This window comes from Schistocerca cancellata, chromosome 2 (genome assembly GCF_023864275.1).
Source record: "Schistocerca cancellata isolate TAMUIC-IGC-003103 chromosome 2, iqSchCanc2.1, whole genome shotgun sequence".
Lineage (NCBI taxonomy): Eukaryota > Metazoa > Arthropoda > Insecta > Orthoptera > Acrididae > Schistocerca > Schistocerca cancellata.
Window position 1 is genome coordinate 800,511,947 of NC_064627.1, and position 1,153,433 is coordinate 801,665,379.

Here is a 1,153,433-nt window from a genome sequence, read left to right on the forward strand (position 1 = left end):
ATGAAAGTTGGTTCACATACAAACCCTGGACGCCCAGGAGGAGGACCACGAGTGCTACAGTGTCAAACACCAGAGAGATATAGCATGGGAGATTTGGTTTACAGTTTTACGCCAATGCAGAAACTAGGACTATTCGAAAAGTCACTAAAGCACTACTGTAGGCCATTTGCCCCTCGTTGGACATCACATATGAAGGCAAGGACTATGGCTCATCATCAAGAAGACAAAAGTGCAGAGACGTCGTCCATGTCCTCGACGTGACAATATATCTATATATTTTAATTTCCCAAAGATGCAGCTGCCAGAAGCAAAATGTTCGTTGCTACAACACAAATAGACTCGTTTACATATTATGTCACACATTGTGAAAATCAGTTATTAGCTAAGAGCACATAGGGCGTATATCATTTAATAAACTGAGTTAAGGCCTGCACCACCACATAATGCCTACATGAATTATTTTAATTGGCACCATACTGAAAAATCGCCAGTGGGAATATAGATCGCACACGTGTAAACACGTTTTACTATCCCCCGAAAGTGTATTGGAGGTACAGCCGACTGCAGTGGGTTATTATGTTGAGTGATGCTTGTGTAAGTTTTCATCAACTGTGGAAACCTAGGTAACTGTCTTGTGCAGTTCGGAGAACCAATTGTGATACTACTTGTGGCGCAAGTACGTATCCACGTTGTTATATCCATGGACAGAGATCACAATCTCTGATACAAAATTGTTTTTCCCGTAGTTATGAACACAGTAAGTAAGGTGTTGAGAGTAGTTTGTGATTTAGGTATAATTGACAAGAATGGTTCCAGTGAGGAAAGTGTTGGTATGATGTTTCTTGAGGCCTGTCGACGTACACGTAATATTTAATTGTTGAAAGCATTCAAACTTAAATCGGCGTGACATTTCTGCTAGTTGACAGTTCGCCTGCAATTAGGAACGTGTTAAGTCCAGTGTTGCAAATATTGTTTATGATAGCGCTAAGTTAACTGTTGCTGTAAAGCAATGAACAGAACCTGTTATTTTTTCATTGACAGTCTTGTGTAAGATCTGCACTTTTCGTATTGTGGCAATATATAAGTTAGTTTTGTTTTTTTCTTTAAACACTGTTAACATATCGAACTGCTAGAAACAGCATGCGTGACAAAACAGGAGATCTTGTACATCTTTAAAATGTCGGACTATGCCTATGAATTGATATTCCGAGCAAAATGTTTATCAGATAAAAACTAAATCACTAATTCTAGTTATAGCGAATTGAATGTGTTGAACAAGTATTGTCACTGTTTGTTTTGGTCGTTTGTGACCTGATAGTGCCTTTGTGCCAAAAAGTACTATTGTGATTGTACTGTTGCCTTACAGGCAAACCATGAAAATTGCAAATATGAACCACTGACAGTTTCATTTTAAAATACTTACTTCTAATACGATGTTTATTGGTGCAGCTATGTATTGAAATGGTTGAGTATAACATAAAAATCTAATCTTATCACCTGTTATTTCTCAAAAGATTCGCAATAGCAATTCTATATTGGTTTACTTGCTTGCACCCATTTGAGTGTATTGTATTATATAAAGTAACTCCATGTGGGCATCAAAGCAATCAGTTGGTTCATACTTCTTACAACAAATTTCCACAAGATTGGAAGTTGATAGTTACTCATTGAAAATCCCATTACATCTTACCCCACACCCACACTTTGATTACCAGTTTGTTACTAATGAAGCCCCATCTTCAAATCACTTTGCTCAAATATGTGAAAATGGCAACAGTTGACTAAAGCCACCGTTGATTTGCTTTAATCCATGATCGTAGCCTGGAACAAATGTATGACATCACCTGACCCACATTCATCCTTAACAATGCTGATATCTCGTTTTATCATTTATTATATTGTTGTGTGTAAATAGCTTCTTGTTTAATATTTATCAAGGCAAACTACCACTTATGCAGTCGAAACTATCCAAGATTTATTTGTAATTACTTTCCCGAACGTAAGTTAATGAAGAGTACTGTACTCTCCTTAAGGATTGTCACATATTGACAAGAACACAGTTTTTTTGGCAGCTTAGGGAGACTCATAATTGGTACACAAAAATGGCCAGAAGGAAATATAAGTTTAACAGGCTATGCTGTATTTGTGGATGTTGTTATAACCATTTATAATGGATGACACAAAATTAATAACCTTTGCGTTACACTTTATTTTAGATGTAAAATACCCATGTGCTGAAGGCTGCATTTGCTATGGAGCTATTTAGATACACACCAGTGACAGGATATAATAATAAAAAGAACCTTTAATAGAAATTACTCTATTATGCAGACCTGGAATACAAACATGAAAGTAATGAAGTTCGCTTTTGTGTATAACAGTAGCGTCCCCCACACCCACCCGTGCCAATGAATTATGACTAGTGAACATTTCTGGAGGTTGGAAAATAACAGTAGCATAATTTTTATACTGTGAAAAGGCAGAATGGAAATACCATTGAAATCAAGAACATATAATTTACCCATTGGGAGTGAATAACGCCAATATTTGTCTTGAGTGATGTGGGAAAACACAAATCGTGTAAACAAAACTGAATGCTCTTTTAACTGAAATACTGACAAAAAATATATATAACTTTAATTTTGAGTGGAACCAAGTTTTCACAATTCACTTATCACATTTATTATGTCACAGACAGCAAGCCGTGTACAGCTGTGGAGTTAGCTGACACTCATTCTGAAAGCATTGAAAGGCATAATGTAGCACCACTTCAACTTTGGCAATGCCTGCTGTGTAGAAGATTTTGTAATGTAGTGACTGACGTGCAAGACTTTATAAAGTTTATAACAGATAGGAAAAAAGAATCCCATTGACCTTCCGAACAGAGTTATTGTGAGTGAGATGTGGGTGCAGAATGTCACATCAAAAGCGAAAGCAATCGATAGAGTGGGTGGAAGGCACAAAAACAAGTGAAATCTGTTTCATCAGTTGTAAAAACCATGCTCAGGGATTGTTCTCATTGGTTGCCTTGCACTTGTGCAAACAATTCTTGATAATAATATGCAAATATTTTTGGGAAAATCGGTCTGTTGACTTGGTGGAACAATAGAAGGAATAGCTTTATCCAACACACTGTAGAGGAAAATTTTAATTATTTCTTAAATACATTCCTGTAGCACTTTGAATCTTGTTTTTCCATAAAACAAGTAAGGGTAAAATTGAATTAAAGTAAGAACCATTGATGACCAAGTACTGGGATTAAAGTATTTTCTACTGGGTTCTATGTAATTCATATAACAAACTGCAGGCCGTGCGGTCAGAGGCACCTCGCCACAGTTCGCGCAGCTCCCACCGTCAGAGGTTTGAGTCCTCTCTTGGGCATGGGTGTGTGTATGTTGTCCTTGTGTAAGTTAGCTTAAGTAGTGTATAAACCTAGGGACTGATGACTTCAGCAGTTTGGTCCCATAGGAACTTCCTACCACCACAAGGAGCAGGCAACACTTGAAAGTTGTGGTATTGTAAAATCCGCTAGCCTGTTAATAAGAAAGCAAAACACATACACTGTCCTATACTTTTATGCTGAATGGTGTAAGGACAAAAATAAGTAATTGCACTAAAAATAAGGCAAAAACAGTTTAGAACAATATCAAACAAGAAACAAATAAAAAATAGCAAAACAGTTTGCCATTCAGCCCCAGAAAGTAGCTCTGGCAGGAATTGTAACTCCAACAAATTATTGACAGCCAAATTTGACAATTACTTCCTCACACTGACAGCAAACATGCGTAAACAAACAAATAATTACAGATGCTTTAGATTTACTGAAGGCGGACACTGCATGCACCACCGAAATACATGAGTTTCAAAACTCCGTCTGCCAAGGAGATTACAACATTCGTCATGGTTGTAAAATTTAGTAATTCTTCTGGTTGTGCTGATGTTTCTAAGAGAGTATTCAAATTTTATCAAAGAAAGTGTACAATTCCACATGTCTGCTTTGACCTGTGATGTAAGTGTCTTATGTTATGTGACATCAGTATGGTGCTGTGTTTTTGCGTCGGGTCATGTTTGTGTTATGTGTGATATTCGGTCATTAGAGTTTGTGTGAAGTTGTGGTTGGAAGAGAGTACTGTGTCACCAGTGAGTTATGTAGATTTATTGTTTCAGATGTTCACCCATTCGTGTTTGTGTTAGGTATGAGTAGTGTTGTGTGGTTTTTATGGACTGAAATGTGATAGTTTTTTTTTTCTGTTAAAAATGGATATGAAAGAAAAATTTAATAGTTATTTATTCCGAGTTGCGCTGGTCAATTGTATGACGTCGACAGTAAATTTTTGCAGCAGTTCGGTTTCATTGCTGACTATGCGAGGTGTAATGTAATGAGAGTATGAAATTGATTAGAGCCCTGTCTTCTTGGACCAGGTACATCTGTATATGTGGTGGTGTCACCATGACAATATTTGGCAATCTGACAGGGGACCTCGTTGAGAGCTCTAGGTTCACCACCACAAAGACTGTTTTACTTTATGTATTATTTTTGTTATTGTTTGTCTTTACATCTTTCAGCAGTTATTTGCTTGTATTTTCTGAGAACTTTTTTGGTTGTTTTTTGTAATATGTGAATTATTTATTTTATTTTTTTTTTTTTTTTTCTTTTTTGTAGGAGTGGTATTGAGTGAGTGGGAATTGGTTAAAGGAGGACAGGGGAAAGTTGGGATTGTTGGAGGATTTGTGTGGAGAGGAGGGGAACGGGAACCTAGACCTATTCATTGGTCATGGCTGTGGTTGGTAAACATTTTTAATGCATATTTATGGTGTGTTGGTTTTGGTGTGTAGTTTTTTGTGAAGTGAATTATATGAGTGTGTGGGGTTTTGATATTATTCGCTTCATTTGAGCTATATAGGTGAAGGAGGTGAAGGGAACTTCCAATACCGTGTTTTGGAGTTGTATGTGTTGGTTTTTGGTGTCGAGGGCTGTGTTTGAGCTAAATAGGTTAAATGAAATGTAAGATTCCTGTGGATTTATGTGTGTAGAGTTGTGTTGTAGGTTGAGAATTTTTTGTGTTTGATTTTGTGGATAATATTTGTTTTGTGATGGTGCTGTTTTTCCTATTTGTGATATGTTTAGCTCGTCCCTGGCATAAAACCCCTACTTCCCATGGTTGTCCAGTTAATTTTATTTTATTGCTGGTGTGAACTATTCTAGTGTCTCATTATGTTTGTTCATGCATATATGAAATGACGTTGTAGTTGGCGTATTGTGTATGCTGGATGTAGGGGTGTCTGCCATCTTGATGATGTCATGGGTCAAAGCAGGCAGGTAGACTCAGGCACTTCTGTAATGCTCAGATTTAATAGAACTACCATTAAAATATGTTTGTAATCTGCACAAGCACTTTTAACGACAGAGTGAGTAGAACTTATTAACTGTCTCTTACTTTAGCTCTTGTAAAGGATTCTCCACAGAGATAGCCAAACAGGACCTCACAAATGATATCTTGGCTGAGTTACACAAGAAAAATGTCCTATTGGGATATTTTGTCACCTTGTTGAAGCCTTGGAGTGTGTGGATCACAAAATTATCCTTGTCAAAATAATATGTTATGGCATTAATGACATTCTCCTTTGAGAAAGTAGACACACACTGACAAACTTTGTTACGGGAATGAAACTAATCTCAAATTGCGGAAACATAACATGGTGTCTCAGAGTAATTGGTACTGGGTATGCTCTCAATCTTAACCTAGTAAAAGATCTCCCAGTAACTTCAATGGGTGGTTCAAAAGCTGTTGCATTTACTGATGAGACAAGTGTACCTATGAAAGAGCCAAACTCAACCTTATTGTACATGGCTCAGCTGAACAGGCCTGCATCTGGTTTACAGCAAACAGTTTAAATCTTTACACCACAAAGACACCATCAAAAGCTACCTATTACCACTAGCACTAAACATTAATGCTTCTCTGCTAAATTAAACGCTGTATGAAAAATTTCTCGGTTCAAACTGGATAACTTGGTAAAGTGAAGTTACGATGTAGATAGTTAACTGAGAAACTGAGTTTAGCATGCATTGCTTTATAGGTGTCGACCTAAAGACAGTTCCTGGAATTTCTACTCTCGTGTCATAGTACTTAATTATCATTTAGGTTTTCTGTCCCTATGTGGGGGTTCTGAGTGAAATTATGAACTCATGTACAGAGATGTTCAGCATGTTCTTATCTGTCATAAATTCTGAGTTTGTACCATTTCAAAAGAAAGTTAGAAACATGACTCTTTATCCATTCCTTCTAGATATTGTGTGTTTTTGTAGGTTCATGCATTGAAAATTTATGTTAGCTACATGGCATTGTTCATGTACAAAGCAGTTCCTACCTATCTCACATATCTTTGTATATCTTTATCTGTGCTTATACTTATTGAAGTCGGGTCTTTCTTATCTTGGGATTCAAGTGACATACCATTCTTTTTAACCTTCCCCCAATGTATCCCCCTCTCCTCCCTGACAAAGGAGTTGTTAGTTCCAAAAACTGGATAGTGTGTCCCTTCTACGTTTTTACATGTTTATCAGTGGGACTATACATTTCACCTCCTAAAGTACTGGCCAGAAATTCTGTCTCATAACATATTTGTTTTCTCATTTGAATTATTTTTTGATATAACACCGAACTCCATTAATTAATCATGTATTTGACTCCAGTGTGATTTATCTAAAGTGTAATCTTAAGCTTTCCAGAAGAATCGATTGAAGTCTTCTCAGTGTGTCCAGCTGGGTGCATTCGTCTTTATAATATGATATTTCGATGGCATAAGTTGCCATCATCTTCATGTGATACTTGTAAAATGAGCATCTTTGCTACATTCCACACTTTATACTTTGATCTCTCCCTGTCCCTCCCTCCACTATCCATTAGCGAGATGTGTCGGGTGGAGTTTATGGGGGAAAGGCATCACCAAAGGCTGTGTGCGAACCCTGGTCCCTCAGTGCTTCTGTAGCACCCGTCGTGCACAGAAGTTGCTTTTGGCTGATGCTGTGATTTTAGTTGGCTGGCTAACTCGGATTTCAGTGGCCTCCTTCAGAACACAGTCCCAAAACAACAAGGTCTGTAGTTCTTTATATGTCATTGAGTCCCCTGTAGCCATGCAATGCACTGCAACCACAGAGGAGAACAGATATCATGAGGCAAATCCGACATACCTTCAGGCAGAAGGTACAGGCCCAACAAATTGAACACAACAAGGAAGACAAGACAATGGTGTATCTGCTGTATATGGTGAGATGACTTGGGGCTTCGCAAACCAGATGTTAATACCATATTCCGTGTAAATACAGTAAGGCATACGTTGAGCAAACTGTGTTGGAAATCAAAGATGCAAAGAATACAGAAGACACACTGAATGTGAGCAACCAACAAAATCTGTGTTTGCAGAACATTGCATGGCTACAGGGAACTCGATGAAGTATGAAGAAACAGAAGTGCTAAGACAGACCTTATCATTTTGTGACTGTCCTGAAGTAGGCTACTGAAATTCCTGGGGCTGATGGGCAGATCAGCAAAGACTGTTACACCCTAAGCAAAGCTCGTGACCCAGCACTCAGACAAAGCCGAGAGCCACTTCCACATCTGTCTGGGCCTACAGAAGCAGTGAAGGAGTGCGGTTCATGCTCAACTTTCGGCGATGCCCTCCTCCCCACCACTGTACTTGACGCATTGTGTCAGCGCATAGTTGGGGAGTGAGTGAGGAGAAATTACTGTATAAAGGAGGCAGGATGTAACAAAGATGCTCATTTTAAAGGTATCACCTGAAGATGATGACACAGTACAGCATCAAAATATCATATTATGAAGATGACTGCACTCGAGAATAGTACAAACAGTAATGTATCTAGATCAACATTAAGGAATTGTACACAGAGTTTTTCATAATATGTATGACCATCCCTGCTTAGCCATTTTGCACTTCCTGTTGATCTCATTTTTGAGACATTTGTATTCTTTTTTGCCTGCCTCATTTACTGAATTTGTTATTTTCTCCTTTCATCAATTGAATTCATTATCTCTTCTGTTACCCAAGGATTTCTACTAGCCCCCATCTTTTTACGTATTTGTTCCTCTGTTGCCTTGGCTATTTCATCTCTAAGCTACCCATTCTTCTTCTACTTTATTTCTTTCCCCCATTCTTGTCAATTGTCCCGTAATGCTCTCTCTGAAACTCTCTACAACCTCTGCGTAATGCTCTCTCTGAAACTCTCTACAACCTCTGGTTCTGTCAGTTTATCCAGGTCCCATCTTCTTAAATTTCCACCTTTTTGCAGTTTCTTCAGTTTTAATATACAGTTCATAACCAATAGATTGTGGTCAGAGTCCATATCTGCCCCTGGAAATGTCTTACAATTTAGACCCTGGCTCCTAAATCTCTGTCTTACCATTATACAATCTATCTGAAACCGTTCAGTATCTCTAGGTTTCTTCCATGTACACAACCTTCTTTTATGATTCTTGGACCAAGTGTTAGCTATGATTAAGTTATGCTCTGTGCAAAATTCTACAAGGCGGATTCCTCTTTCATTCCTTACCCCCATTCCATATTCACCTACTACGTTTCCTTCTCTTCCTTTTCCTACTATCAAATTCCAGTCACCCATAACTATTACATTTTCGTCTCCTTTCACTATCGGAATAATTTATTTTATCTCGTCATACATTTCATCATTCTCTTCGTCATCTGTGGAGCTAGTTGGTATATAAACTTATACTACTGTGGTAGGCGTGGGCTTCGTATTTATCTTATAACCTTTGTAGTCACCTGAACAGAAAACTTGTTCCTCCTGCCACCGAACTTCACTACTTCCCACTACATCTAACTTTAACCTATCCATTTCCCTTTTTAAATTTTCTAACCTACCTGTCCGATTAAGGGATCTGCCATTCCACGCTCCGACCCGTAGAACGCGTTTTGTTTCTCCTGATAATGACGACCTCCTGAGTAGTCCCCGCCCGGAGATCCAAATAGGGGACTATTTTACCTCCAGAATATTTTACCCAGCAGGATGCCGTCATCATTTACCATACAGTAAAGCTGCATGCCCTCAGGAAATATTACGGCTGTAGTTTCCCCTTGCTTTCAGCCGTTTGCATTACCAGTACGGCAAGGCCGTTTTGGTTAGTCGTACAAGGCCATATCAGTTATTCATCCAGACTGTTGCCCCTGCAACTACTGAAAAGGCTGTTGCCCTTCTTCAGGAGCCACATGTTTGTCTGGCCTCTCAACAGATACCCATCTGTTGTGGTTGCACCTACGGTACCGCTATCTGTATCGCTGAGGCACGCCAGCCTCCCCACTAATGGCAAGGTCCATGGTCCATGGGGGATTAAGTGTGAGATTGAAACTTAAAAATTGTTTTCTGTGAATCATGTATATGCCTGCTGAGCCTTTGCCATATCTGTGTTTTATATGGCTGATGACAATGAAACCTGCAGTGACATAAACAAAACTTGGGACATTCTCTGTCCATTTGTTATTACTACAAATGGGTGGGCATTATATGTTTGAAACTTTATGGCGTCAAAATCCGTGACTCATTAGTAATCGCCCCATTTTTTTGTATGCAACTGGCAAGTGATACTTTTCTGTAATTGTTAGCATTAAGTTTGTCTCTCGTTTTATGTAGTGGGTGAATTAATGCTATTTTTCACTCTTCTGGCATATTTTCTGTTTTCCAGATGTTCTCAGAAAACAAGTGTAGAGCACTTGTAATAGTTCTGACCATTTTGTTGATTATTTATTGGAATATTGGTAGGCATAATGTCTTCCAGGTACAAGAACACAGTCAAATGAATGCCATTTTTTAATAATAGCTTTTCTCCAATTACTTGGGTTAATGTCATAAACAGTGCTGAAGATCCTTAATTTGCTATCCGTGTGAAAAATACCAAGTTGTGCCGTGCCTCACAGTCCGTGTTAAACTGTAGGTCCTCCTGTAACTGGCTGGATAAGTCAGTTCCAAGGTCGAGTGGTGTACTACCTCCAACAGGTCCATGCTTAGTAACTATGGTGTTCAAACTAATCTTTGTATTGATGATGGTTTTACTTTTTTTAATGGAAGTTTTAGAATGGTCTTAGTTCAAGTTTAGCCTTGATATTGTTGAAGTATAAGGCTGTCCCATCTTAGTATGTGAAGTTAAATCTCTTATCTCTAACCAGCATGTGATTCAAAGGCCAAATTGCATTGATGTATTCAGGGGTTGACCCAACTAAAGCTGTTTTTATGTGCGTAATCAGAAGTTCACTCCTCAGTTTCTAGGAATGAGATGTTACACTTTCCTCTTAAAGTCTCTATCCTACCTGATGGAAGGCTACACTTGTGCCCCGCCGCCATTCCGACACCCCAAACCCAACTTTCCCCACCAGCAACAGTGTTAAACAGTTTTAAATTAAGTAAGCATCATATCTGTTCAAATTATTTCCATGTGACTTCTTGACATATCGAAATCACTCTCGCTATTTGATAGCACATTGGCCACATGCATGTCAGTGATGAATGCAATACTTCTACAATGTAGTGTGTGTTGCTATGAACAATTAAAGGAACTTATGAAGTTTTTTTTTTATGTCTCTGAAAAACAATGACTCAGTCTGTTCAGTGTAAGATGTGAAATTATGAAAGGATAGTGACTTGTCAGGCACAATATTGTTATTTTGATAATTGTTGACCTTATGGCAGTTATGTAGGTTATGTATTTTACCAGTCTATTAACAGTTTTAATTTCTTTGTACTATTTGTGTTCACAGAATGATACTTTACCACTAGATGAATTGAAGATCCCTGTGTTTAAGGATGGGACCAGAAAAATGGTTCCAGCATTGGTAAGTACTTATATTAGTTTTATTTTTTCAGACCTACATCACACTTTAAAAGCCACCTACTGGTATGCGGCAGAGAGTATCTCTAACTGATCACTCTCCCCTGTTCCACTACCAAATGGCATCTGGGAAGAATGATTGTTGGTAGGCCTCTGTATTGGCTCTAATTTCTCAAATTTTCATGGTTGTTACACAAAATGTATGTGAGAGAAAGCAGTGTGTCATCAGACCTTTCCTGGAAAGTGCTCTCTCAAAATTTCAGTAGTAAACCTCTCCAGGATCCACAACACTTCTCTTATAATGTCTGCCAGTGGGGTTTGCTGAGCATCTCAGCAACACTCACGCACCATCTACATGATCCTGCAATGAAACATGCCGCTCTTCATTGAATCTTCTCTCTCTCTTCTATCAGTTCCTACCTAGTAAGGAACCCATATTGATGAACAGTACTCAAGAATCAGTCGAACAAGCACCTCGTAAGCTGCTTCCTTCACAGATGAGTTTGCTATGTATGTGCAATATGTTACATTTATTTACAATTAGGATCAACTGCTAGAGTCTGCTCCCCTCTTCAGTCCTCTGCAGGCCATTCTGCAAATACATACTATGACAGTGCTACTTTGTTATAGACAACCACATCATCTGTACACAGTCTTAAAGAGCATCCGCTGCTTTCTACTAGATCATTTATGTAAACCAAACAACAACAGTCCTCCACTCTTTCTCATGGTACTTCAGAAATTACCTTTACACCTGGTGATTTTGTTCTGTTAAAGAGTGACATGATGAGTTCTGTCTGCAAGGCAGCCTTGAATCCAGTCACAAATCTGATCCAATATGTGATTGGCTTGTACCTTTTTCACTAAACGTCCATTCGGGATGGTGTTGGTTGTCAAGGAACACATCATCAACCTGAGCACCACTGTCTACAGCACTATGGGTCTCATGGAGGAACAGAGCAAGCTGAGTTTTGCAAGATCTCTGTTTGTGGATTTCATATTGATTTTTATAGGTGAGATTTTCATTCTCCAAAAATGCCATTATTCTTGAGCTTAAAATGTGTCTGCATCTGTCCTACAGCCCTTCTTGAAAGTGGGAATGATGTGACCTTTTTTTCAGTTGCTAGATACCCTTTGTTGCTCCAGCAGTCTATGATAAACTGCTGTTAGGAGAGCAAGTTATTTTGCATAATCTTCGTAGAATCGTACTGGCATTTCATGTGATGCTGATGCGTTTCCACTACGAAGCAGTTGTAGTTGCTTTTCTATTCTGCGATTGGCTATCTCAATATCTGCTATTTCGATTTCATATGATGATCTAAAGGAGGGACTATGTCAAGATCTTTTCCAGCGAAACCATTTCAGAAGACCAAATTCAGTATTTCTCTCTGTATCTTCTGTTTTGGTTCCAGTATGATCCCCGAGTGACTGAATGGTGATTTCGAACCGATTATTGATAAGACCAAAACTTCTTAGGTTTTTTACTCAGATCAGTTGACAAAATTTTACTTTTCAAGTCATTGAATGCTTCTCCCATTGCTCTCCTTATGCTCATTTTCACTTTGTTCAGCTTTCTTTGTCAGCCAGTTTTTGACTTCTATTTGTTTACAGAGCAGTTTGCTAACACAGCTATTAAACCATGGTGGCCTTTCCCATCCCTTAAGACTTTGCTCAGAACATACTTGTTTCATATATTGAACAATGTTTTTGAATTATTTCTGTTTGTACTCAATATCTTTGTCCTCATCACTGAATATTTGATGCTGGCTACTCAGATAATCTGCAATCTATATCCCGTTACTCTTCCTATGCACAAATATCTTATTACCTTTCTTAACGTTCCTTGTACAACCCATAGTCACAGTTGCTATCACAGCCTTAACAGTATGAGCATTACTAATGCGTAGAGAGCCCAGATCTTTAATGATATATGAACATGTAAAATTAAAATAGGTAAAAATATGTGGAAAATTAAGTAGAAGCACGCCTTCCATAATCCAAATCAGAGTGCAATTAACAGCGTATTACAGCACTAGAACATGATTTTTACAGATTATTTAATTTCTGTCTTCATCTTTTATGTAGTTTTGATTAGAATATTTTCCAAAGGGAAAGGGCTACTGAGAGTTTGGGGGATTATAATTAAAGCTATGTCCCCACTGAGTGATTTCTCGTGTGGACTTGTGCCCGGTATGTGTAACCAATGGGATCTGGCACAAGTTGCAGGTTCCTGCAACAAGTGCCTATGACACTGACACTAAATTTCCAAGAAATACTCTGTTCTGCGACATGTGCCTGTATCCATTTGAGCTTCGAAAACACAGCACAGATCCTTGATACATTTTCTATTGAGCATGTGCTTTCAGTTCAGAGGCAGACCTCTGGTGTTGTGAACGAAAAATAATATTGTGAAACTAATCAAAGAATGTTGCAAAAGATGTTCATTATGGAATCCTACATTCCCCAATTATAAAAACCCCAAATCAGATGCAGTTCACCAACTCATATCTTTATTTGGTTTTTTGAATAAAGAATTGGACAGTATAATTCACAACCTAAGGTGATATTTTTTCTGTGAATTTTACAAATGTTCATCCCCGAAGACTTCAGGGTCAAGTAGAGAAGAGCTGTATGTATTGAAGTGGTATGTCTGTGATTCACTGCTCATCCAGGAGAATGTAAGCTAACCAAGATTGAGTGTATCCACATTTGAGGTAAGCTAGAGCATATTTATTTTATGTGATTATCACAAATGTTTACTTGCGTAACAGTGAAAGGTTGTGCATGGAAAAAAAGCATTTTTGGATGAATATGATACTTATCACTGAACTACCTTTTGACACTAACACCCAAAACTCCAGATTGCTTCCAAACGTTGTGTGTCAATAGAGCATCAACCAAAACACTGATTTAGTTCATGCTGTGTGCTGTTGTCCAGTAGAACACGTGTAAATGGTAATTAAAAGTAACGCCAGAACTGCGGAGTATAGAAAAAGCATATCTACGAGCTCTGAATGCGAAGAACTCTGATACGTGAATTGGTAGAACATCAGTCGTCATACTAAAGGTCCCGAGTTCGAAACCCACTGGTGGTGATTTCTTTTTTAATAATTTACATGCAAAATTGTTATATGGGAGAACATGTAGAAGGACATTTTGAAATTTGTAGCAGTGCTCTTTTGACAATTTGCTTTTGCTTCATTAGTTGAAACTAGCAAACTTACAGCGTATATTTATATAAATGACAGCACACCTAACAACATTATGAAAAGGGAGGTTGTTACTTACCATGTAGCTGAGATGCTGAATCGCAGATAGGCACAACAAAAAAGACTACCTTTTTGCCAGTAAGGCCTTTGTCAAAAATAGATAACTGACACGCACACGCAAACACACACACTCATGCAAACACAACTCACACACCTATCTATATAAATGTACTCTATAGGTTTGCTACTTTCATCTAACGAAGTGAAAGCAGACTGCCAAAAGGACATAGCTAGGAACTCCTAAACATACTTTTACATGTTAGAAAAATGTTCTCCCATATAATAATTTCATGTGTAAACTGTTAAAAAATAATCGCCACCATTGGGTTTCGGACTCGGGACCTTAAGTATGACAATCTGATGCTGTTCCAACTCACCTACCAGAGATCTTCACATTCAGTGCTCACAGATGTGCTTTTCCTGTACTCTGTAGTTCTGGTATTACTTTTAATTACCATTTACACATGTTCTACCAGACAACAGCATGAACTAAATCAGTATTTTAGTAGATACTCTGTCAACACAGAATGTTTGGTACAGATCTGAATGCCTGACGTCTCGAGGTTTGCGTGTAAGCAAACAAATACTGTCTTTTCACTTGTCCTTCAGCAGTCACAAAATATGCTGCAAACCCATCTCTCACTTGCTTATCATCTTTGGTAACATTTCTACTGATCCTGAATAGCGGGATGTAAGTGGGGGATGGTCTCCATCTCCCAGGTTTTAAGGTCCCTCTTTGTAGGAATCAAAACTACCTGGTTGTGAATAAATTAGATGTCTTTTTTAGGAAGTTGTGAAGACAAGCACAACACAAAGTCATAGTAGTTGCTTTATGGGGATAAATGTGAATAGGTTTTCTTAGAACATGAAAAACCGACTACAGGATTCCAAAGGCATTTTCAGTGAATCATTGTGCTCTTTTTCCTTTGTAATGGGTAGGATTTCATGCCATGTTCTTGAAGTGCAAAGACATCACCAACAATCATTGAATAGGGAATGGCCAGAGCTCTTCCAGGCAGAGGCTCTGGTTGTGGTATGTACAGCACACTTGCTTGAAGGACTTTGTTAAAGGTTGTATGGTTAAACACACCTCCATCTAAAATACATTCTTACACTACCACAGCTGCATTAAGAAACTGGTAATAGACATCCACTAATGCTTTTAACTCAATACTGAAAGTGTCTTTATAGTTGTAGTAAGTTCTTCCAGCATGAGCGGGATTAATAATTTGCATGTGTTTTCCATCTAAGGCCTCTGTGTGGTGAGGAAAGTTCCGGTGAATCTCAAATTCTCATGAAATTTCCTTCCATTGTGCTTCAGAATATGGTGTCTGAAAAAAGGAAACAAAAAATCTGAGGAATATTTTTCCTCATTTTTAGGGTACATTGGAAGAGAGAGATGTGAGGAGACTGTCCTCAGTATATCAATACCATTGGCAGACAAAGCAAGTACTTTGAGTACTCATTCAGAGCCCCCTTACATATCCACCACGCAAGAAGGCAAAAGTAGCAAAACAAATGTCTACTAATGATATAATGGGAGTTTTGAGGTGCGCAAATGACTAAATCCTGAGGAACTTTTACCTTGTTTGCAAAGTTTGTTGAGTGTGAACTGATAAACTTTCACAACAACAACAACAACAACAAAACGACTTGCTATTCTTCAGAAGAGGATAAAAGACTTGATTTTTGAAACAAGAGTTTGAGGAACTTGAAGAATTTGACAGTGAGTCTTCGGCATATGCAAGTGCAATAGCAGAAGTAGACTTTTCACTTGTAATTAATATAAATGAGGGCAGCCGGAAAATGTTTACATTTTAACCAAGGAGAATTGAATTTTACTATTCAAATCTTTATCTGAAAAGCCAAAGAAAGATGCTAGTTGGGGAACTGCATATTATTTGGTTTTTATGATCGGGGAATGTAGAAATTCTTCAATCTGTTTTATGGTATTGTAATTTATGGTAATTAATTTGAAATAAAAGAGCAATGAAGATAACAATTTCCTACTTTAATTTTTCTTTGAAGCACCTTCATCATAGCCTGACAAACTTTTAGTAGTATTTTGTTGATTTTAGGTATGAACATCCTTTGCGTGTGCATTAAGGAGCTGTAGGAATCTCCAATAGCTAAAAAGTGTAATATAATGGCAAGTCGTCACCAGGGGTTACAGCTTCTGGAAAATTGGTGTCTTTTAATGTGTAGTATTGAATCATCATATTTAATACTCCAAAGTCTGTCATATATTACAAACAAATTTTTTTAATGAACCTTTATGTCTTGAACTTTTAGGTCACTCATCACTGAACTGTACGCTCCAAGACTGTACCATTTCCAGTGAAAGTTATACACCCACTACCTACATTTCCTTTCTCAGAGTATTCTCCCTTTTTACAATTATATTAACAGCACTAACACAAAAAAAAAAAAAAAAAAAAAAAAAAAAAAAAAAAAATAGATGTTCTGCTTCATATGCCATGTTCCGTGAAACTGACTGGCTACAAGTTGCCAGTAAGAACACTCACGTTGGCTACTTTTGCTGGGCACGTGTCCCTGAACTAGGTTGCGATGGACGTGCACCTAGATACTTCTCTCCACAGGTTGTGGCAGGTAAAAATGCCCACGACAAATCCCTCAGTGTGAACATAGGTTAAGGCTAAAAAAAAGCATTAATACATGTAATTTAATGCACAAATATATCTAAAACACGTAGAAACATAATTATAGGAATATATGTAATGATAAAATGAAATTAATCAATGCTAGCAACATACTTCATGAACATTTACACTTTTCAAGTGCATAGGAGCAAAGAAAAGAATACTTAATAACATACAAATCTGCGCTGTACTGATGAATGAGAACAGATCAGTAGAATTGAGATGTATTACCGTGATGACATATTGTGCCAGTATGTACTGACTGAGTAGCTATATATTCAGCATCATATCAAGCACTTCCAATTATGAATGTACTGACAGTTTACAGTTTTTTAAGAGTCAGTTTAAATATGTTGTATGAAGTTAGAGATATTGATATATAGTAGTTAACCTTTTGAAGGGTATTCAGAGACACCCTTTAAAATAATGATACATATTTCCTTAGCTAATTGGATAAAACTATCTAGTAGGGATTAAATAGGGCAGGAAGTAGTGAAATAGCATCTAGTAGAATATTTCTCAATCCCTTACTGGAACTTGTAAAATTTTGATTTTTGCCGTTTGTGCACATAACACTAGATCCTATATTGTGTAATGAATGTTTGAATGGCGTATTCTGAAATATGAAGTAGTAAATTATCAAAGAATGTAATTTTAACGTTTTTTCTGTCATAATGAATGGTTACTGGGGCAATGAGTGAAAGAGAGAACTCTGTTAAACACAGCCACTCAGTCACACAGTTATAAAATATTTTAATCTACTATTCACATTTCAAGAAATGTGGCCCCATTGTAATGTTGTGTGAGTAATTAAATAAATACAATGCCATTCCAGTTTCTTTATATAATTTTCATGTCATCATGTGGGAAACAATGGTATACAGGCTGCAGGCAAATTTAATATCCCAGAAACCTACAGCAATATTGGTACAAGAATTTTAAGCGGTCTTCATGCAAGCAGCACATTTAACAGAATCTTTTCATCAAATTTGTTTTCCCATTAATCAAACCTCTGCAGGATAATTTCATTTGCAGATATATATGGGACTAGTTTCAGTAGAAACTGTTGAAGATTGACAAAGCAATACAAAAGGAAATTGCAAAATTGTTTACAAAATGTGTGTGGAAAAGGAAATTCCTCAAACTGTGACACTGCCGTAATTATTTTACTACGCAGTGAGGTCCGGGGGGGGGCATTTAGACCCTGAAACCAATATGTTCCATAGAGATGTCTGAGTATATCACGAAGATCATCTAAGCTGATGGGTTCAATAACTCAAAACCAGCTGTAGGCCATCAGTACCAATATTTAGGAGAGGTGCCTGCCCAATAGTGTTTGGTAAGACAATTTCCAACTGAGAAAGACAGCTCAATTTAGCCCATACATTTTATTTAGTCTTTTGGTCAGTAATGTGGCTCTTTCTGAATCGTACAGGAGTTGCTGCATAAGAAGTGATTCCAGTACTGCTGTTCATAGTAAATGGTGCACTGGCATTTAGGTTTGAAGTGGCGACTAGTGACAGACTTCACAATCAGAGGAGGACCAAACTTTTTTGGTTTCATTGCTGCCAGGATCCTGCTAAAACAGTGTCTTGGTAATGACTGTTAACAATGTGTTGGCAATATTGTGTCTACATGTCTGACAGACTGCATGATCAGATGTGAGTTAACCGCTATAGAATTGGGAGTTTTGTTTTGTGGTCAAGAGAGGCATGCCAATTAATGTGCCCCAGGTAAGAATACAACAAAACAGTCATTCAGACTTGAATCAGCACTACTTGGTTCTAGTCCACCGATAGTCACAGGCAACACACTGGAAGAGCTTGTACAAGTATGAAATCATTATGACCATATCTGTGGAGAGTGGTACAGCTTGAAGATGGTTCAGGACACAGGTCCCAATAAGACAGAAGTTCTTAACTAGACAGATATAGTGTGGTTGGTATGGTTGATATGGAGAGATGATCTCCATTGGATAGTCTGCAGACATGGTTGGCGTAATCTGGTTACACTCTGACAGGTCACAGGTGTTCTCAGCATTAAGCCCAGCACGGAGAACTTGGACGAGATGCAGAGTGAAGACTTGGATGCGGTGCAGAGGGAATGACTGCGCTGGGGAGAAGACATACGTTATAGCTGCCTAGCACAAGGATGCTGCTACAACAATCAATAGGCACATGGTGTGTGGAGGATTAATCAGTCCTCGCAGTAGTATCACTGTTTGCAGCATAGCTGGTGCCACATGTTGCTGTGGTGGCAATGGGAGATGACGTTGACGATGATACTGTGTGCTTAAGTCAAACTCAGATTGTTATCCTGCCTCTCCGATGGTGGTGTTGCCATTAGCCTGGAGAGTGTCAGCCTGCAGTACATGCTTGTATTGATAAATTGTAGGTCCCATGTCAATACCATTGATTACAACAAGAAGATGTGGTGAAGCTAGCATCAGCAAGTGCAGTAGCCGATGAGAGGTGATGCCCGATTGACAGCAGCCACCCAAGATGCGACAATGCCAACAGGCCATATGATGTGCCACTGATGTGGCCAGCAGGAAGGGCACAACAATCAGGGACCTGAAAACAACAGATGGGCAAGGTCATAATTGAGGATGGCAATCCGGCACTGGGAGATGGCAATGGTGATGGGATTGGGAGTGGCACAGGGATTTGCAGTATGGCATGAGGTGAAAAAATAGAAATGGAAGGAGGAAGTGACACAGAAAATGAAACTGCAGGAATGGTGGATGTAATGGCGGTATCAAGAGCAGCTGTGGCGATGGTGGGGAGGCTGTGCCAGTGGCAGTGGAAGCCGTGACAGTGGCAGAGGCAGTGGCTGGGGACTTGCCGGAACCCAGGCTGGAGACTCGTTGGAACCCGTCAGGGGTGACAGAGGAGGAGTTGTCTCAGCAGCCATCCGACCTGACACCAATACAGTGACAGGGCCAGTTTAAGTGGCATCCAGGGACTCATTTGAACCTACAAGCTGCATTTGGGGCGCCAGAGGAGAAGGCGTGCCTGCCCTGACACCAGGGTGGCAACAGTGCTTGCTACAAAGGAGATGGCAGCAACAGGGCTGTGTGACATTGGCAGAATGTTGTGGACTACGCTGTAAGGTGGCAGGCCAGTGGGCGTTGGCCGGGAGGGTGGTGGGGCTCTCGAATGTCGGTAGAAAGCCGAGAGTGTCAGCCAGCTGTTGATTCGCAGGTCAGACGTCTGCCAGGTGCTGATGAGGTAGGGTGGAAGTGATGGGCCAGTGGTACAGTGATGAGGAGCTGATGTTCTTGACCAACTGGTGATGGGCTGGTGGGACATCAGCAGGCTGCTGATGGGCACAGCTGGAAGCTATGGCAATGATGTTGCTCAGGAGATGCAAGCAGGTTAGCTTCTGCAGAAATTTGTTGTTCCGTTGCAGCAGCAGCAGCAGTCCCACTAATACTGTGGTAGGCACCGAGTCCGTAAAGAATTGAGAGAGGAAAAAATCATCAATCTCCCTAAGTAGTGCATGAAAATGTTTAACTAAACTGGGTGAGCAAGCAGAGTGTGAAAAAATCTGTCACTGGCAGGAAGAAATCCACTCCTTTGTTGCCAAGTTTTGTGTCATTACTGAGGGAGCCTGTCATTTAATGTGCACAGTTGTCAAAGATAAATGAACTGTATTTACACCGATAAATGGAACACAACGAAATGGTCATTTAGACTTGAATTGCCACTACTTGGTTCCAATTCACTGATAGTCACAAGAATTACACTGACAGAGTTCATACCAGGGTAGCGTTGGTGTGGCCGTACCTGTGGAGAGGGACAGAGCTCGAGGACAGACTAAGGAGGACACCCGACTGAGGCGGAAGCTCATAACCGCTCAGAGTTAGCTTGGTTCTTGCAGACGATGTGGAATGATAAGCTCTGTCGGATAGGTCATGTATGTGAAGTGATGGTGAGTTAAGCACTGACATCGGGCTCAGCTTCGAGAACTTGGATGAGATATGGACGGAAGACTCAGGTGCAGGTCAGAGTGAACGACTGTGCTGGGGCAGAGGGAGCTCTGGTTGAGGGAGTGACAGAATGATGTCAGTCCATGTCCTGGAGCAACTCCCAATGTGAAGTGGTTCTGATTGGCTGGGTGGCGTCCTTTATATCTGGTGGAAGTATACTGCTGCGACAATCAACAGGCATGTGACCTGTGAAAGAAAAATTGGTGCCCATGATGGCATTGCTGAATCTGGCATCACATGTTACTGTGACGGCTGTGAAAGATGTAGTTGACAACAATGCTGTGAGGTTCTTTTGTTGGCTGACTGTTTTCGTGCCTCTCCCACGGTGGCCTGGAGAGGTGCTGGTGACAGTACAAGCTTGTGTTACTTATGGTTGATCTCAAGTGCATACCATAGGGAGTGTACTACTAGTCCATACAGTCGCCATCGTGAAAATATTTATTTATTTATTTATTTATTGTTCCGTGGGACCACATTAAGAAGAAGTCTCCGTGGTCATGGAACGAGTCAATACATGAAATTATAACACGATTGTAGAAACAGATAAAATGAAATATAAGAAACATATTCAGGCGACACGTCATTGGTTTAAATAAAGAAAATCAAGAATGTAACACTGGAATTTGCTTAATTTTTTAGCTCTTCCAGGAGCTCCTCGACAGAATAGAAGGAGTGAGCTATGAGGAAACTCTTCAGTTTAGACTTAAAAGCGTTTGGGCTACTGCTAAGATTTTTGAGTTCTTGTGGTAGCTTATTGAAAATAGATGCAGCAGAATACTGCACTCCTTTCTGCACAAGAGTCAAGGAAGTGCATTCCACATGCAGATTTGATTTCTGCCTAGTATTAACTGAGTGAAAGCTGCTAACTCTTGGGAATAAGCTAATATTGCTAACAGCAAACGACATTAAAGAAAATATATACTGTGAGGGCAATGTCAGAATTCCCAGACTATTGAATAGGGGTCGACAAGAGGTTCTAGAACTTACACCACACGTAGCTCGAACAGCCCGTTTTTGTGCCAAAAATACCCTTTTTGAATCAGAAGAATTACCCCAAAAAATAATACCATATGACATAAGCGTATGAAAATATGCGAAGTAGACTACTTTTCGTGTTGAAATGTTACTTATTTCAGATACTGTTCTAATGGTAAATAAAGCGGCATTTAGTTTCTGAACAAGATCCTGAACATGGGCTTTCCACAACAGCTTACTATCTATCCGTACGCCTAGGAACTTGAACTGTTCCGTCTCGCTTATAACTTGCCCATTCTGTCTGATTAAAATATCAGTTCTCGTTGAATTGTGAGTTAGAAACTGTAAAAACTGAGTCTTACTGTGATTTAGCATCAAATTATTTTCCACAAGCCACGAACTTATTTCATGAACTACATTATTTGATAATGTTTCAATATTACACACAAGATCCTTCACTACCAAGCTGGTGTCATCAGCAAACAGAAATATTTTTGAATCACCTGTAATACTAGAAGGCATATCATTTATATAAGTAAGAAACAGCAGTGGCCCCAGCACCGATCCTTGGGGAACGCCCCATTTAACAGTGCCCCATTGGGACTGAACATCATTACCACTCTCAATATTGTGGAGAATTACCTTCTGCTTTCTGTTCTTAAAGTAAGAGGCGGACCAATTGTAAGCTACTCCCCTTACTCCATAATGTTCCAACTTCTGCAGTAATATTTTGTGGTCAACACAGTCAAAAACCTTCGTTAAATCAAAGAAAACACCTAACGTTCGCAACCTTTTATTTAATCCGTCCAAAACCTCACAGAGAAAAGAGACTATAGCATTTTCAGTTGTTAAGCCATTTCTAAAACCAAACTGTACATTTGACAGCAAATTATGTGAATTTAAATGCTGCAGTAACCTTGCATATACAACCCTCTCGATAACTTAAGCAAACACCTATGGCATAGAAATAGGTCTATAATTATCAACATTATCCCTGTCTCCCTTTTTATAAAGTGGCTTCACTACCGAGTACTTTAATCGGTCAGGAAACCGACCACTCCTAAAGGAAAAGTTACAGATATGGCTAAGTACTGGGCTAACATACGTGGAACAATACTTCAGTATTCTGCTATTTGATACCCCGTCATATCCATGTCTCCTAGAACAGGAAAAGGGACAGGTAAGGTAAAAGTTTCTGTATGATTTTCAACCTCCTCTCTGTAATCAACAAGATATTCACTAAAATTATCATCTATTATGTAGAAAAGTATTAGATTTTAATAAGGCAAAGGAACAAGCTGGCATTAGGAGTGAATGTAGCACAGTCAAACAGTTTTCTAATCATTAACAAAATTATAGAATTGAATGATGACTATGAAGTGCCACTTACACTAGGATTCATGGATTTTGAGAGAGCTTTTGCCTCTATTTCAACAAAAATTTTACTAACTGCCTCTGAAAAATAAGTCATTGATTAAATTTGCGGTATCATACTAAGGTATATGCCAGTGCTAAAACACCAATTATGCAGTAATATGGTAGTGGTGAATTCAGAAATGATGGAGAAGTCATGCAAGGAGATTCAATACAATTCATATTATCCTCTGTGACCCTAGAGGAAGTCTAGATATCCCCAAAACAGGACTATGTCAAAGAAATACATGTTTTATGCGACAGTATGAACTGTGTACGTTGTGGTGATAACATTGTACTGTTTGCATCTGGTACAGATAAACTTTAGTAATGAGTTTAGAACATCCTATATGAAGTAGAAAGTAGACCTGAAGGGCACATATAATAAGACAAAAATGATGTAGTATGAACACATAAAGAGAAAATTATACCATGTGACAGTGAAGTCATTGAATCAGTTGATAATTTTAGAATTTAGAACCATTCAAAATGACAACCAGATGTACAACAAAAGAAATAAACAGAAAAGTAAAAATGACTGGGAGATCCTTTAATCAATTAAATAGGATTTTCGAAACAAATCTTCCAGTGTGTCTGAAATGTGAAGTCCACAAACAGTGTATATTACCAGTTCTTACTTAACAACAGTGAGACATGGGTTTCTTAACACAAACACTATTCAAAAACTGAAAGTTATATGGAAAGATCTCCACAATGTGCCTTAAAGTGTGTGATGCACAGTACATTTACCTTTTCATACCTTTCCTGTTCCAAACAAAATGGTGCAGGAGTAAAATGACAGTAAGTTTGATGAAAATCTTTATAAAGTTCTCTTGCTTACTAAATAAACCTATGATGAAATATACTACTATTCATTGGATTGACTCCGTCTTCTCTATTAATCATACTTGGTGAGGTGTCGTACTGCTAAGCAGTATTCAGAAATTGATCAAACAAGTGATTTGTAAGCCATTTCTTTTGTGGATGAATTACATTTCCTTGGGATTCTTCCATTGATTGTCAGCTTGGTGTTGGGTTTTCGTACAACTTGTTTTATGTGATGGCCTCACTTTAGGTCATTGAAGATGGATACCCTAGATATTTTAAGATTGTCATCGTTTCCAGTGATATGTTGTCATTAGTGTAACTGAGCAGTAGTGAGTCCTTCTGCCTGAGTATGTGCAGTATGCTACATCTGTTTATTTCGAAAGTCAAGCTCTACTCCCTGCACCAAGTGTAAATCTGCAGCAGGTTTTCTTGCATCTCTCAGCTTTTAGATGTTTTGACTTTCAGAGAGATATATTGATACATTATCCACCAGATTGTTTACATATGTAGCGAATAAAATGGTTCTGTGGCACGGTCGTGAGGTACTCCTCCTTGAAGATAGTTTTTCATCAGATGATTTCAACCTGATGAGAACACTGTGTTGAATTCTGTGTACTAGGAAGCTCTGAATACATTCACAAAGCTGGTCTGATATTATGTGAGCTCGCCTCCCAGAAGTCTGTCTTTGACTGCAGCCAGTAATTCATCACTGAACCTATGAAGGACTTTCTGTAACATAGAAATACCCGTGCATGCACATATCAAGTACTCTGGAATGCAAGGAATCAATAACTCTGTGTAGCACACTCTTGACCTTTTAAAGAGGTGAGGGGGATGCTGTAAAAATCCACCTGTGACAGCAGATCTCAAGAAATCAAATCTAAGATCTCAAGAAATCAAATCTAAGATCATCTTAGGATCTGGTTTAAGCTCTCTGCTTAGTTCCAAATTGGAAGAATGTGGCTGATTCTGGATGTGTTGCTGCATGTTGTGAACTGTTTACACTCAATATGCTTCTACCATATCAGGCAGCCATCTAAAGTGGTTGGATTAGTAAATAATACCAGCCACTGCAGATGAGAGAGGTTTAGCTGTGAATAGACATACAAAAAAGTATTGTAAAATAACTCACCTTACAAATATGTATTCTTCTTTAGAAAACACACTCACACACACACACACACACACACACACACACACACAAAAGTATTATCTTGGTCTACGACACAGCTGAAGGTTATTTATCCCAGAGCTGTGGCACATCTGAGATTTAGTTGTAACTAGCCTTCTTCCCGCGACATTGCCTGCTTACGTATACAACATACCGTATTTTACAGGCCATAAGGCACACTTTTTTCTTTGAAAAATTGCCTCCAAAATTCAACTGTGTCATTTACTCTTAATTAATATAATAATGTCCAGTGTTTGATTTAAAATTCTCACCAGTCTTAAAAATGGCCATATATTGATGCCGCAGGAAACCTCTCTTTATGTGGCAACATTGGATTCAACTGGCAGCAGCAGTGCACTGATGCACTGAACATGAGTTGCGGGGATTCACAATCTTCCTAACATTGTGTCCCTCCCGCCTCACCATCACAAACTTAGAACACTGTCTAGCCTATGATGTATCATCACAGTCTATGATGCCTGTGATCTTGAATTGAAGTGATTTGTGTTATTGGTAACAGTACAATATTTTTGTTAGTAGCAAATTCACAATGGAAAAAATAAAAGGTATTCATGTGATGCAGGGTATAAATTGAGAGTAATAACATAAGCAGAACAACAGGGAAGTAGAGCAGCTGAGCAGTAATTCGGCCTTCCACCAACAGAAAAAATCATTTGTGATTGGTGGGCAGCTAAAGAAGAACTGAAAAATATGAGGAAGACTAAATGTGCCATAGCAGACTGAATGCAAAATGGCCAAAAATAGATGATGTATTGAGATGGATTCAAGGACATTGTCAAAATGGCCTTGGAATTGATACAAAAGTGATTCAAATACAGTCTTGTAAGCTAGCGCTACAGTGGAACTTAACAGACTTTAAGGGTGGAGTTGGTTGGTGCTATAGGGTTATGAAGTGTCATGGACTGCGCATGCAAACAAGAAACAAAATATCTCAGAAAATTCCACAAGGGTACAAAGAGAGAATATTATTTTTTCAATCATTTTGTTATTCAACATTGAAAGAAAACCAAGGTGGAACTAGGCCAGATAGTGAATATGGATGAAACTCCTGTGACATTTGATGTGCTGAGTAACAGAACTGTTGCCATGAAAGGTGCTAAAATTTTAACTATAAAAACAACTGGACATGAAAAAATTCACTACACTGTTGTCCTTTCTTGTTTTGCTGATGGTACTAAACTCGATAATCATTTTCAAAGCCAAAACACGGCCAAAGCCTTGACAATGGTTGGGTGGATAAGGCTGGTATGAAATTATGGATTAACAGAGTGTGTTAGGAAGGAAAGGTACTTTGCTGAAGAAGAGTTCTCTCTTTGAGCTACATCAGTTTAGTAGTCATTTGGAAAATTCTGTGAAAGAGACATCGAGACAGGAAAATACAGAGGTAGCTGTTATTCCGGGGGATCTTACTTCACAATTGCAACCTCTGGATCTCTTAATAAATAATCCATTTATAGTGTATATGAGAGAGAGATGAAAAAAATGGATGAAGGATGAAACCCAACATGAATTAATGCCGAGAGAGCTTTAAAGGGACCTAAAACCAAACAAGTGTGTCAGTGGATAAAACAGTTAGTAAAACCTTTCAAGAAGTGCTACATAAATAACGGTCTTGATGGCAGTGAAGATCATCTTATATATGAAGAGGATAAATATGACGATGAAGAGGAAGAAGAAGAAGAAGAAGAGAATTGAGATAATGATTTTCAGGGGTTTGAAAGGTCAGTTCAGCATTATAAAATAAGAATTTTTTTTTTTTTAGTCTGGCTTTGCAATGTAATAATAAAAATGCGGTTTTTACAAAAAATTGCTTAAAAATTAAGGTAGGTCTTATAGTTCATAGTGTCTTATGGTTAATCAAATATGGTATATTGCACCCATCTCCTAAATCCCCATATTGGTCCATCTTCTCCTCCCCCCTCTCTCTGACCATCTTCTCCTCCCCCCCTCTCTCTGACCATCTTCTCCTCCCCCCCTCTCTCTGACCATCTTCTCCTCCCCCCTTTCTCTATCCATCCTCTCCTCATCCCCCTCTTTCCCATCTCCAATTCTTCACCACTCTGCCTATTTTGTACTCTCCCCCTCTCTGCGTCCCTCTTCCTCCCCCTCTCTGCGTCCCTCTTCTTCCCCCCCCCCTCTCTGCCCGTCTCTTGCTCCCCCTCTCTGCCCGTCTCTTGCTCCCCCTCTCTGCCCATCTCTTGCTCCCCCTCTCTGCCCGTCTCTTGCTCCCCCTCTCTGCCCATCTCCCCTCACCCCCACCCCCTCTCCGCCTATCCCCCGTTTCCCCTCTGCCCATCTCCTGTACCACTCTCCATTTTCGTATTCTCCTTGCCTGTTCCATTTCCTCCCCCCCCCCCCCCCCTTTCTCTCTCGCCCTCAGGGGGCTCAGCATTTAGTTGCTGGGCACGGGCTTGGCGACCCCGGGGTCCCTGACTGGGGACTGGGAAGCACCACCAGTCCTCAATACCGTAAGCTCTGAGCGTGCTTCAATGATCACCGTAAGGTACGACGGTGGAACTTTGTATGGTACAGAGCCGGGGATCTTGGCTTAACTGCCTGGGTCACGAGGATGGTATAAACCTCTATTTAAAAAAAAAAGCCTCAATCTGAAGGTGTGCTGCGCACCGAGGAGACGCATGGCTGTTGAGGTAGAACAGTTGCTAGCGGGCGACCTGTGGGGAACCTGCCGCCCCCCGGTTGTATTAGGCTTACCCATGCAAGCTCTGGGTGGACATTCCTTCCCCTAGCTGCTCGTGGGACCACCATGAAAAGAAATACGAATAGTGCGCAAGCATGAATCTCTTAAGAAAGGCAAGTTCAATGCTTTACAGTATGACCCCCAATCCTTCCCTTCCCTGCCCACACCAGGGGAGGAACAGCGGTCTAAGTTACCTAGCGAGACGTATTCTCCTTGATTTCTGGTTTGCAGCCGAACAGATGGGGATTCATTTTTGTTCACGAAGCCTCAGTTTTTTGTGGAAAATTTAGAGGACAAGTTTGGAGAAGTTGAGGGCCTGCCTAAACTGAGGTCTGGAGCAGTCCTCATACAGACAGCATCCCCAGCACAGTCACAGGCATTGCTTGCTTGTGACAAGCTCGTTGATGTTGCAGTCTCCATTACGTCTCATAAGAGCCTCAATATGGTTCAGGGACTTATTTTTCATCGTGACCTGTTGTTGCAGTCTGCTCCGTGCAAATCTGGAATGCCGCGGTGTCCACTTTGTACGACGTGTCTTCAGGGGACCTAAAGATAGTAGGGTCGACACCTGCGCCTTCATCTTGGCTTTCGAGGGAGACACCCTGCCCGAGAAGGTCAAGGTGATGATATATCGATGTGATGTTAAGCCTTACGTCCCTCCTCCCATGCGCTGCTTTAAGTGCTGGAGGTTTGGGCATATGTCATCGAGATGTGACGCCAACCCTATCTGTCGGGATTGTGAACGTGCCTCCCATCCCGATGTCCCGTGTTCGCCGCCCCCTGTTTGTGTCAACTGCAGACAGAAACATTACCCTTGCTCGTCAGACTGCGCGATTTATCAAAAAGAACGGAAGATTATGGAGTATAAGACCTTGGACAGGCTCACTTACACAGAGGCTAAATGCAAATACGACCGACTTCACCCTGTGCGCATTTCATCGACGTTCACTGCAGCAGCTTCAATGTCGCCATCCCTGACGACGAGCCCCTAACCTCAGCCACTTTTTGTGGGCCCTCCAGCCTGGCTGTCTATTCCTACCCCCTCAGGTAGTTGGGGGAAGACCCTCTTCCGTTGCTCCCCTGTTATCAACATTGGGAGTAACAACCCCTCCTTCTTTGGGGACTTCAGTCCCCACATCTGTGCCGGAGAAGTGCCCACCTCCTCCGGCTCCGCTTGCGCGGAAGGGATCACTTGGTGCCCTCCCTTCCACGTTTACTGTCCCTCCAAATGTCAGCCAGTGGCTGAAAAGCCCCCACCTGAGGGCCATAGGGCTTCCAGGTCTTCCTCGGTCCATGAGACTGGGTCAGAAAAGCCCACCCAGCCTGATAAACCGAAGGACAAATGGGACCCTACCAAAAAGACGAAAAAGGAAAAGGAGAAGGATATAGAGACAGAAAAGGAGCGAACCACTGCACCTGAAGATGATGTGGAGCATCTAGCGTGCACTCAGGAGCTCGATGTTGCTCGACCCGCAGCTCCTATGGAAGTTGATCAGGCTAATTTGCAATCAGTGGCAGCGAGCGCTTCTAAGGCGTAACCAATCTCCACCCCCAGGTTCTTTCACGTCTTCACAGTCGGATACCATCATCCTTCAATGGTTTTTTCCACCACCTTGATGAGTTGAAACAGCGTTTGTACCGCTTCCCTGCCACTTGTCTGGCCCTACAGGAAACCTGGTTTCCTGTTCGACGGACCCCCTCTCTCTGCGGCTACCGGGTTACTGTAAGAACTGCGTAGAATACGACAAGGTGTCTGGCGGTGTCTATGTTTATGTTCTTGCCACTGTTCCTAGTGCCCCAGTGCCACTTAACACGGCTCTCGAGGCTGTGGCTGTTAGAGTCCGGGCAGGAATGGAGCTTACCATCTGTTCCCTGTACCTTACCCCCGATGAGGTTGTCCCTCTTGCCGACCTAGCTGCCTTGTTCGCCCAGCTCCCCCCGCCATTTCTCCTATTGGGGGACTTTAATGCCCACCACCCTTTATGGGGTGGGGCCCAGATCTCGGGCCAGGGTAGGAACGTTGGGCTCTCTTGGCACAGCAGGACATTTGCCTCCTTAACACAGGTGCTCCCACATATTTTAGCTTGACTCATGACGCATACTCCGCCATTGACCTCTCTCTTAGTAGCCCAGGTCTTCTTCCGTACCTCAGTTGGAGGGTCCACGATGACCTCTGTGGTAGGACCACTTTCCTATCCTGGTTTCTCTTCTTCAATCCCAACCCCCTGACCAGATGGTCTGTTCGTGGAGCTGATTGGGCAGCCTACACCTCAGCTACTATGGCCATTGTTTCTGCTGCTGAGGCAACTGTCCCCTGCTCTTCAAGTACCCTAAGGCGTAAGTCAGTCCCTTGGTGGACACCAGAGATTGCAGAAGCTATCTGGGACTGCCGGCGAACCCTGCAACGACACCAGCGTCATTCTTCCCTAGAGAATGTGGTTGCCTTGAAATGGCTGCGGGCCCGGGCGCGGGCTTGGCGGTTAATCCGGCGGAGCAAACAGGACTGCTGGGAACGATATGTTGCCACCATAGGTTCTCGCACCTTCCCATCTCAGGTGTGGTCGCGGGTTCGGCGCATTTTTGGCTTTTGCCCTCATGCGTCTGTCCCTTGCCTTTCTCTTCGGGGTACACTTTGTACTGTTCTAATCGCCATCGCCGAACATTGTTGGTGTTGCTACCTCTCTCAACGCTTTACAGCTGGAGGGTCTTCATTTGTAGTTGAGTGGTTGACCTTTTACCTGATCCATCAACCACTGTAGTCTGTTTTACTCTAGTCAACTATTTGCTCTGTTCCTTTTAAATGTCCTCTATTTTTTGTTACTGCGGTGTTCATTTTAGCTCTGTACCCCTTGGTGTTCCCTCCCTCTGGGTGCAGCGGTTACGCTTTTACTGTATAGGCCTTTTAAAAGTATGTCTGTTTGGAACTGGGGACTGATGACCTCGATGTTTAGCCCGCATCAAACCCCAAAACCAACCAACCAACCCTTCTCTCTCCCTCTCTCCCTCTCCCTCTCCCTCTCCCTCTCCCTCCCTCCACCCCCCCCCCCTCCACCAATCCCTTCTCCTGCTACCCTTCTTTCTGTCCACTGTCGATCTGTCCATCTCCTCCTACTCTCGTCTCCCTATTTTCTCTTCTTGCCTTATCTCCATCTCCTACTTATCCCATCTCCCTATTCATCTTCTTATCGTCTCTCTGTCTCCTCCTTGTCTTTCTTGCTATACATCTCTTCCTTCCCTCCTTTCCACACTCTCTGTCCCTCCTCTCCTTCCGTCCTCTCTCTGCCCTTCTCCTTCCCCCTCTCTCTGCCCATCCTCTCCTTCCCCCCTCTCCTTCCCACTCTCTCTGCCCCTCCTCTTCTTCCCCCACTCTCTCTGTCCCTCCCCTCTCTGTCCATCCTCTCCTCTTATCTACTCAACTGTGCCCATCTGCACATGTAACTCCTCCCAAACAGGTCGATAAAGCTCCAACACAACTGTAGTGCTCGAAATGCCTGTCATGCAGGGCATCCTATATGCCAGGCCTGGAGCAAACATGTCTTTGGCCATATCTCCACTCCTTTTGGGGCTGGGTGGTTATAAACCCCCCTGTGCTGATACTCATGAGGCTTGGTGTTTCTGTGCAAAATTTGATTGAAATTGGTCCAAGGTTTTGGGAGATTGTGGACGTACATGCATATATACACTCTACTTTATATATAAAGATTTGTTTTCCTCTTTAGAAGGACATCCCATTCCAAATTTGACAAAGGATTATCATTTCATTTATCTTGGTCAATTTAGGAAAGCATCTCTACCTCTATAACCGAACCAAAGTCCCTTATCCTGTTACTGTAATACTATTTAACCAATGGATCCAAATCTAATGGCTTGAACATGAAAATTCCCATTCCAGATGTCACACTTTCCTCCACAAATATTTTAAAATCTACGGTTCCCATCAGTGTGTGTTTTTTTCATTAATGAGCTCCTGTAGGACCATGTGATGTTTTGTCCTTTGACAAGTCACTTCATTGAATGAAAAGTTCTGTTTCCTTGCTGCATCAGATTTGGATAAAATCCCATGCTTTCAATGATTGCTTCTATCATCATCACAGGGGCTAAGTCTGCCTTGTGAAATGGGTGAGCTTCCACTTTTATGCCCAAAGAAGAAATCTGATTAACTGGATTACATTGTGGTAGTGGTGTATGCTGAAGTGGTGCCTTGTACATCCATAGATTATCCTCAATCTTACTGTTCAGCATTACTTGCAGCTCCATCACTTACGTCAGGTGGTAAACTATGGGAAGTCTTCATCTGTGCTCTTTCTTTTTCATATGCTCATTTCTGAGCACAGAGCCAGTGTCTGTTAAAATTGTTATCGCATAGTCTGATTTCAACTGCTTTCCTGATCACAGAGACCCAATAGTTGAATGTGTTAGCAAGAATTCTTGTTTGTTAAAACATAATCCTGTGTTTATTTAACTGGCTGTGCTTGGCCACCACCGACTTTCAGAAAAATCAGCTGTGGCCGAGCACAGCCTGCTAAGTAAATACAAAATTATGTTTGAATAAACGAGAATTCCCACTTGCACATTGAGCTATTGGGACTCTGATTGGGAACATCCATCTTGTATTTTCCATTGTTTACTTTAGTTAATTGCATGTTCCATGGATTGTGATTGTGACCTCGCGCTATTGTGCAGGATGAGGCAGTTTTACAATTACAGCAGTCTCCACATTATCCAGGTGGGTATTATCTGGCATGTGGATTAACCACACATAGTTTTTCAATTTTTGAAAACTTGAAGAATATAGTGCGAAGTATCCTTCTATAATTAGAATGAATATTTTTCGTTTGGAATACAATTTTTTGGTTGTGAAGATGTATATGACAAAAACATCCATGAATGGTTAAATAGCGATACCCGTGAACTATAATTGAAGTAGCTAAATGACACATAATGAAAAAAGTATGTTAGCTAAAGGGAGAGAGCAAAGACAGGCTGATCAAGGGATTTATTATCATGCACACTGAGGCACTACAGTGCATTGATTTTTTTACTAGAGCATACAGGGCAAAATTAGTTTGACTAATACCAATGTTTAGATTCTCTGGAAAATGAGAATCACCACACACACACACACACACACACACACACACACACACACACACACATACAATCACACAATTAAAACAGAAACATAAAAAAAAAAACTGAATGACGGTTTCCCAAAAGTAGACTGAAAGAAGTGATATCAAATACTGTGAGTTTTAGTTTAATTTTTAAACAATTTCAGTTTCCGGAGAGGAATACGCAAGTAGTGCAGTGAGCTTTCAAATGTAATATGTAGCATGTTTTGTTAATATAGTACGTAAGTGTGTCTGGCAAAAACTTGTGTATTTTGGATTATCTAAGTTTTTCAGTTGTCCTTATAGTCTCAGATCTACATTTATCTGGATAATTGGGCACTTGCTGTGTAGTATGGCAACATGCTGAAAATGTGTTTGATTGCCATAAGTTGTATTATTATTACAGATTGAGAAATTCTTCTGTGAATAGGAGGAGTTGAAAGTAAATGTGATTTCAGTTTGTGTTTGAAGTTAATTGTATTATCTGTTAAATTCATTATATGATTCAATCTTCCTGAAATTATAAACTTTTGGCTTTCTGTTTCTCTTTCATTAGCACAAGGGTTGGGCAGAAGAGAGAAAATTCATCTACTTTAAAACTCCACCACTTCCCAACTCAGATGGCAAGTATCTTCTTGGAGAAAAAGAATCCTGGCTGGATGTCGTAAAGCTCTACAATAATGATATGGAATGGCTTCTCAACTTGAAACAACACAGGTAGGTTGCTGCATCACATAATTTATTGATCTAAAAGACCATGTTGCTTTTCTTTCTTTCTCCAGATTTTGACTGTTCTATGATACTTCATTGAAGACAGTAGCTTACAATTGGCAACAAAGATAGCAGATTTCTAATGTATACTAATTTGATACAGAAATTGGTGATTCTAGTTATCTCTTGTCCACAGATTTTGGTCACAGATCATATATTATGATTCCACAATGCCAGCAATAGTATCATTCTTACAAGAAGCAGTTCCATTTTATGCACTGAAAAAGTACTTTCAGGATGATGACATGTGGAAAATGTATAAGAAAACATACGGCCTTATATATGCCATTGTTAATCGTTTTATTACGAATAGAGAATCTGAGGTATGTCAGGTTTTTTTGTTTTGCTTGTTGATTTGTTAGATATGAGTATAGTGTAGAACTTCATGTATATTTAGTAGTTTTTTTTTAAGTAGAATAAATATAGGTGACTGTGAACTGGTTAATTTTAACAAAAGGAGAATTGACTTGAGAAAACTATAAAGTTATGAGACATGTAGCTGCTGGCTCACTCCACATAATTGAAGCTGAGTCAGAACACTTCACGAGATCTGTTACCCAGTGTAACATCTGACATATTTACCTTTTTTTTAAAAAAATCCGGTTGCCGTAGTTTATTCTCTTTAAATAGAGGTCCTGCTAATCGGTGCCTCTGAAATCTTGTGTGTAGTTGATAAAAGGCTTGACTTCTTCATGTTCTGCAACTGTTACTGTTACTCGTACCACGAAAAGACACATCCACTACTTTCCTTTTACAGATATATATTTCCTCGAACGGGTGTACAGATCATTAGTGTGACTCGTGAATTAGAGTAGAACACAACTTCTGTACAACATATGCTTTGAAGACTCGACACGACATTCCAGTTTCCAATAAATTTCATTTGTCAGAAAAGGCAGACCGACAGTGCACAGTGGCTTGCCAAACTTTACATTTCCAATTGCCAAGAAAGTAGCCCTTGTGAAAATGGTTCTAGTACCTACACCAAATTACAGATGGAGTTGAAACATGGCAGAAGTTAATTTAGATCACTTGTGTTCATTCTTCACAAATTTCCACAGAACTGAATGTCATTCAGCTGGACTCCCAAAGTCATTTGGCACAGGAATGACTCGACTGTGAAAATCGTGGCTGTAGATTAGAGTGAAAGAAACTACAGAAATGACTAAGGCTGTATCAAATTGTGAGCACATGTAAGAGAAGAGTTCAGTAAGTAATGCAACACATTTTTTTCTGAAAGCAGATCGATTTTATTCAGGATTTCAATATACCATATTATTTCCCACTCTTTTGGCTAGAAAACTCTATTTTTCAACATAATCTCTGTTCAATGCGACAGCATTTGCTACTTTACTGGAAGGGCCTGTGCCCTGTGTAAAGAAACATCTGGCATCAGTGACCTCGCCACTAACCGTGTAGTGCTTCCTGTGGAGTGCATCCTTCACTGAGCCAAACAGGTGGGAGGTCTTTATGGTCTTCTTTTAGGTGTGAGGAGCTCAGTGGGCACAAAACTTTGAAGACCCCAGCTCGTGGACAAGTGTCCAGTTGAGCAGCAAGGTGTTTCATTGTCATCCGTCGATCACCTCGAATGAGAATGTGCACATGTTCCAACATTGTGGGAGTCACACCTGTACGTAGCCTGTCGGCACGTGGGGGATCGGACGAGTTCGCGCGAGCTTGTTACGGTGACGACAGATGCCTCACCCGACAATTCGCCGTGCTTTTGTTCACTGCTACATCTCCGTACTCATTGTACGAGTGCCTGTGAATATCTGCGGTGCCCCGAATATCTGCGGTGCCCCGGTTTTCCGCTAAAAGAAACTCGACGACAGCTCTCTGCTCGGAATGCACCTCCGTTACAGACACCATTTTGAAGGCTGTGTACAGTACCGTCACCTATCGAAACTTCGTGAAACTGTACGGACTGGAGCAGGAATATTCCACAATGTCCTACAACAAATTCCACACCAGGTAGGACGTAACAGAGAATCAGTTTCGGCTAGAAAGAACGAAATGAAAGATGCAAATAAAATTAAATACTGAAAATTAATCGTGAATCTATTTGTGTATTATGAATCTGTCAGTTATTATTTCTAATAATTAAATACATATGCAACATCTCATTATCTCAGAGCTTTGCAGTACAACAAAATAATCACCATCACCACCATAATCACCACCACCTAAAAAGAAAAAGAAGAAATCCTCTTCAGAAGGATCTGATACTGACCAAATTTTCAACTAATCAAATTTGATACATATGTAATATCGTAAGAAGATTTTGTTTATATTACCTTGACAGAGGCATTATATGCTTCTCAGTATCCGATGAAGGATATACGTCATTTCTGTCAAATTTTTGATCTACAGGAGAAATAACTCATGCTATGGTAGTTTATCTACGTGACAAACATAATTCAATGTGTATTTGTTTCTTCTTGCAGGATGAATACATGTCTGAGAAACATCTGGGTAATCTCATTTATGATAATTACATTTTCACTGTCTCCATGATGCTTGACCTTTGTTTAGTGTACGGTGAAAGTAACAGATCTGGTCTGCAGAGTGTAATATCGAGAGTACTGAAAATACAGCCTCGTTATCTGGATGATTTGAAGGATACAGTTTCTGTCTGCTCAAAGGTGAGACACAGTTTCTCTCAAATGGCATTCGTGATCTTCTGATACTATTATACACTTCTCGGATGATACTGTGTTAAGTTGTTGTTAAATAGTCTATTTTATTGTGTATCTCCCTCTCCCTCATACCAACTACTGTAGATGCCAATATCCAGTCCATTCGTTCACTCCGTTTGTCTTTTAACACCCATATAGTAACAAACTTGTTGATTTTGTATCTTCTGGGGAACAGTTCATCAACTCTAAACCAATCGCATCAAATGATGTACTGCAATCGTGTGAAGTTGCAGTGACATTTAAATCATTTGACAAGCTCAGCTCACAATTGTGTCCTTCGCTGTGTGAATGCGTAGAGTTCAATTTCTAGCTTATAGATGGCTCTTCAAAGTTAATTTAGTTCTGAAAGTGGTGGTGAAAGGGACGATAATGACGAGTTTGCACAAGCCTATTCAGAAACTGTTTGTACTAAAATGCGGATGAACCGAAGTAAATAGGACTGGGGAAAAATGGATAATGACCCTGTTATATCTTTACCTTCAATGTTTACAGTGTGGTTTGTGAAGTAAAAACATGAATCACAGGCAGCACTGAACTACGCATTTCTTCAGGATGTATGGGGCCATTGTTAAGACTGATTTGTGATGAGACCATTCCTTACATGAGAAAACAGTTTTACTGTAAAGACAGAAAAACTCTAAAAGATGATAAGTGGTTTGAAACCACTCTGGATGAAATTAGAGCACATTTTTGTATTAGTTATTCAGATCTCAAAAGTGCAAAAATTTAGAATCCAATGAAACTGGAGCAAAAGATATGTTTGGAGACACCTGTTTTTCATGAAACGATTGGTAGAGATGGGTTCACTCTTATTTCACATTTTTATATTTAATGTATGATGTAGATGGAAATGCTGTGTGTCTAGGCCCTCCCATCGAGTAGACCGTTTGCCTGGTGCAAGTCTTTCAAGTTGACGCCACTTCGGTGACTTGCGTATCGATGGGGATGAGGACAACACAACACCCCAGTCCCTGAGTGGAGAAAATCTCCGACCCAGCCGGGAATCGAGCCTGGGCCGTTAGGTATGGCATTCCGTCGCACAGACCACTCGGCTACCAGGGGCAGACAATGTATGATGAAAAGGCAGATAAATCTGATAAACTGAAAAAAATAGGCTCATCATGGAACATTTTTCTTCAGATTTTTTCCAGTTGTATTCTCCTTACCAGTACAGAGCTCTAGATGAAGGTATGATGAAGTTCATGAATCAGTCTTTCATATGTTCAGTGCAATAGAACTGATTGTGGAACATTTGGTGTGAAATTCTACAAAATTTTGAATCTAGTTCTGGCTGCTGTCTCTCTTTCAAAATTTATGCTTGTGAGGATGTGATGGATTCTACCTTTCTGGACATTACAAATGTAGTGCTGTACATGTCTATCCTGTCAATTGTTGATCAGTCTGGTGTGGAAACAGAAGATAACAAAAAGAGAGCCGAGGTTTTAAACTTCACGTGTAAGAAATTGTTCACACAGGAGGGTCGAACAAACTAACTTTGTGGAGGACATAATAACAGGCATCTCTGATTTACAGAAGCAACTGAAAGAGTTGAAAACAAATAATTCACCAGGTCTGAATGGAATTCCAGTTTAGTTTTCCAGAGAGCACTCTACAGCATTGGTCTCTTATTTTGCTTGCCTTTATCGTGAATCTTTCATCTGTCACAAAATCCCAAGCCACTGGAAAAAAGCGTAGATGGACTCCTGTACATAAGAAGGGTAAGAAAACAGACCCACAGAATTACAGACTAGTATATTTGACATCAGTTTGCTGCGGAATTCTTGAATATTTTCTCAGTTCAAATATAATGAATTTCCGTGAGAGGGGAAAGCTTCTGTCCACAAACTAGCATGGTTTTAAAAGGTAACACTCGTGCAAAGCTCTGCTTGCCCTTGTCTCAAATGATAGCGTGTGAACTGTGGATGAAGGCCAACAGGCAGATTCCATATTAAGCATTTGACACAGTGTCCCGAAGCAGAGGTTAACGAAGGTACAAGCTGACTGAACAGGTTACCAGATAAATTTAGTGGTTCGAAGACTTTTTAAGTAATAGGACCCAGTTCACTGTCCCTGATGGCTTATCAGAGAGAAGGGTATTGCCAGGAGTGTCCCAGAGAAGTGTTAGAAAAATGTAAGTTAATACAGATGAGTAGAAAAAGCAGTCCCATAATGTTCAAATACACTAGTAGTATGCTACTTGACACAAACAGTTCAATCAAATATCTAGGTATACCATTGCAAAACGATATGAAATGGAACAGCCATGTAGGGATTCTTGTGGGAAAGGCAAATGGTCTGCTTCAGTTTCTTAGAATGTGTTTAGGAAAGTAGAACAGAAGTGATATCTGGCGTTCCACAATTTAGTGTCATAGGCCCTCTACTGTTCCTGATTTACATAAGTGATCTAGGTGATAATCTGAGCAGCCCCCTTAGATTGTTTGCAGATGACGCTGTAATTTACCGTCTAGTAAAATCATCAGACGATCAGTTCCAATTACAAAATGATGTAGAGAGACTTTCTGCATGGTGCGAAAAGTGGCAATTGGCACTAAACAAAGAAAAGTGCGAAGTCACCCACATGGGTACGAAAAGTAATCTGATAAATTTTGGGTATACGATAAATCGCACAAATCTAAGGGCTGTCAATTTGTCAAATACCTAGGAATAACAATTACGATGATTTACTGTCTATCACTGCAAACTGTGACCTCTCTGAGAGGAAATCACGAATCCAGTCACACAACTGAGACGATACTCCATATGCACGCTAATCGATTAATTTTCGCTTGTGAGGAACTGTATCAAAAGCCTTCTGGAAATCTAGGAATATGGAATTGATCTGAGATAATATTGTGGGGAAGGCAAAACAAAGACTGCGCTTTGTTGGCAGAACACTTAGAAGATGCGACAAACCCACTAAAGAGACAGCCTACATTACACTTGTCCGCCCTCTGCTGGAGTATTGCTGCACGTTGTGGGATCCTTACCAGGTAGGATTGATGGAGGACATCGAAAAACTGTAAAGAAGGGCAGCCTGTTTCGTGTTATCGCGAAATAGGGGTAAGAGTGTCACTGATATGATACGCGAGTTGGGATGGCAGTCACTGAAACAAAGGCGGTTTTCTTTGCTGCGAGATCTATTTACAAAATTTCAGACACCAACTTTCTCTTCCGAATGCGAAAATATTTTGTTGACACCCACCTACATAGGGAGAAATGATCATAATAATAAAATAAGAGAGATCAGAGCTTGAAGAGAAATATTTATGTGTTCCTTTTTCGCACGCGCCATTCGGGAGTGGAATGGTAGAGAAGTAGTATGAAAATGTTTTGATGAACCGTCTTCCAGGCACAAGTGTGAATTGCAGAGTAACGATGTAGATGTAGAATCGGTATGATGAAGTAGGTCATACGAATCATTGTGTAGGGAGTACAGTGAGATCATGCCAAATCTTACAGGCCAATTTCACTAAGCTCCTGCACCAAGAAAACTCAGGAACAAATTGTTTAAACACATCATGTGTTTGATGCTTAGCATACAAAATGGCTTAGAAGAGCAGGGAACTTACTGTAAAAATGCAATTTTAACAACTGGTAATAGATGCCTCTACTCAACTCAAAGGCCAGGTCTCTCCCCGGTGTCTCCAAAAGATTGCATCATGCTGCCATAATACTTGTCATTTGGCTAATAAAAATGGGAAAGAAATGTATATTACAAATCCAAAGTAGTAAGTAGTTTACTTGCAAACATGTACACTGCTTTGTTCTGCAGATGAGGTGGGCAGATCAAACAGTAGCAGTAATCTCACCTACACATTTTATAAAGCTAATCTATGACTCATGAATTATTTGGTATACCTGCATCAGACATCTGCTTCAAAGTATAGAACAAGCAATAAATGTCCTCTTTCTGTTGGCACATACTTGGTGGGATGTACGTGCTGCCATAATACTCACTTTGTACCGATCATTGTTGTGACTTTAAATCTGTGTGATCTTTTACCTCTGATCCATCAGGTTGGCATACAGTACTACTGCACGAGACTCTTCGTCAGAGTGGTGCCTTCAATAACGATTACTACTCCTCACCATGAGTAGTGTAAATCCCTCTTTGTATTCGCATCAGTTTCTGGTGGATAAATTTATGCTGCGTAGAATCAAGTCTGTGTAACCCGTAGTTGTCAAGAAACTTTCTTATCTACAAGAGCTCCTGTGAACTAGTCATCATTTCTCTATTGAAACAAAAATTCCTCAGATGAATAGTAACCACTTTTTGAAAGCAATACTGGGTGTAGCTAACCAGTTCACCGGATGAACCAGCACTTTGAAATTTTGTTTTCTTACCGACTCAGTGGCCATCGTGCAAGCACTCCTGTTTGTCATTGTGCTTGGAGTGAACAAGACCCTTACCATATCTGATTCTTGAAGTATAGTTTCACCTCTCAACAGCCCAGAAGTACGAAGGGTCAGCAACACTCATCAGATTCAGGCTGAATTAAAGCAGTACGGAACTGTAATGGACTTTCTCTGGACATCAGTGCACCAAGTCTAACAAAATGAGTAGATGGACCACCTTGCAAAGGGTGCAATGCACCGTGGGCACTTAATTATCCTTGATTTCAATACACTTGACCATATCCCTGAACTTAAAGCAAAGATATATAATGTGGAAAGAAATGCACAATTAAACAGATGTTGACCATACTATTACCTTCATGCTGCCTACACCCTCTCCCCCTTTCCCTTCAGAAGATCTTGGTTTATGGAGTATATTTGAAGTAGATGGGACACACTGTCCATTATAAGAATCTGATTGCATCACAAACTTCACCACTCACCTCCACAAGATAGCCATTACATAATTCCGAACTTGTTCATTAAATCAACACTAGAATGTAGTTTAAAACACCTATGCTTCCATGTGAGTATATGATGAGCAGCAATCCACTTTGTACAAGAGACTAAGCAGTTGAAACACCAGTTTCCCATTAGTGTCACTAATATTCTCAATCAGGAAATACAACTTAGAGCGTCATCAAGGAGTTTTTAAGGGACTGTAACCTAATTGAATGTATTCCATAGAGAGCTCTTGCACCATCCCATGTCTCCATCTTGCTTAATCTGTACTTTATGGAAGCTATTTTACAGCTGGAAGATTATACCACAATATTGATTTAAAAGAAATTATTATATTTTTACAAAATGGACAATATGTTTGTCCTTCATGTCGCCTTCCAGACGGAGACTAGTAAAAAATGGCCTTGGAAAGAATTGGCTGTAATTAAAAATGGAATTAACTACATTTTATCTAATAACAAGGGAATTTTGCTGGCTGTGATGGTTCTAAACCACGTTTGAACTGCAAACTTGTGAGATATAAGGCAAAAATGAATAACTAGCTAGGAGTAATTTAGGAAATACAGTCGTAGATGAAAGATGAATTATTTAACAAAGGTAGGTAGGGCCTACTTACGCACACAACAAAAATTGTTGCAAATATGCAGAAATCTCAGATAGAAAGAGGAGGTGAGAGTTTCAGGCAGAAAGTGGTAGGAACTTTTATACTACATACTGAATTAAACAAAACTGTTCATAAATGTTTTCAAGAGGACACAAGAAGATGCACTGAAAATTTTATGAGAGAAGCAATTGCAGACAGTGTGAGTATGAAGGAAACAAAACAGCAAATTACATTGGGTAGACACACCATTTCACCAGTTAAGACAGCAGATAACACAGTAACTAACAACATAAAGACTTTTTTAAATTTTAGTATATTTTAAGATATATATCAGGAGCATAGATTGCTCTGATCCTAGTTATTAACACATTTATTCATGAGAAGCTGGAAATCCAGCTCCAAGTCTTTGCCCTGTTACAATTTCTCATGTGTTTTGATATATATTTGTGTAGGTTGTTACTTTTTTTAAATCCTGTTTTGTCTTTATTAGGCATGGAACTAGCAGGAGGGAGGGGGTCATGATATCCTTTCCCTTTCAAAATTCATTATATTTTTAAATATATCCATTTCGAAATTTCATAGCTAACTTGCAGAGAATATAGTACTATGAAAATTTAAGTGTGTTAGAAATGGCGAGGAATTATATAAATTACAAGCCAAGTTCAACAAAAGAAACCTTTCAATTGCTTGTGTGAAGATCAGCCCACATGGACGAGCTTGTGACCTGACCCGTAGCATTGCATTCTGGTAAAGGTGCACATTCCCACGATGGACGTATCCGCTACCACAACAAATCTGACAGGATTGCTAAGTCGAGGGATAGAGCTAACAGATCAAAGGATGTTGAGTAAGGGAAGATGGAAAGGAAAAGTGCTCAAGAAGAAGAAGAAGAAGAAGAAGAAGAAGAAGAAGAACTGACTCTCCAAATGTAGGTGAAAATGACTGAAGGGACCAGAATTTCCCTTCATTTACGTGCTCCTATAGCCGTAGTCTTCAGACCAGTGTTCTCAGTTGTAAGTGAAATAGTGATGATGGTGGTTTGCACACTTCACTTTTATATTGTTTAAATTATAATGTAATAAAAGTCGTGGGTGTTTGTTATTATTGTAGCTCTTCACTTACTTGGATGATTCATGTACTTTCAGACAAATGTTTTTCAAATGCTTTTTTGATTGGCAATTTCTTGTATATTATGATACACACACACACACCTATACTAATAATAAAACTCTCATGTCTGTTTGAACACATTAATTTCCAAAACTACTTGACAAATTTGCCTGGGATTTTTCACAGGAAAGAAGATATTGTAATTTAAAGTTTTATCTAAACCGTCATGTTTGTCTGTTTGAATCTATCTCCAAAACTACTGGACAAATTTTCATGGAGTTTTCATAGGTAACTTAAGCACAGCAACAAATAGGCTTTATTTCTTCGAAATTGGGTCGCGGAAAGATTTTAGGAGTCTGCTCAGCTTAGCATTTCAGATGCTTACCTTAGGGCCTAGTGACATCATCATGGCATAGTACCTGAAAGAACAAATAGATCGTGCTTCTTATATCTTTGTAACGGAACTCTATTTGGATGTTTACGTCAGGGACAGAATTACGTGCCACAATCTTATCTTTACGAGTACAAACTAATAATTGAATTTACTTTACTAGAATGTAAGGATATAATGATTTTGCTTTGTGTATTAAAAACTTAACAAAACTACTTCACTTCTTTGGTAGGTTTTATTTAATTTGGCTTTTTGGCTAGGAAAAACAAATTTATTGACAATGTAACACTGTAAGAGTTTTGTTTTTACTGAGGTACAGAGCCCTAGAAAGGGACAGCATGCAAAGGTCCTTCTTTAACTTCCATTGTGAAGCACAGGCATATTACTAGTCCAAGAATATGTTTTGATACTCTAAAATTTATTTATCTGCTCTTATTCTGTTTGTTCCTTCTTAAGTATAATTTGAACATAAAATATTCCCTATTTCCTTTTCTTCTCTGCCTTGAATGCCTTCAGCACCTTTCCTTCTGTTTAAAATGAGCATTTAAATCTAATAAAGACACACTCTCGTCAACATTTCTGGAAGGTGACTGTCAACAGCTGTTAAGTAATGTATAAAATGCATATTTGATTCATCAGCTGTTTTTATTTTAAACCCAAGTATTTACCAGTTTCGGTCTTGGACCATCTTTATGGATGAAGGGTTAAAATTGCTTAAGCCACCACATTGATTAGTCATTACTTAAAATGTGTAGTGCATGCCATGAATGTAAATATATGAGACAGGACTTTAAAAACAAACATAGAACTCTTAATGTATACAGAGACAGTATCTGAACTGACAAACACTCTTGATTTTCCCATATTTAGTTTTTAGAATATCAGATGCCAGATTGTTGCCAGATGTGTATATCGCCACTGCCGACACCAATCTCGAAGAAGGCAGTTTTGATACAGGGAATCTGGCACTGATTTACAATGTGGGTGAAACTATGATACAGGATATTCAGAAAAACAAATATAAAATAATTCAATTTGCTAGCAGTTCTGACTCGTCTAAAGGTTTGTCAAAGTGGAAGTCTATGAAGACGTCTACATATGCAGAGCTGGATAAAGCCATGTTGGAATGGTTTCAGCAGAAAAGAGCAGAGGGCACACAAGTATCTGGTCCAATGTGTGCCGAACAGGCCCAGTTTTTCTTCAAAACCTTGGGAATTGAAGGAGATTTTAATGCACCTTCCAGTTGGGTACAAAGTTTAAACAGTGTCAGGATATCCAGGAGGTCACTGTCCAAGGAGAAAACTTAAATGCAGGTAATAGAACTGCTTCTGAATTTTGTAATGATTTTCAGGAGTTTATTGCACAAGAAAATTTAGAGCTGGTGCAAACATACAACATGGACAAAACCGGGCTGTTTTGGAAGTGTCTGCCAACAAAGATTTTAGCTATCGAGGCAGAGCTTAGTGCGACTGGTTATAAATCAAGTAAGGAAAAGATAACTGCTGTGTTGTGCTAATGGTATGGGCTCACATAAAGCTAGGCTTGGTATAATAGGTAAAGCTAAAAAACAGTGCTATTTCAAAGGAAAAGAAATGCACAGCTTATCTATTCTTTATTTTCAGCAGAAAGGAGCCTGGATGGACTGCACAGTATTTCAAACATGGTTCCATAATTGCTTTGTGCCACAGGTGTGACATCATTTAACGTTAAAGGGTCTACCAGTAAGGGCTGTATTTTCACTAGACAATGCACCAGCACATCCAAATGAATTTGTTCTGAGATTGGATGATGGGATGATATTTGTAAAATATTTATCCCCTACTGTGACAGCCTTAATTGAGCCAATGGATCAGGGTGTCTTTGCTGCCATGAAGAAAATTTATAGTGGAAATATGCTGCAAAAACTTATTGATGAGGGCAGCAGTCTTCAAACTTTTGGAGACAATTGACAGTGCATGATGCCATTTATGAAGTGCCAAAGATGTGGCATAAGATAAAACAACCAATAATAGCCAAGTCATGGAAAAACAATCCAAAAATTGATGAAATCGGTGATTCTGATGACTAAGAAGGCTGATCATTAGAAGTGTTGCCTCCTGTTTTGAAAAGTACTCCAGGAAATGAAACTATTGACAAAGAACATATTTCTGAATGGTTTGACATGTACTGCACAGAGTCAGGTCATGAGATGTTGAGGGACAGTGCTATCGGTCAGCGAGTACAAAGGAAATCCGAGGCGGTGAATGACAGTGACCAATACGACAACAGTCCTCTAATGCCAGAAACAGTAATCAGTCATGCATCAGCAGTTCAGTGGGTTGAAGGGATACGGGACTACCTGGAAAGGCAAGAAGGTGCTTCAGTTTGTGACAAGTTGATGTTGCGTAAAGTTCATAGTGTAGTATGTAAAAGACAAACTACCTCACTTAGACCCAAATCAATTCAAGACTATTTTGTTTCACAGTAGTAGTAGTACTATTAATATTAAACATTTTATATATTTTATTGTTACTACTACTAAAATATGTGGGTGACTGCATTTAATGTTTGTGTTTGTGGGCAGGGAAGAAGAAGACAGTAAAGACTGCAACATGAGATAGCCCCCCGCCCCCCCCCCCCCCTCCCTTTTCCATTTAAAATACTAGAGTTTTGTTGTATTGACTTAAAATGATAAGCCTGAACAATACTTAATTCCATAGTATAATTAGAACTACTAGAGAGAGTATTAGCTGTAAGTTTATTATGTTTGCTATTTAATTTGTGTGTCACAAGACAAATGTTTTATGTCTGATTAACAAGGAAAACTGAAGTCATTTAAGTAGCCCAATCTCACTGTTACCACCTTTTCAAATCATATGCTGTTACAAGAATTATGTTATTCACTTTCTAAATTTTCCTCATTTGTTATTTACCAATTATGCATATGTTTTAGTGGGCATTGCATATAATTTATAGGCAATTGTTACAGGTGTTGAAATCTGTTGAAGCAAGTTTCGGTATACACCATGACACAGAAAATGAACCTATTAAACTGAGTGAAAAGAACAAACTCCAGCAACGAACAATGTCATTGAGTGTTTTTGAAGATATTGTCATTCATATATTGGATACAGCCATAAATTTAAGAATATTTCTGGACATCTGTAGTCCTGCATGTGTGGCATTCCATGAGCTTCAGTTTGAAACACAGTACGTAAAATTTTGTTTTCCCATAAAATACTATTGTTTTAAAAAATCCCAGCAAAAAATGCACACTTAAAAGTATAAAATAGTAGCTATTTCATTTTCTTCATTTGCTTATTTTCTTCTGTTGTACAATTTTTTAAATAATCATGTATAAATTTGAGTGTGAAGACTAGCCTAAACATTATCAAGATAGCAGCTGTCTTTCTAATACCTCCAGACTGAGTTAGTGCTTTATCCCACTGCATTGATTGATATTCCATGTAGCACAGACTACATTTAAAGACAATGAAATCATCTCAAGTTTCTGAGTTGTTTTGTTTTTGTGACAGTGTGTGCCAGTATGACAGTATAACTCGAACAGGTATGTTACTATACAGGTTTAATGTGGAATTTTCATAGTTATGTCCGTAGCTATTCTTAATATCAATATTAATAGCGTTATGCCCTTAGTTTTATGCTGATAAAAATATCAGGAACAAATGTGAAGATACGTTAATTAACACCACTTCTTCATGCTTGTGATGTCTTTATAGACATACAAACAAGTATATGAAAGTAATAGATTGGGCAGCAAGAGAGAAGGCATTTTTCTGTGATATGTGAATTCAAGTTTCAAAAATGTTAGTTCAGAATTTCAAATAATTTTTATTAAACTAGCTATCCATTTTGAACCAATGCACAAATTTTCTGATGACTGCACATTTTTAACTGTTAAAATTGTTGGGCACTTTGGTAAAAGTCTCAGTGAAATTGTATCATAAAAAACACGGTTAGCCAACTCTGGCAAAGAAGAATAAGGCTAAACATTTATGATGTTAGAATCGTGAAATCAAGTCAGTAAATGAAACTTTCCATGTAAGTTCAGTATTACATGAAAGTGTAGTGTCTTAGTTATCTTTTATTATGTGTTTAGCAAGTCAGTTGATGTGTTTAGCAAGTCAGTTGGCAAAATAGTACTGTAACACTTGTGGGTGGGTGGGGGAGGGGTTATTAAGAGGACTGTATCCAAGGGAGAGTATTGGTTTTATTGTATTGTGTACTGACTGTACCTATAAAATGAACTGCTTGCATTTAATCTTGTAGTGAAAAGGAAAAATCTGTTTACTGAGTTCATTTAATGACAAAATATATGCCAAGAAAAATTAATATTGTACCTGGTTTTCCTTTATCCATATTGCCTATTAAAAATTCCTCTCATGATCTGCTGGTTTCTATGTACTTTAGTTGAACTGATCAGTCCTGTCCTGTTAAAATTAACACCTCCTCCCATTTTCATTTTAAACATTTTGCTTATAACTTTTATGTGACTACATCTATGAAGTATCCCAAATTGAAACTGTACTGTATTTTATGAACACGTGTATAATAGGATAATGTATATGACCCTACCAGATCATTGTTTCCAAATAGTTCATCAGAGTCACCCAGAATTCCTGAACATTTGAATATTTGTTGCAAATTTAAACTATGTCTGCTATTGTACAAGAGTTTGGAGGGGTATTTTAATTTTAAATTTTAAAACTTATTCTGCTTTGTGATACTGGCCTTGGTTCTGAGCCAATGGCACAGTACAGTTTGTTAGGGTTAGTTACCAGGAATGTCAAAACAGCATTGGTACCCTACCAATTTGCTGTTTTGAATCATATATCCCTTGTGTGAAACATAACTGAAGGCAAAAAAATAATGTCTGTCTCAATTTTCAGGCTTGTAAAATTCTATGAGTGTGCCATACCTGAAATGTATGAAAACTTGGAGATTTTGGTAAATAAAGAGGGTTGCAGTTCCAAGTATATGGAGCTAAAGACAAATTTGGATATAATTCGTACTGAACTGCTGAAATCGTATAGGTATATTGTTTCTTCTACAATCAATACAGTCATGGAAGAAAGGTAAAGATCATGTACTTTTTACTTTGGAACAAAATTGAATTACATTGATTAAATGATTTATATTTTTCTGTTGAAATTAATTGTTTTATTTGTTTTTGAAAGTTATGATTGGCTTAGACAGATTTACATGCTACAATCACTACTCAATATTGCAGTAATCCAGAGTCTGTCGTATTCACCACACCTTAAGTATTCACGTACACCTTAAGCTTTATGATTCATTGATTCCCTCATCAAGAGTTTCGGTCCCCTCATCATGGGTGTTGGTCAGTGAAAGTGATCAAGCAATATTCCTTTAATAGTATCTTTTTTGATAAGATGAGATACATTTGTAGAACACATATTTTGTCTGTAATTATAAAGGCTATTTGCAACTTAAAATTGACTCCTATTTTCTACACAACTTTTTCCCTAATGGTAACAGTAACATTTATACTGTTCAAGTCAGTATGACCCTAAAAGAATTAATACATTCTTTGGAGTTTACTGCCACATTGTCTTGATAGTGTTGATAGCATACAGCAGAAATAACCCACAGTTTTGTTTTTGTTTACTTAAGGGAAAAGCACCATTGCTAATTTCAAAGTTACCATATTTACTCGAATCTAAGCCGCACTTTTTCCGGTTTTTGTAATCAAAAAAACCGCCTGCGGCTTAGAATCGAGTGCAAAGCAAGCGGAAGTTCTGAAAATGTTGGTAGGTGCCACCACAACTAACTTCTGCAGTAGAATATATGTAGCGCTACACAGGCATGCTTTGTAGGCACAAAGATAAATACTGGCGCCAAAACCAATGCGTCAGTAAATAAATTAAAAAAAAAAAAAGATGGAAGACGAGCTTTTTTTCTCCCCCCGAGTTTCGACCACTGCATTTTCATACATTATCCAACAAAATAATACAAATTCCGTATTGTTCATCTTCGAATGTAGCAGAATTTCAATGTACTACGAAAATCTGACTGGCAAGTCTGTTTGGGATGTTTGTCAATATGGCCAACTCTACGTTCTGAATTTTTTCCTACCTGTGAGAAGAGATGGTTGCTAATAAGAACCTGATGAAATGTGAATCACATGCAGTATTCTCTTCACCAAAAGAGTAATACGAATATAAACATTTTGCCATGTATTCTTTCGTGTTTCCTGCTATCTCATTTAAATCCTGTCTGCCTAATAAACTACGAAACTAGAGACAACAGCAAACGCGGAAGAATATACGTATCATGTCATTTTTATATTCGTATTATTCTTATGCCTAATACAGTCAGAAATGAAGCACGGCAACTGACTAGATTTTTAATTCTAAGACGACTCTAATTTCTGTGCAGAATTTGACGTACTAAAGAAGCGGCCGCAAAGATTTTCAAAGGGAGAAAAATTTTCGCCTAACTCTCGTTCAGAACATGTTCCATCATACACAGTCTATTATTTGGTTCTTGTTGATCATTATCAAAGAAAGCAGCAGTGTAAGTAACAACAAATAGCAGTCTCTTGCCATTGTTGCGCTAATGAGACGATTACTCTCTTGTTTTTTAATTGTAAGCGGCGGTGGCGCGCACAAAAGCAAGCCATGCCGCGAGCGGCGACAGGCCGTAAACACGCACTATCAGAATGTGACAAACAATGCATTTTCAGCTTAGAGTGACGTAAACACCTATAACAAAGAGAACGGCACTTATCAGATCAAAGAAAAATAAGCAATCGATCCAAACCAGACGAAGCGCGTGAAAAAGGAAGGGTACCCGTATAAATACGGACAGAGTGCCTGACGCATAGCAATGGCTACCTGGTAAAGCTTAACTGCTAAGCTTACGACTCGAACCAAACTACTGTAGCTGTATCGTCATTCATTATACCTAAATTATGTCTCGTATTAGAATGGACCAATTTTGTTTCAATTTGGAGGTGCGGCCTAAAACTTTTCTCTCCCCTTGAATTTCGAGTCTCAGATTTCAGGTGCGGCTTAGATTTGGGAAATTTTTTTTTCCTTTATTTCGAGTCTCATTTTTCAGGTGCGGCTTAATTCGAGTGCGGCTTAGATTCGAGTAAATACGGTAGATATTCATATGTGTGAGCTGCTATGCAGTTACCACCAGGAACATTGGTTGTCGTCATTTTTCTGTTATGAACAATATTAATGTTGTTCTTCATGTTTTCACGTACACACACTGTGGTCTTCATTATTGTTCATGTTTGTTGGGCAACAACACAATTTTTTTCAATAACGCAACCAAAACTAAATGGTGGCTCATTGCTGCTGTACAGTATCAACATACTGCATCACATAACAATCACAGTTCAACAATAATATCATTATTTGAAATAAAATAGCATTTCACTTTTATTTTGTCAAGAATTTTATTTTCATGTAACCATGGACATGTTGTCAACAACTGACTTATTTTGCATTATTGCATACATGAAATTCTGGTGGCAAAGAGTTCTGAGGGTTGCTTGACAGCTGTAATATTGTAACTTATTTCGTGAATAGTCATCACTACAACAAATAACTACCTGTTTTGTTGTTGAGGTATATCGTTGGAAAGGCAAATCTCAAAAAGCTTGTGGGATAAGGAAAGAGAGTCGAATATTTTTCAGGTGACAGTATTATTAGAAACATCCTGTTGTTTGCTTTGATAAGAGACTATAGAAGAAAGTCAGTACACTGCTAGATTCTCAACATTTTGTATTATTTCGAAAAATTCAGTAAAAGTCATTTCCAAATTGTATAATACTGGACCTAACATGATTGTCAATATTATTTTGGAAAACTGGGTACAAATCATTCCCAGGCTGTTTAATCCTAGAATTAATCTGACTGTCGATGAACGGTTATTAGGGTTTTGAAGTCAGTGTCCATTGAGACAGTAAATTCCAAGTAAACTAGCAAAATATGGGATAAAAATATGGACACTTTGTGATACTTGAGCTTCATACATACAGGAAGTGCAAATTTGTGTACACAAAACAACAAGAACAGCATCAGAAAAAAAATAAAAATATGATAGCTGTGCTGGATCTTATTAGTGACCTAAGAGGTGAAACTTCAACTTGTTATGACTTTCCTCTTATGGTTTGGGACAGTAGCTGCTAAAAATAAGTGTAAGACTATTAGGCACTACATGAAAGACAAGTCGTAACTTCCACAGCAAATAACTAACAAGGAAGTTCATAGATCGTCATTTTACTTCACAATGGACACTGCTGTGGTTGATTACATACCAAAGAAAAACAAAAGTGTTATATGTGCAAGTTAGTTCGTGAGTCAGTTAGTTTATTAATTATATGTTCTAGATTCCATTTGCATGTTTCTTTTATCAAAATGATGTGAAATGAGTCAGTTTACATTATATGTATATGTGATTATTGTTAACATTAATGAACACATTATCAGCTTTTTCCTACTCACACAGTTACTCTTAAAAACATGCTTTTTTCTTTTTTATGATCAAAAATTTTTATTGATGATGCATGTTGATCTCCTCTTTGAGCCGCTGATAGCTTTAACAAGGGTAATACAGGTCATTTTTCCCTGTAGTGTTGTAGGTATATCCATCACTGTTCTTTTCAAATTGCAGTGGATTGTTTGATGAATTTCATTAGCAAAAGTATGTAATGTGACAGCACAGTTAAAATGTGTAGCTCCTTGAAGAGGCACCTACTTGACATCTGTTGGTGAACACCACATATTATTCTTACTGCTGTCTTTTATCCAATCAGTACTTTCTTTCTAAGTGATGAGTTATGCCAGATAGGTAATACATCTAGGTACATAACCCACAAGCCATCATGCAATACAGCAATGAGGGAAAAATGGCTTTCTATATGCCTCCGTATGAGCCCTAATTTTTCTTCTCTTGGCTTTGTGGTCCTTACACAAAATGTAAATTGGCAGCAGTAGAATTGTTCTGCAGTCAACCGACCCAAATGCTGATTTTCTAAATTTTCTCTATAAGAATATTGCCTTCCTCACAGGGATTCCCATTTGAGCTTACAAAGCGTTTCCATAATACTCGCATTTTGATCAAACCTGCTAGTTACAAATGTAACAACAAGCCTCTGAATTACTTTGATGTCTTTCTTTAGTCTGATCTTCAGGGGTCCCAAACACTAGAGCAGAACTCAAGAATGGATTGCATTAATGTACAATATGCAGTCTCCTTTATAGAAGAGGTACACTTCCCTAAAATTCTCCCAGTAAACTGAAGTCAATCATTCATCTTCCTTTCTACGACCCTTACTGTCGTATCGGCCGCAGCACAGCAGCCGTCAACTCGGCGCGGCGTGCTAAAACACGCGTGACACACAGCGAGTACCGCTGGCGCCGCACACGATGTCAACAACTGGCGCAAGTGAACGCGTCGTTGCGGGGTTAGCAGCAGCGTACACACCACTATCGATACGGATTACCCTGGCGGTGCTGCTCTTGCCACCAGAATGAGCAACCGTATAAGGGCGCCATCTACCAACACTCTCATTGGGTGGACCTGCGGATTTAAGCGAGCTCCCTGAGCCCGTTTAACCAGTTCAATCTTCGCCGATTAATGTGTTACTACCCAGTTGCTGGATTCACGACAACCGAACCGTACTGTGGCCTTCCTGGCTGGAAACTTGCGACGCGTCGGTATCGGCTGGTTGGCAGTGCTTTGGACTTGTATTCTCCACTAGTGACTCTGATTTCTCCTTGGTGCTACAGCCAGCGAAGTGTTGTGTAGTCCAACTTAAGTTTTGTTTTGAGTGACAGAAAGTCAAATAAATTTGGTTATCACGGAATATTTGTTGTGTTATAGTGCGGATATAATACTTACATGCTCGTTCCATTTCGCACTGCATTTCAGTGCTACACCTAGATATTTAATCAACACGACTGTGTCAAGCAATACACTGTTAATGCTGTATTCAGACATCACAAGTTTGTTTTTCTTACTCATCTGCATTAATGTGCCTTTTTCTACATTTAGAGCATGTCCCCATCCATCAGACAAAATAGAAATTTTGTCCAGGACATCTTGTAGCCTCCTCCTGTCACATGATGATTACACTTTCTCCTACACTGCAGCATCATTAACAGTCATGGATTGCTGCTCATCCTCTCTGTCAAATCATTTACTCGCATCAAAAAAAGTCTTGCATCATCTAAAGTCTTGCATCATCTAAAGTCTTGCATCATCTAAAGTCTTGCATCATCTCAGTTCTGAGAGTTCTGGACCCTGTACAGAAAATTGGAATAGAGATCAACATAAACATCATTTCTGTCCTTTTTATTGCTCATGAAAACCACACACTGCATGTTGTACCACTATACAGTGAACCTTCAGAGGTGGTGGTCCAGAATGCTGTACACACTGGTACCTCTAATATGCAGGAGCATGTCCTCTTGCGTTGATACATACCTGTATTTGTTGTGGCAGAATATCCACAAGTTCATCAAGGCACCGTTGGTCCAGATTGTCCCACTCCTCAACGGCGATTCAGCGTAGATCCCTCAGAGGGGTTGGTGGGGCACATCGTCCATAAACAGCCCTTTTCAATCTATCCCAGGCATGTTCGATAGGGTTCATGCCTGGAGAACATGCTGGCCACGCTAGTCGAGTGATGTCGTTATTCTGAAAGAAGTCATTCACAAGATGTGCGCGATGGAGGCACAAATTGTCATCCATGAAGACGAATTCCTCACCAATATCCTGCCGATATGGTTGCACTATCGGTCGGAGGATGGCATTCACGTATCATACAGCTGTTATGGCGCCTTCCGTGACCACCAGCGGCATACATCGGCCCCACAATATGCCACCCCAAAACAGCAGTGAACCTCCACCTTGCTGCTCTCGCTGGACAGTGTGTCAAGGCGTTCAGCCTGACTGGGTTGCCTCCAAACACGTCTCCGACGATTGGTTGAAGGCATATGTGACACTCATCAGTGAAGAGAATATGATACCAATCCTGAGTGGTCCATTCGGCATGTTGTTGTACCCATGTGTACCGCGCTGCATGGTGTCGTGGTTGGGAAGATGGACCTTGCCATGGACATCAGGAATGAAGTTGCGCATCATGCAGCCTATTGCGCACAGTTTGAGTCGTAACACGACGTTCTGTGGCTGCGCAGAAAGTATTATTCAACATGGCGGTGTTGCTGTCAGGGTTCCTCCGAGCCATAATCCGTAGGAAGCGGTCATGCACTGCAGTAGTAGCTCTTAGGCAGCCTGATCGAGGCATGTCATCAACAGTTCCTGTCTCTCTGTATCTCCTCCATCGCTTTGGTTCACTCTGAGGCACCTGGACATCTCCCTTGATTAGAGCCCTTCCTGTCACTAAGTAACAATGTGGCAGCAGGAGGACACACATATAGAAGGTATTAAAGTCTTCTGCCAGAAGAAGGTACCACTGGCTCTAAAAGCTTGCAGACGTTAATACCTTTTATACATGTATTCTTCTGCCACCGCTTGGTGAGTAGATTTTTTAATTATATACTTATTTTGTATAATCATAAGGGGCGATTCTAGAATGAACACAAGGGAATAAAGGTTTCACGCCAAAAGATGAGACTACTACATAAAATGTGTAACTTTCAATTCCCCACCTGAATTACATGTATGTTATAAAAAAACTCCAAAAGTCATAAGAGTAGCAAAAATAGTACATAATAATACAATTATAATTCAACAAATGAAGCAAAGGCTATATGGAGTGTTATAAAAAAACTGGTGAAAACAGAGCATCATGTAAAAATATGAAATTATCAAAAGAAAATAAAAGGGCAACAAACCCTTTACAAATAGCCCACACATTTAACAACTGTTTCACAGGTGTTACACAGAATATGATCAAATCAATCATAAATAAGCATACACCATCCAATAAATACCGTATAAAATAAGCACACGTAATAAGTCAGTGTACATCAGCACTGTCACACAAGATGAAGTAGCAAAAGCAATAGGAGGACTAAAGAAATCGATCTCTGCAGACATTGATGACGTCCCTGCAGCAATCTTAAAGAAGACTCCTGTAAACCTAGTTGAATTCTTGTTACTGCTCACTTCAAGCAGGCCCTTTCGCTGAAGATCTGAAACCTTCTAATGTAATTTCAGAATAAAAAAAAAAAAACTGAGAAAGACGTAAATAACTGTAGGTCCATAACAGTTTCTTCTTGCATTTCAAATACATTAGAAAAAGTTATGTATGATAAACATATAAAAACAAAATCCTATGTAATAAACAATACAAATTCAGAAATGAAAGACAGTAATGCGTGTGTTCATAAATTTTATAGTGTGTCTGATGGACAAGAAAGAGGAGTCAATGGGAGTATTTATTGATGTGTTTAAAGCTGTGAAGATGGTGAATTATTATATTATGCTGCCATAACATGAAAAGTATCATATTCAAAGCCTGTCCAGCTCTATCTGTTCCTTTCTGAGCAGTCGTAAGCAGAAAAACATGAAACTCATTAAAACTATTTCAGAACACTTGTTGGAGAACAATCAAACCAGTAGAAAAAGGCTCCTGTCGGAGCACAGAAAAGGCAAGTATGTACCTCTTTAAAAGACTGTGACAGAAAAGTTGTGAACCAGCTGCCTCAATCCTAATTCTGCCTTTTACCCAGTCTGTCTTCGTAGTTAAGCCTTTATACTTAGTGTCTCCTTCCCGCTGCCACTGTCTGTATATATCTCTATCCCACTGTTTCCTTTTGCTCCCATTGTTTCATTGTATATCCCATGCCACTGTCTCCACCATACAGTGGCAGCTCAAAAATTCTGGGGAGGGGACCAACGTACTTTTTTACCCTACACCCAAACTTTTTTTTGTCTAAAATGTGCTCTCCTGTATATCTATGTGTTACAGTTTGCCAGTCTGGGTGGGTCCAGGCCCCTAAGCCTATGTACTGATCTTTCATTTTCATTTCCATTGTCTCCTATCTTTTGTTTCCACTGCTTCTCTGTGCATCCCTCTCTCTTCTGCTTTTATACTGCTGCTTTGTCTCACTGACCATCAGTGTCTCCTCCCACTTTGGCTCCCATTGCTATGGTCTTCTTCCCTCTCTTTTTTCTTTCGCTGCCACCTTCTCTTTCACACCATCATTGTTTCCTCTCTCTCTTTCTCTCCCCAACACCCTGACACTGTCTCTTGTCCCCCCCCCCCCCCCCCCCCCAGCACTCTCTCTTCCACTGTCACTGTCTCTCTGCTACTCTCTTTCAGCACAAAAAGGACGTGAATGTGTTCGGGTTGCAAAATTTTTGGTGAGAAAGGCAGAATGAGGATTGAGGCAGCTGGTTCCCCATTTTCTTGTCAGAATCTTTCAAAAAGGAACTTACTCAACTTCTTTGTGCTCTGAGAGGAGCATTCTTTCAATGGCTCCCTTTTTTTCCTTGCTACAGCAGGGTGTGCTGATGATATAAAATGAATTCCACAGGCCAGTAAAGTTTTGACAGTTTATTAGAATATTTCAACACATTTATATACTTGACACGTATAAACAATAAATGAGTACATATAATGTATGGTAAACACAAAATTGTTGACTTTACTTTTGTTCTGGATACTTTGCCCATCAATCGCAATTAATCAAAATTGCTTGGCTTATGATTGTGTCTTAAAAGAGTAAAAATATCATTAGAAATATTTTACTGAATTTTCAGTCTTTTCAGTTTCACATAATTTTTTACTGTCATTTTTAGTTCTTTCCAGGTGTGCTAAAACCTGCAGTGCCACATTGGGCATATTTGTATAGCCTTGAGGTGCCCATTATAAAGACACAGTGTGTCATAAAGTTGTATCAGTGAAAAAATGCTGACTAAATCATAGTTTAGTGATCTCTGAGTCCTTGCAATGAAAGTAGAACCTCTCACTATGTTATTTAAAACTAAAATTACACCTCATACTGGATATTACATCCTTATTTTACATGCATATGTATGGTAACATTGGACCTTTTTATCTCAGCAACAGATAATGATATTGAAAAAGTTTCGAAGTTGCCTCAGAACCTCATCTTAAGAACATGTGGTAAAAATTTAGACATTTGGTCGTGAATAGAAAGTATGGAAGTGGCAATCCCCACAATTGATACTTTTTGTGCCCAAAAGTCATGGTTTATCGGAATTTTCTCAGGAACTGCCCATGAACAAATGTTGCTTTTATAATGTGCCTGAGGTTCATAATGGACCACACGTAAAGTAAGAGGGCCAACAGATTTACTCAATTTGCCAGGGTTGAAGTAAGTGTATATTTTTTTAATTTTGCTGTAGGATAGGTATACAAATGGTTTCTAGGTTAAGGGACATCCAAAACACTTGACACCTTATCTCTCTGTGTATAGTAGAACCTCAGGTATGACCCCCTGAAAAATCAGATTTTTGCACGCACCTTTTTGGAACATATTGGTACCATGCACTGTTTTGCACAGACAAATCGAATACATTGACCCCTAAGGATCAATAATGAGGCTGCCTTTTTTAAAAAAAAAACATTGAAGACTAAGCTTAAATGTGGATAATAAAAAAATCATATTTCCAGATGAAACCACAGTTCTATTAAAAGGGAGAAATAAGAAAAATTAAAGCAGTCAGGAAATACTGTTACATAACAACCTGGCACAGAACAAACAATCTTTTATAAATAGTAAAAAAAAAAAAAAAAAAAAAAAAAAAACCTGTTGCACTAGACTTTCACAGTGCTCTGGACAAGGATATGTACATCCAGTTCTCTCTATTAGCAATTACTCATTGGATAACAGCACAGAAACCAAATTCTTAGGGTTATGGCTGCAGCATAATGTAAAATGGAATAAGCATACAGCATATTGTAATACAAAACTGAGTCAGACCTGCTACCTTCTTCGCTCACTAAAACTGTACTGTAGTGAGAAAACGGTAAAACGTGCTATTGGACCTCCTTTCATTCTCACCTTAAATATAGGAAACACAAAAGCAGCTATCAGTAAATTCAGGCTTCAGAAAAGGACCATTAGAATTATATTTTGATTCAAACTTAGAGACTAATTTAAAGCTCTGTTTAAGACTAAGGTATTTTTCCTTACCATCTATCTACATTATGGAAACTTATATTGTTTAAAATAAATGGCATAGGTGAAACAGTCGATTTGTGATCATTTACCAGACAAAACAAAAACTTACAGACGATTCAAATCAACACATCCCTGTGTCAAAGTAGTTTATAACAGATATCCCAAAACAAAAGAAAATACTGACGTCAAAACCTTTGGAGAATCTTTAAATTCATATTTACAGTGTCACTGCTTTTACTCCATCAAAGAATGTTTAAAAAGTATGGAAAATTCTAGTTGAGTATTATGGATTATTTAGAAATAAAGGAGATGACTCACCAAAAGACAGAAACAGTACATCATCGACAGGTGCACAAATAGAAGATACAGAGGTTGGCTAGCTTTTGGAATGCGCTTGCTTTTTCCAACTGTAGGAAAAAACATGCATGTACGCACGCACCTATCTTGTGCTCAGTCAATATGAAGGGGGATGGGTATGTACAGTGGAGTGTGTTTGTGTGCATGTTTTACCTACACCCATAAAAAGGAAGCGCATTCTAAAAGCTAACCAAGCTCTTTTGTTTACGTACCTATCAATGATGCAGCGCTTCTGCCTTTTGGTGAGTCGTCTCCTTTATTCCAAAATAATGTTTAAATGTATGAAACTTATTATTTCTAATTTTGAGTATGTATGTGTGAAAATCACTTTCACTTGTATATTAATGTCACTTTTGTTATGGTTATAACTATGTCTTCCACACCAACCTGTTCTCTGATTCATTTGTGTTTTCCTGTCTCCCTTGGCAGTTGTCACCAGGTGTCTCTCAATGCTCATTAAGCAGCACTGTTTTTGAATGACTTTTATATTTCAGAAATCCATGTCTGACTGTAAGAAGTTAAAATTGGTGACACACATCATTGTAAATTTTCTCTTTCAGACTCATAATGTTTCGCCTGATCAGTGTATAGTACACGCAGTGTGTATAATAATAGCTTATGAAATGTGGAAGAATAATTTGGTGGGTAGTAAATATAACCATAAATAGGAGAATATTAAGTAAAAAGGTTCTGTGTGTTGAGTGGAGTTACAGGATATAATGGAAAGAAATCACAAGTAAACCACATAGTAATCGGACAGCAAAGGGATAAGGTAGGAATATGAAGGACTAACCAAAATGAAAGGAGTGGCAATGATCTAGGAAGTAAAAATGATTGAGGGGAGGGGGGCAGCAGCATTAGAAAGATTATTGTCCTCAGTTTTTGACAGCTGAGGAAAGCTAAGAACACATTAGACAGAAAAAGTTTCAGCAACAAAATAGTAAAGTGCTAATACCAAAAGAGAGGACCCACTTCTTTTTGTGTGTTGGAAGGGTAGAAAATTTACTTTTACTGTGTTTCAGCCTATGTTGTGCAGAGTGTATAGGTTTTCAACATGTGCAACCTACCAGTGCTCATTCATTGTTATTGAAAGCTGTGTAGTCATTGTGTTAACATAAATGTCTTAAATGCTAAACTCTTCGCTAAACAGCTCCTCCACCTCATTATTATCATTGTCATAGTCATCAACTGTTCTTAAAACTGCTTGCTATATCATTGGTGATAATTTTAGTGAATACCTTATGTTGTAGAGAGGAGGCTAAAGGTTTACAGATGTTTATGCCATTCCCTTTGTTCTTGTGGAGTAGAACATTAACGGCATTGGTGCTGAGGACATTGTGAAATTTTGTGTGTAAGCATATAATATTGTCATTATCAAATTTGCAGTATTCTTATGAATTAAAATTGAAACTATTTTACAGAGAATTACATTCGGAAGAGGTTACAAAGAAAAAATTGGAAGAATATCTTTCTGTATTAACTGATACTGCTTCAGAGAAGATTTTCATGAGAGATTATCATTCTACTTTCAAAGTAGATGCAGACATAGACATTTTGATGCAGATATGTCCTGATATGTATCCTTTGATGGAATAATTTAAATCTTTTTCAAGCATGAATTAGCAATTTCTCATTTGCATAGGAAGTTTTGAATATTCAAAATGTTATAAACATGTATATGTATAGACTGACAGTAGCTTTCACCAAAAGTTGCTAATTTTCCAACATCAATTTCAAATTAACATTTAAATGAGTTTTTTTACAGAATAAAAATGGAGAGGTAGTCTTGCAACTGTCTCAGAAATGTGGTCTGTTATAAATAAGTAATAAATAAACTTAAATGAAGAATCATCATATCAGTTGACTTTACATAGACACAGTGCAGCTAGGAGAAGTGTACCTGTGTGTAGTACGTTGAAAGGGCATTTCGATTTGTGTTGATTGAGTTTTCTGCACCTGAAAATTCATTTGAGTTTGTTATTATATCTTAATAAATGGTCAAGCAGTTTCTTAACCAAAGCGGCCAGTCCAGTATACAATAATGAAAAGAATAAGAAGAAAAATAGCTGGAAAAATGATCAGAGAATTTTTAAAGAAATAAAGTGCTTGTGACTCTAGGTAGATAAGAAAGGGTCTAGTGTTCAAATTTCATACACAAAAACTCTCCAGTGCTGTCATTGTAAATAGGACTCCGCTAAGTATGTACAGATGGCAGTATGTGGATTGTGTCAAAGAAATACTTGGCCCAGAGTTCCTTCCGACAAGAATATTTCCAGTAGTGATCCCCATCTTGTTACCAACAAATGTCATGAGCTCCAGCAATTATTCTGATTACACGCTTTTGTGCAATGAACACTCTTTCACTCAATGATGAATTACCCCAGAATATGATGCCATACGAAAGCATAAAATGAAAATAGGCGTGGTAAGCTAATTTGCTGAGATGTATATCACCAAAATTTACAATGACCCTTATAGTGTAAGTAGCTGAACTCAAACGTTTCAGCAGATCTTCAGTGGGTTTTTTCCATTTCAACCCCTCATCAATGCATACACCTAGAAATTTTAAATATTCTACCTTAGCTACCAATTTCTGATCGAAGTCTACATTTATTAATGGTGTCATTCCATTTACTGTGTGGAACTGTACGTACTGTGTTTTGTTAAAGTTTAATGAGAGCCCATTTGCAGAGAACCACTTAATGATTTTCTGAAAAACATCATTTAAATTTCACCAGTTAATTCTTATGTGTTGGGTGTGATAGCTATATTTGTATCATTGGCAAAAAGTACCAGCTTTGCATCTTTGTGAATATAGAATGGCAAGTCGTTAATATATATTAAGAACAGCAGAGGACCCAAGACCGAACCTTGCGGCACCCCAATCAAGATTGATCCCCAGTTTGAGAAATCACCAGTTTTTTGCATAATATGTGAACTGCTTATTTCAACTTTCTGCACTCCTCCAGTTAGGTATGATTTAAACCATTTGAGCGCTGTCCCATTCATACCACAGTACTTGAGCTTATCTAGAAGTATTCCATGATTTACACAATCAAAAGCCTTTGAGAGATTACAAAAAATCCCGACAGGTGACTTCCAGTTACCCAGAGCATTTAATATTTCATTAGTGAAAGTATATATAGCATTTTACGTTGAAAACCCCTTCTGGAAACCAAACTGACATTTTGTTAAAACTTTATTTTTAAAGAGGTGTGAAGCTACTCTACAATACATTACTTTTTCAAGAATTTTGGATAAGGCAGTCAGAAGAGAGATTGGGCGGTAGTTGTTGACATCAGACATATCCCCTTTTTTATGCAGTGGTTTAACAATGACATACTTCAGTCTATCTGGGAAAATACCCTGCTTCAGAGAGCTATTACATATGTGGCTAAGAATCCCATTTATCTTTTGGGAACAAGCTTTTATTATCCTGCTGGAAATGCCATCAATTCCATGTGAGCTTTTATCCTTGAGAGAGTTTATCATCTTCCTAATTTCAGAAGGAGAGGTGGGTGGAATTTCAATTGTATCAAATGGTGTGGGTAAGGCCTCTTCCATTAACTGCCTTTCTTCTTCTAATGAACATTTAGATCCTATTTCTCTACAATATTTAAAAAATGATTATTCAGAATGTTTTCGACTTCCGGCTTGTTGTTTGTCAAGTGTGATGGTAATGCCGTCATCCTGAACTCTTGGTTGCCCTGTCTCCCTTGTAATAATATTCCGCATTGTTTTGATTTTGTAATCAGAGGTATTAATCTCAGACATGATGCACATGCTTCTGGACTTTTTAATAACCTTTCTTAATGTAGCACAGTAGTTTTTATAATATTTGGCTGTTTCTGGGTCATTACTCTTTCTTATTTTTAGATACAGTTCCCTTTTGTGGTTGCAAGATATTTTTATTCCTTTAGTAAGCCACGGTTTTTTGCGTGGTTTCTTATAATTAGATTTAACTACTTTCTTGGGGAAACAGTTTTCAAATTCTCTCACAAGTGTATCATGAAATAGCTATATTTTAAATTATCATTGGGTTCCTTGTAGACCTCATCCCAGTCTAACTGTTGAAGATTTTCTCTGAAGATTTTTTCGAGGTCGAGAAAGGCAAGGTGTAGATATTTTGACTTCTCGTGGTGCTTTTCGATAAGCGGGCAACCTGCATGGATAGCATGTGTCGTCCCACAGCCCTTCACGAGACCACATTGATTGATGGAGAGACTGATAATTTGTTAGATCCTTTTATCAATGACGCGCTCGAATACTTCCGTGGTGTGTGACAGAAGGCGTATTAGGCAGTAATTGTTACATTGAGCTGGACTTCCCTTCTGCTTCCAAATTGGAACTGTTGTGCTACATGTTCAGTCAGCTGGAATCGTTCCCTCCGCAATGATCTTGTTAAAGTAATGTCAACCAGTCAGCTGAATCCCAGTGTTTTGATTTCCCCAAGTCTGCAGGAAGATCATTCGGCCCCGTTGCCTTTCCATTTTTCATTTTCTGTATTGCTTCGGTAACCTCATCCTTGGAGACTGGTGCAATGGGTCCCTCTACTGGAGTCAACACTGGAATTGGAGCATGTGGAAACTCCTCATTGCAAATATATAGTCAACAGTAATGAGGGGAAAAAAGGTTGTTCTTATTCTCTGTTGTATTTAAAATTGCGCTATATGAGTGAATAATCATTGATTTAGACTTAACTTGTGTAATGTTTAGTTTTTGTAATGCACGTATGCTGAAAAAACATTTACTACTGCATAAAATCAAATTGTATTGATGTTCTTAACTTGGATTCAGTGATACAATTAAATTTGATTTCTTGATGGAATCTGTTCTGTCATGTTTTGATACCCCGAGTTCACAGAAAAATAGCTTTTTTTCATCGGAGTTTTCAAAAACTACAGACACAAAGGACATCCAGGTCGGTATTACTTCTAAGTTATTTTGTTTCTTTGTTGCTTTACAGTGCATGCCTGGATTGTAGTTGGCAAAATTTAATATTATTTCAAGTTTTCATTGTGTAAGCAAAGAAAAGTATGACGTGTGAATAATGATGTATCTTTATTGTACTCATAAAGTGTTTTCTTCTTTGTGTTAAAAATTAAATTTATTTACTCTTGTTGAGTTTGGGTCTTCTTTTGTACAGCCCAATCTCAATAAGTACCAGTTTATTTCTTATGCAATGTAATTTTTCGTATTTCTCCACCACCATGGATCCTTGCTCCTTCCATCTGCATCAATACAGAAAAGTTTCCTTATCCCTAGCCAGATCCCAGTCCCACATATTATTCCTGCCTTGTTGCTTGGCTCTTGAAGTCCCCTCTAATGGCCTTACCATCAAATTAACCCGTCTCTGGCTGCCACCCCTCCTTCCACAATTACCTCCACCTGTTCAGGTTCTGCCAATCCTTAGCTCTCACTAACATAGTCCTGCAGAACCATATGAATCACGCCCAAACCTCCTTGCAGTACCTTCTCTCCACCCACAAAATTCTCCTGCTATGCAATCCCAAATTCCTGGAACCCGTAACACACATTGAAACTCTTGCACTGCAGGAACTTGAGCAACATGCACAACTCCACTTCAAAAAGCTCTCCATCATGCTCACTTCCTACTGTCACCTTGAAGTGCCGCTGTCCACCACCTCTACGACAACCTCCAAATCTCCCCCACATCCCTCATAGCTGACAGACCCTGTCTCGTAGACCTTCTACACTTACCCCACCCTCCAAAACTCCCTCCCACCACCACACAGAATCCAAAACCTAAACAGACCTGCAACACAGTCATGAACCTTTCCTCCACAAGCCTTAGCCCCACAGAAATATCAGTCCTTTCCAAAAGCCTCACCTTTTGCCCCACTCCCAAATTCAGTCATGTAGGACTTGTTAAAGACTGTCTCTCCTCCTCCCGGTCACTACAGTGAAACACTTTTTTGCCACTAACCCTACCAATCAGATTCAACCAAAGATCAATATTGAACCTTGCCTAACTCAATTCACTCCTCTATCCAACTGTGATCCACCCCCACTTGCCTCCAAACCACCCCCTGTTAACTTTCCAGAATTTCTTAACCTCGAACCTTGCCTCACCATCATTCCCCAAATCCCTCAACATGCAAACTAATCTTATATCCGCAGAAAGAACTGCATTCCATCATCTAAAAATTGATCCTGACCTTATAATCCTACCTGCGGACAAAGGCTCCACCACTGTTGTTTTGAACCTCAAGGATTTCCTGGTGGAAGGACTCCACCAGCTGTCAGATACTTCCGCCTACAAACCTTGCCACAGTGACCCCATTCCAGTAACCCAGCAGGATCTCCAGTCACTACTCAAATCCGTAGGCCCATTCCAGAACCTCTCCCCGGACTCCATCTCTCTGCTTATCCCTACCACTCCCCACACCCCTACCTTCTACATGCTTCCCAAATTCCATAAACCTAATCACCCAGGATGTGAGAGACTCTTTGTTCTTGTGGACCAATGCCTTCAATCTATTACCCAGAATCTACCCTCCTATATGAAAGATACCAACTATTTCCTCCACAGACTCTCCACAGTTCCTATCCCTTTACCAAACGGTGCCCTGCTCATCACTATTGATGCCACCTCCCTGTACACCCCATCCCTAATGCTCATGGCCTTACCGCTATTGAACACTACCTTTCCGAATGCCCGATGGATTCCAAACCAACATTGTCCTTCCTAGTTGCTATGACCAACTATATCCTCACCCACAATTACTTCTCCTTTGATGGGATTACCTACGAATAAATCTGGGATACGGCTATGGGCACCCACATGGCACCATCCTATGCCAACCTATTTATGGGCCATCTAGAGGAATCATTCCTAAAACCCCAGAATCCTAAACCCCTCACCTGGTTCAGATTCATTGATGACATCTTTGTTACCTAGATCAAAGGTGAGGGCACCCTATCCACATTCCTCCAGAACCTCAACAACTTCTCCCCCATTTCCTTCACCTGGTCCTACTCAACCCAACAAGCTACCTTCCTGGATGTTGACCTCCACCTCAAAGATGGCTACATCGGTACCTCTATCCATATCAAACCTACTAACCACCAGCAATACCTCCACTTATATAGCTGCCAGCCGTTCCATACCAAGAAGTCCCTTCCATACAGCCTAGCCACCTGTGGCTGTCACATCTGCAGTGATGAGCAGTCCCTCTCAAAATATACCAAGGGTCTCACTGAAGCCTTCACTGACTGTAATTATCTTCCCAACCTTGTACAAAAACAAATCTTCCATGCCTTATCTTTCCAGTCTCCCACCACTTCCCAAAGTCCCACCATCCAGCCACAGAGAAGCATTCCCCTCGTAATTCTGTACCACCCAAGCCTGTAGTTACTGAATTACATTCTGTGCCAAGGTTTCATTTACCTCTCTTTGTGCCCTGAAATGAGAACTGTCCTGCCCACTATCCTTTCCACCCCTCCCACAGCGGTACTCTGCCGTCCATCGAACCTACACAATATATTCGTCCATCCTTACACAATCCCTGCTTCTAATCCCTTACCTAATGGCTCATACCCCTGTAATAGACCTAGTTGCAAGAAATGTCCCATACATCCTCCTACCACCACCTACTCCAGTCCAGTCACTAACATCACCTATCCCATCAAAGGCAGAGCTACCTGTGAAACCAGTCATGTGGTCTACAAGCTAAGCTGCAACCACTGTGCTGCATTCTATGTAGACGTGACGACCAGCAAGCTGTCTGTCGGCATGAATGGCCACTGACAAACTATGGCCAAGAAACAAGTGGACCACCCTGTTGCTGAACACGCTGCCAAACATAATATCCTTCATTTCAATGACTGCTTCACAGCCTGTGTCATATGGATCCTTCCCACCAACAGCAGCTTATCTGAATTGTGTAGGTGGGAACTATCCCCAAAATACATCTGTCATTCCCGTAACCCTCCTGGCTTCAACCTTCATTAGTCACTTTCCTCACCCATCCAGCCCCTTCCCTGTTCCCATTCCAGCAGTACACAGCCGTCATTCCACCACCACACCCAGTCTTTTTACTTCTCTCCTTTTCCGCTACTCCCCTCCCCCTTGCCTCCCCACCTCTCTCCTGCCCTCCGTGTAACCTGCAGCATTTTTCTGTCCGCCACCCCCACCATACTATCCCTCCCCCTCTCCGCTCCAGCCTCCTTCTTACTCCCACCTATTTGCCACTCCTACCATGCACTCGTGCTGCTCCTCGCAGCATGGTTTAAGTTGCCTGAGACTGCAGTCGTGTATGTGAGTTGCATTTTTGAGTGTGTGTGTGTGTGTGTGTGTGTGTGTGTGTATTTTGTTGACGAAGGCCTTAACGGCCAAAAGCTATAATAGTGAGAGTCTTTTGTTGTGCTTATCTGTGACTCAGCATCTCCGCTATATAGTGAGTGGCAACTTTCCTTCTCATAATATTGTCTTATACAACTAGCCTTTGTTAAATAGTTGTAAGATGAAAGTTGATCTTAAAAAGCCTAAACTGCTACTCTTTTGTTGTGCCTTAAATGGAAATGCAGTATGGTGTACTGCAACAATTTTACATCTACCTCACTACTGATTCTCATTTTTAATTCAAACTCATTTCTAGACCAGGCAGCTAGACTTGCACCAATCCACCCTTAATGTCTTTCTTGCAGTATCTATCATGAGTGAAAGTGTCAACAGCAGACTGGTATTGGATAGTGATTCAGTTGATAACCATGTGGTTTCCACAATCACTAAGCCAAATGGAACTTAACAGCACATGCATAGTGAAATAGACTTGTATTAATTTCAGTCAGAAATTGTTTCATTATTAATTTCTATCTGTAGTTGTTAAATAGGTACAGGAAAGGCTTACCATAGAAAACCAATGAGTGGCTATGAGAGGTGGCTTAGGGAAGGCAGCAGATGATCACACAGGCAAAAGGACAAGACCTATTAGGAATCGTTGGATATCACAGGAAATATTTGATGAAAGGAGAAAATATAAAAATGCAGCAAATGAAGTGGCGAAAGGGAAAAAAAAGTCTAAAAAGTGAAATTGATAGAAATACAAAATGGCTACGCAGGAATGGCTACAGGACAAATGTAAGGTACAGAAGCATGTATAACTAAAGTAAAGATACTACATGTAGAAAAATTAGAGACCTTTGGAGAAAAGAGAAGCAGCTATTTGAAAATAGAGAACTTAGATGGGAAACCAGTACTAGGAAAAGAAGGGACAGCTGAAAGGTGGAAACATTATATTGAGAAGTTTCACAGAGAAATTAACTTTAAGACAGTGTTACAGAAAGGAAAAAGAACGTAGGTGGTGGTGGTGGTGGTGGTGGTGGTGGTGGTGGTAGTGGTAGTGGTAGTGGTGGTGACATGACGACAACGATGACTACGACGATAAGATGGGAGATATACTGAGCAAAGAATTTCACAGAGCACTCGAAGACCTAGACCACTAGAGGATTGTAGCATTTAATATGATGGTGTGTAATGTAACTATGTCGGTGCATGACTAACTTGTGCTGTAATCAAGTTTCAAATTCAAGAAGTTCGTTCATATGTGGAGCACCCTTTCCTTCAGGATGACAATACCAGAACACACATGAGCACTGTGACATCTTCAACAGTCCGACACATTGGCTTCATTGTCATTGATCATTCTCTGTGCAGTCCTGACTTGGCCCCATCTCCTTTCTATCTGTATCAAAAACTTAAAGAACACATTTGAGGATGTGACATTGTTATGAAGTGGTGCAAGCAGAGATAAGATTGTGACTCCGTTGACAAATTCATGTATTCCACAGTGACGGTATCAACAAACTGGTCTCTCATTGGAAGAAATGTGTTTGTTGCCACTGAGAAATAAATATGTAAACCTGAAGAATACAAGGTGTAGAATGTTAATAATGTTTGTTGTATTTAAAAATCTGTAAGAGTTTTCACTTTAAAAATTCAGACACATTACTTTTCAGCACACCCTCGTATTTACAGGAGAATGGAAAAATTGAAACGGCTGTCCTGGGGAAGATAAATTTGAGTTCCACAGAAATGTAGGAACACACAGTGAAACTAAGACTTAGAAGATATATGAAGGAGGGCAAACCTACATTTATAGCATTTGTAGATTTAGGGAAAGGTTTTCATAGTACTGCGTGAACTATGCTCATTGAAATCGTAAAGGTAGCAGGGTTAAAAATACAGGCACGGAAGAGTAATTTACAACTTGTAAAGAAATCAGATTGCAGTTATAAGAGTTGAAAGACGTGAAAAGGAACCAGTGGTTACAAAGAGAATGCAACAGATTTGCAGCCTATCCCTACTGTTATTCAGTCCGTATTTTGAGCAAGCTGTGAAGGAAACCATGGAGAACTTAGTTAAGGAAAATAAATTTTAGGGAGAGAAAATAAAAACTTTGCAGTGTGCCAGTGACATTGTAATTCTGAACATAATGGATAGTGTTTTGAAAACAGTTTGTAAGATTGACACCAGTAAAATGAGGGTAATGCAATATAGCCAAAGTAAATCAGGCAGTACCAAGTGAATTAGATTAGAAATGAGACAAATAAAATAGTAGATTAATTTTGTTATTTGGACAGTAAAATAAATGATGATGGCTGAAGTATGAAATATACAAAAATTCAGATGGGCAGTAGCAAACAAAGCATTTCAGAAAAGAGGAATTGTTAACATCTAAATAAATTTAAGTGCTTGGAAGTCTTTTCTGAAGGTATTTTTGTGGAGCATAGCCTTATATGGAAGTGAAAAAGGGACAAAAGGCAATTCTGACAAGAAACTTTCGAAATTGGGTCCCATAGAAGAATGCTGAAGGAGAGTAGACAGAATAAAAAATGAGGTATTGAAATGGATGTAAAAAATGAGGTATTGAATTGAATTGGGGGAAAAAGAAATATGGCACAATTTGACTAAAAGAAGGAATTTGTTGATAGAGCACATCCTGTGGCACCGAGAAACTATCAGTTTGGTAATGGAAGGAAGTGTGGGGTGTAAAAAGTGTAGATCGTGACCAATGCTTGAATACAGTAAGTAGGTTCAGATGGATGTAGGTTACAGTACTTATGAAGAGACTTACACAGCATATACTAGCATGGAGAGCTGCATGGAAGCAGTCTTCGGACTGAGGACAGTGGGAACATCTGGAACTAGAGCTTATTCTAATTTCCACTGTGAATTGTTATTGATAAAATTCTCTCAAGCTTCCAGCCACATCAAGAGGTTTAAAATCCACAAGCTTTCAACCAAGTACTACTTGGTCATTGTAATGTGTTCACTGTTTTCTGGTTGCTGCTAACATCCGTATATGGCTGCATTGTCTTCTGTGATGTTCATGATGCTTGCTCCAGTGCTATATAGGGTAATGCTTTCATTGCTCACGTTGCAGGCCCGATTCAAACTTCTGATGGCCAGGTCCCAAGCTGTGCTTAACTGAAGACCACCATCTTTATTGAGGATGTTGTCACAAAGTTTTATGTTGATTGCTTCTTATATTATGCTGTCCTAGAAACTTCCTAGAAACTTCTAGTCTATGTAATAACAGTTGTCTCTGCTAATGTTAATTTCTCAGAGTACTGAAGATGAATGCACCTTGTGTTCTGCACAGCACTGTTCAATAGTGTGCGCAGTCTGTCCAATGTAAAACTGCCCATACCCATACAATATTTTATATACTCCTTGCATTCTGAGGCCTTCAATCATCTTTCACAGGCTTCATGAGTTGTCAAATATTTGTTGGAGCACTGAAGATCGAATCGATTTTATGCTTCTTTTGGAGCTGGCTAATCTGTCCTTTTACTGAGCCACAGAACAGCAACAACACAAGCTTCTTACAGTCCTCCTCAGGGTCCTTCTGCTTCCCTGTTTTCAACATCATGGCCTGCAAAAATATCTGGTGGTTGTTGTAGCCATCTTCCTGGAGTACTTTCTGTAAGTGGCTCAGTTGCTTCAGCAGGTTTTCAGCATCTGAGATGGATTCCGCTTGGTTCACCAAGATTCTTGGAATGTTTCTGCAATTGTCAGTGATAGCTGTTAGCATGCAAATATCGGCCCGTGTGGGTAGGTTTCTGTAAACATTGTGGCTGAGACTCCGATTTGCTTTACGGCGATCAGGAACATTGAAGAATGACAAGGTGCCATATGTCTCTACCTCCATTGTGATCTTGGTGTTGTCACGGATATTGTTGATGTGGTCCAAAAATTCTCCCAGCTTTCACATCCATGAGACCAGGCAACAAATGTATCGATGTAATGATAAAAGCAACTAGGCTTTGCAGGAGCTGTGTCCAGGGCGACGCCCTAAAAATGCTCCATAAGTAGGTTGGCTACAACTAAAGCTAATGGGGTCCCCACTGCGACACCATCTGTCTAATTAGAATATTCTTCATAATGCACTGTTATTATTTGATTTCATGGACTAACAGAAAATTTTAATCTTTTGTTACAGAAGTTTTGTTTTCAGTAAAGTTTGTTGCCCTTAAGTTGCGGGCTAACACAGAGATGTTTGGTTATCTACTTCTCTTAATATTCTTACAACATCCTTCTGTATAATAAATACTTTTTTACTGTAGTTGCACTTCTCGAGAAGGTTAAGGCATCGGACTGTATTGAGCAGAAGTATGGTGGCAATCCAATCTGGAGGTCAACACAGTGAGAGAGATTTATAAACACAAAGTAGTCATTAATGAGCTTTTTGGTTAATTTGTCTAGATGCTAGTGCCACCTCAGTTTGTTATCCTTAATGGATGCCCCAGAACTTGGAGCGTCATCTGTTGTGTGTGTGCCATTCATTGCTATTTCTGACACCTGTAAACTGTTTTTATTTGTTTGGCATGTTATAGAATTGAGCATAAATAATATTATGGGTTAAGGTTTTACTTTGAATCAGTTGTAAGTGTATTCCATTATTATCCTGGCTTTGTCCAGTATGGATATGAGTGGGCCCTTTCTCAGTATACTTGCCATTAGCTTGCCACAGCTTAAAGGTGAAAAAAGGTCCCTAGTTTTTATAACTATTAGTTCATTCCTCAGGAAAAAAGAGGGACAGTTTGGGAAGTCAGAAAGGAGGGCAGGTCACTCTAGCTTCAGGATGAAAGCGACCTACCTGTAGCGAGGACAAGTGGAAATGAAGACGAAGGAGAAGGTGTCAGGAGAGAGCAAGAGCTGCATTTACTATATATTTATAAATAATAGTCTTTGCAACTGAAAGCATATTTTGGCACACTAGTACCCATTGTTAGAATAGTATATTGCTCTGCTGCACATGAGAAACAAATTGGCAGCATATGACTTTTACATTGTAGCATGTCATATGGCACTTTAAGCTGTAAGGACTGTTGTTTATGAAAGTATGATGTAAATACGGCTCCCTTTAGTCTAGCTTGTGTGAAATTGAGTTTCGTAAAACTGAGTTGACACTTAAGATTTAAAATTGCCAAATCAAATGGTTAACATGTATTCTAATGCCAAATCATATTGATTGCAGTGCAGTTTTACAGTCACAAGAGAAGTTGTAACTGCCAATATTAATTTGGATATGGCATCTGACATTTGAAGTTTTACATAAGGTTAAAACATGCATAGAGATCAATCAGTAGTTACCCTGTCAACTACTACCTTCACTGTACACCCATGTTCTCCACTGCACTTTATTGAAACACACAATGTTTTGTACCATTAACATATATTATCTGATTAACTGGTGTATTTTCCTGTAAGCCTCCACTGTAAATAGCAAACCCATAGTTGTTTTTAATACTGCTGACTAATATGTATCAAATGATGTGACAGAGTGATTATTGTTATATTCTAGCCAACTGCAAGTGGCCATGTGGAAGCCCCGAGCGAGAATAAGAAGAAAAAAGTAATGGGAGTTGAATTAGATTCTCTCATCACTGAAGTGCAAGACATCCTTCCTCACCTACAAGATGGATTTATAGAGGTAATTATTTGTCGTCAACACTCCATCCTTCATTGTTAAAAGTTGGTAACACATCACACAATCCTCTTTACAGTCTGTCTCAGTTTTTCTGTCTTCTACATCTTTGAGTAACTGGCTCCATGTTTGGTGTGTCTTCTCCTTTACCTGCTCCATCTACCATCTCGGTAGTCTTCCCTTCAGTATCTTCCCACCAACTTTGCCTTGGATGATCACATTTTCCAAGTTATCCTTCTTTTGTCAAACTATTGGCCAAAGAACTGTAATAGTTGCTGGAAACAAATACTGGACAACCTATTCTCCACCCTGAGTTCTCGAAAGATGGATTTGTTGGTCTGTTTGTCCATCCATTATGTTCTCAGCAACCTCCTATATGTCCACATCTCAAGAGCATCAATTCTTTTGCTGTCCCCTTCCGTTAATGCCCAGATTTCAGAGCCATAAAGGGAAAAGGGGGGGGGGGGGGGGGGGGGAAGCAAGTCTGAGATTTCAGCACACTCATTGTAGAATGTCTGTTTAAGGTTCCATTTTTACAAATCACTATCAGCTTCTGTGTAGCATCTCTCCCCAGAAAAGTTCTACATCATATTCCCTGTATAAAGCCACACTTTTTCTTAACCAGTGAGCCCAGGTAAATCTACATCTACACACACACACACACACACACACACACACACACACACACATACTCTACAAGGCATCACATGGTACATGGCGGAGGATATCCTGTACCGCTACTAGTAATTTCCTTTCCTGTTCCATTTGAAAATGGAAGTAAAAATCGACTGTCGATTTGCCTTCATATGAGACCTAATCTCTGTACTCTTATCTCAACATGCTAATTCCATTTCATATTGCTTTGCAATGTTACATCTAGATATTTAATCAACGTAACTGTCAAGCAGCACACTGCTAATGATGTACTCAAACATTTTTGCTACTCATCTCTACTAACGTACATTTTTCTATGTTTATCGGTAGTTGCCATTCATAAACGAAATGGTCAGCTTCTTCATATACTGATAGAACCTGATTAGCTGGTAGTAAGTCACGTCTGTTACTTACCATGATCTTGGGCTAATATAACAATGAAAACAATCACTTATTGATAAAATTATTTAATTGAATGGATAAAAAATCTACTCACCAAGCGATGGCAAAACACACACGTAAGTGTGTTGTGAATGGCGAGCTTTCAGAGCCAGTGGCTCCTTCTTTCGGCAGAACCCTTCAACCCTTCTGCCTAAAGGAGCCACTGGCTCTGAAAGCTTGCCATTCACAACAGTCTTTCATGTGTATGTTCTGCCGCCACTTGGTGAGTAAATTTTTTATCTATCCAATTAAATAATTTTATCATGATCTTGGTCTTTTTCGTATAACTGACAATCCAAGTTTCTCATTCCCTTTCTTAACTCTATCCAGTAGCTCCTTCATTTCCACTTGTGATCCTGTGCACAGTGTGGTGTCATCAGCAAATCTTACAAAGAGAAGTTGTGATAGAATGCACCCCATGTGACTCCCTTTAAATGTTTCAAAAGAATTTGAAATAGTCTTACCAAATCTGATTAATGCAGTGCTATTGGAGTAGAGATTTCGGATAAGGATAATAAGATGATCAGTAATGCCCATTTCTGCTAGCATGTTCCTCAGTTATTTCCATCAAAAGTGTGGCTGTAGTCCAAGAAGCAAAGAACTAAAGGAGTATTGAATTCTCTTTTTCAGTTATCTGTCCAACATTGTGAATCTGCTGGTGTTCTTTATTATACAGAATCCCAGCTTGCTCTAGTGGTATATCTGTATTTAAGTAGGTTCTCAGGCGTTCATGAATGACATTTGGAAGAATATTGCTGGCAAGTGAAATTAATGAAATGGCTCCGTAGTTTGCAAAATGCTGTATGTTTCCTTTCTTATGAAACAGAATCATTATCGACATGGTCCAGTCTTCTATCCACGTACCATTAGTCTATATGTAGTTACATATTTTGTGCATGATTTCCAAACCCAAATCTCAAGACGCTTTGATCATTTCAGTAGTGTAAGGTCAGATCCAGGTGCTTTGTTATTTTCCCAGTTTAGCTAAAGTTTTTTGGACCACTTGTAAGATGTTAGGTTCCTTCTTTACTGGAATGTTTGCACAACTAAGTTTTCCACCTTTATCCATATCAAACTTGTTGCTGTATGTTCTCCAGTGATTAGTGGCTTGTACTATATTGGTTATGGTTAGACATGTGCCATCTTCCATGTTCTACAACCCATATTCATTGTTTCAAGGATCTTGTTAATTTCAATGAACATTCTTCTGGTCTCATTGCAATCCCAGAATTTCTCAGTTCTCTTACATGTTTCATTGATGTAATTATTTGAGTGATCCCATCCCACAAGTCCGTAATTTCCAATCCCTGCTTAAAGCCTTAGGCGCTTCCCAGAACCTCCCGCATGAATCCATTTCCCTCCCCACCTTTGTGACACCCCACAGATCCATCTTTTACAGCCCCATAATCCACGTACCCAACAATCCTGGACACCATATTGTAGCTGGATATTGTGCTCCCCTCAAAGAATTTTGGCGCTCATTGACCAGCACTTCCAACAAATTATCATAATCTACCATCCCACATCAAAGATATCCACCATTTCCTTCACCAACTCTCCTTATCCCCATCTGTTTACATTTTGGATCTGTACTCGTCACTGTTGATGTCACTTCCCTTTACACCAACATCCCTCATGCCCATGTTCTTACTGCTATTGAACACTATCTTTCCGAACTTCCTTCAGCTCCAAACCCACTACTTCATTCCTTGTACACCTTACTACCTTTATCTAAAAACAAAGATGATGTGACTTACCAAACGAAAGTGCTGGCAGGTCGATAGACACACACACATACATACAAAATGCAAGCTTTCACAACAAACGGTTGCTTCATCAGGAAAGAAGGAAGGAGAGGGAAAGACGAAAGGATGTGGGTTTTAAGGGAGAGGGTAAGGAGTCATTCCAATCCCGGGAGCGGAAAGACTTACCTTAGGGGGAAAAAGGGACAGGTATACACTTGCGCGAGCGCGCGCGCGCGCACACACACACACACACACACACACACACACACACACACACACACACACACACATCCATCCGCACATACACAGACACAAGCAGACATTTACATATGGTTGGTCACAGTCAGTGTGCTCCCTGCCGCCGTTGGATAAGCAGCTGCAGCAGCAAGTCATATACTCCTAGCTCACTCATTTGTTACATAGTTTAATTCTTAATTTCTTTGCGTGTTTTTCGTACTTGCATTGTTTAATTCATAAATTTCGGGCATATTATAGTATTTGAGAGTTGTAGCATCGCGTTTTAGTACCTGAATAGTGAAAATCGCATAGTCTCCTTCCGCCGCCGAGCAGTGTGTCAGCAGTGCACAAGTGGCAGCATTACTGCATTTACTAGGCAATCTTGTATTTTAATAACCGTTTAAATTTTGTGTCGATTTGTTTGCGCTCTCTGTAGATTAGTTCAGACGTTCTTTGCACAACAGCTTTTAGCATGGATAGGGACTGCAACTGCTGTGTTCGGATGCAGGCTGAGTTGGCATCCCTTCGCTCCCAGCTTCAGGCAGTGTTGGCTTCGGTCACACAGCTTGAGGCTGTTGCCAATGGGCATCACTGTGGGGGTCCGGATGGGGGTTTGTCGGGGACGGCCAGCTCGTCCCACGCATCCCCCGATTGGACTACAGCTGTGGTTGCCCGGGATACTGCCCGCATTGAGGCTGATCCCTCACCTGTGGTAGAGTGGGAGGTCGTCTCAAGGTGTGGCAGGGGGCGAAAGACATTCCGGAGGGCTGAACGGAAGGCCTCTCCAGTTTGTCTGACGAACCGGTTTCAGGCTCTGTCTCAGACTGATACTGATCTTCGGCCTGACATGGCTGCTTGTCCTGTTCCAGAGGTTGCCCCTCAGTCTGGAAGATCCGGGCGGTCGCAGAGGGTGGGCTTACTGGTAGTTGGGAGCTCCAACGTCAGGCGTGTAATGGGGCTCCTTAGGGATATGGCAGCAAGGGAGGGGAAGAAAACCAAAGTGCACTCCGTGTGCATACTGGGGGGAGTCAATCCAGAAGTGGAAAGGGTCCTTCCGGATGCCATGAAGGGTACAGGGTGCACCCATCTGCAGGTGGTCGCTCATGTCGGCACCAATGATGTGTGTCGCTATGGATCGGAGGAAATCCTTTCTGGCTTCCGGTGGCTATCTGATTTTGGTGAAGACTGCCAGTCTCGCTAGCGGGATGAAAGCAGAGCTCACCATCTGCAGCATCGTCGACAGGACTGACTGCGGACCTTTGGTACAGAGCCGAGTGGAGGGTCTGAATCAGAGGCTGAGACGGTTCTGCGACCGTGTGGGCTGCAGATTCCTCGACTTGCGCCATAGGGTGGTGGGGTTTCGGGTTCCGCTGGATAGGTCAGGAGTCCACTACACGCAACAAGCGGCTACACGGGTAGCAGGGGTTGTGTGGCGTGGGCTGGGCGGTTTTTTAGGTTAGATGGCCTTGGGCAAGTACAGAAAGGGCAACAGCCTCAACAGGTGCGGGGCAAAGTCAGGACATGCGGGGACCAAGCAGCAATCGGTATTGTAATTGTGAACTGTCGAAGCTGCGTTGGTAAAGTACCGGAACTTCAAGCGCTTATAGAAAGCACCGAAGCTGAAATCATTATAGGTACAGAAAGCTGGCTGAAGCCAGAGATAAATTCTGCCGAAATTTTTACAAAGGTACAGACGGTGTTTAGAAAGGATAGATTGCATGCAACCGGTGGTGGAGTGTTCGTCGCTGTTAGTTGTAGTTTATCCTGTAGTGAAGTAGAAGTGGATAGTTCCTGTGAATTATTATGGGTGGAGGTTACACTCAACAACCGAGCTAGGTTAATAATTGGCTCCTTTTACCGACCCCCCGAATCAGCAGCATTAGTGGCAGAACAACTGAGAGAAAATTTGGAATACATTTCACATAAATTTTCTCAGCATGTTACAGTCTTAGGTGGAGATTTCAATTTACCAGATATAGACTGGGACACTCAGATGTTTAGGACGGGTGGTAGGGACAGAGCATCGAGTGACATTATACTGAGTGCACTATCCGAAAATTACCTCGAGCAATTAAACAGAGAACCGACTCGTGGAGATAACATCTTGGACCTACTGATAACAAACAGACCCGAACTTTTCAACACTGTAAGTGCAGAACAGGGAATCAGTGATCATAAGGCCGTTGCAGCATCCCTGAATATGGAAGTTAATAGGAATATAAAAAAAAGGGAGGAAGGTTTATCTGTTTAGCAAGAGTAATAGAAGGCAGATTTGAGACCACCTAACAGATCAAAACGAAAATTTCTGTTCCGACACTGACAATGTTGAGTGTTTATGGAAAAAGTTCAAGGCAATCGTAAAATGCGTTTTAGACAGGTACGTGCTGAGTAAAGCTGTGAGGGACGGGAAAAACCCACCGTGGTACAACAACAAAGTTAGGAAACTACTGCAAAAGCAAAGAGAGCTTCACTCCAAGTTTAAACGCAGCCAAAACCTCTCAGACAAACAGAAGCTAAACGATGTCAAAGTTAGCGTAAGGAGGGCTATGCGTGAAGCGTTCAGTGAATTCGAAAGTAAAATACTAGGTACCGACTTGACAGAAAATCCTAGGAAGTTCTGGTCTTACATTAAATCAGTAAGTGGATCGAAACAGCATATCCAGACACTCTGGGACAATGATGGCACTGAAACAGAGGACGACACGCGTAAAGCTGTAATACTAAACACCTTTTTCCAAAGCTGTTTCACAGAGGAAGACCGCACTGCAGTTCCTTCTCTAAATCCTCGCACAAACGAAAAAATGGCTGACATCGAAATAAGTGTCCAAGGAATAGAAAAGCAACTGGAATCACTCAACAGAGGAAAGTCCACTGGACCTGACGGGATACCAATTCGATTCTACACAGAGTACGCGAAAGAACTTGCCGCCCTTCTAACAGCCGTGTACCGCAAGTCTCTAGAGGAGCGGAAGGTTCCAAATGATTGGAAAAGAGCACAGGTAGTCCCAGTCTTCAAGAAGGGTCGTCGAGCAGATGCGCAAAACTATAGACCTATATCTCTGACGTTGACCTGTTGTAGAATTTTAGAACATGTTTTTTGCTCAAGTATCATGTCGTTTTTGGAAACTCAGAATCTACTATGTAGGAATCAACATGGTTTCCGGAAACAGCGATCGTGTGAGACCCAACTCGCTTTTTTTGTTCATGAGACCCAGAAAATATTAGATACAGGCTCCCAGGTAGATGCTATTTTTCTTGACTTCCGGAAGGCGTTCGATACAGTTTCGCACTGTCGCCTGATAAACAAAGTAAGAGCCTACGGAATATCAGACCAGCTGTGTGGCTGGATTGAAGAGTTTTTAGCAAACAGAACACAGCATGTTGTTATCAACGGAGAGACGTCTACAGACGTTAAAGTAACCTCTGGCTTGCCACAGGGGAGTGTTGTGGGACCATTGCTTTTCACAATATATATAAATGACCTAGTAGATAGTGTCGGAAGTTCCATGCGGCTTTTCGCGGATGATGCTGTAGTATACGGAGAAGTTGCAGCATTAGAAAATTGTAGCGAAATGCAGGAAGATCTGCAGCGGATAGGCACTTGGTGCAGGGAGTGGCAACTGACCATTAACATAGACAAAAGTAATGTATTGCGAATACATAGAAAGAAGGATCCTTTAGTGTATGATTATATGATAGCGGAACAAACACTGGTAGCAGTTACTTCTGTAAAATATCTGGGAGTATGCGTGCGGAACGATTTGAAGTGGAATGATCATATAAAATTAATTGTTGGTAAGGCGGGTACCAGGTTGAGATTCATTGGGAGAGTCCTTAGAAAATGTAGTCCATCAAGAAACGAGGTGGCTTACAAAACACTCGTTCGACCTATACTTGAGTATTGCTCATCAATGTGGGATCCGTACCAGATCGGGCTGACAGTGGAGATAGAGAAGATCCAAAGGAGAGCGGCGCGTTTCGTCACAGGGTTATTTGGTAACCGTGATAGCGTTACGGAGATGTTTAACAAACTCAAGTGGCAGACTCTGCAAGAGAGGCACTCTGCATCGCGGTGTAGCTTGCTCGCCAGGTTTCGAGAGGGTGCGTTTCTGGATGAGGTATCGAATATATTGCTTCCCCCTACTTATACCTCCCAAGGAGATCACGAATGTAAAATTAGAGAGATTAGAGCGCGCACGGAGGCTTTCAGACAGTCGTTCTTCCCGCGAACCATACGCGACTGGAACAGGAAAGGGAGGTAATGACAGTGGCACGTAAAGTGCCCTCCGCCACACACCGTTGGGTGGCTTGCGGAGTATAATTGTAGATGTAGATGGATATGTGTGTGTGTGCGAGTGTATACCTGTCCTTTTTTCCCCCTAGGGTGTGTCTTTTCGCTTCCGGGATTGGAATGACTCCTTACTCTCTCCCTTAAAACCCACATCCTTTCGTCTTTCCCTCTCCTTCCTTCTTTCCTGATGAAGCAACCGTTTGTTGCTAAAAGAGAGGGATTATAATGGAGGTCTGTGAATAAAAGGTAAATTTGTGTTTTAACAATTGAAAAAGAAGAATATAGTGGAACAAAGTTGTGGAACAAAAGAAGTAAAATGAGAATTTTTAAAAAAAATTATTTTTTTTTAATGCTGATAGAAAGGTAGTTAGATCAGTAATGGCAGAGGTTGTAACATTGGTAACAGTTCAGGTCCTGTAGAATTATGATTATTGTATCATGTGTTGGTGGTATAATGCTCTCTCATGCAATTCGGAGGAACTAGTTTTGAAGGTAAACACTCAAAAGGATGTTAACAGTATAACAATGGCAGAACTTGTTGGTACTGTAGAAAGCAGTGTATTTTTGACTGAAGAAGAGCCATTTTCAGCTCAGATAATATTTATTTAAACTGTTATTGCGTATCATGTCATAAAATAATCTTGTTCAGTGCATCTAGTAAAATTTGTGTGGATGTGCTCACAAGTGAATATCTAGCTTTGAATAATGTGAGAAACACATGACCAGACTTCATTTTTAAGATACATGGTTTATGTCTGTAAAAAGTGTAATGTTTCTGTCCAGAAATTTTCATTATTGGGACACTTCAAAAGATCTCCATACTTTGTTTGAGATCTTTATTTTAACTATTTTTTTTATTTCTTCTTACCAACATTATCATACGTGCACAGTATCTTTGGGTAAGAAATGGCAAAGGAAAAAGGAGGTTTCATTACACTTAGGTGAATCTTCTGTATGTTCTTACTTTTATCAGTATACTTTGTGTTCTTTTTATAACAGTATTTGTGATACAGTACTCTTATTCCTAGAAATGCCTAGAATACTATGACTATGCCAGTGAGAGAGTAGTTAATGCAGTTCTGGAAAACCAACTTCCAGAAGAGTTACAGAACATAGATACGTCAATGCCTCGTATACCTCCAGAAAAGGTATGTACCGGAACTCAAATTGAGTAATCTGTGAGTGTGTAAATTGTGGATAACCAGTCATTTGTACCCCTACTCTCCCCTTCCCGTCAATACAACAGTTGGAATATAAAATAAATGTTTGATAACATTTTTAGAAAAAGCTTTTCTTTGACTCTGTCAAATTTTAATAATATTTCTTATTTATTGAAAAAATGACCAACAGCTTTCAGCTTAGAACCATTATGGTAATATTCAGCATATTTTCATCTTTGCTTTTTTTCTTGCCTGCTAGTTTTGAAAAACTTGTTTTATTATTTTGAAGTGCCAACAGAATGAGGTAGGGAGCTCTACTCAACAGAAAAATATTTATTAATACTGTTATTACTTTCTGGCAGTAACTGAAAATAATACTTGTAGTGCTGTGGTTTACATTAAGTGCCAAAGAGAGAAATGTGGAGTGTTACTCGTATGTCACACCTTATTTGTCTGTCACACCTTAAAGAATATAATTTCTTCCACTCAGCAGTCATGAAATACCTTCTTAAATCAAGTATGACTATAGCTAAAGAAATATTTTACTTCTTGACATGTTCAGTGAAAGAAATGTGTTGCTATTTTCTGATACTAAGATGTTAGTAAGCAAGAGAGGAAGAAATGCAAAGATGGAAATACTGTATTATTATTAAGAAGTGACATGTTCTTTAAATGTGTACTTGTCATGCATGCAGCTTTCATTATAGGTAATTTATTATCACACTCGACTGATTTCCTTTCCTCTTTGAGTATGACAGTCACCTTACTCATGAGCTCTTGTACTCAAGCTGCAAGTTGCTCATTACCCATCCCTTAAGTAGTTGCCAAGCTCACAAGCAATAATGAGTGAACTTGCTGACTACCTGCACAGTATAATTTCTAACAACAAATATTGATCATAAGTGATCAAAATAGGGTCTCAACTTCCATGTAGATTTGGGTAATGCTTTTCTGTTGACAGAGATAATTATCCATAATATTGTAATTACAGTTTTTATTGTCAAAATACTTATTGGCATGATATGAGATGTAGTGTTACCTGTTTATTTCTTGTTCCTGATTTTGTGAGATCTGAAAGTAAAGATAGTTTTAATGTAATTGTCATATTCATGTTTTTAGTACAATATACTTAATTTCCAAATACCTCTGGCCTGAATAACATCAATTCTGGTTGGTGTATAACATAAACAGTTTCAGGTCACCAAGAGGTCCATTCAGCTTCTTAAACTATGCAAATTCACAACAATTTGGTGGAAATAACTACCCATCATGCAGCTTTATGTGCACATAGATTTTCCAATTGGTGGGATGAATTATTCAGTACCAGAAAAAGCTTTTGCTGGGTTTCATTTAATCTCAAGTGTGATGATACTTCATCAACCAAGCTGTCTCATCACCTCTCATCAGTGAGGAATGTTTGAGTGAAACCTGCAAGGTTTCATCGTGATATACCAACCTGTTAAATGTTGATACATTGTACTTACAGCATTAATTCCGCTTTCAATCTGAAATGCATTGAGTCCAGCAACTTGGTGCCCATTAGTGTCCGTCATTTTTATTTTTTAAACTGACCACGCACAAAATTTGTCAGCGTGATTTTTATTACAGCTTCAGTATCTGCAAAAAAGAGCAAGAATTGTATCATAACTTGTGAACAAAACAAGATCAGATGCAACAAGTAAGAGAATGCCCATTAATTGAAGGGGAGAGGGGAGGGGGTCTGGCAAAATCTCACCAAATCTCATTTTAAAGTTGGGGGGCGGGGGGATGAAAATCTCATGTCAACTTTTTAATTCAGAGAATATACATTATCAAAATGTTTAATTTTTGTTGTAAAATTAATCCCAAGCATAGAAAATACTAAAGTACCCACCAGTCTTTGTGGCATCTCTAAACTGAACTGAGTTCTTTAAAATAATTTTAAAAGAAAATCACCTGCAGATTAGTCACATACCTTGTTAAAAAGAACATTTAGATCAAATTATTACTTACTTTTAATTCAGAATAATGTACCACTCTCTCTCTCTCTCTCTCTCTCTCTCTCTCCTGCGCGTGCATGCGCGCGCGCGCCCACACACACACACACACACACACACACACACACAGAGCCCTTGTCTCCCATAACTTTCTTATTCTAGGCATTTGTAGTCTTAGAAATTTGGATTAAGCCAACCATAACTCTTATCACTGAATTCAATTTATAATGTCATGTTCTGTATACATAAAGAGGTAATTATTTGTCTTGCCTGGTTTCCTTTGGTTCTGGCAGTCAGTTCACTGTCTTTTTTTTTCCCCCTTCTTTTTTAGGATGAGGAATCGTATGTTTCTAGGAGATACAACATTTATGATAACGATGAATTTGATATAATGACTCAGGATGTCATGGACACTACAAGGATAATCAGAGGGAAAAGGTATGATAATGATCTGAACTTTAAAGCTGTTATAGACATCTTATTCGAAGTGAAGAAAAGTCTGTACTGGTAGACCATCATATTTCGGACTTCCAATTAAAATCTATCACATTATTATTATTATTATTATTATTATTATTGTTATTATTGAAATATATCCCTATCCACTATTTTTAAAGAGCTCCTTAACATATATACCTTGCTTTTCCATTTTATTAATTATAGTCGTCTTGTTTTCTTCTATTTTTGCCAACTTCCATTATCAGGCATACACTGAAAATTCCTGACACCAGTGATTTTACGAGTTTGTGCTGTCAGATTATTTTTTGCTTGTCTAATTAGCGTTATAAAATAAGACATCTGTAAAATTGTGTGATTCTATTAACAATACTCAGTTTGGTCAAATACAAACAGTATTTAAAACAAGGAAACCATACCCTTCGCACATCTAGACTAAGCAATGCACACTGGACTCCTATTGAAGAAAAGCATCTACATATACTAATTTGCAGTTCAGACTTCAGTGCATGGCGGAGGATTCATCAAACCACTTTCAAAGTATTCCTCTACATTTCCATGCCCAAGCAGCGTGCGTGACAATAAATCTTTCTGTGTGAGCTCTGATTTCTCTTATTTTATTAAAATTATCATTTCTCTCTCTGTGAGTGATTATCAACAAATTTTTTTCACTTTCAGAAGAGATCTTTGTGATTGAAATTTCATGGAAAGATCTTGCCAAAACGAAAACTCATCACTGCCCCAACTCGCATATCATATCCATGACACTCTCTTCCATTTTTCAAAATAATAGAAAACGAGTTACTCTTCTTTGAACTTTCTTAATGTTCCTCATCAAGTTTCCTGCCCGTAAAACATGTCTTCGGTTTGCCTTCCCCGTACCTTTTTGTGTGTGATCGTTACAATTCCAATCAAGCAAGATTAAAGTCTCCACTCAGAGTAAGATTTTCTCTGTTTCCCAAGATCAGTTCAAGCAAATACTAGAATTTTTTTTTTTTTTAACAGGGCTGTAGTTGTTTGTTTTCCCATCTTTCTCCAACTTAGCTAAGTCTTTATTTGTAACAACTTTGATGCAAAGGATGTAAATTTCTCAACATTGTTAGGTAATCTATTAAATGTTGCCAAATACTTAGGTAAGAGACAAATGTGACATTGTGTGGTTGAATGGTTCTTCTGTGGGCTTATTATAGTGCCCAATAGTCATGAAAAGAATTTAGAGGAACTTCTGGTAGCTTTAGTTGCATTTCCTCAAAGTAGGAGAGACAGGGCATACAAGTATGCTAGCAGATTATGTCTCTTGAACATTGAAAATGTTGTGGCTATTATGATACACCCACTCATTCAGAACATGCTTAGAAATGGTAAATGTAGGACAAGGAACATCAGAGAAAGTGCTGTGTATATCCAAATGGAGCCCATCTGTTGTATTTAAAATGGTCAGTTTGAATAATGACATGAAATTTAATATTTTTTTGTTTCCACATAACAGCTATTAAGGCAATTCTTACTGTTTCAGTTTAATGAACACATTACGATTGCATTAATGTATGGTAAGAAAAGACCTACAGGAGTGCTAGAGTCTGCTACATTGTCTTGTAATTCGAGACTTGTTATGCAGACTGTTTTGTATGTATATTGATGACATTTTTACTAGTAAGGACAAGCAACATGCAGTTTGTTTATATCATCGAAAGTGGTAGGAGATACAAGCATTTCAACAACATGGAACATAATGGGAAGGTCCTTTGGTGAAATTGAAAATATAACGACATTTTTCTTGGTCAGTTTTAGCCAAATCTGTAAATATTGTAGGTGTTGGTGAGTCATAAATTTATAATCCATATCTTAAGCCATGTTTTGAATACTAATCAATTTGCCATACATATTTAAAAAAATCATACAAGTTATAGAATTTTTTTTGTTTGATCAACATCTACATACATTCTCCTCAAGCCACCATGCGATGCTTTGGGAGGGTAGCGTGCATCACTACTAATCATTTCCTTCCCTGTTCCACTCACATTCTGAGGGAAAAACAACTGTGTATATGCCTGTGTATGAATCTTAATTTATCTTATCTTAGATTCTTTAGATAAAATGTATGTTGGTGGCAGTAGAATCATTCTGCAGTCAACTTCAAATGCTGATTGTCTAAATTTTCCCAGTAGTGTGCCTAGAAAAGAACATTACCTTCCCTGTAGGGATTCCGCATTTGAGTTCCTGAAGCATCTCCTTAATACTTGCATGTTGTTAGAATGTATTGGTAACAGATCCTGCAGTCCATCTCAGAATTGTTTCAATATCTTCCTTTAATCCAACCTGTTGTGAATCTCAAACACAGCAGTACCGTATTTACTCGAATCTAAGCCGCACCTGAAAAATGAGACTCGAAATCAAGGGAAAAAAAAATTTCCCGAATCTAAGCCGCACCTGAAATCTGAGACTCGAAATTCAAGGGGAGAGAAAAGTTTTAGGCCGCACCTCCAAATCAATACAAACTTGGTCCATTGTAACACAATTTAGGTTGAATGAATGATGATACAGCTACAGTAGTTTGGTTCGTGTCGTAAGCATAGCAGTTAAGCTTTACCAGGTAGCCATTGCTATGCGTCAGGCGTTCCGTCCGTATTTATACAGGTACCCTTCCTTTTTCACATGCTTCGTCTGGTTTGAATTGATTTCTTATTTTTCTTTGATCTGATAAGTGCCGTTCTCTTTGTTATAGGTGTTTATGTCACTCTAAGCTGAAAATGCATTACTGTACTGTGTCGTGCATTGTTTGCCGCATTCTGATAATGAGTGTTTATGGCCTGTTGCCGCTTGCGGCATGGCTTGCTTTTGTACACAATACCGCCGCTTATAAATAAATAAATTTTTAAAAAATCTTCTCATTATCGAAACAATGGCAAGAGACTGCTATTTCTTGTAACTTACACTGCTGCTTTCTTTGATAATGATCAACAAGAACCAAATAATAGACTGCGTATGATAGAAGATGTTCTGAAGGAGAGTTTAGCTAAAATTTTTCTCCGTTTGAAAATCTTCGCAGACGCCTCTCTGGTACATTACATTCTGCACAGAAATTAGAGTCAACTTAAATTTAAAAATCTACTCAATTACCGTGCTTCATTTCTGACTGTACCACTATTAGGCATAAGAATAATATGTATATAAACATGACATGATATGTATATTCTTCCGCGTTTGCTGTTGTCTCACTCCAGTTTCGTAGTTTATTAGGCAGACAGGATTTAAATGAGATAGCAGCAAACACGAGAGAATACATGGCAAAATGTTTATATTCATATTATTCTTATGGTGAAGAGAATACTGCATGTGATTCACAATTCATAAAAGTTCCTATTAGCAACCATCTCTTCTGACAGGTAGGAAAAAATTCAGAACGTAGAGTTGGCCATATTGACAAACATCCCAAACAGTCTTGCCAGTCGAATTTTCGTAGTACATTGAAATGCTGCTACATTCGAAGATGAACAATACAGAATTTGTATTTACTTCGTTGGGTAATGTATGAAAATGCAGTGGTCGAAATTCGGGGCGGAGAGGAAAGCTCATCTTCCAACCCCCCCCCCCTGTTTTTTTTTTACTGGCGCAGAGATTTTGGCGTCAGTATTTATCTTTGTGCCTGAAAAGAATGCCTGTGTAGCACTACATATATTCGACAGCAGAAGTTAGTTGTGGCAGCATGTACCAACATTTTTCAGAACTTCCGCTTACTTTGCACTCGATTCTAAGCCGCAGGCGGTTTTTTGGATTACAAAAACCGGAAAAAAAGTGCGGCTTAGATTCAAGTAAATACGGTGCTCAATAATTTGTTGCATTAGTGTCCTATATGTGGTCTCCTTTACATATGAGGATTCTCAGACATCACTGTACAAGGCTTATTGTCTGTTACAGCTCGCTTAGTGCATTATAAGTACTTCACCAATTGTATCCACTAGACCAGCTGAATCAGCTCATCCATGACTCCTTACAGTGGCTCTAACACTGTGGCATTCCCTCAGAGGGCTCACGGTTCTTTCGTGAGTTCGTGTGTGGCCCACATAGGGCTTCGACCTATTGCAACCCATTCTTCCTTCCTGGGCTTTTTTTCTTCTTCTTCTTCTTCTTCCCTGTTGTCATCCTTTTTTGGGGTTTTTGGTCCCCACTTGGGATTTGACCTCCACTTTCAAATTTTCTGTCTTTAGTGTGAGCCTATTGGGAAGGAACTCTCTGCCTGGCATCTACACTGTGGATTCCTCCCCCCTCCCCCTTCCCTTCACCTCTTCCTTCCCCACCATAGCCCCCCCCCCCCCTACCCTGCCAACTTGCCAGCATGTGTAACCAGTCCTTGTGGTGGAACTGTTATGTACCCATCTGGCAGAGCCCCCTGACAACACAGGCATCACACTACTGATACCTGAGCTGTTGCCCCATGTATACCAAGGAGTGGTTGCTTATAATCCTGGAGCATCGGAACTTCCAGCAACAGCCACCATGCCAGACAGATCCTGCTGTGGCTGGGTGGTGCCCATTGGGAGTGGCCTGATCAAAGAGGGTGGATCAGGGCAGATACTTCACGCGTGAAGCTTATCAAGTACCATTCTCAAACAGCTGTCTCTTCGAGTAGTACCAGATCATTGACTGCTGCTTAGTATGAGCTTGCAGCCTTCCCTTCCCTGGCTACACCCTGGGAGGAGGGTCAGGCTCGTTGTCTTGGGATGACACTTTCCCCATTTCCTGGTCTGTATTAGAATGAACAGGGACACATTCACCTCCACAGAGTCATTGTTTTTTTGTGGAGAATATTGAGGACAAGTTTGACAAAGTGGAGTCTCTCAGTAAGGTACTGTCAGGCTCCCTGTTGAGCAAAGCTGCTTCTGCCACCCAGTTGTGATCGTCTTGGCGACATCCCATTGCCTTACCTCTCACCTGCACGTGTGCAGAAGAGTCATAAAGACAACAGCATCGGTACGGGTGCCTTTATTCTGGCTTTCAAAGCAGATACCCTTCCGGAGAAGATCAAGCTTGTGTGTTACCATTGTGATGTGAAGCAATACATCCCACCACCCGTGTGGTGCTTTTTCAGTGCTTGCGTTTTGGGTATATGTCTTCCTGCTGTACAGCAGACCCTTTGTGTGGTGACTGTGGACACCCTCTCCATGAGAGAAGCCCCTATGTTCCACCACCTGTGTGTGTAAATTGTCAGGACTGCCACTGTCCGTGCTAGCTAGATTGCCCAGCTTACAAGAAACAAAAGAAGATGCAAGAGTATAAGTACCTGGATTCTCTCTCTTATACTGAGGCTCGTCAAAAATATTACCAACTCCACCCAGTGTTGACATCTTCTACTTTTGCCTCTGTTACATCTTTTCCCCCTCCCACCTTTTCCTTATCTTAGTCCCATCCCCCTCTCCTCTCCCCCTCGCCTGTGGCTCTCCCTTCCCTTGCCATTTCCCCTTCCCCGGCAGCTCTCGTCCCTTCCCCTCCAGGAACCCCCCCTCCTCCTCCTCCTCCTCCTCCTCCTCCTCTCTGGCTCATGCTGGAGATGGGCCTCCCTCTTGGAACACCCCTCCCCAGCATTCTCAAGTTAGAAAGCCTACAACCTCGGGTTGGATGAGGGACCCACCCTCTGAGGGCCCCAAAACCAGTCACTGTCTGTCTGATCCAGACATTGCTGCCACCTGTTCTCTTACTGATAACACCTCCTTCCGAGGGAGAAGAAGAAGAAGAAGAAGAAGAAGCACAACTCCAAGGACAAGGGTTCCCTGGAATCCCAGCAGGCTTTGCCCTTCCTTCTCACTCCAAACTGGACCCAGTTTTTACGGATGTCATCCCTTCCTCGGTGACGGCTGCTGACGCAATGGCAAGATCTCCCCTCAGTTTCTCTCTGTCCAACCTGGACTCTTGCACTCCCGCCCCTATCTTCTCCTCAGGGACTGCAATGCACACCATCCCCTTTGGGGGAGTGCCACTTCAATTGGTAAGGGTCTTCTAATTGACCAACTTATTACACACTTTGATTTGTGTCTGCTTAATGACGGTTCTCCTACGCACTTCAGTGCCACTCGTGGCACCTTTTGTGCCGTCGATCTCAGAATCTCCTCTCCTGCTGTCTTGGCTTCACTTCACTGGTCACCCCATGATGATCTTTGTGACAGTGACAACTTTCTGGTGATTCCATCATTCCGCTACTGCTGCCAGGGAGACAGATCACCATGTTGTGCATTCCGCAGAGCCAAGTGGCCTTTATATATGTCTGCTGTGCATTTCAGCACCTGTGTCTCGGATGCAGTCATGCAAGACATCTCTGCCACCATTCTTCACGCTGCTGGCATTGCTGTCCCTCTGTTCACTATCACTTTTAGGCGTCTCTGTGCTAAGGCTCACGACCTTATTAAGCAGAGTAAAATGGATTTCTGGGAGTGCTATATTTTCTCCCTGGGGATGTATGCCTCTTCAACCCAGGTTTGGTTCAAGTTCTGTAGCCTTCTGGGCCGCCAGCGACAGACAACTGTCCAGCGTCTTGTCCTATAGGGTGCTCTGTGTACTGATTGATCAGTCTTTGCATAACATCGTGTGACACACTTTGCAACAGCATCAGCATCCTCTTCCTATTCTGCTACCTTTCTCTGGCAGAAACAAGTTGAAGAAACCCCCCACTCTTTCAACTTTCGCCAAGCTGAAGCCTGTAATGAACCCTTCACCTCTTCACATAACTCGGCCATAGGCCTGGATTCCATCCACAACCAGATGATCCAACACTTGGACATTACCCAGAGGCAACATCTATGCAGGGTCTTGAACCGCATTTGGCTCATGGGGGTCTTGCCCTCGCAATGGAGGGACAGTACAGTTATCCCCAGCCTTAAGCACGCGGAGAACCCAACGTCTCTCATCAGCTACCGACTGATTAGCCTGGCCAACTTCCTTTGTAAACTGCTCGAGAGTATGATTAGCTTCCAATTATGCTGGGTACTCGCATCTCAGCATCTTTTGTCCCCCGTATCAGTGTGGCTTCCGGGAAGGACGATCTACAACTGAAATGGAAACAGCAATCCGACAGGCTTTTGCCGACCGCCAACACCTACTTGTGATGTTCTTTGACCTACACAAGGCTTATGACATGGCCTGGTGCTGTCACAGTTTAGTTATCCTCCAAGACTGGTGCTTTCGCTACCCCCTTCTGATTTTTATCTACAAGTTTTATTCTGCCAGCTCTTCCACGTTAGAGGTGGCACTTCACTCAGCACCTCTTGGTCCAGGAGGACTGTATCCCACAGGATTCTGTGTTATGTGTCACACACTTCCTCATTGCCATCAGTGGGCTTGTAACCTCCGTTGGGCCTTTGATTACCCTGGCATTGTATGTCAACAATTTTTGCATTGTTGCAGCTCTCACTCTGTAGCATCTTCTGAATGCCAGCTTCAAAGTGCTATCCAATGGGCCTCTGCGTGGGCCCTTTCTTATGGCTTCCAGTTTTCTTCTTCCAAAATTGGGTTACACATTTTTTCCATCAACCCACAGTATACTTGTAGCAGTTCTGCCTGTTTTATTTATTTCTTCATTGATCGTTTGTTGTCCTCAATGTCGACTGGCTGAAAAATGGGGTTTGTAATTTCAACACTGACTGCTGTAAATAATGTAGCCGACAGGTGCACAGTTGTGTTTCACAGTACTTTAATTTCACTCTTCACAACCCCTCAATAATACAGTTATTTGGCCAATGCACTATTGTTTAACTTTCGATAAGCCTCATTAATAGTTTCCAGGCAAACCTCCACATACTGCTACAATAGTTTACTGTTGAACATTTATGAGCAGTAACATCCTAACCACAAAGTTCGCTGTCTTTCAGACAAATTGAACTGGCACTGTCAGTGCTTTAACACATGGCCTATTGGTGTAACACTTATTTCACAGTTAAATTGAAGCATTGTTGTTCTAATCAACACAGGTTTCTCGTCTGAAACTCTGCTGTGGACTGACTGCCTCGTGGCCAAAAATTGGGCCCTTATACATCATCACAATAATAGGGTCTGAAACTGCACATTGTTTAAAGTTAAATTTGCAGAAATTACAATTAAAACTTAACTCATTAAATTAACTGAATACATCGAAATTTTTTTACTACAAGGGTTAAGCCGAATTATTTGTTTAAATTGTGAAATTAACAAATATTGTCACATAGAAGAAGGTATAATTAGATGAATGACGAACACTAACTTCACTTGTTGTTGTTGTTGTTGTTGTCGTCGTCGTCGTCATCGTCTTCAGTCCAGAGACTGGTCTGATGCAGCTCTCCATGCTACTCTATCCTGCGCAAGCTTCTTCATCACCCAGTACCTGCTGCAACCTACATCCTTCTGAGTCTGCTTAGTGTTCACTTAACGAAGGTTTATTCAGCACTTACACATACAATAGTGCGGACCAACTGCCTCCGGCCAGAACACATACGGCATATATACAGTTACAGAATATTCCAGTACAATGATTCTTGACATTTGTGGATACTTCTAGAATGTACTCGAACTGAATATAGAAATCAAAATTTTACAGTTCTGGTGAGTTTTGAACTCACGACCCTACATCTACATCTACATCTACATCTATACTCCGCAATCCACCATACGGTGCATGGTGGAGGGTACCTCGTACCACAACTAGCATCTTCTCTCCCTGTTCCATTCCCAAACAGAACGAGGACAAAATGACTGCCTATATGCCTCTGTACGAGCCCTAATCTTTCTTATCTTATCTTTGTGGTCTATCCGCGAAATATAAGTTGGCGGTAGTGAAATTGTACTGCAGTCAGCCTCAAATGCTGGTTCTCTAAATTTCCTCAGTAGCGATTCACGAAAAGAACTCCGCCTTTCCTCTAGAGACTCCGACCCAAGTTCCTGAAGCATTTCCGTAACACTTGCGTGGTGATCAAACCTACCAGTAACAAATCTAGCAGCCCGCCTCTGAATTGAATTGCTTCTATGTCCTTTCTCAATCCGACCTGAGAGGGATCCGAAACGCTCGAGCAGTACTAAAGAATAGGTCGTATTAGTGTTTTATAAGTGGTCTGCTTTATAGATGAACCACATCTTCCCAAAATTCTACCAATGAACCGAAGACTACTATCCGCCTTCCCCACAACTGCCATTACATGCTTGTCCCACTTCATATCGCTCTGCACTGTTACGCCCAAATATTTAATCGATGTGACTGTGTCAAGTACTACACTAATAATGGAGTATTCAAACATTACAGGATTCTTTTTCATATTCATCTGCATTTATTTATATTTAGAGTTAGCTGCCATTCTTTACACCAATAACAAATCCTGTCCAAGTCATCTTGTATCCTCCTACAGTCACTCAATGATGACACCTTCCCCTACACCACAGCATCATCAGCAAACAGCTGCACATTGCTCTCCAACCTATCCAAAAGATCATTTATGTAGATAGAAAACAACAGCAGACGACCACACTTCCCTGGGGCACTTCAGATGATACCCTCACCTCCGATGAACACTCACCAACGAGGACAACGTACTGGGTTCTATTACTTAAGAAGTCTTTGAGCCACTCACATACTTGTGAACCAATCCCATATGCTCGTACCTTAGTTAGGAGTCTGCAGTGGGGGCACTGAGTCAAACGCTTTCTGGATAGTCTAGTATCATAACCACTACACTACAGTGACTGTGCCACTTAGCTTCTTCTGCGACATTGTTTCCTCCTTAAAAGAACAGCGTTTTGGTGTTACGTCCTCCTAGTCCGAGAACGAGTCATCGGTCCAGCATACTCCAACTCCTGATGACTGATGTTCGCCCTAGCGGTGATCTTCTTAGAACTTCCTTGCCGCTACGCTCTTAGTCACCTTTCCACTTATTGCATATCGCTGGAGCTTCAAATTTACCCTGGGTTGCAGGATCCTTATAGGGCTTCATTCGAAAGACGTGGACTGTATCTCTAATCTTTTGTCGTCTTGTGTCAAGGTTGAAATCTTCAACTTCATAAGTAACATCAGACAACTGTCTTACTACCTTATAAGGTCCAAAGTAGCACCTGAGGAGCTTCTCAGAGAGACCAACCTTCCGAACAGGAGTGAAGATCCAGACGAGGTCACGAAGCTGGTAGACAACAGGGCAGTGGCTCGCGTCGTACCCTCGACGATCGTTTTCTTGAGCCTGCAGTGTGCAGAGTCGAGCTAACTGCTGAGCTTCCTCAGCTCTGGTTAACATCTGGCTGATGTAGTCATCATCCACGCCATCAGGATGTAACGGAAACACAGTGTCCATCGTAGTCATCGCCTCACGCCCATGCACCAGGAAAAATGGCGTAAATCCTGTGGTATCTTGTTTGGCAGTTTTGTAGGCAAACGTCACGAAAGGTAGCACCTCATCTCAGTTGGCAGTCATCATGTGATGAGTAACGTTGCACCGACTGTTTATTTCTATCACAAGATTCGATTGAAAAACTTTCCCTCGATCCGTAATTAACGACCTTGGGGCACAGTGTTTTAATACAATGTCTTCCACGATGAATTTGGCTGCCTCAAACACTTTGGCTGTTTTCACTGCTTTTGTAATGGCATAGCGTGTCAGATAGTCAATGCGAACAATAATCCATCTATTGCCATAGCAGATGTTGGAAATCGTCCGAGGAGGTCAATCCCAAAATGTTGGAAAGGCGATTCGACTGGTGGGATTGGTATGAGTCGGACAGGTGGTTTCTGAGGAACTGCCTTTCTCATCTGGCACTCTCGACAGTGCGACACTTAGTGACTGACACTCCTAAATAAACCTGACCAGAAAAATCTCTTGTGGATCCTATCATATGTCTTAATAAATCCTAAATGTCCGGCCTCAGGTGTGTCCTGGAGTTTCTGTAGAACATCTAAACCTCATATGTTTAGGAATCACTGGTAGCCACCTCTTTCCAAATGGATCAGAGTTTTTCTTGCAAAGTAATCCATTAATTATCTTGAATTGTTCTTTCACATCCTCTGACCGATTTAAGGCTAGCATAGTTTGAGGTATCTTGGTGTCGTCCTTCTGTTCAGCGGAGAGATCCTGGAGTGCAGCGAGACAGTTACTATCTTCATCAAAGTCTTGATGGTTTTGCACAGGGTTTCTTGAGAGACAGTCAGCATCTTGGTGTTTTCTTCCACTTTTATACACTATGGTAATGTCATACTCTTGAAGACATAATGCCCACCTGGCGAGTCATCCTGTTGGATTCTTAAGACCTATCAGCCAACAAAGAACCTCCTCTTTTCCATCTGTGTGTAGTTCTGTAGGTGCTCTCTCATCATACAGACCAAGTACAGGGTCAGTCGTCAGTGCTTTTTGCAGCACATTGAAAGAATCTTCTTGAGCACCACCCCAGATAAATTTAGCATTGGCCTTTAACAACTCTTGGAGTGGTCTGACTTTTATATCAAAGTCTTTGATAAAATGAAGAACATAATCTGAGGAAGCTTCTCACATCTCTAATACTTTTAGGAATAGGAAATTCCGTTACAGATCTCACCTTTTCTGGATCTGGCCACACACCTTTGTTTGATACAAGGTGTCCAAGTATTTTTATTTCTTGTGCTCCAAAGAGACACTTTCTTGGCGTAAGTTTCAGTCCGCCTTGTTGGAGACACTTAAGAACGGCCTTCAGTCTTTTTTGTGTTCATCAAATGTCTCTGACAATACTATGTCATCTAAATAACAAAGACACATCGCCCACTTCAGATGACTTGGAAGATTATCCATCATCCATTCAAAAGTTGCCGGTGCATTACACAAACCAAACGGCATTACCTTAAACTCATACAGGCCCTCAGGGGTGATGTATGCAGTTTTCTCATGATCAGCCTCATCTATTTTGATCTGCCAGTATCTCGAGTACATGTCCATGGTTGAGACAAACTTAGGCTCCTTCAGACAGTCTAGTGTATCGTCAATTCGTGGAAGAAGGTAAACATCCTGTTTAGTTATCTTATTAAGCTTCCTGTAATCAACACAAAAGCGCCAACTGCCATCCTCCTTCCTGACGAGGACCACTGGTGATGACAATGGGCTCTGCGAAGGCTGTATGATGTCATTCTTCATCTTTTTCTCTACCACGTCGTGAATTATTCGACATTCTGTTGCTGACACATAGCATCCTCTCTGGCTTATTGGTTGATGGTCTCCATTGCTAATCCAGTGCCTCTCTGGCTTATTGGTTGATGGTCTCCATTGCTAATCCAGTGCTTCACCGTCGATTTGTCTAATTTGCTCTTCGCTTATGGATTGAAGCATTCATAGAACTCTTGAAGAATGGCAAGTAGCTTCTTCTGTTGTTCCTAAGTGAGATCTGGTGATAGTCGAGCTAGAAGATCTTGTCTCATAGTGGTAGCACTAGTTTTGCCCACAGACTCGGCCTGGGAGATTTCTATGACGCTCAGCTGTTCTTCAATTAATGGCTCAGTGTTTGCTATGCACATGCGTCGTAGAAGGATCTGCAGTTTTCAGCGACAGTTAACTATCGACAATTCACCGAATCTGTTCTTAAACGTGACGACAGAGGCTTGGATGACCAAGTTATTCTTCAGCAGTATGCTTCTCTTACATTCCACTAAAAGATCCATGGGTTGATGCATGGCATGACACATGACAGTTACCTTTCAAGTGCTGAATGCAGGAATGATCACTTCATTCAGCACAACTAGTCTCAACACACTCAGATGCACATCCACAGTATCTCATCTCGTCTATCATAATCTTTCAAAAAGACTACACTCTTATAAGATGATCAATTCTTAGGGCTGTTTATGGCCACCTATACCCACACGAATGACACATCTTCTTGTAGTTTTTACATATTTCCCATTAGCCACCTTCAGCAGAGATGTTTTTTTGTCAACAAATATGGTTTTCTGCAACTGGAGACTGTACTGCTCCGAAATGACTGAATATGATGCTACAGAATCCACAAGAGCTTGGGCTGGCCTGCCATCCATGAGGATATCATTTTTGTAGTGATCAATGACGGAGGATTTTTCTCTTCGGCGGCCTCACCTCCAAGGATGGTCGCACCCTTTAGTTTTCCAGGTTGCGGCGGCTAGGTGATTGGCTGGAGCTTCTACACGGCGATGGAGACCTTGGTCGGCATGTTGGGGAGCATCCTCTCCAGCAGCTAGCTTGCGGTGATGGTGACCTATGTCGTCCTGCGCCCACATCTTCTTGTTCATCTTCGTCATCCCGGAGTTGGCGTCAGCTAAGATTGGTCTGCTGTCCTCTGGCGCGGGTGTCATCAAATATGCCCCATCTTTCTCGACAATAGCGCACCACATGTCCCAGTTGTCTGCAGTGAAAACATACCAGTTGGTTATCCTGGGTCCTCCAGATGTCAGTCTTCCTTGGTGCCCAAACAGGTTCCTCATGTGGTATTGTAGGAACATAACTTCACCTGGGCCTCGACAATGAAGGACGAGAGATTGGGTTCAATGTCTGTTCCACTTCTTCCCTTATGACCTCTTGAAGTGTCTCAAGTTTTTGCTCGCCATGCAGTCCAAGTGCCTTCTGAACTTCTTCTCTCACTATCTGATGAAGAACACTTGTGAAATCAGTTCCTTCCTCCATCACAGACATCGATACGACGTTTGGAAGTCGTTCAGACTACTTGCATGTAATTCTTTTTTGATGCATTGTCTCGATATACTGGCACCATTTTATGAAGTCGTCCGCTGTTGAAACTTCCTTAAGGAGCAGGGCTTGATACACGTCCTCAGCAACACCCATCATGAGATGTGCAACCTTATCTTCCTCCTTCGTTGTAGGATCCACTATTTTACACAGGCATGGCTAGCACTTGGATGGCTGACTGTGCAGTCTGCTGATTGCTGTTAGCAAGCACGGTGCACTAAGCCCATGTGAGGCAATTTGAGGAGCTACTTGATTGAGAAGTAGCAGCTCCAGTAATGAAAACTGACAATGGGTGGAAGAGCAGTGTGCTGACCTCACACCCCTTCTTATCTGCATCCAGTGACACCTGTAGGCTGCGGATGACACGGCGGTTGATCAGTACTGTTTGATCTTCCAAGATCTGTTTGGACGTAGTTTAGTTTTATGAGTAGAGTGTATATCATTAAGGAGTTAGAGTGAAGAAAAAGAATGCAAGTACTGTCAGTATTTATGTCATGGAGATTCTTGTGTGTTGTTGCCCCATTGTTATGATACATTGCAGGAAATGTGACTAATGGCTTCAGTTCCTCATCCGATGGTTGGATCGCTATCATGCCCTAACTCCATGAGGCCCTTTGGAGAGGTTTGGAATTTAATCTTAAGATATTTGTGCAAAGTCTGGTGATCACAAACTTTATGCCACCACCCCTCCTCCACTTTGCCGGATCAAGGAAAAAATTGCCAACTGTGCATGACACCTACGGGCGATTACCAATCCAAGTTTTGACCATGCCCAGTATTGCTGACTTGGTGATCTGATGGGAACCAGTGCATTCACCAAGGGAAGACCATTAGCACTGAAAAGTTTCATGGTAAAATACTCTCAGCAGGAAACAGTTCATTTTTAAGCTTCCACATATTCACCACTAATATACTGATTGTGCAGCAGACATATGCAAAGGCATTGGTGATTACAAATAATTGCAGAATGAAACATAGTAGCCATCTTTACACTCAATTTGTCAGGAGAATACTATCTCTGATTAGTTCAAATTATTGGTAAGAGTATGTAGTACAGTGATAAATATCTTAGGGAACATACCAACATATTATTACTTCAGTCACTACATGTTCTTGCTATTTTGGTTGTAATGGGTTGTATTGTTCGCTAAGCAACAAATTTCAGTACTTTCAGTATGTTAATAGGGTAACTCATTTTTTAATTAAAGTTTGACATCCACTGATGGCAAGTGCTTAAGTATCTTTTATGTAACATTTTTTGTTGCTGTGGAAGCCGTTAATTCTTGGGACAGCATCTTGTAATTTGTAAGTGTGCATACAGCTAACACAAAGACAAAAACTAGCCACAATAATTGCTGTTGTGTGTTACACTTTAGCAAATTGTGAATTCTTTCACTGTTACATATGCTACTCAGAAGTCTACAGTTCACCACGTCTTGTCAGCACCTCAGCTAGTACGTATTTAAAGTGCACCACTTCTTTACTTTAAACTTATATGAATCAGTTCAAAATTTGCACGGAGGTAGGTAAATGAATAAAGTCAAAGCGAACTTTTTAATCCAATAATCTTTAGCTGTTGTTGGGATGATGGTTTAAAGTTGAGCTAAATGTAACATGTAAAATTCATTCTTACATGAATTGAATGCACGGAAATGGTTTAAAGTGCATCAGATAAACAAAAAATGCATTTTTACAATAAAATTGAAAACTTGCTTTCATAAATCAATTTTCATTCAGATTTTACATTAAAAAAAAAGAAAGTTTCCAGTGAGTTTCTTTGTGCACACCACTTCTGTGTTTCAAACTTGTGCGAATAGTTTCAGATTATGTAAGATGGTTGAAAAATACATGTAATTAATGGCCACCCTGTTTTTTGTGAAAGCTTTATCTGTTGCCACAAGATGGCAGTCTAAAGTTGCACATAAATTGCATGTAAAATCCGGTTTTACATGAATCACATGTGCTGAGATGGTTTAAAGTGATAGAGACAATAATAAAAAATATATTCTTAAGGTAATTATAAGAAACACTTGCAAAAATCTTTCATTCATGTGTCTTGACTTGAAACCGTGTTTTGGAGAAATGCATTGCACTTTAAGCACTGCATTTGAATATAATTTTAAAAATTGAGTATTACAGATCGTTATCGTTTTGTTGTATACACATTAAAGATTTTATGCACCAGTGGCTTAAAATCATGGGGAAAATCTTAGGAGATGCAAAACAATGCATTTACTGAACCAGAATTATGCCCAGCACTGTAAAAAATTATATACTATTTGATGGAGCATTTACAGCTTTATCGATGACCATGCAGAAAATTAAACTTACCTGAAAATTGCTGTAAAAATAATTGTCAGAACAAAAATCACCTTATTTCTAACCAATACAAAATGTTTTACTCAGTTTTCTTCAAAAAATAGTATGCTGTTTTATAGGAAATTTATTTTTGGAGAAAACAAGTTTAAGTTCATTATTTTTTTTTACAGAATTGAAATGTTGATAGTATTTTGTCATGCATACATTGTTTAGCAGTTGTTCTGCTTATTTCAGCCAGTCATACTCGTACTTAATTCAGACTGGTTGTTGCACCAAAATTATTTATGTGAATTTTGCTAGTGACAGTTCCGTAATTTTCAGTTTTTATTATTGCATACTTTAAAGAAACAGTGACAAGAATTTTAAGATGAGAGATAATGGTAAGAAGTATGCTTTTCATTTCTACGGAATCCAAACTGATCTTCCCCGAGGTCGGCTTCTACCAGTTTTTCCATTCGTCTGTAAAGAATTCACGTTAGTATTTTGCAGCTGTGACTTATTAAACTGATAGTTCGGTAATTTTCACATCTGTCAACACCTGCTTTCTTTGGGATTGGAATTATTATTTTCTTCTTGAAGTCTGAGGGTATTTTGCCTGTCTCATACATCGTGCTCACCAGATGGTAGAGTTTTTTCATGACTGGCTCTCCCGAGGCCATCAGTAGTTCAAATGGAATGTTGTCTACTCCTGGGGCCTTGTTTCGACTCAGGTCTTTCAGTGCTCTATCAAACTCTTCACGCAGTATCTTATCTCCCATTTCGTCTTCATCTACATCCTCTTCCATTTCCATAATATTGTCCTCAAGTACATCGCCCTTGTATAAACCCTCTATATACTCCTTCCACCTTTCTGCCTTCCCTTCTTTGCTTAGAACTGGGTTGCCATCTGAGCTCTTGATATTCATACAAGTGGTTCTCTTCTCTCCAAAGGTCTCTTTAATTTTCCTGTAGGCAGTATCTATCTTACCCCTAGTGAGACAAGCCTCTACATCCTTACATTTGTCCTCTAGCCATCCCTGCTTAGCCATTTTGCACTTCCTGTCGATCTCATTTTTGAGACGTTTGTATTCCTTTTTGCCTGCTTCATTTACTGCATTTGTATATTTTCTCCTTTCATCAATTAAATTCAATATTTCTTCTGTTACCCAAGGATTTCTATTAGCCCTCGTCTTTTTACCTACTTGATCCTCTGCTGCCTTCACTACTTCATCCCTCAGAGCTACCCATTCTTCTTCTACTGTATTTCTTTCCCCCATTCCTGTCAATTGTTCCCTTATGCTCTCCCTGAAACTCTCTACAACCTCTGGTTCTTTCAGTTTATCCAGGTCCCATCTCCTTAAATTCCCACCTTTTTGCAGTTTCTTCAGTTTCAATCTGCAGTTCATAACCAATAGATTGTGGTCAGAGTCCACATCTGCCCCTGGAAATGTCTTACAATTTAAAACCTGGTTCCTAAATCTCTGTCTTACCATTATATAATCTATCTGATACCTTTTAGTATCTCCAGGGTTCTTCCAGGTATACAACCTTCTTTCATGATTCTTAAACCAAGTGTTAGCTATGATTAAGTTATGCTCTGTGCAAAATTCTACAAGGCGGCTTCCTCTTTCATTCCTTCCCCCCAATCCATATTCACCTACTATGTTTCCTTCTCTCCCTTTTCCTACTGACGAATTCCAGTCACCCATGACTATTAAATTTTCGTCTCCCTTCACTACCTGAATAATTTCTTTTATCTCGTCATACATTTCATCTATTTCTTCATCATCTGCAGAGGTAGCTGGCATATAAACTTGTACTACTGTAGTAGGCATGGGCTTTGTGTCTATCTTGGCCACAATAATGCGTTCACTATGCTGTTTGTAGTAGCTAACCCGCACTCCTATTTTTTTATTCATTATTAAACCTACTCCTGCATTACCCCTATTTGATTTTGTATTTATAACCCTGTAATCACCTGACCAAAAGTCTTGTTCCTCCTGCCACCGAACTTCACTAATTCCCACTATATCTAACTTTAACCTATCCATTTCCCTTTTTAAATTTTCTAACCTACCTGCCCGATTAAGGGATCTGACATTCCACGCTCCGATCCGTAGAACGCCAGTTTTCTTTCTCCTGATAATGACGTCCTCCTGAGTAGTCCCCGCCCGGAGATCCGAATGGGGGACTATTTTACCTCCGGAATATTTTACCCAAGAGGACGCCATCATCATTTAATCATACAGTAGAGCTGCATGTCCTCGGGAAAAAATTACGGCCGTAGTTTCCCCTTGCTTTCAGCCGTTCGCAGTACCAGCACAGCAAGGCCGTTTTGGTTAATGTTACAAGGCCTGATCAGTCAATCATCCAGACTGTTGCCCCTGCAACTACTGAAAAGGCTGCTGCCCCTCTTCAGGAACCACATGTTTGTCTGGCCTCTCAACAGATACCCCTCCGTTGTGGTTGCACCTACGGTACGGCCATCTGTATCGCTGAGGCACGCAAGCCTCCCCACCAACGGCGAGGTCCATGGTTCATGGGGGGTAATATAAACTATTTACATAAATTGTTATCATAATCTTCGCACAGTATCATTTTCATGTTTGCTGTTATTTTGTGCATTGTATTAAGTATCTACAGTTATTTTTCATATGTATGCATATATTATAGGAATCACATGGGGGTGCATCTATTATAGGAATCACACCAGAGTGGGGGTACATGCTTCTTAGACTTTAATGACACATTGTGTCATATTGCACGACATGAAAAATGCCATGTTGCGCGACATGAGAGGCAAGTTTCCTGTTATACATCATCACATCATGTATCATGTTACTTTACTAGACATGATGCATTATATTATGTGACTTGGGTCCTGATACTAACAAGTAAAATAGTGCAAATATATCAATATGTTTTGATTTAAATGCCTTCAAGCTACCAGATTATTCAAAAAGCTAGTTCCCTTCTTTTACATCCCTAACTCAGCCCGGAACATTTTTGCCCCCCCCCCCTCTCTCTCTCTCTCTCTCTCTCTCTCTCTCTCTCTATCTATCTATCTATCTATCTCTATGATAGGAGCATTTTTTATTTTGATGTTTATATATTTGGAATATTTCTTTATGATGTTACACTGCTTCTGTACATTTATCATCCCACCACCTTGATGACATTCTTATTGATTAACAAAAAGGTTTAAGTTGCTGAGTAGATATTTTTCTGCAGCTTCATTTATGCATTTTACTTTCAGTAGTTCCTCTCTGTGTCATCTATTTTCTGTAGCTTTTTCACCTTCTCAGTAATTTCCCTTTAGAACTTAAGCTATTTTGATTCCTCATGTTCTGTCTTCGTGAAGGAATTATTATTGTTGGCCCCAAAGGGGAGAGAAGAAGATAAGGGTTCAACATTTCATTGAGTATCTTCAATGCAGATATAAGAGTAATATGTATATGGTTGTGATCCGAACATAATGTGTGCACAATTACTTCCGAGGTGGCTTCCGTGGCAGTTTATGACTCACTTTCAGACTGTGTTTTGGCTGCTCTTTCTGCTCTTGTAAGGTCTTGTAAGGGGGACATCATTACAGTGATGAGTGTTCCTCTTATACCGTATTTACTCGAATCTAAGCCGCACTCGAATCTAAGCCGCGCCTGAAAAATGAGACTCGAAATAAAGGGAAAAAAATTCCCAAATCTAAGCCGCACCTGAAATTTGAGACTCGAAATTCAAGGGGAGAGAAAAGTTTTAGGTCGCACCTCCAAATCGAAACAAAGTTGGTCTATTGTAATATGAGACACAATTTAGGTCGAATGAATGACGATACAGCTACAGTAGTTTGGTTCGAGTCGAAAGCTTAGCAGTTAAGCTTTACCAGGTAGCCATTGCTATGCGTCAGGCGCTCCGTCCGTATTTATACGGATACCCTTCCTTTTTCACGTGCTTCGTCTGGTTTGAATCGATTGATTATTTTGCTTTGATCTGATAAGTGCCGTTTTCTATGTTATAGGTGTTTACGTCAGTCACTCTAAGCTGAAAATGCATTACTATACTGTGTCATGCATTGTTTGACGCATTCGATAGTGCATGTTTACGGCCTGTCGCTGCTCGCGGCATGGCTTGCTTTTGTGCGCGCTACCGCCGCCTACAATTAAAAAAAGAGAGGAATCGTCTCATTAGCGAAACAATGGCAAGAGACTGCTATTTGTTGTTACTTACACTGCTGCTTTCTTTGATAATGATCAACAAGAACCAAATAATAGACTGCGTATGATAGAACATGTTCTGAACGAGAGTTTGCCGAAAATTTTTCTCCGTTTGAAACTCTTTGCGGCCGCTTCTTTAGTACATCAAATTCTGCACAGAAATTAGTCATCTTAGATTTAAAAATCTAGTCACTTGCCATGCTTCATTTCTGACTGTATCACTATTAGGCATAAGAGTAATACGAATATAAACATGACACGATACGTATATTCTTCCGCGTTTGCTGTTGCCTCACTCTAGTTTCGTAGTTTATTTGGCAGACAGGATTTAAATGAGATAGAAGCAAACACGAAAGAATACATGGCAAAATGTTTATATTCGTATTATTCTTATGGTGAAGAGAAAACTGCATGTGATTCACATTTCATCAGGTTCCTATTAGCAACCATCTCTTCTCACAGGTAGGAAAAAATTCAGAACGTAGAGTTGGCCATATTGACAAAAATCCCAGTATTACCAGTCGGATTTTCATAGTACATTGAAATTCGAAGATGAACAATACGGAATTTGTATTTACTTCGTTGGATAATGTATGAAAAAGCAGTGGTCGAAACTCGGGCGGAGAAAAAAAACTCGTTTTCCAATTTTTTTTTTAATATTATTTACTGACGTAGAGGTTTTGGCGCCAGTATTTATCTTTGTGCGTACAAAGGATGCCTGTGTAGCGCTACATATATTCGACGGCAGAAGTTAGTTGTGGCGGCACCTATCAACATTTTTCAGAACTTCCGCTTGCTTTGCACTCGATTCTAAGCCGCAAGCGGTTTTTTGGATTACAAAAACCGGAAAAAAAGTGCGGCTTAGATTCGAGTAAATACGGTAATAACTGTGCTACAACTTTCCCCAGTCTGACTTCTCTACTACAACCCCATACTGTGTGTTGAGATTAATACCGACTGTCTGATCTGTGGCATTAATTTCACTATTTTTACAGTTGATGGATGTTGTATTGTCAGCGTAGCCAACTCTGTTTCTATATAGTTTGTTGATATTGCCTCAGACTGAATGTTTTAACCATTGAAGTCTAATTCAGTGCTAGTATCTTCAATTCCATTCTTTACTAACATTGCTGCACCACTGTATCCACCCTTCCATCCATCCTACCACTACTGATTGCTTGTTAATAATGATATTTGAATTGGTGGTTTTACAGCTCTATAATTTCGCTGTAATCTATTATGACTGCCATTACGGGAGCAGGGTATAATAGTCTGTGCATTGTGTATTAGTATCTTTGCCCTGTCAAGTAATGTGGTCATACTCATTTATGGGTTTGTGCTATTTGTTTCGAAATTGTCATGGCAGTGTCATATATATTGTTCACCAAGTATTACTCAGCACATTGGGTCTGTGTCATTGATAAATGATATATCACTGGCTACTGATTCTGAACAAGACCAGTTATTGGGAGTCTGTTAGATAGTGGTTCCAATCAGTAATCCTGTTCCACTCTGAGTGGTGTTTCCAACAATAGCAATTGGCTCCTGTTGGTGATCGTTGAGTCCTTGTGATATCCATTGGGCATGTCTGTGTTACTGAAATGGAAGTTTTCCTCAAGGGCTCTGTCCAGTTGTGTTTTTTCTATGATACATGTTTGGTGGAACAAACTATGGTGCAGGTCTACCATATAAGAGGATGATAAATCACTAGTAACCAGCTATTTGTGTAGCTGGCGTTGCTGGAGGAGGATTCCTTACATTTTCTTGTATACAGTGGATGTGTTGTGTGAACACAGTGAATGTATTCCTTGTACACAGTGAACATGTCGGCAAAGGTCCTGTTCTCAATTGAACCAATTGCTTCTCAGAACATAGGTTATTCTACAGTTTGCTTCCTTGTGCTGTAAATACACTGGGTAATGTTTATTAGTGGCCATGTATGGTTCCTTGGTGGCCCATCCTTAACACGTGTCATTGTTGTGTAGACCTGCACTGTAGCAATGCTACAATTGGCGTCTGCATTGTTTGCTAAGGGTTCCAATACCATAAGCAGTTATAACAGTGCTCCATTGGCTCTACATTTGATTCTATGTGACATCTATCTCCATGAATATCTATTCAGTCAGGTCACCTTTGTGTTTCAAAAGTAATGGTGAAACCAGAATTAGTATTACAGCTGTATTTCTATTTTCTATTAGTTTTTAGTAAATCATATTACTTTCTCAACTCAGCACTGACCATTCAGTGACTGCCAACAATTGATATCCTCATAGATCAATAACCTAATTTCTTACAATACCTTCTCTTGTGGCAGATGGTACATGTACACTCCTGGAAATTGAATTAAGAACACCGTGAATTCATTGTCCCAGGAAGGGGAAACTTTATTGACACATTCCTGGGGTCAGATACATCACATGATCACACTGACAGAACCACAGGCACATAGACACAGGCAACAGAGCATGCACAATGTCGGCACTAGTACAGTGTATATCCACCTTTCGCAGCAATGCAGGCTGCTATTCTCCCATGGAGACGATCGTAGAGATGCTGGATGTAGTCATGTGGAACGGCTTGCCATGCCATTTCCACCTGGCGCCTCAGTTGGACCAGCGTTCGTGCTGGACGTGCAGACCGCGTGAGACGACGCTTCATCCAGTCCCAAACATGCTCAATGGGGGACAGATCCGGAGATCTTGCTGGCCAGGGTAGTTGACTTACACCTTCTAGAGCACGTTGGGTGGCACGGGATACATGCGGACGTGCATTGTCCTGTTGGAACAGCAAGTTCCCTTGCCGGTCTAGGAATGGTAGAACGATGGGTTCGATGACGGTTTGGATGTACCGTGCACTATTCAGTGTCCCCTCGACGATCACCAGTGGTGTACGGCCAGTGTAGGAGATCGCTCCCCACACGATGATGCCGGGTGTTGGCCCTGTGTGCCTCGGTCGTATGCAGTCCTGATTGTGGCGCTCATCTGAACGGCGCCAAACACGCATACGACCATCATTGGCACCAAGGCAGAAGTGACTCTCATAGCTGAAGACGACACGTCTCCATTCGTCCCTCCATTCACGCCTGTCACGACACTACTGGAAGCGGGCTGCACGATGTTGGGGCGTGAGCGGAAGACGGCCTAACGGTGTGCGGGACCGTAGCCCAGCTTCATGGAGACGGTTGCGAATGGTCCTCGCCGATACCCCAGGAGCAACAGTGTCCCTAATTTGCTGGGAAGTGGCGGTGCGGTCCCCTACGGCACTGCGTAGGATCCTACGGTCTTGGCGTGCATCCGTGCGTCGCTGCGGTCCGGTCCCAGGTCGACGGGCACGTGCACCTTCCGCCGACCACTGGCGACAACATCGATGTACTGTGGAGACCTCACGCCCCACGTGTTGAGCAATTCGGCGGTACGTCCACCCGGCCTCCCGCATGCCCACTATACGCCCTCGCTCAAAGTCCGTCAACTGCACATACGATTCACGTCCACGCTGTCGCGGCATGCTACCAGTGTTAAAGACTGCGATGGAGCTCCGTATGCCACGGCAAACTGGCTGACACTGACGGCGGCGGTGCACAAATGCTGCGCAGCTAGCGCCATTCGACGGCCAACACCGCAGTTCCTGGTGTGTCCGCTGTGCCGTGCGTGTGATCATTGCTTGTACAGCCCTCTCGCAGTGTCCGGAGCAAGTATGGTGGGGCTGACACACCGGTGTCAATGTGTTCTTTTTTCCATTTCCAGGAGTGTATATAGGCTTCTGCGATTCACACTAACCTGTTGTCATTCAGAGCAGACTGTTTCAGATTTCATTTGCTTTCAGCCTGAAGCTGAAATATTAGCAATTTTTCTTGTTATAAGTTCATCTTCTTTCCAGATAATTTTTCTCAATCACATGGAGTGTAGGCAATTAGTAAATTGTTTTTACTTCCTGTGAAAAGAGCATAAGCTGCAGCATTGTATCTTTCATTTTTGTTATGTATGCACATTTCTGGTGTACTGTTAGTTGCTGCTGTACTCTCTGTGATATGATAGTAGCCATCCCTTTTGTGTGTGTGTGTGTGTGTGTGTGTGTGTGTGTGTGTGTTTTTAGGATGGTTTGGGGGGGGGGGGGGAGTTAGTTAGCTATTGTTCCCACATTAAAGGCTGTGCAAAAGTTATGCAGAGTTGCTAACATTGCTCCTACCATAGCATTTGTGATGCCTTGCACCACTCCTCGTCCCCACTTCAGCTGTCAGTTACAGTTACACCATTCCTTTCTCCTTCCCACTTCCTGTCTCCTTTCACCTACTCTAGCCATATCACTCCCTCACTCCATTAGGGCACTAGAGCCAAGACAACGTGTGTGTTGTGTGAGTAACTTTGTGTCATCCATTCTCTCTCTCTCTCTCTCTCTCTCTCTCTCTCTCTCTCTCTCAAGATTCTGTAACTTACCAAAGAAAAGTGTTGGTAAATTGATAGAAACAATAACAAACACAAACACACACACAAATTTCAAGCTTTTGCAACCCACGGTTGCTTCATCAGGAAAGAGGGAAGGAGAGGGAAAGATGAAAGGACATGGGTTTTAAGGGAGAGGGTAAGGAGTCATTCCAATCCCGGGAGAGGAAAGACTTACCTTGGGGGGAAAAAGGGACAGGTATACACTCGCGTGCACGCACGCACGCACGCACACACACACACACACACACACACACACACACACACACACACACACAAGCAGACATATTTAAAAGCAAAGAGTTTGGGCAGAGATGTCAGTCGAGGCGGAAGTACAGAGGCAAAGATGTTGTTGAATGACAGGTGAGGTATGAGTGGTGGCAACTTGAAATTAGCGGAGGTTGAGGCCTGGTGGGTAACGGGAAGAGAGGATATATTGAAGGGCAAGTTCCCATCTCCGGAGTTCTGATAGGTTGGTGTTAGTGGGAAGTATGCAGATAACCCGGACAGTGTAACACTGTGCCAATATGTGCTGGCCATGCACCAAGGCATGTTTAGCCACAGGGTGATCCTCATTACCAACAAACACTGTCTGCCTGTGTCCATTCATGCGAATGGACAGTTTGTTGCTGGTCATTCCCACATAGAAAGCTTCACAGTGTAGGCAGGTCAGTTGGTAAATCATGTGGGTGCTTTCACACGTGGCTCTCTCTGCCTTTGATCGTGTACACCTTTCGAGTTACAGGACTGGAGTAGGTGGTGGTGGGAGGGTGCATGGGACAGGTTTTACACTGGGGGCAGTTACAAGGGTAGGAGCCAGAGGGTAGGGAAGATGGTTTGGGGATTTCATAGGGATGAACCAATAGGTTACGAAGGTTAGGTGGACTGCAGAAAGACACTCTCGGTGGAGTGGGGAGGATTTCATGAAGGATGGATCTCATTTCATGGCAGGAGTTGAGGAAGTCGTATCCCTGCTGGAGAGCCACATTCAGAGTCTGGTCCAGTCTCGGAAGTATCCTGCCAGAAGTGGGGCACTTTTGGGGTTCTCCTGTGGGAGGTTCTGGGTTTGAGGGGATGAGGAAGTGGCTCTGGTTATCTGCTTCTGTACCAGGTAAGGAGGGTAGTTGCGGGATGCGAAAGCTGTTTTCAGGTTGTTGGTGTAATGGTTCAGGGATTCAGGACTGGAGCAAATTCGTTTGCCATGAAGACCTAGGCTGTAGGGAAGGGACCGTTTGATATGGAATGGATGGCAGCTGTCATAATGTTTGTTGCTGGTCATTCCCACATAGAAAGCGTCACAGTGTAGGCAGATCAGTTGGTAAATCATGTGGGTGCTTTCACACGTGGCTCTGGCTTTGATCGTGTACACCTTCTGGGTTACAGGACTGGAGTAGGTGGTGGTGGGAGGGTGCATGGGACTGGTTTTACACCGGGGGCGGTTACAAGGGTAGGAGCCAGAGGGTAGGGAAGGTGGTTTGGGGATTTCATAGGGATGTACCAAGAGGTTACGAAGGTTAGGTGGACGGCGGAAAGACACTCTTGGTGGAGTGGGGAGGATTTCATGAAATCCCCAAACCACCTTCCCTACCCTCTGGCTCCTACCCTTGTAACCGCCCCCGGTGTAAAACCTGTCCCATGCACCCTCCCACCACCACCTACTCCAGTCCTGTAACCCGGAAGGTGTACACGATCAAAGGCAGAGCCACGTGTGAAAGCACCCACATGATTTACCAACTGATCTGCCTACACTGTGACACTTTCTATGTGGGAATGACCAGCAACAAACTGTCCATTCGCATGAATGGACACAGGCAGACAGTGTTTGTTGATAATGAGGATCACCCTGTGGCTAAACATGCCTTGGTGCACGGCCAGCACATCTTGGCACAGTGTTACACCGTACGGGTTATCTGGATACTTCCCACTAACACCAACCTATCAGAACTCCGGAGATGGGAACTTGCCCTTCAATATATCCTCTCTTCCCGTTATCCACCAGGCCTCAATCTCCGCTAATTTCAAGTTGCCACCACTCATACCTCACCTGTCATTCAACAACACTTTTGCCTCTGCACTTCTGCCTCGACTGACATCTCTGCCCATACTTTTTGCCTTTAAATATGTCTGCTTGTGTCTGTATGTGTGTGTGTGTGTGTGTGTGTGTGTGTGTGTGTGTGTGTGTGTGTGTGTGCGCGGCGCGCGCGCGAGTGTATACCTGTCCTTTTTTCCCCCTAAGGTAAGTCTTTCTGCTCCCGGGATTGGAATGACTCCTTACCCTCTCCCTTAAAACCCACATCCTTTCATCTTTCCCTCTCCTTCCCTCTCTCCTGACGAAGCAACCGGGGGTTGCAAAAGCCCGAAATTTTGTGTGTGTGTTTGTGTGTTTTTTTATTGTGCCTATCAACCAGCGCTTTCCCGTTTGGTAAGTCATGGAATCTTTGTTTTAATATATTTTTCCCATGTGGAATGTTAGAGGGAAACATTCCACGTGGGAAAAATATATCTAAAAAGAAAGATGATGAGACTTACCAAACAAAAGCACTGGTAGGTCGACAGACACACAACCATACACACAAAATTCTAGCTTTCACAACCAACGGTTGCCTCGTCAGGAAAGAGGAAAGGAGAGGGAAAGACAAAAGGATTTGGGTTTTAAGGGAGAGGGTAAGGAGTTATTCCAATCCCGGGAGCGGAAAGACTTACTTTAGGGGGGAAAAAAGGACAGGTATACACTCGCACACACACACACACATATCCATCCGCATATACACAATGCGGATGGATATGTGTGTGTGTGTGTGTGTGTGTCCGAGTGTATACCTGTCCTTTTTTCCCCCTAAGGTAATTCTTTCCGCTCCCGGGATTGGAATGACTCCTTACCCTCTCCCTTAAAACCCAAATCCTTTTGTCTTTCCCTCTCCTTCCCTCTTTCCTGACGAGGCAACTGTTGGTTGCAAAAGCTAGAATTTTGTGTGTATGTTTGTGTGTCTATCGACCTGCCAGCGCTTTTGTTTGGTAAGTCTCATCATCTTTCTTTTTATATATATATATATATATATATACACACCTAAAAACAAAGATGATGTGACTTACCAAATGAAAGTGCTGGCAGGTCGACAGACACACAAACATACACACAAAATTCAAGCTTTCGCAACAAACTGTTGCCTCATCAGGAAAGAGGGAAGGAGAGGGAAAGACGAAAGGATGTGGGTTTTAAGGGAGAGGGTAAGGAGTCATTCCAATCCCGGGAGTGGAAAGACTTACCTTAGGGGGAAAAAAGGTGGATGGATATGTGTGTGTGTGCGAGTGTATACCCGTCCTTTTTTCCCCCTAAGGTAAGTCTTTCCGCTCCCGGGACTGGAATGACTCCTTAACCTCTCCCTTAAAACCCACATCCTTTCGTCTTTCCCTCTCCTTCCCTCTTTCCTGATGTGGCAACAGTTTGTTGCGAAAGCTAGAATTTTGTGTGTATGTTTGTGTTCGTTTGTGTGTCTGTCGACCTGCCAGCACTTTCATTTGGTAAGTCACATCATCTTTGTTTTTAGGTATATTTTTCCTACGTGGAATGTTTCCTTCTATTATATATATATATATATATATATATATAAAAGAAAGATGAGACTTACCAAACAAAAGCGCTGGCAGGTCGATAGACACACAAACAAACACAAACATACACACAAAATTCTAGCTTTCGCAACCAACGTCTGCTTCGTCAGGAAAGAGGGAAAGACGAAAGGATGTGGGTTTTAAGGGAGATGGTAAGGAGTCATTCCAATCCCGGGAGTGGAAAGACTTACCTTAGGGGGAAAAAAGGACAGCTATACACTCGCGCGCGCACACACACACACACACACACACACACACACATCCATCCGCATATACACAGACACATGCAGACATTTGTAAATGCATGGCGATCATCTCTACAAATTTCCCATTTCCTCTGTCCCCCCCCCCCCCCCTACCTGCCTACACACACTACTTGACTTCATTACATGCCACGTACCTATCCCATTGCCTTGCAACCTCTCCCTCTGTCATCCATCGCCATTTCCTCCACCACTCACACTTCATCCCTGCCTCTCAGTCTTGTTAATGTGCCTGTTGACCACCCAGTGCCTCAACAGTGTGATGAATGGTTACCTTTATTCCTTGTAGTATATGTGTCCCAAATTGAACTTTCCATAAAGAGCAATTATTGATAATATCTCCCTTTCCACCTCTGTTACATACAATGCACTTAGCTCTTCACTCTTCTATAGCTGCTGGTTCGAATCCTGCCTCAGGCATGGCTGTGTGTGATGTCCTTAGGTTAGTTTGGTTTAAGTAGTTCTGAGTTTTAGGGAACTGATGACCTCAGATGTTAAGTCCCATAGTGCTCAGAGCCATTTGAACCTCTTCACTCTTATTATCTCGTTCACAATGTTTTAGTAGTAATCTGTGTCTTGCATATTACCTTGTCTTCAACCTTTAAGCTCTCAGGTTTTCAAATCTTGTCCAGTAAGTCTCCCCTGTCCCGGGTTTCTGGGTGACTTTTGTCAACTGTACCTCTTTCCCTAAAACTTTCCAGTTCTTTTCCTTCACCCCTCTGCTTTCCCCTTCAACTTTTCTGCCAGAAGAAAGAGTGACTGGCTCTGAAAGTTTGTAAAAGTTCAATCATTTTATGTCTGTATGTTCCCCTGCTGCTGCTTGTGAGTATATTTTTTCACATCAAACTGGACTTTCCAGTATCATATACTTTACATAGATCATGTTAACTTAAGCTTTTGATGTTGTGTCAGCCTGACAAATATATTTCCTCACTTTATCACATTCCCATCACTTTACTCACAAAATGAGTTGTGACATTACATTACATTCTGTGCTATATACTAAATTGTCTGCGCATTTGTTTCCAAAAGTGGAAAGTGACACCGTTCGCTGTGGACTAGGAGTTTCTGAACGTTTATGAATCTTTGAAGGCCATGCAGAGTGCTGAATGTACAACCATACTCTTATGTGCTAGAAAAACACACACTGCTATGCCACTGCAACATCAGCTACAAAGACAATGCTTATATTGCTTTTGTATATTACATCACAAGTAGTATTCTGAAATGCATAGAAGATTTGTTAAAGCTGTTGTAGTGTTTGGTTCAGCTTTAAAAAAAAACACACTCTCTCTCTCTCTCTCTCTCTCTCTCTCTCTCTCTCTCTCTCTCTCTCTCCCCCCCTCCCTCTCTCTCTCTCTCCCTCTCTCTCCCTCTCTCTCTCTCTCTCTCTCTCTCTCTCTCTCTCTCTCTCTCTCTCTCTCTCTATCCCCCCTCTCCCCTCTCTCTCTGACCAAGGGACTCATGGACTCACATTTAAGAAGAAAATGGTTTAAAGCCACATCCAGACTTCCTGATTTAGGTTTGCTGTAATTGCCGTAAATCGCTTAAGGCATGTGCCGGGGTGGTTCCTTTGAAAGGGCATGGCCAATTTCCTTTATTGATCTGGGCTTGTACTCCATCGTCCCATGTTTTTGGCTGTGTACCACAAACTGCTGTTTCAGATATAAAACAGTGTAGAATACAAACATGTATGATGTTATGAACAGCATGCCTCAAGGTTAGTGTTTTGTCTAACAAATCAAATTTATAGTTCTGCTCATCATAGTATCATGGTGTAATTTAATTATTTTAAAGATTAATTTATTGTATTGGCAGAAGGTAAGAAACTGAAAATAAATCCTTTTGTACAGTTGAAAGTGAACTGCAGTGTTAACCTCCAAGAAGTAGGCCCCTTACATTGGACAGATATCTTTCACTGTTCCGTGCCTGCTTCCAGCATTTAAACCTGTCCGTCAAACACTTTCTTCAAATGGCACAGTGGTGGAGGAGCTGGAGTGTTGACTTGGTGTGGGTGCTCTGATGTATAGGTTCAAGCACAGCCATTTCTCAATTATGATATTTTATTCCTTTTGGACAGATTTTTAAATTGTTGTTCTCTATCTAGAAACCTATTCAATTTAGCATTTTCTGTTGCATGTACTGAATTACATTTAATTCTTTTTTCTTTTAGGAAGCCAAAGTACAAAGATGTGAAAGAGTTGCTTGATGATAAAACACTTATAAAGCAGTACCAGAGCACATATGCAAAACTGGGACTTGTGGAAGAAGATGAGAGTCAGTTTAATTATTATGACGACGAATATGATGACACCTGCGATGATCGTGAAATCTCGGTACCTGAAGTTGGGGATGATGAGAGGTATGTGTAGAAGTGCCTTGCTTTCTTTTGTCTGCAAAAATAAGCAATACCTTGAGGATTCATGTTCAGTAACAGAACTGTAATAGTTTGCTAAGATCACTCTAAAAGCTACATTGAATAATATCATGTAGGATTTAGTTAGCTCATTTTATTTGCCATATCGCCACGGTCCCTATTGTCGCCCTACCTTGCCCAGAATACAGATTTAACTATCTAAGAATGTCTCATTTTTACAAAGCTATCATAGTAAACGTTTTTTAAAGGCAAGCAACACCTCAGGTAGCAGGACCTTGCCCTGGTTTATTTACAAGAGATAGACACAGGATGCTCCTCAGAAACAGTACAAGCCAACTTAAGTCCATATTCCTAAGCAAAATCCAGTCCTTTCTGCATCAAAGCTCTGCCTGTGATAAAGTCCATGTTATTAGCAACTGAGCCAAACCTGCTGCGCACTCACCACACATTCCACAGATTGCATCACACTTGACTCAGCCCAACCCAAGACCAACTTATATGTGGGATTCTGGCATGGTCTTGTCATAGGGCACTCATCATGACTAATTGTCTCTGGGTAGTGGTGACACAGCACCCAACTGTAATGTTGTCCCAGCTACTTGATTTCCATAATTGTACTGAGTGGCACCATTACATCTCCCTCCCTCCCTCCCAGCAGCAGCTGTGGGGGAGAACAATATAGGTGGTACAAGCCCTGGAAGAGCCGCCACTGGGAAAGGCAGCATATTAGTATCCATTGGCATCACTGCAGAAGGCTGGGGCCAGACGAGGTACCATAGAAGTTGCACGAGTTGCCACAGGAGCATAGGGTCCACCAGAAATAGAGAAACCAGATACAAGTTGTGTGCTGTTGAAACTCGTGGGCCCATACCACCATGACCACTCAAAAACAAGAGGTCTCAGATGATATGCTCCGATAGTGGTTGTGGTATGTCCAGGAGAGTGCAGTGATGGACGATCATCAAGTCAGTCTGCAGAGTTGTGTTCTTCGCTTGCAGTGGCCCTGTAAGTAGCTAAAAGACCACAGTGAGCATCAGCTGCAGTGTTAGACATCATTTTCTTGTGTGTAATGACTGTGACATTATTCTTCATTGGTGCAAGTTCATTTGCTGCAGGTTTGAACCCAAAATATGTCAAGGATGGTTACTCGAAAGAACACTTGTGCAAAACATGAAATCACCAAGCTAAGTGGCATAGTTTGGAATACCATTTGGTAATTGGCCCATAAAACACGGGAATATGGCGGCGGCCAAAAAGGTTACAAAAGTAACCAATCATTAACAGTAGAGGCCATATGGCATTAATTTTGCGAGAGTCCCATCTGTTATCAATAGAGGATGAGTTTGTGCTTCTGTTTTGCATCATTTTGAAGTCACCACAAAGTCTTAAGGTGCCACTAGGTTTGTGTACAGGTACAAGCAGAGTGACCCACTGAATATGAGAATTGAACATTAACCTATCTTCATTAGTGAGTCCTTTAGAGCCTGGGGCACCAGGTGACCTTTGAAGAAGCATGAGGGTAATCTTAACAGTGATGTGAGTTTGAAATCGGGTCTCTTCCCAAATCCAAACAAGAAACAATAATTGATAATGACATATGGAATAATCGGGTCTACTGCAGGATGTTTGTGTCGCTCTGGCACAATATTTTGGCCACGTAACTCGTTGCCTTCTTCAGGTGCTACCTGAGACTGCCGTATTGGAGGATCTTGTCAAGTATTTATGCCCAGAGATCGCTGGGTGCTCTCTTTGCTGTTCGCGCCCGCCTGGCGCTGCTTGTAATGTGTTGTCTCTTCCCCGGTGCTTCTTCGGACGTCCGCGTCCGACTTGGTCGCCATCTGTGGCAGCTCTCCAAGGTGTGTCCTGTGTCAGGCGTACCGTTCACAGTCCGCGCCTGCCTGGTGCTGCTGCTGAGGTTTTGGCCCTTCCTTGGTGCTCCCACGGACCACGGACGTCCGCACCCAGCTCGTCTACCATTTGTGGTCGTGGCAGCTGTCTGGGGCCAGACCCACATTTGGCGTTCCGTTCGTGGGCCGCGCCTGCTTTGCACTGCTCCTGAGGTGTTGGCACTTCCCTGGTGCTCCCATGGACGTCCGCGCCCGCCTCGTCCACCATCTGCAGTTGTGGCAGTTATCTGAGGTCCGTCTCACGTTGGGCACTCCGTTCGCGGTCTGCACCCGCTTGGCGCTGCTTATAAGGTGGTGTCTCTTCCCCGGTGCTCCCTCGGACGTCCGCGCCCAACTTCGTCTTCATCTGTGGCAGCTCTCTGAGGCCCGTCCTTTGTCGGGTGCTCTGTTCGTGGTCCGCGCCCACTTGGCACTGCTCCTGCGGTGTTACTACTTCTTGAGGAGTTTCTTGATTCCTTTTGTTGGGCCTGATAAGCTCCATAGACAGACTCCACACTGAGCTGAGCTGGTAACCGCTGTCTAGGTTTATTAGGTTGTCTGTGACCTTGATCTCAATGGCCTCTTTTATGACACTGCCCCAAAATCTTGGCGTCTGTGTCACAATTTTGGTGTTGTTGTAGTCCATTGAGTGACCGAGCTCCAGACAGTGCTCCGCTATGGCAGATTTGGTTGCCTGTCCGTGTCTGGTGGGCCTCTGGTGTTCTTTGCACCTGACATCCAACGTCCTGGTTGTCTGGCCAATGTATGACTTTCCACACTGGCACGGGATGTTGTAAATGCGTGGATTACGTAGCCCCAGATCGTCCTTCACACTCCCTATCATTGTCCCAATTTTGGAGGGTGGACAGAAGATAGATACTCTTTATATCATATTTTGAAAGAGTTCTACTGTTCTTTGCAGAAATAGGTCTGGCATATGGCAGGTATGCCACCTTTTTCGCCTCCTCTGGCTCCTCTTCTGTACCCTGTGGTTGGCTGGTAGCACGAAGTGCCCTTTGGATGTCTATGGAGGAGTATCCATTTCTGCTAAACACCAGCTGTAGATGTTCTATCTGTGTGGCCAGACTTCCCGTATCCGACAGAGCCCGAGCCCTGTGAACTAATGTTTTCAAGACTCCATTCTTCTGTGCCGGGTGGTGGCAGCTACTGGCTTGAAGGTATAAGTCATTGTGGGTGGGCTTACGATACACACTATGCCCCAGAGTGCCATCTGCCTTCCTCTTGACCAGGACATCCAAGAATGGGAGCTGTCCATCCTGCTCTAGCTCCATAGTAAATTTTATACTTGGGCAATGTGAATTTAGATGTTCCAAAAAGTCATCTAGCTTCTCCCTGCCATGGGGCCCAATGACAAAAGTGTCATCTATATACCTAAGAAAGGACTTGGGTTGGCAAGTGGCTGATGCAAGTGCCTCCTCTTCGTACCTTTCCATGGAAAGGTTGGCTACCACTGGTGATAAAGGGCTGCCCATTGCCACTCCTTCCATTTGTTCATAAAATTGACCCCCATAAAGAAAGTATGTTGAGGTCAGTACATACTTGAACAGGTCGAGCAGGGCACCATCGAACTGCTCTCCAATGATATTGAGTGGATCGGTGAGTGACACTCGTGTGAAGAGCAACACTACATTGAAACTGAACGGGGTGTCAGAGTTCACAATGTGTAGCTGCCTTAGCCGTTGTAGGAAGTCCTCCTAGTTTTGAATGTGGTGTGCTTCTTTGCCCACATATGGTGCCAATATCTTCTTCAGGTATTGTGCAGTGAGGTATGTCACTGTACCGATGTTACTGACAATAGGTCGAAGAGGGACCCCCTCCTTGTGGACCGTGGGGAGTCCATAGAGTCTGGTTGATACAGGTGCTTTGGGATGAAGCTTCTTGATGACCTGTTCAGGTAGACCTGTCTCCTTCAGCAACTTCCGGGTCTTCTTGTCCACCTTGTCAGTGGGGCCGCCATCTAGTGACTCGTAAGCAGTGTCTTCCAGAAGTTGTTGCACCTTCCTATCATACTCCAACTTGTTTAAGATGACCGTGGAGCTACCCTTATCAGCTGGCAGAAAAACAACGCTGTCATCTTCCTGTAGCTGCCTGGGTGCCACCCTCTGCTCGCTCGAGATGTTGGATTGGGGGCTTCGTCCTGGTGATTGCCCTGCAGGTCTCCCTGCGGATCTCTTCAGACACTTTGGAAGGTAGCGTGTTGACGACTTGCTCAACCGAACTGATGAAGGCTGCAACAGGTACGCTTCTGGGAGTCACTGCAAAGTTGAGGCCCTTGCTGAGTGCTTTTGAGGTGGCCTCATCGAGCTGCTTGTCACTCAGGTTGACCACTGTCCGTGTGTCCCCATCCTGCTGGACCTTCTTGTTAAGGCGCTCAAACTTGGCCTGTTGACATGCAGTTGATTTCCTCATGGTGCATTCAGCCAAGGACCAGGAGTCACCATCAACCTGGTCCCAGTCTTCTCGGGTCAGGGTAGCTGCTATGGAAAGATGGAGATACAGCAAATCGCTGGATGTGACATCTAGGTGGTGGCGCATGTCACACACTCTTTCTCTTACCAGCGCGAGGCTGGCTCTGTGTTTGATTCTGTTGGCCGTTCTGGTGTTAACATGATACTTGAACCTGGCGAATACAGGAACTACATCCCCCTCTCTGCATCTCAGAAGGAAACTGAGTGAACTCAGCATCCTCCCCTTCCTCTGTAGAAGCTTATCCAGCTTCTTGATATTAAGATACATCTCCTCCCCGTAGAGTCTTGTGATGTAACTCTTCAGGCTTTCCCGGCAAGATCCTGACATGTGGAATAATCGGGTGTACTGCCAGATGTTTGTGTCGCTGAGACGTCAGGTGCAAAGAACACCAGAGGCACACCAGACTCGGACAGGCAACCAAATTTGCCATAGCGGAGCACTGTCTGGAGCTCGGTCACTCAATGGACTACAACAACACCAAAATTGTGACACAGACGCCAAGATTTTGGGACAGCGTCATAAAGGAGGCCATCGAGACAACCTAATAAACCGAGACAGCGGTTACCAGCTCAGCTCAGTGTGGAGTCCGGCTCTGGAGCTTATCAGGGCCCAACGAAAGGAACCGAGAAACTCCTCAAGAAGTAGTAACACCGCAGGAGCAGCGCCAGGTGGGCGCGGACCGCGAACGCAACTCCCGACGCAGGATGGGCCTCTGACAGCCGCCACGACCGCAGATGATGGACGAGCCAAGCACGGACGACCGTCGGAGCACCAGGGAAGTACCAACACCTCAAGAGCAGTGCCAGGCGGGCGCGGACCACAAACGGAGCGCCCGACAAAGGACGGGCCTCAGAGAGCTGCCACAGATGGCGACCAAGTCGGGTGCGGACGTCCGAGGGAGCACCGGGGAAGAGACAACACATTACAAGCAGCATCAGGTGGGCGCGGATGGCAAAGAGAGCACCCAGCGCCCTCTGGCATAAATACTGCACAAGATCCTCCAATATGGCAGTCTCAGGTAGCACCTGAAGAAGGCAACGGGTTACGTGGCCGAAATATTGTGCCAGAGCGACACAAACATCTGGCAGTAGACACGATTATTCCACATGTCAAGATCTCGCTGGAAAAGCCTGAAGAGTTACAATAATTGATAATGTTTTTTTACATTTCATTAAGTCTGTCTCAGAAATTATTGGAGTAGTTTCACAAAGATATACAGGGTGTAACAAAAAGGTATGGCCAAACTTTCAGGAAACATTCCTCACACACAAATAAAGAAAAGATGTTATGTGGACATGTGTCCGGAAACGCTTAATTTCCATGTTAGGGCTCATTTTAGTTTCGTCAGTATGTTCTTCCACCTATGCTCAATGGAGCACGTTATCATGATTTTATACGGGATACTCTACCTGTGCTGCTAGATCATGTGCCTTTACAAGTATGACACAACATGTGGTTCATGCACGATGGAGCTCTTGCACTTTCAGTCGAAGTGTTCGTACGCTTTTCAACAACAGATTCGGTGACCGATGGTTTGGTAGAGGCGGACCAATTCCATGGCCTCCACGCTCTCCTGACCTCAACCCTCTTGACTTTCATTTATGGGGGCATTTGAAAGCTCTTGTCTACACAACCCCGGTACCAAATGTAGAGACTCTTCGTGCTCGAATTGTGGACAGCTGTTATACAATACACCATTCTCCAGGGCTGCATCAGCGCATCAGGGATTCCATGCGACGGAGGGTGGATGCATGTATCCTCGCTAACGGAGGATATTTTGAACATTTCCTGTAACAAAGTGTTTGAAGTCACGCTGGTACGTTCTGTTGCTGTGTGTTTCCATTCCATGATTAATGTGATTTGAAGAGAAGTAATAAAATGAGCTCTAACATGGAAAGTAAGCGTTTCCGGACACATGTCCACATAACATATTTTCTTTCTTTGTGTGTGAGGAATGTTTCCTGAAAGTTTGGCCGTACCTTTTTGTAACACCCTGTATAAGTGTATACCTAATAAGGAAGAGTAGCTTGGTAATTTAAAATTTAGAAAGACGATGCAGCCATTAAAGACAGGAAGTGGGAGAAATTGTACTATATGGGAGTGCAAGTTACTAATTATCTGGGCTGATGTTCAACCAAAACTGCATGAATAATGCAAATCACATATGTTTTTACCAGAAACTGCATTTAACTGTATTTTCAGAACATGCTAAATGTTGCATTTGAAATCCCAGTGCATTACATACACATTATCGCCAGAAACTGACAACTTACTTACAAAATGACACTTAAAACATGCCTTATTTCATATTACTTGCTTTCATTTCACTTTCAGAACTTGTTCTACTTTCCCCTCCCTTTCCTGCAGCAGTTCCCATTTTCCAGAGAGTCATGACAGCAACATAATCAAATGATATTCTAATAACATATCAACATATTTTAGTGCAACAGTTTGTGTGATAACAGATTTCTTGATCAGTTCATCTTTACTCTCTTCCTTTACTGAATGCACTACATTCACTATATCCATGTCACTTAGCTGCTCAAAGACCAGTTCATAGGCGTCAAAGTTTAACTACTCATGGATGTTTTTGTCTTCAACACCTTCACAACCAAAAAACTAAAATCTTAATTCTAATTATTACAGAATACTTCATGTTTCATTTTTTTATTTTTTCAAAAGTCACCACAGTACATGTGGTTAATCTGCAAACCAGACAATTCGAACCCTGATAATTGGATGCTTCTTGTATTGGAAAGGGTAACTGGATATGGCGCAGGAAGACAAAAAATATGAAAGATGAGGCATGTAAAGGGAAAGAGGGGCAGTTTGATATGAGTAGCTTGAATTTGGGTTACAAGAATAAGGAAAAGATCTGTAATAATATCATCTTTTGTGGACAAAAGACAACAAACCTATTAATAAATGTACATTACAACTGATCATCATCTTCAAATGTTAGTGTAAGATTAAGAAAGACGTTTCTGAAACATCTTGTTTGAGTGAAGTATGCTGCGTGAAAGGCTAGGAAGTAGAAATTGTTTTGACATAAGTTTTTATAGAGGTTTTTTTTTCACTTTTAAACTAACAAATTAATGAACAGAATAAAGGAAGAAAGTAGTTGAAATGTTGAGAATAACATTTCCAAAGAATAGAGAGACAAATTAAGGATAAAAATAGAGGCTATTTAATAACCATGACTCATAAGAAAAAGCAGAGTGAGATTGCAGAATATTAAGAAAATATTACATAGTCTAGGCTAAAATAAATATTGACTCATATAGAAAAATGCAACTTTTGTGCAGTTTAGTTATTTGTAAAGTACTGATCGTTGCTGGATCTCTCTCTCCCTCCCTCCCTCTCCCTCCCTCCCGCCCTCCCCCTTTCCATTGTGTATGGTGCCATTCCTCCTTTCTGTTCAGTTTTTCATGTTTTTCCTAATGATCATGTCATTCATTACACCTTCTTTATTTTTGTGACAACCGTTTTCATAATAATGTTTTTTCTGTGGGAGTTGTAGTGTAAATTAGATCTTCTATTACAAATGAAATTATCATGTTATGCATATTCCTTATTTCTGTAATTAAAATATTCAATACTTTAGACGTCCTCTGGTCATTCCCCGTGTTCTGCGGACGAATGAAGATGTGAAATCAAGTGAAGAAGAAACCGGAAGTGAAGATGATACAGCAGCAGTTCCCTCTGATCAGTTCGTTCGAAATCCTGAAGAACTTCGAGCACAAGCTGAACACAGACGCCAAATGAAATTACAAAACAGGGGTCGTCGTCATTATAGTGGAGCAATGCCTCAGTCCAGAGATGTAGTTGGTAAGTTTGAAAAATCCCTTTGACTTTTACGCTCCTTCAGAATATTTTATTCTATGTGGTATTGTTAATTCAAATATTGTGAGTCTTTTGTGGGTTCACTAATACAGTATGAATCATATTTAAATGACTCAGTTCATACATTAGTGTGGTTCTATGATTGTCATTTGGAGACCATATTTACCACTGACAACTGGAATGACCTCAAGAAACCACCAAAGCTGCTACAATGTGTATTTATATATGAACAACCAATTTTGGTCAAACAGCCACCTTCAAGCCACTTACATTTTAACAAAAATGTATAAAAAAACTTTTCACTTTGAAATAGTTAAACTGAAGCACTGCATTTACAGCTACATACATACTCTGCAAGCCACCATATGGTGCATCGCAGAGGTTACCACTTACTACTACTAGTGATGCTTCTTACTTGAAATGTACAGTGGCAGTAGTAGAATTGCTCTGCAGTAGGTATCAAATGCCAGTTCTCTAAACTTCCACAATATTGCTGTTTGAGCTTATGAAGCAGCTTCATAATAACTGCATGCTGATTGAACCTAATGGTAACAAATCTAGCCCCTAAATTGCTTCAATGTCTTCCTGTAATCCAACCTGGTGGGGATCCCAAACGCTCAAATAGTACTCAAGAATGGTTCGCACTAGCATCTTGTATGCCATCTCCTTTATTGACGAGCTACACTTTCCCAAGATTCCCCCAATAAAATAAAAAATCAAATATTCGCCTTCCTGCTAACAGCCTGACGTGCTTATTCCATTTTGTATCTCTGTGCAGTGGTATGCCTAGATACTTAATTAATGTGACTATTCCAAGCAGCACCCTGCTGATGCTGTATTCGAATGTCACAGGATTGCTTTTCCTGCTTATCTGTATAACTTAAATTTTTCTACATTTAGAGCTATGTGACATCAACTAGAAATTGTATCCGAGTCATCTTGTATACCCCTACAGTCACTCAGTGACAACACTTTCCTGTGCACCACAGTATCATCAGCAAACAGCCATAAATTGCAGCTCAACTTTTCTGTAAGATCATTTCATTGTGTGAAGATCAGAGTAACATAACTCCAATTTAATTACAACCATTGCCACCGCAGTCGGAATCTCCAGCTTCCTCTTCTTGAAGACTTTTATGAAATTTGTGATACTGTTCCTTCATAATGCTGGTGTGGCAAAGATCCATGTGGTCTTCTGTTTTCTCTTCCTGGTATTTCGGTTATGACTGGAAGACTGTATTGGAATTTCAGAATTTTTGGGAAACTGTCAAACTTTTGAATTGTTGATCATGGAAATATGTGAAAAAGATACGATTAACATCACTTTTGTGATTTTGAAGCCTTTTCACCTTAAACCAGTGTACTTCATTTACTGTCATTTTTTTGTATTTTTCAACCTTTTCTTCTGCATAGCATCAAAATCCAGGAAGTCGTTCTGGTCCATTTCAACAACTTCATGCAGCCTTTGTTTTGAAGCATACCAACAGTATACCATCCTGAAGGGTATAAAGTCAAAATTTTTCAACTCTGTCTATACTGAAGTGTGCCAAGCACAAAGAAGCATCACTGTATTGTAGAAATGTTCAGAGCGTGTAAAACTAGGAGAAGCATGGTGCTCCTATTGATGTTGGGATTTTGTCCTCCATAGGTGCCTGAGAATGAAACAACTTGATTGCCATGTGCAGTCTTCTAGAATTCTTGAAATAAGCTTGATGCTACTTCAATTGATCCACATTCATGCCACATGTAATGTCTAACTTCTGTATACCAGTATTGTATACTGTGAGATTGTATACAGTTAATCTTCATTTGTAGAAAATGTCCTCAGCTGCTATGTTTTGACAGTACCTTATAGCTTGTGGGTCAAACTCCAGTAAATGGTATCTCTTGCTCGGCCCTGCTCTTTCATTTCATTTCTAGCAGCTTCTTGTCTCTCTGAGTATTCTGAATGCTGGCCTTTCTTTGCCTCTTCATTTTCTTTGGAGAGAATTTGAAAACAATAGCAGTGGCCACATACATCTTTTCTAATTACATGAAAGCCTAGGTTAAACTGTGTATTGAATATTTCTCTGTAGACCCATTATTTTTCAGGAGTAACTTGTTCCTCTTGGCAACGTTTCTTATATAGTTCATGCAATATTTGTATATTCATATGTCCTGGAAAGAACTGTCACACAATGCTCTGTTTCAAGTAATGCAATGAAATAGTAGGAAAAGATTTTATATGGTTACTTATTGTCTCCTTTGCCTCATCCATCTCCTTCTTAGTAAAACCAACTGATTTGTATATAAGTACAACATAACTTCTGCACAATTTCAGTGCAGTAATGTGTTCACTGAAAATTTGTGTGTGTGTGTGTGTGTGTGTGTGTGTGTGTGTGTGTGTGTGTGTGTGCGCAAGTATAATCTAACTTCTGCACCATTTCAGTGCAGTAATGTGTTCATTGTAAATAAGTATTACAGTAGTTGTATTACATGTTTATTACCTTACAAATAAATAAAAAACTTTTTTATTTTAAATTCAGTGCATTAGTATTTGTAAAATGACTCTTAGTGTTCATTAAAAAATGACGGTCTTTCCACTTGGGGTCTGTGGAATGGTACATTAGCTTATTTGTTTTAGTTGTAAATATTTGTCATGTATTGTTGTTTTTCTGACATGTTCCACATCCTGGAGGACCTCCTCGCTACGGATCAATTGGAATGAAAGTAAATCTAATCTAATCTAATCTAATCTTATACCTGAATGATGATGACCTTCCTTATTAGCAGTCAGTATCATGTTGCTGCTGTCCCTTCTCTTTTGTATGTATCACACAGATACATTAAAAAGTTAAGGAATACCCCTAGACACACTTGAACTTCACAACCACCTTTCAGTAGAAAGTACTTCGTCACATTTCTTCGAGGCTGTGCACCTGAAGAATGTGGCCTTGCATTAGGTACTTCCTTAATTTGTGGAGCTAATTACGGTTGCTGTTTCTCTGTATCTTGCATAATCCATGGAACATTACCCCTTGCTGATGATATCATTACACTTTCTTGGGCATTTGGAGCAGTTCTTGTACATAAATGTCCAGACTTCTTGTCTCTTTGAGTATTCTGAATGCTGGCCTTTCTTTGCCTCTTCATTTTCTTTGGAGAGAATTTGAAAACAATAGCAGTGGCCACATACATCTTTTCTAATTACATGAAAGCCTAGGTTAAACTGTGTATTGAATATTTCTCTGTAGACCCATTATTTTTCAGGAGTAACTTGTTCCTCTTGGCAACGTTTCTTATATAGTTCATGCAATATTTGTATATCCATATGTCCTGGAAAGAACTGTCACACAATGCTCTGTTTCAAGTAATGCAATGAAATAGTAGGAAAAGATTTTATATGGTTACTTATTGTCTCCTTTGCCTCATCCATCTCCTTATACCTGAATGATGATGACCTTCCTTATTAGCAGTCAGTATCATGTTGCTGCTGTCCCTTCTCTTTTGTATGTATCACACAGATACATTAAAAAGTTAAGGAATACCCCTAGACACACTTGAACTTCACAACCACCTTTCAGTAGAAAGTACTTCGTCACATTTCTTCGAGGCTGTGCACCTGAAGAATGTGGCCTTGCATTAGGTACTTCCTTAATTTGTGGAACTAATTACGGTTGCTGTTTCTCTGTATCTTGCATAATCCATGGAACATTACCCCTTGCTGATGATATCATTACACTTTCTTGGGCATTTGGAGCAGTTCTTGTACATAAATGTCCAGTCTGGCACTTCTTTCTTAGCAGTTGATATGTATGCCTTTGCTGACTGGCTGTTCATTCTTCTTTTATTTCTTCTACACTTGTCTGTGTTTGAACCACATGCTAGAAGCTCAAGACAGTTTTCAAAAAATGTGTTCAAAAGTATTTCGCATGACTGTCTGTCTGTACCACCCCACAATGAATCCATACACATCCCAGTCTGTACTCGGCAGGTTAAAGTTTCCTCCAACCAGTATTGCATGATCTGGGTATTTACGCGCTACTAACCATAAATTTACTTTGAATGACTCTAGAACTGTCACAATGGAATCGGGTGGCCAGTAAAAACATCTAACAATTAACTTAGTTTCACCTACACCTGTTATATGTGACCAGATGACTTCACTGTCACTCTCACCTTCGACCTCAATAGAGATATTATTTTCGTGAACTGCAATGAACACTCCCCCCCCCCCCCCCCCCCCAATGGCCTCTAATGTGTCTGTCCTGTATATGTTCCATGACTTGCTAAATATATCAGAGCTTTCCATTTCGGGTTTCAGCCAGCTCTCGGTCCCAAGAATAATTTGAGTGCGAGAACTTTCCTGGAGGGCAGTAAATTCGGGAACTTTATTATGAATAGTTTGACAGTTTACTGATAAATTGTGACAGCTGAAGTGTCTTTACTCTGAATGACATTTGACTTCCTTTGCTGTGAACTGACTGGAAAGTGTTCATCAGAGCACATCAAACTACTGCATTGCCTAAAAAAACTCTTATGTGCACTCCTCAAGTACTCTGCTACCAAAGTAGCTGTTTCCTTTGTGTAGTGCACCCCTGAACTATCAAGGGAAGCCCTACAAATCCCCACACGATAACGCTGGTCTAGAAATCTGCAGCCAAGACCGTTACAGAGTCAACGAAGACTGGTCGAAACCCTTGAACCTTGTAGCCACAAATAGGCTGGACTTTATCGACAGTGTCGGTGTAGAAACAGGGATTAGCCATCATGATGTCATTATAGCAACTATGATTATGAAAGTTAATAAATCGGTCAAGAAGGCTAGAAGAGTGTTTCTGCTAGATAGAGCAGATAAGCAGTTATTAACATCTCACTTAGAAAGTGAACTGGCATCACTTAGTTCCAATAAGACAGACATAGAGGAATTATGGGCAAATTTTAAGCAGATTATAAATCGTGGTCTGGAGAGTTATGTGCCTAGTAAGTGGATAAAGGACGGAAAAGACCCACCATGTTTTAATATCGAAATTTGGCTGATGCTGAGAAAGCAGGGGCTGTAGCACTCTAGGTTCAATAGGGGACGCACAAATGACGACAAGCGAAGGTTAGTAGAGATTCTATGCATGAAGCACACAACTACTACTCCCAGCACACCTTAGCAAAACATCTGCCAGAAAAAAAAAAAAAAAAAAAAAAAAAAAAAAAAAAAAAAAAAAAAAATCGGGTCATAGATAAAATCAGTAAGTGGGTCTGAGGCTCCCATTCAGTCCCTTGTTTACCAGTTTAAAATTTCACATACAAGAAATTGTTCATATAGGAGAACCGTACAAACGTAGTGTCATTTGACCATAGGGCAGATTTCCGTATGGATGACATAGAAATAAACACATCTGGCTTGAAGAAACAACTGAAAGATTTGAAAACAAATAAATTACCAGGTCCGGATGGAATCCCAGTTCAATTTTAGAAACAGTACTCTACGGCATTGGCTTCTTAACTAGCGTGCATTTATTGTAAATCTCCCGCCCAGCACAAAGTTCCAAGCGAGTGAAAAGAATGCAGGTGACTCCAGTATATAAGAAAGGTACAAGAATGGACCTGCAAAACTACAGACCAATATCCCTAACTTCTGTTTGCTGCAGAATCCTTGAACGTGTTCTCAGTTTGAATATAATAAACTTTCTTGAGACTAAGAAGCTAATGTCCGTGAATCAGCATGATTTTAGAAAGCATCACTCATGCAAAACTCAACGTGCCCTTTTCTCATATGATATACTGCGAACTATGGATGAAGGGCAACAGGCAGATTCCATATTTCTAGATTTCTGGAAAGCATTTGACATAGTGCCCATTGCAGGCTGTTAACGAAGGTATGAGCATATGGAACAAGTTCACAGATATGTGAGTAGCTCGTAGACTTCTTAAATAATAGAATCCAGTATGTCGTCCTCGACAGTGTGTGTTCATCAGAGACAAGGGTACCTTCAGGAGACCATTCTCTATATACATAAATTATATACATAAATTATTTGGCGGACAGGGTGGGAAGCAAACCGCGGTTGTTTGCTGATGATTCCTTAGTGTACGGTGCAATGCTGAAGTTGATTGAGTGTAGAAAGATACAAGACAACTTAGAAAAAATTTCCAGTTGGTGTGATGAATGGCAACTATCCCTAAATGTGGAAAAATGTAAGTTGATGTGGATGAGTAGGAGAACAAACCTGTAATGTTCAGATATAGTATTACTAATGTCTTGCTTGACACAATAAAGTCGTACCAATATCTGGGTATAACATGGTAAAGTGATATGAGGTGGAACAAGCATGTGAAAACTTTGGCAGGAAAGGCAAATGGTTGACTTCGGTTTACTGGGAGAATTTTAGGGAGAAGGGGTTCTCCTTGTAAAGGAGACCATATATAGGATGCTGGTGGGACCTATTCCTGGGTACTGCTCAAATGTTTAGGAACCGTACCAGGTCGGATTGAAAGAAGACATCGAAGCAATTCAGAGGCGGGTGGCTTGATTTGTTACCAGTAGGTTTGAACAACATGTACGTGTTACGGGGATGCTTCGGGAACTCAAATGGGAATCCCTGGAGAAAAAGGCAACGTTCTTTTCGAGAAACACTATTGAGAAAATTTAGAGAACCGGCATTTGAAGCTGACTTCTGAATGATTCTACTGCCACCAACACACATTGTGCGCAAGGACCATGAAGATAAAATACGAGAAATTAAGGCTCATGCGGAGGCATGCAGACAGTCGTTTTTCCCTCACTCTATTTGCAAGTGGAACAGGAGGGGAAATGGCAAGTAGTTATGTAGGGTACCCTCTGCCATGCACCATACAGTGCTTTCAGAGTATCGCAGTAGACGTAGATGTAGAAGAGCATAAGTACCAATACATTTGTCCGTCTGTAAAATAAACTCACAACTTGGAGATACACAATACCTTATTTTCACCCTTTGAGAAGAGAGAGAGAAAGGTCATTTTGATGCAAAATATATCTGACTAATGTGAGAACATACATTGAAAAAGACCAAAATCGAGTTTTGGGAGCTATGTTCCTCTGACTCTCGCACAACTGTTTATGTATGTAGAGAATAAGAGAGGTCCTGTCGTTCTTCCAGAATTTATGCTCAGGCCTTCATCAACATTCTGTTGTGGGACATTGTGTCAAATGATTTGTGGAAATCTAGGAATATAGAATCTACCTGTTGCCCTGCGTCCATGGTTTGTACAATATCATGTGATTAAATGACAGACTGAGTTTCGCACAAGCGATGCTTTCTAAATCTGCACTGATCTGTGGACAGAAGCTTTTCTGTCTCAACAAAATTCACTCGAACTCAGAATGTGTTCAAGAATTCTGTAACAAACCGATGTTAAACCTTTTGCTGCTACAGAAGTGCTGTGTGCATTCCATGCTATGGCAACTTTTGTTATAGTTGTACTGCTTACCAGATGCTGATGCCTGTGCTGAGAGATCATGTTACGGCCAATATGAAATACTTACCATTCTATTTTTTTGAAAACGATAAGGTTTGAACTTCAGAAATCGCTTGGAGATTGAACACCATTTTGTAGTTGTTGTTTCTCAATTAGCTCTTCTGACAGTCCGCTACTGCCATTAGTTGCTGTTTATTTACCTCCTCTTTCGTTTTCATTAGCTCATCCCAGATTTTCCTTCCTATGCATATCTGAGAGTGCTGTGTACTGTGGTATACTGACTGTCAATTCATTTTGTTTTGTACCTTCTGATCTGTTAAGTCAGTTTCGATCCTCTTATCTGATCTTCTTATTCAATGGCACAGACTTGTCCTGGCATCCTCTTTGAAAGGTGAATGGAATGAAATGCACCTGCCATTGTTCAGGTTTTTGTGGTCATAGTTAATTATCTATATACCTGCCTGAGTGTGTTGTTATATCTTGAAGCAGCAGACTCCTTTCTCAAAGACACAAGTCCCTACCAGCTGGAAATCTCAAACGCCAATTACAACAAAATAAAGTCACACGCTGCTTCTTTATTGTGTGTGTACTTCACCTCCCTTATATACATTCCATTTTATATTTTACCACAACATGTGACTTGAACTAAGTTCACAGTACAATCATTTGTGTTCTGTACATCCTTTCTGTGCTTTCCTTGATAACTGACATCATGACCATTGTGATGCTTGGTGAGGTTCTGTGATCTCAGCAAATCTCTGAGGTGGGACAGTGTTTTCCTGGAACATCTGCATCACCATGCAGGTGTCTCAAAGCACAGGAATCCGGGGACCCGTAACCCCTGCCCTGAAGATATGCTGTATCCACTTTCGCCCTCATGACATGTACAAAAGAAACGGAAACTTCCTACACAAAATACAGCCTAAAAGTAAACACTTACTTACTGAAAGAACACAGTGCTTGCTCAATGTCATGAGTATTCTATGTTGGTTAGAGAGATCATGACAAAGCAAGTTGGGATCTTGTTACTTCATCTTGTTTAGCCATCTGCCTCCTTAAATTCATTTTTTCATATTAACTAATTACCATTAATATACATGAATGTAATCTGCATTTTCATAAAAGAGAAAGGTTGGCCCTCCGTTTTAAAGAATATAGCATCAGATCTAATGTTGTGCTTAGTTTTGTGTATGTAATCAATTTCCTGATTTATTTTGGTTATTCATATTTAATATATTTTGTTGTAGGCTGAAATCAGTAATTGTTCCGTGACTTAAATTCTACTTGCCTTGTAAATAAATATAAAGTCTGTAACAATTATAAAAATTTGGAAAAAGAACCACTAGGATTCTTAAAGTACTTATTTGGCTCTATTCAAAAATATATTAGCAAAGCCAGCCCTTAATTAATTCCAAAATAATTACCAGGTTTGTCAAAAGTATTGTTTGCATAACTATACCTGTTAATTTCATTATTAAACAAATAATTCGGCCTAACCTTTGTGGTAGAAGAAACTGTTAAAAAGAAGGAATACTTTTATATATTCAGTTAATTGAATGAGTTGTTTTAATTGTAATTTCTATAACTTAAACATCAAACACTGTATAGTTTCAGTGCCTGTTATTGTGAGGATATATAAAGGCCCGATTTTTGGACTCGTGTCAGTTAGTCCACGGCCGAGTTTCAGACGAGAATCCTGTGTTGATTAGAACGACGACAATGCATCAACTTAACCGTGAAATAAGTGCAAGACAAATAGGCCATGTGTTAAAACAATAACAGTGTTTGTTCAATATGTACCGTATTATTCTGCAAGAACTGTGTTGTGTGTTAAGGGTTTTACTGCTCTAGATATTCAAAAGTAAACTATTGTAGCAGTATGCTGGTGTTTGCCTGCAAACTATTAATGAGGCTTATCAAAGGTTAACCAGTAGTGAAATGGCCATATTAACTGTGTAATATTGGGGGGTTGTGAACAGTGGAAGTAAAGAACTGTGAAACACAAGTATGCACCTGTCGGCTGCATCATTTACAGTAGACAGTGTTGAACTTCCACCCCCCCTCTCTCCATTTTTCAGCCAGTATAACATTGCAGTATGTCGACACCGAGGACTATCAATGAAGAAATAAAGCAGGTGAACGTCACAAGATGGATGGAACGACACATCACTTTCTCTGAAGTGATAGGTTATCCCTAACATACAGCACTGGTGATTTTTGGAACAACAGACAGTTTTGGTTGATCTCCATAAACTTCATCACTGATGGATGCACAAGCATGACAAAATTCTGCAAACCAATTGTATAGTTTATTGATCGTTGAATGAAGTTATTTTAGTCATTGTTGTTTAGTTAGGTCTTTACAAAATTAATTTAAAAAAAAATTCAGCATCTTGTTTAGGATTTTACAAAGTGCTACAAAGATTTTCGTACGTGATTTCCAAATGACAGTGATGTGAAAAACAAGCAGTACTATTGCACACTTTGGCCCATTATCAGATAGACACCTTCCATGGTGGAGACTTTATTACCAGTGTGTTTTTCATAAGTTAAATGCGTTGTAGTTTATACATAGCAATGAGGGTCATACCCATGCCAAGAACTGGTGTTTTGAGAGTTTTTGAGCTATTTTCCTTGATTAAAGTATCACAGTGGCTGCTATACCGGACTCATCTTAGTGATCCAATCGCTTTAAGTTTTCGATGATGCGTTCTGTCACAAAGGTTTTCCTTTAACTATTTTTGGCATAATGAGTTTGCAGTAATCTTCAATTTAAAAATAAATTTGTTGTTTCTATCTAGTCTTGAAGAACACTGAAAATAAATTTCAGTTACCACTCATTTGGTTTTTTAACAACTGGAGTGCAAGTCGCATCTCAGATACTTTATTCAGGGTCCTTCAGCACCCCAACCTGATGATTACTGCTCACTAACTGTTGAGATTCAAAGAAATTCTTACATGGTTATTTGCTACATGATGAAACTGAGACCATCTTCTCCAGTCAAAGGAGGGTAGTAAGTAGTGGTCTCATTCCATATCAATATACAGTGTGCAATATGGTGATACAGTTTTGCAAGTTGATTGGTAGGTGCTGCTTATTTAAAGTTAATTAAGCAATAAACACTGAAGGCAAAAAATGACATTTTTGTGTTAGTTTACAATGTTAGATTTCTTTACTTTAAACTAACAATTTTTCTTTCCACAGAATAGAATTTTCAGTCCAATCACTAAAATGAAAACTGTTAAAATCGGGTACAAATACAGATCATGGTGTTCATCACTCACAGTCCAGTACTCCACATTTATTTCAATTTTGTACATGTTTGTACAAGATTATGCTGCCATTGTTACAAATCCAAAAACAACATTGAAATAAGTATTCATTTCTAATATTGTTTGTGTTGTATTACAGGACGGCCAAAAGGACAAGGGCAAGACAAAACTGTAGTTGTAAATCGACAGAACAAGAGTGCTCATAAGTCGTCATATGCAAATCACAATCGCCGAGCAGGGGCCCAGAGAAAGCGTCAGCAAGGAATGTTTCCTGCATAACATCTGCTTCGTACTTTATATGGAAAAAGTTCCTATCAGTAAATCGTAATGACCAATTTTTTGCACCCTTGTTTTTTGTTATCATCTCTGTGGAAGTTTGTAAACTAAAGAAATAATATATATATATTTTCTGGCTTTTGCAAGTGTAAAGGCAAAAATAAATTTATAATTAACTGAAGGACTAAGTTTTACAAACTTTTATCATGCTTATACTTAAGCTTCCAGTAATTGTCCCCCATCATTTTATTGCTATTTATTTATTTATTTATTGTTCAGAGCTACCACAACAACTTTTCATCACACTACAACATTGCTGCTTTGTAGTTTCACTAACATAAAGGCTACTGAGAGGGCACACCAGTGCAGTGGCCTTTTAGTGAGTTGCAGATGGGAAGCAGTTATTTGTGGTTAGGTGCAAAAATTCCTGGGCATGTGGAGCACCTAGGGATCGTATAACTGCAAAAGCTGGAAAGATGAATTATTCCATTGTGGAACATGACAAATATGGGTGTGTTAGTGTTGCCTCTACATTGTGAAAGGTTTGAGGTTGTGTGAGTAAAATGTTTCACCATATGCGAAACTGTTACAAAAAAGTTAGTTGTAACATTGTACAAACACTGTATCAGTATTCCTACCAACCAAGTTTTATTCCACTTCCACAAAAACAGACATACCAAACACTGAATGAAGTATGAAATGGTACAATACCTCTTAAGAGTAGAATACATTAAAACACAGTATTAACAGATGAGCATACAGTCATCAGCAAATATCATTTTGACCAAGGGCCCAGCACACCAGCTTACATAAGGCCGTTTTGCATACCATTGTGTCATTGTGGGGCAACCTCTGTAGGCCAGCCAAGGAGTGTTTGCTGTTTGATGACGCATGCTCACTCTATGTACAACACTCCTCCTCCCTTGGGGAAATGTGTTCCTTGTGTATTCCCTGTGAAGATGTCCATGTCTCCATCGGAAGGTGACGACTGCTGGAGCAGGTGTTATGCCATCAAAGAAGAATATGGTTTGAAATGGTGAGAGGCTGTATCAGAGGGAGATGGGGGAACTGTATCGATTTCCATACCTGGGCAGACACTCAGCGATGGAGGCAGCTGAGAAGATGACAGCAGTGGGACAGGCTGGGGAGATGGAGGCAGCCCTGCACCGTCGACTCCATCCGGTGGCAGTGGCGTCAAGAACAAAGATGGTGCAGCAGCCAGAGGGTCATGGACCATACCCTGGGAGCTGGCACAGATGGTGAAAGTGTCTGCGGGGACCAAGGGCTCACCAGTGTGGGATCGGTCATGCATGGGCAAAGCTGGTTGTAGTGTCAAGACACCAAGCCACTGGAGATGACACAACGCATTGTTGAAGGCCTCAGCAGCATTGGTCGACCACTGTTATCCACTTATGGAGCTGGCCAAACCTGCAGGCCCAGACAGCGGAACACAGACAGGAAACACTGCAAGGCAGGTGCCAGTAGGTGGAGATGCTATGGGGTGGATGCCACTGGTTGGCTGAGCATCGATTGCAGCAGATGAAGCAGTGTAGGGGGCTGTTGGCCATGAAGCAGCTGCACCAGGCTACAGTTGCCGTTGGGAGTGACCCCATATGAACCCACTTGATCTTATTGAGAGTACCCGGCCAAAACATGTGGTGATATCGGGCCAGCCAATTTGTACGAGAAACACCCCAGTAGTCCAGGTGGAGAATGTGCATGACTTCCTGCTTCATTGTGGACAGTATCACAACCCTGGTTGCCAATTCTTCAGTAGCAAACAGTGACACACCTTTAGGAACTAAGAGGCGGTGGCAGATGCCATACTAAATACGCAAAGGATCCAATGCTCAACACAGTGGTTTATCTGGCCAGCCATGGTGGACAAACTGTACAACCTGGTGTAAGACAGGATCAGCCACTATAGCTGCCAAAATCCAAGAACTGGTAATGGGAAAATCATCCACGGTATTTTGGGCTTAGATGTCGAAATGGAAACACAATGTTTCATCCTGATCAAATGCTGGATTGGTGTCAATTGACAATCGAGGAAGAGCTTCCACATTAGCACGTGCTGTTGGTTGGAAATGTATTTCATAGTTGCAGTATGACAAAAATGGAGCCAGTGTTGCAGGCAATTGGCCACTTTGTCCGATAATGATGCCAAGGAACTGAAAAGAGAAGCAGAGGTTTATGAACCATAAACAAATGAAACTTAGGACCATATAGGAAAACATGAAATTTTTTTTAGCGGCTATCTAAGAATAGCACTATTGTGCCTGATTCAGAGTTTTGGAAGCGTATGCAGTAAGGTATTCAGAACTGTCCACATATTTTTGTGTGAGAACTGCCCTAAGATCATACTGGGAAGCATCTGCGGCCATAAAAGATTTGGCCTGGTTTGAAGGTAGCCAAGCAAGGTGTAGTGTGTAATATTGACCTTTGTTGGGTATAAGATCACTTGCAAGCAAGCGAGCAGTGAAAAGAAACACCTTTACATTAAGAGCATGAAGTGATTGGGCCACTGTGGCTGCACCAGAGGAAATTTATGGTAGCATGCAATCTTTCCAAGAAAGGCTTGCAACTATTTACATTGGTAGGACGTGGTAAAGCTGTAATGGCATCGACATGCTGGCATAAAGGTTTGAGACTAGCACGCAAGACTTCAAAACCTAGATAGATGATAGATGGCTGAAAAATTGCAGTTTTGTCCAAGTTTCAGTATAAACCTGTGGCCTGCAGCACCGTGAACAAACCATGAAGATTCTGCAAATGTTCATCTGTTGAGGAACCTTACACCACAATACCAACCAGGTAGTTTATGCACCTGAACACAGAGTCCATGACTTGCTTCAAAAATCATTGGGTAAAAGGAGGGGGTGATAACTAAGCCGAATGGCAGGCACTGGTATTAATATAACCCACAAGGGGTATTCACTACAAGGTCATTTGCAATCATGATACAGAGGCATTTGTAAGTAGGCTTCTGACAAGTTTTATTTCGGAAAAATATGGCCTGCAGAAAGTTGTGCTAAGAGTTTATCCTGATGATGGGGTAAGGGATAGGTATCAGTATGAAATATGCTCACTATTTTTATATACTTGAATTTAGCATATTTCGTGACAGTGCTCACTTTTCTGTGAAATGTTTATAAGATGATATTTGACTTTTCTATGTTGGCTTCAGTCATCTAGTGAAAGTACGATTTGCTGTTTTGTCGGCTGCAGAAATGACCTGGTTCAATGCGTTTGCCTCATTTTTAGTGCTTCAAGTACCATTTCTTCGAATGTGGTTCCTTCTTGAAGTTTATATAAAAAAAGTAGTAACATAATTCATTTTTCTGTTCACTAGCAAATTATTATAATGGTGACCTGCACATTGTTCCACCGTCACACATACCGAGAGTTCACTGCAGACTGACTTCTGTCAAAGACGACTCCAGCATCAAAGACGTTTCACCCAACACACAAGCTTCCACTTGTAACCAGTCTCTTTGATATTCTTCGTCACATCTACTAATATTAATCAAAATGCTGTCACTTTCAAACATATAAGCAAATTATCATAAAATAAGGCAAATTACAATTCACAAAAAAATATTCTGACAAAAATATAAGAAAACATTTACAACTTCCCTCATTAGATTTGGTATCGACAAAACCGGTAGAAAATAACACATCTCCCAGATCCATTACAAGTAAAAGATTGTGAATTTACAGACTTTTTAAAATCACTACAGAGCCAAATGTCGCTGTTAGGCTCTTTGACAATAACTAGTGGAATAGCCCATTGACCAGAAGAGACAAGCATGATAACACCCAAAGGTGTAAGTTGATGTAGTTCTGATTTGACTTGCTTGTGTAAAGCTATGGGGATTAGGCGGGCACAACAATGGGGTTTTGCCAATGGTTTCATTGTGATATGAGACTTGAATTGGGTAGCGCACTATAAATCTTCCAGAAACAAGGAGGAATATTCGAAACAGAGTGCATCCTGTTGGTGGTTCTGAACTTGCTGTAATACCAGGTGCACTTAGTCACAAATAGATAACCAAAAAATTTTGAAGGCATGTATCCCAAATAATTTTCAGTTTTGGCATCATCCACCACTTGAAAGGTCAAAGGCTGAACAACTGCTTTGTACACCACGGGAGTAGAAAACTGTCCTAATAAAAGTATTTGTTGTAATCACCAACTGGCGAGAGGCACAGGGCAGCACTTGTGATCCAAGCTCCACATAGAGTTGAGAATTTAATGAAGTCTCTGCTGCACCCATGTCCATTTACATTTTTAACATCTTGGCCATCACACGTACTTCAAGGTAGAGTTTGTTCGGGCTACCATCAATTGGGCATTTTGGAACACTGTTCACGTCCATGTTAATGTCCGCTGAAGGGGGTTGAGAATTGCAATATGTCCCTTGTTTTTACAATGGTTGCACATCACTCAATGCTTTGGGCATGCAATCCGCTGATGTTGGACAAAACAATAAGGGCATGATGACAGAGGAGAATGTGGCCACTGTTGTGGTACTTGTTGCTGCTGCTTAGCACAGCACTGCCCCATGCAGTGTGGAGGCCACGGTTGCACAGCCACGACATTGTCTTGCCTCCATGATCTAACTGACGGTGGCCAAGGAGGAAAGAAAGCAACAGTGGCTACTTTACATCAAACTCTTGTCTGATTTCCTGCTTCCCTAGATACTTCAAAAGACTTCACAGCATTCCGGACCTCCATCAGAAAGGGATTCTCACGTTGTAAAGCATGTTCAAGAAGTTCCCTATCAGGGGCCAGGCATATTATAGCATCACAAACCATCGAATCACCATATAAGACCCAGTGAGTTTCAGTAACAAAGTGGCAGTGATAGCTAAGCCCATCAAGTTCTGTTGCCCAAGCTCTGTATGACAGTTGTGGCCACTTTCAATCGTAGAACTCAACACAAGCAACAGTAATGTGATATGTTTGCAGTGATAATTAGAGAGCAACTGACACATTTCATCAAGGGAGAGACTGGCAGACTCCTGAAGAGGAGCTATCTGACACGAAAGGTGACAAACATGAGGAGAAATCCATGACAGAAAGAAAACCTTACCCACATTGGAGTTGGCAACTTTGAAAGCTTGAAAATGCTGCCGATGGCATTTTTCATGCATGTCCAAATCTTCCGCAGAATCGTCATATGGAAGAAACGGTGAGGGCTGCGTCAACAGCAGGGAACCCTGCCGTATCGACGATGATGCTAAATTGTTTGGTGCCAGGGAGCCAACCTGCTACTGGCTGCTGAGAGCTCGCTGCTGTTCAGCAAGAGATTGAGGAATTTCTTCCACTGAATGTAGCAAACTAAGAAGCAGAACACCATGCTCATCACCAACTATGATGTAATATTATACAAACATAATATCTGAAGTCCCACGAACCAAGTTTTATTCTGTTTCCACATGAAGGGACACACCAAGACACTGAATGAAGTATGAAATGGTACAATATCCCTTAACAACTGAATACATTAACACATAGTCTGAGCATATAATCATCACGTTAACATTAATCTGACCAAGGGCCCAGCATACTGCCATGTTTAAGGCTGTTTTAGAATGTACGTGCAACATTTACCAGAAGTTAGTAACTGTGATTTATGAGTAGACATTGATGACAAACATGATAGCATGCTGTAAAGCTACAAGCATCTGCACACAGCTAGTCAGTTCATTTCCCGACTTGTCAAAGTGGGTGTCACGTTCCTAATTGGAGGCAGAGGTTTCACATCATTTCAGACAGAGCCTCCAACACCCTCCAGTCAGATATGAACTACGAGAAGTTCAAATAGGAGGACAAAACTGTCTAGCTTCTGTTCCTGTCAAGTTTATGATGCATTTTGGTACAAAAATTTTCAGTAGTTATAGTGTCTGTGTGTGCGTCGGGAGAACTGGGAACAGAGAGAAGAATACATTGTCTGAAACCTATTCTTATCTTTCAAGTACACAAAAGGTTTCAAAACTTACTTTATTCCCAATGTCTAAGTGACATCATTGAAGTAACCACAATGCCAGCTCGAACTAACAACTGCAAGCAAAATATGTACAGTCAGTCAGTTGTGAGCAGACAGTGTTGAGTAGTGGACATGTGGCTTTAGTGTGTCGATATTGAATTCGAGACATTCTCAGTAATGTTTTGGAAGAAGAATGTGTACAGACTTTATTCCGTGGACCTTGACTCCCAAACAAAATGACATGGACACCTGCTGTGACTTGATTGAAACGCAAAACATGGACAGTTCTTTTCTGGAAAAAATCATCATGGATGCTGAAACTTGGTGTTATCAATATGAATATACCACAAAATGGCAAAGTGTACAAATGCACATGAAGGGTCAATGTTTTGATAACATAACTGACATTCAAGCCAATTTGGTGCAAGAGTTGCACACCATCCTAAAGGAGGACTTTTCTGAGAGTCTAACAAGATGGTATGAACGCTATTTCTGTTGTACTCAGGGGGAGGGCTGTGTAGAACACATGAAGCTCTAAGATCATCATCTTAACTTTTGTCTATTTTTTATTAATCCAGTCCCCCAGCGTTTTGAGCTGATAGGGCATGTGGGAATAAAGCGTGCCTACTCGTAACAGAGAAATGTGTATGACATTGGTTTGGTGTTTAGTAGCTTGTAAGTGCTTTTTGTTTCATAAAATGGTGGAACTGTTAGAAGTGTGGAAAAGTTTGAGGATAACAAAAAAACTGGTCTTAAAGTGACAGTAATATTGTTAGTTTTAAAGCAAAAAGAGCAAACAGTTTACTGCCATTTACTAAACTTGCAGAGACTCAAAAATAATTTTTAAAAATTCTGCACAGGGGGATTTTTAAAACATTGTTACACACCTGATCTTTATTTTGATATTCATCCCAAGAAAGAGGACCAATGTCGGGTTGAAACTTGTACCTTGTATTTATAGTCAAACATTTACCCACCAACCCACATTTTTTGATATAGCTAGACTTAATTCATTTAGCTGAGAAAACAGTTATGCCCAGGTATGTATTTATTTCAATTATAATAGTCCATCTCCTCCTGCTCCTCTCTGTGTCTCTCTGCTACTGCCTCCTCCCCCCCTGCCCCCCCTCCCCCACCCCCACCTACCTTTTGTAGGTACATTCAGTAGCACATGTGGATACTGCCTGTGTAATGTTTTGCAAATACTTTAGTAGCAAAGAAGCAATAAATTTAAATGTAATGCACAATGCAGCAGTTTTTCAAACATCACGGTGCCCCAGGGATCAGTGTTGGGGCCCACTCACGTTCCTTATTTATATAAATGATATGCCCTCTAGTATTATGGGTAACTCTAAAATATTTCTGCTTGCTGATGACACTAGCTCGGTAGTAAAGGATGATGTGTGCAACTTCGGCTCGGTTTCAAATAGTGCAGTTCATGACGTAAGTTCATGGCTTGTAGAAAATAAACTAAAGCTAAATCACAGTAAGACTCAGTTTTTACAGTTTAAATTCAACAAAACCTGACATTTTAATTTCACAGGATGGACATATGATTAGTGAAACTGAACAGTTCAAATTTCTAGGTGTTCAGATAGATAGTAAACTGTTGTGGAAAGCCAACGTTCAGGATCTTTTTCAGAGACTTAATGCTGCAATTTTTACTATTCCAAACATATCTGAAGTGAGTGATTGTTTGACACGCAAATTAGTCTTACTTTACTTATTTTCGTTCGTTTATGTCGTATAGTATTATATTTTGGGGTAACTCTTCCCATTCTAAAAGGTTCGAGCAATAAGTAGTGTAAGTTCAAGAACCTCTTGTCGACCCCTGTTCACGAGACTGGGTATTTTGACACTGGCGTCTCAATATTTATGTTCCTTACTGTCATTTCTTGTTACCAACATTAGCTTATTCCCAAGAATAAGCACCTTTCACTCGGTTAATACTCAGCAGAAATCAAACTTGCATTTGGATCGGACTTCCTTAAGTCTTGTGCAGAAAGGTGTGCAATACACTGCTGCATCCATTTTCAATGAGCTACCATTTGAATTCAAAACTCTTAGCAGTAAACCACACACTTTCAAATCGAAACTGAAGAGTTTCCTCATGGAACACTCCTATTCTGTCGAGGAGTTTCTTGAAAAACTAAGCTGATTCTTGTTGTATTATTGATTGCATTTACTTAAATGTATGGATTGACTTTTTTCAGGATCATAAACATTTTATTTTTGTCTGTTATTACTTTTATGTTGTAATTTCATGTACTGGCATGTTCCATGACCTTGGAGATTTGCTCCTCAGAACTTGACATGTAAATAAATAAATAATGATGGAGTCATTAGTTTTTAGGGAACAAAGAGCTTGTAGTTCTGCAGAGGACAGGTGAGGGTCATGTTGTAGAGACCTTCGGAAGTGTTGTGAAGCAACGCTGGTTGTTAGAAATCCTTGGAAGGCTTGTAAGGGATGATTTTGATGTAGTGGTGGTGGATCAAGTTGGGATTGTGATTGGAACTCTTCAAGGCAGAGTTGAATGTCAGGTTTGCTGTTGGAAAGGTTTTGGGATTAGATTGCCAACTGATATTTCCAGTTAACATTACCTGTGAAGGCAAGAAGATTCTTCACCAAAGCAACATGATTAAATGCAGGCTTAGGGCTAAAAGTGAGACCCTTGGATAATTCAGGAGGGGTTGAGAACAGTGTACTGCTGTGACTGGTTCTTGTGATCAAAGAGTCATCATTGCTCTGGGAGGCAGTGGTGAAGGCTGAGGGACGTTAAGAAGGTTGGCCAAGCTCAGTCTGTAGAAAAAGAGTGACAGTTGATAGTGTGGCACCAAACTTGTGCCTACTAATTGTGTGGCAGCTCCTCAATTTTACTTTAATCATATCTTTTCAGTTAATAATATACTATGCCAAATTATACCACATTACACTATCCTATCCTACCAATAGTCCGCCACTTGTGGTCTCACGGTAGCGTTCTCGCTTCCTGAGCACAGGGTCCTGGGTTCAATTCCCGCCGCGGTCAGGGATTTTCACCTGTCCCGAGATGACTGGATGTTCGTGTGTTGTCTTCATCATCATTCATCCCCATTCTAGTTGGAGGAAGGCAATGGCAAACCACCTCCATTAGGACCTTGCCTAGTACAGTGGTGCGGGTCTCCCACTTTGTTCCTCTATGCTCTGTCAAGAAGCATGGAACTTCATTTCCATTTTCCATCCTACCAATGTCGAAGCTCCCTGGATCAGCATATGTTGGACTAGCTGTGATGATGGTTTTGACAAACGGAAAAGGGAATTGCTCGCATGTTGGAGCTATTGAATACTGGAAAGAGGGGAAGATAGACTGGTACCCCAATAGGGGAAGTACGAAAAGAAAAGAAACTTAGGAATGCTAAGACTGAAGAAAAAGAAGACATCCCCAAAAGACAGATATAGTTCCTACCTTTGGGCTGTAGATAAATTCAGTCAGAAGAAAATTGTTTACTCCACAATGAACCTTATTACTCGTTACTGAATATGGATATAACTTTAACTGTACATTCTTATGATTGCTGGTTTAATTTAAATATTAAGAGTGTTGATAAAAGAGAAACTATCCTGTTAAAAGACACATAGCAAGCAAACATCATCATATGGGTGTATGTGGGCAGTGTTATCGGATAAAGTTTGTGTGTATCATTGAAGATTTTACTTTTACTTTTTGGCATATTTCACATGTCTTCAGTAACTTTTTAACTGTTCTTGATATGTTTTTGAAATAATAATATTTCTTCATATGCCAGGCACACTTCTTCCACCCGAAATAAGCATCGTCTAGGTATGGTGTACCACATGAATAAGCTAACGCCATTTTGAGGAATGCACAATAACCATTTTTTTGTTAGGAATTTTGTACGAAATTAAATTCCTTTATGCAGTGTCTATTTGGTGTTAAAGCTCATTGTATTTTATTCTAGTATATATTCTATATACTTCATCATGGCATTGGTCATGTCCTAAAGTATGACATAATGTTCTAAATTCCTTTTCATAGTTCTTGGCATTCAAAAAATATATTGTAAAATTACCTCTATCTTTCACACCTTCATTTGGGTTTAAGCGTATTGGCAATCGATATACAGCATCCGATACTATTTGTCCTGTCCCTTTACGTATTGAATTGAAAACTTAAACTCTCATAGGGCCATGCCGCATCACATCAATCTAATATGTAATAGTTTACTTTTTAATAAGAATGTCAGTCCCCCACAAACCATCGACATTGCCGTTGGTGGGGAGGCTTGAATGCCTCAGCGATACAGGTAGCCATACCACAGGTGCAACAGCAGCCGAGGGGTATCTGTTGAGAGGCCAGACAAACGTGTGGTTCCTGAAGAGGGGCAACAGCCTTTTCAGTAGTTTGGGGGGCAACAGTCTGGATTATTGACTGATCTGGCCTTGTAACATCAACCAAAATGGCCTTACTGTGCTGGTACTGCTAATGGCTAAAACCATGGGGAAAATACAGCTGTAATTTTTCCCGAGGACATGCAGCTTTACTGTATGGTCAAATGATGATGACGTCCTCTGGAGGTAATATAGTCGCCCATTTTGATCTCCGGGCATTATCAGTAGGAACAAAACTGGCATTCTATGGACCAGAGTGTGGAATGTCTGATCCCTTAATCAGGCTGGTAGGTTAGAAAATTTAAAAAGGGAAATGGATAGGTTAAAGTTAGCTATAGTGGGAGTAAGTGAAGTTTGGTGGTGGGAAGAACAAGACTTCTGGTCAGTTGAATACAGGGTTATACTTACAAAATCAAATAAAGGTAATGAAGGAGTAGGTTTAATAATGAATAAAAACATAAGAACACGGATAAGCTACTACGAACAGCATAGTGAACGCATTAATGTGCCAAGATGGGCATGAAGCGCACTCCTATCATGGTAGTACAAGTTTATATGACAACTAGATCCACGGGTGATGAAGAGATTGAAGAAATGTATTATGCGATGAAAGAAATTTATTCAGGTAGTTAAGGGAGATGAAATTGAATAGTCATGGGGAACTGGAATTTGAAAGCAGGAAAAGGAAGAGAAGGAAAAGTAGTAGGTGAATATGGACTGGGGGTAAGGAATGAAAGAAGAAGCCGCCTGGTAGAATTTTGCACAGAGCATAAACTAATCATAGCTAACACTTGAATTATGAGAGAAGATGTATACATGTAAGGGACCTGGAGACACTGGAAAGTTTCAGATAGATTATATAATGGTAAGACAGAGATTTAGGAACCAGATTTTAAATTTTAAGACATTTCCAGCGGCAAAATTGGACTCTGACCACAATTTATTGGTTATGAACTGTAGATTAAAATTGAAGAAACTGCAAACAGGTAGGAATTTAAGGAGATGGGACCTGGATAAACTGAAGAACCAGAGGCTGTAGAAAGTTTCAGATAGAGCATTAGGGAATGATTGACAAGAACAGGGGAAAGAGAGACAGTAGAAGAAGAATGGGGAGATTTCAGATTTGAAATATTGAAGGCAGCAGAGGATCAAGTAGACAAAAAGACAAGGACTAGTTGAAATCCAGGGGTAACAGAATAGATATTGATTTTGATTGATGAAAGGAGAAAATATAAAAATGCTGTAAATGAAGCAGGCAAAAAGGAATACAAACTTCTCAAAAATGAGACCAACGGGACGTGCAAAATGGCTAGGCAGGGAGAGCTAGAGGACAAATGTAAGGATGTAGAAGCATGTATCACTAGGGGAAAGATAGATACTGCCTACAGGAAAATTAAAGAGACCTTTGGAGAAAAGAGAACCACCTGTATGAATATCAAGAGCTCCAAACAAGGGAAAGCAGAAAGGTGGGAGGAGTATACAGAGGGTCTATACAAGGGCAATGTACTTGAGAGCAATATTAGGGAAATGTAAGAGGATGTAGATGAAGATGAAATGGTAGATATGATACTGCGTGAAGAATTTGACAGAGCACTGAAAGATCTAAGTCGAAACAAGGCTCTGGGAGTAGACAACATTCCATTAGAACTTCTGATAGCCTTGTGAGAGCCAGCCATGGCAAAACTCTTTCATCTGGTGAGCAAGGTGTATGAGACAGGCGAAATACCCTCCGACATCAAGAAGAATATAATAATTCCAGTCCCAAAGAAAGCACTTCCTGACAGGTGTGGAAATTACTGAACTATCAGTTTAATAAGTCGTGGTTGCAAATACGAATTCTTTACAGGGGAATGGAAAAACTCATAGAAGACGACCTCGGGGAAGATCAGTTTGGATTCCATAGAAATGTTGGAACACGCAGGGCAATATCGACCCTACGACTTATCTTAGAAGATAGGTTAAGGAAAGGCAAACCTATGTTTCTAGCAATTGTAGACTTAGAGAAAGCTGTTGACAATGTTGACTGGAATACTCTCTTTCAAATTCTGAGGGTGGCTGGGGTAAAATACAGGGAGCAAAAGGCTATTTATAATTTGTACAGAAACCATATAGCAGTTATAAGAGTTGAGCGGCACAAAAGGGAAGCAATGGTTGAAAAGGGAGTAAGACATGGTTATTCAGTCTACATTGAACAAGCAGTAAAGGAAACCAAACAAAAATTTTGAGTAGGAATTAAAATCCATGGAGAAGAAATAAAGACTTTGAGGTTTGCCGACAACATTGTAATTCTATTAGAGACAGCAAAGGACCTGGAAGTGCAGCTGAATGGAATGGACAGTGTCCTGGAAGGAGGATATAAGAAGATCATCAACAAAATCAGATTTGGAAATGAGACACTTAAAGTAGTAAATGAGTTTTGCTATTTGGAAAGCAAAATAACTGATGACTGTTGGAGTAGGGAGGATATAAAATGTATACTGGCTATGGCAAGGAAAGCATTTCTGAAGAACAGAAATTTATTAACATCAAGTATAGATTTAAGTGTCAGGAAGTCGTTTCTGAAAGTATTTGTGTGGACTGTAGCCATGTATGGAAATGAAACATGGACAATAACTAGTTTAGATAAGAAGAGAATAGAAGCTTTCGAAATGTATTCTAAGATTGTATCTGTTCTTTCGGACATGTCCAAAAGAACAGATACTGTCGGTGACCATGCAGCTCGTTAGAATGAAATTACAATGAAATGAACATCCTTAGCTGCTTACAGGCGTTGACATACGTCAACAGGGACAGATGAAAATATGTGCCCTGTATATATAGTTAAGGCTCACCAGCCACTTGACCATCTTCTTCTTCTTCTGTGCGAGTGCACAAACAGTGTCCGAACTCTTACGGGAATCGGCAACACGCCGTGAGTAATGAGTATAATGGGCGGGGGCACTACGAATGTAGTGCAGGACAATACGTTGAGAATGTGGGTTTCGCGGGAGGCGTGCCAGAGATAAATCTCTGCAGTCACTCTATCCTCTGTGTCCTTGGTAGCTCAGATGGATAGAGCGTCTGCCATGTAAGCAGGAGATCCTGGGTTCGAGTCCCAGGCGGGGCACACATTTTCATCTGTCCCCGTTGACGTATGTCAACACCTGTAAGCAGCTAAGGGTGTTCATTTCATTGTAATTTCAAATTCTACTATTCCAAGGAATGACTTAAGATGTTTTTTATTTGTTGGTGTGGGACAATGTTTTATTGCATTTAACCAATTTGGATCAGGTTTGGCCCCATTTATACACACAATGTGTCCTAGAAACTTTACTTAACTCCTCCCAAATTGAGATTTGCCCAGTTTTATAACTAAACATTGTGAATATAGTCTTTCGAAAAACTGATCTAAAGTCTCAAGGTACTCGTTCCAGCCCATTGTAATGATGACTATATTGTCCACATAGGCCAGAATATTTTCTCGTAGTGGGTCACCTATTGCTTTGTCGTAGGTTCTGATGAAAGCAAAGACAGACACATTCAGACTGGACGGTAAGACTCTAAACTGAACACTGTATATTTCCTTGAAAACTTATATAATGGTGTGTGCCAATATCCTTCTGTCGTATCCATTGTACTGATATACCTAGCTCCTGTGAATTTCATCAGTAATTCCTCAATAACTGGTGGTCTGTCTCATTCTAGCTCGACTATCCTGTTTAATGTGTGAGCATCCAGTACTAATCGTACTGACAACAATGACCAGTGAACTATTGTAACAACTATCTTCGAACCATCCTGTTTATTTCATTTTTTACTGACTGTTTGGCAGCTATTGGTGTTTGATATGGTTTGAAGAAAATGGTTTATGCAGTTGATCTTTATCTTGCACACAAAGTCATGTATTAGTCCAGGCCTGATGGGGAATACTTTTTATAGGTTTCTTTAGTAGGGCTATCATCTCTATTTTCTCTCTCTCTCTCCTACTCCTGATGACATATTAATGTTGTTTTATTAAGTCATCTTCAGTCATACACTTATCATAATCATATAAAAACTTCGGTCCACAATTATCTAGAGTCATTTTGACTACTAGTGATATGATATGTGAGATTTATGTGATTCAGTTGTTTCAGATGGCAATGCTACCAGTTCTACATTTTTCCTTAAAGGAACGTCACCACCTACTTTCTAATGTCTACTATAACTCCCTGTTCCAACAACCAGTCTATACCTAGATTCACAGGAATGTTTAATACATAAATAACGAGTATTGGGTAAAAGTTATCACCTTCTTTCTAAAATCTAGTATAACTCCCTGCTCAGACAACCAATCTGTACCTAAAGTCACAGTAATGTTTTATCCATAAATAATGAGTATTAGGTATTTGAACATAAAATCATGAAGACTAAACTTAAGTAGCACCTATGATTGCATAGGTTTACTAGTTGTTCCTGTGACTCCTCTTATTTTCACTCCACATACTGGAAACGTTGGAAAAGTTGTAAAATATTTTGCTGGCCTAGAAAATATTGATTTATTATACAAACATCACTTCCTGAATGTATATAAACTGCTATGTTTTCTATTTTTCCACTGAGTTTTGGTCTAATATATTTCCTAATCGGTTGTTCTGGTTCTTCCAAAAAGTCCTCTGTTATACGAGCTCCATTGTTATACCTATTAGCATGTGCTTCTGGGGACCAAACCTCTACCCAGAAGCTTGCTAGTTTTCCCTCTCCATGTTATTAAAAGTATTAGCAAAAGTTCTATTTAATTGCCTTCTACTGTTGCCACCGTTTCTCTCTCTCTCTCTCTCTCTCTCTCTCTCTCTCTCTCTCTCTCTCTGTCTGTCTTCCCATGTTTCTCTGCTGCCCACTGTTGTCATTTCTAGCATTCCTTGATTCTGCATTCCAACTATTGTTATTTCAGTTGGTATTGTATGTGTGATATTAAGGGTCTAGCAATAAAACCTCGCTCATTTTAATAGGTTGCCACACAAAAACTAAGTATGGTAAAATTACTTTTATTTATAAAAATACATACTTTGCCATTTTGGATTATTTGATTTTAAAAATTATATCTGCTAAATGATGTCCTGTATTGTTGACACATTGACGGAGTCTATCCCGAAAGTCCTACATACATCTTCATCTCATTTTTCTTGGAATGGCTGCCACTGCTTGGGTAATGGCCTTTTTAAGTGGTTGCAGTGTTGTGGGACGATGTTTGTACACCAGAGCCTTTAAGTGTCCCCAGAGAAAAAAATCACACAGCGATAAATCAGGCGACCTTGAGGGCCACGCGGTGTCTCCTCACAAAGAGACAAGATGACTAGGAACCAACTCACGCAACATTTCCAAAGAATGCCGAGAGGTGTGGGACATTGCTCCATCTTGCTGGTACCACACGTCTTGATCTTCATTATATGCAATAAACTGATTTAGCCTAGGTTCCAGGAAGGTCTCTGGCATGGTTTGAATTAAATGTTACCGTGTGACCACCTTCTTTGAAAAAATACGGTCCCCACACTAAATGTTGAGCAATGGCACACCAAATTGTCACATAAGGGCTGTGTAGTGGATGCTGATGAATTTCATGAGGGTTTTCCACAGCCCAGTAGCGGAAATTCTGTTTGTTTACAGTTCCTGATAAGTGGAAATGGGCCTCATCTGAAGAAATAAACAAAGTGCCAGGTGGAATGTTTTGAAGAATTTCCTCACACGCAGCTCTGCGGGTTTCAAAATCTGTTTCACTTAATTCCTGGGTAACCATCATTTTGAAGGGGTGCACATGAAGTTCTCTATGAAGAATTCTTCTTACACTCCTATCAGATAATCCCAGGGCAGCAGCATGTTTAAGTGCTGGACGCATTGGTGATTGTTGCACAGACACTCTCACACGTGCTACATTTTCCGGCGTTGTTGCAGTCTGAGGATGGCCAGTAGGTTTTCTTTTCAGTGCTGAATCTGTCTTTCTAAAGTTTTACAACCACTGCTGAATAGTTTTTCTGTCCGGGACACGATCATGTCGGCCAAGTTCAAATCGTCTCCAAAATGCTTGCTAAGTATTAATCACAGAACCACCATTACGAATAAATTCCTCCACCACAAACGCTCTTGCTCACCAAGCCACGCCATGGTGCACACTGAAAATGGCTTGTACACTGCTTTCAAACAAAACACACTCCACATCAGTATCCTTACTACAACTCGCGCACCAGCTACATCAAATGTGGTAGATTTTGTTGCCAAACCCTGTATAATTTCATATGTCCGATTGACAATCTATTGTATCTATTTGATCCGGGTATTTTAACAGATTATTTATCTTCCTTTTGCCATGTCCAACCAGTTTATCTCACACTGTCCATGGAAGATGACTTGTAATTACTTCCAATAGGTGATCTTTTCGAATGGAGTTGTCTATGTACTACCTTTATTCATTTGGTACTCCACAAAGCCTCTGTAGCCTTTTCAGTTGTTACTGTTATAAGGTTTTGCCTCAATAGTTATAAACAAAGTTTCTTTTGGGCTCCCTCACTACGGTATTGATTTAAATTGCAATTCAAAATCCGTATATGTTTTAAAGTCATCTAATCTCAGAAATCCCTGTTTTGCCACTTCTCCTGTAAGATAATTCACTAAAAATCTCGTCTTATCATGATCAGACCAACTAATAGTATTTCTTGAAAAACTTTCAAAAATAATACCGGGTGTAAATTGACTGATGGTGTAAACTTCAGAAACTTATAGTTAATATCTTTGCTAAATAATAATGTAAAATCTTGATCTGAGGAATAATCTAGCATAATACTAGGTGATCCTTCTTCCCATCTGCATCCGGCTTCCTGATTTGCTTAGTCAAGTGTAGGTGGACTAATGGTTGTAAACATTACATGTCTGTTATTGTTAAAGGCATGTTCTGTATTATTTGAGACTGAATTCAAGAATGGGCATGTTGTATTGAACAATGAATTAGAACTGCCTAACACTGAAGACTTGTCATGAAACTGTACTCTGTTTTCAATTGATCTCTCTCTGTTCTCTAGCCTTTGTATCCCCTATGTTTGTGTTTATTACTTTTTCTAAACTGGTTCCAGTTTGTAACAATTCTCTATCTAACACACTAATGCAATGAAGTAATTCATTCTGTGTTGACTCAATCACAAGTGTATGTTCTAGCTTGTTTTCTACTTTATCCTCTACTACTTCCAGTTGGGTATCTATTTCCACAACATGCTTGACGCCCATGCTCAACTGATGTCCTAACCTATCCATCTTTCCCCTGATTTGAAACATTGCTTCAGCAATCTGGTTGAATCTAAGTGTTCACTTGGGTAAATCTATAGCCTATCTTATTTTGTCCACTATAATAATGCACGGAAGTTCTGGTTCAGAAAAATTAATTATTTAGGAATAAAGAGATGACTCACCGAGAGGCAGAAGCAGTGCATCATCAACAGATACACAAACAAAAGGTACAGAGCTTTGTTTTGCTAGCTTTCGGAATAAAATTCATTTCTCAAACACTGTAGGAGAAAAACACACACATACTCTCTCTCTCTCTCTCTCTCTCTCTCTCTCTCTCTCTCTCTCACACACACACACACACACACACACACATCCATCCATCCACATGCCTATCTCCCTACATTGTAGTGATTCGACTGCCAACTCTTTCCTGGCCCACGGTGAGTATACTGAGTGGGGTGAGGTGAGGGTGCAGGGTAGGGTGGGGTGAGGGATGGAGAGAGGCAGGAGGCAGCCCAAGAGTTTGTGTGTGTGTGTGTATGTGCGCGCTTCCCCCAACCCCATCCGTGCCTCCAACTTCTCCCATCCCTCACCTCACCCCACCCCACCATGCAGCTCCACCTGATCCCAGTACACTCACTGTGGGCCAGGAAAGAGCTGGCAGTCGAATGAGCACAATATTGGGAGACAGGCATGTGCATGTGAATGAGTGTGTGTGTGTGTGTGTGTGTGTGTGTGTGTGTGTGTGTGTTTTATGTGCATGTTTCTCCTACAGCCTGAGAAAGGAATCTTGTTCTGAAAGCTGGCAAAGCAAAGCTCTGTATGTTTTGTTTGTGTATCTGTTGACAAAGCAGTGCTTCTGCCTTTCAGAGAGTCACCTCTTTAATCCTAAATAATTTATTTAGTCTGTTATCTATTTGATCAAGTCTTGGATCCATATTAGAATTTAACTGATTAAATTTGCCCGTTAAACTCCCCATGTAGGCTTCAATTGCTAACTGATTTTCCATTTGAGCCATCTTTGCCACAAGACCAATTACTAAATAGTAATTATTAATATACACATTCAACTAAATATAAAACCTGTTAATCACAATTATTTGTCACTTGTTACTAAATACTGCAAATGCTATTCCTTTGTGTCGTAAACCGTAAAGTTCTGAAATGAATAATGAGTTTATGGTATCTTACTGACAACACTATATGTGACACACTAATAAGCGCTAAAGTAAAGTTCACTACTATTCACTATAAAACATTGTGCGACCCACTGGATAACTTAATACTATCGGTGGTCTCTGCTCTCATGTATGACTGCCCGTCTCATTGTCGGCGAGACAGGCTGCTGTTCCGTCTGGCTTCATTTCACTGCAGATGTGCACTGCTGTTTCTGGGTTTGGCTGTGCTTCCACTGGTGAAGAGGTGGGCTGTCGTTACTGCATCCATCTGCTTTTCTCCTGTAACACGTCAGTGTCCAGGTATAATCCTCAATAACCTTTGCTGGTCATTGCCACTATAATTGCTTATTATAGTGGTGATCAGCCACAGTCACCCTGAACACTGCAGTTACAATACATGTTGTTGAGGAAATAATCTTCTCAAAGATTTCTTGGATGTATCAAGTGAATTAATCCTGAATAAACTCTTCTCTGTACGTTATCAGTGGTTTACCTATTCATTTATTTGCCCGGCAACACTGTTTACTATCATTGCCATGTGAAACTTTCTGAATTTGGTGCCAAATAATGTTCTGGTCGACCCTGAATCAATAATAATGCAAATAATTCACCTTACTACATGATATGCAGTCATTTTAACCACAACTCTTAATGTTACACAGTTGTTAACATTGTAACACTGTCATGTTTATTTGCAAGATCATATCTTTTGTTTACTTTTTATCACTTGTTCTGTTTTTGTTAAATATTGTCATCATTACCAATTCAACTACTAATGTGGTTGCCTCTCGGTCAGTTGCCACATATATCTTCCTGTACAATATTTGTGTCTCATGACGTTATATTTGAGACTTCATTTCCGTATTGCTGTTCTCTCTTTAACAAAGAAACATGGCCACCAGATGTGAGGGTTCTGTGGTCTTGATGTACGCTTTTACTTTCAGCTGGCATAACTCCCCACTTCTTCCAGAAGTCCTTATGAAAATTGCTTTTTGCAAAGAAGAACTATTCAACTGTTCTGGAAGATTATCAGATTTTATTCACCAGAATACAGGCAGATTTGAATTCACAACTCAAGTTGCAACTCATTAGTAATACAAGCATGGCTGAACTCTTCCAATGCTATTGGAAAAATCCTCCTTTACTTCATTCAACACTGTTAGGTCAGTATTGAGATCATGGAGGGGTTATGTGGTGCAACACATGATGCCACAGACTCTAAGGCTACTTGTGATGACATGGTTTCATCATAAGACAGTCATTGTCTGTGGCGCAACATCCCAGGAGCATATATAACAAAAAATCCAAACATAATGAACCCTGGGTGAGTTCAGTACCCTGACTAACCCTTATAAAATAAGTTAGCTTGGTTGCTTACCAACTAGCCATGTTTTCTCAATTATTTCAGCTATTGAAAGGGCAGGAGTTTTGCAAAATCATGTAACTGGCATAATATATTATCAAAGAGAGAGCCACCTATGACATGACATGTCTCATGTACCAGCTGTTATCTGAACACTGTTTGCCCTTTTACATTGACATGACTACCACCAATTTATCAGTTAGGTTGAATGGGCATGGACACAGGGTGTATACTGGCAGCACACAATATGCCATTGCACAGCATTCTCTGCAACATGACAGACATGGCCTCAGTACCTGTTTCACCATATGCACCATCTGGATTCTTCTCCTCCAATTCCAGTTTCTCAGAAATCTGCAGGTGCAAGCTGGTGCTGCAACATCCTTGTTTCTCACCACTCACCTGGTATTAATTTACATTAATTTCTTTAGTCTCAGCATTTCTTTTCAGCAACTATTCCTTTCATCTCCCACTTGTAGTTTTTTATATCATTTTATGATGGCATTCTCTTGGGTAAAATATTATGGAGTTGAAAGAGTGCACCATTCGCACCTCGATGTGATGACTACTTAGAAGGATGTTGTCATGAGGAGAAACAAAACTGGCATATTACAAGTCAGTTGAAGTTAGATATAGTGGAAATTAGCAAAGTTCAGTGGCAGGAGGAACAGAACTTCTGGTCAGATGAATACAGGGTTGTTGTTGTTGTGGTCTTCAGTCCAGAGACTGATTTGGTGCAGCTCTCCATGCTACTCTATCCCGTGCAAGATTCTTCATCTCCCAGTACCTACTGCAACCTACAACCTTCTGAATATGCTTAGTGTATTCACCTCTTGGTCTCCCTCTATGATTTTTACCTTCCACGCTGCCCTCCAATACTAAATTGGTGATCCCTTGATGCCTCAGAACATGTCCTACCAAGCGGTCACTTCTTCTAGTCAAGTTGTGCCACAAATTTCTCTTCTCCCCAATTCTATTCAATACCTCCTCATTAGTTGTGTGATCTACCCATCTAATCTTCAGCATTCTTCTGTAGCACCACGTTTCAAAAGCTTCTATTCTCTTCTTGTCTAAACTAGTTATCATCCATGTTTCACTCCCATACATGGCTACACACCATACAAATACTTTCAGGAATGTCTTCCTGACACTTAAGTCTATACTCGATGTTAACAAATTTCTCTTCCTCAGAAACGCTTTCCTTGCCACAGCCAGTCTACATTTTATATCCTCTCTACTTCGACCGTCATCAGTTATTTTGCTCCCCAAATAGCAAAACTCATTTACTACTTTAAGTGTCTCATTACCTAATATAATTCCCTCAGCATCCCCTGACTTAATTTGACTACATTCCATTATCCTCATTTTGCTTTTGTTGAAGTTCATCTTATATCCTCCTTTCAAGACACTGTCAATTCCGTTCAGCTGCTCTTCCAGGTCCTTTGCTGTCTCTGACAGAATTACAATGTCATCGGCAAACCTCAAAGTTTTTATTTCTTCTCCATGGATTTTAATTCCTACTCCGAATTTTTCTTTTGTTTCCTTTACTGCTTGCTCAAAATACAGATTGAATAACATTGAGGATAGGATACAACCCTGTCTCACTCCCTTCCCAACCACTGCTTTCCTTTCATGCCCCTTGATTCTTATAACTGCCATCTGGTTTCTGTACAAATCGTAAATAGCCTTTTGCTCCCTGTATTTGACGTCTGCCACCCTCATAACTTGAAAGAGAGTATTCCAGTCAACATTGTCAAAAGCTTTCTCCAAGTCTACAAATGGTAGAAACGTAGGTTTGCCTTTCCTTAATCTTTCTTCTAAGATAAGTCATGTTCCAAACTGATCTTCCCCGAAGTTGGCTTCTACCAGTTTTTCCATTCGTCTGTAAAAAAATTGCATTAGTATTTTGCAACTGGGACTTATTAAACTGATAGTTCAGTAATTTTCACATCTGCCAACACCTGCTTTCTTTGGGATTGGAATTAATATATTGTTCTTTAAGTCTGAGGGTATTTCGCCTGTCTCATACATCTTGCTCATCAGATGGTAGAGTTTTGTCAGGGCTGGCTCACCCAGGGCTATCAGTAGTTCTGATGGAATGTTGTCTACTCCTGGGGCCTTGTATCGACTTAGGTCTTTCAGTGCTCTGTCAAACTCTTCATGCAGTATCATACCTCCCATTTCATGTTCATCTACATCCTCTTCCATTTCCATAATATTGTCCTCAAGTACATCACCATTGTATAGACCCTCTATATACTCCTTCCACCTTTCTGCTTTCTCTTCTTTGTTTACAACTGGGTTTCCATCTCAGCTCTTGATATTCATACAAGTGGTTCTCTTTTCTCCAAAAGTCTCCTTAATTTTACTGTAGGCAGTATCTATCTTATCCCTAGTGAGATATGCCTCTACATCTTTACATTTGTCCTCTAGCCATCCCTGCTTAGCCATTTTGCACTTCCTGTCGATCTCATTTTTGAGACGTTTGTATTCCTTTTTGCCTGCTTCGCTTACTGCCTTTTTATATTTCCTCCTTTCATCAATTAAATTCAATATATCTTCTGTTACCCAAGGATTTCTACTAGCCCTCATCTTTTTACCTACGCGATCCTCTGCTGCCTTCACTGTTTTGTCCCTCAAAGCAACCCATTCTCTTTCTACTGTGTTTCTTTCCCCCATTCCTGTCAATCGTTCTCTAATACTCTCCCTGAAACTCTCTACAGTCTTTGATTCTTTAAGTTTATCCAGATCCCTTCTCCTTTAATTCCCATCTTTTTGCAGTTTCTTCAGTTTTAATCTACAGTTCATAAGCAACAGACTGTGGTCAGAGTCCACTTTTGCCCCTGTAAATGCCTTACAATTTAAAACCTGGTTCCTAAATCTCTGTCTTACCATTATATAATCTATCTGAAACCTTTGGAGTATCTCTAGCCCTCTTCCATGCTCTGTGCAAAATTCTACCAGGCAGCTTCCTGTTTCATTTCTTATCCCCATTCCATATTCACCTACTACATAATTCCACTCACCCATGACTGTCTGAATAATTTCTTTTACCTCATCATACATTTCATCAATCTCTTCATCATCTGCAGAGCTAGGTGGCATATAAACTTGTACTACTGTGTTAGGCATGGGCTTCATGTCTATCTTGGCACATTAATGCGTTCACTATGCTGTTTGTAGTAGTTTACCCGCACTCCTATTTTTTCATTCATTATTAAACCTATTCCTGCATTACCCCTATTTGATTTTGTATTTATAACCCTGTATTCACCTGACCACAAGTCTTGTTTCTCCTGCCACTGAACGTCACTAATTCCCACTATATCTAACTTTAACCTATCCTATTTCCCTTTTTAAATTTTCTAACCTACCTGCCTGATTAAGGGATCTGACATTCCACACTCCGATCTGTAGAATGCCAGTTTTCTTTCCCTTGAGTAGTCCCTTCCGGAGATCCGAATGGGGGACTATTTTACCTCCGGAATATTTTACCCAAAAGGATGCCATCATCATTTAACCATAAAGTAAAGCTGCATCCACTCGGGAAGAATTACAGCTGTAGTTTCCCCTTGCTTTCAGCCGTTTGCAGTACCAGCACAGCAAGGCTGTTTTGGTTAGTGTTACAAGGCCAGATCAGTCAGTCATCCAGACTGTTGCCCCTGCAACTACTGAAAGGCTGCTGCATCTCTTCAGGAACCACACATTTGTCTGGCCTCTCAACATATACCCCTCCATTGTAGTTGCACCTATGGTATGGCTATCTGTGTTGCTGAGGCACGCTAGCCTCCCTACCAATGACAAGGTCCATGGTTCATGGGAGGGGGGGAGGGGGGCAAGGGGAGTAGAGGGAAATACAGGGTTATAAATACAAAATCAAATAGGCAGAATGCAGGTAAGCTACTATGAACAGGATAGTGAACAGATTTTTGTAGCCAAGATGGACTTCAAGTCCACATCCACCACAGTAGTACATGTTTATATGATAACTAGCTCCTCAGATGCTGAAGAGACTGAAGAAATCTATGATGGGATAAAAGAAATTACTCAGATTGTTAGGGGATATGAAAATTTAATAATGATGGGGGACAGGAATTTGATAGTAGGAAAAGGAATTGAAGGAAAAATAGTAGATGAATATGGAGTGGCGGAAAGAAATGAAAGAGGAAGCCGCCTGGTAGAGTTTTGCATAGAGCATAATTTAGTCATCGCTAATATTTGTTTTAAGAATCGCAAGAGAAGGTTGTACACATGGAAGAGACCTGGAGACACCGGAATGTTTCAAATTGATTATATAATGTTAAGAGAGACATTCCCGAACCAGATTTTAAATTGTAAGACATTTCCAGGGCAGATGTGGTCTCTGACCCACAATTTATGAACTGTAGATTAAAACTGAAGAAGTTGCAAATAAAGGAAATGAAGGAGATGGACCTGGATAAGTTGAAAGAATCAGAGGTTGCTGAGAGTTTTAGAGGGAGCAAGACAAGGCCTAGTAGAAATCCTTCAATAACACAATAGATACTGAATTTAACTGATGAATGGAGAAAATATAAAAATGAAGCAGACAAAAGGGACTATAAACGTTTAAAAATGAGGCTGACAAGAAGTGCAAAATGGCTAAGCAGGAATGGCTAGAGAACAAATATAAGGATTTAGAAGCATATTTCATTCATGGAACTCTTTCGTATGGTGTGCAAGATGTGTGAGACAAGTGAAATACCCTCAGATTTCGAGAAGAGTGTAATAATTCCTGTTCCAAATAAAGGTGTTGCTGAAAGGTGTGAAAATTACCGAACTATCAGTTTAATAAGTCATAGTTGCAAAGTACTAACACAAATTCTTTACAGAAGAATGGAAAAAACTGATAGAAACTGACCTTGAGGTAGGTAAATTTGGATTCTGAAAAAATGTAGGAACACATGAGGCAGTAATGAACCTATACTTATGTTAGAAGATAGGTCAAGGAATGACAAATGTACAGTAATAGCATTTTTAGACTTACAGAAAGCTTTTGACAATGTTGACTGGAATACTCTCTTCGAAATTGTGAAGCTAGGAGGGGTAAAATACAGAGAGCAAAAGGCTATTTACAATGTGTACAGAAACTGAACAGTAGTTACAAGAGTCAAGGGGCATGAAAGGAAAGGAATGGTTGAGAAGGAAGTGAGACAGGGTTGTAGCCTATCCCAAATGTTATTCAATCTGTATATTGAGCAAGTATTAAAGGAAACCAAAGAAAAATTTAGAAAAAGAATTAAAATTCAGGGAAAAGAAATAAAAACTTCTAGATTTGCCAATAACAATGTATAATTCTGTCAGAGACAGGAAGGACTTGAATGAGCAGTTGGGCAGAATGGACATTCTCTTGAAAGAAGTATGTAAGATGAACCTCAACAAAAAGATAACAAGGATAATGGAATGTACTCAAATTAAATCAAGTGATACTAAGGGAATGAGATTAGAAAACAAAACACTAAAAGTTGTGGATGAGTTTTGCTATTTGGGCCCAAGCAGAAAGATATAAAATGTAAATTGACCATGACAAGAAAAGCATTTCTGAAGAAGAGAAATGTATTAACATCGAGTATTGATTTAAGTGTTAGAAAGTCTTTTCTGAAAGTATTTGTCTGGAGTTTAGCCATGTGCAGAAGTGAAACATATCCTATAAAAAGATTAGACAAAAAGAGAATAAAAGCTTTACAAATGTGGTGCTATGGAAGACTGTTGAAGATGATATGGGGAGATCACTTACCTAATGAGGAGGTACTGAATAGAATTGGGGAAACAAGAAATTTGTGGCACAACATGATGTAAAGAAGGGACTGGTCGCTAGGACACGTTTTGTGACATCAAGGGATCATCAGTTTAGTATTGATGGTTCAAAATGGTTCAAATGGCTCTGAGCACTATGGGACTTAACTTCTGAGGTCATCAGTCCCCTAGAACTTGAACTTAGAACTGCTTAAACCTAACTAACCTAAGGACATCACACACGTCCATGCCCGAGGCAGGATTCGAACCTGCAACCATAGTGGTCGCAGTCCAGACTGTAGCGCCTAGAACCCCTCGGCCACTCCGGTAGGCCATTGATGGGAAGTGTGTGTATGGTGTGGGGGGGTTAAAATCATAGAAGGAGACCGAGAGATGAATACAGTAAGCAGAGTCAGAAGGATGTAGGAGCTCAAGAGGCTCACACAGGATAGAGTATCTTGGAGAGGTGCATCAAACTAGTCTTTGGACTGAAGACAACAACACTCCCCATTTCGTAAACCTCACCAGTCCTTTGCCTTCGCCCCTCTTCCTTCCCCTTTAACCCTTCTTCCAGAAGAAGAAGTCACTGGCTACAAAAGCTTGCAGATTTAAATACCTTTATAAACACATCAAAAAAACTTTTGCATTACCCTGGTTCCCAGAACTCCTGAAGATAGACGTTGAATGTGGATATTGTATCAAAGACACAGTCCCTTTGACTATTCAGAGATGTCACTAAACCCGCCCAAAGATGTAAACAACCATCCATGAGCAACGCCTATTAGACTGAAGGGGTCCGACAGCCAATCAGTTCCAGACATCCCACCAGGAAGGAGGTACACAGCTCATGTTGTCTGTAGTTCAACCATGCCTAGACCGTCAATACTGTGGTGGAATCATGACCGCATTGTTACTTTGTGCCAGGAACGGCTCTCAACAAGGGAAGTGTCCAGGCATCTCAGAGTGAACAAAAGCAATGTTAATCATCTTGGGGTTGAAGCTCTTTTTTTCCATCTCTGTTTTAACAATACGTATGTTTTTGGATAGGGTCCACCTTTAGCAAAACACAATTCTGTCTTTTAACCCAAACATGTTTCACTGGAATTGCAGCATCTTACCCCAAGATGATTATTTCGACATCCTGCCAGGCATTTCTGAGCAAGCTCTACAACAATTTCCGGAACACTACAGCAAAGTTACATCAAACTATTTTAAATACAAAATTCAATAGAATTTGTCTTTCACATAATGTAACGATTTAAAAACTAATAGCTACATGTATACAAACAGCAAAGAACACTCTTTATCTTTAACAGATGAAAAATAAAAGCCTACTGAAGATGCTGCAACTGCAGTGAAACATGTTTGGGTTAAAAAAGAAAATTGTGTTTTGCTAAAGGTGGACCCTATCCAAAAACATACGCAAAGCAATGTTGTTTGAGCATGGAGGAGAGACAGGAACTGTCAATGACATGCCTCGGTTAGGCCACCCAAGGGCTACTACTGCAGTGGATGACCGCTACCAATGGATTATGGCTCAGAGGAACCCTGACATCAATGCCACCATGTTGAATAATGCATTTTGTGCAGTCACAGGACATCATGTTACGAGTCAGACTGTGCGCAATAGGCTGCATGATCCGCAACTTCACTTCCGACTTCCATGGTGAGGTCCATCTTTGCAACCATGACACCATGCAGCACTGTACTGATGGGCCCAGCAACATGCCCTAATGGACCACTCAGGATTGGCATCACGTTCTCTTGTCAGAGAGGTGTTTGGAGGCAACCTGGTCAGGCTCAATGCCTTAGATGCACCGTCCAGCAAGTGCAGCAAGGTGGAGGTTCCCTGCTGTTTTGTGGTGGCATTTTGTGAGGCCAACACATGCTGCTGGTGGTCATGGAAGGTGCCATAACGGCTGTACTAAAGGTGAATGCCATCCTCTGACCGATTGTGCAACCACATCAGCAGCATATTGGCGAGGCATTCATCTTGATGGACAACAATTCGCAACCCCATCATGCACATCTCGTGAATGACTTCCTTCAAGATAATGACATCGCTCGACTAGCGGCCAGCATGTTCTCCAGACATGAACCCTATCAAACATGCCTGGGATAGATTGAAAAGGGCTGTTTATGGACAATGTGACCCACCAACCACTCTGAGGGATCTATGCCGAATCATCATTGAATAGTGGGACAATCTGGACCAACAGTGCCTTGATGAACTTGTGGATAGTATGCCTCTACGAATACAGGGATGCATCAATGCAAGAGGAGACACGCCACTGGATAGAGGTCTGTACAGCAATCTGGACCACCACCTCTGAAGGTCTCACTGTGTGGTGGTACAACAAGCAATGTGTGCTTTTCATGAGCAATAAAAGGGGTGGAAATGATGTTTATGTTGATCTCTATTCCAATTTTCTGTACAGGTTCCGGAACTCTCGGAACCAAGGTGATTCAAAACTTTTTTTTATATGTGTCTGTTGGTTCTCCTACTGCACTTGGTGAGTAGTTTTTTTATCTGTCCAGTTACATGATATTTCCAAAAATTGGTTATCTACATTGATATATTAGGAAAATGGGTGTATGTATGTGTGTATGTTCCACATCTCTTAATCCACCAGACCAATTTCAACCAAGCTTGGTACACATATCCCTTACTGTCAGGCAACTATTGCTGTGAGGTAAGAACTACCGACCTACCATGATGTCATAAACTGTGAGATGCATGACAAAATTCTGCTTCATGCAAGGCATTTAAATTTATTATTTCTGTGCTACTAACTCTATTCACAATAAATTTCAGAGACAGTATCCACATATACTGCTAAATATGCCTACAAAATTATGTCACTGTACCACATATAGTTCAGGAGGTATGACATCATGTACACTGCTATGTGTGAAAAACTGTTGCACTGTGCACTACATTTTGTTAGTAACTCTATCCATAACACATTTGGCAGACAGTATCTGCATGTGCCAATGAACTCACCTGCAAAAGTATATCACTGTTCGAAACGCAGACAGTGTAGGAGGATATGTCAGGGAGAGGGGGTAGAAGCAGACAAACATTGAAAGAAAAGAGAAGATGGAGAGAGAGGGGGAGGAGATGGACAAAGAGGGGAAGGAGTAGCAGAGGACACTACCCCCACTGACATTCATTGTCATTTATGCAAAGTCTATGGGCCACAGTGCATGGACATCAAAAACATGGAAACTGGGTCAGAGAGTTCAAGGATGGACGTACAGGTGTCCACAGTGAAAAGTGTTCTGGTTGGCCTACAGTTTTGGCCATATCAATTGCAAAAATCGATAAAGAAATGCTTTAAGGTTGGTATGTGAGAGTTCCTAAACCATGCAAATGGATTCCTGAAGTCAGAAAGAGTGTATCTGACAAGATTTTGACTGAAGATTTTCATTACTGCAAGGTGTGTGTGAGGTGCTTCCCAAAATGCTCATTGAAGACCATAAAGTGCAAAGTGTCAAAGCAGCCCATGGATTCCTGGATCACTGTGCAGAAAAGGGCGAGGAATTTTTTGATTCAGTTGTCACTGGTGACAAAACCTGGGTATGCTACACGACACCAGAAACTAAGGGAAAGTCTCATCATTGGCAGCATTCAGATTCGCCTAAGCTGCTAACTGAAAACTCAAGTTGACCACTACTTGCACAACATGGTGGTAGAGTTCTGTGTCAATGGTACACAAAAAATGCCACAGCATATGCAAATATTCATCAATGGCAATGGTGATTACACTGAAAAATACCCAGAAGCCCAGCCTTTCCATCAATATAATATTCATTGCCATTTTAGACACACCTTGTAGCTCAAATTTGTCTGACTCTTCTGGTTAGATTGTAATATACTGTTGTGGCCAACACGACTTTAGTTTATCGCTCTCTGGACTGTTCCTCCAGAATAATACTCCTTTGTAAACTTTATAATATTTTTGCCCTTTTTCTTTTCCTTTTCTTCCCAAATAACTTTTTACAAATTTCCAGTTTTATCATAGTTTTGGTTTCTCCTTACCTCACAAATCATCCTAATTTTTTTCATGTTTAACTTCTTTCACATACAGTCCTGAAATTTCTCTCTCCTTGATTCCTGTTCTCTTCAATTTCAGCCCCCACAGGTAATCTAGATAATGCATCCGATTAAGATTTTCCTTCCTTTTTATGTATTTTATTTCATAATCAAAGGGATCCAACTCTGCAATAAAAATGTTTAATCCAAATGGTATAAACAGTATTGATAAGATTTACCATAATATAGGAAATAAGTGTATTTTATGGAATTGTGTTTGTAGGAAAGCAGCCTACTCACGCCATATAGAATTCATATGCTTTCCATTGTGCACCAGCCTAGTTCGCTGTAACTAGCCATGACGTCACAAATGTTGCGCAATACCTTAAAAGTAAAATAAATAATCTGAAAAGTTAATAGCATGTCAGGAGTGATGCTAAAGTAATAATGTATTAAGTTTCAGTTTAGTAACTTTAACAGTTTTCTAAATTTGGACGTTTTACATTTAAAAAAATCATCAGTGCAACAGAAAGGAGCTAGAAACTTCAAAATTTATATTCAGATTTCTTTTTTATTGTAATTTAATGAAAACAGTATGCTGTAATATTTTGGTTGAAATTCATGATTTACTGTTTTAGGACACAAAAGTTTGGAAGCAAGAAAGATTAAGTAAGTGATTAGATAAAGCTAGGATGTTTAGATTTAGACAGAATGGAGATACACTATAATAAATACTAACCAAGAGATAGAGGGGCTGGCCAGTACTTACCTCAGCTCAGTACAGCTGATAGATACACAAAACAGAACAGAAAATTTTTATCCTAGCTTCCGGAACTGTTCCTTCATCAGGGAGGAGAGAGGGGAAAAAGGGGAAGAAGGGAAAGTGGATTCAGTTACTCACAACCAAGGTTATGAGTTGTAATATTATCAGAAGGACTGTAATCTGCCTCAATATTCACATCTGCAGGTGCACTGGCTGATTCTTCACTACTTGCATCTTCAAAAATATTTCCTTCCTCGCAAGAATCATCTTCTTCAAACCACTGAGCCACAACATTTTCAAAATTAGCTGCATTTGCATGTACTGACTATCTTGCTTTGCGTGTCGAAGCCATAGCAAAAGCGTGTCTCTTGAACAGCAGCTTGTGTAGCACTAAACGAGTCATACTCGTAACAATATGGGCCTTGCAGCAACAAACAAACTACAGTAACAATGAGGCTGACAAGAGCAGCACAGGATAACAATACTATGCAATAATAAAACATTTGATAGCAAAAAGATCAATAATAAACTGACATCGCCAATATGTGAAAGTAGGTGTATTATTTTTTAGTTACATTATTACTACTACAGCTACTGCCACTGTTGGCACTCCTGTTGCTGGAAATACCACTACAGTTAGTGTTGAATTAATAACTGCTCCCAAACAAATGTTGAAGACAATATAGGCTAAGGAACATTTATAAATGTGTGAGGGCTTCTGAAGGCCTGCTTATGCATTCACGGTGTATGGGTAAACGTATGGAACTATACAAAAAACTTAAAAAGGTATTTCATTCAAACTTGATAGGAGGAATGTCACAGTGTTAGTGAAAGAGTACTGGAAAGCAGTTTGAAATCAAACAAAAAATTACAGAATTTTTTTGAAAATGAAGACATACAAGGGCCTCGGAGACCCTGTATATGCATCCTAGGGTTAAACTAACTTTCTCCTAATCAAAGTATCCTCTATCATCTATACACTTTACCCCTCTTACTTGATTATTACTAGTCATACTATTTACAATGATCAATTTTGTTTGAGAATAAATTCCATTTCTTGATTCTGTAAAGTATAGTTTCTCATTTCTCCAACAAAATCCTACTTTAGTTTTTAGAATCCAGTTCAAGTCCAAAACAACTTCCTTGCTCAAATTGGGTACCACAAAACAACTTTGAACAAATGGTATGTTATTAATTGACAGCAGTATTTCTTTACTCACTATTTTACTATGTCTTTTCATAGCTCTTCTAATATTAATCTGTGTACAGGTAACTCGATGGTATCTGGACTGGATTTTATTCCATCTCTCTTGTTTTTCAGACACAAGTTGGGCTCCCTGTACCAATCAGCCTTCCCAGTTATCAGTTTCACTATGAATGTACGGACTTCCCAGGGTATCACTTTTACCTTTGTCTTCTACTTCATACAAAAGATCCTTCTCAATTTCTTTGAACCTCATAACTTTCACCTCATCTTTGTTCATGTGCTTTCTACTTTCTGTTGCATATTGATCACAGGCATATCAGTTTTCTTTCTCCAAGTTCTCTTCCCACTATTCTGGATGCAAACTTTCACAAACCTTTTTCCGTGTTCTGTGTGTCACTTATTCTATCATAATACAACAGGGTACTGTTTTACTGATATCAGCTGGTAAGATCTCACTTTCATGTACCACCCTATTGCAGTTCTGGCTCCCTGAATATGTTCATCCCTGTTCTCATAAATACCTACCTCTAACACTTCTTCTTTAACTTCTACATAAATCATGCCATCTGTTATCCATAAAAGTCAATTTGACTTCCTATTTTCTCTGCAGTATCTTCAATAAGTTTTCACTATTCTTACTAGTATTAACAGTCACATCTTCTTCACTAATCTCACTATAACTATGTAAGATACCCTCTTCACTCTTCTTACTATTTTGGTGCCTTCCTAAATTCTAAAATTCCATGAGCCCACAGTCTGCCCTAGCAGACAACTCGCCCTTTGCACCCACACCATAGTGGACACCTACCGACTGGAATGTCTTTCCTCCCACTACCACAATCTGCCAACCAGTGCTTCCACCCACAATTCTCACCCATGTATGAGGCAAGCAGTCTTCAGCATGTGTGAGTGATGAATGGTCAATGGAACTTTTGTGTGAATACTCCTCTTTTTGTTGTGAATCAGTGCTGCTGTTTGTGAATCAGTGCTGCTGTTTGTGAACCAGTGCTTCTTTTGTGAAACAGTGCTTTTGTTTTGGACCAGCACTTTCAACAAGAACTCAAGGACTGCTCCACAATGATTATTCAAGGACAGATCAGGTGAGTAGGCCTTGTTCATTGCTTCGGGCTGGTAGCTTGGGAGTGCCATAGCTTCCAAGCAGAACCAGTCACAATTTAGCAATCTGTGGCTCACAAGCCATTTTCCCTTTAATTTCCCCCGAGATGCTTTGGGGAGCCACCTTCCAATTTCTGGAGGCTGTAATTCCATGTGCAGGGACACACGTAAATGCCCTATATCTGGTACTGCTTTCTTCAGGTGTCAAGTACTCTTACGGACCATTCCATTCAGTTATCATGCAGCTTTATATCTTCCTGCATGCACAACAGTGCCTCTCCTCAATGTCCCAATTACATGTATTTTTCATTAGCCACAGCATCTGCTAGAGATGAACTTTTAGTGTTTATAGTGAGTTTTTTAACTTTGTTGAAATATTAGTGAAGGCTCCTGCTTAGGTACTTTAAAAGTGTGGTTGCTCCTATACTGGCACTGACATAGGGACAACCTTTGCTGTGGAAATCACACCCAAACTGTGAACAGATCCCGTATTTCCCTTTTTGTTTTTGTTAAATTAAGTTTAGTAGTGTCTACGTTCATAAACAGTTCATGTTGCTTCACTGGAATATGCTTTCCAAGTCATTTCTGCCTTCTCCTATGCCGTCAGCCCTCTGTTACATTATGAGGTCCTTGCAAAACCCCACGTTGTCTCCATGATGTCGTGGCAAGCACAAAACTGCCGTGCACTATGACCTCACATCATACACTCACATAATGGTGCACATTGACACCTGCTAGCTTCCATTCCACCCACAATACTCAGGTCCTCACCTCATTTTACAACCAAAAGACAAAACATTTACCATGCATCTCCACAGTGCCCCTTCAGTTGCATCCACAGAAAGGTCAAAGCCAGCTCATGTGCTCACCCTCAACAACACCCATACATTGTCAATGGTCGAGTTCCATGTACACAATGCCGAAGCCAGTGACGCCACTGCCAAAGCTGACGATGAAGCTAGCCCTCGTGCTACCCTCGCCAGCACTGCTGAACCACATAATCCAATGCCTGGGACCCAGCCATAGCCACCTCACACCCATTATTTCCACTCCAGCTCCCACTTCTCAGCACACAGAGCCCGACACTGAGCATCTGATGCCTGATGTTGAGCCCAATCCCCACTGCTGCCACTAGGTGGAACTGTGTGCGATGCTATTCCAGCACTCTGTACAGTGAAACCTCTTTATAACATTCCTCCATATAACGTTTTCCTCTATGTTACATCCGTTTTTTTCGGTCCCGACTAAAAGCCCATATAAACAATGTTAAATTTTCCTCTTTACTGCGTTTCCTCTATATTACAATTTCCTCCATGTAACACTCATATTTTTGGAACCCTGGTCAATTATTTACCTCTTTATAACGTTTAAGTGACTGGATCTAGACGCATATTTTCTGCTCTATGGATTCACAGTTGGCACCGGCTCGGAAAGCCCACACTCAGAGTGTTTCATTTGTCAGCGGCAGAACCCGGTCATGTGATACGTGACGCACATTCCGTTTACAATATTTTTGGCGCCATTTCAGTTTCTCGGAGAATTTGATGCCAAAATGGGGAGTGCTGCAAGAAAAGTGCTGCTGTTTGTGGACAGATGTGCGGCACATCCACCAGATGTATCCTTTCTGAGAAATGTGAAAGTATTTTACAGGCAATGAATTTAATTATGTACTCGTGGAGGGGAGTCAGTGCTGAGCCTATTAAAAACTCTTTAAAAAATGTGGGATTCTGTCAGAATCATATGGCAGCTCCTGTGGAAGATGTTGCAAGTGATTTGCAAGAGTTTTAGGAATTAATAGGCAGTGATTCTGTCACTTTTGAGGGCTTTGTGGCTGTGGCCGACAACATGGCAACCACAGGAGTACAAAGTATTGAGGAGCTGACTGCAGACAGAAGCTTGGAGAATAATAGTATAGTGAAAGTGACAGTGACAAGGAAGATGACCCTGTGCCCTCATATACTAAGGCAGCTGAAGGCTTTGAAACATTTAGGAGATATATAATGACCCATAGACTTGAGGACAGAACAATAGTTCAACTTGCTCATTTGGAGCAAGAAAAGATTGCCATAGTGTCTAGGAGAAATAGAAAACAAACATGCGTGCTTGAATATTTTAAAAATCGTAGGTATGTGATTTTCAGGTTGCATAGGTTCCTAGAGTTTGTGCAAATTTAAGTTCCATTTAATAATGTAATTACTAAAGTAATTTTTTTGTAACTAATTCTTTTCTTAATCTGTAGCATTTACTGTGTTTTTATGTAGTATGTTCAGTATATCATAAACAAAATTTGGCTCATATTCTACAATTGGGTCAACTGAAGAACGGGATACCACCTGTCAGCTTTGGACAATGATGTCATATCTTAAGAATCTGTTATAACTTTTTACAGTACAAACTGATCCATTTCCTTTCAGGCATCCACCTACTGGGCTCCATGTTTTAATCACAAAAAACTAATCATTTGTTACATTGATCATTTGCAATGAATATCATATTACAGTGTTGTGAAAATTTAAAATGTAATCTATGGCACCATTTGTCAAAGCTTACTAGTGGTATCCCGATCTTCAGTAATGCCCGATAATTATTATTTGGAAGCCTTCCTCTTTGTAGTGTTTTCCTCTATATAGAGTTCAGAATTTGTGGTCCCTTGAAAAACGTTATATAGAGGTTTCACTGTATTCAATGCCATAACCTGCTGCTGCACCAGCATCTTACTAGGCTGTCTGACAGATGACAGCAGCACTCGCTGGTGCATTTTACATCACAAGTGCTGGTGGCACAGTGCATTGCCATAATGTCACAAGTGCTGGTGGCACAGTGCATTGCCATATCTGCCCCACCTACCCAGGTGCCCACCCCCCCCCACCCTGCAAATAACGAGACTGCACAGCATCGCAGTTCCTCGTGCTACCTGATGCCGCCTCCATGCCCGTCACTCTGTCATTTGGTTCCTCGTTTCCTAAGTTGCAGATCCAGCCATGTCGGACTTCACTAGGCATTGTTTTGGCAATACAGTAAAGGGCACTGTCCTGCCGGTCATCTGTCATGTGTTCTAGACCATTGCCCGGTGCCACACACAGCACATCTCTGTTATGTGCTGTCGTCACCACCGCACTACCCCAGCCACTGGCAGAAGCCAGTTGTTTTCCCTCACCATAAGCTGTGTTGCCACACCCCGCTCTCAATGTGACAGCTGTCAACACAGCACAGCAGACCTAGCCCATCACACACCCGTGCCACCGCTGCCACACTCACCACCACGCACCCACACTACCACTTATTGTCCCAGAGCTGCATTCAGTGTCGTTACCCCAATGTCGTTCTCTTGCAGGGGTGGCAACTGTGTGGTGTCTAGCTAAATTCTTCAGTTTTGCAAGTCCCTCAGTCTACCCAAGCAGATGACTCTCCCCTCACAGTCACACGTACACAGTATCCGAAGCACCTACCAACTGGAATGTTTTTCCTCTTTCTACTCCAGTCTCCCTACCAGTGCTTCTGCCCAGAATTCATGTCCATGTGTGAGGCAAGCATTCTTCAGTGTGCATGAGTGATGAACTGTCAGTGCAGCCTACACGCTAGTTCTCCTCTCGTTGTGACTCAGTGCTACTGTTTGTGAAACAGTGCTTGTGTTTGTGAAACAGTGCTTTTGTTTTTGACCAGTGCTTTCAACAAGGACCCAAGGGCTGTGCATGGTGACTATTCGAGTACAAATTGGGTGAGTCAGTCTTGTGCATTGCTCTGGGTTGATAGCTTGCAAGTGCCATAGTTCTAGAGCAGGACCAGTCACGATCCAGTGGTTTTTGGCTCATGCACTGTTCTCCCTTTTAGTTTTCCCGAGATGCTTTTGAGCAGCCCCCTACCAATTTTTGCAGGCCTTAATTCCACGTACAGCAAGAAACGTAAATCCCACATATGTTGTACTGTTTTGTGCCAGTGTTGAGCACCCACGTGGGCTGTCCTGTTCAGTTACCACACAGCTTCGTATCTTCCTTTTGACAGCAAATCTAAAGCATTAAAAATGCATAATAAATAACAAAATTTCAGAATTTAGCCATGCATAATAATTAATGGTCTGCTGAAGTGGTCTTCAGTCTGAAGACTGGTTTGATGCAGCTCTGAGTGCTTGTCTCGCCTGTGCAAGCCTCTTCCTTTCTGCGTAACTACTGCAACCTACATCTATTTAAACCTAGTTACTGTATTCAAGCCTTGGTCTCCTTCTACAGTTTTTATCCTCATGACTTCTTTCACAACCAGATTTATGATTCCTTGATGCATGATTGTGTCCCCCATCAACCATTTCCTTCTTTTAGTCAAGTTGTGTCACAAATTTTTTCCCTAATTTGATGCAGTACCTCCTCACTAGTTTTTCTAATTCACCCATCTAATTTTCAACATTCTTCTGTAGCATCACATTTCAGAAGCTTCTATTCTCTTCTTATCTAAACTGCTAATCAACCATGTTCCACTTCTGTACAAGGCTACACTCCATACTTATATTTTCAGAAAAGACTTTCTATCACTTAAATTTATATTCGATGTATGAATGCCACTTGACAATGACTGAGGAGAGCTCGGTCGTAAGCTGATGGGATTTTAACCACGTGATGCGGCTGGAAGCACGAGAAAATTTTATATTCGATGTTATCAAATTTCTATCGAAATTGGATATTCTTGTCAGCAGGGAGATTCCATGATAATTCTTTGTAGGAAATAAGACTTAACTTACCATTGTTCAGTTGCTGTTTTTCGTTATTTTAAACTGACCAGTTGTGAACAGTGTCATCCATCTTTACAGAGTAACCATTCTTAATGGAACTATCAGTTTCACTATCATGTACTGTAGCAGATTTCATCATAATTATATTATATGACAGTGAAACCATTAAGATCGTTTACTCTGGAGCTATGAGAAATTATCTGGAAAGGGCAGCACTGGACAAAACCGGCTTTTTTGAGATGATAAAAAAGGAGCAACTGACAGATGGAAAATAGGTCTATTTTTAACAAATTTCTATTTTTCAGAAATGCTTTTCTTGCTGATGCATCTGCATTTTATATCCTCTCTACTTAGACCGTTATTAGTTACCTAGTGGCTTGTTGCTCATATGACAACTTCTGGTGTCTCAATTCCTAATCTATAATTCTATCAGCATCAAATGACTTAATTGCAGATAACCTTGCCATTGTGTGCCCATAAACTACACACACACACACACACACACACACACACACACACACACACACACACCTAATTTTTAATCTGACTATAGCCCATTGCCCCTCTTTTACTTTTCTTGATATTAGAGTTATAATCCCTTTTCAAGACACTATCCAGTCCATTCACCTGCTCTTACTAAGTCCCTTGCCATCTCTGATAGAATTACTACATAATCAGAAAACCCCAAAGTTTTTATTTCTTCAGCTTGAGTGGTAATACCTTGCCAAAATTTCTCTTTGTTTTTCTTTATTGCTTGCTTTATGTGCAGATTCAATAATGATGGGAATAGGCTACAACCCGGTCTTACTCCCATCTCAAACATCTGCTTTGAATCACATCTGCTGCCTGGTTCCATACAAGTTGTAGATAACTTTTTGCTCTGTATTTTACCCCTGCAACCCTCATAATTTGAAGGACTGTATTCCTGTCAACATTGTCAAATGCATTTTCTGGATCTACAAATGCTAAAAATGTGAGTTTGCCTTTTTCAGTCTATTTTCTAAGATAAGTCATAAGTTAGGCAGTATGGTCTCACATGTTCCTACATTTTTTCTGGAACTCAAACTAATCTTTCCCATGGTTGCCCTGTACCAGATCTTCCATTCTTCTGTAAGCAATTTGGGTTAGTGCTTTGCAACCCTTATTAATTAACTAATGATTCAGTAATATTCACACCTGTCAACACATGCCTTCTTTGGTATTGAGATTACTACATTCTTCTTGAAGTCTGAGGATATTCCACCTGTTTGATCATCTACTAAATTGAAAGTAAAAATATGTGCATAGCACTGACTATATAAAAGTTCTCTTTACAAATATATGCGTAGCACTGACTATATAAAAGCTCTCTTTTAATGCATATGCATACTATATTTTTTTTTTTTTTTTATTTGTAAACCTTTTCATTTTCGTCTCATCCTGCCTCCACTTTTATCTGTATTATGACTTAAAAACATACAAGAAGTGTAGAAAAACAAGATTACTTCTGCAACACTGTGTAACAAGTTGTATTTTAATGATAAATATCATTTATGCTACCTATATAATATAGTGATTGAGTGTTTTTATTTCATCCTGTAGAATTAAATTGTGTACAGTAAGTGTAAATGTAATATAGTACACACAAAAAATAGGTAATATCATCACATAATTCCTGAAGAGCAACAATTTTTTTTCTAAGTTTTCTAACACAAATGAGTACAAAGAATAATATTTACAAATTTAATTTATTAAGTTTTCTTACACAAATGAGTACACACAATAATATTTACAGATTTAATTTATTAAGTAATCTTTGATAACGTACTTACCATTCTATTTCCACTACATATTCTTCATTGGGAAAGTTAATGTCATGTGCACTACCGTGTAGGTTTTTTGGACAGAATTCTCATAACTTGATACCTGATTAACAAGGCTTTTTTTTTCAAGGAGTATTACTCAGTGTCATATATTTCTTAACTGGTTCTTCCTCACTGTATTGTGGCCGTGGCATTTGTTATTAACTCTATTCTAACTTTTTTGGTATTATCGTGAACTGTGCAGCTTGCATTGTGGCATAGCAGTTATCACTGGCCAGCATGCTGTGGGCCGGAATTTTAAACCCAACCATTTGCAGCCACTTGTTTTGTAGTATTTATCATTTCTGTAAGGTTCTCAAAAGTTCTTGTGTTTGTAATCCATGCATATTCTGGAATATTTCAGATTTGAACTTGATTGTAATTACAATGTGACATCATTTGGTGGAGATGTTGGGTACTTTGAAACACCTACATCGCCCTGACTCCAACTGGCTTATGTAAGAGCTGTCGCCTACATGTCCTAGTAGTACATCATTCCCATGATCTGTATATTCAGGAAAGCAGTGGATTCCCAGGTGACAAGAAGTCAGCTGCACATCAGGAGTCTAGAAAATGTGTACTCAAATGGCACAGCCCAACAGTTGTTCAAGAATAAAAAGAGAAGATAAATGGTTCGGATAAATTTCATGTCAAGCTGAAGAAAGTATTTAGTAACAATTCAGCAGCAAGTCTGGATGGTGGAAGAACAACTGAAGTACTGGGTCCAATGTCACAGGGATGCAACATAGTCTGTGATAGAACATGTTGTTCATCCAGAATAACATGCTTCACTTCTTGTAAGCGATGAAAGATATTTGTCTAAAACCTTTATTTAGGTAGTTAGTATGTAGAGAATTTCCCCCTGTGTGGGCTGGATTGATGTATGAGCAGATTTGGAGAAAGACCTGTGAGCACAGAGCGTCACCAAGGCACAGTGGTGACTGGGCATCTCCTCCTGCTGTGAAGGAGTTGCTTACACTTTGATATCGCGGCTTGGCAGCATCCTGGAAATCAAGGAGCAGAAGGGCGGGTGATACTGTCAATGCCTGATAAACAGTTGAAGAGTGTAAAAGTTAAACATTACTCCGTTCTAAGATTCTATTTGGAGATGATGATCTGATCTATGAATCAATGAGATCAAGACTGGGTAGAGACATTAGAACCGTGGTTCCCAACCTTTCGTAGACCTTTACCCCTGAGTGATATCAGACATTAGCTAGTACCCCCTCATCCTCTCCCCTCCTGTCCCCTCCCTCACATTATCACCAACTTTAGCATCTCCACTATAGAATGAAAGACTTTACTTGGAACATTTTTATTTGTAAAATGAAAGATGAATGAAAAATGAAAGATGAATGACATGTGTGTTTTACAATGAATTACGAAGGAATTCATGGTGCATCACAAGTGCTACCCACAACTCCTCCTCAAAAAAGAAAGCTGACTATCCAAAGTAAGGGTACACATTTATTCCAAAAAAACACTTCCCCTGCATTACTCCTCTCTATTGCGGCACTTGCTTGACCTGCACACTGCGACTCCATTTAACATCAAACCAGTTCATATGTGTGCACAACACTTACTGTTCATAAATTACTTCATTATTGCACTCCTTAATTCTGAACTAGCAGAAATTGGACTTCAGGCTTAATGCTTTGTGTCTAAACACTCTAATAATAATAATAACAATAATAATAATAAAACTGTGTACAGCACTACAGTAGCCCTTAATTAGTTACTGCTGTGTTGTGCTGTCAATTAATTCATTTATCTGTTTCGAAGCAAGTAATGAAGCAATTTCTGGGCTATTGCAGGTACTACCTATGACTTAGAGAAGACATTTTCTTGACATTTTTAGCATTGTTACATATGTGTCTCACTTTTATCATCAGCAATGTACAGGACAAAGCACAATATATGTGTGTAGTGGGTGAACCTGTGAGGAACCTGTAACCTCCTCCACTTTAATGCTACTCACTGAGAAAAAGTAATTATTGATAAAATCAGTATTAGAGTCTTACAAAATTGTGATAATAGTAACAAACTGTAGAAAATAATCCAGTTTCATGACTTATACAGAATCAAATTTTTTACTTTTTACCCCTCGAAAAATTTCATTTTATGCTCAGGGGGTAATTACCCCAGGTTGGGAACCACAGCATTAGAATATGGTGGAGAATTGGTTGACATAATTAGTGAACCCAGTGCTTTGACTAGTTTGGAGAAATCTCTACTACTATAAGTTGAACAAGAGGTACAAGAAAAAGTAGATTCTGGTAATGCTGCAAATAATTATTTTGACGATACTGTTGAAAACCAAAAATAAATTCAGAGTCTAAGCAAATATACTAGAATATGAGAAATATTTCATTATTATTATTATTTCTTTACTTTCTCAGACGTTAAGTCTGGTTAAAAATGGAAAGTGACGCAGACCTTGATCAAGTGTCACTTCCTTTTAACTGTACGGTATATGTTATATTGCATTTAGGAACTTTCGGGTAATTGAACATGTATCAATAATTACGGATTTCTGTAGTTGTATATATAAGTTTGGATGTAGCTGTATTGCATTGATGTACTGGTGGATATTGTGTGGTATGACTCCTGTAGTTGATAGTATAATTGGTATAATGTCAACTTTATCCTGATGCCACATGTCCTTGACCTCCTCAACCAGTTGGATGTATTTTTCAATTTTTTCTCCTGTTTTCTTTTGTATATTTGTTGTATTGGGTATCGATATTTTGATTAGTTGTGTTAATTTCTTCTTTTTATTGGTGAGTATGATGTCAGGTTTGTTATGTGGTGTTGTTTTATCTGTTATAATGGTTCTGTTCCAGTATAATTTGTATTCATCATTCTCCAGTACATTTTGTGGTGCGTACTTGTATGTGGGAACTTGTTGTTTTATAAGTTCATGTTGTAAGGCAAGCTGTTGATGTATTATTTTTGCTACATTGTCATGTCTTCTGGGATATTCTGTATTTGCTAGTATTGTACATCCGCTTGTGATGTGATCTACTGTTTCTATTTGTTGTTTGCAAAGTCTGCATTTGTCTGTTGTAGTATTGGGATCTTTAATAATATGCTTGCTGTAATATCTGGTGTTTATTGTTTGATCCTGTATTGCAATCATGAATCCTTCCATCTCACTGTATATATTGCCTTTTCTTAGCCATGTGTTGGATGCGTCTTGATCGATGTGTGGCTGTGTTAGATGATACGGGTGCTTGCCATGTAGTGTTTTCTTTTTCCAATTTACTTTCTTCGTATCTGTTGATGTTACGTGATCTAAAGGGTTGTAGAAGTGGTTATGAAATTGCAGTGGTGTAGCCGATGTATTTATATGAGTGATTGCTTTGTTATTATTATTATTATTATTATTATTATTATTATTATTATTATTACACTACTGGCCATTAAAATTGCTATACCAAGAAGAAATGCAGATGATAAACGGGTATTCATTGGACAAATATATTATACTAGAACTGACATGTGATTGCATTTTCACGCTATTTGGGTGTATAGATCCTGAGAAATCAGTACCTAGAACAACCACCTCTGGCCGTAATAACGGCCTGGATACGCCTGGGCGTTGAGTCAAACAGAGCTTGGATGGCGTGTACAGGTACAGCTGCCCATACAGCTTCAACACGATACCACAGTTCATCAAGAGTAGTGACTGGTGTAATGTGATGAGCCAGTTGCTCGGCCACCATTGACCAGATGTTTTCAATTGGTGAGAGATCTGGAGAATGTGCTGGCCAGGGCAGCAGTCGAACATTTTATGTATCCAGAAAGACCCGTACAGGACCTGCAACATGCGGTCATGCATTATCCTGCTGAAATGTAGGGTTTCGCAGGGATCAAATGGAGGATAGAGCCACGGGTCATAACACATCTGAAATGTAACGTCCACTGTTCAAAGTGCTGTCAATGCGAACAAGAGGTGACCGAGATGTGTAACCAATGGCACTCCATACCATCACGCTGGGTGATATGTCAGTATGGCGATGACGATTACATTCTTCCAATGTGCATTCATCGCGATGTCGCCAAACACGGATGCAACCATCATGATGCTGTAAACAGAACCTGGATTCATCTGAAAAAATGACGTTTTGCCATTCGTGCACCCACGTTCATCGTTGAGTACACCATCACAGGCACTCCTGTCTGTGATGCAGCGTCAAGGGTAACCGCAGCCATGGTCTCCGAGCTGATAGCCCATGCTGCTGCAAATGTCATCGAACTGTTCGTGCAGATGGATGTTGTCTTGCAAATGTCCCCATCTGTTGACTCATGGATCGAGACATGGCTGCACGATCCATTACAGCCATGCGGATAAGATGCCTGTCATCTCGACTGCTAGTGATACGAGGCCGCTGGGATCCAGCATGGCGTTCCGTATTACCCTCCTGAACCCACCGATACCATATTCTGCTAACAGTCATTGGATCTCAACCAACGCGAGTAGCAATGTCGCGATACGATAAACTGCAATCACGATAGGCTACAATCCGACCTTTATCAAAGTTGGAAATGTGATGGTACACATTTCTCCTCCTTACACGAGGCATAACAACAAAGTTTCACCAGGCAATGCCGGTCAACTGCTGTTTGTGTTTCAGAAATCGGTTAGAAACTTTCCTCATGTCAGCACGTTGTAGGTGTCGCCACCGGCACTAACCTTGTGTGAATTCTCTGAAAAGCTAATCATTTGCCTATCACAGTATCTTCTTCCTGTCGGTTAAATTTCGCGTCTGTAGTATGTCATCTTCATGGTGTAGCAATTTTAATGGCCAGTGGTGTATTATTATTATTATTATTATTTTAAACTGCCGGACAAATACGAGTCAAGTAAGCAGTGCCTTTATCTTGTTATTAGTTAGCTACTAGGTTAAGTGCTGGAATTGCGAGCATGATGCATGAACACAGTGTAAACTCTGAAGTGTATTGACTGCATAGCATTATTGTAATTTAAATATAAAGAAAGAGACAGGTATTTTTTTCCAAAGTATTGAGTGACCATTTCAAATAATGGATATTCCAGATCCAAAAGCAGTGTTTTTAGTACACCCTAAGATGGGACAAGAAAAAGGATTATACAATATTGATACAATAAAGAAATTTAAAACTGAAGGAAAGTTTGCACCCTTTGCAAATTCAGCAGAGTGACTTCTGTCAGTTGTTCCAGTTAATTGTTGCGTTATTTAATCTTTAGTTTTCTATGAAGCAATTTCTTCCTCATCCCATTATCTTTAACTGACATCTCTTACTGTCCTGCTATAAGAATAAACATGAAGGTAGTGAGAAATATGTTATCTCAGATCTAAGCACAAAGGACATATACACAATCAACTCACATTAATGTGACTACATGCAATAACAACTTACAAATGGCAGGTGGCAGTACTGGTAGTGTAGGTATATAAAGTGTATATAAAGAGTCTTTCCTTCTCATCCCAAGAGGTGCTCATGGAATAAAATTATTTAGGTAGTTTGTATGTAGGGAATTGCTCACTGTGTGTGTGTGCTGCATTGATTTATTTGCAGATTGGCAGAAAGATGTGCGAGTACAGTGTCGCCAAGGTGCAGCGGCAATTGAGTGTCTCCACCTGCCATAAAGGAGTCACTTACACTTTGGCATCACAGCTTGGCAGTGTCTTGGAAATCAAGAGGCAGACAGCTAGGTGATATTGTCAATGCCCAATAAACAGTTGAAAAGGTATAATATAAAATGTTGCTCAGTTCTCAGATACTATTCCGAACTGTTGTTCTGATCTATGAATTAATAAGAGATCTGTTCAATCAATGTTGTAATTGTTATATAAGAGCAACAAAATACACAAGAGTTATTTAGAAAGTGGTTATGTCATTTCTAAGCTTGTATATATCAGAGCTCCCTTACAGCCCTTGACCTTCTGCAGACAATGAAGAAGTCAAAGGCATGGATCAGTGGCACTACATAAAGAAAAATACAAGGAAGGCAACACTATGAACATAGTTAAGGTAAAAATTATCATGTTATCATCAGGATGTGAGAGATCATTTGTCGAAGTAATGTACCATATTGGCTTAGTCCAGCTACAGAAAATGGATGTTACAGTCAAAGTCTTACATACAGAATGTTTTTGCCCTGTGGCACCTTATGAATGTGAATATGACAGAAGCTGACAAAATCTCACACTTGATGAAAGGAGTTGCGGAAGACATGTACCAAGTTCTTGTGGCACAGGGTGTCTCAATAATGAGGAATTCGTCAAGTGGTAGAGGAGTGTAGAGGAACTGAAAAAGAGGTGAGTTGTATGAAAGAAGTATGACTGGCTCCTGAATGCTCTTCTTATTACAGTTGTGGAAGACCAGCACAATCTCGCTTCTTCATACACCAAGTAGTAAGAGAAGAGATAAAGCAGTTTATGACAGCCAGAGCTGGTGGACCGATTAAGCAAGAGATGGTGGCCATGAATGTCAACTCCACACATCAGGAAGTAATAGAGAATGCTGAAGAAGATATGTATTGCTCTTTAGCACCAGTCTCCATCCCCACTGAATGCGACAGGAGGAATGGACTCTGCCAACTCGGACTTATCTGTAGCTGTGAAATGTAAGCCTAGCATGTGACCAACACAGGTACAACCAACTCTTCCACCAAGTATAACACCTCACAGAAGAACAGGCATATGGAGGCCAGAAGACAGTTTAATGTCACGAGTCAATACACAATCGCATTTTATTACAGTAAGCTACTTTGCAGTACGGCTCGTAGCTTTACAGCCGTTGGCGGTGATAGAAACAGCCGCTTGTATCTTAGCGTGACTCAATCACACCTGTCGCTAGCCTATCCACGGGAAGCGGTACCTGTGTCAATTCGAGCGACAGAATATTCAAGTCCCTAAGAATCTAAATAAACTATATTAAATATTATTAGATTTAGTTAAAAGTCAATATAATGCCCTTTGTTATTAAAAAGAAGATTGTGTAAAAATCTCAGCTATCTAGCTGGCATACTTTCAGAGTTAGGGAAAATTATCTAAAACACCCCAAACTGACACTTGCAAGATTTAAAGTCAGTTAGGATTCATAACAGTTTGTCTTTTAGTATCATTTGGAATCATTCCTGAAGTTCACAAAATGTTAGGTCAATTTGTTTGAATTTTCATAATTAAAAATATTAACTACTTTTCATTTTTTGTAATAAAAAATTCAGAAAAGATCAGTATTTATTTAATGTGTTGTTGTGTGAGTAAATGAGAGTGAGTGAGAGTGTGTATGTGGGACATACATAAAGATTCAATATTATCTGATGTTAAACATTATGTAACTATGTCATGGGAAAGTGTGAAGCAAGCAGTTGCAATGAAAGCTGTAATTTCCCTACCTTACTGATGACATATGTCTTTTGTAAGAAGGCAGCCGGCATAGCCATTTGCAGAGTAATGATTTTCTAAAGTCATTTCAAGATTAGCGTTCTTTTCGTTTGGTTTTGTTAAACATTTTATAAACATTTGCATGATGGAGTGACGTAAATGCATCTGTGAATAATGATTGGCGTTGGACAGTTTTAGCGCAAAAATGATCTCGAAGGATTGTTTTGATTGGCTGGTTATTTTGAACAACCAATCAGAGTTAAGCATTTCCCGTGCATTGGAAGTAGTTATAGGCTGTGGAAAGAACGGCACTGGTCAGTCACTAGTCAGCTATCGGACATGCAGGTCATGTTGGACACTTCTGTCTTTATTATGTGTAAAATGAAGAAATAATTGGCTTCGCGTGTCCAGATTGTGTGGCCATAATAGCAGTTGCATTTACGGACAGTTTTGTGAAGTTTGGAAGTTTTTGGATTGTTTTGTTGGATAGAGAACCGCGTGTGAACTTTCGGCCTTTGTAAAATTCCGCATGGCATGTTTCGTATTCATCTATGGAATATTTGGCAAGCAATTTCTGTATTAGATATCCACTGAAAAAGGACTGAATGTGAAACTCGTATATCGTGGCATAGTAATGACTGTAATGGCATGATAATTCTGGTTGGACTTAAGTACATTCCTGGCCGCCTTGTGTGTGTACTGGGTTGTCTGAACTGTGAGCTGAGGACAGTGATATTATTCGTTAATTAAATACAGGTAGATGGCAAGTGTCATTTTGAACCTAAAGAAAAAAAAGAACTTCTTGCAGAATTTTGACATTTTTCTACAGAGATGAAGCAATTGCCCTCCATCCAAAAACTATTATAAGATATTACAGGATAGTTTGCTACCAGAGTTTACACAGACTTTGCAAATGTAAGTATTGACGGCGTTTTTCTTCAATGTTGCTTTTAATGCTATCTGAACAGAATCTATGTATGCAGAAAAATGGGCTGATGATCAGAAGCTGTACTGAGGTAGGTGGAACTTGTGTAGTGAGTGCATAGTATGACGAGAGACAGTGATCAAATATGCCACAATTCTTAACCTGCCCCATCGCAAGAGCACAACAGTGATTCTAATGTGGACAACCTGGATACTTTTTATGCTACTGCAGAGAAAGAAGATGACTATTCAAAAACAATTATGCTGCCTGATGTCAACCATCACAACAGTTCTATTCACACCAGTTAACTGCATATGATTATAGCTGACCTGTAGGACCAAGCACCTCACCGCACCCTGGACAAGGTCACTTCCCAAATTATGTAGTCATTCCCTATCTCCATAAAGAGGTACCAGATGCCTGCCTAACTGCCAAATTCAACAAATCAAAACTGAGGTGACTATCTGTTGAGGTGAGGCTACCATCTCATTAACATTGCCATTGACAACCAACCTCTCTGGGTGCTAGTCGACTCATGCGCTTCCTTCTCTGTAATGTCAAATGCTTATCATTGCCAGCTAAAGAAGCCTATGCTCCCTTATATGAACGCAATTTTGCTGAAAGTCACAATTGGGAAATAAGTCCTGCATACAGGGACACATATTGCAAGAATAGTTATCAATCAGATAATATAGCCCTTCAAATTCACTGTTTTATCAGAATGACAAGGCTTCTTGAAGGTATCAAATTAGTCATAGGCCATGGAAGATCCGAGCTTTCGACTGACGAAACTGTTTCAACAAGCACACATACCAAAGATAGCTCTGGGCAGTTGTTAGCTGCTGAAGACATTGTTATCCTCCATCATCAGTGAGCCAAGTCCCAGTTGTAATCAGTTGAACTGTGAAGTTTTCATTGACTGCAAATAGCTACTCAGACTCACAAAAGAAATCTAAATGGCAGCGACGATCATTATTGTAGATGATCAAGGAGAACCTAGAACACTAATTGTCATGTGTAGCAACAATTCATCCATAAAAGTATGTTCGTAGGGACAGCTGAACCAGTTTAGGAAGAGCAGCTTTATGCCATCAATGAGGAATCAAAGTACATTACCACTACAGACGACACTGGGGAGGAAGCTGCTGTCAGTCAATAGTGTCTGGGCTGACACAGTAACAATGATGGCAAGTGTTAGCTGTTCTGTGCAAATTTTTGGATGCTTTCAAATCCAGAGTGGACAAAAGACATACCACATGGCACATGGTAAAACACTGTTTCAACACTGGGGAGCATCCACCCCAATTAGACAGCACTTGTTCATCATGGAGGGGCACAATGTTCTGACTTTGGAGCCACTACCTCTCAACCACCCAGTCCTCAATTGGCATCATGAGACTAGAGTGCACCCCAGTCTAGTCCTCCCCCAAGGAAAAATCCGGATCTGCAGCGTTGACCACTCTGCTATAGAGGCAGACATTTGAAAGGAACAAAATATTTCTCAACAACGGACATTGAGACAGGGTACTGGCAAATCGAGCCTGACCCAGGAAAGAATGCTTTCATAACTCCTGACGCTCCCTTTGAATTCAAAGTTATGCCATTTCGCCTGTGTAAAAAATGAGCCACCTTCAAATGTATAAAGGACAACTTTATTCAGCACCTCAAATGGATGATGTGTCTTTGCTACTTAGATGACACTGTTTCTTTTTGCACATTTGAAGAACTTCTAAGCCACCTACAACTGTTGCTGAACTTTGTTTGGACAGCAAGCCTCTGGTTGAATTCAAAAAAGTGCCTCTTTGCCAATCATGAAATAAAAATCTTGGAGCACCTAGTGAGTGGAGGAGGAAGTCCATTCCAATCCAGAGAAAATAAGACCAGTTACAGATTTTCTGGCTCATCGCACATTCGTGACGTGAGAAGTTTCCTCAGAATTTCTTCGTACTACTGATGAATCATAAAGGGCTTCTGTACCAGGACACATACCTTACAAGAACTTCTATCGGGAGATGCAAAATTCTCCCATAATGGGGTGCAAGAAATATTTTACCTTGTCCTAAGGTTGTGTAAACTTCTCCAGTCCTAGTATTGTATGACAGGAATGCTGGGGCAGAAGTTCATGCTGCTTCTGTGAGTTACAGGAGAAGTGCCCTTCTAGTACAAGTTCAGGAAGGTGCTGAAAAGGTGATAGCTTATGCTTCCAAGGTATTGTCCAAATTCAAGATGAACTACTGTAAAATCAAGAAAGAGTGCCTCGCAGTTGTTTGGTCCATCAAAAAATACCAGCACTATTTACATGGCAAACCATTCACTGTTGTGACTGAGCACCATTCTCTATTTTAGCTGACTAGCCTGAAGGACTCATTGTGTTAACTGTTGTGATAAGCACTGATGCTTCAGGAGTATGGCTTCACAGTGATGTACAGAACTGGACACAATAAAAGGACACTGACTGCCTTTTAAGTAATCTTTTGATGGAACACAACAATGTAGATGAAATCTCTAGTCACCACTGCCTTAAATGATATTGCTGCTGAACAGACAGATCATCAAGCATTGCTGAAGGCCATAGAAGCCTTGAAGAAGAAGGTACAAACCAAAGGAGAATTCTAATTAATACTTGGAACATTGTATTAGAGGATGAAGGCTTTCATGACTGGATGACATTGCTGCTGGTAAACCTTTCAGGATATAAGGTTGTGGTCCACGAAACTCTTCTGTTCCTAATGTTACATCCAGAACTGTGCTGGACATTCTAGTCAGTTTCAATGGGATGATGAATTTTATGAACAACCTGATGGTGTAGCAATTGGTAACCCATTAGGCACTGCAATAGCTAATTTCTCTCTGTAGAAATTCGAACAGTCGGCTTCAGAATAAGCAAATTAGAAACCATCTCGCTGGTATTGGTTTGTGGATGACACAGTTTTAGTCTGGCCATGTGGTAAAAGAGCTTTGGACAGATTCTTTGGTTTTCTCAATAATATAAATCCAAAAATCCAGTTCACTATGGAAATAGAAAATGACAGCAAAATACCTTTCTTTGATGTTTTAGTTACGACACAGACTGATGGAAGTTTGGAATGCACAATTTTTTGAAAAGTAACGCACACATACAGATATTCATATAAGAACTCTAATCAACATCCACAACAAAAGAGAGGTGTCTTATTGATAGAGCCAAACAGATTTGCACACTGGAACAACTGGATGTCAAATTGAAATAACTAAAGCAGGCTTTAGTTGTTTCATCAGACCAGCTTTTGGACCATCAAAGAAAATGGGTCAAGCACTCCAATCTGTAAAGGATAAATGTCCTCCTCTGTCAGCATGTAGCATTTGTAAAATTCTGTATACGTGTGGTAAAGTTTGAAACATGGAACACCTTGTATGTTGATCTCTGACCATGGAAACGTTTTCCAGTCAAGACTGATATAAGAGATAATTTCAAACTGTGATATCACTCACAAGATGAAACCGACTACCATCTATAGAAAAATGGCCTCACAGAATGCTTTAATAAGTTGGCAGACATGATCTCAACTTATGTCTAAGTCAAAGAGATTGGGATACACCCATCACAAAATTTGCACAGGGAAGCAAGACATTACATGCTTCACACCACTCAGTTTGCTCCACAGTCACAAGGCTGAAACAACAATAGACACACTGTTCCTGTTCCAGCTGGATGACACTCAGGATAACTGTGTGAATGCCCAATCAGCACAACCAAAGAAGCAAGACATCTGGCCTGCTTACAGATCCTAGATGCCAGGAGAAAGATCGAGAGCACTATAACACTAAACACTGGCCAGTAAGATACAGCCTGGAGGGGGGACAATGACAATGACTTGAAATGTATTTGCCTATGTGGAAAGTGGGATCAATGGAAAAGTTGCAAAAGTGACAATTAGGGCCAAATCGTATCCTTCATCACTTGTCAGAAGCCATATATGAAGTTGAGGATTATGAATCTTCATCAACAAGAAAAAAAGAGCAGAGATGCCACCCATGTTCTCCATATGAAGACATACTACAATCCTGAGGCGCAGATTAATGGTGGGGGGCTGCTCGTTCAAGGAAACTAAAGACTCACTCGATGATCACAAAGCTTCAAGGGGAGGGCTTAGCTTCCATATTCATCATAATGAAGAGTATGTCACAACATGACCAGAGTGTGAGGCTCTACCAGCACTTGAAAACTTCTGAAACAGTGCGGTCACGTTTTCTCCAGCACAGGGAGTAATGCCACAAGCTATGCTGCATGCATTGTGGCATAGTGGTTCGTATTGCGGGCTAGCGTGCTGTGAGTCAGTGGTTCAAATGATAACACCAGCAATTATTTAATACAGGGCGAATCAGGAGGAACAGGACATGTGTTGAAGGGTGATAGGACTAGTGATTCTGAACAAAAGACATCATGTGAACGTATCTTCTGTTGTTAGCAGATTCTGAGGAAAGTAATGAAAACAATGGGAAACAGGACAAATTCAGGTGATAAAACATGAAACATTCTGATCTAATGTTTTGTTCAGCTGTGTACATTTCCTCGTAAAAGATGTTCCAAACAGTCCACTGTCAACTGTAATGCAGTTTTGCAGCTCTCATAGACAGCTCCTGTGCTGCTGATATGAGCTCATTCCTATGTTCCTTTACTTGAGGACACGGGCATCAGTTGCATGTCCTTCTTCATCAACACTCACATGCAAACAAAACCAATGTGACAATAGGTTACATAGTGTTGTCTTTCTTGACCATTTCAGTGCACACTTCACTTGTACATGTGGCAACAGACACATGTAAAATAAAAGTGACCAGTTCCTCCTTTGTGTCCTCTCTACGCATATAGAATTCTTCACTCTTTAGTCAACCCCACAAACAGTAATCTAATGGAGTAAGATTGGATGACCAAGGTAGCCAAAAAATGACTCCACAGCAACTGATATATTTCAGTGGGGTACTGTGTCATGGGCCATAGATTTTGAAACATCTGTACATCTCATGCAGTTAAGAAAAGGGCATACATTTATTTGAAGTTTTTATGTCCAGGATCACCAATACTATCACATCTCAAACCATGAACCTTTCCTCTTCACTCACCCTTTCTTTACCATTTCTGGAGGTTCTCAAAAGGTCTTGTGTTTATATTGTGCATATATTCTGGAATATTAGACGTTTGGGTAAACAGCAGCTCTCTCCATCCGGAAGTTCTGGTCTGTTCTGGCTGTATGTTGGTGTTTGTAATAAGGAGTGTAAAAACTGTATTTCACTGACGATTCTGCTTTTGGATCTGGATTTGATTGATCATTGCATGGCAGTACCTATGTATAGAGATGTAAAGGTTAAGATACCTAGACTTTTGAAGCAGTTTATGCATGTTCCAGTTGGCCATTTTGTTAAACTGATAAAAAGAAACCTCAGAATGTAACCATATGTGTTAATTAATTTGTGATGCGAATGTAAAATGACTCATTCCACATCATTACAATCTATTGAGGAAAGTGTTCCATGAAACATCTAACTCACTTACTTCTCTCTTTTTACCACCACCACCACCACCACCACCACATTAAATCTGGCAGGAACTACTTATTTGGGAAGGTTATGACCTCGACACTATATTGCTATAAAATGCTATTAAAAATCATCACAATATCATCCATAATTTTGCTTGTTCAGTTGATGTAAAATCTGTCATTACCTGCATTCTGGAAATTTTCAGAAATGAAACTTTTATTGGACTTCAAATAAGGTATTTTAGACCAGATCTTTGGGAAAAAAATACTTACCCAGTAGGCACAATCCCTTGTGCTGGTGACAAAAACACTAAGAAAACATGGAGGCAAAAAATGTATGAATGGGCATGAAATCGAAGGTATCATCTAATAAAACACTCAAGATCATAAATTATCATTTATTTTCAAATGATGACTAGGTTCAGCCTTTATGCTGGTCAGATCTATGGCACTATAAACCTGTAAAATAGCACCAACAGAGGAAGTCAGAAAATAACAGAGTGCAAAACAGTGAAACTACCAAAAGTGAAAGTAACAAAACATATGGCTGAAGTTGGCAATGCACAGAACAGTTAGATGATACCGCAGTCATTTACTGCTGCTGATGGCTAATCCGCCATTGGTTAAACACAGTGAAAAAAGCTTGTTTACACTGTATAATGCCAGACTCACCCAATGGGCAATGATTTACATAAAAATATGTTCAAAAGAATGGATAAAATACAAAAGAAGACATGAAAATATTTATATAACATTATATAAGCAATAGCCTTTCAAATAACTGTACCAATGCATTGATAACAACATAAGCTAAAAAAGATTTTAAATACAAATGCCAATGTTATAGGATGTATGGTAATCAACCAAACACCACCACGTGTCCATGGAAACAGCGTCCATGAAACTACCAGCCAATACCACCACATGGTGGTCAATTACCACACATCCTATCACATGGATTCTTGTATTGAAAGCTTTTTTAACTTATTTTATTATCATTAATTAACTGATACAGTTATTTGAAAGGCCATTGCTTGTATAATGTCACAAATACTTTCATGTCTATATTTTGTCTGCTCTTTTCAATGTCTTTTCGTGTAAGTCTGACATCGTGCAGTGGAAGCACACATTCCACTCTAACCTTTGAGTGACTGGCCATCAGCAGTAGTAAACGATCATGGCATCACACAACTGTTCTGTGCACCACTCACTCCAGCCATATTGGTAAATGCATTATACTATATATTATTTTCTGACTTCCATATTTTGGCACTATTTGATATCTTTGCAGTGCCATAGATCTGAAGATGACCAGCATAAATGCTGAAATCAGTCTTCATTTTAAAATAAATGATTATCTGCGATCATGACTGTTTCATTACGAGATAATTTGCAACAGATCACTATTTTATCTAAAAAATTACAAAGATAGTATAAAGTGGCAAAGTGGAAATTAAAAATGCAGTAGTAAACCAATAAGTAAATAATGAAATCCTACCATATGGGGAAAACAAGGGATGGTGTGTTTAAGGAGGTTAAGTCCAAGCAGTTGACACATTGTGAGAATATGCTAAACAGCAAACTTTCATCTCTGCAGTACAGGTACACTAGTACTGGGTTGGAGGATGCAAATGCCCATGTGTAACTGAAAAACTCAAATCTTTTAATTTACACTATGGAGCAAGTTTAGAAATGTATACTGGGACACACCCAAGGCAAACTGTTGTTGTGTGTCCAACCATGCATTCATAATACAACACTGAAGTGCAAAAGAAACTGGTATAGGCACGTGTATTCAAATACAGAGAATGTAAATGCACAATTCGGCGCTGCAGTCAGCAACGCCTGTGTAAAACGAGTGTCTGGCACAGTTGTTAGATGGTTATTACTGCTGCAATGGCAGGTTATCAAGATTTAAGTGAGTTTGAACATGGTGTTATAGTCGGTGCATGAGTGATGGGACACAGCGAGGGGTAGCGATGAAGTCGGCATTTTTCCTTATGACCAGTTAACGAGTGGTACCGTGAATATCAGGAAATTTCCTACATTGCTGTGGCTGTAGAAAGATCCTGCAGGAACAGGACCAACAACAACCAAGGAGAATCGTTCAACATGACATAAGTTCAACCCTTCTGCAAATTGCTGCAGATTTCAATGCTGGGCCATCAACAAGTGTCAGCATGCAAACCATTCAACAAAACATCATCAATACGGGCTTTTGGAGCCAAAGGCCCACTCACGTACCTTTTATGACTGCACAACACAAAGCTTTATGCCTCACCTGGCCCCATCAGCACTGACACTGGACTGTTGACTGGAAACATGTTGCCTGGTCAGACAAGTCTTTTCAAATTGTATCAAGCAGATGCATGTGTACGGGTATGGAGACAACCTCATGAATATATGAACCCTGCATGTCAGCAGGAGACTGTTCAAGCTGGTGGAGGTTCTGTAAGGGTGTGGGGCATGTGCAATGTGAGTGATATGAGACACCCGATATGTCTAGATACGACTGATAGGTGACACGTACATATGCATCCTGTCCCATCACCTGCATCATTCATGTCCATTGTGAATTCCAATGGACTTGGGCGATTCCAGCAGGACAATGTGACACCCCACACATCCAGAATTGCTAAGGAGTGCCTCCAGGAACACTCTTCTGAGTTTAACCACTTCCGCTGACTACCAAACTCCCCAGCCACAAACATTATTGAGCATATCTGGGATGCTTTGCAATGTGCTGTTCAGAAAGAATCTCCACCCCTCATACTTTTATGGATTTATGGGCAACCTTGCAGGATTCATGGTGTCAGTTCCCTCCAGCATTACTTCAGACATCAGTCGATTCCATGCCACGTCATGCTGTGGCACTTCTGCGTGCTCGCAGGGGCCCTACATGGTATTAGGCAGGTGCACCAGTTTCTTTGGCTCTTCAGTGTAGTACAGCAATGATAATTCCTACATAAAAATCCATGCAGTGAACACCTCATTTACCTACCTGTGTTCCCAACAAACACTCTGCGTAGTCAAGATTAGAAGTACAAAAAAGGTGTCTATCACATGTCAGTCACTTGTTTAAGGAATGGGCAGTATAAGACATTTAGTTACTAAAAAAATATTATGGTGCATATATCATTTGTAAGTGAAAACATTTTTATTTAATCTCCACAAAGCTGTAAAAATTATGTACAAAACATGATTCCAACATGGATTAAAATCAGTTCAATTATTCCTTACACTGAATAGCATGAAACAAGTAATGCTATTTCATGGTCACAATTAACCAGAAACAAGGATCAAAACAGAAAAGAGCATATATTAATTACATAACATCCATTTGTACATTAAGATCTCTGCATAAAAGAGTGTGTGTGCTGTGTCATCTCTTGAGAAGTTAGAATCATATTTAGTGGGGATAAGCACAGAGAGAAATATAATTGGAACATCTGAAAAAACCTGCTGCAATTGCTCTTGAGGCATAGGTGGAAGACTTTTACACCACAGGAGTGGCAGTGACACTTGTGATGTGATTAGAAAAAGAGTGCATGGTTAAAGACATGCACTTTGTGAAAAAAAACATGATGGAATGGCCTGTCTAGAAAGTTTTATTTCATTATGAATTATTCCAGTTCTCCTTCCATTTTAGTTACTGGTCTCCCATATATCCCTCATAGAAGCACACTTCTTTTGAATGGTTTTCTATCACAATCAATTTTTATTTTTGTCCTGGTATGATCTTTACGTTTGGGGGAGGGGAGGGGTGAGTCTGTAGCTCACTGTTTATAGTAAATGGAATATGATGTTTATCATGAAACCTTGCATTATTTTGACTAGTTACTAATCATGATTATTTTGAGTAGGTGGGCGGCAGAAATGTATATAACATGTTAAAGTATTACAAACCAAATACAGAAAGTGAATAGTTTCATTGAAAAGAAAGTAACTGCAATACTCAAAAGCCACATTAAAACATTAGCAAGGGTTTTGCTAATACAATTCTGAAATATTTAACAACAAGTATTTACACAAGTTGTTTAGCTGCCCTTACATGGAATGTGAATACTGTCCCATATTTTCACATTTCCACAGATCATATTCATAACAATTATTGGTGCACCTTACACATTCTTCTAAAACCAACTTATTTGGTTTAGCTGGGCTATTCTTTGATACTTTGTTTTCGTGATGATTTTAAGTGTTCCTTACTGTCAATGTTCTCCTGGTACTTAATAAAAGAATAAAAAAGAAAACTGTAACAATATTAAAATACTGTCACTTGTTGCAGTTTATTCTGGCAGTGGTGTTTCACGTTTCCCCGTGTCTTTTGTATGACAACATGTATGTTAACAAGGAAATCTGAACTATGCTGATAAACATCCTTGTTTGTACAAGGTCAAAGGAAGTATTTTACAAGTTTGAAAGCTAGCAAAAATTATCAAATAGTTGCCTAAGAGTATGTAACATAAATCTGATGTACAACAGGATGTGTAAGTTTCTTGTATACCTTTGCCTTGTACATGTACTAAGGAGGTAACCTTATGCTTCCAAAGAGTATATAAGAAGTAATAAAAATGCTTTTGAATTTTTCCATATTCTTCATTGTTTGCATTCCACAAGCATAATGAATCTATACAAAGGAACTTAATTTTTGCCAATTCCATTCAATCACATACTGCAAGCAGTTCTTACAGACAAATTATCTTTTAAATCCAAGACAAGAGTAAAGAACTCAGTAATCCCAATGTCTTCTCTATTGCACATGGCAGTAAACTGTACATAACAAACACGTAAGACAACATTAAGGCACAATGGGAGACAGCATACAAATTTTAATAGACCAACAAGGTGATGAAGGCTTTAAAACATTTTTAAATTAAGCATTTTCTTACATATAACAGCAAAACATATAACATTAAGTACACTTTCCTACACTCTGATTACTTTAATTTTTAAGCATTGACATTACAATCTCTGGTTTACTCAAATTCATGCAAACAATGTGTTGGGTAATTTGACAACCAGACACTTTGTTTGGTCCATTGTACAGTGTGTTTGCCCATTTCAGCAGAGAAGAATCAACATATTACAATCTGACATTTCAGGAGCATACCTTATGCAGTAAAATTAAGCTCCCTGCAGCACTTAACACAAAGGAAACCACCCTCCTTTGCTACCATTCATCATCACTTCAACAAGAAACATTTCTTTTCTATTTCATCAGAACTTTGAACTGTTGCTGGAATACCTTGTTATACAGAATTAAACACACAGATTTTTTTTTAATTTTTTTTTTTACAGCAGTGTTACATTGTATCACCTCAAAACTAAGACTGAACGAATAATGAATCTACAGGTACCTTTTCAATATTGATTGTGTAAAAAAAAAATCTAGCAACATATTACATGGCAGGAAATGCAAGGATATGAGTGAAAATAAATAAGTTATATGAGCAAAATAATTTTCAGTGTAAAATATCAAAAACTTAATAACTTACACACACACACACACACACACACACACACACACACACACACACACACACACACACACAGATATACAGATACTGAGAGAGAGAGATATGTTTTCATACATCTTAATCTATATTTATTCTCTTTTTTTCGATTTCATTTGATGTGCTTGCCCAAAAATGAATGTGGTCAGAGTCTCTGAACAACATTCATTCATCTGGAAGTGCACATATCACATTTCACTTATTGTTTTCAACAAGCGTAAGTGGTATCATGACAATTGTGCTGATGCACGTGGTTTGCTGATTAGTTTAGTGAGTAGCAACAATACAGCCACAATGACTAAAACATCTCAGTTTGGTTTTGAAATGAGTTACAAAATTATACGACTTACAAGACTGACTATCAAAGACAGGTACATTTGATACCAATTTACAGATTTGCAGAAACAAATTTGTCAAGTGTGCATCATTCACTGTTTAAATCAGGTCACACAAGGATCATATTACTTTTGTCCTGCATAATAATTTGTGGCAGTGATCGAGCATCAGAGGCCCAGTTTTTCTTGTGCTGCAAATGTTGTTAACATGATTTTGTTGTTGGTGGAGTCCTGGTAGTGGTCCGTTATGTGTGATTAAGAAGAAAATAGCAGAAGAAAAGTAAAGAAAAGACAAAGATTGGGGAGTAGTGTGAGCAGACTGTACGAACCCCTATGTAAAAACATCAGAAATTTTAATAGTAAGAACTGTAAGCACTACTTGAATGGAAATATTTTACCTACATTTTGTACAGCTTTAATGAAGCAGGGAATGGCGCAGCTGCATGCTTATAAATAAAAGTATGTAGCTACAAATTTATCAGCCCACAATGCGGGCAAAGTTGTGCCACTTTTAACTACCTGCTTGACAACAGCAGATAGTCTGAGATCACAAATGAAACTGCAAACAGTAGTGGACAGCATTACAAGTTGCTTTAGATAAAGATTCTAATTTATTTTGAAACTACCTGCATTTACAGGATATAAAACTGTTGATACTCAATACTAGCACACGAATATACATTACTTACATTTGCAATAAAGAGAATACATGTATATATTTAATGGTGCTGAGAAAATACAGCACCTAAGTTTTGTACTTTCAAATTGATAAAAATATTTGCCAGTAGGTTTATTTCTCTCTTAACCTCGTTAAAAAATTTCTTAATATCTCCTCCTAGATTTAGCTACCGTGAGGACAAAGCTTATATCAAGAAAACAGGAAATAATATTAGGCACTGCATTGCTTTGCCACTCAATGCTCGGTGTGATGTCCTATTTCATCTACTTGGAGCAAAAACCTTTACTCGACATTCTGGCAGTACAAATTAAATATACAAAAGCCCTTCATTTTTCAATTATACATACAAAATATGACTGTCTTCACGTTCCACCTAGTTGCCCCACTATAGCATACTGGCTCGGCACACTGAATCCATAAACATTGATGAGCAATAAATGTAAACAGATATCCATTTTACAGTTTTGGAGGAAACACTCTTCGATTCTCAATGGACTGGTTCAGTCAGATGTTTGTGGCTCAGACTTAATGATGAGTGGGGGAGAAGTTATGACTGACACAGGGCTGCCGCCACCAGTCTGGATTTTCTGTGGACGAAAGCCCAGCCTCAGAATTTTGCTTCCAACCTCTGCCAACTCGTTCTCCAGTTTTGATATTTCTTCCGTAGGACCATCTTGACCTTCCTGTAACAGATAATGTTTGGTAAAGATGATGAGTTCAGATTATTTAGTTACACTGCAGTATACCTTAGCTAATTACATTAATTTTTGAATTATTAATATGGTGTCATCTTCGTGGATGCAGTCTGGCTGAAAAGAATCTTCTGTAAAACTCTTACCCAAACCTCATACAACAGTGTGACCTTCCACATCCTTTGCTCAAGGACTCAACAACTAATTCAATACGCACAACAACTAATTCAATACGCAGTTCTTTAAACATTAACTGAATTTTTCAACTGTGCTTGGTAGAACATAATAAATTTAATATTAATTCTACACAAAATTATAAAATTTATGTCCAATTACCAAACTAGCCTTTAACTTTTTGAGAAACAATGCACACTGAATACAGAAATTAAAGTGGTAGCTGACATTTATCACTCTCATATTCGACTAAGGGTCTAGACATATCACATACACCAAGAGATCTGTATTACATAAATCACCTGTGCAAATGTAAATTACATCCAAAAGAAGCCCTGTTTATAAACTGATGAGTGAGTTGCTGAATCTCCAGTCTCTCTACCCAACTATGTCACCAGAAACACATGCAGTCTGCTCCACAGCCCCTTTAGAGTTTTCATTTTTCACTGAAAGTGTTAACACTATACAAAATAGAGAAATTAGTAACTAATATTGCTAATATGAGAAAGGCACACAAGGAGAACATACATTAATCACCACAAGCTACACTGCACAATGGCAAACTGATCCATACTCATCCTATAAGGCAGTTTTAACATTGTTCTGGAAAAGGCCACTGCCCCATCAAAAGTGCTGCTCAATTTTTAGTTTATAAGCAAACTATAGCAGTCATTTCTTTTCACTACTTGCTGCTTTTAAAGATAATAATGTTCAACATACACTGAGTGAGGCAGAGCTTGGGACGTTTTAGAATATTTTTGGATCAAAGATCTAAGCACAGTAATAACAGTATTTACCATTTTAGAGAATTCACAGTGGACTGAGATGAGAAAAATTCCACTCCAATAAAAAAAATTCACAGATTATCGCTCTAGAGAGCGCTTCATGCATTGCTGTACACAAGGAATGGAGTTCCAAAGGATGCCCCATTGATAATGATGATGGGTATAAAGAGACTCTAGCTGTTTTACAGTAAATCTTATATGCAAATGTGGCAATGTTTTCTCAATGAAAGTACAGTGCATATCTGAGGTAGGATGTTGATACCATCCATATATTCACCTAGATGGATGAGGGAAGCTGTCTAGAAACCACATTAAGAGTGGTCAGTAATCTGAAAGGCAGATTCGATCCAGTACAGGCTTTCCACCCCATGTCCCGGAAAAAGGGAAGAGGAGAGTTCATGAGTGCCACTATATAGGTGGTTGATACCCCTTGGAATTCAGTACTATGAGGTAGAAGAGCACTTTATCCTTCCCTGCAGCCCCCCAACCCTCCAAAAAACACTAATTAGATGTGCAAAGTATTCTGCGTGGCAATGGCCACTGATTCAAATTTTGTTGGCGCATGCTCTTGTTAACAGAATATTGCTCTATTACAAAGTCCCAACATTCTTTATTCAAGTTAACTACAGTCATTTTGCAATTCAACTTCTCAGAGGTTAATTTATGATCAAATAGTTCATGTGTAAACAGCCAGATGTCGGTGTCCAACGGGTACAATATTTTGGCAAGCAACCATGCTGCCATCATGTGCCCTGATGATCTGATTGCCTGGGAGCCGGTGCAGGACTTTTATTTCGCTCTCCAAGCTCTGGTGTTCAGAATGCGTCTCCACTCATGCATAGACATGAGTTTATCATCTTGCCCCCTTGCTTTGCCTGCCCCAAAGTCAGTTTGCTGTCCCCTTCCCCCTCTTGATAAGATTCAATGCAGGTTCACAATGTGGTCACTTGCCAAAATATTGTGCCCATCTGACAAAGGCATCTGGCCTTTCACCCATGAAGTATTTTATTGCAATCTTTTCATATGTTTTCTTTATATATATATATATAAGTTAGATCTAGCCAAATCCTACCTCCTCTGAAAGAAATTTTATGGAATTCATTTAGTATTACTAAACTAAATCATATGACAGAATTTTGATGTTGGTATACTGGAATTTAATTCTGTCCCTTGTGAACTGTGCCAACTGATGAAGTAACCTTTCCTTTTCTTTGTATCTCCAGACAAAATACTTCATTCTAATGTGGGTTGATTCAGATAAAACATGTAATACTTCAAGTATAAGATCTGTTTCTTTGTTTGTCTCAGGAGGTGCCAGGATTAAGAGAGTTTAGATTTTTAAATTTCTCTTTTTAATGAAAAAGTGAACGGCATTGTCTTACTCAAAAATCTTAAGATCGATGATGAAAAGCAATATTTTTGCATTTTATTTTGTACGTGACTTTACACGCTTCCCTCAGAGAATTGGGATGTCTTGTCAGGAACACAATGAATTGATCAAGCAATTTGTCATTCATAAAGTATTTGCCTGTTTACATCTGTTGCACCTTCCAACATTTGTGGGTAAAATTTTAAACACAAGCTAGATTACTGTTCCCACAGTAATTACACTATATTATATGCACATGGGAAAATTTTGATCGGAAGTCAGTAAAAACAGAGGTAAAATATGGCTCCTCACTCACTCAGCAGATGAAATGCTGACAGCAAACAGCTATCAAGGAAAATTTATATTTCACAGGCTCTGGAGTGCTTGCTCTTTGTTGTGACAAAAAGAAAAGCTATGCTGTACATGGTGGTTTGTAACTGTCTTGATATCACAGGTATGTTAGAACAAGGTACATACTAGTTGTAGGAGTCTATCACGAGTCATCAGTATACAAGAACATTAAATTATTTGCCGACCAAAGCAAAGAGAGGGCAACTAACAACTACATTAAAACAAATGTCATCAAGGTTATAATTTGTTTGCATGAGTAATATGTATTTAATAAAGTAGCATATTTTGAGAAACTGTAAGTGCAACTTTATGAAGGAACAGGATACAATTGTATAATGAACTACTAGATGGCTTATCAAACAGTAAGAACTAGCTTTAAAGCTTAAGAGAACAGGGGAAAGACTGAAGAAAAGAATCAGATGCCTATGTGGTTGATATATGATAGTGTGTACTAAACTGAAAAGAGTGATAACTTGAAACTTAGTAATGTGTCTGTGCGGTTGTGTGTGCTCATGCACCACACATCAATCAGCTACACATGATTAATTTATGTTAAGGGTTGTTTCCATTTTAAAATTTCCAGTGGTGTAGTACAGAAGTATCTTATACCCAGAAGATGTGAAGGAAGGATATAGAAGATGTGAAGGAAGGATATGTTATCTGATATTTGTAAAAGTGAGGCATCTTTAAGACACTGAAAAATAAAAATTCATGGTCCCAACACCAATGAACTCAACTGCAGGTAATCTACAGCAATGCAAAGAAAAACTCGATAATGAGGCTAAAATTATATAACTAACATAGTGTAAAAATCCAGCTGGATTTTGGTGACCAAGGGAGCTGAAGAAAACAACTTTATGGAGAACAAGAGATACTGAGAAAAGAGTGAGAGCAGCCAAGAGTGGTTTTGGCAAGTTAAACAGCATTTCCAAACTGAAGATCCTAATGTGCCTTGAAGATCATTATCAACTAATTTACTGGTTTTAAATTCTGGCAATGAGACAATGGCTTTTAATGTGAAATCAATTCAAAAACTGAGGGCTACTCAGTGAGCAATGGAGAGGTGAATGTTGGGAATTACTAGGAGAGACAATAAAACAAACAAATGGATTGCTGAACCAACTTGGGCAGAGGACTGTAATGAAATTGAGACCTGGAGGAAAAAAACTGGAAACATTTGAAATGTGGTGATACACAGAATGTTATAAATTAAAAGAAAGGACTTATCAGCAGAACATCTATGGCATCCAGGAATCAATCTGTTGTTTGGAAGATCCGTAGCGGGAAGGGGGACATATCAAGATTAAAATAGGGAAAGGGGATTATATAGATTTTGGGTGTAATATCTGCACAGAGATGATAAGATTAGCACAAGACAGGGAAATATGAATGTCAGTATACGAATGTCAGTATACGAATGTCAGTATACGAATGTCAGTATACGAATGTCAGTATCAAACTAGTGTAAACAGAGGTTGGTGAGACAAGTAGCAAGGATTCCAAGTAGTAAGAAAAGACTACGGTGATAACCCAATGGTGGGTAGGTATATGACAGAGGAATGTGACACACAGTTAACCGCTACACCACAGAAACATTTACAGGAAGCATTTATTGATCACAAGATGCCAAATGGTTGGTATTTTTACTTTTTTCAGCTTTTAGGTTATTTATTTGTGCACTTATAATTATTCATTTGCGAGAAATAAAAATGTATCTAATGAGCAAAATAATAGAAATTAAAGGAAGAAATGGAAGACAGTTTCATGTACGAAGCATATAAAACAAAAATAATATGATGGTGAGAAATGATGGGATATCTCAGGTGTGCATATCTGCAAGGCAGAATCATCAATAATTTAGTTTCTAGCTTGCTCACCAATCTCCAACTTGTGCCATATAAATGCAAAATATGTATTTGACAAGGGCAAGTCATAGCAGACTGGCAGAGCAACACAAGTAAAATGTAAGATTAGAGACAAAGAAATTTGTATTAAAAATACGAACTGTGGATAATCTGCAGGGTAACAAGTATGGTTCTCAAAAATTCCTATGAACAGTGTAATGTTGACAAGACAGAACAAGGGAGAAGAATTTACATAAGACAGATAAATGACAACTGGGTGGGTGGGTGAGAGAGAGAGAGAGAGAGAGAGAGAGAGAGAGAGAGAGAGAGAGAGAGAGAGAGAGAGAGAGAGAAAAGCTATTTTTATTTATTTCCCATTAGTTCACATATGAGTTCGTGAGTGTCTTGTGGGAGACTGCATATTTAAATAGAAGTCAATGCATACAATATGGCAGACAATGGCTCCTCACTTGCATACAAAAAACAAGCAAAAATGCATGGAAATCAGTGGAGTCCTCTTACATCACAATGCAAATGTATCGATCACTGTTTTGACACAATATTAAACAGTATTTACAATGTAACAAAAATGAAGAACCAAGAAAAACAGTATCAACAGATTATCTGTTCCATAGTATTTTAGTCTGCATAATGTTGAAGGTTTCACATATAACAAAGATTCCTATAATGGGATCGCTCACCACAAGCAGAGTTTGACGGGGAACCAATACCTTGTAACTGATATGTCAAATGAATAATAGCAACTACTCAATGAACATGCATAAACATGCCTACACTTAAAGCTTAGAATGTCCATGACTATTATAAAAATATTTTATACCAGGATACGTTTTGGCACTATACGTCTTGGAAAAGCAAGGAACTAGCAAGACAAAGAAGAAATAATGTACTAAAGGATGAAGAACCTGCAGGTGCTAAAGGAGTAAGCATTCTCCAGAGCTCATCAGTTTCAATTTTATTTTTATTTTCATGTGCTTTTCATTTTGTATTTACTCATCTCATCACAATACCATCTACTAGGTGAGAGAGGACAAAGTTTGTTTCCTTTGTACTTTGGCTAGGCCATCAAAATTCTGAAACTGCAGTTTCAATAACTGTGGTAAAGTTCTCATTACACTCTTGTGACATGAGCAAAGACGAAAATGAGACTAACCGCGGGTGTGCTGTGCCTCTGCAGTATTCGGATCTGCTTCAGCAGCCCATTTTCCTTCTCCAGCAGTCGGTTGTGGGACCTCAGCCGCTCCATTGACTCAGCCATGCGACCCACAACCCTCGCAACACGACTGCGCTGGTCCTCTGTTAGGTCATCGGATACGGCTTCCAACGCCTCTGCCACACAATCCTTGTTTGCTCTGGCCAGTGAGGCTGTAAGCAAAAATACGCGGCATAGGACCAAACACGAAGCTAAACTTCCTTTCAACAAGTCTTTGTTCTGGTTGTGAGATATGTAAGAGAGGAAAAGTACCTTGCCCTTGCATTCACTTCATTTGTACTTTCTTTCCAAGGAAAAAATGGTTTCCATTTCTGTATTTCTTCTGCCGATCAAGTAATGTAATAAACTTTATGGTTATTTTTCAAAATTAATGATATGATTCACACGAAATGTTAAGTATATGTTCTCGCTTTTGAGTTTACAATGGTAATAAATGAACAGTTAAAAATAAGTGAAATGAAAGATACTTGCTTTACACATTATGGTTCAATTTGTCCCAGTGCCACAACAGCAACTAAGAATGTACCCATGTAACAATCCTGAAGGTTCCCATTATCTCTGATACATCTGGTATCCTATGTGCCATTACAGCTTTAAGAGACAAATTTAATGAAAAGCAAATCGAACATAATCTATGCCTTTCTTGACAGCAAATTACAGATTACATAAATCTACTAGTTTGTGCACAAAATAATTTAAGATTAAAACTGGAAGCAAATTCTCTTGCATTATTCTTTTTAACAACAAGTAGCAGATCACAGTTGTGAACAGTAAAACTGGTTCGACTTTCCCCGAGTTCTCTTATTTTTTGTCATGTTTTATAACTCTGAATAAATGACAGAGAGAAGCTTCTAGAGGTGGTTCCTTCTTCTAGAGCTGAAATTAAAAATGATATTGACAAACACTAAAAATTTGCAATATTTGCGAATTTAACTTTGCATGACATATTTTTAGAACAAAGGGTTCCTACTGCCCCTTCTGAAGCACTTTGGTGTGGAAGAACAGAACTATTTTAGAAACATAGATTTTCTGTCATCAGTTTTTTGGCTGGGACACCCCAGATACTGGAGTGAAAAATGAAGCTAATACATTACCTGTGTGTAGTAAATATTGAAATCTACTTTAACTTCCCTGTTGCCCACTTTGTAAGAGTAAAGGAGATCAAAGTTCTCTTATTCAGTTATAACAAGCATTGTGTTTGCAAAATACAAAAATCATGGCTTTCTTTATCATTAATCAACTTTTCTTCTGACATAATAGTTTACAATCTGTCCCACACTTTCATCCCTTTTGATAGCTAGCCCGAAGAGGCTTTAGATTTTCATGTGCCTTTTGTAAAAAGAACAGGAATTTAGTTTTATTTTGTGCAATATAAGTGTGTGTATATTGCTTTGAAAGCAGGTTTGGTGTTAAATGATTTGGCAACATACCACTAACTAGTGTCAGATCAACTTCATTTACATCAAACATAGCTCTAAAGCTAATATTTTAAAATTTGACATTCCACAGAAGACAGACAAAAGATACTTGAATCTATTTGGCAATAATGAAGAAATTTTTATGAATGTAAACTATGACATATTTATGTTAACATTCCATGAATCCATTATTTAAAGGATAAATATTAATTTTTCATTCAATGAGATAAGAAAAGGAAGAACACTTCCACATAAGTATGTGTTCTAACTCTACTACTTCAATTTTAATAATGTGTGTCTATCAAACCAAGGCAGTCCAACTAGTTTACTGAACAACATGGTAAAAGGTAAATACAGAAATGTGTTCCTGTGGAGATATTAGGATGACAATAGCAGACTAATAAGCAGTGATGTGGGAAGCCATGAAATCTAAAAAAATGAAATTATGAGAAGTTGATGGCCAATATATTAGTCGCCAATCTGACATAGGTATGGTTGTACTTAACCCAAATATTAGCTTAAAAACTGAAGTGTCCACTGTGTTAAAAGAAGGAGATAAATTGTCTGCTCCTATACATTCTGAATTATATTAGAGTTTTCCTCAAAGAGATCTAACTGTTTGTAGATTACCCAAAATTATTGTGTACCACCGCAGTCATGTTATATGGATAACTGACGTTTTATGATTAAACATCAATGTCAGTTCTGTAGGTAAGGCTACAGCCTTCAAAGTGCACAGTCTGAGAAAGATTTTGGCTGTTCTGTACAGTAAAAATAGAGAGCAGAAGAGTATGAAGGAACAAAGAGTGCTGAGGAGAGGAAAAGATATTGCAAATGTAGATTCTGCCTTTCAAATAACAGCAAAATTTTAAGCTCTAACAAAGTAAACAACAGCTCATGAAAAGAACAAATTTATTTCTGCCCTGGAATTTTTTTGTAAATAACAATATTACATACAAAAAGTTTCTTCAGCTGCAACAATAGTTGAGAAAAACTTAAAGATGATACCTTTACAAATAACCTGCCCATAGTAAATTAGTTTTTTCTTTATTATATTTTGTCTTCTTAGCATCAAATCAACCAGAGTAAACAAGCTCTTAAGAATTAGATTTTTTTGTTATATAATGATGACGACTACAGCTTTGAACACCAATAATTTGTTTAATTCTGTGATGTTCAGCACTTTTCAATGAATGTCAATCTCTTACAAGCACTAACAGTGCATCTGCTCCCATCTGAGTGGATTCTTAAGCCTATAGGTTTTAATTCAATTTGCACATTATCTTAACCATAAACCATAAAACACTATTTTCCACATTCTCATGCCATGACAGATTATATTACAGAAGGCAGAAGTAAAAGACTAACTCAACAGTAAACAGGTCTGAGTCAGAATGACAATCACAAATTACCAATGTGAAAAGTAACAGCAGCAAATTATGTATAACATAAAACTTTGAATACATGAAGGAGTACAGAAACTGGCTTCGAAGTCACACACACAAATATAAATAAATTATAAAAATCTGTAGAGGGGAGGTAAGCAAGATAATGAACACCAAATACAAAAGAAGACTTCAAGTAACTGAAACAACAGGAAAATTTATGTTACGAAAGAAGACAAGTGGAACAGAAAGATTGGTGGCTTCTTAAAAAAGAAAGAAAGAAAGAAAGCAATTCCATCATTATTCTTATGTGACAGACTAAGTTACAGTGGTGTTTCTATAACAAAAAATCAATCCAAACAAATATGCATGGAGTTTTCCATGGTCAAACAATGAAATAATTTTTATTCTGGCTTGGGAGGTACATGATATTCGATGTAGTGTGGAACAAAACAGGTCACATAAAAACAATGCCAAATAAAAGTAAAAGATTTAAACAAATCCAAATTAGATCTAAATGGCACACATAAAATGTCATTCAATACAGAATATTAAGAAAACAAAAATGATGTTCTGAAATCCAGCTCTGAACACAAAGTGTAATCAAACTTACGTATTCAGAAAATTTATCTTTGAAATGAGGATGAATGTGAAATTAAGTGTGCAAATCTGACCAAAAAAGTGGAATACTTATATAATTAACTCTGTATTAGATATGGAATGAAGGCTACAACACCAACTATCAATATATTTTTTGCCCTGTGGAGAATATGTTTTGTTTTTTAGAAATAATTAACTTTTTTGTTCTTACAGAAGACACAACTTCCTCACACAACTCATGCAGGCTATAGATGGATAAAGCACTTTAAGTAATACCATGCACTCACTAGTCCAGCATCATGGCAACATAGCCAAGTTCAGTCATGGGTTCAGGACAATGCCGTAAGTTAATGAATGATTTCACACTGCTTTCTACCTACCTTTGTATCAGAATCAGAATTTGTCTCATAACATGAATGTTAAACCATTGACTTAGTTTACAGGCAACTCATCAACTTATGACTATTGAGTATACATTGAATACAATATTTATTACAACCACAAATTATACATGTATTTTATCCTGCCCAAATGGTCAATATTAAAACAAATATCATCAGAGTATAGCATTTCTGTACCAGAGGGCTATATGCTTTTCTTTTTGTCACAGTTTCAATTTTTTGAATATTTGTGTTGTTTAGTTTACCCATATATTGAGAAGTCTGCTTGAAAGACAGTCTGTGTGTAGGAAACATGAAACTCTTATTTCGAGTTTAACACCTGACCCAGAAGTTATTTGGAGTGAACACTTCATGATCATTACTTGTAAAAAAAAAATTGTTTCAAGTAAATACGATGAGGTAGCCAATACGATGAGTGGCCAACAAAATTATCTTGGCATTACACTGCAAGTTTCTTACTTTTTTTCCTGCAAAGTAAACAGTATTATCAAGTTTCCAGCATTTCCTCAGAATTTGTGACTGGACTGAGGACTTTTTGACAGGCAGGGCGAAGCTTGCTATTTTGGATGGAGAACCATTATCAGACTAGAAGTAACTTCAGATGTGCCCCAGGGAAATGTTTTGGGTCCCTTAAAGTTCACACTAATTTTACTAAGGTTTGAAGCTCCTCTTTTCATTCTTCTGTGTTTGCAATTTAAAAACTGGGTTGTTTTGGAAATCAGCCTTATGCAGACACAAATTAGTTTATTTTTATATTTACCCAGACATGTTCGAAAGATGGCATATTGGTGTCGTAACAGGTCTGGGTAAATATAAAAATAAACTAATTTGTGTCTGCATAAGGCTGATTTCCAAAACAACCCAGTTCTTAATGTTCATGTTGTGTATTCATGACTTATAGGCAATATTAAGAGTAATGTCACACTTTTTGTAGATAATGCAATTATCTACAATGAAAGAAGCTGAATAAATATTCAGTCAGATCTTGACAAGATTTCAAAGTGCTGCAAAGATTGGCAATTTGCTTTAAATGTTCAAAAATGTAAAACTGTGCACTTCACAAAATGAAAAAACTGTAGTACCCTATGACTGTAATTCAATAAGTCACTGTTGGAATCTACTAACTCACAAAAATACGAGGGTGTACCACTTTGTGGGGATATGAAACAGAACGATCACAAAGGCTCAGTCATCTACAAAGTAGACTGCTTTCAAATCACTCATGTGACCCATTCTAGAATATTGCTCAAGTATGTGGGACCCATACCAAATAGGAGTAACTTGGGATATTGAATGCATACAGAGAAGGGCAGTATGAGTGTCACAGGTTTGTGTAATGCATGGGAAAGCATCACATAGATACTGAAGAAACTGAACTGAACTGGCAGACTCTAGAAAATTGTCATGAACATTCCTGAGAAAGTCTACCAACAAAGTTTCAAGAACCAGCTATAATGATGACTGTAGGAATATACAAAAAAACCCTATGATCACTCACATTGGGATCATAAGGACAAGATTAGAAACACTACAGCACACACAGACACATTCAAACAATAATTGTTCATGCACTCCCCATATGGGAATGGAATGGGAAGAAACCCCAGTGACTAGTACAATGGGATGTATCCACTACCATTCACTTCACGGTGGTTTGTAGAGTAGTAGTAGTTGTGGTCTTCAGTCCAAAGACCAGTGTGATGCAGCTGTCCATGTTACTCTACCCTGTGCGAGCCTCTTCATCTCCGAATAACTACTGCAACCTACACCTTTCTGAATCTGCTTACTGTATTCATCTCTTGCACTTAGTCTCCCTCTACATTTTTTTATCACAAACACTTCCCTCCTATACAAAACTGGTGATCTCTTGAAGTCACAGAATGTGTCCTATCAACAGATCCCTTCTTTTGGTCAAGTTGTGCCACAAATTCCTTCTCTCCCCAATTCTATTCAGTACTACCTGATTAGTTATGTGACCGACCCACCTAAGTCTTCAAGCATTCTTCTGTATCACTCCATTTCAAAAGCTGCTATTCTCTTTTTATCTAAATTGTTTATCATCCATATTTCACTTCCATACGAGGCTACACTTCAGACAAATACCTTCAGAAAATGCTTCCTAACACTTAAATCTATACTCAATGCTGACAAATTTCACTTCTTCAGAAATGCTTTTCTTGCCATTGCCAGTCTACATTTTATATCCTTCCTACTTCGACCATCATTGGTCATCTACTAATTAAAGTGTTTCATTTCCTAATTAACTCCCTCAGCATCACCTGATTTAATTCAACTGCATTCCATTATCCTAGTTTTGTTTTTGTTGGTTTTCATCTTATATCCTCCTTTCAAGATACTGTCCATTCCGTTCAACTGCTCTTCCAAGCCCTTTGCTGTTTCTGACAGAAATATAATGTCATCAATAAACCTCAAAGTCTTTATTTCTTCTCCCTGAAGAACAGATGTACACAAGTGTAGCATACAGATATAGATCCAAGACATTACCCTATCTCATTTCTGCCTGAAGGTAGCTACTGTACACTGTTTGTATCTGTATCAGTAACATTGGCTAAGACTGCATCGCAAATGCCAGGCTATTTAGTTTATTTTTTAGATAGTCTGTGTGAGAACCATGACATTTCCATCCAGTTGCATTCCTAAGAAATTTGAATAATTTAGTTTAGATTTTCGTCTTAAACTGCATCAGTTGCATTTTTGAAATATTTAGTTGTAGGCCATGTACATGAAACCAGATATCTAGCTTTTATAGAGTTTTTATGGCATTTTCAGCAATGTCTTCCATGCTTGTATTTTCTATCAGTATTCTGGTGTCATCAGTAAATAAAACAATTTTAACTTATATATATAGGTAAACCATTTACATAAAAAAAGAAAGGATTGGACACAGAATTGAGCCCTGTGATACCCCCTCTGGAACAGTTCACCACTTTGAGCACTACTTTCTTTCTCTTCATGTTGTGAGAACTTTTTGCTTTCTCTCTGTCAAATATGACTCTCACCAGTCTAAAGCACTACATAATTCTATTTTTTTTTCATTTTATATACTAGTAAGGGGTGGTTCACACAGTCAAACATTTTGGGCAAGTCAGAAGTTCCTGCAGCATTTTGTTATTGTCTAGTGTGGAACTAACTGTTCACAAATTCATTACTTGCACAAACTGTACTTTTGTTTTTTGGAAGCCAAACTGATTTTTTGAGATTACATTAAACGTGTGTGAAATATTGAATTTGGATTGCTCCAATCATTCCAGAGAATTCAGAAAAGACAGGAAGAAAGGAAACTGGATGGTAATTTCCTTCTTCGGAGCCATTTTTAAAGAGTTGTTTCACTTCTGTACAGGTCTATAAAAGTCTGGAAAATAAGCCTCTTCAAGTGATTATGACCACTCCAATTGGTTACTTGACAGTAACATACTAAGTGCTTGCAAAACATTTTGCAAATATACAATCCTATTTTTTATAATTTCATTAATTGTTTTTTAACTTTCTCTTTTTAACAAAGCAGTGTTTTGATAGGTATGTTCAAATTTAATGTGAACATGGAAACACAAATATAAGGAGTGTCTAAAGTAAACCAGAATATGATAACTATCTCAAAATCTGAAAAATGCACACAAAGCCTAAAATTAATAACACTGCATATCAAGAGCAAGTAAACAAGTGAAAGATGATACTGTATCTGGATATTTGACTGAAAGGTTTCTTTTAATGGTAAAGAAAAGAAATAGGATGAGGAAAACTAAGAGATGAAAATGGATAGCTTTTCTAAATCCCAGGATAGTTAGGCAAATTGGTTGTGCCTCCCACAGTTTGTAATTTCGTTACCAACAGTCTCACAAGAGATGATTGTTTCTATCACTACTGCAGTTATATGGTTCTCCCCCTTACACCTTTCTCCCAAACACTTGAGAAAGCCACCTTGTCACAAACCAGATTATCCCACTGGGTTTAAATTTTGGAGGAGTTTAAATTTCATTTATTCATATAGATTTCATTTATTCATATAGATTTCATTTATTCATATAGATTTCATGTATTGTGATGGCAAATTAAATTCTCTACAACAGATATAGAAGTCATTTCTTGAATTTGAAACAATGTAAACATGAAGCAGGACAGTTATAAAACATCAAATGAAAATCCATACACACCTGCATCAGATAAGCTATCATCTGTGTCAGTTGACAGTTCAATCTCAGGATTATAGTGTAGCTGCAGATTGTGGCCAGGCACAGGACTTGGTTGCACTATTATAGCAGACTGCTTTTCATGCAGCTCATCACTTACAGCTTCCATTTTCACCTAAACAAAAAGTTATTTGCATTTATTGGTCACCTTCTCTATAATTAATGAAACGTGTTTACCATAAAATAGTAGCATATTTCTAACTTCACACCGTTCAGTCTCATTACTGAGATGTGGTGAAATAATAATAACTGACTTAATTTTGTTTGTTTATTTGTCCAAAGACCATTCAGTACAGCAGCATACAACACATCAAGTGCATTGCAGTATTAATACACTGAGGTGGCAAATGCATTGCAGTATTAATTAATACACTAAGGTGACAAATGTCATGGGATAGTGATACAAGCATATAAAGATGGCCACAGTACCTTTATTGGGTACATAAGGTATAAAAGGGCAGTGCATTCGTGGAGCGGTCAGTTGTAATCTGGTGACTCATTTCAAAAGGTTTTCAACATGATCACAGCCACACAACAGGAATTAACAAAGGTTGAATGTGGAATAGTACTTGGAGCTAGATGCATGGGACATTCCATTTCAGAAATCATTAGTTAATTCAATATTCCAAGATCAAAAGTGTCAAGAGAGCGCCGCAAGTACCACATTTCATACATTACCTCTCACCGAGGACAATGCAGTGGCCGATGATCTTAAGTCAATGACTGAGAGCAGCAGCATTTGCATAGAGTTGTCAGTGCTGACAGACAAACAACGCTGCATGAAATAACCACAGAAATCAATGTAAGATATATGATGAACGTATCTGTTAGGACAGTGCACTGAATGGGCAACAGAAGCAGACAGCTGATGCAAGTGCCTTTGCTAACAGCACAACTTTGCCTGCAGCATCTCTCCTGAACTTGTAATCATATTGGTTGGACTCTTGATGACTGAAAAACTGTGGCCTGGTCAGATGAGTCCCAATTTCAGTTGAGAAGAGGTGATGGTAGGGTTTAAGTGTGGTGCAGACTCCATGAAGCCAAGTTGTCAACAAGGCACTGAGTAAGCTATCAGTGGCTGCATAATGGTGTGGGCTGTGTTTACAACGAATGGAGTGGGTCCTCTAGTCCAGCTAAACTGACCATTAACTGTAAATGGTTATGTTTGGATACTTTGAGACCATCTGCAGCCTTTCATGGGCTTCATGTTCTCAAACAATGATGATGTGTCACCGGACCACAATTGTTCACCGTAGGTTTTTAAGAACATCCTGGACAATTCGAGTGACTTATTTGGTCTGAATCCCAGCAAACATTTATGAGACATAATTGAGGTCAGTTAGTGCACAAAATCCTCCACTGGCAACACTTTCGCGAGGCTATAGAGGCAGCATAGCCCAATATTTCTGCAGGGAACTTCCAACAACTTCTTGAGGGCGTGACATGTCGAAGTGCTGCACTATCCCAGGAAAAAGGTGGTTTGACATGATATTGGGAGGAACCCATGATTTATCACATCAGAGTATATACCTGTATGAAACATTAACAGAGAAGAAGAAGAAGAAGAAGAAGAAGGTGAGAATAGGGCAGGAAGTCGACAATGGCCTAATAAGAGAAACAGTCTCAGCATGCACCTTAGCAATACCATACTACAGAAAACACACAGTCTTAACACCACAATTTCTCCAAGTTTTAAGACGATAATCCTCAAAAAATCTTTTATTTACATTATTCCTTTTCACAATAACTCTCAAGGTATTTCAAATAAATACCTATCATGCAAAGAGAGACAGTCAACTTTCTTCACTCTTTGATGTACAGCAACTGTAAATAAAATACAAATTAAGTTAACTGTAAAACCTTTAAATTGGTGGTAAATTGGTTAAAATGTTGAAAATTCTAATTACAATTTTAACAGATTTTTATGGAAGTATTTTTCCCTCTACTTATAAGTCTACTTGGGAAAAAAATTATACCATAAATACAAAACCTGTATTTACAATGTAACTATTGTCTCAGCTTTTAATGTTGATAATACATGTAGCACCATCACCACCTTTTTTGTAATTAACATAAATTTACAGAACATGGGTCAACAATCATTGCGTAATGGTTAAAGTAATCTGTTCTTGACAGGAAAGTAGTTTCATTTCAGGCTCTCTAGAGTCTGAATCTTTCATGTTAAAAGACTTAAAATATTTCTTGTTAGCTTCCATTGTCACACTTCAGAAATTTAAATACATTTTACTATTACATTTCAGTGAATAAAAACAGATAGCAGCAGATCAAAACATATGCACAAAATGTCAGACTCAAGGTTCAGAGACCAGTGGGTTCTTCATTCAGGGTAAGAGAGAAATGGCTCTGGGGAATGTACGAGTGTTGAATGGACACAGAAAAATCAAAAGAGAAAAACTAAGGAATATCTGGGGGCAAGTTTTCTTCCCATTTATTCTTTCTTGATATCATTTATGAAATCTTAATCTCATCCCTCCCCATGTAACAAGTTTTATTCGTACCAGCTTTGGCTGAAACTGTTAGAAGTATTCCAACATGCAAAATGTTAACTTTCATGTCCAGAAATGTTGAACTTATTGAAACATTCTGGGTTGATGTGTTGTGGTCAAATGAATTTCTTGGAGAAACATCGACTGTGGCACAACAGCCCAAATATTTTGACAAATGTGAAGTATTCCATAGTTTTCTTAACATGAGACCCATTTCTACAGCTTCTCCTATCCCTAGGAGTTAACAGTTATCTGCAGTGTTCCCACGGAGCCTAGAAACTCTTAACTGTTGATTAGATACTAATATTGTTTGTTTTATTTTCATATTTCACCCTCTTCTCAATCACAACTCACCTAAGTGTGCCAGAAATAATACACTAATATGTTCTCCAGATATGGTAAATCAAACACATGCCTAGTTTTGTCAAAACTGCTATGGGTATTCCAAAATTACTCTTATCACTCACACAAATAAGGATATTAAAGTGGTCTTACCCCAAATCAATTCTCCTCTACTATGACACATTTGTATCCAACATGGATGAAATTGTTCCAGGTGTTCCAAAGCTATGATGCAAACACTGCCCTCCCCCCACCCCTAACCCCTTCCAATCCTCACCCCATAAATACATACCTTTTTTTCTAAAATGTATATAAAGTTTCATGTCTAATAACGATCTGCAAGGGGTATGTTAAAATAGTGTATCCCTGAATTACCTGCCCTTACGTGCCTCAAAACATTAATTGATCTAACGATCATTCCACGCTGTGCACTGTTCAAAACACTGAGAAAGCCAACTTTAGATGGCTGTTATGGGAGTGGCGCCACGCGGATGTGTAAAATAAAGTGGTCCTGCAGAGTGTTCTTCATTAACATGTTCAAGGCCCTGATACTGAGGCATAGTGCTTAGCTAAGTAATATATATTTAGAAATTTGTGTGTTAATTTAGTGATGTAAATTTCTATTTGTAAATGATATAAAAATTACAACAAATTAACTGTTGTAAACATGTTTAAGCAACATGACCTGTGCGTTAGTCTTGTGAAACCAGGACCTACTGATACCAAACATTGGCTCTGACCAATGATGTAATGATAAATGACATATAACAGAGGTGAAACAGAACACTGACAACATTTATTTTGCTTTTTGGACTGTGTGTTGTGGTGTCAGTGAACTGCGTTGTAGTCTGAAGTCTAGTTAGGGTTATGTAAGGTTCAGTTGCGAATTGGTAAAGCCAATGAATATGATGTCATGAAAAGAACAATAATCCTCATTGTGGTGTGTATTTGAAGTAAATTGGATATCTGTAAATGGTTTTATCTGACATTTTGATGGTTTAGTTGATCAATGATGACAGATAGTACTGACAGATTCAATATTTACCTTCAGAACCATGAAGTGTAATTTTCGGTAGCAATGTATTGAGAATTAGATGTATCTTCAATGTTGCAATAGTTTTAAGTGCATCTTTTAGTAATCAGTGACATTAGGCAAGAATTCAAGTAACAAGACAGATTGTATTGCAAAATTACAGGCAAGTGTTAAGAATAAGAAGCAACCCATCATCTTAGATAAGTGACACTATAAATGACACAACTATTAGTTAGCACTACATTACTACTAAATGGTCTACAGTATCATTCAATCACAAGTATTTTAAGTACAGTATTGGAACATCCAGGTAAACTGTGTTTTGGGCTTGGACATTCTTGTTATTAACACCACTGAAAGATTTTAAAAGCTTGGGTACATCAGTGAGAAAAACAGGACTCCTCTGCAAGGCCACAAATATAGCTACAGATGTTAAATGTACAAAAACCTCAGTAACTTCAGCCACATTCTGCTAATGGACAATAGCATACATGTACACAATAAAATGAAATTTAAATTTTAATCTCACCTCCCCATATATTTTAATATTTATGTTTCTTTTCTTTTCCTTACTATTTTATTTCTTACCGTTATTAACTTTCCTCAACTGCACACATAAATATACAGTCACAGTATTTGAAATTATTATTGCATGCTTAGCTTTACTCTTCCTTCAATATAATACCTTTTGGAAACATCAAAATTTGTGTACTAAAGGTGTTTGAAATATGTTCACATCCATATCATTATAGTTCTACTTTGAGAGATAATATAATTTATTTTGTACAGAAACACAATTTCACTTGAGAATAGCTTAGAAGGTTGAAACTATAAATAAAATTAATAGACAAAAAGTGGAAAATGCCACCTTCTTTTAATAAATTCATTGCTGGGGTACCCACTAAGAAGAAAATTGGGATGGGATGGGAAGGAGGTGGGGGCTTTGCCAGATCTCAACCAAATTATCAGCTTCCCACCTATCTTAAATCTGACCTCACGCGATGCTTCAGATCTGTCTACCATTATAACCAGTATATCAGGAGTAAAGAGGGCAAAGCACTATCACATTAAGCCAATACATGAAGTTCAGGAAAATGAGTGACTGTACAGATATCCATCTACATTCTGTGGAAATGTGGCACTAGTGACAATACAACCCATCAGTTATATTCTTTGAATTGTGATGTAGTGTGTTACCTATGATGGTGTCTGGGATATTTTTCTTTGTATATATCAGTTGTAAATGTTGGTCATATATTTTGTTTACGATATTCTGTTTATTTCTTGTAGGTCATATTTAAATTGTGTTTACTAGATTTTTCTGATACTATTATTTGGGGTAACTCAAATGGATAAGGGAGGGGAAGGGGCTAGGGGGACATGAGTATTAGCCAAATTGTGTTAATTGAAGCCTTCAATATCACTTCACGAAGGGAGAACCAAAACATCACCTTTCGCCTCAGGCTACACCATTGGCAAGTCCACCACAATTTGCATTCCAAAAAATAATATAGAGGGAAATCAAATTCAATCAATGTCTTTCCAGCTAAACTTCACAAAGGGCTACCCACACACTGCATTTGTTCACAGTACAGAGCAGATACTGGTAATGTGTCTCCATGTCAAATTTCAAGCAGCCAACAGGAGGCTAGTGTGTGGTAGCCAAAGAACAGTTATGAACTAGATGTCTTTATGGCACAAAAATAAGAACTGATTGTATTTTGTGGATGGGCTTTCACAACATGCTGCTTTTGCGACTCACATTCCTATGCTGGTAACTTTTGCATTAAGTTGATGCCTAAGGTCTAGTTTAGGTTGGGAGGTAACATTTCATTGCAAGTTGGTGAAACAGACAAACATAAACAATAAATCTATGACAGATTAATCTGAAGTGTAGCCCTAGTTCTAGGTTAGCTCTGATGTGACCATTTGGCTCACAGTTAGTGAAGTCAGCGATTGTGAATATGAAATCTTAGTTGTGGTAGCATACTTATCTGCAGGGTAGCCGACGTATATGTTAAGCTGGAAGGTAACATTGTTGTTCCGAGTTTATGAAGTCCACATGTGTTTGTCTCATGTTCCACTGGACTTTTGGATGATTAAGTGTAATGATATGGAACAAGTTACTTGACTCCTATATACTCCACAAGCCACCTAACAGTGTGTGGTGGAGGGTACTTCCGTCACCACTAACTGATTCCCTTATATGTTCCACTCCCGAATCGCGTGGGGGGGAAGTGATCATTATAAACATTTGTACTAGCTGTTATTTCTCAGATTTTCTCATCGTGGTCATTTCAAGAGATGTATGTGGGAGGAACTAATATGTTTTCAGACTTTGTTCCTGAAAAGGGCTCTCTCGAAATATCAAACTCAAATCCCTCTGTGATGCACACCACCTCTCTTGTAATGTCTGCCACTGGAGTCTGAATGCACCTGTAATGCTCTCGCACCGATTAAACGATTCTGTAATACAAGGGCCATTCTTTGTTGGATGTTGGATCTCTCTCTCTCTCTCTCTCTCTCTCTCTCTCTCTCTCTCTCTCTCTCTCTCTCTCTCTCCCCCCCCCCCTCCCCCCCCCCCCCCCTGTAAGCCACTTCCTTCATGATGAGCTACATTTCCTTAAGATTGTTGCTATGAATCTAGTGGTGTCTAATTTTCCTACGATTTGTTTTATGTGGTCATTCCACTTAAGGTCTCACTGGATAGTTACTCCTAGATATTTTATGGTACATACTGTTTCCAGCTATCTGTCATCAACAATGTAGCCGTAAAGTAGTGAATTTCTTTTGCTATGTATGCACAATATGTTACATTTACTTACGATCAGGGTCAACTATCAAAGCCTACTGTCTTACTGACAACTGCATCATCTGTGAACACTCTAAGAGCTTCAGACACTTTCTATTAGATCATTAGATCACTGTAAACAGTAACAGGCTTATTACACTTCCTTTGGGTACTGTGGAAAGTACCTGTAGGCCTTACTTCTGTTGATTTTGTTCTGGTACGAGCTACATGTTGGGTTCTGTCTGCAAGGAAGTCTTGAATCCTGTCACAAATGTGATACGATATTCTGTACACATTCTCCCCCCCCCCCCCCCCCCACATTTCACTGAATAGCAGTGCGGGATCATGACAAATGCCTTCCTACATCAAGAAACCCTAGACTAGCCTGAGTGCCGATGTCTACTGTGTTATGAATATTGTGGTGGAACAGAACAAGCTAAGTTGCATGTCTGTTTCTGAAACCTATGGTTTTTGAGATTTTCATTCTCCAAAGCCATCAGAATTCTTGAGTATAAACCATATTTCACAATTTATTTATTTATTTATTTATAAATCAAGTTCTGTAGTACCAAATTGAGGAGCTAATCTCCAATGTCATGGATCATGTTAGTATATGAAATTACAACGTAAAAGAAATAACAGATAAAAATAAAATTTTTATGAAGCCAAAAGAAGTCAAACCGTAAGTTTAAGTAAAGGCAATCAACAATACAACAAGACGCAGCTTAATTTTTCAAGGAAATCCTTGGCAAAATAGAGGACTGACCCCATGAGGAATCTCTTCAATTTCGATTTGAAAATGTGTGGATTACTGATAAGATTTTTGAATTTCAATGGTAGCTTATTGAAAATGGATGCAGCAGTGCACTGCACACCTTTCTGCACAAGACTTAAGGAAGTCCGATCCAAATGCAGGTTTGATTTCTGCCAAGTATTAACTGAGTGAAAGCTGCTTATTCTTGAGAATAAGCTAATATTGGTAACAAGAAATGAGAGTAAGGAATGTAAATATTGAGACGCCAATGTCAAAATACCCAGACTCGTGAACAGGGGTCGACAAGAGGTTCATGAATTTACACCACTTATTGCCTCAACCGCCCCTTTCTGAGCCAAAAATATCCTTTTAGAATGGGAAGAGTTACACCAAAATATAATACTATAAGACATAAGCGAACGAAAATAAGCAAAGTAGACTAATTTTCATGTCAAACAATCACTCACTTCAGATACGTTTGGAATAGTAAAAATTGCAGCATTAAGTCTTTGAACGAGATCCTGAACGTTGGCTTTCCGCAACAGTTTGCTATCTATCTGAACACCTAGAAATTTGAACTGTTCAGTTTCACTAACCATATGCCCATCCTGTGAAACTGAAATGTCAGGTTTTGTTGAATTGTGTGATAGAAACTGTAAAAACTGAGTCTCACTGTGATTTAGAGTTAGTTTATTTTCTACAAGCCATGAACTTACGTCATGAACTGCACTATTTGAAACCGAGCCAATGTTGCACACAACATCCGTTACTACCAAGCTAGTGTCATTAGCAAACAGAAATATTTTAGAGTTACCCGTAATACTAGAGGGTATATCATTTATATAAATAAGGAACATGAGTGGCCCCAACACTGATCCTTGGGGCACCCCTCACTTGACCTTATCCCACTCAGACCCCACATCACAGCCATTCTCAACACTGTGAATAATGACCTTTCCTGTCTGTTGCTACAGTAAGAGGTGAACCAATTGTGAGTAACTGCCCGTATTCTATAATTTTCTGGAACAATATTTTGTGATCAACACAATCAAACGCCTTAGTTAACTCAAAAACTATGCCTATCATTCGAAATCTTTTGTTTAACCTATCCAGTACCTCAGAGAGAAAAGATTATATAACCTTTTCAGTTGTTAAACGACTTCTAAAGCTGAACTGTACATTTGATAGCAAATTGTGTGATATAAAATGATCAATTATCCTTACATACACAGCCTTTTCAATAACTTTAGCAAACACTGATGGCATTGAAATAGCTCTAAAATTGTCTACATTACCGCTTTCTTCCTTTTTATAATGTGGCTTTACTACTGAGTACTTTAATCTTTCAGGAAACTGGCCATTCCTAAAAGAAAAATTGTAAACATGACTAAACACGGGGCTAATTTGTGCAGCACAGTACTTTAATATTATGCTAGACACTCCATCATAACCATGAGAGTCTGTAGTCTTCAGTGATTTAATTATTGACTCAATCTCCCCCTTGTCTGTATCACAGTGGAGTATTTCAGACATCAATCTTGGAATGTCATTTGCCAAGAGAGTTACCGGTATATGATTCCCTGTAGAGACTAGATTTGTATTTAATTCACCAGAAATGTTCAGAAAATGATTGTTAAATACTGTACATATATCTGATTATCAGTAACAGAAATATTTTTACTACGAACTGACTTTACATTGTCAACCTTGTGCTGCTGACCAGACACTTCCTTCACAACTGACCATATGGTTTTAATTTTATCCTGTGAATTAGCTATTCCATTTGCTTCCACATACTCTTTGCCTTGCTAATAACATTTTGAAGCACCTGACGGTACTGTTTGTAATGGGCTACTCTAGCTTGATTGTGACTATTTCTTACATTCCCGCTTTGTTCTACATGATATCCTTATCCCACTAGTCATCCACCCAGGCGGCTTTTTACTGCTAGTACCCCACTTGGAACATTCTAATGAAAAGCAACTCTCGATAAGCATGAGCAATGTGTTAAGGAAAACATTATATTTGTCATCTATGTTATTGGCACTATAAACATCCTGCCACTCTTGTTCCTTGGCGAGGTTTTAAAAACTCTCTATTGCTGTTGGATTAACTTTCCTACACAGTTTGTAATTATATGTGACATTTATTCTCTTGTACCATCATATACAAAATTAATATTGAAGTCACCACATATAACTAATTTCTGGAACTTCCTATAAAGTAAATCCAGAACCCTCTCTAGCTTGATCAGAAATGCTGTGAAGTCAGAGTTACAGGACCTATAAACAACAACAATTACAGGTTTAGTGTCACTATATTCAACTTCCCCTGCACAGCAATCAAAAATCTCTTCAGTGTAGTGCCGTGATACGTCTATGGACTCAAATGGAATACTGTTTTCTATGTACATAGCCACTCCCCCACCCTGCAAGGAACTCCTTGAAAAACAGCCAGCTACTCTGTAACCTGGTAAAGGAAGCCTCTGGATTGCCAAATTATTTAAGTGGTGCTCCGATATACCAGTAACTTCAGAGTGAACGTCAATAAGCAGTTCACAAACTTTATCTCTAATACCTCTTATATTCTGATGAAATATGCTAATTCCTTCTCTATTTGGAAACATGATATCCGCTGAAGGTGATCTCTTAGTTAGAGAGACTTCCTTTAAGCAGGTATACCTATCAGCTGACTTTAATCTAAGAAAGATGCAGCTCTAACACCAACTACTACAGGAATTTTTCCATCAGTGATTCCACCACCACCCACTACACTGTCACCTATAAGCTTTGCCAGCCTTCCATCACATACCCATTGCAGTGCAGGCAATGCCTAGTGAAACCCGATCTACTGATATACACAACTGGCCCACTGATACGTGACCCATGCCCTCTGACATCAGTGCTTTCTCCAGCCCCATGTTAATAAGCCTAACAGCCGCATTAAGATCAGGCCAATCATGACGCTGAAACAGTTGCACAAAATGCACATTAATGCCACCAGATTGAGTAACTATCTTTACCAGGTCACCACCTACATCATATTCCCCGTCCCTATCAAGACTATTCCCTGTTCCACCCACTGTCACTATCTGATCCTCTTTCTTAAAATTCCTACATAACTCCCCTATGCTCTCAGTCAGCTGAGCCAACCCTGCACTAGACTTCACAAAGCTGGTAGCCTGGTACTCACTCCCCAACACTTCCTGCAACTGACGGCTCTTTTCCAGTTGTTGCATACCCTTCGTTGCTCCAGCAATCTACAACGAACTGCTGCTACAAGGGGAGCATTTCTTGTGCATAATCTTTGTAGAATCTTACATATCTCATATGGCCCTGAAGCCTTTCCAATAATACACGATTGTAATTGCTTTTCTGTTCCGTGATCGGCTGTCTCGGTGTTCGTTATTTGGACATACGATGATTGAAAGGGAAGACTGTGTTACAATCTTCCACGGTAAAATAAGTTCGGAAAACCAAATTAAATACTTTGACTTTCTCTCTTATCTTCTGTTCTGGTGCTGGTATGGTCACTAAGTGACATGCTTTTGAACTGCTTACTGATTTTACGTAAGATTGAAAGTCTCTTAGCATATTCAGTCAGTTCGGGTGACAAAAATTTACTTTCAGTCAGGGAGCGGCTCCTCTCATTGCTCTCTTTACGCTCATTTTTGCTTTGTTCAGCTTTCATCTATTAGGTTTTAACTTCTCTTGAGTCTGTGATAAAGCTCTCTCTGTATGAAGTAGATTTCTAACACTGCTATTAAACCACAGTTAGTCTTTCCCATCCGTTAAAGGGTGGCTAGTCAAACCTGTGGAGAGATGGGGGGCAGGGGGAATTTCCTTAGAATTCCAAGCATGAGGAGGAAGATGGCATTAGGAAGCTCCTGACAAAATTGCGGTGAGGTAGACCATATATGACTTTTCTTTCCTCTCAGCTGTGCTATACTAGCCATAAGCAATAATTTAACTGCAGTTTTTAAACACTGACTATTTATATAGATTAAAATTCATGAAATTAAAACTTCGAAATTCAAAGTATTTTAAAATCTGTGATTTGCAAAATTAAAAATTAAACTTCAATGCTAGGTTAAAAACACGGAATTCCCTGAGATTACCCCGATTTTTTCCTAGTAAAATTTAATTATCTGAGAATTCTAGGTTTCCAGAAAAATCGCCACCCTACCTTAACACCTTGCTTGGAACATACTTGTCTAAGGCATATTGAACAATGCATTGAGGTTCCCCCCCCCCCCCCTCTGTGGCCCATATAATTGTCCTCAACACTGAATCACATTCATTTGGAAATATAGCTGTAAGCTGACCTTTACAAGGTTTGTAATTTTGTCCGCTATCTTGTAAAATTACAAAAATAGTAAAACTTCAACGGAAAAGAAATAGTTGTCCAGGACAAACATTTTCAATTTGTTTTCAAATTTACCTTCGCTGTCTTGTCAGACATTTTATACCAGGGGGTAAGTGATAAAAAATTTGAATACGAAAGGAAAATACGAAATTTTAGTTGTGCACACATCCTGGGGATAACACTGACCTCCGACTACGCCAACACATTAGTATGTGTGCACAACTAAAATTTCATATTCATCTTTCGTATTCAAATGTATCACTTATCCCGCGGATGTCCCGTTAGTTTGATTGTATTTTTGGATGGAGATGTTAATTTCTTATTTATACGTATTTTCGTGTTTGTTGCTGTGTGTATGTAGTGATATCATAGGCGCCATATTGGAGACAGAATAGCCATTTCCGCCATATTGATGACGTTATGGGTCAAAGCGGACGCGTGGAATCGGACGCTTCCGTTGACCCTTATCCTGGAAGCTGACTGTTGTGCTTCCCTTTATTTTCTGTTTACTTTCATCCATAGTTCTGCAGTATAAGTATTAATAACAGGAACATCAAAGTACAACAAAGCAGGAAACGAAAACTCAGCATAAATCAGTTATTACCTGTTTGTGTGTATTTGCTCCTGCAGGCTCCCGAGCCTACTATGTTAAGGCGGTTGCTGCATTAAATACGAAAACATCGTTACGTCACTGGCTATACAAATCACATGACAGCTAGAAACAGGGCCCCTACACACGCACTAATTTATCAGCCGACCGACGGACCAACCACATTCGTGACAGACTACACAAAGGGGCTGCATTCAGCGATTACAGCGCCGTCCTGTTTTTGTGATTTGTTTATCTTAAGTTGCCTGTGTTTAGATCCTCTTGGTTTTACACACAAACAATAACTGCAGTTTTCCTTAGGCCAAAAGAAGTCTAGGGTAAATCTGTGGGCAGGGAATTAACTAAGGGAAAGAAATTCACCCACGCGCTCTTACTTAAAGGTCTGGGAAACGATGATTTTCTCAATTATTTAAGAACGGATGAAACGCTTTTTGGAGATATTAAATATCGTCAAACCGTTCTCATCGAAAAAGGATTCTGTCATGAGAGGAGCTGTAAGCTGCGAGGAGAGGCTGTTAGCCACTTTACCGTTTCAAGCCACTGGCGTAAGTTAGAGGTTGTGAAAAAAAAAATAATAAATAAAAATAAAAAAGAAAAAATAAAAAGAAAAAAAAAGGCTCCGAGCACTATGGGACTTAACTTCTGAGGTCATCAGTCCCCTAGAACTTAGAACTACTTAAACCTAACTAACCTAATGACATCACACACATCCATGCCCGAAGCAGGGTTCGAACCTGCGACCGTAGCGGTCGCGCGGTTCCACACTTCAGCACCTAGAACCGCTCGACCACCCCGGCCGGCTAGAGGTCGTCAAATTCAGTGCTGTTGTGTCCCCACAATTAATATCTGAGATAATTTCTGAAACCTGTACCGTGATTTACAGTTGCCTGAGAAAATTAATCATGGCAGAGCAAAATAAATAAAACAAAATATGTTAACGTAAACTTTATTAGGTTATTTATGTATGCCCGTGTAAGTTTAAGAAACTCATTTCAAATGCGAAGAAGAAAGACTACAAATGGTAGTGGGGCACATCATCTAAATACAGCAACAGCACATCATCTAAATACAGCAACAGATATAGAATAAGTGAAGTATTTAGCAAGTGTTTGAACTGTAATAAAGTACCACACTTTGCTCATCATAGCAGAAGGCTTGGATATAGGCTGGACCTTTGTTCTAAAGCTTGTAATAGTGAAGCAAGTACGTTTTATGAATAAGCGTCTGACTTCATACATTTTGGTTTTTATAATTTACTTGCGATACATATCGGAAGGTCGACGGACTTTTATTCAAAAAAATTTATACCTTTTACTCCATGTGCCACATAAACCATTAAAGATTCGTTACACAATGAAACAAATGCTTCATTTCTTGCAGCTCTATTGCAGTACTCCTCGCTCGACGTGTCCCACAAACATTCCCCGTCTTTAAATTTCTTCCGAAACTGTCAAAGTTTCGTCTGCCTCGCACTCTGTAGCAGAGAATTTAATCCCGCGCGTAGTGACAAAAGGCGAACTTTTGTCGAGTGGTTGGAACGGCAGCGCTACACACGGCACAATTTGTTGGGTGATGTGGTGGGGAAGGGGAAGGGGAACGGGAGGGGGTCCGCTGTCGTGTAGTCCTATCCACCCGATTTCCCGACAAGAAAACTTGGTCGGTCGGTCAAAACGCCTACATATGTCCGGTATGCCGGTGGATTGGTCGGTCCATTGGTGTGTATGTAGCGCCCTTTACTTAACATACACACTATGTGATCAAAAGTATCCGGACAACAAAAATGGCTCTGAGCACTATGGGACTTAACATCTGAGGTCATCAGTCCCCTAGAACTTAGAACTACTTTAACCTAACTAACCTAAGGACATCACACACATCCATGCCCGAGGCAGGATTCGAACCTGCGACCGTAGCGGTCGCGCGGTTCCAGACTGACGCACCTAGAACCGCTCGGCCACACTGGCCGGCTATCCGGACAACCCCAAAAACATAAGTTTTTCATATTAGGTGCGATGTACTGCCACGTACTGCCAAGTACTCCATATGAGCGACCTCAGTAGTCATTACACATCGTGAGAAAGCAGAATGGGGCGCTCCGCAGAACTCACGGACTTCGAACGTGGTCAGGTGATTGGGTGCCATTTGTGATATATGTCTGTACGCGAGATTTCCACACTCACAAACATCCCTCTGTCAACTGTTTCCGATGCGATAGTGAAGTGAAAACGTGAAGGGACGCGTACAGCACAAAAGCGTACAGGTAGACCTCGTCTGTTGGCTGACAGAGACCGCCGACAGTTGAAGAGGGTCGTAATGTGTAATAGGCAGACATCTATCCAGGCCTTCACACAGGAATTCCAAAGTGCTTCAGGATCCACTGCAAGTACTACGACAGTTAGGCGGGAGGTGAGGAAACTTGGATTTCATGGTCGAACGGCTGCTCATAAGCCACACATCACGCCGTCAGTAAATGCCAAACGACGCTTCGCTTGGTGTAAGGAGCGACATTGGACGACTGAACAGTGGAAAAACGTTGCGTGGAGTGACGAATCACGGTACACAATGTAGCGATCCGATGGCAGGGTGTGGGTATGGCGAATGCCTTGTGAATGTTATCTGCCAGAGTGTGTAGTGCCAACAGTAAAATTCGGAGGCGGTAGGGGGCTTGCACCCCTTGTTGTTCTGCGTGGCGCTATCACAGCACAGGCCTACATTGGTGTTTTAAGCACCTTCTTGCTTCCCACTGTTGAAGAGCAATTCGGGGATGGCGATTGCATCTGTCAACACGATCGAGCACCTGTTCATAATGCACGGTCTGTGTCGGAGTGGTCACACGACAACAACATCCCTGTAATGGATTGGCCTGAACAGACTCCTGACCTGAATTCTATAGAACACCTTTGGGATGTTTTGGAACGCCGACTTCGTGCCAGGCCTCGCCGACCGACATCGATACCTCCTCAATGAAGTACTCCGCGAAGAATGGCCTGTCATTCCGCAAGAGACCTCCCAGCACCTGATTGAACGTTTGCCTGCGAGAGTGGAAGCTGTCATCAAGGCCTGCGAGAGTGGAAGCTGTCATCAAGGCTAAGGCGGGCCAACACCAGAATTCCAGTGTTAACGATGGAGGGCGCCACGAGCTTGTAAGTCATTTTCAGCCTGGTGTCCGGATGCTTTTGATCACATAGTGTACTTAAAGAGATCAGTGCGCGAAAGGCCTCTCTTGAAGTGTTACCGACTTTTCCCTTTCTGTTGCCGCACGTATTACGCCACACTAGACATAGAAAGCCAGCGTCCAGTATCGTAGGTACAAGTGATTTACTTACGTCGGGCTTGGAGTCGTCGTGCCTGGGACGCACGACGGGCGCCAGGGCGACGTTGGGCTGGAAGCTGCGCTCGAAGCGCTCGCTGTCGGACAGTGGGACGACCCTCTCCGGGTGCAGCAGCACGGGCGGGCTGTGGCTCAGGTACGCGGGCACTGGCGGCAGGCTGCCAACACACACACACACACACACACGTGCTAAACATTGCCCTATAGCTTTTCCACCATTTGCCTGGCTAACGAGGGGCTCGTCATTGTGATGCTGTAGTGGTGTAGAGTGTACCTGACTAGCGGCTTTTCGTGCGACGGCCCCTGGTTTCCGGGAAAATCGATGTTGAAGTTTAATGTGATCCTTCTATAGCCTTAACTTAGCCATGTTTCCAGTAAGTGAGCGTAGCGCAATGGGCCACGCTGCTGGCGCTACAATTTCTAATACTGTCCGTGCATTTTTATTTATTTATGGATCTCTTGCATCGTTTGCTGCTAGGACAGAACTCCGGACGGAATTTGTCCAAGAAGCAACCGAAACACACATTCGCAGAGCACATGCACATTTAACAAAAGCTACCGCTTTGCGGGCACGCGGATTTTTCAAAACCAATACCGGAAAATACAGTCCGTTTAAATTCAAGATGATTGTTCTTTCCTCCATAAACTTCACTGCGAACCACCATGTATTTTATCACTCCTGTGATAGCAAGTGCATTAATTTTATACAGAATTGAAGAATATATTTTTATGGAATCTTCCTTCCAAGTTTATTCTGTGTTAGTCTTTAGCAACTTCGAAGAATTTTGAATTTTTATCGTGCCTGTAAAATGAACGTCGCACGGTTGGCAAAGCAGAGTACATTTGGATGGGATAATTTTTACGGTGCAAGTTCATGTTTTTCTTTCATCTACAATGATCTGATCGTAATGTGTCTGATCAGTCTGCAAATGGTTCAAATGGCTCTGAGCACTATGGGACTTAACATCTGAGGTCATCAGCCTCCTAGAACTTAGAACTACTTACACCTAACTAAGCTAAGGACATCACACACATCCATGCCCGAGGCAGGATTCGAACCTGCGACCGTAGCAGCAGCGCGGTTCCAGACTGAAGCGCCTAGAACCGCTCGGATCAGTCTGCCCTCCCCACGAATCAATAAAGCATACAAATTTTTCTTGACCCACATGCTGGAGAATGATCTCTTTCGTCTGCATCTGGAACCATTCCGTAGCTGTTATTACTTTGTCTATCGCTGTGAACTCTGGTAGCTGCCCAAATATTTCTAATTTTTACTGCGAACAACAACAGGGACACACATTTGAAGAAAGCGTTATGACTGATTTATTAATTGAATCAGTACTGCGAAAATGACTATTTCTGAATAGCTTTGCGTGAGATATGCTATTTAATGGGGGAAAAAAACGAAGTTCACAGTTTGAATCCGTACCGCCAGCGTGGTAGCACTGAACCTTAATCCCTGCGCCTAGATAGCTAGTTCGAAACGTGATTAACGAGACAAATACAGTAGATACAGATAAAACTTCAACATGGATTTTCTCGAAAACTAGGAGCCCTTGCATGAAAATCCGCTAGCCAGGTATGTAGTACAGACCCTCTACAACATACCTGAGACTCACAAAAATCAGTTGTTATAATATTTTAATAGGGAATTAATTTTAGTCAAGCAACTATCTCCAAGTTACAGATTATTTTACACCAAGTTCCTTTGACCAGACAGAACGGTTAACACAATAACAGGCTGTTATTTGCACTCAGTGACTGGTGAAAAATGTGTAAGATAAGACACATGTATGTGACAGATGCTGCAACTAAAAACATTTAACACTTTGACGCCAAGAAACGTTTCTTATGTTAGATATAGTATTAACCCGTAATTTTAAGATAACTGCTTGGTCGAAAGCAGCTTCCTGTGAATAAATAGTATATAACAATGTTTGGTGATACTATGACGCCGTTCTTTAAGCCGTAACTGTAGTCCTGAATAGTAGTAACGCTTCTATAGTCGTAGGTCCGCTGGGCCCAACTGTTTTGAAAAGATACCTTAATAAATATAAAAGTATGTTTTGAGTTTAAAATTACTGTATTAAACGTGGAACTTAGACATTAACAAAAGCAGTATTTAGCAAAATCAACGTCAGCAACTTGAATTTTTTACTCTAAATGTGCACTTTCATAACGCAGTCTAAACTAGCAACATGCCATCGAAAAAAGGATCAAAAACCAAACTAAATTCTTTCTTAAATTTTAAAATTGTCAAAATCTTCTGCCACAAAAATTTTGACAATGGTCAAAGTGAACCAAATTACATGTACGAATTGCACAGTGCTTTAGAACAAGTCATGCAAACAGGTATCTTGCACATAACGCACAAGCTTAGCTTTGCTCTTTTATTATTTAAAAAAATTGTTCAAATGGCTCTAAGCACTATGGGACTTAACATTTGAGGTCATCAGTCCCCTAGACTCAGAACTACTTAAACCTAACCAACGTAAGGACATAACACATTTCCATGCCCGAGGCAGGATTCGAACCTGCAACCGTAGCAGCCGCGTGATTCCGGACCGAAGCACCTAGAACCGCTCGGCCACACGGCCGGCTCTTTTATTATTTATTTTATTTATTTCTAATTTGAGAATGCTTGTACGTCAATCTGAACTCTGCTAGTGTTTTGTTTGTCCAAAATATCATTTTGTTCTTGATAAACGCATCAAATATCTCGAAAGCTGTTTTTGCATAAAATGGTTCAATAAGAGATGATACAGAAATAGTACAGGGAAATCTGATATTATGGTTCTGATACGAGTGCTTCTTGCAGGTTGTTTTAGCCCACGTGAAACTATTTTTTTAACAATTCTTGGAACTACTCTCTTAATTCAATTCAGTTTAACCTTGACGAATCTCTTCAGTATCAGAGAATTCTAAGTTTGAGTCGCGATCATTCGTTACCAAAAAACTCTTCGTGACTGTCTGAAAACCTATTTTCTGAATTTGAGGTCCGAAAATGATTACGCGCAAGTAGTGAATTTTGTCTTCATAGCTGCATAATAAGCTCTGATAAGTCATATCGATTTCCAGAATCAGTATTTAGATTTGCCGTTACAAATAACAGAACTAAAACACTGAAGCTACAGAAATGTCAAAAAGAAATAAACCGTTTATCTACAGACACTGATCTTAGGAGTAACGAGCGAACCACGTCCGTCACACTGCGCTGTCTTCGACGTATTGCTGGAAGGTAAGTAGGAGTGGGTGGAGCTGTCTTTCCCTCTACGTCGTCTAACCACGTCCAAAGACTGAACATGGGTCCGCTAGGTTAAGGGTTAGAGCAAGATAGAAAGTTCTTAGCTTGGCACTAATGAGGTTTTTTTTTTGCTTGGGATTCGCAGATATAAAAAAATTTTAAAATAAATCATTGTTCCCTTCGACAATTACAATTATTTATTTATAAAAATGTGAATACGGGCAGTAGTTCGACGTCACTAATGAAAAAGACGCCAACAACCTTAAAAATTAAGCCAATGGATGTGGTGATAACACATACAGGACGTACCAGGAGGAATGGTCAATATCAAGGGATATGACAGGAACGAGAATTCGAAGCAAAATTGTCTTCTAGTAAACGCGGGCACTAAACTGCATATCTTAACAGCTATGAGCACTTCATCTTCGATACTATATACTTCTACTGTAAGCTCTTTGCTTTTCTTATTCTTGGAGGTGGTATATGAACCCAAACGTAAAAAAAATGGTAGTAAAATGGGCTCTAAAGTGTATACCTTACGAGCTATGAGCACTTGTTAATCTTCGCTACTGTGAAACACGTCTCTTCTACACTGAACAAGTGCTCATAGCTCTTAAGGTATGCTGGTGGCCTGGTTCACTGCCCCTAAACTTTCCTGCAACTGAGGCCTACAGCTCGCCCATGACTACTACCTAGCAGCAGCACTTTCTTCTTCCTAACACTCTGCCCATTCCCAAACTCCCTGACATCGGTTGAAGTGTGCTGCACATTTTTTCCTCCCAGTCCTGCATACGACTCTTCTCCGCTTAATTCTAGCAAGGGTAGATACCTGTTTTTAATATTGATAATAAAACTATCAGTTCGCTTTCTCTTTCTCCCTGTCTTGCTCCCAAACATCCTCCTCCCCTCTATCTTCCTTGATCCTGAACGATTCCTTCCTTGGTTCTTAATTTGGCCTGAGGAAAATGGGCCGCACTTTCCTTAATCCTCCTAAATGGGTGGCAGCTGAAGCGAACTAGACTGACCTTAAGGGCGAGCAAATTCCCCCTGGCGGTTGATGTTTTTCGACATCAGCTGAAAAAAGTTTCTAGCAGTTTTGCGAGGAAGTAGCACCTTACAGAAACTCTATTAGCGGGAGCTGGAAATAGCCAATGAAAATGTCTAGATTGTGCTCCTGACACGGAACGGCTGGAAAGCCTGAACGATAAATAATTTCGTGGAGCGGTCTGGAGCTCCCGAAGTCAAGGTCTCGGCCTGCAGCCTTCGTGGGATGTAGCTACCATGTGCCCCTCTAGGATGGAACTGGCGTTTTCGTAGTGTATTTCTGAAGTCGGGAGGCAGTGATCCTTCGTGATAAGCCAAGTTAGTTTCTGCAGTACCAAGGACTGAGAGAATCCAAAGTGCGTGTCGGGCGTAGAATACTGCCTCTCACTCCCCCTTTTCTGTGAGTGCTGCAGATCGGTTAGTGTGAACTTATTCGGTAAAAAAAGAAACGTCAGAGCAGAGCGCGGAGCCATTGCCGAGCTGGAGGTGGTGTTAGAGAAAAATGACGGCCTACGCTAGAACTTAATTCATGCCAGCAAATTTCATTTGTTTTTGCAAAAAACTGGGAGTGGCGTTTTTGTGCGCCTCTATTCCTATTGACTTTGAACTGTATTGCTGTAGTTATAATTACTGATGGAAGCTGCTAAGAGCCAGTTGGGGCGATGTATGAACTGAAGTAGCGCTGTGCATATCCCAGTCCGCTGGTCAGACCCCAGAAACTTCCTGAAGCTCTAACGGGGATTTACATTACTGATTTTGGAGTTGTGAGAAGTTAACCCTGTCTCGAGGATCAAAGCGAGGCTGGCGGCCCTTACTTTGATTTGATAGCGTAACAGAGCAGAGACATAATCTGGATCCGCCAATAAACGTTTCCGATTAAGTCTGCGGAACTGTGTGCCTCTCAGTTAGTCTCTTGTGCCGTGATAATAGCGTGTGACTTCTGGATGCGGCCGCCAAGTGGGACCGGTGCGACGCTACGGAAGCTTCGAGGAACGGGCGAAGGGAACGTTTCAACGTATTTGATGTTTGAGCAACATGGCACGTCCTAAAACACACAAATTTTTCTATATTGTACTTGAAATGAGATAAACGGCAGAAACTGCAATAGCAAATCTGATAACCGAATAATCTTAACCATCAAAGGCAACTATAAATTCCTTGAATATACAAGAATGAAATTTTGTTTTTGTTGTGTTGGTAAATGTTGAGAAACAACGTAGGCGTAACACTCTTAGTTTTGGATGGCTTCAGCAACAGAAATCCAACCACAACTGGTGACGGTTTAGAAGGAGTTTAATTTCCAACAGTTACGAAATGAATGAATTACATATTCTCGGACTTCTCTTGAGAATGACCCCTCGTGACGGGTGTCCCAAATCTGCAACGTCAGATGAAAAGATGGAGAAAGTGAATAACGATGTTGCAAAATAGGACACTGAAGGAGTATGGAAGACGTGACGCAACAGACCTGTCAGAAGAAAGTTACACAAAGAATCAACTATGAGAATGCTTCTGGTATTATGGGATTGGGCGGGGGTGGCAGAACTTGTTGAATGCTGTTCGAGTCGTTAGAAAGTAGTCCTATCTATTTTTTGCACCATTATGCTACCATGGATGAGAGATGGGTCCGCAAATTCACGTCCGAAACAAAACAGCAGTCGAAGCACTGAACGGCAACCGGTGTCCCTACACCAATAAAAAACGAAACTCATTTCATTTGCCGCTAAGGACTAGCGCGTTTTCTGGGATCAAAAGAGATTCTGCTCACTGTTTATCCTGCAAAGTGCAAAGTAATAATTAGCAATATTTCGCAAATATTCTGCATCAACTGGACGAAAGATACGTAATAAAGGATCTTGACCGTAAAACAAACAAATATGTTTGACCAGGACAATAACAGCATCACAAGTAATTAATTATGAACATTGGGGTTTTGAAGCACGAATTCGAACACATCCTGGACCGTGTCGTGAGTTATGTAGTATGCTGCCTACTGCAGGTCCATCCCTTCGTACGGAGAGTTTCTGAGGCCAATGTTTCCTGTCTTCAGCATCTTCCTTCCGTCCGCTATATCTCCTTCTATGTTTCATGTCATCCAGATGTTGAATTATTCTTGGTCCTCCTCCTGTAGCTCCTTTGAATTTCCTTTCGACGACATCCTCTATGTGGCCCTCGTGTCCTAAGTACGCTTCTCCGATCCTGTTGGCCTTCTTCTGAAGAATTGCATTCAGAATAGTTTTCTTCTCTCCTCCTGTTCTCAGCACGTCGCTGTTTGTAACGTGATCTGTTCGTCTGATTTTCTCTATTCTTCTCCAACACCACATTTCAAAACTTTCCTGGTATTTTACCCCATTTTCCTCACGGTCCAAACTTTCTGGTCTGCAGAGTCCTCTTCTTGCTGAATGCAGATTTGGCCAATGCGATTCTTGCTCTTTGCGCAATGGGCAATGTTTGTCAGTAAGCTTCCCAAATACTTGACTGCATCACATCCTCCAGTTCTCATTGCCGACAGTTATCCTCAAAAGTTGCATCACTTTTGGTTTCTCGATGTTGATTTCCATGCCCTATTTCCTTCCAGTTTTCACCAACCGATTCATCATGCATTGCAGTTGTCTTTGATTCTTGGCGAGCACTACCAGATCGTATGCATACTTGATGGTGTTGATGAGTCGTCCTCCTATCCTGACGTTTGCACATCCTTTCAAAGCTCTCGCCTGCCATTCTTCATAGAGGTTGAAGATACTCGGCGATAGAAAACATCGTTGTCTGACTCCTCTTCGTATTTCGACGCTGTTCGTTTCGCCGCAGTTCAGTCACATCCTTTGTCTTTGTCCCTGGTACAAGTTGAAAGTTAGTCTCCGCTATCTTCAGTTGACTACTGTCTCCTCAAGACGTTTCATCAATTTTGCCCAGTTGACTTCATCGAAGAGCTTCTGCCAGTCTATAAATCAAGTGCAAACTTCTTCGTTAACAGCTAAAACCCTGTCCGATACAATCCTCACCATGCCGATGGCGTCTGTTTTTTTCCCCCCCTCCCTAAATCCAAATTCGTCCTCTCTTACACTTCAATTTTGTGTTCCAGCAGTCCGTTGAGTATTCTTGCAACTATCTTCGCCACGTATAAGACCAGACTGATTATTCTGTAATCAATACATTTTTCAGCTTGTTGTTTGTTCTCAAGAGTAACCATTGAGACGTACAAAACGTCCTTGCCTTGTCGAACGCCCATATTAATATATTTTGAAACGAGTTCTCCTGGTCTGTTTTCAACAAACATTTCTGTCTTTTTATAGAGGTTCATCAACACTTTTGTAAAACGCTCGGGAATCCCCTTCTGTCCATGATGTTTCGTAGATTGTTCCTCACAATCTCTCACAGGCTTTGACACAGCCCATAGACAGGCAGTAGGTGCCGCGGTTCTCGGTCTTTTTTCCTCAGTCATCTGTTTCATGACGAAAACATCTTTACAAGATGTACCCTTGAGAAATCCAGTCTGCTCTTCTAGCAAGGTACTCGCAACATTGAATTGAACCAGACGACCTGTTCTTGTCTGCCCTTAATAAACTTGTGGTTTATGTCATTTTGTTTTTTTATATTAAGTACTATTATTTGCTATGCAATATTGTTGTTGCCGCCTTTAATCCGTAAGAGTGATTTGATGCAGGCCCGTCTCTAGACTATACCGTGCAAGCCTCATAATATCTGAACAACTACGGCAACCTACATCCATTTGGACCTGCTCAGAGTACTCAAGCCTTGATCTCCCTCTACATTTTTTTACCTCCCGCACTTGCCTCTCTTACGAAACTGATTATTCCTTGACACCTCGGGGTGTTTCAGATCAACTGACCACAAATTTGTTTTTGCCCCAAATTCGAATCAGAGCCTCTTCATTAGCACCACTATTCAGCATCTTCCGTTCTCTTGTTGTCTACACTGTCTATCGACCACATTTCCCTTTCATACAAGTCTAATCTTCAAATACCTTCACAAAGGCCTCCTACTATTTACATTTACACTGAAGTGACAAGAGTTATGGGATACCTCCTAACATCGTGTCGGACCTCTTTCTGCTCAGCGTTATGCAGTAACTGAAAGTGGCATGGACTCAACAAATCGTTGGAAGTTCACTGCAGAAATATTTACCCATGTGCCTCTACAGCCGTCCATAAATGCGAAAATGCTGTCAGTGCAGGATGTGGTGCCCAAACTCACCTCTGGATTATGTCCCACACATGTTCGATGGCACATGTCGGACGATCTGTGTGGCCAAATCATTCGCTCGAATTGTACTGAATGTTCTTCAAAACAATCGCAAACAATTGAGGCCCAGTGATACGGTGCACTGTCATCCATAAAAATTTCAATGTTTTTTGGGAACATGAAGTTCATGAATGGCTGCAAATGGTCTCCAGTAGCCGACATAACCATTTCCAGTCAAGGATCGGTTCAGTTGTACCAGGGGACCCAGGGGACATTCCATGTAAACACAGCCTACACTATTATGGAAAGTGCACAGTGCCTTGTTGGCAACTTGAGTCCACGTATTCGTGGGGTTTGCGTCACGCTCGAGCCCTACCATCAGCTCTTACTAATTGAAATCGGCAGTCTTCTGACCAGGCCACGGCCTTCCAGTCGTCTAGGGTCCAACCGATATGGTTACGAGCCCAGGAGAAGCTCCGTGGGCGATGTCGTGGTGTTAGCAAAGGAACACGCGTCCGTCGTCTGCTGCCATGGCCCGGTAATGCCGAATTTAGCCGCACTGTCCGAACAGATGCGTTCGTCTTACGTCCCACATTGATTTCTGTAGTTCTCACGCAGTGTTGCTTGTCTGTTAGCACTGACAACTCCACGCAAACGCCGCTGCTCTCGGTCGTTAAGTGAAAGCCGTCGGTCGCTACGTTGTCCGTGGTGAGAGTTAATGCCTCAAATTTGGTATTCTCGGCACACTCTTGACACTGCGGACCTCGCAATTTTGGATCCCCTAACGACTTCCCATGCGTCTAGTTCCAACTACCATTTCGCGTTGAAAGTCTGTTGATTCCCTTCGTGCGGCCATAATCACGTAGGAAACCTTTTCACATTAGTCATCTATGGCAGCTTCTCCGCCAATGCACTGCAGTTTTACACCTCGCGTACGTGACACTACAGCCATCTGTATATGGGCACATCGTTATCCCATGACTTTTGTCACCTCAGTGTACTTCGACCATTGTCAGTTACTTTTCTGCCTAAATAACAAAATTCATCTACAACTTTCAGTGTCTCATTTCCTAGTCTAATTCCTTTAGCATCTCCTGATTCGATTCGACTACACTCCATCATACTTGTTGATTTGTATCTTGTAACTACTTACCGACACACTATCCCTTCCATTCAACTGGACTCCGAAGTCATCTGCCGTCTGAAATATGTAAAATGTCATCGGCGAATATTCAAGTTTCAATCCCCCCCTCCTGGAGTTACTTCTTCCCGAATTACTTCTAGGTTTCCCTCACAGTTCGCTCAACGTATAGATTGAATAACATCGGGGACAGGCTACGAACCCGCGTCTCTTCCTTCTCAACTGTTGCCCCCCTTGATGGTTTCACTGTCCCTGCTACGTTGTCAGAAGCTCGCTTACCTATCGGCGAGGGCTGCGGCCTTGTGTTTGGCGGTGGCGGCAAGGGGCAGGGGCCAGGGCCGGAAGGCGATGCGCGGCCCCCAGGCGTCGCACCACAGCAGCTGCTCCGGGTAGACGGCGTAGACGGCGGGCGCCGCCGCCGCGTTCGCAGCGCCGCAGTCGGCCGGCTCCAGCCGCACGCGCTTCAGCGCCGCCTCCGACGGCTCCTTGCACGCGTCCAGCGCCGGCGCCTCCTGTCGACACACGTCACACGCCCGCCGTCAGCCGCTGTTGCACTTGGCGGCGTTTCTTAATCTCTTCCGTAAGTGGAACTTTCTTAATGTCCACTTATATGCTCAATGATAAATTTAACATACGAGGATTGTTTTTTAAGTAAGGGCCGTTCGCGCGTAGAGCCCCGTAGTTCGTGCGGACGCCGCAACAAGCTACCGCGCCAGTTCCCGGCATCCTTCCCGTTCACACTGATGGAAGTTGCAGCTCTGTAGCTGACGTGTACGCATCGCTGTGCTACTTTATAATGTTTACGATTATTGAATCGCCCGCCGCGTGTGAGATACGGTCAGTGATACGTTTTTTGACCGCGAGAAGCCTATCAGCTGCAGAAATTCATCGTCAGTTAACAGAAGTATATGGCTTGAATGCAATGAGAGAAGGTAAAGTGCGTCAATGGGTTAGAGAGTTTAAAAATGGTCGTCAAAACGTCCGTGGCGAAGAACGTTCAGGCCGGCCCTCCGTGATCACTGATGATTTGGTGGCTGCAGTCGAAACAAAGATTCGTTAGGACAGAAGATTCACAATTTCCACTCTTTCTTTGGAATTTCCACAAGTTTGTACAAAATTGTGTCTGAAAACCTAAACTTTAAGAAACTGTGTTCTCGGTGGCTACCCAGACTCCTCACAGAGGACCACAAAGGGAAGAGATTTGCCACTTCATTGGACTTTTTGATTCGTTAAGAGGAAGAAGGGGATAACATGTTGAGTCAAATTGTCACTGGAGATGAAACATGGGTATCCCATATCACTCCCGAAAGCAAGTGACAATCGACGGAATGGCGACACACAACCTCATCCGTCAAGGTCAAAGCCAAACAGACGCTGTCAAAGCGCAAGATTATGGCAACTGTGTTCTGGGACCGGCGCGGTGTTTTGCTAGTGGACTTTATGCCACGAGGAACGACAATCAACTCAGATGCCTACTGTGCAACTCCAAAGAAGCTCCGCAGTGCAATTCAAAACAAAAGGCGCGGCATGCTGACAAAAGGATTTTTGCTCCTGCACGATAACGCTAGGCCTCACACCTCTCAAAAGACTCGGGATTTGATTGATTCTTTTGGCTGGAAAGTTTTGGACCATGCACCATACAGCCCCGACCTTGCTCCTAGCGATTTTCACCTTTTCCGGTACCTGAAACACCATCTTGGCGGGCAGCGCTTCAATGACGACGATGAAGTGAAAGCGGCCATCAACTCTTGGCTGTCGGAGCAGGCGGCCGAATTCTTTGAAGAGGGAATTAAAAACTTAGTTGTACGGTATGACAAGTGCTTAAATAAACAAGACAACTATGTAGGAAAATACACTCCTGGAAATGGAAAAAAGAACACATTGACACCGGTGTGTCAGACCCACCATACTTGCTCCGGACACTGCGAGAGGGCTGTACAAGCAATGATCACACGCACGGCACAGCGGACACACCAGGAACCGCGGTGTTGGCCGTCGAATGGCGCTAGCTGCGCAGCATTTGTGCACGGCCGCCGTCAGTGTCAGCCAGTCTGCCGTGGCATACGGAGCTCCATCGCAGTCTTTAACACTGGTAGCATGCCGCGACAGCGTGGACGTGAACCGTATGTGCAGTTGACGGACTTTGAGCGAGGGCGTATAGTGGGCATGCGGGAGGCCGGGTGGACGTACCGCCGAATTGCTCAACACGTGGGGCGTGAGGTCTCCACAGTACATCGATGTTGTCGCCAGCGGTCGGCGGAAGGTGCACGTGCCCGTCGACCTGGGACCGGACCGCAGCGACGCACGGATGCACGCCAAGACCGTAAGATCCTACGCAGTGCCGTAGGGGACCGCACTGCCACTTCCCAGCAAATTAGGGACACTGTTGCTCCTGGGGTATCGGCGAGGACCATTCGCAACCGTCTCCATGAAGCTGGGCTACGGTCCCGCACACCGTTAGGCCGTCTTCCGCTCACGCCCCAACATCGTGCAGCCCGCCTCCAGTGGTGTCGCGACAGGCGTGAATGGAGGGACGAATGGAGACGTGTCGTCTTCAGCGATGAGAGTCGCTTCTGCCTTGGTGCCAATGATGGTCGTATGCGTGTTTGGCGCCGTGCAGGTGAGCGCCACAATCAGGACTGCACACGACCGAGGCACACAGGGCCAACACCCGGCATCATGGTGTGGGGAGCGATCTCCTACACTGGCCGTACACCACTGGTGATCGTCGAGGGGACACTGAATAGTGCACGGTACATCCAAACCGTCATCGAACCCATCGTTCTACCATTCCCAGACCGGCAAGGGAACTTGCTGTTCCAACAGGACAATGCACGTCCGCATGTATCCCGTGCCACCCAACGTGCTCTAGAAGGTGTAAGTCAACTACCCTGGCCAGCAAGATCTCCGGATCTGTCCCCCATTGAGCATGTTTGGGACTGGATGAAGCGTCGTCTCACGCGGTCTGCACGTCCAGCACGAACGCTGGTCCAACTGAGGCGCCAGGTGGAAATGGCATGGCAAGCCGTTCCACAGGACTACATCCAGCATCTCTACGATCGTCTCCATGGGAGAATAGCAGCCTGCATTGCTGCGAAAGGTGGATATACACTGTACTAGTGCCGACATTGTGCATGCTCTGTTGCCTGTGTCTATGTGCCTGTGGTTCTGTCAGTGTGATCATGTGATGTATCTGACCCCAGGAATGTGTCAATAAAGTTTCCCCTTCCTGGGACAATGAATTCACGGTGTTCTTATTTCAATTTCCAGGAGTGTATGTAAAAGTGTGTAGAATCAGAAAATAAAAGTTTTTTACAAAAGTATTTGTATCTTTTTTTTAAAATAAAAACGGCCCTTACTTAAAAAAAACAACCCTCGTATCCCCATCAACCCATCAAACAGAACTTCTAAATTTAAATTTTAATAAGACGAGCGGTACTGGTACTTATTTTCACGGAGATACACTACTGGCCATTAAAATTGCTACACCAAGTAGAAATGCAGATGATAAACGGGTATTCATTGGACAAATATATTACACTAGAACTGACGTGTGATTACATTTTCACGCTATTTGGGTGCATAGATCCTGAGAAATCAGTACCCAGAACAACCACCTCTGGCCGTAATAACGGCCTTGATACGCCTGGGCATTGACTCAAACGGAGCTTGGATTGCGAGTGCTGGTACAGCTGCCCATGCAGCTTCAACACGATACCACAGTTCATCAAGAGTAGTGACTGGTGTAATGTGATGAGTCAGTTGCTCGGCCACCATTGACCAGACGTTTTCAATTGGTGAGATATCTGGAGAATGTGCTGGTCAGGGCAACGGTCGAACATTTTCTGTATCCAAAAAGAGCCGTACAGGACCTGCAACATGCGGTCGTGCATTATCCTGCTGAAATGTAGGGTTTCGCAGGGATCGAATGAAGGATAGAGCCACGGGTCGTAACACATCTGAAATGTAACGTCCACTGTTCAAAGTGCCGTCAATGAGAACAAGAAGTGACCGAGACGTGTAACCAATGGCACCCCATACCGTCACGCCGGGTGATACGCCAGTATGGCGATGACGAATACAAGCTTCCAATGTGAGTTCACCGCGATGTCGCCAAACACGGATGCGACCATCATGATGCTGTAAACAGAACCTGGTTTCACCCGAAAAAATGACGTTTTGCCATTCGTGCACCCACGTTCGTCGTTGAGTACACCATCGCAGGTGCTCCTCTCTGTGATGCAGCGTCAAGGGCAACCGCAGCCATGATCTCCGAGCTGATAGCCCATGCTGCTGCAAACGTCGTCGAACTGTTCGCGCAGATGGTCGTTGTCTTGCAAACGTCGCCATCTGTTAACTCAGGGATCGAGACGTGGCTGCACGATCCGTTACAGCCATGCGGATAAGATGCCTGTCATCTCGACTGCTAGTGATACGAGGCCGCTGGGATCCAGCATGGCGTTCCGTATTACCGCCCTGAACCCACCGATTCCATATTCTTCTAACAGTCATTGGATCTCGACCAACGCGAGCAGCAATGTCGCGATACGATAAACCACAATGGTGACAGGCTACAATCCGACCTTTATCAAAGTCGGAAACGTGGTGGTACGCATTTCTCCTCCTTACACGAGGCATCACAACAAAGTTTCACCAGGCAATGCCGGTCAACTGCTGTTCGCGTATGAGAAATTGGTTGGAAACTTTCCTCGTGTCAGAACGTTGTAGAAGTCGCCACCGACGCCAACCTTGAGCGAATGCTCTGAAAAGCTAATCATCTGCATATCACAGCATCTTCTTCCTGTCGGTTAAATTTGAGGTCTGTAGCATGTCATCTTCGTGGTGTAGCAATTTTAATGGCCAGTAGTGTACTTAACATATGTGAATGGCAGTAAAATGAACCTCAAGACAGCTGTAACTGCTGATCTCTTTGCTGTCACAACCGGTTTCGCTGCATTAAAACAGCAGACTCTGATGAAAACAGTGTCACATTAGTGCACCAAGACGTCCCCAATGCCCGTAGTCAAAAATCAACCCTGAAGAGAGGAAGTCGTCAAAACAAATAAAACAGGACATCTGAGCGATTAATGTGATGTCGCACCTGTGGTGGTGATTGCAATGGCACAGCATGGACGGCGGTCGGGTGTGTATTTACTTTGACAACTTCCCCTCTTCAGGGGTTTCATTTATCATTACAAACGTTGGGAGTGGTTGGTGCGCTAATGTGACACTGTTTTCACTTGAGGATGCTGTTGTAATGCACCGAAACCGTTTGTGAAGATAAAGAAATCACCAATTTCATTATGAGCTTTAACGGCTGTGGCTACCCATATTACAAAGTTCTATACTTAACATGCGCTGTATGAATGAACGTTGAATTCTCATGACAGGTTCTGTTGCAGTTTCTTTCTTTTTATTTATTTGTTTTCCTTCCCCCCGACACATTAGCTGAGAATCCTGTTTCGCATTTCGCTTATACACTAGCTGATCAAAGGTACAAGAAAAACTATCAGTAGACTTTCGCCTTTATGATGGCTTCAGCTCTGCTGGGGGCGCTTTCAATGAGGCGTTTGAATGTATGGGGAGGAATGAGAGCCCTGTCTTTCTCAAGAGCAGAAACCAGAGAAGGTACTGGCGGTGGACGCTGGGGTTTGGACGGAAGACGGCGTTTTGATTCAACCCAAAGCATAGAGACAGACGTGATGACACTTCCTGCAGGTGCAAGCTGTTACTGATTTGTTTCACTGATGAGGCTTCTAAGTGCTATACCACCTACTGCACTCCCCTGACTTAAGCCCTCGTGAGTTCAACTCGATTTCTAAACTGAAGGAAACACTTCACGGCATTCGCTTCAGAACTGCTACAAATTCGTCAGGCAATAGACCGCGCCACTCGAACTGTCAACACAACTGGCATCCTACGACTTCACAATGCTGGTGACTACCTTGAAGGGCAGTAAAACTTCGAAACACGTATCTATTTTGTACGAGCTGTAAATAAATAGTTGCCACTATTCAAGTTCCAACCCTCGTAGACGGGCATACACTGTCCGCATCGTATTTCTACGGACTATTCAAATTACTAAGTGGTTGGAATTCAGAGAGCTATTACACATATCAGCACAGCTCGCAATGCCTGCAGAAGACGACTCCGTCAGTCGTCGAACTATTGTGCATAAAATGGGAACAGCTCGCCGAACACCTGAAAGTACAAAATTAATCACGGTTAGTTGTCAAAGACTTTCAAAGTTTTAGAGGCATTAATATTTGTGTTTCCTAAGTCATTTTCTTGTACGTTATAAAAAAAAAAGGCAGGCACGTAAGTTACGCAGAAACTTTGACTGATCTCTACGGAAACCTAGGATTTGGCACAACACAACTAAGAAAAAACGTTGCACTGTGGCACGGCAAACGCGTAGCTCTGCTTTGTCACTTGACTGACAAATCCTAAAAATACAACCGGAGCTAGCGTTTTTGCGCTAATATGGAAGATCTGTTTGAGACAAATTCAGTGTTGCGGTCGTTTGAACGACGCAGTCCAGTGCTGGAAGGAGCGTACTATTGTCCGTAATAGATACCTAGAGGACACACTGACTGTGTTGGGGCGTTTCCGTTCTGTCTAGGTCGGCGCAGCCCTCCCACTTGCCTTGCAATACCTGCGTGCCATATGTGGGTAGCAGTCATAATCTGATATTCACCACGGGCGATCTAAGGGATGTGCAATATTTTATGTCTCACAACATCGCTTCAATGTTCCAATGACTTCGCTGTGTTGTACGCCAACTATGCGAGTAACTTGCCGTGCTGACAATCTTTCTTGCCGTAAAATGGCAATGTGCACACGGACTAAGTCTGAAATGACCCAAGGCATATTGACACATTCAGCAGTGTGCAGAAGCAGCATTGTCCCGTTCATGGTTGGAAACACAGTGCACTCAGCTGCCCTGCGTTTATACTGTTTACTTCCGTTACAACAGTCGCGATTTCTTCTGGTCAAAATGGTACACTGAAAGAGGTTCCCGATGGAAAGAAACAGAAACTATACAAGTCATGAGGCTGGTACTATTTTTTTTGTGTCCAAAAGAAATGGTACGGCACAACACTGTGAGTATAACTGAAGTCTTCATTCAAAAGTAATCACCGGAGGCCTGAGCACAAGTACCCCACTGTTTCACGGCCCGAAGAATTCCCTGTTCCTAGAATTCCTGTGACTGTTTCAGGACAGAAGCCAGACCTGAACTGTGGTCTTCAGTTCGTCGTCCGAGTTGAAGCGCTTCGCTTAGAAATGCTTTTTAGCGGACCAAACATACGTAGTCTCGTGGCGACATGTCCGGGCTGTAAGATGACGGATGCTCAAACAGATCCTATTTGAACTTCGTGTGACCTTGGAGACGTGTGGACGCCCGTTACCTTGGAGCAGAATCACCCTCTCCGCAGACCGTTTGTTCTTCATGGATTTGCGTGAGCTACAGCGTGTCTCACAGTACATATCAGTGGTAACTGTTTTTCCGTGCTCGAGTATTCGATGTGTATCGGGTCTGGGACATCGAAAAAGACTGTATCAACATTGCTTCTGAGTACACAGCTTTGTACTTTTTAGGGGGCGGTGACGATAATACATTCGCGTCCTTAGATGTCTCACTAACTTATTCCAAAGCGGCATATGCAAATTTCAAGTGGTTTGGTGGTTACGACGTTTCGCACCTTTTCATTTGAGCACTCATAAATCTTACCATACGAGCTCTGGTTTCTCTTGTTTTATTGTGATGATTATTTCTTCCTATGAAGGTTGGCACCATAAAATATTTTCGCATTCCCAAGGAGAACGTTGGTGTTGAGATTTCGTGAAAAGATCAAGCCTTTTTTTTTTTAATGATTGCCACCACAACTCGCTTATGACATCCGTGACACACTATCCCCTATTTACTGATAATGCAAAACAAGCTGTTCTCCTTTGGACTCTTTCGATATCCTCCATCAATCTTATCTGGTAAGGATGTCACATCCCACAGCAGTACTCTAGCAGAAGACGGACGAGCGTATTGTAGGCAGTCTCTGTAATAGACTTGTTGTATCCTGTAATTGTTCTGCCAATAAACGCACTCTTTGGTTTGCCTACCCCACGACATTGTCTACGTGACCGTTGCAACTTACGTTGTTCGTAATTGTAATTCCCAGCCTTTAGATTTGTGTGATTTATCGTGTAAACGAAATTTAACGGAATCCTTTGAGTAGTCGAATGGAAGACCTCACACTTTGGCTTAATCAGAGACTTTTGCTTATTCAGAGGCAACTGTCACTTTTCGCACCTTATAGATATCGTGTATTAGTTGTTTTGCAATTGATTTTGGTCCTCTGATGACTTTACTACACGGTAAATGACAGCATGATCTGCAAACAATCTAAGAGGGCTGCGTATATTGTCTTCTACATCGTTTATATAGATTAGGCAAAGCAGACGGCATTTCGTTGGGTAACGCCACGTATCATTTGCGTTTCACTCGATGACTTTCAATCGATTACTACGAGCTGTGAACTTTCTGACACAATCCAGTCGCACAACTGAGACGATACTTAATAGGCACGCAATTTGATTATAAGCTGCGTATGACAACCGTGGCAAAAGCCTTCAGGATATCTATACATATGGAATCAATTTGAGATTTCCTGCCGATAGTAGTCACTTACCGTGGCACTTTTTTGCCCCTCTGTTCTAAACCGCCTGTCTACTATATCGCAGGATAGTCCACATTAATGGATGACTGCAGTCACACGCAAGGGCAACATCGCAGTTTTGCATCCTGTGAACTCACGACAGCAAACAAACCTTTCCGCAGATGTGACAGTAGAACGTTTCGTGACTGTCACATGATAAGTGCGGGCGTGGAAGGACTGTACGTCTGTGCTGGGTGCAGAAGTAGCTGCCGGCAGCTGTCCTATCCAGTAGAGCCGGCGACCTTTCCGTCGATCAATAGGTTGGCGGCCGGCGGCGTGACATTCTCAACCCGGCTTTGTGCCTGCGAGCCTCGCCGCTTTTCCTGTCCTTTGTGCGGCCGCTCAGTCGTGAAAACGACAAAGGGGTACGCGACGCGGCGCGACGTGACGCGACGCGACACGACGCCGGGCGGCCGGCCGGAGGCGACCCGCGCGAAAAGAACCAGCTGCGTACCCAAATAGCCGCCTATAAATATGGGAATCTCCCCACTGGGCGCTACGCTTTCGTTATTTTCCTCCTCATCCGCGCGAGTTTTGGAACCACCCCCTCTAGTCGTCAGCTTCTACCTTCGAAACTTCCACTTCACTATTTACTAAAGTCCTAGCTGATGAACTAACACACAAAAATATTTCGGACTAACCGTCGAGCGTAAACATACACGGAAAGCGCAGCTGCTAGTCATCCAACAAAAAATCCACAATAGATTTAAGTTACTGCGACATATTTTCTCTTTTGCCATTGTCACCTGGATTCACGCTCCACCAAACTATTATCACTCCTTCCAAATCCTCGAACGCCGTGCACTCCCTCTCGCTTTCTGTATCAGTTAACAATTCCCCGCGAGGTTCCTACATGAACATTAATTTCTCCTCTACCCTCTCCCACATTGTCGACCTTTGATGGATATCCTACACCTGACAACAAACATCCCATCTTTTCAGTCCTAATTATGAACGCTTGCATTCTGACGCGTTAGTATCGACACATCTCCGAACCTTAGACTTACTCGCTACCCACATCCTGTCTCAATGAAACTTTGTCTCCCCCACCTGACTATGAAATCTGCCCAGAGATCTATCCGTCTTTCCAACTGTAACAGAATACTTCTCCATGATACAATATTCTTCTTCACCGTCGCCCCTCTCCGCCATTTTAGCTTCCATCCGCTCCTTTCTAAACTCTTTCTTCTGGGTCCTTCTCCTCCCACTCTTCCATCCCACATTCATTTCGAAACATTCTCGCTCCATCAAACCTTTACATCTACTGTTTATTTCCTGTATATCAATGAAGTGCTGTTTTTACAGAGACGATCGTTATTTGCTTATGTTTTAAAAAAGGCAATAATATTTTACTTAACATCTTCAATGTATCACAACTGCTTTAGTAATTTTTGAAAACACGTACGTATTTTACATTTTCAATTTTTTTAAAAACTATGTGTGCGTATTTTATAAATTCTCTCAGCTGAAAAGAAGCAATGCACTGCCTGCCCACCATCGCCTTAATTGGCGAGGAATAACGCAACATGAAGAAAAGCCTAGTCGTCAATACGCATAAATCGGAAGATTGCAGTTTCCCCTCGCCGCGGTTATTTTTTACGATTAACCAGTACTGTAGTGCAGCATACGCATTGGCGAATTCGTTTCGTTGTTCCCAACTGAATCTAAGGCCGTTCTCATTTCGAAGCGCGAATTCAACAGCAAACACATTTACTACGCGTAGACGTACTGTCTCTGACCTTCAAATTGTCTTCCACGTTCAGTTATACTGTTAAGTTAACTGTAGAGTAACACCTTCAGTCCGGTGCTGAGAATTGCGTTTCTCGCCATGGGGCGGTGATCGTATTCAACGCCCTACGCTACTATTTTAATATATGTCTGTATTTAATTTTGAAAGCCGCATATTCCAATTCTTTTAAATTTTAAAACAACCATAGATCACATAAAATAATTTTACACTTATTAATCACAAACATGTGATATATCAATTGTTCAGAAAGCTCTCGTTGAAGGGTCACACACAACTGTACTGACATCTGTTCGTTGCGCCTGGCTGACAGATAATACTTGTATTCATACGTTGGTGTACTGCTAGTAGCGAAGTTGGTAAGAGTCGAGCGTGACCTGACTGTGGTGGGTGGAGTTAGCGTGAGACACGCCGGCGTGAACATGTGAACTCCGAACCAAGGCGCAACTTAGTACTTTTCACAGAAAAAATCCTCGCCAGGCGTATATGAAGAGATAAGTGACAAAAATCCCTCGGGCCGACCCAGGACTGAATGTTTTCATGCGCTTGTGACTCGATACCTACTTACAGCGGAAAATATTTTTTATAATTTTTGTCCACTGTCAGACGCAATCCATGTTTCGTGATACTCGTGCATGAATATGAACAAGCTCGAATACATTTATGTACCATTTCGACGCTAATGTGGACTGTTACCTACCAAAGTGATGCAGGATGTCTTTTAACTTGAGATCACGGCAAGAACGAAGCACGTAGCTACGAGATACATGAACATGATGAGAATATAGAAACCAGTAGCAAATATTAAATTATTTTACTGGCGATTCTTCATGATTTTGAAATACTTTTTTCAAATACTCTTGAGCTGCGGTTCGCCACCCAGACAAGATAAATTACATTTGTCCCAAAAAATAAAATTACATATTCATTGCCAGCAGAACATTTGAAGATTGGAAATGGAAAACGTTTTAAGCGCCATGTTTTCACAAAACGCAATTTTCTGTACACTCTTGCATGTTCCGAGATTTGATCAAGGTGCCAAGCCATGGAGAAAGTCTTTCAAACATGCGTTAGTAGATGGCCCATGGTCCTTGTACGAAGCTATACTTCCCTCTGCAGTTTCAAAATATAAAAGATAAGAGAAGTGATTTTTGTTGATTACAGTTCTACTGGTTAAAAACTTTATACCGTAGTTCAATACTTGTATTATCACAAATAAAACATAGCACTTTAGTGTTAATGGCAATTGGAACAAGAACATTTTTCCCTGCTGTTTTGTCGAAAACCGAAATTTTTGAGACAGTGGCTGTGTACAAAGCGGAAACTGACTCTTGCAAAGAAGTAAATAGCAATCAGCCACTGTCAGTGACGCTATTTGTTTACACAAACAGCGCCGTTACCGGTTTCGAACGGTTACTGATGGACTATTAAAAGCATAAACAAACTGCACTGAATGTGACTGCGGTATTTACCTGCGATACATTGAAACCCCTCGCCTATCGTTCTGCAATAGGCAGTACTTTCTTCACGTCGGCGATACTTATACATTCTCATTATTTTAACAACGTGTAACGATAAAACAATTTTTATAGAATTAATATTTCCTGGTCGTATACTACAACTTTCTACCTCGTCCGTTATTATTACAACTGTTACTAACTACTGTCTGTCCCTGCAGTAAAACATTAACCACTACATTTTCCCACCTGCGCGACCAAGAGAACATTTTGAGGAATCTGCTTCTGCTGCCATGAGAAACATGCGTCAAACAAGACATCTGACGTAAATGTGGATACTGTGTCGCCAAACTGCCGTCCTTTGACATCCATTTTCTGCCGAAAATACGAAGAGGTCGATTTTTGACAGTGACATTCTTGTGCTATGTAAGCGTATAATCACGCTGTGGTGTCTGAGTGCATGAATTTTGGTTCAACCTGTGTGTTTCGTATGTATTTATTTTTGCCTCTCACAAAATTTGAAAGAGAGAAAGGAGGGGTTGAAACAGAAATTAATTTTTAACAGCACCATTCTTACTTTTCTTAGTAGTTCGTACTGAAAGGAACTGTCAACAATTAAAAAGTATGTAAATTATATAGTAGCGTTTACTTTACCGTTATATGGCAGTTATTCCATTGTGGTGTTAACAAATATTACCTTGTATGAGATATATTCTTAACCTCTCCAGTGAGAGTTAATTCGTTTAGGTACTTACTGGCAACGTCAATTTATACTCATCGTTAATCTGCTTTAAAAAACAACTGACCTCTCATCTTCCGTTATTGGTTCATGATTGTGAGGTAAGTCACTTCTTCGTTATACAAAATAATTTTACATAAGGCACAGGGTCCTATAAATTACGATTTGTCTGAAACTTATTCATTTGCGCTTCAAGCTGAAATTCAGTCCCAGCACTGGACCGTCAGTCAAGAGACACAATCCTTTTGCTGTGCAACTAGACTCAAACACTGAATTGAATCTTGGTTTCTGACTACTTAGAACTATTTAAATACAACCAATATAAATAAGTAAAATATATCCAATACTATGAGGTTCGAACCTTCCGCTGATTTTTTGTCGTCGGACCCAAGCCGATCAAGTTTTTGTCACCCATGAATAATAGGCACTTACTCACAGGGACGGTGGTCATCGCTGAAACAACCGGTTTACGGTTTTTTATTGCTATTATTTCCAACAATAAACGTAGACAAAAGTTGCAAAATTCTACGACTCCCGCAGACTTCTGGGTTATACATTTCAAGATACATAGAATTAAAATATCAAATGAAATAGATAAATAAAAGAAAATTTAGTCCGTCCACCAGAAAGTAATGAGGGTTCTGTAAGAAAATCACAATGTGATCGAGAATCATACCACATTAATTAAGCATTACGAGTACTCAGTGCTGAGTGTAAACTAAGATTGGAGAACTCTGTTTTTTGTGTTAAGTTGTCCGTTTCTGAGGGCCACAAGCAGATAATGACATATTATATAGACGCAGGCAACAGATCTACTTATTTCTGTTTTTATTATAGACTGAATGAATTGTTAACTTTTTAGTTTATTACTCATGGCATAAATTTCTTTTTTATTTTTTCATAGAAATAGTAGCCAAACAATAAACTTTTGTGTAAAAATTGTTGCGTTGTTTCTCTTTAACTATTTCGAATGAAAAAAAAACAGTTTTTTAGTCAAATATGTAGCTTCACTTTTTAACGGGAATTTGAATACAACAGATTTTTTTGCTGACAAAACCAAAAATGCTGTTTCAAAAATTCAAATTAACAACTTAGATAGTGGGCAAAGCAGGAACAATTACATGACAGTGATTGAAATTTCAATAATGAATTAATCCAATGGCGAATATTTATCGTCCAATCTGTTCATAAATAACGGTTCTATAATGTGTTGATCTGTAAGTTGACTTCTTTCATCAGAACTGTACCATTCAAAGAAGATATCAACCTGTCAAAAACGGTATCAACCTTTCAGAAGCCACAAAGCACCTCACCAAACCCGTTTGTAAAAAAAAAAAAAAATTGCAATTCTGTCATATGATGACATGGTTGGAGACCGTGGCTGTTATTTTAAGACAAATGTTGATGGTGTCGGGACAGCAACCAGCCACAAAAACTTAATTTGTGGCTGGTTGCTGTCCCAACACCATAAAAAAATCTGAAACCAAAAATTTTAGCCGGCCGGTGTGGCCGTGCGGTTAAAGGCGCTTCAGTCTGGAACCGCGTGACCGCTACAGTCGCAGGTTCGAATCCTGCCTCGGGCATGGATGTGTGTGATGTCCTTAGGTTAGTTAGGTTTAATTAGTTCTAAGTTCTAGGCGACTGATGACCTCAGAAGTTAAGTCGCATAGCGCTCAGAGCCATCTGAACCAAAAATTTTAGCACCACTATTGTGGCAAATTGATATATTGGTTTTATCAGTAAACGAGACAGATACCTATTGTTACCGAGACCAAACAAATACGCAAAAATACGGGTTATTCAGAACTGAAATACCGGTATCGGTTTTTCCCATCCCTACTATATAGTCTCTTAGTCGCGCTACGCAACGCGCCGCGACGCCAGCCGCCCACGAGACTGCGTCTGCGGCGGCCGGCGCGACCTTGGCGCCACGTGGCACGCAGGCCGTCGACCCGCGCTGGCCACGCCCCCTCCGCCGTGGCGTCACGTCTGACGCGCGCCCATTGCCACGCCGTCTCCATTGCGCGCCATGTCGGCGCACAGTGAGTCAGGTACAGACCTCTTCCTGAACCCGCGTCGTCACTCACCAAATGCGCACCGCTACTTGCAAAGTTGGCGGAGCAGTCTTCATTTGCCCAAACAGTGACCTCCTTTTCTCACTAGCGACAACCAGTCTCCAGATTTAATGTCCGCGGACGAGATCGCAAAGACCGAGAGCATTGGTTCCAAAGCCGTTGATGGAAGGAACTTTCGTCGCTGTAGACTGACATACGCCTGTCCACTAGAAAGTGCGTCAAATTCCTGGGTTAAATTCCATACCTCTCTCCAATTAACACAGTGAGAACAGAACGCCCTGTTGATATTCTGGATTAGTCGCCGTCTCCGCCCCGTCCCCTTCGGAGTGTGTATGTACTGATATGCTTACATGCATACTGCAGCTTTCACTTTCTCAACACCCGAACTCCACAACTAGCAGCACACCTGTGGTTTTCTCTTGGCCGCTCCCCGCAACACGACAGTAAGCCATCTTATAGGAATTTAACAATGTACAACGAGCTGACAGAAGCCGTGGGATAACAGTAGTATCGCCCACACAAAAGCGCAGTGCACTGGCGGAACTGTCATTTGTAGGCCTACTCAGATGATTCGTGTGAAAAGGTTTCCCACGCGATTACGGCCGTACGACGAGAAATAACAGACACTGAACGCGGAATGGTAATTGGAGCTAGACGGAAGGGACATTCCATCTCGGAAATCGTTAGGGAATTCAATATTCCGATATCGACAATGTCAAGAGTGTGCCGTGAATAACCAGATTTCAACCATTCATCTCGCCACAGCCAACGGAGTGGCAGGTGGCACTGACGTAAATACCAAGAGCAGCGACGTTTGCGTAAATTTGTCACGGCCAACAGACAAGCAATATTGCGTGAAGTACACACATAAATCAATGTGGGACGTACGTATTGTTTAGACCTCTGTAGTGAAATTTGGCGTTAATGAGCTATGACAGCAGACGACCGACGCGAATGCCTTTGCCTACAGCACAACATCGTCTGCAGCGCCTCTCCTGCGCTCGTGACCATAATTGTAGGACTGGAAAACCGTGGTCTGGTCGCATGAGTTCAGATTTGCAGTCAGTAAGAGCTCATGGTAGCGCTCTCCCCACGAATCCACGGACCCAAGTTGTCAACAAGTCACTCTGCAAGCTGGTGGTGGCTACATAATGGTGTGGGGCTGTGCTTACATGGCATGGACTGGGTCCTCTGTCCGTCTTAACCGATTATTGACTGGAAATGGTTATGGTCGGCTACTTGGAGACAATTTGTTGCCATTCATGGATTTTACGTTACCGAACAATGCTACAATTTTTATGGGTGACAATGCGCCATGGCACTGATCCACAATTATTCGCGATTAGTTTGAAGAACATTTAGGTAAATTCGAGAGAATGATTTGACCATCCAGATAGCCTGACATGAATCCCATAGAACATTATGGGACATAATCAAGAGGTCAGTTCGTATACAAAATCCTGTACCGGCAACACTTTCGCAATTATGGATGGTAATAGGGACAGCATGGCTCAATATTGCTGCAAGGGACTTCCAACGACTTACTGAGTCCATGCCAAGTCGAGTTTCTGCACTACGCCGGAGGCGAAAAGGAGGTCCGACAGCACGATATAACCGGGTACCCCATGACATCCGTTCATCCGTTCCCTCAGTGTAGTATTATATTTTTATTATAAAGATTAAAAACGGTTAATTATTATCTTCAATACCGTAACTGACAAAAAGAAGATGAATAAATAAAGAAAAAAGTATACAGTATACCAGCGATCTTCATTTGCAAGTACCTTCACGCAGAGGATATTTCAAGCTAAAGGTAAAACATTTCAGTCAGTTAAATCTGTCCATTTCACCATTTTCTCGTTGTGCAACTTTGTTTTAGATGAACATCTGTCTTTCGTTTTCTTGCTAGTCTTTCAGTACACCAGAACAGACATTAGTACTTAGAATTAAGCTGGATGTATGAGTCTGTTTGTACTCTTCCCAAGTTACAATAATGTAAATATTAGAGTGAGCCAGTTCAGACAGTCAAAACGAGAATGAAAACTGACTCACGCAGTTTGTCGTTTTCCAGCTCACAGAGAAGTTTTCAGCCCAACTACAAGTAGTGCTCTTCTGCCTGGTGTGTAATTTGTAGCATTCGGATACGATGATTAGTGGACCATTCTTCGATCTTTTCTGAATTGCGGATTTCTTATCCGCACCGCAGACAACAGGTTATAACGTCTCCTCCCACCCCCAGCCCACATCCCAACCGCCATCAAAACATAATCACTGCAATTTTCACTCTATCATAGTTGCCAACAATAAGCACTTTAGAAATAACTATCACCTTAAAGCAAGATCATAACACGTCTGCCACAATCCTTGAGCAGTCCAGGTTTTTCCCATTTCCAAACTAATAGTAGAGACGTTATACCACAGTCCACCGAAAAATCTCTCGGGGAGGGATGTTGCGGTAGTTAAAGACAATGGACCCACATTCGGGAGGACGCCGGTTGACACTCCCGTCCAGCTACCTTTGACTTCTCCAAATCGCTGAAAGCAAACGCCGCGACAGTTCCTTAGAAAAGGCCACGACTGATTTTCTTCTTCACTCTTCCTCAATCACATTTATGGGGTCTCCAACGGTCTCGCCGTCGACGGAACATCAAACGTTGATCTTCTTCCAATCCTTTAGTACTCTGGAGGAGCACTGTTGAAAATCAGTACTGACACCTCGATTTAGATATAATTTCATGAAAGGAGAATCTTGTTCCGACACGGAAATACGCTTTTGCTGAGTCGTGAATATTGTGAAAAGGATAGAGGAAATACACCCCAAAGGCCTTGAGGCCTAGGTTTACATTAAAGGTGTGATCGACGGCAATTTGAATGAGTACTTCTGTACCAGAAGAGTTGCATACAGAGAAGAGGTCATATATTCCATGATTTAGTGTATGTAATTCTTTGTTCCGGCCATATCTGGCTTAACTGAGCTGAATTTCTCTGCAGACCCATTGTACCACAGGCAAGGCAACTAGTATGCACTGGTAAAAATTAGCTACGAAACTATGCCTGTATAGTCATTTGAAGACGAGTGCTGACACAAAACTCGTTATGGTTTTCTTAGGGGATAGTTCATTATTCAAAAGAGTGAGAATTTTTGTAAAACCAAACCTTACAATGTATCCGTAGTTATGGCATGTCGATAAGAAACAAAATGAAGATGCTTGACATGAAGTTAGTTCGGGAACATATCTGCTAGAAATGTCGTCAGTGGATGTCACTTTACAAGACCGTCATGAGCTGACATAACAAAGGTTTTCAACAGATGTACTAGCACTGTCCACAACACGCAAAGAACCGTGGTTCCCTTTTTAATATACAGTGGTTGCAGCAAAACAAAAAAAGAGGTAAATAAAAATGGAAGTGGGGCAAGGAGGAGGAGCCAAAAAGAAATGTGGAAGTCGAGTAACAGCGAGACAACCAAACTGTCCTCTGAAAGCGCAGGGAACACGCAGAGCTACTATTACTGCTACTATGAAAAAACGAAACGGTGAGTGCTGTCGGCGGTAGCCTAAAGGATTGCGATAGCGGCGATGAGTAATGGGCGAGACGTTAGTACACGGCAATATTAAAAGGAGCGGGCACTCTCGGCGCAGGCTGTAAAATTTATGGGGTGCTGTAACGTGAGCGTTGGAGGTTTTGCTGCACAGGGCTCTCTTATCATCTGTTATTCTCCCGACAATTCTGTAACGAGTTTCGACACAATGTAAGGGTATGTATCTTCGGGGCATCGTTATTCCTACGTCCTGCTTCCCTGGGCGCATCGCGGGACACGAACGCTACAAATCAGTGAAATCGAAATTACAAGTATGCAGACTTACATGTTCTTACAATATGAGGCACACTGAACGTTTCCACCGCACCATCGCAGGAACGCAGAAGAGAAATAACGAGAGTGATGGTAGCGTGCAGATCGTCCAGCAGTCGCTGACGTCTCCCCAGCACCATTCAGACCCACTGTCAAACGTGAACGATTCAACTTCTATTACGATTACTGTAATCACTGTAAAGCTTATCCTGCCTGTTGTGGGCAAGGATTTTTAACTAGTATTTCCGCTATTCTCGCGCCGACATGCCTAAGAGAATCAGAGTAGTTCAGTGTACCAGTGATAACCTCGTCCTCTCGGCAGGGACATTCATCTGTCATTCCACAGCAGTGACAGCGTCAGTCTAACGTCCCTTACTTTGTCGCATTTAATTGCACTGCTGTGGGGGAGCATCTTTGCTTGTTTCTTACTTTTGTGTTGCATCTCGACTTAGACAAGTCAAGTTAGCCTTCGTCTCGTTCTAGAAACCATCTGAAATGTTCTGCAGAAACCACGTGCAACCTAAATCTGTCTGTATGGCCGAGAATTTCAGTACAACTGTTTCGTGAGTACGAGTACATCGTCTTAAAAGCAATGTTGACTCGTTTGGCAAAACAACATAAAATATCGGGATCCACACAGGTTATCCGTCAGAAGTGACATCTAGCACATTTACGATCTTTAGGAGGCACCCCAATGTTCGTACCTCTTTCGGAGCAAGTTGGATTCGATGTCAAGTTACTCCTATTCCGTTCACAAATGCGCGTTATTTGTTTGCGAGTCGATGGAAAAATACATTATGATAATGTGCACAAATTCTAATTGTGAGATCTTAAACTAGGTATATGAGACAGAGGAGGAAACAAGTTTCCTGACAATGGTTATGCTTAATGACGTTCTAACACAATTGCGTCGGATTTTGGACAAATTTTGTTGCATTCATATTTTATCACAGACAATTTTACTGTCAGAAGGTAGAGGATGGAGGAAGAATATCTTGCATTGGCGTTAAGTTATCGCTTAATGCAAAGATGGCGTAAACATCAACGAAATTTTGTTTTAGTTGTGTTGGTGCTTGTTCAGGTGTAACGAAAGTACGGAGTAAACTTGACTTTTGGAATATTTTCGTTTACGTGGCTTTTTGAGGTAATACACGTATTTCGTTCAAATGGAAATAGTGAAACATAGTGCCGTCATAAAATATTTCGTTTTGGACGTTTCATCGTAATCGTAAATTCATCTAAAGTTGGTGAACTCCTGCAAGGTGTCCGTTCCTTCAGTTTCTCTAGGGTTAAGAAACGGAGTACTAAATTTAAACATAGTCTTACTTTTTAATGACTAGAAAAATGTCCCGGAAATTGCAACCACCGAATGAAACATCGAGAAATTGCATATAATAAGAAAGTACAGCACATTTTACATGACTTAGTTGTCAAACGCTTTTGTACGACATGGACACGGAATTTGTTAAATTCTGACTAAAAACAAATGCGGAAACAAAATTCTCGGCAATACTGGAACTAGTTAAAAAGTAGCCCACAGACTGTTTTGTGGAACAATATGTTAGTGCGGATAACACGTACGCCCACCCCTTGAAGCCAGAAATGAAATAGCAATCAAAACGGAGAGTGGAAGACAGTCTGCCAGCATCAAAGAGCGTGAAGTCGATTTCATTTGTCGGTGTTTTCTAGGAGTCACAAGGGATTCTTCTTGCTGTTTAACTTGCAACAGTTGGGGCAATGGGTATCCAGTTCTACTGTAGTCCTCTACCACTGGAAACGGAAGTAAGTAAAATTTTGGTTGAACATCCCGACGATGTCATTACGTCTGGAGAAGGATATGTAAGAAAATCGGCGATGTCCTTTCCAAAGAAGCCGTACTGGCATTCGCCTTAAGCAAAGAACTAATTCAGAGTGGTCGGAGGGGAATCTGAACCGCTGTCCCCTGAATGCGAGTCCAGTGTGTTGCGACTCCACCACCTCGCTCCATGGGACCAACTGAATGACCGCAAAAACATGGGAGTAGACGGATGCTCCTCTTACCTTTGTATTTACTTTCGTACTCAAGGCGACCCATGAAAAGGTAGCATAATTTTCGTTTTGTGAAAGCTTGAAAATACATAAGCAATCACTATCTTGCAATACTTCCTTGCAATACTTGCGGTAAAGATATTTTTGTTTCTAATTAATCGAGATCTCAATACATTTTTAGGTATCTGCCCTGATAAAAACGCCAAATCGAACCTGACAATGGAACGTCCATAGGCCTGTATTAAAAAAGTAACGCTGATTAGTTTTATGAAGACTTGTTTACAAAACAAAACCGACTGACGTCAAAAACTATTTGAAAATACTCCACATTCATCAAATTAGGCCGGCTGCTGTGCCCGAGCGGTTCTAGGCGCTTCAGTCCGGGACCGCGCTGCTGCTGCGGTCGCAGGTTCGAAACCTGCCTCGGGCATGGATGTGTGTGCTGTCCTTCGGTTAGTTAAGTTTAATTAGTTCTAAGTCTAGGGGACTGATGACCTCAGATGTTACGTCCCATAGTGCTTAGAGCCATTTGAACCAACCATCAAATTTGGTTTCTTCAGATTCTTCCCAATTCCATAAACTATAGATATTTTGTAGCTGGAAGATATGTTGATCCCAATGAACAGGTAACGTCAGCCGTCATGCGTGTTTGGCATACCTTACACTTTCGTACTCTCGGATTTGTATCTAACTGTGGAAAACCATTGGGAAAAGTACACTGAGCTAAAACTGGTCTATGTCGAAAACTAAAGTAATTTTCACTACACAGTCTTTCATTCCCAAGTCCGAAAACGTACACTCGCCCTCGTACGAATGCTTCCACTGTTTGTTCCAATCGGTAGAACAGCTCGATTCCAGTGTTCGCGGAGAAGGAGAGAGAGAGAGCAGTGTGCTCAAGCTGAAATGATACTCCACAGGAATCGCCATCGCTCGTCGATTGAGCTTTCACAACGGGAATGATATGAGGCGCGGTGCACGTGAGCGGCAGCGAGGCTGAGCGGCAGTTTACCGAGTCATTATCCGGGCTATGGGCGACGCGAGGTTGGCCGAGCGCCGCGCCGGTTCGGCCCCAGCGCGTCGTGACCGCCAGGCGGAAGGCCGCGGATGCAGCCGCAGCCTCCTCACGTGAGTCAGCGACGTGGTCAAGGACGCGGCGCCCCTGGGGACATCCTGGCCAAAGCTATACTCTGTTCGCAATTACTTTACGAATGCCACATGGGCACTAACAATCCGTCTCTGGGACGAAATACATTACTGATTCTGCGTATCAGGAATCCCATTGTTTTTTTGGTAGGTTTATGGAGATACACTATGTGATCAAAAGTATCCGGACACACCCAAAAACTAACGTTTTTCACATTACGTGCATTGTGCTGCCACCTACTGCCTGGTACTCCATATCAGCGACCTCAGTAGCCATTAGACATCGTAGAGAGCAGAATGGGGCGCTCCGCGGAACTCACGGACTTCGAACGTGGTCAGGTGATTGGGTGTCACTTGTGTCATACGTGTGTACGCGAGATTTCCACACTCACAAACATCCCTAGATCCACTGTTTGCGATGTGATAGAGGAGTGGAAACGTGAAGGGACACGTACAGCACAAAAGCACACTGGCCGGCCTCGTCTGTTGACTCACAGAGACCACCGACAGTTGAAGATCGTCGTAATAGGCAGACTGCTATCCAGACCATCACACAGGAATTCCGAACTGCATCACGATCCACTGCAAGTACTATGACAGTTACGCGGGTGATGAGAAAACTCGGATTTCATGGTCGAGCAGCTGCTCATAAGCCACACATCACGCCGCCGGTAAATGCCAACCGACGCCTCGCTTGGTGTAAGGTGCGTAAACACTGGACGACTGAACAGTGGAAAAACGTTGTGTGGAATCACGAATCACGGTACACAATGTGGCGATCCGATGGCAGTGTGGGTATGGCGAATGCCCGGTGAACGTCATCTGCCAGCGTGTGTAGTGCCAACAGTAAAATTCGGAGGCGGTGGTGTTATGGTGTGGTCGTGTTTTTCATGGAGGGGGCTTGCACCCCTTGTTGTTGTGCGTGGCACTATCACAGCACAGGCCTACACTGGTGTTTTAAGAACCTTCTTGCTTCCCACTGTTGAAGAGCAATTCGGGGATGGCGATTGCATCTGTCAACACGATCGAGCACCTGTTCATAATGCACGGCCTGTGGCGGAGTGCTCACACGACAATAACATCCCTGTAATGGACTGGCCTGCACGGAGTCCTGACCTGAATCCTACAGAACACTTTTGGGATGTTTTGGAACGCCGACTTCGTGTCAGGCCTCACCGACCGACATCGATAACTGTCCCCAGTGCAGCACTCCGTGAAGAATGGGCTGTCATTACCCAATAAACCTTCCATCACCTGATTGAACGTGTATGCCTGCGAGAGTGGAAGCTGGCATCAGGCCAACACCATACCGAATTCCAGCATCACCGATGGAGGGCGCCACGAACTTGTAAGTCATTTTCAGCCTGGTGTCCGGTTACTTTTGATCGCATAGTGTATGTGGTATTAGATTTCTATGCACAGGTCATGTAATTCGCTCAAATAATGGGTCGCTGACTGCGTACGCGGTGATGGCACCCGATAGCGACCCAGATTGGTTCCATAGAATTTAAGTCAGGCGAATTGGTCGCCATCAACGTGAGTTCACTATAATACTCCTCAAAGCACTGTAGCACTGTTCTTGCCCCGAGACACGGAAAGTTACACAGTTGAAAGATGACATCGCCGCCTGGGAAGATATAAAACAAGAAGGGATGCAGGTGGTTCACAGCTGTCAGCGTGTCTTCGGTCACTAGCACAGGTCCCACGCAAGCGCAGGAGACTGTCTGCCACAGCATAACATTGCTCCACTAGCCTGCGTCCGAGGCGCGATGCACGTTCCGAGACACCGTTCACCTCGATGACGGTGTTTGTGGAGACGACCAGCGGCCTAGTGTTGCAGAAATGTGATTCACCGGAAGGGCCGACATGTCGATCGAGTCCTGATGATGGCGTGCCCACTGCAGTCGTAACTGACGATGTCGTTTGGCCAACAAGTGAACTCGTGGGGGAGGTTTGCTGCGGAGCTCCGTGTTCAACAATGTACGATGAACGGTGTGCTCCGAAACACTTGTGCGTGCACCAGCAGTGTGCTCTTTCGGCAGAGATGCCACAGATAACCGTCTATACAGAGCGGACAAGTCTCCGAACCCACGTTTTGCGAAGAGTCGTGGACGTCTAATCATTTTGTGCTAGTGGTAGTTTCACTACCCTTCTACCACTTTCCGTAGATGCTCAAAACACTAGCAAGTGTTCGAACACCTTCGCCGCTTTCGAGATACTCGTTCACAGTCTCTGCGTAATAAGAATCTGCCCTTCATCAAAGTCTATCATCTCAATGGATTTCCCCATTTGCAGCCCTTATCTTCGCCAGGGTGATCCCCGTCCGTATCTGGTCCGCTTACATACTTTTGTTAACGCGTCACATGCCTGCAACGCTACCAGGCGACATCCACGTCATGGTGGGCAGTGGTCATCAAGTTTTGATTCACTCAAACTATCAAACTATTCGATAAACAGAGATGGATGTGGCATCAGTGTTCTGTGGAAAACTGCACTCTGTTTTAATTTTAGTTCCATCTGCGGCAGCAAGCTTCTAAGATGACACAATGGAAGTTTACAATAATGCAATTCCCGAAGAAGTTACTGAATTTTCGTCATATGGGAAAATGTCTGTTACTGAATTTAGGTGAAAATTATGCGAACAAAATCTTAGGAATACATCATATTTTCACTTTCTCCAAACAGAACACTGTCGGAGATTTCTGATAGGAGAGAATTTGAGTTAAATGTGAACCATGATGCTGAGTTCGTGCGTGCAGAACCTCAGCGGTCGCCCGATGCGTTTGATATTCTACAACCTTCGTAGCTGTGAATCCTAAAGAAAATTTTAACAGACTACATCCGCTTCGGGTGTAAATTTAACGCAGACTCTTATTCGGAGGAGTAGAGATAAAATCTCCTCACGGCCATCCTGATTCACATGAATGCTGGGACAGTTCTTGGTCATGTTCAAGCCATCCCTGATCATCGCCCAACTGAGCTCTTGCTACGTCTCTAGCGACCTCGATACCAACGCAATATTTTATTCTATCTCATCTTCCTTTACAATAGTAATTTATCTTCTTGTCTAGTTTGTTAGAGCTATGCTTATGCTAAGGGATGTAACATTTTTATAATATGTGTGGGTTGATTCTGTACGCGGTATTAATGCGAAAGTAAGAGATGACCAACATACGTTAACATCTATACTCTGCAAAAAGTGTAATTCCCATTTTACCAGTTATAGGGCTTCTTCTTCCCTTTTTAATTAACGTATGGATCGCTGGAGGAATGTCTGCTTAGATACGTCTGTGCGTTCTGTTATTAGTTTAATTTGTCTTCGTGCGCGCTACAGGGATGACGAATAGGGAGTTGTAGTATATTATTATATTCCTAATTAAATATTGGTTCTTGAAACTTTCTAAATAGCTTTCACGAAATAGTCTGCGTCTATCTTCAAGGGTCAGCCAGTTCAATTTTTACAGCATTTCCGTAAATTTCTCGTATGTGAATATATGTGATGCCTGTTTCTAATATACATCATAGTACGTCGGGACAAAAGAAACGAGACTGTTTACATTACTGGGACAAGATTTGACGGAGGGTTGTACCGCGCGACTGTTTCTCCAACCGAAACTACATCTCTGCGGAGTGACAAGTTTCACTGAAATAGACAGACTCAATCGCAGTGGACGTGTAGTTTGGTTCACATGTGTTCTTGCGCTTTCCTGGAAAATATCGTGCCTGGAGAAAAAGAAACACCAGCTTGTACCCTGTCACTGAGTTGATCAATTTTCATGAAATTTGTCCCAGTGTAAGGATTCAATTTAGGCTGGACTAACAGTCGGGCGCTAATACACCGACCATTAAATTACTTCTATGGTGGTATGGGCAGTCTCTTTTCTTGTAATAAGCATCGAGAATGGATAACCAGTGTCACTGTCCTAACCGTCATTGCCGGGTAAATGTCTGTTACGTCTGTAACAGTTCCTGTTCCTTTGTTTAGTGGCAAGTGAACAGATGCCTTCGCTGCATATTGTTCATATTCAGGTCCATCGTTCTTTTTATCACTGACTGCCAGCTGTATTTGTTGCGTCTGTAACGATGGAAAACACCCTGCATAAAACTTTACCGAGTTGTTTAATTTTAAAATAGGACACCGGCGAACAACCGCGTAGTAACACATTATGCACCACCTCTCTACCTTGTCTGCGGATAAAATGCCGTCGACAAAAATCTGTTCAACAGCCAGGATTCGAACCCACTGCGTCAACGGTGAGTGAACTGCGGATGGAGAGGACATTATAGTTCTAGAGTTGGCTAAAACCAGGAACAGCTGAAAAGCAAGTGGTGCTTGGAGGGCGCGGTAAGATGTGGCGTGCAGAGCCCGCTTGTCCAACCGCCGGACGCTCATGATTGATGAGGCTGAACGCTCCAATTAGTGGCGAGCTCAATTGCGGGCGCCGGTGTCAGCTAATGCCCGTGCTGCGGCCGCGATTACGCCGATTTTTCTTACACATTCGTAATTCTGACTGCCATCCGAACGGCCAACGAAATTGGGCGCTGTTGCCGGACGAATTGCTGCAATTACGGCTAAACACGGCACTGGCGGCGCGGCTCGATCGCGGGCCGTTCTGCGTTCGTGTTGTGCTCCCTTTCACATCGTACTGCCAACTGCGAAAACCGGACGTGTTGCGTGACAACGGAGGGAGCGCGGTCCGTACGCGCCAGAAAGCATTTTCCTCTAAACGCTTTAACCACAGAGCACTGTTACGGGTACCGCCCAGTTAGAGGACGATGTGGCGAAACGGTGAACCGTAACAGATGCACACGTGCCTTTCAAATGTACGTGAACAACGTAAATTGTGCAGTATGCAAAATATTGTGCCCCTATCACGCGGTATTCATCATGGCAGATGAGTCGGCAAATACACACAAACCCTGTCGCTTTCAAATCCACGAATCATGTAAGATCACTTTCCTGGTTAAAAAAGTTAAACTGGTGCCCACTGAGAAACTTCTTTTTGATCATACAATATAGGCCAATATTTACATCACCGGTGATTTTTGTCTTCTAAGCAACAGACCATGCTCTAAGGCACTTTTCTGTTCCTGACGTTTCGTCTTCTAATGCTGTAGACTTAATGAGAGCCTATGAAGACTTCGTTAGTTGATTAATCTCAAAGAAGCTCAGTGAGCCGAGAGGCCAGCGAGGATAAATCAGCAGTAGCATCTAGGAATCATCAAATCCGATTCTCTGATGCTGAGACATTATCAAGGTCCAATCATTACAGGAAGTACAAAAGTTGTGGGCCTTAGTGACTAACAGCTCCAACCCTTCTGCAGTACAAGCTCCGTGACACACGCCGACACGACTCGGTGATGTTTAACATCAGTTGTATGACGTTACGGCCCGACTGTTTCGTGGTTACTATCGAACAGTATGGCTTGTTGAAGTTTTCCGAGTTCGAAAAACTAACGAAGTTCTTTATAGCCTCTGAGGATGTCTCCAACATTAGGAGATAAGATAAAACGATAGACACAGCACATGTCTTAAAACACGGCCTAGTGCCCACGTAACAAAATCATTAGGTCCATCATACGCACTGCCTAACACAAAAAAAGTTAAGCATCTAGAAGGGCAGGAAAGAAAGAAATGAAAACTTCACCGTTTGGCAGGGTATATGTTATTTCGGTTATTACAAAATCGAGTCAAATTTACGAAGAACTTGACAGTGTGAGCCCGTTTATCAGTACGGTGTTGCGCCCCATCTGACCAAGATGCAGGCTCTGCTTCTGTTGGGAAGGATGTCATAAAGCCGTTGTATCCTTCTTCTGACGCAAGTTGGCTCACTATTGTTGAAACTCGTCCATGGCATCCTGGGCTTGGCACTGGGACGGAGTTCACGTCCGACATGTTCCATCGAGGACAGATTTGATGATCATGTTGGCCATGAAAGTAGCTCAATATCACAGACAGTTCATACAGATACGTGTCATGGGTGGACAAGCACTGCCCTTTTGAAAAATAGCATCATACGGTCACACGAGAGGCACATGATGACCAAGATGTCCGTGACGTACCGTTATGCCGCCAACAGTTCTCTCAATAACTACCGGACATGACCTGAATTCATACCCGATGGCTCCCAACACCATGATGCCAGGAGTAGCACCTCTGTGCCTCCTAAAACGTTGCAAAAGAACGGGACCTCTCGCAAGGTCCCGCCACATTCGCCGACAACGGTCATCCAGCGTCATCGCTGAACACAACGCGACGCCATTCACCAGCAGCCCATCCTTCCCGTCACATTACCACTCCAAACGTGGCTGAGTTGTGTTAACTACACCCTGCGCATGGCACGGTAATTCCCTAGTCCGGCAGCTGCTACTCTCCGATTAATGGTCCGGGACGACACAGAATGTTGCAAAGAGTCCATTATTTGTTCTCGGATGTGAAGTGGTTATGATGTATTGTTGCACAATACGGCAAGCCGGCCGATGTGGCCGAGCGGTTCTAAGCGCTTCAGTCTGGAACCGCGCGACCGCTACGGTAGCAGGTTCGTATCCTGCCGCGGGCATGGATGTGTGTGATGTCCTTGGATTAGTTAGGTTTAAGTAGTTCTAAGTTCTAGGGGACTGATGACCTCAGCTGTTAAGTCCCATAGTCCTCAGAGCCATTTTTGAACAATACGGCAATCCTCCGTTGAGGAGATGAGACGCGGTCGTCGGGAACACTGACGACGAGTATGCCTGCCCTCGTATTCCCATGCAGTCAACATCAGGTCACTGTCACATCCTAACGTTCCACAAATATGGATATTACGCGATTCGACTAGCCGGACAAATGGAGATCCACAATAAGGCCCCTTTCAAACTCTGCCAGATGCTTGTAACGCTGTCTCACACACGTACGCGACAACTCGTGTTCTTTACAGTGCTCACTCAACATTTGAGACTGTTCTCGTCCCGTGTGTACCCTACCAGGACTGGTAACAGCACTACACACCAACATCACTGATGCATTCTCTCGAATCGAAGAAGAATTTTAATCATCTCGAGACTCCTTTCGTTGTTGTGCTGGCTACCTCATTTCCAAACATACGCTGCTCAAGTCCGTGCACCCAACAACCCTTTCTTTTCTTGCTTCTGAGAGATTAGCATATTGTCAGGTTAGCCCTTTTTGGCTTTGTTAGGATTAAATATTTCTTTAGACAAATGGTTCTGAGCACTATGGGACTTATCATCTGAGGTCATCAGTCCCCTAGAACTTGGAACTACTTAAACCTAACTAAACTAAGGACATCACACACATTCATGCCCGAGGCAGGATGCGAACCTGCGACAGTAGCAGTCGCGCGGTTCCGGACTGAAGCGCCTAGAACCGCTCGGCCACCGCGGCCGGCTTCCTTAGAAAGCGACGTCCTTTCACAGGAGCATTTTCGCGGTTCGTCAAGGATGCGTAAAACGGTTTGCGGTAGCTTTGACGAAGAAATAACGTTTCCACGTGCCTCGAGAGAGCGATGAAGACAACCGAAACTTGCATATAGGCGCATGCGAGTTTCTGCAGATAGGGAACACCTGACTTAATCGAGACAAAGACGAGCAGTAAATTTCAAAAAGCGCAGCACGGAAACACACATGGTGAGCAGGAGCAGGTAGGAGTGAAGGTGCGGCGAGAGAGCGGGCCACAAACCGGTGCCAGAAGTGGCGCCGCGGAGAGCCGGCTATTTTAAGCGCGGCGCAGGGAAAGGGGCCGAGCGAAGCGCGAGGAATGGAAAAGGGGAAAAAAGGAGCACCTCACCGCGGCGCGCCGGCCAGCCGGCATAATGGGCGGCGCCGGGTTCGACGACCGGGCGCGCTACAATAGGCGCTCATTACGCGTCGGCGATCAATCTCTCGCTACCGCCGGCCCAGCGCCGTTTGCCGAGGAAAACGAAAAAACACCGACCCGGCCGCCAAAATGATCCGGCCCCGCCATTCTTCTGGCCTGAGTAATGGCGGACGTGACACTATGTCTCCGCTCTCTTTCACTTCCACTTCCGCCTCGCTCTCTTTTACAGCGCAACTTCCCAAACTTTAACACCATACTTTACAGCGAGGAAAGGGATGATGGAGAGGGAAGCATCAGAAACGAGTCCATTCTCACATGCACGAGACAAGCCGTTTCCTGATGTGTCAACCATGCAATGATGTGCGACAGGTAGTGTCTATTACTTGTGAGATACTTGCTGGAAATTTGAGAAAATTTAATGCACGCTTGGGTAAAGGAACCTTTCGTTAATTTTGACGACCAGTGTTGCAGTAGTATAGTAGTAGGAGCAGTAACAGCATCAGCATCAGGAGATTATTTAGTCATTGGTGGGCAATTTTTACTAGGATATTGGTCACGTTAAGGACAGAAAAAAAAGATGCGTGTGTACAGGCATAGTTACAGGTCGCCGGCCGCTGTGGCCGAGCGGTTCTAGGCGCTTCAGTCCGGAACCGCGCTGCTGCTGCGGTCGCAGGTTCGAATCCTGCCTCGGGCGTGGATGTGTGTGATGTCCTTAGGTTAGTTAGGTATAAGTAGTTCTAAGTCTAGGGGACTGTTGACCTCAGATGTTAAGTCCCATAGTGCTTAGAGCCATTTGAACCATTTGAGAGTTACAGGTCCAGATTGGGAAGTATGGGACAGTGCCATCATTTAGCATTTAGGAGCTAAGTGATTTAAGGGAAGAATATGGAAAACACTAACAAGAAGAAGGGGAAGGATGATAGGACATCTGTAAGACATCAGGGAATAACCTCCACGGTATTAGAGGCAGCCGTTGAGGGTAACAACTGAGGGGGGGGGGGGGGGGGAGACAGTGACCGGAATACATCCAGCAAATAATTGAGGACTTAAAGGTGCAAATGCTACTCTGACACGAGAAGATTGGCACATGAGAGTAATTCGTGATGGGCCGCATCATCAAACCAGCCAGAAGACTGAAAAAAAAGAAAGAAAAAAAAAACACGGAAGACCTCACTGAGGATATTTGTCTGAAGAACAGAGTTTCCAACCTCCCGAATATAAGTTAAGATCGCTAACAGCAGCGTAATCTAGTTAGGTTTATACCTGGCGTACAATGATGTTTTGTTTACACATTATTGCAACGAAGTTTTTTCTTAATGTAAAAAGCTAATGCTACATTGATCACGCATTTCTCAACACCCATTAATGCATACCCTGTTAGCTGATGTAAGAACCGCGACGATGTCTGGTTATGCATTTTGTGTATTGCAAATTCCCATTTACATGAAACTGAGTCAGCATGCCTCCATAATGAATGAGATGCAGAGCTCAGACGGGGGTACTACATTGAAGTGACGAATCATCCCGGCGCAGTGCAGCAATTCCACGTGGCAAGGACTCAACAAGTCGTTGGAAGTCTCCTGCAAAAATATTAAGCTCAGCTGCCTCTATGGCCGTCCATAATTGCGAAAACGTTGCTGGTGCACGATTTTGTGCACGAACTGACCCTTCGATTATGTCCCATAAATGTTCGACGGGATTCGTGTCGGGAGATCTGGGTGGCCAAATCATTCGCTCGAACTGTCCAGAATGTTCTTGAAACCAATAGCGTACAACTGTGGTCCGGTGACACGGCACATTGTCAATAATCGACTCAGTTGGGTCAGAGGACCCAGCCCATTCCATGTAAACACAGCCCACACCGTTATGAAGCCACCACCAATTTGCACAGTGCCTTGTTGACAAGTTGGGTGCATGGCTTCGTGGGGCTTGAGCCACACTCCAACCGTACTATCAGCTCTTACCAACTGAAATCGGGACCCACATCTCCAGGCCACGGTTTTCCCGACGTCTAGGGTCCAAGCGATATGGTCACGAGTCCAGGAGAGGCGCTGCAAAGGCGCTCCCGTCGGTCGTCCGCTGCCACGGCCATTAACGCCAAATTTCGCCGCACTGTCCTAACGGATACGTTCTGCGGTACTTAAAGTTGTATTGCTTGTCTGTTAGCACTGACAACTCTACGCAAACGCCGTTGCTCTCGTTGTTTAAGTGAAGGCCGTCATCCAGCTGCACTGCCCGTGGTGAGAGGTAATGCCTAAAATTTGGTATTCTCAGCACACTCTTGATTCTGTGGACTTTCCGAAATGCAATATCCCATGCGTCCCAGCTCTAAGTATCATTCCGAGTTCAAAGTTTTTTGTTTCCCGCAGTGCGGTCATCATCACGTCCGAAACCTTTTCACACGAATCACCTGAGTGCATATTATGACTGTAATCTCTTTTTAAAGCTAGGCCCCCTTTATTTTTAGTTGTAACTAAAAATTGTAAATCGCTACACGTATCAGGCGTGGGCACGGGGGTTTGTAGCGCGCTTTTCATTTGGGTTCGCGCGGGGCTTGTAACCGTCGCCAGCGGCCGACCGCAACAGCTCCACATCCGAATTAAATAGACTAGCGCGCGGCCAGGAAGCGGTCCCAACCGCTACTTCACTGTCTGCCCCTCCCAATCCTCCATCAACGCCACAATAATCTCGTGTCGGGGCCTGCAACGCCCAGACAGCCCGCCCAATCCGCGGTGTCCGCAGTCCAGATGGTGCCGGACCAGTTTTAACCCGCCAGGAAGTTTTAGCTTATGACTCGTTAAATGTGTTGCAATCGTGTTTCACTTACGCGAATAGTGACCTGAAACTCGTGAAGGAATGACTAACGCATTTACGTACCTTCATTAATCACCGAAACACAGTCATCAATTTTATATTTAATACAACAGTAGTAAATTATGGAATTCAGGTCCGCCTATTGTGAAACAACTGTTGTTGATAAATGCCCGAACATGTTTCGACACCTTTATGCCATCATCAATTAATATTATTATTAGTTATACGAAAATCACACATGTGTTAAGTACTTATTATTGTACCGAAATGTAGGCCTAGAGCAGTTTAGAGCTGCTGGGGTTATTAACTGATTTTCTACACTGCTGGGTTCTCTAGGGCAGTGGTTTCCAAACTGTTCCTCTGACGGAATACTTTCAGATTATTAATTTTATTTTTTTTATTTTTTTTTTTTTTTTTAGCGCGCAAGGACAACTAGGGTCGTACGCGTCCATATAAGAACTGTAGAACACGAAGACGAAAAAGGAGTTAAAAACGACTATACGTTAAGCCCAATCGACGGGAGTTAAGACAGCTGGAAACAGGGACCTGGAGAAAGGCTCATAAAATACGCTACTGAGAAACGGACGCCATACTGCTACGACGGATAAAAATTAAAACGCGGTCAACAGCAAGAGCATCGTTCGCTAAAACGGCTAACTCAGACGGCAAACATAAATGAGAACGTAAGTGGTTTAAAATGCGCATTCCATCAGGAAATGGCGAACCATCAAAGGTTGAGGTTAGGCTCAAATGGCTCTGAGCACTATGGGACTCAACTGCTGTGGTCATAAGTCCCCTAGAACTTAGAACTACTTAAACCTAACTAACCTAAGGACAGCACACAACATCCAGCCATCACGAGGCAGAGAAAATCCCTGACCCCGCCGGGAATCGAACCCGGGAACCCGGGCGTGGGAAGCGCGAACGCTACCGCACGACCACGAGATGCGGGCTGGTTGAGGTTAACGAGAACAGAGTGGTGGGGGAGCATCACATAACAAATGGCACGCAACCCAGCTAAAATGATCTCCTCGCGACGAGAGGGCCGAGAGGAGGTCGTCTAAGCCGCTGAGAGAGGTTTAATTCCCCAGAATTTGTTCCCATGAAGTGAGGACCAGTGCTGATGCCAAAGTGATACCACCTGTTGACAGACGGCAACACAGAGTTCATCGGAGGGAACGGAAGAACTAGCAGGCTGAGGAACAAGGACTGCAACCTTGGCAGCAGCGTCTGCGGCCTCGTTTCCCTTCAGACCGATGTGACCTGGGACCCACATTAACATCACAGTGGCTCCAGAAAAAGCGAGCAAGTGTCAACTTTCTTGGACCCATTGCACTAAGGTATGGACGGTGTACAGCACACAGAGGCTCTGAAGGGCGCCGAGAGAGTAGGGGCAGATGATACAATTGAAGATGCTATGTCGTCGGATGTACTGCGTGGCATGATACAGGGCGAAGAGCTCCGCTGTAAATACTGAGCTGTGTTCCGGAAGCCGATACTGAAAAAAAGTCGGTACCAATGACGAAGCCACACCCGACACCATGGTCAGTCCGAGAGCCACCAGTCCACACAAAGGTACTATCGCTTAGTTCCGTGCGAAGGTCGAGAAACTTACGGCGACAGAGCGAGGCTGGAGTAGTGTCCTTAGGAAGCGGATGAAGGCGAAGTGAACACGGGCCGTCACACGAAACCAAAGTAGTGAAGGGTTCACGCCCATTGGAAAAGTGGCAGGTAGCGCGAAGTTAAGCTACCAAGTGCAATAGCGGAAATCGTGGCACTTTGATGGAACGCCTTGTTTATTCTGAATGTTAATAAAATTTTAAAAACACGAAAAACTTGTTTCATTCAGTGATTACTTCACTTTTAAATCATAACTAATAACACAGATATAATAAAATTACAAATGAAAATGAATATCGTCAAAAGGCCGTGGAACACAGTTTGGGAATTCCTACTATAGGCCCCCTTTACATTGTTGTACACCGGTACCTTTTCATCAGCAACTAAATGTTGTTAGTGTGTTTACGACTGACGAGTTAAGCAATCAATTTACCTGCAAAGTTAACTTTGTTGCGCGAAAATATTTCGCGAATATATTTTGCGAGTCAACATCAACAGGAACGGTGTATTTTGTGAAGTGCAAAAATGTAACTTGTGAGTGGAGTTCCTCAAATATATGTATCGTGTTTCTGCGTGAATTTCTACACAGAAGAGCGTGCAGGTGAAGACTTATACATTTAAAATAAATGAGATTGTAAAATAATGTAGCGAGATATTTTCGCACATCCAAATTTCATTTATAGGTAAAGTGATTGGCTAACTCGCCAAACAAACTCACAGTAACGCCATACAGCTGCAGATGACAAGACACCCGTAATAAGTACCGTAAAGAGGATCCTACAGAGCCCAGCAGTGCACAAAATACGGTAACAACCATAACAGGCATAAACTAGGCCTAAATTTCGTTAGAATAATTAGTGCTTAAAGCACGTTTGTATTTTATAGAACTGAATAAATGTACTCGTTAATGATAACTCAAAGTTGCTGGAACATGTTTGGGCGCTTATAAATAACAGTTTGCATAATATGCGGACATGAATTCCACGACTATACCATAGCTATGCCAACAAGGGTGTCACTAGAGCCTCAAAAACCAAGATTTTTGTGCCACAAGATCAAGGGCAGTAAATCTGATAAAAAAATCACGCAGTAAAAACCCACTGAATACGGGGATCTTTGTGCATATGTTGTGGCCGCTAGAGTTGAGTGACGCCCCAAGTTCCCGGGGGACGTGCCGTTCAAACAGCTGCGACAACAGCACAAAATTCAACTAATTCCTTGTCAGACCTGCAACAAAGGTATAGACCTAAATTTGTCTCATGGCTGTTCTGCGTTTGTGGCGCAAAAATACCACGTTACTATTAAAACAAGTTCACATCTGTATTCACGTAATTAATGAAGCTACAAAAACGCGTCAGCCATTATTTCATGAGCCACTGGTCAGTGCTCGCCAAGGTGAAAAGATTTTTGTACTATCTTCAATGATTCAAAAGTTATTTGAGGTACAAAAACTAAGCGCCTCACTCCGTACAGTCTATGAACCGTAATATCCGATCGTGTCATTCTTCATTTCTCGTTTATCAAACTGAATTTTTCCAATATATTTACGTACGAAATATTTCACACAATGCACTTACTAACCGCAAATATATGTTTCGTTTAAATGGATTTTCTGAAAATGTCCGTATAAAATGGTTCAAATGGCTCTGAGCACTATGGGACTCAACATCTGTGGTCATTAGTCCCCTAGGACTTAGAACTACTTAAACCTAACTAACCTAAGGACATTACACACATCCATGCCCGAGGCAGGATTCGAACCTGCGACCGTAGCGGTCGCGCAGTTCCGGACTGAGCGCCTAGAACCGCTAGACCACCGCGGCCGGCATATCCGTATACTAAATGAAGCTAACACCGATAATGCACTTTCTTCGTTAACCACGTGACACAGATACTTTTCACTTTGACTCATTTTCACCCAATAATAAAGTTGCGGCTCGTCAGTGTCTGTATGAAGCACACTACATTTGTCGGGTAATTGTCAACAGAGTCATACAAGCTGATCGATCACCCGGATGGACTCACTCACTGCCTCGTCACTAGCTAAAGGAAAAGCAGAAAGTGACCTTGAAATTAGTTCATCTACATCTACATTTATACCCCGCAAGCCACCCAACGGTGTGTGGCGGAGGGCACTTTACGTGCCACTGTCATTACCTCCGTTTACTGCTCCAGTCAAGAATTCATGTCGCGATAAAAGCTTTCACATAGGCAGTAACAATGAAATTACGACTGAATTCTAATTCACGAATTTGCAAAGAATTACGAGAGATCCGGGCTCCAATGATCTGTCTTAATCAGAATTCATATTTGACAAAGTCTATCTTCGACTTTGGATTTTGCACAAAAACACGAGAAGCTAATATGTTGAAGGAAAAATATTTGAACGAGAACAAAGTCCGGTTTCTGTCGTACAAATAGAGAGACCCTTGAAACAATAACAAATGAAACCATTTTAAAATCCGACTGTTCCATGTACGGAGAACAAAGAATTCTGAAGTGACAAGAACGACGGAAGCGACTGGACTGCCAGGGCTAAATCTCCTAAATGGCCGTTATGGTGTGATTTTACTGTCAGAATTTGCTTATTTCGGGCCCGCCATTCGTTTGCTCCCCTCAATAGCAACGTTTCCGGTGGCACGAATTTAAAGCCCTCTAGGTCTTGCACGCCTGCGGGCTTTGACGACAGTGAACTCGGAACGGGATATAATGAGTGGCAAACAGAACTCGCTCGTGTGGTCTCAGTCTGAGGACAGAGTGTCTCGCGTCGAACGCAGGGACGACGGGCTGTCTGTCCTCCACAGCACGAGTGGAACGTTGCCAGCTGCTGCCATCGCTGTTTCTTCACGGTCCATCCACGGCAGCGCGAGACAAAGCGTGCGTCCCCGCGGATGCCAAATTCTTCGGTGCTGAGTCGCTTCTTTTCGGACTGCGACGACAGCAGGCCGGAGCGGCGGCCGGGATACTTGGCCGCCCACGCTCAAGGCTCCTGGCCAGAAAACCGCATACCGCAAGGCTGGCTAGCGATTCACGCCCGAGTCATCGCCACACAGAGTTTGCTTACCCCTCCGTGCAAGCATTCATTATATCTCCTTTTCCTCGAATGCGTTTCCATTTTTCGTCGTCCGTACTATCACCATATTAGCTGCTCATTTGAAAATAACTAGGTATCGTTATCAGGTTGCCTTCCATTAGGAACGATGATGATGATGATGTTTGGATAGTGGGGCGCTCAACTGCGCGGTTATCAGCGCCCGTACAAATTCCCAACCTTTTCTCAGTCCAATCTTGCCACTTGCATGAATGATGATGAAATTATGAGGACAGCACAAACACCCAGTCATCTCGAGGCAGGTGAAAATCCCTGACCCCGCCGGGAATCGAAACCGGGACTCCGTGCTCATATGAGGAACGTGGATGCACTCAGCGACTGTGATATGATTTACAAATGATAGAGCACAGCACAATAAATCCCAAGAAGAAAGGAACTGATTATCATGGGAGATCTGAATGGAAGGGTAGGAATTAGAGAATCTTGTAGAATAGTAGGAAAACATGGAGAGAACGAATATAATGACAATGGGGAACGATTGATTGCAATTTGTGAACAATTTGATCTAAAAATTACCAACACATTTTTCAAACATAAGGACATTCATAAATATACACTCCTGGAAATTGAAATAAGAACACCGTGAATTCATTGTCCCAGGAAGGGGAAACTTTATTGACACATTCCTGGGGTCAGATACATCACATGATCACACTGACAGAACCACAGGCACATAGACACAGGCAACAGAGCATGCACAATGTCGGCACTAGTACAGTGTATATCCACCTTTCGCAGCAATGCAGGCTGCTATTCTCCCATGGAGACGATCGTAGAGATGCTGGATGTAGTCCTGTGGAACGGCTTGCCATGCCATTTCCACCTGGCGCCTCAGTTGGACCAGCGTTCGTGCTGGACATGCAGACCGCGTGAGACGACGCTTCATCCAGTCTCAAACATGCTCAATGGGGGGACAGATCCGGAGATCTTGCTGGCCAGGGTAGTTGACTTACACCTTCTAGAGCACGTTGGGTGGCACGGGATACATGCAGACTTGCATTGTCCTGTTGGAACAGCAAGTTCCCTTGCCGGTCTAGGAATGGTAGAACGATGGGTTCGATGACGGTTTGGATGTACCTTGCACTATTCAGTGTCCCCTTGACGATCACCAGTGGTGTACGGCCAGTGTAGGAGATTGCTCCCCACACCATGATGCCAGGTGTTGGCCCTGTGTGCCTCGGTCGTATGCAGTCCTGATTGTGGCGCTCACCTGCACGGCGCCAAACACGCATACGACCATCATTGGCACCAAGGCAGAAGCGACTCTCATCGCTGAAGACGACACGTCTCCATTCGTCCCTCCATTCACGCCTGTCGCGCCACCACTGTAGGCGGGCTGCACGATGTTGGGGCGTGAGCGGAAGACGGCCTAACGGTATGCGGGACCGTAGCCCAGCTTCATGGAGACGGTTGCGAATGGTCCTCGCCGATACCCCAGGAGCAACAGTGTCCCTAATTTGCTGGGAAGTGGCGGTGCGGTCCCCTACGGCACTGCGTAGGATCCTACGGTCTTGGCGTGCATCCGTGCGTCGTTGCGGTCCGGTCCCAGGTCGACGGGCACGTGCACCTTCCGCCGACCACTGGCGACAACATCGATGTACTGTGGAGACCTCACGCCCCACGTGTTGAGCAATTCGGCGGTACGTCCACCCGGCCTCCCGCATGCCCACTATACGCCCTCGCTCAAAGTCCGTCAACTGCACATACGGTTCACGTCCACGCTGTCGCGGCATGCTACCAGTTTTAAAGAGTGCGATGGAGCTCCGTATGCCACGGCAAACTGGCTGACACTGACGGCGGCGGTGCACAAATGCTGCGCAGCTAGCGCCATTCGACGGCCAACACCGCGGTTCCTGGTGTGTCCACTGTGCCGTGCGTGTGATCATTGCAGGAGTGTACTTTACAACAGAACACCAAAGAACTTCGTTCTATAATAGATTATATTGTCATTAGACAAACAAGTAGTTTCAATGCAGTAGACGTCAGATCTTATAGAGGAGCCCAGTGTGGATCAGACCACTATCTAGTTAAAATGAAGTCTTTCTGGCCATGGAAGAATGCAAGAAGTGATACAAGTAACATAAATAAAACGAACCAGACTGAGAAAGATGAAAATTTACCTTTTAATATTGACAGCCTACAAGACGAAAGTATTAGAACACTCTTTGCGGCCAGGATGGAAAGGAAACTGGTTGAATCATTTGAAGGAAGTACGGAGGAAATATATGACTATATAAAAGCTAATGTGAAAATCATAGCAACAGAGGTGTTGGGCAAAAAAGATAGCAACCACAACCGTGCAGCAGAGTGGTGGTCAGAGGAACTAGAGGTCCTCGTTAGAGAAAAACGAAATGCGTTCCTTCAGTGGTTGATTGATAAATCAGAAGAAACAAGGTCAATATACAAGGAAAAGAAGAATGAAGTGATGAAAAAAATAAGGATGGCAAAAAATGAAGCATGGGAAAGAACATGTGCCAAGGTGAATAGCAAATTAGGATTTGGGAAAGCAAAAGAAGCATGGTCAGTATTGAAAGGGCTTCGACAGGATACAAAAAGCAAAACTAATCTCCAACTGATAACACAAAAGGAATGGGAAGAGTATTTCCAAAAATTATTAAATGAGGACAGAGAAGAATATCTAGAAGAAGGAACAGGGGAAGATAAAGGACATGAAGATGATGAGATCCAGATTTTAGAAAGTGAAGTACTTTAGGCGGTGAGAACGGGAAAGAATGGTAAATCACCGGGACCAGGCAATATCAATCTGGAGTGTCTGAAATATGGTGGTGACAAAATTGTGAAACTGATAACACAGCTCTTCAACAAAATGATACATGGAGATTCAATACCCAACGAGATGAAGCTAGGTTACATTAATACAATATTTAAGAAAGGGGATCGCAAAATTTGTTCAAACTATCGAGGAATTTGTGTTACAAACACATTAATGAGAATTTTTGCGAAAGTAATTAAAAACAAACTGGAAAAAAATTTTAGAACCCAAGAAGAACAATGTGGATTCACGGCTGGGAGATCATGTGTAGACCATATTTTCACATTACGACAGATTTTGGAGAAACATAGGGAAAAATCAAAAAGTATAGGATTAATTTTCATATATCTAGAAAAAGCGTATGATACTGTTCCAAGAAAATTACTTTGGAGAGCACTACATATGGCAAACATAAACCCTTTCTTGATTAAAATAATACAACAGATGTATAAAGATAACATTTGCCAAGTGAAAGTTGGTAATAAACTTTCACAGAAATTTAGAACAAGCAAAGGCCTTTTACAGGGCTGTCCCATGTCACCATCATTATTTAAAATCTATATGGATATTAGCCTTAGAACATGGTCTCGTAAATTTAATAGTATGGGATTAGAAATAAGAGATGGCGTTTACCTACATAATTTATTATTTGCTGACGATCAAGTAGTCGTAGCACAAGATGGGGAAGATGCTAACTATATGTGCAATCAACTAGCAGTAGCATACAAAACTTGGGGTTTGAAGATTAATTACCAAAAAACAGAATACTTGACTAATGATTCAGATGAGCTATACACTGAAGGAAAGAAAATCAAAAAGATAAACACTTTCTGTTATTTGGGATCCATTTTAGAAATCGAGGGAAAATCAGAGTCAGAAATCAATAAAAGAATTAGTAGCGGACGGAGGGTCATTGGGATGCTTAACTCAGTCTTATGGAGCAGGAATGTAATGAGCAGAACTAAGAAATTAATATACAAATCCATATTAGAGAGTGTGGTTCTGTATGGAACGGAGACCTGGACAATTAACATGAAGCACATTAAAAAATTACAAGCTATAGAGATGGACATTTGGAGAAGACCGGCAAGAATCTCCAGGAAAGAAAAGATAAGGAACACCGAAGTAATAAGGAGAATGGAAATAAAAGAAAGAATATATGACGTAATGGATAGGAAGAAATTACAGTGGTACGGGCATGTACGACGAATGGAGGAAGCCAGAATACCAAAATTGATACTGGAGTGGGAACCGGAGGGGAGAAGAAGAAGAGGACGACCTGTGACCACCTGGATCCAAAACGTACAACACACAATGAGGAGAATGGGCGCAGAGGAAGAGGACACGCAAGATCGAAACACCTGGAGAAATATTTTGAGAGTATAGTTTAAGAACGTTTATTGTTTGTATTGTAATTTCCAAGTAAATTATTATGTTGGGGATAAGCCTCTGTAATGAGGATAAGCTCAAAAAAATAAATAATAATAAATAGAGCACAGCAATCCGTCGTCCTTTTTTGCAGGTTTCATTTGGCAAATCTAGATTTTGGCTAGTGCCCAGCCGTTATCAAAGCATTATTTCAGAGTATCAAGGCATGTCAGTTCCCTGTTGTTCCCTTTCAAGACTCTTTTGTATCGTTCTCATGTTTTTGTTCCTCTCTCACTTCGTACCAGCGATTTTTTTTCCATACTCGCGCGATTCCTTCCCGCCTATTTTCTTTCCTTCGTTAAATCTGCAGCCTGCTTAAAATTGCTCCTTTGCTGCTGGTTTGAATAGTTTCACGTTCACTAACATGAGGAATTTTCAATCTCTGATTGATTATTTACAAAAATAGAAAACAGAGTTGATCCTGAACGTTTAGTTGCCCATGGTGCTCCGCTAGCGCCCATCTGGTGTGCTGCCCCGATGGAGCACGGCGCTCACACACTGCACACATGTGGAACCAGTTTCACGTTTCCTCAATGTAGGCGGCACCGCACTCAAACTATATCTCGTATACAACTGTAATTTTGAGGACTGTTACTGCATCCTTAGGTACCAAACCCTGGAATCTGCGGCCACTATCGAAAACTGGTCTGATTCATTGCGACTGTGGGCAGTTCAAGGAAACGCGAGTATTTACTATGTAGCTGTGGATACGCACACGCCAAATACAGGGTGTTTCAAAAATGACCGGTACATTTGAAACGGCAATAAAAACTAAACGAGCAGCGATAGAAATACACCGTTTGTTGTAATATGCTTGGGACAACAGTACATTTTCAGACAGACAAACTTTCGAAATTACAGTAGTTACAATTTTCAACAACAGATGGCGCTGCGGTCTGGGAAACTCTATAGTACGATATTTTCCACATATCCACCATGCGTAGATATGGCGTAGTCTCTGAATGAAATTACCCGAAACCTTTGACAACGTGTCTGGCGGAATGGCTTCACATGCAGATGAGATGTACTGCTTCAGCTGTTCAATTGTTTCTGGATTCTGGCGGTACACCTGGTCTTTCACGTGTCCCCACAGAAAGAAGTCACAGGGGTTCATGTCTGGCGAATAGGGAGGCCAATCCACGGCGCCTCCTGTATGTTTCGGATAGCCCAAAGCAATCACACGATCTTCGAAATATTCATTCAGGAAATTAAAGACGTCGGCCGTGCGATGTGGCCGGGCACCATCTTGCATAAACCACGAGGTGTTCGCAGTGTCGTCTAAGGCAGTTTGTACCGCCACAAATTCACGAAGAATGTCCAGATAGCGTGATGCAGTAATCGTTTCGGATCTGAAAAATGGGCCAATGATTCCTTTGGAAGAAATGGCGGCCCAGACCAGTACTTTTTGAGTATGCAGGGACGATGGGACTGCAACATGGGGCTTTTCGGTTCCCCATATGCGCCAGTTCTGTTTATTGACGAAGCCGTCCAGGTAAAAATAAGCTTCGTCAGTAAACCAAATGCTCCCCACATGCATATCGCCGTCATCAATCCTGTGCACTATATCGTTAGCGAATGTCTCTCGTGCAGCAATGGTAGCGGCGCTGAGGGGTTGCCGCGTTTGAATTTTGTATGGATAGAGGTGTAAACTCTGGCGCACGAGACGATACGTGGACGTTGGCGTCATTTGGACCGCAGCTGCAACACGGCGAACGGAAACCCGAGGCCGCTGTCGGATCACCTGCTGCACTAGCTGCGCGTTGCCCTCTGTGGTTGCCGTACGCGGTCGCCCTACCTTTCCAGCACGTTCATCCGTCACGTTCCCAGTCCATTGAAATTTTTCAAACAGATCCTTTATTGTATCGCTTTTCGGTCCTTTGGTTACATTAAACCTCCGTTGAAAACTTCGTCTTGTTGCAACAACACTGTGTTCTAGGCGGTGGAATTCCAACAGCAGAAAAATCCTCTGTTCTAAGGAATAAACCATGTTGTCTACAGCACACTTGCACGTTGTGAACAGCACACGCTTACAGCAGAAAGACGCACCCACAGACTGCGTTGTCTTATATATCTTTCACATCACTTGCAGCGCCATCTGTTGTTGAAAATTGTAACTACTGTAATTTCGAAAGTTTGTCTGCCTGAAAATGTACTGTTGTCCCAAGCATATTGCAACAAACGGTGTATTTCTATCGCTGCTCGTTTAGTTTTTATTGCCGTTTCAAATATACCGGTCATTTTTGAAACACACTGTAAAAGAGGCTTTCGAAACTCTGAAGCAGTGTAACATCATCAACAGCGAGGACGGCTACACGCTCCCGACGTCCTGACTGTCAGCAATCCAGGTACGACTGACCGAGTGTGGTCGCAGGACAGCGGCCTAGCCGGACACTGCCCCGTCCGGCTCAACAAGCAGCGCAAACAGACTGGCGTGGTTTCCGGCAATCACAAGCATGTCGTTTCCAATACGCGGGGAGTGGTGGAGGAAGAACAACAAATTATCAAAAAGAGGTGTAACCTACGAATTGTCTGTTATGTCTGAGAGATGCTTTACAAAATCCATTGGCAGACGCTATAAGAGAGGCGCTGTGCATCACAGAGAGTACTACTACCGAAATTTCGAGAGAATACTTTTCTGGAAGAGTCGGACAACATATTACTTCCTTCCACATACATCCCGCGAAATGACCACGATGAAAAGATTCGAGAAATTAGAGCTAATACGTAGGCTTACCTATAACCATTCTTCCAACGCGCCATTCGCGAGTGGAACAGAGAAGGGAGGAGTGTTAGTGCTACCTTAAGTACCCAACGCCACACACCGTCACGTGGCTTGCGGAGTAACGATATAGACGTAGATATTTCCTCCCTCTCTCCTAACGCGACCAGTGGTATCGCAGGCTCAATAAATTCTACGAATTTTGAGGTCAGTGATCTTTAGAAACGCAATATATTGAAGAAATTCCCAACTAGATAAGCCTACGTCCTTTGGGAGGCCGCTTCTACAGGGCTAAAACGCCAGTTGATTGAATTACACATTATAAGTTGCCGATTTATAGCCAGAAAGATTTTAATGAGATTGACAACGTCCGCTAAAGCATACGCATGTTTATATCATACATACGTAGCCTGTAAACCGACTCAACCCATATTATCTCGTACAAATAATTGTCGTTCTCCGCTGCGGGGAAAATGCGCGCTGCTGGGAACGTAATACGGCTTCCTACTAATTGGGATGGGAAAAGTCGGGGAGGGGGAGTAAGGAAGCCACAAGCGGCATTTCATTTTACTGTGCGCCACGCTCTGCTGCAATGAGCGAGGGAAACACCCTCCTGAAAAAACACAATCGAATCTACTGCTGTGAAGTTCACGGGTTTCTGTCGCCACGTCCCATTACACCCGTTGAACTTCATTGTTGATCCGTTCACTCAGTTTTTTTCTTTTTTATTATAGAAGGCAGTTAAAAACGAATCTACTGCCGTGAAGTTCACGGGTTTCTGTCGCCACGTCCCATTACACCCGTTGAACTTCATTGTTGATCCGTTCACTCAGTTTTTTTCTTTTTTATTATAGAAGGCAGTTAACCCTCTGACCGAGCACGCTGAGCTACCGTGCCGGCGACCCCTAAGTCACCGAGGACACAGGAATTAGCACGGCTGCGCGGGCTTATCCCATGCACGCGCCCCAGCAGACCCACATTCTCAACTTACTCCACACACTACGAAAGTAGTGTTTCCTGCCCATTAATCTCAGCACTCATGGCAAGGCCTATTCCCGCAAGAGTTCGAGACTATGTGTGCACCGCACAGAAATCATCCTTGGCTCGTGACAGCCGTAAGTATACCCACAGCATGGTGGATCGCGACAGCCGTGAAGCATGAAATTTCAATGAATTACAAACATCAACTATGTACGGGACGTTGTTAGAAATCAACGGGGAGAGTTGAAAATGTGTGCCCGACCGGGATTCGAACCCGGGATCTCCTTCTTACTAGGCAGGCGCTCTAACCCCTAAGCCACTGAGGACTCAGGAATGTGACGAAGCACGAATGGTATTGATCTGATTAAAATAACCGAAATTTTAACAGCAAGAAGAAAAGCAATGTAACTAATACAAACAAATACGAGGGTCGTAACTTTAATAGTGGCAACTATTTATTTACAGCTCGTACAACATTGATACGTGTTTCGAAGTTTTACTGACCTTCAAAGTAGTCACCACCATTGTGTATAAACCGCTGCCAGCGATGTGGAAGTCGTAGGATACTCTTAGCAGTGCCAGTTCTGTTGAAAGTTCGAGCGGCGCGGTCTATTGCCCGACGAATTTGTAGCAGTTCTGAAGCGAATGCCGTGAAGTGTTTCCTTCAGATAAGAAATCGAGTTGAACTGACGAGGGCTTAAGTCAGGCGAGTGCAGTAGGTGGTATAGCACTTAGCAGCCCCATAAGTCAAACAAATCAGTAACACCTTGCACTGTACGTGCTTGAGCATTGTCCTGCAAAATGATGGTCAGGTCCTGCAGAAAGTGTCACCACTTCTGTCTCTAAGCTGGTCGTACGTTGTGTTCCACAAATGAACAGCATCCTACCTTGCAAACGTCACTGAAGTACTCCTGCAGAACTTGCGGGACTAGCACTCCTGGAAGAAGGGATACTATGGGGACAAGGCTTAGCCACATCCGGTGGGATGTTTCCAGAATCAGACTGTAACTCTGCAGGTCAGTTGGTAGAGCACTTGCCCGCCAAAGGCAAAGGTCCTGAGTTCGAGTTTCAGTCCGGTACACAGCTTTTATCTGCCAGGAAGTTCAGTGTTCTAAAAGTTTGCGTAGCGTGTAACTGAGGCGAAATATGGGAACCAACCCGGTATTCAACTAGTAGGAAATGAGAAACCGCCTATAAACGACCTCCCGACTGACCGGCACACCGACTCCTTGTCGTTAATCCGCCGGGCGTTATTCGATCCGGGGCAAGCACACCCCACGTCCTAGAAGCGGTCGCGTTAACAGCGCGGCTACCCGGGCGGTCAGTTGCCAAGTCCTTTTGGCGAATATGAGCTGCCTCATTGTTAGTGTGGCTGGTAGAGTGACACCGGGGCAGGCGACGCGGACGCAGCCTCCGCTGTGGCCGGCGAATCGCGGGCGCAATGCCGGCGGCGCGGCCGTTATTAATAGCGCGCAGCACAGCCGGCGATTGATGGCGCCGCCGCCACCGCCGCCGTTGCCGCCTCCCACAATAGAAACCAATTTCCCGCCGCCAGATGAATGGGGAACCGCGAGTTATATTCGGCGGCGGCTGCCCGCCGGTCGCTGTCGGTAATTGCAGCCGCTTCCCTCCGCGGTCACGCACATATTTTAACCGCGCAACCAGTAAATTTCGGGCAAAGCCTTGAGGATGCCAACGAGTGCTGAAGCCGACATATGCCTGCCAACGTGGGGACACCGTATTCGGCACCCCAATTCAAACTGATTTCAACTAAAAGCCATCATCTCTGTTGTTCCATCGTGGATACGGGACAATAGCTGGTCATATATTTACCAATGAAAAATCGCCAAAAAGCCGTTTATTTTCATAAGTTATTTTATTTAGACAACCCGAAGCGACGCGCACCGCTTGCGCCCGAGTGACGTGAGAAATGGGCAAGGGTTACCTGTTCATGGACGGGGTAGGTTAAAGAAGTTAGTCCAACCTAAACAACTAATGAGATTTTTGCTACTCTCAATATTGGCACATAGACTGGCCGACATCGTGAACTCGCAGAAATGCTTAAAAACAGACGTGTCAGCATTGCCTGCATCCAGGAGACCAAGTGGAAAGGTTCAAAGGCAAAAGAATTCGGAGATGGCTACAAACTCATCTATCATGGTACCTGTACACGAAACGGCGTACAATAGTCGTCGACCAGGACTTCCGTAACAATGTCACCAGTGTTAAAAGGGTTTCAGAAAGGCTTATGTTTATCAAGAGTGATTCAACAGCTATCACTGCCCACACTGCATCTTGCTGTGCACCTCAAACTGGATGCACTGATGATGAGAAGGGGGCAAGTTTTGGAACAGTCTGGACACCCTCCTTCGAGCAATTCCCCAGGATGAGTCCATTATTATTGGAGGAGATTTAAACGGACATGTCGGAGCTCACAAAGAAGAATATACGTGATGCCATGAAGGACATGCGTTCGGCGTGCGGAACGATGATGGATGTCGGATACTTGATTTTGCAGAAGCTCATGATCTCACTGTGATCAACACACACCTTTTTAGAGGCCAACACATCTTGCTACTCATATAAGTAGAGGTCATGCTACTCAGATTGATTATTGACTAGTTCGTCAACAGGACGTGAAGCTGGTAACGGATACCAAAGTAATTCCGTATGACTGCATCGCCCCTCAACACCGATTGCTTGTCCTCGATATTCGTAGGTGTGTTATACAACCCAAACCTAAACCTAAGACTGGGCCTGAGCGAATTAAGTGGTGGCGAACGAGCACCCAGCGAAACGAGTTGATTACAGCCTTCGTAAACTTCTCCGTGAAGACCGATCAGTCGGTTGAAGATATGTGGAAAGATGCTGTGAAACAAATACATCAAGCAGTGACAAAAACGCTGGGGAAAGCCATACCTGGAAGAAAATACATTGATAAAGAAACCTGCAGGTGGACAGATGAAGTCAAGCAAGCAATCAAGGAGAAAAAGATGGCGTACAAGAGTTGACACTAATCTCCAGAAATATCGCAACCCGAAATCAGCAGCAAAAAGAGCAGTAGCTGCAACAAAAGACCAGTTTACCAGACACTGTATGACCAGCTTGACACACCATCGGGAGAACACAACATCTACCGTCTTGCTAAGTCACGTCACCGTTCAACTCAGGACACTGGACGTGTCATGCACATCAAGGGAGCCGACGCCAAACTGCGCTACTGAATTAAGAATGTTTTCCTCTTCTTGAACGTCACAATGTCTTTCGGAGTGAATACGAATACTGGGAAGAATACCAGTTTCTAGCAATGTTCGGTATGTTCCACTAAATGTTTTGGCACTCGGAATCCTACGATTAGGAGGATACCGACGGTGATATTCGGCAACAACAGCTTTCGCATTACCATCACAGAAACCCAAAATGTACACCATCTCTCCATACTCCTGCGATGAAAACTTGTACGGCATCGCAAACTGCTGTACACAGGAGGCAATAATAGTAAACAGTGACTGCAGTATCAACAACGTAGTTGTTATGCAAACGTACCTGCACTTGTCTACCTAAGACTGATCGTGTGTCCTGTGAACACAAGTGTAACGCTCCATACACCGTGGCATGCTTCGGAACTCTGTTGTAGGTCTTTAACTATGAATCTGATCACACATTACTGTATTTACATTTTTGGTTCCAAATAACCTAAGCAATAACCTCCAGCAACCGGGAGAAAACCTCGTGACTCACCCTGTATACGGCCCGAGGTGCTGCCCCACAGTATCAGATTGGCTCCTGAACAAATAAGTTCGACGATCACTACTGTAACACTTGAAAAGTGGGAATCTTTCACTCAACACTTCTACGCCATTTTGTTTCAAATTTTCGCAACAAGAAACGGGTAGGAAATGGATGAGAGGACTTGCGACGCTTCCCCACAATTCATAACGGTGTCCCAGAATTGTAGGAACAGACTCTCAGTGGGAGAAGGCCACGCATGTTTACAAGTGAAACAGAAAGGAGCGACTGTGGAGAAAGCAATTGGCGGGGGACACGGAGTGCGCGGCAGACAGACAGACACATAGGAGGATACGGCGGGCCCGCGAGCGGAGTATCGCGTGCGGACGTCACGCCCCGACACCAGTAAAACGCCACACCGCGATTTATGTGATGTTTCCTCCTCGCGTCGCTTCCGGCGACGCGCGTGGAAACGGCAATAAATTAAACCCGCGCGTTCATGGATGCCATTCGGAAAACTTCGTGTACAGCTCTGTGGTTGTATCACATCTATGCGTCCGTGAAATGAAATATGCCGCACTGCATTCGGCATACTTCAGAAGAGCCACTGGTGCACCACTGAGAAGTTACTGTGAGCCAGTGAAGACAATACATAAACACGGACATGCTCACTTCACTGCCGCTAGATATGAAGCCGTACTTACCTATCCGGACATAATACGCTGTTAATCATATCAAATTATATGTAGCAACTCGTTCTTTTCGAGACATCGAAATATCTAAAAACAGTTTACAAACTTGCTCGCCATCAAAATCGTTCGTATCGAAGATGTAGATAGTGAAATAAGGAAAAATTTCCTTTTTTAAGCGAACACCTCATTATCACATACGTTTGCATTCTATACACGTATATTTTACCCGGAAGTAATTTTTAAATGTTTATCAGTTTTATGATATGTATCAAACAATTACAGCGTATAATTACCGCAGAAAAATTTAGTCACGGATGGATACAGCTGTAGTTATCTTCGAGCAAACTACAAATATGTATACTGATATTACATATATTTTTAAATAATTGTGAGGCCTCTCTTCAAATTCACTGTTGGGTCCCTGCCGCCATATTAGATGCGTCAAGTGGTTCCGAAAACTTGGAATCCACCTCCATCGAACAATCCATCTCCTCGGCAACGACTTCTACACCTACACACCTATGACACTGAAAGCTGCTCGCTCCCACCTACATACAAATATTTTTTTGCGATTTTACAAAGGTGCTTACTCGAATTAAAGCTCAAGTACATAAACGTACAGTCGTATGCCAGTTGTGAAGACTGTACAAAATTAATACTGAACGTTGAACCAACTGCCCCCTCGTGGCTGTAAGTGATGTCAATTCAACTCGTCTATTAGCAAAAAAAGGGTCATCAGATCCAATACAGTTACTGTTCCGTTCAACGCAAAGACGAGTTCTCTGTAAAACAGTGAGAAAGATGTCTAATGTTGAAGAAAACAATGAGGCATCTTGTTTGTCTATGGAGGACGCAAGAGAATGTAGGGCAGATAGTTAGATGCAGATATCTACGACAGAGAAGACAACAGAATATGAGGGAGGTGATAACAAACAAACAAAAATTTTTTTTAAAAAAAAAGAACGGGATGGTCTTGTAAAACAAGTGTCAATAGTCGTCAGAAAGCGATAAGCAAAGGCATAAATTATAAGGCTGCAGATGGGAGGGAAATGCGGGCGGAAGCCAACAAGAAGAAAAAAATGCAGACCACAGACGGACGAGTAGGTGGTGCAATAGAGAAAATGCCCATCCAGTTATAAGGGCCCATGAAAACTTACAGACACGATTAAATACCTGTTTGAGTCTATTAGACTTTTGGGGATTATTGGATGCAAACCAAACCTTTTTTCTACAAGGACGGGTAATGTATAAAACATGCGTATGTGGCTCGTAAATGTCAAGCATACAACGTGTACTTACAAAACAATTGGAAATTACAACTGTCCATCATTTCACAATACTTTTTCTTTGATCGCATGATGATAATGACCAGCCATATGGCATCTATTGCTGCAAGAAAGGCCCCTCTAAATTTCTCCGCGCACTGTACACAAAGTCTGTGACTTTTCAACCAAATCAAAAACCGCAATTGGTCTACCGGTCGTGCATTACATTACGATCCAACGAGATTCCACAGTGGCAAGATACAGGACTAGTATTTGGGATGACGCCAGTTCAGATGTCCGCCTGGCGATCCACATTTAGGTTTTTCGTGATTTCCGCAACCAGCTTAAGAAAAAATTCTGGGATGGTCCCTTTTTGCAAAGGACAGGATCGAATTTCTTGCCGATCCTTTCTCTAAGCTGAGCTTGTTTTCGTTCTCCAATGACCTCGTCGTTGACAGGGAGTTAAACCATAATTATGCAGCTTCGCGAGTTCTACGATGCATTCCGACGCACCTTGCAACCATTCAAACGACGCTAGTAGCATCAGAACTGCAGTAAGCGACCTGTGAATTCCTGTGTGTGTGTGCTGTATTTGGAATTACACAATGAATCTGCGAGCTCGCTATAAGTGGAGTCATACAGTGCATCTACAATAGGATCGCCTACAGATAAGAAGGATATGTTTTTCATCTATGCAGGAAAGCGCAGACGTGTTCAGATGGCAAAAGTGTATGTAATAACACTGACGATTGCTTATTTAACTTAATATTAAGGAAACAAGTAACAAATCAGGAAGAACAATCCTATACCATTTTTTTGGCAAATGTCAGAAGATAGTCCATGTGTACGACCGAAACTAGCAGCAACTTCCGAGTAATAAAGTTTTTGACATCATCTGATGGTGTAACTATATATATGTCCTTCATGAAGGCAATGTGTGTTTAAAATGAACACTACAGTGAAGATCGTATGAAATTCCCTAAGAGCAGTCCTCGTTAGGACTGAGAGTACCAGCTACAGGTCACAACAATATAATTTAAAATTAGTTGTAGAAACACCCAACAAATGGAACATGACACTTTTAGGTATTGTTAACGTTGCAGGGCACTCAAAGAAAAATTAGTGCCAACCCAGACGCGCACGCAGTCCAATGGTGGGACCCATCTTCTTGATCATTTACGCAGTGTTGGGTTAGTATAGTGATACGCCAGCGTCAAAGTAGCTGTTGTTGCGACCTTCAGTTCGAAGACTGGTTTGATGCAGAACTCCACGCTAATCTCTTCTGTGCAAGCACCCTCATTTGAACATAACTATTACAACGTAAATCTGTTTGAATCCACTTACTGTAATCCTTTGTCGCCTCTGCAAGTTTAACCCCTGCTCACATTTCCGTCCGTTACCAAATTAGTCGTTCCTTGATGCCTCACAATATGTTCCAATAATCTATCCCCTCTTTTAGTCAAGTTGCACTTTGAAGCTGCTGTCTCCCAGAGCCGGTCTAGTACTTTTCATTACTTACATGAAGCACCCACCACACCTTCAGCTCTGTTCTGCAACATCGTTTCTTTTTATTAGTAATATAAACTAAATAGTAATATAAACTAAATCTGTTATCAACCCAAAGGCTTGTTTGAACACCACAGTGCTTTGCTAGGCATGGTCCTATTAGAGTTAGTATGCAGTTGCCTTTAACCGACCTTCGAACTCAATTCCCCAACCAAACATTCCCAGAGATGAAAAAAGTAAAAATCACATATGAACGTCCTAGGACTGATCGAGGACTGAACTCGACATCTTTAGATCCGGAGTCTCGCACTTTATTTCTGAGTCACCACGATATGTAACCAGTAAAAGCAAGTGTAAGATTTTGGTCAATTTACGTAAAAAGGAGAGCGAAAAAACGTTTTTCTCGTCCATTCTGGACACTGCTTACACTGTATCTGTGAGGTAAATGGGGGATGATTTGATCAAGTACCAGCGGCCAGTGACGATTTCTGCTCGGATTACATTTTAAGTCTATAACTTAAGGGGCGATCAAAACGTTTCCGTTTGAAGGCGTTGGTGCAGCATATGTATAACGTAGCGCGACTCCGAAATGAATACATAAGCACCGACATGTAGTCAAGGAATCAGTGTGACACCCGTGTCTTTAAGCGTGCGGCCGGCCGGACTGGCCGAGCGGTTCTAGACGCTACAGTCTGGAGCCGCGCGACCGCTACGATCGCAGGTTCGAATCCTGCCTCGGGCATGGATGTGTGTGATGTCCTTAGGTTAGTTAGGTTTAGGTAGTTCTAAGTTCTAGGGGACTGATAACCTCAGAAGTTAAGTCCCATAGTGCTCAGAGCCATTTTGAACCGGCGTGCGTGCGGTAAATGCGGAAACGTGAATTATGGTGACGTTATTGCCAAATGCGTTCAAACAGCACCGAGGTGCTGTCATTCGTCTCTTGGGTGCCGAAGGACAAGCACTGGTAGACATCCACGGTGTCATCAATGGTCCCCTCGTCCCAAGACGTTCAAGGGCCTGCCATCTGCTGGTAAGGTCACGCTCGCCCTTCTTTGATTTCCGGGGCCGACAGCTTATTGATTTTAAGGAAACTGGTGTCTCCATCACTGTGTAACGTACCTAAAACTCCGATAAGGGGTGCACGTGCCCATACCGCTAATGTCGTAACGCAGAATTTACGCCTACGCATGTGGGAGACACTCGAGCACCAGCCCTGCAGTCGTGATCTCTCCCCACGCGACCATCATGCCTTCGGTCCCTTAAAAAAGGCCTTGAAGAGCAGACGATTCCTGTCGGAAGAGGACGTGCGGCAGACAGTTACGGACTTCTTCACGCAACAAGGACATGGCGTTTAACCAAATGGGTAACTTCCAACCCGGTGCGTCGGTGTGACGATTGCCTCAATGCTCATGGCGATCGCTTATTATTGGCATACTGATTCTGGACTGTACGGCCTTCGAACAGAAACTTTTTGATCACCCTTACAATTACAGTCCCAGCGCCTACCGTCGCACTGACGGGAGCACTGCAAAACGCATGCATGCGCAGCGTAGCCTAACTGTCGTGTTACAGGCGCTCGCCACTGCAACAGCACACTCAATGTATTTACTCCCGTCGTAGTTAGCAAAATACTAAAAACGTAATCAAACAGGGGTACGTTTTTAACTGAGTACAGTGTGCACTTGGCGGGCAGAAAAGAAGCAGGAGCGGCACCCGTGACGCGCGCATGGCGCAGGAAACAAATGAACGCGCGATGACACTGGGCGTTTGCAGGCCTGATTAATGACCGCACTGGGTACGCTTCCATTTTATCGCGCGTTTTAACTGCATGTGTGCGCGCTTGTTTTGCTTTCATTTCGCTGCCGCCGGGCGTAAACAAATCAGTGCGGGGGTTCACCGCCGTTATGCTGTTAATACGATGAGTGACTGCCAATGCGAGGTCAAAACGTGCAAATGCTGACTGCACAGCTCTGCCCTGATTTGATAAACAATCGTGCTTTCCAGACTGACAGAGAATCACAGCGAACTCCCTGACGCTCTCGTCACTCGTGAACTTCCATACTATCGCTGATCCTTTTGATATTATCACCAACTGTAAAACGACATCCACTTAGAAGTGTGGTTGTATTTCGAATTAAGGACACATTTTAACGGCAGTTACCACGATAATAATGTAATCTGCGTGGCTACTTCGAATAGCAAAATATATTTGAAATTTTTAAATGTGTTGAAGGTAGCTGAGTAAAGCGAAGTAAATAACAAACAAACTGCTTCTTTTTTTTAAGAGAGAACATACGAAGATGCTTTATTTAAGGTCATCAACAGTTTGATCCTTGAATAAAGGCTCCCATAGACTTTTCCATGCACTACGATCTTCGCGTACTGATTAAGTCGTTCTATCGCTCTTTTCTCTCTCTTGGGATCGCACAGAGAACTTTTTCGGTCCATCTAGCAACAGTTCCCATATTTCATTTCTATTCAAGTCTTAATTACGCTGACGAAAGTCAAAGCTATTAACAAACAATGATCGCAAACTTCCAATTTCAAACGCATCGAAATCATCGTTCTCAAAACTATTTGAGAGACTATTTTTCCCTCCTGCTCATTTTTATCCATTTTATTTTCCATACAGTAGCAGTCTTCAACTGCCTTAACTACAAAATATCATCGACTGGTTATATGGCTCCATTATTAATTTTTGCTATTTTGTATTCCATGTTTTGATAACACATTATCTGAACTGAACTGATATCATACCTAACCTGCACTAGCGGCTAATACTACCTAGTCGTCCACAACCCTAAGAAAGTTTTGATGTTTTAACACGGTTTTTTCTGGAAGACGTGAAAACTTCATTGTAAGCTTTAGCATTGACGTATGTATTCTTCAGCATACTAACATATACTGAATCAATGTCTCGTCTCGCACGCCCTATTGCTACAGATTTTGATGAGGTTAAGTCAAAAGCTTTCTAAAAAATCTATGACTCCGACATACAAAAGGGAATTCATGGTCATGCTGACACATTACAAGAAAATAATCAACACGCCACGTCATTTGAGTGTCGTACACAAAAATGGTTCAAATGGCTCCGAGCAGTATGGGACTTAACATCTGTAGTCATCAGTCCCCTAGAACTTAGAACTACTTAAACCTAAAGAACCTAAGGACATCACATACATCCATGCCCGAGGCAGGATTCGAACCTGCGACCGTAGTGTCGTACACACATTTTAAATGAGCAGCATTATTTCGCTGCTCGATAACAGATTTTAGGAGCAGTTGTGAAACGATCTGAAACTACCATAAAGACATATTTTCTACTAGTTGTTAACCGCAACTACACTCACATATCAGTAGGTTTGTTATGATGAGTAATGATACGCAAGCAAGCTATTGTGCGTACAATAACGTCATCTGCTCTTACATGTCTGCCTCTTCGGGTAAGCGTAGAACGGTGCATAGGTGCGTCCAGCCCCCCCCCCCCCCCCCAACTACACCGACACACACGACGACGACGTGGCACGCGTACAGCGTTGCTGCCGAGCGCTGCATGCGGATATGCGTGGGCAGGAGCGCGCATCTATGTATCGTGCTACTGACGTAGCTATCGTTATACAGTGTGTACATTATGCAAAAAATGTATTATTTTTTAAACTTTGTTTACGTTCACTGGTGTAAAGAAATGTGTTCTAGCCCCTACTTCACTCTTTACAGCGTCGATTAGCCCTTTTTTTTCTAAAGAAACCTATATTCTTCCTCAGGGTCCAAACCATATCCATACCAAATTTCATCAAAATCGGTTCAGCGGTTTAGTCGTAAAAAGGTAACAGACAAATACACTTGCGCTTTATAAAACATTAAATTACTATATCTTTCTTTTTCCTGTGAACCGATTTGGATTAAATACCTGTGAAAATATCATTAAAATTTGTCTGATTTTGTTTTGTAGACTAGCGAGTTCAGACAGAGACAACGGTTTTACAGTTTTATTAGTATTACAAAATAGACAGATATAGTAGAGATTCAAATTTTTGTGAGAGGCAGTTATTTTCACGCCACTCTCTACCTATCTCATCAACAGTTTCATAGCGTGTGTCTCTAACGACACAATCTATCAATATGACGTGAAGTCCAACCTCAGTGCTTTATACTTTATTGCCTTTTATGTCAATGATGCCATCCTAATTTGCAACTTGAGCCTAGACTAGGACATTGGCGGATCGATTAATAGAACAGGAAGTAACACAATCTGTCACAGCACAATAATTTTCTTGAATGATACCACGTTACTGTCCAAGTGTTCACCCGTCTCTAACCCGTCTCGCGTACGCTGCTAAAATTGTTTTTCACGGCACCTTTTCCAGCCCCTGGTTATGCTAACAAATTTCGCTTAGCAGAGCTTCCAACAACAGCTCTGAAAGTCCGATACTGATGAATAACACCATGTGAATAGACGGAAGACAACTTTTCCAGCGTTTCGTCGCGTCGCCCATTTCAACGTCTACGAATTTTCGGCGAATCCTCTCATCCACAGAAAGAGATTTTTTCCCCCCTCGTCCTCATTCCTTCCGGGCGTGTCCTGTGTCCTCTCGGATCGCTCGCCAAATTAGAACCGGAGTGAAACTTCTCGAAACGTAGCAGATGGCGAGCGCTATTGGACGCCACGGACTTCTTAGAACTTGAGTTAGTCCACCAGCAGTCATCACTTCTGGCTTTCAGCTTCTAAAAATTCCGAGATATCAAAATGTAGTGCCCACTCCCTTACCTTTATTCTCTTCAATGTTGTTCTCTCTTCCTTTGAAACTATGGAGTCAGTTTACTATGCCTTATCATTTAACTATTAAACTTTCGTTGCAAATATATTTTAAATCGTTACAAACATATTTGAAACCTGGGTTGATATTCAGATGGCACTTTTTTAATAACAAAGCAAATGAAAAGCAGTTATTTGTTCTGCGCCACGCTCACGTAGTCTGATTTTTATCAAATGGTCTTTTCTGGGAGAGGAGCAAGCCAGAAATGGTAGCATGCTCAGTACCATTCATGATGATGAACACGTAGTTAAGCAATATCTGATTCAAGTTAGGAGGTGACTCGGGAGGAAACGATTACATTGCATAAGGTCATAGTAAGTAGCATTCTGAACAGAAACAACAGAGAAACTTATTTTAACGACAATTTCCGAAATACAATTATATGAACGTAAATCAAAGATCACAATCACTTATGGACGAGACAGGAACTGAAACTGAGAGTAGAAAAGCAAAAATAGGAATGTTGAATTCTTGTTTTCAAATGTCCCTTTACAAAGGAAAACCCAGGCGTATTGCCCCTATTTAATTCTCGTCTGAAAAGTGTCAGTAGTATTGAGAAACAGTTGAAATTGTTAAAACTGAACGAAGCCCAACTGCTCGATGAAATATTTATCCGATTCTATATCCAATTCGCGGCTGTTCATGTTGTACATTAATGATCTTGTGGAAAATATTTACAGAAACCTCAGACCTCTCGCGGACGATGCAATTGTCTATAACGAAGTACAGTCTGAACGAAGCTGTACGTTCTGTTAGACCTTGATAAGTTTTGAAAGTATTGCAATGATTGGTAGCTCGATTTATTTGTTAAAAATTTAAAACTGTGCACTTCCAAAAGAACTAAAAAACGTGATAGTGAATATAATATTAGTGAGTCACAGTTGGAATCTGTAAACCCATATAAATACTTGTATGTAACACTTAGTAGGGACATGAAATGGAACCATGACATAGACTCAGTCTTGAGGAAAGCAGGTAACAGAGTCCGGTTTATTGGTAGAACACTAGTGAAGTGCAATCAGTCTACAAAGGAAACTGCTAAATTGCTCGTGCGAGCCATTCTAGAACACTGCTCAAGTGTGTGGGACCCATACGAAGTAGGACTGGCAGGAGGGAGATACTGAACGAAGGGCAGCATGAATACTCACAGATTTCTCTGACTCTTGGGGGAGTGTCATTGATATGTAAAAGAACTGAACAGGCTGACTCTAGAAGATAGACGGAGACTATCCCAAGGACCTACCGATAGCGTTTCAAGAACCAGTTTTAAACGATCACTCTAGGAATATACTAGAACCCCTACACATCTGTTCCAGGAATATACTAGAAACCCTACACATCTGTCCCAGGAATATACTAGAACCCCACACATCTGTCCCATACAGATCCTGACGACAGGATTTGATTAGTTAAAGCACGTCCACAGGCATTTAAACACTCACTTTTCCCGACTTCCATACGTGAACTGAACAAAAAAAAAACCCTTGCCATGCATTTCAAAGTGGTTCGCACAGCGTAGATGCAGTTTTACATCTTAGAGATACGATCCACCTATGAAAGGCTGTCTGCTTCGTGCCACACGCGTGTCGCTTTTCTGTATTTATGCAGCATTTTCGGTGGCCTGTAATGCATGTTCTTTTCATGTACATAATAATTGCTTTACATGAGGGCTATTGGGAAAGTAAGGTCTGATCGGGGGCGGAATGGATAAAACAATGAAAGTCTGATGAAGCTTTGCACAGATGTGGTCAGTGTCTCTTGGATGCCCATCAATTGCATCACGTCGCACTTTTCAGTTCTTAGCGCACAGTGAGTACATAAAGATGCCTAGAACATAGTATCTAACGCCAAGTATGAGTACCTGGTGAGAGATTTCGCCTGATGTCATGCAGTCCACATAACACAGCTGTAATGCGTTTCCTCCTCCGTCAGAACTCTCGGCCGTACTCTGCAGGGGCAATGAAGATGCTCCTGCAGCGTTTTCGATGGAAAGCGTTTGATCACTCATAAAATGGATAAAACAATGAAAGTCTTGCACAGATGTGTTGTTCAGTGTTTCCTGTAGCCTGTAACTGGCCACCCCTAAGTTTAATCTCTGCTCACATGAGCCGCTGGCTTTGAAGACAACATATTGGCACAGACAACGAAATGCAGACCAACGCAGAAAATTGGAGGAAAGCAAACCGGCTGCCTCCTACGACGAGGATATTGCAAAGTCGGTACAACTCTGTGACAGATGTATATAAGTCGGTGCGGCGACTCTGTAGTGAAGTAGCTGCGGGGTGTAGCTAACTGTTGCAAATAAAGGTTTTTTTTTTCATTTTCACTGTGGTTTTCATTTGCGATCGATGCAACGTTACATTCCGAATAAGATCTCGTATAACGTACCACATGAGTTGGTATATTAGTTATTTGTTATTCTCTTGTTAAGTAAGCATTTTCAACACACGTAACCATACAGGCATAAGGTAATAAAGGGAAGAACGGTCACATCACAGCGAAGGCAAATTTAGATCTCTTGTTTCTTCCATTAAATACATTTTTAAATTTAAATACACCCACAACCTATTACGTATCTCATTACTATCATTATCCAAGATAGCAACAAGTTTAAACAAAATTGCTTGTATGCGTTTCTATTTATATTATTTGTTTTGTTAGTGTATTCTTTTGTAAAATTTTCAATAAAAAAAAAAGAAATATCTAGTAATAAAACTGAACTTGTATGGCAGAAAATGTAAAATCACACAATGTACGACCTGCTACATAATAGCAGACAGCAGGTTTTTGCTTAAGAAATAAATATATAAATAAATAGGTAAGAAATAACTTTCTGGAGTGCAAGTTTCCTACATTTAAATTACTATTTAGTTCTACTAACGATTTTGTGATATTATTCCATATATGTCGTCCCGGAGTTGTACTTACACCAGGATGTCCGTTTTTCGGCGTTTACGAACACATTTTGATAGAATGGTTAACACCCGGAGAAAGACGCCATTCATGTCGCGAAAATCTGCCTAAAAAACTCCAGTAATCGAATTTCAGAGCAGAAACTATTTATTTGTATTAGCACATGCCCACGAGATTTGTTGATAACATTCATGTCACGGCCCAATTAATGCGACCGTGGCAAGCAGCATAAAACTGCATAATATCAAAATTTACATGCAGATTACCATAGTCACATACTCGTAACTGGACCATTACATGAATGTTATCAACAAATGTTTTTTGCATGGGCTAACATAAATAATATTCTGGTTAAAATGAACATGCGCTCGATACTAGTTCAGGAATAAAAAACTACACTCTATTGGGAGTTTACGTCAGTATACAGGGTATCTCATTTATCTTGACCACCCTAAATAATTGTTTGTCCAGATGAAAATTACAAAATGTTTCAAGCAAATGTTCTTCAGCCGTCAGGGGGACACCAATCAGCATGATTGCCTTCGTTGTAGCTTTGTTTTTTACATAGATATGAATAGCGGTATGACTTTTTTAAATGGAACCGTGTATTTATATTCGGTAATTCACTTCCTCTCCTAAAGACCTATTCAAAAATGTACCACAGTGTACTCACTGAAACACAACGTTATTAATTACATAACACAACATTGACTTTGAGCCCGGGATCACAAACTCGTCCACTTGCTGGAGTTGTCAAAAACAAACAAATGAAAACCAAGTAAAATCATAACACAAAATTGACTTTGACTCTCCTGTACCACTGCCCAGGAGTAGAAAATTCAAAGGTGCTCAAAGTGGTGACCCTGGACACCGATACACTGGTGCACTCGTTGACTGAAAGAATTATTTACTGCTTCCAGTGTTGCCTGCTGAAGAGAATTACAAGCAAGCACGATACGTTCCTGCATGTCCTCTGGAGTTGTTGGAATATCGCAACTGACAACGTCTTTAATGCAGCACCAAAGAAATAAGTCCAGAGGATTTAAATCAGGAGACCTAGCGGGCCAAGTAACTGCTCCTCCTCGACCAAACCATATGGCAGGATACCTTCGGTTTAGAACACGACTTGCACGCAAGGCATTACGTGCTGGACATCCATCGTGTTGATATCACATAAGCATTCTGGTTCTTGGCGGCACTTCATCCAGAAGAGGAGGAAGAATTCGTCTGAGAAAGTTGGCATACGCTGTACCGTTTAGACTACCATTGATGAAATAGGGCCAAAAATTGTAGGGCCAAGCATCCCACACCAGACGTTAACTCTCCTCTGACGCTGATGTTCCACCTGTCTAAGCCATCGTGGGTTGTCACTGGACCAATAATGCATGTTCTTTCTATTTACCTGTCCTTTGTTTGACAAGGAACATTCCTCGGTAAATAGAACGTTGGAGAAGAAGTTCGGGTTGGCGAGGATTTGCTGCTGTACCCACTGACAGAACTGAGCACGATTCTGGAAATCATTCCCATGCAATTCTTGATGTAGGAGTACATGATAAGGATGGAACCGGTGACGTGTAAGAATACGGAATGCCAATTTCGTCTTCAAGCTGTCGTGTGCTCACATGTGGATTCACAGCAACGGAAGCGAGAACATTAACTTCGGCAGCTTCGTCTGTGCGAGTGCTACGACGATTGCGTTGTCGTGAGTTGAAACTTCCCGTTTCCTGAAGCGTCGCAACAAGACGAGAAAACATCCGTCGGGAAGGTGGGTTCTTGTCAGGATATCGCTCTCTGTACAGTTCCGCTGCCTGCGTAGCATCTCGCCTACCTTCAACAACAATAAAAGAAACGTTATGTCGATGCAGTTTGTAGGAAGGACAGCCTTTACTGTATGCCTACTCTACACAACAGTATTTTAAAGGACTAAACTACTGTACTAAATGCACCCGTACATAAGAAAACAGTATTGCAATTATTATTCTGCTAACGTACGACCCCCATACACGAATAGCCATTTAAAAGAGTCATGCCGCTGTTCATATCTTTGTAAAAAACAAAGCTACAACGAAGGCGATCATGCTGATTGATGTCCCCCTGATGGCTAAAGAACATTTACTTGAAACATTTTGTAATTTGCATCTGGACAAACAGTTATTTAGGATGGTTAAGATAAATGGGACACCCTGCATAAAAAGATTGCATATTTGCAATCTGTAGAGTATGTATGACGACCAGCTAAATGAAAATGGGGCAGACGGCAAAAATATGTGTAAACTGTTTAGTATTTCAAAAGTAATCGCCGTAACTGTTAATACATTTATCCCACTGTGAGACAAGACAGTCAATGCCTTCATGGAAAAATGCTTGCGGTTGCCTACAGAACTATGCTGTTACATGAATGTTTCCAAATTTTTGGTGCCCCGCAGAAAGACATTCGTGGCGTCGATTTGTTTCGGACTAAGAGATGCACGACTGGATACAATTATGATTCCGCAAGCAACCGTAAATGTTTTCTATGAAGTCACCGACCGTCTTGTCTAACAGTGGAATAAATGCCTTAACAGCGGGAAGAAACCGTAGCACACGATTCCAGAAAAACAAAACACCAGCCGCATACTTCACTGCTAGAAGCAGAAGGTGGCTACCGGCAGTCTGCAGAGGGGATGCTGAGGATACTAGGCAGTGGACACAGATGTAGAACGAGATGCAGACGGAGCCGGAGCCGGCCATCTCTCGAGCTGGGCATAGTGCGACTGCTTTGAAAGTCAAATGTAATTCCCGGCCGGCGGACAGCCGAGGGGACGCTCGAAACAAAAGGAGGCCACGCCGGCCGCTCCAACTTTACGACTCTGCTCTGCTCCGCCGCACCGCGCTTTGCATAAAAATGTCATGCACAGTAGTTCCTCAACGGCGGCACCACTATCTGCTCGAGCGCCCGATAGCAGCGCGTCCAACTAGTTCTTATATCTCGCTTTTTAACAGACAACTGTTTTGGGACTTCTATCCACGTTATGTTTCGTGAGCCTCTGATAAGAAGTTCAGGATACTTTTCATAATTTTGAAACAAAAAGATAAACTGAGCTTCTACTTTTTTTGTTTTTTTTTTTTTAACTTAGTACTGTTATTAACAACTGAAGACAAGCTGCTTACGTCGCCGTTCGCTCCACCCCAGGCAACGCGTAGACAATGTTCATATGAGTCAGTGATTTAACTAAGATATGGCAACTGGGACACATTCTCTAGGCGCGTCCCCGTAGGGGGCGGGGGGAGGGGGAGAACACATGTGGAATTGGCTAAAAAATGAAGAAGGGCAAAAGACGGAGCGGAGAAACAGGACGATGAAAAGGAGGAAAGGGAAAAGGAAGGGAAAAGAAGGGAAAGGATTAGAAGGCTCTAAAATAGCAGGGGGTGGGTATCGTGAGGATATTCGGATTACACTGTATTGATTTCATAAATCCTTTACGGCAAATGGAATATTTGAAAAAGCGAACTCGTTGCTTGTCCTTCCTCGATCCGAACTCGTGCTACGTCTCAAATGGATTTATCGGTGACGGGACGCAAAACCCTCGCCTTCCTTCTACGTCTGCATACATATTCAGTAATGCTTGGCGGCGAATACCACGTACCACTACTAGTCATTTCCTTTCCTGTTCCACGACTGTCTAAAAGCCTCCGTAAGAACCCAAATTTCTCGCATCTTATATGTTAGAATCGTTGTGCAGGCGACCTCAAACGCCGGTTCCCTAAATTTCCGCAGTAGTGCCTCGCGAAAAGAACGTTCGTCTTCCCTCCAGCGATACTCATTTGAGTTCACAAAGCATCTCTGTAATACCCGCGCGCTGATCGAACCTACCGGAAACAAATCTAACAGCACGCGTCTCAATTACTTCGATGTCTTCCTTTAATTCGACCTCGTGGAGGCCCCAAACACTCGAGCAGTACTCAAGAATGGATCGCACTAGCGTTCTATACACCGTCTCCTTTATGGATGAGCTACATTTCCCCAAAATTTTTCCAATAAAATGAAGATGAGCATTCGTCTTCCCTACTATCAACCTGGCGAACTCATTCCATTTCACATCGCTAATATGTCAAGCAGCGCCCTACTAATGCTCTAATGTTCAAGATTTTTTTCCTTCCTTTAATACCACAGCCGATTCCTTTTTCTAGCTAAGAAGCGTTACGATGTCAAAACCTATAAACAAAGTTATTGCGGTTACTGAGATTTTCCCTGCGTGATTCATATACGGTTTATTTTTTGATGCGCAGTTTGATTGCTACTTCCATTTTTATGCACAGTGTTTCAAACAGAGTCGTTTTCGTCTTGCTAAGGTGCAGCTACAGATGTTGCAAAGTGTATTCCCTTACTAGACTCCAGCCACAAAGTAGATACCTGTACATACTTCACTAGAGCCATCTGACAAAGCAGACTAGGTCAGCGGTCGAAATAATATAGCCTAAGAGCCTGTGATTTTTAATGAACAGTAGGCCTACATCTCACCATCGAATGTACAGAAAAATTTCTGAACTGTTCACAGCGATTGGAACAAAATGCTAATGTGAACAGTTCAGTGCTTCCAAATATCCTATGAGAAGTCTACTTTGAGGTAGTGACAATGGAGACGAATTACATAAGCGGCGGTGAACACTCACCGCTATTTCGGAGACTGCCGAAGCGTAGCAGCGGCGGCGGCGCCAAAGGCACGGCGCGTCGGGATGGCGCGTGCTTACCTGTAACAGAGGAGAGGTGGTCTGTTAGCACGCGTGGCGCACGCCGCTACACGCTGCACACATTAATATCTCTGGCCCGGCAGCAGACGAGCCGTCCACTTTAATATCTCTGGCACCTCGCCAGCGAGCAGGGGCTACTGAACTGCGTAGAACGCACGTGGCTACCAGAATTCTCGCACGAGACGCGGCGAACTTCGCGTCTCGCGTCCAAGCAAAACAGTGTGATGTAAGCCGTGAATCAAACATAACACCCAATAAGAATAGTTCACTACAAATTGACAATAATTTTCGCAGTACTCCTTTCTTTCATCCCACAAGCACAACACTGCACTGGACTAGCACTCGTCAGTCATACGACATAAATAAGCAAATGAAACTTCGTAACAATCTGGACCAAGGTATCTGCAGCCACTTACATTGGCGCCTAGCCCAAGAGAGTATTTAGGATTCCCGCACAGCCCCAATGTTCAATCCCTGCAGAACTGATTTTGACAGCTAGTAAACTATATTTGATAGCCTAATGGAAGGAAAAATATTGCAATAATATCAGTTTTCGATAAAACATACCTACGCATACATGTAAGAATAGGCTCTTTGTGCTTTGCCTCACTTGTAGATTCACCGAGCGACCGGACGCAAAGAAACTAGATTTATATTGTAATGGAGCGTGGTACACATTCAGTCACAACTGTGGTTCAGATTTCCAATCGCTTCGTCAAAACACACTTTCTTTCATTATTATTGGCCTCTGGTTTCATGGCGATACATCCATTATTGACACGTATTACGTGATGACTGGGTGTTGTGTGATGCCCTTAGGTTAGTTAGGTTTAAGTAGTTCTAAGTTCTAGGGGACTGATGTCCATAGATGTTAAGTCCCATAGTGCTCAGAGCCATTTGAACCATTTTTTGATACGTATTACCCATAGTCAGTTTCGTGTGTTATCTACATACACTGTTACACATACAGTAATGACAACAGTACTGCAATTACAAGGGAAAAATATTAAATTCATTTACTAAATAAGTAGCATAACTTCATATACCTGTAGTAAAATTCGCTGTATGAATACACTCAATCTCGATGTCCATTCCGTATTCTGTCGTTTTGAGCGTTTGGGAGTCTAAAAGTGATTTTCTTCTTTAGGTTGTTCTCCACTGGGAGCTGCAATCCGCCTATGTCGCCTAGTACTGCAGGTCTTCTCCGGCTCATTCCTGGGTCCAGTGTCACTTTCGCAACGTGTACAGCAGAAAAACGTGCTTACTGTCTTGTTATGTGGGAGCTCCTAACTCCTTGACAACTGTGTGCAGAAGTTTACAAACTCTAATGTCCCTCGCTGTGCTAACGGATCAGGAACGTTTTGAACTCACAGCACTGAATCTTTTTAGTGTTTGAAATTCGCGGCCTTCTTTTCGGGACGTCCTAGTATTACCTGGTATGTGTAAGAACAAGCGGGGCAAAACCACCCTACGACTTACTTTAGAACATAGGTTGAAGAAAGGGCAATTGCGTTTGAAATTCTGCAGAAATAAAATACTCTGAGGGAAACTTGTACAGAAACCAAACTGCAGTTTGTCTCAAACTTATAAGGAGGGACTTCATACAGTCCAAGTCGATTTATTTTCTAAATAGACCATGATTAAATTTTATACTTGCTCGGGTGGTACCTCTGTTACAGCCACAATGGCTTCCTTCCCAATCCCCAACAAAGCTAGTAGTTCGTATCTAATAATGTCGACGAGAATTTTAGTTCTACACACTGATTTAAAGGAAACATTGGGAAAGCGACTTCTGTACAACAGGTGGACGTACGGATGATTCTGAAAGAAAGAACAGATTATAATTCATTATTACAGACAAACTATGGAAGAAACAAATTGCGTACGTCGCTGGACAGAGGAAGATTGAAAGTTTCATATTCTCATCGGCACTGTACCATATACTCAACATAAGAGCAATGTGTTTTTCCAGAAACATCGACACTGTAGTCCATTTCATTCCGCAACGAAGCAACAAGTACCTCTATTTTGAATCGACAGCTTAAACATTTCGATTTCTCAGATCTTCAAGAGTAGCAGCCATAGGTGGGAAACAGGCTATCTTTCATGTACCCCCACAGAAGAAAAATCCGAAAGGCGTGAGGTCCGGTGACCTGGGAGGCTAAAACCAATGAACAGGATAATGTTGTCCACATCTTCCGCTCCAACGTTGTGAGGTGGTGTTAGGTCCATAAACATTGTGAACAGAAACGGCTCAAAAGACTCTTTCGGAAAGTCTCTTTCATGTTCGACGATGACGCCCGGACTTCGTGACCCCAAAATACTTATCATTGTGGCGGTTTACTTTACCCACAGATAAAATGTTCACTCGTCTGAAAAGAAGAAGTGTCCTCTACCACATCCTGGAGAACTGAAACGCACAATTGGTACCTTCTGCTCTGATCGCCAGGACGCAACTGCTGCAACGTGTAAGGTTTCACATGTAGGCATCGCTTCAGGACCTGCCTCACCGTTGTTTGAGGAAGCTGGAGTTCCTGGCCTGTTTGTTTTGTGGACTTCTGAGGGCTCCTTATGAACGCATGTCGGGTATGCTCGACGTTTTCATGAGACGTGCTTGGCCGACCAGTGCTCTTTCCTATGCATATGCAAACAACATCCAGTAACTTTCGATAGGGATAGAAGCTAAAGCAATGAATTAAAATTTGTGTCACGGCCAGGACTTGAATCTTGGTCTCCCGCTTACTAGCTGGCTACCACAGCTGCATGGACTACCTAATCCCAATGCCTCCCTAATATCAACTTCAGTTCAAACCTTCAGCCCATTTTTCCTCTTCTCGCATCATCACCACTATTGTCGAGGCTCTCCGACACTGAAATAGCACCCCAGCATTGTACGTAATGGGTTAATCCTTCCTATACCTTACGCATAGATGATATATTGATCTGATGGAATTACATTTTTCCGGTGACACATGAGTCTCAAGTTTATGGTCGATAAGGATAGAAGATGAAGCAATGAATTAAAATTTGTGCTACTGCGGAACTTGAACCCAGGTCTCCTGCACTACTTATTAAGGATTTATCCTGTTCCATAAACGTATCCGCCACGGGAAGAAGTACTACTTATTCGCGCCGTAATTAATCTTATCTAATCAAAATATCCACGGGTATGCTGCCGGTCTATAGTGTCCAACGGGCACAATATTTCGGCGATCAAACATGTCGCCATCATCAGGTGAACTGACGGACTGAGCTCCTGTGAACGTGCCGGCACGGAGATCCGTACGCTATGGCTGCTCAGAGGGAACTGGGTTTGGTCGCGGCGGCGGCCGATTTAAATACCCTCCGCCCGCGGCGCGCTCCCTCCGCCGTCCGCGCCCAGCGCCACGGTCGCGCGGTGGAACAGATTGCGACGGCGTCTGAGATGACGTCGGTGTGATGGCTCTGTCCGCCGTGGTCGTCACAACTATACGTCTGCTCGATTTACTCTTGATTAACCCGATCGCTGGTTCCCAAGCCTTGCTAAGATTATAGCCACAGTCCCGGTTTATGAGGTCGTCAATGGTGCGAATTTCGTTGTTAGATAGGCCATCGAAATTCGCACCATTGACGACCTCATAAACCGGGACTGTGGCTATAATCTTAGCAAGGCTTGGGAACCAGCGATCGGGTTAATCAAGAGTAAATCGAGCAGACGTATAGTTGTGACGACCACGGCGGACAGAGCCATCACACCGACGTCATCTCAGACGCCGTCGCAATCTGTTCCACCGCGCGACCGTGGCGCTGGGCGCGGACGGCGGAGGGAGCGCGCCGCGGGCGGAGGGTATTTAAATCGGCCGCCGCCGCGACCAAACCCAGTTCCCTCTGAGCAGCCATAGCGTACGGATCTCCGTGCCGGCACGTTCACAGGAGCTCAGTCCGTCAGTTCACCTGATGATGGCGACATGTTTGATCGCCGAAATATTGTGCCCGTTGGACACTATAGACCGGCAGCATACCCGTGGATATTTTGATTATCAAATACGCCGGGAGAAACTCAAGAATCAAATCTTATCTAAGTTTTGCAGTTTCTACCCGAGCAATGCCTACGGGACTGTACACTGTTGGGCATTTAAATCGAAATGCCAGGAATGATGGCAAATAAAGAGATTCTAATTCTTTGCTTCAGCTTCCATCCTTATCGAAGATAAAGTTGAGACTCTTACACTAAAAAAATGTAATTCCATCAGATCAACAGATCACCTATGCCTGAGGCACAGGAAGGATTTACCCCTTTCGTACAAAGCTGGCTGGGGTGCTATTTCATCTTCGGTACCCTCGGCAATAGTGACGATGTGAGAAGCAAGAAAATGGGCTGAAGGTTTGAACTGAAGTTTGTGTTCTGGAGGATGATGGATTTAAATTTGCTTGTGTAGAGGCGACTTCCGGCTGAAACGATGGCAGAATGCACTTTACACTTGAACAATGGATTGACTTCGCACAAATTCCAACACTGTGTTTATATCTTTTATAGTTTGTCTGTAATAAACAACTTAAATCTTGTTCTGAATCACCCCGCATGGTTACCGAGGTACGGAGGCAGCTGAAGGAAACTTGGAGAAGAGATCCAAACGGGTAACTCGAGAGATTGCAGGCCGCTCTAAGGAGGAAACACTAAGTATCATCCAGCAGAAAGGGAAAAAAAGATTGAATGTGAGGGCGGGGCGCGGTGTGAAAGGAAGCGGGAGAGGCGGTATAAGTGAGCAGCGGTCTGGAGAGCGGACAAAGCCGGGATTGCAACACGGCGGGCGGCCAAAAAAAGGAGCGCCGGCTGCGTGCCGTGCCGTGCCGTGAGGGCTGGGCCGGCCAGAGACCCGCTCCTAAACGGCCGCGGCGACCGCCATCCTCCGCACTAAATCGCGATATTTACGGCAACGGCAGGAGGGCGAGAGACGGCGGTTGCCGGCCTCGCAGGCGCCAGTCTCTCTGCAGCCGTAACCCGCAAACCACCGTGATGTACAAGGCAGACGGTACTCGCGAGTGCACTACGAACTAAGAATTCATACCCTTCCATCCGTGTATCCGGCGTGGGAAGAATTACACTCCTGGAAATTGAAATAAGAACACCGTGAATTCATTGTCCCAGGAAGGGGAAACTTTATTGACGCATTCCTGGGGTCAGATACATCACATGATCACACTGACAGAACCACAGGCACATAGACACAGGCAACAGAGCATGCACAATGTCGGCACTAGTACAGTGTATATCCACCTTTCGCAGCAATGCAGGCTGCTATTCTCCCATGGAGACGATCGTAGAGATGCTGGATGTAGTCCTGTGGAACGGCTTGCCATGCCATTTCCACCTGGCGCCTCAGTTGGACCAGCGTTCGTGCTGGACGTGCAGACCGCGTGACACGACGCTTCATCCAGTCCCAAACATGCTCAATGGGGGACAGATCCGGAGATCTTGCTGGCCAGGGTAGTTGACTTACACCTTCTAGAGCACGTTGGGTGGCACGGGATACATGCGGACTTGCATTGTCCTGTTGGAATAGCAAGTTCCCTTGCCGGTCTAGGAATGGTAGAACGATGGGTTCGATGACGGTTTGGATGTACCGTGCACTATTCAGTGTCCCCTCGACGATCACCAGTGGTGTACGGCCAGTGTAGGAGATCGCTCCCCACACCATGATGCCGGGTGTTGGCCCTGTGTGCCTCGGTCGTATGCAGTCCTGATTGTGGCGCTCACCTGCAGGGCGCCAAACACGCATACGACCATCATTGGCACCAAGGCAGAAGCGACTCTCATCGCTGAAGACGACACGTCTCCATTCGTCCCTCCATTCACGCCTGTCGCGACACCACTGGAGGCGGGCTGCACGATGTTGGGGCGTGAGCGGAAGACGGCCTAACGGTGTGCGGGACCGTAGCCCAGCTTCATGGAGAAGGTTGCGAATGGTCCTCGCCGATACCCCAGGAGCAACAGTGTCCCTAATTTGCTGGGAAGTGGCGGTGCGGTCCCCTACGGCACTGCGTAGGATCCTACGGTCTTGGCGTGCATCCGTGCGTCGCTGCGGTCCGGTCCCAGGTCGACGGGCACGTGCACCTTCCGCCGACCACTGGCGACAACATCGATGTACTGTGGAGACCTCACGCCCCACGTGTTGAGCAATTCAGCGGTACGTCCACCCGGCCTCCCGCATGCCCACTATAAGCCCTCGCTCAAAGTCCGTCAACTGCACATACGGTTCACGTCCACGCTGTCGCGGCATGCTACCAGTGTTAAAGACTGCGATGGAGCTCCGTATGCCACGGCAAACTGGCTGACACTGACGGCGGCGGTGCACAAATGCTGCGCAGCTAGCGCCATTCGACGGCCAACACCGCGGTTCCTGGTGTGTCCGCTGTGCCGTGCGTGTGATCATTGCTTGTACAGCCCTCTCGCAGTGTCCGGAGCAAGTATGGTGGGTCTGACACACCGGTGTCAATGTGTTCTTTTTTCCATTTCCAGGAGTGTATTATATCCTCGCGCGGTAATTAATCTAATCTAATTTTTGCAGTTTCTACCCGAGCAATACCTAAGGGGCTGTACAATTTTGGCCATTTACATCTAAAACGGAAGGATAGCAAATAAAGAAATTTTACTTACTGTGCGTGTACAGTATACATTGAGGCGACAAAAGTCATGGAATAGCATATGCTCATCTACAGGTAGCAGCTGTACCGCGAACACAATATTTAATTTGACATGTATTGGGAGCTGTCATTTGTACTCAGGTGATTCGTGTGAAATGCTTTCCGACGTGATTACGACCGCACGATGGGAATTGACAGACTTTGAACGCGGAATGATAGTTGGAGCTAGACGCATAGGGCATTCCATTTCGGAAATCGTTATGGAATTCAATGTTCCGAGATTTACAGTGTCAAAGAGTGTGGAGACAATACCAAATCTTAGGCATCATCTCTCACCACGAACAAAGCAGTGGCCACGGCCTTCACTTAACGATCGAGATCAGCGGCGTTTCCTTAAAGTTGTCAGTGCTAACAAAGAAGGAACACTGCATGAAATGACCGCAGAAATCAAAGTGGGACGTACGACGAACGTATCCATTAGGACAGTTAATGGGCTATGGCGGCAGACGACCGAAGCGACTGCCTTCACTGACTCTCTCTGTCTTAACTCAAGAGCGAGCAGCGCTTGTGGTGGGGGAAGTGGCCTTTCCCGGAAGAACGCTGCCACTGGCCTACAGGGGCACCCAAAATCAGTTACCCGTTACCTGTCTAGTGGTGTAGATCGGCGTGCAGTGACATACGTCGTTTCTGTTCGTGGGATCTTAGTTGCCAGTGTCAGTCAGTTAACTTTGTATACTCACTGATATACTACGGTATCCGGAAGTGATCGATAATCGCCCTGCATTGCAAGAAAATGTGCGGAATACGAAGAAGAGTATGTATTTGCGGAGTAACGAACGTTCGATCGTCTCTAATGTTAAGGAGGCGACGCAATAAGAACTGTCGGCTAATATTACCAGTCCCAATGAAAGGGCTGCAATTTATTCATACATCAGCCTCGCCACAACAGGACGCATAAAGGAGGAAAGCGAAAATAAGCCGCATGGTTTAATGGAGTCGCCACGAAGGAAAACCGATAATTTTGGGAGGAAACCCATCGTTAGAGACAGTTTCACAAACTCGGTCATTCGACAAACGATGGAGGACTTTTACATAAACCAAAAAGTAGTGCCCACATTACGGAAATTACTTACTGCCGTGAAACAAAAAATACATTTTCCTTGCCAGGACGTAGCCACAGATTTAAAGTGCGCGCCGCTGCGGGGATGGTACTGCGTTGTGAAACAGCCTGTAGTGGCGCTTTGTGACGTAGCTGGGTAGGCAGAGTGGGGATTCGCTCGCTCGTTCTTCAGCTTACCGACAGACTATAAGAGAACATCTGCAGCGCCGCTCCTGGGCTAGTGACCACATGGGTTGCACCCTACACGACAGAAAAACCGTGGCCTGGTCAGATGAGTCCCGATTTCAGCTGGTAAGAGCTGATGATGATGATGACGATAATGATATTCGGTTTGTGCGGTGCTCAACTGCGCGGTTATCAGCGCCCGTACAAAGCCCCAATCTTGTCACAATCCAGACTCGCCACTTTCCCGAATGGTGATGAAATTATGAGGACAACACAAACATCCAGGTCCCGGGTGAAGAAAATCCCCGACACGGCCGGGAACATAACCCAGGACCACGTGATCCAGAGGCAGCAACGCTAGCCACTAGACCACTAGCTGCGGACGATAAGAGCTGTTGCTGTTGCTTGAGTTCGAGTGCTGCGCAGGCAACAGGAAGTCATGGATCCAAGTTATCAACAAGGCACTGTGCAAGCTCGTGTTGGCTCCATAAACGGTTTGGGCTGTGCTTACTTGGAATGGACTGGGTCATCTAGTCCAACTGAACCTATAATTGACGGGGAACGGTTATATTCTGATACTTAGAGACCATCTGCAGCCATTCATGTAAGTCTTGTTCCCTAACAACCATGGAATTTTTGTGGATGACAATGCGCCATGTCGCTGGGCCATAACTGTTGGCGACTGGTTTGAAGAACATTCTGGACCATTCGAGCGGATTATTTGGCCTCTTTGGGGACATACAGAGTCCTAAATTTAGTACACACAGCCTCCAGTTTTGACATCAACAATGGCTCTAACAAGGCCGGGCGAACTGAGCTTGGATGACACGTATCCGTACGTCATTGTATGCTGCTTCAGTACAATGCTAGAGTTCATCAATCGTAGTGGATGCCGAGCGGTGGCAAGTCAGTCCGCCGCCAAATCATGACAATGGGTCAGGCATCTGGAGGACACGCTGATCAGAGCTGAAGCTGTGTATAGGGAAAGTACGGCCAACTTGCCAGTGGCCGCCATTTTGGGGCCACTGAGCCGCTGGTGATACATTGGCAAGTTGGCCGTACTTTCCCTAATTCAGAGCTTTAGCCAGAGCGACAGTCGACAGCCTTCTGCGTCGAGAGAGGGCAGGACAACGTGGGTAACATACGGTCTCGCAGTACACTGTTGAAAGATAACGACACGGAGACCACGAGGATAGGAGACAGCCACCGGTCCTAACACGTCAGAAATGTAATGACTACCGGCCAATTACCGGCTACGCGAAACAGAGGAGATGGTATTGTGTATCCAATGACATCCGTAGCATTAGGCGAGGTGCTGAGCCCATAAGACAACGATGACTGTAAATCTGGTGCAACGTTTGTTCTCCTTGGAGCCCCCATACACGGTTACGTCCTTCATGATGCTGCAAGAAGAAACAGGACTCACTTGAAAAGACTGCATGGCGCCACTTCTGCGTCCAGAGTAATCAGACTGTCGGCACGCGTCTCTGCCGCCTCGTCAAGAGATGGTGCACTGCTGATTGTGTGTGGTCCTACAGGTGGTGTCGCACTGTACGTATGGGTACTTGTCTTCCTGTAGAAAAGGCCAGTTCCTCACTCATCGTAAGTGACGTGGTTGTACATTGTTACACGGCCGAGAACATTACGTCTTTCCTCTCGGGCGTTTGTCCAGCGGCGTTGCCTATCGGCTTCGTGAACCCAAGATTCCATATTCGCATAACACTCTTGGGATCCCTTCCGCCTCCACAGCCGAATGGTCAACGCGACAGGCCCTCATTCTGTACTGCCAGGGAGAACAGGACCGGGTGTACTCAGCCTCGTGATGCCTGCTGAGCAGCTAGCTGATTGAAAGGTAGCGGCTCGAAGGTCGGAACGTTGACAACGGCCGGGAGTGCAGCATGCTGACCCCATACCCCTCCATCCGATGACGGAAGACTGAGGATGACACGGCGGTCGGTCGACTATCACGTAGTCTTCAAGGCCTGGTCGCGGGGTTTCTTGTCTTGCCCCCCCCCCCCCCCCAATTCCAATTAGGATCCCGAACAACGTAAGCAGGAACGTCGCAGAACCACAAACTGCTGCATCGATATGCCACGATCCACCTGCTGTCGAATAGCGACATGCGCCTGAGGCGTTTCTCGTTCTTGCACGAGGCATAACATCATCTCCTCACAAACAACCAACATTAATATGCCATTTCTGAAAGAGAAGCCTACTTTATAATGTCTACTTGAATGCGGAAGATAGATACCGTTACGCCCACCTACATTGTGTATATGCGCTATAATACTAATCACTTGCATATCCGAGCAAATTTCTCGTTAGAATTTTAAAGGTCAGCCGTGTACACCCCTCACTTAATACTGGATCTTGCAACTTTCTAAGTAGGCTTTCTTCAGTGTCTGCCAGTTCAGATTTTTCAGTATCTCCGTGAGGCTCCCCTGAGTCGAACAAACCTGTGACCATTCGTGCTACCTTTCTTTGTATAAGCGGAATATTCGCTGTTATATCTTGTATGGTTCTCACAAGCTTGAGGAATATTCTAGGAAGAGCCGCATAAGTGTTTTGTAAGCAGTTTGTAAGCAGTCTCTGTAGACTGGCTGCATTTTCCAGTGTACTACCAATAAAGCAAAGTTTCCCATCCAATTCGCCAATGATTAAACTATTGCGTCCATTCCAGTCAATCTTCACAAACTGTTAAACGGAAGTATTTCTAAGAGTCAACTGACTCACATTGTGACACTGATAATTGTACGTCAGGCTACGTTTCTGTGTTTTGTGAAGTGCACAGTTTTACATTTTTGAATATTTAAAGGAAGTCAACAATGTTTCCGCTACTTTGAAATACTATGTAGATCTGACTGGATACTTTAAGTACATCAACTGCAGAAAGTCTGGGACTGCTATTAATATTGTCTGCCAGGTCATTAATATACAACATGAACAGTAAAAGTTTTCTAGAACTCTTCCATGGGGCACACCTGAAGTTATTCGCACGCTCTTCCAATTAACATTCCGCGTCCTCCTCTTCCCTGAAACCCTGAAATAAGCCACAAATTTTGTTTTATAACCTGGTATGTGGTACAATGAGAATTACCCTCCCTCATGTACTTCACATTGGTTTCCGGAGTATGGATGTAGATTTAGCTGCAGACATAGATAATAAGCGTCAATATGTTTCTGCTCCCGACCACTGTGTGTCGCCCAGTTTCTATGGTCCCAGATATTGTGATCTGTTTAGGAGGCGTTTCATTAAATATGATAGACATGGTACACAGGAAATAATTCATTGCATACAAAAGAAGACATGAAAATATGTCGCACATCAACGTTGTCAGCGTAAATGACTTGACTAAATTAGAGACCAAACCATGCACATTATAACGTCTGCAATTAGTCGTGGATTTCCTTACTGGAAAAGCACTGTAGCCTTTTCTTCAATCGATTGTTAGTACCATCTGGTAGTTAAGTCAGACCAGAATCTGGATACAAACCCGGAAAAAATTTCAGCACCAAGAAGGAGTTGTGCGACACAAACGAAAATCGGTAGACGTGTTTCACATCTGAAAGATGAAATCTATTCTTCGCGTCGGTTGCTTAAGAGGGGAGCTAATATCACCACTACGAGGATGCAATTCGGGCTTGCTTTAAATGCACGCTGTAACAATCGTGAGCGTTGGTTACCTTTGAGACTGGAAGTGGTGAGCTGATGTTAGTGAAGTATGCCTTTAAGGCGACACCGACGCCCATGTCAACACCTCACAGAGTTTGAACGAGGTTGTTAACAGGCCACGAGCAGCTGGGTGTTCCTTCTGCAATATTGCTGAAGTACTTGGCAGGTATGTAGCCCACTATACATGATTTCTGGCAGCGGTGTCCACGAGAATGTACAGCTGCAACAAGACCGGTCTCTGGACGGTCATGTGGCACCGCCGAGAGGGAAACCATCGTGTTCAACATACGGCTCTGGCGCATCGTAATGCGTCTGCAGCAGTAATTTGAACAACAGTTGGCACCACAGTGACGCAATGAACTACTAAAAATCGGTTACTTCAAGGACAACTCCGAGACAGACACCTTGTGCATTCCACTCATCCCAAACCACCGCCAATTCCGACTTCGGTGGTAGCAAGCGAGAGCTCATTAGAGGGCAGGGTGGTGGTCTTTTGTGTTTTCTGGTGAAAATTGATTCTGTCTCGGAGCCAATGATGACCGTGTGGTGGTTAGCAGGCGGCCAGATGAAGGCCTGCAACCAACTTGTCTGCATGCGAGGCTCACTGGACCTACACCTGGAGTTTTGGCACGGGGTGCGATTTCGTATGACAGGAGAAGCACTGCTGTGATTATGCCACGTATCCTGACTCCAAATTTGTATTTCATTCTGTTTATTCGACTTGTTGCGTTGCATTCAAGAACAACAAAAATGTTCAAATGTGTGTGAAATCTTATGGGACTTAACTGCTAAGGTCACCAGTCCCTAAGCTTACACACTACTTAACCTAAATTATCCTACGGACAAACACACACACACACACACACACACACACACACACACACATGCCCGAGGGAGGGCTCGAACCTCCGCCAGGGCCAGCCGCACAGTCCATGACTGCAGCGCCCAAGACCGCTCGGCTAATCCCGCGCGGCACGAACATCGTCCCAGGGGATGTTTTGTAACAGGATAACGCTCGTCCACATGACGCCGTTGAACCCAAGATGCTCTACAGAGTAACGGCGAAGTCTGCTCGTTCACCAGATCTGAATGCAATCGAGCACATATGGGACATCATCGGGCGACAGCTCTGGCGTCCTTCACGTGCAGTATTAAACGTCCCTATACTGACCGACCAAGTGTAACAGGCATGGAATCCATCCCACAAACTGGCATCCACCACCACTACAATATGCACGTTTGCATGCTTACATTCAACACACTCGAGGGTTACGCCGCTTATTAATGTAACAGCATTTCAACATTTTCAATTGCTTATCTCGCGCTTACATTAACCTGTGATCTTGCAATATTAATCACTTAAATATGTTACCTACATAAATGTATTCCTTTTTTCCGTACGCGTAGACGTCATCACCGTCGCCACAGAGAAAATATCATGTACGATTCCATTTCCGAAAAACACGCCCTATGTATTGATAATGTGTTTATCAAACTTCTCCCATTCAGTTGCGGTCAAAACATTCCCTCCCACTCTTTTTAATTCCTATCCCACAGCATTCAGTTAAAACATACAGAGAGTTAACAGGAACGTTTGGTGACCACTTCTTTTTTTCAGTTCATGAAAGCGAAATCCGGCACATACGTTTATCTTATCAAGAATTTTAAAGTTTACTATCAGTTACGCATCGACTGAGTCTTAGTCCCAGTGAATTATTGAGCGGGCAAATACGAACTAGACACAACAAATAGCCACGAATACGTTTACTGCCTTACCGCGGTAGCTAAAACGTACGACAAATCAAGTATTCATTGATTTCGGAGCTATTGTGACTACTCCATTGACCTGCTGGGATATTAAAAGCTTTCTTTTCGTTAGCGGGCTGTGCAGACAGAAGCGTAACGCACGGTGATGGGTACGACGGCCGTACATCTGCGGTCCAATTAGACGCGCCGAAAGCCGCTGATGATAATAAACGAGCGCTCTGCGCACGTCACCACCCGAGAGCGCGCGGGGGAGAATCCACTCCGCCGAGCGTCTACCGGTCCCTGCTGCTCCCGAAGTGTCAAACGGCCGTAAAAAGTTACAAGATGAATGAAAGTCGTGTTATTTTCAGCAGAGTGGAAATAGAATAACTCCAAAAACAGTAAGCAGGACAAGATTTACACACAGAATCCTTCGCAGGATGGCTCGCATCACAACACATTACCGTTGACACCAATCATGATTATATAGACAAATACGATATTGCAGTGCCTGTTTTGTTAAGAAGTACGTTCCAATGTTCCTTCGGACGCGCGTGCATGTTGCATCGTACTTACACGCATGCATGTCCGAAGGAACCTTGGAACGTACTTCTTAACAAAACAGGCACTGCAATATCGTATTTATCCGCCGATACCAGGGAACGACTTCTAGTTGATATGTCCTCCCCTGCAAGAGAATTACGTCATGTGTGTGCCAACGCAGGCTGTGACACAGGAGCGACACACATGGAAGTTTGGGTTTCGCCGTGAATCTAGCACGGGCAGCCAAAGCAGTTAAGGCGACCGCTCGCGTAAACAGGGAAATCCGGGTTCGAGTCCCGGTCGGGCGCAAATTCTCATTGTCGTCATTCCATTACATAGCTGATTGTTGACCGCATTCGCAATTGCGAATACATCTCATGTAATAAACCGAGAAGCTAATAATCAAAGGCGAGCAAGCGAACACGGACCGAAAGAGGGGTTGCTACGTCTACATCAGTCCGCACTACAGAATCCGACAATGCTGGCCAATAAAGTTGCGACTACAGGAAGAACAGAAAATTAACAAAGTTTTATTTATTGTCCGCATAAAGCATAGTATGATTAAATTTATAGGTGACTTGGTGGTATACCAGATGGAAATTCAGTAAAAAAGAGCTCCCACCTCTGAGACTAACAGTGGCTCTTTAACAGCCTGGCCTTCGAGTCGAGTTTCGATGATAGATTAGGGAAGCAAGACTGAAGAAAAATCAACACAGGCTCACAGGATTTTTTCGAACGGGAAAAGCTATCGATAAAATCAAATGGTGCAAGATGTTCGAAACTCTGAGAAAAATAGGGATATGCTATATGGAAAGACGGGCGATATATAATATGTTGACGAACGGGCAAGACGGACGATATATAATACGTTGACGAACGAAGAGGGAACAATATGAGGAACAGTATGACTCGAAGACCAAGAATGAAGTACTCAGCAAAAAAAGGGTGTGAGGCAGGGATGTAGCCGGCCGGAGTGGCCGAGCGGTTCTAGACGCTACAGTCTGGAGCCGCGCGACCGCTACGGTCGCAGGTTCGAATCCTGCCTCGGGCATGGATGTGTGTGATGTCCTTAGGTTAGTTAGGTTTAAGTAGTTCTAAGTTCTAGGGGACTCAGAAGTTAAGTCCCATAGTGCTGAGAGCCATTTACACCCATTTTTTGCAGGGATGTACTCTTTCGCCCCTACTGTTGAATCTATACAGCGAAGAAGCAATGACAGAACTAAAAGAAAGGATCCAGAGGGAATTGAAATTGAAGGTGAAAGGATATCAGTGATGATATTCGCTGGTAACTTGCTATCCTCAGTGTAAGTGAAGAAGAATTACAGGATCTGTAGAAGGAAATGAGCAGTGCAAGGAGTACAAAATAATATTGAAGAATATCGAAGAAAGAAAACGTGTTGAGAAGTAGCAGCATCTGAATTCGGGTTCACGAAGCAGGCGAAGTTAAAGAATTCTGCTACCTAGGCAGCCACATAAACCACGATGCACAGAGCATGGAGGACATAAAAAGCAGACTAGCACAGGGAAATGGGGCATCTATGGCCAACAGAAAGCTGCTAGTTCAAACGTAGGCCTTAATATTAGGAAGAAATTTCTCAGAATGTACGTTGGGACCACAGCACTGTGGGAAAACCGGGACACAACAGAGTGAAGCATTTGAGATATCAAACCGCCGCCTCCTCCCATTGCCCAATTTATTTAGTTTGTCCGTCCTAGACTGGTCTACGCCTGGTAACTTCCTCCCTAGGCGCGCTCTTGTATCGCTCCAATATGTCCATCGTGATGCTGTATGCAGAACTCGACCTGTCTGAAAAGACGACGTGTTTCCACCCCTGGGTCCACGGTTGTCGCTGGGGGCACCCCTGTCGGCGCGCGCATGTCTGCAATTATGGTCGCCTAGCTGACAGTCCGTGGTGCTCCAAACGTCCTTGTAATGCCCTTTCTCATTATTCAAAAGAGCGTATTTCCTGAGTCAAGGTAGATAATGTAGTTGTACGATCTTGCGTCGCCGAACGAGCAATATATACATATATTTCCTCTACGGCGCTAGACGCTTTGAGTTACCGCCCCCCCCTCCCCCTCCCGAACCCATCGATTCTATACCAGCAACATCATGGGCGATAAGCCGCAATCTCGATAGGCTGCTAACCTCCCACTGCACTGTCGAATTTCCATATTTGCTGGTAGACGTTTCTCCTTCTGACGCGACGCGTTTCTCAGATTACATTAAGGTGCGAAATAACGCTTCGGAAATCAGGAGATTATACTGTTATTCAGCGGAAAGTGAAAAAATGGTTTAAATGGCTCTGGGCACTATGCGACTTAACTTCTGAGGTCATCAGTCGCCTAGAACTTAGAACTAATTAAACCTAACTAACCTAAGGACATCACACACATCCATGCCCGAGGCAGGATTCGAACCTGCGACCGTAACGGTCGCTCGGCTCCAGACTGTAGCGCCTAGAACCGCACGGCCACTCCGGCCGGCCGCGAAAGTGACACAGGCACGGAAACATCCGAATTACCGGAAATGTTATTACTATCGCATGACAGTGCGCATTCAGACTGGATATGTGTAACACAAAGAAAGCTAATTTTTATTCAGTTTTTCGACTGGCGAAATAGTGTGCAGATGTCAGTAAATACGGTATAGCAGCGTCTAACGAATGCATACCGGTGAAGGGTCGCTGTACGCGAGGCTTGTTGTTGTTGTGAAGGCCGCGTGGCCCGGCGCCTGCAGCCACGTCGCACCGAGGCGCGAGATGCGCCGCGGCTGCGGCTCCGGCGCATGCGCAGCGCCGAGCGGGGTCAACGCTCGGCGGGCAGCCGCGGTCGCCAAGGACGCGCTGCCTCCGTGGCAACGGCAGCCTCCGTCTCAGCGAGAGGCGCCTCTTCCGCTAGGCATCATCGCCACTACATTATTACTACTGTGAAGCTGCCATTGGCAAAGCAAATTCCAGCTAGCAGTCAGCACCACTTGTAAGACGACCTCGCCCCGGCCGTTGCCGGGAGTGGATGTATCGATGGATGTTCAGTATCCTACATTTTCCGTTAACTCTGAAGAAAACCTTGTTACAAAATTTATCGTGTTGTTATTTCACTGTCATCGACGAATTACTGCATCCGTTTTCTGGTTTCAACTTACAGCGGGTATGGCCGACATAATTGCTCACAACCAATCTTCGTGAAGCCAACAGTGTATCATTACAGTGTATTCACTAACAATTTTTACTTCCTTCTTTATTAATTTATGTGTGTCGTATCCTTCACTTTGTGTTTGTGGCTCAGGAGTGGATCCACGTTATTATTACTATTTTAATTATCATCATTGGAGTGGCTGAGACCCCTTTAATCTGTTACTTCCTCCTCCTCAACATAATTTGCCGTCACCTCTACTTTTAACGTGCCACAGATGCCTGCGATTTTACTTCAGTAATAGTAATAATAACAACAAGAATAAAATATGTACATAAAATGTTGTAATATAATTATAGATAAGTTATTTACGTTAGTGCTTAGTACATTGCTTGAATAAAACATGCACGAAATTGCGATTCAGAAAAAAAGTAATTTCAAAATCACTCGCTCTTAAGGCTTTCTTAAGTTCATGTATCATGTAACTGGTTTAAGAACTGTAATAGTAACAAACTGTCACAACTTTCGGAAGAATACAGTTTGCGCGATACAAAACCAAAGTTTGTGCACGGGGAAAACGTTCTTCTTCCGTCGTTCGTTCAGGAAAGAAAGTCTGTCCTTCTGTTTATATTTTTCTAGTGACGAGTCTTTCCCTTTGTCTCTCCTTTACTTAGTTTTCTGTGGTTTGCCGGTTCCACGAATTCCCGAATATTGTCGTATTTGTTGTTGGAACTAGGTATGTCGGCCTGTGAATGTGTGCGTTTTTCTGGTTGGAATGTTTTCTGCAGCACCCCTCCCCTCTCCCCCGCCCGTCAGATGACATGAACCTAGTAAAGCACATTGTTGCTCTGACCATCCTTTGGGTTGATGACAGCTTTGCCTATTTTAACGTTATTTAATTGCACGCTTATACTTACATAATTAGTTAGAAATAGTTTTATGTTGTGAACAACCGCAGCTGAAGTAATCCATATTTGAAAAATAAACGCCGCGCGGAGTGGCCGAGCGGTCTAGGGCGCCATGTCACGGATTGGGCGGCCGCTCCCGCGGGAGATTCGAGTCCTCCCTCGGGCATGGGTGTGTGTGTTGTTCTTAGAATAAGACAGTTTAAGTAGTGTGTAGGTCTAGGGACTGGTGACCTCAGCAGTTTGGTCCAGCCGGCCGCTGTGGCCGAGCGCTTCCAAGCGCTTCAGTCCGGAACCGCGTTGCTGCTGCGGTCACAGGTTAGAATCCTGCCTCGGCCAAGATGTGTGTGATGTCTTTAGGTTAGTTAGGTTTAAGTAGTTCTAAGTCTAGGGGACTCATAAGCTCAGATGTTCAGTCTCATAGTGCTTACAGCCATTTGAACCATTTGAAGTTTGGTCCCTTAGGAATTCACACACATTTGAACATTTTGATAAACTGCTTCCATCTGTATTTGAACCTTTACTTACAAGAACATGTCATATTCTACTTGCGGAATCGATCAAAAGTGTACAAGCTTCATTATACAGGGTATTACAAAAAGGTACGGCCAAACTTTCAGGAAACATTCCTCACACACAAAGAAAGAAAATATGTTATGTGGACATGTGTCCGGAAACGCTTACTTTCCATGTAAGAGCTATTTTATTACTTTCTTCAAATCACATTAATCATGGAATGGAAACACACAGCAACAGAACGTACCAGCGTGACTTCAAACACTTTGTTACAGGAAATGTTCAAAATGTCCTCCGTTAGCGAGGATACATGCATCCACCCTCCGTCGCATGGAATCCCTGATGCGCTGATGCAGCCCTGGAGAATGGCGTATTGTATCACAGCCGTCCACAATACGAGCACGAAGAGTCTCTACATTTGGTACCGGGATTGCGTAGACAAGAGCTTTCAAATGCCCCCATAAATGAAAGTCAAGAGGGTTGAGGTCAGGAGAGCGCGGAGGCCATGGAATTGGTCCGCCTCTACCAATCCATCGGTCACTGAATCTGTTGTTGAGCAGCGTACGAACACTTCGACTGAAATGTGCAGGAGCTCCATCGTGCGTGAACCACATGTTGTGTCGTACTTGTAAAGGCACATGTTCTAGCAGCACAGGTAGAGTATCCCGTAGGAAATCATGATAACTGGCGGTGAATCGAGGAAGTACATTACATACTGACGAAATTAAAATGAGCTCTAACATGGGAATTAAGCGTTTCCGGACAGATGTCCACATAACATCTTTTCTTTATTTGTGTGTGAGGAATGTTCCCTGAAAGTCTGGCCGTACCTTTTTGTAACACCCTGCATGTCACATAATTGTACATAATGCGTAGGTAGCCATTCCATTAAGCTCAGCATGCAATCTAAATTTGTATCTGGTCAAAAGAAGCTTTGCCTGGCATCAATAGGAAAAACATCTTCACATAAAATTCCAAAAACCCGGTTCTGAGGGCAGAAATTACGAACGTTCATAATGGCCACATATGCCAGTCGTCGAGATAGCGAGGATGGAATTAGTCTAATAGTCTAATAACGGGGCGCACAAGGGTATCAAAGGAGACCACCTTACGAACGCAACGGGAGGGAGCAGCGTAAGAAGCAGGAATAAAAACTAGTGTCTGATATTGGGCGCATCCGTTGCAAGTGTTAGCTTGACTGTACAGACATCACGATCACGATAATAGTACGAAGTAGCCTGCTGCCGTCTCCTGCGAATGTGAGGCTACGCGGTATGAATGCCTTAACAGGTGGGGGCACTTAAGCGGATCGTAAAAGTATCGGCTGGGCGCGCGCGCGCCGCGGCGCGGCCTTGCGGCGGTCGGGAGGCAACAGGTGGCGCGGTGTGGTGTGGTGAGGCGAGGCGACGAGACGCGCCCCGCACACTGATCCTGCGACGCGGCCGCAAGTCTGGCGCCGCGGTCCAACCTCCAGCTCTCTCCGTACTCGACCACTGTTCAAAATTAAAACCACTAACATTGTTTCGAAGTAACACATACGATTTAACTAATTTCCCCTGCGTCGAACGTTAACAGACTGCCGTACATTTGATATATTGTTTACTGCAAGGAACCCTCGTAGATGTGGAATTTGTGGAAAATACAATACGGATATGGTACGTACTTTATACGAAAATTAATATACTTAGCTTTATTGTTCATTCCCCAGATACTTAGCGATATTGAAGTCTTCTTCTTAGCGTGTGTCCTGAGTCAAAAGGTTCGCTTGTTATTGTGTCGGTTATTTCATATTTCATGATTAGGTGGTGGTTTATTTTTAACCTCATGGCCAGATACCTAACTATGGGACTTAACTTCTGAGGTCATCAGTCCCCTAGAACTTAGAACTACTTAAACTAACCTAAGGACATCCACACACATCCATGCCCGAGGCAGGATTCGAACCTGCGACCGTAGCGGTCGCGCGATACTAGATTGTAGCGCCTAGAACCGCTCGGCCACCATGGCCGGCTCCCGTCACCAAAAATCAGTTGACCTGGGAGGGGGGGGGGTGTTGGGGGGTCCTTGTGCGTCATCGGTTTGTCAATCGTGTTACGCATTCTGCTTAAAAACCTCATTCATACTGATCCGTGTACCAGACCAACGATTGTTAATACGCAGTGCTGAACGATCCGGAAGTACTTCGTTGCGTCGTAAGCTATGTTAGCAGTTCATGTAGGACCTCAATGATACATGGGCATGTAACTCAAGTTTCATTTACAAATTTATTCATTACGTATCAACAGACATGTAAAAATATATCAGTACATTCTAATAGTTATAATAATTTCTACGTTATTGTAGACAAGCAAGGTCAAATGTCACGTATATTGTCAGCTGGGGACATCTTCAGATGTTGTTCCCAATTGGGCATACGTAGCAAAGGCTATAGCCATATAGTTTACTTTTGACAGGAGTCAAATTATGCCTGTTCTTTCTAGCAATATAATTTTACGATTTACTAACATTTATTCTGATGAAGACATTCCTAGTAGGCGTCGAAGCCTAGGTTAATGAACATACCGTTTATGTGCAACCGGTTGGCTGTTAATCCTTTGATGAAACCGGTATACGGTTAACGAAGTTCTCTCTTTGAGAAACGTATGTTTTGCTGTCCTTCGGTCATCGTCAGGTACCTTGCTGCCCAAGTGGCAAATCATTTACTCCTTTCCGTGTTTCATTCCTTAATACAATTCCCTCAGCATCGCAAGATTTAATTCGACTAAAAATCATTAATTGTTTTTAGTTGGTAAGCATCATCTAACTATTCTTCCCAGTCCTTTGTCATCTCTGAGAGAATTACTCTCTCATCGCCACCTGAAAGTCTTGATTTCTTCTCCCTTAACTTTAATCCCCTTTCCAAGTCCGTTCTTAGTTTCCTTCACAGCTTGTGCAGTTTACAGATTGAGTAACATGAGGGATAGGCTACATCCCTCTCATCCCCTTCTCAACTACTGCCTCCTCCCAACCCTCCCCCGCTTCAATGTCCTTCGAGTCTTACAACTGCAGTCTGGTTTCTGTGCAGCTGGTAGGTAACTTTCACTGCCAGTATGTTATCCCTTCAACCTTCGAAATTTCAAAGAGTGTATTCCTTTCAACAATGTCAAAAGCTTTTTCTATTTCTACAAATGGAGGTTCACCTTTCCTCTGTCTCTCCTAAGACAAGTCGCTGAGTCAGTACTCACTCGAGTGACCCTACATTTTCCTGACCTTTCCCGAGATTGGCTTCTACGTATCTGTCTTTCCACTGTTCTGTAAATAACTGCTAACACTGACATATGTCAGCACCTGCCTTCTTTGAAAAAGGGATTATTACATTTTTCTTGAAGTCCAGGGGTATTTCACCTGCCTCATAACTCTTGCATAACAAGTGTAATAGTTTTGACATGGTTGGTTTCCCGAAGGACCTCAATAATTTTGAGGGAATGTCGTCTACTCCATGTGCCTATCTTCGAATTAGGTCATTCGGTGGTATGTCAAATTGTTCTCGCAGCATACCATCTCCCATAATTACCAATATCAAAATATATGTACGTAAGAAGTCACTGTACGCCGCAGCATGACCCACAGTGTTTGGCAGTGAGCGCACGCAGGCACTGCCAGCAGTTGGAGGCGTGTCGCCGCGAGCCGGCAACCGCGCCGGCCGCCGTGTACGTGGCGGCTGGCGCTGGATGTGGGTCAGGGGCTGCACCGCGCGGCCGTTGCGCCCGCCGCACGTCACAGCCCGACCACCGGCCCAGCCGCCCGTGCCGCCGCGCTCGGTGCCACTCCCTCACAATTAACTGAAACCTCCGATACCGCTTCTCCAACTCGTAACCACGCTGTCATGTTTCATCCTAACCTAGGCCTCGTTCCACGCTACAGATCAGTATTTCATCACAACTAAGTTTCGTTTCCACATTCGTTGGCCCCGCCAACTCACAATCGCACAGCCACCTTTCAACTGAATCCATTCCTCTACTAATAGACCCCTAGTCTGTCACCACAGCTAATTTTCAAAAAAACACTCCCAATGCCCTGTGATCTCTTTTCAAGTTTTCTCATGTATGGTGCCACACGCCACATCATTACGTCACGGCACGAAGTCCACTTCCGGTACCTGTAGGTTTATTTTGCAAATGACTGACTACTGCATGTACAACTCTAGTAGCTGAGCGTTGAACTTCAGCGTGCCTCCACATTTCTGTCTTCTGCAATCGTCCGCCACAGACAGGCAAAATAGTTTCCATCGAGTGACATATTTATAAGAAGTGTCCAGACTCTCAGCTGTTTCGTGCTAATTTTTATTTCTTTCATTTATCGCTTTCGGTAAACTGCCATTATCGAGTGACCTGCCGTACAGTGTGGGTGACATGATTTACACTATACATATGTATGTCATGCAAGAATATAGAACATGGATTGCTACTTACTTATGTGTACAGGATGATACAGCTGCTCCTATCTATGTGTTTTATGCAACCCGCAGTGCAAGATTTTCATATTCTGTGGGTCGCTACACACAATCTATTAGTCCTACAGAAAAAATGAACAGGACCTTTTTGTAGGAAATTTAATGTAGTTAAATTTTGTACTGAGAAACGTTTTCGCTGGAAGCCACGGTTTTAGAGTTATTCAAGAAAAATACGTTTGAAGGTCACTTTTGGACGTTCTTCTTGAATAATTCGAAAACTACGGCATCCAGTGAAAACGTTTCCCAGTACAAAATTTAACTACATTAAATTGCACACAAGGAGTTCCTGTTCTTTCTTTCCTTTGCGTGTAGCAAGCGAGAGAAAATAAAAATCTCGTGTGCAGTATTTGAAGGTGGTGTAGGTCGCATAAAACCCACAGGCAGGGGTAGCTGAATCGCCCTGTACGTTTTTGCATGGATCGACATACATATTATATCATTGGCAACTGTATATCGACTGTCGTTCGAAATTTGTTGAATTAAGGTAGTAATTATTTCCTTATGACGGTAATTTGACAGTAATGAAACTACGACGTCACATGTTTTCAAAGTATAGACACTGCTATAAGATGATATACACATCACTTAATTGCACTATCTCTATTATAGCGGTCGTAGGTACTATTCCTTTAACGAACGTGTGTTTTTTATTTGATCAATATGATTGTTAACTTTTTGGTGTGGGTCATCTTTGTCTATGCACTGCTCTTTTATTTTATCCGTTTTCTTTTTCGAGTATTTCAATGATTTCTATTTTAATAATAAACAAAACACCGTCCGAACAGGCCTTGAAGGTTCAACTGTACCGACCGGCCGCCGCGTCATCCTCAGCCCTTAGGCGTCACCGGATGCGGGTACGGAGAGGCACGTGGTCAGCATACCGTTATCCTGGCCATTGTCAGTTTTCGTGACCGGTGCTGCTACTTCTCAATCAAGGAGCTCCTTAATTGGCCTCACAAAGGCTGAATGCAGGCCGCTTGCCAACAGCACTCGGCAGACCCGGACAGTGATCCATACAAGTTCAAAAATGTTCAAATGTGTGTTAATTCCTAAGGGACCAAACTGCTAAGGTCATCGGTCTCTAGACTTACACACTACTTAAACTAACTAATGCTAAGAACAACACACACACACACACACACACACACACACACACACACACACACACACACACACAATGCCCGAGGGAGGACTCGAACCTCTGGCGGGAGGGGCCGCGCAATCAGTGACATGGCGCCTCTAACCGCGCGACCACTCAACGCGCCTCTTAACTGCGGCAAGGCTGTTGGATCTTTTTAAATAATATACATATTTAAGATCTATCTGTTCGTTCAATATGTCTTTTGGTTGATGTCTTTTGTGTACATAAATTTGAAGTTCCTTGAGAATTTTCATAGTAGGACCTTTCGGAATTTTTGAAGAACCTGCAATGAGCGTTCAATTGTATCTATCGTGCGTTGACGTTCTTTTAGGTGGAAAAAGTTTTTAATTGGTTGTTATCGCTGTTTTGAATGTGTTGTTTATAAGCATGAAAAAATTTCAAATGGCTCTGAGCACTATGCGACTTAACTTCTGACGTCATCAGTCGCCTAGAACTTAGAACTAATTAAACCTAACTAACCTAAGGACATCACACACATCCATGCGCGAGGCAGGATTCGAACCTGCGACCGTAGCGGTCGCTCGGTTCCAGAACCGCACGGCCACTCCGGCCAGCTGCGAAAATTTCTTCCGGTCTCGCCCACGCAGATATTATTTGAGCAGTTACATGTGATTATGTATGCACCAGGGCAAGCGTAGATTGATGGTTTTGTCTTACGCGACCGTAATTTCAGTCTCAGGTTGTTAGTGGTCCAGAAAGCTATCACAACATCGAATGTGACGGCATGTAATGTTACGAGTCATATTGACGTCTTCGTGGATAAAATCTGAAAATGGATACTAATCCTATGCAGAAACAATTACAAATTTTTTAAACGCTAGTATCTGCTACAAAATCGGTTGTTTTTTTCTATAATTTGCATATTTTTGGTGTAAAGACATCAAAGAGAAGTCTTGTGGTGCGGCCAGTACCATCGAAACACTATTTATGACATGATGTATTCACGAAGGGTAATGGAGTGCTATATTCATAAAGTGAAAGGCATTTTTGCCATTTCTGAAAGGTGGTTTGTGTATTTGAAATGTAGATGAAGTGATCTAGTGTGGTCGGCAGAAATATAATGTATTAATTTTAATTTAATGGCTTAACATTACTATACACATGGCATCAAAAGAAAAGTAAATAGTATAACGTCCACAGAACAAACGAAAGACTCCAGAAGGACATCCGAGACAGTCGGCTGCTCTGCAAGACGAGTACATACCAGTAAAACGCGAAGCGCAAATTTTTTAAATATGCACCCAAATGTTTGTGATGGGACATCGGAACTGTGTAGGACGACTAGGAACTGTTTCTCTGTGGGGCACATAAGATGAAGAGATCGCAAAAAGTCGAGGAACCAATAATAAATACAAATTGGAATACATATGCGTCGAAAGTGCGCCTGCAGAGGTGATCTTAGCTTCTAAGGAACAGTAGCAGTCAAACAATATAGACAGACGATTTTCTGTGCTGGGCTGAACAGAAGTTGTCAACTAGCAGCGGCCGTCTTGTGTTAAGTTGCGAAGGTACCAGAGGCAACAGGTCGAGGTCAGCCGGCCGGCGGTGACCTGCAGACGTGACATGAGCGCCCCACTCGCCATGACGCAAGAGACGGCGAGTCAACAGCCTGCGCGGTGTGCAGCGCGGCGTGGCCACGTGCGGCCTTGCAGCCGCCACGCGCCGTCGCCTAATGAGCCAGCGCCGTGACCTCACCACATGCACAACGCCCGTCTCAACACACTGACATCATACTCAATGCGTCGTTTGTTTCCCGTTTAAACTGCGCCTGCACCCCGTTAAAAACAAATTTCCTGCACTGCTGCAGTTACCTGCCTCTGTCACCAAACAAGGATAAATCTGTGTAAAGTTGCTACAAGATGCCCGAGCTAAAGGTGTCCACGAACAATTCCTTATCACGAGAGAACGCTTAACATGCACTCAATAGAAACCTCTCTAAATCGTGATGTTCACCATTTCATAAACTGCGCTAAGTCGCATTGTGCATGCGCGTCAATGATACGGCACACCTATCTCGACATGCTGGCGAACAGTCCAGTTCCACAGATACCTCTCGACATCATTTTTCAACAGTATGTGTCCTCCCCCCTCTCCTTCACTATTATGGGGAGTTACCATATTTTTCCTATGAGACATTTCCTGAGTGTTGGATCAGAAGAGGTGCTCCCATTGTCTGGCCCCATCAGTCTCCCAAACTCATTCCGCAGGATTTCAATGCATGGGTGTTTATCAAGGACACTTTTTACAGACCAAGGGTTCGAGATCTGGTAGATTTGAGACAACGGATCTACGTGCCAGTAGAGACAACACCACCTGTGATGCTTGTGAAAATGAGGCGAGAAGTGGCGTGCCATGTCGATATCTGTCGAGCTACAGACAGTACCCACATATAACTGTTCCAACATACATGAAAGGTTTGAGCTTCTGAGTACAGTGTGAAACAAATAAAGTTAGAAACCTTAACAGTTGCTGAAATATATAAAAAAAGTTTCTGCGTACTTCTAGCTCGGACACCCTGTACTTCGTTCAAACACTCAGCGTCTTTACCAGATTTTGGTCATAGAGGGGAGAAGTGGTGGTTCACCAGAGAGGATGGGGCAGCACACGGATTTCGTTTTTTGTGCAATGGTCAAGCACCAACAGGAATGAATGTGCGGTTGCATTATCGTGATAAGAGAGCCATGAATTGTTTCGCCACATTTCAGGCCGTTTCCTCCTCACATTTTCTCGCAGGCGTCGCAACACGTCTCGATAGTACCATCGATTAACAGTTTGTCCCTGTGGCAAGAATTTCTTTATGAACTAATCCTTCAAAGTCAAAGAAAACCGTCGGCATGGCTTTGATATTTGATCTTACGAGTCGTAGACCCACGTTTCATCACCAGTTATAATTCTCTTTAGGAAGATCTGATTCTCATTTACGCGATCCAAAAACTCTTCACAGACTGCGAGGCGAAGGTCTTTCTGGTCCTGACTAATGAGCTGTGGGACGAACTTGGCGGTAACACGATGCATTCCAAGACGCTGTTCCCAGGTTCTCATGACATGATCCAACTGAAATGTTATAATCTTCTACAATCTCTCGGAGAGTCAGTCTTCGATTGGCACGTTCCCGAAATGAGCGTAATCGGTAGACCTTGACTGGCGCGAAATTACGAATGTTCTGGAATTTTTCGAACAGATCTCGAACAGGGCCACGAATGACAACATTACGAAGAATGTAATGAATACGGTAAGGCGCGGTCACGCAACGAAAACATTGTGGGGAGAAGATTTTATGAGCAAGATAGGTCTCGTGGCAGAACAAACTCTAACTTGAACCAGGAGCGTCGTTTTATCGAGCTGCCATGAATTAGTTTCCGTGGTTATAATAACTGTAAATATATAGGAAAAAGAGCCGTGTACGCCCAAAAAAAGTTGTGGTGCACAACCAGTGCGCATGCCGAGTGGCTAAACGTCAAAATTGGACAGAGACTCTTAAATTGGTGGACGAATTCGAAAGCAGAATAGCTAAGGTAGGAAGACGCATATTTAGAAACAATATGCACAAAGCAAAAGGGTGCTCGAAAATGCAAAAGAAAATATTACTACTATCGCTAACATTTGAAAATATACACTCCTGGAAATGGAAAAAAGAACACATTGACACCGGTGTGTCAGACCCACCATACTTGCTCCGGACACTGCGAGAGGGCTGTACAAGCAATGATCACACGCACGGCACAGCGGACACACCAGGAACCGCGGTGTTGGCCGTCGAATGGCGCTAGCTGCGCAGCATTTGTGCACCGCCGCCGTCAGTGTCAGCCAGTTTGCCGTGGCATACGGAGCTCCATCGCAGTCTTTAACACTGGTAGCATGCCGCGACAGCGTGGACGTGAACCGTATGTGCAGTTGACGGACTTTGAGCGAGGGCGTATAGTGGGCATGCGGGAGGCCGGGTGGACGTACCGCCGAATTGCTCAACACGTGGGGCGTGAGGTCTCCACAGTACATCGATGTTGTCGCCAGTGGTCGGCGGAACGTGCACATGCCCGTCGACCTGGGACCGGACCGCAGCGACGCACGGATGCACGCCAAGACCGTAGGATCCTACGCAGTGCCGTAGGGGACCGCACCGCCACTTCCCAGCAAATTAGGGACACTGTTGCTCCTGGGGTATCGGCGAGGACCATTCGCAACCGTCTCCATGAAGCTGGGCTACGGTCCCGCACACCGTTAGGCCGTCTTCCGCTCACGCCCCAACATCGTGCAGCCCGCCTCCAGTGGTGTCGCGACAGGCGTGAATGGAGGGACGAATGGAGACGTGTCGTCTTCAGCGATGAGAGACGCTTCTGCCTTGGTGCCAATGATGGTCGTATGCGTGTTTGGCGCCGTGCAGGTGAGCGCCACAGTCAGGACTGCATACGACCGAGGCACATAGGGCCAACACCCGGCATCATGGTGTGGGGAGCGATCTCCTACACTGGCCGTACACCACTGGTGATCGTCGAGGGGACACTGTATAGTGCACGGTACATCCAAACCGTCATCGAACCCATCGTTCTACCATTCCTAGACCGGCAAGGGAACTTGCTGTTCCAACAGGACAATGCACGTCCGCATGTATCCCGTGCCACCCAACGTGCTCTAGAAGGTGTAAGTCAACTACCCTGGCCAGCAAGATCTCCGGATCTGTCCCCCATTGAGCATGTTTGGGACTGGATGAAGCGTCGTCTCACGTGGTCTGCACGTCCAGCACGACCGCTGGTCCAACTGAGGCGCCAGGTGGAAATGGCATGGCAAGCCGTTCCACAGGACAACATCCAGCATCTCTACGATCGTCTCCATGGGAGAATAGCAGCCTGCATTGTTGCGAAAGGTGGATATACACTGTACTAGTGCCGACATTGTGCATGCTCTGTTGCCTGTGTCTATGTGCCTGTGGTTCTGTCAGTGTGATCATGTGATGTATCTAACCCCAGGAATGTGTCAATAAAGTTTCCCCTTCCTGGGACAATGAATTCACGGTGTTCTTATTTCAATTTCCAGGAGTGTAGATCTTGAGAATTGTATAATATTAATGAAAAACTATGTTTGGAACAGAACGCTGTATGAATGCCACAGGTCAACAAACGGCAACAGGAAACTGTAATGGTTAGAAGCGGCTGAAATGTGGAGTTATAGGAGAATGTTGAAGATGAGATGGACTGGTCGAGTACGGAATAACGACGTACTGCAACGAGTCAATGAGAAAAAGTTCCTGATAAACAACGGAATGAATCGAAGAGGAAGAATGGTGGCGCATATTATTATGATGTGTGTCGTTGCTGCAAACTGTAGTAGAAGGTATGCTGCAAGGAAAGAATCGCATGTGTAGGCCTAAACATGAGTCTGTAAGGCAGATCACCGATGATATAACGTATAGTAGTTATACTGAAGATAGGCGACAAGCGACAGAATTGGACAACTGTATCAAATTCTCTTAAGGTTGATGACTGTAAAACAGGCACGATACAATAATTTTTGCATATGCTGACAGCTAACAGGTTACGAACTTGCTCTGCCCCCGATGAAATCGCTACCAACACTTTTGTTAAAAGGGCGTAGGCGGGCGGATGATGGCTGTTGGTGCGAGGTAAAACGGCAGCTTTGATTATGTGAGGTACAATCCGGTGAACTGTTTAAGAAACTGAAAGAACAACGTGCGACTCGTATGTCTACATGCGCGATTGTGTGTGTGTGTGTGTGTGTGTGTGTGTGTGTGTGTGTGTGTGTGTGTGTGAACCCGCAGCATTTCTCTTTCGCAAGGAAAATGTTTTACGGGCTGTGCTCTCCAGGCACGCCCCATTACTCGCCCTCACAGCTTTACTTCCGCCATTCAAAACTCCGCAGACATGCTCCTGCATAGCTTGCTGCGTTAGCACTTATGGAAGAATGGATATTCAGGAGTAATAGATTATGGTTGTGACTCGCGCCTGGGGAGTTCAGTCTGTAAGAGCATTACACGCGCAAGGCCAGTTTCTGGTTTCGAGTCTCAAACCGGCATACAGCTTTAATCTGCCAGGAAGTTTCAAATCAGCACACACTTCGCTGTAGAATGAAAACTCGCTCTGGAATTTTATGTTATTACTGGACACTGTTTATCTGCATGAGACGAGTATTTCCAGACAGAGACGACGACAAATCTTTTACTGCGCAGGACAGTTGACATCAAATTTACTACCCCGGGGGATCACGTTCGAACCCAAATTCCGCAATCTAATTTATTCTCTCCGTGTATTCCGGAATCCGTTATACTCGTACGCAGGCGTGGGGAAAATTCCTTCTACCTTACTGTTTGCAGGGCATGAAAGTTAACAAAGAAAAACGAGCACAAGATGTGATTTGTAGCTGACAGACATTCAAAACAGCGCGGAGCGGGGCGATGCGGTGGCGGCAGCAGAGGTGAGGCGAGGAAAGCGTGCTGGCCCGGAGACCCAGATTCGAACCCCGGCGGCCACATTCCGCAGCTGGCGGGTCGCGGCTGCTGCCCTCTGGCCTCGGGGGCTCCCACGGACGGGCCAACGCGCTGGAATTTGGGTCACCGTGCGTCTTCCGTTTGCAGCCTACAGCCGGCTCCATATTCGCCACGATGTTAGGGATTCTGATGGAGCGTTACAATGTTCCCATTAGCCAAGCGAAGCGGTTCTGCGATTAAGACACGTGATCATGAGGAGTTGAGCTCTACTCCCCGCCTCATCATTTAGATTTTGGGTATTCGTAGTTTCTCTAAATCAGATCACACGAATGCGTGAATTACTTCTTTGATACGGTCATGCCCGATTCCCTGCTCCACCCGCAGCATGCTGCGCTAGTGCGCTTCGTCTCTAATTACTTCGAAGTCGACGTAAAGTTAGACCCTGACCTTCTTTGTATCCTGTTTCCACACGTCTTTGTAGGTTCATGATGGAATGGATATGTACTGTAATATGATTTAATCGTCCTGTTCCTCCCATTCTCAACACTGCTATGTTATTATTTATCTGAAAGAAATTGTTTGTGCTAATTTCATTTTTATTCTCTTTGTTTATTGTCCCGTAACGATGACGCTGAAAATTTAAGCCAAAGTCTGAAGAGTGCACAGGACTTGCAGCACATAGCTTCTTACCTGGGTCACAGCTCACATCTGCCATGTTGCCCGTAGTTCCAGCTGGGAAAGATAGCAATAGAACCTCGAACACCCATCTGTAGCTCAGTATGTACGCGCCAGTATACAAATCCAGAGGTCCGGAGTGAGATGCGCAGATCTGTTATTATCACTTCCTCTGTTAAATCGAAGTGGGTAATAAATACTGTAGTTTCACATAGCCTCTTAGAAACGAGTTTTAGTCTGACCGCATGTCGACAACGCTGTCCTATTCTTACGGCTCAGCGTCCGATTCCTTTCTCAAACGTCTTGACAGATACCAGTATAAGGCATTCGTATGCCTCTGGGAACCATATTTTCTACCCGTAAGAATATACTTTTCGTGGAAATTAATGAACCTCCCACTACCTATACGTCGTAGTACATCAGAATGACATTTGCAGCAAAGCGCAGTTACAAGGAGAGTTTTTACTTTTGCGAGTCTATAAAAACTTCCGATGTTCTAATTGTCTATCTTCGTACAACGTGTAACTCCGCATGATCCCTCTGATAATTTTTTTGTACTTATTGCTCAGAGCTCACCAGTGTTCCAAGAAATACAAGAAAACTATTTGTGGCATAATACAGACCTATGAGTATACTAATAAAGGAAGTACCTGACCTCAAACGCTCAGAGCAGCACGAAAATGTGCATAGAGTATAAATCGCTCATTCCAACAGTGGTACGTGCCATTCGCATGCGCGACTTACAACAAAAGGCTTTGAAAGATAATCTATTCAATATCTACGAGAGGAACTTGGGTAACGCGAAGAAAGAAAATACCAGCATAATAGGACTACACATATTTTTGCCCGCCCGGCTAGACGCCCGGTCTAACGCGCTGCTTACCGAGCGGGAAGGTGTGCCGGTCCACAGCACGAATCCGCCCGGCGGATTAGTGTCTAGGTCCGGTGAGCCGGCCAGCCTGTGGATGGTTTTTAAGGCAGTTTCCCATCTGCCTCGGCGAATGCTGGCTGGTTCCCCTTATGCCGCCTCAGTTACACTATGTCGGCAATAGCCCTGGTTTCGGTGTGGGGCGGTGGTGGGGTTGGTGAACTGCTGTGGCCTGTTGTGGGGTTGTGAACGACTGAGGGTATGGCGGGGACGAAACCTCTCCGTCGTTTCTAGGTCCCCGGTTCAGTACACACACATACGCATTTTAATACAGTGACTTCCCTCTGCTTATCTGAACAACAGACAGACTGCTGCAGAGCTATTCAGCATTCCGAGTGGAAGTGTTGGACTTCAATGAAGTGGTCAAAGCAAAGTGGAGCAGAACAATATGCGTATCTGGCTATATCTGGCTACACATACTTTTTCACATTCAACAATACTTCTCCAATCAAGCAGTCCAATATCAAACGCCACTCTAATTATATTTTCAAACGATGATATTGCTGCGTCAATGTCAAAAAAAGGCTCTGAGCACTATGGGACTTAACATCTGAGGTCATCAGTCCCCTAGAACTTAGAACTACTTAAACCTAACGAACCTGACACCACACAAATCCATGCCCGAGGCAGGATTCGACCCTGCGACCGTAGCGGTCGCGCGGTTCCAGACTGACACGCCTAGAACCGCTCGGCCACGCTGGCCGGCGCGTCAATGTCATAACCTGCTTTTGCCAAGCGAATTTTAACACAGGCTTGTACTTACGTGCATAAAGATGATTGATTGTTCTGAGCGTACGACGTCATGCACTTCCCTTGTAACTTGGGCGAGATACCAAACTGCAGAACACCTAATCTGAGTCCTCTCTCCCAAATCAATCAACCACCTAATCTGAAGAGTATGCAATTGTGAATACTGTTCTCGAGATAACTTCGACGTGAATAATTTGTATCTATAAACTCAGAATGGTCGACAAAAACTCGGATCTTCACTAGCTGCAACATACATCAGCAAGTTCCTCGTAAAAAGTAAAAAAAAAAAATGGCTCTGAGCACTATGGGACTTAACTACTGAGGTCATCAGTCCCCTAGAACTTAGAACTACTTAAACCTAACTAACCTAACGACATCACACACATCCATGCCCGAGGCAGGATTCGAACCTGCGACCGTAGCGGTCACGCGGTTCCAAACTGACGCGCTTAGAACCGCACGGCCACATCGGCCGGCCGTAAAAAGTAAGTCAAGAACGACACTGATTGTGCTGTCTATGAAAAAGATAGAAATCCGCTAACTAGCAATAGCGTTGTGGAATAAATTGGCGCAAATTTGTCATTTGCGAATGAGCAGGCAAAAACAAAATAAATAGTTGGACATCTTCCCTACTCTTGCGATTCTGAACTACAATTAATAAAACTGCTGACTTCCAGCAACGCTTGCAGTAAGGGCTGGAAAAAGATCGTGAGCGCCGTGTCTCGCGGCGGCTGCAGAAATAGACGTGGGGCTGTGAGTCAGGTAGCGGCCCCCCAGGCCAGAACATGTTTGCCGGCAGACGCCGCCGGTAGCCAAACAAACGGTGCGCTGCTGTGTGCAGCGATGGCGCTAGGTCGCTGGAACTTTCCGTGCCCGCCGCACGTGCAGTGAGGCGCCGGCCCGCGGTGACCCCGAAAAGTAACGCCGACGAATTGCCTGTTAAGAACAGCCTCGCACCGGCCGTTCGCCTCGCGTCTGCTGACCGTCGCTCTCCTCTTGAACAACACCATCTCAGTGCCAAGATGCGTGTGTTTACAAACACGGGGAGTGTATTTGTAGCGCCACAGAAACCATCACTTCTCCTCCCCAGAGGAGCACGAGTGAAGTTCTAAACTCTAAAACTTCCCCGCCAGACACACAAAATTGCATGTTTCTGGCCAACCTATTACTATCCTTGGACTACATGTCTTTAGATGACGCGCTACGAAATTTCAGAGGTACAGGTTTCGTTATTTGTTCTAAATCTACGTCTACATACATAAGCCGCAAGCCGCCGTACGATACGTGGCGGAAGAGACCTTGTACCACTACTAACTAGTCTTCTACTTTCCTGTTCCGCTCGCAGTGGTCGCAGGTTATGTTCACAGACGAGTCCGGGTTTAGTCTGAACAGTGATTCTCGCCGAGTTTTCATCTGGCGTGAACCAGGAACCAGATACCAACCCCTTAATGCCCTTGAAAGGGACCTGTATGGAGGTCGTGGTTTGATGGTGTGGGATCATGATTGGTGCACGTACACCCCTGCATGTCTTTGACGGAGGAACTGTAACAGGTCAGGTGTATCGGGACGTCATTTTGCACCAGTATGTCCGCCTTTTCAGGGGTGCAGTGGGTCCCACCTTCCTCCTGATGGGTGATAACGCACGGCCCCACCGAGCTGCCATCGTGGAGGAGTACCTTGAAACAGAAGATATCAAGCGAATCGAGTGGCCTGCCTGTTCTCCAGACCTAAACCCCATCGAGCACGTCTGGGATGCTCTCGGTCGACGTATCGCTGCACGTCTTCAAACCCCTACTACACTTCAGGAGCTCCGACAGGCACTGGTGCAAGAATGGGAGACTATACCCCAATAGCTACTCGACCACCTGATCCAGAGTATGGCAACCCTTTGTGAGGCCTGTGTACGTGTACATGGTGATCATATCCCATATCGATGTCGGGGTAAATGCGCAGGAAACAGTGGCGTTTTGTAGCACATGTGTTTCGGGACGGTTTTCTCAACTTATCACCAATACCGATCTCTGTCGTGTGTGTGTTCTCTATGTGCCTATGCTATTAGCGCCAGTTTTGTGTAGTGCCACGTTGTGTGGCAGCACATTCTGCAATTATCCTAAATTTATGAGCATGAGTGTAGTTTGGCAGTAAAGAAACAATACACTTCTTCGCTATCCTCTGCTCGTACACGATTCGACGTAGGTGAGATCTGTTAGAAGTAATTAAGAGGACCCATTTTTGAGTACTGTTCCTGTGTTTGATCCCACCAGGTCAGATGAAACGAATACACCGATCCAATTCAGAAGGATGCAAGTCGATTTGCTACCGGTAGTTCGATCAAGATGCGAGTGTTACGGAAATACTCCGGGAGAGATGAAGTCGTTATTTTCAGGAAACACTATTGAAAAAAGCTTAGGGAACCGGTATTTGCGACAAACTGCAGGACGATCCACATTTTTTAGATAAAAGAATCGTTCAAACGAACTTACAACTGGCACCAACATACGGTGAGGTGACAAAAGTCATGGGATACCTCTTAACATCCTGTTGGATCATCTTTTGCCCGGCATAGTGCTATGGGCTCAACAAATCACTGGAACTCCTGCAGAAATACTGAGCCCAGCTGCCTCTACAGTCGTCCATAATTGCGATAATGTTGCCAGTGCTGGATTTTGTTCACCAACTGACCTCTCGATCATGCCCCATAAACGTTTATGGGATACATGTCAGGCCATCTGGGTGGCCAAATCGTTCACTCGAACTGTCCAGAATGCTCCTCAATCAAATCGCGAACAACTGTGGTCCGGTGACATTGCGCATTGTCATTCATAAAACTTCCATCATTGTTTGGGAACATGAAGTCCATGAATGCAGATGGTCTCCAGTACCCGAACATAGCCATTTCCAGTCAATGATGGGTTCGCTTGGACCAGAGAACCCACTCCATTCCATGTAAGCACAATCCAAACCATTATGGAGCCACCACCTGCTTGCACAATGCCATGTTGACAACTTGGGACCATAGCTTCGTGCGGTCTATGCCACATCCGAAACCTACCATCAGCTCTCACCAGCTGAAATCCGGAATCATCTGACCAAGTCACGATTTTCCAGTCGTCTAGGGCCCAATCGATATGGTCACGAGCCCAGGCGAGGCGCTGCAGGCAATATCGTGCTGTCAGTGTAGCCATTCGCGTCGGCCGTCTGCTGCCATAGCCCATTAACGCTAAATTTCGCCGCAGTCTTAGTATGTCCCATATTGATTTCTGTGGTTATTTCATGCAGTGTTGCTTATCTATTAGCACCGACAACACCAAGCAAACGCCGCTGCTCTCGGTTGTTAAGTGAAGACCGTCGGCCACTGCTTTGTTAGTGTCCGTGGTGAGAGGTAATGCCTGAAATTTAGTGTTGTTGGTACACACGTGACCCTGGGTCCCGGAATATAGAATTCGCGAACAATTTCCGAAATGAATGTCATATGTGTGTAGCTCCAACTACCATTCGGCGTTCAAAATCTGTTAATTCCCGTCGTGCGGCCATAGTCACATCGGAAACTTTTCACAAGAATCACCTGCGTGCAAATGACAGTTCCGCCAATGCACTGCCCTTTTATACCTTGCGTACGCGACACTACAGCCATCTGTACATATGTACACCGCTATCCCATAGCCGCGCGGGGTAGCCGAGCAGTCTCGGGGCGTCCTGTCACGGTCTGCGCGGCTCCCTCCGTCGGAGGTTCGAGTCCTCCCTCGGGTATGGGCGTGTGCGCGTTGTCGTTAGTTTAAGTTAGATTAAGTAATGTGTAAGCTTAGGGACCGATGGCCTCAGCAGTTTGGTCCCGTAAGATCTTACCACAAATTTCCGCTATCCCATGGCTTTCGTCACCTCAGTCTACATCTCCGCAATGACCGTGAAGACAAGCGATATCAGAGCTAGTACGGAAGCATACAGACAGTCGTTTTCCCTCGCCCCATTTACGAGTAGAACAGGAAAAGGAATTAAACTTCCTTGACAGATTAAATCTGTATGCCGGACCGGAACTCAAATTTTGGCCTTTGCCTTTCGAGGGCAAGTGCTGCACCGATTGTGCTACCCAAGCTCGCCTCAAGACTCTTTCTCACAACTTTACTTCGCCAGTGCCTCATCTCGTATCTCCCAATCGTCACAGTTCCCTTGCTTCTACACTTCCGGAAGATCGGGTACAGCGAAGACATGACTTAGCCAGAATGAATCTAAGGGAATTCTGCAGGAAAGAGAATGATTAGCAGGGATTCGGTATAAAACGCACTTGACAAGGTTTATATGGAAAATCCCTACGGGGTATCACGTTACTAAGATACCCGTGCCGCTTGAGATAAGAGTACCGTTTATCCTCTCATGCGAGAAGAGAAACGAAACTTTCGGCTCGCAGGCGAGGCATACCTTTCTTTACTACTGATGATAACATCAGGGCACGCTGGCCTGTCCCACGCATTCAGCAGCGACTTGCGCGGCTTCCGGGTCCGCAGCGTAGCGCTGCAGTGGCTGTTACGAGAACTCATCCTGACGGCTGACGGCCGCTGGCCTTGGCAGCAGACGCGTGGAGCTGGGCCGGTTCCTCCTTTCTATATGATAATGCTGCAGCTCGGTCGCTGCCAAAATACTCTCGGCAGCAGATAACCTTTTATCTGCGAGTCGCTATTCGTGTCTTCTCTGCCCCACTCCCGCTCCCTGTTTTTATGAGCCTGGCAGCAGAACGGGCCAAAATTGGCTCGTAAACTGTCGGACTTGTACTTATCTGTCACATCTCTGGTGTTGTGCGTCCCACTGAAACTTGTTTTCTTTTCTTATTATTTTCCGTTCTTTTCAAAATGAAAATAATGCTAATGTTGGGGATGACAACGCCAGCATTTGACCTGGAGAATCTGGCATCGCATTAACAGGGACCAGTTCTTCAGTCGTCCTAAATATTTCATAAGAAGCTTATGGGTGAATTGTAGACACTATCATCCATGCTTACAGTTTACGACCTTTCCGTGTTATACGATGCCTTATAAAATACACTGCGCCGCAAAACGTTTGAGTACAAGATAGATAAAATAACATAACATATTAACAAGTCGGTGGAAATGAATGAAAGTGCGGGAGCATGTTGCCAGAGATGTGGCAGTCGTGCTGGACGTCACATGGAGTGATGTCTGCGTGACTGTGGCGTCAAATGGGGCTGCCCCCACGACACGAGGCAGTTGCAGGAACGGGAAAAGACAATCTGCGTCAGTCAGCGAATAGTTATGGTGCATCGTGGTGGTGTTGTTCTTTACAACATGACAGCAGCAACACGACTCGGAGACCAACATTGGTAGTACTTTACAAGGGGAAGAGTCATCGGCAAAATGGAAGGAGAACGAAGCGTGGCGAGTGCAGGCCAACTGTTCGGAAGGGAATATGACCCTGAAACCCATACAGCTTTTATTGATTACGAAAAAGAATTCGACCGAGTAAGTATGGAAAAATTATGGGAAATCACGACTCAAAGAAGATATCCGAATCACCTAATTGAAGTACTAAAATTTTTTTTCGTAAAAACCGTGTAGTCTCCTTCGCATTCCAGCACCTTTTAAAACCAAATCTTATAGACAGAATAATGTTTTCGGAGTTTCCTTACTAACTTTGAAGTCAAGACTTGTACAACAAAAGCAGTGAAGTTTTCGCAAACATAGTATTTTCTCTGTACTGTTCATAATATCGCAGAAATTGCTTCTTACTAACACATTTAACTACACCGTCAATGGGATGTTTATTGTGTGCGCTTTGCTTCAATATATTGAATCCATCTTCTACTGCACATCACCGGCTCGCTTAAGTTTAAGATTTTGCTTGGACGCTACGTCACCTTTTGCATCAGCATTGTCATTCATTTCTCCTTCTCACTGTAAACAAATTTAGTAACTTGAAGAGCAAACCGCCGCTGCTGTGCAGAATGGTACCTTCCGCGATTACTACCCATGCTTGCACTACGCGGTACTCTGAAGGGGAACATGGCTGCAACTACTCACGCGCCCGGCTGTGGTCGGGTCTACGGTTCGTTTTGCCGAGTAATGCTTGCCACGACCACCCGACGGAGCTTTTTACAGCGGTATTTAGGGCAAAGTGGAAAGGTTTGTAGCAGCGGGAATAAATAAATACAGTACAATACAAGAAAATGAGTGCAGCACGTTGAGAGTGAGGGTATGGCGACGCGGGGCTTGTCGCCAGTGGCGGGGAGCGGCGTGTGCAGCGCGGCGCCGCCCGGAGCCACAACAAAAGCAGCTGAAGAAACAGCGCTTATCGCCTGCCACAGGTGCCCGCCCGCCGCATCAAAGGCACCCCTTGTGCGCCTCGCTCCGGTCAAATGGGCGACGCTGTTCGGAAAATACTGTCGCCGTGTAGGCGGGCTCTGGGCGCGTCGCTCGCAGACACTGAAGCACTCACAGCAAGAAAGTTCACAGCCACCCTGTCATAATAAATCAAAGTCGTCATGAAATAAGAGCTATTGACCTCTTCCGTCTCACAAGGGGACCGTACCTACTCGTCACCGCCGGTTTCCACAGTGGGAGCTCCAGATGGCCACGAGTTTACAAATATTGCAGTAAATACATTCCACTTTACATCACAAGCTGTCCTCTACAATATTTGGCGAAATGATGCAATAAGTGTGCTTCGCTGCAAACTGAGCGATGAGAGAAAACATTTTATAAATGTAAACCAAGCCTGTTTCTGTATAGAAACTTCAAAACAATCATGTAATTGTAAAAATGCAGCGTTTATAACGCGTCAAGATGCAAAGTTAATTAATGGTGCCCCTCTTTTTACGATGAATGTTACCTAAGCACGTGTAAATCATCAACTGTAAATGATAAAAGTACCTAATTTTATGTAAGGAGTTACCACGTACGCTTTACAGTATCTTCCCCGAAATTTATTTGCAGTTTCAATTTTCTCCTTGCCTTTCTTTTTCACGCCTGTTATGAAAATATCAAAAATATACTGAGCACTATTTCGGTTTATTTGTTGTTTAAGTAACGCACGAATTAAAAATTTAAAAAAATCCGCGGAGGGACTCGATCCGACGACTTGCAGTTGCGTATTCTTTCCGCTACGCCATTTGCTGCCTGAAAAACTAAGCCCATGCCTCACCCGACCCTCGGCAAAAACGCTATTATTTTTTTTCCTAAACGCTTGGCCACCTGGAGCTACCACTTCTGTTACTTTAATTTCCAACCAAGCTCTGGAAAATGGAAATGAGCGTTTGGCGTCATTGGCCGGGAGGCCCCTCGCGGGGCAGGTCCGGCCGCCTTGGCGCAGGTCTTATTACATTCGGCGCCACATTGGGCGACCTGCACGCCGGATGGGGATGAAATGATGATGAACACAACACAACACCCAGTCCCTGAGCGGAGAAAATCTCCGACCCAGCCGGGAATCGAACCCGGGCCCGGAGGACGGCAATCCGTCACGCTGACCACTCAGCTACTGGGGCGGACAACCAAGCTCTGTATATACTAGTACCATAAATCTGGACGATATCGGCGATGAGGAGTAAGTACGGCCCCCTTGTCAGAGTTGTTGACGCCGTCTTCTAAAAGGGTGGCCAATACTTTGTGTTCCTCTGTAATTATACTGCAAAGCAATCTTACTGAATCTATTGCACTCCATGTGATAACATGGTCCCTCCACTGTATTCCGTGTTTCTTTTTTATAACAGTTGTTACTGTCTCTACATTCCATGCCTGTCTGATATAAACTTTCTCTTTATGATCCAGGAGCGAGTATCCCGCTACATAGTGGAGAAATCTCATTTCAAACAATTCAGTTTATCTTGTTTGATCACAAGTTAAGAGTCCAGCTTTCGCATCGGTACAGCAATAGGGAAGAGCTATAACTTTGTACAGTTTGAGTAGGGTTTCCACTGGAACGTTAGATTTTAGTGCTGTTCGCAATGTGCCATGAAAATGCTTAAACCTTTGAAGTATCATTTCAACACCGCCTGATTTTGTATTTTGTCCAACAAAACACATTAACTTCTGGAACAATTTCAAGAAAACGTGGTACACATGTGATTTACTGACTGGGGAAAAGAAATACCGCGAGGAACAGATAACGATAGCGCTCGTAGTGGAGGGACTATGAAGGAGATCGCAATGACGGATTTAGTGGTGTTCCCGGGCCGCTAAGCAGGCGACAGATCCAACAACATTTAAGTCCAAGAGTAGTCGAATACTGCGATTGCAACTCTGTAGGACCTTCTAGAAAAACTAAGCGTTGAATAAATCATTTTCCCATGTGCCTACGTTCTGAGAAAGTGGGGTAAATAAGTTACTGAATTAAACGTTAACCAAGCTCAGCCACAAGATGATATCGCGAACACATAACTGTCATCACAGCCAGACGCTCTTTCTACGTAGAGATGTGCAATAAGTGACGTCAGATGCGGAGACGGCCGTAACAATATTACTCTGAGGAAACGTAGGAATAGCTTGATCTCAGATACAGGTGTGAAGTGGTCTTTCTTCTATGGTCATTTTTTTATGACAAGTAACTGACTATAACAAGCGAATTTGATATAGAAATGTCTTTAGGAACAGAGATCATTTACAAATGAACAATTGCTATTTACATGTAAACAGATGAAAAAAGGAAAGAATAAAAGAGAATAGTAAATACAAACTTTCATTATTCTATCCTTCGACGACACCCAGACCCGAAATACACTCCTGGAAATGGAAAAAAGAACACATTGACACCGGTGTGTCAGATCCACCATACTTGCTCTGGACACTGCGAGAGGGCTGTACAAGCAATGATCACACGCACGGCACAGCGGACACACCAGGAACCGCGGTGTTGGCCGTCGAATGGCGCTAGCTGCGCAGCATTTGTGCACCGCCGCCGTCAGTGTCAGCCAGTTTGCCGTGGCATACGGAGCTCCATCGCAGTCTTTAACACTGGTAGCATGCCGCGACAGCGTGGACGTGAACCGTATGTGCAGTTGACGGACTTTGAGCGAGGGCGTATAGTGGGCATGCGGGAGGCCGGGTGGACGTAGCGCCGAATTGCTCAACACGTGGGGCGTGAGGTCTCCACAGTACATCGATGTTGTCGCCAGTGGTCGGCGGAAGGTGCACGTGCCCGTCGACCTGGGTCCGGACCGCAGCGACGCACGGATGCACGCCAAGACCGTAGGATCCTACGCAGTGCCGTAGGGGACCGCACCGCCACTTCCCAGCAAATTAGGGACACTGTTGCTCCTGGGGTATCGGCGAGGACCATTCGCAACCGTCTCCATGAAGCTGGGCTACGGTCCCGCACACCGTTAGGCCGTCTTCCGCTCACGCCCCAACATCGTGCAGCCCGCCTCCAGTGGTGTCGCGGCAGGCGTGAATGGAGGGACGAATGGAGACGTGTCGTCTTCAGCGATGAGAGTCGTTTCCGCCTTGGTGCCAATGATGGTCGTATGCGTGTTTGGCGCCGTGCAGGTGAGCGCCACAATCACGACTGCATACGACCGAGGCACACAGGGCCAACACCCGGCATCATGGTGTGGGGAGCGATCTCCTACACTGGCCGTACGCCACTGGTGATCGTCGAGGGGACACTGAATAGTGCACGGTACATCCAAACCGTCATCGAACCCATCGTTCTACCATTCCTAGACCGGCAAAGGAACTTGCTGTTCCAACAGGACAATGCACGTCCGCATGTATCCCGTGCCACCCAACGTGCTCTAGAAGGTGTAAGTCAACTACCCTGGCCAGCAAGATCTCCGGATCCTTCCCCCATTGAGCATGTTTGGGACTGGATGAAGCGTCGTCTCACGCGGTCTGCACGTCCAGCACGAACGCTGGTCCAACTGAGGCGCCAGGTGGAAATGGCATGGCAAGCCGTTCCACAGGACTACATCCAGCATCTCTACGATCGTCTCCATGGGAGAATAGCAGCCTGCATTGCTGCGAAAGGTGGATATACACTGTACTAGTGCCGACATTGTGCATGCTCTGTTGCCTGTGTCTATGTGCCTGTGGTTCTGTCAGTGTGATCATGTGATGTATCTGACCCCAGGAATGTGTCAATAAAGTTTCCCCTTCCTGGGACAATGAATTCACGGTGTTCTTATTTCAATTTCCAGGAGTGTATTTTTCAAACATTTTAAACTTTTTCAAACTTACGTAGACGTTCTTCATTCAAGACCCATCTTCGTAATAATGTCAAAAGCACAACTGAGCAATATTTCTGTATGGACGAAAATCAGTTGTTCTATAAGCGAATTATGATAACAATTTCGCCATAACTTATACGCAACTTGTACACGATCAGCAAGAGTGATTGCTTTGGATACGTTGTCATCACTGCAGCTGTGGCCCAGAAAATTCATCATCTTCTGAAATTCTACTTTCATTCTTGTTCCTGGCAATAACGACACAAAGTTCGTTTTTCACTGTTACATATTTAACTGTTCTTCGAGTTTGACTTACATATAATGGAAATAATATGACGACTGTTATAAAATCAGGTGAAGAGTTATTGTTCTGTAACCTATTCTCGGTAATTTTCCCTTTGAGAAAACAAAGTTAGTATTTCGAATAAAAAATACAGGGCTATTACAAATGATTGAAGCGATTTCATAAATTCACTGTAGCTCCATTCATTGACATATGGTCACGACACACTACAAATACGTAGAAAAACTCAGTAAGTTTTGTTCGGCTGAAGCCGCACTTCAGGTTTCTGCCGTCAGAGCGCTCGAGAGCCCAGTGAGACAAAATGGCGACAGGAGCCGAGAAAGCAAATGTCGTGCTTGAAATGCACTCACATCAGTCAGTCATAACAGTGCAACGACACTTCAGGACGAAGTTCAACAAAGATCCACCAACTGCTAACTCCATTCGGCGATGGTATGCGCAGTTTAAAGCTTCTTGATGCCTCTGTAAGGGGAAATCAACGGGTCGGCCTGCAGTGAGCGAAGAAACGGTTGAACGCGTGCGGGCAAGTTTCACGCGTAGCCCGCGCAAGTCGACGAATAAAGCAAGCAAGGAGCTAAACGTACCACAGCCGACGGTTTGGAAAATCTTACGGAAAAGGCTAAAGCAGAAGCCTTACCGTTTACAATTGCTACAAGCCCTGACACCCGATGATAAAGTAACACGCTTTGAATTTTCGGCGCGGTTGCAACAGCTCCTGGAAGAGGATGCGTTCAGTACGAAACTTGTTTTCAGTGATGAAGCAACATTTTTTCTTAATGGTGAAGTGAACAGAACACAATGTGCGAATCTGGGCGGTAGAGAATCCTCACGCATTCGTGCAGCAAATTCGCAATTCACCAAAAGTTAACGTGTTTTGTGCAACCTCACGGTTTAAAGTTTACGGCCCCTTTTTCTTCTGCGAAAAAAAACGTTACAGGACACGTGTATCTGGACATGCTGGTAATTGACTCATGCCACAACTGGAGACCGACAGCGCCGACTTCATCTTTCAACAGGATGGTGCTCCACCGCACTTCCATCATGATGTTCGGCATTTCTTAAACAGGAGATTGGAAAACCGATGGATCGGTTGTGGTGGAGATCATGATCAGCAATTCATGTCATGGCCTCCACGCTCTCCCGACTTAACCCCGTGCGATTTCTTTCTGTGGGGTTATGTGAAAGATTCAGTGTTTAAACCTCCTCTACCAAGAAACGTGCCAGAATTGCGAGCTCGCATCAACGATGCTTTCGAACTCATTGATGGGGACATGCTGCGCCGAGTGTGGGAGGAACTTGATTATCGGCTTGATGTCTGCCGAATCACTAAAGGGGCACATATCGAACATTTGTGAATGCCTAAAAAAACTTTTTGAGTTTTTGTATGTGTGTGCAAAGCATTGTGAAAACATCTCAAATAATAAAGTTATTGTAGAGCTGTGAAATCGCTTCAATCATTTGTAATAACCGTGTACATGTATATGGGAATGACCGTGAATGTATCTAATTTTCTGTGGTCTCCAGGTGATAAACCAAGCAGCGAGTTAGGTACTTCAAATATCCAAAACGTAGTCATTCGTACAGTTTCCGCAAACGTAAGTTAGATGAATTCAGACGAAATTCGTACCAAAGTTACTTCGATTCACAACTAACTCAACTCTAAAAATAATTTACCATTACGACAACTCTAATAATAATTTACTATTAAGAGAGTAATTACACATTTGGATTCCAGCGATGGTTAGCGCATTGGACTTGTATTCGTTAGAATATACTTTCATATTCATGACTTGTAATTCACCTTACGATTTTCAACTAGTCTGGTGCTCCATTTCCTCTTGACTTGTACATCTGCATATGTACTCCGGAAGCAACCGTGTATCCATTGGCGAAGGATATATCTTATCATTGATATAGATTTTCTGTCCTGTTCCATTCGTGTAATGAACGGGGGAAGAAAAAACTGCAGGCGTTCGAATCTCTTTTATCCTATTCTCATGATCCCTGTGTGAGACGTACGGCAGTGGCAGCAGAGCTGTCGTGCTGTCTTCTTCGAATATAGGTTCTCCAAACGTGTCCAATAGTGTTTCAGGAGAACAGTGTCAGCTTTCTTCCAAGGATTCCCATTTACATCCCTCGAGTCTTTTTCTGTTAAACTTCTGTAAGCGACCATACAGATCTGTAATATGACGTTAAAAGCGCATCTCTGAATATGTACGATGTCTACTGTTATGCCTACTAGATAAAGACTTAGAGGGTGTCTTGAATGCGTTTTCGTGTACGGTTGCACTACACTTTCCCAAAACCCTTCAAATAAATCTTTGTCTTCGTCTTCCATGATATTTGGACACCAGCGAGATATTAAACGCAAACTTCCCATCCTTTTCAGCTCTTATGACAGTCGAAAATACATGTAGTAGCAAATAGAGTAAATTATTACTAGCATTGGCTTGGTTACCAGTACTGCTAAACGAAAGTAAACTGTAGGAAACTCAAGAGAAGGAAAAAGAGGCACATAAATTTTCGGGTAAGTATGTAAAAGTAGCCCTGGGTACAAAAGACTGATGGCTGTCCAGCAACTGCGAGCAGCGCTCGCAGTCCACAGCCTGCCGCCGTGTAATTGCCGAGCGGCGGGCAGCGGCGCATATCGCTAGTAATGACGCTGCCGACAGCTCCTAATGAACGACCCCGACTGAGGATGCGACTTCAACACGGTCCAGATCGAGGTTCGCAATTAAATGATACCTCGGGCCTCGTGTAAAAGTAATATTTTTGACCCCTGTCCATCTTTGTGTCACATATTATTATTTTTGAGTTCCTCATGAGAAGCACGGTAGAAAGAAATACCAGCGGTGACAGTCGAAGCGTTCAAATTGCCTCGTAAGTGCCCCTACCTCTCTTGGCACTTGTACATTAATAATGCTCTGTGCTTAACAAAGAAATGCCCAGTAATAATAAATGACATGCACACACGAAATCTGTGCAAACATTAACTCGAAACACTTCAGTCCAGAACTATGAGCGTAATTCAGTAATTAAGGATTCCTTGAGGTTAATAAATTGATATAACATAAAATACATGTCACTTAAAAATCAGTTGCCCTTCTTTCTCTATACAATCATCACTGGTATTTTTGCATTTGTCGTAACTGTTCATTAGTTTTCACGTGTTGTCGTCGACTGCTGCTTAGTCCACTAAACCAAATTTTCAGTGTATTCTTCACTTCTGCATCACTCCTAAACATTTCCCACTCAGGAACACTGAGCTTTGTGAAAAAGTTAAATTCTCTGGTGGAAGGACCGGACTATAAGATCTAAACTGATCCAGCAAGTCTTTAATTGCAGCATCAGTGTCATGGCGGACCCTGTCGTGAACAGGCACAATACCGTAAAAAACGATTAAATTTCTACGATGTTGAATTGCTCATCGTAGTTGTATTAGGGTGTGGCAATATAAATCTGCCTGACCGCAGCGCCTCTTGAAAAGAAATCCACACAGAGAAAATCCTTAGTTCTCGATGAGTCTGAGTTGACAGATATTAAAATTTCGCTTTTTTTTTTTGGGGGGGGGGGGGGGGGACGGAGGGGGAGCGGGATAGGGGAGGAGGCTGTTATGAGACATGATACCTTTTGAATGGTTGACGCTTTGTCTCTGGGATAAAGTCAGACACCCATGACTCGTAACCAGGAATAATTTGATCAAGTATGGCATTTCCATCTGCGTGACACCGGGTCAAAAATTTGCTGTAGCCGTTCTGTAAGTTTTGTGTTGGTTACTCAGTTGTCAGGGAACTCACCAAGACCAAATTTGTACTACAAATATTCAAGCTTAATTTTACCAGTTAAAGAACTAGAAACATTTCGAAAAGAAACATGTAACTCGTCTCAGATTACTAGTCCACCTTGCTTGCTCTCTTTCAATTTTTACTCGATTCTTCAAATTGCCTGCGACGTACCGTAGTGCTCATTTCGTAGGTCATTGTTGAAAATTCCACAACACTTTCTCATATTTCTTCCGTTGATTTTGTTATCTCCACAACACTCCCTTTATTTGTCGGTCAATGTCTGCAGGTTTAACTTACGAGGATTCAAATACAGACTAACACTCTGATCTCACAGCTCATTTTAGACCGTTACTGAGGGCGCACTCACAACTTGTTTCATTGGCACCTGCATAACCCTGAGAAAAGACGCCGAGAAAAGGTTCCATCTCGAATAACCGACTGATTTCAAGCTGCTTGGCGGGGATGCGCAACACGTCCATGTTTTTCTATATTATCCTCGTAATCAGCAACGTACAAGCAATATTCTACAATAACAAAGCAGTGTGTCATCTGCGAGAGAGTGGAAAGTGGCCGCATGGTACATGTCCGTGCCGTCGCGAAGGGGAGAGCAGAGCCGGCGGGATGCCAGCGCGCGTCCTTGGCGGCCCTTTGACGTTCTGCCGGTGCCATGCCGACACACACGCCGCCAGCGGCATTGTTCGTTACCACCGCTTGCTCCACGGAAGAGTACCCTACGCCGCGTTTCCCATACGCTTCTATTCAACGTGCAAGTAGCAAGCACGCCTTGCCACAATATGCATCCTCTTATTCGTTCTCCCCTTTTGTGCTCCACGGACCGCCACGATACTGACACTATTGCGGAGTAACAACTGACACATCGGAATTTGTATGCAGATTCTGCAATACCCCGTAAATTGGCGCTAATGTAAATCGACGTAGTAATTTTTTTTATCTCTTAGATCTAATCATCTATTATATAAACACTGAAAAAAATTAAAGCACCCACAAGATACAGACGGTTGTCAATGAAACATTCGTACACGTACACAAATGGCTCTAAGCACTATGAGACTTAACATCTGAGGTCATCAGTCCCCTAGACTTAGAACTACTTAAACCTAACTAACCCAAGGACATCACACACATCCATGCCCGATGCAGGATTCGAACCTGCGACCGTAGCAGCAGTGCGGTTCCGGACTGTAGCGCCTAGAACCACTCGGCCACATAGGTCGGGCGTACACGTACACACCGTAGGCAGATTTGTAAATGGTTAGACTTGCAGTTCCTTGTGATAGGTAGAACGGCCACCAAAGTGAATTAGTGTTGTTCGTGCTTACGGTTGTTATCAGACCGGTAGGGTATATCGCCTGTGCTTACCTTATTCTTATGTTGTTTCCTTCTAGCATTTCTTGGATATCAGCCTCTGAGTGTATTTAGTTTTTATTCTATACCATATTTTAATACTATGTACCTTTCCTGTTTATAAGCTAGTTCTCATAGCGTAATATAATTGCTATACACGAGCTCCAACAACTCCAGCTATTCCCACTCTACAGTCTCCAAGGCAAATGGTGCAGTGGTTAGCGTAGTGGACTCTCATTCGGGACATTCGGGAGAACGACGATTCACATCGGCGTCCGGCCATCTAGATTTAGGTTTATCGAGGTATCTCTAAATTGCTTCAGGCAAATGTCAGGGTGGTTCATTTGAAAGGGCACAGCCGATATTCTTCCTCACCCTTGAAAGTTTCCAAGCCTGTACTCTGTCTCTAATAACCTCGATGTCGACAGGAAGTTAAAGCCCTAATCTTTCTTCCGTCTTCCGCTACATAGCCTATGCTGATGCTAAATCATTCCACCGAATCAAGGGTAATAAAGGAGTAGGTCTAATAACGAATGATAAAATTAAGAGTGCGGTAAGCTCCTATGAAAAGCATAATGAACGCATTATCGTAGTCAAGATAGATGTGAAGCCATCACCCACCACATTACTACACTAGCTCCGCGGATGATGAGGAGACTGAAAGTCCACATGATGACATAAAAGACATTATTGATATAGTTAGGGGAGATGAAAATTTATTTGTGGTGGGTCCCTAGAAGTCGACAGCAGGAAAAGGAAGAGAAAGGAATGGGGGAAAGGTATGAAAGAGGGAGCTGCCTGGTATAATGTTACACAGAGCATAATTTAATTAACGGTAACACTTGGTTCAGGAATCGTGAAAGAAGGTTGTATTCGTGGACGAGACTTGAGAACACTGAAAAGTTTCAGACTGATTATGTAATTGGAAGACGGGGAGAAACCAGACTGTAAATGCTGACATTTCCAGAGACATATGTCGACTCTGGGCTTAATTGTTGGTTAGAACAGTAAGTTAAAACTTAAGAAATTGCAAAAAAGGTAAGGACTTAAAAAGATGGCACCTGAATAAGTTGTAAGAACCAGAGTTTGTTGAGAGTTTCAGAAGGAGCAATAGGCAATGTTTGACTGAAACGGGGGAAAGGGAATCCACTAAAGCAAAAGATAAATGGGTCGCTTTGAAGGACCAAATGCTTAAAGCAGGAGAGAGTTAAAAGGGCAAAAAGACAAGACCTAGTAAAAATCCTTGGATAACACAAGAGCTATTCAGTTTATCTGAAGAAAAGAGAAACTGCAGCAAACGAAGCTGGCGAGAGAGAATAACGACGACTAAAAATGAGATGGCAGAAAAGTACGCGAAAACGAGACCCCTGATGTGGACGATATTCTCCAGAACTATTGATATCCTTGGGAGAGCCACCCATGATAAAACTATTCCTCTGACAGGGAAATGACAGTGTATTAATTCAAATTCCAAAAAGACCTGTACTGACTGGTGTGAATATTACCGAACAATCACTTTAATACAATAAGTCATGATTACAAAGTACTGACGCGACATATTTACAGAAGAATAGAAAAACTGCTAGATGTTGACCTCGAGGAAGATAATTCTGAGCTCCAGAAAAGTGTCGGAAAATACGAGGCTATGCTGTTTCTAGAACTTACCTCGGAAGCTGGATTACAAAAAGGTATTTGAAAATTTACAGAAAGTTGTTGACGATGTTAACTGGAATACACTCCCTCAAATACTGAAGACAGCAGGGATAAAATAAACGGAGTGTACGTTATATATACCTTTTACAGGAACCTGACTGCAAATAAGAGTCGATGGACATGCAAGGGAAGTAGAGGTTGAGAATAGAGTGAGATCGAGTTATAGCCTCTCCTCGGTACTGCTCAGTAAGCACTGAGCAAGAAATACAGAAAATCAAGAAGAAATTTGTTAACAGAAACAATGTTCAGGGAGAAGAAATTAAAACTCTGAAGTCTGCCGATGACGTTGTCGGAGATGGCAACGGACGTGGGAGAGCAGTTGAACGTAATGGACAGGGCCTTGAAAAGATGTTATAAGATGAGGATCAACAAGAAAACGGTAATAAAATGTAGCTGAATTAAATCAGGCGATGCTGTGGCAATTAGATTAGGAAATGAGACACTATGAGTAGTAGATGAGTTTTGCTATTTGGGTAACAAAGTATATGATGATGGCCAAAGTAGAGAGGGTATATAAAATGCAGAATGGTTATTGCAAGAAAAGCATTTCTGAATAATAAGAAGTCATTAACATTCAATATAAATTTAAGTGTTATGAGGTACTTTCTGAAGATATTTGTCTGTATATTCTTGTACTGAAATGAAACGTGCACTATAAGCAGTTCGGACAAGAAAAGAAATGTGGTGCTACAGAAAAATGCTGACGATTAGATGGGTAGATCGTGTAACTAGTGAAGAGATACTGAACCGAATTGGAGAAAAAAGTAACCAATGGCACAACTTGTCTAAAAGAAGGGATCAGCTGATAGGACACAATCTGAGAGATCAGGAAATTGTCAGTTTGATGTTGGAGGGAAAGGGAAGCGTTGGGAAGGGGGGGGGGGGGGGGGGAGTGATAAAAACTGAAGGGGGTAAACCATGGGATGAACGCAGCAAGCAGGTTCAAGTGGATATAGGTCACAGTAGTTACTCAGAAATGAACAGGGTAAGTACATTAGCAAGGAGAGTTGCATCAAACCAGTCTCCAGGCTGTAGACAAAAAAAAAACAACAACAACCGCAACAACGACAATATCATTGGAATTGTCTGATGTAGCTTGTGATGGATACTTTGGTACTTCAGGTAAAGACCATCACAAAGTGCTTTCATATACATGTTGTCTTTTTGTTTTCGAGGCCTCTCTTCCGCAGTTGGGCCGTCTTTTGGGACTCTATATATCTACATCTATGTCTATACGCTCTAAGTTATCCTCTGGTGTGTGGTGGAGGCTACTTTATGTGCCAATGTCAATTCTCGTCTTTACTGTTCCAATCGCGAATAGTTCGCGGGATGAACGATTGCCGGTAAGTCTCCTTGTGGGCTCGCATCTCTCTAACCACACAATGATGCAGAATGCCTCTCGTGCAGCGTCTGCCACTGGATTTGGTTGATCATCTCTGTGACGTCTTCGCGCTTAGGAAATGAACGTGTAACGAAACACGCTGTTCTTCTTTGGATCTTCTTTATTTCCTCTCTCCATCCCATCTGGTACGGAGCCTACTATGCTGAAGAGCAATATTAAAGCAGTATTGGTCGAACGAGAGTTTTGTGAGCTACCTCCTTTCTTGATGGACTATTATTTCCTAAGGGTTCTTCCAATGAATCCCAGTCTGGCATCTGCCTTTCCTGCGATTAATTTCCCGTGGTCGTTCCAATTCAGATCGCTCCTATGAATGTTATGGAAGTAATTGCTTCCAGTGATTGTTCTGCAATCGTATAATCATACAATAATGGGTCTTTCTGTCAATTGCCACCCCCTGTGCCCACCGTCGAACCTCTGCAGGTGTTCCCGTATTTTGCTATGATTTTCTAGTGTTGTGACTTCTCGGTAAGCAAGAGCATCAACCACGAAAAACCTCATGAAACTTCTGATGTCGCCTACCACGTCATTCACACATATATTGGAACGTAATGGACTTACAACACTCGCTTGGGGGTGTGCCTGAAGTAACATTTACGCCTGAATACTTCTCTCCATTGAGATGCAGTGACCTGTTTGTTTGCTTGAAACTCTTCTATCCAATCGCATGGTTAGTCTGACACTCCGTACGCTCGTATTTTGTTCATTAGGCGGCAATGCGTGACTGTATCAAATGGCTGCGAATATTACAAGACATCGAACGTCTTACCGAAGTCAAGGCACACATCAACCTGGTAGCCGGTGTCTACCGCCTTCTGCGTCTTGTTGACGAACAGAGCGAGCTGGATTTTTACACGAACAATGGTTTCGGAACCGATGTTGGTTCTTAAATAAGAGATTTTCGGTTTACAAAAATATCATAACAGGCGAGCATTGAAAATGTTCAAAAATTCTACAACTGATTGACGAGAGAGATATAGGCTTATAGTCTTGTTCGTCTGCTCCACAACCCTTCTTGAAAGCGGGAATGACTTGTGATTTTTTCCAGTCATCAGGAACACATCGATCCACCAAAGACCAACGGTACACTGCTTCTAGAAGAGTGGCAAGTTCTTTCGCATACTCAATGCAGAATCGTTTCGGTATCCCGTTAGGTCCAATGGCTCTGCTGAGTGCGAAGCGATTTCAGTTGCTTCTCTATCACGTGGTCTCTTATTTCAATATAAGCCATTTTGTCATTCATGCGACGATTTGAAGGAGGCACTAAACTGCGATCTTCCTCTGTGAAACACTTTTGGAAAAAAAAAAAAAATTCTGTGTCATCCCTCTTTCCAATGCCGTTACGGTCATGGAGTGTCTGGACAGATGGCTTGATCCGTTTACTGATTTAACATAAGATCAAATATTCTAAGGATTTTCTGAGAAGTCGGTAGATATAATTTTATTTTTGAATTCGTTCAACACTTCATGTCAGGTCCAGTGGCTATGCTGGGCGCCCATCGTACGCTTATTTTGACATCGTTTTATTTTTGTTTGTCTGTGAGGCTTAGGCTGCCGGTACGTTTAAATTATTGGTGAAGCTCTCCTTGCTTTCTTAACAGCTTTCTAACTTGGCTGTCAAATCACGGCGGGTCTTTTCTATCTCTTAAAACTTTGCTCGGCACATACTTTTCTAAATGTGCAACAAACTCGCCGTAGCATTGTTGGGACTCCTGGTTAGCCTGTGAGAGGCAGGCCGGGTCAGTCGTGTTCAGTACTGCCTACCGCTGCAATGGAAGTAACACGCGAGAAACAATATGCAGCTTTGAAATTCTGATATCGTCTCAACAAATCTTCAGCTGATGCCTAAAGAATGTTACAGGAGGCATATGAGAGTCTTGTTTTTCCCTACAGCACAGCTCCAGGGTGGTGATTTGTGGTAAGGTTCTATGGGACCAAACTGCTGAGGTCATCGGTCCATAGACTTACGCACAATCTAACTTACGCTAAGAACAACACACACACCCTTGCCCGACGGAGTACTCGAACCTCCGACGGAGGGAGCCGCGCGCTCGAAGGTGGTTTAAAATGTAAAAAGAGGTGATAAAATCAATTTCAAAGGAAGGTGTTCCAGCTACTGCTCTTACGCAAGAATACATCAACACTGCTGCTGTCATTGTGAGAGAGGATCGACGAATTACTTTAAGATCACTTTCTGAAGTACTGAACATTTCATTGGGTGACAACCACATGTTGGCGACAGAAAAATTGCACGTAACACGTGTTTGTGCGCGATGGGTTCCAAGACGGTTGATTCCCGAACAAATGGGCATTCGCGTGCAGGTCTGCATGCAATCAAGGTTGATGTTAGAGGAAGATCCGGAGGTTTTCAACTGTAATCACTGCTGATGAAACATGGCTACATCATTTTGATCCTGAGAGCAAACAGCAAAGCTCAGTATGGAAATCTCCTTCATCACCAAACCCCAAAAAAGCATTAGTGGTTACTTCTGCTGGGAAAGTTATGGTCATCTCATTTTTTGATATTCATAGAATGGTTTATCAGCACGTTGTACCTGTACACACATCAGTAAATGGACAATACTACAGGAATGTCCTGAAAACATTGCAAGTCCGTATCAGGTGCAAAAGACCACGTTTCCGTGAAGCAGGCTGGATGCTGTACCACGATAATGCGCGGCCGCATACTGCCAATGTTGTTGCTGCATATCTTGCAAAAATCAACGTGAAGCGCGCTCCCTCAACCTCTCTATAGTCCGGATTTAGCCCCATGTGACTTTTTCCCATTCCCTAACATGAAGAAACGCCTTCGTGGGAGGCATTATCAATCATCAGAAGCCGTGGTGAAGGCTGCGGAGGCGATTTTGGAGGACCTCTCAAAAAATGGTTTCCAGCATGTATTTGAAGACTGGCAGAAACGCTGGGACAAGTGCATCGCATTCATGGGAGGCTACTTTGAGAAGGACCATCAAAATTATGAGGATGAGTGAAGGTATGTTGTCAAAAATTATGATCAGTCTTTATTGAACAGCCCTCGTACAATGATTGATGCTCAACGTGTGTTGGAGATGAAATTTTCGTGTTGACCGTTCAGGTAATCTGCTTCTTATCGCTCTTGCTAAGCAGAAAGATCTTCCTACCTTTCGCTGTATTCCCATTTTCAGCCGTATTCGCTCATGCTTTAATGGCCTTATGATTCCCCGTTCCACACAAACTGCGTCGGAATGTTCGGGTCTGTTTGTCAGCAGCAGATCTAAGACGATACCTCCACGAGTCCGTTCTCTAATTATCTGCGAATTTTCTGATAAGCCGTTTAAAACAATTTCACGCGATTCCCTGCCCCTACGTCTCCTTATCACTTGAGTCTCCCTGTCTATAGCTGGTAATTTGTATGTCACCACCTAATACACTAGAACAGGGCCAGGAAATGTATGTGAAATATTCTCCTAGTTTGCCGGCCGTGGTGGCCGAGCGGTTCTAGGTGCTTCAGTTCGAAGGCGGCCGCGATGGTCTCGCGGTTCTAGGCGCTCAGTCCGGAACCGCGCGACTGCTACGGTCGCAGGTTCGAATCCTGCCTCGGGCATGGATGTGTGTGATGTCCCTAGGTTAGTTAGGTTTAAGTAGTTCTAAAGTTCTAGGGGACTGATGACCACAGATGTTAAGTCCCATAGTGCTCAGAGCCATTTGAACCATTTTTTTTTTCAGTTCGAAACCACGCAGCTGCTACGGTCGTAGGTTCGAATCCAGCCTCGGACATGGATATGTGTGATGTCCTTAGGTTAGTTAGGTTTAAGTAGTTCTAAGTCTAGAGAACTGATGACCTCAGATGTTAAGTCCCATAGTGCTCAGAGCCATTTGAAACATTTTTTTATTCTCCTAGTTAAACCCCTCAAATGTTCCGCCACTACTGCTTCCGAGGCAGGGATCTACAAAAACATTCGATGACCACGACTGATCCTCCTACAACACTTATCATCCAAATTATTCCGCATTCGGAATCTATACTAATCTAACTAGATTTTATCGTTATTTTTTACGGCTATAAACACGCCTCCACGACCAGTGTTCAACCTATCTTTGCGGTAAACTCTCATTTAGACAGAACGCGTTTTTCTCCTGTCATCTATAGTTTATCGTCAATAACGACGAAATTTCCATAATTTAATTCTGACGTTACCTCGTCAGTATTTAAAAATTCGTTTATTTTAATCCGTGGATGTAATACATGTATCCTCAAGGCCGATAGACTGTTTCCAAAAAAACAAAATCTGTTCGTCCATTTTCACACCTCTCAGTGACACGTTATGATACAGCTCGCATGCGACGTGAAGTGTACAGCTGTTTTATAACGACGGTAATGAGTTGAGTAACGTCTGTTTAATAATAATAAAAAAATCCTTGGAAGATATAGCTTAACGACAGATGACGCCAGTTGATCAAACCGCATCCTTATACGCACACGCAGTTACAATGAATTAAGCATCTGGAAAGAAATCTCTTGCGTGTTCCGCTCAATTCAGCTCCAAACACAGTAAGACCTGGAAATAAATAATTTGTTGTAGGTAAATCATTAAAAATTTTAATCATATAACTATTATTAGTAATTTTTACAATAGTGGGGTAAGCCGTATCGAATTACAGACGCTGGAACAAACGATAACAACGGTGTTAATAATAGGAGTATCGGAACAAGAGAAGAAAGGAACGCGTTGTAGCAGCACACTTACTACGCGGGAGGTGTAATTGTTTACGTGAGAGCGCGCCGATCTGCGTAATTGCGGCGTTAACGTGCGACCTAACGAGTTACCAGAGGGTGGCCGGCTCTCATCTTGATACGTCACGCTTCGGGAATCCTGGCTACTGCAACACCCTTCTGGCCCAGCCTTGTCTCGGTTGCTTATCTCGCGAGGATTTCCCAACTTCGCCCACAGGTTTGTTTTCGCCTTGGCCTGATCCTTCTACTCAATGCCCAAGGCTGTTCAACTTCACGACATCGTCATCCGGTTGCCACAATGAGCTGTAGGACCCACTCCCACTCTCATTGGAGCAATATTTTTGTTTTACTTACAGATACTGTAACTGATATGAAGACAATGTAAAAGCCAGAAATCTAAGGTGTTACTACATACAAATGTTGTACATAAAACATGTTAGCATCACGCACTACAACTTGTAAGCAAAATACCTCGTACGTGAAGACGGCAAAGATGATTCTGACACAAGAGTTTAAATTTCTCGATATTTTAAAGAGTTATATCTAGCCGAGGCAATGACTCCTGCAGATGCATACAGACGTCGAAAAGCAAAGGACTCGGACTGGAGACAAGAAACTCATAACCTCCTCATAAATCTACAGCTATACTTTACAAGCTACGAGGGTCAGTCAAAAAGTAATGCCTCCTATTTTTTTTTCTACGTTTAATTGTCAGGAAATTTAAATGCAATTACATAGGTTGAAAACCACAACATTGAGGATCATTTTGTCATTTTTCAATGTAATCTCCGCCCATCTCTACAGTTTTGGTCCATCTTTGAACAAGGGCATGTATCCCAGCACCGTAAAAATCACAGCTCTGCTTCCTAAGCCATTGACGCACGGATGTTTTGACGGCCTCCTCATCTTCAAAATGAATCCCACGATGAGCTTCTTTTAGTGGCCCGAACAGATGGAAGTCTGATGGTGCCAGGTCAGGGCTGTATGGGGGATGAGGCAAAACTTCCCATCCAATTTTGACAATCTCGTCAGAGGTGTGACGACTGGTGTGTGGTCTTGCATTGTCATGCAAAAGAAGAACATCTGCCATTGATTTTGTTGGGCGAACTCGCTGAAGACGTGCTTTAAGTTTGTTGAGGGTTGTGACGTATTGAACAGAATTTATTGTGCATCCCTGCTCCAAAAAATCAACCAGAATCACACCCTCTGTATCCCAGAAAACTGTTGCCATAACTTTCCCTGCCGATCGCACAGTTTTGAATTTTTTCTTCCTCGGCGAGCTTGTGTGACGCCACTCCATTGACTGCCTCTTTGATTCGGGTTCAAAAAAATGCACCCATGTTTCGTCCCCGGTCACAATTTTTTTCGGAAACTCATCTCCCTCCAAACGGAAGCGCTGCAAGTGTTGGGAGGCTATTGTTTTCCTTGCCTCTTTATTCTGATCGGTTAACATTCTTGGAACCCACCGTGCACAAACTTTTGAGTACCCCAATTGTTTAATAATCGTGATCACACTGCCTTTACTAAGAGAAATAATGCGACACACTTCATCTGCAGTCACCCAACGGTCACCACGAATGATGTCATCAACTTGCTGAATGTTGTGTGGAGTCACTGCACTCACCGGCCTGCCGCTCCGCTTTTCGTCAGTCAACGGTGTTTGCCCTTCAGCTTCCTTACAACGACGAACCCATCGTCTAACAGTGCTGACATCCACTGTCACAACACCATACACCTTCTTCAGTCTTTCATGAATGCGTATGGGCGTTTCACCTTCTGCATTCAAGAATTCAATCACACAACGCTGTCTCAAACGAACATCGATGTCGGCCATCTTACAAACTTCTGCTGTGCTGCCACCTGTTGACACAGAAAGTTACTACTGCAGTGGATTGCAGAAGAAGGTTTGAGGAATGGCGCCAAATTCAAATTTTTCACTTAACTTAATTTCTTTAAGTAGAAAAGAAATTACTTTTTGACCGACCCTCGTACATTATGGTCTGTACCGGAGTCTACTTATGGTGCCGCCATTATCATTTTCCCCCTTAACTGTTCCATTCGCGAATGGTGCGAGGGAAAAACGACTGTCGACAAACTACCTCGTGAGCTATAATTGCTCTCATTTTCCCGTTATGAAGTAGTATGTTGCCCGATTCTTCTTGGAACGTACGCTCTCGGAATTTCTACAGTAGAACTCTATGCCTGCTTCACAGTGAGCTTGCGAATCACGAATGACAAGCCTTCAACATCTGACTGACATTTTTCTTGACTGTATCGCTGCGTACAAATTTCGCAAATATAACCCCACAGGCATTATGTCGCTTACGCTTCAAAAATAAAATAGTGTGGACCATACATTACAGCAACTAATAAAATTCCGGTACATGCGGCCACTTCTTAAAAAAGTCCACAGCCGGAGATGGAAGTAAAAAGACGAAGAATCGAGATCATAAATTTATCTATACACTAACGCAAAGAGAAAAAGAAAAGAAAGATTGGTGTAAAGATTTTAGTCAGCAGCAAATAAAAACACAAAAAAACTAAGATATTAATAACCACATATTTAAGTTACTTGTAAATGTCGCATTGAACAGGATAGCTGTAGCAAATCCGGGATCTCTGTCGACGCAGATAAACGTTACAGGTCTTTTGTCTAACAACACTAAACCCTTTCGAATGCGTATTTCTTAGTTGTAAGCTGTGCAGGGCGAGATGCGCTTCAAGATGGAGTCATCGGGCGACAGACGCTAACAGGATTTTCATGACAAGCGTCTACTACCTGAGAGGGCCGCCCTGAAAACGATTAAATTTTGTGGAAAGATTTGTAAGGACATGGGGAACAGAAATAAAAGAATAAACCATTTAAAGAAACACATTTTAATTCCCATATGAGAGGTAACATTTGTTGATTGTGTAACACGTTTGAGTTCCAGGTTACAAACGTTGCTCAATGTGACGACCATCTTAACTGGTGAGCAATGTGAAGTTTGTACGAATACTGTTTCGCAGTTGTTCGCACCACTTTGCAAAGGGTGGACCACGGAATGTTCAGTTGTCGTGACACAGCTCGCGCACTGCTTGAAGGTCGCACACTGAATCCCGCATTCTCAGCCGTGGCAACAACTTCTTCAACAATTTGTAGCGCAAATGGCCGTCGGCCTCTCCTATTAGCAACTCCCAAATCGCCAGTTCATTCGAACTTCCGAAACATGTTCTGCAACCCCAGTGCGGAAAGAGGAGCTCTCGACAGCCCCGCGTCGATACCCGCGAAGAGCAGCAACACTATTGCTGTTTCGACGGGGGAAGCCGCCTGGACGGTGACAAGACGCCTAGACCGCGCTGCTACTCCGCACTACTGCTGTTGGTTTGATACAAAAATAATAACAATAAAAACAGCTTTACGAGTAAAGTCCTGCTCACTTAATCCACACCAATGATGAATGTCTGCAACTGTAGTGCACTTGTGTTTAAAGTGTTGCCTTACCAGTACCGGCGCCTAAAGGCAAGTCACAGCACTAACAACGCTAGTCCTGCAGCACACAGTCTGATCAATCATCCCGATAAAGTTGGCCACCCATACGGTAAATAGATTTCCATGTACACTGTTTCAAGTAGCGGAATTTTAACTATAACCACCGTGAGCAGACAAGAGGTCTCGGACATCCGCGCATAAGATGCGAATGACCCTGAAGCTAGTCCCTGGAGGAGCCGTCACAACAAGACGAAAGAAAAAACAAATGCGGCGAGGAATTCCGCGGCCTCATCACCAGTCCTGTTCAGCGCGGTGCCTTTTTTCCTCATTCTGCAAAAACTGATTCCGGGAAGGGAGTCAAGGCTGCCAGAGGCTCGTACGCCAAAAGAGACCAATAAAGTGATGCAGTCTGGTAAGATCGCAGCGCTCAGACGACGCCTGATTCAATGAGTCTATCTATGAGTTGCTACGAACGAAGGGAATAGGATCACCGACGTGCATATCATTGTGTAGTACACCTCCGGACATGATTTGTCTTTGAGGCATGTCTCATCGCGTACAGTGAAGTCTGATGGTATCCTTATTGCAGTACATGTCAGAAGGAAAGACGATCAGTGTACAAAGAACCGTCGATGGTGAGGTCATTAGAGGCGGAATGGATAGGACATGGATGTGAAAGAAAGGAGTCATCAGAGCATTCACCCAATCGATTTATGGGGCACTGATGCGCATAAATCTGAATGGCAGGGCGGAAATCCGTAATTATCTGCTCCTAAATCGCAGTCACGTACCTTAAACACTGCCTCAATTAGTTCGGACATGGCCGTGCAATCCTAAGACAAATGCTACGGCGGACAAGGGCGTAGCCACGCCGAACTGCGATTCAGCACATACTTCTTATCGGACCATTAGTTTCATTACAGCGTATAGTACACTGTAGTACCTGTCTGCGGCATTTAGGGGTGATGATGATGATGAGGTCCCATACTCCGAGGAGCGTAGGGGACGATGCGGGAGACCCGCACCGCCGACTAGGCAAGGCCCTAGCGGAGGTGGTTTGCCATTGCCTTCCTCCGACCGTAATGTGGATGAATGATGATGAAGACGACACAACACCCAGTCATCTCGAGACAGGGAACATCCCTAACCCCGGCGGGAATCGAACCCGGGACCCCGTGCGCGGGAAGCAAGAATTCTACCGCAAGACCACGAGCTACGGACTATATTAGGAATTATTTGGTTACGTGCCAGGCTACGAATCTACAAATCTGTGATTCTATCCCCGGTCAGACCTAAGATTCAATCTGTCTCTTATCACATCATTCACATTGGCAATATTTCTTGATATGAAAACAGACGAATTGCACAGAGGTACGGATGCACGCCAAGTTGTACTCCCCGTGTGACTGATGTAAGTCAGTTAAAAAAATCGGGGGAAGGCACAGACCACCTTCAACAAGGTCATGCCTAGTAAAGCATTGTGGTGTTCAAACCAACCTTCGAGTTGAACAACCTTCTGGCATTACTTACTGAACAAACTTTGTAGGTCAGGTGAGGTCAACCATTTCGACCAGGGTTCTCCCATAAGCCCAGCGTGGTTGTAAGAAGAGGATGGCTACAGTGTAATAGACCCTTGCTAATTACTGACTACACGCACCAACCTGCACGTGTGTTGATATATGCCATCTGTTGTTTTTCATCATGTGGCTAAAATGATAAACGAAAAAGAAGGACTCGGAGCTTTAATTCCTTGGACATAGTGGTCATTGAGAAGATGGGGAGAGAAAGTAAAGCTGACATCAGTTCGAAGACTGAACACCACAGTGCTTTACTAGACATGGTCCTGATGGAGGGAGTAAGCCTTTACCTTGCCCCGACCTTCTAACTGACTTACCGGAGGACGGAACCACGGAGCAACTTGGTATTTTTCACATTGACAGATCACTGCCAGAGTTGAAACAAACGATAAGTGACGGGAAAAAAAAAATCCTAGGACCGACCGAGCATCGAACTTCCGACGGCTGTGTTTGGATTGTGGCAGTTACCCGCGGAGCCACCTTTTACATAAGAATGTGAGGTAGCGACGCGACCCACATGGAACACGATGCCGGAAGCGGTGGCCCGGAGCGGCGCTGCTGACGGAAGGCCGCCTTCCTGACGCTGACGCGCTCTGCGCCGACAGACGCCACGCCGCATTTCCTGCCGCCCGATCTGGACGACGTGTCGCGCCTCCCGTCGCCGTGACCTGTATATAAGGCACCTGACAGCGGCCCGTGGAGATCTACCGATCTGTGTCGTGCTGCGCAGTACACGGTTTGCCGTGTTCTAAAATCGTTTCCAGAAAGTAGGGAAAATTACCATGATTCCGGTAAGCGAAAGGAACTGGCACGAACAATGGCTACATTGTTACAGCAGCAGTGCTGCATGAAATAACACAAGCGATCTTCTTGTGTCACCTGTAAACGGCATTTGCTAGGAGGGACACTGACAGACTGGAAGTTCAATGAATGGCAGGTCTCTTTAATTATTGACGAACGCAGGGTAAATCTAATAAGAAAGAGAAAAAGCCCCATAGTATCTCATTACAATATTAATGGTGAACATCTTGAGGACTTCACCAAGTTTAAGTATTCAGGGGTAATACTACTTCGCGATATGAAAGAGGACCACCACGTAGGTCTATTAGGGAAGGAGAATTTAAGACACAGATTAGTTGGAAAGTTGGCGGCAATGTGCACTGCATCTGTAAAGGAAATTGCACACAGGATGCCAGTGTGACCAATTCCAGAGTACTGGCGACCAGTTCCAGAGTACTGGCGACCAGTTCCAGAGTACTGTTCCATTGTTTGGAGTCTTTCTGAAGTACGCGTGACAACAGGCATCGAACGAATTCAAAGATGGGCTGCTAGGATCGTAAAACGTTGTTACAACCCATATGAAAGTGTAACAGAAAAATGCTTTACGAACATAAACGAAAATCCTTGGAAGAAAGACGACACAGTTCTGACGAAATCATGTTGAATAAATTTAGAGAACTTGTATTCGAAGAACGTTGTGCGACCATTATACTGTAACCACGGCGTATTTCGCGTAGGATCAAAAGAATAACGTAAGCTAGATTAGGACACGTTCAGAGGCATATAAACATTCATGTTGATTTACCTGACGAGGCAGGTCAACCTCAAGTACAGGTTAATTGTGCGCAATTCTAATGCTTACAGTTGTTGGCAATTATTTATAACTACAACCTAACGTTCCGATGTTTCATGTTATCCTAAAATGGAATAATAGGACCAAACCTACATCCCGACTAGGATACTCCCTTCCTAGAGCCGCCGTAGAAATGACTTTACGAGCACAGTAAGTAGGATTCATAGAGGTGTACACCCACCCCCTGTAAGACCACAAAGCGAAAAGTTCAGCTTCATATGATTGTGATCCTTCCGGTTTTGCAAACACAATCTACTTCCAGTTTCTTTGTCCTGTCTTATACAAACAATCGAAACTCAGTTCTACAATATTTCTGAAAAAAAAAAAAGAGTTCACTGTACTTTTAAGAGCATCACAAACCGCAGGATGAGTGCAGCTTTGTAAGAAGAGTGGTATCACTTCCTGTCAAGCTCGAAGATTTCGCCATGTACAGCATTGTGTTAACCAAACTGACACATCCAATTTTTTTTGTTCTAATTTCAACTCACTCTTTAACTATTCTTCCGTGTTTCATTATATCCTGTTGTTGTTTGTACACTTTGACAAAGTTATCACACTGTGCAGATAAGTTTTGGGTTATAGTTGCTTTCTTCGCGATTTCTCCTCTTTTTTTTGTGTGTTTACTGAAGTCACTATTTTTGGTTCAAATGGCTCTGAGCACTATGGGACTTAACTTCTGAGGTCATCAGTCCCCTAGAACTTAGAACTACTTAAACCTAACTAACCTAAGGACATCACACACATCAGTGCCCGACGCAGGATTCGAACCTGCGACCGTAGCGGTTCCAGACTGTAGCGCCAAGAACCGCTCGGCCACTCTGGCCGGCTGTCACTATTTTTATCAGATGTTCTGTATTTCCAGAGTAAACCCATGTGGCTAAAAAGAATGCCTTCAGTAATGTCAACATCAACGGTGTGATTCTATTTCCATCTCCTTCCGAGCGAGATATCGCATTCTTAAGACATAGGACTCTTATTCGGGAGGACGGGAGCTCTTACATGCGTGCGACGAACCATTCTGAAGTTAAGCTTGGCTTCCCGCACCCGCTCAAGCCAAATATCGGAGTGGTTCATTCGAAAAGAGACACCGCTGTTTTCCTTATCCATTCCGAACTTGTCCTCCGTATATAATACCCTCGTCATAGGTGCCACGTTATATTTTGATGTTCCTTCCTTTTCCCTTCTATTATCATGGGTCTCCAGCTCAAATTCCATTTTCACGATTATTTTCAGAGATATGCTCTTCAAATTACCAGGCCATTCTTAAAAGAATGGCTTGATCTGCAGCGGAACATGAGCCAAAACAGATGTAACAATTCGATACAGTTATTTAAACTATTTTCTCCCGCTTAAAAGTGGTTTATTTTTCTCCACAATCAGATATAATTTGGACAAGAAATTGTCGGTGTCTTCTAACTGTAATTATATGTGATTGTGTCCAAAACGAAAATCATTTTTAAAAGGCATATCAATAAAAACCGTCGTCACCATCATGACCGAAATGTCGTTCTTTCTTTCGTCCTTCTTCTAGTTTGGCTATGGTTTTACCGAGAGTGAATACCCTAGATTACACATAACATTTGCGGAAAGCCTTTCCCTCTGCCTGCAGTATTATCATGAACTGCTGAGACACACTGAGTTATTGTAGTTGTGAAATCTGAACTGTCTTGATATCTAGCAATAAAGATGTTTCTTTCCTAAAACTTAACTACTGCGGCAGCGATGGGGACAGCTGTTGTCAGCCAGGGAGTGCAACCGAAAGCGTGGACACGTGGCTATCTGAGAAGACGTAAGTGTCGACACGTACGTGCAACACTCAGCGGCGGGTTACTGCATCGGTTTCGTTAGGCGCTCGCTGAATTACTTACGAACGCAGACTTTACGCTGCTGCTCCTGACAGACGAGAGGACACGGAGTACCTTTTTCTTAATATAAAAAACAGTTTATGCGAGAACCACGTTCTCCTTCTGTCTCTTATACATATCCCTCCAGCGGCTGCAGGCTCTCAGCATATACTTTCTTTCCCATCCAAGGAACATATAACAAACCGATGAGGGCCATGAACTGTGTAGTTTACAGAAGATTGTGGGTATTAAAAATCTAGAAAATACGGATATGGCGCGTGATTGTTATTGCATGCATTTTATCTTCGGAGTAACAAAGAATCACATAGTCAGTCAAATATAAAATTTGTGTTTTACTCAAACTTAAAAATCTGTTAGATGTTCTGTTTACGTCGCTGAAATTTCGGCGATGCTCCGCCCAAAACTGCCACGTTTCAATACTGGCGGTGGACATAATTTTCAGCAGCACATTTTGCCCAGGAAGAGAAGGAGAGCTAATAAGGTATAAACCTTGGTCACAAAACGTGTTCCAATGTCCATCGTTCAATTCCAGATCCCTTCGCCGTATATTAACGAGTGAGTGGATATAGTATTCGTTGTTATGTTGTTTATCGCGCCTCATCAGTTGCATGGTGACGTTGGCTCGGGTGGCTTTTTTGAGGAGTTACAGCACCAGTTTGCTAGGTTGCAACGTCAGTTTCCCCTTTGTACCTTCTTTTCTTTCCACTGTCATCCATAACAATTCAAAGGCAACATTATGCGGCATAGGCTTCCATTACAACCACTATACAATTAAATACCAAACAGTCGCAGGAGGTCAACGTCAAAGAAATTCTTGTCCATTACAGCGAAGCTGTATTCCTGAACACTCAGAATATACAATTGTTTATCATATATGAAAAACTAAACGCGGGTGTGCGAAAAATGATTCCCTATAAGAATGTTTACGAACAAAAATGTAAACCAACTGTGCTGTTGGTACATCCGATAACTATGATACAAGAAGAAAACATCCTGAATAATACGTAATAGATGCACTTCGAGGTTCACAGTTATGACAATCATCCTGAATCAGGTCTGTATTCTGTGCTTGGTTTGATATCTGTACAATGTGTCCATGAGTGATCGTCAATATTCAAGGATATGACAGGAAACATCATTCTAATCAAAGAAGTCTACTAAAGACAGGCTCTAAATGCATACTTTAAGAGCTATAAGCTCTTGTTTTATTCCTTACAGCTGCTTGTAGCTCTGTTTACTGGATAATTTTCTCTTATTTTGGTCCATAATACCTCCTCCCAAACCACAGAAAGGAAAGAGCTTGTAATAGAAGAGATTTGTTTCAATGCATCGAAGATGAAGAAGTGCCCATAGCTTTGAAGGTATGTATTTTAGAGCCCACGTTTACTAGACTTTACGGCTTCGAATGATCTTTCCTGTAATATGTCTGAATACTGGCCACAGGAAGCCAGATGCTGATGACACTGTCACTATCTGATATACTATATGTATCCCCTCTCTACTGGGGCTATCACATTTCTAGCCACAGTTTAAAATAATCAGGCGGCCTTAAGCGCTCTTCTAACATTAATATTTAAATGTACCGCGTTTCCCACACACTTCAAACAAGGCAAACGGAAACCGTGCACTACCTCAGGACAGCAATACAGGACTCGTACATTGTTCCTATCATTTAGTGACGAACAAATGACACACATTTAACTAAGTGAAACTTGTGTAAATGTTTTCAGATGCAGTGAGCCGATAAAGTGATACCTGAATCTTTGTGTTGGCATCCCAAGGATTTACCAATGGCACGGACAATCCACAGCACGATCACAGAAAAACTTTCTTCCTATTTCCAGATTAGTTTTTGTTGTAGACGCTTTCCAGGGTGAATATATCTCTACTATTTATCTCGGTCCTCTTCTCCTACGGCAGCAGGCCGAGACAACTGTCTGGTCGGTCTGGTCGTTCGCAAGGCGCCGTAGTCTGGATTCGAGACACAGGCCTGCCGCCCGCCGCCTTGCTGGTGCCGGTTGCCATATGGCGTCCCCCAACCCGGTCTGCGCCGGAAGTGCTGCAGGGGAGGCGCCGGCTAAGGGGCAATTCGCGAGCCTGCGTGCGCAAACCGCTCCCTCTTGTAGGCCCACCTCCAACTCTCCTCTCTGGGCACCGCTGAAGTACACGCCTAAGCTCTTAGCGCGCACTTCACTGCCGAGCAAGGTTACACGTGCATGACCGCTTTTTCGGTCGACCGACTGTATCCGGCCGATAACGAAAGTAGCGTACACGGAACTATTGCAATACGGGCGAAAAATTTACAAGTTTCATCTATTCGCGTAAGACAACTTCAGTGCTTTTTCCCCCATGATCCTCAGTTAATCCTTTAGTAAGTTCAGCCTCAGTTATGCAACGTTATGCCCAGTGAAATGCCTAAGTAAGACATACAGTAAAATGGAAACTTATACTGTGCTTGTCTAGTCCCTACAACGAGAGTCGAAAAGAATAAGGAAAATAGATTCTTTGAAAACAATATTAACATTCAATTTTCAGAAGACGGATGATATATGTTATCATTTACGTCATAAACATAACTGAACTATAAAGTATAAACTGAGGAACAATAGTTGCAAATATTAACAAATTCGATATTACTTCTTTAAAATATGAAACATAGCTAAATAAAGTTTATCTTGCGATGTTTTCTCAAAAATTCCGATCAGTCGGCCGACTAAAATCAATACAGCGTTATCCGACTTTGAAAACAGCATATGCAAAACCCCTCGGGCAATAATTTTGTGTTGTGCTACAGACTTCACTATTGGCCGAATTTTCTTCTGTCCTTGCGTGTACTTATACAGGCTGTCCAAGGAGAAATGCTCAGTATTCATGGATATGATACAAATATTCAGGTGTATTTTTAGAGCCGATTTTTACTAGACTTTTTTGTTTCGAATGATCGTACCTGTCATATTCCTGAGTATAGGCCATTCCTGTATATATATCAGTATCCTAATGAATCAATAATGTCATCGGCCGACTGAAAAATCGCTCATGCGCGCCTAGCCTAAAGCACTTCACTCTGTGTAGCTCCCGGAAAAAATCCTGTAGAACTAGGAATTGCGAGACAACTAAAACTGGAAAATGGGTGGAAGGATTTAAGACCGGAATAGTAGACGTCCGCCAAAGACACATCGATTTCTGGTTCAGCAGTACCGCTTAGATGTCATCCAACAAATTTTTTAGACTGACTGAATTATTCTGTTGATCAACAATGCACATTCTGATCACAATTTCATCGCCAGCCTTTCAACGTATTATTTGAGACGTTCAAATGGCTCTGAGCACTATGGGACTTAACTTCTGAGGTCATCAGTCCCCTAGAACTTATAACTACTTAAACCTAACTAACCTAAGGACATCACACACATCCATGCCAGAGGCAGGATTCGAACCTGCGACCGCAGCAGTCGCGCGGTTCCAGACTGTAGCGCCTAGAACCGCTCGGCCACCCCGGCCGGCTTTGAGACGTTCATTGCGATGTTTCCTCGTACACGAGATCGCGTTGTTCGGATAGGTTTTTTTATCACGTCTGCCTCTGTATCAATGGTGTGAAAGGAAGGAAGATGTTCTTCTTGCTGTTGAAGTCATTAGATATGGAGTGCAGTTAGCCGTGGTCTTGTTGTATGAACGCCGGCTGCGGTGGCCGTGCGGTTCTGGCGCTGCAGCCCGGAACCGCGGGACTGCTACGGTCGCAGGTTCGAATCCTGCCTCGGGCACGGGTGTGTGTGATGTCCTTAGGTTAGTTACGTTTAAGTAGTTCTAAGTTCTAGGGGACTTATGACCTAAGATGTTGAGTCCCATAGTGCTCAGAGCCATTTCAACCATTTTTTTGTTGTATAAACCAACCCAGTATTCATCTGAAATAATTCAAGGAAATAACGCTAAAAGCAAAGAACTGAAATTGATCCAGCTGTTTCTAAAAAACCGTCTAAAGTTGCTAATCTGCATCACTTCCTTGTCCAGTTGTATAAAGACGACGTTTGGCCACATACTCAATCGGAAAGAATTCGCAGTTTTCACACGTGAAATGTAATTGCTAGTGAGTAATACAATGGCTTCTCGGTAATATCTCTTTTCTGTTCCTTCCTGAAAGAAATCGAAAATATATCTTGCCAGCAGAGGGACTGCAACCACAACAGTAGCGTCACAGGTCTACGCAATTGAGCAGCTGTCAGGCATAGGAGGACGGAGAAATGAAAATGCCAGTGGCAAGGCGCAGGCAGGTAAACACGCTTCTGTAGTTACCATGCAAGATGTGCGAGCGGGCGGCCACGGTTTTACGACGGGCCTCCTCGTCGAAGCTGTGCTCCGCTGTGGCGAATATTAAACGGGCGCAGCGGATGTCATAAAACAACAGATGCATCCGGCAGGTTCACGTCTGGCAGCTGCTCGTGTGATCAAGGTCACGCGGAATCCGATCTACTGCGAGAGTGCAAACTGATTCACTGATCTATTAACGTTAACACGTGGCAACACAGATTTTCAAAGATTGTATATCGACAACTGATACTTATAATTTCCATAATCTTTCTTGAGCGGGAGATTGTCTCAGAGAGATAATATTCGTGAAGCAAAAGTCTAGCATAAGTATTTAACCTATCACAACAGAAGTGATATCGAAAAGGGTACGGATTTCGTGGCTTTACAGGCAGGGAAACCTCAAAAGCTGCTGATGCTCTTTGAGTGTGAACCTTTCACGTTAAGCCTAATAGTGATTATTAGGAATAGCAATTGAGACGGACTGAAGTCTCGTGCAGCCTGGTGTGTGTCCATCAGTTAAGTGTCAGAATACGAATCCAGAGGTTCGGGATGTAAACCACAGTTATTCGTACGATTGTTTCGCCTATTTCAGTTCAAGCAATGATTTGTATGTGTGATCACACCAAGTTCCATCGTGGTTCGGGGTATTTGATAAACTGTAGGTTTCAGTATAACTGGCTGGGTATGTTACTTCGAACGTAAGAGAAGGCAACGCCATACCATCTTCAACACAACCATCTGCGTATATACTCTGCAAGCAACTAGGAAGTACTTGGCAGAGTTTACTCTCCATTCCACAACATGTTAAGATTTACTCTCGTTCCATTCAAGTATGAAGTACGGAATGAATGACTGCTCTAATGGCTCCCAAGGCGCTGCAATAGTCTAATCTTGGCTGTAGTATATTCCTAGACACCTTACTTAATACTGGTTATTGAAACATTGTAAATAAGCTTTGGCCTCACCTAGTTCAGGTTCTTCAGAATTTTCGTCATAATCTCCCGTGTGATCATCTTACGCAGAGTGAACAGAAATATTCTGAAAAGCTTGTAAGGGTGTTGCAGAATAGCTTGTGCTGAGAAACAATTGTTAAGAAAAAAATTATAGACGTTGTGCCGTCTCCGAGCTAATTTGCACTGAAGTTAGCCAATCAGGCCGTTGCGCGCGCAAATTCAAGCAACCCGCCAGAGATGGTGTCGCCAAAACTGTTCCTCTTTAGGTTTCCTCCTAACAAGACAGCGATACAAAAACCGTGCGCTGTCACCTACGCTGTGAGAACCACTGAAACTAATTGTATCTGGCGAATTGCTCAAATTTCCGCGCGCAACAGCCTCATTGGCCAATTTCAGTGCTAATTAAATTGGAAGCGGCGCGAAGAATTTTTTTCTTAACAATTATTTCTCAGCACAACCTACCCTGCAACAGCCTTACAAGCTTTTCAGACTGTTTCTGACCGCCATGTGTATGTTCAGCATCACCTGTCAATCCTATTTTTCATGTATTTCAACACACTTGAGAAATGTCCTAGGATGGATCGCTCGAGAGTCTTGTAAGCGATCTCTTTTGTTGACTGGCTGCATTTTCCAGGTATACTACCAATGAAGCGGAGTTTGCCACCTGATTTAGCTATGACATGCTGTTGCCTACAGGAAAGTTACATAGACAGAATTGTAGCGAAATGCAAGAAGTAGTGTTGACTAGAGGATCGACGACTCGAGCAGAGTCTTGCAGTTGATATAGAGAGAGGAGGAGAGGCCTATTATCGCTACTGATACTGGACACTACTGCCGTGTAACACCTAACAGTAACTGTCTGGAGCGAGATAAAAGCGGAATGATCACATAAAACCGATTGTATGAAAAGGAGATGCCTGGCTGAGATTCAAGGTTCTTGCGGCAGGCCAGCGTGAGACAAGTATGTCTTTTAGTCTGCGTATCACAGATTACCACACACTAATTAAGATCAGACGTAATGTTAAACATTTTAGCCACACTCGTCTCAAATTAGTATAGTAATGACGCTTATGAACTTGACTTTGAGTGCTCTATACATAAATACCACCAACCGATCAACCACTCATTAATTAAAAACGGTTTTGTTAAGACGAGCTGTGAAAAACCAATATTCATGTGAGCTGTGCAAGGAAAGACAACAGACGTTACCATTTTAATAAAATGGGCACTGTTGGCTGGAGCGATAAAATGTATTAGTATGGCAGGTGATAAGATAATCTCTACCAAGCGGAGGCATCGTTGCTGGTTCATTACCCAAAGTCAGATGTTACTGGTCCCAGCGTAGTTCAGATTTCATCACTGATAGAAGTTCGCCACGGGGGACCAGCTGCCAACTGCCGAACTTGGACAATCACATTCCGGCTGAGCTCACTGTTAATAACTTGGGCGCTGAAACTCCTTAATAAAGTTCGCAACGGCGAGCTCTGTAATTGCTATTCCAGTCGCAGAAGTCATTACGTTTCCTTGGCAACTACGGAACGTTAAACTTCAACAGTGTATGCATGTAAGTGACGTGAGGTTTTGATAGTCTTTATCTGCTTACCAAAAGGCTTGCGTGCTCCCTTAATATTATCGAAGGAGGTCATTACGAGTTTACAATACGCTAAATGCGAACGCAAAGGAGGCTGCATAGAAATATTTCATAAAAAGCTATATTCGATATGGTATAACAGAGGCTCACGGAAGAAGTAATAGTGGCCTTACTTCTCAACACATCTTTGAAGTTGTTACATCCACAAACGTTTGAGAGATACATCGCAAACCCACTGCCATAAAGAAGTATTTGCTATCAACTTTTGTCAAGTACTTTCGAATGACAATAATCTGCAGCACTGGCTGTCGTTACTAGCGTTAGAATATCATTTTATTTTAACTTTTTTCACTATTGTTCAGAATAGGCTGGGTAGTCATTTTTAAGTGTACGGTATAATACGTCAAAGGGGCAGATTGGATTAGAGTCAAAACTTACGTTCGTAATATACTGTTTGAATTCAGCTGTGTTACCCAACGCCCGGCGAGGTGTCCTTTCAGTCACAGAGCTGGTTTGATATTCCGTTGGCTCAAATTTTGCTTACTAGGCGACTGTTTCGAACGTCTCCCGGGGGGAAAGTTGGGGGGAGGGGGGGGGAGAGATGAGGAGGAGGAGTAAGAGGAAAAGGCACACGCCACGAACCTGGACGCCAGCATCTAATGCCTCTGGGGTCTCGTGAAGAACAGCCCAAATTCGACAGAAGAGATTCCCGGTCTCCAGGAAGGTCACAAACACGAGCAAAAAAAAGGCGTTACGAAATTCAACAACTGAAAGATAGGCATCAGTTTGCCGACCCTTTCTGAAAACGAGAATGATTCGCGAATTTTTTTAATTTCCTGGAACGCTTCTTTCTCCCAGTGAACAACTATGGACTCCTATATAGAAGAGGAGGAAGTACTTTCGAAAATCTATGTAGAACTCTTTAGGTATCCCATTATGTCCACTCCCATTTCCTATGATCAGCGATTTCACTTACAGCGATATATCATATTTCATGTTCGTGCGACGATTGAAAGAAGGGATCACAGTAGTATCTTGATTACAATTTTTTTTTTATTTTGTATGCTGCTATTTACATTTAACCTGCCATCTACTGGCTAAGACACGTCCGGCTTTCACAATGGCTATTAAAATGTACATGTACATAAAATGAAGCTTTATTTGATTTCTTTCTATTTTATCTAAGTTTTAATAAATTTACAGTGTTAAATTACAGGAGACTTAAAAGTAATCAGGAATCGAAAATGCTTAAAATGAATGATTTATGTACTAAGAAATAAGAAAGAGTTTAAATATCGCTCCTGTGAAGCCACCATCCGATCTACTACCACTCGCGAGGGCCACAGCAATAGTTAACGAGCCTCTCGCCCTCTTATATTGTGATTCTACATTTAGATTAGGTTCTGTTTTTCATCTACATTTCACGGCAGCATATGCTATCCTCTATTTCTACATTTGTCTTACAGTCTCACATTACTAATACGGTATACACGTGCCTTCGTGACACTCCAGTGACTACCACGTCACGTTTAATTACGACCGTATTGTTAGTTTTCCTAGACTACGTTCTTCGTACCTCTAGCGTGTTTGTATGTATGAGCACTACTGATCCGCCACGGTATCGCACGGGCAGCACTAACAAGGGGAGACCTCGACGTTGGGATCACGGATTTACTTCAAACTTTGTAAACTTTCAGTAGGCCATGTGCAAGTAGTAAGGTGCACTACTCTGGCAATTCCGAGAAAATCGCAAGAGAACTTTTATGCGTCTAATATGTAACGGATGTGTCTGTGCGTAGATATCGGACGTTAAGAGTTCGTGGTGGTCAAGCGGTTAGCGTTCGAGCTTCGTAGGACGAGAGTGTACGAGGCAACGGCTAGGTTCCCTGTCAAACCTTCATTTTTGTAGTACAAGAGTACATTCTGTGAAACTCAAAAAATTTGCACCTACACTATTCATTCTTGCTACATCTCATCGCTAATTGCCAAATGGGGCCTGCATTTGTGTCTGCATCGCGAAGCGTCGTGCTGCAAAGTAGTTCCGGGTACATTACCAGATTACATGTATAAAGGATTACACAAATCACAACAGGCATACATTTTCAGGAAAATTCCACTCGTTTCTTCATTTATTTGTCGATAATTATAAATATGTTTGTTCTAATAATTAGTGACGAAGTTCGACAAAATATTGTCACGAGCACCCTCGTAGCACGCAAACAATTCCGCGCAGGTGGTCCTTCGTTGCTCTTTAAGGTCTTCTGTTAGGCGGCGAGGAATCCAGGGGCACACACCGTTGAGTATCCTCGACAGAAACGTTAAGTTCAGCAGCGAGGTGATCCATCGATCACCTCGAATGATTGTGTCCGTTCGTTCCACACTGTAGGTGGCACAGCTGTGTGCAGCTGGCCGGCACGCGGGACATCGGACCGGTTTCTTCGACCTTGTTGCGACGGTGACAGGCACCTCGCCCAATGACTCCCCTTGCTTTTGTTCACTGCCAGGTCTTCGTAACATTCTGCAAGCATCTATGAATATTTGCCATGCGTTTTCCGGCATAAGAAACTCAGTGATAGCTCTCTGCTTGGAAAGTACCTCCGTTCCAGACGCCATTTTGAAGGCTACTTACAGCGCCGGCACTTATCCGAACTTCATGGAACTATAGGGACTGAAGCGGGAATATTGCACGATTGCTCACAATAAATTGGCTGAGAAAAATGTGTTTAATTAAACGCCCCTTGTAGGGTTCACCTGCGTTAGTAACTAGCTGTTAGTACTTTACGTTTATTCCTTATTCTATGTCAACTCATCTTCCCGTCGCTGTCGCCTGATCTGCTACAACCAGTATTGATAGCTCGTTAGTATTGTCTGTGAAGTCATATGTCGCTTGGGCTCGTCGCCGCCTGCGCTCTCGTCGCTACATTCGTTAATGAAACAATTTCAGAGAAGAGGGTGTCGGACTTCTCTCGGACATCTTCCCTTTCGGCGCCAGTTTAAGTGCTCTCTGCCGCGCCCTGCGTTCCGTGCCGCGCTGGTGTGAAGGATGAATACCCGGACGGCAGCTAGCTAGTATCCGCAAAATCGAGAAGCCCCGACGTGTGCGAGCAGGGGCGGGTGTGGCCGGCGGCGCAGTGGGCGTGGCGGGCCTGCGCGACCTGCCTGATGGGCGGCGCGTTAGGGCGGCGAGGGCGCGCGCCCGCTGCCGTGGCCCCATCGATCCCCGGCGCCGGCGCCGGCCCGGCCCGACCCGTCCTGGCCTGGGGTCAGTGCTCGCCTCGCCCTGCCCTCTGCAGCCGACAGTTCTCCCCCACACGTCCCCGCGTTCGCTCGACCGTTTTTCGGCAGCTGAATCACCAAGCACCGCGAACAAAGGACACGCAGTTCCCTGCAATTTACCCAGCGCTTCCAAATGAGCTGTGCGTACCTTTTTGACTCAATTTATTCTTTACCCTTTTGAAAAAAGGAAAATCAGTATTTAACGTCCCGTCGACGACGATTTAATCAGAAAAGACGGAGCACTAGCTCAGACTGCGGAAGGAAATCGGCCATATTATTTTCATTTAGGAAAATCCTGGAACACCTCAATCTAGTCAGCCAGACTGGGATTTGATGCAGTGACCTTCCGAATACGAATCGATTGGTTCAAATGGCTCTCAGCACTATGGGGCTTAACTGCAGAGGTCATCAAAAAAATGGTTCAAATGGCTCTGAGCACTATGGGACTTAACAGCTGTGGTCATCAGTCCCCTAGAACTTAGAACTACTTAAACCTAACTAACCTAAGGACATCACACACATCCATGCCCGAGGCAGGATTCGAACCTGCGACCGTAGCAGTCGCGCGGTGCAGAGGTCATCAGACCCCTAGAACTTAGAACTACTTAAACCTAACCAACCTAAGGACATCACACACATCCATGCCCGAGGCAAGATTCGAACCTGCGACCGTAGCGGTCGCGCGGTTCCAGACTGTAGCGCCTAGAACCGCTCGGCCACTCTGGCCGGCAATACGAATCGAATGTCTTACAACTGTGCCATCTACTGCCTTCTCCTGTCCTATTCCTTTAATGTAAGACGCGGTATTCGCCTCTCTACGGTAACCCTTGAATGAATCAGTTCACCGTGTACGTTATGTTACGTTTACTGGCATGCATTAAAATGGTAAGGTTGTGTTCTCTCTGTCTCGCTGAGAAGGAGAGCGCGCCTAATCAACATCACATTTTTCGTCCAAATTTATGATGTATGCTGAGCTTGCCCAGGAATATAAGTGACTGAAGTGGTAGCTCCAGATGGCCAAGCGTTTGGAAAGAAAGCATTTCATTTCTGCTGCGGATCGGTCTAGACACGAGTCATTTATATTAGTGTGATGTCCGGGCAATGTTTTGGTGCAGCTGAAAGAGTACATACGGTAACCCGAGGGCCGTGTCCTTGAGTCTCTATTCTATAACTTTTTTATTTTTTATTTTCAGTGTTTGCGATATTTACACTGCAAATAGACCGAAAAAATGACCAATACATTGTATTTATTAGTATTTTTCTTGTTTTCTGACTTATAAAAAACATCTAGAAAACGTAAGCCGAAAGCTAAAGAGTCGCAACAACATCCTGAGAAAATTGGCTGGCTCGACTTGGGGAGCTCAAGCATCCACCTTACGTACTGCCGCAATAGCCATGGTATATCCTGTTGCCGAATATTGCTCTGCTGTCTGGCATTCGAGCACTCATACTAAGAAAATCGACGTCCAGTTGAACGAGTGTATGACGATAATAACGGGTACTATTAAATCCACCCCAGTCCCTTGGCTGCATACTCTAAGCAATATCCCACCACCACAATTGAGAAGGCGAGAAGCAGCAGCAAGAGAGTGGTCAAAAATTCATGACTCAGATTACCCACAGAATCTACCAATCCATGATGTTTTGAACGAAATACCATCGACCCGCTTCAAGTCACGGAAACCTATATGGGTTAATACACAATAACATCAACATAACATCAAGGAGCAATGGCGGCTCTTTTGGAATGATTCTGGAATAAATAAACAAGGTATCCACAATCCTACTCTGGATTACCGGACTTTGACCTGAAGAGATGTACCTGGACTAAATTAAACCGTATCAGAACGGGCCATGCAAGATGCAATGCATGTAAGTACAAGTGGGGTCCATGCGACTCACCAGCCTGTGACTGTGGAGCACCACAACAGAACGTCCGCCATATTATTGAGGAATGCCCCTTAAGAAGATACGCCGGACCTGTCTCTGAAGTTATATATGTGAAGCCCTCTGCTTTGGATTGGCTGTGCAATCTAGATATTGAGCTTTAAATATATGAATGAGTTTCTAGTCAGGCTTGCCAAGCTTTTAACGTGTAGTTATTTTGTCTTGAGTGTTTGTACTTCATCCTTTTGTGCTATTGCTTGTTTTTTACACATGTACTATTTACACATTCTTTTGTTTTATACATTTCGTCTACATATTGTTGTACTTATATAAAATATTGTCGCTGTATTGCCATACGCAAAATAAATAAATGAAATAAATTAGTATTTTCATAAAACGCATGAAAAGGAAAGGCAAAGGAAAATTAGGTAACGCAAATAAATTTCCAAAAAGCGATTGTAGAGGGTATGTGAACTCCGTATATGAAATTGGACACTTTTATTATTTTACAGTTCATCATATATACGTGCTGCGACGATATTCGTCGTAGATACAGGAGAAGCAGTAATTTTCTCGGCATCTTGCACACGCTATAAGCGCCACATTTTTATCGTTATATTTATTGTCCTTTAAAGTTCCTATAAAATATACGTAGTTTTTGTTTATAAAAGGTTCTCTTTCATTCGACACTCTGAGAACAAACCATGCGTAATGAAGTCCTTTACGCTCGAATGACAATTTTGCAATTCCTAAGTTTCCGTTGTTTCCCTTTCAAGCCTTTTACGAAATTATTAACAACTACAATACTTAAAACGTAAAAACTGAACATACGAGGGCGTGCTGAAAAGTAATGGTATTTATTTTTTTCTTTTCCATATCGGCTGATATATTTCTCGGTCGACTTTGCCGCATCGGTGACGAAGCTGCAACCCTCACCGTTAGAGGGCTCCGAATTGTAGCGTGTGGCGGTGTGTAACGTAACTATGTACGTGCATGAGAAACAGCGGGCTGTAATCGAGTTTCGAATTCGTAGAGTTCGTCCACACATGCAGCACCTTTCAGCACGACAATGCCGGATCTCACACACGCGCTGCGACGTCTGCAACAACCCGACGTCTTATATCCTCCATACACTTCCGACTAGGGCCATCGTATTTTCATCTGTTGGGAAAACTTAAAGGCACACCTTCTAGGACTTCACTTTGATAGTGATGAAGCGGTGCCAGCTGAGATGAGGTTGTGGCTCCGTCAACAGTTTCGAACGTTCTGCAGTCACAGTATCAACAAACAGGTCACTCCTCGGAGAAATCTATTCGTCACCGGGATGACTACGTTGAGAAACAAATAAACAGGTCACTCCTCGGAGAAATCTATTCGTCACCGGGATGACTACGTTGAGAAACAAATATGTAAACATGAATAAAGTTGTTTTATTTAAAAAGTTTTCATCTATGAAACTCGGAAAAATTACTTTTCAGTATGTCCTTGTAAAAAGAGAGACAGAGAGAAAAGTATGTGGCCACACAGTGAATCGTCCGTACGACCCGACCGTCAGATTATCGTCCTGTACTCTTCCCTTGCGCCAACAGCTGCATCGAAACTACGCTAACATAAATGGTTCGTGCCTCGACCGACGCGACAAAAATGCTATTTTATCCAAAAGCTTGGTCATCTGGCGTTCCTTCATCTGTCGGTTTCATTTCTGGTCATGTACTGCATATACCATAAACATGAGTGAAATCTGCGATGATGATTAATCAAAGACCGCTTATGAGACTTATTGGGTAACATCGCTGGGTATCAATCACAAACGTCAAAGCCCAGGCATAATATGCGGAGGTAGTAGGTTTCCAGGATCTGCTGAAGGTAACCGTCGCTTGTGCGGTCACCATTAACAAAAAAACTTTACTATCACGCCCACAGGACTACGCGATTCCGACAGACCGCAGTGAGAGGATCTTCTGTCGCATGGCGTCGTTTAGATACGGTACGAAGGGGCATCGGGTCACCACACAGGTCTCCCGTTTACTCATTCACGTAGCTCCTCATTTGGCATCACGAATGGACCCCGTTACAGTCCTCTCACTAAGGAAAAATCCTTGGCAGTACAGGCAGTTGAATCAGGCCCTCAACAGGGCTGTCTGATGCGCTGAGCACTCAGCTCAAAAAAAATGGTTCAAATGGCTCTGAGCACTATGGGACTCAACTTCTGAGGTCCCATAGTGCTTAGAGCCATTTGAACCTGTAAGAAAAAGCAATGTGCTCGGAAATCCCAGTTATAGACTTCTAGAACATGTTGAGGGGAGTGAGTAGGTAATATTTTGAATAGGAACTCATGCCCGGAAACATGTCTGCTAGGTATGATTGCAACAGGGTAATCATGGTGGGGGTGCTTACGTCGGATTGGTTGATGTCATTTGACGTCTATCCTACCTCTCTCATCTGGTTCGACATTCATTCACGTATCTGTGAGTGTTAAGAGATGGTATGGAGTGATGGAGGTGGTATTGGTATAGACGTAGTTGTCGGTGACACACAATAATATACCAGACGACGCTGGGAGTAACATCCACTGCACGCGCAACTGCTCCTGTACTCATTGACGGGTGAGTCCTAGAACTCTGTAACGGGAATTTCCGAATGCCCTGTAGTTATGATACTTTCATTTTCCGAGTTTATTCAGCTTCTCCGTCGCGTATGTTCGTGAGCCAGCCGACAGCACTTTTTATCGTATTTGAAAGTGGTATTCCTGTGTGATATGGCTCGGGGATATCTGTGGTGTAGCTGAGAATGTTTCTCGGCAAAAATATTTACAACTCTCTTATCAGTAAATCATGAACAAACTGTACTATTCGGATACTTTTTTATTTTTGTTTTTCAATTGTGTAGCGATAAGTATCACTGCCGTCTGTTGAACTGTTAAAATTCCCGAAGTTCAGAAGAAGCGATTGCCGAAACACACCCGAGAGCAGGAGAAACAATGTAATTGGAAACGAAATCTAGAACTGCGGGTAAAACAGAAGAATCTGTGCTCTGCACAACATCTGCTGGACGAAGGACTCACTGGAACTAGAGATGGGGGATCCGCTCTTGAACTGATTCATAGAGTTGAATCTTTCAAAGGAGTGAACAATCAGTGATTCAGAAAAAAAGAACGGTAGCTCCAAATGTTTCCCACGGCAGAGAGAGAGAGAGAGAGAGAGAGAGAGAGAGAGAGAGGGACGGAGCATATCAGCAGCGCCTCTGCTGGTCACAGCACAGTGCACACCACACAACACAGCCAGCGCCGGCCTCTGCCCTGCTTCTACCTTGGCTGCCTGCATTGTGCAGTGCCCCATTGGATTTTGTGTTTCACATATGCCGTGCCGTCTGTGCGTCGTCTGCCGCGTGCAGTGTCTGGCACAGCTTAACTTCGCATCACACTCTGTCGGCGATCGTTTCAGTCGCACGTCCTGCCCTCTGGGCAGTTGATGCGAGCAACAGGACAGAGAGCCACCTAGCGGATAACATAGGAACTACTTGCAACAACCTGCTCGCAAGGGAACAGACGATTTGTCTCGGAGCGGGTGAGTGGTGGCCATTCACCGCTCCCCCCACCCTCGGAACTCGCCCGCTCAACGCTCACCCCACCTTTCTCGACTCTAGCCAGAGCGTTGAGCAAAGCAACTCAGGTGTCACTCTGGTCTCTGCGGTCTTAGCTCACGCAGTAATACAGCTTGCGGCTCGACCTGCTCGACTCAGTGCTTCTGCATCGGAGTTCGTCTCTACTGGATATTGTTCTTCGTAGTAATACCGCTATGTATATTACATTATTATGTTATGTATACATAATTTGTTTTTATTTTTATTTGTTTAAACTGATCAGATTAGGTTCCTGACGACTCCTCTTACTATAGGATTTTTATTATGGACACTCGAATTTACGCTTTAATTACGAGCGAACTGATAAACGTATCGCAAAATGTGATACACCAATATTTTCCTTGTTTTATTCTGCGTAAGGCTATATGCAGCACTTTCGTTTTACAGTCAAATTTATATATTTTTTTCTTATTCTGGTACGGATTTTGCGATTTTAGGCGTCTTCGGAAGGAAACGTTGACTTTAAAAATATATGGCTTGCGATTTATTTGTATGAGGTTAATGAAATTTTAATACATTATAGCCAAATATATTGTTAATGTAAATCTCAAGTTACAACATTTTCCGATCACTCAAAAAACCACGATAGCGCAAAATAAATCAATAATCAAAAACTTTGTCATATTGTGGAAATTTCAATAAACAATACAAAATTCTTACTCATTATCTGTGTTACTTCAAAATAGGATCAAATAAGATCAAAATACAGGTATAGTACTGGAATAAACCAAGTTTAAAGGGCAATGTGCCTTCCATTTATTTTCTATTGTAAATGAGTGGTGAGTCATGAAAAAGAGCTAATTCATTTCAGGGAGTGAACAGTTCTGATCCGATCTCTGAAAAGAACAGTTTTGCCCATCTCTAACTGGAACCAAAGGAAGGGCAGCGAGCCACGAATGTTAGCAGAGTTGCTTGCTGTGTGTGCCCTGGCAGAGCTCGCTGGCTGGCAGGACAGCGGGCACGACACACAAGAGGCAGCGGCCGGCTGCGATCAGCTCATCGCGGCTGACAGCGCTAAATTGGGCGGCAGCTGGCAGCGCCGAGCCGAGCCGGGATCTCCCGCGGCTCCACGCACACACAGCTGTTACCAGTCCGGCTGCACACCTTCACTCCACCACCACCAACAAGATTCACATTAACAACAGGGGTAGGTTGACCGCTGTTAACTCCTTTTCCCAGCGTATACTAGGCGATGTGTTGCCCGAAGAAAACCAAAGATGCGGCCCGAATCAAGTAGTCGTGAGGCCCGCTATTCTCAACAGTATTGTATAATAATATACATCTAATAGTAACTAAAAGCCGAATCAAAAACGTTAAAGCTTCCCAAGAGTGTAGTTTTCCTGTTCAGTTGAAGATGTGAGAGGGGGTATGTTTCATTGTTTGTCTCCTAGTACTGACAACTCACGGAAAGGCGCGATTCGTTCCGACCAGTTCCTGTGGTGTATACAAAGGGCGTTCAAAAAGTTTTGCACAGTCGTCTTTAATCTTTTTATTTTTTGCAGGAGGAGAATGAATTTTTTTGTGAACATACTTGGAACATTTAGTTATAAGTTGGTATATAAAAGTTTTTTTTCTTTTATTTACAGGTGTCAGGTTGCGACAATGGTCGGCGATGGACTTCCTCTTCAAGACCGGCGATCATTCTGCCACATCGATTAGCAGGAAGTGCTCCCTGTTTATGGCGAGGTGTCATCCGGGTTCCCCTCGGAAGAAGAAACCAAGACTTTCACGAACAGTAGGCCGAAAGGTGATGGCCTCCATCTTCTGGGATCAGTGTGGTGTTGACTTCTTGGAACCTGGCTCCACAATTAACCGGGACCGTTACTGTTTGTCACTGGACACGCTGCGACGTGCCATCAAGACCCACAGATCACAGCTTCAGGGTCACCTCATTAGACTACACCATGACAATTCCAAACCCCATACAGCTCTTATGACGCAGGAGAAAATCAGGAAAATGGGTTGTAAAATTGTTCCTCATCCTCCCTGTAGTCCGGACTTGGCTCCATCTGATTTTTACCTGTTTGGTCGTCTGAAGGCCCACCTGCGCGGTAAAACATTTGATAGTGAGATAGACCTTATTTCCTGTGTCAAGCGATGGTGTAAAAGTCAATACCTAGAATTTTACCAAAGTGCATTTATACAGGGTGATTCAAAAAGAATACCACAACTTTAAAAATGTGTATTTAATGAAAGAAACATAATATAACCTTCTGTTATACATCATTAGAAAGAGTATTTAAAAAAGTTTTTTTTCACTCAAAAACAAGTTCAGAGATGTTCAATATGGCCCCCTCCAGACACTCGAGCAATATCAACCCGATACTCCAACTCGTTCCACACTCTCTGTAGCATATCAGGCGTAACAGTTTGGATAGCTGCTGTTATTTCTCGTTTCAAATCATCAATGGTGGCTGGGAGAGGTGGCCGAAACACCATATCCTTAACATACCCCCATAAGAAAAAATCGCAGGGGGTAAGATCAGGGCTTCTTGGAGGCCAGTGATGAAGTGCTCTGTCACGGGCTGTCTGGCGGCCGATCCATCGCCTCGGGTAGTTGACGTTCAGGTAGTTACGGACAGATAAGTGCCAATGTGGTGGCGCTCCATCCTGCTGAAATATGAATTGTTGTGCTTCTTGTTCGAGCTGAGGGAACAGCCAATTCTCTAACATCTCCAGATACTGTAGTACAGTTACAGTAGCACCTTCGAAGAAAAAGGGACCAAAAACTTTATTGGCTGAAACGGCACAGAAAACGTTCACCTTAGGCGAGTCACGTTCATACTGAGTTGTTTCCCGCGGATTCTCGTCGATTCACTTCTGCCGTACTCAATAACACAAAAAGCTTTCTGTTGAGTGGTCGCCATCTTAGCAACAACTGACGCTGACGCCTAGTCAACAGCGCCTCACGCGAACAAATGTACAACTAAATGAAACTTTATAGCTCCCTTAATTCGCCGACAGATAGTGCTTAGCTCTGACTTTTGTCGTTGCAGAGTTTTAAATTCCTAAAGTTGTGGTATTCTTTTTGAATCACCCTGTATAATGGAAAGAACGTTGGGCCAGATGCGTCACAGCTGATGGAGGCTACACTGAGTAGGCTCAATGTATAGCTAAATGTTCCAAGTACAGGTATGTTCACAAAAAAATTTCATTCTCCTCCTGCAAAAAATAAAAAAAATTAGAGACGACTGTGCAAAACTTTTTGAACGCCCTTTCTAAAAATTACTTCAGTCAGTCTAATTTTTTTTTTCGAACGCTGTGTTTTCCTAAGGGCAATGTTCCAAAAGCTCTTACTGCCACAGTATAAATGTTGACACAGCACTAGCATAGCTTCGTGACTGTTCATTAAAGAGGCGGCGATTTTCAAATGTGGTACTTATTTGAAACAATGAACACTGTTGTAATTCATCGCAATGAGTAGAAGAAACATAACATTCAAAACATTTACTAGACACTAGTGATCGTGTGAATCTGAATATATTATTTATTTAGCAAACACAGTCGTGGTAGCGTATAAGCTGTTACTTTTTATTCGTGTACGACTGGTTTCGATCTACTACAGAGATTGTCAGATCTACATTCCTTGGTGATAGCAGCAATCCCTGGCGTGAAGCAGGCCCCTCCGTGCTGGTGTTGAGAACACTGCGAAACCGCACATAAAAAGTAACATCTCATAAGCAACCACGACTGTGTTTACTAAATAAATTTTAATATTATTTTATTATATCACTGTGTCCTGAAATAATGTTCAAAAAAATTTTAATTTCAATATAAGTGCAATTAGCGTTATTAATCAGTCATCTGCCCACAAAGACAACACAAACACAACTTTGAGGTCGCTGAGGGTGGCAGCAATCTAAAACGCAGAACGTCACAAAGTGTTACGGATGAAGTCGATTTTTAACGATCAGCAATTGGCAGCCGGCAGCCAACTTTTCACGATCTTACTGTAGCTTTCCTACCGGTGTCTCACAACATACTAACTTACGCAGGTCACCAACTACTATTAAGTTCGGCACCCGTGCGGCCCGAGCTACCATACCACAACGCCAGTATTGGCTCCTGAGCATAGGTGTGTGACGACCACTAGTCTAAATCCAATCTGTCTACTCGTCGTACGCAAGCTTCTTTGACATATTATTCCCGTAGGAGTCACTGAGTTTACAAGCCGGCGCCCATACTTGGATACTCAAAAAGTGTTTGTTGCGTTTAACAGTAATTTTTATTTGTAAGAGTTTCAATGGATCGTGCATTTATTTATGCCGTAAATTAGTCTACTTGCGGATCCTAAACATAAGAATATTTCAGTTTTTTGTTAAGACAGCGAATGGTCAGGAATCTCGTCGAAAGAGCAGCAGCGACGATAAGAATCGGCGTGTTGCATGGAAAGAAAAATCACACAGGCCGAAAGCCAGATGATTGGAAATATATAAATGTTTGCCAATGAAATGTGGCTAGAGGTCTCCTAATGAATTCCGAAACTTTGTAAGGGTGTACGAATGGAGACCAAACACACTTTCGTGCTCTACAAGTCGGCTAAAAACAATTTTTTCTTTAAAATAGCAGCTGTCCGTAATACGATCGCAGTCTGCAAATTTGGCTATGTACTCTTACTTCAATCCCTATTTCATGGCGTGCATTATATTTTATGTCATGCTTTTCCTCCCCGCAAACCAATCAAAAAGAGCGTCAGGCGATGGCAGTACTACGTCGCCTCGTTTTTGAAAGGGACCGTATAGAGTTATTTGTGTACTCAGGCCAGACGAATATGAAACACTTGGTAAAATATGTTACACCTATTATCATTTCCCGAAACTGAATACAGAAGAATGTGAACTAATTCATCCTAGGCAAGCACGACACTCATTTGATCGACATCCTCTACAAAAATCTCATTCCTATAAACCAATTCGATATGACTCACATCTCGGAGAATGTTCTTCAACTAAAATGTTAATGACAGCAATGTATAAAGATCAGTTGCAGTGCGCAATGCTTGGGCAACTACATCTAAAACTGCAAAAGCTCAGTCTAGATTCCCAGATTTTTCCAACCCTACTACATCAATCTGGCGCAAATCTGATGAATAACATGTTCGTTTCTTACGAATAGTGAAACACTGGGTATAATATGTTACGCCTCCCACTACTTCCCCGATATTAAATACAGAGAAATGTGAATTAATTCATCCTAGGTGAGGTATAATAATAGCGCCTGTAGACTACGCTAAAGAGACTGACACTGTTGTGGTACGCATACCCTGTGGCTGCAAGTTCTGTCTACCAATTCACACAAACTCGCTAATTCACACAAATCTCGGGCTTCAGACGCTGTAACTTGTCGGAATGTTCTTTGGAAACAGAAGAAAGGATTACTGTGTAGTCAATCTAGTTAGAACCGATTACGAGTCCGGAAGTCAATGTCCTCTGGCTCAGCGTTTGTATTATACCCACTTTACCTGAACTCCATCTACGTTCGTCTGGTTTGGAATTTCCCTGCCTAGCAGTGGAGTGAGCTTGGATCTCGTTACGGGAGTGGGGCACACACGGACAGGAATAGAAAAGCAGATGCTGGCGCCGATCTGCCGTGCTGACCCCGCGGTCGTTTCCCACGCCACGACCACTTGCTGGTCTCGTACGAAAACGATACTTCCTGTTGACGACGTGCGCCGCCAAACGCAGCACAATAGTACTTGCCGCCGCGTCGCCATATGATCACACGAGGGGCGGAATCCAGTGGTGGTGAAAGAAGCTCGTCCCCATGTTGGAGACGACACGTTTAACAAGTTGCTACACAAGCGCCCGAGATATGGAATAATTTACAGAACAAGAGGCCGATCCTTATCACGTATGGATAAATTTTTGCCAAACCAAACAAATGACTCCACTATCAAACTCCATGCAATTACAATGCCAAGAAATGAGTGTTAACTGTATAAAACATAGACACTGAGTTACACGATGCCACGAATATGTCTACCTCTACTAAAGCTGCGTTCGAATTTGTGGCTCTGAGCACTATGGGACTTAACATCTATGGTCATCAGTCCCCTAGAACTTAGAACTACTTAAACCTAACTAACCTAAGGATAGCACACAGCACCCAGTCGTCACGAGGCAGAGAAAATCCCTGGCCCCGCCGGGAATCGAACCCGGGAGCCCGGGCGTGGGAAGCGAGAACGCTACCGCACGACCACGAGCTGCGGACTGCGTTCGAATTTCACACACATATACAATTGTAACGTGATAAATGATTGACAAACATCTGTACGACGTCTCTTGGCGTCGTTTCAAAGGAGAATACGAAGCTTGAATTTATTAAACAGCATTGGCACATGAAGTTTTAAACTCTATGTCGCCACACGTCTTCCTCATGACTAAATTCTGTTTACAAAAATTGAACCAACAATGTTTTAACTATAGTATCGCTTCATTTATATCTTCTACGTTCAGTCATGAAAGTGTGTAGCAAACGGCTGTAGAACGAATGCACGTCTTACCTCTGCAGCACGTCTGGGAAATGCATATAAAATGACGGAGCGAGGAGGCGCAGTGTTAAGACACTGGACTCGTATTCGGACAGCTTATCAAATCCCGGTCCGACCATTCAGATTTAGGTTTTCCGCGATTTCACCAAGCCAACGGCCTTGCCGCAGTGGTAACTCCGGTTCCCGTCAGATCACCGAAGTTAAGCGCTATCGGGCTCGGCTAGCACTTGGATGTGTGACCATCCGGTCTGCCGAGCGCTGTTGGCCAGCGCGGGGCACTCAGCCCTTGTGAGGCAAACTGAGGAGCTACTTGATTGAGAAGTAGCGACTCCGGTCTCGGAAACTGACACACGGCCGGGAGAGCGGTATGCTGACCACATGCCCCTCCATATCCACATCCAGTGACGCCTATGGGCCGAGGAAGACACGGTCGCCGGTCGGTACCGTTGGGCCTTCATGGCCTGTTCGGGAAGAGTTTTTGTTTAGTTTTTAGCGATTTCACCTAACGGGTTAAGGGGAATGCTGGGATGGTTCCTTTGAAAGGGAACAGCCTATATCCTTCATAATTCCGTGTTTGCGCTCACTCTCTAATGATCTCGTCGTCGACGGGATGTTAAACTGTAAATCTCCCTTCCTACCTACACATCGAATCAGCTGCCTCGGTGCTAGCCGTGATTGCATTGCATCTTGCGTACTATTTGTTGTTTCATCATCTATTCTAAAGTTCACTTCATGTTGTTATCCATTCCCGCCGCTTTCCTGCTATCTATTATTTAATCGTCCCTTCTACTACAGGTTTTAGCGAAGTCTCACGTCGTAACACACACATCAGCCCGAGCATTATGACCACCGACCTACTATCGATATAAACCCGCCCAGGCGATAGCAGCGTCACCTGTCGAGGAATGAGTGCTAGTCACACACACGCACGGTTGCGTGTAGTATCAGTGAGCGTGCAGTCCGTGTGTAGCACTGGGAATGCGCGCAATCTATCTGAGTTTGACCGAGGGCAGACTGTGATGGCCCGGAGACTCAGCACGAGCATTTCGGAAACTGCACGACTTGTCTGGCGTACGAGGAGTGCTATGATGAGTGTCTTCAATACGTGGCGAAACCAACATGAAGCCACGTCCAGACGTCGTGGGGTTGAGCGACCACCCCTCATTAGTGATGTCGGACGTCGTAGGCTGGGCAGACTGGTAAATAGGACAGACGGCGAACTGCGGTGGAACTAATACCAGACTTTTAATGCAGGGCAGAGCGCATGCGTGTCTAAACACACAGTGCATCGAACACTCCTAACGACGGGCCTTTGCAGCCGATGACCCAAGCATGTGCCAATGTTAACACCACAACATCAATGACTATGACCGAAATGGATACGTGACCATTGGCACTGGACGTTGGCGCAGAGACAGAACGATGCATGGTCTTATGAATCCCAATACCTTCTTCATGGGAGGGCGCGAATCCGCCGTACAGTAGTAGTGGGGCAAGGGTAGCACCAGTGCATTTTGTTAGTGCGGGTTGCCTACATCAGGGGCAGGTATGCTCTCAGGGGCGACTGCTTAGTTGCTAAAATTATTATGGTTATTTTCTCCCTAAATGAGGACCGTCTCTGGCACCAACCAAGATTTTTTTTACCATGCATGTTTCGCTTTTATTTATTATGCATCTTTATTTGCGATTTTCTGCAGTCCTTTCCTCACATCAGGGCCGCGGCAAGACAGTCGCTTTTTTGTTTTTTTCTGTTTTTTCTGTCTTTTTTTGTCAATTCGCATTTCACGTTGCAACAGGCAGAAAAACAGGCTTTACAGATGTACAAACGCAGAAAAATTTTAAAAATAAGCAGAAAAGAACGTGTGTTACCTCGGTAAAAATATAGCGCCAAAAAGTCGCCACCACTGACGATGCTTCATGGAGAAAAGAAACGAAACGCGTATAGCAGACAAGCAAAAGTCCTCCATTTAGTGGGCGGTAACTGTTGCGATATAAAAAGAAGATAATCATAGTCATGCTACAGATGTTGTTTAGTCTATTACCGATTTTAAAAGATAGGAGAGAGAAGAAGAATACAATTTACAGGAAATTCTAGTTGTGTGTTGTTTTGAGTGTAAGCACTGGTGGAGTCTGACCCTGACGGGTAAGCAGTGAGCGGAGAGTTTGCGAGCAGCGTGAACACGGGAATAGCGCGGCTGGGCGCGGCGCGTGTCGGCACCCAAACAAACAGAGGCCGCCCACGCAGCCAGAGCCCTGCCGTCGGCGCAGGGGATGTGAATCATGCGCGCGTGCCGTCTCAACCGAACAAGTCGTACGTCCTCCTTCAAGGTTAAAGTCGGAGCCTTGCTATGCCCATTCCCTACGGACGGTGCAAACTCCCAGAGATGAAGCACAGAGACATTGCACGAACCCTTGTTAAATAGAAGAATTGGCACATACAGGTAGCCTTTTAGGACAAATGAAGCTCATGAGAAATAATTGAACGACAGGCAATATCAGGAATTTGGAACGACCGCCACCATCTATGCCAATAACGACCGAGCCGACACAGAGTTGCCCATCTCTCATTACCTCATCACAGCCGTGAGAATGGGTGGTAGAGGATGAACTAAGGAAGTACTTTGCGGATTCCAAGAAATAGGAAAGCCCGCGGCGATGGCATAATGGAACTGGACAGATGATATGAACGAGCAATATGGACACGTAATGGTGAAGATCGAAATTCATGGAGAAGCATGCAATAAGCCTTTATATAGTATTTCCACAGTGTGTGTTATACAGGTGACATGTGGATTACTCGTATTTCGCACAAAGTAAAATCGACATTTCGTTACGTATGAACTGAAAAAAGTTGTCAATATAAAAATGTTACCATTATTAAAATTAATTAGTAAATATTATCTCTCTTTGGCATCAACAGATGCATCCCTTGATTCGATTTCGTTTTTGAGAACTGCAAACTGCGTTTTTTCCTCATGGTTAGCACAACTTATGTTTACAGTAAACAGTACACCGACGATAATTACTGTTTCAATTTCTTCTTTCAGCCTCCGGCTTTCTGGCTGCCACAGTGTTTACATTTCATCTCTAAGTACCCTTCCTCAATGTAAGATCATTGCTGTTTTCCTAACGGCGTAGGTGCTTAAACGGGATTTCGCGATTTAAAGCATAAACGCGTTGTTCGATTTATATTCTTGTGCAGTGTTAGATTTTCTCGATTTCTTCACTACTTACTTTTTTTTATATCGGAAACAGCTTTGTTACTGCTGGGATGGTAATTTCATTAATGGATCTTAACACTGCTAGAACAAAGTACGTAATTATGATGAGAAATGAATTTTCTATGCAGATGGGAAATGTAGTGACTACTGCGGCCGTCACGAAAATAGGCACCTTAAGGTCATCTCACCGTCTTACAGCAATGCTAGTAACAGATGTCAAATGTTAGTAAAAATTAGGATAAACATGTTAGAAGTCTCTATTTTTAGAATATGATGCAGTGCTTTCTAAAAGAAAATGTTAGCCAGATGCTACGAATAAAAAAATAAATAAATAAAGACTAACGTTGCAAGAAATTCTGAAGAAAAATAACTTTGAACTTCAACCTGTCGATAAAATAGCGCCACTGACATATTTGGACTGAAAATAATAAATGAACATTCTCAAAGTATATAGATGCACGTGACACATATTTTATCGTGAAAACATGAGAGTATTCACAAATAAAAAACAAAATATCGTAAGAGGTGTGAAACTGTTCCGCGTGTGTAACGACGGATGTCGTCGTTAATGAATCTCCGTTCTGTTGAACTTTGTAGAAACGTCCAGCGAGAAACTTGTTGAGAAAACTATACAATTAATTTTAGTAACATCTGAGACATCATTATTGTATCATGTCACCTGTGAACGCATTTTATTTGCGACGAAGTGTTACATTTCACTGGCCGAGGTGGCCGAGCGGTTCTACGCGCTACAGTCTGGAACCGCGTGACCGCTACGGTCGCAGGTTCGAATCCTGCCTCGGGCATGGATGTGTGTCATGTCCTTCGGTTAGTTAGGTTTAAGTAGTTTTAAGTTCTAGGGGACTGATGACCTCAGCAGTTAAGTTCCACAGTGCTCAGAGCCATTTGAACCATTTGTTACATTTCCATACGTTTTCAAGCTCGGTGAAGAAATTTGTCCCCAGCGGTGCAGCAGCCAGTGCTCGGAAGGGCTCGTTTCAACACCGGTCACACGGCAGGCCTGTGTTACCGAGACGCTGCCCGCGGTCCGGCTGGCATCAAAGCCGCGCAGAGCGCACTCGGCATTGGTGACACGACTCCGCCCCCTCCCCAGGCGTGCACGCGGCCCACGTGGCGTGCCTCGGCGCGTAATGCTGTGCACCGAGCCTGAATATCCAATGACGCTCTGAGGGTCTTCTGCATATTTCTGCCTGTGCCTTCGCTTCCCTATTACAGACGGCATTCCCCAGAGAGAGAGAGAGAGAGAGAGAGAGAGAGAGAGAGGGGGGGGGGGGGAGGGCAGACAACCAGTGCAAACAAAACATGTTCTTATCAACCATATGGTTTAGTGTTTCTGCTTATTAGCGACAAGGCGCTGTGATGTGGAACGTGCCAGTACTTTTACAAAACCGTTACATTATCTCCTTATAACATGGCTACATGCTGGCGATTTACATAACTAAATTTACAGGAGAATTTGATAAATGTAAACTAATCATATACACACTACCTAGTAGTAAATTTATCTATGAAGTACAATGAGGATGATTTCAGTTTGTTTTTTTTACGATTTAATTACCTTTCAGTACCTTTATTTCACAAGGAAGGTGGTACAATACTTTTATGGCTGCATACTTTAATGCTTTTGTGCATAAGTCAGATTAAACACCAAGCAGTGGATGCTGTTTTTGTTCCTAGTCTTATATTTATAACTGCTACTGTTATTTTCAAACTGGGCCTTATTCTTCACAACTTCATACGAGAGCAAATGTATTTTGAAGCTAATTTTTTAAACAGTTAGATGCTGAGCGTGACATGCTGTCCTTACAACACGTTTCTGTGCAGTGAATATTTTGATTCTATGCGTAAAATTGACATAGAAACCATATGACATCAGTGAAATGATGTATGCAGAGTAAGCTGATTTTCTAATACTTTCATCATTAAAATCGGTTATTCCACATAAAGCACATGTTGTTGAACTTAATCGTTTGAGAAGATCTGTAATATGTGACTTCCAATTCAAATTGTCATCAAACTATACACATCCAGAAATTTTAAACAAAAAAAGATGGTTCGTCAAATATCAAAACAGCTACATGACATGCATGTGAAAAGTTCGCAGTGACCGGTGTCAGTGAGGTGAATGCCTTGCTGGGAAACGTACTATTCAGCTCGATGCCCATATTGCTCTACACACGCAATTAATTAGAAATGAGCAATGAACTTTACAAGGACACAAATAAATTATTTGTGTGAAAAGCCAAGTAAAAGTGAATTTACTTTCACGTGTACGTTGCATCCCAAACGTGGCGAAATTTCTAAGAACGACTTTAGATTATGCTGAATGACGCAAACACGACTAACTTTATACAAAACCTTAGAGACCAAAAAACAAGAAACTTCCAATATAGTGCAACGGCGAAGCTCATATTAAGCTTTTACAACAGAAAAGATGTAATACCCGACGGTGGTACCTCTTGCACGAGGTGTACGTGTACGGCGCGTTATACATTTAACATCAGAGTACCTCCATGTGGACCCAGGTTTTACAATATACCAGCTAATAAGTGAGCATATGATGGAGTGTACGACTAAACGTCGTATAACAAGCAGTGCTGCTGTGCGACAGCATCGCTTCGTATCAGAAAGGGGACGTCAGTCTGGCTGGGGTTATGAGCTGTGAGAAGTATACGAAACGAGCCAAGACAATGGAGTCCAACGGCCCGCTGCGGTAATCAACACGCGGAGAACAAAGCGGTGACCCAGCTGCACCTGGGATCGAAGCCCGGACGTTACGCGGCGGCCCTTCTCTCCGTGGGAACACACGTACTGAAGGCTGCCGGTAACGGTGTTCTTCAATAGCTCCCGGTCCCGGCGTATACACGTGCGCGCCTAACGATACCTGGTCCGTAAGTGAAAAGCGCGTGCAGTCGATACATAGTGAGAAGCAGTTTCCAGAATGAAATACACGTCTGCATTGTAGCGATATTATCAAAATATGACTTTTTTCAACAGGTGTGGAATTTTACCAGCTTTAGGTTGGTGCAATTAGCATTAAGTAACATGGTACATAATTGTGATCTGACTGGTACCGGTCAGTGATACAGATGTTCTTAACAGTCCTACACATCTTTTGTGTGCAAGGTATTTCGATGTGCTACTATTTTGCGAGTTCTCCGACGAATTTTAGACGCTGTTCATCAAGAATATCGCTAATGATTTCCTAACGGCAATGTTTCGGGTAAGCAAGTGGAGCACGATCAACCTTCTCCTTCAAAAGTGACTAAAGTTGTGTTTTACACGTGACCATGATTTTCACGTGATTTTGTGTGCAGAGAGTATGTGCTGAAGCGAAAAGATGGTAGTTCATCATTTAAAGACTGCCGTAGACAAGTAACCCATTCTTCATTATGTGCCTCAATACCGCGAGTTCAAACTGGGATCTGGCCTACATCCTTAAGGCTCTTTTTGAGGTGTAGTAAAGTGCAGCAGAAATCTAATGCAAGAATTTTTCTTGTGTGACGTCACTTGGAGGAGGAAAGAAAGAAGTAAAATTAAGAAGTAAAGTTTTGTCGACACTGACATCATTTGCAGCTACATATATACTCTACACGCCACTGTACAGTGCATGGTGAAGAAGCAGAAGCTCAGAATCTTCGAGCTGCAAGTAGCAGTAGCAGTGAACTATAAACATGCTGACTCTTAAGACTATACCAGAAATACAGGGTGAGCACGAAGTCTTGCCCTGATTATAACAATTTATTACAGAATAACCGTTTGACACAATAATTTACATTTGATGCCGTTACATAGGTTAGTGTCAACGTGTGCTCCCTTGGTAGCTCGGAGAATGTCGAGGCGATATTCCAGTTCCCGCCGGGTGTTTCGTAACATGTGTTCTGTCACAGTACCCACAGCAGTTTGTATCCTAACCTTCAGTTCGTCGACGTCAGCAACTGGTGTGATGAAGACTCTGTTCTTGATATAGCCCCAGAAAAAAAAGTCAAGGGGCGTAATGTCTGGAGAGCGGGCTGGCCAGGGTGTTGAACCGTTCCTTCCAATCCACCGATCCCGACATTACGCCTCTTGACTTTTCTTTTTTTTCTGGGGCTATATCAAGGACAGTGTCTTCGTCACACCAGTTGCTGACGTAGACGAACTGGATGCTAGGATACATGCTGCTGTGGGTACTGTGACAGAACAAATGTTACGAAACATCTGGGGGGAACTGGAATACCGCCTCGACATTCTCCGAGCAACCAAGGGAGCGCATGCGAAGTAGGTCCTGCCTAGAACAAATAGGTTTTCTGGCGCGGTCGGGCAAGGCCGAGCCATTCATGTTAGCGATGTCTCCAAGCAGTAGTATTACTGTATTTCTGCTGCGTAAACCGCTGCATGAAAATTACGGTAAGGTAAATAACTCATACCACGCCCGATCCGCGCCACAAATCCAATTTTTTGTAAACGGTTTGCCATCTGGAGCGCTCACTTCCGTCTCTTCCATTTCTGGCAGTGCAGTTCAAGGTTCGTGTCCCGGTTCGGCACACTTTTAATCTGCCACAGAGTGAAAGACTACTCTGGACATTCGAGATCTATCTGACTTTATTCACATTAAGGAAACTCTTATTGCAGCTCTCCTCAGCTTCTTAAGACATCGTTTTAAATATAATGAAGACCTATTGGCCTGAGAGTTTAATTTCTGTGTCCAGATGAGTAATTTTTGACTAATTTTGAGCTTCATGGAGCAATAATAACCGCATGCAGTCCTCTACTTGGTGTAATAACGGTACTCTGGGGAGACGGGAGAAGACCGTCTCCTATACAAAAGCGTTTCTCCGCAAGGCTCATTTGTCAAAAGGAACGTTTAGGCTTGAGACGCATCTGCCGGTGGCAGCTGAAGCTAGAGCGGCGTGGGAACACGGTGAGCGCGGATTAGCCTAGTTCGCGGCTAGGCGCGCACACACCCGACAGACCGGTCCACCGCCGGTTTTTCTCCAGAAAAACCCCTTGCGTCCTCCTTTCTGGGCGGCTAGTGCTGGCGTAACGACCGTCGCCGCTGCGTAACATTTCTGAAATGTAAAAATAACTGCGCGTCGCTCGGGTCCGCTGAATAGCAGACGCATAAAGAGATGCGGAGTGGTGGCCGCCGGTAGGGGACGGGTCCGCGGGGCACATGCAGAAACGCCGGGACAAAGGAGCGCCCGGCGAGGGAGGCGGGTACTGCGTCGCTTCCGGAAGACGCCGCCGGCCGCGGCTCGCAAATCTTACCCTCCTCTCGCTCAGTCTCTGCTCCCAGAGCACAACGATCCTCTCGGCGTTTATTTCGTTACCGAGTAAAATACACCGATCAACCACAAAAAAATTACCACCCACTCTGTTGTGCGCATGGCACGCGGAAAATTGATTTCCGGTACGGTTTCGACACATTTCCGCACTGTCCCATAATCGAAAAAACAGGAGCTTATGGAGGGAATTAGAATACGAAATGAGATACTAAAAGTAAAAGTATAAGGTGTATTCAGATGAAGAGGCACGAAACCGTCTTTTTCGACGTCCGAGGTTCGATACTCATCGAATTCCACGGACACGGAAAAACCATTACCAGCGACGTGTACTGTGAGACACTCTGTAGCATACGCAAGTCCGTCAAGAGCAAACGGCCTGGACTGCTCACGGAGAGAGTAATTCTGCTCCACGATAACGCGCGTCCACGCGTCTCCAAGGTCACACGAACGCTCATGGCCAACTACAAGCGAGAGCAGCTTGTGCATCGGCCCCACAGTCCGAACACGCCGCCCTGCGACTTACATGTGTTTGGTCCGCTAGAAACATCTCAGAGGAAAGCTCTGGATACTGAGGAGGACAGTTACAGCCATAGGAATTCTGGGAACAAGAAATACTTCGGCTCGTGGAACAGTGGGATAGTTGTGCTCACGCCTGTGCTGATTACTTTTGAATAAAGACTTCAGTTACACCCAAAATGTTGTTTCGTACCTTTTCTTTTGAACACTCCTCATAACACTCGAGTTTTGCTATTTGAACAGCAAAATAATACGCGATGGCTGAGCAGAAACGATATAGAACACTTACTGACTGGAACAGCAAAAATAGTATTTCTATTAAAAAAAAAAAAACCTTAACATCAAATGTAAATTTGTGTGTGTGTGCGGCAGTCTTTCAGGTTAGTGAACAATAAACAGTTTAGACAAATGGTGAATAGCTTCTGAAATGTGGTGCTATCAAGACAGTTGGATGAGTAATCAGATAATTAATGAGGAGATACTGAATCGAATTGGAAAGCAAATCCTGAGGCAACCAGCAATCGTCAATTTGGTAATGGAGGGAAGAGTGTGTGTGTGTGTGTGCGTGTGTGTGTGTGTGTGTGTGTGTGTGTGTGTGTGTGTGTGTGTGTGTATGGGAGGGGATGGGGAGAGAGAGGAGGGGGGAGTGTAGAGGGAGACAAGGCTTGGTTACACGTTCTGCACAGATGACGAAGCTTGCACAGGACAGACTAACGTGGAGAGCTCCATCAAAGAAGTCTTTGAATTGAAGACGAGAACAACATCGAAAACAACAGCTTTGTGTTTGGATTCAGACTAAACGCATGGTTCTTGACGGGTTGAAACTGTCAGCTATCAGAAAATGCTGGCGAAATGCAGGAAAACCTGCAGGGCTGCAAGAACTGACAGTTAGTTCCTAAAATAAGTAAATGTAATATAATGTGCATAAGTAAGTGGACGCCTCCATGACTGTTCGGTCACTCGACTGGCGATCAGTACCGTAACTAAAAATGGTAACAATCGGAAAATATTTAGGAGCGTGCCTACGAAGCGACCTAAAGTGGAACTAACACCTAAAACTAGCCCAAGGAAAACAAAGTCCTAGACTGAGATTCATAGAAAGATAATACCGTAACAAACAGAATAAACACAACATTGCCCGATTGTAAGATAAGTAGCGAACATCTGGAATTCACTGCATCGTTTAAAAGAAATGTGCATGATATACAACAGGCTCTAGATACCGGCTTCCAGATTGATCCCACATTCCTCGACTTTCGAAAGGCGTTCGACTCAGTTCCGCACTGTTGTTTGCTCCAAAGGGTGCGCGCTTACGATCTATCCGATGACATATGTGGTTGGATAGAAAGTTTTCTAACAGACTGAGAGCAGTATGTCATCCTGAAAGGGGAGACTACAACAGAAACAAGCGTAACATCAGGTGTGCACCAGGGCAGCGTAATAGGTCCGCTGCTTTTTACGATTTACATAAACGATCTGGTTGATGGTATTTGCCGATGATGCTGTAATCTACACGAAAGTTGTGAACAAATCAAAGATGATTTGCAGAAAATAAATGCGTGGTGTAATGACTGGCAGTTATCTCTCAATAATAGTAAGTGTAACCTACAGCGTATAACAAAGCGAAAATCCCCATTAATGAACGAGTACAAAATAAACGGCCAGTCTTTGGAAGCGGCAACATCCGTCAAGTATCTGAGTGTGACTATTCGAAATGATCTCAAATGGAACGATCAGATCACACAAGTAACGAGTAAGGCGAACTCTAGATTGAGGTTTATTGGTAGAATGCTGAAGCGATGCAGTCCTTCAACAAAGGAAATTGCTTACAATACGTTAGTTCGTCCAGTCTTAGGGCATTGTTCTCTTAGGGCATTGTTCGTCTGTATGGGACCGTCTGATTCTTTTGAGAAGGTTCAAAGAAGAATGGCAAAATTCGTGACTGGTACATTTAGCCATCGCGAGAGCGTTACAAATCTCATAAAGTTTGAAGTGGGCACAGTTGCAGATAGACGACGCGCTAAACGGAAGGGGCTGTTCACTAAATTCCAAAATCCGATCTTCGCCGAGGATGTAGAGCATATATTATCACCACCAACTTTAAAATCGCGCAATGATCACCATTCAAAGATAAGGGAAATTAGAGCTCATACTGAGGGGTTCAGACTGTCGTTTTCCCCTCGCGCGATCCGCGAATGGAACAGAGAGGGGAAATATGACTTTGGCGTGAATAGTGCCCTCCGCCACACACCGCTTGGTGGCTAGCGGAGTTTATGTAGATGTAGATAATTCACTTACGAAAGAAATAACTTTGGAAAATCTCACTCAATCGATTACTGAATACTGGTCTTCATTCTCGGATTCTTACCAGTAGAATTTACAAGAAGACATGGATATTATACGCAGAAGTGCGTTAAGATTCGTCATAGGGCGGTTTGGTATGAGCCGGATTATCACGGAGATGTTTGGTATGAGAGATGGAGATTTTCATTCAACTCCAGTTAACAGTCGCTGCAAAAGTGACTTTGTGCGCAAAGGTGACGTATACTGCTAAAATTCAAGAGGGTCCATTCAAAGAAAAAATAAGCTACATATCGCTTCCTTCCACATATTTCGCGAAGTAGTCATTACGATAAAATCAGAAATTCTAGTTCGTATCAAGTACCATTTTGGGTTAGAATATAAAACATGGGGAGGGATGATGCACTATGTGCCACGTATCCTCTGCCACATTCCGTGTATGACTTGCTGAATATACACAGATGTTTTACTGGACATTTCCCAAACTGCGCTATCTCAGTTTGAAGACGGGGAAGGAAATGGTCCTAACTATTCCGGACAGTCGGATGTGCCGATTTAGAGAAACCATAGCAGACTTAATTCTTGACGGCAGAATGGGGGATTGAAGCTACATCCTCCCGAATGTGTGTTCAGTTTCTTATCCAACGTGCATCATCATCTGCAGGCTGTGTACTGTCGCGAAAAACAGAGGTTGGCACGGTTCCGAGCACTGTCCACGGACTGAATTAAACCATACATCGGGTGTCCCATCGACATCCTCGTATGCGCATGATAACGAGTCAGCGTACGTCTGCTGCTAGTGAACGCCTTGGGGGTCCTCTCAGGCCTACGCAGAAGCGAGCACGAACGCCCCCGCGGCGGATGGCGCGGCGAACAATGGCGACCGACTGCCGAAGATAAGGCACGGCCGCGCTTTTGGAGACCAGGGACGCTGGGTGCTCGCCGCCAAACAGTGGAACTCTGTATCTGGCGCTTAACGACCGCAGTCTGGCGCTCGTGCCCACAGGTCGGCCGCGGATTCTGTAAGACACGTGAACGCTAACGTAAATAGATGCAACATATTGCGCATGTATAGGAAAAGAAATCCACTGCTGTACAGTTACACTACTGATGACAAATTGCTGGAAACAGTAGCCACCGTAAGATATCTGAGTATCTATCCGGAGTGACCTTAAATGGACACATGAAACAAATAGAAGGAAAAGTAGACTGAGATTCATAGGAAGAATACTAAGGAAATTAACTCATTCACTAGAGACCGATTCTTGAGTAGTGCTCATAAATCCAGGACCCTTACCAGGTAGAACTGATAGAGAAGATCCAACGAAGAGCGGCGCGTTTCGTCACGGGATCGTTTAGTCGGCGCGAGAATGTTAGAGATGTTCAAAAAACTTCAGTGGCAGACGCTACAAGAGAAGCGCTGTGCATCACGGAGAGGTTTAGTACTGAAATTATCGAAACTCCGAGAGAACAGTTTCCGGGAAGAATCGGACAACATATAACTTCATCCCACATACATCTCATGAAATGACCAGTCCTGAAAATTCTAGAAATTAGAGTCAATACAGAGGCTTCCCGACAATCACTCTTTCCTCGCGCCATTCGCGAATGGAAGGGGAAGGAGGGATCAGTTAGCGGTAACAGACGCACACTCCGCCACACCGTCAGGTCGCTTGCGGAGACCGAGCGAGGTGGTGCAGTGGCTAGCACACTGGACTCGCATTCTGGAGGATGACGGTTCAATCCCGCGTCCAGCCATCCTGATTTAGGTTTTCCGTGATTTCCCTAAATCGCTTCAAGCAAGCTTTGAAAGGCCGACTTCCCTCCCCGTCCTTCTCTAATCCGGTGAGACCAACGACCTCGCTGTCTGGTCTCCTTCCCCAACAACCCAACCCAAACCTCGCTTGCGGAGTACCGATGTAGACTTAGATGTACACTAAATACAGTATATCAGAAAACTGACAAGATTTCCTCGGCGAACAAATGCCCTGGCATCGTTGTCGCAAAATTAGCTTTTAAGTTTTGTGACGCCTTTCTACAGCCCATCGCTTCAAGTGAATCGCTGTCAACTGGTTATATTTGAGCTTTGTTCTCCATTCACATAAATGTTTATTTGCGTTAAGCAGACTAAGAACATGTCCCGCTCGAGTCTAGAGCAAATCGGTGTGATCACAAAGAGCATCCTAGAAACTACCTCGCCTGACGTTTCTCAACGTTTCACCCACATCGTCAGTCTTTACTGAATGAATAGCCACTGTCTCTTTTGTTGTTTCGATTAAACCGAATACTGATGAGTCCATTAACTCCATATTCGCAGTAAATCGAGGTACATGACATAACTGTCGTACATAAGTTCGACAGCAATGAAACATATTCATGTTGGTATATCTATTAAGCGTAGTACCGGATGTATTGTCCACGTCGAATCTGGCTGGCAAATCCAGAGAAGTAGCTAGACGTAAATGCTTATATTAAGCGATTTGTATTCGGGATGCAATTCACCGTCTGCCTACATGATTTTACCTTTCCACGATCTCCTTAAATAAATTCAAGGTAATTCTGGGGCGGATCATCCACAATGACCAAGGCCGATATCATACCTAATAACTGTCCAGTTGAGACATTAAATTATCGACTAGACATTGAAACCCATTTCAAAAGCATCGCTCTGCCCATAGACGCCAGTGGATCTCCGTGCACGTGTTTTCAAAAAAGTATATACTGCGAGCTGCCATATGGCTGGCCGTAGAAGTTAATCGATTGGATATGTTCGTTACTGGGTTTCGATAGGAGTATTGTCGAGAGTGAACATAATCAGGATGGAAAGATAGAGCGCTTTGTGCAAACACCAATGATTTCTCCAATTATGAGTAGATCCAGCGCTTAAAACAGGTAATATCTCTATATACGAGAGGTTGACGGAAAATTGCAGTAATTTAACTGCCACTGAAATCATATATTAACATTTCCTCGTCGAATAACTCTCCTGTTGCACCTTTCAGTAACCAACGACTAACAGCAACGCTTCCAAGAGAAGCCGCAACGATGTTCCTTGTAACGGCTCGTGACCAGTCCAGCGGAAGGTAAACAGCAAGCTCTCACGCAAAAGGATATCCCAGAGAAACTGCTACCACTGTCTTCAATTAAATACTAATCGGTAGATCGCTGTTTACTTTTTGCCCCCTCCATCAGTTTTCTGGCTGGTTTGATGCGGTCCACCATGACTTCCTCTCTAGTGCCATCTTCAACTCAGAGTAGCACTCATACCCATTATCACAATTATTTGTTGGGTATATTCTAATTTCTGTCTTTTCCTACAGCTTTTTCCCTATACAGCTGCTTCATGTTCTATCATTCTGTCCCTCGTTCCTGTTTGTGTTTTCCACGTATTCGTTTCCTAAACGATTCTGCAGAGAATCTGCGCCTTTCTTTTCTTATCTGTCCGCCTAATAATCAACATTTCCCTACCAGGTTGTCATGTGATAGCAAAGACGTTCATATTTCTCTCTTTGTCCGATGAACATTATTAACAACATCCTGTGATCGTGAGAAAGACTAAAACTCGAGTTCAACGTCTCTTTGACTCGATGTCATTTGAGATCGGCGTTTAGCTCAAAACTGCCAAAATTAAGAGAAGGAATCCACGATGGTCTTGTTGAAGGAAGCATTCTGATATTCTGCTACTGTCGTTTATGTAAATCACGAATAATCCAAGTAGTTCAACAATGATTCTGAACTACGACTCCACTGTACTCTTCTCAAAGTGACCCCACGAATATTCTCATTCATTATCTTACTTCAGTACCAACTGGAAAAAAAAAGAAAAAAAAATTAGACAGAGGCGGTGATCGTTACTCTGGTTGTGAGAACAATTTGCAGCGTTCGCTCACCGAGAAAAGCTTATCGATTATCAGACACCCTACAGCCATTCCAGTGTCAGTAGACGCTTGCAGTGTTGCCTGACACAAGAAGAGGGGACGGCGTTGGCCTGCCGTCACCGGGACCCAAACCGCGGTTTCACATCCGGCACAGCTGTGTGCAGCCGACGCGAGGGTACGCATGTGTCGCTCGTTGTCTACAGCCACGCCATAAAACTAGTTGCCTTCCTGAACCTCGTGTCCTTTTATGCTTTGTCTTGTTTGTAGCAAAGAAATTTTTATTTATTTTTAAATTATGTATCATCATCGAAATAATAATTCAAATGACACATTGGTTGCAATTATTTACATTGCGGCTTCCTTCACGAAATAAATCAGTACGAAGCATTTGAACGATCTTCGGATGATTTTTTTCGTGCTTGCAGTATCTGATCGCAGTCTGTATACCTAAATTGTAGGTAACCGAAAGAAAAGCGGCTCCATGATCGTAGAATACTGCGGAAACGATAGTCCCATTCTGAAGACAGTGACAATTAAAATTAAGCCCTCTTCCGCGCCCCATTTTAGCGGGTGTCCAGGAAGCGGGGACGAATATTGAAGTGCTACATTAAAGTGCTACAGAACATACAAAATTTATTGAAAATGTAATTTTTTTTTTACAAACGCGTTAAGTAACTTCTCCCGTTTATGTATGGAAAATTATATTCTCCATATGATTACCTAAGGCTGCACAGCAACGAGCAATGCTTTCATTGAAGTTCTCAACGACGCGTTCACAAACATTTGGTGGGATGCCGTTAATAACACTCTTAATTTCACACTTCAATTGGTGTATTGTTGGTTTATTCATGTACACTCCTGACTTCACAAATACCCACAAAAAAAGTTACAAGGCGAAAGTCCGCATGATCTGGCAGGCCATTCCTGGCTGCCAAACAAAGAGAGATTTTTTTTTTTTTTTTTTTTTTGAGGAAAGTTTTCATTCAGCAGAGCAATCGTTTCACGGGATGTGTGACGTGTTGCACCATCTTGTTAAAACCAATCATTTTCATCAGTAAAAGGGAAAAAATCAGAAAGAAAAGGGAAAAAAATCAGAAAGCATGTTTCGGTAACCGTCGCCGTTCACAATGACGGCAGCTCACTCATCATTTCCTCCTGCCCAGAACACAGTCGTGCATTGTGGATGCATCTAATCTTCAACAGTCACTCGTGAATTTTCGTGAGCCCAAATTCTGCAGTTCTGCTTATTGACGTACCTACTGAGGTGGAAGTGCGCCACATCTGAGAAAATTATTCTTTTTGTGAAGTACTCGTTCTCCGCTGTCGAGCCAAGACCCATGATCCGCAGTCTTCAACTCTTGTGTAAGCTGAATCTTGTACGCATGCATATTCAGATCTTTTGAAAGGATTTTTGGAATGAACTTGGTGATAATTCAATTGTTGAGCTCGTTTCTTGAGTTCGAACAGAACGCGGTCATCCTGTTTTCTTAACGTTTGTAACAGAACCCATGGCCTCAAACTTTTGGATCAACTTCCGAACTAATGATTCGGCTGCAGCACCATTACGTCCAAGTGTCACACGCAATCCACGAACGGTTGCCTTAGGGCCTTCACTGTTTTTGTAATAACTTTTAATCACTTGTATCGTTGCTGTGTAATCATCTGCTCCATGACGAAAATAAACATCAGACAACACACGAGAAAACTGTCAGGGTACTAATGGGAAGGATCGCAGATTAATAACATGAAAAAACCACGGCTACCAACCGTCATACGACAAAATGGCGAAAAATTCAAATTCGTCCTTACTTCCGGGACAACCGTTATATTAAAAATACTATTCCTCGTTATTTAAACTTTTGTGTCATACACTGTAGGGTCAGAGCTTCAGACTGTTCGTTACCTCTGAGCATTACTGCATAACGGATTTCAAAGTCAGCCTCAGAACACTGCTACTTTAGTTCACCGTTGTTATAAAAATTTAAGCACACAATAAAAATGTCCAATTTTGGCACATCTTCCAAGTTACACAGCTCAGGAAGCTTTCCTACTCATCGATCACGTACAATTATGCAATTAACGCAATGTGTTGTTTAAACTAAGCTGCTGTAACTGGTGATATACTGTGCTATACGAGCTGTGAGCAAAAAGAAAGAGAGAGAGAGAATTTACGCAAGGGAGATATTTTCTTGCGACGAAAAGCAGTTACCCAAAATGAATAGACAAGGTTCGCAAGACCTTTTTTTTTTTTATAGCGCAGACCACGCTGTCATCAGGACACTGCAAATTAATAACATACTAAAACAAATAACAATTGCTAAGAGAAAATGACTGTCACTGTATTGAACTACATTACATGCACTGCTTGTAGGACAACAATGCAACTGAGAGACATACCTGCTGCATAAATATAAACAAACAAATTATGAGATCAGTTACACAGAGCTTACTTCTACATGTCCCTCGTGGATAAGCTCGAACTATTGTCGCTCCACGTTCTCCACAACACGTGTGATAGCAGCATCCTTACCTGAAAAACAAAATCTTGATTATTTTACGTTGTCTTATAAAATACTTTGATATTAAGAACCAATATAGTTACAACAAATGTAATTTGGGGCTACACATCAGCTATTCGCATAGATAAAACAAAGAATTGGTTTACTGCTTCAGGTTAGCACACCGACCGCATATTTATGCGAGTTAAACCCGCGGTCTAAGGACAAATTTCTAACAAACAGTAATAACAACTTAGATGAAATATACTTTTTCTTTTACGGAATCCATTCAAAAGCGGTTGTTGTTGTGTTCTTCAGTCAGAAGTCTGGTTCTATGCAGCTCTTTATGCTACTCTATCCATGTCAGTTGAACTAAGTTGGACGAGGGAGGCACATTTTTCACGGTTAAGGTTCCGGCTTTAACAAAGTGATCAGTTCAGTCTGGTCGACTCATCAAGTTATTTTCGGCATAATGTTCAGTGGTATGTCGCTTTTGGGTAGTCGCTTATCTGAAAGTAAACGTCGGAACGATGAAAATTCACTGACTACAGCTCTTTACGAAACACGTGGCTCTTCAGCTGGGCTACACTCACACGAAGGAAAATACACGACCAGAACTACAAGAGATTATTTGGCCCAGTGATATTTTTTGTGAATATACTCTTCCGCTGATACGGCATAATGTACGTCCCCAGATGGCACCAGGGGCAGCGGATACGACGACGCAGACGAGCAGGACGCGCCGCGAGCGCAGACGTGGTTGCGCCTCCTGACGCCCACCTTAATAAACGAGGCGTCGACGTCAGCGTCGGGCCGGGGACCCGTCAGTCATGAGTAAGTGAGCGTGGGAGTCAGGCCCCTCGCCCGCCTTGAGGGCACATGGCGCAGTAGGCAGGAGGAACGTAAACAAGGGATCTCTCCAGAATTACCTAAAACTAAGCGCATTATCTTGTAGAACCTTCACCGAATCTCGACATGGAAAAAAATAACACGTCTTGTGAAATGACAAACTATCCAATAGTAAAAATTTTTCAGTTATTGTATTAACACAGTCATCATAACTTCGTGAGAACATTTTTCAATAACTAACAGAAGCCTAAATGTGTAACAGTAAGAGAACGCCACGTCACCGCTGCTGCGATGGCAGAAGAAACGTTAGAGTTTGTCTCGTCGATGTAGCCCTAATTAGAGACGAGGTATCAATTCATTGGCACAATAATGGGCGAGGAAGGAAAGGAGACTGGAGTTTAACATCCCGTCGATATCGAGATCATTAGTGACAGGGCACAAACTCGGAGTTTCAAGGATGGGGAAGGAAATCGGCAGTAGACGTAATGTACTCTTTCACGGGGACCATCCCAGGTTTTGCCTGAAGCGATTTTGTAAAATCATGGAAAACCTTATGTGGATGGCCGCACGCGCATCCGACCGTCGTCCTCCCGAAAACGAGTCCAGTGTGCATACCATTGCGGCACGTCGCTCGGTATGCGGGAGGAAGTAAAAGCCCTCATCTGCCACCCGCTGGATCTTGAACTTCACTTTTATTTTGACTCGAGTCTATAGTAATGGCATCATTACTAGTCAATAATCGATACACAGTGGGCTCATGTAACAAACTATTATTTACTCTACGATTCTGAACTTAAAGATAAAAAACAAGAAAACCATAACTAAGTTTCATGATTAGCCTATCTTCAGATGAATGCGGTTTGGGCGTTTACTGCGAAGGAATGTTACTTCCGTACATCACTGCAAAGTATTTAAAAAACCGAATTAGTCCATAGTTGTCATTAGGTTCCTTTGTATTCGTCTAATGTATTCTACATCTATCTAAATTATTAGGGTATGTACAATTCTCATTTGAGATTGTGAAACAGAAGTTCCAAATCCAAAGAATACGATCTGTGCTAAGGTTCAAAATCGTTCAAATGTCTCTGAGCACTATGGGACTTAACATCTGAGGTCATGATGTCCCCTAGAACTTAGAACTACTTAAACCTAACTAACTTAAGGACATCACACACATCCATGCCCGAGGCAGGACCGTAGCGGTCGCGCGGTTCCGAAATGAAGCGCCTACAACGGCTCGGCCCCAGCGGCCGACGATCTGTGCTAAGGCTTTTAAACAGGATCAACACCAGCAAATGAACAGATTAGCTTGAAATCGGTAATGGAACATTAGCTAACAGCGAATAACCCACGTTGCTTGGTTGCTATTTTCCTCAAAGCATACTACTTTGAAACAACACTCACCGATTCTCGACTTGGAAACAATAACACGTTCCGTAAAGTGACATCTGTGCTTGATCATTCTGTAAACAAGATTTCATTCAGAACAAATCTGTCCGTACTAAAGTTTTAAGATCCACTGTCGCGTAGATCCACTGTATTGGAGTACTTTCATACACTAACATGAGCGCATTTTTCAACACTCACGATCGCATACCTAATGGCAAGAAATGTAGATAAAACATTTCCAACGGTAAGTCCCAGTCGCCTGTTATGGCACAGTGAACACAATATCGTGTAAGCGTTACTTCTGCTGCAACTTTTTTTTTCCAATAGCGACAGAGCAAGTAAATAAGAGGCCCTAGACCGCCCGGTTAGCCGTGCAGGCTAACGCACGACTTTCCGGATTGGGAAGGAGCGCCTGGTCCCCCGCACGAATCCGCCCGGCGGACTTGTGTCGAGGTCCGGTGAGCTGGCCAGTCTGTGGATGGTTTTTAGGCGGTTTTCCATCTGCCTCGGCGAATGCAGGCTGGTTCCCCTTATTTCGCCTCAGCTACACTATGTCAGCGATTGCTGCGCGAACAAGTTCTCCACAAACGCGAACACCACCATTACTCTACCACGCAAACATAGGGGTTAAACTCGTCCGGTGTGAGACATTCCTTGGGGGGGAGTCCACCGGGGGCCGAACCGTACAATAACCCTGAAAGAGTGGTTCGGTGTGGGGCGGCGGAGGAGTGAAGTGGACTGCGGTAGTCGTCGTTGGGTTGTGGACCATTGCGGCTGCGCCGGGGACGGACCCTCTCCGTCGTTTCTAGGCCCCCGGCTAACATACAATACAAATAAGAGGCCCTAATATTTTTTTCTGGTCTTTGCCCTCCTTGCGCATAGGTCTGCCTCTGCATGACTATGCTAGACGCAGATTCAACCACTACGTGACAGGGAGATTTTACAATTTGCTCTGTGTTGGCAGGTGGTACTAGTCTACAAACAGCAGACGAATATGTTCGGCAGTGGCTGTGCAGCAGATAGATCCGTGATTTTTTGCTGTGGCTCGATGCGGCGTCAGCAGGCTGTTTCTCCCCCAGGCAGAGGGTAGTGGGGCAGTCTGTTGGGGTAGGTCGCGGCGCGGCTGCCCCTAATTAAAGGCTGCAGGGGAGAGGGGAGGCGACGCAACCCCACCAGGAAAATTCCATCCCCGCTATACGGCGCCCTGTCAACCACTGCTGAATACAAGCCCGCCCGCTTGCATCCGACGACCATCTGACGTCGTTTCATAATTCCCCAAGGGGTAGACGGCTGCCATGTGGAAACAGCGCCTGCATTGGCATTATCGATTCACAGGAAGCCAGAAACAAAATGAAGAGTTCTACCGTATTTCGAAATATCACGTCACAAGTGCAGCGTACAATACATGCTTGTAATTTCGTTATTATGGGGATATACTCAGTACGGGAAACTTGCTCATATTTCAATGAGGTAGTACAAACATGGCTATAATCAACTGGCACATACACAGTTTCCGTATTGCCGTATTGATCGGCACAATCTTAAGTGCGCTGCTCATTAAAATTGTGTGTGTGAGTGTGTGTGTGTGTGTGTGTGTGTGTGTGTGTGTGTGTGCGTGCAGGGTGAGGAGGAGGAGATACTAAACACAATGTAGCAGTACACCACATGACGCGCCAGATAATTGTGCCATTACGCCGCATCTGTCCGTTGCGTGCGCTTCGTAGGGTGTGAAGAACACGATGTAGCATGTTAATTTAGGTTTGGTGAGACTACTTATCCATGATGTGAGAAATTAAGTAAATACAACCATTAACACGTTATAGCACTAGTTTTCCAAGTATTTATAATTTCGGAGAGTGAGTCGCCAGCAGAAGCAGTATTCTCATATGAAGCAAACCCAAACGATGCCAGTTGGCACGGATGAGAACCGCTGGAACGTGTGGGGTAGAACAAGATGAAGACCACAGAAGCTTCAAAAGTCGAAACCTTGTCTCTGCAGCCACAGCCTTCTCTCTTCAGAAGACCTCCTCATCTTCATGAATGAATAATTTCCCATCTCACTGAGCATACTATTGAAATAGAATGTTCTCGGTGGTCCCCTCGTTTTCTTGCCTTCGAAAATATTTTGTAAAAGAATATCAAGTCTTATTTAGTGTCCAAAGTGTTTTGCTTTGCGTTGGCCTATAACTTTTCTCCTATTTCTTGTAGAACCATGTCATTCTGTTTTCTATCAGTCCAGCTAGTTTTTGTAATTCACCTCCTGAACCACCTTTCACAGCTACGAGACGAACTTTCTACTACTTTGCTAACGTCCGCCGGCCGCGGTGGTCTAGCGGTTCTGGCGCTGCAGTCCGGAACCGCGGGACTGCTACGGTCGCAGGTTCGAATCCTGCCTCGGGCATGGGTGTGTGTGATGTCCTTAGGTTAGTTAGGTTTAAGTAGTTCTAAGATCTAGGGGACTTATGACCTAAGATGTTGAGTCCCATAGTGCTTAGAGCCATTTGAACCATTTGCTAACGTCCAGGTTTCACATCCGCATGTCAGGACACTGAACACAAAGATCTTTACAACGCTTTTCTTAGTGTGGAAGCCGATGTGATTGTTCAGCAAAAGGTTTACGACCAAAAGCATGTTATTTAGTTCCTTCTCCGAATCTTAAATAATCGGGAAATATGATGCAATGAATATGCATAGATTCCATTAATTTTGATTCTATTCGTATTTCTCTTCCATTATCGTTACTGACTCCTCGATTAACATATTAAACAAGTAAGATGATAGAAGCCACCCCTGTCTCACTTCCCTTCTGATTTTTCCTTTTCTTTCTACCATTAACATCCACTTCAAAGTCCAACTCTGCGCATGGATTTAAATAATTTCTTCGGGTCAACGATATCAAATGCCTTTTCTAGATCAATAACGCCAACATATGTTTCCATGTTTACTTGTAATCTTCCTTCCAAATTTGACGTGGTTCAACATATCTTCCTTTGCCTCTTTCTCTCAAATGAACCTAAATTGGTAATTGTCTAATTTTTCAATCTATTTTCTTTTTAACTCGCTCTTTTCAACTGACAGTGATGCAACTTCCTGACTAATATAAACTGTGTGCCGAATGGAAACTCGAAGCTGGGACCTTTCCTTTCGCAGGCAAGTGCTTACCGACTAACTGTAAGCTATCCAACCACGACTCACTACCCACCGTCACACCTTTACTTCCGAAAGTATCTCGTCACTTACCATCAAACGCAATAGTTTTGATCTATGTGAATACATGGGCTAAGTGTTATATAGTTCCTACAGTCCTTTTGCATTTGCCGTCTTGGGTACCGCAATAGTTTTAGTTTTTGTGATGTCAAATGATATGATACACTCTTCAAACCATTTAGATACCACAGTAAACAATTTATTTTTGATCTTGTCACTAGTGTTTTGCAGGAACTCTACAGGCATATCTTCTTTATTTACTGCTTTTTTTTTCTCTCTTCAGGGCAAATTCTGTTATTAATTAGTTTTCCATCTTCAGTATGTTCACCTTAACTTCCGACTTTAGTTCCACTTTACGCGTCTTCAGTATACTCTTTCAATCGGTCAATTATACGGAGGCGACACCGTATCAGACCTCCTTTTGGCTGGCGTAGTGCAGCAACTCGACATGGCGTACACTCAACAAGTCATTGGAAGTCCCTTGCATGCTGCATCTATACTCTTCCAGAATTGCGAAAGTGTCGACGGTGCAGGATTTTGTGCACGAACTGATCTCTCGATTATGTTCCATAGATATTAAATGGGATTCATGTCGGGCGATCTGGGTGGCTAAATCATTCACTGAGATTGTCCAGAATGCTCTTCAAACCAGTCGCGAACAATTGTGATCCGGTGACACGTATGGGAAGATGTAGTCCATGAATGGCTACAAATGGTCTCCAAGTAGCCGACCATGACCCTTTCCAGTCCATGATGGGTTCAGATGGACCAGAGGACCCGGTCCAACCCCTGTAAACACAGCCTTCATCATCGTAGAGCCACAACAAGGTTTCACACTGCCTTGTTAGCAACTTGGATCCACGGCTTCGCAGATTCTGCATGACACTCTAAGCGTACCATCAGCTCTTACCATCTGAAATCGGGACTCATCTCTCCAGGTCACGGTTTTCCAGTCGTCTAGGGTCCAATCGATATTGTCAAGCGTCCAGGGGAGGTGCTGCAGGCGATGACGTGTTGTTAGCAAAGGCTGCCACAGCCCATTAACGCCATATTTCGTCGCACTGTCCTAACGGATTCGTTCGTCATACGTCCCACGTTGATTTCTGCAGTTTTCACGCATTATTGATTGTCTCTTAGCATTGAAAACTCTAGCAGACGCCGCTGCTCTCGATCGTTAAGTGAAAGCCGTCGACCTCTACGGTGCCCGTGGTGAGTTTTAATGCCGCAAATATGGTATTCTCGGCACATTCCTGACCCGTTGGATCTCGAAATTTTGAATTCCCTAACGATATCCGACATGTAATATCCCACTGGTCTAGGCTCCGACTTCTATTTCGTGTTCAAAGTCTGTTAATTCCTGTCGTGCGGCCACCTTTTCATATGTATCACCTGAGTACAAATGACAGCTCCACCAACGCATCCTCTTTTGTACCTTGTGTACACGATACTTCCGCTGACTGTATCGCTATCCCATAACTTTTGTCACCTCAGTGACTTCCGAGAAACGTTATCCGTGGCCCAAAAACTTGGTGCGACGACTGAAAGAGCATGTTTTTTTTCCGGGAGGAGAGCATGACTGTATCATGAAGATGTTTAAAAGTGTTAATTTATTTGTTATATCCTAGCCAGTAATGCCAACCGAGCCCGCTGCCAAAAGGTTGGCAGCATCAAAGTCCGGACGCCGTCCGCATAAGCAGCGCCAGCGATACAGGAAATCGCCGCAAGTCTGCGCGCGCCACCGCTGGCTTCTGGCTTCTTAAGCGCTGGAGTCGCGAGCGCTAGGACAGTTCTGTATTCGCCGCTCAGTTGTATACTCGCCACCGATTTGTGTACTTGCTAGTCAGTTGTGTGTTCATCGCAGCAGAGTTGTTGTTAGTCGTCAGCCGACGCTGACCTAGCCGCTCCGACTCGAACTAGACAGATTTCTGTAGACACGGAGTTCACTACTGTTTTTCTTTATCTTCGTTAATAAAGATAAGTACCGACTTTTATTTAATCAGAGTGTTTGGGTTTTCATCTTTCTGTTCACTGTTCCAGCGGACCGGTCGGCCCGCTGTTAAAAGTGTGGCGGTGACTCCGTAAGCCGTTTCTACAGCGAAGTGTTTGTCGCTACGAACGCCGCCACAAAATTATTATTGATTATTCTCTACTGAACAGCCAGATAGATTTTTTTTTATTTCGTACGTTAAGAAGACTGAATCGTATTAGATGTTGAAAACAGTACCAAGTTTGCTCTCTTGTCTACGGAACAAGACACCTATCTCTGTGCGCCGTAAGCGTTGGTGTAAATAATGGAAGGCCGGAGACTGTGGGTGTTACGAGCAGCCAGCCTGTATCCGCGGAAGTTGGCGCTGGACCGCCGGCCAGTAATTGGGCCGCGAGATAAGGGCTACGCTGGCGGCCTGCGGGAAAAGTGCGTGCCGTATCTGGTGCGCGGCTCACGACGCGCCCCCGGTTATCTCGGCCGCGGCATTAGAGTAAGCTGCGCGGTTATTTCGGGTTGCGCTGACTGCGTACGTCCCTACGGCACTGCGTCACGCCGGGATAACACCGGCACGCATACCGCGCTACGCACAACCTCTGCCCGTGGGCGTTAGTAGAATACGCGTCAAGGACCGAGCGGGAGATTCTTACACTCACGTGCCAATACACTTAGACCTACTCCGTAATGATATTTGTGGTGAGTAACAAGAGTTAATTCAGGATGAACTGTAAAATTCACAACCACTGTAACTGAAGTACGAGGCGTAGTAATAAAATTATAATTATCATTTCAAAAAAATGAAGTCAACTAATTAATTTTTTCGTTGTTCGCACGTACACATTTTGAGGTGAACAGTTAAAATAAATGGTTCAAATGGCTCTAAGCACCATGAGGCTTAACATCTGAGGTCATCAGTTCCCTAGACTTAGAACTACTTACACCAGCTAACCTAAGGACATCACACACATCCATGCCAGCGGTGAACAGTCATGGGATAGCCATAAGCACATATACAGACAACGGAAGTATCGTGTACACAAGGTACAAAAGAGGAGTGCGTTGGTAAAGCTGTCATTTGTACTCAGGTGATTCATATGAAAAGGTGGCCGCACGACAGGAATTAACAGACTTTGAACACGAAATAGAAGTCGGAGCTAGACCAATGGGACATTACATTTCGGACATCGTTAGGGAATTCAAAATTTCGAGATCCAACGGGTCAGGAGTGTGCCGAGAATATCATATTTGCTGCATTAAAACTCACCACGGGCAACGCAGCGGACGACGGCTTTCACTTAACGGTCGAGAGCAGCGGCGTCTGCGTAGAATTGTCAATGCTAACAGACAAGCAACAATGCGTGAAAACTGCAGAAATCAACGTGGTACGTATGACGAACGAATCCGTTAGGACAGTGCGACGACATATGGCGTTAATGGGCTGTGGCAGCAGACGACTGATGCGAGTGCCTTTGCTAACAACATGACATCGCCTGCAGCACCTCTCCTGGACGCTTGACAATATCGATTGGACTCTAGACGACTTTTGATTTTATGCTTGTCCTGAGAAAACAGAATTAATAACAGTGGAAAATTAAGAAAACTACGTGGATAGAATGTAAAGCAGAAACCCTGCTTATGAGTGTTGTTTAACGTGGGCGATGAAACTGCAGTCAAAGACGTGGATGAATTTCTTCGGGACAGAAGTAAAACTGTAAAGACGAGACTAACAATATTAAATTAACAGATGATACCCTCTCGATGGAAAGAAAAAAAAAGTAAGAAAACCTACATGTCGATTAAAGGACAGACAAAAACTGAAAACAAGGGCTCAGAAGTATAGGGAAGCAAGAATGAAAAAAAAAAGAGCTGATGAAAACAAAAAACAGGAACATGGCACATGAAAGCTGAAGCAAATCCGGAGTATTCAAGCAAAACTACGTACAATAACGACGTAACAAGCAGACTACAGCAAGTGAAAAAGGCTTATCTTGTGAAAAGGAAACTGCTGCCCTCAAATAAATGGTCATACAAACACGAAAAATACAGTTTCAGGTTAAAAAAAAACTAAAAGAAGGGCGCAGTCTATCAATTTAGCAACGACAAGTCGGTCAGCTTCCTTAAGAGATACGATGCTGCTTCTAGGACGACGATAAATACTGTATTCACTCGCGGCTAGAATGCAGTAAGTTTACACAAAGTTCCTATCAGCTGCAGTATTACGACCTGATTTTAAACCCATTTCGTTTGCTTCTACTCCCATTTCTCAAAGTGAACACACATATTATTATCCATTTCGCCTTAACCTGTTAGCATTACAAATACGAACACCAACTCAACATGTTTCACGGTTTTCGATACGTTTTGGACCAGGTAATGATCCTAAGAAGAGCATCAGCACGAGACCAAATGACAGTGTGGCCACTCCAAGGTATATTGTTTAAGAGGGAGCACAATCGAAACGAAAAATGGCATTACTTGGACGAACGAGTAACTTACCCAACACAACATAAACGAAATGGACGTATGATTTAGTGTATGCATACAACGAATTTTACTGCTAATGTAAGAAACTTATACTTTTTGTTTTGTAAAAAAGGAGGTGGTATGCAGTTGCCTCAAACTGGCTTCCCTAAGGAACGCCCATTAATTACATAAGCTCAAAATGGGGGGAGGTTTCGACAAAATCTCACCAACATCCTTTAAAGGGAGGACACCGAAAATCTCACGTCAGCTATTCAGGGAATACACATTATTATAACTGATAATATTAAAGTGCCTACGAGTCTTTATGGTCTATCTGGGCGGAAGTGAATGCCTTACAAGTGTGCCTGCCTCGGATTCCTGACCAAGTGTCAGATTTCATTCGGGAAGTTCTCCGCCGCGCTGGTCGACATCAGTGTATGTTAGTCACTGAGTAAGTCATTATATTCTGCAACGAATACAAAGCCGATGTTATTGTGTTGTATCAGAAATTTTACAATGTGTCAAACGGTGTGTCGATGAGACGCAACACACGTGCGAGCAAAAAGTTAATCGTTTGTGAAAAGAAGCTAAGATGAAGTTCACCGACAAGAATTCTCTAAGTGAACATGAAGGGCTTACTTCAATAGTGGTACAAGCCCACTTTTGTTCATTCTGAGATACAGAGTCCTAAAGTTAAATGAGCGCTGAAAAATCTGCAGTTGAGATACCAGAAATATTCAAGCATATGGCTTCTTGCTAGAGATGAACCTTTCTTTCTGTTTGTTTGGACCATTAATGTCAGAAACATTAAAGACAGCAAAGTAGAGGTAATGGACTTGTACCACTATTGAAATAAGACCTTCACATGTAAGCCAACAAATTCAAAAGCTACGATTCGAAGGAAGGTCCAGACAATTTTGCCTTTCACCTGCAAAGTAAGAAAAGGTGCAGCGACATTTAATGTGTGTGTGTGTGTGTGTGTGTGTGTGTGTGTGTGTGTGTGTGTGTGTGTTGGGGTTTATGGGCGCTCAACATCGAGGTCATCAGCGCCCTGACACACATTAAAAGGAACGAAGACATTTAATGTATATAATATAACAGTAAGAAGTCAAGCCGGTTATTACTATTTTCTGGAGATTTTTTGTCCGTCCGTCCGTCCGAATAGTAGTCAGGGTTGATATGTTTAAGATAGTGTCTTTAATGCCCTTTTAGAAAACAGTTAAATACACTTTCTAAATAAAACACGGTTTTATTGAAGTGTTTTAATCAATGTTTAAAACAAATACAAAATTTTCATTTTCATGTATTTTTACCCGAGTACGGAGTAAATCTCACATGAAGACGAGGTTGTGGGTCCTACCACTCTTATCAGATCTCACCAAGGGGGAAGGGGGTTTCAAATTTTCAGGAAAACACCAGACATAATTATTGGTCGTGCTCTAACAGTTATAAGGAGATCTTCAATATAACGCGGACTGCTAAGCACGGTGCAATGTTTCTTCTACAATTGCAGTAATACTAAGTTACAGGCCATGAAACCAAACAGCAATTAAAGAAAACTATTTTCCTCATCCCTACCGCTATCTTAATTTTACGAGAAGTGTGAGAAAATCAATGAGACCGACACCAATGGGAGCGACATGGCAACGCTGTTTTGTTCTACTTGTTTAGACCGATGTGTTCATCCCTTCCAGATGCTCAGTCCGAGTTTCAGCCATCACGTGGTTATCAAGAGTGTCATCAGTGAAATTGTGTTTTTGTTGCGTGTTACGAAATTGCAACAGCGGAACTTAGTGGCCGTTATGCCATCAAGATTTGTACGAAACTTGGGGAATCCGCGAGTGTGACGTTTGAAAAGCTGAAACAGGCCTGTGGGGAATATTGTTTACCACGAGTACAATTTTTTCGCTGGCACAAATCATTTTTTCGGGAGGCCGAGAACACGTTGAATATAGCTCAGGGCGATGTTCAACCTCAAAAACCAACGGTACCGCAGAACGTGTGAGTGCTGTTGTGAGATGAAACAGACGTTAAACAATAAGGATGATCGGTGACCTGTTAAACATTTTCACCGTACATTAACTTTTGCCCGATGTTTTGCACATGCGAATGGTTTGTGCCAAAATAGTGCCAAGAAACCTCGTAACTCAGCAGAAGTGCAATCGAAGAAGCGAAAACGAGTGCGATGATCTTTTTCAGAGGATAGCCAATGACGACGAATGATTCACGCGTGTGATCGCAGGCGATAATTCCTGGCTTTTTGAGTATGATCCTGGGACAAAGCTTTTAAAGTAAGACATCTCCTCGACCCAAGAAACTCGAATGAGCAAATCAGACATCAAAACAATGCTGATCTGCTTTTTTTACAGTAGAGGTATCGTTGTTAAGGAATCTGTTCCTCCTGGACAAACTGTCAACAGAGTGTTTTACAAAGATGTTCCTGAAAGGCTCAGGAAAGGGTGAATCGACTGCGATCGAACATTGCAGATAAGTGCATGCTGCATCATTGCAACGCCCCATGCCACATGGCTACTTTCATCAGGGAATTTTTCACCTCTGCAGGCATTCCTGTTGTTCGACAGCCCCACCCCCCTCCCCCAATTCCCACCAATTCACGTGATCTGAGTCCTTGTGACTTTTTTCTATTCCCGAAATTGAAAATGTCTGCCCTGCAGAACATTCAAAAGAATGTGACCGACATGTTAAAGGCCACACTAGTTGAAGCCTTTCACTGCTGCTAGCAAGACACCGGTGTACAGCTGCCGGAGGGAACGTCTTTGAAGGGGACAAACTGTTATTCAAAGGAAGTAAAAACTTTGGTACAGGAAAAATCAACCACATTACTTTTGTCACTCACGTCGTACACTATGAGTTCTGAAGCAAGTTAATTCGGGATAAACACAGAGTTATTGTGTTTCACAGTAGGAATGGCCAGCAGAGTGAGTGAAGCAGCCGAACAGGAGCGAGAGGGTAGGATGGGTTGCGAGGAAAGCGAGGCGAGGCGTGGCGTCGCGAGGCGCTGGGAGGCGGCAGCTGCGCCCGCAGCCAGCGGCGGCGCGTCATCAATCACGGCCGCTCTGAAAAGCAGGGGGGGCCGCGTTAAGCCCGGCTCGATTACCGCGCAATGCTATATCCGTCTCTCTGGCAGCGCCCTTCCACTTGCTCAATGGCGGACCACCTCCCCGCGCCGACCTATCTGCGCTGCCTTTGAGTTGACACCAGTCTTCACGAGAACTACGTCGCCGTTTCCAAAGTATCACTCTATTGTTACTTCTAAGAATGTCGTCTCCTTGCCTCTATTCATCATTAAACTTTCCAAATCAGCGTGCGTACCTAATATGTTCCAAAACGCCGTGCATAAAAAAATGGACTTTCCGGTGCTCAAACCTCGGGTTGTATTAGCAATTAAAAGATACGGTCAGGTGTTTTGGACAGCCCTTGCGCTAGGAACCATTTGTATACCCAACAGAAGATCGTCGTAATGTCACTTTCTCAAAGTACAAGGTCAAAGCACAAATACTGCGCATTTCCTCCGGCTGAGGCAAATGGGGAAAACTGGTTGGTTCATTTTGCATTTGGTGTGGTCTACGGTGGGCTTCGTGACACTGACGGCGGCGCTATTAGTTAAAGAACGGTTCCTCGGAAAACTTCCACAAAAGATTTTTTTAAATATATTTTCGTCGTCACAAGCGGACCAAAACTCAGCCGAGTATTCCAAGACAATCCGATCTGAGGCGAAAACTTAAATTCGTAAAGTGACTTAGGACGGAGAAATAAGCTGTAAAGTGTCTCCTTTGGCATCTCGAAACCCTATGTTGTAGTGCTGAAGAACACGCCTGTACAACCCGGACTAAGGTGTAAAATTAGTTTTAGTTCATTTCAATGTCACGTAAGTAAACTTTCTAAATTTTACTGTCTAATACATTTCTTTTCAGTTACATGCCCCACTGAAGCAGAAAAACGACGGGAACTACTGGCAAACTGCTCCTATAGGAGCACGTGAAACGCGAATATGTTACTTTTTTATTTAAAAGACTCTGGCTGAAAAGTGGAGTACCAGCTGTCCTATTCTACCTTCGTCAGCACCTTTAAAATTTTTCCCAAAATTTAGCATGCGAACATATTCGCGATTTTTTATGCTGTATGAGAGAACAATAGGAAGACCATGACAGTGACAGGAGACTGTAGTAACAGGACAAATGAAGCGGATTGTGGCTGTGACACAGGAGACAAAGAAAGAGAGACACAAAGAGATTATGACAATGAGTTGGGCTGTGTGAGTGGGTGATAAAGGGCAACTAGGAGTGAATGGGTGTAAGCTAGTTACAGTGATGGACTAGTGGATGCGAGTGAGTTACAATTAAGGGAGCTTGTGGGAGTCTGAGGTGAGTTCCATACTAAAAAAAAAGGGCGAAAATGTTCGCATGCCGAACTGTTTTGGAAAATCTTTGAAGGTGCTGCGGGAGGTGGAATGAAGCAGCTGTTATCCCATTTTTAAGCCAGTTTTTTTTCAATAAACAGGAACATACTGGCGTCTTTCGTGTTTCGATAGGAGCATTTTGCCGCTTGTATTTATTACATAGAGGAGAGCATTTCTGAAAAATAGAAATGTAAAAACTCATATCAATTTTAGTGATGGAACGTCTTCCCTGAAGATATTTGTCTGGAAAGTAGCCTTATAATGGAGGTGAAAGATGGACGATGAACACTCCAGACAAGGAGAGAATAGAGTGATACTACAGAAGACTACTAAAAGATTAGATCGTAGATCGCAGCAGAGTGGTACCGAGGTGCTGGCGAGAAGGCACAGAGGATGCGCAAAAACTGACAAAAAAAATTATCAAAGAGCAAGCACGAGAGAAAGAATGAAGGGTTAAGAATTAAGCGGGAGAGGTACGTGATTTCTCCTACCCAGCGGGCTCCTGTCTTCTGCGCATCGAGAAGGAGCCTTTCCCTCGCTCCGCGACTGCAAACGCACGCTGTTGTCAAAGTGTTATTTCGTCCATGTAGTATCATAAAGAGATGCTATACCGAAAAGACATCTATCGCTAACGTGATTTTGTGTGGCAACAGTGCGCTTGATACACATGGCTGGCGCATACAAAGCTCGTTGACGTTCAACAGATGGAGTTCTCGATGCTACTTCGCTAGAGTACTGTAGGAGCTCGAATGTCGGTGAGAGGGTGCTCGAATAAATATGCTATTAGGCCGAAGACATCAGATTTTTGTCAATGTCTGAGGAGCAGGGCGAGTGGAGCGAGGCGCAACGTTGTAGGAAGTAATGCAAAAAAAGGTGAAGGGGCAACGTCATTTACTTGCAACTCCGGCCAGTACTTTCCCAGCTCTGAAGTTTCCGTTGGTACCATGTGCTGTGTAAATAAGAAAAATTCAAGAATAAGTCTTTAGCATGATAATAATATTAGGGGAATGATTACATGTTATTGCCTATAGACACTTGTACTCCATTCGTCCAAGTTGAATCCTCGTGTAAAAGGTATACTCTGCCACTGGTCATCGGCTGCATTGCTCAAGCATGTGCTGTCGTGAGACCACTGAAAGGTCTTACTTATTTATTAGTTATTATAGCACGAACGAAACTCTGACACCTGCTAATCTGTGTGCTAATCATTTATCCTGTGTTTTTCTTGTATTAAATCTCACTGGACAATTGGTTTCGCCGTAGTTCATTTTTACTAAATCTAAATACAAAATCTGCTACAACTGCGTAGAAAAATTGTAGAAACAAGTTTTACGGGTGTCGGAGGGGCAGGTTAGCAGTTTCGCCAAGGGCGCAGGATCACCTCGGTGCGGGTCTACATCGGAGGGCTAGATGAAGAGGTACTGAATCTATAAGAGGAGGAAAGCAAGCACAACTTCACTAAAAGAAGGAATGGGACCAAGGCTCAAATAGTAAGCTGGTTGAAATGGATGTGGGCCGCAGTACTTAGGCTACGATGATGAAGTTTCCACAGGATAGACTAGAGAGGAAAGCGGCATCAAACCATTCTTCAGACTAAAGACTACGACATCATCAATAATATAAACGGTGTTTGTTTTCTGTTCCTCCTTGGAGAAAAAGCTATTAGGGAAAAACATACGAGTTTGGCGAGTATCGGAATAGGTCTGTGACAAGAATCGGGACTGCCAAGCAAACAGAACTAAACAGGTCACGGTTAAATAAGCGAAGTCGTGTGCTCAAATATGATCTGCTCGATCATGTTTCCGCCTTCGTTATGTTGTGATGTTCCAAAAACGGTCGCCGGTGTCCTATCCCTTGTTCACGGATTAATGGGAATAGTTTAATGATTCATCTCAACACACCTGATGATGGAAGCAACCCCTGATAGCTGGTGAACATTCCTTTCAAAGCTGCTTATTCTCGAGCTATCGTGGTCGTCTTCATTCGACCTGATATCAATACGTAGCCTTCTGCAACCGCTCTCAAGCTCATTAAGAACCTGTACGTACTGCCGAGTCGTACACTACTAATTATGCTAAGATTTTAAGTATTATATAAGAGGACGCGACAATACACCCAAGATTTTAAGATGGTTCAAATGGCTCTGAGCACTATGGGACTTAACTTCTGTGGTCATCAGTCCCCTAGAACTTAGAGTTACTTAAACCTAACTAACCTAAGGACATCACACACATCCATGCCCGAGGCAGGATTCGAACCTGCGACCGTAGCAGTCGCGCGGTTCTGGACTGAGCGCCTTAACCGCGAGACCACCGCGGCCGGCAAGATTTTAAGAGATTCACTTTATATTACGTTTATTAATTTGCATAATATTTTTTCTGCTTTACTAACCTGAAGCAGGTTGCCAAATCGTACAAACTGTTGCTACTTTTCGAAGACTCAAATATTGAGGCTGTGGCTGTTTAAAGATATAGAATTCCTACAAAATGTAAAAACAGCAACCAGCCAATGTCAATAATCCAATTTATTATATCTAATAGCGTTACCGGTCGAAAACTGGTAGGTCCATCGTCAAACAACTATCCATGTTTGTAATTTCATTTAGCTTATCCCGAACAGGAAATTTTCCAGTCTAGTGTACGCGGGGAATCAGCAGAGTTGTGTGCTGTCTGTCAGGAGACTCTGCTCGGTTCTTCAGAGCCCGCAGTACACGCGGAGTATACGGAAACTCGAATGCATCTGGCTTCACCTTACACTCGTTTGTTTTGTTGCTGCCACGTGCCCGCGGCAGGACTGCTGAGCTCGGATAATGCAGTTGGGGTAACTGAGCAGGGTAAGCATCCGGTACGTTCCCTCCGGAAACAAACAACAAACGCAAGCTAAGGACAATCGTGGAATACCTAAATCGTGATGAACGAATTACTCAAGCACCTATCCTGGTCTGTACGATTCCCAATGCTTTGACCACTACTCCACCTCGCATGACCGATCGATCGTAACTGAACTTTTTCATAAATTTACCGCCCTTTCAAAAATCGCTATAAAAACGGGAAAAAAAACTTCTAACGAAAGGTCACAGCCACTTCTTCCCACAAACACTTAAAAACAGAAACGAAAAACATACTTTCTTACACAGTCAAGAGCTTTTAGTCATTCTTTGTGAAGACAGTCAGGAAACAGCATAGAAAGTACACACTTTACGACTGTGAATGAATCCTAACCACACATTGCGCTATACATCGTCACAGCGTAAAAGCAGTACGTAACGGTTATCACGTTGCGCAAATGAAGAACTTCACTAGACCGATCACTTACAAATCATATTGCAGATGCTGAAGAACTGCCTGGGAACTGATTGTCCAGTTCAGGATGCATCTCTCCAACAAAATAAAATTATTGACGCATATAAAATACGTGAACACCATTGAAACAAACTGTGTAAACAACAAAATCGGAATGATTCTTCCTCACTGATAGAAAAGTAAAACATCTTTACAGGTTCCATGTTGTTATCATTAAACGATCAGACTGGTATGCCAACTGGAAAAGTTACCACCATTTTGTGGCTTCCAATGAAATGAACATACCTGTACATAGGACGAACACGCGCCATTGACTGGAAGTCTACAAGGTAACAACGGCACTGAATGTTCTTACTTTATTTAAAAGATCCTCATTGAACTTTACTCGTAGCTAGCGAGTTACTAGTTATCAACATTTCTTCAGCCGCCAGAACTCGAATTGACTACATCCGGGTGGAGTGGCATCGCATTACTGTCCGTTAGCAATCTTGTCTACGGAGGCACGCTTCTGTCTCCGATGTTTATTTTTTTATGGTTGCTGTAAGAATCTTAAAACTACTTCAATGGCTTTCGAGGTGCTGCACAGCGCTTGCTTCAGTAAGAGAAGTGGATGGAGAGATATACGGGCGACACGAGCAGCCCAAAGCAAACGGGGCTAGAGTGAGAACTTGACAGGTGTTCAGTACAGACGAGTCTCAGCAGTATACACGAAAAGCGCGAGGGTGATGTGGCAGCAGACGGAACGCCTGGTGCGGCCGCGAGACAGCGCGTCTACCCGAAATAGCCAGCTCGGTGCGCGCGAACCGTATTTCTATATGGTCGGCGACAGCTGCTGCCGCACAAAGCAGCATACACCGAACGATGGAGCAGGGCGGCCACACAGATGCAGATTTTCCGTGGTTCATCAAAATCCTTACGGGAAGAACATAGCCGAGTTCCTTCTTCAGCCTTCCACATGTGCTTCGTTTCTACTGATTTCTTCGTCGACGGGACGTTAGAGCCCACTTTCCCTTCCTTTCATCAGAAAAGCATTCTCTCAATCTTATTTTACCGCCACGCAGTCTCTGTAACGGTCGTCATTATTCTGGATGGGTACGCCACTAAATAATTTCTTTTACACAGCATCCGAGCTTGAAAAGTTGTCCCATAAGTAGATTCCACAATTAAATCGTGCACAGAAGCGTGCAACCAAACAATTATAGACATCTTTACATAATAATGTCGTTATAAAGTCAAATAATAGCCACCAGCAAAATACACAGTAGACATGCTACCTTGGCGAGAAGTGCATGAGAATTTAGATCTACTCACTATTAGTATCGTTAACAGGCGCTTGCTGCGATTTGCTCGATTCAGCGCTGCTTCTAACCCGTGGTAAATTGTTGCGGGAGACTTTTGCACCATTCGACTAGGAACTCGGCATAGCATCGTCAGTGGTTACGTTTTGGTGACACCTAATGGGGTTCCTCATTTGCTTGCTTATTTTGGTCTTGGAATCTCTCTTTCCTGGTGTTTAACCAACTGTACAGGATCCGCTGTTTTCATAATTTGCCTGTTTTATTTTGTTTTAAACTATGTTATCGGATGCCCTTCCTGCCCCTACAGTTGTCAGTTAACGTAAGCATAGAAAGAAGTCTCATCTGTGAGACGCGCAAACTTTGTTCTGTGTTCGTATAATTCTTCTTTATGGGTGGAAAGTTGGAGCGTTAAGCTGAATGTAATTAAAGTACCGATATTGGATAATCAATTCAGCTGTTTCAATGCGTTTCTAATTCACATAACCAGTTTCGAAATAATACAATCTTATCTTCGAACGTGTCTGTGGTGTACATACTGATCCAAAATATGATGGCCAAACATATTATAATCGAAGTTTCATGCCTGGCCAACGAAAACTTTGTGTTCTGTAGCTCATTAACCTTTAACTGTTCATGTATCGCTATTTTCTGAGGCGGAGATTGGAGATCAACGCGACATTTGCCCAACGAGCATCGAAAACCGCTTGAAAACCTCATGCTGACCGGCGTACAGACGAACGCGTAATATGGCTTGTGATTACAAATGGCTGTCTTACCTAGACGACTGAATGTTCACTTGGTTTTTTTGTCCCTTTTTATCTCGATTTACTCACACGGGCCAATAAAGAATATTTGTGCTGAATAATGATTAATTCTTGCAGTTAAAGTGCTCTTCACATTTCGCATTCATTTGCCAATGCTGAATCACGGGTACAAATTTAGATTTTATTAATTCACATAATTGCTTTACTATCCACTTTCAGCAACACAAATAATCGGAATGATTTACCTACCAAGTTTCGGACAAAATTTCTGTGAACGGACCACGCGTACGTTACAGTTCTGTCTGCTGTTAAACTAAACTACTGCCAACAATACCCACGCGCTGAGGACGCGAAGGACAAAAGGTGCTGTCGAAAGTAATCAGCTTCAATGATGCTCCAACACACACATCTTAACCCTGCACGCAAAGTACCATACTGACGGCTGCACCTTGGGACGTTTCAAACCGTCGTTAATACGATTCGCGGATTCGACCAGCGTTTGGCTCACCAAGTAGCCTCGCAAGTTTGCGAGCGCTGCTTGATGTGCTTGTGATATATATTTCCTGCACTAATTTACTTTTCCGTTTGTGTGCCTTCTTCACAGCTTCAGAAGCATTCGCCAGTGAACAGGAAGCAAAATAAACAAACTCCAATCCACGTGCTGCACTGCATGTAATTTTGGAATATATTACTTGCAGCTACACCCAAGCAGTATCCCCAATAGGAGAAACGCTGAAAAGCTCGAGTGGTGAAGCACAGTCAGTGGCTACGACGCAGCAGCGCCTCTGGAGCTACAGCTATAGGGTGGTAGCGTACCGAGGGCCAAGGGCGGCTGTGGCCCATCAAAGGGCAGCGCAGGGCGGCGCGCCCGGAATGCCGGGGTCCCTGTTCGACGCTCGCTCGGCCCATTAGGCGGCACCCCCGCTAATGCGCTCCGTGCCGCGCAATTACACCGGATCTGCGCCAAGTGCTGCTAGCCCTCGAGGCATTGTGCGAGCTCCTGGCCTACTATATTACACCAGTCCTTTCAGTCACCAGATCCTGGGTCTGGTTGTTCGTTTGAACACTAACAGCCCCACAGACCGCTCATGTTCCCTGTTTTAGCAACCGCCGTGGCTGCGCAGCGAATGAACTTATTTATCCGTTAACCTACTTGCTTAGCTCTGAGCCACAAACTGCAAATTCCAGTGCGTCTTCTGTTTAACGACGGCTGGACAAGCGCTTCTAAGCTCCCACGCTTTAATTTCTACATCTACATACAAAGTCTGCAAACCATCACACGGCACACGGCGGAGACTACCCTACGCTGCTGCTATCCATTTCCTCTCGTTTCACTCGCAAACACAGCGAGGGGAAAACGACTGTCGAAAAGCCTCTGTACGAGCCCCAATTTCTTGCATCTTATTTTCATGGTCCTTACGCGAAATGTAATTCGGCAGCAGTAGAATGGTTGTTCAGTCGGACTCAAAATGCCGGTTCTTTCAATTTCCACAACTGTGCCTTGCGAAAAGAGTGTCGGCTTTCCTCCAGGGATTCCCATTTGAGTTCAGGGAGCATCTCTGTAATACTCGCGCGCTGATCGAACCTACCTGTAACAAATGTAGCGGCACCCATCTTAATTACTTCGATGTCTTCCTTTAATCCGACCTGGTGGGAACCCCAAACACTCGAACAGTACTCAAAGACGCGCAAAACGGCCTTGCGCGGCTCTGCGCGCTCAGTGTGGACGGCGAACCGCGCTGCGCCGCGTCGTGCCGCGCCGCGCAGTTTTCCGGCTGTTGTCGGTACATAAAAGGAAGTGGCGCGTTTGCGCGCGCTCAGTTTAGACGGGGCTTCGCTCGCTCCGTCTTCAGACCGTGCGCGCGCTCCAACTGGAACACGGTGCGCGCCCCGAAGCGGCGCGGCGGGGCGCGGACGGCGCACTCCTCTCTGATACAGCTGTGCGCGGGGTGCAGCAGCACGGCGCGGTGCGGCGCGCTCAGTGTGGACCCGCCTCTAAGATTGGGAACCACTAGCGTTCTATACACGCTTCCCCTTTATGGCTGAGCCACAATTTCCCAAAATTTTCCCAATAAAATGAAGTCGAGCATTCGCCTTCCCTACGACCAACCTGTCACGCTCATTCCACTTCATTTCGCTACGCAACTTTACACCTAGACATTTCATCGAAGCGACTGTGACAAGTTGCACCGTACTAATGCGTATTCGGAAGTTAAAGGACTATTTTTCCTACTCATCCGCATTACCTTGCATTCTCCTAGATTTATAACAAGCTGCCATTCACAAACGAACCAGATATTTTGTCTAAAGGCCTGGCCAGACAGAATCCGGCCTGCCGCTGCGACGGACGGCGCAGCGGTGGGCCGGACACGCCAGCGGCCAGGGACGCCACACAGGCAACGGCCAGCCGTCCGGCCACAGCGACTCTTGATGCGTCAGCTGTTCCACTGTGGAAAGGGCCGAACCCCATTATTAAGCTTGCATGCGTAGCGCGATTGTCTTGGCGTTAGAAGATTTGGAATCTTCACGCGGGACACGTTATCTTTGTGGGAGATTTTTTTTCTTTTTTAAATTGAGAAATGAGTAGTTCGCTCTAGCGATACGAAATGGCACCAAGAAGAGAAGATGTTGGGTGCACGACATTAATAGCAAGAGAGAAAGCTTAGGAGAATACCATCGTCTGTGTATTGATCTAGAGTCTGACGAAGATAGGTTCTTCAAATATTTTCGTATGTCGCGAGAATGTTTCGAGGAAATGCATCATCCCGGCGGGGTCGGGGATTTTCTCTGCCTCGTGATGACTGGGTGTTGTGTGATGTCCTTAGGTTAGTTAGGTTTAACTAGTTCTAAGTTCTAGGGGACTGATGACCATAGATGTTAAGTCCCATAGTGCTCAGAGCCATTTGAACCATTTGAAATGCATCGCCTGATAAAAAGGTAGTACCGAGAAGTGCAGAAGGAACTGGAGAAAGCCAACTGATACAAGGCACAGACTAGCCGTTTGTTTGAGATAAGTTTTACCGTTTGTAGCGTCTTTGTGTTAAAATAGAAGTCATATAAATTATTCCATTTCAGTTTTGCTGTATCATATGAAAGGTTCGGCGGAAGAAAGTGCTATCCCACAACGTAGTTACGAGTGCAGTGATAAATTTATCTGCAGTGTTTACGAATACAGCAAACGATAGTAAGATCTAGTTCCGTATGTCCCGCTAGAGAGAACTTTGTACTTAATAGATTGTTTTGTTTCATTGTATTCATAACATTGTCATTGAATTTAAACAAACATGTCGTTGGTCGTTAACTTATCTATTCGTTCTATCGGCATAATTAGTTTTAATCTTTTCGAGATACTTGACTACAGGCGACAGTCACCTGCCAGGCAATATGGACAGTTCTACAGCTCAAGTATTTACCTACTCCTACAACAGAGATGTTGAAGAAATCTGAAGAAGGATTTGTAGAACTTTGGGGGTTTGCGGACTGCCTTGGAAGCATACACGGAAAGCCTATCAGGTTAAAATGCCCGAAGGATAGTGGATCCCAGTTGTTCTGTTACAAGCAATTCTTTTAGCTGGTTCTCCTGGCGATCGTTGATCCATACTACCGAGTTTACAGTAGTTGATGTTGGAAGTTATGGACGTCACAGTGACAACACTATTTCTGAGAATTCAGCTTTCTATCAACAGTATATCGAGGGCAAAAGTATTCTACCTCCAAATCAGGATCGCATGTATCATACAAAAAGTTGTATTCCCTCACCTCCTCTATAAGTCTTTCTGTGTCCATGATGCGTGCACTACGAGCTGCAAGACGAAAACCGCCTCGCGCCGCTGCTTCCAGCGTGACCGCAGAGCAGTTGAATGCGCCAACAGAGGCAAGCAGCCGCTCCGGCTTGCGGCGAATCTGTAATCTGTGACAACCCGGCGGCGGCCGGTGCGGCAGGCCGCATGCCGGTGCGTCAAAGCCTCACTCTGTGTGACGGCCGCCATACAGTAACGAGAGATTCAACAGTGCGGCCTGCCGGCTGCGGTTCAAGGCCACAGGCCGGACGGCCAGGCCGCGTTCTGTCTGGCCAGGCCTTAAGTCATCTTGTATAATCCTATTGTCAATCTTCTGACTGGTTTGATGATTAGATACGAATTCCTATCTTGTGCCAGTCTCTTCATTTCGAAGTAGCGTTTACTCCCCATGTCCTCGACACAAAGTAACACAGCACAATAAATCTTCAACAACTTGCACGGCCCTACAATAGTCTCTCACGTTGCTCTTTGACGGAATAGGTCCTAACTGAAAACAATTGTACAAGTGATATAAAGCGTTAGTTACTTTGTGTATCCGACGATACAGCACTGAAATACAATACCACTTCTTGAACTTCTCTAATAATTAAGGCATTTTTAACGTCCTATACCCAAGACTGAATACATACTGCGGGCCACTAACACTGCAACTCCACGGAGACAGTATGCAGCAAAAGTCTAATTAGCATTCAGTATGCTAGATGCTTGGCTATGCAAATTATAAGCATCTGAGCACAAATGCAGAAAGTACGTTGGAGTAATGCCGTCAAAATTCATTATGTAAGGTAATATTATGCTACAGGTTTCGCAACAGAAGTTGTATATGAAAGTTCGCTATTTGTGAGAAGATCGTGTTATGTACGTGTAACAAGACAAGCGTCTACCAGAACGCGTCGTAATTCGGTAGCGGTAGGATCGTGACCTACGGAGACAGGTTTAATACTGAGCGACACTGCTGCTAGCATTAGTCGGGATCCCACGACTGTCATAAGGTTTAGTCGGTCGTGCAGGATATTACAGTTACGTGAGGACATGGGCTTGTTTGGAGCAATGCAACGACATCAGGAGCAGCACGAACCGTGGCTACGGACACCAACGTTGAGGCTTCTCATGACGCACTAAGAGAGCGCGCCTCGTCGGCAATGGTGCGCCCGACGACAAAACTAGACACAGGACTGGCAATAACTCGTATTTTCAGACGCGTCCTAGTTCTGCGTACAGCATCACGTTGGACGTATCTGTATGTGAAGACTCCGAGGATGACTACCGCTGTCAGACTGCTTTCGTCGTCGCCACAGTGGCGCAACACCGGGCTTGATGGTATTGGGCACCACCAGATAGGCAAGACGATCACCTCTGGTTCACACAGTGGGTAAGCTGGAAAGCAGACGTTAAGCAAGGTACATCAGGACAGCTCGAGCAACATGCCAATGTTGCTCGTGCTGTCCTGACGTACGCTCATCTACCATCCAACTTCAATTCCACTCGATGCCCGGCCAAATTGTTGCTGCCAAAGTTAGCAGCTCTGTGTATTAAATTTCGCACCCCATATACCGCAAATCATCTGCAAATTCAATCATATACCCTTCCTACTATACTGCATACGTACAAACAGTAAAAATTTCTTATTTACTATTGTTCCTTGTGATGTAATTTTCGTTGTTGCGCACCCATACCTGCGACACAACGTTCAGTGACTTTAGTGTCTTCAACGTCAATGTGCAATAACCACTCACAGACGGCAAGTGGCAGCACTGGCAGTGGAGGATACACGAAGGAAGTCGGGGGGACGCGGACAACAGTGCAATCATTGTCATAACGCGGATACAGAACGATTTATCTGACGTCCAAAAGCGCATGATCTTTGGGTTTCGGGTGACGGGTGGAAATATTTTCAAAAGGGCTAAGCTTGTAAACTGTTGGCGTGCTGCCGTGGTTAAACTGTATCGTGCATGGCAAAATGATGCTATCCACAACCGGCGCCAAGGCAATTGCGGTTCATCACGGGCCATATATGACACGGGCTAACGATGGCTGTAGAAATGTGTTCGGACGAATAGATGTGCAACTGTTAAATAACTGACCGCCCAGATGAACCAAGCGGCTGCCAACAATGTCTCCTCAGCGAACGTAGTTGCGCATGGGCCTCCGCAGCAGGCGTCTAGTTCATGCACTCAAGCTAACTACTGTTCATCGGCGACGGAGGCTAAAATTTGCACGCAAATACCGCAACTGGATGCTCACTGAGTGGCGACAGCCATCCTTTTCAGATGAATCAGGTTTTATACTCCACCGGACAGGTGGCCGTTGGCGAGTACGACGTGAAACATCTGAAAGCAAACATCCTGCAACAATCGTCGTATTGTCCAAACTGGGGAATGTTTTCGTGGCACTCCCTGGGTCATTTCGTCATTCTGGAAGGCACAATGAATCAAGGGAAGTATGCATTTACACTTGGGAACCACGTCTATCGTCACATGCAGTTCGTTTTTGCTCAGCAGAAAGGCATTTACCGGCAGGACAATGCAACGCGTCGCACAGATCGTAGTGTACGTGCGTGGTTCGAAAAGCACCAGGATGAGTTTCTCGTACTCCCGCGGTCACCAACCTTTTTGGATTTAAACCCAGTCGAGAATCTGTGAAACCACCTACATCGAGCTTTCCGCGTAATGGATCCTCAATCGAGAAACCTAGCGCAGCTGGCCACCAACATGGCTCCATATCCCTGTAGGTGCCTTTCAGAACCTCATTCACGTTCTTCTTGCACGTCTCGCAGCGGTCCCCGATGCGAAAGGCGTTTATTCAGGCTTTTTAAGAGATGGTCACATTAACGTGACTGGACAGTGTAGATACAGATTGTGATCCTGCTCTCAGTCCTTGTTTGCTTCCTCTCCGGTGTTTAGTTGCTCGTTCCGTTCACTTACTAGTAGCAACAATTATCAGAGAATCCCCAAATAACTTTATGAAGTACCTCTCGCCGCCGGGAGTGACCGCTAAGATCTGTAGCCACAGGGAGGAAACGGAGGAGAAATGGTATATGTGATAATTGCGGTTGCCCACCTAGATGGAAGGACCGAAATCGCCTCAGAGGTGGCCGGGCTGAGACTGTGGCATGGAGCTGAGAAACCTATTGCTGGTTTCAGGCGCCAGCACTGCGCGCGCGCCACATAGCACAAGGCGGGCAGCTCTTCGCGTGGCGTGCTAATCCCAGGGGCAACGCCCAGCGTTTCGCAGGCACCGCCCAGCCGCAAATATTGACGCGACAGTCCATCTACCTCGCGAAAATCCACTTCCCTCTGGTTACCGCATTACTGTGCACCACAGCTGGGACAAGAAGCCCAAAAATAAAAACAAGAGCTCCAAGTGTAGCACATTTCTCAACTAAAATTTTGATTTCATTTCATTAGGTCTCTGATATGAAGCCACAAACTCGATTGTCTGTACCTGAATATTGACAGTCGTACAATATTTTTAAAAAAATGGTATCACTGATGGAACAATTTTAAACACCGAGCGAGGTGGCGCCGTAGTAAAAGGGGGGACTTTCATTCGGAAGGTCGGCGGTTCAAGTACCTGTAACGGTCTTAAAAATGTAGGTTTACAATAGTTCCCCTAACTCGCTTGAGGCAAATGTCAGGATGGTTCCTTCGAAAGGGAACAGGCGATTCTTTTCACGATGCTTTGACAATGCGAGCTTGTTCTCCATCTCTAATGTGCCGTTCGTCTAATCAACATTTTCTTTTGTAATTAACCTCCAAAGCACTTACAATGAACCGAAACGGTGGGGACGTTAAGATACTGGGCTCCAAAATGGCGAAAGCGAGGTTCAAATTCTCGTCTAGACAGATTAATTAATTTCACGCTTCCACAAATCATTTCATCTCTATTACACTTGGATGCCGACAGTCAGTTAGTTATCAACTTTCCTTTTACAAAGTGGCATCTGCAGAATGTCCATACCTTAATCATCTGCGAGTCGTAATTTGGAGCCTCTCGTGGATGTACTGGGAACTTGTTACTTTGTTTGCAGACAAATTGCTGAGTTTAAGAAGGAGAAATTAAACTATACAAAGGAATCCATTTTCAGATGCTTTACAACAAAGTTCACCAGCACCATAGGTCAGTTAGCAGTGGACGATGGAATCCTCAGTGGAACAGATATGATTTTGTACCCTGAGAATTTAATTCGTCATACGGAGAGACCATTCGACAGTGAAACGCGAAGTATTTCCCTGAAGTAATTCGCGAGACGTTAAGAACGACGTTGATGATGGTGCCAGAGCAAACACCACGTATAACCCGGCATGCAGCTTTGTATCGTAGGTAGGCTGGCTCTATAAAGATGTGCCATACTGCCTTTAACAGTGTTTAGAATGTTTCAAAACTATTAACTCGTATGTATTCTACATTAACGGAGATAGAAACTAAGTGAGAATTTTAATTTAAGAACCGAAACTAAAACGTACGCTGGTTCTAGTTGTACGTTATCGGTTCATGTGGATGCCTATAAGGGACTCTTTGGTGCATCATAACACTTTCATTCCATCTCTCGGTTCCAGGAATCACGTACCTAGATATACTGTACGTCTGTTTTTTTGTTTCCACTGACAGAATACGCCAAAATTTCATAGTTTGATAGGACGGAGAACCAGCGCCCTGGCACATGCACTTAAGGGCATTTCTTGACAAGGAGTTGCCTGGACGTTGGATCGGTCGCAAGGGGAGTACGGATCTCGTATTGAATCTTTGTCCTCCAAGCTCACTTGATCGCACGGCACGTCATTTGATCCTGCACGTAATTGTAAAATATAGCTTAAGATTGTACGTGTATGCATGTAAAAGATAAAGCCTTGTAAACTCGCATACTTGTTTGAAAACAAAAACCTACAGTGCTACACGTAAGTAAGAATACACCACAAGCTTCTATCTTCATTCGGTTAGAAGGAACAGACTCGTAAATCGGATGAATCTTTTTGAAACACACTGTAACTTTTAGATCACTTCAGTCAATATATAAACTGTTACAGCTGCTGCAGCCGCTAATCCGAACACTACAGCATATACGCACAGCCTGTGTTTTGAATTTTCATAGTATTTGATTGTATTCCGCCGGGAAATGAGATTGCTGACGGGAAATGACTCCCTTTCGAGCCTCTGGCGGTGAATGCACTCTGAACGGAGCAAGTCTCGCTCGCGCACGCCCCGTGGAAGCACGCTTCTCCCACTCGACGGCTGCTGGCTGTCACCGTAATTGTCGCCCTGCGGCGACGAACGGCGGAGCGGCGCGGAGCACAGAAGCCGCGCTGCTTTGTGCAGCAGCTTCGTCGCTTCGCACGAATATTTAATAAGCACACTTTCCTGACAGCCGTCCCAACTCGATTATCATAAGCACCCGAGGCAGGAAGTTGTAAATTTCATAATTCCACGGCCCATCATCATTACACGCAAGGACTCGTGCTTCCTCCCGCCGACGAGGATTTTAATTTCAACTCGCGGCGGCATTTAAGCCGCGCGTCTAACTTCCTATGGACGTTAAGAAGCCACGCCGGTAATTTTCTTCACACGAAAGTAGGCAGACACCGGTAGCTGGCTGATTTATGAGAAAAGTAGCTGTGCCAGGCGTGCGTTGCAAAGCCTCTCTTTCTTTCTTAATAGGTACCCAACTACAAAGCGTACGTATATGTCACATATATTTCATGTACGTTTAACATATCTCACACACACATGCACATATGTTTCATTGTATCTTTGGCAAATTTTCCCTGCAGTTTGGTCTAAATTCTGAGGAAAGTTGTAATTCTGCCAGTAACTGAGGGTCATTTCGAGAAAAAGGACTGTAACTGGCAACTACCCGATTCTCCACTGTTTTACATCATGATATCCTAGAGAAGATGTTAAATGTATCTGTAGTTTTGACCCTTGTGGCACGATCTTTGGCCCCAAAACACGCTGAAAAACTATTGGCTCGCTGCAGTGCTCATTTTCACTACCACGGGGAGCCTTGACAAAGTTTGCGCGGCTGCCTCCGTCGGAGGTTCGAGTCCTCCCTCGGGAATGTGTGCGTGTGTTGTCCTTAGCGTAAGTTAGTTTAAGTTAGATTACGTAGTGTGTACCAAAGCTAGGGATCGATGACCTCAGCAGTTTGATCCCACAGGAACTTACCGCCATCAAACTGTTTACAGAAAGAATACGTACCAACAAGTCGTTTGCGGAAATTTCTGCATGTCAACTCTTCTCACCGTCACCTGCACCTCCAGCGATAGTAGGGGCTTCTTACTCTCACAGTGTACAAACAATGAGCCATGTGCATACGAAATGTGGTTTACATTGTTCCAGGCGTTACTGATGAACGCTTTTATGTCACCCCTTTTCACCCCAAACCCTAGCCACAGAGACGTTAGAGGTGTCTTACAGTGACAGTAAATTTTTCCAGATAGCAAGTGATACGTGTGCGAATTTTCGTAGAAATTCCTTCAGGCACTACAGATATATGTCACAGTCTTTGCACTCGCACCCTTCCTGCCCACTACTCTGGGGGTGAAACGCCATCGTGACTGCCACCAGGATGTCTTGCGACACCGAAAACTGTGGGTTTGATACTAAAATCGGTCACTATCGAATATTTTTTTTTATGTCATGTCGTCACATCCACACTCCTTAGTGATCGGGGTGTATTACCCCCCAATATTATTATACAAATGGTGAGTCACACAAAATTGACTAAAACCGCTCAAAAAATACACGAGTTAAACTTCTTTGTCTGCCTCTTTTCACCCCCGCCTCTATGGGTGGAAGGTGATTCTTACTTCCACAGAAATTTCGCGAACGTGCGCACAACTCATCAAAGTTTAACGAGCCAGGCATTTGCCTGCAAAGAAAGAGGTACCGTCAGAAATTAAAAGTGTAACGTATGGCACTCGGCTGTGTATTTTCTGAAGATGGTCGCGATGGTTGAGAGAAAAATGTAAAAATAAAGAAACAGTTACATGCGAATTGTGACTGCTCTACAATTTTAATCACCAAAGTTTCATCGTATTCGTATGACTGGTATAGGAATGCATAGAAGACGAACAAAGAAATACTCATTTTTATACCTTAGGTTACGAGTGGCATAAATGGTCGTCTGACACAATCTCGCTGAGATACCTATTTGGTCACGATATAAGACTTGCAAGTCAACTGTTTTTTCACTCTTCTGTTGGTTAAGACCGTCATCATTCGCGAACAAAAGACAGAAAGTAACAATTTGGTTAATGCAGTGATCGAAGTGTAAATACATAGTTTCGACAATCATGATCTGTAATAAACCTAAATGCTGCCGAAATTTCTGAGAAGAGTGATTAAAGAAATTGAAATACGTAAAGAGATAGCAGCACTACTGTAGGTATGGTACATATGTCACTAGAGAATATTTTAATATGATGTTGGCATCTAAAAATGTTCATTTTTAAAGAACAGTAGGAGTGAAATATCGGATAACCCGTTTAAATAATGCAAACACGCTTAGGCAGCTCCATTGGTGGACAAGCATTGGATACGTTTAGCGTTGTTCTTTTGTTTTTTGGCATTCTTTATGCTGCTTAAAGATAATTTTACTTCCAGCAATGCTTTTGTACGTGGAAGGTTTTAACGCATAGAGCCACTGAGCCCACTTAAAGGTGTATTAGCACCAAAAATTTAAGAGAACTGCCAATAAATGAGATAAAAGAAACACCACTTCCAGAAAGACCATTTTTTGTTGCGATTATAGCATTCATAACGATTTCTGGGTAAGCAACTACTTTACTCGGCATACGTGACATTAAGTTGGGGTTCCATTTCATAGAATACGGCACATCGTTGGAGAAGGTTCTTTAACAACGATGTCATTTTTGTTGTATTTCATCGAAATTTATATTTGCTCTACAAGAAGACTGACAATAGCAAGACAAGCGTTTCTGAAAAAGAGAAATTTATTAACATCTGTGTTAGGAAGTCTTTTCTTAAGATAATTCTTTGAAGTCTTTTCTTAAAGTAATTCTTTATGGAGGTTACAGATGTTTGTGTGCTGGGAGTGATCAGTCGATTTAATGAAAAGAAAATTCTTCTGAAGCCAAGATCGCTAAATATTACTTATTTCACCATGAGCGGTTTCAACAGAAGCTTGCTGTCATCTTCTGATCTTTAGAAATTCAAAGACAATTCATATTATGAATGGAATGTGTTAACGCTATGTGATTCATATGAATGCACTTTAAATTGCCGAAGATCAGAAGATGATAAGAAGTTACTGTCGAAACCGGCCATAGTTACATAATTAATATTTAGCGATCTTGGCTTCGGGAGAAATTTCTTTCTATTTCTCTGGAGTGTAGCCCTGTACGGAAATAAATGATGGACGATTACCTTTACAGACTAGAGGAGAACAGAAACTTCTGATATGTGGGAGCTACAGAAAAGAAATGAAATCAGACGCATAAACAATGAATAGGTACCGAATTCTGGTGAGAAAAGAAACATATTATGGGTCGTTTTCTAGGACATATCCTGAGGAATCATGGGATCGTTATTTTGTAAGTGGAGGCATTTGTGAGGAGTACAAAATTGTTAAGGAAGACCAAAGTTCGACCACAGTAGGCGGATTCAAATGGATATAGGTTGCAGTAGTTAACGCACAGATGAACAGGATTGCTCTGGATAGACCATTGTGGAGACCTGCGTCAACTCAGCCGTGGGAATACAACAACGAACGGAGTACGGTACTCTCTTCAATGCGACACATCTTTCCCAACCTTAATTGTACCAGGGGCGTTCAATAAGTAGTGCAACCCATTTATTTCCCCAGTCAATTTCGGTAGAAAAAAAATGCGGAATATTTTGTAGGGCATCGTAGAGTATTCCAGCTTCAGCCCTTATAGTTTCATGAAGTTCCGATAGTTGGCGGAGTTAGGCGTAGCCTTCAAAACGGTGTCTGTAACGGAGATGAGTTACAAGCAGAGAGTTGTCATTGATTTCCTTTCGCCGGAAAACTAAAGCATCACAGATATTCATAGGCTCTTGCAGAATGTCTGCGAAGACCTAGCAGTGGACATAAGCGCGGTGAGTCGTTGAGCAAGGCATCTGCCATCATCGCACCAAGGTCGCGCAAACCCGTCCGACCTCCCGTGTGCAGGGTGGCCGCACACAACTGTGACTCTAGCGATGTTGGAACGTGCGGACACCCTCATTCGAGGTGATCGACGGATCACAAACAACATATCGTTGCGCAACTGACAACTCGTCTACCTGGTGGGGTTACCAAATGTGTATGCCCGTTGGGTCCTCGCCGCCTAACAGAAGACCATAAAGAGCAACGAAGGACCATCTGTGCGGAATTTCATGCCCATTACGAGGCTGATCGTAACAATTTTTTCTCGAACATCTTCAGAGACGATGAAACCTGAATTCATGACTTCGAACGGGAAAAAAGAAATCTGGCTCTCCTCCAAACAAAATGTTCAAAGCCGCAATCTCATCCAGTAAAGTCATGGCGATGGTCTTCTGGGACTCTGAAAGAGTTATTCTGTTTGATGTTCTTCCTCATCGTGCAACGGTCAATTCCGAAGTGTAGCGTGCTAGCCTCAGGAAACAAGAAACGACTTCAGCGTGTTCGTCAACACAAAAATGCAAACGAACTTCTTCTGCATCACAACTCAAGGTCTCACATAAGTCTGCGCAGCCGAGAGGAGTTCACAAAACCTCACTGGACTGTTCTTCCTCATCCACCATACAGCCCTGATGTCGCACTTTCTGACTTCCATCTGTTTTCACCAATTAAGGATGCACGCCACGGGAAGCAGTACGTGGAAGGTTTTTGCAGCAATACTCGGCTTCGACATCGCCCAATAGTGTTGTACGATGCACGCTTGCATGCCTTCTCAGTAAGGTGGGATGTAAGGTGGTGTAAAGCCATCACATTTAACGGAGATTATGTTGAAAAATAGGGTTTTGTAACCGAAAGAGTGAGGAATAATACGTTGTATTGGAATCTTGAATGAAAGCAACCTCCGTTCAGAAAAAATGTGTGCTGAATTACGTACTGAACGCCCCTCCCACAATTCGGAAATGTTTCGTCTTTTCGCCATTCTGATTGTGCAATGGTCCGTGGGTGCCGTACAGCGAAATAGGAGGGGGGATGAGGGAGACAAAATTTTATACCCCAAACAAGCAGTATGTACTATAACAGTTTGCCACACTGTGGCAGTTGCGCTACACATTCAGCATCACCTTGGCCGACGATTGTTAGCTTTTACGCGTTTTTGGGGCGGATGTGAATTGACAGGCTTCCACTGTTCCTACGCTCTTTCTCTTGGGGTCATGGTAGTACAACCAGCACTCGTCCATGATGATTAGACGGCTAAAGAAGTCACCTGGATGATCGCGGAACCCACCGGGAAGCAACTTTTCTCATGTTCAGAATTTTATGAAAGAAGTTAAAACTGGTTTTCACATTCTTCAATATCGCCTCGACTGTGATGTGCTGGACATCGAGCGCTAGGATCTTCGCGTCTCTTATGACTCCCCGTTCTTCACAGAGTGATGGTCTGCTATCTCGCCCCTTCAAATGGTTCAAATGGCTCTGAGCACAATGGGAACTTCTGAGATCATCAGTCCCATAGAACTTAGAACTACTTAAACCTAACTAACCTCAGGACATCACACACATCCATGCCCGAGGTAGGATTCGAACCTGCGACCGTAGCGGTCGCGCGGTTCCAGACTGTTCTCGCCCCTTCCTCAGTCAGACTTGCAAGAGAACACGGGAAGCGTCTGCGGCACCTAACCACTGTGTTAGAGAATGGTGGACTGTTGCCGTACACCCCACCAACGCAGCATGGATTGTTGCATCGCTGTAGACCTTCAGATCCATGAAACAATTATCGCTCCATGCTCCGCTTTATAAATGGGCTGCGCCCTTTCGTTTTGGCTCCCCCTGCGGCTTGGTGTGGTACTGTTAAACTGTACTAGGACTGCAGGTGAGAACCTGCAAACAAACAAAAAAAATCGGGTAAGTATGAAGACTTGCGCGCCGAGGGTATCGTACGAAGTTAATTGTGTGTGTAAATAGTTCATCGATCCGGGAATCGAGAATTTCGACCATTTTAACGATACCGATCCTGGCAATATATCAAAATAGGTGTCAACTGGGTGGATCTTTTGATTGCATTGACTTAGAAGTTAAAAAATTTAAATACCGCCAAGGGACCGTAGACTTTAGTTTGTGACGTGTAACTTGGTACATCTACCCGTTCCTGAGAAAAAGGGGTCTTAATAGGCCGACAGACAGCCGGATAACAAATGACATTTTCTCCGTGTGATGTAATTACAAATTAACAATTTCCGGACTTTTCCCATACTTGTATTGGGAAGCCTTGCTTCTTGCTAAATTTCACGATTCTAAGTCAACAGGTAGCACCCTAAAGATTTTGATGAGTGAGCTTGCGAGTATACAAATATGTGACATAAATGGCTACATTGACGTAGAAGCTTAAACTTTTTACACGACCAGGGGACCATACACCTTAGTATGCGACATACAAAGTGTTAACTTGATACCTCCAACCGTTCCTAAGAGAAAGACGGATGGATGGACGGACGGACAGACAGACAACATGGTGATTCTCTAAAGGTTCGCTTTTACCAATTGAGGTACGAGGGTCAAAACATTGGGTAACTTTTTTTTCGAGGTGATAATTAAATTTGTTGGGATATTATAAATAAAAATTTCTATTAATCTAGCCTAACATCTATAGGAGCATAAAGCGAACTCCCTACTATATGGGGAAGATTAACGCCGTCATCAAAAGTTGCACGGTCGCAGCTTGATTTTTTCGACGTGATAATTAAAAGTTCATGATCACAGCTGCTGTAATGTGCTTACGCTATCATGAAGTACCTCGCCAAATGACAACGGCAAGGGCGAGGAAAGGGCCAAGCTGTCAACGTGAGCCAGATGCTAAAAGCTAACGACACAAGGGACGTGTTGGCAATAGACACGCGAGCTGCGAGCGGGCGCGCGTGCCGCGGGACTGTGTAAAGTGAGACACTGGGCCGTCTCGCCTGGCGGGGCGGACGTGCGCGCCGCCGTGTTTGGGTGGCAGTCGCTCGTCTGGAGAAGCCGCTCTGCGTGACGGGAGAGGCGAGTGCCTACGTGAGAAGCAGGCCATCTGGCTCTCGGGTCCCAGCACGCAACTCGTCACTAGCTATCTCGCTATTCCCAGCTCGAGCTACGGATTCCCAAAAACTATTACCGCAAGAGGCAGGGACCGCTTTCATCTCGTCCTGCGATCACCGTGCAACGTTATCGATAACTTGAGACACGCAGTTCATGATGAGTCCATCCGAGGCACAAAAAAGCACCCGAATACCTGTCAACGAAAATATCGGTTAACGGAAACTTTTCCATTTGGTAATTACAAGTTGGAACGCGCGCTATGTAGAAGTTCAGCTGGTGCTGAGCTGGCCATTCCGGAGTTTCCCCACGGTGACAACCGTCACTTTGTTGCTGTTCTGTGATGATGTCTAAATCTTCGCTTGTGACAGATGTTCAAATATGTGTGAAATCTTATGGGACTTAACTGCTAAGGTCATCATTCCCTAAGCTTACACACTACTTAACCTAAATTATCCTAAGGACAAACACACACACCCATGCCCGAGGGAGGACTCGAACCTCCGCCGGGACCAGCCGCATAGTCCATAAATGAAGCGCCTTAAACCGCTCGGCTAATCCCGCACGACGCTTGTGACAGATGGAGCTGTTGTTGTGCCGTTCGCAATAGCGGCTAAATGCAAACGCGCAGTTCTTAGTGTTTCCAGATAAACTTAAAATAACAGACTGGTTGATAAATGGAACGACCTGATCAATCTTAGCTCGAAAATATGGAGCTCGAAATGCTGCACTATCGGACATGAAAAAGAACAGTAATGCCGCTACAAAATTTGCAAGTGTATTTGATAGTGAAGATGAAAGCCTGCACAGAAACACGATTCAAATGGCTCTAAACCAGGATTTATTCACAGCACAAAGCCATGGTACTCGACAGCTATACTTACCTCGTAACATCCATTACCCAGCTGGACTCTAATTACAGTCACCCACAGAAAGGAAAGCATCATCAATATCACCAATGCAACACACAACAAAAATCAGAGATCTCGCCCTATGACTTTTAGCAATCAACACTCGGAATAAGCTCTTTCCTTCACTGGAGTCTATCGTTGCAGCTAAAGAGCCACCAAGGAGCAAATTTATATCCAAACTGGCTGGGCTGATTTATTGGCTCTTCACAATTTGAAGAATGCGATCAGTAAAATTGTTCTTGATTTCCTCCAATGAGATGTTGACATATCTATCAAGTATTGACGAGCAACGAAATAATTGCCAGGGTCATCGATCCGAACACTTGTGACTAGGAGAAAGAGCCTAGTGACGGCGACCGTGCTAAAACAGGGACACTCAGTGCGGCAGCTTTTAACTGCCTTGAGAAGGTTGTGAAGTAGTTAGAATAACAAAAGGTATGCGACGTTGTACAATTTATGTCTTTAAAACGTTTGCAAGGTTCAGGGGAAAAAAATATACTCTCTCCTCTGAAGTAACAACAAATTTTATACTTCTTTTTCCTCGACTGTAGCCCTAACTAAAAGGGGACTCTGAGCTTTTCTGACTAGGCTCTATAGTCAGTTCTCTGTGTTATTATTAAGTACGTGTGATACAAAATACACACCAGTAGCCGCCTGTGGCTGAGCGAGTGAGTTTGGCTTTGTCCGCTCTTTCAAGACCTGTGCCGCGCCGACCGCTGGGTACTTTCTTTATTCCCCTACTACATAAATCACGATGGAACCGGATGCTCGCTAGAGAATTTGACTAGAAACGTATATACAAAAGAGGGAGGTAGGTAAAAAGTTGACTACCTCAGCTCTAAACGGTTAAACTCAAGTCACCCCGACCGCTCCACTCACTGTTGCAATCAGCGTCCTTGTCGCCACTTCTTTAGCCTCTCCGCACCGCGCACCGTGAACTTATCACTTCTGCCAAAATTTCCAACAAAGCCTCCTCTTCACTGGTTACTCTGACAGATCTCCCATTCCTCGGCACCGTCGTAGTACCATTGGAGGAACAGCACTGGCTCAGTAGGCACAGGTATCGACCACGGCCCTGCTGAAGAAATTAACTGCGCATTCGTCTGAATTGACGTAGGAAAACAATAGTCAAACTACTTCTTGATTATTGCACATGGATCTTAATCACACTCATCTCGAACAAGGCCCAGTGTTTTAGTTACTGCGCCGCGCTTTCTGTCATCGATAGTCGTGCAGACAGAGACGTTGATAAAGGTGAGAAACATACACTATTTGTTCACGACGTCCTGAGGTAGGTCTCCCTAGTTCTGTATTGGTAGAAATCGCTCGGCTTCCAGCTGCAAAAGCTTTGTGTTCGGCCGCTGCCAACATTAGCAATTTGAAAAGACACTACTCGTGCGTATAGCAGTCATTATGAAAACACTGTCGTGTCATGCCGCGCCCAACCACTAAGAATGAGGGGGGAAAGGGGAACTTGATTCCCCCTCCCTCCCCAGCGCATCAGTTTCCCCTTGGGTGCCTATGGGCGGAGTTCACTTTCCCCGTCTCCCGCAAAGAACTATGGACATCGTGAACAAATAGTATAGTCGTGCTGGCACTGAGGGCGTTTTGATGTAGTATATGCACGACTTTTTGCTGAAAAATTTATTTCGCTTTACTGTAACGTAACTGCCTTTATCCCTTGCTACTTCAACGGCAAATAAAATAAATATGGCGGAACGTTCATTAGAATCGAAAGTTAAAACCTAAAGCACACGTCGTTTGTAGAGTTTCAATATGCCCATCTCGATTTTCGACTCCAGTGCGGACAGCAGGCGCATGCCAACACGCGTCTGGCCCTTCGGACGACACGTGGGTCCCGGCAGAACCTGAGCCGTGCGAGGGTTAATTACGGCACGAGCACCCTCCCAGGGCAGCGGGCGTATTGTGTGCCACGCACTCTTGCGCGCAATCCCTCGGCGCCCGTCAAGGATCCGTCCCCGACTCGACTCAGAAGCCACACGCCCAACCAATCTGCTGCACCGACGCCCACATTTCTCGCCGAACACGGTCAACAAAAATCTCACTTAGGGCTTCGGGATTAAATGCCAGGATACAAGTATTTGTCACGTTTGTACACTAACGTGGGATGTTGGTAACTAAATAGAGAGTATTCGGCGACAGTCGCTCAGTTTCTCCTATTCAGGTGAACGGTGGTTCAAGGTAGACATGACTAATTCTTTCGTCCAACACTGTCCAACTCATACGTGGCTTCATCTCAAATGATCTCCTTGTTGAGTGGACGCAGGACGAGCTCAAGTGGGAAAACGAGAAGAAATAAAATACACAATCAGTAGAGTTGTAAATGGTTTTACGTACTCTATAAACGCTTGAATCAGGGTGCCCGATAACAGATGCTGATCCTCTGTCGTCAAACCACTGATAAGATAAGTAATCCTGAATGCGTTTTCGTACCCCACGGCTCTCCTCTTTTGTGTAACAGGTAAACAAAATTTTTATCATCACTGAATGGTTCCACGATTCGAACATAAACTATCAATTTCACCTCTCTAGTTTTATAGCTGCCTATATTTTACTCCCCTAAGCTGACGTCGCCAAACGTACAGCTTCAGAAATATCTCTTGACATTATGTTTCAATGTTTGGAAACGCTGAAACAGTTACCTCCGTCAGTACAACTCAGGTTTTTGCGTCTGATACGGCTCAGAAGACTTGTTTGATTTTGCTTCTTTAATGGCAGAGTAGCCGTTTTTCTCCTATCCACCATCCTCACCAAATTACGCTTTTGAACCGACTGTTAATCACCGTTTCTTCTGGGCGTCAATACTTCCTTAATTTTCCTCCTCAGCCTTGAAATGAAATTGTATCCGTGGTTTTTTGTTCACGGTCTTCGCAAGTAATTTTGGAATATATCTCCGGAAATAATTTACTCTTGCCAATAAATTTCCAATATGTTCACAACCAAGGTGATAGCAGTGAATATATGAAGTGTTAAAAACTGACATGAAAACAGGCTGAGTAGTCGCAAGTCATAACTAATATGGACAGTAGTCATTATGTGCTTAAAATCAATTTAAACAAGAAGAAGAAAATGGTATTGTATAACATGAAGCAAGTCATAACCCATGTTTTGACCCGGGGCTCTCCTACAGTTCATGACTCACGAGTTCGGTCAACATTGTTTTCTTGTGTTCGGCGTTGGCTCTACACAACGAGTAATTGTTTGCCATTTGTTTCGGAGGACACAGTGCCTCAAAGCGATGGCACCATGTTCGTTGTTATTCCTAGTCCACACTACAGTGAGTACTATTGTTCGCGGCTGTTCCGCAGCTTTGGCCACCATTCACTTTCGTCATGTGATCCCCGCGAAATAAATATCACAAACAGATGCCGAGGCCGCGGGGTCGTCGGCGTATTTATAGGGCCACATTGTGTTAAATCGGCGCCGCTCGTGCGTTCCAGCTATTACGCACGCGAATTCTTGAGCTTCGTCCCGCGGGCGACGAGCTTCAGTGTATAAATACTGTGGCCGGACCCGAATAAGACGCAAGAAGATGTGTTTATGCGCTATAAATACGCTTCCGCCGCCAGACATAGCACGCCGCGGGCTCCGACGTGGGAGCGCCACATATTTCTGTCGACAGAGATGATCCAACCATCCCACCGTGCCATCCATCCACCTCCGTCAGCCTTTCCGTTATCGAAGCTCTACAGTACACTGTACATCGATAGGTGATAGATTCAAGCTCCCTATCAATACGACAAATCGTTACCACATAACTGATATTTTCTTACGGTACCGGGAGATGGTTTTGGGTTCAGTTCCAAACCTATTGATATCAAACCAGAAAGAGATTGGTGTGATTATGAGTTATTCCCTTACAGCATGTTTGATCAAAATCCAGAGGTCGCTGGAAGTTTTCTGATGTGAGACTGCCAGTAAGTAGTCCAGCGACCGAAGAGCCTACACGAGCTGTCGGTAATACGTCTGACAAACAAGTTGTGTCAACAAATAAAACATGGACTTAAAAGAGCCGTCCAGCATCCTTCTATCAAATTCTTTTTCGATGGTTTTCTGCACCTTCTAACTTTGTGGATATTTTGATTGTCCTCTCGAAATTTTGCCGTCAGAGGGTGTCTTGTGCACCGAGCGGGACGCTATTTGGACTCGTGCGCTTTGCCGTGGGTTTCTCCTGAAAAGTAGGGCCTGCGGTTGTGAGATGGCTCCCCGCGAGGTGCCGCGGAATGCGATAGTAGGCACGATGGCAGTCGGCCGTAGTGTGTCTTGAGGTGGCTGTTACTTGTGAGAAGCGTGATCCAGTTGGTCCGATTTGCCATTCCTAGAGGAAATTGCGTCCTGAAGAGCAGATCAGGAGACACTGTGTTATTTTGGAATACTGTGAAAGGGACGCTTGTGGAGCCTGCAACGAACTGGTGACATTGTGGCAGACTATTGTGGGAGTTTTGTCATTTATTCCCATTCCGGTATCCTGTTGCCACCGTGTTAATTCTAGACGGTCTAAACAGCTAAGCTATGTGCCGGTGGTTTTCTTCTACCTAGTCCTCCAGAAAGTGGTGAGAATTTTTGTATTCCTTATACTGTTCCCGTGTCTCGATTGCATCTGAAAGCCGAGTTATGTGTATCCCCATGCTAACGTTTGAGCAGTGCTGTGTTCTCAAGCTCGTCGTGTTCTGTCAACATTCAAATCAATAGCTATTGCACGTAACAAGTGTGTAAGTACCATCGCTTATGTTGTAGTTGTGATGGTTGCTTGTGACAACAAATCTGAGTTTGAGGTCTTTCTACGCAAATGTTCTTCATTGTTAAAACATTGTAAATGCCACCTTGATGACACATGATTTGATAAAAACCCAGGAAGCAGCTATTTATGGGGCTTATACCTGTGTGTTATTATTTGGAGCCAGGATCTCAGATTAAGTAATCTGGGTTTTAATTTGCCGTGATGTAAGCTAGTCAATTTTAAATTTGTCACGCTGTATTCCTCGTTGTTAGTTACAGAAAATTGGAATTAAGTCTAAGCTGTAACTACTGTTTTCTTGGAACTACAAGCGTTCGAAATGAAATGCATGAGCTCCCATGGATAGCCGGCCAGTGTGGCCGAGCGGTTCTAGGCGCTTTAGTCTGGAACCGCGCGACTGCTAGGGTCGCAGGTTCGAATCCTGCCTCGGGCATGGATGTGTGTGATGTCCTTAGGTTAGTTAGATTTAAGTAGTTCTAAGTTCTAGGGGACTGATGACCTCAGATGTTAAGTCCCATAGTGCTCAGAGCCATTTGAGCCTCCTATGGATAGATATTGTTTGAAATGGCTGTGTGCCTAAGATTTACGTAATTTTTGGTATTTGTGTATCCAAGCTTCAAATTTAAAGTTAGATGAAGTTATCTAATTATTGTCGCTCTTTTAAAAATATGTTCACTGCAGTGATCTTTGTTATAACGCCCTTTACAAGTTTTAATAATTTATATGGCAACTGCAAATTCATTCATCTGGAATCCGATTACGTCAAAATTCGAGAAAGAGCAGTTACGTTTTCTAACTCAGGCTTTAACCCACAGTTGTCACGTAAACTCTGTGAAACTGATGTCAATTTTGAAAACTTCTTTTCCTGAGTTACAGTCAATGTGTAAAACTTGTAATTTGAGCTTCATTTCAAGTGAGTTGCCATCAAACCGTTAAGCTGTTATTCCTGTATCACGGTGTCATTAGAGACTGTAATATGAAGTAACAGTATGGGACGCTTAACTGTAAAGGAAAACTAAGTTTTGAGCTTTAATATTAATCTTCTTGTAATAAATTATTTTTTGGTAAAATGTGTAAAGTAATTTCGGCCCAGCATCTTACCATTTCCTCCTCGCTCCTGCCATTAAATGTGACTGGTCATTTATTTGCTGGAGTGCTTTTTTCGACTGGGTATGAGGGGAAGGTATAAATTTCTTCTTCACAGCTGCACTGCAACAGCAGTTGCTGTTTATTCATGGTTAACAGTAGAAGTGAAGCAGTGATGCTCCATAGCTTTGTGACCGTTACATATCACTGAGTGGGATGGCGCTGTGGTTATCACGATGAACTTGCAGCCGGAAAGAGTGGTGTAAAAATCGCCTTTCGACCACCAAGAGCGTACACACTACCTGACCAACGGAGGGGCAACTCATTGTAGTTTCGCCGTGAATGGCGAAATAGACTTCTTGGTATATGGTTCTGGGTACACTTCTATTACATGTTCCGCTTTTCTTCGAATTTAAACTACTTTGATACATCTGTTTCCGTTTTAGGGCAGAATGCAAGTTGCGTTTTGAACATCAATTTATGAAAACGATTTACATTCTCTTTTAATTCCTTCGTAATCTGTAACACAATAAAGGTTGAATGCAAGCCTGTACTGGAATGAATGTTGCCCTCAAAATTCGGCGTTGTATAATTCCTTCTGCTCTACATGGGTAAATTGTGACGCGCGGTTTTCATTCTTCCGGAGCATTAGGTACAGGCTTAGATAGAATAAATTAAAGAATGACAATGTTTCAAATCGAGAACAACGTTTTTTTTCTAGTTCAAACGTTTAAGAGACTGAATAAAAGAAAACAGCAGTCACACGAATGACGGTTATTTCTCACACTTACTGAAATGAAATTTTTTGTTCTTTTCCTTCATTAAAGAATTTTATTTGTCGAGTAAACTGACAGACGGCTGTTAATACCTGCTGTCGACAACAAGCACTTACCTACTGACACATGCCATGGCAGTTGTTATTTCACATATGGGTCGCCGCAGTATGAAATGTAGACATCTGCAGCTGAAGGCGTGCTGTCGAAACACGTCGTACCAATTTACTGATGAATAAATTTCACAGCTCAGAAGCATGCATGGGTGGGTCCGCCTGCGGAGTGTAATCAGATGGACCGCTCGTAGAGTCCTAGCTTCCTAAGTCGCATGAATGGTTCTTTCGTGAACTGCTTTTTAGAGCTTACGTTACGAGTAAATGTCCTACGGAAATATGTTTCACCTTAAACGAAAAAAACTGCAGATTGAGGATGGTGAAACATCTCCCTCAAATTAAGTGAAGTAGCTAGTAATATGCAAAAGGTAATGACGTACAGACACATTCAGTGACTCGACTACAACGCGGTCGCATCAGCAAGTCACTAAACTCTACATCGGCTAAGCGCAACATTTCGACAAGTTTCTTATTTCGAAACTCCTAGTAAAGAATGCATTAACATACAGTAACACTGATTATTTCAATAATAATGTGTAGAGTAGCAAAAGTCAATGATTTCCAGTTACCAAAGGAAAAAAGGAAATGACTAAATGTTGGTAACATTAAGAGTCGCTAAATTGCTAATAATTCAGGCAACTGAAAATTAATGCTATACCTCCGACGACTCGTAAATCACGCAAGCTTATATGTACCGACGCCGACTTTCCTCTACATATGCATATGTTTCAAGGTGGCTGGATCGTAAGTCACAGGATTCTTTTCTTCTAGTTTTGTTCCCATGAAACTTTAAGATTGCCATGAAATGCTTCCCGCAGATGATTACTGTACACTGCATACAAAATTCGCTTGGTGTCTCAGGCGACATGGTAAAAACATCACTGCGTCTAGAACTTCCTCCATACTCCTGCGCACGGTTCGGCTCTGATACTTTTCCAGCGCCACTGAACGTCCGAGCAATTACTGCCAGTGTCATCAAAGCTCATGCCGTACGAATGATTTTGTATATTACAAATAGCTGAATCAATCACTCGTCTTCAGAACACTTTTCGAAAAAAATTCACCATGACGTACACCACGAGTGGTCGTAATAAAGTTTGAATTACCACTTCAAAAAAATAGATTTACGTAATTATTTCTTGTTTCTTTGCTGGTACATGTCTATAGTTGTGGCACACACTGAAAGTACGACGCCACAGTACTGTAGCACGCCAATGCAAAATGGTACCTCCAGTAGCTCAAGTGTGGTATCACGCGGTGATTAATTATCGGCGGCAGCGGAAATGTTACAGCTGTGTCAGCCCAATTCTGACTGCAAAACAAATCATCTGGATTGATCTGATACAGCTGAAAATTTTCCAGCGCTATCGAAAACGAATAACGAATTTCAGCACGATACTCCACTTTATTAATATGCTACGCCACATTTCCTTTTTCTTTCTGGCTCCTTTACTGGTGTGCTACAGTTCTGCTGCGGGGGATCTCACAGTACAAGAAATGCAGACATGTAAACCCAAACAAACGGAATTAATTATGCAACATTATTTTACGAGGCGATAATTAAAATTTTACGAATGCTCCTCGTAGTGTCCCTCTGCATAGAAGTTTTCAAAGAATGAAGTGCATATCGTCTAATTGCAATTAAAAAGAACCGTTTCTTCTATGAGTTAATATACTCTCCAAACCTTTCACTTACAATGGGACGTAGGTGTCACATGACATGTTATCAGAGAATCGAATGGAATTTGATTTTTGTTATTGGTATGTATCAGTGTCCCACTGGTAAAGGGAGGCCTACTAATGATTAGCAGAATTCTTTTGACTGCACCTGTAGGTTGTGCTGTCCTCGAATTTCACTGTTAACCCTCGTCAGTGTACTGTCACGTCGAATTAGTTCGCGCCTACATATAGGCAACCCTAATACCAGATTCGCAAATCGGGCTGCCTTCGCGCCTTCCCAGGCACATCGTGTCAACGACTTGAACCCACGAATTGACGCTTGCCACATCAAAAACGAAGCCCATACTGAGCACCTGTAGTGTGAGTTAACAAACTTTCAGAGATGCTCTGTCCATGATGTGTATCTGTTTCGAGCAAGTCTTGTACGTTCTGTGCCGTCTTCTTCTGAAACGCTGGAAGCACTTACAAATAAACCTGTATGTCACGCCTCCCACCCTCAACTTTCTTGGAAAACGAAACGGCGGGAAATATTCTTTCCATATTGTTATTTCTGGCGAAGACATGAATTAAAATAAACATATATGATTGTTTGAAATAAAATTGTTAGTCAACGGTTTCGCCGCTGTTGACCTAGAGCGTGCACCCATCTCTCCTTCCGCACTCGGAGAGAGCGACAGATCGGTAACAGGGGGAGGCGGAGGTGGTCGCAACGAATTCAACAGTAACGCTCCTGTTTATCTTACTGTGAACTGCAGTCCCGTTCGCCGTTTTGCTTTCGGATGATATCCTCCCTCCCTCCACTACTGAGCAACGCTATCGGTGCGACTTTGGAGTATGGAATTGCGATACAGACGGGAGGGGAGAGGACCGTGCAGCTGACGCGGCGGCGAAAGAGCGCAGGCAGTTTTTCGCCAGTGAGCCCGGCGGTGCCGGCCGCGGCCCTCGAGAGGCGTGTCCTTGACGCGGCAACTGGCCCGCAGCCGTGTCGCAAGCGCCCAAACTGTGATCAATGAGACTGCCGTGCTGCACCGTGTCCGGCAACTGTCTGCTGCACTCTGCGTACCCGAAAACCACTGTTTACCCTACCAGTTTCTCCTACAAAATACACAGCACACCAAGTCGTGACAGGGTTTTCTAACACTTCACAGTTAATAAAATTTCATCCACATCTTAGGCACACCGTACATCAGCACTCTCTCTCTCTCTCTCTCTCTCTCTCTCTCTCTCTTCCTCCCTCCACTACTTGATAAAATAAGATCAGGAGTGCCAGAGTCGGGGAACACATTGATATCAAGATCCAGACCGCTGAAGGTAGTTTGAGAAAACTTACACATCTCGTATGCATTAATAATGAATAAATTTAGCCTGACATACAATTCACATGCACGTATTGTAAATCACAAATGTTTTTACTTTTATTCTTGTTATTCCCGCCTCCATCGACGAATACAAAATTTGAAATGAAATCTAATCATCAGTAAATCCCATTTTGATCCGCTCACCTTTGGTCTGAATCGGGAACATTTCGCCAAAATGAAGGAGTATATAACGTATGAAAAAAAAAACCTCACAAAGGACACGACTAAGCTGCTTCTAAGGGAGAATATTCATTTTAAAGATACGCTTTGAATTGCATTCAACCGGTATACTGACGACACTTTTTAAATGATTTTATCGTCCCATTGTCGATTTTGAACATTTTGTTTATTATCAGATGGCTGCATTGTACTCTCAGGACAAACTATTGAACAGTAGTTAAATATTTTGAGTGCTATGGTGCACAGAGCGAAAAGCAATATTGACTTGCAAAATATTCGAAATGGAATGAAAGTGAAGGGGAGACACAAGTTAAAAACAGAGAGAGGGTGAATGGAATTGCATACATATTCTAATGCGTCCTATTCTACAACACTGCTTCAGGTTTTCGGAATATTATCAAGTGATCCTGGCGGAAGACGTTGAACGGATACAGATACATCCTGTTACATGCCAGAGTAGTGCACAGTAAAGGTGCCCAGTGAACAGAAGAAAGTCGACGCTGCTCTGCTAAAAAATCCCGTTGATAAATTTAGGGAACCGGTTTTTTAGGTTGATTCGTATCTCCATCACATATCTCGCATAGATATTATGAGACATCACGGCGCGAAAGGGCACTCAATTTTGGACTCGCTCTACACTTGAACGGAATGTCAGGGGATGCCTAATACTGCGACGAGGTATCCGTCTGTTAGGAACCTGAATGTGACCTTCCGAATGTACACATTATCTATAAGCACAAAGAACGACATTATTTCCACACGGCTCTTGGGTTAAAATGAGTCATTTTCAAGAGCACTAATGGATATGAACATATCCTACTAGTAAACATATACAATAGTCACGTGTTATATACATTTGTACATGGTATGGTCGTCAACCGACACATTCCAAAATATAACAGGCACAGAATATATTATGTGGCGTCAGAAGAAATGATCCAGAAATTATAGAGACTATGTCCATCGCCCAACGAAATCTCCGTTCTGCGTGAGCACTAAGCACAGAACTATGCCGGTGAACATCAAAGTGTGCCCTATGCAGCGATTGTATGGGACACAGCTGTCAGCACTCATCTCAAAGACTAAGTTTCTATCTTCACTGATGGAGAAGACCTGGTCTTCTGGAATAGGATTAACCTTTCTGAAACATGACTCAGCCACAACAGAAACTTTACCGTGACGGATAGCATCGTTGTTAATCATAATGGTAGACGTCTTAACCCTTCATATACTAACCATAAGTCGTTAAAATTGTTTACCATGCACGGGTATTTTTTCGTAATATCCTCACATAGTAGTGTAGAAGATTACTCATATTAGATTCTTTGGAGGTCTGAAACTATATTTAAATTAAATAAGCATTGCTTTATCGTCAAACCTGTTAAACTGAAAGATATGAGCAAATCGATTCCGAGGCATAGCTGCAGTGAATACTGCACGTTATCTTTGTCTTTTGTTCACATTTCACAAATTTATTCCTTTCGGCAGCGAAGAGCTCCAGCAAACACTAGCACACCAAAAACACTCTCAGTTTGGCAGAAACTACGTCTAACGACAGTCTCATTCTGTTTAGAGCAGCATTTGTATTGTAATGCCGAACAACACCCGATGCTTCAGCATTGGTGAACGTGCATACAGCGTCCACAATTTGGTCTTCAAATATCATGTTGACAAATTTTGATATTGTGGGTGCACGATGATTTGCATTCGGTGGCCTGGAAGACTCTTTCACAACGTTATAGTGACGATAGTGAGTCGCGGGAACGCTGAACTCTTCCATTTGCGTCCTGATGTGGCAATAAACTCATCCCCTTCATAATTTTCAGTGGCAATGTCACTTTCTTTTGGAATCACCTTCAGGTTATATTACAATTACAACGCGTTCTCACGCTTCGCTCCAGACATCTTCTGGGCCACGGAGGTCACATTTATCCAGCAACAGAGCGATGTCATCACCTAAGAAACATCCTGGCAGATTAAAACTGTGTGCCGGACCGAGACTCGAACTCGGGACCTTTGCCTTTTGCGGGCAAGTGCTCTACCATCTCCGCTACCCAAGCACGACTCACGCCCCGTCCTCACAGCTTTACTTCTACCAGTACCTCGTCTCCTACCTTCCAAACTTCTCATTCTGGAAACATCCCGTAGGCTGTGGCTAAAAGGCAAAGGTCCCGAATTCGAGTGTCGGTCAGGCACACAGTTTTAATCTGCCAGGAATTTTCATATCAGCGCACACTCCGCTGCAGAGTGAAAATCTCATTATGGAATCATCATCTAAGATTTCAGAGTTTATGACGTTCACACTACGAAAAACAACAGAAAAATGAATCCTTAAAGCTACGTAACGTAGTATGTTAAATAAGGTTCTGCCAGGACCTCCAAGTGTGTTTTTATACTTTTTATATTTTTTAATGAACGCGTCATGGATCCAGTTATGTGATATACATTTAAACAGATGCAGGTCACACATAAAAATCAAGAACAAATTGGTTCTTACGGTCGTATCACCAAAAATCACTTTCTCGGGTCCCTGCAGGACCCCGCTTGGTATTTTAGGGGCTACGCGGACGGAGAAGGTTGGATCAGAAACTTACAAAAAACTAATTCAAGGAATTACACGCAGAAGAAGGAAATGTGACTACAATCGCCCCGAGCTGAGACTGTAAATGAGTGAGAGATTATGTTGTGCTGGAAGATCCGCGAACAACACACGTCCAGCAAGAAACACGGAGTTCTCTGAGTGAATCTGCTGGTCGCGAAGGGAAATCCTGCCGAGGCGGGCCGGCTGAGTGAGTCGCTGTGATAACGAGCGGGCAGCCTGCACGCAGCGATCTATTTTGAGGCGCCGAGCGTTTTTTTCTGGTCGCCTGCGTGAATGTTTTATGAGGTGAATTAACAGCGCGTCTCGGCCCGCTGCTTATCTTGCGACGTGAATAATAGAGGAGGCCGGCCGGCCGGCTGGCTGGCCGTGGCTGGGTGCGGGGCGCTGCCGGAGGCGCCGGGCGCACACTTGGCGAATAATACGCCCGCGGCAGCGTAATGGCCGTAATGCCCGCCCCTTTGTCGGATGGCGCCGCTAAGAGGCTTACGGGTGTTCCGCCTCTGCTGCATCAATGATTCAGCCGCCGTCACAGCCAGCAATGCTACCGCGGGCGCCGCTTGGCGCAGCTAGGTACGACAAGGAAGCGCTCGCTATGACAAATTTTACTTCGTGCACTCTAGACAAACTAAGTCACCGTCCTGTAAACCGATCAGTACATCGGCAAATACCGCCGAGGAAATATACATAACGAATGACAATAGTGAAGAGCAGACCTATGAGTCATTACTGACTGTAAGAATATAACGTTATAAACGTAACATATACCTAAGCATTCGGTTTTATTTAGTTTGGATTGAATCAAACTGTTTCAAGGTTAAAAATAATTTTGAAAAATGGCAACTCAGGACAAGGCACGTAAAACAGGTAACATTTCCACAGCATTAGTGAGACCCTTGGGAGAGCCAGTCAAGACAATACTAGTCCTCCAGGTACACTGAAGGCAAAGTACCCTTAGACTGGAAAGTATCCTTAGACTGCAAAAAGAATATAATAATCCAAACTCCAAACAAGAAAGATGCCGACAAGTGTCAATATTACAGAACCATCACTTTAATAAGTCATTACTTACAGAACAACCGAAAGACTGGTAGGCAACGGTTTCGGGGAGAGTCAGTTTGAGTCCAGAAAAATGTTGAAATGCACAAGGCAATACTGACCCCACAACTTACCTCAGACGACTGGTCGAAGAAAGGCCAACTTATTTTTGAAGTAAGCTTTTGATAGCGTTGAAAGAAACAATGAAAAACTGTAGAACGCGAAAGATATACAACTTGTATAGAAACGAGACGGCAGTTAGGAGTTGAAGGATGTGAAAGCAGAGCAGCAGTTGAGAGGCAAATGAGGCAGGGTTGCCGCCCTTCCCTGACGTCATTCGATCCGTACGCTGAGTAAGAAGTAAAGGAAATTAAGGATAAATTTGGAAAATTAATCGAAGTCCAAAGCGACGAAATTAAAACTGGGAAGTATGCTGATGACACTTACATAGACGATAGACGACTTGGAAGTGCAATTGACGAAAAAGAATTCTCCTTGTACATGAAACAAGTATTACTTTGACAGAGGCGCTAGCTAATGGGGTAGTAACATCCGCACATGGCTCCCAGAGTAACACTTAATAGCAACAAAACGCAATGCATACAGTTTCTGACACGGAATTCCTGTTAAAGCGAAATTTTAACGTCTGAAGGTGGTCACACAATCAGTGAACCCGATCATTTTTAATTTTTAGGGCTGAGGGTAGCTAGACGACTGTCTTACAAGCATCACGTTCTATATCTTCGAGAAATTGAATGCTACTATCTTCACTGTACAAATGATCTCCACTGTCTACGATACCGAAACGTGAAGGCTTGTTTGCTTTCACTACATTATCTTGTACGGTATTATATAATGAGGCAACTGTGCGCGCTCACCAAGAATATTCTTACCTCAGAAAAGGGGCGTCAGATCGCGAACTTCGTGCAGGCCGTTGATCAAGTGTTTCGGTATTCTAACTCTGCCTGCCTATACATATACAGTATTCCATCATGAGATTTGCCAGTGACAATATTCACTTATTCAGGAGAAACTGCAGCGTTCATTCGGTGAACACTAAATGGTAACACGATAAGCACTTGGATAACATTTTCGTAGGTATTCTGCTAAAAGGTGTGCACTATTCAGCAGGTTTTATTTTCAGTATTCTTCCAGTAGAACAGAAGACAAAAGAAAATGATAAAGTGAGAAACCCCGAGTATTCAAACTCAAGTTGGATGGTTTCCTTGTGGCACACTCGTGTTCTGTACAGGAGTTCCTTTCAGTAATTGCGAACTTTCCTGCGTAATGTGGTATTGATTCGTATGTTCTCTAATACTTTGTTTCGTGTCATTAATTCTTTTCAAATTTTCCAATCCGCATTCTGTAAACTAAGTACTGATTCGTTCCACGACCAAATAACTTTGGTGTGCCTGATCCCACTGAATCTGATAAGTAAATAAGTAAGGTGAATATCAACACAAGTAAAACACGGATACTGAAATGTATTTGAATTAAATAAGGCTATGCTGAGAGGATTAGATTAGAAACATCGAATATAAATTGAAATTTTAGGAAGTATTTTCCGAAGGTACTTTTCTAGAGTATAGCCTCGTATGAAGTGAAATGTAGCCGATAAACAGTTGAGACAAGAACACATGTAAACTTTTGAAATATGGTCCTAGAGATGTGTGTTGAAAATTAGATGAGTAGATCGGATAACTAATGAGATGGTACTGAATCGAAATGGGAGGAAATTTATGCCACAACTTTACCGAACGACGGGATCGATTCATAAGACAATTCCTGATACATCAAGGAAATCTAAATTTGGCAATGGAGGAAGGAGTGGAGGGTAAAACACGTAGTCAAGAAATATGAAGTGAAACTTCGTGTTGTAACACTTATGTCTGATATCGACTATGATTCCTTTATGTAACCTCTATGTTTGCTGTAGACACATTACTATCTGTGTTATGTGTGTTTTTGACATGAAACGAAGAAAACAATTTTTAATATTCTGTAACTTTTTGCAACCAGAAATATATTTGCAAATATTCGTTTTAAAACTATGATATTTCATGGTATATATCAACTAAAATATTGTGTGTGTAACTGGTTCACGCTAGGAAACGCTAGGGTTATATATGATGTAAATGCTGGAGGGAAGTCCCTCTGAACGAAAGGAGTGTAAAAGGTGGGTTGGCGAAAAGTAGCACGAGAAGTCTTTATGGCACATAATTACAGTCTGTGGCCAGCAATCGACGAGCTGACAGCGCAAATGCTTATCGAGGCAAGCGCTGCAGTAGAAATGGAAGAAATATGCCTCGGATACTGATCTGCTCTGTAACGCTAAACTCCCGACGCCAAGGAGTTAAAAAATATGACTTTTTTCTGAAGAACAGAAGAGCACCACTACATCCTCCTTAAGGAATAATATATGTAATTTTTATATTTATAATTATAAAAATTTAGCCAAAATCTTAAATAATAAGTGGTCCAGTTTTTAACTCTGTGTCGTAAACTATGATTTGTCCTTAATCATTTACCAAGGAGGATCATGTTGTAATGGTGCGTGGAGCAGGGAACAGTATCGATAGGGACCAGGGCTACAGCACTGAGAGTGACCTGGTAAAAATAGCATCAGCAACGAACCATACTAATGTTGAGTTTGAGTCTGTTTTCGAGCGGTACGATCGACCCCAGTTGAACAGCTCTGTGAAGGGGGTCAATATGGAGTTGGATCGACTGCTTCGGGCTGGTGTTGGGTCAGGGATTGGTTTGGTTCCTGTTGACACTATTGGTAGGTGGGACTTTACTTCTCATGGCCTGCATCTCGACAGAATAGGGAAGGATATACTGGTTAGGTTGATAGCAAATTCTTTAAGGGGGGACACTGCAACTCATGGAAGTAGTTATTTTTTAGGTTAAGCTCATTATCTACAAACTCACTATTGAAACTAGATGCATTTGAAAATGTTAAGCAAAATACTTGTGAAGACCAAAAAAGTCAGTAAATTTACTACATCAAAATATCAGAGGTTTAAAAAACAAAATTAATGAATTTCAGATGCGTTTAGTTGAGCTACAGTATACAAATCCTGTTGATATTATTAGTATTTCTGAACATAATTTAGATAGTGAAATTGAAATGCTTGAGATTGAAGGGCAGACCTTAGCTTCAAGGTATTGTAGGAAAGAGATGGAGAAAGGAGTTGCCACTTACATTAGAAAGGGTCACAATTATAAAAACACTGACATCTTAAATATTGTAGTGATCAGCATTTTGAAGCATGTGCCACACAAGTAAAAACAAACAAAAGAAAAATAATTATAATCACAATATACAGGGCTCCAACTGGTAATTTCCAGCTATTCACTAAACAGATTGATGCAGTATTTAATTTCTTAACTTCTAAAAATAATGAACTCATACTAAGTGCGGATTTTAATTTAAATTTTCTGGAGGATAGTTACTCAAGCTCCATACCACTCTTACCACTTCTTATAATCTCATTCCCTTAGTACAGTTCCCAACCAGGGTTATGGGTACCAGCAGCACTGCTATTGATAAAATTTTCGTAGATACTACCACACTAGCAAATCATAGTATAAATCCAATATTTAATGGCCTTTCAGATCATGATGCCCAGTTGCTTACATTTAATATAGTGGGGTCTGATTCAAATAACAACAGGAAGTAGGAAACTATACGAATAATAAAAGAAACAGGAATTGAAGATATAAAAAACTGAGGAATACACATTGGAAAGATGTATACAATTCACCCGGGATAAATGAGAAAATGTGTTTCTCTAATACAGTCACAGATCATACTGAAAACTGCTGCCCTACTAAAGTAATCAAAGCAAATAGATTAAATGTTTCAAAACCTTGGATTACAAATGGAATAAAAGTACCTTGCAAAACAAAAGGAAGACTGTACTTAATGTCGAGGGAAAACGATGATTACAGAGCTAAATCACATTACAAATTATACTGTAAAATTCTAAACAAAGTAATCATAACCTCAAAATGTATTTATTTTCAAGAAAAAATAAATGCCTCTAATAACAAGATAAAAACTATATGGAACATAGTAAAAAGTGAAACACGAAAAACTAATCAGGCAAATGAGGAAATTACGTTAAATGTAAATAATGAGTTGATTAGGGATACCTCCAAAATTACAGACACCTTCAACAACTTTTTCCTTTCAGTAGCAGACAACTTAGGTTTGCATAGTTCCTCAGAAGACAGCTTAAAATATTTTTAAAAAAATGCATTTACGCAGAAGTTTGACAAAATTAAACTATGTCCTACCTCACTGAAAGAGATTTCTAATATTATTAGCTCTCTTAAAAACGAATGTTCCAGTGGTTATGATGAAATCAGCACTACCATAATTAAATGTTGCTCCTCAGAACTTTGTGACATACTGAGTTACTTACGTAATGAATCCCTCCGCAGTGGTACTTTTCCATATAGGCTTAAATATGCTATTGTCGAGCCATTACAAAAAAAAAGGAGATAAATAATCCGTGTTTCTGGGTAAAATATATGAAAGCTTATCCGAGCAAGCACTGCAACTGTGCTTACCATTTCAAGCACTTATTTATGCGAAAGGTCATTTTCAGCAGTTGTAGCAATGAAAACGGAATACAGTAGCAAACTATATTGCTAGTGATTTACGTTGTGCCCTTTCTTCTATTCAACCAAGAATTTAAAATGTTTACAAAAATATGCAAGCTCATCCATCACATTGATTTATTTGGTTTTTGTTACCAAATACGTGTGCAAATCGTAATATCTACAATAAAATATTCATATCATAAAGTTCATGAACTTTTTTTGCGACAGGCTGCAGTTGGATCGCCCAATATTGCTCCCATTCGAAGCTCTTTATGTGAGCTGTCTTCTGTTTCAGACTGCTCGCAACTTCACCGATCTATCAGCAGTCTCCATTTTTCTTCTATTCATGCAACGTATTCCAACAGACTTAATTATTTTCACAATAATTGCTACAAATACGCGCAGCATTTGAAACTGGCCACCTCTGTACCGAGTAGAACCCAAATTTCCACGCAAACGTGTGAATTGACCATTTCAGGGAACAAATGCATACGTCGAGGAGTTTTTTATTTAACATCTTGTATTTAGAAATTTATAAGGGATACAAATAATCTTCCTGGCTTCAACGGATTATTGCAATAACTTCCGTAAGCGTAATAGGTACTATATCTTCTCTTGTGAATAATGAGCAAACTGAAGATTGTTGTTGTTGTTGTGGTCTTCAGTCCTGAGACTGGTTTGATGCAGCTCTCCATGCTACTCTATCCGGTGCAAGCTTCTTCATATCCCAGTATCTACTGCAACCTACATCCTTCTGAATCTGCTTAGTGTATTCATCTCTTGGTCTCCCTCTACGATTTTTACCCTCCACACTACCCTCCAATGCTAAATTTGTGATCCCTTGATGCCTCAAAACATGCCCTACCAACCGATCCCTTCTTCTAGTTAAGTTGTGCCACAAACTTCTCTTCTCCCCAATCCTATTCAATACCTCCTCATTAGTTATGTGATCTACCCACCTTATCTTCAGCATTCTTCTGTAGCACCACATTTCGAAAGCTTCTATTCTCTTCTTGTCCAAACTAGTTATCGTCCATGTTTCACTTCCATACATGGCTACACTCCATACAAATACTTTCAGAAACGACTTCCTGACACTTAAATCTATACTCGATGTTAACAAATTCCTCTTCTTGAGAAACGCTTTCCTTGCCATTGCCAGTCTACATTTTATATCCTCTCTACTTCGACCATCATCGGTTATTTTACTCCCTAAATAGCAAAACTCCTTTACTACTTTAAGTGTCTCATTTCCTAATCTAATTCCCTCAGCATCACCCGACTTAATTTGACTACATTCCATTATCCTCGTTTTGCTTTTGTTGATGTTCATCTTATATCCTCCTTTCAAGACACTGTCCATTCCGTTCAACTGCTCTTCCAAGTCCTTTGCTGTCTCTGACAGAATTACAATGTCATCGGCGAACCTCAAAGTTTTTACTTCTTCTCCATGAATTTTAATACCTACTCCGAATTTTTCTTTTGTTTCCTTTACTGCTTGCTCAATATACAGATTGAATAACATCGGGGAGAGGCTACAACCCTGTCTTACTCCTTTCCCAACCACTGCTTCCCTTTCATGCCCCTCGACTCTTATAACTGCCATCTGGTTTCTGTACAAACTGTAAATAGCCTTTCGCTCCCTGTATTTTACCCCTGCCACCTTCAGAATTTGAAAGAGAGTATTCCAGTTAACATTGTCAAAAGCTTTCTCTAAGTCTACAAATGCTAGAAACGTAGGTTTGCCTTTTCTTAATCTTTCTTCTAAGATAAGTCGTAAGGTCAGTATTGCCTCACGTGTTCCAACATTTCTACGGAATCCAAACTGATCTCCCCCGAGGTCGGCTTCTACCAGTTTTTCCATTCGTCTGTAAAGAATTCGCGTTAGTATTTTGCAGCTGTGACTTATTAAACTGATAGTTCGGTAATTTTCACATCTCTCAACACCTGCTTTCTTTGGGATTGGAATTATTATATTCTTCTTGAAGTCTGAGGGTATTTCGCCTGTCTCATACATCGTGCTCACCAGATGGTAGAGTTTTGTCATGACTGGCTCTCCCGAGGCCATCAGTAGTTCAAATGGAATGTTGTCTACTCCCGGGGCCTTGTTTCGACTCAGGTCTTTCAGTGCTCTGTCAAACTCTTCACGCAGTATCTTATCTCCCATTTCGTCTTCATCTACATCCTCTTCCATTTCCATAATATTGTCCTCAAGTACATCGCCCTTGTATAAACCCTCTATATACTCCTTCCACCTTTCTGCCTTCCCTTCTTTGCTTAGAACTGGGTTGCCATCTGAGCTCTTGATATTCATACAAGTGGTTCTCTTCTCTCCAAAGGTCTCTTTAATTTTCCTGTAGGCAGTATCTATCTTACCCCTAGTGAGACAAGCCTCTACATCCTTACATTTGTCCTCTAGCCATCCCTGCTTAGCCATTTTGCACTTCCTGTCGATATCATTTTTGAGACGTTTGTATTCCTTTTTGCCTGCTTCATTTACTGCATTTTTATATTTTCTCCTTTCATCAATTAAATTCAATATTTCTTCTGTTACCCAAGGATTTCTACTAGTCCTCGTCTTTTTACCTACTTGATCCTCTGCTGCCTTCACTACTTCATCCCTCAGAGCTACCCATTCTTCTTCTACTGTATTTCTTTCCCCCATTCCTGTCAATTGTTCCCTTATGCTCTCCCTGAAACTCTCTACAACCTCTGGTTCTTTCAGTTTATCCAGGTCCCATCTCCTTAAATTCCCACCTTTTTGCAGTTTCTTTAGTTTCAATCTGCAGTTCATAACCAATAGATTGTGGTCAGAATCCACATCTGCCCCAGGAAATGTCTTACAATTTAAAACCTGGTTCCTAAATCTCTGTCTTACCATTATATAATCTATCTGATACCTTTTAGTATCTCCAGGATTCTTCCAGGTATACAACCTTCTTTTATGATTCTTGAACCAAGTGTTGGCTATGATTAAGTTATGCTCTGTGCAAAATTCTACAAGGCGGCTCCCTCTTTCATTCCTTCCCCCCAATCCATATTCACCTACTATGTTTCCTTCTCTCCCTTTTCCTACTGACGAATTCCAGTCACCCATGACTATTAAATTTTCGTCTCCCTTCACTACCTGAATAATTTCTTTTATCTCGTCATGCATTTCATCTATTTCTTCATCATCTACAGAGGTAGTTGGCATATAAACTTGTACTACTGTAGTAGGCATGGGCTTTGTGTCTATCTTGGCCACAATAATGCGTTCACTATGCTGTTTGTAGTAGCTAACCCGCACTCCTATTTTTTTATTCATTATTAAACCTACTCCTGCATTACCCCTATTTGATTTTGTATTTATAACCCTGTAATCACCTGACCAAAAGTCTTGTTCCTCCTGCCACCGAACTTCACTAATTCCCACTATATCTAACTTTAACCTATCCATTTCCCTTTTTAAATTTTCTAACCTACCTTCCCGATTAAGGGATCTGACATTCCACGCTCCGATCCGTAGAACGCCAGTTTTCTTTCTCCTGATAACGACGTCCTCCTGAGTAGTCCCCGCCCGGAGATCCGAAAGGGGGACTATTTTACCTCCGGAATATTTTACCCAAGAGGACGCCATCATCATTTAATCATACAGTAGAGCTGCATGTCCTCGGGAAAAATTACGGCTGTAGTTTCCCCTTGCTTTCAGCCGTTTTCCTATTGGTGCCATCGTCAAAATCTTACTGTTGTGGCACTAAAGATGCGAGGAACGTGGGGCTGTGTCGTAGTGTATTGTCTGGCGTTGACAATTTAAATTATAACGAAATGAGCAATTAATTGTTACTGATAACAACTGTATTTATATAAAATTATCTGACACGACCTAAATGCGCAAACTCAAATCTATGTTCCTCCCGCGTCAAATTTATAGCACTGCAGAGTTTTGGTACGACGCGCGAACTCGTCGCTTGGCAGCTCTGAACCGGAGACAGATAAACATTCCTCCTATCTCGTCACTCCTCACCTCAGCGACAATGGTACTCCCTCGGTCTCCTCCACCTGCAGGCCTTGAGATAGAACACTGACTTCAAATGTTCCTACAGTAACAAATAATACTCAACCGCTTGTGCCCGTCGGCCAAGGTTTCGGACAAAAGCACATGCGAAAGTGAAGTAGATATAAATATAAACCTAAAACTGAATTTTGATACCGAATATTTTTATTGTTTTTTGTTTCATTGTATGATTTTGGTGTTGTTGCAGTTCATGAATGTATGCACATTTAAGATATGATAGTGCATGGAAACTGGGGTTCTAGTAATGAGTCTTCACGAATGCATTTCACTTCCGTGCGGTATTTACACTGTAGTGGCTGATAGGTACACCTTTCAAGACCCCCTCTCTTTACGAAGTCCTTAATACTTTCCCCTTTTGACGCTTCTCCCCAAACAATTAGCTAATCGGTAGCATTTTCAAGTGCTTGCTGTAGGTAATACAGTATTATTAAAGTGAAGCGGGACGTAAAGTTTCCATTTTTGATAGTGCAGGGGCGCAACAAACAAAAGTTTGGGAACCCATTTTCTATAGCAATGATTCCCAGCCTTACTTAGACCATTATCCCTGAGTGCAATTAGATATTAGCTAGAACTCCTTCCCCTCCCCCCACAGTTTCACCAACTTTAAAAATGATGAAAGATAAATAATTGGAAGTATGAACTATAAAAAAACGCCTTCAGTCACAAATTGTCGTGTTTTATTAAATACACGGTGCATTTCGAACCCTGTGGGTCGCTCCTCAGGTGTGAGTTGCCTTAGTACATGATTTAATTTTGTTCTTGAATGAGATGAAATACATGTTCCTGTCATTAAAAAGTTTAATGTAGGTTATGAATTTCGTAAGTTAAGTGTGCATAATATGTGCAAAACAGTGGAAAAATTGAACAGTGTAAAGTTACCACATAATCTAAGAAAAGCGGTTTTAACATCATCATGCAATAGTTTCTCCATCGTATTCATGCATATCCCTTCACTCAAGAGACATATTTACTTAGACATTTTTGTAAACGCTTCATCGATGATATACATGGAGTGATCAAAGATGAATTTATTCGTAGTGCCAGAGATCTAATTATTAAACAATTGACATGTGCAGAGAATAACTTTGGAACTGGTCTTTAAAATAACTGAAAGAACTGTGGCTTGCGAAATACTGAAAGAACTGTGGCTTGCGAAATACATTCTGGTTTTTACGTGTTCTTGAAAACGGGTTTTGAAGTTTCTGCCCGTTTTCCCTACACAGCAGATAGGACAACTGGGACATAAAGTTCCTGGACCTTAACATAAGTTCTGCATATACAGAAAACACGCATACACAGACGTAACACTAGACAATTCATCATGCTATCCCACTACACAGAAACATGCTGCATTTAGGTCCATGCTACACAAGAGCACACTCTTGGTTTGGAAAAAACAGCCTCAGGAATGAGGTAGATACAATAAAAAGCTTTGCCATAAACAATGGCTACACAGCCACAACAAACGACAATTTAGACAGGCAAATACACACAAGTAAGACAACAAATGGCCACGCTGTGAACGAAGAGAAAATATTTGCCAGTATCCCATACCTGGGCGCCATATCACAAAAACTGGAGATTCCAGCAGTTCTAACAGATTTAGGATCTTATGTACACCATGTACAATAACATCTGTGAAGTGTTAACAAAAATGTGTATGAAAATGTGCCTCTTGAACGAAGTGATATGTATGAACACGCTCGAGATAGCATTGCATGATGGTGTTAGAAAGTTAAAAACGCTTTTCTTAGATTATGTGGTAAATTGTAAGTAGGCTGTTTAGGTTCTTATATTGGTAACGCCACCTCCACGTAGCGCTCGGTATGAAAATCACTGGCTGTGCTGCGTGCAGTCTGTGGCTGGTTTGCATTGTGTTGGGCAGTTGGCTGTTAACAGCGCGTAGCGTTGCGCAATTGGAGGTGAGCCGCCAGCAGTGGTGGATGTGGAGAAGTGAGATGGCGGATTTTTGAGAGCGGATGATCTGGACGTGTGTCTCAGAAACAGTACATTTGTAAAAATGGATGTCATGAACTGCTATATATATTATGACTTTTGAACACTATTAAGGTAAATACATTGTTTTTCTCTTTCAAAATCTTTCATTTGCTAACTATGCCTGTCAGTAGTTAGTGCCTTCAGTAGTTTGAATCTTTTATTTAGCTGGCAGTAGTGGCGCTCGCTGTATTGCAGTAGTTAGAGTAACGAAGATTTTCATGAGATACGTGATTTGTGAAAGGTATAGGTTAATGTTAGTCAGGGTCATTCTTTTGTAGGGATTATTGAAAGTCAGATTACGTTGCGCTAAAAATATTGTGTGTCAGTTTAGTGTCGATCAGAATAGGTAAAGAGCGAAATGTCTGAGTACGTTCAGTTCTGCTCAGCTGTTTGAAAATCAAATAACGTAAGGGATTTACCAGCACAGTAATTCACTAATTTTTCTAAGGGGACGTTTCAAAATTTACACTTTTCATTTTTTCCACTGTTTCGCACTTGTTTTGCGCATCTGACTTACGAAATTCATTAACTTAACATCAAACCCTTTCATGACAGGAACATACATTTCACCTTATTCAAGAGCAAAAATAAATTATGTATTAAGACAACTTACACCTGAGGATGTATCCACAGCGTCCGAAATGCATAATGTATTTAATAAAACACGAAAATTTGTGACTGAAGGATTTTTAGTTCATACTTCCAATGTATTGAATACAAGTACCTCTGCAGCTGCAAAATATAGATAAAATTAAATTAGAAAGACAAATGATATTTACTTTGTGTGTGTGTGTTTTAGAATGAATGAATGACGAAGGAATTCGTGGTGCATCGCAAGTGCTACCCACAACTCCTCAGAAAAGAAAGCTGAATATCCACTTTGACGGTTCACATTTGTTACAAAACATGCTTCCCCTGCATTACTCCTCTCCATTGCGGCACTTGCTTGACCTGCATACTGCAACCTTATTTAAAATCAAATAAGGTCAGATGTGAGCACTATATTTACTATTCGTAAATCACTTCACTGCTGCATTCCTTACTTCTGAACTGGCAGAAATCTGACGACTTCAGGCTGTTAATGCTTTGTGTCTAACCGCGCTAATAATAATAATAATAATAACAATAATGAAACCGTGTACAGCACTATTGCAACCCTTATGTAGTTATTGCTGTATCGTGCTGTCGATTAATTAGTAATGGTCTTTTGAAAATAATTTACTTTCGTGACTGAAACAAAATCGTTGTTTTTACCCCTCACAAAATTTTACCCCTCAGGGTTTAATTACCCCAGTTTGGGAACCACTACTGCTCTACGGTTAGCAGATTAGATACTAATTAGATACTAAGGAGGAACTGAAACTTCCCGACGGATTGTATTGGACCGGAACTCGAATCCGTTGCAATACTTTTACCAGCCGTGCTATCGTCGTGCAGCTTCGATTGTGCCAATACGTTACAGATAATGAACGTGACAGGACGCATCGTTATATACCGTACAGCAGTATAGCAGTTCTAAGTGGATGGAGCGAGTTGGACGGAAAACGGTATCAACTCCGTCTAGTAATTAGATTAGCAAAAGAGGAGAACTGGGATTAAAAAGGTTTCGAGCTGAAGTGAGATTGTAAATGTGTGAAACCTTAGACTGTGATAGCTAGTCGAGATTAACGTTACAACCAGACGGACCAACGCGCGTCCACTATAATGTTAAAAAACGTTATCATTTGAACAACCTATGCGATTACTATACCTCACGTATCTAGAATTTCTTCTGTGTCGGAATGACAAGTCAGCAGCGTAAGGAACTCCAGTCAAAAGTGAGAAGTGGCTGATGGCAGGATCACAACTGTCTGTGTCAGCAGAACACCGGGACCTCGTACTATTTCTAGGTCTGTAAGTAGTTCGCGGATATCAACAAGTCTAGCAGTAGTAGAAAGGGAAGGACGTTTCTCGCGACATTCGTATACAAGAAATTTTCCGTATTCTAACCGAGTGATACTGGAATGATTTCGTTTTGACGTGGCAAGAATATCGAGTTTTTTTATAGAAGTGAAGCGGCTTTCGTGGTCTTTTTAGTCGCGTTAAATTAATCAACTCATAGACTATGAGTGTTCATGCACACAAATCCAATAAATCGGACACAATATGGGTCACTTACGATAGGTACGAGCATATGGCGTATCGTTTAGGAGGTGTTCCAGAGTGTCGGTAGCGCACAATTCTTAGCTAAATGGCCATGGAAAGACAGCGATCTGTACTATCGGTACTGTAAAACTTGGCAAGGGACGGTAAAAGTGTTGTGACCTAAGCCAATTGAATTTCACAAGTTTATTCTTCCCGGATACAAAATGGTAGCCGTGCCTGTAATAAATGTATTTCATCGCGGTGTTTCCAGCGCTTTAGTACGAATTCCTTGACACTGTTTGTAGTTTTAGCATAAATTTACGGACACTGTTCGCGTTGTTCGTGCGCCAGTAAGTTGCGCGTGCCTTGTTTTACGAGGTTGCTTATCAGAGCTGACATCTTTTTTGCGTGGCACGCGGACAGGAATATGGCAGGCCAAAAGCTGTTCGCTGCAGCCTACGACTCAGCAGCGAGAACTTAGCGGTTACTCATCCCAGTTTAGTAACGCGGTAAGGCAGGTGATTAAGTGAACAGAGAGGCACCTACACTCTGTCAGCACTGCAATCTATCGTAAATGGTTATGTGCTACAATACGTGTCGTCTGGTTTTGTGGATCAGTGTGACATGTGAATGTGAGGCCACAACTGCAATAGGCGAAGGAGGTGTGTGTATGTGTGTGTGTGTGTGTGTGTGTGTGTGTGTGTGTTTTGATCCTGGTTGGTTCCAAAATTCTTCTTTCACTGCGTGTGCGATTCACCTGTTTTGTTCGCGGAGGAAGTCTATCATCTTCTGTCTAGGTTATTATTATTATTATTATTATTATTATTATTATTTATTTTATTGTTTAACGTTTGATGGCCTTGGAGGGCCAATTTCCTTTTTTTCTTTGACTGAAAACATCAATTTTTAAACGTTCATTCTCTCTGCACATCGCCATTTCTCGTACAGTTTTTAATTTGAATGTCCCTGACACTGATATGTTTGGTATTCGTCATCCACGCCTGTGAGCCTTACATGGAAACTAGTGTAGCCATTCATATATAAATCTCACTCTTTCCCTTCCATTGATAATGTTGAATGAAAGTCATTTTTATTATAATAATGTCGACTGAAGTTGCATATTATTATTTATCTACTTTCTCGGACGAACTAATATCAGACATCGGATCAGACGAGGCACGAGCCATATATGTTAGCTGAGTATCCAAGCAGCGGTTGGCGCAATGAAAAGAGTACAGAACGGTCGTGGGGTCGAGTACCTATGTGGCCACATTTTATTTACGAAGATATGCTGAAAAATAATGCCTCCCATTTTTTCTGTAAAAAATCTTCAATTGTTTTAAACAACTAAGTTAGTAACATTCTACATCGTTACTGTTCACGTCTACATATTTATTTCTCAACATGTCACCCTGCCAACGAACACATTTCTCCCAATGGGAGACCAGTTTGATGATAGCATCACTGTAGAATGTTTGCTACGAGGGTAATCCCAAAAGTAAGGTCTCCTATTTTTTTTGTAAGTACAGAACTCTGTTTGTGTAGCAGGTGGTCACACTGTTATGAAGAGTGCTTCACGCGCTGTGTGTAAACATGCGCACGCCGCGCTGAGGCGCTCAGTCTTAGCTTGGCACTCGTTGAGAATGGAGCTCCCGTTGAATGTTTACGCCAAGTCCGAATTGCGCGCAGTTATTCGGTTTTTGAACGCAAAGGGCACTACGCCGATTGAAATCCATCGCCAATTGACGGAAGTGTATGGTGAGTCGTGCATGGATGTCAAAAATTTTCGCAAGTTGGTGTAGAGAGTTTGCAGCTGGTCGCACCGAAATTCACGACGAACAAAGGAGCGGGAGACCGTCAATTTCTGAGGAGACAGTTTGAAGGTTGAGCAAACGATGCGTGAAGTTCGGTGACCCAGGGTGATCTCTGCACGTTGGTTCCTGACGTTTCCCGAAGCACCGCCCACAGAATTTTAACGGAAACACTGAACTAATGGAAGGTGTGCGCAAGATGGGTGCCACGCATGCTGACTGAGGACCACATGCGGCAACGACTTGATGCTTCTCGCGCATTTCTTCACCGCCTTGCAGCCGAACAGGACAACTTTCTGGACTCAATTGTCACGGGTGACGAAACCTGGGCATACTACTTTGGCTGGAAAGCGAATTCAGCTCCGACGACGAGATGAAAGAAGAGGTTCATAACTTTCTGAACAGCATGGCGGCGAGCTGGTATGACATGGGTATACAAAAACTGCCACAGCGTCTACAAAAATGCATCGACAGAAATGGTGATTATGTCGAAAACTAACTAAATGATCAAGCTGTAAACTGATGTAAACCATTGTAGAAATAAACAAGTATATGTACTTGTAAAAAAAATGAGACTCTCGTACAACCTCATCTTTGCTTACGCCTCTTCATCACTATCGCAACGTCATCTCTGCTTACGTCGCTTCATCACTATCAAAGTGAAGTTCTCGAAAGTATTCTTTAAGTTTTGGAAAGAAGTGAGAATCGGATGGGGCCAAGTCGGGACTGGAGAATGACAGGTGACAATGAACCCACGGCGTCTGACTGCTGCAGATGTCGCAGTGCTCGTGTGCGGTCTGGCATTGTGATGCTGGAGGTGAGGGTGTTCCATACGTGGACGAACTCTTCGAATTAGAAACTCGCTTACAGCGCTTGTTTCTAACGCACCGACATAGTTACGTCACACCGCAATGTTACACGTTACAATTCGGATCGCTCTAGCAGCAGAGGGCTGCAATACGTAGATACGAGGAATAAGTACGTAGTATGTTAATAACGTTTGTTTTGAAACTTCCTGGCAGATTAAAACTGTTTGCCCGACCGAGACTCGAACTCGGGACCTTTGCCTTTCGCGGGCAAGTGCTCTACTGGCAGAAGTAAAGCTGTGAGTACCGGGCGTGAGTCGTGCTACGGTAGCTCAGATGGTAGAGCACTTGCCCGCGAAAGGCAAAGGTCCCGAGTTCGAGTCTCGGTCGAGCAAACAGTTTTAATCTGCCAGGAAGTTTCATATCAGCTCACACTCCGCTGCAGAGTGAAAATCTCATTCTGGGAACGTCTGTTTTATTTAAAAGGCTTTAAGAGTTCTCACATAAAACCGAGTAATACATTTGACATGTAATACCCCAAACGATACTGGGAACAGAATAAAAAGTTCAGAGACATTACTTTTCAACACGCTCTCGTACACAAGTGATATTTCACATTCCTACAAACATACATGTGTTCACAGCCACAACCACAGAAAAATATCGTAAGAAAATATGCAGCTTCAGTCGTTATTGTCATATAAAAAATAACCTTCCTTCAACTAATTTGAGCTCTACAACACTAGTGTTTTAATCTTCCTATACGATATTAATCTTCCTAGATAATGTTTTTCGGGTTGTTCCACTAATATCCTGGGTCTTATTCAATTTATGATAGATATTATGAACTGGATATACACTGCACGTGCTGGGGGGGGGGGGGGGGGGGAGGCTGTGTTTGGCAAGAATTAGGGAGGAGGGAAGTTACCCATACAAACATCTGGCCGCCTCCAAATTACAGAGGCGGTTTATCCAGCACTGGTAATAAAATGTGTAACATACTGGTCTAATTTATGGTGGAGGGGGCGATTTGTTGGAGACAACTTGGCATAAGGGCAGAAGGCTGGCACGAGGAGAGACAAGGCGCCCAGTTGCTTGGAGCTTTCCCAGAAGCACGTGGCGTGGTGTGGCCCGACGGGATGGTGGGGAGGGGGGGGGGGGTTGGGTCCAGGTGGGGAGTGGCGCGACCCAGGGCGGGAAGGGAAGCGAAGGGAAGGGAAAGGGCCAGGAGGCAGCGGCGGACGGCTTCCGGGAAGCGGGCAGGGGCTGCGCGTGGGAGCCGCTGCTACCTGCCGCCTTCCGGGAATGCGTTACAGATCTGGCATCCTCCGCGCCTCCACATTCCTGCCTCAGCAAAACCACTCACCGTCCTGCGAGATTACACGTCGGTGTTTCAGCGTATTCCTCAACTGCCGAGCATTACGTATGTGCGCTTATCTCCAGCAGAGGAAACGCACTGCTGACTGCACCAGATATTTACACTGCTTCCTGCTCCCTCGAGTTTAGGCTTGCAATGCCCATTATTGTTGCCACATTATCGCTTCGTCAGACCCAGAAAACTGATTAGGCTTCCGTACGGACGGTGCATGTTTCTGCATTCACATGCAATCTACAAAAAATAGTTTTCACGTACATTTACGCCCCAAAAGCCACCTTATGGCGTGTGATATAAATGAATGTTACGAGGGAGAACGAGTGCCAGTAGGCCTCTTCACGCGCTCGAATTCCGCCACGGTCGTTTCGTGATAAATCTGTGGTAGGAAGTTATAAGTGCACTTCTTGGCACATACGCACCATGGATTTTGATATGGGAGCTCCTTACGGAGTACAACGCCTCTCTAGTAGCGTCGGACACTGGTGTCTGACGAGCTTCTCCTTGACGCTCTGGCGCTCACTAAATTTACTTGATCTCTGTTAACACTACCTGGTAAGGGCCTCGGACTGACCAGTAGCAGTCAAGAATCAATCAAACGAGGCTTTCGAAAGCTCTCTCTTTCGTGAGTGATTCCTACAATGACTCTGCTTCGACCTTATTTTTCTACAACTACTAATGTCCTCCGGCTCGTTGGACTGGACCGGCGTTTGTAGCATGAAAGGGGGGAGGGGAGGGGATTAGGAGAGCCGGCCAGCTCATACCCCCAGCCAATTCGTCAGTAGCGCTCATTATGTCAGAGCAACATGTGCACTCCTCTACTGCGCAACATGAAATCATAAAATTTCCTGCTCGTGAAGCAGTTCAAGCGACGAAAATTTTTCGGATATTCCACAGTTCGAATACCAAACACTGTCAAGCACTCGTGTGTTGGCCTGGCATAAAGAGTTCAACGAAGGACGAGAACAAGTGGAAAACCAGGAATACATTCGCCGTCCTCGGACGAAAACATTCGCACGGTTCGAGATATTCTTGAAGGAGATCAATGGGTTAAGTCTATCACAAGGTCTAGAGAGGGTTGGAATAAGTTCTGTTTGTTGTCAAACGATCATCATAAAAAACCTTAAGTTCAAGTTCTGTAACAAGTGTGCCTTTTGCTCGCAGATCAGAAGTTGAAACATTTTGTTTGTCAGAGACTTACAGAAAAATTTGGCGAAGAAGGTGATGCATTTTTTAATAGAATCGTCCCCTGCAACGAAACGTGGGTCCGTCACTCCCCAAATCAGTATGGGGGAAAGAGGAGACAGCCCCCGTGAAACCCAAGAATCTAATATCAGCTAGCAAGGTTCTTTCAACCCTTTTCTTCCACCGGCGAGGCATTTTCTACATCTACGTGATTACTCTGCTATTCACAATAAAGTGCCTGGCAGAGGGTTCAATGAACCACCTTCATGCTGTCTCTCTACCGTTCCACTCACGAACGGCACGCGGAAAAAACGAGCACTTAAAATTTTTCTGTGCCCTGATTTCTCTTATTTTATCGTGATGATTGTTTCTCCCTATGTAGGTGGGTGCCAAAAGAATGCTTTCGCAATCGGAGGAAAAAACTGGTGATTGAAATTTCATGAGATCCCGTCGCAACGAAAAACGCCTTTGTTTTAATGATGGCACTCTAACTCACGTATCATATTTGTGACACTATCTCCCCTATATTGCGATAATACAAAACGAGCTGCCCTTCTTTGTACTTTTTCGATGTCATCCGTCAGTCCCACACGATGCACCGCACAGCAATACTTCAGAATATGGCGGACAAGCGTAGTGTAAGCAGTCTCTTTGGTAGACCTATTGCACCTTCCTTTTGTTTGCTCTACCCACAATATTACCTATTTTGTTCATTGATTTGTTGCATGAGTGACGCACAACCAATGCTGCTGCTTACTAGCGCGAGCTATTGAACCGGGTGAGGGTCGCCGCAAAAGACAAGACCAACCAATTCGTAGGACCATCCTCCACCATGACAACGCCAGGTCCCATACTGCAGATCTAAAGTCTCGAACCTTGCAGAAATGCACTTGACTCAACTTGATTATTCCCCCTACAGCCCGGACGTATCGCCCTGCGATTTTTACTTGTTTGGGTCGCTTAAAGGAGTTTCAGGAGGGTAAAGATTTGAAAATGAGGACAGCGTGGGGAAATCCGAACGCAACTGGCTCCTTGTCCAATCAGCTTCATTCTACGGTGATGGAATAAAAAAAAAACCTTTCTTCCAGCTGGGAAAAATGTATTTCTAAAAGAACTGACTACGTAGAAAATAAATTATATTTGCTTTTTTTTCAATAGATAATTAAAAAATAAAACAAAATTATCTTTATATTTGACGTACCCTCATAATATTATGCTGTGCTTCCCGTCTAGGCCGTGCCAGGTGCAAATTTCTAGATAATGTCTGGTTGTTTCCAGTGATTTATCGACAATAGAGAAATAGAACAATGATGCGTAGTTCCGTCAATGTATGCACAATATGTTGCATTTATTGATGTTCAGTGACCACTGCTAGTCCTTACACCAAACACAGATCCTCTGCAGGTCTTTCTACATTTCGCTACAATTTTCTGGCTACGTAACTTTCTCATATTCACTAGTGCCGAAAAGTAAAGCATAAATACGAAAATGAAAAGAGAAAAGCTGATCAATCACGGTAACGAAGCATACTTCTTTGTTCTGTATATAAGGTGAACATTAATAAAACCGACAAACTGCAGGGACGGATTCCTGACTGGAAGCGGAGGAAAGAAGGTCCTACGAACGTGTGTCCCGAAATGGACGGTGTGTGTTCAATGACAACCAATTGTCCGGGAACACACTTGAGAGCTCCACGTCACAATAGATCTTCAAAGTGGCCTCCGTGGGACTGCAAGTGATACAGATAGTAGCGGTTGTGATGCAAGATACACAAAATCGTATTTTGGCTTACCCCATGTTAGCTGGCCACTTGCCTATGTGCTTGTACAAGGACTCGCCTCAAAATCCTGTAGAACATGTCCTCCAGATCTGGTGTAATCATAGTCCGCCGCTCCCTGCACGTTCATCTGTCCGAATAGATTCTTGATCACACAAACGCCCAAAAAGGGCTTGAAATGTTGTGTGATGTAGTTCGCGTCTGTGGGAGTACTTATTTTGGCATAGCCGTGCTGCCTCTCGCCGGTTTCCATCTTCTTGGCCGTATGCAAACACCACCTTTGCTTGTTCTCAACATGACTACCGGATCATTCTGCTGCTTACAGCAAAGCCAACTACTGTGGCAACGTTGCATTTCCGGACACATGTACATAGGACATATTTTTCCTTCATTTCCGGTCAGGAGTCGGTCCCTGCAGTTAGTCGGTTTTATTGATGTTAACCATGTAGAAAATCAGAACTCCGTGCTGTGTGCAGCGGCTTAACAGAAAGGCAAATACAAACAGTGCATGAGACCACTCATGTATCGGTCTTGTTTGTCTGTTCATAGTGAGCCAAGCGTTGTCGCTTTGTGAAGTGATAACGCAGTTCCACAACGACGCCATTTGGACCCATTTTGCAGGGTAGAATACTCGGCTGTCTGGAAGCAGGCCAGACACAAACCGAAGTCTCAGTATCCTCGGACGTGTCACAAAGTGTCATTTCCAAGCTTTGGCAACAGTTTCGAGACACAGCGGATGTTCCTCGTAAGCCAATACAATGTCCACCAAGAATAACCATCTCACGGCAGGACCTACATCTGGTCGTAACTGCCCGACGAAAGTGGAGTACACCCTCCAGACAACTGGCTGCAGAGCTTGCAGCTGCGTCAGGAGTTGCTATATCCCGACAAACTGTGTATCCGAGGATACGAAGCTGTTTCCCCGACATTCGCAGAGTACATCCCGCACACTCCAGCACTGAGACGGGCCAGTGCATTATGGAGTTTACAACATCAAAGCTGGACCATGAATGCATGGCGCAATGTGCTCTTCACACATGAATCCCAATTCTGTTTGCAAAATGATTCTCGTCGCATATTACTCTGGAGAGAGCCTAGTAACCGATGCAACCCCATGAACATCGTGGGAAGACACCGGTTTCTATGGTAATGGCGTCACGGAGTGTTGAGGCATAATATTGAATGGCCATACCGAGCTGTTCATCTTCGTTCGCTGTCGGAGGAGTACTGTAAATGCTCAGACGTACAGAGATGAGGTACTTTTACCGTACGTGCGCCTTTTCATATAGATGGTCCAGAATTTCTCTTTATGGACGATACTGCCCGTTCGTAAGGAGGTGTTCTGGTTGCAGGAATTTCTTGGAGGTAAAGACATCCGTCGCATCACCAGGCCAGCGAAATCTCTGTATCTGAATCCTACACAACACGCCTGGGATGTATTAGGGAGGCGAAGTGCATACCGCCACCTTCCACCAAGGACGTTTCCAGACCTACGCACCGCTCCTGCTGAGGAATGGGATCGACTGCCACGAGCGCTCATAAACCATTTCGTAGACAGCATGCCCCGTCGCTGTGCAGCGAGTGTGGCTGTTAGGGGTAACTAAATCCCCTATTAACAGCTCCTTTTGTTGTGGAAGAGATTTCCCACTTGTGTAATTTGCTTACAAATATGTATGTCACCTATCATAACATTCGGGCACTGGTGTACGCCAAATGTCTTGTGATTAAGCTGCAGCTTGTTCAGTAATCCTTCCAGCATCCTGTCCTATTTTTGTGATTACGATTAACGTTTGGACAATAGTCTACATAACAGTACCATTATGGAATAACTGAGCAGCTCCGGAAACTTAAATGGGTACCTTTGGCAGACAACGAAGTGGTTCTAGTGAATCCTTGTCGGGATAAATTAGAGAACCGGTGCTCGAGAAAGAATTTACGACAATGTTGCTTTCACCACCATGTATGTCGCGTTGAAATCATGAGAATAAGATAATGGAGAGGGGGGGGGGGTAGTACAGAGGCATATAGACAGTCCTTTCTTCTACTCTGAATACGCGAATGAAATAGTACAGAAAATCACTTATTTTGATGTGGAACACCTTCCACTACAAACTGTATACTGGCTTGCAGAGTATAAATGTAGGTATCGCTGAGAGTGGAGGGCCGGAGACAGAGAAGATGGAGAAGAGGATTATGAAGATGGTGATGGCGATATGGATGGTCTTAAAGCGCCTAACTGCATAGTCATCAGCGTCCCCATTGTACATTAACACACACATCTCGTGGTTTGAACCTTGTTAGTTTTCACAAGCGAAAGTGCTTCGACGAATCATCAGGAACACACATTACCAGATTTCTTCTGAATGCCTGGCTTACTCGACGTAAATATGTAATTAATATGTTTTAAAATCAGACCATCGTTTGGGAAAAAAATGACGGATTGCTTGTTACATTGATGGCCGACTTTAAGAAAAACAGGGTTCGAGCAATCCATGTTATCCTCATGTCAGGATACCTACACAAGCAGTTATGATATTTTTAGCGAAAGTGGTGTTCTACTAGATTGACGTATTGGTGGATAACACAGCCGTAGGAGGACACTATGCGTCAATGAGCAGCGTTCTATTCTCAACACGGTGAGCATTCACTTCCTTCCATCGGTGCGGCTGCCATGAGAATCGCTACGCCTGGGCGGTCGATTACATTGATCACAGTTCGTTGTCTACCACTTCGAGCCTCTCGTCTTACCACTGACACATGATCCTTTCGTTAGACAATAAGTTGTTATCGCGCGGACGGACGGCACATCGAATCAGAACGTCTCCTGTACACGAGTCTTCGGCTGCTTTGTCGGTTGTATTATTTACCCATGTGCCAATGTGTCCCGACAGCCAGCAGAAAACCGCCTCTTCGTCTTAGACGGTCTGAATCATTTTTTATGCCGGGTAAAATTGCTGTACATATTTCAGATCACTGAGAGACTAAGAGCCAATGAGAAACTTTATACTACGATGGCGGATGAGAATGCCTCCTGGTCCAGAAAAACATGCCCGTCCATCCCTTCGTCAAACTGTGGAATGGCAAGACAACTGCAAGGGTGACACTGACATGTGAGTTGGTATTAGTGAACGTAAGCCGGCAGGAAGCTGCAGACGCGGCACGTGCGAGGAGTCACGACCGGGCGCTGAACCCGGTGCTGGCTGACGGCGCCTCTGCGGGCGGACTGGGTCACCGCCACAGCACGCCGCCGCCGCCGGCCGGCGATCAATGTGGCTGCCGCCCGTCTAGACGCGCTTCCCCTCCCCTGCCGCCGCCCCCTCCCCTACCGCGCCCCACCAACCGCCGCCGCCGCCGCCGCCGCCGCAGAGTATCGACCCGCCACGCCGCGCCGCCTGGGTCACCGCGGCTCCCCACTACCGCCCCCGCCGCACGCCTACCCGACTGCACCAGCTACGTTCGCAGTCACCCTTCTCCCCCCGCCTTTGTTGCCACTCGCACATTCTCTTGCACTCGTGATAAAAACACAGGAAGGGTGACAATTAGTAGCATACACAACACCCATCATTTGCAATCTTGTACCACAGACAATGTCCAGACACATATTCGACTGATTGTGCAATAATCACTCATCGGACGGCAGGTGGTAGCACTAACAGTGGAGGGTATCAAAAGCATGTCCGAGGGACGCGGAAAACAGTGCAGTCGTTGTCGTAATGCGGAAAAGGGAGTGATTCTCTGACGTCCAAAGGGACCGATCATTGCCTTTCGGGAGAAGGGTGGAAACATTTCCGAAACGGCTAAGTGTGTTAACTGTTAGCGTGCTGTGGTGGTTTAAGTACCCGTGCATGGCAAAATGGCGCTATCCATAACGGGCGCCGAGGCAGCTGTGGTGAACCACGGCCCACTGTGTGATGTCCTTAGGTTAGTTAGGTCTAAGTAGTTCTAAGTTCTAGGGGACTGATGACCATAGATGTTAAGTCCCATAGTGCTCAGAGCCATTTGAACGAGGGCTGCGGAGATGTGTGTGGGCGAACAGAAGCAATTGTTGAGCACAACCTACCGCCCCGATGAACCGTGGGGCTACCAAGAGTGTCTTCTCAACAGCCGATCAGCGAACACTGCTGCTTATGGGCCTCTGCAGCAGGCGCCTGGTTCACGCACCCATGCTGACTGCCGCTTGTCGGCGACGAAAGCTGGTATTTACACGCCAATACTGCAACTGGGCGTCCACTGAGTGAGGGTACAGACACATTGCAACAATCGTCGGAAGTGTTACGCCCTGGGGAATGTTTTCGTGGAATTCCCAGTGTGATCTCGTCATAGTGGAAGGCTCATTGGATCAACATCTTGGGGACCATCTCCACCTCTTTTTTCGCGTCATGTAAGAAGCGGGCCCAATTTTCAACCGTTCTGCGCATCTCCCTCCACCGGCCACTGACGGCCAATAATATTCATTCTCTATCCGAGCGGCTAGCACAGTTACAGCTACAGACCGAGAATATCGCTCCTACATGTTGCACTGTTGCCGCAGTTCGCGGCAACCGAATTATTCATTCATCAGTTTTCTTCTTTCCTTTTTTTTCTTTCTTGCAGCAATATAGCTGTGAATGTGTATCTTGTAAATGTTTAAGTGCGATTTTTTTTTTAAAGTCAGGTGACGGCAATAAACGTGAAGTGCTTCACACGCAGGCGAGGCGGATTATTTACCGCACTTATAACTTTTTTCAAACCTGAATTTAAAAACAGGTCTATTACTATTGACATTAGAAAACACAAGAACGGACTCCAGAACCATGTGGTGTCGACCAAGAGAACTGTAAAGAGAATTGTAAAGGTAAGTGCGAGCTGTAGGAACCGTAGTAACTGTTGGTTTCGTGTCGCCTGCAAAGCATCGAAATCGCAAGGAATCTGTAACACAAATGAATAGTTTTAACAACGATGTTTTAAAGTGCTCCATGTGAATGATGAACGCCCGACACAACAAAAACGCGTTACAGTTATGGAGGCTTCAATCGTAAGCGCTTCGCCAAGTTAAAGAATTTAAAAAGACATTACTATATCCATATAAAGATTCACGATACAAGAGAAGGAGGTACAACAGTGTATTAACTTGATGAAACTAGGGGGCGATAAGAATTATTCCAAGAAGATCAGCTGGAAAATGAGTGATGGCACTGGCCTTTTTAAAGTTCTCATAGGGATAGGTTTTCGGATAATTATTCTGCATGCTGACTCTTCTTCTGGTTTTATTTCTGAGAATAAATTCGTATGTACGTGCAAGAAAAACAGCAGTGATTACCATTCGGCAATGAACGCAATCAGTTTCGTGACGTGATTCACAATTCTTATCATACCTTGCTTCGAAGTCGGTCGCTGCCAGTTATAATCCAACTCTTGTAGAGGAAAAATCAAGTACAAATACCAAAAAAGCGAATATTTTTCCCCGGCTTGAAAATAAAAATATTGAGCACCGTATAAACCAGACTCGTGCCGATCTCCTGCAGCTCGTTAATTTATACTGTACAAGTCACGTGACGCAATGTACAAAATTGGCTTCCTTGCACGCGAATGGGATCACACAGTTTTGCGTTTTACCCACGTGTCACTGTCATCATAGCCCCATGGAATTAATTTGGCAAAGGGTGTTAAGGCTCTGTAGGAGAAGAAAACAAAACATTCAAGAAAACATACAGTGAATCGCTTGTGCATGAGGCAACAGACAACATCCCACCTCTGGCGTGGGCACAGACTGTGTGGTGTGTGGCAGGCTGAAAAGCTTCAGAAAGAACAGGGAAGTGATGTTGGATATACGCCTTTAACCTATCAGAAGTGATGGTGGATATAAGCATTTAACCTATCAGCGTAAATTTAAAATCAGATTGTTCGGAAATAGACAAATAGAAGTGACAATGGTATTACAATGTAGACTTCGGAACAAAGTAATAATATTTCTTAGTTTTAAAGACTCGTGGCTTAAAAAATGTGTTTGATCAACATATCAGTTGCATACACAATAATGAGAACTTGCTAGCCTTTTTTATTAGGACTTTGTATCCTTTTAATTATGCAGACTATAATGTTCAACATATTTCCCAAAGAGAAGTTAAGCTTGTCCCACCATGTTTTAAACCTCGTCATTTTCAGGGCACGAACTGGAAAGACCCTAAAATGACAGTGACTGTTACTTGTCGAGATATCGGTGGTTTTCGATGTTATCGGTGAGATTCCCTGGGCCATTCGCAGATGACGGTTAATTGTTTGCTTGTTCAATGGATTATAAATGCTGTCTCACACTGCAATATCGAGCACGTTTTAGTTTACACTCACAATGCCCGTCAACAACGAAAAATGCGACAACTTACTGATCATTTTTATGATAGTCTTTTACATTAGTGTTTTCTACCACTAATTCTTTTTTACACGCAGTAATTACTTATCTATGGTCAAACATACACACACACACACACACACACACACACACACACACACACACACACACACCTTACACATTTTTAAAAATAATATTGAGCAGAAGCAACTGTCAAGCAAATATAATGATTTCGGTTTGTGCTTGAAGTTAATTTGTTGTGTATTAAATTTTTACAAGCAGTTTCAACGTCGTTTTGAGAAAAATTGTACTTCACGTTGAGTAAATCTGTAGAACAGTGGACGTGAATTATTATTTCTCTCATGACGATTGATAGAAATTGGTTTTAATATTTATTATTCCCCTCTTGGATTTGAACGTACAGTACGCAAACGAGCCTGACTATTATCCGCAGCAATGCAGTTCGGCAACGTGGGCTTCGTTTGCCCGCTCTCTGCTGCCGCACAAGCGCAGTTCTCATCTCTCCCCCCCCCCCCTCTCCACACGTTGCACAGCTCTCACTGTCCGCACGTGGTGTGAAGAGCACAAAAATGAGTTTACCATACTCCCTTGGCTACCAGACTCCCCGGATTTAAAGCCAATTGAGAATCTATAGGACCACCCCGATCGGGCTGTATACGCCACGCGTCCTTAAGCGGGAAACCTAGCGCACTGGAGTCAACATGGCTCAACATCCCTGTCCGTACCTTCTAGAACCTCACTGACTCCTTTCCTGCAGGTCACGCAGCGGACCGCGCTGCGAAAGGTGGTTATTCGGGCCTCTAACAGTCACATTAATGTGACTGGACAGTGTAGTATACAAGCACCAGTACCATGTAGAATCTAGAATTAAGAAGACTAGCGTATTAACATACCTTAGTAAGTAACCTTGGGAGGCACAGCACACGAATGTTGGACTCGAGGTCACATTCCGAGACCTTCTCCCAGGGCAGCCCAAGTGAATGAACATCTAATACTCAATCTACCCTATCTTCTTTTACCGCTCTTCTTAATCAATTTTTTTTCTTTTATCATTTACTATTTTCAGTTTCATGTACAAAAGTTTTATACGTATAACACAGCTGCCATTTACACAAAGATGCAAGACAACTCAACGTGGTTCTGCAAGGACAATGGAGCCCGCGGCGTCAGCTAGGTGCAGTGAGAGGTACGCAGTTGGAGTCTTTGGTTCCGGCTAAGTGTATTGCTGGAAAATTACGGCCCACACAAAACTTACTAGACAGCTGACCCTGGTAGTCCCAATGCAGCGTGAAAAACAAAATGTAACATACTCTTGCATTGCCGAGCTACACTACCACATAGGTCTTAATTTGAGGATGAAGTTTCTGAGAATGTGCGTTTGGAGCACAGCATTGGATTGTGGGAACACCGGAAAGAAGAGAACTGAAGGGTTTGAGACGTGGTGGTACAGAAGGATGTTGAAAATTCAGTGGAATGATAACATAAGGAATGAGGAGGTTCTCCACAGAATCGGTACAGAAAGAAAGATACAGAAAACACTGGCAACAAGAAGGAACAGGATGATAGGATATGTGTTAACAAATTAGATAGTAACTTCCATGATACTAGAGGGGGCTACAGAGGGTAAAAATAGCAGGGGAAGACAGCGATTAGAATACGAGCAATAAATACTTGAGAATGATGGATGCAACTGCAACACTCAGATGAAGAGGATGGTATTAATGAGCAGTTCATGGCGGATCGCGTCAATCCGATGAGGAGACTGATGGAGGGGAAAGAAAAGAGAGGGAGACGGTAACAGACAGTTGGGAAGCAGTTTCGCAATAATTCTGACAAATATATGCATGCATTTCGTACACAGCTGTCAAAGGCATACGTAAAGATTTATCCGCCTTCTAAAAAGGTAATCACCAGCCTTCAGTGATTGAAAGACGGCTGCAGTTCTCCGCGGATAAGACAGTGAGATCCGCATACGCAAGTGCCTTGCCCCTTCCGCAAGCCTTTTACCCTCTTCGTTATCCCTGAGCTCAGACGGTAGAATACTACGACTGACCCTGGTCTAAATTTTCGGCTGCTGAAGTTGGAACTCCAAAGGGAAATGTCAGTCACGATAGCCGTGGAATATCGATCTGTACAAATGAATTACAGGGTAGCCAGGCATACTAACGTGTCTTGTGAAATTGCGAATGCCAACTTAGCAAAAGCGGCTCTGAGATGTTTGATGGATAGTCCATCTAATGTCGTTCTCGCTGCACGACGTACGTCCACAGTACAATGCTGAAGTACGTCTAGAATTTACAGAATATATAACAGGTTAAGCAGAGAGTAAAACACGTATGAAGCTATGTTTGGCTTACTAATAACTGCGTCATTTGACCGAGAAACGATACTACAAGAGAACGTCTGTCTATGTTTATCAACTAGACAGCATTAAATTTTTGCCATTTACCGACCTATGCAGACAGCACATCAGACTAAAACTTTTTTGCCTCTAAACAACATTATTCACCTTTTGAAATTGTACTGCCATTTAAAATAATACACGTAAGGATTTATTAGATACGCCACACTGCAAAAATATCTTGTAATTTTCAGGATCCAGAGGAAGTCACGTCTCTGACTGCCTTTCTAAATTATCTACTGCTACTCAATTATTTATTGTTAATGAAAATGTGGCTAAAATAAAAGAGAAAAGAACTCTCAGAGACGGGGTGATTGAAGGATAAGTAAAAGCATCTTTCTTCAATAGGAAACAGGAATCCATCTCACAGAATTGCAATTATTAAAAGATTATGTATCCATCTGCTGTTTTTCTTTACAGACGTTCAGCATACATACACAAACAATCGAGAAAAAAATATTCATGATTCCTTCACCGCCAAATAAAGTTTTGTTTAAAGAACAATATTTCATGCGTGTAGGGGGTTGTTCTACTAGCATTATAACTGCAATTTAACTCGATGTGAACGCTGAAGAAAAAGTTATCGGGCAGATTTAAATTTGATACTAATCAGTAAATAAGATATCATTATTATACTATGCATTCCTCCTATAATTTCCTAATTATTATTATCAGTAAATTAAATTCATTAAGAAAAAGGAATTGAAGTAAGACGGCTCAAGGAATAACGAATTTGGTAATGAAAGGAAGTGCAACGAGGTAAAAGTTGTAGAAGGAGAATCGGAAATGAATACAGCAAACAGGTTCAAATATATGTAGGTTGCGGTAGTTATTCAGCGATTACGAGGCTTGCTCAGGACAGACTACGTACTGAATACTAAATATCTGCATATTTATATAGGATGTTTCGAGGTCCATAGGGAACAACTTTTGTTAGAGAAAAAATGTTCGCTCACGTTTCCCACCATCGCCAGCGTTCCATTGGTATCTGGCGACCCTGGGATGACAAGGTTTTACCGAAGCAGTGGGTTCGACTAACTAGGAGTGCAACATACTACCAATTCAATAAACTGACAGAATGAGTGCATGTAAGCGGTGAAAGGTACTTTAGAAGCGAATCGGAAAGTACGAGGGCTGTCCGGAAAGTAATGTCCAATAGGTCGCAGAATGGAGACTACATCAAAACTCTGTCGAAGCTTTGCATTGATGCAGTGGGCAGTGTCTCTAGTATGCCTATCGATCGCATCACGTCGCTCTCTTCAGACGCACAGAGTGCGCACGTAAAGATGCCCAGATCTACAGTCTTCCGCCAAGTACGGGTGGCCACTGTGAGGTTTCGCCTGATTTCATGCAACCCCACATAACATATCTGTCATGCGTCTTCTTCTTCACGACAATTCTCAGCCGCACACGGCAAGGACAATGAGGACCCACCTGCAACGTTTTCGACAGGAAGTGTTTGCTCACCGACCTTACAGCCCAGACTTGGCTCTCTCTGATATTCATCTCTGTTTACATAAACCGCTGGCTACGAAGACAACATTTTGGCATACACAACGAACAGCAGACCAGCGTACAGAAGTGGCGTAAAATACAGGCAGATGTCTTCTATGAAGAGAGGTTTGAAAGTTCGTACAGCGCTACGACAAGCGACGGCTATGTAGACAATTAGCTGCAATGTGTAGCAAACTGCTGCTAATAAAAAGTTTTTGATTTCATTGTTGTTTCCATTTTGAGACCGATTGGACCTTTCTTTCCGAATAACCCTCGTGGAATTGGATCTGCTTGGCGCTTTTACAGGGTAACGATTATTGAACTATATGAAATAAAATCGTCGTAACTTCTGATCGGTTTGCGTTAGGACGTTCAAACTGCACGGTTGGCCGCGGGGCATGGTAGGAATTAGTATGCGTTGTATGGTTTGGTTCAACGAAAAAGTCCACTTTCATTTGGATGGGTTCGTCAATAGTCAAAATTGACGCATTTGGGGGACTGAGAGTCCGCATTTCGCGATCGAGAAGTCTTTTCCCCATCGACGGGTGACTCTGTGGTGTGCAATGTCCAGCCACAGAATAATCGGTGCAATATTCCTTGATGGTACAGTGACTACTGAACGCTACGTGAAGGTTTTGGAAGATGATTTCATCTCCATTATCCATAGTGACCCTTATTTCGACAAGATGTGGTTCATGCAAGACGGAACTCGAACCCATTGAAGCAGGACGGAGGAGCACTTTGGCGACCGCATTCTGGCTCTGAGGATTGGCCGGCATATTCTCCGGATCTGAACACATGTGAATCCTTTTTGTGGAGGCTACATTAAAGACAAGGTGTAGAGCAATGACCCCAAAACCATTGCCAAGTTGAAAACAGCCATTGAGGAGGTCATCGACAGCATCGATGTTCCGACACCTCAGCGGGTCACGCAGAATTTCTCTATTCGTCTGCGCCACATCATCGCCAATGATGGCAGACGTATTGAAAATATCATAACATAAATCCCAATATCTGTAGTGACTTTTATATCTTGAATAAAGTGTGTGCACGCGTAGTTTGTAATTAATTTTCCCTTTTTTCCCCTAACAGTTCAATAATTGGAGCAGTTGACTGGATGATAGGCAACACATGATGCATACGAACGCACACCTCGCCTTCGCCTTGCCGCCTTTCTGGTGCATTAAAGTCTTAACAGGCGCCTAATGTTGCTGGGAAGCGTCAGCGAACATTTTGCCTCCAACAACAGTTGTTCTCTATGACGAGATCTGTCAGTCATAGGCGTTTGTTGTAAAGGCTATGCAAGATTCTGCATATGTCTCTATAGGTATAGGTTTATTTTATTCCTCAATAGAAGGAACAGTCGAGTTCCGTGGGTAAATGGGATGTACGGGCTCTGCACAACAGAAATGAACCTGCTGCTGCGAATTTTTATACATACTGACTTCAGAGTAGGATCCATTTGAGCCCATTTACGTCTGCTTTGTACCTTCCACGTTTCTGCGAATTGTTTTCCGGGAGGCTGCGCAAGAGCTTGAGATATCAGCGCCCTGGAGGGGTCGTGAGGCAGTCAGCCTAGTTTCACGTCATTAACGTTTTTGTGCTTTCTTCTCGTATCAGTCTATTAGGTAGTTTGATAGATTCTATCTGTGTCGATCACTCCTGTCAAAGATCGCAAAATACTTTTGTTCCTAAAAAATTAAACAAGAAACAAGTCGTTTCTGTTCTGTCTGTGTTCCTGCATGGACGCAAAAACGATATTACAGGAATAAAATAATTTGGAGAGTTGTATAACTGATGCGGCTGTTTTTGTTGAAATTTTGCTGTATTATTACCTGTATTTAAGAATACTTGCAGCTGCCACCGCATTTGGAGAGCTTTTTAACGTTCCGCCACTATAAAGGAACGGTAAAAGGTTTCATATTGTTTTGGAGTGGCGAGTTGGAATGTTATAAGCTATGCGGTTTTTGTGTTCCAGTGGAACGGAAGGACATGGCTGTAGTAAGCTACTCGTCCACTGACACTGAGTCGATCGAGCAGGACGAAATTGGTCACAGTGCGAGGCCAAATCTTAAGATTATGATAAATAGCTCCTTAATAATGTGGGCAGTCTCTCTCTCCCTCTCTCTCTTTTTTTTTGGAGGGGGGGGGGGGTGACCAAACTGCTGAGTTCATCGCTCCCTAGCCTTACACACTACTTAATCTAAAGACAACGCGCACAAACACATGCCCGAGGGAGGACTCCAACCTCTGACGGAGGGAGCCGCGCGAACCGTGTCAAGACGCCTCTGACCACGCGGCTCTCCCTCTGATCTGATATACCTGTGACGACTTGCGGTAAAGAAAGTGCACCGTATTCCGCTCAGCCTACTTTTATTTGAAAATAATGACATGAGATCCAGGCAGGAGTGCTGTCTTTATCTTTGAGTCAGGTCGGTATGTAAATTTCGTCATCAATTTCTGTACGTTCGTCATCAATTGCTGTACGGTGTGTAGACTCCAGGTGAAGGAATGGTACCCACAAAGAGCACTTTTACAGGAATCTCTGTTCATAGGTTAGGAGGCTGTATTATCCACCGAATACACATCTACAATATCCGAAGACTTATTGCTGGACAACTTCATCTTAAAGGGAAGATATTGAACCATATTATCGTCAGAAAATGCTCGCATTTCGAGTCTCTGACGGACGACTATAGAAATCTTCACAACGCTTCAGCCGCACGCTGTTGAAATTAGCGGACGCTGTTTCGTCGGGGATATGGAACAGTGACAAAAGACCAAACCAAAATCGTGCTGATATCGTTCATAAAGACTCTCGCGCAAATACTCAACAAGATGGCCTAAAGAAAGGACGAAATCTTGTCTGGTGGTCACGGGGAAAAAGTTGTCTCCACATGTTCATGGAAGTATACACCAAGAAGCGGCAAGTAAAGGATACGTAGCGAACTGTGAGTGCGACGTAAAGTTTTCCGCCCAGCCCCCCCGGATGCACCATTTTCTCCGGTTGAATATCGACTGCTTTCACCGCTCCACCCGCAGCTGCAGGCCCGGGCCACGCTTTCTCCTCATCTGCACCCAAACCTGTTTCACGGTGGGGAGAGCAGCCTATCGAAAACTGCAACGACCTGGCTCGCACTAACGCAGCCGCCTCGAAAACACTCTGTCAGCCTCAAAAACGCCACAGGATGACGTCAAATATCAATTTTCGTTCTAATTTTCAAATATACAACAGCTACACACACAGAAACAAGTAAGAGGCGCTACGCATAGTTTTAAGGCAGTTTCACTCATCGCAGTAACTTACCTTATCTTATGTCACGAGGGTTGCCCAGAAAGTAATGCACCGCATTTTTTTTTTTTTTCTCAGGCGTGAACAATGCTACGAATGCGAAACATTACGTATGTATTATTTGAAGTCTCCTGAGTAAGCGCGCCAGAGTCTGCAGGTGATGTACGTTACTAGCACCGTGCCATCATTGAATTTCTCACTGCAGAGAAAGAAACTGTGGGGAATATTCGCAAACGCTTGTGCAAAGTCTATGGAGCATCTGCTGGCGGCAGAAGTACGGTTAGTCGCTGCGGACGGAGGGTGAGGTCATCAGAAGGCGGTCCGGCGGAGCTCCACGATTTGCAGCAGTCAGGGAGACCATCCACGGCTGTCACACCTGACACACCTAGCCTCCTCGACTTCCATTTCTATTAAAGAATGCCATTTGTGGAAGACATTTTGAAGACGATGAGGAGGTGATTCACACAGTGAAGCACTGGCTCCGCCAACAGGATAAGATTGGTAGCGACACGGCATACAAGGCCTTGTTTCGCGCTGAAGGAAGGCCATAGAACGGGATGGAGATTACGTGAAAAAATAGGATGTGTAGATAAAACACCATTCTTTTGTGTGTGTCCAATTCTCATTATGTTCAATAAAGAATTGTTGAAGAAAAAATGCAGTGCATTGCTTACTGGGCAGCCGTCGTAGTATACTGTAGAATATACTATTCAATGCTACTGTCCTCATTAAGATTTGATCAGTGGAGTAAAAATTCATAATTGGAAGTGGAACCCACCAACGAGATTCAGCATCACCTAAGCTGTTCCCAACAATCTCAGAGAAATACCACGAACGCTTCCGCGGCCGGTGTTTAATTCTGTTAAGATGTCACGTCTGAGAGGCCGTGGTCGATATATAAATCTATTTACTGAAGGTTTGTCCCTGTCTGTGGAGGGCATCTTCAGCGATGAACACTGGCAAGTGCGTAGAATGCTCAAGCGACGCCGAATATAAGAGGCATGTTCTGAAAGTAAGTACCGTTTTGAAATTCCGCCACGGTCGGCATGCGCGGTGTACCGTACTCCGTTGGCAAGCCACAACACAATTAGAGTCATTCGGCGTGTTTACGTTTGTCTGTATTTGAAATGCCTCCTCCGACTGACAATCCCGCCGATTGTGAAATACGCGTTGTGGTTCCTTTTATTAATGCTAAATGCGTGAAAGGGGCTGAAACTCATTGACAGATCAATGAAAACATTGTGAGTGATGGATGTACAGAAATGGGTGAGAGCTTTTAAAGATGGTGGTACGAATGTGCACAATGAGAAACGAAGTGGGTGACTTTCAGTCATTACTGACATTTGTTACAGAACTTTGATGAAAAAGTGAGAGAGAACAGACACTTTCCGATTTCGACGTTATGTGATGAATTTCCTCAAGTGCCAAGAATATTATTGTCTAATCGCGCGTCAGATTTCTGCGAGGATGGTATTCGAAATTTGGTTGCACAACATGGTAAGTGCCTTAATATTGGTGGTATTTATGTAGAAAAGTAGATTAAAGTACAGGTTTTCATGTAAAAATAAAATTGCTAACAACAGTCTAGCTGTTTTATTTTTATTTCGATACAGTACTTACTTAAAACAAACAGGTCTCGTACATGGGCACTGTGAGCTGGATAGAGGGCACACAATTCGTCACATGATGCAGAATGCGTTAATTGTTTCAACAGTTAATTCCACTCACTGTGAAAAGTCGATGTACGTATTTTATTTCCTCTTCCATCCTGTTAAAATGATTGTAGTCTTTACAAATTTCTGCACCATCTCTAAATAAGCACCCATGGCAATGTACTGTCTTGGCTGAGACTCTAGTCTCATGACATTCTATTACATGGTCTTCACACTATGAAATATGTTTAGCTATGGTCGACTTATCAATTTGACCAAAATAACAGTGGCTCTCGTGTTCAACTAAACGAATAAAGGCGATTTACATAATCGATCCAAACAAAGGTCAAAGTTATTATGTAAGTTGAGGACGTAGAATGAAAGTTAAGAGTTGTTGCACTTGTTACAGGTGTGAGTTTGCATAAGAAAAATTAAACGTCAACCACAAAAAAATTAAAATAAATTAAAAGAAACAATACAGTTAGTATGTGCAAATAACTTGCATTCAATAGAAAACAAAACATATTAAAAACTATAACGAAAAATAAGCAGTGTTGTTCACCTTGTACTTGTAGTGATGCAGCGGCTCATACCAGAATGGTTTGTGTCTTTTACCAAGCCTGCCACTAGCAGCGAGCACGGGATCGAATCCATACTCCGTCGCAGAAGTGGGTTTAAACTGCGAAATAAATAAACAAAATTCTTATAATCCAAACAATACAACATACAGAATATTTGATGCGATTTCAAATAATTTAGAGAATTAACTCCGGCCGACTATCCATGCTGCGTATGCTCCTGCGGGAGGACAGGATTTGGTACATCATTTCGTTATCCTTTGCTTTTGTTTTTCCTCTCTAATCTTCTTACTTTCATGTAGCACAACAGAACATATAACAGAAGCAGATTAATAAACCAGATTTGAAATTAACTATCAACTTGAACTACAGTTTGGTGCTGTATGGCGGGCCCTGACACGTAGTAGAAGTGTGGCATTACAAGAAGACGACTCGTGGACCGATTGGCAGTCGTGAGAGAGGTCTCCGACAGCTCGTCGCGGTCAGCCGAGCGGCTAGGCTCGTGGCCCGACACCGGATGCAAGGATTTGCCCGGGACCCGAGCGTGGGCGGCTCAGTATGGCAGGCTAACGCTGAAGAAATGAAAGACGAATCTTGTCGTTTCAACGAATCTACGATACGGATCTTACGAGTGTCATTCAATAATTAAAGAGACAAATTGCTCTGGAGAAAAAAACGTTTATTTTACAATACTTTTTCTACTTTTCAACATAATTCCATTGAACATTTATGCACTTGTTCCAACGAGCTACAAGCTCTCTTATATCGGCTGCAAAGAACTCTTTATCTTGATGTTTGAACCAATTTCCAACAAACTTTTCCACGTCCTCGTTGTCCTGGAAACTCTTCCCATGTAATGCCTCCTTCAGTGCACCAAACAAATAGAAATCACTAGGTGCTATATCAGGACTGTAAGGGGGACGAGGCAGTACTTCTCAACTCATTTTGTCGATGGTTTCACGGGTTAGTTGAGCAATAAGAGAAAGTGCGTTGTCTTGCTGGAGAATCACACCTCTCCTCTGAGATCCACGACGTCTCTCTCTCACCTTGTTTAAAAGCAAATCCGAGTCGTATTGGCTGTTCACTGTATGCTGCTCTTCGAGATCATCACAAAAAAACTGGACCTTCAGCATCCCAAAACACCGTCACCATGACTCTTCCTGCTGATGCTTGGGTTTTGAATTTTTTCTTTACAAGTGAGTTGGTGTGGTTCCACTACATGCTTTGTATTTTTGATTCTGACTCATAATAGTGAACCCAAGTTTCATCACAAGTTAAAATTTCGTTGGAGAAGTGCTCACGTTCTCTTTCATAACGTTCCTTTAGCACTGTGCACACTCTCAAACTTGTTTCCTTGTGCAGCCGTGTCAAATACTTTGGGACCCATCTTGCACATGTTTTGCGGTACTTCAGCTTGTTACAGATAATGTTATGAACTGTACCAGTACTAACTTGAACCTTATCAACTACCATTTTCACAGTGACACGGCGGTCGGCACGAATAACGTCATACATTCGACTTTCAAATTAGGGATCTGAAACTGCAACTGGTCTGCCAGAACGGTGTTCGTCAGTCACTAAGTCGCGACCATTTTTGAACTGCTCTACACACTTAGATGCATACAACTTTCACCATAAATGTCCGGCAGTTCGTGGACTAGTGGCTAGCGTTGCAGCCTCTGGATCACGGAGTGCTGGGTTCGATTCCCGGCCGGGTTGGGTATTTTCTCTGCCCGGGGTCTGGGCGTATGTGCTGTCCTCATCATTTCATCATCATTCTCATCATTCGTGACAGTGGCTCTATTGGACTGTGTAAAGAATTGGACTGTGTACAAATTGGGACTTTGTACGGGCGCTGATGACCGCGCAGTTGAGCGCTCCACACACCAAACATCATCATTCATCATAAATTTTATAGACATTCTGCAGCATATATTCACTGGTTTCTCGCCTTCAGCAAGTAAAAAACGAACAACAGAACGTTGTTCAACTAATGTGGACGTTTCAAGCGGACTCCCATCTTGAAAACGGACTCACCATCTGTAAACTTAATATTTAGGTCCAGAAAGTTGATACTTTTATTTTGCTCATGTTCCACTGTAAATTTACAGTTTTTCTGGACCTAAATATTACAAGACACAACAACACATGCACATTCAAAATTTATAGGAAAAACACAATGACTGACACCACAATCCCTGCAACCTCATGTCACCCAAATATCCATAAACAGGCAGCATACAGGTCAATGCTGCATAGGGCAACAAAAATACCATTGAACCAGGAAAATATGCAACAAGAAATAAACACAGTGAAGAAGATTGCAGTTGCCAATGGTTACAATGCTTCCATGGTTGACACAATCTTAGACAAAGCGAAGAGAAACCCAGGTACAAACTGCACCACAGAAGAAAAAGAGAAAAACAAATATATATCTAACATTCCATACATAGGCAATGTATCACAGAAGATTGCAAATATTTTCAAAAATCACAGAGTAAAAATTGGGTTTTCTACATCCAATAAACGACACCAAAAACTAATACATAATATAAAGTGTAATCATGATCCATATTCAGACTCTGGAATATACAAGGTAACATGCCAGGAATGCTCCAAGTTCTACGTAGGACAAACAGGCCGAAATATCAACACCAGGTACACAGAGCACATTAGAGCATACACACACAACAAACACATTACATCAGCAATAGCAACACACATACATAATACAGGACACCCATTTGGAAAAATAGAGCAAAATGTCAAAGTGCTCCACCGACTAAATAAAGGACATAAAATGGATTTGCTTGAAGAACTGGAGCTATATTCACATTACAGAAAATATGAAGATAAAAAATTAAATGAAAAACTTGAAAGTGAATCAGTGAATTTCTTCAGATGTTTCGATAATATACTTAAATGAAAATAGTAAAACATAGAAATAAGCACAATTGTAAAATCAATATAAGTAATTCATGAGCCAAATTAAGATAAATAACCTCTGTACAAAAGCATATCATAATCTGTGGAAGACCTATAATGTTATCTCTGTGAACTCTGTAAGAAGATCTTTGTAACTGTTTTGTTTATATAAGATATTTTCGATGTGTAAAGTGTACAAGTTGTGTCATGTTAAGTGTGTGTGAGACTCTACACAAATGGACCATTAGAAAACTGTAAGTACAAATTGTTCTCAAACTTTAGCCACTAACGTCACAGAAAGAACTCATACCCAACTAAAAATCCCGTTTTTTATGTATTACAGTAAAACTCAACAAAATGAAGCAGACTCACACACACTGGCAACATCAAAAGAAAAGGCTTAACACACACACAAAAAAAGAACGCACTTGAAAATGGGAATTATTTCTCGAAACGCGTCGTGCGAATAGTAAAATAAAGAAAAATCGTGACTGGTAGCAGAAGATTTATTTATTTATAAACAAACCTATTGTATCTACAGTCGCAGGCTTTCAACAACCATTTATAATGGATCAAATCAAACGTTCTACGTCTTTATTATTTATGTCTACATACATATTTCTCAACATAGTCACCCTGCGATGAACGCATGTCGCCGAACGGGGGAATAGTTTGTTGTTATCGTCAGTGTAAATGTTTGACTTTGTCGAAGGAGATACAACTTCGCTTCTGCTTGTACCGCTTCATCACTATGAAAGTGAAGCCCTTGAAGGTGTTCTTTTTAACTTTTGGACACAGAGAAAATGCAGACATTGGAACTGCATGAAGGATGATCGATGACAGTGAACCCAAGGCGTCCGATTTTTGCAGATGAGGCAGCGCTAGTGTGTGGTCTGGCATTGTCACGCTGACATATTACGAAACGGCTAATCCGGAGCACAGCACAGTTCCAGTCGAAGGTTGACTACCCAATGTCTTTCAGGAGCAACAAAAATTTGATTTTCAATGTTTCATACAGTTTTTGACCAAATTTAAAAATCTGTCGTAATCTAATCATTAATATGTATAATCTTATGTTAAAGGTTTAACGCAGTATTAAATTTAGAAGCTGTGTCTACGGCGCGCGAAATTCCAACAAATTTTACAGATAATTTCAAACCATTACAAAATATTTTCTCGCTTACACTCTCCACAAAAATATGAAAGGAAAAAGAAATTTATCGCTAACTAAATTTTCGCTGTTCATGCAACGAAACTGCAGCTTCACTCATGAAGTTTTAATTTATTACTTCTTTACTACTAAATCTATTCGTAACGCATTTTGCAGAACGTATCCACATATACTACTGAATGTACTTGCAATACTGTACGACAAATAGTTCAAGAGATATGACGTCACAAACACTGAGCTTCGTGAAAAACTAGCTTTTGCTTAAAACGGAGCACAAATTATCCATACTGTAATCATTCATTGTTTGATACCGATTGTGAGAGCTCTCAGCTAATGCTAACAAACTTTAAACATAATTTCAAATCTTTTCTACACTTTCTTCTCACTTACATGCTTAGTGCCGAATGTTTAACACATTAATTCATTTGTAAAGTAATCAGGCGTTTGGAGCAGTTTATATATGAAAGTTCGGTTCTTCAATGAATCAAGGGTGGGAGGTTTACCGGAAAACGTACTAACCGCTCACGTAAAGGTGGCCCTTTAGCAGAGACTGCTGGTGAGTCGCTCGATGGATCAGGTACAGCCACTTTGTTCGTTTTCCTGAATAATAACTACTGTGCACAAACACCGCACACGAACCAACACTATTTTCCCAATGGCTACTTTATTTTATGTTGTTAGTTAGCTAAGGCTGACAATGAGCGTAAACATGCCGTAGCAGCCAGAAGCCAGACGAACCTAATCGATCTGTAAAGGGACAACCTTAAAGTGTACGATTAGTAACCTTGGATATTAACAGTGTTGTAACAGCGGCATGTCTGCAGTTGTGCAATTATAGGACCTACGATTATTCTGATTATTTGCTTGTTTCTTTGTTCTCTACTCGCCCCTTTTGTCTGTACCTTAGTAGTCAAACACTGTGTATACATTGCTTGTGGATATAAAGCAACTACAGAACATTATGTAAGATCTGTCGATATATAGGCCTGCCTCCGTAGCTCAGTAGACGCCGGCACGGTAGGTTAGCGCGTTCGGTCAGAGAGCTAGTCGCCTTCTGTAATTAAAAACCGACTAACGTTTTAAACGTTAGGCTTTCATAGACGCCATGTAACGTCCGCAGAGAACCGTTCTCCTTGTAGAAGAAAGACAACGAAAAAAAAAAAAAATAAGAAAGAAAGAAAAACTGGTTAGCGTGTGGTGTAGCTGCTGTGTGGAGGTCCCAGATTCGATTCCGGGTATTGCCAAGATTCTTTCCTTGATGGGAGGACTGTAAGGGGCGCACTCAGCCTCGTGGTCCCAACTGTATAGCACTTGAATGAAAAGTAGCAGCTCCAAGGTCTAGAAAGCCGACAACGGCCGAGACAGCGGTGTGCTAACCGTCATACCCCTCGACACCGCTTCCAAACGTGTGTAGCTTACAGACACCAATCATCTCAGTAACAAAACTATTTTCTCTTGGGATGCCACCTCTCGTTATCCAATATCACCAATTGCGAATTTCGAGGTGCACGTACTAAATCATTTATTGCAAGTTATGAAAAGTTACACTCTCACATCACTGCCTCCAGCGATACCTGACACATCTTTGTCTCCGATTACGAGTGTAAATTTCTACCAGCTGAGGTCTTCCTACTGCAGGGCGAGATATTTTGCGTAAAACCGTATACGATATCTTGTGCTGATTGCCCCAAGGTACGAAAAAATACAATATGGATTTGCACACCACAGTACTGTGGATAGTCATTAATTAAACGACAATGAAGAAGAAAAATGAAGTGAAAAAGACAGATTGGGAGTTAAGTACGAATGCTTGCAACTGATGCAAATAACAAGAAGCTGGACGCTTCTGAGAGCAGTAATCTGAGGGAGGCCGCAATGGATCTTAGTTCACGTCTTTGGCATCGCTGTGCTGCCTGGATAATGGGGATCCACTAGTGCCGGGGCGCATCGCGTATGTTTTATTCACGGCGGAAGTGCGGTTTCTTATCCGTCATTTTTTTTATGTTTCCTCCGCAGTCGGCAGAGGCGCAGCAAACTGCGGCACATGGAGCGTCTGTGGAAGAAATGGCTTCTCGTCTGTATTATTGTGCTGGTGGAATGGAAACACAGCTTTTCCTGTCATTACCGAGCAGTTTTGTGTTTTCGTCAGTGTTGCACTATCCTTTTGCATTAGGTCAAGAAGAAGGTGCACTGAGGTACACCAGCGGTTTACTCAGATTGTAACATCTATAAGGTTGTAAAATAATATACTGGAATAGTTACAGCAAATTTATTAGAAAAATTCACAATTTATAACTTTGTGTTAATTCCCTACACATTCACGTTTCAGTTCGAAATATTTTTGGTATCTCACAATAAGTGAAAAATTCCCTCTCCACAAAATTCGTCGCCCAAGAGTTTTGGAACATCATTACAAAAAACAACTTATGACATTCTACTTATTTAGACATTATCTTCCACAGAACATACTCTAAGACAAAAGAACCGACACACCACGAAGAAATTATCTGAATGAAACGGAAATTAGTAGTTGTCATGTACATGCACAGACAAATACACTCCTGGAAATGGAAAAAAGAACACATTGACACCGGTGTGTCAGACCCACCATACTTGCTCCGGACACTGCGAGACGGCTGTACAAGCAATGATCACACGCACGGCACAGCGGAGACACCAGGAACCGCGGTGTTGGCCGTCGAATGGCGCTAGCTGCGCAGCATTTGTGCACCGCCGCCGTCAGTGTCAGCCAGTTTGCCGTGGCATACGGAGCTCCATCGCAGTCTTTAACACTGGTAGCATGCCGCGACAGAGTGGACGTGAACCGTATGTGCAGTTGACGGACTTTGAGCGAGGGCGTATAGTGGGCATGCGGGAGGCCGGGTGGACGTACCGCCGAATTGCTCAACACGTGGGGCGTGAGGTCTCCACAGTACATCGATGTTGTCGCCAGTGGTCGGCGGAAGGTGCACGTGCCCGTCGACCTGGGACCGGACCGCAGCGACGCACGGATGCACGCCAAGACCGTAGGATCCTACGCAGTGCCGTAGGGGACCGCACCGCCACTTCCCAGCAAATTAGGGATACTGTTGCTCCTGGGGTATCGGCGAGGACCATTCGCAACCGTCTCCATGAAGCTGGGCTACGATCCCGCACACCGTTAGGCCGTCTTCCGCTCACGCCCCAACATCGTGCAGCCCGCCTCCAGTGGTGTCGCGACAGGCGTGAATGGAGGGACGAATGGAGACGTGTCGTCTTCAGCGATGAGAGTCGCTTCTGCCTTGGTGCCAATGATGGTCGTATGCGTGTTTGGCGCCGTGCAGGTGAGCGCCACAATCAGGACTGCATACGACCGAGGCACACAGGGCCAACACCCGGCATCATGGTGTGGGGAGCGATCTCCTACACTGGCCGTACACCACTGGTGATCGTCGAGGGGACACTGAATAGTGCACGGTACATCCAAACCGTCATCGAACCCATCGTTCTACCATTCCTAGACCGGCAAGGGAACTTGCTGTTCCAACAGGACAATGCACGTCCGCATGTATCCCGTGCCACCCAACGTGCTCTACAAGGTGTAAGTCAACTACCCTGGCCAGCAAGATCTCCGGATCTGTCCCCCATTGAGCATGTTTGGGACTGGATGAAGCGTCGTCTCACGCGGTTTGCACGTCCAGCACGAACGCTGGTCCAACTGAGGCGCCAGGTGGAAATGGCATGGCAAGCCGTTCCACAGGACTACATCCAGCATCTCTACGATCGTCTCCATGGGAGAATAGCAGCCTGCATTGCTGCGAAAGGTGGATATACACTGTACTATTGCCGACATTGTGCATGCTCTGTTGCCTGTGTCTATGTGCCTGTGGTTCTGTCAGTGTGATCATGTGATGTATCTGACCCCAGGAATGTGTCAATAAAGTTTCCCCTTCCTGGGACAATGAATTCACGGTGTTCTTATTTCAATTTCCAGGAGTGTATATGATTAAATTTTCAAAAAAATTGGATGATTTATTCAAGATAAAGAGCTTCACAAATCGAATAATCAGTAACGTATTGATCCACCTCTGGCCCTTATGCGAGCAGATATTTGGTTTGACACTGATTGATACAGTTATTAGATTTCCTCCTGAGGGATATCGCGCCAAATTCTGTCCAACTGATGTGATAGATCGTCAACACCCCGAGATGGTTGGAGGGCCCTGTCTATAAAGCTTCAAACATTCTCAGTTGGGTAGAGATCCGGCGACCTTTCTGGCCAAGGTAGGGTTTGGCAAGCAAGAAGACAAGCAGTAGGAAACTTTCGCCGTGTGCGTGCGGGCATTATCTTGCTGAAATGTAATCCCAGAACCGCTTGCCATGACGGGCAACTGAACACGGCGTAGAATATCGTCGACATACCGCTGTGCTGTAAGGGTGTCGCAGATGACAACCAAAGACGACCTGTTATGAAAAGAAATGGCACCCTCGACCAGCACTCCTGCTTCTCGGCCCTTATGACTGGCGACAGTAAGGTTGGCATCCCACCGCTATCCAGAGCATCCCCACACGGTGTGCGGACATTTGCCACGATTTTACCTGCTCCGAAGGGTTGGGTCTATTGTCTCCCCCTCTTTCTCCTCCTACTCCTCACCAGCCTCCCGACCCGCAGTAGAGATACTTACTGAGCCTTCCCCCTGGTTTACTTAACATAGGACCAGTATCTCTATGGATTTTCCGCAACATTCCTAGAGAGAGTTTCGTTGTGGAAACTATTAAATGCATCTCGCATTGAAATCCGCATCAAATTTCGAGCCTCAGTAGTAAAACTTCGCCAATCTTGGAGATTTTGCACTCGTCTAAATTATACGTGCCTTTTTCGGTGCTCCTGCAGCAGCCTTCTGTCGTGTTTTGTGTACCATGGGGAATCAGTTCCGTCTGTTATAAATTTATTTGGTATGAATCTCTCGAGTGCTGTTGATACTATTTCTGTGAACTTAAGCCACATATGGTCTTCACTTACATAGTTTGAAAGTGATTGGAGACTGTCTCTTAGAAAGTAGTCAACTGAATTTTCAGTTGCTTTTATAAATAGATATATTTCGCGTTTAGTTTTGGCGAATTTCTCTGTTACGGAATTGAACCTCGCTACGACTGTGTTCACTAATCCCTGTATCCATCGTGATGCTCAGGATTATTTGTGGCTAAGAGGTCAAATGTGTTTTCGTAACCATTTACAATTTGAATGGCCTCGTGAATTAATTGTTAAAAATAATTTTAAAAAACGTATTTAGAACAATTACTGAAGTTGTTTTCTATCTACAATAGGGTCTGAATATGTATTTTTGTCAGCATACGGAAGGTAGATTCAAGTCACTGCCAACTATAATTGTATGAGTAGGGTACCTATTTGTGATGAGACTCGAATTTTCTTTGAAATGTTCAGCAACTATTTTATCTGAGACCGGGGGTCGGTAAAAGGAGCCAATTATTAATTTATTCCGGTTGTCTAATATAACCTCTGCCCATACTAAGTCACAGGAACGACCTGCTTCATTGTCGCTTGTGAGCTGGAACACACATTACATTATTTTTCCTTAAGTTGTGCTTCTTGTTTCTGTTGTTGTGGAGATCATTACAATTACGGCTTTTCCCTCCAAAACCTAGGATGCTTTCTCTGTGACCCTATAAATACCAGAGCTAGACAATGTAGAATAACAACGTACATTACAAGCATAGCATTCTGTATTACTTCCTTTCCTTATTTCTAACATTTTAAAACTGTACGTCGAATTTAGATGACATGTCAATCATAGATGTCATTAATTCTGTTTATGAACGTACTTTCAGTCATGTTTTGAACATTGTCCCGCTACACTTTATTAACTAACGTTTCGTCGGAAGGGATATCGCATTTTAGAGAGTAAATTAATATGGAGTATGTCGTTCTTCTTTTCGAACGTTCACATACACATTTCTTCTTCCCTTATTGTCTTTTGGGCATTCAGTTGTAGTAATTAAAGTAGGCACAAATGCAGTGATCAAAAATAAATGATTAGCGTACATTCGCATTCTCTTTACATCGTTCCTTTCTTGTTGCTTCCATGGGGATGGACTGTTTCTATCGCAATCAGTATGCGTGAAAGGAAGCTACCGTACAGAGAGAGGGATCTATATTTATTCTTGGCAAAACTAATTACATACTGACATAATCGTCGGAATTTCTTTCGTTTCCCAAAAGTTATAAATATTTCGATTTCGGAGAAGAAGCTCTGTATTTCGCCAAGATGTCGAAGAAGAAGGTCCCTTGCGTACTGGTTGTATCGAGTAAGATGTGGGGACGGCGATTTGAAAGCGGACAGTAGAAGTTCGAGGAAGGGCGTCCCTTACCTGAGGGATCGCTACTCAAGCTACCTGGAGAAGGGGCAAATGTGGCAAACGTCCGGTGTGGCAAATGTCCGGCATTCTCCCCACACACGTCTTCGCTGGTCATCGGGGCTCAATTCGAGGCGAGAGTCCTCAACGAAGACAATTCTGCTCTAATCAACGAGACTCCAGGCTGAAAACGTGCGAAGGTAACAGATTTACATTTCTGAACATTTAAAGCAAGTTGCCAACTTTGCAGCACTTTGAAGTCTTATCAAGATGCGATACTCCAGTTTCGAATGGACTGAGCTATATCGTTTCGGCTCTTCAGGGGCGTGCTACGGTACAGTGACGCCGGGATTTCAGTGTGTAGCACGACTGCAGGCACGACCCAATAAACACAAACAAAAAAAGAAGAAAACACTTTGCAGTATTTGGACGGAGCACCTGTTTGTAGCCTTCAGACAAAATTCGACTTCATAGACGGACTATGAAAAGCAACTACTCCATGTTTAGAACGTACCGTTTCTGTCACACCACCCGACGCAAGCACAGCGAGCCTCTGCAACAATAAATTTCCTACTCATGACCTTTTTGCGGACACTTCCTGTGACCAGGGTGTGACTGCGTCCGCGCATTACTTGGCAGCGCGCTCTTCCCCCTCAGACCGCTGCACGCGGCGCCTCGGGAACAAAGCACACGGCAGTGTCGGAGTGGCTGGCGCGCATGCGCGGCGCGGGCTGCGGCGGCAGCCCCGGGCAGGGCAGGGTGCACGCAGGTGCCGGCGCTGGCTGTGCAAGTGGGTCACCGGGTGCCGCCTCCCCTCCCTATCGACCCGCAGCGCAGCGCCGCGACGCCCGTATTGATTGCGGAGGGCGACGCCTGCCGCCGACGCAGACGCCGCTGCATCTTAGGTCGCGGTTGCCGGGCGCAGCAGCCCACGCACGCGCCCCGAGCCTCGGCGCCGCAGCAGCGCCGCGGAACGGGTAGTACCGCGTCAACCGCTCGCTTGTAAGTTGAGCCCCAGCAAGACTACAGGTCTCAGCGGAACTTCTACTACGTTTTACACAGGATGTGCTGCATAACTAAGCCTTCCATTAAATATAATTATAGTTGGTGTCCGCCCCCGGTAGCTGAATGGCCAGCGAAACAGAATGTCAATCCTAAGGGCCGGGGTTCGATTCCCGGCTGGGTCGGAGATTTTCTCCGCACAGGGACTGGGGGTTGTGTTATCATCATCATTTCATCCCCATCGACGCGCAAGTCGCCGAAGTGGCGTCAAATCGAAAGACTTGCACCCAGCGAATGGTCTACCCGAAGGGAGGCCGTAGTCACACGACATTTACATTTTATCAAGGTAAAGCTGTCATCATCCCGAAGTTTGGTTTGGTCACCACAATGCATGGTCCTATTGGAGATGGTATGCCGTTACCATCCTCTGACCTCCGAACCGACATACCCAGCCAGTTATAGCGGGACGTACAGTTTAGTGTGGAATCCGGAACAAGGTGCTACTCGGGATTTTTCACATTAACAAACACTGCCAAAAATGAAAAAAACTGACAGACGAAAAACCTTAGAACGACACATATTTATCTACAATCTGCCGCGCTGCGAATAGTCCGTGTGATTGAAAGAGCACGCCTATAAGAAAAGTAAGACATACAGACGAACTACTTTTTATGTTTCAGGTCCATTATGCAGCTTTTAAGTTCGGCCGTTACGGCATAAAAGCAAAGTAAAGTTGTCATAACCCCAAACGTTCCTTTGAACACTATACTTAAAAATTACGCATGGTTCTTTTGGAGGTTGTATGCGTTTACCTACCACCGATCTCTGAACAGTCACAGAGGGACGTATAGTTGAAGCAGACTCCATACGACTCGGCATTTTGCCGGCCGCGGTGGCCGTGCGGTTCTAGGCGTTTCAGTCCGGAACCGCGAGGCTGCTACGGTCGCAGGTCCGAATCCTGCCTCGGGCATGGATGTGTGTGATGTCCTCAGGTTAGTTAGGTTTAAGTAGTTCTAAGTTCTAGGGGACTGATGACCTCAGATGTTAAGTCCCATAGTGCTCAGAGCCATTTGAACCATTTTGACTCGGCATTTTGTACATAAACAAACGACATTCCTGAAGAAAAAGAAACTTCTTTGAAAGAGTCAGCAAAAGGCTCAGGGCCGCTGATATGAAACTGCGTTTGCTTGTTTTTCTCTACACGTGATAAGCGACAGACCCCTATCAAGTGTACCACAATGTCGATTGATAACAAAGATACAATCCTAATTTCTGAAATAAGTAATCAGTTTGTATTACTTTCGCCTGACGTTGATACAAGACGGTGAACGATAAGCATAAATTAGGGTATTACTCAGCGGATGCGTAATACATCTCTTTTTAAAGAATGGTATACGGTTAACTGTATTAGGTCTCAACACTCTGTTCGGCGACGATTCTGCTGCATACACGAAATCACTGATCCTCTAAAATTTATTGTAAACGACGTAAACATTATTTCGACTTGTGAAATTTGAAATTTATCAAGCGAATTAAATTTTGAAAGAGATTTCGGTGCCCCACCAGAAGATGACTAGCAGGTGTCTAGTTGAAATACCGTGTAATGAAGTTTACGACGACCGGCTGCACTCCTGTAATCTCTTCGAACAAAATTTCGACTTGTTACAGCTTCCTTTAATTGTTGATAAATATAAAAAGACATAGAAAGAATAAATAGTGGTAAACATCTGAATCCTGCTTCATGCCTACGAGTTATAACACGAAGCGATATTTTTTTCGGTGTACGCGAAACCAACGGTAGGAATGGAGACCTTATATGCATGTGATGGTTTTGGAGTAATGCTGGGCAACCGTTAAGGAACGCATACAAGAATAGAGAGCCCTATTCTAAAGAACTGCTCTATTGTTCCGGTCTTTATCAAATCTGCCCGATAAAATACATCGAAGAAATTCCCGGCCGCATTGCTACGATCGTAGCAGTTCGGTGTACGAAGGTGTAACACAAACGCTTAAGTAACTTAAATGGTAATGGTTAGAGGAAAACCAAAGTTATTCTCACAAAATTATGCGAGAATAACCCTGATTGTCCTCTAAACATAGCCATTTGAGCTAACTAAGCGTCTGTGTTACACCTTCGTACACCGAACTGCTACGATCGTAGCAATGCGGCTGGGAATTCCTTCGGCGTATTTCATCAGGCAGACTTGATAAAGACCGGAACACTAGAACAGTGGGATTAGCTAGCCGAGCGGTCTGAGGCGCTGCAGTCGTGGACTGTGCGGCTGGTCCCGGCGGAGGTTCGAGTCCTCCCTCGGGCATGGTTGTGCTTGTTTGTCCTTAGGATAATTTAGGTTAAGTAGTGTGTAAGCTTAGGGACTGATGACCTTAGCAGTTAAGTCCCATAAGATATCACACACACAGACACACACACACTAGAACAGTTCTACTGAATGTAGAAATATAGTATTCGAGGAAGACAGTGCAACAATTCTACTGCTCCATAATATACGTCGTTCACGCAACCAGCCTGAAAATACGTAAGAACGATTATGGCTGGTCCTAAGGCAGGCATGGAGACCGAATGTTGGATGACCAACTTATTCTTCGTCCTTCAAATATCATCTTCGGCAAATGAGTTTATCAACTACGTTATCAGATTAATTCATGGAAGTTTCAAAATAAAGCACGAATCCGCGCAAAAATAGACTTGGAACAGCAAAAATTGAGACGGTGTGTAACATATGGAACAGAGCCCCCCACGGAAGACGTCAGAGGTTAGACTAATTAGTGTGTTTGGCCACGTAGAATAAAATGGTTTGCTGTAATTAGAGAAGAGATAATAACAATTTTTAGTATAAATTAAGCAAAAGTGGACAAGCGTTCGTGATGTAGTAAATCCATAGGAATATACTTAAGTTCTTTTGTGTGCAATTCCATTACATTTTGGGAAGCTCTGACAATCAATACAGTATTTACGCTAGCTTGTTGTTCGGGAATGTTAGAATTAGGATACTGATATGGTTCTATTCGGAAGGCATTTCGACCTTCATTCAATAAACGCAGTGTTAGTAGCTAAAGACTGGTTTCATATCGCAGCCAAAAAATAGAACACACATTCAATTTTTAATTGAGGAATTCTACTACAATCCTACTTGCGTCACAAACCACCACCCCTTGAAGGAATTCCCCACACCAATTCAGAGCTACTCATTAAAGTTAATTAAGGAAATGTTTGATGAACGATAATATCCGCTCTGCAATGACTTTTAAAAACAAACGCGTAGTGTTAATGTGTAACTGGTAACAAAATTGAGAGCTCCACAAATGTTCGTTTTTAAGACGTAGGGGAAGGTGGGGGAATTACACGCATGTGGGTAATCCCACGCAGGCTGATTTATGCACTTGAATGGCGGAAGCTGCTCCCAGTTGGTGCTACACCCTGCCGGCAGGAGTAACAACTATGCAGCTTACGCCAGCCATTTTCCAGTGGCATTGTTGGAGCAGTGAAGTATTGTTTATTTTCGGCGTGTCTCATGTAATTTTGGTCAGCTGTATTTTGCAAGATAGGTGCTACTATAAGTTGCTTTAATGTAATTCTTGCGTATCAACTACTAACCCTAGATGAAACCTTTAATTTAATCGTAGATTTGTCCCGCTATTTGAATTAGGTACCGAGTTATGCTTAGGTTAGTCATCGAACTTACGGTGGGGTAATGCCACGCAGCTGTTGAAGTGCGTGGTATTCCCCCTTGCAGGTTATATTTTCAATACTAACAAGATTTTTTTTTTAATTTAAGATGGGCAGATATTATAAAAGAAAAACCCAGACAGCAAAATGGACGCAAGAGGAACTTTGTAAGGCTCTTGATGCCATCAAATCTGGAAGAAAAATAAGAGAAGTATCAAGAGCTTTCGGGATTCATGAAGCTACACTGCGAACGAGAATGAAGGTTAAAAATACCGAGGGTCCAAAACTTGGAAGAAACCCAACATTTTCGACAGAACAGGAAATTGAGATTAGGGATCATGTTATTACAATGGCCAAGCTGTTCTATGGCATTACATGCATCCAGCTGCGAAAGATTGCATTTGAGTATGCAAAGGCTAACAACATTGCAAACAATTTTGATAAATCATCTAGGTTAGCTGGAAAGGATTGGCTAGCTCTATTTTTAAAAAGAAACCCAAGTATTAGCATGAGAAAACCTGAAGCAACTAGCATTAACAGAATACAGGCATTTAATGAAGAAGAGGTTAATGCATATTTTAAAAATTTAGAACATGTCTTTGAAAAATATAAATTTAAAGAGGGGCGAGTGTTCAACGACGATGAAACGGGCATAAATACTGTACAAAAGCCCGACAGAATTTTGGCTCCTAAAGGTGTTAAACAAATAGGTGGGGCCACGTCTTGGGAAAGGGGGAAAAACGTGACTGTGATATGTTGTTTCAGTGCTGCTGGTACCTACATCCCTCCTACGTTTATCTACCCCAGGAAGAGGATGCCAAATCTCTTAAGTAAAGATGGACCAGTTGGAGCAATATATGGTTGTTCCGTCAATGGCTGGTCCAATGAGTCATTATTTTTCGAATGGGTCCAACATTTTCAGAACAATGTAAAATCAACTATTGATGACCCTGTGCCGCTTATTTTAGATAATCACAGCAGCCATATTTGACTTGATATTTTTGAATTTTGTAAAAAACATTCTATTGTCATGGTAACCATACCTCCACACACTTCTCACAAGCTTCAACCATTAGATGTTACATTCTTTTCCTCTTTGAAATCAGCCTTCAATCGTGAATGTGACATGTATATGAAGTCACAGGTGTATCAAAAAATTACACCATATGAGTTAGCAGAACTTTTTAATAAGGCATATAATAAGGTCGCTACCATGGACAAAGGGCAGTCAGGGTTTAAGGCATGTGGGATTTGCCCTTTCAATCCAAACAAATTTCAGCGTGACGACTTACAATAATGTGAGATCTTCAGAGATGTTGTCCTTGAAGATGAAGAGGTTCCGAATGCAACAACTGGAAATGAAGTGGTTGCATCTACAAACGAGCCACATATCCCCAAAAGGAGTCAAGAACAGATTCCTGAATCTTCAGCAGAAGATGTTCCACTTCTAATAGGCCTAGAAGAGGTCACAACAACATCAACTAAAAGTGCATGTGTCAAGCACGTTAGTGTATTTGACATATCTCCTGTTCCAAAACAAAAACAAGTTCTTCCTAAGACGAAACAAGCCAAGGGAAAGTCAGTGATCCTTACAGCAACTCCAGAGAAGAATAAACTGCTAACGGAGTTATCAATAAAGAAACAAAAAGAAGCCATGAAAAAGAAAGCTGAAGGAAACAAGAAAAGAAATCTTAAGGATAAAGCAGATAAGTGCAGAAATCTGCAACTTAAAAAGTCTCAAAGAAGAAACAGACATTACGTAAGAAGAAACACCACCAAGAAAGCGAAAGTAGCAGCGAGGATGGACTTGCAGAACATTTGTGATGACGATGAAATGGATGATATTGATCCATTGGCGATTTCAGAAGCTGTCTGTTTAGTTTGTGGAGAGTTTGGGAAAGATGGAGAACTGAGGTACCGATGTATTTCTTGTAGCAGATGGAGTCATGAACAATGTAGTGGCTGGAACACTCCAAAAGGTTACAAGTGCGATCTTTGCTGTACGAGAAAATGAACTCTTTTCACACCAATAAAAATGTAAAGAACGAAAATTATAAGAGATGTTTGTAGAATTACACTATTTCGTACTTAAATATACTGTTTACTATTTGTAGTAACTAATAAGCAAATAAAAATAGCAATTATTGTTCATTTTTATGGTTTGTTTGTTTTACGTGTTATTACCCAGTACTTTGCGTGTCATTACCCTCAGGGGTGGGGAATACCACGCATTTGCACTTTTTTTAATTTCAATGTTCAAAATTAAGGTACTGTTTATAACTATTTACAGACGATTGGAATATGGGGAGAAATGTCCATTGTATGGTATGAACTTATTTTCGTAGGTTTTAATGACGTAACGAATGGTTCACATCGATTTTTCCTTAGGTGCGCGTATTTCCCCCACTCTCCCCTACTTGGTACTCTTCTCCAAAATACGTTTTTCGTTTGAAATTGTGCTGCTGCATATTGCGTCGCACATGATATTGCTATAGAAATGAAACAAGTATGAGAGGCAAAAGATGAGTTAAATGACACGCGAGGTGCCTACAGACAGCAAACCGAGCGCGGAAATGGAACGGCGGAACTGCTAAACTGGGAAAGAGCATAGTCGTGTCGACGCGACTACGTGCGGCGTTCACCTTACCAAGGGGTGATAATTTCTTACCGTACTTTTCCTTATTAGTATCCTTCACTAAGGATGAGAATTTCTTATCGTACGTTTCCTTCACTAAGGATAAGGTGAACGCTGCACGTAGCCGCGTCGACACGACAATGCTCTTTCCGAGTTCAGCAATTTCGCCGTTCCATTTCCGCGCTCGGTTTGCTGTGTCTCTTGCGGAATCGAAAGGCCTCGGCTCGTCTTATTTATAGGGGCACCGTTCCAATCTAGGCATCAGGACTCCATGAATATTAATGCAGCGTGCCGCGGCTACAGCATCTGCTCGTCTCCTGAATCGATCACGGGGCGCTTAAGGATTACGTGACTGGAGCTACGGAGCATGCCAATCGCACAGCGTCTAGTCAACAACCACAGGCATTAAATTACTATCAGCGACATCTTTTCGTTGTCCAAAAGTAGTGTACAGCGCCCCAAATGTACCAACATAATTAACCATTTTACGTTTCGTCTCTTTCGGATACAGGGGCGTGAAGGAATATGAAAATGAACTATGTTCCAGTGTATAAAAAGCACTATTTTTGGAAGCATCTGGAGTCTAAAAGCTGCGGGTGTGTCTTGCAGTAGTAGTAGATGTTTTCTTTTATTTTGAGCTTGTTTCATGCGTTCATTATTTCACAATTATTACTGATATATTAGGTCACGTTAACCCGAAATTGGTTCAGAAAATATTTTCGTACAGTGCTAAATACAACTTAAAAGTGATCCCGTGCTAAAAAAAATGAACGGATATCGTGCTGCTGAAGGTAACTTTCCCCTTCCTCCAACTGAGAGGCTGACTGTGGGAAGAAGATACCCTGCTGAAAACCATGAGAGGCAATTTAGCAAAATGGTCCGGTCTACAGAGTGAATAAAAATATGGGTTGAAAAGCGAAAGGCAACTGGAACACATGGATCTTTCAAAGTGAGGGAAAACGAATTCGTATGGAAAAAGGATTACTGATTTCAAAGAAGTACATCGTCGATGCTTCAGTTTCACGAAACGGAATACCCGTATACTAAGCACGCGTACAATGTAGATTGTCACAGATGTCAAATTATCTAAGAAGTGTGGTATTCTAAATGTTACAGGTGGAACCAAGTGATTTAACAACTGACACACGTGAAGGCACGCAAATTTGGAGTTTTGACAGTCAAAAAGAGTTATGTTAATTTTACCATGAATAAAACTTGAGTTAAATAACTTCATAAATTGCAGCGTCTTTTTTTCTGAATTTGGCCAACTATGGACTCCGCAGAACTTAACGGTTTCTTCGCCTTTCTTTTCCTCTCGTCCCACAACCTCTTCATTCTTTCATTTTTTTCATTTCTTTCCTCCTCGGAAATGAAATGTATTGCCCTCCTTTTGGGTGGTTTCTCCTTAAATGATTTTATGTTGTTCACTTTGCTTCTGAATTTTTCTCTGTTTTGGATCATCTCTGTCGTAATATCAGTTTCTTGTGCATATATTTTGGCCTCTTCTACCCACTTACGGGTGGACATTGATGTAACTGAAGACCATTTTATTCAGTCGGTTTTGGCCTGTTCGTCCGCCGTTTCCGCACTGTAAGCGTGACTTTGCCGGTTTGCCTGTAGAGCTCCTCGTTGCTGTTATTCTTCAATAATCTCCTGGGGAAATAGTACAACCATTTTATCACTAAATGACTTCTTGTGGGTACGGTGACTGCTTGGTAATACATGCTGTTAACATGTACCCAACAACTAAATTGACAACATGTTTAAATCATTTATTGTTTTTTTGATATTTTGGGTTTCTGAGAAAACAGTAGTCGTAAGATGGCTGCAGTAAATTAATTACACAATGTACCAACCGTTTTAGAGTTCTGTGATTTCATATATATGGCGTCAGGGTACTAAAAAAAAGGGGAGGACAGATGACCAGTAATTCGTATTATTAATGTGCAAAGCCATTCGGCATTGGCCTTGACAGATGGTTTGTTCGGCATGGGTATCGTAAGAAAGAGTGCGTAAATTGTGGTGCTTCTCCGCGACTGGCTGATGCATTTGGAAGTTGGCGCCAAAATGATAATCTTCTGTTATTAGACAAACTAAACATCGTATTTACCCGCATTACACATTAAAGCATCTGTCAATAACGTGCTATCATTCGATTATTTCACAAGTATCAATAATCAGTAGAATAACAAAGAACTGCTAAACGAAAAGGCAGACGAAGCATCTCGGTGAACTTCTGATCGCGCCTAACTCGGATGGCCCGAAAATAACGAATCATACTTCACACTCAAATGGACTTGTGGGGCGAAGTGGTTCGGCTGTAAGTTCATAGCTGGTACGCATTACGGAGGACAGACATGTTGTCTGCCGCGGTATCAGTTAAGACTTAATTTGCAATGTTTAATTTGTAAATATTGTGCTGTAATTACGGAGATACGCAGTTCATTAATTTCTTGAAGAATAGATATTATTTGTGACTCTAAAGTGGAATGTAATTGTGCAGTTTCTCGTGTTCTGCTAAAAAAAAAAAAAAGCGAGAGGCATCCCGTATAAACAGACTGATAGGAAATTTAATTATTTCTAAAATATCAGTTCCTCACTACGAGTTTCTTACGGCATCAAAATAACGGATTCACGACGTACGTGCTGTTTTCTGCGCCGGGGACAACAACTAAAGAAGGCTGCCGGTTGGTGAACATTTATTAGAACTTATGCGTTCCATTCAGGATTGTGGAAGTAAATAGGCACCTCACGTGTACTGCAATCTTAGTACAAATGATATCAGTGACATGCCATCTGTGGTAACACAGAGGAGGTATGAAGGAGAGAAGTATTTTTAAGGCAAGGGGTTTATCATACGCACGTATATATCACCCTATCTCTGTCTCTCTCATCCCCCCCCCCTCCCCACCCTGTGTCGCTTTTTTCTACTTGCCGTAATTGCCTGATCCAAATTTTCCAGACTGTGTGAGGAAACCGCTAGAAGAAGATGGAAGTAGCGATGCAAATGATTTCGGAGATGAAAATGTCCCTCGCTACAATAGCGAACACGAAAAGTGCTTCAGACTGAAGTAGTGACTCTAGTGAATCATATAATGAACAGAGAAATGAATACAGAGACGAGGCATCTAGTTTCTATGGAAGAAATAGATATTAGTGGGCCGCTATTGACTATTGCCTCTCAAGTGAATGCGAGAACACCAAATTACAACTTGATCATGAAAGTCTACACTGAAAGGCCCTGCAAGCAGACTGGGAGACTGATGCAGTCCACTGGAAGCCTGGGAGTGCTTTTTATCACATGTTAGAAGAAATGAATTTCGTTCAGTGATGTGCAAAGGCTATGGAGAGGAGAACCTGTGTGAATTTTGAACGTTTGTGAAAAATTATGTATTAATTTATATGTGACGTTAATGATATGCTGCTAGTTTCTCTCACCCTTTATGCTCATCTTACAGCAATCTATTACTGTTTAATGTTATTTCTAATGCAACAAACAAGTTCGAAGTCTTTAAGTGTCATTTCTCTTCACTGTTATGCAGGGCTACATATATTTTGTTTCCCTTTCCTGATTTTTTAAAGATTTTTTTTGTTCAACTGATGTTTTGTATCACAAAATACGCAAATAAGAAATTTATTAAAGCCAAGATAATTTTCAATGCACGCCGCGAATGGAACGAGAGGAACGAGGTGCGGTTGGCAGCCCGACCATCCGGAGCTGGTGGTAGCGCTGAACCGCAAACAGTTGCTGTCCGCTTGAGCTGGGGGGGGGGGGGGGGGGGTAGGGGGAGCGAGCGGGAACCATGGTGCGGGCTGGGCGGCTTTAATTATAAGGAGGTGGGAGGGAGCTGAATAATTCATGCCGGCCTGCGCAGCACTCGGTCTCTGGGGCAGCCCCCTCCCCTCTCTGTCGTCCACGGCGTCCCTCTCTGTCGTCCACGGCGTAGCAGAGAGATCACTCACACCCCTGCTGCCCAAGGCCAGCAGCTGACACTCGTCACCGAGCGATGAGGGGTAGTGGTAAGACACTGGACTCTCGATCGGCAGGAATGCTCATCCAGATTCAGCTTTTCCGGCTGAGAAGCTTTCTTTGAAATGTCGTGGTAGGTTTTTCTTCCGTATTTTCGTCCATTCAAGCCTGAGCTCCTTTCACAACGACCTCGTCTTCGAAAGGCTGTTAACCCTTAATCTACTTCCATAACTGACACTAGTTCGTCACGTGTCCAAGAGTACGTCAAAGCCGCGCAGCATTAGCCAAGCGGTCTAAGGCGCTGCAGTCATGGACTGTGCGGCTGATACCGGCAGAGGTTCGAGTCCTCCCTCGGGCATGGGTGTGTGTGTTTGTCCTTAGGATAATTTAGGCTCTGAGCACTATGGGACTTAACAGCTATGGTCATCAGTCCCCTAGAACTTAGAACTACTTACACTTAACTAACCTAAGGACAGCACACAACACCCAGCCATCACGAGGCAGAGAAAATCCCTGACCCCGCCGGGAATCGAACCCGGGAACCCGGGCGTGGGAAGCGAGAACGAGGATAATTTAGGTTAAATAGTGTGTAAGCTTAGGGACTGATGACCTTAGCAGTTAAGTCCCATAAGATTTCACATACATTAGTACGTCAAAATTTGTTCCCAGTTAGCCCCCATTGCAGCTACGATGGCTTGTTGATGCTTTTGTCCATTTAATCCATTGCTGCCAAGGTGCTGACATAAATGCAAGGGCTGTTATGGGATAAGGACGTTGGCACAGGAAGGAGAGGAGGTTGTGACAGGCCGCATCGAACTAGACAGAAGACGCGTTACGACAGTGCCTTAATACCCTGATCGTTGTTTATGCTACTCCTACATGTTTACGTTCTCTTTTAAGACTTATGTAGTTACAATACTGCAGTGCTGATTTGTTAACAGAGTGATGCAGGAAAGGGTGCTGCAGCGACTACAGCTGTTATGAAATACCGGATGATCAAAAAGTCAGTATAAATTTGAAAACTGAATAAATCACGGAATAACATAGATAGAGAGGTACAAATTGACACACATGCTTGGTATGACATGGGGTTTTATTAGAACCAAAAAAATACAAAAGTTCAAAAAATGTTCTACAGATGGGGCTTCATCTGATCAGAATAGCAATAATTAGCATAACAAAGTAAGACAAAGCAAAGATGATGTTCTTTACAGGAAATGCTCAATATATCTACCATCATTCCTCAACAATAGCTGTAGTCGAGGAATAATGTTGTGTGCCGGCCGCGGTGGTCTAGCGGTTCTGGCGCTGCAGTCCGGAACCGCGGGACTGCTACGGTCGCAGGTTCGAATCCTGCCTCGGGCATGGGTGTGTGTGATGTCCTTAGGTTAGTTAGGTTTAAGTAGTTCTGAGTTCTAGGGGACTTATGACCTAATATGTTGAGTCCCATAGTGCTCAGAGCCATTTGAGCCATTTGAATAATGTTGTGAACAGCACTGTAATGCATGTCCGGAGTTATGGTGAGGCACTGGCGTCGGATGTTGTCTTTCAGCATCCCTAGAGATGTCGGTCGATCACGATACACTTGCGAGTTCAGGTAACCCCAAAGCCAATAATTGCACGGACTGAGATCTGGAGACCTGGGAGGCCAAGCATGACGAAAGTGGCGGCTGAGCACACGATCATCACCAAACGACACGCGCAAGAGATCTTTCACGTGTCTAGCAATAATTTGTTTTTTTTCCCTAATAAAACCCCATGTCATTCCAAGCATGTGTGTCAATTTTTACCTCTCTATCTACATTATTCCGTGGTTTATAAAGTTTTCAAATTTATACTGATTTTTTTTATCATCCGGTATATCAAATGCATTCGCAGTTGTGAATACGAACAACCGAGAAATTCAGACTCCAGTCCGCGTCCGGCACAGATTTTACTCGTCACCTCATTACAATTTTTTGGAAATTTGTGGTAAGGTCAGTGTGCTGAGGTCATCGATCCCTAAGCCTACACACTACGTAACTTAAACTAACTTACGCTGTGGACAACACACACCCGTGTCCGAGGGAGAACCCGAACCTCCGACGAGGGGAGCCGCACGGACCGTGACAAGGCGCCTTAGACCGCGCGGCACCTCATTACAGATATAAATGTATTTATGTCCCAAGGAACAGAGAATCGTCCAAGGAACAGAGAATCGTTCTTCTTAAACAACACTGCAATACCGTATTTATCCGTCGATACTAGGCAGCGACTTTCAATTAAAACATCCTCCCCTGTACGGGAATTCCATAATGTGTGCACGAGTACAGGTTGTGAGGATAACGACATATGGAAGTCTGTGTCTGGTCGTGAGTCGCGCACAGATATCCAACCGCGATCGCTCGCTTCAAGCGTGAAATCCGGGTTCGAGTCACAGTCCAGTACGTAGTTTCATGTCGTCATTCCTTTGTACAGCTGATAATTGCTCGTATTCGCAACTGCGAATATGTTTCGTGTACTTACGCAACTGTTCCGTGCACCTGTGTGCGGCAAGTGAGCTATAAAGATTTCATCTTACGCACAACAACTGCTGCAAGACAGAATATGGCGTACGACAACAGTAAAAGCTATCATCTAAACAAAATTTAATGTAAAGGTACCTCACGCAGCCTTGGAAACAAGTAGTGCCGATCAGTTTCGTGGAAAACGAAATTTGTGAGTAATGAATTCTCTTCGCTAGGACCATCGGGGCATCCTACGGTTTTAAATCCCAGGTCATCAGTCCCCTAGAACTTAGAACTACTTAAACCTAACTAACCTAAGGACATCACACAACACCCAGCCATCACGAGGCAGAGAAAATCCCTGACCCCGCCGGGAATCGAACCCGGGAACCCGGGCGTGGGAAGCGAGAACGCTACCGCACGACCACGAGATGCGGGCCTAAATGTGATACTAAAATGTAGACTTTCACGGCCGGAAATATCATGTCTATTATAATTATCCGGGCTGTTATGCCGTGGTCGGTTGATGAATTCTGTGTCGATTCCCAACGTTTCGTCTCCGACTGCGGGAGACATCTTCAAGGGGGTCCGTAGCTCAATAGAAGGTCCAACACACCCACTGGCTCGCTACTGACTGCCGCTAAATTCCGTGTCCGCGCGCTCCCACGCCGCGGCGTGACGTCACGTGTTTTGAAAACGTCAGTGCAATTGGCCGCTGTCCGTCGCCGTCGATCGCCGTTGCCATCACCCAGTAGTGGGCGGGTGGTACACATCTTCTTTAACACCGGCATCCATATGCCGTTTAATTTCACACCCTCCTCCTTTCGGTTGAAATTATTTGGGTGTTTAGCGATTTCGATTGCCTCTCTGTAGAGCCTTTCGTAATATCCGCTTGTGGCCGCTAGTACTTGCGTCTCCTCGAAACGAATATTGTGGTTCCCTGGCTGGAAAGCATGCTCCGCAACAGCTGATCGTTCCGTTGTTCCTCTTCTGCAATTTCCCTTATGGTCTTCCAAACGTTTAGAAACAGTTCTTTTAGTGGTACCCACATAAACATCACCACAGCTGCATGGGATCCTATACACTCCAACTTTTTCCAGTGGTTTGCAAGAGTCCTTGGCAGGCTTAAGGTATTCCTGTGTCTTCCTGGTGGGCTTGTAAATTACTGTAATATTCCGCTTCGTCAAAATCCTCCCTATTCTTTCCGTTACATTTTTAACAAACGGCAGGAAAACCTTAGATTTTGCAGTAGCCTGTACGTCAATATGATTTCTGCGTGGCTGCCTCAACGCACGTTTTATTTCGGCGCATTGTGCATTAGTGCATTGTAGAGATGTTCCATCTCAGCGTCGAGCAACTCAGGTTCACAAATATTTCTAGCTCTGTCCGCTAACGTCTTGACAACAGCCCGCTTCTTTTGTGGGTGGTGGTTCGAATCCCGATGCAAATAACGGTCCGTGTGCGTGGGTTTGCGGTATACTGAGTGGCCCAAACTACCATTTTCGTTTCTAAAAACAAGCCCATCGAGGAAATGTAACTTGCCATCTACCTCCTCCTCCATTGTAAAATGAATTCTCGAGTTTATACTGTTCAGATGTTCGTGGAACCTGCTTAGTTCCTCCCTACCATGTCTCCACAGCACAAACGTGTCATCCACGTATTGGAACCATAGATTTGGTTTTTTGCTGGCAGTACCTAAGGCCTGTTCTTCGAATTTCTCCATAAAGAAGTTTGCAATTACGGGACTTAGGGGGCTTCCCATAGCCACGCCCTCCGTTTGCTCATAAAACTGTTCATTCCACTTGAAGTAGGTGGTCGTCAAACAACACTTAAACAGTTCTGAAATATCGGCAGGATCACTTTGAAAGTAATGCTGTTACAGATTCGCTTTGTAAAGACCGAGCGAGATAGCGCAGCGGTTGTCTCGCTGGACTGGCATTGGGGAAGACGACGGTTCAAATCCGGGTCCGGCCATCCTGATTTAGGTTTTCCGCTATTTCTCTAAATCGCTTACGGCAAATTCCGGAATGGTTCTTTTCAAAGGGCATGGCCGATTTCCTTACCCACCATTCCCTTATACGACCTTGTGCTTCCTCTCTAATGACGTAGCTGTCGACGATATATTAAACATTAATCTCCCCCTCCGTCCCTTTGCCAGGTAAAACCGGTTAAGTTCATTTCTCGGGAAACCTACACCTACAAAGTTCTTTGACAGTCAGTGTCCATGACTTTGGTCTCACAACGACCACCGTTCATAAATTAAGCGTACAACCGTTTCAGTTTCCATCGCACGCAACAGACGGGTCGTACGACTCCGCTGCGCAAGTCACAGCAGGATGGGAACCAGTCGCTGGTTGCATGCATCTGTCGTACGACACATTAGCTTACTTCACTTTAGTTCGCTCTAAGGTAACAGTCCGGATGCTTCATTAACTCTCGTATGCACAACATGGAGCCTGCCAGTCAATTCATGTCAAGTACGTCTGAGAGTTAACAGTTTACAATGACTCTTTTGCAGCGACCAAAGCACATGGTGTGCGGAAATAAATCCCGAAACGTGGTACATGTCACTTGTTGACAATGACATTTGACAGGAAGAGAGATTGCGCTCTGTCTGGACAAAGGCGTCGCAGATAGCCAGCCGTCAACGCTGTCGAGATCGCGGCGGTAGGCGGGCGTGTGGCAGGCGTGCGCCACTATGCGGCCCTGAAAGAGGTCGGCCGGGAGACGGCGGCGGCGGCGGCTGCCGCCCCGGGTGAGTCAGACAGGTGGGCGGCGTGGGCGCTGCTGGCAATCGATAGAAAGCCGCCGGCAGGACAGAGGTCGCCCCGCAGGTGAGTGCCCGCCGCCCACGCTAAGGTCAGCCGAGAGAGCTCCGCCACCCTCGTCGTCGTCTGTACGTTTGTACATTTGCCCACGTGTTATCGTCACGGCCATAACGCGATACATAAGCTATTTCAAATACGGCACAAAAGATAATAATATTGAAAAACGTATTCGACAGTTGATTCGTTACACACTTAAGTATAACTCCTTTATCTGCTGAGATACAGAAACAACTAGCACATCGCTGTTTCACATCCAATACTATCTAAATACCAAATAACGAAGCTCCGACTAATGCTTTAGTACTTACTCTTAATAATTTTACTGGTTCTTTTTGCAGGAATTTTCAATGCAACTATCAAGCTTTTTCATCCAGAGATGTAGACAAAAGGCGGTGAGGCTTCTTTTCGCTAGATCTTTAGAATGCCGTTAATATGAGCCACAGGTTTGTTAAGAAGCTGCTTCAGTAGAAAGACTATGACTTATGAATAATGTAAAATATATGTCGCTGTACGAGCTTACCAAAATCCTTTTATTCGATATCACGGCCTGCGTCTGTATGACGTGCGACACCCTGTATGTTCTTCCTCTCGTCTCCAAGAATGGCCCTCTGAGTGTCAAAAGTAGCTTTCCTCGACATGCATGCAAATACTATATCCACACGCAGCCCCCATAAGGATCGAGTTGACGATAGGCGAACATGCGTACGGAACTCGCAGGCGCGATAGTGTATACGTCTCACTATTGCTGCTGAAGAGGAAAAAAAGCTTAGCACGATTGAGCCGAAGGTGTAAAAAAAAACTTTAGGGAAATGTTCCTCGCACCAGAGTGAGTAAAAATGGCTCTGAGCACTATGGGACTTAACATTTATGGTCATCAGTCCCCCTAGAACTTAGAACTACTTAAACCTAACTAACCTAAGGACATCACACAACACCCAGTCATCACGAGGCAGAGAAAATCCCTGACCCCGCCGAGAATCGAACCCGGGAACCCGGGCGTGCGAAGCGAGAACGCTACCGCACGACCACGAGCTGTGGACAGAGTGAGTAAAAGTGTCTAGTAGACATGAGGTCTAAAATGCATACCTTAAGGACTATGAGCATTTTTTTCAGTAAACGAGATGTGTTGCACACTAGCGAAGATGAACAAGTGCTCATAGCTCTTAAGGTATGCGTTTTAGGTCCCACGTTTACTAGACATTTTTTCTTGTTTTGGTGTGAGGAGCTTGTCCCTAAGGTTTGTCAGTTTTTCTTGTGTGTGTGTGTGTGTGTGTGTGTGTGAGACGGAGGCGGGGAAGGTGGGGGGGGGGGGGGGGGGAGATAGGCCGCATCCTGTATAACGCCATGACAGTACTACGAGCAAACATGGACTCGTTCATAACAGTTAACAAAAGTACCCTATAGACAGCTCAGGATTCAGATAAAATTATCCCACTGAAAACGTCTTCTGAAGTAATCACGAGCTGCAACAAAATCATCAGCGTTCATATCAAATGAACGGGGTTTGGATCTGACTGGGGACTGGATCTGATTCAACATGACTTTGAAAAAAGGGATGGCGGTATCATTCGCTTAAACTGAGGTTTCGGAAGAGCTGCCTTCATCTTTTGTTACAGATTATAAAGCAGTACGAGAGAGTTGCATTATCAAGAACTCCATGGAAAGACGCTGCAAGGAAGATATACAATATCATTTCATAGGAAGGCAATGCCCCACCTTGTGCTGCTAATTGTTTACTTCGATGGATACTGTCAGGGAACCTTCTGCGTCCGTTACCCCTGAGTGCAAAAGGACGAACATAAAAAAAAAAGCTAACTGTCCACACTGACGGTAGACACTTTTTCGTCTACCCCACTCACCTCTCTGCCAACACATGCTTCACTCACACCCCCACCCATATTTAAAATTAACCAAATTTTTTTAGAAAATTGGCCGACTGTTTATAAATCACTTGACTGTTGGACTCCGTACTTTTGAAATGGCAGCAACTGGAAGAATTCGGCTTGCCAATGCTTTGTGTCTGACCACTGGCACTAATAATAATAATAATTATTATTATTATTATTATTATTATAACACTGCTTAGGCCCTACAGTAGTGTAGTAGTCATTACACAGTTACTGTTGTGCTATTAGTTAGTATATTGTTGCAAAGTGCATAACGAGTGAATTTTTGGTCTACTGCGGGAACTATGTACAACTGGGAGAAGGCACTTTCATGAGATACTTAAGCGAATGTGATATCTGGTGTCTCAATTTTGTAGTCACTGATTCATGGTACAAAGTACGTATGTACTGGGTACACTGCGTGAGGAAGATGATGTTCATAAATATGTTTCACAAGCTGTAACATCTTTCACATTGTGTCATATATTATGCTAGTCCTCAAATAAATATGTAATTATTGGCAACTTAAGTACTGAGCACTACAGTCTTAAAAAACAGTGAGAATAGTAACGACCTGTTAAAATAATTTAGTTTTGTGACCGAAATACAGTTTCATTTTTTTTTCTCTCCCCAGAAAATTACATTTCATCCGTCGGGGGGTAATTACCCCCAGGTTGGAAACCAGTGCGCTAATAGTTCAGCTGACGACCGTAACAGTTGCTGTGATGAGCTTTTACGTAACCAAGTACATTCATTTACAGTCTATTTTACTTGCTTGGTGACCAACGTATCTATTGATGTGGCATACAGCTAACTTTAATTTTTAATGTTAATTTGTAGATCTAAAGAAGGTCTACACTGGCTGAAACTGTAGATCAAAAATAAATAATATTAAGACCTAGGTTGTTTTATTCAGACAGTATGAATAAAAAGATCGTCTGGAGTCTCCGTGACAGCGTTTCTGTCAGCACATGCGGCATTGACTAACGGGGTATGGAGACGGCACGTGGTCCAGCAATGCCTCTGGCAATCATGGGACAATAACAAATGGCAGACAAAAGCTCAGTCAAGCAGTCGACCTCTCCCTGAACCCGTACCAAGATGTATAAAAGCTCTTACAGTAGTTAGTGATGGCTTCACAAAACAGAGGTAATTTATCAGTAACGTGTTTTGACGGTACAGAGAAGGAAGTGGCAGCCTGACCTGGCAGAGCAGCGCGCTATCTTTAGCAGCGCGTGGTGGCGGTTTGTTAATATCTGTGACGTATGCGGATCTCTGCCGACAGGTGCCGCGCCGCGGGCCCTCTTCATAATAAGGTAGTCCGAAATAGATGCCTGCTCCCTAGGCCCAACCCCTTTGTCAGGCTATACGACTCACCGAACACAGGCTCACACGGAGGCACCCTCCAAGGGTTACGCCAGCCTTCCAGCTAGAGTCATACTGAGACTTACGACCAAGTAAAAGGTTCATGTTACGACAGGCTCTTCACACTGTTAAGAATACGGGTACACACCCATCCTTTACGCTCAGTTAATAACGTTTAATTAATCCTCAGCAGGCCAATATTGAAACTTCAGTACCTAACACAAATCTTCGTACTTCTCGAAGTACAGGGTGACAAAAAGTCCGTAAACATTTGAAAACGCACTATAATGCAGGTAGAGAGGTAAAACTTGACACAAACGACTAAAATAAAAGAGGTTTATGGAAACAAAAAACGAGTGCAAAAACCGGCCGACAGCTAGCGCTGGACAGCAACACGTCAGAGACGCAGAATGAGAACAACCATACGTGCAGAGCTGTGGCTACCGACAATCCAAGAACAATCTTTAAAACACCATTACATGACGAGAAAGTCACAGAGTGGTATTGATTTTTCACATCAATCGTGATCGGACCCTTTTTCTTCGAGGAAATGCAGGTTGCTCCTTTTCAAACTGTCATTGTGACGGGTGCGACGTAGGCCGATATGTTAAAGAATCCCATCATCCCTAGTCTGGCTGATAAACACCTACTATAAGGTACGACTTTAACAAGGAAGGCGCTACTCCCCATACTGCTACACATGTGAAAGATCTCTTGCACACATCGTTTGGTGGGGATTGCGTGCTGAGCCACTTTCGTCATGGTTGGTCGCACCCCTAAAATCTGTTGATTATTGGTTGTGGGGGTTACCTAAAGCCGCAACTCTACTGCGATCGTCAGACTTCATTAGAGCGAACGACGTGGCGCAGTGGTTAGCGCACTGGACTACCATCCGGGAGGACGACAGTTCAAACCCACGTCCGGCCATCCTGATTTCCCTAAATCGCTCCCGGCAAATGCCGGGATATTTCCTTCGAAAGGGCACAGCCGACTTCCGTCCCTAATCCGATGGGACCGATGACGGTACCCCTCCCCCAAATCAACCAACCAACCAACTTCATTAGGGATGCTAAGACACAAAATCCGACGGCAATTTCTGATCATATCTACCGATATGCTTTACGGTGCAGTTCACGATACATCTCTCTACTACAGGTATTGTTGATGAATGACGGTCCACATGATGAGCATTTGTTATAAAGACCATCCATTGTCTAAGCTAAAAAGTCAGTTTCTATGCTAATTACTGATTTTATATCATATGAAACGCCATCTGTTTCTCATTTTGTGCATTTTTTTGGTTTCAGTAAAACCTCATCTCATTTCAAGCACGTGGTGTCACTGTGTACATTATCTCGTGAAGTATTTAATTTTCAAATGTTAACGAACGTTGGGGTCACCCTGTGCTTCAACCATTAGAGATTATGACAATTTCGGCTATCCTCTTATAAAGCGTGGTAAGAAACAGTTGGAAAATCTTGTGAGTGAGTGTTGCAGGGTAGGTTGTGCTGAGAAATAACCGTTATGAAAAAAATTCGATACGTTGCGCCGTTTCCTGAGTTAATTATCATTGAAGTTATCCAAACTAGCCGCTGCGCACGCGAATTCAAGCGGCCCGCCTGATACGATTAGTGTCAGGCTAGGTGTTAGCCCACGAGACTGCTCAGCCTTTGGCTCCTTACCAGCGTTTCACGTCCAATTTTTGTATCGCTCTCTTGTTCAGTTTGAGAAAACGGAACGGAAAACGCGCTTGGCTACACCGTCTCTGGCGGGGCGCTTGAATCTGTGCCTCGCAACGCTTTGATGGGCTAATTTCAATGCTAATTAACTCGGAAACGGCACAACGTACATATTTTTTTCCTTAAGAATTATTTCTGAATACAACCTACCCTGCAACACCCTTACAAACTTTTAGACCGTTTATGACCACTCTGTTCAAAACAAATCGCAGGTGGTATGCAGCTGCCTTCCTTCAACCTGTTCCGACTGATCCAGCCAATTATAGGTGGACCTACAGTGTAATGTAGACTTCGAACGAGTTCGAACTCAGTATTTTTCAAATAAACAAATCATGAAATTATCCCCAAGGCTGAAGATGGGACATGTGACCTTTGAATTTTCAGCCAGGCACTTAAAACAAGTTGGCCTTATATTTATTTAATTATTTGAATTTGTTCTACTCTTCGCCATTCCTTTAACTACATCTGCATATCAAGATTGAGCAGATTGATATCAACACAAAACCTCCACAGTACTTAATCATTTGTGGATGTTCCGGAAGTACAGTCGCCGAGCTACAGCTTCATACAGGTTACAATCTCGTAAAAAGCTGTATGCGATTTTGTCAGTTATATTTTCCGATACTAGAGTAGTGGTGTTACTGTTGGTAAACTGATCTTTTACTTGTTTAGTTTGTTGCACATAGTGAGTACAGGAGACTGGGAAGTTCCCGTGATGATGAACATTACGTATCACCTACCGCATGCCCATTTCGTATACCAACAGCAACTAGCAGGAAGGTGTGGCGATGGGGAAGGGGAAAGCTGGTGAATGTAATATTAAAAGCGCTGTTACCAGCTAATGAACTGGAGAAAAGTACAATATTTTCAAATAATTTCTAGCCTTTTTCCAAGCGATCGCTGCTTCTGATGAACGTCTGCAGATAGAATTTACTCAATGGCATTGCAATTTTCCTGACGGTAATATCTTTGAATCATAGACTGTGATCAAGGGGAGTATGCTTCGTATCTGTGAACCGTGAATTTTAACTTTTTTCAGTTCGTTAATCAGAATTAAGCCGCGAAAAGGAAGTACAATGGAATCCCAATTGTGCAAACGGTCGTACAATCATCCCATATGTGTATAAACAGTCACTAACCCCGTAACTCCGTGAAGTTCTGTGAGCAGCAGCTGCGGAGTCGCTAGTTGGTTGACAACGGGGCACCTGCGGTTCCGAGAATGCCTGGTACGCCGATGTTTATCATCGGTTTGATCTGAGCACGCCGGCAGTCTGCAAGCCGCGAGGACAGGAAATGGAGACGACAGAACGTAACGAAAATTTCTTCGAAGCGCCTTCAGGAAGGAATAGGACTACAATAGCATCGTTGATAACTCCACATTGACGTTCTTTTGTACCTGTGCTGAGAGTGCAAATGAAGCCGCCACAAGCATTTCAACAACAGATGAAAAATTTGGCCTGAAGAATAAGCAATACGCACTGAGATTTCTGTTCATCAAAATACGTTACTATCAAATCTGAGCCCGCCTCCGTAGCTGAGTGATCAGCGTGACTGAATGCCACGCGAGGTGCCCGGGTGCGATTCCTGGTGAGATCGGAGATTTTCTCCGTCCTGGGACAAGGTGCTGTGTGCTCATCATCATCGTCGTCATCGACACGCAAGTCGCCCAAGTGGCGCCAAATGAAAACACTTGAACCATGCGGCTGGGCCCCCCGAAAAGGGTCTCCGGCCAAATATGCCGTACGCACATTTCATTTCATCAGTTCTGAATGTCGACGTATCTAATAAGCTACGGCTTATTGTCCGCCGAAGTACCTGATAAGCTACGGCTTACTGTCTGTTTGGTTCCAACTTTTCATCATACAATGAACGCTAAAGGCGCGGTTACTGTAAAACAGCAACTATCCCAAAATTTATTTGTAGTGACGGAAGAAATATGAGCACCACTATGGAAAGATAGGACGCCGTGACTATGATTCGAATCCGCTCCTCCTGAATAGCATATTGGTAGGCCAATCTTTGTACATATTTATAACCCTCAACTTACATTAAAAACACAAGGGAATTTGGTTACATGGCTTGTCGAGCTTCAGGCTGGTCACTAATAACGTTAAGTTACGTATTTCATACTTCTTCTACCCATATGCTTCTCCAACATCTCCAGCCACTACAAATTACAGGTCGTCTGCCAAGAAGCCCCATTTTCAACAGGTGCAATGAACGCTGTGCTCCGATTGTGCCTGAACCAGCACTGTACTCTATCGTCTGATCTGCCAGCATGTTTTACAGAGCGCGCAAGCCTCCGACCTCCACGTTCAGTGATAAGGCTTCGAGTCGTCTACTTGTGGTTTCACTATCCTTCAATTACTTTCCATAAATGTTCATGAGAGAAGCACGCGAACAGCCGAGCAATTTCGCAGTATCCAAGTTGCTCATTACAATCTGCCCTTTGTCAAAGTCGCTTGTGTCAATGTACTTCCCCGTTTGCACGTCGTATCATCGTTAGAATGATTTCCCAATTCGTATCTGCTCTGTTCATGTAGAAAGAAATACGAACTACAAATTTATAGCTATCGTAGCTTTTACACCGCTGTTAAAATGACAAGGAATATATTACTTCGCTATTCACACGCACGAATCGTCTGTTATCAGCACCAGAGGATGAATAACGGCTATAGCGAAGAGATCGTGTTAACAGCAAGGGTGTGACGCCCCGTACAATTGTGTAGTAATCTCTTTGTTACAAGGCTCGGCAAGCGGGAAATTAAGCCACAGGCGTGAGCCCTGTCAATGGTACGGACACCTCTGTTCCCGGTAAAATCGCTTCTGAAAGGCGGTTTTAGGGCAATTGGATTAAACAGCAGGCCTATTGACAGTGTTACAAAGGCCATGCATCAGACAGGGCAGGACAAGAGACTGCTTCGATAACCACGCGGAATCTGGCGTCCACGGAGAACTGAAGCCCTGGGATATGGTGATAGCAATATGGTTGACAGTAAACATGGATACGGGGAGACAATCATTAAAAATTGCAGTTTAGCTAAACCACGTTTAACTAGATTAACACCACGTTATTTATCATAATCAGTGCGTAAAAGCACATTTGGCCATTATAATAACAGTTGCACAAAAGAGACTAATTCAACTTTACTCGTGTCAATTAATTGAGACATCATACAGTGGTTTTGAAAAAGCGTCGCGTGTGTTTAGCTCTAAGAGTTCCGAGTCGAACGGAAAAACCAGCGTGGCTCGATGAACACACAAAAATGACACTACACACGCCCAGTACTCCCAAACAACACACCATCTGTCTTTGGTAGAAACATCGTGGCAGCACTGGATCCCACATCTTCAGACCATGTGTTGTCCGTTCAAGAGGTTGCTCTGTATGCTTGGCGAGCTGTCAGATGCACGTTCCTCACACAAGGCACCGTGTGGTTTCGTGAATGTGTTGTATTGCTCATTGTAAGTGACCCCGGGAACAGCTAGAAAGTGTGCTGTTCATCTGGAAAGTGCTTCTCGCCGTCGGTTCGTCTGGCAGGGTTCTAGGACGACCTACTACCTTCCGGAATTATGGAAAATCGTCGATATGGAGGTGCAGTGCTCTCCTCTGGTATGGCATAATCTTTGGAATACGAACAGCGATTTCATTCGTTTCTTCGGGGAACATGGCGACTGCTGTCTGTAAAGATCTACATCCCAGAACGGTATGTACCCGTTTTTGTAATGATTAAGAATCTGTGTTCCATCCGATGGATGAAAATGGTCGAGGAGATTGGGCGACACGTACAACATGAGGAAATCAAGCGTTCAGAGGGTCAGATCGCTCAAGGCAAGGTTGTTCATGCAGCAATGGAAAGAATTACCCCACAGTATGGAACAGTTACGCTTCCTGGTGTGCTGTGGGAGGGCAATCACATCGCATACTGATGTGCTGTGAGTTACCGGCGGAGGGACACCCCATACTGTGTCACCCATGGCCCGTTGACTACGGTACCTTCACTGGGTCAGCTTTTAGAGCATATATTATCGCCGTGCCTCATGTTTCGTGAATCTCGAACACCCCTCAACTAACGTTTATGTGCATGTGTTTACTTCTATAACGAAAAATTCGTTAATAGAAATTATAAAATCAGGCTGATGATATGAGAACAAAGCTGTGTGTTCAGAATCGCGTCGATATAGAAAGCATTAGACGTAAAACGCTCTGGCTCAATTGTGCGAGAAACACGGAGAAAATCATAATTAAAGTGCTAAAGCAAAACATGTTCTGCACGTAGCCGAAGGAGGGCACGATGAAATAAAACTCTACAATTCCCTAGTTGTTCTGGTACTCCTTCTCTCTTATCTGGCGATTCTTCCCCTCCTTTTATTTTCTTAATTTTCCCTGGTACTTGATGTCCAGGTCTCTTCCTGTACTGAGTGCCACGAAATTCAAATCCCCGAACGGCAAATTTAATCAAGATTTCCGTGGTTCTTTCAACAAGACCACGTTCGATTTCGTAACCCTTCCTTATTCAATTGTTACCTAGTTGTCCCCGGAAGGTTAAATCCTAATCTCACTATGTTCTCTGGCCTTAAATTAATTGCAAATCAAATGTAGGTGATACATAGGTCGATAGGTACGAACTTGTGACTCACAGCACTGGGTTCAGATCGTTTAAGTGACTGACTGCTCATGATTGAACATTGAAAATTTCGTTTTACAAAGACAAATCGAGTATTACTTTATGTTATGTGCATTTTATTTTTAGGTTTCGAGCCTAAGCTCATCAACAGGCGACCGTTCACAATAAAATTACTACACTACGCAAACCTGAATTACGAGGCGTTAGCAATGTGACATCCCGCTTCTGGCATACGTGCAGGGGTAGTTACCTAACAGATAATGAATTACTGCCTACTCCTCATTACTGTTGGTGAAAATTCATGTGCTGCTTTATGTCAGCACCAATTACAACTCTACGGTTATATATACAGTTTCTTCAAGTAACCCAAAAAGAGTGTAGCACGGCTGTTAAGTATTTGGTAGTTTTAATGCAGTTCAGTTACAACAGTTGCCTTATGTTATCTCGATTTATTGGTGTTTTGACGATTTCTCACTAGTTTATGTGATCATCAAACATCTGACATCCACTTTAAGATAAAGAGCTTCTATAGATCTTTCCGTGCATTACAGTCGTCTGGTATAAGCATTCAAGATGCCGCTGCACGTTTATTAGTCATCTAGCCACCTTCCATTAGGTCGTCTTCTTGGTCTTCTCTTATCTCTTGAAACCTACTTGATCCAACTTGCTCCAGGTCTCCACACTTACATTTTCTTTTAATTACAGTCGTAATTACGTTTTCTACTAACCCGCCAGGGTAGCCGAGAGCGCTACTGCGCTGCTTCCCGGACTCGGAGAGGCGCGCCGGCCCCGGACCGAATCCGCCCGGCGGATTAACGACGAGGGCCATGCCGGCCAGCCTGGATGTAGTTTTTAGGCGGTTTTCCACATCCCGCTAAGTGAATACCGGGTTGGTCCCCACGTTCCGCCTCGGATACACGACTCACAGACATTTGAAGACGTTCGCACTATTTCATGGCTTACGCTCGACGCAGACAGCTGGGGTACACTACTTATGTCCCAGGGGGTTCGGGGTGACGGCAAGAAGGGCCACCCTCTGCAACTAACACTGCTAAATTCGTAATAACAAGGCCGAGCCCGCGTTGAAGAAAGAAAGAAATAAAATTACGTTTTCTACTCTAGTCCGTTCTCTGCTCCACTTGTTTGTATACCTGCAGTTCTCAAAAATTTACAGCACACATCTCTCCACTGTTCGCTGAGTAATCCTCGGTATCTGAAAGCTTTTCGCGTTAAAACTCCATGTGTCAAAATAGATGACACTTCACGCTATTCTGACTCTTCCGTTTATTTCTGATCTAACGTTTCTCTTCAGCTGCCCTAAATGCAGAAATTCATCAACTGGTTGTATAAATTCATTGTTAATTTGTATTGCTTTCTTGCTTATGAGGTGCTTATGCATTATTTTGCTCTTCTAACAATCGATTTGTGGACACACATTCAAATTTACTATATCAAGGTACTTCACGGTATTTTGAACCTTTTATTTATTTCTTTCGCTGCCTAAATACAGGAACCCTTCAATTGGTTCTATGAATTCACTGTTAAATTGTTGTATTTCCCTTTTTACGCGGTGATTCTACTATTCTGCTCTTGCTATAATATTGAAATATGCTCTATTAAATTGTGCCTTTCGTCGTTGCAGCCTATCTGCACTAGAGGTAAAAAGTAACATGTTAGCTAACCTAAGGAATTGTCACGTGTGTTTTATTAACTCGTATTGCTTTTTATTTTTCCCAGTTTAGAGATGATAAAATTCCCTCTGGGATTGCTGAGAACACATCCTGCGACACGACATCTCCTTCTCACGATTCCTCTTTCGATTCTGGATTTCTCACTATGCTTTTGACATCTAATGGGAGCTGCAGCATACTAAAATAAAGAAAGGAAGAAAGTGGAACTGAACAGCATTGTAAGAGATTATGAGTATTAATTTGATCATTGGATTATTTTATTTTGATATTTCTATTTATGACATCCTTTAAAAGTTTTAAATTTAGCTTTCTCATAATGTTATTTTTATGAAGCGAATACAGATTTTCTTTCCCGACCTGCAAGCGCCCACTGAGCTAAAGGCACTTAAAAAAAGGGCTGCTTGCGCTGCTTGATTAAAATCCAATGCTTTTTTGTGTGCGCTTGGTGCTAATTTTAATGGATGTCTTGCGCATTACTAAAAAATTTAGTTTATGCAGCATGGTGTATAGAACAAACAGCTTTTTGTGGAGACTTGGAATCAGTCCGGATATTTTCGTGTAAGCCTGCGCAAGACAGAGGAAGCATCTGCAGCTTTTAGCGGGGCCCTCGCGGTAGGCAAAGTGGAAGGCCCTGTCTCGCCGGCGCCCCGCTGCGGCCGCTGATGGCGCAGCGCGCGCCACCGCTGTTAAGCGCATTATGAATCCTGTCCGTTCAAGCCTCCCAAGTGTAGCTGAACCTATTAAAAAGAACGTAAAAGCTCGTTACGGTGCACTTGTGTCCCTCAACACGGGCCGAGTCGTGTCCTCGCGGCCGTACGGCACAGGAAGCTACGCTGGCGCGTGGCGCCGCTGACGCAAGCACGCAGCGGCCCTCACCTACAGCGCACGCGCTTTTCTCGGACGGCTGCGTTCAGGAACCGTACGAAAGAAGGACTTGAACGCCACTTCACAGACTGCGATGTCTTCGCCCACTGAGCGCCTGCTATCGTCAGCGACGACATATAGCAGGGCTGTGTTGAGAGGGTAAAATGTCCTAGAAACGTGCAAAGGCAGGCATTCGTGGCGAAATTAACAGGCGTTGCGTCCTCCGACTCTGTGATTACGATAAGAAAACTCGTTGAAACGTTGCATAAGCGTTAAAACAGCACATTAAATACTCCTTTCTCGCAATCGGTGGAAGGAGTTCGGACACCACATGGAATAACACCGTCTTCGTGTACCCAACGAAGCGACCACAAGTAGTTATTAAGGCACTGGATTCGTATTCGGCGGGACCTGGATTTAGTTCCCTGTTCGACCACTTAGATTAAGGTTTTTCGTGGTTTCACTAACGCACTTAGGCCAAATGGTTTTTTTGAAAGATCACGGCTGACTTCCTTCACCATTCCGTGCTTGTGCTCCGTCTCTAAAGACCTCGTCGCCGGCGGGACATTAGCCCATAATCCTCCTCTTTTTGTCTAAAATAAGGGGGCAAGTCCCTAGGCAGTCTGAACGCTGTTCTCTAGTCTGCATATGAAATCACATCCAATGACGTGAAGACGCCCGTATACTTGAGGCACGATCAACGGTGTCTCTCCCAGCTACAGAAGGAAATCTTTCGCAACTTGGAGAACCCCTGTCACGTGTACTCTAGACGCCTTCCTCAGGAGCGGGGAATATGTATCACTGACAGCAATTTACTGTTTCTCGCTTTTACAGGCGACTGATGTTTTGACTCAGTCGATCCATCCTTGTCCCCAAAAATAACTGATATTTGTGGCATTATGAATATAATTATACAGTGTGAGTGAAAAAGGACTTAACAGCTTTGGAATGGTACAGAAATATATTGAGACAGGTTACAGAATCGGTATATGTGTCATTTTGTAATAAACAACCTTAAGTTTCACATAAAATTATCAAGTGACATTTTGGTTCGATGTGACAACCATTTATGACGCTGCAAACATCCCACCGGTAATACATTTCTCCCCACACTCGTTGCAGCAAATCGGGTGTAACTTGTGCAACGGCAGCCTTGATTCTATTTTTCAGGTCGGTTAAACTTTTTGGTAGGGGACGAACGTACACACTGTCTGTAATGAAACCTCGGAGAAAGAAATCCAGTGGTGTCACGTCTATGGAGCGAGAAGACTATGCAATTGTACCTTCACGGCAAGTCCACCGAAACTGGCCACTATTATTCCTGCCCAGCAGGCCACGTGGGACGTACGACGAACGTATGTCAGGAACAGTGTAGTGAAATTTCGCGTTAATGGGCTACGGCAGCAGACGACCGACGTGTGTGCCTTTGCCAACAGCACGCCTCCCTGGGCACGTCACCATATCGGTTGGACGCTAGACGACTGTAAAATCGTGACCTGATCAGATATTCGATTTCAACTGGTAACAGCTGACGGTAGGGTTCAAGTGTGGAGCAGACCCCACAAAGCAATGGGCTCTAGTTGTGTGGGCTCTGCGTGCGTGAAATGGACTGGATCACTGGTACAACTGAACCGATCCTTGACTGGAAATGGCTATTTTCGGCTACCTCGAGACCATTTGCAGCCTTTCATGGACTTCATGTTCCCGAACAACAGTGTCATGTCACTGGGACACAATTGTTCGCGATTGGTTTGATGAATAACACTCTGGATAATTCGAGCGAATGATTTGCCCCCCCCCCCCCCCACAGGTCGCCCGACCTCAATCCCATCGAACATCTATGGGACACAATAGAGAGGACAGTTCGTGCACAAAACCTGCTGCGGCAACACGTTCGCAATGATTGGTGGCTATACACGCACCATGCCTCAATGTTTCTGCGGCGGACTTCCACCTACTTGTTCAAAGGAGGTCGGACCCGATATTAGGAGGTATTCCATGACTTTTGTCAGTGTACAGCACAATGAATTAGCACACGCGTGTGTTTCCAGTTCCTGCCGGCTGGCTGGCTGGTGGTCGTGACTTTGAGGAAAGCGCCGAATTCGTCCGACAACGCAGCCTGGCGTTAATCACTGCTGACAGACGGCCTGGCAGCTAAAAGCCGTTCACGGAAATGCAGTGATTAATCAGCACCGCTAACGACTGTCTGCGAAGCATGGCGTGGCACGACCATTAAGAGTGGAATGACGCTTGGAGAGGTCCTCGTGAGAAGCTCAATCGATAGCTTTACTCTCACTGCCGTACTGCATTACTCCACCACATTTCTGGTAGTCTACGCCTGTGCCTTTCCAAACTATGGGCTGCTTAAGGAAACAAGCTGAGGGACCGGTGATAACATCGTAAAAAAATTCTCATCAGCAATACACAGATGAGGACAATGTGACAAATGTAGCAAATACTAGTACTGTGTGCCGAAATTACCGTTTGTCTATTCAGGCTATACGGTGCATTGGGATAAGTTTGAGTGGGAGTTCACTCTACACGGCCGTCAGCCGCCAAGAAGACAACGTAAAGCGCGAAGTGAGGACAATATCGCAGCAGTAGTGCCCAGTTTTGAAGAAGAGCCGAATGTGTCAGTTTCAAGACCATATCAACGGTTGCGATGATCTTAGGCATCAACTTCACGCATCTTGCGAAAAGATTTGGGCCTGACCCATACAAAGTTGTATGGCTCAAAGGCTGAAGCCAAACGATCACAGATCGCGTCATGAGTTCGCTGATTGGGCCGTACTGCAGTTGGAAGCTGGTCCTGATTTCAGTACGAAGATCATCTTTTCCGATGAAGCGGTTTTGTTCAGTGGCTTCATCAATAAGCAAAACTGCTTTACTGGTGCGAGGAGAAACCTCAAGTGCTCCACGAGGTGCCACTACATTCATAAAAACTCATTGTGTGAAGCGAGTTATGGCGTGGCGGCCTCAATGAACCCTATTTCTTTCGAGATGGTAAGAGAAGAACCGTTACCATCAACGGCAGCCTCTACAGATCCATATTACGTTATTTTCTGTGGCCAGAACTAGAGACCATAGATATCGAAAACATTTTGTTCCAGCATGATGGTACCAAGTACCTCGCAGCTAATGCTACGCTTGATTTGCTGAGTGAGGAAGAAGTTCGGCGAGCGGATTGTCTCGTGACGTGGATCTGTGAATTGGATGCCACGATCGTGTGATTTAACTCGCACGGATTCTTTTTTCTTCAGGGCTACATCAAACCCAGGTCTATGCTGACACAACTCACAAACTTTGGAACATTTGGAGGCCAACATTCCTCAGGCTGTTGCCGACATAACGCCACTAATGTTGGACAGAGTGATTAACAATTGGAGCCATCGTGTGCATCAATGATTTAGTTATGGCTCATTACTTTCGTTCTTGCTTCTAAATTCTCAAGGTTCTTCTCTGATTATTTAATCAATAATCTCTCTAGGAACTTGACAAGTGATCATTATTTATGTGTTTCTGTGTCTTGTCATGAACATTTGGCTTGACTCAGATCAAGCCTGCGGATCGCCGCACAACACAGAATTGTGGGCTAGCAAATTATGACTTTACGTAACGAGACTACCTCGCTTTTCTGTTTCGGTAATAGTATATCAAATGTAATTACCAATGCCCGTCTGTTACTGTTCTGTAGTCTATCCTTGTTCCGTTCATTAATCAATTTATATATTTATCTCGGCAACTGAATTCGCTGCAGTAAGAGAAGAGCGCAGGTGTTTCCATGGCCCTGGGAGCAGAAGATTATCAGATACGGTCGATTTAATCAGGTGGCGGGGGAAGAACTCCTTCATTTCTTGCAATTCAATCCCACCAAGTTCTCAGCGTCAACAAACTGACATTTATAATCGTCTGATGATATAATGCTTATTTATCGTTCAGCTAAAGGTACGTTTGATGTGTGTAGCTATCCCTGGAAGCGACTCCACTGAGCGTGGCCCCGGCTCCGCGCGCGAGCTTGAAGGGAGGGGTGCTGACAGAGGTGTGCTGTTTGTAATGGACCACAATGAGGAAGAGGGGACGGCGATACCGCTCGTGCTGCCGCGCCGCGTCGCACAGCCTGCACCTCTGCGGCGATGTGGGCACAGTCAGAATAAAAATCCTACGTCTATTCAAGATATTACACCGTGTATTTCCACGCGACAACGACGAGTTCGACTGTCCTACGGTTTGCAGCACTATATCCGTGACAACTTCTTTTTTCATGTCTTCAGTCTTTCGAATGCTTAACGCTGTCCTTTGTCTTCGCCTGTCGTGTGCTAATTTTTTCATCTCTGCGTGACTACTATACCGAACAGCTTCTAGAGGATGAATCCGAACTTCACCGACAAAGTTCCGAAAGTTTGTCGGCGATAATTTCTTAGTATTTCGGTATGCGATAACCGTAGTATCCTCGTTTCAGATTAGTAACGTAATAATGATTTATTCGGTTTGTTATCCTTATTACCTTTATTTCGGATAAAATAACCTTCACAAGGTGAGAACTCCTGCAATACACCATAATAAAAAGCGTAAAACAAAAATTCTCGTAAGCACCAGAGTACAGATACAAAAATACTGTGACACTGCCGGAAAAACAAACCAGAGCCAGAACCAAGCAATACTAAAAGCAATCTTGAGTGCTAACAGTAAAGTGTGCATTACTGTTGTCAACAGCAAGTGCAATGAGTGAAGGATCAAGGGTTTTTTTTTTACTGTTGTGCACATATTTTCACAGTAATGCATGTACGAAGATATACGTAGGTGAGAATTAAACGAAATGCAATTATCCTACAACGAGCCACCGGGGATCACGGGTGTAGCAATATTAAAATGCTGAGAAAATATCTCTGAACGATCTCTGAAACTTAGCCTGTGGAATTCGAGAGTTCACCTTATTAATTTATTTTACTCCGCTTCTACTTTCTTCCTCTCAGCGCCATCTTCCATAGCTTTCTTTTCTTCACCTATTCTTTCCATTACTTTTTCGATTCATACTTTATTAATCGACTTATTTTTGCGTTGTTCCATAGAAGCACGTTTCAAAAGCTTCCAATTTCTTCATCTCTGAGTTTTCGAAGATCCAACCGTCACTTCCGTGCATTGCTGTGCTTCAGGCTTACACTTCCAGCAGTGTCTTCCTTGGTTCCATAGCAGTACCTGATATCGGTAGAGCTCTCAGCTGTCATCACTTGTTTCTTTCACTTCTTCTACCACTGTGTCGTTTTTAATTTTGGTGTTAACAAGTGGTTATTCTTCTCTCTACTTTATCCTTAAGCCGTATTCCATGTTAACTATGCTATGCATTCCTGTCGACAGGACCTCTAGGTCTTCCTTATATCCAAAGAGAAGGGGTACGTTGTCAGCGAACTTTAGCACTGAGTTCCCAGTTCACTGTTATTGCTCTTTCAAGATTCTCTTTTTCTTTCTTCTTCGGCGTGCATGTTCACATTACTAAAAGTAACTTGTTCTTGACCTTCCACAACTTGGTTATTCGTTGACGTAAATTATTCGCTTGTTTCTATACTTCATTCATAATATTCAAAAAATTTTCATAGTTATTAGAATAAAAGATGGTATAATGTTCCTGATGGTTTAATCCGACGTTTCGAAGACGAAACAGACGATTTTGCGTCAAAGCAGGGAAGCATTTTCGGAAACCTTCCAACTTTTGAAGTAAACTTGCGAAGGTTCTATTCTTGGTCGAAAGAAGTGTTACGACATTTGATTCAAAACTGGTCGTCAATCAACTGAAGATGATCATCGACCAGGAGCGCCTCCGCTTTCAACTGGCATCACTCACATTCAGAAAACCAACGATCTGTTATACTGCGCCGGCCGCGGAGGTCTAGCGGTTCTAGGCGCGCAGTCTGGAACCGCGCGATTGCTACGGTCGCAGGTTCGAATCCTGCCTCGGGCATGGATGTGTGTGATGCCCTTAGGCTAGTTAGGTTTAAGTAGTTCTAAGTTCTAGGGGACTGATGGCCACAGATGTTAAGTCCCATAGTGCTCAGAGCCATTTGTTATACTGCCCGCCAATAGTCGTCTGTCAGAGAACCTGTGGAAGTGGTTCGATCGCAATAGGTTGTACAACGAGATATTTAACCCCAAATGAAAACACGTCGAGTTGCAGCAAAGCCTGCTGGTGGAAGACCAGAAGGAACACAGTGTGAACGTTTGCTACGAACTCCGTGAACAATCTAACAATGGCGAAACATTCTTACAAAGGATCAGCAGAAAAGACGGGTGATGGATTTGAGCTACGATATGGCGGAAATCTAGCCATCAAGGTGGATTGCCAAGGATCTCCACTCGCAGTCCGGAACCGCGGGACTGCTACGGTCGCAGGTTCGAATCCTGCCTCGGGCATGGATGTGTGTGATGTCCTTAGGTTAGTTAGGTTTAAGTAGTTCTAAGTTCTAGGGGACTGATGACCATAGAAGTTAAGTCCCATAGTGCTCAGAGCCATTTGAACCATTTTTTTTTATCTCCACGCGTCCTGAGCATTACAGCTCGATCTTATGTTAAAAATGATGGTCACAGTTTTTTCGACGTCAGTAGGATTGTAAACCTTGAATTTCCGCATCAAGGTTAAACGGTCAACCGCCATTAGCATACATATGGTTCGAAAAGTTCGGGTGATGAAAACTACAAAAGGTACCTATCCCAACGCTCGGATAATTGTCCTCCTCCAGCTACCTCGCTCTCCAGACACCGCTCCATGTAACTTAAGATTAAACTCACAGCTGAAATGACACCAATTCGGCTCCTTCAAAGGTGATATGAAGGATAAATCGCCACCAGCACTGAAGAACATTCTAAAAAACGACCTTTCCAGGATAGCACGAAGAAGTAGCAACACCCCTGGAACAAGTGCGCGGATAGTATAGGACAGTAGTCACAAGCAGTAAACATGCTTTTTCAACAGACTGTTTTATAACGCCACTCATGAAACTTTTAATGAATCGTGAAAACCAAGGGAATGATTTTGTGGAAAATGCTTCATGAACGACGTGTCACAGAGCATCAACAATGAAGTAATTTTCTAAATTGAAGCATCTATGAAATTGTCTCAGTCCGTCCTCGTCGGTAAATACACTCCTGGAAATTGAAATAAGAACACGGTGAATTCATTGTCCCAGGAAGGGGAAACTTTATTGACACATTCCTGGGGTCAGATACATCACATGATCACACTGACAGAACCACAGGCACATAGACACTGGCAACAGAGCATGCACAATGTCGGCACTAGTACAGTGTATATCCACCTTTCGCAGCAATGCAGGCTGCTATTCTCCCATGGAGACGATCGTAGAGATGCTGGATGTAGTCCTGTGGAACGGCTTGCCATGCCATTTCCACCTGGCGCCTCAGTTGGACCAGCGTTCGTGCTGGACGTGCAGACCGCGTGAGACGACGCTTCATCCAGTCCCAAACATGCTCAATGGGGGACAGATCCGGAGATCTTGCTGGCCAGGGTAGTTGACTTACACCTTCTAGAGCACGTTGGGTGGCACGAGATACATGCGGACGTGCATTGTCCTGTTGGAACAGCAAGTTCCCTTGCCGGTCTAGGAATGGTAGAACGATGGGTTCGATGACGGTTTGGATGTACCGTGCACTATTCAGTGTCCCCTCGACGATCACCAGTGGTGTACGGCCAGTGTAGGAGAGATCGCTCCCCACACCATGATGCCGGGTGTTGGCCCTGGGTGCCTCGGTCGTATGCAGTCCTGATTGTGGCGCTCACCTGCACGGCGCCAAACACGCATACGACCATCATTGGCACCAAGGCAGAAGCGACTCTCATCGCTGAAGACGACACGTCTCCATTCGTCCCTCCATTCACGCCTGTCGCGACACCACTGGAGGCGGGCTGCACGATGTTGGGGCGTGAGTGGAAGACGGCCTAACGGTGTGCGGGACCGTAGCCCAGCTTCATGGAGACGGTTGCGAATGGTCCTCGCCGATACCCCAGGAGCAACAGTGTCCCTAATTTGCTGGGAAGTGGCGGCGCGGTCCCCTACGGCACTGCGTAGGATCCTACGGTCTTGGCGTGCATCCGTGCATCGCTGCGGTCCGGTCCCAGGTCGACGGGCACGTGCGCCTTCCGCCGACCACTGGCGACAACATCGATGTACTGTGGAGACCTCACGCCCCCCGTGTTGAGCAATTCGGCTGTACGTCCACCCGGCCTCCCGCATGCTCACTATACGCCCTCGCTCAAAGTCCGTCAACTGCACATACGGTTCACGTCCACGCTGTCGCGGCATGCTACCAGTGTTAAAGACTGCGATGGAGCTCCGTATGCCACGGCAAACTGGCTGACACTGACGGCGGCGATGCACAAATGCTGCGCAGCTAGCGCCATTCGACGGCCAACACCGCGGTTCCTGGTGTGTCTGCTGTGCCGTGCGTGTGATCATTGCTTGTACAGCCCTCTCGCAGTGTCCGGAGCAAGTACGGTGGGTCTGACACACCGGTGTCAATGTGTTCTTTTTTCCATTTCCAGGAGTGTATTTTACCCTTTCGGGTATAACAGATCCATTGCAGCGCTTTCACACGAACGAAAACTAGCGGTAAGCTTTTGTTCACTTTGAGAAAGCATTTGCAACTGACGGATCTAGTAAAAAGCAGATTTCGACGAAAAAGAACGTACTCAAGAGGAATGGCAGTCCGTACATGCTACTCTAACGAAGACTAGATCTCCACTGTAAATTCAAATATCTCGTTCTCGGGAAGGTAGAGGCACAGTAAACAGAGCTCTGGCCCCTCCGGAGAGAACATTTCGATGCTAATCGCCCGCATGGCGCCGGTTCGTGACCCAGCCGGCTGGCTGGCGATGGATTCATAGGGTGACCCCGCTGCTGACGGCTGTGGGGCCCTAAAAGGAACCGCTGCAGATACCCATCTGCTCGTGTCTACAGTCCCACTCTGCCGGCTGTCAGTCAGCACCTTTGTGCACAGAGATACGACCCGATTATGTTAATGTGTCGCCCTTCACACGTCGCTGAGCCCCTGCTATGGCTGCCGCCGGGGTGGATGTGCCACACCTGGAAGGCTACCCAAATAACGGCATACGCACACCGACAAACGCTGTTCGCGGAGGTGACGGTAGCTACCGAGGGATAAAGGACATAGTGTAAATGACACCAATTTAAGGCTAAACGGAGAGGCTTGAGCGATCTGAACCTCAATTTTTAACTCTGCTTCAAACACAACAGCGCTCTCTTCCTCCTGCTAGATAACGCAAATAACTAGTATTTTGACTTGCTTCCGCTCTTTTATCTCCCTTTCCTTGTTATTGGGTCATTTCACTGGTTAAATCTTGTATCTTCGCAGCCACTAGCTCCGGCTCCGGCAACCAGTGAGAGATATTCCCTCAACGCAGCCCTACTCCTGGAACGGGAAAGTACCTTTCCATATTTCAATAACGTACTTCCTCTTCTTTTGTATCAACCTCTTAAACTACGTACAATCACCGTTTAAATAATTTCGATGTAAATGATGCTAAGGTATTGTCGATGATACTGAATGTAAAACATGGAAGTGATATGCTTTATTCATATTAGATGATAGTTCCACAAAAAATCGAAATATGTCATCTTTACTCAAATTGTGGAGCGTCGCTGATGGTAACTTTGTCAGAATGTGATCATGTGAACATTCGTGCCTGGAAAATGCTTTCCAGAGACGATTTGTACGAACCTGAGGATGATGTGGATACCTGTGACTCAGATAAAGATCCCGAATAGGTTCGTGAACGCAAATGCGATTCAACAGTTGTTGTCAGTCATGTGAATGTACTTACTTAAGCAAGTCAACAATGATGTCTCCCATACCACAGTTTATATAAATTTATGTGTTAAGGGTGGTGATAGAAATGTTAGGGACCACCCTTAACATTATTTACATGCTTTAGTGAGGTGCTTGCTAACATTAATTTTATATCGTGAAGAGCGAAAGATTAATCTCTGAGATTGTTATACTTCATTGTTGCAAAATTTGTTAATGCCGATCTTGGTATCCAACACTAAAACAATTCGAAATTTTTACATTTGTACTTTTTGAGAGGTTTCGCAGTAAATCTTCTTTGATTCACTCAGCAAGTACATAGTGGTAAGTCAGTGGTAACACAAATGTCCGATCTCTCGGAATGGTGTAGTTAATTTTGTCTTCTCTACTAGTCTCGTGAGATTCTTTTCTTCCTCCTCCCGTCTCTTCCACCCATGAGTCAAGGAACGAAATAAGAATACCTCTACCTGACAAAATGGTTCAAATGGCTCTGAGCACTATGGGACTTACCTTCTGAGGTCATCAGTCCCATAGAACTTAGAACCACTAAAACCTAACCAACCTAAGGACATCACACACATCCATGCCCGAGGCAGGATTCGAACCTGCCACCGTATCGGTCGCGCGGTTCCAGACTGTAGCGCCTAGCGGTCGCAGGTTCGAATGCTGCCTCGGGCATGGATGTGTGTGATGTCCTTAGGTTAGTTAGGTTTAAGTAGTTGTAAGTGACTGATGACCTCAGATGTTAAGTCCCATAGTGCTCAGAACCATTTGTAGCGCCTAGAACCGCTCGGCCACTCCAGCCGGCAACCTCTACCTGACAGAAAAAGATCAGCTGACATATGGGAAATTGAGTAAAGTATTCATATCAAGTTACATTTCCATCGTTACGAATGTCAAGTTATAAGAGAAAGGAAGAAGAAGTGGATGAGACATTCGTTGAGACGGAAGTGCTTGCTAACAGACGCTTTGGAAGGACTAGTTTGAGAAGGAGATCGAGAGGAAGGAGGAAATATAAGATGGCCGACGACATAAAAGGAAGCGGAAGTTAACGCGGACCTAAATAGAGTGGCAGAACACGGGAGAACGGAGAGTTACTTTGTACCATGTGAAAACCTGCGTTAGGGCACAACACTTAACGATGATGAATGTCAGCCTACCAAATCTGCATGAGGCACTAGAGTGTGTAAGAAAGAAATGAAATGTTACGACGTCACATGATACGACAGGACACAAGTTTCAGTAGCAGAAATAAACTCTGCGAATTCCAACAGCATTTATTGAGCTCTGAGGTTGATAGGGACAACCACTATACAGTTACGCTAATCACTGCAGAAGTTGAGAAACAACAAATTATGAAATCATTTTCATGCGGTAAACTAACAAGGGTAGCAAATAATGTTAACACATAACTCACCACAAAACAGTCATTTGTCTTTTCTTGAAATATACCAGTACTCGTACCTGAAAAAGAAAATACAGTCTCATTCCATTGTAAGATAAATAATCCACATTAATCTTACACAAATAATTTTACTAATAACAGATGTTTCATAAATAAAATATAAGGAATTGTACACAAATATAAGTTTCCCTGTCTGCTAGCTATAACAGAGTTACGATATTGTAGTCCAAAAAGCTTACTTATATGTTGGAAAATACTGGAAATAACTGAATACCATAGAGTTATCTAACTCCCAGTCAACATTTGGAGTAACAGCTAACCCTAGACATAACTAAAAATTTACTAACGAAAGAGCACTTGCTCAGAAACACTCGATACATATATTACAACAGAATATAATCAAATTAGCAAAAAGGTTTCAGTACAGTCGGTGCTGTGTACTAAAGCAACTGAATTTCAAACATTCATAATCACTGTTGAATGACATCGCAACAAAATCAAATTCTGTTTGAGAGTAAGTCACTAACGATACAGGGAAGAAAGCCGGGATATTCCTCAGGCTTCATTACAGCAAACACACTGACAAAGAAACAATTTATACGAGGCCTTACGACTGCTGGCAACTGGGGAGAAAAGAAATTTTTAGCACAACGTGACCAAAAGAAGGGATCTGTTGATAGACACGTTCCGAGACATTAAAAGATCACCAATTTAGTATCGGTGTGTGTGTGTGTGTGTGTGTGTGTGTGTGTGTGTGTGTGTGTGTGTGTGTGTGTGTGATGGGGGGGGGGGGGGCGGGGGTGTAAAAATCGTAGAGGGACAGCTGCATCAAACCAGTCTTTGGACTGAAGACCACAACATATATGGCAAAAAGGGACAGGACAGCACAAAACACTTCGCTTTACGCACATCAGCACTAGAGATGGGTCGTTCGCGAGCTAACGGGTCCAAAAGAACAGTTCATCAAGACGAACGGAACGAGCGAGGAACGAATTCTATGGAACGGCCTTCATAGTTCACTTCGGTCGCGGCTCTCTACTTATAGTTCCCGGGAACGGGAAACGGTCGGTCTCGTTCCCGCAGAGTCACGTCGGCGGGCTCGTTCCAGCTTCGGTCCCGTTCACGTCTGTCTCGGTCTCGGTCGCGGCTATCTACTTACAGTTCTCGGGAAGGAAACGGTCGGTCTCGTTCTCGCAACAGCACGTCGGCCGGTCTCGTTCCTGCCGACTGCTTCTAGCTAGTTCAGTATCGAGTTGTTCGTTTCGTTCGCTGCTCACGCCCATTCTAGATATGTTTCAAACCTTTTTTGAACTCTGAACTTCTGGTTCTTTTCGTATTCTATTCAGCGTCCATGACCGGTAATTAAAATGTATTTTATAATTACGTAAATTACATAAAAATTACGTCGTGTGTAATACATACATCTTATCAGGTAACAAAACGTCATATCAGCTTACTTCACAATTTCGATAAACAGCAGAAAAAATATTTGTAAAAAGGCAAGACTTTTTTGTTACTGCACATCCAAAGGAAGTCGGCACGGCACACACGTGTGGCCACTTTCCGTCTTTTTTTGATCCAAGACAAAAGAGCATGTTCATTGTTACGGAAGCCCGCGCTCCATAATCGAGTGTCTGGTGTCACACTTTGCAAAAAGAATATGATAGCTTCTACAGCATTATTTCGGTGGTACAGAGTGGCGCACGAAAAATCGTCCCCGAGTACTAGACTGCTCACTGTCGCCTGTCAATTGTCATCAATTGTTTCGAAGTAGTTGTTTAAAAAAATGGCTCCAAGCACTATGGGACTTAACATCTGAGGTCATTAGTACCCTAGAACTTAGAACTACTTAAACCCAACTAACCTAAGGACATCACACACATCCATACCCGAGGCAGGATTCGAACCTGCGACCGTAGCATCAGCGCAGTTCCGGACTGAAGCGCCTAGAACCGCTCGGCCACATCGGCCGGCAGTTGCTGTTTGCATTAGCTTATTTGTTATTTCTTCACTGCCTAATTATTACATGTTTATCTATTCTGCTCGTAGCGGTCAACAAATCGTGCGTAATCGGTGAGCTGTACTCGGGGCCGGTATTTCGTAGGCCACCTTATATTATTTCACTGCGATCAGCCACATGACGCTATAGTTGGCTAAACGAGAGGTTTTGTAGAATCACTAGAATTACAATTGTGTGACAATTCTGTTATGAATAAAACACTGTACTCTAGGGGGGAGGCAAGTGCCCCTCTTGGCGCCTTCTATCTTCAACCACCTACGCTACTAATTTTCAATTTTTCATAAGAACCATATACAAAGCACAAATGAACGGTGAACGAGTAAAAATGAAAGGTTCCCAAAAAAGAGCGATCACCAGTGAACTAGTTCCCACGGATGAACGAGTTTGCCCGTCTCTAATCAGCACACTAGCAGACATACTGGGATTGTTCAGTAACGAAGCAAACACCTCCACGTAGACTACCCCACGAGAGTGTTGACGGAGAAATATCTGGGAGGTAAGGCGCCAGGCAGGGGAGCGGAAAGTAAACGCGACCCCGTGCCGGTAAACAGAGGTACAGAGCGTGAGGGCGGCCAGCCTGCGCGTCTACCGCTGTTTGATGTTTGCCGCCGCCGCGTGGCGATGGTGCTAATTAGGCCAACGCACTGATCGTCTCAGTCTCGGCTCCCAAATATTGGTCGCCCAGCACACTGTCGACAAATATTTGACCCCGCCGGTACTCCGACGGCAAGTAGCGGGTACACACAGGGCTGTCGCTGAGTTCGTATCTCCATATCTATATTTACTACTGGCAACCTATGACAACGCATGTAACTAACCGTTCTCATGAATGCGGCGAGGTTATTACATACTAATAATCTGGACATCAATCAGTGAGTCACAACTGGAATACCTAGGTTTAACGATTTGTAGGAATATTAAACAGAATGATCACGGCGCTCAATCGTAGATAACTTACAAAACACTCGAGTGACTCATCCTATAATAATCCTCAGCCGGCTAGGGTGGCCGAGCGGTTCTAGACGCTACAGTGTGGAACCGCGCGACCGCTACGGTCGCAGGTTCGAATCCTGCCTCGGGCATGGGTGTGTGTGATGGCCTTAGGTTAGTTAGGTTTAGGTAGTTCTAAGTTCTAGGGGACTGATGACCTCAGAAGTTAAGTCCCATAGTGCTCAGAGCCATTTGAGCCATTTATAATAATCCTCAGGTGTGAGCGAACCATATTAAATAGGAATATCAGGGGATGTTGAACATATACAAAGTAGACCCGAAAACTTACTTACGAAGAACCATCGAGATGCGAGGAATCTGGAAATACATTACAACCCCTTTCCACGGACGGGACCACTGCCTACTTGGCCGGTCTGACGTTGTGCACCTTTAAAGTAAGCACAGCAATAAAGCTTTACATGCGGCTTTTTCAGTCAGTTGGTTATTATAAACAGTCTCGAAATTTTGTCAACTTTTGAATTTTTACAAACGTTTTTGGATGAGGGTACCTACATAATCTGTCGTCTCAGAGCTCTTTTAGTTACATTTTCCCCACTTATTTTATGTTGCTTCCTAATCTAATATGTATATTGGGTTTTCCGAAACTAACCGTTCAAATTAATACCTAAAAACAAATAAATTTAACTGTGGTACATATGGTTTCCGACAGCAGTTTCTGATGCTACGTAGTTTAACATGCTAATTACACCAATGGCATTCACAGGATCTGCTAGAATGTGCGGCTTGTATGCACGCACTACCTCGCTGAACCGCGACAGTCGGGTCCGTTCGAAGATTCCTGACATGTCCGCAATGGTACCAGCAGCGATGGAAATTCCAACGGTGGCAATTCCAGCGACGAGGTCTTCTTCGCTTTCCAGGCGGTTTCATCCACAGCTGCTTCATATGCCCCCATAGGAAGAAATCCAGATATAAGAAGTCAGTGACCTGGAAGGCCAGGCAACAGGACCACTCCACCACGGCTCGTTCCATTGATTAGCGAAGGTGATTTCTCACAGCAAAGCTGAAATGGGCTGGCGACCCATCATGCTGCAAACACATCAATTGTCTAACACTAAGAGGTACATCATCCAGCAGTTCTGGCAACATGTGTTCGACGAAGACGTGATATCTCCATTCGTTGAGACGGTATGGAAGAACATATAGTCCAATCAAACGATCACCCAGAATGCCGGCCTACAAATTAACACCGAATCACTGTTGATGAGCGCGAGGTCGAGTTCCTGGTGGATTCATATGTGCCCGAACATGCAAACTGTGGATAAACAAAAGCCTCGCCGGTGTACAGGACCTGGGCCAAAAATAAGGCATGCTGGGCAGTCTATTGTAAAAAAATAAAAAAAAGCGCGAGGAACATTGGGGAAGATCTTCTGGTGCTGGTGCTGCCACGCGCTGAAGGTGGAAAGGATGAATCTGTTGGTCATGTAACACTTTCCACACAAGGAAATAACTTATGTCAAGGACGAAAGCAATACGTCGTACATTTGTAGATACAGTGTCTTCAACATGTCTTCCATTTCGGGAGTCCGCCCTGTTCGATTGCTACCTGTGCCATGCATTCTTGCACGTGAAGTGCCCGTTTCACGTAGCAACGCAGACGTCCGAATGTTTGGTTTTGTGGAACCCGTCGGTTGGGAAAAGCGCTGTCGGTGATCTCTCATTGCAGCTCGTCAATTTCCATTCACAGACCCGTATTCAAAATTCTTGTCACCCATTGCAGTATCCGTAAATCGCTCCATGCTCACACTGTTGTTGTCACAGGGCGGTAATGACTGCGACTGAATTGGTGCATTAAGAAGGAAGTCAACGTTGTTGTCACAAGGCAGTGATGCTTGAGAATGAATCGGTGCGTTTCCAAGCAGACTCCGGAGCCGATCATCCGAACACATATTTTACTAGGACGTTTCTCTGTCTACACTATTGACAATAAATTACAGCAACTTTGCCTTGGAAGACTTACGACTAAGCCTGCTGTTTAGCCCCTCATTCAGTGCTACTGGATGTGACTTGACTACCTGTGTTTGGTAAGCCGAATGTCTAGTGGCGTCGCTGAAACGTACGACGAAGGTCCAACCGTCAGTATAGCCATCACACACGAGCAGGAGCGCTGTAAAGGGGGCACGCGGATGACCTAGATGGCTGAGCGTGGCGATCACTGAACCGGCGTCAGCCTATATTTACATCGGTGCCCGCCACACTGGACGCTATACAGGCCCCGTCACTGTCCTGATACAAAGCCCTAGCTCTCTCTTCCACCAACGCTCAACGCTCAACGATCACACACACAGACTGAAACTATCACAAGGCATATTGAACGCAAAATACTTCGAAAGACATTATTTAGCAAATCGCTACTTATATTCTTTTCTTTTTACACAGGCGAACGGAAATCCTCCTGCTCAGATTTCATGATCCAAATGCCTGACCGTGTAGAGCCCTACTGAATACGGGTGCGATTCTTTTTCACGATGTACTGTACCACAGCTAGGGCTTGCGACGGCTCTTCTTGGGGGTGATAAAGTTTGTTTCAGGAACCCACCAACCACCTCGCTGAATCCCCGTCAGGCAGGTGCAAAGGAATGTTTGCTGCTCGTAGCAAGAACACAACGAATTTAATCGACAGATGCGGCGCTTGTTTCGTCTCGGTCCATCTGTACACAAAAATTTACCTTCTACATGTGGTATCAGAGTACCTAAAATCTTATTTTCTTACACTGATGAAAAAAAAAATCGAAACATCAAGAAAGAGCTGTGCGACACAAAGGAAAGTGTGTAGCCATGTTTCTACATCTGAAAGATGATGTCTGTTCAAATTTCTCGTCACTCACAAAATAGTGGCATTAGTAGCACCACTATGACGAAGCAAATAAGCTTTGCTTTAAATTTACTCTGTAACGGTCGTGAGCGTTAGTCAGTTTTGAGAATGGACGTGGTGAGTTGATGTAAGTCAAGAATACCTTCAAGGCGACAAAGACGCTACTATCAACACCTCAATGAGTTTGAACGAGGTCGTGTAATAAGGCTAAGAGATTCTGGATGTCCCTTATGCGTTACTGCAGAAAGATTTGACAGGAATGTAGGCACTGTACACGATTACTGGCAGCGGTGGTGACGAGAATGCACAGTCGCAAGACGACCGCGTTCTGGTCGGCCACGTAGCACTACCATCGTGTTCGGCGTGTGGCTCTGGCCTACCGTACTGCACCTGCAGCAGTAATTTGAGCAGCAATTGGGACCACAGTGACACAACGACCTCTTCCATTCGGTTACTTCAAGGAAAGCTTAGAGCCCGACGTCCTGTAGCTTACACTCCACTGAACCTAAACCGTCACCATTGGCGACTTCAGTGGTGTCAAGCGAGACCTCACTGGAGGACAGGGTGGAGGTTTGTTGTGTTTCCTGATGAAAGCTGGTTCCGCCTCGGTGCCGTGATGGCCGAGTGTTGGTTAGGAGGCCAATTGAGGGCCTGCAACCAACTTGTCTGCGTGCTAGACACACTCAGTGTACACCTGGAGTTACGGTCTGGGATGCGATTTCGTGTGACAGCAGGAGCACTCTCGTGGTTATCCCACGCACCCCGACTGCACATTCGTACGTCGGTCTGGTGATTCGACCTGTTGTGCTGCCATTCATTAAAGCATTCCAATAGGTTTTTACAACAGGAGAAGGCTCGTCCATATACCGCTGTGTTAACCCAATATGCTCTACAGAGCGACGATACATTGTCTTGACCTGTTCGATCACCTGATCTACCTCCAGCCGAGCACATATGGGACATCATCGAACAACTCCAGCGTCGTCGACAACAACATTAACCGTCCCTGTATTGACCGACAAAGTGCAACAGACAATGAACCCCATCCCACAAACCAAACATTGTGGTGGTTGCACCGGTTATTAATGTGCCAGCATTTCATATCTGCAATGGTTTATGTCGCGTTTACATTAATTTGTGATATTGCAATGTTAGTCTCTCTAATGTGTATTTAGACAAATGTCTTCCCAAATTTTCATTACTCTACATTCATTACTTTTTGGTGTTGTCGTTTTTTCTGTCATTGTATAATCTGAGATGTTGTGTTAATTGTTTCGACTAGCCTACAGTCTTGTCAAAAGCTGTCAACTCCTTGCGAAGAAGTCACGTATGGAATATGAGTGTGTTGCACGGCAACACTTTAACTTAGGCTTGGGGTTTATCACTCTACTTTTTTCAGTTTACTTTTGATCGAGGTAAAATGTTCACTGAATGAATTTTGCAGTTTCTTCCGAACTAGTCAATACTGTCAATGACAAATCAATTTTGGTCAAGGTTTAGTGCTCGCTGAATGAATATTGTAGTTCCTTATGAAAGAGCCGGCCTTGTGACCGAGCGGTTCTAGGCGCTTCACTCCGGAATTGCGCTGCTGCTACGGTCACAGGTTCGAATCCTGCCTCGGGCATGGATGTGTGTAATGTCCTTAGGTTAGTTAGGTTTGAGTAGTTCTAAGTCTAGAGGACTGATGACCGCAGATGTTAAGTCACTTAGTGCCCAGAGCTGTTTGAACCTTATGAAAGAATCAGTGCTCTCAACAATAAATCTATTTGGTTCGAGATACACTGCTCGCTGAATGAGTGTTGCGGTTTCTTCTGAACGATTCAGTGCTGCCAACAACAAATCAAATGATTTGTACAGCAATGGCAGACTCAGAACACCGAGACACCTGAACAATGCAAATGAATGTTTGCATTGATGTGACGTGGTAAAAAAACAATGTAAATATATCTTCTGTCTTGTTTTTCGTATTTTATTTCTTAAGTTTCTTTTCTTTTTTCTAATCAGCATTATACCAAATGTGTACTGACTCGTCTCAGCTTTGGCTATCATGGTAACTTTGAGTAGTTGGCTTTCTTTTCCTCATCCAGACAACCAGTGCCGAAGATAAAAAAACATCGAACGCTGTTATTGACAAGAGTAGAAAGCTTGTCTTATACGTGGTCTGAAAAGTGCATCAGTGGTTGTGCCGGGTGCCGCGGCAACCGTGCGCGGCAGGAAAACAGCGCTCAATAAAAACTTACGAGCATCAGCATGAAGAGAGCAGGGAAACCTGACACGCGAACTGGGAGACTAGGCGGTGTAAACACGAGTGTTTATGTGGCTCTCCTCTGTGCTTTGCCCGGCTGTTAGTTTACACAACGGCAAGACACGTGCGCCCTTCCTCGGTCAATGTTGCGCCCGGAGCCAAGGTCGGGGCTGCGCGGCCTGCGAGTACCGGCACCCCCCCCCCCCCCCCATGCCTCAAGGCGTCGAGGCTCGTCTGCAAACCAAGTCCCCCTTACTTACTATCCGCTACCTCGTCAACACTGATAGGCTGCAAACCATACAGTTTGCACTCGTGATTTCGTCGGGCCCCCGATCTCCATTAAGTCAGATAACTCGAGTCACCAACGGATGGGAGGTCTTAACGAGGCACTTTATAATGAGTCGTGGCGAGTGCACACAGTTCACGGTATTATTAGACGTCTTCATAACGTAACATAAATTAATTTTACACTGTGTTAATGCCAAACAGTATGACTGAGCCATTGTTTCATATTCTCGATGAAGGTTATCGGCGGCTGGATTCTTCCTGGTTCCTGAGGGCATTCATTATCTCACTAAATATACAGGGTTATTACAAATGATTGAAGCGATTTCACAGCTCTACAATAACTTTATTATTTGAGATATTTTCACAATGCTTTGCACACACATACAAAAACTCAAAAAGTTTTTTTAGGCATTCACAAATGTTCGATATGTGCCCCTTTAGTGATTCGGCAGACATCGAGCCGATAATCAAGTTCCTCCCACACTCGGCGCAGCATGTCCCCATCAATGAGTTCGAAAGCATCGTTGATGCGAGCTCGCAGTTCTGGCACGTTTCTTGGTAGAGGAGGTTTAAACAGTGAATCTTTCAAATAACCCCACAGAAATAAATCGCATGGGGTTAAGTCGGGAGAGCGTGGAGGCCATGACATGAATTGCTGATCATGATCTCCACCACAACCGATCCATCGGTTTTCCAATCTCCTGTTTAAGAAATGCCGAACATCATGATGGAAGTGCGGTGGAGCACCATCCTGTTGAAAGATGAAGTCGGTGCTGTCGGTCTCCAGTTGTGACATGAGCCAATTTTCCAGCATGTCCAGATACACGTGTCCTGTAACGTTTTTTTCTCAGAAGAAAAAGGGGCCGTAAACTTTAAACCGTAAGATTGCACAAAACACGTTAACTTTTGGTGAATTGCGAATTTGCTGCACGAATGCGTGAGGATTCTCTACCGCCCAGATTCGCACATTGTGTCTGTTCACTTCACCATTAAGAAAAAATGTTGCTTCATCACTGAAAACAAGTTTCGCACTGAACGCATCCTCTTCCATGAGCTGTTGCAACCGCGCCGAAAATTCGAAGCGTTTGACTTTGTCATCGGGTGTCAGGGCTTGTAGCAATTGTAAACGGTAAGGCTTCTGCTTTAGCATTTTCCGTAAGATTTTCTAACCGTCGGCTGTGGTACGTTTAGCTCCCTGCTTGCTTTATTCGTCGACTTCCGCGGGCTACGCGTGAAACGCCCGCACGCGTTCAACCGTTTCTTCGCTCACTGCAGGCCGACCCGTTGATTTACCCTTACAGAGGCATCCAGAAGCTTTAAACTGCGCATACAATCGCCGAATGGAGTTAGCAGTTGGTGGATCTTTGTTGAACTTCGTCCTGAAGTGTCGTTGCACTGTTATGACTGACTGATGTGAGAGCTTTTCAAGCACGACATACGCTTTCTCGGCTCCTGTCGCCATTTTGTCTCACTGCGCTCTCGAGTGCTCTGGCGGCAGAAACCTGAAGTTCGGCTTCAGCCGAACAAAACTTTATGAGTTTTTCTACGTATCTGTAGTGTGTCGTGACCATATGTCAATGAATGGAGCTACAGTGAATTTATGAAATCGCTTCAATCATTTGTAATAGCCCTGTATTTTTGCTTTCAAATCTGTTCAGGAATGTCTGTGAATGCATTTCGTGTTATCGTAACAGTACACTGTCGAAACACATTATTATGAAAACTTTCTAGAGTTGATGGCTGCAACGAGTATGGTATATAAAAGAGAAGAAACGCCTTGCGTTCTCCCACTTTCCTGAAACCTAAGAAATATTAAGCAATCTTCATATAAGAAAGCTTCATTTCCACCAATCATTAGCTTTACTCAAAGACAGCAATTTATGCGATTTGTAAAAGAGGATGGTCTTAGGCTTTTAGACCAGAGGGTGCTTCAAAAACAACAAACGTACTACAAAGTACACCAAGAAAAAAGATAAAAATGAAAACAACGTTGCACCACAAAGGAACTACCCGAATAGGTCGGAAATTGGTATATGTGATGTGCATGTGCAGACAAACAAATGATGAAAATTCCAGCAAAAAAATTGGATGTTTTATGCAAGAGAGACAGCTTCACAACATGAGCAAGTCAATAACGCCTTTGTCCATCTCTGACCATTATGCAAGAAATTATTCAATTTGGCATTAACGGACGGAATTGTTGGGTGTCCTGGTGGATATCGCACCAACTTCTTTGCAGTTGGCGCGTTAGATCGTCAAAATCCCGACACGGTTGGAGGGCACTGCCCGTAATGGCGGGCGACAGTGAGTTTGGTATTCCACCGGTGTCAGGGGCGTCGCCAGACACGGCTTCGTTGGTCATCTAGCAGGTCATCTTACTAATATGAGTGAAACGTTCAGAAATATAAAATTGTGCACTTCAGATAATTCACAGAAACAACTGGGTGTAACAATCTGTATGGATATGAAATGGAATGATCACACCGACTCGGTCTACAAAGGAGACTGTTTATAAAACACTCGTGCGCCCGAGCTCAGAATATTGCTCAAGTGTGTAGAGCCCATACAAACAGTATAGAATAATGACCGCATACAAAGAAGGACAGCACGGATAGTCACAGGTTAGTTTTCCCCAACGTAGAGTTTCACTGAAGTGCTGAAAAACTTGGACCGGCAGATGAGAGTGTTTCAATAACCAGCATTAAGTGAGGAATTTGGGAATATATTACAGCTCTGAGCATAGCACCAGTGGCGACCCCAAAGATAAGATTTGAGTATTTGCTGCGCGCAGATGAATCTAATCAGTCCCCGCGCTTCATACACGAATGAAACGGAAAGCAGTCCTGATAGTTATACAGTGGGAAGTATCTTCAGCCATGCATTTTACAGTGGTTCGCAGAGCACGGATGTTGATGAAAAAATGTATAAGGGGTGTTCAAAAGAAAAGGTACAACACTATCGGTATATCTTAAGTGTTTATTCAAAAGTAATCACCAGAGGTCTGAGCACAACTATCCCACTACTGGTTCAAATGGCTCTGATCACTATGGGACTTAACATCTGAGGTCAGCAGTCCCTTAGAACTTAGAACTACATAAACCTAACTAACCTAAGGACATCACACACATCCATGCCCGAGGCAGGATTCGAACCTGCGACTGTAGTGGTCGCGCAATTCCGGACTGAAGAGCCTAGAACCGCTCGGCCACAACGGCTGGCCTATCCCACTGCGTCACGAGCCGTAGGGTTCCCTGTTCCCAGAATTTCTGTGGCAGACAGGAGCCAGTCCTCCACTGTGACCTTCAGTTCGCCGTCGAGTTAAAGAGCTTCCCTCTGAGATGCTTTTTTAGCGAACCAAATACAGGGAAGTCGCAGGGCGACGGTCCGAGCTGTAGGGCGAGTTCTCAAGCTGCTTCCACTTCGAATCTGCCCAGTACACTTTGCGTGACCTTGGAGACGTGCAGACGCGCCCTCCGTGAGCAGACCGGCCACTTTGCTCTTGATGGTCTTGGCGTAGGCTACCGAGTGTCTCACACTAATGATTTTTCCTACATCGCGGGATTCGATAAGTATCGGACCTCGGACGTGGAAAAAGACGGTGAGCATCACTTTGCCTGCTGAGGGCACAGCTTTGAATTTTTTTGAGGGGAGGTGGCGACACTACATTCGCGTCCGTAGATGACTCTTACATTATCCCAAAGCGGCATATGTAAATGTCAACTGGCATGGTTGCTAGACGTTTCGTACCTTTTCACTTGAACACTCCTTAAATGTATGCAAATATTTTATCACGTCCTCCTTGAATGTTAATTTTTTATGACTTCCTATTCGCCACTGACTGTACATTAATTACAGTATACGCTATTGCAATTTTCACCTTTGGTCATTTACAAGTGGTTAAAAGTACAGAAAACAGAACTGTAACCACTTGAAGATGACGATAAGATCGAATGCGCAACAGTGTATACCGTAATAAACGTGCAGTCAATGACGAATATGAAGTCATTTAAAAAACTTCTACTAGACTGTGCACTGACAACAAATACAACTGTGTTCCAAAGTTTTTTGAAAAAAAAAAAAAAATTCACTTGACTCCTCCGGGGACCCACAATTCTCATAAAGAGTAGAATGTGTTAATATGAAGCACACACTGCACATTGCTTGTACAGAGTGTAGCGGCTCCCAGGTGGTGGCATTCCCCAGAGACGGGGTCCTGGCGAGCACCGCGGTTGGAGACAGGACGCCGGCTGTCAGCGCGGCGCGGGGTTATTTACGTCCGTCTACCGGCCGGCGGCGGCGGCACGTGCGCCTCTGCCCAGCCACCTACCGCATTCCTCGCCCCACTGGCTGCAATAATAAGCACAGCGGCCGTTCTGTCAACACCACTGCTTAGTTTCAATACTTCTGGCGTCCAGCAGCACTTGAAGCACACGCACCAATTCCACGGAAGCTGCTGCGGCACTCACTAGAGTCTTTGTAGGTCACTGAAAGTGATCAACTTGAACAATACGACGGTCGCGAAAATTACCTCCACTCGCAGCCGTCACCTAGCGTTTGTATGTACACTCATGCTCATAAATTAAGGATAATGCTGACACATGGTGAAACAACGCTCTGGTGGGCGATTTGCGGGTTTAAATCACCTCTGTTATGACCATGCGGTGCATTTGACATGCGGTCGTCGCACGGTGGCTCTGGCAGCAGTCCACATACGCAGAGGTGTGTTGGTGCATGTCAGTACGGTGCAGCGAGTAAGTGTGCAGACGTTTTCAGACGTGCTAATGGTGACTGTGTGTTGAAAATGGCTCAAAAAACAAATATTGATGTCGTTATGAGGGGTAGAATACTAGGGCGACTGGAGGCTGGTCAAACACAGCAGGTCATAGCACGGGCCCTCCGTGTGCCACAAAGTGTGATCTCACGATCATGGCAACGATTCCAGCAGACAGGAAACGTGTCCAGGCGCTACAGTACGGGACGTCCACAGTGTACAACACCACAAGAAGACCGATATCTCACCATAAGTTCCCGCAGACGGCCACGGAGTACTGAAGGTATCCTTGCTCGGGACCTTACCGCAGCCACTGGAACGGTTGTCTCCAGACACACAGTCTACAGACGACTGAACAGACATGGTTTATTCGCCCGGAGACCTGCAAGGTAAAGCCTGGTGTCAAGAACACAGTACATGGTCATTGGAACAGTGGTCCTAGGTTATGTTCACGGACGAGACCTGGTATAGTCTGAACAGTGATTCTCGTCGGGTTTTCATCTGGCGTGACCCAGGAACCAGATACCAACCCCTTAATGTCCTTGAAAGGGACCTGTATTGAGGTCGTGGTTTGATCGTGGGAGGTGGGATTATGACTGGTGCACGTGCACCCCTGCATGTCTTTGCCAGAGGAATTGTAACAGCCGGCCGAAGTGGCCGAGCGGTTAAAGGCGCTACAGTCTGGAACCGCACGACCGCTACGGTCGCAGGTTCGAATCCTGCCTCGGGCATGGATGTGTGTGACGTCCTTAGGTTAGTTAGGTTTAAGTAGTTCTAAGTTCTAGGGGACTTACGACCACAGCAGTTGAGTCCCATAGTGCTCAAGAACCATTTGAACCATTTTTTGAACTGTACCAGGTCAGGTGGTTCAGGATGTCATTTTGCACCAGTATGTTCGCCTTTTCAGGGGTGCAGTGGATCCCACCTTCCTCCTAATGGACGATAACGCACGGCCCCACTGAGCTGCCATCGTGGAGGAGTACCTTGAAACATATCAGGCGAATGGAGTTGTCTGCCTGTTCTCCAGACCTAAACCCCATCGAGCACGTCTGGGATGCTCTCGGTCGACGCATTGCTGCAAGTCTTCATACCCCTACGGCACTTCAGGAGCTCCGACAGGCACTGGTGCAAGAATGGGAGGCTATACTCCAGCAGCTGCTCGACCATCTGATCCAGAGTATGTCAACCCGTTGTGCGGCCTGTGTACGTGTGCATGGTGATCATATCCCATAGTGATATCGGGGTACATGCGCAAGAAACAGTGGCGTTTTGTAGCATATGTGTTTTGGGACGGTTTTCTCAACTTATCACCAATACCGTGGACTTACAGATCTGTGCCGTGTGTGTTCCCTATGTGCCTATGCTATTAGCGCCAGTTTTGTGTAGTGCCACGCTGTGTGGCACCACATTATGCAATTATCCTTAGCTTATGAGCATTAGTGTAGTTCAATGTAATCAGATACCATCAAGTGTGCACAAATACTCAATGATGGCCGTTTTGTAGAAACTGTAGAGCTTCTGAACGTTTTGTGTATACGAGTCAATCTGTTTACAGGACGGCGATCTCGGGTTCATGTTATGCTGTCATTCCTCCACAGATATTCAGCCGTGTCTTTGAAAGCGTCTTCAGAAGTGTTCAAGGCGCCATAAGAGCGAAGGCTGGACACAGCTTGTATTAATGCCCACTAATAGGTGTCCAGATATTTTTGATCTGACAGTGTACAAAGAGAAAGAAGAAAATGTTGAAACTGATTCAAATAATACAAAATTATCTTACAACTGGAGTTATGGGTCTTAGTAATGAGAGGCGATTCTGATATCCACGAGACACCCCAAACATAACCACTTGAGAGAAACCGACACCTATGCATACACTGAAGTGACAATATTCATGGGACACCTCGTAATATCGTGCCGGACCTCCTTTTTGCCCGGCGTAGTGAGGCAATTCGACGTGATATACACTCAACAAGTCGTTGTGAAGTCCCCTGCAGAAATACTGACTCACACTTCCTCTATAGCGAAAGCGTTGCCAGTGCAGGATTTTGTGCATGGACTTTCCGATTATATCCCATAAATGTTCGATGGGATTCATGTCAGACGCTCGAATTATCCATAATGTTCTCCAATCCAAGTGCCAACAATTGTGTCCCGGTGACACAGCACTTTCGACCATAAAAATACCACAGTTGTTTGAGAACATGAAGTGGTGGTGGTAAGTTCCTATGGGACCAAACTGCTGAGGTCATCGGTCCCTAGGCTTACATACTACTTAAACTAACTTACACTAAGGACAACACACACACCCATGCCCGAGGGAGGACTCGAACCTCCGACGGGGGAAACCACCCGAACCGTGGCAAGGGGCCCAAGACCGCACGGCTACCCCACGCGGCTAGAACACGAAGTCCATGAATGGCTGCAAATGGTTTCCAAGTAACCGAACGTAACCATTTCCAGTCAATGATCGGCTCTGTTGGACCAGAGGACCCAGTCCACTCCATGTAAACGCAGCCAACACTGTTATGGAGTCACCACCAGCTTGCACAGTGCTATGGTTTCGTGGGGCCTGCACCACACTCGAACCCTACCGCCAGCTCTTACCAACTGAAATCGGAACCAGGCCACGGTTTTCCATCCGTTTAGGGTCCGACCTATACGGTCTACAGGCCAGGAGATGCGCTGTATGCGATGTTGTGTTGTTAGCAAAGGCACTCGCGTCCGTCTTCTGCTGCCATAGTCCCTTAACGCCAAATTTCGCCGCACTGTCCTAATGGGATACATTCGTCTTCCGACCCACACTGATTTCTGCGGTTATTTCACGCAGTGTTGCTAATCTGTTAGCACTGATAACTCTACGTAATCGCCGCTGCCCTAAGTCATTAAGTGAAGGCCGCCGACCACTGCGTGCTCCGTGGTTAGACGTAATGTCTGAAATTTAGTATTTTCAGCACATTCTTGACACTGTGGATTACTGAATATTGAATTCCCAAACGATTTCGAAAATGTAATGTCCCAGGCGTCTATTTCCAAGTCTGTTCATTCACGTCGTGCGGCCGAAATCACTTCGGAAAACCTTTCACATGATCCCTGAGTATATATGATAGCTCCACAAATGCACTTCCCTTTTATAACTTCTGCGCATGACACTAGCGTCAAATGTAAATGTCCATATCGCTATCCCACGACTTTTGTCATCTCGGTGTATAACATTAAGAATGCTATGGAACAATTTCAGGATATTCGAATATCTAAGATATTGCTCTGAAATAAGAATGATAAAGTATATGCTTGCACAAAACGTGGCTGCGAAATTAAAAGGACCTTTACTATCTTTTTGAGGTTTTTATCCCGTACTCTCATGCACATCTCCATCAGGTATGCACCCCATGCAGACAAGTACTGAATGTCGCCCATGCAGACAAGTACTGAATGTCATAACACCTAAGACGCATCTTCAGTAGTATGGTCGAGATACATACATTTTTGAGTGGCGTCAAGGACAGATTTAGGAGTCTCCGCTTGTCTTGGCGCATCTCGGCTATGCAAGCTTGGACCGTAGACACGTTTGCGAGTGAACAGCAAGCAATTACACCAACTCCATAAGTGACTCCTGGTCTAGTGTCGAATCGCTGCACACTCTAGCCATTATTTATTCTTTTCGCAGAGTTTTCACCCGATTTTGAAATTAAACTACTCCTTGAGGTTCGGAGTATCTTGGTCAATGCAGTGCTATCCAATAATTAGGCATGAGGGGAAGCATGGAAGATTGGTTTAACGTCCTGTCAACGACGAAATCAAGAAGAGGAGGACCACAAGCTCAGATTGGGGTAATTATAGGGAACGAAATCCGTTATGCTTCTGAAGTTGTAATCAAAACTGTTATTATAATGTTAAATAAATACACTAACTTCGCTGTAACATTAAATTTCTCACGACCTGAACTCAGTACATCTTGGTGCCAGAGAAACACGGAAGTGTTACCTCTCACCAGTGCACCGACCGCAAAGTAATAACGAACATTTCACTGGGCCTCATAATCCGTCTGAGATTATGTACATTGGCTCTGTTTGAGGTATGTTGTATAAAGTGGATTAAACAACTAGCGTTTTCGTAGAACACGGTTATATTGGTTAAGGCAGCAGATCAGCTTTGGGAGGTGATAGAAATTGACGATCAGCGTACCTGATACTGGCTTTCCTTGTTTTCTCCATTCTGATCCTGTCTGAGCTTGTGATGTGTGTCAAATAGTCTTAATGCTGAGGAGCGTTATATGTAGTTCCTTTCCGCGTCAAAAATAGCAAAAGCATGCGAAATACTAAATTCTGCCACTTATAGTAGACTGCACGACAATGAACGGCCGCTCTGTAAATTATCAATAGAAATTTCATATAAAGGTACAAAGAGTAACAGTAATAAAACGCCGGGCGAAGTGGCCCAGCGGTTCTAGGCGCAACAGTCTGGAACCGTGCGACCGCGACGGTCGCAGGTTCGAATCCTGCCTCGGGCATGGATGTGTGTGATGTCCATAGGTTAGTTAGGTTTAAGTAGTTCTAAGTTCTAGGGGACTGGTGACCTCAGAAGTTAAGTCCCATAGTGCTCAGAGCATTCTAACCATTTGAACTAATAAAACCATAGTACTAGTGGTAGAAACAGGTCAATGGGGCGGCGGACGCACTTGTGAGAGTGCTAAACTGAAAGTAACTTCACTCGAAGTCCGTAATTCAACGGTGTTGCAGTATTTACTTGATTTTTTGATTAGCAATTGTAGATATTAGGGGTAGTATGTTTTTAGGTTGGTTAATTCCTCAAAGCACATGTGACAAGAGCAAGCCATTAATGCTTAATTTCCACCGGGCAGCAGGTCAAGTGCTGAAGTGTGACACGTGCACGCAAAACGGCTAGTCTATGCAGTCCACTTAGTGGTGCAGTTAGGACCGTGCAAAAAACATAGGTCGTACATTGTGACGTGTTTGCGGGAAGAAGCACAGAAAAAACAACCAACAAACTGAAGTGTGTACATACTATGGGACCAATGATCACAATGTCAGGACTTGTACCCCTAACACCCTGTATTGCTGTCCCCAATGGATGAAAAGTTCTCGATCAACTTGCCGCGTCGAATTAGGATATAGTCTGAGGATTTCGATATCTGCCTCCATCATTGTAGCCAAGCGCTAAGTCAGATTTAACTTCTGATTACGATGATGGAGGCAAACCGAGAACTTTTTATCCACGCAAATACTTCGCAGCCATACTGAGCCTATTGTTTTTATAGTATGAATTATGCATGCTAAAACATAACTCCCACTCCAACGAGGTCAAGTACGTTTGGGTCCTTCTTATGTACGGAACCACAGTCACTGTTAAGATTTTAAAATAGGTTAGTTTGATGTTTAGACAGTTCTTTTATTTTGAATTACTTCTTTTATGATTAACATTTAACTTGTTTAGCCCCTTAGGGTATTATCATGCTACATCTCACCATGGACACTTCTCTATGCGGATGATGTCATGTTGGCTGCGGAGAACTAATTTGATCTCCAGCACCAAACACGGGAGTGGAATCACCAACTTGCGCGATATGGCCTGCGGCTCAACAAAAAGAAAACTGAGTGCATGACAACAGATTCAAAATAATTTAGGACCATCGCCATTGACGAGAAGGTCTACCAAAGATTACCAAGACTATCAAAATTTGAGTATCTCGGTTCTGCAATCCAGCGATGGCCAACTTACTGACGAGGTCAACGCAACGTCGCGGGCAGCGTGGATTAAGGATCACACGAAGTCATAGATCTACCAGACTGTCATCCGTTCTGTTGCTCTCTATGTCACCGAGTACTGGCCAGCTACAAAAGAGACAGAACGGCGATTGGAGGTCATGGAGACTAAGATGCGCAGACGAACAGGTGGCATGTTCGACTGGATCACGTTTCGAACAACACAAACAGGCAACGTTTCGGGGTCGCAAGGATTCAGAAGAAAATGTGAGAAAGCCGTCTGGGATTGTTTGGCAGCCAACACAGTGGAAGTAATGGGAAAGAGACCCAAGGGTCGACCAAGACAGCGATGGGCCGACACTCTGCACGACGACCTGAAGGCTGCAAATCTCTATCCAGACATGGCCCACGATTGAACAAAATGGAAACATCGAATCCACTTAGCGGACCTTGTCACCAGGCAGGACAGCCGCCAAAGAAAAAGAAGAAGCTGCGCTCTTCTGAAAGCATCTGTTACAATTCGATGGAACCAATGTTCGTGCCTCTGTTGTCACTAAACTTTCATGGCCAAGTTAGAGTGAATGCTTCGCTGTCTTCCAGTTTGGATGAGGTAAGCCCTGTGTGTGTGTGTGTGTGTGTGTGTGTGTGTGTGTGTGTGTGTGTGTGTGTGTGTGTGGTGCGCGTTGCTGAGATGGAAGCGAAGAGGATAACATTAGCAAAGAATTAAACTCAATAGTAGAGAGGATGTACAACGGTAAATCAAACTAATAGCCTATATAAAAATTTAAATTGAATTAACGACCACAATAAAATAAAATTAATGCAAGAGTACTAAAGACAAGCTTGAACAGAAACTGCGTACGGAAGGTGATGCAGAAACATACTGACAGCTTCAAATACGTTATCATTGCACTGCCAAAGATGACATTTACTATGTGCACGTAGGCTGTTCCGCTAAGAAATGAAGGAAGAATCAGCTAATATGAGTATATTTTAGCCTGGTCACCAGCTGACACTAGCAACAATGTTAGGCACGAGTAGAAGCTAAATAAAGGCGGCACGTGTGCAGAAGAGACTCTTCTGCAAAGTATCAGACCCTCGCCAGTTCCACGGACGCCAGCCAACCTGTTACGACTGTTAGGCCCGATTCCTGCGACTCTCATTGGACGAGCAGTTGGCCCTCGTCCGACATGCTGCCACGATAATAATCGAGGACAGGTGACAACGGTGCGACCGCGCTGGCGAAACTCGCCGGTCGCGGGCCACTAATCAGACACAGCAGGTCTCTCTCACAACGCACCTGCCTGCCAGAATTTGCTCCCAGTCTACTATGTAACCACACTCTTGGAACAGACACTAATCCCACAAAAGACTTCCCAGCTGACGACGGCAAAACAATGCTCGCCGTATACTGAGCGACAATGTAGAAATTTATGTGCGACAGTGTGCTCGTTATAGAATGAACAGTGTCTTGTACTTAATCCCCATTTTGTTTAAATTCAGAATAAATGTGAGTTCTGGTAAGTGCATGAGGTGCCTCACTACGTGAGTAAGGAATCCTAAGTCTGGTTCTCAGCTACTGAAAATTTATCTACGGTGTTCTTCGCAGGCACCAGAACATTTTTTTATGAAATCTATAAATAAATGACAGTGGGGTGCAGTATGGCACCTAAGGCCATGGAGGACTTTTTACAATTAAATGGCGCAAATTCAAGGACACTTCAATACATCGAAGTGTGAAACTTTTAGCTGGTAAGTTAATAATTACTGTATTCAAAATTTAACATTACGATTTTCTATGGGCTCCCGTGACAAGGGAATGATTTAAATTACCTCATGTTAATCGTTAAATGTGTAAGTACTTCGGATGATTTTAACTTTGACGTGATTCCACTAAATTTATAATTTTCTTCAAACAGCTAGACTACATTTTATAGCCTCTTTATTTCTGCCGCCATCACTTATTTTGCTACCAATATAATAAAACTAGTCTACTAATGCCACGTTTCAAAATGCAATGCGCTATTCCTCACCGACTGTTACCCCCACAGTTTCTCTGAACAGTTGACTGGCATGTACAGGTTAGTTCCCTGAACTGAGCCGCGTCTAATTTTGAGTGCAACTTGCTCAGATCCAAATTCGTGCTCCATCCAAAATTTTCTTTGTTGTAATTTCATCGGTGACAAGTAAAAATACTTGTTGTCGATGACAATGCTACTAGCACACTCATATTAGCCCAACCGTTTTTTTTGTAAACTTGTGCCATGAAGATTTTTTTTCTTCCGTGATTCAACATCTCCTTATTAATAATCCGATCTACCACGTAATGTGCAGCATTGTGCTGTAAAACCACATTTCAAGCGGTTTATTCTCCTCTTGTCTGCACCGTTCATAATCCAATTTTCACTTCCGTACATGGCTACACAATCACTCAAATAACTTCGGAAAAGACATCCTAACACTTAAATTTACGAGGACGTGCTGAAAAGAAGTATGTCTGCATAATTTATGTGAAAACTCTTAAAGCTTTTTAAATAAAATAAACCACGTTAACAACTTCTTGCTTAACATTTTGAAAGAAATTTCCGCCGTTTGAGTATAAATAGTTAATTTATTTCACACAGTCATCATTTCGGCTTTGTACCCATCCTCAAGTACTTGTTGCACTGAAAATCAATAAAGCGTACATATCGTATAGTGCACGGCATAGGAACAGGAAGTCATTACGTACTTGAGAAAATTAATTAAGGTAAGGTGGTACAATTACGAACATTTCGGACAAATGTTATTGTAACTGGGAATATATTGAGAAAAGAAATAATTTTAACTGTGGCACTTGTTCTTGGATGTTTAATGAACATGTAACACAAATATAGGACAATTACAAATGTTGGTATAAACACAAAAAAAGGTTAAAGAATTGAGAAAAATCGATCGAAACTGTACCACACTAGGTACAATTGTGATCACTTCCCGCGTACAATTTTGATCACTGGCATCTTCCACATAAAAAGCACTTTTCCCCTCGTGCACTAACGCATACTTCATGATACCAAACATTGCATTTTTGGCAACGAATACAGTCACCCTTGGCTACTGATTCTGCACTATAATAATTCAATCAACAAAATCCACAATTATTCTCGTTGTTTGCTGGCGATTTGAAGCTTGGTACACTTCTTTCATCATTACTCACAGACGTATATTTCTGTTTATTGTTCTTGTTGCATTTGTTCATTGCTTTCCTTGTGTCCTGTCGAAAAAGTTTTCTCTTGCTGCGGAGGTTTTCCAGCTTTTCATCTTCAGTGAATCTAGCTCATGTCTGTGTTTTCCTCTTCCGAGACGATAATTTTTTCTCTGGACTTGGCAAAATGTCCTTGACAGTATCGTGCTGAGAAATGGTACTGGACCCTGGCGTTACGGATTTGTCGTGTTCTTCAGTTACATCTTTTGAAGAGAAGGGTTATTCTCCCATAATGCTGTTAGTAGCTCGGCTGGTGGAGATTGAAGGAGCAGGAGCCTCGAATAATTTTGAAGGCCCAAGTTCCTCCTCGGGAACAATGTCTTTGCAAAAGGGCATTGTTCCTGAACATCGAACTGCGAACCCAACGGACGCAGTTTTGCTACAGGCATCACAGAAAATAGTACACAATCGTTGTTTTGTAATGCTTTCATTGGGATTACGATGAATCCAGTCAGTTGCATTTCTGTGACACTGAGCCTTTAGGGACTTGAAGAAAGTTTTATCTAATGGTTGCTGTACATGTGTAATGTGCGAAGGCAATCCCAAAAGTTCTATCCAATTTGCCCGACAATATTCTACGGCATCTAAGCTGGTATGGCTGCCATGGTTGTCAATAATAAGAAGTGTAATAGGATTACCCATTATTTTGTATTTCTTGAAGTGTCGAAGCCAGATCAAGAACAATTCTTCATTAATGTATCCCGATTCACTCATCTCCGTAATAGAACCAGGAAGTAAGCCATCTTGAAATTCAGGGCGTTCCCTCACTCCTTTAAAAAGTACCTTTGGTGGTAAATACGTACCACTTGCATTCATGCATGCAACAACAGTCTTCTTCCCACGTTTGTTAGTGAAACAACAACTGGCTTTCATTTACAACTTACTATTGTTGTGGGTCTGTTGTTAAGAGGAAAGACGGATTAATCCATATTATAAATACAATGTGGTTTATCAAACAAATGAAATTCCTTTAGGATTTCTTCTAAATTCTGAAAACATTTACTTACTTCTGCTTTATTTAAGCCTTCAGTTCTGGCTCGCGAAAGCCCCACGGGTTTTCTGAGGCTAAGGTGAGTGTACTCTTAACAAATGCTCTAAACCAATCAATTCCAGCAAGCTTGCTTTCTACGTTCCATGGATGTTGGTTGGTTGGTTTGGGGGGGATTAAAGGGACCAGACTGCGACGGTCATCGGTCCCTTTTTCCAAAAAAAGTAAAACCACCCAAAGAGAATAAAAAACGAACAACAGGAAAGACGTCAGACGACACAGGATAAGAAATACTCCTACAGAGATCAGACGAAACAAATTAAAATCACACAGAGTGTGACAGTGGTTGGCCGACCATAGAGATAAAAAGGAAAAGCCAACCACCGAGAACACATTAAAAACTCAGCGTAAAATCGTAGGCCAATGGCCAGAATCAACACAAAAGAACAGAACAAACACTCAGAGTAAATAATAAAAAACCCCTGCCCGAATAAAACGGAAAACTAAGTCAGCCATACCAGGGTCATCACATAAGAGGGCAGGGAGCGTATCAGGCAGCGCAAATGTCTGCCTGACCACAGCTAAAAGGGGGCAGGCCAACAAAATGTGGGCCACTGTCAAAGCCGCCCCGCAGCGACATACAGGAGGGTCCTCCCGGCGCAGTAAATAACTGTGTGTCAGGTGGGAGTGGCCAATGCGGAGCCGACAAAGGACGACAGAGTCCCTGCGGTTGGCTCGCAGTGATGACCGCCACACAGTCGTCGTCTCCTTGATGGCACGGAGTTTATTGGGCATGATCCGATTGCGCCATTCAGCGTCCCAAAGCGCAAAAACTTTTCGGCGGAGGACTGCCCGCAAATCAGTCTCTGGGAGGCCAACGTCCAGAGACTGTTTACTCGTGGCCTCTTTCGCCAGGCGGTCAACATGTTCATTGCCCGGGATACCGACATGACCGGGGGTCCACACAAAGACCACAGAGCGGCCGCAACGCGCAAGAGTATGCAGGGACTCATGGATAGCCATCACCAGACGAGAACGAGGAAAACACTGGTCGAGAGCTCGTAAACCGCTCAGGGAATCGCTACAGATAACGAAGGACTCACCTGAGCAGGAGCGGATATACTCTAGGGCTCGAAAGATGGCGACTAGCTCAGCAGTGTTAACGCTGCAGCCAGCCGCCAAGGACCGTTGTTCAGAATGGTCCCCTAGAGTTAGCGCATACCCGACACGACCAGCAACCATCGAACCGTCGGTGTTAACAATTCCAGAGCCCTGATACGTGGCCAGGATGGAATAAAAGCGGCGGCGGAAGGCCTCTGGAGGGACCGAGTCCTTCGAGCCCTGTGCCAAGTCGAGCCGAAGGCAAGGGCGAGGAACACACCACGGGGGTGTACGCAGAGGCGCCCGGAAAGGAGGTGGAACTGGGAAAAACCCAAGCCCGCAGAGAAGCTCCTTGATGCGTACGGCGATCGGACAACCCGAGCGGGGCCGACGGTCTGGCAGATGGACGACTGACTGCAGGAACAGGACACGATAATTTGGATGCCCGGGCAAGCTAAAAACATGGGCAGCATAAGCGGCCAGCAAACGTTGGCGTCGGAACCGCAGTGGAGGTACACCTGCCTCCACTAGGACGCTGTCCACAGGGCTGGTGCGGAAAGCACCAGTGGCAAGGCGTATCCCGCTGTGGAGAATTGGGTCCAGCACCCGCAACGCAGATGGGGATGCTGAGCCATAAGCTAGGCACCCATAATCCAGGCGAGACTGGATTAACGCCTGGTAGAGCCGCAACAGGGTAGATCGGTCGGCGCCCCAGGAGGTGTGGCTCAAACAACGCAGGGCGTTGAGATGCCGCCAACACGCTTGTTTAAGCTGCCGGATATGAGGCAGCCAAGTCAACCGGGCATCAAAAAGGACAGCCAAAAACCTGTGGGTCTCCACCACAGCAAGAAGTTCGTCGGCTCCATGGATGTTTCAAATTATTTTTCTCAGCTTACCGAAATACAGCTTTTCTTAACTAGAGTGGCGACAAATCCAATCCTCGCTGTTCTAGAAATAAACCTCTCGGGACCAAAGCATCTTCCATTTCAGAACTGAGTACCGTTGGATGACCAATTCTGTTTCTATAGGACTGTTGTTGTCTTCAGTCCTGAGACTGGTTTGATGCAGCTCTCCATGCTACTCTATCCTGTGCAAGCTTCTTCATCTCCCAGTACTTACTGCAACCTACAGCCCTTTGAATCTGCTTAGTGTATTCATCTCTTGGTCTCCCTCTACGATTTTTACCATCCACGCTGCCCCCCAATGCTAAATTTGTGATCCCTTGACGCCTCAGAACATGTCCTACCAACCGGTCCCTTCTTCTTGTCAAGTTGTGCCACAAACTCCTCTTCTCCCCAATTCTATTCAATACCTCCACATTAGTTATGTGATCTACCCACCTAATATTCAGCATTCTTCTGTAGCACTACATTTCGAAAGCTTCTATTCTCTTCTTGTCCAAACTATTTATCGTCCATATTTCACTTCCATACATGGCTACACTCCATACAAATACTTTCAGAAACGACTTCCTGACACTTATCATTACTCGATGTTAAAAAATTTCTCTTCTTCAGAAACGCTTTCCTTGCCATTGTCAGTCTACATTTTGTATCCTCTCTACTTCGACCATCATCAGTTATTTTGCTCCCCAAATAGCAAAACTCCTTTACTACTTTAAGTGTCTCATTTCCTAATCTAATTCCGTCAGCATCACCCGACTTAATTCGACTACATTCCATTATCCTCGTTTTGCTGTTGTTGATGTGCATCTTATATCCTCCTTTCAAGACACTGTCCATTCCGTTCAACTGCTCTTCCACGTCCTTTGCTGTCTCTGACAGAATTACAATGTCATCGGCGAACCTCAACGTTTTTATTTCTTCTCCATGGACTTTAATACCTACTCCGAATTTTTCTTTTGTTCCCTTTACTGCTTGCTCAATATACAGATTGAATAACATCGGGGACAGGCTACAGCCCTGTCTCACTCCCTTCCCAACCGCTGCTTCCCTTTCATGCCCCTCGACTCTTATAACTGCCATCTGGTTTTTGTACAAATTGTAAATAGCCTTTCGCTCCCTGTATTTTACCCCTGCCACCTTTAGATGGCTCTGAGCACTATGGGACTTAACATCTGTGGTCATCAGTCCCCTAGAACTTAGAACTACTTAAACCTAAGGACATCACACACATCCATGCCCGAGGCAGGATTCGAACCTGCGACCGTAGCGGTCACACGGTTCCAGACTGTAGCGCCTAGAACCGCACGGCCACACTGGCCGGCCCACCTTTAGAACTATAGGACTAGTTGGAATTAATCCAGCTTGCATTTTCATTTTAATTTGCAATTTACCATGTAAAGTGCTGAAAGGAATGTCATATAATTCTGAAGCAGCTCGAAGGCTCTAATGTCCACTCATTACACTCTTCATTGGCTCATCTAATGCAGCTGGACTCCATTTATTGTAGATTTTCTTTTCTGCTATTTTCATGGCATCTAGGAAATAAGAGGTGGCTTTAAAAATCGCGTAGGAAAATGTTTAAATATACAGAATTTATTTGCAATAATTGTGTATAATATGTCTATGGTAACCAATCGTGACGGACTAAACTAAAAAACTGCATTGATCGGAATTTTACTAGGGTATAAATTGTACCACTTTTCTGATCGAAAATGTACTATTGGCGTTGAGTGAAATCACGAGTAAATAGTAGTGAATTGTGCCAATAGATGGTAGCACATGTCACAGAGGCTTTCTTTGTAGGTGCCTCAGAACAAGCCCGAACGGAAAACAAGTTACTAATCTCACTAATATAGAATTTGCAAGCGCGTGGAAACTCGAAAATTTATAAGAGCGCGTTTAAGTAGTTTCACTTACCTCTTAACAGGAAAAAGTGGTGTATTCTTGGAAAAGACAGGAGGAGTTGTAGAAACCTGCTACACTACAACGCCACACAAAGGCAAGTGCTACCAACACTACGAGACTGACAAATGGCACGAAACCTTATGTTGATCGGAATTGTACCTATATCGAAATTGTACCACTTTGCCCTACATGTTACAATATACCTGACCTGTTTACGTGACATTTCATCGTCGAAAAAACATATCTCTGGTCTTATAGACAAATTGTCATATTACAGGATATGAGCACTTACCGAAGGTACATAATGCGGCTGACATTGTGCACAGTGAATTACTTTATTAACATTCTGTGACTTTATTCTTCATGTCTATATCTTACTTGTCAACATACGTCACCCTGGCGAAGAGCATTTTGTTGATAAGGGCACTGTACAATGTCTGACTTTGTTGACGGAGACAGAACGTCACCTGCACCGTTTCACCATTACCAAAGTGTGGTACCAGATGAAAATCGGATAAGGCCAATTCAGGACTGTATGGAGGATGATCGAGGACAGTGAACCAAAAGTGTCGAATTCTGGAGTCCTCTAGCGGCAGAAGATGGCAACTTGCGTCAGCGGAGTGGGAAAGTGGACCGAGTAATATGCATGATATGTATACCTAAATCGACAAGAGAAGAGAATAAAAAAATTCGGAGGCATTACTACTTTTCAGCTCGTCCTCGTAAATTCGATGTTAACCAGTTCCTCTTCTTCAGAAATGCTTTCCTTACTATTGCCAGTTTGTATCATCTCAACTTCTGCCATCGCCAGTTACTTTAGAGCCCAAAGAGCGAAAGTCATCAATAACTTTTTAGCGTCTTCTTCCCTAAACTTAATTCCCTCAGGACTGATGACCTCCTAGTTCGATCCCTTTAATTATTAAATCAACCAACCTCCATTCCCTCAGGATCGCCCCATCTAATTTGAGTACATTCCATTATCATTGTGCTACTTCTGTTGATAGTCAGCTAATAACATATTCTCAAGTCGCTGTCAGTTCGGTTCAACTGGTCCAGATCCTTCTCCGTCTTTTGTCAGAATTGCAATGCCATTGACATGGTTGTTCTCGCTGAACTACACTGAGGTGACAAAAGCCATGGGATACCTCCTATATCGTGTCGGACGTCCTTTTGCCCGGCCTGGTGCAGCAGGCCCCGTGGCATTGACTGCGCGAATACTGAGGCATGCTGCCTTAATAGCCGTCGATAATCGCGAAACCTTTGGATCCGTAGCCTCACACTTTAACACACGTATTTTGTGCACGAAATGACTTCTCGATTATGTCCCGCAACTGTTCGGTGGGAGTAATGCCGGCGATCTGGGTGGCCAAATCATTCGCTGCAAATAATCTCGAAGTAGTCGAATTAGCCATTTCCAGTCAATGACCGGTTCAGTTGACCACAGGACCCAGTCTATTCGATGTAAACACAGTCCACGTCCTTATGGGAGCCACAGCTTGCAAAGTGCCTTGTTTACAACCTGAGACCATTGCATCGTCGGGTCTGCGCAACACACGAACCCTACCATCAGCTCTCATCAACACTTATCTGAACTCATCTGATCAAGCCACGGTTTGAAAAATAGTCTGGGGTACAACCGATATATATGGTCACGAGCCCAGCAGAGGCACTGCAGGCGGTGTCGTGCTGTTAGCAAAGCACTCGCGTCCAAGTCTGTTGCCACAGTCAGTTAACGCCAAATTCGCCGCACTGTCCTAACGGATACGTTCGTCGTACGTCCCGCATTGATTTCTGCGGTTATTTCACGCAGTGTTGCTTGTCTATTAGCACTGACAACTCTAGGCAAACGCTGCTGCTCTCGGTCGTTAAGTGAAGGTCGTCATCGACTGTGTTGTCCGTGATAAGAGATAATGCCTGAAATTTGATATTCTCGGCACACTCTTGACTCTGTGGATCTCGGGATATTGAATTACCAAACGCTTTCCGAAATGGTTATGTCCAGTACGTCTAGCTCTAAATACTATTCCACGTTCAGAGTCTGTTAATTCCCATTGTGCGGCCATAATCACGCCGGAAACATTTTCACATCAATCACTTGAGTACAAATGACAACTCTCTCAATGTACTGCGCTTTTATACCTTGCATACGCGATACTAACATCATGTGTATATGTGCATACAGTCTTAACATGGCTTTTGTCACTTCAATGTATTTCGAAGTTCGCTACACTTAATTTTTAAAACGAAAGTGTCCATACAACCGCTTCGTGAGACATTTGCCGTTAGTCGTGAAACGCGCTGTACATTAGGGCAAAAAGAGGGACTGCTAAATGCAGGGTGCAAGTGAACGTTAGTGCGGTGATTACAGAATCTGGCGCAGCGACCGAGGCCACGCCGCATCCTTTACGATCGGCCTGTGCGTCCTTGGCAGTGGCCGCGCTGCACACACACACACACACACACACACACACACACACACGCACACGCACACCTCGTATTTATAAAGACGGCCGGGCCTGGCCGTAGCACGTGGCGGCCGAGGCCGCTGCTGCCAGTACAATTGTCCACACCACAGCCGCTTTCAATCAACCGTACCGAACTCTATTCCGTACAAATGGAAGAGCTGGTGCAGTGATTGAAGACACCCGCCTAGTATACGATGTGTACCGATTATCCAACGTAAGTAACGTCAGGTGGTCAGGTGGGCTTGAACATCAAAGTGCTTTACTAAGGACTTTTGTATTTGGAGATGGCATGGAGATGCCTTTCTTCAACCTTTGAACTGACTTATCAGCCAGTTACAGGCGGGCAGATACTTAAATTGGACCCAAAGGTGCAACTCGGTTCAAATGGTTCAAATGGCTCTGAGCACTATGGGACTCAACTGCTGAGGTCATTAGTCCCCTAGAACTGAGAACTAGTTAAACCTAACTAACCTAAGGACATCACACACATCCATGCCCGAGGCAGGATTCGAACCTGCGACGTAGCGGTCTCGCGGTTCCAGACTGCAGCGCCAGAACCGCACGGCCACTTCGGCCGGCGGTGCAACTCGGCATTCTCCACATAGACAAACATTGCCGAAGATGAAAACAGCGATACGTTGCACACCTTACCGCTCAGCGGTCCAACAATACAGCAGAAAAGTTTACCCACGACATACAAACTTAATTGAGATACAAAATTGTAAACATCCTTAAAGTGAAATTGGAGCAAGCGACCCATTCTGAACATAATAAGTTTTTACCCACAACATCGTGCTCACATTTGGCGGATTTATTTTAGTCGCGAGACTGGTTAGTTTTACCCCACTGATGACTGTGTCGCTGCGACAGGAATCCTGCTCAGTACGAGAGCAGCCGGAGTTTCGGACTTTTGCTTCATGCACTAGGGCGGCCGAACAGCCGGTGATGCGACGTTACCATTAGCGTGATTAAGCCTTAACGCCTCTAAGATCGAACCCCGTCTAGCCATCGTGGTAACGACATCGCTATGGAGTCCCGAAGATCAGAGATACTGTACGTGACTACCAAGGCGCGGTCGCTCGCGGTGGCGCCGCGCCTTACTGTCCCAACTTTCTTCCGCGAGTGAGACCCGTGCGGCGCCGCCCTGCTCTACCGGTAGATCATTATAGTGTCGACCTACCACAACCAAAACTCCAGAGAGAAAGAAAAGTGCAAGAGTTCTAGCACACATATTCTCTTATCTTGTACTTTTTAATATTTTATAACTTTTTATTTTTAATAGTAATTTTATATTTTTCTCGTTCCTGTGTTTTATAAACCTGATGATGACTTGTTAAGAGTAAAAATTGGTTAGTTATAGCTAACCCACCAAATGCGAAGAAGACAGCTGTGAATAAAAAAGTATTATTCGAATAATTAAAATTGCCTCTCTACACAGCATATGATACAACAGACACCCTTCTTTCTAGTTTAAACAACCCAATAATCGAAACTGATAGATTCCATGAAGCCAACTAGCAATGATTAGTAATAATTTTAGAAGAAGATATAAAGAACATATCAGAAGTTGACAGTCTGACTCTATTCACTCAACATTTAAAATAACAAAGTTCGCATCCCATAAATATGAAGCAACTCATGGAAATTATCAGAATAAATAATGAGAACAATTACCTCATCCAAATGCAAGACAATTACATATCCATAAAGCCACAGTAGAGAACAAGCAACTAATAATGAGATTTTCACTCTGCAGCAGAGTGTGCGTTGATATGAAACTTCCTGGCAGATTAAAACTGTGTACCGAACCGAGACTCGAACTCGGGAGCTTTGCCTTTCGTGGGCAAGTTTGAAAGGTTGGAGACGAGGTACCGGCAGATGTAAAGCTGTGACGACGGGGCGTCAGTCGTGCTTGGGTAACTCAGATGGTAGAGGACTTGCCTTCGAAAGGCAAAGGTGCCGAGTTCGAGTCTCGGTCCGGCACACAGTTTTAATCTGCTAGGAAGCAACTCATAAATTACCTAATACACAGAACAGCAATTCACTACTAAAACTAGCCAAAGACATGATATACGAGGGCGTCCCGGAAAGTAGTGCCTCCGGATTCAATATGTGAAAACTCTTAAAGCTTTTTAAATAAAACGTTATTAACGTTCTACCTCTTTACGATCATGTCTACATATTTGTTTCTCAACATAATTAGTTTGTTGACCAATACTTTCACTCGACGAGAGATCAAGTTGGTGATACCTCTGATAGGGCTAATTGGGATTGTGTGGAAAATACCGATGACAGTGAAACAAAGGTGTCGCACTGCTGCAGATGTCGCTGTGGTCGTTGTGTGGTCTGACATTGTCATCCTGAAGAACAGGGTACTCCGTGTGTGAAAGAATTCTACGAATTCATGCTTTCACATTTCTGAACGTCTGTCATGCACCGACATACGGGGTGGTTCTTATTGAACTATATAAAAAAAAAGTAAATTCGTTATAAACTACGGCTTGCACACACTTTATCCTGAACGGCTGTCTTCAGTTCTGCAATGGTTTTGGGGTTATTACTGTACACATTGTCTTTAATATAGCCCCACAAAAAGGAGTGCCGCGCGGGATTAGCCGAGCGGTCTATGGCGCTGCACTCTTGGACTGTGCGGCTGGTCCCGCGGAGGTTCGAGTCCTCCCTCGGGCATGGGTGTGTTTGTTTGTCCTTAGGATAATTTAGGTTAAGCAGTGTGTAAGCTTAGGGACTGATGACCTTAGCAGTTAAGTCCCATACGATTTCACACACATTTGAACACACAAAAAGGAGTCGCATGCGTTCAGATCCAGAGGATATGACGGCCAACCGAGGCCCATGCCAATGGCCTCTGGGTATACTAGAGCCAGAATACGGTCCCCAAAGTGCTCCTCCAGAACATCAAGCACTAACCTGCATCCATGGGGTCGAGCTCCGTCTTGCATGAACCACATCTTGCCGAAATCATGATGGATATTGGGGATGAAATCATCTCCCAAAACGTTCACGTACTGTTCAGCAGTCACCGTGCCATCAAGAAACATCGCACCCATTCCGTGGCTGGACATCGCACACCACACAGTAACTCATTGAGGGTGAAGAGTCTTCTCGACCGCGAAGTGCGGACTCTCAGTCCACCAAATGCGCCAGTCACATCAAAGTCCCGTTCCTCAGTTCTGTGGGCAGTAGTGCTGGCGAAACACAACCGTTGTTCCATGGCCCTGTGGCTTAATGGCTGATGGGTTTGAGTTTTGTATGGGAAGAGATGCAGGTCTTCAGCAACAAGTCGTCGCAGTGTCTCCTGGTTGATTCCCACCTGTTGTGCAGCTCGTCTGATCGATTTTCTGGGGTTGGTTTGAAGCACAGCGCGTGTTTTCTCGATGTTTTCAGACGTTTTCAACCTTTTTGGACGACCGACATAGCCAACAATTATCACGTACACTATCCGTTCTCTCAAACTTGAGACTCAAATTCATGATTGTTAGCACATTTGGATCGGCTGTCTTCAGTTTGAACTCCATCGCAAAGCCTCATTTGAGCCGTAGTTGGGCTGTTATTGGTCGTATAGTAGGCCTTCACAAGCGCTATTAGATGGTTCAAATGGCTCTGAGCACTATGGGACTTAACTTCTAAGGTCATCAGTCCCCTAGAACTTAGAACTACTTAAACCTAACTAACCTAAGGACATCACACACATCCATACCCGAGGCAGGATTCGAACCTGCGACCGTAGCGGCCGCGCGGTTCCAGACTGTAGCGCCTTTAACCGCTTGGCCACCACGGCCGGCCGCTATTAGATGCAATGTGACATTTTCACGTGCAAATGGCCGACAACAAGGCGCCTGCTCATGCAAACACTAATTCCCATCATGCCCCGCGGCCAACCGTACAGTTTGAACGTCCTAACGCAAACTGTTCAGAAGTCAGGACGGTTTTATTTCACATAATTTTGTCACCCTATAGTTACGATACATACCGTGACGTTGGAGGCTACAATTCGGGACCCCTCTAGTGGCAGAGGGCTGCAAACACGTAGTCATGAAGAATTAAGATGTAGGATGTTAATAACGTTTGTTTTACTGAAAGAGCTTCAAGAGTTTTCATATAAAAAATTTGGAGGGATTACTTTTCACCACGACTTCGTAGATACAAGACACACACACAAACACAACTTTTGATCGAGTGGAGGAGTCTTCCAGTTGGACGGCTGGTTTGATGCAGCTCACCACTTCGTCTACCCAACGCAAACCTCTTCATCTCTCCTTTTCAACTACACATCCATTTGAACCTACTTATTGGAGACAGTACTATAACCGTTTCCCCTCCCGTCCTCGCCGAAGCGAATTCTAGATCCAGGTTTGCAACAGGCACAATTATTATGAAACGAACGAAAGCGCAGTGGCAAAAAATGGAACTCGCATTCGGGAAAACGGCGGCCCAAATCCCCGCCCGGCCACTGATATGTAGCTTTTCCGTGATTTCACTTTGAGAAGGACACTGCAAATTTCCTCCCCTCTCCTTTCCCAATACTAGTTTTGTCTCTGCTCTACTGACGTTAAAGCATAACAGAACCACTAATAGTTTAATGTATTTAAACGATTTACCGGATTTGCTCAGCGGCACTATCAGTTTGTTCGCTGACAATGCGTTTGTCTATAGGAAAGTATCATCACTGGATGATCATAAGGGAGCGCAGAGAAACGTGTACATAATTTCCTCTTCATCCAATGAAAGGCCAGACTTTCTGAATGTAGATAAATGGGAGGTAATGCCAGTAATATAGGAAAAAAAAACGCGTAGTGTCCGATTACAAAATTAGTGGCACACATCTGGGGTACGTCACATAACACTAAGATGTGATATGGAATGAAACGAATATATAAAATCAGTATTTGCTAAGGCTGAAGACTTATAATTATTGTAAGGGTTCTATGAAAGCGTAGCGCACCTGTGAAGCAAATAGAATATCAGATGCTAGTACGAGACATTTTGGAGTATTGTTGCAATATCTGGACAGGGATGACAGAAGACATCAAACGAATTCAGAGGCTCGTTGCTAGAATCGTGTGAGGCCAGTATAGCTCATAGGAAAGTGTAAAATAAATGCTCGGTGAATTTACACGTGAATTTTTGGGAAAACGCGACGTCGTGCTAGTGAAACCCCGCTAAGCAAGCCAGAGGGCAGCGCAGCTAACTGCATTGTGGAGGACCAGGGTTCTATCACCGGTACGGCATGGATTTTTCCTTAGTGGGAGGACTGGAACATGGTGCACTCAGATTTGTTATGTCAGGTAAGTTACTTAACCGATTAGTAGCGGCTCCAAGTCACAAAAACTGATAACGCCAGGAGAGCAGAGTTCTGACCAACGTCCATCCATACAGCATCCAATGACGCCATTGGCAGAGGATGAGACGGCGGTCGGCATATACAGATAGGTTCGCTAGGGCCTATGGACGGAGTTTACGCTTATGGAATTTTAGGGAGCATACAAAGGAATATGAACAGTCATTTTGCCCCGCCCCTCACTCAATATGTGAATAGCAGAACAGAAATCGTTATTGTTGATACTAAGTACCTCCCGCACGCTTGCGGAGTATACCGGTATATGAAGACGTGAAAGTGTAAGCTTCCTTCCTTCCCCTATTACTGTAATCAAACAACGCCGCTCGACATGTGAATGTTACACCAGGTTCAACCTGAGTGGGATTGCTCGTAACTGACAAGGAAACAATGGTCCAATTTCGAGTACAGAGTCTTGCACATGTTACTCGATATACACAGGTAGGCGCCGTACGAGCCAGCCACATGTGGCGGTACGCGGAGGCTAGCTCCCGCCCGTCTGCAACGCAGCCACTCCGCACTCCGGAGCGGCGAGCGCTCAAGAGCCCGCAAAGACCACGCAGGCCTCACAGCTAGGTTGCGGCTTTCAGGCGCGGGACCGCTGCACTCGCAATGCAGGGCTCGAGTGGCTTCCCCCCTTCATCACCAGCGCACTTCAGACACACACACACACACACACACACACACACACACACACACACACACACACACACACACACATCGCATCGCTGCCTGGCATCGCACACCGTGTCTGCCTGCTTCTATCCTCCTCCGCGGGCCGCAATGAAATAATCCAGAGAATGCAGCCACGTAGGCTCCTAATTCCGTCCAGATGTCGCCGTCGCGGGTGGTTCTCCGATATAAAAGGCTTTTTCCCAAGCGATATACCGCCTTTTACGGCGCTCCGTGTGTATTTAGACGGAAGAGTCTGAAAGCCGACGCGTGGCTGCGGGGAAGCAGGTTGCCGACGTCATTACCAGTGACGCAGGCACGATTGCGTTAGGTGTAGCACAAGAACAACATTGTCTGCCTTACACAGGTGGGAATGGGCCGGCTGATATCATAACAATTTAGAAGTGCTATGGTGGAAGATTGCACTAGCTGTATTAAGGAGGACAAGTGGTAGAAAACGGTGGGAGGAGACATTACGGTGGAATGAAAAGGAGGTAATGGGAAGGAAGAGCAAGCCTTCAGACTGTGGTTCCGAGGAAGGACCTAATTCGCAAAAGAGTCGTATAAGAAAAGGGATCAAATAAGACAATGACTCATGAGAGACAAAGGTGGGTGGAAGAATGGACAAAAACGATGGAGGAAGATAACAGAGGAAGTAAGAAAGTAGTATATGGAATGGTCAAAAACAAGAAGAGATGTTAGAGAGGATAATAACAAAGAGACACTGACGATAAAGTGGAGGGAGTACTTTGGACACTTGCTAAATCTGAACAGACTTGAAGATAAGGATAATAGAATGAAGTAGGTAAAAGTAAAGTAAACTCTGAGGGGGGGGGGGGGGACCTGACATGGAGAGAAACAGAAATAGCACATAACAAGATGAAAGGAGGAAAGGCACCAGGTATGGGCGAAGTAAGTGTCGAAATGGTGAAGGCAGTAAGGATGGTTGGAAAGCAGTGGCTATATCGTGTGATGAGGGTGGTGTGGAATGAGAAGAAGACTCCAGAAGATTGGAAGAAGGTAGTAATTGCGCCTATATTCTAGGTAGGGAGGGGGAAGGATTACAGGGACTACAGGGGAGTCACACCCAAGGTGTATGAAAAGATCCTGGGGACCATAATCTAAACAGGGGTTAAGAACTCAGAGAGTAACAGCATGGCTTCAGGCCTCGGAGGTCAATGTTGACCTCATCCTTGCAGTGAGGCAGCTCCAGGAGCACCACTATGGATTTGGGGAAGACCTTGTGATGGACTTTCTCGATATAGAGAAGGCATTTGATAGCGTCTGTAGAAGAAACGTCGGGAAGCACTGGAAAAGCATGGAGTGAAAAAAAAGGGACAACAAGCAGAGTGGAGGAGATATTCAGTGGGCGTCTGTTGCGTGAAAATGGGAAATGAAGAACGGATTGGTTCCAAAAAAACAAGAGAAAAAACTGGAGAAGACAAGATGAAAAGAATGGTGTTCGTAAATGACTTGATCAACTGAGGAAATAGGGAGGAGGAGATTCAGGAACAGCTGGATGCTTGGTAAGAAACTGAGACACAGTACGGAATGAAATTTTGATGTAAACAAATGTGAGATCCTAGTTACATCTAGAAAGAACGATGGACCTACTAAAAGAATAAGGATTAAGGTGAACAACTGAAGAAAGTGGAAAGTGTCAAATACTTGGAAGTGTGATGGAGGGAAATGAATGAAATGAAAAAGAGAGCAGTCAACGTGACAGACAGGAAGAAGCACGCCTGCGAAGTGATGGGCGCGACGGCCCATAAAAAAGCAAATTAGTAATATATAGAAGTTACTACGTCCCAATACTGACCTACGCATTTGAAACATGGGTAATGAAGAAACCACACGTGAGTAGATCACAGGTATGTGAAATGAAGTTCTGCAGACGTACGATATGAGTAACAAGGAGAGTTAAGTCGGGGAAGCAAAGGTTAAGCGAAATAGTGAAAGAGAAATACTTGAACAAAAGGATAGAAATATCAAGGTTAAGATATCGTTGTTTGTAACTCTGCTGTAATCTGCCGTAATGTGTCGCTAAATTATTATGGCAAAAATATTAAACTATATTTTCAAACGTGACCTGTATATGACAGTCATCAACCTAAAATCGGTGACATTAACGTTATATGGTTTTATTCTTACAAAACACTGGACAGCTATTTAAGATCGTCTCTACTCTCCAGCCTGTGGTATTAGTTCCTGGCAACGGGATGTCTCAGTTGTCCGGCTGTAAGCATTTGGAAACAATGGTAACAAACATCATGACCCTTTTTCTCGTTACCAAGCATTTCTGTCCGATGGGTATGTGGTTTTTAATTTCTGGGCTATAGTGCTGATTATCGAGTAACATTTTCGAAAATCGAAACGGGGTAGATCCAAAATCGCCGTTGCTTAACCTCACTACATAGCAAAAAAACCTTTCGTCATTTGACATAATTACTGGATATAGAGAAGGCCAAACGAAAGACTACCGTCGACAATGTCGTTAATGACAACAGAATAGTGACGTAAGAGACAAGCTGCTATTTATTTATTCGAGTCACAAAACAAATATAATACTTGGTAATTACTGTTGCAAACAAATGAAAAAAGGATACCAAGCTATACTACTCTTGATCAACACAATTCAATGGCGAATAAAAAACGCTCCTTTTCAAAGCCAACACTAACCATCACCCCAATCAATATTAAAGGTCTAAACCCAACAAGGAGGAATTACTAAAATATGTAATGACCAGAATTGATTTAATTTACATTCAGGAAACACACAGCAGAGGTCTGGAACACGAAATGCACAGTTATAAGAACGAATGTCAGGATGAAGAACTAAATCTTTTTTCGGAGCGGCAAGCGTGGTGGCTCATAACAATGAGACTGCATTTTTACGGTGGACGTTTCTCGGACACAGAGAGTTGGGGCATAAAGAAGCGTGGAGACGCTGGCAGATTCAGTTAGCGACACGGCTATGCTCGGTTCACAATGGACTTGTCAGCCAGTTCAGTGACCGGCGGCGGCGGCGCCATCTGAATAACAAATGCTCGCTCCGCGCCTATCTCATCTCGGCAATTTCCGGCTTCCGGCTCGGTTGCTCTCGGCGGAGGCCGCAGGGAGCACCGAGGCGTGTGACGTCACGGCTCCGGCGTGTACTTGGCGGACTCCTCCGGAATACTGGGAACGCGTTAAGCACACCACGGGTTCTCAGACTGCGAAGCAGAGTGGATCCCACACGCAGAAGTGTTAATCACAACTTCACACTGTTTATTCGCGGCGGCTGCACGGATAAGCACCAGTGCCCGCGTCTCGAAATGAACAGCTACAGATCTAATGGTAGTCATAATGGCTATTCTCGCTTTTTAATAGTGTTTTTACTTTGTCAATCTACATTACAACTTCACGCCGTCATCATTACAACTTCCCGCTACCTTGCAGAAGTTGAGGTTCAGTTGTTATGTACGGACTTCCACTGCGATGTCAACACATCAGAAACTCATATCTGCAAATTTCGCTGATATTGCCACTACACTGCTCTGCAAAACTTAAGGACGCAAGGACGAGTTAGATAAGGTAACAGAACATATTACCTATAAGAACTCGGTGGAAATGAATGAAAGTGCGAGAGAAAGTTGTCTGAGGTCTTCCAATCGTGCTCAGCAAGTTGGACGCGCTTAGCGTGAGATCAGCGTAACTACTGCACCAAATTGGTTGAAGGAACTGGAAAAGGACACCGTGCGTCAATTAGCGAGCACTTATGGTGCGCTGCGGTGTGTTCTTCGTTACAATATGGCCCGGAGACAACATCTGAATGGCTTAACAACGGGAAGAATCATCGGGAAACTGGAAGAAGGACGAAGTGAGACGAGTGTAGCTCAAGAGATCGGAATTTCTCACAGCACTGTTTCATGTGCATAGAGAGCGCTCCGATCCAGACACTGCTGCCCGAAGAAGAGGAGATGGTCGACTAGAGTCAGCTACAGCAGAGACGGCTTGGGGCTGGTCTATTTGCCCGAAGATCAGTACATTGTATTCCTATGACACCCACACATAAGCGGCATCATCTGCGATGGTGCCAAGAGAACAGGGACTGGACCAACGAGGAGTGGGATTGCGTGCTGTTCTCGGATGAGAGCAGATTCAGTCTGAGCAGTGATTTTGGACGTACCTTCATATGACGAGATGTAGGGAAACATAATGTTCCTAGGAATATTGTCGAATACGATCGCTTTGGTGACCCAGGTGTTGTGGCGGGGGGAGGCATAATGTTCCGTGGGCGTACTGATCTCTGAACGCTGTGCTCTCACCGGTCAACGTCACTGTAACACTACTTCTTACATGTGCGTCTTTTCAGGGGTGCATTAGGCCCTGAGTTTATTTATATGGCTACAAAGCGCGCGACCGCATCGAACAACGCAGGTGGAGGAGCTCTTGGAATGAGAAGATATTTGGCGAATGGACTGATTGCTAGTTCCCCGACTAAAACCTTATCAAGCACCTGTGAGACGCGTTGGTCGGGGGGAGACGGACGTATTGCAGAAAATCCACATGCACCGATTGTCAACCGCGCTGGTGGAGAAATGGAACGCCCCAGCTCAAGGACTCCTCACCACCCTTGGGGGCCAGCATGGGAGCACGTGGCAGAAAATGCACTGTGTGTTGATCACACAGCCTATTATGAACCACGACCCGCCTTTTGTAAGACCCAGAGGACCATTATAAATCAGAGTAACTTCAGAGTAATTTTTGTCTTTTAATAAAAAGGTCATTCCTGTTCGTTTCATTGCACATTCTTTTCAGTTGCCTTCTGTACTATACTGTCTCAGTTCTTTGCGTGTATTGTCCAACCATCACATCACGCGAAAGTTGCTTTCGTGCTTAGGTTTTGTACGCTAGTGTATATATACATCTTCACTTAGATATTCACATGCCAGAAACGCGTAACTACGAATTTTGCAGATTTTTGTCACAAATTACATCACAATGAAGTAACTACCACATGTAGTTTACACAGTTTTCAATTACCGTCTCATAAAACTTCGTTGTGATGTCATATACGACATAAATCAGGTAAATTCGCAGATATGTGTTCTGGTGTGACCAGTTTGCAATGATGGTTCTTACATAATAACTGAAGCCCTGATGGTGAAGCTTCGACTTCGAAGGTATATAGCATGTCGTCTATAGACTGATTTCAGTCTAATTTTATGTCGATAATAAACTACAGTTCCTTTCTTCGCAAGGCCGAATATGAAGATCTTCTGAAATCTTCATATTCTAAAAATTGTCTCGTTAAATTCTACAGATTATCTATGGTCAATCACGCTAGAAACAGGACAGATTAGCCTTTTGTTCTCCGACCCGAAGACTTCCCGGTCCTAAATGGCTTAAGGCAGTACTTGTTGCATTCCGAATTCGGGAGAAAGAAAACCAGACTTACGTGTGTAAGACAACACTCGATAAGAATGGCAAACATTGAAGTCACAAAGCTAGAGTCATAATTTTAGTTTCCAGCTTAAACCCAAATACGTCATTTTCGAAGCTTTATCTTCGCTCGTACGCATACAAAAAGTCTAAATGTCCACGCATTACGGCACCAGTGTTGATATATTTCGTTTTATCGTTACATGTACTTACAGATTTCAGTATAATTGCAAGTGTTGAGATATTTAAACTTTCTACTAGATAATATTGCATATTATTTTTCTTTTTGCTCTTATTCATATTTCCTCAATTCCTCAGTAGGCTAAATCCGTAGAAATATATCCGAATGCGACCTGCCGTAAAAGTTCAGGAGAAGAAGAAGTAAGCTATGTCTAAAAATAAGTTCTAGTACAATGAAACATTCTTAATTGCACTTTTGAGTTGGATTACGGGGGTCGCTCTTCTGTTTAATTTTCTAAGATCCGGAATTTCATTTTTCAAAGTGAAAGAAACTGAAATAACAGTACTGTGTGTACTTGCAGTAGTCATTATTATGTGTAGTAATGGGCTTCGTGTGCTTCCGAGATTGGCAGTGTGGTCAAACAAAGACTAGGGACCCGATGCTTGCAAGCTATTAGTGACTCCCACAGATTCATAACCATGAAGTGCCAATAAAAGTCTGCCAAACAGCATTTCTTAAGATATCAGGATTATTTGTGCGTCCTGTTGCATCAAAAATGGTTCAAATGGCTCTGAGCACTATGGGACTTAACTTCTGAGGTCATCAGTCCCCTAGAACTTAGAACTACTTAAAACTAACTAACCTAAGGACATCACACACATCCACGCCCGAGGCAGGATTCGAACCTAAGACCGTAGCGGTCATACGGTTCCATACTGTAGCGCCTACATCCGTTCGGCCACTCTGGCCGGCAATAAGAATTATAATATAACTTAAGATCTTGGGTTACGATGGACGACGCTTTCACTTCTGATGGAGCGATGGTCCCATGTCAAGCGTGCGTGTTGAAGTTTCAGCTTCAACATCATATATGTAGTGATGCGCATACAAAAAGTAAAACAGTCTCAGATGCAAATATTATTGACGCCGATGTAAAAAGACTTCAAACTTCACAAATGAATTTTTCCATGATGTGTTCTATGGTTACTGCGAACATTCCATGGTACAAACTTCACGTGGCTGAACGGATAAACTACTTAGATTTTTGCTATCAGGAGGCTCTGAAAAAGAGTGCGGTGTGATTTAAGTAAGCACTACATACGGATAGCCACCGACAAAACAACGGACGTATGTGGAAGCTTCACTGCTAGTTTCATCGCTGGCAAATTTTACTGGAAGAACTCTAAAATTGTTGTGGTGAACAGCAGCAACCAGCCACAGGTTCCTGCTGTTCACCGTCAACCATTTGTATCAAGCAACAGTCACGGTCTCCAATTATGTCTTTATTTGACAAAATAGCAAAAAGAATCCTCAAAGCCATTATTGTTTTCCTGTAAAGTGAAGGCACGCACAATTCATTCAAAAGTAATTCGTTTTGCGAGCGGAAGCCTTAAAGCGCTGTGGCCATCGGGAATGCAGCGAGAAAAAGTCTTTGTTTTGTATTCGGATGCTGCGGCCTAAAAGCTAAAGACGGCAATTACTCTTAGCGAATTCTATCCGCATTTAATCCACTTCACCTCTCTGGCTCATACGGAAAACTATCGCGAGGAAGTGTGTGGCAGTTACTCAAAAGACTCCGTCCGAACAGGCCTTGGAAGGCCCAACGGTACTGACCGGCCGCAGTGTCAGCCTCAGCCCACAGGCGTCACTGGATGAGGATATGGAGGGGCATGTGGTCAGCACACCGCCCTCCCGGCCGTACGTCCGTGCTCCGGAGTGCCTGCTCCTCCACAGGCACATTCGTTTGTTTCTTTCCTATTGATTCGGTGCTAGTGCCTGGCACAAGACAAGCAGATCAGCGCGGCTGTGTTTAAGCAGGTGGCAGGCGCGCATGTGTAGCGTCCGACGGACAGAGCGTCCCTTGTCCCACTCCGAGGTGGAACCGCGCGAAGGGTCAGCTCCGACCTCACCTCAGCACACCACACCACACACAGATCCGGGACATGCCGCCCACGCCAGCACTCCCGCCCAGCCCAACTCCTTTTTTCCTTGCACCCGCGCAGCAGCTTTCGCCAGGAGGCAGCGGCTCGTGCAGCGAGAACTACTCGCTTCATTCACGTACAGCGAGGAATACTAAACTTACATCTAGCAACAGAGCACGGCTATCACTCCACGAGATAGCGCTAGCTTTTAGATTATGATACCAGGGAGGAACAGCGAACATTAAGTATAGGGGCAAATTTTCGCTTTGCCCTGCGTAGCAAGTAGGAATATTGTCCAAAGCAGGGGAAAGATGGGTACAACCCCCTACACGGGTCAAACCGATTATCTCGAGATCTCTCTGAATAGCTTTGACTCTATGAAGTGCTACCAGTCGCCATTTCGGGCAGTCGTAGATAAACGTCATTCGTGGATGCCTGTTCTTTTTATTTCTAGACTATTTCATTGCTTTTGTTGAAATTTTCTCCGACGTTGGTGCTTCTTGGAGCAGCATTTTGAAGAGAAACATGTAAGTAATTGATTATATTACGCATGTTTTCCAGTGTATTTCAATGTTTGTATGATGAACATAATGTCAATGCTAACATGTCAAGATGACGCCCCTTACGCCATTGTGGTCCAAAACAAAGTTTCTCAATCAACTACAACAGAAAAGTTTCCAGAACCACAAAATGTAATGGTTGAAGTTGCTGGGAACTTCCGTTACGCCATCTTCATTTTGTGTGTCACCGAAGCTCTTCGTGCTTCCTCAACACGTTTAGACGAAATAAGTATATTTTTCAATGGATTATATTGAGACTCCTTACCGAAGGATGGATGGATCTAGTGTCAATCTTGTCGTGGATGGGCTCATGAACACTGTCCAAGTGCCGAGGATGATGAGGACAATTATTTCGTCGGCGATTTCTGTTCATAATAACATATGTTCCTGTTTTTATTAAGGCCAGTTCTTTAGAGTTCTGCCCATATTTCTGTAATATTTTGAAAATCTGAAGTTCTTTGCCAAATAACAGTTTTGGTGCTTTAAATAGATTTACGATTCTCCTTGGCAATATTTTTAACGATTTCTATATCTTTCCATGTATTTTCTGAAGCAGAACAAAACTTTTTTCTTGTTTTCAAATATTTTCCATTCATTTAAATGGGTGCCACATTTTACCCCACGGATGGGGCAAAACAGGAAATTTTGCACCTAACGAAATAAGTACTTTTTATGCTGGGGTGGTTTATTTTAAGCTGAAACCGAACTAGTACAAGAGATCTGAATAGTCTTACTTTGGAAACTTATTCATTACAAACATTCAACTACAATAACAAAACAGCAAAGTGAAGTAACAGCTGTAGTTTGGAACATGCAGCGACACATACGTAGTAACTTGGTAAAGCTGAGTTACACATGTCGCCCCACGCTAAAACCAATGCGCCTAAAGAGTGAAGCATTCTCAGAAGAGAGTAAATGTTCCATGTTTCCAGACGACACAGTTCTGCTGCGGTACGGATAGCATGCGCATCACAGCGTGCGAATGAAATGGCACGGCAACTGAAAATGTGCTCCAATGTTAAAGTACGAGGGACAGAAATACTTTTGATGGTAAAACGTCTAAATTACACAGAAAGCCACCGTGAAATTCTGCCGCTGTATCGACCAAATGCATGTCGCGCCCAGCGGAAGTGAAATGATTCCAAAATTTGACCAAGGCTGCACGCATGTAGGCGATCTTGAGCGGGAAGAAAGGCAATCGATAACGACCACGTATAACAATGTCCAGGCAATCGCGGAAGAACACCTGGCGAGGAACAGATTTTCCAATGACGACGTTGACACATCTGTTCTCGAATGACTTCCTGACCAAGGAGCGGATTTCTATCGCCGAGTAATTGAAGGACTGGCAGAACGTTCAGACCTATGTTTACAGAGACTTGGACTATGTTCAAGAATAGTGCCATGCAACCGCGTCTTTTTCAAGTGTAGTGCAGCATTCAGCAACTGTTACTTGGTCTGCCAAACTTACTTTTATGCCCTCGTAATTAATGAATAGAAGGTTCCTCACAGTACTGGAATCCGCAATTAAGCTGTGCGTAGATCCTACTTACGAAAAAAATGGAGAAATTTTTGCCGTGCTTGTTTACGGTAGAGGATTTAGAACTAGGAATACATTAAAAAATAAGTCCACCTTGTGAAAAGACATTGTGATTGTGATACGAAGTTTAATCGTACCTGATCGGAAATCACGATTTCGACATCACAAAATGCGGTCGTCGTCACCGCCCCCCCCCCCCCATCTGCTTTTAATTTTGTAATAATGTTATTTTTACATTCTTCTGTCGTACTTCCTTTTTCTTTGGTACAACGTACTGCACAATCACAACCATCCGCCTCCTTTTGTTATCTTCCCGTCCAGTCCAAGTCCTGTCGTAAACTGACTCATATAGTAATCAGTCTTCCAGTTTCATGACCTCGAAATTATGTAACGAATGAAGAAATACAGACAAGAAAAAATGTGATGACGGAAAACACGAATGGATTAGTAGTAGATGGAGAAAGGATAGCTGCCGGGTGGCGGGACAACTGATGCAGTAACCGGAATGCATAACAGCATCGGATTCAAGGTTGGTCAAGTACATATGACTCCGCAGGAAGATTCCACACACTTAAGCAATTCACTGCCGAACAGTACCGCCCATTACCAAAATGCCCACTTTAGGCAGAGGAGTTTCAAAACATAGTTTCCTCTTCAAGAATTTGTCTCACTCGACAGGCATCTACAGAACTTTAATCATACAATAGTCGACAGTGTAGTGTCAGGTTTCTATAGATCACTGAAAACTAAAAAAATTACTTATTAGACCTTTTGCACAAGTGTAATTGTGATAAGCACCTTGCTTAAGTAAGTCAACTAAATCAGTGGTAAAATTCTGGACCTATCAAATTGTGTAATTAACCATCGGTTATGGGGATGGTCGGGAAACTTACAAGGAAATGTCTAGACGAAAGCCTACAATATCTCACAAAACTTTGTTGGATAAATTTAAACAGTTCGGAGAAGACTAGTTACAACTCTGCTGCCTCCATCGTACGACACACTTGGGAACTAAGAATAGGATATAAGACAGGACGCGTGCGGTTTCTAATATTTAAAGGCTAACATAAAACTTAATTTCCAGTTTCTAATCCGCAAGACCAATATCTCTACACACCATAACTAGTCTATGCTTAGAACAATGTTGCCCAGAGTAAGAAAGTACAATACCCAAAATCAGCATTTAAACTAATATCGTGATAATTGAAACGAAGGGAAAACTATAGTGATGAAGAGCCGCATCTGGAAGCCTTTTCTCCTGATTTTAATGTTTTTTCCACGCCGCGGATTTTGAAATTGTAATAAGTTTGTTTATATCTGCATGTATTATGTCAGACGAAAATGAAGTGCCATAAACAATACTATCGCCACAAATACGCAACCTCACTTCTAGCGCCTTAGCTCGGAATTCACAATATTCAAAAAGATAGATACAAACTGTGCTAAGGAACTTAAACCTCTACTATTCCAGAACGAACATTTAGAAAGTAAATATCAGCGCGGTTCTCAGATGAACCACTGAGCGTTTTCTTTTCACCTATTGTGCGACGGAAAGAGAAACAGAGATGTGGTTTCCAATACAGAGTGGGATCGTCACGTGCTTGAAGGAAAATGGATGAAACACGTAAGAAAGCAATGAATGCGATCGCCACTAACACGCATCCTCACTTCCAATGCCTTATCTCTTTGTGATTGGTAAGATTGAAATAGACAGATAGGTACAATACAATACAAACTATTTTACCTGGCCCTCTGCTATTCCAGAACGAACGGTTAGAAAATCAGCGCGATTCTCAAATTAACAACTAAGCTTTTTTATCCTCGCCTGTTGTGTGATTGGCGAAAGGAAGAGAGATGTGGTTTGAAGTATAGGAGAAGCATCGTCACGTGATTGAAGGCAAGCGGAGGAAGCTGTAACAAGGTAACCAACGACCAGTTGCCCTCGCAGTTCAGCCGAGATTAATGGATGCTCTCGGGACAGTACCGCAAGGGCACACCTGGCCAGACAGAGGGCGCCGGAGGGACCGGTTAGCTCATCACAGGCCTCTTTCAAGGTGAAACGGGATTCCAGCACCTCCACAAGGGTGAGAGTCAGGACATTTAAAAATAAATAAATGAAACGAGCACGAATGGAGTATAGTCGGTAACGACTTGATGAAGGATTGAAGAAGCGTGACGCAGCAGACGTGGGTTAACTGTCGGAGGTTCAGTAATCTACTTTTTTCCTGCTTGGGGCAGGCTCCATCGAAAAGGCCTTAAAACGCTGCACTTGCTCTTGTAGCTAGTGCGTCGGCCGTATTACAGTGTCAACTGCACCGGTTTCCAGTCTTTGTCTGTCCTGCAGAAGCCGAACACGGCAGCAAAATTGTGGTGCTCTATATGATTCCGTTGTGTCCCGTGTGGTAGGTCAGTACCCAGTAATACAGCAGAACCCAGCAAAAGTGGTATGAATCTGCGACGATATCAAAACTATAAAAAAAAAATGCACTGAACGTCATACACATTGAATGTTTTCCATATGGAAATATGGTTATGCAGATAAAAAATTTTAAGCATCATCTGTCGCTGTTTCGTGTTCATTAGTGTCAATATTACGAGAAACAGGAACGAAGAGTCGAGTTAAACATCACGCTGAGACCGAGGCAAGTCTAGTCGGAGCAAAAGCAAGGATTGGTTCAAATGGCTCTGAGCACTATGAGACTTAACATCTGACCCCCCCCCCCTTCCCCTCAGATTTAGTTATAAGTTGGCACAGTTGATAGGCCTTGAAAAACTGAACACAGATCAATCGAGAAAACAGGAAGAAGTTGTGTGGAACTATGAAAAAAATTAGTAACATTTACAAACTGAGTAGTCCACGTGCAAGATAGGCAACATCTAGGAGAATGTGAGCACAGGAGCGCCGTGGTCACGTGGTTAGCGTGAGTAGCTACGGAACGAGAGGTCCTTGGTTCAAGTCTTCTCTCAACTGAAAATTTTACTTTCTTTATTTTCGCAAAGTTATGATATGTCCGTTCGTTCATTGACGTCTCTGTTCGTTGCAATAAGTTTAGTGTCTGTGTTTTGCGACCGCACCGCAAAACCATGCGATTAGTAGACGAAAGGACGTGCCTCTCCAATGGGAACCGAAAACATTTGATCGCAAGGTCATAGGTCAACCGATTCCTCCACAGGAAAACACGTCTGATATATTCTGTACGACACTGGTGATGGCATGTGCGTCACATGACAGGAATATGTTGTCGACCCACCAACTTGTACATTTAGCGAATAGGTAAAAAGATTCTTCTACCTTGCCCGATTTAGGTTTTCTTGTGGATGTGACAATCACTCCCAAAAAAGTGAAGAAAACATAAGAGTTTGTCACATAAACTGAAAATAAAAAATTAACTTTTCACTCGAGGGAAGACTTGAACCCAGGACCTCTCGTTCCGTAACTGCTCTCGCTAACCACGGGACCACGGCGCTCCTTAACTCCTATTGTCCTTGATGTTGCCTATGTCGCACATGGACTACTCACTTTATATATTTTACTAATTTTTTTCATAGTTCCACATAACTTCTTCCTGTTTTCTCGATTGATGTGTTCAGTTTTTCAAGGCCTATCCACTGTGCCAAATTATAACTAAATCTGAGAGGGGTGCGATTGGGAGGTTCCATTGTTAGAACAAATTAAACCTAACTAACGTAAGGACAGCACACACATCCATGCCCGAGGCAGGATTCGAACCTGTGACCGTAGCGGTCGCGCAGTTCCAGACTGTAGCGCCCAGAACCGCTCGGCCACACCGGCCGGTTAACGCGAAATGGTGGGCAGAATGCAAACTCGGTGAGTTTATGGATCTATTCATGCGTCATCCAAACTTGCACAAGTAATATTTTGGAAAATATAGAACTCTGAAAACGAATAAATCGTTTATAGTAGCCGTGTATACTGTATTTATGAAAATATGATTCTGCCTCAAGCAAACTCTGATTCTTCTTCTATAACAACCAAACAAGTTATTGACGTTTAGGTGGATTTCTAATACGCACTGTGTACCTAGAGGAGTGAAAAAGAGGAAGCGGCAGAAAATGACAAACTAGAGAAAAATGTCAGTGCCATACAAACACCAATATGTGATGTGAAGAAATTAAATGAATCCACTGACGAGCGTGAAACTTCACCAAAATATGTTGGTTGTCAAAGATGAAAAATTTGTGATTGCTTAAGCCAGAATCATAGTTCCATAATAATATATTTCAAAGCGCACAAGGGCAAAAAGTGAGCTTCAACCACAAGGTGAATCTCTCAATAGTAACTTATGACAATTGTTTGTTAAAATATATTTTACCAATTAAATTTTATATACATTGTGAATCGAAAAATTAACGGTTCAGTTTCACTCACTCACGTCAAGAACTCATAATGAACTAACCAGAAAAAGACATAAATCGTGCATGGTGGTAGAGTTCCTTATCAATAGCCACTGTAGCATACTCATTTTATCTTTCTGGAACTGAGGTTCTCAGACTTTTTGTCACTGCGAACCACTTGCCATTTTTAGCATTTTGGGCTTAGTACTACAGCTTATCCACTTTTTAACGAACTCTGAGATGCAGGTGGGGGGATTGGCTACGGTAGGTTGAGCGATGACTGGCGCAGTAGTGAGAAATGGAACGAGAGAATAAGTTTCGCCATCTCGTTCATTGCTGACGACACACATACGATTTTTGCGTCTTGCCTATCAGCTACTATGCACGTGAGAAATGTGACACACACAAGTAATAAGATTTTGTGGAAGCACATTTTTACAGACTCGTTCCTGTTCAGATGCAAACAACATGAAATTAAGTTAAGCAAGTTCTGATACACATATTCAAAGAGTAAGAAGGAATTATGTTTAAAACATTTATTAGACTTTACGTTACAAATAATATAAACCAGTCGTGCTAGGGAATAAAATAAACTGAACGCGGAGAATACTAAATTATAGTAAAATTTTCAGAATCCAATCCAACTTTGACAGTAAATTAGACTTCGAAATCAGTAATTAGTCAGTTTTCAAATTTACATTCCCATGAAAGAACATCTAAATGTTTCAGCTGTAAGCATGTTGCTGTTTATCTTTAATCACAACTTCAAAGTCTGGCTCGACTGAGCTCAAGTTAATTCTCAAGTTTACTTCAACACTAAGTCTGTTTCTGTATTTATTTTTAATATACAACTCAGAAAACCCACTTGCACATGTAAGTGGGCACTAAGGGCACCAACAATCGGACTGACTGAAAAGAAAAGGGCATTCTGTGTTTGTTCTCATCCAAAAACGAAGCACATTTTTCTTAATGAAAGCATCTTCACTGGAATGTCGCTAATCATGTTGATGAAAATTTCATTCGTGATTACTACTTCCGGTACTTTCCTGAAAATGAATTTCCTATCCAGCGATATTTTGTGTAATCTTCGGGAAAGTACTCTTCAAACATTTTTTGAAGGACCTCTAAATGAGTAATAATTCCTCGAACTGAGTCGCCCATGAGAGCTAGTTCACAGTCTTCCAAAAATTATTTAAAACTAGCGAATTCGAAAAAGTTATTGCACAGTACTTGGTAACTAAAACGAGTCAACGTTCCTTCGAATGACGACATTCTGACATTTGAAGAAAGCTGTTGTGCCTCGTCGTTGTAGGCCCATACTTAAAACGTGAAGCCTGTCAAAGATATCAGCTAAATATGCTAATCTTCATAACCACTAATCATCAGCTACAAAACTCTTCATGTCATTCGGTTTAAAATCTTGCCGCGAGACAGCAACCCTACTTTACGTCCTTCACCTTCACACAATAGCGTGAACAGTAGTGAGTTTACCGAGCGAGGTGGCGTAGTGGTTAGACACTGGACTCGCATTCGGGAGGACGACGGTTCAATCCCGCGTCCGGCCATCCTGATTTAGGTTTTCCGTGATTTCCCTAAATCGCTCCAGGTAAATGCCGGGATGGTTCCTTTGAAAGGGCACGGCCGACTTCCTTCCCTATCCTTCCCTAATCCGATGAGACCGATGACCTCGCTGTTGGTCTCCTTCCCCAAGCAACCCAACCCCAATTAGTTGCAGCAGTAGTGAGTTTAGAGCCCTTGCCTTGTTGAAGTTTATAGCCTTTACAGCGTCTGAAAAAATAATACAAAGTTTCGGGCATATCCTCAGAAGGCAATGCTTCTCGGTGTATTATACAATGCATATTTCGACAACCAGGTACCAGCTTCTACACTTTTGCAACATTCACTATTAAGTGAACATACATTGCCTCGACCCTGTCCATACACATATCAACATACTTTTGCCAAAGATTTTCTGAGCCGTTCGCGGATAACTCATAGTAAATTGTTTTTGCGATGATCTTAGCTGTTCCTTCTACCTCCTTGATTGGTTCGGCTGTTCTCTCGAAAATTCTCGTCGGATAGTTTCTTGTGCATAGGGCGCGTGCGCGTTGCCTTGGAGAGTCTTGGACGCAACGCCAAGTGCCGGAGTGTGGTGACTGGGACCGGAGCAGTGGGCTGTGGCGTGTTCAGTGTGGCTGTCGCCTGGGCAACAGCGTGGACCGTTTTGTGATCGCTAGAGGTACGTGTGTCTCGAAGGGCCCTGACAGCATTCTGAAGAACAAGTTCAGGTGCTGCGTGGTATTCTGGAAATCCGTAGTGTGGAGTCTTGTGGAGCAATGAGTTGCTGACGTTGTGGCGGACTGTTACGGGAGCCTTGTTAATTCTCCTTCACTGTGGTAACCTGTGGCCACGAAGTTATTTCTAGTTGGTCTTGAGAGCTAAGCTACGGTGCCGTGGCTCTCTTCGTCCGGTTTCTCCAGCATCCGGTGAGAATTACTGGGCTTTTTATACTGTTCCCGTGCTCTGGTTACATCTCAAATTCGAGTAATGTATTTACCCTCCTGTCAAGTTTTGTACGGTGTCGTGACCTCAAGTTGGCTGCATTTTGTTAAATTTTAAATCAGCAGCCATGTTGTGTAACAGATACCAGTAATTTTGTCTTGCGTATAAGTGCCTTCCCTTATGTTTTATGTATGTTGGTTGCTTGTGTTTCAGGTATTCTCCTCTGTTTAATGCATTGTAAAGGCCACAGTGACGAGTCATGCCTTAAAAACGCACAGACCAGCCATCTGACAGTGGGGCTTGTAGCTGTGAGTTGTTATTTGGAGCCAGGCTCTTAAGTAATTTAGTTTTTTAATTCATCAACCTGATGTAAGTTAGTCGTTTCTAATTATTACATCGTTATTCCAGTTGTGTGTACTGTGGGATCTCTATCATTACTGCTTTGTGAACTGTCTGAACTCAATGCCTTGTAATACAGTACATCGGCTCGTATAGGAAGACACCATTTTGAAAAGGTTGTGCGCCCGTGATTAATGTTATTTCTTATTTGTGAACTCAGGCTTTAAATTTTAAGATTTGTTCACTAATTGCAGTTATGTAATTACTGTCGTGTTTCTCTAATCTGTTCACTCTGTTATAACGCCATTTACAAGGTTATATAATTTATATTATAGATACAATTTCATATTCGCTTGATCAGGCGTAACCATTGTAACTGGATTAGGTCAAAATTTCGTATGCACAGTTACGTTGTCCAACTCAGGGTTTAACTTGTATACCAAGTGCATCTGTAATTTTATAGCTGTTATCTAAAATCTTTGAGACTCGTTTGAGTTTTGACACCTATTTCCCTGAGCTATAGTCAATGAGTAAAGTTGTGATTACAGCTTGGTTTCATGGGTATCACCATATATAAAATACTTTGGTTTGCAGATGACATTGTAACAAAGGAAGATAAGCAGTTCAGTCAAGAAGAGAACAGAATCTTTTGCAATGTGGTGCTATAGAATAATCCTGAAAGTAAGCTGGTTACATAGAATAACTGATAAAAAGATACTGAACAGAATTAGGGAAAAAAGAAATTTATGGCTCAACTTGACTGAAAGAAGGGATCGGTTCATAGGACACATCACGAGACATCAGGGAATAGAGTGTTTGGTAACGGAGGGAAGAATGAGTAGTAAAAATTGTAGACAGATCCCAAAGGATGAATACAATGAGCAAGTTCAAATGGATGTATGTTGCAACAGTTATGCAGAGACGTAGAGGCTTCCTCCTCACAACAAACTGGCGTGGAGAGCTGCATCAAACGAGTCTTCAGACTGAAGACCGCAACAACTAATTCACAATTTCGAGGAGTGTGTTGCAGACGGTAATCGTGTAAGGCAGACTAACGACTCAGTGGAAGAGGGGTCAAAGTAAGCTATCACATGTCTCGACTCATCCGTAGATACTCGACTGCTTCTGGTAAAAAAAAAGTCAATTTCTCGAGGTATTTTCCGGGTACCACATGTGCCTTTTACCGCATAATATCCTCACACGAACTGGTAGCCCAGCGGTAGGCGTCGTGACTTCTTAATTTTGTGCTCCGTGTTCGAAACACGATTATTATTTTTATTTTTGTCTTTCATGTCTGTACAAGATTAGTAGACGAATGTTTTCCAGTGTATATTGAAATAACGTCGTCCTTATTCATCTACTAATTGCATGCCAGAAGAATGAATTAAAAAAAAGTGAGCGAAAACTATCTGAAACTGTTTATGATGAAATTCCTGTAGTATATTTGATTCATGATGAACTGCAAGCGCCAGTTTTCGGAAAACCGATTGGTTAAGCATGGTTTGCCAGGAAATTATTGCCAAAGCGCGAAATGTGTTCAAATGTGTGTGAAATCTTATGGGACTTAACTGCTAAGGTCATCAGTCCCTAAGCTTGCACGCTAATTAACCTAAAGCATCCTAAGGACAAACACACACACACACACACACACACACACACACACACACACACACACACACACACACACACACACATGCCCGAGGGAGGACTCGAACCTCCGCCGGTACCAGCCGCACAGTCCATGACTAAAGCGCGAAATCACAAGTGCTAACGACACTTCTTCCCCGAGTGAGAATCATACGAAAAATGTCACTGTGGCAAACCCGACTTTTCGCGATGCTCGTAATATCCGTGTTTCGAATGTTTCCACGATCGGTATATAAAAAAAAAGATTCAAATGGCTCTGAGCACTATGGGACTTACCATCTGTGGTCATCAGTCCCCTAAAACTTAGAACTACTTAAACCTAACTAACCTAAGGACATCACACACATCCATGCCCGAGCAGGATTCGAACCTGCGACCGTAGCGGTCACGCGGTTCTAGACTGAAGCGCCTAGAACCGCACGGCCACACCGGCCGGCCACGATCGGTATCATCCGAGAGAATGCACCAAATTTTCCTGAAGAATAAACATATGAATAAAATATAAGAAATAATATAAAAATTGATATGAGAGTGAATGAGAATTGAAAAAGTTTGTAACCACTCAACATACCACAAGCAAATACATTACATAATTAATAATAATGTCGTGTGACTAGGGCCTCCCGTCAAGTAGACCGTTCGCCTGGTGCAAGTCTTTCGATATGACGGCACTTCGGCGACTTGCGCGTCGATGGGGATGAAATGATGATGATTATACCAACACAACACCCCAGTCCCTGAGCGGAGAGAATCTCCGACCCAGCCGGGAATCGAGCCCGGGCCCTTAGGATTGAGATTCTGTCGCGCTGACCACTCAGCTACCGGAGACTGACATTACATAATAAATGTGACACTTATTATGAAATCCAGTTGTAATTTTACAATTAGACCTACTATAAAGCCCTGTATTTATTAATTTGATAAGAAACATTCCTGTAGTAACCTTCTGCGGCCGTAGATAAATAAATGAAAGCAATAAAACTAAAACAAATAAAAAGAATAATCGGGTTTCGAACACGGAGCGCAAAATTAAGAAGCCGCAAGCTAACTACTGTGTCACCATCCCGTCTGACGATATCGCGAGGTAAAAGGCACATAAAGTACCTCGAAAACTTTGATCGTCGTGTTTCCTCAGAAACAGTCAAGTACCTACGGATAAGCTGAGACAAGTGTTCACTTGTTTTGACTCCTCTTCCAAGGGACGAAGTTCCTGGGTAATCGGATGAGTGGACTTGCCGTGTTCTCGTAAGACGCCATTGACCTGAGTTCCTCGGCAGGCGCCTTTTCCCGCGGCCCTGTAGCGCGTGTCAAATTTGCCCGAGGCTCGGTGTCCGGCCATTGTGATTGTAATGGGCGGCCGGCAGTGCCCGCCTCTCCAGTCCGCACGAGAGGCGCCCTTATTTGAGAGGCGCGTCGTTGTCGTGTTTTTGTTGTTGCACTCCTCTCCCCGAGACGCGCGGACCTTTTTTCCCCCCACAGCGTCTGCGCCGTGTTGCGGCGTTGTCGAACCCTGTGTGGAGGCGGCATCTGGAGAATTAGACGGCCGCGACACTACTACTGGGGGCAGCGACCTGCCCGATGGCGGCATCTTTCTCCACCTTCGACGTCTGCTGTGTCCGGGACTCTATCGAGAAAACTGAAGCTAAATTTTACATGAAAATAATGAAAATACCATCACACTATCAAGTAAGACGAAATTACAAACACAAAGCATTACTTTTCAACCTTTAATTTTCATTTTTCCATGAGATCGTAGTCTTTTGCGACGGCGCTGTTGTATATAAATTTCTCAAACTTCTTACCAGTCAATTCTTAGGGTGAAATGTGAAAATGTTGAACTTTCACGTGATGAGCCACCGAATGTTTCCTTGTTTTCTGTGGCGCAACATCCAGCAAAATAGGCCGAGTCTTGGGAAGAACGACGTATAATAATACCTATTTTCCGATTTCCTAAGAAGCTACAGGACATGTTACGCCCTATAAGGGACAGTCTCCGCCTCTGATTCCCACGAGTTTATAACGTCCTTCGTGAGTGCGTAATCAATTACTCCAGTCAGTCCATCTGCACAGTTTCCGATTGCTGTGCAGAACATCAACGGCATATAAAAAATCGAGACCTGGAGAAATCTGCAGTTGCTGAGCACAGCCTCACAAACAAATACGACGGTCGTTCCGAAAGTAATACCTCCTATTTTTTGTGGTGATTCTGTGTGTCTGCGCCAGATGATGGTGTAGTGCTAATGCCTGAACCTTCCTCTTTCATTTGCAGGTGTTCCGTTGTTCTGCGGTAGTCGGCGCCAGCAGAGAAGTGTTATAAAATGGAGTCTGATACGGACGCGTATGTAAAACAGCGATTGAATTCCCCACTGTTGAAGAAATTGCACCGATCGAAAGCCATCGACGCTTGCTAAAGGTGTATGGAGACGACACAATACACGTGAGAATGTGAGGCGATGGGTGCTTCATTTTCAAGTTGATGAAAAGGGTGTGAATGACAAGTCACGGTCCGGTCGACCCTGCACAGCTGTCATCCCTCGCAATGAAGAGCATCTTGATCAATTCTTCCGTGTTGATCGAAGGATAACGACCCGAGAATTCTGTGCAAAGCTGAGTGTCGGCTGTAATGCCTTGGAAACAATGTTGGAACATCTTAGTTATCGCAAAGTCTGTGCGAGATGGGCCCCGCGGATGCTTACAGAAGAACAAAAAAACTCATCGAATGGAGATTTGTCGGTACCTACTGGACCAATATGAAGATGAAGGTGAAAATTTTCTGACTAAGCCCGCATCTCGTGGTCGTGCGGTAGCGTTCTCGCTTCCCACGCCCGGGTTCCCGGGTTCGATTCCCGGCGGGGTCAGGGATTTTCTCTGCCTCGTGATGGCTGGGTGTTGTGTGCTGTCCTTAGGTTAGTTAGGTTTAAGTAGTTCTAAGTTCTAGGGGACTGATGACCGTAGCAGTTAAGTCCCATAGTGCTCAGAGCCATTTGAACCATTTCTGACTAACATCGTCACCGGAGCTGAGACACGGTGTCACCACTACGAGCCGAAATCCAAAAGATAGTCCATGGAATGACGATATGCGAATTCTCCGTCACAGATGAAATTCAGACGCAGTCGTCTGCAGGCAAAGTGATGTGCACAGTCTTCTGGGATAGCCAGGGTGTGATTCTTTCGGACGTCCTAGAGCCTGGAGAAACCGCCAATTCAGCACGCTACAAGACGATACTAAGCTGAAAGCCCGAATTTCCAGGATAAGGCCAGAGAAGACCATCTTTCACCTGCAACATGATAACGCCAGGCTTCACACCAGTTCTGCGATCACGCAACCCACTGTAAAATTCGGCTAACCTGTCTTACCACATCCACCGTACAGTCCCGATTTAGCGCCTTCAGATTTCAATCTCTCCGGGCCTCTGAAAGATGGACTACGTGGCGAACATTTTCAAAACTCGGATGCTGTTGTCAAAGCTGTAAGGAAATGATTAGCCTCAGCTGATTACCATTTTTACAAGCGCGACATGCAGGCTCTGGTTCGTTGGCAAAAGTGCATAACGAATGGTGGTGACAATGTGGAAAAATGACAGTCTGCAGCTTAAACACTGCTCTATTTAGCTGTGCTGTTGTGATTTATGTATTTCCTGTAGTTTCCATGAATAAAAATAGGAGGCATTACTTTCGAAACGATCCTCGTACAAAATACTGTTTGACGAAACAAAAGTTTTGTCCGAGGCTCTTAGTTCCTATGGTTCTGTAATTGACCATAACAGCGGATATCTTACCGATGCACAGAGACAGAGCTATTCGTCGCAGTGCTTACGCTACAACGAGAGCGGTTTCGCCGCCAGCGCAGACGTTGATACCATCTGGGACAGCATTACGTAATAACCGACCTATCAGAAGCCGCCTGTGGGCTATATAAGGCCATCACAGCAGCAGTTTCGACAGTCAGTTACTCCTTAGGAAGACGATGGAGGTAATCGTCGAAAGTTGGAGGTTTTACCCTCAACTGACGCGGCAATAAGTTCGAGAATGGTGCTCCCATTCAGTTGTACAATGAAGGGGAGAGGAATTTACCACGATGTTGTCGCACGACCCGCTTTAGCATCCGTATGAGGCGAAGTGAAGAAGAAATCTGGATCAACTGGGGCCGATAGTCCTGTGGTACATCTACAAACATACTGCGGAAGCCACTATACGGTACACGGCGAATGCTATTCATTTATGTGTTTCACTCACGAGTAGTGAAGGAAAAATGGCAGTCAACATGCTTACTTACAGACCCTGATTTCTCTCGTCTTCGCACGCATCAGGCGATATGTACGTCAGCGGCAGCAAGACCGTCCTGCAGTCTTTCTAAATATTCTCAAGGGTGTTCAGCGAAAAGGGCGTGTTTTCCCTACAGGGCTTCCCACTTTAATTCAGGGTGCGTATCTGTAACACTTGCTTGTTGACAGAACCGACGGGTAACAAATCTAGCGGCACACCTATGAAATGCTTCGATGTCTTCCTTTAATAGGACCTGGTGGGGATCCCAAACGGTGGAGCACAACTCATGAACGGGTATAAACCGAGGTTGACCATCCGTCTTTCCTACAGCCGAATCTGTCTGCTCGTTCCATTTCATGTAGATTTGCACTATTACACCCAGACATTTAATTGACGTGACTGTAATGCAACACACCCATAACTGTTTTTCATATGCATCTACATTTGTTATAATCTCGCTCGAATTCTGCAACCTTTGAAGCAATCCCCCATATACTGAACCTCGCGCTAGTCGCATCTAGAATATGAAATGAGATTACTGAACCTAATCCCACGTAACTAAACTCATTTCTCCCACAAGACTACATCGTATGCGGTGCAACAGTGATGTACACAATAGGGGAATGTATCATACAGTTCGAAATTTAATTTTCATTAGTTATCTACGAAAAATGTTCAAACTGAAAGCGACTAAGCTAAACATTGGGAGCAATTTCTCCTTGTCAACAAAGGTTGGCATTCCTTCGGTCTACAAACGAAATAATTTGACGTTTTAGTACACAAGCGTTGAAGCTACAGTATAACGTGTGGATCGGTAGTTTTCGTAACACGGTGGTACAGACACAAATCGATTCTGTGCGCTTGTTTAACTTTCACTGGAGTGGTCACGTGCTAATCTTAGTGTTTCACACAAATGGGAAACAACAAGGAACATTGACAATCAGTATGTAAACCGCCCAAGTTACTTAGAGACAAGTAACAGTGAGCTATTAAAGAGAGCCTCAATGATCAGAAAGAAAATCGGCAAATCTGTCATATATATATATATACACGTATGTTTGATGCACATAGCAAAATTAAGAAAACCGTTAAAGGAGAAGAACTGAAAAAAGTGCTACTACTGTTATTCCCGTTGTCACATCAACAGCTAGTTTAACTACTCCCGTCATCAGTTCTCTGATTTTGAACTCGTATGAAGTACATGGGTGTACAAGTACTCTACAGGAAACTGGTCGGAAGTTGCTCTATGGATTCGATGTAAATACGTACAATTTGATTGCGAATACTTACGAATGTTTACTATACAAATTTAAACTGGATACTACAAGTCCATGTGGTTCAAGTAATGTTATTGAGTCACCGAGTTAGAATAATGCGTTGTACTTTTGTTTTTGTTTTTATATGAAGACACAACTTATTGTTCCTCTGTATTCTTTTTACATTAAGAGCTTGTGTGTGTATATGTAGATTCAAAGTATCTGGAATAAGGCATTCCACATTAAGTCATTGTAAGATTAGACTTTCACCTACTGTAATCTCTTCAGTATATTGTACTGTCCACAAGGCTAAAATTACACTGTCATTTTACTTTATCTCAAAGATTTATTTTAATTCTGTACAGTTATCACTATTGCTGTCTATATGTTCAGTGTTACGTAATGCCAAAATAAATAAATAAAATAAAAAATTATACCCCAGTACGGATGTTTCCTTTCTCCGGAAGAGGCGAATCCTTTAATACCTAAACTGACATTCAACTCAGCTTTTTTATACGGTAAAACCCGGCTTGCACTTGCGAAGTATGTCAGTGCAGTGCTGTTAGGAACTCACTTTAAGCGAAATACTTCAGTAATGGCACCGTGTGTCACATTCATAAATAGAGGCAACAAAGTCCTTAGCAATGGCTACAAAACACAGCATGACCACAACAGATATCACGCTGTATTATTATAATGCGGATACCAATAAGAATAGCTCTGACCAAACCTTACAAATTTTGTGCTTTACAAAATTACTGTCATTTCAGCACTCTTAACAAAAAAATTTTGAATATTTTCATCACGTTTATTAGGCGCTGATTCTCTAAAGAAAGCAATTCTTTTGGTTTGTGTTACAGCCCGCTCACTAGTTACATACTACTTGCTGCAGAGTAACGAGGATAGAGAAAGAAATCTAACATGTCATTGCCTAGGAATCACTGTCAGTATTCAGCTATGACTGCTTGACATGTCAACAATATGTGCTTCTTTCTACTGACTCTAACGGAAATTTATTCCTACACTTAAATTGAAACAGTCGAGGAATCATGTACAATTGATGACGATTTTTGTTCTAAAGCCTTATTTAAATGTTAGCAAGTAAAACAGATTCCTTCTTCTGTCTTCTCAAAATGAGAAAATTCAACCTTATTTAAAAATATATGTTGATTCATTGTGGACATGGGACAGCGGCTGGTCAAGTATTTAACAAAGAAATTCGCCAAACAGCCGTGCACATTGAGAAGTTATTTTATTTTATTTCGCTATCAGTTTCGGCAAGGGACTGAAGATGGAATATTGAATTGCCGAAACTGGTAGCGCAAATGAAATAACTTCTCAATTTGCAAGGCAGTTTGACGAATTTCTTTGTTAAAAAATGTTAAAAGTTATTTAAATATATCTCTAATTAAATGGTGCCTCTGGTGTCACAATTGTGTTCGCAGACCAGTCAGCTGACAGTGTTAAACATTTAAAAAAATGTACCTTGTAATGTAGGCATCTTCGCCAAATGAGTCGTGAGTTTGTGTTTTTGCATCCTTCTGCACGTGCCCCACCTGACATCGATTCTGAACTCACCTGCAACACACAAAATGAAAAACAAAGTTTACAACTGCAGCTTATGTTTGTAATACACTAACGTTAGATATATTTTGATTTATAGAAGATGAGTGAACGTATCCTCCGCAGTAGGCTGTTGTGGCCGCCACACAGTGAGTGCTGCCAGGAAGGAGGAGTTATCCTAGCATGTTTTTGGTGGCCGTAAGGGTAACATGAATTTTTCCTAAGCCACGTGTTATAATAAAACAGTTCAGTATGAGTGAGAGTTCATTTGACTTATAGCGACAGTTTATCACCTCCTACTTTAAACTATTTACCGTTTAAAACTGTGGAATAACATCATATATGATCATGATAATTTCTTATGCTTGACCACCGAGGTAGGCGCAAGTTTAAATAAAATTATGTAATTTCTTGGATACTGAAAGCGGTTGGAGATCCAAGGGCTCACGATGATCTTCGATATCGATAACTAATTTCAGTCATAAAGTCTGCATGTCAGTGTGCCGCCAGAGACCACCTATGAAACTGTGTTGATACATCTATCATTTGCTGTGGCTTTTCGACATGTGATCATTCAGATTTTCTCCGCGTGATTAATTAATGGGGTGCTTCTGGATGTTAAGTCGAATCGTGGAATCCATTCAATGTGTATCTGACAAAAACAACTCAAGGGAGTCACGTATTCTTTCTTTGTTTGTTTCTTCTCTTTGTTGCAATGCGCTGTTTTACCGTAGGTGCATTTCCGTTTGGCAAAGATCGAGCCGGACGTGACCGTACTTGAAACAGCGCAAGACGTGGGCAGGGACGTGACCCTCGGCTCAAGATTACGGAGGAGAAACGGCGGTCCTGCTGCCACTAAGGAAGTAACACACAAATCACCCAAGTGGCCTCGACGAAAAAGGCTTGCACCGACCAACGAACAAAATTTATGAAAAAAATAAAAATTTTAAAAAATCGGAAGCTACTGAAGTCTGCCTTGAGATGGAGAATCCTCACTCCCGTGAACTGTGAAGAACCTATCATAGAAATTATAAAGATGGAAATGTCCCGATTTATTATACACAAAGTAATAACTACAAAATAATCACCAACACAGTAAAGAGTATTTGTAACTATTACAGACTTCTGAGCGCCAAACGGAGTACGTAATTATTCTGAGTTATGTACATCTTTTGTCCAGACATCGTCAGTATAGCGCCACACAAGCGACAATACTATAAAAAAGAAACGGCATTATTAATGAGCCTTATAAGCTTTTTAAAAAAGCATATGATTCCATAGACAGACAGACACTCTTTGACGTGCTGGAAGAATATGGTATCGACAGAAAAACCAGGGCACTTATACAACAGACGCTTACAGACACTACCTCCAAGATTAAGTTCATGGGAGAAATTTCGGAACCCTTCCACATACACACAGGTGTCCGACAAGGAGACGGGCTCTCACCAATCCTGTTCAACATGGTGTTAGACAAAATTATCAAGCAGTGGGAGGAACAAGTTAAAGGAATACAGCTGGGAAGAACACGTGAAACCAAAGCAATCATAAAATGTCTGGCATTTGCAGATGATATAGCCATACTCAGCAATAATACACAGGAGGCAAAGGAAGCACTGGAATGCTTGCATGAAATAGCTGCCAAAACAGGTCTGCAGGTATCTTACGAGAAGACACAATATATGGAACGACAGACCAACAATGTACACACCATGCATACTGTATATGGATCCGTAGAAAGAGTCGAAAACTTTAAGTATTTAGGGGAGTACATACAAATGGGAGGATCAAACAAGGCGGCTAACATGGAACGAACGAAGAAACTCCAGAAGGCATACAAACTCACATGGTCACATTATAATAAGAAAAGCATATCGAGGCAGGCCAAACTTAGGCACTACAAAACAGTTGTATTACCAGAAGCATTGTACGCGTCAGAAACAACCACAATTGGAGCATCAGGCATCATAGACACAGAAAAAATAGAACGCAAAATTCTCAGAAAAATATTTGGACCAATTCACAGAGATGGCATATGGATGAAGCGACCTACCAAAGAGCTGTACCAGCACACTGACAGACTAACAGACGCGATCAGAAAACGCAGATTAACTTTCTATGGGCACATACAGAGAATGGACAACAACCGACTTACAAAGAAAATTTTTGATGTAGTAAACAGCTCAAGCAAGAAAACAAATTGGTATCATGAAATAGACGAAGACTTAAGGCAGATAGGGATCAACAGGCAAATGATAGGAGACAGGAAATACTTCAGAAACAAAGTTAGGAGTGCAAAATTTATTGTAAAGGAGAGAAAGAAGACAGGAACATTATGGACAGAGCAAAGGAAACAGGAGCACAGCCAAAGGATGAAGAGATTTTGGGAAGAGAAGAGGAAGAAAGGAAAGAAGTGAAAATTGTGTCATCATGTGATTTTCGAGTTCAAACACTGTCCATAAGGGCAACAATGAAATGAATGAATGAATGAATGAATGAGCCTTATAAGCCTAACACTGAAAGCTGCAATGCCTAACATAGTACCCAATGTCAGAACATTGAGGACGGCATTTATTCGCAAACGAAGCATATTCTAACGATAGTGTAGTTTATTATCAACAAGGAGGCTTTCTTGTCCAAGTAAACCCAGTATGTTTACGATTTCTCCACATGGAAGCACTCCACAATTATAAACATCGTAAACAGTGAAGCAGCTCATAATATGCAGTAACCAAAACGTACAAAACTCAACACAAGAGTAATGCAACAAACCTCAGACGGAATACGTACAAAGCGTGTTCAATCCATTCTGTTAAGTGTACAGTACAACAAGTAACAACTGCAGAAGCGTTCCCTTGCATGTACTGTTCACAATGTCGACCACCATGATCACGGCAGACTGTTCAGTGACGCACCACTGACCGTCTTACACGCTGAAGAATTCGAGTTTGGCGTGCTACTTTCGCGGCTGCGATAATTGTATCAACCAAGTCTGTGCGATTATCGACCGGAGACTTGTACACTAGGCTCTTCACATACACCCCGAAGAAAAAAATCCATTGATGTCATGTCTGATGAACTACCTGGCCACTAAATAGGATCGCCAGAAAAAATCCATTATCGTAAAACCGTACTTCAGTATGGCTCCTAACATCAAGCGCAAAGTGTGCAGTCTTTCCTTCATTATGAAATCTCATACGGTGACGATTTTTTTTTTCCGGCATATTTCTGTCGGGTGTTCTAGCATGCCTCAAACAACGAGTATCTTCCATTCCAACAATTGTGATGTCGTTGTCATCGATGCGCGGACAGCTCAGCATAGCGTCATTTTACCGCTCTTCCATTGCGTTCAGTGAACCCAAACATGACGTGCAAATCGGCCAACTCTTCATCAGTAAACCTATCCAAAATACTAATGTGTATCACTGACGTACAACTAACAGCGCCGGAAAACAAAACCAAGAGCAGAATCGAGAAATACTGTATGTAAACTTGAAGGTTCAAAACGTTTAGTCAGGTCTAATAGAATCATGGATTGTCTTACTTGCTCCCATATTCAACGCGTCTGTTGTATCTGCTGAAATTATTTTTGAACATGCTTGCGTAGGTCAATATTCTTGAATACATTATGACCTTTAAACGTCGCCCCCACCCCCTCCACACACACACACACACACACACACACACACACACACACACACACACACACACACACACACATGAATACATTATGACCTTTAAACGTCGCCCCCACCCCTTCCACACACACACACACACACACACACACACACACACACACACACATACATACACACACACACACACACAAATCCAACGAATAGGGATCAGGAGATAGAGCAGGCCAAGATGTTGCTGCCCCACGACCTATCATTTATTCGGGGAAAACTGATTTAAAATTTTTGTTGCATGCAAAGCAAAATGAGGTATAGTGGAACATCTTCCAGAAAAACAGTTAAATGTGCCGTTAATAATTCACTGTATGATGTTCCAGTCTAGTTAATCTGTCTCTAATTATGTCAACCCGTGCATTAATGTTGAACTGTTGTTGATGTCACGTTTCCAAAACTGTTAAGGGATTCTCATCCGAACTTACATCTGTGTTACGAAAATGATGCACTCTACTATTTCTAGTAATCTTTGCTTCGTCAGTGAATGGACAAAAAGTGTTGGTCCTGAGCACACATCCCCAGTGACCAAGCACAAAAAGCTTTTCTGGACTGAAAATCTGTTTCAGTAAGGCCTTGCACTCCATGCGACGACGGTATGGATACATGAGTTGCTCTTTTAACACTTTACACACTCCCACACGATTCTCATGCTCAGTTTCTATTTCTCTAGTACTGCTGCCATTATTGTTCCCAATATGATGAAGTACGTGAGTTCCTAAATCAGGTTTTCTAACACTATGTGATTTTCCACAATGGAACCACATTTTCTGAAACGAGCCTGTCTCCATATAACGTTCATGTATTCTTTGAAAGGTCTTATTGTTCGATAAATATGTATTAGGAAATTTTTCAACATATAAACGTCTGGCTTTAGACCCATTGCAATTTGCAAGTCGATACATCAGCTGTATATCTGCCATGTGCTGATTGGAGTACATTGTAGCCAGAAATGTACAGTACATAACACGGCCGAGCAGGTCACGCCCGTGGCTGTAGGCTAAGTTTCCACTGCTGATTGTGTTCTCAGTCCTAAAATATTTCTTTATCTAAGATAAATATAAGACGTCTTTGAGGTAACACTTCGCAAAACAAACATTTAAAAAGAAAAATTACCTGCAGAACCAAGTTGCAAATTTGATAAAAAAAACAGAATCGAAGCAAATATGTAACAACAAATTGTCTGTGACTAAGGAAATAAGACCATATATCAACATAGACATCACATTTTTTGCTTGTTTTTAAGTCCTCTATCTAATCATCAGAGGTTTCCCACAATTAACACCCTGACACGAAAGTGCTTTTATATGGAATCTGAAAGCATAACGTGAAAAAGAGAGGGGCTTAGTTAATTTTTGGTCTGAGATGCCATACCCATACATACGATTCCTATTTCTTTCTCATAAAAGAATGGGATAAGTAAGTAATCGAGAAATGTCAAACGACCCGGTGGAGATATAAAATACAGAAATAACCACCACGACTGTGAGTTCTTAGGAATAAATTCCATGAAATGCGAGAATCACTAATGACAAGTGCAAGGGGGAAGTGACATGCTACTATCACAAGACGGTCCGGTTCACCAACCATGACGGTTCGCGTAAGTCGAGGCACCGACAAGGACTTTGCATTGTTGCCATTTCCAAGCGACAGTTACAGCACATGCATACATGTGCTTTGCGTTTGAACAAAGTGTGTACCCTGTAAATTATGTTTCTCGCTTCCTTATGTAAAAGTTTTCGCTTACTACCACCGTCAGCGATGACAACTCGCAACAAACGGATTAAAAATTCACAAAGTAACTCGTTACGATCACGTTTAATGTTCGCATTTTCTGCGACATTCACGGCAGAGCGCTCAGAGCACGATAGAACGCTCATTGGCTGTTGGAGAATGCGTGACGTAGGTGCGCAGAATAAGCCTAAATCGCCCGCCATTGTTCGTGCCTCCAGCTGCAGCAATTGTTTCCGTAACAAGCCGGCCTTCAGTAAATGCCCTACTCACACCGGATCTATATCATTTGCTGGTAAAAATTAATTTAAACTATTGCTTTTAGACATAACACGGACATCTAGCGGACTGTGATATAGCACTATAGCACTATGTGTGTTTGTGTGTGTGTGTGTGTGTGTGTGTGTCTGAGGGCGCGCTTATGTTTTGTGAGGTAGACGGGAACAGCACAAAAGCCGAAAGAGTAAAGGTGAGTGCGACAGTTTGTCGAACAAAACACTTCGGAGCTGGCCGCATAGTCGGGCTGACCGGAAAGATACGATGAAACCGGCCGGCCACGACATTCTCACAGAGCGGGCATCGTAAATCAGTTCCCTTCCTGCCTACCTACTCCCATTCTTTCTCTCTTTCTTTCTTCGTCCTCTCGCGGCGGACGCAATCATGAGCTCGGCTTTTACGACTGGCCGGCCTATAACACGACGCGTCTGCCCTCCGCTAAATAAGGCGCCTATCGTAAACGTCATAAGGTGGTTTTCAAAATTCGGAGAGAAAGGATTAGAAAAAGAGAAATAAATTCAGGTAATAAAGGAGTTCGGAACTGCGGTACCTGCTCGTCCCGTAGATTGTGTTCGTCGAGACTTTTCTGCTATTCAGACGGAATCATTGTTTCTTCTTTCTCAATCACTATTTCATCTTTCTCTCTCGTCCACTTCCTTCAATCCCGAGCGAGAATCATCAGGCGCACGCAGATAATTCGAATGCCCCAAATCAGGTGTAACATTTCCTTAGTGTCTATCAACAGAGTGAACAGTGCGGTTTAATTTCGAGCGGCAACCCAACTGCTTTCCTACGAGTCAAACATTCTACTGAACCTAGTGGACTTCCTACACGTTTCATTTGTCGATTCCACCGCAACACAGATAATTATCTGACCGCTCACACTTAACACCCTCTTTCTCTTTCCTGGGGTCCGTACATTAAATCTGAACCGTTATAGATCACATTGTTGTCCGTCTGCCTGTCTGTTCGTCTCTTAAGAACCCTTTTTCTCGGGTACGGGTAGAGGTATCAATTTGAAATTTATGTCACATACTAACCTCTACTGTCCCTCGGCGGCGTGAATAATTAAGTACATATAAAGCAACAATCTGTAGTTTGTTAATCTGTGCTTATATCATATAAAAACATTTTTCTGTCATTTGTTGCCCATCTTTCTGTCTGTCCGTCTGTTAAGACACCTTTTCCTCAGGAACAAATAGAGCCATCAAGTTGAAATTTATGTCAAACACTATGGTTTACCGTCCCTTGGCGGTGTACGTAATTTAAGTTTCTAAGAAAATGCTATGAAAAGATACGGTCACGTATATCAGTTATTCATCAGCGTCATCAGTTGGTTACGAAAACTGTTTAATCCAACAACTATATAGTTTTAGCAAATCCTTCCTTCTTCGGCGGCGGCGGCGGTGGGGATGGGGAGGGGGGAGGGGGTGGGGGGAATGTAACATTTTGTGCTCTCTGCAATCTTAACAAAATGATGTTATTTTGACTGGTACTTTTAGGTCTTCGCACTGTCACTCGCACATGCCGCTGTTATATTTTGGCTTCGCACTCACCGCCTCAAAAATACGTCATTTAGAGTAAGAAATACATCTTACCTGTGGATTCTTTATTCTTGCTATATGACACTAACGCTGTGTCTAACATTCCAGGCACGTTTGTCGCACGCCACTCTACAGTGCATGGGGGAACGTTGTTGTTTTGTTGTTGTGGTCTTCAGTCCAGAGAATGCTTTGATGCATCTCTCCATGCTGCTTTATTCTGCGCAAGCTTCTTCATCTTCATCTCCAAGTAGCTACTGCACCCTAAATCCTTCTGAATCTGCTTAGTGTATTCACCCTCCACGCTGCCCCCCAATACTAAATTGGGGATCCCTTGCTGCCTCAGAACATGCCCTACCAACCGATCCCTTCTTCTAGTCAAGTTGTGCAACAAATTCCTCTTCTCCCCAATTTTATTCAGTACCTCCGCATTAGTTACGTGATCTTCCCATTTAATCCTCAGCATTTTTCTGTAGCACCACATTTCGAAAGCTTCTATTCTCTTCTTGTCTAAACTATTTATCGTCAATGTTTCACTTCCATACATGGCTACATTCCATACAAAAATTTCATAAACGACTTCCTGACACTTAAATCTATATTCGATGTTAACAAATTTCTCTTCCTCAGAAACACTTTCCTTGCCGTTGCCAATCTACATTTTATATCCTCTCTACTTCGACCATCATCAGTTATTTTGCTCCCCACATAGCAAAATTCATTTACTACTTTAAGCATCTCATTTCCCAATCTAATTCCCTCAGCATCACCCGACTTAATTCGACTACATTCCAATAACCTCGTTTTGCTTTTGTTGATGTTCATCTTATACCCTCCTTTCAAGACACTGACCATTCCGTTCAACTGCTCTTCCAAGTCCTTTGTTGTCTCTGACAGAATTACAATGTCATCGGCGAACCTCAACGTTTTTATTTCTTCCGGAACTGCGCATTTAATACCTACTCCGAACTTTTCTTTTGTTTCCTTTACTGCTTGCTCAGTATACAGATTGAATAACATCGGGAAGAGGCTACAACCCTGTCTCACTGCCTTCCCAACCACTGCTTCCCTTTCATGTCCCTCGACTCGTATGACTGCCATCTGCTTTCTGTACAAATTGTCAATAGCCTTTCGCTCCCTGTATTTGATCCCTGCCACCTTCAGAATTTGAAAGGGAGTACTCCAATCAACGTTGTCAAAAGCTTTCTCTAAGTCTACAAATGCTAGAAACGTAGGTTTGCCTTTCCTTAATCTGTCTTCTAAGATAAGTCGTACGGTCAGTATTGCCCCGCGTGTTCCAACATTTCTACAGCATACAAACTAATCTTCCCTGAGGTAGGCTTCTACGAGTTTTTCCATTCGTCTGTAAAGAATTCGTGTTAGTATTTTGCAGCCGTGACTTATTAAACTGATCGTTCGGTAATTTTCACACCTGTCAAGACCTGCTTTCTTTGGGACAGGAATTTTTGTATTTTCTTGAAGTCTGAGGGTATTTCGGCTGTCTCATACATCTTGCTCACCGGATGGTAAGAGTTCTCCCAGCGGTCTAGTGGAATGTTGTCAACTCCCGGGGCCTTGTTTCGACTTACGTTTTTCAGTGCTCTGTCAAATTCTTCAAGCAGTATATCTCCCATTTCATCCTCATCTACGACCTCTTTCATTTCGATAATACTACCCTCTAGTACATCGCCCTTGTATAGACCCTCTATGCACTCCTTCCACCTTTCTGCTTTCCCTTCTTTGCTCAGAACTGGTTTCCCATCTGAGCTCTTGATATTCATACAGGTGGTTTTCTTTCCTCCAAAGGTGTCTTTAATTTTCTTGTAGGTAGTATCTAGCTATCTCTGCTTAGCCGTTTTGCACTTCCTGTCGATCTCATTTTTGAGTCGTTTGTATCCCTTTTTGCATGCTTCATTTACTGCATTTTTATATTTTCTCCTTTCATCAACTAAATTCAATATCTCTTCTCTTAAGGATTTCTACTAGCCCTCATCTTTTTACCTACTTGATCCTCTACTGCCTTCACTATTTCATCTCTCAAAGCTACCCATTCTTTTTCTACTGTATTTCTTTCCCCCATGAATCAAATTTTTTCACCAAATAGTTTTCTTAAAATCGGATGTTAAGTAATTCATAGCTGCCGTCGTGTCCGCTCCACTGCTCCGCGGGAAGACACGAGGCAGTCGCCCTCTGTCGCGCGTGCTGCAGCGACAAGATTCAAACACGTTTGAATTCAAACGTCGCCAATTGCAGCGGGAGACAGGCAGCGCCACAGATGTCGCTCACGTAGGACACTTCCGTAATTACACCTGCGGTTGTGTTTTGTCGCCTGAAGCTGTCGCGCGCTGTCGCTCGCTTCTGTCGCTCACGTAGGACACGGCCTTGCGGTTTATTAACACTCAAGATAATTAATCATACTGTGGTTTCCCTATCTACAAGGTTGTCTACTGCTGTGGAAAGCACTCCATACAACATGGTTGTAGATCATCTTAGTGATCCGTCGACAATAGTTTTTGAGCAACTTCCTGCACTTCTGCTGTGCAGTTACTTTGGATTCTTGCAACTGCTCGTAATAACGATACTGGACAACACAAATCTTACAGTGCCTTCATACCACATCTGTTCTCACACTTCTCTATGTAAGTTCACTGACAAAATGTTAGTTATCCACAGCAGAAGAGGACACTGGTCGATTTGGAGCGTTTTGGAGCCTGGTACCTGGGCTACAATTTCCGAGCGAGCACTGCGAAGGACTTTTGCAGTCAGGTAACCAGTACAGGCCGCCATTACTAACAGCTGAACATTTTAATGGACCAGACAACATGGAAACTGGACAAGTAGCAGACTGAGGCGAGTAATTTGCTCTGAGGAGTCGCGATATTGCCTCTTTTTTATGGCGTCCTGTGCAGTGACGACCCTGGAGGAGTTTAACCCTCAGTGAGTGGACATGTATATCAGAGCGCAGGCTGTTCACCAATGTTTTGGAAATTTTTTTCGTATCATGTCACCATAAACACGAACTATAATGCCTATTTCATCATTCTTCGGTGGTAACTGTTGTTCTTTCTTCAACAGCTTTATGATAAATATGCTATGGAAAACTCTTTGTCTTCCAAAATGATGACAATCTTGTTCATAGGGCTGCATGCATACATTCCTAGTTTGACAACCACTCACACACTCTATCGCACCCCGTATGGCCCGCGTAATCCCACAGAAAATGTTTGGGACTATTTGCAACAGCAGGTGAAATCCGATCTTAATCCCAGAGAAAATATCTCTGACTATTTGGAACAGTCGGTGAAATGAAACAATATGCACCCCTGTAATCTGATGCCTCTGCACCTACAGGATCTAGTCAATGTCTTCAGCCGGATTTGGCATAAACTTGTGGACTCTATTCGTCGCCGAAGTGAGGTCATTATCAAGCCTGGGGGCTGGAGTATTCGAGGGATGTCTCCTGTGGGTGACGTGGGCGCCGGGAATTAGCAGAATAAAAAGCAAACAGACGGCCGACATGGCGGCGGTGATGCGGCGGCTGGCGGCAGTAGGAAGCCGTCCATCAGCGGCGCGTCTCAGCGGGAGCCCGCAGCCCGGCAAGTGCCGCTGGGCTCGGGTTGCCTGGGTCGCTGCCGTTGCCGCTCCACGGCCGGGCTCGAGTTTCCGGCGCGCCGGCTGACGTCACGCTTTGTCCGTAGACACACTGGCTGCGCCGCGCCGCGTTGGCTCGCTGCCTGCTCCTCAGTATCACTGCAGCTGACGACGCTCAGACTCATCGTCTGTGAGGTAAATGCTCACATCTATCAAATACCTCCTAAACGGCGCTGTAGCCTCATTTCACAGCTTGTTCCTTGACTTATAAGGGGTGATCAACAAGTTTCCGTTCAAGGTCGTACTGTCCAGAATCGGTATTCTAATCAGGCAAAATCACCGTGAGCGTTGAGGCAACACCCCACCGATGCACCAAGTTGAAGATACCAGATTGTAAAAACGCCAAGTCCTACTGTGTGAAGATGTCCGTAACTGCCTGCTGTACATCTCGCCCGACAGGAACAGTCGGCCCTTTGAGGCCTTTATTATGGGACCGATGGCGTGATAATCGCATGGGGAGGCGTCAGGACTAGAGGGCGGGTGCTCGAGTGTCTCCCACTTGACTTGTAACTTCCGCACAGCGACATTTGCCACATGGGGACGTGCGGTATACTTGTCGCAGTTTGCCGAAAGTTTCGCCCTAATTGCACCCCACAACTTATCCAGCGTATCTCAGTACCGTTCGCCAGTGACGGAGACACCTGTTTCTTTGAAATCAATACGCAATGGGCCCCGGTAATCAAAGAAAAGGTTGAGCATTACCTTTCCAGTAGATCGCTGGCTCCTGAACTACTTGGGACGGGGGGACGGTGTTGGGACCACTGCATCGCCGGCGCTTTCCACTATGGTCCTCATTGGTGGCCTGCAACAATGCGCTCAAAGAACGTATTGCCTTCAACATTGGAAACGCATCAGGTGCTTTAGGCAAACAGCCATACGGTTTGCATTTTGTTCGGCATTCAACGCCCGGGGTATCCACTGGCTACAGACCTTAACGATAACCTAGCTCTTGCTGGATAATGTGTTGCACGCCACCGAAACTGACGTCGAGACCCTTTGCTATCTGCTGTTACGGTCGCAGGTTCGAATCCTGCCTCGGGCATGGATGTGTGTGATATCCTTAGGTTAGTTAGGTTTTAGTAGGGGACTATGACTTTAGATGTTAAGTCCAATAGTACTTAGAGCCATTTAAACATTATTTAAGAGCCCGGCCTCTCTGTTCAGCCGGTGTCTTGTGTCGAATCGCGACCAGTGCACCGTTCCACAACGGTGGTTTTCGACAGACACGCTGCCCCATACACATTCTTCATTCTCCGATGGATGTCGTCTACCAGTGTGTGACCTTCGCCCACCAAAAAAAGAATGACAGCACACTGGTCCTGTATGGACACATTTGGTAATGACGTCGCCATAGTCCACGCACTTCGCAAAGACAGAGATACCACATTAATCCCTTGCCTACATGTCGGTGCTTATATATACGCATCGGAATCGCGCTCAGTTGAATATACGCTGCAGCAACGACCTCAAACGGAAACTTTCTGATCGCCCTTATATTTGTAATGCACTAAAGTAGACTCCTGTTTACCTTTTGTACTAAAACAAATTTCGACGACACTTCTTAAGTTTCCCCCGTGATGAATTGACGATTCTTATTATTATTGTTTTACGGCACCAAACAGCGTGGTCGTCGGTCCCCTCGTCAGTGTAATGCTCAACAAATGGCTCTGAGCACTATGGGACTTAACTTCTGAGGTCATCAGTCCCCTAGAACCTAGAACTTAGAACTACTTAAACCTAACTAACCTAAGGACATCACACACATCCATGCCCGAGGCAGGATTCGAACCTGCGACCGTAGCGATCGCGCGGTTCGAGACTGTAGCGCCTAGAACCGCTCGTCCACTTCGGCCGGTAATGCTCAACGACTATCGATGATGCACTGGAAAATCAATAGCTCTTTTCCATTCAAGGAAACTGCTATTGTCCGCTGTTAGAGGGGCGAGGGACACCGAAACGGGAAAGTGCCCTGTGCGCAAGCGCAACAGTACTATCAAACACTTCACTGTCTGATGTGTGGGGCAACGTTGGCGGTTCGGACTGGAGCGTCAGCGCCAGGTGCGTAGAGCTACGTACAACAGCGGCTTCTGCTGTGCAGATAGTAGAGTGATACGCATGTAAAAAGGCCGGTGGTAGGTGCAGTAGCAAGGGGCAATACACCACGTGACGCTTCAGCCGTTAGTATCATACTGCCGCGCCTGTCTCGCAAGAGACGGCGTTAAACCACATTATTTGTTACGTCTTAAATTGTGGGTGGTTTATTTTGGATTGCCATTCTTCTTCCCGTATTTTCAAAAAAAGATGCCTTAGTTGAGATAGCACATCGGCGGCAGGTGTTTCGTTGTCTAGCAGGTCTTTTGCAGTAACTTCCCTAAGCATTTTGATCATCATGCTCTTTTTCCTGGAATGCCCGCGTGGTTTCGTGTTCAAAAGACACGGGAAGACGCCGCTGTTCCGGGTCTCTGCTAAGAAGTGGTAACATTTGTCAACGGTTTGTAGGCAGCTCACTGAATCACAGCATAAAAGAGAGCTCACACTCTTCTGATTTCTTAGTTATGCACAGCTGGGAGGTGGTTAGAAAATCAGCAGTAAACACGTAACATATATTCGGTGCCATTCGTGTAAACAAAAGCAAAGTCGACTCGTCTGTTGATTCCTGAGCCGTTACTGCAAATAGATTTCGGGTTGATGTAGTCACCGAGAACTGAACAATTCAGTACGTCAGGAGCACCTGATGATGACGTTAAGGTACGTCGCCCAAACATTGTACCGGTCAGACACTAACATCTGAGCGAAGACGGGTGAGGCCTTTAGCCAGGCCGGCCGGGGTGACCGAGCGGTTCTAGGCGCTACAGTGTGGAACCATACGACCGCTACGGTCGCAGGTTCCAATCCTGCCTCGGGCATGGATGTGTGCGATGTCCTTAGGTTAGTTAGGTTTAAGTAGTTCTAAGTTCTTGGGGACTGATGACCTCAGAAGTTAAGTCCCATAGTGCTCAGAGGCATTTGAACCATTTGAACCTTTAGCCAGTGTCTGGATGTGGTCTTACATCGGCGTCACGTTGTCTTCATCTACCAATACAACGGACTTAGAGAATTACGAGGACACACTGGCGGCATCGCTTGCTGGCGCATCCGTGACAGTTGTGTGTGTCTAATGCTACGGTGTCATTGTCATTTAACTTCATGGAGGAAATTTCACATGATGAACTCAACTGATACAGCAGAAGAGTCCTTGTTTCCAAGAAACCATTAATTTGATGTAAGTAAGTAAGTAGCGTGGTAGTTTTTTTGAGAACACTGTCTCACTGCAGCTAGTGAGAAAGGAAGCATAAACAAAGCATTCACATTAGAGCTGCTACAGCTGCCAAAAGAAAACACATGTTCTAAGGTTCATGAAACCATTTGGTCACGCTGTTCAGTGGCGCCACGATGAAAATCCCCCCCTCCCCCCGCCACATGGTTGGAGATTTCCTAGTTCGAATAACGTCTGCTGTCGTGGATGCACAATCGCACTTAATTTTTAAATGACATCATGTTGCCTTTGAAAGGCTCCGTGACACCATCATGTGGTAATTGAGTGGACCAGCAAAAAAGCTGATATGTGTAGTACTTGTAGTGGCACACAGTGAAGCATGCTTCCTACGATTTTTTCTTGGATGTTAAATAGCTATGTTGCCTATAGCTTACCGGCGACGTCCGCCTCTTATTTCTGACATGTGTTCATGCAATTCATTACCACTGAGAATGGCACAGAGGCTGAAACTGAAATTGCTATATGAATAAATAAAATAGTAAAACCAAAGACGACAACGCGATGTCACAATTAAGTACATATCTCAATCCTCCAACAATTGTCGAGGAATTGTTAAGTTTCTTTCCGATGAATGTTGGTAAACGAAGGACACCGTGAAGAATATTAAAAAAAAAAAAAAATCGAATCGTTATCTTGTAGATAGTCCAGTGCTTCAGCACAAGGCAAAGACGTCTTCAACAACGTTCGTCAGAGGAACCGTTTTCCTTGTCAGCCTCATAGAAACTCACAAGCTAGCGCAGACGTGTACAACCTTTCGGAACGAGTACGACACACGGATTACAATACCAGAAGTCGGCAAATTCTGCCACACATCGTTCAGTATGACGGGCGGCGCTTGTTCAAATGTAGTTGCTGGCGCGAGCCTTTCGGTTCCCATGGGAATGGTGGCGAGTCGCGCCGAATACAGATTGCACTGCAGGCAGCCGCCCGGTCCAACCGGGGACTTTTTTTATGCGACGAAAGGCGGGGAGAGGGGGCGGGGCGCAGCCCACCAAAAACACATGCGCGAGGCTGCCGCTCTCGCTCTCTCTTTCTCTGGGGAAGTGACGGCCAGCGAAAGGCACGCTTTTTCCTAATTGCATCAAAGGAGCATAAACCTATGATTTTGCTGCCAGTGGAAACGTACATTCTTTCTCTGCACATCAAGCATTTAGCTTTTGCCTGTTACGGTGCCCGTCTCTTTCTTGACCTTCCAAGACTTCTAGGCGTACCAAATTGTAATTTCTGACTTTGTAAGTTAGTCTAACATGTTCATTCTGTCGAGGTGTTTAGTCTATTTTCATTTTTTTTTCTGTGGTCTTCAGTTTTGTTCCTTCGATTAATACATTTCAGTACTGGAACTGTGTCATATGGTACGTTGATAACCAGTCGATCGACCACAGAATCCACGAAGCCACCCAGACGCCGCATGTTGTTCTCTTCTTGTATGGCGTGTCATACTATATCCCACCAACGTTCGGAGTTAGTTCCAGTACGTCTGGCAGCTTAAGTCTTGTTATTTCTCGAGCCAAACCCCTTAACCTGGCTCCAGATCAATTATGTTGGGTTCATATTGTAAAGGTACAGAGTCAAACGTAAAAATGCAGTGGAAGATTTTGTGGACAGACGAAGCCCACTTCCATGTGACAGGATATGTCAATACACAGAATTGTCGAATATGGGCAATGGAAAACCCACACGCAAATCAACCAGTAACACTTCATCCTGAAAAGGTAACTGTATGGTGTAGGTTTACTGCATAATTTATCGTACGGCCATATTTTTTCGAAGAGTCAGGTGCTTCCGGCCCTGTTACCTGTACCGTCACTGGTAAGCGCTATGAGTGTCTTTCGCGCAACCACGTCATTCCAGCTCTCCAACAGCGTGTATGTGTGGATGGGATCATTTTTACGCAAGATGGCGCAACTCCGCACATTGCAAATCCAGTTAAGCAACTGCTGAAGCGCCATTTCGGAAATGCCAGAATTACCAGCCACCATTTCTCTACAGCCTGGCCGTCCCGACCATCTGATCTTAATCCGTGTGAATTCTGGCTGTGAGGCTATCTGAAAGACGTTGTGTTCAGTGTTCTGATTGCAAATTTAGCTGCACTGAAGGCACGCACTACGTAACACATTCTGAACGTAATCCCGGAAACACTTCGATCCGTTGTCGAAAATGCTGTTTCTCGATTTCAACTTGCTGCAGAAAACGGTGGACAGCATATTGAACATGTTTTGCGCCAGTCACTAGGAAATTAATAATCCGATTTGATTTTGATTGATGCTTTTTATGCGGTTTTTGGCCTCAGGACAATTGAAAACCGATGTCAGTCATGCTTTTTATGCCGTTTTTGGCCTCGGGACAACTACAAACCGATTTTTCCCATCCGATGTGATATGACCTTGCCGTGGTGGATGGGCTTATGCAACTAACAGTATCACACCTGTGCACCCATGCACACTGAGTAGTACAGTTTGTTTAACGTCAAACATACACCTTAGGCACTGTTGCATGATTCATTCGTCATTTGTGGTCGACCACAGTTACATTATGATGCTTACAGCGCCATCTATTGCTAAATATTATAACTATTTATTTTTCTTCTGCCATACGTTTTCCCCCTTCTCCGATAATAATCCGTTGGAATTTGACGTCATTCTGACCAGTGGTGTTATTTCTACAACGGTTTGAAAGTTTAACTCTAATCACCCTGTACATCAAATACTTAAGTAGGACCTATTTCCAAGAGCTTAACAACACCAGTGTACGTGTGCTACGGCTCCTGACCAATCGCCGCGTTTGTGTATGCTTACATCAGGTTTATTCTTATGATGAAGGGAGTACAGTTGCGAAGTTCAAGTACTGGCGGTAAGAGTAGTTCTGGGAAAGTTACGGAGTTGATGTGAGCCTGCCCAGCTCTCAGTGTCCGGTATTTACATTAGACATACGAGCGTAGCGCGACAGTTGCAGTCGCCGGCCTAATTAAAAGGGGGCGCGCCGGTGCCGTGCGCTGCCGCCGTTAGGCGCCGGCCCGTATATCAGGGCGCAGCCCAGTGACACGCCGGCCGGCCCATCCGTCTTGCTGCCGTGCGCGCCGCCCATTACTCAGCGGGCGGCGGGCGTGGGCGGCCACTCTGCCAATTCCCAATTTCCACTCCACATCTGAGCCTCTGCGGATGTTCTGCGGCGGGACCCGTTGCGGGGACACGGGAGGCACACCTAGTGATCCACAAGTCACTCAAAACGTGGAAGCAGTGCCACTGGTAATTGGTTTCAGTGAAAGCGAAGCGGAAAAAGTATTTTTTTTTTCTTTTACAATACAAATTTATTCACCGACGTGAATCAGTAAACGTAAACAGCACACGGATTAGTCCTTAAGTCCGTTCCGACGGAGCTACTGTTGCCTACAAGGCAGTACGAGAAGCGATCTACGATCGTGGGAGATGCGATCAGCATGTCGCCAAACCCTGCAGCCGTTATTGCCAGTAGGTGAATCCTCATGATGCTGCTGCTTCTGTACGCAGACACCTCCTGACATGGCCTCACTAGACTTCTGCACCGAAGGCAGCGAAGCTGTCAATTCTTGTCCGTTTTTCTATCTTTCGATCTGCTTTTTCGTTGTTTTGTCGTCAGCGGTTGTTTACATCTTTCATATTCTTTGCGTGACAACTTCACTCAGTTCCTGACTATCTCGTTGAGCTTCCGTGCCGGCACCATTCGGCGACCCGAAGCGATCACATATGCATCAGTAAATCAAGTTAAGGCACAGATATGTATAGTGACGTAGTGCAAAAGGCGACTGGACCAAATAAAGACGACTGTGAGAGGTAAAGAGAGACGGGACGGCTCCGAGAGGGACGAAATCTACCAAGAAAGGAACTGACGGATGTTGACCTTCCAAATACACTGTAACCACTCTGTTGGAAACACTCCCTGACGACAATGACGTAGCACAGTTCAAAGCCTAGTGTATTTCCACTTCAGCAACTAAAGACGTGCAACTCATAGTACGTATAAGGTTATCGTTGTTGAACTCATCTGTCCGAAGACTGGTTTACCCGCCTTTTCGAAGTGTTCTCAATATCTGAATTGCTGCTGCACCCTACATCGAACTGAACCTGTCTTCTGAAGCTGTCATTACGAGCCCAGTATTTAGCCGGCATCCATGCGTTGCTCTGTGTGTACCAGCGCCGTAGTTTGCCGGCGTCCACGCGATACTCGGTATGTAAGAGTGCCGTATTTAGCAGACATCCACGCGCTGATCTGTGTTTACGAGCGCCGCAGTTTGCCGGCAACCACGCGCTGGTGAGTGTGTGTACGAGCAACGTGTATAGACGGCGACAGCATAAATCTTTCTTCAAACATTACAGGACACTGGAAAACTGCTATTAATTTTTTCAAGGTTCGTAACATTCATTTGAAAATTGTATTTGTTGCCATGTTTAATTTGTTTAATAAAATATTTTACCTCCCTTCCAGAAGTTCAAAAAGAATTCTATTCGCTAACAGACTCACTGATTGAGATAATGAAAAGCAACATATTGTTACATCATCTACAAAAATTAAGAAAAGAAGAGCTGTATGTAGTACTTCAGAATCAGAAGCGGAGAATATTGAACCCATTAGTATAGACCGTGAAATATGGACGTCAAAAATATTGTTGTTGTTGTGGTCTTCAGTCCTGAGACTGGTTTGATGCAGCTCTCCATGCAACTCTATCCTGTGCAAGCTTCTTCATCTCCCAGTATCTACTGCAACCTACATCCTTCTGAATCTGCTTAGTGTATTCATCTCTTGGTCTCCCTCTACGATTTTTACCCTCCACACTGCCCTCCAATGCTAAATTTGTGATCCCTTGATGCCTCAAAACATGTCCTACCAACCGATCCCTTCTTCTAGTCAAGTTGTGCCACAAACTTCTCTTCTCCCCAATCCTATTCAATACCTCCTCATTAGTTACGTGATCTACCCACCTTATCTTCAGCATTCTTCTGTAGCACCATATTTCGAAAGCTTCTATTCTCTTCTTGTCCAAACTAGTTATCGTCCATGTTTCACTTCCATACATGGCTACACTCCATACAAATACTTTCAGAAACGACTTCCTGACACTTAAATCTATACTCGATGTTAACAGATTCCTCTTCTTGAGAAACGCTTTCCTTGCCATTGCCAGTCTACATTTTATATCCTCTCTACTTCGACCATCATCGGTTATTTTACTCCCTAAATAGCAAAACTCCTTTACTACTTTAAGTGTCTCATTTCCTAATCTAATTCCCTCAGCATCACCCGACTTAATTTGACTACATTCCATTATCCTCGTTTTGCTTTTGTTGATGTTCATCTTATATCCTCCTTTCAAGACACTGTCCATTCCGTTCAACTGCTCTTCCAAGTCCTTTGCTGTCTCTGACAGAATTACAATATCATCGGCGAACCTCAAAGTTTTTACTTCTTCTCCATGAATTTTAATACCAACTCCGAATTTTTCTTTTGTTTCCTTTACTGCTTGCTCAATATACACATTGAATAACATCGGGGAGAGGCTACAACCCTGTCTTACTCCTTTCCCAACCACTGCTTCCCTTTCATGCCCCTCGACTCTTGTAACTGCCATCTGGTTTCTGTACAAACTGTAAATAGCCTTTCGCTCCCTGTATTTTACCCCTGCCACCTTCAGAATTTGAAAGAGAGTATTCCAGTTAACATTGTCAAAAGCTTTCTCTAAGTCTACAAATGCTAGAAACGTAGGTTTGCCTTTTCTTAATCTTTCTTCTAAAATAAGTCGTAAGGTCAGTATTGCCTCACGTGTTCCAACATTTCTACGGAATCCAAACTGATCTTCCCCGAGGTCGGCTTCTACCAGTTTTTCCATTCGTCTGTAAAGAATTCGCGTTAGTATTTTGCAGCTGTGACTTATTAAACTGATAGTTCGGTAATTTTCACATCTGTCAACACCTGCTTTCTTTGGGATTGGAATTATTATATTCTTCTTGAAGTCTGAGGGTATTTCGCCTGTCTCATACATCGTGCTCACCAGATGGTAGAGTTTTGTCATGACTGGCTCTCCCGAGGCCATCAGTAGTTCAAATGGAATGTTGTCTACTCCCGGGGCCTTGTTTCGACTCAGGTCTTTCAGTGCTCTGTCAAACTCTTCACGCAGTATCTTATCTCCCATTTCGTCTTCATCTACATCCTCTTCCATTTCCATAATATTGTCCTCAAGTACATCGCCCTTGTATAAACCCTCTATATACTCCTTCCACCTTTCTGCCTTCCCTTCTTTGCTTAGAACTGGGTTGCCATCTGAGCTCTTGATATTCATACAAGTGGTTCTCTTCTCTCCAAAGGTCTCTTTAATTTTCCTGTAGGCAGTATCTATCTTACCCCTAGTGAGACAAGCCTCTACATCCTTACATTTGTCCTCTAGCCATCCCTGCTTAGCCATTTTGCACTTCCTGTCGATATCATTTTTGAGACGTTTGTATTCCTTTTTTCCTGCTTCATTTACTGCATTTTTATATTTTCAGCTTTCATCAATTAAATTCAATATTTCTTCTGTTACCCATGGATTTCTATTAGCCCTCGTCTTTTTACCTACTTGATCCTCTGCTGCCTTCACTACTTCGTCCCTCAGAGCTACCCATTCTTCTTCTATTGTATTTCTTTCCCCCATTCCTGTCAATTGTTCCCTTATGCTCTTCCTGAAACTCTCTACAACCTCTGGTTCTTTCAGTTTATCCAGGTCCCATCTCCTTAAATTCCCACCTTTTTGCAGTTTCTTCAGTTTCAATCTGCAGTTCATAACCAATAGATTGTGGTCAGAATCCACATCTGCCCCAGGAAATGTCTTACAATTTAAAACCTGGTTCCTAAATCTCTGTCTTACCATTATATAATCTATCTGATACCTTTTAGTATCTCCAGGATTCTTCCAGGTATACAACCTTCTTTTATGATTCTTGAACCTATTCGTGCCGAAAATACACTAGTTTGCGTCAGAAAGTTCAGGGATTAAAGTTAACATAACTAGATCAGCGAAAATCTTAGATTAATTTAAGCTTTTCGTCTCTGAAGATCTCGTAGAGTTAACCTTCCGGTGGGCGCATGTTAAACTCGCACGAGTGGGCGCGTGCATCACTGACTGTTGTCTCCAGAAAATAGGCTTTTCCGCTCATGTAGCAGCCCTGTTTTCGATGTAGGTAAAAGTAGGTAAAATCATTAGAAAGAAATCGTGATATCGAACTGAATAATATATTTGGTTCCTGAGCATGACTCAAACCACCTTCACTACCACTTCTCACACACACACATCAACGTGGCAGCACCGAGTTGTTGCCGTGCGCCCACCGGAAGGTTAATTGTAAATGAAACAAATCACTATTGGTCTCGGAAAGATAATAGTAACATAAACAATTCAGAAGGAACTGGAGTAGCCGAACTACACTGTTTTTTTTTTGCCATATCATTTTTAATGACGAGCAACAAGAAGTTGCAGTAAAGAGAAGCTTCCGTGTAGCGATATTTTTGGAGAAGTAATGGCTACATACTGCTACTTCAAATTATTACGAATGCTACATTTCAACCATGATATCGGTTCTACCAATGATCGTTTATACAAAATGCGGAACGTCATTGATTTATTACGAAAAAAAATTTAGTTAGTCATTTCAACCATTCCGAAAGCTGTGCATAGACGGAAGTTTACTGTTATATAAAGGGCAGCTATCTTTCAAACAATACATCCCGTCAAAAAGAAACAGATTTGGAATACAATCTTTTGTTCTCTGTGACTGTGAGACAGGATTTGTACAAGATTTCATTGTTTACACCGGATCATCTACCCTGGTGGATACCAAAAATAAGGATATTGCAAAGTGGGGAGCAATAGTTGAAGCACTTATGAAGCCCTATTTAGGGAAGGGCCATACCGTTTACGTAGATAATTGGTATCCAAAAAATGGTTCAAATGGCTCTGAGGATTATGGGACTTAACTTCTGAGGTCATGAGTCCCCTAGAACTTAGAACTACTTAAACCTAACTAACCTAAGAACATCACACACATCCATGCCCGTGACAGGATTCGAACCTGCGACCGTAGCGGTCGCGCGGTTTCAGACTGTAGCGCCTAGAACCGCTCGGCCACTCCAGCCGGCAACTGGTATTCCAGTCCAGCTTTATTTAGAAGGCTGCACAATAATTGCACAAATGCGTGCGGGACCGTCAGAAAGAGAAGGAAAGCAATGCCTAAAGTTGATGAAAGATTAGAAAGAGGACAGGCAACCTCTCAATCACGCAAAAATTTAATGCTCATAAAGTGGATGGATAAAAAAGAAGTCTATATGCTTTCTAACATGCATCGGATGAATTTGATATAGTAATCACGCTCGTTGGGAAAAAAGTTATCCAAAAACCTGTATGCGAATTGGATTATAACAATTGAATGGGTGCAGTTGATAAAGCTGATATGGTTATAAACACTGTGGAATCAACACGCAAATCTCTGAAATGGTATCGCAAATATTTCTTTCGCTTGTTGGACATTTGTGTGTGCCTATTGCCTTTATAAACACAAGAGGAAAGAACCGATATCCATGGCGAAATTTCAATTGCAGTTAATTAGGAAAATACTGGAAAAGAATCATCGAAGTATAAAACGTCAACATCCAACAGGCAATAATCATCCACGGAGATTAATAGAAAGACATTTTCCTTCAGTTTACAAATCGGTAGGAAAAAACCGAAATAGAAAGTATATTGTTTGCAGTGCAAACGACAGATGACGATAATCTAAACATGAGTGTAAAAACTGTGATGTGGGTTTGTGTGTTGATCCTTGTTTTCAAATTCATTATACTGAATTACATTACTAAGAATCTTTTGAATGATCCTAAATTGCTTTTTTATTTATAATACTTGTAAAGTCTTCAAATATATTGTTGTGTAACATTTCAATAAGGTAACCTGCACATCAGCTTAGTGACGTGCAATGTGCACAGTTCGCGGCACGCTGCACCGATCAGTGGCATCAGTGCAGCGTTCAGTGGCGCCACTGCAGCGGAGCACACTGCCGTAACGAAAGGGTTAATCTCCTCCCTCTATTATCAAATTTACTATTCCCTGATGCTCCACGATGCTATCAACCCATTCCCTAGGAAAAGTTGACCCATAAAGATCTTTTGTCCCCGATTTGATTCACTACTGCTTCATTAGATACACGCTCTCCCATATAATCTTCTGCAAAATGACATTTAAAGCGCTTCTATTCTCCTCTTATCTGTATTGTTAATCGTCCACGTTTAACTTCTGCATAAAATTACACTCCTGACAGTTTCATAAAATATGTCCTAACACTTAAATTTGTATTAGGTGTTCCATACTTCCCTTTTTCACAAAATCTTTCCTGCTACTGTCTGCCTGCTTTTATTATCTTCTTCCATACTCTGCCATTTTGTTGGCCAAATGGTAGAATCCGTCTACGGCTTTCAGCTTACCATTTCCTAATCTCAATACCTCAGCATTATCCGACTAAACGTGACGACACATCGTTAACCTTACCCCGCCCCAATTATTCTTTTCTTCTGTTGTCAGCCAAAGAAATATATTTAAGTAAAAACCGGCGGAAGATCCAGACCCGAAACTATTCCATCTGACGGTAGAATTACTAGTCCAGCCATTTTTTTCCCAGTCCGAATTCTTTGGAAATTGGAAATTAGTGTTAAGTTCTATGGGACTCAAACTGCTGAGGTCATAGGTCCCTAAGCTTACACACTACTTAATCCTACTTAAAGTAACTTACGCTAAGGACAACACACACACACCCATACCCGAGGGAGGATTCGAACCTCCGACGGGGGGAGCCACGCGAACCGTGACAAGGCGCGCCCCAGACCGCACGGCTACCCCGCGTGGCTAAGAATTCTGTCTGTGGAATTCTGCAGTGTGCTACAGTTACGTCCACAACTATTGCTTTCATTGACTTTTTCTATTCTTTTTGAGCCACATCGTATAATACGTGCAATGCCGTTAAAATGCAGTTCGACCCACAAGCCGGAAACATAACTTTACCCTTTTGGAAAAAAAAATAAAAAATAACGTTCCAAGTTATATAAGCCTCCAAACATGGTTTTCACTACATTTAAAGCTGCACAACATAATAAAAACTTTTGAATCTGTTTGGAATCCACAAAATAGAAAAAACAGAAGGAAAAACACGAAACCCGACGTAACTAACTTCTTTTGATATGGCGACTGTACTGCGGGAGAAAATACGTTTTTTCCGATAAAGGTCATTGTGCAGCTGTCGGCCGCTAGCGTTTACCACATTAACCTTTCCGAAGAGTTCACCTGAAATTGTACCGCTGGGTTTGCAAGTGAGTGGAATCGGAGAAAAGATTTTGCTGGCTATGGTGATGGCAGACAATGCGAAACTGTTACACTACCACTATATTACTTCACCGCCCCACCAGAATCCGGTTAGTGATGCCGATAACACAACTAAATTAGACAGCGACAATGGAAGACAGACGTGCGGGTGCAAACCTTTTCACCACTCAGAGGCATTGGTCGGTTCCCCGAAATGAGTTATCGTGCATCGTCAGGCGAGTAGTTGGCTTTAGAGCAGCAGCGCGGCACGGGCTGTAGGCGGGACAGAAGAGGCAGTGTCTGCCTCTGCACCACGTGGGCGGGCTGGGCTATTCCGCCTGCGTGGACAGGTATGGGTCGGCCAGCGCGCGTTGCGGGCGCTATGCCTGGTGAACGACCCAGCTACATCCAGCTCCTCGTACAAATCGTAGCTATGTACTACGTTCTCCAGAATTACAAGACACAGCCATTAACAGAGAGGGTACCGTAGGGCAAGCCCAGCCGCCAGAGAGGCGCAACATAGTAACAGTCAGAGGCCACAGAGAGCGCACACAACACGAACTACTTATGGGTACTGAAAAGTTCCTGGCTTTGTTGCCTTATAGTTGAAATAAAAGAAACCTGGGCCCATTTGAAAGTCTGGACTCTTAATACGTAAAGTGTAAATATCAGGAGTCCCTTATTCGTACAATTTGTTCTGTTGCAGGCGATAGCCGAGATGGCAGATTCACAAGCAAGTTTTTCGTCATTAGATTCTTCCGGACAGATGAATATCCGCCTAAGAGATAGTCGAGATACAGCACACCTACCTGGAGCGCGTTTATTTCATTGTTACAATACTAGACATTCGCAAGCTTTCAGCGAAATGGGGGCCGAAATGTTTGAACTGTGATCAGCGAAAGAACGCGTTGAGATATCGAAAGACATTTTGCGCCATTTTGGAGTTCCAGAGACCTTTCTAGTGAGGTTAGTGACCAGCATGAAACTTGGCTTCACATTTATGACCCTGGCACCAAAGGAACAATTTAAAAAATGGCACCACAGTGGGTCTCCATGTCCGGAGGAGTTCCGCACCCAGAAATACGTCAGTTTTCTGGGAAAAAGACGACATTATGTAGGTGGATTATTTCCCTCAGGGATCTGCTATAACCTGACAATGAAGAATAAACGGCGAGGAAAGTTCACCAGACCAATACTTTCGTTCCACGACATCACACCTACGCACACGTCTAACGTTATGGCTGCCAAATTGACGACCCCGTGCTTCCAACTAGTCAACCATGCTCTGTACTCGCCAGTCCTAGCCCCTAGAACTACTATCCATTTCCGAACTTAAAGAAACACCTGAAGGGTAACCGATTCCAGGACACTGAAGATGTTAAAGAGGCTGCGGGGAGCTGCTTTCGCGACCGATCACACGACTTTTATTTGCGAGGGCTACAAAATCTACAAAAACCATGTACCAACTGCATCAGTCTCTGGGAGGAATACACTCCTGGAAATTGAAATAAGAACACCGTGAATTCATTGTCCCAGGAAGGGGAAACTTTATTGACACATTCCAGGGGTCAGATACATCACATGATCACACTGACAGAACCACAGGCACATAGACACAGGCAACAGAGCATGCACAATGTCGGCACTAGTACAGTGTATATCCACCTTCCGCAGCAATGCAGGCTGCTATTCTCCCATGGAGACGATCGTAGAGATGCTGGATGTAGTCCTGTGGAACGGCTTGCCATGCCATTTCCACCTGGCGCCTCAGTTGGACCAGCGTTCGTGCTGGACGTGCAGACCGCGTGAGACGACGCTTCATCCAGTCCCAAACATGCTCAATGGGGGACAGATCCGGAGATCTTGCTGGCCAGGGTAGTTGACTTACACCTTCTAGAGCACGTTGGGTGGCACGGGATACATGCGGACGTGCATTGTCCTGTTGGAACAGCAAGTTCCCTTGCCGGTCTAGGAATGGTAGAACGATGGGTTAGATGACGGTTTGGATGTACCGTGCACTATTCAGTGTCCCCTCGACGATCACCAGTGGTGTACGGCCAGTGTAGGAGATCGCTTCCCACACCATGATGCCGGGTGTTGGCCCTGTATGCCTCGGTCGTATGCAGTCCTGATTGTGGCGCTCACCTGCGCGGCGCCAAACACGCATACGACCATCATTGGCACCAAGGCAGAAGCGACTCTCATCGCTGAAGACGACACGTCTCCATTCGTCCCTCCATTCACGCCTGTCGCGACACCACTGGAGGCGGGCTGCACGATGTTGGGGCGTGAGCGGAAGACGGCCTAACGGTGTGCGGGACCGTAGCCCAGCTTCATGGAGACGGTTGCGAATGGTCCTCGCCGATACCCCAGGAGCAACAGTGTCCCTAATTTGCTGGGAAGTGGCGGTGCGGTCCCCTACGGCACTGCGTAGGATCCTACGGTCTTGGCGTGCATCCGTGCGTCGCTGCGGTCCGGTCCCAGGTCGACGGGCACGTGCACCTTCCGCCGACCACTGGCGACAACATCGATGTACTGTGGAGACCTCACGCCCCACGTGTTGAGCAATTCGGCGGTACGTCCACCCGGCCTCCCGCATGCCCACTATACGCCCTCGCTCAAAGTCCGTCAACTGCACATACGGTTCACGTCCACGCTGTCGCGGCATGCTACCAGTGTTAAAGTCTGCGATGGAGCTCCGTATGCCACGGCAAACTGGCTGACACTGACGGCGGCGGTGCACAAATGCTGCGCAGCTAGCGCCATTCGACGGCCAACACCGCGGTTCCTGGTGTGTCCGCTGTGCCGTGCGTGTGATCATTGCTTGTACAGCCCTCTCGCAGTGTCCGGAGCAAGTATGGTGGGTCTGACACACCGGTGTCAATGTGTTCTTTTTTCCATTTCCAGGAGTGTATATTGAATAAATGCGTAATTTGAAAACTCTAGCTTTATTCTTCCTAGGCAATGTCAGCAACTTTGTAGCACTCCCTCGTACATGCCACCTTACGTCACGCAAATAGTTCCCAAGAGGACATCTATCTGCCAAACACGGTTATAAGCGGACGCACGGCTCCGCCCAATGTGTATCAACAGCTAGTCGACAGTATCGGCATCTTACCTCAAGGCAGCACCCAGGCTTTTCTACAGTCACCACCCCGAAGAACCTAACAGGACATTCCATTAGTTATGTTAACCATAGTTCACTTGATTCAGTGACCAAATATTGGTCAGTGCAAATGATCCTTTAACTACACTGCCACGGATCCTTTTCGTACTTAAGTAGTGCAAAATTTTTAAACTTTTTATTAGTAGATTACTGTTATGTTGTTAATCTGTGTTGCCATAATTTGTGCCTTAGTTTGCCTAAATCTATTCGGCTCTATGATAAGGCTGTATAGCCATGGCAGGCAAGCAGGCCATCTCACAATAGCAACTACTTTCAGTGGTTTGGAGTGTTCTTCCTGTCACCTTAGTAGATTGACACCAAGTATATTTGGAAAATAAAACGATTTTACAGCTATTTCTCGTTTTCTACGCCAAGAATTGCAGCGACCTGTTGAGATTCGGTCCATTATAAAGCCTCGGTTCTATTCACGTACAGGGAGAGCTAGTAGTGGGCGAAGCGGGAGTTTGCAACTGGGAGTATTTGAGTGTCCTCCTTGCCCACGTGGAAAAGAAAGAAGAAAGATTGGGAGTTGAACGTCCTATTAACATCGGTATCATTATAGACGGAGCAAAAGCTCTCGGATTGTTTCAAGAATGGGGAAGAAAATCGGCTATGCCCTTTGGAAGGAGACACACCGGCTGTTAAATGGAGTCATTTAGAAAAATTACGGAAATCCTAAATTTGGATGGCCAAACGCGGATTTGAACCGTCGTCCTCACGAATGCGAATCCAATGTGCTAACCACTGCGCCACCTCGCTCAGTTCCAAGAGGTGATATATTTCACCCACGTGCCAGAGGTTAGAGGTCTGATACCTGGTGTTTGGCGGAACAGAACCAAGACACTGTAATGGTCTGGATGTTAAATACTCATAAAGCACCTATTTGTTGTGGTAGACAACTTTAGTGCCGCAGGATATACTGCGCTGACAGTGGCACACATAGGGGCTGAGAGAATGTACTGCAGTTAACTAGGAACTGTTAAAAAGTGTACAAATTACGAAATTTCCATTTTTTAGTCTGTTCAAGATATTTAGGATTCCAAAAACACTATGCTAGTGCCGGAGGCCGTAAACTTTATACTAACTGCTTTGAAGTAAAGCAGCTAAGAAAGGCCCAAGGCCTTAATTAATAGGTAGTTACGATAACACGATGATACATTTAGTTAGTAGGCGAGGATTGCTATTAATCGAAGCGCTTGATGTGTGGTGCTAATAGAAGGACGCTGAAAACTGAATGGACTGAGAAGATAAGAAAAAAGGAGGCGCTGCGTAGTGAAATAGGCCGCGATATCCTGAACTAGGGTATAGAAAAATTTCGTAACATGTTCTGTGACAGAATAGCTACGTACGTCTGCGAAAAAAATAACGGAACAGGAGCAGGACAAATAGCGAATACACTTAATAAAAAAGATAAAAATCGGGTTACATGATATCGATTTTTCTTTTTTTTTTTGGGGGGGGGGAGGGGGGGTATAGGTCTTTTGACTGGTTTCATGCGGACTGCAACGAATTCCTCTTCTGCGCAAACTTCTTCATTTCAGAGGAGCACTTGCAACCAAAGTCCTCGATTAAGTGTTGGATATATTCGAATCTCTGTCTAATTTAGCTACAGTTTTTACCGCCTGCATCTCCCTCTAGTACAACGTAAGTAATTACCACACGACATATCCTGTATTTCTTCTTACCAAAGGTTTCCACATGTTCCTCTCCTCGCTGATTCTCCGGAAAATCTCCTCATTTCTTATTTTATCAGTCCACGTAAGTTTCAAGATTCGACTAATGGCATTATTAACATGCTGAAAAATTGGAAACCATATTTCTAGTATTGAACAGAAAAAAATTTATTCCCGCAGCTACGCTTGTTAACGACGTTTATTCAGTTATTAAAAGTTATTAGGAGGTTTTCTAAATGCTGTCGAAGCAATTACTACACTCAAGGAAAAAAGGCCAATAAATTCAGTATTTCAAAGTGATACACATATGTACGCGTGTGTGCAATAAGATGTTTAAAACATACGGAGGCTTGTTGCTTACCTCGCGTACAATGACTGAACAGGAAAAATTTACCATAACTGTACTGGATAAAAATATTTATTCGTTTATTTTTGGTTTCTAGGAATGCACATGTGTTCGCAAATAACACACCGCAACTGCACCAACGACATTACTGCGGAAAAGGCCCGTCAAGACGTTTCTGGAGGACACGGCGTTGAGACGCGTCTCGCATTCTCCCACAGTCACTACAGCTTCATAAGGGAAAAGATACACAGAGGACTCCGTCTGGAGTAAGACGGCAACAAACTGCGTCATAATTGACCTTGTAGCTACTACGGGGTGACTCAATGTATCAGCAACTGAGAGACCGTTACAACACTAAAGCAAACGTAACTGTGATAATTGTCAAATACTGACACGATTAAGGCAGATTTGGTAACGGAAAAAATTACTATGCAGTAATACAAAACCTACAAATTTCATACTTAACCACTCTCGTACGAGTTACGAGGCTTAGCATCTCATCTACGAATTACATGTCTTTCAAATATTCTGTTTTGTTGGCTGATATTATTGCAGTATTCTCTCAAAAAGTATTAAACTTAAAAACAATTTTTTAAGTACAGGAGCAGAGACTATTTTGTCATAGCACAAATAACATATGGGACTCCATGTAATTGCTTGTGTTCTTCGGTGGCCAATTATAAAATGCCCCTGTCACTCTCCGCGGCAGATCTCGTACAAGCCGTTAGCGCCGTGCGACCGAGTTGTTATTGATCATCGGTGTGATAGTACCATGACACCTTGTGTCTGGGCTCAAAGTGCATCAGCGCTTGGGAATTGTGCTTCAGCCTTGAAATTATCTTAAAAAAGGAAAAGTGTAGCTGTGATTAATGCTCAAAAAGTTTTACATCGGCGTTATGAACTACAGTAGTTTTTTTCTCTTTCTCACTACTCTTTCAATCACAGGAAATTAACTTACAGTGACCTGCTAACAATAAATTGTGGTTAGTATCTAAGCCGACGAGAATGCATCCGAACTTTGGAAGGCAACTGGAAGGGCTGAGTCGACCCAGACAGAACGCAATCATCTCCACACGATCAGTTCCATATCTAGACGTTCATTGCGAAAAACAGTACACACCTCACCAGCAGAGTCGTTAGAGAAGCAAGTGTGCAATGTAGCACATGGAACGGAACCTCCATCAAAGGCGGCGGGTTCTCTTCACTGACAAGAGCAGGATTTGTCTGACCCTGATAACCGTAGACGCGACCAGGTATCAGACATTCAGCCCACAAGTTTAGCAAGGAGTCAGACATATATTGGTCCGGTGTCATGTCGGACACCTCTCAGCGCTAATGATGCAATTTGAGTACTGTAGGGTATCGAGACACGAGAACGTTCCGTACAGCCATACAGTCAATATTCCAGCGATGGGTTCGTCTATAAAGACAACAGTGCACGAGTCCATCCGCCCATGTTAACGCGACCGCTTCCGGAACGGGGAGGTGTGCTGGCCCCGCATGGAATCCTTAACGACGAGGGATCGTTGTGTTGACCAAAAAATGTGTGTGAAATCTTATGGGACTTAACTGCTAAGGTCATCAGTCCCTAAGCTTATACACTACTTAACTTAGGATAATTTAAGGACAAACACACATACCCATGCCCGAGGGAGGACTCGAACCTTCGCCGGGACCAGCCGCACAGTCCAGAACTGCAGCGCCTTAGACGGCTTTTTTAAATTCGTTTTAGCGGCTAATCCCGCGCGGCTTGTGTTGGCCAGCCTGGATGTGGTTTGTTCCGCCTGACATACAGGTTAACCAAACATTTAGGTTTCCCACGCATTATACGCAGGCAGACACATTTGGTACACTGCTGCTGTCTTTGGGGAGGAGGGAATGGCGGGGGGGGGGGGAGACTAAATAAAAGAGTGATAACCTCAACTACCTTTGCTCTTCGTTGATCCATTATGGACCATGGGGCAACGGCTGGCATGTATTTCTTGATGCAATAATTTATCAACAGCCTTATGTATTGTAGAAATTTATTTTATGAACTTATTATGTGCTACCAGTTTCGGCATTACATTGAGGCCGTCTTCAGGACCCTGTACAATGAGTAGAACAAATGTACTACTATAAAAAATATATAGCATATGTTAACAATTGACAGGAATCATGTTAACTATGAATGACTCAAAAAGACATATTGTATATCATCAAAACTTTATGTAACATTAGGGCAAATATATTTCTGCCTATGTCATGCTGTTGTTAATAGTTTTCATTGTTTTACCCGAATATAGCATGATAGATGAACATATGTATACGCTATTATCCATAAATCCGCACCACACAGTTGTAACAGGCCATGCAACACAACAATCAAATGTACTGCATACAATCATATGTCCAGTGGAAGAATATTGTTTTATTTTTTAAATAATTAACTAATATAAAAAATAATGAAATAAATTCAAATACAAGGAAATGTGCCATAACCATGTCAGAATACATAAGTTACATGTGTGTAGCCTAGGTTGTGTTATGTGTGGTACGACAAATAGCTGCCGCGATATTAACGATAAAAAGCATTAAAAAAGTTTGTCTTAAAAGCCAATTGCGTTCACGATATAACCAATGCAATCGTACTATAAAAATCATCATCAAACATCTGGTCCCATAGGCACTTCATTAGAACCCCTATGTAAGACCACCCCGCACTGTGCTGAGTGGATTAATGCAACGACAGTATTTGGTGTCCGTAACATATACTCCGCAGCAGAACGAACACACTGTGCCCACCTCGTGAACATCATTCTCGCAGGTGTCAAAAATTAACCGAATGGAACGGCGTGCGGTATCTGGGTACCTGCAGACATGAAACGTGTGGAATATGCTAGGGACCAGTCGAAATTTCCATTGCTTTGTAGGAGGAACCTTGCTCACAAACTGGATACTCTCAGGAGGACTGGCGTAAAAGAGTGAGAGGCATACCGCTCAAGAGCAACAGCTCCAACACATTGTGGCCACCATGCAATAAAGGATCAAAACATGTTACAGTGCTCGGAGTATAGCAACAGAACCAGATATTGCCGAAGAGAAGGTGTACTCTTTTTAACATACTGCCTTTATTCTGGGTATCGTTTTCCTTTTATTTCACAGCAAAGTTATTTCTTATTTTCATAAAGCTTATTCTTTCACTCGTGACTCCCCTTGAAGCTATTCTTAACCGTTGCGTGGCCGAGAACCGTGTGATGCCAGCTGGCTTCTGTGTCATTCTCTGTCAACGCGTCATCTGAATGCTGTATGGATTACGGAGTAGCAAGGAGTCAGCAAACCGCTGTGTCTGCTGTTATCAGCTTTCCAGACTACTTGTCCCTCAAGCAGCACCTCAGTTAGCATCAGCAGGCTGTGAGCCCGGGCTCAGAGTTCCCTGGTTGCACAGAGTACTTAACCCTGGTCCTCTGCATGGCTGTCAGACAAAGCGACTTCTCAGCTTGTCATAACACGCCGAATCTGCGACGAGTACTTTTATATATATATTGATGTTTAGTAGAGACCTGACACTGAACATTTAAAAAAAGAGAAGAATCGGCGGCTCTATCAATGAACAGGCACGACAGGGAAGTCACACAAGCATATCTGTAGTACGAATATAGCCGGGAAGGAGTCACAAATGAGCTCAGATATAAGCTACAGCGGAGGCGACAACTGGCGAAAACGGCGCGTCATAAAACAAACGGGAGAGGGGCTGTGTTATTAGTCAGATAAAGACTGAGTAATGGCGGGAGGTTTCGGAGCGAGGCCCACCGCCTAACGAAGGCCACTTGTCACGGCGGCCTCCCGCGCGCCGGAATGTGGCTCGCGTGCCGCGCCGAGCCTCTCAGCACTTAGTGCACCCAGCTGTCCAGCTAAATGACAGCCGTTTTAGAGTAGCTGCCTCCTTCTCCTGAGGCGCTACATTCTACATGTATAATCTGCGATTTCAGCTGTCCACACTGCATGGCATTCACTCACTGTCAGCCATAGAGGTTACCCGTCCGTCCGACTGCTGCTGGCGAAATCATCTACATCTACATGGATACTCGGCAAATCTCACTTGAGTGCCTGGCAGAGCGTTCGTCGAAGCACCTTCACAACAGTTCTCTTTTATTCCAGTCTCAAACAGCGCGTGGAAGAAACGAACAGCTATATCTTTCGTGCAAGCTCTGAATTCCCTTATTTTATTATAATGATCGTTTCTTCCTATGTAGGTCGCTGTCAACAAAATATTTTCGCGCTCGGTGGAGAAAGTTGGTGATTGAAATTTCGTGAGAAGATCGCGTCGCGGTGACGTCCACCCCAAATCCTGTATCACGTCTGTGACACTCTCTTCCCTACTTCTCGATAAAACAAAACATCCTGTTCTTCTTTACCTCGATGTACTCCGTTAATCCTATCCGGTAAGGATTCCACACCGCGCAGCAGCACTCCGAAAGAGGACGGACAAGTGTAGTTTAGTCTCTTTACGAGATCTGTTGCATTTTCCGATCGTTCTGTCAGTAAACCACAGTTTTTGTTTTGCCTTCCCCACAACATTTTCCATGTGTTCTTTCCTATTTTAGTTGCCCGTAATTGTGATTCCTAGGTATTTACCTGAATTTATAGCCTTTAGATTTGATCGATTTATCGTGTAACTTAAGTTTAACGCATTCCTTTTAGCACTCGTGTGGATGACCTCACACTTTTCATTATTTAAGATCAATTGCTATATTCTGCACCATACACATGTCTTATCTAAATTGTCTTGCAGTTGGCTTTGATCTTCTGATGACTTTACTATGCGATAAACGACCGGACAGTATCATCTACCGCGCGACCGCTACCGTCGCAGGTTCGAATCCTGCCGCGGGCATGGATGTGTGTGAAGTCCTTAGGTTAGTTAGGATTAAGTAGTTCAAAGTTCTAGGGGACTGATGACCTCAGAAGTTAAGTCCCATAGTGCTCAGAGCCATTTTTTTAGTATCATCTGCAAACAACCTAAGACGGCTGCTCTGATTGATTCTTAAATCGTTTATACAGGTAAGGAACAGCAGAGGGCCCATAACATTACCTTGGGGAACGCCATAAATCACTTGTTTTATTCGATGACTTTCCGTCAATTACTACAAATTGTGACCACTCTGATGGGAAACCACGAATCCAGTCGCATGATTGAGACGATATTCCATAAGCACCCACTTTGATTACAAGTCACTTGTGAGGTATGGTGTCAAAAGGAATCAATTAGAGATCCCTTGTCAATAGAACTAAACATTTCATGTGAGTAAAGAGCTAGTTGTGTTTCAAAAGAACGATGTTTTCTAAATCCGTGTTGACTGTGCGCCAATAGACGGTTCTCTTCGAGGTAATTCATAACGTTCGAATACAATATATGTTCCAAAATCCTGCTGCCCATCGAAGTTAATGATATGGACTAGTAATTTGGTGTACTAATCCTATTGCCTTTCTTGGAAAAAAATGTTCAAATGTGTGTGAAATCTTATGGGACTTATCTGCTTAGGTCATCAGTCCCTAAGCTTACACACTAGCTAACCTAAATTATCCTAAGGACAAACACACACACACACACACACACACACACACACACACACACACACACACACACACACACACACACACCCATGCCCGAGGGAGGACTCGAACCTCCGCCGGGGCCAGCCGCCTTTCTTGTATATTGGCGTGGCCTGTGCAACTTCCCAGTCTTTGGGTACAGATCTTTCGTCGACCGAGTGTTTGTGTAATTATGATTGTTACGTGCGGAGCACCAGCATACTCTGAAAGGGAACAAATTGGTATACAACCTGAACCGGAAGACTTGCTTTTCTTAAGCAATTTAAGTTGTTTCACTACTCCGAGGGTATCCACTTCTGTTATTCAAAAATTGGTTCAAATGGCTCTGAGCACTATGGAACTTAACATCTGAGGTCATCAGTTCCCTAGAACTTAGAAGTGAAGGAATTTCGGAAGGCTGTCTTTAGTAACTCTGCTTTGACAGCACTGTCATCGACAGAACTTCCGCTGCCATCGCGCACAGAAGGTATTGATTGTGTCTTGCCGCCAGCATACTTCACATACGACCAGAATCTCTTTGGATTTTCTGCCAGGTTTCGAGACAAAGTTTCGTTGTGCAAACTATTATAAGCATATTGCACTGAAATCCGCGCTAAGTTTTGATATTCTGCAAAAGATCGCCAATGTTGGGGATTTTGCTTTCGTTTGAATTTGGCAGGTTTTTTCTTTGCTTTCAACAGTGTTCTGACCTGTTTTGCGTACCAAGCGGGATCAGCTCCGTAGTTTTTTAGTTTATTTGGTATAAATCTCTTAGCTGCCGTCGGTACTACTTCTTTGAATTCGAGCCACATCTGGTCTACACTTACACTGTTAATATGAAACGAGTAGAGATTGTCTCTCAGGAAGGCGTCAAGCGAATTTTTATCTGCTTTTTTGAATAGGTACATTTTTCGTTTATTTTTGGACTGTTTGGCGGTTACGGTATTTAGTCTCGCTACGACAACCCTGTGTTCACTAATACCTGTATCCGTTTTGCTGATCGTTATTAGCTCAGGATTACTTGTTGCCAAGACGTCAAGTGCGTTTTCACAACCGTCAACTATTAGAGTGGGCTCATGAACTAATTGCTCGAAAAAGTTTTCGAGAATGCGTTTGGCACAATTTCGGATGATGTTTTATGCGCACCTGCGGATTTGAACATGTACTCTCGCCAACATACTGAGGGTAAATTGAAGCCACCACCAACTGTAATAGTATGAGTTAGGTTCGTGTTTGAAATCAGACTCCACTTTTCTTCGAAACTTTCAGCAACTGTATCATCGATCCGAGTTGGGAGGTCGGTAAGAAGATCCAATTATTACTTTATTCTGATTGCTAAGAATGACCTCTACCCATACTAACTCACAATTTCGATACAAGATTAACTACTTCTAACAGGAACAAACATGCCACCGCCAACTGTATTTAGCCTGTCCTTCGCAAAAATTTCGGCTGAAGTTATTTCCGGCTTCAGCCAGCTTTCAATGCCTGTAACGATTTGAGCTCTGTTACTTTCCCAATACAGCTACGACAATTTACAACTGTTATACCGATGTTCCTAGATCTACGTTCTTCCTGTGTTCGGCCTGCATCATTTGTGACTGAAGCCCTTCTTGTGTTTCCCCGAGACCCTCGACGCCCCCCCCCCCTCCCCTAAAAAATTTAATAATAAAAAAAATCTATGTGATCTTCGAAGTAATCATTTGCTTGTACGATTTGATTTGGCAACTTTTCACCTTACATGATTAGGTCCTAAAGGTGTGTGTGTTTTTTACGGTGGTCCATCACCTAGATCTCTAAATGAACGATATTTTTAGTTATATTTTTGTAATAAGTTGCACAAAAAGATATGCACCTCAATTCAAAAATTCAAATGGCTCTGAGCACTATGGGACTCAACTGCTGTGGTCATAAGTCCCCTAGAACTTAGAACTACTTAAACCTAACTAACCTAAGGACATCACACACATCCATGCCCGAGGCAGGATTCGAACCTGCGACCGTAGCGGTCGTGCGGTTCCAGACTGTAGCGCCTTTAACAGCTCGGCCACTTCGGCCGGCTGCACCTCAATTGTTATTTCACTTACGATCTCGTTCATGAACGGAATTACATCTTTCGAGAGTCCGCTTTTATTATTAGATATGCATCATATTAATATTACAGTGTAATGACGACGGGCTACTTTGTCTGTTTACACGATATTTAGAAAATCAGCTAGTAAAACTGATATTTTCTTATTGTTATGCCAATGCCCAATAGAATGCTTTGATAAAATGGTTATTAAATTGACTTGAACGCCACGGAGTACAATGTAGTATCATATTTAATCCGTTAACTAGACCAATATGATCCTCAGTATCTTCATTTTACAAACTTGCTTCGTGTTCAGGAGAGATAAATAGTATATAACGACGCTGTCCTCAACAACTAAGAAACACAGTCTTCACCAACAAAAACATCCGACTGACCTAGTCTGCCTAAAATTAGCTTAACTGCCCTTCGCTCTTCCTCCATTCCACCGTAAACTAGTAAAAATAATGAGATGTGCACCTATCAGTTTTAATGAAGGTGTCTACTGCAGACTGTCTTTAGCCTTTATGGGTACGTTTCCTTTGTCTTGGGTTCTCCCTTTCATAGATGATCAGCTTATTAGCTTCATCAATTGCACAGAAATATCCATTATATACTCAACAGCACTTATTTGACGTACTGTTCCGTCACTGTAATGTCGCAAAGATCATTGCTCACGTCGATTTCATTACTTGCTACTTACTTCCCATGGTGGGAATACGAGAAAAATAAACTGATAAATACTTTCAAAAAGTCTAGATACGAACGAAAATTAAAGCAGGGAGACAAATAATTAAATCATTTCTTTCCTACTATTTATCCGGCTAGTACGGGGTCCATTTTTCGGACGTTGGAAAATTTTATTCTATTGAACTTTTTCGCTGGATGTCCCTCATACGCCGTAGAGTGTGAATCGTGTAAGCGTTGCTTTGTGTTTTATAGTAATATTACTATTTGTGTACCGTATTCTCTGAGATGGAATTTTGGAACCAGCCCAACATTTGCAAAAATGAGCGACAAATAACTGAAACATTAATGAACCTAAACATGTTTAATGCTTTGTTTTCCGCTTCCCATAAAAAGTAGTTTAATGCTTCAGGCACGACGTATTGAAAGAGCATTCTAAAGAAACACTTCTTACTTTTTCGAAGTTCCCTTTCTTTGAATGCTACACACGTTTAAGGCTTTAAGCAGTGAGGATACAGGAAATAACACTAGTTTTGTTCAGGAATATGTTTTGCAGTCATGGCAGTGTCTTGGCATAACAATCTTCCTAATGCAGAGTACAGTCCAGAGGGATCATTAGCGACGGAATACGTGTTGGGATTGGACTGGAATGAATGTGGAAACGGCGCCGATTCCTTTTCAACAGAACCATCATTCACACTAATCGACTTAGGAAAACTACGAAAACCTAAAATTGGATTGCCGGACCCTTACCGAATTCCAGTCAGGTGTTATTATTTTAGCGGCCCGCCAGTCAGCGAGATATAATCGACATCTTCGTACCTTTATGTTCAGAAGATGCAACCATAGGAGTTCACAAATGTATAGTTATTTGTAGAATTCGCAATATTGTTTTTCCGTTGGGAATAGCACATTAACTAGAGAACATCATCCACGAGGAAAATCATGGTGTGTTATAGAATCAAATATCCTGGACATTAAGCTGTGCATCGGTTGGCTTTGCAAGAAAAACAATGAGAAACGTGAATGCTGGAACCTTGAGCCGCGACCGGGGTCTCCGGCTAAACAATTCAGTAGAGCAGCAATAATGCTGGAGGTTTCCAGAATTGGCGAGGCGGTGCCGGCTATCCGAGGCCCGATCGGCCGCCGCGGGTCACGGGTCAACCGGAGCACGGTGGCTGATGAATGCTGAGGAGCTGCATAGATCAGCAGCTGCGCCGGCCCGCTGATAACCCCCCCAGCTGCACCGTCACCGCTGAACCCTGGCAGAAGCACGTCACTCAACACAGGGCAAGGGCGAGGTCGCGAAATCGTGTATACACAGCCATGGGATAACCGCATTTGGCTTAATCACATACTGTCACTGTCTCATTAATTCACAACAAGCCAAACGCAACACTACCCATCACAAGCACCAGTTAAAAGTACTACACTACACACTTACCTAAAACATCACCTATACTTATATCATACCTCGAACACCATTTAGCTGTTCCTACAGTTTCGACACGTTCAGTGACTAAGCTCACTGATTCTGTTCAGACCTGTGATGTCGTACCCTTAAAGGATAGCGACAAAACGAGAAAAATTATAAACATACAGATTAAAGAAAATGAAGCACTTGAAGCTAAAAATTAATCCACAAACACTGATCATTAACGAGACCTAGAGATGATAAATATACAATGATGACACACAGAAATGTTTTTAAGGGTCAAAACTTTTGAAATGGTCCTCGTAGGATGGCCGTAAAAGTAACGCCACTTTGGTCCGTCGAACTGTTCTGCTTGGGAGCAGAGACTTTAAATAGCACCTGAGGCGAGCAATGGTTCTCACGTTTTGGACAATCTTGGAAAGATCAACGCGCGCTTTTGATACGTACAGTCAGCCTCCGGATAACACAGACCCACAGTTTAGGCAAAGCTCCTCAGTGCTGAAGTCTAAGAAGTTAAAGTTCCCGACGAGAAAACCGTATGTTATTCTCCAATCGCAAAAACTTTATTAACATTAATAAGATATTTCGGTGATGGATTGAAAGTACGACCGCAATCGACATGTGAAGCCATTCATGATCCACCTCAGCTAAAGTTTGCTACCATCATATCATCATTTGACACTACGTTATGTAAACATGTTCCTAGGCAGACTCAAACAAACTAGTATACTGAATACAGCCCTCAATTACAGATACAAGAAGCTCATTTAATCCGTTAATATGGTAGCACTCAAATGAACAACAAGGCGTGAAGCTGCTCAACCTTTACAGGTCATTGGACCGACAGTCACTGTTCGCTGAACAGGAGAAAACCTGACTCCTTGCTAAACTTATGGGACCGAACGTCTGAGACATGGCCGCCTCTCCGATCATCAGGCATCAGACAAAGTATCTTGAGAGTACGTGGGGCAGATCCTTGTGCTTTTGAAATAATGAGACGCTTTAGGGAAAGTACAAACCATTCATTACTTTTTAATTTTTCCTCCATGTATTTAGCGAAGCCTATTACATGTTCGCCGCGAAGAGATGGGCGGAAAATATCCGAAAACTACGTCAATAACCTGCACCTGTCACCTCGGCACATACAGCCAAAAGTGTAGCTCAATACTGGGCCAAAAATCACATGGAGCGTGTGTTATCCCCTCTATATGGTGCAGATGTTTACCCGTAGGGGAAAGGCATCAGACCGAGATGAAATACAGGCACCTACAAAGAATACGCGGAAGACCTTGCTCCCCTTCTAGCAGCAGTTTACTGTAGGTCGCTGGAGCAACGACAAGAACCTAGGGACTGGAAAAAGGCGCGGGCCATTCCCGTTTCCAAGAATGATCGTAGGACAGACTTACATAATTATAGGCCTACATCGTTGATGTCAATCTGTTGTAGAATTTCGGAACATGTTTCATGCTCAAGAATTATGACTTTTCTGAAGAATGAAAATCTCCTCGATAAAAATCAACATGGACTGCGCAAAAAGAGACCTTTCGAAACTCGGCTTCCACTGTTCCTCCATCGGATCCATAGCGCTGTAGGCAACGGCGCTCAGGTTGAGGTCGTTTTCCTTGACGTCAGGAAGACATCTGACATTACATGTAGCTCGTAACGGAAAAAACCGACAGATATAATTTCCGGAGTACCCCATTGGAAGTGTGATAGGACGGTCACTGTTTACAATGCATATAAACGATCTAGTAGAAAACTTTGGAAGCTCTTTATGAATATTCGGAGATGATGCGGTTGACAGTAAGAAAGTCGAACCACAAGATAGTATCGATTTGCAAAATGATCTACAGAGGATTGATGAATAGTGCAGGCTTCGAAAGTTGACCCTGAGCGTTAAATTGAGCATCCATTGAGAAAAGAAATCCACTACTGCACAAGTACAACGTTGATTACAAATTGATGGAAACAGTACCTAGCGTAAAATATCTAGGAGTAATTATCCACAGCGATCTTAAGTGGAATGGTTACATAAAAAGAAACAGTTGGAAAAGCAGGTGCCAGACTGAGATTTCAAGAAAATGAGCCATCCACGTAAGAAATGGCTTACAAGACGTTTGTTTGGCCGATTCTTGAGTACTGTTCATCTATGTGGGACCCTTACCAGGTAGGACTGATGGAAGACATACAGAAAATCCAACAAAGAGCTGTGGCTTCGTTAAGGGATCGTTTAGTCGGCGCGAGAACTTTACAGAGATGTTCTAGTGCAGCACTCGTGGCTGCCGCATCGCGGTCGCGAAGTGGGGCCGAGGCAGTTCCAGATAAGTTTTATAGTCTGACGACAATTTATGGATTTGAAGTTTTAGCTTGACGATGTCCACTACGGAAAGACGGTAGTTACTGTTATTCTGAAGAAGGTTGGGTTATCCCGACTGAAACCTAGGTAAATTCTAGGCAAACAGTGCAACTGAGGCTGTTAATTATTAAAATTAAAATTAATATTTACAGAGATGCTCAACAAACTCCAGTAACAGACGCTACAAGAGAGGCGTAGTGTATCACGGAGAGGTTTACTAATGACATTTCGAGAGAGCACTTTCCAGGAAGAGACAGACAACATATTACATCCTCCCACACACCTCTCCCGAAATGACCAAGATGAGAAAATTTGATACATTGAAGCTACTACAAAGTTTTACCGAGAACCATTCTTCCCAAGCGCCAGTCGTGTGTTGAACAGGGAAGGGAGGGATCAGTTAGCAGTGCCAGAAGTGCTCTCCATCACACACCGTCAGGTGGCTTGCGGAGTAATGATGTAGACACAGAGCAAGGGTGCACACTGAGTACCACTCACATCTTGTTCGCAGCGTAACCGACGTTCAAATCTACGGACGATTTCCTCTACCGCAGAGCTTACACAATCTTGCCTGAACATAGGTAGGACTTGGCCTCCACGAAACACATAGCAAACTTATTCTTCGTCCCGATCTTACGCATCAAAACAAAAAGCACAAACGTTATTCACAATACCACTTATTGTCACTACCTCTTAACTACTGAAGCAATATGATGTATCTTACGCACATGTCGCCAGATAGCTGCCGAGCAGCCTGCAGATCCCTGTCCCCCGCTGAGCGTTCGATATCCTGGCAGACTTCTTAAACTGCTGAACTGCGGTATTCGCCACATGTTCGCGGCTAAGCACCTCATAAACTTGTGTCCACCCGGTAGGAACCATCCTGTTTACAGAGCGCCCCCCTTCCACGCTATATCCACTCCTGCCGCTCTACCCGCGGATCTGTAAATTATGGCTGCCTGTAAATATCGACGCCGTATATTTCGCTAAAAATAGGCAGCACGGGACTGGCGATGTGTCCGAGATCAGCCTCCGACAACGTCCACACGCTATGGGGTGCGCCCCTATCCTTTCGCTGGGCCCTTATTTCTATTACTTTTTGGTCTCGTTTTCTTGGCCTGTGTGGCCGCTAGCGAACCTGTTCGGCCGCTCGTTTGCATCACAAATACGTGGAACGCGCCGTGTTCCGCGCAGCCCGGCGACCACCGCTCCCAGCCGGGCCTTTCTTTGCAAATGCATTGAGTAATTAGTGTCTCGAGGGGCGGGACGCGCGATACGTCAGCGCCGCATCTGCGAGCTAGGAATGCCGCACCGATGCCAGATAGCGGCCGTCTGCCGTTACTGTGTCTCTAACCCAATTATGCGACTCCGCTACTCCCTGCTATTTCTCTCTCTCTCTCTCTCTCTCTCTCCACACACACACACACACTTGCCCACACTGCTATATCAATGACACAGGATACAAACCAAAATGCGAAAACTACATCAAATGAAAATGTGAAGCTAACGAAAGAGATGGAACTGCAAGTACATCCGAAAAAGAAAAATTACAGACCCCTATCAGACATCACACCGTCTCTAGTCTTGACAATGGCCGGGAAACAGAGCCCGCAAGTTTCCACAGGTACGCCATATCGACCTGAAGTCACTCATTGATGACATGATACCACAGATCTGCAAAATTTCAGGGATGTTCACCGCTACTTTCACCTGTAGTCCAAATTAGTCTCAGACATCATCTACAGTTTAAATTTGGGAATTTAGCGGGCAATACGTGGTGCGTTAGATCTTCTGAGTGTTCGTCAAACCATGAGCGGACGCGTGGAGTCCTGTGAACACAAATGTCCTCATCTTCGTAGACTGAAAAGTCCAAAGCATACTCATCATGGACACTGATTTGATGCAGCTCTGTAAGCTAATCCCTCCTTTTAAAGCCTCTTACCCCCTACGCCTTTCTCCATTACCAAATTAACTATTCTGTGATGCCTCGGGACGTGTCCTGAAAATCGATCCCTTAGTCAAACTGAGCAACACATTTCCCACCCTCCCCAATTACATTCAATACCTCTTCATTAGTTACCCGATCCATCCATCTAATCTTCAGCATTCTTCCGCAACACCACGTTTCGAAAGTCGATTCTCTAATATTTTTATGTTCCCATAGCCATATTCCGCAGCAGCCTTTGAAGTCTGGTATTATTGGTTTCTCCACCTTAAGCTTACTGCAATTTAATTAAAGAGAGTTTTACACCTGACGCGTTTAGCTTTTATTTATAAAGCATCTTCTGAAGTTATTCTGCAATTTGGCTACATGTGTCTCTTCATTTTTGGTTGTTTTGCATTAAAAACAGCATTTTGGTTTACAAAGTTGATGTGCGCTTTACTCGTAATGTTTCTGCCTCTTGTTTACATGTTTAGAAAATATGTAGAAAAGAGGCAGAAACACCGCAAGTAAAGTGCACATCAACTTTATAAACAAAAATGCTGTTTTTAATCCAAAACTGCCGAAAATGTACAAATATAGGTATCCAATTTGCAGAATAACCACAGAAGATGTTTTATAAATAAAAGCGAAACGCGTCTGGTGTAAAACTATCTTGTCTGAGCTGTTTATTGACTATGATTCACTTCCCTGCAAGGCTACACTCCAGACGCTTACCTTAAGAAAAGATTTCCTAGCAAAAAATATCCATGCGAAAACTTACTAAAGTCATACGAGCGATGATGAAATGTTTAAACATCGCTTATATAACATACCAACCGAATAGCACTCGTATGATAAATAATAAGACAATCTTTTCGAAAACAACGAGAAAACGCATTCATGGAAGTGGAGGACTCAGCAATGAGCAATTCTTGGTTGGTAGGAAGCAGGATCCGATGACACGAGCATCGATAGTGATATATTGCACTCGAATAAAATCAATATTTACGACGACTCTGGACAGTGACATGGTATTTGTGCACGGCCCTCTATTTGTACAGGTTAATGATCTCTTGCTGTTGGAACATCGATGCCTGTACGCCAGGTAATTCGTTAACTATTGACATCTCGTTTACTGTCTACAGGATTTTATTTGCTTACCCTAGACAGTAGATTACACACGGGCGAGAGTCCGCACTTAATTGCAGGACACTGTGTATACCTCTGCGTGGGCCGTACGCGCTCGGCCGCTCTCGAAATACTCTCAGAATTTATGTAGGAAACACACGCGGGATTCCGGAGATGCCGGCCGAGACGGAGGCGCCAATACGGGAGCGACGGTCGCTCCTAATTTACTGTTGGGCCCGAGGCGGCCGAGCGGCTCGCCGACGTTTTAAGGCCACGCGCGGACTGATTAATGGGGAAGCTGTTATGAGAGGTTCCCTCGCGTGCGTTATTTTCCTCACTCGCGGCCCGACCCGTGTTACGCAAACTGGAAGCCCTCCAAGCACCGGCGGTCGGAGCAGCGACCAGGCACCGTGCGGCCGGCCTTCATCACAGCGCAGATCAAGTGCCGACTTCCCAAGACCGCTTTGGACTATTCTTGGCAGAAGAGTGGTTTAGTGCACGTCAAGTTCGCCAAACATACAGAGGAAAGCACATAAATAATACGATTATACGAGCTATACTGAATCCAGACTGTCCTTCATGATCAAGCTATAGACTTCGAAATTCATTGTGCTCAGTAATCGGAATACAAGTGGGACTGAACGTTGACTTGAAGTGTTCCTTTCTCCCGTTCTCGGAGTTGCCGTAGTGTCGCATGAAGTCTCAGACGTGGCTGCGGCAGAAGCCACTTGCGGCGCGCAGTACAAATTGTGCGATGTATTGCTCCGTAGAATTATTCGCAATCTAACATTAACTGAATTTTCCGTCGATGCTTGGCAGTACACCATAATAATATTAAAAAGAAAAATACTTTCTAATGTTCTGTAAAATTATATTCATTTGCTCACGAACTGGTTTTCGGCTTCTCAGGCCATCTTCAAGTGTCAACTAAATGTCGCAAAGATAAACATGATGTGCGACTTACACAGATATTATATGTAAACTGAAGGTGGAGACGGGAAGAAAGGAAAGGGAGGGGAACACTACTGTCAGCTGTATCGGTACATTACGCGGAATCAGCGGGGGCAAGTGAAAATGTGTACCACACGGAGGTTCAACCCCGGGATCTCCTGTTTACTAGGCAGGCGCGTTAACCATTGAGCTATCCAGACTATCTCGGCATGCCCTACGGCCAATCCACATTCCCATCGAGCGCCACCTATCCACAGTCCCTGTCCATTTTCTCCATATTCGCGCTCAGGTTAGCGCAGGAGGTCGGACGTATTTGTGCATCCGCACTGAAAAAGGTGGATCCATCGGAAATGTCCGAAAGAACAGACATCAAGCAGAATCCGTAGCTGGTATACATTATATGTAAATTGAAGGTGGAGACGAGAAGAAATGTCCCGATGCAGCTGATAGCAGTGATCCCCTCCCTTTCCTGTCCTTTATTCCCGTCTCCACCTTCAATTTACATTTGGTTCAAATGGCTCTGAGCACTATGGGACTCAACATCTTAGGTCATAAGTCCCCTAGAACTTAGAACTACTTAAACCTAACTAACCTAAGGACATCACACACACCCATGCCCGAGGCAGGATTCGAACCTGCGACCGTAGCAGTCCCGCGGTTCCGGACTGCAGCGCCAGAACCGCTAGACCACCGCGGCCGGCTCAATTTACATTTACGCACTCACTCATATAATTACACAAATATTGTTTGTACAGAAGATACAAAACTGACAGTCTTTACAAACGAAAATATTACATTTTCTATCACAAATAAACAATTACATTCAGTAAAAAACGAGGTAAAAATGAAATGAGCGTATGGTATCGTTGGCCGAGAGGCCCCATCCGGGGAAGTTCATTTCAGTCAACACCACATTGGGCGACTTGCGCGCCGGTGATGATAAAATGATGAGGAGGACAACACAACACCCAGTCCACGAGCGGAGAAAATCTCCAACCCCGCCGGGAATCGAATCCGGGCCCGCTTGCAGGGGAGGCGAGCACATTACCGCCAAGCTAAGCAATCGGATAACGGGGTGAACACCTTTTTCAGTTGATGTAATTATTTTCATGTGACAAAAAAACTAGTTTCCTGTGCAAGAACTCAAGTCATTTTTGTATCTGCTGTACAAATAAGATTTTTGTAAGTCGCACATAATGTTTATCTGTGTTTGATACATTCATTATCACCCCAAGATGGCCTGAGAAGCCACAGGGCCGGTTTGTGGTTAAATAAATATAATTTTGCAGAACGTTAGGAAGTGTTTGCTTTTTAATATTACTCGCAATCGTCTAGTGGAGGTCCCACACTAACCTTCTGTATGGCTACATTATTGAATCAGTCTTAATAAGGCTCGCCAGCCTCCCTTCCACCGGCGAGACAGGTTCGAAATTAAATGCCCTGCAGCAGTCTTAACTACTTTCAGAAAAAAAAATCTGATAGCCGACAAATGGACGGCTCCGCATTCCAGAGCGTGCTAGCTGCAGCTTCGTCATGATTGGGCATTAGGAGTCCAATGACTAAAGAAAAGCCGGCCGAAGTGGCCGTGCGGTTAAAGGCGCTGCAGTCCGGAACCGCAAGACCGCTACGGTCGCAGGTTCGAATCCTGCCTCGGGCATGGATGTTTGTGATGTCCTTAGGTTAGTTAGGTTTAACTAGTTCTAAGTTCTAGGGGACTAATGACCTCAGCAATTGAGTCCCATAGTGCTCAGAGCCAGCCACTAAAGAAAATACATCGCATATCAGTGTGTTTTGTATCCGACCTTGCCAGCATTAAGCTGATAAGAACGGATACTACACTTTGATCTTAGCCAAAAGATCACACAACACACAACACTCGCCGAGAAAACCGGAATATTAAGCAGAGCTGCACCCCTGTACAGGAACACACCTGTGAACTCTTTCGAAGGTTTCTTCATCGGCACAGCAATAACTTTACGGTTACGGGTATATAAACTAATACTCCGTCCTTGGTCACAAATTTTTATTTTTTGGTCATTGTCAATCGCATTTCAGAGCTGCAACTACATTTTCAACGACTGTGTAGGTGCAATGGACTTTACATTTGCTTCAGTTTTTCATCTAACATAGCGGAACGACACAGTTGTTAGATTTAATGAGAAAACTGTATCTCAGACGAGATTAGAGTGAATGCTGTAGATATGAGAGAAATGAACTTCGTAAAATATTACCTGCGTTCGACCACATAGCAATTGTCTTCTGCTTTTGGAGAACAACTTCCATATTTGCACTTAAATTCTGAAATGATTTAATATGTTTATGACAGTACTGCATAACTCAAATGATTCAAATTTAAACTACGCAACAGTGATGTGATGGAGTATTTAATTTTCTGTTCTTTCCATGTACAGAGATTAACGAAATTAAAAAATTACTAGGAGTGACAGTTAACAACTTCATGTTTTCATTCTTACATATTCAAGGTGAGAAATAACATCACGGCGGACGGTAGTTCTGGTACCACTGTTTGATCCCTCCTCCCGTTTTCCATTCACGAAAAGCTCGTGGGAAGAAAGACTGTCAGCAAACCTCTGTATTAATTTCTCGAATTACCTCACTGTGGTCACGCTTATAAACATGCAGCGTGTGTAATTTTTAACATGCAGCGTGTGTAATTTTTATTTGTTGCAATTGTAATGTAGTAATACCCTCATACTTTCTTAGTTATGCTTACGAATGAAATGAAACTACCTACATACACACACACACACACACACACACACACACACACACACACACTGTTAGACTGTTGAATTATGAGACAGACATTACTGAATACAGAAAGCAATCTGTTGTATCCTCTACCTCCAACTTTTGGTAGCAATAGCTGGCAATAACATTAGACAGTTGTCAACACCATCCAGAACATAACAACAATGCGGGTGTACAACTCCTTGTGCTGTATAGTGTGAAAACTAAATTTGAAATGGCAATAAGACGAACAACAGATGTAAGAAAGGAACAAGAACATAAGCGGATCAGCATACACTTTGAATTATTACTACATTATAGAAAAGGAAAAAGTGCCAGAACTGTTTATAATCGGTATGTACTATTGGGTTTACATTTAGCACGTTTTAACGCCCTAAAGCTAAACTAAATGGTACACACAAAAATATGTAAATATTCCTGGCCACTGAAGATGCCTTGCAAACAACAAAGGCGAAATGAGTATGGCACAAAAAGTATGTGGATCTCAAAGTAATAATTGTTAACATACCGTAATTCCCTGTCTGTGTTCATTCACCATGCCAGTAGACTGCAAAATCTGTTGTCTGTGTATTTCAAGTGCCCCTGGTTTACTGAGTTTTGTGCCTGAAGGTTGTCTATGACAGATTGTGAGATTAAGCTTATCCATTACGGATATTTTAGAACCCGTGACTGTTAATTGAATGGAAATATATAAAACTGCAACCAGTCACTTCTTTGAATAGTTATTTATTATTCCATGAACCGGTTTTCGAACATTTTCAGGTTCATCTTCAGATGGTTTTCCGGAAGTTGCATATCTCTAGCATGATGCTGGGTGTTGGTCTGTGACAAGAACCTGGAACATGCTTTAATGTATCGCCACGAGTATCGTTCATCTGTCGATTGTTATCTGTCGGTCTGGCATCCACATCACATCGACAGATAAACAATACCCATGGCGATTCATTAAAGCATGTTCTATCTTCTTGTCACAGAGCCAGCACCCAGCATCTTGCTAGAAATAGATATGTAACTTCCGGAAAACCATATGGAGATGAACCTAAAACCGCTACATGGAAAACTTCAAAAAAGTGGTTAGTTGCAGTTTTACATATTTACATTAGATTGTGAGATATTTATTGACGTCCAGAAGGCTACATTTGCTGTCATAAAGGTGAGTTGCCATTGCAGATTTATGATGTACATTAAAACTAAGCCCTGACCTGTGTTCTTTACATACATCTGGTAATTGATCTGCTTGTTGACATAAACAGAAACTGCGTCAGACTGGCCATGTGATCTGGTTGTTTATGTTTGTCAAGTTCGTTGCAACTGTGAAGCAGGACATGCTTTATTTTATTAGTTCTGAATAGCTCATCTTAATGCATTTCCTTTTGAACTGATTGGCAACACCATCCAAAACATAACACCAAAGCGAGTGTTCAACTGTACTGCAATTCCCAATGAATGGAATACAGAAATATTTTATGATTTTAGTGTCTATTGGTGATAAGTGTGTTGGTTCATTTGTATTTTCTGTCTTTTTCATGAGATCCCAATCTGATATTCGCAACACTGTTTCTACATCGTCTCCGCCCTCATTAGGCGCACGACTCGCCTGTACGGTCAAGGGGTATGCTGGCCGCCTCCTTCGTGTCACTAGCTCCAAGCCACTACACAAAACTGTTGCAGATTCAGGCTGAGGAACATAATGCGGGCATTTTCATCGGCCTGCCCCTGATAACAGTACTCAACGGAAAACTGCGGCTTCCTCCATCGTAAAGACACTGAACCCAAAATTTTAAAACGGATAGATGATTCGTCTTGTTTAAATCCTCATAAACAGCACAATTACTGCACACAGGTTCCACCGCTTACGAAGAATAACTTGAATGAAATGGAGAACACAGAGATACGGATGGGTGAATGAATATGGTCACACGTGCCTGACAGAAAAGAAATATACAGAGCGATTCTTATTAACGTTTAACAACCTCCGAAGCGACCTAGATGACGCTGAGACAAGTTATTTAATATAAGACACAGGGGTCGCAGGTGTCGGGAAACACTCCAAAAGGGGATGACAAACGTTGAACATGTAACGTCACCAGATGTCGTACCTCGTCGCAGATGGAGCGGCTGAGCCTGTCGGTCTGTCGCACCTGATCATCCAAACCCTAATATTGAAGTCGGTGTGGCTCCGCGCCAACGTGCGCGACTTTAGCATGTGAGGTTCAGGGTTAGAGTCAGGCGCCTAGCACGCAGTAGTTTTTGCACTGCGTGATACAATTGTATGTTTAAATTGGGGTATTAATTTATTTACCGGTCTCGCAGTTTTCGCTGGTTTATTGCAAATTACAGTACAACAAGAACCTACCGTATTGCGCCGCAAGTAAATGAACATAAGCTACAGAATTGCGTCATTACTAGTAAATGACCAACGTTCTCTTTGCTACATAAAATCTGTACACAAGGAAAGAAGGGAGGAAAGGAAAGAAACACAAAATAAGAACACCTTTTCCTTGTTTACAGCGAGGACAATAATTTTACAATTTTTACATTTACAACAGATCACGTTTACAAAACACGTTCGAAATTTGCACCGTCTGCTTCAGTGCAAGTAGTGCATCGCTGAATTATCCCTTCACGTACGCGCACGAAAATATCCTCCGTATTTTGGATGTGACATAACATGTTCGACATTTGTCATCCACTTCTGTGGTATTTCCCGACATGCCCAATGTGTATGACATTAAATTAATTGTCTCAACCCTCATCTACGTCGTTACGGGGCTTCTTTAACCGTTAATGCGAATCGCCCTGTAGAAGGAAATTCGTCATGAGAACAACCACTATAATCTGGAAATAAAAACTAGGACTGACTTCGATTTCCTTATGGTACCTGTATTTCCTATATCAGTCACGACCTTGAGCTGGCGTTGTACGCCGCCATGGCTACGGTTTGTGATGACTCTTTTCCGTCCGGGTGTTTTTTCAGGCACGCGCACGGCCGTGTATTTATTTTGCTCCGTCATCTGAAGGTTTGCCAACTGTATCTCGCGAGGCGAGCAGACGGCACTGGCGGGAGGCGGCTCGCACAAAAAAGGTGCGTCGCGCGTCCAACAGGCCCGGCCGGTTCCAGCTACAGCTGCGCCGAAATACGCTGCCACCCAGCCACAGCACCCTCCCTACTCCACCGCCGTGGACGTGCCTACGACGGGGTACCCGAGTAACCTACGTTAGTCGGCAATCCACTGAGAGGGATGCGTAACGCACAACGGGTCATCACTTTTGCTCTTCGTTCGCACGATTTTAGTACGTACTTACATGCAACACATGCACGATGAGCTTCTGAAGCGTCTGCGGGAATCTGAGGTTCCAGGTTTACGAGCGCCCGCCGTCGAGCAGTGGCATTGCAAATGGCTAAAGCGACAGACTAGAAGTCCGCCCGTACTGCTTTACACTGACGTGACAAAGACATGGGATAGCGTTTTGCGCACCTACATATGGCCTTTTGTACACAAGGTATAAAAGGGTAGTGTATTGGATGAGCTGTCATTTGTACTCAAGTTATTCGTGTGAAAAGGCTTCCAACGTGATTAAGGGCGCACGACGAGAGTTAACAAACTTTGAATGAGGAATAATATTTGGAGCTCGACGCAGGGACTTTCCATTTCGGATATCTTCAGGGAATGCAATGTAGGCGAGTGTCCTTGCTAACAGCACGACAGCGCCTGCAGCGCCTCTACTGGGCTCGTGATATCGGTCGGACCCTAGACGACTGGACAACCGTGCCCTGGTCAAACGAGTCCCGATTTCAGATGGTAAAACCTGATAGTAGAATTCGAGTGTGGCGCACACCCCACGAAGCCATGGACCCAAGTTGTCAACAAGGCACTGTGTAAGCTGGCGGTATTTCCATAATGGTGTGAGTTGTGTTTATATGAAATGGAATGGATCGTCTGGTCCAACTAAACCGGTCACCGACTGGAAATGGTTACGTCTGGCTACATGGAGACCATTTTAAGCCATTCATGGACTTATGTTACCAAAGAGCGACGGAATTTTTATGGATGACGATACGCCATGTCACCGGGTGCAGTTGTTCGCGATTGGTTTGAAGAACATTCTGGACAATTGGAGCGAAAGACCTGACCACAAAAATCGTCCGTCATGAATCCCATCGAACACTTATGGGAGATAACCGAGAGGTCAGCTCCTGCACAAGCTACTGCACCGGTAACACTTTCGCAATTAAGGACGGCTAAAGAGGCAGCATGGTTCGTTATTTCTGGAGGGGACTTTCAGCGACTTGTTGAGTCCATGTCAGACCGAGTTGCTGTACTGCACCGGGCAAAAGGAGGTCCGACACGATGTTAGGAGGCATCCCATGACTTTTGTCACATCGGCCGCCATTAGGCGAGGAGGAAAGGTCACAAGTTTCTACACGTACGAGTATGTCACATCCAGATAAGGCCACAAATTGATGACTACACCCCTAGAGCAGCCAAACTGTGGTGATGTTGACTGCTACGTTTCACCCACTGTTCCTAATAGTCCTATACGTTTACTATGGGGTTAAAATCAAGTGATGTATCGAGTCGCTCAAAGTACGGTAAGGTGTATAAGTTTTCCTCAAACCAGGATTGTATGGTGGAGCTCGGTATTCAAGGCTATGACATGAGTGTGCACTTCATACTTACCATTAAGATGCAAAACGAAGGGCAATAACTGATCATCGAACATGCTGATATAAACATTCTGATTCACGATCAGGGTAACGTGGACGAGTGCGTTCAAGTCTCCAAACACTATGGGTTAAACGTTTCACTGGATCGTTGGTGCACTCGACGACACGCACCACTTGGAAAGAGGCAAAATCGCCACTGAACAGACCACACTATACGCTTACAGACAGCTTCTATCCAGTTTCTGTGCTATAAGTAATCCCATCGACGCAATGTAAGCAATGGCCTTTTACGACGTATCCGATTCCAAAAGTCAACTGCACGCAATTCCCTTCGCAGTGCTTGCTCGGAACCTACACCTAATGACACCAGCAATGCCTTGTCGTGGTAGAAACCCAACTGTTGTTAACATGGCGTGACATTCGTCTCCAGTTCCAGTCGGTTAGGATCATTTTACCCCCATAGTTCTCACACCGTGTTACATGGCTGCGAGTGACACGCAATTCCTAAAAGACACGTTGAAGAGTCCACGTTGATACACAAACATATTTGTCAACTTCATTCACGGTGGGATCACGGGCAGGACCAAACACGATAGCTCCTTTCTGCCATCCTGTCACGTCTCTACGACGATTCATCTTACTGCGCTGATTTCACGCAATCGACTGGTAAATATACAGCACTTCAATACCATGATAAGTAAGCAACTGAAGGTCACGTGACCGTCTCGTACCAGTTACACACCGTCTACAACGCTTCAAAGCGTGTGTTCTTTTTGGGAGTGACTATTACTTTGCATGGTGAGGTTACAACTGACCAAGGAATCCCAGCACTTTGTTATGATTAACCGCAACTCATTTTGTCAATGTGATTAACACAACTATGGGTACAAATTAGAGCAGTTACTTTCGCGTTATCGTCGCAGTGAAATGGGAACTAGGTAGCTTATCATATTTTTTTCGAGTAGCATAATGTAGGATCCTCAAAATCGATGTAGCTGGGATCTGTGACAGAAGGATAATTTTAATTTGGTGTTTGTGTTGTGTTTTTTATTAATTTCCCGAATCGTATTCATACGAGCAGAGGAAATTTTTGCAAGCATCGAAATCAACTCCATCAAAGTAGTTTTAAACTGTTTCTCATAATGCACGTTATGTTTTGATTTTATTGTCAGTGGCAAAACCAAGTTGAATGAGAAGGAATGAACAGTATGAAGCAACAGTTGAATGAGGAAAAGAATGTGACGAAGGGCGCAGGATAACGATAAAATGCAACATTTACAGTTGTTAGTGTCGAGTGGAAAATTCCCGTTTCTGAAGATTACAACTGGATGTTCTGCTTACAAAGCATAGGCGATTGAGAGTACATCGTAAGGTGTCTAGGAGGCAGATTTTTAGAAGGCTGAGACCATTGGAGAGCATTTATAAATTTTTTCCCCCACGTACCGAATCTTGCCTCGGATGGTGCTGTTTGCAAGATGTTGCTATTTTAATGAAACTTTCCTTGTACCTCAATCGCTGGGCACTTGGTATAATACCTAGGCTTGGTGGTCAGGTTTGTTCTTTTTACACTGGCAGCAGCGTCATGACGGGAGTCAGGAAAAGCAAATACTTGCCGTATGAAATTTACGCAGTGTGTTCCAGTTTCGCTAGGAATGAGACAATGAAAAATAAAAGTCATGGATAATGTTCACAAAATCACTGTATTTATTCAAAATACTCTTCTCCTGAATCAGTACACAGCTGAAATCGTTTTAGAATTGTTTTAAAAAGCGCCATTACAGTTCTCTCTTGGAACTGCATTTAGTACTGCTGTACAGTGTTGTTGGATGTCCTTAATTGCGTCTCAGCGGTGTTCTTTCATTCCCAGGTTCAATTTGGGGGACAAACAGAAGTAGGCTGGGGCCAAATCCAAGCGAATATGGCGGATGATCCAGGAGTGCGATCTGTTTCCTGGCCAAAAACTTACGTACGATCTTCGCTTTGTTGGCTGAGGCACTGTCGTGGGGCAGCGATCACGGACCTGCCTTTCGGTATTCGGATCTAATTCGACGAATTTTCACCCAGAAACACAAAACTTGATGGTGCCTCGCTGCTCCACCACTATTTTCCGAGAAATGTGCACTGTTACATTCGCGGCCCGAGCGTCTTCTGCAGCGATGCTAGCTCTTAGGCCTTCTACACGGCTGTTGTTGAAACTTCACGGATTGTAACGCCGCAACTCGCCATGAGACAGCGTTGCAGTTTGGAGTTTCACACAAGCAGTCATAATGGAGCTGGGACACACTCATTTAATAATTTGACTGTTACCTAGAGACTACAATGTGTATTCACAATATTAAATTCTCCGTGTGGTTACCTCCAAATACTAGGAGACTAAGTAAGAAGAGAGACGGGGAAAGAGGTATTGGCAACAATAAAAAAAAAGAAGAAAGATTAAGAAATCAACCGTCGGAACCATCAAAAGACAGCGGAGCATCTTACTGTGGGGGTATCGCCTCCTAGCAATGGTGGCGACAGCCCAGTCAATGGGCGGCAGCATGGCCCAAGACGAATTCGGGAGGCTGTGCGCGTTGCGGTTTTGCAAACCGATGTCAGGGCCGCCGCCTTTGTCTCCGCGGACAAAGAAAGGAGGGAGGAGCAGGTAGCGCCTAGCGGGCAGCGAGAGGAGCGCGCTGCGCGGCGCGGCGCGGCTGGGCGCGCGCGGGGCAGAAACCGAAGCCCGGCATTGTGCCTCTCTTCTCCGCGCCGTCAGGTGGCCGCCGGGCTCGTCTCGCGTGCCAGACGATACACTGCGGCTTACCTGCGCCGTCACCCGAGACGCGCGCCCCGGCCTCCGCAGTCAGCGATACTTTTTGTGCTCCAACGCTCCGGCCACTCATATCCATCTCCACGGCGGGCAGCCCCGAGACAGCAAAGTAGGGCATCTCAGCGGACTGATCCTCGAGCGGAACTAATCGCTTGCCAACGTTTCTGGATGACTGATAGCTTTCATAAAGTCCATCAGGTATTATTCTTCTATTTCTTTAGTTAATTCGTGTTTTACAATGAATAGAGCACCTATCACTATTTTGCTTGCGAATGAAACACAGCAAAATTGGTAATGTGCAAAATCGGCTGGTCTGTAACTATACAGGATGTCCCAAAAATATTGGGACAAACTTCGAGGAGTTGTAGAGTATCTCTTGAGGAACAAATCGAGAATACGAACGAAACGCCATCCAACGACGGTGTCGAAATTACAGGCGCCGATACGTGCCAATAGGCAACTCATTCGGCAGCAACGTGACTTTGTACACTGATGCACCGTAGGGGGAACGTCTCGAATGTCGCTTATTATTAGCTGATAGCGGGCGACAGCCAGGATTTCCAATGGAGAAAATGGTGCTAACTGCCGGAAAGAGGGCCTTGTCTACTGCGAATGCGATGCTCTGTTGTCTCGGTAGATGACCGTTTCGGACATGGGTTTCCATCCACAGTTTATTTTTCTATTGGAATCTTCTAAAATCAATATTTTTCGGTATACTGAAGAAAAATAGCACGTGGAAACCCGTATTACAAAGCGTTATCCACCAACGCAACAGAGCATCGCATTCATAGGAGACAAGATCTGTCTACGCAGCAGTTAGCTCCATCTCCTCCAACAGTGGTCGTGGCCATCAGTTGCGATCACTGAATAACAGACAGGCTGCGAGACGTTCCGCCTACGTTCTGTCAGCATACAAAGTCACGTTTGCTGATTAAGGGGTGGCATAGTGGCAGGCGCCGGCACCTACAACTCTTCGACGCTCAGTAGCGTTGTTGGAAGGCGTTTTAGCACGTGGGTTCCTATCCTCTATTTGTTCGTCATCACACCGTCTACAGCCTGTCGAAGTTTGTCGGAACATTTCTGGAACACCCTGTATATGCGAAGCTGTCTTAAATCCAGAAGTTGGTTTAAAGATCACACTGCTTTAGTAGGCATGGAGCTATTGGACCTTATGTCTGACTTATCCAGCCAGATGCCATATGTGACAGGAAAACCTCAGATGATAGTGCTCAGAGCCATTTGAACCAGACCTGACTGAGGATTGAAATCTGGACCTTGGGCTTTGTTCACTGTTCTGCCATACGCCTTGTCAAAGAGGTCGCAGGAGCGGACAGAGTTTCATGGCAACCTCTTGCCCTTCGGTTGGGAAATTACTCCCAAAAGACGGAAGAATCAGTATTGGTCAAAAAATCACAAAGACACAATGTGTATCCACTGGGCTTGAAGAAGTGTCATACGATCTCTCCATTGACGAAAGATTCCAGTTTAGTCTCCATTCGGAGTGGGAGGTAACCATGAGAAAAAGAATAGCTAACGAAAGGGTAACATACTAGGCATCGGAGCGTGAAGCAGAAAAAGAAAATGACAAGGCTCAGTCTAGATACAGTGGGGGTCAGTGAAGTAAAATGGAAAGAAGATAATGACTTCTTGTCAAATTAGTATAGAGTAACATCAACAGCAGCAGAAAATGGTACAACAGAAGCAGTTTTCGTTATGAATACGAACGCGGGGCAGAGAGTGAGTTACAGTCAACATTTCAGTGATAGGGTTGTTCTTATCAGAACCGATAGCAAACCAACACCAGCAACGATAGTTCAGGTATACATACCAACGTCACAAGCCGAAGATGAAGAGAAAGATGAAGTATATGAGGATATTGAACGGGTAATTCAGTACGTAAATGGAGATGAAAATCTAATAGTCGTGGGTTATAAAAATGCGGTTGTAGGGGAAGGGGCAGAAAAAATTGTTACATGAGAATACAGATACCATCTTCATATAGTTAAGGCTAACCGGCCATTGACCTCCTCCTTCTGTGCGGATGCACACGTATTGGCCGAACTCTTACGGGACTCGGTAACATTGTCTGCCGCGACTAATGAGTGAAATGGGCAGAGACACTATGAATGTAGTGTGTGGACATTATGTTGGGAACGTGGGTCTCAGGGGAGTGAGGGGGGGGGGGCGTGTAATGGATAAGTACGTGGCAGTCGCACTATCCTCTGTGCCCTCGGTGGCTTAGATGGATAGAGCGTCTGCCATGTAAGCAGGAGATCCCAGGTTCGAGTGCCGGTCGGGGCACACGTTTTCAACGGTCTCCGTTGATGTATATCAAAAAAATGTTAAAATGTGTGTGAAATCTTATGGGACTGCTAAGGTCATCATCAGTCCCTAAGGTTATGCACTACTTAACCTAAATTATCCTAAGGACAAACACACACACCCATGCCCGAGGGAGGACTCGAACCTCCGCCGGGACCAGCCGCACAGTCCATGATTGTAGCGCCCAGACCGTTCGGCTAATCCCGCGCGGCTGATGTATATCAACGCCTATCGGCAGTACAGGGTCTTGATTTGATTATCATTTCACTTTGCTTTCATGTATACCAGTTATTATCAAAAAGATGACACGCCTTTTTAGGCAGCAATCGAGATAACTTTACAATGCGATGACTGTGGAGAAAGACGGCACGGAAGACACAGCACCGTTTCCATCATTCCTGGAGATGGGTGGACCGTAAGTAATGATGGTCGATTTAAATGTGAATTCGAGATTAAATACCAGAAACAAATGCAACGTTGTATCTTATTGCACAAATATCTTACTTGAAGAAGCTCCAGAATTCACCTAGCTCCAATATAGACTGGGATGATGCTATCGGCTGCATGTGACGGAGATAAAAACTCGCAACTTGTAGCCCAGTTCTGGGAATTTCCACTGCATTCTGTTGGACGTCCAAACAGGAAGTTTTCACAGCGCAGCGTTATACTTGCAGATAGAACTCGTTTCTTCGCGAGCTGGACGTCACGAAGGCCACGCTGGCAGAGCTCTGCCAGCTAGTTATAGGCAGGGTGTACTTCGTATTTGTCTAAGGCAGAATACAATTCATATTTGCCTCAGCTCAAGTGGAGAAATATAACTCGCTAACCGCGGAACCTCTACACCAGACTGGCGTGGGACAAAATTACAAAAGAAGAGATTAGTCTTAATATGTGATTATTAACAGATGTCCACGGTAGCTACTGGCTAGTTGCCACAGAACAACCAATTAAAGTTCCTGCTTTATTTCAAGAACAGCTTATTCGCAGTTGAGCATGTAGAAATTAAGTTCAGAATCCGCCACCAGATAGCATTAAACTGAAAAACTGATGCTCCCGTCTGGGAAGTAGTGTGAACAAAGTGGTTATATGTATTTGTTGTATGTAGCAGAAAAACTCACTCCAAGGAATTTGATTTTTTTTTCTAAAAAATATCGCTTTATTGACACGCTTTGAGAACCCACATCTTTAAGATTGCTATACTTCCCCTACTTAAAATCAAAAACTTTACTCCACTCTGTAAACAGCAACATTATGTCTGTCATTCAAACCAAATCTGAAGAAAAGGATCAGGATAAGTTTAAGAGTGGGGCACGGGGAATTGGATTATGTTGGGTTGGTATGTAAATATGATTAGTGTTGAAAAACAATTAAAATCGCCAAGATTGTAGCCAGAACTGGAATTGGGGGGCGGAGAAATGTCGCGTTTAAAGACGGAATAATTTTGAGATTTTACGACAGCTGTCTCTACATATACTTGCTATTATACCACTACATGTTCTTTCTTTTTTTAAACTGATACTGAATTAATAGTCCGCAGCTCGTGGTCGTGCGGTAGCGTTCTCGCTTCCCGCGCCCGGGTTCGATTCCCGGCGGGGTCAGGGTTTTTCTCTGCCTCGTGATGACTGGGTGTTGTGTGGTGTCCTTAGGTTAGTTAGGTTTAAGTAGTTCTAAGTTCTAGGGGACTGATGACCATAGACGTTAACTCCCATAGTGCTCAGAGCCATTTGAACCATTTTTGAACCGAATTAATACGTCTGTATGCCTGACGCTGTAAGAGCAGGATGCGAGTTCTGTTTACGATGACTTTTTGCATTAAGGGTGAGTGGAGGAGCTGCCTTTCCCTGCCACTCGGTACGCCCTTTAAAATAGCCAACTTTCAACAAAAATGTGAGTCATATTCGACACGGGATAACGTTCAAATGGTTCAAATGGCTCTGAGCACGATGGGACTTAACATCTATGGTCATCAGTCCCCTAGAACTTAGAACTACTTAAACCTAACTAACCTAAGGACAGCACACAACACCCAGCCATCACGAGGCAGAGAAAATCCCTGACCCCGCCGGGAATCGAACCCGGGAACCCGGGCGTGGGAAGCGAGAACGCTACCGCACGACCACGAGATGCGAGCACGGGATAACGAATGAAGAATAGTGGAGCATTTCGACACTGGATCATTAGTCGATGCGAGAGCGTTACGGAGATTTTCGACAAACTCCAGTGGCAGACGCTGAACGACATGCGTTGTGTACAATGGAGATTTACTGTTAACATTCCGAGAACATACGTTCCAGTAACGTATTACTTTGTCCAAAATACGTTTCACGAAATGGCGGCGACGAGAAAAACAGGGAAATTTGTGCTTACACTGAGGTTTACCGAAAATCATTATTGTGCGTTCCCCCTGAATCCATCAGTAACACACTCGCAAGTTTCCGTCCCTCCCAGTGCCAGTCACGTTGGCTGCAGATGGTCTAGGAAACTTGCGACTCAATGATATTTCCGTCGGAGCAGGTTCTCGCAGTGCGTTGTGAATGCGAAAGGCAAGTGGTGGGAAGCGGTCGCAGCGCCTTTTACAACCGACCTGTCCTCGCCCCACTTGATGGCGGTGGTCGACCTCTGAGGCGCGGCGCGGCAAACAAAAAGTGAGCGGAAACGGCGGTTTGTTGGGCAGCGCGGCGTCAGACGCAGGTCAGGCCGGCACTACTCGCGCGGTCACGCAACGTGACAACTTTCTCTCCAGCCCGCCCGTCTCCGTCTGGCGCCCGTCTAGCCGGCAGGACGCGACGCGACGCACCCGTCACCAATCCGCGCCAGCTCTCTCCGCTAACAACACACATGCCCATCACCACGTTCACGTGTTACACGTTTTGCAGGACGACAAAAACAGAATTTCGTAAACCGATTCGGCAGTCGTGTTTACATGTTACTACAGATTCGAATTTTCAACGAACCCCTAGTGGTATTGTGTGGCACACAGAAACAGTGTAAAATACTTATTGTATGAATGTAACTTCTCAACTGTCTGTATTTCGATTTTTGTTTCCGATATATATTTCAGAGGGAGCTTTGCTGTTTACATAATAACGTAACCTCCCTCAGGTGCGTCTGCTTCGCCAGTTCATGATGATCTCAGATGAATTTGGGAAACCTCAAGACGACTGAGCTTTCGCTCTGAAACACGTATCGAAAATAAAAAACTGATAAACAGGCAAGAAAGGAAGATTTGAGTTTAAAGTTCCGTCGACATTGAAGTCATTAGAACACAAGCACGGAATGTTTCAAGGGTGGGAAAGGAACTCGGCCGTGTCTTTTTAAAGGAATCATGCCGGCATTTTCCTGGAGCGATCTAGGGAAATCACAGAAAACCTAAATGTGGGTGACCGGACGCGGATCTGAACCGTCATGCTGCGCGGAGTGGCCGCGTGGATTGAGGCGCCTTCACGGATTGCGCCACCCCTCCTGCCGGAGGTTCGAGTCCTCCCTCGGGCATGGGTGTGCGTGTTGTTCTTAGCATAAGTTAGTTCAAGTAGTGTGTAAGTCTAGGGACCGATGACCTCAGCAGTTTGGTCCCTTAAGAATTCACACACATTTGAACATATTGAACAGTCACCTTCCCGAAAGCGAATCCAATGAGCTAACCGTTGCGTTAGCTCGCTCGGTGAAATACCGGTACAGTCAGCAGACTTTGATTCGTAGAATATATCAATCTATTTAGTTACACCAATCAAATATTGCTTGCCGAGGGTCAGTTGTTGTGTCTGAATGGTGACAGTAAATCAAATATTCCGATTTTGTCAGCATGATGAAATGAGGTTTCAGTAGCATAGTAAACTTTTAATAAAGAGAGACTACGATTTTGTTACGTATGTCCGAAGGTTGGGGCAATTATTAAAGAAAAATGTTTTAAGTAGTTCTAAGTCTAGGGAACTGATCACCTCAGATGTTAAGTCCCATAGTGCTTAGAGCTATTTGAACCATATGCAGTTCGAATTTGTTAACTTAAGGAACATATGTGGAGAAATTTATCTCTTTCCATCTACTAAATTAAACAAATGAAAGGAAATGGATAACTTCATAGCAATTTGAAAATTTCTTTTTCTTCACTGTAGTTATTTCACCTCGTCCACATTAAGTAACATATCAAAAAACAAATAGTGATCTGACAACCTGGTGACGGTTCAAATGCGACAGAGCGTTTACACGGAGCGGAAATCGATTATGGGAGCTGATATCTGGCAATCAATCCAGCATTTCGAGAATCGACATTGGAGTGTTTACATGACCAACCAGGAGCGTTACTGAAAAATCGGTTTACAAAAAACCCGATTTGAGAGCTCGTGTAAACGTAGTCAATAAAAGAAGGGCTGTCCCGTTCACACGTAGCCTACACGTTTCCGAGATATCTTTCGGGAAACTAGACCTTATGCATATCTGATAGAGGGACGAAACTTAAATACACTCCTGGAAATGGAAAAAAGAACACATTGACACCGGTGTGTCAGACCCACCATACTTGCTCCGGACACTGCGAGAGGGCTGTACAAGCAATGATCACACGCACGGCACAGCGGACACACCAGGAACCGCGGTGTTGGCCGGCGAATGGCGCTAGCTGCGCAGCATTTGTGCACCGCCGCCGTCAGTGTCAGCCAGTTTGCCGTGGCATACGGAGCTCCATCGCAGTCTTTAACACTGGTAGCATGCCGCGACAGCGTGGACGTGAACCGTATGTGCAGTTGACGGACTTTGAGCGAGGGCGTATAGTGGGCATGCGGGAGGCCGGGTGGACGTACCGCCGAATTGCTCAACACGTGAGGCGTGAGGTCTCCACAGTACATCGATGTTGTCGCCAGTGGTCGGCGGAAGGTGCACGTGCCCGTCGACCTGGGACCGGACCGCAGCGACGCACGGATGCACGCCAAGACCGTAGGATCCTACGCAGTGCCGTAGGGGAGCGCACCGCCACTTCCCAGCAAATTAGGGACACTGTTGCTCCTGGGGTGTCGGCGAGGACCATTCGCAACCGTCTCCATGAAGCTGGGCTACGGTCCCGCACACCGTTAGGCCGTCTTCCGCTCACGCCCCAACATCGTGCAGCCCGCTCCAGTGGTGTCGCGACAGGCGTGAATGGAGGGGCGAATGGAGACGTGTCGTCTTCAGCGATGAGAGTCGCTTCTGCCTTGGTGCCAATGATGGTCGTATGCGTGTTTGGCGCCGTGCAGGTGAGCGCCACAATCAGGACTGCATACGACCGAGGCACACAGGGCCAACACCCGGCATCATGGTGTGGGAAGCGATCTCCTACACTGGCCGTACACCACTGGTGATCGTCGAGGGGACACTGAATAGTGCACGGTACATCCAAACCGTCATCGAACCCATCGTTCTACCATTCCTAGACCGGCAAGGAAACTTGCTGTTCCAACAGGACAATGCACGTCCGCATGCATCCCGTGCCACCCATCGTGCTCTAGAAGGTGTAAGTCAACTACCCTGGCCAGCAAGATCTCCGGATCTGTCCCCCATTGAGCATGTTTGGGACTGGATGAAGCGTCGTCTCACGCGGTCTGCACGTCCAGCACGAACGCTGGTCCAACTGAGGCGCCAGGTGGAAATGGCATGGCAAGCCGTTCCACAGGACTACATCCAGCATCTCTACGATCGTCTCCATGGGAGAATAGCAGCCTGCATTGCTGCGAAAGGTGGATATACACTGTACTAGTGCCGACATTGTGCATGCTCTGTTGCCTGTGTCTATGTGCCTGTGGTTCTGTCAGTGTGATCATGTGATGTATCTGACCCCAGGAATGTGTCAATAAAGTTTCCCCTTCCTGGGACAATGAATTCACGGTGTTCTTATTTCAATTTCCAGGAGTGTACAACGCACTGATAAGTGTACGCTCAACTCGGCACCATTCAAGGCTTAACAGGCGAAATACATTGACCTAGTGAATGCCTCCGTCCGTAAAATTTACACCATAATCATCATCATTTTCTTGGACAGCTTGCAGTTTTGTGGGTGCGGTGACCGTTAACCACATATTTCTTAACTTAATAATACGAACCCACAACATCCCATAAACGTATTTTCCGCGGTTTGGGAAAGTACTGTCAAGATAACTCTGAGATGCAATTTTTCCCTGAAAAAGTAGGAGTGGTCATAAAGTTTTAAGTATCGCCCTGAAGCAATAAAGTTACGTAAATAATTATTTGTTTTCTTGCAGTTACACATAGAAGCAGTCCTGGTACACATAAAAGCTACAACAAAATGGCCCAGCCGATTGATGAAGTGGAGACGGATAGCGGATGAAAGCATCAGCTCTTAGATGCCTGGAATAAATCATTCATTCCAATGTAAATGAGTCCAGTAGCAAGGTATTGTCCGGTTTCGCCAATTAATAAGAAAATGAATACTAACTCAAAAGAAGTTCTGCAATGTAACTTCGTTTTGCAGTAGATGACAACGCAAATGGGCGAAGACAACAAACGCACGGCCGGCCGCTGTAGCAGAGCAGTTCTAGGCGCTTCAGTCCGGAACTGCGCGACTGCTACGGTCGCAGGTTCGAATCCTGCCTCGGGCATGGATGTGTGTGATGTCCTTAGGTTAGTTAGGTTTAAGTAGTTCTAAGTTCTAGGGGACTGATGAGCTCAGATGTCAAGTCCCATAGTGCTCAGAGCCATTTGAGCCATTTGAACAAACGCACGGGCCTGTAAGAATTTTGGCGTAACTCTCTGTAAGCGCGAGATTGATTAAGATCCTAACTACAATGGCACGGAAACCGCGCACTCGACGCAAGAGATAAAAGAGAGGCAGGAAGACGGATGAGGAAGTCGCTATAGGATTAAGCCGTGTTGGGGCAAATGGAAAAGGGCTGGCGGGCTCGTGTGTGAAACTGCCTTTCGCCGGTGCCGCTACCCCTTGCTGACAAAGACCGGCTCCCCTCCCGAGCTGAGCGATCGCTCACGGCCTGATGGGGCGGACAAAGCGACTCCCCGGGGATGGCCCACCCCCGCAGACAGACAAAGACAGCTGCAGGTAGTGGTGGACCTCCGCATCTGGAGGGGTGCGAGGCCAGACGGAAAGGCACGACCCCTGCGGCGCGCCGGCGGCGGCGCCAAGAATTCGCGAGCCCGTCCCGTCTGGCCTCCGCAGGTAGGAAGGTCGCTGCCGCTTCCGCCGTCTGGCGCCAGTCTAGCCGGCCAATGCCCTTACGGACCGCACAACAAAACTGTATCCCCTGTTCCGACAAGGCGTACATGCAAGAGATATCTCTAAACTCTTATTTTTGAGATAATTTTGACAAATTCTGTTTCCTTGTCACTGTATTGAGAGAACACTCAGTTGGTCAATTTGAATAACGTGCATAAACGGCCGTGGTGGAACGTGACGGAAATGACAGATTGCACTGTAAAAGGACGCAGGATTACTCAGCTCTTGTCTTACAATATTGTTTACGTTGTTTTAATTTATTGTTAGGTCCACCCAGTTACAGAAAAGCAGTACTTTTTCTTATGTCTTTTTTCACTTACGGTATCCACATTTTCGCCGCAACAAAGAAGCAACTGATATTACTATACACAAGCTAAATGCCATTTCAATCGTGAATGGTCGTCTGACTTAGACGCAGATGTGAATGTGCTTCATGCACAGTACGGCGATCTTCCCCTGTAGTCGACCCGAACCTTGACAAGTATATCTGCCCCACATTCCCATACAGTTAAACATCACAGGCCACTGTCACATCCAAACGCTCCACAAATATGGATAATGCACGATTCGACTAGCCGCTCAAATGGAGATCCTTGATGTGACCACTTACAAATTCTGTCAGATGCTGATAAAGCTGTCTCACAGGAGTGTGCGGCAGTGCGTGGCGGCTCTGTGTCCTTCCTAGTGATCACCCAACATCTGACGTTGTTCATGCTTCTTACAGATCCTACCAAGCCAGGTAACAACACTAAACACGAACAACACTAATGCAGTCTGGCGGCCATTCTCCCTATCACAGCGAACTGAAACGATAAATCATTTATATACCCGACGATGGTGTGTACATTTTTTACACTGACATCCGACCATGACCTCTGGGTGGCCCCTCCATCTGCGTTGACGTGAGGAGGGAAACGGCAGAGACGCGGCGGACGCCTCGGCCGTCTGCACGATGGGCGCTGCTGCTTGCGGGACGGGTCTACGGCGCCGCCCACGCGCTGCCCCGTTCGTCGACCCTGGCAGCCCTGGCGAGCTGCAGGCGAGCAGGTCACGGCACGTGCAAGCGATCCGTTCAATACCACTACGTCACCTCGGTCGGAGCTGCACAAGGTACTCCTCATCTTCCGTGGCTACTTCTGCTTCTGAGACCAATCCCTTCCCAACCAACAACCTTACTTTTTCCAACTGTAATCGACTTCATACCTTAAGCGAGAAAATATACTTTTCAATAAATGCCCTTGTCTACCAGAAGGTGACTTATACTAATAAATATGTCAGTTCAAATGGTTCAAATGGCTCTGAGCACTATGGGACTCAACTGCTGAGGTCATTAGTCCCCTAGAACTTAGAACTAGTTAAACCTAACTAACCTAAGGACATCACAAACATCCATGCCCGAGGCAGGATTCGAACCTGCGACCGTAGCGGTCTTGCGGTTCCAGACTGCAGCGCCTTTAACCGCACGGCCACTTCGGCCGGCCAAATATGTCAGTCGAAGGTCAGTCAGTCAGCTAGTAAAGGAATGAATGAAAGCAAGACGGAAGATAGCGTCATTAGAAATGGAGAGAATCGGCGGTGCCGTATTCAATGAAACGATTTCCCCTTTCGCTTGAAGATGTCTACGGAAACTGCGTGACACACAAAAAATGGCTCTGAGCACTATGGGACTTAACATCTATGGTCATCAGTCCCCTAGAACTTAGAACTACTTAAACCTAACTAACCTAAGGACATCACACAACACCCAGTCATCACGAGGCAGAGAAAATCCCTGACCCCCGCCGGGAATCGAACGCGGGAACCCGGGCGTGGGAAGCAAGAACGCTACCGCACGACCACGAGCTGCGGACCGTGACACACATTTACATGTACATGATTACTCTGAAATTCATACTTAAAAGCCTAGCAGAAGGTTCATCGAATCACTTTCACACTATTTCTCCCCCGTTCCATTCTAGAATAGCGTGCGAGAAAAACGAACGCTTAAATCTCTCCGTGCGAGTTCTCATTTATTATACCCAATTTCTTAGATATTTAGCAATTACGAAGAGTTCCCGGGTTCGCTGGTTTTATTACAGTGATCATTTCTCCCTATGTTGATGGGCGCCAACAAAATATTTTTTCATTAGGCGGAGAAAGCTGACGATTGTAATTTCGTGAAGAGATCTCGCCGCAACGAAGAACGGCTTTGTTTTAATGACTGCCACACCACCTCACGTATCATATCCGTGCCACTCTCTCCCTTACTTCACGATAGTACAAAACGAACTGCCCTTTTTTCAACTTCTACGATGTCCTCCATAGTGTACGCAGTGTCTTTAGTGGATCGCCGGCAGCGGTGGTCTAGCGGTTCTAAGCGCTCAGTCCGGAACCGCCCGACTGCTACGGTCGCAGGTTCGAATCCTGCCTCGGGCATGGATGTGTGTGATGTTCTTAGGTTAGTTAGGTTTAAGTAGTTCTGAGTTCTAGGGGACTGATGACCACAGCAGTTAAGTCCCATAGTGCTCGGAGCCATTTGAATCTTTAGTGGATCTATTTTCTGCCAATAAAAGGCAGTCTTCTGTTCGCGGGTTCCCCACATTATCTACGTGGTCGTTCCAGTTAGTTTTTCGTGATCATTATACCTGCGTATTTAGTTAAATTGACAACCTTTATATCTGTGTGATTTATCGTGAAGCCGACATTTAACAAATTCCTCTTAGTATAGTTGCCACTTTTCGCACCATACAGATATCCAGTCTAAATCATTTTACAATTGGTTTCCATCTTGTAATGACTTTATAAGATGGTAAATGACAGCATCATCTGCAAAACATCTAAGACCACTGCTCAAATTGTCTCCCTAATCATTTATATAGATTAGGATCAGCTGAGGGCATGTTTTTATCACTTACGCTTTACTCGACGACTTTCCATCTATAGCTACGAACTGACAGAAAATCACGAATCCATTCACACAAGTGAGATGATACTCCATAGGAAAGCAATTTGATTAGAAGCAGGTAGAGAAGAACGGTATCAAAAGACCTTTGAAAATACAGAAATATAGAATCAATCTAAGATCCCTTTGTCACTGGCGTTACCACTGGCGTTACAACTGTACGAGTGGGGTACCTGTTTGAGATGAAACTCAAGTTTTGGAAATTTGTGGTGAGGTCTTACCGGACCAAACTGCTGAGGTCATCGGTCCAGAGCCTTATGCTAAGCACAACACACACCCATGCCCGAGGGAGGACTCCAAACTCCTACGGGGAGGGGGGGGGGGGGACGACCGTGACAAAGCGCCTCAGACCGCGCGGCTCTCAAGTTTTCTTTGAACCTGACCAACTGTGTCATCTGAGTCAGGGGAGCAACTGCTCATACTGCTGACCGTACCTTGGAGCGAATTTACAAAGTCCTCACGCCTGACAGAGTTGTTAGCAGATGCCAGCCTGATCGCGGACATAGCTGGCCACCCACGTCGTGCGATTACTTTGTGTGAAGAACCCTCGAGTCTTAAGGTGTATTGCAACAACCCACATAGTCTTCAAGAACTGCAGAAGAATATTTCGGATGAGATTCCAGCAATTCCAACAGTCTGGCTAGCTTCAATCCGCCTTCAGTGTCTTGCTGACCATGGGCCAAAAGTGCAAAGAGGTGGATGGTGGTCACTTTCAACATCTTTTTTAGTCAGGTTAGTACCGTATTTTCTTTCTTTTCCTGTGCTTCTTTGTACCCTGGATCTCTGTTCACCGCGCCACTTTTATCTGCCCTTCCCCGTACATTACAGAAAGCCACAGACTAAATAAAAACATAGTTGTACAACCTTTGTACAATACAAGGGTAGTAAAGCAACATAACGGTAAGTCAAATCATCATTATCACTTGCCTATACAAACAGCCGTTACTAAACTATCGGCCGACCGTGGTGGCCACGCGGTTGTAGGCGCTGCAGTCCGGAACCGCGCGACTGCTACGGACGCAGGTTCCAACCCTACCTCGGACATGGATGTGTGTGATGTCCTTAGGTTATAAAGGTTTAAGAAGTTCTACGTTCTAGAGGACTGATGACCGCAGATGCTAAGTCCCATAGTGCTCAGAGCCATTTGAACCATTTTTTGAACTAAACTATCTGTCTCAGGATTTTAGTTGACACTGAGGCCGCTGCTTACAATTATTACACAGCTAATCTCGGCGCATGTCATCACGGTGTGCAGAGCTTGTTAGTAACTGATTGCTATACACTTCTAAATTATAATAAATAAAGTCGCTGGGCACATCCGTTCCGTACGGAAGCGAACCTGAACTCTTGATGGAGCGTCGTCCATGTGATCGTACCATTTCACATCCTTACAAATTAATACACCAGGCGTATGTACGAGCTGCTTGATTGCAATTTTGACGAGCTGATTTTACGCTCGTAGGATACCATGTTACTGCGCTTTGTGAAGTGCACAGTTGTACAGGGCTATTACAAATGATTGAAGCTATTTCATAAATTCACTGTAGCTCCATTCATTGACATATGGTCACGACAGATACGTAGAAAAACTCATAAAGTTTTGTTCGGCTGAAGCCGCACTTCAGGTTTCTGCCGCCAGAGAGCTCGAGAGCGCAGTGAGACAAAATGGCGACAGGAGCCGAGAAAGCGTATGTCGTGCTTGAAATGCACTCACATCAGTCAGTCATAACAGTGCAACGACACTTCAGGACGAAGTTCAACAAAGATCCACCAACTGCTAACTCCATTCGGCGATGGTATGCGCAGTTTAAAGCTTCTGGATGCCTCTGTAAGGGAAAATCAACGGGTCGGCCTGCAGTGAGCGAAGAAACAGTTGAACGCGTGCGGGCAAGTTTCACGCGTAGCCCGCGGAAGTCGACGAATAAAGCAAGCAGGGAGCTAAACGTACCACAGCCGACGGTTTGGAAAATCTTACGGAAAAGGCATTTCTTAAACAGGAGATTGGAAAACCGATGGATCGGTCGTGGTGGAGATCATGATCAGCAATTCATGTCATGGCCTCCACGCTCTCCCGACTTAACCCCATGCGATTTCTTTCTGTGGGGTTATGTGAAAGATTCAGTGTTTAAACCTCCTCTACCAAGAAACGTGCCAGAACTGCGAGCTCGCATCAACGATGCTTTCGAACTCATTGATGGGGACATGCTGCGCCGAGTGTGGGAGGAACTTGATTATCGGCTTGATGTCTGCCGAATCACTAAAGGGGCACATATCGAACATTTGTGAATGCCTAAAAAAACTTTTTGAGTTTTTGTGTGTGTGTGCAAAGCATTGTGAAAATATCTCAAATAATAAAGTTATTGTAGAGCTGTGAAATCGCTTCAATCATTTGTAATAACCCCGTAGTTTTCTGAAGATTCAAAACAAGTTGCCTTGTTGGCACCACTTTAGTATTTGATCAAGATCTGAGTATCTGTACAACTCTGTTCACACCGTACTTCACAATAGACATATCTACACCATCCACGCACGTCGGACTATCGTCGTATCTTCAATGCTGACGATGGCCCCAGTGCGGCGACGGCCCCCCTGCAGCAGGCGCCGACGCAACCGGCTGCACGCGAGACGGAGGGGCCGGGCCGGGTTCATTTACACAGGCGAACGCGCAGCGCAGCGCGGTGCGGTGCGGCCTTCCGCGCCAAGGTCGTCTCTAACGACACCACAATACGCTGCGCGGCTGTTAACACCCGCATCTTCACCGGCTGTTGCTAATAGCTGATCGGTTCGTCTTCCCCTTCCTGCACAGGGCTTCGATACTCCTCAACGAAGTTATCGCATCGTTAATGCTGAAGATACGTTACTGCCGCACCAGATGCTAAAGACGGAAAACAACTTTTATAATCATCGACGTTAATTTCTCTCGCGAGCTGCTAGATCCTCCACCGTAATTTGCCAGATAAGGAAGAGACCACACCCTAATCACCCTAGCGTGTCGGAATAGCGACCGCTGGTTTAGTAAATCGTCCAACTTAAGCGTAGTGTAGTCAGTTTCCACATCCATGTGTCTTCTTTTTTCCATCTGACGTAAACTCACCATAATATTACGGTCACCTCCGCGTATGAGCACACTGATCACTTTAGAGCGCTGTAGGTAGTGTAGAACTGATATCAGGCTCTCTTGTGACTCCTTACCTCTGGCGTTAAGTCATGGCATTGAACTAGAAAGTACAGGGTGTATCCTATGAGAAAAAAAATTCTAGATGAAAAGTTAGTATTAGTAAATGGGACAGCTGTCTATGCCACAACTGGCCACTCTCCCAACCACCACTCCCGAGTAGGTGGCGTCAACTTTGCATTTTCAAATCGGAACCCTACATTCTTATTGCATTTTCGGGTCCTACGCAAAAAGACTGTACGGTGTACTCAAATCATTATTTTCCATTGGTGGTAGATGGCGCTGTAGTAGAAAAATGTCGAGAGTACCTGCTTTTGCAATTAAAACCGGCGCATTTGATTTTCCATTTCATTTACGATGCAAACCGTTTGCGTTCTAACGGTCGATATTTATTTTCGAAATTTACTTTTGTGTTGCAAATTTGATTGTACAGCACAACAGGGTAGCCGTTTGAATGTCGGGTTAGAAACTACGTTTAGCGTTAGCTAGAAAGAACAACGTGTATAATAGTTTACTGTTCCCATCGGGATGCTTTACCCCTCTCATCTTTGGGGCGCATGATTTCGGTGAGTATATGTGGCTTGTGCGCCTGTGACTATCACTTCGTGGGCAATTCACCTTATTACTATGATTGTGGCCTGCATTCCGCCGGTAGCCAAGTAGAGGCCAACACGGGAACTACGGCAGTTTGATAGTAACAGATACCGAAATCAGGCACCCTGATGGAGGGGTTCGAGGGTGGCCACCGAAATCAAGTATTCCGATGGCGTTGGGACTCACCAATACAACACAGCAGGGAGCAGGAAATTACGTTACCACCCAAGAAGGTATTTTCCACAAATGTCAGTGTCTAGTCATGTTATCTGTACTGTACAATGACATATGCAACACTCAAGTAACGTCTGAAAATCAATATCAACCGTTAGAACACAAAAGTTTACATTTATATCGTAAATGAAATGAAGACTCAACTGCGTCGGTTCGTAAGTGCAGAAACAGGCACACTTGATATTTGTCTATTACAACACCATCTGCCACGAATGGAAAACAATTATTCGAGTAAACCGTACGTATTTTTGACATAAAACCGAATATGCAATAAAAAGGGCGGGGGGGCGGTGGTTCCCATTTGAAAATACAAAGTGACCCTGCCCATGCAGGAGGGGTGGTTAAGAGATGGCCCGTTGTACCACAGTCTAACTTTTCACCAAGAACGTTTTTTTCGTACGATGCGTCGTTTTCGAGATGTTTAGTAGTATCAAGTTAAAACAAACACGCTGTATGTGACAATCACTTGCATGGAATCAGGGCAGTGAGATGGGTCGACATGAAAGAATGGCGCGTTTGAACGTGCTCATGACCACAGAATGAAGTTTCCCAACTTGATGTATCAACGCGGACTGCCCAACGTGTATACAAGGACGTAAGGTCGTAAAAAAAGATCCTAAGCGACAGGGACTAGTGATGACTGTCACACCTTATAACAATCTGTTCAAACCCGACAAGAAATACTGTTTTAGAGAGAACATTACAAAGGGAACTGCATGTAATGTACATCGCGAAAGGTTATTGCCACAGTGAGCACAAAGCTGTGCTTCGTGAATGGACCAAACAATACAGATCTGGACAATAGCATTGTAGGAAGAGTGCAGTTCAGGCCGGAAGTGGTTATGTGATGCTTTGGGCGAGTTTTCTGTACCAAGACTAGTGCGCACCTATTATAGTTACCCAGTACACGAAACAGAATGCTTATTTGAATCATACGCCACGATCCTGCCGCTGTCGCGTTCCAATATGTGCTGGAGGGCGTTCCTCTTCTCACACGATATTCCCACAACCAAACAACATCCAAATGAAATTTCTAAATTAGATAACCGCTGCACAATCTTTTCTTTTATACAAAATGTAGATGACGTTACTTGTATCTACTTTGTAAGGTTGACGTTACTTGTATCTACTTTGTGCGGCTGAGCTGATAATTTTCATACAAATAAGGTACATTTCACGCTAATTTTACATTTGTTCACAGCGTCTCAATTTTAACGTCTAGCAACATATTCGCCGGGTAAATTGCAAAAATCAGAGTATCAGTGATTGTACTTAAACAAAAGGATAAGACAGTGAACCAGAGTGTACGACAGGAGGAGGAGACACTGGTTGCAGGCATGAGAAAAAAAGAGCTGCCATTAGAGCGGCTACGGAAAATATAGCGACCCAGATAGCAGGGGACGTGGCCGCATTACGTGACCAGCGTACAGAGAGAGCAATCTCTCCGTACTCTGGTGGCATTCAGGGGGGAAAAACACAAGCTTCCTACGTTGAACTCGTCTGAAACTAATTTGTAATCTATATTACTTACAAGGTTGGCAGGCGCTATGAAAAATATACACTTTTCTGGCCTGAATTATTAATTTACAGGCTTACAGCGCTTTTATTAGCATTAACGAGTTGTCCTCCAACTCAAAATGTCTTACTGACTCACGTACCTACTTGAGAATTTTACGTAGCGTTGGCACGAAAATGGATTCCATATGAATTCAGAGTAGAATTCATAGGTAATCAAGATATTTGCTCTGCATTTTCTCGGTATTCGTTATTTAATTAAAGCGAAGGTTGGAATAGCTCCTCCAAGAAGACCACGGTCATTCTTTCCCCATTCTTGTCTAATTCGATCCAATGGTCCGCAGCACCGAACGTCAAGTGGCAGAAGGTAAACAATGGACAACATTCGATTTCACTTCCATACTCTCTGCAAATTCCGAATATAACTCTTGGCTGGTTTAAGAATGTAATATTTTGTTAGTAAGTTTCTCCGCGATATACACCTTTCCCACAGCCTCTACCCTGCAACTGGTTGACCACTTCTGTAACACCTCTTAAGCTAGTCCAACGAATCCGTGACGATGCCCGAACTTCTTCTCTGAACATTGTCTATCAGTCTCTTCCGTTAATCCAACTTGATTTGCGACCCGGACCATCAATAAAAAACAATAAATTATTAGAACGACGTTTTTTGAGTGACTTCTTTCGTCTGTGATTTACATTTCTTTAGAATTTCCCCAACAAATATGAGTCTTACATCTGCCTTCCCTACGGCTTGACACACTTGGATGTTCCACCTTCAATTGAGAAAGAAAGGCAGGAAAAATAGGATTAACATCCCGTCAACAACGAGCTCATTAGAGACAGAGAATAAGCTCGGACTGAGAACGGATGAGGACAGAAGTTGGTCATGCCCGTTCAAAGGAACCACCCCGGCATTCGCCTTAAGCGATTTAGGGCTAATTACAGCTAATCTAAATCTGGATGCCCGGACGGGGACTGAACTGCCGCCGTCCTGAATACGAGTCCAGTATCTTAGCTATGTGCAACATCGCTCAGTCTCTTCAATTGTTCCGAAAACGTTATTTTCCACATACCTGGCGACTGTAACTTAGTCCACCAACTGATCACAGAACACGTGTTATTATTTACGCGCGTTACCTTACATTTATTTACGCTGAGGGTCAGCTGCCAGCCTTTGGATTATTTTATAGCCTCTCTGCATCTTATAACGATTTCCTAAATGGTTCAAATGGCTCTGAGCACTATGGGACTCAACTTCTGAGGTCATTAGTCCCCTAGAACTTAGAACTAGTTAAACCTAACTAACCTAAGGACATCACACACATCCATGCCCAAGGCAGGATTCGAACCTGCGACCGTAGCGGTCTCGCGGTTCCAGACTGCAGCGCCTAGAACCGCACGGGCACTAAACGATTTCCTAAGACATCACCTTCTTGCAGTCAAACTACATCGTCTACAAACGTTATCTGCAGTTTATCAAATACATGGTGAACATGACTAAAACAGACATATTGCAGGGACGGATTGCTGACTGGAAATGGAGGAAAAAATCTCCCATAAAATGTGTCCAGAAATGGATGGTGTGCGTGTAACGACGACGAATCGTACCGGAGGACAGTACAGAGCTATATCGCATTCACGTCACAACAAATCTTCAACGTGACCTCCATGGGATTGAAGGTGATAGGTGTAGTAGCGGATGTCATGGAGGATACAGATAATCGTACTTCGGCTTACACAATGTTGATGGGCCACTTACTTTGAGCTTGTACTAGGGTTCGAATAAATATCCTGTAGAGCCCTGTCCTCCAAATCTGGTGTACGCACAGTCCGCCGCCTCCCAGCACGTTCGTCTGTCTGAAAGGACCCATGATCACACAAATGCCCAAAAAGGCAAAAAGGGCTTGAGATGCTGTGTGATGTGGTTGGTGTCTGTGACGGTGAGGGTACTTGTTGTGGTATTGCAGTACTGCCTCTCGACACAACCGCCCACAAACACCATCTCGGCTTGTTCCCAACACGAATACCAGACCATTCTGCTGCTTACAGTACGCTGCGTTAATCACACAGCCTGTAACATACAAGGAACACACGGCAAGTGGTCTGAGGAGCTCTCATTCGTCGACTCCATCTATCGTGGCAACGATGCATTTCCGGGCATATGTTCATAGGACCTATTTTTCCTCCATATCCAGTCAGACATCTGTCCCTGCAGCTTGTCGGTTTTAATGATGTTCGTCCTGTATAGTCAACCACTAACTACTAATACGGCAATTCTCTTGCATCAAATTGTTGCATTACTTTTAAAAAGTATTGTATTTTCTTTTTTTTCAAATAAATGCAATTGACCTCAACTTACCTCTATAAAGTAGGACCTACTTGAAAATTCCTAAATATTAAGAGAAGGCTGCACGTCATGCAGGCCGAAAACCATTATAACAAACCAGTTAAGATGAGGTCACTAGAGAAAGAAAAAAAAAAAAACGTTTCTTGTCACACGCATCAACGCAGCGTCTTCTGCAAGTAGCTGACGGCTGAACAATCCACAGGGCTTGAACGCTGACGTACTTTTGTGAGGAGGAGTTCTGGTCGTAGGGGCAGGTAAGGCTGCTGGTCTGGGGCCGATTAATCGCAGCAGTCCGGGTGGCGGTCATTAATAAGCGGTTTGTGCGCCCGCTGTGACTGACGCTTCGCTATTTATAACCGCCGTGCCGCGCTGCGCCCCGCCGGGACCCACAGGCCAAACTCGCCGACCCTGCACCCGTTAGTCTCAGCGTACCGCTGGTCTACTGCTGCGTCTGTGTTCTGGGAACCACGCAGTCCCACTGCCGTCTCCCACGTGATTCTGTTTCTGATCGCACACATCTCCCTCTGCTCTCCTTACCCTCTTCGCAATTCATAGTATATTCAAAATGGGCAAAAATCACTACGCAATATACCACTTTCTGGCCACGCCACGCTATTGCCGATCCAGGGAAAGTGTGCTTTGTTCATCCTGTAATAATTTTCCTGTGATGGTCTGTGTTTGCCAGCATTCGGCGAAAATCAATTTCTGCAGGTCCTGCACCGGTACAGCACCTATAAGGCAGTTTTTATTAGAGGAAGCAGGAACTGACCAATGGATGTGCCAATATCTTGCTCTGGAAACTAACTAGCTGAAAGGTTTGAATGTTGTAACAATTTAGTTGTACGGTTTGAAGCTCGAAAAATCAAGGAGTGGGGGGAGGAGGGGTAACCTCATGGGGCTGAGGTGGCAAGTCGAGGGATCTGTAGAACGTAGTTGCATGTCTCCAAGTTTTTAACTGAAGTAAAGACTTAGTGATCCTTAGTGATCTAGAAAATTACTTTTCACGTACGGGAAGACTCCAAGGATCGAGAGTGCGTTTGCGCAGACTTCTGTTTAGTCTTTTCTCATTTTCCAGGTGACTGTTGCCTTTTAGTGAGCGTGCAAGTGCTCGACAGGAAGATGCAGCTTATATAAAAACGTGGACCCATTACCTGTCTGGAGGCTGTGTTCACTGATGAAGCGGGCTTGATAAGATTTAACTGAAGCAAATAAATACCATTTGCTTCCGAGGAAATTTGAATGCGGTGATTTTACGCAGATTTTGACCCCTGACGATTAACTGCTTTTCTGTTTTGCTGTTGTGGAGATTATCGGCGGAAATGCTAGGGAGCAGTTGGATGTAGTGTATGGGCTGTTAGCTATGTACATGTTCCAACCAAGTGGTCGGATCTAGGTATCGGTTACAGGGAATTTAATTGTTGATTGCGGAGTAACCATAGATCGTTGGCCAAAGTGAGGCTGGCGATCGTGTGCAAATGAGACTTCGATGCACGGAGGCTTCGAAAACGGACGAAAGGTACGTTTCAATTACGGCTGTACCAAAGGGATCGAGGGGAGAGTAACTTTTATCGAAAGCTGCACTATACTTCAAACGGACACAAACACATGACACTATTTTTCATCATAGTCACCAAGTCTCTGTAAACTATAGTCGGAACATTCTACCAATTGCCGGCCGCTGTGGCCGAGCGATTCTAGGCGCTACAGTCTGGAACGGCGCGACCGCTACGGTCGCAGGTTCGAATCCTGCCTCGGGAATGGACGTGTGTGATGTCCTTAGGTTAGTTAGGTTTAAGTAGTTCTAAGTCCTAGGGGACTGATGACATCAGATGTTGAGTCCAATAGTGCTCAGAGCCATTTGAACCATTCTACTCTTCGTGAAATCGAATTGGGATTCCACCCGGACCTGGTGATTTATTTCTTTCGAATCTTTCAGTTGTTTCTCTACACCAGGGATGCTTATAACTATACCATCCATACGGGAGTCTGTACGATGGTCAAATGACGGGTTTTTTTGTGCATTTCTCCAGCGTGAACGATTTCTCGAACGTGGCAGTTCCTATATGGTTCGTGCGAAGATCTTTTCACAGACGCATGAATCTCTATTAACCTTCGCTTGTCGTCATTTGTGCATTCCCTTTTGAACCGAGAGTGAAACAAGACTGATTCCTCAGCACCTTCCGAATTTCGTTAGTAAACCATGGTCGGTCTTTTCCACCTTTTCTCTGCTTAACAGGGACATGACTGCCCACATTTTCATTCTGCTTAAACTTTGCCCATAATTCCTCTACATTCATCTTACTGAAACTAAGTGGTGTCAATTCACACTGTAAGGCATGTGACAAAAACTGCTGATCTGCTCTACCTAGCAGAAACACTCTTCTAGCCTTCTTGACTTTTATCAACTTTCGTAATCATAGTTGCTATAGTTGCATAGTTGTTAATTCCTGTTTCTGTACTAACATTGTCGTCCGACCCCGGTAGCTGAATGGTCAGCGCGACAGAATGTCAATCCTAAGGGCCCGGGTTCGATTCGCGGCGGGGTCGGAGATTTTCTCTGTTCAGGGACTGGGTGTTGTGTTGTGTTGTCCTAATCACCATCATTTCATCCCCATCAACGCGCAAGTCGCCGAAGTGGCGTCAACTCGAAAGACTTGCACCCGGCGAACGGTCTACCCGACGGGAGGCCCTCGTCACACGACATTTACATTTTTACTGACTTTGTCGTTAAGGTCCTGCCTATTTGTGGCTACAAGGTCTAAGATATTTTCATTGTGCATGAGTTGCCGAGCTAGCTGCTCAAGACAATTTTCAGAAAACGTGTTCAAAAGTACGTCGCACTACTGTCTGTACATACCCCCCGCAATGACTCCACAGACATCCCAGTTTGTACTCGGTTGGTTAGTCGCCTCTAAGTCGTATTGATGATCTGGGTATTTACGCGCTACTGACCATAGACTTTCTTTTAATGACTCGAGAACTGTCGGCGGAATCGGGTGGCCGGTAAAAACTTCCAACAATTAACAGTGTTTCACCTACACCTGTTGTAAGCGATCACATAACTTCACTGCCATACTCAATTTCGATCTCAAGAGAGACATATTTTTGTAAACCGCAATGAACACTACCCCTCGTATGGCATCTAATCGGTCTTTCCGATATACGTTCCACGACTCGTTATATATCTCAGAGCTTTCCACTCCGGGTTTCAGCCAGCTCTCGGTCCCACGAATAATCTGAGCGCGAGAATTTTCCTGGAGGGCAGTAAATTCGGGAACTTTATTAGGAATACTCCTGGAGTTTACTGACAAAAACTGACAGTCGAAGTGTGTTTATTCTGAACGCCGTTTGACTTGCTTTGCTGCGTATCGAATGGCGCGTGTTCATGAGGGCACCTCAAACTACCGTCTAGCTAAAAAGAAAACAAGTGCTCTGCTCCCTGAGAACCTGTTTTTGTGTAGTGCACCCCTGACCTATCATGGGGAGAGCTACAAATCCTCACACGATAATTGTTATCCGTGCTGCAGGATAACGGTGTCTGCAGGAAAGCCGGAACATGTACTCTCTTCTAACAATGCGTCACTCCTGTTGCACATAGGTCTTAGAGTGGGATGACTGTGTACAAATGATCTACCATAAAATATCAAAGAAACAGAAATAGTTCTTTTGACTGACGATGCAAATATTATAATCAAGCCGAATGGAGTAACCTCAACACTTGAAAATTCAAAAATTTCCTGAAAACCAACAACATTTTCTCTGCAAATGGACTGTCACCGAACTTAGATAAAACAAAATTCATGTATACAACCACACAATTATAAATTGTACTTGATGCTAAATGAATAAATGTTTATATTCTTAAGTGTTCGTATTGATAAAAACATTACCTGGAAGTCACTTGTTACCACGCTCAGAATTAGCGTGACAAAGAGATGAGTGTGGAACTCAGCCACAAAATCCTTTGAACATTTACACAATGACATCGAGACTCTTTTCGGTTTTTTTTTTTTTTTTTTTTTAGGTCATCAAAATACTGACTGGTTTGATATGGCCCACCAACAATTCCTCTCCTGCGCTAACTTCTTCATCTCAGAGTAGCACTACACCCTACGCCCTCAGATATTTGTTGGATGTATTCCAGTCTCTGTCGCCCCCTTACAGTACCACGGAAGTTGTTAACAAAAGCCCAAGCATCCTCTCCCTTCCTCTCGTCAGTGTTCTCCATACGTTCGGTACCTAGCTGACTCTGTGGAGAACCTACTGTTTCCTTACCTTATCAGTTTACCTATTTTTTAACATACGGCTGTTGCACAACATCTCAAATGCTTCGATTCCCTTCTGTTCCGGTTTTCCCACAGTCCAAGTTTTACTACCATATAATGCTGTGTTTCAAACGTACATTCTCAGAAATTTCTCCCTAGAATTAAGGCCTATATTTAGTACTAATAGGCTTTCCCTGGCCAGAAATTCTCTTTTCGCCTGTAGTAGTCTGCTTCTACATCCTCCTTCAAATTAAGTTCAAAGAAAAGCTGAAGTCATTACTGCTTCACATCTACAACTACACTCCGCAGGCCTTCTTATGGTGTGTAATGGAGGGTATTACGTGCGCCACTATTACTTTCTCCCTTCCCCGTTCCAATCTGGAATGGTCCACGTGAACTATTTTTGATAACCCTCTATGTGAGTTCGAATATCTCTATTTTTTTCTTCATGGTCTTTTCGCGAGATATACATAGGAAGGAACAAATATTCAAATGTGTGTGAATTCCTAAGTGACCAAACTGCTGATGTCATCGATCCCTAGACTTACACACTACTTAAACTAACTTACACCAAGAACAACACACACACCCATGCCCGAGGGAGGACTCGAACGTCCGGCGGGAGGGGCCGCGCAATCCGTGACATGGCGCCTCTAACCGAGAAAACTGACTCTACTAGAAACGTACGCTCTCCGAATTTAATAGCAAACTACACCGTGATCGAATTTAATAGCAAACTACACCGTGATGCAGAACGACTCTCTTGCATCGTCTGCCACTGGAGTTGTCTAAGCATCTCCATGAAGCTTTCGCGCTTATTAAATGATTCTGTAAAAAAACGCGCTTCTCTTCTTTGTATCTTATTTGGTACAGACCGCAGACTGGCGAGCAATATTGAAGTATTAGTCACTATGAATATATCACACTTCCTGAAGATTCTTCCAATGGATGTAAGTCTGGCAGCTTTATGGCATTTTTCCTCTTCATTCGTTCTACCAATAACTCCCAGATATTTAATGGATGCGTTTCGTTCCAATGATTGTTCTGCAATCCTGTAATCGTATAGTAACGGGCCTCTTTGACCATTTAGCCGCAATATATGACATTGGTTTATGTTGTGGTCAATTGTCAACCACCGTACCAAACGGCAGATCCCTTGCAGGTCTTTCTGCATTTCACTACAATTTTCTAGCGTTGTTACTTCTGTACACTGCAGCATCATCCGGAAAAGCTTCACGTAAGTTCCGAAGTTATCCACAGTGTCATTTACATATATTGTGAAAACTAATGGACAAATCACTCGACTCTACAGAATAATGCTTTTATTTCGCATATCATCCTGCGTTACATTCTGCCCTCCGGACAAATCTTTGCATATATCAGTTGCAGAAGCAGCAGTGACTTCGCGGAGACGCTGTTTTACAGGACTTACAACCATTTGGCAGTGTGTTGGGTTGATTTACGACGTCTATCTCACTTACAAAACTTACAAGATATTACTGAAATTTCGGTCTACAGTGATCGTATTTTGTGAACATATTCCATCACAGAGACCTGCTTAAAAAAAAAAAAAAAAAAAAAAATAAGTTGAAAGGATTTGCCTGAAAGCATGAAAGCAGAACTAACACAACCGTTACGGTTGGCTCGTGTTATATAAAATAAAAGCATAAACTAAAATCTCCGTTAAATATTAATCAGTCTTTCAACATGGCAATGTAGTCAGCGATTTTAGCACGCATAAAAATAATCCAATAGCGCACACTGTGTTTGTTCCCAGTAACTAAAGCCGGCAGGTTGTGTGACGTTCGAACAGCTCTAGGGAGCGGGAAGTTAATACCCGAACCGGTTCTGCATTATCTCGGCCACGCAAAAATTATGTTAATCCTGTCAGGAAACGCAGCGGTCGGCGACCGCTAACTGGATTAGCATTACTGGTGCTGCACTGCGGCACCAAGGTCAGATAGCTGCCGTAAATACGTTGAAATGCGATTTATAGCCTTAGCGGTTATGAGCTCCTTCCCTTATGTAGAATTTGTAGCTAATTGAATTTAAGAGAGTGTTTTCTTTTTCCTCTTCTGCTTTTAAGTAAGGGTTCGGCCAGTAGGTCGGATATTCTTAGTAAATGACACCAGTATATTACAAAGTGGATCACTTTTAAACGTTTCAGCGCAAGTATCTATGAAACAACTAGTTATTGAAAATTGACTCACTTTTGTGAGCCTGCCTTACATTCATAAATGTAAGGCAGGCTCACGAAGTGACTACTACAAGATATTCTAAAACGTAAGCAAATATTATTTTCAACAGAAACTTAAGTTTTATATGGACTATCCATATTATTTCTTATACGATCCGTAACATGAAAAATCGAAAAAAAATTGCAGTGGTTGCATCGCAATCTGTCAATTACACCCCAAGAAATTGCAAAGCGAAGTTGACGTTTGATATAAACGAAACGCGCCGCTATTGCACATGCCGGGATGCAAGCGTGAACCCCATGTTGCGCGTAATCACGTATGACGATGCAGCAAACGCTGTATTTATTGCTGTTAACACTGTTGTAAAGTGGATCGGAAACAATAAAGATGTCCAGTCACCCACAATGAAAAATAAGGAAAGGGTTTGCTCGTATGTGCTGACGTATTGTGATGTAACCAACACCATTCTTTTTGTGATTTTTCATGTTACTGATTGCGTAAGAAATAATACGGGATATCCATTTAAAAAAAAGTTTACCTTGAGAACAATATTTCCTTACGTTTTAGAATGTCTCACAGCATTTACTTTCACGAGTCCCTGTCTTGTCGTTCTTCAATATCTATTGTTGTACCACAGATACTTGCGCTGAAACGTTTAAGTGAACCACTCTGCATACGGAGAAAAGGTTCTACGCTATGAGGCTTCTTGAAGAACCTGAAACATTTTCGCCGGTTGAATCTTCTGCAATATATGCTTTTTAAGCAGGGAACTGTTAGTGGAAATACGATAATCCGTTCTTAAAACCTCTTATGAAGCACAAATTCGAGAAATGCACGACACCTTTCTTGTAATGCCTACCAATGGATTTCATGGAGTGCATCCGTTACGCTATCAGAGAAAGTAAACCACCCAGTAGTGAATGACGTATGATTTCTTTGAACATCTGCATTATCTTCGGCCATTAAGACAAGATATCCGAAACTGACATTACTCGGTGATAGGCCTATATCGTAAATGCGTTTTATAATATAATCAAAACCTCATCAGAAGCTGACATTACTCGGTGATAGGCCTATATCGTAAATGCGTTTTATAATATAATCAAAACCTCATCAGAATTCTTATAACTAACTGTAATTTAATGTCTGATTTCTGCAGAATAAGGGCCAAGTGTAATTTCCATTCAAGGTGTACGAGAGTTGTCACCGTATTACAATTTATTTCCGATGTATTATTTCAAGAAAATGCGTACATTATATACATACTGAACTCAATAGCCAATAAAGATAGAATCTTCAGATCACAAAAAACATATAAGCTCACTTGGAATCACTATAATAAGAACTCTATTTCTGTCAATGCAAAACTAAGGCATTACAACGCCTAGGAGGCGAGGTACTGGCGAAGTGAAGCAGTGAGGGCGGGGCGTGAGTCGTGCTTGGGTAGCTCAGTTGGTAGAGCACTTGCCCGCGAAAGGCAAAGGTCCCGAATTCGAGTCTCGGTCCGGCACACAGTTTTAATCTGCCAGGAAATTTCATATCAGCGCACACTCCGCTGCAGAGTGAAAATCTCATCGTAAATTGTACATCTCCATATTTTATTCAAAGAAATTCATAATCTATATATGAATGCATGGTGACATGTGCGAAAGAACAGATACCACGCAGAATCCAGAGCTGTGAAGCATTACATGTAAGTTGAAGGGGTATCACTGCTGTCAGCTGCATAGGGACTGCAGATATGTGGCTCTCGGTGGGAGTGTGGATCGGCCGTGAGGAGTGCCGAGACAGTCCGCGCAATCGCGATAACGTTGTGTCCTGGATGGTGCAATGGTTACCGCACCTGCCTAGTAAGCAGGAGATCTCGGCTTCGAATCCTGGTCTGTACGTGTTTTCGCCCGCCGCCGCTGATTCCGTTTAGTGTCCCGCTGCATCATAATCTATAGTTTGTGCACTACTTAATTACAAGTTCTCCAAATGTCCTGTTTTAACCCTATACTAATAATACCAGATTGGTGGGAACTACGAATTTGTAAGTTTTACAAAGGTTTACTAGTCTAGGGTTAAGTACGTTCGTAGTGATGATTCGACTAAGAATGACAAACTAGGGAGTTAATTGAGGTTAAGGAACTTGATTCGCATCAGAGAGCAATGGAGCTCTAATTCCAGTCCAGTCATCCGGATTCATAATCCCATGGCTTAAATTAATCGACTACGCCAAAGCCGAGATGCTTTCTTTGAAAATAACACTTCTGACTTTCTTCTCGGTCATTGTTCCGCACGAGTTTAGGTTTCCGTATCTAATGACTTCGTCGTCGACATCTCGTTAAACCCTTATCTTCTTCTCCTTCCGTCTCTAATGAATTCAGTTTCAACGAATCGTGAAATCCTTCCTTCTTTTTTTAATGGAAAAATTCTGGGAGAAAGTTGCTTATAAGCGGCTGCTTTTCAGAAGCTCTTGGGACCAACCCCAAGAACCGTTATAGTACGTTGAAGATAATGATGTGGAAAAATGGAACTAGTACAGTATTTAAGAGCCTTGTCTTATGAATTGTTTAATCGTGATCCTAATTATGTCCCGGTTTATTAGATATGACATGACACTCAATTTATCATAGTTTCATATCGAGATTACAAGAGCAAACGTACCAATATGTCTTCTTCGTACCTGTTGGTTGGTTTTCCGATACGATATACGTAGCATGCAGTACCAGCAGGTCTCATACAACCACGAGACGGTGAGTTACGACGAGAGAGAGAGAGAGAGAGAGAGAGAGAGAGAGAGAGAGAGAGAGAGGAGGGCTCGTCCTTCCGGAGGCCGTGTCGCGTCTAGGCGGCGGCTAACGGAGCACGCTCGCTGCTGGTGACGTAATGGCACACTCAGGTCAGGGACCTCTCCGCGGCGGGACTGCCTCCGCTGCGTTGTCTGCTTACGAGCTGGCTTGTCCTTGCTCACGTGACCGCTATCGTGCGCCTGTCAGCAGCACGACATCAATCGACTGCGAATGCTCATACTTATTGTCTCCTCTTTGCTTGACCATCAGATTTCATTATTTACCACTTCGTTCTTTCGTTCACAGGGCGACTTCCACGGAATGTGTTCTCCGTAAGCTTCGGCTGCTTGCTTAAATTCTGTAGTTTTGTGGAAGTGGCGTTGGCGACGGTGGGTCGCGTACAACAGACACCTATCTCTCAATTGCTCGCTGAACCACTCTCAATTCTTCGCATATAAGTCAAAACCAGTAATACATAACTGTAAACTTTCCTTTCTAGGTACATCGAACGCTAATTTTGAACCACTGGTACCAAACGGTCGACAAGCCATTTTTTTACGCCTTTGTTCATTTCTTTTGGTGTCCATCAATGGGTCTAAATAAAGGTACTTATCAACTTGTTCTATAAATTGGTTGTTAATTTGTAATCTACTGAAGTGCTGATTTACATTACCTTGCTCTTCTTGCAGTAAATCCTCAGTCTTATTTCACATTTTCTATACTGAGTTCTTCCATTACTAGCTGATATTTATGTGCACTGTCGTCCATCAAAACAGAAGTGTTTCAGCTATGTTCGAGTGTAGCTCGTATTCCTTTTTTCCCATTGTTGGATCTATAACCTTCTATGGCTGCTAGGGTTTTGGTGATGTGGAATCTCCGAGCCCGGCTCCTCTTCTATCAGACTTTTATACAATTTGTGGCCTTCGAACATAATTCACTCAATCAACCTTTGATACAGACATGCTACAAATTAAATGACATATACAATCAAATACACAGGCACACTCACGACTCACTTAGAATACTTACATTGGCTGTAAAAATTCTGATTATATCACGTGTTGAACCGCTAAAGCGTTGTATAATGTTTACACAGAGACACATAATGTGTTGTGAATAGTGACTTCATTTTGGTGGGATGCTGTTGTACACGAAGCCATAGTCCAGGAAATGGTTTGTCACGTGGTATTGCAGTAGGCTTCCGAAAATGATGTGGTCGATGTCCTCCTCTGCACCAAAATCGCGTAAGATTGAACCAATCTCTTGAAGCCATAGAGGTGCATTCCACCTATCACGTAAGATATAGCATTCACGTATACATTCTTTAGCATATTAACATAGACTGAACCATTAACTTGCTCCTAAATGGCTCTCAGCACATATTTTGTTGGCACTGAGCCGAAAGCTTTTTTAAAAAAGTCAATCCCAAGCGAAGCGATAATTCATTGTAATTTCGTCTGCGATTTCGCTGAACCCACTTCAATAGCAACTTGTTCGTTTGCTTTTCTGTATGTGTATTTCTTATACAGTTCGATACACCGGAAGAAGACAGGCGGCAGGATGTGTTATATAAAGCAACGAATATTCGGATATGCTGTTGGTACTCTCGATATTTTTCCCACTGTGGTCTAAAACAAACAAAAAACACCATTTTATGTCTTTCGAGAGCTCTTAAATATGGAAGTAGATCGATATAACGTTCGTTGATGATTGCAGCGAAACGCTTCCTTACAATAGGCGGGAAATGTTTCCAAATAAGGACAACGTAAGTACGCATTGTTTACAAGACAATAGAGTCGTCTGAGTGTGTTGTGCTGCCAGTCTATTCCGTTATGATAGTTCTCAATGAAGTGTTAAAGAACATCTAGCTCACACATCACTGAACTGATATTTATTATTTAGCTTTATTTGACTAAGTAATTATACATTTGTCTCCCATCATCTAAAGAAGCTGCTTAACTGTGAATTCCCCACGCGACGTCACATTGATAAACGTGTTTGTAATCGTGGAAGTATGCCAAAAGCAGAAGAATGAATTTGGCACACTCAATAATCAGCATCTCGCTTGCTCGACGTATGAAAAAGGGCACGTGCGGCCTTAACGAAAATAAAGTGGGTGGAGGGGGGGGGGGGGGGAATTTCCCCCCCCTCCCCCCCCCGCAACGGCGGAATATCTTAAGCCAGGAGAAGCAGGCGGCTGGGCTCCTGCCCTGTACTTGGCAATTACGCCTATGTATCACTTTGTATTACGCGGAATTTCGCGTCGCGCACCTCTGAAAACTTTGTAAAGGGGGCATCTCTGCTGGCAACTGGCAACATTTTAGATTCGTTCCCAGCTAGCAGCGAAGGTTTGGCAACTTCGCCGATGACTGAGATTAGGATCCAAAACACTTCTCCAAGAGCGCAATGCAGTCGTGAGAGTCCTTAGGGCACTTGTACCGAGTCCAAAATACAACAGTTAATTCCAAACCATGGATATAAAGGGAACGACTGAGTCGATTTTACCTTATTGTACAAATTCTAATGACACTAATTACATGGCATAACAGTTCAACGTCTTGCGATATTCTGATTGAAGGTAGCAGACTAACAGGTTCCACAACGGGCTATACAAACACGTTACTTATTGCTCAAAAATGGGCGAAAACACTGTTGTTCGAATACACGACTGGCGATCAATCAATACGAAGCAACAAAATGGATCGCAAATGACAGCAACTGTGATGATTCAAATGAATATATGTAAAGATACAGGTTACAGTCACAAAATAACCACTTAGCTATTATGGCATTTTGTATCATTTGAATCCATCTCGAGGTGCTTCTGTTCTTGAGACATCTCTATGTGTCTTATACATTTATTAGAAACTTTGTAGCCAATTAAACTAGCTGCACCAACAGAGAAAATGGTATAAAGCATCACAACACATAACTTTAGTACGACAGACAATACGGACACTACAGAGCAAGCTTAGTAACATCAGTAGTCGAAGATGCGAATTTATCAATTTCGTGAATCAACAGCAGAATGTCTTCTGCGAATCTTAGGATGTTAAGCTGGTTCGTTGGATGATTGAAGGGACAAGACTGATGTTGCAACCCTTGTTCACACTACGAGCAGCCCTTAGCGACTCGCCATGTCACAACTATTCATGACGTCGCCTTTCCGGCTTAAATCTTTTTTAATATGTGACTTGTAAGTACTGCATCTTTTTCCAGTCAGTACAAACTTTAATTTTATTAATGTATTATATATCTAATATGTTTTAGAACAGTTAGACTAAATCTGAAGACGACGCTCATAGTAGCGTCGAATCGTGGTCAATTTTGACTTAATATTTGTGACCGAGGGCTTATTTGTTCTAATACCTTTCAACAATGTTTTATGGACCAGGATACCCAAAAACGTATTTGTTGGCTCGAAAACAATGAAGACTGGGGTCAATCATGCTGTGATTACCTTTAATCGTGGAAATGCAGGCAGAATAAAGATTGTGAAGGAATTTGGAATTAAGCCTGGCCGTAATACAGAAGCCAGCCTACAAGGACTGGATAGACAGCGAGTCTCCAAGGCAGAAATTACAGTCAAAAAATACAACACAAGCAGCAAGATCCCTCAGACGGACAAACAGACTGCATTGATTGACTATCAACAAGATTACAAATCTGCGGAGTTTTAGGCGTCTCTTCATTCAGTAGTGAGTTTTCCTTTACTACAACCTACAAGTGCGATTTCTCAAAAATGTTTCCCATAATCTCAGAAGCCACTTTAGCTAAAGCTCTGAAATATTTACCTTTATTTTCTTTAAATTACATAATTTTTAAAATCTTCGTTAAAAATTAAAAAGACCTTTATTAAAAATTCATATCTTGATTGCTAACAAAGTTAGATACTTAATAGTATATCGGTGAATGTATAAGATATGTCTCTACATCCTGGCCCGCATCTCGTGGTCGTGCGGTAGCGTTCTCGCTTCCCACGCCCGGGTTCCCGGGTTCGATTCCCGGCGGAGTCAGGGATTTTCTCTGCCTCGTGATGGCTGGGTGTTGTGTGCTGTCCTTAGGTTAGTTAGGTTTAAGTAGTTCTAAGTTCTAGGGGACTAATGACCCAGCAGTTGAGTCCCATAGTGCTCAGAGCCATTTGAACAATTTTTTTCTCTACATCCTGGAAAAGTTTTGTTTTATTCCCTTTGAATAGTTCCTTAGAATACGGGATATAAATATGTTACGTTTAACGTTATAAGGACATGGCAATGGCATTCCCCTTAAATAATATGATGAAGTCAAAGACTGCAACGGAATAATGCATATCACTGAGTACCTCCGGTTTGATAGTTCGCAGCTGAACGTTCAGGCACGGATTTGTCTTGTTCGGGCTGTAGCCCAGTGGCAGAACGCCTGGCTAAATAAGCAAACAGCTAAGACGCTCGCAGCCTCACGTGAGGCGGGGACGCGGCGCGTCGCGGAAGGCTGCGCGGTGTTTACTCCGTTACACGTGGTTAGCGAGTGGGGCCTGGCCCGGCCCAGGAGCTAATGAAGGCAAACACGGCACTGCCGTGGGGCAGGTCGCAGCGCCGCGCCCGCACACTGATACCCCGTACCCAGGCTGAGATCTGAACAAGGCGGACATGCGAGGCAGTCGTCGGGCTAGATCAAACCCGGTGAATAAGTCATGCCGTTTCGAAGCTTCCTGACAGATCAAAGAGTCTGGTTCGAATGTAGGTCCCGAATACGTATGGCTTTGATCTGTCAGCAAGTTTCCAGAAATGTATGGTCTTTCCTCTTAATTATGCTGATGTCGTCGTTAGAAAAGTACTGTAAGTTATATGATCAAGGGCTAATTGTAGAGCAAGAGAGATATTACTTCAGTAAGGATTATACAAGAGTTTTCTATTTGACATCTTTTTTCTAATGACAATCGAATATACTGCGCAAACATCGTGCTATTCCATTAACGTCCTGAAAAGCATGCTATCAAGACTTTAAAGAGAATGAAAACCTTAAAAATCGTAATCGTATCACTCACTCCTCTAGATATAATTATTACAGTCAAATTTCTTGTGCAATAAAATACCAAATTAAATGGAAAGTGCATATTTTTACATAAAAAAACCTGATTCACTATTACGAGATCATACGAAAATTAATTTTCGCGGACTGATTTCTCGTTCCGAAATCTTTTATCTGTGTTCTGTATTACTGTAAGTCTCTTTCAGCAATGTTAGTCGGAACGAATGCAGCGCGTATGACAACTTTTAATTATAGCGTACACTTTCTTTTTTCGTCAGTTCTAGCACTGAACTATCTATAGTTTTCTTCTCTCTCTCTCTCTCTCTCTCTCTCTCTCTCTTTGTTGCTGTCTTTGGTTACCATTCGATGTTTTTATTCATTTTCTAGGAATTGGGTTACGGGCCAGCACTAAGCTATTTTCTCCGCATTTACTAACAGCTTTGATCTGATGACCACTGCATGTACCTCTTTTAGTTATCCTAATTTGATGGACGAAATATAAAACTGTGCATCAATTACCTTCAAGTTATGCATCATACAGTACAAAATAGTTCTGAATATTGTTCACTGTGTCCGCTGGTATGAGCACGGTTTTCACAATCTAAACCAGACATGGGCACCCTCTGGCGACCTGGGCGTCTGAGTGACATACTTAATAAATTTGCGGGCCGCCTCGTCACAAAAAATGGTTCAAATGGCTCTGAGCACTATGCGACTTAACTTCTGAGGTCATCAGTCGCCTAGAACTTAGAACTAATTAAACCTAACCAACCTAAGAACATAACACACATCCATGCCGATGCAGGATTCGAACCTGCGACCGTAGCGGTCTCTCGGCTCCAGACTGTAGCGCCTAGAACCGCACGGCCAATCCGGCCGGCCGCCTCGTCACACGACGCGGCAGCAGCGCTTCTAGCGTGTGTCAGTCACGTTAATGTTTATGGAGGTAACCAACCTTATGAATAGCACACACTTACCGACACGCCACACCAACAAATTACGCCTCAAAACAATCGTTTTTGAGAGTACAATCATTTTGTGTTCACCTCATTTTCAAATGGTTACATTTATTTGCGCCTCGTTAACAGTATTTACTTATGGCGATTTACAATAGCTGTCTTAAAAACTACCGTTGCAAATATGTGCAACGCGTTTAAGTAAAGAAACTACACTACTAGCCATTAAAATTGCTACACCACGAAGATGACGCGGTACAGACGCGAAATTTAACCGACAGGAAGAAGATGCTGTGATATGCAAATGATTAACTTTTCACAGCATTCACACAAGGTTGGCGCCTGTGGCGACACCTACAACATGCTGACACGAGGAAAAGTTTCCAACCGATAATGACTGTTAGCGGAATATGGAATCGGTGCGTTCAGGAGGGTAATACGGAATGCCGTGCTGGATCCCAACGTCCTCGTATCACTCGCAGTCGAGATGACAGGCATCTTATCCGCATGGCTGTAACGGATCGTGCAGCCACGTCTCGATGCCTGAGTCAAAAGATAGGGACGTTTGCAAGACAACAACCATCTGGACGAACAGTTCGACGACGTTTGCAGCAGCATGGACTATCAGCTCGGAGACCATGGCTGCGGTTACCCTTGACGCAGTATCACAGACAGGAGCGCCTTCGATGGTGTACTCAACGACGAACCTGGGTGCACGAATGGCAAAACGTCATTTTTTCGGATGAATCCAGGTTCTGTTTACAGCATCATGATGGTCGCATTCGTGTTTGGCGACATCGCGGTGAACGCACATTGGAAGCGTGTATTCGTCATCGCCATACTGGCGTACCACCCGGCGTGATGGTATGGGGTGCCATTGGTTAAACGTCTCAGTCACCTCTTGTTCGCATTGACAGCACTTTGAACAGTGGATGTTACATTTCAGATGTGTTACGACCCGTGGCTCTACCCTTCATTCGATCCCTGCGAAACCCTAGATTTCAGCAGGATAATGCACGACCGCATGTTGCAGGTCCTGTACGGGCCATTCTGGATACAGAAAATGTGCGACTGCTGCCCTGGCCAGCACGTTCTCCAGATCTCTCGCCAATTGAAAACGTCAGGTCAATGGTGACAGAGCAACTGGCTCGTCACAATACGCCAGCCACTACTCTTGATTAAATGTGGTATCGTGTTGAAGCTGCTTGGGTAGCTGTACGCGTACACGCCATCCAAGCTCTGTTTGACTCAATACCCAGGCGTATCAAGGCCGTTATTACGGCCAGAGGTGGTTGTTCTGGGTACTGATTTCTCAGGATCTATGCACCCAAATTGCGTGAAAATGAATCACATGTCAGTTCTAGTATAATATATTTGTGCAATGAATACCCGTTTATCATCTGCATTTCTTCTTGTTGTAGCAATTTTAATGGCCAGTAGTGTATATTCACGACACATAAATACACTTATAAACTAGTTGCAGCTAATCATTTTCAAATTACCTTCCGTTATAACCAGTTGCAGTCTTGTAATACGCCAACAACGGACAAGAATTATAAATGTTAATACGAGAAAGAACAGATAAATAAAATATGGCAATGAAATAAGCAATACCAGTCGATAAACAATTCGAAGTAACTTGCGAATTTCTTCCGCGGGCCAAATTGAGTTCTATCGCGGATCGGATCCGGTCTGCCGGCTACCCATTACCCACTCGTGCCCTAAACGGTCAAAAAACGATCACGACCTTTTTGCTGAGCAGTGCTTTCATTACGCATTCTCCAGTTTCACAGCCGAATCGCTTCCTTTGCTCGCCCCCATTAATTAAAACCACATTTAACAACAGCAGTTAGCATTAAAAGCGTCACCCCAAATACACTTCGATACCTCGTTCCATTCCATCAACCAGAGAAAACTACATAAGTCTAAGAGCTGTACAGCATTTCGCGCGTGCTGAGGAACAATAAATCCCCTGCTCCTGTTATTTCCAGCACTGCTAGTCGTTTAAAACTTTTGCTTCCAAAACAGGAACCAGCCTGAGGAGCAGCATTGTCTGGTGGTTCATTCAGCGTTTTCGTCGCTACAAAGGCCGCCAGTTAACTGGCAAAGGCTGAGACGTACTGTGATTCACAATTCCTAGCAATACATTACGTCTCAAGAATACAAAAGTAGTTTTCTCCTTTGTTCTCCCTTCTCCTTTCAACCCCTACAACCCCGCTTCCGTGTTCTGCTCCTTTCGCGCCGTGCAGCATTCACAACAGGTTCTTCTCCCCACTTGCATTCCGGATACATTTCAGATGTAAGGAATGTTGTTCATAACTCGTTATCTTACATCTATGACCTTTGTATGCTCTTGCAGAAAAGTCTCTTAAAACGAAGCATGGGTGTTGTTTTCCCTGAGTTATCGCCCACTGTACAGGTAGGTCTTTGTAGGAATAACATTCATAGAAGAGGCTCCAGAACACACCCCTTCTCAGTTACTTTGAAGGTATTATGAGAAAGCCAAGGTGCACTACCCGAAGACAACCAAACATCGCCGTGCGTCAAGGAAACACAAAAAATTGAATCACGAAATTGGTGAAACTCATACACGACACTTCCTCGAAGTACAACTGATAAGCCGCCTGTTTACTTCGACATAACTTTTCTTAATTATGATTAAAAAATGGTTCAAATGGCTCTGAGCACTATAGGACTTAACATCTGTGGTCATCAGTCCCCTAGAACTTAGCTACTTAAACCTAATTAACCTAAGGACATCACGCACATCCATGCCCGAGGCAGGATTCTAACCTGCGTCCGTAGCGGTCGCGCGGTTCAAGACTGAAGCGCCTAGAACCGCTCGGCCACAACGGCCGGCGTCTTAATTTTGGCTCTTGATAATTCGAAACTGAACTACGATTTTTGTGAGTGAATGAATTGTTTATTTGTGTGTCCTCTTAACAACACGGATGAAATATTCATGTACAGTTCCTACTCTTCTTCAGGTACCTGCCGATCTATAGATCAAAAAATTCTATATCCTCGTTAAAGGTGCATTGATCTCAATTAATATAGCAGAATTCCACAACCTAAAACAAACTTGAAGAGCTTCTAGGAAGGATTTAGCAGATAACATCTAACTCGAAAACATTTTAAAAGAAATCAGCATTTTCCTCTTTTGACGCATTAACACAGCAAACATGGAAAATGGCACATTTTTTTAAAGAAATTCATTGCTGTGGTGCCCGCTATGAATGAAATCACAAACATAATCTCTGGAATCGGTCTATTTTACAATTACAAAGACAAAAAAGTACATTAAAATTACTAGCGCTCGCGCTTATGTTCATGTTTATTATGTAGGTTTCCAGTACGGTAGGTCACTTAGCGTAGTACTATCACCGGATGTCACATCACGTCGTGTTTTACAAGCTGCCTCTACAATTCGATCGTCGCAGTCAACAGGACAAAGTGTGGTGCCTCAACGAGTTGAAGTGGCGACTTTAAAATCGCCCTGATCCCATATATTCCTGTGGATTTTATTACACCTTCAAACCTATGTAGTGGCAGGTATCACTTTGTGGTTCTACTGACCGGTAGATGCTCCCTCCCCGCGTAAGAGAATTAGAGGATGTTCCAGCAGGAAGCATTTGTGGAATTTTTGGAAGACATATCAACGAACACTAGTGAAGCAATGTAGCCTCATTGGGAAGGCATAAGTTTGACTCGTGCAAATTCTTGTGAAGATTCGTGATAATGAGAACCTTACAGTGAACAGGCAGAAGTAGATGTACAAGTGATGCGTGCTTCCATAATGAATCGTCATATGCCAGGTATTTCTTATGCAGTATGTAAGAAGTTACTCGACACAGTCTGTGCAACGCACTGTGTTGTCAAATCGACCAGTTTTTGTCTATAACTACTTAAGTAGCCTTATTAGTATGACACTTAGGAACATGAGTCGCTTTTGATTTCCCCAGAAAATGACAATTGATCGCTTCTAGACATACGTTCCAGCGTATTAATCAAGGAATTAAAAGATATGGCCAACGTTCAGGATAATTTACTCATGCATGGAAAAAAATATGTTGTGTGGAAATGGGTCCAAAAACTCTTTATTTGCTTGCAAGAATTGTTTTTCTAGTAATTTCCTTCGGAAAATACAAGAGACAGATTGGACCAGTAGGCCTATAGCATATGAAACATTTTTTGACGTGAAATGTTCGAAGTGCCCTCTTGGTTACGTTCAGTTAAATTGCAATTCTTAGTTTCATCGCCAATGTTCTGTGATCCAGTTCACGGGTCGTAGTCTTGACACGCGACTTAATTCATTGCCTTCTTACACGTAGCTTCTTTACAGGCTTGGAGAGCACGGAATTGTTCATCGTGGCCTTGCAATGCAAGTACACACAAATGCGGAGCCTGCAGATGACCATGTGACGTAAGGATTTAACGTCAACGTTTATTGTCCGGAAATATTTCCAGAGTTAAGGTATCCTCATAGGAGGACGCTTGTATTTGATTGTCGTCTTAAGGAACTAGGGTATTTAAGCCTATTACCTGCGACTAGGGTAAGCCTAGAAGGGTGAACAAACTGTAACTGAAAAACCACACGCAATACTCCAACGCATCTGGGGTTCAAACGATAGCGGGTTGATGGGAGGGGAAGAAAAAAAAAACATTGTAATCCACCCGTTGTAAGAACGAAACCGGCACGTCTGATTGCCACGCAGAACACTCTAGATCAGTTCTCGTTACTGCCATGGATTTTTCCTTGATAGAGGGACTGAAACGGGGTGCGCTTAACCTCGTGAGGGCAACTGAGGAGCTACTTGAATGGGGAGTAACGGGTCCACGTTCTAGAAAAGAATAACGGCCGGGAGAGCGGTGTGCTGACTCCATGCCCCTTCGTACAGCAGCCGAAAGACGCCGAAAGGCAAAGGATGACACGGCGGGCGGTCGTGTGGTCCTCTGGTCTGACACTTACAAGTTACATTTAAAGTCGAAGAAGAACGCAAGAAGAATACAGCAAATCATATAGATTACCGGGTAGCTCGTAAGTTTGCAAGACTGTGATGCGTCCAGGTTTGAATCCACGGGGCAGATTAACGATAACTAGCCTGGTACACCGGCGAGCCTGGGTATAGGCAGTTTTCCACACTCCTTTAGACGAACTCTGCGCTGGTCCTCAATCTCCAATTCAAAAAATACGATATAAAAACAACTAAACTACTATAAAACACAAAATAAGATTTACAAATGGTTCAAATGGCTCTAAGCACTAGGGGACTTGACATCTGAGGTCATCAGTCCCCTAGACTTAGAACTACATCCATGCCCGAGGTAGGATTCGAACCTGTGGCCGCAGCAGCAGCGCGGTTCTGGACTGAAGCACCTAGAACCGCTCGGCCACAATGGCCGGCAAAATTTACACATTTCACGAACACGACTTCCTCTCTTAGTTTAAATGACGACTGTCGCGACAGGTAGCATAAAATTAAATAAAAAATTGCTAAATCACAAAATACTCCTACAACGGGATAATGCTAGGAAAGAGGAAGAAGGACGCTGAGGCAGATGTAACGGAAAAGATAGGGATGGGAAACGGCTCTGGCCTTGTTGAAGAAACATACCAGTACATCAAATCAAGTTGTCGGGCTGGGACTTCGAACGCAACTCTTCGCGAACATACTACTACTGCGACTCTTCACTATATTTCACTCACATCTACCTGTAAGGAATGCCATGCTAATGTACTGCAACTCACAGAGATGTGAGGTGTAGGACAGAGGTTTGAGAGTGTCAACTGGAAGATGAGGAAGTCGCCACATACCATGCAGCGCCGTGACGAACTCTGATGTTGATGTATATGCATAGGAAATAGGCCAAAGAGAACATAGTTACACGGGACAACTAAATGGACTGCTTACTGTAGCCAGCCGTCCGCTGTGACCGAGCGGTTCTAGGCGCTACAGTCTGGAACCACGCGACCGCTGCAGTCGCAGGTTCGAATCCTGCCTCGGGCATGGATGTGTGTGATGTCCTTAGGTCGGTTAGGTTTAAGTAGTTCTAAGTCTAGGGGTCTGATGACCTCAGATGTTAAGTCCCATAGTGCTTAGAGCTATTTTAACCTTTTTTTTCTTGTAGCCGGTATCATCGCAGCGTAAGCAACAGTCCACGCAGCCGGAATTCCTGCACGCCTGTAGCACACGTCCCGCAACCTGTGCGGGGAGCACGACGGTGTTCGACGGCTCGGGAAGGCGAGCCATAAACGGCGACAACCGGATCCAGAGACGCATGGACCGCTTTTCTAACTCCTCTCTCTTTTTTTCGCTATTCCGAGAAACCTCTATCCCTCTAAAGGCGACCGAACGGCGAGGAGCTTGACGCTCGGTCGTAACTTATAATTGGCCCGAAATTTAGCGAACCGGCGCTGCTGCCTGCTGCGCCCCGCGGATTCCAGACCAGCAATTTTCCGTAAGGGACAATAGGGCCATCAGCACGCGTGGCCGTCATTCCAACATCGACTCGGCTGCTCGCTCTTTGTTGTGGACCGACCCGCGCCACAAAAAGCCGCTTCTTTTTGTACCATGCGCTGTCCAGTCTTATTATTATCATCATCACCTCTTGGACGGGACACTGACAGCATATTTACAACAAATGTAGACAGCTGGGAATCACACACTCAGTTAGCTCGCTGCCATTAATGAGTAAAGTAGGCGTTTTATCCGAACGGTAGAAAGGAATGATGACCGGCTCTTGGGAAGCACAGTAATGGTTCTAATGGCTCTGAGCACTATGGGACTTACATCTGAGGTCATCAGTCCCCTAGAACTCAGAACTACTTAAACCTAACTAACCTAAGGACAGCACACACATCCATGCCCGAGGCAGGATTCGAACCTGCGACCGTAGCGGTTGCGCGGTGTCGGACTGAAGCGCCTAGAACCGCTTGGCCACCGCGGCCGGCAAGGTGATGTTGGTTGCGTTTTTTGACTACGAAGGCATCATCCATGATGAATCTATGCCACATGGTCATATGGTAAGGAATGAAGTCCACCAGGGAATCATAATGCGCATGGGGGATGTTGTGCGCAGGAACAGATCTGAATTGTGGAAAAAACAGAGTTGGATGTTGCGTCATCACAATAAGCGAGGAACGGTGTATTGGCAGTAGAGGGGCTGTTTTGAAGGGGACTGAGCTTAAAATGTACAGTACGCAATAAAGCTGATACAAACAAGCTCAGTTTCTTTTTGAACACACTTCCGTTTATCGATTAAAAATGACTAGTGAGGAAGACTTCCGACCATTGGTCAAAAAACAGAAATGGCGAGTTCTCAAAACAAATATATTAGATTTGATGTTAGGAATCATCTGAATGTGGGGAAAAAACGGAAAATCGAGGGTCTCCCGCCTAAATTGGGAGAGTTGGCTAGTACGCCATCAATGTATAAACCTGTTCAAGGTTATACATATCAAGTAAAGCTATCTCCAAAGCGAAGGTTGATTTGAACGCCACAGTGATTTACTAGGCATGGTCCTAAAAGAGGTGGTATATCAATGCTTTTCTCCGAGCTTTGAACTGACTTACCCAGTCACTTATCGGAGAGGGGGTGGCGGGGTGGGGGCTGGGAGGGAAGACACAACAGTTAAAGGTCCACAGCCAACCACGGTGCAATTCGACATATCTTACACAACAAACACTGTCACAGGGGAAAGGAGTGATAAGTGATAAACATCCTAGCTGACCATGATGATGACGCTAGGGACGGCTGCGCTGACCCCAATCGCAAAACTGCTCAGTTTTCTGCGACTGGGGTCAGCAGAGCTGTTCCAAGCGTCACCATCGTCATCCATTTTATATTCTCATTATTAATGCTATAACAAAACATTTCTTTAATATAATGAACAGATTATTAACGTTTCCGTCGGAACCTAATCATCACGTCCCGTAGTAAAAGTATGTGTTTTATCACTTAAAACAAAAACAACTGTAAAAATAGGCTACCACATTTTCCTTATCAGAAACCACGCGTTCCACGTATCGAAACAATCAGCCAGGAGCGGTGGACAAGTGAGAAAGCGTGTCGGGGGAGTTGGCTCGAGGAGCGCAGTTTTACGTTAGCGGCAACGCAGATCAAAGCCGCGCGCATCGCCGCCAACTGCTGGCTACCGCGAAACCCGCGTGGCGTGTCCCACTTGCAGGACGAGAAAGTAAACGGCGAGGCAAGGCGCCGTGTGGGGCCGCTGGCCTTCCTGGAAGTCCAGGCCGGTCCGCGTTCCAGGCACCGCCGCCGCGGTCCAGCGCCGCCCAAATCGGGCCACGCCTACGCTCACTCTCGGCGCTACCAGGTTGGGTAATATTTGTAAACCTACGTGCACACAAGGTCTACAGCGGTCATCAAACCCGAGGTTGATTTGGACACTGTATTGCCTTGGAAGATCTACGTACATCGATCTACCTACGTTCTACTAGCAGTAACATATATTTTCAGAACGTTTCGTGCGGGATTCAGATATTTTACATGTCTACGTAAATGTTACAGTTGTTTCCACTGTTCGATGCACGCAGCACTGACGACCTGCAATACGTACCAGCTGTATTATATTTTGTGATGCTGCTATTTTTTTTACGCATATTATGTTACTGGAGTCTTTCTTTATAATTTGATCAAATACTCCATTACATAGTGTAATACTGCGTGGAGTAGTTTTTTTTTTTTTACGCATATTATGTTACTGGAGTGTTTCTTTATAATTTGATCAAATACTCCATTACATAGTGTAATACTGCGTGGAATAGTTGTTGCAGATAAAAAATAAATATTTTGAATATGCCATGGTTTCTCTTACAGTTGCTACTTTCTATAAAATTTGTCCACGGTTTGTTTTACAACTGGTGACACAAATACTTGAAGCACTCCGTCATCAGGCCACGAGTGGCCTACCGGGACCATCCGACCGCCGTGTCATCCTCAGTGGAGGATGCGGTTAGGAGGGGCGTGGGGTCAGCGCACCGCTCTTCCGGCCGTTATGATGGTATTCTTGACCGAAGCCGCTACTATTCGATCGAGTAGCTCCTCAATAGGCATCAAGAGGCTGAGTGCACCCAGAAAAATGGCAACAGCGCATGGCGGCTGGATGGTCACGCTCAACAGCGCTGAACTTCGGTGATCTCACGGGAACCGGTGTATCCACTGCGGCAAGGCGATACAAATACTTACATCTGAAAATTCTAATAAATTACAAAATTTATAGAAGCCTTATAAAAAGAGTTGTACCAGTTCACTCTTGCTTGCTGGCCAGTTTCCGCCTTTCATTATGCCTCTGTGCCTCCTACATTCCAGCAGCAGGTGGCAAACAGTTTTATTCTAATGCATGGACATATAATATCACTGGTTATTGTGAATCGAGAGTAGTAAGGTTTTCGTTTTCCTTATGCCGTTAGCACTGCTGTGAGGTTAGAATGGTCGATACTTTAATCGCAAGTCTTTGGTCCAGCTTTGGAAAATATTCATTTGTAATACTTTGGTCGTGTGTCAGCATATTTTATACACGTGTGTTCGTACAAGTGGCTGCATACATCTTTAATATTTTCGTTATTTTTATGACTCGTGTGTACGAAATGAGCACCACTCTCCCATTCTGGATAGTTTGCATCAGTTCTTTATGGGGCACTTGAACTTCGAGTAGTAACGCGACAGTGGTAGTAAGTTAAGCACAATCACACTTCAAAGTACAGATCTGCAGGTTACCTTCGATCATTAGCAGACTAGGCTACAGGTGAGGAAGGAGGGGGGAAGGGAAATCCCTATGTTTCTAGCAATATTTAATCCCACTATTTTTTTCCGCTGCATCCACTGTCCCACTCCCACAGATATGAGTACACGCGCGAAGGCATCGCCTGTTCTTGACTGCAAGTTTTTGCAGTGGCTAAACGACCCCGCTCAGTATACGGTATTCAACACACATGTACATTCGCCAATGGCTATACCAAATGTCAGAGGGGAGAAAAGTGCATCCTACACCGTAGCCCCCATCCGCTGGCAAACCGCTCCAGCGTTGCCCGTGGCACGCGAAGACGGGGCGTGCGCGGGATGTGTGGGGCCCCGCGAGATTGGCGGGTCACGGCGGGCCGTTAACCTCGTCTGTGACAGGTCGCGGGTCGCCACTCTCACACGGCGCTCACTTGAAAGGACAGCACCTCGGCCTGGGGCGCACGATTCTACACTCGAACAACGTCATCACCTTCACTTCTGAAACTCTGTCGGTGTATCCGTACTCTCCCAACACATGCTCCAAAGCAAAATCGTTAACAATGGATAATATAAATCTAATTACATTCAAATAATTCCTCATTCTCGGCCTATTTTAACGACTACTAACTAGCAAAAAAATAAAAAAATACATATTTAAATTAAAGAAAAACCTAAGATAATAATAAAACATTTCAGTAAAAGTTGATCGTCGTCATTACGAACATGATCACCAGCAATTTGATATTTCCTGCTGAACAAAGGCCGCCTCTACACTTCTCTACGCATTACGGCATTTTGCTATCTGTGTATATCCTGTGCTAGAAAAATGTAACCGGCCAATATGAAGTGACAGAAGAATCTGACAATGCTTAATGATTCTTTCATCGTTGCTTTGCAGAAAATTTTTATCAATTATAAGGCGCAGTCAAATGAAAAAAAAAAGGTAAAAAGAGAGTAAACTGTTTATTGTTTCAGGAGTTACCTCCATAATTGTTAATCATTTGTCCCCTCTACGAGACACGCGGAGTGGCCGTGCGGTTTGAGGCCCCATGTCACGGACTGCGTGGCCCCTCCCGCCGGAGGTTCGAGTCCTCCTCCGGCCATGGGTGTGTGTGTGTGTGTGTGTTTTTTTTTTTTTTTTTTTTTTAAAAAAAGCATATATTAGTTTAAGTGGTGTGTAAGTCTAGGGACCGATTACCTCTGCAGTTTGGTCCCTTAGCAATTCACACACATTTTCTACGAGACAAGACGGTCTATGCCTGCATAGAAGAATGTTTGCGATTGTCTACGGAATCATGATTGTTACCAAAGGCGTGCACCCCTTAGTCCGAAGTAAATGTATTTCTTCAGGACTCCAAAAATACGGTAATCGCATGAGGAGAGATCCGGACTGTGTGGAGGATGTGTAAGGGTTTCCCAGCGAAACACCTGCAGCATGGCCGAAACAACCTTAGCAACACGTGGGTCTGCATTATCCTGCAAACGAATGATGAAGATCGTTAACATTTCTGGACTCTGGATTTGACTGCGCACTTCAATTTTTGCAAAGTCTCCACATAACGCTGAGCGTTAATCAGAAAGTCAATGAGCAGCAGTTTGACGGACGGCATCATTCTTTTGCACGATTAATGCCCGCCCACATGTCGGCAAGGCTCTTTCGACTACGCTGCAGAAGTATCGCTGGGAAGCTCTTACACATCCTCTTTACAATCGCCATCTCTTCCCATACGATAGCCAAAAATTCTGGAGCCCTGAAGAAAAGCATTTGTGGGCGTCGATTTGCATCAGAGGACGAGGTGCACTTCTGGGTACAAGCAAGATTCGGAGGAAAACCACAAACATTTTTCCATGAAGCCAAAAATGCGTGTGTGTGAATTCCTAACGGACCAAACTGCTGAGGTCATCGGTCCCTAGACTTACACACTACTGAAACTAACTTATGCTAAGAACAACACACACACACACACACACGTCCGAAGGAGGACTCGAACCTCCGGCGGGAGAGGGCGTGCAATCCATGACACGGCGCCTCTAACCGCGCGGCCACTGCGCGCAGCTACACGAAGACACTTTGACCGTCTGATCTCACAGTGGCATAAACATATTAACAGTTACAGCGACTTCTTTTAAAATAATGAAGAGTTTAGTCACTTTTCCATCCTCTGACACGTTTACAAGATAAAAACTTATACTAGAAAATCCACAGTTCATTTCTTAATCGATAAATAACAATCAATTACTGTGAAACGTGTGTAATTACACACCAGTAGCATACATCCTCGCAGCTTCAAATCATATTTGCAATTTGGCCTTGTTGAAACAAAAATTAAAATTAAAGAACCGTTTTACTATTGATTTGTAATATTCAAGAACATCTAATCACGCTATTTTTGACGTAGCATTTAAATGCTGTTTGTCGCGCCGAAAAGAGTCAAGTTACACAGTAATGACTCACTTCACACTCGTCAGCTACGGGTGAAATAGTGTTGGAAGAATAATTGTCGCACGACCGAACGGCAGGTGGGCCGTCTTCCTTGTTTCTAAGAACACTTTGTACGCCTGTCGCTGAGCATATTCAACGATACAGCTCCATCTACACAAGTTGCGGCGCCAGACATGCGTTCAGCTGGAATCAATGAGAATCATTACGCGAGTCGTTGACTGTCTGGCACTGATATTCGTTAATGGGTACGAGAGTACAATAGCAAATACGCAAGAACTTGTAACTGGTTGGGTAAATGGAAGAAACAACTTCAGGGACGAGCACTATTTCGTGGCGACGAAGTTAAAGATTAAATGATAACGTAACTCATACGTGTGGACCATCGGTTTCATTGTCGGGTAATTCATTCGTAAAATAATGAGCGACCAGTAAAAATTGAGCTGAAATTTTGTATTCAGGGGCAGGAACAACTTCACTTGTGCAATGTGTGAGGCGTAATATGTTAATGAAGTACTCTGCTATAGCTTGACAGAAGTATTTAGTCGTCGTTTTCCACTGGTCTTTCTGGATACTAAATCGTCCGTACGTCGCATCTCGACCTACATCAGATGCCCATTTGGCATGACAGCTCCTCGCAATAACGGACGATACTGAATAGGCTCTCTGTCCTGCGATCTTTGACCTCAGGCGGCTAGAGAGCGCCTCTTGTCGGCACGTAACACACAGTAGACCATTCCACTTCCGGCTTGCAACGAAACAGGACTGCTGCTGCTCTTTCCTGCATGAAACTAAAAATACACTCCAAGACAAAAAAAGACGCACCCTGAAGGAATTATCCGAATGGGACGGAAATCGGTAGATGTGATGTAAAACTACAGACAAACAAATGAATAAAATCTCATAAAAATTGGGTGATTTACTCAAGAGAAAGAACTTCACAAATTGAGCAAGTCAATAACGCGTTGGTCCACCTCTGGCCCTTATGCAAGTAGTTACTCGGCTTGGCATTGATTGATAAAGTTGTTGGATGTCCTCCTAACAGACATCGAGCCAAATTCTGTGCCCGCACACGTCAAGACTTTCTACTGCTTGTATACTTTCCTGCCAAACCCTACCCTGGCCAGCAAGGTCGCCGACCTCTCCCCAATTGACAACGTTTAGAGCATTATGGGCAGGGCTTTCCAACCAGCTCGGTTTTTCGATGATTTAACACGGCACTTGGACAGAACCTGGCACGATATCACTCAGGAGGACATCGAACGCCTCTGTCAATCACTGCCAAGCCGAATAAATGCTTACATAATGTTCAGAGGTGGACCAACGCATTATTGACTTGCCCAATTTATGTTCTTTGTCTTGCATAAATCATCCAAATTTTTCCGAAACTGTAATCATTTGTTCATTTGTTTGTCTGTACAAGTACATCACATCTACCGATTTCTGCCGTATTCAGATAATTCCTCCGCGGCGTGTCTTTTTTTTGTTTTGTCTTTGAGTGTAAATACGCTAATGCTTCTAGTACGCCCCCTGACTGCCCTTGCTACAGATGACAGGCGTTTCGTTACTCTCCGAACTACATTTGTCCTCCACAAGCAATCTTACAATGCATGGCGGGAGGTACATGATTCACCAGTAACATTCGCCCCCATTCGCGGTAGGTGGGTGTCTCTCTTAAAAAAAGTATATTCGTTATAAAAGGCATTTATTTTTGGTTTTCTTTCCTACGTAATCGCATTACCTTCAAAGTAATTTTCGTAACGTTACACTAGCTTCTTCAGCTCCTCAGCACAGAAGCTATCCACCTGGGAACTGAACCAGTTTACAATGGCGGTATTGGATTTTCCATCATCTTCAAACAGCTGTCACCAGCCATTTTTAAGTATAAGAAGAGGTAATTACCGCACGATGCGAGGTCGAAACTGTAGGTAGGGTGGTTGGGGGCGGAAGAAAAAAATAATGAAATAAAATAAATACGGACATTCTGAATCTGATCCTTGGTATGGGCAACGAATGTGTGTACACGCGCACTCTCGACTATCCAGGGCGAAGTTTCCCGCGCCGTCGATTCTGGATGGCACTTCTAACACGGAGAAAATTTATCACCACAGCTTTAACCGTCAGTCGTCGACCAGAATGCAGTTTTCTGTTCGTTAATTGCACAATTCCTTCCGCGTGAATACTGTGACTGCGCCTCGCTCTTCATCACGCAATTTTGTAGAGCCACTTTAACTCTTGATGGCATTGTCCTTCACACATACCTGTAGGCCAATAAACTACGCACAACTGCTGATCGAGTCTGATAAAAGTTGAATACAGCATGCAGTTCGAATCTGGCGTGAGCAATGATTCGCTTTCGCCCGTAGCCACATGACTACTGAATAAAAGCAACGAATTCAGTGACTTCGTAAACAATTAACATAGGGCGCTGCATTCGTGCAACTGTTCTGGGCAGCGAATATTTAAATACGAGAAAACACCTTTACTTATACCTATTATTCTGCTACGCCATACAACGGCAACAATTGCAGTGATACACTGAATTCTATCCGATGGGCTGTGTTATCAAACCTCAACGACATTTCCCGTAACTAGTAAAAGTGTCAACATGAAAAATTTTAAAACTCAACTTTTCCCACTGACGCACAAAGCATGAACCCGAAATCCACCGACTAAATCTCAGGGATTGTTCAGTGGTATTTTCCGAGTATTCTGATAAAGGGACTCGTGATCTCTGGTGGCTCGTTATAGAGTAATAAAGTAATTATGGTTTATTTCATTTGTTAGGCTAGTTACTCTTGCTTTTGTTCAAATGTGTGTAAATTCCTAAGGGACCAAACTGCTTACGTCATCGGTCCGTAGACTTACACACTATTTAAATTAACTTATGCTAGGAACAACACACATCCATGCTTGAGGCAGGACTCGAACCTCCTGCGGGAGGGTCCGCGCAATCGTGATAATCAAACCGCGCGGCCACTCCGCGTTCAAATGCCACTATGCACAGTGAACCCACACACGAGGTGTATGCCAGCCAACGCTTCATCAGTAAACGTACCCATACTGCTCTGTATCACAGTTAACGTGCAACGGAAAATTAAACCCGAGAGAGAACCGACCATTACTAAACGCAAATTTGATGGTGACCAGAAAAGTAGGCATCACTGTTGCCAACACAAAGTACCGCGACGGAATGGAACAAGCTTACTTCTAAGCAAGACATACAGCGCATACCCTCAACAGCTGCACTGTTATGCAAATATCTTCGATACAATAAAGTCACAAATGAACGAGGACAGCGAATGAAACTAAATGCAATTACTCTTTACTGAGGCTCCAGATACCACGGGTGTCTTATGCCTTAAACCATCTCCAAAATGTTGTTGGTGGCGTTGGGATTCACTCTGTACAATAACCAACCTGCCCTACCATCTAGTTTCTGTAAACCGACTCGCAAAATTACAGTTTGCTGCAGAATCCTTCAACACATTCTCAGTCCGAATATAATAAATTTTCTCGAGACCGTGACTCTTATGTCAACGAGTAAGTATGGTTTTAAAAAGCATCGCTCATGCGGAACTCAGATTGCCCTTTACTCGCATGTTATACTGTGAAATATGGACGAAGGGCCACAGGCAGATTCCATATTTATCGATTTCCGGAAAGAGTTTGACACTGTGCCCCATTGCAGGACATTAAATTAGGTAAGAGCATAAGGAATAGGTTCACAGATATGTGAGTGACTCGAAGACTTTTGAAGTTACAGAACCCAGTACGTTGCGCTCGACGGAAAGTGTTCATCAGAGGGAAGGCTATCGTCACAGTGCTCCAGTGAATAGGATCGCTGTTGTTCTCTATATAAATAAATGATTTGGCGGACAGGGTGGGCAGCAATTTGGGCTTGTTTGTTGATGATGCTTTGATCTACGGGAAGGTGTCGTATCTGAGTGACTGTAGGAAGATACAACATGACTCAGACAAAATTTGTAGTTGGTGTGATGTATGGCAGCTAGCTCTAAATGTGGAAAAATGTAAGTTAATGCGGATGAGTAGGAAGAACAAACACGTAATGTTCGGCACAGCATTAGTTCAAAATGGCTCTGAGCACTATGGGACTTAACTTCTGAGGTCATCAGTCCTCTAGAACTTAGAACTACTTAAACCTAACTAACCTAAGGACATCACACACACCCATGCCCGTGACAGGCTTCGAACCTGCGACCGTAGCGGTCGCGCGGTTCCAGACTGTAGCGCCTAGAACCGCTCGGCCACACCAGTCGGCGAAGAATTCTAGGAAAGTGTAGTTCATCTGTAAAGGAGATACTAGTACGACTTATTCTTGAGTACTTCTCGAGTGTTTGCGATCCGTACCAGGTCCGTTTAAAGGAAGACATCGAGCCAATACAGATGCGGGCTTCTATATTTGTTACCGGTAGATTCGATCAACACGCGAGTGTTACGGAAATGCTTCATGAACTCAAATGGGAATCCTTGAAAGGAAGGCGACGTTCTTTTCGCGAAACACTATCGAGAAAATGTAGAGAACAGGCATTAAGCTGGCCGCATAACGATTCTAGTGCCTCCAACATAAATTGCGCGGAAGGATCGCGAAGATGAAGGGCTCACACGGAGGCATGCAGACAGTCGTTCTTCCCTCGTTCTGTTTGTAAGTGGAACAGGAAAGTAAATGACCAGTAGTGGTACAGAGTATCCTCCGCCACGCGCCGAACAGTGGATTGCGGAGTATCTATTCAGATGTATGTGTAGATCTTGCACCGTAAACTGGTAGTTGAGGGAAAAGTATAATAGGCGCTGCTGTGTGGTCTACGGGAGCTGCGCAGACACCCAAGTTGCGAAACTCGAGCAGAGTCGGGAAAGATTTCGTAAGCTGCCGTTAGGCGGCTGTACTGAGAGGAACTCGTGTGTGACTGACGGGTACTAGAGGCAGAGGAGGACGGAAGTTGGGTCAGAACTGTGACTGCCACCGCCGGCGGCTCCTTTGCGGATTTTCCCAGAAGACGTGGGCGCGGAATGTCTTCTATCTGGCGGCACGCCTATTAGTGGGCCATCCCGAGTCGCCCTTGCCCGCTGGCACGACCAACAGTCGTTCCGAGAATCGTCGCGGATTGCTCAGCCCAGTCCTGTGCAGTGCCGAGCAGACGGACACCTCCCGCTTCTCTTCTTCGTGGACGCTTCCCACCAGCAAGTCGTCCGGGAACCGTTATCATATACGTGTACTCAATTGCCTTGCCTTTTCTCGTTACGCGTTGAATTTTTCCTCTATTCTTTCATTTCCCCTCATGTTGTCTTTCAATAACTGTCCGACAACCAATGACGTTCCCAGAATGTACAAGATTGAAGCAATTTCACAAATTCACAGTATCTACTATAATTGACATATTCTCACAAATTTCAATAATCATATAGAAAAACTCTAAACGTTTTATACTGTTCCAGCTGCACTTCAGATTTCTGCGACGAGAATATAACAGTGAGCACATACGCAAGATGGCGACAGGCGCCGAGAAAGCATATGTTTTGCTTGAAATGCATTCACATCCTTCTGCTGTAACAGTGCAACGACATTTTAGAACAAACAAGAAGATCCACCAACTGCCAACTCTATACGGCGATGGTACGCGCAGTTTAAAGCTCCAGGATGCCTCTCCAAGCGGAAATCAACGACAGGTCGGCCTGCAGTGACTGAAGAAACTCTTGTCAGCGTGCGGGCGAGTTTCGCACGTAGCCCAGAGAAGTCGACGACCAGAGCAAGCAGAGAGCTGATGTTCATCAATTCTTAAACAGGAAACTGAGAAACCATTGGATCTGTTGTGGTGGGGTTGAAGTTCAGCATTTATGTCATGACTCCACGCTCTCCCGACCTAGCTCGATGCATTTGTGTGTGTGTGTGTGTGTGTGTGTGTGTGTGTGTGTGTGTGTGTGTGTGTGTGTGTGTGTGTAGTTACGTGAAAGACTTGATTTCTGCAGCACTGGTAGTGTGGCATATAGGCAATACCTGCAATATGTAAAAAACTACTTTCTGAGTTTGTGTGTGTGCAAAGCCCTGTGATAATATGTCAAATCACACAGCTATAGCAAATCCTTGAATACAATCATTTATAATAACATTTTATTTTTCACTGTGCAGCGGAGTGTGTGTTGTTATGAACCTTCCTATCGGCTGAGCTATCCAGAGACGACTCACGACCCGCCTGCACAGCTCTACTTCGGCCAGTCCCACTCCACTGACTTCTAAACTTCACACAAGTTATCTGCATACCTTGCAGGAGTACCACTTCCGGAAAGCAAAGCTGTGAGGACGTGTGTTAAGTCGTGCATCGATAGTTTTGTCAGTAAGTTCTTTGTCCAAGAACTGCGAACTGTTAATTTATTTCTACACTTTGGTCTGGCGGATGCATCCGCCAAAACAATGATAATAGCGGTGCCTAATGGATTCGATTTCCCCGGCATATATGGAAGATGGTTAATAGAATCTTAGTTGATATGCGGATATGCTACACAAATGCTATAAGTTTTCTTCATCCGAATGGGATTGGCGATATGTAAACCACACTATAAACAATACCGTGCACCATTGCAAAATTAGTTAATATCCTATCTGACACTGTCAACTAGATCAGTAACCCCGATAGATAAAACAGCAACGTGATTATAATCAGTAAATGCTATTTCGTCAAAAACTAACTTAATGGTGCTGTGGGTGTATGAAGATACTGATGGACTCGTACAGAAAGGGGAAAAAAAGCTAAAAAGGCTTTCAGAAGGTTCATTTCTTACTGTCCAAATGTAAAGCTGTATTTCATACATACAAGTTAGGTGGCTACTTGCATCGATGCACCGATGTTTGGAACGAGTAAACGTTATGTTCGCATTTTACACACACCGCCTTTTCTGCTGCATATTTCTAAATTCCGCTTCTTAGTAGGTAGCCATTCAGATAAAAATAAAGAGAGAGCCGAAGAGAGAAACGAAACACTTGTAACTTTTGAAGTCGCCTTTTTTATATAAGAAGGACTTCTAACATAGACTGAATGGCTTGACAGAATGACACATAGCAGACAAGTCTGTTAATCGGTGACTATTATTCAGACTTCTGAAAGTGTGCCAAATATTATGAAAAATTCGCAAGAAGTCCTTAATGCAAATTTTCATTATATATGTCATATATACATGGCAAAGTACAAATAATAGTGCTTTTCATTTACGAATAGGCGAAGGTATCGGTTTGCATCATCCCTAGTAACCAGCACACGTAGGAAGGGTGTTGGCCCTTTCCTACCTTCATAGAAAATTTTATATTGGCACGAAGACTCCTCAGGTGTCTGAGTTGTACGTCACCTTGGCTCCACTCAACATAGGTGTCGTCGATGTACCTGTACCACACCTTATGCATATTTACTAATTCTTCCTGGGAAAGGGCGTCTTTAAGTGAATTCCACGGGACCTCCATCTTCCTTGCAGTTTCATAAACTGATAATCTTTCATTATTTATTAGTTTCACTATTTATGATAATTCACTTTTCTAATATTTTCGATGTTTTCTCATTTCTTTTCGTGTATTATGTCCTGAAATGGGAACAAAATATTTTAAAGCACGTAATTTCATGATATTTTGAAACGATAAAACATTTAGATGAAGGTAAAACTAATTATGTAACCAACCAATTTTGCTTATTACGGTACATTGTGTTTATAAAGTGCAAAGAAACCTAGCTATAACACAAAACATTGGATAGCTTGTAAACGTCATCCTTAAAAACGCTGAGAAGCTATGAATTTCCTTAAAAACTTAATCTGTAGAATTGACCCGTAAACAAGAAACTAAGTACGATACATAACAAATTAGCAACAATTAAGGCTAAGAAAACGACATTTAGTTTTTTCTCTTATCCTGATTCCTTGCTTTTCAGTTGGAGTGCACACACTGTCTTGCGGCGAACGACACCATACTAACATTTTTCTCTCTCGACTAAGCCCATGCAGCTATTTCAACAATATCTTAAGCTGCCAATAATGCCGCTACAACAGGTACGGTTGAAAAGAATTAACAAAACAGTACACGGAATTACCTGTATCAGGAAAATACCTCCCTTTATCTTATAATCACTAATCATGCCCACCGAAATGAGAAGTCAGTTCGCATGTTGCTCTAACGATGGTCCAGATGCATCACCTGCTGCATCGCTTCAAACAAATGAATCTTTCGTGCATACAATCTTTCCCCCATTAGCTTCCTTTTACAGCAAGCAACACTAAAATATTTCAAAATTTGTCAAGGGGAATTAGACCACAGGATTTCAGAACTTTTCGTTCATGTCGCTTTCTAAGTAGTGCGCGATGTCGGGTGATTGACTTAAGTCGTAGATTACTAACTAGCGTAAGAAGGACAATCTTACGCACTATCAGTCTGCAGCATTCTTAAATCTTAAACGAGATTTCAAGTGTTTGGTCTCGAGAGCACCACGCGGAAGATTCACACACGAAGACTTCATTCACACTACTATCAGGATCCCTGTGCACTGATCACAGTCTATAACAGGGCTGTCCAACCTTTTAGCTTACATGGGCCACATTGGAGAAAGATGAGTATTTTTGACGGACCAATGAGAGAATAGCATCGAGTAGCTGGAGATTCGTATCGAAAATATTCAATTTAAAATTTACACCAATTTTATATAAACGGATTTTTTCTTCTTTTTATCGATCGTGTAAACTTGGTCCGCTTTGATACACCTTTTAGACCGCACGCGGACTTCGGGCCGAGGTTTGGACACCCCCTAATCTCACAGCACCTAAAATGTGACGTAGCAGTCGGTTCTGTTCACCTGTATCTTCTTTTATTTTCGATATATAACTGATTTCTGCCGTTTTTATTGAAGTCAGCAATAGCTACATAATTCTTGCGCTTATTTAGGATTTCTTTTAACAGTAGATGAAATCAGGCATGATAGAACCCCTCTCAACACTGCTACTCCTTAGTTACAGTTCACACAATTTCCGTATTACATCCATGTTACTTGTAATTAGCTAGTTACTTCAACGGCATGAAATGATTAATAGCGAGCCTACCGCGCTGGTTTCAGTAATCCATGACTATGACCATATATTTAACATACTGTTTGGAGTACTAACATTGAGTCCTTCACATAAAATGCGAAGTTGCTACACCACGTTATCTTTCAACTCAGTTTTTTCTTCCTCGGCGCCGGGAATTCGATTACATAAAGACGAGACAGATCTGCGACATTCCGGCCGACGACCCATGATCAAAATATCGGAGCTGAAGCCAGGAGATCAACTACGAAACTCCAGAAGGCAATCAACTTAAGAGCCTCAGATAAAACCCTGACGCAAGGGGAAATGTTGCCGCGACAAAAGTTTCCACAGATAATCTCCAAGACTGAACGTAACTTACTGGATTTCGTTGGACGGAACCCTCGAGATCTCTTCTGTTCTTTCTCTCTTCTATATTCCGCCTTGGATGGGCACGAACAAGCGAAACCGAACTATGTATGAGACACGAAATAAAAATGAAACTACCTTTAAAAAGCTTAATAACGCTCTGAGGTATTAATAACTGCGTTTTTAGTCCATTTCGATGTCTTATCAAGTGACAATAACGATGCTTTATAAGGATATTTTCTGCATTTCATGCTATGCTCCTCACGAATTCCCATTCCGTACAGTTCTGCAGGTGAAAGTGAATTATGCTCTGACAAAAATTTAGCATCTCTGTAGCTTCTAGCGAGCAGCATATCGCAAGAGTTTCAGGCACTGAACATATAATATGGAGGATAGTGTTGACAACCCCGCCCGCCACCCAGATTGTTTCCCGTGATTCCCATACATCGTATAGCGTACTGCCGGGACAGTTCCTTAGCATAGAAGACGGCCGATTTCTCGTCCCAACCAGGCAGAAGCCGAGGTTTTCCGTGATCTCTACTAACCTATTGTTCGTTGTCTATGGGACGGTTAATGCCGTTAAACCCTAATCTTCTTCTTCTTCTTCTTCTTCTTCTTCTTCTTTTTTGGTGGCGCTTCTCCTTCTAATGAAGAGAGCCTGAATTTTCACTACTATCCAACACTCAATACCTCAATAGTAATTTTTCTGCAGAGCCCTTTCCTACTTTTTAAAAACCCAAGTATTCCACTTTTCCCTATTATCATCTCTCAGCAGACCCCGCATCTTCACTTGCAATTCTGTTTTGTCGAAATACAACATCCAATTCAGTGGTATAAATATTACCAGCTCTATTTCTTTGACAGCCGAAACATCAATAGAGCTGCTAATGTTATGTGATTATGTTGTGCTGCCATTACAGTAACGCTGATATAAAAATAGTGAGGTGAACGTGTCATTAAAAACAGTGCATCCATCCTTGTTGCTGCATGTTTAACAGTATCACAACGTTTCTCAATCTTTCAGTACTCGCGCGTCAATTTTCAATCATAATTTTAACTGCCCCAACCCCCATTTTCCTCATACGATAACAATATATATTTTGACGCTAATGCTGCAAAGTTAAAAACGTTACAAATTACCAAGAATAAATAAATTTACTGCTATTTCGCAACAGCGATCCGCCACATTGACAAAACCAGAAACGATGGCTATGAGTAGCAAGCGAAAATACGTCCGGAGATTTCTCAAAGGCAGAAGAAGAGATCTTGATAGATTTCACGGCAAGTGGCGAAATCAAAAGACAATTTAGTAATAAATCGCTTTCTGAATTTTGAACAGGGGTGGATGGTGAGTTTCCTGCACCGAAAACGAGCGATTCGCATACTATAACTATTTTCAACATCCTATCTTTGCGAAATTGGATTTTCTGCGTTGGTTGCTTTGAGCACAAAACAAAGATATCAGCTAAACATAGAAAAAGAACTTAGAGCTTCTAATATTAACCTCTTCTTTGAAAAACTTTGCTCTGAAAGCCAATTCCAAGGGAGCCTCCAGTAATTACTAAATTTGATTTAAGGTAGTACTGAAAAGTTAATTATTAAATGCATTGTGCAGTACTGATCGAGTCCAATTTGCAATAGCATTATAACAGAGTAAAGTTAATTTCAATTTTTTATTATATCAGTAAGTATTTTGCTTTTGCTTTCAGTAAATTAATTCGTTTTTTAATTCATATTTTTGTCTTTTCGATAAGCTCGCGGCCTCCAGCGGGGTGCACCCACAGGGTGAGAATCGCTATCATATACCAACCTTCCATTATATCATCTCCCTTGTCTTATCTTATTTCTTGGAATTCAAAAAATAAGTTCCTTGTTCCCCGGCTACATTCACACCCACCTCCATTTCCCTATCAACACAGCCATAATTTCGTCGAAACTTGCAATTATTTTTCTGATCCATTTGATTGCGTTCCTGTACCAATTAACAATTCACGATGTGCACCTCTCCGTTGCTCACTGAACAACTTTCAGTTTCTGAATGGTTTCCACAAGAAAAATTCATGCGCCGCTGCTATTCAATCGAAACTGGAATACACAAAACTGTACTTACTTGTTAGTGTATGAAAAACAGTCCACATCATTTTTACTCTCCTGTTTTTTTTTTCAGCCTTTGTCTTCCAGTGCCCTGAATATCAGTCACATCAAATCGTTCTATGACTTTAAGTGTTAATTAGAACCGTTCTCTTTTCTGTTTTTTGGTTATACATCATTTTAGTTGTGATTGACTTTCAGGCCTACTTTCAAACTTGTTGTTTTAAGTTCTTCCGTTCGTGATCACTCGAAGCGAACAGTAAAACGTCACTAGAAAATCTAAGTGTTTACGATAGTATATATTTTTTTCCCAATTTAGCGATGTGTAATGTTCTTCTAGGGCGGCTGAGAACAAATTTGCAGATTTTCTGATAGTATGCCATCTTACCTGACTCCCCTTTTCATTCTGAATTTGCACTGTGCTAACTATATCTACATCTATGCTCTACCATTCGCCATCTGGCAGCAGTTCCCACACTTTTATCTGAAAGAACGCTTTGAGAACCTTGGTACTTTGGTGGAACCTCTTGGTCTTTTTAAGGTTAACAAAATTTTAAAAAAATACCAAAACTTGGTTTATTCAGTGGCTGCTTGAATTTTAAATGATAACTAATAACACTGAAATTACAATAAGGCGTGTGGCGGAAGGTTCTTTGTCTATCAGCGGAAAGGATTGTTACTGTTGGTAAGCCTCCGCCTGTGTTCGAGTTTCTCTGATATTAATTTGATGGTCTTTTTACGAGATATACGTAGGGAAGTACACTAATGGAAATTTCACAGTAAACCACTTTGTGATGCACGACACCTGTATATCTACGTCTGTCACTGCTTTTGGGCCCAAGACTCACGAGCAAATCCTTCTTGCTTGTAATACACTTCCCGAATCAGTCTGGCATCAGTCTTTCCTGCAATCTGTTTTACGTGGTCGTTCCACTTTATACTGCGCATACTCACAGATATTTGGCGAATGTGCCAGCTTCCAGTGATTGTTCGACAATCGAGTGATCATACATCAACACGTCTTTCTACCTATTTATACACAATCCGGTAGATTTGTTTATGACGAAGATTAAAAGCCAGTGCCAATACCAACCTTCGATGTTCTGGAAATCTTCCCGGACATCGCTAGAATTTTCTAGCACTGTGACTTCTCTGTTACTCGTAGGCAGCCTGATGCAGCTTCCTGCGTTACCCATCAGGGCATTTATATACAGTATGTCCCAGGGGGAGTGCTTAATATTCAGGGATATGACAGGAACAGTCATCTGAAGCAAAAAAATTCATATGGACGCTTGTCTTATTCCGAATGTTTTCCGAAATAGAACACAATTAATGTACATTTGTTTCTGAGCTAGTGGGGCACAACACGGCACGTTCTCCCAAGAGTGCAAAATGCACTGGAAGTTTAGGCTGGGAAATTCGAACACTTGTGAACTGTACAGCAACTCTAATGTGACGTATCCGAAATGCTTGGAGCTGAATGTATTCGAAAAGTCGTATTTTTCAATGGCTACTGTGTAAAACGAATGTTGTAATCAAATGAACTATATGGTTCCAAAGACCGTTTCAAGTCTCAAACATCTATCCCCACTAACCATTACGCCACTCTGCCACAGTGTCTTTGCACAACTGCACAGACTACACTAGCACGCCTCCCTCCTCAGTCCAAATACCCATTCACGCCTCAGCCCAGCCATTAGTGGTTAGCAAGTCTGCTATTGAGCAGGAGACATGGGTTCGCATCCTGGCCTTGGTTCACATTTTCACTTGTAGCTTAAGTCTGCATATACACAGCAGGTTTACTAACTGTTGTACATTTGTTTTGGTTCGGATATCTCTGATACTGCCAGTACTCCTAGGTCACCCTGAATATTATGATCATTAGTGGGCCCTATAGCAATCCCTTGGGGCACGCCGGAAGTTACTTTTACATCTAAATACTTTTCTCCGTTGAGAAAGACAAACTGTGTTATAACTGAAACTTCCAGGCAGATTAAAACTGTGTGCCCGACCGGGACTCGAACTCGGGACCTTTGCCTTTCGCGGGCAAGTGCTCTACCATCTGAGCTACCGAAGCACGACTCACGCCCGGTACTCACAGCTTTACTTCTGTCAGCATCTCGTCTCCTACTGACAGAAGTACAGCTGTGAGTACCGGGCGTGAGTCGTGCTTCGGTAGCTCAGATGGTAGAGCACTTGCCCGCGAAGGGCAAAGGTCCCGAGTTCGAGTCCCAGTCGGGCACACAGTTTTAATCTGCCAGGAAGTTTCAAATCAGCGCACACTCCGCTGCAGAGTGAAAATCTCATTCTGTGTTATAACTGTTCTGGATTCTTCAATGCAGTCATAAAGCTGGTCTGATATCATGTACGGATATATTTAGTTCATTACGCGACAGTGCCGAGCTGTATCGAACACCATCCTGCACTCAAGGTAGTCTATACGGTATCAACCTAGGTGCCGGAATCTACTGCCTTCTGGATCTCGTGATAAGGAATATCAACCAATATGACTATTCCGATGCTACTAGTTCCACGATATTTTATGGATTCTTGTGACACGGCAGCGATGGAGATATTGACAACGACATTCGGCTAGTTTTCAGTGCAGGGATACAGCCGGTGGGCAGGGCGGGGTGCTTAATCACGTGAGCGGGCAGGAGCACGGGCGGCGCGCGTGTGAGGTAGGGCAGAGCAGCCTGCGCGGCGCGGCCGCAACAAGGGACGGCTGCCCGCCAGCGCGGCTCTGGGTCTGCCTGCTGCCTGGCCTGCTCGCCAAGGACAGCCGCGGCGGCGGCGGCGGCAGCGGCAGCAGCCGGCGGGCGGCGTTGCCGGCTCAGCGCGCAGCCGCGGACCGGGCCACTGCTTATGTTGGAGCTGCGAAAAGGGGTCGCACCGATGCTCAGTGCTGTCCCTCGCCTCCTGACATCGACGTAACGCACTGTTCGTATGTTTTTGGATGGGGTCTGCCTTTAGCAAAACACAATTTTGTTTTTTATCCCAAATATGTTTCACTGCAGTTGCAGCATCAACAGTGGGCTTTTATTTTATGGCTGTTAAACATAAATAATATTCTTTATTGTTTTTATACATGTAAATATTAGTTTTTAAAATAGTGATTTTCGAAGAAACACATAACATTATGAATTCGTACCTTTTCACCACACGGGGTGATTTTCCTGATGTGTTATGTTTTTACAGTGACTGATTTCTTTCACAGTTTGTCATCTGCAATAATATACAACTTAATGTAGACAAATTATTACGTTCAGGGACCTGTGTTGGCTATGCCTGAAATTAATTAATTCTATGTGGAAGGGTGTGTGTGTGTGTGTGTTTGTGTCTACTTACATTATGTTTCACTTACGTTTTCAGTTTTCCTCATCTTCACTGTGACGTGTTATATACTGAGCTGTCACTGCCATTGTTTCACTGGTTACTGTCCTCAAACCTATCTACTCTCTCTCTCTCTCTCTCTCTCTCACACACAACAAAAAATGCGCAGACACTTCTGAAAGATTCAGAACAACTGCCAGAACACCTTCAACTGTTCCACTGTCAACCATCTTGTTCTTACACCTTCAACTGTTCCTCTGACCGCCATCTTGTTTTTACAGCTGGTAAACAGTGAAACAGCAGTGACAGCTCAATATATAAAACGTCACAGTGAAGAAGATAAGGAAAACAGAAAACCTAAGTGAAACATAATGTAAAGAGAGATGAGAAACTGTGAAAACTGAAACTGAAAAACTGTAAAAACATAGCACATTAGGAAAACCACACCATGTGGTAAAAATATATGAATTCATAATATTATATTTCTTCGAAAATCTATAATCACAATATTAAAAACTAATATTTACATGTAGACAAACAGTAAAGAACATTTTCTCTGCCTCGTGATGACTGGGTGTTGTGTGATGTCCTTAGGTTAGTTAGGTTTAAGTAGTTCAAAGTTCTAGGGGACTTATGACCATAGATGTTGAGTCCCATAGTGCTCAGAGCAATTTGAACCATTTTTAGTAAAGAACGTTCCTTAAGCCGGCTGGAGTGGCCGAGCGGTTCTAGGCGCTACAGTCTGGAGCTGCGCGACGGCTACGGTCGCAGGTTCGAATCCTGCCTCGGGCATGGATGTGTGTGATGTCCTTAGGTTAGTTAGGTTTAACTAGTTCTAAGTTCTAGGGGACTGATGACCCCAGAAGTTAAGTCCCATAGTGCTCAGAGCCATTTGAGCCATTCCTTAAGTTTAACAGACATAAAATAAACACCCACTGATGATGCTGCAACAGCAGTGAAACATATTTGGGATAAAAAACAAAATTGTGTTTTGCTAAAGGCGGACCCCATGCAAAAACATATATAATGTTAAAGCATACACGGAGAGCATAGCTTCAACCCCAAGATGATTAACGCACTGTTGTTTACAGAAAAAAAATGATAACAGAGTATCTGCTTAGCTTTGTAAACGAATTCAGAACTTTCTTACAGAGAGAACGCAACGTGTCACTGTTAACGGAACAAAATTGGCAGATGTAAAGATAATTTAGTAAGTATCACAAGGAAGCGTAATACAACCGTCACTGTTTCCAACATGCAGGGTGGTTATTATTAATGTTTAAAAAACCCCGAAGCGACGTAGATGACGCTGAGACGATTAATTTAATAATAGACACTTGGAGGCACAAACGTCAGAAACAACACAAAAGTGGATGACACAAAGATGTTGAAGATGTGACATCGCCAGATTACGTACGTTGCCACACGGGCAGCAGTCTGTCGCAGCTGACCATCCCAACCTAAGTATTCGCGTTGGTGTGGTTCCGGGCCTAAGCACGCAATTTTAGCGCCTGGGGCTCAGGGTTCGAGTCTTGCTTCTGGCAGGCAGTGTTGTTTTTTTTTTTGCATTGGATAGTTATATGTTTACACTGAGGTAAGATTTATTATTTCATTTACAGGTCTCGTGTTCTCCGCTGGTTGATTGCAAAATACAATACAAAACAACCTATCGAATTGCGTCACAAGTATATCAGTTTAAGCTTCCGAATTTCGTTGTTACTGGGAAATGACCTACATTTTCTTTACTAAATAATGCCTGTAAACAAGAAATAAGTGACAAAAGGAAAGAAACACAAAATAAGAACAGCTTTTGCTTGGTTACAAAAAGGACAGTAATGTTATAACTTCTACGTTTACAACAGAACACGTTTACAAATCGTGTTCGAAATTTCCATCGTTGTGAAGCAATGCCTTGGCATTTCCCGACATTTGCGACCCCATGTGTCTCATATTAAATAACTTGCGCAGTGGCGTCTACGTCGCCTCGGGTGTTTTTAAACGTTAAAAACAATAATCCTTTATATACACACATCAAAAAAATTTTCATCACCCCGGTTCCCAGAACTTCTGAAGATAAGACGTTCACTGTGTATATTGTATCACGGACGCAGTCCCTTTGTTTAGAGATGACACTAAACCTCCCAAAGATGTAAACAACCACCACGTATGAGCAGCGCCTACTAGACGGAGGGAGACCGACAGCCGATTAGTTCCGGTCATTCAACCACGAAGGAGGTACACGGCTCGTGTAGTCTGTAGTTCAATCATGCCTAGACGGTCAATACCGCGGTTCGATGGCGTCCGCATTGTTACTTTGTGCCAGGAAGGGCTCTCAACAAGAGAAGTGTCCAGGCGTCTCGGAGTGAACCAAAACGATGTTGTTCGGACATGGAGGAGATACAGAGAGACAGAACTGTCGATGATATGCCTCGTTCTGGCCGCCCAAGGGCTACTACTGCAGTGGATGGCCACTACCTATGGATTATGGCTCGGAGGAACCCTGAGAACAACGCCACCATGTTGAATAATTCTTTTCTTGCAGCCACAGGACGTCGTGTTACTACTCAAACTGTGCGCAATAGGGTGTATGATGCGCAACTTCACCCCCGACGTCCATCTTTGCAAGCACGACAACATGCAGTGCGGTACAGATGGGCCCAACAACATGCCGAATGGACCGCTCAGGAATAGCATCATGTTCTCTTCAGTGACCAGTGTCGCATATGCCTTCGACCAGACAATCATCGGAGGCGTGTTTAGAGGTAACTCGGTCAGGCTGAACGCCTTAGACACAATGTCCAGCGAGTTCAGCAAAGGTGGAGGTTCCCTGGTGTTTTGGGGTGGCATTATGTGGGGCCGACGTACGCCGCTGGTGGTCATGGAAGGCGCCGTAACGGCTGTACGATACGTGAATGCCATCCTCCGACCGGTAGTGCAACCATATCGGCAGCAAATAGGCGAGGCATTCGTCTTCATGGACCACAATTAGCGTCCCCATCGTGCACAGCTTGTGGAAGACGTCCTTCAGGATAACGACATTGCTCGACTAGAATGGTCAGCATGTTCTTCAGACATGAACCCTATCGAACATGCCTGAGATAAATTGAAAAGGGCTGTTTATGGACGACGTGACCCACCAACCACGTTTGAGGGATCTACGCCGAATCGCCGTTGAGGAGTGGGACAATCTTGACCAACAGTGCCTTGATTAACTTGTGCCACGACGAATACTGGCATGCACCAATGCAATTTGAAATCGTACTCCTCAGTCACGCCTTTTCAGGGGTGCATTCGGCCCGACTGTGCACTGTGCAAAAGTTCGGCATTTTTTACTTGTGCAACAAGTTTAATAAAAGGTGTTTTTCATTTTACGTTCTTATTTATGGACAGTGCTGGCTTTTGGTTTGTCCAGTCATTGTAAAACCTGAATACAGGTACCTTTTTTCTTTCAGATATTTGGTCTCTCTTGTGCGTGTGAACACTAATAGGAAAAATATCGAGTCCTTGTGCAACCTTTGCAAGGTGTCACGAAAACAAAACAATAAAATAAATTTCTACAAGAGACAAAATCCATTACTACAAAATGAGTGAACGCAGCAAAAACTGATCAACTTCGATTGTTAGGAGATGAAGCTAAAGTCCCTCGCTCCTGCGTATGCGGAATCTGCAGCATGCTCAGAATTTTGTAACTCTACACTCGGCACAGTCAGTTGGTCACTGACGTCACTTACACACTCGCTTCGTGGCTGGTGGCTGATTTACACGCACTCGCCACGAGTAGGCTATTTCGAGCAGAAAGTCGCTCGCCTAACACGGGCTGTTTGTTGGCGCTGGCTGGCGGGGCGCCCCCGCCCGAGCGCAGCGCCGCGGCCTCGGCTCGCCAGACAGCAGACTCGCGGCCGGCGAGTTCCCGGAAGCTGTGGCGGCACCTGCGGCCTGAAGGTGACACGCCGCTTCGTTTACGCCGCCGCGCCTTCTGACTCAACGCCGTAAGCCGTCTCCTGCTGACGTCACGCGCCGCTGCGCACAGTGGCTGGAAGCTCGCCGCCACGCTGCCAACGTCGCCTTTACGCATCCCGCACTAAAGAACGCGCTGTTTATGGCGTTAGCTCCACATTTTACGGGTACGACTGCAAGCCGTTTCTGGCAACAGGGCGCAGTTTTCTTCCAGGTACTGCGAGAGAGTTTCTCTCAAAACGAAACCGACACCCAAAGACACAAACAAAGCTAGAACAGAGAATTCAAAACATCATATTTTTACGGAAAGAGCTGAGTAGTCTTAGCGACATCTCCATAGCCTTCCCTTTAGTTCACACAAAAATAACCTTTAACTGTGAAAAATGTAGACAACTTACAGAAATGTTTGATACAGCACGGAATTATTTCCGTTTAATACTGAGTTCCCGACGTTCCCGCTAGGTTGCATGCACGAATCAGTTATTCCAACAGTCATCATGGAGTCGTGTAACGAGGCTGAGTGTGCACTGTTGTTTATGGTTTAATGAATCCAAATCTGCTACTATAGTCCTGAGACAATACAAGACTAAATATCGAAAGCAATCAACTCAAAGACAAACTGCTATTAATATGTACAATGGTTTCACTGAAAATGGCTGTATACCACATAGACACCAGGTCAGGTTCGGCTAGCTGTCTCTGTCACAGCAGTTGAACAAGTTCAGCAGTCTTACATTCGTAGTCCAGATAAATCAAGGAGACGCACCGGCTCAGAATTGAATATGCCTAGTCTTACAGTGTAGAAAGTAAGACTGCCGAACTTGTTCAATTGCTGCATCAGACACTGACCCAGTGTCCTATGTGATACACAGTCGATTTGCGTGAAACGATTGTACCAATTAATAACGGTTTGTCTTTGAGGTGGTGGTTTCCAATATTTAGTCCTGAACTGTCTCTGATTTGGATTCATGAAACCGTAAGCAACACTGCGCTGTTATATGTCTCCATGACGACTTTTGGAATAACTCATTCGCACAAGCCACCTAGCGGGAACTATGGAACACGCGATGTATGGCAGGAATAAAATTTGAAGATATATTGCAGTCAGTGCTTATCAAACATTTCTGTAAGTCGTTTAGCCTTTTCACAATTAAAGCTTACTTTGTTAACTAATTTATGAACAGTCGGCATACTGAGCCGACAAAAGACCCGGGAAGCACTGTATGTGTCTCCTTACAGTCTTGGTGCAAATGGGTTTCTGGCGCCCAGCACTCAAATCGGCGGTGACCTCCCTTACAGTAGATCGTCGTTGGCTCGGAAGGCTCCGCGTAGGCGATGTGATGACTTTGCTGTACATTTGTGGTCATAATGTGAATCGGTTTATGCGCGTAGAAACACTGTCTATAAGATACTGAAAATCACCCTAAACAATGACGACATGGGAAACTGAATTCCTGTGTTATCTCCGACATGCTATGAGCTATGCGTATTGCACCACTTATCATCCCCCGAAGGAAGTCGGGAAATAGCGACGTGCTGCCACGATCACTACACGCTAAAGACGCCCCTAACGTAGGGTCGCCGAGGCGCGAGCACTGATTTGGCACATCCAACTGGTGTTGAAATTACGCTCATCCAGCTCTACTACTCAGAAAGTTATGTGGATATTAATAGTGTGTTATGAATTTCATAAAAATACACTCCTGGAAATGGAAAAAAGAACACATTGACACCGGTGTGTCAGACCCACCATACTTGCTCTGGACACTGCGAGAGGGCTGTACAAGCAAAGATCACACGCGCGGCACAGCGGACACACCAGGAACCGCGGTGTTGGCCGTCGAATGGCGCTAGCTGCGCAGCATTTGTGCACCGCCGCCGTCAGTGTCAGCCAGTTTGCCGTGGCATACAGAGCTCCATCGCAGTCTTTAACACTGGTAGCATGCCGCGACAGCGTGGACGTGAACCGTATGTGCAGTTGACGGACTTTGAGCGAGGGCGTATAGTGGGCATGGGGGAGGCCGGGTGGACGTACCGCCGAATTGATCAACACGTGGGGCGTGAGGTCTCCACAGTACATCGATGTTGTCGCCAGTGGTCGGCGGAAGGTGCACGTGCCCGTCGACCTGGGACCGGACCGCAGCGACGCACGGATGCACGCCAAGACCGTAGGATCCTACGCAGTGCCGTAGGGGACCGCACCGCCACTTCCCAGCAAATTAGGGACACTGTTGCTCCTGGGGTATCGGCGAGGACCATTCGCAACCGTCTCCATGAAGCTGGGCTACGGCCCCGCACACCGTTAGGCCGTCTTCCGCTCACGCCCCAACATCGTGCAGCCCGCCTCCAGTGGTGTCGCGACAGGCGTGAATGGAGGGACGAATGGAGACGTGTCGTCTTCAGCGATGAGAGTCGCTTCTGCCTTCGTGCCAATGATGGTCGTATGCGTGTTTGGCGCCGTGCAGGTGAGCGCCACAATCAGGACTGCATACAACCGAGGCACACAGGGCCAACACCCGGCATCATGGTGTGGGGAGCGATCTCCTACACTGGCCGTACACCACTGGTGATCGTCGAGGTGACACTGAATAGTGCACGGTACATCCAAACCGTCATCGAACCCATCGTTCTACCATTCCTAGACCGGCAAGGGAACTTGCTGTTCCAACAGGACAATGCACGTCCGCATGTATCCCGTGCCACCCAACGTGCTCTAGAAGGTGTAAGTCAACTACCCTGGCCAGCAAGATCTCCGGATCTGTCCCCCATTGAGCATGTTTGGGACTGGATGAAGCGTCGTCTCACGCGGTCTGCACGTCCAGCACGAACGCTGGTCCAACTGAGGCGCCAGGTGGAAATGGCATGGCAAGCCGTTCCACAGGACTACATCCAGCATCTCTACGATCGTCTCCATGGGAGAATAGCAGCCTGCATTGCTGCGAAAGGTGGATATACACTGTACTAGTGCCGACATTGTGCATGCTCTGTTGCCTGTGTCTATGTGCCTGTGGTTCTGTCAGTGTGATCGTGTGATGTATCTGACCCCAGGAATGTGTCAATAAAGTTTCCCCTTCCTGGGACAATGAATTCACGGTGTTCTTATTTCAATTTCCAGGAGTGTATATTTTACTGTCCCACACTAAGAATAAGATTAAAACATTATTCATTCCATTTGGAAAATACCACGCCGGCCGGGGTGGCCGAGCGGTTCTAGGCGCTGCAGTCTAGAACCGCGCGACCGCTCCGGTCGCAGGTTCGAATCCTGCCTCGGGCATGGATGTGTGTGATGTCCCTAGGTTAGTTAGGTTTAAGTAGTTCTAAGTTCTAGGGGACTGATGACCACAGAAGTTAAGTCCCATAGTGCTCAGAGCCATTTGAACCATTTTTTTAATACCACTTTTTAACAGAAAATCCACATTCAGACATGTAGTATTTGCAAAATTCTTAACAAAGTCACCAACTTCAATTCAGCTTGAAGGAGGAGCCAATTAAACATGCGTGTCACGTTTTCAGGCCGGTCACACATTTAAACGGATATGTTTCCAATGTCTAGATGTAAATTAAAATTAGTAACGTAGCAGCTTTGAGCACAAATTTCTATTTATCTTAGTGTTGGATCGCACGGTTAGTTGCTCTCGGATACTGTGCCACTCCTGCCACCTCCGGATATTGGCTGCTTATAAATTTGTCTTTGATAAATTGTTCACATACCTGTCAACACTCCACCACACACACACACACACACACACACACACACACACACACACAATATCTTGCCGCATCATTCCGGCACCATTTACAGCACATCTTCAAATGGAATAACCATTCCCGAAATTATGAAAAAAGGTTGCATTTTCTACTTTTGCCGTATTAATTTTATTAGTTCACAACTAGTTTCAGCCCTCTACGAAATTCTCAAGTGATTTTGTAACTGTTGGAGACTCAGTTTCTATTGGCCAGATGGCCCGGGATACAGCTGGCAATAGCCGCCGCAGCGTGGGATCGAAGCCGGAACCCACACCCACCCACCCCTCTCAACTGCGTGTCCCCAACATACCTCATTACTCCTACCAGGGAACAGGACCTATGGTTTAACGTGGAATTGAACGACGTGTCGCTCCCGTCGAATCTACACAAATCTACACATCGTTGAGAGGTGATCCCGAGACCTTTCCGTTATGCCCGACATCTGGCAAATGGGCTGCAATATAGGAAATGTTTAGCTCAAGACGAACCAAAGACTGCGTGTTATTGGAAGAACCCTTAGAAGATGCAACAAATCTGCTAGACAGACAGCCTACACTACTACGTTTGTCCGTCTTTTTCTGGAGTACTGCTGTACGCTACGGCATCGTTACAAGACACGATTTATGGTTTTCCCACGTACTATTCGAGAGTGGAAAGGTTCAGAAATAGTCTGTAAGCGGTTCTACGAATCCTCAACCAACTACTTGCGCGTGAATTACAGAGTATGCATATAAATGTACATGTAGGCTAAACTTGAGGCTTGGATACATAGGAGAAAGCACAGCTCGCGATAACGAAGGAATTGTAGTGAGTGTGGTAACCGGTACCCGTCCTACCATCGTTCAACACAGGCCGCAGCCGTAAAATGCTCAAGAGCTGCTGTTACCCGAGAATGCCGACAAGTGCGCACAGCCACCAGTCTCACTTCAGCTCTCTGCCAAACACCGCCTGGTAAATGACATGCGCTTAAGCACTCCCATCAAAGTCAGCCTGCAAATATTGCTTTATCTCAGAGTGACAATAACTGAAAATCTCGGAAACGGCCCCTGAAGATTTTCATTAACATAACGGACATGTTTATGATTTTCTTATTTTACTAGTAGAGACTGAAATACATTAATTGTTTTGCAATCTTACTTTGTAAAAGATAACAGAAATTAATTATTAATTATCTGTAGGTCAATCAACATTATATGCATACTACTGTCATATACCCTTTTTACATTCTACATACACGTCTATACTCTGCAAACAAGGATGAAGTGCATGGCAGAAGGCACGTCACACTGTTACGATTTCTTCCCGTTCCATTCACGTGTGGAGCGCGGGAGAATGACAGTTTGAATGCCTATGTGCGCACAGTAATTTATCTAATCTTGTCATCACCATCCCTATGTGAGAGATACATAGAGGATTTTAGTGTATTCCTAGTCATCATTTAAAGCTGGTACTCGAAACTTTGTAAGTATTCTTTCTCGAGGTAGTTTACGTCTGTCTTCAGAAGTCTACCAGTTCAGTTTCTTCGGCATCTCGGTGACACTCTCCCATGTGTCAAACAAACCTGTGCTCATTCGTGCTGCACTCATGTATACGTTCAGTATACTCTGTCACTCCTATTTGGTATGGGTCGCTCACACTTCAGCAGTATTCTAGGATGGGTCGCACTAGTGATTTGTATGCAATCTACTCTGAAGACCGACTGCCAGTAAAACGAAGCCTACCACCTGCTTTACTCACGACTGAGGCAATGTCATCATTCCATTCCATATCCCTAAAAAGTGTTACAATCAGATATTCGCATGAGTTTGTTGATTCCAGCTGTGACTCATTGTATTATAGTCATAAGATACTACGTTTTTTCATTCTGTGAAATGAACAGCTTTATTTTTCTAAACAATTGATGCGGGTTGCCAATCTTTGCACTACTTTGAAATCTTATCAAGATCGGACTGAATATTTATTCAGTCTCTCTCATATAGCACTCCATTAAAGATAACTGCATCATCCGGAAAAAAGAGACTGAGGTTAATATTAATTCCTGCAGCTGGAGTACCAAATACCTCAATTTACGAACGCAATTGATGTAGTCAAGTGGTATGTTATTATTAATAAATCTTATCAACATTAAATATGTTTCACAAACGTGGGAGCTTAACAGAATACATCTATACATACACTGGCGCCCAACATGGAGCCTAACACGTATTTCCATCTCCTTAACAGCAATAAGCCTATATTGTCATCTGCCGGAAGAATACTCATGCCGGATGCTGCTTCCTGCTGTCAAATGTAAACGAAGTGATACATACGAAATGCAAGAACGCATGATCGTTGACTTTCGGCCCAATGGAAACAGTATTTATGAAACGGAGAAATTTGTTAGCTTTTCCATTTCTTTGCAGAAAGTACATCATTTGTAGATTAATGGCTCCACCGTGAATAACTGCTATAGAATCTGTAGATCACCATATACAACTGACATACAACGAACGGCAATTACAAAGGAGCGTGAATAATTGCAAGCCATAGTTAAACTAGCTCAACATGCAAAGAGATAATGAAGCACCAGACTCCTCCTACACAGCAGTCCATCGAACCCTGTTGCGCTCAGTTATTCTGTAACTACCTGGAGGAGAGCGGTAAAACTCTAGGTTCTTCCATGGATAATTTCCTCGATCTTAATCTCACTAACATTTTGATGCCACTCCCATCCTCGTATTCAATAACTGATGGTTCAAATGGCTCTGAGCACTATGGGACAACATCTGAGGTCATCAGTCCCCTAGACTTAGAACTACTTAAACCTAACTAACCGAAGGACATTACACACATGCATGCCCGAGGCAGGATTCGAACCAGCGACCGTAGCAGTTCCGCGGTTCCGGACTGAAGCGCCTAGAACCGCTCGGTCACTGCGGCCGGCTAATAACTGATGACAGAAGCACCCGGTCAGTCCTATTCCAGATATCTGTGGAGACATTAAGCAAGTGATCCAGTCTCTTCCAGCTAACCTAACTGCAAACGTTGATTACTCTCCATACCGGTAAGTGAGCACAGTCATATGACACAACAAGTGATTTTCAGCTTGTTATACGCGCAGCCGACGCCCTGTTCTCTTCTGTTACAGAGTGGCCTAACTAAACTGGGTTCTACAGGCACCATTTCGCCACGCGTAATAGACAGGACAAAGCAAGGCGCTGTTCCGGCTATGATGAAGAACAATGAGGACAATATTGTGCTGTACGCTCAGCGAGAGTTTTTATCTCTGAAAAGAAATTTGTCCAGTAGTAGTCAGTGGAATCCGTAAAAAGAAATTTGTCTAGCAGTAAGGTCAGTAAAACAACTACTAGATCATTCAATCACATCCTAACCTCGGCATTCTGCGTTTTTTTTCCTCTCTAAATGTGGGCATCAAATGCTGATATACTTCCTACAGAAGACAAAAAAAGTGATTATTTCCCTTATACTCGACAGATGAAATAATGCCTCGTCTATAGTGCCCTCGCTGGGGTTTTTAAACGCTAGTAAAAATCTGTAAAAAATATAGCGATTAGGAAGACGGTTGATAAAGAGTTACTTGCGGCAATCCCACACCGGCGAAATATTATCCCCATGAAAAATGCATACTTCGTTCTGACAGAGGATGCTATGCCACCGTCTTCACAGCAGGCCTACACACGAGAGAAAGGTGAACAGGAACTCTACGTGCTACAAGGCCGCAGTGGGCAACGTTTGTTTTTTAGAGAGTCCTCGATATATGGAACTATGCACGTACTCCGCATGACCAGTCAGCTATGTCGCTTCTGACGTTGAAAGGCGCTGTGCTACTTATAGGAATGCCTTATCTATAGGAATGCCTTATCTATTATTGTTTCCGGACCTGTATGAGCTATCTGACTATTTAGCTGACATCTTTTTCCTTTAAAACAATTTGTAAACTGTCTTCTACTCGTTTATAAAACTGGAATGCACTGACAATTGGCTGAATTGATTGACACCATACTGATTTTCTTCCTACCCAAACATAAATTGGATATGAAACATCTCCCCTCCCCCCCCTCGCACTGAGACATTATCGCCTGATTCACAATGATAGTAACGCACCATGTTGAAAGGTGTAAAAACGAAGGACGAGCGACGGGTCAATGCACACGAATCGACGTCAAGAGGGTGCAAAACCAAGAGCTGGAATACTCAAGGGCAAATTCATTATGGAGAGATGTCATTGCCAGAAATCAACTAGCAACTTTAGCTGCTTTATGGTAAACAAACGTGAAATCGTGAAACCAGAAATGAGCAGTAATCAAATATGTTCGTAGTGCAGTTACGCATTTTGACATCTTCTCGCAAATGGCGGCCTTACAAGCAACCGGTCTGGATTTCCTCTGAGTGACAAGTCTGCTTACGTCAGCTGCACATTAGAGGCAGACATGCTGCAGAGGCAACGCTGGTCGGTTCTCGAGAAGGCATTCCATAGAGTCTGTTTCCAAAACGGCAGCCAGAGCGAATTGCAAGCCACGTACTGAATTCTAAACTGAAATCTAACTAGGATCTGACTCACGTACAATACAGAAGCAAGTAGATGGTGCCTGAGTAGAGTTTCATATACGTGATATTTGATATAATATCGGATGCCCCTCACCAAAACTAAGAGTGGTTCAAATGGCTCTGAGAACTAAGGGACTTAACATCGGAGGTCATCAGTCCCCTAGAACTTAGAACTACTTAAACCTAACTAACCTAAGGACATTACACACATCCAGGCCAGAGGCAGGAGGATTCGAACCTGCGACCGTAGCAGTCGCGCGGTTCCGGACTAACTAAGAGTGGAATACGAGTATTTTAAGTTACATTGTTGGGCAATATGACATGACGTTCAAACAGATTCAACTCTGTGACATAAATGCAACAGCTCAACAACATAGTTGTTGCGTCATTTCCACGTTAAATTTTAGCGGCCCTCCTGTCGAGTGCCGTAGCAACAGCCTAATTAGCTTCCGAGTTCTTGCGCACATCCATAATTCTTGTTAAGAGCAATGCTCCGAGAGCGAGGGGCGCGTACACAATTCCCAGAATCGCCGAAGACAACCACCACCTCCCCGAAAGCAGCTCCTCCTCATGTGCTCCCATTCGCAACAAAGCTTCTGCTCCTGTAGCTTCCGAGTAGACTTGTTATCAGAAGTACTTAGCGAGAGTCTTCCTCCACTGTTCCCAAGTGATTCTCACAACAGTCAGCCTAAAAAGCGTACATCCGGGTATCCCGCGGAACAAGTGCGTTCAACGCCTTGCGGAAATTGGTCCCAATTTGTGACACATTGCGCTGAATCCGATCATCGGACAGATCGTCTTGAAGAATGGAAGTAACACAGTGGTTCAATCCCGTCAATGACGAGGCCATTAGGGACGATGCTCCGCTTGCGCAAGACAAGGTCGGAGAAGAAAACTGGACAAGTCGCTTTCAGAGGAAATACCCCTACATTAACCGTAAGGAATAACTGGAAACCAAGGACTGATTAATAAGGATGGCCTGACGGGACTTTAAATACCACTTCTCCCCACTGCGGGTTTAGTGTTCTAAGCCCTGCGCCATTTTCTCGTTCGAGATTATCTTGAGGCAATGTAATCACAGCCTAACATTTCCAGAGAATTCTTCCACTGTAACACTATTCTGTTGCCTGTTCTCTTACACAATGGGCGTAACATATAGGATCTTTCCCCTTCTGTTTGTTACCAGTAATTTCACACTCACATTAATTAACTGAAAAGCTAATAACACGCCAACAGCAATGCTATGCATAGTCAAATATGAGCAACATTAGTAATACTATACTTTGGCAACTGTTATCATTAATTAAAACAGCAAAAATATTTTCCTTTGACTCAAGTAGACAATGTAATTGGTAGCAATGTTCAAAACCATTATATTCCCTTAAAATTTATATATTTCTGCCAGCATCATTGTCGATAACTTATTTAAAACAGAATTAATTTGGAAGTAATAAAAATCAGAAAAATTCAGTTAAAAAAAGAACAGAATCCATTTAAAATACGAGTGTAACTATGAGGTTACAAAACATATCCTGTCTGCCACACTCAGTTTTGAAAAGATTGTTTTACTAAAATGCAGTGCGTTTATTTCAAAGCTAGGAAACATGCTAGAAGGAATTTATATTCTGTATTTTAAGAATAATCCACTAAAATGAAATATTTATTGTTAGAATTACGCATTTGACTATTTTCATTCTTAATGAGACTGCTTTATAAAGTATTTCACATATCGGGTGGTTATAATTAAAATTTCCCTATTTAACACGTTGTAACACTGAAACTAATTACCGTACGAGTACCAAACTTGGTAGCATTAATGTCCAGAGTATGGGGTGCATGATTTCCATGCGCCACAGCGCCACCAGGTGTGATCAGTTACCGTGATTCATGGTGTCACACACCTGACTAATCGCAGTGCACTTGTTGACGTATCAATATGAGTTTGGACAAATGGAGCAATGCATTATTGCTCAAGCTCTGTTATCAAAACAACAGTAATGCTGCAGATGTACTTCGAGAATATCGCCGGCTGAAAGGATTACGGAAGGGTCCGAATCAACTGGAGAACTGGGCGTCGTTCCGGGAAGAGACCGACGACTGGTTTCACCACAGGTGGTTGATGAAGTCGCTGTTGCTATGGCAGACAACGCTGCGCCCAGTTCCCGTGCTGTCACAACAGCTGAACATCCTGTGGCCCACTGTAAGGAAGATGCTTCGAACCATTCTCAAATGGTATCAGTACACGATCCATATCGTACAGCTGCTTGCACCACAGGACTTCGCTCTCCGCTTTCTCGTAAAGACTGAAGTTAACGATGGCTGGCCCTGGACCGTCCTGTGGACAGACGAAGCTCATTTTTTCTCTGACGGGTGAGGTGAACACACAAAATTGCCAAGTGTGGGGATCTTCACCTCTAGTCGCTCTACATGAAGTTCGTCTGTATGGTGAACGTGTCACCCTATAGCGTGGAATCACGGCTGTTGTCATCATTGACTCACTCTTTTTTGAACAGGTTGGCCCTCAAGGACCAAATACATGCAATGTAACTGGCCAGTGTTACTGCGATATGCTTCGCCAAAATGTCATACCCGCCCTACAGGAAAGAGACGCACTGAACTCAATGGTTTTCTTACAAGATGGGTCTCCATCGCACATCGCTCATGAAGTTCACACCTGCTTCTCGGAAACACATTTGGAAACGATCGAATTATCAGCCGATCGTTTCCAAATGCTTGGCCAGCACGATCACCTGATCTCGCTCCCTGTAATTCCTGGTTGTGGGCTATCTGAAGGATAGGGTTTACCGGGGGAACATTCACATACGTGCTGACCTGAAGCACAGCGTATCAAGAGACGTAGCCAGCATACATAAGGACATGCTTTGGTCTGCTGTGCAGAAGGTAATCCTGCGCTTTCAGACTCTTCTGGACACTGATTGAGCCCCTTCTGGAGCAGTAATGGCACCGATATACAATGCTATGATTTACCGTAGCAGCACGTCAAATGTGTTTCAGCTGAATTGATTCTGCATTATTTCTCTTCTCCATGACCTTGACATTAATGCTACCAAGTTTGGTCCTCCTGCGGTAATTAGTTTCCGTGTTATAAAGTGTTAAAAAGGTAAAGTTTAATTATAACCAACCGGTATTATGGACTGTAATTTTATTTTACGATTTATTCAGTGCCATTTAATGTGCTGTTGTCTGTCAAAATTCATTGTAATTCTTTAAATTTCTGTTTTTAGCAATTACGTCATTGTAGCAAAACCTGCGTAACGCCGATGTGGAGCTACTGTTGTACCCCCAGTTTTGCTTGAAGTATCTATGCGGCGCATGGCCGATCAGTTAACATGTAATCGATTCTAAACTCCGCACGCTGTGCTAACTTTGTACACTTGTTCTCTGAAATAAACAAAACTGAAGCCCAAAACAGTGTGTCACGAATTAATGTGAGCATTTAGCCATTTGGTCATTATTTGTTCCTCCTGGACATCGATGTATTCTTGTTTTCCATAATAACGCCAGCAACATCAAATCTTCGAAGCTGACGACACAGGTTAAGTATTTGATCCCAGCCGAAAAACAGCCCTCTTCTTATTTGGAAACTCCTCAATACAATCAAATGCCACTGGAAGTTCAACAGCGTGTGCGAAATAATTTGTACAGTACCAAAGCAGCACTTGGTTTCTCCTGAGCCAAAACCCCTCCTCGAACAGCTAATTCTGTTTTGGTTTCTACAGAACTAATAAGCGGTCACTTATGACCCTCACTATGATAGACGTTGAAGGGCTCTTTGGTGATTCTGTGCTAGTTTCAGATAATGCCTTGAGGTGACGTAATGTACAAGTTCCTGGTTTGCAGCCGGCCGGGGTGGCCGAGCGGTTCTAGGCGCTACAGCCTGGAACCGCGCGACCACTACGGTCGCGGGTTCGAATCCTGCCTCGGGCATGGATGTGTGTGATGTCGTTAGGTTAGTTAGGTTTAAGTAGTTCTAAGTTCTAGGGGACTGATGACCTCAGAAGTTAAGTCCCATAGTGCTCAGAGCCATTTGAACCATTTTGAACCTGGTGTGCAGGTCAGTAGATACATACGTAACTACTGCCTTCACGCAATCGCGAATATGTTTCAACAAGGATGACAGCATTAAAACGTCAGCTACAAACTACTTTAATGATCACGTCCTGGCTCTCCTTTTGGGCGACTGTGTGATACCTTGTATACGCAGTTCGAATACTAATAAGCTAAATAAACGGCACTCTTTTTCGACGTTTAGTAGATGGAAACGAAACTCGTGTTCACAATAAATATGACAGTTTGGAAAGGTAAGAATAGGGTTTGACATCCCGTCGACAAAGGGCTTATTAGATACACGGCCCAAGCTCAGATCATGAATAGGGGTGGAAATCGGCGGACTTTTTGTTAGAAGAATTCCGACCTGAGTGGGTGGGAAACGGCAGAGGTTGCACGTCATGTTCGCCCTTCATGTATTTGATACCCGTCCCTCTGGAATCCTAGTCCACCATATCAGAAAATTCCGCAAATTTTTCTCTGTTTGAAAAGTACAGGTTTAGTTCTACGCTGCACAAAAATACTGTCTCCACGTACGTGTACACCATCATTACTCTACCACGTAAACATTTGGGGTTACACTCGTCTGGTATGAGACGTTCCCTGGGGGGGGGGGGGGGGGGGGAGATTGTCCACTGGGGGCCGAACCGCACAATAACCCAAGGTTCGTTGTGGGGCGGCGGTGAGGCGAATGGACTGCTGTGGCCTGTTGTGAGCCATTAAGGGCTACGGCGGGACGAAGCCTCTCCGTCGTTTCTACGTCTCTGGTTCAATACGCACACAAAGGTTTAGTTGGTAATTCGCTACTTGTATAGTGTGCTTTCTTAGCCAGTTAAAAAATGGGTTCAAATCGCTCTGAGCACTATGGAACTTAACTTCGGAGGTCATCAGTCCTCTATAACTTAGAACTACTTAAACCTAACTAACCTAAGGACATCACACACATCCATGCCCGAGGCAGGATTCGAACCTGCGACCGTAGCGGTCGTGCGGTTCCAGACTGTAGCGCCTAGAACCGTTGGACCACCCCGGCCGGCTCTTAGCCAGTCATTGCTTCATAAATCAGTACGCTATTAACAATCCCGAACCGGTAAATGATATTTGACTCCCTGAATCACTTTAAAATACGGGAAATTATATTTGGTAGCTTACTGTAATAATCACAGAATTACAGTGTTATAATCTGCAAAAATCTCCCTATAAGAACTACAGTATGAACACTCACGTCACACAGAATACCGTACGGCAGGGCGCATTTCTTACTTTCTTCTGGAGCAGAAATGTGAAGCTCGAGGCCTACCTGAAACACAAAAAAAATTATATTTTGAAAATACGCTGCCAATACATTATTAATACATATCATGTTGCAAACAAATAATGTTGAGTAATATTTGAAAATAACGTCTGCAAGTAGAAGGTGGCTTTGAACAGCACAGTGCTTTCCTGTTTTCTGAGAGCCAGAAATGCGAATCGAAGATGTGATCAGTGGGCAACATAGTTCTGTAAGCGGTTACAATAACTGGAAGGTGTACAGTATACAAATACGAGAAATACAATTAACTTAGGTAGAGTAAGGCGACGAAATATCAACGGACTATTAGCTACGGGAGATCGGTATTTAAATCTTTGTTTGAATTACTCAAAGTTTAAATCCTTCAATCTGGCTTCTGCCGATTTCCCTTCCTATCATGGCCCAATCAATCTTGTGCTCCGCCTCCAATAAACATGTTGTCGATGGGATAATGGTCGCATCACTTTTAGAATATGACTTAAGAAATCACTGGCTACAATATAGATTGTTTATAGTTCCAGCGAACTTGTGTGGACTAGAAGTAGCGGAAGTTACATAACACAAAAGCAGAGGTTCTGCAGATACGAAATATACGAATTTTAAGTTTGCGAATACTGCATCGCAGCATAATCTCCTTCGACTTTAGCTCTTTAATGAGATCTATTAGACCAAGCAGGAATTCCATAAGGTCGGTAACAGTGCGTGTGTACACGGATTACTTGGTAACACCACAACGTGTGCAACATCATCAACATACATAAACGAAAACAGCTACAAAAAATGTGTTCTGCGAAAAGTTGCTCAAACAGCTTTTTTTCTAATTTCAGAAGGTATTTTCGGAACATGCGTTTCCGACATACACATGATGGCGAAATCGTAATCGTAAAAAGTCAGAAATTACGGCGCGTCGTGTGGAAGGGTTGACTGTTGTTTAAGTTTCCGGAGTCTTTACTGTTACAGGTCTTTTTGGTACACACTGTTCGCTTCTTGTGGTGTAAGAAGGCCGGACCGCGAATGTCCTGCACTGCTAGGTGTTTCGCTGTACCCGCAGCAATTGCGACAGGCGCAGGGCACGGTCTTTGGCCTATGGCTGAGCCACCAATTTTCTCTACCCGATGCTTTCGAAGGTCGACCGCCTCCAGTTGGAATTTTCCACCAACGCAGACAGCTAACCGCGCGAAAGCTGCTCGCGACTGTTCCCATTCCTGGCTCTCCTCTGCGTGTACAGTTGTTTCATTTTACCTGCCTGTTTCATTAATTAATATTAAATGTACAGAATTGCCGAAAAAGAACCATGTTAGCTTTAGAGAGTAACAGGATCCATCATTTCAAATACAAGATTTATTACAGCATTTTGAAAGTAAGAACGCGTTTCACGTGACAAACAAATCCGCAGTTAGAAACAAAATACCTAAAAATTATTTAAATTAAGAACTGTTTTGATATCTACCACTGCGTTCACGAAATATAATAGCTGCGTTTTTGAGGAAGGGTACAAGTGTGAATAAAAATTGCCTTTAATTTTAGGGAACACACTGTGTCTTTCCGTGATTGTGAAGGGCAACAAAGCACCAATATATCTTAATTCTACAGCCAGGGTAAGCCAGTCTGAACAGCTACCATGAACAGCTACCAAGCTAGAAAAACAAATGAACCGCTAAGAAGCCAGAAAAACAAATTAAAGGATGTTTGTTGCTTTCTTTTGTGACTGGATTATTTGATAGACAAATCGATTTTCAATCATGTAATTACACATGACTGTCTAATCAACTGTCGCCTAACTCAGCATCTTATTTTGCCCAAACTTCATTTCGAAGGGCGCCTCCACCACTGAATATTCTTTCTACTTTAAACGCATACACTAGGTCAACGCCTTGGGTATTCCACCAATATATCATCTCACTAACTGCATGGCACTTACAACAATTTACTTCATAAAAATATCATGTCAAATACTACTGTATCTTTACGGTAAATGTGAAGTGTATAGTTTGTGGATGTGAAACACGTCAGCGGCCTCCAGATTTTGATGCTCGATTTCGGAAAATTGCACCTGGATGACAGGATGGGATCTACAAGTAGTACAGCATTTTCTCACTATATATATGTAAAATGATTGCAGCAGAAATGACTAATCTAAGGGTCGTGATCTGCCCCTACATTTAACTTTTCCTCCGGTATTTAACATTATTTTTGCGCCTTGCTAAACTTCCTATAAACGACAAATATAAGATGCAAGCTGATATGAATCCCTTGTTGAACCACCTTTCCCATCAGAACTGAATATGCACACTAGGTCACAGTTCACAGAAAAGGCATTGTATTGAAATCGCATCAACACCGTGCCAAGTGTCCCTGATTATGCTACACCGCTTTCCACTGAATATTGCTACAAACAAAATGATTATGTACAGTTCCGCGTGAAGGCGACGGAAAAACGGAAAGCGGAACAGAAATACAAGTTGGAGTTCTGTGTTTACATGCGCACTCCACAACCCACCGTTAAGGTGCACGGCGGTGAGTACAATGTACCACTACTTCTCATTTCCTTTCCTATTCCACTCGCAAATGGAGCGACGGAAAAACGACGGTCTATATATCTCCGTACGAGACCTGATTTCTCTGACCTTCGCGGTCTTTACGTGAAAGTACATCGGCGGCAGTAGAATCATTTCGCAGTCAGCTGCAAACACCAGTTCTCTAAATTATGTCGATAGTGTTTCTCGAAAAGAACGGCTTCCCTCCACGGATTACCACTGATTTCACGAAGTATTTCCGAAACACTCTCGTGTTGATCAAATCTACCGGTAGCAAATATAGCTGCACGGTCTGAATTGCTTCATGTCTTCTTTTAATTCGACCTGATAAGAGATCCCAAACACTCGAGCAGTACTCAAGAATGGATCGCACTAGGGTTCTATACGCTGTCTCATTTACAGATGAACTATATTTTCCTAAAATTCTCCCAATAAACCAAAGTCGACCATTTGCCTTTCCTATTACCGTCCTTAAGCGCTCGATTCATTTCATCGCGTTGCAACGTTCCCCTGGATCAATGCGACTGTTTCAACCAACACACCACTAATAGTGTATTCGTACGTTACAGGATGGTTTTTCCTACTCGTCTACATTAACTTACATTTTTCTACATTTACAGCACGCTGCCATTCATCACATCAAATAGAAATTCTGGTTAAGTTACCCTGTATCTTTCTACCCTCATTCAAGGACGACACTTTCCCATATACTACAGCAAACACACGCAGATTGCTACTCACCCTATCCACATGCTATGTTGTCTGTGATTATACGGAAAAGCAGAATGACAGAAAATCTTCCTCTGGCAGCAATGAGTGGAACCTCTTTTTACATGGTGATAAATGCATAATGCCCACAACAGAGAAAAAGATCTCGACAGAATACAATATTAGTGGAATACATTGTTCAAAAGCGAAGGAGTACTACTACGAAGCGATTGAAAATGGGACTAGAACGTAGTGGTGAAGTTGAATAGAAAAATTACGTTTGTCGAATGGTTGTGGGAAAAAGTAAAACGTCTATAAATGAAACTGTATACTTGCGCGCTTAATTCTAGAGAATTCCTCCAGAATTTGGAATCGTTGTCAAACAGGCACGACAGCAGACACTGGACGCAATCATATGAGCTCTGGCGGGATAGTAACATGCCAGTACTGCCCATACTAGTGTGCAGCAAAGATGATGGGGGGAGGGGGGGTGGCGGCAACTTAAATGGGAATTATTAGAAGAACGGTAATACTGATCTCGTGAAATCCTACTTCGAAAAACATTAGTATACGAGACAGACTACGTCAATTATGCTGCTTCCATCGCGTATCTTACATAGAGGCCGGCCGTTGTGACCGACTGGTTCTAGGCACTTCAGTCCGGAACCGCGCTGCTGCTACGGTCGCAGGTTCGAATCCTGTCTCGGGCATGGATGTGTGTGATGTACTTGGGTTAATTAGGTTTAAGTGGTTCTAAGTCTAGGGACTGATGACCGCCGGCCGCGGTGGCCGTGCGGTTCTAGGCGCTGCAGTCCGGAACCGCGGGACTGCTACGGTCGCAGGTTCGAATCCTGCCTCGGGCATGGATGTGTGTGATGTCCTTAGGTTAGTTAGGTTTAAGTAGTTCTAAGTTCTAGGGGACTGATGACCTAAGATGTTAAGTCCCATAGTGCTTAGAACCATTTGAACCATTTTTCTTACATAGAGACTTTGAAATAAAATAAGTACATTAGGGCAAATAGACATTACTCCTTCGCTCAACAAGCGCAGGATAGAACGGTAGTCCCGAAAATGTGACACACCATGTCATTCTTAACGGAGAAAATCTTTAGGTGTTCCCATTGTTTTTTAAAGCAATCTTTATTTATTCTTTAACACTCACTTTGTCCCCTTTCAAGTAATCCCCCCACAGATACAATACACTTGTGCCAATGCTTTTTCCAATCTTGGAAGCACTTCTGGAACTCACTGATCGTTAAGGTGTTCAGTTTCTCATCAACTGTGGCAAAACGAGATCCTTTCACGGTTCTCTTCAGCCTCGAGAATTGATCGAAATCGCAGGAGGCCATGTTCGGCGAATACGGTGGCTGAGGCAACATAATGGTTTCTTTTCTTCCGCCAAAAAATCACGAACAAGCACTGAGGTGCGCAGTTTCCACGAGTAGTTTTGCCAAAATTCTGGTCGTTTTTTCAGAATCCTTCATGTAAACGGCACATAACTACTAGGTAACATTCCTTACTGACCATACCACCATAAGGCAAGAACTCATGATGCACTACTCATCGTAATTAAAGAAAACAGTGGCAAGAACCATCACATGTTATTGAACTTGTGTAATTTTTTTCAGTCTTGGCTTTTCAGGCAGTCTCCATTGGGACGTTTTGGCCTTAGTTTCGACGTCTTACCCGTAAATTTCAACTTCATACCCGTACACCCAAGTTTCGTCATTTGTTATAACCTTTATACGTTCTGGATCGTTGTCGACTTCATTCAGCAATCCCTGATTGATGTTTACACGACGTCTTTTTGGCCGAAATTCAACATTTTCGGAACAAACTTTGCCGCTACACGTTTTATGCCCAAAACATGACGGCATCATCAGTAAATTACCTGATGGTGACTACCCGATTATCGAGAACCAATGTCTTTACTTCTCCCACATGTCGGCGGTAACTGATGTGCTAGTGCGCCCACGGTGGTCGTCGCCTTCAACTTCTTCTCGTGAACTCTTGTGTTACTCATAGCAGATTCGACAAAAGGCACAACCAACATTTCGTAAGTGATGCTGCACTTTACTCCATTTTTCAAGCAAAATTTAATGCGAATTCTTTGATCCATCTTTTTCGAAAGTAAAAATTCACCGAGCACTTGAAAACATATATAGCCTTTTCAGCTGTCAACAAGACTAAATTTTCAAAATAACTGAAAATGCAAATAGATATAAGGAACACGCGTACGGACAAGAAAAAAAGAAAATTTTGAAAATCGGATGTATTATGCACACGAAATTTTTAAAAAAAATCCCCGTTACTTTTTGATCACACCGGTATATATAAATGATGTAAAGGATATCGTCGGAAGCATCATGAGTCTTTCGTGGATGATATTGCTGTATGTAGAGAAGTCGCAACGCTAGAAAGTTGTAATGCAGGAAAGCCTGCATAGCATCGTTGCTTGCGACTGGGGTTAGCACTTGACCCGCAACATAAAGAAATGCAACGTGTTGCGAATAAATACGGAAAAATATGCGTTGTTTTATAACTACATGATTATCAAACAAACGCACAAAACATTCATTAAATATGTAGGAGTAAGCGACCGCAACGACTTTGAAATGGAACGCCCGCATAAAACAAATAGCACTAACTGTAGATGCCAGATTGTTATTTATTGGAAGATCCCTCAGGCAGTGTTGTCCACTCACGACAGTGGAAACTTAATCAAGTGTCGTTCGGCCTGCACTGAGTATTGCTCGTCAGCTTAGGACCTTACCAGACAGGACTGGTAGAGGAAATACAGCAGATCCGAAGTAGAGGCGCGAATTTCGTCACAGGTTAGTTCAGTATGCTCACCAGGCTCAGGTAGCACACGTTACAAGAGACATCTTGTGCATCACTGTGTGGTTTGCTGTTAAAAATTCAGAGACTGAAATTTCTTAGAAGAGTCGATCAATATATACGTGGCGAAAAGACCACTAAGATACAATTAGTGACATTCGAGCTTACAAAAAATCGTTCTTCTCACCCAACATTCACGACTGGAAAACGAAAGGGGAGAACTGACAGCGATACACGAGGTACCCTGCTACACGCCGCATAAGGTGCATTGCTCTGTACTGTGGCTTTCAGGCTATACTGCGTACATGCGGTCGGCAGAGCGAGGCGAGGATGGCCACGGCCAGGGAGGACGTGGATGCTGCGACTGCGGCTGCAACGGTCGTTGCCCCCGCGGGCCCAAATTCCTGCTCGTTTTTTAGGCGAGCTGCCGCGCAGGTTCCAGGCCCGCTACCCCGCCTTGGCAGGTAACCCAAGGACGCCGACGCCGACAGCATGCGGCTGCTCCGACATCGACACAGCAGATGCACTTCTTAAAAATAGCGCTGCCGCATCGCCACACGTGACGTGTTCTGTGAGGGATCTAACAAAAAGAGGGTACTTCCCCATTGTTAACACTTCTTTCCGTTTTATTCGCGTAAGGAGCGCGGGAAGATTGATTTCGTGCATGTCTTTGTGCGCGATATAATAACTGAAACCTTGTCTTGGTGGTCCTTACGTCGGAGATACATGCGAGTTGTAGTATATTTCTACGTTCCTCACTTACTGTTGATTCTTGAAACTTTCGCGCGATAAATGCCTGTCTTAAGGGTCTCCGGAAAGGCTCAAAATCATGAAAAGTACAATTTTTACTTTTTTGCGTTTTCTGAATCTGCAGACAATTACCTTTTAATAGATACATAATTTATTCAATTTCGAAACTACAACTATTTTTGAATTTTTTTTTGAAATGTGTTCTACATGGGCGTGACCCACTGTGGCGCTGTTAAACTGCTGTCAAATGGTTTTATTATTAACGTCCGTGTTCATCAGGTACATTTTAGTGATGTGAGATAAAGTATGTGTTGTGGCTAACCTGTGATGGTTCAATATACACTCCTGGAAATTGAAATAAGAACACCGTGAATTCATTGTCCCAGGAAGGGGACACATTCCTGGGGTTAGATACATCACATGATCACACTGACAGAACCACAGGCACATAGACACAGGCAACAGAGCATGCACAATGTCGGCACTAGTACAGTGTGTATCCACCTTTCGCAGCAATGCAGGCTGCTATTCTCCCATGGAGACGATCGTAGAGATTCTGGATGTAGTCCTGTGGAACGGCTTGCCATGCCATTTCCACCTGGCGCCTCAGTTGGACCAGCGTTCGTGCTGGACGTGCAGACCGCGTGAGACGACGCTTCATCCAGTCCCAAACATGCTCAATGGGGGACAGATCCGGAGATCTTGCTGGCCAGGGTAGTTGACTTACACCTTCTAGAGCACGTTGGGTGGCACGGGATACATGCGGACGTGCATTGTCCTGTTGGAACAGCAAGTTCCCTTGCCGGTCTAGGAATGGTAGAACGATGGGTTCGATGACGGTTTGGATGTACCGTGCACTATTCAGTGTCCCCTCGACGATCACCAGTGGTGTACGGCCAGTGTAGGAGATCGCTCCCCACACCATGATGCCGGGTGTTGGCCCTGTGTGCCTCGGTCGTATGCAGTCCTGATTGTGGCGCTCACCTGCACGGCGCCAAACACGTTACGACCATCATTGGCACCAAGGCAGAAGCGACTCTCATCGCTGAAGACGACACGTCGCCATTCGTCCCTCCATTCACGCCTGTCGCGACACCACTGGAGGCGGGCTGCACGATGTTGGGGCGTGAGCGGAAGACGGCCTAACGGTGTGCGGGACCGTAGCCCAGCTTCATGGAGACGGTTGCGAATGGTCCTCGCCGATACCCCAGGAGCAACAGTGTCCCTAATTTGCTGGGAAGTGGCGGTGCGGTCCCCTACGGCACTGCGTAGGATCCTACGGTCTTGGCGTGCATCCGTGCGTCGCTGCGGTCCGGTCCCAGGTCGACGGGCACGTGCACCTTCCGCCGACCACTGGCGACAACATCGATGTACTGTGGAGACCTCAGCCCCACGTGTTGAGCAATTCGGCGGTACGTCCACCCGGCCTCCCGCATGCCCACTATACGCCCTCGCTCAAAGTCCGTCAACTGCACATACGGTTCACGTCCACGCTGTCGCGGCATGCTACCAGTGTTAAAGACTGCGATGGAGCTCCGTATGCCACGGCAAACTGGCTACTGACGGCGGCGGTGCACAAATGCTGCGCAGCTAGCGCCATTCGACGGCCAACACCGCGGTTCCTGGTGTGTCCGCTGTGCCGTGCGTGTGATCATTGCTTGTACAGCCCTCTCGCAGTGTCCGGAGCAAGTATGGTGGGTCTGACACACCGGTGTCAATGTGTTCTTTTTTCCATTTCCAGGAGTGTATATCGCTGGTGTGATTGTCGATTGTTTCATGTTTATTTACTCTGTCGTTATCTCGAAAATATTCGTAATTAATTCTGTTTCTTGAGTCTCTGTTTTGTTGAAGTATAATAATGAGTAAAAGTAAAGTTATTAGAAATCCTCTGAAGGCTTTTAAGAAAAGGAGAAATGTTGGAAAGCCAAAAATATGTGTTATTACTGTAAATAATAACATTCTAACATGGTACGAGCGATGCTTGCTTTAGACAAGGAACGCCTTCGGGCTGCAGACAGGGCTGTAAAGAGTCTAGAAATACAAGCAAGAGTAAACAGGAGGAGGAACAAGAGGAAGCTGGAGGAGGAGTTTGCAGAGGATGAAGATAATCCATCCTATGGACCTGGAATGCACTAAAAAGTTAATCCAATCTTTGTCGCTCGATTCCCAAAACTTTTATTTTCTCATACTAATTACATGTTTTCTAAGGATCTTCCAAACATATTTGTTTCAAACTTTCAGTAAATGTTACACAGTACCTTCTGCATAATTTAACACAGCCTTTTTCCAAAAAACTGTATATTTTTGAATATATAAATAAAAAATTGCAAAAAAATGTTGTGAATTTTCATTACAATTGAAAAAAAAATCATCTTTAATAACTGAACTAAAATTTTGTAAAATCCCTGTGTTAAGTTGTAGCCCATATTCCAATAAATAACCTGTAAAAAGTTCAACTTCCTACCTCAAATACTTTGTGAGGAAAGATGTAATTTATAAGCGTTATTTTAACATTGCAAGTATAGGGCGTTCCGGAGCCCCTTAAGTGTCTGCTAGTCCAAATTTCCAGCATTTACGTGAGACTCTTCCAAATTCAAACAACCCTATGATCATTCGTGATGCCCTTTGCACGCGTTCAGTATCTTCTGTCGGTCCTGTCTGGTATGAAACCCACATACTTGTGCGACTCATCCTGCAATATTGTCGATTGTTTTATGAACAATCTCCTTCGTAAGCTAATTGCCTATTACAGGGTGTATACGGGGACAAAGAAAAAAAATTCCCGGATTATTCCCGGATTTCTCCCGGATATCCCGTTTAAAAAATATGCTTTTTCTCGGGCGAAAATACAATTTTTCTGTGCTAAGAGACAGTAGGTTTTCCGTAGATTTTCCCTCGGAACTGTAAAACTTATCAATTCTTTGAATGGTTAACGTTTTATACAATCGCGTAAAACTTCCCGGAAAAAAAAGACGGGCAGAGAAGTTTTGGAGAAACTTTTTATACGCTGCATATTTTCGTATTACGAAAGTATAAATTCGAATTGCACCAAACACAGCGCGTTAGTTTCCGGAGCGTTGAAACCGAGGTTGCGATGTCCTTTTGTAAGCGAGTCGTATCTGAAGCCACGAGATCTCGTCAGCCGATGACAGCAGCTATTCAGAGCATAGGACACGTGTTACAGTCAGCCAATAGCAAATTCACTGGTTACATAGCGCGACCACGCAAGAGGAAAAGTTAACGGTTTACATTCATGTACACAGTACCGTATATCTACAAGAAAAGCTAAGCTTTCACATGTAAATGTGCTAGTAAATTTAAAATTCTGACATAAATGTCTCGGCTCGAAATTCTTGTAAGTGGCTGGTCCTCAAACCGTTCAGTTTCGAACGCTCTGTGATTTAGATATCCATCCCACTTTCTCACAAGTAACCTAATTCATCTTGCGTAAAAAGAAAGTTACTTTGAAAGTAACGCTTTTCTAACCACCGTTCGCAATACTATCCGGAGAATGTTAGAAATGGATTCGATTTACCAGTTGCCAGAGAGCGCCAGAAAACAGGCATTATTGTGCGTGTGCAACTGTAGTGGAGTAGGAAGCCCGCATGTTCGTGTGTATGAAGCACTAACAAAGGTTACACTACACCATAAAAGAAACAGGGCATCAGAGGATACTGCAAAGAGCATCGGAATTTCGTAAACCATACTAAAATGCATAGTTCGGCTTGAAGTGCAAATTGGCTTTTTCCAGATTCACAATGAAGCAGGTCCCATCTGATATTAAGCCTTTCAGTGTGGTTTTTGGGATGTAAATTTTCTTGGAGTACCAGTACTCTGCGATCTCAGTTTTGGTTCTTTATTATGGCATAATGCCATATATGGCAGAAGATGATAACGTGGACTTGAAATTGCACTTGAAATTCAGCGAACAGTTGGAACTAGGCAATACTGTAGAAGGAAACACTTCGTTTCAAATAAAATGATTGCCTCAGCAGAAAGATTAGTAAAGCCAAATTTCTTTAGCAAACTTGCAAATATAGCTTCACTGTTCTGCAAGGCGATTAATGCTTGACTGCCACTAACTTGGAAATAAAATAAAATCAGAAAACTGAAATTAATAATATATTTTTGCCCTCCATAATTATGTGAATGTATTTTAATTCACTTGATAGCTCCCGGCAACAGAAATCCGTTTTGTTTTCATTTGACGTGGGAGCTGTACACGAAGAGAAGCAGCGAAATCACTTAACGTAAACACGGGTCACGTGGAAGTTAACCCCCTCCCCACTAGACAACTCTGTGCAAGCGTGAATCTGGCAGCTAGGGCGCGGGAGAAAATTTTTTCTCGTTTGCATCTGGCTGCTACTACCGATACAGCTAACAGCCAAACTTCAAGTAGCAGGAGGTCCTGCTTATATGCGAGTCAAATGCGGATGCGCAACAGACCGCCGGCAATTGGTCAAAGGAACCTAACGTGAACAGTTGTGACGTCATGCTCATAGCAAGCAGTTTATTGTTACGAAGCATTACAGTCTGCGCCCTAAAAGGCCTTTGACATATTTTTGCTATTTGCAGACGCTTGTGCGTGCACGGTGTTTTGTTGTTGTAAATTGCACATTTCCTTTGCCACAAAAGTTTTATTTTTTTCCCCTCTCGTTTATATTTTATTGCTGCAGTGTCATTCTCCAGTAGCAGAATACAATAACATTCTTTGCTAGAGAATCAAGTCTGCAGTCAAAATTACAAAAATTTAACTGAAAGCTAAAACAACGAAAAATTCCCGGAATTCCAAAAAATTCCCGGGTTTTTCCCGGTTTTCTCCCGGATGGCAAAATTCCCGGGTTTTTCCCGGATTTCCGGTTGTCCCGGGTTCGTATACACCCTGATATTACCAGTATCCTAACTATGAAAACTATGAACTGAAGCCGGCCGCTGTGGCCGAGCGGTTCTAGGCGCTTCAGTATGGAACCGCGCGACCGCCACGGTCGCAGGTTCTAATCCTGCCTCGGGCATGGATGTGTGTGATGTCCTTAGGTTAATTAGGGGAAAGATGACCTCAGATGTTAAGTCCCATAGTGCTAAGAGCCATTTGAACCATTTTTATGAACTGAAATCTGCCATATGCTTTGCCTGCGACTGAGCCTATGCGATCATTCCACTAACAGCGCTACAAATTTTTATGCCCACGTTGTTGAAAGAGTCGACTCACGCCAATTGTGACTCACTGATATAGTTCTCACAGTATACCCCTCTTACGCGTTTCATGAAGCCCACAATATTACATTTAAAAAGATTTAAAGCAAGTTGCTGAATTTTGTGCATCACTTTGAAATATTACCAACGTTTCTGTAATTTTTCAAACACTACTCCATTACAAGTAACTGCAAAATGTGTAAAAAGTCTGAGATTATAAGGAGCAGTCAAATGAAAACGACGCAGATGGACGTAAAATTAAGTAAACTGTTTATTATCCCACTGTGAGACAAGACGGTCAGTACCTTCATGGCAAAGTGCTGCCTACAGAACGATGATTGTACGCAGGCGAGCACATCTTAGTCCAAAGCGAATTGACAGTCACGGTGTCTGTCTTCAGGGCTCCAAAAATATGGAAATCGCATGGAGAGATACCAGAACTGCATAGAGGATGTGTAAGGGCTTCCCAACGAAACTTCTGGAGCGTTCTCGAAACAACCTTGGCAACATATGGTTCAAAAGGTTCAAATGGCTCTGAGCACTATGGGACTTAACATCTGTGGTCATCAGTCCCCTAGAACTTAGAACTACTTAAACCTAACTAACCTAAGGATATCACACACACCCATGCCCGAGGCAGGATTCGAACCTGCGACCGTAGCAATCGCGCGGTTCCGGACTGAGCGCCTAGAACCGCGAGACCTCCGCGGCCGGCAGGCAACATATGGGCAGGTATTTTGTTGACAACTTTCTGCAAAACCTTTGTCGAGGGCCCTCGATCAATCGTTGAAACTGCTCACTAGCTCAGTATTACCGAAGATTAAGACCATGCGCCGGGACTTGAATACAGCTTTTTATTGTTCGTGGGGAAAGCTATGATCAAATGGCCATCCGAGTGCCAGTCCAGTGAAGTATGCAGAACTGTGTCTGCCGCATAGCGCTATAATGACTTTCTGGAAAGTCTTCTGATTCTTCTTAAAATACGTGTAACTACATGACTCAGAGAGCCACAACGGGTAAATGACAGCCGTTCTACAAACGGATAAATAGCAACAGTTGCATTGCTCTTTAAGAACACTAAATGTACGAAACCCAAAGAAAGTTATGATGGCTTTTGTGACTACGGGAGGTCAGTCTGCTGTCTCAGAAGCCCGCTTATTAAGTCTCACCGCTCGCTGGCCGGACCTTGACCCACTACGGTCGCAGCAAGAATTTTTCTCCATTGAGTGATTTGAACTCTGATGTACAGAGCACTGAAATGCATAAAAACGTGTAAGTTCAGATGCGTATACGTCACCTGTGGAAAGTCCAGTCAGTGTACAGTTAGCGATGAGTGATTATGTTATGCATTTGTTGGGACAACAACGACATGATTAAATGCTACATTGTTCAATTATAACAGGAACTCGAACATGAATTATGATAACCTTGGTAAGGAAACCATTTCAACATCCATCATTAGTGGCTCGGACAACTATGGAAATTCTATTATCAAAACACATGAACTTGGATTTGATTTTGGATCTTCCCAAACACGAGCACAGCAAACCTTCCTTTAAGGTTAAAATTGCACGCTGCTTTGGCATAGAGATACCTTTATTAATCGTCGGCAACGCACCACCATCAAAACCATACGAATGTTTCAACTCCCAGGAAACAGCGAACTCCGACGGCTAAAATGAAAAAGGTAGCAGCAAAAGGAAGATATGTGCTTTCGTGTCACACACAGCACAAAGGTATAATCTACCAGAAAAGTTCATTTTACAGTACACTACACTCCAATGTAAAAGCTCATTGTGGAGTAAGTAAAATATGTTACTTTTACGCAATGTTGCTCGCCTTGTCTGACTGATAGACAGACAGACGGAGAATGCATGACGCCTGAGGCGTCTCACTCCGTGAGAGATACACAATGACGCGACACAGGAACAAAGGAACACGCGCCAGAAGACGTACATGATACCAAATTACAAACCATTGGTTAAGCATTTTTACTTATGTTCCTGTGTCGTGAACCACTGTAGCTATTTCCGTGGAAAGCCCAAATGTTTTACATATTCTTTTGGTCTTGTTACATTACTTCTGAAATATGTTGCTTGGAATCAGTAAGAAAATCTGAAATTCTTTTCGTGTTTTCCGAAGCATCCATTTCTCTATCCTTTATTAGCTCGCGACAAAATGACACTCCGAATATGAAAACATTTTAATTTATTTCCTGCAAAAATGACACATGGCTGCTTCTAGACTATAAATAGTTTGTTAAGCTCACCGAAAAAAATATTGGTTACCCTTTAAAAGGGCACACTGGTGACTGAGGCGCTGTGATGGTGTAGAACTGGTACCATGTCTAAGCGCCAGCTGGTTGTCAGCAATAAGCGCAGTCGGATGTGAAGACGTGTCAGAATGGCAAAAAATGGGGTACCTGTTTAGATCACATCGTGAATGAAGTAAACCGATTTACTCGTGCGTCAAAGCGGTAACCCAACGAGTCTACAAGGAATGGTGTACCACTCAAAACCATGTAAGAACAATGGTCGTAAACAGATCCTGACCGACAGTGACTGGACATGAAGAATGACAGATGGAAGATTAGTGCTTAACGACCCGTCTACATCGAGATCATAGCGACGGAGCACAAGCTCGGATTACGAAAGAATGAACATCAACAAAAGCAAAAGAAGAATAATTGAAGGTTGCCGAATAAAATCAAATGATGCTGAGGGAATTAGATCACGAAATGAGACCAAATTTAAGCAGTAAAATAACAGATGGTGACCGAAGCAGCGAGGATATAATATGTATACTGGCAATGGGAAGAACAGCGTTTCTGAAGAAAATAAATTTCTTAACACAGAATAAAAATTTAAGTGTTATGAAGTCTTTTCTGAAGGTATTTGTATGGAGTGTTGTCATGTGTGGATGTGAAGCATGGACGACAAACAGTTTCGAGAGGAACAGAACAGAAGATTTTGAAAAGTAGTGCTACAGAAGAATGCTGAAGGTTAGATAGGTAGGCCAAGTAACTAACGAGGAGCTACTGAATGGAATTGGGAAGAAAAGAAATTCGTGGCACAGTCTCGCTAGAAGAAGGGATAGGTCGATAGGATACATTCTGAGACATCAAGGGATCACTAATTTAGTACTGAAGGGAAGTGTGGGGGTAATAATTGTTGGGGGAAATCATGAGATGAAAACAGAAAGCAGATTCAAAAGGACGTAAGATGTGGTAGTTACTCAGAGATGAAGAGGCTTGCAGACCACAGAGTAGCATGGAGAGCTGTGTCACACCAGTCTTCAGACTGAAAACCACGACGACAACAAAAACAAGAACGACAACAATGTGGGAGGAAATTGTCCGTGCTTTTTTTCAAAGGAACAATCCAGCATTCGTCTGGAACGATTTAAGCAAAACACGGAAAACCTAAATCTGGATGACCGGCCGGGGATTTGAACTGTCGTTCTCCCATGTGCTAGTCCAGTGTGCTAACCTTTGTGGCAGCTCGTTCGGCTCCAGAGACGGGTATCCCGCCTTGTCAATGACAATCATATTAAGACAAGCCAGGAACTGTTGCTGTCTGTGTAACCAGGTCCATCACAATTGATTTGTGAGTGAGCATTAAGAAGGAAACTGCATGCAATGGAAATTTGGTGTCAGGTACCTTGCAAAATGCTGTTGTTCGTAGTGGTACATAAAGCAGCTTGTCTACAATGTTTCGAATAAAACAGAAACGGGTCAGTAGCTTACGAGAGCCACTGACCAGCTAAGTGTGGTCCAACAAGTTGCAGCTCTTCAAATTGTGACATCATGTATCGATACCACCCCACGGGCGTCGCAATAACAGAATCACAAATTTCCGTTAGACGCCGATAGCGCTTGTGCTGGATCTGGCAGACCCAACAGTGCGCGGTTCCAGACTGTAGCGCCTAGAACCCCTCGGCCACTTCGGCCGGCGCGGCTCTGGACTAAGCGCTCAGGACCTTTTTGCCACATGACACTATGCAGACGCCGCCTATCCGTGCCTCTGACTTCGTCGTTCACGCTTTAGTACAGAAAACTTATTTCTTGTTGACGTTTAGAGTTGGACTCTGCTTCTAGCTGCACTACTTGTAATGAGTCTTCGTATACTTCGAGAAATAAAAGATAAGTAAATCTTCTGTTTCTTGCGTTAACTTGTTCGCTAATTATGCACTTGTCCAGCTATTCTGCGACACACTATTCTGTAACCCACCTCTCCAAACTGTTGTGTTCGAAGTCGTACACAACACAAATGATGCAAGGTGTTGAGTATACCGAAGGCTCTATGAGACTTTTAACCCGCACTGGGTGGAGGGTGTAGTAATTCGGGGCAGAGGAGGTTCACTTAGGGAGTGTTTTTCGTACGACGACTTGGGCTCTCTAATTTAAGTTACAGTGAGAATGAACCAGGACGTTAATTTCAGCATTCAGTGTTGCCCTTCCTTCTAGATCTTCACGACGAGTGTCAACACTGTCGTCTTACAAGCACGGACGCCCATACGTATGGGCAAGTGGAGTAACCCCCCCCCCCTCCAGGTCTCACGGAAAGGAAAAAAAAAATACTGAGGTGTTCTTATTTCTAGAAAACGATTTAAACGTCAGTATTACAGAGGTTTTTAACAGGGTCAGATCTGAAAATTTTTTATGGCTGCTTAAAAGTTGCCATACGTCTTGGAAAATATTAAAAATATACCATACCCCATGTCTAGCACACATCACTATAAACTTTTGTATTGGCACCCTTGCTCAGATGATGTCAACCGCCGTGCTCACAGTGCTGCAAACATACGTTCCTAGTTCATCTATCACGCAGGCGGTCTGTCACACCAAGATTTCCCTCTAAATGACCCATAAAACGTCTGGGAATATTTGGAACAGCCAATGAATCGTTGCAATCAACATCCCCGCAGTGTGGTAGTCAGTCACTGATGAGAAGCTTCAGGTGGATATGGCGGACATGAAGAGACTAGTGGACTGTCTCCACGATCTGAAGTCGCTATCGTGCTAGAGGCGGTATTAGCACGATGAGCAATACTTTTTGCCCGGTGTGCATATCACGTTCGAATGGGAGTCGGAGGGCGAGGCAGAGAAGAGAGGAGAGGAGCGGAGTGGAGTGGCTGACACGACACGCGAGGAGAAACGAGCGGGGCCGGTAGGCGGGCTCGGAATGCGGCCCCACCCTGGCCCGCTCAACTGCGCGGCGGGTCAGCGCCCGCGCAACCCGCGCCGCCTTGCTGCCTGCCGGCGCTCGGCTGCCCACTATCTGGCCGCACACGCCACCCGTCGTCTAGGATGAGAGAACGGTTTCTCCCAAACGTCAGTTGCACTCAGCAATCTGCAACTTTCGTGCCACATTTATACCGACCGCATTCGAACCCGGATCTTCGCAGTTCACGAACAACTGTCTACCCACTTGCATTGCGCGCCGGCGGAATGAAAGTTTCATTGTGGAACCGACCGGCAGAAAGTCCCCAGAATAAAAAGACACAATAGGAGCCCTCACACTGCGAGTATGGCAGATCTGGTATGTGGGTGCAGTTTAGGCACACATTCTCACCCGCGTACAGAATCTATACGCTCAAGACTCTGTATATAAACAGGTAGAACGGCGCGTAAGTACGCTACAGCGTGGCGTGTGGACTTTTCATCACTTGAAGTTTTCCGCAGTATATTGCAACCACTTCTAAGGACATTACAGACTACTGGTCATTAAAATTGCTACGCCAAGAAGAAATGCAGATGATAAACGGGTATTCATTGGACAAATATATTATACTAGACTGACATGTGATTACATTTACACGCAATTTGGGTGCATAGATCCTGAGAAATCAGTACCCACAACAACCACCTCTGGCCGTAATAACGGCCTTGATACGCCTGGGCATTGAGTCAAACAGCTTGGATGGCGTGTACAGGTACAGCTACCCAAGCAGCTTCAACACGATACCACATTTAATCAAGAGTAGTGGCTGGCGTATTGTGACGAGCCAGTTGCTCTGCCACCATTGACCAGACATTTTCAATTGGCGAGAGATCTGGAGAATGTGCTCGCCAGGGCAGCAGTCGCACATTTTCTGTATCCAGAAAGGCCCGTACAGGACCTGCAACATGCGGTCGTGCATTATCCTGCTGAAATCTAGGGTTTCGCAGGGATCGAATGAAGGGTAGAGCCACGGGTCGTAACACATCTGAAATGTAACATCCACTCTTCAAAGTGCTGTCAATGCGAACAAGACGTGACCGAGACGTGTAACCGTTGGCACCCCATACCATCACACCGGGTGTTACGCCAGTATGGCGATGACGAATACACGCTTCCAATGTGCGTTCACCGCGATGTCGCCAAACACGGATGCGACCATCGCGATGCTGTAAACAGAACCAGGATTCATCCGGAAAAATGACGTTTTGCCATTCGTGCACCCAGGTTCGTCGTTGAGTACACCATCGAAGGCGCTCCTGTCTGTGATGCAGCGTCAAGTGTAACCGCAGCCATGGTCTCCGAGCTGATAGTCCATGCTGCTCCAAACGTCGTCGAACTGTTCGTGCAGAAGGTTGTTGTCTTGCAAACGTCCCCAACTGTTGACTCAGGGATCGAGACGTGGCTGCACGATCCGTTACAGCCATGCGGATAAGATGCCTGTCATCTCGACTGCTACTGATACGAGGCCGTTGGTATCCAGCACTTCGTTCCGTATTACCCTCCTGAACCCATCGATTCCATATTCCGCTAACAGTCATTGGATCTCGACCAATGCGAGCAGCAATGTCGCGATACGATAAATCGCAATCGCGATAGGCTGCAATCCGACCTTTATCAAAGTCGGAAACGTGAAGGTACGCATTTCTCCTCCTTACACGAGGCATCACAACAACGTTTCGTCAGGCAACGCCGGTCAACTGTTGTTTGTGTATTAGAAATCGGTTGCAAACTTTCCTGATGTCAGCACGTTGTAGGTGTCACCACCGGCGCCAACCTTGTGTGAATGCTCGGAAAAGCTAATCATTTGCGTATCACAACATCTTCTTCCTGTCGGTTAAATTTCGCGTCTGTAGCACGTCATCTTTGTGGTATAGCAATTTTAATGCCCAGTAGTGTATGTTCAGTAAGCGAAAACGTTGCTATATTCAAATTTTTTGTTTTATTAATGCAAGAAATGTATTCGCAGTTGCGAATAAGGACAATCATCAGCTGTGTAATGGAATGACAGCACCTGCCCGTGAAAGGCAAAGGTCCCGAGTTCGAGTCTCGTTCGACACACAGTTTTAATCTGCAAGGAAGTTTCATATCAGCGCACACTCCGCTGCAGAGTGAAAATCTCATTCTGAAATAACTCGTAGCAAATCGTAGTACCCCAAAGTTAGTACGCAAGTATCATCTAGAGACCCGCGACTATGCCCACAGTCAAAGTTCTCTTCATTTCCTTCTGAATGTGCCTCAGAAGCATTTTTTTTTCAACAAAATAACAGTTGACTACTGGTACTCTGTATGTGTTCATTAACGTAGACATGAAGTATTTGGTCCAGGAACAGGAATCCGCCATGGTCGCGTAACGTAGATCTAAATCTATTGGAGTGCAGGTGTTAGGCGCATCTAACTTTTTTTCTGTCTTACACATCTGCCTACTTTATGAGGGTACGTTCACACGGACATTTTTGCGCGCTCCTGAGTGGCTCGAAATAAAATACGCGGTTAGGAGGGGGAGGGGGGAAGGAGTGGTAGGAATGAAAGTCTGACTAAATATTGCCAAACCGAAAATCTAAAACAGAATAACATTACAAACGGATGTCGCCAACAGTGGGCAGCTAATCTGAATAAAATTGTTCAAACACTCCTTCCTAAAAAGGAAATAAAACAACTACTTTGGCTTCTGTCTCAACATAAAATCGATGTGTATGTTTTGTGAGTTACCTAAGTAGTAATGAATAATGACTTGTCGAGCTCATCAAGTACAACAGTGTTGGGTACGTTCGTCCTTCGGTATTTCTAATATTCCATTGTACACTAAAAATGAGTCAAAACATTACGACCCTCCTCCTAAAAGCTTAGTTGTCTTTGGAACGAAATACATCACTGATTCTGCGTATCAGAGATCCGACGGTTTGCTGCTAGGTTTGCGGCATTAGACGTATACGCACAGGTCACGTAATTCACGTAAATACCGGGCCGCTGATCTGCGCACGCGGTGATGTGCTTTATATAAGGCGAATTTGGTCGCCGAGACATCAACCTGAGTTCACTATAATGTCCTCAAACTACTGTAGCACAGTTCTGGCTCCGAGACACGTACTACTACCCTGCTGAAAGATGACATCGTCGTCGGGGAATACATCAAGCATGAAGGGATACAGGTGGTTTGCAGCTGTCAGCGTGTCTTCGATTACTACTGCAGGTCCCATTCATGCGCACGAGAATGTCTCCCACAGCATAATATTGCTCCCACCAGCCTGCGTCAGTAGCGTACTGCACGTTTCAAGCCGCCGATGACGGCATTTGTGGGGACGACCATCGACCTAGTGCAACAAAAATGCGATTCACCCGGAGGCAGGTTTCCAGTGACTGACGGTCGAATCTTGATGATCCTGTGTCTACTGCAATCGCAATAGATGATGTCGTTGGGTCAACATGTGAAAACGTAGGGGATTCTGCTGCGGAGCTCCATGTTCAACAATGTACGATGAACGGTGTGCTTCGAAACATTTGTGCATGCACCAGCATTGTGCTCTTTCGCCAGAGATGCCACAGATCACTATCTATCCTACTTTGCAGAGCAGACAAGCCTCCGAACCCTACGTTCTGTGACGAGTCGTGGACGTCCAACCATTTAGCGCCTAGTGAGACACTCACTGTCCTACTTCTTTCAGTAGATGCTCACGACAGTAGCACACAAACATTCGATGAGCTCCGCCGTTTTCGAGATACTCGTTCACAGGCTCTGTTTAGTAATAATCTTCCCTTTGTCAAAGTCTGTTATCTCAATGTATTTCCCCCTTTGCTGTCCATGTCTTCGCTAGGGTGATCCCTCGTTCGTGTCCGTTCCGGTTATACACTTGTGTTCCCGCGTCACTTGCCCGCAACGCCATCAGGCGGCATCCACCGTCGCGGTGGGCAGTGGTCATGATGTTTTGGCTTATCAATGTATTCTGAGTAATAGACGTTCGTCAGAATCGGGAGGTGGACATAAACCCAAGTCCGTAAATTTGTAGCATGACACATTCAGCTCTGGCTTCTCAAGTGTTTCGAGTCATTAGGAGTCAAAAATTACAGATAACTTACACATGTCGACTGTTGATGCAAAAGCTGAAATATCTGTAGATTTTTTAAATGAGGAAGACTTGTGCAAAATACCATACGAACCCGGGACCTAAAACTTGTAGTCTCCCTTTGTTAGATTGAGCGATTGTTTTGCCACACTTAGGACAGCTAGCACAAACAAACAATCGGCAGAAACAATTAAAGACAGGAATTGACAACGTTATATATATGAGGCAGTTGAAGGAATGGGAAAAGACAGTGGGTCTCGATCAGCGATCAGTCACGGTGCACAGTGATCGTGTTCTTCATTACAACATGGCCCGGAAACAACATTTGGATGACATCACACAGGGAAATGAAATGAAATGTCGTGTGACGAGGGCCTCCCGTCGGGTAGACCGTTCGCCTGGTGCAAGTCTTTCGATTTGACGCCACTTCGGCGACTTGCGCGTCGATGGGGATGAAATGATGATGATTAGGACAACACAACACCCAGTCCCTGAGCGGAGAAAATCTCCGACTCAGCCGGGAATCGAACCCGGGCCCTTTGGATTGACAGTCTGTCGCGCTAACCACTCAGCCACCGGGGGCGGACATCACACAGGGAAGAACCATCGGGAACCTGGAAAAAGGACGAAAAATGACGAGGAGTTTGGTCTTGCTCACATCATTGTTTCATGTGTATGCGGAGCTTTCCGAACCACAATCACTGCTGCCCGATGACCACAATCACTGCTGCCCGATGGAGAGAAGTGGCCGACCACGGCCAGCTATAGCAGCAGATGATCGCTACATTGTGCGACGCGGAAGAATGGACCCACATCAAACAACGGGTGCAATTACAACCACATTTAACAGGACTGAAAGACACGCAATCTCAAGCTGCACAGTGACACAGCGTATGCGGGTGCTCGACAACCAGCACATTGTCTTCCGGTGAGAAAAGCACAATGACGGCAACGTTTGCGTTGGTGCCAAGAGCAAAGGAACTGAATCAGTGAAGAGTGGGGTAGCATGCTCTTCTCGGGTGAGAGCAGATTCTGCCTGAGTAGTGATCTGGACGTAACCTCGTATGGCGAGAGGTGGGAATACGTAAAGAATCCACGAACATCGTCGAACATTGTCGTTTTGGTGGTCCAGACGTTATGGTGAGGGGAAACATAATGTTTCGTGTGTGTACTGACCTCCAAATCTTTGAACACGGTAGGTACAGTCATCGGTCAGTGTTACTGTGAAACTGTACTCCTTCCCCACATCTCTCTTTTCTGGGATGCGTTCTGCGATGACTCCATTTGTATGGATGACAATGCGCGACCGCATCGAACGACGAATGGATTGGCCTGGCAATTCGCTCGAATAGAATCCAGTCGAGCATGAGTGGGATGCATCGGGGAACGTATTGCAGCACGTTCAAATGCACCAACACTATCCAGCAACTGTCAACAGCCCTGGCTGAGGAGTGGAACGTCCTACCACAAGAACTCCTTCTCAACCTTGTGGCCTGCATGGGAGCACGTTGCACAACATGCATTGCTCTCCATAGTGATCACACATCCTATTAAGAACCACGTCCGGCCTTGCAGTGAATTCCATGAAATTACTGTCTTTGAATAAAAGAGTCATTTCTGTTCGTCTCGTAGCATATTTTCTCCAGTTACATTTCTATACTATACCATACTGTAACTATTGTTTCTATGTATGGTCCAAGTTTCATTGAGACGTGTTACTAGGCAGTCACACATGATGCGAAAGTTACTTTCATCCTTAAGTTTTTCACACTAGTATATCCGGGGTGGTCTGAAAAGCTGGTAAGGCTGTCGCGCTGAGAAATAACTGTTACGAAAAAAATTCGATACTCTGCGCGCGGTCCAGCAGGTAGTGTTAATTTCAGCTGATCTCATAACGTAGGTCGTAGATGATACCGCAGTAGGCTGCTCAGCCTTTGACTAGGGTTCGATCCTTAGTACCGTCCCATGTTCCAATTTTTGTATCGCTGCCTTGTTCGATTTTAGGAACGCTTGTGGGGCACTGCCTCTGGCAATCTGATGAGAAGTGCCCGGACACTCCTGTGTAATGCGGAATTGAACACTAGGTACGTATCACGTCAGACAAACTAGCCAGGATAAAAAGAGGCGGGAAATATTGTGTTTTCAGTGGAGAAGCAGTAACAGCAGAATGGGTTGTTGAGGAAAGCTCAGTGACTTCGAACGTAAACGATTCACTGGATGCCACCTGAGTAACAAATCCATCAGGAACATTTCAACCCTTGTAAAGCTGCCAAGCTCGAGTGTCGGTGATGTGATTCTGAAGTAGACTCGAAGAAACAACCACACCTATACCAGCACCGGGCACACCTTCTGTACTGGCATCGACAGGGGCTGTCAAGCATTAGGGAGGGTCGTTGTAAAAATAAAACAAAACAATAAATTAAAAAAAGAATGGGTTACAATGGTCGAGCGACTCCTAATAAGCCACACATTTCGATAAGCAGTGGTAAGTGACGCTTGAGGTGGTGTAAAGGGTGACGCCACAGGACAGGGGCTGACTGGCTGGTTCAAATGGCTTTGAGCACTATGGGACTTAGCAGCGGAGGTCATTAGTCCCCAAGAACTTAGAACTATTTAAACCTAACTAACCTAAGGACATCGCACACATCCATGCCCGAGGCAGGATTCGAACCTGCGTGGCTGACTGGAAACGAGTGATTTGGAGTGATGAATCACGCTGTACCCCGTAGAAATCGGAATGAAGTGGGTGGGTTCGACGAATGCCTGGAGAACGTTGCCTGCCATCATATGTAGTGCCAGCAGTGGAGTATGGAGGAGGCAGTGTTAAGGTACGGGAGCGTTTTCCATTGTTCGAATGTAGTCCCCTTTCTGTGCTTCTGACAACGCGAAGAGTGGAATGATATGAACACTTTTTACAGCACTGTGTACTGAATACAGTGGAGGAACGTTTCGCAGACGATGACTGCTTGTATCAAGATCAAGATGACAGTGCACCCTGCCATAACGCAGCAGCTATGAAGCAATGGTTTGTGGATAATATCATTCCTGAAATGGACTGGCCTTTCGAGTCCAAAACTGAACCCAATGAAACGCCTTTGGGATGAACTAGAGCGTCTCCCTTGATAAGACCCCAGCGTTCATCATCGTTGCCTTCTCTGGTTTCCGCTCTTGAGGAAGAATGGGCTGCTACTCCTCCACAGACATCCTGACACACCACTGAACCCCATATTAATGTCCAGTATTAGGTGTCCAGATACTATTGATTAGATAATATACACAAAGCGAAGCGTATTCAGTTATTAGGACGAAAGGAGGGATTCAGCTACGGCTAATTTTCATAAAACGGTCCTACCATTCGACTTAAGCGATTTGGGGAACTCCGCGAAACCTGCACCTTTTTCTGGAATTATCTCCTTTGGATTGCGCGTCCGGTGTGTTGCAGAACCACGGCGCCAACGTCGCTAAGTCGCCTTGCATCTTCTCACATCCCCGGTCAAACTAGTCTAGTTAGTTCTGCTGTTATTGAAAGAGCTCGTGTGTCCGAACTTACTCGATCGCAGATTCGCTTAAATAGTAGAACATCCGGAAAATTACTGTGAGATATTCAGAAAAGGCCGAGGAGAAGCGCAGATGGATAATTTCCGTTAGACAGCGACGGTGGAACAACGCGGTAAATACTTAACGAGTGGAGCTCGCTGCAGTTCGATAGCGGAATACGAGCAGCTCCCACGCTCGAGTGGAGGTAGAGACGGCAAAAAGCGACGGGAACTTGCCGTCCGGCTAGTGTCAAGAGAGCGGCAGCAAGCACGGGCCTGCGGTACCGGTTCTGGATAGGCCGCGGCCGCTAATATGGACACACATGCTGCCTCCTTAGCTCATGCGCGTAATTTACGGAGAGCGGTGGTTGGCCCATGTTTACCTCCAGCCAGCAATGAGTTCACTGGCCGACAACGCGGAACCGCCTCAAGGGCAACTGGCCGCTTACAATGCCCTAACTCACACGGGGACCACAAGGCAATTGGTTTTGTTAATTTTTTTATACTATCGCAGGTGAAGTTCAGAACTCAAACATCAGTCTCCCAATGCAAGAAGATACAACTCAAAAATTCTCGAGAAAATCGACTTTGACGATTTCCGAGGACTTCTAAGTAAAATAAAGCGATTTTCGCGGCGGGTCATGTGGATCACTCGGTAGTGCATCATTCCATAGTGACGGCGAATGGTAATCTGGTAATCAATGGATATCTGGTTACAACCTTGCTACATCATTTGAAAAAATTCATCAAAATATACGTTAATTAACACACAACTAATCACACTTTTTATGAAAAGTGCACTTCTTTTTGTTCGTAACTTCATTTTGCTCGTATTGCAAATATAACTTAATTATCTATTATAATACTAGATTATTAAAAAAGATCGATAAAATTTTATATTTAATATGAAAACAGGAACTTTGTGTGCGAAGTGTAGTTAGCAACAAGAATATGTGCGTTTTTCATTAAAAAAAATGCCATAAGTGATTAGGACTTGTAATCTAAGGGTTCTGTCAAACTTAATGATGTACATAAATACTTCATCCCTCCCGGAAATCGGGAATCTCGACGATTTTTGCCTGTTTCGATACCGATACTCAACAGACGGACTGACAGACAATTGGATGACAAATGACATTTTTTTCGTGTGACATAATTACAATTCAATAATTTTCGGGTTTTTATCCATTCCTTGTATTGTGAAACCTTGCTTGTTACCAAATTTCACTATTCTAGGTCCACGGGAAGTACCCTATAGGTTTTGATGAGTGAATTTGCGGTTATCTAATTATGTGATGTAAACGGCCGTGTCTTCCGATTGCACTGACTTGGAAGTTTAAATCTTGTACACCGCCAAGGGACCATATATTTTAGTACGTGCCATAAACTTTGACTTAATAAGTTCCACTGTTTTTCTGAGAAAATGGGGTCTTAACAGACTGGCGGAATTGAGAAAATTTTTTTTTTTTTCGTGTGATACAAATTAGCAATTTTCGGACTTTTTTCCTTTACTTGTATTGTGGAACCTTGCTTCTCGCCTAATTTTATGATTCTAGGTCAACGAGAACCCTAAGGGTTCTGATGAGTGAATGTGCGAGTTTCAAAACATGTGAACATAAATGGCTGTATCTTTAGTCTGCACTGATAAAGATCGAAATATGCTCTGAGCGCCATTTACCGTACTTAGACCACTGATCAAAACTCAAGTGTCCCCAATCCCAACCTTTAAGGTCAAAATTTTACACAAAGCAGAGAACGCTAAACTGAGTACTTCGAGGTCATGCAGTAATGGTCAAGTGTGAATGTCTAGCTTCTTACACATCGAAATAACTTCAACCTTCCTGTAACAACCAAAGGCTGTACCAATTGTCTCAATGCACATGTTAAAATATAGAATGCAACGACATTTTATCCACGAAGAAAGTGGCGGACATCCACTTTCAGTTCTTTTTATTTCTGCAAACACAAGCTTTTTAATTGTGAGACATTGGTCCACTACAGAAACCTTAAATCTATTTGCTGTTTCCCCGGTTATCCACACTCTGCAAATCGCTTGCCATATATTTTATAGCGCTGTATTTAAGTAATGAGGTGTCACAAATGGTAGCCCAACGGTATTAATCTGAGCTAGGTAACAACCTTCAATCTTCCTTTTTCGTATGGCAGGTTGTTTCTCATGTTTTTCTTTCTGTTTGAACATTCACTGTCATCGACAGTAAAGTGAAACAAAAATGCTGTTTATGCAAGACAGTTGGCTCTGAGCACTATGCGACTTAACTTCTCAGGTCATCAGTCGCCTAGAACTTAGAACTAATTAAACCTAACTAACCTAAGGACATCACACACATCCCAAGGCAGGATTCGAACCTGCGACCGTAGCGTGCAAGACAGTTAATGACTGCTGTTTCGAAATGCTCCATAAAATGGAAATCTGGTAGGTTAACCTCGCGTTTCTTAACCTTAATCGAAGGAAATTCGGGGCACAGCCCTACGTGTGACTTTTTTCCTAGATACAAAAATGCGAACACATAAAGTATACACAACACTTTTTAACTGTGGAACGACTATGAGACAGAAATTTTACAAATTTATTATTCCAAGAAAAGATTTGGCGATACATTTTTTATGATTTAAATATTTTATCAGCGGATGATTAGACAACATCAAAAATCCCGCGACAAAACTGATATGCACTCACGACACGCACACTCCGCGATTGTGATACACCGATCGGAGAAAGTCCTTGAAATCAAACTTCTATCTTGAACAGTTGAGTACATAACTGTGCTTCGGGCATTCAGAACTCTTAGAGACAATTTCTCAGAGCACTGGTTCATCAGCCCTGGAAAAAAAAAAATTGTATTGCAAAATTACTCAACAAACTTTTATTGTTCTGTTAGCTAAAGCATAACTGAAGGGAAAGACCTCTAACCACTAACGACATCCCATGTATGGACCAATCTAAATTAAATATACTCCAAAGCAAGTACTTTTCCATATTTAGCCTTCCGTAGTTAAAGATAGAAAAGTGGTTGGCTCTGAGCACTATGGGACTAAAGATAGAAAAGTCAAATACACATACATATGTATAATTTTCGCATGAAGTACACTTGGCAAACTCAAGGGAATGTGAAATTAACAGAGGGAGAAGAAACACGTTTCCCGACTACAGTCAAGACCCGTACCTGGAAGTTGAATTTCAGCGATCAGCGCACGTAATGACAAGAGTAAAGAGTGCCTTTGGTAAGTGACATTTAACGCTGGAAAAAGTTTTACAGGTAATTGTGACGTCTCATCAACTAATGAGCTACAACACGCATAAAAAATTCTTCCTAAATAAAAAAAAAACTATCGGGCACTGTCACGGTTTCTAGTATCATTATAGGCTTCCTTATTTAGTTTACAATATCGTCTGCAATAACCTATCATGCAATATTCTTGTACCTTAGTTTTATTTGCGGGTTATGGAGATGGATAATTTGGCTGATCTCAGTTTAAACAGGCTGATCTGAGTTAAAACAGTGAGTATTGTTCCACCTAACCAAGGCAAGTGTCTACATTCCACGCAGTTCTCAGCAATTCAGATTTCCGTGAGACATTTTTACAAATTCCTGCAAACTGATTTTCTTATCCGAGAAACAAGTTTGTTTTTCGTATTCCGTACCCCTCTACACATTTCGGTAATTCGAGCACCGGCAAACCGACTTTCCGTTTAATCCGAGAATGATGACGGATGCCTACTACGTTAAAAAAAATCAAAATAATATCTGGGATAAAATCGAAAATACAGTGAGTGTGTGTTTGTGTGTGTGTGTGTTTAGCAACCGAAAACCGCGTGCCCGTGCATTGTTTACAATACTTCCCGCTGTAGCGGCTAATATTGTTTCTCTCGTCGTAGTCTTTTTTATTATTTTTTTTATCTCAAATTCTAGTAGCCTTCTCCAACCATTAGGTCAAGAAACGCTGGCGTTAAAAAAAAAGTATCGGTGTAAGCCGTTGCAATCACTTTTGCACTCTACAGAAAATGAGCTCCAAATCACGTCAAAGGTGTCCTGAAAAGAGTTAACTTGAAGGATGTTGTCTACTGGATTGTAGGAACTTGGCATTATTTACAATCAGAATCACTAAAAAAAGTCTTGGGAAATTCTCTTGGAGAAACATAATTAAAACAAAAAAAATAATTAAAGCAACAATGACATTCAATCAGACGAAAGGAAGAGTGAACAGCCGTTAGATCTCGTTCGATTTTTTCCTGGGAGTGAAAATGTAGACGCACTGAAGTGCAAATATTATTGAAGCAATACGATCTCTATAAAGTGACCTACAGCGTTATTTTGGAAATGGAACAAAGAAACAGGGATTCTAGTGACGACGAGGAAGAGGACGATGTTGATGACAACAAAGTGAGCCATTGTGACGAAACGGCATTAAAATGAGCACTGCGCTATATGAATCGACAGAATGTGCCTCAACAATTGACGTTACGCTTCTACGAAGATGGCGTGACTACACTGCTAAGGACAGACGTCCTTCCCAAAAACAAAGAAATATTGATTCTTTTTTCCGAAAATAAAATATGTACAGCAGTAACAGTTGCACATTAGTTTATGTAATATGTATGTGTTTACAATAAATCTTCGAGTTTCTACTGGAACATTACTTCTAAAACAAAACCTAAGTAATAATTTAACTGCCGAAATAACTTTGTTTACGGTACTAATACTGTGAACATCAAGAACTGAATCAATTTTTAAATAAAATGTCTCTTAAACTGTCACTATTTGTGTAATTCGAGCTTTCCTAAAGTCGAGCTTTTCTCGAATTACCGTGAAACGATCCCATTCAGAACTAGCTAATCCAGCGATCGATAAACATTCAACTCATCTACGTAATTACTCTGCTATTTACAATAAAGTGCCTGGCAGAGGGTTCCAACCACCTTCAAGCTGTCTGTCTACCGTTCCACTAACGAACGGCGCGCGGGAAAAACGAGCACTTAAATTTTTCTGTGCGAGCCCTGATTTCTCTCATTTTATCCCTATGTAGGTGGGTGTCAACAGAATGTTTTCGCAATACAGAACGTACAAAAAATCTGAGCAGTAACGTAACAAGATTGCTTTAAAGTCGTTGGCGAAAAATATTATCTGATGGCAGATATCCGACAGCAATAATTGTAAGACGTGCAGTGTTAGACATGTTTTAATGAACAGCTAAGGTGTGACAAATATAAAGGATGTTTCACATTTAAGGTCATAAAGCTGAAATTGATCTGTCACATCAGCCCATATAAAGAAGCAGTAAATGGGGAAACTTGATTTGATTTCATTATGGAGTAAATCGTCTGTTGTAATGCGGGAGCAAAAACCCACAAAGCTGCAAAGAAGCTTATCTTAAACATAATGCAGGAGAGACTGGAGAAGAGAAATAACACTAAGGCTCTGAATCTAATGAGCACTGGCGTTTCTAGACTTTACTGCCTTTCGTACACAGAGTTCTCGAAAACTGTTGATGTGTAAAAGATGTTGCGAGGCAATTATGTGAAGAACAGAAATTTACATCTTTCTCGATGCAACATGGAGGGAAGGGTCTAGAGCAGTAGCCCACGAGCCGCATTCCGTCCGATTCAAGTATTCGTGCGGCTCGCGGTTCTCAGTCGTATTTTATAATATCCACTTAGCAAATAACAGCAAAATCCAATAACATCGACTAACGTTAAGAGCTTCTTGAGAGTGTAGTTTCCCTGCTTAGTAACAAACAAAAATACTTACACAGATAATTACATTTCTAAGAAGTGCTTAATTTTAATTGTCGTTGGTGAATTTGGCCGTGAACTAAGTAAATTTTACCGGTTAACTCAGGGACAAAGGCGAAACTAGAGCGGCTACTGCGAAAGGGAGAATGTTTTGTTGTTTGTCTTCCGGTACTGACTACTCACGGGAGAGCGCGTCTCTATCACCTGGCTATAGTATAAATTTCAAACGGTAGTACCATAGATTCATCACTGTGCATTATAGGGGCGGCCATCATCAAATGCGGTGCATATTTGTAGCAAGTAATATGAAATTGATGCTGCTGTAATACAAAGCAATGAATAGAAGAAAAATGACATTGAAAACCTTTAATAAAAATTTGTGATCGTGTTTCACATTGCGAAAGACATTTAAATGCAAGTACAATTACTACTATTAATCAGTTAATCATAGGCCCACATAGACACCACAACTGGGCAAGTACAGTGGGGTAGCTGTGGGTGGCAGCAAGCTGAAAGACAGAGCAGTCGACACGAAGTGTTCTGAATCGCGCCGACTTTCAAGGACCAGTACCTAGTAGCCGGCCAGCTTGTCGTGTCCTCAGTGTAGCTAGTCTATTGCGGGCTCTTAACATCTATCTACGTACGTTACTATCATAAGGACGGTGGATTTGCGGCCCGACGTGCTGCCCCAAAATGTCAGTATTGGCTCTTGAGCAAAAAAGTTTGACGACCACTGATCTACAGTATGAAAATGGGGCAAAGTAGGATGCGTGCAATTCGTAGTCAGCTGAGAGCTAATGGTAGTAGATATCTTGACAGCGGTTGGGGTTCGCTATTATTACGACGTGTGCGTGCAACTTGAGAAATGTAATGCATCGTCCGCCGGCCGACAGAACAGGGGCAGGGGGTCAGTGTAGAAGCGATTGGCCAACCGCCGAAAATAATGTCTGCCGTGGCATGGTTTCTGCGGCGGCAGCAAGGCCTCGGGCCAGCCAGCAACTGCCCCGAGCGTTGCGTCACCACCTGACGTCTCTCCTGTAATAACGCGTCCCTGGGGCGGACGCGTCACTGCAGTCTACACCCCATCCATAAACGTAAACACAGCACCTGGTTTTGCTGTGTCACTGTATACAGTGTCCACCCGTTTCAGTTACTTGGGATGAACATGCACAAGGAGTCATCAATATGGGCAAAAGGCATGAAAGGTCGCCCACACTGAATGAATAAATAATATGCATCGGAAAGGAAATATCTACATGAAGCTACGTGGGTATAAAAGAAAAACAAATTTACAGTTTAAAATCTAAATGGCAAAAGGTACCCAGTCCTGACTGAAGTTATTCATTTATTTATTGAGACTTCCGTCAATACAGAGATCTCTCTCCATCGTTAGAATACATTCGGGATTGCACAAGTATTCAAACACAATTTCTTCAAGATGTTCCTCAAGATATTTCGATCTTGTATATCCTCTTCTGCAGTGCCAAGTCTTCTCATTGTCATCTGTACATTTTGCAGCCAGGATGTCATCCGGAGGTCTTCTTCTTCTTCTACCCTTAATTTCGCACCTCAGTATCAACTTTGGTATTCTTGTTTCCTCCACTCTTCTTACATGTCCGTGCTCACATCGCACACTTCTTCTTCCATTTCCATTATCTTTATCACATCGGTGTTCTTTCGTGGTCTTTTCTGGGAATTCTTGCTAATCTTCTCCATAAATCCATCTCTAACACTTATTCATACGATTCTGATTTACGACTAATTTAGGAGCCCTTGCTCAGATAGCCGCTATCACTTTGCCCGCACAGAATGCTTTTCGACGATTAGTAAGAATAAATATTGTACGACTGATGTGGCATACCTGCGTTAATGTGCATCTTCATTGTGAACTCTTCTCGAGAGCACGGCCTTTCAGTCATACATCGTCATTGTTTACAAACTTTAGCAAAGGTGTTAAAAATATATGCCTCCTAGCTTACAGAGATGATGAAATTTTTTTCTCTTCTTATGATGCGCAAATATTATTAATACAGATATTCATCAATGTATACTCTATTTACGCTTTTCTACATATATTTATATAGAAAAAGAAAGAAACATCCCTGAATTGCATGAGGACAGAACCCAAACCTTTGGAGTCTGACCTTTGTCGGTTCAGCTACTGAGCTACGCTTCCAGGGAGTAGAAGTAGAAAATGGTAAGGGAACCCGACTTGGAGGCTATCAGAACAGCACAAAAGTAATCTGGTGACAAATGTAACATTGCAGTTGTACAGACTGGTTTATTCAAACTTCCTTATATCACAAGTCGAATAACCTACATAACTCCGCTTCATGGTTTATTCGTGCACTTAATTTGTAGCAGTTCTTCGTGGTAGGTCGTCTGTTTCATTTGCTCCAAAGTAGTTCCAGAAAATTTCATCTTTCAATTACCGGATGTATTATTCTAGTAAATTTCTTATCGCCTGTATTGACCTCCTCTCATTGGTATTCTTACATTCGGCATCGTTCGTGATTCTTTTTCTTACAGTACCTTACCAATTTCGGTAGGTTCATATTCTCCTTCCCAATGCTCCGCATTCCTCTTTTCTGTTTATTCACAATGTAGGATACATGAAGTGTACATGGGACACATTAAAATTAGAAGCAACAGCTCACAGGATCTTCCAGGTAGGCAGACTCGAAGGAATCTAATGTAACACAACCGTGATCCACTGCTGCCGACGAGGCTTTCGCAAAGTGCAGGCAAAACGTGTTTTTCTGTAGCACACAAATTCAGACGGGGCCCATTAAAAAAAAACAGTTCGCCGCGTCCCGCTTTAAATAACAGCCGCGTAATATCTGGAACTGACATTGTAATGTGAAATGCCACCTGATTATAGCCGGCCCACATGTTGATCGCCGCATTATATTGCTCAAACGCCCTTCAGAGCTGCCTGGTTTTACAGCCCGTGTCTGCCGAGGAATTTTTGCAGAGCGGGGACGGCGTCCTTATTATTGAGACAGCTGCTGTTAACAAAAAGATAAAATTAAAAGAAAATCAGACCTGCAATCATAATGCCCTCCTCCCCCAAGAAATCCTACTGTCGTACCCATCACACGTCGTCGTTTGCTTCGCACTAATCCGCACAAATCACTGAAAATGAAATAGAGTACCTTTACTGAATGTAGGATGGGTCTTTTGCAAAGTGCTCCCGTAAATTACATACTGAAGAACGACTATAACGTCGCATATAGCAGGAACACAAAGCTTCCTTTATACGGAATTTCACGCGCATGTTCGGTGAATCTTTATCACTGCAAAATGACGAATGAAGAGCCATCATTTCATTTAGAGAATAATAGTTAAATGAGCGCCTGAATATACGAACTAGTTTGTTGGGGGATTTAAAGCTTTTAAGATAACGTTATCAGCCACAAATTCAATACTCACAGCCGGTCGCGGTGGTCTAGCGGTTCTGGCGCTGCAGTCCGGAACCGCGGGACTGCTACGGTCGCAGGTTCGAATCCTGCCTCGGGCATGGGTGTGTGTGATGTCCTTAGGTTAGTTAGGTTTAAGTAGTTCTGAGTTCTAGGGGACTTATGACCTAAGATGTTGAGTCCCATAGTGCTCAGAGCCATTTGAACCAATACTCACACTGAAAACACGACTCCTCAGTCAGTAAAAATTTAGAGAACAGCAAGTAACTACCGTACCAGCAAGTCAGACGAATGTTTGTTTACGTTTAAGTTCATTTGTTAATTGGTTCCTACACATCAGTCCCACCTGCCTTAACTACTATCCACGATGTAGAATAGTAATGGTTAAATTCTTCTCAATGTTCGAGCACTGCAGGATCATCAAATAAGAAGTTAAAATTTTCCTAATGCTTCTACTATTTCACGTATACAACACATTCATCCCATGAAGGAAATTATCCGCGGCGACAGATTGATCGGAAACTTGATCAAAACGACAAGAGATAAGACTTACAAGTATTAGGCCGGTGTAAGATCAACGTAATGTATCACTCACCTACAATTCATCGATAGTTCAGCTTCCTTCATTTGGGACGTTGCAGATGCAACCCCTCATCGCTAGAAACGTGGGTATGTATCTGAATTAACACAAGTAACAGAAATAAGTTGTGGCAATAAGTTCGGAAAGCAAATCCACTCAAACTATTTAGTATCTCTCTCGTGTTTTGAGTTGTAGCTGTAACGAAGAGTACATAAACAATTTCTTACCGTGCACGATTATCACACAGGACTAGAAAATACAACTCGCAAGCAACCGATTGATTTTGAATGTAAATGTTAGTCAAAGCAAAATGAAACTCCAAAATCTCCTCGGTTACGAAGAAAAATCAAAACTAACAACTAGCAAAACGTGGACTGAGGCGTGTAAGGATAAGCTTAGGAAATGATTGATGGCTTGTGGCAAAAAGCTGAAGTCCAGGCACAAGGAACAGGAAAACCACATTTGAAATAGCGTTATCCGTGAACGGACGAAACGACAAGACGAACAGTCGAAGTAAATTACAGTAAAACCCCGGCTAACCGAACTCGGGTCAACCGAAACCTGGGTTATATGAAAGGTCTCCAAAATTCCCAAGCCCAAGAAACAATACTGTACTGCATGGAAACAATTCGAGGACGATAGTTGGCTGCCAGCGGGGAGAGGTAAATGACCGACCTTGAGTTACTTCCACAGCCACCGACTCACCAATCTAAATATAGCTACGTTGCCAACAAAAATGCATTCAAATGGTTATTTCCGTTGCGTGGGCATTTTTGAGCTTTGGCTTCTAAGAAGAACCTTTCGATGATAAATTACCTGCTAGCAAAGAAGTTGAATAACAAGGTTACTGAAAACTGTTCCGACTAATTATGGAATTGTTATTTCTAATCATTTCAGTGTGGGTGAAGTCTCAATCTAAATTTTTAGAGACAGCTGTGAACAATCTTCTTAGGAAAAAACTGTAAATATTCGACTTTAAAAAAAGTAGACGAAGCTCTTTATCTTTGGTTCACTAAACAACGAGAAAGAGGCATGCCTTTGGCTGGCCGCAAGTACAAGAAAAAGCTAAAAATGTTTACTGAAAGATTTTTTCAATCTCTGGGTGATTAGACAACTTAAAAACAGATACGACATTCGGCAGTTGAATGTATGTGGAGAAAAGTATGTGCAGTCCCAGACCAGGGTGATGTTTTCTAAACAGAGTTTGAAGATTACACCCAGGCTACACTAAGAACCAAGTCTACAATGCCTATGAAACGGATGTTAATTTCAATATGATGACTACAAAATTCTCAGCTTCCACAAAATAAACGCCTGTCCCAGGACAATAAATGCGTCTGGCCCAGAACAAAAAAATGAACGAATAACTGTCAAACGCTTCTAGCACGTAATACACTGCCCCCAATATGTATAGAGAAGTCGAAAAAATATCGAGTCTTGAAAGATGATGGGTGAAATGTGATACCAGTTTTATGCACATCCTAAAAAATTCTTGGATGAAATTTTTAAATTCGTTTGCAATTACAAAGTAAAATACGGCAGTCCTATTAGATGTTCATAGCTTAATCGGAAAACCGCCTCTCCTTCTTTAGGTCGGTTAACTGGGGCTGTACTTTACTCTTATTTTTCTGAGACAGCGAATCTGAAAATGTTCCAGTAAACATTATGTTACCATATAACAGTAATTTACAGTGACTGTACGTGAAGAGTTTTCGGCGAATTTAAGATTTCGCACTGAAAATTATGGAATTCTATTTGAATGAGCGGCCAGCCATTTAAATTGGTGTAAATAATTAGATTTATAGAGTTGGCGTTGGGTGTACTTACACGATTAATGTTTGTCTGTCCAGGGGTGTAAATGTTTTTCAGAAACTTTACATTTTATTACATTGTTAACAGCCAGATTCGGGCTTAGAACGTATTTTCAAATGACAAATAGTTACTCGTGTACACGTGCGTCAAATACCTTCCATAACCTAGACTGTCTTCATCTTGAAGACACACATTAACAGGCGATAGCACCATGCCCAGTACTGAAAAAAAAAGCAGGTAACACGGTTAGGGCATTACGTATTTTGGAAATACTCCTGAATCGCGCTTCTAGTCCACATCAATAGAGATAACTTTTTTTACACGTTCACCATTTCAGTACTGTAATATTGAGATTCATATATGTAAACTGCCGGCCGGGGTGGCCAAGTGATTAAAGGCGCTACAGTCTGGAACCGCGCGACCGCTACGGTCGCAGGTTCGAATCCTGCCTCGGGCATGGATGTGTGTTATGTCCTTAGGTTAGTTAGGTTTAAGTAGTTCTAAGTTCTAGGGGACTGATGACCTTAGAAGTTAAGTCCCATAGTGCTCAGAGCCATTTGAACCATTTGAATACGTAAACTGATTCTCCAGTTCTTAGTACTTTAATACATCCAAAGCCAGATGATGTGTACCAAGATTTTCAATTAGTGTTAATAAACGAAATAGCGTAAAATTAACCGTGACTCTTTGCTGACACTTGAAAACCATACATCATACAAAAATGGATGTGTGTCATCTCCTAAACCATTGGACCGACGTTAATGAAACTTGGCACACGTATTCCTTACCGTCAGGCAACAATCGCTTTGGGGGTAAGTCTAGGAGATATGACGCCATAAATAATGAGATGTGTGAAAAAATGCCGCAGCATGCATGATGTTTAGATTTATTACTTCTGTTATACTAACTCTATTCACAATAAATTTTGCATACAGAATCCACATATGCTGCAGAACGCACCTACAAAAATTACATTGTGGTACAACACCTAGTTCAAGAGATATGACTTCATAAAATATGAGATGCGTGAAAGACTGCTGCTTTGTGCATGACGCTTAAATTTCGACATAAAAGTTTTGTGGGTTTGGTACCGCGTCATAATGTAAAAAACTACCGCTGCTGGAGAAAAACCAACGTTTCGGCCACGATTGCAGCGGCCTTATTAGACCCAGAAGAAGGCCGCTGGAATCGTGGCCGAAACGTTGGTTTTTCTCGAGCAGCAGTAGTTTTTTACATTATGACGCGGACCAAACCCAGAAAACTTTTATGTCGACTGACTCTGGCCGCGGAAGCCTACGCAATTACGCTTAAATTTATTGTTTGCTTGCTACTAACTGTATTTGCAACGTATTTCGCAAACAGTGTCTACATAAACGCTGCATGTAGCTACATAAATATATCATTGTACGACACATAGTTCAAGAGATATGACGTCATAAACAATGAGATGCGTGAAAAAAATGCCACATCATGCGCGAAGCTTCAATACAGTTGTCTTTTACTACTAAGTCACTCCTACAGTCGACTTAACCGTAGGAAATTCCTGACACTTGGCAGCGCTTTTGACAATCTTTAACTGCGAAGTGCAAACGGTTGTAGGCAAAACCAATAAGCGTCTGTAGAGGTATGAAGAGGCGTTGCCATAGAGACGTTTACAAAATCGCGTTATAGACACGCGAAGCAGCTACGCCCTGAGTACGGAAACGATCCGCAATATTACACTACACATACAGTTAAATTTTTGTTTTCGTTTCTAATAGAAAATAGGCAAAATAAATAACCGGCCAATACTGGGCTTGTCATCTTGTTATACAAGATAAATATGAACTCCACCCACAAAACATCGCATTTGGTTGTCGGATATTTTCTGAGTGTTTTCGTATAAATTCGGAAATTTTATCGGAGGTGTTCGGATTTATCCAGCACTTACAACAGAATTAGTATATCGTCCACCCACTTGCATAGTATTGCGCAACATTATTCGTGTACTTTTCCGATCACTCTGGAACACTCTTAACATTAGTTCATCTAACCAAAGCCTGCCAATATACGCAGAACAAGGGAGACGCCGGCAAATACGGCATGTCCTGCACTCTGGGCTTCAATGTACTCTAAAGAAAGGCAGGGAGTGTTGCAGAAGCGTTGTTTTAGTTTACCAGTAAGTTATTTACTACATATATGGGCAGCATAATGTACTAATATCTGAACAGGTATTCCTTAATGTTATGAGTGTATACTTAATAACTATACAGATACTGACCCTGCTACGCCGAAGAATTAACGGGTCTTTAACGCGGCGCAAGACCAAAAAACAACAATTTGCAAGCATAATGTGCCGCCGGGGGCTCGTGGGCGGCCCTGGGAGCGCGCCGGCAGTCAGGTGGGCCAGCGGTGGCCGCGGCGCGGCGCGGCGCGGCGCCTGTCCTAGGGCAACACGGCTGGCGGGGGCGGCGTCGGCGGCGCGTCCCGCCGTATTGATTCCGCGGCCTAGACCCGCCTGCAGCGCCTGCGGTCTCCGACGCCGCCCGTCTGCCTGCAGCGGCCACAACGATCCCTACCTGACCGAGCGCAGTTCTGGCCAAAATGAACGGATTCCCCCCTCCCACATCATCTTTACATGCAACTACTGGACAGACCAATCATCAGATAATACAGCTGCTTCAGAATCGATGTGTCCGGATTACACTCATGAGCGTCCACGTTGTCCCGTAACCGTTATTTACATGAAGAACTCAGTGTTTTAACGATCGCACAACAAATTCAAAATCGAACGCAAAAGCTGTTCGACGCAGCACAGTCCAACTAGAATACGCCACAGACCATAACAAAGTTCGTATCCCACGAGCGATTGTCACCAATCACTGACGACTGAAACAAGGAGTGTACGGCACAAGGACCCATGTGATCCTCACGTCCTGCAAAAGTAGGAAAATCACTGAACTATACTGGAGAGACAAAATGATTAAAAAACAATACGAAGAACAAACAGTGATAAGAAAGATAAAAAAGTTACACTCACTCAAGGTTTTTGACAAGGATGACCTCATCCCCATTCAGCATCTACATAGAAAACGCAATAAAAAAATGTTCAAATGTGCGTGAAATCTTATGGGACTTAACTGCTAAGGTCATCAGTCCCTAAGCTTACACACTACTTAACCTAAATTATCCTAAGGACAAAAACACACGCCCATGCCCGAGGGAGGACTCGAACCTCCGCCGGGACCAACCGCACAGTCCATGACTGCAGCCCCTCAGACAGCTCGGATAATCCCGCGCGGCCAAAACGCAATAAATGCGGAATGAATTCTCTACAGGTAATTTAATAAACGGCGAAAGATTACAAATTCTTAAGTTTACGGATTACATAGCTCTGATAGTTCCAGATAATATAAACGTCAAACTTCAATTCACGGGCTGCCAGTGGGCGCACATTATATCGGGGACGGCAGGCCGAGCGAGTATCCGTTCCCACATGGTAGCCGGTTGCGTCCTGCTCTACACATCTTTACATCCATATCTGCGTTGCCCATCACACAATCTCTGCAAAGCAGTTTCCTCTATTGCGCATAGACGGCAGTTCAGCGTGCCCTAGCTGTTACTTGTGGCTTCTCTAACACACTGAAGAGCAAAACCTAAGCACGAAAGCAACTTTCGAATGATATGTCAGTGCCAAGTAACATAGCTCGATAAAAATTGGGCCATACACAGAAAGAACAGCTACAATGCAGTACAGTGCAGAACCTAACTGTACGAAAATGCAAGGAGACGAACAGAAATGATTCTTTTCAGACAATTACACGTAAGTCACCGCGATTTGTGATGGTCCTCTCAACGTTACAAAAGATGGAACATGGTTCTTTATATGGCGTATGGTCACTACGGACGGCAATGCATGTTCTGTAACGTGCTCCCATATTGGCCACAACGTTGGTAAGGAGTTCTTGTGGTTGGGCGTTCAGTTCCTCCTTTAACGCGGTTGACACTGCTAGGTGATCGTTGGTGCATATGGACGTGCTGCAAAACATCTCCCCAACGCATCCCACACGTGATCGATCGGGGGAACTGTGAGGCCTGTCCATTCGCCGGATGTCCTCTAATTGCAAGAGCCCCTCCATCTGTGCACTGTATGCGGTCGCGCGCAGTCATCCATAAAAATGAAGTCAGCGCAGAATGCACCGCTGCAAAGACAAACATGGCAAAGGAGTACGGTAACACAATAACATTGACAGGCGAGTGAACCACGTTCAAAAATTTGGATTTCAGTACGCGCGCGCATCATTATGCCTCCTACAATGAAACATCTGGACGCATCACTCCCATCGTGTTCGAGAATGTTGGTCGTACCCTGTACCGTCATATGGCGAGCGGTGGGAACACGTAACACTGTTGAACGTGATCATTTTGATGGTCCACGTGTTATGCTGGGGGTGGGTATAATATTGCATGGACGCACTAACCTCCAAATCTTTGAACACGGTGCACTACCGCTCAACGTTATTTTGACGCTCCTTCCCTAAGTGTGTCTTTTCAAGGGTACATTCGACCCTGACTTCATTTTTATAGATGGACCGCGTCGAACAAAGAAGGTGCAGGAGCTCTTGAACGAGAGGATATACGAAGAATGAATCCTGCCAATTACTCCGACTTAAATCCCATTGAACACGTGTGGGATGCACTAGCGCGACATTATTGCAGCACGTCCACATATACCAACGACCATCCAGCAAGAAATCGCGGTGACTTCAGTGTAATTATTGTCTCTTAATAAAAGTGTCATTTCTGTTTGTCTCATTGCGTAATGTATTAACAGTTATGTGGATTACTTTTGAAATAATAAACAGTTTACTTCCTTTTCTTCCCATCTATCTCGTTTTCATTTGACTGCCCCTTATATCTGTCAATTGTAACAAATATTGTATTTGTACACATGTATGATGTTTTTAAAACTGTACACACGTTATTTTGTGTGTTTAAATGCTCATTGGTTTTTCAACTGATCACGGACGGAACTGTGGGCGGAATCCTCTCTTTATAACTCGTAACATCCCTATGCTAGCTGCCAGCTAACGGCAGGTGTCTCCTAGCACCTTCAAAACTCCCCACATCGGCTACATGCGTCAACAAAATCCTTCTCGGCCATCCACATGGAAGCTTTCTTTTATTTCCAAAATCATTTAGACCTTCTACTGGTACTGTTCCATTGATGATGGAAGAAAAAAAGAACACCTTCCTTTTTCAACACAAGCTAGTATTTAATCTGTAATAATTTCGTCGCAGATGGGGCGCTAAACCTTAACCTTTGTATAGATTGAAGGAAATACGTATGTCACTTGTTCGAATGTTGCGTGATTGTTATTTGTTTGGTTTCTTCGTCTGCTTGTGTGCTCTCATTTAACGTGAAAATGTGACTTATTCCTAGGTAGTAAAACTGTCTAAAATTGACGTGAAACTGGGAGACATACTATTCGTCAACCTGACAATTGGAACTGGCTTGCCATATCCTGTCCTCCACTCCTCTACCAACATCGCAATTCATGTACTTGGCCAAGTGTATTACGAAATTCACATATTTTGCGGCAATGCAAAATGCGACGCTTGTCTGAAAGTTCTAAGAGACCATGGTTTACCACTAGCTTCCTCAGAGCAGTCCACGATGTTCTCTATTTGTTTCATACGGGCCAAATTAGGACTGGAAACAACGTGCATGAGCGGCAGTAACCAAGCACGCAAAAAAAACCTCCAATAGAACACAGACTGGAATAAGAAGACAGGAAGAACATGAATTTGTACGTCTGGCAAGGTTACAGTGCTGGGACAGAGTTCCTGTCGTAATGTCTCCCGTAAGCGGCAACACGTTCTGAGACACTTGGCACTGGTCGTCTTGTATTAGACTACTTGCAAAAAGAGGTTCGTCGTGAGAAACGTATTTCTTATTCTCACCAGCAAGTACGTTCTTCGACTTTTTGTCGATCGTCAGTAGCGATGAGTCATGCTTTAATAAACGACTGCTGAAACGGGCCACGTGAGAAGTGAGAGTGTTTGGCAGTGGCACGACCTTGACCTTGGCGCCAATGAGAAGCCATTAAGGTTCATAAGCACCGCCAGAGGAGCAGCATCGCTTATGCAGTGCGAAAGCTCCCGCTTCGCTGCGCCTACCTCGTTTCTTGGAAATCGTTTTATTGGGTGCATCGACCTTTGCCGAGTGTGTTGCATGAATGCTACAAAGTAAAGAGCCCAAAAGAGCTTACTGGTGGCTGTCTTGAAATGCGACGACATTTATTACTTTCTTTTTCAGTACAGATCACAACGATGCCCACTTTACAACCATGGTGTGAGGTGTGGCCTTCTCTGAAGGTCATCAATGGACGTTATGACTTTACTTGGAAAAATGCAAGTGAGATTGCGGCAACGATAAACTAACCACAGCTACATTCCAAAATGCCAGTGAAACCTATGCCCAGTCTTCATACAGCGTACTATGAACACGAACGTAAAAATATGTGCTCGTGACATTATCTGCAAGCTGACAAACAGGTGGTGGGGTGCCGAGCCGCAAGTGCTCAAGCAGCGGAATACCCAAGCGTACTGTGGAGGAACTACCTGAGCGTCGACAGGTCCACTTCCTCATCGTTGTAGGAAATCCTGTTAGCATCAGGTACTGAATCGAAAACTGTATTGAGAAGGTATTATTCCAACAGAACAAATTAACGTAAAATAAACTCGCTCCTGGCAATCAACGCTCCATATATTTGTAAAGATATTACGGAACACTCACCAGAAACTACGCAGTTCGTATGGGCATAGTAAGCCTGAGTTAGAATGCTCCAAAACGAAACTGAATGCTACAGTTTTGCCAGGAATACACTCTTCACACGACTATTTCCTTCAGCGCCATACTGTGCTCAAAGTGGCCATCTGGCGTTAGATTGAACTAAGGATATTTTCTGTGGTTCATTTCGTCCGATCGATGGCCCTCGCGCAGCGCAGCGCTACAAACCTACTACAGGCTAGTGAGTGTAGGGTCGATCTGTATGGCTTTTACGCAACATATTGCACTGCACGTTGGCGGATGTAATGCCCGGAGTAATCTACAGCAGGATTGCTTGGGTTGACGTTTACCTCGCAGTTCGTATTCGCTTCGTGTACACTGTTGACTGAAGGATGCTGTAGCTGGTTAATGGAGGAGACATTATATGCAAGTGTCACTGTTCGAGCTTTAACCTCGTCAACAACGGGCATCCCTTTGCGATACAGAGTCTTGTAAATATAAACACAAAAGTTATCTCCCAAAGGAGTAATATGTTTGTTTTTCAACCAGTGAAGCACTTTGATATCTCGCTCTCATAATAATCAACAGGCTATGAAAACACTTTTGTTCTGTGTATTAAACACACGCGTCACAAATTTTGACCATACTAAAGAAAGTCATTTAAGTTATGCACGTCAAAAATAAAACAAATATGTTTTTCACTGCATTTATTTCTACATTTTCTTTCTTTTTACCTTGCCCTTATTATGCTATATACTTTATCGAAGTAATTTAATTTATTCGTGTAATCATATTATTAGGTAATTTCCTGGAAATTCAACATACACATCTCGTTGTAAGATGAACTGTTGTGGTTTTAAACTGCATTGTTGAACACCTATCACTTTCGACACGAAGTAGAATTTTAGCCGCTGAAAGGAGCACCGTACACAGTAAAATGGTTACAGTAACGGATTAATCACAAAACTGCCGTCTACAGAAAATCAATAATGAAAGATATCAGTTAAGTAAATATGTGGTTGGAAACTCGGTACATCTAAGAGACAACAATTATGGAATGGGTGTATATCTTGTGATGGTGAAAAATGTCAATTCTACTTGTCCAACAAATGTGGCAGCCACGTTTCTCAGTGACTACGTCCTTGTCTCCCAATAGCTGTTGGAGGAAAGGACAACACTAGATGTGGACTGCGTGGTTGGAAAACTTGTGTCGCATACGGAAAGGTCAAAGCACTCGGGCGAATCATCACGCAGTTCCGAGAAAGAAGAGTCTAGCTTTTTGTCGATGTGCTTTGAGAACGCGTCGCCCTAATGGGACGCAGCTTCGTGACGAAACTCGTTTAGCAGTGAACTGTCTTTTAACATGTCATCATCCTGCCATCCTTACATTCACACACATGTTCTACAGGTGGCAAAGAGTGTGGGACTTTAAACATTAAGGGCAGCGACCTCACAGAGTGAATAATAACGGACATGATAACCTATGGTTTCCTAAGCGTGTTTTTGTAAAAATAGCTAAGCACTTGGAAATAACACTGCGAACATCATAGCTTCGAACAAAATACACTATAAGACGTAATGTTAGGGTATACGGACGCAGCAGGTGCTTAAAGGAAAAATTAAACGGCATTATCTTACGAAACGATAATGCCGGCCGGAGTGGCCGTGCGGTGCTGGGCGCTACAGTCTGGAACCGAGCGAACGTTACGGTCGCAGGTTCGAATCCTGCCTCGGGCATGGATGTATGTGATGTCCTTAGGTTAGTTAGGTTTAATTAGTTCTAAGTTCTAGGCGACTGATGACCTTAGAAGTTAAGTCGCATAGTGCTCAGAGCCATTTTTGAAACGATAATACCGACAAAAACAACGCAAAAACAGGAAATTCCAAAATGCTACAGAAAACTACGTGTCGCTCATCGAAGTACCATGAAGAAAAAATTAACTCTAAGGAGCTCATAGGAGTAAGGAATCGTTTATCAAATGTGTCTACCCGTAAACGAAATATGGATCATAACAAAGAGCCGGTTTCGCATTTTCAACATTCCACATCAATTTACAGAACAGGACGTCGATTTATGACATTTTCTGGTACGCGTGATTTGGTTAATAACGAGTTAAGTGATTCGACAGGCAACGTCATCGGAACTAAATTTGAAGCGGGACTCTCACTGAAGACAATTCTACTCCTGTGAATGAGATTCCGGGCCGAAGACATGTCTGGGGACGCCCCGCGAATCAGTGGGATACTAACCTGACTGTCGCCCGCGATTATGGCCGCCAACCCGTAGCGATGGTCTGGGTTCCATTTCTTTTCATAGCATCCTTACAGTACAGCGGTACGTCCGCAATATTCTACACCCAGTCTTGTTGCCCTTCATGGCAAAATATTCTGGGTTTGCATTTCAGCAAGATAATGCCCGTCCGCACACGGCGAGAGTTTCTACTGCTTATCTTCGTGCTTGCCAAACCCTACCTTGGCCAATGTGGTCGCCGGAGCTCTCCCCAATTGAGAACGTCTGGAGGATTAAGCAGAGCCCTCCAACCATCTCAGGATTTTGATGATAACGCGCCACTTGGACAGAATTTGGTACGATATCCCTCGACATCCGACATCTATATTAAAGAATTCCAACGCGAATAACTGTTTACATAAGATATACATGTGGACCAACGCTTTATTGACTTGCTCATTTTGTGCGCTTTCTCTTGAATGAATCCTCAATTTATTCTAAAATTGTAATTATTTGTTTGTCTCTATCTGTACATCACATCTAACATTTTCCGTCCCATTCGGATAATTCCTTCGTGGTGCGTCGTATTTTTTTCCCTCTTAGGGTCTACTACCTTGTATTACCCCTCATAGTGAAAGGTATTGGGGCAATACCGTGGAGGATATAGTGTGCTTGCGTGGCCCATGAGCATGTCCACGGAGACTGATTTATAACATATAAATTATGTCTTTCAGGACCGTTCACGGTATTAGTCTTGAAGTCGCCTTGATTTAATACGGAAACTTCCGGTAAGTGTAATGGATATAGACTTTTCAGAAAACACGCCGCTGACAAACCTAGCGAATTGAGGCATGACTTTAAAAAAGGCCACGTAACTGAAATTGGGAAAAAAATATTGAGGAAGATGAATGACTCCACCATCAGAATGATTCGGTTAATGGTTCTTCTAGCAATAACACTTCGCCACGAAAATTATACGTTTCGCCAAGGGATGTGGTTTCATTGCCCAACTACCAACCTTATCGTTCACATATGCGTCCAAGTGACCATGTTCGTTTCACAACCTGAACAAATGTCAACGACGGCAACGCTTCCGTAAGACAAAACAGTCAACGATAAAGATGCAATTGTTTTCCGCAGTCAAAGCGTTTCCTTATACACTGACGGAAAAATATATTCCACCACCAAGAAGGAGTTGTGTGAGATAAACGAAAATTGGTACGCTTGTTTCTAGATCTGAAAGATGACGTCTATTAGAATTTCGCACCAGTTGGTAGCGCCACAAAGTGGATCCGAATCAGATTTGCTTTAAAAGGCGCTTTAACCATCCTGAGCGTTGGCTACCTTTGAGACTGGACGTAGTGAGTTGATGTTGGCCAAGAATGCCTGTGAGTTGACGAAGACGCCATTATCAACAGCTCACTGAGATTGAACGAGGTAGTGTAATATGTCTACGAGAAGCTAGATGTTCCTCATGCGATACTGCAGGAAGACTTGGGTATCAGCGATAGTCACGAGAATGTACGATCGCAAGAAGACCGAGCTCCGAACGGCCATGTGGCACAACCGAGAGGGAAGACAGTCGTCTTCGGCATATGGCTCCGGTGCGTCGTACTGCAACTGCAGCAGCAATTTCAGCAGCAGCTGGCACCACAGTGAGACAACGAACCGTTACAAATCGGTTACTTCAAGGACACCTCCGAGCCAGACGCCCTGTAGCATCCATTTCACTGACCCCCAAACCACAGCCGTCTGAGACTTCAGTGATGTCTAGCGAGAGCTCACTGGAGGGCGCAGTAGAGGTCTGTCGTGTTTTACAGTGAAAGCCGACTCTGCCTCGATGCCAGTGATGGCCGTATGGTGGTTAGAATGAGACCAGGTGAGCGACTGCTAACATCCTGCCTGCATGCTAGACACACTGCGGTGCGATTTCGCACGATAGCAGGATTGTCGTGGTTATCCCACGCATCCTGACTGCAAATCTGTACGTCAATCTGGTGATTCGACTTGTGCTGCCATTCATGTGTAACATTCCAGCGGGTGTTTTCCAACAGGATAACACTCGCCCACATGCCGCTGTTGTAACCCAACATCCTCTACAGAGCGTCAACACGTTTTCCTGGTCTGCTTTAACACCATTTCAGTCTCCAATCGAGCATATATGGGATATCATCGGACGACAACTCCAGCGTTATCCGCAAACAGCATTAACAGTCCCGTATTGACCAAGTGCAGTAGACATGGAACCCAATTCCACAAACAGGCATCCGGCACCTGGACGACATTATTCATGCACGTTTGCATTCCTGCATGAAACATTCTGGTGGTTACACCGGTTATTAATATACCAGCACTTCACGTTTGCAACGGCTTATCTCGAGCTTACATTAACCTATGATCTTGCAACGTTGATCACTGAAGTATGTTACCTAGACAAATGCATTCCTGAAATTTCATTGCTGTAGAGTAATTTTTACTTGGTGTTGGGACTTTTTTTGTCACTGTATCAGTGGCATTTAGAGCCTGGTGGCGAAGAGAAACCAAGCACAAACAAGACGGGGGAATTCCAGCTCCGTCGGCTCGATCGGAGGCGCCTGCGGCGCGGTGCGGAGGTCAGCCGCGAATCCCGAGCTGAGGACAGGTGAAAGTCCAGCGCTAGGTGAGGCAACCAGACGCGCCACTACGGCGCCGGCCGTGCGAAACTGGCTGTGCTGTGCAGACCGCGACGCCATCGCGTCAGCACACGGCAGCTCCTATAGGCGCCGCACGCACACGCATCTTCAAGTGCATCGATGTCACAGCCTACTGGCCCTATAGTAACAAGACGCTTTGCCTGTATTTCAAGTGAGAGCAAGTCAATTCCAGACTTACACATCCTCTATACCGACATAAACATACAGAACTACCAGTTATCAACTTTGCACATTTCGAGTGGCACCGTACAGAATTCTAATTCTAGGCTATATTTTCTTTTTATTATACAGGGTGTTTATAAATTAGTTATACAAAAGTTACCTTTCATTGCGAAAAAGGTAAATAATTTACAAAAATGTTTGATACAACACACTGCAGTAAATCTTCAAGTCTTATTCACAAATGTTTAATGTGGCTAGCTTTTTTAACACGACAAAGGTTCCACCTGTCATCAATTTCCTGTCACACCCTGTGAAGTCAGTCTTGATGTAAGGGGGCAGCTGTTTGTGTTATTTGTTGTCGCAGTTCGTCGACGTTTCCCGGATACGGAAGAACAGTGTCTTTAGTGTAACCTCTTACACAGAAGTCTATTGGGATTAAACCAGGGGATCGTGGTGGCTAGGATATTGTACCACCAAGTCCAATCCAAATCGGCACATTCCTACGGAGATACGCGACAACTTCACGATGATAATATGATGGCGTGCCATCTTGCTGGAAAATAAATTCTAATCCTATATCCTGTTGTAACTGGGGCATTAGATAATGTTCAAGTACGTTCAGGTACGATATGATTCGGCAAGATGGCTTCGTCACTGAACAAAATTTTATTAAAAAAACCATATTCGGTCTGCATTTTGCTAAACAGTTCTACAGAAAACTAAGCTCGTTTTTCTTTGTCACTTTCTCGCAAAAATTGTAAAAGTTCCAATATATAGGGTTTGACCGTAAACCTCAACACCGTAACACTTGGCATATTCAATTCTAAGCTGGCGCGTTTGCTTGACTACAAATGTAAGACGGTCGAAGTTGTTCAATTACTGTTCAGAGACTGCTGGCCGACCCTGGCCCGGCGACTAGGTAACACATTGCTAGTGTAGGTGAAACGATTTTATCAATTAATACCAGTTTGTCTTGGAGGTGCTCACTTTCGATATTTAGTCTTGAATTGTCGCTGACCTGTAGTAGCGGATTTGAGTTCATGAATTTATAAACAACATTGTACACACTCTGCAACATTATACGACTTCATATGACTGTTGGAATAGTTCATTCGCGCATGCCACCTAGATAGTATATTGTTAAATGGGAATAAAACTTGAAGTTACACTCCATTGAGAGCTGTTACAAACATTTATGTAATACACTTAACCTTTTCACAATTAAAGATTATTTTTGTATAACGAATTTGTAAACACCCAGTACTTAACGCCACGCTGACAGAGGTCATTAGATATTCAATAAACTGACGCAAATTGAAAGTGTTACACTGTGAACACCTTGACCGAACGCTACTAAACTTCAGTATTTCCATGACCATGAGACATGTTGACTAAATTTCATTCTTATCCAAGCTTATTTTTCCGTATGAGTAAAGGCTATTCCTATACATGAAGAATGGCGCAGCTATATGCTGGATATTGGGTGCTCCTAGCGATACTTGAACTTTTCAGGTGGAGAATCCAACGCAGCAAGGCTACAAGACGTGCACGTGCAGCTTATCGCTTCTTTAGAACTTTAAAGGTCGAATCATTGGCACGATTGATATGGTAGCATCATACCAACGGAGCGTACTCACAGTTGGTGGTAGTACAATAACTGCAGAACACGTGACGACGACAAGATCGTATGATTGTTACAGATGCATGAGAACAGCTGAAATCTGGGGAAAGGTTTCAGGCAGTGCTACCACGAACATTTGGGAACTGATGACTAGAAGATGGGTTGAGATCATGAGGTGCCAAGCGTCGTTTACCGCTTATACCATACCACAGAAAAGAATGGTAAGCCCTGTTCTCATATCCGTCTTGACTAGGGTACCTATCAGCATATTCCAGCAGGATAATGCAAAACCCACACTAGTTCACACCACAAATGCCTTGGGGGAATATGGGATAGTTGAATGGCCAGCTCGTTCCCCTGATTTGTCACTCATCGAGCATGCCTAGGATGTTACGGTAAGATGTAAACTTTCATACCAGCCAGCAATATTCGCGAACTGACAGCATGGCAAGAACTGCCTCAAGACCGTCCGCTTCCAAGCCTCAACGAATACAGAAGTACAAGAAACGTATTCGCAACTGCGAGTATGATCAGGCTCCAGCTACACACTGTTGTAGATTAGAAGTTAGTGTGACCGAGTTGTTAGACTGCTTCGCAGTGTATCTCCTTCAATTTATACTGTTCCACGAGAGAAAGTAGGTACGTTAAAATAATTGATTTGAGTTTATTTTGGGTCCTTGCACTGGAGAGATTTTTGCTACGTTTATGTGGAGGCATTGGTTAATTGCCGCGGTAATAGCATGGATAAACTTTATTAGTGATCACGTGATGTAGGAAATAATGGACTAGCGTACCGTTGTGAAGTTACGCTCTAATTTTGGTGAAACTGTGTTCCATATATGGAGAAGTTGATGTCTGAAGTGTTGGTCAGACATTGGACTGAGATTAGAGTGCAATTCTTGGTATTCCTGGTGCATACAAGACACTAAAAGTCGTTGTGGTTTAAATTGGTGGATGTTGTATTCAGGCGCGCTCTAAGGTAATTCGGCGGTTCCGCTATTTGTGTGATTTTGGACGCCCACTCTAAGGTAGTTGAGTGGTTTATGTTGGTGTATATTTTGAGTACGCATTACAGGGTTAGAGGCGTAAGAACTGTGATTATGTGTACAGTTGAGTTAAAGTTTCAATTGGTGTTTCATAAAGCGAGGTGCCAGGACCTGCAGAGAAAATAGTTATTGTTACCCGTAAATTTTCTGACCTTAACCTTAGAAGACAGACTTCCTACCATACCAATAAATATTACTCGATGATATTCAGTTCTATTGCTTGTTACGGTGACGAGTGGCAAATTTAATTTAGGAACGGTTAGATGGAACGCGACTGCCAACACCTGAAGTGGATAAGTCTCATTGCTGTATTAAAGTTAGTACAAAAGTGGTGGTGGCAAGTAGAAATTTTGTATGTGTTTTTATTTTGTCTGCCCTATCTCGATTTGTTGGGGCTTAGATTTTTTGAATGTCACTTGTTCACATGAAAGTTGAATCTAATAAAGAAAAGTCAAACTTAATTCTGAGTTCGGAGTCTAATTTTACGGTGGAAAGGATTGAATCCGCACTGACAGATACGCAAGTGGCGTAAATAATAAAGAGCTACATTGATTCAAAGTCAGTCTTGCGAAGGTAAGTCAGTTATTCCAGGTTAAAGAGCTAGATCTAAAGGATCAGTGTCTTACTGGATTTTATTACGATTTAAAATCAGTAATTAGAGAAAAAGGATTTAATTAGATTTCATTTAAGAAAAGGCAAGGGTATTAACTTCTTTATTCACTTAATGGTTGTTTCATGGATTTAAAGAGAAAGAACTACGGGAAAGGCACAATATGAAATAACGTTTACAGATCATATGAGAGTTAATAGTATCGCAGAGATAACTAAAGCTTTATCGCTGGTTTGCAATAACTTTGGTTGCTACGTTAGGAATTATCGTAATAAGAAACGGTTTATTAAATTTAACTGAACGAGGGTGTACGAAATTGACAAGTGAAACGTTGGTCACGGTAAATACACTCCTGGAAATGGAAAAAGGAACACATTGACACCGGTGTGTCAGACCCATCATACTTGCTCCGGACACTGCGAGAGGGCTGTACAAGCAATGATCACACGCACGGCACAGCGGACACACCAGGAACCGCGGTGTTGGCCGTCGAATGGCGCTAGCTGCGCAGCATTTGTGCACCGCCGCCGTCAGTGTCAGCCAGTTTGCCGTGGCATACGGAGCTCCATCGCAGTCTTTAACACTGGTAGCATGCCGCGACAGCGTGGACGTGAACCGTATGTGCAGTTGACGGACTTTGAGCGAGGGCGTATAGTGGGCATGCGGGAGGCCGGGTGGACGTACCGCCGAATTGCTCAACACGTGGGGCGTGAGGTCTCCACAGTACATCGATGTTGTCGCCAGTGGTCGGCGGAAGGTGCACGTGCCCGTCGACCTGGGACCGGACCGCAGCGACGCACGGATGCACGCCAAGACCGTAGGATCCTACGCAGTGCCGTAGGGGACCGCACCGCCACTTCCCAGCAAATTAGGGACACTGTTGCTCCTTGGGGTATCGGCGAGGACCATTCGCAACCGTCTCCATGAAGCTGGGCTACGGTCCCGCACACCGTTAGGCCGTCTTCCGCTCACGCCCCAACATCGTGCAGCCCGCCTCCAGTGGTGTCGCGACAGGCGTGAATGGAGGGACGAATGGAGACGTGTCGTCTTCAGCGATGAGAGTCGCTTCTGCCTTGGTGCCAATGATGGTCGTATGCGTGTTTGGCGCCGTGCAGGTGAGCGCCACAATCAGGACTGCATACGACCGAGGCACACAGGGCCAACACCCGGCATCATGGTGTGGGGAGCGATCTCCTACACTGGCCGTACACCACTGGTGATCGTCGAGGGGACACTGAATAGTGCACGGTACATCCAAACCGTCATCGAACCCATCGTTCTACCATTCCTAGACCGGCAAGGGAACTTGCTGTTCCAACAGGACAATGCACGTCCGCATGTATCCCGTGCCACCCAACGTGCTCTAGAAGGTGTAAGTCAACTACCCTGGCCAGCAAGATCTCCGGATCTGTCCCCCATTGAGCATGTTTGGGACTGGATGAAGCGTCGTCTCACGCGGTCTGCACGTCCAGCACGAACGCTGGTCCAATTGAGGCGCCAGGTGGAAATGGCATGGCAAGCCGTTCCACAGGACTACATCCAGCATCTCTACGATCGTCTCCATGGGAGAATAGCAGCCTGCATTGCTGCGAAAGGTGGATATACACTGCACTAGTGCCGACATTGTGCATGCTCTGTTGCCTGTGTCTATGTGCCTGTGGTTCTGTCAGTGTGATCATGTGATGTATCTGACCCCAGGAATGTGTCAATAAAGTTTCCCCTTCCTGGGACAATGAATTCACGGTGTTCTTATTTCAATTTCCAGGAGTGTATTTATCACGCGTTTTTAGGTGATTATTTTTTATAGTAATGAGTAAATGATCTCCGCGTAGTAAACTATTCCGATCTTTAGCACGAATAACGTAAACACTATTGACGACTGTAGTATTGACAGTGTGAGTACGATGTGACAGGGGCATGTAATCTGTGTACTTCTGTTTAATCGGATGCGTAGTTTGTGCACAGATCCTTTTACATTCACGCAATGAAACAGCTTAGACTAAACTTTAACGATTCATATTAGAATTTGGACGGGGTGTGTCTAGTCTTGAAGACAGGGTTCAAATGGCTCTGAGCACTATGGGACTTAACATCTGAGGTCATCAGTCCCCTAGAACTTAGAACTACTTAAACCTAACTAACCTATGGACATCACACACATCCATGCCCGAGGCAGGATTCGAACCTGCGATCGTAGCGGTCGCGCGGTTCCAGACTGAAGCGCCTAGAACCGCTCGGCCACACCGGCCGGCTTGAAGACAGGGCTATTGTCAGTATACAGATTAGAGTCACGTCTCGCCACGCATAATGGCATAACACAGCACAATTTTTCATTTCGATGCAGAAGAAATGAAACATTTGGTCATCGAAAATATACTAGAATAAATAATCATTGTGGTTCATGTTACGACACCCTGAATTGGTAGGCCCAAATCATAGGATCAAAAACACTCAAGAATCACTTAACCATCTCCGGCCTGAACTAAGGAATCCACACAGTGCAGGTCGAATGCCTCACTGGGTCGTCGGTGTTGTCGACGTCCTGTATTATTTGAAAACTTAATAACAAAACACCTTCATCAGACACCTTCATCAGTCATCTTCGGTGCCTGGGTTTTTCGGCTCACTGAAGCCGTGCAGCCCTATATGCTGCTGTGAGTAATGGTATTCTGGTAGGTATGCAGTTCCCTTCGCAATATACTCTCGGAAAGTGGCTGAGATATGATTTTTTAATTTTTTTTTATTCACTGGCTTTCGGGACGTGCCATACAGACATCTCAACTGTGGAATGTCAATTATGACGATACGAGCGTAAGGACAACACAATATGCAGTCCCTGACAAGAGAAAATCTGTGGCCGGGCCTGTAATAGAAATCGGACCCCATCCGACGAGGCGAACAGGTTGAGATGTACCTGCCTTCACTCACAGCAGCAGTTCCTGTCCGGTATGAACCCGACTGTTAATCTTCCCCGGTGCCCGTCGGTTGAGCCGCCCGCCGCCGGAGTGGCCGCGCAGTTTGAGGCGCTGTGTCACGGACTGCGCGACCGCTACCGCCGGAGGTTCGAGTCCTCCCTCGGGCATGGGAGTGTGTGTTGTTCTTAGCATAAGTAATATGTAAGTCTAGGGACCGGTGACCTCAGCAGTTTGGTCCCTTTGGAATTCACGCACATTTGAAATTTTGATATGACCACTGTTCTTACGACGTGTTACGTAGCTACGAGTGGTGCCCCATTTCTTGTAGATACGTCGGACAGTTCTGCGCTGATACACCAATAAAGCGGGCAACTTCATTCATAGTATTTCTTGAGGTTTTCCCGACGGATCGAATGTTCCATCATTTTCCGGGAGTCTATGCGCGATATTATTAACTCTTTTATCGATATTTCGACTGACAACCTTACCAACAGCGTTATCTCGAACGATTGCGCGTTTACTTCACAGTGTACAGTGCTTTAAAAATCCTGTAAGGGACTCACCTTGAGAATGATTGAAAAGTCGTCAGCTGAAATATCTATCGATACTGGAGTCGATAACATCACGGATGCACTCCCGAAAAGTGATGGAATATTCAGTCATAGTGTTATCAAGGGTAAGTCAAAACACAACTCAATTCAGCCATTCTGTCACAACTTACCACACCGATTCTTTACAAACATATTGTGACATACACACCACTTCACTGCCATGACTGAGTCAGCAGTGGAGGATCACATGACCACCTAGTACCAGTTCTGCAACATATGCAGCGCTCTCAAACGAACAGTGCGTTCTTTTAAGAGGGTGGATAATATTTTGTCCGGTAAGGTAACGTACTATACTGTAAAAGCTTCAAACGAGCGGGAACGAGTAAACGAAACGTAGTATGATCAGCGAAAACAGCAGTGCTGGAGCAGAATGCGTGGCTAGGCTGGGTTAGATCCGGAAGCAGCGCGCCACGAGTGTGTGGACGGCTGCAGGTGCAGCTGGCGCAGCCAGGCGTGACTGCGGACCTCGGTGCGGTGAAAGCCCCTGTGTACCCCCCTCCCCCCCCCCCCCTCCATCGAAGAGGAGGCTGTCTCGCCGGGTTAGTGAACACGGAGCAGCCGCTGCCAGGAATGTCCTGGCCGTCGGCCACAAAGCTGCGCTGCGAATAGCTCGCCGCGAGGCCCCAATATTCTCATATCGCTATTTTTACGTTGCTCGATTTGAAACACAAACAGCCCAATCCTGTTTTTTAACGGGAACCAGCAGGCCTTCGCTACTGGCGTTTCTGCGGTTCCTTCAGCGACTCGACCAGGTATAAACGGAGAGGAGAATATTCTTTCAACACTGCGTGTTTTTAAGCTGCTGTTTACTTCTCGTCCGTCTCGCTACTGTTTAGAGAGGATCTCCATTAAACTGCGACGAATCATGAATTCTAATATCGCGATATCGATTAGGCACCTGCTTAAGCAGAGAACAAAATCTTACACAATTGTTGAATCTCAGTTTTGGATAGGGTGAATGGTTCTGAGCACTACGGGACTTAACATCTGTGGTCATCAGTCCCCTAGAACTTACAAGGGAACCTCCCCATCGCACCCCCCTCAGATTTAGTTATAAGTTGGCACAGTGGATAGGCCTTGAAAAACTGAACACAGATCAATCGAGAAAACAGGAAGAAGTTGTGTGGAACTATGAAAAAAAAATAAGCAAAATATACAAACTGAGTAGTCCATAGGAAAGATAGACAACATCAAGGAGAATGAGAGCTCCGGAGCGCCGTAGTCCCGTGGTTAGCGTGAGTAACTGTGGAACGAGAGGTCCTTGGTTCAAATCTTCCCTCGAGTGAAAACTTTAATTTTTTATTTTCAGACAATTATTATCTGTCCGCCATCACTTTTTTGGGAATAATTATTACATCCACAAGAAAACCTAAATCGGGCAAAGTAGAAGAATCTTTTTACCCATTCGCCAAGTGTACAAGTTAGGTGGGTCGACAACATATTCCTGTCATGTGACGCACATGCCGTCACCAGTGTCGTATACAATATATAAGACGTGTTTTCCTGTGGAGGAATCGGTTGACCTATGACCTTGCGATCAAATGTTTTCGGTTCCCATTGGAGAGGCACGTCCTTTCGTCTACTAATCGCACGGTTTTGCGGTGCGGTCGCAAAACACAGACACTCAACTTACTACAGTGAACAGAGACGCAATGAACGAACGGACGGATCATAACTTGGCGAAAATAAAGAAAATAAGTTTTTACTCCAGGGAAGACTTGAACCAAGAACCTCTCGCTCCGCAGCTGCTCACACTAACCACGGGACCACGGCGCTCCTGCGCTCAGACTGTCCTTGATGTTGCCTATGTTAGACATGGACTACTCAGTTTGTATATTTTGCTATTTTTTTCATAGTTCCACACAACTTCTTCCTGTTTTCTCGATTGATCTGTGTTCAGTTTTTGAAGGTCTATCCACTGTGCCAAGTTATAACTAAATCTGAATGGGGTGCGATGGGGAGGTTCCCTTGTTAGAACTACTTAAAGCTAACTCACCTAAGGACATCACACACATCCATGCCCGAGGCAGGATTCGAACCTGCGGCCGTAGCGGTCACGCGGTTCCAGATTGTAGCGCCTAGAACCGCACGGCCACACCGGCCGGCGGATAGGATGAGTTTCGTCCATTAGTCTTACCAAATGGAATTGATGAAAGACATACACTCAAACAAATTCCAATATTAGAGGACAGGAATATCAAAAGTCTCATGTTTTAAATCCCCAGAAATGTTCCAAGATGAGTCAAGAACCATTTCACATTCTACCACACATATCTCGCATAAAGAATATGTTTAAAATTCCCAGAAATGTTCCAAGATGAATCAAGAACCATTTCGCGTTCTCCCGCACATACATCGCGCAAGACTACGAACATAACATGAGAGAAATTTCTGTTTGCAAAGATATGTAACGACAGTGTTGCTCCTTGTGTAATACCGAGAACGAGAGAGAGAGAGAGAGAGAGAGAGAGAGAGAGAGAGAGAGAGAGAGATAAAAACTCAGAGCAGTATCTAACATGACTTGTGAAGCTAAAAGTTAACGTATAAGTATGCAGGCACTCTGTAAAATTATCGACATAAAACTTGCCTCGTTCGCTTTTGAGTAACGAGAAACCCTAATAAGTCTAAATATGGCCATCCAAGATCAAGTTTTCTCCTAAACACTAGATCTCTACGTCACCAAATACAGTATCTCTGCAACGTGTTACGCAAATCTGTTCGTGCTTTGTAATCATCAGTCCTTGAACTAAATAAATAGGGGATACCTTTTATTTTTGTTTTGATTAATACCATCACTTTTGGCAACGAAGTTGGTTTTCCACTGGTTACACTGAGGATGGACAAAAATACGGAATCACCAGAAATAATATGCTATCATGCCAAATATGAAGGAGGAATACCGCTGGCATTCAAAACAGCTTCCAGTCCTCTTGGAATAGATAAATAAAGGTCCTGTATGGTTTCCAGGCAATCTTATATTGTTCTACCTTAAGAATAGTGGAAGAACAAGTAACGATGATGGAGGTGGGTAGCGACCAGGTGCACTCCTCTCCAAAGCAGACTTTTAGGCTGAATAATATTGAGATATGGTGCAGTGGTGGCCAGGGGAGATGCGGCAATTCATCCTTGTGCTCACAAACCAGTACGGGACTACGCGTGCTGTGCGAACGACGGCCCTGTAGTCTTCGAACACAGAATCACCACTGGGGAAAGACACTGAACCATGGGATGGATCCGGTCAGCCAAAATAGTCACACAACTCTTGGCAATAATGTGACCTTGCAGAGTAAACCAGGGGCGCAAGGAATACCACGACATGGCAACCCAAATCATCACCGAACCCTCGCCATGTTTCATTCTTGGGACGTAAACCCGGCCAGAAGTTGAAAACAGTGTGAAAGGAGATTCAGTCCGACCAAATGACATTCTGCCATTGCTTCATAGTCTAGGTTTTGTGACTCCGGCACTAAGTTTTCCTGCTATCGGCATTTGCATCACTGATGAGCGGTTTGGTGATTCCAGCTTGCATTGCCATTGCCTGCTCCTAGAGATCCCTTCATTTGTTTTGTTGCTCACAGGGTTCGCGAGTGCCACATTCAGTTCTGCAGTGACTTTCGAAGCTATCGTCACAATGCTCCCCTCAATGATCGTCCGTCACGATCGCCCAGCCCACACTTTCGTCCGCGTTATTCCTTACGGATGATGTTTCCCCGCTTCCTCCATCTACCGTATAAACACTTGAAACACCGAACACCTCGGCTACCTTGGTTACGAAAGCACCCACCATACGAGCACCAACGATTTTCCTACCTTCGAATTCACTTGTTCACCAATGCCACTTGCAACGTATTGACAACATTGCACAGGTGCCGTTCGTGGCCAAATACAACAAGTCAACCTGCATGCTTGGCTAGCATCTGCATTTACGTTCACGCAAGCATTTCTTGTGGTCAGAATGAGATTTTCACTCTGCAGCGGAGTGTGCGCTGATATGAAACTTCCTGGCAGATTCAAACTGAGTCCCGGCCCGTGACTCTAAATCAGGAGAGCTCCTGTGAAGTTTGGGTGGTATGAGACGAGGTCCTGGCAGAAGTGAAGCTGTGAGGGTAGGGCATGAGTCGTGCTTGAGTAGCTCAGGTGGTAGAGTATTTGTCCGAGAAAACAAAGGTTCCGACTTCGAGTCTCGGTCCGGCACACAGTTTTAATCTGCCAGGAAGTTTCATTTCTTGTCTAACCCCGTCTGTCTGTGTTTTTACACGAGAATACACTTATGGAAAATGGACTTGGAGGCTGAAACCGCTCGTGGTAATTAAATACACTACTGGCCATTAAAATTACTACACCACGAAGATGATGTCCTACAGACGCTAAATTTAACCGACAGGAAGAAGATGCTGTGATATGCAAATGATAAGCTTTTCAGAGCATTCACACAAGGTTGGCGCCGGTGGCGATACCTACAACATGCTGACATGAGATAAGTTTCCAACCGATTTCTCATACATAAACAGGAGTTGACCGGCGTTGCCTGCAGAAACGTTGTTGTGATGCCTTGTTTCCGACTTTGATAACGGTCGTATTGTAGCCTATCGCGAATGCGGTTTATCGTATCGCGACATTGATGCTCGCGTTGGTCGAGATCCAATGACTGTTAGCAGAATATGGAATCGGTGGGTTCAGGAGGGTAATACGGAACACCGTGCTGGATCCCAACGGCCTCGTATCACTAGCAGTCGAGATGACAGGCATCTTATCCGCATGGCTGTAACGGATCGTGCAGCCACGTCTCGATCCCTGAGTCAACAGATGGGGACGTTTGCAAGACAACAACCTTCTGCACGAACAGTTCGACGACGTTTGCAGCAGCATGGACTATCAGCTCGGAGACCATGGCTGCGGTTACACTTGACGCTGCATCACAGACAGGAGCGCCTACGATGGTGTACTCAACGACGAACCTGGTGCACGAATGGCAAAACGTCATTTTTTTCGGATGAATCCAGGTTCTGTTTACAGCATCGCGATGGTCGCATCAGTGTTTGGCGACATCGCGGTGAACGCACATTGGAAGCGTGTACTCGTCATCGCCATACTGGCGTATCACCCAGCGTGATGGCATGGGATGCCATTGGTTACACGTCTCGGTCACCTCTTGTTCGCATTGACGGCACTTTGAATAGTGGACGTTACATTTCAGATGTGTTACGACCCGTGGCTCTACCTTTCATTCGATCCCTGCGAAACCCTACATTTCAGCAGGATAATGCACGACCGCATGTTACAGATCCTGTACGGGCCTTTCTGGATACAGAGAATGTTCGACTGGTGCCCTGGCCAGCACATTCTCCAGATCTCTCACCAACTGAAAACGTCTGGTCAATGGTTGCCGAGCAACTGGCTCGTCACAATACGCCGGTCACTGCTCTTAATGAACTGTGGTATCGTGTTGAAGCTGCATGGGCAGCTGTACCTGTACACGCCATCCAAGCTCTGTTTGACTCAATGCCCAGGCGTATCAAGGCCGTTATTACGGCCAGAGGTGGTTGTAATGGGTACTGGTTTCTCAGGATCTATGCACCCAAATTGCGTGAAAATGTAATCACATGTCAGTGCTAGTATAATATATTTGTCCAATGTGTACCCGTTTATCATCTGCATTTCTTCTTGGTGTAGCAGTTTTAATGGCCAGTAGTGTATGAAATTGAAAGTGCAACTGGTGCTTTCATTTGAGCCCAAGTAATACTACAGTTGCAGAACTTGCACCACCATGTTCCATACACTGGTCAAAACGCTGGAATAAACAGGGCCAGAGTCAGCGTCATTTTAAAACACCCTGGTATACTTCGCATACCTTAAAAATTCAAACGTGTATCTTCGAAAGCCGCTGCACTCGCACTCTTTGCTTATCTGGGCTACACAGATACAGTGACAGTGCGATGCGACAAACATTGACAGCATACCCAACTACCCAGTGAGCTCCTTCAAATGCGGCTCTCCAGCAAGCATTTGTCAACAGAAGAAAGATGTCCCGATAAAAGCGATGCCTAGGGGCTTAACGGGCCGTAGCAGAACAGAACGCCTCTGCTAGACGCTTCGAAAATGGCGATGTCTCCTTGGCACGAGTTATAAACACACACACTGAGAGCTCCCATTTCTGGACCCAGTTCCCCCTATTTACGTGAGCGAGCGACGCTATCGGAAGTATTTGTATACATTTCTGGAGAACCCTGGTGATGGTTAGGTCCTACCCTCAGCCTACAACTCTCTTCCGGGCGACAAGTGCGGCGCTTTTCTCTCTTCGCATGTTTGGCTGCCTCTCGTCTCGGACAGTCCAAATGGCAGGCCGTCCGCCGGCCGTTTCATTTTATTCGAGTGAACGACGCCCGAGGGAAAACTGCAGTCGCCTCGCCCGTGCCGTATGGCGCCCTTACACATTCGCTGGAGGACACTTCGGGCACACTCTCAAATGGAAAGGAAAACTGAATTTATTTATGCGTCAAGGAAACGCATATAATTCCAATGCTGCAGCGCTTACAGTTGTTAAATTGCATAAGTTTAGAAAGCCTGAAATATAAGTGCCGGTGAGATCTACTGGGGCACTTACGGCAACAAAAACAGTACTTAGGTACAGGTTTCGTGTCAACACTACCTGAACATTGACTCTCATAGCGCAAGGCGTTCCAAAGTGACATAAACGTCACTGAAAAGTGCTCCTCACTCTTTCACCAAACTCTATTAAGCCTGAGCGAATTATAATACGTATTGTTATTGCAAATATCAATCACACGGCAAACAAGCAGGTGCCGCTCTACCCAACCTACGCTCCTTTTTTTAAGTGGAGAGTCATCAGTCTTCTAACTGGTTTGATGTGGCCTGTTACGACTTTCCCCCTTGAGTTAATCTTCTGCCCATATTCACATGTCATGAAAATGTATCAAGTGCAAGTGATTTACAGCCGTCTGCATCTAACCAACAGAAAATTTGACATTGAGTTTGGCGCTAAAGACCATCGTTGTTATTATCGTGATCTTCAATCCGAAGACTTGTTTGGTTGAGCACTCCACGACAGTTCCTTCTTTGCATGAATACCAATTACAGTCGTTTGAACCTGCCTACTGTTGTCAAGCCCTCGTTTCCCTCTGCAGTGTTCACGACCACTCTCCCCTCCATTACCAAATTGACAATTCATGCCTCTTGAGTGTCCTATCAACCGATTCCTTCTTGTACTCAAGTTGCGCCACAAATTTATTTCTTTCCCGATTCAATTCCGTGCTACCTCATTAATTTCCTGATTTATTCATCTAATATTCAGCGTTTCTTTGTTGCACCACATTTCAAAAACTTCTGTTCGCTTCTTATCTGAACTGTTTATCGCCCACATTTTCACTTCCGAACAAGCTCCAGATAAATTCCTCCAGATAAAACTGGCTGTAATGACTATACAAAACAACGCAGCATGGTGTACGAAAAGAGGCGTCTCGTTCTGTGCTATTGTTCGAACTCCCTGCCAGGAGGATACACATTGGACTCATGTAGGATGCTTCATCCACACGGAGAGGACAGACTGAGTCTGAATGAGTGAATTGTCCGAAGTCTTCAGTCGTTATTCCCTGTTTTCAACAGGACACGAGAAATGGGGAAAGCAGATGTGGAAGAAGTCATGTTCGTACGATATGCGCCAGTGAGAGGGCTCACGCTGTGACCGCGAGAATGCACTCCGAGCTGATAAAAGCCGCCTACGGTACAATGAACCCAGAGATATCCCACTTTTACGTAACGAAGTACAGCGCGACACAGTGATACACACGGTCAAGAAACAGCTTGAAATTCTGCGAAATGCAGATGGAGCCCTTATCTCAGTGCACTGATGTCTACAGCTGCTGCCAGAATTCATGACGTTGACACCATATTCAGACTCCGTTTCGTAACCGATTCCCGACTTCTTTTCCAGTGTTCTTCCTGGAAGCGGCACACTGCCAGAGTTCCCCCAAGGACGTAGCGAGTAGTGAGTAAAATCAACACAACGGCCGCGCCAGTGTATCGAGAACGGAAAATATTGATCAGTAACCGAACTGATATACCCACATTGCAGACATTGATACGCTGCCTTGAATGTTTTATAACATCGGTATAGTATTTGCGTTACAATTTGTGACACTTTTGAATCCATTTTTCCACAAGGGTTATAAAAACGCCAACTTGCCCGATGCTTGTACATATTGGGATATCAATAACAATAGTAGACATAGTAAGTGTTAGACTTATATAGTAAACAGAACAAAATAGGAAATTTGCTATTTGCTTAAAAAGTTATTCCTATACTACCCGTTCATTCTACGAATGCACGGCGCAATAGCTGTCAGGATTAGCTATTTGAATAGATGTAAAATCGTCTCGGACGCTACCGACATTTTACTCGACGCAGCTAACTTAGTTAATTTTAGCTAGCAGATAACACTATATTCAGTGCGTTTACGTACTTGAAAACTAAACTATATCATTAATTCCAGATACTGGGGAGTGGTCGTCCCCTGGATATGATAATCATAGGGCGTGGTTCACACATAACCAATATGGCTACAAGAACGCTGGTGTATTAGGAAACCGTATTGAAAGTTAACGTTAGTAGCGACCGGAAACAAGTGAATATTGGTCCCAAATCTCACACGATCTCAAGACTTCTAGCAATACAGCTATTCCTGGCAGCCATAGCTCCCAGTCTTCTTACAGTAACGATTAATACGGTTGTATATTCTGTAGCTCAGACGACTCAAACTAGCGACAGCTCAAGAAATTACGAGGAACTTGGCTCAGTCCGGTTTCGTTAAATATTAGGGGAGAATTACCGGGAATGCTTGAAGTATAATTTCAGTTTTGAAATTACCTATTTGTCTATTTCCCATTTTCTGTGTCCTTCTGGTATTAAGTAATTCAGTTTCTACCACAGTGATACTGGAACAAGATATCAGATTTAGCTATAACCGATGTGGAAAGTAAACACCTGCCGAACAGTAGTAGACTGCCTGTCCAAATACTGAATGCGAGTTTTGTCACAGTAAGAAAGTAGAGTGCAATTATGTATCAAACACTCCTCTAAAAGACAAACGATTGTTCACGTCTACTTCGTTCGTTTTCTCTCTAACATCTCATATGCCGGCCGAAGTGGCCGTGCGGTTCTAGGCGCTGCAGTCTGGAACCGCGAGACCGCTACGGTCGCAGGTTCGAATCCTGCCTCGGGCATGGATGTGTGTGATGTCCTTAGGTTAGTTCTAAGTTCTAGGAGACTAATGACCTCAGAAGTTGAGTCCCATAGTGCTTAGATCCATTTGAACCATTTCAACATCTCATATGATAACACATTTCGGACAACTCTGTGGGTTCAAATGTAATATTCTTGGAAAAAAAGAAAAACGAGGAGAGCGAAGAGAAAAATAAGATAATGTGATGATCACAGTTAACCGTGGAGATACTTTGTCAATTTCGTGCATGCTGTTAGTAAAATCCCGTGAATTATAACTCTACTGGACCAAACATATATTCGCTCCTGGAATTTATTGCTAATAATGCAGACACATTTTAAAAGACACTGCGCCATCCAATAGTCAACGCTGACGACGTTGCAGAGCAAGTGAGACAAAGATTTATGAGCACTTTTACACAATCGACCCGGCGTGCTTCTCTAAAGCTGGTGCCCCACAAATGAATGTTTGGCTAGTGTTAACTAAAATGTTGCATCACCGACATCTGGGATTTCCTAAATGTCCGCTTTCCAGCTAAATGGATGGGTCGACGTGCGCCAATTGCATGGCCTCCACATTCACCGAAGCTGACACCTCTTGACTTTTTCTCAGGAGGATTCACTCACAGCCATTATCTACCTCGTAACGGAACAAGTCACACCTGACATTGTGCAATTAGTTTGGTATGAAACTGACTTCAGATACCAAACGAAGTTTTACTGATGTATTTTTCTATCAAATGACACCAAAACTACGACTGTAACCAAATGAATAAATCAATATACATTTTCAAAGTTGTAAAGTCCTTTTTGATACATCCTATACAGTTGCGCTTAGAGCACAAGAATCAAATGGAAGGTGCCAGGATAGTACAGTATTGACAAATTTCAAACTAAACTATTGAAAAATATTCCATAAAACTGTAAAATAAGAAAATGTATCCATAACGCGGCCACACGCACGTTTTAATACTTATGCTCGATTTGTTGTGCGCATCACATCCGTTTCTCAGAAAGAAGTCGAAGCACAACTTCTCGAAGGTGTCGTTGGTGCCGGCGGGAGCAATAAAGTGTTCCGACGATAACGACTGTGGGCGAGGTAAACACACGATTCAAAACACCTTTATCACGGTCGCCAGGCTGGAAGTGGGCGCCCTCGCCAGACTCGACCGCTGGCCACGGCTTAGCCGGTAATGGCTTTAGAGCTGATCTGAGTCACAGTTAGCGGGTCGTAAACCTCGTGACACGCGCAGACGTGGCGCTGGCTGCAGCAACACAATGGATGCCTTCCTAGCGTTACTACATCAGGAACGCAAACTGCTCGTGGCTGTTAACGAAAGGTGAGTTTTCTGTAGCCAGTCAGCTCCCTTTATCAGCCGTTTGGGCGCAAGAGCTAAAACTGCATCTTCTGGTAAAAATTGTCGTATCTATCACAAACCAGAGAACCTGTATCAGAACAGTTCTGCTACGTTACAACTACGGATAGCATTGAAGATGTATAGATTATCACTACACGATAAAATTATTAATCCCGTAAATGTGATTTCTCATAAACAGTCTGTCGAATTTCGTGGGCTAGGAAGCTACATGTGTGGTATGTGTTATGGTATTTTTTATTTTGTAATTTTCTAGCAGCGGAGTTTTCTCGACTTTCAGATATTACAAATAAGGCTTATGATTACTTTAGCAAAGAGACGCCCATAATGCTTCTGTTCTTTAGAAAACGCACGGCAGTGCGGAACTGTATCGAATGTCTTTCTGTAGTCAAGGAATACGAATCCTACCTTCTTTCTTTTTCAAAGATCTATTCTTCCGTTTCTAACGGCCTTTACGTCTTTGTGAAGTTACACTCTAACCTTAATCCCTTTCTAGCGAAGAAAGATTAGACAGATGGAAAAAAGTTAGGACTAGGAGAATATACAAATACTGACGGTAACGTACAGGAACCACGTCTAAGAACGGACCTTACGAACTGACCCTCTTCGATTTCTTCATACTTACAGAATTTGAAGGTCGGTGCCCGAATATAAGTTTCCCAAAGCAGCAAGACATAATCATATATATATCAAAGATTGGAAGATTTTGAAGCATTTAGCAGAGTCTCTGCTAGCTGAGTGCGTAGCGCTAAAATATTGTATTCGTGAAACCCCTGGCCCGATTCCCCCTATTAGCTTTTTTCCTGGAAAGCAAGGAGTGGTCGGTTGCTTAATGGAGACCACAGTGAAAATCAAACTGTTTTATTTGCAACAGTTAGCTACACCTTCCAGCTACTACTCTACATAGTTGCCGCTGCGACGTAGACTTCTGTCGTAGCGTTGTATAAACTTTCCAGTATTCTCGTCATAGTAGGCAGTCTCCCGTGCATTCCTGCAATTCGTTTGTCTGTGCCAAAATGCTGTCTTTATAGCCAGCGGTTAATTTGAGCACAGATGAAAATCAGAGGAGCCAAGTCCGGGGCTGTAAAATGAGTGATCAAACACTTCCCATCGAAAATGCCACAGGAGCGTCGACATTGCCCCTGCACTGTGCTGCCGAGAACTGACATGAAGAAGGAATTGCATGACGGTTGCGTTATGTGGGATGCAAGAACTCAGGCGGAATCTCTCCGCAGGCACCCATACTTGGAGAGAGACACCATTTTCGAGGCATCTTTACGCGCTCACTGTGCGCTCAGATCTGAGACGAACGCGAACGGGCATACAAGAGACACTGCCCAACACGTCTGTGAAAAGCTTTATTACATTTTCTTTGTGGTTTCCATTTCGCAACCGATCGTTCCTTACTTACCGAATAGACCTTGATTACATATTTACCAAATAATAACATAAGCATTCGTATTAAATTAAAAAATTGGTAAAAATGCGCAAATCATACAGAAAATAAAGTACTTTTTTATATCTAGAGAATATATGTATATTTCGCTTGTCGATATGAAATCTTAATGTACTTTCATGCTAAGCGCAAATTGAGACGTGTATAGCGCTTGTGGCAAGGCGCAGCGCAACTTGCGTTTTTGTAACATCACAGGTTCAAATGGGACAGCGCAAATCGCGACGCGACGCGACTGGGACGCGACACGCCCCTGCGCCAGGTCGCGCGGCTTTGTGGTTGCGGCAGTGTCTCGCGCCGCGCGTCACGCGAGCACCGCGGGAGGGGTGAGGCGGGCTCGGGAAGGCAGTTCTGTCAGATGCTCACTTCGGCAGAGCGCATATGGGCAACGGAAGTATTGCCCATCCCAAAAATCAGCCTTACGGTATAATGAGTTTTATTGTCACCGATTAGTTTTTCGCCGTTTAAGCGCTCCATATCTTTCCGTTAGTTCATAATAGTTTTCCGTTACATATATCTGTATACTTTTTAGTTTTGTTTGTTCTTTGTCAAAAACAATGCACAGTTCAATAACCGGTGAGCCATTAGCCACTGGAAATATATTTTCTGCCTCCACAATGTTTTCAGATCGTAATAAGAGACAGACGATTCGTCGTGAGGGTAGTGAATGAGGAAATAAGGAATCATGTGATCTAGAAGAGGCAGGTAAGTAAAACAAGGTTATCTACTTGCTGCCTGTCTGAAGTATCTCTACAATCTGTTGCAAAAAAGTCGAAAAAGGGGTCATTTCCACAGGTGTAACCCCATTGTGCTTCTGATAGAAAGCGCCCAAGATATGAAGTACATAAGTTTCACTATCATTATGTGGATATGGGTCTAATAAGAGACATGTGGACATCACAAACAGTCGAGAAGCTCTCATGAACAACGGTGTTTTAATCGGCTCGTCGTGACAAGAAAAGCATTTCAGTGGTTGCATACACACTATCAGTATTAATAAACTAATTATACAACAGGCTACACAAATGAAGTAGTGATCAGTATTATTTCGAAAGTATGAGTATCCTGAAAGAGTGTCGTGATTTGATATATTTAATTTGTTGATATGTACTGATGTTAAAGACAGATCTTGTTACATGACAATGTTTTTCGAACGACATGAGCTCTTCCTCTCACAAAACGCATTCCTGTCGCGCGTATTATTCTCAGCAGCTGACGATACACTGACTATTGTGTTGTGCCACGTATCAGTTGTTTACTTTTATCAATAACAACTACTTTATTCGCGAATCACGCACTGTCAGCTTGGCAAGACGTAGGTGAGTAACCAGCATCAGGGACGTGCGTGTCATTCCGCCTGAAGGGTACGCTCGTCATTACTTTGATACTGCTCAGATGAAGAATAAGAATAAAATCCTTTGGTTAGTTTCCATCCCAGTCGCTCAGAGTTAAAAATACGATGGGTTACGGGATTCAATCACAATTCCAACAGAATTGGCGATTTATTTGTTGTCAACTGTTAACCTTTTCTCACTCGAAGAAGCATCACCACTTACGAGTAACGGCCACATTTATCTTGCTGACACTTTGAGAGTACTTATTTTGCCAAAACACAATATAATTTGCATGAACTCAGTTTTGCAGCAGCTACTGTCACAATTCTGAATGGGGGGCTCCATATGGTTCCCAAGTTGCGCAGCGGCCGTAGACCATAAAATTACCAAATAAGCAGCAACCAGTCGCAAGATCATGTTTTCTTTATTTAATTTTGCATATCGATTTCGACTGATTAACAGCCATCATCGGTACTTTCAACGTGTATATTCCCTGAGTAATAACACTGTCTTAAACAGGCGTCAAACATGGAGTGATTTCATTCTCGTGGGCGTGAGATCGGGAGTGAATGCTCTACATAGAGCCCATTTTCTCGAGATCGGAGACTGATGGAGGCCTCCTCTCAACTCTAAACAAAAATTCAATATGTTAGCTGAATTTCATACGCAGCAACATATGGTGTAATCCCCCACCCCCAAACGCAAAATCATAGCGACCCCTTTTTCTCATTGTAAACTTCTTGAGTTTTGAGTAGTGTCTTCCTAAAATGTGTATATCACAATAAGCATGACCATTAGCGGGACGAAGCTGACATATGACGCTACAAGTAAGGCAAACATAAAATATTTTCAGTGAATAGTTTCTGTAAAATCGTTTGAGAACGGTAACAGGGTGCGCGCGCTTTGGTTCCGTCAGCGCAGAGCGTCGCCAATCGGCGCGTGCGAAGTATGTGTATGCGTCGCGATGTGCGTTGGACCAGCGCGACATGTGCGGAACGTGCGCGTCGCGCTGTAGTGTCGTGTCACGTCACACAGGCTATACGCGTCTCAATTTGCGCTAGCCTCAGAGAAGAGTGCGAGGGAGGCGGCAGGGCGCAGGTCTTTGTGCTGAGCCCCGGCGGGGCTCGTGCGTCACGCCGCGATCGATGTGCCTGCGGCCTGCTTGCGGGCCAGCCACCAGTCTTAATATGCGTCCGCGTCCAGCCGGACGACGCGGCCGTAGCACGTCTCTCACTTGGCGATTAGTGTGCAAGCCTGCGGTGGGCAATAGTCTGAGGGCGTGAAGCGCAACAGTGTCCCCCACTGCGAGCTGTACAAAATTTCTACGTCTACGTACATACTCCGCCAACCACTGTAGGGTACGTGGTACTGTACCACATGTTAGGATTTCATATTCCTCTCGAGAATGGAGCGGGGGAACAATGCTTAAATGCATCGCGGACTAATGCGTCTCTATTTAACATTTCCGTGACGCTTTCCCATGGCCCAAACATATCTGTGACCTTACGTGCAGCCCTGTACTTGTCTACGTTCAATGTCTTCTGTTATTCTTATTAGTACGAACCCCAAAAGCCATCTCCATTATGTACAGACTTTATTTCTCAGTATCCCATCAATGAACCTAGTCTACCATCTGCCTTACCTTCGACTGAGCCTATGTGACCATTCTAGTTCATATCCCCGCAAATTGTTACACCCAGGTATTTGTGTGTCTTGGCTGATTCTATTGTAGTCACAGGATACTACGTGTTCTCGTCTTGTAAAGTTCACTGTTTTACATTTCTGTAAGTTTAAAGCAAGTTGCCATCCTTTGCACCTCTTGAAGATCTTATCAAGCTCTCACTGAATATACGTGCAGCTTTTTTAGACATTACAGGTAATGTCATGAACAACAGTTCCAATACACTTTTGCCGAATGGCTCGGAGCACTATGGGACTTAACAGCTATGGTCATCAGTCCCCTAGAACTTAGAACTACTTAAACCTAACTAACCTAAGGACAGCACACAACACCCAGCCATCACGAGGCAGAGAAAATCCCTGACCCCGCCGGGAATCGAACCCGGGAACCCGGGCGTGAGAAGCGAGAACGCTACCGCACGACCACGAGATACGGGCACACTTTTGCCCTGGAGCAAGCCTGAAGTTACTTCTCTTCTGTCGATGACTCTCCGTCCCAGATAAGCGGCCTCTCTATCAAGAATCCCCAAATCTAGTTTGATACCCCATACAATCACAGTTCTGTTAATAAATGTTGGTGTCGTACCGAGTAAAATGCTTTTCGGAAACTTCTAGCCAACATAGCCGTTATCACATGCAGCACAAAAACGTAAACGTTGTGATTACAACAAAACAAGGTCACAATAATCAGCTCTTTCTCAATCACAGTTATCAGCGCCAATACAATGAACTAAGACCGCAACGTCTTTATCAACGTAACATCTCTCTTTTACTAACACTAACATGTGGTTAAAAAATGGTTCAAATGGCTCTGAGCACCATGGGACTTAACAGCTGCGGTCATCAGTCCCCTAGAACTTAGAACTACTTAAACCTAACTAACCTAACGACATCACACACATCCATGCCCGAGGCAGGATTCCAACCTGCGACCGTAGCAGTCGCGCGGTTCCGGACTGAGCGCCTAGAACCGCGAGACCACCGCGGCCGGCTAACATATGGTTAAAATCAGTACCGTCATAACAGAGGACAGGGTCATAACATCAGACTCACGATCTGGATTGGAGATCTTAAAAACACGGGGGATTATCTTGTGTACCGTACCTTAGAAGAAGTACAAGAATTTTCTGCCTACAATAATCCCTTCATAACGATCTGATTTATGGGCCATATCTCAATTACAAGTTAATGAAAAATAAAATAAATGCCTGAGTATGGGAAGCACTGTGCTCTGCAACAATGAACTACTACATGGCTTATGGCTTGCTATGTAACATAACGTGCCGAACAAGGTTCAAATGGCTCTGAGCACTATGGGACTTAACTTCTGAGGTCATCAGTCCCCTAGAACTTAGAACTACTTACACCTAACTAACCTAAGGACATCACACACATCCATGCCCGAGGCAGGATTCGAAGCTGCGACAGTAGAGGTCGCGCGGTTCCAGACTGTAGCGCCTAGAACCGCACGGCCACTACGGCCGGCCCGGAACAAGGAACCAGTGGGAAAGCGAGCTGCACTTGTCAGTCGAAAGTGAGGGAAGAATTGTGGTAGTGGTCCTCGATGACAAAATTAATTGGAACAGAGATTTCCAAGAGACAATGTCGTGCCTGATATTCAACAACGGTAAATTCCGCCAAAATCTATGTCAACTCGGTATAGTCCCATCTTCCTACAGCCACAGCGGCTTCGAAGAAGACTTCAGTCAATTTTCTTTGGCTGCCGCAGAAGACAGAACACGAAATTACTGGAGGAAGTACAGCAGTCAGGAAACGAACTCCAAAGACCGTGAAAACCTTACCAACGACAAACTACGTAACTACAGGGCTATTACAAATGATTGAAGCGATTTCATAAATTCACTGTAGCTCCATTCATTGACATAAGGTCACGACACACTACAGATACGTAGAAAAACTCATTAGGTTTTGTTCGGCTGAAGCCGCACTTCAGGTTTCTGCCGCCAGAGCGCTCGAGAGCGCAGTGAGACATAAATGGCGACAGGATCCGAGAAAGCGTATGTCGTGCTTGAAATGCACTCACATCAGTCAGTCATAACAGTGCAACGACACTTCAGGACGAAGTTCAACAAAGATCCACCAACTGCTAACTCCATTCGGCGATTGTATGCGCAGTTTAAAGCTTCTGGGTGCCTCTGTAAGGGGAAATCAACGGGTCGGCCTGCAGTGAGCGAAGAAACGGTTGAACACGTGTATCTGGACATGCTGGAAAATTGGCTCATGCCACAACTGGAGACCGACAGCACCGACTTCAACAGGATGGTGCTCCACCGCACTTCCATCATGATGTTCCGCAGTTCTTAAACAGGAGATTGGAAAACCGATGGATCGGTCGTGGTGGAGATCATGATCAGCAATTCATGTCATGGCCTCCACGCTCTCCCGACTTAACCCCATGCGATTTCTTTCTGTGGGGTTATGTGAAAGATTCAGTGTTTAAACCTCCTCTACCAAGAAATGTGCCAGAACTGCGAGCTCGCATCAACGATGCTTTCGAACTCATTGATGGGGACATGCTGCGCCGAGTGTGGGAGGAACTTGATTATCGGCTCGATGTCTGCCGAATCACTAAAGGGGCACATATCGAACATTTTGTGAATGCCTAAAAAAACTTTTTGAGTTTTTGAATGTGTGTGCAAAGCATTGTGAAAATATCTCAAATAATAAAGTTATTGTAGAGCTGTGAAATCGCTTCAATCATTTGTAATAACCCTGTATATACAGACACATACAAGATTTCACAGTATAATGTCAAACAGGGACAGAAAAAATTTGAGCTATATAAATTAACAAGCGATTAACATGTAACAAAATAATCATATTAAAAAAATGGGCAAATGTGTGTGAAATCTTATGGGACTTAACTGCTAAGGTCATCAGTCCCTATGCTTACATACTACTTAACCTAAAGTATCCTAAGGACAAACACACACACCCAGCCCGAGGGAGGACTCGAACCTCCGCCGGGACCAGCTGCACAGTCCATGACTGCAGCGCCCTAGACCGCTCGGCTAGTACCGCGCGGCAATCATATTAAATTGTTACGCTTTTTTAGAATAGGTGTTTAGTGAGCAATTACATCCTGTTAAGTCGATATGTGTTACAGCACAATATGTGTCTCCAGAGGCACACTGCATGTATAGTAGAATAAAACACGTCGTGGCTAGTTTTATGGTTTTATGTACGGATACCAATACATGGTATTATTACCAATATTTCCAATCTCAACTACTTATTCACGGTCCTCATAGCAAATGAACATTACTGTCTTCCTCGACTTACTCATAACCATTGTCAACATCACATTGTTGGAAAACGACATTCGGTTAACAGTTCATGACATTTTTACATACCAGTAACTATGCCTGTGGAATCAGTCAAATGTAGATTAGGGAAATTACTGACAAATCAGTACAAATAGCACACAACTACACTAATCGCTAAATTACAGCAAAAGTGATGTAATGAACTGTTATAGTAAAATGTAGGAACTAAATGCATGCACTTTACTAGGAAAGCAATGCATGTGCACTATAGTTGAGTAGCCGGCCGCGGTGGCCGTGCGGTTCTGGCGCTGCAGTCCGCAACCGCGGAACTGCTACGGTCGCAGGTTCGAATCCTGTCTCGGGCATGGGTGTGTGTGATGTCCTTAGGTTAGTTAGGTTTAAGTAGTTCTAAGTTCTAGGGGACTTATGACCTAAGATGTTGAGTCCCATAGTGCTCAGAGCCATTTGAACCATTTATAGTTGAGTAGGGTGTATTACATTTTTTCGTGCTTCGTTACAGAAGTGTTGTCAAACGCGTGCATTGCATTATATACACGCGCAATTCTTTTTCTGAGGTGTCTACGACACGTAACATGTAATGAGATGCGAGGCACGCAAGTGCTATTTGTCTTGCTGGAGTGATAAGCCTCAGTATAAGAAACCCACCTGTACGAGGGCAGCAGATAACTATGAGATACCGTCTGCATGGTTCAACTGTTATGTCGCCCTCGGAAACGACAAATAACATTGTACAATTTCCTGGAATAAGAACAGTTTAAGAGTCATGAAGATAAAAGCATGCAAATTAAAAACAGGCGAGGGAGAGTTGTTCCCTTTTATACTATTCACTGCTGACAAGCCGGAGTATGGCTACTACTGAAAAGTGATGAATATGTTGAAAAATTAAGCTAAACAACGAGTGGATGCAGTAAAAGAACGAACACAGTTTATCTTCAAAAATTTTCCTTCGCTATGAAAAGCATTCATATCCAGTACACTCACCCTCTAAAGTGAATAGCTCTTATAAGCATTAGCGTCCACCAATAATGGAATAAACAAACATTATTGGTGCCAGTATAAACTGGAAAATGGACAAGGGAAGAAAGTGGAAAGTGGGTCCACCATGATAAAATCTCTGGACATAGCAAGATTCAATCGTCCGAAAGTGTGCTTCTCTTTAACCTCTGGGTGCAAGCTCTGTACAAAGGCTTGGTACAAGTGATACTCCAATACACTTGCGAAGATCCACGTCCAACACTTGGAGGACAGTAATAAAAATTATAGTACGTTAGGTGCTCAACAGTGAAATACAAGGAGGGACAAATAAAAGTGGCCCAGAGAAAAGAGTTCCATGGTACAAAGAAACACAACAGAGTACTAACTTGACTGTAGCAGATGCCTAAAATGAGCACCATTCATCTCTTGGCACTTTTGAGCCCTGGTCAGCAAGTTGCTGAAGACGGATCGAAGCTGGCTGGATTGCCGGAAACGCTGCAGTCTCATTGGAAATGTTCTGCTGCAGTTCTTGAAGACTATGGGTGTTGTTATGAGACACCTTAAATTTGGGGGCTTTCCACACGAAGTAGTCGCACGCTGACAGAACACGTAACCATGGTGAGCTACTAGGGCCGCGACCAGACTAACCTCTGCTAGCAACTCTTTCAGGCGGGAAGATTGTCTAAATGGGCTCCACGGTTCTGTCGGCTATATCAGCAGTTGCTCCATCCTGTCGCGTGACGGGGTGTGGTTATACGCATACATTCACGTTCAATCGTATTCACTCGTCCGGGCCACTTTTATTTGCTCCACCCTGAATGAAAAATACTTTATTGGATGAAATTCATCAGAGATTAAGTAGCTGAGATAATGAGTGAGGATTAAAGAATCGCGAGGAAGTGAAGCACCACGAAGTATGAGCAACAGCTAAAGAACTACATAACTACATGGCATAATATCACATCGCACACACACTTCCCAACAAATTACCACATCTTTATTTCACACGGTAAAAATTTTATGGCGGAGACAGTGAAAAATAGATTAAGTGAGTAATTTCGGCGTAGAAAATTCAACTATTATGAAAGCGACAAAGGCTCTGGTTACCCCACTTACTGCATAAGAAAGTAAATAATTCATCGATCTGAATGCTCAGCTGAACACCACAGTTACATTGAAGTTGCTAAGCACTTGCCTCCCTGCGATCAGTGAACTGTCTCACTTATGCGAGTCCCACAGTTTAACAAGGAACACGAACCACGGCGATGCTTGGTACTTTTTACGTACACAACCACTACCAAACGCACATGAAATTTTCAACTCTAGGAAAAATTGCCAGTGCTAACTTTTAACTGAACCTTGTGTCCTAGCATCTGTAACCGATTTCTTTGGAGAATATTTATCGCCGTCAGCTACTAACGTCTGAATTTTCACTAGTAATGTAGTAAATGACAAACAGTTACTACTCAACATTTTTACATTTCCTATCAACCAAAACTAAGGTAAAATTACAAGTGTGTTTAAATATGGCACACTAGGCTTCAGATTTTTCCAGCCACAAAACGAGAAAAATTTTGAGACTATGAACAGAAAGGCGAATAGATAATGCTGCAGGAAACCGAACCAGTAGAACCACAGAACAACATGTAAACACACACGAAAGGACTTACCCCCGTTTACTGAGTCTGGAGCTGAATATCATTCCTTTCGTAATGTCATAATTTACTTAAATACGGAACTGAAGTCGTGTTGGGGAACAATTTCTTTTTTGTATTTATGAATCACCCTGCCATTTAACTGAAAGGGTGTGACCATCCGCCAGCCCCTGCAACTAATCAGGTAAGCGTAATTACCCGGTGCGCGAAATCCATGCTGAGTTGTGTAATGGAATTAAATCAGCCAAGGCTAAGGGAATTAGATTGTGAAATATGACACTGGAAGTAGTAGACGAATTCTGCTATTTCTGCAGCAAAATATCTGACGATGGCAGAAGCAGGTTGGGTATTAAATGCACACTGTCAATATTACAAGCATTTCTGAAAAAGATATTCGTTAACTGTGACTTTTTCTGAAGCTTTTTGTCTGGAATGTGGCCTTGTACGGAAGTGAAATCAGGTCGATAAACAGTTCAGATGTGAAGAGAATAAAAGCTTTTGAAATGTTGTGCTACAGAAGAATGCTGAAGATTAGTTGGTGGATCAAATAACTAACAAAAAAGCACAGAACTGAAGAGAGAAAAAAAGAAAATAAATTTATGGCACAACTTGGCTGAAGGGAGGGATCGGTTGAAAGTATACATCCTGATATCAAGCAATTGTCAATACGATAATGGAGCGAAGTGGAAACCAAGGCTTGACTTCAAGCAAGCAGTTACAATGTCAATAAACACTGAAGAGTCAAAGAAACTGGTACACCTGCCTAATATCGTGTAGGAGCCTCCGCACGCAAACAGAAGAACCGCAACACGACGTGGCATGGGTTCGACTAATGTATGAAGTAATGCTAGAGGGAACTGACACCATGAATCCTGCAGGACTGTCCATAAATCCCTAAGACTACAAGGGGGTGGAGATCTCTTCTGAACAGTAAGCTGCAAGGCATCTCAGATATGCTCAATAATGTTCACGTCTGGGGAGTTTGGTGGCCAGTGGAAGTGTTTAAGCTGAGAAGAGTGTTCCTGGAGCCACTATGTAGCAATTCTGGACTTGCGGGGTGTCGCATTGTCCTGTTGAAGTTGCCCAAGTCCGTCGGAATGCACAATGGACACGAATGGATGCAGGTGATAAGACAGGATGCTTACGTACGTGTCACTTGTCAGAGTCGTATCTAGGCGTATCAGGAGTCCCATATCACTCCAACCATTACACAGCCTCCACCAGCTCGAACAGTCCCCTGCTGACATGCAGGGTCCATGAATTCATGAGGTTGTCTCCATACACGCACACGTCCATCCGCTCCATATAATTTGAAACGAGACTCGTCCGACCGCGCAACTGACGAGCCCAGGTGAGGCGGAAAGCTTTGTGTCGTGCAATCAAGGGTACACGCACTCTGAAAGCCCTGTCGCTGATGTTTCGTTGAATGGTTCGCACGCTGACACTTGTTAACGGCCCAGCATTGAAATCGGCAGCAATTTGCGGAAGGGTTGCACTTCTGTCACGCTGAACGGTTCTCTTCAGTCGTCGTTGGTCCCGTTCTTGCAGGATCTTTTTCCGGCCTCAGCGAAGTCGAAGATTTGATGTTTTACGAATTCCTGATATTCACTACACTCGTGAAATGGTCGTTCGGGAAAATCACCATTTCATCGCTACCCCGGAGATGCTGTGTTCCTTCGCTCGTGCGCCGACTATAACAACTCACTTAAATGTTGATAAGTTGTCATTGTAGTTGCTGTAACCGATCTAACAACTGCGCGATACAACTGTCTTCCGTAGGCGCTACCGACCGCAGCGCCGTATTCTGCCTGTTTACAGGGTCAGGGATTTTCTCTGCCTCGTGATGACTGGGTGTTGTGTGATGTCCTTAGGTTAGTTAGGTTTAAGTAGTTTAAGTTCTAGGGGACTGATGACCATAGATGTTAAGTCCCATAGTGCTCAGAGCCATTTTCTGCCTGTTTACATATCTCTGTATTTGAATACAGAGATATGATCTCTGTATTTGAAGACCACAACGTGTCTAGTAAGCTTTGTTACTCGGGTGGATCGGGCGTGGTGCCAGTGACGAGGCCTGCGCCACCTTTGGTGCCACTGGAATCCCCTGGTGACCCGGACGTCCCTGCGGCTTCTCATACGCAACATCTGACCGGTCCGTCCTCACTTCAGAGTGGGTGGCAGACAATGGTGGGTTCGCGTGTCACAGGGCGTTCGCACAGGGAGCAGCCGTGCGGCTGGCTCCCTACGTCTTAGCAACAGGCACAAGGTGCTACTCAGTGTTGATCGTAACTCTGAGCCAGCACGGAATGCCTCTCCTGTTGGGCCAGCGGTCGATTTTCCTGCCCAGTCCGGACAAGTACAGAGGGTGGGTAATCTTGACATTGGGAGCTCCACTGTTAGGTCAGGCGTCCACTATACGCAGGAATAGGCACTAGGGTAGCGGAGTACGTGTGGCGTGCGCATGGGGCTTTTTTTAGGTTAGAGAATCGCTCCCTTGGGATCAAAGACGATTTGCCTGTTAAATCAGCCACAATGACCTGAGAGAATCTTGGTTCTCGCCGATCGAGATAGAAAAGACTAATATGATTTTAGTAAACTGCAGGAGCATCCACAGAAAGGTCCCAGAATTAATATGGCTTACTGAAGGTTATAATACACAGATAGTATTGGGAACAGAAAAATTGTTGAAAGAGGTCAATGACAACGAAATCCTAAGTTCAGATTGGAATGTTTACCTTAAGGATACGTTAGTCGCCAATGGTGGCGGCGTGTTTATTGCAGTAAAAATTTGATAAAATGTAGGATGTTATCACCGATTCCGAATGTGAATTAATATTGGTGAAACTACCTAAGAACGGTCAAAAATGGGGATAGTATGCTTTTACTGACCACCTATGTCAGGATCTGTGGTTGTAGACCGCTTGAAACAATTTGCACAATATCATTAGTAATTTTCCTGATCATGCCGTTGTAATAGCCGGCCGCTGTGGCCGAGCGGTTCTAGGCGCTTCAGTTTGGAACCGCGCGACCGCTGCGGTCGCAGGTTCGAATCCTGCCTCGGGCATGGATGTGTGTGATGTCCTTAGGTTAGTTAGGTTTAAGTAGTTCTAAGTTCTAGGGGACTGATGACCTCAGATGTTAAGTCCCATAGTGCTCAGAGCCATTTGAAACGTTGTAATAGGGGTGACTTCAACTTGGCAAGTATAGATTGGGAGCGTTATGCCACCGAAACTGGTGCCAGACACAGGGATTCGTGTGACATTGTTCTGGATGTCTTGTCCACAAATTACCTTGAGCAGACAATTAAAGAACCGACTCGTGAGGGTAACGTCTTAGACATCCTGGCAATAAACAGACCTGAAATTATCGAATCAGTTTACATAGAGGAAGGTGTAAGTGATCATAAGGCTGTGACAGCATCTATGACGAAGGGTCCTATAAGGAATGTTATGAAAGGTAGGAAGATATATTTGCTCAGCAAGGGTGACAGGATAAAAGTTTCAGAATATCTCAGTAGTCAGCGCTAAGGACGAAGATGTGGGGGAACAAATGAAAAAAATTCAACGGCATCGTTCAATATGCCCAAGGCAAGTACGTTTTAAGGGATGGGAAAGATCCACCATAATTTAATAGCCGTGTTAGAAAAGCGCTACGTAAACACAGAGCATCTCATCTCAGATTCAAGAGAAGTAAAAAAACCTACCTGACAAACAAAAGCTGAACGAAGGCGAAAGTGAGCTAAGAAGAGCAATGAGAGAAGCGTTCTATGATTTTGAAAGTAAGACGTTATCAATCGACCTGAGTAAAAACCCTTAGAGATGTTGGTCGTATGTAAAATCAATAAGTGGGTCAAAATCATCTATTCATTCTCTCAGCGGCCACACCAGCACCGAAACGGAAGATAATAGAGAGAAGGCCAAATACTGAATTCGGTCTTCCGAAGTTGTTTCACCGCGCTAGATCGTAACATTGTCCCTCCTTTCAGTCGTCGTACGAATTGAGATAACAGATCGCGGAATTGAAAAGCAGCTACGATCACTTAGTAGTGGAATGGCGTCAGGACCAGATGAGATACCTGTAAGGTGCTATGAAGATTAAGCGAAAGAACTTGCTCCCCTTATAGCAGTAATTTATCGTAGATCGCTTGAGCGACGAAAGCTACCTAACGACTGAAAAAAAAGCCTTTTTAAGAAAGGCCGTAAGATGGATCCACACAATTATAGACCTATATCGTTGACGTCAATCTGTTGTAGCATTGTGGAACGTGTTTTATTCTCAATAATTATGGCGTTTCTGGAAAATGAACATCTCCCCTATAAAAATCAACGTGGATTCCACAAACAAGGATCCTGTGAAACTCAGCTCGCTCTGTTCATCCACGAGGTCCACAGCGCAGTGGGCAACGGCGCTCAGGTTGATGCCGTGATCCTTGATTTCAGTAAGGCATTTGACACCGTCCTGCATTGCCGTTTAACGAAAAAAATACAAGCTTACCGAGTATCGGAGCAGACTTGGTATTGAATTCAAGACTTTCTTGCAGATAGAAGTCAGCACGTAGCTCTTAAGGGAACTAAATCGACAGATGTAAAGGTAATATCCGGAGTACAACAGGGAAGTGTGATAGGACCGTTGCTGTTTACAGTATATGTAAATAATGTAGCAGAAAGCGCCGGATGCTCTTTAAGGCTATTCGCTGACGATGCAGTTGTCTACACCAAAGTAGAAACGCCAGAGGATAGAATTTGCAGAACGACCTGCAGAAAATTGATGAATGGTGCAGGCTCTGACAGTTGACTCTGAATATAAATTAATGTAACATATTGCGCATACATAGGAAAAGAAACCCACTACTGTACAGCTACACTATTGACGACAAACAGCTGGAAACAGCGTCTGCCATAAAATATATAGGCGTAACTATCCGGAGGGACCTTAACTGGAATGACCACATAAAACAGATAGTGGGAAAAGCTGACACCAGACTCAGATTCACCGGAAGAATCTTTAAGGAAATTTAACTCACTCACGAAAGAAGGGCTTATAAGGCGCTTGTTCACCCGATTCTTGAGTACTGTTCATCTAACTGGGATCCCTATCAGGTATAATTGATAGAGGAGATAGAGACGATCCAACGAAGAGCGGCGCGTTTCGTCACGGGATCGTTTAGCTGGCAAGAGAGCGTTACGGAGATGCTAAACAAACTCCACTGGCATACGTTACAAGAGTGGCGTGGTGCGTCACGGAGAGATTTACTATTGAAATTTGGAGACAGCATTTTTCAGGAAGAGTAGGACAACATATTACTTCGCCCGACATACATCTCGCGTATTGACCGCGAGGAGAAAATTCGAGAAATTAGAGCCAATACAGAGACTTACCGACAATCATTCTTCCCATGCACTATTGGCGAGTGGAACAGGATTGGAGGGATCAGACAGTGGTACCGAAAGTACCCTCCACCACACACCATTAGGTGGCTTGCAAAGTATGATGTAGATGTTTATCTGATGCAACGTGAGCAGCTTGCGAGTCAAGTGCTTTGACTGCAATTGTCTCGAACTGGTGACTGTTATGCATACATGACAGCGCAGTGTAGTTTTTGTGGTGGTGAAAGAAGAAGATGAAAGAATGCAAAGGTGAAATCTATTGCTGTTGCATAATAGCCTAGGCATCTTGGACAGCGTCAAAGAAGGTCGTCTTCATGTGATGGACAGATCAAAAAATGGTTCAAATGGCTCTGAGCACTATGCGACTTCACTTCTGAGGTCATCAGTCGCCTAGAACTTAGAACTAATTAAACCTAGCTAACCTAAGGACATCACACACATCCATGCCCGAGGCAGGATTCGAACCTGCGACCGTAGCGGTCGCTCGGTTCCAGACTGTAGCGCCCAGAACCGCACGGCCACTCCGGCCGGCTGATGGACAGATCATCGGTGCCTTGTTTGCTCAATGAGATTTATGTAAAAATCTCATGATTTTTGTGACTCGTTACGGTTGATGAGTCACGTCCATGAACATTCGCGTTCCTTGCCAACAGATAATAGGATTAATTATCGGAAAGTTAAATTTCACTATCAAATTTGACACTACTGGAGGAAGGATTGCGTATCAGACAGGTCAGATGACTTAGCCCACGAGTCAAGGTATGGCATGCGTGGTGTGGGTAACAAGACGGGCAGAAGCGCCGCGACGCGACATCGATCGGCGTCGATTGCTGTGAGGACGCGGGGCACCGGCGGGCCGCCGTTGCCACGTCGCCCCTCGCCCCCATTCCTCGGCCCTCTCCGCCCACGCATGCATACGCCCGGGCTGCGAAGCGTCTTCAGCGCACAGGCCGTTGCTAGCAGCGTGCCTCCCACGTGTGTGACACCCTGTCTGTCACTCGTAGAGCATCTCTGCACTGACGCAAGCCATTTCCCCCCACAAACCGGTGCCAGAGCAAAAGGACTACTACTTGTCAATCGTTGCTGAAACTCAATGTAATAGCACCCACGATATAAAAACAACGGAAAATGAAGTATACATCGTATGAGGTAGAGCTATCGGTCCTGCTTTTTCGGGGATCTTGGCATGCTATCACGGTACATTTCCTACGTCATTTTTAGGATAATAGTGGGAGGCGCAGCCACAAACCATATCAAACTAATTTTCCTTCCGTTAACTTCTAACAGAGCCACTATTGAGTTTCCCGTCAGATTCCATTGGATATTAAGCTGTAACAGATATTTCCAAGTGATTGCAAAAGTTTCTTTCCTGTTTGTACCCGCAGAATCTCTGCCTACTACGTCCTGTATTTCTCCAGTTTCTGCTGCACACTGATTTGTAACTCAAGTTTCCGTAATCGTTACATATGGTTCACGTTGATCGACAAGATGGTTTTGACACAAAAAAGGAGAGTCTTGATTTTTCTTTCCAGTTCCTCTTCAAAAAAACTTCTACTTCGAGCACATTGCTAATTTATGTTATACACTAATTCGTCCTATCTGCACACTTATCTCTTTAACACACTGGTTGCATTACATTTTCATCACTCTTTCGGCCCCGTCGTTACCTCCCTGGGTCACGAGTACAGCCTCCCACATTTTTGTGATGATGATTCTGCATTTGTTGATGATTAAAGATAACTGTATCGTCGACAATACGTATATTATAAAAGTACACTGTTTCATTTTTTTGCCCAGAGTGGCTACGAAAAAGAAGTTTTCTAGACGATTGCAGCTCGGCTAGATTTTTGGAAGGTGTGGTAAATTTAAGTAAAGATGCAAATGGGTAACTGAACCTCTCCCATCATGACACAATAGAGGTGGGTCACTTCCGACGGCAATATTTTTTCTTCCTTTTCTGGCCAGCACGTAACTATGCTGGGAATAGAATTGCGCCTTTTCATCCCACCTATGGTTATATGCTAGAAAACCGGCAACGAAATGGCGTATTCACTCTTGTTGTTTGTTCTCGTAAGTGTTATTATAACTATATTGCCCGATAACTGACGTAAGCACTGGGAAGTTGCTACAGTTCATCAGTACAAAATGAAGTTTGGACTTTTATTTAATCCTGAGAAAATGATTGAATAGTACAGTACAAAAATAATAATAATAAAAGCAAAGTCTCTATTATACATATAAATGACCGATCGGAAGATATCATTGAATTCAAAAGACGTAAGACCATGGCAGATGTATGCTATGTGGTACTACCCATGTTTATCAGTTGCAAAACAAAGACCTATTGACGACGTTGACAGCACAGAGTTTTTTGCAACATCTGATCGCAAAAATGAAATGTATAAGAAACAGAAGTTAAATTCTGAGGGATATTTTTTTATGAATGAAATGCTGGTATCTCTTGCGGGAAAAGAGAATGCGAGTGAGAGAGTGTGAGAGAGAGCGTAGTTAAAATATTACTGCAGTATTTCAGTAGTTGTATTATCACAAATAAAACGTAATGCCTCTGTATTAACGGCACTTGGAACAAAACGTTTCTTATTGGCACTAATAGTCAGTTTCCTAGTATAGCATTCAGAACGTTCTTCACAAATTATTACGAAATTATTTTTTGCATTGATGAGGTGTTCAGTGTAATTCCGTGGTATCAAAATACCTTTTCAATTTTTTGGATACAAATAGGTTAGTACAGGAAGAGATATATTGTTTTTCACTCTCCTAACAAATGAAAAAATTGGTACCTCGAACGTTTTCCACTTGTACTCTCCACATGTCGTCCAGTTGGATACGTTTCTATTTTGCTTTTTGTAGAGTGTGTCTGTTTCGGATTTGAGCTTACCGGTGGAACGTTGTCAGCCAGGAGCACCTCTTTGATTGGACGACTCAAGGGGACAGAGACTACGGTCTTCTTGTAATTAACCGATTATTCGAGATTTATATTTAGTATAATAGTAGTGATAAAAATGAAACAGGTATTTCAAAGGGTATTGTTCTGGGCTTTTGGTAGAGTTTCTCTTGTTTGCACACCGAATACTATTTTCGTGGTTCGCTACGCAGCCTGTGGCACGTATTGACGCGTGTGGTTACGCTGCACCACGCGCTGCGCGCTGTGGCGATGTAGGCACGTCGAATGTTCTCTCCGCAGTTATCGCGCGGCATGCAATTACCACGCTTATCTGCACCCGGCTCCGGCCGTGAAGGACGATGTCGATATCGCTCACTCGTCACCGAGCGACCGATTGCACAGGTGCAGATCCCCCAGTGCTGGCGCTCGCTCACGCACTGCTTGTGTCTGGAAAATGTGGCTTGGCAAACACACCGAAACTCACACACTCAGCGGCGGGTGGTTGGCAACCTTGGGTAAGACCAGTGTCCTCTGTGTGATGTGTTATGCTTCCTCTGAGAAATGATGGGCACTATGTGTCTCATTTCGAGTACACGATTCCGTAGCGCCTCAGTACCAACTATGCGATTCTCAGGCGATTAACATGAGTGTGTAAGAAATCACTAGGGCACGATTATTACATCTACATATTTTGCAAGCCATCTTTCGGTACTAGGCGTCGGGTACCATTACCATTTCTTCCCTTTTCCTTTCCATAATGACGGGGGGGGGGGGGGGGGAAGACGCAAGAAACTGCGATACATTGTTAAGTCAAAAGGAGATTAAAGATATGTTAATTACTAATTTCTGTAACTTTCCATAATAACAGGCTTCTGCGCCCACTACGACTGGATAACTATTATTTAGTGACAATTATCAGTTTAGTCGAGATTGTAAAGGTTAAAAAGTATTGGTTGATAAGCAGCGGCTACTTAATATTACCGAGGAGGCTCCACATTTTCAAATGAGCAGCTTTCAAATTAATTATAATATTTTAGTTAACAGCTTTTGTTGACGACAAACAAACAGCCTTTGGATGATTCTGGAGAAAAAGAGAGAGAGAGAGAGAGAGAGAGAGAGAGAGAGAGGGTGAAGCTGCCATCAGTCCGAAGATTGGTTTGAACAACACAGTGTGTTACTAGGTATGGTCCTACTGGAGATGATATGCTCTTTGGAGATGGTATGGTCTTGCCTTCCTCCGACCTTTGAACTTGCTGACTCAAGCAGTTACAGTTTAACGGGGGCTCCGAACGATGGCGGTACTCGACATTTTTCACATCAACTAAAGTAACAGGATGAAAATGGCCTGGAGTATTTTTGGTCAAAAGCTAAGCCTCCCATGTGCACGACCATGAAATTTTACAATCAGTGTATTACTAGTTTTTACTTATGGCAGTGAGATGTATGAAATATTCTAAAACTGAGGAATCAGGATCACACGAATAAATGCAGAGCTAAATGTTGAGAATTACTAGAAGAGAAAGGAAAAGAAATTAATAGATCAAAGAACACACTAGAGTGGAAGATGTAAATTATGACAGCCATGAAACTGTAATGTAAGCGCGCGGGTATGTAGCTGAGGAAACGGATAACAGGGTCAAGGAAGTTGCGGATAACAGGATCAAGGATGTTCTCTGCAGGCTTTCAATAGACAAGACAAAATCGAGTCCAGGGACAAGACAAGATCGAGTTCATGGCTTATTGGAAAATTGCAAGATAATATCATACAGCAGCACGATAGTGTTTAGCTATATGGTTCAAATGGTTCTGAGCACTATGGGACTTAACATCGGAGGTCATCAGTCCCCTAGAACTTAGAACTACTTAAACCTAACTAACCTAAGGACATCACACACAACCATGCCCGTGGCAGGATTCGAACCTGTGCAACCGTAGCGGTCGCTCGGTTCCAGACTGAAGCGCCTAGAACCGCTCTGCCACCGCGGCAGGCATTTAGCTATAGATCGCAATGCATGGAGAAGTGTAACGGTCTTTATCTAGCAATGGATCTCGAAACACAAGCGATGAGGACGATAAATTGCAAATAGAGAAACAGTAATCGACAGTTTGGTTAACGTAAGCATTTAGTCGTCCTCAGATTCTTCGTGCTCGTATTTGGTGTGCTCTACGGAAGAAGCAATGTAGAAAGTACTTGGGCGGAGTTACGGAATAGTACCAATGGATTCTTATTTGGAATAAGAACGATCGGTGCTACTTGTATTTATTTGATGTGATTTTGCATAAGTACCTGTCTGAGCACCCAACAACGCTATGTGCAAGCATTTCTCGCATTTTTTGTACCCCTTCGCTAGAGCTCCCTTCTTTTCTAACCACCTCAAACGCGTGAAAACTAATTTCTAACTATATTCCTATAACGAGGAAGCCAAATATAACATATGGCATTTAACATTTCTAAGATTATCAAAACCAGTTTGTTAAGAAACGTCTAATAAAGGCAACGATCGAAGTTGAAGTAACGAACAATACGCTGACAAGGCGGAACCAAGACTGAACAACGGAATTACTCGTAGTTAATGAAACACATATTTACCAGTTTTGTGTCTCAGTGAAGGCACGATCATAATGCCCCAAGGGAGTGAAGCAAGGGAGTTGGAACTGGTGATGAAAAAAACAACCCGTATACGCAAGTAGTAATTCAGCAAAAAAAAGCGAAGAAAGTGAAACAACACGGCCGGGCCGAGATACAAACTCTATGGAGTCCGGCGTTTAACTGGTGCATAAGGCGGAGGAGAGAAATAACAGCTGCAGCTTTTAGGGCGCTCTTATCTGTGGGTCACGCTAAGCTGCGAGGGAGAGATGCCAGCCGAGGCGGCTCCGAGGGGCTCCAACAGGATTAGATGCCGGTCGATCTCAGGGTTGCGTGACACAGGAGGATAACAGGGTCTGGGAATGGAACAGGAGCTTCTGAGACACCAGCATCTCTGCGTAGCATGCAGGACTCCGAGTATAGGTCGAAGCGACTGCTACATAGTTAACTCTTTTAGCGACAGCTGCAAATTCTACTGGCAGCATAGGGGGGAGGGCAATCTTCTGCACTGCAGACCGAGGCTTGTCGGCCTCTCAAGTCTCTGCGATCTGCTTAGGAAGTTTCAGAGGATTGCGAAATTAGGAAGGGACATAACGCCAAGAAAATAATGTACCTCTTGTAGTCTGGAGTCCGTTGCCTTTTCCATATATTTACCTACTGTTCAAGTTCAATTTACTAGAGGTCAATAGAAAACTACATTGTGCAAAACGGGCAGATCGTGCTGTTAAAATACCAAGAGCGCATACTCCAAAATGAGTCACGCATCGTGTTACTTCCGCCCACCTTGGCTTCCGGAAGGCTTTTGATACAGTTTTGCGGTGTCGTTAAGAGAACAAAATTTGATGTTACGGAATATCTGACCTCCTTTTGTGACTGGATTCAGGGCTTCCTAGGAACTAGAAATTAATACGTTTCCTTAACGTGTCGAATGTAACCTCGGAGTTACTCGAAGATAGTGTTACGTTACGCTTCATGATATACACAAATGATCTGATGGATAACCTGGGGCTTTTAACGGATGCTGCTGCTGTGCATAGTTGCGACAGCAGAAAACTGCAGCGAAAAAACTGCAGAGAATAAACGCTTGAGACAGGAACCGGCAACTGATCGTCAAAGTAAGTAAATGTAAATACCGCGCATAAATCGACGGCAAGACCCGTCACTGTTCGATTACGCTTTTGGCGATAGATCATTGGATACATGACAACCGTAAAATATCTGAGAGTAACCGCCCAAAGCGACCTAAATGGTCACATTAAAATCAGGATTTTAATTCAGGCTGAGGGTAACGGGGAGAATCCGAAGGAAATTAAACTTATCGATGGAATAAGTGGTTTACAAGTCTGTCTGAACGCTTACCACGTAGGGTCAGTGGAGTAAATGGATAAGATCCAAAGAACAGAGGTACGTTTTGCCATGGGTTCGTTTGGCAAACGTGATAGCATTATAGGCACGCACAGGTTTTCGTTAAAAATTACAAAGGGTATCGCCCAAGAAGAGTCATGCATAATATTATTTCCCCTTGGGTGTTCGCAAAATTACGACTATGGGAAAATCAGAGATCAAACGGAGGCTTTAGCAGCCCATCTCGCCGCGCGCCATCCGCGAGTGGATCGGAAAAAATGGAAAAAAAAACAGTAATACCAGAAGTGTCCCCCGCCAGATGCCCTAGGCTTGAGGATTATAAATATAGATGAATGTTTTCCACACAATACTACAAGTAATTCCACGAACAACGACAGCAATGTTTCAATATGGGCTTTAACTGTGGAATGATTTGTAGTGGTTACTGTAACAATAAAACATCATCATGGCTTTTGGTGAGCAACTCAAGGAAATAACAAACAGGTAAGTAGTCAGTTTCATACCAGAGAGAACCCTATCAGCATCCTACTGATCCAATCATATACAAAAAGCGTTCACTGGACGAATTAAGTTCTACTTTTATACTGTTCCAGTTGAGAGACAGTCAGCAAGTTTGAATGATCGGAATACTAGCAGAGTTACAATATGTACAATTCGAAAACGACCTCGTAGAAAAGGGCACAAAATTTGAATTGTCAGTTAGGAATAAAGCGTCAACTCGTTTTGCGTGCATGAAACCATGTGTCCTTTTTTGTTGCCTATACGAGATTCCTAAACAGCACAAGCGCCCCCCCCCCCCCCCCCCCCGGCTCATACAGCAAGGGGTAGAGCTAGCAAGATGATCAATTTCTAACCTCAAAAACGCCGTTTCTTCTTTCGCGAGCGGTGCGTTCAACGAATTTTCTTTTGTGACTAAGCAGCATGATAAAGTCGAATCCGAACCAGAGATTCAATAGGAGACGCAAAAGGTAATCGTCTCTATTCAGAAAAACGTTATGCTGACTAAATGTATGTCTTTTAAAACATGTGATGGTCACAAAAGGGGAATTTTCCAACACATATTTTGCTGAACAGATCAGCCCACTGCCTAAACTCGATTTCCGATGGAAGTTCCCATGTTAGTGACACTGTTTTTGAATTTACGACCGCATAGCCCTTTGTTAGTATGACACAATAGAGTTGAGTGACCGTAAAATTATTGCATGGAAAGCTTAAAATAAATAAAAAACTAATTACTGTTCCGAAAGAAATAAGAACAACATAAGAAAGGCAGAAGCAGGCTAATGGGCACGAGAGTAAAATCGACAAAGTACTGTTTTGAAAGTGATTCAAATCCACTGATGAGGACAATAGTTAACTAAAAAATTCAACATATTAGGTTTCTGCACACTCAAATGAAGGTAGTTCAAGATACGTTTGCCATATTTACCTGGAACCTCGTCGGGACACTCTGAGATGGGGGTATAGAAGTGAAGCAAAAAAATTATTTAATATAATTACTTTTTATTTAGAATACAATTCATGGAACTTATTGCGACAGAAGTAGTTGGTACGCCACCTTTTTTTTGGAAGATATTACCTTTTTCAGGAAGTCTTTTTTTTTCCTTTTACGTATTTCTAAAACTGCATGCTAGTCAGCTTGTATTTACATTGGCACTGTAAGACTGATTCCGCAGCACTTGCGCCAGGATCGTAACAGTATTTTGCAAAATTGGGTCTTGTCGGGATGTCGAGACAGGAAGGCGTATAACGGTGACGGTCCCGACACATCGAGACGGATGGTGACCCTAGTCTAAGAGAAAGGCGAATGAAAGTCAAATTCAATGTATTCCAAAAACAGAAGTCGAGTATGCGAGTAGCTGACATTATTTGTAAAGGAAACAAGAGACTTTCATGTTTCACCTTTAGCAGGCATCAAGGCCATCAGAATCCTACAGGTAAGTTCGATAGAATCAACGCCATCTGTTAGTCAAACTCCTTCGAGATCTAAACACATACCAATGCAGTAAGAAGAAGTTCATTGGAGGATTCGCGTGTCGAACAACTTGATAAACTCTCTCAAGACGGACATCACGGTGGTGATGATTCTAACTCAAACACAGATTGGGGAATGGTACTGTTAATACTCGTATGGTTCATTTTTGTGAGGAGTGGATAGAGGTAAAAGGATAGGCTTGGAAAGGGAACAACATAAAAAAAAATATCAAGGCGAACGAGAACGTGCCTCGCCTACCACACACATTAAATACCAAAGGAATGGGTACAGTCATAGCCTTCAAGATGATGTGATACTGATGAACAGTAGGAAAGAATCTAGATTATGACATACATTGGTGCGACACCTTCGTCTGTCCGATACGTAAATAAAAACTGCACATTCTTAAAACTGAAGAGTTAAGTGACTTAATAAGGTAACAGCGCTTCAGTGCATCAGTAGTATCGATACACTGTTTACCATGGTTCCAAAAAGCTTAATGCAGTTAAGAGTTAGATTTAAAACAGAACTCTTTACAAAGGACTGTCTGAACGGCTAACTCGGGTATACAAAGTGTTTTCGATGTCACACGGAATTAGCTACGATTAGTTCTGGAAGGCAGCATATTTTTATTAAATCAATAATACTATCGCACTAAATTAAGGCATTAAAACCTATAATTAAGGCATTAAAACCTAGAGAAATTGCATACATACGAAACCAAAAACAACAAAATCTGATGTAAACATATTCCTAACCTTATTCTATCGCTCACATAGGGATCGTAAGGATACGATTAGAATAATTACAGCACGCACAGAGGCATTCAATCAATCATTCTTCTAGCGCTCCATACGTGAACGGAACGGTAATAAATGTAATAACTAGTGCAATGGGACTACCATCTGCCAGTGCGCTTCACGGTGGATTGCCGAGTATAGATGTAGATGTAGGTGTAGAGTCGCTCTAACACTTCGAGTTTAGAAAACGTTGCGAGTCTGACAAAAATAAAGAAAATCAGGAAATGTCCAGTGGAATGGATAGATATTATTAACAAAATCTGAATAAAGGATTCAATACATTCAAAGGACATAGAAAATAAAAATAGGATACAATAAGAAAAACTGTCTTTTCATAAGAAATGGGAAGCACTACACAGCAAGTAGAAAACTAGCATACGTATAAATCCCTGAATCTACAAACAAGAGAAATAAAGAAGTTGTGTAACACTGGCCTATAAATGCAGAACAAAGGGCTGTAAACTGCTCATTTTCAAATGGTTCAAATAGCTCTGAGCACTGTGGGACTGGTCATCAGTCCCCTAGAACTTAAACCTAACTAACCTAAGGACATCACACACATTCATGCCCGAGGCAGGATTCGAACCTGCGACAGTAGCGGTCGCGCGGTTCCAGACTGAAGCGCCTAGAACCGCTCAGGCACATCGGCCGGCTGCTCATTTTCAACACTGCACAACATATATGGAGTAGTTCTATAGGGAAAATATTAGCACAAGATTGTAAGAAATAGAGTACAAAATCAAACCAGTCGAGAGTCAGAAGGCTTCTCAGAGACCGGTTTTGACCTGGTAATCTGAGTAGAGTAAATTTCCACACTGTGTGCTGCATAGATGTTGTTTTTGAAGCAGTTTTTGTTGTGACATACGTCTAGTGACTGGATGAAATGCAGTCAACCTGATATAAGCATTCACTAGAATCACCACTGCCTGTTTTATTCTAAAAGGATAATTAAGAATGACAAAGACACTGCTTTTTCGAGACGAGCAATGCACTGTCGGAAACGCCTACAAAACTTTTAACTTTTCTTACTCCAGTCCTAAAATCAGGCCTTCTTACTGGAATATGTGTTACCCCAAAGCGACGTGTAACGGTTAAATAAACCTGCAACTGATCAAAAGGAGAATTCACTATTACCAGCTCGACTAGATTGAAATGCATAAACTGGAATAAATGTCGTGAAGATGCGATGAACTTTGAATCTTAGAATGGTATATCCTGTACGTCAAAATGAATAAAAACTTTGGGAAGCGCACACGTAGTTTGTTACATTTTAAGTACAAGGCAGCACATGCTGTATCGAAGTAATATAGAACAAGAGAGATGTTCGTTTCTACAGCAACAGAAATTAGCTATGAGAAGAGGGAGACGACATTTGTTTCAAATGAGGAACCCTACTTTGTTTATCGATCAAGTTGAAAATATTGTAGTAGTGTAAGTCATTCAGAAGTTTTCATCCGGTTCCCAAAATCAGGTGACTGACAGCTAGGGCTACTATCCGAAGAAAACAGAGATACGTGGCAGGGTGTTACAAGAGTCTAGAAGGCAGAAATGCAAGAAACGCTGTCAAATGGGCACGAATACTGACATCAGTAGAGTCAATGTCTGCAACCTACACACAGAGCACATCAAACAGCAGATACTGTACTTATCACGAGCCACATGGTGCTGGCAGTAAGGGAGGCCTGTCAGGACAGGAGCAGGAGACTACATGAAAGCGCAGCCGACTGCGAGATACGGCACCAAGGTCACCCGGCGCGCAACGCGGCCGTTACGTAACCGCACAGACTCGAGCCTGCGCGCCATACAACTTCCCACCAGCCATGGCGTTCTACACCGACATGAAGAGTCATTGTCAGCAAGAATAACTTTCCTCTGACACTACTACTAGTATTGTTGCAGACGACAAGTTGGAAAGTTGCCACATAAGAGACAAATATTCGTTGTAATAAAAACTACTAATCTACGTAAGAATGCACTCATGCGCTGGTAATAGCTCGTTGTAGCTCTGACTTGCTTGTTTTAAACGAAATTCAGGTTGCCTTTGTTTCGTACAATGGACGCCGTGGGTCGGTTACCGATGCCTGTTTTCATCATTATCAGGAACATGACCTTTAAAATGTTTCGAGGCTCTCATCTGCTGTTCACACTACTTCCCACCTTGTCTTAATTTTTCTTTACATTTTCCATACACAACTCTCCAAGGAAAATGCAAGGCGAATCCCGTTTTCGTGCGCTTTATAACCGTTATGTTAATGTAGGCATAAACTTGCGTATCGGGTGTCTTGCAGTATGGTGTTGGGTGCCCTTCATTTTTCTAGTACTGGCAAAAAGTATGGAAAATATAAATCACAGAAAGGCAAAATATGATATGAAACGATCTTCGAATTCCTGTTAGCTGGCATTTTCATGAATACTGACCAAGGACTTGGCACCACTAAACTCCAACTACGAGAAAACTTTCGTTCTATTTAGCATCCGATGCGTAATTACATACAAAGTCGAGCAGTCTGACTGGAAAACCCAGGAGTGGCGGGATCGAATCACGGTCGAATACGGAAATTTTTCATTCTGCTTTTAACCTCTCGAAGAACGACGGTGGTTCGGATTCTACGTTCAACTGTAGGTCCTACTTTCCCGGCGGATTAGTAAGGTGAGTTATGGTCACACAAGTCGCCGAGGTGGCGTCCAATTGAAAGACTTGCACTAGGTCGTTAACCCACACGAAATTATTATTATTCAAAAGCACTTTCACCCAAGGACCATGTTTCGTAGTTTCCGGCGAGTGTCAGGTGAGCTAACTTTGGTAAGTAAATACCTGAAATCATATACCAACAAGAACACCGATTATATTTCAGCTATATTGATGTCTTTTCCTAAAATTGTCGATGTTGTTTTATTTGGAGAGAGAGATACAAGTTATTTTGTTTTGCACCAAAATTTATTATGAAGGAACACACGTCCGTACAGTCACATCTAAGAAAAAAAAAAGTTTTGTTTCACACAAAAGCAACGTGTGAAGAACAATTTTTAACTTTGTTTAAAGCGGTAATTCTCATTAAACAATTGAGTAATTGAATTTCACCGACACCTGCGTCTATAATCAGTTTATGGCTTGTATTACAGGCGTTCCTAACGCGTGTCGCTCGACATCATTTGTGCATTAAGTACGAATAATTGCACATACGCAATTGAAGATTACAGAAGATATCACGGTACGTTCATAACACATAAGGGTTATGTTCACAAGCTATAGCCGTCCGTTACAGCTTACTCACATGGTCTGCCAGAATCTGATAGGCGTCGCCGTCGCTTATTGCGATCGCATGCTGCAAACAGGGGAGCGCCCTGACATTGCATGTTAGCCGGATGAATTAGGGGAATCTTATCAACGCCATCACGACAGCTACCGTGTGTCTGGGGATCACGCAAACTCAGCTGCCAAAACATCGTTCCAACTTCGCCAACTTGATACCCTTTACTGCAATTTTAAAAATATGCTTCACTTTTTAAGCAGTCGTGCTTTATAACATGGTTATATAGTTCAGTGTAACGAATGGAGTGTATTGCTGGTGGTGAACGCTTCTACACCACTCTGAACATTACTTACAGCATGATCGCAACTAATTCAGTACCCTAGTACTGGACAAGGAGTGGTCAACACTTAGCTACTGAAATCATTGCTCACATCATTCGTATCTGAATGCCGGAAGATTTATACACTCAAACGTGACAGTGTATTTCAGTACCAGACAGAATTATCAGACAGGCTTATAATCACTACTGTACTGCCATTTCTTAGTTTGTTATCTTCAGCATCGAAACAGCTTTGAGAGATAACACAGAAAGGATTCACAGGCAGTCTGGTATTGAAGATGGGGAGAAAAACCTTCGCAATATTCATTTTAACCGTTTGAACCGCCAGAGTATTGCATCACAGATGGTTCTTACGGCGCGCAGTGTTGAAAATGAATAATGCATTCAACAATTTACTCCCAACGCTGGTGAGAAAAAAAATGAGTCTTCAATATCACATAAGGGCCTTCATGGTCCCTGAAACGTTTATCACCCTGTTTATAGATAGCTCGGATAAGTTAACGCGGTATTGGTTATGCAATTTAGTTCAGCACTCTTTATTTTCTTATAAGCAAAGTAGTGTGGTTAGAATTTTCGAATTCATCTTTATAAACTAGCTGCAGGCAGAACGCCCATACCTGAAAAGCAAGGGGGGCGGAGAGGGGCGTCCCCCCCTTGCTCTCAGGAAAAGGAAATAATGTAGGGTAGTTTGGTGCTTCTCTTCCACGGAAATTATTTAAAAGTCGGTATTATGCAGGTTTTTAACAGTGTCTGAAGTGGAACATTTTTATGGAATATTACAAATACTTAATACCCAGGGCTAACCCCCCCCCCCCCCCAACAAACTATCTTGTCGCAGCCCTTGGGCTGGATGGTCTCGTTCTTCGATTGGAGGGTGCAAAGACATACGTTTACAGTCTAATAATGTACAATGGAATTCAACAGACAACAAAAAACCTCTTTCACGTATCATTGTGATTCGTGATCACTGCTCTGGATGTCAAAGTGAATAAATCACCGCAAGTTTGGTAAACTGCAAGAATGCTATGATTCCCTTATCGTGACTAATCCTTGAACATGAGCTCTCACAGCATAGGGAATGGAGTTGGTTTTGTGTAGGTCTAATGTTGGTACATGGGTGTAAAGGGAAAGATGAAAACTTTTAAAGTTTTCTGTAAATTATTAAGGCAAGAAACATGTCTTCCGGCCAAAAGCCTCTTCGTCTACTCAGTGACGTACGTGAATGGAGTCCCAGAATTACTACCTGATGTGGTTTTTGATTTCTAATTGTACTCGTCATGTAGAGCTTACTTAAGCAAACCTTTCACTCTTCTATGTGGAACTAAAGTTGGCAAAGCTTTCACTCTTCTACTTATAACCCCACAGCCTGAAACGTATGTAGTCATTTGCCTTCAGGTTAGTTTTGATTCTGACAGGAGAATCGGCTCACATCACAAATATAGCAGCCTACTGTCAACGGGAGACTCGAAATATGAAACAATTTCATATTTTTCAGATGCCCAATACGATGCCAAAAATGAAAGTCATGTTGTACGGCACAAGAACCAACAAGTTATACACCTCAGAACTTTTAGATTTGAAATCTGACAACCACAGAGCCATCAAAAGCACGCTACAAGAAGCAATCAACATAGTTCTGCAGTAAAAATAAATCAATCAAACGCTGTACAGTTACAGCTTAAAGTCACTCTTGAAAAAACAGAAATAAGGCGAATAGGTTAAAAGTATAATTTATTGTCTTCTCATGTACAACGCTTGCTCTGCTTCACCTTCCCCTGAGTAGATCACAGAAAAATTCTCACAGACCTTTTGTTTGAATAAATTCATGTGAGAAGCTTAAGCAGGCTATACGTGGTTCACAAGGAACTGTATTAGCAACACATAACGGGTCAAGCTGTATCTCTAAATTCACGTGTCTGCAATGGACTTAAATTGGAGTCTTATCAGACGAAGTCTTGGAAGATTACAGATAAGATGCAGGCAACCGACACAACAACTCTTCACTGACACAGCGCAACTAAACACAACATTTATAGTTTTTTGGGGTAAACGATGTAAAATTTCTCAGCAACTCTGGCTGGAGTGGGAATAGTTGAGTGCCCGTCGGTGCAGTAGCCGAAAGGTAGACATAATGCAGAATTCTGGGAATATCATTTATATGACTATGTACTTCTTGATTATCTTATTAACCCTGCTGATTCATGCAATTTCGGAACGGAAAAAATTGAAATAAAACTCCTGAATGCATTTGGGAATCGAACACAAGTTCTCTCCTCCCTTCCCAGGTGTCTTGGTCGCCACACAGCGATGCTTTTGTAGAACAGAGTTTACCTTATGGGTAAATAAGAGGCAGTCGTTAGTTCTTTCCCTCAATTTGTTGGAAAACAAGCGTTTGCGAGCCCCACATATTATGATGACAAATGCCCAGTTTTTCAATTTCATATTGATCTGGTAATTTTGAGTCGATTACGCGGCATGAACTTTAGGGATGGTTTTCTCAAAAACAGTGTGGGTGGGTGGGTGAATGGAGGTGTTAACCCAAAGTATCTTGGACTTTCACTATAGGCTGTAGGCAAGCGACCTGCCAAATATGAGCCGAATCACCGGTTGGCCATATCTGAGGTCTTCCCCTTGTTTGAGTTCTGCAAGCTTGTGCTCGTCTCATTGATCGTGGCGCATTACAATAACACAACTAACACAAGCAAATAGGGCCAGTTAATGAATTCACCGATAGCAATAAGTTATCCTTAACATGAAACGAGGAAAAATGTAAGGGTGAAATAACAGAAAGATGTTAAGGGTGCGAGAAACAGCTGTCGTCGACAAAACAGTCTACATCAGCAGTCGTACAAAATCTTGCCAGATGCTACACTTAATTCACAAATGAGACAATTTCACTCAAATTTATGGTTACTTGTTTAACACTACAAAGGACTGTTGATTATATCATCAAGGAAAGAACATATCCTAAACATGTGTTGAAGGCCTGCATGTAGGCCTATATACAGGGTGTTTCAAAAATGACCGGTATATTTGAAACGGCAATAAAAACTAAACGAGCAGCGATAGAAATACACCGTTTGTTGCAATATGCTTGGGACAACAGTACATTTTCAGGCGGACAAACTTTCGAAATTACAGTAGTTACAATTTTCAACAACAGATGGCGCTGCAAGTGATGTGAAAGATATAGAAGACAACGCAGTCTGTGGGTGCGCCATTCTGTACGTCGTCTTTCTGCTGTAAGCGTGTGCTGTTCACAACGTGCAAGTGTGTTGTAGACAACATGGTTTATTCCTTAGAACAGAGGATTTTTCTGGTGTTGGAATTCCACCGCCTAGAACACAGTGTTATTGCAACAAGACGAAGTTTTCAACGGAGGTTTAATGTAACCAAAGGACCGAAAAGCGATACAATAAAGGATCTGTTTGAAAAATTTCAACGGACTGGGAACATGACGGATGAACGTGCTGGAAAGGTAGGGCGACCGCGTACGGCAACCACAGGGGGCAACGCGCAGCTAGTGCAGCATGTGATCCAACAGCGGCCTCGGGTTTCCGTTCGCCGTGTTGCAGCTGCGGTCCAAATGACGCCAACGTCCACGTATCGTCTCATGCGCCAGAGTTTACACCTCTATCCATACAAAATTCAAACGCGGCAATCCCTCAGCGCCGCTACCATTGCTGCACGAGAGACATTCGCTAACGATATAGTGCACAGGATTGATGACGGCGATATGCATGTGGGCAGCATTTGGTTTACTGACGAAGCTTATTTTTACCTGGACGGCTTCGTCAATAGACAGAACTGGCGCATATGGGGAACCGAAAAGCCCCATGTTGCAGTCCCATCGTCCCTGCATCCTCAAAAAGTACTGGTCTGGGCCGCCATTTCTTCCAAAGGAATCATTGGCCCATTTTTCAGATCCGAAACGATTACTGCATCACGCTATCTGGACATTCTTCGTGAATTTGTGGCGGTACAAACTGCCTTAGACGACACTGCGAACACCTCGTGGTTTATGCAAGATGGTGCCCGGCCACATCGCACGGCCGACGTCTTTAATTTCCTGAATGAATATTTCGATGATCGTGTGATTGATTTGGGCTATCCGAAACATACAGGAGGCGGCGTGGATTGGCCTCCCTATTCGCCAGACATGAACCCCTGTGACTTCTTTCTGTGGGGACACTTGAAAGACCAGGTGTACCGTCAGAATCCAGAAACAATTGAACAGCTGAAGCAGTACATCTCATCTGCATGTGAAGCCATTCCGCCAGACACGTTGTCAAAGGTTTCGGGTAATTTCATTCAGAGACTACGCCATATTATTGCTACGCATGGTGGATATGTGGAAAATATCGTACTATAGAGTTTCCCAGACCGCAGCGCCATCTGTTGTTGAAAATTGTAACTACTGTAATTTCGAAAGTTTGTCTGCCTGAAAATGTACTGTTGTCCCAAGCATATTGCAACAAACGGTGTATTTCTATCGCTGCTCGTTTAGTTTTTATTGCCGTTTCAAATATACTGGTCATTTTTGAAACACCCTGTATGAGCTTCATGAAACTCTATTCCCTTCTGAAAATGCTTTGGCGTTCTGTATGAACGTTTCTTGTTAGTTTAGCAACTCTATAAAGTGCAAGAAATCTGTGTCCAAATTGGGGACATCCTAAATGTAGTGGCACTCTGTCAAAATAGCTTGCATCCGGAAATCACACAACAGAACATATTGTCTTTAAGCCCAAGTAGTTGTTTTATCAACCGCGAAACTGACAATGAAAATATGAAATGAAGGAAATTACTCACGTTTATCCATTCTGCATATCTGTTTCTATGGCATTTAAAATTTCATCTTTAGCAGTAAAGTTGTATTTGCGATCGATTATAAACAAAGACATTGGTTTCACACAATTATTGTATTTCATTTACTACAGTCAATCCGGGTAACTCTGTACCACTTTTTACCATTTTTTTAAAAAAATACTGGACACCACGTCGCAACAGAGATACTGGGTGCTTGGAAAAGTGAAAATGTATACTACCTATGCCCTACTGGAGCACAACTTCAATTTTAAAGCTGGTACAAAATCACTGCCGCCAGAAGCTCTCAGCCAAAGCATTTAAAGGTAATCACAAGCCTAAGAGCTTGTACGAAGTTGGAAAGACAAATGAGAGACTAACTAGAAATCACAGAGGTAATAAAACTGTTAACTTTAATACAAAATAATGCAAGTAAGTGGAGCAGCAACCATCTGAAACAAAAAAAGTGCTACAATGATACCCTGACTGGCACATAATTATCCTGATTGACTGTAAGCAATTGAACACCGTGCTGCTCACATCAGAACCTCAAGTTCCTACAATGAACAATGATTAACGGTTCATATTATAAAGGTAGGATGGATCTTACTTATTTTGTCAGTTTCTTGCTCACTGATAACATTTTTTAGTATCGTATAAATGTAATAGCCTACGAGGAAATAAATTTACTGTAAAAGCAACAAAATAGTTATAAAAATTCATTTACTTATTTTTCCGTTTCGCGGTTAATCAATTCGGTATTACTACGTTTGTTTTTGCCTTCATGTAGATAAACTATACTTATTAACTGAAACGCGTTGCATCTGAGAGACAGTACGAAATTTTACATCTTCAGTTCAAGCTTTTCATGTGGATGCTAAATGATTGTTTTCTAAAAACTCACAGTATTGTCTGCATCCGCTGAAGTTTTGTAACGTTCGCCGTCATGCGCATGTAAACGATTCCCACCGCGTACATTTCTCTCTCTTCGATTCTTCACCTCGAAATTTGTATGAACAGCCGTAATTTGCAAACACTTTTTCGTTCTACAAGCACTGTTTCTCACTATTAACATTTTTAGCTACTGTTAAGTGCCCGTTAAACAACTACTGGTATATCCGCAGGAATTAAGATGGCGGTAAAAAACTAACTTCCATTGTGCTTCTATCGATCGATCTGCGTATATCGATATGAAGTTGTGAACTACACAGAGAATATATCTATGGAATATCCGTTCAGATGCGATGGACAGAATTTTTGTCTTCACATCATGTTATCAACCAAGGCCAAGTGACTGCATTACTGCAGATAGCTTGCCCACAAGCTTTCCTCTATTCCTCCCTTAACGTATCTCAGTTTGCATGCGCAGCACCAACAAATATTCAACACTGCGATTAACAATGAGGAAAGACAGGGGAAATAGTATAATGTTAAAGTTAAAATCCCGGCGCAAATGATAAATATTAACACTGTACTAAATTCACGTGACAATTCCTGCTTGATGTTTGTGACATGGGCTATAAGCTATGCTTACTCTATACTCTATATCACGAATTATTTTACTCTCTGGTTATTCCATCTTAATTTACTAAGTCTACATATTTCTTTCACTAATTTTTGTTTGTGTCACTCCGTAGATCATAAAAATTTGTGACGTAGGTCATCAGAGCGATAGTGTAAATTCTATGAGGACATGTCTAATAATGATCTTGATCCACTTACAACGTGTTCATTTGGAACTGATAAAGTTGCAAATCTAGACTGAAATAACTGCACTGTGTGACAGTTGAAGTGGGCTTTGCGCGGCTGTTCCGCGCGCCTACAACCACCAAGCACGTATGGCGACTTTGTTTACGTTTCTATAGCACTATCTAATGGTTCCCGCAGTTATATGCGGTTACGGCTTTCGGGCACTACCGACAGCCTTTTCCAACTAGTAACTGAAAGCCGGCAACAGCGCTGCCGACTGTCAGGGATCTTCTTTCACCGTAATGAATGCAGTACCAATATCTTCCTCGTCACAAATCTGAAGTCTCGGTTCGACGCTGACATTCAAAACAAAATTCATTTCAAATATGAATTGCTTCAGAAATTCAAAACGCCTAGCACAAGGTGCACTTGCAAAAGGTAATAACAGCACACACATGCCATTGAGGGTTTATTAACGAATGTATGGCTCACTTCAAAGAACAAGTCGTCAAAGAGAATTTTGAAAAGTGTGTCACTCCACTCATTTGAGTTCGTTCATAAGATTCTATAATCTGAGAGAAAGAAGAGTATACAAATAACAATTTAGTTATACTTACGGAATGCATAATCTGTGATAATGGAAAATGAACAGTACAGGCTTTCACAGATAATGTTCAAGCGTAGACATTTGCAATATCGATAGTGGCGTTATGCTGGCCATACTACTTCCTTCAGCATCTTGATGTTAGTACTGGGTACGGCTCATGATACACACTCATCTTTAGTTAGTGCAAGTCTCGGATCACAATGCAACCAACACGATTGGGATATTTTTCATTTTTTTTTTGTCAAACAATAAAATCGTTTCTTGAACCGCATCACGCATTTCGGTTGAATGAGGCGGTATTCAACGTCGTAATTACACGATGGATGGCGTCATGAACCCAAATCACGAAAGACGATGAACATATATTTCATCCAAAGTTGAGCGTCGTTATCCAACTGAACTAACGATAGACCCGCCCCGCATTATTTATTAGGCATCGGTAAAGACACAGACATATAATGGTAGGTTTAGGTGATACCACTTTCAGCATTCCGTCGAGCCACAGCAGTTGTGCCAGCAAGAGACAGTCTACTAGGGCAGTTGTCCGCTGGTATGACTATTTTTGACGCTGTATGGCAGCATGTTTCTTCAAGGTTCTCAACACGTATTGTAGCTGTTCTGCACATGAAACAGATATCACGCTACGCATTTGACTTTTAGACCTCACCGACACTGAGCTGCATGAATACTGAAACGGCTACTAGATAAGTATTCAAACACGTTTCACACAGCATGTGTGCACAAAACAGGGCATGAAGTTCTCCACGATACAAAATCTGATGGCAACACGTTCTACAACTTAAACTGTTTTACATCATATCCGATACGGCTAATGACAGTCGAGAAAATGGGAACAGTATTAGAATTCGACAGTAATAAAATTAACTTTACCTGGAAACGTGCTCGTGGGGAAAGGAGTGGAAAGAAACAACCGTTGTTTGCCGGCAAAAATCTCAGAAGATGGGAGTTCTCAGTTCAGACAAGAATGCGGAAGATGGGGAAGCGCAGATCAGCAGGCGGTGAGATCTTAATACGGGGGGCCAAACAAGACCCTTGTAGACGACGTATATTAGCCAGCATTCACATTGGCTCCGGCAGCTTTCAAATTCAATTCGCCCGCCATAAAAACGCCAGTGAAGGGCTCATCGAGCGAGAATGGGAGTCTGATACCACTTTGGTCGGATGAATCCGTGTCTGCAGCTTTCCGAAGCATTAGCGGCGGTTAGATAAGGGACAGCCCTTATTTGGGACGCCCCGGGAACGTTGCCAGCCGCGTCTCATTTAATATTCCTCCTCGCCGCTACGAAAACTCGTTTCCAAGTGATGAGTAGAAAGAGCATGGACAAGGGCGTACGCAGCGTCTAAGGCAATGGAGGGACGGGGAATTCGTTAGTATCGCGGTGAATAACGAATACACTGCCTGACAAATAGCGATGCACCCATACGACATGGTCGGATGTCAATGTGACTTCGTACACGTACATACTATCGGCGGGTGTGTAAAAATTAAAATTCCCCGTGACGGGTTGAACGACCGCGAGAGCACGGTAGCGTAGTTCGTATTGGTAAATAATGAAGGAAGAACTTCGAGGTCATTAGTGACGAAGCACAAGTTCGGACTGTTTCAAGGATGGATAAGAAAATTGGCTGGCCTGGGGCGATTTAGGGAAATAAAGGAAAACCTATATCTGGATAGTCGTGTCGCTAACAGGCCTGGCAGGGATTATAATTGGCGTGAACAACATTAGATGTGGAGTGATCACTGTGCAGGACACGGAGACGCCGCGTACTCGTGTGAAACAGCGTTATCAGCATGTGACAAGAGTTTCAAAGGGGCCTCACTGTGCGGCTTTTCTTGGCCGGCTGTTCGAATCGTGCAGTACGCAGATTTGTGGGACATCCAGATTTGGCAATGGTCCGACGTTTGCACTGCCTGTGAACGTGAGGGCAGCCACACTCGTCCTCAAGGTTCAAATGGTTCTGAGCACTATGGGACCTAACTAACCTAAGGACATCACACACATCCATGCCCGAAGCAGGATTCGAACCTGCGACCGTAGCGGTCGCGCGGTTCCAAACTGAAGCGCCTAGAACCGTTCGGCCACCACGGCCGGAGCCGGCCAGAGTGGCCGTGCGGTTCTAGGCGCTACAGTCTGGAACCGAGCGACCACTACGGTAGCAGGTTCGAATCCTGCCTCGGGCATGGATGTGTGTGATGTCATTAGGTTAGTTAGGTTTAATTAGTTCTAAGTTCTAGGCGACTGATGACCTCAGAATTTAAGTCCCATAGTGCTCAGAGCCAGAGCCACCACGGCCGGCACTCGTCCTCAAGCCTCTGCTCGACTAAGTCTGACCACCACAAGGGAGCGTCGCCGTAGAGTGCGCATAGTACACCATAAACCCCTTCCCATCTGCGGCTGCCATCCGAGAACATTCTGTGTCATCCCACACCTTTGGTCAGAGGCTAGCAGCAGCCAGAATAAGGAATTACTGTCCCTTGTGTAGGCTGCCGACGACACCACAATATCAACGGCTGCTTTCCGAGCGGTGCCATGGCGGGAAGCGTGGATCGCTGATGAATGGCATCGCACTGTGTCGAGCGATGAATCGCGGTTCCGCACTACCTTGATGATTATCATCGCTGAATGTTGTCGAACTGGGGACAGGTCACATTCATCCAGTGTTTTGGAGAGCTATGAGGGAGCTGAGAGGTATCTACGACAGAAAAATGATGAATCACGGACATCCGGCGTCCTGTTCTGTTACCTTTCGTGTAACAGAATCGTGCCCGTTTCCAACAGGACAATACTACACGGCACGTGTCTGTGAACTGTTCGCATGTTGTCGATGTCCTCCCGCGGCCAACAATATCAGCAGACCTGTCCCCTACGGAACGTGTGTGGGGCCAACTTCGAAAGTTAAATTCGCGCCAGTGCCTGTATACAGTTACAACAGTTGTGCGCTAGCTTGCTTCAGGAAAGTATACGGCGGTTTTAAGAGTCTTCCCGACTGAAGCATCCAAGCCAGCGGAGAAGCAATACCATACTGATAAGATTGTTGTACGCCAAATTCTTTTTATTTATCTCGAAACAATGATGTAACAATACGTATCCTGTCAACCCCTGAAATCTAATTTCGTTCCTTTCTCCCCTTTTGGGTGCTTCACTTTTTCTGTCAAACACTTTAGTTTTGTGACTTCATGAGAAAAGGCGCTATGCACTTGGCATCTACATGGATACTCTGCAAATCACATTTAAGTGCCTGGTTGAGGGTAGACTTGCTACTGATCAATATTCACGACTAGCCGTCCTTTCTTCAAAGCGGTTTTGGCGGGGCAGGGTGTGAGTTTGGCGTGCCATTATTTTCTTCCTACGGCCTCCTCGTCCCTGCCCGTCACTGGGTACTGACGAAAGATTACATACATCACTTGTTTCCATAGAGGAACGATAGAAGCACTATCCCGAAATACAAATGATACCTCGCCTTCGGCAGGCTTCTATTCACCACAACCTGCAAGTTTTCCTATACGTGGGAAGACAAGAAAGCGCCCTTCCTCAATAAACGCGGACGAAATAATAGTTACTCGATTACCCGCAGAAAGTAATCTACAAGCACTGAATATCTGGTGGCAGAACGACTTTGCTAAAAAGATTTACAGTAGATCCAGTTGCGAGACAATCTCATCAAAATGACACATTGACTTGTAGACAAAAATGGATTATAACAGTTACCGGAGACTATGTACGGTAAAAACTGAAAATAGGGCCTCGAAGCGCCGATGCATGCGTTAGTCCGTCAGGAATTAGCAACACTGAACACGGCTGATCATGCAATCTGGTTTTGTTGCTGTTATGTTCGCAAGCCTAAAGACTAATTTGTTGCATCTTGCACATTAGTCTGTCCTGTGCAAGCCTCTTACGGACTATTGGAACCTACATCCACTTGAACCTGCACACTATAGGCAAGCCTAGGTCTCACTAGTGGTATCATTCTACACACACATACAACTCCCTGCATTGCCAAACTGACGGTTCCTTTATGTCTCTGGATGCATTTTGTCAACCGAGCCCATCTTTTACTCAAGTTTTGCCACAAATTTACTTCCTCCCCAGTTCCATTCAGTAGCGTCTCATTTTTTATCTAATCTACCTATCTAATCTTAAGCATTCTGCTGCAGCGCCACATTCCAAAAGCTTCTATTCTCTTCTTGTCTCGACTGTTTATCGTCCACGTTTCACAAGACTACACCCCAGACAAACACCTTCAGCAAAGACATCCAAACACTTACATTGATACTGAATGCCAGCGAATTACTCGTTTTTAGAATGCTTTCCTTGCAAATACCAGTCTGCATTTTACATGCTTTCGACCAAATAGCAAAACTCTCCTGATTCCTCTAGTATCGCCTGGTTTAATTCCACTACACTCATTATCCTTATTTCATTTCTTTAGATGTTCATACTGTAATTTATATTCAAGACACTATATATTTCGTCCGACTGATCTTCCAAGCCCTTTTGCCGTCTCTGACAGAATTGTAACACCATCAGCGAACTTGAAAGTCCCTATTGCTTGACCCTGAAATTTAATTAGCTCCAAATTTCTCTGTTTCCTTTACTGCGTCCTCAATGAACGGAATGAACAATAAGTTGGAAAGGCTACAACCCTCTACGACTCCCCTTCTCAACTTCGCCTCTTTTCCATGTCCTTCGACTGAAGTCTGGTTTTTAAGAAAACTGTAGATCAACTTCCGTTTTCTGTATTTTATCACTGTTATCTACAAAATTTCAAAGATTGTATTCCCATGGACATACCAAAAGCTTTCTCTGAACCTGCAAATGCAACAAATGTAGGTTTGTCTCTTTTGAATCTCTTCTAATATTAGTCGTAGATACAGTATTTCCTCGCATGTTCCAACATTTCTTCGGAACTTACACTGATCTTCCCTGAGGTCGGCTTCTCTCGGGTTTTTCCATTCTTCTGTAAATAAATCCAGTTAGTATTTTTCGACAATGATTTATTAAGCTGATAGTTCGATGATAGTTCTTTCTGAAATCTTGGCCTATTTCATCTGCCCCGTACATAGTCCGCGAGCTCCTAACACCGAATACGGTGGATATAGCTGAGCACTTATCTCAGAAACTATTGAAGCATTGTTCATAACAAGTGTTTGAAACACCAAACCAACAGCCAGAAGTCTTTATGTGCGACGGACGTAGCCGACAACAATGAGGAGACTTCGTTCGTGAGGAAGCTGTTAACGTTGTAGCCCAGATCGCGTGATGTGGGCTGACACTGGCGCGACACCAAGAGACTCTCGAGCTGGAATGACAATGTACAAAGACAGAGAGGCTAGATACCTCTTGGCATCGGTTTTCTTCCATTATTTAGTACATAAAATTTCTGTTAGAACCTCGTAATTGCAGGTGTCGAAAATGTAAAGAACTTTTGTCGTAAGACACTAAGTATAACAATAACCACGCAATAGTAATACACTTCTGTGGCGGCAGAAGTTCAGAGACGTAACAACAAGACAAACCGCTCTGTATATTATTGCAAACATCATATAAAAAAGGCGAATATAACGCAAATGCTAGGCGACAGAGGACACTCAGCTTCCAAATACAGGGGAGGTACAGCAGCGGACAAGATAATGAACCGCTATTAGAGAAATGTCAGGTTCAAATCTTTTATCTAGCCATCTTGAGCTATGTTGCGGATTCCTAATTTAATATTATCGTATTTATTATGTTAAGTAAAATATTTTCTAATGCTGTAAATATTATTAAGGCTATGAACAGAGAAATGAAAGTTTTTTTGCATATGTGTACTGAACGAACCGTTGCAAGGGCTACTGATATTATAGCAATTTTAAACACGCCAGAACGGTTCTATCCCATATCCAAGCATCCGCGCTAGCGCTGAGTCTCTCAGGAATTCTAAGTCGATGGGACGTTGTACGATTCTTTTTGATAAATAGCACTTGAACCACAGAAATAAATGAACCTTAGTGGACCATAACATTAAGAGAATTATTACATGCGAGCAATACAATTAACAGTGCAGTCTACTGACTAAAAGTCATAGAACGCGTTAGTTAAAAGCCTTAAATATAGGTCAACGGTTATGACATGCGCCCACACTAATAGCTGTATAAAATGAATTTTAACGCAATATCTTTCGCTCATTGAACTTAATGGTAAAAAACGGCTGAGGAAGTATCCAAAGTAAGAAAAGCCATTAGTTACTAGAGTATTGCGTATTAATACTAGCAATACTTGCTAAATAGCTTAAGTTACTGTTACAACTGCAATAACAACATAAAACATGCAATTATTAGCTAATGATTAGTATATTCATTATAAGCAAGACCAAGAGATGAACACACTAAGCAGGTTCAGAAGGATGTAGGTTGCAGTAGTTACTGGGAGATGCAGAAGCTTGCACAGGATACAGTAGCATGGAGAGCTGCATCAAACCAGTCTCAGGACTGAAGACCACCACAACAACAACATTCATTCTATTTATAGATGATGAAAAACCCACTGAGAAATACTAATATGACGTGGCACAACAAGAAAATCACAAACAAAAAGAAGTACGCACAGAGGACAATTAAGCGTTTACATCGTAACTGGAGGAAGGTGCAAGCATATCTGAAGGCATTACATACTTAATTTACTTTACCGTATGAGTTTCGTTTTATTCATTTGGAACATCGTCAGTGGTATATAATTAAACATTATTTACAATTCTGGCTAGCCTTCAAGAAATTATTTGGCCTAATTTCATATCGGTTTGCAGCAGCGGCATGTTTCACGCCAAGAAATGTGTATTGCTGCAAGACTACGTGAAATTAGCCCAAAAATATTTGTCTCCAACGCAGAAACACCTAGAATATGTACATGCAGACGACACCAGGTGTGCGTACAAAGTTACACAAAAAGACTGTACGTAAAAATTAACACTTCAATCTGTTTTGTAACGAACAAGAAAGCAAACCAAAATTGTAAATAATGTTGCATTCCAGACCACGCATTACGTTTAATAAACAAAACATATCACGTACGGTAAAGTATAAGCGTTTTTAGTGGTTGCGAAGACGGATTTTAAACACCAGTATAAACTGTAATGCAGTTACAGACAGTGGCTACACAAATGTACAGTCGGCGGCACGCCTGTTTCATTGCACAGTGACGGCTGCGAAACAACAACACGTGCGGGTCGGGCTGGCAGCTTACCTGTTTGCGCTTGAGAGAGGCGGGCGGCGGCTGCGGGGGCGGTCCGCTGGACGCCTGCTCCTTGAAGGCGTCCAGCAGCTCGGAGAGGCGCTCGTGCTCGGCCTGGTCCTCGGCCGCGTGCAGGTAGCGCGTCCAGTTGCTGGAGTCGAAGCCCCAGTGGCAGGTGCGGTTCTCGAGGGCGCGGTGCGCGTGGCACACGAAGTGCTGCGGCGAGAACATGCCGTGGCACTCGGCGCACTCGATGCAGTAGGCGTTGCCGCGCGCGTACAGTTCGGGCGTGCAGATGCCGCTGCACTTGCCGAAGCACTCGTGGTACACCTTGATGGAGACCAGGTCGGCCATGCAGGGCGGCGGTGGCAGGCCGGCGCGGTGCAGCAGCGCCGAGCACAGCCGCTCCGCGTCCGTCTTGGTGATGAGGCCGCACGACGGCGCCGTCGCGGGCAGCACGCCGCTCTCCTTCAGCTCCGTCAGCTGGTCCTGCGTGCAGCGCGAGCAGAAGATGAGCAGCTCGTCGCACACCTGGTTGATCTGCTGCAGGGAGAAGTCGCGCAGCACCGAGTTGAGCACTTGCGGCAGGCACAGCCGCTTCTCGCCGCCCACGGCGAAGCAGGCGATCGTCTCCCCCTCGAGCACCGTCTCGGACCGCTCGCTGCACGACTGGTCGGGCGCCGTCAGCAGCGGCGGTTGCTGGATGGGCAGCGGTGGCGGCGCCCGGAATCCGCCGGCGTCCGAGGAGGACGTCGACGCCGCCTCTTCGTCGCCCCTGCGCCGGTGGCGGTCGTCCTCCTCGTCGTCGTCGTCGTCGCCCACGGTGGCCGCCGCCGCCGACGCCAGCACCGTGCTCGGTCCGTGCAGGCTCTTGACGGCGCTCAACTGGTACGTCTTCAGCACTTTCTTCAGGTGCGGGGAGCAGGGCGCGGGCGACGACGACGCCGCCGCCGCTGCTGCGGCCTCCATGGCGCGCGGGAGCACTCACTGGCAGGCCTCGCTGCTACTGTCGCTACTCATCGCCGTGCGAGAGACGCAGTCGCGCATTGCGTCGCGGGCGCGGTCGCAAACATGTCTGAGAGGCGCGGCGGCAGACCGGCGTCTGGTCTCGCCACTCCCCCCTCCAGCAGCGCCCGACGGTTGCGCGCGCAGCTCTCCCCTCCACTGCGACGCCTGGGCCGGCGGTGCCAGACGGGTGGCGGGGGACGGCAGACCGGGCGCGCCGTCGTGACCTTCCCGTCAAAATAGCCCGTGCTGCGCTCGCGGCGCTGCCGTTTGGCGCGGAAGGGGAGGGGGATAGCCGGGCGGCGGGGGAGTCGGACGTCTCGCAGCGCCGCGCCAGTCTGCCGGCGCCGACTTCCCTTTCCCCTTCCGTCGCAGCAACACCTGCTGCCCACTAGCGCGATACCGATACACCTACGTGTCACGCAATGCAGCGTTACGCAAGTTCCCTGTTGGAGCTATTTTTCGATAGAGCACAATTTCTCCCGTGCAGTTTTTGTTAGCTTCACAGTTATTTACTGAGCGACGCGAATCGTAAACCTGGATGTGGCGGGAAATATCAGAGCCATTTGACAGGGTCCAGTCGCGCTACAATTCAAAGTACTGTGCGTTGTCATCTCGTATTCCACATCTACATCTACATTTACATTTATACTCCGTGAGCCACCCAACGGTGTGTGGCGGAGGGCACTTTACGTGCCATTGTCATTACCTTGCCGGCAGGTGTGGCCGAGCGGTTCTAGGCGCTACAGTCTGGAACCACGCGACCGCTACGGTCGCAGGTTCGAATCGTGCCTCGGGCATGGATGTGTGTGAAGTCCTTAGGTTAGTTAGGTTTAAGTAGTTCTAAGTCTAGAGGACTGATGACCTCAGAAGTTAAGTCCCATAGTGCTCAGAGCCATTTGAACCATTTTTTGTCATTCCCTCCCTTTCCTGTTCCAGTCGCGTATGGTTCGCGGGAAGAACGACTGCCGGAAAGCCTCCGTGCGCGCTCGAATCTCTCTAATTTTACATTCGTGATCTCGTCGGGAGGTATAAGTAGGGGGAAGCAATATATTCGATACCTCATTCATAAACGCACCCTCTCGAAACTTGGACAGCAAGCTACACCACGATTCAGAGCGCCTCTCTTGCAGAGTCTGCCACTTGAGTTTGCTAAATATCTCCGTAACGCTTACCAAATAACCCTGTGACGAAACGTGCCACCCTTCTTTGGATCTTCTCTATCCCCTGTGTCAACCCGACCTGGTACGGATCCCACACTGATGAGCTATACTCAAGTACAGGTCGAATGAGTGTTTTGTAAGCCACCTCCTTTGTTGATGGACTACATTTTCTAAGGACTCTCCCAATAAATGTCAACCTGGCACCCGCCTTACCAACAATTAATTTTATATGATCATTCCACTTCAAATCGTTCCGTACGCATACTCCCAGATATTTTACAGAAGTAACTGCTACCAGTGTTTGTTCCGCTATCATATAATCATACAATGAAGGATCCTTCTTTCTATGTATTCGCAATACATTACATTTGTCTGTGTTAAGTGTCAGTTGCCACTCCCTTCACCAAGTGCCTATCCGCTGCAGATCTTCCTGCATTTCGCTGCAATTTTCTAATGCTGCAACTTCTCTGTATACTGCAGCATCATCCGCGAAAAGCCGCATGGAACTTCCGACACTATCTACTAGGTCATTTATATATATTGTGAAAATCAATGGTCCCATAACACTCCCCTGTGGCACGCCAGAGGTTACTTTAACGTCTGTAGACGTCTCCCCATTGAGAACAACATGCTGTGTTCTGTTTGCTAAAAACTCTTCAATCCAGCCACACAGCTGGTCTGATATTCCGTAGGCTCTTACTTTGTTTATCAGGCGACAGTGCGGAACTGTATCGAACGCCTTCCGGAAGTCGAGGAAAATGGCATCTACCTGGGAACCCTTATCTAATATTTTCCACGCGGGAAACTGATCACTAAAATTTTATTACTTTTGAATTCATTGTGGGAGTGAACAGCGATCAATGTTGTTACAAATATTTGCTATCAAAAACAGTCTTGATCACAAATTATTTATTCCGGTGGTAAATATACCACCAAAAGGAGGTTCTTACTCATAGATCTGAAGATAACCACAGTTGTACTCGAAACCGGCCACCGGAATACATAATTTGTGATCAAGACTGTTTTTAATAGTAAAAACTAAAAATTTACCTGCCTTGGTCTGACTTTACCAGATACAACGTACTTGTACGATAATTTGCTGCATTCCTGCAAGACCTTAATTTTGTACTATTTGTATCAATGTTAAGCAAATGTGTTGAACTGTGTATTTGTCATCCTGGACAACGCACTGCAAAACGATGTTAATGGTCAAGAACGTTGTACTCGATAATGACGTGAAAGCCAAAATCTAGATTCTACACAAGAAAAATACAAAAATATACAGTTTACAGTTTAATGGCGGTGTTTTCTTTCAAAAAAATACTGTTTGACTGGCTCAGCGCTATCGAAAACTTTTATGATTTATCTGTTTTGAATATGAAAACGATTGTTGTCTTATGCGGTTCGTGCTGTACGGGTGATGGTGCGTTACAGCTCACGGCAACTAAGAGAGTCTGTTTACATAAACGTAATAACTGAGAAAAGTTTGATTTAAATCTTATACTAATCACTCTTGGCCACATGTCGTCGGGCCGATACTCCAATTGCTAGGCTAAGGACGTGGCATCCAAAGATGATTCAAAAGTTACCTACGGAAACAGTTCTGCTCTTGTTTCTGCCAGAGTATTGAAAGATGCACGTCAAAAATTGAATGAATTTATGCAACAGGAAATCAAAAAATGACTCCGCATTATGACTTATACTGCAAAATTACATCAGTAATAGTAACAAAAAGGGAATAACAAAAGTATGTGGTATAAACACTTCCTTAAAATCCCATTCATGTCATCAAGTTTTCGACATGTTCATCGTCTAGTGCAACACACGTATGCAGTCGCTGGTACAAGGAATTCTAGCACAGACAGGAGAGATTCCTTCCACATCATTGCACATGCTGCAAAAAAAGCGATATTTTAAATACCTTTGGATCGTCGCAACTTGTGCGTAAGCTTCATCTATGAGTCTACTCTAGAGAAAGAAGCCAGTAGCGTCAAAGCAGGTGAAAGCGCAAGCCGACTGATAGCACAATCACACCTTATCCAGTGCCTGACCAGAAAAGAGTTGGATAAGCGCTTCCCAAGGTACGTGAGCCGGGCCTCCGGCACCATGCGCACCGAGGAGGCCAAAGTCATCGGTTAGCGATACGCCCATGCAGGACCTACCTATCGCTGTAGCATCGCATACACTAGGTATAAAGAGCAGTGCATTGGCGCAGCTATCATCTGTTTTTAGACATTAATGTGATTATATGTGTTAATAAGAACCTTCTTATGCATACCCTCATGACCCACTGCATGGATGCCTTCCTCCTGAACGGAACCTGTCTCCAGCCCCAACATCCCGTACACATGTCGCCCCACCACCTTCACCGCTCTGACAATCCTGTCCCGATAGCGCGTGGTGGGGTAGCCATTGGCTACCCCCGCCAGATCCCTGTTTGGCTCCAACCCTTCCTTCTCGACCCTGCGGAACACCTGATCCTCAGTCTCTTCTTCCCCGGCCTTACCGTTACCTGCGCCACCATCTACACTCCTGGAAATTGAAATAAGAACACCGTGAATTCATTGTCCCAGGAAGGGGAAACTTTATTGACACATTCCTGGGGTCAGATACATCACATGATCACACTGACAGAACCACAGGCACATAGACACAGGCAACAGAGCATGCACAATGTCGGCACTAGTACAGTGTATATCCACCTTTCGCAGCAATGCAGGCTGCTATTCTCCCATGGAGACGATCGTAGAGATGCTGGATGTAGTCCTGTGGAATGGCTTGCCATGCCATTTCCACCTGGCGCCTCAGTAGGACCAGCGTTCGTGCTGGACGTGCAGACCGCGTGAGACGACGCTTCATCCAGTCCCAAACATGCTCAATGGGGGACAGATCCGGAGATCTTGCTGGCCAGGGTAGTTGACTTACACCTTCTAGAGCACGTTGGGTGGCACGGGATACATGCGGACGTGCATTGTCCTGTTGGAACAGCAAGTTCCCTTGCCGGTCTAGGAATGGTAGAACGATGGGTTCGATGACGGTTTGGATGTACCGTGCACTATTCAGTGTCCCCTCGACGATCACCAGTGGTGTACGGCCAGTGTAGGAGATCGCTCCCCACACCATGATGCCGGGTGTTGGCCCTGTGTGCCTCGGTCGTATGCAGTCCTGATTGTGGCGCTCACCTGCACGGCGCCAAACACGCATACGACCATCATTGGCACCAAGGCAGAAGCGACTCTCATCGCTGAAGACGACACGTCTCCATTCGTCCCTCCATTCACGCCTGTCGCGACACTACTGGAGGCGGGCTGCACGATGTTGGGGCGTGAGCGGAAGACGGCCTAACGGTGTGCGGGACCGTAGCCCAGCTTCATGGAGACGGTTGCGAATGGTCCTCGCCGATACCCCAGGAGCAACAGTGTCCCTAATTTGCTGGGAAGTGGCGGTGCGGTCCCCTACGGCACTGCGTAGGATCCTACGGTCTTGGCGTGCATCCGTGCGTCGCTGCGGTCCGGTCCCAGGTCGACGGGCACGTGCACCTTCCGCCGACCACTGGCGACAACATCGATGTACTGTGGAGACCTCACGCCCCACGTGTTGAGCAATTCGGCGGTACGTCCACCCGGCCTCCCGCATGCCCACTATACGCCCTCGCTCAAAGTCCGTCAACTGCACATACGGTTCACGTCCACGCTGTCGCGGCATGCTACCAGTGTTAAAGACTGCGATGGAGCTCCGTATGCCACGGCAAACTGGCTGACACTGACGGCGGCGGTGCACAAATGCTGCGCAGCTAGCGCCATTCGACGGCCAACACCGCGGTTCCTGGTGTGTCCGCTGTGCCGTGCGTGTGATCATTGCTTGTACAGCCCTCTCGCAGTGTCCGGAGCAAGTATGGTGGGTCTGACACACCGGTGTCAATGTGTTCTTTTTTCCATTTCCAGGAGTGTATGTCCACCCCTCTGCCCCTATTCCCTTCGACATCCTTTCCCAAATCGACCGTACCTTCTCCTCCTGCGTGATTGCCGCCGACCTCAACATCCATAGTCGTTCCACCATCCAGCTACGGCGGTAGCAACGGTTCCTCACCACACTCCAAGGTGACCTCCTTCCCCTTCCCCAACACACCTGCCCCAAATCCATACCGCTCTCGATGTCATGTGATTATGGCCGCAAAACGGGAATTAACTGACTTTGAACGTGGAATGGTAATTGGAGCTAGACGCTTGGGACATTCTATTTCGAAAATCGTTAGGGAATTCAGCATTCCGTGATCCACAGAGTGTGCTGAGAATAGCAAACTTCAGGCATTACCTCTCACCACGCACAATGGCCGATGGTTTCACTTAACGATCGAGAACAGAGACGTTTGTGTAGAGTTGTCAGTGCTAACAGACAAGCAACACTACTTCAAACAACCGCAGAAGTCCGTGTGGGACATACGACGTTTTTATCCGTTAGGACCGCGGTGTGAAATTTGGGGTTAATGGGCTGCGACAGTAGGCGACCGACCAGAGTGCCTCTGCTACAAGCACGACATAGCGTGCTGCGCCTCTTCTGGACTCGTGAACATATCAGTTGGACTCCAGACGACTGAAAAACCGTGGCCTGGTCAGATGAGTCTCGATTTCACTTGGTAAGATCTGACGGTAGGGTTCGACTGTGGTGCAGGCCCCATGGACTTAAGTTGTCAACAAGGCTCTGCGCAAGCTGGATGGTGGATCTGTAATAATACGCACTGTATTTACATCGAATGGGTATGTCCTAATGTCCAACTGAACCGATCATTGACCAGAAATTGTTATTTTCGACTGATTGGAGACCATTTGCAGCCTTGGACCTCAAACAACGATGGATTTTTTATGGACGACATTGTGCCATGTCACCGGGCCACAATTGACCGCGATTCCTTTGAAGAACATTCTGGACAATTCGAGCGAATGATTTGGCTACCCAGATGGCCCGACATGAATCCCATAGAGCATTTATGGAACATAATCGAGAGGCGAGTTCGTGCACAAAATCCTCCACAGTTCTTCAGTTATGGACGGCTATAGAGGCAGCATTCCTCAGTATTTCTTCAGGTACTTGTTGAGTCCACGCTACGTCGAGTGGCTGCATTACGCTGGCCAGAAGGAGGTTCAATACGATATTAGGAGGTATCCCATGACTTTTGTCACCTCGATGTACAGGGTGATTCAAAAAGAATACCACAACTTTAAAAATGTGTATTTAATGAAAGAAACATAATATAACCTTCTGTTATACATCATTACAAAGAGTATTTAAAAAGGTTTTTTTTCACTCAAAAACAAGTTCAGAGATGTTCAATATGGCCCCCTCCAGACACTCGAGCAATACCAACCCGATACTCCAACTCGTTCCACACTCTCTGTAGCATATCAGGCGTAACAGTTTCGATAGCTGCTGTTATTTCTCGTTTCAAATCATCAATGGTGGCTGGGAGAGGTGGCCGAAACACCATATCCTTAACATACCCCCATAAGAAAAAATCGCAGGGGGTAAGATCAGGGCTTCTTGGAGGCCAGTGATGAAGTGCTCTGTCACGGGCTGCCTGGCGGCCGATCCATCGCCTCGGGTAGTTGACGTTCAGGTAGTTACGGACAGATAAGTGCCAATGTGGTGGCGCTCCATCCTGCTGAAATATGAATTGTTGTGCTTCTTGTTCGAGCTGAGGGAACAGCCAATTCTCTAACATCTCCAAATACTGTAGTCCAGTTACAGTAGCACCTTCGAAGAAATAGGGACCAAAAACTTTATTAGCTGAAATGGCACAGAAAACGTTCACCTTAGGCGAGTCACGTTCATACTGAGTTGCAGCTCTCTGCTAGCTCTGCGAGTCGATTTTCCTGGGCTGCGAACAAATGCTTGCTGGATGCGTGCTACATTTTCATCACTCGTTCTCGGCCGTCCAGAACTTTTCCCTTTGCACAAACACCCATTCTCTGTAAACTGTTTATACCAACGTTTAATACACCACCTATCAGGAGGTTTAACACCAACACCGTACTTCGTTCGAAATACACGCTGAACAACTGTCGTCGATTCACTTCTGCCGTACTCAATAACACAAAAAGCTTTCTGTTGAGCTGTCGCCATCTTAGCATCAACTGATGCTGACGCCTAGTCAACAGCGCCTCAAGCGAACAAATGTACAACTAAATGAAACTTTATAGCTCCCTTAATTCGCCGACAGATAGTGCTTAGCTCTGCCTTTTGTCGTTGCAGAGTTTTAAATTCCTAAAGTTGTGGTATTCTTTTTGAATCACCCTGTATATCTACGAATTATAAGTCGTACTTCCTGTAGAAGAAGAGGTAGTACTTTAGTAATAAATCGTACGTGTGTGCTAGAGGTCGCTTGCTTTACCATTGATGCTAAATGTTATTTTCTTTGCATGTAGAAAAGAATTATCTTCTCAACCATCTTCAAATCGTGGGCTACACCCTTTTGTATACACCCAGTATGTCCACCACAAGTTGCATACCACAAGCCCCACCCACTAGGGTAAGGCCTGAAATTCTCCACCGGGAGAGGTCCAGAAGACGAAGAAGGCAAAGAATCACAATCATTTTCCACCAAGCCTTGTACAGGAGCCGACTTAGCAGTAAAACCCGGCTCCACGTTGAACAAACCAATCGAACTATCCTCCACTCATTGAATCTGCCCTCTTGACTGTTCTGCTGCCCTAGCACGTAATCCAGACACAGCACCAGGGTTCCCACGCTGGGGGGAGCAAGCCTCTGCTTTGCATATCCTAAGGGGAGCCAATCAGCAACTCAAAATCTCTCACTTAGCAGTAAAACCCGGCTCCACGTTGAACAAACCAATCGAACTATCCTCCACTCATTGAATCTGCCCTCTTGACTGTTCTGCTGCCCTAGCACGTAATCCAGACACAGCACCAGGGTTCCCACGCTGGGGGGAGCAAGCCTCTGCTTTGCATATCCTAAGAGGAGCCAATCAGCAACTCAAAATCTCTCACATCTGAAAAAAGAAGATTTTAGACTAGGAAGGTGTCGTTCTCACGGTAAGTGTGGCCACGTCTACCTAGATGGGACCACAGCCCCTCATTTATGAAGAGATCTAATCTTTCCAGGCTGACCATCTCCAATTTCTAATGGAAGGCTGTGAAATGTATGTCTTTTTCTGCTCTCTAAATGAACCTGGCGACTTCCTGGTGTCAGGGGAGTGACAGTCTTGCCTCCACTAAACATGTGCACCAGCTGTTCTGATCGGATCGTTCCAGCTTCTAACATGAGAATGCTTATAGTTTTATGACCATCCCACCGTTTGCACAAAAGCTCAGATTACAGGAGTCCCTCCACCTACTTTCCACCATCTGGCCGCCTTCACACCGGACTGTCAGCTGGCCCAGATAAAATGTTTTGCAAGCCGGCGACCTCCTGTCCTGACCGTAAGTGGGAAGAGTGGAGTGCCACGGCCCAGGGCCCCTCTGCTGGTACAATTCACAGAGCGCTGCTTCCCTGAGTCATCTGCACGGTCAGGTCGCTGGACACACCATGTATGGGCCACAATCCATCTTTCTCCTTGTTCTTCATCGCTTCCACTATAGCTCCTTGGGTACAAGTTCTCTACAGGCTACACATGCAGTTAAAAGAACATTCTGCTCAAATTTTTCTCGTGTAACAAAGTTATAAGCCACACATACTAAATGTAGTACTGGGAAACACGGAGATCATGATCTAAAATATGGATATTAATCTGACCAACAAAGTGAGAGAGTGGCTTGCCACATTTCATGTTTTTTGTTTGTTAAGTTTCTCAAGTGAAGTATGGACCATTTACGTAATCTCCAATAATTCCATGCAAGACGTGCACTCGAGATCACGAACCTTTTGTAGCTTTTGTGATCTGTTACAGCCAGCCCTACCGAGAGACAGATCGCTCCCTATGAACTCAGACACGTAACTGAACTTGTTGCAGACTGGTCGCACAATTAGAGAAGTGAGTTGTGGGTGTCGGTTCTTGCAAAATTCCTGATGATTAACAGCTGGGTAGTTTATCTATCTACTCAGTTAATAACATTGGTCCAAATTAAACACAATCTATTTTGCTCTTTGCGAACACACACACAAAAGAAACATAAACTGACGAGATTAATAAAATAAAAACAAAGAAGTAAATACAAAGAGTGAACACTGGGGCAAGGTAACTGTGTTTAGAACTGTTAGACAAAAGCCACAAGGAATGGATAAGCAAACAGTGCCGATCATTTCTATAAGGTGCCCCCCCTGAAATGCATAATCGCTCTTGGGTGTGTAATCATTCCAAGGTATATTATCCACATGCAAATCTCTAAACCTGCTCGGTCATGGTGGTGCCCTCTGCTGCAAGACGAATTCTTAAATCGTGACGTCTAATCACGTTTAAGACAAACAAATCTCCTACTGTGATAGTGGTGTCCAAGAAATTTTAGAAACTGAACTCCAACATAACAGTTAGCAAAAAAATTTTTAGCCTCCCAGTTTGTTCCTTTCCCGCATTAGGAGAGAGAAATTTGTCGTTCATGTGGTTTTGTGACTTTATGGCGCCACTTTAGTAGTAAATGCCACATTGCTTTCCCTCGTGGAAACAATTAAATTATTATTTTCTGCTCAGAGTCCTTCTTCCTAGTTTTTCAGAAAGCCCCGCAGCCAGGACGTACCACCAAGAGGTAGTTTTGAACAGAGATAACGGCTCGCAGGAGTAGGCTTAATAATAAATAAGAGAATAGGGATGCGGGTAAGTTACTATTATAACGTTGATGCTTTATTTTGTGGTGTAAGCGGTGCTGCTAGACAATAAAAGCGGTTTAAAAGCTGTGAGCTGTCTGGGGAAGTTAACCTTGCATTACTGCGCAACTGTTTCACCAGGTATCCAGTCTAGCTTACCAAATTCCCAACCGGACTAACATTAATTGTAATCTTTTAATAGTCATACGACAACCGGTGATATATATATATATATATATATATATATATATATATATATATATATATATAAAAGAGAATTTAAATAAAAAGAAATAAATCAGTTTATATTTGGAAATTTATTTTAACATTGATCATTGAAATTTCAGCATATTAAACTTGAGTCGTAATGAAGCTGGTGCCTTATTTAGGATTGTGAAAATGTGAGATTGTAATCTTACGGAACACATCAAATATGGAGCCAAGATTGGGAGACTCCATACAACACTGCATTCATAAAATAACACACGAAGAACGTTGAAACATATGCAAGAGGAAATAAACCGCAACCAACCGATTCAATTTTCACCCAAAGAAATTACGTTCGTAGCACAATCCTGTCCGTCATATAATTACCACACACTGGTATACTAAATTCATACTAACTCTCAGTGAAATCTTCCCAAAAAGAATAGCTGAGGGCCACTTTGATGATTACACCACATGCTCACATGCTTCACGTGGTCAACTTGGTTTACACAAAGCGTGTAACTCCACAATAATTTTGATAATTAAAATAAATTAGATCGAAAAGCAATTTACAAAAGAAAAACCTCGAACTGGTTACTAGCGTCTTACTATTAACCTGATGGGTCAAACAATTATATAAGCGCGTGGTAGTGGCCTCACAAAGTACAACCCACGTGGGTTGAACATAAAGAAAAGTTGCTATATTGAAAAATACTGTCAAGACGAGACGTTATAATCTCACGCACATTCGGATTTAAGATTGATGATGTTAGTTAGAGTTACTGATCAACACGTGGTTCCACTTTACTTACAAAGTACTGACAAAGTAACTACCGGAAAATAATCTGAACTTCACACGCGAATTACACTGCGTTGCAATTTAAGATAACATTAGATATTTTAGAGCTAAACCTGAAATAAAGGTGATTAAATTTTCAGTTAGGCTGAACTTAAGAAATCCATTGTCCTACGGACTTAGTAGACACGCGCTTAGCCGGAGATCTTACCACTTCAGACGCTCGCCACGGACAGACTGACTTGGTCCCTTCCTGAGGGTGGCTCCCCACTACAAACGGAAGTGGCCAGAGGCGCAGCTTCCTATACCAACACGACGAGGGACAGACAGGACCATACTAAGGATAGAAACCTCTTTGCTTTAGACAGGCTTGTCTGCTACCCTGAAGCATGCAACTAGAAATACATTTGCTCATTCATCCTCTCACACAGAAGGGAAGGGGGATGACAGTATCTTATCATATACAGTATATAAAAGAAAGCGGATGTAGGTTCCGTATGAGACTGTGTGACATGAATTACATATAAACTGTGTTTTAAAGTGTAGTAGTGTGACAGATCGTTCTTGTTTATGAGTAAAAGTAACACGTTCCACTACTCAGTCTCCTCCCAGTTAGTCAGAAACGCCACAGTAAATTTAGAAGAGGAATTTATGCCGTAAATGACAACAGATTTAAGAAATTAACATGAAAGGAATCCAACAGAGACCTTTCATAACCCCAACGCTCCGGGAAAAGACTGTGCAGGGAATTTTCTGGCCATGCTAGGACATTCCCAAGCAGGCTTCTCACACCCAACTTAAACTAAAAATGTAAAGAAAAGCAAAAGGTCACCAGCTACTTGCTAAAACACAATAATTTCAACAAATCTTTAAAATCTACCAATTTCAAACAGAAAAAGAACACAATCTGTGACAGCTATTTAAAAGATAGTGTAGACCTAATTCGGTCAGCAAGTAAAAACAATGGTTCCTGTGTCATTAATATGAAAACAATTTCTGGTTGTTACCCTTATGGAGTTCACCAGTATTAGCTCATTGCAAGAGCAAACTGATCACAGGAAAATTTATGACTGTTTATTAACAAGCAAAATTTATGAAAATAGCAAAGGTGCCACAGCAATTAAAAAAGAACATAAAAATAACATCAGTATTATAAAGCAGAACATTACAATGCACAATCCGCAAAAGCAAAAAAAGTGATAAGAGAAAAAAAGTGGTTATCACAAAAAACTTCTATATCTTATAAAACTAATAATTTGTAGAATTAAATAACTTTGTGGCACTAATTAAATCACTCTACTATATTTCAGTTAATTAGCAAAAAATGATCACTTTGTCGTTATACTGAAACCACAATTAATTATGTGATTGTTACCCTTATGGGGTTCCTCACTATAAATATGCCCCATACAAAGGCTAATCGATCACAGTCCAATGAGAATGAAAAGCTATCTGACTGATAAACGAAGCAATGCCACAGGAATGAATTTACGAAACAAAATATCACAAATCTAATACATCACACAAGAACAAACATTGATCAATAAAACAGCTCTGTAAATACAATAGTCAACATCTAAAAAAAAACACCAATAAATAAAACACCTGCAAAATACCAGAGTCAAAGTCTAAAAAAAAACAAGAAATAGAACACCTGCAAAATACAAGAGTCAGTCTAATAAACACCAATAAATTGAACCCCTGCAAAAACACACGAGTCAAAGTTTCTCTGACAGAAACACATGTATATGCATTGAACTAAGAACTGTATAATCACTGTTCACTGACACACTCAGTAGTTCCACTGTTCCGAGGCACAATATAAGGGGAGGGGGGGGGGTCGTCGCCGCAGCTGTCACTAGGAATTTTTGTCCATCTGTTGCGTGCAATACCGCCGTCTCTGTCCTCTCATGAAGTTTCTCTTGGTGGCCCGTGTCACGTACATCTCGATTTGGTTCCATGTTTGCGTTGTCAAATTCGTGCGGTATCCTCGTTTGACACGCCAGGTTGATATTCCTGGGCAAGGATGACACTTAATGGCTCTTCTTTGTGCCACCCTTAGCTACCAGAGAACATCGAACTATGATTTACTGTCGCTTGACAGTGGGCATCCACCAGGAAATGTTGACAGGCGTCGTTGAAGTCTACCAGTTTCTCTGGACAGTACCTGTCAAAAGGCTCCACGCCCCTTGTGTTGTTACATTCTTGAGTTATCCTCAATTGTCTCGCCGGTTTGATATTCCTGGGCAAGGATGACACTTAATGGCTCTTCTTTGTGCCACCCTTACCGACCAGAGAACATCGAACCATGATTTACCGTCGCTTGACAGTAGGCATCCGTCAGGAAATGTCGATAGGCGTCGTTGATGTCTGCAAGTTCCTCTGGACAGTACCTGTCAAAAGGCTCCACGCCCCTTTATCCCCTGTCTTCTGTCGTTTCACCGCGGCCGTCTCGTCACGTTCACGTGCGTGTGGTGCATTGCCAGCAGATGGATTTCCGCGCGGTGGACCGCTCGCCCATCTCAGGTCATCGCCTCCAGGAAGGATCGCACGGGGCGGCCGCCCATTAGCTCCAGGTGCAAGGGAAAGTGTTTGTCGCGTGCCCTTCTTTTGTTGTCGACCGCGCTCCCCAAGTGGCCCGGTTGACAGTGTGTCCTGCTGGGAAACCCGCTAGTTTACAACTAGCCCTCCTCCTCGCTGCTCCCGCTGTCTCGTAAGAGTTTAGCCGGTTCGCTTTCACGTTGTCGACTGCATTCACAGAAATTGTTCATCATAGTTATGTGATTACAAAATGTCATACATAATACCACTTAGTATTGTCTTTCACAATTTTTAACAACAAAAGCGAGACTTAATTTTTTTTAAATAAAAAAAGTTAAATGAATTGACAATATAAAAATAGAAGTTAAATGACTTGACAATATAAAAAGTAAAAGTGAAATGACTTGACAGTATAAAAATAAAAATTAAATGAACTGACAATATAATTTCTAAATCCACATTACTAATGTGGTTCACTTGCGTTTTAAAAAATCAAATGCTACTTATTAATTCACTAAAATGAATAGGATTATGCCTCGTGGAAGTATAGGTCAGGACAGTATAGGGTTCACATCTTATTTACACACACACACACACATGCCCACCTGTTGTCTATACTACAAAGTAACTACCAATAAACATGTATTACTCAAAATTCTACTTCTATCCACTACTAGTTAATCCAACAAACTACTTCAATGCTACTTCAACAAAGTGTTTACACCACTACAACATTGTTCTAATTCGTCCTCTTCCTGACGCTCGCGGCATATGTCTTGTCACATGATAAATATGGAGAAACTTTCCTTAAACATACACAGTAAAAAGAACAATGGTTATTTACACGTCAAAACTTTTATACCAGTTGATACACCCGATAAGAGACTCGCAATTATACATTTATCATACTCATATATTCACACATAAAACAGTAAGACAATTTCATCTAAAATTACGTTATCACAAGAGTTAATCACGCAGATAACTCTGAGAAGGTAAATTTTTTTTTTTCAGTTTATATTACATTTTCTTACCCATTTTGCTGCGATTTCGTTCCTTCCGTAAGTTACCTTTCGCTTCCAAATCAGTTATTTCGCCTGTGGTGGTCATTCTGGATTCATTTCTCATGAATGGCAAAATTGTGGTCACCTCTATTCTGTAAAACAGTATCATCTTAACATATTGAACTTACAACAGACACAAAAGATCCGAATCCTCCTGTAGTTTAAATAACAAATGTTTTGCTTCATCCTTATTACCTTAAAACAAGCTTTCCTTCGGTCCCCTAATCAAAATTATTTAATCTTCCTCTACCTTCAAGAGGGAAATTTCCTCAGTACAAATCATATAGGCTGCAGTGCATCCCGCACCAGCGAAAACAGTAAGCTGTAATGCTCACAGCATCAGCAAAACACATAAACGTCTCTTTTCTAGGACAAGTATTAACGCAGAATAATTTTTCAGGCTTTGGCTCAACATCAATCAACACTACAGAAAGGATCCATATTTCTGTTCCATTCTCCATTTGCTGAAAAACTGCTCGTATTTGACTACCACAATAATATTTCAGGGCCACGTAAATTACACAAACCACAATTCTTCTTTCACCTTGAAGGGAATCAATATACTGACGAAATCCACAGACAGCACTTTACATACTCAGCTATAAAGAACAAAAAAAAGAAACTTCCTGGCGGATTAAAACTGTGTGCCCGACCGAGACTCGAACTCGGGACCTTTGCCTTTCGCGGGCAAGTGCTCTACCAACTTTTTTTTTTTTAATTATTGAACAAACGGAGAGTATATATATATATATATATATATATATATATATATATATATACACAAAGCAAAAGTTCTTCAAGGTACCAGTTAAACATATAAAAATGAGTGTTAGGTAAACAAATTATTAGAATAACATGAAATACAACAAAATAGAACATATCCTGTTTTCCTTTTTTTTGTTTAAAAATTTGTATTGAACAAAATAAAAGTACATATATATTCACTATGCAAGAGTTCTTCAAGGTACCATTTAAAAATATACAAATGACTGTTAGTTAAACAAAAAAAATATTAAAAAAAGAAAAACATTAAATACAACAAAATATAACATATTCTGTCTTCTTCCTTGTTTTTTTTTTTTTTTTTTAAATTTGTGTTTGTGTTTGGTCGATGCATGAGAACGCGGATAAGGGTGTTGCATCATGTGACAGGTAGGCATGGTACACCCCAACTTTGAGGGGGGTCAAGGAAGACGCTGCGGAGATAACCGGCAAAAGTTTGTCGGTAAGATGGTTTTCGGGTGAGGGTGCTATACGCGGTCACAACTTTGTACCAGAAGTCAAGGACTGTATGCGGACCACTCTGAAAGAGATATTCTAAAGCCTGTCCTCGAAACCAGATTAGGGTATGGTGCTTAGCAAGAGGGTAGTGAAATGTCTGGGGCAACAACAGGAAATCCGGGGTTACCGTCGTTGGGCCAACTGAGCTACCGAAGCACGACTCACGCCTGGCAGAAGTGAAGCTGTGAGTACCGGGCGTGAGTCGTGCTTCGGTAGCTCAGTTGGTAGAGCACTTGCCCGCGAAAGGCAAAGGTCCCGAGTTCGAGTCTCGGTCGGGCACACAGTTTTAATCCGCCAGGAAGTTTCATATCAGCGCACACTCCGCTGCAGAGTGAAAATCTCATTCTGGGAACAAAAAAAAAGATATATCATCAATATTAACATATTAGCGTATATTGGGAAGCCATTTGTTAAACAATCGTATTATCGCATCCTGTTTTCAAGATTCCAAACTTACTCATTCCTTTCTCAGAGTTCTCCTATCTTAAAATATTCATACAGCACGCGTACTATAGTAAGAGATCCTCATTTATACTGACAGATATAGAATAGTAATAGATAGATAGTAGCACTGAAAGCAGAAAATCGGAAACAAGGCTACTAACAGCTGGGGACCTGGGTTTGCCAGACCCATAATACCCACAGATCGGATATTCCCCTGAGTTTTGCATTAATTCAACACAGATCTTGCTTCTCTCAGGAGCGACTCGTTTCAATTTACACACACACAAAAAAAAAAAAACATAAACAGCATTTCACTCGTTCACCTTTGAACCAACGTAAATCCTAATTGCACAAAGAAAGAAGGAAAATTTAAAAACATCACTTCAATCAATCACATAGAAACATCTTTATCATTAATTTTACGAACATATTATTCAGAATGCATATGTCACAAATTTAAACTAATCAATTCTTTCTCCTCACCGTCCTCTCTACTTCTCACTGTCCTTTCTACTCATTTGCCATGTCGCTCATTTGTTCCGATTGGGCGCCTTCTGCGCTGATCGTTTGTCATTGCCTGTTTTGTTCATTTCCATTTGCTGGATTATGTCTAGGGTTAGCCGGCTGAATTTCAACACCATGAGGTGCTCCGCCTACAGTCCTATTCCCAACGTGTTCACCGTAGTATCGATTCTGGTTGCCGTAACTGTTGCGTTCACGATTCTGTCCACGTCCTCGATCATTTCCGTTGTTCCACCTGTGTTCGCGACTGTTACCCCAGTTTCTATACGGCCGGTCCCGATTATTGTTCCGTTCGCGTCGCGACGACCAGTCACGCCGTTGATTAGTACTACGGCCACGACTGCGATCGCGCTGCTGTGCCCCGTAATAACTTTGTGCCTGATTAGGCGGGCATTCTCCTGTATTGTATTCCAACTCTTGGAGAAGTGTCTTAAACGTTTCCACGTCCTCTTTGCATCGTCCCGCAAGAATGACGTGGCGCAAGTGCATCGGCAATTTGGTGATGCATATCCTAATTAGTTCCGCAGGCCCGTATGGGTCGTATAAAAATTGATTTGCCTGCAGCATGTGGTCGAATAGGCGTGCTGGGCTGCTGAAACCAGACTGGTTCAAATTTGGCAGCATAATTATGCCATGTTTGACCCTATCTTGTGCCGCTTCTGACCAATAGGCGGACAGAAAGGCTTGTCGAAACTCCCGAGTGGAGTTGCAGTGACGCGCTGCCGACCTCATGCGAATCGCCGGTTCGCCTTCCAAATAGCCACACATATATTCTATCTTATGTGAACTTGCCCAGTCGGGGGGAAGACAAAACTCAAATTGCTCGAGCCATGCTCGTGGATGTATTCCTTTTTGCGAATTTCGAAATATCTCAAACTTTCTCACCGTAAGGAAATGTTTGAAATCAAATCCCCGCGTTTCCTCCCGGCGAGGCCCTTGAATGTTTCTATTTTTCTCATGTCTGCCCCTCAAAATACATTCTTCCCTGTCGTCAAAATCTCCCTCGTGGCTGGAGTCCCTCTCTGCACTGTCCGTACGGCTATTTTTAGTGCTATTGGCGAGTTCGGAATCACACGCCATGCGGTTTTCCAGATGCGCCACGCGTTCTTGTAATTCGCCTGTTACAGCTCTGTGCCGCCTGTTCACTTCGAACTGTCCCTTCTGAAATCTAAGAAGCGAACGCACTTCTTCGGTCTCTGCGACCGCTACCGGTGTAGTATTGTTCTCGCTTTCCGTCACCTTCATCGTGCCTACGATGTCCGCTAATGCCGCAATCTTATCATGTATTTGTCTGTTGTCCTCCGCCCCAGTCTGCTTCAATTGTTCTACTTGCTGTTCGAGAGCGTGAATCGCTTGACTGTTGTCCGCTACTGTGTTGCTAATGGACGCTGGACAATGCGTTTCCGCCTCCTGGACCCTCGAGAGTACCTGCTGGTGTTCTCTTTGGCATTCTTCTCTCAGCGCTTGGAAATTCCTAAGTAGCTGTTCTTCACTCTCTTTCGATTCCGCATAGCGACTCCGCTTGCCCTGTTCTAAGGCTTGCAGACGATCATCGATTTGTTCAAATGTACGGCCTAATTCTTTCATAATATCACTTTTTATTTCACTTGCCAGATTGTTTATCCTTTGTGAGATATCATCGGACACTCTCTGCATCGACTTGTCAACTTTATTTGTCCGCTGGATTAGTTTTTCGTCTATTTGGTCGCCTAGCTCACGGATCGATTTTTCGGATGATTCTTTTTGTTCTCGGAACGATTTTTCTGATTTCTCCGTCATTTGTTCGTCTAGCTCGCGGATCGATTTTTCGGATGATTCTTTTTGTTCTCGGAACGATTTTTATGATTTCTGCGTCATTTGTTCGCCTAGCTCGCGGATCGATTTTTCCGATTTCTGCGCCATTTGTTCGCCTAGCTCTCGGGTCGATGTTTCAGATTTCTGCGTCATTTCTTCGCCTAGCTCTCGGATCAATTTTTCAGATTTCTCTGCGTTTTCTTTATTTTGCTGCAATAAGGCTTTCATGAGTTCTGCCAAATCAATTTCGTTAGTTGGAGGCAAACTAATTTCTGGCTCTGATGTGAGCCCGTTCGTCCTGTTTTGCATTTCCTCTGAAGTATTCCTCATTGCATTTTCGGAACCATCCAGCGTGTTAATATTCGAAATCAAATTATCCCCATGGTCCATGTTGCTTAAGTTGTTGGACCGCCTACTTTTAGCTTGGTTACGAGTCTGCATTAGTTCAATTTATGCCCAGTACGCAACACACTAATCAGAATAAATGTATCCCGCAAAAATTACGATAATCACACGAAAGATACCTAACTTAGTACGCACTTTTTCACACGCACATCAAATTTATATCTTCGATCGAAGTCAGTGCAATTTACAAGCGAGAAAAAAAACGCATACATATAAAACACACAAAAATAGAAAACAAAACAAGACAAACAAACCAACGCCGCTCAACAACGCCGTGAATCTTTTGAAAGTCTGCTCAGAAACAACGCAGAAGTTGTTTGAGCGCTGCAGGGAAAAAAATTAAGGTTATGCAACTCTCGCAATCTAACGTTTCAGAGATTCCAGAGTCTAGCGGAATCACAGAACAGGGTCGCCATGTATAACGTTGTTGCTTTATTTTGTGGTGTAAGCGGTGCTGCTAGACAATAAAAGCGGTTTAAAAGCTGTGAGCTGTCTGGGGAAGTTAACCTTGCATTACTGCGCAACTGTTTCACCAGGTATCCAGTCTAGCTTACCAAATTCCCAACCAGACTAACATTAATTATAATCTTTTAATAGTCATACGACAACCGGTGATATATATATATATATATATATATATATATATATATATATATATATATATATATATATATATATATATATATAAGAGAATTTAAATAAAAAGAAATAAATCAGTTTATATTTGGAAATTTATTTTAACATTGATCATTGAAATTTCAGCACATTAAACTTGAGTCGTAATGAAGCTGGTGCCTTATTTAGGATTGTGAAAATGTGAGATTGTAATCTTACGGAACACATCAAATATGGAGCCAAGATTGGGAGACTCCATACAACACTGCATTCATAAAATAACACACGAAGAACGTTGAAACATATGCAAGAGGAAATTAACCACGACCAACCGATTCAATTTTCATCCAAAGAAATTACGTTCGTAGCACAATCCTGTCCGTCATATAATTACCACACACTGGTATACTAAATTCATACTAAATCTCTGTGAAATCTTCCCAAAAAGAATAGCTGAGGGCCACTTTGATGATTACACCACATGCTCACATGCTTCACGTGGTCAACTTGGTTTACACAAAGCGTGTAACTCCACAATAATTTTGATAATTAAAATAAATTAGATCGAAAAGCAATTTACAAAAGAAAAACCTCGAACTGGTTACTAACGTCTTACTATTAACCTGATGGGTCAAACAGTTACATAAGCACGTGGTAGTGGCCTCACAAAGTACACCCCACGTGGGTTGAACATAAAGAAAAGTTGCTATATTGAAAAATACTATCAAGACGAGACGTTATAATCTCATGCACATTCGCATTTAAGATTGATGATGTTAGTTAGAGTTACTGATCAACACGTGGTTCCACTTTACTCACAAAGTAGTGACAAAGCAACTACCGGAAAATAATCTGAACTTCACACGCGAATTACACTGCGTTGCAATTTAAGATAACATTAGAAATTTTAGAGCTAAACCTGAAATAAAGGTGATTAAATTTTCAGTTAGGCTGAACTTAAGAAATCCATTGTCCTACGGACTTAGCAGACACGCGCTTAGCCGGAGATCTTACCACTTCAGACGCTCGCCACGGACAGACTGACTTGGTCCCTTCCTGAGGGTGGCTCCCCACTACAAACGGAAGTGGCCAGAGGCGCAGCTTCCTATACCAACACGACGAGGGACAGACAGGACCATACTAAGGATAGAAACCTCTTTGCTTTTAGAAAGCGTAGCTACCTGTTCCGACGTTGGTCCTACTGTTCTCTAGTAGACAGGCTTGTCTGCTACCCTGAAGCATGCAACTAGAAATACATTTGCTCATTCATCCTCTCACACAGAAGGGAAGGGGGATGACAGTATCTTATCATATACAGTATATAAAAGAAAGCGGATGTAGGTTCCGTATGAGACTGTGTGACATGAATTACATATAAACTGTGTTTTAAAGTGTAGTAGTGTGACAGATCGTTCTTGTTTGTGTGTAAAAGTAACACGTTCCTCTACTCAGCCTCCAGTGAGTCAGAAACGCCACAGTAAATTTAGAAGAGGAATTTATGCCGTAAATGACAACAGATTTAAGAAATTAACATGAAAGGAATCCAACAGAGACCTTTCACTATGAACAGCATAGTGAACGCATTATCGTAGCCAAGATAGACACAAACAAACAACCACAACAGTAGTACAAATTTATATGTCAACTAGCTCTGCAGATGATGAAGAGGTTAATGAAATGTATGATGATAAAAGAAATTATTCAGATAATTGAGAGAGGCGAAAATTTAATTGTGGTGGAGGACTGGAATTCAATAGTAGGAAAAGGAAGAGAAGGAAAAATTGTAAGTGAATGTGGACTAGGGTAAGGAATAAAAGAGGAAGCCGCCTGTTAGAATTTCACACAGAACGTATTTAAATCATGGCCAACACTTGGTTTAAGAATCATGAAAGAAGGTTGTATATGCGGAAGAGGCCTGGAGACACCGGAAGGTTTCAGATTGGTTATACAGGTTGTTCGGAAATTCCCATTACAAACGTCTAGGACTTTCCGAGGAGTGTGAATATATAATATTTTGAATAGGAACCTATGTCTGGTTCAAATGGCTCTGAGCACTATGGGTCTTAACATCTATGGTCATCAGTCCCCTAGAACTTAGAACTACTTAAACCTAACTAACCTACGGACAGCACACAACACCCAGCCATCACGAGGCAGAGAAAATCCCTGACCCCGCCTGGAATCGAACCCGGGAACCCTGGCGTGGGAAGCGAGAACGCTACCGCACGACCACGAGATGCGGGCCCTATGTCTGGAAACGTACTGTTTCCGTCCTACGACGGTTTCAGTTCAGAGTGGAGATTGTTCCAGAAGACCAGCCAAAGACAGCATTTTCGGTACCATGGGAGCACTATTAGTTCATGAGAATGTTGTTTGGTTTGAAAAACGTACCTGCAACATTTCAGAGGTTTTGGACCGTGTGCTGACTGAGGTTGCACCAGTTTCTAGTTTACCTAGATGATATCATCATATTCTCCAAAGACACAGAGAAGGATAGACAACATCTGAAGAAGGTGTTTAAGAGACTGAGAGCTGCATCTCTTGAGCACAGAGAAGTATCGTTTGCATTGGAGGAGGTAGCTTATTTACACTGTATAGTTTGTAAAGGCAGAATACAGACAGACCAAGACTAATGCAATCTATACCATTAAGAAACTACATTCCATTTTCATGATTCCAGATTACTACAGAAAATTCTAGAAACGGTTTGCTAACGTGGCGTGACCACTCATGCAGTATCTAAGGTAAGGTGTGAGAGAGCAGTGTCAGGGCGAGCTTGAAAATTTAAAGAGAAGTTTGACATGAAGCTTGGTTCTAGTATTTCCAGAGTTTATCCTTTAGTGTGACACACCTGATCATACCTTGTAGTGTGTTTTACATCAAGAGATTAATTGATGAAGAACATCCTGTAACCTACATGTCGAGCTAGCTGAATGTGGCAGAGAAGAACTTTTCGTTGACAGGGAAAGAGATACTGAGCCTCGTTTATGGTGTCAGGTATTTTGGATGTTATGTTGGTGTTGTTGTTGTTGTGGTCTTCAGTCCAGAGACTGGTTTGATACATCTCTCCATGCTACTCTATCCTGTGCAAGTTTCTTCATCTCCCAGTACCTACTGCAACCTACATCCTTCTGAATCTGTTTAGTGCATTCATCTCTTGGTCTCCCTCTACGACTTTTACCCTACACGCTGCCATTCAATACTAAATCAGTGATCCCTTGATGCCTCAGAATATATCCTACCAACCGATTCCTTCTTCTAGTCAAGTTGTGCCACAAATTTCTCTTCTATCCAATTTTATTCAGTACCTCCTCATTAGTTACGTGATCTACCCAACTTATTTTCAGCATTTTTCTGTAGCACCACATTTCGAAAGTTTCTATTCTCTTCTTATCTGAACTATTTATCGTCCATTTTTCATTTCCATACATGGCTACGTTCCATACATGGCTACTCTCCATACAAATACTTTCAGAAAAGACATCCTGAGGCTTAAATCTATACTCGATGTTAACAAATTACTGTTCTTCAGAAACGCTTCCTTCCCATTGCCAGTCTACATATTATATCCTCTCTACTTCGACCGTCATCAGTTATTTTGCTCCCCAAATAGCAAAACTCATTTAGTACTTTAAGCGTCTCATTTCCTGTTCTAATTCCCACAGCATCACCCGATTTAATTCGACTACATTCCATAATCCTCGCTTTGATTTTGTTGATGTTTATCTTATATCCTCCTTTCAAGACACTGTCCATTCCGTTCAGCTGCTTTTTCAGGTCCTTTGCTGTCTCTGACAGAATTACAATGTCATCGGTGAACCTCAAAGTTTTTATTTCTTCTCCATGTATTTTATATTCCCACTCCGAATTTTTCTTTTGTTCCCTTTACTGCTTGCTCAATATACAATTGAATAACATGCTACAACCCTGTCTCACTCCCTTCCCAACCACTGCTTCCCTTTCGTGCTCCTCGACTGTTATAACTGCCATCTAGTTTCTGTACAAATTGTAAATAGCCTTTCACTCCCTGTATTTTACCCCTGTTACCTTCAGAATTTGCAAGAGAGTATTCCAGCAAACGTTGTCAAAAGCTTTCTTTAAGTTTACAAATGCTAGAAACGTAGGTTTGCCTTTCCTTAATCTTTCTTCTAATATAAGTCGTAAGGTCAGTATTGCCTCACGTGTTCCAATGTTTCTACGGAATCCAAACTGATCTTCCCCGAGGTCGGCTTCTACTAGTTTTTCCATTCGTCTGTAAAGAATTCGTGTTAGTATTTTGCAGCTGTGACTTATTAAACTGATTGTTCGGTAATTTCACATCTGTCAACACCTGCTTTCTTTGGGATTGGAACTATTATATTCTTCTTGAAATCTGAGGGTATTTCGCCTGTCGCATACATCTTGCGCACTAGATGATTAGTTTTGTTAGGCCTGGCTCTCCCAAGGCTATCAGTAGTTCTAATAGAATTCTGTCTACTCCCAGGGCCTTGTTTCGACTTAGGTCTTTCAGTGCTCTGTCAAACACTTCACGCAGTATCATATCTCCTATTTCATCGTCATATACATTCTCTTTCATTTATATAATATTGTCCTCAAGAACGTCGCCTTTGTATAGGAAAAACTTTCGAATAGTGGCCGACCATGGTGCTTTGAAGTGGTTACTGCGACTGAATGACCTGCCTTGCAGGCTGACAAGATGGATCCTGAGACTTAGCAAGTTCGGCTACGAAGTAGTGCAGAAACTAGAGAAGATGCACAGGTATGCAGGTGTAGCAGGAAGGTAGCAGTGTTGAAAGTTGTGAGCCATGGTCTTGTGGAACGGCAGGCAGTGCAGCGTGCTGACAGTGACTGTGAATAGTACAGGGCGCAATCACAGTGTAGCGCATGTGATACAATGTTGTGCAAAGAAATGAGCCTAGGGATGCGAGTAGTAGTACCAGCGAAGCTTAAAGAGGTGGTTCTAAAGGAAGCACATGAACACGCGTTATCTGATCGTGGAGAGTGCAGGGCAACTAACTGGAGAATGACCGCAAGATATTGACGGAGAGGAAGGAAAATGGATATGTATCAATACTCGAGGAATTGTGCACTGTATGTGAGTGTACTGATTCATATTAATTATAATAGATCAGTACATGGAGTTCGTTACTGTGAGAAACCAGCACGCAGTGACTTTCGAACAAGCAATGGTTAACAACTGGATGTTGAAATTTTGAGTGCCATGTACGATAATTACAGGCTAGAGTATGAATTTCATATTGGACTTATTGAAGGAGCTGGATTGATTGTTGCATGTGAAGAAGTTAAGAACTAGTCTTCCTCATCCACAGGCCAACTGTAGAACGGAGTGGGTACGTAGGACAATTAGGAAAATGTTAAGTTACTATGTGAACGCGTATCACCAAGATTGGGATTTATATCTTAGGTACAGGTATGTCGTGTCAGCGTGTAATTTATAGTACACACGAATACTGGGTTGTCCTAATACGAGGTGATGATGTGGTGTATGGTCAGAAAATGCCATCGTTATTCCATTTGATAAAGACAGATAAAAGTAAAGATGGGAGTCGGTCCGTGAGTTTGCGAGAGCAGTACTAGAAGTACGGAAACGTGTGCAAAATGTGCTAACGAAGGCGTTACGGAAGCAAAAGGTATCAGGGAAACGTGCGGAAAGTTTACAGCAGTATAAAGTAGGGCAATCGGCGATGTTATTTTTTTCCTTATACGCCGAAAGGGAAGGCGAAGTTCATCACGTGGTGTCAACGATGCTATTAGGTGGTGGAGACCACTTCGTCGGTCAACGTGAAGCTTCGGTTGCCAACAAGAATGGCAATAGTGCACATTGGGTGTCTACGACGTTCTAGAGGTAGTCCAGAGTCGTTTTCAGTAGTTTAAAGGGTATAGCCAGTGAAGAAAGCGAGGAGAAGGAAGAGGAGACAAAAAGATGTAGTTGAGCCTGTGCAAGAAGTACCATATGAGTTAAGCTCAAGAAAATGAAGGATGATACTTTTCATATATTTGCTTACGGATAGCCTCAGGTATACTTTGAGGGTAGGAATGGCAGTCGTAGTAGTATTGCATTTCGTTGCCTGGACTGGGGTGAAGGCGTTGCAGAATCAGCACTTGGCAGGAGGAGTGCTGTTCTTGAGACTAGAGGAAGTGATAGTTATCAGCCATCAGTGGGCGCTAAAAGTACTTTTTAATGCATGGGAAATGCGGAATAAGGCGAGGAGGTTAGAAGAAATATTCGACGGACTTTGACAAAGTGCTAAGAGAAAGAGGGTGCTCAAGGAAGTGTCAGGCGAGTGTGATAAACTGCGTAGATCTGGCAGCCACTGCGAGAACAAATGAGATAGGCAGTGGAAGTTGTGCCACATACGTGATGGAAGAGAAAAGATTAGACGTTGGAGAAAAAATCTGAAGACTGTATTTGGAAGGGCTGATGAGAGTGATGTTAGAGAACTAAACGAAGCTGTAGAAGCAATAAAGAAGCTGGCAGAGGGTAGTAAGACGGCAGAAGAGTGGTACGCAACACAGATGGTGAATTGGGAGAGTGAAGTACTTAACGATACACGGTTGTTATTGAAATTTACGGGTAGAGCAATGGTCTACGATAGGGCCTTGGAGGACGTGATAAATCAGAATTTGAGAATATTGCGGGCAAGAGAAGAAGTATACAAGTATTGGAAAAGGGGATTGCAGTGACGAGGCTGTTACAAGCATTAGCGGATAACATATGGGACGCACGAGGAGTAATGTCAAACTTGCAAGGAGCCATACATCACGCCTTGCATGGATAACTAAATGCCAATCTTCTGTTGCCAGAAACATAGTTGTTGGGATTACAGAAAGCGTGGAGCGAGACACTGCCTGAGTTCAGCCTAATTACAGAATTTATAGAAATCTTTTACAGCCAAGATCGCGTTCAAAATTGTTTTTTATTGACCGGGTTTCGACAGGTAAGGCTGTCATCTTCAGAACTTTAAAAACTTTTTCGATTGTACGTCATATACCACTGTGCGTTCATTACTCGTGCCATGTTAACATCTTGGTGGAGAGTATATTGCAGAGTCCACGCAGGTTTCTCAAAAATATTAAAAACAGGTTTGTCACACGCAAAAATATACACAGCTACAATGCTCGTCGTGGAACTTGGCTTGTCTACCATGTTGTTGTTGTTGTGGTCTTCAGTCCTGAGACTGGTTTGATGCAGCTCTCCATGCTACTCTATCCTGTGCAAGCATCTTCATCTCCCAGTACCTACTGCAACCTACATCCTTCTGAATCTGCTTACTGTATTCATCTCTTGGTCCCTCTCTACGATTTTTACCCTCCACGCTGCCCTCCAATACTAAATTGGTGATCCCTTGATGCCTCAGAACATGTCCTACCAACCGATCCCTTCTTCTGGTCAAGTTGTGCCACAAACTTCTCTTCTCCCCAATCCTATTCAATACTTCCTCATTAGTTATCTGATCTACAAACCTAATCTTCAGCATTCTTCTGTAGCACCACATTTCGAAAGCTTCTATTCTCTTCTTGTCCAAACTACACTCCTGGAAATTGAAATAAGAACACCGTGAATTCATTGTCCCAGGAAGGGGAAACTTTATTGACACATTCCTGGGGTCAGATACATCACATGATCACACTGACAGAACCACAGGCACATAGACACAGGCAACAGAGCATGCACAATGTCGGCACTAGTACAGTGTATATCCACCTTTCGCAGCAATGCAGGCTGCTATTCTCCCATGGAGACGATCGTAGAGATGCTGGATGTAGTCCTGTGGAACGGCTTGCCATGCCATTTCCACCTGGCGCCTCAGTTGGACCAGCGTTCGTGCTGGACGTGCAGACCGCGTGAGACGACGCTTCATCCAGTCCCAAACATGCTCAATGGGGGACAGATCCGGAGATCTTGCTGGCCAGGGTAGTTGACTTACACCTTCTAGAGCACGTTGGGTGGCACGGGATACATGCGGACGTGCATTGTCCTGTTGGAACAGAAAGTTCCCTTGCCGGTCTAGGAATGGTAGAACGATGGGTTCGATGACGGTTTGGATGTACCGTGCACTATTCAGTGTCCCCTCGACGATCACCAGTGGTGTACGGCCAGTGTAGGAGATCGCTCCCCACACCATGATGCCGGGTGTTGGCCCTGTGTGCCTCGGTCGTATGCAGTCCTGATTGTGGCGCTCACCTGCACGGCGCCAAACACGCATACGACCATCATTGGCACCAAGGCAGAAGCGACTCTCATCGCTGAAGACGACACGTCTCCATTCGTCCCTCCATTCACGCCTGTCGCGACACCACTGGAGGCGGGCTGCACGATGTTGGGGCGTGAGCGGAAGACGGCCTAACGGTGTACGGGACCGTAGCCCAGCTTCATGGAGACGGTTGCGAATGGTCCTCGCCGATACCCCAGGAGCAACAGTGTCCCTAATTTGCTGGGAAGTGGCGGTGCAGTCCCCTACGGCACTGCGTAGGATCCTACGGTCTTGGCGTGCATCCGTGCGTCGCTGCGGTCCGGTCCCAGGTCGACGGGCACGTGCACCTTCCGCCGACCACTGGCGACAACATCGATGTACTGTGGAGACCTCACGCCCCACGTGTTGAGCAATTCGGCGGTACGTCCACCCGGCCTCCCGCATGCCCACTATACGCCCTCGCTCAAAGTCCGTCAACTGCACATACGGTTCACGTCCACGCTGTCGCGGCATGCTACCAGTGTTAAAGACTGTGATGGAGCTCCGTATGCCACGGCAAACTGGCTGACACTGACGGCGGCGGTGCACAAATGCTGCGCAGCTAGCGCCATTCGACGGCCAATACCGCGGTTCCTGGTGTGTCCGCTGTGCCGTGCGTGTGATCATTGCTTGTACAGCCCTCTCGCAGTGTCCGGAGCAAGTATGGTGGGTCTGACACACCGGTGTCAATGTGTTCTTTTTTCCATTTCCAGGAGTGTATTTATCGTCCATGTTTCACTTCCATACATGGCTACACTCCATACAAATACTTTCAGAAATGACTTCCTGACACTTAAATCTATACTCGATGTTAACAAATTTCTCTTCTTCAGAAACGCTTTCCTTGCCATTGCCAGTCTACATTTTATATCCTCTCTACTTCGACCATCATCAGTTATTTTGCTCCCCAAATAGCAAGACTCCTTTACTACTTTAAGTGTCTCATTTCCTGTTCTAATTCCCTCAGCATCACCCGACTTAATTCGACTACATTCCATTATCCTCGTTTTGCTTTTGTTGATGTTCATCTTATATCCTCCTTTCAAGACACTGTCCATTCCATTCAACTGCTCTTCCAAGTCCTTTGCTGTCTCTGACAGAATTACAATGTCATCGGCGAAGCTCAAAGTTTTTATTTCTTCTCCATGGATTTTAATACCTACTCCGAATTTTTCTTTTGTTTCCATTACTGCTTGCTCAATATACAGATTGAATAACATCGGGGAGAGGCTACAACCCTGTCTCTCTCCCTTCCCAACCACTGCTTCCCTTTCATGTCCCTCGACTCTTATAACTGCCATCTGGTTTCTGTACAAATTGTAAATAGCCTTTCGCTCCCTGTATTTTACCCCTGCCACCTTTAGAATCTGAAAGAGAGTATTCCAGTCAACATTGTCAAAAGCTTTCTCTAGGTCTACAAATGCTAGAAACGTAGGTTTGCCTTTCCCTAATCTTTCTTCTAAGATAAGTCGTAAGATCAGTATTGCCTCACGTGTTCCAATGTTTCTACGGAATCCAAACTGATCTTCCCCGAGGTCGGCTTCTACTAGTTTTTCCATTCGTCTGTAAAGAATTTGTGTTAGTATTTTGCAGCTGTGACTTATTAAACTGATTGTTCGGTAATTTTCACATCTGTCAACGCCTGCTTTCTTTGGGATTGGAATTATTATATTCTTCTTGAAATCTGAGGATATTTCGCCTGTTTCATACATCTTGCTCACCAGATGGCAGAGTTTTGACAGGACTGGCTCTCCCAAGGCCGTCAGTAGTTCCAATGGAATGTTGTCTACTCCGGGGGCCTTGTTCCGACTCAGGTCTTTCAGTGCTCTGTCAAACTCTTCACGCAGTATCATATCTCCCATTTCATCTTCATCTACATCTTCTCCCATTTCCATAATATTTGCCTCAAGTACATCACCCTTGTATAGACCCTCTATATACTCCTTCCACCTTTCTGCTTTCCCTTCTTTGCTTAGAACTGGGTTTCCATCTGAGCTCTTGATGTTCATACAAGTGGTTCTCTTATCTCCAAAGGTCTCTTTAATTTTCCTGTAGGCAGTATCTATCTTACCCCTACTGAGATAAGCCTCTACATCCTTACATTTGTTCTCTAGCCATCCCTGCTTAGCCATTTTGCACTTCCTGTCGATCTCATTTTTGAGACGTTTGTATTCCTTTTTGCCTGTTTCATTTACTGCATTTTTATATTTTCTCCTTTCATCAATTAATTTCAATATTTCTTCTGTTACACAAGGATTTCTACTAGCCCTCGTCTTTTTACCTACTTGATCCTCTGCTGCCTTCACTACTTCGTCCCTCAAAGCTACCCATTCTTCTTCCACTATATTTCTTTCCAGCATTCCTGTCAATTCTTCACTTATGCTCTCCCTGAAACTTTGTACAACCTCTGGTTCTTTCAGTTTATCCAGGTCCCATCTCCTTAAATTCCCACCTTTTTGCAGTTTCTTCAGTTTTAATCTACAGGTCATAACCAATAGATTGTGGTCAGAGTCCACATCTGCCCCTGGAAATGTCTTACAATTTAAAACCTGGTTCCTAAATCTCTGTCTTACCATTATATAATATATCTGATACCTTTTAGTATTCCAGGGTTCTTCCATGTATACAACCTTCTTTCATGATTCTTAAACCAAGTGCTTATGTTGTGCTCTGTGCAAAATTCTACCAGGCGGCTTCCTCTTTCATTTCTTAGCCCCAATCGATATTCACCTACTACGTTTCCTTCTCTCCCTTTTCCTACTCTCGAATTCCAGTCACCCATGACTATTAAATTTTCGTCTCCCTTCACGATCTGAATAATTTCTTTTATTTCATCATACATTTCTTCAATTTCTTCGTCATCTGCAGAGCTAGTTGGCATATAAACTTGTACTACTTTAGTAGGTGTGGGCTTCGTATCTATCTTGGCGGCAACAATGCGTTCGCTGTGCTGTTTGTAGTAGCTTACCCGCATTCCTATTTTCCTATTCATTATTAAACCTACTCCTGCATTATCCCTATTTGATCTTGTGTTTATAACCCTGTAGTCACCTGACCAGTAGTCTTGTTCCTCCTGCCACCGAACTTCACTAATTCCCACTATATCTAACTTTAACCTATCCATTTCCCTTTTTAAATTTTCTAAACTACCTGCCCGATTAAGGGATCAGACATTCCACGCTCCGATCCGCAGAACGCGTTTTCTTTCTCCTGATACCGACAGCCTCTTGAGTAGTCCCCGCCCGGAGATCCGAATGAGGGACTATTTTACCTCCGGAATATTTTACCCAAGAGGACGCCATCATCATTTAACCATACAGTAAAGCTGCATGCCCTCGGGAAAAATTACGGCTGTAGTTTCCCCTTGCTTTCAGCCGTTCGCAGTACCAGCACAGCAAGGCCGTTTTCGTTATTGTTACAAGGCCAGATCAGTCAATCATCCAGACTGTTACCCCTGCAACTACTGAAAAGGCTGCTGCCCCTCTTCAGGAACCACACGTTGGTCTGGCCTCTCAACAGATACCCCTCCGTTGTGGTTGTACCTACGGTACGGCTATCTGTATCGCTGAGGCACGCAAGCCTCCCTACCAACGGCAAGGTCCATGGTTCATGTGGGGGGGATGTCTACCATACAAGGTGCATTTTAGCTGTGTTTATTTTTACTTGTGACAAACCTGTTTGTAATTTTATTTTTGAGAAACCTATGTTCAAATGATTCAAATGGCTCTGAGCACTATGGGACTTAACATCTGGGATCATCAGCCCCCTGGAACTTAGACCTACTTAAACCTAACTAACCTAAGAACATCACACACATCCATGCCTGAGTCAGGATTCGAACCTGCGACCGTAGCAGTCGCGCGGTTCTGGACTGAAGCGCCTAGAACAGCTCGGCCACCGCGGCCGGCACCTATGTGGAATCTGCAATTTACTGTCCACTAAAATGGCATGCGTAATGAGCATACAATGGAACATGCCATACAAGCAACAAAGTTTGTAAAGATCTCAAGATGAGAGCCTAACGTGTCAAAATTAGTCAAAAAAATTAGTTTTGAACACGATCTTGGCTATAAAAACTTTCTTTAAAATATATGCAGATCGCTCCATCACATTTCCAGAAACTTCCATCTAATTACAGAACCCAGTGGACAGAACCTGCCCGTCTACTAACACATAGCAGCAGTAGAAATAAATCTGACTGAGCACGATTGTATATTCTAATTCGATTACCAGTACCAGGAAGACGAGTTAAATTTAAGTATTATGCCGTTCACATGTAGACAGTGAAGTGGGGAGGTTTTGGAAAGTTCGTGCAGGTGAAGATCTGCGGGATTTTATTACTTTCGGAAGACGGTAGACGGGGGAAGAGTTACGACATTGTCAAAGGGGGAGGAAGGTCGCAAAGGTCCAACAAGGAAAATACAAACCAACGCAGGAACAAGCGCGCTAAATTTGTTCTTAGCCAGACAGAAGGGTCGAGTTGTTCGAGGAATACTGTGTAACCCAGACTGGTTTACCAGCAAGCAGGTTTTTATTGGATTTACTCCAGTCACGAGGACACAATAGTAGTGGTGAGTTATTACAAGCAGGGGACTCTCAAAGAGCCCAGATGGACTAACCTTAAGGCAAGTGGGTTACTAATCAATGGGATTACATGCGACCTCCCATCTACCAGCCACGATTACCAAAATCACATAAATGACGTAGTTGTATTGGTCAGATGTCCTTTTGAAGTTATATCCAGCGCCGAATATAACATATCTAGATCAAACTTGAGAACCTGACCTAATGCATCCCTGGATTGATTCACTGCTGCGTAGGAAGAGCACATTTCAGCTGAGCAGTTAATGCAGCAGGTAGAGCACTTCGGAGAAGGACAACGGCGCATGACAGTGATTTTGAGTGCCGCAGTACTAAGTGCCAGGATAGTTGTATCTCTGCTGTGTATAGCTTTTATTCTTATGGAACAGAGAACCAACCGTCAGCAAAAATCACCCATAGTCCAGATTCCAACAGACTGGACCCTAGAGCATAAGAGAGAGTGAGAGTATAGTTTTGTAGACGGAATGCAGAAAAAGATTCAAATTTCGGATTAAGAGGAAAGATGGCAACCGGACCATCTGTGAAAATTAAAATTGCCGGAAACGCAAATCAGGTGTTCAAAAATGGTTCAAATGGCTCTGAGCACTATGGAACTTAACTTCTAAGGTCATCAGTCCCCTAGAACTTAGAACTACTTAAACCTAACTAACCTAAGGACATCACACACATCCATGCCCGAGGCAGGATTCGAACCTGCGACCGTAGCGGCCACGCGGTTCCAGACTGTAGCGCCTTTAACCGCTTGGCCACCACGGCCGGAGCAAATCAGGTGTGATAAATCGACTCGTGAGTAAAGTAGCAATAAGCAGCATAGTGAGAAAGATTGGATGCAGTTTCTAATCCAATTGGGAAGCCATTAGTCTTTTGGGATATAAAACATGAACTATAATATGAAACTGGTTTTTAGAGTGACCCAAGGGAACGGGTCTTCTTCTTAGGAAAGGATAATGCAGTGCATCAATCTAATGTGGACATAACAGTTGTAAGGTATCACACAAATAACACATCTTACATTGAATTTCTGAAGCAGTTCCGGTTAACTCGATATGTCACACGACATAGTTATGTGAAAATGTATGAATTTTATTGATAGGCAAAGCGAAGCGAATAAACAAACCGACATTTTGTGAATATAAACCACTAACACTCACACTAGTAATTGCATACAAGTAATTTCCCCGACACTAGCTACAAGACACTGCTCTGAGGCAAACGAGAATGTTACGACGGCACGCAGTCTCTCGCGCGCGCCTGAAACCCTCGCCACGGGACACCTAGCAATGAGACACCGCAGCCACTGTATCGGCCGCCGGCAAAAGCAGCCCTTGTCCCTGCTTTTAACAACGACCCTTCAGAAAGACTTTCTGCATGAACACGGCCTGAGACCGCAGATAAGCGTCCGGAGAAACTCAACTCAAAACACTGGTGACTCACTGTAGCCACCTGCATTAAAACTCGCATGAAAGAGAAAGCTGTTTATCTCAGTATTATGTAGCAGAAGTTAACCTCTGCCCTACGAAAGAAACGACGCCTGTGTTAGGCTACAAAAAACTATAGTGGGTGGACATATAACTAACAAGTATGCACACACACACACCTTAATATTTACCATAAATTTTGTCTCCGGGCGGGGACTGCTCAAGAGGACGTCGATATCAGGAGAAAGAAAACTGGCGTTCTACGGATCGGAGCGTGGAATGTCAGTTCCCTTAATCGGGCAGGTAGGTTAGAAAATTTAAAAAGGGAAATGGATAGGTTTAAGTTAGATATAGTGGGAATTAGTGAAGTTCGGTGGCAGGAGGAACAAGACTTTTGGTCAGGCGAATACAGGGTTATAAATTCAAAGGCAAATAGGGGTAATGACGGAGTAGGTTTAATAATGAATAAAAAATAGGAATGCGGGTAAGCTACTGCCAACAGCACAGAGAACGCATTATTGTGGCCAAGATAGACACGAAGCCCACGCCTACTACAGTAGTACAAGTTTATATGCCAACTAGCTCTGCAGATGACGAAGAAATTGAAGAAATGTATGACGAAATTATTCAGATAGTGAAGGGAGCCGAAAATTTGATAGTCATGGGTGACTGGAATTCAGTAGTAGGAAAAGGGAGACAAGGAAACGTAGTAGGTGAATAAGGATTGGGGCTAAGAAATGAAAGAGGAAGCCGCCTGGTAGAATTTTGCGCAGAGCACAACTTAATCAACTTGGTTCAAGAATCATAAAAGAAGGTTGTATACATGGAAGAAGCCTGGAGATACTGACAGATTTCAGATAGATTATACAATGGTAAGACAGAGATTTAGGACCCAGGTTTTAAACTGTAAGACGTTCCAGGGGCAGATGTGGACTCTGACCACAATCTATTGGTTATGACCTGTAGATTAAAACTGAAGAAACTGCAAAAAAAGGTGGGAATTTAAGGAGATGGGACCTGGATAAACTGACTAAACCAGAGGTTGTACAGAGTTTCAGGGAGAGCGTAAGGGAACAAATGGCAGGAATGGGGGAAAGAAATACAGTAGAAGAAGAATGGGTAGCTTTGAGGGATGAAGTAGTGAAGGCAGCAGAGGATCAAGTAGGTAAAAAGACGAGGGCTAGTAGAAATCAGAAAGAAGAAATATTGAATTTAATTGATGAAAGGAGAAAATATAAAAATGCAGTAAATGACTTCAAACAAAAGTTATGTCATCACGTTTGTCGACTTTAAAAAAGCATATGACAGTATAGACCGAGAATCCCTTTTTGAAGTATTAGCAGAATTTGGACTAGATCAAAAGACAACAAACATCATAAAAGAAACACTCACGGAGACCAAATCCAAAGTAAAATTTATGGGAGAATTGAGCACAGAATTTGAAATAGACACAGGAGTACGACAAGGGGATGTACTGTCCCCAGTGCTCTTCAATTGTGCTCTAGAAAAAGTTGTTAGAGAATGGAAAAAAGCAGGTGCACCAGCACACGGACTGGGACCAAGACATAAGGGCATAGAATTACACTGTTTAGCATTTGCTGATGACATGGCACAAGACATTACCGATGCACAGAAACAGCTAGAATTATTACAAGAACAGGCAGCTAAAATAGGATTACAAATTTCATTTGAAAAAACAAAATTTATGACTGACGTCAAAGATGCACCTTCTGATCTCAAAATTGGTAATAACTACATCTCTCGAGTAAAAGAATTTAAATATTTAGGTGAATGGATTGCAGAAAATTGTAATGAAAAGAAATCTGTCAGATCAAGAGTCCAGAAAATGGAGACGGCGTTTCAGTTAACAAAAAACATTTACAACAAAAAGAGTCTCTCGTGGAACTGCAAAATACGACAGTACACAACAGTAATTAGACCCGAAGCTCTCTATGCATCTGAGACACTAAACCTTCAACACAGAACACTAAAAGAGGAATTAGAAGTGAAAGAACGTAAGATAATGAGGAAAATCCTAGGACCAAGAACTAAAGATGGGGTACATTATCCAAAACCCAATGCAGAAATATATAAAAATATCTCCAAAATAACAGACACAATGCGCATGAGAAGAATCCAACTCATGGGGCACTTAGAAAGAATGGACTCAAACAGGTTAACGCACAAAATCCATACATTTTTAAAGAACAGAACTACAAGATCGAACTGGTACAAACAGACGGAGAAAGACCTGAGAGAATTAGGGTCTCCAAATCTATATGATAGAAATGAAATCAGAAAAATCACAAACACACGGGGTTTTGAGGAAGAAGAGAGAAAAACTAACCGACATACATGGTCTACGCAACGAAAGCTAGTCCATTCGATGTTTATGAAGGAATACTGGGCGAAAAGGAAGGCCAACAAATGTTGATTACACGTGGTCCTAAGTGATCCATCCGCGAAGAAGAAGAAGAAGAAGAAGCAGGCAAAAAGGAATACAAACGTCTCAAAAATGATATCGACAGGAAGTGCAAAACGGCTAAGCAGGGATGGCTAGAGGATGTAAGGATGTAGAGACTTATCTCACTAGGGGTAAGATAGATACTGCCTACAGGAAAATTAAAGAGACCTTTGGAGAAAAGAGAACCACTTGTATGAATATTATGAGCTCAGATGGAAACTCAGTTCTAAGCAAAGAAGGGAAAGCAGAAAGGTGGAAGGAGTATATAGAGGGTCTATACAAGGGCGATGTACTTGAGGACAATACAGGGCTATTACAAATGATTGAAGCGATTTCATAAATTCATTGACATATGGTCACGACACACTACAGATGCGTAGAAAAACTCATAAAGTTTTGTTCGGTTGAAGCCGCACTTCATGTTTCTGCCGCCAGAGCGCTCGAGAGCGCAGTGAGACAAAATGGCTACAGGAGCCGAGAAAGCGTATGTCGTGCTTGAAATGCACTCACATCAGTCAGTCATAACAGTGCAACGACACTTCAGGACGAAGTTCAACAAAGATTCACCAACTGCTAACTCCATTCGGCGATGGTATGCGCAGTTTAAAGCTTCTGGATGCCTCTGTAAGGGGAAATCAACGGATCGGCCTGCAGTGAGCGAAGAAACGGTTGAAAGCGTGGGGTTATGTGAAAGATTCAGTGTTTAAACCTCCTCTACCAAGAAACGTGCCAGAACTGCGAGCTCGCATCAACGATGCTTTCGAACCCATTGATGGGGACATGTTGCGCCGAGTGTGAGAGGAATTTGATTATCGGCTTGATGTCTGCCGAATCACTAAAGGGGCACATATCGAACATTTGTGAATGCCTAAAAAAACTTTTTGAGTTTTTGTATGTGTGTGCAAAGCATTTTGAAAATATCTCAAATAATAAAGTTATTGTAGAGCTGTGAAATCGCTTCAATCATTTGTAATAACCCTGTATTATGGAAAGGGAAGAGGATGTAGATGAAGATGAAATGGGAGATATGATACTGCGGTAAGAGTTTGACAGAGCACTGAAAGACCTAAGTCGAAACAAGGCCCCCGGAGTAGACACCATTCCATTAGAACTACTGACGGCCTTGGGAGAGCCAGTCCTGACAAAACTGTACCATCTGGTGAGTAAGATGTATGAGACAGGCGAAATACACTCAGACTTCAAGAAGAATATAATAGTTCCAATCCCAAAGAAAGCAGGTGTTGACAGATGTGAAAATTACCGAACTATCAGTTTAATAAGTCACGGCTGCAAAATACTAACGCGAATTCTTTACAGACGAATGGAAAAACTAGTAGAAGCCGACCTAGGAGAAGATCAGTTTGGATTCCTTAGGAATATTGGAACACATGAGGCAATACTGACCCTACGATTTATCTTAGAAGCTAGATTAAGGAAAGGCAAACCTACGTTTCTAGCATTTGTAGACTTAGAGAAAGCTTTTGACAATGTTGACTGGAATACTCTCTTTCAGATTCTGAAGGTGGCAGGTGTAAAATACAGGGAGCGAAAGGCTATTTACAATTTGTATAGAAACCAGATGGCAGTTATAAGAGTCGAGGGACATGAAAGGGAAGCAGTGGTTGGGTAGGGAGTGAGACAGGGCATAGCCCATCCCCGATGTTATTCAATTTGTATATTGAGCAAGCAGTGAAGGAAACAAAAGAAAAATTCGGAGTAGGTATTAAAATCCATGGAGAAGAAATAAAAACTTTGAGCTTCGCCGATGACATTGTAATTCTGTCAGAGACAGCAAAGAACTTGGAAGAGCATTTGAACGGAATGGATAGTGTCTTGAAAGGAGGATATAAGATGAACATCAACAAAAGCAAAACGAGGATAATGGAATGTAGTCGAATTAAGTCGGGTGATGCTGAGGGAATTAGATTAGGAAATGAGACACTTAAAGTAGTAAAGCAATTTTGCTATTTGGGGAGCAAAATAACTGATGATGGTAGAAGTAAAGAGGATATAAAATGTAGACTGGCAATGGCAAGGAAAGCGTTTCTGAAGAAGAGAAATTTGTTAACATCGAGTATAGATTTAAGTGTCAGAAGTCGTTTCTGAAAATATTTGTATGGAGTGTAGCCATGTATGGAAGTGAAACATGGACCATAAATAGTTTAGACAAGAAGAGAATAGAAGCTTTCGAAATGTGGTGCTACAGAAGAATGCTGAAGATTAGGTGGGTAGATCACATAACTAATGAGGAAGTATTGAATAGGATTGGGGAGAAGAGAAGTTTGTGGCACAACTTGACTAGAAGAAGGAATCGGTTGGTAGGACATGTTCTGAGGCATCAAGGGATCACCAATTTAGTATTGGAGGGCAGCGTAGAGGGTAAAAATCGTAGAGGGAGACCAAGAGAGGAATACACTAAGCAGATTCAGAAGGATGTGGGTTGCAGTAGGTACTGGGAGATGAAGAAGCTTGCACAGGATAGAGTAGCATGGAGAGCTTCATCAAACCAGTCTCAGGACTGAAGACCACAACAACAACAATTTAGTCATGTTACCATGACAGCCACCAAGAGTACAGGAGATTGACCTGATTTACAGATATTTCAATACATCGACAGCTTGTACCTCTTGTCAGCTTGAAACACTATGTACACCAACTACTGGCACAAATTGTACATCCATCTGCATATTTTAAACCATTAACCAATGTATTACCCCAACCTTTAGGCAGCTAATATTTGTAACAGATATAATCTCAAGACCCCTTGCCATGTAAAGACCGCTCTCATACAGTCACTCTTTCCACCCTCTCTCTTGCTCTTACTTCCTCTTTCTCTTCCTCTCCTTCTGCCTCCAGCCTTTCATATCTATCTATTAATCCCAATCAAAATTGTTATTATGAATAATTTTACCGCTGTAGCCAATGTGATTATTGTACTTAAAGTGTTAACATTTCGCCTGATTGTTATCAACAAGTATGAAGTTTAAGCCATTTTAACATTTCACCTGATTGTGTAAACGAGTATGAAGTTTAAGCTGTTTTAACTTGCCAAAATCGGATTTATATGCCACCTGATGTATTTATTCCTACACATGTATTCGACACCTCAAAACAAACACCTCCAAATCCTTTAAAAAAATTATTCTGTAATAATGTTGTTATGATGTATACTCTTTGTACTTTGCGATAATGTCTTCTCTTCTGCTATACGAAGCTTGCACCCAGCAGTTTCCAGACGCCATATTTGTTTACAAATATGACAGTATACATGTGATGTGTTATGACAGCGAAAGGAACCTGTGACCACTGGAGGTACTCTATTTTACTTATTTTATGTTTACCGTTAGAAATAAGTTTAATTTTTGTCAGAAGAAACCCAAAACCATGTTCTGAGATAGTGTCTTGTTTTACCAATAGACAGCGCCACAAGTTCCTCCAAAAAATCGTAACACAACACACACACAAATGTCATACTAACTAATGTAAGTCTACCTGATGATGGAGGTTTAAACCTTTGAAATGCGTCGTGGAGATAAATAAAACGGTGACTGGTAACAGTAAACTTGTTGTTTCATTTAATGTCAATAACAGTCACGGTAAAGGCTAACCTAAAATGTTCGCATTTAAAGTATGAACGCCCTGATTGGTCAGAAAGGAAACGTGTGGCCACCAACTTTGATTAGACAAATTGTAGACAGAGTAATTGGCTCCTTCTCTTGCAGAAAATCGTCGAGTGTTTGAACAAGGCCACTCGCGCCATGCTGAGACGACCGCGAGAGTCATAATGTGACCACTTGTTCACAAGATCGTCTTAAGTCGTAAGGAGTTAAACTGCAAAGTCTCCTAGTACGGAGAATGACACTCAGCACTGATAGTTAACGCTTGCATGAGATTTGAGGGCAACGATGTATATGTTATTCCAGCCAAATAGCGTGTACTGTGCCAGTTGACTTAGCTAGGGAATGAACAGGAGTCTTGGCTTCACCGAAGACGTAGGAAATGTGTAAGACTGATGTTTAACAGTCGAGAGAGATTTAGAATAGATTCTCTGCCGCTACCGACGCAAGGTAATCACACACGCTCGCTCTACATCAGAAAGTAATATTCAATTGACACCTAGAACTGCGGTCTCCTCCGTCTCTCCTAATTTTCGTACATTCGACCATTACCTGTAGTTAAACATATTCACGATCGTCGGGCTTAATTGAAGCAGACCCGTGAGATGTCCGAGCTAACGAAAAGGATTGATCAGCCACTGTAGAGTTATGAATTGTTTTAGTTGTGTGCTTCTTTCTGATTGCCCTTTACCGAACCCCACTCAATTTAGGGTATTTTCATGGTACATTTTAGCGTAATTGATATCTCTGGCCCCAATTGTATTTAATTTATTTGTATTTTTATCGACCCCCAGACATGGTCATCAACCATCTTACCAGTAAAAAACCTTATAATAGTTAGGAATTTCGCTTCACAGTTGTGAACACCCACTGTCAATATTATACCACCCTGTATGTAATTTTGCTAACATTGCTATGTCATGAAGTCATTAAGCTTGAACCCGTACATTAGTTTCTGTTAGTGATAACGTTACCTTTACAGGGAGTGTAGTGGAACCGATATTGAGATCATTGTCTGATTACATCACTGTCTGTACTGCTGCACTTTTCTGAACTGTGGACGCGTGAGATGGTATCTTCCTACCTTGCAGGCCAGAGGTTCAACACCAAATTCCTAAAGCACTCACAGAGCGTCCTTGCGCAACTGTGGTAGGAAGATAGATCACATGTTAGACAGTGTGAGTCCGAGTGGTGTACTGACAGCAGGCGAGCTCGGGATGTTGTCACTGTAATAATTCATCGAGGCTGACGCACTGTTGCGAAGCAAGTTAGCTTACTGAAAAAGCAGACTTAGCACTATAGCACAAAATTTTATAACAAAAGGCAAGGCAGATTTACTAAGTGGTAGTGGCGTTGGTGTTTTAGGATATGTGATCGGTAGTGGCGCGAATGAACAACAAGTGTGACGCTGCTGCCTATAAGTACTGGCCACTTTGTAGCGAAATTATTCCCACTCTCGAGCTCTACCAGGACGAAGGGGCTGTGTTCGGGTGAGGTCGTCACACACTGACGAGTCAAAACGTTATGACCCCTGATTAATAGACTGTTGGGCCATCTCTGGAACGCAATACATCGCCAGTTCATCATATCGTGGATTCGACAGTTTATTGGTAGGTTTCTGGAGGTATGTGGCGCCAGATGTCTATGCAAAAGTCATGTAATTCCCGTAAATAATGGGCTGCTGATTTGTGTATGTATTGAAGGCACCCAACAGCGACGCAGATGGGTTACATAAGATTTTTCATCACGTGAATTTGGTGACCAGGACATCAACATGAGTTCACTATGATGCTCCTCGAACCACTGCAGCATGGTTCTTACTTTGGGACACTGACAGTTATACTGTAAGCTTATTTGTCCGTCGCTGACACAGAAGACCGCAAACCTTCTTTCTTTCCCGTCTGGGCAAGCTGTGCAGTGACTAGAGCGCATGAAGTCGATTGTAATATTGGCATTTTAATTTGATATCCCCCACAACTGACAAAATGTGAATTTTTTTGTCCACCCACACACTCCTGAGAATGGCACATTAACAATTTGCAATTACGCGCCCCTATTACCGGCAGGTGCGTTGATAAATACTCGGCACCTCGCAAGGATAACTACCAGATCAAGAATATTAGGTAAGTTGTTGGAAGTGGTTAAGCGTTGGTGAAAATCTCGCTTCAGAGCACACAAAGAGCTCTAACCGCAGAACTCGGCACGGAACACGCGTTGCTCAGTGCTGCGTTTCAGACCGTATATCTCCCTTCGAAGACGATCGCCAAGACGCCGTCTTCAAGTCCGTACCACTCGATGGCTGAAGGCGAAGTCCACTCTCTCCACAATTCTCCCGTCTCCCACGCGTACGAAACGCGGCTGAAGAATACTCAGTTTTGGCCAATGTCGAACGCTCTATCATCGCCGAAATCCCTCCAACGGCATTTCTGAGATCTACCCAATGATCGAGTAGGTCATAACGCCCCTAGGCAAACGAAATTCCCGTCTTCCCCACGTGTTGCCTAGCACAGGTAGCTCCGGATGTCGGGCTATCCCCAAAAGCGCCGTATTGTCCCGTGTTTTCGGTGACCACTACCTGCCGCCCACGGCGAGCTACGGCCAGCTGCAGACTTTATATTCCACAATCCTCAACTTCCGACACTTTTCACCAACGCTAGTGGCTCAATCACGCTGACATGCAGGGAATACTGCTCGAGAGTGCCTCATATTTATCATAATTCAATAGAGTCATGATCTGATGCCCTTGTAACACCCCACCCGTCACTTATCTGGTTTCGGCGTGTGTTCACCCCAGCTAATTGACTAACAAATCCACAGAGGGTGCAAAACTGCCGCAATATCGGATAACGCAAATAAAATAATAAGGCCCTGTGACTCCTGATTGAACTGCAGTGACAGTGTTGACATTAATTGATTCAGAATTGATCCCTTTTAATTAAAAAGGGGCGCACATTGATGTTATATTCAGCTATTGAACACCAGATGCAAATGTTCAACATAAAATTCATTAAGAAAATGACTTGGGATTTCAACTACTTGATTGAAAACAGGTTCAGTCGATTAGCACAAATTTATTTTAACTCCCGACCTTCCATCATCACATTACATGACTCTCAGTGGTAATAAATTGCGTTTACGTGGAGTAAAGCGCGATAAATCAAAATTAATTCCTTTCAACTGACCCAGGCGTAATGCGAAGTGCAAGAAGAATTCCCCAGTACACAGCTCATGAAATCCTCGTGGAAACTTTGCCGACGTGATCCAACAAATTAATGTGGCCTAATTCAATCTGGAGCAGGTGCAATATCACCGAATTCAACGTGGCGGGGAGACGTCATAGTGAGGACGTCGGCCGGCCTCGTGGTGCTGCAAGGCTGCGCTCGTCTATTCACTCCTAGCTATCTTGCTCAGTACATAGCTGAACCAAAACTTTCTACCGCCAAACTCAATCGTTCCATTTGCTAAGTCCTAAAGTGCAGAGACACTCACTCTCTCTCTCAGGCAAGCTGAGTAAAGAACGCCACGTCCGCACTCTAGGCAAGCTGGGAACGGAAAAACCTCCACGGGGACTTCTCCCAGTCCGCTCTTCGCCTCGGTTTCCCCTCCAGCAAAATCACTTAGGCCAATTGCAGCGCAAGTCGCGTTAATTATGTGTCGCTTCCCAGCGCCGACCAATGCCTGCTCTGGGAAGTGAACAAATTCCCACAAAATTTCCCTTCCTCTCAACTTCTGCTATTAAGCTCCTCCCCGGCCACCCATCAAGGTTAGCGTCTACAAAAACACCGAGTTGTCCGGAATTCTGACTCCCAGGAGAGTACTTCAAATTCCTTGGTCCTACGTTCCCATTGGAGGCTGGCGTATTTCATTCTGTCGCTCTTCACCTGATTTACTTCAGACTCTGTGGACCGTGAATTCGGCGTGAAGTTGTTATAGTCACGAACACGCATATTTTGGCCTCTGTTGACCGCTCCACCGTAGCTTTGCGCGGGTTTCTCGCATGTTTCACTGAAAACGGGACGACGGACATTTATCAACAGGCATACAAGTTCTCTGTCTGCTTTCCGGTACACCAGCATGGGGTCAACCACCCACGCCCGCATCTCGTGGTCATGCGGTAGCGTTCTCGCTTCCCATGCCCGGGTTCCCGGGTTCGATTCCCGGCGGGGTCAGGGATTTTCTCTGCCTCGTGATGGCTGGGTGTTGTGTGCTGTCCTTAGGTTAGTTAGGTTTAAGTAGTTCTAAGTTCTAGGGGACTGATGACCATAGATGTTAAGTCCCATAGTGCTCAGAGCCATTTGAACCGTTTGAATCAACCACCCACTCACTGTCACTCATCTTAAGGCAGCTGAAGGCCGCGCCCCGTTACAGCTTTCTCAGAGCTTGAGCCGCCCTAAGCTACTTATTGTCGCTTCCCTTCGCCATTCCTGGGATAAACTAGCCTCCAGTAAATCGACACGTTTCCACAAAGTTTTCATGCCGTGTGAATTACTTTAAAACAATCACCCGACATTAATTATTCCAATACATCAATACTATACTCTCTACAAGATGCATTGTGCCTTGTCAGTCACTTTTGTTCAGCCTACTGTTCGCTCAACGTGAGTTAGGTGATCTTTAATGACTTCATGTAAGGGGCATAGTTCTTGCTATCTTACACCCTTGCCAGTCCCTTTATTATTAATACTAATGTTGGCAAGTGCCCATGTCGCCATAGGGGAAGACATAAAGCATGAAGGATTGCAGGTTGTCAGCGGCTGTCGGCGCGTCTCCGATTACCATCACAGAGCAGGAGAATGTCCCCCACAGCATAGCACTGCTTCCACCGGCTTGTGCTCGTGACGCGATGAACGATTCGAGCCGCCGGTCACCTTGATGATGAAGTTTATGGAGACAGACATCGACCTGGTGTAATAAGAAACGTGATTCATCTGCCCAGGTGACAAGCTCCCATTACTCCAAGGCCCATTCTCGCTGCCACCATAATTGACGAAGTCGTAGTGTCAACATGTGAACACAAAGGGTGCTACGGAGCTTAATGTTCAACAATGTGCCCTGAATGGTGCGCTCGGAAACACATGCGCGTGCAACAGCATTGTTCTCTTTCGCCAGAGATGCCATAGATTGCCGCCTATCTTACCTTCCGGAGCGGGCAAGCCTCCGAACACGTTCTGTGTAGAGCCATGGACGTTGAACAATTTAGCTTCTACTGGTAGTTTTAAAGTCCTTCTATCACTTTCCATAGATGCTCACGACTGAACATTCGACCAGCTTCGCCATTTGCCAGATACTCGTTCACGTTTAGAGGCTGAAAAAAAAAAAAAAAGCTCTGAGCACTATGGGACTTAACATCGGAGGTCATCAGTCCCCTAGAACTTAGAAATACTTAAACCTAACTGACCTAAGGACATCACACATATCCATGCCCGAGGAAGGATTCGAACCTGCGACCGTAGCGCTCGCGCGGTTCCAGACTAAAGCGCCTAGAACCGCTGGGCCACATCGGCCGGCTCACAGGCTCCAGGTAATAATAATCTGCCCGTTGGCGAAGTCGCTTACGTCAGTGGATTTTCCCATTTACGGCCCATATGGCCGTCTTGGTTCCACATATATAGTTTTCTTACTGCGTCAAGTTCCCGCAACCCCACCAGGCGGCGTGTGACCTCGCTGCGGGCAGTGGTAATAGTGTTGTGACTGATGAGTCCGCCGCTGGCGCGGAATCCTCGCTGCGCGCTTACGTAACGAGGCTGCCGGCGCACGGCGGGGACTCCGCGCCAGCACTGCGGGGCGCGCAAGCAGCCAGCCTAGCAGAACTCTGCGGCTTATCGTCCACTGACCAGGTGTGCTACGCGGTGCAGATGCTTCAGTAGAGAACTTGTTGCTTTTGCAGGCGCCTTTCTCTGCAGCAAACTGCCTGTGGCGAGTTTGGCACTTCTTGTGAAGCTGCTGGCGTACGCATTGCTCCTCAGAACGCTTTCCAGGTGTTGCATCTCGCGTCTGAGGTACTGCGACTCACATATTCGTCTTGCTCGCGTTACCAGCTTATTAATCGTGCCTCTTTTCTGGCTCGGGTGGTAATCTGACAGACTGCAGGGAAACATTCCCAGAGTGAGGAAGGAATCAGCCGCATATTGCGCATGCACGACATAATGACTGTTTATGAACCGACAAAGAAGATCAAAGACTGTGTCAGATCGACGAAGGAGGCAAGTGACCCACGTGCAATGTCGGAATATACTACGTACCATGTACGTAGTCTGTGTTAGAATGACTGGACGATCAATCAGCATCAGCATTACCAAACGTAAGTGGTATTGCATGTTGGAGCAGCTGGAGAAATTGATCGTGGCAAAACACGCGCTGTGTGAGACCGACCACACAATAAAATTCGGCGAACGGAAGTTCTTACTGTAGAGAAGAGCACCCGCTTGTCCAGAGAAGCTATAGAAATACACAACAATAACAACAGCTTCAACAAGAAAGAAGAAAGCCTCAAGTAAATGGCTTAAGAATTCCCGTGCTGCAGCGAACGATCGTTGCAGTCAGCAAGGGAGAACCGCACCAGAAATGACCACGGACAAGCCCTTGGACGTTGGCACGCTAGGTATATATAATCTGCGGCCGCGTGCTCGACTCCAGTGCTTCACCAGCAATGGGGGGGGGGGGGGGGGGCGAGCTTTGACAATGCCAGCCACCTGTGCTGGTGAATTGTCAGAAAAATCGTCAAACAAACGTCGGCCGAAGTACCGGAGGCAGAAGCTCAAATGGCTCTGAACACTATGGGACTCAACTGCTGTGGTCATAAGTCCCCTAGAACTTAGAACTACTTAAACCTAACTAACCTAAGGACAGCACACAACACCCAGCCATCACGAGGCAGAGAAAATACCTGACCCCGCTGGGAATCGAACCGGAGGCAGAAGCCAACGTGCAGTTTGCCAGCCAATAACTAGACAGAAATGAAGTAAGTGATTTGAATATACTAAATTTTGTAGTGGATTTTTCAACCCAAGTTTGCAGAAGACATTACTTATTCATTATTTTGTGGCAAATATGTCATTTGATTTGATTTGATTTGTACAATGAGGTAAAACAACAGTGGTTCTAGCCCACTGTTGCCCACACCGAAACTGTGTTTAGCGTGCAGTCTCTCTCCCTCTGATAGACCTATATCTCTGACGTCGATCTGTTGTAGAATTTTAGAACATGTTTTTTGCTCGAGTATCATGTCGTTTTTGGAAACTCAGAATCTACTATGTAGGAATCAACATGGATTCCGGAAACAGCGATCGTGTGAGACCCAACTCGCTTTATTTGTTCATGAGACCCAGAAAATATTAGATACAGGCTCCCAGGTAGATGCTATTTTTCTTGACTTCCGGAAGGCGTTCGACACAGTTCCGCACTGTCGCCTGATAAACAAAGTAAGAGCCTACGGAATATCAGACCAGCTGTGTGGCTGGATTGAAGAGTTTTTAGCAAACAGAACATAGCATGTTGTTATCAACGGAGAGACGTCCTCAGACGTTAAAGTAACCTCTGGCGTGCCACAGGGGAGTGTTATGGGACCATTGATTTTCACAATATATATAAATGACCTAGTAGATAATGTCGGAAGTTCCATGCGGCTTTTCGCGGATGATGCTGTAGTATACAGAGAAGTTGCAGCATTAGAAAATTGTAGCGAAATGCAGAAAGATCTGCAGCGGATAGGCACTTGGTGCATGACCCTTAACATAGACAAATGTAATGTTTTACGAATACATAGAAAGAAGGATCCTTTATTGTGTGATTATATGATAGCAGTTACTTCTGTAAAATATCTGGGAGTATGCGTGCGGAACGATTTGAAGTGGAATGATCATATAAAATTAATTGTTGGTAAGGCGGGTACCAGGTTGAGATTCATTGGGAGAGTCCTTAGAAAATGTAGTCCATCAACAACGGAGGTGGCTTACGGAACATTCGTTCGACCTATACTTGAGTATTGCTCATCAGTGTGGGATCCGTACCAGATCGGGTGGACGGAGGAGATAGAGAAGATCCAAAGAAGAGCGGCGCGTTTCGTTACAGGGTTATTTGGTAACCGTGATAGCGTTACGGAGATGTTTAACAAACTCAAGTGGCAGACTCTGCAAGAGAGGCGCTCTGCATCGCGGTGTAGCTTGCTCGCCAGGTTTCGAGAGGGTGCGTTTCTGGATGAGGTATCGAATATATTGCTTCCCCCTACTTATACCTCCCGAGGAGATCACGAATTTAAAATTAGAGAGATTAGAGCGCGCACAGAGGCTTTCAGACAGTCGTTCTTCCCGCGAACCATACGCGACTGGAACAGGAAAGGGAGGTAATGACAGTGGCACGTAAAATGCCCTCCGCCACACACCGTTGGGTGGCTTGCGGAGTATAAATGTAGATGTAGATGTAGATGTAGATGTAGATTCTACTAAGGACAGCCAGTAACTTTAAAGGGCAGTAGACTATCTTTTACTAGTTGTTTGTTAGCCAAAATTTCTTATGGTATTAATGACCCAAATACTCTGTGTCAAGATTAAATGTGGTGCCGTTTCATACCCCTCAACACATAGTCTACAGTTCTTACTCCGTACCCATAAAGTGTGGGCATTTCCTGAAGTTCCCACGGCCAGTCATTAGTTGTACCATCAGTTTAATCAGTCTCCTTTCAAGTCCAGAACTGAAGAGTGTCTCTTAAAATATGCCTTCAGTATCACTACCTTGCCATGTTTTTGTTGTTGGATCTTAATCCAATATTCAGCGTGCTGCGTCCCGATCCCAATACATAGTTTTAATTTTGCCATCGCCTTAGTGATACTAAAGACAATTTTAGGCCAACGAATAAGGTTTTCGCTCTTGTCTTGGTCAGCTTGTTCATTACCACTGATTCCTGAGTGGCCAGACACTCACAGCGGATTTGTCTTGTTAGTTTTCTTCAGCTTCACAAGAGATTTACAGAGTTCTGCAACAATCTTTGACCTTTTCGCAACAAAAACAGTGTCCGTTGTGATGTTACTTGGTATCAATGACGCGTTTCGCTCTTTTGGGGCATCATTAGATTGTCTACAAAAATAAGAAGCCAACAGTTTGTTGCAAATGGAGGAAAAGGGCATGGTTCTATCTTGCACGGCTACGTAGACAACGTGAACTAAAAGAAATAAACCCTTACGTAAAAGTAGCTGGATACGTGAGGCGTCAGTCATAAAACCACGTATACTGTAAAATAGTAAAAGTAGCTGGATAAGTGACCCATCAGTCATAAAACCACATATAATGTAAAATAGACGCCAAGGTCATGAAACGTCTAAACCATGAAGTGGATCTAGTGGAAGGAAAGAAACAGCCAGAATGGCACCGAGAAAGCAGAAATATGTGGCGGAAAAAATTTTACATGGTTATCATAAAATTGCGCACACCAGCCGGCTGCTCTGCGGCAGTACAAGCTAGGGCCACGTTTACAAAACCCCGGTACAAGCCGCATACGACACCGTCTGTATTTGGGCGCACACAAGTATTACTACGACAAACCGAGATACAGGTGCCGCTTGCAGTGAGGCAGGAAGTACGCAGGTGGCGCACATGACCGGCTTAAGGAACATTTTCGAAAAACAAAAGGGCGTAAAACTAGTAATTAAAATGTATATAAGCAAACCAATGCAGACACATAAAACGCAACATAAAATAAAATAAAAATCAAATTACCCCCATATGAAGAATGCGTAAAATAATTACGTGAAAAAATATGTCATTAAAACTCCGTCACAGGGAATAAAACAGCTAAATTTTGGAGTAGATTCATAGCGTATGCATTCTACATCGATAAAACTTCAAGACATCAGGATCGAGGGAAGTCTTAAGCATCGTAAACAAGAGACAAAAATATTCTTACTCGTTAAAATAAAGAAACGAAAGTCATAAAATATAAAGAGGTAAAGTCATCTACGACAAAAAGTCACTAAAAATTCCGCTTTAAAATATAGTTCCCCCAGCTTCCCAGACAAGAAATCAGCACATTCAGGGTGATGCTGTCGAAATAAAATATTCATTGCAGCAGCATTGAAACACTGGTAACATTGTATCATGATATATTTGATTATTGCTAATCAGTTGATCGTTCAGCAACCTGTCAACACCGAGGTGTTTAACAGTTTCCGGGGCCTCTACTAGATTCAACTTCTTCCCCTTCTGAGCAAGGTATAGTATCCTCAGGTTTTCTAGTGTGGGGATCTGGAGCCCGCTGGACTTGAGATGCTCAGCAAATGGGGAAAGTTTGTTTAATCTGACCTCTCTTAGGTAACAAGTTCTCCCTGAGCCTGGTCTTGAACATTCTGCCAGTCTGGCCTATATATGACTTTTCACAATCACTACACTCTAATCTGTGTACGTCCGACCCTGCATACCTATCTCCTGGAGGGCGTTCATTATGACTGTCATTACACTGAAGCTTATTTTTTTATTTTATTTACACGTCAAGTTCCAAAGGACCAATTTGAGGAGCACATCTCCAAGGTCATGGAACGTGTCAGTTCATGAAATTACAGCATAAAAGTAATTACAGATAACAATAAACGTTTATGAACCCGAAAAAAATCAGTTCATATGTTTAACTAAACGCAATCAACAATACAATAAGAATCAGCTTAATTTTTCAAGGAACTCCTCGACAGAATAGGAATGACCCATGAGGAAACTCTTTAGTTTCGATTTGAAAGCGCGTGGATTACTGCTAAGATTTTTGAATTCGAGTGGTAGTTTATTGAAAATGGATGCAGTGCTATACTGCACACCTTTTTGCACAAGTGTTAAGGAAGTCCGATGCAAATGCAGGTTTGATTTCTGCCAAGTATTAACCGAATGAAAGCTGCTTATTCTTGGAAATAAGCTAATATTGTTCACAAGAAATGACAGTAAGGAATATATATATATATATATTGAGAGGCCAATGTCAAAATACCCAGACGTCTGAACAGGGGTCGACAAGAGATTCGTAAACTTACACCACTTACTGCCTGAACCGCCCGTTTCTGAGTCAAAAATATCCTTTTAGAATGTGGAAGAGTTACCCCAAAATATAATACCAGACGACACAAGCGAATGAAAATAATCAAGGTAGACTAATTTTTCGTGTCGAACGATCACTCACTTCTGATACCGTTCGAATAGTAAAAATGGCAGTATTAAGTCTTCGAACAAGATCCAGAACGTGGGCTATCCACGACAGTTTTCCATCTATCTGAGCACCTAGAAATTTGAACTGTTCAGTTTTGCTAATTATATGCCCGCTCTGTGAAATTAAAACGTCAAGTTTTGTTGAATTGTGTGTTAGAAACTGTAAAAACTGAGTCTTACTGTGATTTACCGTTAGTTTATTTTCTACAAGCCATGAACGTAGGTCATGTACTGCACTATTTGAAACCGAGCCAAAGTTGCACACAACATTCTTTACTACCAAGCTAGTGTCATCAGCAAACAGAAATATTTTACAGTTACTCTTAATACTAGAGGGCATATCATTTATATAAATGAGGAACAGAAGTGGCCCCAGCACTGATCCCTGGGGCACCCACACTTGACAATACCCCACTCAGACCCCACATCACAGCCGTTATCAACATTGTGAATAATGACCTTTTGTTGCCTGTTGCTAAAGTAAGAGGTGAACCAATTGTGAGCTACTCCCCGTATTCCGTAATGGTCCAACTTCTGGAGCAATATTTTGTGATGAACACAATCAAATGCCTTAGTTAAAAAAAAAAAAATCGAAACCTTTTGTTTAGCCCATCCAGTACCTCACAGAGAAAAGAGAATATAGCATTTTCTGTTGTTAAACGACTTCTAAAGCCGAACTGTACATTTGATAGCAGCAGTGTAAACAACATGAAAATCCTGGTTTTTAAAAAGTTTAGCTAAATCTTGAGACAGGCTCTCCACGAACGGGATCTTCACAAATTTGGACCTCGAAAACGGTGAGACGGGGAGACCTCTGTACTCTGCTACTGATGTTTTTTCTTGTTAAAGTTTTTATTACTTTTAGTTCAGGTCGTCTGCGTAGCCGTGCAAGACAGGACCCTGCCCTTTTTCTCTATTTTTATCTGACTGTTGGTTTCTTCTATTTGTTGACAATCTGATGATTTCCCAAAAGGGCGAAATGCGTCATTGACATTAAGTAATTTCGCAACCGAGACTTTTTTTGTTCTAAAACGCTTTTAAACCGACTGATGTAACATCCTGCCACTATGGAATCGGAAAATTTTTAGTATTTTTAGTCTCTTTGCAGGGGCGGATAGAGATTTCAGGGCTGCTTGGCTGTCTGCATGGAGGTAGATACGATGATCCTTGTAGCACCTGCATAGATTGTCTTCGACGCACGCTCAGACTGAAAACATCTCCGCCTGCAATACCACGGCCAGTTTCCATAGTGAGATGTGCTCTCTAGTTTAGGCTTTACACCACACTCCTCAGCTGTAACACCTCGTCTGTTTTGGAACAGCCAATAATTTTATAGTGCACTACACAGATAGGGATTTCAGAGAAAACAATAAGTCGCCGAAAATACCAAGAGGACGACAACAAACTGTGCACAAATCCACAAAGACAAACCTAGATGAATTCAAGTTTGGAGCTAAGAAGCGTCAAATGGAGCAAACTAAACCTTAATAATGGACCGAGAAAAATAGCTGATAACAAGTGCTCCCTGTATGTAAGCAGTAACGTCTGTGACTGTAACGCTTTGGACGCACTAACACAAAGGGCCGGGTACTGCCCATGAACATCCCTCCTTGCCTTAGCCTCCAGAGAGTCTTGCCAACTGACATGGTAGCTGTGCTGCCCACGATGCAAGAAACAACACTATTCTGGACGGCCAACACTGGTGTGTTTATCTCGACATCGATGCCTGAATCTGATGACGATATTAAATACCTCCCCCATTTAATAGGCGCAGAGGGTCGAAAATGGCCAAACCTGTGTTTCCTCTGGCGGGGCAAGGAGATAGTCGTGCAGGTAGCCTTGACGGCGGACCCAACGGCACCTCAGTATTCGGGGTTTCCATCCCTGTGGCGTCTAGTTCATACGCTGCCCGGCCCACTTGAGGATGTGGTTTCTGCTAAAGCCCGTCTCACACGGAGTAAGATTCGCTGCAGTTTTACTTGCCAGCCTATGCGACAGCTCTCTTGAGGACTCTGTCATTTGCTAGCCAGTAGTCGTGCAGCGATCTGTGCGTATTTCTCGTGATAGGTCCAGTGCTACTTTTCTTGTGAGGCCTAGTCGGGTTCCGTGCATGCTACCTGCGCTGGCCAATCGAGAGTCCATTTTGGCGACTGACGTCTCAGCCTACGGGATGTGAACTCTTGAGACAACGCCAGTTAATCCTTGAGACCAAACAGAACGTCACGCACCCGCCGGCCGAACTGCGAACTTCCTCAAACGACTGTAGAGAAATCATTCGGTAAAAAAATTTGAGTCTCACACATCTTATAGCTTTACTCGTCAGCTTCATGATGAACTATCATTTCATTAATGGTCATATTTGCTGTGGTATATTAGGATTAAGTAAACCCCTGCAAGAATTTCGGAAAGTTGGCAGTGAATAATAGAGGTCGCTATGAATTTGAGTTTGGTTCAAAAATGGTTCAAATGGCTGTGAGCACTATGGGACACAACATCGGAGGTCATAAGTTCCCTAGAACTTAGAACTAATTAAACCTAACTAACCTAAGGACATCACACACATCCATGCCCGAGGCAGGATTCGAACCTGCGACCGTAGCAGTCACGCGGTTTCGGACTGACGTGCCTAGAATCGCATGGCCACCGGGGCCGGCTTGAGTTTGGTGCGTGTTAGGTCATATATTGCTGTGCACGGAATGTAGCTAACATATTGAATCTTTCTTTAAACTTTGAAGGCTATTGCTATCTATCATAAATCGGATGCAAAGCACTTTGTCTCGCTGTCGCACACCAGCGAAAAAGCTAGAATGAAATATTCACAAACTTTCTCAAAATGGTTCAAATGGCTCTGAGCACTATGGGACTTAACATCTCAAGTCATCGGCCCCCTAGAACTTAGAACTACTTTAACCTAACTAGCCTAAGGACATCACACACATCTATGCCCGAGGCAGGATTCGAACCTGCGACCGTAGCGGCCGCGCGGTTCCAGACTGAAGCGCCTAGAACCGCTCGGCCACAAGCTGTCGGCAAAATTTCTCATATCTCGTAAATGATTTCAGATATCGATTTTGGTAAATGATACTGTGCAAGAAAGAGAGTATTTCGCCGTATGATTAATATGCAAAATATCCATATCCAGCGCAATAATCAAGCGACTACAGATTTTTGCAATGAAATGATGTTAATATTCAAGCGCCATCGATAGCTGGTGGAATCAGAATTACTGTGGGTATGGAACAATATACATAGAGAAATTACAGTTTATTTTGTACTGAGAATGGGCTTTTTCATAAATTATTGACATGCTTTACACCAGCTGTTTTATGATTCTGTCGCAATTTCAACTGCACTAGGATGCTCACGCATCCTGCTGTTCGCGGAATCTAGCTTCCTCACCGAATCGTACCCCGTGTTAGAGGTTCAGCGTGTGATGTAGCTGTCACCATCGCCTATTAGCCGGCAGCCATGCGCACCATCTAGATAACTTGTGGAGAACCTTACTCCGTGTGAGATGAGCTTAAGGCATTGAGGCTTTTGGCGATTGCAGGGTTGGGGGATGTGACTCAATCTCCATTGGTTGCTTCTCCTTCATTGGTTCAGTAGTCAGCTGCTGCTGGTGGTAATATGGCAGGAGCGCAGGATGTAATGGCAGTGTGGGTGTGTCCAGGGTGTGAACCTAGAAGCACTGGCAGTCGGCGGGAATGGCCTGAAAGCACAGTCGCTGTGGGTAATGATGCTGGAAGTCCCCTGCACTGGCTCAAGGAGTGGGTGTGATGGGTCAACCAGCTTTCTTTTGTTGTGACTGGTCATCATTATTCTGTTAGCTAAACTGGGGTTCCAACACTCTATCCACTGATACGTTGTATGACTTTTTTCTTTTGTTTTGGGTTAATGCTTCAGTGGGATGTCAACAAGAATTCTATAACTGTCAAAATTCTTCGTAGTACGTGACCACATTATCATCATCATCATCATCATCATTTAAGACTGATTATGCCTTTCAGTGTTCAGTCTAGAGCATAGTCCCCTTTATAAAATTCCTCCATGATCCCCTATTCCGTGCTAACATTGGTGCCTCTTCTGATGTTAAGCCTATTACTTCAAAATCATTCTTAACCGAATCCAGGTACCTTCTCCTTGGTCTGCCCCGACTCCTCCTACCCTCTACTGCTGAACCCATGAGTCTCTTGGGTAACCTTGCTTCTCCCATGAGTGTAACATGACCCCACCATCTAAGCCTCATTGTGGACACCCTCCTGCCATTGTTCCCATCTACTAGTACCTGCAATCATCCTAGCTACTTTCATATCCGTTACCTCAACCTTATTGATAAGGTACCCTGAATCCACCCAGCTTTCGCTCCCATACAACAAAGTTGGTCGAAAGATTGAACGGTGCACAGATAACTTAGTCTTGGTACTGACTTCCTTCTTGCAGAAGAGAGTAGATCGTAGCTGAGAACTCACTGCATTAGCTTTGCTAACCTCGCTTCCAGTTCTTTCACTATGTTGCCATCCTGTGAGAATATGCATCCTAAGTACTTGAAACTGTCCACCTGTTCTAACTTTGTTCCTCCTATTTGGCACTCAATCCGTTTATATCTCTTTCCCACTGACATTACTTTAGTTTTGGAGATGCTAATCTTCATACCATAGTCCTTACATTTCTGATCTAGCTCTGAAATATTACTTTGCAAACTTTCAATCGAATCTGCCATCACAACTAAGTCATCCGCATATGCAAGACTGCTTATTTTGTGTTCACACATCTTAATCTCACCCAGCCAGTCTATTGTTTGCAACATATGATCCATATATAATATGAACAACAGTGGAGACAGGTTGCAGCCTTGTCTTACCCCTGAAACTACTCTGAACCATGAACTCAATTTATCGTCAACTCTTAACTGCTGCCTGACTATCCATGTAAAGACCTTTAATTGCTTGCAAAAGTTTACCTCCTATTCCATAATCTCGTAGAACAGACAATAACTTCCTCCTAGGAACCTGGTCATATGCCTTTTCTAGATCTATAAAGCATAGATACAATTCCCTGTTCCATTCACAACACTTCTCCATTATTTGCCGTAAGCTAAAGATCTGGTCCTGACAACCTCTAAGAGGCCTAAACCCAAACTGATTGTCATCCAATTGGTCCTCAACTAATACTCGCACTTTCCTTTCAACAATACCTGAGAAGATTTTACCCACAACGCTGATTAAAGAGATACCTCTGTAGTTGTTACAATCTTTTCTGTTTCCATGTTTAAAGATTGGTGTGATTACTGCTTTTGTCCAGTCTGATGGAACCTGTCCCGACTCCCAGGCCATTTCAATTATCCTGTGTAGCCATTTAAGACCTGACATTCCACTGTATTTGATGAGTTCCGACTTAATTTCATCCACCCCAGCTACTTTATTGCACTGCAATCTATTGACCATTTTCACCACTTCCTTAAAAATGATCCTATTTCCATCCTCATTCCTATCCCATTGTACATCGAAATCTGAAACATTACTGATCGTATTTTCACCTACATTGAGCAACTCTTCAAAATATTCCCTCCACCTGCCCAAGGAATCCACAGGATTCACAAGCAGTTTTCCTGACCTGTCCAAAATACTTGTCATTTCCTTCTTACCTCCCTTTCGAAGACTGCTAATTACACTCCAGAATGGTTTTCCAGCAGCTTGACCGATAGTCTCCAACCTGTTTCCAAAGTCTTCCCAAGATTTCTTCTTGGATGCTGCAATTATCTGTTTGGCTTTGTTTCTTTCTTCAGCATAACTTTCTCTGTCTACCTGAGTTCTAGTATGTAGCCATTTTTGATACGCCTTCTTTTTCCTTTTACAGGCTGTCTTGACTGTGTCATTCCACCAAGCTGTTTGCTTCATTCTACCTTTACACACTACTGTTCCAAGACATTCTTTAGCCACTTCTAGTACTGTGTCCCTGTACCTCGTCCATTCCTTTTCCAGTGACTGTAATTGACTACATTTAACTTACTGGTACCTTTCTGAGATCATTGTTACGTACTTGTGCCTGATTTCCTTATCCTGAAATTTCTCCACTCTTATCCTCCTACATATGGACCTCACAATACCAATTTCGCTGCAGATTAAATAATGATCAGTGTCATCAAAGAATCCCCTGAAAACACGTGTGTCCCTCACAGCCTTCCTGAATTCCTGATCTGTTATTATATAGTCAATGGCAGATCTGGTTCCCCTGCCTTCCCAAGGAGTTTGTGATTACTAAGCCCATACTGGCACAGAAATCCAAGAGTTGTTTCCCGTTCCTGTTGGCCTCCATATCCTCTCCAAATTTATCCATAACCTTTTCATACCCTTCTGTTCGATTTCCAGTCCTGGCATTAAAATCACCCATGAGCAGAACACTGTCCTTGTCCTTTACTCTAACAACTACATCACTGAGTGCCTCATAAAAACTATCCATCTTATCTTGATCTGTACCTTCACAATGCGAATATACTGACACAATCCTAATTTTCTTGCTAGACACTGTCAAATCTATCCACATCAGTCGTTCGTTTACATACCTTATTGCAACTACGCTGGGTTCCATTTCTTTCCTGATGTAAAGCTCTACACCCCATTGTGCTATTCCTGCTTTGACTCCTGACAGGTAGACCTTGTATTCTCCCACTTCCTCTTCTTTCTCACCCCTTACCCGAATGTCACTAACAGCTAAAACATCCAGCCCCATCTTACTTGCAGCCTCTGCCAGCTCTACCTTCTTCCCAGAGCAGCCCCCATTGATATTAATAGCTCCCCATCTCATTACCATTTGTTTGCCGAGTCGTATCTTAGGAGTCCCTGGTTTGTCAGTTAGAGGTGGGAATCCGTCACCTCCAAAGGTCCGAGGCATTTTGCTCTGATTGTTGCCAGCATCATATTTAAAGTACCAGGGAAGCAGGTTGCTAGCCTTACTTGCACCTAGTCCCATTGAGTTTTACCCCTAACGGTTGAGGGACTAACCGGTGGATTTGGTAGTCTTTGCCGTATGAGCACAAAGGTGACCACAACTCAGAATATGTTGTTCCAAAGTAACTGGTATCCCGACTGTCGGGACCACTTACTTGGCCACTCATACGTTGCCCGTGGTTCATGAACTAGGACATGACTACAGGAACCCACACCATGAACCACGACCACATTATCAATATGTAAAATTCTCTGGCGTTTCAGCACTGTTGCAAATGACCCTCCTCAGTGTTCTGCTTACTTGTTTTGACAACGCAGTCATATACCCTGAAGTGTTTTGTTGACAAGAATTCTGCTAGCATCCATGATTGATGTGGTTCTTTACTCCTAATTTTACGACACCTCCTTTCATTTTCCTCCTCTGGCGTGTTCATCCCATAAATCGTTATTCTCGAATTTCTTGCTTCTCAGTTGCATGGAGTCCTTTAGTGGTGGTCCTTTAGTGGTGCCCTGGTGAGGAGGGACAGTACATCAAAACTCACCAACAGATCACTATCATAGAGAAGAAGTTCTTGTAGATCATGTACAAAATGAATGGAATTATGGATGTGATGTTGGTATTTCCTCACAGATGCACTCACGAGATCAGTAGTGTTTGGACAGTTTGTGTGTTACTTCTGCTATAGTTATGAATATGGATCGCATTGGGATGGAGTCTTTGCCGACGTTTGGCAATCCATACAGTCGTGGCAGAGTGGCAGCTCATGATGAAAGTTTTCTGACAGTTTTTGCGTCAAAGGTACCCCAAATAAATTCAGTAGTTTTTTTCTAGAGACGACTTGTTGGCTCTCTTATTTTCCTATACACTGCGTGATAGAGAAGTTCATGAAATTTCTGTTTACATTCTGAGGGCAGGAGCAGTGCTGTAGTGTTACCTTTATGTTGTCCTCCACAGCAATAGCCCTGTCTCGTAGTCCACCCTTCTGTCATAATGATGTGGCAGTGTAGTCTACATCTAGGAATCGCGGTCGTCACAGAGGTCGCCAGCGGTGACCACACTGCTTTGCCACATCTCGTCACATGTGCCAGTCGGAAAGGCAATGCCATCTCTCTGCCTGCGTAGGCAATGAGCGCGACGCGGGTTATCGCCAGTGACCTCAGCCAATGACGCGGATGAGACGTATCAGTCTGTGCGGTTTATAGCTCTCAGCCTAGCAAGTCAGCAGCAGTTCTTTGCTGAGAGGTGATAAGAACAGCTGTAGTTCTTTGTGCAGTGATGTTGGTAATGGACTTAATCTCTTGACAGGTGTTTACTTCTGGAGGTGACTGTTATGGGACGTAGTCCTCAGCCTGGACAGATTTATATGTGTGTCTAACTTAAAGCACATGTTATAGTTTATGTGTGTATCGCAATAAACAGGTGTTCCATTACACTGTACTAATTAATTATGTAGTAGTGTCTTAGAACTCGATCATGACAGAGACATTATAACGAGGCGTCACGATTTTATGATTTAGTAGTACCAATTTACGCAAAAAGGTGACCGTAGGCATCGAACTACCCGACACAGTACTGCAACTAAATTTCAAGTACATGGAAAAATACTGCACATTTACTGACAATTTTGAAATCAGTAATAAATAAAATTTCGACAGCACTGGTGTGCTGGCGAAAGTCTCCGAACGATATTGCTTATGTCGCTTTGGACTACACAGTAACTTAGAGCCATACTACGCACAATAATCACTCACACTATCACACATACAACTAAACTACTAATTATGAATGAAGCAAGGTAATTATTTGTACAGAGAATCCTGTGCAGCTTTTGATTCTATCAGTTTACCGCAACGGGAAAAAAATACGTTCTATTTGATTAAATGCCAAATGTTATGAAAATGGATTAGAAAGAACAATAAAGCAACACAAAAGTCGCTCTACTGATTTTACTGAACGGTACTGCCTACACCGCTAGTAAAAATTTCCTAATCCTTGGGAAACTGCACTTTACAAAGAGAAGGATCACTTAGCTGGGTAATCTTCGTCGTGGTCATATTTTAGTGGCAGATAACCTTCATGCCCTTCATTGTTCGTTTTATGGCAATGTCACGTTAATGATTCCACAGCGTCCTATTTCTTCTTCTTATATTAATGTAAATTGCCATGTTCCAGATAAATTTCCCTTGTGCATTCTTTTGTCATCACAAACACGTGCTGCTGCTGTATTTGAAGCACAATACACAACAACCATCTGCCACAGACTACAACTGTACTCAAAGCTACTACAAAATAAAGTTTTTGCCTAGCGACTGCAGCTCCCGTACAGCTAAGCTAATTTGTTATAAATGCTGAATTTGCTTTTGCTACATATTTGATGGTTTCTACGTTATTAAGCTTTTGAAAGAATTAATCACGAAAATAATAACATCAACATTCACGAGTTTCTTCATGCGGGAAAATGACAACATTTGTGCAAGTAGTTCTTTACGCTTCTAACAGATAGCGCACTTGTTACATGCACAAAATATTGGCACCTAGTTTCAGATATCTCAAACTCCATTACGAACTGAAATTTACAGATATACAAATAAAATTAACGCTGTGTCTTCATGTTCTAAAAGTGATTGTACTTAAATATGTGTTACTGTCTTTATTTAGTAGTGTCATTACAATGTCCACCCACATACAGTGGCTAAATTGATTGGGTCACACGGCGATACATTGCTTTGTCAGCAGGCTTGGCGACCAAATCTGGATCGTCACGCAACTCGTGGCTGGACGCCATTTCCGCCTCTGAAATGTTGCTCTCCCGTGGTGCGGCCCTGGTGAGCGCGCAGCACATTTCACGGCGTATTCCTTTCGCCTCGTTCACAGAGCATAAGCGGCCTGTTCTACACTGCTTATGATGTGCACAGTCAGTAGAGATGTTAGAGCAGGGGCTGAGCTTACTTCTTTCCTGAGCGCCGACATCGCTGCATCATTAATCGTTCTCCCTGTAAGGTTGATCAATTTTCTCTTGGGTGGGTCTTGCGTGGGTTTATGTCGTGCCACAAGACGTTCATACTTCGGCGTTTGTTTAGTTGTAGATTTCCTTCTTCCTCTGTTCTCTTGTGCCCATGTGATACATCTTGACGTCGTGGTGAATTGGAAACGAAATGGCAAGCTGGAGCACACTGTGTATAGAAAGCCTGCATACACTAATCCATATCTACACGCCTCTAGTAGTCACCAGTCCCAACGTGAAGGAACTTCACAAACACTTGTTCACAGGGTGCGATTCGATGCGACGAAGATACAATTGCAAGTGAGTTGAAGCACATGAAGATAACATTTAGAAGGAATGCATAAGCAGCAAGCAAATAAGGCATGCCTTTAAATAAGTTAGACAACAGAGAAAGATAAAGAGGAGTACAAATCACTAGCGTGCATCCAGTTTGTCTTCAATATATCCAGAAAAGTCAGCAGAATCTTGGAGCCACACAACGTGAAATGTGTATTTACCCTTCAGTAAACGATGATCTAGGCCTTCACGAATTAAGAGTCTACCACATCCTCACTAGGGGTCTACCAAATCCTGTGCCAATGCGACGAGGCATACGATGGAGAAACTGCACGCATGGCAGAAGAAAGGTGCCGTGAACATGGATACCACGCTGAATTACAAATCAGCCGTGGCGAACCGTAGTATAAAAGCCGACCATGCCGTAGATTAACAACAAAACCGAGATACGTGGGCAGTCTTCCTTCTTCTGGGACTGCGTAATTAAAGAGGCCATTGAAATTAGGGTTCGAGAAGGTCTAATTAACAAAGATAGTGGCCTACGATTGAATCCAGCTTGGGAGCCTCACTGATTCGAGAAAAAACAAAATGTCCGCATAAAATGAGGTCCGCATCCGACGGCGATAGCATGGAGACTGGAGATCGCATATCGTAGCCGGGCGCCGCCACCACCTACCGCGGCAGCTGGCCGGATAGGGAGCAGCAGGGTGATACACAGGTAACGGCCATTGTGTAAAGAACGCCGACCCGAACACAGCAGCAGTCATCAGGGTCTACCTGAAGATGGCAACGAGTCTGCTTACAGAAATATCGTGGAGATCTTACGACACGACCCGGCTGGACACTCGAGAATTCTACAAGCCAAGAAACCAAAAAAAAAAAAAAAAAAAAAAAAAATGGCTCTGAGCACTATGGGACTCAACTTCTGAGGTCATTAGTCCCCTAGAACTTAGAACTAGTTAAACCTAACTAACCTAAGGACATCACACACATCCATGCCCGAGGCAGGATTCGAACCTGCGACCGTAGCGGTCTTGCGGTTCCAGACTGCAGCGCCTTTAACCGCACGGCCACTTCGGCCGGCGCCAAGAAAACACCAGATCGCTTAACGTGCAGTTATTGTCCAGGTCCACGTCTTCATTTGATGTTTGAGTGATAGTATGGATTGAAAAACAAACAAATTTTATTTAATACATGCTTATTAATAATAGTCTTGCACACGACTTAAAATTATGTATGTGCTCCAGTTCAATATGATAGTTATCAGTGTTGCAACTGTACTAACTCTGAAAAGGATGCAGACAGTGTCATCTGAATCCCTGCTAGTAACCACCATAACTCACTGAAAACTACCCGTCTTCAGATGAGGTACTTTCGTTTTTTATTTTGGTGGCTTATGATGAAATATCAACCAAGCCACACGTCAGAACTACGAAGTGTCTTCTCCGTTAAGTTATCATGCGTCCAATTTCATTAAACCGAAGTCAGTTCTGAGTAGAATTCAGTGAATCAAATAAACTTCATACACCCATACAGATTGCCAGTCCAGTTTTCCTGCAAATCACTTTTAAAATATTGTAGTGACTGAACCGTATTCACATAGAATTAAAGGGCTAAAAACATAGTAAGACACAATTCACTACATAAATGCTTGAATAAAATCCGAATGGAATGTGGTTTATGTGCAGCGTGTTTTAGAAATGATTTTATAAACTTTGGGGACATGTTGCTTACAACAAAACAAGAAACATATGTCTACCATAAAATGGTTCTGAAGTATGTACCTTAAGAACTATGAACACTCTCTCATTTTCGATAATGTGAAACGCACCTCTTCCTCTGCGAGCTCTTTGCTGATCAAGATTTGTGATTAGGTAGTATGGAGAAAGACATAGGCTTTAAAATACACATCTTAAAAGCTATGAGCACTTGTTCAATAGAAGAGATGTTTTTCACATTAGCGAAGATAAGAAAGTTCTCATAGCTCTTAAGGTAAGCGTTTTAGAGCCCATGTTTACTGGAATTTTTTTTCTTTCTTTGGTCCACACTACCTCCTCCCAAAATACGGAAAGCAAAGAGCTTCCAGTAGAAGAGATTTGTTTCACAGTACGAAGATGAACAAGTCTGTAAAAGTATTTTTGAAACACACTGCATACAATGATTGCAGTACAAATTCGGAATTCGATTTTTTCGTAGCAAAGTATTTCGAAAATTATTGATTCCTTTTTTTCTATAGTCTCTTGAATAAAACAATTTAAATGTATCTTGCTGTTTTGACTTTGTACTTCGGCTGTGATGCCTAAGTTGCTTCAAAATGGCTTTGAAAGAAGTGTAAAGAAGCTGAGCGATGTTTTCCTATCAGCCTTCATAGCGTTAATTACCCACCATGAAACCTTCTATGTCACCATGATAAGAGGCGATTCTGACTTCCAATAAATGTTACCAGTTTTGTCGATAATTTCAAAAAAGGAAATTAAATGCAAAAACTTCACTCACACAATAAAAGCCGATAAAGTAAAGTGACAGATAATTCCAAGAAATTTTGTGTCGTAACCGAAAAGTTCATTTAATTTAAAACAAGACGAACTCCTATTCTCGAAAATATAGTTCACGATGAACAACAATCCTTACGCCTAAAAGCAATCAATTGAATATAGTGCTCACATTCCATAAAATTCAAAAGAACTATATCATAAACTGCAATGCTGATTATTCATGAGGTTAAATGCTGCACAGTTTTCTGAAACTGCTTAGGATTAAAACAGTAGATGAATCGGGTCTAGAATTTTCCGACTTAAGAGAGAGAGGGAAGCGTCGGTGTTCTGCTGGGCGAAGAGAAGAGATTATAGCTTTCCGAGAGTTCCGTACGTGGTCCACAGGGACCCACGGAGTTAATTATTTAAATGCGAAGGGGGAGCAGGGAGTTGCTGTTTCGATTCCTCTCACGAGCTGCGAACGTAGAAAACTTTGCTGGAGTGGACGGTGTGAGATTTAATTAAGGAGATCCCTCCTAAAACTAACATCTCACGTGGGAAGTTCATGACCTTTTGGTTGTGGAGCTCTGCCAAAGTTAAATGCAAAGAGAAAGTCGAACAGATATTTGGTTTACGATACGAACTTGGCTGGGTTTTGAAGATACGGATTATCTATGTTGTTGCTGTTGATAGGAACGTATTTGGATTGTTTTTTTGGCTGACCTACGAAGTTAAGTGGGTTTTATTCAGGCCTATTTAATGCCTATTTAGGCGCAAGTGTGGAGACTAATCCTGTCTCATGTACCATAGCGCGACTTTTACGAAAGTGGTGGTCAAAGAGGATGCCATAAAACTGTTTCGGTTGCCGCGTCATGTGAAAATCTATGCATCACATCATATATCAGCTGTGTGGAGTATTGCAGCGAACGACTTTCTAATATGCATAAGGAGAAAATGTTACAACTGAAATCTAAAATTATAATAACACCGTCTTCAATCACAACTGCGCTTTATCAAAATTTCCTACCCACACGGATTTCTAGGATTGGTTAAATTCTATGAAAATCCAGATTTACCTGTTGTAACATAATAATCCAATCATTTGGTAGTTTTATCCAGTTTTCCGGGGCGTTTGAAAATTGATATTTTTGTGGATTTCGACGTGCTCCTTTCCAATTTCTACTTTGCCACCTAGTATCTTCGCCGCTTGCGCCGCATACTGCAAAAATGACACCCGAAAACAGTTTTCTGACATCTACTTCCCGACTCATTTTACTATGTCAATAATTATGTAATGAACTAAAATATAGAAGCTGTGCTTTCAGAAGTTTTATGTGTGGACGGTAATCGCCTTTATTTTGGCCATCATTTCATCCAGAGAAAACAAACTTTTCAGAATTCTGCTCTAGAGGGTAGTAAATGTATTGAACTGCAGTATTGATCTCGTTTGCGTACGGACCATTTTTTTAAATTTCTCCAGTCGGTGGTGCTCAACAACCGCCCGACTAAAGTCTTCATTACGAACTGTAGCAAGATCTGAAAGACTGTTTTTCACCGATAGTTTACGCACGCTGTACACGATATCACGATTGCACAAGCGTGCTAGTTTTGTTTCGTTGCAGAATCTGCTGTTATCTCAGCAGCGCACATAAAACAGTGATCTTTCAATGAGAATGTTGAAGTAGTGGATCCCGTTGGCAAAGATGCATAGATTAATTTCTCATTATTGAAGTATCGATCTCTGCCCTCCACGCCCTTCTTGTCCTTTCTTTGAACACTTGACTTACGAAATGTCTCCAATCCTTTTTCCTTCACTTCAGTCATCTCAATTCCTCGCAATAGATTTTCAGAAATGAAACAATTATATACCTCAGAAGCTATGGCTCTAAAAATGCGGACGACACTGTAGAACGATAGACTGATTTTCAGGCAGAACATGAGAGCTCTGTCGGCAGATGTTCCGTAGAAGGGGTGACGCAGCAACGCCAAAGTGGCGCGTCGCTGTACACATGGTGCGCTTCCCATTATACCTGCAGCAAAGAAGGTTGCCTCATAAACCGTAGTAAATTTTCTCTACTTCAATTTATTACATAACTATCTTCATAGTAAAACGAGTCGGAGAGGAGATATTGTTAAAAAACTGTTTTTCGACCCTTTGTTCCAATATGGAGGCTGTGATGGCTTGGGGGTGTTTCGGTGTTTCTCGCAGCATGACATGGGACAACTCATTCAGTTTACCGTGAACATGAAGGAGGATGTTTATTTGGCTCTGAGCAATATGGGACTTAACATCTTAGGTCATCAGTGCCCTAGAACTTAGAACTACTTAAACCTAACTAACCTAAGGACATCACACACATCCATGCCCGAGGCAGGATTCGAACCTGCGACCGTAGCAGTCCTGCGGTTCCGGACTGCAGCGCCTAGAGCCGCACGGCCACCGCGGCCGGCGGATGTTTATTTCAACGGCAAAGATGCGAAGTGGCAAAATGAAAATTGAAAAAGAACATCGGAATCTATAAAAATACCAATTTTCAAAACTCCCGGAAAACCTGCCAGGTAACCATCGTTTTGAGCTCACCTGACAAAGTAATAGTCACCTCTACAAAGAACGCAGTAGTCGCTTCAGAGCGCTATAGATGGTGTTGTACTGCTTCCAGGCATTCATGTCACCCCCCACTGCTGACGTAAGTCACGGCATTGAAGTGGTGTGTTTGAGTCAGCTGGTTGATTGATATCAGCACAGTGAGATGAGACGATGTGGAGCTGTGATAGATTGGAAGAAAGAAGCAGTCGTGTCTGGCTGTGTCCATGACAATGCTGTGTGCTCAGTTGTCCGAATTGTCGGTGTTCCAGCGCGGACTGTCCATTGTTTCTACAAAGAATCGTGTACCACACGCAGCCATGTAACATCGCGTAAGGACAGATGTTGCAGAAAGATCCTAACCCACGGGGCCCACTGACGAGTGTCACGTTTTGTCAATGACAATCCAGTTCAGAACCGACAACTATTGTTGTCAATGGAGGCAGGTCCATCTCAATCAGGTGCCGTGCTAACTTTGCGAAAGGAACTGCGTGATTTCGGGAATTGGGCGATGCTCGGCACTGAGTGCACCGACACTGCAATGAAGCGTTTAACCCGTAGTGGGTGCTTCTGTGATATTTTGAGGGTATTTCAGTGTTTCTTGCACCAAGACATGGGATAATTCCTTCATTTTGCCGGGGAACATGAACCGGGATGTTTATTTCAACGCTGTTGGTGACCAAGTGCTCCCTTCCTTCTATCTCTTCGTGATAAGTGTGCTGTGGAGACTCCGTTCTTCCAAGACGACGACAGTCGTGTTCACAGGGTTGTAGATCTGGTCGTCAATGAGTGGCTACAGCTAACATGGGGTACCCAAAGAAACTTGTGGTCTCTCTTACCCATTGAACTGAGCTGATATCAAGGCTGGACTATACTACATTGTCGTGATGTCTCCTGAGGATTAATTTTATTCCGATTTGGTTATGATCTGAAGAGTTACGCATACTGAATGAGGAGGAATGAAGCTAGTTTCGTTAGGTGACTCCTGGTTATTATTTGTTGGAAACCTTCGTTCATTCATATAAAGGGCGATCAAAAATTTCCGTTTGAGGGTCTTCCTGCAGCGTATCTGCGACGTAGCACAACTCCGATGCGGGTATATAGGCACTGACGTGTAGACAATGGATTAGGGTGGCATTCCTGTCTTTCCGACGTGCGTGCGGTAAATGCGGAACCGTAAATTATGGCGACGTTGTCACCAAATGGGTCTAGACAGGACCAACTCGCTATTATTTTTTTCTTGGCTGCCAAAGACATCCATCGGAGAATGTTTTATTTTTGTATTGTGTGTGAATACCTGAGGGCCCAAACTGCTGAGGTCGTCGGTCCTTAGACTTCCACACTACTTAAACTAACTTATGCTAAGAACAACACACACCCATGCCCGAGGGAGGACTCTAACCTCCGTCGGGAGGGGCCGCACAATCCGTAACATGGCGCCTCAAACCGCGCGGCCACTCCGCGCGGCGTCGGAGTCTGCAGGAAGGTTTGGGGCAGCATGCTTGCTACAAACCATCGTTATGGAGTGGTGCACCCATAGGTGCTGCTACTTCATGGTAACTCATGTCTCCGTACCGCAATTATCGTAATGCAGAAGTTACGCCAACTCAAGCGGAAAAAACTCGAGCACCCGCCCTATAGTCTTGTGGTTACCCCTACCCCCTCTCCCATGGTATTATCACGCCTTCGGTCCCTAAGAAAGGCCTTGAACGATTCGTGATTCCTCTTCGACGAGGAAGTGCAGCGGGCAGTGGCGGGCTTCTTCACGCAGCAGGACACAGCGTTTTAGCCTAGTGTGTCGGTGGGATGGTTGGCTCAATGTTCACGGCGATTTTGCTTGACTGGCATACCGAGTCTAGACTGTATGGTCTTCGAGTGGAAACTTTTTGATCGCCCCTTATACGTTCGTATATAATATATCATGTTAACCTTCTTTCATCTCTTTACATTGTCTTGCTGCTCTGCTCACCTTCATAACCTTCATGTGAACGCAAGGAATGAATCTCACTTTCCCTGTCTGGTCTCGCAAGTGAACTTCTCGTCATACATCAGGCTTTACCAGACCACCGCCTATGCTCTGGTATTATTTTTTAGGAAAAACTCGCAACCAGCTATATTTGAACCAAATTTATCAAGGCACTACCTGTTTTGTGTCTTATAGTCACACTGCACGTGAATATAAAAATTAAAATTGGTAAAGAACAAGACGAAGAATATAGAAGGCCCAACTTTCGTACTTAAAACCATAATGCCTTCGCAAAATTTGTTTAAAAAACAGCTTTTTGCGGAGTTCTTGCTACGCCACAGCTGCGGATACCTCGAACACAGAATTATTTGTTTCATATTATTGCTTTGCCTTTACCCAATCATAGTTATTCTTTGGCTCGTATTTCTTGTGGCTGTTCGCTTAAATATGCTATATTTGCAATACAGACATTTGTAGAGACAGTAATACTTGTTGAAGATTCCATGTATCCAGATGTACCATGTTAGGTTTGCCATCAGCGAACGGTAGTCATAAAGTTTTAATCGTTACTTCGAAACAATCAAGCCGCGACCACTGCACTTGGATATGGTGTCAGTTTTTTTTTGCATATTGGCACTTCATTGCACCAGATTTTTAAGAGGCTGCGTGACTTCTTCTGTCAGACATTGGTTTCGTCATCCCAAAAAAAAAGGAAAACAGCTCTGGCTGCCATGTCAGGAGAATACAGCGGTATGAGGCAAAATGTGACACCTCAAAGTCTGACTGCGTCTTGCGCAGAACAAGCTGCCGGCTTGTCGTGGAGCAAAATACCCATTTGGTACCTCCAGGTAAAGAGCAATTTTCGCCGTCCCCTTGCATCTGTGTAATTGCTGTTGGCTTCTTGGTCATTATTTTGCTACACTGTAACATGTGATTGACGACGTTAGTTTGACGACGGCGAGGCGGTGAGCTATTTCATTTACTGTTATTGTTTAACGAACTCATGTGACAGTTGCGTCATTAAGACTGCGGGAAGCGCTCACTAACAACTAACAGCTGGTCACTCCCACACAGAGGAGCGCCTTTCGTAATGAACTCTACAAAACACAATAACACTGCCGTGCGGTAGCACTACAAATCATGCACCAGCGATTTGGGCGCCACAGTTTGCTTATTGCCTTTGGATTTGATTATCGGTTTACTCCTATACTTCATTTTTATAAACACGTAAGTCGCTCGTCGCTAAGTATATTTCGCTTCAGCCGCCTCTCGAAGAAGTAATCGACTGCGCCGTTTCTTGCAGACTAGGTATGTTAAACAAACTGTTGTCATTAATGAGAAGCAAGATAAAAGAGCCATCTGTAAAGTGGCCACTTTTATTACTGTTTTTGTCCAAAACCATATCTGAGGGAATAGTTCCTATCATCGTTCTAGTTTTCTACGTAATTCGTAATTGATGTTGTTGAAACCTTCATTCCTAAGACTGACTCGATGCAGGATTTGACGCAGCTCTCCATGCTATATATCCTATTGTAGACCTCTTCATTTTCATTATCTACATCCATTTGAACCTCCTCACTACAGTACAGCGTTGGTCTTCTTCTAGATTTCCCGTTATCATATCGTCAAGTCCTTAACGCTACTGGACGTGTCCTACCAAACGACCCCGTTGTTCTGTGAAGACGTGCTTTAATTTTATTCGTTCGATTGAGTACCTCTTCCTTATCTATTCCACGTATCTGATCTCCAACATTATTCCGTAGCACCACTTTTCAAAAACTTCCATTCTGTCTTAGTGTGAACTGTTTGTCGGCTAGGTTTCACTTCCGTACAAGGCTACACTCCATACAAATTCCGTAAGAAATGACTTCGTACCACTCAAAATTAATATTAGATGTTCCAATTTTGTTTCCAAAAATGCTTTTCTTATTGTTGCCAGTCTGCATTTGATATACTACTTTGGCTTGATTACATTAAGCACTTGGGATGGAGTAGTTATGTGCAGATGCTAGCACTGGATATATTACAGTGAGAGATGAATCAAAACAGTCTTCAGAATTAAGATCGGAACAAGAGCGACAACAACATCTGCTATTAATACAGGGTATGGCGCGGGAACTTCCTTATTTGAAACGCGAGGCACACAGTGACTGTTACTCGTTGCTGCGCAGGTTTCAGTGCAGTCAAAAGTGCGAGACTTATCTTTTTTAAGGTTAGTTTAGTAGCGATCATGCAGTGGGTAAGAGAGGAGCGCGCGTTCGCTGTTGCGCCCTACTTTTCGAATGGACGTTCGGTCATCAGAACTCAGCTTGCATTTAGGAAACAGTTCAACATCGCACCTGCAGGTCGTGTTCCTGATGGAACATCAATTGTTATGTGGGCAGACACCTTTATGGATACTGGAAGTGTGCAGAAAAAGAAATCAGGACCTTCAAGCAGCACCAGAACGCCTGAAAACATCTGGAGGGTAAGGATGTCGATTTTGAATTCCCCCAAGATACCTGCACGCAAACATGCAGCTGCCCTTGCAATTTATGAACACATAGTCAGACGAATGAAGAGTTGAAATTTCATCCGTATAAACTGTCAGTTGTGCATACACTTCATCCAAGTGATTTTGTTTCACGAAAAAATGCGTGTGAAGCCTTAATTGATGAGCTGCCTCATGACGCCTTAATGTTCTTCAGCGACGAGGCACAATTTCATTTGTCTGGCTGCGTGAATAAACAAAATATGCGGCATTAGAGTGGCGCGAGCCCCCGAGAACTTCATGTGCAGCTCCTGCATACAGAACGTCTGACTATTTGGTGTACACTATCTAAAATTGGCATTATTGGCCCATGGTTTTTCGAAGAGAACGATAAGGCAGTGACGGTCACTTCTAAGCGTTATGTTTAGATGATTGAACAGTCTTTTCTTCCATAACTTGAAGAAATGGTTGTGGGTGATGTCCGGTTCCAACAAAATTGCGCCACAGCTCACACGGCACGAACATCGATGACCACGTTGCGCGAACACTTCCCCAATCGTCTCATCTCTTTGAGGGGCGATGTCGAGTGGCCAACACGCTAGCCAGATTTAGTTCCATGCAACTTTTTTTTATGGGGCTATCTCAAATCCTTGGTGTATACCATTCGTCTGCAGACCCTGGATGAGCTACGGAACAGTATTAGTGTTGCTATTGCCAACATCGACAGAGACATAATGGAAAAGGTGGACCGAAACTTCCGGTTTCTACTCTCCAAATGCATTGAGCAGAACGGAGGCCACCTTCAAGATATCATTTTAGAAACTTAATGGAACAAAACTTTAGATGTTACTCTTCTTAAAGAAAAAAGAATTAAATTGATATATCAAATACTATCTGATTTATAATTTTTTAGAATAAGGAACTTCCATGCCCGCACCTTGTACTACTACTACTCCTACTACTGTTACCACTTCCGTTATTGTCAATTATTGTGCTACCCAAATAGCAAAACTCAATAAAGTTTAGTGCCTCGTTTCGTAATCTGATTCTCTCAGCATCACCGAATTTAATTTCGATTCGAATTTATTAGCTTTGTTTTCGTTTTTTTGACCTTTTAGTGCCGGCCGGAGTGGCCGAGCGGTTCTAGGCGCTACAGTTTGGAACCGCGCGACCGCTACGGTCGCAGGTTCGAATCCTGCCTCGGGCATGGATGTGTGTGATCTCCTTAGGTTAGTTAGGTTTAAGTAGTTCTAAGTTCTAGGGGACTGATGACCTAAGAAGTTAAGTCCCATAGTGCTCAGAGCCATTTGAACCATTCGACCTTTTAGTTGATGCGCAGAGATCCGAACTGGAGACTACTTTACCTCTGCGACGTTTTACCCAAGAGACAGCATCATAATTAAACCGTAGGTAGTGCTACTTGTCCCCGGGAAGTGTAACGACTCTAGTTTGCCCAGCCGTTTTCAGGTTCAACATAGCAAGTCCAAACGGATTACATGTTTCGAGGCCAAATCAGTCAGTCATCCAGACTGTTCCCCCTGCAGCTACTGAGAGGCTGTTGCCCTTCTTCAGGAACTACAGATTTATCTAATCTTTCCACAGGTAACCCTCCGAAGTGGTAGCACCTAAAGTATGGCTGTCTTTATCGTTGAGGGACGCAGGACACCCGACCACAGCAGGATGTAAGGTTCATGGAGGGAATTCTCACCACAGTGCAATAAAACTTTATTAGAGGTATAGTGAGAACATAAAATATCGCTGGTGCCGGACAATGGTCATTAACTGCAGCTTGTCTTATCACCAGTGATTATTTTTTAACGGCAGCTCACAGTTGTCTGATATTGTTTCCGTCGACAGTCATAAGGCTCAGTTCTCCTATCCGTTCGCAAGCCAGCTATTCTCTTCGTTTCAGCACAACTGCTACAATTCACGTTATCGACGACCTACTCTATCTACTCATATCTAGGCCTGTAGTTGTGGTTATTTTCTTCCACTATCTCATCATAAACAGCTCCTGTCCTAAGATGTGACCGACAGTTCTATCTATTCTATTTGTTGTATTCTTTATTAGGCTCGTTGGTTCTTTATCCCTTACTCGACAAATCCATCTGATGTTCGGCTGACTCCAAACTACACTGTTGGCAGATTTCTGATGACATCACTGATGACATTTTGCACTATTTTCGGACTGCACCCTCCCTCCACACTCAATCTCACACTTTCTGTTCCGTCTATGCAGCCACAGCGGATGCAAACCAATTGCCCTATGTATAAAATGCCACGAAATTAAAAAAAAGTGGGTAATTCAAAATCCAAAATGGCGAATGTAGCTCAGCTAATCAAATTATAGAATCCAAGATGTCAGGCCTGGGAATAATGTGCCACACTTCTTGGTCCCCAGGACACTAGTTCTAAGAATGGAATCCAAGACTGCGATCCAAGGTTGTGGACGTAGTCCACTGTGTTTCCCTCAGCCATATGACGTCAGTATCAAAGATGACGATTCACAATGGTGGACATATGCCATTTGCCCTACTGGGTGCCCCACCCTTACAGTTCCATGACCTCACAATCCAAGATGGCGGACCTAAGAATATTGAGTCAGCCTGCATGGTTGCTATATCATTTGGGTTAGGTATAAACTCCAAGATTGCAGACCTGGGGAGACTGAGCCAGACTACATAGTTGCCCAATCACTTGTTCTACGTATAGAATTCAGAAGCTCACTATGAAATGGTGGGAAATCCACTTGTCCTAAGCTTAAATCCATTACAATTTCGTTCATCCCATTTGCCAGCCACATGCACTGTTTAAACAATTGCCGCCACTGCTGTGATATGACAGGAATTGTTTTATTTGTTATTTAAACATGCTATGCTGGGAGGGTCTACTCCATGCCAGAGACGGTTTCTGCTGTCTGTGCTGGCACCTTCCCACCCTGTCTCTAGATCCGTCTGCACCAGAGAGGTTCCACATCTGGTATCAAACAGCTGCCACCGCACTGGTCGTGCGTGCTGTGCCACCAAGCAGGTAAGTAGCACACCTCGCCAGCACTGGGACTGCTGTGCCGAGTCCACATGACTGTATGGGGTCAGCGCTTGGTGCTCTCCAGCACTGCTGCAGGAATGTAACGTAATGTTTGTGCAAACATTTCAAATCTGACACAGCCTGCATCTTTGCCATGAAATCATGCAATAGAACAGTTGTCAGGTTAAGAACACTTGGAATACTGCACCAAGTCATTTGTGCTAACATAAAAGTGACATACTTCGACACAATAACACTTTTGATGATGTGTATATGTATCCTCCATCGTAGAAAAGACGTGTACAGTACAGATGTTACTGCACGTGGTATTGCTTAGCAATATTTACTAAGTATTGTAAACAGTTATTTGAAAGGGGTAATGTAGAAACAAATCGAGTCTCTAGAGTTTAATTAAGTGGATTTATTTGTAATTTTTTTCCCAAAATAGTCTTTACACTTTACGAATATGCTGTACTCGTATATGTACACACGATGGATCAGTTCATGCTATTAACAGCTCAGATAATACGCTTTTTACGGGAAATGAGGTTGAAAGACGTATACATTGCCGGCGATGGGCGAGGCATGACAGAATCTCTGACCAGAGAGTAGTTTATCGTTAGTTGTTGCTAGTCTGCACTTGACTGCCCGAGTCGAGAGTAGTAGTAGCGAGTGAGTAGTCGGCGGGAGTCGGCATGCGTCGGCTGTGTGCTCTGCTCGCGACTCTGGTCAGGACTCTGGAGGATGAGTATTGTTGTAGAAGGTAAAGAAGCAGCCTTGCGCATATTAAATAATGTATGTTAATTGTAATTTAATTTGTTCCAAAAAAATTCCCCAATAATAATTTTTATAATGTAAAGCAACTCTTTTAAATAAAAGCGTTCATTTCAATTTAAAGAGTATTTCAAATGCATGATCATTCCTTCCAATAATAAAAAAAATATATATACGCCAACATTGCACGAAACTGTGTCGAAAAATTCCAACTTAAGAGCAGATATAATTGCGGTTTTTATTGAGGTAAGAATTTTTGCTTTTTTATTCAGAATACAGGGCCGAAGGGCAGCGCTGCTGTCCTCATAAAATTTATCAGGTTACTAAACTTTTTTATTATTTTGCTGTTTAGGAATTTTTATGTTTCGAACTTGATTTAAATGAGAGAAGAATTTTGTGGGAACATTAAATGTGAATGCATTTCTGCACACAGACAATAAATCGGAGCCAATTTTGTTCAGAGGTTGCAATAATTAAAAATTCATTTAATTATTATTTTTATGGAGAGGTTACATTTAATTCATTTAAATAATATTTTTTGTGGCGAGGTTACGCTTTTCATGAAACATTTGTCATATTTTTGTGGGGAGGTTACATTTGGCGACATCCGGCCAGGATCGTATTTCTTTGCGAATCTTCTGAGAAGTAGTCATATATCTGCTCTTATTTAGTTAAATGTAGTTTGCATCTGGCGCAGCACATTTACTAATTTGTCACTCTTTCTTTCACAGATCATCGGCAATTTGTTGCTATTTGTTGTATTTGTGTTTGTTGCATTTTGCATTGTCTTTGTTTCATTTGTGAATAATTCTGATTAGTGAAAAATGCCGCGAAAAACTGTTAACAGTACATCGCGATGTGTAATGAGTGAAATAGCCGACTCTAATAATTTGACCGATAGTACTTGCGACACGCAGTGTAATAATGACAATCCTCCATTTACAGACAATCAGTGCATACCGACCACTTGTAATGATTTTTATCCTAATGATGAACAAACGAATTCAATAGTGTCCTTTGTTAATTTAACGACAATTGATGACGCGGCACGTTCTGTTACAATGAACGCTGCCCAGTTCGACACGCCCGATTTGCAAAATTTACGTAGCAAACAGATAATTCTTTCTAACGAAAATGAATAGTGTACTCAAAGTACGACAGATTTATTTGATTCCGAGGTAGTGACTAACAGTGCACATCCGATTACCAAACATTTTCAAGAATCACAGAATAACCAAATGGATACACAAAACGCGACAAAAGCAGATACACCAGCACACAGCACAGAGAATACAGTAGCTAACATTGGCATGGATCAAGTTATGGCATTATTGGTACAATTTAGTGAAAATTTTAAACAACTTAATCAAAATAATGAAAATCTCAAACAACAACTTAGTGAAAATTTCAAACAACTACTTAATGAAAATTCCAAACAACAGAATGAAAGACAAGAGAACAATCACAAACAACTAAGTGAACAGATCAAACAACTTAATGAAAATAATGAAAATCTCAAACAACACCTTAATTAAAAATTAGACAACAATTCCAGACAGCTTAGTGAACAGATTACAGCTGTTGCCGTGCAGTGTCATGATACTAAAGAACAATTATGTGAGGAAATTGAGGCTTGTGCTACGAAAAGTAGTGAAGAAATTAGATCTGTTGCTCAAGAATTAAGGGATATGCAAACAGCTACAATAGAGTCACTTAGAGACGAAATTAGTGCAGTCGGTAAACAATGCTCTGAAAAAGCAACACAGTTACGCGACGAGTTTAAATTAATGACAGCAGAACTTTCGCGCATACTGGATGCAAAAGTAGACGCGAAATTCGACCAACAGAACAGTCTAATTGACGAACGTTTTAATCATCACCTACAAAACAGTGAAACGCGTTTCCGTAAATTTATACAAGAACAGAATAAAGTAAAGCGACAAGTCATGGAAACAGTTACCGCACAGAGACAGGAAGATAAACGTAAATAGTTTACGAAAGCAAAAACATACGTAGACAACAATATTGCTACAGTATCAGACGAAATTAACACCATCAAACAGTTGAACACCGAATTGCGTGATGAAATTTCCGATCTAAAATCAAAAACATACACACACAGTAGACTTTCAGACAGTGACAGACAGACTCGAACAATTAGAACTAACACAGGATTCCGATGTCATCAAAGCTGACGTTAAAAAATTGAACGAAACCACACGTAAAATACAAAAACAAATTAATTCTTCTGATACTAAAAACGATGATCAGGTAAAAATACTGACTGAAAAATATGATTAATTGGCCAGTCGTATTGAAGTTATTGAAAGTAATAATGACCCCAAATCAGACGATACTTCACCGATTTCGTTTAACCAAACACCCGAATTCCAAAATTTACAGCAGACGATCAGTGAGATATGTTCGTCCAATAATACATTATGTAGAAAATTGTCAACTTTACAGCAATAGGTAACAGAGATGAAAAATGTTTCAGCCTTTAACACATCAAAGCATATGCCACTTTGCGAATATTCGTCACACTCACACAGCCAGTGTAACATAGGTAATTTACAGAGATCACGCGACTTAGAATCCGAACAGACACAGACAAATAGATTCTCATGCAATCGTGAACCTGTTCACACATTCAGTGACGATAACGTTGATTATAAGCAATTTGTATCTGTAAAAAAATCTAAGGTATTTGAATAGGACAGAGCACAGGTACACGCTTTGAACTGGATACATCGATTTATTTTTGTAGTTTCACCGCCATTACCTGTAATGCAGAAACTAGAATTGGCATGGATACAGCAATTTGTTTTTGAATTTTCACCGGCATTGCCTGAAACGCAGAAGCTAAAAATTATTTGTAGCGCGTAACTGACCTCAGGGGGTTCATTACGCTTTAATGAATATATGACGTAGCGTGCACAGGGCCCCGAGCTGTAGTAGTGCTGTTTCATCTTTAGTTTTCTGCACTGCTGCCTTCTCTTCTACTATCCTTTATATCTATCAAAACAGCTCTTTAACTATCGCTCTATCTAGGATTAAGAATGTGTAAAGAAAACCTGATAAGACAAGTTTTACCGAAAGTGACAATTTTTCATTAGACGCTCCAGAAATGACAACCACAACTTTAATAACAGACAAAAAATTTTTTAATCATCAGTATGTGTAAAATTATCAGCAAGAGGAATCACATTTTGGTAACAATAGACGTTTTTCCCAACAACAGCAACAAAACCAACCGGTTAGCATACCTAACCAACAATGTAATGCACAAGGTCAACCACGCTTTAATGTTTCGCCGCGTCGGCCCCAACAAATAGTAAAACACAGCAACAAGGGAATCGGTACGTACGGAAAACACACTATTTCAATTCCTATCGCAATGCGCCGTATAGAAATGACTATCATGACAGATGTAAAAATAATGAGCACAATTTTCAGCGTACATTTAATAACAGTCGATCTTATCAGCAGCAAGAACATCAGCAACAACATATTATCATGAATGAACCAGACAGTAGGTATCATCCAGAACGTAATACGTCAGGAAGAAATAACAGAACAGCACAAATAGTTGAAATGCCACAGCATCGTCCTGAAAATAATAACACGTCTGATAGAATTTGACTAGATACAGTACAGGTTGCATTTTCCAGTAACGCAAGCAATACTTTTGACACACAGAATCTTGTTCACGAGAATGTTATTTGAAACATGCTTTGTTGAATGCACCACTTTTATCGCACCCAGATCTTACCAGAAATTTTTCCATTGCCACCGACAGTTCTAACACCGCTTTAGGCGTACTTATTTTTCAGGAAATTGAAGAAGATGGTTGTACAGTAATTAAAAACATCGCTTTTGCAAGTCGCATTCTGTCACTTGCTGAACGAAATTATTCTGTTACAGAACTTGAAACATTGAATTTACCAGATTTAGGCATTTTCTTTATGGAAGACACATTACCGTTTACACAGATCATAGAGCGATACAATTTTTACTTTCGGCTAAATTTACTCACGACAGATTAAGCAGATGGAAACTTTATTTGCAGGAATTTAATTTTACAATTTTTCACATTCCCGGTACACAAAATATTGTAGCAGACGCACTATCTCGTTCTCTCAGCAACAATCAGCAAGACATCGCAACCAACTTCTGTAAAGCAAATTTCAGCGTCATGTACATTCAACAAGTTGCATTTGAAAATTTCATTTCGTCGTCATTACAAGACATAGCACAAGAGCAGAATAAAGACAACGTATGGAATGAAATTAAACACCTTTGGCAAGATAGGAATAACGTTACCATTAGAAACCATTACACTGTACGCAATGACATTCTGTTTCGCCGCTCTCATCCTGACAGCAACAATTGGTTATTATGCATTCCTGACGAGCTTCTTAACAAATTAATCTGGTATACTCATTTAAGTTACGCACATTACGGAGCCAGAAAATGTTTTCTTATACTGAGACAGAACTGTTATTTTACCAACATGGAGAAACGTATACGACGAGTTTTAGCGTCATGTAAAATCTGCCAGAAAGCTAAATCAGACACCGACTTCACATGCTCCTCCATTACATCCCATTGTACCTGTTAAATTGAGACATATGGCCGCTGTAGACATTTTTGGTCCGATTCCCAGAACTAATAGAGGTTTTTGCTACATCTTTGTCGCTGTTGAACTCACTTCAAAATTTGTTTCCTTCACTCCGTTACACAAAGCTACCGCTAAAACTGTTTCGAAAGCATTTGTAAAACATTTTCTATTTCATGTAGGGCATGTGTTGAAAGTAATTTCCGACAATGGACCACAGTTTCGATCTGCTATATGGACACGTATGTTACGAGCTAGAAACATTTCTCCGATCTATATATCCAGGTACCATGGTTCTTCGAACCCTTGTGAACGATTAATGAAAGAAATTGGTAAACTGTGTAGAATATACTGCCATAAAAAACATATTGATTGGGACACACACATACTCTCATTCCAGGATGTAATTAATTCCATACCAAATGAATCTACTGTGCTATCTCCGTCTGTTATACTGAAAAATGTTGAACCACCTAACAAAATTAAAGAATTAGTAACCTTTCCTACATCGCGTCGACTACGACACCATGAAATAATTGACATTGCGCTGAACAACATCAAACGTGCCGCAGAGCGCCGGAGAAGACAGCAAAAACAGGTTTGTACACGTCGTGACTTTCACATTGGACAGAAGATATTAGTACGTACACACCATTTATCCAACAGAGGAAAGAGTAGATGCAGCAAGTTTGAGCTTCTATACGCAGGTCCATATCGGATTCGCAGCATTCCTCACCCCAATGTAGTACACGTCGAAACTTTGAGAACCAGAAAAACCAAAGGGAACCACCACGTGTCCAACATCAAACCTTTTATTGAATGAACATACTTTATGATTTATCATACTGTAATGCCATATCCAAATTTTTTTATGATCACTTATGCAATTATATTCACATGAACACTTACTGATGATTATCGTATTTTTTCTTGGCAAGTGCTCGGCAAGGTAAGGTTAGCAGGTCGCTCTTCTTGTCGTTACACATCAGACCGTGCACATTTTTCCAGATAAACTTACGTATCTTATGAATAATTATGCAATTTTATCTAGTGACATATTAATTTTATTAAATTCTCCTCTCCATTAAAGTCTTCAATTCTCGCCTCTATTAACTACACAACATACAAGCTGAACACAAAGAAGGTCACATTTCTTGTCATCATTTTTTTATGTATGTATGATTGTTTTCCTGTTTTGTTTGTATGCACTATGAAATATTTAAGATATAACAAACACCAGTTGACTTTAACATTTTTGCCCTATGATATCTCAACATTGTGACTACTTTACTTTTTTTGCTGCTACATTGTGATACACTGTGTACATTTTTGCCTCTTAATACTGTCTATGTTTTTGACATATTACGTTTTCTGTCATGCTATGCTGTATGCTCAATTATGTTACTATAAACCAGTTTTTATTTAATGGGTATATGATTTAAATGCAAGACATTAATCTTTGTTCATCATTTTCAGAAAACAATAACGTGTAAAAAACAAATAAATAAATAAATTAAACAGACATAGGAATTTCACCTTCGGAATGAATGAAAGAAGATGCAATACCTCGTGAGGAAGAGTAAATGGATCAGAATTAACAAGCATTAACGAGAATATACTATACACATCGTAGAATAGCAGTCTTAACTAATTTTTTCTTTCAGAATACGAGGCGATTGATGCAGGCTGTCAGACAGAACTACACATCTTAGTTTTAGTGATCAAATATGCTAGAAATAAGGAATAGCTGTATAATGAATAATGAAGTGACTTTTTTGCAGATGATAATGACTGGTGATGAATAATGATGAAGAATATGCTACTATGGATAATGAAGTTTTTCTTTACAGGTGATGGTAATAATGGAGTTATGATAATATGGATAATGAAGTTTTTTCTTTACAGATGAGGATAATGTTGAAGTTTATGTATTTATGCTATGTAGTTATTTAAGTATTTGTTGCAGTTCGTTTTGACAGTATGTCTTATATCGCATAGTATGATGACTGAAGGTTTTGGAAAGGACAGCTAGAGAACATATATATTTTTTATACACATTTCACTACCTGATAATTCGAAGTTCACTTCTTTTCAGCATAATATGCGTTTCTTCTTTCAGTTTAATAATCCATTTTTGTATATTTTGCAGGAGAAATTATTCATGAAATTAATGTGCTATAAGCAGTTGTTCATTAAACCTATGTCATTTATGAATGTGATCACATATACTCTACTTGTTTCATAACCTTGCTACAGCTGACTCATGACTCATGACGTTACACATCTTCATTTGCAGCAATAACTCAAAAGCAAATATTGTTATTAATTATCGATCCCAACGCAATGCATTGCTAGCACAAAAAAAAATTATGCTTTGTAACTGGCCAATGAATGCCACTGATTATTGTAATAAGATGACCTATGATGCCAATGATTACTATAATTAGATTAATTATGTATAAATCCTATGCCAATAATTAACTCATTTTGAATGATGACCTCTGAATAATGCAAAAAAAAAAAAAATGCTTTGTACTGGCCAATGAATGCCACTGATTACTGTAATAAGATGACCTATGATGCCAATGATTACTATAATTAAGTGAATTATGTTAATACTATGTCATTTATTAGCTCCTGTTTTGAATGATGACTTCTGATGGTTTGTAGCTGGGCAATGAGTGCCAATGTTCTCTGTAAAAAATGATTTTAGAACATTATTCTGTAATACTACATACATGGTACAGAAATGTTCAGTAACTGGGTGATGAGTGCCACCAATTACTCAAATCAGTTGTTAGACTAGTGTAATTCTCAAAGAAGACTACTATGTGACTTAATGTCCTTCACCTTCTGACCTAATTACCAGAAATTACTGCAATATCCGTTTGTCCTGTCTATCCTCATGATCATGGAGCACTATATTTGGTTTTTGCACTAATTCTACGTTGGTGTACTTTACAAGAACGTGGTGTTGACACGACATGCTGTCCACCACCTTGAGCGATGGAGATGTTATAATAGTCCCACTGTTTGGTGTACCTAATGTACTGCCAAAATGATAACATGAATATTACTACGACAGTTCAGTGTCTTGGCTTCACTGATTAATACTTCAAGGAAAAGAACTCCAGATTGTCTCACTTGGTGTTGTGCTTCTATAGAAAGATATGGACTTTCAGTGCAGCTGCGTGCAACCTAAAGTGCTACAACCATGACGCAATCCTTCCCATTCCTTTCCTAGTTCTTGTAAAATGGTAAACACTTATACAATGCGTTTAAAGTCTTGTAAAATGATAAAGACTTATACAGTGCGTGTGCACTTTATTTCATTCCATGATGTGTTATGTAAAAATGCTTAAGACTTATACAGTGCGTGTGCACTTTATTTTACTCCATGATATGTAAAAATGCTAAAGACTTATAAAGTGCGTGTGCACTGTATGCCATTTGTTAATATGATTTATACTCATTACGTATACATTTTGTGATATGTGACTTCTACAGTGCGTCTGCACTTTATTTCACCCCTTGATATGTTTATTTGTTGTAAAAATGCTAAAGAGTTTTACAGTGCGTGTGCACTTTAAGCCATTTGTACTCATTACGTATACATATTGTATTTCCCAGATATGTTCTGTACTACAGTGCGTGTGCACTTTTGCCATTTGTTAATATGTTTTGTACTCATTGTGTATACATTTTATCATTGCCTGATATGTTCTGTACTCAGTGCATGTGCACTATATTTTATTTCATGTTCTGCACCTATATATATGTATATAATTCTGTGATTGTAAAGTTAGTTAGTTAAGAAAAATTTGTTGCTCATGGCAAGTCCAATTGACTCACCATCGCTGCCAAATTTTTGCCCCCCCAGTGGAGGGTTATGAAAGACGTATACATTGCCGGCGATGGGCGAGGCATGACAGAATCTCTGACCAGAGAGTAGTTTATCGTTAGTTGTTGCTAGTCTGCGCTTGACTGCGCGAGTCGATAGTAGTAGTAGCGAGTGAGTAGTAGTCTGGTGTAGTCGGCGGGAGTCGGCATGCGTCGGCTGTGTGCTCTGCTCGCGACTCTGGTCAGGACTCTGGAGGATGAGTATTATTGTAGAAGGTAAAGAAGCAGCCTTGCGCATATTAAATAATGTATGTTAATTGTAATTTAATTTGTTCCAAAAAAATTCCTCAATAATAATTTTTATAATATAAAGCAACTCTTTTAAATAAAAGCGTTCATTTCAATTTAATGAATATTTCAAATGCATGATCATTCCTTCCAATAATAGAAAAAAAAATATACACCAGCATTGCACGAAACTGTGTCGAAAAATTCCAACTTAAGAGCAGATATAATTGCGGTTTTTATTGAGGTAAGAATTTTTGCTTTTTTATTCAGAATACAGGGCCGAAGGGCAGCGCTGCTGTCCTCATAAAATTTATCAGGTTACTAAACTTTTTTATTATTTTACTGTTTAGGAATTTTTATGTTTCGAACTTGATTTAAATGAGAGAAGAATTTTGTGGGAACATTAAATGTGAATGCATTTCTGCACACAGACAATAAATCGGAGCCAATTTTGTTCAGAGGTTGCAATAATTAAAAATTCATTTAATTATTATTTTTATGGAGAGGTTACATTTAATTCATTTAAATAATATTTTTTGTGGCGAGGTTACGCTTGGCTCACATTTTCATGAAACATTTGTCATATTTTTGTGGCGAGGTTACAAGGTACAAAACTGTCTACAATATATAAAAAACAGTTTACTATATTAAAAAAATAGTTTAGCTACGTACAAGAAAGTAATTGGTATTGATGTGCACTACGGGCGTAAGGTTGCCTGTGAGTGGAAGGATCGGCAAAATAAAGGTTGAACATCATTCATATCAAGATTTTTATTAACTCTACTCACGAAAAGTAACTTTAACAATCAGGGCATTGGGACCTTGACATATTAAGACAAAACAATTCAATTAGATAGAAAATTTAAGATCAATTACTGACAATCGATAAACAATCTCGGTTAAGTACAAAACTCAAGAACGCCCCAAACAACAGTGTTTTTTAACAATTACAACATGACAGGAAGACAATCTTCAAAAGTAGGCAATAAACAACTTTAAAATGTGTTTGACTAAAATACAACAAATAATTCGGATTTACCTAAAATGAGTTCATCGAAGTGAAAAAAAAACCATATAAAGCTGCTTAATACGAAACCATCAAGCATCGTTCAGTGCCGTCTGGACGAACGGCCGCAAACTTACTTAGGTCAGGCCCGATACGCTGCTCACCACACTACTCGTTTCTAAGCAACCAGTGAGAACACGCCCCAAGGTACACCATACGATGACAGCCTTATGAACAGAGAAGTAACTATTAAGTAAAACCAGCAAAAACTTAAGTCATCATATTACACGTTGGCAGTGTGGACAAAACAGTTGTGATAAGTCGCCTAAAGATAATAAGGTGACTGACCAAGACAATCGGCCAAGGCAACCACGCCCACTTACACCTGACTGTCAGGAAGTTCAGCGGCTACCCGGGATTCAGCTTCGAATCAAAGCACGAGGTGGTATACCGATGCCTCCTCTTTAGTCTTTTTCTTCTTCTTGTGTATCCCGGCTTCTTGAGATCTCTCGTGAAGTGACACGATACAACAAGTTCCATAGTGATATATGACAATCAGTGAAGTTACGCAACAGTTAATAATTTAACTTCTGAAACTGCCGGTTTATTGGCGTTTATGAAAAGAAAAACACTCGCATACTCTCATGCGAACATTGCGGGACCAACAGAGGCAACAGACAGCACAAGAAATATATATATATCATAAAGTCAGAGAAATTAACCGACGAACAGGAAGAAAGTGATGGAGGAAAATATTATATTTGATGATAATGTAGTAATACTACATATTGTGGAAGCAAAAATATGTGGGCGTAAAACGGTGTCATTAATTGCTATGGGGAGTTAGTTATACGCGATTGCAAGTAATGCATGTAATTACTACTGAGGCTGAGAGCTGAAGTACCGAGTCTACCATTTAACGGATTCCGCCAGTATCTCGTCTCCTACTTTCCAAACTTCACAGAAGCTCTCCTGCAAACCTTGCAGAACTAGCACTCCTTTCCTCGAGGAGTGCACATATTTGAGTGACGCAGCTAAGAATGAGTATTTCCGTGTCAGTTTCTGTCTCTCTTTCTCTCTCTCCCTCCCTCCCTCTCTCTCTCTCTCTCTCTCTCTCTCTCTCTCTCTCTCTCTCTCTCTCTCCCCCCTCCCTGTGTGTGTATAATTTTCTTCGCATGATACGGGACATTATGTTATTTTCTTCAGAAATGATAAAGCCAGGATAACCTTTGCACTGTTAGGACACGAGGAAAAACAGCCACCAATTCAAGGAGGAAACTTCTGAAACATAAGACCACAACACGAAATGCGCCATTAACCAGAAAGAAAGAATGAAAATGGGGAAGAGGAGACGAAGGATCCAGCAGTTGTGGTTTCAGATACCGCAAAGAACAAGGAACCGCAGACGTGAACAAGAAGAACACGGCTCACGAGAAGACAGACACGAGAGGTGGCAGCCGAGAAATGGCTCGGAGCCGGTAGTGAATGAGGGCGTAGGAAATGAACAGTAGTTTCTGGATTGGTTCGCCTTCAAACGAATGACTGTGTGGATGATGTGGCCTATTCAACACCTTATTTTAGATCTATGTGACGATGCTGTGCTGATTATATTTATATGTTTTGACGATGCCATTATGGCCTTATCACTTTAGGACCTGGTGTAGAAAAGATCTGAGAATGGTCATTATGGACTAAAACCGGCCATCGTCAAAAGAATTGATATTGTGGTCAAAGACTGGAATAAAAAACATTAGATAGTATTGGATCACTGTTCGTACACGCGACTATGTCGCAGTTGGTGAAAATCTATAGTATTCTTTAAATATACATGCACACACAAAAACAAGAGTACTCGATGATTATACATGCACAAACACATAGAGAAATATGTTACTTACCATCGTCATCGTCATCGTCGTCATCATTATCATCACTGGCATCATCATCATCACCTGAATCCAGAGACAATGTGGTCGAAAGAACTAAATCAGCAGGGCTTGCTCACAAATCGTCATCATTTAATAATTCTTGAAACAAAAGGTCAGTTGATAAGTATACATGCACACACACACACACACACACACACACACACACACACACACATATATATATATATATATATATATATATATATATATTATTATGCAAATTTGGCCGTTAAAGACCGTGAAAACAGTTATTTCTTGCGCTTCTGGGAAGCCTTCTTTCTCTCAGTCCACACTTCTTTCATTCTTGCGCTGAAGGCGGCTTTTCTCTCTTCAGACCATTTAGTTCCACAAGTCTTCTTAATTTTCACACCGAAACCCGTGAATGAATTCAGTTTTTTTCTAAAAAGGTTTCTGTTAAATATTGTTTCCTGATCTATGTCCATTTCTTTTAGATCTCTTTCTGTGTTGATAAACCATAAATTTTTATTTTTTAGATTTGCGATGTACGAAAATATTTGTTTTGTAAGCCTATTTGGGTTCATCCTCATGATGTGAGCATAAAAGGAGCATCTTCTTTTTCTAATTTGTCTGTAATTTTGCTGCACTTCGTATACACTTCTTTGTTGCTTTTTAGTCTGTATACAGGCTTGCCTTGATCATCTGTTATTTTCCTGTGTCCAAGAATTGTCCTCACAATTCTTCTTTCACGATTTTCTATCTGTTCTGCGTTTGTAAAATTTGCCAGTGTTTCTGATGCATATAGTATCTGCGGTCTAATGACAGTCTGGCAGTGTCTGAGTTTAATGTTTTTGGATATACATTTTTTTGAATACATTTGTCTGCAGTAGTGAGTTGCTGTCTCTAGTTTTTCTATTCTAGCCCTGCAGGCTGGATGACCTTTTGCCACAGGCTGAATTAGTTCACCAAGATATTTAAAATGTTTAGATACCTGTATTTTCCCGTATTTCGTAGTTATTTTCTTTGATGGATTTTTGATATTTGTAATGATTTCTGTCTTTTCAAATGAAATTTGCAAGCCTCCTTTTTCAGCAGTTTCTTTAAGTAATTCTATTTGTTTTATTGTGTCTTTTTGTGTGTAAGCTAAACACACACACACACACACACACACACACACACACACACACATATATATATATATATATATATATATATATATATATATATATATATATATATATGCCATGATACTTACCCTGTGACTGTGCAGTCAAATGATTGTCATGAATACGATCTGAAGTTTTCCTGGCGTATTTCCAATTTGAACAGTTCTCGGATATCCGACCGGGTAGCGTCGTAATTTCTCCACAATATTTCGGCAGACGTACACGGTGCCATCTTCAGATGGTTCCTGACGAATGCTGTGCTGTTCCTCTCGGCGCCTTATATATACTAGCCGTTACCCCCTCCACCGTTCCTCTCCTGGTGTCTTTGGTGCGGCCGGCGCGGCGCGGCGGCTACTGGAGGTGGTGGGGGAAGCGCCGCCTGGGTCTGAACTGGGGTCTGCAGTCTCCCTGCTGCCGCCGTCGGGGGTGGTCCTCGATCTCTGGGACCGCATCTTTCTCTCCATGCTCAGTGCAGGGTTCCAAGCCTGACTAAGTTGAAGGCCGCTGTCTTTATTAATTAGATCGTCCTGTAGTCGGGTTTCGATGGCCTCTTTAGTAACGCAGACCCAGAAATAGGAGGATTGACAGAGTATTTTTGTTTTTTCATAGTCCATGGTATGGCCAGTCTTTATACAACGGTCAGCCACGGCTGATTTAGTGGCCTGGCGTAATTCAGTACGGCGCTTGTATTTGCGGCACCTCTCTACTACAGTGCGGACTGTCTCCCCAATGTATGATTTTCCGCATTGAAAGGGAATTTGTTAAACGCCTGGTTTTCGAAGGCCTAGGTCATCTTTCACTGAACCCATTAGAGTCAAGGTTTTTGCAGGGGGTCGGAATACACATTTCACATTGTGTTTCCCCAGGATTCTGCCGATTTTTCTTGAGGTGTTTCCGACAAACGGAATGCACGCCAACGACTTGTGTTCTTCTGTTTCTTCTTCTTGTTCTCTTGGCGCAGTCTGTCTGAGTGCGTGTCTTATTTGCCTCTGGTTGTACCCATTTTTCCGAGATGTTGTCTCTAGGTGCTGCAGTTCTGCTGGAAGGCTCTCCTTATCGCAGATCGATCGTGCCCTGTGAACAAGTGTGCGCAACAAGTGTGAATGTTAATGCACCTATTAAAATCAGACCTCTGATAATGAAGACACCAAGAATTGACTAGGTGTACGATCATTCAATAGTTACAAGAAAAAAGGCACTCATTAAGTACATGTGCATAGAGTGTAGGCGCACGTACACACAATTGGCACTTATGTGTAAGATCTACATCTGAGAACACACACCATCCCTTCTATTCAGGAACACTTATTTGCTGCTTGCTGCATTAAAACTGCAACAGGAAAGATGACACGGTATCCTCATCCTAGAAATGTGGCCATTTGCTACCACTGCTGCCACTACTGCAACCATTGCTTTTGGAGCAGCTCGTTCCAAGTTACTGATGAACAAAACGATGCTACAGACAGAGTGGAATGAAGTACAGGATGCTGGACCATCTTATAAAGATGCATTTGGAGGAGCACTGATAATGGCAGTGTGTTGGTAAGATTTGGTTGCTTACAAACCGACTTCCACAGGAGATGGATGTGGGCCACTGGAGCTCTGAGATGTGAGTGTGAGCAACGGGGGTGCCATGAGTCACTAGTGCGAGTGCTATGGGCCTGTGAAATAATAATAGACAAGAGACTGTTTTAGAATTTATTTCTCTCCCAACTTCACAATAGTTTTACTTTATCTAGAGTATGCATAGAACAATTCTTCTTATCCTAAGGAAGCGTAGGGCTATATTTCCAGACTTCTAAGTGCAGCATCCATCTGTGTCTCTGAGCAGTTTTTTCTCAAAGTGTCGAACTTGGGGAATGTCGTGAGGGCAATGAAGGTGACGACTTTAAATGCAAAATGTCTATGTTCATTGAGGAATTCTTGCATGTCACTTACAATATTTGCTGTTTGAGATGCCATAGTTTAGATGTGGTACTGCAATTTTTAATTTAAACTATTCTCTGCACAATTCCAGTGGGGGAGTAATAAGTAATGATGTAATCATGGAGTATTAATGCGAACACTGCTGTGTTTGCTAAAAAGTTATCACAAGTTTTATATTCAGCATGGACATCAGTCAGGCAAGTCCACACATTCTCCTTTTATGTTGAACAGTCTTTAACAACAATTAGAACTAACTTAAAGTGCCTTGGATTGAGCAGACACCCCTCATTCTCTTCATCCTCGTAGTGTTCTGGACGAAACTTTGCACATGTTCTGAACGACAGGTTGTTGTCCAGTCTCGCAGACCAATCTGTAGACCAACCTTGTTGTAAACAGTCTTAAGGGTAGAACTCTGAATTAAGGCATACTTCTGCATTCGTTAAATTACAGTTGCTAAAATTACTCGAATCAAGTTTAAAGTCCACTTTCCTACGTCTATGTAATGCAGGTATTATAAATCGAGTTGGGTCTAACTGAAATGATCTTTTAATAGTCCATAATTGTTGTATGCACTCTGAAATAGAGGATAGTCAAACGGTTCTCATGATCTGAAATTTGATGGCAACTGAATGCTAGTGCCAAACCCTTTTAAAAGTTTTAAGCACTCCTCATTGGTTACACAGACATGACGCATTTTTCAAATTAATTTGTCAAGCACGATCTTATTCTCTTCAGGATTGCCACATCCTCCCTGAATCCATTACTGTCCATTCCACTTAATACTGAAATGAGACGTTGCTTTATACCGATGACAGCTGTTTTTGTGACCCACCAACATAGCCATGCATGCTAAAGTGCTGCATTTGAGACGCATCAGCGTCGGCTCGAATGAAACCGGTGGATAAATGATGCGGATCGGTGAGCCACCCAGCCTGGATGTGGTTTTTAGGTGATTTCCCACATCCCACTAGGTCAGTACTGGGCTGGTAACCAAGAAATTTTCGCTCGTCTCCCTTGACTAACACTAAAGGAGGCAGCTGAGGTACATGTATTCTCTTCTCGTGGTAATGGGATGGCAGAAAAATAAGAAGAAGAATTCTTTTCATGTCCTTGAAATATTCCATCAGCATCCTGAGAGAGATACATGCGCTAATCGTTTGTATTCATTTGTTGATTTCAGCTTCTCCAAAGACCATCCTGCATTTTGTAAACCGTTGGAGTCGGATTATGACGTAGGAAAGGTTGATATGATACTTAAAGTCTCAGTGTGGTCAATTTCTACCCCATTCAACTATTGTCTTATTTCCTGAAATAATAACATGAATGCGTTACGAATAAAATAAGATTCTGTTGTAAGGCTTCCATACACTGTCTGAACAAATTTCTCGTCTAAGTATAGGAAACTGTCGCTTGGAATGCCTAAAGCATCACAATCCTGATCTCATCATCATTATCGAACATAGCTGAAGTGAAAGATCCGTGCTAGATTATTTCTGACTGATGATTTATTTATCACATCCAAATGAGGTGATTATATTGAGTGATGACGTTGTTCTTGTGTGGTTCCAAGTCTAGTGTTTTAAGAAGTGATGGCCCTTTGGTGTTAACACTTCGTGTTTCCCTTGTGAAGTGGCGAGTGTTGGTTGTGTGCGTGCTGATTTTGTAGTGTACACTCATCCTGCTTCAAATGTAGTCCTATTACGATTACTTCACTGCAAAATTAAAGACATGCCTGTCTTTCTTCAAGATTATATAATATCTGAACAGTCACCGGAAATAAATAGATTTGACTGGTGCCTCTACTATCTTATATCCAGGGCGACTGTAGGGAGGAATCCACAGAATGTGTGAATCAATCTGTCATTGAGATGTAAATTCATTGCAATATTGCACTCGACATGAATTGTGCTTGCCGGTAGTAATCCACAGACTGATGGAGCCGATTCTTAAAATTTATTGAATTTTTCCCTGTAAAGTCTATTACCGCCTTTGTCATTCTTATTTCTGCTTTAAGCATATTGACATTTGCGCATATCTCGACACCATGTACGGCTTGTTTTAAATATACATTCAAAGCATCCCTGTCATGTGTGTCGTGGGTTATTTACACAACTCTGTCACTTACTAGATGCATTTTGCAATGTGATATTGTGATATTAAGATTACTGTTATATGTTTCTAATAATATCAGTGCAACAGTCCCATCGCCTTTGCTTGGTTCTATTGGCAGAAAGTAGTTTACGTGTAGTACCGACTATCGCTCTCAAGTGTATGACTTCGCTCCTGAAGCTCAGCTGAAAAGTGATTATTGTTTTTGTACAGAAATTAAGAAATTCAGCCTTCAGCTGCAAGGTAAAATTTTATTAGTTTACCTAGGTTTCGATGCCAATAATGGTATCTTTTTCAGAACCTATAAATTGACCCATAAGGACATATGTTACACATTGAAATTCATCATCAATCTAATGATTTCATAATAAAGAAAATCGTGTTACTTACAAAAATTAAATTATTTTGAGGGCCAAACGTTGGTCATGTCACAGAATAAAATTAAAACAGAATAAAGACGCATAGTCATAAGATTATGTCTGTCAAAACTAAAAACATTAAGACAAACGTAGACGGAGCTACGCCGGCCAGGAATAAGAGTCACACGTAAGCAATTGGGAAAGTAGGCGTCGCGAGCAGTTGTTAAAGATTTGTAAAATGGTTTTTATATCTTCTTCCTAGCAATCAACACGAAGCTGAAGTTTTGGTAGTGTCGATAATTGTAGAATACATGGGTTTTTTTGCTGCATAGTAAAGGCATAACTATTCTGGTGGCCGTAAATCGCCAAATGGATCGAAGTACCAGATGCTATTTCAGTTTCGTCTTTTAAGGTATCCACCCAATGTGTTACAGGTCTTCCCTCAATATCTAAATTTACAAGTCTGCTTTCATTAAATTTCCACATAGTCTTAGGTAGTTTATTTCACATAAACACCCTACTAAATCTGCGAATTGAGAATTTTTGACGAATTTGAGCAGATCGATGATTGTAAATGGTCTATCGGGCAGTACAGTTAGTAGTCTTTTTTCAGTGAACAAACCTACTCTTTCCTGTGCAGTTTTAAATATAATCTTTTCCCAGTACCCATAGATTTCATAAACCTAGTACGTATTTTTGCTCCATCAAACTGGTTTTGCATTTTTCTGTTTTTCACTGTTCTGGCGATAGCTAAAGAGCATATTGCAGGATGTCTTTTCAGTGCTGGAGTTATGACTGGAAGAAATCAGCTGACGTTCCACGTAGCGACAGGACTCTAGACGTTTTCCTTCTGAGATATTTATGGCTCCCTTCAAATATAACTGAATGTTTTTTAAAAACCCTGATGTGTTTTTGTTCTTTTTTATTCTTCAGAGGGAAACAAGCTACACTCTTAACTTCCCTGAAATTTTATCCCAAACCCAATTTATGCTTTGCGTGCATTACTTTATCAACTACAAGTGCGGCAATTAGCTAACGTATACCGTTATCCGTTTTTTGCACGTATTTCCTTAGTTCTGTCAGCTGAAATTCGCTCTGCAATAGATCGTCCCGTAAGTTCTTTATTTGCCGCGTATGCGTCATGTTGTCTAGTGGACTGATTCCTTTGTCACCAGGCACGAGTCTTTTTGAAGCTTTGCTCCTGGTCAGTTTTCTTTGCGAAATTAGTGTGGCACCATTTAGTTAAGATCATTCCGTGTGTTGGTACCGGGACGCGTACTTGCGCGCAGTGGAGTAGGGGCTCATAAATTGCTAACAGGTGCCTGTTTGGAAGCTGGTTATTGCATCTCACACACATTATTTTGATTCGTGATATTGCAAACTCTAAAGTGTTACTCTCTCCTGACGTATGAAGATTAGTCTTTGATTCATTAATAAATATGCGTTACGAGAACGATGTTTCTTCTGTTTGTAAATTAAAATCTTGGAATTGTACGTTAAAATGTTCCTACGGTGCTGTAAAGTTATCTCCTTGTATTTAACGATAGTACACTGCTTGTTAATTTATTTCTCTCTTCTTTGCATTCATTCACTTAAGTGTACCACATTGCTTGGGCGCCGTCTTGTTATTCTGTGCACTAACTACACATGGCTAGGCAATCACCACCTACTGAGATATCAATAAGCAATATTAGTAGTAAATAATCATTCTCTGCATGCCATTACGTTTGAGGTGCTGATGAAGATAGGTCGAAGTATGCTGCTATCCTGATTGTTCGTAAAAGTCTCTGTTAGGTAATATCATTCACATTTACGATGTTATGTGGGAAGGAGCTTGCTCTGAGAAGAAGTACACTAACTGTGCAATATACAAGTACAGGGTGAGACAGAAGTTACAAAATTCTAAATTCAAATCTTTATTAATGTACGTATAATGTATTCGCTCATAATACGTATTTTCTCATAACAGATCATGGAAACGTCTTCCATGTGCTGCAACACACGCCTCAACCCGTTTATTCATGTTAGCTGCTACGTTTCCATGGTCGCTATATTTATGGTGGATGTTTCGTCTTTGATTTGTGTTTCAGTTGGGGCTGGTAAAGGTTGCTCCCACTGACGTTATACTTAAGATGTCCCTGCCCCCCCCCCCCCCCAAAAAAAAAGCATCTTAGGTGGAGATAAGTCTGCGTAGCTAGGTCACCGCAGGTCTTGTGACTTCAAAGGTACCCCAAAGAATTCACGTAGCATTATTACGGTGCTATTTGCCACGTGCGTTCTTGCACCATCTTGTCGCAACTAGCAGTATCGTACGTCAGCCTCTAACGATGCTACGAATTGCATGACGATATCCTGCTATGTTCAACTGTTATCGTTTCCGAGAAAGAAATTAACCCCACAATTCTTTAGAGGAAACTCCAGCCTTCAGGGAATGTGATAGGGTCTAAAAAAATGGTTCAAATGGCTCTGAGCACTATGGGACTCAACATCTTAGGTCATAAGTCCCCGAGAACTTAGAACTACTTAAACCTAACTAACCTAAGGACATCACACACACCCATGCCCGAGGCAGGATTCGAACCTGCGACCGTAGCAGTCCCGCGGTTCCGGACTGCAGCGCCAGAACCGCTAGACCACCGCGGCCGGCTTGTGATAGGGTCTCATAGTAACGTGAGTGCTTACTGACTCCAGCATCTGTCCTTCTGGCTGTTTACATAGCCACTTAGATGAAATCATGCTTAACCAGAACAGAAAACATAATCCAACACCCGAACACTACTACGAATAAAACGCAAAAACCGGTTACAGTAATGTAGTTTGTTCCTCTATCAGTTTCTCGAACTCATGCACAACGTGAATGCGACACGGACAGAGTTTCAGCTTCTTTGTGGCTCTGTGAACACTCTCGTAAAACATTCCAGTATGCTGACACAGCTCTCGTATCTACTTTCTTAGGGAACGTAACAAGTATATGCGGATATTTTCCGATGAGAAATCACTTCACATCGAAGGTCGATAGGAGCGTTCACATTCATTCACACCACCAGTTTTTCTGATACGAACTACTATGCGTGAAATCGTTGTTAGGCACTCTTGTATCAGGAAAAGCTATCCTAAAATTTCAAGAATGAACACAGGTTCAGCCTGGGAAAAACGCATGCTCGTTCGCATTCAACTTTGATATCGAAAGGGCTGGAAACAGCTTGGATATCACGTGCTTGCTTGTCACACAAGGCCTTCCATTGTAAACACAAACATTCCTGCCCGTAAGAAACTCAGTTTCCCCATCGCACTACTTTTTTTTTTTTTTTTTACAATTTAGGGTTGAGTAACTTTCAAAATGGTTCAAATGCCTCTGAACACTATGGAACTTAACTTCTGAGGTCATCAGTGCCCTAGAACTTAGAACTACTTAAACCTAAGTAACCTAAGGACATCACACACATCCATGCCCGAGGCAGGATTCGAACCTGCGACCGTAGCGGTCACGTGATTCCAGACTGTAGCGCCTAGAACAGCTCGGCCACCCCAGCCGGCTTGAGTAACTTTACTCTGAGACATTATAGCTACACATTTTGTGTATCTTGGAAGAGTCACGGCTAGATTATCGCTGCTTTTAGTAGTAGTCTACACGCACGCGCAAACACACACACACACACACACACACACACACACAGACACACAGACACAGACACAGACACACACACACACACACACACACATATATATATATATATATATATATATATATATATATATATATATAATTAGCATAACAAGGTAAGACAAAGCAAAGATGATGTTCTTTACAGGAAATGCTCAATATGTCCACCATCATTCCTCAACAATAGCTGTAGTCGAGGAATAATGTTGTGAACGAACAGTTTGGTGACTTATTCTCATGTACGTCAAATACTGCTTGATTTTTTTCCCCTTCAGTCTTTCAACTGGTTCAATGCGGCACACCACGAATTCCTCTCCTGCGTCAACCTCTGCATGTCAGAGTAGTACTTCGGAATATATATATATTCCTCCCGAGCGGCTCTAGGCGCTTCAGTCCGGAACCGCGCGACCGCTACGGTCGCAGGTTCGAATCCTGCCTCGGGCATGGATGTGTGTGATGTCCTTACGTTAGTCAGGTTTAAGTAGTTCTAACTTCTAGGGGACTGATGGCCTCAGACGTTAAGTCCCATAGTGCTCAGAGCCAATTGAACCATATATTCCTCTCCTGCGCCAACCTCTTCATGTCAGAGTAGCACTTTGGACATGAAGAGGTTGACGCAGGAGAGGAATTCGTGGTGTGCCGCATTGAACCAGTTGAAAGACTGAAGGGGGAAAAATCAAGCAGTGTTTGACGCACATGAGAATAAGTCACCGAACTGTTTTGTCATTTGGTATTCATGCGTAACATTGATATAAAAACAGTTCGAAATCCGTAGTAGAAACGAAAATATTGCCCGGTTCGAGATAACCCATGACAAAATAAACTGATACAGCACCGGCAATCGTCGCACACCTGGTAACGCCAGCAACTGTGTGCACGTTGAGACGTTGTTCCCGTTCCCGTCAGTTTTACGCATCGCTAATTCTTATGGTTTTTATTTGCCCGCCTTATACTGACGGCTGGGCAGCTTTACGATCTGTCCTTGAGCACATCAACTACGACTTCAAAATGCGGCAGTAGCCCACATTTTGCCGTAGTGATTCGTAAACAATAATTACAGTCAATGGTGCAATTTTTTACATTTCGGAAATTTCATGCAATCGAATCTATAGAGACTGTTTTACATTTACCTCTGATTCTCGTTTTCCGTAGTTTCTTTAACAGGATCACGGCTGATTTATTCTCTGCTCCACATTCAGCTGGAATTAAAAGTTCCGACTCTTAACGGCCTCCATGACGAGGTGACGTCAAACAGTAACTTTGCTTTTGTCAGCACTGAAACATTAGACCCATTGTTGAGTGTTCGTGCAAGCGACAGACTCGCGCAATTACTCGTCAGCTAACTGACAACGTGACAGCCTCCTCGACCTTCTCATCAGGCTAAAAAGGAAATATCAGCAATACGTCAGCCTATCTGCGTGACAATCGCACGGCGTAAGATGGTCGCAGAGTGGCGGTGCTCCTCTAGACTTACCATGCTGGGCTCCGCGTTGTCGTCTTAACTCGAGAATTCCCCGAGTTAACGTCACATTTTTCATTTGTCTGTGGAACGTATAGGGCACGTAATAACGTTTCATGTTTCGGTCAGCTCTTGTTTGGTAAACTGTGTACTATTTTATGGGATTTCAGGTGCACGTATTATGCAGGTTACTGTTCTTTCTAATGCCCAAACATGTCTCGCCACCTTAGCGCCATCATCAGTACGTAATTTTATTAACATATTTTAAGCAATTATTGTTATAACATTAAGCCTAAAAGAGATTGACTATTATGACTGTTACCTTTTTCTCTAGGTGTTAGGTTATGAAGGAGCTTCTTCGTATTAATGTATAGTTTGCTATCTGCAACTAAATAATTACCTTCATTGGACAGAATAGACCATATTCACAAATATTTCTTTCCGTACACATAGCTATATGAATTTTTTCTTGTTTCGTTAAGCTCTTTACACTGTAAGAATACGAAACACTTTAACACCATCTACAAGAATCTCAGGTAATGAAAAAATTCATGCAGGTTATCTGTAATTGTAGTCTAACTAACGTGAAACGCGTCTGCAAATTTGCTAAGAATTGACTATTACTAATGATTTTTGTATTAGTCGTTACTTATAGCAAAAATGGACCAATATCATACATTATGGCAACAGCATAGTGCGAGACTCAAGAATTAGGAAAAACTGAACAAATGGAGCTCTTTTGTACCACAACAGGTCGAATGCGAAGAACTGAAAGTGTATAATAAAGCTGCTGAAGGCGGCCATTAAAATTAAGAAGACGACAATAGCTACGGGTGAAATAAAGTGCAATTTTAATAGTCGATAAGATTACGAAAAATTAAAAAATGCTTAAGAGAGGTAAACGGCAAGTCATGCAGACAAACAAACACATGCACGTTACTTGAAATAGTTGTTGATCACGACATGGACGAATAAACGAATAACTGGAACGATACGTAATGATCGAACGAAAATGAGGTTCCGTTGTACCAACAGTTTAAAGTGATTGTGTCTGAAGATTATCAGTACAGATATCACGATGTTACAGTGACATTTTGACGTTACGAGGAAATGGGTAATTTTACGAGGCGCACTGTTGTCACAATAAAAAATAAGATATCAAAGCACAAGCTTCACGACTGAATAAATCTTTCGAGTACACCTCGAGAATTATCTAAAAGAAATATTAATGTTAGTACTCGAGAATTAATGTTAGTAATCGAGTAAAACGATGATGCAGAAATAACATTTGAATAAAATAAAAATACGTTTAGGAAAAGCTGAGTCATCATAGCTTCTGCAGTTTTACCCCCGGCGGCAGAGGAGTGAAATGAATTTTTAATGCTCTTTTTGCCATTCAGGTTAGGAAAAAAACGTTGGTGAGAAAAGTTTGGTGAGGAAGTTAACAACAATGTGTTTTGGATTTCTGCACGCTGCTAAATTTAGTCGTTAGAAAGCTGAGGGAGAAATTACTGTGATTTACAACGGTAATTTGTACACGTTTCGCAATTCGAATCGGCTTGTTTCGGAACCGATTCCTAATTTCCAATCAATTCAGGCGCACAATCACACGGTCTAGTGATTTGCCGATCGAGCAAAAGGGTTTACTTTACAACCTGAATGTTTAATTTGACTATTGATTTCCTTCTAGCGGTGCAAGGTATAGTTGAAAAGCACAACGTTTTATCCAGTATCGGATAAGGAGAGAATACTTTATCTTTCTGTATTGCATAAATGCACTTGCGCGAATATATTTATACCTAAATATTATCTTTCTTGGATATAGCGGAAATGAATAAAATTAGAGAGCCTCTGAGGCAGACAAAGTAAACGAGCTGGTGTATATTCAGGACTAAATTTCTCCCTTTGTTGCTGTAGTGACGTATAAGGTTTGTTAAAAAAGTAAACAGAATTTTGTAATTTCATGTGTTGTATTGGTAAAAAAAAAAAAATGGCTCTGAGCACTATGAGACTCAACTGCTGAGGTCATTAGTCCCCTAGAACTTAGAACTAGTTAAACCTAACTAACCTAAGGACATCACAAACATCCATGCCCGAGGCAGGATTCGAACCTGCGACCGTAGCGGTCTTGCGGTTCCAGACTGCAACGCCTTTAACCGCATGGCCACTTCGGCCGGCTGTATTGGTCAGATCCGCGCGATGTTTCCTTAGTGCTGGTAAACATCTCTGAAAAATATCCGTATAGTGTTCGCCATATCGTGTATTTAGTCAACTGTCAGCTGTCAAAAAGGTTGCATGTGCTTTCGTAGTTCAACGATTATTTATCTTATATAAATGTGTAAATGGCTTGCGCGTGTTCGTAGTGACTGACCGCCCACTGCCACCTACTGGTGGTTGTGGTGGTAGATGGCCCATGGTAACGTGTTGTTAGTAAGGCAGTTCGGCCGCGGTACGTGGTAGTGAGTGAGTGTGGCGAGCAAAACTCCACAAAATATGGAACGATAAATACTCTTTGGGAAAAGCCGTATACTCTCTGACTTATGAACTTTACCGTACACGTGAAAATGCGTTTGTTATTTCATTCGTCCGTTGTAACGCGATGCATGCTCGCTTTCGTTATTCAGACTTCAATAACGACGTGTAATATCAAATAGATCTGTTTTTAATCTCTCAGCGCGTTTTCGTCCGTCACCCGTTACTTGGGATCAACAGAGACCAAAGAAAGAATCCAGGTGGCGGTGGATGGTCATGGGAAAAGTCTTTCAATACGTACACACTAGCCTTTTATACATTGATATAGATAAATAATCGTTGAACTCGTAACTAACAAATGAATGATTGAACGGTACACTACAGCTAACTCGGATAAGCATTTCGCTTGTTCTTCGTGAGTATATCCCTTTTCATAATTTAGAGCGTTTTCAGAAATCACTGCAAATGTAGTCTATAAACAAGTATTGTGAAAATAGGATATTATACTTATGTATATGCAGTGAAAAGTAAATGCCTAATGAAATAAAGTAACTTCCATTTATTTCCAGTTTCATTTAAATACTATTACGTTAAGACAATGTTACTGAACTAGCATTGGCTCCGTGATGTTACCCGGGGTTAAATTATGTCTACGTAACGTAATGTTAATGCCAGTATCGATGGAAGAGGGCGAGTATTGTATAAATGAGTATGTTTACTAATACAGTAAATTTCAAAAGTCGTGGAGAATATAGCTTTTTGTATGAGAGTTAAGTGTTCAACATCGCGCATTATAATGAAATACCTGCCAACCACAATCGCCCACTTCTACTAACCACAGTATGAATGAAACAGGCCGGCCTAAGTGGCCGTGCGGTTAAAGGCGCTGCAGTCTGGAACCGCAAGACCGCTACGGTCGCAGGTTCGAATCCTGCCTCGGGCATGGATGTTTGTGATGTCCTTAGGTTAGTTAGGTTTAACTAGTTCTAAGTTCTAGGGGACTAATGACCTCAGCAGTTGAGTCCCATAGTGCTCAGAGCCATTTGAACCATTTTTTTGAATGAAACACACTGAGGACTCTTATCACCATTACATTGCATCGTGAATGAAACAATAAAAACATTTTCATGTATACGATTAAATTCGTAAATCATATATTGTTTAGCTTTACCTAAGAGTATTTATTGCTCCATATTTCGCAGATTTTTTCCCAGCACACTAACCCACTGCTACCATTCACCGCGACCAAACTACCTTAGGAGCAGGATAACTCCATTCACAATATCCTTAATGGGATATAAGTCTATATTCTTCTTATATCTGGAATGGTACTCACGCTTTTTCCCATACTATACAATCTGATCCCAGCAACGATGTGTTTCTCAGCTATTCTATAAAAAATGAATCTGAGTATTTGTATTAAATTTTGCTATAAGAACCGAAAAACTGTAGTAAAGTCTTAGAAACGTTAAATTGCTTTTGGTGAGTCTGCTGAGAATAAAAAGTGCGAAAGTTACAAAATTTTTTCGGACGTTTTGGATACGAAACGTATGGCAGCAGAATTTGTTCCAAAACTGTTGAATTTAGAACAAAAACAGAGGCGAATTGCAGGTTGCTGAGGATTCGATGAACGAAGTCAACAACGATAAAGATCCACTAAACGGAACACGTGATGAAACATTCTTTATGGATATGACTTTGAAACTAAGGCTGTATTGTAGAAGTCAAATGTGATGGTTACGCTCACTGTTTTCTCCCGTTTCGACGGTATAGAGCACCTTGAGTTTTTGCCTACTTTCAATAAAGAGCATCAATTGGAGGTCAACACTGTTCACGTGAAGCGAACCAACTCACAGTTCTGCACCACGATACTGTACCAGCTCACACTTCGTTGCTTTTTCGTGTATTTTCGACAAAAAACAATGCTGTAATGACGCCCCAACCTCCATAAAAGGCAGACATGCCTCCAATTTTTCCTGTTCTGTCCAGTAAACGAAACCTTAGAGCGCCGTCTTTTGCAAGCGAAGATGAAACTAAGAATGTATTGCTGAGAAAGCTGAAAATTATCCGAAAGATCGAGTTCCAGAAGATTTTTGGGGATTGGAAAAAGCGCTGCCGTATGTGTATATGTAATGAGCATTATTTTGAAGGGGATTACATTGATGTAGACGAATAAATGAAATTCTTCAAAACAATCGAAAAGTTCCGTTATTTTTAAACAAATCTCGTAAACTATGTGGTGCACACCGATCCATGACAAGCTCTCTCTCTCGACAACGACCGTGCCTGTTAAGCGCCTTGCTACGTAGGCAATCAAACAAGCACTTCTCTATAGCGGGTAGCCGCTTTTAGGCGCGGTTGCGAAAGTGTTTACATTCCTCGCGCATTAAAGTAAGCTGCAAATCGGAAGCATCGACTCTCTGCACAAGTTAAAATAGTGTATAAACTATGAAGCCGGGGATAAAAATTGAACTTAGTTTCGTCAAGTAATTTGGTATGACGTACTTCCAACTTATTACTAGTTTTCTGTACCCTGAAACCAGCGTAAACTTGTGACCAGCTTCAGGAATATAGAGTTCTAAGATAGGTATTGTAGTCTGAAATCAATATTATCTTATGAACAGATGTTTAGTGCTTCAAGAAACCTTGCGTATAGCCGGGGATGTAACTAGCGTTCAGTACTGTTGGAGGTCTTGGAGGCGGGGGTACAGTCGGCCGCAATGTACTGCAGTCACTCCCTATCCCCCAAATTCAGTTACCGTCATAGCCACATCTAATACGCCACAGGTCCCAACAATCTCCATACCTTCTGCACTAACAATCAAACTGTAAAACTGTCTCGTATGTTTGTTTGCTTGAACATGTTTCTCTAAAATTACTAGACGAACTGTAAGAGGTTTTCGCAGGTACCATGAGCATACCTCAACCTTATAGGCTTTATTTCATAAAATCCGGTCGACGAAATGAAAAGATATCCATACACATCACAAAAATTTATGTATGTTCCACATCTCCTCAGGAACCACTTCTCCGGTTTCAACCAAACTTGTTACACATATCACTCATCGTCTGAAAAGAATCACTTTGGGGGTATGAACAACCTGCCTATCAATGGGGAGAGGGCGGGAGTGAGAAAGAAGTACAGATCACGACGAGTGAATATCCATCCGTTATTTGTTCTGTATAGCAGAATGAGAGCACATAGTGATTTACAACAAACTGTACACATAATTTCAAACCTTCACGCAATTTTTTTTTCTCGCTTATAACCCCCTCAAAATGATCAAATGAAGAAAAAAAGTTTATCACTTACTTCATTTTCGGTGTTCATACAGTAAAACTGACGAATCAGGCATGCCGCTTTAATTTATTACTTCTTCACTACTAACTTTATTCGCGACACATTTTGCAGACAGTGTCCACGTATTCCAATGAATGTACCTGGAAAATTATATTTTGACATTACAGACACTGAGATGCGTGAAATTAGAAATTGGCGAGGCCACATTTTCCGAAGAAAATGGTGAAATCGTTTTGCCTGCTAATTTGTACTGTGCAGTGCTTTCACTGCAAGACCTCATAGTACTCTAGAAAGTGTGTGGTACAAGATCTGAAAAATATTGGAGGAATAATGGAAAAATATTTGCTCTTTCAGAACTATTTATACTCATTGACTTTTGAAATTTGTCATATTTGCGAAAACGCTTTTATTGGTCTATGTGTGCCATATGATACGATTCAAAGTAATGAATACAATGCTTATACAATCTTCATTGAGTCTAGTCCTTACTTTCGCACTGTTTGTTGCGTAATTGACACTTCATATAATGTATACTCGTAGATGCGCTCTCCTGGCCTTGCCCTCTGTACGCAGTGCTCGTCATGGGCGCTGTGCTCGCCGACGCATCGTGTGTTGGGACAGCCTCGGAAGGGGCAGAGCGCGGAGCACATCACGAGCTGTTCTTACACAAAGAGGCAGACACGTGAGGGCAGCTGATGTTATTGCACGTACATTGAGTTACCTGCTCACCATCATTCATCGTTGCAGAAGTACTGGTATGCTGCTGCAGTTGTGGGTAACAGGTTGTAATAATAATAATAATAATAATACTAATAATAATAAGCTGTATAAAATGTTTTAGTGTAATAATTAGAATAATAATTTTTTATATCAGTGCTTGGTACATCGCTTTAGCATAATTTATGAGAAACTGCAGTGTGAAAATCTGAGAAATCCATGTACCATGCAGATGATTTAAGAACTATAGTAACAACAATCTCTCACACCTCTTCTTGTTCTTGTGCCTTTGTCACACATCTACACAGAGTCAGCTTGGTTGCTATTGGATATGGCATGGTTGCTTACCCTTTCAGACCTGAATTTCTTCTGGAGAAAGAAAAATTTTTCTTGATGTGGTAATGTTCTTACGTCATTTTTTAACGATGTCAGATGCAGGATCTACACAAAAATATGAACCCATTTAAAAACAATCTTGTACATTTGGCTTCACTGTATGGACTAAAATAACTAATTACGAGATATTCTCTAGTGTAATAAATTGTACAATGATCACTGAATAATTACCATAAAAAATAGCAATGACAATATTCAGTTACCCAGTGGAATATAGCGAACCAACCAAATCCATGGTCACAAGCTGCTGCGCACTGCTACACTGACGTGCTGATATTCTCGTAGTGTGCCCACTAGTTGGCAGCACTTGCGCATCATGAAAAGGCTGCGTACCTCAGGTTTCCATTGGGAAAAATACTTCTGTTGGAGCTAAAACACGGTAAAAGTTAAGGTACACAATTGTAGCCAGAGGCTCTGAAAAGGTTAAGATGTGGCTGGATGACCTTCCTGTCGCTACCCCATTCCCCCACCCCCAGATGGAATTGTGTGCTACAAGTGTTTCCACGTAGTGTTTCATGTGAAGGAATGCGAACATTTTCTAAATGTTTTCGAATTGTATAATTGAGACGGAACTTGGATATCAGCCCAGTATTCACCTAGTCAGATTTGGGAAACAGCATAAAAACCACATCTAGGGAGCACAGGACCCAAGCCTCCCTTAAGAAGGTTGGCTTAAAAGATAGCAGCATCCACGTCTCCCGAACAAGTGACGGCAGGTAGTAGCCCCGAGTTCTCCGTGCCTCCTGGGAGCAAATATTTGTGGGCTCGCGTTTCAGTCGATGGCAGATTGCTACTTAGTGAACATGTCTTCCCATGCTGACGCAGTTACTTTGACTAGAATGGGAAAGAAAATGCTACTTCAGAAAGGTTACGCTTGCGGATTCTAAAAATTGTTAAAGAATGGTGTAGTGCAATGGATGGGTAACATTAAGAACTGTAAAACGTGTATTAAAACGTCTCCTCGAGAGTCAAGGCGAACACAACTACGCAGAAATAGCTCGTGATAAAATTCAGGGGCCTAAAATAGTTTGTCCCGGTGGAGGTTTGAGTCCTCCATCGGGCATGGGTGTATGTGTTTGTCCTTAGGATAATTTAGGTTAAGTAGTGTGTAAGCTTAGGAACTGATGACCTTAGCAGTTAAGTCCCATATGATTTCACACACATTTGAACATTTGCCTAAAATAGTTTGTGATCGAGGCGAAAAGCTACAGAATACGTATGTAAAAAGACCGTCAAAACGTAAACACTGGGTGCTAGGGATATAGACACAGGTATTATGGTCGTTGGTACCTTAATATGTACTCACTTTAGTGTGTTAGTTGTTTTTTCTCTGCATCTAACAGTCTTCCTGCAAACACACCACTGTAATGCCAACTGGATTACACCTGTCACTATAGACTAGCCGTTTTGTATCCACGTGTCACACTTCAGTACATCTCCTGCTGCCCGGGGGAAAATAAACATTAATGTCTTGCTCATAATACGTGTACTTGGACGTGCTAACCAACCTAAAAACGTCCTACTCGTAATAGCTACAAATTGTTAGACTGATAATGAAGTAAATATTAATGAAATGTTGTTCAGCGCACTGGCCTCAGTCATCAATAGAAGTATCTGCACTTATACCCCTAATATGCTGTATAATCAACTGAATGGGGAACACATGAAAGAGATCATCAAAGATGTTGACATCTTTTGTAAATCCACTTACTTAGGTGAAAAATTCCACCGAAATTAACTACAAGTACTCGGGAGGTTCTTGTTGTTTTGAACTCTTTAAGTGTGAAAACCACAGATGGGACGGATTTGTTGTTACATAATGATTCTGACAAAAACGGTGACACACTGTATGTTGATGGAACTTTCGAGTGTTGCACATAGTTTTTTTGTCAGCTATTTACTATCCCTGGGCTTGCTAATGGACATTATATTTCAATGATTTTTTCTTTGTTGAACGATAAGGAAACTTCATCTTATAAGCATAACTTTTCAACAGTTGTTGATAAATGCGCTAATCTTGTAAGGTGGCTATAATTTCGCACCTTCCAAGCACTCATCTACATACTTTGTCATGATTTACAACCGGAATTATATATCATTTGATAGGTTGTACATAGTATATATGAATGTATAAAGAAGACTGACATTGTCACGTACACCTTGTAAATAGTTGTTAACGCTTATTGCATGAAAGGTGATGGAGTGCAAAACGGCGTAATGCATGATTGCCTATTCTAGTAGAGGTTGGAACACCAGTGGAAATGAAATGGCAGGCGTAACTCAAACCCTGGGTGGAAAAGCTTGTACAGGTGTGTTGGTCCTGCATAACACAGGAAGTAGACAAGACGGAGGATGGTCGGGGCATCTGAGTGCTGAAGCACAATACAGCGGCGGCCGGTCGGTGTCTACTGGGGCCGAAAGGATAACCGGATAATACTTCGGAAACTCTGAAAGTTCGACGCAGCAGAGAGGAACGAGGAAGCGTCATCTCGGAAATCACGCTGGTTGGGTTATTTCCGAGAATTTTTCTCTGAGAAGTGTACCGTTGTATGAGTATAGGTATTTCCTCGCAAACTTTCCGCGCTGGACGACAAAAGACAAAAATATGGTTGGTCGGCGTTCGGAAGAATCTGCAGAGAGGGAGAATATTCCGTGGTTTCGAGAATATGGTTCGCCTTCTGCAGTTACAAGGGAAGGGAGCCGAGTTTTGCTGGGAAGCCAGCGGTGGAGAGAAGAGGTCTTCCGTTTTGAGCGCCCATCGTGGACGGTCGCTCAGTATCAGCTCTGTTGGTACAGACGGACTTGCTGTCTTTGCTCTCAGGAGATTTTAGAGTTAGAACGGTTAGGCACTGTACTGTTGCGAACTTACACGATTCTGAACTTCGCCTGTGGGTAGGGAGTCGTCGTTGAGTGCACAGCGTTCAGTGATTGAGAGCCTCTGTCTTTACTCACGTAGAGACGTTATCTGGATTCCGTCCTTCCGGTTGGGAACTCGCGTTTCTTGTCTGTAGAACACAGAGAGGAGAAGACAGTACTAGATCATACTAGTCAGAACACCGCCTCCTGCCATCCAAGCGTTTGAATGAGTTTTGTTTTGTGGTTGGAGTTCTTCCATCGTCGCAGACATATATGAGAACCATCACTCCAACGCATGCAGTACATATGGTGATATAGCTAATTGCTGCGGCTTATTAGGGCTATAAAGCTAAACAACTGCGATCATCTAAATTTTATTTCCACTGAGGTTGCACACCACTGTAGATCATCTTTAAAAGTAGTCTTCTAGTGTTTGGTACGTAAGTGATGTCAGTCATTTCGCGTTATTATATTAGATTGCGTAGCCATAAAAAGGGGCAGATTTGGGGCAATTGACCAATCATATTGTTAGGAAATCCATTTGTATCTCTTTATGTCCATTGGACATTGATATATAAACATTTCTAATACATAAAGGGGTTTTAATCTACAATAGATGTATAAGCAGAAACGGCATTTGTCATTTGGTAGTTACTAGTTCCCTTAATCATTCATTTATGTTTATGTTGTAATTTATATATTAAAGAGCAAGGAGGAGGAGATAACATCACCACTAAGAAATCCTAAGATCTGCTTCAGGGCGTAGTCAAACAGGGCCAAATCTTCATTTTCGCGTTCAGTATTTTCTGTTGCGCACATTCATTCTACACCCGCCCGGAGTAGCATCTTGGAATCTGGGGTGGAATTATCTCCGTCAACAATACTTTCAGACTTAAAAAAAAAAACATTTTGAAAGCTGAATGTGAAGCGTGGACTGATGTAAGAAAGCAAGGTTGTAAATCTAACACTGGGCTGACACAAGTGTTGGCACTTGCACATGACTGCTGCTCGACAAATGAAATAGGGAAGTTTCTGTCTTATACAGGGTGTCCCATGTATCTTGACCACCCTAAATAACTGTTTGTCCAGGTGCAGATTACAAAATATTTCAAGCAAATGTTTTTTAGCTGTCAGGGGGACATCAATCGGCATCATTGCCTTCGTTGTAGCTTTTTTTTTACAAAGTTATGAGCAGCGGTATAACTTTTTAAATGGCACTCTGTATTTTTTATTCGGTAATTAATTTCCTCTCCAAAAGACCTATTCAAAAATATATCACAGTGTACCGTTCACTGAAACACAACGTTATTAATTACATAACACAACTTTGACTTTGAGGCCGGGATCACAAACTCGTCCACTTGATGGAGTTGTCAGAAAACAAATGAAAACCAAGTAAAAAGACGACACAAAATTGACTTTGACTCTCCTGTACCACTGCCCAGGAGTAGAACATTCAAAGGTGCTCAGAGTGTTGACCCTGGACACCGATACACTGGTGGACTCGTTGAATGAAAGAATTATTTACTGCTTCCAGTGTTGCCTCTGAAGAGAATTACAAGCAAGCACGATACGTTCCTGCATGTCCTCTGGAGTTGTTAGAATATTGCGATAGACAACGTCTTTAATGCATCCCCAAAGAAAAAAAGTCCAGAGGATTTATATTAGGAGACCTACCAGGCCAAGTAACTGTTCCTCCTCGACCAATCCATCTGGCAGGATACCTACGGTTCAGAACACGACGTGAACACAAGACATTATGCGCTGGACCTCCATCGTGTTGATACCACATAAGCTTTTTGGTTCTTAGCGGCACTTCATCCAGAAGAGGAGGAAGAAATCGTCTGAGGAAGTTGGCATACGCTGTGCCGTTTAGACTACCATTGATGAATTGTAGGACCAAGCATCCCACACCAGACATTAACTCTCCATTGACGCTGATGTTCCACCTGTCTAAGCCATCGTGGGTTGTCGCTGGACCAATAATTCATGTTCCTTGTATTTACCTGTCCTTTGTTTGAGAAGGAACATTCATCGGTAAATAGAACGTTGGAGAAGAAGTTCGGGTTGGCGAGGATTTGCTGCTGTGCCCACTGACAGAACTGTACACGATTCTGGTGATCATTCCCATGCAATTCTTGACGTAGGTGTACATTGTAAGGATGGAACCGGTGACGTGTAAGAATACGGAATACCAATCTCGTGTTCAAGCTGTCGTGCGCTCACATGTGGAGTCATAGCAACGGAAGCGAGAACATTAACTTCGGCAGCTTCATCTGTGCGAGGGCTACGATTGCGTTGTCGTGAGTTGAAACTTCCCTTTCCTGAAGCGTCGCAACAAGACGAGAAAACACCAGCCGGGAAGGTGAGTTCTTGTCAGGATATCGCTCTCTGTACAGTTCCGCTGCCGGCGTAGCATTTCCCCTACCTTCAACAACAACAATAAAAGAAACGTTATGTCGACGCAGTTTGTAGGAAGGACAGCCTTTACTGTATGCCTGTTCTACACAACAGTATTTAAAAGGACTAAACTACTGTAATAAATGTACCCGTACATAAGAAAACAGTATTGGAATTACTGTTCTGTTAACTTACATTCGCCGGCCACGGTGGTCTAGTGGTTCTAGGCGCGCAGTCCGGAACCGCGGGACTGCTACGGTCGCAGGTTCGAATCCTGCCTCGGGCATGGATGTGTGTGATGTCCTTAGGTTAGTTAGGTTTAAGTAGTTCTAAGTTCTAGGGGACTGATGACCACAGAAGTTAAGTCCCATAGTGCTCAGAGCCAGCCAACTTACATTCCCCATAGATGAGTAGCATTTCTACCTTATCTTCGTTGGTGTACATTGTACTCACAAAACTCTTCAATTGACGATGGTTGTCGGAATGATGGGTGTGCATTCCAATTATGTTTACATTTGTCCTCTGTCAACGTCAGCACGTGGATGTGTTCCATTACCCCGAGTACCTGCAGTAAGAGCTGGGAGCGACAACGTCAGTGTTGTCTTATGTAATTAATAACGTTGTATTTCAGTGAATGGTACACTGTGATACATTTTTGAATGGGTCTTTAGGAGAGGAAATGAATTACCGAATAAAAAATACAGGGTGTCATATAATAAAGTCACGCCGCTGTTCATACCTTTGTAAAAAACAAAGCTACAACGAAGGCAATAAATGATGCTGATTGATGTCCCCCTGACGGCTAAAGAACATTTGCTTGAAACATTTTGTAATTTGCATCTGGACAAACAGTTTTTTTAGGGTGGTCAAGATAAATGGGACACCCTGTATATTGGTTTGCCAACGCTAGATCCTGATGTGGTTGTTGACTGTTTTGTTGGGGACTTAATGTCAGTGATGCGTGTGTGTAAAAAACTACAAACAAACTGTGATTCCTTAGTATACACTTATAAAGATGAAAACAGACACTTTCTTGTTACCATGTGGATAGAACTACACAGTAGACAGAGAACGACCACTGCTTGCGAAAATTTCTGTAGCAAGTACATTACCCAGTTTTACTCCTGCAGGCCAGATACATACAGATTTCTTGAGGTACTGAAGCAAATTCAATTGGACACCAAAATTCCTATCAGTTCTCCAACAAATAAAAAAAAAAAAAAAGAAAGAAAGAAAGATCTAGTCCGGATTTAAAACTTGTGAAGCAAGAGGTGGCAAACTTGAAACATGGGAAAGTTACAGGAATGGAGTATGTCAAATTACTATCCTGTAAAGTACAAGGCGGAAGCACTAAAAAGAAAAATATTACAAATTTTAATGAGGGTCATACATTGTAGGCTAATATGACAGTAAATCTGTGTTTTCTTACATTAAAACTAAAGTAATTGATGAAGACGTTACTTAAAAACAAAAACGCGCTGCCTTTCTTCATTTACTTGCGCCTAGAAAAGGCTATCGAGCACTGCCAAACCAAAAGGCAAGAGATCTTACTGCCTTCTGTAATGGTTAGCAGTTCCAGTCTCACTGACTGTAACGTATTAATCCCTTCTGTGAAAGAGCTACAAGCAGTCAGATCAAACATCGATAAGGAAATCGCAAGAAAACACTTTCGACTCATAGTGCAATGGTGAAAAACTTACAATGCTGCACAACAGGTAACGCCTCTTTCCGCTGCTGACAAGCAAATTTTAGGTTTCTAGGGATACATAACTTTATTTATGAAATGCCACATTTGTATACCTCTTGAGTATGACACAGCATACTAGTTAAACACAGACCCAATCAAAATCTAACTGAGTAGTATTTTACTAATTCGTGTCGATAGAGGCACGCTTGTATACGGATACTGTTTTATTAAAACAGACTTTCGCCGCAAGTTTATCGTGAATAGTTTTATTTAATTTCTTGTCGTGTCGATAGAGGCACGCTTGTATACAGTTACTGTTTTATTAAAACAGACTTTCGCCGCAAGTTTATCGTGCGTAGTTTTATTTAATTTCTTATAATACAGTGCACAATTTTCGTAAGGTTTCCTTTAGTGTTGTTAAAACAACAGTAAACACGAGAGAGAAATTAATCATCAACAATATATGCGAATTCTCTGATGTTATCTATAACAGTCTGACAATGCACATGCAGTTTATTGATTACATGCATGTAGAAAACTTGTTCTGAGTTAAAGCTGTCAAAAAAGGTTTGAAGAAGAATAAAATGCCACTACCACACGACAGCTAATGTAGAAAATTCTTTTCTGGCGTATTCTGGCACGATGCGCTCTCCCCATACACAAGACAAAAGTTTCGAGATGCATCTGCTGCCCGGCAGTGTATTAAACCTGAAAAGAACACACTGTCGCATAAGTTAGCCCTTTTTCCACATGCGACTATTTTGGTTTAGAAGTGAAGGGAATTATGTTCAAAGCTCCATTATATTGATAACTTCAGCAGACAGCAGAATTGCGTTTTAAAAAATGTAGCAGCGAATGTACTCGAAATCGCATCTTATCTAGGGTGCACAACACTTACCATTACGCTACTAACTGACACGTAGCTACAACACCTCCAGAACTCAATAACAACTCTTCCAGAACTTCTGCATTTCACAGTGCTGTGAGATAATGCATATGGCCGGGTCTAGATTTCTGAGAGACAAACGGTTACAGTTTTTCTTTTGCACTGGTTTTCAACAAACTGATAGCCCAATAGAGTAGCTCAAGTGGAAAGGAACACTTCCTATTTAAATTTCTGCATCCTGCACTGTTGGCAGTTCTGTTTAGGTGGCAGTTACGTGATTTTATTTCGGTGATTACAAAATAATAGTGTCGAATGTATGGACTGGGTAGCTGAGGCAGCTAGTTCATGGTGATTCGCTCAACCAAGTAAATTAATTTACTGAACATGCTGCAAATTACTACAGGGAGCGTATGTGTAAGAATTGTCATCCAGTGTGGCGCAACGGCGTTACGATAGAAAAATGAGTCATAGAGAAAAGGATTTGGTGGTCTGTTGGACTGATGATAGGTTCATATACCTCTGGTCTGGGTTCGATTCCAACTTCTGTCAATGATTTTAGATAGGGAGAGACAGATTCCATTCTCTTCTGGCTACACCAAGTGAAGAAGATATAGTGGCATTGTGGTCTGAAATCCACATTAAAAATGGTATTCCTTCTCTACCACGTAGACGTTAGGTTTAACCACAATGAAGTCTGGAGTGACGACATGTAGAAACTCCGTCACCAGTAACCTTTCTTATACTCGTTATTTATTTCTAGTGACGAAACAAACGTTATGTAGGGTCACAGGACACTTATTCCATCTTTTATCTGAGCTTCTATATGTCGATAAAATTGGTTCTGAACTGGGAATGCAACTCGACCGCCCTTAACGCGGAATTTGATCCCTTCGTGACAATACAGCTCGGCTACACTTTGTTGTCTGTTCAAAACTGCAGATTCCTCAACATCTCCACATATTGCGCGCGAATGGGTTCGAATCCTGGCCCGGCACTAAAGATTTCATTATGCATTATCAAGCTCTAGCATGAGAACACCTATCTGCTGGTGGATAATAATTTCGATTTTTAATGTATTTTCATTCGTTGTCAACACTAACGATATCTGACGTTTTTGACTCCCAGTGAGAAACAGAACTATTTGCGAGATCATTGTAAATTCAAGAAGTTATTCCGAGCTGCTGCTGGAGAAAAATTCGGCAGCTGACGTCTCTTTGTGTGTAGTCAGCAACGATACGTGTGGGGTTCGATTCCCAGTCAGCACTGAACTCTCCGTCATATTATTTTTAGTTCAAACATGCTCACATGTCGCTGCTGGTGCAACAAACCCATATTTAACGTTCGTTTTCTCAAGAATATAACAGCGATAGGTGCCGGGCTGGAGTCCTGGGAAGGAGAAACTTAATGTTTCGTCTCGTCATTTCAGATAGAACATCTAGCTACTGCCGAGAAAATCCGATATGTCACAGTTGATTGTGATTCGATATCAATCCGATTAGGTTCTGGGTTCGAATCCCTGTCCAACACAAAGCTTTACCTCACAGCATTTCAAGTAAGTTACTTGTGAAGAAGCAATACTTAACATCTCTCGTAGCTCGTTAACAGGGACAGTAGATGCTGGGTAGGAAATCGCGTCCGTTAAAAATGTTTGCATTATGTAATTTAAAGTTGGTATTGCTAACTGATACTGTCTGAAATCGAGGTATATCACTCTCTGTATGCCTAATCAGGAATGACTGTTAGTTTCCGTCCGTCACGAAATATTTGCTTAGTCTGCATGACCTGGGTTTGGATCCATATGGAGAACGAGACGGTTCGTCGTGTCATTTGAAGTTCATTCATATTCTCAACTAGCTGCTCGTGAATAACTTAAATTTTTAATGTCATTTTGAGTAAAATAATAAGTACGGTATGTTAATTTGAAGAGGAAATCATGAATACGACGAACGTACTACGTGCATTACCTATCTGACGTAATAATGAGAGAGGTAACATTTCAGGTATGTCATTTATTGTAATAAATGTGAGCTTTGAAGCCTTAAGGACAGTCTTATCTGTGATAAGGGGTTCCCTGATATTTGTAGTGTCGTGGTATTACTTTACATCTTGAGTTACTGCGATACAGAGCAGTGTTTTCTAGTGGTGACTTGTTAGAACCATTTTCAATAGTCAAACGACTGTACCAAGGAGTGATTAGAGGACCCGCTAGACAGCTGCGTTATGCAGGTTGCAAGCGAATCAGGCGAAATACAATTCAGGTCGTTCGGATACTTTTGAGCGTACTGTACATTTTCTATACTGTAGTGTTAACTTAGTCAGAGCAGACTACAGTACTTGAAACTATTGCTATGAATAACAGAAATTGACATATATATACTATTTGCCAGTTAAGCGTGATAGACATCAGTACGAATAGCTTTCGAAATTCAAGTTGTGTAGCTATTCCCACAGTGGAGCAAACACATCATAGCACTTTCACAATGACACATAGGTGCCTATGACAAAAGATTTATTCTTCGATCAAACAACAGGAGGTGTAGCCAGTGGACTTCCCATGTTAATTTTTTGAGATTGGTTCCTACGCAACTCATCATCATCATCACCTTCTTCTGTTTTCAAGGTGTTAGCAATATAAGATGTGTTCAACAGAAGGAGTAGTCATGTATGGAAGAACAAAAGCCTTGTCCATATCATTTGCATAAACTATGTATGTTGGGACATTATATGAGATTTGTGAACAGAAAGCATTGCTTGGGCATTCAATAGAGCCACACATGCACAAATAACGAAAGCCTGTGCCAATGCTGTATGTAGTCTCTTAATCATCTGTGATACTCTCAGCAATGAGACACTATTTTCTACGACATAGGTTTAACTCTACCAGCGAAAAAACAAAGTTAATTCGCATTTGATGGGATTTCCCCTTATTTAAAAACGACTGATGACCCTGTGGTTTGGTCCCTATGTACCCCACACCAACCAACCAACGCTAATTTAAATTCCATAACGCTAACATTATCACGATTAGAGATTTATAATCAAATTAGTATATTATGACAACCAGTCTATATATATGTTTTTGGTATTCCATAGAAGAAAGTTAAAGTAATTCTCGTAATAATTCTACTCTCAACATCATATATCTCGCATGAAGACTACTCCACTGCCACACATAGTTCGCAATACAGTACACTACGCACAGTAAGGTGTGTGGCACTTGTCAGAAAATATTATGACAACTTATCTATGGAAGAAAGTCCTACATCTAAGCAAATACCACACAAGCTGATGTACAGTGCTTGGTTGATGATACATCGTATCACCGTCTTATAGACAACTAAGGGCCTATGAGCCCAATGTCGAAGATAGACATGGTGCATACACACAACACTAAGGAGCAATTTCATGCACACACCCTGTAATTACATGGAGTTGTGACTCACTGCAAATTAAACTCAAATTACGATATTATTTTTTATTTAATTTCATATACAAAAACAAACAATTCATCATGAAGAATGATCCTTGTCTTGTTTCATGTGGTTGCAGCGAATTATCAAATTTTTTTCTACAAGTGGTAATGTATAGGTGACCCATTTATTTTGACTACCCTAAATAACTGTTCGTCCAGATGCAAATTACAAAATGTTTCAAGCAAATGTTCTTTAGCCATCAGGGGGACATCAATCAGCATGATTGCCTTCGTTGTAGCTTTTTTTTTTACGAAGATATGAACAGCAGTATGACTTTTTTAAATGGCACCCTGTATTTTTTATTCGTTAATTAATTTCCTCTCCTAAAGACCTACTCAAAAATGTATCACAGTATACCATTCACTGAAACGCAACATTATTAATTACGTAACGCAACACTGACTTTGATCCTGGGAACAAAAACTCGTCCAGTTTTATAGTTTCCTGTTACATTATAATTCTCAGTACAATCTTTTGTTGCCATTTTCTCACTCAGTCATAGACTACTCACGTTGTCGTCAATCGACTTTTGCAAAACTCACGCAACTGCCGCCTATATGCACAGCGTTGGAAAAGCGTACCTGACCTTGAACCCTCCCTTCTCCTGACCTCTTCTTCCGTTTTCCCACGTGTCCGTTCACAGCTCCATGCGCTTCCCCGCTCCTTCTTCATTGTCCCGCCGCATTCTGCAAGGCGCTGGGCTATGATTACTCCAGGACAGCTGTTCTTTCTACCTGAGTGGTTGAATTTCCTAGAAAGCTGAAACACGTATTTTTTATTTTCTGACTGAGAAACCAAAACCAGTTTTCGTATTTCTAGCTTCAAAGTTCCGTTGCTAACGACATACTTTCAAAAAGACTTGCATCCTCTATTTCACCCCCTTAGGAGTGGAATTTCGGACAGTCCCTTTATAAACGATGCCTACAGTATAAAATCCACACCCTTTCCAAACTTCAAGTTTCTATCATTAGGGGTTTGGGCTGGGCGCTGATGATTCAGTGAATCAGTCTGATCCTATTTCATACTCTTAGGGGCTGAACTTCAAAAGAAACAGTGCAACACGTATTATTTCATCTCTAATCGAGAAACCAGACTCCAGTTTTTACTGACAAAACAATGCTTTCGCAATGAAATATTTTCATAAAACGTTCACCCCATGGTTCACTCCCTCAGAGGTTGAATTTCAAAAACAGCGACATGCGTATGTTTTATTTCTAACAGAGAAGCCAGATACAATTTTTTATAGTTTGAGCTTCAAAAATGCTTGCACAATGAAACATTTCCACATAAATTTACTACTCCCGTTGCGCCTCTATATGGGTTGGATTTCCAAAAACAGCGAAACACATATTTTTTATTTCTAACTGGGAAACCAAATTTAAATTTTCGTAGATGCTTTCATAATAAAATATTTTCATAAAACATCTCATCCCCTGTTTCATTCCCCTAGAAGTTCAGTTTCCAAAAGCACTGAAACACGTATTTTTATTTGTAACCGAGAAGTCGAATACCAGTGTTCATTGATATAGCTTTAGAAATACTTTGGTAGTTCTTTAATTATGACATATTTTCAAAAAAAGCTTTCACTTACTATTTCACTCCCATAGGGTAAAATTTCCAAAAATGCTGTAACACATATTTCTTTATTTTTGACTGAGAAACCAAATATCAATTTTCATAGGTCTGGCTACAAAATTGTCTTCATAGCGACATTTTTAAAAAAAGAAATTTCATCCCTTTTTCACCCCCTTAGTGTTGGAATTCCGAAAAATCTTTTTTTATAGAAATAATTCGTGAGAAACGAAAACGTGAAAGAGGACACTTTCTTTAGAGTGCAGTTTTCGAACTCCGGCTTGCGGACTATACACTCTACTGAGATTTTCAGTTATTATTGATATCGTGTAGAATGACGTAATCTGAAAAAATTAATCATTTAATCGATGTTAGAAAACTTACAAAATGTTGTATCACATTGTGTATAAATAATTAGCATCGTATGTTTCACTGTGTCCAACATGGTCTGCGTTATAACGACGGAAACATCACTCATTTACTAATGAGCATAGCAGCCATATAATTTTTCATTCTCTAAGGTTCCTCCGTTAATGTTTAAACGTAGCTTAATTGAGGCGAACGTCGAAAGGTTATTACATAGTTTAGGGATTTGGGGTAGTTCTAAGGACGTTCGTAATTTTTCAGAAATACACACATAAAAAAAAGTTTTGCGTCACCTCGGTTCCGAGAGTTCCAGAACCTGTACGGAAAATTGGCACAGAGATGAACATAGACATCGTTTACGCCGCTTTTATTTATCATGAAAACCACACATTGCATGTTGTACCACCATACAGCGAGACCTTATGAGTTGGTGGTCCAGATTGCTGAACACACCGGTACCTCTAATATCCAGTATCACGTCCTCTTGCATTGATGCATGCCAGTATTCGTCGTTGCATACAATCCACAAGTTCATCGAGGCACTGTTGGTCCAGACTATCCCACTCCTCAACGGCGATTCGGCGGAGTGGTTGGTGGGTCACGTCGTCCATAAACAGTTCTTTTCAATCTATCCCAGGCATTTAATAATTTTTTCATAATGTGGGGCCACAGTCATAATATATTTCTTTAAAGTCAGTACCGCCATTAGACTGTTGTTTATTTACAGTGTTACGTTTACACTTATACAATCACGATAGCGGCTTCAAAGTGCCATTACCAAGTGTTTTCTGAAAGCAGATTAAACAATAACACTGAAATACATAACAAGTGATATAACCATATAAGAATCCATATTTGTCCTCACCAAGGACGTTGGAAGTGAAGTTGTGCATCATGCACCCTACTGCGCACAGCTTGAGTCGTAACACGATGTCCTGTGGCTGCACGAAAGTACTGCTCTGAGCGCTATGGGACTTAACATCTGAGGTCACCAGTCCCCTTACTAACCTAAGGACATCACACACATCCGTGCCCGAGACAGGATTCGAACCTGCGACCGTAGTAGTCGCTCGGTTCCGGACTGAAGCACCTAGAACCGCTCGGCCACCGCGGCCGGCCAACGTGGTGGTTTTGCTGTCTGGGTTCTTCCGATCCATAATCCGTTGGCAGCGAGGTCGTCCACTGCAGTAGTAGCCCTTGGGCGGCCTGAGCGAGGCATGTCATCGACAGTTCCTGTCTCTCAGCATCTCCTCCATGTCCGAACAACATCGCTTCGGTACACTCCGAGACGCCTGCACACTTCCCTTGTTAAGAGCCCTTCCTGGCACAAAGTACCAATGCGGACGCGATCGAACCGCGGCACTGACCGTTTAGGCATGGTTGAACTACAGACAACACGAGCCGTGTACCTCCTTCCTGGTGGAGTGACTGGAACTGATCGGCTGTCGGACCCCCTCCGTCTGCTAGACGCTGCTCATACATGATTGTTTACATCTTTGGGCGGGTTTAGTGACATCTCTGATCAGTCAAAGGGACTGTGTCTGTGATACAATATCCACAGTCAACGTCTATCTTCAGGAGTTCTGGAAACCGGGGTAACCCAAAACGTTTTTTGATGTGTGTACTACTCGACAATTCAACAAAAAGGGGAATGGAAGACTTAATTTTGTTGGAAGAGATCTGGGAAACTGCAGTGCATCTATAATGGAAATCGTACTGAAGATACTGGTGCGATTAATTCTAGAGTATTGGTCCAGCATTTGGAGAACTTATAAGTAGGCAGGAAAAAAAGACTTCGAAAGAACCCAGACCAGCGTGCTAGGAGAGTATAGTCCGAACGAAAGAGTGACAGAATTGCTCGTGAAATTTAAATGTATTCTTTGTAAGAAAGAAGACGTTGTTCTCGTAAATCCTGTTGGGCATTGTAGAGAACCTGTGTTCGTGGGTCATTATGGGAGCATTATGGCTTACCGTCTTTTACATCGCGTGAGGATCATGAGAGGAAGATAGAGGAAGGGAATAGGACATGTAATGACTAATATTGGTACAAAGCACTGTAAGTTTTCAGGGGAGCTTAAAATCTCTTATTTCTATGTTCCTCAAAACACAGATACCGCTCACAACTACACACAGGCACATGGATCGTAATATTTAACGAACATATACCTAGATCATACTTACCTGTTTTTCTTCAGAGAGTTTCCTTCTCCTTGTTGCATCCGCCAAGTATGAATGAAGTCCTGTAATTGTTTAATTAACTGTAGCTTGGCGGAGCCTGTACGTAAAGAGGATCGCTAGTATCTTGTAAAGACGCAACCATATTCACCCAGGATATGCATAAATACGTACTGCGCCATTCACAGTCGTTTTAATATCCAACATTAACTAACTGAAACCAACATTCCCGACAAAGTGATCTTCTTGCAGTGCCTTACCAACTGTTTTCGTGCTGTTCAGTCTCCCTGTTTGTTTACTAGTACCTCGACCATTTGAAGTCATGTGATTAACATCGCATCACATTAAAGACGGTGGAAATCACTGTCAGGAGTGCCGAGCGCACACGTTTTCGTTTCGCGACTCTGCTGGTTGTTGATCTCGCGACACGATACACGAACGAATTCTAACGGCACGCAGTTTGCAGGTGTCTCTCGCCACTATGAAGATACAAATCAGGTTTGCTTTAAATACACACTGTAATGACCTATGGCTTTAGTTACCTTTCAAATTGGATGTGGTGAGTTGATGTTAATCAAGAACGCCTTTGAGGCGACAAAGACTCCATTATCAACAGCTCACTGAGTCTGAACGAGGTCGTGTAATAGGGCTACGAGAAGCTGGGTGTTCCTTCTGCGATACTGCAGAAAGACTTGGCAGGAATGTAGATGCTGTACATGAGCTGGCAGCTGTGGTCAAGACAATGTACTCTCGCAAGAAGACCGGACACAGGACAGCCACGTGTCATTACCGGAAGGGAAGACCATAGTGTTCAGCATATGGCTCTGGCACGTCGCACTACATCTGCAGCGGCAATCTGAGCAGCGGTTGGCGCCACAGTGACAGGACGAACTGTTACAAGTAATAAATGAAGGGCACCAGTTAGCTTTTGTTCTACAATATTACTTTTATTCTAAACCGGTTTTCGGCTTACAAGGCCATCTTCAGACATTTACTGAGTATTATCACCAAAGAAGTTAAATGTTAGCAGACAACATTGGAAGAGAAGTAACACATCTAGACTGATGTAGAAACATGCAGTAAGTAACATCTTTGCAATGAAAAAGTAAAAACTGAGCTGTACATGAATAACAATGGAGTAGACAGGAAAACCTTAAGCACAAAATAGTAATACACTCCTGGAAATTGAAATAAGAACACCGTGAATTCATTGTCCCAGGAAGGGGAAATTTTATTGACACATTCCTGGGGTCAGATACATCACATGATCACACTGACAGAACCACAGGCACATAGACACAGGCAACAGAGCATGCACAATGTCGGCACTAGTACAGTGTATATCCACCTTTCGCAGCAATGCAGGTGCTATTCTCCCATGGAGACGATCGTAGAGATGCTGGATGTAGTCCTGTGGAACGGCTTGCCATGCCATTTCCACCTGGCGCCTCAGTTGGACCAGCGTTCGTGCTGGACGTGCAGACCGCGTGAGACGACGCTTCATCCAGTCCCAAACATGCTCAATGGGGGACAGATCCGGAGATCTTGCTGGCGAGGGTAGTTGACTTACACCTTCTAGAGCACGTTGAGTGGCACGGGATACATGCGGACGTGCATTGTCCTGTTGGAACAGCAAGTTCCCTTGCCGGTCTAGGAATGGTAGAACGATGGGTTCGATGACGGTTTGGATGTACCGTGCACTATTCAGTGTCCCCTCGACGATCACCAGTGGTGTACGGCCAGTGTAGGAGATCGCTCCCCACACCATGATGCCGGGTGTTGGCCCTGTGTGCCTCGGTCGTATGCAGTCCTGATTGTGGCGCTCACCTGCACGGCGCCAAACACGCATACGACCATCATTGGCACCAAGGCAGAAGCGACTCTCATCGCTGAAGACGACACGTCTCCATTCGTCCCTCCATTCACGCCTGTCGCGACACCACTGGAGGCGGGCTGCACAATGTTGGGGCGTGAGCGGAAGACGGCCTAACAGTGTGCGGGACCGTAGCCCAGCTTCATGGAGACGGTTGCGAATGGTCCTCGCCGATACCCCAGGAGCAACAGTGTCCCTAATTTGCTGGGAAGTGGCGGTGCGGTCCCCTACGGCACTGCGTAGGATCCTACGGTCTTGGCGTGCATCCGTGCGTCGCTGCGGTCCGGTCCCAGGTCGACGGGCACGTGCACCTTCCGCCGACCACTGGCGACAACATCGATGTACTGTGGAGACCTCACGCTCCACGTGTTGAGCAATTCGGCGGTACGTCCACCCGGCCTCCCGCATGCCCACTATACGCCCTCGCTCAAAGTCTGTCAACTGCACATACGGTTCACGTCCACGCTGTCGCGGCATGCTACCAGTGTTAAAGACTGCGATGGAGCTCCGTATGCCACGGCAAACTGGCTGACACTGACGGCGGCGGTGCACAAATGCTGCGCAACTAGCGCCATTCGACGGCCAACACCGCGGTTCCTGGTGTGTCCGCTGTGCCGTGCGTGTGATCATTGCTTGTACAGCCCTCTCGCAGTGTCCGGAGCAAGTATGGTGGGTCTGACACACCGGTGTCAATGTGTTCTTTTTTCAATTTCCAGGAGTGTATTTTACTTTGCTCGTTTATTTAATGAAAACTTTTACACAGCCACTGCTTTGATTATACTCTTAATGTTAAAATGCAGTACCACCACACTCTTAGACTGTAGGTTCCTCAAACACCTCCATTTTCCTGCATTTATTTATTTCTGTTTATCTTATTGCTTAATTTCCTTATGTATTCTGTATTTACATTGATAACTGTCTCTTCTTTTAATTTGTTGTGTATCACTCTCCATGTTTCATACCTCCTGATGAAGCCTTGTCTAGTACTAATTTTATTTTATTTTATTAGTTTTGTTTATTAATAGAAACTGTTATGTAGGCATGCTATTCCTATTTAATGCTAAAGGTTTTCTTGTCTACTCCATTGTTATTCATGTACAGTTCAGTTTTTACTTTTTCATTGCAAAGATGTTACTTACTGTATGTTTCTACATCAGTTTAGATGTGTTACTTCTCTTCCAATGTTGTCTGCTAACATTTAACTTCTTTGGTGATAATACTCAGTAAATGTCTGAAGATGGCCTTCAAAGCCGAAAACCGGTTTACAATAAAAGTAATATTGTAGAACAAAAGCTAACTGGTGCTTTTCATTTATTACAATGTTGTTCTACCAAGAACCGACTGAAGATTTTGTTAATATGTTACAAGTAAGTTACTGCAAGGACACCTCTGAGCCAGACGCCCTACAACTACATTTCACCGACCCCTAACCATCGCCATTCGCCACTTCAGTGGTGTCAAGCGAGAGCCCATTGGAGGGCAGGGTGGAGGTCAGTTGTGTTTCCTGATGAAAGCTGGTTCTGCCTTGGTACCAGTGATGACTGTGTGTTGGCCAGAAGGAGTCTAGTTGAGGGCTTGCAACCAATGTGTCTGCGTGCTAAACACACTGAACCTGCCTGCGCCTGGAGTTACGGTATGGGGTGTAATTTCGTATGAGAACAGGAGAAAACTCGTGGTTGTCGCCCGCACTCTGATTGTACATCAATCTGGTGATTCGACCTGTTGTGCTGCCAACAGGGTAATGCTCCCTCACATACGGCTGTTGTAACCCAACATGCTCTACAGAGTGTCGACAAGTTGCCTTGGCCCGGTCGATTACCAGATCTGTCTCCAATCGAGCACATATGGGACATCATCGGATGACAACTCCAGCGTCATCGACAATTAACTGTCGCTGTATTGACTGACCAAGTATAACAGGCATGGAATCCATCCCACAATCTGACATCCGGTACCTATACAACACAATGCATGTACGTTTGCATGATTTCATTTAACAATCTGGCGGTTACACCGTTTATTAATGTACCAACATTTCATATTTGCAATGACTTATCTCGCGCTTACGTTAACCTGCGATCTTGCAGTGTTAATCACTTAACTATATTACCTAGACAAATTTAATTACTCTGCAAGTCATTATTTTTTGGTGCTGCGATTTTTTTCCTTAAGTGTAATTTGCAGATACGTTTGCTGTTGAACACTGTTATAAAACATATAATATCTTTAGTGAAGGTTTTAGCCTGTTCACCGTGCATCACTAGCGATAACTCTGCACACTCTCGAGAGAGGCAGCTATGGATTCTGAGGCAGGTAGTACACTCACACACCATCTGCCAAGTACTATATAATGGTTTCGGCTGTATATACGTAGACAGAGAATACAATGTCTTATGAAATTTAACTGACCTTGGCGTCTACTTACGTAGCTAAATGAAGTAAGTACTTAACTGTGATGACAGAGGCTACAGTATAAAACAGTAGTCAGACCTCCTCGGCGAGAACGTCTGAGTTATTGTTCATCGCTGTTGCTCTCTGAGCAGAACCGCGTGTCTCGCTTTACGGCTGCTTCTGCTGGCAGTGGATCTGACTGCTGTTTACAACCACAATCCACTTGAGAACTGCTGTTACGACTCCTTTGCTGCTATTACGCAAACATTTTTCTAGTATTTCTCTTCGGGAAGAACGCAGAGTAAGTGACTAGCGTGTGAGATGTCTGCATAGCTTGGCATATAAATTTCGAGAATGGCTTTCGGGAAAGCGGCGCTAAAACCTTTAAGACACGTGTCGGCACTAAACAAGGAGAGCATGGTACACAGCCACTGGCGCCTCTTCGGGCACACTGCGTAGTAGTTTCACTGTTCACTTTGGTACGAGGCGGTGTGAATAGCAATAAGCTCTTCATATAGACGGACGTTCTGCCCTACATCGGCATAAATCACGTCCAAAATGTAAGATAGGGATTTTAATGTCAACAGGCGTATCACCCCGAAGGTCATCATAGCCGAGACCTTTAAACACACGGCGGATTGTGCGGTCTGAGTCTTCCTGCTAGCCGTCAGAAGAGAGAACAACTAATGCTTGAGGTAACTGATAACCATACTACTTACTGAATGATAAAATATGACGGAATCCCGAAAGTAAATTATTTTTGGACGGTTCCGCAGTCTGCGCAAATGCTTTGAAAAGGTCTTATTTTATCGTCGTAACAATTTCGTATAGCCTGATTCTTTCCTTCAAAAGTTAATTTTATACTATAATAGTCACCTTATAAAAACCAACCCGGACAGGCAAGCGCTCTAAAGCGCCGCTTCCGGGGTGTGGGCTGACGAGTCTCGCGGATTGACGACGTGGCCTGCTGAGCTGTCCAGCCTGGATGTGTTTTCAGGCGGTCTTTCACATCCGACTAGATGAATACCGGGCTGGTGCCCACGTCCCGTCTCTGATATACATTACGGAAACATTTCGGAAACGTTTTCGCACTTGAACATAGGTTTACCTGTTTTGGATCCATCGTACAATGGTGTAATGGTTCAGTGCACAAGCTATCAAACGTGTGGTATACTGCGGGAACATGTTTCGGGACTACGTTATTCCATTATCAGGCGCTTAAAGTTTTACACCGTTAGGCACCGTCAAAAGCAGAAACCATATTTGATGCTGGTTTTTTACTTTTGATGGTGCTTTATGACATAGAACCTTTAAGCACTTGATAAGGGAATGATGTAGCCCCCGAAACATGTTTGACAACTGGTGCGTAACATCCGCAGTACTGAACATAGATTTACCCTAGAAGCAGACCGATGGTATACACAGATTCCGGCCCGAGGGGAGTGTTGGCGTCAGGGAGAACATCAGGCCACCAACTACCACTAACATTGCCTCAATCCACATTGCAGTGCCGACCCAGTCGAAGCAACGAAAAAAGACGAATAAGTAGAAGACGAAATCATGGTATAAGATTTTGCATTTGTCGCTTCATATTTCAGGCTCTCATATGCGCAAATATTGTCAAAAATGCTCTCAACTATCAATCGATATATCATAAAAAGCAATATCCTGACTGTCAGACACATCATTGTCCAGCCGATACCGCTAGGAACAGTAACTTTAAATTTGGAAAGGGTGTTGATCTTATATTGCAGACGTCGTTTAAGAAGGGATTTTTCGAAATTCCACCCGTAGGAAGGTGAAATAGGGGTTGAGAGGTTTTTGGAATTATTTCGTCATGAAAGCATTTTCAAAGCTAAATCTATGAAAATTTATATCTGTCTTCTCTGTCAGAAATAAAAAAAATATGTGTTTCACTGTTTATGGAAAGTCAGCTTCTAAGGGGGTGAAATAGGGATGAAAGTATTTAAAAAGTATTTCATCGTATTAAAAAATTGTAAAGGTGAATCTATGAAAACTGGTATTTCACTTCTCGGTTAGATATAAAGAAATATGTGTTAGGTGATGGAAATCTGAAATATGGAAATATCATCACAAGAAAGCAAAAGGCATGATTGACAAGAACCTTGGATTCCAGCTGTCAGAATAACTTGAAGGTCTGAAGTACATTCGGAACAGATCATGATTTATGCTTTTCATTGGCGTGAAAAGGTTAGAAGGTGTTGCAATTTGTGAACAACATAAAAAATTCCATTAAAGAAAAAAAAAGTGCATACAATAAAGTCTACGCGAGCCAAGCAGCGGTCGATAAGCTAGTAAATGCATATAACTGACCATTTTAAAAACCATTTCATAGTGTACTCATTGATGTTACATTTAGATTCATATCTTTCTCAGTTCTTACGAAATGTTCAAATGTGTGTGAATTCCTAAGGGACCAAACTGCTTAGGTTATCGGCCCCTAGACTTACATGCTACTTAAACTATCTTATGCTAAGAACAACACTTACACCCATGCCCGAGGGAGGACTCGGACCTCCGGCAGAAAGCGCCGCGCAGTCCGTGACATGACGTCTCAAACCGCGCGGCCACTCCGCGGGGCTCAGATCTTACGTTTAATAGTGAAAGATTTAAATAAACTGGCTTTTTTGTTGTACTGCACTTCACAAACTTGATATGTCCTAGGAAAGCTAGAACCAAGCATTTTGTATATTTTCTAACGCAGTCATAGTGGATGTAATGAATAACTTAACATTTTACAAACTTTTACCAATATCCTGTTACTCATTGTTGAACCAAAGTCTTTCTGCAGTGATTCTAAGCGAGTAGTTACGTATTTATTTAAAACTGCAGAGTATATTATTATTATTGCTTTGCCTGTAACCGAAATTGCGTGTACTTTTCCATGTTTTTCGTTTTATACAACTTCAAAAAAAAATGGCTCTGAGCACTATGGGACTTAACATCTATGGTTATCAGTCCCCTAGAACTTAGAACTACTTAAACCTAACTAACCTAAAGACATCACACACATCCATGCCCGAGGCAGGATTCGAACCTGCGACCGTAGCAGCCGCGCGACTCCGGACTGAGCGCCTAGAACCGCGAGACCACCGCGGCCGGCCTACAACTTCCAGCAGTATTTAGTAATACAGATATGGACATTAATTATTTCCAAATTTGGAATAAAAGCGCGCGAGCACCGCCATTGAAGAGGTTGTAGCTGGCCAATTACGTGCGTTGTTTATATGATGTCATTGACTGTCAGCACTAGCAAACACCACATTCCGCTTTGTCAGTTATTGAACGTGTCTCGCTGACGTGTTTGCGTTTCTTTGATTTTGTTTGTGTATGTGGGTCATAGCAGCAATCTTTTGAAAGGTGATGTGCTTTTAGGTGTTAGTAAGAAATTATACACAATGCAAATTAGTGGTTCTTGGGTAGGTCGTTACTATTAATACATTTGACTGCTTTAGACGGGGAGTGACTGTTCATACATTGCGAAGGTTACGGAACTCTTTCCAGGAGTTAATCGAGGGTAAGATACACCGTTCATGAGTGATTGACAAGTATTTTTGTTTTAAGCTGTGAATTTTGTATATGAAAAATGTCATTTTCAAACATAATTTGAGAAATCATACAAAATTTTTTATTCCATTTCGTCGTTAGAGCATTGCAGTATTCGTCGCCACATTAGTAGAAAACTGAAGGTAGTGGTACGAGGGATGGTTATTACAGTGACCGCACCATAAGGTTTTACATAGGTCACACCTACCCTTCGCATTACATTATGCCCATTATCAGGCTGAAACTTTTGCTTTTATCAAACAGCGAATTTTTCAGCGACGTATCATCTGTTGCTGCGATGTACTCCAATGATTCTAAGCTAAAAGCAGAGAACAGTGTGAGATATTTCACAACAAGTATCACCAGAAACCACCATAATTGCAATTGGAAATTGACACACAATGTCATAAATATGGAGGGGCAAAACCACGTTGTAACATAATAATTATCCAGCTGCTAGACTGAACACAAATCTCATGGTGTTAAACTATCTTTGGACATTGGCGTCAAGGATGAAGTTCAAGCCAATATATTCTAAGGTAGACGACAGATGAAGTGATCTACGAAATGTTGATATTGTTATGGTGGTTATTTTTCGTATTACTACTACTACTACTACTACTACTACTACTATTATTAATGTTACCATTAGTCTCTCCATAGATCTGACAAATATTTTAATTATTTGTATAATGCCAAAACGACGTGTGACATTTTGAGTGAAGCAGAATTTTAAAAAACGTGTGTTTACATGTAAGAAAGAGTTTCGTCACCACACTCTTGCAACCAGTATTATAAGTAAATAAAGTAAAGACATACATATAGCTGCGCACAGATACTCCGTAATGAAAGAAAGCAGCTATGGATGCGGACGTGGCAGAAGTTATACTATTTACAAGGAGCATTAAGTTGCAGGTCTAATATCACTTCTTCAGCTACTAAAATTACCTGTGAATTACGTACACTTAAGTTTTAAAGCTTTTCCCGAAACTATATCGATTAACACTAACTCGTAAACATGTTCAGGGAAAGAGAAATGTACCAACAATTGATTAAAAGAGGTTTAGTTAACCTCATGCGATACTGAAGGAAGTAAATGCATGTGAACCTGCTTGCAGAACATTTCCGGTTGTTGGACTCAGGAGAGCAACGAAAGGTAAAGTAATAAAAATCTTGTTCCTGACGGTCACCGAGTCAATGGGATGTCTCACTGCAAGATAAGGCACAGTTGTAGTGGTAGTGGTAGTAGTGTAAGTAGGCTGTTTCTATGTAAGTAGGCTGTTTAGGTTTTTATGTTGGTAACGCCACGTAGCACTCTGTATGAAAATCACTGACTGTGCTCTGTGCAATATGTGGCTGCTTTGCATTGTTGGAATATTCGCTATTGTAGTGTTGGGCAGTTGGATGTGAACAGCTCGTAGCGTTGTGCAGTTGGAGGTGAGCCGCCAGCAGTGGTGGATGTGGGGAGAGAGGTGGCGGAGCTGCGCGGGATTAGCCGAGCGGTCTTAGGGGCTGCAGTCATGAACTGTGCGGCTGGTCCCGGCGGAGGTTCGAGTCCTCCCTCGGGCATGGGTGTGTGTGTTTGTCCTTAGGATAATTTAGGTTAAGTAGTGTGTAAACTTAGGGACGGATGACCTTAGCAGTGAAGTCCCATAAGATTTCACACACATTTTTTTGGAGAGATGGCGGAGTTTTGAGAGCGGATGATCTGGACGTGTGTCCATCAGAAAGAGTAAATTTGTAAGACTGGATGTCATGAACTGATATATATATATACATTGTTTCTTCTCTATCAAAATCTTTCATGCCTATCAGCAGTTAGTGCCTTCAGTAGTTAGAATCTGGCAGTATTGGCGCACGCTGTATTGCAGTAGTTTGAGTAACGAAGATTTTTGTTAGGTAAGTGATTCATGAAAGGTATAGGTTATTGTTAGTCAGGGCCTTTCTTTTGTAGGGACTATTCAAAGTCAGATTGCGTTGCGCTGAAAAAAAATTTTGTGTGTCAGTTCAGTGATGATCAGAATAAGTAAAGAGAGAAATGTCTGAGTGCGTTCAATTTTGCTCAGCTGTTTGCAAATCAACTAACGTAAGAGGTTTATCAGCACAGTAATTCATTAATTTTTCTAAGGGGAGGTTTCATAGTAGTAGCGGTTGCAGTAGTAGTAGATTTATCCATCCATAGCTCTCTTTTACAACGATATTGGACGTGTTGTAGTATTACAGTTTAGGACAAAAAAAATCCATACTTACAGGAACTTACATACTTACAGTTCAAGTTTGACAGAGATTGTCTTATAGTGGAACCATCCTGGCACTTCCCTACATCTACATCACTACTATTGAGTCACATACAAGTGCTTGACTGAGGGTTCACAGAACCACTTTCAGACAATTTTTCTACCATTCTATTCTGGAATAGCATATGGGAAAAATGAACAACTAAATCTTCCCATGCGAGGTCTGATTTCACTTACTTTATTACGATGGTCAGTCATTTCTCCATATGTAGGTGGACATAAAAAAGATACACCGACAAGAAAAAAATCGCAGCACCAAGAAGGAGTTGTGCGATATAAACGACAGTTGGCAGGTGTGTTTCTGCATCTGAAAGATGATGTGTAATCAGATTTAGCGCTAGTCGCATAACAGTGGTGCTAGTAGCGTCACTATGAGGATGAAAATCAGTCTTGCTTTAAATATACGCTGTAACGTGTAACCTCCCCCTTCCTAATCGGTCCATTGCACTGCGACTTAAATGACCGTGATCGCATACGCCTAATGAAATTTTACAGTGAGTAAGGCTATCGTTACCGAAAGAAAATAACACCGGTTAGTTGGAGGAAAGGGTACAACGGATTCTTCTGCAGGGAAAAATCTGTTCTAAACTTAAGCTAAATACTGATAATAATTTGGAATTGGGTGGAATATAGTGCAATCGCTCACGAGCAGCACAGGATGGAAAAGCGTACCACGTAATATTTTGCTACAAAAATTACTGATATTACAAAGAAAACACTGATTAGCTAAAAGGGGATAATTACACGGTCGCCAGCCCGCGAGGGCAATGAATCTCCAGAATATTGAGAAAGGTAATGGAAAAGAAATCTAAGCAATAATCGCTGGAGTGGCAACAGAAGGATGACAGGTTCAACTTAAAATTAGTTATGTAAAAAATATCCTTCACTAACCTCGGTGTAACGTAATGCAAAATTTAGAAAAAGGCAAGCAAATTACTTTTGATTATTGAAAGATTGAACTGAATTTACATTAAGCAAATGAGCAATTGATTTTACTTTTGAAATAACAACAATAAAATACATACCAAGCCAACAGAAATCACTCGATAAGCTAAATACAGAATAAATGAAACTGTGCCCTCTTAATTTGTGCTGTATCTTTAGTTATCAGTTTTGCCAGTGAAATTTTACGTCACTTTACGTGAATGAAGTTAATACTTAAAATTGCAAACTACTTGAGCCTCTGTTATGCAGTACAAAACTGAACAGTTACTGAGGCAGAAAATTTAGACCAAAACTGGTCATTAGCAAACAAACAAAACTTGCAGTAAAGTTAATCAATTTCCATATTCTTACGACATTCGGTGATTGCATGGAAAGGAAAGCCTGTCTGAGGACAATGGCAATACAGGTGCCCTACAAGTTTTAAATAGTTATTATTCAAGTTAGTCATACTTTAAGCCGGCCGGAGTGGCCGTGCGGTTCTAGGCGCTACAGTCTGGAACCGAGCGACCGCTACGGTCGCAGGTTCGAATCCTGCCTCGGGCATGGATGTGTGTGATGTCCTTAAGTTATTGATTGGCGACTCCATGTTGTCTTGTGCACTACGACCAGGTAACAGGTATACTTGAAAAAAGAGACAGCATTGGTCGTATATTTTTTACTATTACAAAATCGATTTTCTGTCACTGAGTGACCATCTTCAGTGCTATATTGTATAACTTAAATTGGGATGCACTGTTGTCACTAAGCTTACGGCAATCACATTGCTCAGTCTATGTGATTGCCGTAAGCTTAGTGACAACAGTGCATCCCAATTTAAGTTATACAATATAGCACTGAAGATGGTCACTCAGTGACAGAAAATCGATTTTGCAATAGTAAAAAATATACGACCAATGCTGTCTCTTTTTTCAAGTAGTCCTTAAGTTAGTTAGGTTTAATTAGTTCTAAGTTCTAGGCGACTGATGACCTCAGAAGTTAAGTCGCATAGTGCTCAGAGCCACTTGAACCATCTACGTTAAACACTTCGGCAGGAATGAAACCGATCTTTTCTAGCTCAGGTTTCAGAAGGTCGAAATTCAACTGGCTAAAGCCTCTACAGTACTGTACCTGTCAGTTAACAGTGTTACGATGTTGTAGCTGTACGGACGACGAAGAATGTAGCCGACGACAACGCTGAGCTGCCGCTGCTGTTGCTGCTGCTGTTTGAGCCATGGGTAGTTACGGGAGAGGCAGCTCCCTCCGCCTGTACATTCCTACCGTGCTGTCAATACTCGCGGGTTAACGAATTGGGCGCGTCTACACTGGCGCGAACATAGCTGCATACCGTGCCTGCGGGAGCGCCCAACAAACACTTTCACGCCTACTGCCATTTCGTCGTTGCTATCGATACACTTAAATAAAGTTCCCTTGGATATTACCCAGCAATTTACAATATTTTCATTATAATTACAATCAGTTATACACAGTCCGAAATAAATACTTTATTACATCTATTACTTATTAAATATACACTCGTGCTCATAAATTGAGGATAATGCTGATACATGGTGAAACAACGTTCTGGTTGGCAGTTTGCGGGTTTAAATCACCTCGGGGTATGACCATGCGGTGCATTTGACCTGCGGTCGTCGCACAGTGGCGCTGGCAGCAGTCCACATACGCAAAGGTGTGTTGGTGCCTGTCAGAGTACGGTGCAGCGAGTAAGTGTGCAGACGTTTTCAGATGTGCTAATGGTGACTGTGTGTTGAAAGTGGCTCAAAGAACACATATTGATGACGTTATGAGGGGTAGAATACTAGGGCGATTGGAGGCTGATCAAACACAGCAGGTCGTAGCACGGGCCCTCCGCGTGCTACAAAGTGTGATCTCAAGATTATGGCAGCGATTCCAGCAGACAGCAAACGTGTCCAGGCGCTACAGTACGGGACGTCCACAGTGTACAACACCACAAGAAGACCGATATCTCACCATCAGTGCCCGCAGACGGCCACGGAGTGCTGCAGTTAGACTTGCTCGGCACCTTACCGCAGCCACTGGAACAGTTGTCTCCAGACACACAGTCTACAGACGACTGAACAGACGTGGTTTATTCGCCCGGAGACCTGCAGGGTGCATTCCGCTGACCGCTGGTCACAGGAGAGCCCGTAAAGCCTCGTGTCAAGAACACAGTATATGGTCATTGGAACAGTGGTCCCAGGTTATGTTCACGGACGAGTCCAAGTATAGTCTGAACAGTGATTCTCGCCGGGTTTACATCTGGCGTGAACCAGGAACCAGATACCAACCACCTTAATGTCCTTGAAAGGGACCTGTATGGAGGTCGTGGTTTGATGGTGTGGGGTAGAATTATGACTGGTGCACGTACACCCCTGCATGTCTTTGACAGAGGAACTGTAACAAATCAGGTGTATAGGGACGTCATTTTGCACCAGTATATCCGCCTTTTCACGGGTGCAGTGGGTCCCACTTTCCTCCTGATGGATGACAACGCACGGCTCCACGGAGCTGCCATCGTGGAGGAGTACCTTGAAACAGAAGGTATCAGGCGAATGGAGTGGCCTACCTGTTCTCCTAACCGAAACCACATCGAGCACGTCTGGGACGCTGTCGGTCGACGCATCGCTGCACGTCTTCAAACCTCTACGACACTTCAGGAGCTCCGACAGGCACTGGTGCAAGAATGGGAGGCTATACCCCAGCAGCTGCTCGACCACCTGATCCAGAGTATGTCAACCCGTTGTGCGGCCTGTGTACGTCTGCATGGTGATCATATCCCATATTGATGTCGGGGTACATGCGCAGGAAACAGTGGCGTTTTGTAGCACATGTGTTTCGGGACGGTTTTCTCAACTTATCACCAATACCGTGGACTTACAGATGTATGTCGTGTGTGTTCCCTATCTGCCTATGCTATTAGCGCTAGTTTTGTGTAGTGACACGTTATGTGGCACCACATTCTGCAATTATCCTTAATTTATGAGCATCAGTGTAGTTTCTGTTAAACAGCTTACAGCTTCAGAATCAGAAATACAGTACAAGTTACCAACGCATATTAAACGGCGTATTTGCATTTTTGGTGTTACAAACGGCCGTGAGCGTTAGTTACGTTTGAGATTGGACGTGGTGAGTTGATGTTAGTCAGACTGCCTTCAAGGTCACAAATCACCTCACTGAGTTTTTGATCACCCGGTATATAATCGGCTCTGGAGTTATGTTATGAGTTAGGTTACGAGTGGGTGATTTAGCACTATGACCAGCTTTTTATATATTTCAGTATGTTACAACTTACTGCTCTGGCAGTAATAAGCCTGTCTGTACATATTATTAACGGCGAAGTAGTGAAGATATTTAAAGTAGTTAATTCTTGTGAGTCCCTTGTGGCCGTATTCCTGTTTTGAAATTTTCCTAAATTTTCCTAATGTTTTAAGGATTGTGTTACTCTGGATACTGCCCAGTTGCTGTGTACTTTTATGTTGTTGTTTCAGTGGTGTAATCAGCAGTGCCCGTCGTTCGTTGTAGCTGGTCGTTCAACTGGCGTACGACGCCTTGGCGGCGGCCAGTTTGTATTGTAACCGATAGCGCGGTCGCTTTGTTTATCAGTGGAGTCCAGTTCTTCTGTGAATTTAAGTCGAGAATTTTATTACTTGTTCCTGGTGAGGCCGAGACGTCCGTCTTTCCTTCTTCACCCTCCAAAAAAAAAGTTCAAATGTGTGTGAAATCTTATGGGACTTAACTGCTAGGGTCATCAGTCCCTAAGCTTACACACTACTTAACCTAAATTATCCTAAGGGCAAACACACACACCCATTCCCGAGGGAGGACTCGAACGTCCGCCGGGACCAGCCGCACAGTCCATGACTGCAGCGCCCGAGACCGCTCGGATAATCCCGCGCGGCCTTCACCGTTCGTTTTAGCTTTTATTCAGGCTCGATCTGAGTTGTAGTTTCCGCTCGCCTCTGATGTGCCATTACTTGTCACTGAAATTTTGTAATACCTGAAATATGCATTTCATTGTACTGGGTTTATAATGTCTTATTCAGAATGAGAAATTGTGAGTTGTTTCTGCTATTATATCTTAAAATGTGTTCTGCTTCTGTGGGTGTTTTTCTCAGAAAACAATTTATTGTTTTTGTGGTTCTTAAGATTTATGTAAAGAGGGTTTTAAAATTATTGATTGTTTCGGGTGGGCTCTGACTCCCTTAGACATTTTGTCTGTTAAGTAATGTTTCAAATTCTAGGGCAGTTATTCTGAGGTAAAAGCAGTTTGCTGATGTCATGCAATTGTTAAATAAAATCTGTTGGAAATTACAAGCCAGAGTTTGTGTTTGATTGGTAATTATTAACTTGTCTTTATTGAGTTGAAGTATCCTTGAGCGTGTGTCCCACGTCTCACCAATCGCTGAGGATTTTATCGTGCAGTTCCACCAAATTTCGGGGACGACGGTGTGAGAGTTTTACCCGCTGTTCCAACATGTCCCACAGATTGGTTCAAAAATGGTGCAGATGGCTCTGAGCACTATGGGACTTAACATATGAGGTCATCAGTCCCCTAGAACTTAGAACTACTTAAACCTAACTAAATTAAGAACATCACACACATCCATGCCCGAGGCAGGATTCGAACCTGCGACCGTAGCAGTCCCGCGGTTCCGGACTGAAGCGCCTAGAACCGCTCGGCCAGAGGTTTTCTATGGGTTTCAAGGTAGGTGATTCTGCAAGTCAGTCGAGATGTAATGGGTTGGGGAACTATTCAGAAAACCATATTCTTCTGCCCGATGAATTTTGCTGTTGTCCTTTATATGTGTCCGTGTGAGTAATGGCCTCCTGCGAGATGACCAACTCGAAACCTTCGTTGCAAGCATTTCCAGTCGAAATATTCTCTCGCAGTCAGGTGGGGATGGACCTTCATTCACTGTCTGTAGCAATTCGTATCGGTTTTGGAACCGATTTTCTGTTACAAGCCGCGAAACGCGTCCCTCCTGCGAAGAGGAGGAGGAGAGCTTCTGTGAAGTTTGGATGATAGGAGACGAGGTACTGACGGAGGTACAGCGGTGAGGATGGCTCGTGAGTCGTGCTTGGATAGCTCAGTCGGTAGAGTAGTTGTCCGCGAAAGGCGAAGGTCCCAAGTACGAGTCTCAGTCTGGTACACAATTTTAACCCAGGAGGAAGTTTCTTATCAGAGTACTCTCCGGTGCAGAGCGCAAATTGCATCCTGGAAACATCCCCCAGGCTGTAGCTAAGCTACATATACACAATATCCTTTCTTCCAGGAGTGGTAGTCTTGCAAGTTCACAGATGAGAAACCTTACTCACATCTTGATTCTTGATGTCTAAATCCAATATTTACTTCTCAACACAGTGACCCTGGCGACGAACACATTTCTCCAAACGTGACACCAATTTGTTGATACCATCATTGTCGAATGATTTTGTTGACGCAGCCAAAACCTTACCTCTGGTCACATCTCCTCGAAGGTGTTCTTTAAACTCCGGAAACAGATGAAAATCGGATGAGGCGAAGTCGGGACTGTACGGAGGAGGTCGATGATAGTGAACCCAAGGTGTAGGATTGTGCAGATGGCGTATTGCTCGTGTGTGGTTCAAATGGTTCAAATGGCTCTGAGCACTATGGGACTTAACATCTGAGGTCATCAGTCCCCTAGAACTTAGAACTACTTAACCTAACCTAACGACATCACACACATCCATGCCCGAGGCAGGATTCGAACCTGCGACCGTAGTGGTCGCGCGGTGCCAGACTGAAACGCCTCGTGTGTGGTCTGGCTTTCGCATGTTGAAGGAGAGGGTGCTCTATGTGTGGACGAACTCCTAGAATTCGTGCTTTCAGTTTTCTTATGGTCTCACGGTATCTAGCAGAGATCCAATGGTGTAAGGTTGTTAAGGAATCCATCAAGCCGGCCGCAGTGGCCGAGCGGTTCTAGGTGCTACAGTCTGGAACCGCGAGACCGCTACGGTCGCAGGTTCGAATCCTGCCTCGGGCATGGATGTGTGTGATGTCCTTAGGTTAGTTAGGTTTAAGTAGTTCTAAGTTCTAGGGGACTGATGACCTCCGATGTTAAGTCCCATAGTGCTCAGAGCCATTTGAACCATTTTTTGAATCCATCAATCTCACACTCAGAACGCAAAAGAAATTGTTGACAGATGTACAGACTCCTTCGTTTCATGTAAGGAGTGGGCATTCGAGGCGCCTTGCGTGCGCTGTTTCCTGTACTGCAGTTCTGCAGTGATGGCATGTGGAAGCTCTCGAGACATGTCACACTTACCTGAGAGCTGTGTCCACACCGAGCTCTGTCACACACGTTGATATTAGCACCAACGTTTCCTTCATTACGAACACGAACAACTCAACACGCACATTACTGTTGTCAATAGAATCATCAGCATTCACAGCTTTTATTCTTCCATGGATTTCAATTGGACTCCTGTTTTCTGCGTTTAGAAACTCTATTATATCACGCTGTTTCTCACGCACCGATATACAAAAAGCTATGCTAAACATTGCCATGTTACGGACTACAATTTGGTGTCCTTTGGCGGCAGAGGTTTACAACTTGCGTCGGAGAAGCGGGAAAGTCGATCAAGTGACATGCATGACATGTAATACCTCAACCGATATTGTGAACAGAGGAAAAATTCGGAAGCATTACTTTTCAGCACGTCCTGGTTTAATAGATTTCCCATACAATATGAAATAACCTTCTAGTTCCGGCACTTACTACGTATTTCAACAAATCCGAATGTTTATCATCGGTTCTTGCCGACTTGTTTGGGGCAGTTCATTCAGTGCTCCGTCCGTTTCTGACTACATGAGTGTATTATTTGTCGAACCTTCCATGATACCACATTTTGATAGCGCTTCTTTCCATAGTATGAGTCTTCGAAGTACCCTTGCAGCCTGTCTGCACTTCCATCTGCGTTTGATAGAATTTTCCTAACTACGCCTCGTCGGTTAACACCTTTCGATGAAATACTGGCGTTGAAATGTTTGCCCTCCCGTACGGATAGAAACCGCACTGGCCTGCATATTTGACCGCTGCTGCAGAGATTTCCCTCCGAGCCAGAGTGCTGTACTCGAGATGAGAGAGTGCGTGAAGCGGAGGCGGCGGCCTGCGGTCGTGTAGCGCTGTGGGCGTCAGGTCAAGCGACCACAAACCGCAAGGGCCGGTCTGCCGCAGAGCATCGCGGGACGCCCCATGTCCCGTGTCCCGTGTCCCTATAAACTGCCCGTGGTCTAGTCGCTGCGGTCACCTCGTACGCGGCACTTATGTGCCGGAACACTTTCTCCAGATATCACATGCGTTTTTTTCGTGCTAGTTTCTTTTTTCTTTACTGACCATTTGACTCGTCCCAAATGAAGAGGACGAGCTGGCAGCAGCCCTGTTTTGCTCATCAACCGAAGGATGTTAAAGAATATAAATTACGAGAGGATAGTAGATTAATGTTTAATTTGGAGTTATAACTACATGTGTGAACCTGCAGTTGTCTAACACACGGTTCATGCAGAATAATGTGTTCACCCCTGAACCGTGAATTTACTTTCAAAACCTTTTCTTAAAAATTTACTTTATTTAATAGCGATTCATCAAGAGCTTTAACACATTTAATCACACTATGTGAGCGTGGAAGTAGTTGCCAGTGGGTAACTGATGAGAACAGATTAAATTTCTTTCAACAAATGGAAATTTTGTTCCTAAAAGCCCCTTTTTTTTTTTGGAAACAGATTTAAAATTGTAATCAGAAAGCATCCTCTAAATATCAAGTTACAATTTATTCAGAGGCAGAAAGAACAATTTTTGACAGCATCAGCTTTCGGGCTGAGAACCTTGCCGCTCCCTTTTGACACGGCCGTAGTCACGACCGGTCACAACAACCTCTGAAAGACTACACAGGTGCAAATCTGCAACACACCAGATTACTTTAAACTTAAAATTTTAACAACTCACACAAGCACATGAACTATGCACCCCGTAGGAGGGATGGAAATGGTACAAAATGGAAAATCGTACAATGGGTAGAAAAATTGACTTGTCACCGAAAGTGCAATTTGATTTTAAAAAAAATCTGTTACGGTGGAAGGGTGGCAACTTTATATACTAAAATGACCATTTAAATAAAAACCCGTGAAATGCAGTCTTACATAAAATATACAAACATGCTCTACATTACACATATACCGCCTCTCAAGATGATAGGCAAGATAAAAACATATTTCAGGAATTCGGCCATAACACTTCAAGCAATAAATTCGTTAACACCGAATCCGACAAACATGACAGAGGCAGCTATTAACGTACAGCAAACCAACAGGGAGATTACTGAACAACCCGAACCGCAGGTTGCTCTAACCCACCCCTACTCCACAAGGGCAAAACAGACCACCCAATATATAAATAACCATCTTCCCGCGGGTGGGCAAACGGAAAAGAATGGTGGGACGACCCCCAAACAAAGCGGCTGGTGACCTCGCCAAGAAAACAAGTAGCATTTAACAAGTAAATGAAACAACATATCTCCAATCACTTAACTTCTAACAAACCGCTATTTCTGGCGGACCTGGCGCAGCACCCCCCGCGCTCTCCCGAACCGTCCGCTGCAAGCCGCTTCAACGGACGCAGTAAGGCGCGCCGATCTCCCGTCTCACGGCGTCGCAGCTCGCACCAGACCGATGTCGTGGGTTGACTCCTGTTGCTCTCGTGTCGACCGCGAAGTCGCTACCCCTCGCTATACGGTGCGGCCCACTGGACTCACGTAGCGACCTCACATGCGCCGACGCTCAAGGCGGACAAGTCATCTTGTGGCTCAGTGCGCGACCGACCAACCGATCGATCGAACCGCCAATGACAGTTGCCCAAGCAACTCGAGCAGACTGGCGGCCTAACGCGCAGACTCAGATGCAGGAACTCAGCCCCGACCGGGCGACCACTACCTCAGTTCTGTTACTGTCGGAATGGCAAGACTCTCATTTGCCGGCTTTAAAGTTTGATCCTAACGACAGACATTCTAGCACTCCAACGACAGACAGACGCTAACTGCCGCACAAAGGCGAACGAGAGATAGACCAGCAACTGGTGACGCGAGACTGACCCAGAATCACTCCGATGACCAACCGACCAGCTGGAGAGCTCATAGCGCCTCTTAAATGCACGTGAACAGGCAACGTTTCCTCTTTCCCACTAGAGGGAGACACCAAAGCAGCGATTGCCACAGCGGCGCCACCGCCAGAAACGGTGGGCGACTGCTTCACACTACGCGCTGCGGCGCGCTCTTCAAAACAGCAATTTTTACCACATCTCAACCCCCTATGCTCGACGTCTACGTGCAGTAACCACTCACAGACGGTAGGCGGTAGCACTTGCAGTGCAGGGTATACAAAACGTGCTGGAGGACACGGAAAACAGTACAGTCGTTGTCCTAATGCGAAAGTGGAGCGTTTTATTTGACGACCAAAAGGGCATGATCTTTGGCTTTCGGGAACAGGGTGGAAGCATTTCCGGAAAGGCTAAGTTTGTAAATTGTTCGGGTGCTACAGTGATTAAAGTACTCCGTGCATGACAAAATAGCACTATCCAAACTGGTACTGAGACAATTGTGGTGCACCACGGGCCACAGATGACAGGAATGAACATCAGCTACAGATATGTGTACGGGATAAGAGAGGTGTAACTGTTGAGCATCTGACCGCCCAGCTGAATTAGGTGGCTAACAACAGTTTCCCTCAACGAAGACTTAGCGAATGTTGCTATGTACGGGCCTTTGCAGCAGACGCCTGGTTCATTCACCCATGCTGACTGCGGTACATTGGCGACGAAGGCAGGAATTTTCATGCCAGTACCGCAACTGGACTTCCACTGAGTGTCGACAGGCGGACTTTTCAGATGAATCACGTTTTATGCTCCATCGGACAGATGGCTAATGTGTACGACGTGTAACTTTTGAAATAAACTTCCTGCAACAGTTGTCGGAAGGCTCTAGGCCGAAGGAGGGAGTGTTATAGTCTGGGGAATGTTTTACTGGTACTTTCTAGAAGGCACAGTGGATCATCAAAAGCATGCACCCTTGGCACGATGGCATTTACCAACAGGACAACGCAATGCGTCACACAGCTTGTAGTGCATGTGCGTCGTTCGAAGAGCACCTGGATAAGTTAGCCATACTCCCCTCGCCACCAAACTCCCCAGACTGAAACTCAGTCCAGAATCTGTGGGACAACATCGATCGGACTGTTCCTGCCATGGATCCTCAACCGAGAAACCTATTACAGCTGGACACGACACTACAGTTCACGGTTTCGCATCTTTGTCGGTAGCTTCCAGAACTTCATTGACTCTTCCTGTGCGTCTTGCAGTAGTACACTCTGTGAAATGTGGTTATTCACGCTTTTGACAAGTGGTCATACTGATGTGACTCGACAGTGTATTTATGAGAATAGAATGTATGTCCTAATCTCTATGATCTTCTCCTTCCCCTCTCTTTGTCCATCTTCTCCTCCTCCCCCCTCTCTCTCCATCTCCATTTCCCACCCCGTCTGTCTCCTCTCACCCCCTCTTTATGACCTAGACCCTTGTCTATTGTTATTGCAAACGAAACCGTGATTGGGAACTAAAGTCGCTTAAAATTAATGGGTAAATCGGTTGGGATCATTGGTATAAGTCGTATCAGAGAAACCTCTCAGCTGCTGGATACTAGCTGCAATTTTGCATAGTTTTATCTGCGAATGGGGAAAGATCACAAAGTTTTGGACGAATGAAGTTTCGTAGTAGCATTCTAATCATATGCTGATAAGCTATAAATACAGCTTTCCTGTTTTCTGTTAAACTCAACTACAAGGAAGAAAAACAAAACAACACACTGTTGTGTATACTGCTTTCTTAAAAAATTATACATAAGGAGGAAGAATATACAACACCTTCATATTCTCTCGCTCGCTTTATGCAAACTGTTAGTCCTACAGAAAAACGCGGTGAACGTAGCTTTTGTATCTATGACGGTAGTTTCTGTTCCGAAAGAACAGTTACCGTTGATGACCATGCAGCTTTGCTAGAAATCCTATGATAATTAAATGCACACCCTAGTTGCAAACAGGCGTCGATGTACTACATTGGGGACATGTTGAAAACGTGTGCTCCGACCGGGACTCGAAACCGGGATCTCTTGCTTGCATGGCAGACGCTCTATCCATCTGAGCCACCGACGGCACTGAGGATAGTGCGCCTACAGGGACTTATCCCTTGCACGCTCTCCGTGAGACCCACATTCCCAACATGTCCACACCACTATATTCGTAGTGTGCCTAATAGATGTTTGCCCATCATACTCATTACTCGTGGCAGATTAATCTACCTAGTTCCGTACGAGTTCGGGCATAGCATGTGCGAACGCATTTACTCATTACTCGTGGCAGATTAATCTACCAAGTCCTGTACGAGTTCGGGCATAGCGTGTGCGAACACATTTACTCATTAATCGTGTCAGATTAATCTACCAAGTCCCGTACGAGTTCGGGCATAGTGTGTGCGAACGCATTTACTCATTAATCGTGGCAGATTAATCTACCAAGTCCCGTACGAGTTCAGGCATAGTGTGTGCCTAATAGATGTTTGCCCATCATACTCATTACTCGTGGCAGATTAATCTACCAAGTCCTGTACGTGTTCGGGCATAGCGTGTGCGAACGCATTTACTCGGTACTCATTGCAGATTAATCTAACAAGTCCCATACGAGTTCGGGCATAGCGTGTGCCTAATAGATGTTTGCGCATCCTACTCATTACTTGTGGCAGATTAATCTACCAAGTCTCGTACGAGTTCGGGCATAGCGTGTGCGAACACATTTACTCATTACTCATGGCAGATTAATCTACCAAATCCCGTACGAGTTCGCGCATAGCGTGTGCGAACGCATTTACTTATTACTTGTGGCAGATTAATCTACCAAGTCCCGTATGAGTTCGGGCATAGCGTGTATGGACATGTTGGGAATGTGGGTCTCATGGGGAGCGTGCAAGGTATAAGTCCCTGTAGGCGCAGGGATGCGTAGAGCGTCTGCCATGTAAGCAGGAGTCTCGGTCGGGGCACACATTTTCAATGTAGTACATAAACGCCTGTTTGCAGCTAGGGTGTCCATTTAAATACCATTTAACTCGTAGCTTTTGTATGTTATTCTTGAATAATTCGAAAACTGCAGCGGATGAATCACCCTGCAATTGGTAGAAAGAAGTCGCTGGTATTTCAAATGCCCTGCTAACATAGTGAAGACTGATTCAAGGAACAAAATGAAACCACATATTTTCACAGCACACATTGTTGTTTAATGAAATATACGGCCTATATCTGTCTAAATATTTACTAGAGAATCATGTAAAAATTTGAAGTAAATTGTTCAAGTACTTTTCGACCCTTTTTCTAATGATGTTCCTCCTTTATTTATTATATGTCTATATACAAATGAAGCGCCAAAGAAACTGGTATAGGCATGCGTATTCAAATACACAGATCTGTAAACAGGCAGAATACGGCGCTGCGGTCGGCAACGCCTATGTAAGACAACGAGTGTCTGCAGCACTTCTTAGATCGGCTACTGTTGCTACAATGGCAGGTTATCAAGATTTAAGTGAGTCTGACCTTGGTGTTATAGTCGGCGCATGAGCGATGGGACACAGCATCTCCGAGGTAGCGATGAAGTGGGGATTTTCCCATATGACCATTTCACGAGTGTACCTGAATATCAGGAATCCGATAAAACATCAGATCTCCGACATCGCTGCGGGCGGAAAAAAATCGTGCAAGAACGGGACCAACGACAGAAGAGCAACCCTTCCGCAAATTGCTGCATATTTCAATGCTGGGCCATCAACAAGTGTCAGCGTGCGAACCATTCAAGGAAACATCATCGACGTGGGGTTTCGGAGCCGAACGACCACTCCTTTACTCTTGATAACTGTACGACACAAAACTTTACGCCTCGTCAGGGCCCGCCAACACCGACATGGGCTGTTGATGATAGGAAACATGTTGCCTGGTCGGACGAGTCTCGTAGCAAATTAAATCTAGCCGATGGACGTGTACGGATATGCAGACAACCCCATGAATCCACGGACCCTGCATGTCAGCAAGCTGTTGGAGGCTCCGTAATGGTGTGGGGCGTGTGCAGTTGGAATGATATATCACCCCTGATACGTCTCGATACGACTCTGACGGGTGACACGTACGTAAGCATCCTGTCTGATCAAATGCATCCATTCATGTCCATTGTGCATTCCGACGGACTTGGGCAACTGCAGCAGAGCAATGCGACGCCCCACACGTCCAGAATTGCTACAGAGCAGCTCCAGGAACACTCTTCTGAGTTTAGTCACTTCCACTGGTCACCGAACTCCACAGACATGAACATTATTGCGAATATCTAGGATGCCTTGCAGCGTGCTATTGAGAAGAAATCTCCACCCCGTCGTACACTTACGGATTTATGAACATCCCTGCAGGATTCATGGTGTCAGTTCCCTCCAGCACTACTTCAGACATTAGTCGAGTCCATGCTACGTGTGTTGCAGCACTTCTGCGTGTTCGCGGGGATCCTACGCGATATTAGGTAGGTGTACCAGTTTCTTTGGCTCTTCAGTGTACATCTGTGAAGCGCTGTCAAGTGAGTGATAGGGAGTACTTTTTTTACCACAATTTATGATTCTTTCCGTTCTTTACACAAATAAACTGAATGAGGAGTGACTGCTTGTACTCCTCTGAGCTAGCTGCTACTCCCCTACTTTTTCTTTTTTTTTTTTTTTACAAGATCTGTTATGGGACGAATATACAGGGAACTGAGAATACCTCTAGTTACTGTCCAAGAAGATAGCTCTCTGCATTTTCTTGACGGGTTCTCGAGGAATGCCCGGAGTCTTTGTCCCCAGTTAAAAAAGCTTGTGGCCACTAATGCCACTCTTCTCTGTATACACTCGATGTGTTCGTTAGTTCCATACACTTGACAATGGATTGTACAGCTATTTTTGTTGTAGTGCCCTTGTAGAAAGGTTGCGTTGTGGCATAGCCTATCCATGAATCATAGCCTACTATTCGCTTTACCTATAGCTGACCATGCACTGAGAGTCCAAAACAATCCGATCACCTGATTAACAGCGAGGTTTTCCATCTTTGGAACACAATACAGCAGCGATTATGCCTGGTACGGGTACTTAGTTGGTTTCAAGGAGTTTTTGGTCTCAGATGTCTACGTACAGAATACGTGATTCCCGTAAATTACACGTCACTGATTCGTGGGCGCAGAGGTGTTGCCTGAAGGCGTCCAGACGTGTTCCGTCAGTTTCGGATCTGGCGAATATGGTGGCCAAGACATCAACGTGAGATCAGTAACATGCTCCTCAAACCGCTGTACCACGATTCTGACCTTGTGACACGAACAGTCATCCTGATAGCCATAGGGAAGGACTTCAAACATGAAAGGCTGCAGGTGGTTCACACTGAGTTTCTCGTAGTCCACCACTGTCATTAGGGCCTTGCTTACTGCCACAGGTCACATGGAAGCCGAGGTGAGTGCCCTCCACAGCAAAATATTGCCCCCACACACCATCGCCCTTGGCGCGGTGCGTGTTTTGTACAGCTGTTCGCCTGAATCGTGGCGTATCTGGACAGTCACCGACGACTTGATTCATCCGACCAGGCGAAACGTTATCCACGATCCAGTTTCTATGAAAACACACTTCTGCAATCATTACTGAAGATTTCATTTGGTTCACACGGGGTCATGTAGGGGTCGTCTGCTGAGGAGCCTCATACTCAAAAACGTTATATGAACGCTGTACGCCCATACAATTACGCCTGCGCCAGAATTGTACTCTGTCGTGAGATGTGGCTTAGGTCACCACTTGTCCTTCGTTGAAGAGCGGACAAGTGTCCGCCCTCAACGTTCTGCAGTGAGGCTTACATGCCCAACACTTTGTCGCCTATTTGTGGCTTCATCGTACTTACTAAGTCGAAACAAGGCCCCTGGAATAGACAGCATTCCTTCACAGCTACTGATAGTCTTCGGAGAGCCAGCCATGACAAAACTCTTCCATCTGATGAGCAAGATGTATGAGACATGCGAAATACCCTCAGACTTCAAGAAGAATATAATGATCCCAATTCCTAAGAAAACTGGTCCTGAAAATTACTGAGCTATCAGTTTAATAAGTCACGGCTGCAAAATACTAACACGAATCCTTTACAGAACAATGGAAAAACTGGTAAAAGCTTACCTCGGGGAAGGTCAGTTTGGATTCCGGAGAAATGTAGGAATACGCCAGGCAATACTGACCCTATGACTTTTCATAAAAGATAGGTTAAGGAAAGGCAAACCTGCGTTTATCGCATTTGTAGACTTAGAAAGCTTTTGTCAGCGTTGACTGAAATACTCTCTTTCAAATTCTAAAGGTGGCAGGGGTAAAAAACATGGAACGAAAGGCTATTTACAAATTTTACAAAAACCATACAGCAGTTGTAAGAGTCGAGGGGGATGAAAGGGAAGCAGAGGTTGAGAAGGGAGTGAGTCATGGTTGTAGCCTATCGCCGATGTTATTCAGACTGTATATTGAACAAGCAGTAAAGAAAACAAAAGAAAAATTTGGAATAGGAATTAAAATCCAAGGAGAAGAAATAAAAACTTTTCTGTTTGCCGACGACATTATAATTCTGTCAGAGACAGCAAAGGATTTGGAAGAGCAATTGAACGGAGAATGTGAGATGAACATCAACAAAAGCAGAATGTGGTCGAGGAAATTATACACTGAAAGGAGTAGATGAGTTTTGCTATTTCAGCAGCAAAATAACTGATGATGGTGGAAGTAGAGGGGATATAAAATGTGGACTGGCAATGGAAAGAAAAGCGTTTCTGGAGAAGAGAAATTTGCTAACATCAAATATAGATTTAAGTGACAGGAAATCTTTTCTGGAAGTATTTGTATGGAGTGTAGCCATGTATGGAAGTGAAATGTGGGAGATAGACAGTTTAGACAAGAAGAGAATAGAAGCTTTTGAAATATGGTGCTACAGAAGAAAGTTGACGATTACAAGGGCATATCATGTAACTAAAGAGGAGGTACTGAATAAAATTGGGAAGAAAAATTTGAGTCTCAACCTGACTAGAATAAGGAATCGGTTGGAAGGACACATTCTGACACATCAGAGGATTACATATTTCGTAGTGGAGCGATGCGTGGAGGGCAAAAATCGTAGAGGGAGACCAAGAGATGAATCATTCAGCTGATTCAGAAGGATGCAGGTTGCAGTTCTGACTCGGAGATGAAGAGAATTGCACAGGATAGAGTAGCATGGAGAGCTGCATCAAACCAGTCTTCGGACTGAAGACCACAACAACGAACGACTTACCACCTAATCTCATGATATTAGCAGGCAAAGAGCCCAGCGGCCTCGCCACAACCGAGATACTCATTCCTAGTCGCCGGACCATAAGAATCTGCCCTTTGCTAAAGTCTCTTACGCCAAAATATTTCCCCATTTGCAGCCCGTATCGTCTCAAGAATGATTCCCAATAAGTCTCTGCTCCGCTTTTACAGGTTGAGGCAGCTAAGACAGGCCGCCCCAAACATATCCAGAATGCATAAATACATCGAGGTGCACTTTCCGCCAAATTATAGCGGACAATACGGAGAATTTCTTGGCGGTTCTAAGTGATTTTTATCATTTCTAGTCGCCGAATTACGACACCGACTTCGCTTTTTTTAATGGAACTATACATTTTTTCTGTGGCGTCTGAAAGAAGTTTCTAAGAGAACTTCAACGACATAAAACGTATGCGACTTATAAAGTGCAGCAAACCACTATCGCGCTGTCAAGAGAAAAGGTTCCACCAAATTCTGCCCTATTATACCAAATGTAAGCAAACACTTAACTCAATGTATGGTTCTTGTGTTTGCCTTGTGGTTCAAGCCATTAGTCTTGCAGCAGTCAGGTAAGTTGCTCATAAAGCTATTGAGAGATTCGCAATGTATAAGACAGTTGAAAAACAAAATATCCTTTACGGCTAACGTCACCAAACTGTTAGGGAAACTGTGCAGTTGTATGCTGAAAGAGTATCCAGATCGTGCCAAGCACTCGCGATTTATCTTTGCAGACATTATAAAAAAGTTCGAGAAACTGGAAGTGTGGAAAGTTAAATATGCCAAGGAAGAAGAGCAACTGATGAATAAAATGAAACTAACATTTTAGCAGCGCTAACACGCAATCCAAATGACACTAAGAGGCATTTCGGAAGTATGAGAGAGATCAACCAAATGCATTCCGTCACATTTCATCGTCTTCACATTTCGCTACATTTTCAGCTTCATGGCGATGACTTACAAAATTGGTTGCAGTTCCCCGAGTATTATCTGTGAAAAGGACAAAGTGACGTGGTATATATATATATATATATATATGCCAATTCACTGTGTCCTTTTCACAGATAACACTCGGGGAAATGCAACCAATTTTGTAACTCATCAAAATTTTGTTTGGGGAAGAAGCATCGTTTACAAACTGTGGGAAAGTAAATCTTCGCAGTATGCACTAATCGGCAGCTGAAAATCCACACTGAGTGGAAGAAATGGACAAAAACAGCGCTCTGTGTCTATCAAAGTTTGATGCATGTTTTTCAGGACCCACATGATTAATCCTTGTTTTATTGTCCTTGAAGAATCACCACTATGCACTATGCAATGAGTAACTGACCACTAGATACCCAGAGAGGCGGATTCGGCAGTGTAAAACGAAGCAGGGAGAATTGTTTTGTCGCTACGGAAGCAGTAACTGCAGGATGGGTGTGTCAGGAGAGCTCAGTGACTTCGGACGTAGACTAATAATTTGATGTCACGTGAGTAACAAAGTATTTCAGCGATTTTAAAGCTTCCCAAGTCGACAGCTGGCGGAATGACTGTGGAGTACTGTACAACCGCGAACAAACGATCACAGCTGAACAAAGACCATACAGCACTCACGTACTGACGAAGAAGACCGTCGAACATTGAGGAGGGTGGTTGTGAAAAATCGCTTGAAATCAGCAGAAGGAATGACTCGTGAGTTCCAAAGCACTGCCAGCACTGCCACACTTGTGTGTGCGGAATAAAACAATAGGGTACAGTGGTCGAGCGGCTCCTCGTAAGCCACGCATTTCCGTAGTCAGCGCTAAGCGACGCTCGACGTCGTGTAAAGAGCGACGTCACTGGATAATGGAGGACAGGAAATGAATGAATAGGCGTGATGAACCACGCTGTACAGTGCGGAAGTCCAATAGAAAGGGTATAGGTCTGGCGAATTTCCAGGAATGTTATTTGCAATCATGTGTAGAGCCGGAAGTAAAATGCGGGGAGGCAATATTAAGGTACGCGGATGTTTTTCGTGGTTAGGGTATGGTACCATTATTACATTTAAGAATATTGTAAATGAGGAAGAATATGAGAATTTTTACAGCAATGTGTACTACGTACAGTAAAGGAACAGGTCGGAAACGATGATTACTGCTCGTGTCAGGTTGTCAATTAACCCTGTGATAAAGCAGCTTCCGTGAGGCAATAGTTTGTGGGCCATAACAACCTTGAAATGGACTGGTCTGCCCCAAATCCCGACCTGAACCCAATGGAAGCCCTTTGGGATGAGCTAAAATGTATTACTCCAGAATCCGGGGCCAAACATCACAACCTTCTGTGGTTTTCACTCTTGAGGAGGAATGGGCTGCCATTCCTCCAAAGACAATCAGACACCTCACCAAAAGAGCCCCCAGCAAAGTTCAGACCACCATACAGGCGAAAGATGGACACACACTATGTTAATACTATTAACGTCTACTAACAAGTGTCCAAATACACATATCAAAAAAAGTTTTGTATCACTTCGGTTCCAGGACTTCCAGAACCTGTACAGAAAATTGGAGTGGAGATCAACATAAACATCATTGCCGTCCTTTTTATTGCTCATGAAAACAACATATGTAGTTACATAAATCTGTTTTAGTCTTGAGATACACCATACATGTGATAAGGTGCTAGCTGCATGGTATGTACCCCAAACCGCAACAAAACAAAGCGAAAAGTAATTCCTGTTATCAAACCCAACTGAACGGCTGGAGCAGCAGTGTTCGTCATGTTCGCGGTATGATTTCTCCTGTTTGTACCTTCCAGCACCTGAAATAATCATTGCAGTGACCATGAGACAAGATACCTATAAATAACTGACGCAGTCACCTTCGACTCGTTTAGTTATCAAACAGCAGTTACTCTACATGCTAAGAGCGCCTAGGAGTAATATTCTTTATAGTTTCAGTTTAGTGTTGAGATATTCGAGAAAATCCTCCGTAGTAGTTTCAACAGCTTTCCCTACTTCGCGTGAGCTATATAGAGCACAGGACTCGTATTTATAGGGCCAGTATGCTAATCCCCGTACTGTTACAAATGTTCATGGTTTTTTTCGTTTCCTCAAATTACTTCTGGAATATCCGGAGGTGGTTCTTTTGAAAAGATCCCAGTCCCCATATTTTCTAGCTAACCAAGTGAACGGTCTGTAATCGCCAGACTGTCAACGAGAATTTAAACTCTAACATTCCTTCCTTTTACTATGTTGCTAATCTCCACTGTCATAGTTATCTGTTTCGTGGCGGATACTGTTTCTCGTTATTCAGCTGTCTTGTCCCACTTCTGTCATATGGGACGGAACGTTTCCGACGCGATAAAATTCGTTCCAGTCCCGCGTTTCGTTACTGAAAGACATAACTTACGTAATGCATAATATCGTACTCCGCCTTGGAAAAAAAAAAAAACCTCTTTAGAAGGGTGGACCACTCGAAATTTTCCGGGGAGGAAACTTTAAACATCAAGTCATTTAGTTAATATCTGCATCCATTATTCCTTAGTTCTTACTTCACTTATAGATATCATATACATAAGAACAAATCCGTACCATCAATTGCGATCGCGTACTGTATGGATTTATTGCCTCCATAAAACGGACAGATAAATGAAAATCACCGACTATACTTACCATAAATTGGAGAAACATGTTTGTAGAAAACAATGTAAACATTCAATAGCAAAAGACGGAATTGTGACCTAATCTACATGATAAACGTAAAAGCAGTCATCTGTTCGTTCTTGGATCGGACTAGTGGTATTTATTTTGCTGTTAATACATTAGCTGCAAAAAAACAATCAGCACTTATATAATTGCGTAGGCTTCTGCGGCCAGAGTCAGTCGACATAAAAGTTTTCTGGGTTTGGTACCGCGTCATAATGTAAAAAAAAAAAAAAAAAAAAACCTGCTGCTGCTATAGAAAAGCTGGGTCTGACCCAGAAGAAGGCCGCTGCAATCGTGGCCGAAACGTTGGCTTTTCTATAGCAGCAGTAGTTTTTTTTTTTTTTTTACATTATGACGCGGTACCAAACCCAGAAAACTTTTATGTCGAATCAGCGCTTATAATTACGAACAGCACAATTCTGTAAAACGGTTGGTCCAGTTGGAGTTGGTCTACACATGCCTTCCAAGGACCTGAAGAATTTCTCATTTAGCCAGTAACTGTGGGCTGCGAAGGAGAGAAGAATGGAGGTGGGAAGTCGAAGGGAGGTGAAGGTGTGGATCTACACTTCACCGTCGAACTAAAATTACGGTACTGAAGGATCCATCTGAGTCAATACTCAAAGCTATGGATCTTTTGTCAGAATCTCTTTCGTTCGATCGTGCGCTCGTGGTCACACACACACTGTAACGGAACATATTAAAGGCTTTACTTTACCGAAGTATGCGATACCCTCCAAATTCAACCAGTTTAACGAGTATTTATGATTATAGAAAAGTTATTGTGTATGTCAACAATGATTGCATAACATGTCTCCATAAACAGTCAACCCATTAAATTATACTGAATAACTGACCCACACAAAAGTTAATATCACTTGATCACTGATACAGCAAATGTCATCATGTAAAAACACTAAGTTCATCTTAAATAATTAATATGAAGTACGAAAAATAGTGGCCAACTTAGGTATTTTGGATCTCCTTAAATAAAAATCACCCAGTGAAACCTATTTGTTCACTAGGAGCGTTTTCACTCAGTATTCATGTAATCAATCCTATTTTAGACGAAAACCAATGTAATTCTTAATAATTCATGTTATTTACTTATTTACGCAAATTAGAGAAGTCAGTTGACAAACTTCTGAAAAACGGCCTTTTTGTAACAAAGAATTATTCTGTCAAGTCAACAAATAAGTCTGTCATTTTAATAACATGTTAAATTATGTCACTCGATGCAAATTAATAACTTTTCTGCACAAATTATGATAACAGATGTACATGTGACTTATAAACTATATCTCTTTTTAGTAGTTCTTTGACAATGTTATAAATACAAGCAGCAAGAAGGGTCGGGGGCGCAGTCGGAATGTCACTTTGGTTAAGTGTGTTTGTGTGTTATTGTTTGAGGTGGATAAACAATGCAAAGAACATCTAAAGGAAGTACTACTTTGTGTTGTGTCATGGTCTTTGGTGGACAGTGGAATTAAGATGGCCACCAAAGTAATAAATATTTGAAGTTTACATATTTGTTGGTTTCGCTCGTTCTTTATCATCAAAAGCACATAAAAAACACGGGACCTCATGTTTTTAACCCTAGACAACCAGATTTAGAGCCAGCATCAGCATCGAGACACAGCAGCGATCCAGCAAGCAGCAGCGATTATCACAATGCATTTTAATGGTGCCAACCTAACATCAAGTGCTAACAAGCTCCGTAAATGGGAGTGAAATAGTGCGATTATAGCAATTAGGAATATCTACGGCTAGGCGACCATTACAACACACACACACACACACACACACACACACACACACAAAAACCTCAGACGGCTTAGGTGAATTTAATGTAAATTTCTTGAAGTAATTTGACAGGAAAAGTGATCTAGAGGTGCTTTTAGCGTATTATAATTTGGTATCGGTGTAATGTTTTCATTATACAAGCAGAATTTAAAGAGATGTTTGGCCACCCAGTGGTAAGCGGATTGTCAGACCATGACGCACAGTTATTCACATCTTACAACTTCGCTCCATGTACGAGGATGTACTGAAAAGTAATGCCAGCGAATCTTTTTTATTCTGTTCTCAATATCAGTTGAGGTATTACACGTCATGCATATTACTCGGCGGACTTTACCGCTTCGCTGACGCAAGTTGCAACCCTCTGCCGCTAGAGAGCTCCGAATTGTAGTTGCGTGCAACATGGCGGTGTGTAACGTAACTACATCGATGCTCCAAAACATTATGATTATGAGTGGTTTGTGGGGCGCTCAGCTGCGCGGTCATCAGCGCACGTACAAAGTCCCAATTTTTACACCAATTTTTATACAATACAATCTAGCCACTGTCACGAATGATGATGCTGAAATGATGAGGACAACGCAAACACCCAGCCCCGGGCGGAGAAAATCCCCAACCCGGCCGGGAATCGAACGCGGGACCCCGTGAACCACAGGCAGCAACGCTAGCCACTAGACCACGAGCTGCGGCCACTCAAAAGATTATGACCACCTGTTTAAGAGCGTATTGTTCCACTTTTCAAACGCAGTACATCATCGCGTCTGTTTGGCATGAATTCTGGAAGTCCTTGACAGACTCCCAGGAGTATGTGTCACCAGATGTCTTGGCACAGGTCAAGCAATTCCAGCAAATTACAGGATGGTGGTTTACGGGCACGCATCTGGCGCCCGATATGCGTTCCAGTGGATGTAGAGAAGGCAAATTTGCTGCCCAAGGCATCAATGTGAGTTCACTCTCACGCTCCTCAAACGACTGCAGCATGATCATGGACTTGTGTCGCGGAGAGTTGTCCTGCTGGAAGATGTCATCGCCATCCGAGAAGATTTCAGCCATGAATGGATGCAGGTCGTCCGCAATAGTGTTCACGTAGTTCACTGTTGTCGTGGTGTCTTCGAGTACACCCACGGGACCCACATAAGTCCAACTCGGTCTACCCCACAGCATAATTGTGCTCTCATCGGCCTTCATCTGCGGCGGAGTGCATGTTTCAAGCAGTCATTCGCCTGGATGAGGGTGTGTAAGGACCCGACCAATGACCCGGTGTAACAAGAAATGCCATTCATTCGCCAGGCGATACGTTTCTATTGATCCACGGCAAAAACACAGTGATTCTGTACCCACTGCAATCATAACTGACGATGTCATGGGGCCAACACAGGTACATGTAGGAGTCGTGTGCTGTGGAGCCCCGTGTTCAACAATGGCCTTCGAACGTTGTACTCCAAAACCTTGTGCCTTCACCAGCATTGTACTGTGTCAGATCTGCCACAGACCGCTGCGCATCCTGGATTACACCGTGGGCGATCTTCCGACCTCTACGTTTTGTGATGAGACGTGGTCTTCCAATACCATACGGCTTACTCATTATTTCACCATCCTTCAACCAATTTCCATAGGTGCTCACGACAGTGGTACGCCAAAAGATGACCAGATTCGTCTTTTCAGAGATTCTCGTTTCCAGCTGCAGCGCCACAACAATGTGCCGTTTCTTCGTCAGTCGCGCGGGGTAGCTGCGTGGTCTCGGGCGCCTTGTCACGGTTCGCGGGGCTTCCCCCGTCGGAGGTTCGAATCCTCCCTCGGGCATGGATGTTTGTATTGTTGCCCTTAGCGTAAGTCAGATTAAGTAAGTTAGCAGTGTGTAAGCTTAGGGACCAATGACCTCAGCAGTTTGGTCCCATAGGATCTTACCACAAATTACCAAAATTTATTTGTCATAAACGCTTACATCACTGAATTTCCAGATTTGCTGCCAGCATCTTCGCTATAATGACTGCCCTTTCGTCTCCGTTCGGCTTACATTCTTTCCTTATTACATCACGTGCCCGTAACACCACCAGGAGACATTCAACCACGCGGGGGGCAGTGGTCATAAAGTTTTGGCTCATCAGTGTATATTGGTGAATGAGAAACAGCCTGCTGTCATGTAGTGTCCAGTTCGACGAGTTCCTCCACACAAGGTACACCTTTTTCTTCAGCAAGAGCGCTGCGACATCTGCAACAATCCGCACTTTGGGTTCACTGTCGTCGGCCGTCCTCCCTACAGTCCCGACCTGATCCCAGCCGGTTGTCATCTGTTTCACAAATACAAAGAACACTGTGGAGGACTTCACTTTAATAGTTATGAAGTGGGTCAAGCAGAGGTGAGTGGTGTGGCAGTAGCTATGAAAGAGTGGTAAGGTACCGGGCTAACATTAACTCAGATATCCTTACAACAAATTTATTAAGAACAATTCTTACTCAACAGTTATTAAAAATATATTGCTCTACACCTTTTATTTTTTCCTTCTTTTAAAGGGTAGCCACTACAAGGTTTACTCTTAAATGATAATATTTATGCTGATCGAATATCAAGGATAAAGTACCCATGACACAGTAGTGTCAAATTTGAACCCAAAGCAAGTATAGCATCAATTAAAAATTTCAACTCAAGCTACTTGTAATAAAAAAATTTAAATCCCCAATGCCATCTTAAAAATGCATGTACACTCATGCTCACAAATTAAGGATAATTGCAGAATGTGGTGCCACACAACGTGGCACTACACAAAACAGGCGCTAATAGCATAGGCACATAGGGAACACACACGACATACATCTGTAAGTCCACGGTATAGGTGATAAGTTGAGAAAACCGTCCCGAAACACATGTGCTACAAAACGCCACTGTTTCCTGCCCATGTACGCCGACATCAGTATGGGATATGATCACCATGCACACGTACACTGGCCGCACAACGCGTTCGCATATTCTGGACCAGGTGGTCGAGAAGCTGCTGGGGAATAGCCTCCCATTCTTGCACCAGTGCCTGTCGGAGCTCATGAACTGTTACAGGCGTTTGAAGACGTGCAGCGATACGTCGACCGAGAGCATCTCAGACGTGCTCGATGGGGTTTAGGTCAGGAGAAAAGGCAGGCCACTCCATTCGCCTGATATCCTCTGTTTGAAGGTACACTTCCATGATGGCAGCTCGGTGTGGCCGTGCGTTATCATCCATCAGGAGGAAGGTGGGACCCACTGCATCCCTGAAAAGGCGGACATACTGGTGCAAAATAACGTCCCATTACACCTGACCTGTTACAGTTCCTCTGTCAAAGACATGCAGGGATGTACGTGCACCAGTCATAATCCCACCCCACACCATCAAACCACGACCTCCATACAGGTGCCTTTCAAGGACATTAAGGGGTTGGTATCTGGTTCCTGGTTCACGCCAGATGAAAACTCGGCGAGAATCACTCTTCAGACAATACCTGGACTCAAATGGCTCTGAGCACTATGGGACTCAACTTCTGTGGTCATTAGTCCCCTAGAACTTAGAACTAGTTAAACCTAACTAACCTAAGGACATCACAAACATCCACGCCCGAGGCAGGATTCGAACCTGCGACCGTAGCGGTCTTGCGGTTCCAGACTGCAGCGCCTTTAACCGCACGGCCACTTCGGCCGGCAAAATGTTCAAATGTGTGTGAAATCGTACGGGACTTAATTGCTAAGGTCATCAGTCCCTAAGCTTACACACTACTTAAACTAAATTATCCTAAGGACAAACACACACACCCATGCCCGAGGGAGGACTCGAACCTCCGCCGGGACCAGCCGCACAGTCCATGACTGCAGCGCCTTACACCGCTCGGCTAATCCTGCGCGGCAATACCTGGACTCGTCTGTGAACATAACCTGGGACCACTGTTCCAATGACCATATACTGTGTTCTTGACACCAGGCTTTACGGGCTCTCCTGTGACCAGGGGTCAGTGGAATGCACCTTGCAGGTCTGCGGGCGAATAAACCGCGTATGTTCAGTCATCTGTAGACTTGTGTGTCTGGAGACAACTGTTCCAGTGCCCGCGGAAGGTCCCGAGCAAGGTTACGTGCAGCACTCAGTGGCCGTCTGCGGGCACTGATGGTGAGATATCGGTCTTCTTGTGGTGTTGTACATTGTGGACGTCCGGTACTGTAGCGCCTGGGCACGTTTCCTGTCTGCTGGAATCGTTGCCATAATTGTGATATCACTCACACGGAGGAATCGTGCTACGACCTGCTGTGTTTGACCAGCCTCCAGTCGCCCTAGTATTCTACCCCTCATGACGTCATCAATATGTGTTCCTTGAGTCATTTTCAACACACAGTCACCATTAGCACGTCTGAGAACATCTGCAAACTTACTTGCTGCTCCGTACTCTGACATGCACCAACACACCTCTGCGTATGTGGACTGCTACCAGCACCACCGTGCGACGACTGCAGGTCAAATGCGCCTCATGGTCATGCCCCGAGGTGATTTAAACCCGCAAACCGCCCACCGCAGCACTGTTTCACCATGTATCAGCATTATTCTTAATTTATTAGCATGAGTATAATAACCCTAAACAAATTTATAATAACAAACTGACAACAACAGAAACCTAAAAACAATACTCAGATACATCCAATTTAGCAAAGGCGCTTGAAATACACAACAACAAATTACAGTGGGATACACAAGTTCCGTACACACCACGATTTAAAATTTGCTCATATACTGTACAGGAGTACCGAGAAATTTCAAAACAAGTTTTGGTGCAAAACTCCTTCAAATGGGTGCCAAATTAAGAGACGGGGACTGTTCAATTACAAAAGGAAATTACCTAACTCAAGAACAAATCTGCTTCATTAGAATTCATCCGCAGTTACCTCAGTCGGTTTACAGAGCCGTAATCTTCATTTTACACGTCAGTCTTGCGGACACTTCCTGGCAATACATTACACACATCATTAAATTGACGTAATAAGACCTAAAACATAAACCAGTTACCACTTGTTCCACACATGCATACAAAATAATGGGCCCCACCAGGGCAAATTGAATGACAGCCTTGTAACATGAACAGTTAAAACAAACAAATGACTAGTCACGAAATAGTGGAAGAAATGGCGTCCGACAAGAGCATACTCAATTACAATTTTGCAAGACGAACACCTAAAACACACAGGTGGGCAAGTACTCAATAATGCAGTTACTCAGCTCTACGTGGAGGTATCCTGTACTCGTGTGTAAATGCAACCACTGCTTTAACCGCTGATCTCCTTCGGGCAACACCAGTGTTGTGCAACCAATGAGATTTTGCGTGAAAAAGGGGAGCTCTTTTACAAATTACAGCTTTGCAAACAACAGCTCTCAACTACAACTAGGCCGCACTAACACTCCACATGCACGGTGTTCCCAGCTCCCTCGTGCCGCTGCTAACCCAAGACTCCCTCGCTACCCGAGCCGCGCAGCTGCGCGTATCACATTTCGCACCACAAGCCTTCTAGTAAAGAATCTCTGCACAACAAGCGATGCTACCAAAGAGGCACAAAGTCGAACAATACCAAAACTTTTTGGAAGGTTTCGATACGCGGTACAGGGAGGTTGTAGCTCCGTCAACAAAACAAGAAAAACATTTTACAGTGACGATATCTGGAAACTGGCCTCTCGTTGGGAGTAATGTGTTTGTCGCCAGGGTGACTATGTTGAGAATTAAATACGTAGACATGAAGAATAAAGATGAAGAGTGTTAATAATGTTCGATTTATTTAAAAACCTTTAAGAGATTAGTCACAAAAAACTTCAGAGGCATTAATTCTCACTACGCCCTTGTGCAATTGGGAAACACTCTAAAAAAGCAGTGAGGCTGATTAACGAGATATTTACTGTCGATTTTAAAGAAATCTTGCAAAATGAGCCAAATACTGACTGTAAATTCAACGTATTTCTTAATGAATTTGTATCCATTTATAACAGTAGTTTTCCTAAATAAATAATTAAATGTGTCTCAAATCATTTAAAAAACCACTATAGTTATTAGAATCTCTTCACAACGAAAAAACAACTTGTGTAAAATAGCCAGAACAAGTAATGACCCAGAAATGTGTCTGAAACTGACAGATCATATTATAAAATAAAAGTGATATGGAATATCATTAAAAGAGAGACAGGGATAGAAGCCACAGAAGTAGATTTTTGTTATAGAGAATTGGAGCATTGTAGAAGAAAGTTAATGTGACGCAGATTTTTTTTGGTAATTTCTTTTTAAGAGTAGGTGAGAAAATGGGTGCATATAGTTTAGAAGAGAATGCAAAAGAGTACATTGAAGAAGCAATACAGAAGACATTTAGCGGATAGAAAATTAATCTCACTTACGTATCTGAAACAAAGTCATTATGACAATGAAAAGTAAAAGTTCGTATGGGGTGGATAATGTCACTAAGAAGACACTACAAAGTTGTGGCCCTATAAAATGTAATGTCCTTACTCACTTACCACTTAAATCAGGGTGTTTTCCCAGAATGATTTAAATAGGCCTTTGTTAGGCCTCACAATAAAAATGGCGACTGCACAGCTGTCAATAACTAAAGCCTACTGTCACTTCTTACTTCACTTTGTAAAATTTTTGAGAAGGTATTATATTTCACGTTTGTCATCCACTTGTGCTGTACCGTAATGGGATACTTAGTCAATCACAGTTTGGATTTCAAAAGGGACCATTCTGCTGAGTCAGATATTTATACGTTTCCCGCGTGCATAGACATTTTTAAGAGATAAGATATCACCGATGGGGATATTCTGTGACTTATCGAAGGGATTCGATAGTGTGAAACATAATATTCTGTTAGAGAAGTTAAGTTGTTGTGGAATCTGTAGTTCAGCTAATCACTGTTTTAGTTCTTATTTAAGAAACTGAAGGCAGAAAGTTGCCGTAATCTGTTTGAATAATACAAAGAGGGATGCCACAAAATTTGCATGGAGAGAAATTACAGTCGAGTCCCACAGGGTTCAATGTCCCCCCCCCCCGTCCCTCTGCTGTTCTTGATTTATGTTAATTTGTCAGTCTGTTTGAATCAGGAGGCAGAATTAGTCCTGTGTTGTGAAGGCGAGCAAAGAGACCCCAACAGAGAAAACAGTGAATTATGTTTTTGGGAATCTTACTATTTTGCACCAATTGGTTAGCTTTAAACTTTGAAAAAAACCAATTGACTCTTTTGTTTTACTGTCAAATGTATCCCACTGCCTATTACCATTGTATACCAAGAAGAAATGCTAAAGAGTATATGCAAAAAGCATATGGTAAATCTGCTAAAACGTTTAGGTTTGGCTACTTTTTCCGTAAGAGTACTTGCCAATTTTGGGGACCAGAAGTCAGTAAGTTAACATGTTTTGCATATTTTCATTCGTTGGTGTCTTTTGGGATAACATTTTGGAAACTCCTCGGTTAGGCAAAAATTATTCATTGTACAAATGAGTGTAATAATGTGTGAGGTTCACACCCATGTACCCTTCAAGTTTCGTTTTAAGCAGCTGGGAATATTAATCACAACCTCACGGTGAATTTATTCGCTTATGAAATATGTTATCAAAGTGTATTTAACTTTGGCGTTACCTTTAATGATCTAACATGGTCACAGAAAGAGGTGAAATACTGCTTTGTAAAATCCTTTGACAGTCTACCTGTGGAAACAAAGTGTCTGACAGATAGCAGAAGTGTTTTCAAATATATGTTAAAGGGGTTGCTCCTTAATAAGTCCTTCTATGCCATAGAATAATTCTTGATTAGAGATAATTACTCGTTAAAAAATCTTGTAAAGGGCAGCATTCAGGCATTTTAGTATTTTTTTATTTAGTTGTATGTAAGTGCTCAGTGGCTGTTCTTTTGACTCGTTCCACATTATAACGTTTATCATGAATGTGAGTGATGGAACAAGTAACTAACTAACTACATAAATAACTAACTAGCTTCCGCTGATATATAAGCGGCCAGAGCCACTTCCTTGCTGTTTCTGGAGAGCACTGACTGTGGCAGCATCATGGTGTGTGTATGTGTGTGTGTTTTTGTGAAGACAGCCTTCTATACAGCTGGCCTTGTATTCGCAGGATGCAGTGCATCGCTAGCACTAAGCAGCACATATGAGCAGCGATTCTGCACGAAGCTGACAATGTTCTTATATTGCTGTTAACTGAATTTGTGTGCGTTTGTTACACCTGGCTATGAGTCAGAGCAGCGCACTGGAATAGTCTTTCAGCAGTACTGTGTGAACCAACTTTTATATTTGTGATTTAGTGATAAATTTAGCTCTGATGGATTATATTGTTTGGGACGAGTCAATCTACAATGGTTCTGTTGCACAGCAAATCCAATTCCCGGGTGCATATATAATTTTTTTAAATTATTGGTTGGTTCAGATGGGAGAGAATCAGGTCCAACTCATACCGTGTGTCACAATCAGTATCTGAAGCACACAAAGAGTGCCAATATTGCAGAAGGCAGGCCTCCATTTGTAACGCATTGCCACACCGTCGTAATCAGAGAGTGCATGCTGCGCAGTGTGATAGAACCAAATATGTCGTTATGCCAGCTTTGCAATACGAAGCCATAACATATAAGCTCGTCCGTTCCAAAATGTCCTAGCATTGGCGGAAAGTGTGAAGCCAAGGGAAATTGAAAATCAGCGAGATACCACGTTCCCTGACGCTTCCGGATAATAAGGGAAAATGGCGCCGTTACTGGCTGTGATGACGTTATGGCCAGCTAACCCCTGTTTCAGAAGCCTGAGGTTCACTGTTTTGTCATTCCATCTTCATCTCTGACTTCAGCGCAATGTCAATTTCGCTGGTTGCAGGATAACTGGGTTGGCGATTCGTAATGTGTACCTGGTGCCTGACTGAAATCTTCACCTCTGAGACCACTGCCAGCTGGTTGTAGCGGGACTTCGCCACTGCAAACTGTCACTGTTGTTTGATCACCTCCGTGAAGGAAGATGCAGACGAGCCTTGGTCTTTCCTTGGTGAAGGCCCTTACGAGTGACTGCCAACTACCGCCTTCAACCTGTTGAGAGGCAAGTGAGTGGCACCTTCCTGAGACTACATGGTACCACTTCCCTCGCTGTATGCTGTACTATTGATTTGGGTCCTGGGCTTCCGCCTCAACGATTGCCATCACTCTTGATATACTGTTAGCACACTTGTTCGTGTGGCCCGTCGCAGTGCTCTCGAAGACAAATGTTCACATGGGTAGGGCGCAAGAGTTTGCGAGTCAGCCACGGTAGGATCGCGCGTGCAGACTCCTGTTCCGACTACCTGCACAACAACGGTATTGGAAACCAGACCTGTGCATCACCAACATGCTGCATCTTTACTGCACTTGAGTGTGCGATTCAGTACAACTTCTGCAGTGCAGAGAAAAAATCCACATTGTAAAACCACAAGTAATAAACATATTTGCAGAAAACGCTGTTTAACTGACTCCTCTGGGCACAGGACAGCTACCCCCACCAGCTTCTGAGCTCAGCTCCCTGCAGCACTTTACCTGCCCAGCCTCCGCACCCTCTAAAAATCCTGACCCCAAAGGTGACCACTACAGCTGGAGTCATAAGTGGCTGACTACATCTACGAGGGCAGTTCAATAAGTAATGCAACACATTTTTTTCTGAAACAGGGGTTCTTTTATTCAGCACTGAAATACACCAGGTTATTCCCCAATCTTTTAGCTACACAACACTATTTTTCAACGTAATCTCCATTCAATGCTACGGCCTTACGCCACCTTGAAATGAGGGCCTGTATGCCTGCACGGTACCATTCCACTGGTCGATGTCGGAGCCAACGTCGTACTGCATCAATAACTTCTTCATCATCCGCTTAGTGCCTCCCACGGATTGCGTCCTTCATTGGGCCAAACATATGGAAATCCGACGGTGCGAGATCGGGGCTGTAGGGTGCATGAGGAAGAACAGTCCACTGAAGTTTTGTGAGCTCCTCTCGGGTGCGAAGACTTGTGTGGGGTCTTGCGTTGTCATGAAGAAGGAGAAGTTCGTTCAGATTTTTGTGCCTACGAACACGCTGAAGTCGTTTCTTCAATTTCTGAAGAGTAGCACAATACACTTCAGAGTTGATCGTTTGACCATGAGGAAGGACATCGAACAGAATAACCCCTTCAGCGTCCCAGAAGACTGTAACCATGACTTTACCGGCTGAGGGTATGGCTTTAAACTTTTTCTTGGTAGGGGAGTGGGTGTGGCGCCACTCCATTGATTGCCGTTTTGTTTCAGGTTCGAAGTGATGAACCCATGTTTCATCGCCTGTAACAATCTTTGACAAGAAATTGTCACCCTCAGCCACATGACGAGCAAGCAATTCCGCACAGATGGTTCTCCTTTGCTCTTTATGGTGTTCGGTTAGACAACGAGGGACCCAGCGGGAACAAACCTTTGAATATCCCAACTGGTGAACAATTGTGACAGCACTACCAACAGAGATGTCAAGTTGAGCACTGAGTTGTTTGATGGTGATCCGTCGATCATCTCGAACGAGTGTGTTCGCACGCTCCGCCATTGCAGGAGTCACAGCTGTGCACGGCCGGCCCGCACGCGGGAGATCAGACAGTCTTGCTTGACCTTGCGGCGATGATGACACACGCTTTGCCCAACGACTCACCGTGCTTTTGTCCACTGCCAGATCACCGTAGACATTCTGCAAGCGCCTATGAATATCTGAGACGCCCTGGTTTTCCGCCAAAAGAAACTCGATCACTGCCCGTTGTTTGCAACGCACATCCGTTACAGACGCCATTTTTACAGCTCCGTACAGCGCTGCCACCTGTCGGAAGTCAATGAAACTATACGAGACGAAGCGGGAATGTCTAAAACTAGTCCACAAGAAATTTCCGGTTTTTTCAACCAAAATTGGCCGAGAAAAAAAATGTGTTGCGTTACTTATTGAACTGCCCTCGTACAACTGATGGTGAGAAATGATCCTGCGCTGAGACCGCTACGTCTGGCGCCAGTTTCTGATGCCATCATCACCACAGCTGCTTTCCTCGTCTCGCAGTCAACGCTTCACACAATACAAGGCGGTGAGTGAGAAGCATTCTATTTATATTGTATCTGGCTATTTTCATTGTATAATACATTAGCCATGGTGGATTGTAGGGAGATTCGTATTAAACGGAGGACAGTTCTTGTAGAGCTGTATGAACCTCCGGACGTGTCTGGTTTTAAGGGTAATTGTCGTGAGTCGTAATGAACACCTACCAGATGTATATTTTGCAATCTTTCTTGGCACAAGTTGCCGTGCGCGAAGGCTGTGACAGCCGTTTGTATGACTTGTCGACATTGCGGTCATTTGGCACTAGTATGTAATGAATGTAGATGGGCCATGATACGCTATAAGAACTAGAGTACCATATTGTGTATTGCGTGTGAACTACGGCAGTGTGAACCTAGTGCTCATTTCCTTTTGTAATGTACACTGAAGAGCCAAAGAAACTGGTATAGACATGCTTGAAGATTTAAATGAGATTGAACGTGGTGCTATAGTCGGCGCATGAGCGATGGGACACAGCATCTCCGAGGTAGCGATGAAGTGGGGATTTTCCCGTACGACCATTACACAAATGTAGCGTGAATATCAGGAATCCGGTAAAACATCAAATCTCCGACATCGCTGCGGCCGGAAAGAGATCCTGCAAGAACGGGGGCAACGACGACTGAAGAGAATCGTTCAACGTGACAGATGTCAGCCCTTCCGCATATTGCTGCAGATTACAATGCTGAGCTATCAAAAAATGTCAGCGAAACATCATCGACATGGGCTTTCGAAGCCGAAGGATCACTCGTGTACCCTTGATGACTGCACGACACAAAGGTTTACGCTTCACCTGGGACTGTCAACACCGACATTGGACTATTGATGACTGGAAATATGTTGCATTGTCGGACGAGTTTCGTTTTAAATTGTATCGAGTTGGATGGCTGTGTACGGGTATGGAGACAACTACATGAATCCATGGACTCTGCATGTCACCAGGGGACTGCTCAAGCTGGTGGAGGCTCTGTAATGATGTGGGGCTTGTGCAGCTGGAGTGATATGGGACCCGTGATACTTCTAGATACGACTGTGACATGTGACACGTACGTAAGCATGCTGTGTGATCACCTGCATCCATTCATGTCCATTGTGCATTCCGACAGACTTGGACAATTCCAGCAGGACAACGCGACACCCCAAGCTTCCAGAGTTGCTACAGAGTGGCTCCAGGAACACTCTTCTGAGTTTAAACACTTCCGCTGGCCACCGAACTCCCCAGACATGTACATTATTGAGCATATCTGGGATGCTTTGCAACGTGCTATTCAGAAGAGATCTCCACCCCCTCGTCCTCATACGTATTTATGGCCAACCCTGCAGGATTCATTGTGTTAGTTCCCTCCTGCACTACTTCAGACATTAGTCGGGTCCTTGCCACGTCGTGTTGCGGCACTTCTGCGTGCTAGCGGGGATCCTACGCGATATTAGGTAGGTGTACCAGATTCTTTGACTCTAAAGCGTATATGCTTCTTGTTTGGGAAGTAGCAGGATACGCAATATGCCTGTAGAAAATCACCCCGATAATACAGGAGATTCTGTTTCCGCTATGACGGACCACATAGTTACATTACAAGCAGCGCTCGAACGGGAAAGTGGAGAAGTAGAAAATTACAAGGACCGGGCAGAGGGGTTCCGTGCCGATAAGCGACAAGTAGTAGGACAAGACAGGTAAAGCTGAGACTGTACCAACTGTACTTTCTTCTTCTATTGATCCTGCAATAGGAAATATAATAAGACATTTTTGCGGCAAGGCAACAGAGAAAATAACTGCATTTCTCAATGGCGTTTCACAAACAGCCAAGTTGGGCGGTTGGTCTGACGAAACATCCCTACTTATGGGTAATTTGCGGTTGATTGGAGAGGCTGAGGCGTATGTTGCTTACCACGAGTCGTTGCAGAATGCGTAAAGATTAGAACAGTTAGCTGAGGCACTAAGGCAGTGGTAACGTAAGCAGAACACCGCTCGCTTCTTCAGGAAGAAATTGAATACGTTAACGTAGCAATAAATTTCAGGTAGTAATAGCGCGCACTCTGTTCAAGAATCACAAGAGAAGGAAGAATCCACAGAAAAGGCATGGAGATACAGGGAGATTCCAGTTATATTACAGCTAGGTCGCACAGAAATTCCGAAATGAGTTAATGGATTGTAAGGCATACACAGGAACAGATGTAGACTCAGATCACACTTTAGTAATAATGAGTTATAGGCTGAAGTTTAAGACACTAGTGAGGAATCGATTCCCATTGAAAATGGGCGTAGTGCGTTGATGTTAGTCAGGAATGCCTTCAAGACGACGAAGACACTATCATCAGCAGCTCACTGAGTTTTAACGAGGTCGTTAATAGGGCTACGAGGATCTGGATGTTCCTTCCGCTATACTGCAGAAGAGTTTGCAGGAGTGTAGCCACTGTAATTGATAGCTGGCAGCAGTGGTCATGGGAAGGTACAATCGAAAGAAGACCGGGCTCCGGACGGCCACGTGGCACTACCGAGAGGGAAGATCGTCGTGTTTTGGGTATGGCTCTGGCGCATCGTACTGCGTCTGCAACTCCATCTCGAGTAGCAGTTGGCACCACAAATGTTACAAATCGGTTACTTCAAGGACAGCTCCGAACCAGATGCCGTCACCCTGTGACGTCAGTTCCACAAAGAAGCGGGATAGAAGTATTAAGGAATGAACAGATATTCTTCAAGTTCTCAAAGGCTGTAGACACTGCGATAGTAGGAAGCTCAGTTGAAGAGTAATGGACAGCTCTAAAAAGGGCAATCACAGATGCTGGAAAGAAAAACATGGATACAGGAAAGGTAACTGTGAAGTAACCATGGATAACAGAAGAAATACTTCAGATGATCGACGAGACAAGGAAGTACAAAAATGTTCAGGAAAAATCAGAAGTACAGAAATACAAGTCACTTCGCAATGAAATAAATACACTGAAGGGAAAAAATTCCAACACCAATAAAGTAATTAACATAGAGTAATGAAATTTTGCGACTACATTTGTCTGGAGAACATGCTTAAGTGATTAATGTTGCAAGTTCACGGAATAATGTAAACACGAGAAAAATTATTGCAGATTAGTACCCGGTGTATCCTCTAGAATGTTGAATGCAAACATGCAAATGTGGATGCATTGAGTCGCACAGGTGGTGGGTATTAGTTTGTGGGATGGGGTTCAATGTCTATTACACTTGGTCGGTCAGTACAGGGACAGTTAATGCCGTTCGCGGATGACGCTGGAACTGTCGTCCGATGACGTCCCATACATGATCGATTGGAGACTGATCCGGTGAACGATAAGGCCAAGGTACATGTCGACACCCTGTGCAGCATGTTGGATTACAACAGCGGTATATAGGCGAGGGTTACTCTGTTGGAAAACAACCCCTGGGATGCTGTTAAAGAATGGCAGCACAACAGTTCGTATCATATGAGTGACGTTCAGATTTTCAGTCAGTGTGCGTGGGGTCCCCACGGAAGTGCTCCTGCTGTCACATGAAATCGCACTCCAGAGCAGGTCCAAAGTGCGTAGGCCGCAAACAAATTGGTTGCACGAGCTCACCTGGCCTCGTTCTGATAAACACATGGCCGTCACAAGCTCCGAGGCAGAATCAGTAATCACCAAAAGCACAACAGACCCTCCACTCCGTTTTCCATTGAGCTCTCGCTTGACACCACTGAAGTCACAAACGGTGGTGGTCCAGAGCCCGTTTAATGGACGCTACAGTGCGAGGGCGTCTGGTTCGGAGCTATCCTTGAAGTAACCGATTTGCAAAATTTGTGGTGCCATCTGCTACTCGAGTTGCAGTTGCAGACGCAGTACGATGCGCCACAGCCATACTCAAAACACGACCGCCTTTCTTCTCGGTAGTGCTACGTGGCCGTCCCGAGCCCGTTGTTCTTTCGACTACTTCTGCGAGCTGTCAGTTACAGTGGTTACGCTCCTGCACACTCTTTCTGCAGTATCGCGGAAGGAACATCCATATTCTCGTACCCTGTTAACGACCTCGTTCAGACTCAGTGAGCTGCAGAAAATGGTGCCTTCGTCGTCTTAAAGGCATCCCTGACTGACAACAACGCACTATGTCTAATTTCAAAGGTAATTAACGCTCAAGAACATTATAGGAACCTAATTTTCATCATTATAGTGGCGCTACTATCGCCACTCTTACGCGACTGGCGCAAAATGAAAAACTCTTCCTAAATTCCGTTTATCGCGCACAACTCCATCTTGTTGCTGGCATTTTTTACGTCAGTGTAGGAAGTGCAGGGAAGCTAAGGCTAAATGGCTACATGAGAAGTACGAAGAAATCGAAAACTGAGTCGGCATATAGAAAAGTCAAAATAAACATGTGAAATTAAAAGGTGCGGCTGCAACATTAAGAGCGCAATGGGAATTCCCCTGTTAAATGCAGAGGAGAGAGCAGGTAGGCGGAACGAGTACATTGAAGGCCTCTATGAGGGGGTCGGCTTGTCTGATGACAAGATAGAAGAATAAACAAGACTTTGGCTTTAGCAAAGGTAAAGGTACCAGAGAAGCAGTTCTGACGTTGGGGTTGATAATGGAAGCAACACTGAAGAAAAATCAAGACATAAGGTTTGTTGACCCGGAAAAGGTGTTCGACAGTGCAAAATGGTGCGAGATATTCGAAATTCTGCGAAAAGTAGGGGTAAGCTATAGGAAAATGGGGTAATTTACAATATGTACAGGAATCAAGAAGGAACAATAAGCCTGGATGACCAAGTTCAAAGAGTGCATCTAGTTACATTACAGCACGTAGAACGAGAAAGTTCTCGGCCATATTAGAGAGTAAAACGTAGATTTAAGTGGTAACAAGTAATATATGTCACTAAGTCACTCTCGTGAGATGTTAACCGATGTTGTGTAGTACATAGAAGCCATTGTAAACGTAATCTATGTAAAATGACGTTGTTGTAAGGGAGGGCGTGCCACGGCAAGGCAAACATCCCTCGTGCAGCGTGTGCAGGCCGCGTAGGGGCCAAGACGCGGCTTGTCATTACGCTTTGCTCGGTCCTTGTCGAAAGCACACAGAACAGCGCCATATTTCATTTAGCACTACGGCGCAGCATTTCAAAGTCGGCACAACTCTCCGAGGTCGGCAGAATCGTGAGGTCAATGTGTTTAACCTCCGCTATTTGTTCGTGGTATGAAGGACGTTCACAGGTCTCTTGCTGTTTGCACAAAAAGAGGCAGTCTAACGATCTATGGTCGCAGTCCTTTAAAATGAAAGGGAATGACATAAGAGAGGGATGAGGAGTCTCAATTTGTGTAAGAGACAGGCACTGCTTATTTGGTACGGAGTGATATTATAGTAATATGAAGAAAGAACTTAAAGATGTAGTTGACAATGAAACAGAAATAAATTACAACGATCTACAAAAGGGATTCATCGTTCCGCACATGAAAAAGCACTTTGTGCTAAATTTGCAGGCCTGCAGCAAGTGAAGAAACTGGTGATAAGAGTAGTAATATTTTTGTAATTGCACGCATTATTCCATTGTTAGTTTCAGTGTAACTGAACGAAGAGTATGGAGACTTCATGTATTATAGCAAAGATTGTTGGTTAAGTCAGGGTGCATGTCTTGAACGATTATTATTTTGTTGAATTTATAAAGTAAAACGGAGTGCAGGAAGGAAAATTAAAATAACCGGAGCGGAGTACAGACTTCGCATTTTAAGTGGACATGACTGCACGCTGCCCACAGTAAGACACTGCAAGGTAACTTCTTTCTGATTTGATGGGGATGTATTTAAAAATAAAATCGCGTTGTACAAGAACACATTTTGACAAAGACAGTCCATATATATATGAAGATAGTATCTGTTCTTTCGGACATGTCCGACACATTCTGACAAAGACAGTCCATATATATATATATGAAGATGGTAACTGTCCGAGAGAACAGATACCATCTTCATGTATATATTTAATTAAGGCTCACCGGCCATTTGACCATCTTCTTCTGTGCGGATGCACAAACAGTGCCCGAACTCTTACGGGAATCGGCAGTAAAGCCGCGAGTCATGAGTATAATGGGCAGGGGCACTATGAATATAGTGCGGAACAATAAGTTGCGAATGTGGGTCTCACGGGAGGCATGCCAGAGGTGAGTCCCTGCAGTTGCACTATCCTCTTTGTCCTCGGTGGCTCAGATGGATAGAGCGTCTGTCATGTAAGCAGGAGATCCCGGATTCGAGTCCCGGTTGAGGCACACATTTTCAACTGTCCCCGTTGACTTATATCAACGCCTGTATGCAGCTAAGGGTATTCATTTCATTGTCAAGACAGTCCAGTTCCCTGAGCCCACTGGCCTTAACGAAAACGCGAGATGTGATGAAATCATTGCGGCCTTGAAAGAATTACAAGAATAGTTCTATAAAGTTTTTGCCGACACCACCAGTTTTACATATGTTTCCGAACTGTTTTCGAGACAATTTCAGTTGGAAGCGCCCCTGTCCATATGTGGATGTAACTGACTGACCTGCAAAGTAACTCCAGTCTTAATGACAAATCTTCTTACGTTTTTAAACTGTGAAGGATGCCTAGACTGCTTTTTCTCAGGTAGGGTTTCCAAATCTTCATAATGAGATTGCAAAAGTGCTACAAAATTTCGACCGACATATTTGTATGAAAGACCTCTTCTCGATTATGAAAATAATAAGTGGCGATTGTGTGGCACCTTGAGGGTGAAACTGTCTGCGTCCGCTCCCATGCCGACAGTTTGAACCAGATAAAAATTATATTATATCTTCGGCAAGGTAAAAGTAATAAAATAATACTGAAAATTTGTTTTGATTGTGACCTACATTGTTAAGAAACGTGAAATATGAAACCAAGTAGTATGTGATACGGCTGCGCTGCAATTTAAATGTGGCGCGTTTGCAATTTTCCCCTCGTCCCTCTCCTTGCGTTCAGACAGCGTGGCGTAGCGGTGGGAGCGCTTTGGCCTTTGGCATTCATGACCGGGCACAGCCCGCAATCCGAAATCTTAGCTGACCTTGTTCTAGGGTAACATGAAAGTGAAATTCGGGATTACTTTTTTTCAAGAATCGAGAATTGTTGTACAGAAGATACAGTTCCTAAATGTGCATTTAAGTTTTTAAATTGATTACTTGTCACGCATGTCAGAGAATCAGATCCGGCTCATAATGTGTGTCACTGTCAGTTTTAATGAAAGGCGAACGCAACGATAGTAAATAATAATACGAGGCTCAGGCTTGCTTATGAGTAAATCGCTGACTGGTAAAAAAATTGTTTTCATTGTCGTACATATTGTTGTTGTTGTGGTCTTCAGTCCTGAGACTGGTTTGATGCAGCTCTCCATGCTACTCTATCCTGTGCAAGCTTCTTCATCTCCCAGTACCTACTGCAACCTACATCCTTCTGAATCTGCTTAGTGTATTGATCTCTTGGTCTCCCTCTACGATTTTTACCCTCCACGCTGCCCTCCAATACTAAATTTGTGATCCCTCGATGCCTCAGAACATGTCCTACCAACCGATCCCTTCTTCTAGTCAAGTTGTGCCACAAACTTCTCTTTTCCCCAATCCTATTCAATACCTCCTCATTAGTTACGTGATCTACCCACCTTATCTTCAGCATTCTTCTGTAGCACCACATTTCGAAAGCTTCTATTCTCTTCTTGTCCAAACTAGTTATCGTCCATGTCTCACTTCCATACATGGCTACACTCCATACAAATACTTTCAGAAACGACTTCCTGACACCTAAATCTACATTCGATGTTAACAAATTTCTCTTCTTGAGAAACGCTTTCCTTGCCATTGCCAGTCTACATTTTATATCCTCTCTACTTCGACCATCATCGGTTATTTTACTCCCTAAATAGCAAAACTCCTTTACTACTTTAAGTGTCTCATTTCCTAATCTAATTCCCTCAGCATCACCTGACTTAATTTGACTACATTCCATTATCCTCGTTTTGCTTTTGTTGATGTTCATCTTATATCCTCCTTTCAAGACAGTGTCCATTCCGTTCAACTGCTCTTCCAAGTCCTTTGCTGTCTCTGACAGAATTACAATGTCATCGGCGAACCTCAAAGTTTTTACTTCTTCTCCATGAATTTTAATACCTACTCCAAATTTTTCTTTTGTTTCCTTTACTGCTTGCTCAATATACAGATTGAATAACATCGGGGAGAGGCTACAACCCTGTCTCACTCCTTTCCCAACCACTGCTTCCCTTTCATGCCCCTCGACTCTTATAACTGCCATCTGGTTTCTGTACAAATTGTAAATAGCCTTTCGCTCCCTGTATTTTACCCCTGCCACCTTTAGAATTTGAAAGAGAGTATTCCAGTCAACATTGTCAAAAGCTTTCTCTAAGTCTACAAATGCTAGAAATGTAGGTTTGCCTTTTCTCAATCTTTCTTCCAAGATAAGTCGTAAGGTCAGTATTGCCTCACGTGTTCCAACATTTCTACGGAATCCAAACTGATCTTCCCCGAGGTCAGCTTCTACCAGTTTTTCCATTCGTCTGTAAAGAATTCGCGTTAGTATTTTGCAGCTGTGACTTATTAAACTGATAGTTCGGTAACTTTCACATCTGTCAACACCTGCTTTCTTTGGGATTGGAATTATTATATTCTTCTTAAAGTCTGAGGGTATTTCGCCTGTCTCATACATCGTGCTCACCAGATGGTAGAGTTTTGTCATGACTGGCTCTCCCGAGGCCATCAGTAGTTCTAATGGAATGTTGTCTACTCCTGGGGCCTTGTTTTGACTCAGGTCTTTCAGTGCTCTGTCAAACTCTTCACGCAGTATCTTATCTCCCATTTCATCTTCATCTACATCCTCTTCCATTTCCATAATATTGTCCTCAAGTACATCGCCCTTGTATAAACTCTCTATATACTCCTTCCACCTTTCTGCCTTCCCTTCTTTGCTTAGAACTGGGTTGCCATCTGAGCTCTTGATATTCATACAAGTGGTTCTCTTCTCTCCAAAGGTCTCTTTAATTTTCCTGTAGGCAGTATCTATCTTACCCCTAGTGAGACAAGCCTCTACATCCTTACATTTGTCCTCTAGCCATCCCTGCTTAGCCATTTTGCACTTCCTGTCGATTTCATTTTTGAGACGTTTGTATTCCTTTTTGCCTGCTTCATTTACTGCATTTTTATATTTTCTCCTTTCATCAATTAAATTCAATATTTCTTCTGTTACCCAAGGATTTCTATTAGCCCGCGTCTTTTTACCTACTTGATCCTCTGCTGCCTTCACCACTTCATCCCTCAGAGCTACCCATTCTTCTTCTACTGTATTTCTTTCCCCCATTCCAGTCAATTGCTCCCTAATGCTCTCCCTGAAACTCTCTACAACCTCTGGTTCTTTCAGTTTATCCAGGTCCCATGTCCTTAAATTCCCACCTTTTTGCAGTTTCTTCAGTTTCAATCTGCAGTTCATAACCAATAGATTGTGGTCAGAATCTACATCTGCCCCAGGAAATGTCTTACAATTTAAAACCTGGTTCCTAAATCTCTGTCTTACCATTATATAATCTATCTGAAACCTGTCAGTATCTCCAGGCTTCTTCCATGTATACAGCCTCCTTTCATGATTCTTGAACCAAGTGTTAGCGATGATTAAGTTATGCTCTGTGCAAAATTCTACAAGGCGGCTTCCTCTTTCATTCCTTCCCCCCAATCCATATTCACCTACTATGTTTCCTTCTCTCCCTTTTCCTACTGACGAATTCCAGTCACCCATGACTATTAAATTTTCGTCTCCCTTCACTACCTGAATAATTTCTTTTATCTCGTCATACATTTCATCTATTTCTTCATCATCTGCAGAGCTAGTTGGCATATAAACTTGTACTACTGTAGTAGGCATGGGCTTTGTGTCTGTCTTGGCCACAATAATGCGTTCACTATGCTGTTTGTAGTAGCTAACTCCTATTTTTTTATTCATTATTAAACCTACTCCTGCATTACCCCTATTTGATTTTGTATTTATAACCCTGTAATCACCTGACCAAAAGTCTTGTTCCTCCTGCCACCGAACTTCACTAATTCCCACTATATCTAACTTTAATCTATCCATCTCCCTTTTTAAATTTTCTAACCTACCTGCCCGATTAAGTGATCTGACATTCCACGCTCCGATCCGTAGAACGCCAGTTTTCTTTCTCCTGATAACGACGTCCTCTTGAGTAGTCCCCGCCCGGAGATCCGAATGGGGGACTATTTTACCTCCGGAATATTTTACCCAAGAGGACGCCATCATCATTTAATCATACAGTAGAGCTGCATGTCCTCGGGAAAAATTACGGCTGTAGTTTCCCCTTGCTTTCAGCCGTTCGCAGTACCAGCACAGCAAGGCCGTTTTGGTTAATGTTACAAGGCCAGATCAGTCAATCATCCAGACTGTTGCCCCTGCAACTACTGAAAAGGCTGCTGCCCCTCTTCAGGAACCACATGTTTGTCTGGCCTCTCAACAGATACCCCTCCGTTGTGGTTGCACCTACGGTACGGCCATCTGTATCGCTGAGGCACGCAAGCCTCCCCACCAACGGCAAGGTCCATGGTTCATGGGGGGGTCGTACATATTATCCGAATCATAATTAACGGATTAAAATGTCAGCCTTTGACAAAGTATTTACGTAACGTTCAGAATAGTAGTGCAGCTACGTAGGTGATTATATCGTGTCTCTCTCTGCATCGATATTTATTTATCGGGCGTTAACTACTACAGTTTTAAACAAACCACGCATATTTTTGAGTTAGCCGTGTGTGTTGCAACATAAGTACATTTTCACAACCCAACTTAGTACCTTAACTCAGAATTTTTTGTCTACGTATTAACACTTATGACTGTAAGCGTTTGTTAGGCGTAATATACACGACGTCCAAACGTAACAAATTGATACGTTGCATAAAAAAGAGGGAGAGACAGTGAGAGGTCATATGTGCTGCCTGCTGGCTGAGTGAAAACTTCGCCTCCGATATCGCAGACAGCCAGCTGTAATGGGACTTTGCTGCTGGAAGCTGTCACTTGTTTGGTTAAGTAGAGTATCGATGGGTGTTGACAAGCCTGCGCCTCCTCTGGTGAAGTGATTGCAAACAACCGCCTTGTGAGGCAAACACCAGCGTACGCCGTCCCTGGCTGTACATGGTCCCGCGGCCCTAGCTGTACACAGTTTGGTGATTTGGGTCCTGGGCGTCCTTCTTCATATCACCCACCACCCGTGATATACTGTCGGCTCATGCTTATGTGCATATCTGTGTTTGAGAGTGCTGAGCGGGCTGCATGAGTTGGGGTGAGCCGTGGTAGGATGGCGCCTGCAGATTCCTGTTCCAGCTACCTGCACGACATCGCTGTTGCGTCCTGACCTAGCCAGCCAGCATGCTGCGTCCACTTGTTGCACCTGAGTGTGTGATTCAGCGCGCCTTTCGCTAAGCCAGAGAACACCATCCATATTGTAAAATCACGAGTGATAAATGTCTAAAAACACTGTCTAACCGATGCCTTCAGGCTTATAAGAACTACCGTCACCAGCTCCCGAACTCGGCCTCTTGGACCTGTAGCACTACCAAGTCACCTGCTCAGCCTCCAAGGCTACTAAATATTCTGACCCAAATGATGACTGCCACAACTCTCTGTTTTCTTTTATGTTGATTGGGAGTACGAAAAAGAGCCCTATTATTCTGTGCATTTGGTGGCTGAGATCTACAGTTAATTAATTGTGATCACTTCTACTATTTGAAAAATGTTTGGTATAAAATTTCTTTGTATCCTTATGCATTTTAATTCCATGGTGCACTCAAACAGAAAATAATTCTCCTGTTTTAGGTGCTCTTGGCATTGTCCTTTTATTCTTTTGTTCTTTTTATCTCGTTCTTTAGACTTTAATTATTCTAGAGATGGGTCTCGTTATTCTGTGTTTATAAGAAAAGTCTTTAATGCTGTTATGGGAGTTTGTAATTGATAATCTTGTGTAAAAGAAATATCTTAAGGCATTCATATTGGCTGTTAACTGTATTACTTGCTTCAAATTGTTTTGGGTGACTTTTTATTATAAATAAATGGTTTTTTGATAGGAACATACATGCCCCCACAACCTCTACTCATTTCCACGTCTCAGACCATCCTGCTGTTAAAGCTTAATATTCCATTGCATAAAGGAATGGAAGAGGGTATTCCACATTTCTACATGCAATAACAGACCCACAAACTAAAACAAATCCATCTTCAAGGAGGGAAAGGTGATGATTTATCTACAACGATCCAAAACATATCCTCGAAGCGAGTATAAATTTAACGAAACACTATTGTGAGGGAATAACTTTTACAAGCTTCAAGAAAATTGAAAATAAATTATGGCCCGACTGAAGAACGACCTGCGGGAGTCTGTTATATTAATTAACGTATACTCATTGTTAACAATAATTTCCTCTGTTCTCTTTTACATTTTCATGCATGTTCGTCTGGCTACCGAAAAACCCATGCTCGTTATATAAATTTTTAGAACAGTTTCAGAGATGTTGCTGTGCCAGGAGAATAAGACAGGAAAACTGGAAAACAGTTCGCGAAATAAATAATTATGCCATGTTCTGCGACCATTGCCTGTGGCCCTTCAGCGCTTGTTGGAGTTAAGAGGAAATATGAGAGAAATAAATTACTGCACAACATTTCCTGATGGCTTCCTGTGGGATGTACTGCGGTAGGCGGGGTGGAAAATGAAAAGCTACGGCAAATATGTTCTACGGGTACTCAGCAACCACAGATATGATACACATAAAACAGTGTATAATCTAGTCATGAAAAAGTAGCAAAGCAACTGAATGGATTATTCAATAACAGTATATTAATTAAGCAGGAATTCACAAATAAAAGCAAATGACGGAAAATTTGAAAGAAGATTGATGGAAACCTGGTGTAAGTAGGCTGTTTAGATTTTTATATTGGTAATGCCACGTAGCGCTCTGTATGAAAATCACTGGCTGTGCTGTGTGCAGCCTGTGGCTAGTTTGCATTGTTGTCTGCCATTGTAGTGTTAGGCAGCGGCAGCTGGATGTGAACAGCGCGTAGCGTTGTGCAGTTGGAGGTGAGCCGCCAGCAGTGATGGATGTGGGGAGAGAGATGGCGAAGTTTTGTAATTTGTCATGAACTGCTACATATATTATGACTATTAAGGTAAATACATTGTTTGTTCTCTATTAAAATCTTTCATTTGATAACTATCCCTATCAGTAGTTAGTGCCTTCAGTAGTTTGAATCTTCTATTTAGCTGGCAGTAGTGGCGCTCGCTGTATTGCAGTAGTTCCAGTAACGAAGATTTTTGTGAGGTAAGTGATTTGTGAAACGTATAGTTTAATGTTACTCAGGGCCATGGTTTTGTAGGGATTATTGAAAGTCAGATTGCGTTGCGCTAAAAAACATTGTGTGTCAGGTTAAGCACAGTCGTGTATAAATTGTTTCTAAGGGGACGTTTCATATGTCGACCCTTAGCCTAGGATACCTCACTGGAATCTTCTGATTTTTTTCTTGTAGTTTGTGTATTTAGTGTAGCTTTTGTTTATTGCTAGTGCGTAATTGTAGAGAGAATCTCCTTTGTAGTTGCAGTCTTTCATTGTTGTACTGTAAAACAGTTGTGGCATGCATGTAGATTTGCACCAAGTATTTCGCAGCTGCAATTAACTAGATATTATTTTCAGTGCTATGTTAATGTGTTCTCTTATTTTTGCTCTTCAAACTGTGCTTTTCTGTGTTATCGTGTGAAATATTGTCACAATAATGGCGTGTGAAAAACGTAACACTAGGCTCCAAAGTAAACTGAGAAATAATAATGACGACGAGCGTAGCTTATCAGCACCACTGTGTAGTGAATTAACAGACGTTCCAAGTAGTAATTTGGTAATTGTGCATAGGGAAATGGAGCGGGCGGCAAATAATGGTGTAGACAGTGAAACAGGTTGTGAACAGGGAAGCATTATCGATCGATCGGTCGGCAACAGCTCGCCTCAGGAATCCGAAATGACGGGACACAATTTTACAAATACTGTAGATTCAGGTTTTGCGTCCTCACTGTTTTCTCAAATAAGTCAAGACACATTTTCAGCTTGTCAAAATGTGAATGTTGCCGGTGCAAATGCACTGCCGAAAAGAGTAGAGGAACAGATTCCAGACACTAATGCATTGTTATTACAACTAATGCAACAAATGGAACAAAATCAGAGACAAACACAGCAACAGTTAGACACAATGGGACAAAATCTTCAAAAGTTAGACACAATGGAACAGAATCTTCAAAAGTTAGACACAATGGAACAAAATCAGAGACAAACACAGCAAAAGCTGCAAAAGTTAGACACCACACTTGAACAAACACGTGAAGATTTAACTACTGAGTTACATAACATTGAATCGAAATGTCAAAAAGTCTGTAATGACGTAAAAACACAAATTTGTGAGCATTTTCAGCCTATTTTTTCGCGGCATGAAAATGCATTACAGAATCACGAAGCAGCCATAAAAGAGTTGCAAACCATTGTTCATGAAAATCATGAGACCTTGTGGGCTAAAATTGACTCAGTTGCATCTACCGATTCGGTTACGCAACTGGCAAAAACTCAGGAAAACTTAAAGGACACAGTAGAAAGACACACTGAGGAAATGTGTTCACTATCGGAGAAAGTAGCCGAACTTTCGGATCAGGTCACTAACTTATCTACAAAGGTAGATCTGAATGACACAAGACCTGTAGCCATCACTGACACAGAAGAGTGCGAACAAATTAGGAAATTCAAACAAAATCAGAATCAAATTAATATGCAACACCAAAGAGAAATCCGGGAAGTACAAGATCAGCTGACACAGGTAACACAAGAATTACGTATTTCAGAGGCCACTCGCGCTCCAATACGGGAAGAGGGACATAGAAATACGGAACAGCCACAAAATAATAACACAGGGCATTTCGGAAGTTATGAAAGAAATTGGCAATGTGCACCGAATTTTGAGATGGAACCGCCGCCACGACGTAACAATGACCGATATGCTACTCGCCGACACGATGATTTTGACTATAAGCTGTTCATTACTACACGTAAATTCAAAACGTTTAAGAATTCTGCCAACGACATTCATCCACAACCGTGGCTCCATCAATTCTCTCATTGTTTTCCTCCTAACTGGTCATTGGAGCACAGATTAGAATTTATGTGTGGCTACTTGGAGAATGAACCAGCTGTAAGAATGCGATCGGCCATTCACGATTGTCACAGTGAAGGAGAATTTTATCATGCGTTCCTCTCAGCGTATTGGTCTCAAGCTACACAAGACCGAGTAAAACATAGCATCATAATGATGAAACACTTCGAACAATCTGAATTTTCCAGTCTTGTGAAATATTTTGAAGACATGTTGCACAAGAATCAATACCTGTCAAACCCATACAGCCCCTCAGAACTCATCCGCATTTGCTTAATCAAACTGCCTGAACATTTACGACATATTATTTTATCAGGACGTTGCAAAGACGACATTGAAGCTTTTCAGGGACTGTTACAAGAATTAGAAATTGACACAGACAGTCACGGGATTCGAAAACAGGAAAACAATCACTACAGGTCACATCCGTCACAATTCCGTGACGACAGAAACGATAACTGGACGCGACAAGGCTATTCTCACCACACACATCATGACCAAAATAGACACCACCCGTATGACTACCGTTGGCAGAGTAGTAATAATTACAGGGAAAGATTGTATTTCCGTAGTAATGAATATGACAGAGATAACCATAGAAACAGACAATATGGTAATCAGAACTATTATTATCAAGGGAGACAGAATAATTTCAGACGCAACAGTTCAGCGCGCAGTTACGACTCAGGGAGAAATTCTCCACCATGTGACCGACAAGAAAGAAACTATGTAAACAACCCACAAAACGACAGACGTGAATTTCATCAGAACTGGCGAGCTTTAAACAGAGCTGGGCCGTCTCGGCAAGGCGAATTTGTGGAAGTTAGGCCTCCTAATCCCAGTAATGACGCGCGCCAACAAAGAAACAGACAATGACTCACACCACAGGCAGCCGCGTGCGCCGGCTGGCTCAGAGAAAAATAACATAGACGCTAACCTTGAGCAAAATTCCTGTATTCTTTATGGACTAATACTGCATGATAATTGCATTCAAGTTGATACTCTGTGTACTGAGAAGAGCAAAGGTTTACACCACATTCCACATGTAAAACCGTTTATTGACAGATAATCTGCTTTTTAACTTAGTCTTTGCAATTTTCACTTCACGCTACTTGTACAATTTGTCACACTGAGAAACTGTTAACATGCAACAATGTTTGAAGTTAAATATCCAGTCAAGAACCAAGAGAACTTATTTAAACAGAAATTACGAATGCATTGTTATGGTGAACAGGCGACACAATGTTATTGTGTGTGTGCATTCTTGCTTGTTAGTTGCACGATTATGTAACGACTATAAGGCTCACATACTTGGAACATATACCGGCACTGCTAATGAAATTTTCATGCAACATTTTGGTTTGCTTGAGAGTGGATTCTGGATTTAAGGTACTTTCAGTGAGATACCAGATGAGACAGTGGTTAGTTTATGTGACAGCTACACTATTTTATCACGACGCTACTAATGAGCGGCAATTTACAATGTTGCTTTTGCGGTGTTTCTGTTTTATATCTGCACAGTTTTTCTCTATTATTCTGGAAAGTAAAACATGTTTTAGTAGTAACTTTTGTGGTATAGCTACAAGGAGACAGCCTTTCCCGTAGCACAACAATACGTTACAGCACAGTACTTTCCTCATCACGGCAATAAGTGTAATAAGTAAGATATCTATACGCAAAGCATTTCACTTTTGTTTATCATGAGGTAAGTACATTGACTTCTGCAGAACTTAGCTTTTGGAGGACGATAACTACGATACTTCCACAGAGATTATCTTACAACAAGATGCACCTTTAGCGCTACAGCACACACATTTCAGTGATTAATTTTGTACTTAAAACATTTATTTTTAAAGATTTTTGAATTACAAAGAAAGTTTTCCGTGATACATTTCATTCCATTGCTGTAATCTGTAACACCTGAGGGTATAATTACATTAATCCTCAGGGGGGTACACGCTTACTTTGTGTACCATGTGTTTGGCAAGCACAAGGAGCCCTAGCTAATATGGTATTTGCTTATACAACTTTTCACATCGGTACCATATTTCTCTAACACAAATTACACAGCTATCAGATCATTTAACTGAGAGATAAACATTTTTTTTACTACGTCAGTGACACATGTTTACGCAATTACACCATTGGATAACTTCACACTTATGAAATTGTATTTTGTCTGTACTTTGTGAATTGTTCATATTTTTTCGTAACCATTGTGATACTATGAGAGCTTTGAATGATGTATTTGGTATGAGATCATGATTTTAAAGTACGTTTGAGGCAGATGACAATATTGAAATGAGCAGAGAATATTTTTTATGGTTTGAAATTATTGCAGAAAGCTACGACTTTTTTGAGATTTGACTGAGGTGTTATGATATTTTTTTTTGACGACGATGTGTATTATGCTGTTGAGGTATGTTTATGTCAGTAAGCTGATGCTACCATATATGAGGAATGTGATTACGTGTTTATATGTATATGAATAATGAATAGAAGTTAGGGACTCTTGACTTGTGAAAAAGGATGCTGGAAACCAAGAATCATACTTTAAGAGTTATGAAATGTGTGTGTAAATGCGTGAACATATCACAATGCCGGCGAAGAATTTTTTGGACACTGTTATATTCATAGGATTTTGTTTCTACACATTTGCAACGTAAATTCTCGACCTGTGAAATTTTTATATGAGACTGTCACTGTAGCAGAAACTTCTGTCGTAAATATTTCCATAAGAAAGTTAAGTGACCACCTGCACGTGCGTCGTCGGCACACAGCTGTGTCAGACACCTGGAGAACAAGCCATTAGTGTGAGTGCCTCGTCAGAAGCGCAGGTAGAAAAAAAAAGAAAGGGGAGGCCATTGTCAGCGCTACTGACATTTCCTTGTTGAAAGCATACTGTGGAGCTCGTAATTTATGATATTTACTGCAATGCCTAATGAAATGACGAGAAATATTTTTACATCTGCACATCTGATTACGACAAGCGTCTTTCTACGAGAGTTGAGAGAATTTCCACTAACTTATGAAATGTCACATGACTATTGAATGATATTTTTATGCTTTGGTTTGCGTAATTGCTTATTTCATTTGATATTTGGTTTCCAGCTGTGTTGCAGCATTGCTTTTATAAAATAAAATGCATTTGCTAATGTGAACACTTTCTGTCAACAGATCCATTAAATAATAATTTTGTAATCCACATTCTTTAAAAAAAGGAGCACTTGGAAAGGACAGAACAATTAGAAGGGACTAGTAACAGTAACTGGACACATAATATTCTTTTCAAGTACATGGTAATATTTCTATTCACAATAAGTTGTTGTGGTGCACCACTTTAATTACATAGACATTAAGATGTGAATATACATTTTCCTTTTCTGCATTGTTGTTTTTACTGTAATATTTTTTCTGCTTGAGCTATGTCATGTTTAGGTATAAGTTACTGCTGTTTGCCAGGCATAGTGTTACTGAATTTGACTTTGTGTTACTCTTCTAAGCTTATTTTTATTGTTTGCTGCGCATTGCCTTATATTAGTTGTAATATTGCACTTGCTTTGCTAATTTATGCTGCTAGCTTTGCCAATTTGCATTTTTTGTCATTGCTGTTTGTGATAATTTGTTATGTGATGCTGCATTGCCTCGTCCCTTGGTATATATATCTGAGCTCAGTAGATTTAAGTTAGCTTAAGAGGGGTAGACTATATAAGAAACTAACTATGATGACTTGGAAGAAATGTATTGAGAAGCTATATGAAAATGGTTTGGGCAAAAAAAAAAAAAAAAAAGGATACTGTACAGTGGAGAAAAACTATTTTTGACAGTGGATGTGAACAGGATACAGAAAGCAGGCTTAGATAGGACTTTTGGGAATAATGATGAACGAAGGGAGATCTCCATGCAAAATACTGCAGTAAAACAAACCCTGTACTTTCCTTTTGTGTTATCCCACTATGTGTTTGTGTACCCTTGTGTATTTGTTTTCTTCCTGTCTCTGTGTAGTTTCATAGAATTTTTTCTTCTTCTAATACTAAGCTATATTCACTATGATGAGGAATACTGTTATCCTCAAATATAATTGGCATTAATAATATGTTATTTACCTTGTAAAGATGCTTAGACATTATTTATTCTGTTTTGTTTTAATGCTCATGTGTAAAGTTGATGTTTCAAAAGCTATTCTGTTCGTTTATGTATTTACTTATGTCGTAATTCCTGTAACACTGATGTATATGTTTATTTCTATTCTGTTGTAAGGCCTGTACTACAAATGTTATCTGTATTGTTATGTTCTTTAATGATGTATTTTGTACCTTTGTAATTGTATTCTCATGTTATAAAATTGTAATTGACACCAGTTTATCACATTATGTAACTTGTAAGCATTCATTTCACTGCACACGTTTCTGTTGGTCATAATATATGGACAATATGTGAGGAGTAGGGACTGATAGTGTTTGCACGTGTGTTAATAATTCAGCAAGGGACTGGATAACAGCATTGCTGGTTCTAAGGACAATTCCAAAAACTTTGTGAGTGCACAAGTGATGATTATGGACTTGCTATATTATCCCCAAGACTCTTCGATGGTGATTGTGCACCTGGACAGTCGCAACAGATGGCTGCTGGCCGTCTCTACAAGGACTACAGTGGGTCTGCATCTCTGATGACCCACCTATACCACAATCTCTACCAGGACTACAGTGGGCCTGTCCACAATTTCTATAAGGACTGCAGTGGGTCTGCACCTCTGGTGGCCCACCAATACTCTCTACCAGGACTGCAGTGTGTCTGCTCTGTGATGACCTACCTACCAATCTTCTTCAAAACGTCGACTGACTCTGCTGTGGGTTTGCCCTGTTGTGGCCCATTACCTGTCAGCATGTCAAGAGTCAGCACTGTATTTCTGTTGGAAGGACACCACTACTTCTTCAAGACTGCATGGACATCCACTACTTCCGTGTGCATTGTCTTTTACTGCTCAGACTTTGATAAAAGAAACGGCAGTTTTATGTGATGAATGATCAGGACTGTCTTTATGGACTGTGAGAAAATTTTAGCTTTTGACCAACATTGTATAAATAAGTGTGTGCATTTGATTTCTTTGTTATTGTAATTATGAAAAATTTTATCAAATCCTTATTGGCCACTGGCCAAAAAAATTTGTAAAATTTTTTGTGGGGAGCATGGGGGCTATACATATGAAACGTCCCCTTAGAAACAATTTATACACGACTGTGCTTAACCTGAGACACAATGTTTTTTAGCGCAACGCAATCTGACTTTCAATAATCCCTACAAAACAATGGCCCTGAGTAACATTAAACTATACGTTTCACAAATCACTTACCTCACAAAAATCTTCGTTACTGGAACTACAGCAATACAGCGAGCGCCACTACTGCCAGCTAAATAGAAGATTCAAACTACTGAAGGCACTAACTACTGATAGGGATAGTTATAAAATGAAAGATTTTAATAGAGAACAAACAATGTATTTACCTTAATAGTCATAATATATGTAGCAGTTCATGACAAATTACAAAACTTCGCCATCTCTCTCCCCACATCCACCACTGCTGGCGGCTCACCTCCAACTGCACAACGCTACGCGCTGTTCACATCCAGCTGCCGCTGCCTAACACTACAATGGCAGACAACAATGCAAACTAGCCACAGGCTGCACACAGCATAGCCAGTGATTTTCATACAGAGCGCTACGTGGCATTACCAATATAAAAATCTAAACAGCCTACTTACACTGGGACTGAAGAGAAAAAGTGCCTACACTGTTACACGAAACATATCACAAGGCGCTTAAAGTCACGATAAAACTACAGAATAAATAACTTTAAAGGTGCAGACTGCATTTTAGTACACTGTTATCACGTGCCTATGCTGACGTTCTTAACAGAACGTGTACGAAGCTTGTGGTAGCATAAGATCAAACATACGAAATACACTTGTTATTGGTTCACATGCAGTAACAGTGCTAAGTACGTAGATTTCATTTGGGCCTGCAAGCTTTCGTCAGTTCGGTATGCTTTTCTTGTTCTAGGAATCTGTCCAAATACGAGGGAGATGAGCGTACACTATGTACTGCCGGAGGAAGACAACAGAATGTTAGGGAAGAGGTAGGACAATTAATGGCAAGGAAATTGTAGTGTTTATTAAAAACTGTCCTTTTGCTGCTACACAGCAGTAACAGAAAAAATACAACCCTGAACGAATGAATGACAGAGATTAATCTAAGAAACAACACGGATCAGATAAAAAAAAGAAAAGAAACTATAGACATACCATCCTCATATTCGTCATGTACAAGAAATTCAATAAAATTACCATCAATCACATCGAAAAGTACATTAAATTTTCGACTGGCAAAAGAAAAAGCTGACGTGAGTAGTGGTTACAGCACAATAGATCAGTCGCAACATCGAACGAAACTGTTGAACAGAATTACCGCTTTACCCAGAATCAATAAATTTTGAACAAGATTTTGTAAGAATGAAAAAATTTGGCAGGAATTGAGGAACATGGCACTGATGTTAACGTATAGTAGTATAGTGAAGAACGTATGTGTCAATGCTACAGCTTCCATTGGACTGCATGAGAATCTACATATCAAAACTGCTCTCCGGAAACCCAAACCCAATGCCAGTTTCAGGATCCCTATCTAATGCCTCCCAAGGGCAACAAACATTTAATTTTCAATATTTAGCTTAATTATTGGCCAAATTTAAAAATTAAAAACGCTGTCATGATGTACTCATTACGAAGTAAAAACTTCTGTTAAAAGTATTAAAGTATTACAGTTAGATAGTGTGTGTTTGTCTTGACGCTGCGTAATTGGCTGCGCAAATACACAAACTTCATTCATCTAGTATTTAAGAATGACGTCACTTAGCCACTTACAGCGAACGTTACACATAATTTCAAATCTTTGCGAAACTTTTTCCCGCTGACACCCTCACAAAGTGTCAAAAGGAAACACAGGCATGGCGTGTTACTTTATTAGTTCTTTACTACGAACTCTATTCGCAACGCAGTTTGCAGACAGTATCGACCTATAACTCTGGATATATCTGCAAAATTATACCATTGTGCGACACACAGTTCAGGAAATATAACGTCATAAGCGTTTGCATGCGTGAAAAACGACCTATAGTTTAAATGGCACGCAGTAAAATTCAACATCAAGCATGGCGTTTTAATTGATTACTTCTTTACTACTTACTCTGTTCGCAAAATACTTTACAGACAGTATCTTCACATATCACTGAATCTGTGTGCAACATTCCATCACTTAACGACATGTACTTCAGCATTTATGACGTTCCAAATATTGAGATGGCTAAAAACTAACTTTTGCTTAAAAAGGAGCGTAAATTACTTAGACTATATTCATCCAGTGTTTCATAATGCGCTTAGCGAACTCCAAAAAACTGCAAGCATAATTTCAAGTCTTTCCTAAGGATTTTCAAGCTCACATGCATAAAGTCAAATATTTAACACATTAACACATTTAGAATATAATCAGACGTTTTAAGTTGTTTTGTACAAGAGAGTTACAATTCTTAAAGAGTCGGGGGTTTACTGGTACTGAAGAATTCAGAATCGACAAAGAAGTCACCCAAGAAGTTTTCACTTCACCGAAAACTATTCTCAGCCGTCGTAGAGGCAGTTTACAGATCAGCGAACTGGAAAAATGAAGGAGGAGCACAAGTTGATGGATCATAATCGAGTTCTCTAGGTTTTTCAAATGTAAAAGCATGTTTCAAGGCAGAAAAGCATCATGTAGGTAGGAACAATATTTTATTGCGATTTAAAAGCGATGCAATCGAGAAAATCTTGTCACTTCTATATTTTGTCGTTTATCTGTTATATAATTACTCTGCTTCACACCAATAATCAGTAAGTGAAATGATATTAAACGGAAGTATTAGCAAAAACCAGTTAAAAGTTAAATAAATTTTGAAACTGTTATAATTAGAACCCAATACAAAATAACGTTTACAGTCCAAGTGAAATTGTTTAGACATTAACTGAACTCAGTTAATTTGTAAATATCTCATGTTCTATGATAAGGATCGGCTACTGTTTCAAAGTATAAGATGGTCCGGGACCGAAGAAGTATTGCTTTATCGTCCACACGTTATAACACTACAATCGCGGTGTCTTTCAATAAAAGAGTCATATCCGCTCGCCTCAGTGCGTATTTCTGTTACCTTCTGTACTACACTGCAACAGTTCTTTCATCGTATGATTCAGGTTTCATCGAGCTGTGTTACTTGGCCGTGACACGTCGTATGCGAGCTACTTCCGTCCTTAAGTTTTGCACACCGGTATACGTGGGAAGATACAGCTACGAGCTACCGTCGAAGTTATCTTCATTTGGCGTATTACAATTTTGGCAAACTTTATACACATAGTTGAACCGGTCTGTGAAAGCTTCCTTTGAGATAGATTGAACCATTTACGAAATACAGCTTTGTTTCTTCGCCCAAATGTGTTGCAGACAGTTGAGCATTGAAAGTGTAACACTTACCTACACTAACACGGATTTGACTGACAGAACCAGGTCACATTTCCTGTGACGATGAATGATTTTGTGTGGCTCACATCCTGGTACAAGTTTCTTTTTACTGTTGCCACTTGGGCTACTCGTGCGTCACGCATCTGAAATGTAACGTCCACCACCACCACTTCTTTAGGTGGCGGCATAGCCTGCCCATCTTGAGACACTACGAAGAGCTTTGGAATTTACCGCAGGACTTTGCCGCAGAGCCTGATGATCACCACCTCACCTCTCACTGCCGGCCACATATAGGAGACGAACACGAATGAACAAGGACGCATCAGTTACCTTGAACATGGAGTTCGGTGCCCTGTTATTGTGTCAATGAAATTTCCAGCAATTTCTATCTGCGATGATTTTTACTGATCAGCACAATTTGTGAGGAACTACTAGAGAATAAATATCCTAATTTCAGTTACTCTCGTGACTTGTGTCTTTAACCGTGTCGAAATCACCCTCTATGAAGCTCAGAGACAGTCGTCCACATCGCGACAGCATCTGACGCACACGTATTATGTCTCATACCGCTATTACTTTCTCACTGTGCCGTGGGTGATTGATTTGCTGACTTGACTTCTGGCATCGTTATCAACGTATCTCATTGTGAGCCCAACTGGATACGACTCATGTGTAAAACGTTAACATTTGGAAATGGGGTGAATTATTATAGTTCATTGTAAACGAAAATGTTGATTAGTGAGGGGCTTATGTGTAGGGTAACCAAAAGCAACACGATATTTTCAGTTATTTTTCGGAGCTTTTTTTTTATATCATGGCGCCATGGGCAAGGACAGGTCAACGGGCCGTGGTGCTTTTTGTCGCACCTAGTGATGCAGTTGAACAGATCCAGCCTTTAAGTGTGGAATCATTTAAAACATTTCGTACCTCATTGTGCATTGTGCATGTGCAAACGCGCCATTTTGACCCAGATTAGGAAGTATCCAGAGTAGAAGAAGTATTACCACTATTAACTTTATTAGTTCTTAGTCAGTACTATTTATTCGCGTGGTCGCTACAGATACTCAAATTATCCTATTACTGTTTGTCATATTAAAATAGTTGTTATTTCTTAGGTAACTCGGGTATAAAAAAAAGGTGATGTATGTGTGAAACCCTGTTCCGATGTAAGAGTGGGCCTGGAGGTCCTAATCCAGATTATATAAATAGAGCTGTCAAACTGTCATACGAAATTGCACCACAGGCCATAACTCCAGATGTAGGTCCAGTGTGTCTAGGCTGCAAACAGATTGGTTGCCTGCGCTCACCTGGCCTCCTCATAACCAACACACGGCCATCACTGGCACTGAGGCAGAACCAGCTTTCATCAGAAAACACAACAACCTCCTACCTGCCCTCCAATGAGCTCTCATTTTGGTGCCAATGGCTGCTCAAATTGCTGTTGCAGATACAGTACGATGCGACAGACCCATACGCCGAACGCGACGGTCTTCCCTCTCGACAGCGCCGCGTGGTCTTCTGGAAACTGGTAGTCTTGCGATCGTGTATTCTCGCTCCCAACAATCACGACGTACAGTGCCTACATTCCTGCCAAGTGTTCCTGCAGTATCGCCGAAGGAACGTCCATCTTCTCGTAGTCCTATTACACGACATCGTTAAAACTCAATGATGTGTTGATATCTTTGTCACCTTAAGGGCTTTCTTGACTAATATTAGCCGGCCGAAGTGGCCGTGCGGTTAAAGGCGCTGCAGTCTGGAACCGCAAGACCGCTACGGTCGCAGGTTCGAATCCTGCCTCGGGCATGGATGTTTGTGATGTCCTTAGGTTAGTTAGGTTTAACTAGTTCTAAGTTCTAGGGGACTTATGACCTCAGCAGTTGAGTCCCATAGTGCTCAGAGCCATTTGAACCATTTGACTAATATTAAGTCACTGTGTGCGGTCTGAGAGGTAACTGATGCTCACGATCGTTAAGCGTATACACTACTGGCCATTAAAATTGCTACACCACGACGATAACGTGCTACAGACGCGAAATTTAACCGACAGGAAGAAGATGCTGTGATATGCAAATGATTAGCTTTTCAGAGCATTCACACAAGGTTGGCGCCGGTGGTGACACCTACAATGTGCTGACATGAGGAAAGTTTTCATACACAAACAGCAGTTGACCGGCGTTGCCTGGTGAAACGTTGTTGTGATGCCTCGTGTAAGGAGGAGAAATGCGCACCATCACGTTTCCGACTTCGATAATTGTCGGATTGAAGCCTATCGCGATTGCGGTTTATCGTATCGCGACATTGATGCTCGCGTTGGTCGAGATCCAATGACTGTTAGCAGAATATGGAATTGGTGGGTTCATGAGGGTAATACGGAACGCCGTACTGGATCCCAACGGCCTCGTAACACTAGCAGTCGAGATGACTGACATCTTATCCGCATAGCTGTAACGGATCGTGCAGCCACGTCTCGGTCCCTGAGTCAACGGATGGGGACATTTGCAGGACAACAACCATCTACACGAACAGTTCGATGACGTTTGCAGCAGCATGGACTATCAGCTCGGAGACCATGGCTGCGGTTACCCTTGACGCTGCATCACAGACAGGAGCGCCTGCGATGGTGTACTCAACGACGAACCTGGGTGCACGAATGGCAAAATGTCGTTTTTTTCGGATGAATCCAGGTTCTGTTTACAGCATCATGATGGTCGCATCCGTGTTCGGCGACATCGCGGGGAACGCACATTGGAATCGTGTATTCGTCATCGCCATACTGGCATATCACCCGGCGTGATGGCATGGGGTGCCACTGGTTACACGTCTCGGTCACCTCTTGTTCACATTGACGGCACTTTGAACAGTGGACGTTACGTTTCAGATGTGTTACGACCCGTGGCTCTACCCTTCATTCGATACCTGCGAAACCCTTCATTTCACCAGGATAATGCACGACCGCATGTTGCAGGTCCTGTACGGGCCTTTCTGGATACAGTTAACGTTCGATTGGTGCCCTGGCCAGCACATTCTCCAGATCTCTGACCAATTGAAAACGTCTGGTCAATGGTGGCCGAGCAACTGGCTCGTCACAATACGCCAGTCACTGCTCTTGATGAAATGTGGTATCGTGTTGAAGCTGCATGGGCAGCTGTACCTGTACACGCCATCCAAGCTCTGTTTGACTCAATCCACCGGCGTACGAAGGCCGTTATTACGGCCAGAAGCGGTTGTTGTGGGTACTGATTTCTGAGGATCTATGCACCCGAATTGCGTGAAAATGTAATGACGTGTCACTTCTAGTATAATGTATTTGTCCAATGACATCATATTTCAAATGTAGAAACAATGCCTAACAACTTTCGTTTATGTCACACAACTCCTTCTTGATGTTGTGATTTTTTTCCGTCAGTGCATAAACAGTTCGGTTTGAGCTGTTTTCTGATTGTAACTGTTGACTCTGTTACAGCATGTGATGACGTCTGCAGCATTCGCAGACCAAACGTTAGGCGGAGAATTATGCTTTGGACCACTGCTTTACATTCTTGAATCAAATAGTAGCAGGAAAGCAAAATCCAGCGGGGAAAGTTTGAAATCTGTGATGATGAAGCTGTCTCTCCAATACAGTAGCGCATCTAACACAATTTATGATCAGTGTATAATAAAATTATACTAATGATAATTGTATAAAACATTCTCTGACTTCCTGCTGCGTCAATTTAGTTAAAACTTGGAGCTTTGGAAGATTACCTCCATCGTCTTCGTCAGGAGCAACTGATGTCAAAACTGCTGTTGTGGTTGCCTTACATAGGCAGAAGACGGCTTCAGATTGATCGGTAATTATGCCACGCTGTCGCGGGTGGTGTCAAGGCTTGCGCTTGTAGCGCCACCACTCCCGCCGTAGCGCAAACATTGCGACGAATATATCTGGCTGTTCTTTGCATCGACAGCTCGCTTCCATTCTCTGCTACCATTACATCAGCTGTCACGGTTAAAAACTGTCTCAAACTTTCTAATTTCTGCAGACTCTTTAATTGCAGATTTCCAGTATGCAGGAGACTGGGACAAAACTTTGGTTTCGTCAAACACTGTTTTGTGTTTCTTTTTTTGAGGGGCTGTGTTCAGCACTCTGCAGTTTTCTCCGGTTCTCGATTTTTAACACGTCAATGTTTTGTGCAGTGGTCTGAAACGGTGCGTATGGACGCACCGATATAACTGCTGCTACACTCACACGGGATGTAGTAAATCCCAGTGATCCTGAGGCCGAGACTGACCTTAACAGGGCGCCGCATCTCGTTTATCTTCTTAGGAAAATAGATTTGATACCTCGTCTTCGCAGGATTCTGCCTATTTTGCTAGATGTAGCTCCACAGAAGGGAAGGAATGCAGTCGGTGGCTCATCACGTGAATGTTCAACATTTTCACGTTCCTCTTCTTGGAGAACGGTGACTTAATATCACGTGACCCGTAGCTGTACTTTCGGAACACATATTTAAGACTGTGAGGTAACGGGCGAGTTGTGGCGCCCTGGAAATATTCCAAGTTCGGAGGAAGCAGTGGCGGCAGGGGCCGCTTGGCGGGAGCGGGCTGCTCGGCAGGCTGACCGCGTGGTGCCTCACAACGGCCGGAGCTCGTCCTCCATCGAGCACGTGGCTGGGAATTCCTTGGGGACGCTCTGCGCCCGGAGGGCCAAACATAGCGGACTTTGTGAAACCTTAATGGCAGACATTTCACAGTTCGTATGGAAATTAATAGTAGCCAGATGAATCATGGTACCTTAAAAAGAAACATGTACATTACTATTATTTGCACGACGATTCTGATGGTGTAATCAGATTTTCAATATCTTTATTAGTTTAAAGTTTAGTATTTCACGATAAATTACATAAGTAACACCCAGCAACGAATTTCCAAAATGTAAACGCTTCATCCGATTTCGTCGAATGACGTGTCTTTAGAAAGCTATTAGTGTAAATCTAAATTGGTATAAATTACAGGCATGTAAATTGAATAGTACATGAGTTATTGGAGGTAAAAGTAGCCGATTACTATCGATCGCGTCAGGCCATAAGTACTCCAAGTTACACGAGAAAACGGCAGCAGCATGCTTATAAATATATTTATTCATGTATGTCTTTGTTTATATCCGATATATACTATTCATGAAGAAACTGGTTAAATATTTACTGTGTTTTACAAAGCACAGAGATATTAGGCTACTGGCATACCTTTTGTTCTATTTATTTTCCCTATGTTTATTTAATTTGTTTATGTATTTAATAATATGCGTTAGAGCGTGTTTGTGGTCCAGCCGTGGGAATATTTATTTAATTTAAAGTTATTTAAATGAAATCCAGTATTTCGTATATGTTTCAATATGTTGCCTTGAAGATATGGAGGGAGCGCTCTAGCCAATCACATCGCTCGTTACTGAGAGAGACGTATGGAGGTTGGGGAGGGCCATCGTTTCCGGAGAGACGGGAGGGAGTGCTGGACGTGGACAGTACAGCGCGACGGACAGACTTGGACAGTGGAGCAGTCTGTGCGTGGTTGCGGGGTGCCGACCTGTGCTCTTGTGTGACTTCCGTGGCTTCTGCAGTGTAAACGTAGTGTGCGCTTAGAAGTGAATATCTATGTTGTTGTTCAGAACTAATTACGTGCTGTAGGAATACATTGTTTCCCTGTTATTCAACTTATATTTTATTTAATTGCTGGACCATCTACACCAATAAGTGTTTTGCAGAAATATACGGCATTCTCAAAAGTACTTCTGCTGTCGTACTCATCATGTAAAGTCCTTAAAACAGTACCTGCAGATTTTATTTAATTGCAATCTTTCATTTATAAATTTATATGTTACATTCATAATTCCCAATTGCGGAGTGACAGAAACCTTCGACCATTCGATTCATGTGTGTATTCTTATCGTATGCTGTAGACTCACCAGTATTTGGCCTGTAATGCGGCAACTACGTATCCCAGCCCCTAGACCACGAAAGCAGCGAAAACTTTTAATATTGCAACACTGAGTCGGAGGGTACGTAGTTGAAGGCCACACATCATTTCATTTCATTCATATTGTTTTGAAAGTCCGCAAGATGATTAATTTCGGAACCCAAGTGGTCCTCGTCTGAAACAGTTTTTGCTCTGAATACCATTGTAATTAAAATTGCTCTCTTCTGGACTGGATGGCGAAAATGCTGGAGGTTAAGACATAAATCAATATGCTTCGGCTCGCTGTACACCGAGTGGCCGAGACGTCCATCCGACTTCCGTCGTACCAAAACCTCTAAAAACGGCAATCTTCCCTCTTTCTCTGTATCAACAGTGAACTGGATGTTTTGGTGAATACTGTTCATATGTTCATGGAAGTGCTCAAGAGCTTCTACGCCGTGTGGAGAGACTATAAACATGTCGTCAACATAACGATAAAATGAAAATGGACGAAGGGGACCCAAACTGAACGTTCTATAAAAAAAAAAATTAGCCATTGCTGGCGACAGCGGAGAACCTATAGCTATTCCGTCCGTCATTACATAAAATTAACCGCCCTACAAGAAGTAGATGGTCGTCATAACATGTCGGAACAACTTTATCGTTTCAGGAGGAAAATGCTCTGCCAACACTTTCAATGTGTCCTCTACAGGAACTTTTGTAAATAGAGACCAAATCCAGACTGACTAAAATATCGTTTCGACCAATTCTAATCTGTTTAATTTTCTCAATAAACATCTGAGAGATTGGAATGTGATGTTTAATTTCCTAAATGAACAGCTGAGAGATATTGATGTGATGTGTGATCCGTACAGCCGAGGAGGTCTAGGAGCTCGCTAGGGGGAGAACCACAGTAAGGCAACCAGCATAACAACGCTGTGTAAGGCAGCTTTGTACTGGGTTACGCTGTCGAGCTACACTCCTGGAAATGGAAAAAAGAACACATTGACACCGGTGTGTCAGACCCACCATACTTGCTCCGGACACTGCGAGAGGGCTGTACAAGCAATGATCACACGCACGGCACAGCGGACACACTAGGAACCGCGGTGTTGGCCGTCGAATGGCGCAAGCTGCGCAGCATTTGTGCACCGCCGCCGTCAGTGTCAGCCAGTTTGCCGTGGCATACGGAGCTCCATCGCAGTCTTTAACACTGGTAGCATGCCGCGACAGCGTGGACGTGAACCGTATGTGCAGTTGGCGGACTTTGAGCGAGGGCGTACAGTGGGCATGCGGGAGGCCGGGTGGACCGCCGAATTGCTCAACACGTGGGGCGTGAGGTCTCCACAGTACATCGATGTTGTCGCCAGTGGTCGGCGGAAGGTGCACGTGCCCGTCGACCTGGGATCGGACCGCAGCGACGCACGGATGCACGCCAAGACCGTAGGATCCTACGCAGTGCCGTAGGGGACCGCACCGCCACTTCCCAGCAAATTAGGGACACTGTTGCTCCTGGGGTATCGGCGAGGACCATTCGCAACCGTCTCCATGAAGCTGGGCTACAGTCCCGCACACCGTTAGGCCGTCTTCCGTTCACGCCCCAACATCGTTCAGCCCGCCTCCAGTGGTGTCGCGACAGGCGTGAATGGAGGGACGAATGGAGACGTGTCGTCTTCAGCGATGAGAGTCGCTTCTGCCTTGGTGCCAATGATGGTCGTATGCGTGTTTGGCGCCGTGCAGGTGAGCGCCACAATCAGGACTGCATACGACCTAGGCACACAGGGCCAACACCCGGCATCATGGTGTGGGGAGCGATCTTCTACACTGGCCGTACACCACTGGTGATCGTCGAGGGGACACTGAATAGTGCACGGTACATCCAAACAGTCATCGAACCCATCGTTCTACCATTCCTAGACCGGCAAGGGAACGTGCTGTTCCAACAGGACAATGCACGTCCGCATGTATCCCGTGCCACCCAACGTGCTCTAGAAGGTGTAAGTCAACTACCCTGGCCAGCAAGATCTCCGGATCTGTCCCCCATTGAGCATGTTTGGGACTGGATGAAGCGTCGTCTCACGCGGTCTGCACGTCCAGCACGAACGCTGGTCCAACTGAGGCGCCAGGTGGAAATGGCATGGCAAGCCGTTCCACAGGACTATATGCAGCATCTCTACGATCGTCTCCATGGGAGAATAGCAGCCTGCATTGCTGCGAAAGGTGGATATATACTGTACTAGTGCCGACATTGTGCATGCTCTGTTGCCTGTGTCTATGTGCCTGTGGTTCTGTCAGTGTGATCATGTGATGTATCTGACCCCAGGAATGTGTCAATAAAGTTTCCCCTTCCTGGGACAATGAATTCACGGTGTTCTTATTTCAATTTCCAGGAGTGTACTACTCACTCACAAGGGGATCTCCTCATAGAACCTCCCTCAGATTTAATTGTGAGTTCGCCCAGTGGATAACTCGTCAAAAACTGAAGACATATCAAGCATGAAAACGGGAAGAAAGTGTACTGAACTGTGAAATTAGAAACATTGAACGGTCCAGCCAGAGATATATAACATCAAGCTAATAAAGAGAGCGTAGCTGTTGTGGTTCTGTGGTCACGGTGTTGGACTACAAAACGAGAGATCTGTGTTCAAATCTCCCTCGTGCCAATTTTTAACAAAATTATGAACTGGCCGTCTAGTTATTGACGTGTCTGTTCCCTGTATTCACATTTGTGTCTGTGTCGAGTGCCCACATTGACTATAAATAATTTTTGTGAAAAAGAAAAAGAAAAAACTATGGCACGGGAGAGATTTGATACTGCTCTCTCGTTTTGCAGTCCAACACCGTGCTCACAGCACGGCAAGCCGTTCCACAGGACTACATCCAGCATCTCTACGATCGTCTCCATGGGAGAATAGCAGCCTGCATTGCTGCGAAAGGTGGATATACACTGTACTAGTGCCGACATTGTGCATGCTCTGTTGCCTGTGTCTATGTGCCTCTGCCATTTTGCTTGAGGTTCATATCTTAAGATTGGACCGTTCACTGTTTCTAGTTTGCTTCTTTTTCCACAGTTCAGTACACCTTTTTATGTTTGATCTGTGTTCAGTTTTTGACGGGCTATGCACTGGGGCCATCTTAAGACTAAATCTGAGAAGGGTGCAATGGAGAATTTCTCTCGTAAGATGCACAGGGTTGCCTCACTCAGGGAGCATCTCGGAGTGACCCTGAGAGCTACAACACCGGGAATCGCTTCTCAGCTTGTGCAAAGATCAATGTGTACTTATTTCTTGAGGTCAAAGACTTTATTTACGATAATACTGAGTCAGATCACCTATAACATTTACACTTTTACACACACACACACACACAACTTTGTACCACACATTTGTCGCCTCTGACTGGCCAGCCTTAGGATGAGTGCGAGTCCCAGCAACGAGATAGATTCTAGAACTAAAGAAAGATGTACCAGGATCACTGTCAAACGCCTCACCAACCTGTGAAGTACGGTAACTAATAACATCACGTGAATTGAAACTCTCCGGACCACCGACACTTTCAATAGAACCGCAGCGAACAATAGCCAGAGTAATCCAGCCGCAACCATCTGAAGCAGCCAAGGTATATAGAAAAAGCAGATAGGTCATTCCGGCCCCATCCGAGTAAAAAAAATCTCAGACGCCCTTGCGCGCCTTGACGTCACGGAGAGGATGCTGCAGTGCTGTGCATCCAGTGGAACACGGAAGTGGTAGTGTACATCCAACAAAAGTAGTTTGTTTTGAGACAGTCATGAGCAAGGGTCACTGTAACTGTGCCGTGGCACATTGCATTAATACTGCTCGAACGACGACGGACGTTATTTATCACGTTTTTCCCAAGGATGAGCACTTGCAACGTGAATGGATAGTTCGATACAAACGCCAAGGACGAAGTGAATGTGGAAACTGCACTTGTGTATTGAGCTCATTTTCGGCATGAAGATTATGAACGGGATCTGAGAAATGAGCTTCTAGGGTTACCTTCGAGGAAGAAGTTATTACCAACAGCAATCCCCTGCATAAACATTCCGAACTGGCATGGAGAAGAAATTGCGGAAAGCGGTGATGCAAACGAAAGGGTAAGACGTCTGCACATACATAACACTTTAAAAAATTGAAACTGAAAAACTACCGTAATACAAACGAATTGACATAAATGCAACGCTTTTTGACGCATTACGATATTGCATTACGGGAGTGAATGACTCTCTATATTGTACAGGCAATAAATAATGTTGCTCAAGTGTATTTGCTCTTCCTCCTGGATATAATAGCTTCATTTGTCGTAGAAATAGCCGTTATTTTTACTTATTCTCGATATGTTAACTATTTTAAAGCTAGTATATAGTTCAAATGACAAAATCAGCATATCACGCAAAATTTGTTTAGATTTACTTCTGTAAGGATAGCAGTTACTGGCCAGTTGACTTCGTAGCTTAGTGGTATGGTTTCTGACTCACATGTTGGAGGTGGTAGCTTAGTGGTATGGTTTCTGACTCACATGTTGGAGGTTTTACAAAAAAAATGGTTCAAATGGCTCTGAGCACTATGGGACTTAACATCTATGGTCATCAGTCCCGTAGAACTTAGAACTACTTAAACCTAACTAACTTAAGGCCAGCACACAACACCCAGTCATCACGAGGCAGAGAAAATCCCTGACGAGGTTTTACAGTTTATCAAATTAAGTTATTGTAACCGCTTATGCCACTGATATTTAATCACTTTTGTCAATTTATCTGATTTTTATTGAGAAATTAATGCAGTTGCATAGTTCCTAGTAAAAAATTTTAGGAATAGTAGACCTACTCGGTAAATAATTTTAGGAATGATAAAATTAAAATTAAATTCATTCCTTAGGGATCCGGAAGTGTCGTGCACAACGCCGTGGAGCAAGAAGTTTGCAAAAGCGAGCTTTGACGACTTTAGAAACTGTGCCACCGAAAAAAAAAGGAAGTCGACCGAACCACATGTACAGATTGCGTTCATGAACCCACTGAAGTACTGAATAAGTATTTGGAAATTAAGGGAATGAGGGCCGAGATTGAACTTTTAAAAAAACTGAATGCACAGAAAGAAGCGGTACTAAAAAAATGTGATGCAGTCTCACGAAGTAAAACGAACGATCTCCGACGTGTTCTTTCGTTGAAGCGGGCAGAAAAGTCATCTGACGCGAAAGAAAAAGTCAAATTGCACAAAAGTGGAAATAGTGTATTGTCAAGGTGTTTTACACCGGCGCAAATAAGATGCCTATTAAACGAAAATAAAAGGATAAAGTGGAATTCAGAGGACATTGCCCATGCATTGACATAAAGCATACACTTATTTGCCGGCCGAAGTGGCCGTGCGGTTAAAGGCGCTGCAGTCTGGAACCGCAAGACCGCTACGGTCGCAGGTTCGAATCCTGCCTCGGGCATGGATGTTTGTGATGTCCTTAGGTTAGTTAGGTTTAACGAGTTCTAAGTTCTAGGGGACTAATGACCTCAGCAGTTGAGTCCCATAGTGCTCAGAGCCATAGACTTATTTGCGAAAGAAAAAATTCCTTTGCCGTGCAGGCCAACCCTTCAGAAATGGACGAAGGAATTTAAATGCAGACCGGGTATTCTTGAAGATATCCTGTGTTTATTGAAAGCCAAGTCACACACTTTTACTACTCAAGAGAGACTAGCAGTTCCGACATTTGACGAAATGAATGTTGATGGTGCATATATTACGGTTCGTCTGAAGACGTGGTAGTCGCACCACATTCCAATGTACAAGATTGCATGATACGTGGGTTGTGTAAGCAGTGGAAACCACCAGTTTACTATGATATCGACACTGTGATGACTAGTAATTTGCTTCAGAGCATCATTAAGGCAGTTGAGGAATCAGGAATCAGTGTTGTTGCCGTGACGTGTGATATGGGCGGAAAAAAAATAAAAGGTTGGAAGGAACTGTCTGTCGATTCAGAGAGAACTTATTTCGTAAATCCAGCAGACGACACCAGGAATGTATGGGTTTTCTTCGATGTACCACATCTGTTAAAGTTATTACAGAACCATTTCTTGGACACAGGCATTACGCTACCTGATGGATCCAAAATATCTAAGGCAGCTATACAGGAACTTTTAAAGCATCAAAAGCGTGACTTAACGATAACACACCACATTACTGAAGCATAAGTAAACGTAACTGGACGAGTAAGTCAGAATGTACGGATGGCAGCGCGCCTATTTTCACGATGAACAGCTCAGGCTTTGAAGTATGTTCTTCATAAAGACGTTGAATGTAATTTTATTGATCTCGTTAACGACGTCTTTGATGTCTTTAAATCTAGAGTTCCAAAAGATGAATGCTCACCCCTGCGTAGTGGGTTTGGAATGAATCTCGCAATTCAAGAAAATACCTTGAAGAGATTCTTAGATATCTGTTCAGCAATGCGCTTGATGACAAAGAAGGAACGTTGCCTTTCCAAAAAGGTTTCATAACTTCAATAAAATCTCTCATTGGTCTTTTCGAAAGTCTGAAAAGTATGAAAGTTAGCTATATATTAACTTGTAGACTGAATCAAGATTGCCTGGAAAACTTTTTTTCTAGGGTACGAGGATTAGGTATACTTTATAACAATCTTACACCTTTTGAAGTAAGGAGCAGGATACGTCCGTCTCCTTATACTGACAGGTAATGCAAGTGATATTTATTTCTCTGGGAACACGCCAATTACTAAAGAATTAAACACAGAGTCTTCCCAGTGTGACGTCGACCCGAATCTGCATCCCTAAGTTTCATTACCAGTGCGCTCTGTGTAGATGTTGTTGACGAAGCGCCGCTACGAGAAATCCCCGAAACTGTGAATGTGGAAGAAAATTTACTGACAGATGTGGTAACAATGGGGGATGACTCTGTAATCTTAGATGTTCTTCCACATACGGTAAAATACATTGCAGGCTATATTGCATTTAAGTGCCACAACATTGATAAATCACTAGGCTTTCCAGCAGCAAAAAGTGAAGGAGACTGGATATCAATTATACCTTGTGGTGGTCTTTACTCTCCAACGCCAGCATGGGAAAACAGAGTGTTGCAGTTTGAAGAAGAATTTGCTGCTTTTCACGGAAATGGAGTGTGTAAACAAAAAAATGTCGTAAAGTCTCTGTGCTCTGTTTTAAAACTAAAGTTTCCTGAAGTTCATGAAGCAGTTATTACTCTTTACGTAAAAACGAGAACATTTATAAGGATTAGGAATCTCAATCAAGAATCAACGTTGGAAGCAATGAAGAAATGTGCCGCAAAGAGGAAGCAGTTATGGATTGCATCGTCTTCTGGTAAACGGCAGTAGAAACAGACTATATTAACATTTGCTTCTTCATCAAACAAGTGAGTTATTTTTCATCTTAATTACAATTTATTTACTCTTAATGTGTACAAAACTTGTCATGCCCCTTGTTTTGACTTGTACAGATGCGCATCGAACGAAACCGAAAGTAAAATGAACGAGTAACATGGCACTGAGTCTATGATGCGGCGCATTTGCCGTGTAAGCATACGGCTGCGCTGCGCTAGGGTCCTCGTCGTGACGTCACGGTGGTCCACCCAATAGCAAGCGTTTTCATCTGAGTGGCGCCCCCTGTGAAACAGCATCATTCTTCGTGAACGTTAAGTTCGATACTCCGCCTAAAAATCTTAGCCGGGCATGGAAGCGGGCTCACGATGCAGAGGAGAACCAGAGATATTCGTCGCAATATTTACACTGCGGCGAGAGCGGAGGAGCCACCAGCGCAAACTTTGACACCATCTGCGACAGCATGATGTGATTACCGACTAATCAGAAGCGATCAGAAGCGATCTTTGTGCTCTATAAGGCCACCACAACATCTGTTTTGACAGTCAGTTACTCCTGACGAAGACGATGGAGGTAATCGTCGAAAGCTCGAGGTTTTACCCTGAACTGACGCGGCAGGAAGTCCGAGGATATTTTGTACAACAGTGCCGTCGCGAAAGACTTCGGTCTCATATGATGATAATTGTTAAATATGTCTAGACAGCCCGCCGAAGTGGCCGAGTAGTTCTAGGCGCTTCAGTCTGGAATTGCGCGACCGCTACGGTCGCAGGTACGAATCATACTTCGGGCATGGATGTGTCTGATATGTCCTCAGGTTAGTTAGGTTTAAGTAGTTCTAAGTTCTAGGGGACTGATGACCTCGGATGTTAAGTCCCATAGTGTTCAGAGCCATTTGATTATAGTCTAGACATCGAGATCAGGAATGTCGGGAAACAGAGATAGTTATAAAATAGACGAGTGTCTTTGTATCCGGTCGTCTGCTGCCGCAAGTAATTTTCTTATACACAGCAGGCAGACCCTCTACAAAGCGGCGGCACGCCTCCATTTACTAACTACTGACCGCAAAACGCGGGCAAGTCCACTACTTTGCTCACCATTTTAACCAGCTACCACAAAACTATTAATTTACGTGGTTGGCCGACTGCTTCAGAGCTTTCGATGTGAAAAGGAAAGAAACAACGGGAAACGTCATGCTTTTATATGCGAAGAGACGGGCATTTTGGCGAAACAGCTTTGTGTTTCCCTTTTGCGGCCAAGTTGGTGCGGGCCATAACGCGCGAGACGGGACAAAACGATGGGCTACTAAGGCCCTCAACTTGGGCAATAAAGGCGGCGGTGGTGGCAAACCGCCAGGCGGCGCCACGAATTAGTACGCGTTGGCTGCCGATACTCGAGCGAATACATTAGCCGGCCGAAATCCACGAGTTACGGCCGCCAAAGGCATTGAAGATGCAGGCGCTGTAGTAACGAACGTATACCGGACACACGCCGCATTCCATACATTGCACACGCTATGGCAACGACTGCTGTAAGTTCTCTACGTCCCCAAAGCAGTGTCAAAACGCCACGGATACGTAATTGCGGGCCGCGCTGCAGTGATCCAGCGCTCATGCTTGTTTTCAAAATGGTTCAAATGGCTCTAAGTCTAAGCACTATGGGACTTAACATCTGAGGTCATCAGTCCCCTAGACTTAAAACTACTTAAACCTAACCAACCTAAAGACATCACGCACATCCATGCCCGAGGCAGGATTCGAACCAGCGACCGTAGCAACAGCGCGGTTCCGAACTGAAGCGCCTAGAACCGGTCGGCCACAACGGCCAGCCATGCTTGTTTTCCTGGAAATGGTAGCTTCATTTGATTTCTGAGAGCCCCTTTGATTGAACAGATCGTGCAGAAATTCCAGGTGCTTCAGAACAGCATTACCATATCCTTTCAACTTGAAAAGAGTACACATCAGCTCAAATGTATAAAGACTAAAAATACTTAAAGTTAATATTGCCGCTCTTTGTTCTATACGACTGCACAAAGACAGGTCATTGCTTAAAGTTGTTACCAAAAATCTCTGAAAGTCTTTGACCGATTTGCTTCACATTTTTAAACGTTTCACTAATTAGCATTTGGACATATGTATACAGGGCTATAAGATACCTTGCAATTTTTAAAAACAATCTTTATCACCTGATGATGCGCCTTCTAGTGGGGCGAAACCGCCGGCCGTTGTGGCCGAGCGGTTCTAGGCGCTTCAGTCCGGAACCGCGTGACCGCTACGGTCGCAGGTTCGAATCCTGCCTCCGGCGTGGATGTGTGTGACGTCCTTAGGTTAGTTAGGTTTAAGTAGTTCTATGTATAGGGGACTGATGACCTCAGATGTTAAGTCCCACCGCGGGACTGCTACGGTCGCAGGTTCGAATCCTGCCTCGGGCATGGGTGTGTGTCATGTCCTTAGGTTAGTTAGGTTTAAGTAGTTCTAAGTTATAGGGGACTTATGACCTAAGATGTTGAGTCCCATAGTGCTCAGAGCTATTTGAACCATTTTTTTTTGTTAAGTCCCATAGTGCTTAGAGCCATTTGAACCATTTTTGGGGCGAAACTGGACGCGAGTTTTAATAAAAGGTATTCTACAGCTAGGCGTATTATTTCTTTCAAAATAATTTTTCTTGTTTTGGTCCATACTATCTCCTCCCAAAATATGAAAAGAAAAGAGTCTGCAGTAGAAGAGGAGCGTTTCATAATATCGAAGTTGAGCAAATGCTCATATCTCTCAAGGTATACGATTTAGAGTCCCTGTTTACTAAACTTTTATTCTTGTTTTGGCTTAAGGAACCTGTCCCTAAAGTTCGTCGTTGTTTTTTTGGACACCCTGCATACAAACAGAGAAAAGTTGTCAGCAAAAATCTCGATTATTTCTTGACCTTTTTAATTCAGATATTTACGTGATGCTCTAATAAATGTTTGTACGGACATAAGCTATATTTTTTAATATATACTGCCGTAAAAAATGGTATATCTGGAAAGACGACGTCGATTTTGATCCGATGACGGCACAAGCCACTTGGGGGATAGTAGATGTACTGATAATGTTTTCAGCCTCGACCGTCAACGGATGGGGTATTGGCACGGCTAACAGAGCTCCATATACGCCTACTCTTTCATAGGGACTGCTCTCAGACGGAAGGCTCAACGGAGTGTAAACGTTGAAGCAAGCAGAAAACCATGCCACGGAGAAGCACTCGTGTTTCCTACAGCCAACCGAGCGAGTTTAAAAGGGGTCAAATTGTCGCCTTCCGAGTAGCATGAAGATCCATTCGGAAAATTGCCGTACAAGCTGGACGTGATGCTACAGTTGTGCAGCGATGCTTGTGTCAGTGATCACGCGGACATTTTCACGCCCGTAGACGAGGTTCTGGACGTCCACGCAGCACAGCCAGGATCATCACATTGTAAGGGCAGCAGTGGTATATCGTAAGGCTACCACAGCACAGAGAAGCGTGCTTGTGAGCCTAGATGTGTCAACACGACCAGTTATCAGCAGTGGGACTACGGGCACGCACGCCCCCAGCCTGTCTTCAGTTCACGCATCGACGTGCGCGGCTCTCCTGGTACCGTCAGAAGTCACTTGGAAATGGAATGGCGCCGTAGTCTTCAGTGACGAAAGCAGATGCTGCCAGCTCGCAATTGATGGTTGTCAGCACGTACTCCGTAGACCTGGTGAGCACTGTCTCGTGTTTTAGCAAACAGAACACAGCATGTTGTTCTCAATAGAGAGACGTCTACAGACGTTAAAGTAACCCCTGGCGTGCCACAGGGGAGTGACAGAAATGTCACTTGGGCTGAGTCGCTCACCACGCAGACCTGGGTTGAGCGGTTGTGAGTCATCTTGTACAGTACGCCGCATGTGTTGTTACAAATTACGCCTAGCTTCTATTCGGTGCAGAGCCTGCTTTGGATATGACTTTCTGGCTTTCGTTCTTGGTTTTTATTGTGTGCTCCACTCACGACAAACTCGTCTTTGGTTACAGATTACATAATCGTGTCAGGAGTTCCATGCGGCTTTTCGCAGATGATGCTGTAGTATACAGAGAAAATGCAGCATTAGAAAATTGCAGCGAAATGCAGGAAGATCTGCAGCGGATAGGCACTTGGTGCAGGGAGTGGCAACTGACCCTTAACATAGATAAATGTAATGTATTGCGAATACATAGAAAGAAGGATCCTTTATTGTATGATTATATGATAGCGGAACAAACACTGGTAGCAGTTACTTCTGTAAAATATCTGGGAGTATGCGTCCGGAACGTTTTGAAGTGGAATGATCACATAAAGTTAATTGTTGGTAAGGCGGGTGCCAGGTTGAGATTAACTGAGAGAGTCCATAGAAAATGTAGTCCGTCAACAACGGAGGTGGCTTACAAAACACTCGTTCGACCTATACTTGAGTATTGCTCATCAGTGTGGGATCCGTACAGGTCGGGTTGACAGAGGAGATAGAGAAGATCCAAAGAAGAGCGGCGTGTGTCGTCACAGGGTTATCTGGTAAGCGTGATAGCGTTACGGAGATGTTTAGCAAACTCAAGTGGCAGACTCTGCAAGAGAGGCGCTCTGCATCGCGGTGTAGCTTGCTGTCCAGGTTTCGAGAGGGTGCGTTTCTGAATGAGGTGTCGAATATATTGCTTCCTCCTACTTATACCTCCCGAGGAGATCACGAATGTAAAATTAGAGAGATTCGAGCGCGCACGGAGGCTTTCCGGCAGTCGTTCTTCCCGCAAACCATACGCGACTGGAACAGGAAAGGGAGGTAATGACAGTGGCACATAGAGTGCCCTCCGCCACACACCGTTGGTTGGCTTGCGGAGTATAAATGTAGATATAGATGTAGACTGCGTTCGTTCAAGACATAATGGCCCCACCCAAGGCCTTATAGCCTGGAGTGGGATAAGCTGCAATTCTCGTTCACCTTTGGTGTTTGTGGAGAGGACGCTAACCAGAGCTGTGTGAGTGCAAATTTTTTTTAGAACCGTTCTTTTGCCATTCTTGCAACAAGAAGGTGATGTGCTGTTCCAACAGGATATTGATTGCCCAATGCCGCCTTCAAACTCAACGTGATATGCAAGACGTACAGCAACTTCCCTGGCCTGCACGAACTCCGAACTTGTCTCCAACCGAGCACTTTACGAGAAGTGACTAGTGCGATTCGTCAACCAACAAGGCTTAAGAAAACTACTAGAACAGGCCGAGCAGTTGTGGAATAACGTAGCCCAGGACAGTACATGTCGTTTGTACGATTACGATCGACTGGAGCCAGCGTCGGTGCCTGCATTGCCGCCCGTGCAATCTACACTTAGTAATATGGGTGTTTAAGCATGAGTCGATACCCGGTACCACGGAACGGCTAGTGCTATTGACCTGTAAATGTAATCATATCACGTAATCCGTATGCACCGTTACACCAACAAATCGTGAGTGAATTGGAAACCTATATATATATATATATATATATATATATATATATATATATATATATATATATATATATATATATATATATATATATATATATATATATATATATATATATATATATACCCGTATCTCGTGGTCGTGCGGTAGCGTTCTCGCTTCCCACGCCCGGGTTCCCGGGTTCGATTCCCGGCGGGGTCAGGGATTTTCTCTGCCTCGTGATGGCTGGGTGTTGTGTGCTGTCCTTACGTTAGTTAGGTTTAAGTAGTTCTAAGTTCTAGGGGACTTATGACCACAGCAGTTGAGTCCCATAGTGCTCAGAGCCATTTTTTGTGTGTGTTTGTGTGTGTGTATAAAGACCGATTAATTTTTACGCAACACTGTAGCAAAGGTTCGCAGCGACATAGGCTCTATTTTTTAAACAAGAATGTACAGGTTATCCGTTAAAACAAACTGCAAGAAAGAAAATGCTGTGCTATGGTGTGCAGGGAAAAATGTGCGGTTTCGGTTTCTTTCTCACTGTGTTTTCACTACGACAGCTGGACATTTAAAATATTAGGCACATTGCGACTCTTAAAGCTTTCCCGGCGGATATGTTGTAAATATTCTCATGTGTTTGCCACCGGATCACGTTGTGCAAATTCTGCAATGTTTCCTCATTAAAACGTTCAGAAATTCGCACATCCTGACAGAAATTATGCAGATAATAAGATTTAAACGATGTGGGATACTGTGAAACTGGAGACAGGAAAACGATTCAGTGTACAAGGTACCATAAGAGTTCAACTAATTAACAGTCTTGTGACTGATAATTCACAAGCTGCATTTATGTTCATTTTGTAATTGTAATAGCAAAAATACAATGACGTAGTTCAGTTGAGTCCACAGCTCGTGGTCGTGCGGTAGCGTTCTCGCTTCCCGCGCCCGGGTTCCCGGGTTCGATTCCCGGCGGGGTCCGAGATTTTCTCTGCCTCGTGATGACTGGGTTTTGTGTGCTGTCCATAGGTTAGTTTGGTTTAAGTAGTTCTAAGTTCTAGGGGATGATGAACATAGATGTTAAGTCCCATAGTGCTCAGAGCCATTTCGTAGTTCAGTTGGAGAAGGAAGAGAATATATTAGAAGTGTCATCCCACAAAACGTACGGCAACTAGAAGCAGCACCAACGTCCCTCACTCAAATTAATTGTATTACAAAAGTAAAAAAAGAAACCAAAGCTCATGAGGTGTTGATGCAAGGATTTTTTTGAAAGAGGGAGGGGGCGATTTGTTAATGAAAGGTCTCTGTTGGATTCCTTTCATGTTTAATTTCTTAAATCTGTTGCCATTTATGGAATAAATTCCTCTTCTAAATGTACTGTGGCGTTTCTGACTATCTGGGAGGAGACTGAGCAGTGGAACGTGTTACTTTTACACATAAACAAGAACGATCTGTCACACTACTACACTTTAAAGCACAGTTTGTATGTAATTCTTATATGTAATTCATGTCACACAGTTTCATACGGAACCTACATCCGCTTTCTTTTATATACTGTATATGATAAGATACTGTCATCCCCCTTCCCTTTTGTGTGAGAGGATGAATGAGCATATGTATTTCTAGTTGCATGCTTGAGGGTAGCAGACAAGGCTGTCTGCTAGAGAACAGTAGGACCAACGTCGGAACAGGTAGCTACGCTTCCTAAAAGCAAAGAGGTTTCTATCCTTAGTATGGTCCTGTCCGTCCGTTGTCATGTTGGTATAGGAAGCTGCCCCTCTGGCCACTTCCGTTGGTCTTTGTGGGCCACCCTCAGGAAGCACGGTCGGCAGTAGGGCGGTTGCAGTGTGGCCGTGGCGAGCGTCTGAAGTGGTAAGATCTCCGGCTAAGCGCATGTCTGTTAAGTCCGTAGGACAATGGATTTCTTAAGTTCAGCCTAACTGAAAATTTAATCACCTTTATTTCGGGTTTAGGTCTAAAATATCCGATGTTATCTTAAATTGCAGCGCAGTAAAATTCTCGTGTTAAATTCAGATTATTTTGCGGTAGTTGCTTTGTTACTACTTTGTGAGTAAAGTGGAACCACGTGTTGATCAGTAACTCTAACTAAGTTCATCAATCTTAAATGCGAATGTTTGTGTGATTATAACGTCTCGTCTTGACTATATTTTCAATATAGCAACTTTTCTTTATGTTCAGCTCACGTGGGGTGTACTTTGCGAGACCACTACCACGTGCTTATATAACTGTTTGACCCATCAGGTTAATAGTAAGACGTTAGTAACCAGTTCAAGGTTTTTCTTTTGTCAATTGCTTTTCGATCTAAGGTATTTTAATTATCAAAATTATTGTGGAGTTGTACGCTTTGTGTAAACCAAGTTGACCACGTGAAGCATGTGGTGTAATCATCAAAGTAGCCCTCAGCTATTCTTTTTGGGAAGACTTCACAAAGAGTTAATATGAATTTAGTATACCAGTGTGTGGTAATTACATGACGGACAGGATTGTGGTATGAACGTAATTTCTTTGGGTAAAAAACTGAATCAGTTGGTTGTGGTTAATTTCTTCTTGCTTATGTTTCAATGTTCTTCGTGTGTTATTTTATGAATGGAGTGTTGTATGCAGTTTTCCAAATCTTGGCTCCATATTTTATGTGTTCCGTAAGATTACAATCTCACATTCTTTTCAATCGTAAATAAGGCACCAGCTCAGTTATAACTCACGTATAATATGCTGAAATTTCAATGAACAATCTTAAAATAAATTTCCAAATATAAACTGATTTCTTTCTTTTTATTTAAATTCTCCTTTTTTATATATATATTTTACCGGTTTTGTATGACTATTAAAAGATAATCATTAATGTTAGTCTGCTTGGTAAACCTAGACTAAATATCTGATGAAACAGTTGCCCAGTAATCCACGGTTAACGTCCCCAGACAGATCACGGCTTTCAACCCACTTTCATTGTCTATTAGCTCCGATTTCAGCATACAAAATTAAAGTTACAATCTTACACATTCAGCTAACAAAATTAAAGTTACAACATTACACATGGCGACCCTGTTCTGTGATTCCGCTAGACTCTGGAATCTCTGAAATGTTAGATTGCGAGCGTGTTATAATCTTAATTTTTTTTCCCTACAGCGCTCAAACAACTTCTGCGTTGTTTCCGAGCAGACTTTCAAAAGATTCACGGCGTTGTTGATCGGCGTTGCGTTGTTTGTCTTGTTGTGTTTTTTTATATCTGTGTGTTTTATATGGCTGTGTGTTTTTTTACTCTCGTTTGTAAATTCCACTGTTTCGATCTAATATAAAAAATTTGTTTTGCGTGTGAAAAAGTGCGTACTAGGTTGGGTATCTTTCGTGTACCTGTCGTAATTTTTGTGGGACACATTTATTTTGATTAGTGTGTCGCATACCGGTTATAAATTGCACTAATGCAGACACGTAACCAAACTAAAAGTAAGCGGTCCGACAACCTAACCAACATGGACCAAGGGGATAATTTAATTTCGAATGTTAACGCGTCGGGCGGTTCCGAAAATGCAATGGGGAATACTTCAAACGAAATGCAAGACAGGACGAACGGGCTCACATCAGAGCCACAAATTAATTTGCCTCCAACTAACCAAATTGATTTGGCAGAACTCATGAAAGCCTTATTGCAACAAAATAAAGAATCATTTGAAAAATCGTTCCGAGAACAAAAAGAATCGTCCGAAAAATCGATCCGCGAGCTAGGCGAACAAATGACGCATAAATCTGAAAAATCGATCCGAGAGCTAGGGGAACAAATGACGCAGAAATCTGAAAAATCGATCCGGGAGCTAGGGGAACAAATAGACGAAAAACTAATCCAGCAGACAAATAAAGTCGACAAGTCGATGCAGAGAGTGTCCGATGATATCTCACAAAGAATAAACAATCTGGCAAGTGAGATAAAAAGTGATATTATGAAAGAATTAGGCCGTACATTTGAACAAATCGATGATCGTCTGCAAGCCTTAGAACAGAGCAAGCGGAGGGGCAATGTCGAATCTAAAGAAAGCGAAGAACGGCTGCTTAGGAATTTCCTAGAGCTGAGGGAAGAATGCCAAAGGGAGCACCAGCAGGTACTCTCGAGTGTCCAAGAGGCGGAAACGCATTGTCCCACGTCCGTTAGCAACACAATAGCGGACAACAGTTTAGCGATCCACGCGTTGGAACAGCAAATAGAACAATTGAAGCAGACTGGGGCGGAGGACAAGAGACAAATTGATGATAAGATTGCGGCATTAGCGGACACTGTAGGCACGATGAAGCTGACGGAAAGCGAGAACAATACTACACCGGTAGCGGCCGCAGAGACCGAAGAAGTGCGTTCGCTTCTTAGATTTCAGAAGGGACAGTTTGAAGTGAACAGACAACACAAAGCTGTAACAGGCGAATTACAAGAACGCGTGGCGCATCTGGAAAACCGCATGGCATGTGATTCCGAACTCGCCAATAGCACTAAAAATAGCCGTACGAACAGTGCAGAGAGGGACTCCGGCCACGAGGGAGATTTTGACGACAGGGAAGAATGTAATTTGAGGGGCAGACATGAGAATAATAGAAACATTCAAGGGCCTCGCCAGGAGGAAATGCGGGGATTTGATTTCAAACATTTCCTTACGGTGAGAAAGTTTGAGATATTCCGAAATTCGCAAAAAGGAATACATCCACGAGCATGGCTCGAGCAATTTGAGTTCTGTCTTCCTCCCGACTGGGCAAGTTCACATAAGATAGAATATATGTGTGGCTATTTGGAAGGCGAACCGGCGATTCGCATGAGGTCGGCAGCGCGTCACGGCAACTCCACTCGGGAGTTTCGACAAGCCTTTCTGTCCGCCTATTGGTCGGAAGCGGCACAAGATAGGGTCAAACATGGCATAATTATGCTGCCAAATTTGAACCAGTCTGGTTTCGGCAGCCCTGCACGCCTATTCGACCACATGCTGCAGGCAAATCAATTCCTATACGACCCATACGGGCCTGCGGAACTAATTAGGATATGCATCACCAAATTGCCGATGCACTTGCGGCACGTCATTCTTGCGGGACGATGCAAAGAGGACGTGGAAACGTTTAAGACGCTTCTCCAAGAGTTGGAATACAATACAGGAGAATGCCCGCCTAATCAGGCACAAAGTTATTACGGGGCACAGCAGCGCGATCGCAGTCGTGGCCGTATTACTAATGAACGGCGTGACTGGTCGTCGCGACGCGAACGGAACAATAATCGGGACCGACCGTATAGAAACTGGGGTAACAGTCGCGAACACAGGTGGAACAACGGAAATGATCGGGGACGTGGACAGGATCGTGAACGCTACAGGTACGGCAACCAGAATCGATATGATGAATACGGTGGGAATAGGACTGTAGGCGGAGCACCTCATGATGTCGAAATTCGGCCGGCTAACCCTAGACATAATCCAGCAAATGGAAATGAACGAAACCGGCAATGACAAACGATCAGCGCAGAAGGCGCCCAATCGGAACAAATGAGCGACATGGCAAATGAGTAGAAAGGACAGTGAGAAGTAGAGAGGACGGTGAGGAGAAAGAATTGATTAGTTTAAATTTGTGACGTATGCATTTTGAATAATATGTTGGTAAAAAATTAATGATAAAGATGTTTCTGTGTGATGGATTGAAGTGATGTTTTAATTTTTTTTCTCTCCTTGTGCAATTAGGATTTAGTTTGATTCAAACGTGAAGATAAAAGGTTTCTTTGTGAACGAGTAAAATGCTGTTTATGTTTTTTTTTGTGTAAATTGAAAAGAGTCGCTCCTGAGAGAAGCAAGATCTGTGCTGAATTAGTGCAAAAAAAAAAAAACTCAGGGGAATATCCGATCTGTGGGTATTATGGGTCTGGCAAACCCAGGTCCCCAGCTGTTAGTAGCCTTGTTTCCGATTTTCTGCTTTCAGTGCTACTATCTATCTATTACTATTCTATATCTGTCAGTATAAATGAGGATCTCTTACTATAGTATGCGTGCTGTATGAATATTTTAAGATAGGAGAACTCTGAGAAAGGAATGAGTAAGTTTGGAATCTTGAAAACAGGATGCGATAATACGATTGTTGAACCATTGGCTTCCAATATGCGATGATATGTTAATATTGATGATATATGTTTTTTTTGTTCTTTATAGCTGAGTACGTAAAGTGCTGTCTGTGGATTTCGTAAGTATATTGATTCCCTTCAAGGTGAAAGAAGAATTGTGGTTTGTGTAATTTACGTGGCTCTGAAATATTATTGTGGTAGTCAAATACGAGCAGCTTTTCAGCAAATGGAAAATGGAACGGAAATATGGATCCTTTTTGTAGTCTTAATTGATGTTGAGCCAAAGCCTAAAAAATTATTCTGCGTTAATACTTGTCCTAGAAAAGCGACGTTTATGTGTTTTGCTGATGCTGTGAGCATTACAGCTTACTGTTTTCGCTGGTGCGGGATGCACTGCAGCCTATATGATTTGTACTGAGGAAATTTCCCTCTTGAAGGTAGAGGATGATTAAATAATTTTGATTATGGGAACGAAGGAAAGCTTGGTTTAAGGTAATAAGGATAAAGCAAAACATTTGTCATTTAAACTACAGGAGGATTCGGATCTTTTGTGTCTGTTGTAAGTTCAATATGTTAAGATGATACTGTTTTACAGAATAGAGGTGACCACAATTTTGCCATTCATGAGAAATGAATCCAGAATAACCACCACAGGCGAAATAACTGATTTGGAAGCGAAAGGTAACGTAAAGAAGGAACGAAATCGCAGCAAAATGGGTAAGAAAATGTAATATAACCTGTATAATGCAAATATTTTTAACCTTCTCAGAGTCATCTGCGTGATTAATTGTTGTGATAACGTAATTTTAGGTGAAATTTTCTTACTGTTTTATGTGTGAATATATGAGTATGATAAATGTATAATTGCGAGTCTCTTTTCAGGTGTGCGAACTGGTATAAATGTTTTGGCGTGTAAATAACCATTGTTCTTTTTAATGTGTATGTTTAAGGAAAGTTCTCCATGTTTATCACGTGACAAGACGTATGCCACGAGCGTCAAGAAGAGGACGAATTAGAACAATGTTGTAGTGGTATATACACGGTGTTGAAATAGCAGTGAAGTAGCTTATTGGCTTAACTAGTAGTGGATAGAAGTAGAATATTGAGTAATGCATGTTTATGGGTAGTTAGTTTGTAGAATAGACAACAGGTGTGCATGTATGTGTGTGTAAATAACATGTGAACCCTATGCTGTCCTGACCTATACTTGCACAAGGCATAATCCTATTCATTTTAGTGAATTAATAAGTAGCATTTGATTTATTAAAATGTAAGTGAACCACATTAGTGATGTGGATTTAAATATTATATTGTCAGTTTATTTAACTTTTATTTTTTTTACATTGTAAAGTCATTTCACTTTTTTTTTTACATTGTCAAGTCATTTAAACTTTATTTTATATTGTCGATTCATCTAATTTTTTTATTTTAAAAAAAATATTAAGTCTCACTTTGTTCTTAAAAATTGTGAAAGACAATACTAAGTGGTATTATGTATGACATTGTGTAATCACATAAGGATGATGAAAAATTTCTGTGAATGCAGTTGAGAACGTGAAAGCGAACCGGCAAAACTCTTAAGAGACAGCGGGAGCAGCCGGACTAGTTGTAAACTGGCGGGTTTCCCAGCAGGACACGCTGTCAGCCAGGCCACTTCGGGAGCGCGGCCGACAACAAAAGCAGGGTACGCGGCAAACACTTTCCCTTGTACCTGGAGCTAATGGGCGACCGCCCCGGGCGACCCTTCCTCGAGGCGATGACCTGAGATGGGCGAGCGGTCCACCGCGCGGAAATCCACCTGCTGGCAACGCACCACACGCACGCGACCGTGACGAGACGGCCGCGGTGAAACAACACAAGGGGCGTGGAGCCTTTTGACAGGTACTGCCCAGAGAAACTTGCAGACGTCAACGACGCCTATCGACGTTTCCTGATGGATGCCTACTGTCAAGCGACAGTAAATCATGGTTCGATGTTCTCTGGTCGCTAAGGGTGGCACAAAAGAAGAGCCATTAAGTGTCATCCTTGCCCAGGAATATCAACCTGGCGTGTCAAACGAGGATACCGCACGAATTTGACAACACAGAAATGGAACCAAATCGAGATGACGTGACACGGGAGAAACTTCATGAGAGGGCAGAGACGGCGGGATCGCACGCAACAGATGGACAAAAAAATCCCTACTGACAGCTGCGGCGACGAACCCCCCCTCTTTCCCCTATATTGTGCCTTGGAACAGTGGAAGTACTGAGTGTGTCAGTGAACAGTGATTATACGGTTCTTAGTCCAGTGCATATACGTGTGTTTCTGTCAGAGAAACTCTGACTCGTGTGTTTTGCAGGAGTTCGATTTATTGGTGTTTATTAGACTGACTCTTGTATTTTGCAGGTGTTCTATTTATCTTTTTTAGGCTTTGACTCTTGTATTTTGCAGGTGTTTTATATATAGGTTTTTTTTTGTTTTAGATGTTGACTATTGTACTGTTTTATTTATCAATGTTTGTTTTTGAGTGATGTATTAGATTTGTGATATTTTGTTTCGTAAATTCATTGCTGTGGCATTGCTTCGTTTATCAGTCAGATAGCTTTTTATTCTCATTGAACTGTGATCGATTAGCCTTTGCATGGGGCATATTTACTGTGAGGAACCACTTAAGGGTAAAAATCACATAATTATTGTAGTTTCAGTATAATGACACAGTGCCCATTGTTTGCTAGCTAATTGAAATATAGTAGAGTGATTAAATGAGTGCCACATAGTTATTTTAATTCTACAAATTATTAGTTTCATACGATATAGAATTTTTTTGCGATAACCACTTTGTAAAACATGTTTTTTCTCTTATCATTTTGTTGCTTTTGCAGATTGTGCATTGTTATGTTCTGCTTTTTAATACTGATGTTATTTGATGTTCTTTTTTTAATTGCTGTGGCACCTTTGCTATTTTCATAAATTTTGCTTGTTAATAAACAGTTATAAATTTTCCTGTGATCAGTTGGCTCTTGCAATGAGCAAATACTGGTGAACTCCATAAGGGTAACAACCACAAATTGTTTTCATATTAATGACACAGGAACCATTGTTTTTACTTGCTGACCGAATTAGGTCTACACTACCTTTTAAATAGGTGTCACAGATTGTGTTCTTTTTTTTCTGTTTGAAATTGGTAGATTCTAAAGATGTGTTGAAATTATTGTGTTTTAGCAAGTAGCTGGTGTCCTTTTGCCTTTTCTTTTACACTTTTGGTTTAAGTAGGGTGTGAGAAGCCTGCTTGGGAATGTCCTAGCATGGCCAGAAAATTCCCTGCACAGTCTTTTCCCGGAGCGTTGGGGTTATGAAAGGTCTCTGTTGGATTCCTTTCATGTTTAATTTCTTAAATCTGTTGCCATTTATGGAATAAATTCCTCTTCTAAATGTACTGTGGCGTTTCTGACTATCTGGGAGGAGACTGAGCAGTGGAACGTGTTACTTTTACACATAAACAAGAACGATCTGTCACACTACTACACTTTAAAGCACAGTTTGTATGTAATTCTTATATGTAATTCATGTCACACAGTTTCATACGGAACCTACATCCGCTTTCTTTTATATACTGTATATGATAAGATACTGTCATCCCCCTTCCCTTTTGTGTGAGAGGATGAATGAGCATATGTATTTCTAGTTGCATGCTTGAGGGTAGCAGACAAGGCTGTCTGCTAGAGAACAGTAGGACCAACGTCGGAACAGGTAGCTACGCTTCCTAAAAGCAAAGAGGTTTCTATCCTTAGTATGGTCCTGTCCGTCCGTTGTCATGTTGGTATAGGAAGCTGCCCCTCTGGCCACTTCCGTTGGTCTTTGTGGGCCACCCTCAGGAAGCACGGTCGGCAGTAGGGCGGTTGCAGTGTGGCCGTGGCGAGCGTCTGAAGTGGTAAGATCTCCGGCTAAGCGCGTGTCTGTTAAGTCCGTAGGACAATGGATTTCTTAAGTTCAGCCTAACTGAAAATTTAATCACCTTTATTTCGGGTTTAGGTCTAAAATATCCGATGTTATCTTAAATTGCAGCGCAGTAAAATTCTCGTGTTAAATTCAGATTATTTTGCGGTAGTTGCTTTGTTACTACTTTGTGAGTAAAGTGGAACCACGTGTTGATCAGTAACTCTAACTAAGTTCATCAATCTTAAATGCGAATGTTTGTGTGATTATAACGTCTCGTCTTGACTATATTTTCAATATAGCAACTTTTCTTTATGTTCAGCTCACGTGGGGTGTACTTTGCGAGACCACTACCACGTGCTTATATAACTGTTTGACCCATCAGGTTAATAGTAAGACGTTAGTAACCAGTTCAAGGTTTTTCTTTTGTCAATTGCTTTTCGATCTAAGGTATTTTAATTATCAAAATTATTGTGGAGTTGTACGCTTTGTGTAAACCAAGTTGACCACGTGAAGCATGTGGTGTAATCATCAAAGTAGCCCTCAGCTATTCTTTTTGGGAAGACTTCACAAAGAGTTAATATGAATTTAGTATACCAGTGTGTGGTAATTACATGACGGACAGGATTGTGGTATGAACGTAATTTCTTTGGGTAAAAAACTGAATCAGTTGGTTGTGGTTAATTTCTTCTTGCTTATGTTTCAATGTTCTTCGTGTGTTATTTTATGAATGGAGTGTTGTATGCAGTTTTCCAAATCTTGGCTCCATATTTTATGTGTTCCGTAAGATTACAATCTCACATTCTTTTCAATCGTAAATAAGGCACCAGCTCAGTTATAACTCACGTATAATATGCTGAAATTTCAATGAACAATCTTAAAATAAATTTCCAAATATAAACTGATTTCTTTCTTTTTATTTAAATTCTCCTTTTATATATATATATTTTACCGGTTTTGTATGACTATTAAAAGATAATCATTAATGTTAGTCTGCTTGGTAAACCTAGACTAAATACCTGATGAAACAGTTGCCCAGTAATCCACGGTTAACGTCCCCAGACAGATCACGGCTTTTAACCCACTTTCATTGTCTATTAGCTCCGATTTCAGCATACAAAATTAAAGTTACAATCTTACACATTCAGCTAACAAAATTAAAGTTACAACATTACATTAATGAGGACTTAAAAAGGCTCATGTTTCTAATTCTATCCTGAAAACACATTTATTTATTAATTTTATGTATATAACTTGCTTTCGGAAAACCTTAATACAAATAGTACTTTCGACATAAAAGTTTTCTGGGTCTTGTACCGCGTCATAACGTATGAAACTACAGCTAGAGAAAAACCAACGTTTCTGCTACGGTTGCAGCGGCCTTCTACTGGGTCTACTGGTGCGTTCTTGCTATGCAGTGTCGCTTATATTTTGTTATTTCTGTTCACTGCGCAAGCCATTACGTCATAATTATAAAAAAGATAGTTCTTTTCATTGGTGACTTAAGGAAGAAGGAGAGGGTACTTTATTTTAATAGGATATTGCGGTTGAGGGAGAGCTTAACCTCTGTTGTCTACTATTGGCTCTTGTGTTGCGTGCCATGATTGGTGGCCACCGTCGCTGGGCGTCGGCCGCGCTCTGGCAGTTACTCGCCGGCAGTGCTCGTGCCTCGGGTTGACAGTGCGGTGTGTTTGTATCTGACTGCGGGCAGCCAAGATGGGGCAAGCCTGAGTCCATCCTTTCTATTCATGTTCTTAGGGTGTTTAAGTATTTCGATGGCGTCTCTGATTTTGCGTTTCGTCATAACTAACTGCTTGTCCAGCACACAGGCTTCGCTGAATTTTATTTCTTTTCCGGATTCTTGCTGATGTTCTGCCACTGCAGATTTGTTGTGTTGCTCTAGAAGAATATAGCGCTCGTGTTCCCGAATGCGCGTTGCTATTGGCCTGCCAGTCTCACCGATGTATGCCTCTCCACATTCGCATTCGACCTTGTATACGCCTGCAGTGTGTAAAGCATCCCCTTGTCCTTAGTGGAGCCTAGCACGTTCTGGATCCTGCGACCACTACAGAGGACAGTCTGCACACCAACCCGGGGAAGGTGTTTGCCTATTCTGTCAGTAACATTTTTCACACAAGATAAGCGCACTATTGGCTGCAGTTTGTCCATTTCTTGCTTATCTTGCATACTTGTATTCGTCGACACGGCTGTGTGGATCGACTTATGGCTGTAGCCGTTGGCTAGAAACGTTGTGCGTAGCCTTTTAAGCTCAGGTGTTATGTCTTGAGCATCACTTAGGCGCTGTGCACGGACTGCCAAAGAACAGATGACATACTGTAGTTGCCCGCATCTCGTGGTCGTGCGGTAGCGTTCTCGCTTCCCACGCCCGGGTTCCCGGGTTCTATTCCCGGCGGGGTCAGGGATTTTCTCTGTCTCGTGATGGCTGGGTGTTGTGTGCTGTCCTTAGGTTAGTTAGGTTTAAGTAGTTCTAAGTTCTAGGGGACTAATGACCATAGATGTTAAGTCCCATAGTGCTCAGAGCCATTTGAACCATTTGAACATACTGTAGTTCTTCTGGGTAGTGGTAGGATTGGGCCTGCAGATACCTGTCTGTATGTGTAGTCTCGCGATATACCCTGTGCCCCAGTGTGCCCTCCGTTGTCCTGTATACTTCGACGTCTGGAAATGGAATTTCACCGTTCTTCTCTACTTCGAGCGTGAACTGTATCTCCCCGTGCATGTTGTTCAAATATTCGTGAAACTTGTATAGCTCCGTTTCAGCATGAGGCCATATAGCGAACGTGTCGTCCACGTGTTTTCTCCAGCAGTAGTTTTATACATTATGACGCGGTACCATACCCGGGAAACTCTTATGTCGACTGACTCTGGCCGTGGAAGCCTGCGCAATTACAAATAGTACTTTCTTTATAAAACTGAGACATAAAATCTTTTCTTAAAAAGTATAACGTTTAATGAGAAATACGCAAATGCACAATTAAATGATTCTTTCGTAAAATAAGAACAAGCGCCTTCAGTCACAATCATGATTTTATTTCAATGTGCGATGGATTTCGAGCGCTGGGGGCTCATCTTCAGGTGTTTTAACAGTCTACTCGTACATCAATTTATGTGCGGTTAAACACTTATGTATGTATGTGGCTGAGAGTGGATGCATGGTTTTGATGCATGGTGTGAATAAATATGTTTATGTGCATATATATATATATATATATATATATATATATATATATATATATATATATATATATATATATATATATAAGTGTGTGAATGAAGATAAACTTGTTTCCTGATACTGTGCTGCAAAACCATATATCCACTACTGGAAACAGTAAGACACAAATGAATTACAGACGTGGCTGCGAGCGAGCATTTGCTTAAAGCAGTGGGGAAATTTGAAAATTTATGCTGGACCGGAATTCGAAACTGGGTCTCCCGCTTACTAAGCAGATGCTGTGACTATTATGCCATCTGGATACAGTGCTTATGGCAGATACATGAAATACCCTAGCACGCCTCGCGTCAGACCTATATTCTCAACTTACACTACTAACGTAGTGCCCCTTATCCATTATCCTCATTACTCTCGGCATTTCGTCGATTCCCGTGTGGGAATCGAGCCTGGTGTGTATCCACACTGAACAGATCATTAGTTGCCAGAATGAGATTTTCACTCTGCAGCGGAGTGTGCGCTGATATGAAACTTCCTGGCAGATTAAAACTGTGTGCCCGACCGAGACTCGAACTCGGGACCTTTGCCTTTCGCGGGCAAGTACTCTACCAACTGAGCTACCGAAGCACGACTCACGCCCGGTCCTCACAGCTTTACTTCTGCCAGTACCTCGTCTCCTACCTTCCAAACTTTACAGAAGCTCTCCTGCGAACCTTGCAGAACTAGCACTCCTGAAAGAAAGGATATTGCGGAGACATGGCTTAGCCACAGCCAGGGGGATGTTTCCAGAATGAGATTTTCACTCTGCAGCGGAGTGTGCGCTGATATGAAACTTCCTGGCAGATTAAAACTGTATGCCCGACCGAGACTCGAACTCGGGACCTTTGCCTTTCGCGGGCAAGTGCTCTACCAACTGAGCTACCGAAGCACGACTCACGCCCGGTCCTCACAGCTTTACTTCTGCCAGTATCTCGTCTCCTACCTTCTAAAGCTTCTGTAAAGTTTGGAAGGTAGGAGACGAGATACTGGCAGAAGTAAAGCTGTGAGGACCGGGCGTGAGTCGTGCTTCGGTAGCTCAGATGGTAGAGCGCTTGCCCGCGAAAGGCAAAGGTCCCGAGTTCGAGTCTCGGTCGGGCACACAGTTTTAATCTGCCAGGAAGTTTCAGATCATTAGTTGTCCTCTCCTTGATTATATGTATGTAGTGCGTGTTCTTTCGGACAAGTCCGAAAGAGCGGATACCACATATATAGGAAACAGTAAATTATTTTTAGATTTGTTTGAATTAGTAAAATATTTCTTTATTTGGCAATAAGATAACTTCATTCTAGTGTCAAACGAATTAAAATTCGAATATAATGTATTGCTTCATTGCTAACAAAACACAGCTCAGTCTTCTAATATAAGGTTGACTATTGCGGAGCAGAAGAACCTTAATGTTGAACTGAATAACGTATAAAGTTAAACGGTTTCAAATCTTTTTTGATAATAGCTTTCTTGTATTAAAATTTACGACTTCTCTGAAACCAAGTCACAATTTCTTCGGGACGTCAAAGCATCCGGAGCACCTCAATTCAGTCTAAAATTGTATTAAAATATCTTTCATTTCATTAACATTCTTCAGTTTTCTTAAGAGATGAAGAACTTCTTTTACCATACTGTTTAAACAGTCAACCATAGCAACAAAATTAATTTATACAACAAAACAAATGCACAGATACTCTGAGCTACAGTTTTGTGATCATAACATTGGTTCATACATACATGTCACCTCGACTAATAATGTATGCGACCTCAGAAATGAATTTCTATTTATCAATAAAACTGAAAGCGGGAAACCACAGAAAACTAAATTCATGGCTGGCGGCGGATGGATTGGAACAATTCCCAGATTCAGCTCAGCACCACAAAATGTAGAGCTACCCGGTTCGGTGGAGAATGTAACAAAACTGGTTGTTGTACACTATTTTCAAATAAAATAAAATCCATCACAACAAAAGACGGAATTCTGATATTGCATGTTTTTCCTTTGATTGAACATGTTTGGCCATTTGATTGTGCAGGAGTGCATGCAGTTTAATATTTAACTCTGCAGGGAATTTATGGCTTCAATTGTTATAGTACTAAAGAATGGGTGAGGGGGGGGGGGGGGCACGGTGTAGACTGCTCGGACAAATTCAAGCAGCTCGCCAAAAAATTTTTAGACACGAACGAAATACAGAATGTGTTCTCATCACATACCCCTACTGTTCTCCACAAACGTCTCCCTTTCGTTCCGTATCGGAATTTGTTTTCATAATTGAGTATCGCCCCGATGACTAGATACGCAGTAATAATGACATAATTTTGGACAAATTTTTTAAAGAAATGCAGCCATCAACCTTTTGACTATGTTTTTGTTGATCAACGAGTTTTTTTGGCGACACCGGCAATGTAAGTGTATTCTTTCACTAGTTTTAGTTAAATGTTATTTGTAGTGATGTTTATAACTCCACCGCCTTGTGAAATACTTCTACCATAAGTTCTATCAGTCTCCAAATAATGACTCCACTGGTGACATTTAACTGCTGCGATGGGTAATTAGGCTACCATAGTAGTGCGTACATGTTTTTAACTTACCATAACGCTAGTAGATGGATCAAAATCGGTTTTTCTTATTTCTTGTTACAAACTTATCAGTAATTACAACAGTACATAGCACAAAAATAATAAACGGCAGTATTTACATTAAATTAAAGTACAGTTAATAACTGATCTGATTAACAAAACAAAACCTGAACTAAAAAAGTAGGGTTAGGTGAAAGCTGAAAGTGCTATCGATGTATCGATAATTTAAATCTCTTAAATCTATCGATGACCTAGTTGCCTGCCGATAGTGCGTATTCTTTTTTCATCGTACATTTGAGACTCAAAATATACGGGGCGATCAAAAAGTTTCCGTTCGAAGACCGTACAGAACTGAATCGGTATACCACTCAGGCAAAATCACCGTGTGCATTGCGGCAATCGTCCCAGTGACTCATGAGGTTGACGACACCCGTTTGGTAAAACCCCATGTCCTGCTGCACATCCTCACCCGCCAAGAATCGTGGACCATTCAAGGCGTTTTGGGGACCGAAGGCGTGATAATCGCATGAGGAGAAAAAAATGTGTGAAATCTTGTGGGACTTAACTGCTAAGGTCATCAGTCCCTAAGGTTACACACTACTTAACCCAAATTCTCCTAAGGACAAACACAGACACCCATGCCCGAGGAAGGACTAGTATCTCCGCCGGGACCAGCCGCGCATGAGGAGAGATCAGAGTATAGGACGGGTGCTGGAATGTCTCCCACATGACTTGGCGTAACTCCTTCGTTACGACACTTGCGATATGAGAACGGGCGTTATTTGCCGCCGATTACGCTGTAACCTCCCAACAGTAAAAAAAATTATAATTATATAATTTACATTCAGTGTAACCTAGCAGCAGTTTATTATTCCGTAACCTCACAATAATAACGTGACTAACCTCCTAATAAAAATGTGACTCATATATAACCTTCAATAATTAACTGACTGTGAATCTAAACTGGTAAATTTGGACGTCAACAGTCCTGCGTCATGGCCCTGAAAGATCATACTGAATAAATTGAAAATTCTTACCTCAATGAAGTCGCCGGATAACGCGTATATATCTGCTCCTATAAGAAATTTTTCTGGCACAGCCCAGTGCAATGCTGGCCGATAGATTTGTCATGTATAAAAAGAAAGAACTGATTTTTCTTTACGATAATCGGGATGACCATGGATTGGAGAAATTAGTAAATTCTTTAAATTCAGATGAATGATTGTCAAAAGTTAATTTTTATAAGAAAGGTTATTATTAAGAGATTTTTTACTAACATTTACATGGGGCTTGATATAATAATAGTACATATGGCGAGGCTGCTTTTACCTTATACTACATCGCTCAGGCACCGCCATCGCTCCCCACGACCGGCCCAGCCGACTCCATACACCCGACTGCTAGCAACTACTTACTCCTACTACCACACAGTTACTACTGACATACAACACTGCTCTCTGGTCTGAGATTCTCTTATAGCGTACTTATCGCAGGCAGCGAGAGAGCAATCCACCGAAATTGCATCTGCTCGAGTGCGCTAGCAATAAATTCCTTAGCCATGGACCTCTTACAACGCATTCTTCGTTCTCCTGTGGATTTCTAACAGAATCTGTCCTTCAGGAGCCGAGGAAAGAAGAACAGCACGTTGGTCGTGTTTGGATCCGTTTGGTAATACCGCCGCCATTGTTCACGTTTCCGCCCGTTGAAAGGACAAGAATGCCAGACTAACCCTTGCCGCCATATCGGTGCTTATATACCCGCATAGGTGTCGCGCTACGTGGCATATACGCTGTAGCAGCGCCCTCAAACGAAAACTTTTTATATAAACCTCTTATATCTTTCAGTTTCATTGCACGGCAGCTGTATCGCGTGTAATTTCATTTAAGTTGTAGGGGGTGGGGAGGGGGGTTGGAGGGGCCGGATCCCCTGGAACCCCCTTTAGCTACCTCCTTGGTTGATGGAATTTCAAAAAGAATTCTCAGCATTTCTTCTAACTTAATACGTTATGTTCTTAGTAATATATGGACTGTATCACCAGCGCAGGGAATTTTTCCAGTCGGATTAAAACATGCAATTGTTAAAGCTCTTAATAAGAAAAGTGACAAGAAAGAATTAAATAATTATTTTCCAATGTCTTTATTGACGTCTTTTTCCAAACCATTCAAAAAAATTATGTGCTCAGGTTTAATTTCACATTTAAGTTGAAGAAATTCACTTGACACATCACAGTTTGGATTCTAGAAGCGTTGCTCGACTGGAATTGCTAATGATACATTCACACACCAAACATTTCACGCCTTAAATAATAAAATGTCACCAGTTGGTATCTTTTGTGTTCTTTCCAAGGCGTTTGATTGCGTACATCACGTTACTCTCTTGATCAAACTAAAGCATCATGAAACTGATGGCTTTGCACAGAACTGGTTTGAAATCATACTGAACAGAATGTAAAAAGTTGTGCTAAATAATTCAAACAATCTTGGAAGATGAGAAAAATTTTAGTGGGTGGGAAGAAATTACGAAAGGAATCCCAGGAAACCCAATTTTGGGTCCACAACAATTCCTTATAAATGTGAAAGCCTTACACCTAACATTCTTCAAACAGAATTGCTACTTTTTGAAGACGATACTAGTTATAATAAACCCCATTAGAGAGAGAGAGAGAGAGAGCAACAGCAGATATTGTCAATGACGTTTTTTAAAGAATTATTGAGTGGTTCTTTGATAATGGACTCTTCTTCAAGTTTGATAAAACACACTGCACCCCTTACTATGCAAAAGAAAGAGTCATACCAACGACTGATAGCCTACAGCACGTGAAAGGAGTCAGTAAAGAGGATAGAGTGCTCCAAAATTTTAGGTATATGTGTTGATGAGAACTTGAACTGGAAGAAAGTTCTCAAACAATCAGTTCCAGCTACTTTTGTTCTTCGAATAATTGCAAATCTGGGAAAGAAACGAATAAACCTCATGACATATTTTGCATATTTCAGTTCAATACTGTCTTGTAGAATAATTTTTTATGATAACTCATCACTTAAAAATATGGTACTGATTATGCAAAAGCGAGCAATAAGAATAATATGTGGTGCTTACCCGCAGTTGTTATCTGGTACCTCTTCAAGGGGTTAAGCATTTTAGCTACCCCATCATAATACATATATTCGCTAATGAAATTCATCATAAATAATCCATCATAATTTGAGAATAGTGATCTCCATACCTACAACATTAGAGGGAAAACTTTGTTACCCATTGTACAAGCTGTCAGTGACTGAGGAAGGAGTTCAGTTTTCAGAAACAAATATTTTTGATCGTTTGCCGAATAAGATAAAATGTGTAAAGAGAGCAAAGCAAGTTTTAAATCTAACACAAAATGATTTCTCCTTGTCAGCTTCTTCTATTCCATCAACAGAGTAAAGAAACCTAGTTTTACGGTGCAGTTACACCAGCAAAAATTAATGGTTTCTTAATGTTGAGACAGATCACATATGCATATACGTTAAACTGAGTCGTTCCACATCATTTCGGTACAAACAGCGCTCAGAAGATCTATGGGACATGTAACTAACTAAATACCTTGCTGATTAACTGTCGTCATTCCACCCTCGAAAAATGAGCATACTAGTGTTTTCGTGCGGTCACTCTTTTCTCTTATTCTATTACGATGACCAGTTATGTAGGTGGGAGTCAACAGAATGGTTTGGCATTCGGAGAAGAAATTTAGTGATTGTAATTTGTGAAGACATCTCGTCGTAACGCAAAGATATTTGTTTCAATGATAACCGCTCCAATTCGCTTACCATAGCTTGGTACTGTCTTCCCTATTTTGCGACAGTACAAAACAAACTGCCATTTTTTGAACTTTTCAGTGTTTTCGTCAGTCTTATCTGGTACAGATTCCAGATCGCCCAGCATTACCCCAGAAGAGGACGGACAAGCTTAATGTACCAGACTCGTTGGCAGATATATTGCATCTTGGAAGCGTTATTCCAATAAAATGTAGCTCTTGATTCGCCTGTCCCACAACATTAGCACCAGTTTATTATGGCTAGGTACTTAGTTGAACCTACGAAATTTAAATTTGTGGTAGTTATCGTGCATCTGAAATTTCACGAAGCTTTTTTAGTACTCATGTGGAGGACCTGACAATGTGTTCTGTTCAAGGTCAGTCACCACTTTTTGCATCAAGCAGGCATCTTGTCTAAACGATTTGATCTACTGATGACTTCACTAGACGGTAAACGACTACGTCATCATCAAACAATCTAAGAGGACTGCCCTGATTGCCTTCCTTGCTCAGCCCCAGATATGACTTCAGTTTCACTATATCAATTCCCCTCAGTTACTACGAACTGTGTCCTTTGCGGCAGGAAATCACAAATGCAGTCACAAAACTGAGACGATGCTCCGTAGGCACGCAATTTGATTAGAGGTCACTTGTGAGGAATGGTGTCAAAATAAATTTCGAAATTTGGAATCGACTTGAAATCCCCTGTCGACAGACGTAATTAATTCTTATGAATAGCTATCCATTTGTGTTCCACAATTCATTTTCACTATTTGTCAATAGATCGTTTTCTTCAATGTCTTTCATACTCAAAACTAGAGATATTTCTCGCAGGAAGGTATCTGCGATCATTATATTTTGCAGAAAATATATTTGTTTTCCGTCAGCCTATTGCTGCTTTTATTATTTCAAACCGAACGGTTTCGGGGAGAGTCGCCTGTCTTCAGACCTCTTACAGTCTAAAAAAAATAGTTTGGTTCTAATCCTGTGTTTACAAGATTACAGAGCTAAAACAACTGTACGGTTGCAATATAAACATTGTTTCTATACCATGTTTTATGTATAAATTATTTCAAGACTGTATTTTTAAATCTGTTTGTCATATAGAGGACAGTCATTAACTCTACAGGTTTTTTACATAAATCAGACATCTTTTAAAATTATAATACAAAGCGACAGTATACTAGTTTGACTTTAGTACATGACAGTGAAAATGATAGTTCCATTGAGACTCGTTACTTTGTAACTGTGAGGTATGGTCTGTTATGGAACGTTTGTATTGCAATCAGGTAGAAATTTTTCAGTTCTGAATCATTGTGAACGTAGGATTAGAACCTAACTGCCATTACTTTTTATGACTTATGGCCAACATTGGCAGAAAGCAGTCACTTTGAGGAAACAAAAACATATATCAACAGACGCATAATAAGTATATATTTTCTCTATTTCATTATACTGTAACACAGTACATGTTCCAGAAACCTAATATAAATCCGTGTCAGTGATATGGGTCTGTAATTCAGCGGATTACTTCCATTTCCTTTGTTGTTTATTGGTGTGACGTGTGCAACATTCCAGATATGTACGTGTCCTTTGTCGAATGAGCGGTTGTATGTGATTGTTAAAATGGAGATTTTTATCAGCATACTATGTCTATTGATGTATCATATCATTCGGTATGCTATTAGGCATGACACGAGGTATTCAGAAATCATATGGCCCTAGTACATGGATATTTTGCTGATGGGTAGTGCTGTTACGACGGCACAGATAAAGAGATCGAACGATTGCAGAGATCGTCATGTTTCTTATCGAAATTTCTCAGGAACTCACGAGACCGTAGCAGAAATGAAGAAAATATTTAGGTAAGTCAACATAATTTAGGGAGAATCGATAGCCAATGCCCGGAAAGTTTTTCCAATAAAGACAGACAAAATATTCTGTAGCCGGGAAGCCCCGCTGCTTTGGTTTCAGGAACTTAAATATACGAAGGAAGAAATGAGACTACGCGCAGGCGGAAATATACCCACCTCCTTCACAAACTTACTGGTTGGGGAGAAGGCAAAAGTAAATTGTAATTCGTGGCCATAATCAAAAGTTTTATCAAGTGAAATACGGCAACTCTCAGCTGCCAATTTTCAGAGCGCTGTTCTTCAACCCACGCTCCAGTTTTAAGAAATACAAGCTCAGCACTTATTTCTTAACGGACGCTTTATATACTTTCGGATCTTTCGAAGAAACGTGAAGCTTGAAAGAGCACGTAATTCTTGTAGGTGTGGTCTTAACAAGGGTAGAGGCACATTCTCGTTTAGTAACTCAGTCGTGAATGTTTATTGGAGCACATTATAATGCTGCATAAACAATGCCCCGCGATGATTAGGAAATACTATGGACAGTGAATTCGAAAAAAAAGTTAGACTCATTCAATTTGGAGCGGTTGCTGAAATACTGGGTAATACCACCACCAATGATTGTTTATTTCTTGCCTGAGTTCAGTTAACAGATATGTTTAGCATATGGGAACAACGATCGTCGGAATAATTACTACGGTATACCTGGTAGTGATACCTTACTACAGAGACCATTTTAGAAGGTATCGATACTGAAACTTGTTTTACGTGGCAGATTTGTTGTTATGGTTTGCGAAGAGATAATTTCAGTGAAGGACTACACAGTTGTGCGCTGGCCTACGTTTCAAGTCAATCGTTTATTTATTTATTCGTTTGGTGGATTAACACAAAAATACAGAAAAGTAGAATATGGAGGCTGTGACAACAGATATGACTACAGAAACGGCTCCCAGATGGAGGGTAAGTTGGGCTAGAACGGAATTTCGATTAGAGTTTAACTACATGTCTACGACGAGATCGTTAACAGATGTCGCATGACATCTGGTACAACAGCCATGGGCAACCATAGTTAGCGCGACTGGCTGGCGTGCTGTGAGTCGCCTCTCCTGAACCGACCACCAGCAGATATTCAATGTATATGATTTCCAGAAAGATCTCGAAATATTGGATGTCTGTAATCTTTGTATATCCTGTAATATTCGACGACTGTAGGGAAGCCGCTAATGTCGTGCCTATGTTCAATGATAAGTGTTGTATTTCACTGACGACATTGCTTATGGATTTTGACTTGATTCCAGTTGCCACGTGACATTTGGTGAAGACGCTGGGCACTTCAAAACATATACGCCACCGTGACTCCATCGCCTATATGGACAGGAACCTGAAATACAAGCAGTACTTCTTTCAAAAGGTCCGTATGTTCAGGAGATTAATGGATTCCAAGCCAACAGTAAGTCAGCTACACATGAGGCACCCATCAGTGTTTCCCAGAGACGCTGGCCATACCGAACAAAATGGCTTAAAGGATCCGACCGAGTGGCAGGTGGGATGACGTGATGTGTTTAGGAAAAGTATACTTTTACTTGGAAGGCACAGTCGTGGAAATATTCGAGAACAGAGACTCTCAGTAGCTGGGTCAGATTCCAGGAAGAGCTGAAGAAGACATCTGGTGACAATCAGCAGCAAATCCGCTTAGTAGAAGAACAGTTTCAGAACATTATGGCGATATGACACAGAAAAACATACAGAATGTTTTGGCCCTTTGCAACATTGTCAGTCTGACAGACGCAGACAAAAAAATCAGATTTGACGAAGGGAGCCGCATGAAATATGTACCAAACTCTTTTGGTAAGAGATGTCACAAGGACAGAAGAATTCAAGTGGCGCCAGCTAACCGAGTAAGTGTGACAGAAGAGACTCGGATGAAAGTGATAGTCCCTATGGCAGTTATTGTCACTATGACCCCAAATCTCTCAGAATGTCGACTCCATGTGTCAGAACTGAACAGAGGTTGTCAAAGAAAAGGCACCAACCTCCACCATCAGTCAAACGTGCCGTGGAGATTAGACTTGGCCAACTTGGACTTCTATTCCAACTGATGAACGACAGTCCAACATCCTACCAAAGCAGGTACAACCAACTCCTCCACCAAGAAGAGCACCCAGCAGAAAAACACATTTGGAGAATAGAGGATAACGCATCATATATTTTCACTGTGAACGCCCTGGGCACGTTGTACGCTGTTACAGAGAAACTAGACAAGCGCTCGATGATTATTACGTCAGTCATCCCAACACTGACATTGTAATGTGGCAGTTTTTTCCCAAAACTTTCCCATAACCTTCTTAATGATCCAGTGTGCAGACGCGACCAGTAAATCAAATTAAATCACTGATGCTGCACGAAACTGCATTCAATAATAACACATTCCAATGATGGCAATTCTAATTAGCTCTATGTCTTTTTCTTTTGTTACGGTAAATGAGTCTTTTAATGTGTTACAGCCTGGGGCTTTCAGCTTGCTGGTGAAAGGCAAGAGTCGCTAGAGGAAACACATGGGTAACAAAAATGTACTACCAAAGTCTCAGCCAGGTAAACGCAGGGAAGAGCACTGTGCTGACTGAATGCAGCAGGAGCGACTAGCAAGGGTGGCCAAACCTGTAATAAAACTTCATTGTGCGCAAAATGAAAAGAATCTCTTTTAGCAAAGATAAGATCTGAAGCATAGGACAAAACACGATTTTGCTGGCTTGAGACCAAGCCATTATACCCGAAGGAAGTCAGCTAGAATTTTTGTCCAAAACTGAATAAGCCATTTTGACAATTTTTTCGATCGTGACTGTCTCAAGAAATATGTAAAGGTTTTTTTTAATCACAAACTTTGTCAACTATTGTATTGCTTATTTATTTAGCGACATGTTTCGAGGGAATTCCTCATCTTCAGGCTAAATGACATTACTAAAACAACTTCACAGTAAGGACATACTGATGTTACACAGTCTTTTTGTGGTGTCACCGCCAGACACCACACTTACTAGGTGGTAGCCTTTAAATCGGCCGCGGTCCGTTAGTATACGTCGGACCCGCGTGTCGCCACTGTCAGTGATTGCAGACCGAGCGCCGCCACACGGCAGGTCTAGAGAGACGTCCTAGCACTCGCACCAGTTGTACAGACGACTTTGCTAGCGACGCTACACTGACAACTACGCTCTCATTTGCCGAGACGATAGTTAGCATAGCCTTCAGCTACGTCATTTGCTACGACCTAGCAAGGCGCCATTACCAGTTTATATTGAGATTATATAATGTATCAACAAGAGCGATGTTCACCAATTATGGAATAAAGTTAAGTATTACATCAACTACGTACTTTATTTGCTATATTAACTACTTTACACTGTTCCAGACCTCACGCAAGCTTGCGTGAGCTAAGCGCGTGCATTTCGGCATCCTCGCATAGTGACTTGGCTGTCTTGCCAAGTCACAACACTTTTTATAAATGCTGTGGTCATCCTGTGGAAGAAGAGAAAACTTAGTAAGAGGCGATGTCACTTTGGAAGCTGGACTGATGTTTGCACTAAAATGTTTTGTAACGGTCACTCACTTTGTTCTTCTGGCGTGGCAGTCTCGTTGTGATGCGCTGATGTGTTTCCATTTCCGTGACTCTCTTGGCCTTCTTGGTCACTAATTTTCACTAACGTAACAGTAACTTGGAAACAGGATCACAAACAAATCTGTAGTGCAGTGGACAAGATGGCAGTCGAAATACAGCTGGTTTAGATTTGACTATCGATTTGTCGATATATATGGTGTCAGATGTTTACATGTCTTCTGCACGTCTTGTTATCGTATTGACAGATAACGACTCTGACAGGTGACATATACGTAAGCATCCTGTCTGATTACCTGCGTCCATTCATGTCCATTGTGCATTCAGACGGACTTGGGCAATTCCAGCAGGATACAGCGACTTCCCACACGTCTAGAATTGCTACAGATTGGTCCCAGGAACACTATTCTTAGTTCAAACACTTCCGCTGCCCGCCAAACTAACCAGACATGAACGTTATTGAGCGTATCTGTTATGCCTTGCAACGTGCTGTTCAGAAGAGATCTCCACCCTCTCGTATTCTTTCGGATTTATGGACAGCCCTGCAGAATTCATGGTGTCATTTCCCTTCAGCACTACTTGAGACATTAGTCGAGTCCATGCCACGTCGTGTTGCGACACTTCTGCGTGCTCGCGGGGGCCCTACACGATGCTTGGCAGGTGTACCAGTTTCTTTGGCTTTCAGTGTGTAAGATGGCGCAGATAAAAGTAGCCTGTGAAAGTATTAAGAAAATTCAGTGATATTAGAGAAATGAACTTACTATTTATTTACAATGAGAAGTTGTTGTTGTTGTTATGGTCTTCAGTCCTGAGACTGGTTTGATGCAGTTCTCCATGCTACTCTATCCTGTGCAAGCTTCTTCATCTCCCAGTACCTACTGCAACCTACATCCTTCTGAATCTGCTTAGTGTATTCATCTCTTGGTCTCCCCCTACGATTTTTACCCTCCACGCTGCCCTCCAATACTAAATTGGTGATCCCTTGATGCCTCAGAACATGTCCTACCAACCGATCCCTTCTTCTGGTCAAGTTGTGCCACAAACTTCTCTTCTTCCCAATCCTATTCAATACTTCCTCATTAGTTATGTGATCTACCCATCTAATCTTCAGCATTCTTCTGTAGCACCACATTTCGAAAGCTTCTTGTCCAAACTATTTACCGTCCATGTTTCACTTCCATACATGGCTACACTCCATACAAATACTTTCAGAAATGACTTCCTGACACTTAAATCTATACTCGATGTTAACAAATTTCTCTTCTTCAGAAACGCTTTCCTTGCCATTGCCAGTCTACATTTTATATCCTCTCTACTTCGACCATCATCAGTTATTTTGCTCCCCAAATAGCAAAACTCCTTTACTACTTAAAATGTCTCATTTCTTAATCTAATACCCTCAACATCACCCGACTTAATTCGACTACATTCCATTATCCTCGTTTTGCTTTTGTTGATGTTCATCTTATATCCTCCCTTCAAGACACCATCCATTCCATTCAACTGCTCTTCCAAGTCCTTTGCTGTCTCTGACAGAATTACAATGTCATCGGCGAACCTCAACGTTTTTATTTCTTCTCCATGGATTTTAATAACTCCTCCGAATTTTTCTTTTGTTTCCTTTACTGCTTGCTCAATATACAGATTGAATAACATCGGGGAGAGGCTACAACCCTGTCTTACTCCCTTCTTAACCACTGCTTCCCTTTCATGTCCCTCGACACTTATAACTGCCATCTGGTTTCTGTACAAATTGTAAATAGCCTTTCGCTCCCTGTATTTTACCCCTGCCACCTTTAGAATTTGAAAGAGAGTATTCCAGTCAACATAGTCAAAAGCTTTCTCTAAGTCTACAAATGCTAGAAACGTAGGTTTGCCTTTCCTTAATCTTTCTTCTAAGATAAGTCGTAAGGTCAGTATTGCCTCACGTGTTCCAACATTTCTACGGAATCCAAACTGATCTTCCCCGAGGTCGGCTTCTACCAGGGTACAGTCAAAAATACATACATAGAAGATGACGAATCTGACTCCCCGCAACAGCAAAACACAGCTGTGCAGTCTAAGCATATTCGGATACACCCGGCGTAAAGTTCGGATATCGATGGGGGCTGCTTCATGGCTGATTTTCTCTTTCATTTCCTGTATTGTGTGTAGATTTGCTTCATAGACGTAGCTCTTCAAGTGTTCCCACGGGAAGAAATCACATGTTGTTATATCCGGCGTTTGTGATGGTCATAAATGTTTGCTGACAGTTCGTTCCTCAGCGAATGCATCATGAACTCCTTGCAGGGGTACTTTAGACGTGTGACCTGTTGCCCTTATTCAGAGAGTTGAGCATAAAATGTATCAAAAATTTCCATATGTGCAACCGCGCTGAGCGTAGTGACAAAAAAAAAAAAAAATCTGTCCAATGATGAGCGTTCCTGTAACACCGCACCAAACGCCGACTTCATCATGTCCCAGTGCTAACGTTCTCCGTTGCTCAGTATCTAGTGTTCTGTCAATTGACGTGACTTGAAAGATGAAACTATGATTCATCACTTATAATGGGAAGGAAAGTGTCTAACAAACCATCGTTGATGTTATTCAAAAGCCACGTGCAGTAATCTACACGTTTCTGACTGTCATCCTCCCGTAATGGCTGCACAGCCGTCACACGATATGGCTTCAAATTAAGACTTTTCAATATCTGCTGGCAACTCCTCCTACGTACATGCACCTTTTGGTCCAGTTTAATGTAGAATTCTTTGGACTCTGAATAATTCGTCGACGAATGTCTGCAATAACTTCTGGTGTGCGAACTGAAGAAATTCTTTGTCGTTCTAAATTTTGCATGGGTCTGTAGGTGCGGCAGGTTTTATACAGATTTTGTATCTGGATACTTGTCCCCGAAAATTGCACATATGCTTCCGAAATTTCAATTCTTTCTTCCCTTGCAGACAGGAAAGGGAAACGCCTCGCTTCGCTGCTGAAATAAACTGAAATGCTGACAGAAGAATGCTAACACTCGATTATTTCATAAAACTGCCCATTGTTGTAGCTGTTTATTTCAGAAGTCGAAATATTCCATTTGCATTCAAAGGGGAGGCGGGCTATTTTTAACTGCGCCGCCCTATAATATACCTGCTGTACCGTATGTGCAAGTTAGGTAAAACTTCGTTACTTGCTATGCTTCCTAGCGTTGTAATTTAAGTGGCCAGCAAGTTGCGTTGGATTGCTGTTTATGCGTGCAAGAAATGTTAGGTATGAGAATATTATGCTCTGTTAAAAAGTTATTTCATTATTTTTATATACACTCCTGGAAATTGAAATAGGAACACCGTGAATTCATTGTCCCAGGAAGGGGAAACTTTATTGACACATTCCTGGGGTCAGATACATCACATGATCACACTGACAGAACCACAGGCACATAGACACAGGCAACAGAGCATGCACAATGTCGGCACTAGTACAGTGTATATCCACCTTTCGCAGCAATGCAGGCTGCTATTCTCCCATGGAGACGATCGTAGAGATGCTGGATGTAGTCCTGTGGAACGGCTTGCCATGCCATTTCCACCTGGCGCCTCACTTGGACCAGCGTTCGTGCTGGACGTGCAGACCGCGTGAGACGACGCTTCATCCAGTCCCAAACATGCTCAATGGGGGACAGATCCGGAGATCTTGCTGGCCAGGGTAGTTGACTTACACCTTCTGGAGCACGTTGGGTGGCACGGGATACATGCGGACGTGCATTGTCCTGTTGGAACAGCAAGTTCCCTTGCCGGTCTAGGAATGGTAGAACGATGGGTTCGATGACGGTTTGGATGTACCGTGCACTATTCAGTGTCCCCTCGACGATCACCAGTGGTGTACGGCCATTGTAGGAGATCGCTCCCCACACCATGATGCCGGATGTTGGCCCTGTGTGCCTCGGTCGTATGCAGTCCTGATTGTGGCGCTCACCTGCACGGCGCCAAACACGCATACGACCATCATTGGCACCAAGGCAGAAGCGACTCTCATCGCTGAAGACGACACGACTCCATTCGTCCCTCCATTCACGCCTGTCGCGACACCACTGGAGGCGGGCTGCACGATGTTGGGGCGTGAGCGGAAGACGGCCTAACGGTGTGCGGGACCGTAGCCCAGCTTCATGGAGACGGTTGCGAATGGTCGTCGCCGATACCCCAGGAGCAACAGTGTCCCTAGTTTGCTGGGAAGTGGCGGTGCGGTCCCCTACGGCACTGCGTAGGATCCTACGGTCTTGGCGTGAATCCGTGCGTCGCTGCGGTCCGGTCCCAGGTCGACGGGCACGTGCACCTTCCGCCGACCACTGGCGACAACATCGATGTACTGTGGAGACCTCACGCCCCACGTGTTGAGCAATTCGGCGGTACGTCCACCCGGCCTCCCGCATGCCCACTATACGCCCTCGCTCAAAGTCCGTCAACTGCACATACGGTTCACGTCCACGCTGTCGCGGCATGCTACCAGTGTTAAAGACTGCGATGGAGCTCCGTATGCCACGGCAAACTGGCTGACACTGACGGCGGCGGTGCACAAATGCTGCGCAGCTAGCGCCATTCGACGGGCAACACCGCGGTTCCTGGTGTGTCCGCTGTGCCGTGCGTGTGATCATTGCTTGTACAGCCCTCTCGCAGTGTCCGGAGCAAGTATGGTGGGTCTGACACACCGGTGTCAATGTGTTCTTTTTTCCATTCCCAGGAGTGTATTTCGAACAGGCATGAACAGTTAACTCATACGCTGTGAAGCTGCCGCCGCCTGTAATACTCGCCGCCCTCGCGGCATTCCAGCTAGAGGCTGTCCGTTAGGCTGTGCGGCATGTGGCTGCCTGTCAATAACCGGGAGGGACAAGCGGTGCTCGTTAGCACCGGCTCCAGACAGCGGCAGGAAAATTATCCCCGCTGTCTCGCCGCTGCGCGCTGATGAATGTATTACCCAGCTCCTAACGCTGCAGTTGTGCTTCGGTCCTGACACGGCTCGGTGATACGTTTTGCAGTACGTTTTGTGTATGTTTCGACGGACCTGAAGACACAGTCTGAAATAACACACATCTACATCTACATACATACTCCGCAATCCACCATACGGTGCGTGGCGGAGGGTACCTCGTATCACAACTAGCATCTTCTCTCCCTGTTCCACTCCCAAACAGAACGAGGGAAAAATGACTGCCTCTATGCCTCTGTACGAGCCCTAATCTCTCTTATCTTATCTTTGTGGTCTTTCCGCGAAATATAAGTTGGCGGCAGTAAAATTGTACTGCAGTCAACCTCAGATGCTGGATCTCTAAATTTTCTCAGTAGCGATTCACGAAAAGAACGTCTCCTTTCCTCTAGAGACTCCCACCCGAGTTCCTGAAGCATTTCCGTAACTCTCGCGTGATGATCAAACCTACCAGTAACAAATCTAGCAGCCCGGCTCTGAATTGCTTCTATGTCCTCCCTCAATCCGACCTGATACCGATCCCAACCGCTCGAGCAGTACTCAAGAGTAGGTCGTATTAGCGTTTTATAAGTGGTCTAGTTTACAGATAAACCACATCTTCCCAAAATTCTACCAATGAACCGAAGACGACTATCCGCCTTCCCCACAACTGCTATTACATGCTTGTCCCACTTCATATCGCTCTCCAATGTTACGCCCAAATCTTTAATCGACGTGACTGTGTCAAGCGCTACACTACTAATGGATTATTTAAACATTACGGGATTCTTTTTCCTATTCATCTGCATTAATTTACATTTATCTATATTTAGAGTTAGCTGCCATCCTTTACACCAATCACAAATCCTGTCCAAGTCATCTTGTATCCTCCTACAGCCACTCAACGACGACACCTTCCCATACACCACAGCATCATCAGCAAACAGCCGCATATTGCTATCCACCCTATCCAAAAGATCATTTATGTAGATAGAAAACAACAGCGGACCTACCACACTTCCCTGGGTCACTCCAGATAATACCCTCACCTCCGATGAACACTCACCATCGAGGGTTCTATTACTTAAGAAGTCTTCGAGACACTCACATATTTGGGAACCAATCCCATATGCTCGTACCTTAGTTAGGAGTCTGCTGTGGGGCACCGAGTCAAACGCTTTCCGGAAGTCAAGGAATATGGCATCCGTCTGATACCCTTCATCCATGGTTCTCAAGATATCATGTGAAAAAAGGGCGAGTTGCGTTTCGCAGGAGCGATACTTTCTAAAGCCGTGCTGATGCTTGGACAGCAACTTTTCTGTATCAAGGAAATTCATTATATTCGAACTGAGAATATGTTCGAGAATCCTGCAACAAACCGATGTTAAGGATATTGGTCTGTAATTTTGAGGATCCGTCCTTCTACCCTTCTTATATACAGGCGTCACCTGCGCTTTTTTTCAGTCGCTCGGGACAAAAGTGTCTTGTAAAATATGCAGACATTAACACAGCAATATCTCGAAAAGTAAGAACAATAATTCCCAAAAATAAGTGACACATTTGCATCAATGTTCTCCAAGCCATTGTGAAGTACATGACAGAAAGTATTTCCACTACAACTGAGATTGCTTCCCGTACCATTCGAGTATGGAGTGCGGCAAAAATGACTGCTTAAACGCCTCAGAGCCCATTGTAATTAGTCTTCGTGGTCCTGGGGGAGCGATATGGAGCGACCTGTAGTACATATCTATATCCCTAACACAAAGTATCTATAATTATACCCACGAACATCCTGTGCGCAGCGAATCTTGTTAGATATGCTAAAGTGTTAATGCGGAATAGATTTACGCTGAAAAAAAATTCCATTTGTGGCCACTAGTTGAAAATATGGCACTGTACGGCATTTTTATGACGGTATGACATCCATGATGTAATCTGACAAGCCATAATGTGAGCGAACAGTATGATTACCGAGAAGAGAGACCAAGCGCCGTTAGTGAAACTGTTTTATGTGAATGGCGGCAATAACAGTGTTTCATTGAGAGAGTATCGCTGACTGCAAGATCTGAAGAAGGATCCGAGGTCATTATGTAGTTTAAAGATGATGAAAATGAAATTCGAAAACATGGGTGCGCTAGGTGTGACATCTTGAAGAGGAAGGCGACTTGTACCGGTGGAAGTTACTGACGAGGTTTCTGTTGTGTAACTGACCATGCAGCACGTGCCCCGTGTAGTTCAAATGGCTCTGAGCACTATGGGACTTAACATCTGAGGTCATCAGTCCCCTAGAACTTAGAACTACTTAAACCTAACTAACCTATGGACATCACACACATCCATGCCCGAGGCAGGATTCGAACCTGCGACCGTAGCGGTCTCGCGGTTTCAGACTGAAGCCCCGTGTAGTGCTACTACTCGTGCAGTGTCACGAGAACTGTCTACATCTACATCTACATCTACATCTACATCTACATCCATACTCCGCAAGCCACCTGACGGTGTGTGGCGGAGGGTACCTTGAGTACCTCTATCGGTTCTCCCTTCTATTCCAGTCTCGTATTGTTCGTGGAAAGAAGGATTGTCGGTATGCCTCTGTGTGGGCTCTAATCTCTCTGATTTTATCCTCATGGTCTCTTCGCGAGATATACGTAGGAGGGAGCAATATACTGCTTGACTCTTCGGTGAAGGTATGTCCTCAAAACTTTGACAAAAGCCCGTACCGAGCTACTGAGCGTCTCTCCTGCAGAGTCTTCCACTGGAGTTTATCTATAATCTCCGTAACGCTTTCGCGATTACTAAATGATCCTGTAACGAAGCGCGCTGCTCTCCGTTGGATCTTCTCTATATCTTCTATCAACCCTATCTGGTACGGATCCCACACTGCTGAGCAGTATTCAAGCAGTGGGTGAACAAGCGTACTGTAACCTACTTCCTTTGTTTTCGGATTGCATTTCTTTAGGATTCTTCCAATGAATCTCAGTCTGGCATCTGCTTTACCGACGATCAACATTATATGATCATTCCATTTTAAATCACTCCTAATGCGTACTCCCAGATAATTTACGGTATTAACTGCTTCCAGTTGCTGACCTGCTATTTTGTAGCTAAATGATAAAGGATCTATCTTTCTGTGTATTCGCAGCACATTACACTTGTCTACATTGAGATTCAGTTGCGATTCCCTGCACCATGCGTCAATTCGCTGCAGATCCTCCTGCATTTCAGTACAATTTTCCATTGTTACTACCTCTCGATACACCACAGCATCATCTGCAAAAAGCCTCAGTGAACTTCCGATGTCATCCACAAGGTCATTTATGTATATTGTGAACAGCAACGGTCCTATGACACTCCCCTGCGGCACACCTGAAATCACTCTTACTTCGGAAGACTTGTCTCCATTGAGAATGACATGCTGCGTCCTGTTATCTAGGAACTCCTCAATCCAATCACACAATTGGTCTGATAGTCCATATGCTCTTACTTTGTTCATTAAACGACTGTGGGGAACTGTCCATCCCATGGTCAACAGTACGGACAGTTTTGTTGTCTGTTGTACACTGGTACCTGTAGCTACAGGATCCAGATGGTATGGCCACTGAAACCTCACGATCAGCAGTAACGTTCTGGATATGCTCTTCGGTTTCTTGGTCGGACTGATGTTAATGACATGTGGTCAGGCAATATTCGTGGAGTGACGAGGTACATTTTGCACTACAGGGTGCAATGAATACACAGAACTGCCGAATTTGGGGTACTGTTAACCCGCCTACTGTGCACGAAAAGACGTCGCATTCGCCGTATCTGACTCCGTGGTGTGGATTCACGGACTCCGTTTCTCGGGGAATAAACCGCTTTCAGCTGTATGTGTTTTACAGGAACACGACTGGTTTCATGATTTCAAATTACATATTCAGGTGCACATACGTCAGCAAAACATTTAAGCCCTGATATGGGAAGGAGAGGGACTCAACCATCTCAAAATAAAATATTGTTACCCGCAAAAAGCAGGCCCTCAGAGTTCGAATTAACCAGTTGAGAAACTGACGTGTTAAAAGCGCGTTTACTTCACACCAGGAAGCGGCTGTCAACAATCTTCCAACTGCCTCGCCACAATGGGCCTAACAGAAGGTTGAGTACCCCTCCTTACTTCAGCTGCGTTTGCCCTCAACAGAAAACTGTTTGTAACAAACACCATTATTCCCGTTCCGTGTACCGTGACGCCTGCACATCATCGAAACCTCCTCGTATAACATGTGATTTCTTCTTTGGAAGAGCTTAAATGTGTGAAAACCACTGTTTTCGTGCAAGATGGGTGATAGCTCACGTCCTCGCTCAGTGAAACATCTGCTTAATGCAACCTTCCACGAGCGTGTTATCTCTATAATTTTTGCAGGTCCATAGCCTGCAAGATCACCTGTTCCGAATCCAAGTGACTTTTGGCTGCTAAGGTATCTAAAAGAACGCGATTACTGAGGACACCTTCGGTCTCTAGCTGATCTAAATGCCAGTATACACGAACACTTTGACTGGAGGGACTGTTGATGAAGTCGCTTTAACAATTTAGTATCTCGTCGACGTCTCCGATGCTCATATTGAACAAATTGTGTAAGCAGTGCTTTTCTCATTTGTCCATGTCCCGTTCCTAATCCATTACATTTCTGCACGTCTTTCTTACACTGACTGCGCCTGATTTGCGCCTGGTTGGCAAAATTGGAACTAATGTTTTTTCCAGCGTAAATCGGTTCCACATTAACGCATTAGATGTGCCAAGTTTCGTTGCCATACGATAATTACAGTCCACACTGAACCTCTGTGAGTAGCTGCACTTTTATTATAACAACCCAGCACTACTTCATGAACTTCTGTAATTAGACTTTCAGGGGATAATTCTTTGCCTACCTTCCAGAGTCTACCAATTCAAGTTTGTCAGCATTTTCTTGAGGCTTTTCCTCGATTCAGGCAGACCTGTGAACGTTCGTGTTGTCCTTAGCGTATTTTATATTCCCTGTTACTCATATTTGGGCAACGGCCTTGCCACAGTGGATACACCGGTTCCAGTGAGATCACCGAAGTTAAGCGCTGTTTGGCTTGGTCGGCACTTGGATGGGTGACCATCCAGGCCGCCATGTGCTGTTACCATTTTTCGTGGTGCACTCAGCCTCATAATGCCAATTGAGCAGCTACTCGACCGAATAGTAGCGGCTTCGGTCAAGAATACTATCATAACGACCGGGAGAGTGGTGTACGGGCCCCACGCCCCTCCTATCCGCATCCTCCACTGAGGATGACACGGCCGTCGGATGGTCCAGGTAGGCCACTTGTGGCCTGAAGACGGAGTGCTTTTCTGTTAGTGTTATTTAGTATGCTTCTCACACAGTTCAGCTTTATTCCCTGATCTTATTGACTAGTGTTTTGTAAGTCTGACCGACTTGAATTTTTCCAATATCGTGTTAATGAAGCAAACTCTGCCATATGCGTTACCCACAACTGAGCCTATGGGATAGTTCCACATCGTATCTTCACAAATCGTTACTCCCACCTGTGTGTATGAGTGTATTGACTTCATTTCTGACTCAGTGATATTGTATTATACGGACACTACATCGTGGCAGTTTTAAGCGGGGAATGTTTTAAACTGTGGTTGCGTAAGATAACGGTAGAGGTCGGGCCTTAACTACCACTGCCAACTGCAGTGAACAATTGCGCTGAAGCCAGAAGCAAATGCATAAAAGGAGTCAAGTGCGACTCTCACTACACCAAACGAATCAGCAATCCCTATGTTCGTTACGTCAGTTCTGCTTTCGTGGAAGCACAGAACGCGGACGTAGAATGGCAGCCCTTCTGCAGGGAGGCGGGGCTGATTTCTCCTTACCGCTCCTCTACCCTCGGGCAGTCAAGTTCTTATTGACCTTGTCCATTACGAATATTTTAGAACCCGTGACTGTTAACAGAATTTTAATAAGTTACATAAAACTGCAACCAGTCACTTTTTTGAATAATTATGTTCTATTCCATCACCCGATTTTCGAACCTCTTCAGGTTCATCCTCAGATGGTTTCTGGAGGTTACATCATTGTTTTTAGCATAGTGCTGCGTGCTGGCTCTGTGACAAGAAGATGGAACACGCTTTAATGTAGCGCCATGACTATTGTTTATCCGTCGATATGGATGTAAATTTAGTTTTTTATTTACTGCGGCGGTATTGGCGGCTTTTTTCGTTAGTGTCCATCTGCGTGCTTCCATTTTTATGGTCAGTTGGTATATCACTTCGCACACTTTAACACAATATATATTAATTTACACTCTGACAGGCGAAACTTTGCCAGCATCCAGCGTGTGCTGTACAACTGGTTGCTTGTAACAAAGATCTTGACAAAAAGATATGGCATAGGCCTACTTTGTACAGAGATGTAATTTGTTCTTTTTTACATGTATTAAAGTCGATATAAGGGCAAATATTTTAATCAGACTGGCAATTGCATGAGAGCATAAAATAAATAAATAAATAAATAAATGAATTACTACAGGAACAAACTTCAAGTGATCTGATGTCTTATTTCTATTCGAATATTAACGTATAATAGAATCAGTTTACAGCATATATTTTAATCAAGACTGGCATTAACATGAATCCCCAGGAATCAATAATAAAAAGTTATTGTATTTGCAGTGAGATACAGCCATTTGTATATCCGAGACTTTTATATTTAAGTTTAAATTTTAAATAATAACAAACCTTCAGATGAACTGTTGAGTTATTTCTGTTCTAACGTTAATATGATCTGGAATATTAGTAGGAATAGAATCTGTTTATTTTAGCTAAAGTAATATGTATAAAAGTTATAGTGTTTGTAATGCAGTAGTTTTACACACTTTTGTTCTTTACATCACGTGAACTCAAATGTGCCAGTTAGTTATTATCAGTGGGCTATATGTTCACAAGTCCGGACAACATTTCAATAAGACACGCGCATTTCATATGCAACCGACGAACATGTGGCCATCTGAACGGGGCTTGGCACTATGTCCAACAAGAGCTCCAAACATCAAAATGTACACAATTTTAATACAAACCTGAAACAGTAATTGGCATAACCTGGGTGAAGGCAACCCAAGGGTAGCCGGCGGAGGTGCATCTCATGTAGCTGATGTACAGACGCGACGTTAACAACGACAACACGATGAGAACGCACTGGGTCTAGGTCCAAGACAGTCAAAGTGTGCCAAAGCAGTGGAAAGCTGGAACAGACTAAGGGAATGTCTAAAGTTCCACTGTCATTTTCTCTTAATACAACCCTGTGACCACACTACTTGTGCAGATCAACGGACACTTCAGATATTCTTCTTCAAAACTTGGTCTGAGGTTAAATATGGCCGCACTTAAAACAATGTACAGGATTACCAAATTATGGAAGCCACTACAGCCCATGGAAATTGAAATTACAATAACAAGTGTCTCCAGTTGCTACACATTATCCTAACCACTTCCAAGGCAACGCCACAGAGCATTAAGTCAAGCAACACGACTCAAATCAGTCAACTTACCAGATCAGAAAGCTCCTTGTATTATGTGACTTCCACTGAGAAGAACCATCAGCAAATTCAAGTGGCGAAGATCACACCAATGTTCTGTCTTTTGATAACACACATGCCCACAACTATTAAATGGACAAAACGGTTAAAGGGGTACCAATCACTCCACGCGACGTCAAATTCGGCCGAAAGGCACATACTGCACACGGGCTGTGCCAACACTACTTAAATCACAAGGCATTACAACTCTCTGACAATAGGCGAGTGATGTCATCAGCTTCAGGTACACAGCCAGTGCCACCTATCGGTACCAATGCGACCTAGATGCCTGTAGAAACGCTATGTGGAGCCATGTAAACAACTGTTTCGGAGTCGTAATGTTAGTGAGTTGAATTCCCTTGTGAAATCGTTTGCTTTTCTGCTCTTTGATGTGTATACTGCCTGTAGCAGTTCAGAAGTTATCATCACCATCGTGAATGTGTTCCTGGTTGTGACGGTAATTACGACGACAAGAAGAAGGTTCACAATTTTAAATTTCCAGCCGATGAGAATACGCGAAGAAATCGTTATCTGAGATCAAAAGAGAGAACTTCGCTCCTAGCAAGCACTCATTTTAAGCCATACCTATCGATGAAAGTATATGACAGTTGAAGTTTGAGTATCAGTACAAGTTTCAGCGACATGCGTGCAGTATATTATTTTTCACTTAGTTGATCTGCCATTTGCATTTCTGCGAAGATGATATATTGTGGGAAACGCAAGCAGTAGACTGGAAAACTGGGGCTATGTTAACTGCACCACTAAGCGAGCCACAACTCCAACTAAATGCAGTCCCAAGCAAATTTCCTAATTGCCCTTCGTATGTTTCGAAAGTGATGCGAAAAAGCAGAGAATATACTTCTGAAAAACAGGAGAAAAGGGAAGCTGCTGCACTGAGAGCATCCATAGGGCACAGAATTAAATCTCTAGAAGAATATAATAAGAAGTTTTCCTTCAATTCACTTCAAGAACTGATAAAGAAGCTTGACTCTGTTACCTGTTGTGAAAAGTGGTCAAAAGCAGTGAAATATTCATATATACTGTTTTTTATGTAGACACTGAAAGAACACCACATCATATTTTGTACATAATTATGAATCAGGAACTCAGTGTAAGCATTTATGATAAGGGTTGTTAAATCACTTCGAAGAAAGTTCCGAAAACTAGTAATATCCACGATCTAGACAATATTATAATATTTGTTGAAACTTTAGTGTACAAAAAGGAATAAAAACGTCTTCAGGACATCGTTATTGAGTTGTTAGATAACTTAGAATGTGACGGAAAAACTAAACCTGCTGTTGAATTCATAAGAATCCAGTTTCAGTTAAGCTTATCGCCTCCTGAGAGACATAGGTTTCCTCCCCATGTTTTAGTATTTGCATCTTTGCTATTTTTTATTTCAAGCCATGCTTACAGATTCATATGGAGCACTGGAAATATTATTCTGCCTCATCCTAATACTATTAGAAACATCTTTTAAAATATTAATGTTGATCCTAACAGTCCAAACTTTCTAGTTTACATTAGGGAGAAAGTCTCAAACCTGAATCATTATGATTGTTTTGTGACACTCATGTTAGATGGAATACACATTAAACCAAGCATGGGCTACAAAGAAGGAAATTTAGTTGGTATGGCACATGATACCACTACTCTTGCAACAACTGCTCATGTATTTATGGTGCAAGGTGTAACTTCGCCATTTAAACATGTTATTCACATCTTGCCTATAAATAAAATGACTGCTGACTAGATGTTCAATGTAATAAAAGAAGTATTGATTGGGTTGGAAGACGTAGGTTTAAAGTTTATTTGAATTTGTTCTGACAATAATTCAATTAATATACAAGCTGTTAGTAATTTTGCAAATCCACCACATCTTAGTATTGCTTTGCCACACCCTTCAGATCATTCCAGACCTTTGTTTTATGTTGTAGAGCCAGTACACATTTATAAATTCATCAGAAATAACTGAGTGAATTTGAAAAATGAACTTCTGACATTTTGCTTCCCCAGCTTTGAAAACAAATCTGTGAGAATGTGAGATGTCGAGGTGGAGAAGAGTTTGTACCTCTTTAATTCTGACGAATTTTGCATGAGAACGAGACATGCACTCGACCCCCTCCTTATCTACTACCTAATTAATTATGAACACAACGGTAATGGAAGGAAATGATGGTGGACCCTGATAGTTGATAAAATAAGGAGTGCACACTCACAATAATTTAATAAAAATCGTAATCTACTCAGAGAAAAAAAGATAACTTTATCATAACAAACAACAGGAAATGGGATTCTGCATATATCTACGAAATGATATGTGGCTTAAATATTACAATGGGTTTTATTATACATCGGAATACAAAGCATATGATTATCGACACAAACAGTAGGTTAAAGGATAGGGTATTCTGAGCTATTATGCGAATAAGAGTTGGCTGGAGAATAAGGGCTCCTAATTTCTGTTTTCTGTGATGCAATAGCTTGACGATAATGACTGGAGGTCCTAATCAATCAAATATTACTTTCTGGACTGTATTGCAGTATTGCAATTAGTAGCCTAGTGGGAGCTCACATGGGATCACATGGAGAAACAAGCAAGGTGGACTTGCGGCAAAGCGAGCGAGCGTGCTTCTTAGGACTTCAGTATAAAATTGATAGGTCCTACAATGCCAAAGCCGCAAAATAATTAACCAACCCTGAAATTTGTAGCAGGTCGTCGGTAGGCAGTTTTCTGATGATGTAGGCGCTGACTTCTGGTGTGCAGCAACTCTGTTTCAACCCCTGGCCTCGAAGGCTGTCCGAGAATTCCAAGTTCTGCCGGAAAAGTGCGACTAATGTGCAATGACATAGAACATTAATAAAATTTAAATGAGAGGCGACATGCAAAAGAGGGCATGGAACCTCTAATTACCCCCCAGTCACTTTAGATAATTTTTGGTAATGGTTGACTCACTTGACAAAGGTAGTGTGTCAATCACTCAAAAAGAATTTGTCTAACCAGTTTCCAAAATGTCACAACAAATTGGCAGATTAAATTGGAAATTGATGATGAAATGAAAGGTGCAATTTTTCTTATGACTTTGCCAACATCTTACTCACATTGACGAATAAGTCGCATGCAACACAGATTCACCCTCAGGTAGCCCACTATCATTCATGGACATACTCGCACAGCCATACAAATGTTGAACACATGCCAGAAGGCCAAGTTCGAAGCTGCAGTAAAATGTTGACCTAAGGGACCTGCAAGCTTCTCATTAAGGTAACATTTAAGAATTAGCTACTCAAACACACACATACTTCTGCATGAAGCCAAAAAGACAAACAATATTTCTATGCTTCATGGTTGAAACATTTAACCACACACACGCCATGTATGAATGCAGTCTCGCGGCGATAACATTGAATAAAATGTTCTCAGGTTTCCAACCGCATAAATTGGTTAAAACTACACAAGCTTTCAGCCAAGCACTCCTTGGCCATTGCCAAGTGTTATGACTGCCAGTGGGCTGTTGGTGCGCCCTTATATACGCTAGCTGCCGGCTGTGACGCCACTGGTGCCCGTGACATTGCCAGATATGGGCATGTTTTGAGTCGGCGTTCGATGTGCCCTCTGCAAACGCGCGATCGCTGGATCCCACGCAGCGCTGAGCTGCAAGCTAGTGTAGTTTTAACCAAGTGACGCGGTTGGAAACACGAGAACATTTTATTCACACTCACGCCGTTTCCCTGAAGAGAAAGGATGATAATTTTTCACAGTGATTGATTGACTGATCGTCCTTTCACCATTAACCAGAATTGTAACCGCAGATATCCCGCTCACATACACAAACAAAAATACTCTAGTGTAACTTGAAAGGTGGCTACACTGAGTCACAGCGCCAGAGATTGCGCCAAAGATTATTATTCAGCCGCCTCCACTGGTGCAGTAGTAGTTCAGAGGTTGCCGTGGGCAGTACTTGTTGAGAGCATGTCGTGTGCAGTTGTTGTTCTGTTGGGCGAGACAGCAGATGCTGTTCGGTTGGTGTAATGTATAGATGGAAGATGTTGCAATGATCACAGTGTATTTTTCGTCAATATATATTGAGGGAAAAAAATTATTTTACATTTCTTTAATGACAATGCCTCTTGGTCACAGGTTCAGTCAACAAAGCATCTGGCTCGTGTTCATGTATTAGACTTGTTATTCTGGTTTCTATGTGAAATTATAGTATTTCTGGTTTTTCAATTTGTTCATTGTAAATGGTGTTTAAAATATCTTGTCGTATTGAGGAAGAACCGTGCCAGATACATGTACGTTGAATCACACTACCACACACAGAACAGTTACACTTGTGCTTTGTTGTTTCGTAGCTTTTATAGTTGCAGGGGACTTAATTAATCAATTGTGTTAACGGAAATTTCCTTTCATTCTTTATTGTTATTTTATGCAGTCAGATTGCGTACTAATACTACTCAGGGCCAACCCGTTACGAGACTTCGTAACAGGAGACACAGCTATTAAAATTATTGAATTTTAATTAAGCCCTCATGTAAAATAATTTTTTTCCCTCAATATATATTGACGAAAAATACACTGTGATCATTGCAACATCTTCCATCTATACATTACACCAACCGAACAGCATCTACTCTGTCGCCCAACAGAACAACAACTGCACTCGACATCCTCTGAACTAGTACTGCCCTCGACAACCTTTGAACAAGTACTGCTCTCGACATCCTCTCAACAAGTACTGCCAGTGGAGGCGGCGGAATAATAATCTTTGGCGCAATCTCTGGCGCTGTGACTCAGTGTAGCCACCTTTCAAACTATAACATATTATGGTGTATAACATTTTGTAACTATTGACACATACACAAGAAATTTGTACACACAGTGACAATTGACAGGCATCAACATAAGTGGGATAGAGAGATACAGTGTGCACAAAAAGAAGATAGAAATTTTGTAAGTATACCTGTGTGATCGGAGATTATGTAACATAGTACGCATCACAAAAAAAAAAAAAAAAAAAAAAAACCTTCCAAACTGACATGATGACAGGGAACCAGGATATCTTTAACATGAACATGTATATATAAAAAAATAAGACTGAAAGCTACAAATCAAAACAGTATAATGTAGCTAACATTGTATTTCCAGTTTCTAGTGTCTTAAATAAAGTTGGCAAAAAAACAATGTTTTCACTAAAGTCACGAATATTACTGTGTTCCGCAGTTATCTGAGCGAAAAAAAGAAAAAAGCAGTTGACCATAACGTCCTTCACACGCTAACATCACACAACGAATCGCTCAACATACGAACATTACCGCACTCGTCTGTGGAGCGGGATGGTGGTTCCTGGCCCGGAGAAAGAGGCGCCAGCTGGTAGGAGTGCGTCTGGTGGCGTGGGCCACCAATCTAATGTTTCTCAGAACCAGGTGCGGCATCCGGTAGTAGCTCCAGTCATCCTTAACTCTTGGTAGTGGCGTTGTCCGTCGACAAGAAGCTCGTGGGATGGTACAACAGCCTATTGTTGATGTGCAGTACAGTGCGGTACGGTGGCAAGCACATGTACAGGCTCTGATTGTATGGAGGACCGTAAGATTCGGGACAGAGCCATAGGACAACTAGTTGGCTGTCCGAAGACAGTAACACTTGGGTCTTATCTAGACCGAAAAATTGCAATACATGATACTACTCTTAGAGTGACTCCAACACTCGTGGAGTCATCTGATGCAGGTTGAAACAAGGATAGAAGATCGATCAACGTGGCCCATTGCTCGGAACTGCTCTCTATAGGAGAGGAGACAATCACGACAAACTGCAGTCCAGCAATACCTAGCACGGAACTACTTTGGGCGTGCAGTCCGGCCTATTATAGTGAGTTATGCGAACTCGTGCAGGAACTGTAAAAGGCGTCTGTTATAAGTGTGGCTCAAGAGATCTCTCGACACTTCATGCTGCCCATGTTAGAGTACGCCGTCGTCATCCGGCACCTCTTCTGCAGCGGTTGAAGCCACAGTGAAGGAAAACCGCCGAGTGAAACTGAATGACATTGCAGCATGTTTACATATTACTCATGGGTCAGCATACCACATTGTGAATTATGTGTTCCAGTTTCACAAAGTGTCTGCAAGAAGGGTGCCACGGCAGCTGACTCCTGAAATAAGAGAACGACGTATTGATATTTATGAAGAACTTCTTCGGCGCTTTGAACGAGAAGGTGATGGCTTCCTTGCAAGAATCGTTACTGGGGACGAAACCTGGGTTCACATCCACCAACTGGAAACGAAGAGAGCAAGCAAGGAATGGCGCCATTCCTCATCACCAAAACCAAAGAAGTTTCGAACAGAACCATCAGCAGGGAAGGTTATTCTGACTCTCTTTTGGGACAAAAAAAAGGTACCATTTTGGAGCATTACATGTCTAGAGGGACCACTGTCACCAGTGCATCATACACAGATCCCTAAAAAATCATCTGCTGCCTGCAATCAAACCAAAGCGACATGGATTGCTGTCAGCAGGTGTCCTTTTGCAACATGACAATGCAAGGCCCCATACTGCCCGTACAACAGTTGCAACAATCACAGATCTGCATTTTGAGTGTTTTCCTCATCCATCATACTCATCAGACCTTGCCCCAAGTGATTTCCATATGTCTGGAACACCCAAAGACGCAATGGGAGGAAAGAAGTTCCGTTCTGATGAAGAGGTACGCCACGCGGTGCATGAGTGGTTGCGCGGACTACCAAAAGAATTTTTTTCTAAAGGAATGTATGCACTTTGTAAGCCGTGGAGGACTTGCATTGAGCGTGGGGGAGATTATGGTCAAAAGTGATACAGCTTTGTACCACTTCTGCACAATAAATAATATTTAAAAAAATATTTAAGGTCTTCATTTGACTCACCCTCGTATTTGAGGGAGAAGCAATATGTTAGTTGACTCTTCTAGTAACGCCGGCCGCTGTGGCCGAGCGGTTCTAGGCGCCTCAGTCTGGAGGTTCAAATCCTGCCTCGGGCATGGATGTGTGTGATGTCCTTAGGTTAGTTAGGTTTAAGTAGTTCTAAGTTCTAGGGGACTGATGACCTCAGATGTTAAGTCCATAGTACTCAGAGCCATTTGAACCATCTTCTAGTAACGTAGACTCTCGCAACTCACAGTGGTGCAGAACGCCTTTCTGAAGCGTCTGCCACTGGAGTTGGCATCTCCGTGACGCCTTAGCGTTTACTAATGGGACCTACAGCGAAACGCGCTGTTGTTCTTTGCATCGTCTCTGTTTCCTCTATCAATTCTATCTGCTATTGGTTCTAGACTGACGAGCGATATTCATGTATTGGCCGAACGAGGGTTTTGTAAGCTACCTCCTCTGTTGACTGACTACATTTTCTGAGCATTCTTCCAATGATTCTCAGTCTGGTATCGGCATTACCTGTCAGTAGTTTTAAATGGTCATTACACCTTAAATCCCTTCATACGCGTGCTCCTACATAGTTTATAGCTGTAGCTGCTTCCCGTGTACGCCTTCCAGCGTGGTTAAAGTCTACCGCTCATTGGAAAACGGCGCTATCCAAAATCGGTGTCGAGGCTACTGTGGTGCAAATGGGCCACAGATGACAGGGGGGAACGACTGCTGCGGAGATGTGTGTAGGCGGACAGAAGGGCAACTTTTGAGCAACTGACCGCCCAGATGAACCAAGGGGCTACCAATAATGTGTCCTCAACGACTTTTCTGTGAACTTTGCTCCGTATGGGCCTCTGCAGCAGGCGCTGCTTCATGCACCCATGCTGACTGGCATTCATCGGTGACGAAGGCTGGAATTTATACGCCACTAGCCCAAATGGGCATCCTCTGAGGAGTGATAGGTGACGCTTTTCAGCTGGATCACATTTTATGCTCCATCGGACTGATGGCAAACACCCTACAACAATCGTTGCAAGCGTCCAGGCCATAGGTTGGTTGGTTGGTTGGTTTTGGTGTTTGATGGGGGCTAAACATCGAGGTCATCAGTCCCCTGTTCCAAACAGACATACTCGCAAAAGGTCTATACAGTAAAAGCGTAACCTCTGCACCCAGAGGGAGGGAACACCAAGGGGTACAGAGCTAAAATGAACACCGCAATAACACAAAATAGAGGACACTTAAAAGGAGCAGAGCAAATAGTTGACTATAAAACAGACTACAGTGGTTGGTGGATCAGGTAAAAGGTCAACCACTCAACTACAAACGAAGAACCTCCAGCTGGAAAGCGTTAATAGAGGTACCAACACAACTTGTTACCAGAAAAGACACTATTTTGCTATCCACGTCACAATTAAAAGTCGCTGGAGTGGGTGTAGCCTGAGAAATCATGCGAGAGCACCCACACTAGAGTGAGTGATGCAACCCAGCTGCACGGATAAAACGTAAAACTGAGTCAGCTATAGAGGCATCGTCACCTAGCATTAAAGGAAGTGCGGCAGGTAAATTAAAGGACTGCCGCAAGGGGGCTAAAAGGGGGCAGTCCATCATAAGATGGACTACTGTCAGCCCTGCATCACAGCGACACTTGGGCGGTTTCTCACGGCGAAGGAGATAGCTGTGGGTCAACCACGTATGTCCAATGTGGAGACGGCAGAGAACAACTGAGTCCCTATGTGTGCTCCTCAAGGATGAGTTCCATACGGCCGTGGACGACTTTACCATGCGGACAGGCCAGAGGTGGGGGCTTTACGGAGTGGGGTATATTTCCGTGATATTCCCTCGGTGATCCCGTCATTCTGGAAGACATAATGGATCAACACAAGTATGCATCTATCCTCGGGGACAATATCTACCCCCTACATGTAGTTTGTTCAAATGGCTCTAAGCACTATGGGACTTAACATCTGAGGTCATCAGTCCCCTAGACTTAGAACTACTTAAACCTAACTAACCTAAGGATATCACACACAACCATGCCCGAGGCAGGATCCGAACCTGCGACCGTAGCAGCAGCGCGGTTCCGGACTGAAACGCCTAGAACTGCTCGGTCACAACGGCCGGCACGTAGTTTGTTTTTCCTCGTCACGACAGCATCTACCTGCAAGAGAATGCAACGTGGCACACAGATCACAGTATACGTGCATGACTGGAAGAGCTACAACCTGAGTTCACTGTACTCCCCTGGCTACCAAACTCTCCAGTTTAAACTCAATGGAGAATCTCGATCGGCCTCCCGCGCCGTGTGCCTTCAACCGAGAAACCTAGTGCAGTTGGCAGTGGCCATGTGGTCGACATGGCTCCACATCCCTGTCGGTACCTACCAGAACTTCACTGACTCTCCTACTGCACGTCTCACAGAGATCCGCACTGCAAAATGTGGTTATTCAGGCCTTTGACAAGTGGTCACACTAAAGTATCTGGACAGTGCACGTTATTCATCCCAGTAATGTGTCCTACAGTTACATATGACTGTTTGTTTGGCAAGTTCTGAAAAGCGCGTTCCTGGCCGGATTATTTATGCGGGTATTATTTACGCTTCATCTTGGGTCACACAATTTCGCAAGCCGGCAGAGCTCAGTGATGAGGCCGAACCTTGGGATTCCCCGCGGACGTATTTACGGTGTGTGTAGAAAGTGGGCCCAAGCGTTCGCCAGTCGGCGCTGTGGCACGTTTCCCGAGGACGTGTGTCGCGTGGGCGGTAATTAAACGGCGCGGCAGATCGGCGGCGCTGTTTCTGGACGGCGGCCATCGCGGAGTCGGCCGCAGAAGAAGAGGCAGCGCCGCGGCGAGAGCTGACAAAAAGCCAGCCAGGGCGGCCGCCATCCACACGTGGCGCGTCTAATGAAGCCACCCACCGAGTCTTTGTCTGCCGCGCGTCGGGAACGGGTCCACACAAATCACCGCATTTGTGCTACATGGCGCTACTGGCGTTCATATTACGACACTCGCACACCGGCAGTATTTTCTGAAGCCTCCAGGAGATGTGGTTCCCGCTTCACTCTCAGTGGTGGCAGGTGTATTCTCACCGACAGTACATCTGCACTAAAAGCTTCCTACTCTCTTCTTACGTCTGGATTACAGGCAAATACGTATCCGGAAACGTACCCTCAGTAAAAATCCCTGTTCTGTATTATATCTAAGCCCACGAAATTATATTATAACAGTACCTGCCATTTTTTTTTTTTTTTTTTTTTTTTTTTTTTAGGAATAGACCACGAGAACGATAGAAGTAGCTTAGTTTGCGTAATGTAATAATAATGGGCACAAATGATCTACCTGTTTTGCATAAATGTTGGTTGCTGGACATCCGCAACTGTTCTGCAACATGTTCATGGTAAACAAATCCGCCACAGTTGTAATTATTGATAGTTCTCTTATACGACAGAAGTCGCTACGCACTACCACGGTTTCGGGGTCTTAGCCCCAGGTGTATATGAAATTTGAAGTAAAATAATAGTTGTAACCTATTCCTTTAACAAATTTAAAAAATTAAAATTTAAAATCAAATAAAATTAAAATTAAAAATATCATACCAAGTAGTAGTACGACGTCAGTCTATTTCCAAACAACTTGCAGGCAAACATCTACGCTTGGTGGATCGTCATAACAGCACAGCAAATTGTGGCTACAAAGAACCCCAACTTTCAAGTGTGGCCTCAAAAAATGACTTTTGTCCCAAAAACATTAAAAATTTTAAACAATTTAAAAAAAATTCAAATTTGCAAACATTATAAAAATTTAAAAAATTTGAAAACTAATTTTTTAATCTTTTAAATGTTTTAGCTTTTAATTTCACTGGTTCACAACTGCTTTTCTGCTATGAGATGCAAATTTTGGCATTTTTTATGTATTTTGACCTTTGGCTTATGCTTTTATTTGTGCATTCCCTGTCATACGTCTGTTGCTTTGTTGCACTTCTTCTGTAATTAGTCATGCTGCTTTTTCCTATTTGCTTGTTAAGGCGAACATCTCTGGCCCCAATTGTGTTTTTAAATGGCTCTGAGCACTATGGGACTTAACATCTATGGTCATCAGTCCCCTAGAACTTAGAACTACTTAAATCTAACTAACCTAAGGACATCACACACATCCATTCCCTAGAACTTAGAACTACTTAAACCTAACTAACCTAAGGACATCACACACATCCATGCCCGAGGCAGGATTCGAACCTGCGACCGTAGCAGTCGCGCGGCTCCGGACTGAGCGCCTAGAACCGCTAGACCACCGCGGCCGGCCCCAATTGTGTTTAATTTGTTTGTATTTTATCGACCCCCAGACATGGTCATCAACCATCTTACTATTAAAGAACTTTAGAATAGTTAGGAATTTCGCTTCATAGTTGTGAACACCCGATATCAATATTTTCCATCCTGTATGTGTTATAATATGTCATGAAGTCAGAGTAAAAAAGTAAACCTTGATAACGAAAATCTAAGATTTTAATTTTTGCTAACACTTTTGTTATGCCTGAACCCATACACTAATTTCTGTTAGCGATAACGTTTCCTGTACAGGGAGTGTAGTCGAACCAACATTGAGATCATTGATTGCACCACTATCAGTACTGCTGGACTTGTCTGAATTGTAGGCCGTAGGTTCAATACGAAATTCCTAAAACATTCACAGAGCGTCCTTGTGCAACTGTGGTAGGAAGATAGACCAGAACTAGTCTCACGCATCTTAGAGGTCTTTACATATCTCTGTATTTGAATACGCATGCCTGTACCACTTTTTTGTGTCAGATTGAACGACCACCACATTGTATTAGTGTTGTTTATGTGAGGTGTTACCAGGCCTGATAGGGTAGATAAGGAGAGTGGGCAGCGGCAAATGCTGAGTGATTACTGTGAAGCACACAGAGATGCTGCGTACTGATGTGATACAGCGTCATTAGTACGTGACGGTTTGAAAGGGAAAACATAGTCGGCGTCCATTTCACCACAGGGCGGAATCGTGCAATACCACATTTATGTGGCATTCTGATGTGATAGTGGGCCGATGTTGGACTGTATGGGAAGGTGTGTGTAGGCATACTTCTAATCGATTTGTAGTAGGATTTTGGAACATACACTGTGTTTGAACATCATTAGCTACTTCGAAGAAAACGATTTATTGGCAAACAGCCATCACGGATACAGAAAATATTGTTCTCGTGAAACACAGTTAGTTCTTTATTCTCACGAAGTAATGAGTGCTGGCGGAAGGGAATGTCAAATTGACTCCGTATTTGCAGATATTTGGAAGATTTTTGACACAGTTCCTCACAAGCGACTTCTAATAAGATTGCACACCTATCAAGTTTCGTCTCAGTTGTGCGAGTGCATTTGTGATTTCCAGTCAGAAAGGTCACAGGTCATAATCGACGGAAAGTCATCGAGTAAAACAGCAGTAATATCTGGAATTCCCCAAGGAAGTGTTACAGGCCCCCTGCTGTTTCTGATCTACATAAACGATTTAGGAGACAATATGGGCAGCCGTCTCAGATTGTTTGCAGATGAGCTGTCATTTACCGTCCTCTAAAGTCATTTGAGGCCGGCTGGAGTGGCCGTGCGCTACTAGGCGCTGCAGTCTGGAACCGAGCAGCCGCTACGGTCGCAGGTTCGAATCCTACCTCGGGCATGGATGTGTGTGATGTCCTTAGGTTAGTTAGGTTCTAGGCTACTGATGACCTCAGAAGTTAAGTCGCATAGTGCTCAGGGCCCAAAGTCATTTGATGATGAAAACAAATTGCAAAATGATTTAGACAAGATGTCTATATAGGGCAAAAGGTGGCCACTGACTTTAAATAATGAAAAGTGTGAACTCATCCACATGAGTACTAACAGAATGTGCTAAATTCGGTTGCACTATAAAACAATGGTTCAAATGGCTCTGAGCACTAAGGGACTTAACAGCGGAGGTCATCAGTCCCCTACAACTTAGAACTACTTAAATTTAACTAACCTAAGGACATCATACACATCCATGCCCGAGGCAGGATTCGAACCTGAGACCGTAGCGGTCACGCATTTCCAGACTGAAGCGCCTAGAACCACTCGGCCACACTATGAATCACACAAATCTAAAAGCTGTAAATTCAATTGAGCACTTAGGGATTATAGTTTGGAAAACTTAAACTGGAATGATCATGTAGATAGGCCTAAATGGTTCAAATGGCTCTGAGCACTATGGGACATAAATTCTCAGGTCATCAGTCCCCTAGAACTTAGAACTACTTAAACCTAACTAACCTAAGGACACCACACACATCCACGCCCGAGGCAGGATTCGAACCTGCGACCGTAGCGGTCGCGCGGTTCCAGACTGTAGCGCCTAGAAGCGCTCGACCAGTCCGTCCGGCGATCATGTGGATAATGTTGTGGGAAAAGCAAAGCAAAGATTGCGATTTATTGGCAGAACACTGGGAAAATGTAATACGTCTGCTACAGTGACTGCCTACACTACACTTGTCCGCCCTCTTTTGGACTATTGCTGTGGGATGTGAGACTCGCATCAGGTAGAAATGACGGAGGGCGTCGAGAAAGTTCAAGGTAGTGCAGTTCGTTCTGTATTATCTTGAAATAGGGGAGAGAGCGCCACGTATATAACACGCGAATTGGGTTGGCAGTCATTAAAACATAGGCGGTTTTCGTTGCAGCAGAATTTTCTCATGAAATTTGAATTGGCAACTTTCTCTTGAGAGTGTAAAAATATTTTGTTGGCGGCAACCTACACAGGGAGGAATCATTACCATACTATACAGAGCTCGCACGGAGAGACTGAAGTTTACTGTGCTGATAAACCTCCTACGTTATTTGATTTTCAAACAGCTGAGCAGAACTGAACGTACTCAGACATTTCTCTCTTTACTTATTCTGGTCAACACTAAACTGACACACAATATTTTTAGCGCAACGCAATCTGACTTGCAATAATCCCCACAAAAGAATGGCCGTGACTAACAATAACCTATACCTTTCATGAAAAATCTTCGTTACTCGAACTACTGCAACACAGCGAGCGCCAATACTGCCAGCTAAGTAAAAGATTCAAACTACTGAAGGCACTAACTACTGATAGGCTCTGAGCACTATGGGACTCAACTGCTGAGGTCATTAGTCCCCTAGAACTTAGAACTAGTTAAACCTAACTAACCTAAGGACATCACAAACATCCATGCCCGAGGCAGGATTCGAACCTGCGACCGTAGCGGTCTTGCGGTTCCAGACTGCAGCGCCTTTAACCGCACGGCCACTTCGGCCGGCAACTACTGATAGGCATAGTCAGCAAATGAAAGATTTTGATAGAGAACAATTTACCTTAATAATGTTCAAAGGTCATAATACATAGATCAGTTCATGATATCCAGTATTACAAATTTACTCTTTCTGATGGATACACGTTCAGATCGTCCGCTCTCAAAATTCTGCCATCTCTCTTTCCACATCCACCACTGCTGGCGCCTCACCTCCAACTGCGCAACGGTCTGCGCTCTTCACATCCAACTGCCCAACACTACAATAGCATTATTCCAACAATGTAAATCAGCCACAGACTGCACACAGCACAGTCAGTGATTTTCATACAGAGCGCTACATGGCATTACCAACATAAATACCTAAACAGCCTACTAACAAAGTGTTCGTTTTTCCCGCGCGCTCTTAGAGAGTGAAACGGTAGGGAAATGGCTTGGAGGTGGGTCGATGAACTCTCTGCCAGGCACTTAAATGTGAATTGCGGAGTAGACATGTACGAGGTGCATTCAAGTTCTAAGGCCTCCGATTTTTTTTCTCCAGACTGGAAAGAGATAGAAACATGCACATTGTTTTAAAATGAGGCCGCGTTCATTGTCAATACGTCCCAGAGATGGCAGCACCGTACGGCAGATGGAATTTTACCGCCAGCGGCGAGAATGAGAACTGTTTTAAATACTTAAAATGCCGATGTTTTCCTTACTTGAACAGCGTCCAATCATTCGTCTTCTGAATTTGCGTGGTGTGAAACCAATTGAAATTCGTCGACAGTTGAAGGAGACATGTGGTGATGGAGTTATGGATGTGTCGAAAGTGCGTTCGTGGGTGCGACAGTTTAATGAAGGCAGAACATCGTGTGACAACAAACCGAAACAACCTCGGGCTCGCACAAGCCGGTCTGACGACATGATCGAGAAAGTGGAGAGAATTGTTTTGGGGGATCGCCGAATGACTGTTGAACAGATCGCCTCCAGAGTTGGCATTTCTGTGGGTTCTGTGCACACAATCCTGCATGACGACGTGAAAATGCGAAAAGTGTCATCCAGGTGGGTGCCACGAATGCTGACGGACGACCACATGGTTGCCCGTGTGGCATGTTGCCAAGCAATGTTGACGCGCAACGACAGCATGAATGGGACTTTCTATTCGTCGGTTGTGACAATGGATGAGACGTGGATGCCATTTTTCAATCCAGAAACAAAGCACCAGTCAGCTCAATGGAAGCACACAGATTCACCGCCACCAAAAAAATTTCGGGTAACCGCCAGTGCTGGAAAAATGATGGTGTCCGTGTTCTGGGGCAGCGAGGGCGTAATCCTTACCCATTGCGTTCCAGAGGGCACTACGGTAACAGGTGCATCCTACGAAAATGTTTTGAAGAACAAATTCCTTCCTGCACTGCAACAAAAACGTCCGGGAAGGGCTGCGCGTGTGCTGTTTCACCAAAACGCACCCGCACATCGAGCTAACGTTACGCAACAGTTTCTTCGTGATAACAACTTTGAAGTGATTCCTCATGCTCCCTACTCACCTGACCTGGCTCCTAGTGACTTTTGGGTTTTTCCAACAATGAAATACACTCTCCGTGGCCGCACATTCACCAGCCGTGCTGCTATTGCCTCAGCGATTTTCCAGTGGTCAAAACAGACTCCTAAAGAAGCCTTCGCCGCTGCCATGGAATCATGGGGTCAGCGTTGTGAAACATGTGTACGTCTGCAGGGCGATTACGTCGAGAAGTAAGGCCAGTTTCATCGATTTCGGGTGAGTAGTTAATTAGAAAAAAAATCGGAGGCCTTAGAACTTGAATGCACCTCGTAGGTGTAGCTGTAGATGTAGACATTTCGCCGGATGGTCAAATCATGCAATATCCAGATTTGCGTGGCATTCGGATGTGACAGTGACCCGATGTTGGACTGTAAGGGAACGTGTGAGTGGGAATACTCGTCGCCAGGGTTGCGATCGTCACGTGTAACCACCACACGGGAGGGTGAATCGTCGTTCTGCTGTACCCTGGATGACCATCGTCGGCGAGTACGGCGGCAGTCTGGAGAGAGATCTCATTCTTCAAGTGTTTTGAAGAGCCACAGCGGCGTCACTCCTGGTATTACGGTGTGCAGGTAGCGACTGTTAATGACTGAGGGAAATCTGACGGCACGGCGGTAGATCACGGATGTCCTACATCCTCACATGTTACTTCTTATGGGACACTATCGTCGTGCATTTCTTCGGAAGGACGATAGACGTCTCTGTATGAAGCGTCCGCGTAATATTGAGATACCCCTGCGGTCATCAAGATCCCGAAATCTGTCTCCGACACAGCATGTTTGGAACCAGCTTGGACGTCAGCTTCGTCTCAGTGAGACTATGAAGGATATGAAGGTCCAGTTACAGCTGTAGGCCAGATAGCTCAGGAGAGGTGTAACCTCCCCCTCACTTATCGACCTTAATGACAGTGAAAAATTAAACCGCGTGTACCTAATGGAAATTTGGGAAAAGCAATCGTCACCGAAGTTAATCTGTCGGTAAAGAGGGAGGAAAGGGTTACATCTAAATGATTGGAAAAATGCAAATGAAGCTGGTGGAAATTAATTTTCAAAAGGGGTAAAGTTAATAAAGAAAGTAAATGTGCGGCCGTTACGTTAACAATTAACTAGCGGTAATTAGATATTTGAGATTTGGGGGAAATTACGGTCGCCAGTCCTATGGACAATTACTATAGTAACTGAAAAAGAAAGGTTATTACACATATAATTAGCACTAGAAACGTGGCAACTGAAGGTTGGCACGTGTAGTGTGAAAACTGAAAGTTTGTCAGAAGTAATAAATTTCGCTACACTCTGACTTAATTTAGCAAAAGAATTAATAAAAACGGAAAATTGAAAGTTAATTTAGTGACTGAAATTAATAGTGAGCTTTGTTTCTGAAGCACATCAAAATTCAGTAAAATACGGTTAGTCTTGGGCTACCTCAGCAATCATTTCAAAAGCTACTTGAATCTACGCAATTTAGAAATAAGAGATTTAACTTTGAACTTGAATTAAATGATTCTGAACGATTAACAATAGTAAAATTTAGTACGTACCAAGCTGAGCTGCAGTCACAGGTAAGCTAAAATTCGGTAACAAAACTCGCACTCTTAATTTGTGCTTGTGTAATCTAAATATTGTAGCCAGCTATGAATACCTTAACTGAACTTTGAAATTAAAGCAGTGAAATGGAATGATATTACTTTAATGCTGGCGTTTGAATTTCAGGGACACTCGGGTTCATTGCGGAAAAGGAAGGGACCCTGTTTGGTAATGCAATTGGGACAATGAGCAACAAAGGTTGATGCTACGTTGCTGTAATTTAGTGAGAAAAATTTAACAGTTTGAAAAGCTGAGGTCTGCCATACAGTTCTAAAACTTAACGTGCTACCAGTCTTACTTGTCGGTTGATTGAAGGTTTGAAGTCGTCGATCGAGGAGGAGGCGACAGTCACTGATTGTCGGCCGTCGTTGTTGCAGAAGCTGGATGTTGGCGCGCCTTCTTCTCGATACGGTCTCCAGCCGAAACGGGCTCTTGATGTGTGCCAGCTAACGCTCCTGTCCGCGACACCATGTCAGAGGCTAACATAGCAAGTCGAGCGCAATTACATGCTGCCAAACCCCGAAAGCACGGCAACTCGCGGGAGCGTCACACAACACACCCGCTCCACTGCCCTCCTCCAGCCAGACTCTCCTCTGCTCGCGGTCCATGCGGCAGAGTTAACACTACCAAAGATCCTAAACACTTTGGTTCTCCACACGACCTATCGATGTATTCGTTCGATAGCATAGTTTTCCCTAGACCAGACCCAGCGTATAAATACAAATAATATTCACAAAACAAACCAATTATACATCGACATAAATGCATGTATATACAAATAGTAAAACAATTACAATATACGAAGACTTAGAAATTTTATATCTTCAGGTAACGAAATAAAGAAAAAAATTTATAGTACAATAGATGGAAATAGGAGGATATGCATTTCCGGCGTTACAAGGGTACAATCGCTTTATGACACCCTACCCAACTGAATCATTGCAGGCTTCCTGGCCAGAGAGCCAGACAGGTAAGTTGGCTCATACTGCAAAGTTCTTTGTAAATGTGACTCGATTTTGTAATCACCGGTATAACATCAGTTACCCTCTCGAACCATGAAGTTTCATTTGGTTCTCTTCTCTCCTTCTGGATGCTTTGATTTATATGTTATCGATGTGCACGTCAGAGAGAGAACAAGTTACATTATTGTTAAACAAGCTTTGGTCTTGTCGTGGCACAGTCTTTGCCTCTGCGCAGTGTGGTACATTCTTACTTGAAATGTGGTGGGTGATGGACGTATTCAGTAGTGCTATGTTGACTTGTGATTGTACCTGTTATATAAAGATTTGTTGTAAACCACAACAATGACGGATACGATGTACACAATGAAAGGCGAAAGGAATATAAATTTTGAATAATGTGACTGTTTTTGAAAAGAAGAAGTTTGATGTAACACTGCAGAACTGCGCATCTAATTTGTCGGAATGATTATCGTCAGCTAGTTAACTTGCTCAGAGCTGAGAGAAAGTCCACCCCACTTCCCTGAGTCATACATTAACATATTAATTGATTAAGCTGTTAGATTTTTAAAGAAATTGTCTGTTTACATTGTACCGTTTTAAAATCATTGTTCACTTTGTTTAGCATAGCACTGTTCAGAACAATGTTATGTGTGAAGACCACACGAAGTTTTACTCTGTCTTTTTGAGTATATATTTCATTCTAAAATCGTTGACTAGGAATATCATTTCATAGGAATAGTTTACTCTCCCCACCCCACTTTTTATCGTTACGCATTACCACAAGCAACAGTTTGAATTTATATTTAGAAACAGAAATCTAGAATGAGATTTTCACTCTGCATCGGAGTGTGCGCTGATATGAAACTTCCTGGCAGATTAAAACTGTGTGCCGGACCGAGACTCGAACTCGGGACCTTTGCCTTTTGTGGACAAGTGCTCTACCAACTTACCTACCCAAGAACGACTCACGCTCCGTCCTGACAGCTTTACTTCTGCCGGCACCTCGTCTCCAACCTTTCAACACGTTCGCAGGAGAGCTTCTGAAAAGTTTAGAAGGTTGGAGACGAGGTACTGGCAGAAGTAAAGCTGTGAAGACGGGCCGTGAGTCGTACTTGGGTAGCTTAGTTGGTAGAGCACTTGTCCACAAAAGGCAAAGGTCCCGAGTTCGAGTCTCGGTCCGGCACACAGTTTTAATCTGCCAGGAAGTTCCAACAGAAATCTAGCTTAGCTGCTCCCTGCTTGCTGTTTACAGTTGTGCTTTCTTGAAATCTGCGACTAAGTTACCAAGACGCGAGGTAAGTAGAAACTTTGATTAGGGCCAGATAATTGTTTTACTTCAGTTGCGCATTTAACATAAGGGCATTTTGCATTCAGATCAGTTACAGTTCAGTTCACATTAGGTTCTGTTTACTCAAAGCTTAGCAAACGAGTTTAACTTGGATAATAATTTGTGGGGACATAGTTTTCAGTAATACACAGATTTTATAGAGCGGGAGATAAAGTTGACCTAAATTTCAGGAAGAAACAAAATTATAGTGGCGAGGTTATGGCTTCATTTCTTATTGTCAAGCAGTGTATAACACTGAAACTTCCTGGCAAATTAAAACTGTGTGCCAGACTCGAACTCGGGACCTTTGTCTTTCGCGGGCAAGTGCTCTACCAACTTTTTTTTTTTTATCGTTGTGTTTGGTCGTTGCGGACGTCACATGACATCCATTCAAGTTCGTTTTGTTGATCCTTCCACTGAGTTTTTTATTACACAGGCCAGCCAGCTCTCTGACCGAACACACTGAGCTACCGTGCTGGCGTCCAACTGAGCTACCCAAGCACGACCCACGCCGCGTCCTCACAGATTTACTTCCGCCAGTACTTCGTCTCCTACTTGGTAGAGCACTTGCCCGCGAAAGGCAAAGGTCCCGAGTTCGAATCTGGGTCCGGCACACAGTTTTAATCTGCGAGGAAGTTTCATATCAGCAGACACTCTGCAGAGTGAAAATCTCATTCTGGAGTGTATAACATACTTTATCAACATTCTTTATGACATAAGTTAAATAAAGTCATTTCACCAAAACTGCCAAGACTTAGGTCAGCAGGGGTGGGGGAGGGGGAGGGAGGGAGTCATGTGACCATGTGTTACCATTTCTACACCGTCTACAGCGACCAGTGTGGTTATGTTAAGAGATGACTAATATTTTGTGCGGTAATCTCACATTTGCTATACTTTCCTTATATTACAGTTGCAAATTATTTCCAATACCTAAAAAAAAGGGATGAAGCTATACCAACTTGTGGTTGCTGTAGACCTATTACCCCTAAAAAGCGGCACCTCATTCTGCTTACGCATCGGACAGGAAGGGAAAAGCAGTATCGCTGCTGAATTTGCGAGCTGTGTGGCAGAGCACTCGGCAACGGGGGCGCAGGGGTTTATATTCGCGGACCGCGCCAGCCCACCTGAAGTTTGGCGAGCCTGTGAGCGCGGCGTGGAGAGCGGAGGGCGCGGCTTGCGGCCCGGTATCGGGGGAGGCGGCCGCAGTGTGCCGTGGAGGGCCCTCGCCGTGCTGTGTGTCCGGCCGCGCCCTCTGCGGCTCAAAGCCGAGGGCTGAGGGCTTAATCACAATTACAGCTTAGCCGACCGGCCGGCGAGAGCTCTCAGCGTGCAGGCCGCCCCGCCAACTTTTGAGCGGCCTCCGATGAGAGGACTCTGCTGGTAGCTCTCCGTCCGTATCGTGTACTCATCAAAGTCTCGTTAAAAACGACTCGTATCAGAGAAACAGCTTTTTTTAACTGCTATTTTTCTCTTGTAGCCCACGCTGGAAATCAAGAACTTTACGAACACAAATCAGAGTGTGTTGTGGCTGATCCCTCTTTCAATGTTTGTGGTGCCTGGCTGGATGAGGAAAGGCCGACCGGAGTGGCCGTGCGGTTCTAGGCGCTACAGTCTGGAGCCGAGCGACCGCTACGGTCGCAGGTTCGAATCGTGCCTCGGGCATGGATGTGTGTGATGTCCTTAGGTTAGTTAGGTTTAATTAGTTCTAAGTTCTAGGCGACTGATGACCTCAGAAGTTTAAGTGCGCAGCTCGTGGTCGTGCGGTAGCGTTCCCGCGCCCGGGTTCTCGGGTTCGATTCCCGGCGGGGTCAGGGATTTTCTCTGCCTCGTGATGACTGGGTGTTGTGTGATGTCCTTAGGTTAGTTAGGTTTAAGTAGTTCTAAGTTCTAGGGGACTGATGACCATAGATGTTAAGTCCCATAGTGCTCAGAGCCATTTGAACCATTTTTGAACCTCAGAAGTTTGAACCATTTGGATGAGGAAAGGGGTGGGTGGCCCGTTTCCTCTCACTACAACACAATTTGTTTTTTTTTTCTTTATTGTGATTTTACACCTTACACAGAAGGCGGGCTGGCACCGGCAACATTACGCTGCTCTTCAGCCACAAAAAAATGGTTCAAATGGTTCAAATGGCTCTGAGCACTATGGGACTCAACTTCTGAGGTCGTCAGTCCCCTAGAACTTAGAACTACTTAAACCTAACTAACATAAGGACATCACATACTCCCATACCCGAGGCAGGATTCGAACCTGCGGCCGTAGCGGTCTCGCGGTTCCAGACTGTAGCGCCTAGAGCCGCACGGTCACTCCGGCCGGCTCTTCAGCCACAGGCAGTCCAAAGAAAAACAATGAAGACACGGAGTAACATAACATAACGTTGGACAAAAAACAGTAGGCACAGTAATTAAAAAACACGAAGCCGTTCACAGGCGTAAAAAAACAAAAAACTGTCAGCACTGTACACGGACACTGATGATTGAGATGACACACGTGAACGATGGAGCGTGGGCGGCGAAAACACTGAAGCACAAACACGACGGCACACACACAAAACCGATGGCGATGATCTCCAGCGCGCCGTGTGCGAGTCCGGGGACCTGCCAAAAGGGGAAAAAGGTGGAGGAGGAGGGAGAGGGGAGAGTGGAGATGCCAGTGGCAGAGGAGATGGGGAGAGGAAAGAAGGTATGGTGGGGGGGGTAGGGGAAGCCCAGGGGGAGGAAGGGAGGAGGGAGAGAAGGGAGAGAGGAACCTTAAGGAAAAAAACACAGGAAGTGGAAGAGGAGGATAAAAGGTGATAGGAGGGGTAGATGGAGGGGATGAGGGCATCATCAGGAGGGGAAACTGGTTAAGGCCACCTTGGGAGAGGGTATACAACACAAAATGCACGCGTGGTTAAAAGACACTTTATTACAGGAATTTGAGTACTTAAATTTAAAGATGTCCTATCTGAAGTTCTGTGGTTAACAGCGATCAAATAACATGTACTAATTTTTGAATCTTATCCGTGTCCATATGACCACTATACAGGGTGGCCCATTGATCGTGACGGGGCCAAATATCTCACGAAATAAGCGTCAAAAGAAAAAACTACAAAGAACGAAACTTGTCTAGCTTGAAGGGGGAAACCAAATAGCGCTATGGTTGGCCCACTAGATGGCGCTGCCACAGGTCAAACACATATCAACGGCGTTTTTAAAAAATAAGAACCCCCATTTATATTGCGTATTTGTGTAGTACGTAAGGAAATATGAATGTTTTAGTTGGACAACTTTTTTCGCTTTGTGATAGATGGCGCTGTAATAGTCACATACATATGCCTCGCAACTTTAGACGAACAGTTGGTAACATGTAGGCTTTTTAAATTAAAATACAGAACGTAGGTACGTTTGAACATTTTATTTCGGTTGTTCCAGTGTGATACATGTAGCTTTGAGAACTTATCATTTCTGAGAACGCACGCTGTTACATCGGGATTACCTGTAAATACCACATTAATGCAATAAATGCTCAAAATGATGTCCGTCAACCTCTATGCATTTGGCAGTACGTGTAACGACATTCCTCTCAACAGCGAGTAGTTCGCCTTCCGTAATGTTCGCACATACATTGACAATGCACTGACGCATAATGTCAGGCGTTGTCGGTGGATCTTTCAACTTTCCCCTCAGAAAGAAATCCGGGGACGTCAGATCCGGTGAACGTGCGGGCCACGGTATGGTGCTTCGACGACCAATCCACCTGTCATAAAATATGCTATCCAATACCGCTTCAACCGCACGCGAGCTATTTCCCGGACATCCATCATGTTGGAAGTACATCGCCATTCTGTCACGCAGTGTAACATCTTGTAGTAACATCGATAGAACATTACGTAGGAAATCAGTGTACATTGCACCATTTAGATCGCCATCGATAAAATGGGGGCAATTCCTCCCATAATGCCGCACCATACATTAACCCGCCAAGGTCGCTGATGTTCCACTTGTCGCAGCCATCGTGGATTTTCCGTTGCGCAATTGTGCATATTATGCCGGTTTACGTTACCGCTGTTGGTGAATGACGCTTCGTCGCTGAATAGAACGCGTGCAAAAAATCTGTAATCGTCCCGTAATTTCTCTTGCGCCCAGTGGCAGAACTGTACACAACGTTCAAAGTCGTCGTCATGCAATTCCTGGTGCATAGAAATATGGTACGGGTGCAATCGATGTTGATGTAGCATTCTCAACACCGACGTTTTTGAGATTCCCGATTCTCGCGCAGTTTGTCTGCTACTGATGTGCGGATATGCCGCGACAGCAGCTAAAACACCTACTTGGGCATCATAATTTGTTGCAGGTCTTGGCTGACGTTCACATGTGGCTGAACACTTCCTGTTTCCTTAAATAACGCAACTATCCGGCGAACGGTCCGGACACTTGGATGATGTCGTCCAGGATGCCGAGCAGCATACATAGCACACGCCCGTTGGGCATTTTGATCATAGCCATACATCAACACGATATCGACCTTTACCGCAATTGGTAAACGGTCCATTTTAACAAGGGTAATATCTCACGAAGCAAATATCGTCCGCACTGGCGCAATATTACATGATACCACGTACTTACACGTTTGTGATTATTACAGCGCCATCTATCACAAAGCGAAAAAAGTGGTCCAACTAAAACATTCATATTTCTTTACCTAGTACACGAATATGTAATAAAAATGGGGGTTCCTATTTAAAAAAACGCAGTTGTTATCCGTTTGACCTATGGCAGCGCCGTCTAGCGGGCCAACCATAGCGCCATATGGTTTCCCCCTTCAAGCTAGACGAGTTTCTTTCTTTGTAGTAAGTTTTCCGTTTGACGCTAATTTCGTGAGATATTTGGACCGGTCACGATCAATGGACCACCCTGTATACAATGACTAACGTTCCTTCACACCTAACTAAGGTGCAAGGTGACGACTATCACTGAGGATGACTAGAGCACAGTGTGACATATTGAGTCCCGATGCGACGTACTGAGGTACTGAGAATGAGAGATGGAGCCAGCTCGGTCGTCGGTGGCGACGGCCTATTTGCACGCTGCCCAGGGGGCGTTATCGGCGCGTTGCCTGGGGGCGCGTCTTCGTCTTCTCTTGTCATAGGCGCGCTTACTTCGACGCCCGCTGTACAATGTTTCCTAGTGCCGACCGGTGTACTGCCGAAGGCGTACACCAGCACAGAGCGCATACTGGAAAAAGAAAACTGTAGTTATTGACGGTTTTTTCGATCTACTTATGCACGTACAAGGAAGTGTGCATTTTTTTCACTTTTTTTCCTTTATTGTTATTTTAAACAGCTTGTACAAAGGTGGGCTGTCAGCAGCATAGTACGCTGCTCTTCAGCCGCGAGTGGTACAATATATGACATAAAGGTGAAAGGGTACAGTACCGCCCGGCATTGAAAATACACTCCTGGAAATTGAAATAAGAACACCGTGAATTCATTGTCCCAGGAAGGGGAAACTTTATCGACACATTCCTGGGGTCAGATACATCACATGATCACACTGACAGAACCACAGGCGCATAGACACAGGCAACAGAGCATGCACAATGTCGGCACTAGTACAGTGTATATCCACCTTTCGCAGCAATGCAGGCTGCTATTCTCCCATGGAGACGATCGTAGAGATGCTGGATGTAGTCCTGTGGAACGGCTTGCCATGCCATTTCCACCTGGCGCCTCAGTTGGACCAGCGTTCGTGCTGGACGTGCAGACCGCGTGAGACGACGCTTCATCCAGTCCCAAACATGCTCAATGGGGGACAGATCCGGAGATCTTGCTGGCCAGGGTAGTTGACTTACACCTTCTAGAGCACGTTGGGTGGCACGGGATACATGCGGACGTGCATTGTCCTGTTGGAACAGCAAGTTCCCTTGCCGGTCTAGGAATGGTAGAACGATGGGTTCGATGACGGTTTGGATGTACCGTGCACTATTCAGTGTCCCCTCGACGATCACCAGTGGTGTACGGCCAGTGTAGGAGATCGCTCCCCACACCATGATGCCGGGTGTTGGCCCCGTGTGCCTCGGTCGTATGCAGTCCTGATTGTGGCGCTCACCTGCACGGCGCCAAACACGCATACGACCATCATTGGCACCAAGGCAGAAGCGACTCTCATCGCTGAAGACGACACGTCTCCATTCGTCCCTCCATTCACGCCTGTCGCGACACCACTGGAGGCGGGCTGCACGATGTTGGGGCGTGAGCGGAAGACGGCCTAACGGTGTGCGGGACCGTAGCCCAGCTTCATGGAGACGGTTGCGAATGGTCCTCGCCGATACCCCAGGAGCAACAGTGTCCCTAATTTGCTAGGAAGTGGCGGTGCGGTCCCCTACGGCACTGCGTAGGATCCTACGGTCTTGGCGTGCATCCGTGCGTCGCTGCGGTCCGGTCCCAGGTCGACGGGCACGTGCACCTTCCGCCGACCACTGGCGACAACATCGATGTACTGTGGAGACCTCACGCCCCACGTGTTGAGCAATTCGGCGGTACGTCCACCCGGCCTCCCGCATGCCCACTATACGCCCTCGCTCAAAGTCGGTCAACTGCACATACGGTTCACGTCCACGCTGTCGCGGCATGCTACCAGTGTTAAAGACTGCGATGGAGCTCCGTATGCCACGGCAAACTGGCTGACACTGACGGCGGCGGTGCACAAATGCTGCGCAGCTAGCGCCATTCGACGGCCAACACCGCGGTTCCTGGTGTGTCCGCTGTGCCGTGCGTGTGATCATTGCTTGTACAGCCCTCTCGCAGTGTCCGGAGCAAGTATGGTGGGTCTGACACACCGGTGTCAATGTGTTCTTTTTTCCATTTCCAGGAGTGTAGGTACAACATTCTTCGTTATTCTTGTCAGAACAACATATTTTTTGTAATAATAACTCAATTTCACTTAATATACCGAAGCCGGATACCAGTGTAGGAAAGAATGACAATTTATTTATTTAATTGATCACATGTGCACTCCCACAAAATAAATCCCTACATCCAATTTGGTGAGATCTGCGAAATGAATGAATGTATGGTCGTCTGCTAACCGCAGATAGTGAATGTTCAATATATAATCATCTTTGAGACGGCCCTTTGGTCACCTTTGGTGGAACCAAAGAGATGAAATTTGCCTGAGCTTTGAGCGCCTGAAATGGGTAGCATGGTCTTCCCCCACCTCGACAGAGGTGCGGGATGACCTGAAGAACGGCCATGTTTTCAGCACTCTGCCGCTGGATCTTGTGTTGATAAGACCTGTCTTACGTGTGCTCCGTAAAGACAAAAGAGTGGAGACATGGTATGCATGTGCAATACTTAAGAGTAGTTTGGAATAATAATTTCTCTATTTCAGGAACTTTTGTGGGGAGAATTAAATGTCAGGCAGGTAATATTAAGGGGATCGTAGTAATCTTCGGAAGTGACCAACGGTCACAATGAAACCAGGTGTAGCGATAAGTTGAAATACTTCCGAGTGCTTAAGTTAAGCTGAATTACTGGCGTGTGTAGTATAAGTTGGAAATATTTAAGAAATGGCGTGTGCAGGACTTGAAATTAGAGACGTGTATTTCCACGTGGTGAGTACTGTGTGAGTCAATCTGTGTATGAGACAAAGGATAAGGAGAAGTACTCGTCCATGGTATCAGTTGATGTTCTTAATATTACTTTGCGTATTATGTTTCCGTGTGACGCTTGATTCAAACTATAATATCTGAGAGTGAAGCAAGGTGAGTCAGCCGTCTATCCAGCATCGCCACTTGGCTTGCATTGCACAGGAAGACGTGCATATATCCTACAGAGTTCATAGTAGGAAAGAAAAGTTACGAAGTGGGGCAGTGTCGTGTGAAACTGGGATAAATACTAATTGAAGTGGGAAAGCTGAAAGTGATGTGATTATAACGTTGTGTTGTATTCCATGTTGCCAGTGTGGTGTATTTCATGTAATTTAAGTATGTGGTGTTTGCATGGGAGAGTAGCAAGATAGGTTCAGAGGCAGTGGGTTATGCATGTTCCTTTTTGTACCGCTCGGTCTGGAGGAAAGTTTCATGATGATGGTTGCGAGAGTCGAAGTGTGAGATATAGCAAAAGATCCACCATCCTATCCAGAAAGTGCACTGTAGTGTTAGATAATTACGAGACCATAAGATAGAGAATCACCAATGTAAAGCCATGCCAACTTGTGGAGTTTCTCATGTGCAATTGTAGAAAATGTACTGGTGTGTTTAGGTTATAGAATTTATCGGAATTAAAACGATAGTGAAAAGAAAAAGATCGGTGGCCTTTTCCTTCGAATAGTATGTTGTCATGATATCCAGAATTTATAATGTGTGCACCATTCATATTCAGTGCGAATCAAGCCGTTAAAGAAGAAAGAAAATGTGGTATTGCCAGTGCGTAGTAAACAGTCAGAGTTGTGTAAATTACTAATAGTCAGATGTGCGTTTCCGTTTCCGTTGCGTAATATTCAAACAGGAGAATAACTTGTAACTTAATTGTGAGTACTAGAGTTCATGTTACTTGATAAATAAGAATGAGTCCACTCGCTTGGCAGACCACTCATCTTCCAGGCCTGACTGTTTGATGCCACAGTATGAGCAAGGCATGTGGGTGCCTCTCATAATTCTCTCAAAGGAGGTACAGATAATACAATAAAAATGGCGGGCAAAAACTATAGACACGAAAAACAATATACACGAAGCCGTTCACGCTGGACAAGAAAAAACACTAAAACCTGTTGACACGGCGTACAAAACACGGACGAGTGCGACAGCACAGGTGAACGGTGGTGGCGTGACGGCGAAAGAACACTAAACACAAACACGAAGGCACACACTCGAGACACTGATGGCGATGATCTTTTAAGTACTTTTAATAGATAACATACAAAAACCTTACTTACCCAAGATAAAGACGTTATTAATCTGTTTATTGTGCATTACTTGCTTAATTTATTGCAATGGTCACGTACAACTGTTTTCCATCCCTTCTTGGCAACGCCAAATTCATGCGACAAACGAAGACGTTTTGTGCAATGTATCCACTGTTCGCCATTTGTGTCTAATTTTTAAACGTGATTGCAATATAAGCACTTTTCATCCGCACTGTCTTCGTGATCAACGGAGACGAGAGGAGCACAGTCATCCTCAGATGAGGAGGAAGATGAGTAATGCTGCCTTTTGTTTCCTTTTTTCTGTCCTGTTGCAGGTGTTCTTGATACTGCAGCTGTTGGCCTTTCCGAAGACGAACGTTCTGACAGGGCTCTGGCTGATTTTCTGTTTGATGGACCTGGTTTAGGCCTATGCTTATCTGTTGGGCCTTGTAATTGCAACTTTTCTTCAAGCGATTTCTTGAAAGGCGAGCTAGTGATTGTAGCAGCTTTACCATTGGGACGCGCTGTTTCATTTGTTTGGCTGACTGTTGGAGGTGGACGCACATGGAAACGTGAAACAATTTTCTTCTTTTGGCTGGGCTCCAGAAGTTCAGGATCACTGTCAGCATTATTTTCCTGCCCATCGCCATATTGGATAAAGTCCAGTTCTGAAAAAAAAAAACAACATTCCTGTTAAAGGGGACTATGCCGCGTTTTTTGAAACCACTCATCGCTCTTAGCATACGCCTTCCCCATCAATTCCCGGACTTGATATGCTGTAACTGCCCTAAAGGGACGGTTAGACATCCAGGACTATTTCTTGGTCGTAATATGTTTTGAATGGTCCCATGAAGTGTACATCTACTGGCTGGAGTTTGTGTGTTGTGTGTGGTGATAGGCACACGATTATTACACCATGTTTCCGAGCTAGTTCAATCACGTCGATATTACTTGTGTGAGATAAATGCCAGTCCAATATCAATGGTTTTGTAAACTGTAAGAAGTGCTTGAAACATTCCGTAGAAAATATGAAGCTGAATGCATCCTGAGGGGTGACAGCTTGCAATTGTTCCTGGAGGATAACTGTTCAACAATTCTGATTTCATATTTTTACAAGGAAAGACAATCAGCGGCGGAAGAAACATGCCAGCTGCTCTCATGCATGTTACCAATGTCATCAGGGATCCTCTTTCTTGTGATGAAAAACTTTCTACCTGTTTTTTGCCCTTTAAACTAATAAATTTTGTATGTCGATTTTGAACAACGGTTATTCCCGTTTCATCTACGTTAAACACTTCGGCAGGAATGAAACCGATCTTTTCTAGCTCAGGTTCCAGAAGGTCGAAAAAGGAATCAACGTTTTTCTTTGAAAAACGTTTAGCTCTAGCCGAAGAAACGGACTCTGGTCTCCTTAAACTAAGACAGGGATGACGCTTTATAAAATTTCTGAGCCATTTTTTTCCCACTGCTCCTTTTGAAAGCGCCAACGGATGTTCGATGTCATTTTTCACTGCTAATTGGAAAGCAAGTTGCCTTACGTCACATGACCGTAACCCAAAATCCCTGCTTTCCATTACTTTACAATAACGTACCAATTCTTCTTGCAAGTCATTTCCTAACACCCAAGATTTTCCTAATTAGAATTATATGTTAATACCTTCAGCTGCTGACGGGCATTGATATATATCAACGGGGACAGGGGAAAATGTGTGCCCCGACCGGGGCTCAAACCCGCGATCTCTTGCTTACACGGCAGACGTTCTACCCATCTGAGCCACCGAGGGCACAGAGGATAGTACGACTCCAGGGACTATCTCGAGCACGTCTCCCGCGAGACCCACATTCTCACCTTATATGTCCACAAATTACATTCGTAATGTCCCTTCCCAACACACTCATTACTCGTGGAAGACATTCTTACCAAGTCCCGTAAGAGTTCGGGTAATATGTGTGCCTCCGCACAAAAGAAGGTCATGGCCGGTGTTGTCAGAACTATATATTTAACTGGATATGGTGTCTGTTCTTTCGGACATGTAAGTATACAAGATTTTGCTAACCAAACTTTCAACATTTTCAGTTTTGTTCTTTACATAGTCTTCTATGGATGATTTGGGAACTTGGTAGATTTTTCCTGCTTTCAAATATCCACATTTCTTCTCTCTAACAGCATTTACTGCTTCTAACACTGCTTGCGGTCCCATGCTTCCTTTCTTGATTGGTTTCGACAGTTACATCTACAAAAGAAATATAAGTAAATACAAAAAAAAGCTAAGCCAACTATCGGATATCCAATAATTACAACTCTCCCACTATTCGATACAAGGAACCCACTCTTGAAAGGAAAGACCAGCATATAACAAAGACAGTATTTAACAAAGACATTATTTCGAACTAATGTTCAGAAGTTGAAACTATAAGCTTTCCCACTATATATAACATAAAACCGTGTACACTTACATTTAGTCGATGTCTGCGCGTATAGTGAACTCTGCGGAATATTTCCAAACTCCGAATTCACTCAGGCAACCATTTCACCAGAAAGCGCTCTTCGTACTGCGACAAAACTCGAAACGGCGTCTCAGCGGACCAATACTTAACAGTTCCTGCCACCTCCGACAGAGTGCAGCCGTTACTTGATTAGAAACATTACTATCCGGTGAGTGGGAACTATCCGATAATCGGGCACTCTCTCCTATGCATCATAGATGTTTGAGACTTGAAACCACGTAGTTTCATTTGATTAGAGAAGACTGGTAACTCTCGTGGAGTTGGCAGGAATGGTGTGCTGAAGTAGCAAGCTATTACTCTTTCCTTAATCAACACGTTTACTTAGGCGTGGGACCAAAACCCCATGCCAGAACGGCGGGAGCTATCAATAATAAGTATAAAGGGTCTCTATCAGAGACAAGTGCTTTACTCTCACTCAGTCTGCTAACGACCGACCACTTGGCCTTACTAACCAATCATCAGCCCCATGAACTACTTCACCAGCACTCACAGGCCACTTTGCCTACCATCCAAGAGACAAGTACCAAGCAGTAACTTGTTCTTTCTATTCACTGAAATTCCGCTATTTTAACTGTCTTAGGCAGAGACAATATTTGTTCGTCACTGTTACAGTGAATATTGAAAAACGCTACTTGGCTTGCAGTTACTCTGTGTCCACTCGAGTCAATCGCCGTCTTCTCGTGCGTAGAGTGTCTACTGCTCCATAAGGTGCTGCTGCGGAGCGTCACTGTCCTCTGGATGCTCGGTACAGAAGCTGAACACTGGCCCTAATCATTGCTATTTGATTCTTCTATATCGTTCTTAACTGACTCTGGTTTCACGCAGCCCTCTTCAATCTCATTCTGGCACATTCCTTCGGATCCTTCCCTCGACTGGCAATCCCCTCAATGTTTGATTATCTCTCTGAATCGTACTCGTGATTTTTCAATCGTCCATATTGGAAAGTTTCCTATTATCCCTTTGACGTTGAGCCTCAGAGCCTTTGACAAGGAATCAAATACCTGCGTGTTTGACCAGCTTGAAGAAGCAAAAAGCGTTCAGCTGCTTTGTGGAGCCTTGTTTGCCCCCGGTATCTTGTTTGGTGAGATGTGGTGCTACAGGAGAATGTTGAAAATTAGATGGACTGATAAGGTAAGGAACGAGGAGGTTCTGTGTAAAATTGGAGAGTAATATGTGGCAAACACTGACAAGGAGAAGGAACAGGATGATAGGTCATCTGTTAAGACATCAGGGACTGACTTCCATGGCACTAGAGGGAACAGTAGAGGGCAAAAACTATTGAGGAAGATAGAGATTGGAATACATCCAGAAAGTAATTGAGGATGCAGGTTACAAGTCCTACTCTGAGATGAAGAGGTTGCCACAGAAGAGGAATTCGTGGTATATCGCATCAAATTACTCAGAAGATTGATGACAAAATAAAAAAAGAAAAAGAAGAAAGAAAAAAATCTTGTTTGGCTTGTCCCTGCCACGCACGAAGGCCGGCTTGCATACGAAATCTGGCTCGTTTCTCTCGTTATGACCTGACATGTGATAAAATTTATTAAACTTTTCTAAGGTTGCGACAATACGTTGATTTGACTTACGGAGTTTTACGTCCGATTTTTGCTCACATCAGGAAGTATCGGCTGCTTGCACATATTGTAGCTATTTCCTCGTTTGGCACTGCTGCTTTCTGCTTAATCGTATACTGGTTTACAGCATTTCACATTTCGTGATATTACAAACGACACAATGTGGCACCATTATTGCTTATATTCATAATTATGGCTAAACGTCTCTCCGTGTGAGTAGTGGCGCCAACATAATCACTAGACTTAAAGTGTTCTCTCGGCGTGTGGTTTCTCTCATATGTATTACGTAGTTTAATTACGTTAGTATGTCTTCATTTAATATGTAACTAAAATGAAGGAGTTGTGATACAGTTGAAGATCTAAATGTTGAATATGTAGAGGGAAAGGGGTGAAGATGAATAGTGCTTAGGGAGAGGAGTGAGAAAGTGGAACGTCCCGTTGTGCCCCTTCCTTGAAGCTTCCGTAGCGTCGCGCGAACTGACATTCGCGGCTGCAGCCAGAACTAACGCGCTGTTGGCGATGCGCCGTGCGCGAGACCAATTACGGGACATTCTGTTCCACAGATTAAATCAGAAACTGTTACTGGCGGACCCAGATTAATTCTCCGCACTATCAGTCTCAATAAGTGTCGCCAGCCGCGCTCTGTCCCGCGAGACCGCTTTAATGGCTCTGAGCCTCTATGGGACTTAACACTGAGGTCATCAGTCCCCTAGAACTTAAAACTACTTAAACCTAACTAACCTAAGGACATCACACACATCCATGCCCGAGGCAGGATTCGAACCTGTGACCGTAGCAGTCGCGCGGTTCCAGACGGCTTTAAAGTTCTCACCACACTAACTACTCCAAAGCCAATTAATGAGAGGCCTATGGCTATCAGTAAGGCGATTCCAATACAGTCATCCCACTGTGAGATAAAATGGTCATTGTCTTCACAGAAAAATGTATGCGGTTGCCCGCGGAACCATGAATGTACCCAAGTGTGCGCTTCTTCGTCCGAAGCAAATCGACGGCCACAAATGTCGTTTTTCAAGACCCCAAAAATACGGAAAATTCATCGGTTCGCTCCCACATCTTCCCACGGTTGTTACAACCACGCAGCAGACGTTTCGGAGCGAAAGCCTTACACATACTCGATACAGTCCCGCTCTCCCCCGTGCGACTTCCATGTTGTTGGAGCCCTGAAGACAGACATTCGTGGCCGTCGGTTTGCTGGGTGCAATCATGGTTCCGTAGGCAACAGCAAACATTTTTCCACGAAGGCATTGACTGTCTTGTCTCACAGTGGGATTAATGTATTAACAGTTATGGCGATTACTTTTGTAATATTAACTTTGTTTCCGTCTGTCTAATTTTGATTTGACTGATTTTTGCAACTACTCGCAGGTAAGACTGCGCGATCTGACGACTGGGCTGGAATGTGGTCACCGCCGGTAGTTCATACGGCACCTCCAACTGATCACTAACTTTCTCGCTGATAGCTACCACAGCGATAAAAGCAGCAATACAGTTCAAGGTCAATGGGCGTTATTACAGCTTTCTCTCAAATTTGCGCGGAAACAATTAACCGTAGCCAAATCCGTCACTCTTATCCAACACCGCGTCAGTCTAGCTAATGGCTCCACGCTCAGAGGCTCTTTTAACTGGACGTGTCGACTCTCACCAGTCGGCAACACTCGCTGCGAAATTCGACGCCCGCGCGCAGGAACGCACTTTCGAATGCTTTGTGGGACCTCGCCGATTACGAAGGATCGCTAACTCCAGAATTTCGACATGACCACCGTCTGGAAACACAAATTCCGCCCCAAAGGGACCACGACTTGCCGCTTCAGCCGCGCAAGGGCCACCGTCGGACTCCCCGATTCCGCAACCTGCAAACAGCTCCACGAAATCACGTAACGTACAGACCTTTGTCAGTCAGCTAGGATCAGAGTGGAGAAATTCCCTGATCCGATTACAGCGCTTCTTTACGGTGCTGCTAGGACTTTGAGATGTTTTTCTGTAGCAGATGGGGAAATTGCTCCCCCTGTACGCGAGCTATTTAGGCTTCGGCCACAACCCATTTAGGAGAATTACTGAAGCCCATCAGCTGCAGGCTCTTCCCCACTGTAGCCACATACGGGACCAAGCGACTACAATACCGAACAGGGTGGCTATGGAATGATACTGAACAAAAAGATGAACTACTTTTTAATTTCCAAGTGATTTGTTCAGTAATTTTGTATAGTTTATATAACCAAATTGTTAATAAAAATGGCTCTGAGCTCTATGGAACTTAACATCTCAGGTCATCAGTCCCCTAGAACTTAGAACTACTTAAACCTAACTAACCTAAGGACATCACACACATCCATGCCCGAGGCAGAATTCGAACCTGCGACCGTAGCGGTCTTGCGGTTCCAGACTGCAGCGCCTTTAACACCACGGCCACTTCGGCCGGCAAAGGCCGAGCAGTCCCGTGCGCTATCATCTACGTTTTGTGGACAACTGACGCAATTTTATCTGGCGGGCCATTTGAATTTGCGTTCGCAACGGTCTGACTGGGCAACTTCAATGCCAACTGATTCAGAAACGGCGCAACGTATCGAAGTTTTTTAATAATTATTTTTCAGCGCAACCTACCCAGTGACGCACAAGTTTTTCAAACTGTATCTGACCGTCCTGTAATTGTTAATACAGTCGGAATTTAACTCAGAATACAACGCAAATATACATTTGGAATACAGTGAACTGTAGTCTGCAGGTGTCGTTTATTAATTGCCCTCATATAGGCAGCCAATCTTCACGGTTGATGAGCGGGCTGTAAGCAGATGTACAAAATGCACTATGAGAGTAGGTGGGCTGCCAAACAATTCGGGGATAGTTGACTCATTTTGCTGACTGAGGAGCCCCAGCACGGTCATTAATCTGATCAGTGTGACGTATAGATCAAGGCAGCGATACTTAGAAGGTTCTCTTTCATGCTCTTTTGCATGAAAAATGGACTAGTTCACTTTTCGCAGCGGTTCGATTTAATTGTTCTCATTTTGCCCGAGTTCAGAACTGGTGTAAATACGGACCCCCAGCTCCTGCAGTAGGTAATAATAAAGGTGTACCGAAACAGAAAACCAGGAATCGTTGGCACTTCCCCACACAGTTCGCAGGTCTTTCGCTGATGTATGCTACGCCATGATGCGTCCACAGAAAGGAACTCCGTGTATCACATTCTTGGCCAGCTAACGTCAACACATTAATAACTGCTTGCTGACGTATGTTCTGTGGACAACAGGCTGCACTCCGTTATAGCCTGTCATGCCAAGCAGAAAGGTATAGTGAATTACTCGCGCAATCTACAAACAAACATAATTTCTGGCCCTGCTAACGAGACTGCGAATTGTACAAGACTCGTCTTAGGATACGTCGTTAACCTCAAGCTTATTTTTGTATCTTGTTATTCGGGAGCGTCTTCGCATGCCAACGCTATTACGGATCTCTGCGCAATTACCATATTTCAAGAATTCCTCTGCGACATTTAACTATATTTCCTAATGCACCTTGGTGCTCCCAGTTCGAACTTAGACCTCCTTTATTCATTCACCCGAATTAGATGACATTCCTGGTCTTGCCCCCCTTGTTCGTTCAAAATTTTTCATTGTGCGGTTATTTTTAGCCTTTCTCCCATATGATTTTATTGGCATATTGTGGTCTTCCGCTTGGATCGTATATCCTTTCTCGTCAAAAGATTCGTACCTAAAGAATGGAAAGATGCACAAATCATACCAGTGCCTAAGAAAGGAAGTGAGAGTGATCCGCTGAATTACAGTCCCATATCACTAACATTTATTTTCAGCAGGATTCAGGAGCATATACTGTGTTCGAACATTATGAATTATCTCGAAGAAAATGATTTATTTGCAAAGAGCCAACACGGGTTCAGAAAATATCGTTTTTGTGAAACACAACTAGGTCTTTATTCACACCAAGTAATTTAGTGCTGTCGAGAGGAGATGCCAAATTGATTCAATATTTTTAGATTTCAAGAAGGCTTTTGACTCAGTTCCTAATCAGATTACGTGTCTATGGAACGTTGTCTCAGTTGTGCGACTGGATATGTGATTTCCGGCCAGAGAGGTCACAGTTGGTAATATCATCTACTAAAACAGAAGTAATATCTGGAATTCCCCAAGGAAGTGTTATAGGCCCCTGACGCTCCTGATTTACATAAACGATTTAGGAGACAATATGCGCTGCCCTCTCAGATTGTTTGCAGATGATGGTATCATTTACCATCTTGGAAAGTCATATGATTAAAATTAATTGCAAAATGATGTGGACAAGATGTCTGTATAGTGCGAGAAGTGGCAATTGACCCTGAATAAAGAAACGTGTGAAGTCCTCTACATGAGCACTAAAGAAATGTGCTAAATTTCGGTTACACGATAAATCACACAAATCTATCAGACTAAACACTTAGGGATTATAATTACGGATCACTTAAATTCGAACGAACACGTAGATAATGTTGTGGGGCAAGCAAACCAAAGACTACGATTTATTGTCAGAGCAATAAGAAACTGCACAACCTACTATGGAGTGTGCTTACACTACCGCTTGTCCACCCTTTTCTGGAGTGTTGCTGTGCGCTATGGGATTCACATCAGATGGATTGACGGATGACATGAAAAAAGTTCAAAGAAGGGCAGCTCGTTTTATATTATCGTGAGGTAGGACAGGGAATGTCACAGATATGACACACGAACTGGGGTGGCAATATTAAAATAATGGTTTTTTTCGTTGTGGCAGGAGTTTCTCATGAAATTACAATCACCTACTTTTTCCTCAGAGTGTGAAAATATTTTATAGGCGCCCGTGTACTTAGGGAGAAATGATTATCATAATAAAATAAGAGAAATCAGAGCTCGCACGGTGAGATTTAAGTGTTCGTTATTCCCGCTCGCTGTTCGACAGTGGGACGTTAGAGAAATAGCTTGAAGATTATTCGATGAACCCTCTGTCAGGCACTTAATTGTGAATTTCAGAATAATTATGTAGATGTAGCAGAGTTCTCTATTCCATTTATTCTTAAGCGTGCCTGGGTAATTACCAGAATACAAACCCAATAGTTACGTCGCAATTCTAGGTATGCTGTAATTGCTGATTTTAAGTCAAAGTATTTTCGAAACTATGCTCTGTTTAAACATCCATCCTATAAATCAACTTCGACGCGTTTCGGAGCTGAATTCCTATTTTTATGGAAAGCAGTTCGTTATTTTACGTTTATTTACTTCTGTTTTTCACTTGGCAGTAGCGCAAGGTAAAAGGTTACCAGTTTTATGCATATCCTGCATTGCTAGATAGACAAAAACTGAAAATCTTGATGTGTTCAATTTTACCTTTAGTATCCATTGTTGTATGACTACCGAAGGTTTGCAATAGTTCGAAACGTATGTAATATTCTCTGTGCAGATACTTCGAAACGTTATTTGTACAATAATAACTATCGGAAACCTGAATACACCATTCATCGTCTATTCCTATATGACAATTTTTAATGGTATCTTAGCCATCTTCACAGCAGATTTTTTTCTGTAATTCACTTATCTCCTAGAAACTACATTATGTACAGAGAAGTAGTATGACAAGAAGTAGTATGAAAACTTGTAGGGGAAGAAAGAAGAAGGAAAGGAGATCGAACGATTTGGATGGGCGACAAGGAGATGCGTACTTAAGCCAGAACTCTAAAACATCGTGTATAAGGGGCCATTGTGTGCGGAGGAGGGAAGCCCTTTCCGATGCTACCTTTCGCGGTCTACCAGACAACAATACCATACGACTTTATGCTTTGCCCAAAAATGATGTCTTTTGAGGTGTACATCTCACGAAGGTCCTTAAGAAATCTGAGGAAGTTCCTTTTTTATGTCAACAAAGAATAGCTTTTCATATTTTTGTATTCCATAGAGAAATACAGATGCCTTCGAGAACATTGCAGTTACATGGTCAGTCTATTATTACGCCTAGACTCTTTGCTGAAGGAGAAAATTGATATTTATCCCATTTAATGTTAAAAATAGTAGAGATTCCCGATATGTCGGGTTAATGAGCCTAGAATGACCAGCCAGTACCGCTTAGGTTTTGAATGGATCGAGCTTTAACCCTGTATCCTGCGCCCGTACAGTGCACATACGTCAGTACTGAGATTCTCGATAATTGTCTTCAGGTTTCTTGGTTTGGCGCCTACACGCAACTGGTCATCAGCGTACATGTAAAAAAATTTGCTGTAGGACAAAATTAATGACACATCATTTACGTACAATGAAAATAGTATAGGACCTAATACCGATTCCTGAAGGACGACACCTGATACTGTTTGTCTCCATTGTGACTTTATGGTGCCACACATGACGCATTGTTGGCGACATGTCAGGTATGAGGAAAACCATTACAATGCATTTATGGAGAAATTTAGGCTGCTAAGTTTGGCGAGAAAAATGTCGAAGTCGACGCTGTCAGAGGCCTAGCTGAAGTCTGAGAGGAAAATGATAATCGCCTCTTGTGCATCCACTGTCCAACTCTCATTGGCTGACGGCCATCCACACCAAAATATATCAGTTTGAAGTTCTACAGACATGATTTGTCTCAACTTGACCACTTTCCACACTGAACTAATATATTATAACAATATTTAAATAAAGAAATGCTACAAATATTCGGTCAAACTCAGATCATGCACAAAGAAAGATTCATTTCTAAGTAAATAAGCCAGCATTCTTGTGCAAGTGCGAGCGCTCGCAATAAATGACAAAAGATTATCATTAAATATTGTTGAAACAATTATTTAGCCCCACTTTACGAAAGGGCGTTTTGGCCCTATTTTCGAGGGTGGTTGCAGCCAACACATGCGACTGACCACTTCTTGTACTTCGATCTTCTATTAGCCATTGTAATCAATAGTTAAATAAATATGTGCTAAAATAGTAACATATTCATTAAATAACTACACAAGTTTGACAAAATATGAGGAATTCAGGCCGCATTCTTTTGCTGTGTTATTGTGAAGAATACAATGTTCTGACAAACATTTGTATAATGAAAAGATATAAAAACATAATAAATCAAGAAACAAAATGGATACAGATACGTAGCTTTCAGAGATGATAGCTATACAATAGTGCTAATGTCTGAGATATCGATTGTTGAAATCGCTTGGAGCATATAGAAGTCGTTAATTCAGAGGTTCACTGAGAAAATGTTTAGTCAGTCCAAAACATTAACTTCTGTAGTTCTAAGGATATTGAAAATATTGTTGTGTCATTGCATGTGTCTCATTTACGTGAGATATCAATGGATTCAGATTTGCTTTCTTGTTAGACTGAACTCTTGTCCAATTTCAAAGCGCTGTTAGGAGTCATCTTGCAATCTGTCCGGCACTTGGCCATTGATGGAGCACAGCCGGCCCTTTTAAGCGATCGACGTGTCGTCCAGATTACCCCTACCGGCAGTTTCCCCATTTCCGGCCACGCTCTTCTTCTTCATTCCTGGTTGAGCGGTACCCGTCGCTGCGGATGGACCTGCCGTAGCGCTCTGGCGGCCCTGGAACCGTCTACCAGCGCTCAGCCTCAAAAGCAAATTCTCCTTACTCCCTCGAGAACGCTAAGCATCCGACTAGCTCGCCTTCATTCTCGTAACTTTATACCCTGTCAGTCTTATCTGGAACAGGTCCCACACACTTGAGCAATATGCTAGGGTGTACCACACTAGTGTTTTGTATGAAGTACGACTGTATTTCCCTGGTATTCTACCACTGAGCCCTAGTCTGCCACCTGCTTTACCTAAGAGTGAGCCAATGTGACTGTTCCATTTCACATCTCCACAAAATCTTACAACCAGGTGTTGGTATGAGATGACCGAGTCCAACTCTGACTTATTGATATAATAGTTATAGGATACTCCTTTTTCTCGTTTTGTGAAGAGCACAATGTTACGTTTCTGAAAATTTAAAGCAAGTTGCCAGTCTTTGCACCACTTTGAAAACGTATCAAGATCATACTGTATATCTGCAAAGGTTTTTCAGAGAGTACCTCCCTGCAGATAACTGCATCGTCTGCGGAAAGTATGAGATTACTATTAATATTGTCTGTAAGGTCATCAGTGTACAACATGACTGGCAAAGTTTCCATAAAACTTCCCTGCGGCACACCCAAAGTTACTTCTACATCTGTCGGCGATTCTCTCTCTAAGATAACTTGCTGCATCTTTCCTACCAAAAGGCCTCAGTCCATTCAGAAGTTTCACTCGATACTCCATACGATCATGCTTTTCGCAATAAGAGCTGAAGCGGTACTCAGTGACATACATTTTTGGAAATCGGTCCATGGCTATCAGTATGCCAAGTGAGAAAGTGCTTGTTGGGTTTCACCTGATCTGTATTTTCGGAACCCATACTGGTTGGCAAGCAGGAGGTCATTCTGTTCAAGATATCTCATTACGTTTGTGCTCAGATTATGCAACAAATGGGTATCAGGGATATTGGACGGTAGTTTTGTGGATCACTTCTGCTTTTTTTGTAGACAGGGGTTACCTGTGCTTTATTCCAGTCATTGTGCACGGATTTTGGTTCGAGGAATCTACGGTAGTTATAGTTGAATGGGGGGCTAACACTGTCGCAAATTCAGCACAGAATATGATGCGGGTTCCACTGGGCCGAAGAGCTGTGTTCAGTTTTAACGATTTCAGCTGTTTCTCAACGCCACTAGTATTAATATCCATTTCACTCATATTTTCAGTGATTCGAGAACTAAATTAGTGCAATAACCCAGGGTTTTCCTTTGTAGAGGAGCATATGAAAACGAAGTTAAGCTTTTCTGCTTTTGCTTTGCTACCCACGATTTCAGTTCCTGTTCAAATGGCCCTGAGCACTATGGGACTTAACATCTCAGGTCATCAGTCCCCGAGAACGTAGAACTACTTAAGCCTAACTAACCTAAGGACATCACACACATCTATTCCCGAGGCAGGATTCGAACCTGCGACCGTAGCGGTCGCGCGGTTCGAGATTGAAGCGCCTAGAACCGCTCTGCCACACTGGCCGGCCATTTCAGTTCCTGTCTCGCCCGTGAGTGACTGGACACTATGACGCCACTAACAACCTTGAGATACAAGCAGAACTTCTTTGGGTTTATGAAAGTTCTTTCGACAATATTCTCCTGCGTAGTCACTGAAAGCTTCATGTATTGCACCTTTGACAGCCAAAAGCGTTTCATTTAACGTCTCTCCGTTTATTGTCCCCTACTTTGTTTTTACTCCTGTTATGCAGTTCTTTTAGAGTGATTGTATAACATGTAAGATCCCTCCCATTACGAATTGTTCTACTGTCTACGTGTCTGTCCAGTGCATGGTCAAGTTCTCTTATAAACTTAAACCATAGCTCCCCCATATGCTTCTGTCCTGAGCCGTAGTGTCATACCTCATTGATATATAGTAACCTCCCCGCAAAAATATTAAAGAAAATAATTAAATATAGATGGAACCAAGTGTAACCTCCCAAGAAAAATATCTAATGACAATGCTAATGAAAACGTGTGCCATATGGTGACTTCCCACAAAACTGAATAATAAGAGCGAACCAAGCGTAACCTGCTTGCAAAATTAAAGAATAATAGTGGCCCAAATGTAAACCCCCCACAGTAATAAAAGTCAATGATAATAAAAATGTGCAAAAATGTTAAGTCCTCACAAAATTAACGCTAAAATGAACCTGATAAATTTTATAAGGGCAGCCGCGCTGACCCTTGGCCCTGTGCAACAATTATACCTGAACACAAAAACCAAAATTCTCACATCAGTAAAACTGTATCAGTATCTTATTTTTGGCACAGCTTCGTGCAACGCTGGCGTATATTTAATTCTGATTCTTGGAGGAAATGCATAGGAAAAACTCTTTAAATTGAAATGATTACTTTTGTTTAAAGATCCACTTTATAAAACTTATTATTGGGGGAATTCTTGAACAAATTAATTACAATTAACATATGTTATTAGCTGAGCGCAATGCTGCTTCATTACCTTCTATAACAAAATACCTCGTCCTGAAACGTGACCAGAGATGGATAGAGAGTACGCCGCCGACCCATGTCGACGTCCGGTCAGTACAACCGTCCACTCGCAACAACTACTGCTCCTCTCCCACGCTTTACTAGTCTCCAACTGTATCCGACTGAGTGCAACTAGCAACTGCGTCCAAGACGCAACAGCGTCAAACTCGGAACTGAACTCTATGCTCTCGCGACTCGCTACGTACAACTACTGCGTCCAACTCGGAACTGCATACTCGCGCGGTTAAGCGCAGACTAGCAACGATAAATAACTCTCTGGTCAGAGATTCTGTCATGCCTCGCCATCGCTGCTACTGAATACATACGTGTTTCATAATCCTCCACTGGGGGGGAGGGGGGGGGGGGCAAAAATTTGGCAGCGATGGTGAGTCATTTGGTCTTGCCATGAGCAACAATGTTTTTTTTAACTAATTGACTTTACAAACAGAGAAAATACAGATATAGAACATTAAGTAAATATGGTGCACATGCACCGAGTACACAACATATCAGACAATGACAACAATATATACAATGAGTACAGAGCAAATCACAAAAAAAGGTATAGACAAATCATATCGATAAATGACAAAAGTGCACACTCACTGAGGTAGTGAACATATCAGGAAATCACAAATGTATAGGCAACGAGTACAAATCATATTGAAAAATGAGAAAAGTGCACAGGTGCTGAAGTTCAGTGGAAAACATATTAACACATGACATAAGTGCACATGCACTGAAAAATTCTTCAAAGTTTTCACAACAAATAGACATAATGAGTACAAATCTCATTGACAAATGACATAAGTGCACATGTACTGTAGTTCAGAACATATCAGTAAATCAAAATGCACATACAATGAGTAGTAATCATGTTAGAAAATGACAAAAGTGCACTCGCACTGTAGGTCGAAAAAATTTATAGGCCATGAATACAAATGATGTTAGCAAAAATGATTTTTACTATGTTACAAGAATTAGGATAGGAAAGGGAAGGATTGCATCATGGTTGTAGCACTTTAGATTGCACGCAGCTGCACTGAAAGTCCATATCTTTCCACAGAAGTACAACACCAAGTGAGACAATCTGAAGTTCTTTTCTCAGAAGTGTTTATCAGCGTAGTCAAGACACTGAAATGTCGTAGTAATATTCCATGTTATCATTTTGGCAGTACATCAGGTACACCAAACAGTGGGATCATAATAACGTTTCCATCGCTCATGGTGGTGGACAGCATGTCGTGTCAACACCACGCTCTTACAAGGCACACCAACGTAGAATTAGTGCAAAAACCAAATATAGTGCTCCATGATCAAGAGGATATACAGGACAAATGGATATTACAGTAATTCAGGGTAGTTAGGTCAGAAAGTGAAGGACATTAAGTCACATACTAGTCTTCATTGGGAATTACATTAGTAGTTTGCGGCATTCATAGCCCAGTTATTGAACATTTCTGTACCATGTATGTAGTATTACAGAAAAATGTTCATTAATTGATTTACAGACAACATTGTCATTGGTCATTTCAATACCGTAATCAGTAGCGTTCATTTCCAAGTTACAAAGCATAATTAGTAGCATTCATTTCCTTGTTACAAAGCATAATTAGTAGCATTCATTTCCTAGTTACAAAGCATTATTAATCATTGGTCATTTAAATACAGTAATCATCTCAATACAGTAATCAGTAGCATTCTTTTCCCAGTTACAAAGCATAATCAGTAGCATTCATTTCCTTGTTACAAAGCATAATTAGTAGCATTCATTTCCTAGTTACAAAGCATTATTAATCATTGGTCATTTAAATACAGTAATCATCTCAATACAGTAATCAGTAGCATTCTTTTCCCAGTTACAAAGCATAATTAGTAGCATTCATTTCCTTGTTACAAAGCATAATTAGTAGCATTCATTTCCTAGTTACAAAGCATTATTAATCATTGGTCATTTAAATACAGTAATCATCTCAATACAGTAATCAGTAGCATTCTTTTCCCAGTTACAAAGCATAATTAGTAGCATTCATTTCCTAGTTACAAAGCATTATTAATCATTGGTCATTTAAATACCGTAATCAGTAGCATTCATTATTCAAGTGACATATTATTCATAGCTGATCAGCATTACTCAGAACTCTCTTAAACTGCTATCATTATTTGGGACTGGTAATACATTTTTTTTGTTAGCAATGCATTGCTTTGGGTAATTATAGGGGAAAGCAAGAAAAAAATTGCATCTGGGTTGTTGCTGTAAATGAAAATCTGTAACGTCATTCGTCATGAGTCCGCTGTTGCAAGATTATGAAACAAGTAGAGTATATGTAATCACATTCATAAATGATATAGATTTAATGAACAACTGCTTATAGCACATTAATCTCATAAATAATTTCTCCTGCGAAAATATATAAAAAATGGATTATTAAGCTGAAAGAAGAAATGCATTTTATGCTGAAAAGTAGTGAACTTCGAATTAACAGGTAGTGAAATGTGTATAAAAATGTGTTCCATAGCTGTCCTTTCCAAAACCTTCCGTCATTATACTATGCAATATAACACCTGCTGTCAAAGCAAACTGCAACAAATACTTAAATAACTACATAGCATAAATACATAACTTCAACAACATCCTCATCTGTAAAGAAAAAAGCTTCATTATCCATCACTTCATTATCATAACTCCATTATTATCATCACCTGTAAAGAAAAACTTCATTATCCATAGTAGCATATTCTTCATCATTATTCATCAGCATTCATTATCATCTGCAAAAAATGATCACTTCATTACTCATTACATAACTATTCCTTATCTCTAGCATATTTCATCACTAAAACTAAGATGTGCAGTTCTGTCTGACAGCCTGCATCAATCGCCTTGTATTCTGAAAGAAAAAATTAGTTAAGACTGCTATTCTACGATGTGTACAGTATATTCTTGTTAATGCTTGTCAATCCTGATCTATTTACTCTTCATCACGAGGTTTGCATCTTCTTTCGTTCATTCCGAAGATGAAATTCCCATTTCTGTTTAATTTATTTCTTTTAAGCGTCATTTCTTTCTGAAATTGATGAACAAAGATTAATGTCTTGCATTTACGTCATATACTCACTAAATAATGACTGGTTTATGGTAACATAATTAAGCATACAGCATAACATGACAGAAAACGTAACATGTGAGAAACATAGATAGTGTTCAGAGGCAAAAAATGTACACAGAATATCACAATGCAGCAGCAAAAAATGTAAAACAGTCACGATGTTGAGATATCATAAGGCAAAATGTGAAAGTCAACTGGTGTTTGCTATATTTTAACTATTTCATAGTGCATACAAACAAAACATGAAACAATTGTATATACATAAGAAAATGGAAAATCTACATCTACATCTACATCCATACTCCGCAAGCCACCTGACGGTGTGTGGCGGAGGGTACCTTGAGTACCTCTATCGGTTATCCCTTCTATTCCAGTCTCGTATTGTTCGTGGAAACGGACTGATGTGTAACGACAAGAAGAGCGACCTGCTAACCTTACCTTGCCGGGCACTTGCCAAGAAAAAATACGACAGTCATCAGTAGGTAATCACATAAATATAATTGCATAAATGGTCATAAAATGTGTAAGTTCGTCTGGAAAAATATGCACGGTCTGATGTGTAACGACAAGAAGAGCGACCTGCTAACCTTACCTTGCCGGGCACTTGCCAAGAAAAATACGACAATCATCAGTAAGTAGTCACATAAATATAGTTGCATAAGTGGTCATAAAATGTATAAGTTCATCTGAAAAAATATACACGGTCTGATCTGTAACGACAAGAAGAGCGACTTGCTAACCTTTCCTTGCCAGGCACTTGCCAAGAAAAAATACGATAATCATCAGTAAGTGTTCATGTGAGTATAATTGCATACGTGATCATAAAAATTAGCAAATGGCATTACAGCATGTCAAATCATAAAGTGTCTTCATTCAATAAAGGGTTTAATATTGGATAAGTGGTGGTTTCCTTTGGATTTTCTGGTTCTCAAAGTTTCGACGTGTACAACATTGGGGTGAGGAATGCTGCGAATCCGATATGGACCTGCGTATAGAAGTTCAAATTTACTGCACCTACCTTTAATTTTGTTGGATAAATAGTGTGTACGTACTAATATCTTCTGTCCAACGTGAAAGTCACGGCGTATACAAACCTGTTTTTGTTGTCTTCTCCGGCGCTCTGCGGCACATTTGATGTTGTTCAGCGCAATGTCAATTATTTCATGGTGTCGTAGTCGACGAGATGTAGGAAAGTTTACTAATTCTTTAATTTTGTTAGGTGGTTCAACATTTTTCAGTATAACAGACGGAGATAGCATAGTCGATTCATTTGGTATGGAATTAATTACATCTTGGAATGAGAATATGTGTGTGTCCCAATCAATATGTCTTTTGTGGCAGTATATTCTAGACAGTTTACCAATTTCTTTCATTAATCGTTCACAGGGTTTCGAAGAAACATGGTACTTGGATATATAGATCGGAGAAATGTTTCTAGCTCGTAACATACGTGTCCATATAGTAGAACGAAATTGTGATCCATTGTCAGAAATTACTTTCAACACATGCCCTACATGAAATAAGAAATGCTTTACAAATGCTTTCGAAACGGTTTTAGCAGTAGCTTTGCGAACGGAGTGAAAGTAACAAATTTTGAAGTGAGTTCAACAGCGACAAAGATGTAGCAGAAACCTCTATTAGTTCTGGGAATCGGACCAAAAATGTCTACAGCGGCCATATGTCTTAATTTAATGGAGGAATGGAGGAATATGTGAAGTTGTGTCTGACTTAGCTTTCTGGCAGATTTTACATGACGCTAAAACTCGTCGTATACGTTTCTCCATGTTGGCAAAATAACAGTTCTGTCTCAGTATAAGAAAACATTTTCTAGCTCCGTAATGTGCGTAACTTAAATGAGTATACCAGATTAATTTGTTAACCAGTTCGTCAGGAATGCATAATAACCTACTGTTGCTGTCAGGGTGAGAGCGGCGAAACAGAATGTCATTGCGTACAGTGTAATGGTTTCTAATCGTAACATTATTCTTATCTTGCCAAAGGTGTTTAATTTCTTTCCACACGTTGTCTTTATTTTGCTCCTTTGCTATGTCCTGTAATGACGACGAAATAAAATTTTCAAATGCAACTTGTTGAATGTACATGACGCTGAAATTTGCTTTGCAGAAGTTGGTTGCGATGTCTTGTTGATTGTTGCTGAGAGAACGAGATAGTGCGTCTGCTATAACATTTTGTGTGCCGGGAATGTGAACAATTGTGAAATTAAATTCCTGTAAATAAAGCTTCCATCTACTTAATCTATCGTGTGTGAATTTAGCTGAAAGTAAAAATTGTATCGCTCTGTGGTCTGTGTAGACGGTGGTATGTCTTCCATAAAGAAAGTGTCGAAATCTCGTAAAAGCCCAAACAACACATAATGTTTCCAGTTCTGTAACAGAATAATTTCGTTCAGCAGGTGACAGAATGCGACTTGCATATGCGATGTTTTTAATTACTGTTGAGCCATCTTCTTCAGTTTCCTGAAAAATATGTACGCCTAAAGCGGTGTTAGAACTGTCGGTGGCAATGGAAAAATTTCTAGTAAGATCTGGGTGGGATAAAAGTGGTGCATTCAACATGGCGTGTTTCAAGTTCATAAATTCAGAATGTGCTTGCTTATCCCAGGACCAAATAGTGTTTTTACCTGTCAATTGGCATAATCTAGGTGTGTCTAAAGCAGAGTGATGAATAAATTTACGAAAAAAATTAATTAATCCCAAAAAACTGCGTAGTTGCTTTTTCGTTGTAGGAACAGTAATGTCACGTAGAGCTTGAAGTTTTTCCGGGTCAGGCGCAATGCCTTCTGCTGAAATTACGTGTCCAAGAAATTTTATAGAAGTTTTACCAAAATGCGATTTACTGAGATTAGCTGTGAGTCCTTGCGCATGACAAGTTTGCAACAGCCGTTCTAAAATCACATTGTGTTCAGACCAGTTAGCTTCTGCGATAAGAATGTCGTCTACGTACGTCGTGATTCTGTCTTTAAGTTCTGTCGGAAGTATTGTATTCAAACCGCGAATAAATGCTGCAGAAGAAATAGTTAAACCGAATGGTAATTTACAAAATTGATAACAGTCACCAAAACAGAGAAATGCTATGTACTTTCTGCAGTTCGGATGAAGCTGAATTTGCCAAAATCCCGATTTTAGATCTAATGTAGAATAAATAGCCGTACCGTGAAATTTCTGTAGAAGTTCCTCTAATGTCTGTGGTCGATCTGTTTCATTAATAATTATGTCATTGATGTGTCGTGAATCAAGTACGAGGCGAAGTGAGCCATCTTTTTTCTTAACAATATGTAGCGGGTTTATGTATGGACTAACTGCTGGTTCTGTAATTCCTTGGTCAAGCATATCCTGCAATTCTTTCTTAACCTGTTCTCTATGAATATACGGAATGGGATAATGCTTGGCTTTAAATGTATCATGCTGTTTGACTTGAAATTCATACATAAAACCGGACATCGTACCAGGAACATTGTCAAAAACTGGAGCTTGCTGTAAAAGAATTTTGTGTAGTTGCGTGCGTTCGTCGTCTGTATTTGCACTGCTTTGTTTAACTTTATCAGAAATCATCTGTATAATGTCATAGTCGGCTTCGTCTGGAGTATTATAGTTGTGAACGTACGTATCTGTGAACAATGTGGGATTACAGTCTATGTTACGTGATACGGAAATGACCTCTGTGCGATTAATTGTCTGTTCTTCCGCAGATAAAGAGTGTTGAAATTCTAAAGCCAATTGTACATTTTCATCCTTCAACATTAAATAGGAATTTTGAAAATCAATAACTGCGTCGTGTTGTACCAGAAAATTCGTACCTAAAATAACGTCTGTTGTCAATAAAGGAACAATCCAAAAATTTGAGTGAAAAGTGTGACCTGCAATGAAAAATGATAAATGTGTCTGTAATTTAACGTCTACTCCTTTACTCGATACTGCTCCTTTTACTTTCGTTTTGCCTAATGGTAATGTAGGATACGTATTCTCTTTGTTACACTCGTTAAAAGTTTCTTCATTTATTACTGACATAGGTGATCCGGAATCGATTACTGCTGAAAATTTCGATGAACCAATTTTTATTTCGATGACAGGGTGTGAAATAGCTTTCTGAACAACTGGTCTTTCCTGTAAAAGAGTGTCTCGGAAGTCGTCAAAAGTAATAACATTTTCGTGAACAACATTCTGCGTGTCAAAACTAGTGCTTGTGTTACTGGAAGATGCGACCTGTACAGTATCTAGTCAGATTCTATCTGACGTGTTATTATTTTCAGGAGGATGCTGTGGCATCTCCACTATTTGTACTGTTCTATTATTTCTTCCAGACTTATTACGCTCTGGATGATACCTACTGTCGGGTTCATTCATGATAATATGTTGCTGCTGATCATTTTGCTGTTCGTAAGACCGATTGTTATTATACGTACGCTGAAAATTTTGCTCATTATTTTTACGTCTGCCGTGATAGTAATTTCTGTACGGTGCATTGCGATAGGAATTGAAATACTGTGTTTTCTGTACGTAGTTATTTCTTTGCTGCCGTGTGTTACTATTTGTTGGAGCTGGGACTATACGTGCACGCGGCGAAACATTAAAGCCTGGTTGACCTTGTGCATTCCATTGTTGGTTAGGTATGCTAACCGGCTGACTTTCCTGCTGTTGTGGTGGAAAACGTCTATTGTTACTAAAATATGGTTCCTGTTGTTGAAAATTTTGACGATATTGATAATTAGAATTTTGTCTGTTATTAAAGTTCTGTGGGTTGTCATTCCTATAGCGTCTATTACCTTTACTATAAAAATTACGTGACTGATTGTAATTACTGTAAGTTTGTTGACCTTGGTTATTATATGAAAAATTTTTGTTCACGAAGGAATAATCTGATTGCTGCACTTCTAAAAGCTGTAGCAGATCCCTGAATGCCGAAATATTTTCTTTTTGCTGACCCGTTAAAAGTGACACTCTTAATGATCGTGGCAATTTAGAGATACATAATTGAATAAGTGCAGATTCACTGTAAGGTTCACTTAAGTACTGGTTTTGTTGGACCATGTGCTAAAAAAATTGCGTGACAGTGGAAAAATTGGAATTCTCATAATTTGGTAAACTAATTAATTGATCTTTAATTCCGCGCTGTGTCGTCTTCGACCAATACGCTGACAGAAAAGCATTCTGAAATTCCTCTACAGAGTAAAATTGTCTCGCGATCGGTCTCATACGAGTTGCCGGTTCGCCTTCCAAAAAACTGCAAATAAATTCAAGTTTATGCGTTACGGGCCAAGTCGGTGGAAAAGCAAAGCTAAATTGTTGTATCCAATCCAGTGGATGAATCTGTGTTCTGTCATTTTTAAACACTTTAAATTTTCTCACTGACAGAAAATGTTTGTAATCAAAATTATCGTCTCTGTGTGATGGAACCGGTTCAGGATTGTAAGAGAATCTGTTTGACTGTGACTGTTCTGAATCTAACTCACGTACTCTCTGTAGATTACCTAAATTATACGCGCTGCGTGAGTCCGACAAATGTTCGCAAAGTGGCGTCTGCTGTGATGTGTTATTACCTGAAATATTTTTTATCTCTCTTACCTCTTGCTGTAAACATGACAATTTTCTACGCAATCTGTTGTTAGACGAATCTATCTCATTAATCGTCTGTTGTAGATTTTGGAATTCAGGTGTATGGTTAAACAAAATCGGTGCAGTATCGTCTGATTTCCTTTCATTGTTACTTTCAATAACATCAATACGACTGGCCAATTCATCACATTTTTCAGTCAGTATTTTTACCTGATCATCGTTCTTAGTGTCAGAAGCATTAATCTGTTTTTGTAATTTACGTATGGTTTCGTTCAATTTTTTAACGTCAGCTTTGACGACATCGGAATCCTGTGTTAGTTCTAATTGTTCGAACCTGTCTGTCACTGTCTGAATATCTGCTGTGTATGTATCTGTTTTTGATTTAAGATCAGAAATTTCATCACGTAATTCGGCGTTCAACTGTTCGATGGTATTAATTTTGTCGAACACTGTAGCAATATTGCTGTCCACGTATGTTTTTGACTTCGCGAACAATTTACGTTTGTCTTCTTGTCTCTGTGCGGTGATGGTTTCCATTACTTGTCGTTTTACTTTATTTTGATCCTGTATAAATTTGCGGAAACGCGTATCACTGTTTTGTATGTGGTGATTAAAACGTTCGTCAATTTGAGTGTTCTGTTGGTCGAATTTCGCGTCTATCTTTGCATCCATTGTGCGCGAAAGTTCAGCTGTCATTAGTTTAAACTCGTCGCGTAATTGTGTAGGTTTTTTAGAGCATTGTTTACCGACTGTACTAATTTCGTCTCTGAGTGATTATGTTGCAGCTGTTTGCATGTCCCTTAATTCTTGAGCAACAGACCTAATTTCTTCGCTACTTTTCCTTGAACAAGCCTCAATTTCCTCGCGTAACTGTTCTTTAGTATCATGACACTGCGCGGCAACGTCTCTAATTTGTTCACTAAGCTGTCTGGAATTGTTGTCTAATTTTTCATTTAACTGTTGTTTGAGATTTTCGTTATTTTCATTAAGCTGTTGTTTGAGATCTTCTTTAAGTTGTTTGGAATTGTTGTCTAATTTTTCATTAAGCTCTTGTTTGAGATCTTCTTTAAGTTGTTTATGATTATCGTCTTGTATTTCATTCTGCTGTTTGGAATTTTCATTAAGTTGTTTGAAATCTTCATTAAGTTGTTTATTCGTCTGTAGCAACAATGCCATAATTTGATCCAAAGTAACATTACATACTCTATTATCTGTGTTGTTTGATTGCGTACCTGCAATTGTCACGTTTTGTATGACCATTTGGTCATTCTGCAATTTACAAAAAGGTTTGTCAGTCGAATGTACACTGTCAGTCACTATTTCGGAATTAAATGAATCCGTCCTACTTTGAGTATTCTGTTAATTTTCATTAGAAAAATTTGTCTGCTCGTCACGTGAATTTTGCAAACCGGTTGTGTTGAGCTGGGCAGCGCTCATTGCAACAGAACGCCCCGCGTCATCAAATGTCGTCAAATTAACAGAAGACACAATTGAATTCGTCTGTTCATCATTAAGATAAAAATCATCATTATTGGTTGGAACGCACTAATTGTCAGTGAACGCACGATTGTCAACATTACACCACGTGTCACAAGTACTATCGGTGAAGTTGTTTAAGTCGGTAATTTCATTCATTATACCTCGCGATGCACTATTAATAGTCTTTCGCGGCATTTTAACACAAATCACAATTATTCACAAATGAAACAAAGACAATGCTAAATTCAACAAATACAAATACAACAAAGAGCAACGAATTGCCGATGATCTTTGGGAGAAAGTCACAAAATTAGTAAAAGCGTTGCGCCAAATGCTAATTATATTTAAGTAAACAAAAGCAGATATCTGACTACTTTTCAGAAGATTCTCAAAGAAATACGATCCTGGCAGGGTCGCCAAGTGTAACCTCCCTGCAAAAATATTAAAGAAAGTCATTAAATATAAATGGAACCAAGTGTAACCTCCCAAGAAAAATATCTAATGACAATGCTAATGAAAACGTGTGCCATATGTTGACCTCCCACAAAACTGAATAATAAGAATGAACCAAGCGTAACCTGCTTGCAAAATTAAAGAATAATAGTGGCCCAAATGTAAACTCCCCACAGTAATAAAAGTCAATGATAATAAAAGTGTGCAAAAATGTTAAGTCCTCACAAAATTAACGCTAAAATGAACCTGATAAATTTTATAAGGGCAGCCGCACTGACCCTTGGCCCTGTGCAACAATTATACCTGAACACAAAAACCAAAATTCTCACATCAGTAAAACTGTATCAGTATCTTATTTTTGGCACAGCTTCGTGCAACGCTGGCGTATATTTAATTCTGATTCTTGGAGGAAATGCATAGGAAAAACTCTTTAAATTGAAATGATTACTTTTGTTTAAAGATCCACTTTATAAAACTTATTATTGGGGGAATTCTTGAACAAATTAATTACAATTAACATATGTTATTAGCTGAGCGCAATGCTGCATCATTACCTTCTATAACAAAATACCTCGTCCTGAATCGTGACCAGAGATGGATAGAGAGTACGCCGCCGACCCATGTCGACGTCCGGTCAGTACAACCGTCCACTCGCAACAACTACTGCTCCTCTCCCACGCTTTACTAGTCTCCAACTGTATCCGACTGAGTGCAACTAACAACTGCGTCCAAGACGCAACAGCGTCAAACTCGGAACTGAACTCTATGCTCTCGCGACTCGCTACGTACAATTACTGCGTCCAACTCGGAACTGCGTACTCGCGCGGTTAAGCGCAGACTAGCAACGATAAATAACTCTCTGGTCAGAGATTCTGTCATGCCTCGCCATCGCTGCTACTGAATACATACGTGTTTCAATATGACACTCCGCCTTCTATTAACTGAACGTATGAATCTTTCTACTTCTCTTACTTCCCCATTGTATATTGGTAATCGTTGTTACTACAACTGTCTCATATTCAGTGATACCAACTTCGATGCATACATGCTCAAAGATGGTTCAAATGGCTCTGAGCACTATGGGACTTAATATCTGAGGTCATCAGTCCCCTAGAACTTAAAAACTATTTAAACCTAATTAAGCTAAGGACATCACACACATTCATGCGCGAGGCAGGATTCGAACCTGCGACCGAAGCAATCGCGCGATTCTGGACTGAAGCGCCTAGAACCGCTTGGCCACAACAGCCGGCATGCTCAAAGAGGTCAAGACTATTTCTTGCAGTTCGATGCATCATGAGTGGGGTACATAACCATCACCTGCTCTACGTAATTTTCAGGAAAGGCATTTAGTAATGTTTCACAAGATTCCTTCTCACACTCCTCACTAACAAAACTGTAACTATCCTGTTTGAGTGTTGGATGATTAAAGTTTCCTCAGATGAGTGCAGTACGATTGGGAACTTATGTCCTAGTGAACTGAGGTTATCTCTAAAGTTTTTGGTTACATCAGAGGGTGAGCTGGTGGTCGACGGAGGGATCCAATTATAATTTTATGCCCGTCCTCGACAATGAGTCTTACCCAAACAATTTCGCATGGAGCTTCAATTTCATCTTCGATAGATTTGAGCTTTTTTACTGCGTCAAAAACACCACTACAGTTACTCTGTACTTTCGATACACGAACAAGTATTGTAAGTAGGCTGTTTATGTTTTCTTATTGGCAACGTTACGTAGCGCTCTGTACGAAAATCACTGGCTGTGCTGCGTGCAGTATGTGGCTAGTTTGCATTGCTGTCTGCCATTGTAGTGTTGGGTAGCGGCAGCTGGATGTGAACAGCGCGTAGCGTTGCGCAGTTGGAGGGGAGCCGCCAGCAGTGGTGGATGTGGGGAGAGAGATGGCGGAGTTTTGTAATTTGTCATGAACTGCTATATATATGATGATATTAAGGTAAATACAGTGATTGTTCTCTATTAAAATCTTTCATTTGCTAACTATCCCTGTCAGTAGTTAGTGCTTTCAGTAGTTTGAATCTTTTATTTAGCTGGCAGTAGTGGCGCTCGCTGTATTGCTGTAGTTCGAGTAATGAAGATTTTTGTGAGGTAAGTCATTTGTGAAAGGTATAGTTTAATGTTAGTCAGGGATATTCTTTTGTAGGGATTTTTGAAAGTCAGATTGCGTTGCGCTAAATAATATTGTGTGTCAGGTTAAGCATAGTCTCGTGTACAATTGTTATAAGGGGACGTTTCATATGTCGACCCTTACCCTAGGATACCTCACTGGAATCTTCTGATTTTTTCTTGTAGTTTGTGTATTTAGTGTAGCTTTTGTTTATTGCTAGCGCGTAATTATAGAGAGAATTTCCTTGGTAGTTGTGATTTTTCATTGTTGTACAGTAAAACAGTTGTGGCATGCATGTAGATTTGCACCAAGTATTTCGCAGCTGCGCTTGCAATTAACTACATATTACTTTCAGTGCTATGTTAATGTGTTCTCTTATTTTTGCTATTCAAATTGTGCTTTTCTGTGTTATCGTGTGAAATATTGTGACAATAATGGCGTGTGAAAAACGTAACACTAGGCTCCAAAGTAAAATGAGAAATAATAGTGACGACGAGCGTAGCTTATCAGCACCACTGGGTAGTGAATTAACAGACATTCGAAGTAGTAATTTGGTAACTGTGCATAGGGAAATGGAGCGGGCGGCAAATAATGGTGTAGACAGTGAAACAGGTAGTGAACAGGGAAGCATTATCGATCGATTGGTCGGCAACAGCTCGCCTCAGGAATCCGAAATGACAGAACACAATACTGCAAATACTGTAGACTTCGGTTTTGGGTCCTCACCGTTTTCTCAAATGAGTCAAGACACATTTTCTGCTTGTCAAAATGTGAATGTTGCCGGTGAAAATGCACTGCCAAAAAGCATAGAGAAACAGATTCCAGACACTAATACATTATTATTGCAATTAATGCAACAAATGGAACAAAATCAGAGACAAATGGGACAGAATCTTCTAAAGTTAGACTCAATGGAACAACATCAGAGACAAACACAGCAAAAGCTTCAAAAGTTAGACACAATGGAACAATACCAGAGACAAACACAGCAACAGTTAGACACAATGGAACAAAATCTTCAAAAGTTAGACACCACACTTGAACAAACACGTAAAGATTTAACTACTGAGTTACATAACATTGAAGCGAAATGTCAAAAAGTCTGTAATGACGTAAAAACACAAATTTGTGAGCATTTCCAACCTATTTTTTCGCGTCATGAAAATGCATTACAGAATCACGAAGCAGCCATAAAAGAACTGCAAACTATTGTTCATGAAAATCATGAGACCTTGCAAGCTAAAATTGACTCAGTTGCATCTACCGATTCGGTTACGCAACTTGCAAAAACTCAGGAAAATTTAAAGGACACAGTAGGTACCCTGAAAATTGGTTCAGAAAGACACATGGAGGAAATAAGTACACTATCGGAGAAAGTAGCCGAACTTTCGGATCAGGTCACTAACTTATCTACAAAGGTAGATGATGATCTGAATGACACAAGACCCGTAGCCTTCACTGACACAGAAGAGTATGAACAAATAAGAAAATTCAAACAAAATCAAAATCAAATCAATACACAGTACAAAAGAGAAATCCGGGAAGTACAAGATCAGTTGACGCAGGTAATACAAGAATTACATATTTCAGAGGACACTCGCGCTCCAACACGGGAAGAGGAACATAGAAATACGCCACAGCCACAAATTAATAACACAGGGCACTTCGGAAATTATGAAAGAAATTGGCAAGGTACACCGAATTTTGAGATGGAACCGCCGTAACGACGTAACAATGACCGACACGCGACTCGCCGACATGATGATTTTGATTATAAGCTGTTCATTACTACACGAAAATTCAAAACGTTTAAGAAATCTGCCAACGACATTCATCCACAAGCGTGGCTCCATCAATTCTCTCATTGTTTCCCTCCCAACTGGTCATTGGAGCACAGGTTAGAATTTATGTGTGGCTACTTAGAGAATAAACCAGCTGTAAGAATGTGATCGGTCATTCACGATTGCCACAATGAAGGAGAATTTTACCATGCCTTCCTCTCAGCATATTGGTCTCAAGCCACACAAGACCGAGTAAAACATGGCATCATAATGATGAAACATTTCGAACAATCTGAATTTTCCAGTCTTGTGAAATATTTTGAAGACATGTTGCACAAGAATCAGTACCTGTCAAACCCATACAGCCCCTCAGAACTCATCCGCATTTGCTTAATCAAACTGCCTGAACATTTACGACATATTATTTTAGCAGGACGTTGCAAAGACGACTTTGAAGCTTTTCAGGGACTCTTACAAGAATTAGAAATTGACACAGACAGTCGCGGGATGCGAAAACGGGAAAACAATCACTACAGGGCACATCCATCACAATTCCGTGACGACAGAAACAATAAATGGCCACGACAAGCCTATTCTTACAACGTAAATCGTGACCAAAACAGACACCACCCGTATGACAACCACTGGCAGAGTAATAGTTACAGAGAAAGATCGCATTTCCGTAGTAATGAATATGACAGAGACAATCATAGAAACAGACAATTTGGCAACCAGAACTATTATTATCACGGGAGACAGAATAACTTCAGACGCAACAGTTCAGCGCGCAGTTACGATTCAGGGAGAAATTCTCCACCACTTAACCGACAAGAAAGAAACTACAGGAACTATCGACATGACGACAGATGATGTGATCGTAACGACAGACCTGAATTGCATCAGAACTGGCGTGATTTAAACAGAGCAGAGCCCTCTCGGCAAGGCGAATTTGTAGAAGTTAGGTCTCCTAATCCCAATAACGACGCGCGCCAACAAAGAAACAGACAATGACTCGCACCGCAGGCAGCCACTTGCGCCCGCTGGCTCAGGGAAAAGAACATTGACGCTAACCTTGGGAAAAGTTCCAGTATTCTTTACCGACGTATACCACATGATAATTGCGTTAAAGTTGAAACTCTGCATACTAGGAAGAGCAAAGGGTTACACCACATTTCACATGTAAAACCATTTATTGAAAGATAATCTGCTTTTTAACTTTGTCGTTGCCATAAAACGTTTCACTTCACGTTACTAGTATGCTTTAGAAACTGTTACCATGCAACAATGTTTAAAGTTAAATATCCAGTCAAGAACCAAGAGAACTTATTTAAACAGAAATTACGAATGCATTGTTATTGTGAACAGACGACACAGTGTTATTGTGTGTGTACATTCTTGCTTGTTAGTTGCACGATTACGTAATGACTACAAGGCTCACATACTTCGAACATTTTCCAGTTCTGCTAATGAGATTTTAATGCAACATTTTGGTTTACTTGAAAATACATTCTGGATTTAAAGTACTTTATGTGAGATACCAGATGACACAGTGATTAGTTTATGTGACAGCTACACGATTTTATCACGACGTTACTAATGAGTGACAATTTACATGTTGCTTTTGCGGTGTATCTGTTTTATATCTGCACAGTTTTTTCTGAATTCTTCTATAAAGTGAGACATGTTTTAGTGGTGACTTTTGTGGTATGGCTACAAGGAGACAGCCTTTTCCGTAGGACAACAATACATTACAGCACAGTACTTTCCTCATCACGGCAATAAGCGTAATAAGTAAGATATCTATACGCAAAGCATTTCACTTTTGTTTATCATGAGGTAAGTACATTGGCTTCTGCAGAACTTAGCTTTTGGAGGACGATAATTACGACACTTCCACAGAGATTATCTTACAACAAGATGCACATTTAGCGCTACAGGACACGCATTTGAGTGCTTAATTTTGTACTTAAACCATTTATTTTTCAAGATTTTTGAAATACAAAGAAAGTTTTCTGTGATACATTTCATTCCATTGCTGTAATCTGTAACACCTGAGGGTATAATTACATTAATCCTCAGGGGGGTACACGCCTACTTTGTGTACCATGTGTGTGGCAAGCACAAGGAGCCCTAGCTAATATGGTATTTGCTTATACAACTTTACACATCGGTACCATATTTCTCTAATACATAAATTACACAGCTATCTGATCATTTAACTGAGAGAGACAAACCTTTTTACTACGTCAGTGACAGATGTTCACGCAATTACACAGTTGGGTAATTCACACTTATGAAATTGTATTTTGTCTGTACTGTGTGAACTGTTCATATTTTTTCGGAACCATTGTGATACTATGAGAGCTTTGAATGATGTATTTGGTAAGGGAGCATGATTTTAAAGTACGTTTGAGGCAGATGACACTTTTGACATGAGCAGAGAATTTTTTTAGGTTTTGAAATTATTGGAGGAAGCTACGACGATTTTGAGATCTGACTGAGGTGTTATGATGTTATTATTACAATGACGATGTGTATTACACTGTTGAGGTATGTTTATGATCAATAAGCTGAGAGTCGCACTTTAAGAGTTATGAAATGTGTGTAAATGCGTGAATGTATCACAATTAAGGCGAAAATTTTTTGGACAATGTTATATTCATAGGATTTTGTTACTACACATTTGCAACGCAAATTCTTGACCTGTGAAATACTTTTATATGAGACTGTCACTATAACGGAAACTGCTGTCATAAATATTTCCGTAAGAAAGTTAAGTGAGCACCTGCACATAATGCGTCGTGGGCACCCAGGTGTGTCAGACGCCTGGAGAACAAGCCATTAGTGTGAGTGCCTCGTCAGAAGCACAGGTAGAAAAAAAAGAAAGGGGAGGCCATTGTCCACGCTACTGACATTTCCCTGTTGAAAGCATACTGTGGAGCTCGTAATTTATGATATTTACCGAAATGCCTAATGAAACGATAAGAAACATTTCACAGCTATTGTCTTGCTAGTTGAGAAAAATGCCATATGGCTTGCTTTATGTATTTATTTACACATTTTGTTTAATATCAAGTTTCTAGCTGCACTGCAGCATTGGTTAAAATAAAATTTAATATATGTACTAATATAGTTATTTTATGTCTACAGATCCAGTCAATAAGAAATTTATGATCTACTTCCAAGAAAACGAGGGCACATAAATAGACATTGCCCTTCACAGGAATTGCATAAATAATTTCTTTACGATTTGGTAACTAATCTTCTAGTGTAAGTTTTCGTGATGCATCACTCTAGTGTTAAGATGTGACATAGGTATTAGACATGGCCATTTTAGTGTAATATTTTTTCTGCTTGAGCTTTGTCATGTATAGATATAAGTTTTATATTTTTTATATTTGCTGCTGCTGTTTGCCAGGCATAGTGCTACTAAATTTCACTTTGTATTACTCTGTTAAGCTAGTTTTACTATTGATTTATTTTTATTGTTGCTGCACATTGGCTCATATTATTTATAATGGTACATTGCTTGGTAATTTAGATTTACTGTAGCTTGCTTTGCAATTTTCCATTTTTTTTGCATTGCTGTTTGTGTTAATTTGTTATGTGCTGCTGCATTGCCTCGTCCCTTATTTTAGCATCTGAGCTCAGTAGATTTAAGTTAGCTTAAGAAGGGGTAGACTATATAAGAAACTAACTATGATGAATTGGAAGAAATGCATTAAGCAGCTATAAGAAAATAGTTTGGCCAAAAAAAGTAGTGCACAGTGGAGAAAAACTATTTTTGAAAGAGGAGGTGAACAGAATACAGAAAGCATGCTTGGATAGGATTTTTTTGGTGGAAACAAATGTTGAAATAAGATGAAAGATCTATCGAATGAAGTTGTGGGGTGGACTGCAGTACCAAATGTCACACTGAAAACAAACCCTGTCCTTTCCTTTTGTGTTATCCCACAATATGTCTGTGTACCCTTGTGTATTTGTTTTCTTCCTGTCTCTGTGTAGTTTCATAGAATTTTTTCTTCTTCTAATACTACGCTACATTCACTATGATGAGAAATACTGTTATCCTCGAATATAATTTGCATTAATAATATGTTATTTACCTTATAAATATGCTTAGACATTATTTATTCTGTTTTGTTTTAATGCTCATGTGTGAAGTTGATGTTTCGAAAGTTATTCTGATCTTTTATGTATGTACTCATGTCATAATTCCTGTAACACTGATGTATATGTTATTTCGATTATTTTGTAAAGCCTGTATTACTACAAATGTTATCTGTATTGTTATGTTATTTAATGATGTATTTTGTACCTTTGTAAGGTTTGGTTCGAAGTGTAGTGAACATAACTTAAATTATTATAAAGGTAAAAAGGGTCTTTTTTTCATATGATCTTGTCGTCTGCTATTCACTAGCCATTTTTCTCATGTTATAAAATTGTAATTGACACCAGTTCATCAAATTAAGTAACTTGTACGTTACATTTCACTGCACACATTTCTGTTGGTCATACTATATGGACAATATGTGAGAAGTAGGGACTGTTAGTGTTTGCACGTGTGTTAATAATTCCGCAAGGGACTGGATAACAGCATTGCTGGTTCTAAGGACAATTCCAAAAACTTTGTGAGTGCACAAGTGGTGGTTTATGGACTTGTTATCTTCTCTGCAAGACTCTTCGATGGTGATTGTGCACCTGCACAGTCGCAACAGATGGCTGCTGGCCATCTCTACAAGGACTACAGTGGGTCTGCATCTCTGATGACCCACCAATACCATTATTTCTACAAGGACTGCAGTGGGTCTGCATCTCTGATGACCCACCAATACCATACTCTCTACCTGGACTACAGTGGGTCTGCTCTGTGATGACCTACCTACCAATATTCGTCAGAACTTCGAATGACTCTGCTGTGGGTTTGCTCCATTGTGGCCCATTACCTGTCAGCATGTCAAGAGTCAGCACTGTCTTTCAGTTGGAAGGACAACACTACTTCTTCAAGACTGCATGGAAATCCACTACTTCCGTGTGCATTGTCTTTTACTGCTCAGACTTAAAAAAAAAAAAAAAACACTGAAATTTTACTGTGATGAACAATCTGGACTGTCTTTATGGACTGTGAGAAAATTTTAGCTTTTGACCAACATTATATAAATAAGTGTGTGCATTTGATTTCTTTGTTATTGTAATTATGAAAAAATTTTTCAAATCTGTATTGGCCACTGCCCAAAAAAATTGTAAAATTTTTTGTGGTGAGCATGGGGGCTATGTAAGTAGGCTGTTTATGTTTTCTTATTGGCAACGTTACGTAGCGCTCTGTACGAAAATCACTGGCTGTGCTGTGTGCAGTATGTGGCTAGTTTGCATTGTTGTCTGCCTTTGTAGTGTTGGGTAGCGGCAGCTGGATGTGAACAGCGCGTAGCGTTGCGCAGTTGGAGGGGAGCCGCCAGCAGTGGTGGATGTGGGGAGAGAGATGGCGGAGTTTTGTAATTTGTCATGAACTGCTATATATATGATGATATTAAGGTAAATACAGTGATTGTTCTCTATTAAAATCTTTCATTTGTTAACTATCCCTATCAGTAGTTAGTGCCTTCAGTAGTTTGAATCTTTTATTTAGCTGGCAGTAGTGGCGCTCGCTGTATTGCAGTAGTTCGAGTAATGAAGATTTTTGTGAGGTAAGTCATTTGTGAAAGGTATAGTTTAATGTTAGTCAGGGCCATTCTTTTGTAGGGATTTTTGAAAGTCAGATTGCGTTGCGCTAAAAAATATTGTGTGTCACTTTAGTGAATATGTGAGTACGTTCAGTTTTGCTCAGCTGTTTGAAAAGCAAATAGTGTAAGAGGTTTATAAGCACAGTCTTGTATAATTTTCCAAAGGGGACGTTTCAGTATTCTCCCAAAATTTCATTGCTGTCAAATTCGGGTTTTAACCAGCTTCTGTAGATAGTATCATGTGAACCTCGAACTCTCAAACTCTCGCTATTTGTTGCGAATGCTTCGGCAGTTAACCACAAGGATTTTAACATTCTTTATTATGTGTATGTGTGTGTGTGTGTGTGTGTGTGTGTGTGCAAGGGGCGGGAGGAGGGGGGGCATTTCTTTGCATCTTACAATGATATCTCAGGGTCTCCTACAGCCATCATTATCTGAAATCGATGGAGACTCGCCTAATGTAAAAAACATTTGTGTGCACCTCACAAACAGTCAGCTACCTGTGTAGCACCCTCTGAAGTGTAGTGCGTGGCTGGTCCATTTAGGATGACCCCTCCGTTGCCAGCACTATGGTGCGACTCTAGGAAGACACTGTATAGCTTGTCACAGAACCTTCACATTGATTGAAGCCTTTAGCTCGACTCAAAACCAGAGAACCACT

At 42.9% G+C, this 1,153,433-nt stretch overlaps 2 protein-coding genes, 3 non-coding genes and 1 pseudogene across 9 annotated transcripts; 3 read left to right on the top strand and 3 right to left on the bottom strand.

Moving 5' to 3' along the window:
* Positions 1-561: 561 nt before the first annotated feature.
* LOC126162661 (activating signal cointegrator 1 complex subunit 2) lies at positions 562-134,046 on the top strand. Of its 4 annotated transcripts, none has more exons than XM_049919303.1 (15): positions 562-594; positions 10,792-10,866; positions 33,556-33,716; positions 33,907-34,093; positions 36,215-36,412; positions 46,397-46,617; positions 48,318-48,503; positions 60,305-60,460; positions 63,681-63,804; positions 72,716-72,844; positions 81,235-81,354; positions 83,674-83,780; positions 114,468-114,656; positions 122,652-122,875; positions 133,734-134,046. In XM_049919303.1, the coding sequence occupies exons 1-15, from the start codon at positions 577-579 to the stop codon at positions 133,871-133,873; spliced, it is 2,235 nt and encodes a 744-aa protein (XP_049775260.1). In that variant the 5' UTR covers positions 562-576; the 3' UTR covers positions 133,874-134,046. The 4 variants fall into 4 exon arrangements, with proteins under 4 accessions (XP_049775260.1, XP_049775261.1, XP_049775259.1 ...); XM_049919304.1 differs by lacking the exon at positions 562-594 and adding an exon at positions 679-757; XM_049919302.1 differs by lacking the exon at positions 562-594 and adding an exon at positions 739-830.
* A 13,238-nt stretch (positions 134,047-147,284) lies between these two features.
* Trnat-ugu (transfer RNA threonine (anticodon UGU)) lies at positions 147,285-147,358 on the top strand. The gene has a single exon. It is a non-coding gene; the product is annotated as a tRNA-Thr (tRNA).
* A 45,135-nt stretch (positions 147,359-192,493) lies between these two features.
* Positions 192,494-846,623, bottom strand: LOC126162662 (ski oncogene). Of its 2 annotated transcripts, XM_049919306.1 has the most exons (7): positions 845,562-846,623; positions 488,677-488,793; positions 233,919-234,151; positions 224,003-224,165; positions 208,239-208,389; positions 200,203-200,414; positions 192,494-194,496 (listed from the first exon to the last, which is right to left on the bottom strand). In XM_049919306.1, the coding sequence occupies exons 1-7, from the start codon at positions 846,516-846,518 to the stop codon at positions 194,314-194,316; spliced, it is 2,016 nt and encodes a 671-aa protein (XP_049775263.1). In that variant the 5' UTR covers positions 846,519-846,623; the 3' UTR covers positions 192,494-194,313. The 2 variants fall into 2 exon arrangements, with proteins under 2 accessions (XP_049775263.1, XP_049775264.1); XM_049919307.1 differs by lacking the exon at positions 200,203-200,414.
* Trnas-gga (transfer RNA serine (anticodon GGA)) lies at positions 366,593-366,676 on the bottom strand. Its single transcript is given in 2 exon segments — positions 366,593-366,627; positions 366,637-366,676. It is a non-coding gene; the product is annotated as a tRNA-Ser (tRNA).
* Positions 385,470-385,587, top strand: LOC126163641 (5S ribosomal RNA; annotated as a pseudogene).
* A 219,759-nt stretch (positions 846,624-1,066,382) lies between the features above and the next one.
* On the bottom strand, positions 1,066,383-1,066,457 carry Trnas-cga (transfer RNA serine (anticodon CGA)). Its single transcript has one exon. It is a non-coding gene; the product is annotated as a tRNA-Ser (tRNA).
* Positions 1,066,458-1,153,433: the final 86,976 nt, after the last annotated feature.

Excerpts from the sequence above, each read along its gene's own strand:
- LOC126162661 (XM_049919302.1), top strand. The coding sequence starts at position 807 with ATGGTTCCAGTGAGGAAAGTGTTG. Across the intron at positions 36,413-46,396 it reads CAGTTTCTGTCTGCTCAAAG|GTGTTGAAATCTGTTGAAGC; the intron begins GTGAGACACAGT and ends CAATTGTTACAG. Across the intron at positions 83,781-114,467 it reads AGGATAATCAGAGGGAAAAG|GAAGCCAAAGTACAAAGATG; the intron begins GTATGATAATGA and ends TTTTTCTTTTAG.
- LOC126162662 (XM_049919306.1), bottom strand. The coding sequence starts at position 846,518 with ATGGAGGCCGCAGCAGCGGCGGCGGCGTCGTCGTCGCCCGCGCCCTGC. Across the intron at positions 224,166-233,918 it reads GCCGCAGCCCTCGCCGATAG|CCTGCCGCCAGTGCCCGCGT; the intron begins GTAAGCGAGCTT and ends GTGTGTTGGCAG. Across the intron at positions 200,415-208,238 it reads TGATAGCTTATCTGATGCAG|CCTCACTGGCCAGAGCAAAC; the intron begins GTGTGTATGGAT and ends TTTTGCTTACAG.